The following is a 1,123,305-nucleotide window of genomic DNA, read 5'->3' on the forward strand; positions in this document are numbered from 1 at the left end:
TATATCAAATGCTGCATGTCTGATTTAACACTGTCACTTGTGAATGTGGAAAAACACACAGGAGAAATCTTCACTGTCCAACGTTTATGCAGAAGGAATTGAATATGAACATAAAACAGCAAATCTTGCTGATGCATGGTCTCGTAGGCCCTCATGGGCATCATAAGCAAAGCCATTCATTCATCTTTGGGGACTCAACGCAGTCAATGAAAATAGTTATTCTGTGGAAAAACTCAGCTGGCCAGCCAGCTTCTGCGGTGACTGAAACAGAGTTAATGCTTCAGATTGATGATTTCTCATTCGAACCAGGAAAAGTCAGAAATCAATCAACTGCAGAGAAGAGTGAAGAAGACATAGTAGGAAGGAACTGCAGCTGTTGGTTATAAACCGAAGATAGACACAAAAAGCTAGAGTAACTCAACGAGTCAGGCAGCATCTCTGGAGAAAAGGAATAGGTGACGGTTCGGGCCGAGATCCTTCGTCTACATTGGTATGGCGACCAAGACAGATTGAAGGGCATAGAAAGAGTTGGGTGTCATAAATGGAGCAAGATGAATAAGAACGGAAGATATTAAAATATATATAATGCTGGAACAAGAGGTGCAAGACTCTTGCTAGAATGCTAGATGCTAGAAGTCTGAAATAAACAAAGACGGTGATTGGAATTTTGAAAAGTCCTTCTCACCCACGGAAATTGGCACAAAGTCAATTTTTAAGTTTAAATCTGGGCCAAACTAAATATAAAAAATCTAATGTTTAGGGATGTGGGGAAAAGGTAGGAAGCGAGAGTTCGGCTGCAGTTCATCTGCAATCCAGCAAAATAATGGAATGGTTGATCCTACAAATATGTTCCAGGTCTGTCCAGGGGGATGTAAAGATTTGCTTGTTATTTCCCAAGGATTGAAACCGAGTTGATCCAACCGAGTTGACACCGACCATCGATCAGCTGTTCTCGCTACTTCTATGTTCTCCCACTTTCTCATCCACTCCCAACACACGAGGAGCAATTTACACAGACCGATTCATCTAGAAACCAGTGCGTCTTTGGGACGTGGGAGGGAACCGGAACACCCAGAGGAAACCCACGCTGTCACAGGGAGAACGTGTAAACTCCACACAGACAGCATCTGAAGTCAGGAGCGAACCCTGGTTTCTGGCGTTGTAAGGTGGCAGCTCTACCAACTGCACCACTGTGCCGCTGTGGGCAATTAAATTGGCAGGCACCGACTGCACATCTAAAACATACTTTAGGCAGGACAATAACCTCCGGACGCAAATGTTTGAACCCAATTTTATATGCGTGTTTATATCTTTATATTATACATCACAATGAATGGTGGTGCTGGCTCGAAGGGCCGAATGGCCTCCTCCTGCACCTATTTTCTATGTTTCTATGTTTACTATTGAAGAGAGTTCCACAGTACCTTTTCCATATAATACAGTAAAACATATTTGTGACTTCAGGCACAAAGATTATTCAAGTGTAACACCATTCAGTGGGCACAACATCAACATCTGGAGGGAACAATGGGCATTTCAAACTCATCTGCACAACCTTTATCTGCACTTAAACAGGCTGCTGCCGTGGTTTTTAAAACGGCAGAGAATATAAACTGACTTTCTGTTACATTTGACTTTCAAGCAAAATACCCGAGTTCCAATTTTGTTCATCGTCCATTGAAAATCGAGCCAAGATAGCCACAAAAAGCTGGAGTAACTCAGCGGGTCAGACAGCATCTGTGGAGAAAAGGAATAGGCGACGTTTCGGGTCGTGACCTTTCTTCAGACTGAGAGTCGGGGGAATGGGAAACGAGGTATGGGCGGATATGTAGAGAGGTGTAGAAACATAGAAACATAGAAAATAGGTGCAGGAGTAGGCCATTCGGCCCTTCGAGCCTGCACCGCCATTCAATATGATCATGGCTGATCATCCAACTCAGTATCCCGTACCTGTCTTCTCTCCATACCCTCTGATCCCCTTAGCCACAAGGGCCACATCTAACTCCCTCTTAAATATAGCCAATGAACTGGCCTCGACTACCCTCTGTGGCAGAGCGTTCCAGAGATTCACCACTCTCTGTGTGAAAAAAGTTTTTCTCATCTCGGCTTTATAGGATTTCCCCCTTATCCTTAAGCTGTGACCCCTTGTCCTGGACTTCCCCAACATCGGGAACAATCTTCCTGCATCTAGCCTGTCCAACCCCTTAAGAATTTTGTAAGTTTCTATAAGATCCCCTCTCAATCTCCTAAATTCTAGAGAGTATAAACCAAGTCTATCCAGTCTTTCTTCATAAGACAGTCCTGACATCCCAGGAATCAGTCTGGTGAACCTTCTCTGCACTCCCTCTATGGCAATAATGTCCTTCCTCAGATTTGGAGACCAAAACTGTACGCAATACTCCAGGTGTGGTCTCACCAAGACCCTGTACAACTGCAGTAGAACCTCCCTGCTCCTATACTCAAATCCTTTTGCTATGAAAGCTAACATACCATTCGCTTTCTTCACTGCCTGCTGCACCTGCATGCCTACTTTCAATGACTGGTGTACCATTAGAACAAGTACCGTAGAACAAGTGAATTAAAGATACGCAAAACAGTAAAGACGATAAAGGAAACAGGCCATTGTTAGCTGTGACCTAGGTGAAAACGAGTGCAAACAATGAGACTCAGCAAGATGACTCCATCCCCTCCCCCTTCCCAGTTCTCCCACTAGTCTTACTGTCTCCGACTACATTCTATCTTTATCCCGCCCCCTCCCCTGACAGCAGTCTGAAGAAGGGTCTCGACCCGAAACGTCACCCATTCCTTTTCTCTCCAGAGATGCTGCCTGACCCGCTGAGTTACTCCAGCATTTTGGGTCTGACTTTGAAGCTGGTACGACTTGGGTGGGGGGAGGGTTGGAGAGAGAGGGAATGCCACGGGGACTTGAAGTTAAATAAATCAATATTCATACCACAGGGTTGTAAGCCATATTCATAACCAAACCATATTTTTGTGCGTTTATGAACAGTTTATCAAAAGCCACAATTTACCTTTATGCAATGAAAAAGATTCATGTTAATTTCAATATATTGTTTGCAAATGGGTCCTTTGCAGTAATTTCATAGCTTCTATTCATACATATTGTTAAAATTCATCTATGAAATTTGTGCAAAATTATGTGCAAAATTACATTACTGATCAGATCCTAGAGGCTGGTCAATGTAAATGTAAGATTCTATTTATGAAATAATTTCAGTACAATTACATTACCATATTTTCCAAATAATCTTGCATAACACATGTTTTAATTCTGTTCACAAGTAAATACAAAAATTTTAAAAATCAAGGAGTACATTATATGCCACAAATAAATATATTGTGCATTTATTTCATTGCTCACTTTCCATCATGGGTACTGATCTGCAAGAATCACTGCCTCAAAGAGGCAGCCAGCATCATCAGAGGCACACACCACACTGGCCACACACTCATTTCATTCCTGTCTTCAGGAAGAAGGTACAAGAAGTGTAACGTCCAGGTTCAAGAGCGGCTTCTTCCCCACAACTAGCAAGCTAATAAGCACTACAACCTCCAAATAAGCTCAAAACTACATAGGCATTTGTGTTGCACTATCATTGTTTTATATACACATATATACATACACACACACACACACATATATATATATTCACACACACAACACACATATATACCTATACACGCACATATATATGTGCTACACACAACACACATGTATACCTATATACACACACACACAACACACATATATACCTATATATATACACACACACACATATATATATATACACACACACATATATATATACACACACACAACACACATATGTACCTAATACACACACACACACACACACATATATATATACACACACACATATATATATACATGCACATATCTACACATATACACACACGTATGTGTATGTATGTTTGTTGATAGAGACAATTAGATAAATATAAATTACATTGTGTCTTACACTATTATTGTTACTAAATATATTTAGAAAACACACATATATATATATATATATATATATATATATATATACACACACACACACACATATATACACACATATGTGTATGCGCATAAACACCCACACACACACACACACATATTTGTATAGATAGTACTACGTTTACATACCTGCTGTGCTGCTGGAAGTAAGAATGTCATTGTTCCGCTTCTGGACATTTGACATTAAAACACCCTTGTGACTTTAAGAGAGGCACACAGGGCAGTGACTCAGCGGCTTCCATCCAGAACGAGTCCCAGGACATACTGTGGGGATGGAAATTGAAATTAAAGGAGTAAATGAATGGCCTCAAAGCACGATTGAAAGCTTTTCTCAAAAATATTGGCCGAATATAATGCTTTTCAAAAAGTTGATTAGAGAGGCAAAGGAGTTGTATTTTGGGTGGAACGGTAATTCGGAGAACAATGAAGGCACTCATAACAAAGTACACCAAACAGAGGGAACACTCGAGGCAGGAGTTATTTACTGAAAAGTGAAAATGGTGAGGAATGGGAAGAAGCGTTTAAGATAAAGGGGAAGTGGTTTTCCTGGATTTCAGTTTTTTTTAGAGATACAGTATGGAGTCAGGCCCTTCAGCCCACCAATTTGATTAATACGGGCGTCAGGGGTTATGGGGAGGAGGCAGGAGAATCAGGTTAAATGGGAAAGATAGATCAGCCATGATTGAATGGCAGAGTAGACTTGATGGGCCAAATGGCCTCATTCTACTCCCATCACATATGAACATGAATCTGCGCCGACCAGCGATCCCCGTACATTATATCTAACCTACAGATTAGGGACAATTTACCTACAAAACTTGCACATCTTTGTTGAGTGGGAGGAAACCTATCTATTGCCGACATATTATAGCCTTTCTGTAGTCTTAATCGCATTAAGAAATATCACAACAGGATAGACAGTCTCTTGAGGAAAATGCCTCTTGATTTTCGTCATTTGGATTAAGTCGTTGAATAACTCACTTTGATTTTTCCAAAAGGAACAAGCCCAGTTTGGTCCTGTTTTCCTTTCATCTTTAATTTCGGAGACCCAGGTGATTTCTTTAATATTAGTCTTTGAGGCATCTTATAGGCAAATTATCCTAATGCCAAGCCTCTCTCTTCCGGGAAATATAATATTCTGAAACATAACAAGGTGTATTTAATCAGGGATTATGACTCCTTTATGCATAGTTGCTTCACATTCTATGAAGCATTGCACATTGCACAATCTTTGATTGTGTTGTGACTGAGTAGATTGCTACTTCTTTGGAGAATAGAGTCATTTATTGAAAGGATTCACCGACTGACTGACAATCTGACATAACTGTAAACACCTCTGCTCTATTCGATAAGTTTGCTCGGCCCTGATTGTAGAAGGTTCTTGTGGATTCCGACAACCAAGTCACAGTGGTGTAGCTGGTCGAGCTGCTGCATCATCACGCCAGGGACCCAGGTTCGCTCCTGACCTCCGGCGCTGTCTTTGTGGAGTTTGCACTTATTCCCTGTGAGCGCATGGGTTTTCACCGGATGCTCCCACATCTCAAAGTTGGGTATTGGGTGGATCTCTAATGTCTTGTTGCACCAATGCGTTTACCTACAAACAAGGGATACTCTTTTGAACAGCAAGTTGGTTAAACCAGCGTTTGCAGTTCCTTCCTACACATTCAGAGTAGATTTCTAGTTTGGAATAGGTACATCTGGTGGATACGATAAGATTAAATTTCATACTACAAAGTATGATCATGATAATTACAAATGGAGAGATGTCTGTAAGGTAAGGGAAGAAGTAAGAAGGTAAGATATAAAAGGAAACTGAAAGGGCAACTTTGTCCACTCATGATGGGCATATGGAATGAGCTACACCAGAGGAGGTAGTTGAGGCAGGTACAATCTTGTACAGGCGAGTGGATGGGAAAGGTTTAGAGAGATAAGCGGCAAATGTGGGCAAATGGGACTGGTATAGATGGGGCATCATGGATCGTGCGGATAAGTTTATAAGCTCTAGAAGCTGAATTAGACCATTCGGTCCATCAAGCCTACTCCACCATTCAGTCATGGCTGATCTATCTTTCCCTCTCCACCCCATTCTCTCCATAAACCCTGGCACCCATACTAATCAGGAATCTGTCAATCTCCACCTTCAAAATATCCAATGACTTGGCCTCCGCAACCGTCTGTGGTAATGAACTCCACAGATTCACCACCATCTCAGTGTGATGTATGCTGTATGATTCCATGGCACTATGACTCGAAGTGATAAAATCTTGGACCACATAAGCCATGAATCCCCAATTTTTGCCGAAGATGAAAAAAACCTTGCATGGTTCCATCGCCATATTTACCGCATTTGCCCGCTTTAAGCAATGGGTAATTATCATCAATACTCTTTTGAAGAAACATTCCTGGTCTTTCCAGCCACAATTGCAATGAATGAACACTTGTGTCCCAAAGCAAACCTGTTCAGCCAGCGGAGGTCAAACTCCGCACTACCTGCTGGTTAAAACTGCGAGTGGACTGTTGCAACTTTGGGTTCCAAAGCGGATTTCCTCAAATATTATTTCACGCCCACGCTACAGATACTCACTCTGACTTGCTTTCTACTAATGAATAGCAACATTGCTTCAGGCAGAAAACCTTCTTTACACCTCAAGACTGTTGACAACAAAATTAAAGGTATGGAACAATTTTGGCGAATGAATCACTGTGTGCTTTCTGCATCCTGCTAATAAAATTAACATTTTTATTCACAGAGATTGAACATTGCATAAAAATATGCAAGTTCTTGCTTCGACGTTAGAGGTTTAACTCGAGCCATTTTCTCCAAGTGATCTATTGATTTTCATCTCTACACAAGCCCTTGTTGATTGTGTTGAAACAAAGAACTGCAGATGCTGGTCAACACACAAAAGGACACAAAGTGCTGGAGTAACTCAGCAGGGCAGGCAGCATCTCTGGATAACATGGCTAGGATATATATATATAGTGTGTGTGTGTATTTATATATATATATATATATATATATATATATATATATATATATATAATATTGTGTGTGTGTGTGTGTTTTGTGTGTATGTGTGTATATATATATATAGTGTGCGTGTGTAATTATATATATTGTGTGTGTGTATATATATATTTATGTGTGTGTTTGGTAAAACATAATAACAGCCATTTTCAGCTTGTTTCACAATCGTCTGGTAACTGACATAGAACATAGACCCTGTTTCTCCCTTTACTGACTGACTGACGATGAATAGTTTAGCTTAGTTTAGTTTCGAGATACAGCGCAGAAACAGGCCCTTCTGCCCATCTGGTTGGCCCTGACCAGCGATCACCGGACACTAATTGTAACGCTGCATGGTAAATTACATTTCACTGCACCTTATGTGATTTCACTGCACTGCATGTGATAAATAAATTTGAACTTGAACTTGAAGTAACACTATCCTACAATTAGGGCCAATTTACATTTATACTAAGCCAATTAACCTACAAACCTGTACGTCTTTGGAGTGTGGGAGGAAACCGGAAATCTCGTAGAAAACCCAAGCAGGTCACGGGATGACGTACAAACTCCATGCAGACAAGCATCCTTAGTCAGGATTGAACCCGGTTCTCTGGCAATAGACAATGGACAATAGGTGCAGGAGTAGGCCATTCGGCCCTTTGTGCCAGCACCACCATTCAATGTGATCATGGCTGATCATCCCCAATCAGTACCCCGTTCCTGCCTTCTCCCCATATCCCCTGACTCCGCTGTCTTGAAGAGCCCTATCTAGCTCTCTCTTGAAAGTATCCAGAGAACCGACCTCCACCGCCGTCTGAGGCAGAAAATTCCACAGACTCACAGCTCTCTGTGAGAAAAAGCGTTTCCTCGTAAGGCGCTGTAAGGCGGAACTCTACCGCTGTGCCAACCCGCGGTGTAGTCCTGGTGTTTCTTATTTAGTCTTATTCCAGCTCTCAGTCTGTAGTCTATGGGTTCAGCAACTTAAAGAGCTCGCTCAGTTACATATTTAAATATAGTGAGGGTTTCTATCTCTATGAGCCCTCTTCCGCTGTCAACTTTCAAAGTTTCAGAGCCTAACAAAATATGTACCAGAATACAGCATGTTTTCTTTTCCCAATGCTGAAAAGCCTTGAGGCTGTAATTAGAACAAACTGCAATTACAATGATTCTGGTGTTTTCTGTGGCAATTTTTATAGCAGTGCATTTCAGCCAGTTTGTTCAATGATAATAATAAAATGTGACAAGTCATAGAGTCACACAGCATAGAAACAGTCCCTTCGGCCCAACTTGTCCATGCCAACCAAGCTATCCCATCTGACCCACCTGACCGCGTTTGGCCCATATCCCTCTAAACCTTTCCTGTCCATGTACCTGTCCACACAATTTGCAAGTGTATTAAAATTCAATTAAAATTCAGGAATAGCTACTTCCCCACAGCCATCAGACTATTAAACACAACTTCAAACAAACTATGAACTATAACAGCCTATTGCAATTTATCTGTGTATTTATGTGTATATATATATATTCTATGGTATATGGTCACACTGATCTGTTCTGTATTTATGCCTAAATCAATGTTTTGCCACATTTCTCAAGGAGGTAGTGATAGTTTGTGGGAATTTTGCAAAATTGGAAGCAATAAACACAAGAGAGACTTTTTCTGCATGATTTCACTGACAATCCTGACTACAGCAGATTCTTCATCTTCAAAACAGTTGATGATTTATTTTATCTTTTCAAAATTTGCAACTTAGTAGAGTACAGCAGAGAGCCATGTACACCACCTAGTCAAAACGGGCTGAGGAGGTAGTGGAATCTCGGGTGCCATTTCCTTGAACAACTGCACAAGTGACGGTGCTTTGAGGAAGATTTTCTTGACATTGGAAACAAGCTGCATATGTGCTCGGCAATTCTACGAAGTCCTTGAGCTAAGCATGTCAAATGCAACATTTTGGAGAATAAAACCTTTAAGTCACAAACAGAAGAACATTCTCGCCTTTTATACCTTCTGGCCAAAGTACAGCAAGTGAAGATGTAAACAACTGAGCAATAGTTGAGTTGTTTGACTTCTTCAATACTTCCAATGCCAACAAATACTCCTTTGATGGTTGATCTGCCTCCAGTGTATCGATGACCACATTGGCAACATATCTTCCCTTAGCATTGGTGGTCTTGTCTATTGAGATCCATATTTTGTTGCATGCAACTTCATCTCTAATTTTCTGCACAACAATGTTGGAGTTGCTGTCAACATAACTTTTCCGTAATGATGACTCGCTTGGTTCCTCTGTGTATTTCTCTAAAACAACCTGAGAGATTTGTTTTCCGATTTCCACAGTGGAATTCCAGCATCAATGAATGCCTTACACAGATCACTTTGCGACTGGAGCTAGCAGTAAATGTAGTGAGGAGACAAGCTTGGGTATTTTGCTTGGGTAATCTACACCCTAGCGGTATCAACATTGATTTCTCTAATTTTAGATAGCCCTCGTCTTCTCCCTCCTCCCCCTTCCCTTCTCAGCTCTCCTTCTAGTCATACTGTCTCCGCCTCTTCCTTTCTTTTTCCCACCCCCCCCCCCCCAAATCAGGCTGAAGAAAGGTCTCAACCCAAAACATCGCCTATTCCTTCTCTCCATAGATGCTCTCACCCGCTCAGTTTCTCCTTAGTTTTTGTCTACCTTTGATTTTTACAGCATCTGCAGCTCTTTCTTAAATAGATCTTTGAGAAGACTGAACCAGCGGGCAGTGGCACGAACAAATTAAAGACCAACGGTGGAGCCCCCGGATTTGCCCCGGTGATGGAAGTTTTCTTGTAAGATATACTATGTTAATACGTCAATAATAACATTAATATTACCATGCTAACATAGAAAACATCATTTTAATCACGGTACAACTAGAGAAAATAGCACGATCTTTTAGCAAAAGGCAAAAAAAGGCTGATTTTAGCACTCGATCGTGAAAAAGGCATTATCCTGGTGAAATCATCAAAAAAGGCATGAAAAGGCACATGGCATTTACGGCAAAATCCTGGCTCTAATGATTATTGATAAAAGGATTTATTTTTAAACTCCGTTTTTAATTATCAAGGCACAGAGGTATAAATTCGGAACAGAATTTATTTAAATTAGAATGTCGGTTGATTTTATGGATAGGATAGGTTTCGAGGTGTTTGGGCCAAACGCAGGCAGTTGAGACCAGTGTAGATGGGGCATGTTGGTCGGCATGGGCAAGTTGGTCCGAAAAGGGCCTGTTTTCAAACTATACGAGTCTATGACTAACTTTATACCAACAAGCTGAGTGAGGTTGTGTTGATAAAATGTATAATATAACAAAAGGCGTGCAAAACTCAAAGAAAAAAAACATACATTCACATTAATCGGTTTTTTTGCCGTTAAATAACACTTTACTTCAGAAGAATGCCTTATACATAATTACTGTTGAAGTTTGCCAATTGCTCTGTTGTAGGCAGTTGCAAACAAACTACTTAAATATTTAGGTGCAGTATAAGTTGACAGCTTTGTGGTTAACGTGAGGTGATGCGTCATCAACTGAACATTGGCTCACAGGTTCATTCCTGAATTGTATTTGGTAAACTGGCTCTGAATTACGTTTAGAGATACAGCGCGGAAACAGGCCCTACGTCTCACCAAGTCCGCACCGACCAGTGATCCCTTCACACTTACACTGAACTACACACACTAGGGACAATTTACATTTTATACCAAGCCAATTAACCTACAAACCTGTACGCCTTTGGAGTGTGGGAGGAAACTGATGATCTCGGAGAAAACCCACTCAGGTCACGGGGAGAAGGTACAAACTCTGTACAGACAGCACCTGTAGTCATGATCGAACCAGGATCACTGGCTCTGTAAGGCAGCAACTCTACTGCTGCATTGCCGTGCCACCCATGACATTGTGTGCATGTTACTATTCAGAATCCTTGCATAAAACCAAGATGTGAAGATCCACCTGTAACTAGGCACATTTTTACTGCTTGGATAGTTTGGAATTATTGCACAATTTAGTGGATTTATCATTAGATTGATCTCTCAACGTTTGAACGACTTTTTGATACGCAACCATATTGGGCCATTGTGGGCATTTCCTTTTCCACAGCCAACAACGGACCATTGTGGGCGCCACCTTTCCTTGATCATTGGTACAGGCTTTAATTTATTCTTTCCAATACATTTTCATTCATTCATTCTTTGTACCCTGTCGTACCTCTAGTATCCCTCTCCCCTGACTCCCCGTCTGAAGAAGGGTCTCGACCCAAAACATCACCTATTCCTTTTCTCCAGAGATGCTGCCCCACCCCGCTGCGTTACTCTAGCATTTTGTGTCTATCTTCGGTGTAAACCAGCATCTGCAGATCCTTCCGACTCATATTGGATATTTGCCAGGCTATTTGGTTTCAGTGTAAGGAAATATGAAACAAGACTAATGTTAACCCAAATAGCCACACAATCCCATGTCACCATTCAACAAGATCACAGCTGAATATCAAGGCCACCCACTTTCCAACTTTCCCACATACTCCTTGCCTTCCTTAGTGTTCAAAAACCTATTGATCTCAGTGATGTTTCCTCGAGTGGGAGAATGTAGGAACAGAGGCCACAGCCTCAGCATAAAAGGACGTACCTTTAGAAAGGAGATAAGGAGGAGTTTCTTTAGTCAGACGGTGGTGAAACTGTGGAATTCATTGCCGCAGAAGGCTGTGGAGGCCAGGTCAATTGATATTTTTAAGGTAGAAATTGACAGATTCCTGATTACTACTGGTGTCATGGAGAAGGCAAGAGAATGGGGCTGAGAGGGATGGATTGATCAGCCGTGATTGAATGGCGGAGTAGACTTGATGGGCAGAATGGCCTAATTCCGCTCCTAGAACTTATGAATATACATAGCTCCTGTGATGAAAAATATCAATCACTTAACAAACTTTTTACTCAGAATTTCCCCTCACCTCAGTGGTAAATGGCTGACCACTCATCCCAGAATCCCAACTCTCCGGCCAGAGGTAACATCCCCTCCATGATCTTCCAAGACTTCACCCATATCAGTAAGACACTAGTATCAGCCAGTATCTCTCAACCCTTCTTCCTAGTGATCAGGTACATGCTTTTGTTTTACAAATGTGGTCATCCTTGTAAATGGAGACTAATGCCAGACTCAGTATCCCAGGTATTATCACACAAATTGTACAGATGTAGCCCCAGCGTCCTTATTCTCACTATCCGTATTCCTTTCAATGCATGTTGAAATCTCACTTGGCTGAGTAATTGCTTCCTTGTTGCCAACTAGGCAGAGGTTCTTTTGTACATCTACATTCATGTTTCATATGACTAAAAATATTGATCTAGAAATTCTCCTGGGTAGACACACAATACTGGAGGACCTCAGCAGGTCGGGCAGCTTCCCTGGCGACCATGGATAGGTGATGATTCTGGTCAGGACTTAAGAAGGGTCCCTACCCAAAATACCAGTCTGAAGAAGGGTCTTGACCCGAAACGTCACCCATTCCTTCTCTCCAGAGATGCTGCCTGCCCCACTGAGTTACTACAGCTTTTTGTGTGTATCTTCTCCTTGGATGCTGCCTGATCCATTGAGTAACTCCAGCAACGTGTGTCTTTTGTTCGTAAGCCAACATCTTCAGTTCTTTGTTGCTACAATTATTTTGGGTAGTTCAGCATTACTCACGTGCCATAGGGAAGAAGGTAATTGGAAATCTGATAGATAAATGCATTTGTGTGCTTCATACCAAAATTTGCAGGTGCAGGAAACTGTAGTATTTCTTTATAGCTACCGTGCATATGGCCACTAAATATCAATAGTGCAATCAATCAGTATACCAAGCTCAATCATGGCATTAGGCGATTTTTTCACACAAGGCAAATTTGTGAAAGGCATTAGCTTTCATTGCATCTAGTGACATGTCCCCTCCTCTACTTCAAAGCTCCAATCCTACTGCTTTCAGGGCATCAATAATTGAGTAAATCAGCTTTCAGATTGGACATCCCCCTCTTAAAGGCAAAGTCCAGTTTCCTTTTGACATTCCCAATATCCAGCTCTGCTCTTTTCTGAAAGGCGCTGTCTCAAAAAGGCAGCCAGCATCATCAAGATCCCACATCACCCCAGCAATGCTTGTATTTCACTCCTGCCATCAGGAAGAAGGTATAGGAGTCTGAAACCTATAATGTCCAGGTTTAGGAACAGCTTCTTCCCAACAACCATCAGACCACTAAATTCTATGAACTCCAACTGAATTCTGAACTACGAACTGTCTGGGTTGCACTCGGGATCAAAGATCCTATAGCGAGCAAGATGGTCCACTCGACCAAAAAGACGTAGTACGGTCATGGGCTGATTCATGGGTAATTTTCGGCCCCATTTCCGTAACCGGCTTCCGTCTCCGCACCAAAGATCCCATAGCGGAGCAAAGATACTGGTGCGGAGACGGAAGCCGGTTACGGAAGCATCCTCGTAAAAATAAAAGTTCTTTGGTAAAAATCTTGTCTTCATTTTCAGAATTATAATTTATTAACACAAACTGTTCCCCCGCAACGTTGATTACACTGCGAGAGGGATAATCAAAGTCGGGTTGGGCTACTGAAATGGATTAAAAAAAGGCCCACGTTCCGCTCCATCGCGTACCACACGTCAGCCCATTGCATTTAGCAGGAGTGGTCTATCTTGCTCCGCTACAGGATCTTTGCTCGGGATTTTAGGCTTTGTCATGTTATGCACCAATTGTGTTGTTTTTTCTTGAACTTTTATTTTTGTTTGTTTATTGTGTGAAACTATTGAGTACCGTGTTTACAATCCTGTTTTGTGGCTGAAAGTAAGAATGACATTGTCCCGTTTCAATAAAACACTCTTCTCTCTTTTCGCACCATACTGATGTCCTCACGGACTCGCTGGGTTGCTCTCCCTGCCTCTACTTTCAGTTTGAAGAAGGGTTCCGATCGAAACGTCCCCTATTCTTTTCCTCCAGAGATGCTGCCTGACCCACTAAATTACTCCAGCATTTTGTGTGGACCCAAAACTCTAGTCTGAGCCGTAACACGGTAGATGCGAAATTTGTTCCAGATCCTGATATCTTAGAAATAGATTCTGTGATTAATCTGCAGTTGCAAACCAAATATTAACATGTAAGTATGGGTATTAATGCATCTGTTGGGGAGGAAAGGCGAACTTTCGAATCTAGAGATGCAGCAGAAAAACAAGCCCATCGGCCCACTGAGTCCGTGCCCACCAGCGATCACCCCGTACACTAGCACTATCCTACACACTAGGGGAAATTTACAATTTTACCAAAGCCAATTCACATACAACCCTGCATGTCATTGGATTGTGGGAGGAAACCAGAGCACCCGGAGAAAACCAACGCATTCACAGGGAGAAAGTAGAAGCTGCAGACAGCACCCGTAGTCAGGATCGAACCCGGGTCTCTGGCGCTGTAAGGCAGCAACTCTACCGCTGCGCCACCATGCCACCTCCACTGTTGTGCTGCAATGCTGAGAACTATATGCAGCACCCTGAGTTTCTCCAGCACCGGTTCGATCCTGACCTCGGGTGCTGTCGGTGTGGAGATTTGCACATTCTCCCTGTGACTGCGTGGGTTTCCTACGGGTACTCCGGTTTCCTGCGATATCGCAAAGACGTGCAGGGTTGTAGGTTAATTGGGCTCTGTACATTGTCCCTGGTGTCTAGGGAGTGGATGAGAAAGTGGGATAACAGAACTACTGTGAACAAGTGATCGATGGTCGGCGTGGACTCGGTTGTGCGCAAGGGCCTGTTTCCAGGCTGTAGCTCTAAACCAAAGACAATGACAAACAGGCAGCAAAGGCCTGACGAACAGCATGTATGGAAAACTCCAAGATTTCAGTTTATTAGATTCCCCGTGACACTGCAGGCTTTGGAGTATAGATAGACACAAAATAACTCAGAGGGACTGGCATCATCTCTGGAGAGAAGGAATAGGGGACGTTTCGGGTTGAGTACGGCTTTGATGTATATCTACATGGGCAGTATTGGAACATGCGCAGGAACAGGCCCTTAGGCCTAATGTGGATGTGCCAACCACGATGTCAACCAACATCAATCTCGTCTGCCTGCACACGGTCGTTTTCCCTCCATTCCCTGTCTGTTCATGTGCCCGTCTGAAATAGAACATTCAACAATTTGTGCGATGCACAGATCTTTATGCCGAGCAGGGGAATCAAGAACCATAGGACATAGGTTTAAGGGGGCAAGGGGCAAACATTTCACACAGTGGCTATATGGAACGAGCTTCCAGAGGAGATAGCTGAGGAAGGTACCATCACAACATTTGAAAGACATTGGACAGATACATGGATAGGAAAGGTTTAGAAGGATACGGGCCAAACGCAGGCAGATGAGACAAGTATTGATGGTTAGGAAAGGTTGAGGAGCGAGGGATGGGCCACACATGGGCTGGTAGGATGTGTTGATGGGGCATCTTGGGCAAGTTGGGCTGAGGGGTTCTATTTACATGATGTATGATTTTATAACTAATTGTTCAGTTCACATCAGGCAAAACAGACACTTGCATTGTTTCAACATTCCTAAATATGGAGATGGTTAAAGTATTAAATGCTTGGCGTACAAAAATTATATTATGAATCGTACTTGTTTAAAAAGAATCAGCCAACGGAGACAAATGAATGATCTAATAAACACCTATTTCCAACTGTCGTAGAGCCATAGAGTCATACAGCGTGAAACAAGCCCTTTGGCCCAACTTGCCCACACTGACCAACATGTCCCACCTGCCTGAGTCTGGCATATCCCTCTCAACCTGTCCTATCCATGCACCTGTCTAAATGTTTCTTAAACTTTTCGATAATACCTGCCTCAACTTCCTCCTCCAAACACCCACCAGCAAAAAAAGTTACCCCTCAGGTTCTGATTAAATCTTATCTGCTCACCTTAAACCTATGCTCCCTGTTTCCCGATTCCCGTACTCTGGGCAAGAGACTGGGCGCCCAACCGATCTATTCCTCCAATGATTTTGTACACCTCCATGAGGTCACGGCCTCATTCTCCTGCGCTCCAAGGAATAGAGTCCGAGGCTGCTCGACCTCTCCCTGTAGCTTGGGCCCTCGGGTCCTGGCAACATCCTCGTAAATCTTCTCCGCTCCCTTTACAGTTTGATTTTGCGCATCGGACCAATTTGGCTCCAGGCAGAACCAATTTCCAGTCTCTCCGCGATGCCGTCAGGCACAGCTTGAACGTAAGTGCGTTCCAGGCAACTGGTCCGCGGCCTGAGCAGATGCAGACGAAAATGTCGATGTGCTCCTCCTGGTTTTCCATCCAAATAGACATAACATTGTAGGCGTTGTGCCAAGATGTATTCCCAGTGGGAGAGAACCCATGCCAGGAAAACATATTTCAAACATTAGCCTCATTATCTAAATAGCTATTGACTGGGAGGAGGAATAACTTGCAGTAGCGATAGATTGCAACCCGCCACATGCAGAGCCTCCATCCTTCAGACTGAGAGTCCGGAGAAAGGGAAAGGGACTGGTGCAGATGAACGGCACGCATTCCACTTTCGGGTCGTAGAGTAGCCCCAGCATTCACTCTCTCCCTTCCCCACCCAAGTCGCACTAGCTTCTCATTTTCACCCAACAAACAGCTAACAATGGTACACAAAAATGCTGGAGAAACTCAGCGGGTGCAGCAGCATCTATGGAGCGAAGGAAATAGGTAACGTTTCGGCCCGAAACGTTACCTATTTCCTTCGCTCCATAGATGCTGCTGCACCCGCTGAGTTTCTCCAGCATTTTTGTATACCTTTGATTTTCCAGCATCTGCAGTTCCTTCGTGAACAAACAGCTAACAATGGCCTGTTTCCTTTATCATCGTATCTTTTTTGCATATCTTTCATTCATTGTTCTTTATCTCTCCGCATCATCGTCTATATCTCTCGTTTCCCCTGCCCCTAACCAGTCTGAAGAAAGGTCTCGACCCGAAACGTCACCCGTTCCTTCTCTCCAGAGATGTTGCCTGCCTGAGTTGCTCCAGCTTTAGTTTCAGTTTCGGGTCACCAGTCCTGGGGACTTTTCAGTGTTTTCTGGGTCAATTTTAGCGGGAATCCCTCTAACTTCTTTGTACCTTTTCGTTAAGATTCTTCGTACCTTATCATACCTCCAGTTTCCCCCTCCCCTGAGTCTCAGTCTGAAGAAGGGTCTCGATCTGAAACGTCACCCATTCCTTCTCTCCAGAGATGCTGCCTGTCCCGCTGAGTTACTCCAGTGTTTTGTGTCCGTCATCATCCTTCTGGGTTGTCAGCGATCACTTTGGTCTCACAAATTCAACGATCGTCAAAGACAACACGCGGGGGAACAATTCATTTTGCTCTTTTATTTTTTTTAATTCCTTTATTTGTGATGTTAGTTTATGTAAAGTCTCACCTGTGGCGTGATGGTTGATGTTAAGTGCATGTCTTTTGGTCTGGCACTGGGCCAGAGCAGATATCTGTTTACCTCCACACTCGCCTGGAGGGACAAATCTTCAAGCATGGCTACCTCTGTCATATTACACATATAATTACTTCAATTTAGGTGCAATAAACTGTATTCGGATTAAAATATTTCATCGCGCACAACCCTGCTGAGCATCAGCAAGTTAACGATTCAGGATGAGAAACAATTGAGGAAAGAATCATTTCTCCCATGCCAAGCGAGCCCTAATTCAGTTGAAGATGGAGGTTAAACAGTGGAGCTTTCACTGCTATACATGGTTGAGCCCATGAAAGAATTTGAATTGAATTGAAAGCTACAGCATGGAAACAGGCCCTTCGGCCCACTAAGTCCACGCTGACCATCAATCACCTCGTATGTACGGGTTGCATGTTATCACTCTTTTCCATCGACTCTCCACCCACTTGGGGCAATTTAGAGTCCGATTAACCTACAAACGCACACGTCTTTGGACTGTGCAACCGGGGGAAACCCAAGCTCTCACGAGGAGAACGTACAAATTTCATTGACAGCACCCGTAGTCAGGATCGAACCCGGGTCTCTGGTGCTGTGAGGCAGTGGCTCTAGCTGCTGCGCCACTGTGTTTACCCATGGAGTATTGGTTTATCATCTTTGCATAAATTAAATACCAATTTTAGAATACATGTGACAATAGTTTAGTTTGGTTTAGAGGAAACAGTGCGGAAACAGGCCCTTTAGCCTACCGAGTCCTTGCCGACCAGCGATTCCTGCACACTAGCACTATCCTACACATGCTACGGACAATTTATCAAGCCAATTAATCTACAAGCCTGTATGTCTTTGGAGTGTGGGAAGAAACCGGAGCACCCAGAGAGAATGGGGAGAACGTACAAACTCCATACAGACAGCACCCGTAGTCAGGTTTGAACCTGGGTCTCTGGCGCTGCGAGGCAGCAACTCTACCGCTGAGCCACCCAAGAGTTGCGACATGGTACAACTTAAATGAACCATTCACTGGACCCTGAAATGGAATCATGTGAGCAGGCACTGTTTAATATTCCACATAGAAACTAAACCAAACTGAACTATTTTATTGTCACGTCTACCTCGCTAAAATGAAATTCTATTTTTGACAGTTAAGTAAGAATCTTACTGTACATTGGCCGAATCATATTTAAATACTAGAGTGTAAGAGCAGTAGATGACACACTGAGGCAGTACATAAGAGTCGCAACTGAAATTTGCTCAACACCATGTCCGTTTGGATTGTTAAAGATACCTCATTTTCGTTACTAGTCAGGATTTAAATCTCTCTGCAAACACCTTCGATTTTTCCTTTGTTTACCTCGTCACGGAATAAGGACCAGAAGAGGGGAAGAGAAAGCGTTCAAACAAGAGCTAATAAAAGTATACTGTGTGCCCAGACATGCTGGGATAATCACTCCCAGACTGCAGACTTCAAGCAATGAGGGAGAAAGGAAGGATGTGCAGCTCTAAATTGTATTCCTGGACTGACATGCCAATTATTAGTCAGGGCTTAGAAACCTTTTGGCCCTTACACCCTCCGCTCAGTAGCGATACCATTTCATCTGGTTCACTCATGAATCAAACTATGTTTAAGCCAAAGTGTTCAGGCAGATGAAGTAATAGAGATAGAATTAGAATGAAAACTGTCTTTGGGCTACCCTGGATTCTTTCAAACTTTCCCGACTCCGACTGTCTCAACTGGAGATTTTTTGCAGACCTGCTTTAAAAGGGCGTCCGTAATATGTCCATAAGGATGCCCGAGAAAACCAAGGTGACTTACCGAATAGTGAAAGGCCTGGATAGAGTGGATAGTTCCACTAATGGGAGAGTCTAGGACCAGAGGCCATAGCCACAGAATAAAAGGACAAACCTTTAGAAACGAGATGAAAAATAATTTATTTAGTCAGAGGGTGGTGAATTGCGGAATTCATTGCCACAGAAGGCTTTGGAGGCCAAGTCAATGGATATTTTTAATGCAGAGATAGGTAGATTCTTGATTGGTATGCGTGTCAGGTGTTATGAACGATACCATAGTTTTATTAGTTTAGTATTTCCCAGTTTTTTGGAGATACAGTATGGAAAGAGGCCCTTCGGCCCACGGAGTCCATGCCGACCATCGATCACCCATTCATACTAGTTCCACGTAATCCCACTTTCTCATCCACTCCCCGTACACACACGGGACAGTTTACAGCAGGCCAATTAACCGGCAAACCCGCACTCCTTTGGGATGTGTGAGGAAACCGGAGCACCCGGAAGAAACCCACGCGGTCACACGGAGAAAGTGGAAAATCCGCACAGGCAGCACCCGAGGTTGGGATCGAACCCGGGTCACTGGCGCTGTGAGGCAGCAGCTCTGCTAGCTGAGCCACTGTTTCTCATCAGCCGAAGCTGATACAAAATTTACCACAGACAACTGACAAAGGGTTTGTGTGATTCAACATGGTTTAATTTGCTTCAATTTTGCTACATCACTCGCGTTTCAGAAATCATTGGAAAGCAATGAGCTCCCCCCCACCCCCCCGATCAAGCCCTGAATCCTGTGATTCTAATCATAACATTGAAACTCATCTTTACATTAGTTCTGACAATCAGTGTCACTGTCCTGAAAGGGTTTATGCCAGGGAGTTATTGATTAAAGAAGAATTTATAACAGCAATAGAAATAAAGGCAAATCAAATTAAAAGCGACGAGAGTCCAAAAGGGGACAAAGATTAGAGTTTAGAGATACAGCGTGGAAACAGGCCCTTCGGCCCACCGAGCCCATGCCGGCCATTGATCACCCACACATCCGTGTTATCCCACTTTAACATCTAACCCACCAGGGGCAATTTTACAGAAGCCAATTGACCTGCAAACCTGCACGTCTTTGGGATGTGGGAGGAAACCGGAGCACCCAGAGAAAACTCACACGGTCACTGGGGAGAACGTGCAAACTCCATGCAGACAGCACCCATGGCCAGGATCGAACCAGGGTCCCTGGCGCTGTGAGGCGCCCTTATTGAGGTTTCATCATATGGAATTGGAATACATCTTCTCCTGGGACGTAGCTGGTATCAAAGACCCTGGTCATCTGGCATTTTCATAATGATTCAGTGCATGAAGTTCAGAGTTTGGAAGAAAACATGACATGAAAGCAAATTATCCCGATAATTTGTCTTCACACAACAAAATGATGATACATCGTCATTACAAAACCAGTCACCAAAACAAGATTTGCTGACTGGTTTTTAAATAATTCAAGATAAAAGTACAAAAATCCTTCAGGTTAAAAGGTTGTATTGAAAAACTTCATTAGAAGCCCATAGGAGCAATTATTCCCAAATCTGAGCCTTTTGAGGAGACGTGAAACTAATAACTTTTCTTTACTCCATCTAGCTTCGCGATACACATTTCTGGGCTCCCAACAGCAATGATATTAACATTAATTCATTATCTCTGGCAAGTTTTGATGGCTAACGTTCATAGTAGTCTTACTGACAAAGAACTGTACCCCTCTCCATGTACTCACCGAGCCACCCCTCCGCTCACACAGATAACCATTTACACCGACAGCAATCTTCAACCATGGTTTTGAAGGCAGCTTCCCAAACATATTGTAGTTTTCAATATAGTTGTAAACATGAGAATTTATCCTCCTTTAATTGAGTATCTGAGTCATTCATAACTGAGTGTCAAAGCTAGTTAGAAGAAATGAGGGGGCACCTCATTGAAAGTTATCGAATAGTGAAAGACCTGGATGGAGTGGATGTGGAGAGGGTGTTTCCACTAGTGGGAGAGTTTAGGACCAGAGACCAAAGCCTCAGAATAAAAGGACGAACCTCCAGAAAGGAGATGAGGAGGAATTTCTTTCACCAGAGGGTGGTGAATCTGTGGAATTCCTTGCCACGGAAAGCTGTGGATGCCAAGTGAATGGATATTTTTTAGGCGGAGATTGACAGATTCTTGATTAGTATGGGTGTCGGGGGTTATGGGGAGAAGGCAGGAGAATGGGGTTGAGAGGGAAAGATAGATCAACCATCATTGAATGGCGGACGATGGACCGAATGGCCTAATTCTGCTCCTATAACTTATGAACTATTACCTTTCTTTGGAAAAGTAATACCAGACCCACCAATTATAAAGAAACTCATTCGCAATATGACATTATCAGATAGCAATACCCCAAGAACAATATGATCGGAAAAAAACTTTGGGAGAGAGCTGATTCAGCTCTTTTTCACACAGAGAGTTGTGAGTCTGTGGAATTCTCTGCCTCAGAGGGCGGTGGAGGCTGGTTCTCTGGATACTTTCAAGAGAGAGCTAGATAGGGCTCTTAAGGATAGCAAAGTCAGGGGATATGGGGAGAAGGCAGGAACGGGGTACTGATTGGGGATGATCACATTGAATGGTGGTGCTGGCTCAAAGGGCCGAATGGCCTACTCCTGCACCCATTGTCTATTGTCTAAATGCTTTCTAACCTTAAACCCCTGGTACTCGTGTTAGGGTTTACAGAGTTCAAGTATTATAATTTATTCCAAGTCACCCACAAGTTCCCCCCCCCCCCCTTTTTTTATGTTACAATGCCAACTATTTTGTGCCGGAACAATATCTTTCAATAACCTTTTTATAATTCACCTCATTACTGTAGTTATATATTTACTTCAAAACAAACATGACATTGTATGCTTACGTTCTGTTTAAAGTGAGCAGCTGGCCAAAAGGACACCGATGTCAAGTTCTGCGAATGGGTGTGTGAGTGTGGCGCAAACACTTTTAACCTCTGAACACACTGGCCCATTGTATTCAGTGGGAAAGGCACGGTGCAACACTGGGTTCTGCCTGACATGAGTCGTATTTGTAGTTTACTTTCTTTTGTGTGGAGCATGGGAATGACTGCACCAGAGTTTAATGTGTCCTTTTTAAATTCCTGGACATCAGACGCAATACTCGAATATGTTTTATTCGTTGCTCCTGAGATATTCTCTGCCTCCCTCCGATTGTTTGCTACCTGACTTATTAAGAAGGATAAAATCTGGAGGAGTCCATGCAGCAACATACCCGGTATCAGTCCATCAGTTGTTTGTGCAGTGTTTGCGAGCTAAATGGTCAATGCAGCACCAATGCAGCCATCCCATAACCATCAAAGACAGCGGTTGCAAGTCTGCATCTTCTCCATGATGCAGCCTCCACACTGGCAAAGCTCTGCGTTGTATCAGAACTCCTTGTGAGGCAGCATCCCTGGATATTACATGGATAGGTGACGTTTCAAGTCGGGACCCTTCTTCAAACCCCTTTGGATCTAGTCAATGTCTCTTGTGTAAAGGAAATCTACTAAACCATCCTTGATTTTGTACCAAGAAATCTGTGCTTGTTCCCCTTTAATATTCTATAAGTGCAGGTAAAGTCTGCTGGAAATGCCAGCAGGTCACTTTAAGGGAACAATACCAACCTTTGTGCCAGCGGGTTATAAAAACATAATAATGGCCCAAATAAATGTGCTCTTTTTGTGTTAACAAAATAAATGGCTCGGAATCAACAAAGGCACATTTAACCAGACCCCCTTTTCGTGTACAACGACACACTTGTTGGTGAAAAAATACAGACAATGTCACTGTAAACATCCCTGCACATCTCAAACTATTTCAGAAATCACCGATCGAATAATAATAATGCAGAAATAGATGATTTCAAGGATGCTGCAAATTGAGACTTGAACTTCACATCAGAATGAAGGTTTCAAAGGTTTTCCGTGACAGGTCTTCTCGAATGTATACATTAAAGATCATATGTTCTATAATTTTACAGTGTAAAATAATGATCCTTCAAGGTCTCTGCTCACTTTGCGATGCACCAGAATTCAACATTCAATAGGTTATCATAATTAAAATAACTACATAGTTAATCGCAGTATTAATATATTACAAAATTGTCAACACCAAATTCTAAATCTATTCCTAACCTGAGTTAATGGTGGGATTTGTATTTTGGACTCCATCACTGAAGTGGGAAGGGATGTGGACTGGGAACCTCATTATAAACACGCCACAAAGATTCAAGCATTAAGGACACCCACAACAGAAGAAACATATGCAGAATGATCCATGGCCCAGACCATTGAAAGGGGTCAAGTTATATAGGTAACCCCCCCCCTCCAGACCAGAAGCTGTCATTATTGTGCTCCAGTGAGATCAATGTAGAAATGTGCACTCAGTTTGATGATGTCATCAAGATTTGTGATGACATCACCATCTTTCGCAGAGAGAGAGAGACAGAGAGAGAGAAAATATATTAGTAGAGATGACAATAATGTTCCAAAAAGTAATTTCTTCAGAAAACCGCACATCTTCAGATTATCCAAGGCCTACGTCGAGCGACATCATCAAGACAAAGCCTACGATGGAGGTCCAGGAAGCGAGCTTGCCGTTTCCACTACAAACAAGAACAAGGTTACAAACAGTTTTCCCTTCGAATGATTCAACGTCAGTGCTTTAGAATGATTAGGAAAATTGAAGTGAGCTCAGTACTTCCCTTTGCCTGAACTGCATGGTAAAATCCAGAGTTTTCCTCTGAAATTCTGCGGCATGGTGGCGTAGCGGTAGTGTTGCTGCCTTACAGCGCTAGAGACCCGGGTTCAATCCTGACTATGGGTGCTGCCTATACGGAGTTTGTATGTTCTCCCCGTGACCCACGTGAGTTTTCTTCGGGATCTCCAGTTTCCTCCCACATTTCATAGACGTAGAGGTTTGTAAGTTAGACAAAACTGCTGGAGAAACTCAGCGGGTGAGGCAGCATTAACGAAGCGAAGGAAATGGGCAACGTTTCGGGTCGAAACCCTTCTTCAGACGGGGGGGGGGGGGGAGGGGAGCGGAGGCCCGTGGGGGGGCAGGGGGATAGGCAGTAGATAGGACTGTTGGGTAAACTTTTGTACCTCTGTTGGGGCCAAACGTTCTGACACCTGTGTACTGCCCAGGTGATGTCTGTGACATGATTGTACTGGGTTGTATGCAAAACAACGCATTTTACTGTATCCAGGTACATGTGGCAATAAAGCATCGTTGAATCATTGTCTCTGGCACTGTAAGGCAGCAACTCTACTGCTGCGCCACTGTGCCACCCGTGCGTTGCGTTGCATTTCGTTGTACATGGTTCATGTTACAATGACAATAAAGAAACTATTCTATTCTATTGTAGGAAACCAGAGGGAGATCAAACTGCTCCTCGACACAAATCGCTGAAGGAATGAAAATTAAGCCACCCTGTTTTATTGAGGACAATTTCCGAATAAAATTGTAGCCTTTCGTCACTGGCATAGTACCAGCTTTGTACGTTCTGGAAGAACAAGGAACCTATAATATCAGCCCAGCTGTTGATGCTGGAAACACAGCAGTGGGACTGATACAAAGCAGAAGTGTAGTTAACAAAATACAATAAAAGTCACTCCACAGTGCTCTGTGCTTGCTAGTAAAGCGCACAAAAATGGCCTCAATAAAGGCCTGCAGCTGCTAATAGTTTGTCCACATACACATCTGGCCAGGAAATGGTCTTTGATGTGGCAAAGCTCAAAGGGGAGACCAGAATGGAAGTTTTGGAAGAAAAAAAATTGCACCTTCAAGCAATTGAGACCCAATATATTGCACAAAGCCCTGAGCAAGGGCAAGAAAACCTGACACCTCGTACCCAGTTAATGAAAGCGGCCATCTAAAAGGAGCACAAACTGTTTACACCTGATTTAGAACTTGTGCCAATGACAAATATATAAATCTAAGAGCTCCTAAAGAACACAGTGTTTAAAAGGTTAAACATTACTTTCACTCGGTGCAATTTACTTCACACCTCCACATTATGTTGGGGACGAGGTTACAAATTATTAGTGGAAGCTCATCTACCCTTTTTTAGTTCAGTTTAGAGATGCAGCACAGAAACAGGCCCTTCGGCCCACCGAGTCCGCACCGACCAGCGATCCCTGTACGCTAGCACGATCTTACACACTAGGGCTAATTTTACAATTTTACCGAAGCCAATTATCCTACAAACCTGTATGTCCTTGGAGTGTGGGAGGAAACCGGAGCACCCAGAGAAAACCCACGCCGTCACGGGGAAAACGTACAGTACAAACTCTGTGCAGACAGCACCCGTAGTTAGGATCGAACCGGGGGGGCTCTGGCGCTGTAAGGCAGCAACTCTACCGCTGTGCCACCGTGATGCCCCTTTTCACTGGATCACTTTGTTGCTCAGCTTGTTGAAGCAGAGTTGAAGTAAATTTATATCTCTCAGGCACCGTGGGAATCACTAAAGAATTGGCAATGAGTTCAGAGGCAATTATTCAATTGTAATGGTCTGCTCTTACTTATAAAGCAATTGAACTTGCTTACGTTGTGAAGCATCACCTGAACAGCTTTATTAAAACTTTATCTAACTGCAGATGTTTATTTCCTTATGTGGAGGAAGGAACTGCAGGTGCTGGTTTACACAAAATGCTGGATGGAGTAACTCAGCGAAACAGGCAGCGTCTCTGGAGAAAAGGTATGGGTGACGTTTCGAGTCGAGACCCTTCTTCAGACTCCTTATTTACCTGATGTTCATCTGACAAATGGGTGCCACCTGAAACTTTAACCTGCTGTGCCCGTTTTTAACATTGTGTCAAACCAGACGGACTGAAGTGAGACATAAATTAGGCTGTTAGACCCTCTCTGCCTGAGCCCACAATCAGTTCCATTCCCTTGCTCTTTCCCCATCTCTAAATTTTAATTGAATGTTATTAAAGCTCTTTTCATCACCCTTTCAAACAGTGTATTTTCGATCATAACAATCTGCTGTGGGAAAGGAAATTATCCTGTAAACTTGGCCTCCAGAGCTAAAACCACATCTGATCAAACTCCCTCCTGCTGGGAGCAGGCTCATTTTTTTCATCAAATCCCACCACAATCCAGAATACATTCATTAAATCCCCTTTACTATGGATGGGAATGGATTTTGGAGTACTGAAGGATAGAGGTCAATTGCAGGCATGTGAGACTAGTGTTGATGGGGCATCTTGGTCAGCATGGACAAGTTGGGCTGAAGGGACAGTTTCTGTACTGTATGACTCTGTGACTGGCACTGCTCATCCATGGAACCTTCTGGTAAATCTCTCCCACGGTCTCTCCAAGGCCAAGGCATTAGTTGTACCTGAAGCTGCTGTTCATTTCCAGCACGTTGAGTGGATGTGAGGCAAAGAAATGCAGATGCTGGTTTAAATCAAAGATGGACACAAAATGCGGGAGTAACTCAGCGGGACGGGCAGCCTCTCTGGGGAGAAGGAATGGGTGACGTTGAGACTGGGGACAGTGTTTTCTTAACAGCCTGAATCTGCTGATTGCGATGGTGCTTACACTGGTGAACTTGCAGAATTTACAGTAAATTTCCGACATCTGCAGAATTATACGTGGTTTATGCACAACAAACCCTTGCAATAACAGAGAGGGGGAGGCGGGGTGTAGTCTGTTATTGCCGATTGTCCGTTATAACAGAGTGAGGGGGGTAACGTTTAACCCAAGGCTGGGAGGGAAGTACGTGGCGTTGCGGGGGTTAAACAAGTGGTGATTCACAGGACGGGGAAGCCGGGACGGGCCCGGTACTCATGCCGCCTCCATGTTACTTGCTCTCTCCTCCTCTACCGTAACCGGAAGCTCCCGCCACGTGGCGCCAACTCGTTGTGTAACTGGCGGGAGTGAGGGGGGGGGGGGTGCAACTGGAGCCTCGGTCCGCTAAAACCAAAATCCGCTCTGTAGCATTATTGCGAGGGTTAACTGTCATATATTTTGATGTGTTTGTCTCAGTCTATGTGCCTGTGTTACTGTTGCAAGCAACATTTTCTTTGTACTTTGGTGTGGCATGGTGGCACAGCGGTAGAGTTGCTGCCTTGCAGTGCCACAGACGACGGGCGCTGTCTGTACAGAGTTTGCATGTTCTCCCCAAGACCTGCGTGGGTTTTTCCCGAGATCTTCGATTTCCTCCCACACTCCAAAGACGTGCAGGTTTGTAGGTGAATTGGCTTGGTCGAAATATAAAATTGTCCCTAGTGTGTGTGTAAGGTAGTGTTAATGTGCGGGGCTCGCTGGTCGTTGGGCCGAAGGGCCTGTTTCTACGCTGTATCTTTAAACTAAACTAAGCTACCTGTATCTCACCCGTACTCCTGCACTTGACAATAGGCTCGAGTTGACTTGACCTTGTCTGGTAAACTGGGAAAGACAACTGTGGTAAAACTCCACCAAGGTGCGAGGAATTATTCAGTGCTCACCTGAGTTGTGCTTCAGGAATGATGTCGTCAACTACAACGTATACCATGGCACCGGCTGCAAAAGCCAAGGCGTAGGGCAGCAGGGGCTTGGCCAGGACTACGGCAAACGCACCAAATATTCCCGCCACTGGCTCAACCATGCCACTTAACTGGCCGTACCTTTACAACAGGGAAACAATTTGAGTTAGAGAAATGAGACGCTGAGTAAACAATTAAACCTGACAATTAGTTTAGTATAGAGAAACAGCTTGGGAAGAGGCCCTTCAGCCCACCGAGTCCGTGCCGACCAACGATCACCCCAAAACAAGTTTGATCCTTCAGTTTAGTTTAGTTTAGAGATACAGCGCGGAAACGGGCCCTTGGGCTCACCGAGTCCGCGCCGGCCATTAACACTATCCTACGCACACTAAGGGACAATTTACACTTTTACCAAGCCAATTAACCTAAAAACCAGTACGTTTTAGGAGTGTGGGAGGAAACCGGAGATCCCGGAGAAAGCCCACGCAGGTCACGGGGAGAACGTAGAAACTCCGTACAGACAAGCGTCCGTAGTCAGGATCGAACCCGGGTCTCTGGCACTGTAAGGCAAAAAATTTCCTGCTGCGCCACCGAGCCGCCCTTGCTGGGCTTTGTCCCAGTCCCACCTCATCTCTCTTTTCCATCTTTCTCCCCTCCCCACCCCCCGCTCCATCAGTCTGGAGAAGGGTCCGGACCAGAAACATCGACTGTCCATCCCCTCCACGGGTGCTGCCCGACCCGCTGAGTTTTTCCAGCAGTTCGTTTCCAGCCTAAGGTTTGGTATTGGGGAACGGTGTTCAGCCCTGCCTTCCCAAACTGCATCTTGCGGGGTGCAGAATGGGGTGCAAACCAGAAAACATGGGATTAAATCACAGGCGGATCACTTCCAGAAACAAGTGCAAACGTGCCGATCGGCTGTAATAATTCTCTCACGCCATGCATGCGGCGTAAGAACACAGTGAGAAACTGCCTGATAGGAATTATCAGGAAACACAGGGTCTGCAGATAACACTAAGTATCTGCAGAGAAACCTGCTTTCTGTTGCTGTGCAAAACCACTCAAACGCGATGACATGGAGATATATGATCAAAGCAGGCTGTGTTGAAAAGAAAAAAGGTTTTATCTCACAAAAAAGACAGATTTACTTGGGAAGGAGACACAAAGTTAACTGCCAATAAGATAAGACAGAAAAACAAAACAGCAAAGCGGGTGGTTTTTGACATTTAAAAACACGACACTGTTAGCTTTTCTTAGCAACAATCAAAACACTGAAGGCCTCCCAATTCAATCTAACTGATTTGCTGTTGTCCGTTCTTCTACACTGACAAGGGAAAGTTTGCAACCAACCTCCCTGATCACTTAAAGGAAGTTCTCCCTCTGTCTCCCTCCCCCCCCATCCCCCCCCCCCCCCCCCCCTTAGTCATCGCACTAGTTTCACTGTCGTTCTGTTGTGTTCGTATAACTCGTTATCATCACCTACCCCGCAGGTGACAATGGACCATTGTGGGCTCCGCCTTTCCGTGATCATCTGAGTGAGAGTGATTGAGTGAGGCCAGTGAGTGAGGCCAGTGAGTGAGCTCAGAGTGAGGCCCAGGGCAAATTGGAGGGACAGCACCTCATATTTCGTTTGGGCAGCTTACACCCTAGCGGTATGAATATTGACTTCTCTAACTTCAAGTAACCCTTGCTTTTCCTCTCTCTCCCTTCCCAGTTCTCCGACCAGTCTGACTGTCCCTCTGATTACATTTTATCTCTGTTTGCTTTGTTGTCACCTTCTCCTAGCTAACAATGGTCTATTCTACATTTTCCTTGATCTGCAACTCTTTTGAGCTCTTACACTTCCTTATCTCTGTAACTCCCTCTCCCCTAACACTCAGACTGAAGACGGGTCACAACCAGAAACGTCACCTATTCCTTTTCTCCAGAGATGTTGCCTGACCCGCTGAGTTACTCCAGCTTTTTGTGTCTATTTTCTGTGTTGATCTTTTCTAAGATAGACACAAAAAGCTGGAGTAACTCAGCGGGTCAGGCAACATCTCTGGAGAAAAGGAATAGGTGACGTTTCTGGTTGTGACCCTTCTTCAGTCTGAGTGTTAAGGGAGAGGGAGTTACAGAGATAAGGAAGTGTAAGAGCTCAAAAGACTATACATGACTACAGTCGAGCCATTTACATGATGCATGATAAGGGAAGTGCAAGGTAAAGCCAGAAAAGTCCGATCAAAGATAGTCCGAGTGTCACCAATGAGGTAGATAGTAGTTCAGGACTGCTCTCTGGATGCAGTGGGATGATTTAGTTGCCTGATAGTAGCCGGGAAGAAACTGTCCCTGAATCTGGAGGCGTGTGCGTTTTCACACTTCTATAACTTTTGTCCGATGGGAGAGGGGAGAAGAGGGAGTGGCCGGGGTGTGACTCGTTCTTGATTATGCTGCTGGCCTTGCCGAGGCAGGGTGAGGTATAAATGGAGTCAATGGAAGGGAGATTGGTTTGTGTGATGGGCTGCATCCACAACACTGCAGTTGTATTCAGTATATCCAGCTTGTATTCGGGATTTTTTAAGAAAAAAAAGAGTATTTTAAACCTTATGGTTAGATTTTTAAGTGGATTAAATCTGATTTTAAATGATTCTTTATACACTCTTATCTTTTACTTACTCACCAGAAAGCCTTCCATTTGGACACACCTGCGCCGTGCAAAGGCAGGCTAACGGCAAGGCCTTCGGGGAAATTCTGCAGTCCAATCCCAACCGCTAAGTTCCTGTTAAGAAATAATAAAAAATAATGAGTGGACCAAGAAATGAAACTCGCAAGTTGATCACTTTGAACATGAGATTCAAAACATTCAATAGGTTGATCGAAAGAAACAGCATACAGATAAAGAAACGGTCCCTTTGGCCCTCCTGGTCTATGCTGACCATCGATCATATGTTTATATGTTTAGTTTAGTTTAGAGACATAGCGCGGAAACAGGCCTTACGGCCCACCGAGTCTGTGTCGATCCCCGGACACTTACACACATTAGGTACAATTTACAATTATACCAAGCCAATTAACCTACAAACCTGCACAGGAGGAAACCGGAGATCCCGGAGAAAACCCACGCAGATCACAGGGAGAACGTACAAATTCAATACAGACAAGCGCCCCTGGTCGGGATCGAACCCAGGTTTCTGGCGCTGTAAGGCAGCAACTCTATCTCTGCGCCACCGTGCTGCCCTTGTCAGTACTGTGCCGCTATCCGGTTTTTGCACCCACTGCCTACATACTAGGAGCAATTTCCTGAGGCCAATTTGCTGACAAACCCGCACGCCTTTGGGCTGTGGGAGGAAACCGGGGCACCCTCAGGAAACCCACGCGGTCACAGAAAGAAACTGCAAACCCCGCACAGACAGCACCCGCGGTCATAATCGAACCCGGGTCTCCACCGCTGTGAGACCGACAGCAGCTCAGCAGCTTCCCTTCTGCCAGTCAATAATGATTAATGGAAATACATTAATTTGAATTTCCGTGTGTTTTTACTCTTCGTGTAGGGAAATTGCAGCAATCCATCAGTGCCGGGATGATTTATGGGTTACAGTTTATTTCCTAATAGCAATCTACAAAATAGGATGTGTTTGGCTTTAAAATGTGCTGCAAATTCGTTTTAATTACCTATCTGGGACACATGACAATAAACTCTCTTGACTTGACTTGAATTACCTGCATCTAAAATGAACAATGAAAAATAGGCACTTGTCAAGTATTCTGCAACACTGCACCACTGAGATGTTGCAAGAAAAAAGGACCTGTTTTTGCACCCGCCTCCCCCCCCCCCCCCCCCCCCCCCCCCTTCCCCCCGTTCATGATGTTGATAAAAATTTGGAACTGGAATTCCCACAGACTAAAACAATTGGTCTGACTGCCGACCAAATTAATCATAACCACTTTCTGACTGGGACTGTGGACAAGTTGCTTAAGTGAGTTGTTCAGTATTGGCACAGTGCAAGATGGATGTTAAGGCAAGGTCAACGGGACGGGATTCATTCACTGTTACCACTTGTTCAGGAAATCACGTCAACAGGAATGATGAATGGACAAATTTGAAACTGTGGCTCATGAACGAGTACAAGACTTGTGTCATGAATCTCATACATCAGTGGAATATGCATCACTGCACAGTGATCTAACATTGCTTTACATGTTATTTCGCTGTCATAAGCTTCAATAATAGCGCGTAGAACAGTACTGCACACGAGCGGGCACACAATGTTCGGCCCACAATGTTTGTGACGAACATGATGCCAAGGCCACCATGGTCCAACGACGTGCAGGTTTGAAGGTTAATTGACTTCTGTAAATTGCCCCTAGTGTGTACGATGAAAAACCTTGGATAACATGGAACTAGTGTACGAGCGATTATTGGTCGGTGCCGACTAAGTGGGCTGAAGGGCCTGATCTCACGCTGTATCACTAAACTAAACCACGCGGTCACAGGGGAGAACGTGCCAACTCCACACAGACAGCCCCCGAGGTCAGGATAGAAACAGGCGCTGTGAAGGCAACAGCTCAACCAGCTGCGCCACTGTGCCGCCCTTTTAATACAGAGGGATGATAGTTGAAATATCTCTGCCTCACACTTAAAGTCTTGCTTGTTCAAATATTGAAGATCAGCTGGACACTGGCGTTGTTTAATGCTTTTATGACTTTGATATTCTAAAACTCAATTCCTCAGCAACATTCTTCCCATTGTGTAATGGCCACAGATGTTCATGTTCCATACTTCTTTCCAGACACATAACAGAGACTGAAGAAATCTGAAGCAAAGGAATTTGCTTTGAAAATCATATGGCTCTTGCATCGAGCCCCAGAGTATTCAACAACCATTGAACTCTTTCATAATAAAATTGATATAATTGTCTTTGGAAAATTAACCGCAGTTCTCAAACTAAATGCAGTCTACCAGTAAATATCTGCTATTTTTCAAGTTTCCAGAACTCATTTTGGTCCCTTGCAGACAGTCAGGGGCAATAGTGAGTGTGGGAAGGAACTACAGATGCTGGTTTACACCGAAGATAGACACAAAATGCTGGATTCACTCTGACGAAGGGTTTCGACCCGAAACGTAGTCTGAAGAAGGATTTCGACCCAAAATGTCACCTATTCCCTTTCTCTGAAGATGTTGTCCAGCATTTTGCTGTCCAGCATTTTGTGACTATCTTAGGGGTAACAATGAGGTGTGTTGCAGAATATAAAGGGCCTGTCCCACTTTGCGATTTTTTCGGCGACTGCGAACGTCAGTGACTGACGCCCTAAAAACCGTCAAGTTGTACAACACTCGTACAACTTCGACACACGGACACGTCAAGCTACAACACAACGCGTCACCCGCCTTCACAACACAAGAAGGTTACACCGAATAATCACATTGGAAATGAACTTATCTACAATAAATCTATGGATCAATAACTTTTTAATGGATAGGTCGGCGCTTTATATAAACGCGTCACCGGCTGTCACTTGCAGGACAGCGTACGTCAGCGTGTGACAGGGCGCACGACATGATAAGACACCCAGATGTCGCCTGAAGATTTTGAACATTCCAAAATCCAGGGGTGACACGGAGACACCGCACGTCACTATATGCGTCACCCCCGCGTCACGCCCCCAACCACGCCATGACAACCTCTTTTCAGGCTCTCGCCAAAAATGTCGCCCAGGTGGGACAGGCCCTTAAGAGTCTAAGTTCATTATAAAACTCCTGAGGGCAAAAAGCCTCCTATCAGGAATCCTTCTGTGGTACGTAAACAGAACCTTCCATTAAAAAGGGAATGAGACGGATGGATTCCGGTTCGATGGTTTGACATGAGGTAAATAAGTACTTGAAGGTCAGTCAGAATAGATTGACTATACATAGTTTTTTTCTCTATGTACAATCTATGTATTCTGACTGACCTTCAAGTACTTATTTACCTCATGTCAAACCATCGAGCCTGAATCCATCACAAAGCGCTGGAGAAAGTCAGTGGGTCAGGCCGCATCTCTGGAGAACATGTGGGGCATTTTTGTATCCATCTTCTCCTGAGATGCTGCCTCACCCGCTGAGTTACCCCAGAACTTTGTGTCTGTTTTTTTGTAAACCAGCATCTCCAGTTCTTTATGTCTTCTTTTCCTAGCACGTTGGAGGAACATTAAGAAGATCTAATGGAATAAAACCGTGTATATTTCAGAAGGTTGAAATAGAATATGAAATATGCTGCAGCACGGTGACACAGATTTGCTGCCTTACAGCGCCAGAGACCTGGGTTCGATCCTGACTACAGGTGCTGTCTGTATGGAGTTTGTACGTTCTTCCTGTGACCTGCGTAGGTTTTCTCCGGGATCATTTCTCCGGGATCATTCTTCAGACTTTCCCTTCCATATCTCTAGACTCCCTCTCCCCTGACCCGAAAACATCACCCATTCCTTCTCTCCAGAGATGCTGCCCGTCTCCGCTGAGCTACTCCAGCATTGTGTGCCTATCTTTGGTGAGGACAGTCATGGATTTTGGAAAAAAAAAAAAAAAAAAATCCTATTTGTCTCTTAGAGCTTAAGGGCGCTCCGAACAGCTCTTTGTGGACAAGCTCTCGAGGCAATAAGTTACACATATGGCATTAGCTGCAAATCATCTCAAATTATGAAAAGCTGCTTTGCTTTGCGTTTTTTGGCTTGTCTCGCCTGCCACTGGCTCGGCGTCAAGATCCTGCCCCAGAGTGAAACAGATAAATTGGAGCTAGTCACGAAAAGACTGCTGCAGCCTGCATGCATTCTTCTTATTGTATAAATCGAGCCAACACCCACTGGCACTTCGAATATCATTCCTGTGCTGCCAGGCTTTTGGACACCAGAACACTGGGCTGCAGTAACAGTTGAAAAGTTTCCATAATCCTTCCGTTTCTCACACGTGAAGAGGGTGGCTCACATTTCCAGGCTCCTATACACTTCCCCTAGCATACACATATGCCTTTGCAAGCACTTCAATAGCTCAGGCACATAAATAACAACGTCCCGTCCTCTTCAGCACAACGGCCACTCACTCTGCCCCAGTATTGCCAATTGACTCAATCAAATGGGAGGCTTGGAACTTTTAAAATGAATTATTCTAATGACTGCTTCTTTTACTTTTGCTCTTCTGGATTCCAGCTCACTGTTGGGGAGATCTTCCTTTGAAAAGGTTGTGGTAGATTGAGCATTACAGCTCTGTGTGTGTGTGTGCGTGCGCGTGTGTGTGTGCGTGTGCGCATGTGTGTGTGTGCGCATGTGTGTGTGTGCGCGTGTGTGTGCGCGCGTGTGTGTACGAGTGTGTGTGCGTGTGTGTGTGTGTCCATCCGGGTGTGCATGTGCAAAAAATGTATGTATGTGTCTGTGTGTGTGTTTTTGTGTGTGATTGTATGTATACCTGTGTCTGTATGTCTGTGTCTGTATGTGTGCAGTTGTGTATACTTTTGTGCGCGCGTGTCTGTGTGTGCATCTGTATCTGCGCGTGTATTTGTATGTCTGTGTGCTTATGCCTATGCGTATGTCTGTGCGTGTGTGTATACGTGTTTATGTGTGTGTCTGTTTGTGTCTGCGTGTGAGTCTGTTTGTGTGTCTGTGTCTGGATGTCTATGTCTGTGTTCATGTATGTATGTGTTTGTGGGTGCGTATCTATGTGTGTCTGTACGTGTGCCTGTGTATGCGGCGTATCTGTGTGCGTGTCTGTGTGTGCGAGTCTGTAGCTGCGTGTCCGTGTTTTACTCAACACAGCCTGTGTGGTCTCACATAAAAAGGGAAACTTGTCATTTTCCACTTTGAGTTTTCCACTTTACAGTCCATAAGACCATCAATATCAATTTTGAGCCTGAACCCATTTCTTTGCCAGCAGCAGCAGCTTTACTGTTTCCATGCTCATCCCACCCACGATCTACACACTATTTGATTCGCAAGAACCATGTGTATTAACAGCTTCATCTTGCGGCTGAAAGCTAACTCTATGTCGGCACAGAGGTGACTAAATTGTCCGTAAACAACCAGGGCCTTTCATGGCCCAAAGAGCATGAAGTACTGAAGCACATGGATCACAAACATGTGTAGGAAGGAACTGCAGATGCTGGTTTACACCGAAGATCGACACAAATAGCTGGAGTAGCTCAGCGGGTCAGGCAGCATCTCTGGAGAGAAGGAATTGGTGACGTTTCACGTCAGGTCCCTTCTTCAGACTGAGAGTCAGGGGAGAGGGAAACGAGCGATATGAAAAGGTACGTAGAACAAATGAATGAAAGATATGCGAAAATACAGATCAAAGCCAGCACCGATGATCAAGGAAAGGAAAAGCCCACAATGGTCCATTGTTGGCTGCGGGGAAGGTGATAACGGGTGATGCAAAAGTGAAACTCAGCAGGACGACAGCGAAACTAGTACAACGACCAGGGTGGGGTAGAAAGGGAATGCAAGGGCTACTTGAAGTTAGCAAAATCAATATTCATATCGCCGGGTTGTAAACTACCCCAAGCAAAATATGAGGTGCTGTTCCTCCAATTTGCGTTTGGCCTCACTCTGATCGTAGAGGAGTCACAGGACAGAAAGGTCAGTGTGGGAATGGGAATGTGACCACGTGGGTTTCCTCCGGGTGTTCCGGTTTCCTCCCACATCCCAAACGCGCACAGACTTGTGGGTTAATTGGCCTCTGTTAAATTGTCCCAGTGCGTCGGGACTGGATGAGAAAGTGGGATACCAGGGAACTAGAATGTACGGGTGATTGATGATCGGCAGGGAATTGGTGGGCCGAAGGGCCTGTTGCCATGCTGTATTTCTAATACTAAAAGTAAATCATGAGGTTGGGATAGAGATTTTGAAAAATCGGTCTGCATAAAAACAAACAAAATGAAGGCCTTGGGAGGAAATTAATATTAATCTCATTTTTATGTTGTTCAGTTTAGTTTATTGGCACGTGTACCGAGGTGCAGTCAGTCAGTCAGTCAGTCAGTCAGTCAGTCAGTCAGCAGAAAGACAATGTATGATTACAATCGTGCCATTTACAGTAGACAGATACATTACAAGGGAATAACGTTTAGTGCAAGGTAAAGCCAGGTAAAGTGCGGTCAAGGATGGCCCAAGGGACATCAGAGGTAGACAGCAGTTCAGTACTGCTTCAGTTTCTATAGATGCAGGAAAAATGTTCCCAATGTTGGGCGAGTCCAGAACCAGGGGCCACAGTCTTAGAATAAAGGGGAGGTCATTTAAAACTTTTTCACCCAGAGAGTTGTGAATTTATGGAATTCCCTGCCACAGAGGGCAGTGGAGGCCAAATCACTGGATGGATTTAAGAGAGAGTTAGATAGAGCTCTAGGGGCTAGTGGAGTCAAGGGATATGGGGAGAAGGCAGGCACGAGTTATTGATAGGGGACGATCAGCCATGATCACAATGAATGGCGGTGCTGGCTCGAAGGGCCGAATGGCCTCCTCCTGCACCTGTTTTCTATGTTTTTATGTTTGCTCTCTGGTTGTGGTAGGATGGTTCAGTTGCCTGATAACAGCTGGATAGAAACTGTTACATGAAATCAGAGGGGAAATTTCTGACTGGAGTGTTTGGCTGTGAAAGGATTATCACAATAGCCTAGGAAAGTCAGGGGTTATGTGCAACATGCATAAAAGTGGAGCTGAGGTCAAGTTCGGAGAAGCCATAGTCTTATTCACCATCTACCTCATTGGACACACTTGGACTATCTTTAATCAGACTTTACTGGACTTTATCTTGCACTAAACCTAGGTATGTTGCAAAGCCTACCTGAAGCGTCGTTGAAAATCTGCCCCAGCCCGTGTGCGCGATTTTGGCGCCGTTTAGAGGGGGCGGGTTTAAAACGCGATTTTCTCTAGGCTGTTCAAATCGAAGATGTTCAGCCTAGTTAATTATTAACGAAAAATCGCTGGAAGACCCCGTCGCAAAAGCTATTATTAGTTTTAAAGGCCTCGTATAATAGTTATAGTAGTTTAAAAATCAATCTCTAAACCCGCGACCGCCAGCAACCGCAGGGTCTCATAGAGCAAACCACAGAAGGTATGTAGCTTATTTTTACATTAAAAAGGGCTTCTAAAGCTCCCTTTATACAAAGTTTAATATTGCGAGTAGCTCATTTTGGGCCCATTATATCCCGCAGTATTTTTCTGGGCATTTGGGGCACAAATCTACCGCAATGTGAACGTTCTAAACCAGCGCGTTCCACAGGGACCCACTGGAAAGCTGATTTAAATGGGCATTTATTTACAGCAATTGAACACTAAATTCCTTCCATTTGGTCTATAAATTAATGTGAATGAGATTTAAAAATCATGTTTTATTGTGAATTATTTGTGAATATTATTTGGACATTTAGGCTATTTAAAAATGTTAATCATTTATTAAGAAATGGATAGATGTTTAGATCTAGTAATTGAAGTCTGAAATTAGCTACAATTAGGTAACTAACTAATTATATGCTTTAATTTCAGGTCATCCAAGTAAGATTATTTTATATTTGTTTCAGAATGCTTCAATCTATGATAACTGAAAATTTCATTCAGTTCTCTTAATTTTTAAGAAAGTTATGGGCTTTTGACTGTTCACGATCACAGCTTTTTTGTTATGTCCATAGAAAATCAATAGGGAACAAGATGCTAATTTCCGAGCATGAAAATGGCCATAACTTTTTAAATACTTGAGATATGAAAGTGAATTAGGTGTCAAATTAAACTTATTTTTATGCTTTATCTGATGGGATAAATTACAGACTTGATTTTTAAAATCTCAAAATTTTGTAACATTGCTACTAAACCTTTAGCTTTTTGGTTTCAGTTTTTTCGTTGCTTAGTCCTTGCTAATCAGCGACCCCCACACATTATACTGCCCTACACACACCTGGGACAATTTTACATTCATACCAAGCCAATTAACCTACAAACTTGTATGTCTTTCAAGTGTGGGAGAAAACCGAAGATCTCAGAGAAAGCCCACGCAGATCACGGGGAGAACGTACAAGCTCCGTACAGACAAGTAACCATAGTCAGGATCGAACCCGGGTCTCTGGGCTGTGAGGCAGTAGCTCTCAAGCATCTTTCTGCTGCATGGTTATACCCTCTATTCTGCAACTGTACAATGTGGATGGCTTTATTGTAATCATGTATAGTCTTTCCGCTGCCTGGATAGCACGCAACAAAAAAGCCTTTCTCTGTACCTCCGTACACGCGACAATAAACTAAACTATTAAAGAGCAGAACAGGTTAGAGAATCCTTGTGGCCCATGTTAGCTCCATTTTCTTGCGTCCGATGATATTTGCTGGACCACTTGTAGTGGTGCGGCAGATGCCAACACAAGCCCCATGCATCTGCTAACCAACTGCAAAATGGAAGGAAGCGTGGCTGTTCGAACAAATACCAACATAGGCCGCAGGAGGTGCCTCCCCAGGGACACAGAGCCAGTCGGGAGAGAAGAGGGACATCGGGTCAGGAAAGCATTATTTCGGGATGCATCACAGCATGGTTTTGGAACAACTCCATCCAAAACCCCACGAAATTGCAATGAATTGTGGACGCAGCCCAGACCATCACACAAACCAACCTCCCTTCCATTGACTACAATCACACCTCACGCTGCCTCGGAAAGGCCAGCAGCATAATCAAGGACGAGTCACGCCCTGGCCGCTTCCTCTTCTCCCCTCTGCCATCAGGCAAAAGGTATAAAAGTGTGAAAATACACACCTCCAGAATCAGGGACAGTTTCTTCCCAGCTGTTATCAGGCAACTGAATCATCCTACCACAACCAGAGAGAGCAGTCTTGAACTACTATCTATCTCATTGGTGATCCTCGGACTATCTTTGATTGGACTTTACTGGCTTTACCTTGCATTAAACATTATTCCCTTATCACGCATCTAATACACTGTAAATGGCACGATTGTAATCATGTACTGTCTTTCCACTGACTGGATAGCATGCAACAAAAGCCTTTCACTGTACCTCGGTACACATGACAATAAACCAAACTGAACTGGGTCACGGGTCTGCAACAGCCTGGGGCTTACCTGGACCAGGGGCGCTCCAGTACTTCCAGCATGTGGAGTGCAAAGACTTTGGACTTTTCTTTGTAAACAGCGCCAAAATATGGGTTATGCAAAATAATTTCACTGTGCTGTGCGTATGTGACCCCTTTTATGGCCCCCTTGATAGGGATAGTAAATGGTCTCCCAACATCACTCCCAGTCGTAAGATAGTGCAGTTATCCCATCCTGTTATTTTTAGTTTATCATCGCATGTGCCAACGAGGTACAGTGAAGAGCTTTCGTTGCCGGCTAACCAGTCAGTGGAAAGACAAGGCATGATTACAATCAGTCTGAAGAAGGGTGGCGACCCAAAACGTCACCCATTCCTTCTCTCCAGAGATGCTGCCTGTCCCGCTGAGTTAATCCAGCATTTTGTGTCTATACATAGAAACATAGAAACATAGAAATTAGGTGCAGGAGTAGGCCATTCGGCCCTTCGAGCCTGCACCGCCATTCAATATGATCATGGCTGATCATCCAACTCAGTATCCCGTACCTGCCTTCTCTCCATACCCTCTGATCCCCTTAGCCACAAGGGCCACATCTAACTCCCTCTTAAATATAGCCAATGAACTGGCCTCGACTACCCTCTGTGGCAGGGACTTCCAGAGATTCACCACTCTCTGTGTGAAAAAAGTTCTTCTCATCTCGGTTTTAAAGGATTTCCCCCTTATCCTTAAGCTGTGACCCCTTGTCCTGGACTTCCCCAACATCGGGAGCAATCTTCCTGCATCTAGCCTGTCCAACCCCTTAAGAATTTTGTAAGTTTCTATAAGATCCCCTCTCAATCTCCTAAATTCTAGAGAGTATAAACCAAGTCTATCCAGTCTTTCTTCATAAGACAGTCCTGACATCCCAGGAATCAGTCTGGTGAACCTTCTCTGCACTCCCTCTATGGCAATAATGTCCTTCCTCAGATTTGGAGACCAAAACTGTACGCAATACTCCAGGTGTGGTCTCACCAAGACCCTGTACAACTGCAGTAGAACCTCCCTGCTCCTATACTCAAATCCTTTTGCTATGAAAGCTAACATACCATTCGCTTTCTTCACTGCCTGCTGCACCTGAATGCCCACTTTCAATGACTGGTGTACCATGACACCCAGGTCTCGCTGCATCTCCCCTTTTCCTAGTCGGCCACCATTTAGATAATAGTCTGCTTTCCTGTTTTTGCCACCAAAATGGATAACCTCACATTTATCCGCTTTATACTGCATCATACATGATTACAATCGAGCCCTTTACGGTGTACAGATACCGGCGTATCCGACCCCTGTCTCAACGCCTTCACCTCAACCAACACATTTTCTGCAACACAAATGTGGAGAGAGCAACCATAAGGCAGGTGGAATTAACGTTGCAGGGACCTTGTCGACTCCCAGAAGAGAGTGAAGCATTGACGGGGGAAATCTGGTAATCGGAATATCTTGCCCTGAGCCACGCAAGGAGAACAACATCATCAGTCAAAATACATTGGATCCTTGTCCACTGCAGCACAAGCATTCCCTGGTGGTTCAGACCAAACAAATTACTTACAGCTTTAAACACACATCCTTCCCAGTTGCTATTGACAACCCAATACACTCTCCTTCAAGCACAGTGCCGGCTAAATGTACAATGGCTTTCTGAAAAAGTCAGTCTGCGCGCTTTTTAAAATCAATTATAAAGAAGGTTTCTGTGCCACATGTGCGCAACATGATTAATAGTCCATTTTCACGACTGAAATGTTAATCTGTTCTCTGTGCATCTAACATCTCATTATTCACGTTGCTCCTGGCCAACCACTAAATATACAACGTTTGAAACACCGTGAGACTGGCCTGTTTAATATTGCAAGTCACCTCATATTGGGGAGAGGGGGTGAAATGTGATCTTGAGAAGATTTTCGTTTTAAGCCCAGAGCTGTTCCCATCCAATTATTCAAATCGAAGATCAAAATTTCTTTCCTTCTTCACCGTTCGACTTAACGTATTACCGCAGGGAACTAATGGGAAATTGTGGCAGGAACATCATATTCGGAACACCAAGCAACATGTCTCATGCCACCATCCGCTGCCTGGTTTCACATACTTCACTGTGCCTTTTAAGCCGCTATTATGCTCAAAATCCAGTGGATCTGTTTAATCCAGATGGTTCCTGCGCTCAGTATAAATATGATGCGATGCAAGTTGTGAGCTGTTAGTGCCTGCTGGGAGGGGAAGAAGCCGCCACTGCAATACCTAATAACTGGAAACCGGAGCTGCTGAGTACAAAAGTCTATCTGTTCACGGCACACAACAGTCCCGACATCTGCAAATCAGTCTCCTGCACACACGCAAGGCAGATCAAGTTGAAAACTCTCGTTATGAGGACTTCATGTTTTTCCAAAGCTGCCTTTAAGTAAAGTTTAGTTTAGTTTAGTTTAGAGATACAACGTTGAAACAGGCCCTTAGGTCCGCTGAGTCGGCACCGACCAGCAATCCCCGCACACTAACACTATCCTGCACACACTAGGGACAATTTTATATTCATGCCGAGCCAATTAACCTGCAAACCTGTACGTCTTGTGTGGGAGGAAACCGAAGCTCTCGGCGAAAAACCATGCGGTCGCGGGGAGAACGTACAAACTACGTACAGCCAGCATCCGTAGTCAGGATCGAACCCGCGCCTCTGGTGCTGTAAGGCTGTAGCTCTACTGCTACGCCACCCAGCTGCCCAGGACTAATGAAAAAATAGGGCAAGGCCCCCAAGTTGGTTTGTGTGTCTTACTTCAACAGAGTAACAAAATTACTATGAAAATGGAAAGGTTGTTACCAAGCTCAGGCGATAGTGCGCTGTGCGGGGATCGCTGGTCGGCGCGGACTCGGTGGGCCTGTTTTCACGCTGTATCTCCAGACTGACCCTAAAGTAAATGTATCTTAAAGCATAGTTGTATAGGGCTCTGGTGAGATCACATCTGGAGTATTGTGTACAGTTTTGGTCTCCTAATTTGAGGAAGGACATTGAGACAGTGCAGCGTAGGTTCACAAGATTGATCTCTGGGATGGCGGGACTGTCATATGAGGAAAGATTGAAAAGACTAGGCTTGTATTCACTGGAGTTTAGAATGATGAGGGGGTTTCTTACAGAAACTTATAAAATTATAAAAGGACTGGACAAGCTAGATGTAGGAAGAATGTTCCCAATGTTGGGCGAGTCCAGAACCAAGGGCCACAGTCTTAAAATAAAGGGGAAGCCATTTAAGACTGAGGTGAGAAAAAACCTTTTCACCCAGAGTTGTGATTTTGTGGAATTCCCTGCCATGAGGGCAGTAGAGGCCAAATCACCAGATGGATTTAAGAGAGAGTTAGATAGAGCTCTAGTGGCTAGTGGAGTCAAGGGATATGGGGAGAAGGCAAGCACGGGTTATTGATTGGGGACGATCAGCCATGATCACAATGAATGGCAGTGCTGGCTCGAAGGGCCGAATGGCCTCCTCCTGCACCTATTTTCTATGTTTCTATGTTGAGAATATGCTGTTGTCTCCATATCCACGCACGTGTTCATATTGTGATTCCCGTGGTTTAGAAAGGTGTAACAAACGGGACAGAAAAGCAACAAGAGCTTGTAAATCGTTCACATGGTTAATCTTTGGCTGTGGGGGAAAGCTGTGCCTTCAGTGTGTTCATGACCGAACATTAAACGTCTGAAAAGAAAAAGAACACTCACTAATGGGCATGTTCCGAAACAGTCACCCCTGACAGCATCGTTATTGTCAATGCAGTGACATGCTCCAAGGTGAACCTTCTCAATCTTCTCAGCCGCATTCCTGCTGCACAGTTTACTGGGCGGCATACACAACCTTGTAAAAAATTAAGTATCGAAAAAGATCAGACTCTAAAAGGAACCCATTGTTTTATGGTGACCCATGGCTGAGCATTTACCATTGAAATTACTCATAATTACGTCCTCCTTTAATTACGGCTAAATGATGGAATTGGACACAGAAAACAACGACTCCGTTTTAATTACAAGGTGGAGCACCACTGCCTTCAGCCCCCACATTAGGTCTGTGCTCCTGAGATTTTGGTTGATTCCAAGCTCAGAGGCAGGAAGTCATAGAGTCATAGAGTGACACAGTGTGGAAACAGGCCCTTCAGCCCAATTTGCCCACACTGGCCAACATGTCCCAGCTACACTAGTCACACCTGCCCACATTTGGTCCATATCCCTCCAAACCTGTCCCATCCATGTACCTGTCTAACTGTTTCTTAAACGTCGGGATAGTCTCTGCCTCAACTACCTCCTCGGGCAGCTTGTTCCATACACCCACCACCCTTTGTGTGAAAAAGTTACCCCTCAGATTCCTATTAAATCTGTTCCCCTTCACCTTAAACCTCTGTCCTCTGGTCCTCGATTCACCCTCCTCTGGGCAAGAGACTCTGTGCATCTACCCAATCTATTCCTCTCATGATTTTATACACCTTTATAAGATCACCGCTCATCATCCTGCACTCCAAGGAATAGAGTCTCAGCCTACAATTATTTTTGTAACTTATTAAATTTGTAACCTAAAGGGGCTGTCCAACTGTACGAGCTAATTCAAGAGCTCTCCCGAGTTAAAAAAAAATCAAACTCGTGTTAAGTACGTAGAATGTACGTAGCGGGTACGTCGGAACTCGGGACGTCTCTTAGCAGCTCGAAACGCTAACGGCAGGTACTCGGGAAATGCGGTAAGCTCGTGAAGACTCGTGAAGATTTTTCAACATGTTGAAAAATGTCCACGAGAGCCCCCGAGTACCTACAAGCAGCTATTACCGTAATTTTCCGAGTTCGAATCAGGGAAACTCGGGAGAACTCTTGAATTAGCTCGTACAGTGGGACAGGCCCTTAACTTTCCTATTCTATTTACAACTCTATCAGTTAATGCTTACTGCTGGTGGAATTAAAGTCATTAGGAACCAGGAAATTGGCATCTTCCCGATCTATTCCCGATCTTATACACTTCTATTACGTGTTTAAGGAAACTTCATTCCACGTCTTTTGAAGCAGATTGGGCCAGAGATTACGTGGACAGTGGGGAACTGTGTACAAAGTTGGATAGCTTGGTCCAAGGCGTAAATTTTTACCAACGTGAAGGAACCATTTCCAGCCTCAGAGTCTCCATCGTACATAGTGCAATGGCACACTCGGCCAAGAAACATTTCAAATGGCGGAGTTTCAAAAGGTACAAAATTCCACAAGGACCATTTGTTACCGATGAACGACGAACACAACTAGTGTCTGAAGAAGAGTCCCGACCCAAAACGTCCTCCAGAGATGTTGCCTGACCTGCTGAGTTACACCAGCAGTGTGTAGGAAAGAACTACAGATGCTGGTAAAATCGAAGGTAGACACAAAATGTTGGAGTAACTCAGCGGGTGAGGCAGCATCTATGGAGAGAAGGAATAGGCGCCATTTCGGGTCTGAAGGGTCTCGACCCGAAACGTCGCCCATTCCTTCTCTCCAAAGATGCTGCCTCACCTGCTGAGTTACTCCAGCACTTTGATTCCATTTGACCCATATCCCTCTAAACTTTTCCTATCCATGCACTGTCTAAATGTTTTTTAAACATTGCCATTGCACTTTCTTCTACTGCTTCTTCTGGCGTCATTCCATGCATGCATCATCCTTTGCATGAAGAAATTGTCCCCGCGCTGTCCTTTACATTTAAATACCCAAATGTTTTTTAAACATTGTGATAGTACCTGCCTCAACTACCTCCTCTGGCAGCTCAATTCCATACACCCACTACCCTTTGTGTAAAAAAGTCGCCCCTCGGGTTAATATATAATCTTCCCCCCCTCACCTGAAACGTGATCTCGGGTTCACGATTCCCCAACTCTAGGTAAAAGACCCTATTTTTACCCTATCTATTCCTCTCATGATCTTATACACCTCGATAAGATCACCTATCCTCCTCCTGCACTCCAAAGAGTAGACTCCCTCCACTTGATCAGCTCAATACAAGGATCAGTAATGTCGTTTTGCTCATTGGTCTTTCTACTAACTTTGTCAAAAGGATCCCCTCGACATACCTAAAAAAATCTGCCCCTCTCAGTCTTTTCCGAGAAGGCAGTCCTTGTTGATAAATGGAAAATTTAAATCCAGTTGTACTGTAACCCTATTTTAAAATTATTTAAAAAAGTTTTTAGTTTAGAGATTCAGGGCGGAAACAGACCCTTCGGCCCATCGACTCCTCACCGACCAGCGATCTCCGCACAATAACACTATCCTGCACACACCAGGGACTATTTACGCTAACACCAAGTAAATTAACCTACATACCTGTACTTATTTGTAGTGTGGGAGGAGACCGAAGATCTCGGAGAAAACCCACGCAGTAACGGGGAGACCGTACAAACTCCGTACAGCCAGCATCCGTAGTTGGGATCGAACCCGGGTCTCCGGCACTGCACGCACAGTAAGGCAGCAACTTTACCGCTGCGTCACTGTGCCGCCTGTATCTTTCTGCTATTTGTCTACTTATATGTTCCTCCATCTCCTGTTGACTGATGAGACTGTAGATGGGACTTTTTGGTGAACCTCGGTAACTTTGTCGGCGTCAGAAACGCGGCGACACTTGTGTCCTGCCTGGGTGAGGTCTGCCAGGGTCGTATGTGATTTTACCGGGTCGTATGCAAAGCAAAGGATTTCACTCTACTCAGATACATGTGGCAATAAAGTATCATTGACGATTAGGATTTCTGTGTTGCACTTCCACCCTTTCTTATTCCTAACTCTACCCATGTGGCTTCATGTAATAGTATCCATTCTGCCGGAGTGAGTTAAGGGCCTGTCTCACTGTACGAGGTAATTCAAGAGTTCTCCCGAGTTTTCCCCTGATACAAACTCGGAGAATGTCCGTAGTGGGTCCGTAGGAGTTCGCGGATGTCTCGTAGCGGCTCGTACGAGTAAAAAGTAACAATTATTTTCATCACGAGTATTTTTTTACTCGTGGACATTTTCCACAGTGTTGAAAAACGTCACGAGTTTACCGGATTTCCCAAGTACCTACCGTTACTCGTACGAGCCGCTGTGCAATCTCTCCTGTGTGAGAGATTGAAAGTTGTTGGCAACAGTTCCCAGCTGTTATCAGGCAACTGAATCACCGAGCACAACCGGAGAGCAACCTTGAACTACTATCTACCTCATTGGTGACCCTCGGACCGTCTTTGATCGGACTTTACTACCTTTTTCCTCTCACTAATCGTTATCCCCTTATTATGCATCGATACGCTGTAAATGGCTCGATGGTAATCATGTGTTTTCTTTCCGCTGACTGGTTAGCACGCAACAAAAGCGTTTCAGCGTGACAATAAATGAAACTGAACTGAATTGAACTGAACATTGTAGTTCTCCCCAGTTCAACCTGTTAGCACTTTCAGGATATTTACAAGGGATTGGTGGGAGCTCTTTGCTGCTTCAGAAAATTCCATTCTTGATACGTGGCCAAGGACTCCCATCAGGAAAAGTAACAGGATGTTTTCTTAAAATCAGGGCTGGAATTCAAATGACGGTAATTCAAGGATCAAAATCACTCAGTTTCAGACCAATTCAGATTGGCCCTCCAGCTAAGTCTTAAAGACTGGGTATTTATGCAAAGTAAGAAATCACAATGGAATAAAAACGACGGAAAATTCATTCCTTGTGTTTGTAACATTGCCAACCAACTGTGTTTAAAAACAATCAATCTGCTAACTCTCACTTTACATGAATTTCTGAGTTTTGAGCTGTATCCGTCTAGTCAGATCTCTGTAGAACACACAGAGTCCCACAGCTCATTGCCACAGTATGACAAGTCCACCAACTCATCTCCAGACACACAATAACAAAGACATTTGTGTAGAAAAGAACTGCAGATGCTGGTTTAAATCGAAGGTAGACACAAAAATGCTGGAGTAACTCAGCAGGACAGGCAGCATCTCTGGAGAGTAGGAACGGGTGATATTTCTGGTCGAGACCCTTCTTCAGCAAAGACATTAACAAAGACATTCGTACTGGATTTGACTTCATCCACTCTCTGGACAAATACTTCTGGATAGCTACTTCTTACATCACGTCCCTTGCAATGGTTCTCAGATTTTCAGTAATTTCATCTTTATTCCCACAGTGGAAGGACATGGGGGGGAGAAGGAAGCGTGTTTTAAAACACCATTTCTTGGCAGCAAGGTCATAAAACATCAGCAACTCAAACTTATACACAGTGCTCCACTGTTCATTTAATGCACGTTTTCTTGTCACTTGAGTAACTGGGCCTGATTGGGTCTCTTTCTGGCACAAGTACAAACTAGGACACAATGACGCCTCACTTGTGTCCTATATAAAGACAGTTTTCATCACTGTACAAAGTAGAACGGAAGATGTACGTGAATGATACACCAGCATGGCTTAAGTTCCCTCCTACACAAGAGTCGATGTCAGGAAGGAATTCCCATTATTTTACGCTTTTTTTCTCTCCAAAAAAGCGAAACAAAAAGGTTTTGTTCTTTCTGTGAAACTGGAGTCCATTTATTCTTTCCTTCCCCTCCCCCATTTCTGGATTTTGTATACTAAGACATTTATGACAAAGTTCTTCAGCTGTTATAGAGTCCTAGAGTGATACAGTGTGGAAACAGGCCCTTCGGTCCAACTTGTCCACACCGGCCAACATGTCCCAGCTACACTAGTCCCAACTGCCTGCGCTTGGTCCATATCCCTTCATACTTGCCCTATCCATGTTCTGTAGAAAGGTACGGCATTAGTTCTGCCTGCCAAGCCTGAGGAAACCTTACTGAGCTGACTTACATTTCTCCAGGCCTCCCGTCACCTGCACCTGAAGGCCAATTCTTCGCTGAAAAGTAACACAGAGCATTTGACCCGCCACACGTTTGTGGTGAGAGTCAGACCCATAGATCAATGTGTGAAGAAAACTAGATGTGAATTGAGAAAGAACTTCTGGGAGGGAAATTCGGGGCTTCTTTCGTTCATGCCTCTGGGCACCTGAAGTGATTCAAATTATCAAGCTGCACCTTCTCCCAAAGGTAATGCAATCATGTTTAACAGGAAGCAAAGGATCTTGAATACGGAACCACAATGAACTGCAGATGCTGGTTTACAAAATAAAATGGCACAGAATGCTGGAGTAACTCAACGGGCCATGCATCGTCTCTGGAGAAGATGGATAGGTGACATTTCAGGTCGGGACCCATGAATGCTGTCTCCTATGCTTAATACATACAACAAACTCATAATTAAGCATTTCATTAAAGCCTGAAAACGGTAACGTCCTGGTTCAGGAACAGCTTCCTCCCCACAGACATCAAGCTATTACAGTATATCTGTGTTGTGAATGGGGAGAGTGAGAGGGAAAACAAAGGGCATTTCTTTTCCCTTGAGCAGATTTGGTAGAAAATCCCTCTGTATGAAAGGTAGGGGAATTGCCCACGGATGAGATCAGCAGAGTGACACTTGTAGTGAAGTATTTATGCTTATTCAGGAAAAAAACCTATAAAAATAAACCTGAGAACCATTACTTCAGTAAAAGAGTTGGCTCACAAAATGTTTACAGAATTTTCTTTCAAATGGATCGTCTTGTTTATTTTGCCTCCGTCAAAAAGTCAGGTGGCAGGATAAAAATAATGTGTATATCTCCAGATATGTGAATGTAAGATGGGTGCCCTTGCTTTCCCTCTATCTCCGTCCCTACCCCACCCTAGTTCTCCGACCAGTTTCACTGTCCTCCTGATTCATTGTACTGATAGTTTACTGATTGTATGCCTCGTTGTAACCTTCCCTTCAGCTAACATGGAAATCATTCTACATTGCCTTGATCATCGGCTGCTTTGATCTGTCATTTTCACACCTTACCCTTCTGTATCTCAAGTTTCCCTCTCCCCTGACTTTCAGTCTGAAGAAGGCTATGGGCACGAATCACCACCATTCCTTCTCTCCAGAGATGCTGCCTGTCCCGCCGAGTTACGCCAGCATTTTGTGTCTATCTTCACTGCAAACCAACATCTGCAGTTCCTGCGCAATTTTTGACTCCACCTGTGATACTGGAGATGAACACAAAATGCTGGAATAACTCAACAGGACAGGCAGCATCTCTGGATGGAAGGAATGCGTGACGTTTTGGGTCGAGACCCTTCTTTAGACTGAGAGTCAGGGGAGAGGGGGTCTAGTGATAAGAATGGGTAAGGTGTGAAAATGACAGATCAAAGGGGATGAGGATCGAGAAAAATGTAGGATAAATTATTTTTAGCTAGGGCACTGGGTCAAGGCAGGACTGGGCTTATCTCTGACCTGTTTTTCCCCACCGCTCCTTGCTAAATTGCCAGCCTAAACTGACACTGGATATAGTTAATCCAGTAACGGTTCTGGCAGTCACTGAATAACTCATTGTCTTGCATAGAGACCAGGGAGTGCATAGTGGGGTTGACAGGGAGAGTAATTGTACTTACAAATGTACTTACAAAATGCAACAATTCCCTTTTCAAAGCTTTCCACAATTTCTGGGAATACCAGGATAAAGATTATAAGACCATAAGACATAGGTGCAGAGTTAGGCTATTTGGCCCATCGAGTCTGCTCCACCATTCAATCACGGCCGATCTATTTTTCCCCCTCAACCCCATTCTCCCTTCTTTTCATAACCTTTGACACCCGTACTAATCAAGATCCTTTCATTTGTTCTTCGTACCTTTTCATACATCTCGTTTCCTTCTCCCCTGACTCTCAGTCTGGAGTAGGGTCTCGACCCGAAACGTCACCTGTATCTTTTCTCCAGAGATGCTGCCTGACTCCCTGAGTTACTCCAGCATTTTGCGCTGTTTTTATGTAAACCGGCATCTTCGGTTCTTTCCTACACAAGAACCTATCAATGTCTGTTTTAAAAATACCCAATGACTTGGCCTCCACAGACGTCTGTGGCAATGAATTTCACAGATTCACCACCCTCTGGCTAAAGAAATTTCTCCTCATCCCCATTCTAAAGGTACGTCCTATTATTCTGAGGCCGTGCCCTCTGGTCCCAGATTCTCCATCTACTGGTATCATCCTCTCCACATCCACTATCGAGGCCATTCATTATTTGGTAGGTTTCAAAGAGATCCCCTCAAGACCAATGTATCGAATAATGTATTAACACTGTATGGAGTCAGATGAAGTCCTACCAGAATAGACATAAATACCTCATAGTGACGATATGAAGGTACTCTGGTTTTCAATCAATTCTACCTTGTCTGTGCCTCCCTTCATTTTTATGTACTTCTATCAAGTCTCCCCGCAACCTCTGACGTTCCAGAGAAAACAATCCAAGTTTGAGTTTAGAGAATGCTCACATCCTCACATTGCTCCAACAAGCTCTGCAGCCAAGGGATCGTTTTTTAAGTATAGCCTCTACTATTACGCAGTCAAACAAAGTGGATGATGACTTCAACAGAAAGAACCTTCTGATTGCCATAGTGTCCCTTGCGAGAGGAACATCAACCACGCCACCAGGCCAAGTCCTTGCTCAACTTTGAAACTCACTGAGATTACGTTTACTTCCATCTGAAAGTTCTTGAAGATATTTGGACAGGTACATGGATAGGGTAGGTTTGGAAGGATCTGTGCCAAGTAGAATGAGCTGCCGGAGGAGGGAGTTGAGGCAGGTACCATCGCCATTTAAGAACTCTGGAATAGGTAGGGTAAATGCACGGTGTCTTTTACCCAGAGTAGGGAAATCAAGAACCAGAGGACATAGGTTTAAGGTGAGAGGGGTGGGGAGATTTAATAGGAACCTGGGGGGCAACATTTTTACACAAAGGGTGGTGGGTGCATGGAATGAACTGCCAGAGGAGGTAGTTGAGGCAGGTACTATTACAACATTTAAGAGACATTTAGACAGGTGGTTAGGATCGGTTTCGAGGGATATGGGACAAATGCAGAGAGGTGGGACTAGTGTAGATGGTTAGCGTGGGCAAGTTGGGCCGAAGGGCCTGTTTTCACGCTGTATGACTCAGTGTTTAGTTTGAAAGAGGTGAACCAGTCGGTGTTGTCCCTCAGTGCAGCATGACAGTGTTAAACCTCGAGTGTGTGATCCCGGGGTGTAGCGAAGCTCTATTCACAGCCGCCTAGATCCGAGGTTTGGAAGATTGGGAATATTAGTCAACCTGAGGAAAAATTCCAGGAAAAATTTATTGGAAATTATAATGTCAACACCTTTAAAATATTGTTCCTGATCACAACCGATCTTGTGTTTGGCGTGCATAGCATGCTGTAAGACTGCAAGGGACTGTCGGAAGGGAAGTTGAGCAAATCATAACGTCATCTTTAAAACAGTACTTTCCTATACATCACAGAGAACTACACTGTTCTGGTGGGGAGGGAATGCAGGTTAAATATTTCCCCGATTGCCTTGTACTGTAAGTTACTGGAATTCATATGAGGGAAGTCCCCTGTGCTACCGTTCTATTAAGGCCTCATTGTCTTGCAATCGCATTGTGGCATTCAAGGGAATAAATGCAAACCATGTGGAGTGCTACGAGCTGATTGCATGGGGCTGATCAGAAAGGCTGTGACTCACTTTAATGAAATCCAAGGAATTCACGGCCTGCTGGACATGGCTGAGCTGCAGTATTTTTGAACCAACATCACACGCCTTCCATTGGCTTCAGGTCTCGACTACACAACGCTTCAGCAGGACCCCACAAATGGACTCAAGTTATTTTAGGCTTCAGGGATGCAATCATTTTAGGGCACGTGAACAACAGGGGTGGGGGGGGGGGGTGGGGGGGGGGGGGAGCTCCAAAATATCGGTTTTATTTATACAAAGGCTGCGTGGGCATAATGGCCGCACTAGAATAGGTTCTGGGATATGCTTTTATTTTTACATTTGGTATCCGTATTCCATGGTTTGCGCATTTGAAAACACGATGGAACAATACCTCCTCTATTTCCCCACCAGATGCTCTCATTATTCCTCCTGTTTAAAACATATCGATGTTTCCCTTCCCATCTGGTGTTGCCTATTCTCCCGTCCTCTTGCAGTGTGGCTGATGGTTTCTGTCACACAATAAGATGTCTGATCCGGTGCCAGGGTTTACAATCTGGTTCACTCTCTGTCAGCCCAGTCCCCAAGCTTGGAGCTCAAGAGGAAGCAACAACCATCCCCGCCGCTCGAATTCCTTTATTATTATGGTAAATAATAAATCTACCTTCTCTGGCAGGATAGTTTAGTTTAGTTCGGAGATACAGCACGGAGTTAGGCCCTCCGGCCCACCGAGTCCAACCAGCGATCCCCGCACATTAACACCATCTTCAATTATGCCAAGCCAATTAACCAACAAAGCTGCACGTCTTTGGAGTGTGGGAGGAAGCCAAAGATCTCGGAGAAATCCGCGGTCACGGAGAACAGACAACGGAGAACAGACAAGCGCCCCTGGTCGGGATCGAACCTGGGTCTCCGGCGCTGCAAGTGCTGTAAGGCAGCGACTCCACCGCTGTGCCACCCTTAAATGAATGCGGAGTGAATGTGGAGAGGATGTTTCCACTAGTGGGAGAGTCTAGATCAGGGACTATTGCCACAGAATAAAAGGACATACCTTGAAGAAGGAGATGTGGAGGAATTTCTTTAGTCAGAGGGTGGTGAATCTGTGGAATTAATTGCCATAGTCAATGGATATTTTTAAGATGGAGTTTGACAGATTCTTGATTAATAAGGGTGTCAGGGGTTATGGGGAGAAGGCAGAAGAATGGGGTTAGGAGGGAGAGATAGATCAGCCATGACTGAATGGTGGAGTAGACTTGATGTGTCGAATGGTCTAATTCTTCTCCTAGAACTTGCGAACATATGAACAAATTGTTGTGTAAAAGGCAGGTTAACAAAAATGGTTCATGCATCAAGTTGATTCCAAAACAAAGATAGATAGGATTATTTTTATGGGGTTTTCAGTCAGTAGTTGGGCTGATGCAACAGAGGAATGTCAAAACTATCATCAATATAGCAGCCTCAAGGAACTGCAGATGCTGCAGAAGAACCCTTCTTCTGACCCAAAACGTCACCTTATCCTATTCTCCAGAGATGCTGCCTGACCGCTGAGTTACTCCAGCACTTTTGTGTCTATCTTTGGTATAAACCAGCATCTGCAGTTCCTGTCTGCTCCACTGCGAAAGATCCTCAAGGTGTACCTACTTTGTACCTAAACGTCACTTATTCCCTTGTTCCACAGATGCTGCATGACCCGCTGAGATACTACTGTCTGTATTGTGCTAATTTGTTGCTTTGTAGAAGTGAAAATGGAGGCTCACAAATTGGATCAAAGTCACATTTCATGCTCCAATATGAAACCTGTGACTAACCTTTTCAAAAAATCCCTTGTAGATGGCTTTCTGGTTTATGAACTTATTTTAGTTCAAAGGAAGAAAAAGATCTGTATATGAATTCCAACATTGATGGATTGCTAAAGTTGAATGAAACACCCAACAAAGTCTTGGGAAAAGTTCTGTGATCAATATTTGCAGCTTATCGCTCGAATATTTTTTTAAAACATCATTGGATGGACATAGCATTTACCAGCAGCATTTTACCCATCACTTCTCACTGCCTCTCATGAAGCCTCATGCTGAATTTGGTCTGCAAGTGATCGGGGCGGCACCGTGGCACAGCAGTAGACTCGCTGCTTTACAGCATCAGAGACCTGGGTTCGATCCTGACTACGGGTGCTATCTGTACGGAGTTTGTACGTTCTCCCCGTGACCGTGTGGGGTTTCTCTGGCAGCTCCGGTTTACGCCCACACTCCAAAAGATGTACAGGTTTGTAGGTTAATTGGCTTCGTTAAAAATTATTTAAAAAATATCCCCAGTGTGTGTGCGCAGGATAATGCTAGTGTTCGGGGATCGCTGGTTGGCGCGCGTTTTTGGTCGGCTGACGGGCCTGTTTCTGTGCTGTGTCTCTAAACTAAAAACTGCCTCTGTCAATGCATTTTAAGCTCAGCTCTGGGTATTAGGAGGCTCTTTGGCTGCTGGGTGCTAAGTCTATTGCCTGACGTGTGTCGTTCGCGTAAAAGTGCACTTTGGACTAGAATAACACACACAGGTGCAGAAACCATGGCAAGTTTTGATGTTCCATCCAGTTGGCCATTTGCAACACAACTATTGAATCCAGTAGAATAGAAGTCTCCTTTGAACCTGGGGCCTTTCGTTTTTAAGAGTAAATGCTTATTTGTTTTCTAGATATTGCATCACGTTTTGAGATAGAGGAAATGAGGAGCATGGTGCCGCAGCGGTAGAGTTGCTGCCTTACAGTGCCGGAGATCCAGGTTCAATCCTGACTACGGGTGGTGTGTGTATGGAGTTTCTACCTTCTCCCCTTGACCGCGTTGGCTTTCTCTCGGTGCTCGCGTTTCCTCCCACACTCCAAAGACGTACAGGTTTGTAGGTTAATTAGCTTTGGTAAATTGTAAATTGTTCCTAGTGTGTAGGGTAGTGCTAGCGTACAGGGTGATCGCTGGTCGGGCTTGTTTCCGCGCTGAGTCTCTAGAACCACTAAAGTAAAGGAAATATCTCGGAATAATATGAGACAAATTTCACAATTCCGGTGATTTTTGAGGGAGCCATTGAAACATTATCGAGCATGGCAACAGAATATAAAGCTGTAAAATATTTGTTCTTTGGCCTAGAACAACCTAGAACTTAGTGACTGCAGCAAGTGAACGTACACTTAACTGCTGCAAGCAAAGAACACAGAATCCTTTTTGAGGGATTATCAAAACTATTTTATTTGGAGTATTTTCAAAGCATTGTCAGGATAAAAATGAACACAAATTATTTTGAACATCCACAATCCTTTTTTAATATTGGCAAAAAAAAAAAAATTACATCTAAAGTAACATCTATAGCTTTTGGAATGAGCAATTCCCACAAGTGCTGTGATGGTCCTTCTGAAGTACTACACAGATGGCAAAACAAGCGCATAGTTTTCTTAACCACTACAGAAATATCTCCAAACATTATTCAACTGCAGGAAAAGCCATCCATTACGACAAACAGTGCTGGTCTGTCTCGGTGTTTTTTCTGTGCGGCAGCAGCACAAAGAGGCCATTTCTGCCCCTGACCACAACAAATTAACGTTGTGGGGGCAGGCATGTGAATGGTCTCTCTGAAGAACTAAATACAGGCCTCCAGAGTCCCACCAACAACACAGAAACCCTGACCTTTCACCTGCGCTCGGCAGTAACAACAAGGATTAACTGTGAGAACCACAGGAGCCGGTCTAAGATCTCACAGCTCCACATCTCACAGACAAGATCTTAAGGCCCTTTGAGATGATTTAATTGGTCTGCTTTTAACCCCTCGCGAGCTGAGCCGCCTTTGAATAAGCATCGTATTTTTATTCAGCTGAGAGATTTCTCATAGAGTGATACAGTGTGGAAACAGGCCCTTCGGCCCAACTTGCCCACACCGGCCATCGTGTCCCCACTACCCTAGTCCCACCTGCCTGCGTTTGCTCCATATCCCTCCAAACTTGTCCTATCCATGTGCCTGTCTAACTGTTTCTTAAACGTTGGGATAGTCCCAGCCTCAACTACCTCCTCTGGCAGCTTGTTCCAAAGTGACAAAATAATTTCCCAAATTCTTGTCGATTCTTTTTGTGGTGTTGTGAAATGAGCTGATAGATTGTCATTTCATGATCAGCGACAAACTAACAGATATATGAAGGAATCAGGTTCATCAGACAAAACTAGGTACTTGCACGGTGGCGCAGCGGTAGAGTCACTGCCTTGCAGCGCCAGAGACCCAGGTTCAATCCTGACTACACGTGCTGTCTGTAAGGAGTTTGTCCGTTCTCTCCGTGACCCCGTGGGTTTTCCCTGGGTACTCCGGCTTCTTCCCTCACACCAAAGACGTACAGTTTGCAGGTTAATTGGCTTTGGTAAAGATTGTAAATTGTCCCTAGTGTGTAGGGTAGTGTACGGGGATCGCTGGACGGCACGGACTCGGTGGGCCGAAGGGCCTGTTTCTGTGCTGTATCTCTGAACTAAATTAAACTAGTTTGCATGTTTAGGAGTAACTTCTGGGGTTGTTCTCTTGTTATTTTAACCCACTATTAAAATATATATTTTCAAAATCAGTGAGAGGAATTTCATTCAGTTATTACGTCTGCATGTTCATTTTGCAAGGTGTAATTTGTTCCAATTTAACATATCTAAAACCCCTGTCCCACGGTACGAGTTCATTCCAAGAGCTCTCCCGTGTTTGCCCTGATTCGAACTCGGAGATTTACGGTAATGGCCACTCGTCGGTACTCGGGGCTCTCGTGGACATTTTTCAACAAGTTAAAAAATCTTCACGAATCTTCCCGTGCTTACCTGCCATTAGCGAGTCTTCCCGAGTACCTGCCGTTAGCGTAACGAGCCGCTAAGAGACGTCCCCGAGCTCCGACGTACCCGCTACGTTCATTCTCTGTGCTTACCGCGGGTTTGATTTTTTTCCACCTGATGAGTCACATAGCACGTCAGGCAGCATCTCTGGAGGAAATGGACGGATAAAATTTTGGGTTGGGACCGTTCTCTGAGGAATAGTTTGTTCACTCTTAGGGTGGGAGGTTACCTAGAAAAATAAGTGCGGGACTAGGCCATTCGGACCCTCGAGCCAGCATTACGATCATGGCTGATCATCCAAAATCAGTACCCCCGTTCCTGCTTTCTCCCCATAACTCTTGATTCAGTTAGCCCTAAGAGCTATATCTAGCTCTCTCTTGCAGTTTATACTGTCCAGATGAATCGAAGTTTGGGCTCTACCTGTTCAAAATGTATCTCAACAATTTAAACGAGGGGACCAAGTGCCATAATATATCCAAGTTTTGGGTTGAAATGAGATGAGGGTGGCAATGAGAGTCATGAGCAGAATATAGAGAAGCATCAGGGAGAAAAGGACAGTATAAAGGCATAGACGATGACACAGCAAATGAAAATTGATGTGGGAAAAAATATATAGTCATCCACCCAGTTAGAAGAGATAGAAATGTGGAGCTTTTTTTTCAAATGGTGGAAGACAGAAATCTTGTTTGGATAGACTGTACTATCCTTTGAAATATAATATAGTAATGTAATTAGGAAGGAAACCGGGATGTGTAGGAAGGAACTGCAGATGCTGGTTTATACCGAAGAGAGGCACAAAATGCTGGAGTGTCTCAGGGGGTCAGGCAGCATTTCTTGAGGAAAAAGACCAGAACCCTTCTTCAGACTTAAAGTTGCGGTGGGGTTGGGTGGGGTGGAGTAAACAGGAGCTGTTAAAAGGCCAGAACAAATCAGGTGTGACCTTCCCCGCCAGGAATGGGTCATTGTGTACTTCACCATAATCCTGAAGTCATCTGCTGTCAGTCCTGACTTGCTCTGGTATTTTCTCGCCTCCAATTTACTTCCCCCCTCCCTCCACCCCCCACCCTCCCCCCATCACCCACCCTCCCCCCATCACCCACCCTCCCCCCATCACCCACCCTCCCCCCATCACCCACCCTCCCCCCACCACCTCTACTTTCAGTCTGGCGAAGGGTTCCGACCCGAAATGACACCTATTCCTTTTCTTCAGAGATGCTGCCTGAGCCCGCTGAGATACTCCAGCGTTTTGTGTCTATCTAAGGAAACTGGTATGTTGGCCTTGACTGCCGAAGGATTTTAATAAAACTATAATGATATCCTGTTGCAATTATATAGAGGCCCGGTGAGACTGCACCTGGAATATTGTGTACAGGCTGAAGGAAGGATATACGTGCATTGTAGAAAACATAACCAAGGTTGATAAGATTCTTGATTTTACTTCGGAGTCACGTGAGTGACTACGTGAAGAACCCCGCCAGGACGCATGCGTGTCATATCTCTACACGCATTGCGAAACATCAGGCGGGGTGGAACGACGTTCCCCCGCAGCGGCAGTTTAAAAACCGCAACCAGCAGGTAAGAGTTACTCTGCGGCCTTTTTGTGTGTTTCCTATACCAACTTACAGGTGGGACGCATGGACAAGTCAAAGAAAGCAACAAGGGCTGCGGCAAAGCTGGTGGGGGAGGACCGCGGAGTAGCGGGCAGCCAGCAACGGCCAGCGGCACTTGAATCACCGATAATGGGATCAGCTGTGCCCGATGTCGCCTCCGCACCGGCCAGATCCACTCCGCGGCCGGGCGGTAAGGCAAGACAGAAAACTAACAAAGTCGTGGACTCAGGTGAGTCCGACTTTGAGCAACCGCGGGCGGCCAGCGACCGTGAGAGCTGGAGCCGGATGGAGCGGTGTGTGGAGCATTTGCTCCAACGTGACAGGCTCCGGGAGATGGAGTCAAGTCACTGTGGGCTCTATGGAAAACCCACAGCAGCACCTCTTGTAGGGCTGCACAGTGCTTCTCCCTCGTCAGAGGGGAGTACTGGGGGTCAGTTCTGGGCTGATCCTGAAGAGGGGTTCGCAGAAGAGAAATCAAGTGTGCAGGGGATGCAGGAACAAGAAAATCTGCTGGACATGGTGTCCAACTTCATACAGCCAGACCAGGCTGGCCAAAACCTGGAGCAAAAGCTTGCTGCCAGTACAGACGATATGTCTTTTAACCAGCTACAAGAACAGGCTGTATTGGACACCACGTCAAGACACCTGGCACCGGGTAACTGTATATCCCTGAATGTTCCAGTAGTCAATACTTGTATATGGAAACATATTGGAATAGGAGTTAGAGGCATGGATGTCAAACTCGAAAAGGTATTAAAACTCCTAACAGCAGGGATAACAGCATTCACCTGCACAGTGGATGAGAAGGACATGTCCCAGGACCAACAGGATGCACTGGCATTGCTTTGCAACACTCAATATGAGATAAACAGCATCAGGAAGAATGCCATCTGACCCACTTTAAATCCGAAATTCGCGGGTCTGTGCAAACCTGGGAACATAAAACCACCAATATTACTATTTGGAGGTAACCTATTGAAGCAAGTCAAGGAGCTCGATGAGGAAGCAAAAACCCTGGGACTCATAAAAGGGACTTCATCAAAAACCCACTACAGCCACAGACAGCACCCCTACGCACCCACCAGTAGAACAAGACCGACTGGTGAAAGCTCGAAGGTTCGGTACACCAAACACGAGTCTTTTTTAGGCCATGGCCCAGGCCGGCCTTCTTGGAAGATACGCGAACCTCCAACATCAACCAAACCACAAACCTAGACACCACCGCCTCAACATCAACGAAGGATTTACAAAAAGAAGTAAACCTGCCACTGGTAACTATGGAGGTAGGTGGGTCTGGTTCCCTACAAAATACAGGGAGCATGGAGGTTGGGGGGAGATTACACTCCTTTCTGGATACATGGAGTATGTTAACTACCGATACTTATATTTTAAGCAGTATCCAGGGATATACAATAGAATTTATACACAAGTACAGCCCTCCAGTTCAACATATACCGAACCAAATGTTCGTACTTTCTGGTAAAGAGAAATCAGAAGCGCATGCTGAACTAGAGCGGCTTTACGCAAAAGGGGTAATTGAAAAATCCCAACACGAATCGCTAGAATTCGTGTCCAATATCTTTACCAAAAACAAAAAAGATGGTGGTTGTCGCATCATCATAGATCTGACCAAATTGAATACATTTGTACAATATATTCATTTTAAAATGGAAACCGTTGTTACTGCTAAACAATTGATTTCCAAAGGTTACTTCATGGCTAGCATCGATTTAAAAGATGCTTACTATTCAGTGCCTATACGAGGTGACCACAGATGTTTCTTAAAATTCAACTGGATGGGACAGCAGTGGCAGTATAGAGCGCTGCCAAATGAGTTAACATCAGCCCCCAGACTGTTCACAAAAATTTTGAAACCAGCCCTAGCGTTTCTACGGAAACGAAAACACATGGTCATGGCATATCTAGATGACATACCTATTGTGGGCAAAACTTTGGAATTGGCCAAACAAACTGTAACAGCCACAAAACAGTTATTTGAAAACTGGGGTTTATTATCCATCCAGTTAAATCTAAATTAACGCCTTCCACTACAATGGACTATTTGGGGTTCACCATTGACTCAGTTCACATGTCGGTGACTTTGCCAAAGGGAAAGCCTATAGACTTAATAGAGGCTTGCAATAACCTCATCGACATCAGTAAACCATCCATCAGATTGGTAGCAAAAGTAATTGGCAAAATGGTGGCTGCCTTTCCAGCCACACAATTTGAACCTTTACATTACCAAAATTTACAGAGAGCAAAAATACAAGCACTCAAAATCAATGCTGGTCATTTTGACAGACCAATGAAGCTACCAATCAAAGCTATAATGGAACTAAAATGGTGGATGGATAACATTTGGCTTTGTTTCAATCCAATCATTATCAGCAACCCTTCAATGGTGCTACAAACTGATGCCAGTGCACTTGGTTGGGGTGCCACCAATTCCATCTCCAGCTGTGGAGGTAGATGGACTGCTCAGGAGGCATCATTATTACTCACACTGGGCATAAACTACCTGGAAATGTTGGGTGCATTCTATGGCCTAAAGTCATATTGTACTGGGTCATATCACCAGCATGTTAGGCTACAGATTGACAATACCACCGTGGTAGCATATATCAACCACATGGGTGGAAACAAATCGACATCATGTGACAATCTGGCTAATACAATTGGGCAGTGGTGTATCCAGAAAGATATTTGGATATCAGCTACTTGCCTACCAGATAAACTAAATTTAGTGGCAGACACCAGGTCACGCAAATTTAATGAAAACACCGAATGGATGTTGAATAAAAAAGTATTTGCTGATATTACAGCACGATATGGAACACCAGATATCGATCTATTCGCATCAAGGCTTAATCACCAATTATCAAATTATGTTTCGTGGGAACCAGACCCTGGGGCAGCGGCGACAGATGCATTTTCGCTGCATTGGGGGAAATTGTTTATTTATGCATTCCCTCCTTTCTGCCTCATCAGTCGGGTATTAAGGAAAATACAGCAGGACTCTGCGTCTGGTATTTTGGTAGTACCCGATTGGCCTACTCAACCATGGTTCCCAGTGATACTGAACATGGTATTAGAACCATGTATCACCATCCCGAATAGACCAGACTTGTTGGTTCATCCCGTAACAAGGGATAGCCACCCATGCCATAACTATTTGAATTTATTAATTTGTAGAGTTTAAAAATACCTCTACTACAGCTGGGACTGACGGACCGAACAGTGAACATGATTTCGGCGGCCCAAAGACAGTCCACCAAAAAGCAGTATCTGGTCTATATCAGGAAGAGAGAGATGTATTGTAACAAAAACAGCATCACCTACAGAGATATGAACATCCCGTCTGTTCTGGAATACCTGGCAGGCCTCCATTATGATGAGGGGCTCAGTTATAGTTTTAGATTAGATTAGATTAGATTAGATTAGATTAGATTAGATTAGATTAGATAGCCTTTATTGTCAAGGGTATCTTGTGCCATTAACTGCGCCAGAAGTGCCTTATCAACTTATCTATGGCAAGGAACAGAGCGTCACTCTGTTGGGACTCACCCACTGGTAACAAAACTTGTGAGGGGAATTTTTAATACCAATCCCCCAAGAACCAGGTACTCCCAAATATGGGATGTGAGTATTGTCCTGAAGATGCTCAGGAATTGGTCTCCAGCAACAGCTCTGTCCCTACATAGACTGACATTAAAAACAGTCATGCTAATGGCATTGGTCACGGCACAAAGGGTACAGTCATTACATAAATTAAGACTGGACAACATGACTTCTTCATCTGAAAATATTAAGTTTCATATTTATGAATTAGTAAAGCAGAACAGACAGGGATCAGCAGGCCTCAATATAGAATTTAGGTCTTACCCAACAGATGATCGTCTCTGTATAGTAAGACATTTGTCGTTATACATGGAGAAAACGAAAATCATCAGAGGCAATGAGAAGGCACTTTTAGTCAGCCATAAGCAACCACACAAAAGAGTGACGGTCCAGACCATCTCAAGATGGCTGAAACAGGTTCTAACACAGGCTGGGGTGGATACTAATATTTTAAAATCTCATTCCACCAGGGCTGCAGCTACATCGGCAGCTATGCAGTTGGATGTACCAATGGACCAAATCCTCAAGGCAGCAGGATGGTCAGGGGAAAAAAACATTCCAACTATTTTATCATAAACCAGTCATGAAACCTGTAACCTGTAACGTTTGCATAAACAATTTTAAGTTCTGTAATTTAATTTACCCCATAAATAGGGGTTATAATTTGTGTTAATAAATTTCATGGATTTTAATGTCGGATTCATGTCTAAATTATGTTGACACAATTCCTCCTACAGTCATTAAGGCAGATGTGATGCATGGACTCGTTTCCACGGCATGAAATCACAGAGCTTTGAAATCCTCACGTAGTCACTCACGTGACTCCGAAGTAAAATAGTAAGATTAAACGAGAATTTACCAGTTCGAAGTTTGATCATTATTTTATGAGGAGTACGTTGAGGGAATACGTGCCCTCCGCTCCCACCCATGATCATATACTCAACTGGTATTTTCTTCTCTAATCTTACTATGTTTAAGTAATTACAGTTATCTGTGATTTCTCACCGCTGCTTTGAAGAATGACACGCATGCGTCCTGGCGGGGTTCTTCACGTATTCCCTCAACGTACTCCTCATAAAATAATGATCAAACTTCGAACTGGTAAGTTCTCGTTTAATCTTACTATTAGTACTGGCATCAGGGGTTATGGGGGGAAGGCAGGAGAATGGGGTTGAGAGTGAAAGATAGATCAGCCACCATTGAATGGTGGAGTAGACTTGATGGGCTGAATGGCCTAATTCTGCTCCTGTCTGAAGCAGAACTGAGAACTTTACCTCCAGATTCAAGCACAGCTTCTTCCCATCGTCAATTGGACCCTTGAACTGCTCTGCACAATCCTAACCACATCCCTACCTCTGCCACAAACTATTTTGAACTTTGTATAGGATCACTACGTACTTGTGCTTCCACGAACTGCAGTGTTGTGATCTGTACACCTGGTATAACGGGTAATTTATAGCATTATTTATTGTCGGAGAGTCATATAGCATGGAAATACACCCTTCGGCCCAACTTGCCCATGCCAACCAAGATGCCCTATCTACACTAGTCCCAATCGCCCTCGTCTGGCCCCAACTTTACATATTTATTTTACGTGTTCTAGCAAATAAAAGCTGTAGCAAATAAAATGTCATTGTTCCATTCCTGGTACAATTACACTTTTGAATTCTGAACACCAACCAGACATTGGGTGGCACGGTGGTGCAGCGGTAAAGTTGCTGCTTTGCAGCGCCGGAGACACGGGTTCGATCCCGACTACGTGTGCAGTCTGTACGGATTATGTACGCTCTCCCCGTGACCGCGTGGGTTTTCTCCAAGATCTTCGGTTTCCTCCCACACTTCAAAGACGTGCAGGCTTGTAGGTTAATTGGCTTGGTGTTAGTGTAAATTATCGCTCGTGTGTGTAGGATAGTGTTAATGTGCGGGGATCGCTATTCGGCGTGGACTCAGCGGGCCGAAGGGCCTGTTTCCACACTGTATCTCTAAAACTAAAACAACTAAAATTTAGGAAGCTACATGCATTATGAACATGCAAGAGTTACAATTTAATACAGACTCAAATAACTTCCATCAGACTTCTACATGACTGGAACTGCCAACATCTGGTGCTGAGTTGTGTAATATCCCATTTATCCAGTTAAATTATAAGTTCTTAGTTTTAGTTTTAGAGATACAGCGTGGACACAGCCCCTTTGTCCCACTGAGTTCACACCGACCAACGATCCCCACACATTAACACGACTAGGGACTATTTTACATTTATACCAAGCCAATTAACGTGCAAACCTGCAAGTCTTTGGAGTGTGGGAGGAAATCGAAGATCTCAGAGAAAACCCACTCAGGGCACGGGGAGAACGCACATGCTCCGTTCAGACAAGCGCCCGTATTCAGGATCGAACCCAGGGCTCTGGCGTTAGGCAGTAACTCTACCACTGCACCACCATGCCGCCCTGGATTGAAGTGTGCTGATGTTGACTATGAAGTTTTCAATCTGTCTAGTTCAGCAGTTTCACACTCGATGAACAAAGGGGATAACAAATACACAGCTCACACGTGATGTGACAAACACTTAAGAGTATAAGAAGGTATTTCTCCATGAATCAAGAACCAGATGACATAGGTTTACACGAGAGAGGAAAGATTTAATCGGAACCCGAGGGGTAACTTTTTTAAACAAAGAGTGGTATGTGTATGGAATGAGGTGCTGAAGGAGGTGGTTGAGGCAGGTACTATCGCAACGTTTAAGAAACATTTACACAGGTACATCCACAGGGTAGGTTTTGAGGGATATGGGCCGAACGCAGGCAGGTAGGTCTAATGTAGTTGGGTATTGTTGGTCAGCATGGGCAAGTTGGGCCAAATAGGCTGTTTCCATGCTGTATGACTCTGGGAACCAGAGGCACTACTTTTTAACACAAAGGGTGTGAGTATATGGAACAAGCTGCCAGAAGCAGATACTATCACACCATTTAAAATACATTGTTGATGGAGCATGTTGGTCGGCAAGGGCAAGTTGGGCCGAAGGGCCTGATTCCATGCTGTATGACTGTGACTTTGGATACCCCATTCTGACTTTTGGACATATACACTCCAGTGGACATATATACTCAGCAAGCTTACCATACAAGTATAATTAATCATGTGAAAAGCAAGATGTCTTCATAGAGCCAAAGAAGATATAAAGGAAGTATTCTAAATTGGGAAAGGACCTGAGGGTGTATAAAGGAAAATACCACTCCCACTACATAATGGTGTAAACTAACCGTTGAGGCTTCCCGAGGTGTGGTGGGCCTAACTCAACGGAACTCCAGTGAAGGGAGGTGCCCACTTGATAACTCCAACAACATACTACATGCCTAGTTTTGTTGTCCCATAGTTTAACTGTGCAAAAGCATCTTAGATTCTCATGTGACACTGGGATTGGGTTTCTTGGTTGAACATTTAGCTTGTGTGTTTGTTAACAGATATATAGCTTATTATTCTACCGCTGTGTCACCGTGCCGTTCTGACTGCTTTGCCCAATTTATATCATCAGACTCATTGCAACACTTTTCATGCTGTATACGAAAGTGATTGCATATGGAGTCAGTTATTGTCCTATAGCATAAGTGTGTAGAAGCAGTTTAGATACCACTTTAGCATTGGGGCTTGGTTTTCTTGGTTGAGTGCTTATCCAGGTGTTGTCGTACAAGCACTTTGTGTTTTAACAGTGCTTAAGTGTTTAATAAGTGCTTGTCAATATTACATCATCACTGGGAAGAGAGAGGGATGGTTGAAGAAATGGGTTTTTTCCCCTCATTCAGATACCTGAGCATGCAACGCATTACCATAATTGACCAACAAAGCCAAATCAAGTACAACATTTAAGATGGAGTTAGCTTGGAAAAAAATAATCAATGGAAAGAGGAGGAAATGTGACCAGAATGGTGTGGAACCAACCTGGCAGGGGAACAGAGGACCAAAATCCTGATTCTGAACTCAGATTTTTATAGGTACGTATTCAATTTGTTTGTGGTTAATAAGGTGGCTTTTTAGTAACTGCCAAAGTTATTCTGACTTTTATGAGGAATGATCACCAGGTTAAATGTGTGGCCCAAATAATGCAGACTGGGCTATTTCAACGCGACTGTTTGATACAGAATGGCATTTAGTTTAAGCAGTCTTGACTTTGGATTGGTCCCAAGTTTCCCTCTGCATGTGCGTTAATTTTAGTAGGATTGGCTTCTACCTCTCCGTTCTGTTATACAGGGTTTTTTTATTCCTTTTTTTATTCGCCAACAAGACGTGCTTGCCATTAACAAGTACAATTGGTTCAATTGTTGCCTTGAAAAGCTTCAGCCATATGGTGAAGACATACCTACAGCACTGTTGGGTGGGGTTTAAGGGCTGAGCCCATGCAGAGTTGAAGAATCTGTGATATACTCATAAGTACACACTGTGGCAGATTGAAATGAGAGAATGCAGATAACATTGTCGTGCATCTAATGTCCAAGACCATTACTCCAGCATTTTGTGTCTACCTTCCTGTGATTTAAGTTGGTAAAGATCATGTATTTGGAAGGAGCATTCAAAGATGGCTTGGGGTGTTTTTTTATGACACACTTTACAAATAGTACATGCTTTAGGAAGCATGCCTGGCATTTAAGGTGCTAGACTGAGTGTGAAGCAAAGTAGCTACTTGGCTCCAAATGGTATGGAATGGTATTGGCTCCAAATGGTATTGAACTTCTCCAATCCTGACGTTAGATGGGGTAAGAATTTTGGGATGAAAGTTTAGTTCAGTTAAGTTGAGAGATAACAACGTGCAAACAGACCCTTCAGCCCACCGAGTCCGCACCGACCAGCAATTCCAGCACGTTAACACTACCCTACACACACTTGGCACAATTTTATATTTGTCAAGCCAATTAACCTACGAACCTGTACACCTTTGGAGTGTGTATTATAAAAAAGACAATGATTTAAAAAAAACAATGCATCCAACTCTATGGTGTCTAGAGCTCATTTGGAGTTTGTAGTGTTTAATAGCTTGATGGCTATTGGGAAGAAACTGCTCCTGAACTTGGATGTTCCAGTTTTCAGCCTCCTATACCTTCTTCCTGATGGCAAGAGACTTAAAGATTAAATGTGATCTTATAGTCCCTGTCACGGGGAGAACGTACAAACTCCGTACAGACAGCACCCGTTGTCAGGATCAAACCCGGGTGTCTGGCGCTGTAATATTGTGTGAACTTCTCCACTTCTGACTTTCTGATGGAGGAGAGCGCTCACCACTGAAGTAACTGAAGAAGACTGGACCAAGATACATTCCACAGGATAGTCCTGTGGGAGTGGTGGCCGACATCCAAGGGCTACAACCCGTTTCCTTTGTCCAAGATAAGCGTTAAAGAGTTTCCACCTTGATTCCCATTCACTTCAATTTTTCTAAGATCCCTTCATGCCACATGGAATCAAGACCTGAATAGATTAGCCATGATTGAATGGCGGAGTAGACTTGGTGGGCCGAATGGCCTGATTCTGCTCCTATCACTTATGATCATATCAGGCACATTGCTTTTCATAGAATCTTTAGTCAGGAATATTTGAGAAGAGATAAGTACTTTTTGTAACATTGTTAGCGCCCTTGTGGTGACTGTTTTGTGTACTTTGTATGCAAAAACAAAGAATTTAACTGTACCTATGTACGTGACAATAAAGTGACAATAAAGTATCGCCATCATCATCAAGGCCATCAAGGCATCTTTATGTATTATAGAGAATAATTGTAAATTTGAATACTTGAGATAATGTGACAAATACGGACGGCAAAGTTAAGTTTTTCTCTAGATAGACACAAAATGCAGGAGTACTCAGCGGGATAGACAGCATATCTGGAGAGAAGGAATGGATGACGTTTTGGGTCGAAACCCTTCTTCAGATGTTTGAAGAAGGGTCTCGACCAGAAACGTAACCCATTCCTTCTCTCCAGAGAGTTACTCCTGCATTTGGTGTCTATCTTCGATTTAAACCAGCATCTGCAGTTCTTTCCTGCACATTACGTTTTTCTCTGTTGCAATGAGATTCTCTTCGATATTTGGCACAAATTATGCAGCTTTGGGAAAATTGGACACCGAATAGTGGAAAGTGAAGACGACCTCCTTCGATCTCCTTCGACCTGCCTTCGACTATGTTGAAGACTACCTATGACTACCTTCGACTACCTTCGATTACCTTTGACTACCCTCGATTACCTACGAATAACATGCCGACCTACTACGACCTACTTTGACTAAACCAATGAGTAAAAAAAGTATCGATTTTTCCCATGGCAATCTTTTTTTACTCCGGGCAATTTTCAACATGTTTAAAAATAAGCCGCGACCTAGCTGAGGCCTCGTGTACGTGGGGACTACTCTCGAGCATGAAGGAGCGTTACAAAGACCTCCTAGGACCTCGTGTCGGCCATGTATGAGTCGAGGGCAAACTCGTCTGAACTCACGGATTAGGTCGCCGCAGTGGGACAGCCCCTTTACAGAAGCCAATTCACCTACAAACTTACACGTCTTTGGAATGTGGGAGGAAACTGGGGCATCTGGTGAAAGCACACGCGGCCACAGGGAGAACGCACAAACTACGCCTCTACAGTACCCGTAGTCGGGATTGAACCCGGGTCTTTGGCGCTGTAGGGCAGTAACTCAACTGCTGTGCCAGCGTGCCGCCCAAACTTGTATTAGTATTTAGATTAGTGTTTAGTCACAGGTTGTAATCCAGCCCCCCCAGATGCAATGAGCCTTCTAGATTCTACGCACACATTTGAATTTCCAAACCAACAACTATCATAAGAGTCTGCAACATGATCTGAAGAAAGGTCTTGAGACAAAACGTCACCTATTCCTTTTCTCCAGAGATGCTCATAAGGCCATAAGGAATGGGAGTAGAATTAGGCCATTCGGCCCATCATGTCTACACCGTCATTCAATCATGGTATTGATGCCGCCTGACCCGCTGAGTTATTCCAGCATTTTGTCTACGCTTTACAACAAGCTGTGGCCCTTGAACAGATTAGCATGGGGAGGCGACAGCTCTCTGTCCCAATTCCAGCATAGAAGTAGCTAGAGGCTGCGATATAACCACATTAGAAACCATGTGTATTATGTAACACAGTTGAATCCTCTTAAAACATATGATGGCTGAGTTTGCCAAGTCATGTTATGCTTGGATCCAGAGTTTTATAAATCAGTGATAAGAATACTAATTTGCAAATCTTTGTAACAGCTCATTTAATCATTTGCTGAGTAATGTGAGCTAAAAATTAATGCTCAACAAAAACATGCTTTACCAAATGTAACGAGATATCCTAAATTCACTCCAGTCTGTTTGCCAATATGTTGGCAGAAGGCTGCCTATATTTAGCCTGCTGAGCAATAAAAGTGGATAATTGGGGAAGATTTTATGCTTGGATGAAGGTTTTCCATTTTGCTGTTATGTTTGGATCAGGAAGTTGTTCGAATAGTCACAATTTCAAAGTGACGTCGTGTATTGAGATACATGGCTCAGCTTTGCATTTACCAGGAGTCAACAATATAAAATATCATTATGAATGTGAAGCTTGCTGACGAAAGGTGGTTTTAAAGTGATGTAAAATCACCTTGCCCAAACTCCATGAAACGAAAGGCAGTTGAAGAATCTCAACGCGAAACTTTACCCATTCCTTCTCTCCAGGGATGCTGCCTGTCCAGCTGTTTCTCCAGCATTTTTGTGTACCTTCGATTTTCCAGCATCTGCAGTTCCTTCTTAAACAACATGCTGCCTGTCCCACTGAGTTACTCCACCATTTGGTGTCTATCTGATATTTCATTGAATTTAGTTTTGAGATACAGCGATCACTCGTGCACTTGTTCTACTAGTTTAGTTTAGAGGTACAGCGTGGAAACAGGCCCTTCAGCCCACCGAGTCCGCACTGAGCAGCGATCCCCGCACACTAACATTATCCTACACACACTAGGGACAATTTACAATAATACCAATCCAATTAGCCTACATACCTGCACGTCTTTGGATTGTGGGAGGAAACCGGAGATCCCAGGGAAAACCCAAGCAGTACACGGGAAGAACGTACAAACTCCGTACCGACAGTACCCGTAGTCGGGATCGATCTCGGTTCTCTGGCACTGTAAAGCAGCAACTCTACCACTGCGCCACCATGCTGCCAATTAGTACTACCCACTAGGGACAATTTCCAGAAGCCAATCAACCCACAAACCTTTGGAGTGTGGGAGGAAACCGGAGCACCCAGAGCAAACCCACACAGATTTCACTGATTTTGCACGTCTGTTACAACCAAAGACATTTTTGCCCTGAAATTATAATTGATCAATATTTAGGGGTTTATTTTGCTGATGACCATTTCGGTACAAACTAAAAATGAATTCCGAATTGGTGTATATTCGGAGATAGGATGCCTTACCTGCTGAGTTACTCCAGCATTTTGGTCTATCTTCTGAATCAATCATTGTGCTAAGACTATGTAAGTGCCAACATTATATTCTGCTCTGTGCTTCCTCTCTCTTTGCACCACCTGTTTTGCCAATCAAGTATGGTTTGATTATGATCATGTATGGATGCTTTACCTGGATAGAACGCAAAACTAGGTAGTTCCCTGTATCTTGGGACATGCGATGATAACAAACTAGTACCAATACCAATAAGCGTCATTCATTAACATTTCATCGAAGTGTTAATAATAATAATAATAATAAATACTTTATTGATCCCCCCCAGGGAAATTCAGTTACCACAGCTTGATATAGTTTTAATATGACTTGCACCACTACACAGTTTAGTTTAGAGATACAGCGCGGAAACAGGCTCACCAAGTCCTCGCTGACCAGCGATCACCCCGTACACTAGCACAATCCTACACACTTAAGGACAATTTACAATTTACAGAAGCCAACTAACCTGCGAGCCTGTATGCTGTTGGAATGTTGAAGGAAACCAGAGCTCCCAGAGAAAACCCACACGGTCACGAGATTATCACACAAGCTCCATAAAGACAGCACCCGTAGTCGGGTTCGAACCCGACTGGTCTGGTGTTGTAAGGCTGTCAGTTGCAGACCACTGATTTAAAACGACTACTGACGTCTGGTCCACTGGCTAGCAGTAGGAATGCGTTGATTTTTGTTGTGCAGGCTGGAGTGTGCGTGCAATATTGGCGCTACCACGGAAAGCCACCTTACTTTGTGTCCAACGAGTCCACGTCGACCAGCGATCGATCACCTGTGCACTAGTGCTACCCTAGACACCAGGGACAACTTACAGAAGCCAATGAACCTACAAACCTGCATGTCTTTGTAATGTGGGAGGCAATCGGAGAAAACCCATGCGGTCACAGGGAGAACGTGCAAGCGCCACGCAAATAGCACCCGAGGTCAGCATCGAACCAGAGCCTCTGCTTGAATTCCAAGTAATAATTGGATTATAGTCCAACTTGTGCTTATTTTAGGATTATGGTCATAAATTATGTTGCAGCCAACTGACCTTGAGAACAATTTATCTGCTATTTCTTGCAACGGTTGTAAAGGAATTGTTTTCAAATCAAAGCTATGAGTGGAATTTGATTAACCGGCATGATTCATGTTTCCCCGACGTTCTTTTGGGAAGATGTGATAAGCCACAGGCGGCACTGTGGCACAGTGGTGGAGTTGCCGCATTACAACGCCACAGATCCTGACTATGAGTGCTGTCTGTACAGAGTTTGTACGTTCTCCCTGTGGCTGCCTCGCCAACAGTCTGTCTGTCCTTTCTTCTTTTTTGTTATTTTTAGTATGTGTTAAAAGTATGTTTTAGTGTTCCTTGGTTTGTTTTATGTGGGGGGTGGGTGGGGGTGAAACTTTTTTTCAATCTCATACCTCGACGGAGATGCGATTTTTTCCCGTCTCATATCCCCGTCCCCACTGCGGCCTAACATCGTGGAGTTGGCGACCGACCCGGCGCTCCAAGCCGTGGGAGTCTGCAGGACATTAACATCGCGGAGCTCGCGATCCCTCTGCCGGGGATCGAAGCTCCAACCGCGGGGCCTATGGACTTTAACATCGTGAAGCCTGCGGTCTCTGGTAAGAAGAGGCCGACTCGGGAGCTCCAAGAGAGTTTCAACCGCCCCGACGCAGGAGTTTTAATCACCCAGGCGGGGGCTTCCATCGCCAGCTACGGGGGCTTTGATCGCCCCGACTGCGGATGGTTCGACTGCTCCGACCGCAGAACATAGAGGAAGATTGAACTTTATTGCCTTCCATCACAGTGAGGAATGTGGAAGCATTGTGGTGGATGTTTATGTTAACTTTTATGTGGTTGTGTGTCTTGTTGCTTTTCACTTGGTATGGCTGTATGGTAACTCAAATATTACTGTACCTTAATTGGTACATGTGACAATAAACTGACCTTGAAACCTTGACCGCGTGGGTTTTCTCTGGGTGCTCCGTTTTCCTCCCTCACTCCAAAGACGTACAGGTTTGTAGGTCAATTGGCTTCTGTAAAATTGTAAATTGCCCCGAGTGTGTAGGAAAGTGCTAGTGCACGGGTGATCGCTGGTCGGCACGGACTCGGTGGGCCACACTGTATCTCTAAAATCTAAAGCCAGATCAAATAAGTATTTAATAATTATTGAGATATGATTTGTATTTATCTTGTTAATTGTCTGGTTGATTTATCTCCTGTCCTAATGAGACTCGTTCCAAGCTGCTTGTGATTTGACAGATGAGGTTTGCCACAATAATTGTTGAATAATTAATCCATTGGGATATTATTTATAAAAAAGGACACCGTCTGAAGAAGAGTCCCAAACCGAAACGTCACCTGTCCATGTACGTCAGAGAGTACAGGGAGAATAAAGCTGGAGAAGGGGAGAGGCAGGACAAATTGTGGCAGGTAAAAGGTTGGCTAAGGCAAGGGGGATTTTTAGACAGGTAAAAGCAGTAGGAATGAGACATATTTGAAGAGCTGCGGACTGTGAAGCCAGGGAAGGATTGTAGCAGCAGGCAGTTGGGGGGATGGAGGAGAGAAATAGGTGGGAGCCCAGTGGGGCCCAGATGTGGGATGGGGGAGGGGTAGAGGGGGAGAAAAGAGGATGAGGTTAGTTGGAGGTTTCTTGGCGGCACAGTGGCAGCGGCGTAGTAGTAGAGTTGCCGCCTTACAGCGCCAGAGACCCGGGTTCAATCCTGACTACAGGTGCTGTGTGTGTGGAGTTCGTACGTACTCCCTGCAACTGCGCGCGTTTTCTCCCGGGTGCTCTGGTTTCCTCCCAGACTCCAAAGACGTGAGGTTTTGTAGGTCAATTGGCTTCGGTAAAAATGATAAATTGTCTCTCATGTGTAGGATAGTGCTAGTGTACGGGGTGATCGCTGGTTGGCGCTGACTCATTGGGCCAAAGGGCCTGTTTCCGCGCCTCATCCCTGAAGTCTAAAGGTGACCTGAAAATGGAGAATTCAACGTTCCTACCATTCTTACTTGTCTGAGCGTGACATGGACTGCGACTGGAAATCTCACTCTGATATAGAGCAAGACTGTTCGCTAAAACAAAGCGCTGATACCATCTTCGTCTCGCCACTCAATGGCAGAGTCACCAGGATGTGTTTGTGCTGTGTAGAACAGCTTAGTGTTCCGACCTGTGTTAACATATCTGTACAAACTTGATTAAACATTTGCATGATCAATTATCAAAACAATGAACTGGCGGAGGCCGACTTTGCATGTTAAAACATCCTGTGTTTATCTACTTTAAAATCCCTTTTGCATTTCGAGTTTAAATGTCCCAATGGTCAGGGAATTAATCATCTTCCTTCTCTCAGCCAGGCACTGTCATTTGCTCCCGTGCAAAGCATAGCGTGGCTGGCAGCTTCACTCTATTTTGATTATTATCATGCGACGTGAAAGAGTCAATTGTTCGACTGCAGATTACATCACCGCTTCCCACTTCAGCTCACATTCCAGCATTTGATCTGCCTACAGGTGGCCAAGAAGCTCTCCACAAACCACAGGGCTTAAGGACTTCCCCATACTTGCCTTACCTGCTTCTCCGAAGAGGCTTAGCACGCAATGTGTTCCTGGCTTATCACCAGATGCACGCAATGTGTGTCTGAGTGGCAGGTGCTCTTTGCCTCTCTGTTATATAAAAGGTGCTTTGAACGTTTCTGTTTCTCTTCGCATGAACCAAACGAGAAAAAAAATTGAAACTTCAGCAGGAAATAAAGTCTGACTGAACCAGCAACCTTAACCCTTAAACTGCAGCGCAGCAAATGTGAACATTGAGCAGGCTCACGCAATGGGCCTATTGTCTTCAAATACCAATGATTGTTGCGTGCTATCCAGTCAGAGGAATGACAATACATGATTACAATCGAGCTAACCACAGTGCACAGAAACTGATAGGGGGATAACGGGAATAATGTTTAGTGCAAGGTAAAGTCCGATCAAAGATAGTCAGCATGTCTCCAATGCGGTAAGTAGTAACTCAGCACTGATCTCTAGTTGTTGGTAGGATGGTTCAGTTGCCTGATTACAGCTAGGAAGAAACTAGCCCTGAACCTGGAGCTTTGCCCCTCCCAGATTATTTTGGGCTAATTTACAAATGTTTCCTTGTCATTAAATGAGTTCTGAGCAAAAAAAGCTCTGAAGAAGGGTTTCGACCCGAAACGTTGCCTATTTCCCTCGCTCCATAGATGCTGCCTCACCCGCTGCGTTTCTCCAGCACTTTTGTCTACCTCTGAGCAAAACAGTCCTATTTTTAGAGGGATATGGGCCAAAGATGGGCAAATGATATGGAGAGTGGCACTGTGGTGCAGCGGTAGAGCCTTACAGCACCAGAGACCCGGGTTCGATCCAGGGTGCTGTCTATATGGAGTTTGTACATTTTCCCTGTGACCGTGTGGGTTTTCTCCGGGTGTTCCAGTTTCCTCCCACATTCCAAAGGTGTGCAGTTTTGTGTGTTAATTGGCTCTGTAAATTGTCTGTGAATGGGTGATCACTGGTCAGCACGGATTCGGTGGGTCATAGGGCCTGTTTCCACATTGGATCTCTAAACTAAACTAAACTAAAGGAGAATAGCTTAGATGGGGTATATCGGACAGCATGGACAAGTTGCCTTACTGGAAAATTCTAACATTCCCAGTTTAGATTTTATTACCTGACCAAGCTTTCATTTTCCTGCAAAATATTGGACATACCTATGTGGGGCACTGCATTTGATTTCCAAAACAAAAAGTGATCTTTTCCTCAGCTGGATTGCTTTCATGTTCCACATCAGTGATGCCAGCACCCAATTCTGCTGAGTGACTGAAAGGAAACAGTCAGCACCTGTTATTATACAGCCATAGTGAAAGACTGCTTTGACTATAACACGGTCTTATCAACTTTAATGCTGAAATACAGACCCTGAGTTAAGAAACGTTTGTATACGGAATAGTGAAAGGTCTGATAGAATGGATGTAGAGAGGATAGTTGCTGCCTCACAGCACCAGAGCCCCGGGTTCGATCCTGACTACAGGTGCTGTCTGTACGGAGTTTGTACATTCTCCCTGTGGCCGTGTGGGCTTTCTCCGGGTACTCCGGTTTCCTCCCAAACTCCAAAGACGAACAGGTTTGTAAGTTAATTGGCTTTGGTAAAATTGTAAATTGTCCCGAGTGTGTAGGTTAGTGTCAATGTACGGGATGATCATTGGTCGGCGCGGACTCGGTGGACCGAAGGGCCTGCTTCTGCTCTGTATCTCCGAAGACCGAAGTCTAATAGTCCGAGGTTATTGTTCCGTAAACCTGTATTGGCACTAATGACAATAGGGGGATGTTTGCACTCAGTAACAGCTCCTTCTCATGTTGTTCCTGATCTGTCAATGTCCCTCTGAAGAGTGAATGGCTCAAACCGCCCAAATGTAACCTTACCAGAGAAATGTAACTTGTTCTGATTTATAATCAGATGCACAAGAGATAAATCTCAAAGTACAGCCACGTACACGTTGATTGTAGTCCTTCAATAAACAATCATTAATCATAAACAGATCTTTTAGTTGGTCCAGGACGGGCAATGAAAATGATTCATCACCTTGTCAGTTCACGTTTCCTTTTGGACATGTTGAAATCCATCATTTTATACATTAACTCATCCAGTAAGATTTTAGTTTTAGAGACAGAGCGCGGAAACAGGCCCTTCGGCCCACTGAGTCTGTGCCAACCAGCGATCCATGCACTCTAGCACTATCCTACACACACTAGGGCCCAATTTACATTTATACCTAGCCAATTAACCTACAAAACCTGTACATCTTTGGAGTGTGGGAGGAAACCAAAAATCTCAGAGAAAACCCACGCAGTCACGGGGAGAATGTACAAACTCCGTACAGACACCACCTGTCATCACGATCGAAGTTTGCGGATGACACAAAGCTGGGTGGCAGTGTGAGCTGCGAGGAGGATGCTATGAGGCTGCAGGATGACTTGGATAGGTTGGGTGAGTGGGCAGATGTATGGCAGATGCAGTAAAATGAGGAAAAATGTGAGGTTATCCACTTTGGTGGCAGATTATTATCTGAATGGTGTCAGATTAGAAAAATGGGAGGTGCAACAAGACCTGGGTGTGCTTGTTCATCAGTCACTGAAAGGAAGCATGCAGGTACAGCAGGCAGTGAAGAAAGCTAATGGCATGTTGGCCTTCATTGCGTGGGGATTTGAGTTTTGGAGCAAGGTGGTCCAACTGCAGTTGCACAGGGCCCTGGTGAGACCGCACCTGGAGCATTGTGTGCTATTTTGACCTCCTAATTTGAGGAAGGACATTATTGTTATTGAGGGAGTGCAGCGTAGGTTCACCAGGTTAATTCCCGGGATGGCAGGACTGACATATGATGAAAGAATAAGTCGACTGGGCTTGTATTCACTGGAATTTAGAAGGATGAGAGGCGATCTTATAGAAACATATAAAATTCTTAAAGGATTGGACAGGCTAGATGCAGAAAAAATGTTCCCGATGTTGGGGAGTCCAGAACCAGGGGTCACAGTTTAAGAATAAGGGGTAGGCCATTTAAGACTGAGATGAGGAAAAACGTCCTCACGCAGAGAGTTGTGAATCTGTGGAATTCTCTGCCACTGAAAGCAGTGGAGGCCAATTCATTGGATGTTTGCAAAATATTTATCTCTTAGGCCTGAAGGAATCAAGGGATATGGGGAAAAAGCAGGAACGGGTACTGATTTTAGATGATCAGCTATGATCATATTGAATGGCGGTGCTGGCTCGAAGGGCCGAATGGCCGACTCCTGCACCTATTTTTCTATGTTTCTATGACTGGCCTTAGATATAAAGGAGTGAATCGTTTAATATTATTGCATGTTGTTGCAAATTTATGCAACATCGTTTCAACTGCTCTTCCTTTGTAAATCAGGACAAAACTCATCATTCACTAGTCTATGTTTGATGTCTGTTTAAAAGAAACATTGGGAAAGAGCCTCTCCTATTGCCTCAAGGAAGTGAGGGTGTGTCTACTGGACGATGTTCCTTGTAGTCAGTTCAATATTTAACTTTCATCGTGACACATGCTTTGCTGACGTTGTTCCTTCCAGCCCAGACTGGATCAGATAGTCACCTTTACTTTTCTTTTATCTTTCCCTTTGATGGGGGGACCTCATTGAAAAGTACAGAATAGTGAAAGGCTTGAATAGTGCGGATGTGGAGAGGATGTTTCCACTCATAGGAAAGTCCAGGACTAAAGGTCATAGCCTCAGAATTAAAGGACAATCTTTTGAGAAAGATGGCGCCACCAGCAGTGGCTGCCTCGCCAACAGTCTGTCTGTCCTTTTTTTTTTTGTATGTGTTAAAAAGTATGTTTTATTGTTCCTTGGTTTGTTTTATGTGGGGGTGGGGGGATGGTTGGGGGAAACTTTTGTTCAATCTCTTACCTCGACAGAGATGCAATTTTTTTTCCGCATCGTATCTCCGTCCTCACTGCGGCCTAACATCGTGGAGTTTGCGCGGCCTTTCCCGTAGACCGACCCGGCATTCCAAGCCCTTTGCCGGGGATCGAAGCTCCAACCGCAGCAATAATGATCTATGTTGCTCCATACCTCCCTATTTCTTAGTCGTATCGTATCTCTCTATATGTTATCCATCCATACAGTCTGATTCCCTACTTAAACCTCTGTGTCTCTCCACTACAAAGGGACACTCGCAAGCTTTTCAACCCAATATTTGGACAATTGTCTTGATATTCCTAAATGTGGTTGTGTTAAATTATATTTCCAAAAGCTTCCTTGGAATAGTTGACATTGCTAAGTGTCCTATATAAACTCAAGCTTTGATACCAATAGTTTCTCTCTTCAAACTTCAGAGATTTTTTAATGCCATTGTTAATAGACACAAAACAGTATTTCCAGTACGTGAGAATATTTCCTGCTATCTCTTTATCAACATTGTTAAAACAAGATTACCTGGAATGATTACTATTTATACACATGTATGCAGTTTCCTACATTACCACAAATGAGAAATGATGGTGGCGCAGCGGTAGAGTTGCTGCCTTACAGCGCCAGAGACCCGGGTTCGATTCTGACCATAGGTGCTGTCAGTGCGGAGTTTGTACGTTCTTCCCATGACCTGTGTGGGTTTTCTCCGGGTGCTCCGGTTTCCTTCCACACTCCACGGATGTATAGGTTAGTAGGCTAATTGGCCTCGATAAAATTGTAAAATTATCCCGAGTGTGCAGGATAGTGCTAGTGTACGGGGTGATCGCTGTTCGGCGTGGACTCAGTGGGCTGAAGGGCCAGTTCCCGTGCTGTATCTCTAAAGTTGAAAGCAAACTTTAAAGCACTCAGTAGGTTGCAAATCATATTGGGCTATCAAAACCAAAATATGAATTCAAGCCTTTTGTGTAGTTATGTAACTCTTAAATCCTAAATTCTGTAAGAACTGTAAAAGCTTTTATTTACATATTTCCCATTTTCACTCACTGCTCTCTTATTTCTCTTCACACCGTAAACTCTGTAGATCATGAAAGGTAAATATGTAAATATAGCTCTGACCTTTTAAACCCTGGCGAGCACAATTGGTACTCCATCTAACTGTAGACACGGCATTTTCAGCAGGATATACTTGCGTCAGAAGGAGTGCAGCAAAGGTTCACCAGACTGATTCATGGGATGGCAAGTGTAGGAAGGAACTATAGATGCCAGTTTAAACCGAAGTCAGACACAAAAAGCTGGAGGAACTCAGCGGGTCAGGCAGCATCTCGAGAGGAAAGGAATGGGTGATGCTTCGGGCCGAGACCATTCTTCAGACTGAGGGTCAGGGGAGACATCCCTCTCTGACTCTCAGTCTGTAGAGTGGTCTGAGTTAAGCCCCTGTCCCACTTAGGAAACCTGAACGGAAACCTCTGGAGACTTTGCGCCCCACCCAAGGTTTCCGTGCGGTTCCCGGAGGTTGCAGGTGGTTGCCGGAGGTTGCAGGTGGTGGAAGCAGGTAGGGAGACTGACAAAAACCTCCGGGAACCGCACGGAAACCTTGGGTGGGGCGCAAAGTCTCCAGAGGTTTCCGTTCAGGTTTCCTAAGTGGGACAGGGGCATTACTCCAGCTTTTTGTGTCTATCATGGGATGGTCTCCCTGTGTTAAGTTAGAAAGGATCTCGCAGGACAAAGACAAAGATGATGACTCTGTGAGGTTTCTACTGAGGCCGAGACCAAGTGCCGAGCGCTTAACCTGCTGACATAGACGTGTCTCTCATCAGGGACCAGACTGACAAATCTTTTCGGCAGCTATAACCAGCTCCTTTACAATGGTCGGAGTGTCGAGTTCAGTTGGAGAACAAAAGATGGACACAAAAAGCTGGAGTGACTCGGCGGGTCAGGCAGCATCTCTGGAGAGAAGGAATAGGAGATGTTTCGGGTCGAGACCCATCTTCAGACTGAGAGTCAGGGGAAAGGGTCTATCGTTTCCCACTCCCCTGATTCTCAGTTAGAAGAAGGGTCTCGACCCAAAACGTCACCTATTCAGTTTCACCAGAGATGCTGCCTGACCCGCCGAGTTACTCCAGCTTTTTGTGTCCATCTTCAATGTAGAATGGTACATTGTTAGTGGAGGAGAAGGTGACAACGAGCATACAATCGGTAATATTTAATCAGGAGGACAATTAAGCTAGTCGGAGATGTAGGATGGGGGAGGGGCGGAGAGGGAAAGCAAGGGTTACTTGAAGTTGGAGGAATCAATATTCGTAACACTGGGTTGTGAACTGCCCAAGCGAAATATGAGGTGTTGTTCTTCCATTTGCATTGGGAGGGGGGGGGCATGGAAGGTTTAGTTTAGTTTAGTTTATTGTCACGTGTACCGAGGTACAGTAATAAGCTTCCAGTCAGCGGAAAGACAATACAGTCGAGCCGCCTAATGTGCACCTTGACAGTCGTCAGCAGTCGCCTAAAAATTTGCCTAAGTGGGACAGGCCCATAAATATGTAGCGGTGAGGATCAAGTGGGATTTATTGAAAATACAGGGAATTTTGAATACACTTAATGCTGCTATTTATTGGCATAGAAACATACAGCGTGGAAACAGGCCCATCGGCCCAACATGCCCACACCGACCAACATACCCCATCTACACTAGTCCCACCTGCCTGCGTTTGACTCCAAACCTGTCCTATCCACAGTGGCGGACTGGCCAGGGTGTCAGCTTGCCCGATAGCAAGTGATGGCATGTGGGCCCCTGTTAAATGATAGCATTGTAGTTGTGGGTGGGCCCCCTTTGTCTCCTAGCAACCAATATTTTTAGACCCAGTCCGCCACTGCCTATCCATGTACCCGTCTAAGTGTTTCTTAAAATTTGCAATAGTCCCTGACTTAACTACCTCCTCCAGCAGCTCGTTCCATATGCCCACCACCCACTGTGTGAAAAATTACCCCTCAGATTCCTATTAAACCTTTCCTCCCTCACCTTAAACTCAGCTGAACCCACGGAAAGCAAGCAATAACTCAAATCTATGAAGGTCGTTAATCGAAGGACTTCCTCCCCACACAGGCCAACAACATTATTGCAACTTTGCGATCACACACCCCGGCTTCTATAAAGCAGCTTTGTGTGGTTCAAACTAAAATAAGCAAGAATGTCAATGACAACCAGACTCAGAAAGCCACAATTAAAAGTTGTAAAAACCACCAGTGCCTGGCTGTTCCACAAAGGGCACACTGCAAGCCCAAGGAGATAATCTGGAACCCACTTTGGATATTCAATAGCTCTTTTGTATCTTTTTTATTAACAACAGTTAGAGTGTTTTTTCTGCGTTTAGACGGGTTTGGCTATCGTGCAGGCAAAAGCAAACATCTTCAATGTGAGCGTGGCAAATTGGCAGATAGCGGGAAAAGTACAAAATGTGTAGGAAGGAACTGAAGTTGCTGGTTTACACCGAAGATAGACACAGAGAGCTGGAATAACAACGGATCGGGCAGCAGCTCTGGTGAGAAGGAATAGGTGATGTTTTGGGTCGAGACCCTTCTTCAGACTTATCGTCTTTTTTGCTGAGTTTCACTGTTTGTATCACTCGTTATCACCTTCTCCACAGCCAACAATGGACCATTGTGGACTGCCTTTCCTTGATCATCGGTGCTGCCTTTTTGTTTTCACACGTTTCATTCATTTCTTCTACGTGTCTTTTAACATCTCTTGTTTCCTTCTCCCCTGACTTTCAGTCTGAAGAAGGGTCTCGACCCGAAACGTCACCCGTTCCTTCGCTCCAGAATTGATGCCCGATCCGCAGAGTTACCTCAGCGTCTTGTGTCTATCGTCACAGAAACTGACGATACAGGCTACTTGCCTACATCAATACAATCAGACGTCTTGAGAACAGGGTCGCACTAAAGCTGCAGACTTGCAGATTCCGCCACGATGTAAGCTTGCGAACACCTACATTGTTATAAAGATACAAATACAACCCAATACCCTGATCACCACAGCTAAAGGGCAGGTTTGCATGTTATTGTAGTGGTCAGCATAGTTTTATGTTTATTTTAAATTACCAACCTCTGCCCACATTTGAGGTTCTTAAAGAACAGAAACATGCAGTTAAAGGACATAAAGTGCTGGAGTGGAGTAACTCAGCGGGTCAAGCATCTCTGGAGAACAGTGACATTAGGGAAAGGCCTGGCTAGAGTGGACGTGGGGATGATGTTTCCACCAGTGGGAGAGTCTCAGAATTAAAGGACGTTCCTTTAAAGGAGGAATTGAGGAGGAATTTCTTTACTCAGAAGGTGAGGGATCTGTAGAATTCATTGCCACAGAAGGCTGTGGAGGCTGTCAATGGGCATTTTTAAGGCAGAAATAGATAGATTCTTGATTAGTATGGTTGTCTGGTGTCATGAGGAGAAGGCAGAAAACTGGGGTTAGATTGAATGGCGGATTAGACTTGATGGGCCGAATGGCCTAATTCTGCTCCTATCACATGAACATGGATAGTTGATGTTTTCGGAGAAACATGCAGTTTGTTTGACTAAAATCCATCAATCCAAGCCCTCAGCCCATCACTCTAACAGCTTGGGTCAAAGGGATGTGTTTGACGTGGGATGTTTGAAGTGAGGGATTGTAGAAAGGAAGGGTGGATCCAAAGCAGAGGATGTCAGTGATGGGAGAGTCTTCTTGCGGTGAGGCAGGAGGTCAAATGTAGGAGAGGTGGAGGGAGAAGAACAGATCGGCAAGCTGAGGGCTGTGGGGAACTAGCACAGAAGAGGAGATGAGACCCTGGCAGTATTACGTTGAATTCGGGGACAGACTGAGGAGACCGATAGTCTTTATGCCTGGTTCTCATAGAGTCACAGAAACGATACAGCATGGAAAAAGGCCATTCAGCCCAACCCATCCATGTCGATCAATGTGCCTAATGAAGTTTGTATAGTTTAGTTTAGTTTAGAGATACAGCGTGGAAACAGGCCCTTCTGCCCACCGAGTTGGTGCCAACCAGCGATCCCCGTACAGTAGCACTATCCTACACACTAGGGACCAATTTGCAATTTTTACCAAAACCAAATTAACCTACAAACCTGCACGTCTTTGGAGTGTGGGAGGAAACCGGAGCACCCAGGGATTAATCCACGGAGGTCACGGGGAGAACGTGCCAACTCCACACAGACAGGATCGAACCCGAGTCTCTGGCGCTGTGAGGCAGCAACTCTACAGCCACGCCACCGTGCCGCCCCTCGGTCGGTTGATATCCCTCCAAACCTTTGTAGTCCATGTACCTGTGTAAATGCGCTTCAATTGTAATTGTGCCCATCTTTACCACTTCCACTGGCAGCTCATACGACATACACACCACCCTCTTGTGAAAAAGTTGCCGTTTAAATCTTAGCCCTTTTCACCCCTTACATCTCCGCCCTCACCTGGACTGGGACAAACACTGTTGTTGATCGATGCATAAAATGCTGGCAACGTCGAGTTAAGCTGGTCAAATTACCATGGTCGCTGCTAATACTTCGCAGCATGTCGTGCTTGCAGTCATTCACCACAAGCTATGGTAACCATGAAGGACGATGACAGTCAAAAGGGAAATGTTATGATGATCTTGGTAACCCAACTAATGCCAAGGACAACAGCACAAAATGTTAAATATGTAGGGCTGAGCATAAGTATATTCCCCAAATTAAAGGCCCCAAATGACAGAGTGAACCACAAAGATTAGTTGTGTTATTCTTCGGAATATTTTTAATGAAGCTGTAGGAAAATAGCTGCACAGCGGAACAGTAAGAGCAAAGCACGCCCGCCCCTTCATCATGACTTGCTTCCCCTAATAACTGTCCTTGTAATCCTCACCATGTGGCTTTAATTTCTCTTGCAACCCGTGGCTACTCCACCAGCTTGTTGCTGACTTTGTGAAACTGAGCCAATTATCTTTGAGTTTGGGTGGTGTGGGGTGGAAATGGGCTGTTGAAAACAAAATGGTGGTGCTGGGGCAGAGTTGATGCCTCACAGCAGTAGAGACCCCGGTTCGATCCTGACTGCGGGTGCTGTCTGCACGGAGCTTGTACGCTCTCCTCGTGACCGCGTGGGTTTGCCTCATGTTGCTCCGTTTTCCTCCCAGAGACGAACAGGTTTGTAGGTTAATTGGTTTTGGTAAAGAATGTAAACTGTCCCTAGTGTGTAAGATTATGCTATAGTACGGGGTGATCGCTGGTTAGCGCAGACTCGATCGTCGGAAGAGCCTGTTTCCACACTGTCTCACTAAACTAAACTAAACTAAACTAAAGATGGACCCTTGTCAGATTTCAATCCAATGATCATTTTTGAGAGGTCAGAGACAGGAAACTCCTCATTTGCCCCATACCACAGCCGATAAAACCATTGGGTCTGATGAAGAGTCCCGACCTGTAACATCACCTCCTGGTTCAATTTATTATTTAGCGAATGCAAAGTCCTTTAGCCAAGCAGTTGCCTCTTGATCTGCTGTATGAAGGGTGACAAGTCCTGGTTCAATGGTACTTTATTGTCACTAATGCACAGCACCATGCGCTACCGTGCGCCACCGCGCCACCCAATAATGTGCAAGGCCAATGGATTCTTTGAAGAGCAATCCTTGAGCAAGGTACATGTATTCAAATTAATCATGATATGACAGATAAACCAGTTATTTATTGATGGACCCACATAAGGGTGCCCATTGAAATTGTAGGAAGGAACTGCAGATGCTGGTTTAAACTGAAGATAGACACAACATGCTAGAGTAACTCAGCGGGACAGGCAGCATCTCTGGATGAATCCAAATTCTCCATATGAATATGGATCAATCTGGAGAAGGGTCCCGATCCGAAACGTCACCCATTTCTTCTCTCCAGAGATGCTGCCTGTCCCGCTGAGTTACTCCAGTGCTTTGTGTCTATTAAGGGTGTACACCAGTTTGTTATCTGGCACCAACATCTGCATATGGCATCGTGTTGCCCCTTCTAATGCTGTCTGTCCAAGCATTATGATGTTGGAACAGCCCCATTAAATAATAGGAGGGAGAGTTAATGAAAAAAGCTATTTCTGCTTTCAAGTCAAGTTTTGGTTTCTCATGACTGAAAATGGCAGCAATTTACATTTATTATATTAACCTCATGCAGACCCCATTACATGTACAATGAAAACATTTGTGTCAGAAGTGTAACCTAAAACTACCACAAATGTCTCAGAGAATGTTTCACGATGTAATTGTCTTAATTACAGGAAAACATATTGCTGTGTTATTACAGGCTGAAGGCCAGTGGCTTCTCCCGGAGTAGATGCCCCTCATTCTGTGAGCTTACACAGATAGACTACATACACACGTGACCTATAACTACAGCAACTTCACGTCTGCCTTCAGGGGCATTAACATTTTACGGCAGAGCTGCTGCCCCACAGCGCCCAAGACCCAGGTTCGATCCTGACCTCGGATGGTGTCTGTGCGGAGTTTGCACGTTCTCCCTGTGACCGCATGAGTTTCCTCCGGTTGCTCTGGTTTCCTCCCACATCCCAAAGACGTGCAGGTTTGTAGTTTAATTGGCCTCTGTAAATTGTCTCTAGTGTGTGGGATGTGAGAGTGGGATAACCAGCCAAACCCAATTAACCTGTAAACCTGCACGTCTTGGGAGGAAACCAGAGGTCCGGGAGAAAACCCACGCAGTCAGAGGGAGAACGTACCAACTCCGTACAGACAGCACCCGTAGTCAAGATCGAGCGCCGGGTCTCTAACGCCACCGGGCCGCCCTCTGTTATAACTCGTATTAGTACCTTGTCTCCAAAAATAGATGCAAAAAACTCTTAAAACTGATGTTCTTCTGCTGTACTGGTCAGTATTCTAATTATTTAAATGCAGCTTCACATAAAGAAAAAACAACGTCTACATTCGCATCGGGCAACTGGTTTGATTTAAAGTGTAGGAAGGAACTGGTTTACACCGAAGTTAGACACAAAATGATGGAGTAACTCAGCGGGACAGGCAGCAACTCTGGAGAGAAAGAATGAGCAACATTTCGAGTCGAGACCCTTCTTCAGACTTAAACAAACATTGAGCGCTGAATAATCTTCAAATTTACTGACTGGCTCACAAACGTTACAGTCTGGTTCACAAGCGTGGTTAAAAGTTTATTCCGCCCGCCCCTTGTTGAAGGAGTTCAGTCCACCCTCAGCCAAGTAGCTTGTAGAGGAGCCGACCTCACTGAAAGAACTCACTGCAGGGAGGTGCATTAGACAAAGGCAGTGTGAATGAGTGAGCACCACCTGAATGCAGTCCAGCACAGCGAACACATCTTTCCTGCCGAGCTTGCGACACAAATTGATTCACCAATTACAAACTGCCATTGACACTAAATTAAACAATCACGTCGTACAGATCTGGTGTTGTTATCACTCCAACAGCATCCTGCAACGCCTGTAACAATTGGTGTGCGAACTACATGCAGGGCATCAATCTTCTTAACAAGCCAGGCAATGAAAGATTGCTCAAGTCATCTGGCCCAGGATTTTGGCAGCCTACTCTGGACTCTGGCTGCCAGTTTCCTCCAGTACTGACCATGTAGAATGAGGGGACAGATACCGCTTCACAAAGGGGTCCCGAAGACATTGATCTCTACATGGACACATTTCAGACTCCACCGACCCCCATCCGCAAGCACCTCCTGCCATCTGTGGTAAGGTAAGTAATGGGCTGGATGGTGATTTAAACCTTAAACATACTGGATGGCACGGTGGAGCAGCGGTAGAGTTGCTGCCTTACAGTGCCGGAGGCCTGGGCTCGATCCTGACTACGAATGCTGTCTGTACAGTTTGTACATTCCTCCTGTAACCTGCGGGGGTTTTCTCCAGGTGCTCCAGTTTCCTCCCACACTTGCAACACATGCAGGTTTGTAGGTTAAATGGCTTTGGTAAATTTGGAAAATATCCCTAGTGTGTAGGATAGCGTTAGTGTGCGGGGATCACTGGTCGGCACGGACTTGGCGGGCCGACCAGCGCTGCGTCTCTAAACTAAACTAAACAACCCCCTCCCACTCCGTATCCGACCTCTCTGTCCTGGGTCTCCTCCATGGCCAGATCGAGCAACACCGGAAATTGGAGGAACAGCACCTCATATTCCGCTTGGGGAGTCTGCATCCTGGGGGCATGAACATTGAATTCACCCAATTTTGTTAATCCTTGCTGTCTCCTCCCCTTCCTCAGCCCTCCTGCTGTCTCCTCCCATCCCCCAGCCTTCGAGCTCCTCCTCCTTTTTCCTTTCTTCTCCCCGCCCCCCCACCCCCGATCAGTCTGAAGAAGGGTTTCGGCCCGAAACGTTGCCTTTTTCCCTCGCTCCATACATGCTGCTGCACCCGCTGAGTTTCTCCAGCTTTTTTGTGTACCTTCGATTTTCCAGCATCTGCAGTTCCTTCTTAAACACTAAACTAACATACTAATGGGTGTAATTACAGTACATTATTATTTTGTTCCCTTGTGAATGGCTTTATTATCAGCTTAATCTACCTAAATCTTGCTTGCAAGCTTCTGCACAAAATGACTTTGGTGGGTTGGTAAGGCAACTGATACCCTCACCAGAAGAAGTGTTCTTGCGGCGTAATGACCATCGCGCCGTCGCTTGCCATGAAAGCTGGAGAGGGAAACACCGAGCTGATAGTGGTCCTTATTACCCCCAAAATTAGCAGCAGTAAGACTCGGATAGTATTAATGTACTGGTCGGCGCCGACATGGTGGGCTGAAGGGCCTGTTTCCACACCGTATCTCTAAACTGTTAAAGTCTAAAGTATTGTCACATTTTGTGTGGCATAGAATGAAATGTAATGGCTGTTTAACTGAGTGACATCCTGCAGTCCCCATCGTAGTGTCAATAAGAACATGTGTAGCTGGGACACAATAAATAAAGCAATCAGATCATAACTTTATCCTGTTCTGTGATATTTTCTAGGTTTTACTTATTTCAACAGCATCAATTGCTCTACCCTGAGAAGTGTTCCTTTTTACCCCCAAAATATGCTCTGCTAGAAACAGCAGTAAGACTAAACACAAAGGGGCTTTGTGAAATACTGCTGTCGTTATTGAGGGTAATTTAATGGATTAGTGTTGTACAAAATGATTCAATGATTCAGTGATACATGATGAAAATTATATTGATGCAATAACAAGTTTAAATCCTTCAATATTGATTATTCTTCCAGTATATTTTTTTATTTAACCTTCCCACAGTTGTGTTTTTAAGATTTAAACCAACTATGTTCAGTCTAAACTGAATACCTCAGGGAATGGCAGGAAGCAATTCCTTCGAATTATATCTGACCAAGTAATATATTAATGCAGGCCGCAAATCTATGGTGATTGATGACTGAAAATGTAGTTGTTTGTCCCTTTCTGGAAATAATGCAGGAACTAGAAAGAGGAATGCATATCAAAGAGTATTTGAGCTGGAAACATGATTTTCACGTTATTTTGGGGAGGAATGTGGTAGCAAACATAGGCCCGTCATATGTAAGGTTTGGGGGCATCTTTCTGGTATGTTTTCTTAAGATTGAATGGCCATTAGTGTGGTGAGTACTAATGGGACACTTTCATACTTGACTGCCTTAATGTTCACTGAAACTATTCCTCATCCTGATGACTGGAAACAGTGTTTTAAAGAAACATTAAATTATACTTATTCCCAGAGGTCACTGGTTATGAACTGTGCTAAAACCACATGATTAATGGATAGGTCGAGTCTCAAATTATTCTATAATTCCAAGTAAGTGATACGTTAAATCCTACAGATGTCATCAATATTCAATGGCTGAGATATTACGCATTTAGGATTGACCTCTGCTTTATGGCTAATGCCATATTTAAAATGGTGTTCAAAAACAGTAGAGACCCGGCTTCTTGTACAGAGTTTGTACATTCTCCCCGTGACCTGTGTGGGCTTTCTCCGCGATCTTCGGATTCCTCCCACACTCCAAAGGTGAACAGGTTTGTAGGTTTGTTGGCTTGGTATAAAAATGTCAATTGTCCCTAGTGTGTGTAGGATAGTGCTAGTGTGCCGGGATCACTGGTCGGTGTGGACTCGTTGGGCCGAAGGGCCTGTTTCCGTGCTGCATCTCTATAACTAAAACGAAAACAAACATAAAACTAACAATTTTTTCATTTTAGTTACTACTAAACCAACTAAAACAAGGTTTGTAGGTCAATTGGCTTCTGTAAATTGTAATTTGTCCCTGGAGTGCAGGGTAATGCTAGTTAGTGTAAGGGGTGATCGCTGGTGGGCACGGCCTCGGTGGGCTGAAGGGCATGTTTCCACGCTGTACCTCTAAACTAAACTGAACATTGGTAATCACTTACATTTTTCCCAGGTCTATTCAGAGCAGCCACTTGCAAAACCACACAGATACACTTGGCTGACACTTATTCCCTTGCGAAGTAAAGGCTAATGAATACAATTGCTTCTCCATCTGAGATTAGCTAACATAGAACGGGAACATGGGACCTTCAAATTGTTGTGTGGTATGTCAAGTCCCAGTGAACCATCAAATAAGATTATATCACGCCTTTGTAAACAAAAGAGAATTAAACTAGAATTTAGATTTACAAATTACCTTCCTTGAACAACATTACATGAAAATAATTTAAACATTATCTTATTAGTGCCTGCTTCGCCACACTGGAAGTTGTTCAATTGTTATCTCGCAATATTAGTCACAAACCAATTCCAAAATTAGTTACAGCCTCTTGATAAGACGAGGTTGAGGTAAAGATCAACTTAATGTACTAAGACAAAACACACTTTGTCATTGGTGAATATACTTGTGTATTTTGCAGTTAGGTTTGAGTAATTAATTCTCTCAAAACTGGAATATTAAAATAATTGTATATTTTAAAGCTATGCTCTCAAATAGTAGAGGGCATAGCTTCAAGGTGGGAGGGGCAAGGGCGGGGCAGGTTTCTATTAGTGCCTGGAATGCGCTGCCTGGGATGGTGGTTGAAGCAGACACATTAGTGGCACAGACAACACCACCATAGTGGGCCGGATATCAAATAATGATGAGATAGAGTACAGACAGGAGGGAGATTAAGAACCTCGTAATCTGATACCAAGGCATCAAAACCTTTGACCAAGACAAAGGGGATTATAATTGGCGTCAGGAAGCAAAGTGGTATCACCGGCAACTTTTCTTGGACCAGCCATATCGAAGTAATGGCCAAGAAAGCACACGACGCCTCTGCTTCCTTAGAAGGCTTAGTTCGTAGAAAGCATTTTACAAAAGCACCGTGGAAAGCATTTTACGAAAGCACCACAGCATTGTTTGGGAACAGCTCCATCCAAGACCTCAAGACATCGCAGAGAATTGTGGACGCAGCCCAGACCATCACGCAAGCAAGCCTCCCTTCCATTGACTCTATCTACACTTCACACTGCCTTGGCAAGGTTACCAGCATAAACAAGGACCAGTCCCACTTCCTCTTCTCCCCTCTCCCATCAGGCAAGGGATACAGAGTGTGAAAATGCACATCTCCAGATTCAGGGACCTATGTTTTCCCCCAGCTGTTATCAGGCAACTGGACCATCCTATTACCAACTAGAAAGCAGTCCTGACCTAACATTTACCTCACAGGAGACCCTCGGTCTATCTTTAATCGGACTTTACTGGACTTTATCTTGCACTAAACATTATTCCCTTTATCCTGCACACTGTGGACGGCTTCATTATAATCAAGTATAGTCTTTTCATTGACTGGATAGCACCCAACAAAAAAGCTTTTCAAAAAAGCATACCTCGGTACTCGTAATGACAATAATACACTAAAGGAAACTAGAGCAAGAACTTCTTACATATTCAACAACAAAATAATATAAATGGTTAAAAAGGTGAGAATTTAATCTGTTGCTCAGCACCAAAAGAGACAAAGATTTATTTTGCTCCCTCACCCTCTGAGTTTCTCCAGCTTTTTTGTCCACCATTAATTTACCATCAGTATGTTTTGTTTCCCCATGTGCTGAACACAGCAAAGGAACATGTGGCAAAAATACTTGTGACTCAGCTTTACCGGAGTAAAGTTCAGCTTTTCCTATCTGATCTCAATGCAAAGATGTGAGTCAAAATCACGAGTAGCCAGCATGCATTTTTATCAGTTTAAGTGTCAATGTTGAGCAAAGTTCCAAAGGCGAATGAAACGTGGCAAATGGAAGAGGTCAGATGGGAAATTGAGTCGTTGATGGGCATGGATCGTAGATGGGGAAACAGTTCTCGTCTCTGTCATTAGTATCCACTTCAAAAGAGGCTTCAGAGCATGCAAGTGCCAGGCAAGCACATGGGTGCACTTTTCTCGTTCACCGATTGAGTTTTTATACTCACACAACAAGCGCGCTATTTCCTTCAGCCGGTCCTATTCCCACTGCCTGTCGTCCTGCAAATTCAGATCGTACCCAGGCCCTTTTTAAATGCATCAATTCAATTTCCTTCCAGTACAACTAAAGAAAAGAGGGGTAAGATTTAATAGGAGCCTGAGGGGCAACTTTTTCACATATGGAACGAGCTGCCAGAGGAGGTAGTTGAGATGTACTATAACAACACAGGTTTGTAGGTTAATTGGCTTCGGTAAAAATAGAAAATTTCCCCTAGTGTGTTGGATAGTGTTATTGTGCGGGAATCACTGGTTGGTATGGACTCGGTGGGTCGAAGGGCCTGTCTCCGTGCTGTATAACTAAACTAAACTAGTGCAAGCATCTTGATTAAGACGACAACATTGCAAGGAAACCAGCTGGTCAATTTAAATCTTGAAGTCTCTTCTCACAGAGATCTGTGAATCTTTGGAATACCGTGGGAGTGGTGGTGGGGTAGAAGGGGATAAAATATGGGATCAGCAGATAGGAGAGGAGTGTGCAGGGAAATATAAACTACCCAACGGAACAAGCATTGAATTCTCCAATTTCGAGTCATAGGCCTCCTCTATCTCCCCTGCCTCCCCACCCCTGTACATACCCACCATCTCCCACCACCCCAGTCACCCTGCTATTTCTTCCTCCATACGCTCCTCTCCCAGCCCTAAGTTCAAAGCTTAACCACATGATGGATGCCTGAGGCATTCTTGCTGCTGGGTAAATTACTGCCCATATTATCAGACAAATGTATGCTTCTATTCTGGATAAAACCTCAGTTCAGTTCGGTTTAGTTTATTGTCACGTGTACCGAGGTACAGTGAATAGCCTTTGTTGCGTGTTAACCAGTCAGCGGAAAGACAACACATGATTACAATCGAGCCATTTGTAGTGAGCAGATACATGACAAGAGAATAACATTTAGTGCATGATAAAGCCAGTAAAGTCCGATCAAAGATAGTCCGAGGGTCACCAATCAGGTAGATGGCAGTTCAGGGCAGCTCTCCTGTTGCAGTAGGATGGCTCAATTGCCGAGTGCAATTATAAAATTTGTTTCTGATCTACCGCAATTTCGTTCAATTTACAATTCAATTCAATTCAATTCAACTTTATTGTCATTGCACAGATACAAGTATGGGTACAACGAAATGCAGTTTAGCGTCAGTCCATAGTAATAGTGCAATATAGAAATAAAAATACAGAATAAGCAAACAATGTGGACGGAGAGACTGGAGAAATCTATCGGTGGGACTCCGAGTTCAGCAATGTGATAGTGTTGTTGTAGAAGCTGTTCCTCATCCTACTAGTACGAGACCTGAGGCTCCTGTACCGCCTCCCTGATGGGAGGAGGGCAAACAGTCCATGGTTGGGGTGGGAGGGGTCTTTGATGATCTTCCCGGCCCGTCTCAGACACTGTTTTCGGTGGAGGGCATCCATGGCAGGGAGCGGGGCACCGATGATGTACTGAGCGGTTTTCACCACCCGTTGTAGTGCCTTCCTGTCCGCTACGGTGCAACTGCTGTACCATACCGTGAAGCAGGTGGTCAGGATGCTTTCGATGGTACAGCGGTAAAAGTTGGTCAGGATCTGGGGGGACAGGTGGGCTTTCTTGAGCCTCCTCAGGAAGTAAAGGCACTGCTGTGCCTTTTTGATCATCTTGGAGGTGTTGAGGGACCAGGACAGATCCTCCGAGATGTGTACCCCGAGGAATTTGTAGTTCGAGACGCGCTCCACCTCAGTCCCGTTTATATGGATGGGGGTATGTCTGCCCCCTCTGATCTTCCTGAAGTCAACAATAATTTCCTTCGTCTTCTTGGAGTTGAGGACGAGGTTATTGTTGGCACACCAGGTTGTCAAGTGCTGGACCTCATCCCTGTAGGCTGACTCGTCGTTGTCACTGATCAGTCCTACCACCGTGGTGTCGTCGGCAAATTTAATGATGGCGTTGGAGCCATTCTTAGGGATGCAATCATGGGTGAAGAGGGAGTAGAGGAGAGGGCTGAGCACACAGCCCTGTGGCACGCCGGTGTTCAGTGTTATAGTGGAGGAGGTGAGGTTGTTGACCCTAACAGACTGTGGTCTGTTGGTGAGGAAATCCAGTGTCCAATTGCAGAGGGAGGTGGAGATGCCAAGTCCGCTGAGTTTGGTGATCAAACTAGCGGGGATGACAGTGTTAAAGGCAGAGCTGAAATCAATGAACAGCAACCTGATGTAGGTGTTATTGCTGTCCAGGTGGGTCAGGGCAGAGTGTAGGGCCGCCGATATGGCGTCCTCTGTAGACCTGTTGGCCCGGTAGGCAAACTGATGGGGGTCCAGTGTGGGGGGGAGGCTGGCTTTGAGGTGAGTCAAGATCAGCCGCTCAAAGCACTTTGCAATGACAGGGGTGAGTGCCACTGGGCGGAAATCGTTGAGACTCCCTGTGGCTGACTGTTTGGGCACTGGCACGATGGTTGATGTCTTGAGGCAAGTGGGGACAACACCCTGGGCCAGTGACAGATTGAAAATGTCAGTGAAGACCAGGGATAGTTGTCCAGCACATGCCCTGAGCACACGCCCGGGGATGCCATCGGGGCCGGCAGCTTTGTGCTCATTCACCTTTCTCAGTGCATCTTGTACAGCAGAGGTGGAGAGACTGAGGGGTTGTTCATTCGGGGGTGGAGCAACTTTGATGGCTGGAGTTTTGTTGTCCCGGTCAAAGCGAGCATAGAAATGGTTTAGCTCGTCAGGAAGGGAGGCGTTGTCTGGGGGGGGGGTGTTAACTTTCTGGTAATCGGCAATGGATTTGATTCCTTGCCACATACGCTTGGGGTCGGAGTTGTTTTGGAAATGCTCCTCAATCCGCCGTTTGTGATTGAGTTTAGTATTCCTAATTCCCTTTTTCAGATTGGCCCTGGATGAGCTGTATCCCTCAGCGTTGCCAGATCTGAAAGCGGTCTAAACAGTATAGATGCTACTTGACCTGCTGAGCGTTACAGCCATTTTATTGCTTTGTTTCTGCTTCCCATAGCATTTTCAGTTGCAGCTAATATCTCTATAAAAATGAAAGCTTTCTGTGCTGAGGAAAAAGTATATTTTTACACGAGAGAGCTCTCAATAACAGCACTAACTTAACAATCAGTGGAGAATTTTGCAGCGATCTCATACCCCGTCAGTATGTTTGCCACAGTTATTCAGTCCTGTCCCTGAGTGTCCTTTTGTGAAATCCTGGGAAGTGATGCCACTTTCCACCAAACATCTGAGAAGCTCCGACACTTTGACAAACGCTCCTGTGTTCATCACTTTCGGTGATTCCTGGAAAAGGGGAGGATATTGCGAGGAACCGGCAGAACGATTATTCAAAGAGCACTAAGGCTCCGATAATATTATAAGTGTGTCCACAGAGGTCTTCTGAACAAGCTGAAGGGCGAGTCAGGCAAGAAACAGCTGTCAAGGGCTGGAGAGAAAAGGTCCCTTTCACAGACTGGAATGTCTTTGTGGAAGAATGCACAATGTCTGCTTTGAGTCCAAAAAGCACAACATTTAGCTTTGAGGGCTTTTCCTGTCAAGGGCTCGGTTTAAAGGCTGAAATTTTCTTTGGGTGAGTATCAATCATGCTGAAAACGAGCTATCCTCCATTTCACTTGCCCTTTCTTAATTACGCGCAAACTTTTCAACCAGGACGATGAGCCCTTCAGCGGGTCTGTTAATTTGAGATGCGGACAATTCCCACTGCAATCAGCGGGCCATCAACTTCATAGCATGAGGTGGAGAGACAAAAGGACACAAAGTGCGGGAGCAACTCAACAGGTCAGGCAGCATCTCTGGAGAACATGGAAAAGTGACGTTTCGGGTCGAGACCCTTTTAGTTTAGTTCAGTTTAGCGATCCAGCGCGGAAACAGGCCCTTCAGCCCACTGAGTCCGCGCCGCCCTGCAATCCCCGCACACTAGCACTATCCTACACGCACTTGGGACAATTTACAATTTTACCAATGGCAGGGTAGACTTGGTGGGACAAATGGCCTAATTCTGCTCCTATAACCTATGAACTTATGAACTTATATCACTGCTTCAGAACATCGACATTTCCCCAGAGGTAGTTCAGACATTACTTTAGAGACACAGTGCGGAAATAGGCCCTTCGGCCCACCCAGTCCACGCCGACCAACAATCACCCCTGTACACTAGTACTATCCTACACACTTAGGACAATTTACAACTTTACCAAAGCCAATTAACCTACAAACCTGTGCGTCTTTGGAGTGTGGGAAGAAACCGGAGAATACCCACGCAGGTCACGGGGAGAACATACAAACTCCGTACAGACAGCACCCGTAGTAAGGATCCAACCCGTTTCCCAGGCGTTATAAAGCAGCATCTCTGCTGCTGCGCCACTGTGCCAAAGGGCTTGTTTATGCGCTGCATCTCTAAAGTATCTCTCTTTTGTATCTCTTTTTTGATTGAACTGGTGATGGTGTCAGATAAGGGAGGGCAATGAAGGTTTATTGGGTGGGTGAGTACAATTGTAGGTGAGCCAGGGAGACCATGATCAGCTCGTGACGATGCCACTTGGATCCAATGGGAGTTTTGTGAGACCCTCTCTCATTGATTCCTGCTCCTGTCCAGCTCTACGACCATGTTTTCATCCGGACTCGAGCAACATCCCGTACACTGGCACTATCCTATACAGTATGGGCAATTTACAATTTTTTACCGAAGCCAATAAACCTACAAACCTGTACGTCTTTGGAGTGTGGGAGGAAACTGGAGCACCTGGAAAAATGGTCCCAGCGGGAACGTACAGACTCCGAACCCGGGTCTCTGGCACAGTAAGGCAGCAAATCCATGTTCTCCAGATATGCTGCCTGAGCTGCTGAGTTCCTCCAGCACTTTGTGTCTTTTTCGTGCGCCAGTAACTGCAGTTCCTTGGGTCTGCTATTTTGGCCATTCAGTCTCTCTCTGGCTCCAGAGCCCATCACAGACTACCCTTTGTTCCATCCAGCTTTTCCCCTGATGAAAGGTCATCAACTGTGAAATGTCAACGTTACTTCCCCCTCTCTCTGCAGCTGCTTCTTGACCTGCTGAGTATTTTCAGCCTTTTATGCGTTTTACTTTCAATTCCAGTCTAAGTCACAGTAAAGAAACACCTATTTCCATTGGCTGGAGGATCAATGGCCAAACTACAGCACAGTGCAGGCACCTGGGTGGCACGGTGGAGCAGAGCTAGAGTTGCTGCCTTACAGCGCCAGAGACCCAGGTTCGATCCTGACTACGGGTGCTGCCTGCACGGAGGTTGCACGGAAAACATCCAGAGAACCCGCCTCCATCGAATTCTCTGCCTCCACCGAGGCAGAGAATTCCACAGACTCACCACTCTCTGTGAGAAAAAGTGTTTCCTCGTCTCCGTTCTAAATGGCTTACTCCTTATTCTTAAACTGTGGCCCCTGGTTCTGGACTCCCTCAACATCGGGAACATGTTTCCTGTCCAAACCCTTAACAATCTTATATGTTTCAATGAGATACCCTCTCATCCTTTTAAACTCCAGAGTGTACAAGCCCCGCTGCTCCATTCTCTCAGCATTCCAAAGACATACAGGTTTGTAGGTTAATTGGCCTCGGTAAAGATGGTAAATTGTAGGATGTAGGATAGTGCTAGTGTATGTGGATCGCTGGTCGGCATGGACTCGGTGGACCGAAGGGCCTGTTTCCACGCTGTATCTCTAAACTGGCTTAAACTAAACTACAGAGATTTAAATGGAGCCATCAGAAGAAATGATTTACTGACTGCTTGGCTATGAATTTGTAAGCACAGTTTATAAGAGGCGATGACTGAATCAATTAGAATGGGATAAAGACAGAAGGATAAACATATGCAGGAATGTGGAGAAAAAGCTGTATTTTACAATCACTATTTTCGGCTAAGCTTTGCAAAGAATAGATTCTTAGAAAATCTATTCAAAGATGCAAAGGTTTGTAGGTTAATTGGCTTTGGTAAAGATTGTAAATTGTCCGTGGTATGTAGGATCGTGCTAGTGTACAGATGGCACGGATTCGGTGGGCCGAAGGGCCTGTGTCCACGTTGTATCTCTAAACTAAACTAAAAATATAATTTGTGATCCAGGACGCCAGATATATCTGTTTAGCAGGCATTTCATGCATAGTTGTGTTCACACGCTTTCTTTTCAATCGCTTTATAATGATTTCACAAGATCAAAGAGTCTATATGGCTGCAGTTTGCCTGACTATATCATGACCAAGATCTGAAAAATAATGGACAAATGTAAGGGAACGACTTGACTACGTTTCTGCTTTTTCACTGTTCCTGCTCTTAATGGATCCAGGACCAAAATATAAAACAGCGCGGCGGCATCCTAACACTAACAACCCCCTCCTCTCCCCCATCCACCTGCTAACGTCACTCAAACCCACTTGCAACATGATCATTCCAGCATCACCCAGCTGAAAACAATGAATAAACAGCAGTGGACATACTGTGAACAGAATACAAACCACTACGATACAAACAGAATACAGACCTTCCAGCTGGATGGCAAAACCCATCATCTTATTGCTAACTAATGTTCCATCTGGATTATGATAAAACCCATTATTTTCTCACCACTCTTCCAGTTGGACCAGGGTCCACATTGCTAATGTTCCCAGCCCCGTCAATGGATTCTGTTTACAAGGAACAATTACTCAGTCTTGCATGGAAGCAGTTGGTCAGATGCTTTGAGTTTAAGTTGGATGATGCCTTGTCCAAAACAGTAAAATCAAAAGCCTGGGAAAATCCTGGACTTTATTGTGCACTAAACAATATTCCCTTTATCCTGCATCTGTACACTGTGGATGGCTTGATTGTAATCATGTATAGTCTGTTCGCTGACTGGATAGCAAGCAACGAAAAGATTTTCACCTTAGCTCGGTACACGTGACAATAGTTTAGTTTAGTTTAGAGATGCAGCGTGGAAACAGGCCCTTCGGCCCACCAAGTCCACGCCGACTAATGATCCCTGCACATTAACACTATCCTACACACACTAGGGACAATTTACATTTTAACCGTCAATTAACCTACAAACCTGTATGTCTTTGGAGTGTGGGAGGAAACTGGAGCTCCCAGAGAAAACCCAGGCTGTCATGGGAAGAATATACAAACTTAGTACAGACAAGCACCCATAGTTAAGATCGAGCCCAGTTGTCTGGAGCTGTAATGCAGCAACACTACCTGAGTTTAAACAAAATGCCTCAAGTTGCCTCTCGTTCTTTTTGTCCCCAGAGGCTGATCTTTTGCAGCACTGGCGACCCGGGTTCGATCCCGACTACGGGTGCTGTCTGTACGGAGTTCATATGTACCAACCGTGGCCGCGTGGGTTTTCACCGAGATCTTCGGTTTTCTGCCTGTATGGAGTTCGTACGTTCTCCCCGTGACCTGTGCAGGTTTTCTCCAAGATCTTCTCCAAGTTTCCTCCCACACTCCAAAGACGTACAGGTGTGTAGGTTAATAGTAAGATTAAACGAGAACTTACCAGTTTGAAGTTTGATCTTTACTTTATGAGGAGTAACGTTGAGGGATTACGTGAAGAACCCGCCAGGACGCACGCGTGTCAATCTTCAAAGCAGCGGTGTGAAATCCCAGATAACAGTAAATGAACTGAACATAGTAAGATTAGAGAAATAGGATACTAGTAGAACTTTATGATCGAGGGTGGGCGTGGAGGACACGCAATCCCTCAACGTTACTCCTCATAAAATAAAGATCAAACTTCAAACTGGTAAATTCTCGTTTAATCTTACTATTTTACTTCGGAGTCACGTGAGTGACTATGTGAAGATTTTAAAGCTCTGTGATTTCATGCCGTGGAAACGAGTCCAGGCGTCATACACAGCATTAGTGGGCCAATGATGAGTGAACATTAATATAGCATTCAGACATGACATAGATATAGTCATGTTGATGCCATTAATGAACAAAAGTGGGAATCGTAACCTCCCTCAATCTGGAGGAAGTATGAACCATACCTAACATAGAGTTGGCAAATACCCCCGATCTGGCAATAGGTTTATTCTGAATATTTGTACAGATTAATAGTTTGACCATCCTGCAGCCGCTAGGATGTGGTCCATAAGCCTGCTGGTGAGGTATAGCGGTCGTGGTAGAGTGGGACTCAATTTCAATGTACACTCCTGTATATGCCAGACCCATTTAACCCTCTGGAGAAGATTTGTAGTGATTTCTTCTAACGAGGATTTATGTAACTAACAATATTGCTAGTCAGAGTCTATGAGGCTCTTAGGGACCTTGACATATTGGTGTAGATGCGTGATCACACGCAACCCAAGGTCCATGGTATATGCAACATCTGGTTTGGTCTGTGTCCCTGTCTACTCTGCTTGACTAATCATAAACAAAACATGTTATTATAGCCCACAGATATGATCATTCTATCCAGTGTAGCAATGACTGGACCCGTAGCGCTGTACTCAATGCTATGGCATAACCACTAGTACGTGAGTTTGACCAAGGACAGGGATGTTGCTGGTGCCTATCGGCGAAGTGACATAGCACAATGTTAACAACCCATAACTCTGCGTCCCTAGGCCTAGGAGGTTTTTAGTTGACGATACCCTTCATAATCTAGACGTCAAAGGGTGAGACCGGAAAGAGTGGTTTATATTCTCCGCAGCCAAATGATGAGGACGTACTTCAGGCACAGTAAATGGAATTTTTACTTGATGTTATAATCCCATAAAACTGAATTTCAATGTGTCAGTCATCCGTGCCGAGTTAAACGTGAAGAAGAATAAACAATACTTCCCATCTCCTATTCGGTTTGCTGCTATTTGGTGCTATTCCTGCAATCTGCAGTGAGCACTCCTAATGCTTATGGTTAGACAACCCGAGCCGCAGGAAACGGTCTCTCAGAGTCTGTAAGTCTATGGATTGATTATATCATGCAGAGGATGGTATCGACATCACAACTGAACCAGCATCTTTTTTATCAGGAAATAACCATGTGAGGTTTTATGCTCATTCCCCACATCAGCGGGAATCATGGGTATATAACCCAGGCAGGGACTATGAAACCTGGAAGCGGGAATCTTGCTGTATTTTGCAAGACCCGTCTATTGAGGCCAAATGGAGGAAGACATAAAGAACATTCCTCCCTTGTGTAGCGAGAATGCACCCTTCGCCACTAATATGCCTTGTATTTTTTGCAACTGTTGATTGAGCCTGGATGCAAGCATCTCAATCGTTAGTGTTCCATCGATCCACAATGTTATTAAATGCTTTGTGATCACACATTCATTCTGTGTTGTCATTGATTTTGCATGATAATACACCAGTGCTAAATGCGGTTAGGTAAAACTATCACCGTATACTTTGATTTGATTGTACCTTTGTGATTAACATAAACCACCACCAAAGTGTATCACCTTGGACTTGTGCATGCAGGTTATGCATATCCACACGCTCTTTAATGCACAGAATGCACCTGGTGTCCATTGGCAGTTGATACCATAACTGGACACTTGATAACTCATGCTAATCCCATCTGCCTCCGTAACTAGAGATGGTATTTGTAGATTTCCCATCTTTGGGCAATAGCATCAGTTTGGAAATGACTGAAGATTTACATATGAGAGGTTTTTAGTGGAGCAACGCTGAATACTGTTCGTCCATCATTGTGACTTTGTTAGTTTCAGAGTTGAACGGTAGGTGTTCTGCCTTGGCCGGAGGCCCCCCTAGACCTCGAGGCCCATCAATTTTTTCAGGGGGCCCCCTAGAAAGTGGGGGCCCTAAGCTATAGCTTGTTTAGCTTATACGTAAATCCGGCACTGGTTTCAGTTGGTATCAACTTAATTTGAATTTAACTGGACGGGTGAGAACCTCAATTTCTCAAATATAGCTATGTGGCTGATAATGCTAATTTAGTAAAATACAGTATGTTCAATATCATCCAGATTGGCCATGCCACTTATTTGTTAGCTCTGTGCAGTCGAAGCACTGATTGTAGTGATTTGGTAATAATCTGGAAACTGAAGTTAGCCCATTTTGCAAAGCTACTGAGTGTATCATTGCCTCATCCAGTTAAATTTCAAATATCTTCTGTGAAAGGAAATGATCACATGGAAGTTATTCAGAAATGTCTATACTGCACATGCGGTTTGAGGCTGTTGACATTGATCAGTCCACATCCCATATTGTGAGCCTGCCTTGAAAGGCAAACCCCACCATACCTGTTGTGCAGTATAAACTTATGTTATCCCAAACCAGTGGAAATATTCAAACCAGTTTAAGTATTACCAACTTGTATCCGTGACGGGAGACGTCATCGATGTGGCTCCATACCTTTATCCGAATGGGAGGACTTATGCAACCCGACCCAGGAGCTGCCTCAAACATGTGTGCATGATTTTGCACTTCTGCTCCTGAGAGGTAGAGGAGGTTGAGTACGGGGTTGGCGCATCTTCCAGGAAGGCCGTTCTGGGCTATGGCCTAAAAAAGACCTTTGTTCTGGTTGTACGGCCTTCAAGCTTTCACCAGCTTCAGTGCATCGTGGTTTGCTGGTGGGTGCGTAGGGGTGCTGCCGCCGGAGATGTGAGGTCTTGTGTGATGATGTCGCCTTCCTGAGCCCGATGGCCCTCGTCGGGCTCCTGCTGCTGGTTTTGTTGTTCCTGCACCCCCTGCACACTTGTGGTATCTTCAGCCAAAAACCCCTCTTCAGAGTCAGCCCAGAAGTGACTCCTAATGCTCCCCTCTGTCGAGGGAGATGCATTATGCAGCCCTCAATAAGGTGCTGCCTTGGGCGTCCTAGGACCCCATGGTGACTAGACTCCATATACCGGAGCACGTCACATTGGAGCCTCTGCTCCATCAACCGCTCCATGCGGGATATGCGATCACAGTTGCTCCCGCCGGTGGTAAGTCTTCACAGCCGACTTGTCCGAGTCATCGGGCCTGTCCGACTTTGCTTGGCCTTCACGTCAGTCTGAGGTGTCAATTCCGACTGTGCAGCTGCCAGGTCGGAGACTGATGATCAATTAGCGGTCTTGGTGTAGCCAACCGCTGCTGACTGCCCGCACTCCCGCGGTCCTCCGCAATCAGTCTCCATTTGGACTTAGTCCATGGTTCCTTTCCTGTAACACATCCTCACAGAAATAGAACTAAACAACCTGAGAGTAAAGAATTTACCAGCAGATCCTGTTTTAAACCTTCTGCTGCGGGGGCAACGCTCCACCCCCCTTCGAGCTTGTTCTTGAGGTCATTGTATGCAGCCGGGGTTCCCTAGTAGTCGGGCCTTCCCCCCCGCCGTGCTGGGTATCCCCGCGGTTCCTGCAGCAGGGATATCCCCGCGGTCCCTGTGAAAGGAATAACCGCGATATACATTGTCGGGTGGTATCCCCGCTATATAGGTGCCACTGGCACCAGTATGAAGCCACTGGCTCCAATGCCAATGGCCCGAGACGACTTATCCGCCGTCCGCTACCCATATTTCGGGGTCTTTCAAGCGGCTGTGTGTCGGGGTATCCCCGCTGTGTTTCCCAGGTGCCGGTAATATGAGGCTGGTGGCTCCAACGCCAGCGGCCCGAGAGGTGAATTCACCGCCGCCCGCTCCCGCATTCCGCGGTCTTTAATGCGGCTATATGTCAGGTATGCCCGAGGTCGTGACCGGTATTCCTTTGACTGGGTCCTCCGGACATCGCCCTGGGCTTTAACAGGACCTCTAAGTAGAGATTCCTGTAGGAAGATAAAACCTGGAAAAAGTTTAAAAAACTTCAGGTCTGACTGTTGGCAGGAGAATCACGTTCAGCCTGCCAGTCGTACGCAATGCGTTAGACGATATGGACACGCATGCGTCCTGGCGGGTTCTTCACGTAGTCACTCACGTGACTCCGAAGTAAAATTGGCTTGGTAAATGTAAAAAATTGTCCATAGTGGGTGTAGGATAGTGTTAATGTGCGGGGATTGATGGTCGGCACAGACTCGTTGGGCCAAAGGGCCTGTTTCTGCACTGTATCTCTAAACCAAACTAAAGTAAACATTCATTGGCCATGGTTTATATATATTTTCTCTGGTCATAACCTTAATGCTTTTACATAATGAGTCTGGTTATTGTTTGCCAATAAAAAGAAATGGCCTGAATTTTGCAGCATGAACAATGCACACCCCATTATTATGGGATATATTATACAAAGGAGAAACACATGCAACAAAATGTGGAATATAGTATTTTCCGAGTTGCCATTTTCCCCACATAGGTTTTGCTGCAATGATAATGGTGCACTCTCCGCACTTTCCCTTTAAATGCTGGACAAAATTAAAAATTAATTCATGTTTAAGAAGGAACTGCAGATGCTGGAAAATCTAAGGTAGACAAAAATGCTGGAGAAGCTCAGCGGGTGAGGCGGCATCTATGGAGCGAAGGAAATAGGCAACGTTTCGGCCCGAAACGATGCCTATTTCCTTCGTCCCATAGATGCTGCCTCAACCGCTGAGTTTCTCCAGCATTTTTGTCTACCCAAGAACGGAACTCACTATCAAAACATGGAGGGGACGGGGGACACAATTTTGTGGCGGCCGCGCGCGCATGCGCACACTCACACACGCGCGCGAGGCTTCGGAGGCTCAATCCAGCGCTAAATGCAGCTCAACTGCCTGTCTCACCGGGTTAACTAACAGCCCTGACTGGACTGATGGGATACCAGCGCTGCTGCTTCGCACTGGCCATAGTTCCCGCAAGTCCAGGCAGGTTAACCAGGCGGGGATGTCGCCCACCTCTCAAAACATGGGGGGACTTGTCCCCTCTGGCCCCCCCCCCCGGGTTTTCCGCCCCTGTGTCTACCTAAAAATTAATCCATGCAAGATTCTGAAATTCTGGCCAGATGAGTATTAATGTTTGCTGACCATCATCCTTCACTGTGAAATTTTGATTTTGCATCTATAAAAATCTTATTACCACAGAATTGAGTTATTGTTGACGAATTAAATTCTTGTTTTCTGCTTTCTTAACCTTTCTCTCTGAATCCCTTCATTCCACCCCTCTATTTTGATTTGTACAGTCAATGAATGAAGTAGCCTAACTTCCTTCTTTAGACTCCGTGAGAACTCCTCAGTTTAGTTTAGAAATACAGCGCGGAAACAGGCCCTTCGGCCCACCGAGTCCGCACCGGCCCGCGATCCCCATACACTAAAGCTGTCCCACACACTAGGGACAGTTTATAATTTTCACCGAAGCCAATTAACCTTCTAACCTGTAAGTCTTTGGAGTGTGGGAGGAAACTGGAGCGTCCGGAGAAAACCCGCGCGGCCACGGGGAGAATGTACAAACTCCGTACAGACAGCAGGATCGAACCCAGGTCTCTGACGCTGTAAGGCAGCAACTCTACCGCTGCGCCACCGTGCCACCTAGAATGGTCGAGTGTTGGTGGAAGAGATATTCTGTTGTGGTACAAATGGGGCGCCGCAATGAAAATTTATCCCTAAATACTATCAATGTTTAATGTTTTATGTGTCATTCATAACTTTCACTGTATGTCATGTTGTCACTTGCGGGCGGAGCACCAAGGCAAATTCCTTGTATGTGAATACTTGGCCAATAAACTTATTCTTATTCTTCTTATTCTGCCACTCTGTACAAGGTGAGCATGATTCCTTTGCTGCTGAGAGCCAGATCCAAACCAAAGTCAATGATGTACATTTTCACTTCCAGCAGCATCAATTTGTAATTTTTCCACTGCATCATTTAAGTTCAAGTTCAAGTGAGTTTATTGTCATGTGTCCCTGATAGGACAATGAAATTCTTGCTTTGCTTCAGCACACAGAACATAGTAGGCATTTACTACAAAACAGATCAGTGTGTCCATATACCACTGTATAAATATATACACACATGAATAAATAAACTGATAAAGTGCAAATAACAGATAATGGGTTATTAATAATCAGAGTTTTGTCCGAGCCAGGTTTAATAGCCTGATGGCTGTGGGGAAGTAGCTATTCCTGAACCTGGTTGTTGCAGTCTTCAGGCTCCTGTACGTTCTACCTGAAGGTAGCAGGGAGATGAGTGTGTGGCCAGGATGGTAATACTAATATTTCTCTGCTATTTTACATGACAACCGGCTTCTTTAACTTTATTTATTTATTCCCTCTTTGTTTGCAAGGAGTCATGGCAATAAAGAACAGAAATAAAGTTCTGCAAGGAAGAATTCTGGTTTATCCATAAATATTACTTTGGGGACGGCACAGTGGTGCAGCGGTAGAGTTACTGCCTTACAGCGTCGGAGATTTATGTTCGATCCTGACTACGGGTGCTGTCTGTACGGAATCTGCGAGCTCGCCCTGTGACCGCGTGGGTTTTCTCGGTTTCCTCCCACATTACAAAGACGCACAGGTTTGTAGGTTAATTGGCTTCTGTAAATTACCCCCAGTGTGTCGGATGTGAAACGGGGATATCATAGAATTAGTTTATGGGTAATCGCTGGTCGGCCCGGACATGGTGGGCCGAAGGGCCTGTTTCCACGGTGGATCTCTAAACACAATTTTGTGTAGGCAAGACATTGAGGTTAGCATTTATATCAACTGCTAACACATCACCTTGTTCTACTGCATAAAATGCTTCACGATTTAAAACAAAACTCATGGGACTTGGTTAAACCCCAGTTGTCATCACTCAATTGGATCTGTTTGGCAAGTACAACAGAACTGTAAGAGATTTCAGCCTGGACTAGTCAGGTTAAGCAAGCTGGCAAACACAAGTGGGTGTGAATGGATGGCTGAGGCTGCAAGTGGTTCACAACTAATGAGGCTTAAGACATCCTTGCAATGAACACACAAACCAGATGCTGAAAGGAACTTGGGGGAGAACTTTCTGATCAGGTGACCAAGGCCATATTAAGATGATTTGTTTAAGTGGATCCAGCAGCTGAATAAACTTCCAAGTTGTCCCCATTGTGAAGCTGAGTGGAAACTGATGGCAGGGAGGAAATTGGAAGTGACGTACCATTAGAAATCAGTATTTATTGACTCAGGACAATAAGGGGTGGCATAAATATAATCCAATGAGTGAAAGATAAACTTGGTGCCGGGGTTACATAAACCTGAACAGGAGGTTAACAAGAATGGGAGCTCGCCGATGTGCTAATGCTTTCGAACAGGTGTTGGCATGCTGATCCTTTCCACTGGGCAAGTGAGCCAAAGCTCTAAGCCTTTACAAAACCTGAAGGGAAAATGAGATGGCAGGGCCAAGCTAACCTGAACTGCCTTCACCGAGTTCCTCCCAGACAAACGGAGGCTTGAGTACAGATCACTGTGGAATGAAAGAGGGATTAGCTTCACCATGGGGAAGCACAGTTTAAAGGGTGACACTGAAGACAAGGTCCATCTCAATACCGGAGCAAATGGTTGAACGGAGGGGAAATCTGTATGTGGTTGACTCCCGAATAGAGCTTCATTTCATTAAATACAACTCAGTAGCTAAATAAATCTGAAAACAAGTGGACACATTGAAAGGGAATTCTCCCCGCTCTTCAGCTACCCAGCAAGGATGGAGACGGGATACCTGTCAATGGGAGTTTTGTAGCACACTTTGCTGAAGCCATTCAAAGTAAACCAAGTAAATTCCTCCGTGACCAGGAAAGGGATGTCGCTAAATATGGGCAAATAAAACTTTTCCCAACGTTTTCTATGTCAGAAGCAAAATGAACAGCAGCATGTGGCTTATGCTTGTACAAGGGGTGCTGCTAAAATGTCATAGTCCTGCAGTGTGGAAACTTGTCCCATCTACACGAGTCCCACCTGCCTGCATTTGGGCCATATCCCTCCAAACCTGTCCTATCCGTGTACCTGTCCAAATGTTTTTTGAACATTGTGATAGTACGTGCCTCAACTACCTCTTCCAACAGCTTGTTCCATATACCTACCACGTTTTGTGTAAAAAAGTAGCCTCTCACAATCCTATTAAACCTCCCCCCCCCCATCCATCTTAAACCTATGTCCTCTGATTCTTGAGTGTAGCTCATATTGGAGAATGAAGGGTTGAAGAGCTGAGGCTTCAACACTTCAAGCTGCCATTGCTGGGCCATCAACATAATCAAGGGCGAGTCTCACCCCGGTCCCTCCCTCTTCTCCCCTCTCCCATCAGCAAGAGTGTGAAAACACACACCTCCAGATCCAGCTGTTATCAGGCAACTGAACCACCCTATTAACAACTAGAGAACTGTCCTGAGCCACCATCTACCTCATTGGAGACCCTCAGACTGTCTTTAATCAGACTTTACTGGACTTTAACTTACCCTAAAAGTTATTCCCTTTATCCTGCATCTGTACAATGTGGAAGGCTTAATTGTAATCGTGTACAGTCTCTCCACTGACAGGATAGCATGCAACAAAAAAAGCTTTTCACTGTGCCTCGCTACACGTGACAATAAACTAAACTAGAAATCGGAATCTGACCCAGACAGTCGTACTGTGGAAACGGAGGGTATTTCCTCCGATTCACATAACTAAGCATGTCAGTTTGGTAACCCCAATGTTTAAAGACAAATCTAAATCTGCTGCACACATGCCACAAGACAAAGCCGCTCTCTTCAGAAAGCTTCAACAAGAGCTTGTCGGACAGAGGCCTCATTCATCCAGGCAAAAATATACGCTACACAAATAAATATTGTTTCATCGAGAACCATAATCATGGAAAACTTCAGCTTTGTGGAGTGTATTTTCCTCTATCTGTAAGATGTCATTAAGCAATAAGAGATGAATGAAATATTTTTCAAGGTCATGCACTAAGGTAAATATATCACAAAGTGCCACATCCCAGGGTGCAGGCTGTTCTTGCTCCACATCACGCTATGAAAGGAGCTCAGAATTCATACATAATGTGGTCATTATGTGTTCAGTTGTCTTATCCTCCTTAGGCACCAAATGTTCTGACGGTAAAATATCTCCACATGAGAAATGCTATTTATTTGGAAGTAAAGGGGCTGTCCCACTTAGGCGACATTTTTAGGCGACTACAGGCTTTCACCAGCCACATGGTCGCTGGGGTGTCGCCTGTACGGTCGTGAGTCGTCTCCTCAGTCGCCTAAAGAGTCGTAGCATCTTTCTGGTCACTGCTGGATTTTCAACATGTTGAAAAATTTTCGGAGACAGTCGGCGACAGTAGGTTTGACGTCAATGAGCGTAGATTGACTTCTCCTGACGTAGGTGCTGTCATAGTTGTCGCCAGGTGACATAGGTTGTCGCCGGTGCTGACTTCAGTTTTATTTTGTTAAAGTAATGATTCTATTTCAAATGTTATGTCGAAGGGGGGTCCAGTCGGCGGTTTTTCGGCGGCCTGCTACGAAGGGCTGAAAGGCCTGTTTCCGCGCTGTATCTCTAAACTAAACTAAACTCTACCAGCTGTGTCACTGTGCCACAAATTCAAGGGCCACAGATATCATCAAGATTCACTGCTTCTTTAATTTAATAACACCATAAATGAACCGACATTGTTTCAACATGCTAGTTTCCACATGACTTTTAACCCGTCTTCACTGAGGTTGGCCTCACTTTGAATTTGGTCTTAAATAAAAAGTAGCTAATTGTGGTATTGAGTGCAGAAGTTGGGATGTCATGTGTAGGAAGAAACTGCATGCAGATGCTAGTTTACACCGAAAATAGACACAAAATGCTGGAGTAACTCAGCAGGACAGGCAGCATCTCTGGAGAGAAGGAATGGGTCCCGCTGAGTTACTCCAGCATTTTGTGTCTATAAACAGAGAGGTTGTCAGCTATTGATTTCGAAAGTAGGAAAACCTGAAATGCATCTGCAAGTGACCTCAAGATATGCTTTTTGACCAAGGTAGGAAACCTGAACCTGACATTGATTCCATCTTTTAACAAGTCCAAGTGGCAAAGGCATGAAAACAAATGCAATAGAAGTCACTGAAGCTGAAAGCTTTTAAGAATTCCTCTCTTTAGGTCATAAGATCATGTGATAGGAGCAGAATCAGGCCATTCAGCCCATGAAGTTTACTCCACCATTCAGTCATGGCTGATCTATCACTCCTTCCTAACCCCATTCTCCTGCCTTCTGCCCATAACCCCTGACACCTGTACCAATCAAGAATCTATCTATCTCTGCCTTAAAAATACCCATTGACTTGGCCTCCACAGCCTTCTGTGGCAAAGAATTCCACAGATTCACCACCCTCTGACTAAAGAAATTCCTCCGCATCTCCTTCCTAAAGGAACCTCCTTTAATTCTGAGGCTATGACCTCTAGTCCTAGACTCTCCCACTAGTGGAAACATCTTCTCCACAACCACTCTATCCAAGCCTTTTGCGATAATGTACATTTCAATGAGATCCCCCCGCATTCTTCTAAACTCCAGCAAGCACAGGCACAGTGCTGTCAAACGCTTATCATATGTTAACCCACTCATTCCTGGGATAATTCTTGTAAACCTCCTCTGGGCCCTCTCCAGAGCCAGCACATCCTTCCTGAGATATAGTGCCCAAAATTGCTCACAATACTCTCCTTGACAATGTCAAAAATGTTCAGCTTGCTTGATGCAGATGGAGGAATAATTGTTGGGTTAATGCCATTTCTCACAAAACCTTCTCCTGTGATACAAGAAGGCATTGCTTTAACCTGTTCACTATTGGCCATGACCCGAGTATACTTGGGGGTGGCACTGTTTAGTTTAGTTTAAAGATACAGCATGGAAACAGGCCCTTCGGCCCACCAGGTCCGGAGTAAGTAAACTTACTTACTTACTTAACTGCATAGACTTGGGGGCATTGTTATTTTTCTTTGCAGTATAATTGTTGCCATCCGTTCGTCCACCCACCCACCCACCCACCCATCTATCTATTACCTACCTACCTATCTAGAAGTAAGAATTTTGTGGTTCCGTTTTGAAACATATGACAATAAAACACTCTTGACGCTTGGTATTCAGGTATAGTGTGATCTGAGTTGATTGGGTAGCATGCAAAACAAAGCTTTCCACTGTACCCCGGTTACATGTGACAATAATACACCTAAACCTGAACCATGGTAACTGAATCACTGTAAACATACTTTGATGGATATATGAAATCCAACTGATGCTGTAAAGATTTTTTTCTGAAGAAACGCTGTGGCCCTCATCTGAAGCCAGTGAGAATCTCACAGAGTCGTGCTGCAAACCCTCCACAGCCTTGCCCCTGACTGCAGATTGTCAGCAGTGCTGGAAGGCAGCTTGGAATGGAACAGGGTGTCACATGAAACAAGTGAGTTCATGACTCTCAGTGCTAAAAGCGCCTGTAATGCCAGCTCTCAATGAAAGAATGCGCTTGTCTTGAGTCTCTTATGAACACTCTCACATCGTACAATGATCCTACTGTTTCTCCAGGCATTGACAATAAATAACTGAACTAGTGTGTAAGACAATACTATTAACATGGACCAAACAGACCAGGCATACAGTTCAATTAAAGTGGAAGTCACTGCTCAAGAGGTTACTTGAGCGGAATTTATTCCAAACGTTCAATGCCTCTTCTAATAAATAAAAGGCCTGGAAAATTGCAACAACTCTTTTTCCTGGACCATCAATGACATTTATTAACAATCCATCATTTTATCCTCATGAACGCACACGCAGTACAGAACCTACTCTCACTCCAAGCTGAACACCGGGAGCTTTCTACATCTGCCTCGTAAATCACCATCAGACACCCAGTAAATGGAGACACGCATTTATTGATTCCATTCACAATTTAACGCCTCAATCTTTTAAGCTGCTCATCCGAAGCTCAAATCCAAAGCAAAAATGGTGGGGTTCATTGTTCGAAAGACCTGGAGTTTGCCTTTGGCTGCTAGTTTTTAAACAATCACATTCACCTGCCCATTCCCTCCGCGGATGCTGCCGAACTCGCTGAATTACTCCAGCACTTGGCATTTTAGTCAAGGTCAATGCAGAGTCTTTTACCCAGGGGAGGGGGAATCAAGAACCAGAGGATGTTGGTTTAATTTGAAAGGGGCAAGATTTAGTAGGAACTGGAGCGGCATCTTTTTCACAGAGAGTGGTGGGTATATGGAATGAGGACATGGTTGTGTCAGGTGCTATAACAGCACTTAAAAGACACTCGGACAGACATGGTTAGGAAAGGTTTAGAGGGTTATGGGCCAAATGCAGGTAAATAAGACAAGCTTAGATGGGGCATCTTGTTCAGCCTAGGTTAAAGGGCCTGTTTCCTCGTTGTATGACTCCATGGCTATAGTTATCAAATTCTGCTCCTCAAACTGTTTATACTGAAAAATGAACAGGTTAATTCTCAATTCTATTGATGCAACTATTCACTGAAAAATAAGATTCATTCAATATTTTACATGCTCAACATGTACATGTTCCAATGACAAATGGAAAAGATCGGTTCCAGTCAATTGTGACTTTTCTTTTGATTTTCCATGAATTGATAGACTTTAGTGAACTCTGGAGATAAATTCCTTCACACAGAAACTTATTAAAATCATCCATGCACCACCTCCAATAAAAATTGCTTCACACTTCAGACGGAAATTCTTCTCATCACGATACAACATAATCTAAGTTAAAAATTGCACAGAAATATCACAGAAAAGTATTTCTAAGCACGATAATATATAAAAAGTTGGAATTAATTAATTGGTTTTGGTTATTTACTGATTTGATTATTGTTAAATTACCTTAAGATTCAGGGTCAGTTTCTACCCAGCTGTTATCAAGCAGCTGAACCATCCTACCAACAACTAGAGAGCAGTCTTAACATAGAAACACAGAAAATAGGTGGAGTAGGCCATTCGGCCCTTCGAGCCTGCACCACCATTCAATGTGATCATGGCTGATCATCCAACTCAGTATCCTGTACCTGCCTTCTCTCCATACCCCCTGATACCTTTAGCCTCAAGGGCCACATCTAACTCCCTCTTAAATATAGCCAATGAATTGGCCTCAACTACCTTCTGTGGCAGTGTCTTGAACTACTATCTACCTCATTGGAGACCCTTGGACTATCTTTGATCGGACTTTACTGGCTTTATCTTGCACTAAACTTTATTTACATTATTCCCTTTGTCATGTATCTGTAAACTGCAGATGATTCAATTGTAATCACATATTATCTTTCCGCTGACTGGTTAGCGTGCAGTAAAAGCTTGTTACTGTACCCTGATACATGTGGCCATACACTAAACTCAAACTCGACTCAGTGTCAATTTATCATTTGATCAAAATTGGCTCAGGTTTCAGAAAATGTATTCTGTCATCATTCATTCTTCAAACCTTTTGCCCTAACGCATACATTTTGATTTATATTAATTAACCAGTGCAATAGTTAATTGTCAATTCCGTGCACCTCTCAATTAATAGCAAACTTTAGGTCTGGTATTCAAAGTGAAGTGTGTAGGAAGGAACTGCAGATGCTGGTTTACACCGAAGGTAGACGCAAAATGCTGGAGTAACTCAGCGGGCCAAGCAGCATCTCTGGAGAGAAGAAATAGGTGACGTCTCGGGTCGAGACCCTTCCTCAGTGAGAGTCGGGGAGAGGGAAACTGGAGATGTGAAGAGGTACAATGTGTTCTTGATCTACAACTCTACAGCAAGGCCGAAAGCTCTGTGCACACTTTATTCGTGTTCTCCACATCAAGAGCTCTTTCTTTTTTTTTTAAAAGAGGAAGATTCAGTTTCGAGCAAATCTAAACTATGAATCGGCAGCAGTCACTGATTTGGCTTTTGAATGTGAACAAAAAAAATTACACTGCTGCTTTTAAACTTAAGCCTGTTCGGACCAAAAATGCACCATTCTTTTCAGGTCTTGCAGGGCAAGTGTTCCACGGAGGATTGAAAGTTGAAGTAAAATAAAATATTTTTTCTCGAAACATCTGAAACAACATGCTATTTCTGCTCAAGCTTTTAACCACATGGACACCTGCGTAGAAAAGCCAATCAAAGCTTCAGCGATTCAGCTATGCCAACACATTGATTTTCCTCCCGAGGATTTTCGGAGTTTCTACAAAGAGCCACTTCATTGTTTACATTTGTATCAGATTCTTCACCTTTCCTCCCCTGAAATGATCCCGTTTGCCTCTCGGCTTCGTGATGTCGGAGGGAGGTGGCCAAGCTTAGGACGGGCGTTTGCCTCTGGTCATCGTGGATTTGAACGACGAGCATCGAATTACGGAGAGAACTGGGACCGGTGGCGCTGCAGATTCACGTGCCAGATGAACCACTCAAGGGCCTTAAATTCACTTCACTTTTGACCCGTAAAAGAGTCTTTAGAGAGAGCAGGAAAAGAGAACTCTGCCCCCTCTCTAGCTATGGATTTGACCTATGGCCCGCAGAGGAGAAAACAGAACAATTGTCCAATATACCACCCCATCCGGCTTCCAAATCCACTTCAAATCTGTCTTTTTAAAAGAAGGATTTCTCTTAAAAGAAGAGAGAGAAAAAAAACACTTTTTGGCATTTATAGTGGGATCTTAAATTACAAAAGATATAGCCATTGGCAAAATTAATGAAGAGTTGGCAGATTGACTTCAAAGAGCTTCTAAATGACTGTTGAGGCACACAGCGGCTGTGTGCAGCTGTGGCAAGAGCAGTCTCAAATATCTTTAAAGGTTTACAGACCAATTAGAAGTATTCCACTTCCAACGCGGGCCATGTCTTCAACAAGGATCATTGTGACTTAAAACCACGACAGATGGTTCCTATTAAACAGAGCAGCAAATCAGTTTTTTAAAGTCGCCGGTCCTCGTTTGGACCAGCCGTAACGAAGAGCGTGAAGGAGTGCAGTCTTGGGCCAGCAATGCACTTCCAGCGTTGGCGAACCCGGGACCACCACGTGGATCAAGTGCACGGGATAATGGACGGAAAGTGATTTTTTTTTTGGTCCGCTTTTGGGAATAGACACCGAATAGCAGTAATAGAACAAGATACTTTGACCTACTCCAGGAATGAGCATTTCAAAGCCACACCATCAGCACACCTTGATGCAAACAAGAGCTTTGTTTTTAAAAGACCTGGCTGTGGGAACAATTATTTGCTTGCTTCAGATGTAAACTTTTACCCAGAGTTAAGGGCCTGTCCCACTATACGAGTTTACCCAAGAGCTCTCACGAGTTTAAAAAAAAATCAAACTCGTGGTAAGTACGTAGAATGTACGTAGCAGGTACGTCAGAGCTTGGGACGTCTCTTAGCGGCTCGTAACGCTAACGGCAGGTACTCGGGAAACGCGGTAAGCTCGTGAAGTTTTTTTCACCATGTTGAAAAATGTCCACGAGAGCCCCGAGTACCTACGAGCGGCTATTACCGTAATTCTCCGAGTTCGAATCAGGGGAAACTTGGGAGAACTCTTGAATTACCTCGTACAGTGGGACAGGCCCTTTAACTAATCGAGAACCAGAGGACATAGGTTTAAGGTGAGGGGCGTAAGATTTAATAGGAACCTGAGGGGTAACTTTTTCACACAAAGGATGGTGGGTGTATCGAACGAGCTGCTGGATGAGGTAGTTGAGGCAGGGGCTATAGCGACATTTAAGGACCATTTGGACAGGTACATGGATAGGATCAGTTTAGAGGGATATGGGCCAAACGCAGGCAGGTGGGACTAATGTAGGTGGGGCATGTTGGTCGGCGTGGGCAAGTTGGGTCGAAGAGCCTGTTTCCACGCTGTGTGATTCTATGACTCGAAGATATTTTGACCTACTCCAGGAATTGTCATTTTCAAACCACATCATCAACGCACCATGATACACATTTCAGCGCTGTTTCTAAAAGACCTGGCCATGGAATGATTCTTCACTTGTTTCAGAGGTCAGAATCACACTTGCATTTTAAATTCTCCCTATCGCATTCCCCTTATAATGACAGAATCACGGATGTCACAATGAGCAAGTTTGCATAATTACACCAGATTTTACAGCTAACACAATCAGCAAGGGCCCCTTTAAAGAATCGGACATGTACATTTTTGATGGCCTTTCACTATTTGGGCAGACCAGGTCAGGTCAGGGGGGGGCGGGGATTAGTTCCCCCCGCCATGGGTACCATGTTATCCCATGCAACCTGCTCCATGGTCGGGTAGTCGGCGACTAAACCGTCTCCCCCACCTGTGGACGCCCAGCAGGACCAAAAACAAGACCTGTCAAAGGGTGGATGAGCTCCTAGCGAGCCAACGGCCATCCACACTTCAGTAGAAGTTGCGATCACTGTCGTACATAGCATTGTAAGGAATAATAATAAAGCACACACACCAAAATCCTATACTTCCAGCAGCGGAAGTCAGCACGAACTGGAGGACAGAGATGTGTGGTGCGTCCATCACCGTTCCCGTCAGAAACCAGCAGAAAATTGATGACAATATCGAGGGATTGAAGTTGGATGAGGTTAGTGTAGGATTAGTGTAAATGAGTTGTTGATGTTATGGGTCGACTCGGTGGGTGAAATGGCTTGTTCCTATGCTGTATCTCTCGATGACTAATCTCAACCAGACAGAATAAGAACAGATATTGTGGAAAAATCCAAACCGTCAAGTCAGCTGCGGTGGAGGGTGGGAGGGTGGAAAATTTGTTTTGAAACTACTTACAGCTGAAGAATTTATTTTAGTTTAAAACTTTGATCAATCTCCTCAACAAAAGTCGTAACTTGAATTTTAAGCACGTTGAATTTAAGAATGATTAAAAGTGCATGTGGATTGGTTTGGGCGAAGGAGCGGCGGGGGGCCAAGAAGATCATAAATACCTGCACATAATGTATTTTCATGCCAGCTTTGTCTTGGTTTCTATGTAGGGAGGAACTGCAGATGCTGGTTTAAACCGAAGATAGACACAAAAAAACTGGAGTGACTCAGTGACTTAGCATTTCTGGAGAAAAGGAATAGGTGACTCTTCCTCAGACCTTTCTGTTGAGTTGGATTTCACCAGCTAATGGACGACAGTATTGAAAGGGAAATTTGCAGAGTGGCTCAACCATACCATGTTAGATCTGGCGTTACCAAATCAGAACTGAGGGGGGAACAGTGGTGCGGCTGGTAGAGCTGCTGCCTCACAGCACCGGAGACCTGGGTTTGACAATAGACAATAGACAATAGGTGCAGGAGTAGGCCATTCGGCCCTTTGAGCCAGCACCGTCATTCAATGTGATCATGGCTGATCATCCACAATCAGTACCCCGTTCTTGCCTTCTCCCCATATCCCCAGACTCCGCTATCGAGCTCTCTCTTGAAAATATCCAGAGAACCAGCCCCCACCACCCTCTGAGGCAGAGAATTCCACAGACTCTGTTTCCTCATCTCCATTCTAAATGGCTTACCCCTTATTCTTAAACTGTGGCCCCTGGTTCTGGACTCCTCCAACATCGGGAACATGTTTCCTGCCTCTAGCGTGTCCAAACCCTTAATAATCTTATATGTTTCAATAAGATCCTCCCTCATCCTTCTAAATTCCAGAGTATACAAGCCCAGCCACTCCATTCTCTCAGCCTATGACAGTCCCGCCATCCCGGGATCCCGACCTTTAGTGCTGTCCGTGTGGAGTTTGCAGATTCTTCCTGTGACCGTGTGGGTTTCCTCCAGTAGTTACTCTTTTGCGTGGGAATTGAGACAACTAGACATTAAGGATTATTAGTGCAAGAAAGTAGCAATGAAGTAAAAGATCTCCCAGGACCTCAGCGATGGCAAAGCGAGTGTGAGGAAGTGAATGCTTGCCCCTGTTTCTTTGTCTCACAGTCAATGTCTACAAAGCTATTTTAGTGGGTGGAGGGGACTGAACCAGAACATGAGGAGCTTTACCTGGAATTATAATGTAGCACAATGTTAAATGTTTAGTTTAGAGTTAGGGTTACAGCATGGAAAAAGGCCCTTTGGCCCACCGAGTCCACACAGACCATTGATCACCCGTTCACTCTAGTTATTCCACTGTACACTGAGGTCAATTTACAAAGGCCAATTAACCTACAAACCCACAGATAGACATAAAATGCTGGAGTAACTCAGCGGGTCAGGCAGCATCTCTGGAGAAAAGGAATAGGTGACGTTTCGGGTCGAGACCCTTCCTCAGACTGAGCAACCTACCAACCCGCACGTCTGTGAGACGTTGGAGGAAACGTTCAGATGTTGGAGCAGCCAGAGCAAACCCATGCCATCATAGGAGGACCGTGTAAACTCCAGACAGACAGCACCCGAGGTCGGGATCGCACCCTGGCACTGTGAGGCTGCAGCATTCCCGCTTAACCACTATGCCGCCCTAATACTCGGTTTCAGGCACATCAGATATCTAGCTTGCAGTCCTTGCAAATGATCCCAGTTTAACAAGCCTTTAAAATTGCCATAAAATGTAGCCAGCAGCACACAAATTCCAAACGTTATCTTAACCCTCCCCTGTCATCAGTTTTAAACAGATAGCTCTTCAATTGAGAAACAAAAGTCAAACAATGTTTCTTCAGTATAAAAATTGGCATCGAATTGCGTTTCATGAAGATTCAACCCTAGAAACTAGATGTGTGTGTGACTTGGAAAGAGATTCCAAATATAAATATCACAGTAATGAAGAAAGCTGTTCTTCTTGTTTGAATACAATCCCACACAGTGAGCTGAGTTACAACGACTGCTCGAGAGAAAATTAATCATACCTGTCACCAGAGTTGGTGTGGGATAGATTCACATCAAATGCAATGCAGCAGGCAGCAGCAGAGTTGGGAAGGAACTGCTGATTCTTCTGATTAACTGACACCAAAGGAGGTACAGCTTTTCCTTCTACACGTTTGAAAGGCTTGGATAGAGTGGACGTGGAGAGGATGTTTCCACCAGTGGGAGAGTCTGGGACAAGAGGTCATAGCCTCAGAACTAAAGGAAGTTCCTTTAGGAAGGAGATGAGGAGGAATTTCTTTAATGAGAGGGTGGTGAATCTGTGGAATTCTTTGCCACAGAAGGCTGTGGTGTCCAAATAAATAGATATTTTAAAGGCAGAGATAAATAGATTCTTGATTAGCACAGGTGTCAGGGGTCATGGGGGAAGGCAGGCGAATGGGGTTAGGAGGGAGAGATAGATCAGCCATGATTGTATGGTAGACTAAACTTGATGGGCCAAATTCTTATGACGTTATATTTAGGTCTGGAACATGGTTTAATTCAACTGAAAGTAGCAAAGTTTAAAGGAGGTGTGCAGGGCACGTTTTTTACACAGAGGGTGGTGAGTGCCTGGAACGCGCTGCCAATGGAGAGACATAGTGGTGATGGTGTGTCGAAAAGTGATGTGCTGGTGGATAAGTGATGGTCTTGGCATCATGATCAGCACAGACATTGCAGGCTGAAGGACACAAAGTGCTGGAGTAACTCAGCAGATCAGGCAGCATCTCTGGAGAACATGAATAGGTGACGTTTCGAGTCAGGACCGTTCTTCAGGTTGAAGAAGGGCCCTGACTCAAAAAGTCACCTATCCATGTTCTCCAGAGATGCTGCCTGATGTTACTCCAGCACTGTGTGTCCCTTTTTGTAAACCAGCATCTGCAGTTCCTCGTTTCTAAATTGTGGACTGAAGGGCCGATTTGTGCCACACTATTCTATGCTCTATTTGTTATCAGTTTGTTCACAAATTCACAGAAATAAAATTGCCCTCAAACATCTCCCTCACAAATTTAAAGGAATTCTCTTGGCTTCTGAATGGTTTTGACCACAGGAATAACAAATTAATCAAATGTTCTTATTGCAAACAGGTGGAGTTCTTTTGGATGGAGACCACCTATTTGAGTCACAAGCTCTTCTTGCAGCTACAAGTTCACAAGTTATAGGAGCAGAATTAGGCCGTTCGGCCCATCGAGTCCATTCCGCCATTCAATCATGGCTGATCTCTGCCTCCTAATCCCATTTTCTTGCCTTCTCCCCATAACCCTTTGCACCCATTCCAATCAAGAATTTGTCTATCTCTGCCTTAAAAATATCCACCAACTTGGCCTCCACTGCCCTCTGTGGCAATGAGTTCCACAGATTAACCACCCTCTGAGTAAAGTAGTTCCTCCTCACCTCCATGCCAAAAGAGCGCCCTTTAATTCTGAGACCATGACCTCTGGTCCTAGACTCTCCCACCAGTGGAAACATCCTTTCCACATCCACTCTAATCTATGCCTTCTATTTACTATTTTGTAAGTACAAGGCAAACTACACAACAGAATCACAGAGAGCTGCAAATACACAGAGTCTCCTTCAGTCCATCACATTGAAATGGTGCTTGAAACCCATGGTCACAATCGGTTGTAATTGAAATGCAATTACATGTGTCAAGAGATGCTGCCTGACCTGCTGAGTCAGGACCCTTCTTCAACCTGAATACACAACCTATTACAACCTGATCACGGATTTTCCAAGATAAACATCTGAAATGTGCTCAGAGGGCCACAATGCAAGGGAATAAAAATCACAGCGTTATAGAGCACGGAAACAGTCCATTTACTGCAGCTTGTCCAAGACACTAAAATGTCTATCTGAGCTGGTCCCATTTGTCTGCATTTGGCCCATATCCCTTGAAATATTTCCTATCCATGTATCTGTCTAAACGTCTTTTAAATGTTGTAATTTGTACACTCCTTTAGAACTTGTTCCATTTACCCAGCACTCTGTAGCAGAAATATTTGCCCTGTCTGGTCCGTTTATTTTTGACTGGATAGCACGCAATTCACAGCTTTTCACTTTGTCTCAGTACACGTGACAATAATAAACTAAACAAAACTAGCTTTTGTCTCCCCAATCCTGGGAGAAAAACTGTAACCATTCACGAAAGGTCACAAAGTGCTGGGGAAACTCAACGGGTCAGGCAGCATCTCTGGAGAACATGGATAGGTGGCATTTCGGCTTGGGGCCCTTCTTCAGCTGCTTCTCCCCCTCTGCTATGGGGAGAAGGCAGGAGAGTGGGATGGAGAGGGAAAGGTAGATTAGCCACGATTGAATGGCGGAGTAGACCTGATGGGGCTGAGTGACCTAATTCTGCTCCTGTAACTTTGACCTTATGTAACCATTTACCCTATCTATGCCCCTTATGATTTTTTTGCCTCTGTAAGGTCACCCCCCCTCAACATCCAATGCGTATCAGATCTTTCCTTATATAACTCAAGCCATCCAGTCCTGGTAACAGTCTGACGAACAGTCTGAAGCAAATAACAATGGGCATCCAGGATAACAAAAAGCTATTGAGCCTTGCACTGTTCAGGCATGTACAGGTAACTGAACCCAATCTTAATCTTCAATTATGTAGTATAGAGTAATGCAATGTCTATGTAAACGTATTCTCTGTTTGAAATATAATGATCTGCACTGCATGCCATGCACACTCAACAATAGCGATGAATAACTTTTAAGTACAGATATTCACCTGGCATTAATAACAGCTAGTTTTCTTGTTCTCGATTCAGAGTCACTCACTACAAGTTTATAAAAAAGAACTGCAGATGCTGGAAAAATCGAAGGTAGACAAAAATGCTGGAGGAACTCAGAGGGTGAAGCAGCATCTATGGAGAGAAGGTATAGGCAACGTTTTGGGTCGAGACCCGTCTTCAGACTGATGTCCGGGGGGAGGGGGGGGAGGTGAAAGAAAGGAAGATGCGGAGACAGTAAGCTTGCGGGAAGGGGGAGGGGAAGGAGGGAGAAAGCAAGGACTATCTGAAATTAGAGAAGTCAATGTTCATACCGCTGGGGTGTAAACTACCCAAGCGAAATATGAGGTGATGTTCCTCCAATTTGTGCTGGGCCTCACTCTGGCAATGGAGGAGGCCCAGGACAGAAAGATCGGATTCGGAATGGGAGGGGGAGTTGAAGTACTGAGCCACCAGGAGATCAGGTTAATTAATGTGAACTGAGCAGAGATGTTGGGCGAAGCGATCGTCTAAACTACAAGTTTAGATTAGTTTAGAGATACTGCGTGGAAACAGGCCCTTCGGACTGCCGAGTCCGCACTGACCAATGTTCACCCGCACACTACTTTTATCCTACACAATCTGGACAATTTACAGAAGGCAATTAACCTCCAAACTTGCACGTCTTTGGAGCATGGGAGGAAACCGGAGCACCCGGAGAAACCCCATGAGGTCACGGGAGGAACGTGCAAACACTGTACGGATAACCCCCGGAGTTAGGATCGAACCCGGGTCTTTGGCGCTGTGAGGCGGCAACTCTACCGCTGCGCCACCGTGCCACCCCTGCCATGCCTCCTCATTGCTCCTTATGTGGCCACGGTTTTGCGACAATATATTTTGTAATTTGCAAGTTGCAATAGTTTATCATGCCCATACGCTTCCATCCCTTTCCAGTCATTTGTTTCTGGTCGACCCCTCTGTTCCATCACTGTTCCACTGTGAAGCCTTATGTACGGTGTATTGAGTAAGATATTGTAGGATGGACGTTCTAAAATGGAATTTGAAAGCTTTTCTCTCGAGGCAAACAAATCAAAATACCTGCTCGAAATATCAGCAGTTTGAATGTCAATGTGTACCATATTTTGGCACGGTGTTAATGACACTATATGTCCTCTGAATAGAATCAGTGTGTGGAAGATTATAATGTTTGGATAATTTTGTGTTCGACTTTACAGTCTCTGATGTGAAGATGAGCAGTGTTGCAGAAACACTGACGATAACTTTGGTATAATGATAAGTTATGTCCGTATACTGTCTGCAGCAATTTGAGCAGCGGGTTTCCTCCCCCTGTTGAAAACCTTTTGTGTTCTCCGTTCATGCATTTTCCACACAACACGTTCATCCACAACACACCACTGTACATTTCCATTCCTCTACCGGCTCTCACCTTAGTTCTTAACAGGCAGTTGAAACAAGGAACTCCAGAAGCTGGTTTACAACAAAAAACCACAAAGTGCGGGAGTAACTCGGCAGGTCAAACACATCTCTAGAGAATATGGATAGGTGACATTTCATAAGCTCATAAGTTCTAGCAGCAGAATTAGGACATTCGGCCCATCAGTTCTACTCCGCCATTCAATCATGGGTGGTCTATCTGTCCATCTCAACCCCATTCTCCTGCCTCTTCCCCACAACCTCTTACTAATCGAAGTTTTGGGTCGAGACCCTTCTTCAGATTGATATTTCGGGTCGGGACCCTTCTTCAGACTGCCTTTGGGACCCTTCTTCAGTCTGACGATTGGGTTAGGACCCTTCTTCAGACCTGTCTGAAGGGTTCTGACCCAAAATTTCACCTTTCCACATTCTCCAATAGATATCTTGAGTTGTAGGAGGTCTTGAAGCTGCAGAATGTAATATGACATCTCATTAATAGGAACCTAATAGGCTAAATGGTACTTGTATATATTTGATTTGTGTTATTGTGCACAGGCCCCACCTCCGGAGAGGAGAAAATTACAGAGAACCAAATGAACAGCCGCAAACAAGGAAACCTCACACATACTTCAGCATCAATGTTCAACCTGAACATGCAATAAAATTACTGCACAGACTACTGCCACGTTTTATGATGAACTGGATACACGACTTTCTACAGGAGTTCTTTAAAAGGCTTGTTCATTAGTTGTGGCCGCATGTTTTACTGTGCAGCATCTTTAGGTCTTCTGGAATGTAGTGTATTGAAGGGGAGGATGGTGGAGATTGTGCTTTCAATGGTGTTCAATGGTGCTTTATGGTTACACCGAGTGAGGCAGAGTCGAGTTCTTTTTTACATACAAGTTCACAAGCTTGAGGAGTAGGATTAGGCCATTCGGCCTATTGAGACTACTCCGCCATTCAATCCTAATCCCGACTACGGCTGCTTGGCTGTACGGAGTTTGTACGTTCTCCCCGTGATCGCGTGGCTTTTCTCCGAGATCTTCGGTTTCCTCCCACGCGATAAAGACGTACAGGTTTGTAGGTTAATTGGTTTAATATAAGTGTAAATTGTCCCTAGTGTGTGTGTGTAGGATAGTGTTAAAGTGCGGGGATCGCTGGTCGGTGCGGACATGGTGGGCCGAAGGGCCTGTCTCCGCGCTGTATCTCTCAACTAAACTCAACTAAACCCTTGACACCCATTCGAATCAAGAATTTGTCTCTCTCTGCCATAAAAATATCCACTGACTTGGCCTCTGTGGCAATGAGTTCCACAGATTGACTACCCTCTGACTAAAGAAGTTCCTCCTCACCTCCATTCTAAAAGAGCGCCCTTTAATTCTGAGGTTATGACCCCTGGTCCTAGACTCTCCCACCAGTGGAATCATCCTTTCCACATTGACTCTATCAATACCAGTAAATTCAGTAAAATACAATCATACTTAAATACAAGAGGAAGAACAGTAGGTTACACTGAGGCAATACACAATTTACATCTTTACATCAGGAGTTATTTACTCTCTATCTACGCTTTTGTATTCGGATTAGAATTCCTAAGGAATTCAGCCTGGTAAAGTATTTAAAGTGTGCAATTTATCACTGGTTATCTAGGGTTTCAACTACCTCTATTAAGAAATAGCTCTTAAGAGAAATATGAGAAATAGCTCATATACCTTTATTAAGAAACAGTCCTGAAATATCACGTACTTCATTGGAAAAAATAGGATGGGTGATGTTTCGGGTCTCAGGCAGCCGACCTTGAGGGCCAGATCCCGGTTCTCCCTCCTACCGGCTTATTCCCTGCATATCCATGTGCCTGTCCAAAAGTCTCTTAAATACCACTATGGTATCTCAATACTTTAGTTTAATTTGGAGATACAGTGCGGAAACAGACCCTTTGACCCACCAAGTCCTCATCGACCAACGATCCCCACACACTGACACTATCCAACACACACTAGGGTCAATTTTACATTAACACCAAGCCAATCAACCTACAAACCTGTACGTCTTTAGAGTGTGGGAAGCAACTGAAGATCTCGGAGAAAACCCACGCAGTCACAGGGAGAACGTTCAAACTCCTTACAGACGGTTCAAGTTCAATAGTGCTCTGTTTGTCACATATGCAACTGCACAGTGAAATTCCCTTTGCATATTTTACACACGCGAGGGCCGCCATTTTGGGCTCCATGATTCAAAGTCCAATGTCTGGTCGGCCCGCGCGCATGATCTACTGGAGCAGTTCTCACGAACCAACGTCCCTCTCCCTCTCCTCGCCCGGCCATCTTTGTGCTCCGGGGACGCCTCCTGCAGACGACCTTTACGGCGCACCTGCCACCCGACGTCTCCAATCCCCTCCCAGTTACGACCGTCTGACAAGCCCAGTCTCATCGGCCGACGAAATGCCACTATTGTATCTACTCAGTGCTGCAAATAAACTTGAAGTCCACAAAAGGGCAGGTTGCATAAATGCTGAGTTTGTGACCTCCGCTCGGTTCGCAATAACTAACCTGATCTCCCGGTGGTTCAGCATTTCAACTCCCCCTCCCATTCCGAATCTGTCCTGGGCCTCCTGCATGGCCAGAGTGAGGACTACCGTAAATTGGAGGAGCAGCACCTCATATTTCGCTTGGGCAGTTTGCATTACAGCGGTATGAACATTGACTTCTCCAATTTCAGGTAGTTCCTACTTTCTCCTCCCCTCCTCAGCTCTCCCTCAACCCACTGGCTCCACCTCTTCCTTTCTTCTTCCTGCCCCACCCTCACATCAGTCTGAAGAAAGGTTTTGACCCGAAATGTTGCCTATTTCCTTCCCTCCATAGATGCTGCCTCACCCGCTGAGTTACTCCAGCATTTTTGTCTACCTCTGAGTTTATAGAATAACTCAACCGGCAAGGAAATGAGTGGAAGGAATGAGATTCATTTCCCAGCCCAATCTGGGAAAATGCCCTTCAGACAGTTTTCAACATTTTATTTGGTGCATAACCTGGCATTTTGGAACCACCCTTCATGCCAAAAACAATTTCTCCTGGAGGGGATACAAATATTTGAAAGATGAAACTAAAAGCAGTCACAGTTTTATCCGCGCATTTACAAGGTTGGGCTAATCTACTAACAATGCCAACAAAAATATCTTGCCTATTTTGAACCTATCAAAAGGATTTACGTTTTTATTTAAACTGGAAATAAAAGTCAACATACTGTATTTCACAATCAATTGAAAAAGATTAAAGAACACAAAAGAATGAGTAGAAACAAGTAACTACTGATGCCGACTTACAAAATAAAACACAAGAGTGCTGGAGTAGCTCAGCGGGTCAGGCAGTATCCCAGGAGAACACTTCGGGGACATAGGGGACACTTCGGATCGGGACCCTTCCTCAAAGAATGAGTTGCAGGAACAGGTAGGAGAACTGTAACGATGCACGGTGGCGCAGCGGTAAAGTTGCTGCCTTACGGCGCCAGTGACCCGGGTTCGATGCTGACTGTACGGAGTTTGTACGTTCTCCCCGTGATGTAAATTCCAATCAATTCAATTAAGCATCTTTACCTTGAGTAGAGAAAGGCTAGTACATTTGAGAAGGGCCTTCTGGCTTATCCAACCGCTCGGATCGTATAAAAGCTTCTTCATTGCCTCTGTTTCTTAAATAATTGCTCACTGTTTGTTGAGCTGTTTGTTACTGTCGGCGGCAGAAGCATGGTGACTCTTTGTGTACTGTCTCGGCGAGGTCTGCTGTATGATCACACCAGGTTGCATGCAAAACAACGATTCTCATTGTACCTGGGTACATGTGACAATAAAGTGTCGATGAATCAATGACTTGAATCATTGAGCCTGGAAGAATCTTACCAGGCCAGGGTGGAGACACTGCACGGCACGGATATGACCCGACAAGCTAAAGATTGGACAGAGCACCTGGTGTGTATCAGTCAGTTAATAGACATTGGACAATTCGGCCCTTCGAGCCAGCACCACCATTCAATGTAATCATGGCTGATCATCCCCAATCAGTACCCCGTTCCTGCCTTCTCCCCATATCCCCTGACTCCACTATTTTTAAGAGCCCTATCTAGCTCTCTCTTGAAAGCATCCAGAGAACCGGCCTCCACTGAGGCAGAGAATTCCACAGACTCACCACTCTCTGTGAGAAAAAGTGTTTCCTCATTTCCGTTCAAAATGGCTTACTCCTTATTCTTAAACTGTGGCCCCTGGTTCTGGACTCCCCCAACATCGGGAACATGTTTCCTGCCTCTAGCGTGTCCAAACCCTTAACAATCTTATATGTTTCAATGAGATACCCTCTCATCCTTCTAAACTCCAGAGTATACAAGCCCAGCTGCTCCATTCTCTCAGCATATGTCGTTAATCTTCATCAGTGAATGAACTGGTTCCTGCATGTGCTTTTGGAGAGCAGAGGAAGGGTTTAGAGTAAGATCAGAATGACGATCAAATCCAACACCCACCAATAATGTAGAAACTAGAAACTACAGATGCTGGTTTACAAAAAAGGATTTATCTCCTGATTTTCTCCTGAATCCACCCCTTGGAAGACTGTTCATCACAGGGAGGAAGACACAGAGTGCTGGAGTAGCTCAGCAGGTCAGGCAGCATCTCAGGAGAATGTGGATAGCTGACAATTCAGGTCGGGAGCCTTTGCCAGACCCGAAACGTCGCCTATCCATGTTCTCCTGAGATGTTGCCTGATCCACTGAGCCGCTCCAGCACTCTGTGCCACCCCTCCTGTGATGAACAGTCTTCCAATAAGTGGATTCAGGAGAAAACCAGGCTTGCAAGGAGACCCAGTTCCGTTACAAATCAGGACAGGAATGAAAGGGCATCACGGTGCGCAGCGGTAGAGCTGCTGCCTTACAGCGCTTGCAGCGCCGGAGACCTTGGTTCGATCCTGACTATAGACGCTGTCTGTACGGAGTTTGTACATTCTCCCCGTGACCTGTGTGGGTTTTCTCCGAGATCTTCGGTTTCCTTCCATGTACAGGTTTGTAGGTTAATTGGCTTCGGTATGAATGTAAATTGTCCCTAGTGTGTGTAGGATAGTGTTAGTGTGCGTGGATCGCTGGTCGGCGCGGACCCGGTGGGCCGAAGAGCCTATTTCCGCGCTGTATCTCTAAACTAAAAAGATGCTGCACCCTTTTTGCCTTTCCAGTGCTAACTGGTTCAACCAGACTCTGCCAGAAGACAAGATGAACATTTGTTTTAAATTGAAGATGCAACTTGGGCATCGAACACTCTCTATTACGTTCATATTTTCCATATCGTTCGCTGCCAGCCACAAACTTCAATCCTTTTTACGAGCAACAAGTTTGTACTATCTGTAGGAAATGAAAGTTAATTAAAATGATTTATTTATAAACATCCCGTGAAAGAATGCTTTGTTCTTCGTTATTTGTAGAACTAAAGGCTTATCTGTTTACACCAGTCGCAAATCACAAAGAACCCTCGCCCCCTCCCCTCAAAATATGACTTGGTTGTAAATAGATCCTTTCATTGAAATCGAAGAAAACATGTGGTTCTTTTTATTCCGCCTTGTGATTGGCAACTTTTTTTATGTGATGCATTCTTTACCGTATGGTGGAATTTCGTGGAAGTAATGATGTTTAGTGGTGAGCAATAAACTGCAGATGTTCAAGTCTATGTCTGTTCACAACAATTACTTTTATAGCGTGTCCCAGCTAAAAGTCCAACATAATAAACACGAGTATAATTCTTTAAACAAAACTCACAATGCCAACTAAATTTCTTCATTCATTCCTATTGTGTATATACAGTAAACCCTTTTTATTACAAACCTCTTGGTAATGGAATTAGGTTATAGCAGACTGTCACTTTAAGAACACTGGCTGCTAGTTACACTGCGGAGGCTATTGACAAGGCATTGAAATGGACAAGGCATTGAATTGAACAAGGCAATGAAATTGACAAAGCATTGAATTGACAAGGAATTGAAATTGACGAGCAATCGCTTCGATCGACACTTAACTCCATTAAACAAAATAACAAACAGCCTTTAGCATTCCCTTTCTCTCCATCCCTCCCCCTTCCCAGTTCTCCGACTAGTCTGACTGTCCTCATTTACATTTTATTTCCTTTCGCTTTGTTGTTAGCTTCTCCCAGCTAACAGTGATCTATTCTACATTTACCTCGATCTCCATCCCCTTTGTCTCACTTTCACACCTTACACTTCATTATCTCTGTATCTCCCTCTCCCCTGAACGTTTGAAGAAGGGTGTCGACCCGAAATGTCACCCATTCCTTCTATCCAGAGATGCAACCTGTCCCAATGCATTAATACAACAATTTGTGTCTATCTCAGCCTTTCATATTTTTAGGTTACAGTAACAAAAAGACATTTTTAGCTGTTAAAAAGAACTTTGTATTTCAAAACGACTCGTTGTTTTATGGAGTGACCGCTGGGAGCAAATCTCTTACTCAGCTATAGCGAACAATCGGCAGTAACGGCCACCATTATGTCCATTATAACGAGGGTTTACTGTATACATAAATCCATTTACAGCTCTCTGCCCATTAACTAGTGAATATTGTAAGATTTGCTGGAATGGCCAAGTAACTTTCCACAAGATTTTTTATCTTTTTTAGTGACATGCCTGCCTCACAGCCATGATAATTAGGGGGATAATGCCTTAAGGGCCTGTCCCACGGGCGACCTAAGGTGCGAGTTTAGAAGAGTTTGCCCTGTACTCAAACTCGCAGCATGGTCAACACGAGGTCCTAGGAGGTCGTATGAGGTGGCTGGAACTCTCCTTCATGCTCGAGGGAGGTTCCCGCCTACACGCGGCCTCAGCTAGGTCTTGGAAACATTTTCAGTATATTAAAAAAATTTCCGTGAGTAAAATATGGTTGGCATGGGTCTTTTTCACTCGTAGTGCAGTGAAGTGGGGTCGCTATTTACTTTCAGGCAGTCGAGGGCAGCTGTAGGCCATCTCCTTCGCTGACAGGCCATTTTGATTGGCTCACTGGAGTTTCATGACCGAGGAAAACTTACCGGTAGGTAAAATGCCCGCTAACTTTATTAAACTTCTTAAAAGTGTCTCCACTCCTTCTCCCCCCACCCCCCCCTTCTCTCCACCTTCTCCTCCCCTTCTCTCCCCTTTCTCCTCTCCTTGTCTCCCCTTCTGTCTCCCTTCTCTCCCCCCCCCACCACCCGCGCTCTTATAAGGACTTACGATACTCTGTGGCAGCTGTTTACCTTCCTCTTCATCGCGCAGACAGCACTCCTCCGCTGTCCCTGGCCCCCACCTTTGCGATGTGTTTATGTGTGTGTGCAGTCGGTAGATGTAGCTCGCGGTTCGGTCGATCCAGCTCGAGGCTTTCCAGGCGAGCGCCCTCGAGCTTGAAGGTCAAAGGCACTCTTCTGGACTCGCAGATTAGGTCGCCCAGGTGGGACAGGCCCTTTACATACTTGTCCTCAACTTTCAGAGAGTAGAAACTTCTCAATCTGTATTTTTTAATCTGTTGTTCTCTTCACATTGTTGTCACCACTGCCTTCTTTAAAGAGCAAACTTTTTCCTTTAGATTTTAGTGATACAGCGTGGAGGCCCACCGAGTCCGTGCCGACCAGCGATTACCCTGTACACCACACACCAGGGACAATATACTATTTTTTTTTAACTGAAGCCAATTAACCTACAATCCTGTTCACCTTTGGAATGTGGGAGGAAATCGGAGCACATGGAAGAAACCCATGCGTTCACAGGGAGAATGTACAGACTCTGTAAAGACAGCACCCGTAGTCAGGATTGAACCCGGCTCTTTTGCGCTGTGAGGCAGCAACTCTACCACACCGCCCCTGTGCTGCTCCAACTTAAACATCGAGCAATGAAGATTACGTGACTTTCCTAAAATGTCTTTAAGTAAAGAGGAAATGACAGGGCGATTTTGTGTGTTCATTATCAATACTGGGTTGGTTAATTGTTGTTACGGTAACCGAGATACAGTGAAAAACTTTGTTTGTGTGCTATCCTGTCAAATCAAACTATACATGAGTACAAAGAAGTCATCCACAAGTATAACAGTTAATGCAGCGAGAGAAATACCAGAGTGCAGAATATAATATTACAGCATTATAGCGTGACAGTCACAGCAAAAAGGTCCATGGTCTGCAATGAGATAGGTTGGAAGATCGTGATTACACTCAAGCTTAAGGTTGGAACCAGTTAGTGGTTTGATTAGAGCAGAGAAGAAGCTGTTCCCAAATCCGGTGATAGGCACAAAATGCTGGAGTAATTCAGCGGGACAGGCAGCATCTCTGGAGAGAAAGAATGGGTGACGTTTCGGGCCGAGAATCCGGAGATACATGTTTTCCAAGTTTTGTCCCTTCTGCCCAACGGGAGAGGGAGGAAGAAGGAATGACTGGGGTGAAAAAGGATCTTGACTATGTTGGCTGCTTTTCCAATGCAGCGTGAAGTGTAGACGGAGTTGATGGTGGGGAGGCTGGTTTGCGTGATGGACTGAACTACATCCATAACTCTCTTCAATTTCTTGCAATGTTGGGTGGACCTATTGATATACTAATATACCCGATAGGATGCTTTCCACAGTGTGCATCTGTGGAAGTTGGCAAGAGTCATTGGAGACTTGTGAGGAAGTAGAGGCATTGGTGTATTTGCTTAGCCATAGCTTCAATGTGGTTGATTCAGGACTTTTATGTCAAAGTTTGTTTTCTTTTGTTTATTATCTTGTTTGCAGAGTACTATGTTTATATATTCTGTTGTGCTGCTGCAAGTAGGAATTGCATTGTTCTGTTTGGAACATATGACAAGTCAATAGATCTAATGGTTTTGCCTAAGGTTGCCCTCAGGGAAACAATTCCCTCTTTCATTCAAAAGCAAAACACTGTGAGTGCCAAAAATTGCAGAGAACACAGAGGAACAATCTCTCTTCCATTGACTCCATCTATACCACGCTGTCTCGGCAAGGCCACCAGCATAATCTAGGATGAGTCTCACCCCGAACTCTCCCTTTTCTCCCCTCTCCCATCATGCAAGAGGTACAGAAGTTTCAGGGGCAGTTTCTTCCCATCTGTTAATGGGCAACAGCCATCCTACCAACACCAGAGTGGGGTGGGAGATTGCAACCTTCACGTGGTCTACCCTGTTTCAACTAATGCAAACAACCCGACATGCACAAACAAATAGATCACATAGAACAAGTTGACCTACAACTTTAGGCTGTACACGCCATACGCAAGAAGAAGAAACAACCAGAGTGGTCCTGAACTACCATTGACCTCATTGGAGACCCTTGGACCATCTTTAATCAGTCTTTACTGGACTTTATTCAGTAGAGAATCAGCCTGCAGAAATGAAGTCCCATCAATACCAGGTCAACAGTATCTAATTTCAGGTGTAATAAAAATGAACTGCAGATGCTGGTTTACACCAAAGACAGACACAAAAAGTTGGAGTAACTCAGCGGTCAGGCACCATCTCTGGAGAAAACGGAGAGGTGAAGTTTCGGGTAGGGAACTTTCTTCAGTCTGAAGTTAGGGGCGGCACAGTGGCACAGCGGTACAGTTGCGGCCTGACAGCGCCAGGGACACAGGTTCGATCCTGAATATGGGTGCTGCCTGTCAGGAGTTTGTACGTTCTCCCTGTGGCCGCGTGGGTTTTCTCCAGGTGCCCCGGTTTGCTCCCACACTCCAAAGACGTACAGGATTGTGGGTCAATTGGCTTTGGCAAAAATGTAAGTTGTTCCTAGTTTGTAGGATAGTGGTAGTGGAGGGGATCGCTGGTCGGCACGGGCACGTGGGCCGAAGGGCATGTTTCCGTGCTGTATCTCTAAAGTCCAAATCTCTAAAGTCAAAAGTCATCCATTTTCTCCAAAGATGCTGCCTGACCCGCTGAGTTACTCCAGCTTTATGTGTATATCTACATTCAGGTGGTCGCTTCTACAAACGGTATGTGTGAGCAGGAAACATCCACCAGCCTAATTTGCACTCAGCATTACTTCTGCTGGAGTGAAACCCAGTGGAATTAAACCATGCGGTGTTTCACATACAGTCCAGCACACAGCCAGTTAATGAATCTGTGGAATTTATTGCCACAGAAGGCTGTGGAGGCCAAGTCAATGGATATTTTTAAGGCAGAGATAGACAGATTCTTGATTAGTACGGATGTCAGGGGTTATGGGAAAGCAGGAGAATGGGGGTTGAGTGGCAGATAGATCCACTCCAGATTGAATGGCAGAGTAGACTTGATGGGCCGAATGGCATAATTCTGCTCCTATCACTTACGAACTTATTAAGCCAATCAACATAATATTACAATATTAAATTTCTGAGTAGCATAATTATTGTTACTATTTTTCTACGCTATTTAGAACATTAATTAATTAAATTTTTGTCCAAACTCAGTCATAGGGGGGATTACAAAAACTAACAGAAAACATGACTGTGCCCACTGAGATTTCTATGCATGGTTGAATCAGACACTCACTTCCCCAAGAGTGTCTGCATCTGATACCAAGTGTAACAATGGTGCTGTTGAGCCATACAAAACTGCAATGACCGTGATTCAACTGTACTGACCACAAACACTGTTCCCTGCTGTGATTTGCATTATACACTCCATGTGGGTTGAACATTCCAAACACAGTATGTGTAGGAAGGATCTGCAGATGCTGGTTCAAACCGAAAGTAGACAAAAAAGCTGGAGGAACCCAGCAGGTCAGGCGGCATCTCTGGAGAAAAGGAATACATAGGTGACGTTTTGGGTCGAGACCCTTCTTCAGTCTGGGAGTCAGGGGAAAGGGAAACGGGAGATAGAGATGGTGATATAGAGAGATAATGAACAAACGAATGAGATATGCAAAAAAGTAACGATGATCAAGGAAAGGTGGAGCCCACAATGGTCCATTGTTGTATGTGCAGCAGATTGGTCAATTACAGTTGGCAACAAGATTGCTATGAATTATACATTCTGCCACCGTGATAGACACAAAATGCTGGAGTAACTCAGGGTGACAGGCAGCATCTCTGGAGAGAAGGAATGGGTGACGTTTTGGGTCGAGACTCTTCTTCAAACTCAGTCACCGTCACCTATACATGTTCTCCAGAGATGCTGCCTGACCTGCTGAGTTGCTCCAGCACTTTGTGTCCTTTTGTGTAAGCCAGCATCTGCAGTCCCTTGTTTCTGCTCATGCTTAAAGGAAGGTAGGCTTGAGTGAGAGAGAACAGTCAGGGAACATTACAAATTGACGAGGAATTTGCTGGTGTAGGAATTTGGCTGATGTTGGATTTTGAAGCAGAGGTTAATGGAGAAACAGGATCATTCAAATGACTTCATGAGGAGGCAAAGAACAGAACATAACTGGTATAAACAACAAGGATATAATTCAGGAACAGACAGAATTGTGCAACGGTGAAACTATTAATATTCAATAATGCTATACTTAGACAATAGACAATAGACAATAGGTGCAGGAGTAGGTCATTCGGCCCTTTGAGCCATTACTTGGTGAACTATGTGCAATTCCCTGGATAGATACAAGGCGCTGTAGTAACTCAGTGGGTCAGGCAGCATCTCTGGAGAAAAAGAATGGGTGGGGACCCTTCTTCGGACTAATTCCACAAGAAGAAGGTTTCTGGGTCAAAGGTAATGGATGCTACAGCGGAGATTCACAAGGATCATGTGTAGAACGTGTAGAAGGCTCGCAAGAGGACTTGAAAAGCTAGGCAGTTTTCATTGCAACAGAGATTACGTTACAAGGTCACTGGGAACAGACTGTCTCCAGCGGTTGTCTCGAATGAGACAACATGGATTACAAGACTAATTATGGAAGATTTGCACCAGTGCTCAGAGAAATCCTCTAAGTGAAGGGGTTTGAGACTGTGGATTGTAACATTGGAAACGGTGAATGGAAGCAGAGGCTCCATCATCAGTTAAGAATAGATTAGTTATCCGACTGAATGGATGTAAAAAGGTGAAAGAACAGACAGGAGCACAGGAAAAATAAAGAAAGATAATCACTGACCTAGACTCGGGCCAGGTTATCTGTTCTGATGTGTTATTTTCCATGTGCCATACTCTTGCTAAGCACTCAGTGCAGCTGTTAATGATGGCTACTGCAAAGGTGATGTTAAGGTAGAGGGGGAGAACCAGCAGAGGCCCAGAACGTGGATGCAGATGGCACAGTGGTGCAGCAGTAGAGTTGCTGCCTTACAGCACCAGAGATGGGGGTTCGATCCTGACTACTGGGATAACAGAACTGGGATAAGGCAGGAACGGGGTACTGATTGTGGATGATCAGCCATGATCACATTGAATGGTGGTGCTGGCTCGAGGGGCAGAATGGCCTACTACTGCACCTATTGTCTATTGTGTATTGTCTAACATTGAACTAGTGTATGGGTGATCGTTGGTCGGCGCGGGCTCGGTGGGCCGAAGGGCCTGTTACCACGTTGTATCCCTAAAATAACTAAAATGAGGGAGGCCAGGATGTTCACACTGATTGCCCCATGGATTTGGAGTGGGGACAGGGTGGGTGTCTTGGTTGAGTTATACAAGTTGACCTGGTGCTCGCTGGCGGCTGTGTTTGTAAGGGGTGAGTATGATGTTCAGGGTGATCATCATGACATATATATGGTGGGGTGGAGGGGGGAAGATGGAGGAAGAAGAGATGGATGGAAAAAAAACAAATCTGCAGATGCTGAAAATCTGAAATAAAAACAGAATGAGAGAAACAGTCAGCAGATTGGGCAGTATCTGCGGCAAGAGAAACAGACGATGGTTCAGATTCAAGACCCTTATCAAAACTGTGAAAGAGAGAGTCGATTTTGGGTACCAGAGAAGAGGGGGATGATGAATGAGTGCCGCAAAGGGACTATCTCTGAAAGGATGAGTAACATGGCAACTTAAGGTTAGAGTTTTTGTTGTCTGCATAGTGTGAAGGTGTTGGCCAATTGCGGTGGAGGCACAGCGGTAGAGTTGTTGCCTTACAGCACTTTCAGCGCCAGAAATGTCAATTGTCCCTAGTGTGTAGGATATTGTTAATGCGCGGGGATTGTTGGTCCATGCGGACTCGGTGGGCCGAAGGGCTATTTCCCGCACTGTCCCTCTGAACTAAACTAAACTAATTTTGAGGGGCATGGAGAGGCAGTCAGAAACTTTTTTTTCCCCCCAGAGTGGAAATGTCAAGGGCTAGAGGAGACGGCTTTAAGCTAAGAGGGGCAAAGTGTAAAGGACATATGCGGATCTCTGGAGCTGTAAGGCGGCAACTCTACTGCTGCGCCACCGTGCTGCCCCAAAGTTTACACATTTATTACAGCAAGAGTTAATGTCTGAGTGAAGTGCGTTTAATTGTACGCCTCTCAGAACTGATAGAATAGGCACACAAAACAATAATTCTCTCTATTTCAAAGTGGTGCCTGGAAAAATGCAGCCACTGTTAAATGCTGACTTACATCCAACGCTACTAAGCCCTGAACAATGAAGTATTCACCAATGTTTGTACAACTGTCTGTGGAGATTCTATGAAAATACCTGTCGAGGCAGTCACTGCTTTCAAATCTGGAAAACAATTGCATCATGTCCCAAAATGGATGTAATCGCTCTGCCAGTTGCACTCCCACTTGTATCTCTCGCATGCGGTTCATTTGTTTTCCGATATGTGCATGAGTTCAGTTGTTGGGCCATTTAAAAATGTGATGCACACGCTGGAATACTGAAATAAGGCATTTCAAGAGGCACAATGGTGGCAATATTGAAATAGAGCAATTCAAGAGGGACAACGCTGGCATTGAGTCAAAGATGAAAACGAGGACATATGGAAAAGCAGGAGGTGGCAGACTCCTCTCAAACTTGCTGCAAGGGAACTTTTCCACCCCATCCCCACACTCTCCCATTCCTTTACTGTTCAAAAATCTATCAATCTCAACACAAAATATATTGATATTGGTTTATTATTGTCATGTGTACTGAGATACAGGGAAAAGCTTTGTTTGCAAGCTATCCAGCAAATCATACTGTACATGAGTGCAATCTGGACACACCAGTACCATAGGTAGTGCAAAGAGAAAAAGAGATAAAGGTGGCCCTGTGCCGCAGTGGTAGAGTTTCTGCCTTACAGGGCCAGAGACCCGGGTTCGATCTTGACCACGGATGCTGATAGACTTTGTACGTTTGACCTGTGACCGCGTGGGTTTTCCCTGATTTCCTCCCACAGTTCAAAGACGTGCAGATTTGTAGGTTAATTGTCCCCAGTGTGCAGGATAGAACTAATGCACGGTTGGTCGCTGGTCGCTGTGGACTCAGTGGGCTGAAGGATCCATTTCCACTCTGGATCTCTGCTTGCCTAGGGCCTGTCCCACTTGGGCGACCTAATCCACGAGTTCTGGCAAGTTTGCCTTCAACTCATACTCGCAGCATGGTCGACACGAGGTCGTAGGAGGTCTTTGTAACTCTCCTTCATGCTCGAGAGTGGTCTCCGCGTACTCGAGGCCTCAGCTAGGTCATTTTTTCAAACTCTTCTAAACTCGCCAATTTGGTTGCCCAAGTGGGACAGCCCCTTAACATTTACACGGACCATATGTTTCATGGGGAGATGACTCAGGTGAAAGGGCTTGCTTCTTTGAAAGTGCTGTATCTCTAAAACAAAAGATAAAAACCAGAGGGCAAAATATAGTGTTACAGCATTGTAGCGTTACAGTTATGAAGGAAGTGCAGATTTTAAAAAGTGCAAGTGTCTGCAGTGAGGTAGATTGGGAGATCAGACTTAGATGCAAGCTAATGAGAGGACGGATCAGTGGTCTGATGATAATGGGGAGGAAACTGTTCCTGAATCTGTTGAATCATACTTTTAAGTTTTTGTATCCAACCAATAATATCAATTTACTCAGAAAACAAAGCAGGAAGAATGGAAGCTACAGCAAAAGCAGCATAATTCCTCCAAAAACTTGACATGACTGGAGGATTATTATGTACAAATTGTGTACATTAAAAAAAACATTTGTAATTACTCACAGCAATCTAGTAATAAAACTTAATTGACAATTATTTTCTCACCAGTTGGTTACAACTTTGTTTCTTCACGTAGATTGTTTTTAGAATTTGGGTTAGAAATTATCGTAATAAAATGGAAAAATGAGAAAATGTGGAAGGTTTTGCAGATCGTAAATATCTCGGCCTGGAGATATTTTCAACAATCTGAATGAAACACATGGTGTTAGCCCAACTATTCCTTGAAGGAGTCCAGGGTTTGTACATCTTTGGTCCCCACTATTAGTTGCAAGGAGTAAAAGCGATGTTGGTGAGATTGGCCCTCCCCGCTGTGGAAGACAACCAACTCAAAGGGAAATTGCCTCTTGCCTAAACCATTGAGGCATGGATACCTCAGAGGAATTGCTTTCGATTCCAAAAAATGCAAATAACTTGAAAAAGCTGTCATGTTGCCATTTGTAAGTGTAAGATAAATAAATACAGTCTCCTGATCACAGTTTCTACACGGGGCAGAAGATGCCTGCAGCTCTGCAAATCCACCTTGACAGTCTTCTGAACAATTTGTTTGTATGTATGGACTGCACCTGTCAGGGAAGGACCTGCCAGCTCTCTTGCCTCCGGTCCGCAGAAACGTAACTCTCCAGGCCTTCCGCAACTTGTGAGCAAAAATAAGTTGTCAAGGCATTTTATGTACAAAGGGTGGTGGGTGTACGGAACGAGCTGCCGGAGGAGGCAGTTGAGGCAGGTGCTATCGAAACATTTAAGAAACATTTAGACAGGTACATGGATAGGACAGGTTTAGAGGGATATGGGCCAAATGCAGGCAGGTGGGACTGGTGTAGATGGGTCATGTGGGCAAGTTGGGCCGAAGGGCCTGTCTCCGCGCTGTATGAAGGGCCATATCCCACCAGATTCAGGGACAGTTTCTTTGTAGTTGTTATCAGGCAACTGAATCATCCTACCACAACCAGAGAGCAGTGCTGAACTACGATCTACCTCTCTGATGACCCTCGGACTATCCTTGATCGGACTTTGCCATGGATATGTGGTGCTTTGGGTCAGGACACTTCTTTAAACATATGGTAAGTACCCTTTACGGATGCTTTAAAGTGTGTTCTCACTTTGAAACGCTGCACACCACAAAATACAAGCGCATCCTGGTTTCAAGGGTAGTTTGTAAAATGAACTCAAGCCGAGTGAAAGCCGATTTATTTTTACTACGCTGAGAAGTATGGTTGTTCAAATAACTAACATCTTTCATTGAAAGCCTGCAACAATTTGATGATAGCAGCACATATCCTTCGGTGCAGGTCATCAAAGCCTCAGTAAAGGCCAAATTTCCGTTATGATTGAATGACCTCTTTCTTTGCATCGACTCTGATGTGGTTCAGTATTTGTGGATTTTGCTATAAAGCTGTAGGTGAATTTCTGGCTCATTCTGAAGAGCTTGAAATATAAAAGCATGGCTGTGCTGAGAAAGTTGGAACAAAAATAAAATCTGGCTGCCAAATTAACCTCTGGATTTTTGACGAACATGCAGCATACAGCACAGTTTGTGTGTATATACATGTATATATCTCCGCGACTAGACAGGCAATGTAAAAACAAGCAACGACACAAGACATGTTAGCACCAATGTACTTGTACCTGCTGGTGGTAACTAAAGGCTCCTTATTCCTTCCAAAGAGCTCCATTTTATTTCCAGGAGTTCAGTTTAGTTTGTTGTCACATGTACCGAGGTACAGTGAAAAGCCTTTGCTGCGTGCTAACCAGTCAGCAGAAAGACAATAGATGATTACAATCGACCTATTTGTAGTGTACAGATACATGACAAGGGAATAACGTTTAGTGCAAGGTAAAGCCAGCAAAGTCCGATCAAGGATAGTTCGAGGGTCACCAAAGAGGTAGAGAGCAGTTCAGCTCTGCTCTCTGGTTGTGGTAGGATGATTCAGTTGCCTGATAACAGCTGGGAAGAAACTGTCCCTGAATCTGGTGGTTCTCCAGCATTTTTGTCTACCCTGAATCTGGTGGTGTGTGTTTTCACACTATATCAGCCATATTAAGAGATGAGGTTTCATCTTTATGTTGACTACCTTTTATTAAACTAAATGAGTTTGGATAATCTCGACTGCGTTTAACATGTGGGGAAAGCCCACAGTATACGTTGTTGGGAATTTTGCATGAATCAGCATTAATTTGACACACTCATTGAGATACTCTAAGTGCCAACTTGTGCATGTGGGATAGTGCAGATTGATATGAAAGGGAAAGACTGCTCTGTTTTTTTATTTAAGCAATCCCATTTGTAAAAGTGCCTAACATTGATTAGATTCTGAGGGTGGACATAAAAAGCTGGAGCAACTCAGCAGGTCAGACACCATCTCTGAAGAAGTATCTCGACCCAAAACCTCAAATATTCCTTTTCTCCAGAGATTCTGTCTGACCCGCAGATTTACTCCAGCTTTTTGTCTATCTTCGGTTTAAACCAGCATCTGCAGTTCCTTCCTACACATTGATTTGATTCTGATAGCCAAGATCTTGAAAGTGTTCCATTCCTCTGAGTTTACTGCCCTCAGTTGAAGAAGTCCAGTTTATTTATTATATGAATAAACTCTTTGTCAAAGCACAGAATGAAATGTTAATTTATTACATTGGAAACAGTTTGAACAAGATTCAATAGCCAGTACTCGATATTCAAATTTAATATAAACTTGGACGAGGAACAAATAATAATAATAATGAAGCAGGAAGCTTACATTTTGGAACTAGTGAACAGGAGACGACTGCAGCTGTATTTTTTTTTTAAAAGTCCATAACTTGATAGGCTTTGAAGGCAAAGGTAAAAAAAATCGAAGTTCAAGGGAGGCACGGTGGCGTAGCAGTAGTTGCTGCCTTACAGCACCAGACACCCGGGTTTGATCCTGACTACGGGTGCTGTCTGTACGGAGCTTGTACGTTCTCCCCGTGACCATGTGGGTTTTCTCCGGGATCTCCGGTTTCCTCCCGCATTCCAAAGATGTGCAGGTTTGTAGGTTAATTGGCTTTGGTTAAATTATAAACTGTCCGTAGTGTGTAGGATAGCGTTGGTGTGTGGGGATCGCTGGTCGGCGCGGTCACTATCGTTAGTGTGTGTGGGGATCGCTGGTCGGCGCGGGGATCGCTGGTCGGCGCGGTCACTGTCGTTAGTGTGTGCGGGGATCGCTGGTCGGCGCGGTCACTGCCGTTAGTGTGTGTGGGGATCGCTGGTCGGCGCGGTCACTGTCGTTAGTGTGTGGGGATCGCTGGTCGGAGCGGTCACTGTCGTTAGTGTGTGTGGGGATCGCTGGTCGGCGCGGTCACTGTCGTTAGTGTGTGGGGATCGCTGGTCGGCGCGGTCACTGTCGTTACTGTGTGTGGGGGTCGCTGGTCGGCGCGGTCACTGTCGTTAGTGTGTGTGGGGATCGCTGGTCGGCGCGGTCACTGCCGTTAGTGTGTGTGGGGATCGCTGGTCGGCGCGGTCACTGTCGTTAGTGTGTGTGGGGATCGCTGGTCGGCGCGGTCACTGTCGTTAGTGTATGGGGATCGCTGGTCGGCGCGGTCATTGTGTGTCTCGAAACTAAACTAAACTAAAACTAAGCTAAATCTACCAACAAATAGGTGGATAATTTACCATAGTTTTGCACCCAATATATATGGCCAATGGTGGAATTGCTTAGATTCACGGGGTGGGCTTGAAACTAAATGGCCCTCCAATAAATCTGCTTAAACGTAGGGGAACCAAGTTTCAAGGCCAAGCCTAAATTAAATTGTCAACAGTCTGAATGAGACTGTAAAGTGCAGGGACAAGTTCCAAGAATAAAAACCACTCTGGATTCCAATTGAAACTGGTTTTATCGAAGGAGGAAAATGATATAAAGTCCTGCTTAGTAGTTTGTAAAAGCATATTAAGCCCATTACAATCTCAACGTGGCTGTTTTGTATCTTGAGGTTTCTTTGGGCGAGTTATTGTGGGGGATGGTGGTGATGGGTAAATGATCTGAAATGAACAGAGTCTGGAATTCAATAATGAGATTGTGTTCTTGATCCCAGTCAGCTACATATTCCTAAAAAGGCAATGACGTATTTATTGAAGCTGAATCCGTTTTAAGTTCTGGCTAACTCTGTGAATGTTAAATGATTTTAATTTAGCCTCGGAACACTTGACTCGACCCCTCTGAAATAAATTACATCCTGGCATGGAAACGGAATAGAATTAAGATAGTTATCACAATCTAAATGAAGGAAGGAAGGTGGAGTGGGCAGTGACAAATTAGAAATGTGAGTTCATTACTTTGAGTTGATTTAGATTCATCTGGATACTGTTGAATTTTACTTGGCTCGCCTCATGAGATATTTTGCACACAACCAACAACAGGATGTAATGTTCCATCAAACTCCAGCTATGCAACGTCTAGTGAGGAACTGCAGACGCTGGTTTAAACCGAAGGCAGACACAAAAAGCTGGAGTAACTCAGGGTCAGGCAGCATCTCTGGAGATGAGGAAGAGGGGACGTTTTGGGTCGAGACTGAAGAAGGTGGTGTCTGAAGATGGGTCTCGACCCGAAACGTCACCTATTCCTTTTCTCCAGAGATGCTGCCTGACCCGCTGAGTTACTCCAGCTTTTTGTGTCCGTCTCCAGCTGTATGGTGCTCCAGGGTGTAACGAGGAATCCCCTGTGTATGAGATTTAGACTTTACTTTGGACTTTAGAGACACAGCGCTTAAACAGACCCTTTGGGCCACCGAGTCCATGCTGACTAGTGATCACCCTCTACACTAACACTATCCTATACACTCGCATCAATTTTACTGATGCCAATTAATCTATAAACCTGTACGTCTTTGGAATGTGGGAGGAAACCTGAGCATCTGGAGAAAACCCACGTGGTCACAGGGAGAACGTACAAACTCCACACAGACAGCACCCGTAGTCGGGATCAAACCTGGGTCTCTGGCGCAGCAGGGCAGCAATTCTACCGCTGCGCCGCGATGCCACCCAAATTGATTCCAGTCAGATCCATAATTCCTAAAAAAGCCATGACATATTAATTGAAGATGGCTTTCTCTGTGACGCTGTTAAATATTTGAATTTAGCCTCGGAGCCCTTGACTGCACTGAAAGGAAATGACATTCTGGCGTTGAAACTGAATAGAATTAAGATAATTATCACAATATAAATGAAGGAAGGAAGGTGGAGTGGGCAGTGACAAATTGGAAATGTGAGTTCATTACTTTGGGTTGATTTAGATTCATCTGGATACTGTTGAATTTAACTTGGCTCGCCTCATGAGATATTTTTCACACAAGCAACAACAGGATGTAATGTTCCATCAAACCCCAGCTATGCAACGTGTAGTGAGGAACTGCAGACGCAGGTTTAAACCGAAGACAGACACAAAAAGCTGGAGTAACTCAGCAGGTCAGGCATCATCTGTGGAGATGAGGAAAGGTTGACGTTTTGGGTCGAGACTGAAGGTGGTGTCTGAAAAAGGGTCTAAACCCAAAACGCCACCTATTCCTTTTTTGCTTGAGTTACTCCAGCTTTTTGTGTCTCCAGCTATGGCACTCCCGGGCGTGGAGAGGAATACCCGGTGTCAGGATCGAGCCCGGGTGTCTGGCGCTGTGAGGCATCTACTCGACCGCTGCGCCACCGTGCCGCACATAAAGAAAAAAGACTTAGTGGGAATCCAACAATAACTGGTCAGGAGAAAGTTATGGTTGTTAGGAATCCAATGACTACAAAGCATGGACCAAGAGAAAAATTGCAAGTTCCACTGCAAGCAGTCGTTTCAAATAAAATTCTCAGACTCATTTCTTGATGTGTCAATATAGCCAAGAACAGAACTCCCAAATATAATAATTTAAAAAATCAAAAACATTAATGGTCTCATTCCTAGCTGTGGTAAGTTGTCCAAGTCCCAGCATGAACATAATTGTTTGTACAGAGTGTGTTTGATATTAAGGCAGTATAAAATGTTTTGTGTGGGAAGGAACTGCAGATGCTGGTCTACAGCAACGATAAACACAAAACGTTGGGGTAACTCAGCGGGTCAGGCAGCATCTCTGGAGAAAAGCAATGGGTGACGTTTCGGGCCGAGGCCCTTCTTCAGACTGAGAGTCAGGGGGCTGGGAACCGAGAGATATGAAAAGGTTCGTAGAACAAATTAATAAAAGATATGTATTTATGAGACGAATATCTGGCGTTGAATTAACGGCACATGGTGGTATTGCTCCAGGGAGTGGGGGTGTGGGGGAGAGGAGACCGGAAGTTGAGAAGAAAGGGAGCTCTCTGAGATACTTTCTACTTAATTCTCCCACTCGACATTCAGTCGGTAATGTTCCATTGTAGAATGTTTACTCAACACCCGACATCTAACAAGCAGAGAAACCTCAAAGTGCTGGTAATTACAAAATCTGAAATGTACCTGAGACCAGGCCAAGTACTTTAATTCAAGAGGAAAAGGTGTGAGCTAATGCGGGCTGCCTCGGTATAGACTCGCCACTGTCTTTTCAGCTCTGTTAGAAATTAAAGTCAGTGATGTACAAAGTCTGTCCAGAACTGTTCTGATTAGCAAATGCTGAAGGAATGCAGAGGTTCAAATTGCCAGTGTAATCGTCGCTGGCAGCTGGACTATGAAAAGATTCCCATGGGTGTGACTCCATTCAAGCTACGGATTGGAACCCAGGTTTTTAAACATTTATTTTAATGTGTTTGTCAATGAACTAAAGAGCTTTTGAGTGAGACTGCTGAGTGAGTAATGCACTAAAACAGAGTCAACCTTGTTTAGGAAGGAACGGCAGATGCTGGTTTAAACCAAAGATAGACACAAAATGCTGGAGAAACTCAACAGGACAGGCAGCATCTCTGGGTGACGTTTCGGGTTGAGACCCTTCTTCAGATCTAGTTTTGTTTAGTTTGCAGATACAGCGTGGGATCAGGCCCTTCGGCCCTCCAAGTCTGCGCCAACCAACGATCACCCGTAAACTAGTTCTATGTTATTCCACCTTCGCATCACACAAGGGGAAACGTACAGCAGCCAATTAACCTACAAACCTACACGTCTTTGAATGTGGGAGGACCCGGAGAAAACCCAGTCAGTCACAGGTAGAACGTACAAACTCTGTACAGACAGCACCCATAGTCAGGATCGACCCTGGGTCTCTGGCACTGTGAGGCAGCAACTCTTCTGTTGCGAACCTGTGCTTAAGATCTTGCAAAATGAGCTTAAGAATTGGCATGCAACTGCATTCCCCACGACCCCATGATCAATATTCTGGGGAACATTGTTGGCCAGAAACATCTTCTTATCCACATCACAAGATTAGAAATTGTTCAGCCAGATCTGAACACATTTCTCGGCATCTGTAGGCAATGGCGGCTTGCGTTTCTTGTGCTTCTTGTGCGTAGAGGTGGAAAGATTGGTGGAAGCTCTTTCCTTGACCCCGACCAGAAACTGGACTGGTGGAGCCATATAAGTGACCCAACTTTGATCACACCAAAGTGGTTTGAACATCTATAAGGCATAGCTCAGGAGTATAAAGTAATACTATCTGCTTGTAGAGAACAAGGAACGACAGAGGCCAGGTTACAAAAAAAGACACAAAGTGCTGGAGTAACTCATTTATCAAGTGTACATTCCACACGAAATGGAAAATAGAGATGTCCTTTATTGCACCCATTTGTTAGGTAAATGGAGGAATTGTTTCCAAATGACAAGGATCTGGAGGTTAAACGGAGATCAATGGTGGATTCTTTCAAAAGTGTAAAATCCGCATGTAACCATCGTGTTGGGAATATAAAAATGCTGTGGGTGCTGCGAATTTTTGAAACACTTTGGGTTTCCAGTGCGCAGTATTAAACCTTGAATAAAGGTTTATAAAATAAGCCTTGAATCGACATGTTTGAGAATTTCACCACTGCTCTAAGATGTGTTCTTTAAGTCTGTTCCTGTCTGAGCCATAATTAAGAGGCTTAACTGGGCTCCACATGAAACCACATTCAGGGTACAGGTTACACAAAATTCCCTCCAACAGTGAGGTTTTGGGTCTGGACCCTCCTTCAGACAGATTCTTCAAGTACCAGCCAACCACCCAGGTACCAGCAGACATTGGTTGTAGAGTGCATACGTGCAAATTGTCCTGTCGTTACACCACCCACAAACGCTACCACTTAAAAGGATAAAGACGGTAGACACTGCAGGTTCCCTTCCTAGTCACCCAACAAATGACTTAAACTTCTTCAAGAGCAACGGGGCGGCACAGTGGCGTAGCGGTAGAGTTGCTGCCTTACAGCGCCAGAGACCTGGGTTTGACTGTGACCAGGGGTGATTGGCTTGGTATAAATGTAAAATTGTCCTTAGTGTCCCTAGAGTGTAGGATAGTAGTAATGTGCGGGGATCGCTGGACGGTGGGCCGAAGGGCCTGCTTCTGCGTTGTATCACTAAACTAAACTAAAACTCTTTTCTTAATGTGAGCGTCCTTGACTCCATCAAGGCCCCGTTTCCTTGCTGTATCTCCAAACTAAACCAAAAGGCCTGAGGCAAAGAGGGTATTCTTGCCCGAATCTTCGCACTTGACGGCGAATAGCTTCTGTCGCAAATCCATAGCCTGACCGCTCACATCTGAGATGAGGAAGATATTCTTCGAGATATCAGAGATATTATGATCATAACCATCATGAAAGGAACAAGTCCAAATGTAGTAAGTACTTCCACCTGTTCACCACAAAGACGATCTTCATCAGTCCGAAGAAGGGTCTCGACCCGAAATGTCACCCATTCCTTCTCTCCAGAGATGCTGCCTGCCCCGCTGAGTTGCTCCAGCATTTTGTGTCTATCCCGATTTAAACCAGCATCTGCAGTTCTTTCCTACACATCACCAGAGCTAGTTTCGGCCGCCACATCCAAGTGGCCAAAGAGCTGTTCACCGAAGCGCAGTTTGGATTCCGTGAGTCATGATACAATCGTCATCAACTCCTCATTAAGGTGTAACAGTGGCGTAGGCGGTAGAGCTGCCACCTCATTGTGCCTTGATCGTGAGGGATTGCCGAAGAAGAGAATCTACCGTAATAGGACACTCTACAAATTCATTTTCGGGGCCACTATTTCTCAGTTGATCAACCCATTAACCTTTATGAAGATCAAAGTCTCCCATGAGTGATGCACTGCAACTCCTACACACCCTTATTTTCTCCTGTTTTATACAATTTCCTACAGCTTGAGGGCCGCTATTAGTCACACTACTCTCTTCTTTCTCTCTGCCTTTCATCTCCACCCAAATTAATTCTGCATTTCCCGAGTTTGGTTGTCTCAGACCGTACTTATTTCATTTCCTATTAACAGAATGGCCAACTACACAGACTTGCAATGTACTTCCAAGCTAGAAGCGGACTCAAGGTAAACTGTAAACGTGTACCATGGTCGTTTAGTCTGTCTGAGAAACTCACCCTTGATGCCGCCAATGTCAGAATTCCAAATTGCGTGAAAATGGTTCCCACAGAAGTTTGTGGGAACTTCTCCTCAAAGGACGTCTGAGAGTTCAAATCGCACAGATAGACACCAAGTGCTGGAGTAACTCAGCGGGTCAGGCAGCATCTCCAGAGAAGAAGGATGGGTGACGTTTCAGGTCGGGACCCTTCTTCAGACTGAAACTGGAGAATGTCACAGACGTTCAAGATCATCGGTCTCCACCTGAAATGCCAACTGTCCATTTCCCGTCCACAGATTATACAGTGGCACGGTGGCGCCGCGGTAGAGTTGCTGCCTTATAGCGCCAGAGACCCAGGTTCGATCCTGACTACGGGTGCTTGTCTGTACAGAGTTTGTACGTTCTCCCTGTGACCTACGTGGGTTTTCTCCCGGATCTCAGTTTTCCTCCCACACTCCAGAGACGAACAGGTCTGTAGGCTAATTGGCTCGGTATAATTATTCCTAATGAGTGTCAGAAAGTGCTCGTGAACGGGGATTGCTGGTCAGTGTGGACTCCGTGGACTGAAGGGCCTGTTTCTGTGCTGTTTCTCTAAACGAAAACATTGCTACCTGGACTGCTGAGTTCCTCCAGTCATTGATTTTTTTGGGAAGCTTTTTTATTCCATTAGAATATGTCTACTTAAATATAGCAGAAAAAACTAGGTCATGGCATCAGTTGGGAAGTTGATCATTTATTTGGGGAGCATTTAGGTCTGGCTGGAGTCCAAATTCAGATACAAAACACAAGCGTCTCCAGATGTTCCTTCACCTTCAACAAAAACCTTTTCTTCTCACTGAAGAAACTATATATTCGGCACACACTTTCTCCCAGCCCACCTGCGACAAAAGAATGAGCACATTGGGAGAATTAGGCTGCACCGCTCACATCAGGAACAGGAGGCAAATACCTCAGCGCCGTGACTTAAACCACATATAGCGCCAAATCAAAACATACTTCTTGATGCCAGTACAATAGGGAATGAATGCAGCAAGAAAACAAGCACTTCATTCATTACAAGGGCGTGGAATGCTAAGAATTAATCACCATTCATGCCATTAGGTAATCATAAATGTATGAACTCTGTACAGCAAGTGTAAACTCTCACTTAGGCTGTACCTAAAACCTATCCCGTGCAACTGCTGGGTGTGTTTTCCAGTTCCTTCACCTGTAGATATTACGAAAAGATTCAAACTGGACTGTGCGTACCCAATCTCATTTTTCTGCCCGTTCACCTCAACAGCCAAAGGCTCGGTTTGATCTTTGATTGGTGTTCAATCTTCCTGTGCTCCTAATACTCGTGCACCACTTTGCTTCCTGAAGTCGATCACTATCTCCTTTGTCTTGCTGACATTGAGGAGAAGGTGGTTGACTTCAGGAAACAAAGCCGGACACATACCCCGGTGTACATTGACGGCGCCAAAGTAGAGATGGTTGAGAGCTTCAAGTTCCGTGGAGTACATATCACCAGCAACCTGTCCTGGACGAGCCATATCGTCGTAATGGCCAAGAAAGCACACCAAGGCCTCTACTTCTTTAGAAGGCTTAGGAATTTCGGCATGTCCCCAACAACTCTCACCAACTTCTACAGATGCACCGTAGGAAGCATTTTATCGGGATGCATCACAGCATGATTTGCTGCTGTCTTACAGTGTCAGAGACCCAGGTTGGATTCTGACTTCAGGTCTGTCTGTGTGAAGTTTGCACATTCTCCCTGTGACCCTCTGGATTTCCTACGGGCGCGCGGTTTCCTCCCACATCGCAATGACGTGCGGGTTTGTAGGTTAATTGGCCTCTGGAAAATTGCTCTTAATGTGAAAGGAGTGGATGAGAAAGTGGGATTACACAGAGCTGGTGCGAATGGGTGATTGATGGACCCGAAGGGCCTGTTTCCCTGCTGTATCTCTAAACTCTGAAACTAAACTTAAATGGTGGGAAGGTAGACATAAAAATAACCCAGCAGGTCAGGAAGCATCGCTGGTGAAAAGGTTTAGGTGACATTTCAGCCTTCTTCAGATCAAGTGGTGGGATGCTTTCTGTGCGGCATCCTTGAATATTTTGTTGTGGTCCACAAGTGGATGTTCAATAAAACCAATTCAACAATGCAAATGAATCAGGAAGAAAAGGCAGTCACCAACTGGAAAGAAGACAGACACAAAAAGCTGGAGTAACTCAGTGGGACAGGCAGCATCTCTGGAGAGAAGGAATGGGTGACGTTTCGGGTCAAGACCCTTCTTCAGACTCGACACAAAACGACATCCATTCCTTCTCTCCAGAGATGCTGCCTGTCCAACTGAGTTACTCCAACATTTTGTATCTATCTTTGGTGTAAACCATCATCTGCAGTTCCTTCCTACACCAACTGAAAAGAACCAGTTCGGCTCATGCTGTCTGGCGCTGTTATGCAATGTAACAATAATCGTGATTAAGTGTGAATTACCAGCCAGATAAAGTGTTTCCTTACAACTAACTCCTTGTCAAACTATCACAGCTTGTGATTTACTCACAGCGCAGTTATATAAAAATAAACTTGCTGTGCGTGTGTTTGCAAAAACTGTTCGCTGAAGGTCATCTCAAATAATAGGCCCAGAGATAGAACAAAGTTGAACATCCGTAGTCCGGTTACCTCCACACTTCATTTTCAGGAATTTGATGAATCTGCTTGGAATTTTTCTCAGTTGGACCCAGTTGCCGTTGAGAGACAGGGGTGGCTTTGTCCTGTAGCCGAAGACATGTTTGAAGCCAGGAGCTCCGTTCAGTGCGTGCGTTTAAAATGTCATCTGGTTCGCTTTAATCAGCCACGCGAGGCAGGATTTTTAAAAGATTGTCTCATTTGCAGACAAGGCTGGCCTTTTCTTCACCTTCCTGTCTGGAGACCATCCAGAGGACACATCATTCCTCCGCTCACATCTGGAGTAGGGCTAGTCTCGCACAGCAAGGCCAGAGTCCTCAATCACAGCACTGAGAAGCTGATCGCACTGCAAACTCTTTAGGAACTACTCATACACAACTAAATCGCAGAGCCGGAGGGCAGCAGGAATCACAGAGGGGGGACTTTTCCTCAGTCATCGATGCAGGCTCTGCTTTGTTCGGTTCCTTCCCACTCCTCTAGTTTCCCCCTCCCTGACCTTCAGTCTGATGAGGATCTCGACCCGAAATGTCACCAGTTCCTTTTCTCCAGAGATGCTGCCTGACCCGCTGAGTTACTCCAGCACTTTGTGTCCATCTTCCATACAAAACAAAACCTGGGCTTGCTAATTTCCAACCACATCATTTGATTGAATTATGGATGAATCATCCAAAAAATGTCCAAGATTGGTCTTGTACCAGCTTGTTTCTCCATCAAAGAAGCGTTTTTAGATGATGCCCTTTCTTTAACTACCCGTTAATGTCATTGCAACAAGTTAATGTCATTGCAACAGTCAGGACACTACAGCACAGGTTGGGCTATTTCCATTTATTGAGGGTGAGGGGGGGGGGGGAGAGAGAGAGAGAGAGCCACCATTTACTGTTCATAGTGTGGTACCAATGATGGCTGGAGACCTGCAGTAGCCTGCGGCTTGCCTGGAATGCTCATCACTCATGATACCGAGAGCGTGGACTGGACTCTGAAATTGATGCCAAAACATGGCACCCATCGCACACGGGATCAGTAGACTGTTTCTGTACTATCGGGACTGTGCTTGGCTATGGCAATACTCCACTGGACTGTTTGCAAGAAACTAATTTCACCGTGCATTTGCACTTCGCACAAGCGACAATGAGAGCACCATTGAACCATTGACTGAAATACAAAATAATATGGAGAAAAACTGGGCGTTTTAATTTTATCTTGCTGGCCATTTTCAAGAGGTTGCATTATCATTTACAGGTTAGAAAAATGTGGCGCATATGTTTCCCCCCCCCCGGGTGCTCCGGTTTCCTCCCACTTCCCAAAGACGTGCAGGTTTGCAGATTATTTGTGCGCTGTGAATTGCCTCAAGTGTGTATGGAGTGGACGCGAAAGTGGGATAACATATAACTGGAGCCAATACATGATCAAGGTTCGGCATGGACTCTTTTGAACGGCCTTTTTCCATGCTGTTTCTTTAAATTAAATCAAAATACAGCACATCAAACAATGATTCCTTCCCCTTCCGCAAAAAAACTTGAGTGAAAAAGTTCCTGTTCCGTTCCTCTCTGCACCTCTAATCCCCTTACCCTGTTGTATGATTGTCACCAAAAAGACCCTTGAAATGGCTTGTATCAGGTCGCCAAATAAATGTGAATTGCTATTGAAGTAATTCGCTGAGTTACTCCAGCACTTTATTTCTTTTTTTTTTAAATGTAATCCAGCATCTGCAGTTCCTTGCTTCTAAATGTAAATTGTTGTTGAATTCCTGATCACAACCATGGGCAATCTTAGTAAATTACGTATCATTTATTCTTACATTTAAACACAACCATTCGTTAAGAAGTTGAAACTAAAATAGGATGAAAACCAAAGCGTACGTTGAAAGACATTGGAGAGGGTCCAGAGAAAGTCTACGAGAATGATCCCAGGAATGACTGTGTTAACATATGATGAGCATTTAAAGGCACTGGGCCTCTACTTGCTGGAGTTTAGAAGGATGAGTGGATGGGGGGGGGGGGGGAGAATGACCTAATTGAAACTTAGTGAATAGTGAAAGGCCTGGATAGAGTGAATTTGGAGAGGATGTTTCCATTGGTGGGAGAGGCTAGGACCAGAGGCCATAAGCGCAGAATAAAAGGATGTCCCTTTAGAAAGGAGACAAGGACGAATTTCTTCAGTCATGAGGGTGGTAAATCTGTAGCATTCATTGCCACAGACGGCTGTGGAGGCCAAGTCAATGGATATTTTAATACAGAGATTGACAGATTCTGTTTCGTAAAGGTGCTAGGGGTTATAGGGAGAAGGCAGGAGAATGGGGTTGAGAGGGAAAGATAGGTCAGCCTTGCTTGAATGGCGGAGTAGACATGATGGGCTGATGGCATAATTCTACCCGTAGAACCTATGAACTTGTGAGTGTATTGCGTTTAAAAATATGGGCACCTGCAGATAAAAGGAAAAGGTGCAAAAATTGGATGAGTTTGTGTCTGCCAGTTTTTGCTTTTGTTGCACTCAGTGGCCTCATTCAGTGAACCTTGTGATGCATTGGACTTGGCAACAGCTGTGTCAACAGTAAATGAACTTCACTGTGATATCACCTCAAGGAGCAGGGAAATATCACCAAGACAACAATACAACGTGGAACAAGCACAAGAACCTGCCTTGATATACTGTAGATCCTTATCAGATCAGAAAGCCCACAGTGTTTCATGACCAATGGCCTTTTTCAAGTGTGTGTGTTAGTTATGCTGGCAACACATCTGCAAACTTTAACAAAACAAGGTTCAAAAACCAGCTTCAGTTGGAACCAGCTTTTGGGTGGCACGGTGGCACAGCGGTAGAGTTGCTGCCGCACAGCGCCAGAGACCCGAATTCGATCCAGACCATGGTTTGTACATTCTCCCTGGGACCGTGTGGGATTTCTCCGGGTGCTCCGTTTTCCTCCCATATTCCAAAGACGTGCAGCTTTGTATTTTGTCTGGCTTCTGTCAATTGACCCTAGTGTGTAGGACAAAGAGCTAGTGTGCGGGAGATCGATAGTCGGCATGAACTCGGTGGGATGAAGGTGATTATCAGGATGCATCACCGCATGGTTTGGGAACAGCTCCATCCAAGACCGCAAGAAAGTACAGAGAATTGTGGACACATCACACAAACCAACCTCCCTTCCAGTAACTCCATTTACACCTCACGCTGCCTCGGCAGGGCCACCAGCATAATCAAGGACGAGTCACACCCTGGACACTCCCTCTTCTGTCTCTCCCATCGGGCAAAGGGTATGGAAGTGAGAAAACGCATACCTCCAGATTCAGGGACAGTTTCTTCCCAGCTGTTATCAGGCAACTGAACCATCCTACCAACAACTAGAGAGTAGTCCTGAGCTACTATCTACCTAATTGGCGACTCTCGGACTATCATTAATCGGCCTTTGCTGGACTTTATCTTGCACTAAACATTATTCACGTTATGGCCTTTATCATGTATCTGTACACTGTGGATGGCTCGATTGTAATCATGTATTGTCTTTCCGCTGACTGGTTAGCACACAACAAAAGCTTTCCACGGTACAAGTGGCAATAAAATAACTCAAACACAGTATCTCTAATCTAAACTGATGGTGAGAAGAATGTTGACACCAGATGAACTGCATGCTTCGAATAGTCTGGGAGGGATTTACCTGTTCACAAGTTCATAAGTGATAGGAGCAGAATTAGGCCATATTTGGCACATCACGTCTACTCTGCCATTTAATCATGGCTGATCTATCTTTCCCTCCTAACCCCATTCTCCTGCCTTCTCCCCATAGCCCCCGACACCCGAACTAATCAAGAATCTATCTATCTATCTCTGCCTTAAAAATATCCATTGACTTGTCCTCCACAGTCTTCTCTGCAAATTGTACCTTTCACCATCTTATTCAAAGGCGATGTCTCTGGCAGAGAGAGGCATGCCTGCAGTATTGTATACAAGCACCAGGACAGATTACATTCAGAATCAACTTGACGAGAGGGGCGATCAGGGCGATAAGGCTGTGAGCAGCAGGCTGAGCATTTCAGAAATACTTTCTAAACGGCAATGTTTGTGCTGCCGTGAGTCTGGTCAATAAATCGGATTGCAGCAAACAGCACTTCATAGCCTAAACACTCTGCACCTGCACTGGTAGAATTTTTTCTGAGCATCTTAGATGTACCGTGGTCAAGTGTTGGAAAGGCCACGATTTATGGACCTGATTTACAATGTCCTTTGGGCTTCTCAGAGCACACTTCACGAATTCCTGTGGAAAGTCTGCCCCTGTTCACTTCAAAGCTTTTCAGAAATATTTTCAACTCTCCGATGTAAATCCATCAGGACTGTCCATGGAATCTGGGCTGGAGGCACAATGGATACAAGGCGGATGGGCGGTTAGCCCTATGACGGCGGGTTTTGGACACAAGAAAATCGTCCACACTGAAATCTTCAAAGTTAAAAGCTGTTGGGGCTCACCTTTGATAACTGGGCCAAAAGAATTATAAGGAACAAGCCAAACCTTAAGAGCCCTACACGAAGTTGAAAGAACTTATCATAATCTACCATTGTACTGATCTTTGGTAAACCTAAATGTATTTGGAGAACGATGTGTAATTGTTGGCAACCTATTTTGTAAGAGGCCTTTATAAACTCTGAGCTTACAATTTTCCAAATGCAACTTCACGGATGATTCTCAGAAGGTTTGATAGTTTGTTTAAGCTTCAGAAAGTTACGGGGGTGGATTTAGAAAACGGAACTTGCGTTTGATGCGATTACAAAATGGACACATATGGCAAAGGATCACGAGACCCTTCTTAACCCCTCCATCTCCACGAATCTCCGCAACACTAACCACCCGTTGTTGATAATTGTCTTTTAAATAAACCCATTATATTTGGCTCCAATATCCTGGTCAATGTTTTAAAAATCCCTTGCAAATTAAAATGTCTCTTAATAATAGGGAATAAGTCCGAGTTAATTTTTGTTTTAAGAGATGACAGTGCTTTTCGGCCCACCGAGTCTGCCCCATCCAGCGATCTTCCCACGCACTGGCACTATCCTACACACTAGGGACAATTTACAATTCTACCTTGCTGTAAGGCAACAACTCTACTGCCGCCCTTCTTTAGACTGGAATGGAGCCCTGCCTTTACCTATGGAAGACCTGTAGTTTATTATGAGGCAAACAGCTATCTTATTTCTTTATTTCCCCAAAGCCATTGACCTCTTATTTTCTAATGTCTGCAAACATAATCTTCCAGTAATCCTGCCTCCTAGAAATTGAGAAGGTCGACTGATCTGTTCTGTGGCTTTGAAGTCTGAGTGAGATCATTGTGAGATTACTATTTTGAAATGTAAATGAGTCTTCTTCCGTTTTATTTGAAGTGAACATCTAACGAGTCGTGCTTCTAGTGTGTACACATGTCTAACAGCAAGCGATGGCATTAACATTTAATCTGTTTAGATATAGTTGAAAAATTACAAGATAATTACAGGTTAAAGTCAAATCTTAACATCAGAGAACTTTGATTATGACTGAAATCCAAATTTTAACCAAGCCATTTTTTGTTTTTATATCATGTCGGCTCAGTTTTTCTTATCTTAATTGTTTTAGTCGAGCCAGCCAGTCTGTTCCCACCATGTTTTTATTAACAACTCATTACACAAACCAAGTAGCTTCATGTGTTTGTAGCTGCTGTCTGCAAGCCATTTCCTAATCCTACTGTCATAGTTCTATCCAACTTTCCTCCACCTCCTCACCTCCTGATAACTAAATCACGTTCATAAGTCAAAGGAGCGGAATTAGGCCATTTGACCAATCGAGTCCATGCCACCATTCAATCATGGCTGATCTATCGTTCCCTCTCAACCCCATTCTCCTGCCTTCTCCTCGTAACCTTTGACGAATCAAGAACCTGTCAATCTCCACTGTAAAACTACCCAAATGGTTGTCTTCCACGGCCCAGTGGCATCAAACGCTCATCATACGTTAACGTGCATCGCTGATTCCCAGTTCTGGTGCTAGTCCTGAACAATTGACCGTTTCTCCATCCACAGATGCTGCCTGACCTACTGGAGTTTAGTTTAGAGATACAGCGTGGAAACAGGCCCTTCGGCCCACTGAGTCCGTGCCGAACCAGCAATCACCCAGACACTAGCACTATCCTACATACTCGGAACAATTAAGCAGGAGCCAATTAACCTACAAACCTGTATGTCTTTGGGGTGTGGGAGGAAACCGGAGCACCTGGAGGAAACCCGCGAGGTTACAGGGAGAACGTACAAACTCCGTACAGACAGCACCCGTAGTCAGGGTCGAACCTGGGTCTCTGGCGCTGTAAGGCAGCAACTCTACCGCTGCACCACCGTACCGCCCCTGAAGCACAAAAATTTTCTAAACAAATTTTAAAAGAAGTTTCCTGACTACATTTTGAAAGTTGTATTGAAGATGCAGCAAGGAAAGGGTTAAATCACTGCACGTGGACGGCTGATTCTGAACAGCCCTCTTTCGTGTGTCTTTTGTTGCCAGGGTAACAACAAGGTCGCTATCATAAGTGACCATGAGTGAAAATGGCCACTGGTCGGAATGATATTGGGCTCGTGTGAAGTTTGAGCTTGCAGGCAGAAGGTTTTATTTAAGGGGGGGAAAAAACACACACACACACACACTACCTGCTGTGTGATACAATCCACCAGGCAGGGCTGCAATGTATCATCTCCAGGTTGTCAGTGGGATAATCAGTGGGACCACCACAAGCCCATTACTCACTTCCAGTATTTTCATCCTTATAAATCAGCTCGAGAGGGGAGTGGAAAGTTTTCTATCGGGAGAGAAAAGCAGCGTGTCGCTCCACAAAACGGCTGAACTGCAACAAAGGGCTTATTCTTTTCCCACCGAGTATTGATAGGCTCAACACTCGAACGAGAGCGGAAATCTTTCCCTTGAGCAGAGTGCCGAGCTCTGTGTTGGTGCAGACTTACAGCTACCTGGCATGCGGTCCGGAGAGTTTGACCGGCAGTCTGCAACGAAGCTGGTGAATAGCAACTCTGCAAGGAGGAGCGGTGTAATGTGTATGGAATGAAGCTCATTTCCAAAGCTGAGCGATGGAATTAAGCCGTTGTTGATATGCGGAGGAAGAATGAGGAGTTGAATGAACTGCAGCTGCTTCACATTGTGAAACTGTCGAGCCGTGTATGAAACATTGGAAACATTTTTGTTTCACTTTTCCATTGAGACTATACTGGAATATTCGGTACATTAAACTGTAGCTCATGTTAAATGCTCCCAGAGCCTAGTTACAAAAAACATCACTGAAAATGACAAGGAATAAACACCGATGTCCGGCAACATGTTTCAGCTTCCATGGGTGCAGATGCACACTGACTAAAACTCCGCTGCCTTGCTCCCAAGTCACTCCACCATTGTCAGGTCCCTCAGACATATTGGAAACATTGGTCCTGACAGCAGGTTTAGGAAGATCGGACGTCCAGTCCCTTTACACCTCCACCTCTCAGCAGGAAGGTCTCGCGGCCATCCGGTTCTTTCTGGAGCTGAGGCCCAAATGTTTCCCCTCTACTAACACTCTCCTCCAGCTGTCCTCACCCTCGATTGTAATCACGTTTTGTTTAGTTTAGTTTAGTTTAAAGATACAGCATGGATACAGCATACCACCGGATCCGCATGGACCAGAGATCCCCGCACATTAACACTACCCTACACACACTAGGGACAATGGTTTTACATTTATACCAAGTCAAATTAACCTCCAAACCTGTACGTCTCTGGAATGTGGGAGCAAACCGAAGATCTTGGAGAAAACTCACGCGGGTCACGGGGAGAATGTACAAACTCCGTACATACAGCACCCGTAGTCAGGATCGAACCCGGGTCTCTGGCGTTGTGAGGCAGCAACTCTACAGCTGCGCTGCCGTGCCAGTTTTTCCGTTGTGCAGGAAGGAACTGCAGACGCTGGTTTACACAGACACAAAATGCTGGAGTAACTCAGAGGGACGGGCAGCATTTCTGTTCGTTGACCGGTTAGAACGCAACAAAAACTTTTCACTGAATCTCGGTGCACATGACCATGAATTAAACTCGACAACTTCCTTTCAACTCCTCTCAAGTTAAGGTTGTAGCATGACCGCAGCTATGCCTGCCTTTTTGTCAGTTACTTCGAACAACCCTTGTTCCAAGCTAACACTGGCCCTATCCCCCAATTCTTTCTCCGCAACATCTACGACTGCATTGGGGCTGCCATCTGCACCCATGCAGAACTCATTGATTTCATTAACATCACCATTAACCTCGACTCTGCCCTCAAATTTACCTGGACTATTTCTGACACCTCTCTCCCCATTCCTGATATCTCTGTCTCCATCACAGGGGACAGATTATCGACTGACGTCTATATAAACCCACCGACCCATAGTTGCTATCTGGACTATACTTCCTCCCACCCTGCCTCTTGCCAAGACGCTAGCCCCAACTCTCAATTCCTCTGGTAGACACAAAATGCTGTAGTAACTCAGCGGGTGAGGCAGCATCTATGGGGAGAAGGAATGGGCGACGTTTCGGGTCGAGACCCTTCTTCAGACTGATGTCAGGGGAGGGGGCGGGACAAAGATAGAATGTAGGCGGAGACAGTAAGACTGGTGGGAGAACTGGGAAGGGGATGGAGAAAGCAAGGACTATCTGAAGTTAGAGGTCAATGTTCATACCGTTGGGGTATAAACTACCCAAGCGAAATAAGAGGTGCTGTTCCTCCAATTTGCGCTGGGCCTCCTGACAAGGGAGGAGGCCCAGGACAGAAAGGTCAGATTGGGAATGGGAGGGGGAGTTGAAGTGCTGAGCCACCAGGAGATCAGATAGGTTAAGACGGACTGAGCAGAGGTGTTCAGCGAAACGATCGCCGAGCCTGCGCTTGGTCTCGCCGATGTAGAGAAGTTAACACCTGGACCAGCGGATACAATAGATGAGGTTGAAGGAGGTGCAAGTGAACCTCTGCCTCTCCTGGAAAGTGTTTACGTCCTTTGATGGAGTCGAGGAAGGGAGGTGTTGCATCTCCTGCGGTTGCTGGGGAAATTACCTGGGGAGGGGGTGGTTTGGGTGGGAAGGGACGAGTTGGCCAGCGAGTTACAAAGGGAACGGTCTCTGCGGAAAGCAGAAAGGGGTGGAGATGGCCAGTAGTGGGATCCCGTTGGAGGTGGCGAAAATGTTGGAGGATTATATGCTGTATATGATGGCAGATGGGGTGGGTGAAGACAGGAGGGACTCTGTCTTTGTTACGAGTGGGGGGAAGTGCGGAGCTGCAGGATATCGAGGAGACCCTAGTGAGAGCCTCGTCTATAATGGAAGAGGGGAACCCCAATTCCCTAATGAGGACATTTCCGATGCCCTGGTATGGAACACCTCACCCTGGGTGCAGATGCGTCGTAGACAGAGGAATTGGGAGTAGGGGATAGAGTCTTTGCAGGAAGCAGGGTGGGAAGAAGTGTAGTCAAGATAGCTATGGGTGTCAGTAGGTTTATAGTAGATGTTTTATCAATTCCTCTGTCTCCGCCGCATTCTAGAATAACCAAGATGAATATGTTTAGTAGACGTGGATTTTCTCCTGCTGTCATAGATGGATCCGTCACCCATGTCTCCTCTGTGTCCCATAGTTCTACTCTCACTGTCCCCAGATGGTATAAGGATAGAGTTCCCCTGGTCCTCACCTTTCACTCCATCAGCCGTCGCATACAGCGCATAATTCTCCAACATTTTTGCCACCTCCAACGGGATCCCACCACTTGCCACATCTTCCCATCTAAACCCCTTTCCGCTTTCCAATAGAGACCGTCCCCTCCGTGACTTCGAGGTTAACTCATCCCTTCCCACCCAAACCACCCCCTCCCCAGGTACTTTCCCGTGCAACCGCAGGAGATGTAACACCTGTCCCTGTACCTCCTCCCTCGCCTCTATCCACACCTCACCAGTCCCCCCAGTGAGACCGAGGTTCATGCGCACCTCATCTACTGCATCTGACGTTCCCAATGTGGCCTCCTATACATCGTCGAGACTAAGCATAGACTGCATCATCCAACACCAACGCTCGGTCCGCCAAGGACTGCTGCATCTCCGGGTTGCTAACCATTTCAACTCCTCTCCCCATTCCCATACTGACCTTTCTGTCCTGGGTCTCCTCCATTGTCAGAGTGAGGTCACAAGCAAGCTGGAGGAACAGACCTCGTATGGGCAGCTTACACCCCAGCGGCATGAACAATGAATTCTCTCATTTCTGTGGGGAAATGGACAAACGACCCTGAGGTTTGTCTGAAGAAGGGTCTTGACAAGGCATCTCCAGTCCATTGTACAGATACAGGAGAAAGGGTATAAAGTTTAGTGAAGCGAAAAGTCCAGTAAAGTCTGATTAAATATAGTTTGACGGTTTCCAATGGGATAGATGGGAGGTCAGGTCTGCTCTCTAGTTGATGGGAGGATAGTTCAGCTGGGAAGAAACTGCCCTGAATCTGGAGGTGTGCGTTTTCACACTTCTGTACCTCTTGCCTGATGTGAGAGGGGAGATGTCGGAGTGACGGGGGTGAGACCGGGTCCTTGATTATGAGACTGGTTCTTAACTATAATAGTAATACAATGATAATAGTATTGATTATAATAGTCATACAATTAGCACTAATATAACAATAATATTACAGTACAATAAACAACCAATAATAAAATCCAATAAACTAAGATTACATTACCAATGCTATCCCTCACACAATTAACCTAAAGCCTTTAATCCTGCGGTGAAGTAGCAAAGATTCTTCCAAGAGCCTTAATGGTAACTCTGTTTTGTGCCAAGAGAGGGCAGCAGATAACAGGATAAAACACTTCCATTCAAACAACTTGAGGGTGCATTTTTGGATGAGTTTAAATGGCGGCACGGTGGCGCAGCGGTAGAGTTGCTGCCTTCCAGTGCCAGGGACCCGGGTACAATCCTGATAACCGGTGCTTGTCTATACATAGTTTGTACGTGCTCCATACGTGATGCATCTCCGGTTTCCGCCTGCACTCCAAAGACGTACAAGCTTTGTAGGTTAATTGGCTTCAGTAAAGTTGTAAATTGTCCCTCGTGTGTGTAGGATAGTGCTGGTGTGCGGGGATCGTTACTCAGCACGGACTCCGTGGGCCGAAGGGCCTGTTTCCGCGCTGTATCGCTAAACTAAACTAAACTAAACTGAAATCCTCCTCTGCTAATCATGCCCCGACTCATCTTTGTATCTTCCTTTGCCTTTTTCTGCATCAATACAATTTACATCTAAAATATGCACTTATATTGATATGTACATCAGCAAAACCACAATACCCCACTCTTATCCATCACTTACCAGCCCCTCGGGCACTTAAAAACATATATGGATAATGAGCAGGCGGGTAAGAGTTGGTCTTAGCATCCTTGTTCAGCACAGACATTGTGGGCCAAAGGGCCTGTTCTTGTGCTGTACTGTTCTATGTTTAGTTTGGTTCAGAGATACAGCGCGGAAACAGGCCCTTCCGGCCCACTGGGTCCGCTCCGACCAGCGATCCCCGCACATTAACGCTATCCTACACCCACCAGGGACAATTTTTACATTTACCAAGCCAATTATCCTACAAACCTGCACGTCTTTGTAAACCGAAGATCTCGGAGAAAACCCACGCAAGTGTGTTAGAACACTGGCTGGTCAACAGTGGACCAAATACATACGGCGATTATGAAACTCATAAGTACTACAAACTGAACCATAATGCAAAACCTGAAATTTCACACCCATTGTCAAGTGTGTTTCAGCCTGTGCTTGCTCTCCTACCTGTAATTTCAACGCAACCACGTGGATGATCTGTACATACAATGCTTGTTTCAGCATGTCCAAATTGTACACTACAATTATTTGCATTTCTATAACACAGCCATGCAGTGACACAGCAACCGGAAGTTACAAGTAAGCGATGGTTGGTGCGGACCTGTTGAAGGGTCTGTTTCCATCTTAACATTTTATAAAATCCACCTTGTAAACTGAGGAGCTTCATTAAAGCCATTTCATGTTAATAAGTGATAGTAGCAGAATTCGGACATTTGGCCCATCAAGTCTACTCTGGTGTTCAATCATGGCTCACCTATCTTTCCCTCTCAATCCCATTCTCCTGCCTTCTCCCCATAACCCCTGATACCCGTACTAATCAAGAATATATCAATCTCTGCCTTAAAAAACATCTATTGACCTGGCCTCCACAGCCTTCTGTGGCAATGAATTCCACAGATTCACCACCATCTGACTAAAGAAATTCCCCCTCATCTCCTTCCTAAAGGTATGTCCTTTTATCCTGAAGCGATGGCCCAACCCCAAGCCAAATTGCTGACATTTCTGCAGTTTATTAGGTAAGTCTACCGAGCTGTCAACAGGAGGCAGTTGGACAGTATTCTTACTTCGTGACTTGGTTCATTCAGTTAAGAGAGCCACAAAGTGCTGGAGTGATCAGCGGTGCAGGCAGCATCTCTGGATAGAAGGAATGGGTCTCGACCCGGACTGAAGAAGGGTCTCGACACGAAACGTCAGCCATTCCTTCCACCCAGTGATGCTGCCTGTCCCACTGAGTCCCATTTAGTGTCTATCTTTGATGTAAACCAACATCTGCAGTTCCTTCCTACACACATGGCTTATTTAGTTGACTGAAATGCTGTGACATTACCAGAGGATGAACATTAGGTGGCAGCAAATAAGCAATAATGGATGGAACAATTCAGTTTAGTTTTGTTTAGTTCAATTTAGAGATACAGCACGGAAACAGTTCCTTCAGCCCACCGAGTCCACGCCGACCAGCAATCATCCATACACTAGTTCTATCCTACCACGGGTATTGTTCTCCCCACCATCGAAGGGATTTCAAGAAGGCAGCTAGTATTATCAAAGACCCCCACCCACCCTGGCCACTTTTGAATGTCTGTCGTCGCTCAATGTTCTTTCGTTTTTGGCACTCATTTGACTTGCCTGGATCACTAAGAATAATTCATAATTTACTGTATATTTTTTTGTGTATTCTTGTTTACTTTAGTTTACCAGAGATACAGCGTGGAAACAGGCCCACCGGTTTCGTGCTGACCAACGATCACCCGTACACTAGTTTTATCCTTCACTCTAGGGACAATTTACAGAAGCCTATCAACCTACACATCAACCTATACATCATCGCCATGTGGGAGGAAACCAGAGCACCCGTTGGAAACCCATGCGGTCACAGGGAGAACAGACAGCATCTGACGTCGGGATCGAACCCAGGTCTCTGGCACTGTGAGGCAGCAGCTCTTCCGTTGTGCCACCGTGCCACCCTTGTATCATTGCGTCTAATGTGCCTGTAATGCTGCAGCAAGTAAGGATTTTATTGTTCCAGTTGATATGACAAAAAAAACCTCTTAATTTTGACACAGCTGGAAATTGCGGCTGTACTTTGTGTCATTCTGTTTTTGTTTTGTTTCTGTACTTGCTGATAACTGTCTGTGCTTTTACCATGGACGTTGCAGGGACTGGGTTAATTACACACATACTCATTTCACCCATATCCAAGAGTGGAAAGGGACTTTCGGAAAGTGGAGTTTCATTCATTGAAAGGACGAAGGGGCGGAACTAACGTCCACTGTTGGTGCTGAGGGGGAATTTAAAACACTCGGCATCCATTAGCACTGAAGATAGTAGAAACTGTTAGAGGAGGAAATACTTCAACGTTGCATTGATAAACCAGCACTTCATAAATCAAGGTCATTGTGCTGATGAAATGTTTCCAAATTATTACTCTTCCGCTGCTGGCACGGTGGGAGAGTTGCTGCCTTACAACGCCAGAGACTTACAGCGCCTGACTTTGGATGCTGTCTGTACAAAGCTTGTACGTTCTCCCTGTGACCATGTGAGTTCTTTCCGGGTGCTCCGTTTGGTAGGTTAATTGGCTTCCTGGTTAATTGTAAATTGTCCATAGTGCGTAGGAATAGTATGGGGCGATCGCTGGTCGGAATGGACTCATGTGGCCAAAAGGCCTTGTTTAGACCTTACCCTTGGACTTTAGAGATACGGCACGGAATAAAGGCTTCCATGTCTGCGCTGACCAGCAATCACCCCGGACACTAGCACTATCCTACACACTAGCGACAATTTACAATTTTACTCAAAGCCAATTAACCTCCAAACCTGCACATCTTTTGGAATGTGGGAGGAAACCGGAGCACCTGGAGGAAACCCACACGGTCACAGGAAGAACATACAAACTCCGCACAGACAGCACTCGTAGTCAGGATTGAACCTGGGTCTCTGGCACTGTAAGGCAGAAACCCTACCGCTGCGCCACTGTGAATTACTCCGACAGTTTGTGTTTTTTTCTTTGATAAAACACCATCTGCAGTTCCTGTGCCAACATTTTTTTCCAATTTTCTTCCTGAAATTGTTTGACTTTGTCGCAGGTCTGAACCAACCTATTTTCTATTGTTTTAAACAAAGAAGTTGGGCCTCGGCAGTATCGTGCAATGGAAACGCCACACTGGACAAAGTTCAGATCATTCAATGCCGTATCGCCACTTGAACAGAACTTAAGATGCAAAAAAACGATAAGGAGCATCGCCTGGGTTGGGAACAAAGGGGGTGATTTTCTAATGGTATGAGTTAGCTTTGCTTAGCTGCTCAAGCAAAACCCAGCAGCAGTCGACTGATTTTTCAAATGCTTATCTGAAATGTGACCTTGTGCATGAACCAAGGCTAATCAATCAAGTGCACAAGCTGGCCATCAGGTCCACATTAAAGGCACAAGCATTTAAAATGTAACTAGGTGCACATGCAGACAAACCTTACTGAAGAGGGTCACCTCACGGGGCCAAGGTTGGCTTGCATGTCCCCATCACCTTTCAACTCATGAAGGTCATCGCCAAAAAAACACACGCAGTGCTGGAGTAACTCAGCGGGTCAGGCAGCATCTTTGGAGAACATAGGTAGGTGACGTTTTGAGTCGGAACCCTTCTTCAGACTAATTGTACTATGTAATTCAAGAGCAACTGTGTTCAAGGAACGTACTGAGGCTTTATAATACACTGGTCAGACCACATTTGGAGCAGTTGTTGCCCCCAATATCTGAGGAAGGATGTGCTGGTGTGGGAGAGGGTCCAGAGGAGGGTTACGACAATGATCCCAGGAATGATTGGGTTAACATATGATGAGCGTTTGACGGCACTGGGCCTGTACTCGCTGGAGTTTAGAAGGATGAGGGGAGACCTCATTGAAACTTACCGAATAGTGAAAGGCCTGGATAGAGTGAATGCTGTGAGGATGTTTCCACTAGTGGGAGAGAGTCTAGGCCCAGAGGCCACAGTTTCAAAATAAAGGAATGTACCTTCAGAAAGGAGATGAAGAGGAATTTCTTTAGCCAGAGGCTGGTGAATCTGTGGAATTTGTTGCAACAGACAGTTGTGGAGGCCATCAATGGATATGTTTACGGTGGAGATTGACAGATTCTTGATTAGTACGGGTGTCAGGGGTCATGGGGAGGAGGCAAGAGAATGGGGTTGAGAGGGAAAGATAGATCCGCTATGACAGGCAGCATCTCTGGAGAGAAGAAATGGGTGACGATTTGGGTCGAGACCCTTCTTGTCTGAAGAAGGATCTTGACCCAAAACGTCACCCATTTCTTCTCTCCAGAGATGCTGCCTGTCCCGCATAGGTACTCCAGCTTTTTGTGTCTATCTTCGGTTTAAACCAGCACCTGCAGTTCCTTCCTACACAAGTGATATGTGGATACAGGTGAGGGGGTTGTGTGGGAGGGGGGGGGGGGGGGGGGGGGGGTTGATTGCCCGATGGTTGGACAAAGGCCAGAGGTGAAAAGATCAAAAGTGTGAGAAAAGGAGAAAATAGGTGTGAAATGTGAAGCCAGGGGAACGAATATTGATGGAAGGGAACAGAGGAAAGGGAGACATGAGCGTGTATCCAGGTGGGACACAGGGAGGCCGTCACCGGGTTCAGCTGCCACATTTTCAGGGTGGCTTCCAGGGGGGGATGTGAAAAGTGCCCTTGTAATTTGTCCGGATTAAAGGAGGTGCTGGACCACCAGTTGCCGGAAAATCAGTGGTGGACATGTATATCTGATCTGTTTGTACAGCATGCAATGCAAAGCTTTTCACTGTACCTTGGTACACGTGACAATGATAAACCTAAAACCTAAATGTTTTCTGCATCTTCCCAGCTCGTTGTGAGCAAGGACATGGGACAACAGTTCTGCAGTTGAATAGGTCTCTGGGGAGACCACATCTGGAGTATTGTGTACAGTTTTGGTCTCCTAATTTGAGGAAGGACATCCTTGTGATTGAGGCAGTGCAGCGTAGGTTCACGAGATTGATCCCTGGGATGGCAGGACTGTCATATGAGGAAAGATTGAAAAGACTAGGCTTGTATTCACTGGAGTTTAGAAGGATGAGGGGGCATCTTGTAGAAACATATCAAATTATAAAAGGACTGGACAAGTTAGATGCAGGAAAAATGTTCCCAATGTTGGGCGAGTCCAGAACCAGGGGCCACAGTCTTAGAATAAAGGGGAGGTCATTTAAGACTGAGGTGAGAAAAAACGTTTTCACCCAGAGAGTTGTGAATTTATGGAATTCCCTGCCGCAGAGGGCAGTGGAGGCCAAATCACTGGATGGATTTAAGAGAGAGTTAGATAGAGCTCTAGGGGCTAGTGGTGTCAAGGGATATGGGGAGAAGGCAGGCACAGGTTATTGATTGGAGACGATCAGCCATGATCACAATGAATGGCGGTGCTGGCTCGAAGGGCCGAATGGCCTTCTCCTGCACCTATTTTCTATGTTTCTATGTAAGAGATTTCTGGACCCGGTCAGTCCTACCGAGGGTGGAAAATGGGAAGCTGGTCAGCAGCCAGGTTACGGCAGCATGGTGGAGAAGCGGTCGAGTTGCTGCCTTACTCAGAGACCCGGGTTTGATCCTGGCTACGGGTGCTGTCTGTACGGATTTTCCACGTTCTCACTGGGTTTTACGTGCTCCGGTTTACTTCCACACTCCAGAGTACGCAGTTTGTACCTTTTCCCTGTGACTGTGTGGGTTTTCTCACGGTGCTCCGGTTTCCTCCTGCACTCCAAAGACATACTGGTTTACCGGTTAATTTGGCTTCGGCAAAAATTGTAAATTGTCTCTAGTGTGTGTAGGATTGTGCAAGTGCGCAGGGATCGCTGGCCGGCGCAGACTTGGTGGGACTCTGTGGACCAAATGGCCTGTTTCCGCGTTGTATCTCAACACAAACTAAACTAAAGCATACTCGAATGGTCGTCTCACAAGTGATAAGGGCAGAGATGAGGATTTCATCAGCAGCGATGAGCTGAGGCAGGCGTGGAGACGGGAGAGATTAACAATATAAGATGTAGGGGAACAGCCGAAAGCACGGATGACAAACAAGCCTTCCAATGTTGCTCCACGATCAGACAAGATCTGAGCGTAAGTGTAAGTGATCTGAGTGTAATGGTCGGAGAAAGCAGACGCGCCACATAAATCCAAAAAATCATGGCTTGTGACTGAACTAAAGCACAAATCTTTCATGGATAAACACCACTTCATGATCAATGAGGGAAAATAAAAATTCCCAAATGACTGGCGTAATCAATGCCAACAATTATGTTGTTATGTGGAATTGGATATTGTTTTGTGTAAAGATAGTCAGAGTGCAACAAGAAAATGCATTGACGTTGTTCTCATATGATTTCTTTGCCAAAACGATTTAGTTAACAATCCCAACGTGCATGTGGCGTTTCCCAAATTCATTGTCCGAGCGTTTTTCCCAAATGCATTGTCGAGGGGGGCGGGCCACACCGCTGTGTACAAAGGAAGACCAGGTGTGGAGGGGGGGGGAGGACGCCGCCGAGAACGAAGGGCGACCCGGCATGTGGGGGTTGGGGCAGGCATGGGGGACGAAGAAAGGATGAGTACATTTTGTAACTTTGTTGGTGCCTCTGTGACGACTCTTTTGTGTACTCTGTATGCAAAAAACAACAGATTTCACTGCGCCTAGGTACAAGTGACAATAAATTATCATCAGCAAAATAACAATGATTTTTGATTCAGGGTTTGCAAAGCAATTATTAAAATAATAATAATAATCGGTACTTGGATAATAGGACAGGTACATGGGTCGGACAGGTTTGGAAGGGTATGGGTCATATGCGGGCAGGTGGGACCAGTGTAGCTGGGACATGTTGGGCAGAAGGTCCTGTTTCCACGCTTTATGACTATGACTTCTAATTGATATCCGATTAAGAAGCAAGCTTCTGACAATGGTGACTTGGCCATTACGGGTTTGGCAATTCATCCCAGAAAGTCGTGCTTTACATTTGTCAGCAATTAACATGTAAATCTAAACAGATGAGATGCGATTTGGGAACACAGTTTGAGGTTTGTCATATCTCATTAGGCAGCTTGGGATGTAGGAATCCTGCTGAGGGTATCTGCTGCTAGAGCCAGCTGGGATGTTTCACCTCATACACTTTCAGATATATGTGAAATGTAATTAAACCTTCATTATGATAGTAAATGATCAATGCACTTTGCGTGGCGTACAGAGAGAATAACCTGGGGCGGCACGGCAAGGCAGCGGTAGAGTTGCTGCCTAGCAGAAGCAGAGACCCGGATTCGATCCTGACTACAGGTGCTGTCTGTATGGAGTTTGTACGTTTTTCCCCATGACAGAGTGGGATTTCTCCGAGATCTTCTCCCACATTCCCTCCCACACTCCAAAGACCCACAGGCCTGCAGGTTAATTGGCCTCGGTAAAATTGTAAACAGTCTCTAGTGTGTAGGATAGTGTTAGTGTGCGGGAATCACTCAGTGGGCCAAAGGGCGTGTTTATGCGTTGTATCTCTAAACTAAACTAAAACTAAACATAAACTGCAATTTGGCGTAAAAGCTACATTTTGCAAACCCCCCTAAATGTTTCTGAACGAGGAATAGAATAGAAAATGCTGGAAATACTCAGCGCGTTAGGTAGCTTCCTGGAGCGATAAGCAGAGTTAACGCTGAAGATAGACACCAAATGCTGGAGTAACTCAGCGGGACAGACAGCATCTCCAGAGAGAAGGAACGGGTGACGATTTGGGTCGAGCCCCTTCTTCAGAGTCAAGGGGGAGGAAGACATAGACATATGGAAGTGTAAGGCGTGAAAACAAAGATCAAAGGGGACGTTGATCAAGGAAATGTAGAATGGTAGACACGAAAAGCCAGAGTAATTCAGCGGGTCAGACAGCATCCCTGGAGAAAAGGAATAGGTGACGTTTCTGGTCGAGACCCTTACTTCAGACAGAGTCTGGAGAAAGGGAAACGAGAGATATGGAGAGATTTCAAACAAAGAATGAAAGCTATGCAAAAAGGTAACGATGATAAAGGAAACGGGCCATTGTTAGCTGTGAGCTAGGTGAGAACAAGTTACAATAAGACTCAACAAGACGACGTCGAAGCTGGTATGACTTGGGTTGACGAAGGCTCTCAACCCGAAACGTCACCTATTCCTTTTCTCCAGAGATGCTGTCTGACCCGCTGAGTTACTCCAGCTTTTTGTGTCTATCTTCGGTTTAAACCAACATCTGCAGTTCCTTCCAACACAATGTAGAATGGTACATTGTTGTGGGAAATGATGTTCAGATTCGCAGCAGATGCAGCAATTTCCTTTGGGCAACTTCTCAAGACATGGTTTCTGCCACCCCAAAGTTTCTGAAACCACAGCACGCACACTGAATGAAAAATATCAATCGGATTTCATTTCAGTGGTCTTGATGACAAAGCAGAAATTGTGTAGTACCATGTATTGCTGTGGATGCAATTCTTCATCGCAGTGGAAATACATCTCTACTGAGATTCTCTTTATATGTATTGTCATGCTGCCAAACACTAAACCTCGCTGATTTTCCAACCTATCTCACTACGAACATTGAACTTTTTCTCTGGAACTGTTATGCTACAATATCAAGAAATTATTCCGCACTCTTTTTGTACTTATGTTTGGCATGATTGTATTCATGTAGAGGAGCAGGGTTTGCAAACTCCACACAGAGTTCAGTGTGGCACAGCAGTAGAGTTGCTGCCTTACAGTGCGAGAGACCCGGGTTCGATCCTGACTGCGGGTGCTCTCTGTATGGAGTTTATACGCTCTCCCCGTGACCTGCGTGGGTTTTCTCCGGGTGCTCCGATTTCCTCCCACACACCAAAGACGTACAGGTATGTAGGCTAATTAGCTTTGGTACAAATTGTAAATTTTTCCTCACTGTGTGTAGAATAGTGTTATTTTACTTCGGAGTCACGTGAGTGACTACGTGAAGACCCCGTCCAGCACGCATGCGCGACATGAGCGTTCACGCAGTGCAACAACGACGAGTACGGGCGTTCCCGCTACAAGCTTGAAAGAACGGACCGTCAGGTAAGTACTTACCCACAGGTTCGAATTGCCAAACTTTGCTCTTCTTTGTGCACCAGATTGAAAGCTGGAAAGAGCAAAGCAGCACAGGGAAAAACCGCCCCCGTTCGACTCCAGGGAAGGAGCGTTCCGTCAGTGGGGGGGGCGGCGAGAGGTGGCACCTGGACCACACACGCTGCGGTCCACAATCACGGATACCGAGCCGAGCCCAGTCCGCTAGCGCTGCCTGACCAACAGCAGCGGACTGGAGGCAAATCAAGATTCAGACCGGCCGGTAATCCCTGCATACTCCGACAAGGAGACTCGCCGCGACACGACAGAGGCAGCCGCCTGAGCAAAGTTGGCGACCAATCGCAGCGGGCTGGAGACAGGCACACGGAAGACGGACAGAGCCGGCACTGCAGACTACCGCCCGAGAGCGAGAAAGTGTCTGTTTTCAAGCCTTAGAGAAGGGTCATGGAGCAAAAACTCCAGCGAGACTTGCCTCGGGAGCTGGGGCAAGCTCGCCAAGGGAGCACAAACACTCCCGCTCCAGTGCACTAACAGCACTGGCCATCGCATCTCCCTCATCAGAGGGGATCGTTGGCGACCAGGGCTGGGCTGGTCAAGAAGAGGGGTCACTGGCTGAACAACATCGGGAGTATGCTTGAGGTACAGGACCAGGAAGAGCTGCTGGGTGTGAGATACCGCTACGTGGCTACACCACGAGCGAGACGGCCGTTACAGCCTAATTTGGCGGCCAGCTTACTACCTGTCCTTTAAACCTCTCCAAGACAGGTAGTCATTGAGGTGCTGGACTTTATCACGCCTCCCCAAAATTGCATTTGCTCAAAGTGCCCACCATTACCGGGGGTACATTGAGCAGGGCATTTAAAACCCCAAAACTTAAAATTGCAATTTGATACCCCTGACGTTGGCTATCACTTCACATGCTCATTCCAGAGGGGCAGGGTAGACTTGGCAAAACACCCTGACCCTACTGTACAACACAGTATGTGATTGGCAACCTCTGGAAGAAAGTCATAAAACCTGCCCTCAACCTAAAAAATTCACAGGACTGTGAGAACGCCGACCTCCGAACCACAGATCCTGCTATCTGGCAAAATGACCAAATCAAGCCTAAAAACTGGACGAAGAATCCAAGATATTCGGCCACTGAGGGCAGGACCTGGAATGAGCAAACCACACAAAAACCAGACAGCAGTACCTCCATGCATCCACCAGTAGGCGTCTACTTCATGGTACTGGTGAAAGCTCGGGGCCCGCATGCCATCCCCGCAAGTCTTTCAGGACAGGGCCCAGAGCGGGCCCCATGGAAAATGCGCCACCCCCCAACAACACCACCCCGACAGACAAGGAACCAGAAACCAAAGGATGAACACCACCAAAACAACAGTGGAGGTAGGTGAGTCTGGTTCCTACCATCACATTAAAGTGAAGGAATTCTACAGGGGGGGGGGGAACTACACCAGTGAATGAAAGCATGAAGAACTATCACACTTGGTAGTTATATACCAAAAAGTATTCAAGGATAAATTGAATTTAAGGAAACTTGCCACCAGTTCAGCATGCACCTCAAAGGGGGTTCACCCTCTCACTAAAAAGAGAACATGAGGGACAAGCTGAATCGGAGAAGTTACATACAAAGGGGTCATAAAGAAGTATAAATATGAACCTTTGGAATTCGTGTTAAATTTACAAAAACCAAATAAAATGGTGAATGTCGCACCATCATTGACTTAACCACGTTGAACACTTTCATCAAGTATACACACGTTAATGGGAAACGTTTGCAACTGCCAAACAATGGATTCCTAGGATACTTTATGGTAGGCATCGAATAATAGATGCATACTATTCAATACCCATCCATAAGATCATCGAAGATACCTAAAAAGTTACCTGGATGAGGTAACAATGGCAGCACAATTTATAGATTAATGGGCTAATATGAGCCAAAACTGTTTCTAAGAAATTTAAATCAGCCCTGACACTTAAGGAAACATGTTGTCATGGCATATCTCGATGATATTTAACACTGACAAAACCATGGAGTTAGCTAATTCAGCAGCATTAGCTACTAAAAACAAATTAAATGGTAACAACCAACTGACCATTTGACTAAGTGGCAAGAGTAATTGGGAACAGTAGCAGCATTATCAGCTACTTAACTTGGACCTCTGCATTAGAGCAAAGGTGCTAGCGGTTATCAACATACAGGTCACTTTGACTGATCCATGAAATTGCCTATTTCAGACCTATAATGATGGAAAGAGAACATTGGCATAGTATCAGTTCCATCATTTGTCAATAACCCATATCCAGAACAAGTGGCAGATGGACTAATCTAGAGTCATCACTACCACAGACACTGCACATAAAATCTAGTTGGAAATGTTGGGTGCGTTCAATGGGTTAAAAAGCATATTGTTCAAAAATGCACCATTTTGCATGTTCGTTTACAATTAGACATATCACAATGGTGGCCTATACTAACCACATGGGCGGGATAAAATCGATATCTTATGACAATTTGATCAATACAATCTGGTAATGGTGTGTCGACAAACATATTTTGCTATCAGCAACTTACCTACTAGGTAAGCTAAATACTGTGGCAGACATGTTAAACCCCAAAGTATTTGCTGAAATTACAAAGCAATATGGAACACTAGATATCGATTTCCTCGCATTCCGACTGAATCACCACGTACCGATATATGTCGCTTGGGAGCCAGACCTTGAAGCAGCGGCAATGGATACATTTCCACTGAACTGGAGGTGGAAATGAATGTCTATGTTTTTTCCCCCCTTTTCTGCCTCATCAGTTAAGTACTATGCAAAATACAGATGAACTTAACTTCAAACTTTGGTCTACACAGCCATGGTTCCCAGTGGTCCTTGACAGGGTCATTGAAACCCATGACCATTTCCAGCGGACCCGTTTCACTGATCCCTAACCCATGCCATGACATAATAGCACTGGGTTGCAAATTCCAAAAAGACCTTCTGATGAACCCGAGACTGTCAAATAGGACCATGGACACGACGACAGCATCTCACTGACTTCCATATCTCTCCAGTATAAGAAAGTGGGAACATACTGCTCAAGAACAGAAACCTACTATCAACCACCATATCTATGTATCGGAGTTCCTGGCCAACCTTCACCACGATGAAGGTCTGAACTATAGCACTATCTAATGCACTAGAAATGCACTGTCAGTCTATCTAAGACAGACACCAAGGGGGACAGGCCATAGGACCTCGTCCACTGGTGGCCAAATTAAAGAGAGGTACCTTCTATTCAAAACCCTAGACCTAGATATATCAAGATCTGGGATGTCAACATTGTCCTGACTTACCTAGGGATGGCCACCAGCCAGATCCTTACTCTGAAGACAGCTACCCTGTATACGGCCATGCTGATGGCTTAGTCTCAGCATAGGGTCCAGGCCTTTATCCAGTCAGACTGGACAACATGGTCATAACATCAGACCAAATAACATTCCTCATTCAGGAGCTGGTAAAACTGAGTAAACCAGGAACTTTAGGACGCATTATGGAATTCCGGGCGTACCCACCTGACCATCGTTATGTGTTATGACTCACCTTCTACAATATCAACACAACCTAAAATTCCCGAGGGAGACGACAAGCACAATGGGTCAGCCACTAGAAAGCCACTGGGTCAGGGTTCCAAGCCAAACCATCTCTAGATGGCTCAAACAGGTATTGGGAGCTGCTGGAGTAGATACCGATATTACACATCTCACCCCACCAGAGCAGCATCCATGTCGGCGGCTAAACAGTATGGATGTGCCATTGGACCTACCCTGATAGCAGCAGGATGGTCCATGGAAAGAATGTTTTAACATTCTACAACTAGCCATTATAAAACCTGTTTCAATTGCAGAGAGAGTTTTAGACGCTGCAAAAAATATATAATTTAAGCCTGGGGGAGCGTTAATTTCTTTGTTATTATTGTCAAATAATACCATTATCGTTTTACAAACAGATTCATGTTTGATTACGATAACATACTTCCTCCCTTGGATGACTTCGGCAGCGAGTGAAGTATGGACTGTTACACGGTTTGAAATCACAGAGCTTTAAAATCTTCACGTAGTCACTCACGTGACTCCGAAGTAAAATAGTAAGATTAAACGAGAACTTACCAGTTCGAAGTTTGATCTGTATTTTATGAGGAGTTACGATGAGGGATTACGTGCCCTCCGCTCCCGCCCTCAATTATAGAGATCAACTGGTAACTTAGTTCTCCTTATCTTTACTATGTTTATTTCAATTACTGTGTTGTTTTCTGTGATTCCACACCGCTGCTTTGAAGTATGTCGCGCATGCGTGCTGGATGGGGTCTTCACGTAATCCCTTATCGTAACTCCTCATAAAATACAGATCAAACTTCGAACTGGTAAATTCTCGTTTAATCTTACTATTGTGCACTGTAGGGCCTGTGTCTACGTTGTATCTCTCAACCAAACTGACATTTGAGGAAATTCGATATATCAAGATGAAACTGATGTTGAAACACAATAAAATGAAGGCAAGTAACTGCTCAAGCTGTCATTCACCAATTCACACAATTTAATATAGCGCAGCATCTTGCGGTAGCTTTCTTTTTATAAACGGAAATTGGCTGAAGTACGGACACATTTGCTCATTTCATCACTTGCTTACTGCTGCCATATATTGACATGAAGGACAGCTGTAAACTAACCTAAGTTGATTAAAATTGCCCTCTGGTAACAGTGAAAACTGATGTAACAAGTCCAGCAAACACTGCCCAGATTTGCAGTAGCAGTTTATATAAACAGATTGAAGACATGAAGAAATGTCAAGGATAAAAGTATAAAAGCCACACTTCAAGGAAATGCATTTATCTTTCCCCAAATTCAATAAGCCTGGTATCCCTGTCATAACAAGGAACTGCAGATGCTGGTTTCTACCAAAGATAGACACAAAATGTTGGAGTAACTCAGTGGGTTTGGCAGTATCTCTGGGAGAAAATGAATAGGTGATGTTTCGGGTCAGGAGCCTTTGACAGATTGATTGCGGGGGCCGGGGTGAAAAAATCGGAGTGAAGAGGGGGCCAGACAAATCGTAGCCAGCACTTGATAGCCTGAAGAGCCTGTTTACGTGCAGTTTCTCTAAAGTCTAAAGTAAAGGAAAAAGATAACATTTCGGTTTCAGGTCAGGATCCTTCTTCATTCGACTGAAACGTTGCCTATCCATATCCTCGAGAGGTACAATCTGACCGCTGAGTTACTCAAGCATTTTGTGTTCCACATAGGATTCCAGCATCTGCAGATCCTCCTGTCTCCTTTGTCAGCGTAACGAAGCGTCATATGTGAAGCCTGTGCAACAATTTGCTGCTAACAGTTGCAGAGCTATGAGGGAACAGGGGAGAGAGAGAGAGGAGAGGAGAGAGAAGCAGGTGCTTGGATTGTGCTCTGAATTAATTAAGAAATGTGGTCTATGCCGAACCTGCAGTGGCAGAAATAGAACGCCCCACATAGACGTATGTTCTGCACACACTGCTGATGGATGCCAAGGAGAAACTGTGTCTACATTTTATAACTGTACAAAGACATGCGCTTTGAATAAGGTTGTCAGATCTGAAAAGCCAACAGAATTTCCTTCTAGTTTTTCCTCCCACTTACTCTCAGTCTGGAGAAGAGTTTCAACCTGAAACATCACCTAATCATTTGTCCAGAGATGCTGCCAAACCGAGTGTTACTCCAGCATTTTGTGCTTACCTTCAGTGTAAAGCAGCATCTGCGGTTTCCTCCTACAGATTTTCTCAGGAATCATCCTATCACCACCCGATCTACCATACTGTTCCCATTTGGTTATCATTTCCACAATCACCAAAGGTATTGATCGCTGGTTCGACAGCCAGCAATGGTTTGTTGGGCCCTGGATCAAGAACATCCTGTGAACTCAGATGACATCCTGAGGAAGAGGGGACTTGACCCGAAACATCACCCATTCCTTCGCTCCAGAGATGCTGCCCGAGTTACTCCAGCATTTCCGTGTCTATCTTCGACCTTAATTTTACCACAGCTGAGATGTAACTAGGCAGCACAGTGGCGCAGCGGTAGAGTTGCTGCCTCACAGCGCCAGAAACCCGGGTTCAATCCTGACTACGGGTTCTGTCTGTACAAAGTTTGTATGTTCTACCTGTGACCGCATGGGTTTTCTCCAAGTGTTCCGGTTTCCTCCCACACGCCAAAAAGGCGTGCGGGTTTGTACGCTAATTGGCTTCTGTAAATTGCCCCTAGAGTGTAGGAAAGAGCTAGTGGACGAGGTGATTGTTAGTCAGCCTGGTCTCGGTGAGCCGAAGGGCCTGTTTCCACGCTGTATCTCCAAACTAAACCAAGGAAACCAATATGTAATTAAATAGCAGCGCTATATCAAGTGTTTATTGACAACGTTACATCACAACTGATAAATTGATACAATTTCTTCTCCATTGACTGGCAATTAAAATTGTTCATCTTGTAGTGTTACTCAGATATAAATAGATAATACCATTTCCTCATTGCGAGTGGAGAAATCAGTCAGTTGTCATGTTCCTTTGTGGATCCATTGATCAAGGGTGTAGTGACATTATTGGTATAGATTTGATTATTTAACGATATTGTCAATAACCAATTCATGCATGGCGGAATTCATTCTCAAAACACAATGCATTCTCTGACTAAATCAATGTTTAGAACGCCAATGATTCTTTTGTTCCGTTCCAGCCATGCAGAACATCAAAGGATCACCACAATATAAGAACAAATTGCAACGGACTGAAATTCTTTGTCATGGATTAAAACTAAATGGCCCATGTAAAAAAGGAACAATACAAACTAGATTAAAGCTACAAGGCACCGCTATCCACCTTTATACAATCATAATGTGGAAACAGGCCCCTCGGCCCAACTTGCCCACAGTGACCAACATGATACATTTACACTAGTCCTACCTGTCTGTGTTTGGCCCATATCCCCCTAAACCTATCCTATCCATGTACCTGTCTAAATGTTTCTTAAACACTATGATAGTACTTGCCACAACTACCTCCTCCGGCAGCTCGTTCCATGGACCACCACCCTTCATGTAAAATAATCACCCCTCAGGTTCCTATTAAATCTTTCCCCCCCCTCACTTTAAATCTATGTCCTCTGGTTCTCGATTCCCCTACTCGGGGCAAGTGACTGTGTGCGTTTACCCGATCTCTTCCTCTCATGAATTGCCCTATGCTCCAACTCAGTGGTACATGCTATCTGATGCCCAGATTAGATTAATACGTGTAAAGCTACAAGGTTTACACAACTCGGGTAGAGTTGCAGATTAGAAGGAGGAATCTTCAAAAGTTGTTGAAATCTCGACAGCAAATTCAATCTTTACCAGAATGCCTGTATTGCCATTGATTGCTGCCCTTTTCAATGCATCTTTAATACTCACAGGAAACATTCAAGAGATAAATTGTTCTATTAACGAGACGTACTCTCAACTATGTACCCTGGATCAATTAATTGTCAAATGACCGAAGGAAATACTAATTATTCTTGAACCATGGTAAATATTTTACCTGACTGTAATGGACAGTCATAGCTGTCAACTTCTGCCATTACGGTCTGATTGAATACACATTCATTTTATTTTAGTGCAATGTTAATTAGTTTCCTCTTTCAATACAGGCAAGTGGCAAACTTGTATCCCTAAATGACAAATTTAGTGAGGGGACTTCAATCAACATGGTTCAATAATGAGGGGCTCGGCCCAAAACGCCACCCATTCCTTTTCTCCAGAGATGTTGCCTGACCCGCTGAGTTACTCCAACATATTTTTGTCTATATTTGGTTCGATAAATACATCCTTGCCCCCTACCTTGGGTTTTCCTAGCAACTTCTCAGCAAATTAATTTGTTTTTATTCACGAGCAGCACGCGGATGACACTAGCAAGCCCAGTATTTATTGCCCATTTCTAATTGGCTCTAAGAAGGTGGCGGCACAGTGGTTCGATCTTGACTATGGATGCTGTCTGTACGTTCTCCCCGTGACCTGCGTAGGTTTTCTCCAGGAGCTCTGGTTTCCTCCCACTCTCCAAAGACATATATGTTTGCAGGCTGATTGCCTTGGTATAAATGTAAATAGTCCCTAGTGTGTGAAGGATAGTGTTAGTGTGTGGGGATGGCTGGTCGGCACGGACTTGGTGGACTGAAGGGCCTGTTTCTGCGCTGCATCTCTAAACTATCAAACTGAATCAAGTCGGAATAGTGTATGAGGGAGTAGAATTAGTAAGTGGTGGTGATCCTATGTACCAACTGACCTTGTTCTTGGTGGTAGACTCATGGGTTTGGGAGATACTCTTGTAGTATTGTACTCTACATTTTGTGGATCGCACGCACTGCAACCACTTTGCACTGGTAGTGGATGGAATCAATATAGAAGTTGGGAGGTCATGTTGCAGTTATGTAACACATTGGTGAGGCTGCATTTCGAGTATTGTGTTCAGTTCTGGGCACCATGTTATAGGAAAGATGTTGGCAAGTTCAAAAAGGTGCAGAGAAGATTTACAAGGATGTTGCCAGGATCCGAGGGTCTGAGCTAAAGGGAGAGGTAGAGCAGGCTGTGACTCTATTCCCTGGAGCACAGGAGGATGAGGGGTGATCTTATAGAGGTGTATAAAATCATGAGAGGAATAGATCGGGTAGACGCACAGTCTCTTGCCCAGAGCAAGGGAATAGAGAACCAGAGGGCATATGTTTACAGTGAAAGGGGAAGGATTTTATCGGAATCAAAGGGGTAGCTTTTTCACACAAACAGTGGTGGGTGCATGGAACAAGCTGCCAGAGGAGGTAGTTGAGGCAGGGATTATTGCAACATTTGAGAAGCAATTAGACCGATACATGAACAGGACTGGTTTAGAGGGATAAGGGTCAAACGCAGGCAAGTGGGACTAGAGTAGATGGGACATGTTGGTTGGTGTGGGCAAGGTGGGCCACTGGGCCCGTTTCCACGCACTATGACTCAAATACGAGCATTGCCTTCCAACAACCAACGACATCTTTGTGCAAGGTGTTGTGCAGTTTTGTGCATCCCCCTCCCATTGGTATGGAACATTTGCATTTTTCAGCTTGAAATTGTGCAATATGGTGCATACTGTAGCGAGTCTTATAACTTACACTTGAATGCAATATATATGCTTTAAATTGGTTTGGAGCGTTTTTGAAAGGGGGGAGGCTGTGCGATCACTGATCACTGGCCTTGGGGGTACCCGGTGAGGGAGTGGAGCAACCGAGTGGGGAGAGGGTGTGGAAGAAGGGTGTCCCCCCTCCCAGGGTAGGAACATTTTGAAATTTGATGTATTAAAATCATGTTTTAGTGCACTGTAGAAGTATGATTTCAATGTTTTTTGTATGAAGTATTTTTAAGAGGTAACTTTTTAAGGGGTAACTTTATCCACACAAAGGGTGATGGGAGTATGGAACAAGCTGCCAGAGGAGGTAGTTGAGGCTGGGACCATCCCAACATTTAAGAAAAAGTTAGACTGATACATGGATAGGACAGGTTTGGAGGTATGGACCAAAAGCAGGTGGCGTAGCTGGGACATGTTGGCGGGTGTGGGCAAGTTGCACCGAAGGGCCTGTTTTCACACTGTATCACTCTATGACTACATTTTACCTCCACCATGCATGAATGCTTCAAAATCAAGTGATCGAGTTTTATTGCCATATACTCAAGCATAGAAACATAAAAAATAGGTGCAGGAATAGGCCATCGCCCCTTCGAGCCAGCACTGCCATTCAATATGATCATGGCTATTCATCTAAAATCAGTACCTCTTTCCTGTTTTTTCCCCATATCCCTTGATATCGTTAGCCCCAAGAACTAAATGTAACTCTCTCTTGAAAACATCCAGTGAATTGGCCTGCACTGCCTTCTGTGGCAGAGAATTCCACAGATTCACAACTCTCTGCGTGAAGAAAGTTTGTCCTCATCTCAGTCCTAACTGGCCCCCCCTTTATTCTTAAACTGTGACCCATGTTTCTGAGCGCCCCCAACATCGGGAACATTTTTCCTGCAATTACAGTAAGTGAAAATCTAGCAGGCAAGCAGGATGCTTTCACCAACCACCCCCATTTGAAGTCCACTATCTTCCATTGTTTCTACCCAGTGCTTGGTACTTACTTCCAGCAGCCACTGGTTGTCCTCCAGGATGCACCGAGCCACAGCCTGATCCATGCCGGTCACCTGGGCGAATTCGGCACGAGACTCTCACGGCAGCGGCGCAACGCTTCGATGCTTCCGACGGCCCGGGACTCTTGCACTGGGGCTGCTCCATGGCCGGAGCTGCAGTGAGTGACTCGCCAGCCCGGCAAACACTCGCCAGCCCCGCTCCCCGTCCGCATCTGTCCCCGCCGCTGCTTCCGCTTCCAACACCCGCGGCCCATGCAGTTGATATGAGTTTTGACATTTTCGTTGATCACAGAATTTCTCACAACAGAGCGAGATAAATTTGTGATCAGCGTGAGAATTTGGTGAAATGCGTGATTCTCACGCTCAATGCATGGGAGTTGGCAGCCCTGCCTCTCTATCCCCCTCTCCCTCTCCCCCTTCTCTCACCCCCTCTCTCTCTCTCCCCTCTCTCCACCTCTCTCTCTTCCCCCTCTCTCCCTCCCACCTCACTCTCCCCCTCTCTCGTCCCCTCTCTCCTCCCCTCTCCCCTATCTTTCCCCTAACTCTCTCTCCCCTCTCTTTCCCCTAACTCTCTCCTCCCCCCCTCTCTCTCCCCCCCCTCTGTCACTCCTCTCTTCTCCTCTCTCTACCCTCTCTCTCTCCCCCTCTCTCTCTCTCTCTCTCTCTCTTCCCCCTCTCTCCCTCCCACCTCACTCTCCCCCTTTCTCTCGTCCCCTCTCTCCCCCCTCTCCCCTCACTCCCTCTCTCTCCCTTCTCTTTCCCCTAACTCTCTCTCCCCTCTCTTTCCCCTAACTCCCCCCTCTCTCTCTCTCTCTCTCTCTCTCCCCCTCTCTTTCTTCTCTCTCCCTCTCTTCCCCCTCTCTCTCCCCCTCTCTCTCTCTCAGTTTCTCCCTCCCTCTCAATCTCTCCCTCTCTACACACTCTCCCCTCTCTCTCTGTCTCTCCTCTCACCTCTCTCTCTTCCCCCCCCCCCCATCTCTCTCCCATCTCTCTCTCCCTCATTTCTCCCTCCCACCTCACTCTCCCCCTGGCTCTCTCTCCCCTCTCTCTTTCTCCTCTGTCTCTATCTCCTCTTTCTCTTTGCCCCCCATCTCTCTCTTTCCCCCTCTCTCCCTCTCTTTTACCACCCGTCTCTCTTCCCCCTCTCTCTCCCATTCTCTCCTACCCTCTCCTCCCTCTCCACCCCCTCTCTCTTCCCTCATTCTTCCCTCTCACCACTCTCTCTCTTCCCCCTCTCTCCCACCTAACTCTCCCCCTCTCTCTCTCCTACCTCTCTCTCTCCCCCTCTCCCTCTTCTCTCTCTCCATTCACGACCCCTCTGTCTCTCTCCTCTCAACCCCCTCTCTCTCCCCCCACTGTCTCCCTGTCTCCTTCCCCTCTCTCTCTCTCTCTCCACCTCCCTTTGAGAGTCTGTCCCTTTGGCACAAAGACTCTCGCGGCAGCGGCGCCAACGCTTCCGATGGCTCCGCGGTCCGGGACTCTTGCACTGTCCGGAGCGCTCCATGGCCAGAGCTGCAGCGTCAGCCCCGTAAGCACTCGACAGCGCCGCAAACACTCGCGTCCCAGCTCCCCGCATCTGTTCCCGCTGCTGGTTCTGCTCCCATCCCTCCCGCAGCCCCTGCTCTCCAACACCCGCGGACCATGCAGTTTATCCGAGTTTTGAAATTTTCGTTGATCACAAAATTTCTCACCACTGAGCGTGAGAAATTTCTGATCAGCGTGAGGGCGTGAGAGTTTGCTTGAGGGCGTGAGTCTCACGCTCAAAGCGTGAGAGTTGGCAGCCCTGCAGTCCCGGAGATCAAAATCGAGCCTGGGTCTCCGGCGGTGATATAGAAATAAGGCTGCAACTTCAAGAATTCTGATTCAAACTTATTCCCAGTGAACATAAATGGTCTTGAAATGTTTACTCAAATTAAGATTCAGGGCTCAAGAATGAAAGCTGACCTCTCTGCAGCTCAGAGCATAGTACTTCAGTACAAAGTCAAATAAATATCTGAACCAAATATATACTCCTCATCTTCTGCAACTTAATGACGGAAAATTGAATTTTAGTAGGGTAAGCAAAAGGGAAAAGTTGCTGCGGACAGATGTTGCTCTTCAACAACTGTACTTGCTTTGATGTTGCTACTGAAAAGATTTTTACTCTGAAGAACAGATATTTTACTGTTGAACGTTAAAGGACAAAACGTCTCTACATAAAGAAATGTAAAGGGCCTGTCCCACTTACTCGACTTTTCAGCGACTGTCTTCGCCCTTCAAGCTCGAGGGCACTCGCCTGAAAAACCTCGAGCTGTATCGACCGTCAGTGATGAAATCGCGAGTTGGATCGACCGACTGCACGCGCACACACACGCACACGCTCGCACGCACACACACATCGCAGAGGCGGGGAATCCTTCCTCTCCCAACACCCCCCCACCCCCCCGATAACGGAGAATAGTGACCTTACCTAAAGGCGATAAAATTCTGACAAAATGTCTTTTATGTGTTGTCATTGTACCTGCTTCAACTTATGCTTCTCATGGCAGTTCGTTCCTTGTACCCACAGGTTCGTATTAAATCTTTCCCCTCTCACCTTAAACCTATGCTCACAAGCTCGCGATCCCCCTACCAAACAGTTCATAGACTGGCTTTGGTATTTTTGCCCGTGACCTGCGTAGGTTTTCTCCAGGAGCTCTGGTTTCCTCCCACTCTCCAAAGACATATATGTTTGCAGGCTCAGTACGGTGACCATACCTCCTCAGCATTGTAACGAATAGCACCAAAAGCATCAAGTCACCAAACAATCATGTTGTTATAACAAAAAACAAATTGAGTTGATGGAGCAGCATTAACCCAGCAAGATATCCGAAGGTGTTGTGCAGAAGAATTTACAAACAAAATTTGATACGAGCTGCGTATGGATATTAGAACAAGTGATCAAAATAACTCGATATATGCAAGGGGCCTGTAGGGTAGAAATTCCAAAACTAAATCCTTTGCATTTGAAAGCATGTGTAACATTGTGAATTATGGAAGGATTAAAATTGTCCACCAAAACATGCAATATGTGAGGACCAAACTACAGAAGAGTATTGGGATCCTGGTTACGCACCAAATCCACCGCTGTCTTTTTCCCTGATCCTTTTTTTTGGCGAAGATTAAAAATCTAGATTATTGCGTTACAACCTGGTGGATCCTGAACACGCTGACAGTCATAAACATAACCATAAACGTGTCTCCTCTTCCCCTCATTTAGATTTGCAGATCTAACAACGCTGTCTCTGCTACTTCCACTTTAAAGATTGGACACATAATCAGATTTTCCATACTTTGAGCTGCAGCAGCAGATCACAAAGCAAACCACCTGATGTCAAAACATTCTGCACCGATCGATGTATGTGACAGATGAGCGGGTTGGGACAACATTAAACTGTGAAAAGAATTGAACAGAACCCAGACCTACCGTGCATTTTCAAAGGTCGCTGATGCAGACATGCCGACAGCACCAAATCCAACTCCCACGGCCAGACCCTCTGCAAAAGAAGCAAAACAAACCTAAATCAAACAGATGTTTGGTTTATTCAATGATTTAATTCAATGACTTAATAATACTTTATTGTCACGTGTACCTAGGTACAGTGAAATTCTTTGTTTTTGCTTACAGTAAAATCATACAGCAGACATCACCTAGGCAGTACGCAAAGAATTGGTCATTCGCTGCTTTGTTCCTGTCTTCGCGTGCAGAGTAGAAAGTGTCACGACGAAGACACTGCGCATGCTCACAGTGGCCCTGGTGTTCTCAGCCGCCGAGTACTGCGCCCCGGTCTGGTACCGTAGCCCTCACGCCAAGAAGCTGGATGCTGCCCTCCACAGCGCACTGCGGACTGTCTCCGGATGCCTATGAGCCGCCCCAGTAAACCAACTGCCCGTCCTAGCTGGCATCGCCCCAGCCAACATCAGATGAGAAGCAGCCACGCTGGCCCTCTCTCGAAAGGCGCAGACGAGTGAATCCCACCTCCTCCATCAGATCGTCACAGAGACGCCACGATGAGTGCGCCGCAAGTCATGGCATCCCTTTGCCACGCAAGCCCGAGAGCTGCTCTGCACAACACCGGCTGACGCTTCTAAGGCCGCCTGGGTCAAGACGAGATGGAGAGACCAGTGGAAGTCAGCTGAACCATCTAGGCTACACCATTACATCGATGACCGCATGGACGTCCCTGGCCAGGACCTGCCCCGAAAGCAGTGGACAACCCTCAACCGCTTGAGGACAGGCATCGGACTGGGGTAGCGATGAAGTGGTGGGGCCTCGTGGACAGCGCCTCCTGCGAGTGTGGGGACCCAACACAGACAGTGGAGCACATAGTCACCAGTTGCCCCAAACACCGGCCACCGAATGGTGAACGAGGTCTGATTGACCTGGACGATGATACGTTGGCCTGGCTCGCCTCAACGGAGCTGCAGAACTAAAAGACATACGACAGAAGAAGTATAAGTAGAAACATGTAGGAAGGAACTGCAGGGGCTGATTTATACCAAAGATAGACACAAAGTGCTGGAGTAACTCAGCGAGTCAGGTAGCATCTTTGGAGCAAAGGAATATGACCTTTTGGGTCGGAATCGTTCTTCAGACTGAAAATTTGGGGGGGGGGGGGGAAGGGTTAGTGGGGGAGCGAACCAGGGGGGTCGGAAAAGGCTAGAAACTGTGACTGTCGGCCATGCCACAACTTTGTTGCTGTGCTCATTTTAACTAAAAGTCCATGAACACACCACTGATATTTATATTACACCAATGTAAAGGTTAGTTGCGCATGTGAAATTTCCCCCAAGAGGAGTCCAGAAAAACTCAGACTGTTCAATCTCACAAGTGTGCAGTACAAACGAAGCCAACCGCAGATTGCTGTCATTATTTCAGAACATTGCATGCATTTAATCCAATTTGTAAACAAGGGGACACATTAAGGTTTGGGGAAAATCAATGTCAATCGGATCTGCAGAACCACAGTGAACTCAAAAGCAATAATCTTGCAGATCTCTGGAGGAAAGGGAATCAACCCAAGAAAATATTTTCTTCCACTATTTGTCAAGGAGAGTGGCTGAACTCTGATCTCACCCTGAAAGTTTTCATACTCTGTATCTTACTTAGCGGCTCTATTTATTGAGGGGGGAGGTGGGGGCGAGGATGTGATTGTAGAAGTGCCTAGCCTGAAGGAATCATATATCATCACAGAGGTAAGCTATAAAGAGCCCATTTTTGATTTGATTCCAAAATAGATATAAATGACATACGTTGACTGCTCCGTCGCTGTTTATTCTTCGACTCAAAAGCACTAACTCACACTGAAGTATTGCTCCATCTAGTCCAGAAATATTTGCCCAATACTGAGCTCTTCCTTACATCAGCAATTCACTCTCCCCAGCCAAGATCATCACAGGTTTCTGTGGCCCAATTACATTCAGCACAAAATAACACCATTTAATATTACTCCATTAATAATCCTAAACAATTTGCACCTCATCGATCTTCCTGCTACACATCTCGCAATTCTCTAATCCTTTTGTCTCACACCTCGTATGTGTTCATCTCTGGCCTTTGTCCAACCACTGCCTTTGAACCCCTCCCCACGTCTGTGTTCATCTATGACCCAATGTAGAAACAACTTCGCTGGAAAGAGTTCAGAGATTTACGAGGATGTTGCCGGGACTCGAGGGCCTGAGAGTTTGAGCACGCCAGGACTCTATTCCTTGGAGCGCAGGAGGATGAGGGGTGATCTTATAGATTGTATAAAATCATGAGAGGAATAGATCGGGTAGACGCACAGAGTCTTAGAGTTGGGGAATTAAGAACCAGAGGGCATAGATTTAAGGTGGGGGGGAGATATAAAAAGAATCTGAGGGGTAAATTTTTCACGCAAATGGTGGTAGGTGTATGGAACAAACTGCCAGAGGAGGTAATTGGGGCAGGTACTATTGCAATGTTTATGAAGCGTTTAGACAGGTACATGGATAGGGCAGGTTTTGAGGGATGTGGGCCAAATAGACAAAAGCTTTTGTTGCGTGTTGACCAGTCAGCAGAACGACTATACATGATTAATATCGAGCCATTCACAGTGTACAGATACATGATACAGGGAATACAGATTAGTGCAGGATAAAGTCCAGTAAAGTTTTTAAAAATAGTCCAAGGTTCTCCAGTGAGATGGATAATAGCTCGGGATCGCTCTCATGTTGTTGATAGGATGGTTCATTAGCTGGGAAGAAACTGTCTCTGAATCTGGAGGTGTGCGTTTTCACAGTTCTGTACCTCTTGCCTGATGGGAGAGGGGACAAGGGTGAGTATGCGGAGTGAGATGTTTTTACTATGTTACAACAAGGATACAAGGATAAAATTCATTTTCTTAAGGGCTCTGCTTTGTTTTAAAGCTGTTCAATCCGTCTTTTGAAGCTTGAGATGACAACATTCCCAGTTGGATTGCTGTGACAGTTCTGTGTATGCCCGAGCTTTGTTGGGCTCCCAGCGGAGCGAGATGTCCGTCGAGGAATGTTGCCGACTGGCCCGCTCCAGACTGCTGGAGTACGTGCTGAGGGACGCACTGAAGCTCGGTGCAGCCAACGCCAAAGCTCTGTGGGGGAGAGCGACAGTCCGCTACTGGACATGGGGGGACATGCCTTCAAAATAAGTGACGAGATTTCGTGTCAGTGGGCCACAGGAGTGGCAAGGGTGTGGGATAAAATTGGGTAATTTGTTGTAAACACTGTGTAACAACGAATTGAATGTCAGACTAATTTTCTTTGCACAGTTCCAGTATTGTATATATTTATTTACTTCAATAAAGTATATTTTGATTTTTTTTAAAGTTCTGTGTTGTTTTTCAGGCTCTATTTCAAACAGCTTTGCCCAAACCAAACCTGTATTTCACTATGCAAATAACTCATACTGTTAATACTGACCAAATTAAAGACACCATAAAATGGAGGATCCCTGCACTTGTCAGAATTGCTTAACCCTTGTCAGTTGAAATTTACAGGCTTTGAATGGCGGCAGCCAGTCTAGGCTCAGACTGATATGCAGGATGGTGAAGGATCCAGGTGTTCTCCTTGTTTCTCCTAAATTGATAAAATGTATAGTAGTTTTGCAAACAAACCTCAAATGCATCATTTCAATTGGATCGCTGCAAGGGCATTATAAATAGTGTAAATAATGTTGCAAGGTGTTTATCCTGTTAATTGATGATTGGTTGAAATGTTGAGCCTTGGAGGAACTGTTTGAATCCCAGGGCACATGTTGCACAATTCATCTGTGTTGGCTTCCTTCTAGAAGCTTCTTTCGAATACAATGTATATAAGATTATATTATTGGGTTAGGGAGCTGTCTATTTTGTAATGTTATTATCAATATGTTTGATTGGTTTATAAAGAGACCACCCCCATGTGGTTCGGCCCCTCAAGGTTCAGGGACCTATAAAAGGCAGCCCCCACGAGGTCCTTGGTCGATCTTCTGGAAGAATGCTTGGGAACGCTTGGACCTTTTGGAGTGTCTCTGCTTGTACGAGGCTAGGCTTGGCCAAGCAGATACAAGGATCGAACCCGCAGTATATTGTATAGGGGAACTGTTGTTGTCTTATCCAAAATAAAGTTTAGTTGCTCAAGTGCTTGATTCAGTATTTTATTGACTGAAACTAGACTGGGGGGAGCTTAGAACGAGCTATTTACAATATTGGATGTGAAGGAAGGAATTGCAGATGTTGGTTTAAACCGAAGATAGACACAAAATGCTGTGTAATTCAGCGGGGCAGGCAGCATATCTGGAGAGAAGAAATGGGTAACGTTTCGGGTCGAGACCCTTCTTCAGACTCAAACTGGATATCAGGCAAATATCATTGTGCTTCATATTTATTTCTAAACATGCAGCCTGACATTGTTCTCTCATTAATCCATGGCCTGAGGGAAGAAATTGAAGGAATAACTATTTGTTTGAGCTTCGTGTTTTTGCACACATCGTGATACAGAAACAAGTCGTGTTTTTACAGTGCCAATGTTATTGAAATGCACCATACAAGCACTTGGAAAACTTTGAAAGAGATTCGATCAACCATTAATAAACCACATAGCTGGGCCTATATCAAGCTCAGACCAGTTACAGAAGATAAACAAAGACACAAGAAACCTCAGATGCTCAAATCTTGAGCAAAACACAAAGTGCTTGAGAAGGCTCCGCTCCTTCAACGTCTGCAGTGAGGTGCCACAGATGTTCTACAAATCAGTGGTAGTCAGTGCCATCTTTTTCACTGCCGTGTGCTGGGGCAGCAGGGCAAAGGCCAATAGGATCAACAAGCTCATCAGGAAGGCTGGCTCCGTCCTGGGAGCGTTGTTGGATTCATGGGAGGTTGGTCTTGGAGGGGAAGAAGCTCCTCAAACTGCGGAGCATCCTGGACAATACAGCTCACCCCCTCCATGACACACTGGTCAACCTGAGGAGCACCTTCAGCAACAGACTGGTTCCAGCAAGATGCAGGACAGAATGCCACAGGAGACCCTTCTTCCCTGTGGCTATCAAACTTTACAACTCCTCCCCCTTTTGTCGTGGGGTAGACTGAGTCTGACTACCCCCCCCCCCCCCTCCCATCTTCCCCCCTTATTACTTTAGACCAGAGGTAGACCATGGACACACTAGGGACAATTTACAGAGGCCAATTAACCTACAAACCTGTACGCCTTTGGAGTGTGGGAGGGAACCGCAGCACCCAGAGAAAACCCACGCGGTCTCGGGGCGAACGTACAAGCATTTGACTCACCACTAATTACCACGCTATAATTCTTCAAAGCTGGGGAAATGGCAGCTCATCTTTATGGTTGGTTGTGGCCAGGGCACCAGACGGACTTTCATGCTTTTCATGTAAGTGAACACAGAATTTTAAAAGAACATCCTTTAATTCTGAGGCTATGACCTCTAGTCCTGGACTGTCCCACTATTAAAAACTCCACACAGTTGGCCATCAAATAGCCGCCAGTTGGGTGGCAGCAGCACGGTGGTGCAGCTGTAGAGTTGCTGCCTTACAACACCAGAGACCCCGGTTCGATCCTGACCACGGGTGCTGTCTGTACTGAGCATGGACATTCTCCCTGTGACTGCGTGGGTTTTCTCCGGGTGCTCTGGTTTCCTCCCACACTCCCACACTCCAGAGACCTGCAGGATTGTAGGTTAATTGGCTTCAGTAAGAATTGTAAATTGTCCCTAGTGCGTGGTATAGTGTTAGTGTACGGGCATCGCTGGTCGGCGCAGACCTGGTGGGCCGGAGGGCCTGTTTCCATGCTGTATCATGAAACTAAACTAAATACTGTGTGGGTAGTTTGGCTCATAATTATGCCAGATGTAAGTGTGTTCTGTTCTCTCACTGTGACATCTCTCACCTTCTGGAGTTCGAAAAATCACTCAAATAATTTAAGAGAATAAAACACTGGAAAATCATTTTAAGAATTCTAAAATGTTGTTGCGAAAAAAGGATTATTTGCTCAGCTGTTAAATATGGTAATGACCTCCACGGTAATGTCAACACTCTGATGACTAATTCAGTGTATATTAGGTAATGTCTCTGTTTGCTGCTCCAAAGATTTCAATCTTCACCCACCAACTGATGTGATTAATTGTACGCAGTGTTGCCTTGGGATATTGCCCACACATTATGAAACGCAACAAGAAAGGACAATCTAGCACAGGGAGGCTCTCACATCTCAATGAGATTGGACACGTGACCAGAAGAAATAGGAGCAGGAAGAAACCATTCAGCTCTTTGAGTCTTCTACATCACTCCTCGTGTTCATGGCCTAGCCAACGGCGGCACAGCAATGTAGCATTAGAGCTGCTGCCGTCCAGCACCGGAAAACCAAGTTCGATCCCGACAATGGGTGCAGTCTGTATGGAGTTTGTACGTTCTCCCTGTGACCGTGTGGGTTTTCTTCAGATGCTCCGGTTTCCTCCCACACTCCAAAGATGTGCAGGTTTGTAAGTTAATAGGCTTTGGTAAAATTGTAAATTGTCCCTTGTGTGTCCAATAGTGTAAGCGTGCGAAGTGATTGCTGGTCGAAGGGCCTGTTTCGGCATTGTATCTCTAAAGTCTAAAGTAAAGTCTAACGTCCAGCCACTAAGCTCATAGCCATTGGTCTGCACTATCCAATTTTCCTCGATTCCACTGATATCCATAAATCTATTGATCTCTGTTTTGAATGAACTCAATGATTGAGTTTCCACAGCCCTCCAGGATATGGAATTCCAGGATTCACACTCTCTGTGTAAAGACATTTCTCTTCATTTCTGCCGTGCGCGACCTACCCTTTTATTCTGAGACTACCATGTCACCTGTGACTCCATAACGTTGATGAGATATGATCGAGAAATGCAAGGAGACATAGGAGGACAAACACACCAATACTTGTAATTCGCAATCAGGCTGAAGAAGGGTCTCCAGAGATGCTGCCCGACCCGCTGAGTTACTCCAGCACTTTGCTTGTTACTGGATTAGACCTGTTTGCAGAACAACCTATTTCATTTTTTTCTTTATTTAATGCAACAGACCAGAGGAATTATTTTGCAAATAAACAAACCCTTACAAGCAACAAATTATCTGCAGTTATTTCTCAACCACAATGGATGCTTGCACAAACTCCACCAGAGTTTATACATGACACTTAAAGATATTTTGTTAATTATAGCTACTGTTACTTTGGATTGGTTTCTGCAACAGCAATAATTCCTCGATTCTGTCAAATTGCAATGGCTTGAAAATAAACTCACGATCCCTCTGGCAAGTTTTTGATTGAATTGTTTCAACATGTTCAGTTTGAAAATGAATGAGGGAACACTTGCTAACCAGCCAAATTTTCAGGAAACTTTTACATTTATTTCTTTGTTTGCAAGTAAACTTTGAGGTAATGCCTTATCTATGTTATAGTGGTGGGAAATTTGTTATATTAAAGCATCATGAGAGGAATAGATTAGATTAGATAGATGCACAGAGTCTGTTGTCCAGAGTAAGGGAATCGAGAAACAGAGGAGATAGGTTTAATATGAGGAGTGAAAGATTTAATAAGAACATGAGGGGTAACTTTTTCACCCAAAGGGTAGTGGTTGTATGGAACGAACTGCCAGAGGAGGTAGTTGAGGCAGGGACTATGGATACAGGTACATGGATAGGTCATGGTTTATAGGGATATGGGCCAAACGCAGGCAATTAGATGGGACATGTTGGCCGGTGCGGGCAAGTTGTTTGTCTCTATGACTACGACCTAAAACAATTACATATGATAGTGGTACTTTTCACATCTTCACATTGAATTGCAGCTCGGCTTGTGTCAAAGTGATCCCGCAGGGATTTCAAACTAATTTTGAGCTCCCCCTACTGGATTCGTTAAGTGGATCACTGTAGCTATAATCTCTTATTAAGTTCATAACTTCATAAATTATAGGAGCAGAATTAGACCAGTCAGCCCAAGAAGTCTACTCTGCCAATCAGCCATGGCTGATCTATCTTTCCCTCTCACCCCATTCTCCGGCCTTTTCCCCATAACCCCTCCCTGACACCCATACTAATCAAGAAACATCAATCTCCCCCTTAAAAAAAATATCCATTGACTTGGCCTTCACAGCCTTCTGTGGCAATGAATTCCACAGATTCACCACCCTCTGACTAAATAAATTCCTCCGCATCTCCTTTCTAAAGGAACATCCTTTTATTCTGAGGCTATGGCCTCTGGTCCTAGACTCTCCCACTACTGGAAAGAACCTCTCCACATCCAGTCTCTCCCAAGGCCTTTCACTATTCGGTAAGTTTCAACGAGATACCCTCTCATCCTTCCAAACTCTTAAAAAACTCTTTCTACTCAAACTGTAAACTTTATCAATTACATACCAACTTCAATGTTTCTCACATGCAAGAGCTTAAAAGAGTAAGATGTTTACCTTCCAGTACAGTTGGAATAGGACTTCTTACATTTACCCCACATTTGCACCACTATAAAAGTATTGTCCTTGATGACTTTCCAAAACAGGACGACTTCATCTTTGGCCTTTGTCCAACCATCCGCCTATCAACTCATTCGATCAGCGCAGATATAAAACACATAGATACAAACAATTTAAACAAGTACAATAGTCGGGGCGGCACGGTGGCGCAGCAGTAGAGTTGCTGCCTTACAGCACCAGAGACCCAGGTTCGATCCTGACTACAGGTGCTGTCTGTACGGAGTTTGTACGTTCTCCCAGTGACCTGCGTGGGTTTTCTGCGGGTGATCCGGTTTCGTCCCACACACCAAAGACGTTTTAGATTGTCGGCTAATTGGCTTGGTATAATTGTAAATTGTCCTCTGGTGTGTGTGGGATACTGTTAGTGTGCGGGGATCGCTGGGCAGCATGGACTTGGTGGTCTGTATCTCTAAAACTAAAACGATAGAGCAAAGGTGAATCGAACAGTGCCCCGGCTGTGGGAAGGACCATTCAGAAGCCTGATAACAGAAGGGAAGAAGTTGTTCATGAGCCTAGTGGTGTGCACTTTCAAGCTGCTGTAACTTCTGTCGGACAGGAGCAGGGAGAAGAAGGAATGACCTTGGTGGGACAAGCCTTTGATAACGTTATTTGTTTTTCCAAGGCACCGTGAAGTGTAGTTGGAGAAAGTCTGGTCTGTGTGATGGACTGGACTATATCAAGAGTTAAGAGTAATTTATTGTCATATGTCCCAGATAGAACATTCATACTTGCAGCAGCACAACAGAAGCTATAACTGTACAACAGAGAGTATAACAGAGTTGTAACAGAATCTATAACCCTGCAATTTCTTGCAGTCTTGGGCAGAGCTGATCCCAATACAAGCTGTGATGCAACTCGACAGCACGCAGTGTGGAAGACTGAGGCTCACAGGATAGATGCAGAGTTAAATTATTGAGGGGGGCCTATCTGAGTCAGATTGCCAGCAGAGGGCTGGAGACTGCCTCAGAGACTATGAAAGCATGATAGTTCATGCAGTGGCCGTTGAGACGTACTCCTCAACACAAAGCAAAATGGCATCTCATGCACTACCTACCCAGAAATAAGTCATTCAAGTAAGAGTGAATCATGACCAGAACTACAGATGCTGGTTTACACCGACGGTGGACACACAATGCCGGAGAAACTCAGAGGAACAGGCAGCATCTCTGGAGAGAAGGCATGGGTGACGTTTCGGGTCGAGACCCTTCCTCATGACCAGAAGTACCTGGCTAAATTTTCAAAGAAACGCAATTTAATCCAGAATTGCCTCAATTGTGCTCACTCCAGAAATAAGTCACATTCAGTTGAAAAACAAATATAGCAGCGTTACATTTCTTGGCCACAACATTTTATTTGTTCCAGTTTGATGTTCCAAGAACTTTTCTTTTTTAACATAAAGTTGGCGAAACACAAAAAAAATCAAAACTCCAATAACAACCACAGATGCTCAGATTCTCAAAACGAAACAGAAAATACCGTTAATACTCAGCAGATCAGGTTGTATCAGTGGGAAAGAGTTAACATTTCAGGTTGAAGACAAAGTAGATTCTGATGTACACAAAAAAGCTGGAGAAACTCAGCGGGTGCAGCAGCATCTATGGAGCGAAGGAAATAGGCAACGTTTACTTCGCTCTGTTTACTTCCTTCTTCAGACTGATTCTGTAGTAGATTCTGATGAATGGTCTTTCACCTAATATAGAACATAGAACTTTGGTGTAAACCAGCGTTTGCAGGCGTAGGAAGGAACTGCAGATGCTGGTTTAAACCGAAGATAGACACAAAAAGCTGGAGTAACTCAGCGGGACAGACAGCATGTCTGGAGAGCAAGAATGGGTGATGTTTCAGGGTTCTGAAGAAGGGTCTCGACCCGAAAGGTCCTGAAAGAAGGGTCTTGACCCGAACGGTCACCCATTCCTTCTCTCCAGAGATGCTGCCTGTCTGCTGAGTTACTCCAGCTTTCGTGTCTATTTGCAGGTCCTTCCTGCACATAGAACAGTGCAGCATATGAACATGCCCGTCGGCCCACAAAGTTTGTGCCATTTGCCTAGAGATGATCCATATCGCTCTATTCCCTGCACTTCCATATGCTTTTCTAGAAGCCTCTACAACGCCACTATAGTATCTGCCTCCACCACAGCCCCTAGCAATGTGTTCCAGGCATGCATCACTCTCTGTGTAAAAAACTTGCCCCGCACATCTCCTGTGTAAAAAACTTTCCCCTCTCACCTATAGCTATGCCCTCTACTGTTGGACATTACTCCCCACTCCCCCCCCCCCCCCCCCCCCACCCCCCACACCCCTGGAAATAGGTTCTGACTGTCTACCCTCTCTATGCCTCTCATAATTTCATATACTTCTATCAAGTCTAACCAGCCTCTGTTTGTGGCCTAAACCCTCTAATCCAGGCAGCATACTCGTAAGCCCCTCCTCCGCACCCTCTCCAAAGGGGTCAAGGAAAGAGCGTTCACGTCACGGCCCTGTTTCCACCAATCTTTCCACCACCACGCACAAGAAGCACAAGAAGCGCAAGGCAGACACCATTGTGCAGAGTCCGAGAAGTGTGTTCAGCTCTGGCAGAACAACTTCTAATCTTGTGTGTGGACTCGATAAGAAGAAGAAGACCCTCTCCAAAGACTCCCCATCTTTCCTGTAATGGGCAACCAGAACTGGATGCAATACTCCAAATGTGGCCGAACCAAATTCCTATAGAGATCTGACCTTCGATCTTTATCTCTATCTACAGATGCTGCCTGACCTGCTAAATGTTGCCAGCATTCACCATTATTGTTAGGGATGATGACGCCACTGTTTTGCTCTCAAATGGATGAGTCTAATATTCCCATTGTGCATAATTGGCTTACGTATTGGCTGTCAATATGAGCAGGGATTTCAGAGCAACAGGGGGCATATTTTGGCCAGTATTTTTTTGTTTTTGCTCTGGATTCAAACTGAGTCTCTCTTGCCCAAACCAATCCTTCAGAGTGGGAACAAAAAAAAAAATCTCATTTTCACAAATTGCTTGGAATCAATCTGTGGACCGAGATACAAGAAAATAGTGCAATCCATCAATATAATCCGTCCTCAATCCACTATTTCTCAATTTTGTTCCCCGCCAAGTGGGAGACGATTTCACAGTGTGTTAGTTCTTTAATGATTCCAAGTTTACTGCTCCAGTTTGGCCACTCTGTTTCAGAAATATACACGATAAATTAACCCATCTTTCAGTCTCGGATGATTAGCCAGTCTTGCATTTTCTTCACTTTACGATTTATTTCATGTTTCCGCCATTGCTCGTGTTCTCTCCCGTGAATCTGTTTACACAGATGTACATTCAAAGCGTAACATTTCGTCCCCCCCTTAGACTGAGCAAAACACAAAGTACTGGAGGAAGTCAGCAGGTCAGGCAGCGACTGTGGAACGAAGGACAGATGATGTTTTGGGTCTGAAGAAGGGTCACAAACCTCTCCTCCCTCTTCCCCTTCCTCCATCCAAATCATTCAACCAGTTCCACAGTTCTCAACAATGTATCTCTCTTGAGACCACACCTTCCCCAGCCAACACTTGGCTTTCTAGGGAACCACCTACCCTGAAGTCATCAATTGCCTGGCCTTGATTTGCCCTGGTTTTTTCTCGCCTCCAGTTCTTCCCCACCATCCTCCGCTTTCAGTCTGAAGAAGGGATCTGATCCGAGACATCAGCTATCCATTTTCTCCAGAGATGCTGCCTGGCCTCCTGAGTTACTCCAGGGATACCTTTATAGATTGTCTTCAAAAAGGTGGTGTGAGGTCTTTTACGTTTACACTTTTACACTTGAGAGAGCAAAGTGCACATCAGTTGATCCTCTGATTGACTGGACATACTTCAGTGGTGAACCAGCCTTGGTTTTTGTGTGTGGAGGTGAAATCATAGCCTCCAAACTTAAAGGGTGGTGAATCTGTGGAATTCATCGCCACAGAAGGTTGTGGAGGCCAAGTCAATGGATAACTTTTAAGGCAGAAATAGATAGATTCTTGATTAGTACGGGTGTCAGGGGTTATGGGGAGAAGGCGGGAGAATGGGGTTAAGAGGGATGGATTGATCAGCCATGATTGAATGGCGGAGTAGACTTGCAGTTCAATGGTATATGGACACACTGATCTGTGTTTATGCCTAATGTATTCTGTTGTGCTGAAGCAAAGCAAGAATTTCATTGTCCTATCTGGGACACATGACAATAAACTCTCTTGAATCTTGAATCTTGATGTGCCAAATGGCCTAACCCTGCTCCTGTCACTTATGAACTTATGCAAACATGCCACCAAATGAGCTCTGGCTAGTATTTATAAAGGATTTTCCATTGCATCGGAATTTGATTAGATGGTCAGGAGTTGAGTTCGACTCCGACTGCCAAGCCTAACTGTGCCTCCAGGCTAATCATACTTTACATTTAAACTGAGAGCACAATATCCTGTTGTCACCATTTACTACTCCCTCTTTTTCCACTCACACAGCAGATTCGCCCATATAACTACAAACCTATCATCTTCCTGTCACACTTCACACAAGCAATTGTTCACAGCTCCCTCTAAATCCATGTAATCAAAATCTGCACCAAACTGCAGTGGCGTTATGATTAAGACACAACTCATTGCAGTTGTTTGTACTGATTTTATGGTGAAGTGCTCTCATCTCCAGTATTTCACAAAAGTAAATGACATAGGAAAGGAATGATAACAAAAAATTGTCACATAAGCCTCTGCTAAAGTTGAATAAACCTTTGGAAAGTAGAACCCTTCAGTACCAATACTTCAGGAAGTTATTAGAGAAATCCTGTTAATATCAAACCAAAGATTGTTTTGTTTCCAATAATTAAGATTGCAATGAGACCTACGTTGACTAATGAAGGGAATACTTTATTGTCACATGTGACAAGGCACAGTGAAATTCTTTGCTTGCATACATACCCAAGGTATGCAAATAGTCACCACATAAACGACATTGACAAAGTTACAAACTACCCCCGCTGGCTCCTCAATTGTTCTTCCCCTTCCCCCTCCCCCACGGCGACCCCCCCCCACGCCGGATTCTCCATTGCTCATCCCCCTGACGGTGGTTCCCCCACGCCTTCATGGACCGCGCGTCGACCCGCGAGGGGCCTCAGCAGTGTTGATCGCTTGCAAGTGTCTCTTGCACAAGGCTCTCACAGTGTGTTCCATTACATTCAATGAAATTAAGTACACAGGGTGAATAGAACTACTGGCCAATATTTTCTCAGGTTATCTAAGATATTCACAGGTACTAAAGAGTTCCAACAGCTCCTTTCACTTTGTAGACATATACATGCTCCTGATTAAATATTACTGACAGTATGCCCCATTGTCACCTCCCCCTCAGCTAACAATGTGCTATTTTTCATTTCCTTGAGCATCATCCCCTTTGATCCCTGTTTTCACACCATTCCCTTCCATATCACTGTGTCTCCCTCTCCCCTGACTCTCAGTCTAAAGAAGGGTCTCGGCCCAAACCGTCACCCATTCTCTCCGTACACCAGATCCCCGGCATTTTCTTCATGAAGAACATATTGTATTTATACTACAGCTTTCACATCACACTTTCCTGCTGATCGCTTTGAAGAGCAGTCGCTGCTCCATTGTAGAAAATGTGACAGTTGTGGGCTCCTATATATCGGCAAGACCAAGTGAAAATTGGCGATTGTTTCACTTATCTTCACTTATCTTACGCTCAGTCTGCCTTGGCTTGTGCGATCCACCAGTTGCCAAACATTTCAACGCCTCTTCCCATCGTGACCTTTTTTTGGCCTGGGCCTCCTCCACTGGCAGAGTCAGGCCACACGCAAACATCACCTCATATTTCGCATGGGCAAATTACAACCCAGCGGTATAAACGTTGATTTCTGTAATTTCAAGTGACTCCTGCATTCCTTCCTTCCCCTCCCCCCCCACCCCCCAACCCTAATCGAGGGATCTAGGAGTACAAACACGTAGTTCCCTTAGAGCAGAGTGACAGGGTGAAAGGTAACCCAGGCAGTATCTCCGAGGAAAATGAGTAGGTGACGTTTCGGGTCAGAACACTTCTTCAGGCAAACTTTGGGCGTTTTATCAATGATTGCGGAAATGCTTGAGCAATTCCGTTTCTGGATTTGCTTTGGCTGAATAGTCATGTCATTTTGACAACACTGGCTGTGGAAGCACATTAGAAAATAAAGGCAAGAAAGAACGGTGACTCATATTTGGCCCTAATGAGGTCTGCCTGTTTCAGATGCAGTCTCAGCAGGCCGCTAATATTTATTGTTGTGAAGGTTTTCCTGACATTAGAGTCTGCAGAGAGAGAAGAGCTGCGCCTGTACAAACAATCAAGAAATATGTCAGAGATGAACCTCTGTTCTTGCACGGAATGAATGGGAGGGAGGCCTCAGCTTTTGATGGGCTACACAGCAATGAGCCAGATTGGAAAAGGAATACTTTATTGTCACATGTGTCAAGGCACAGTGAAATTCTTTGCTTGCATACCCAAAGTATGCATATGGTCGCCACATAAATGGCATTGACAAAGAAACAAGAGTATCCCCCGCCCGCTCATCCTTTGTTCTCCCCCCCCCAGCATTCCCCCCACATGGGGTCCTCCTTTGTTCTTCCCCCTCCCCCCTCACGGCGGTTCCTTCGCACCCCCATCGACCACCACACCGCCGACCGTGGGTCGAACCGCGAGACTCCACTGCCGCCACGGCTCCACTCCCCCACCCCCCCCCCCACCGAGGAATTGCACATGACGAGGCTACTGGACAAAGTCCAGATGACCCAAAGAGATGGAGGGCAGAAGAAAGTTGCAAAAGGAAAAGGAGAATCGTACGAGGAGACAGGGATTTGAAGTCTTTAAATTGACAGTTTTAAAGTTCAGAGAGCTGAATGTGTATTTGTAAGTGCAAATGTGATTAAATGGAACAGATAAAACTATACAGAGCTACACAGCACAGAAACAGGCCCTTCAGCCCTGCTCATCCGTTGCAACCAAATTGCCGAAATGGATTAGTCGCACTTACCTGCACCTGGGACATATCCCTCCAAACCTTTCCTGCATAAACCTTTCCTATCCACGTACCTGTCCAGGTGTTGTGTAAATGTTGTCATTCTACCCTCCTCTACCACTTCCTCTGGCCTTGTGGAGCTCGATGCAGCAGACAATGTCCGTGCGGCACGGTGGCAGAGCGGTAGAGTTGCTGCCTCCCAGCGCCAGAGATCCGGGTTCGATCCTGACTACAGGTGCTGTCTACACGCAGTTTGCACGTTCTCCCTGTGACCGGCTGGGTTTTCTCCGGGTGCTCCGGTTTCCTCCCACATCTCAAAGAGGTGCAGGTTTGTGGATTAATCGGCTTCTGTAAAACGACCCTAGCGTGTAGGGTAGAACGAGTGTACGGTTGATCGCTGGTCGGCGTGGACTCGGTGGGCCGAAAGGGCTGTTTCCACGCTGCATCTCTAAACTAAACTAAACTAATCTCCACTCTGGTACGGTACAATGTCTGGTGCTCATTTGCTCTCTGTCTCCCTCCACGGATGGATGGCAGCCTCGCCAGCAGCCCCTTTCGTCCCTTTCTTCTTTTGTTGTTTTTAGTCTGTTTTTACTTGTATGTTTTAGTGTATCTTTACTTTTTGCGCTATGTGGGGGTGGGGGGTGGGGGAGGATTGGGGGAATCTTTTTTAATCTCTTCCCTCGACGGAGATGCGACGTATCGTATCGCCGTCCGCACTGCGGCCTTAACATCGTGGAGCTGGCGGTCCCTTTGATCGGTGTCGACTTCGGGAGCTCCAACCGCAGGAGCTTCAACGGCCCCGATCGCGGGAGCCTCCATCGCCCCACTGCGGGGGCTTCGACCGCTCCGACTGCGGATGTTTTGATCGTCCCGACCGCAGCAGAAAATGAGGAAAGAAGGTATACGTTATTTGTCTTCCATCACAGTGAGGAATGTGACGGCGCCGGAAGAACAAGATGGACGTGCTGCCTGCATTGGTGAGGACTCGGACGGAGTGCGGTGATCTTGGTGTTTTGCAGGGACATGGCTCCATGAGGACATCCCGGAGTTTAGTGCGACTGTGGACGGCTTTCTGACTGTTCGGGCGGACAGGGACTGCAGAGAGAGTGACAGCGGTCGGTACAACTCTGGTCACATCATGGTGAAGGATCATGTCGATGCTGCCTGTCCCGCTGAATTACTCCAGCATTTTGTGTCTACCTTTGATTTAAACCAGCATCTGCAGTTCTTTCCTACACATTGAACTGATGGCTGTGGGTCTCCGCTTATGCTGTGTGCCTTGGCGATTCTCACACGCCGCTGTACTGGCTGTTTAAGTCTATGTTTAATTTTTATGTAGTTTTGTATCTTGTTGCTTTTATTTGTATGACTGTATCGTAAATCAGGTTTCACTGTACCTCGGTACACGTGACAATAAAGGACCATTGTACTATTGAACCAACCTACATTGTTTGCCTTCTATTGGGTTCTATTTAATTGTGCTCCATGGTCCCTTTCCAGACATTTGCATTTTAGGAAGATTATGTTGGCCAGATAAGCGATATCTAAATATCTGGGTCAGTACACTCTTAACAACAAATCAAACAGGACATTTTCCACCTCTGGCTGAACTCAGCGGTGATTGTGCCGACTGTAACACAGGACCTGCAGAAAAACACTGCTCGGAGAACCTAGCTGCCCCTATATAATTAACATCGGCAGCACGTCCTCTCAGTAAATGGCATCAGCAAAGCTCCAGGCTTTGTCGTAATGAATTGCACCAAAGGTGACAACATGCCAGGAAGGCAATTCATCTGTGACAAGAAATTTGCCCGTAAAGTCTGAAAAAAAGGTGAACATTATCAGCGATGAGTTCCACGGTATGCCAATTATGCAAACACCGAGCTTGCAGTTACGAATCTTCACCTGATGTGAAATCTCTCGCTTCAGTATGACTAACAGCCAAAGCTTAGACAATGCTGCTGTCATTAACCTAAAGACCGTAAAAAACTGACTGAAGCACTGTCAGGCGTATAGAGTAACGTTTACTCACCGCCCATCAAACAGACTGTCAATTCAAGAATAAGATATTTCTTAACGGATTTATGTTCGAGTGGGGGAATAGAGAGGAGCTGTATTTTTTTCTAATTTATATAAATGGACCTGGACTCAAATATTCGATCCAAAGAAACAAATTATCAGATGATACCAGGAGTAGGGAAGATAGACACAAAGTGCCAGAGTATCTCAGCGGGTCAAGGCAGCATTTCTGGAGAAAAGGAACAGGTTAACATTTCAGGTCAGAACCCTTCTTTAGACCCAAAACGTCATCTATTCCTTTTCACCAGAGAAAGGGGGCAGCGGGAATGTTGCTGCCTTACAGTGTCAGGGACCAGGGTTTGATCTCGACTATGGGTGCTGCATGTACGGAGTTTGTACGTTCTCCCCATGATCTGCGTGGGTTTTCTCCTGGTGTTCCAGTCTCCTCCCACACTCCAAAGACGTGCAGGTTTGTAGGTTCATTGGCATCGGCAAAATTGTAAATTGTTCCTTGTGTGCAGGATAGTGTTAATGTGCGGGGATCGCTTGTTGGCGTGGATTCGGTGGGCCGAAGGGCCTGTGTATGCGCTGTATCTCTAAACTGAACTAAAAAGATGCTGCCCGACCCACTTAGTTACTCCAGAATTTTGTGTCTATCTTCGGTACAAACAAGCATCTGCAGTTTTGTCCTGCACACCAACAAGTAGGGGCAGTGTAATGAAATGCAGCTTAAATGTTAGACAATGAATAGGATGGGATGAAAAAACTGGGCAAAGCAGTGCCAGACCAAAAATAATGGAAACTAAGATATTGCGAAAGCTGGATATAGAAGACATAATAGAAAAGATTTTACTTCAGAGACTAAAGTGCCTGGGATTTATCTCCTCAGAAGGCTAATGACAAATTTATTACATCCATTCTAACAGAAATGGGGTGCAGTAAATAGGCAGTAACATTTTCAAATCGCACAAGAGTCAATAACCACAGATTTGAGATTTGGAAAAAACGAGCTGATTCTCAGAAATGTAAAAGATTGTTTCAGCGAGGGAAAAAAAGTTAACTTGGAACATTACTTCAATTTAAACAGCAGGACCTGAACTTGATTCTTACTCAAGGAGTTCTTTCTGGATGCCATTCAAAAAATATTTCAGATAAAATGTAGCCGGCACGACAAGTAATCTGCTGGAGCAGTGAAGACGACAGCCTAATTATTAATCTGATTCTGTAACACTTGATGTCCCTCTGAAAATGAATGCATAAAATGGGTCATTGGCTTTTGCAACTGATAATTATCTTATAAAATAAAGTTCATGCCCAGTAACCTCATAAACTGAAATCTTGATTTGCAGAGATTTCTATCCATTCGATGGTTCTGCCGGAATCTATTTTCTGCATTTTGAATCAGGCAGACTTTAGAATTTACAGATACAGCACGACCCTTCGGCCCACTGAGTCCATGCCGGCCATCGATCGCCCCGTATACTGACACTATCCTACACAACAGGGACAGTTTATTATTTTACCAAAGCCATTTAATCAGCTAAACCTGTACGTCTTTGGAGTGTGGGAGGAAACAGGAACACCAGGAGAAAGGGAGAACGTGCAAACTCCGCGCAGACAGCACCCGTAGTCAGGGTCAAACCCGGGTCTCTGGCGCTGTAAGGCAGCAACTCTACCGCTGTGCCACCGTGCCGCCCCAAGGGAAAATGAGTAAATTTATTGAGGCGAACAATCCCCGAGAAAATAAATACAGCAACAAGTCACTTTGTTCGTAGTATATGCAAACAATGAGAAATGCTTTCACATTTCAGTTTGTGATTGAATCAAAACTATGCTGATCAAAAACATTCACAGATTTATTGTGATAGTACAATGCCTTGCACATTAACTATCAAAAGATAAAGGTGATCATTTTGGACAAGGGTATGTTGACATTTCTATCCTGTTTCCTACTCTCAATTTAGACCATTATTTTAGAAGGGATCGCTAATCTGAGTTCCATTGATAAAGGTGAAAAATTGTTTCTCTCTTCACGTATTGCGTGATCTGTATTTTTCCAGGATGGCTCAGCTGGTAGAACCACTGCCTCACCACATCAGGGACCTGCGTTCCATCCTGACCAAGAGTGCTGTCTGTGTGGAGTTCGCATGTTTTCCCTGTGACTGCATGGGCTTTCTCCAAGTGCTCCGGTTTCCTCCCACATCCTAAAGCCGCATGAGTATGCAGGTTTAATGGCCTCTGTAAAATGTGCCTAATGTTTAGGGAGTGGATGAGAAAGTAGGATAACATAGAATTTGTGTGAACGGGTAGCCGATGGTCAGAGTGGACTCGGTCACATGTCTCCACGCAGCATCTCTATATTAATTTATCTTTCATTTACAGGAAAATATGAAATAGAATTACGTAAGTCATAGAATAGTACAGCTAAGCAAAAGACCATTAAGTCCACGTTGACAGCACAAGCATTGATCACCACGTAACCACTTAGTCTAATCCAATTCTTGATCGCTCCTCACATAAACTTCAACCTTCCTCTTTCTTTAAAAAAAATGATTCCTTTTAAGGAGAATTTATGGATTCTGCTTCAGGAATGATTTGTGATAGGGTTCTCAATGTTCTTACTCCCAGCTGCATAACAGCATACCTTTCTAATTTTGCTGACATTCTTTTGACTGGCATCCCAATGTTATCACATGTGAGCATCCACTGTTCCAAAATGGCATTCAGATCTTTTAGATGTACCACCAGCGGTAGAGTTGCTGCCTTACAGCGCTAGACTACGGGTGCTTGTCTGTACGGAGTTTGTACGTTCTCCCCGTGACCTGCGTGGGTTTTCTCCGGTTTCCTCCCCACACTCCAAAGACGTACAGGACTGCAAGCTAATTGGCTTGGGAAAATTGTAAATTGTTCCTAGTATGTGTAGGATGGTGTAAGTGTGCTGGGATCGCTGGTCGCCGTGGACTCAGTCCGCGCTGTACCTTTAAACTAAACTAAACAAAATAAATCCATGGCCAAACCTGCTGATGCCTTCAATTGAATTAAGTTTAATCCTTAGCTTTGCACAATCTTGTCACAAGGTTATGGGTTTAAAGTCCTACTCCAGGAATTAATCTGGACAGATACTTTCAAGTAGCAGAGTGATTGAACCGTTGAAAATGCCATTGACTGGATGAGATATTGCTAGATTTAGCAGCTCAATTGGTACATTATCCAAGGCTCATCGAAATCCAGACATTAAACTGCTGATGCTGGAATGTTGAACAAAACGCAAAGTACTCGAGCAATTCAGCAGGTCAGGCAGTATCTATAGAGGGAATGGACAGACGACGTTTCGATGTCGGAACCTTTCATCACAATTCAGCATGTTTTCAAATTAAAAGTATATTAAATAATCTCCAAGGTAGACAAAAATGCTGGAGAAACTCAGCGGGTGAGGCAGCATCTATGGAGCAAAGGAAATAGGCAATGTTTCGGGTCAAGACCCTTCATCAGACAGTCTGAAGAAGGGTCTCAACCAGAAATTTTGCCTATTTCCTTCGCTCCCATAGATGCTGCCTCACCCACTGAGTTTCTCCAGCATTTTTGGCTGCCTTCGATTTTCCAGCATCTGCAGTTCCCTTTTAAACAATCTCCATGTAACTTTGTTGAGTTTTTTAGAATTTTAATTTGGCTCATGAACGCCAAAATCACAGAAAGATTTATACAGATTTTGATCATCTTTAAGATATGAAGATTGTGTGCAGTTTTAGTCTTGCTATTGAGGGGTTCACAAGGTTAATTCCCAGGATGGCGGGACTGTCATATGCTGAGAGAATGGAGTGGCTGGGCTTGTATACTCTGGAGTTTAGAAGGATGAGAGGATATCTTATTGAAGATATAAGATTATTAAGGACACGCTAGAGGCAGGAAACATGTTCCCGATGTTGGGGGAGTCCAGAACCAGGGGCCACAGTTTAAGAATAAGGGCATTTAGAACGGAGATGAGGAAACACTTTTTCACACAGAGAGTTGTGAGTCTGTGTGAAAAAGCCTCAGAGGGCCGTGGAGGCCGGTTCTCTGGATACTTTCAAGAGAGAGCTAGATAGGGCTCTTAAAGATAGCGGAGTCAGGGGATATGGGGAGAAGGCAGGAACGGGGTACTGATTGGGGATGATCAGCCATGATCACACTGAATGGCGGTGCTGGCTCGAAGGGCCGAATGGCCCAATCCTGCACCTATTGTCCATTGTCTATTCTCTAAAACCAAAATATTGGTCAGCATGGCCGAATTGGGCCGAAGAGCCTGCTTCTGTGCTGTTTAACTGTATGACTTTATGACTCCAAATTTCACCTCAAGAAGACATTTCTGCTCTTTCTGAAACAATAAATATCTTTTAGTATAGAGAAACCACGTGGAAACAGGCCCTTCGGCCCACTGAGCCTGCGCTGATCACGGTTACCAGTACACTCGTTCTACCCTACGCCCTAAGGGACAAATTACAGAAGCCATTTAACCTACAAATCTGCACGTCTTTAGAATGTGGGAGTAAACTGGAGCGCCCGGAGAAAACCCACACGGTCACAGGGAGAACGTACCAACTCTGTGCAGAGAGCACTCCCTGGTCAGGATTGAACCCGGGTCTCTGGCGCTGTGAGGCAGCAACTCTACCGCTGTACAGCTGTGTTGCCAAACAGACCAAAGGGGATTATATGCATTTTGAGAATAACAACCTGGAGTAATAATTTGGTGATTTATGACTACCACAACTACACCACACTGAGCTGCGGTCTCCAAACATGTTACCAAAAACAAACTGGATTAAACCATGGTAAAAGTACTCAACTTCTCACTCTTCATAAGTACATTCCAGTTGCACGAGTAGACCCAAAAAATGTGAAAGGGAAGTAGTGGCAGAACTAAAGAGGCCACAACATCAACCAGCAAGTTTAAGTCAAGATACCGATCAAAGAAAAAGCCATAAACAGCAAAGATTGTATCTTAGTCACCGAGTCCAAAATTCCAAAAGAGCTTTTCTTTTTCTTTTCTTCTTTCTTTCCCTTTTTTCCTTTCTCTTTTTTTCCGATCTACTTATTAATTCATAAAATGTTAAAACTGAAGCAGTACGAAAATTGTATAACTGGTATGTCGATCATTTTCATTTTGTACAATTGCTTCTAATAAATAAAAATTAAAAAAAAATTTTTTTAAATTCCAAAAGAGAGTTTGATTGAGCTCTTAGAGGCTAACGGAATCAAGGGATATGGGGAAAAAGCAGGAACGGGCTACTGATTTTGGATGATCGGCCATGATCATGTTGAATGGTCGAAGGGCTATATGACCTACTCCTGCACCTATTTTCTATGTTTTTATGTTTCTACATCAGATAGGACCCGGTGACTAAGACACAATCTTCGCCTGTTTATGGCTTTGTCTTAAGCTGCTGCGTCCTTTAGAATCAGTAACCTGGTTATGTGCAATTCGCAACAGCAATTGGATGTGTGGACCTTGCCATGGTACGTTGATGAAAGTGTTTGACTTATCAAATGGATCACAGGAGAAGTAATTGCATTTATTCACTTCAAACTCTACACAGGTTCAGATCTAATTACCCCTGCAGTGGCTGAGAATGAAATCAGATACATTCCCATAACCAGGAAATTGCTGCTCCATTATAGAGTTGCATCAGCTGATGAATTCACAATAGACGCTAACATGATACAGATGCCGCATCAGCCTGACGCAAGCTTAACACAGAATCATGTTCAATTAGAGGTCAAATAAATCAGACTTTTTACAACAATCCAGGGTGTTTCAACGAGTTAACTATAGATGCGGTCTTTTTTTTACCATTATTTTACCGTAACAACAAAGGCTTGGAGAGAGTGGATGTGGAGAGGATGTTTCCACTAGTGGGAGAGTCGAGGACCAGAGGTCATAGCCTCAGAATAAAAGGACATTCCTTTACGAAGGAGATGAGGAGGAATTTCTTTCGGCAGAGGGTGGTGAATCTGTGGAATACATTGCCACAGAAGGCTGTGGAGTCAATTGATATCTCTAAGGCAGAGACAGATAGATTTGTGATTAGTATGGGTGTCGGGGGTTATAGGGAGAAGGCAGGAGAGTGGGGGGGCACAGTGGTGTAACGGTAGAGATGCTGCCTAACAGCGCTTGCAGCGCCAGAGACCCGGGTTCGATCCCGACTACAGGTGCTGTCTGTACGGAGTTTGTACATTCTCCCCATGACCGCCTGGGCTTTCTCCGAGATCTTCGGTTTATTCTCACATTCCAAAGACGTACAGGTTAGAAGATTAATTGGCTTTGTATAAATGTAAAATTGTCCCTAATGTGTTAATAGGATAGTGTTAATGTGCAAGGATCGCTGGTCGGCACGGACTCAGTAGGCCGAAGGGCCTGTTTCCACCCTGTATTTCTAAACTAAAATGGGGTTGAGAGGGATAGATAGATTAGCCAAGATTAAATGAAGGTGTAGACTTGATGGGATAAATGGCCTAACTCTGTTCTTATCACTTATGAACGTATGAAATTGGGGCGGCACAGTGGCGCAGCGGGTAGAGCTGCTGACTCTCAGCACCAGAGACCCAGGTTCGATCCTGACCTCGGGTGCTGACTGTGCGGAGTTTGCACGTTCTCGCTGTGACTGCACATCGCAGAGACCGTAAGGTAGCAGCTCTACCGCTGCACCAATGTGCCGTATTGTGGTCTGTGTCATGCAAAGTGTGTTACCAAATCCGTCAATTGTGTAAAAACCAATCCGTAATATGAAACTATGCAGCATCGCTGAAGTACCTGTACTTAAATATTATGATGCGATATAAATGAATAATACAACAAATTCAAAGGTTCATCCGAATCCTAAAGCAAAATACCAGCCATTATTTAGCCATTACTTTACAGTGAGTGATGCCTTTAGACAGAAATTGACCTATTTATCACATTCTTAATGTATTTTACAAATATGATATTCAAAATTGGACAAGCATCCAATACACTGAGCCAGTGTGACTTTTTGGTCATTGGTGCCGGCTCTGATTTATTCTGTAACTTTTCATACCTCTAGTTTCCCCTCTCCCCAGACTCTCAGTCAGAAGGGTCCCAACATAAAACGTCACCTACTCGTTTTCTCCAGAGATGCTGCCTGACCCGCCGAGTTATAGTCATGGAGTGATACAGTGTGGAAACAGGCCCTTCGACCTAACCTGCCCACACCGACGAACATGTCCTATCTACACTAGTTCCAACTGCCCGTGTTTGGCCCATATCCCTCCAAGCCTGTCCAATCTATTAACCTGTCTAACTGTTTCTTAAACGTTGAAATTGTCATTGCCTCAACTACCTCATCTGGCAGCTTGTTACATACACCCATCACCCTTTGTGTGAAAAGGTTACCCCTCAGATTCCTATTAAATCTTTTCCCCTTCACCTTAAACCTTTGTCCTCTATGTAGATTCCTCCTTAATATAACTCCTCCTGGAGTGACTCCAGCATTTAGTGTCTATCTTCGGTATAAACCGGCATCCGCAGTTCCTTCCCACACACACCGAGCCAGTCATCAGTCTTCTTCTCGAGGTGCCAAAAGCAGTGAGAAGCTCAAATTGAGCCGCAAGTAAATTCTGAAAGCTACAAATGTTGTGGAATAGAAATTGACATTAGAGTTTAATAAGGCCTGCGTTTCCAACTGGCAAGCTATTTTGGGGAAAGATACTCTATTCAATCGCTCTGAGAAGTCACAGCTTTAATTATCTTGTCTCGGAACAGAACATACCGGCCTCCATTCCGAAGACTTGGGCTGCAAGTCAAGTCCTACAATCAGTTTCCACGGCACACACATAATTATCTGCTTGTCCTGAATATTATTGAAATCGATCGTCCATGGCTGAGGTTAACATCAATGGCTCACTTATCTCTTTCCCACGTAGATGTGGGAGTCAGAATAAGTATCTGATGTGACTCCCTTGTCAAACGTTGCTATTATTTATTCCGAGCAGAGAACTTAATACCTCAGTTGGTCAGGCAGCATCTCTGCAGAGAAGGAATAGGTGACATTTCTTCAGCTGAAGAAGGGTCTCTCTCATAAGTTCATAAGTGATAGGAGCAGAATTAGAACATTCGGCTCATCAAGTCTACTCCTCCATTCAATCATGGCTGATCTATCCCTCCCTCCTAACCCCATTCTGCATTCTCCACATAACCTCTGACACTCATTCTAATCAAGAATCTTTTTATCTGTCCCTCGACTAGGCCTCCACAGCCTTCTGTGGCAATGAATTCCACAGGTTCACCATCCGTCTCGACCCGAAACGTCACACATTCCTTCTCTCCAGGGATGCTGCCGGTCCCGCTGAGTTACTCCAGCACTTTGTGTCTATCGTCAGTATAAACCAGCATCTGCAGTTCCTTCCTGCACAATGAATATTACTAGTTTGGTATAAATAGTGCACCTTCCATTCAATCAATATTGCATTGCAGACAGTTAGAAATAAGCTTCTGTAGTTAGTAAATACTGCAGCTAGAGTGCACCAGTGGCGCAGGGTTAGGATAATGAATCATTCCAGTGCAGGAATCGCTATCTTGTGTCACCCAGTCCTGTACATAGCTTCTACTGAGGTGCCCTGAGTGCTGAGGCTCTATGAGGTGCTGGTCAGGCCGCATTTGGAGTATTGTGAGCAAATTTGTGCCCCATATCTGAGGAAGGATGTGCTGGCCCTGGAGAGGGTCCAGAGGAGATTTACAAAAATGATTCCAGGAATGAGTGGGTTAGCATATGATGAGCGTTTGACAGCACTGGGCCTCTACTCGGTGGAGTTTAGAAGGTTGAGGGGGCACTTCATTGAAACTTACAGAATAATGAAAGGCAGAGATGGAGTGAATGTGGAAAGGATGTTTCCACTGGTGGGAGAGTCTAGGACCAGAGGTTATAGCCTCAGAATTAAAGGGCGTTTAGGCAGGAATTAACATCAGGCAGCATCTCTGGAGATAGGCACAAAATGCTGGAGCAACTCAGCGGGACAGGTAGCTTCTCTGTAGAGAAGGAATGGGTGATAGTTTGGGTCGCCACAGATGGTGAATCTGTGGAATTCATTGCCACAGAAGGCTGTGGAGGCCAAGTCGACGGAACTTTGATATTTCCATCCTGGGAAAAAAGGTTCTGACTGAATACCCTATCTATGCTTCTCATAATTGCTGATACCTCTATCAGGTCTCCCCTCAACCTCCAGGGTTCCAAAGAGAACAATCCAAGTCTGTCCAACCTCCCCTTGTAGCTAACACCGCCTGATCCAGGCATCATTCTGATAAACCTCCCCTGCACCCTTTCCAAAGCCTCCACATCCTACCTGTATTGAGGTGACCAGAATTGCACGCAATACTCCAAATACGGCTCCACCTGGTACAGTTACCCAACAATATCTATTGGCACTGAACAGTGAGATATGTTTTCCAATAAAAAGAGTGCAGATAACTCGCATTCAACCTGTGAAAATTGTCTGATGCAACTGTCACAATTGTCATTAGAAAAGGTATATTTTGTTATTAATGCCTATTAACAAAAACCTTACACACATATTTTCAGAAACCTAAATTTCTCTTAGTGGCCATCTCTTGCAACCACATCTTCACCCTTTCTTCCAATGGATATATACACATCTTAAAAACACATTTAAATTTTATTGTCATTCTATCCAACCCCTTCCTTTACAGTGGCATATTATTATGGCAATGTAGCAACTTGACAAGGCCTCTCTCTGCAATGGCACTCTGCAGAACAGTACCTTGATGAATGTGTAGGAAGGAACTGCAGGTGCTGGTTTACACTGAAGATGGACACACAATGCTGGAGAAACTCAGCGGGTCAGGCAGCGTCTCTGGAGAAAAGGAATAGGTGACGCTCCGGGTCGAGATTCTTCTTCACACTCAGGGGAGAGGGTCTCAGTCTGAAGAAGGAAATTAATCTACCAACCTGTACATCTTTGGAAAGTGGGAGGAAACCGGAGCAAACACAAGCAGTCACAGGGAGAACATACAAACTCCGTACAGGCAACAGAAGTCAGGCCCTGACCCGAAAGGTCATCCATCTTTTTTCCCTAGAGATGCTGCCTAACCCCCTGAGTTACTCCAGCACTTTGTGCCTATCTGAGGTAATACTTTGATGAGAGTGATACAATCTAGCGAACTAATTAAGGTGGTTTTCGATGCACATCTCCCAACATACTTGAGATCAATTTTAAATATGTGGGGTGGATATTTTCTCTTGCTCACTTCCAGTGTACTACGGGCAGTTCTTCAGTTGGCTTAGTTTAGGAGTACAGCATGGAATCAGGCCCTTCGGCCCACCGAGTCCATGCCGACCATTGATCACCTGTTCCTACTAGTTCTATGTTATCGCACTTTGCCTACACATTAGAAGGAAGTTGGAGAGGCTACTTAAGCTGCAAACCTGCACTTCTTTGGGATGTGGGAGGAAATCAAAGTACCCGAAGGAAACCCACTCGCTCACAGGGAGAACGTGCAAACTCAGCACAGACATCACCCGCGTCAGCATCAAACCTGTATCTCTGGCGCTGTGGGGCAGCAACGGGTAATTGGCATAGATCGGGTAGACAGTCAGACCTTTCTCCCAGAGTGGAAATCTCAAAAACCAGAGGGCATAGCTTTCAGGAGGTGAAAGGAGCAAAGTGTAAAATAGATGTGCGGGGCAAACATTTCTACACAGAGGGTGGTGGGTGCCTGGAACACACTGCCAGGGGAGGTGATGGAGACAGATACAATAGAGGCATTGAAGAGGCTTTTAGACAGGCACATTGATATGCAAGGAATGGAGGGATATAGATCATGCGCAGGCAGATGAGATTAGTTTACCTTGGCATCAAGTTCAGCACTGACATTGTGCACCAAGGAGCCTGTTCCTACGCTGTACTGTTCTGTGTTCCGTGCTCTTTAATTGTGTAATTACTTTTGACAGATTAAAAGTGGTTTTAAAAAGAAGAAAACTCCATTTGCGATTTAGCACTTAAGCCGACAAAATAACACGACGTAAACTTTAAAACCTGCAGTGGTTTTATTAAATCATCTGCCATTTTTTCAGGCTGCTAGACGTGATCCAGACAACAAAATAACCAAATAGTCATCTGAACCAGTGAACACTTTAGCAGTCAACAAAAGTTGACGGAGCAGTAGAGTTGCTGCCTTACAGCGCCAGAGACCCGGGTTCGATCCTGACAACGGGTTCTGTCTGTACAGAGTTTGTATGTTCGCCCTGTGACCTGTCTGGGATTTCTCCGAGATTACCGGTTTCCTCCCACACTCCAAAGACGTACAGGTTTGTAGGTTAATTGGCTTGGTATGAACGTAAAATTGTCCCGCGTGTGGAAAGGACAATGTTAATGCAGGGATCGCTGGTCGGTGCTATCTAGGATTGCCGAAGGGCCTGTTTCCGCTCTGTATCTCTAAACTAAACTAAAGTAAAATGTAGTTAAAGGGAACTAAGACATTCCACACTTTCACTACCTCCAGGCATCTCAGAGCACTGTACAGTTAAAGTATGTGCTGGAAATGTTGCTATGATAGTAACTTTTCACACAGCAAACTCCCACAAACAACAGTACCATACTGAGTGACGAAAGCTGATTAGCTAGCAACCAGTTTCCATTGGGATGGAACGGATAGGCAACGTATCGGGTCGGGATTATTCTTCATCAGGGTACCGACCTAGATGCTGCTTGACCAGCTGAGTTCCTCCTGCACTCTGTGTTCTGCTCAAGATTCCAGCACCTGCAGTTCCTTGTGTCAACCAATCTCCATTCATGTTTGCAAAGAGACATATGAAAAGAAAACATACTGTGCTTTCTCATTTCATATCTCATTTTTCCATTAGCCCCAAAACAGGTCGTTTTCGTTTTCGTTTTGTTTACTATTGTCACGTGTACCGAGGTACAGTGAAAAGCTTTTTGTTGTTTGCTATCCAGTCAAAGAAAAGATGATTATGATCAAGCCGTCCACAATGTACAGGTAAAGGATAAATGGTACTTCATTTGGTGAAAGATAAAGTCCAATAAATTGTCATTAAAGATCTCATTGAAGTGCACTCTCATAATTTTGTCCGGGTTAAAAGATGTGCTGGACCATCAGTTGCCGGAAAATCAGTGGTGGTCCTGTCTAATGAGACGTGAAAGGGAGGTGATAAAGTGCCATTTTGTACTATCAATGAATATCATTCTATTCAAAGAACCCCAAGTACTGACTTAAGACAGCAAATAATATTGCAAGTTCTGAAATGAGATGGAATTCGTGGCCTGCCCAGGGAAAAATATATTCCTTCAGAACCTGTGCTTCACAGACACTCCTGAACATTATCTACATAAATGAATTCATTATTTTTCTACTGTTGCTGTCATTGTTCAAAAAATGCTTGAATTCATGTCACTAAATTGACGGGTTAATCTTCCCTGAAAACCGTTTTTGTCTTTTTTATTTCTTAAAAGCAACATGGGATAAGGGTGGCATTTCTTGCTGGCGATGTCAATGAACAGTGTAATTGATTTTTCTACCCCTTTTTTCCTCGCCCACCTGAGGGCAAGCATTCTCTTGCGGCTGAGACTGACAACACTTCCCACACAAAGCATCTAAATTTAGACCGGAAGATTTAAGAAAATATTGATTGTAATTACAGAGCAACTCTCCAGTTTACTTGGTGGAAACTGGCACTGCGGAAAATCTTTGCTTTGATCTTCCTGCAGTTTAATAGAAGTGAAGGCAATGAGCTCTCTTTCATCTGGAGGATATAATGTTAAAATAATGAAACAAAGATCACGGGAGAAAACTGCGGAAAACAAAAGCACCCACTTCTTTGATTTCATCAAAGCCAATCCTTCAGGTTGGCTTTTTCTGTTTTAAACCCTGGCTTCTTGTCAACTTGCACTGATCCCAGAAACATTTCAGTCTTTATTAGTCATTTGGGGAATACATCGACACTGCGTGCTAAATTAAAAGGGTTTTTTTTCAAAGCAAAAAAATAAAGCCTTCAGATACTGGAAGAAAGGCAAAACATTCTTCAAATGATCGGCTGGTCAGGAAGCATATGTGGTTTGAGAATCAGAGTTAGCATTTCAGGTCAAAGACCTTCATCAGAACTGGGAGAGACAGAAAAAAGTTTGTTTTAAATGGCAAAGAATGCATCGGAGGCAGGGAGGTATTGGATAAAGGGAATGTATCTGATAGATTGAGGTAAAAGATGCAGTAGGAATGAAGGCACAAGTCTTCATTCTACAGGTGCTGGTTTACCAAAAAAAAGTATTGGGAGTAACTTGGCGGGTCAGGCAGCATCTCTGGAGATAGACACAAAATGCTGGAGTAACTTAACGGGACAGGCAGCATCTCTGGAGAGATGGAATGGGTGACCTTTTAGGTTGAGACCCATCTCTGGAGGACGTGGATAGGCGACGTTACAGACAGAGAAACATAGAAAATAGGCACAAGAGTAGGCCATTCGGCCCTTCAAACCCATTCTGGCTTTCCCCCCATATCCTTTGATTCCCTTAGCCCTAGGAGAAGCCATGGGCCTTTTTTCAGACTCCTGCAGTCTGTAGAAGGGTTCCGACCTGAAAAGTCACCTATCCATTTCCTCCAGAGATGCTGCCAGACCTGCCAAGTTACTCCAGTACTTTTTGTTTCTTTCGCTGTAGGAAAGAGTTACTGGTGAGGCAGTTAGAGGATAAGAGAGGTGTGATGTGTTCCAAACAGCAGGTCAAGCTATGTTCACAAAAAGGAAAACAAAAATTTAAACTGTGCCAATATCACAGAGGATTGATTTGCAGCAAAAATGGCCAGTTCTGATAGATGGTCAGATAGAATTAGGCCTTGTTTTAACAGTGCAGGAGACCACAAAGAGATAGGCCAGCGTGGGTCTGGGAATAAAGTGGTAAGCAACTGAATGGCTCATGGTGACGAGCAAAGTTTTTGTGAGAAGATGAGACTAGGTTCTGGTGATCAGATGCACCCAAACGTCACTGTACACGAAGCATGAACATTTTCCACGCAAATACATCAATCAGATAGGAAAGCAAATGCTACATTATCATCAGCATTTGTTATGAGTGTTTATTCACAGAATAAGGACAGCATATCACAACTGCAATGGGCCCTGAAGGGACAGACAGCCACTGGAATCTTGTACATATGGTAGGTCTGTTTTTTCTACTATAAGACGGAGATAGAGACACAATGTACCGCTGATGCTGATACTTGTTCAGTTTAGTTTTAATTTAGAGATACAGCATCAAAACAGGCTCTTCAGCCCACCGAGTCTGCACCAACCAGCAATCACCCATACACTAGTTCTATCCTACACACTAGGGACAATTTACAGAAGCCATTAACGTACAAACCTGCACGTCTTTTGAATGTGGGAAGAAACCGAATCATCCAGTGAAAGCCCACGCGGTCACAGGGAGAACCTACAAACTCCATATAAACAATGCCCGTAATAAGAATCGAACCCGGTTATACTGGTATAATGGTGAACTGGACCATGAGCTTCAAGCTCTTAGGCGAACATATCTCCGATTATCTACTCTGGTCCCAGCACGTTGATGCAAGTTCACCTAGTTTAGTTCAGAGGTACAGCATGGAAACAGGCCCTTCAGCCCACTGAGTCTGCACCGACTAACGATCTCCACACACTAACACTACCCTACACAAACTAGGAACAATTTTTACATTTATCTCAAGCCAATTAACCTACAAACCTGTACGTCTTTGGAGTGTGGGAGGAAACTGAAGATTTCAGAGAAAACCTACATAGGTCATCGGAAGAATGTACAAACTCCACCAACAATGTACATCGGAAGAATGTACAAACTCCAACAGACAGCACCTGGAGGCAGGATTGAACCCGGATCCCTGGCGCTGTAAGGCAGTAGCTCTACCGCTTCGCCAACGTGCTGCCCCCGAAAGATTGAGGAAATTCAACATGGCACGGAATACAAGATGCAAGACAGTGGCACTGGAGATGAAGACTGGCCATGATCTTATTGAAAGACAAGGCAGACATGAAGGGATGGCAGTGCACTCTTACATACTCCCCCTTCAGCAAGCATTAACTCATTAAGGTTTCAAGGTCAGTTTATTATCACATGGACCAATTAATTCATTGCCACAGATGGCTGTGGAGGCCAAGTCATTGGGAATTTTTAAATTGGAGATTGACAGGTTCTTAATTAGTAAGGGTGTCAAAGGTTATAGGGAGAAAGCAGAAGAAATGTGGTTGAGAGGTAAAGATAGAGCAACCATCATTGAATGGCGGAGGAGGCTCGATGGGCCAAATGGCCTAATTCTGAGCCTGTGACGTACAAACCTATGACAGTTCACTAATTCCCCTAGTTCGTCAGAATTCTGAGAAAATTGAGCTGGACACTGAATATTCTTTCAAACTTCAAGTGTATGAAGCATATTAACCGGATACATCACAGCCTGGTTCTGAAATGCAAACACTTAGTGTCATAGAGTGATACAGCATGGAAACATGCTCTTTGTCCCAACACCCACACCGGCCAACATGTCCCACGTACACTAGTCCCACCTGTCCGCCCACAATGGGCCCATATCCCCCCCAAAACCTATCCAATCCAAGTACCTGTCTAACTGTTTCTTAACCGTTGGGATAGTCCCTGACTCAACTACTTCCTCTGGCAGCTTGTCCCATACCCCCCACCACCCTTTGTGTGAAAAAGGTACCCCTTCACCTCAAACCTGTTCTCTGGTCCTGAGAACAAAAAAGGGTGCAGAAAGTGGTGGACGTTGAGTGTTGAGCCCTCAACCATCGAAGGAATCTACAGGAAGCGCTGCTTCAAGATGACACCTACTATCGTCAAAGACTCAGCCCACACTGGCCACACTCTCCTCACAGTCAGAAAATGGTACAGTAGTCTGAGAACCATTACCTCCACGTTCAAGAACAACTTCTTTCCTTCAACCATCAGGTCTTGAACCATTCTGCACAATCTTACCTCAGTATCAAACCATTATGGACTGCACTACATTCATTGCTTGACATATTTTGGTTTTAGCTCTATCGTGGTCCAGAATCCATTTAAAGGATGATGTTTCTGAGTACTTAGATGTGCATGATAAAATAGGCCGGGGTCAGCATGGTTTTGTGAAGGGGAGATCAGATGCTAGAGCCTCAGAATTAAAGGGTGTACCTTTAGGAAGGATATTAGGTGGTATTTATTTAGTCAGAGGGTGGTGAATCAGTGTAATTCATTGCCACAGACAGCTGTGGAGGCCAAGTCAATGGATCTTTTTAAGGCAGAGTATGGCAGATTCTTGATTAGTACGGGTGTCAGGGATTATGGGGAGAAGGCAGGAGAATGGGGTTGAGAGGGAAAGATAGATCAGCCATGATTGAATGGCAGAGTAGACTTGTTGGGCTGAATGGCCTAATTCTGCTCCTGGAACCTATGAATTTGTGAAGAATAAAGATAGGTTATTATATATTTTTTTTTATTGTACTGGTTGTGTATCTAATATGTCTGTAAAGCTCAGGCAGGTTTAAATTTCATTGTTCCAGTTCACATCCGCATCGTTTGACAAATAAACACTCTTGACATTTGATAGTTTCCTCTCTATTGCAGTTTTACAGAGAGCAATTCAATCAGCCCTGTCACTAGCATAGCTTCGATGGCTGGTTCAGATCTGCTTTCCCAACCTGATTGCCTCTATTACTGGAGAGATTCTCTGGGCTACGGGGATAGAAATGAGCCATCTTGAATTTCAGTTGATCACAACATACATGTTTTACTATTTTTTAGACTTTTAGAGATAGCGTGGAAAAAGGCCCGTCGGCCCACCGAGTCCGCGCTGACCATCGATTCTCGCACACTCACACTGTCCTACACACACTAGGGACAATTTACAATTTTACCAAGCCAATGAACCTTCAAAAGTTTACGTCGTTGGAGTGTGGGAGGAAACCAGAGCGCCCGGGGAAAACCCACGCAGGTCACAGGGAGAACGTACAAATCCCATACAGACAGCACCCGTAGTCAGGATCGTACCCATGTCTCTGGTGCTGTAAGGCAGCAACTCCACTGCTACGCCACTGTGCCACCCCTTATAAAGATGTATCTGGAGATACTTTAAACACAATTTATTTTGTGACTTTAATTTGCCAACAGCCAGCCATCGATTATAACTGACATAAGGAAGAGCGTGCAAGACGGTTGGATTGGCCCATCCCTCCCCTACCCAAGTCACACCAGCTTTCCGTTCTTACCTAGCAAACAGCTAACAATGGCCTGTTTCCTTTATCATTGTTACTTTTTTGCATATCTTTCATTCACTTGTTCTATCTCTCTCTACATCATCGTCTATATCTCTTGTTTCCCTTTCCCATGGCTTTCAGTCCGAAGGAGGGCCTCGACCCGAAACACCACCCATTCCTTCTCTCCAAAGATGCTGCCTGTCCCGCTGAGTTACTCCAGCATTTTGTGCCTGTCTTCGGCTGGATTGAAACTGAGCTTAAAGTTCTGCGGCAGACTGTTTACTAGAAGGCCTTTACTTGACAAGGTAAGCAACAATATGTTCTGCTCCGTCTCACACACTCTCGCGGCAACAAGGGCCCTGTCGTTGATAAATCACCCCCACGCATTAGGGCCTATTGTTAAGAAGATCACACGACCAAGGAGCAATTCAACAATGAGACAGCAAACAGTGGCAGGCTCAATGTTTGCCAAAGAGATGGTAAACACAATGGTGCAGCATCAGGCAGAATACATTCAGCAAAGCCCGTCCACTTTCATCACTTCTGTGAATTAAATACAACACAGAGAAGGGAACTCGAATTTAAAGGAACAATGGTTAATAATTCAACAAAGCAAAACATTTGGCAGTAAATGTACTATATCCTCCACGAGTCAAATTCACTCTGCGACTCACAGCTAAGTGATTATTTTACAAAGGACCATTTGATTATGCTAAGGAGAATCATTTATTTCTCCCTCAGGTACATATCTGTGAGAAATAATTACCTATAACATTTGACAGTGATCGTCAGGTACTTTGAGGGGGTGTTTGAGAAAAATCCCCCAACTGAAGTATTTTCAATGGAAATTTTTAACAGGGGGAAACGAATTATAAATTGCACATTAGTGTTTCTGAAACGTCCGACTGTTCTGCATGTTCAGTTCAACTTTCTGTAACAAAGTGTGTATCGGGAATTGAGCAGAATGCGAACTTCGCTCTTCCATGGCGCTTTTCGGTTTGATTCATCTGCAGTATAGATCCCAAGAGAGTGCCCTACTCAGTGAGGTAGCTGAACCCAACCTCTTTACCCCGATACCAAAATATGAATCCGAGATTGTGCTATAGGGTCACAAAGTTAGTAACCATTATGCAAATGTATTCTGTCAGTGATTCATTCTCCCTCTGATATAAACAGGTTTACCATCACCAAAGGTGGAACTCAATTAAACACATACTTTCCTTTCCACATACTATAAACAAAGGAACTCATTCAATCTCTCCAGTTGCAATGTTCTGATGTCATTGTTGAACAGAAAGGGTCACACCTAGTGTCTGTCATAAATATAAACTAGTTCCAAAAGGACTAATCGAATAAGTACAATCGAACCCATCTTTCAACATATGAAATTTTGCAAGATGGAAAATCCAATCAAAAACACAACAGTGATTGATGCCAAGTTAAAGCACAGGGGCAGGGTGCAACACAGTGGGTGATACAGACAGTGGTGCTTCTGCCTCTCAATTCCAGCAACCCAGGTGCAGTCCTGCCTTCCAATGCTGTCTTTGCGACGTTTTCTTGTGGCCGCGTATGCTGGTTTAACCAGTTAACAGCCCGTTTAGAACACCCTTAGTCTGGTTGATCGGCAGGAGAATGAGAGGAGGTAATGGATGCATAAACTACAAGGGTTACGAGGATTGATGAGATGCCACTGACTGCCAGCGTTGTCTGTAAAACCTCTGTAACAAAATACAGCCAGGAGCAAAGATCTTATAGCGGAGCCTACAGGATCTTTGGCCAGGAGGTGCAGATTGAGGTGATTGTCTGTCTTTATTCTGTTTGGTTCACAATGAGCAGTGGGTCTGGAGCTCAGGATGATATATGGAAAGTGACAGATTACAATTACACAAAGGAAGCCAATGAGCCGTCATGATTACATTGTTAGAGACAAGAGAGACTTGATTGCTTCTTACCACACTGAAATCAATAAACCTGTCCAGTGGGCTTGGTGGGGGAAGCCAAGAGACAGTTCAGTGTTATTTCTCAGCCACGGATGATCCCAGCATCTCACTTGCGCTTCATTTTCCAATGAACTGCTGTTGATTTCCCCCAGCGAGCATAATCCAATGTATTAATTTCCTTTTCCCTGGAGAGTTGGCGATGCAGTCAGTTAGAAAACTAGCTTTTCACCACTGCAGTGAAGTACAAGTTGAGTCCAAGCAAACAGAAAAGCCTCCACTTTCTGAATATTATAATAGTCGCCTAACATTGCAAAATCTTAACAAACAAAACGTATGTTAAGAGAGATAGATATCAAATTAATATATTGGAAACGTCAATTTTTATTTATTTCTTATGTTGCTTGGATATCCTGTATATTTTTTCTCTCAACTCTCACCAATAAATTTTGCTCAGCCCCTCCATACAGGATGATTCACAGCGGCACAGTAGCGCAGCGATAGAGCTACAGCATTGCAGCACCAGAGACCAGGGTACGATCCTAACTACGGGTGCTAATGTCTGTACGGAGTTTGTGCGTTCTCCCCGTGACCTGCATGGGTTTTCTCCGAGATCTTCGGTTTCCCACGCTCCAAAGATATACAAGTTTGTAGGTTAATTAACTTGGTATAATTGTACATTGTCCCTAGTGTGTGTAGGATAGTGTTAATGTGCATGGATCGCCGGTCAGCGCGGACTCGGCAGGCCAAAGGGCCTGTTTCCACGCTGTGCCTCTAAATTAAACTAAACTAAACATCCACCAGATAAACTCAAGGGTCTCAGCCAGGATGCCTCACTTTTCCTGGTTCACGATCAACTAGCCTTAGATTGGGTGACTTTGGTAATATCATGGCCAAGTTTGATCCCTCTGTCTCTTGTCCAAACTTGCACATTTCCAGCAGATGGTGCCAATGGCAACTGAGAGGTGGAAACTTGGCTGATTTACCCCTTGAAACACAATGGTACTGAAGTTAATTCGGCTCAGGATCGAACCTGGGTCTGTCCCAGATATATACTCACTCATTCAATGAATACATTTGCTTAGACATTGCAATCATCCTGAAATTGATATATTTTCAATAATTCTGCTCTTTAATTTTGTCAATCTATTTATATTTTGGCCAGGGGATTTATATTTGGCCAGGGGATAAATATTGGCCAATAGCTCACTGAATTGTGAAGTGTTATGCACAGTTCTGATCGCCCTGTTATAGGAAGGATGACATCAAGCTGGAAAGGGTGCTGTAAAGATTCACCAGGATGTTACCAGGACTCGAGGGTTTGAGTTATAAGGAGAGGCAGCATCAGCTGAGACGTGTTTCGTGACGTGTAAGAGGCTGAGCTGACCCTATAGAGGTATGAAGAACACGGGCTTAAGTGAGAGTTGAAAGATTTAAAAGAGACCTGAGGGGCAATATCTTCACACAGAGGGTGATGCATATGGAAGGAGCTGTCAGAGGAAGCAGTGGATTTGAGTACAATGGATAAGACACGTACCTGGATAAGACAGGTTTCGAGAGATATGAGCCAAACAAATGGGACTAGTTCAGTTATAAAACCTGGTTGGCATGGACAAGTAAGGCCAAAGGGCATGTTTCCGTGCTGTATGATTCTATAAACCCACTCAGGAGGAGAGACTGGATTTCAATTTAACATTTCACTCAGAGGATGGCACCCGCACTCTCAGTCCTGGAATTACATGTCAGCTGGATGAATTATGTTTGAATCCATAAGTGTCGGAATTCTGTTTGAATCCACAATCTTCTCTTGCAGAAGTAGGACTAATACCATTGAGGCAAGATTGACACCGTTTTAGACAAACGTTAGACAGAACTCTTCACACAGAGCAGATATCAAGCTGTCCGTGTGTATTGAAGACACAAGGAACTGCAGATGTTGGAATCTTGTGCAAAACACAAAGTGCTGGAGGAACTTCGCAGGTCAGACAGCATCTGGGGAAGGAATAGACAGGGGATGTTTCTGGTCGTCATGGAGACGGAGCTGGAAGGCAAGTGGGACAAGATGTAGACAAAGGCAAGTGCTGAGTGAAGGCACGTGGCTGGAGTGGTGAGCCTGGGTGAGAACATGGTTGAAGTGTGTTCAGCAGGAATCACTGAGGGGGAGCAGTGAGAGAGGGTCTCAGAACTCCTGTCGGAGAGTAGTGTACTTTGAGGAGATATTTCAGTGAAACTGTGAAATGGAGACATGGGACATTCAGTCGCTGGAATCGTTAGCACAACACTCAGTGCTGGAGGAACTCAGTAGGTCAGGCAGCACCTGGTGATGGAATGGGTAGGCAAAGTTTCAGGCCATGACCCTTCATTAGACTCGACCCTCCACTTTGTGTTTTGACCACGTGTAATGTCAGGCTTAGACTGAGGTGAGAAAAAACTATTTCACACAGAGAGTTGTGAACTTGTGGAATTCCCTGCCACAGAGGGCAGTGGATACCAAATCACTGGATGGATTTAAGAGAGAGTTAGATAGAGCTCTAGGGCCTAGTGGAATCAAGGGATATGGGGAGAAGGCAGGCACGGGTTATTGATTGGGGACGATCAGCCATGATCACAATGAATGGCGGTGTTGGCTCGAAGGGCCGAATGGCCTCCTCCTGCACCTATTTTCTATGTTTCTGGAGTCATAGTCGTACAGTACAGAATTAGGCTCTTCTGCCCAACCCATCCATGCCTACAAGATGAACCATCTAAGCTAGTCCCATTAGCCCGTGTTTGTCCCATATCTCCATAAACGTTTCTATCCGTGTACCCGTCCAAATGTATTTTAAATACTGCTATAGTACCTGCCTCAACTACCTCCTCAGGCAGCCCGTTCCATATACCCACCACCCTCTGAATGAAAATGTTGCCCTTCAGGTTCGTACTAAATCTTGCTCTTCTCACCTTCAACTTGGTTTTTTATTCCCTTACCCAGGGTAAAGAATTCTGTGCATCACCCAAACTATTCCTCCTCATGATTGTATACACCTCTAGAAGATCACCCCTCAGCTTCCTGCATTCCAAGGAATAAAGTCCTCGCCTGCTCAACTTCTCCCCAGAGCTCAGGCCCTCGAGTCTTGGCAACTTCATCGTAAATCTTCTCTGCGCTCTTTCCAGCTTAATGACGTGTCCTGTAGTCTTCAGTAAATAGCAATTTTGAATATGATAGCGATTTAATGACTGTCAACACTTCGGTCTGTTGAATGGCTGAGCTGAATAGAATGGGAGGAGCCTCGGATGGATGGGCTCAATGGCCTAATTCTGTGCTGTAAGTTTGAAATATTTCATCTTAGTCAGAGCTTGAGATTTTCAATTTTAATTTTTGAGTTACCTCATGGTTTTTCAGCTTTTTATTAGCGTTCAGCAGCATCAAATATTTTTGGGTATTAAAAAATATTGGTAACCAAGACCTGCACTCCAAGGAATAAAGTCCTAGCCTGCCCAACATCGCCCTATGGCACAGCCCGTCAAGTCCTGGCTTCTATGAAGCTTTTATCCCATGGGCTTAACAACCTGATTTGTGAACACTGGGATAACATATGTTCCTTTCTCTCAGCAGACTCATTATTTGGCCTCAAAGGGAAAGAAATCCCTGAAGATATAGGACTGTCCCTGTCACGGTGAAAGCTGCATGCAATTTATTCAGGCAAAAAAGATGCTGTGTGCAGCTTGTGTGAGGATATATTAACTGTAAGGAGATTAATTTGTCTGATAATGTTCTCTATTACATTAGCATCCATCTGGCACAACAGATAGAGGCATGCAATATATAACAACTTTTGAAACTTGGCCATGCTTCATTAAATCCTTAATGGTGTGGACATCGCAGAGGATAAAACTATGAGGCGACATTGTCAGGGTCTGAAGGAGACAACATTAAATTGAATGCAGCATCGATCCTGCATTTAACCTTGGGGGAGCACTGCTCCAAAGCAGACAGTGAGATGCCCATGCAGGTTAAGTCACGTGAAGTAAGAACGTCATTTCTCATAATCAAATATTTATAAATTTCTTCCTTAGCCTTCAACAATTTTGTTTTCCCGCCCCTTGACAACAATTGTATAATTTTCAAGTCAAGAAAATAAGGTAGCATTTTTCTTGTGATAGAAATAATGAGCTGGTTCTTGCTCAGCAAGCATGGAGTAATTGTAAACACAAGACGAAAAAAAATCCCCTCCATGGCACTTGAGATCTGGTCCAACTTTTGTTTAGTTTAGAGATACTGCGTGGAAATATGTCCTTTGGCCCACCGAGTCCACACCGACCAACGATCATCGCATGTACTAATTCTACGCTGCACACTTGGGACAATTTTTACGGAAGTCAATTAATCTACAAACCTTCATGTCTTTGTGGGAAATGTGGGAGACCGGTGCACCTGGAGAAAACCCACATGGTCACAGGGAGAAACTTCATACAGGCAGCACCCATAGTCAGGATCAAACCTGGGTATCTGGAGCTGTAGGGCAGCAACTCTACCGCTGTGCCACCATATTTAGAGATACAGCGTGGAAATAGGCCCTTTGGCTCACCGCGTCCACGCCATCCAGCGATCTCCGCACACTAGTTCTATCCTACAGTTTTATCCAACTATACAATTTCCGGACAGAAAGTGATGGGAGTAAATCAGCGGGTCTGAGAAAGGATCCTGACCTGAAACGTCACCTATTCATGTCCTCCAGAGATGCTGCCTGACTGAGCTACTCCAGCACTTTGTGTTCCACACAAGATTCCAGCATCTGCAATTCCTTATGTCCACAGTTTCCTAGCTGACTCAATTATTCAAAATTATTCAACATGATTTTCTCCTAAATTCATTGCCAGTTAGGGAAGGGACAACAATTAATGCAGCTGTTAATGTTTCATTATAATCCATTATCAGTTGCCACATATAATTAAAATAATTACAGTCTAACAATGGCAACATCCACGTAAACATGTATTCACTGTTGAAAACGCAGTATAAACCTCCTCAGCCACAAAAAAGAATTGCTGTTTTGAATAGAACACTGTGCACAATAGCAAATCAACGTGATATTTTAATGAAGTATGCAAATATGTATAATAAGTCCATTAAACTCCATTGGGGAATTGATCCATGAGTAAGCCTTTTGCATTAAGAAGCAAATTTCCCCAGGATAAGCCCTTCATCCCACCCACACACCATTGTGAACAGAGGAAGCCCTGAGGATTTTACAATTCGAGTTCACCAACTTGGTTTTAATTTGTGATATTAACACCAAACGATGTATTGCGGCAAACCACAGAGATTTTATTTGTTCTTCAGGACAATACGACCTATATCCCAAGCGAAGAAATACTCATTATTTTTAACTGAAGCTGGTACCGTATTTACTTGCATCTATGAGTTTTTGGAAAGTAATTTTCTTCAACACACAAGATAGTGTCCAGCACATCAAGTCCATTTTGATCACTCGTATCTGTCCTATTCTCCCCCTTCTATTTCCCTAAACAGCTGCAATTTATTCTCTGTCACATGAGTGAAATAGATCGTGTAGGCGCACAGAGTATTTTGTCCAGAGTAGGGGAATCGAGAACCAGAGGACATAGGTTTAATGTGAGGGAGAAAAAATTCAATAGGAACCTTAAGGGTAACTTAGGTCCGCTGGAAAAGAGATGTGGGGGCAGAGCAAAACCTGGCATGTTAGGTGGAAATGTTAAAAGGAACTGCAGATGCTAGTTTACACCAAAGATAAGACACTAAATGCTGGAGTTAAGGGCCTGTCCCACTTACGTGACTTTTTTGGTGACTGCCGGCACCCGTCATAGGTCGTTACAGGTCGCCGAAAATTTTCAACATGTTGAAAATCCAGCGGCGACCAGAACAAGGTACGACTCTTTGGGCAACTACTCATGACCATACAGGCTTCACCCCGCGACATGTCGTCAGGGTGTCGCCTGTATGTGGTTCTGGTCGCCGCTGAATTTTCAACATGTTGAAAATCTTCGGCGACCTATGACGGGTGCCGGCAGTCGCCGAAAAAGTCGAGTAAGTGGGACAGGCCCTTAACTCAATGGTCAAGAAGGAACTGCAGATGTTGGAAAATCGAAGGTGGACAAAATTGCTGGAGAAACTCAGCGAGTGCGGCAGCATCTATGGAGCGAAGGAAATAGGCAAAGTTTCGGGCCAAAACCCTTCTTCAGACAGGCAACGTTTCGGGTCGAAACCCTTCTTCAGACAGGGTTTTGGCCCGAAACGTTGCCTATTTCCTTCGCTCCATAGATGCTGCCGCACCCGCTGAGTTTCTCCAGCAATTTTGTCTACCTTAACTCAATGGGTCAGGCAGCATCTCTGGAGAAAAGGAATAGGTGACGTTTTGGGTCGAGGCGGGTCAGGTTTGAAGAAGGGTCTCGACCCGAAACGTCACCTATTCCTTATCTCCAGACATGCTGCCTGACCCGCTGAGTTACTCCAGTTACTTCACAAAAGAGAAGGCAAATTGAGCAGAGGCACAGCTGATTATGTGGCAGAATGACACACTGAATCATTCTCAAATGGCAATGGAAGGGGGACAGTTGCCATGAATGCATTTTCTCTGTGATTGTAGAATTGGGGTAAGACAAGCTTCTTCAAAAAAGGCTGATTTATGGAAATAAAATTAACTCAACTTTGGGCGGTACAGTGGCACAGCGGTAGAGTTGCTGCCTTACAGCGCCAGAGACCGGGGTTCGATCCTGACTAGGAGTGCTGTCTGTACGGAGTTTGCAGGTCGCCCCCGTAACCGTGTGGGTTTTCCCCGGGTGCTCCGTTTTCCTCACACACTTTAAAGATGTAGAGGTTTGCAGGTTAATTGGCATCAGTAAAATTGTAATTTTGTCCCTCGTGCGTAGGCTAGTGCTAGTGTGCGGGGATCACTGTTCGGTGTGGGCTTGTTTCCGTGCTGTCTCTCTAAACTAAATTAAACTAAACTTCATAGTTTGCATGAATCACAGGAAGAAAGATGCTCATATTTGGAAGGAAATACGGTGAAGGACTGCCTGCTTGTTAAAACAGGCTGCAATATGTGGGGGGGAAACAGTTGGCATGTTGGAATTCTCAGTGAGACTTGCAGAGAACGTTCACATTGGCATAAAGGCAGAGAAAGATCAGAAGTATGTCTGGATTAGTGGGAGTCACGAATGAGAGAATCTGCATACCATTTAAATAGATGAGTTCAAACTCAAATGCTCATTGACAGCTGCCTGTGGAGAGGCCAAAGTTGAGAGAAGTCAATGCAAATGACAGGCGCTTTATTCATCAATCCATAGTGATATGCTCTTCAGCAAAAAAATGCATTTAACAGAGACAAAGCTGTGGTGTGCCAGTATCTGACCCCTCAGTCTGCAGACACTTTATTTTTAGCCTTTTAATGATGTAGAATAATTTCATTGTCTTGAAGCATTTTCATTCCTCCTTCGCGTCAGATCAATATTAATTAAAATCATCCAGCGGATCGTATTATTATAATGGGCCAGCCGCAAGGCGGCATCTACGGAGAAAATGGACAGTGACGTTTCAGGTCAGGATACTGATTGTAGCAGGGAGAGGGTCTTCAGGTCCTGGTCTTTCCTTGCTTCCAGTTCCAACCCCCCCACCCCACCCCCACCCAAATCAATCTGAAGAAGGGTCCTGGCACGAAACATCACCCTACCCATATTCTCCAGATCCGCTGAGCTACTCCAGCATTTTGTGTGTATTATTCTTGTTGAATGCCCTGAGTGATTCTAATTCCAGCACTCTCCCAGGAGAAGGAATTGCAAATACTAATTACTCTTCAATTTCAACATTTTGGGAGGGAAGGGAAGGGGAGGGGAATGATCCAAACATTCAGAGATGCACCACAAAGTAACAACTCACCACACGCCTGTATGGTCCAAGGAACCTCAAGGTTCCTGTGTTAATGCAAGCATTTCTCCTCAATTGGGAAAAAGCAAGGTTGGCTTAAAATGGTGATGAAGAACAATAAATCAGCATGCTATAAAAGATTAAGGTCAGCACAGTTGCCACCTCACAGCGCCAGAGACCCAGGTTCAATCCTGACTGCTGGTGCTGTCTGTACAGGGTTTGTACGTTCTTCCCGTGACCTGCTTGGGTTTTCTCCAGGTGCTCTGGTTTCCTCCCACACTCCAAAGACGTACATGTCTGTAGGCTAATTGGCTTGATAAAACTGTAAATTGTCCCGAGTGTGTAGGATAGTGTTAGTATGCGGGGATCGCTGGTTGGCGCAAACGCGATGGGCCGAAGGGCCTGTTTCCGCGCTGTATCGCTAAACTACATTAAATTAAACATCAGCCTACTCCAAACATGGAGAGTAGTTGTTGGCAACTTTTTGATGTAAATTCTAAAGTGCCTGGTCCATTTTAATAATACGAGGATCTTCAGAAAAGCAGTGTATAAAAATGAAAGAATGAGAAAGATATTTGAAGTTGGTATATCCTGTAGTTATTTTCCTTTACATTTGAGGCAGCAACAACCGCTTGAGGAATATTTTCCTTTGAACTCAGTAATTTTGATGAGGTGGGGAAGCACCAGCAATTCTAACTACAATACCACAAGGAGATAACAAAGAAATAAACAACTCATTAAAGATTGAGAGAGCAACGTGTATCTATAGGAAGCTCTTGCCTGGAGTTCGGTCTCACACCTAATCAGATTCAGATGCTCCTCATAACAAGGCCTAGCTTTTGCTAAGGATCACGCAGCAATTGGAATTTACCACCTCTCCTTTTGTTTATGGAACATAATAATTGCAGCAGAATACAATACAAAGTGAATCGTTTTGCACAATAAATTGCAGCATAGGTTTTGTGCATTGTCTACTGCAGAAGCCAGCGTGCAGGGATTCAACTCCTCAGCATCTCTCTCCTCTTTATACTAGCGGCAGGGTGGGATGAGAGCTCTGAGTTTGCAGCCCACTTACGGTTACTTGCATGATAATTCCGATGATCTGATAAAGTTCCCAGCTACGATGACAATACACCAGCTGCATTTAAGTCAGTTTTAATGGAACATTCGCTCTGGAGAGAGTGTTAAAGGAGAGGAGATAATTTTTTCTTCACACAAGGGGGGAGCTTTCAACAGTCCAACACTCAATGGCTGCTGCAAAGCCTGTAACAAATGAAACCAAATGAACCATTCGATGGAACCTGGTTATGAAGTGAAGTGGGGTATATTATATGCAGGAGTACAGCGAGATACAGATGTAATGAAACATTTGATTCCAGCAGCATTGCATGCATATAGATTCAGCCAACACAGGTGGTGGATGGTAAAGTTGCTGTCTTACAGTGCCAGAGACCTGGGTTCAATCCTAACTACGAGTGCTTGTCTGTACGGTGTTTGTATGTTCTCCCTGTGACCTGCATGGGTTCTCTCCTGGATATCCTGTTTCCTCCCACACCCCAATGACGTACAGGTCTGTAGGTTAATTGCCTTGGTATAATAGTAAATTGTCCCCAGTGTTTGCGGGATAGCATTGTGTGGGGATTACTGGTCGCTGCAGAATCAGCATGCCGAAGGGCCTGTCTCGATGCTGTATCTCAAAACTAAACTAAACTAAACAATAAAACATAATTTACTGTATACATAAATTGCACACATTCAATGAGAATATGATAAGAAAATGACTGCAGAAACCAAGACATTAGTGCAAGACACAATGAGAAAACACATCCATGGTAGTACAAGATTTGGGCTGTGGAGTTCCATTGCAGAGGTAAGATGAAGGTTGTGGAGGTTAGTTCAAGAAACCTGAGAACTGTAAGAAAGTGACTGTTTCTTGGACTTGCTGGTGTGGGGCTTCAGGCTTCTGTACCTCCTGACCGACAGTAGCAGTGAATAATTTAGTTTAGATACAGCATGGAACGGGCCCTTTGGTCCACCGGGTCCATGCCGACCATCAATAAGACTATCCTACACACACTAGGGACAATTTTACCAAGCCAATTTACCTACAAACCCGTACGTCTTTGGAGTGTGGGAGGAAACCAAAGATCTAGGAGAAAACCCACACAGGCCACGGAGAGAACATACAAACTCCGTAGAGACAGCGCCCATAGTCGGGATCGAACCCGGGTCTCCGGCACTGCATTCACTGTAAGGCAGCAACTCTACCGCTGTACCTCTGTGACCATAATGGGGATAGAAGCAGTTAGTTCAGTTCAGTTCAGTTTAGTTTATTGTCACCGAGGTACCGTGAAAAGGTTTTGTTACCCGCTAGCCAGTCAGTGGAAAGACAATACATGATTGCAATCGAGCCATTCACATGATAAGGGAATAATGTTTGGTGCAAAATAAAGCCAGTAAAGTCCAATCAAAGATAGTATAAGTGTCACCAATGAGGTAGAGAGTAGTTCAGAACTGCTCAATAGTTGTGGTAGGATGGGTCAGTTGCCTGAGAACAGCTGGGAAGAAACCGAGTGCCCAGATGACTATGTACTGTAAATCTCCTCTCCTGATCGTCTGGTGGCATGCCAATGTTTGGAGAGCTACTCACCAGAGTAGTAGAGGTACACCTGATCAAACACCATCCAATATCCCTTACTGCTAATCCCCAACTCCCAGTCTATGCCATCCCATTCACTTGGCATGTAGCAGATAAAAAGGGAGAAGAAAATCATTGTAAATCAACTTTGAGCGAAGTTAGTTATTCAATCCTAATATATGGTGCCCAGTACTGAACACACTGAATACTCTAAATGGGGTTTCACCAACATCTTATATAACTGCAACATCTTTGCAAAATACATCAATAGGGGATGAACAGCAAATAAAGCATACATTAGGCAGCAAAGTGCATGATAACACCGTCAGCATCCAATAAATTTTCGGTTCACATTTTTGTAAGCATATCTACTCCTAACTACTTCTTGTTGTCCAAACTAAGCACCAAGATTCAGATTAATGAACAGTTACATGAATTACCGAATAGGGATCTATACATCTGCTTATGCGAATACTCGAGGAGTCACTTTGAGCTTAGTCTTGATTTCGTAAAGTGCGATGGCAAGTGCTAAACCTCGAGAACTTATTATGTGATGCCAAGCTTCAGTTTTAGATAACTGTTGATTTCAAATAGGGAGGGCAAAATGGAAAAACAAAGAACTGCAGATGCTGGTTTTTCGCAAAGACAGAAATAAAGTACTGGAGTAACTCAGGGGTTGGGGCAGCAGCTCTGGAGAAGAAGGATAGGTGATTTTTTGGGTTAGGTCCTTTCATCAGACTAAGTCTGAAGAAAGGTCCAAACCCAAAGCCACACCTATCTTTTAACTCCAGAGATGCTGCTTTACATTATTGCTGAGTTACGTAACTACATATTTTGCTTGGGCAGCTTATAACCCAGTGGTATGAACATTGATTTCTCTAACTTCAAGTAATCCTTGCATCTCCTCTCTCTCAGTCCCTCCCCCACCCTAGTCGTCGTGCTAGTTTCACTGTTTGTGTTTCTCTTTATCACTTCCCCACAACCAACAATGGACCATGTGGGCGCCACCTTTCCTTGATCATCGTTGCTTTTTGCATATCTTTAATTCGTTTGTTCTATGTACCTTCTATATCTCTCGTTCCACTCTCCCCTGACTCTCAGTCTGAAGAAGGGTCTCGATCCAAAATGCCTCCTTTTCCTCTTCTTCAGAGATGCTGCCTGACCCTCCGAGTCACTCCAGCTTTTTAGTGTCTATCTTGGGTGTAAACCAGCATCTGCAGTTCCTTCTTGCACATTTTGTCTGCTCCACTGCTTTACCGATGTACTTACATTCCTCAAAGAGGCCCAATTTCATTCTGTGAACACTGTGATATAAGATTTGTAGGGATTTTTTTTTTAGTTGTTGGCTGGTTCAACAGTTTAAGCACATAAAAATAAAAGGATTACAATTACAATCAAAACAGGGAGATTAGCTCGGAACAAATCTGTTCACTCCAGCTGCTCTTTTACAAGGTACGAGAGATCATTTGAAAGCTTCCCGGCTTAGAATCCAGAAGTTGATTTTAAATTCGTGTCTCCTTCTTCTCTAGAAACCTATCAATATTTATTAGATACGAAGTGCGGAGAGCGTGGGCAGCTAAAAAGACATCACCATGGTTACCCTGGGTTGCCCATTCCTTACGTAGCCATCTCATAGCCATTATGAACACAGATATCAGAATCAATCTGGTTTAATTGGGAAGCTAGACATAAAAAGCTGGAGTAACTCAGCGGGACAGGTAGCATCTCTGGAGAGAAGGAATGGGTGATGTTTCGGTTTGAGACCCTTCTTCAGTTTAATTGGGAATAGCTGCCCAAGATCACTGCAATCACCTTGATTGTGAAGACATACAGGTTTGTAGGCTAATTGGCTTGATAAAATCATAAATATTGTCCCCAGTGTGTGTTGGATAGTGCTAGTGTACTGGTAACACTGGTTGGAGGAGACTCGGTGGGTCGAAGGGCCTGTTTCCGCGCTGCATCTCGAAACAAAACTAAACTAAACCTCTATAACTGTGCTTAATTTGTTTAAACTTGCCTCTTATCCATAACCAAAATTACTTAAGGGCCTGTCCCACCAGCATGCGCTTGCATGCGTCCAGCGCAACTAAACGTGGTCGCTTGAGGCGTACGGCCGCGCGGGGCCGGTCCCAATTCGAACCGCGGAGGCGTATGGAGTTGTGCGGGGCTGGTCCCGATGTCATACTCACCAATCAGCTGGGCAGGAGGCGGGCCGACTGAATTTGGACGTCGCACGGCTTCGGGCGGTGACGTCATCACGCAGCGGCATGCAGGCGGTGACATCATCGCTCAACGCCACGCGCTAGGTGTACGCCGTCAAGACGCTGCGTGCGCACGTCGAGACGCTACGTACGTCCTCAATGCGCCTGCGGGCCGACAGGCCGTTGGTGCGCGGGATTTTCGGAGTGTGGGATTTTCTGAGCCCCACGCGATGTCGGGTCCAACCCCGCACAACTCCATACGCCTCCGCGGTTCGAAGTGGGACCGGCCCCACGGGGCTGTACGCCTCAAGTGACCACGTTTGGTTGCGCTAGACGCATGCAATCGCATGCTGGTGGGACAGGCCCTTTACATTTTCCCATCTTGGCAGCATTGCTCCCACACCATTCCTACAGGACCACTTTAAATGCTGACTTGACTGTTGAAGTTAGTGCTATCATGGCCACCAATCCCTCACCCACTCCAGATTTTCCCTGCCTTGTGTTAGATACCACAAACTGATCACTCTTCCTCGATGACCGCATGGTTTTATCATGTCCAACACAATAAAGAGGAAAGAACTGCAGATGCAGGTTTAAATCAAAGGAAGACACAAAATGCTGGAGTAACTCAGCGGAACAGGCAGCATCTCTGGAGAGAAGGAATGGGTGACGTTTTGTGTCGAGACCCTTCTTCAGACGGGTCACCCATTCCTTCTCTCCAGAGATGCTGCCTGTCCAACTGAGTTACTCTAGCATTTTGGGTCTGCAATACATGTGAAAACATTTTCCCTTTTTAAATCATGGTTTACATTAAGCTTTCACAGCAGCAATCTCTTCCAGCCTAATTTTTCTCATAAAAATTCCTCTGTCGCTCTCTACACATCGCTTTTCCACCAATGAATCCTATTAAGTCCATTCATTTTCTCTGTATGTGGCCAATACAGCAGTGAGATCTGCAATAAAGACAAGACCTGGGGCATGATGTTATTTAGCTGCTGTTATAACAGTCTGTTTGTTTCTTCGTCTTTAAAAATTTTTTTTTGTGTGTTTTAAAAGTTTGTGTAAATGTTCTCCGGTTTGTATTACGTGGGGGAAAAACTTTTTTTCAGTCCCTTACCTTGCCGGAGATGCGATTGTTTTCTGGGTCGCATCTCTGGACGCTCTGTGACCTAACATCAATGGAGCTGGAGGCCTCCTCGGACTGACTTTGGGCGTGGACTCAACATTGGAGCCGATCCCTCACCAGCGATCGCTCCAACCGTGGCCTGCGGACCTTACCATCAAGACGTCATGATCACAGCGGTGCTGGCTCGGGCTGAATGGCCTACTCCTGCATCTATTGTCTACTGCCTATTGTCTATTGACCATTGGGAGCTCTAACAATGCAGAGGGTCAATCAGCCCCGACCCGGGATCCGATCGCCGGCGCGGAGGAGCTGACATCCCCCCGATAGAGGAGCTGATCGCCCCGATGCGGAGGCCCCAAACGCCGCTGACTACGGGAGTCAAGATCGTCCCGTCAACTGGGAGTTCGAGGCCCCCGACCGTGGGAGAGCATAGAAGAGAGGCGATTGAACTTTTTTTCGCCTTCCATCAGTGAGGAATGTGGAGTAGTCACTGTGGTGGATGTTTATTTTAAAATGTATTTTGTGTGTTCCGTTGCTTTTTATTTGTATGACTGACTTAGCAAATGAAATTCCTCATATGTTGCAAAACATACTTGGCTAATAAAGTATTATTGTGATTGTGATTGTGATTATAAATACTTGCTGCCATTGTGAAATGGTTTTTGATTTTTCTCTGCTTTGTTACCTATAGATGTGCAAAATATTTAATAACATTATTTAAAAATATATTTACGACTTGCAATAGATATGGAAAGTCTTCTACCCTCAGTCCATTCTGTATAATGCTCAGTTAATGACTAGACGCATTAGTGCAGCTTAATTAAGCACCAGGGAGAACGACATTCACATCTAAATTGAGAAAATGCCTTGAGTTGGGTTTTACACAGGTCAACATTTCGTATTAGTTTCTCCCACACAATGCAATGAAATGAGAAGTAATAAAATATTCTGATTGAATGCAAAATAAATATAAATCAAACAAAACAACACATTGAAATTAATGGTTCCAGTATTAATGAAAATTGTATAGGTACATGGATTATGCAGGGAATGGAGGGAAATAAATCATGTGTGAACATCTGGGCCGGGAGTTTGAGTGGGGATAAAAGTGTTGAAGGCAGAGCAAAAGTTAAATAAATAAGAGCCAGCCATTGGTATCCTAGTTATCTAGATGTTCCAGTGAGGTGTGTAGGGTCAGGGGATTGGAACCTGCCTTGGAGAATGAACAACAAATAATTCATATTTATTACTGCTTTAAATATATTTGACCTTTTTTTTGCAAACTGTTTATTAAAATTAAGCGAGAGATGGTCCTCGTAATTCCACGCAGGATGCTGGTTGTGGTTTTTCCCAGTCAAAGACTTTAGTTATTACAGCGGCTATTAGTGACAACTAGTGTAGCTTCAGCTACTGCCTTACGGCGCCAGAGACCTGGGTTTGTCCTGACTATGGGTGCTTGTCTGTACGGAGTTTGTACGTTCTCCCCCTGACCTGTGTGGGTTTTCTCCGCGATCTTCGGTTTCCTCCAACACTCCAAAGACGTACAGGTTTGTAGGTTAATTGGATTGGCATAAAAGTAAATTGGCCCTTGTGTTAGTGTGCGGAGATCGCTGGCCAGTGTGGACTCGGTGGGCGGAAGGGCATGTTTCCGCGCTGTATCTCGAAACTAAACTAAACAATTCCGGCATCACGTGTCAATTAATTGCACCAGATGAGAGTTCAAATCTTGCACCTTCCTGACTGGAAGAGACTTGCTGGCTACTTTGAGAAAAATACTAACCACTGAGGCAGCAAAACTAAATATCAAAAATATCAAAACTAAATATAAATATGTAGTTATCATATACAATTATTATAATCCATTACCTGGTGTCATTATGCTGTTATATTACTATTTCCATTTGTGAAGCAAAATATAGGGCAAGCTATACACATGTGGAGAATGAGGTTTGTGATGCTCGAACAAGAATTGCCTTAGAAGGTCAAAATGAAAAATGCAATTAAAAGGAAAAAATGAAAAATGTAATTAAAAGCAAAAATTAATATGCAATGAAAATGGTTTTATCGTTTATCCCCAGGACTATTTCTGGAAATATGTAAACATTAGTCAGCAGGCAGTGAAAATGACTGAAGAAGATTGGTCTGAAGGAGAATGAAGATCGACAGCACAATTAAACGTGACTCCGGTACCTCCTGCATAAACCAGTTTTGTTGGGAAAATTAGTGCCACACTCTGTAATCACTATAATAATAATAATAATAATAATAATAATAATAATAATAATGGATGGGATTTATATAGCGCCTTTCTAATACTCAAGGCGCTTTACATCGCATTATTCATTCACTCCTCAGTCACACTCAGTGGTGGTAAGCTACTTCTGTAGCCACAGCTGCTCTGGGGCAGACTGACGGAAGCGTGGCTGCCATTCTGCGCCTACGGCCCCTCCGACCACCACCAATCACTCACACACATTCACACACAGGCAAAGGTGGGTGAAGTGTCTTGCCCAAGGACACTATGACTGGCATCTAATCTGAAAGTTAAATTCGGCGATGAATTAGGTATCGTCATTCATTTGCACACTACGTTTTTGGCAGGAAGATTAATTTCCCACAGGATCCATGGGCAAAAGCTGTAAATGATGTCTATTATATCAAGGGCTGATATCTGTTACATTTTGCATGTGTGCAGAACAATGGCAAAATAACCGGATGAGAAGAAAATACATAACATTCACCGATGAGCCTCAAACTGTTCCCTACTTTGAAACTCCCGTGAAATCCAACACTTACTGTACCTCTGAAACTTTGCCTTATCGAGAAAGCAAGGCCAAATTGCATGATTGTATTGTATTGTATTCAAATTTATTGTCATTGTCTCAATTAGAGACAACGAAATGAATTTCCCTTTACAGTCAGTATCATAAAAATAAATAAATAATAAATAAATAATAAAACATATTAAAAATAAAATAGAATTTAAAAAAAAAGCACAAACACAAAGTCCACGACACAACATAACACAATGGCACCAAGGTGAGGAAGGCACCATAGTCCAGCCAGCCTCCCCTCCGATCTTCCCAGATGTTCACCCGTGGTCGGTGCCGCAGGCCCAGCACAACTGGCTCCAGACGGCGATCCCCGGTAAGGCATCGCCAGCCCCGCAATGTATCAGCGCTGTCCCGCCGCTGCTGGAGCTCTGGTCGGTCCAGGCAGGACGCTGGGGGGGGGGGGGGGGGGCGAGGACGCGACTCGAATAATAGTCGCGTCCTCTGAAGGACGGTATCCCCCTTACCGTACCCTCTTCCCCCACAACAAAAGATTTTTAAAAAAAAATAAATAAAACATCTTAAGACATTCTCACAAAATAAACTGAGTGGTGGGATGTGGAATTTTAAAATCAGAAAAAAGAACTGGCAAATGTCTTCCCATTCTAAGTGCACATCAAAGTGGCTGCTTAGTTTTCAAAGGGTCAAATAGGGACAGAGACAATGTCCTCATTGCAATGGACAGCTGTAAAATCAATGTCGCAGTCTTTTGGGAGAACATGGAAAGCAAATCAATCTCCATCACTTTGACAGAGCTTGCAAGCTTCTCACTTATATGCCTTGTTAAAGGTTTATAGTTTAGTTTAGACAGACAGCACGGAAATAGACCATTCGGCCCACTGAGTCCACAATGACCAGCGATCCTCGCACATTAACACGACCCTACACGCACTAGGGACAATTTTACATTTATACGTTTATACCAAGCCAATCAACCTACAAACATGTACGTCTTTGGAGTGTGGGAGGAAACTGAAGATCTCGGAGAAAACCCACTCAGGTCACGGGGTGAACGTACAACTCCGTACAGACAAGCACCTGTCAGGATCAAACCGGGGTCTCTGGCGCTGTGAGGCAGTAGTTCTACCGCTGCGCCACCGTGCCGCCTTAAAACATAGAAACATAGAAAATAGGTGCAGGAGTAGGCCATTCAGGCCTTCGAGCCTGCACCGCCATTCAATATGATCATGGCTGATCATCCAACTCAGTATCCTGTACCTGCCTTCTTTCTCTCCATACCCCCTGATCCCTTTAGCCAGAAGGGCCACATCTAACTCCCTCTTAAATATAGCCAATGAACTGGCCTCAACTACCTTCTGTGGCCGAGAGTTCCAGGTCATAGGAATGGTCATAGAGATAAAATCCTGGATCGGCCAGGCCGACTTTTACATTATTAAATTCTGATAACCAATGGTCTAAACTGGCTCTGCAATCCAAAAACATCCAAAATCCATTAAAAATGAATCCTAAATTTTAAACAAAACTGAACATCCAAAAATTGTAAAATAAAATGAAATGGTTAAAACACCTGAAGTCAAATGCTTACAAAAATTAAATGCTGTTCAATTAGCTCAATTAAATACAAAAAATGTCAAGTGACATTATGTCAAATATCTCTCTTTGCATCATCATCATTCCTTTGCATTCCAATGAATGGACACAGAAAGCACCAGGTCCAAGTTTCATGGTGAGCATGTAAATACCATGTTGCAACTAATGTGAAACTGTGGAAGCTTGTGGAGTTCATCAACACAATGCAGTGGGAATGACAGCAAGATTCAGCTGCGCAGAGGTTGCTACAGCTTTGAGTGAAAGGCCTGGGGCTCTGTACATTTATTGAGGTAAATGCTCATCTTCTGGTCAGTTTCTCGATTTATAGATGTTATCACACAGTGGCTTTGACTCTTTGCTAGAAAACTAGCTCAGGCGAAACCATACACTTGCAATATATTAATAAAGCTTTTAGTTTGACATTCATAAGTTCTAGGAGCAGAATTAGGCCATTTGACCCATCGTCCACTCCGCCATTCACTCATGGCTGATCTATCTTTCCCTCTCAACCCCATTCTCCTGCCTTCTCCCCATAACCCCTGACACCCGTACTATTCAAAAATCTGTCAGTCTCCGCAGGTGGTTGAACAAAAACCAGAATTGGAAAAAAAAACACAATTGTGAGCATTGAATTCTCCAATTTTAGGTAACTAACCTACAAACACCCCTTCTCCCCCGTTCCCTTCCCCCCCCCCCTCTTCCATATGCCCCATTTTGATTTGTACCCATTTCTCCCCTTCTCCCTCCACCCAGTATCTTTCTACCTATATTCCTTCCCCATTCACACATCTTCTATCCTTATCTCACACTTTTTGTCTTTATATCTCCAGCCTTCGTCCAACCATCTTCCAATTAAAAGCCCCCCCTCACCTGTATCCACCTATCACTTGTTAGACTTTGTCCTGACCCCGCCTCTTTTCCAGCTTTCACTCATCCCCCCCCCCCCCCCTAAGATGATGTCCTGACATGAAATGTCACCTATCCATCATCTCCAGAGATTCTGCCTGACCCGTTGAGTTGCTTCAGCAATTTGTGTCTTTTTTTTTATACAAGCTTGGATGAGAGTTTCAGAGGTTGAAGCGTGTCTGGGGTTTGTAAGAGAAGTGGACTTTGACAATCTCTATGACAAAGATTAAATGAGATCTGAAGCTTATCCATTGCAACAGCAGAGATATTGGCTTGGAATGAAGTAGGAATTGGTAACAAGGCACTGAGTTTGTAGCAAAAAGTCAAATATGGTGGGGTCAGTCTTTCCAGTATTTATCTCAACCCAGCACCCTATGAATCATCATGGTAGAGGTAATATTGGAAAAAATAGACAACAGTAGACTTTAGAGATGCAGTGCAGAAACTGGCCCTTCAGCCCACCGAGTCCGTGCCGACCGTGATCACCCCATATACTAACACTACACACTAGGAACTATTTACAATGTTACCAATGCCAATCAATCTACAAACCAGCACTTCTCTGAAGTGTGGGATGAAACCGGAGCACCTGGAGAAAACCCACACGGTCACTAGGAGAACACACAAACTCTTTGCGTATTTGGTGCAATGTGGGCAAAAGCAAAGAATTTCACTGTCCCTGGGTACATGTGCCAACAGATTAGCATTGACTTGTATTGAATTGAATCCTTGCATGATTCCTGGTGTGTAACTGAATGCTGAGGCCAGGTAGCATAATGATGAAGCTTCACAGATGCAGCAAATTAAACTCTAAGTCACTGGCCAGACACATCATTAAAGAACATTGTATATCACTGTCAAGTAAGAAAATACTTGTGAGATAGCGAGCCTCAGGCTGTGACAAAACATGCAAATAACCACGTTCATTACCAGAGTTAGGAAGCTCATATTTCAATTTTAGACACAATAAAACACTCTGACAATTCCCAAATAAATAATTAGACTGCAGTGCGACTTATGTTGTAAATTGGACTTGAATGTGTACAGCAGTTAGAGCAACTGCAAGATGTTTGTCTTGTTTCAGTAGTCATTCACTAACAAGCACCACTCCAGAGATTTTATGTCAAAATCTACCTTTGGGAGTACAGCATTTTCTACTATATAACCATATAACAATTACAGCACGGAAACAGGCCATCTCGACCCTTCTAGTCCGTGCCGAACACGTATTCTCCCCTAGTCCCATATACCTGCGCTCAGACCATAACCCTCCATTCCTTTCCCGTCCATATAACTATCCAATTTATTTTTAAATGATAAAAACGAACCTGCCTCCACCACCTTCACTGGAAGCTCATTCCACACAGCCACCACTCTCTGAGTAAAGAAGTTCCCCCTCATGTTACCCCTAAACTTCTGTCCCTTAATTCTCAAGTCATGTCCCCTTGTTTGAATCTTCCCTACTCTCAGTGGGAAAAGCTTGTCCACATCAACTCTGTCTATCCCTCTCATCATTTTAAAGACCTCTATCAAGTCCCCCCTTAACCTTCTGCGCTCCAAAGAATAAAGCCCTAACTTGTTCAACCTTTCTCTGTAACTTAGTTGCTGAAACCCAGGCAACATTCTAGTAAATCTCCTCTGTACTCTCTCTATTTTGTTGACATCCTTCCTATAATTAGGCGACCAAAATTGTACCCCATACTCCAGAATTGGCCTCACCAATGCCTTGTACAATTTTAACATTACATCCCAACTTCTATACTCAATGCTCTGATTTATAAAGGCCAGCACACCAAAAGCTTTCTTTACCACCCTATCTACATGAGATTCCACTTTCAGGGAACTGTGCACAGTTATTCCCAGATCCCTCTGTTCACCTGCATTCTTCAATTCCCTACCATTTACTATGTACGTCCTATTTTGATTTGTCCTGTCAAGATGTAGCACCTCACACTTATCAGCATTAAACTCCATCTGCCATCTTTCAGTCCACTCTTCCAACTGGCATAAATCTCTCTGTAGACTTTGAAAATCTACTTCATTATCCACAACCCCACCTATCTTAGTATCATCTGCATACTTACTAATCCAATTTACCACACCATCATCCAGATCATTGATGTACATGACAAACAACAGTGGACCCAACACAAATCCCTGTGGCACCCCACTAGTCACTGGCCTCCAACCTGACAAACAACCATCCACCATTACTCTCTGGCATCTCCCATTCAGCCACTGTTGAATCCATCTTGCTACTCCACCATTAATACCCAACCATTGAACCTTCTTAACTAACCTTCCATGAGGAACCTTGTCAAAGGCCTTACTGAAGTCCATATATACAACATATATATTTGATATATCTGAAATCGATCAAAACAATCTCAGGAAGTATTTGAAGATGAGCAAATTAATTTCTCTTGACCAATACTTACCCACAAACCAGCCACTAAAATACATGATATAGTCATTTATTTCATTGCTGCTTATAGCCATTACTGCAAATATGCCTACACAGAGTGGATACATGCAACGAGCTGCCAGTGGAGGTCGTTGAGGCAGGTACTACAACACCATTTAAAACACATTTGGACAGGTACATGGATAGAAAAGGGCATATGGGCCAAATGCAGGCAGGTGGGACTAGTGTAGATGGGGAATCTTGGTCGGCATGAGCAAGTTGGGCCGAAGTGCCTGTTTCCATGCTGTATGACTATGACTCTAACTTGTGAGCGCAAACGAGTTGATGTATTTCCCAAATTAATACCAGCAACAAACGTGCTGATTTATTGCATGTTAAAGTATCCTGAGTCATTGAAAAGTACGGCATCAATACACATATCTTCCTGAAGCAATAATGACTCTCTAGCCAAGAGATGGAACAAATGTGTCAGGAGAAAGAGAGAAGATAAAAGGATTGTGAAACATTGAGCTTAAAGTGGAACAACAGTTTACTTAAGGTTAATCGACTGGCAGTTTAATTTTAAATTACCCACTTCAAATTTTAATGTTTATCTTAATCAATGATTTTAGATCAACATAATTGTTTTAGATCAACATAATTGATTTATTCTTTCAGGGTCCAAAATAAATGAGACCGGTAATTTGATGTGATATAGTTATTGCACTGCATTGCAGACAAACAGGCAACTGATAAGTTCACGGTCAAAGCTGGTTGGCTGGCATCCCGGGCAATGATTTTAGTAAAGGTAACAGCAACAACTTCATATTGCAGTGAACCACAGTCAATTGGCACATACAGTGCAAGGCCTCATCATGCTACACAGCTGGTGCAAATCCAGACTAGTTATTGAGTCATAGAGTGTTACAGCGTGGAAACAGGCCCTTCGGCCCAACTTGCCCACACCGTCCCAGCTACACTAAGTCCCACCTACCAGCATTTGGTTCATATCCCTCCAAACCTGTCCTATCCATGTACCTGTCTGTTTCTTAAATTTTGGGATAGTCCCCGACCCAACTACCTCCTCTGGCAGCTTGTTCCATATACCCACCTTTGTGTGTTATGTGGAGAGATAAATGACTGAAGATTCTGGAATCTGCAGCGGACAAACACACTGCTGGAGGAAATCAGTGGGTCAAGCAGTATCTGTAGAGGTAAAGTGATGCAGGCTCTTAACCCGAAATATCAGACTATCTCTCTCACAATCCGCAACTCTTCAAATCTGTCTCACTCCTTCTGTTCTTATCTCTGGCATTTGTTTCAACCATTTGCCTACCACCCCCCCCCCCCTTGCCTATGTTGATCTATTACCTGCCATGCTTTGTCCTGTCATTAGCTTTCTTGTCCCCCCCTCCCCGCTCACAATTAGTCTGAAGCATCCCAGCCCGAAATGTTCCATTTGTTCCAAATAGTTGTTAAAGGGAAAATGACAGAATAATTTAGGGGCAAATACCAGAGCATGAGGTCTCAAAGCACGTGCCATGGTTGAGCTGAGGGGAGGTCGTTGTACACAAAATCCAGCTTTTGAGGAATTTGAGTGAGGGGGAAAATTTATAAAACATATAAATGATAAAAACAAAGCGCTGAAGTGCAATGAAGTGAATATAAGATTACTGATTGGGCAGCAGGTTGGTGCAGCGATAGAGTTGCTGCCTTACAGCGCCAGAGATCCGTGTTCGATCCTGACTACGGGTGCTGTCTGCACGGAGTTTGTACGTTACCCCCATGACCTTCCTGGGTTTTCTTCCAATGCTCTAGTCTCCTCCCACACTCCAAAGATGTAAAGGTTTGTAGGTTAATCGGCTTGGTAAAATTGTCCCTCGTGTGTAGGAGAAAGTTCGTGTACGGGGTGATCGCAGGTCGGCACGGACTCAGTGGGCCGAAGCGGCTGTTTCCGCGCTATAAACTAAACTAATAGCATTTATTGCAATGCATCCCATTACTGCAGCTTCAGAAAAACTGGGTTTTTAACTGTAATCTGAAGAATCTACTTCATGTAATTTCATGATCTGCCAGGGTAACAATTAGGAAGCAATTGTAGAGACTTAAAGTAGAAAATAATGTAATCATTTTTGTCACGGTTAAAGAAAAAAATAAGACACATTCACAATTTCACTACAATGGATCTATTCCGTATTTTTTAAATAAAGATTTTGAACAGAAGCATTGAATATCTTCTGCAGTTCTTGATTGGGAACAAAAAAAAATGTTTTTCATCTCGACCAAATATAATTTTTTTCTGCCAACTACAAAAGGTAATAAAATTCCATTGGGAAAACCATAATTGCTTAGCAACAACATACTGTATGCAAGCTCAGATCATGGAACTATAGAATGAAATTGATGTTCCTTATTTGAAAAAGGAAGCATTAGTAAGCAAAGGCTACAAGACATGCCCTACTGAAGCATACATCACTGAATTGACTTGTGGGATAATAATATTCCTTTAGAGTGTACCATCAAACTGATCGGTTCCTTGTAATGAGAAGAATTTGAGGTGCATGTATGAAAGAATAACTTTGTGGGGATGATAAGACAGTGTCACAGCATCGGACAGATCAGAGGGAGACAATTCGGCCCACAATGTGCATGACGAACATCAAGTGCTCATCTATATTAATCCAATTTTCTGCCAGTAGCCTTTATGTCTTGGTGAATCAAACTTACATAGAGTAATGGAGATATACAGCGTAGAAACAGGCCCTATGGCCCAACTTGCCCACACCGGCCAACATGCCTGCATTTGGCCCATATCCCTTTAAATCGGTCCTATCCATGTACCTGTCTAAATGTGTCTTGAACGTTGCAATAATCCCTGCCTCAACTAACTCCTCCGGGCAGCTCGTTCCGTATACCCACCACCCACGTTAGATTTAGCTACTTCTCAAATGTCATGAGAGCTTCTGCCTCGATCCACCCTTCAGGCAGATCAGGAGCGTCTGCACTCCTTAGCTGGAGAGCTCGGAATTCACTGCCGCAGCCTCAGTATAAAAGAATGGACATTTTGAACTGACATTTTTTTTTACCAAAAGGATTGTTCATCTTTTGAATATTTATTTTCTGGGGGCTGTGGATGCTCAGTCATTATTTTTCCTTGAGATTGAAAGAAACAGATTATTGATCTTCTGGAAAATTAAGGAATATGAAGATATTTAAAAGTTCAGCTGTACTGATGTTGAAGGGTGAAGCAGACTTGAGAGCCCTTGTAAACGTCCACAGTTCCATTTTCCTTTGCTCTTCAAAACAGGATATGATCCCAAGGTTTCATGAATTACAAAAGGCTTGGATTAAGTCGAAGAAAAGGACATTAGGCCAAGTTAACGAAGGCTCAGACAACAAGGTATGCTTTAAGAAGCTTATCATAAAGAGTAATACAGATTGGTAGATAGGCACAAAAAGCTGGAGTAATTCAGCAGGTCAGGCAGCATCTCTGGAGAGAAGGAATGGGTGATGTTTCGGGTCAAGACTTGAGTCTGAAGAAGGGTCTCGACCTGAAAAGTCACCCATTCCTTCTCTCCAGAGATACTGCCTGTCCCGATGAGTTACTCCAGCATTTTGTGTCTATCTTCGGTTTAAACCAGCATCTGCAGTTCCTTCTTACCGCCAAAGGCAGGCAGATGGGACTAGTGTAGATGGGGCAGGTTGGATGGCGTGAGCAAGTTGGACTGAAAGGCCTGTTTCCACACTGCATGACTCTATATCAAGTATTAAGAGAATGGCCCAAAATGGAGGAACCATATGTGCACTAATCTTTGGCATTCCACATGTCGAGAGGGTGATTAAATACAAGCAGTATTCTTTTTCATTCTCATCAATAAAGTCAGTGCTTATTAGAATAACACCCTTAATTGTCTGATGAAGGGGTCCTGACCCGAAAAGTCACCCATCCTTTTTCTCCAGAGATGCTGCCTGGCCTACAGAGTAACTGCAGCAATGTTGTGTCTATCTTTGGTATAAACCAGCATCTACAAGTTCTTTGCTTCTACCCTTAAATGCCTCCTTCACTGAGTAGTTTGTTGGCCACCTCTGAGAAAAGTTTAAAGCCAGCATCACTCGTAAATGCGAAGCCACTTGTGGATCAGTTGGTAGATTTCCTTTCACAAAGGACACAAGAGTCCAACAAATTCATGGTTATCTTTGCCAGCTTCTGATTCCAGCTGCATTTAATTTTTAATTCCCCAATTGCCATGGTGGAATTTGAACTCATATCTTTTGATCAGTAGCTCAGGCATCCATGTTAACCACAATGTAATGAATACAACTTGACAAAAAGAGGCAAGGGACACAAACATCTGAAGAGGTTCCAGGGAGAGTTACAGGAAAGATACAAGGGATAGTACAGGACATCCGTGGCAGAGAAACCTGATGGAATCAGATCGGAGAAGATTAGGGGAAGATTTAATGAAGATGTTTAAGAGATAATGTTTTGGTCAAGAAGAAGAGGAACTGTTTTCACTTGGAGCCGGATCTGCTAACAGAGGATTTAGTATGAAGGTCACTGGCAAAAGAACCAGAGGTGATAGGAGAAAGGCTAATTATATGCAGCGAGTTAAAATGACCTGAAACACTATGTCTTACAGGGTGAAGGAAGCACATTCTATTCAGAAGGGAATGTGGAAAAAATATTTTGCAGGTGTTGGCAAAAGAACAAGGGAATGGAACTAATTGGATGGCTTTCACAAGCATTATGAGCAAATGCCTACCTTCTGTGCTGGATCATGCCACGTATGTACTGAATAATCCCGACTACGGGTGCTGTCCATACGGAGTTTGTACATTCTCTCTGTGACCACGTGGATTTTTTCAAAGATCTTCGGTTTCCTACCACACTCCAAAGACGTATAGGTTTGCAGGCTAATTGGTTTAATATAAATATAAATTGGCCCTCGTGTGTATAGGATAATGTTAGTGTGCGGGGATCGCTGGTCGGTGCAGACTCGGTGGGCCGAAGGGCCTGTTTCCGTGCTCTATATCTAAACTAAACTAAAATAATTCACGAGGGTCAGAGATAAGGTGGATGGTCATTTTTTCCAGAACTGGGGAGTCTAAAACAAGAGATATGTAACCGCAAAGGTAGACAAAAGTGCTGGAGAAACTCAGCTGGAGTCCAGCGGCATCTATGGAGCGAAGGAAATAGGCAACGTTTCGGGCCAAAACCCTTCTTCAGTCCTTATTGTCTCTTCCCCTTCTCAGCTCTCCCTCAGCCCTCTGGCTCCTCCTCTTCCGTTCTTCTTCCCGCCCCCCCCAACCTACATCAGTCTGAAGAAGGGTTTTGCCCGAAACGTTGCCGATTTCCTTCGCTCCGTAGATGCTGCTGCACCCGCTGAGTTTCTCCAGAATTTTTGTCTACCTTCGATTTTCCAGCATCTGCAGTTCCTTCTTAAACAGATATGTAACCTCACTAGAGGTGAGAGGGGACAGATTTTAAAGGGACCTGACTGAGGGCATCGTTTTCACAGAGGAAGATGGGTATATGGAACAAGGAAGCTGTAGAGGCGTATATAATGATATTGCTAAAAGACATTTGAACAGGTACATGGATAGCAGAGGTTTTGAGGGATACGTCAAATGCAGGCAAATGGGACGTGTTTGCTGGACATCTCGGTTGGCATGGATGAATTGGGTTGAAGATGGACACAAAATGTTGGAGTAAGTCAGCGGAACAGGCAGCATCTCTGGATAGAAGGAATGAGTGATGTTTCGGTTTGAGATCCTTCTTCAGACTGACCTGGTTCCGCGCTGTGTCACAATAGCACTATAACGCTCAAGTAGACATCCATTTTATATTCATGTTCATTTAATGTTCATTTAATGAACATTATCCATTTTATATATTCATTTGACCTCAACAGCACACTATAAAATCCACAGCTACTGTACATGCCAATCTGGAAACCCTGTTAACGTTAACCAACAAACTTCATTAAAGAGGTCCAGCACTCAAGTAGGTTAAGATAACCTCGTCACCAGGGGCAGAAATGTTGAATATGCTGCTGAACTTGGAATGACACCATCTTGTCCACAATAACTTTTAAAATGGTTTTACATAGCTAGCTTGTGAAGAAGCACCTTATCATTAATAATGACATTTTGCCCTTGTTTGATTGAAGCAACTGAACTATGCCATCACGGTACAGTAAGAAAAATAAAAAATAGCCCTGAGCACAGTTCTGTCATTTACAGGTTTAATTTCTATAATAGCTCTCTAGCACTATCCATGCTGATGAAAGGAACATTATTTTAAATTTACTGAGAGGTTTCAATTGAATTCCCTTGCTCAGTAATTAAACAAGCAAAATGTGTCACCATGGTCGGTGAGAGTAATTTGCTTAACTATTCATGCCAATTCAACCCACCAAAGTACTTCTGCAACCTTTTAAGCTTAAGGAGACCTTGACTGCTATTATGCACACGCTAAACTGAAGTGGGATAGCGGGACACACAGCAGGAGTGCACCAGTCAATGAGGAACACAGCTCGCTGTTCCTGCTCTCGGCTGCAGTAGATACAGTTGACTGTGCGGCCATATTCGGCTTTCAGACTTCAGAGATACAGCGCGGAAACAGGCCCTTCTGCCCACCGAGTCCGCTCCGACCAGCAATCACTGGCATTATCCTACACACTAGGGACAATTTACAATTTTTACCAAAGCCAATTGACCTACAAGGTTCAGAACAAATCGGAGCCAGCACTGATGGCCAAGGAAAGGTGGATCCCACAATGGTCCATTGTTGGTGGTGGAAGAAGGTGATGACGAAGGGATGTATGGGTGCAAATAGTGGAGCTAGCAGGATGACCAGGGTGTGGGAGGTACAGAGAGAACGGGAATACAAGGCTTACTTGAACTAAATATAGAGAGCCACAATGTGTCGCTTGAGGACCTTAGACAATAGACAATAGGTGCAGGAGTAGGCCATTCGGCCCTTCGAGCCAGCACCACCATTCAATGTGATCATGGCTGATCATCCCCAATCAGTACCCTGTTCCTGCCTTCTCCCCATATCCCCTGACTCCGCTATCTTTAAGAGCTCTTAGGCTGCATTTTAATGGTGTTTCTTCCGGACTGAACACATCCACGAAAGGGAGTCGATTTAATGATTCAACTTCAAAAAAGAGTTATTTATCCCTCCAACAAGATTACCATTTGAAATGATCCGGTCGTGAGCCCGTGGCTGTTTGTGGAAGTTGGCTGTGCACCAAAACACCACTTGAGAGCACTTAAATGGCCGCAAGGGACATCGAGCCTCTCTTGTGATGGTGCCACAAAAATTACAAATCTTTCCTTTTCCCTGTTCGGTGACCAGAGGAGCAATGTAGCAGGCCACAAAATTTTATAGTTGTCATGGTCTGTGAAGAAATGCTGCAGTTTTCGTCTCAGTTTTTCATGCTGGTGTTAAAAATTGGCCCAACCTTTCAGTGGCCACTCGCAATGTGAATTAAACTGTAAAAGGTAAATTGGATATAATGGCACCTCACTGATTACCACATAGAAAAAGTCTTCAGTTGTCAAGTAATTTACCTAATGTTGTCAATAAAACCTGAATTGATACTGATTATTCTGATTTGATTCACTGATCAAAGCTAATTTATTGACCAACAGCTGTTACTTTGCAGTTGATGCCTATTTCAGTAAAAAATAGTTGGAACATGTGCATAGAAAAATAATTGAGTTAGCAGAATCCTCTCAGTCAAGGAGGCCACACACCATGCCGTCTGAAGGTTGACATTTCCATAAACACTCGCTGTGCAAAGAGAGGACATTTTTCAGTCCCATACTTTAATGGCATAATTAACTTAATTGGCGGCACTGTGGCACAGCGGTCGAGTTGCTGCCTTACAGCGCCAGAGAGCCGGGTGCTATCCTGACTACACGTGCAGTCTGTGCGTAGTTCGTACGTTCTCCCCGTGACTTGCATAGACCGGTTGGACCGAGGGGCCTTGTTCCGTGCTCTTTCATTCCATGACAACAACTGCTGCACATAGTTCACACCACTTAACTTTGATAACCATTAAAAAAAGCTAAGCAGTCCTTCAATGAGATATCTCTGCATTCATCACCTATTACTACGCATAATGCCGACCTCATCACAACAAAACCCCACCCAAACTCCACAACTGCTTTCATTTCTTTTCCATCACTTTACCCATGAGAAACAACACAAAATGTTCACACAATCTTCCTCCACTGTCAGGGTGAGGCCCTACGCAAACTGGAGGAACAGCACCTCATATTTCACTTGGGCAGCTAACAACCCAGCGGTATGAATATTGAAGGTAGACACAAAATGATGCAGTAACTCAGGGTGACAGGCAGCATCTCTGGAGAGAAGGAATGGGTGATGTTTTGGGTCGAGACCCTTCTTCAGACTGATGCCAGGGGAGTGGGCGGAACAGAGATAGAATGTAGTTGGAGACAGTAAGACTGGTGGGAGAACTTGGAAGGGGAGGGGTTGAAAAGAGAGGGAAAGCAGGGGCACTTTTAAGTTATAGTATGGTATAGTATAGTATATCTTTATTGTCATTTTCCTGAGTCCTCACATACCCAGAGGAAACAAAAAAACGTTGCTCAACCAGTGTCCATTCAGTGTGCAGTATAAAATAAATAGAAATAAAAATACATATATCATGAACAAATTAAACACTCTACTCTCTACTAAACATCAACAGGCGTTCCGATCGGCAGCGGCACGACAGTGGCTCTGCTGCAGTGTGTCCAGGTTGGTGGTTGGTGCGCGATACTTTGGCAGGGGGCAAAGTCCGTTTATCAGTCTTATAGCCTGCGGGAAGAAGCTGAGGAGCATCCTGCTGGTTTTGCAGCTAATGCTCCTGTACCTCTTCCCAGATGGCAGGATGGAGAATATGTGATGCGATGGGTGGTAGGGGTCTTTGATGATGGAGATGGCTCTGCTGATACATCTCTTCCTGTATATGTCCAGCAGGAAAGGGAGTGGAGCACCAATAATCCTGCTGGCGGTCTTGTCTAGTTGGTGCCGTTCGTTACGCCTGAACCAGGAAGTGATGCCGTAGGTTAATGTGCTCTCGATTGTCCCCCTATAAAAAGTTCGTAGGTGTGTAGTGGGGAGACCTGCTTTCCGTAGTCTTCGGAGAGGGTGTAGTCGCTGCTGGGCTCTCTTGACCAGTGCTGTGGTGTTGGTCGTGGACGTCAGGTCATCTGACAGGTGGAGTCCTAGGAACTTCACGCTGCTGACCCTTTCCACATCAGCTCCATCGATGTGCAGAGCTGTATGGTGTTGTTTTCCCGCCCTCCTGAAGTCAACCACCATCTCCTTAGTTTTTCCCACGTTGAGAATGAGGTTGTGGGATTGGCACCATCCTGTGAGCAGCTCCACCTCCATCCTGTACGCCGACTCATCATTGTCACTGATGAGACCCACCACTGTTGTGTCATCAGCGAACTTGTTGATGAAGTTGTTGTTGAGTCTAGCAGTACAGTCGTGTGTAAGCAGACTGAACAGCAGGGGGCTTAGGACACAGCCTTGGGGCGAGCCAGTGCTCACGGCTATGGTTTTTGATGTCCTACTGCCCACCCTGACTGTCTGCTGCCGTTGCGATAGAAAGTTCAGGACCCAGTTACATGTGCCAGCATCAACCCCCAAGTTAACGAAGTTCATACCGCTGGGGTGCAAACTACCCAAGTGAAATATGAAGTGCTGGTCCTCCAATTTGAGCTGGGCCTCACTCTGACATTGGAGTAGACCCAGGACAGATAGATCAGATTAGGAACGGGAGGGAGAGTTAAAGTGCTGAGCAACCGGGAGATCAGGTAGGTTAAGGCGGACTGAGTGGAGGTGTTCAGCGAAACAATCGCCAAGCCTGCGCTTGGTCTCGTCGAGGTAGAGAAGTTGACACCTGGAACAGCAGATACAGTAGATGAGGTTGGAGGAGGTGCAAGTGAGCCTCTGCCTCACCTGAAAAGACTGTTGGGGTCCTTGGATGGAGTCGAGGGGGGAGGTAAAGGGACAGGTGTTACATCTCCTGTGGTTGCAGGGGAAAGTACCTGGGGAGAGGGTGGTTTGGGTGGGAAGGGACGAGTTGACCAAGGAGTTGCGGAGTGAATGGTCTCCACGGAAAGCAGAAAGGGGTGGAGATGGGAAGATGTGGTTAGTCGTGGAATCCCGTTGGAGGTGGCAAATGTGTTGGAGGATTATATGCTGTATGCGACGGCTGATGGGGTGGAGGGTGAGGACAATGGGGACTCTGTCCTTGTTGCGAATGGGAGGAGGGGGAACAAGAGCGGAGCTGCGAGATAGAGCCTTATCTATTAAGAATGAGGACATCTTCGATGATCTAGTATGGAAAACCTCATCCTGGGTGCAGATGCGGCATAGACAGAAGACTTGTGGGTAGGGGATAGAGTCTTTCCAGGAAGCAGGGTGGGAAGAAGTGTAGTCTGGAAAATAGCTATGGGAGTCAGTAGGTTTGTAGTAGATGTCGGTCAATAGTCGGTCTCCATGATAGAGACGTACCCTACAAAGAGGCAGACATAGTTGGGGCCCATGCGAGTGCCCACAGCTACGCCTTGGATTGGAGGAAGTGGGAGGAGTCGAAGGAGAAGTTGTTGAGGGTAAGGACCAGCTCTGCTAGGCAGAGGAGAGTATTAGTAGACGGAAATTGGCTGGTTCTGCGGTAGAGGAAGAAACGGAGGACATTAAGACCTTCCTGGTGAGGGATGGAGGTGTAGTGACTGGACATCCATAGTAAAGATGAGGGAGTGGAGGCCTGGAAAACGGAAGTTGTTGAAGAGACGAAGCGCCTGTGAGGTGTCTTGGATATAGGTTGGGAGGGATTGGACCGGAAGTATGAATATTGACTTCTCTAACTTCAAGTAACCCTTCCTTTCCCTCTCTCTCCATCCCTCCCCCATCCTAATTCTCTGACCAGTCTGACTGTCCAAAATTAAATTTTACGTTGTATGCCTCATTGTCACCTTATCCCAGCTAGCAATGTACCATTCCACATTTTCCTTGATCTTCGTCCCCTCTCTCGTTGTCACATTTTAAGGGCCTGTCCCACTGCGCAAGGTAAATTCTAGAGTTCTCCCGAGTTCTCCCCGATTCGAGCTCGTGTAATGTACGTAGCGGATACGTAGGAGCTCGTGGATGTCACGTAGCGGCTCGTCAGAGTAACGGTAGGTATTTGGGGAAATCCGGTAAACTCGTGACGTTTTTTCAACACTGTGAAAAATGTCCACGAGTAAAAAAATACTCGTGATGAAAAAAATTGTTACTTTTTACTCGTATGAACCCCAACGTACCCGCTACGTACATTACATGAGCTCGAATCAGGGGAGAACTCGGGAGAACTCTTGAATTACCTCGTACAGTAAGACAGGCCCTTTATCCGTGCATATCTCTGTGTCTCCCTCTCCCCTGACTCTCAGTCTGAAGAAGGGTCACGACCCGAAACATCACCCATTCCTTCTACCCAGGGATGCTGCCTGTCCCGCTGAGTTACCCCAGCGTTTTGTGTCTATCTCCAGCATTTCTCATGATTGCCTGCCGTTTCATTTGATTTAAAAGGATCTTTATACACAGGATAAATAAACTGCCTCATCCATTAAGAGGGAAAGTTCAGGCATGTTTGACCCTGGAACTGATTAGGAAGATATTTACATAATGTGACTGCTGGCAGGCTCAGAGAGAATAACCTTGTTCCACGCATCAACATTCCACTGCAGCCATTTTCAATTTATATGTAAGCTAGTTCAACTGAAATAGTGTTACTTTGCACGACAACATATCGAAATCAGACGGCAATGAGTTTAGGGAGCTGTTTACCATCAGTCGATCCAATCTTTCTCAAAGCCCTTGAAAAGCTATCAGATTAAATTGTTCCACCTAACATTTCGGAAGCTGATTCTGCAAGTGGTGTCAAAGGAATAAATGGTGGCATTTCATTGTTCTTGCAAGAGGTGCAATTAATGTGCCAGACAGAGTTTGCAAGTTAAAAATGTTCAGCTGCAAGAAACGACATCAGATATTCCACTAGATGTGTCAGCAGATGTTTAGAACACATCCAATGTACCCCCGTTGACACTGAAGATTAGCTAAACATATTTAGATGCAGGCTTCGTGAGCAGAGCGCCCAACTGGCACTAAACAATGTGGGCAAATCTAAGAACAGTCTGATCTAAAGGGCCTCTCCCACTTACCGATTTTTTCGGCCACTTGCCGGCACCCGCCAAAGTCACAGCAGGTTGCCGAAATGTTTCAACATGTTGAAAATCCAGCGGTGATCAGAAAAAGGCACGACTCTTTGGGCGACTACTCACGACCATATAGGCGTCAGCCCGTGACATGTAGAAAGAGGAGAATGGGGGGAGGAGTGCTCTAGGGGTTACCTAAAATTGTAAAATTCACTGTTCATACCATTGGGTCGTAAGCAATCCAAGTTCTATATGATGCTTTGATGGCCTCAAATAACACTAAACAATTCCACTATGCCATAACTGGGTTATAAAAACATTCCTTATAGCCATTTCCAAAGTGAAAACAAACATCATTAATTCTTCAAAAGGCAATTACCCTGGTTTTCATGCAAATTTTGGAGAAATTGAAATATACGGGAATTAAAACTACACTGCAGGAACTCATCATTCCGAGTCCTTAAACATTGCCTGGTCTGCTGACTCTAAGCAGTCCCATAGTCGCTGCTCTGCCTCCTCTGACCAGCTCTGTGCAGTCCTCTTAATAACAATAATCGTGGCAATAACAATAAACTAAACCAAATGAGCAGGAAGAAACTGCAGATGCTGGTTCACAGCGAAAATAGATACAAAATGCTGGAGTAAATCAGCGGGTCAGGCAGCATCTGTGGAGAAAAGGAATAGGTGATCGTTTCAGGTCAAGACCCTTTTTCAGACTGAGAGTCAGGGGAGAGGGACACAAGAGGTAAGAAAAAGGTTCAGAACAAATCAGAGCCGGCATCGATGATCAAGGAAAGATGGAGCGCACAATGGTCTATTGTTGGCTGTGGGAGTGGTCATAACAAAGGTATATATGGATGCAAACAGTGGAACTACGAGGATGACTAGGGTGGGGGAGGGACAGAGAGAGAGAGGGAATGCAAGGGTTACTTTCAAGAATTAAACTATACGGGATTTAAAGCACAAAACGACACTGCAGGAACTCATCATTCCTTGCAGTGTGATCACAACTGTGAAAGAACATGGCACCAGTCACTCAACAGCATCTTTATATATCCAACTGCCTGGAACTGTGACAGACAAAGCAGTAAACAGAACAACAAAAATACCACAGAATTATTGGCATTGGAAGGGAAAAAATCTTTTCAAACGGGATTTGGGTAAATATGATGCATTATGTTATAATCTGATATTATATCACATCGACATGATACCACAGCAAAATGAAAGATATGTATTGCATAAAGCCATTGTGAAGCTTACACTGACGCAGTCAGCATGAAAAATAAAAATGGTTTCATTTTTTTTAACATAGGTGTCAGTGTGTCCCACACTCCAAAGTCATACAGGTTTGTAGTTAATTGGCTTGGTATAATTGTAAATTGTCCTTAGTGTGTGTAGGATAGTGTTAATGAGCGGGGATCGCTGGTCGGCGCGGACTCGGTAGGCCAAAGGGCCTGTTTCCGCACAGTATCTCTAAACTAAACTAAACATGATACCACAGCAAAATGAAAGGTATGTTTGTATTGCAAGAAGTTATCGTGAGGCTTATACTGACGCAATCAGCGTGTCAAATTAAAGAAGAAAAAATAAAAATGTCTTCGTTTTTTTAACACGTGTAAACATTACTTTAACCTGAGATTTTATTTCCTTTAAGAATTCTAGTTTTGGCTGATGAATTACTGCATGGTATTATGTGACAAGCAGATACCGAGTACAAATGGGAATAAATTTAAAGGAGTTAAGATGCCAGATGCACGGAAAAGTAATGAGATGGAAATGTAAACATCGAAGTAACAGCTTTCAGAAGTAACAATACAAAATCACGTACAATTTCAGGCCTTGTTAAACCCAAGCTTTTTCACCATTTTATTCCTCTTCCCAAAGGCATAAGCCTTTACAACAAATTCGGTTGAAATCAGTTAATAATGCAGGGATTTACACTGCCTTACCCAGGTTGTCCACACATCTTAGACAGACACAAAAACTGGAGTAACTCAGCGGGTCAGGCAGCGTATCTGGAGAAAGGGAATAGCTGACTTATCGTATTGAGACCCTTCTTCAGACTAAGAGTCAGGGGAGAGGGAACTGAGAGATATGAAAATGTACATAGAACAAATTAATGCAAAAAAAGGCAGATCAAAGCCAGCAACAATGATCAAGAAAAGGTGGAGCCCACAATGGACCATTGTTGGATGTGGGAAAGGTGATTAAGAATAATCAAACAGTTAAACTCAGCCGGAAGACAGTGAAACTAGTACGATGACTGGGGTGGGGGAGTATTGGAGAGAGAGGGAATGTAAAGGTTACTTGAAGTTAAAGATATCAATGTTCATACCGCTGGGTTGTAAGCTGCCCAAGCGAACTATGAGGTGCTGTTCCTCCAATTTGCATTTGGCCTCACTCTGAGAGTGGAGGAGGCCCTGGACAGAAAGGTCAGTGTGGGAATGGAAGGGGGAGTTAAAACGTTCCACACAGCTAAATTTGCTTTCATCTCCAAGTGTTTTCAATGCGACACCTTTCTATTCTGCCAGCATATGTGCATCAGTTCGGATTCACCCCTCTTTATCAAGAAGTTCGAATAAATCATTCCTGATACCAAAAAAACCTTGAGATGAACAATGTTTTGTCCTTTGTCATTACATTTTTTTTGCAAAGCAAGACAATGTTTTGTAAATGTTTACAATGCAAAAGCTCATGTTCGGAAAGTATTTGCTGAAACCTTCCATCTGCTTTGAGTCGCAAGTAAGCTGGTCTACTTGTTAGTTGGTGGGAGATGGATGGTACTGCGGCAACCCTGGATGGCTAAATCAATGCTTGAGTGCACCGTAGGCGTCTAGCTGAGTGGATGTGGCCACACATGGCTGAGGTTAGGAACAGCAGTAAGCGTCAAAGCATTCGACTCTGACACCCTTCTGCAGCTCGCTCGAGTAACCTGGAGGACAGCTCACAGCAGGAAGTTATCTTCTCAAGGTAGACACAAAAAGCTGGAATAACTCAGCGGGTCAGCTCCAGTTTTTTGTGTCTATCTTCGGTTTAAACCAGCAGCATTTGCAGTTCCTTCCTACACAAGTTATCTTCCTGTATAGAATAGAATATTCCTTTAATAATCCTTTTCAGGAAATTATTTGCCACGACAGCTTCAAGACAAACATAACACCACGCTTTCATACATAACAAGTTAAAATACGTTAAAATACAAGTTAAAATACAATTAATTTAAAAAAGTGCAGTTATTTATGCTCATTAAAAAGTCTTATAGCAGCTGGTAAACAGGACTTCCTGTATCTCTCCGTTTTGCACATTGGTGCAATCAGCCTCTGGCTGAAGATGCTGCTCTTGATCACCTTCAGGGCATGGAGTGGGTGAGTGGGGTTTGTCATTATGGAACCTAGTTTATTTAGAGTTCTGGCCTCTGCCACCTGCTGGACCGTTCGTTGCTCAGCCCCGACCACTGAGCCGGCCTTCCTGATTAGTTTGTCCAATCTGTTTTTATCCGCTATACGGGCGCCATCTCCCCAACAGGCCACAGCAAAGAACAGAGCACTGGCCACCACTGAATGGTAGACACTGCACAGTAGGGGTTGGCAGATATTAAAAGACCTCAGCCTCCTTAAAAAATACAGTCGGCTTTGTCCCCTCCTGTACACCGCCTCCATATGACACTTCCAGTTCAGCTCACTGTCAAGCTGCACCCCAAGGTACCTGTGATTAGCAACCACCTCCACCTCAGTGCCCTTAATGGTGATCGGCGTTGCTTGAGTCCTCCTCCTCCCCCTCCTAAAGTCCACCACTATCTCCTTTGTTTTTTTGGTGTTGAGATGGAGATTATTGTGTGCGCTCCACTCCACAAAGTTACTTATAATGTCTCTGTGGAGACATTATATCCCTTTTCCTGAACTAGTTTGAAGAAGGGTCTCGACCTGAAACATCACCCATCCCTTCTCTCCAGAGATGCTGCCTATCCCACTGAGTTACTCCAGCTTTTTGTGCCTATCTTCGGTTTAAACCAGCATCTGCAGTTCATTCCTACACAAGTTATCCTCTCATGCTTTCAACATTTGACACCTTGGCATTTCCCAGTCAAAGTTGAACTGTGTCAACGGGCTCATGACAAAATTTATTTTGTGGTACTGAAGGTTACAAACAATAAGGCAATGCTGATGTTGTTTGCATTTGGCAAGCTTTACATCAGATTTCTGTTTTTGTTTTATTGCTCTTTTGAATTGAATGCTCTCATATATTAAAAAAATGATTTTTACAAATATATTACAGCAGCTGATGCGTAACAACAATCCATTTATAACCATCCAGTTTTGTGCACAGTGGGCATCTGATAACAGTTGTTGCCGAGAAAAATAGCAAACGTTATGCTGTACTTACCAGCAGAAAACATTTTTTTTTCCTCATTTATTATGATGTATACTGTGTACTATGTTTACATGTTCTATTTTTTAGAAGACCCTTAGCCTTCCTTCTTCACTGATATACAGTCTTATTTAATTTGCGTTTTTTGTAACATCAACATAATGAACAAAATAGATTCAGAAAAATAAACAGAAAATGCTGCAAGCACTCGGCAGGACAGGCAGCTTCTGTGGAAAGAGAGGCATTGAATGCATCAGGTCAGAACTCTGCATCAGAGCCCTATTCTGATGAATGGTTCACACAAAATGGCGCCAAAACCAGGCCGAGAAGGTAATTCATTATATTCGCTCCACTTTTTAAAATCTTCACTTCAACAGCAGCATTTCAAGAGAGTCAAGAGTCAAGAGTGTTTTATTGTCATGTGTCCCAGATAGAACGATGACATTCTTACTTGGAGCAGCACAACAGAACATGTAAACACAGTACACAGTAAACAATATAATAAATGAGTAAAAAAGAGTTTAGTGTGCGTGTATACACACACACACGCATACATACACATAAAAAACGAATAATAATAGTGCAGTAATAACAATAATAGTCTAATTTAGACACAAAATGCTGGAGGAACTCAGCGGGACAGGTAGCATCTCTGGAGAGAAGGAATGGGTGACGTTTTGGGTCGAGACCCTTCTTCAGACAGTCTGAAGAAGGGTCTCGACCCGAAATGTCACCCATTCCTTCTCCCCAGAGATGTTGCTTGTCTCGATGAGTTACTCCAGCATTTTGTGTCTACCTACCATTTAAACCAGCATCTGTAGTTCTTTCCTACACAATAATAGTCTATGTAGTTCAGAGCTACTTTGAGGTTGTAGTGTTTAATTGCTAATGGCTGTAGGGAAGAAGCTGTTCCTGAACCTGGATGTTACAGTTTTCAGGCTCCTGTACCTTCCTCACAATGGCAGGGTTGAAATAAGTATGCGGCCAGGGGGATGTGGGGTCTCTGATGATGTTGGCTGCCTTGTTGAGGCAGCGACTCCAGTAAATCCCTTCGATGGTGGGGAGGTCAGAACCCCTGATGGACTGGGCAGTGGTCACAACTTTTTGCAGTCTTCGCTCCTGGGCATTCAAGTTGCCGAACCAGGCCGTGATGCAACCAGTCAATACACTCTCTACTGTACACCTGTAGAAGTTCGAGAATCCTCTCTGACATACCGAATCTCCATAATCTTCTCCAGAAGTAGAGGCGTTGATGTGCTTTCTTTATAATTGCATCAGTGTGCTGGGTCCAGGAAGGATCTTCAGAAATATGCACGCCCAGGAATTTGAAGCTTTTGACTCTCTCCACCATTGTCTCGTCTATATAGACAGGTTTATGGGTCCTCATCCTTCCTCTTCCAAAAGTCCACAATCAGTTCCTTGGTCTTACTGATATTGAGAGCTAGGTTTTTGTGCTGGCACCATTTGGCCAGTCAGTCGATCTCACTCCTATACTCTGACTCATCATCATCTGTAATTTGTCCGACAATGGTGGTGTCGACAGTGAACTTGAAGATGGAGTTAGCACTGTGTCCGGCTATACAGTCATGAGTATAGAGTGAGTAGAGCAGGGTGCTCCCGTACTGATTGTTATTGAGGAAGACAAAAATGCGGGAGAAACTCAGCGGTTGAGGCAGCATCTATGGAGCGAAGGAAATAGGCAACGTTTCGGGTCGAGACCCTTCTTCAGGTCTGAAGATCTGCAGTTCCCTCTTAAAAGTTATTGAGGAAGAAGTATTTTTGCCAATTCGAGCAGACTGTGGTCCGTTGATGAGGAGATCGAGGATCCAGTTGCAGAGAGATACGCAGTGAATGCGCATTTCTTATGCTAACCTGCTCTTCTTAATCTAATTTAACTTTACTGGACTATATCATCCACTAAACTTTATTCCCTTTATCCGTACACTATGAACAGCTTGATTGTAATCATGCACAGTCTTTTCGCTGACTGGATAGTACGCAACAAAAAAGCTTTTCACTGTACCTTGGTACACGTGACAATAATAAACTGAAATAAATGTGATCTAGACCTGAAACGTTAACTTTTTTCTCTTTCTACACGTGTAGTCTGACCTGCGGAGTATTTCCAGTATTAACATATTTTCAGGATTTTCAGAGATTTGGAAGATAGTTATGTGCATGTTACTATCAACGCGATAAGTAACCCAGGTGGATTTATCAAGTAATAAGGCTTGGCACTTTCCAGCATTCAACGTCACAATAGCATATCCTCCATCAATGTATTTAGTTTTATAATATTCATGCTTCGCTGCTTTATGAACACTCTGTACACAGCTTGGAGACAGAAAGAAATGCAGATGTTGATTTACAAAAAAATAATATGCTAGCGTAAGTCAATGGGGAAGGCAGCAACTCTGGGGAACATGAATATCCATGTCCACCAGAGATGCTACCTGACCCACTAAGTTACCCCAGTACTTTTGTTGTTTTTTTTTATGCACAGACAGCTTTTACAGTTTGACTTGCAACATAGTTGTAAATTGTCTCTAGTGTGGGTAGGATAGTGTCAATGTGTGGGGATCGCTGGTCGGCACAGACTCGGTGGGCCGAAGGGCCTGTATCTCTCAGCGACACTTCTTAGTAGATTTAGGTCCGATTTATTCTCAAAGAGAAGATAGACACGAAAAGCTGGAGTAACTCAGCAGGTCAGACAGCATCTCTGGAGAAAAGGAACAGGTGACGATTCGGGATGAGACCCTTTTTCTATTCGACCCAAAACGTCGGCAGTTTCTTTTCTCCAGAGATGCTGTCTGACCCGCTGAGTTACTCCAGCATTTTGTATCTATCTTTGGTTTAAATCAGCATCTGCAATTCCTTCCTACACATTTATTCTCAAAGAGCTCCATCTTACCTGGGATATTGTGTATGGTGATGGCAAGGATGAGTAATATAATGCGCTTCCAACTGCTTTGTTGTTGCTCAGACCTCGATTGACTGAATGCCATCAGACTCTCGGAGTTGTCAGACTGCGGCGCTCTCTTTCTCTGATGGACTTCTCCATTGTCTACTTTGTCTGAAAGGATAAATTATCATCAATAAGAAAGCTGAAGTACGTTGCGAGAAATGATTTTTGTTTATTTCTTTTCACCATCTTAAATAGTTTGACATTCTGAATTGAAAGGAATCTTTTCCAGGGCTTGCGAAAACATAATAACCTTCAGCTCACAAACATGTTTTCAGAAAAAAAGGCACGTGATCGAGCATTCTGTCCTTCCACTTTCCACTGGCTCTGATAAGGATAAAGATTCTTGTGTAATGGCTTTTGCCAACTACTAATACAAGTGCAGTGCAGTAGTAACTTTAAAAGAACACTTTACCTCAGAATCTCCCAAAGCACTTTACAGCAAATGGATGACATTTTAAAGAACAAAAACTGTTCTAATGGAGGAAATGCAATGGAATGAAATTTAAGATGGGCTCCCATTAGGCAAACAATGAAACAGCAATTCTTGTGTTTCAAAGGAAAAAGAGGCGGGAGGAGGGTGTCCCCCCTCCCATTGGTACAGAACATTTGCATTTTTCAGCTTGAAATTGTGCAATATGGTGCATACTGTAGCGAGTCTTTTAACTTACACTTGAATGCAATATATATGCTTTAAATTGGATTGGAGCGTTTTTGAAAGGGGAGAGGCTGTGCGATCACTGATCACTGACCTTAGGGGTACCCGATGAGGGAGTGGAGCAACCGAGTGGGGAGGGTGTGGAAGAAGGGTGTCCCCCCTCCCAGGGTAGGAACCTTTTGAAATTTGATGTATTAAAATCATGTTTTAGTGCACTGTAGAAGTATGATTTCAATGTTTTTTGTATGAAGTATTTTTAAGAGGTAACTTTTTAAGGGGTAACTTTATCCACACAAAGGGTGATGGGTGTATGGAACAAGCTGCCAGAGGAGGTAGTTGAGGCAGGGACCATCCCAACATTTAAGAAAAAGTTAGACTGATACATGGATAAGACAGGTTTGGAGGTATGGATCAAAAGCAGGTGGCGTAGCTGGGACATGTTGGCGGGTGTGGGCAAGTTGTGCCGAAGGGCCTGTTTTCACACTGTATCACTCTATGACTACATTATACCTCCACCATGCATGAATGCTTCATAATCAAGTGATCGAGTTTTATTGCCATATACTCAAGCATAGAAACGTAGAAAATAGGTGCAGGAATAGACCATCGGCCCTTCGAGCCAGCACTGCCATTCAATATAATCATGGCTATTCATCTAAAATCAGTACCTCTTTCCTGTTTTTTCCCCATATCCCTTGATATCGTTAGCCCCAAGAACTAAATGTAACTCTCCCTTGAAAACATCCAGTGAATTGGCCTGCAAGGCCTTCTGTGGCAGAGAATTCCACAGATTCACAACTCTCTGCGTGAAGAAAGTTTGTCCTCATCTCAGTCCTAACTGGCCCCCCCTTTATTCTTAAACTGTGACCCATGGTTCTGAGCGCCCCCAACATCGGGAACATTTTTCCTGCAGTTACAGTAAGTGAAAATCTAGCAGGCAAGCAGGATGCTTTCACCAACCACCCCCATTTGAAGTCCACTATCTTCCATTGTTTCTACCCAGTGCTTGGTACTTACTTCCAGAAGCCACTGGTTGTCCTCCAGGATGCACCGAGCCGCAACCTGATTCATGCCGGTCACCTGGGCGAATTTGGCACGGAAGCGGCGCAACGCTTCGACGCCTCCGACAGCCCAGGGACTCTTGCACTGAGGCTGCTCCATAGCCGGAGCTGCAGTGAGCGACTCGCCAGCCCAGCAAACACTCGCCAGCCCCGCTCCCCGTCCGCATCTGTCCCCGCCGCTGCTTCTGCTTCCAACACCCGCGGCCCATGCAGTTGATATGAGTTTTGAAATTTTCGTTGATCACAGAATTTCTCACAACAGAGCGTAAGAAATTTGTGATCAGCGTGAGAATTTGGTGAAATGCGTGATTCTCACGCTCAATGCATGGGAGTTGGCAGCCCTGCCTTTATCCCCCTCTCTCCCCCTCTCTCTCTGTCCCCTTCTCTCTTTCCTCTCTCTCTCCCACTCTCCCTCCCCTCTCTCTCCACCTCTCTTTCTCTCCCCTCTCTCTCTTCCTCCCACCTCACCCTCATCCCTCTCTCTCCCCCCTCTCTTCCGCTCTCTCTCCTCTCAACACCACCCTCCCCTCTCCCCTCCCTCTTTTTCCCCTCTCTCTCTCTCCTCTCTCCCCTCTCCTCCCCTGTCTCCCCCCTCTCACTCTCTCTTCTCTCTCCCCCTCCTCTCTTCTCTCTCCCCCTCCTCTCTCTCCCCCCCTCTCTCTCCTCTCTTCCCCTCTCTCTCTCCCCTCTCTCTCTCCATCTCTCTCTCTTCCCCCTCTCTCCCTTCCACCTCACTCTCCCCCCTCTCTCTCGTCCCCTCTCCTCTCTCTCCCCCCCTCTCTCCCCTAACTCTCTCTCCCCTCTCTTTCCCCTAACTCTCTCTCCCTCTCTTTCCCCCAACTCTCCCCCCCCTCTCTCTTATTCTCTCTCTCCCTCTTCTCTCTCCCCCCCCCTCTCTCTCTCCTCTCTCTCTCCCACTCCCTTCCCCCTCTCTCTCCCCCCTCTCTCTCTCTTTCTCCCTCCCTCTCTATCTCCACCTCTCTCTCCCTCTCCCTCTCCACACACTCTCCCCTCTCTCTCTCCCCTCTCTCTCTCTCACCTCTCACTCTCTTTCCCCCCTCTCTCTCATCTCTCTCCTCCTCCTCTCTCCTCCTCTCTCTCCATCTCTCTCCCCCATTTCTCCCTCCCACCTCACTCTCCCCATTGCTTGCTCTCCCCTCTCTCTTTCTCCTCTGTCTCTATCTCATCTTTCTCTTTGCCCCCCCTCCCCATCTCTCTCTCTTTCCCCCTCTCTCCCTCTCTCTTTTACCAGGGGTGGTAAAAGAGAGAGGGAGAGAGGGGGAAAGAGAGAGAGATGGGGGGGGGGGGGGGGGGCAAAGAGAAAGAGGCGATAGAGAGGAGAAAGAGAGGGGGAGGAGAGAGGGGTCTATCTTCCCCCTCTCTCTCTCATTCTCTCCTCCCTCTCCACCCCTCTCTCTCTTCCCTCTTTCTTCCCTCTCAACCCTCTCTCTCTTCCCCCCCTCTCCCACCTCACTCTCCCCCCTCTCTCCCCTCTCACTCTCCCCTCTCTCTCCCTATATCTCTCCCCTACCTCTCTCTCCTCTCTCTTCCCCTCTCTCCATCTTCTCACACTCCATTCACTCCCCTCTCTCTACCCTCACCCCCTCTCTCTCCCCCTGTCTCACTGTCTCCTTCCCCCCTCTCTCTCTCCACCTCCCTTTGAGAGTCTGTCCCTTCGGCACAGAGACTCTCGCGGCAGCTGTGCAACGCTTCCGATGCCTCCGATGGCCCAGGACTCTCGCACTGGAGCTGCTCGATGGCCAGAACTGCAGCGAGAGAGACTCGGCAGCCCCGCAAACACTCGCCAGCGCCGGCTCATCCACATCTGTCCCCGCAAACACTCGCCTGTCCCGGCTCCCCGCATCTGTTCCCGCCACTGGTTCTGCTCCCATCCCTCCCTCAGCCCCAGCTCTCCAACACCCGCGGACCATGCAGTTTATCCAAGTTTTGAAATTTTCATTGATCACAGAATTTCTCACCACAGAGCGTGAGAAATTTCTGATCAGCGTGAGGGCGGGCGTGAGAGTTTGCTTGAGGGCGTGATTCTCACGCTCAAAGCGTGAGAGTTGGCAGCCCTGCCATGTACCTGTCTCACTGTTTCTTTAACGTTGGGATAGGTCCTGCCTCAACAACTTCTTCGGGTAGCTTGTTCCATACACCCAGCGCCCTTTGTGTGAAAATGTTACCCCTCAGATTCCTATTAAATCTTTTCCCCTTCACCTTAAACCTATATCCTCTGGTCCTTGATTCATTCTGGGCAAGAGATTCTGTGCATCACCTGATCTAATCCTCTCATGATTTTATACATCTCTATAAGATATCCCCTCATCCTCCTGAACTCAACATCTTTCCTGTAACATGGTGCCCAGAACTGAACACAATACTTTAAATGCAGCCTCACCAACATCTTATACAACTGCAACATGACCTCCCAACTTCTATACTCATGACCTCCCAACTCAATACTCTGACTGATGAAGGCCAATGTGCCAAAAGCCTTTTTGATCTACCAATAAGGAACCATGCACCTGCACTCCTAGATGCCTCTGCTTTACGACTGTGCAGGTCCTGCCTATGTTAGACTTCCTAAAATGCAACACCTCAATAAATTCCATCAACCATTCCTCAGCCCACCTGGCCAATCGATCAAAATCCTGCTGATAATTTATCACAACCACCTACACTATCTGCAAAACCACCCACTTCTGTATAAGAAGGAACTGAAGATGCTGGAAAATCGAAGGTAGACAAAAATGCAGGAAAAACACAGTGGGGGAGGCAGCATCTATGGAGCGAAGGAAATAGGCGACGTTTCGGGTCGAGACCTTTCTTCAGACTGAAGACGGTCTCGACCCGAAACTTCGCCTATTTCCTTTGCCCCATAGATGCTGCCTCACCCACTGAGTTTCTCCAGCATTTTTGTCTACCCACTTTTGTATCATCTGCAAAATTGTTTGCTGTGTTTACATATCTGTAGTGCTGCTGCAAGTAAGAATTTCATCATTTCTTTCCGGATATATGACAATAAAACACTCTTGAGGCGTGGATAGGTGAGGTTTCAGGTCAGAACGCTACTTCAGAATGATTGTGGTGGTGGTGGGGTGAAGAGAGGGTTGGAGGAGAGGAGAAGCAATACAAAGCCTGCCCCCTCACGTGTCTGTCACTCGCCAGACTTTGTCCTGCCCCCCCTCCCCTCTCTTCCAGACCCACCACCCCAAACTTTAACTACACTCACTCTTTCTCTCTCTCAGAATTCCTCTTTGCACACATAATTCCTGCAGCAGTTCTGATGTTGAGAGTGATCACAGCTCTGCTGAAATTTGAGCCTACCGTGACATGTTCCAACTGGCAAATAATTAATATTCTCCCAGCAGCAACATAATTAATCGAATTAACAGAAATGTGCAGACAAATTTCGATAAAGAATTCGGAAGAAAGGGGTCTTGCTTTGGAGATATGTCCTGACTTCATGAATGAATAGATGGCATGGCCTAGTCACGGAGAATGGCGACCCTCAGGAATTTGCCACAATGGAGAGTTGTGGAGGCTGGATCATTGAGAGTGTTAAAAGAGAACACAGACACGTTTTGAAGGGTCAGGGAAACAAAGGACGCGTGGAATTGCCTTGCATCATTTGCCAATTGCAAACTGTGCTGCAGACTCCCCCAACAAAACAAAATCTATTTATCAGATCTATTCATTTTTAAATTCTTGAAAATTTGAATAGAATTACCCTGTAACCATCCAAATTCCAGGAAACATGATCTCCATCTGTGTAACAACAGTAGAAACAAGGAGCTGCAGATGCCGGTTAATGCACAGAAGTGCCGGAGTAACTCAGCTGGTCAGGCTGCATCTCTGGAGTACCTGGATAGATGATGCTTCCCTCCAGAGATGATACTTGTCCCGCCGAGTTACTTCAGCATTTTGTGTGTGTGCCTTCGGTGACACCTATCCATGTTCTCCAGAGATGCTGACTGACCTGCTGAGTTATTCCAGCATTTTGTGTCCTTTAAGGATGTGTGGAACTGGCACACAGGAAGGGTTGAGGCCTAAGGCAAAGCAGTCATGGTCATTGTGAAAGGTGGGACAGGCTTGAGGGACTGATTGGCCTACTCCTGCTTCTATTTTCTCATATTCATACGTGAGAGATGGAGAACAAATAGTATATGCAACTGGAAGGTACACAAAACAGCTGGAGAAACTCAGCGGATGCAGCAGCATCTAACGCTTCGGGCCCAAACGTTGCCTTTTTCCCTCGCTCCATAGATGCTGCTGCACCCGCTGAGTTTCTCCAGCTTTTTTGTGTACCTTCGATTTTCCAGCATCTGCAGTTCCTTCTTAAACACAAGTATATGCCACTGACTTTGTTCAGAAATAGAAGAGCAACAGTTAATAAAGTAAACATGGTGTTTGGCCACCATTCCAAATCGATGCGATATTGATTCATGGAAGTTGCACTGAAGCGGAAGAGTGCACTAGTTGTGTAACATCGTCAATACCATGTAACCTGGTCAATGAAGCACAAGATAAGCAATAAGATTCTGGAAAGATGTAAAGGCAATGGCCGTGAATCCCTTGTGTTGGTGAATCGAGGTACAAGCGATGGTCAGAACAAAAGAATTGCAACAAATGGATTTCATGGCGGCACAGTGGCGCAGCGGTAAGAGTTGCTGTCTCACAGCACCAGAGACCCGGGTTCGATCCTGACTACGGGTGTTGTCTGTACGGAGTTTGTACATTCTCCCCAGGATGGGACTTTCCTTACACCAACTGCCGACAGCTCAAGCATAGAATGCCTTTTTAATAAGAATCATATTTTTTTTGCAAAGCTATTTGGCAAGGATGTGCTTATTTTCCTCTGGGTATGAAGGAATTTGTTGGGGCACTGAACTGAATAACACCTGACTACTGAATGGGCTGAAATATGACTTTCAATTGATCATTCAAGTAATAGGAGCTGAATGCACTGATTGAGACCTAACATGCTGCAATTCTGATGGACTGAGATAATTAGTAGCTCCTTCAAGCACTGACCATTACAGCCAGCAACACATTTGTTTATCGTTCAATGCCACATAATGACGCCTATAATTCACCAGGTCCCCAGTGCCTTATTTTCATTACTATTGGCCTCATTGAATTTCAGAAAATCAGGTGTCATTTTTCCATCTCTCCCTGTCTGTTGCCATGCCACTGGTCTAAAATATACTGTCCTCAGAAGACGTTAGGAACACAGTGGGATCAATCTGTCTTTAAAGATGATCGGGAAAAAAACCCCACACCAATGGAAATGTAATCAGACCAGATACAGCAGGGACTCAGCAAACAACTCAGGAGCCTCCTGAACAAGGGCAGTGAACGGATTTTTTTACCATCATTATCAGCACCAAAAAAACATAAACACTAATGTTGAGCACAATATGTCAAACCATCAACGATGCCACCAAATAAAGACACAAAGTGCTGGAGTAACTCAGCGGGTCGGGCAGCATCTCTGGAGAACATGGATAGGCGACGTTTCGGGTCAGACGGAAGAGGAGACCTAACCACAAATGTCCCTGTTCATGTTGTCCAGAGGTGCTGTCTGACCCGCTGAGTTACTCCAGCACTTTGGGTCTTTTTTATTTGTAACCAGCATCTGCAGTTCCTTGCCCTTGTCGGGTTTATGGAGCGAGCTGTCAGAGGAAGAAGTACAAGACAAGATGCAGGTACAAGAATGTCAACCACTTTGAAACTTTTTGCTCTCATCACCAGAATATTAAGCATCCAATTTATACTGAACTCAAGCTATTTAAAAAAAAATCTATCATTTTCGACGATATTGTTCCTCGATGCTAAAGTCAAGATGCCTTGAAATTTCTGGGAAATTTAAAAAAAGGACGAACTACAAGGCCTTCGTATAACTTTCATCAAAATATCCTTCATGTTTTACAGTCGACAAAGTGTTCTGAAGGAAAGCACAGGTGGCAACCTGCACAAAGCAATAAATGGGCAATCAATAATCCTGGAGACCCAAGCGACTGTAGATGCTGGGATCTGAAGCAACAAACAATCTGCCCGAGGAATTTGGTGGGTTGAGTAACATCCTGTGGTGGGAAGGGAATTGTTGATTTTCCAGGTCGAAACAGTGCATCAGTCTTAATCCTGACGCAAGGTTACAATTCCATTCCCTCCAGCAGACTCTGCTCAACCTGGTGAGTACCTCCAGCAGATTGTTGTTGAATCAGTTAAACTGCTTGGGTGGGGTGGATTGAGGCAAAGAACTTGCTTTCTCAAATGGAATCATAAAATATTTAACATCCACACAAAAAAAATGAAAAGAGCGGTGGGTACGGGTAAACTTCTCATTTTAAGAAGACACTTCCAATACTGCACAGGATGTCTGCTTATCTGTAAGAAATAACTGCAGATGCTGGTTTACATCGAAGGTAGACAAAATGCTGGAGTAACTCAGCGGGACAGGCAGCATCTCTGAATAGAAGGAATGGGTGAAATTTCCAGTCAAGACCCTTCTTCAGACTGGACTCTGAAGTCTGAAGACTCCAATCTGTAGAAGGGTCTTGACCCAAATGTCACCCATTCCTTCTATCCAGAGATGCTGCCTGTCCCGCCTGCTTACTCCAGCATTTTGTGTCGAAATCTGCACATCCTGAGGTTTCCACAGATGCTTCAGATTTAACATGCAATTCATAAAGAACCTCATTTTATCGCACCTGTTCAATTCACCAGTCACTTGCTTTAAAAATATCTGGAAACGTCTGTTACACAAACTAGGTGCACCTGCAACCAGCCGCCATATAAACAACATTCAAAAGTTCTGTCTGTTTAGTTCAGAGGTAGAGCGCGGAAGCAGGCCCTTCGGCGCACCGAGTCCACACTGACCAGCGATCCCCATAAACTAGCATCCTGCAGCACACTAGGGACAATTTACAATTTTTACAGAAACCTGCACGTTGTTGGAATGTGGGAGGAAATTGGAGCACCTGGAGAACACCCACGCGGTCACAGGGAGAACGTACAAACTCCATACAGACAGCACCCGTAGTCAGGGTTGAACTCGGATCTCTGGCGCTTTAAGGCAGCAACTCGACCGCTGCGCCACGGTGCTGACAGGACCACGGTGGTCCTGGGCATGTTTTCTTCATCCAGCCTTTTATTCTCAATAGTCATAAAATGACCCAAAGTACAAGAAACTATTAAATGTTGGTGGTCCATGAATTGGGAGAGGAAACCAGAGACACAGGCCTGAGTTTTGAGGAAGTTTTCGAAGAGGATATAAGTGACAAGATGGAGGACTTTCTTGTGTGCTCCAAGTGGTTGAAGTCCCTGTGACTGATTGTGACATTCAGAAAGATCTGTAGAGTAAAATTGTGGACGGACATGTATGACCAAAGGTGGAAGCAGAAGTACAAGTGTGAGGGGTTGCAGACGTACGATGGTTAAGGCCCTGAAAGATCTTATAAATAGAACAGGGAATCTGAATCTAAATTCAGCAAAAAGCAGCCAGTTTGGCATAGTGACGAGTGAGCAGATCTAATTGGAAAGTGAATATGGGGTCTGCATTCTCGACATGATTTGGATCATTTTAGGTGGAGATTGCAAAACATGCACACCTCAAGGCCTGAGTGAGAGACCCACGGCAGTGTAGGTCAAGTAAGGTTAAGAAAAGGCACAGCAATAATGTGAACATAAAGTGCCGAGATGGAGGATGGGATCTGGAGTTTGACTCAAACACGAAGGGCACAGGAAAGAGATATAGAAAGTAAAGGAGCCGGCAGGGAGCATTCTTTCTCATGGGAAACCCAAACCCATAACTCAATTTTGTTCATTTTACATCGCTGCCACCTTGTTATGTCTTGATGTGGTCAGGCAGGAAGTAGACCAATAATTAAAAAAGAAAGACAGGTGAAGAACTGGCATGTATTAACCCATTCGGAGAATCTTAGGAAGAAACAGGGCAGTAGGCTTGGAAGTCACAAGGTGACGTGAAGAAGCTATTGAAAATATGCTGTTAAGTAATTGCTGTGAGATGCTGGTTCTGGTGGATGGCACAGTGGCCCAGAGGTAGACTTGCTGCCTTACAGCGTCAGAGACCCAGGTTCGATCTTGACAATGGGTGCTTTCTGTGCAGACTTTGTACTTTCTCCCTGTGACCACGTGGGTTTTTTGCCGGGTGCTTCGGTTTACTCCCACACTCCAAAGACGTGCAAGTTCGTAGGTTAATTATCTTCAGTAAAAAAATTGTAAATCATGGCTAGTGTGTGAGGATAGTACTAGTGAATGGGGTGAACGCTGGTCGGCACGGACTCAGTGGGCCAAAGGGTCTGTTTCCGCAAGGTATCTCTGTATCTATATCTGTATCCCTGTGTCAAAAGAGAAGCAAGTGTACTGGGGATGCATGAGCAAGGAAATGAACCTGTGAAGGGAAGGGAAGGAAACAACAGAGGAAATGAGGAAAGTGTGAGGCAGCAGCAATAGAGTGGTGAGATATTCATAGCCAAGCTGTATTCTAAAAGTGATGGGCTGGTTGCAACAACAACATACATTGAGCCTATTGCATATAAAGTTATGCTATTAAAAAACAAAACTACTGGGGTTGTAGATTTACCCACAGAGATATTCCTCAATACTAAAAAATCAGCAGTCAAGGAACATTGCAAGAAAGTACCATACGCTACATTATGCAGCTGCTCCAGCTGTCTACATCTGGCTACACTTTCTCAAACACACCAGGCTTTCAGAGAACAGCTCTTGGACAGTAGTCTTGCAACTAATACATCCAAGCCCTTTCATCTGGCAGTACTTCATTGCAAGTGGCTGCTGGTGCTCTATCATGAACCGTGAACAGTAATGATTTTTAATGCAGTTTTGACTGTTTGCAAAGATGAGTTCTTTTGGGTGAAATATTTGCACAAAATCCAATATTACCCAGATTGCAGAACACGGAAAAGTGCTTCTCAGACAATGAGATTCCTTTGAAGTGCTGGGGCTAATGTGAAAGTAGCCAGGGAAATGTAGTGCCACATAGGAATAACAGTGATGGCTGAGGTTAGAGCTGACACCACAGTGGGTTGAGATGCTCCATGCTCTACCACTGGAACTCATGGCTGCTTGGACTATTCCACCAGGCATTAGACACAAAAAGGTGGAGTAACTCAGCAGGTCAGGAGTATCTCTGGAGAAAAGGAATAGGTGACGTTTTGGGTCAAGACCCTTCTTCTGAGAGTCAGGGGAAAGGGAAACAAGAGATATGGACAGTGATATAAAGGGATGCAGAACAAATGCGTTCCTTCAGGCAAGACAGGAAATTCTCGTCATGTCTTAGTCCAAAGTTTAACTGCGATCAGTCAGTCCTTCAGACTCACCAACATTGGTGCACAAGGAAAACGATCTTCCACAGATGGCACTGGCAACTTACAACAGAACGAAGACAAAGGCTATTGAAGAAAAGGTGAAGTTAGGTCAGGACAAAACGAACTGCTGAGGCTACTTTACAAATTAAAAATAGAAAGTGTTGGAACAACCTAGCAGGTCAGGCAGCATCTCTCAGCATCCATTTAAGACATGGATAGGTGATGCTTTGGGTCGGGACCCATCTTCAGACAGTGAAGCGCAGTGATCAGTCATCAATCTGTCTGCACAAGGGTCCCGACCCAAAACGTCACCTATCCATGTCTTCTAGAGATGCTGCCTGACCCACTGAGTTTCTCCACCACTTCATGTTCATTAAGTTAGGTCTTTTGAATAACTACCCTCCATCTTCTTTCACTAGCTTGTAAAATTGGTTGACACTCCACTGGATTAATGCTACAAACACTAAAAGTCAAACAGATAAGTGGGTGAAAAATAATGAAAATTCTGGCCTTGATATGAACACTAAAATATATTTATTTAGATGTAGAAACAGTCTGAAGAAGGGTCACGACCCGACAGGTCACCTATCCATGTTGGGTCCTTCTGCAGTTCCCCATGAATGCTGCCTGACCTGCTGAGTTACTCCAGCACTTTAGACAATAGACAATAGGTGCAGGAGTAGGCCATTCGGCCCTTCGAGACAGCACCGCCATTCAATGTGATCATGGCTGATCATCCCCAATCAGTACCCCGTTACTGCCTTTTCCCCATATCCCCTGACCGCTATCTTTAAGAGCCCTATCTAGCTCTCCCTTGAAAGCAACCAGAGAACCTGCCTCCACCGCCCTCTGAGGCAGAGAATTCCACACACTCACAACTCTCTGTGAGAAAAGGTGTTTCCTCGTCTCCGTTCTAAATGGCTTACCCCTTATTCTGGTTCTGGACTCCCCCAACATCGGGAACATGTTTCCTGCCTCCAGCGTGTCCAAACCCTTAACAATCTTATATGTTTCAATAAGATCCCTTCTCATTCTTCTAAACTACAGGGTGTACAAGCCTAGCTGCTTCATTCTCTCAGCCTATGACAGTCCCGCCATCCCTGGAATTAACCTTGTAAACCTACGCTGCACTCCCTCAATAGTAAGAATGTCCTTCCGCAAATTAGGGGACCAAAACTCCACACAATACTCCAGGTGTGGTCTCACTAAGGCTCTGTACAACTGCAGAAGGACCTCTTTGCTCCTATACTCCACTCCTGTTATAAAGGCTAACATGCCAATCGATTTCTTCACTGCTTGCTGTACCTGTATGCTTACTTTCATAGACTGATGAACAAGGACCCCCAGATCCCGTTGTACTTCCCCTTTTCCCAACTTGACGCCATTTAGATAGGAATCTGCCTTCCTGTTTTTGCTACCAAAGTGGATAACCTCACATTTCTCCACATTAAACGTCATCTGCCATGCATCTGCCCACTCCCCCAACCTGTCCAAGTCACCCTGGATTCTCATAGCATCCTCCTCACAGTTCACACTGCCACCCAGCTTTGTGTCATCTGCAAATTTGCTAATGTTACTTTGAATCCCTTCATCCAAATCATGGATGTATATTGTAAATAGCTGCGGTCCCAGCACCGATCCTTGCGGTACCCCACTAGTCACTGCCTGCCATTCTGAAAGGGACCCGTTAATCCGCACTCCCTGTTTCCTGTCTGCCAACAAATTGTCAGCACTCTACCCCCAATTCCATGTGCCCTAATTTTGCCCACTAATCTCCTATGTGGGACCTTATCTAATGCGTGTCCTTCTTAGACCATCATCTTAGAAAGGACATTTTGCAATTTCTATTCCGCCTGTTTTTTGTCCGACTGCCTTTAATTCTCATTGCTCCTCTGCCCATTTCTCCTCTGCCAGTTTGTTAGTCAATCACGGCTCTCGACTTCAAGCAAGTGACCATTCAGACGTAACCGATAAGACAGGAAGGTTAGTGTCTGCAAACCGCTGGAAGGGCACAGCAGGACGATCAATAAAGAAACGCTGGCAAAATACAGTGGAGGAACAATATAATACTGAGTGAATATGACAGGTTTAATAAGCCAGAAATAAAGCAAGGAAGCTCGCACCCCAGGGTTCCAGCCACAGAGACTTTGTACTGTGCACTGAGACCTCAAATTACCAGTTGTCAGAATGGTAGTGAGACCTGCGATAGCATTTGCATGGCGATAATATGTTTCATTCAGTTCAGGTAGGAATTGATTGGAAGTGTACCTTTGGGGCAATATTTTCTTTCTTTCTCTCTTTCATTATTACTTTCTCAGGCCTTGCACATCATTTACTGTCGTTCTCAATTGCCCCAGAGATGCTGGTTGTTTTCTTGAACGACTGCAGAGAACTTACTCCCACAGTAACACTGCATCTAGAGGATTCTAGGATGTGGACTCAGTCATTATAAAGGAACATTAATATACTTCAAAACTTGAACTTTACTTATAGATTCAAAGTCATGAGACAATTCAGCACAGCACTCTATAGTACGGCACAATGGAATACCTCACAGCACCAGAGACACGGGTTTGATCCTGACCTCGGATGTTAGCTGTGTGGAGTTTGCACGTTCTTCCCGTGACTACATGGGTTTCCTCCAGGCGCTCTGGTTTCCATCCACATCCCATTTGTAGGTTAATTGGCGTCTATTAATCGCTCACGTGTCGGGAGTGGGTGCGAAAGTGGGATAACATAGAACTGGTGCGAGCGGATGATCGATGGTCAACGTGAACTCGGTGGGGCGAAGATCCATGCTGCATCTTTCAATCAATCAAACAGAAGGAGACTTAATTGAAGCGAATAAAATTATTAGGAGCCAAGACAAACAAAGTAGCAAGGACACACTTCACTTAGCAGAGGGATCAAAGACTATAGTGCATTATCTTTCAATAATGCAAAGTCACCACCATCAGAGATATCCCAATTTCCTATTCTGAACTGAAATGAACTTCTGCAGTGTATTCGTGACATGAAGCTAATGCTGGCCTCAAGCTTAATTAGGAGGTTTGCTGGGTTTAACAGTGATGAATAATAGTGGAGAATGCAGAAACATTAAATCTTTGTATGTGGATATAAATAGTGTGACTACAGGTTTTGTTTGAGTTTCGTTTATTGTCAGGTGTACCGAGGTACAGTGAAACACTTTTGTTGCATGCTAACCAGTCAGCAGAAAGACAATACATGTTTGCGATCAAGCCGTACACAGTATAGGGATACAAGATGAAGGGAATAATGTGAATAACGTTTATTGCAAGATAAGCGAGTAAAGTCTGATCAAAGATAGTTCGAAGGTCTTCAATGATGTTCAGGACTGCTCTCTAGTCGTTGGAAGGATGGTTCAGTTGCTGATGGGTAGTGCGGAGCAGTGCTGAACTACTAACTACCTTTGAGGAGCCTTGGACTATCCTTGATCGGACTTTGCTGGCTTTACGTCGTGCTAAATGTTATTCCCCTATCATCTATCTATACACTGTAAATGGATCGATTGTGATCATGTATTGTCTTTCTGCTGACTGGTTAGCACGCAACAAAAAACTTTTCACTGTACCTCGGTGCACGTGACAATAAACTAAACTGAACTGATTAGAGCTGGGAAGATACTGTTCCGGTATCTGCTCGTTATCACCTTCTGCACATCCAACAATGGACCATTGTGGGTTCCAATTTTCTTTGATCGTCTGTCTGGCTTTGATTTGTTCTTTTCATGCCTTTCGTCAACTATTCCTTGTCTCCAGACCATGACCCTTCCAATGCCAGACCCGCTAAGCATTGTGTGTCTATCTTCCGTGTTAACCAGCATCTGCAGTTCCTTCCTAAGCATCTGTGGAGGGAAAGGCTGGGCGACATTTTGGGTCAGGATTCACTAAGGAAGGATTTTTCTGAGCCTAATGATCTGGGCCACTCTATATACTTTAACCAAAATATGTATCTGCAGATCATCGGACAAATGTGTTATCATGGCAGTCATCAACCACTGCTATTAAAATATTAAAGTACTGAGCAGCTTTGACTTTTAATTTCATAACATTTTTCTCCACTTTCAGATTCACATTTTTCAATCAGACAACATGGTACCACTATTCCCCTCTCCCCTGGCGCTCAGTCTGAAGAAGAGTCTCGATCCGAAACGGCGCCTGTTCCTTTTCTCCAGAGATGCTACTTTATCTGACCCGCTGTTACTCCAGCTTTTTGTGTCTATCTTTAACATGAATTTCACAGTCAGTTGCATTAAAGAGCTTTCCTCTCGATATTAAGAGTATAGTTTCTCTAACATGCTGGGTGATATACTAGTTCCAATTTGTAGTGAAGTCTCTTGAGGCCAAGGCAGATAAAGACTGATGTCCTGAGAGATCATCTCGTGATTCTGCACTTGGATTCCATTAAGCAAGTATGCATTAAATCAAAAAAAAAATCAAGCTTTACACACAGCTTATTAACAATTTGAATTTGTGACGTGTGGGTGCGAGCATACTCTCTGCAGAAGAGAATTTTGCCTATAGACGAAATGTAAGGTCATGATCGTAAACTAACATGATCAGTCTAATTAACATCCATTCATACTGAGTTCAGGACATATTTATCCAGAACTCTCCCTCAGGAAACTAAACAGACTGATAGATTAAACTATTTGCAAATATTCCAAGATGAATGAAATAAAAAGCTATAGCTTTAAACATATGCCATATTATTGCTTGGTGATGTGTGTTCAGTCACTTGTTGAATCAACTTGTTGATGTGGCACAGTGTTAAACAGGGGTTTAACAATTTTCACTTGTTAAACAGCTCTGCTATTTAATTTAAAAAGCAAAATGAGAAATAAATGTGCAACTCAAACATGTAACTTAAGATTGCTTTATGTGTGTTTGAAACATTGTGCCCTCAAGCTGGGAAGAATGTGTGCTTTTTATTCAGATCCTGATTTCAATCCAGCCCAGTAATGGCTTAAAAAGTCAAGAGTATTTTATTGTCATATGGCTCGAACCAGAACAATTTTTACTTGCAGCAAAGATAAAATGACTTTGGATAGACTCCATTCAATTCATAGCACTCCACAACGTCAAAATCATTACTTCACTACGACTATAGTATCACTGCTCTATCATTACTATGAGATGAATAGATCGGATAGACACACAGAGTCTCTTGCCAAGAGTAGGGGAATTGAGAACCAGAGGACAAAGGCTTAGGGTGAGGGGGGAAAATGTAATAGGAACCTGAGGGGGAACTTTTTCACACAAAGGATGGTGGGTGTATGGAACGAGCTGCCGGTAGAGATAGTTGAGGCAGGTACTATTGCATAATTTCAGAAAAATTTAGAGGGGTACATGGATAGGATAGGTTTAGAGGGATATGGCCTAAACGCAGGCAGGGAGGGCTAGTGTAGATGGGACATGTTGGTCAATGTGGGAAGGTTGAGCCGAAGGGCCTGTTTCTGCACTGTCAGACTCTATGACTCTCTGTTTACAGAGTACTATGTTCATATTATTTTGTTGTGCTGCTGCAAGTAATAATTTCATTGTTCTGTTTGGGACATATGACAATAAAATAATCTTGGCCTTCTAATTCGGTTATGTTTGAGACCACGTGAGAAATGACTGGTGCAGGAAGCAGTGTTATATGTGTATTTATGGGTGACCGTGGGATTTGGGGATGGCACTTGTTAGTACGGAAAATCCCCAATTATTATTGTTAGTCTGGAAAAACTACCAACGAGTGATTTCCTTTCTCTTCCATGTATACTATTTCACACATTCAAACTCATCCCAGCATCAGGGTTTACAGGATAATCCAATTATGTCGATGAATTAATGAACTAACCACAGAATCTTGTAACATTAAAGACCATGGAATTTAGTTTACAGTTTAGAGACACAGCGTGAAAATAGGCCCTTCGGCCCCCAGATTCCATGCCGACCATCGAGCATCCAAACACTAGTTCTATGTTATCACACCTTCGCATCCCACACACGAGGGACAATATACAGAATCCAATTAAACAACAAACCTGCACGTCTTTGCGGGTGGAAACTGAAGCACCCGGAGAAAACCAACAGGGAGAACGTACAAACTCTGTCCAGACAGCACACGTAGAGGATCAAGCCCGGGTCTCTGGTGCTGTGAGGCAGCAACTCTTTGATCCATAATACCTCTGTGGACTATAACTCATCAGTAATCTCACTGTATTGCTTTTGGCCAAGCTCTTTAATTTTTTCGGCATGCATCCAATTTGTCTTGGAAAATTAATAATCAATCTGCTTTAACCATCCTAATTTCATACCTTTACATTTGAGTCATTTTCGACCAAGATATTTGCAACAAAGATAATAATGACAAACTGCCTGATTTTTCCCATTGGGTGGCATTGTCATAGCGGTTCTATTGTGGTCTAGGATCAGTTACAGTGGCAGAGCCACAGATATTTTAGACCCCAGATCGGCACGGTTTTAAAGAGACATTGCATTTGCAGTTCACAAACAACATCAATTGCAAACGCAGTCAAATTGTGCCTTGTTGCACTACATAGAATTTGCAACCCCCACATTAGATGTTAAATTTGTGAAGCTCCATTCATTCTAAGTTGTACACAGCCCTAGTGAGACCACACCTGGAGTATTGTGTGCAGGTTTGGTCCCCTAATTTGAGGAAGGACATTCTTGCTATTGAGGGAGTGCAGCGTAGGTTTACAAGGTTAATCCCCGGGATGGCGGGACTGTCATATGCTGAGAGAATGAAGCAGCTGGGCTTGTACACTCTGGAGTTTAGAAGGATGAGAGGGTGACTTATTGAAACATATAAGCTTGTTAAGGGTTTGGACACGCTGGAGGCAGGAAACATGTTCCCGATGTTGGGGGGAGTCCAGAACCAGGGGCCACAGTTTAAAAATAAGGGGTAAGCCATTTAGAATGGAGACGAGGAAACACTTTTTCTCACAGAGAGTTGTGAGTCTGTGGAATTCTCTGCCTCAGAGAGCGGTGGAGGCAGGTTCTCCGGATGCTTTCAAGAGAGAGCTGGATAGGGCTCTTAAAGATAGCGGAGTCAGGGGATATGGGGAAAAGGCAGGAACGGGGTACTGATTGGGGATGATCAGCCATGATCACATTGAATGGCGGTGCTGGCTCGAAGGGCTGAATGGCCTACTCCTGCACCTATTGTCTACTGTCTATTCTGAGACCCCTTCAATGATTAAGGCTACATGGTTGTGCAACAATATCAAGAGGCCTGGAGTTTCAACAATTGAAATAAAAACATTTCCAAATCTTTTTATACTTTGTACGGCCAATCTTTTCCCAGAACAAATGTCTGTTTACATCTTAATTACTTATTTTGTGTTGCTCGAGGCAAAAGACAGATGAGTTGGATTGATCCGATTTTCAAGTGATTTGTCTTTCTTGACATACTATTATACGCAAGTCATCTTAGCGCTCGTAATAAATAAACTGATTTTGTAATTCCAGCTGCAATTGACTCACAAGACATAAAATGTTTAATGATTCTTTTTGAACAATACATTTTTTAAATTACACAAGGGTCTGTTCAATTTCCTGCATCTTTAATTAACCTTCCAGGCTCAGCGACCACTGCAGTCAGCAGTCATATTTCATTCCACTATCACGTAATCAATGCAAGGATGTTTTGTAAAGGTTCTGTTTCAGCATCAGCCATCTGCATATATGTATCATTAATTTAGAGATCCAGCGCGGAAACAGGCCAATCGACCCTCGAGCTTGCGCGGACCAGCGATCCCCGCGCACTAACACTATCCTGCACACACTTGGGACAATTTCCAATTTTACCGAAGCCAATTAACCCAAAAACCTGTGCGGCTTTGGAGTGTGGGAGGAAACAGGAGCACCAGTAAAAAACCCACGCGTGTCATGGGGAGAAGGTACAAACTCCGTACAGACAGCACCCGCTGAGCTCCTCCAGCATTTTGTGTCTATCGTCTGCATTTGAACTCAGATCTATTTCAATGCTTTTGATTCAATTCTCCTCTAGAATAGTCCAAAAGATGATGCGTGCATGGAAGAGTGAAGGAAAATGCAAATGTTGCTTTCCTGTAGTGAAACGCTATCAAATGCACCACATGGTGGTGCAGCAGTTAGTGCTGCTGCCCTGCAGCTCAATGGCACAGCTTGGATCTTGACCTCAGATGCATAGTCAGTGTATAGTTTGTGTGTTCCCCTCGTGACAATTTGGATTTCTAAGAGGTGCTCTCGTTTCTTCCTATATTCCAAAGGTGTGTTTAGTTTAGTTTTAGTTTAGTTTAGAGATACAGTGTGAAAACAGGCCCTTTGGCCCAGCGAGTCCGTGCCGATCAATGATCATCCGTACACTTGATCTATCCTACACACCGGGGACAATTTACAGAAGCCAATTAACCAACAAATCACATCTTTGGAATGCGGGAGGAAACCAGAGCACCTGCAGAAAACTCACATGGTCACATGGAGAACGTGTAAACTCCACAGACAGCACCTGTAGTCGGGATCAAACCCGAGTCTCCGGTAAGGTAGCTGCTCCACCTCTGCGCCACTGTGTTACCTGGGTCAATTAGCTTGTGTAAACTGCCCCTAATATAGATGGGTGGCAGATTAGCCAGAAGGAAGATGGTGAGCATGTGAGGGAGAACAGGTTAAACAGACACACGTAAGAGAATTTGATGATGAGTACTCTTAGAGCAAGCATAGACTCACTCATTGGATCAAATGGCCTCTTTCCCCCACCTTATGAAAAAGAATTGTGTAAAGAGTTGACTTTATTGCCTTTATTGATCTTATCGTAAATCCCATTTTGTTGGTGGTTACTGAATTGACAGTTCCGCAGCAAATGTTGCAGAAAAGCTGAAGGTGGACAACTGCTGAAGAATGCGTTCTGCTGAAGATTTTCCTTCGACTGATATACTGAGCCTACTGGTTCCTGAGCATATTCAATATCTGAGAAAGATATTAGTCTAGCTGACAATCTCTAGAAATTCCTCAGGAATTTGTGCCCGCAAAAGCATTGTTCCTGGAACAAAGTGTTGGTGAAACTCAGCTGTCCAATCCCTCAACAGGCGCTGCCTGACCCGCTGAGTTCTTCCAGCACTTTGTTTTTTTGCTCAAGACTCCAGCATCTGCAGTTTCTTGTGTGTCTATTGTTCCTAAAAGATGTCCAAAATAGTCAAACTTGCTTGGCTTCTAACTGGCAAATGCAGATGAAAATTTGCAGAATAGATAGGAACAGGACATTTCAAGCCCATGTGCAACATCTTAGACAACATTTGGATTTATGTTGATGTTACAAGTTTGTCACGCATGCCAGGTAACTGCTATTTCCGACAAGATAGAATATCAGCCTCTCACTGACATTTAGTGACATTTACAATAGCTACATCCTTGTCAGCATCACTTAGATCCCACAAAAGAAGAATAGGAAAAATATATTTCTCATTCGATTAAAAGTACGGATTCAGTCTTGAAATTCACAAATGCATCAGATCCTGATGCAGGGTATTGACCCAAAACATTGATTTTGCCTCCACGGATGCTGCTTGACCCACTGAGTTAAGTTTAATTTAGTTTAGTTCAGTTTAAAGATACAGCACAGAAACAGGCCCTTCGGCCCACCGAGCACACCGACCAGCGATCCCCGCACACTAACGCTACCCTACAAACACTCGGGACAATTTACATTTATATCAAGTCAATTAACCTGCACGTCTTTGGAAAGTGGGAGTAAACCGAAGGTCTCGGAGAAAGCCCACGCGGTCACGGGAAGAACGTACAAACTCTGTGCAGACAGCACACGTTGTCGGGATCGAACCCGGGTCTCTGGCGCTGCAACGCTGTAAAGCAGTAACTCTACCAAATCCCGCTTGGAGTGCATACTGTCGTTGTGTCCTTGGGCAAGACACTTCACCCACCTTTGCCTGTGTGTGAATGTGTGTGAGTGATTGGTGGTGGTCGGAGGGGCCATAGGCGCAGATTGGCAGCCACGCTTCCGTCAGTCTGCCCCAGGGCAGCTGTGGCTACAGAAGTAGCTTACCACCACCGAGTGTGACTGAGGAGTGAATGAATAATGCGATGTAAAGCGCCTTGAGTATTAGAAAAGGCGCTATATAAATCCCATCCATTATTATTATTACCCCTGCGCCACCGTGCCGCCCTCTCCTCCAGCAGTTCATTTTTGGCAACAAATGGCAGCATTTCTTAACGCACATTCTTGGTCAAAAAAGTTAAAACATTGTTGTAATTTGTTTCCACAATCGCAACAATCATTCCACCATTCAGTGAAATGTGTGACAAGCTTTTCGGAGCCAAGGGCAAATAAATTTCAGCAATTGTGTGTTATCAATGGCTCTACTGGTGGGCAATTGAAAGAAAATAAACTTCTTGGTCCGAATCGTAACTGGTGTTATTTTACTGCACATTCCCTGCTTTACTCTTGGGTATTTAATGGAATGGAAAAATTGTAAATCTTCACGCCAGGATACAATTCATCGCTCACACATCACCCGACTGCTCCTCTGCTGTAGAAAGGTTAGCTGAGACGTGTGTGGACTTTAAGCGACAATGCGGAGGAAGAAATCAAACAGAATGGAGCAAATGCAAAAAAAAACCCATACAGCAAATTAAACTCCAAGGAAGCAAATACCTCATTGACACAAAGGGAATTTAAAAAAAAAATAATTTCCAATGAATATTGCAAATAGGACCACTGGGAAACATAAATGTGAAGCGGAAATTACAAAAGAGAAAGCCACAAACAAACATATTAATCACAATGCCTGAACTCAGTGGGAAACTTGGAAAATAAATACATTCAGAGGGGAAATAAACAGTAGGGGCCATTTAAATGGTTATTATTGATTCAACAGGAAAACAATGCATATTCTTGCCATTTGATGAAAGGTGCAGGAATGTATGGCGCTCTAGATTTGGTGCAAGTAAGGGATATCAACTTAAGAAAACTATAATCTTTTTACAGTTGCAAGATTCCAAATGCTCAAAGAATCCATTGCCTTGTCGGGAGAGGTTTTGCAAACATATTCGGTCAAGGCCGGTCATTTACTGGACTAAATGCCTGAAGGATGTTTGGATATAACAAACATTATGAGTAAAAAAAAAAGATTAAATCGATTTGCCAGAAAGCAGCCAGTGGGGATTTGTGGATAGCCATCACTCCCAACGTTTGTCGGTCTTTTACTGCTTGTTGATTTTGCAGTGGATGTCAGCAGGAAATAAACAGAAAATGTTGTTCGTTACATATCTTGCAAGAGACTCAGTGTTAATGCAGTAGGCCGGTAATAAAAGTCGATGAAGTCAATTAGATTTTGAATTGGTGCAATCTCAGGACATAAACTTTAATTTTTAATTGGGCTGCAGTGACCCACCTGGGAACTCTGGGAATTGACCTGGATGGTTCATGATAATTATACATCATATTGATGAGGCAACAAATCGGAATCCTAACGTTGCTGAATATGTAGAAATTACACCGTTAACACAATTTTCCAAGGAAAAGAGAGGATTAAAGTGATTTATTATTTTCGGTCGGTAAATTAATGTCGGAAGTTAAATATACTGGATCTGAAATCAGTGTGGTGAATATAAATGTGTAGGATGAAATTGCAGATGCTGGTTTAAACCGAAGATAGACACAAAAAGATGTAATAATTCAACAGGTCAAGCTGCATCTCTGCAGAGAAGGGTCTTGACCCGAAACATCACCAACTCCTTTTCTCTGGAGATGCTGCCTGACCCTCTGAGTTTCTCCAGCTTTTTGTGTCTATCTTGGGTGAATATAAATGATCTTCCTCACAGTGCACAGTGACGGAAGCAGAACTTATATTGTTATCCAATTCATCAAAGGCTTCAATCGAAGGACATTTATAGAGGACATCCATTAATTGCATTCTCCAAAAGGGTTTATTTGTTATATGTTAAGGAAGAAAGGCAACACTTAAATCTGGCCAGTCGCAGCTTCTAGTTTCATACGGCATTCTGAATAGTTTTCTGAGGGAAATTATGACGTACTCAGAAGTCAACTAGACCAGAATGACCCCATGGCTCTGAAACCTAAAATGCACTCAAAGGTTAAAGGGATTTTCGGACACACACAAATTAAGTTACACGGTTATGAACAGCAGCTATCAAAAACCCATCAGACCCAGGGTAGTGTCATGATGCAGCTGGTAGAGCTGCGGCCCAGGAGACCTAGGTTCAATCCCGACCTTGGGTTCCATCTGTGTGGTGTTTGCACGTTCACCCTATGACTGCAGGAGCTTCCTCCAGGTGCTCCGGTTTCCTCCCACATCCCAAAGATGTGAGGGTTTTGTAACTTAATTGGCCTCTGTAAATTACCCCCGAGAGTGTAGGGAGTGGATGACAACGTGGGATAACATAGAACAGGGCAGCCACGGTTGCGCAGCGGTAGAGTTGCTGCCTTACAGCGCCTGTCACCTCTGTGTGTCGCCCAAGAAAATGGCATTTTGAGTTCAGCTGATTTAGGAGGAAGATGATGAAAAATTATCAGGGACATAAGCAAAAGATGACAAGGACAGGCACGCTGCTTTGATAATATTTCATGAGCCCTTGTTCTCTTGCGTCTTACAACAACCTTGAGGACAGTCATCAAATGCCACTTTCCAAAAACCATCAACCAAGATTTTGAACTGCTCGGTAAAATAAATGACTATGCAATAAAAATGAACTGCAGATGCTACATAATACCAAAGATAGACACAAAATGCTGGAGCAACTTAACGGGCCAAGCAGCATCTCTGAAAATGGATAGGCGATGTTTCAGGTCATGACGTTTCTTCAGACATCACCTATCTTTAAAATAAATCACTATATTATTTCTGGAAATATGAAAAAATATTTACAAATTTTCCAGTCAGTGAAATACCTTTACAAGATGGTGCTTTGCTGAGATACATAGAAGAGAAGGTGTAAATAGCATGTTGTAAGCTCCCCCGTCTAGTTTCAGTCAATAAAATACTGAATCAAGCACATGAGCAACTAAACTTTATTTTGGATAACACAACACAATTCCCCTACACAATACCTAACCACCGCGGGTTCGATCCTTGTATCTGCTTGCCCAAGCCCTTCTAGCCTTGTGCAAGCAGAGACACTACAAAAGGTCACGCAGTCCCAAGCGTTCTTCCAGAAGATCGACACAGGACCTTGTGGGAGCTACCTTTTATAGGTCCCCATACCTTGAGGGGCCAAACCACATGGGGGTGGTCTCTATACAGTCCAATGACACATATCGATTAACACAGTACATGATAGATAGTTCCCTAAACCAATAACAAAGTAACTAATACAATGCATCTGACGAAGCTTTGAAATGGAAGTTAACAGGGATGAATTATGCATCATGTGCCCTGGGATTCAGACAACCCAGACAAAGCCCAACATTACAACCAATCAACAACTATCCAAATAAGGGCTTGCAACATGATTTACAATATGTATATCTGGTTTGTATTGAGCCAATCAGTTCCATGCAATTTACACCTTATTGTAAGAATCTACAGATGTCCCATTCTTTCTCTGCAGCTCTTATCTAGGCCCCAGCCAAACTGGCACCATTCAGCAGCTGGTCCCAATTCTGCAAAAGTCACATTTAACTTGACCAATATGGCCTAGCAACACACAAACCTTTACTCAATTTTAATGTCCTGACTGCTCCAATTTAGCCAGGATTAACAAAGGAACACGTCCATTATGGGAATGTGCAATGAAAGCTTGCTATGCACATGTGAATAGAGCAGAATTAGGTTATTCAGCCCATCAAATCTACTCCGCCATTCAATCATGGCTGATCGATCTCTCCCTCCTAACCCAATTCTCCTGCCTTCTCCCCATAACCCCTGACAACCGTACCAATCAAGAATCTATCTGTCTCTGCCTTAAGAATATCCATTGACTTGGCCTCCACAGCCTTCTATGGTAAAAAATTCCACAGATTCACCACCATCTGACGGAAGAAATTCCTCCTCATCTCCTTCCTAAAGGAACATCCTTTAATTCTGAGGCTATGACCTCTAGTCCTAGACTCTCCCACTAGAGGAAACATGTGGACACAAAAGCTCGTCAGACAGCCACCTCCTTTGAGCAGGGGAATGGCAATGCCAAATGCTACGACATTACATCAAATAGAAGAAACTGGGGGAAATGGTAAAGTAATGGTACAGTAATTTTACATTCCAGGAGCCTGTAGGAGGTGGTCAGCTAGTCAAAGCTGAAGAGCCTGTAAAGAAAATTCTCTGCATCAGTTGCACTGAAGTCAATGGAACTGAATTCTGGAGGCAACATAAAAGCAATATGGCTGTCAAATAGGAGATTGTGAATATTCCAACAAAGAGCCACACCATTTAAATATGGCATTCCAGTGTAGAATACAATAATGTGGTCTCCATTGGGGTATACAGTATTGTATACAAGAATGTGGTACATATTGCGGTATACAAGAATGTGGTAAACAGTGTGGTATACAAGAATGTGATATACATTGGAGTACACCTGAAAAATTACAGGGACAGCAAGGTTGAAAAATTAAGCTGCATTTGAGAGTCAGATGATAAATTGTACAATAGATCTAATTGAGAATAAGGCATTGGTATTAGTTTTTTTAATGTGCTATCCAGCTAAATTATCTGTACATGATATGATACCATGCATGGGTACGTCAGGTTCTGTAAAAAGACAAAGAAAATAGTTCATGTTCATAGGGCAGAATTAGGCCATTCGGCACATCAAGTCTACTGCGCCATTCAATCATGGCTAATCTACCTTTCCCTCTCAACCCCATTCTCCTGCCTTCTCCCCATAACCCTTGACAGCTCTGAAATAGAGCACAGAATCTAATGTTACGGCTACACACAAATTCCCTAGGTTAAAGCGACATCCATTTTAAGAAGCTATTACATTTGTGAATTTTGTGAGAGACAAGTCAGCAGAGATGAAGTTTGGTTTTAATCTGTTCATCGCATCAGAGACACATCCTTCCAGCAACATCATTTGCTCTATGAGCTGTTAATGAAATAAAAGCATAATTAAAATAAATAAGATTAAATAGCAGGAGCAGCTGTGTACACTTCAGCTTTTCTGGAGGAACTGGCATGTAAAACCCAGCTGTAATCACAGACCGGCTGTTTGAAGAACATACTGAACTGCTCAATTGTGAATAATTCTAGCAAGTCTACCATATAATTGTAAGTTAACTACCTTATACAAATGAAGTTTTCAGACTGTGAAAAGGGCAGCAAGATGGCACAGTGGTAGAGTTGCTGCCTTACTGTGCCGGGGACCCGGGTTCGATCCTGACTACGCCTGCTGTCTGTACAGGGTCTGTACGTTCCCCCCTTGACCGCATAAGTTTTCTCTGAGATCTTGAGTTTCCTCCCACACTCCCAAAGACATACAGGTTTGTAATTTAATTGACATGGTACAAAAGTATATTGTTTCTAGTGCGATACATTCTTAGTGTATCGAAGGGCCTGTTTCCGTGCTGTCTCTCTAAACTCAACAAAGAAAAGGAATGAAATATAACTGAAGTATCACATAGACAAGAACCCTTACATGACTATTTGGAGGTACAAGGGTGGAGAATTAAGTAGCCAAAGAGATGCTAAATAATACATCCGAAAATCTGATTGGTACCAACTACAGACAGTTGTTCTAATAAAAAGCAACAATTTAATATCAAGCTTGAAATATTATTAAAATAAAATACTCACAAACTAATCCCAGTTAGTATGACCATATCAACCAAACAATTATAAACCTGCAACACAAAGCCATTCACTGAAACATTTGTTGAAATACCAGAAACGCCCCACAGAAATAATAATGTGTGTAAACCATCAGCAATAGACAATAGACACTAGGTGCAGGAGCAACTAGCTTTTCAATTGCCCTCTCTACTTTACTTGAATGTAATTTTGTCAAAATTAGACTTAAGTATCGCCTGATCTCATTTCCAATAGCTGGTCTTTCTGTACTAAGTTAGTGCTTGTCACACTCTTGGCACGTCATTTACATTATTTCTGAGCTATCCGTAAGCCTACAGTTCTCCATCCTGTGACTGGCAAACGCATAATGATAATTAATATTGTGATAAAATGAAATAGTGCTTCATTTCTGGCATTTTTTAATTTTGCAATTAAGAAAACTGTGATCTCAACCTTCAATACAAAGTCAACATGCCAGCTGCTCCAATAAACCCAAGTAAATGTACTTAATGGACCTATGTCTTAAGGAATCAGTTCACCGATAACTTGTGCTCAGTCCGCCAAGACCTACTGGATCTCCTGGTTGCTGACCACTGTAGCTCCTCTTCCCATTCCCATACTGATCCTTCTATCCTGGGTCTCCTCCATTGCCTGAGTGAGGCCACACGCAAACTGAAGGAACAGCACCTCATATTCCACTTGGGTAGCTTGCAATCCAATGATATGAACATGGAATTCTCCAATTTTAGTAACTACAATACCCCCCACCCTATCTTCCTCCACCCCCCCCCCCCCACCTTATCTTCCTCCACCCCCCACCCCCCCCCCACCCCCCACATCTCCCCCCCCCCTCCACCCGCCTTCCTTCGACCCACAGAATGACATTTATACCAATTGATGAATTGTCTTTGATTCCGAAAGTCGACAGAAGCAAGCCCAGGGAACATTGTTAAACCTTGCTGTGTCAATAATGGGTAATAAACTAGCAATAAATCGTGCTTCCTCACAATTATTTATGCATACTAGAACATAAACTGACTGCAGGAAACCATCAATCCTTCACTTGCAACATGGGGGTGCAATTTGATGGTCATGACAAAAAATTCACACGTTAAATGTCATTCTGTTCCGATATGAATAGATAAATTACAAGAATAAATTTGACTTTCATATTTTAACCATACTGTTATTTCTGGCCCAAGTTTCCAATGTTAACACACTGCTGATGCAAAATATGCATCAGCAAAACATTATCACTGGCATTCGTAATGCTTTTAGTAGATGCTTTTAATAAATAAACACAAAATCCTTCCCAAGGGCTTAATTTTTAAACAAGCCCAACCAACACGAATTGCAATCGAGATGCAGAAATAGAGCAAGAGGGCAGGGAAGGGACAATAATATTATTAACAACATAATGTTAATGAATTATGCTGTTTCTACAACAATCTGACTCTAAAACATCCATTCTTAACAAGAAAAATGTCACCCATGTTCAAAGAGAACGGAATTATTCCTTCCCTTCAATTTGATTAATACATCCATTGTCCCTCATTCTTTAGACATTACTTTAGAAATGCAGTGCCCACCAAGTCTGCGTCGACAGGCAATCACTGCATACACTGGCACTGTCCTACACACTAGGGACAATTTACAGAAGCCAATTAACCTACAAACCTGTAAGTCTTTGGAGTGTGGGAGGAAACTGGAGCACCCGGAGAAAACCCACGCGCTCACGGGGAGAACGTACAAACTCCATAAAGACAGCACCCTTGGTCAGGATTGAACTGGGGTTTCTGGCACTGTAAAGCATCAGCTCTACCACTGCGCCACCGTGCCGCACACTAATCCTCTACCATGAAATAGCTGACTGTCACCAAAGATGTGTGTTAACGCTCACAATTACTTCACTGATCAAGAGTGCTTTCTAAAGTACACGAGCTTCAATTGACATTCATTTTGCATTGCATTTCACGAGACACATTGGCTACAGTGACACTGTTCTATGCAACATCTTCCAGCCGATGAGAGGCACTGCTCCAAACCTTAGGTGTTGGTTTATCTTGATTATTGTCATGTGTACCGAGGTACAGTGAAAAGCTTGGTTTGCATGCTATTCAATCAAATCAGATAATACCATACTTAAATAGATTCACAGCGGGGCAGCTGGTAGTGCTGCTGCCACACAACACCAGAGACCCAAGTTGAATCCTGATTTTTGCTGCTGTCTGTGCAGAGTTTGCATGTTCTCCCTGTAATTGTGTCGGTTTCCTCCGGATGCACCAGTTTCCTCCCACGTCCCAAAGACATGCGGGTTTGTGGGTTAGTTGGCTGCTGTACATTGACCCTTGTGTATAGTATCCTGGATGAGAACGGGGTTAACACAGAACTAGTGTGAAAGGGTGATCAGTGGTGAATGTGGACTCAATGGGCCGGTGGCCTGTTTCAATGCTGTATCTTTCAATGAATCAATCAATCAAGTACAATAAGTAGAGCCTAGGGAAAGATACATATGGGGCTGCTAAGGGTATCTAAAATTCATACCCTTTTTAGACTCATTAAGTCATGTAGCACGGAAATAGGACCTTCGATCCAAATCCACTTTAACTCCCCCTTCCATTCCCACACTGACCTTTCTGTCCTGAGCCTCCTCCATTGTCAGAGTGGGGCCCAGCGCAAAGTGGAGAAACAGCACCTCATATTTTGCTTGGGCAGCTTACACCCCAGCGGTATGAACATTGATTTCTCTAACTTCAAGTAACCCTTGCTTTCCCCCTCTCTTCATCCCCTCCCACTTCCCAGTTCTCCGACCAGTCTTACTGTCTCCAACTACATTTTATCTGTTTGCTTTGTTGTTACCTTCTCCCAGCTAACAGTGATCTATTCTACATTGTCCTTGATCTCCATTCCATTTGTCCTGTCTTCACACCTTACACTTCCTTTTCTATGTCCCTCTCACTCCCCTAATATCAGTCTGAAGAAGGGTCTCGACCCGAAACGTCACGCATTCCTTCTCTCCAGAGATGCTGCCTGTCCCGCTGAGTTACTCCAGCATTTTGTGTCTACCTTCAATCCAAATCATCCATGTCAACCAATATGTCCATCTGCACTGGTCCCATTTGCCAGCATTTGGCTCATATCCCAACAAATCTTTCTGTCAATGTAACTGTCCAAATGTCTTCTAAAGAATGTTATTGTATGCACGACTTCCTCTGGCATTTTATTCGATACATGTTTTGTGTGAAAAAAATGCTCCTCAAGTTCCTATTTAATCTTTCCCCTCTCACTTTAAGTCTATGCCTGCTTGCCTTTGCTTCCATAACCCCAGGAAAATTACTGTGAGCATTCACCCTGCCTGTTCTCCTCAGTAACTCGAGCAGCATCTACGCAGAGGGAAACAGAATTAATATTTCGACATGATAATTTTTCAGACATTACAGCCTAGTTTGGGGACAACTCCATTCAAGACCGTACAAAATTGCAGAGAATTGTAGACGCAGCCCAACAAGCCAACCTCCCTTCCGTTGAGTCCATCTGCACTTCATGATGCCTCGGAAAGGCCACCAGCAAATCAAGAATGGGTTTCACCCCAATCACTCCCTTTTCTCCCCTCTCCCATCAAACAAGAGGCATAAAAACAGATGCCTCCAGTTTCAGAGACAGTTTGTTCCCAGCTGTTATCAGGCAACTGAGCCATCCATGGTCCTGAGCTACCATTTACTTCATTTAAAACCTTCGTACTATCATTAATCGGACTTTACTGGATTTTATCTTGCACTAAACGTTATTCCCTGTATCATGTATTTGTACACTATCATTACAAAGGTGCTCTCATTGCTGCAAAATCTGCCTACCTCTCCTCCATATTCACCGATCCCTGCCTAAACCACAGAACCCTCTTCTCCACAGTGGGCAACCTCCTCAAGCCTCGAGCCAACACTCTCTCTACCTCTACTCCGGATCTCTGCAACTCATTCCTCCACTTTTTCGCTGATAAAATCAGCACCATCTATCAATCTTTATCCCCTGTACCCGACTCCCCAGCATCTACTCCACCACCTACCAAGGCCCCTCCTTTCAACATCTCCACTGACCTTCTTACCCCTGCTCCACACTGCTTCCTCTCCCAGTTTGACCTGGTCACCCCTATTGAAATCTCCAAACTCATCAGCTCTTCCAAACCCACTACCTGCTCCCTCGACCCTCTCCCCACTCCCCTGTTGAAGTCCTGCCTCCCCGTTCTCTGCCCCTACCTCACTAATCTCTTCAACTCCTCATTGTCCCAAGGAATTGTCCCCTCCGCTTTCAAAACTGCTGCCGTTACACCAATCTTAAAGAAACCTGGTCTTGATCCCTCCTCTCTCATTAACTACCGCCCAATCTCAAACCTCCCCTTTCTTTCAAAAACCCTGGAGCGTATCGTTGCGTCGCAACTTCATTCCCACCTCCTTGCGTATAACCTACTTGAACCCCTCCAATCTGGCTTTCGCCCCCTCCATAGCACAGAAACTGCTCTCCTCAAAGTCCTCAACGACCTCCTCACCTCTGCTGACACTGGTTCCCTCAACATCCTCATCCTCCTCGACCTGAGCGCAGCCTTCGATACAGTGAACCATAACATCCTGCTCACCAGACTCAAAGACCTCGGCATTGAAGGCTCTGCATTCAGCTGGCTCCGTTCCTACCTTTCCAACAGATCCCACTTCATCTCTCTCCACAACCACACCTCTGCTACAGCCGCAGTCACTCAAGGCGTTCCCCAAGGCTCCGTACTCGGCCCCCTCCTCTTCATCATCTACATCCTCCCCCTTGGTCAGAAACTCCGCCACTTCAATCTGGACTTCCACTGTTACGCTGATGACACCCAGATTTACCTTGGCACCAAATCCCTCCACAACCCCCCCCTCTCCCATATCAACTCCTGTTTGTCAGCTATAAAAACCTGGATGCAACATAATTTCCTCAAACTCAACAGCGATAAGACAGAATTCCTCCTCATAGGCTCCAAAGCCACACTCAGCAAAATCAATAACCCCACTCTCACCATCGACGGCACCACTGTCTCCCCATCTCCCCAGGCCCGCAACCTTGGCGTGATCTTTGATTCCACCCTCTCCCTTGAGCCTCACATCCGCCATGTCATTAAAACCTCCTTCTTTCATCTCCGCAACATCGCCAAACTCAGACCCTCTCTCACACCGCCCGCTGCTGAAAGACTCATCCATGCCTTCATCTCCTCCCGACTGGACTATTGCAACTCACTTCTCCTTGGCATCAGCTCCACCTACATCAACCGACTCCAACTGGTCCAGAACGCAGTCGCCCGACTCATCACCCATACCAAATCCTGGCATCACATCACTCCAGTCCTCAAACAACTTCACTGGCTTCCCATCTCCCACCGGATCACCTACAAAATCCTGATCCTCACCTACAAAGCCCTCCACCATCTGGCCCCCCCATATCTCATTGACCTCCTCTCCCCCTACCAACCCTCACGGTCCCTCAGATCCACATCAGCCGGTCTCCTCTCCATCCACAAGTCCAACCTCCGCAGTTTTAGGGACAGAGCCTTCTCCAGGGCAGCTCCCAGGCTCTGGAACTCCCTCCCCCAACTGATCCGCAATTCCGTGTCCCTCACCATCTTCCAGTCCCGCCTCAAGACCCATCTCTTCACCTCTGCCTATCCTTAGCCCCACGTCCCCGTCCCTTTTCATCTGTGCATTAATTGCCTCATACTGTGTTTTGTATTGAATTCTGTCTTTACTTTGTTTACTAGTCATGTCTCTACTATTTATTTCATTCCCCTTACATGTTTTTCCTCTACATGCTCAATTTTTGTAAGGTGTCCTTAAGACTCTTGAAAGGCGCCCATAAATAAAATTTATTATTATTATTATTACACTATGGATGGCTCCATTGAAAGCATGTACTGACCTTCCACTGACTGGTTAGTACGCAACAGGAAGCTTTTCACTGTACCTCGGTTATAAATCCCTCAGACTTCACTGAAGAAGGCCAATAATAAAGATATGATTTTACTTACAGTGCCAACATTCTCAGTAAAATTCTTTCCCCACTTTTAAGCAGCAGGAGGCTTATTTCTTTAATCTGAAACTTAGCACAAATCCAGGAATTGTCAGAAGGCACTTTATTCAAAAGCGCCTCTGATCCTGGGCTATCAATTTAAGAGCACAATTTGCTCTCATTTTTAATTCACTTTTAAAGACACAGAATCTGTAAATGTTTGATGAAAATTAAGCATCCTTCCCCAAGAATAAGTGACAGATATGGAGCAGGCATTGGAAGCAAGCTGGAGTAGCAGACAACACCAACAACATTCTAAAGACAAGTTGAAGAAGGAAGCTAAATTAAATCTCCAAAAGTAAAGCTGCCAAATCTCGGCTTCTGAAATGAGATGTTCACTCCAGGCATTTCTCTGTTCTTTGACTTCTGAAGGTCTGCGTGCACTGGGTAATCGAGTCAGAATGCATAGGAAGGAACTGCAGATGCTGGTTTACACCGAAGATGGACACAAAGTGCTGGAGTAACTCAGCGGGTCAGGCGGCATCACTGGGGAAAAAGGATGGGTGGCGTTTCAGGTCGGAAACCTTCTCCAGACAGAATTCTTAAGTCAGACCGTTCAACTAAGTTGGATATGAACTGCCTCTGAACTCTTCATGCCCCGGTACAAATAATGACCTCGACAGAAATAAGATGCAGCAGAAAGCTACCGTGAACCAAAGATATTAGAGCAGCTCCTCTAGGATCTTTGCCGTGAACATTAGGATTTTGAACTGCTGTTTCGAAATGTTTCCACACAGTTGATGCCAAGTTTAAGTCATTCAGACAGCACAAAATTACCTTGCGGAGCTCCAGAGCAAAACACAGCCATGTAACAAAGTTGTGCAACAAAGTGGCACAAGGTACAGAGCGAGAGAAGCATTGGCCAGAACAATTTGGTGTCTGATGAAGCCAATCTTTAAAGATCTTTATTATTGAGCCATAAACATACCCCCCCCCCCCCCCCCCCCCCCAACACACACACACACACACATTTGAATTATTATCACTGAATAAAAACAATTCATATTTTTTAGTTGTGCAACCTTCTGACATCACCAAATACCCCAGAGTACCCAAACAACAGTTTGGGGACCTGGGATCTGGAGATCACTGCTTGATTTCAGCTTTCCAAGTGAACAAATATTTTGTAGACGCACAGAGCTTGGCTTTGCAGCTCCCCTCTTGGGTTCAATTGCGAAAGTTACTGTGGTCTCCAGCAAACTCATTTTGGTATCCCATCAAATATAAGAAGCATTACTTTGGAAGCAAGTAATATTAGCACATAAATTCAATGCAGTGTTATAGCCGAAGATCTGCCTCAGTTCTAACAAGGAACTGCAGGTGCAGGGTTTTGTGTGGAACACAAAATACTGGAGTAACTCAGCGGGTGAGGCAGCATCTCTGGAGGACATCAGTGGGCGACATTTCGGGTCAGGACTAAAGAAGGGTCTCAACAAGTAGGATAGCGTTCAAGTGAGGGGATCGCTGGTCGGCGAGGATTCGATGGGCCGAAGGGCCTGTTTACATGCTGTATCTCTATCGCCTATTCATGTCATCCAGAGATGCTGCCTGACCCGCTGATTTACTCCGGTACTCTGTGTTCAGTTCCAACATTACTTCTGGCACAGAATTCAACTAACAGAGTACCTGGAGTTCAGTGGAAAGAAAATATTTCTGAATGTCAGAACATTCAGCTCAGAAGGATTTATCTACAAGTGCCCGTTAATCTATACTGACTTGCAGAAGCATTTCTTATGTTAAGGGGTAGACCTTGCCAATGCACTGCGAATGTTCTCAAATTATAATCATATGTTGAACTGCTGTGTCTAATTTAAAAGATGACTATTTTAAATCTTAGCTTAGCTTGGAGATACAGTGTGGAAACAGGCCTTTCGGCCTACCGAGTCCACGCTGACCACTGATCCCCGCACATGAACAGTATCCGACACACTCAAGGGTACAATTTTACCAAAGCCAATAAACCTACAAACCTGTACGTCTTTGGAGAGTGGAGGGAAACCGGAGTTAGATTATATCATGTTTTCTGAGAAGAGACAGGTCACAATGCCATGGTTGTGTATCAAACTCAAATATAAAATAGATGGTGTACAAAGTTAGGGATTTTTTCCCAGAGTGAAATGTTAAATACTTAAGGGTATAGGTTTAAAGTGAGAGGAGGAAAGTCTAAAGAAGATTTGTGAGGCAAATTATTTTTACACAAAGAGTGGTAGGTGCCTTGAACTCACTTGAATAGCAGATATGACAGCAGCATTTAAAAGAGATATTTAGCACAAGAACAAGTCGGGAATAGAGTGATAAGTACCATGTGCAGGCAAATGGGATTCGTTTGATTTAGCATTGTGACTGGTGCAAACATGGTGGGCTAGACGATTTTCTTTTTCTTAAAAGAGCGGATTAAAGATAGATGCATGTACAGATACATGTAAATTGTGGAAGTGTCTCATGCTCAGATCATCAGTGAATTTTACCATTTTCAAAACACTAGGGTCTCATTCCATGGACTGGAAATTGATTCGCTTTCCTCAGCAACTTAATTAAACCAGACAAACGATGGTAAAAAGAAGCAAAAGGCTTGCATTGAAACATTGCTTGCACAATCCCAGAACCCCCCCCCCCCCCCAGCATCAATGAGTGCTTCTGAAATTGAGTAATTGCTGTAAAGCAGACAATGCGACAAGCAATTTGAATACAACAATCTTCCACAAAATTTAAAGATAATAACCAGATATCAAGATTAATATTGACCAGAACATGAGGGCACACTCTGCAGTTCTTCTCTAAAACTGTACCAAGAGTCATAGTCAGAGTCATACAGCGTGCAAACAGGCCCTTCAGTCCAAACTGCCCACACTGACCAACATGTCCCATCTAGACATGTCCCACCTGCCTGCGTTTGGCCTATATTCCTCTAAACCTGTCCTATCCATATACCTGTCTGAAGGTTTCTTAAACATTACGATAGTACCTGTCTCAACTACCTCCAATAGCAGCTCGTTCCATGCACCCACCACCCTTTGTGTGAAAAGGTTACCTCTCAAGTTCCGATTAAACCAAGATTTATTTCACATCCACCCAAGAGGACAATTGTTTTTGTGCTTCATATAAAACATAGAATCTCCAAAAGTGCAGTCCTCCGTAAAGTGTCAACTCAGATTGGTGTGCTTAATGCCCCTGTCCCACTTAGGAAACCTGAACGGAAACCTCTGGAGACTTTGCGCCCCACCCAAGGTTTCCGTGCGGTTCCCGGAGGCTCCCGGAGGTTTTTGTCAGTCTCCCTACCTGCTTCCACTACCTGCAACCTCCGGCAACCACCTGCAACCTCCGGGTTTCCGTTCAGGTTTCCTAAGTGGGTCAGGGGCATTACTCTCTGGTGTTTCATAATCTCTTGACTCAGGAGCCTGAGTGCCTATACACAGAAGCAGCAACCTTGTTAATCAACAACACTTGAAGTGAAGGAAATAAAAACAGATTTAAATGGGCCTTGATAAGAAAAATTCTCACAGAGAAAATTGGATGTTCAGACAACAAAATTACTAGCAAGGACAGTCAGAACAGCAAATAAGGTTTTGATAAAAGCATATTTACCTGAAAGCCTTGGTCTTTCTACATATTATGCACATTAAAATGGGCTTTGATTAAAAAAAACAATTCGCACAGAGAAAGTTGAATGTTCAGACTACAAAATTACTAGCAAGGACTGTCGGAGAAGCATATAAGACTTTGATAAAAGCATATTAATCTGAAAGCCACAGACGGATTGTGCTACAAGACTGTTGCTTTCAGCATCTGTCAACATCTGATCATAAGTACAATGGTGATAGAAAATTCCCGTCTATTCACATCAGTAAGTGTTCAGCGTAAAAGGAATTTTACAAGAGGCAGCATCCCAAGGAAATCTTTTCACCATAACTGATATGAATTCAAAGGTATTTTTCTATTTCTCAATAGAATCAAAAGAATATTTCATCTCCATTGCATCCAAAAAATAGAAAGTTAATTCGATATGTGAGCTCAGTCCTTTCACAAAGAAAGTTTTTAATCAAGTTTTGCTGTTTAAAATAATGTTTCTTCTCAGGGCTCCTTCGAAAATTCATAAAACTGAAGAGGGCGAATATACTTTTGGATATCCCATTTGGTGGCTGAAACTTCAGTAGAAGGTTGCAGAAAATTCAGGAAACAACATGAAGAAAAGTCATGCCAAAAGAAAAAGTGTTATCTTTTTTGCAGCGAGATTATTTAACAGATACAGTACAAAGACAAGGAACATGAACCTCATTTGTCAAACAATCACTTCCGTCACCATATATCGCAAAGGTCACATTACAAGTTACACATTACAGAGCAGCACAGTAGTGCAGTGGCAGAGTTGCTGCCTCACAGCATCACAGACCCAGGTTCGATCCTGACTACGGGTGCTGTCTGTACGGAGTTTGGACATTCTCCCCATGACCGTGTGGGTTTTCGCCAGGTGCTCCGGTTTCCTCCCACATTCCAAGCCATACAGATTTGTAAGCTAATTGGCTTCCCGTAAAATTGTAAATTGTCCGTAGTGTGTCGGATGGTGCTCGTGAATGGGGTAGTCGCTGGTTGGCATGGGCTCAATGGGCCAAAGGGCCTGTTTCCATGCTGTATCTCTAAAGGCTAAAGTCTAACACTATAATAAAAACAGAATCAATAGTTTAATAGCATGACACAGAAATAAGGTGAGAGGCATCTTTGGTCTGCAAGCTATCATGGGGAGAGAAATAGAAGTGTGCTGAGAATTCCAATGTTCCAGTCCATCGACTCTTCCTTTGAATACTTCAGACTCAGGTTGGTTCAGGATAAAGAACATACTTGTATTGAGAAGCAGTTGTTATTAATTCCGCCAACGTACCAAATAATGTGCATTTCAAAGAAAAGTTCAAACCTCCCATGACATTATGTGGCTCCATTATCAATTCTAATGAATCACCGGTGACCTGAAGGTGAATCAAATTGGTCACATTAACCTTCAGGCCACAGGAACAGTTCAAGAGCTTGTTCACACAACTCCTGACCACACAAAGCCTGAACACCTTCAACGAGACAGACGTCTGGTGTGACCAAATAGTCACTCTTTGATGTAGCCACCGTTACACTCACAAAGACGGTGCCAACTCAGTTCGTAAATTCCCAGGTTAACTGACCCCATTTGTTCGAATGGACGCTGGTTCAGCAACTCGAACGGCCAAGAACAAAGGAGATTACAAAGAGTGGTGAACACTGCCCCGGTTCACCACAGGTGCTGACCACCATCGAAGGGATGTATAAAGAGGCGCTGTCTCAAAAAGGCAGCCAATAACATTGAGCACCCACACCACCATGGACATGCACTCAATTCACTCCTGCCATCAGGAAGAAGGTATAGGAGTCTGAAAAGATCCCACATAGGAGATTAGTGGGCAAAATTAGGGCACATGGTATTGGGGGTAGAGTGCTGACATGGATAGAAAATTGGTTTGCAGACAGGAAACAAAGAGGAGGGATTAACGGGTCCCTTTCAGAATGGCAGGCAGTGACGAGTGGGGTACCGCAAGGCTCGGTGCTGGGACCGCAGCTATTTACAATATACATCAAGATAAAAGATACATTTATTTGTCACATGTACCAATTGGTACAGTAAAATGTGTGGTCGCCATACAGCCATACAATAATAAAGAGCACAGAACACGATAGTCTTTAACACAGACATCCCCACACAGCGGGATCAAAGTTTCCCACTGTGAGGGAAAGCTCCTAAATGCAGTCATCCTCTTCAATGATTTGGATGAAGGGATTCAAAGTAACATTAGCAAATTTGCTGATGACACAAAGCTGGGTGGCAGTGAACTGTGAGGAGGATGCTATGAGAATGCAGGGTGACTTGAACAGGTTGGGGGAGTGGGCAGATGCATGGCAGATGAAGTTTACTGTGGACAAATGTGAGGTTATCCAATTTGGTAGCAAAAACAGGAAGGCAGATTACTATCTAAATGGCATCAAGTTGGGAAAAGTTGGGAAGTACAACGGGATCTGGGCGTCCTTGTTCATCAGTCTATGAAAGTAAGCATGCAGGTACAGCAGGCAGTGAAGAAAGCGAATGGCATGTTGGCCTTTATAACAAGAGGAGTCGAGTATAGGAGCAAAGAGGTCCTTCTGCAATTGTAGAGAGCCCTAGTGAGACCACACCTGGAGTATTGTGTGCAGTTTTGGCCCCCTAATTTGAGGAAGGACATTCTTGCTATTGAGGGAGTGCAGCGTAGGTTTACAAGGTTAATTCCCGGGATGGCGGGACTGTCATATGCTGAAAGAATGGAGCGGCTGGGCTTGTACACTCTGGAGTTTAGAAGGATGAGAGGAGATCTTATTGAAACATATAAGATTGTTAAGGGTTTGGACACGCTAGAGGCAGGAAACATGTTCCCGATGTTGGGGGAGTCCAGAACCAGGGACCGCAGTTTAAGAATAAGGGGTAAGCCATTTAGAACGGAGATGAGGAAACCGTTTTTCTCACAGAGAGTTGTGAGTGTGTGGAATTCTCTGCCTCAGAGGGCGGTGGAGGACGGTTCTCTGGATACTTTCAAGAGAGAGCTAGATAGGGCTCTTAAAGACAACGGAGTCAGGGGATATGGGGAGAAGGCAGGAACGGGGTACTGATTGGGGATGATCAGCCATGATCACATTGAATGGCTCGAAGGGCCGAATGGCCTACACCTGCACCTATTGTCTATTATCTATTGTCTATTGAAAACTGTAACATCCATGTTCAGGAACCGCTTCTTCCCGACAACCATTGAACACGACTAACAAAACTCCAAACTACCTGGGTTGAATTAGGGAATTGGGCTTTGTTTTGGTTTTGCATGATGTTGCCTTTTTAGTGATGGCATTTTTTTCTGTTTATTATATTATTTGTTGAGTATTTTAATTATAAACCTGTCGTGCAACAGTTGCAAGTAAGAATGTCATTGTTCCGTTTCGGCACATATGACAATAAAACACTCTTGACTCTCAATTATCAATGCTAAAGATAAATTATTGCTAAAATGTGTGCAATTTACAAAAGGAACTAAAGGGAAAAATGGGCTTCACAATGCTCCTGTTTTGGTGAACACAGCCAAGCTACAACAGTGACATTTACTGGGTATCACATACATCACTTTCACAGGCAGAAATTTGACCATTTGTACTTCATTACCTTACACTTTGTCAGCAAAGAGATGCAAAATGTCATCAGTGGAGCTATTATCAACACTTACTGGCACTCACAGAATTACGTTGTTTTAAACCTTTGGTCCTCAGTCTGAAGAAGGGCCTCGACCCGAAACGTCACTCATTCCTTCTCTCCAGAGATGCTGCCTGGCCCGATGAGTTACTGCAGCTTTTTGTATCTATCTTCGGTTTAAGCAGTTCCTTCTTACACATTTCAAGGTGGGACGCTTCTTCAACCTGAAGGGTCGCGACCCAAAATGTTGTTCATTGATTGATGGAAAGGTCTAGGATGGGAAACAGACCCTTCACCCACCAAGTCCATATCGACCATCGATTACTCATTCACACTGTTTCCATATTATCCCACTTTCACACTGGGGGCAATTTACGGAGACCAGTGAACCTACAAACCCACACGTCTTTGGGATGTGGGAGAACGGAGTACCTGGAGGAACCCCATGCAGTCACTGGGAGAACGTGCAAACACCACGCAGACAGCACCCGAGGTCAGGATCAAACCCAAGTCTTAGGCGCTGTGAGGCAGCAGTCTGCCAGTTGTCTGCCCATTTCTCCCTAGAGATGCTGTCTGACTCGCTGAGTTCTTCCAGCTCTTTGCTCTTTGATCAGAAAGGTTGCTATAAATTTAAGAGCAAAACAAATCACAATTAATGATTTTTTTTTTCAAACTGTAGATGTTTGAAATTAGGGTTAGGGTTAATAAAAAACAAAAAATGCTGGAAACCCTCAGTCAACCAATCTGCATCTAAAGAAAGAGAAAGACGACTAATATTTGAAATCAATGACTCTTGATCAGAATTCTGACTGTGTCTTCATGCTGAAAAACTTACTCTCCTTTTTCCACAGATGCTGCCTGACCTGCCGAGTGTTTCCAACATTTTCTGTTTTCATTTTATGTTAAAAGTAACAGCCACACAGTCCCTGTGCACAAGTATAGTCAAGTTCGTGGGTTTGATTTGGGAATTTATGGTATTGCGACATCCACTTGCTGATATAAAACTGAAGGCATATAATTATCTGTAATGCTACTTTGGAAGTCATGCTTTCTGTTCTATAAAACTTACAAATATATTGCAGATTTCAACATGTTATGAAAAAGATTGTTCTAAAATTCCATTGCATTTCACTCCACAGATGCAATCTTGAAGTTTCAATTGCAATAGAATATCAAAAAATAATCAAAAGAATCGATCTATAAAGGTCAATTCCTAAAACACATCATGGCATAAAAATCAATCTGTCTACAATTTCTCCACACAGTGCTCAAGACCAATCTCAAATTATTAACTGTGCAGAGATCTGTACATCAAATGTACGTTTGTACATGTTTGTAATATTTATTGATACTAGGGAACAAAGCAACAAAATACTAATTGGGTTTGCTTAACTATGATGTTGAACCCTATCAACATAGCTGAGACATCTGTAACAGAGGCACATGTGATTTATAGTCATATAGTCTTGCAGCCTGGAAACAGGCCCTTAGGCCAAGCTTGCCCATACCGGCCAACATGTCCCATCCACACTAGTCTCACCTGCCTATATTTGCCCCATATCCCTATAAACCTGTCCTATCCATGTACCTGTCTAAACCTTTCTTTACGTTGCGATAATACCTGCTTTAACTACCTCCTCCGGCAGCTCGTTCCGTACACCCACCACCCTTTGTGGGAAAAAGTTGCCGCTCAGGTTCCTATCCCACCTCACCTTAAACCTATGTCCTCCGGTTCTCGATTCCCCCACCGTGGACAAGAGACTCTGTGCCACTATTTATTTATTTTTTATTGCAATGTTGCTCGGTAATTTAGTAATCTCACTTTCTGTTCAGAGATTTGTGGTGCAGCCTCGGGGAGTTGAGCATTAAGTCTAGGTTTCTCCTCGACGCTGGTAGTGTCGTGTTATTCTCCTTCTCCTCCTCCTCTTGGGCTTAAGCTTTGCCTCAAGGGATTTGGGCATTAAATCCATGTTTTCCCAGCATTAGATGGGTGCTGTGTTGTTGGATTGGATGTTTAATGGGAGTTGAGGGTGTGGGAGGGAGAGTGTCCCACGGTTGTGTGCAATATGGTGAGGTGCGTGGGTTCCCATGGTTCCAACGCCTTTAGACAGTTTAACTATTCATTTATGTCACAAGCTCTCCGTTGGGGACCTGCCGCACAAACTGCCATAATAAATACTGATCGTGCCACAAAGCACTCAAAAACTTGGCTTCCGAAGAAGAGCGTGCGGAGTACAAGTTTTCATTTTTTGTTGCCTGAAACATAACAATTTTTTAATACATATTCACTGCGCATTATCTTCCTGCTGCTCAACATTCTTCCTCTCTTGGAAAGTGAGACGATGAACCCCATTAATCCAATTAAAGGTGACATTAAAGCTACAATTTGACTTAGCAACTTCACCACACTTTGTTTTTTGTATTGAAACTGCGCCGTGGATCACCCGAACACTTATTTGTGAAAGACGAAGAGATCTAATTTCAAGTTTCAAAAAGCCAGTTGATCGTATTTCCCTGCGTTACGCTGTGCTGAAACTGACAATGCTGCTTTCCGCACAGTTGTGCCCCGCTGACTTGTTGCAACGTCCCACACACAGTTCGCAGCTTGTAGCACGGCAGGTGTGAACTCAGGCAGCCTGCTCTGAAAATACAAGCAACATTCTTCCAGCTACAGGGGTGTGGCAGCTGGAAGGGAAAAGATGCAGCAATTATGGGGAAGGAGCTGCGAGACTATCCCCAGGGGCTCAGAAGGATCTGGACAGGCTGATAAAGAACAGCGCACACCCGAGGCATGTGTGGGAAGAGCTATAAACCTGTCCTATCCATGTACCTGTCTAAACCTTTCTTTACGTTGCGATAATACCGGCTTCAACTACCTCCTCCGGCAGCTCGGTGGTTGAGGCAGGCACCATAACAGCATTTGACAGGTAAAAGGATGGCTTAGGTTTAGAGGAATATGGGCTAAACGTGGGTAAATGGGTAAACCAGCTATCTTTCCTTGAGTCTGAAGAAGGGTTTCGGCCCAAAACGTCGCCTATTTCCTTCGCTCCATAGATGCTGCTGCACCCGCTGAGTTTCCCCAGTAATTTTGTGTACCTTCGATATTCCAGCATCTGCAGTTCCCTTTTGAACATCTTTCCTTGATCATTGTTGCTGGCTTTGATTTGTCCTTTTGCATACCTTTCCTTCATTTGTTCTGTGCACCTTTTCATATCTCTCATTTTTTCCTCTCCCCTGACTCAGTCTGAAGAAGGATCTTGACCCAAAATGGCACCTATTCCTTTTCTCCTGAGGTGCTGCCTAACCTGCTGAGTTACTCCAGCTTTTAGCGTCTAGCTTATATGGGGCATCTTGGTCTGCGTGGAAGAGTTGGGCCGAAGGCCTGTTTCCCTGCTGTATGACTATAACTTTAAGGCAAGGATATGGAGGTCAGCAATGCTGCCTACCCTCACTGGCTGGAAGAAAAACAAATAGACGAGGTCTTCTTTAAGAATATAGAGTTTGGAACCTGCCTAATGCTGCGGTGAGCATCAAACTCTGGGATATGGCAGAGATCGGAAGCAGCGGCCTGGAACGAAGCTGAGACTGGGAAAGCGAGCGTGACCGTGACCCGGATCTACGCAGACAACGCCCATGTGAGATTCAGTTTGTCAAAGCTCACAGATCTCAATGAAGACAAAGCCAACATGTTGGGTGTCTGCCCTTTAAACAGCACAGTTGCAAGGGAAAACAGGTTGAGCAAAACCTGGTCGTTCTGTGAGCAAATAGAAACTAATCTTCAGAACATTACAGTGAAATTATCACTGCAGGCACGTTTTGCATTTTGCATTGACGTTAAAAATAAAGTGAAGAAAATGCTTTCGGAATAAAAAGACAAAAAGGTTTGGCATGTAGAAATATGCCCCAAATGTTTTGTAAACCCAATTTTCATAAGGATAGAGCCCTTATTTTTTGAGGATTGCAACCTGAAGTCTAGGTTTCAATCTCACAAGTTATGCTCTGAAACCATGACTTGTTCCCATCTCATAGCATGGTTTGGGAACTTCAAAATTAACACATCGTGTGGCACAGTGGTAGATTTGCTGCCTCGCAGCGCCAGAGACCTGGGTTCAATCCTGACGACAGCTGCTGTCCGTACGGAGTTTGCACATTATCCCTGTGACCACGTGGGTTTCCTCTGGATGCTCTGGTTTCCTCCCACGTCTCAAAGACGTGCTGGTTTGTAGGTTAATTGGCCTGCTGTAAATTGTCCCTTGTGTGCAGTTTAGTGCTAGTGTACGCTGTGATCGGAGGTCGGCGCAGGCTCGGTGACTAAACACAGACGCTAAAATGGAAACCAAGTAATTATCAAAGATATTTGAAGCTCAAGTGCAACAATGGAATGACATTGTTCAGAAAAAAAGGTCACAGACCTGAAGCATAAATGCTGCTTTCCTCTCATACATCTGATCCAGCCTGATCTGCTGGATATTTCCTGCATTTCAGAGTTCCAACATCCTCAGTATTTTATTTTTATACTGTAATTTTTACTGTTAGCAAGCTGAAAATATAGTTTAAATTCAACTGCAATTGAATGCACTGTTCATGAATTGTGCTTACATTTACAGATACATTTTTTTCTACAAATTTTAAAGAAAGTCTTTGATCTCTCATTTTTGCTTTTAAGAGCATGTCTTTTGTTTAATTGCAATGATGCATTCAGATCAAATAATTACCGCACACATTGACAGTGTTGTGTAGACTTTATGTCGTCAGTGACCTTGGAAAACAAGCGGCCTCCTCCATTACATATTCGAGGATAGGATGCTGGTAGATCAATGGGTAGCTCTTTCACTACATTCACATTATATTGAACTAATCTATTTATTGCGTTTCTTTCTAAGTGATCTTAACTACCGTGTACAGCACATAAAGTTTTGATTTGAATTAATAAGTCAATACAAACCAGTTAGAATTCAATCACAAAAGGACACAATGTGGTGGTATAACTCAGCGGGCCAGGCAGCATCTCTGTAGAACATGGATAGGTGACGTTTCAAGTCGAGACCTTTCTTCAGATCCAAAACGTCACCTGTCCATTTTATCCTGAGATGCTGCTTGATCCACTCAGTTACCCCAGCACTTTGTGACCTTTTGTGTAAACCAGCATCTGCAGTTCCTTGTTACTACTTCTAGATTTCAATCACCTTCGTCGGACGAGGTAAGGTCACATCAGAAGTCACAATGCAAGCCTGATTCTTGCAACACTCCCGAATTTTGCAAATGCCAAAGATGTGAGCTTATCCAAACTCATCTCGCTGGTGCTGTTTATTTTAATTTACAAAGAACTCTCATTGCAAATGACGAACGTAACAAATGGAGACAATGAAGACAGTGTGCATTTATGTGGAGTCAACCAAATGGCCTGAAGACTAATGTTAATAAAAAGCATTTTTGATGCTGAGCCATTGAAGGACAGTCAGATGGACGTCTGGCCCAAGAGAGAGGTTGCAAACAGAATGTTGAAGAATGAGCAACGGGGACAAGATGTATGATGTTTAGGGGTGAAATTCCAGAGCTTAAGTTTAAAGTGGATACTAAAGTGGGATTAGAATCATTGAGGTGCGAGGGGGAGGGAGATCACAGAAATTTGCAAGACTGAGGAAAGTTGCACAGAGCGGGAGGGGCGGGTATTGGGATGCAGAGGATGATTTTAAAAGTCAACCATCAGATTAGTAGCCTGTATTATAGTAGGTTGAGAAATATGGATGAATTAGAAAGTGTGAGTTTAGCAACAAGCTCCTGAACTTTCAAAGATTTTTCAGAATAAATGATGAAAATGACCAAAGAGCATTCAAACGGTAAAATATGGAAGTTACTGAAATATGGATGCTGACTTCATCGGAAGGTTAAATGAGGCAACATAAAGATTTGGCGATTTCAAGAAGAAAGAGACATACTGTAAAACTATCAGAGAAAATAGACAAAGATGGCTTTGGTGGAATCATCCACATGTACCTTTTTTTTGATAGATTGAATGAGAGGTAGAGCATGGAAACAGGCCCTTTGGCCCACTGACTCCATTCTGACCTTCGATCACCCATTCCCGCTGGTCCTATGTTATCCCGTCTTCAAATCTACTCCTGACAGACTCGGGGCAATTTACAGAGGCCAATTAACCCACGAAACTGCACGTCTCTGGGATGTGGGAAGAAACTGGGGCACCTCGAGGAAACCTATGCAGTCACAGGGAGAACATGCAAACTCCACACACAGACAGCGCCTGTGGTCAAGATCGAACCCGGGTTTCTGGCGCTGTGCGGCATCAGCGCTATCAGCTGCGCCACATTGCTGCCCTTTTAAAAGCAATGTTGCCCAATATCACTGGCCAGCTCTTCAAACATCAAAGTCTCTCATTTCTTATCGATAAACAGTACCGTGATTGTCCTTTCTACAAATTCACCTACTTTGTCCAGTGGCTGGGAACAGTTATACTGTATCCACATAACAGGGTGACCAGTGATAGCCCGCAGTGTATACATTTTGCTTGCTACTGGTTGTTTTAGAGCATGCTGACATTGAAATGGTTTCCATTTCACTGGACGTCATTTGGAGCTTAAACAGGTGAAAATTCCTCGCACGGACTTTGAAGATCATGTGAGCGTCAACGAACAATCATATAAAATGGAATCCAAGGTGATTACTATCAATCAATTTGATTAATAATCAGCCGGCCTCTCACAAGAACAGCCTGTCCTCACAAACCAGCCACTTCTTCCCAGGAAAGTTGCTCTGAGCAAACACACAATGAACAAGACTTTTAGGGTCTGAGTCGCAGCATTGGCAACCAGCCCATTGCCCTGCTTTATTTGAAAGAAAAAGACTTAATCTAAATGACCTACAATTCAATCAACATGACATTAATGCATCACTGCATAAAACGTACTGTACAGATAGAAGCATGAGGGTTGAGCATTTTTACGATGGACGCTAAATCATTTCAAAAATCTGGGGAACAATTGTTTGCCGTGTCCCTGGGGATTTGAGAAAGATCTATTTCGATCGCACTGATACCGACAATCTGCTCCAGAAGGAATGTGCTTGCTCAGTCCACTGTTTCTAGTCTGCGATATCTGCTGTGCAAATAGGTTCCCAGAGCTGGAGAGACTCGATTATTTAATTTTCTGCAAATGTGGACAACGAGATTTGAAAGTTTGCTTGACTCAATCCGTTAGGCGACAATTCAAGGGCAAGGGTACATTATCCCAGGGCAGCTTCTTTATTATTATCCAGTGGTAGCTACTTGTGCGTGTGGCACAAAACTAAATTGACCTGGGTTCAATCCTGACTGTGGTCTCCTCCAGGTGCTCCAGATCCCCCCTCGCATCCCAGTGATAAGTGGACTGGTAGGTTATGTGGCCACTGTAAATTTCCTGCAGTGTGAAGGTGAGTGGTAGAATCTGGGGGGAGCTGATCAGAATGGGAAGAATAACAAATAGGGTTAACGTAAATGTTCAAGAAGGAACTGCAGATGCTGGAAGATCGAAGGTACACAAAAATGCTGGAGAAACTCAGCGGGTGCAGCAGCATCTATGGAGCGAAGGAAATAGGCGACGTTTCAGGCCGAAACCCTTCTTCAGACTGATGGGGGGTGGGGGGGAGAAGGAAGGAAAGATGTGGCGAGTGGTGGGGTCACGTTGGAGGTGGCGGAAATGGCGGAGGATTATTTGTTGTATTTGCCGGCTGGTGGGGTGAAAGGTGAGGGCTAGGGGGACTCTGCCCTTGTTGCGAGTGCGGGGATGGGGAGAGAGAGCAGTGTTGCGGGGTATGGATGAGACCCTGGTGCAAGCCTCATCTATGGTGGCGGAGGGGAATCCCCGTTCCCTGAAGAACGAGGACATTTCCGATGTCCTGGTGTGGAACGTCTCATCCTGGGAGCAGTGCGTCGTAGGCGGAGGAATTGGGAGTAGGGGATGGAGTCTTTACAGGGGGCAGGGTGGGAAGACGTGTAGTCCAGATAGCCATGTGAGTCAGTTGGTTTTAATGTGTATGTCGGTCAGAAGTCTGTCCGCTGCGATGGAGATGGTGAGGTCAAGGAATGGTGGGGAAGTGTCGGAAATGGTCCAGGTGTATTGGAGTGCCGGATGGAAGTTGGTGGTGAAGTGGATGAAGTCAGTCAGTTGTGTGTGGGTGCAGGAGGTGGCCCCAAAGCAGTCGTCAATGTAACGGAGGTAGAGGTCGGGGATGGGGCCCTGGTACGTATTGAACAAGGATTGTTCAACGTACCCGACAAAGAGGCAGGCGTAGCTGGGGCCCATGCGTGTGCCCATAGCCACGCCTTGTGTTTGGAGGAAATGGGAGGAGTCAAACGTAAAGTTGTTGAGGGTGAGGACCAACTCCGCTAGGCGGAGGAGGGTGTCAGTGGCTGGGTATAGGTTGCTCCTCTGGTCGAGGAAGAACCGGAGGGCTTTGAGGCCATCCTGGTGGGGGATTGAGGTGTAGAGTGACTGGACATCCATCCTCAAAGCCCTCCGGTTCTTCCTCGACCAGAGGAGCAACCTATACCCAGCCACTGACACCCTCCTCCGCCTAGCGGAGAAACCCCACGTGTCACAGGGAGAGCATGCAAACTCCATACGGACAACACCCGTACTCAGGATCGAACCGGGGTCTCTGGCGCTGTAAGGCGCTGTGCCAACGAGCCTCCTTTATGCTGCACTTAAGTATGCCTCTTGTAAAACATCTTCAAAAAAACAACTTTCAACACCACCGCTCATCCTGGAAGGACAATTGTTGCACACTGTGTAGGATAAATGAAGCAGAAAACCTGTGGGTTTTCATCCTGGCTCAAGGATCACAGAAGAGTACAATGTGACATGATGTGGTTTTAAACCTAAAACAGCTTGTTTTCCATTGGTGTTCAGGAATAAAATAATGAATTCAATGGTGAGAACATACATCACAAAAAGGGAAAAGAAACAATACGCTGTTCAAAGTCCAATGGTGAATATTGCTATTAGGTCACCTTGATACTATCATGGGCTAGATACTAATCTGATGCAGTGCAGGCAAACGAACTTGAACTGCAACAAGCTTACACTGTTTTTTTTTCTCCATGTGTTTTGTATTGAACACAGAAGAAATGCTCCAGAGGTGTTCTGGGGAATGGGGATTACGTGGACGAACTATAAAACAATGACAAAGATGAAGAGGTGCTTAAAATCATTAAGCACTGAGCTGGAGTACATTTACAGAAGTTGTTTCTTGTAGCTGAGAGATTAATTATCAATGGACCCAGGTTTAGTGTTAACCGCTGCAGAGTGGAATGAGATATGGGCAGGGAATTTTGAATGAAAGGCTGTTAGGATTTTCGGTGTTCTGTCTGATGGGAGAATCAATAGCAGAGCGAGAGAGAATTAGATGGATATTTGAATAAGACACTGTTGCAGGGAAATGACCGAGAAAATAGGGCCGACTGAATCGTGCTCAGAAAGAGATGGGGCTCAGTCAATAAAGCAAGAGGTCTTCTTCTTTGTTGTGGATTCTTTGAACAAAAAAAACTCTCAATGCTTTTGAATCATGACTTTCGACATTACTTTAGACAGTAGAGATACAGCACGGAAACAGGCCCTTAGGCCGACCAAGTCCGTGCCGACCAGCGATTACCCAGTACTGCCCTTCACACGCCAGGAACAATTTACAATCATTACCAAAGCCAATTAACCGACAAACCTGTACATCTTTGGAGTGTGGGAGGAAACCGGATCACCCGGAGAAAACCCGTGCAGTTACAGGAAGAACACACAAACTCCGCAGAGACAGCATCCGTAGTCAGGATCGAACGAACCCGGGTCTCTGGCGCAGTAAGGTAGCAACTCTACTGCTGCGCCACTGTGCTACAGTTAATGTTTTGTTTGTTTTGGTTAAAAATAAATTCTTAAGATTTTAATTAACCTAGATTGAGATGCCCATCAATCACCTTATGCCCCTGTCCCACTTAGGAAACCTGAACGGAAACCTCTGGAGAATTTGCGCCCCACCCAAGGTTTCCGTGCGGTTCCCGGAGGTTTTTGTCAGTCTCCCTACTGGCTTCCATTACCTGCAACCTCCGGCAACCACCTGCAACCTCCGGGAACCGCACGGAAACCTTGGGTGGGGCGCAAAGTCTCCAGAGGTTTCCGTTCAGGTTTCCTAAGTGGGACAGGGGCATTAGTGACTCAGCTAGATTAATCTTGTCGGTTTATACCTGCTAGGTGACAAATTTACACTGAACTGAATTTACTTTCTCTTTAAAGTCTTAGAAAGACACCAACGCCAAATATCGTTGTTCTGTGGCGTGGGCCAGATGAAACCAGAAAACCCATCAAACTCAAACCCAAAGTGAGGACTATTTTCCCAACTGTGTCCAGCACAACTTTAGAAAATTCCAAACTATGTCAAAAGACATCAAACGGTCAACTTGTGATTTTCTTGCCGTTGCCAAAGAACAAACTGTTCATCCAAAGCCTTGCAGAAACACAGATGACACTAGGTGGAGCTCTGTGCATACCTGCTAGATTTAACGGGCATTGAACTCACTCAAGAGTCAAGAGTGTTTTATTGTCATATGTCCCAGATAGAACAATTGAATTCTTACTTGCAGCAGCACAACAGAATATTTAAACATAGTGCACTGTGAACAATATAATAACAAGAAAAAAAATGTCAGTGGGTATATACACACAGTCACATATACATACATATATTCTTCCCTTCCCTGAAGGGAAGCTCTTCCCTGAATGGGAGCAACAAAGAGACAACAGGAATAACCCTGTCTTGTTGAATTGGAGCCATTTGCAATAGGTAGTCAAACCAATGCCACAACTAGCTCAGGCTTTTATGGGGGTGGTTAAAAATTGCTCATGTAGATTCACCCCAGGAACATCTAGGTTTAGGATTATATTTATTATTGTCACGTGTACCGAGGTACAGTAAAAGATTTGTTTTGCACGTTATCCAGTTAGATCAGATAATATCGTAGATTATACAATCAAGTGAAACTCAAGTACAATAAATAGAATAAAGTGCAAGGTACAGAGTGCAGAATATAGTTCTCAGCTTTGCAGTGCATCAGTTCCGTATAGTCCAAATTCCACAATGGGGTAGAGTGAACCAGACAGTACCCCAGCTCATGGAAGGACCATTCAGAAACCTGATAATAGAGGGGAAGAAGCAGCCCCTGAGTCTAATGGTGCGTGCTTTCAAGCTTCCGCACCTTCTGCCAGACAACTGCAGGGAGAAGAAGGAATGACCAGGGTTTTTTGAGGCAGCATGAGGGGTAGATGGAGTCAATGGTGGGAAATCTGGTCTAGTGTAATGGACTGGGCTACATCTACAATTCTCTGCAATTTCTTGTGGTCTTGGGCAGTGCTGTTCCCAAACCCAGCTGATATGGTAGGTGACACAAAGCGTCACCCATGCTTTTTCTCCAGGGATGCTGCCTGACCCGCTAAGTTACTCCAGCACTTTGTGCCTGTTTGTGAGGCCAACGGTATGCTTTCTATAGTGCTTCTCTAGAAGTTTATAAATGTCAGTGAAGGCATGCAGAATTTCCTCAGTCTACTCAGGAGGTAGAGGTGTTGGTGTGTCTTCTTGGCTGTCGCATCAATGTGGTTGGTCCACGACAGATCAATGGTAATATCAACACCAAGGAACTCGAAGCTCTCATCTATTTCCACTTCGGCACCATTGTTGCTGGTTGGGCCGTGAACTCCAACACGTTTCCTGAAGTCGATACCTAGCTCCTTCATCTTGCTGACATTGAGGGAGAGGTTCTTGTCCTGACACCATGTTACTAAGTTCTTTATCTCCTTCCTGTACTCCATCTCCTCATTGTTCATGATCTGGCCCACCACAGTGCTGTCGTCTGCAAACTTGTAGATGGAGTTAGTGCCAAATTTGGCCGTATGGTCGTGAATATATAGGGAGTAGTAGGGGACTGAGAATGCATCTTTGCAGGGCACAAGTGTTGAAAGTTATTGTGGAGGTGTTGATTGATTGATTGATTGATTGATTGATTGATTACTTTATTAATCCCCTTATTCAGGGGAAATTCTGATGTCCTTGCAGCACACTAATAAAAATACAACACAGTATTCATAAAGAAATTCAACACCAAAACATCCCCCCACAGTGATTCCCACTGTGGGGGAAGGCACAAAGTCCAGTCCCCATCCTCTTGTCCACCCATAGTCGGGCCTATTGAGGCCTCCACAGTCGCCGCCACGGCGCCCGATGTTCTCGCCGGGTGATGGTACTCCGGCGTCGGGAGAACCCCCAGCGGTTTGGGGTGCCAGGAACGGCCGCCTTCCCACCGGAGCCTGCGGTTTCCAAGCCAACAGACCACGCCAGACGGAGCTCCGCACACTGGTGATCTCGGCGAGATGTAAGTTCAACGTCGCAGCTGGCCGCTCCGCAGAACCGCGGCTCCACGATGTTTCCCTCGGCGGTACCAAACATACTGGAGTCCCAGCACGGCGACCCAGGAAAGGCATCGCCCGCTCCGCAATAGCGCTCCAGCGCTGCGCCGCCGCCAAAGCCGATGTTCTGCGCCGCCGCCGCCAACGCCGACGTTCTGCGCCGCCGCCAACGCCGATGTTCTGGCCAGGTCCCCTCAGGGAAACGTCGCTCCAGGACCCGCTGGTAGGCCGCGAGGACAGGTCGAAGACGCTGCTCGGAGGAAGGCAACCCCTCCGACCAGGTAGGGACTTAGAAAAGCAGTTTCCCCCTTCCCCCCCACCACCCCCCACACATAAAAGATTTAGACCCCCTGACTGTACACTTAACGAACTAAAAATAATAAAAAAGAAGGGGAAAAAACGGACAGCTGCAGGACAGGCAGCCGTTCAGGACAGCGCCTCCTCCGTTGTCCCCTATCATCACTGGTTGAGGTCTGTGGTCAGAAAGTCAAAGATCCAGTGGCAGAGGAAGGTGCTGATTCCTAGGTCCAAGAGTTTGGAGAAGGGTTTAGATTAGGTCTAGGAATTTGGAGATGAGTTTGGAGATGAGACAGTTCAATCCCACAACTCACAGTTGGGATCAAACCTCAACAATTCTGCCTTAAATGGTGATGGATCAACAACAACTCGCATGAGGTAACTCGACTTAACTTAATTCAACTTAACGGGCGGCACGGTGGCACAGCGGTAGAGTTGCTGCCTTATGCCCCTGTCCCACTTAGGAAACCTGAACGGAAACCTCTGGAGACTTTGCGCCCCACCCAAGGTTTCCGTGCGGTTCCCGGAGGTTTTTGTCAGTCTCACTACCTGCTTCCACTACCTGCAACCTCCGGCAACCACCTGCAACCTCCGGGAACCGCACAGAAACCTTGGGTGGGGCGCAAAGTCTCCAGAGGTTTCCGTTCAGGTTTCCTAAGTGGGACAGAAGCATTACAGCACTTGCAGCGTCAGAGACCCAGGTTCGATCCCGACTACGGGTGCTTGTCTGTACAGAGTTTGTACGTTTTCCCCGTGATCGCATGGGATTTCTCCGAGATCTTCGATTACCTCCCACACTCCAAAGACGTACAGGTTTGTAGGTTAATTGGCTTGGTATAAAAATGTAAAATTGTCCCTAGGGTGCAGGGTAATGTTAGTGAGCAGGGATCGCTGGTCAGTGTGAACTCAGTGGGTCGAAGGGCCTGTTTACGCACTGTATCTCTAACATATGCCCATCAGCAGTGACAATGTAGCAACATATGGCTCATATATTTAAAGCAGCATATGTTTGAAAAAAAAAATAGCTGATGTATCTTCAACATGCCATATCTGGCGTGTCAAAGATCCACTTCAACCTCATCTTCTGGTCCCAAAGATCTCTGAAACTAGCCTTTTGTCCAGTTGATTTAGATCACTCCCGGGATCAAAGATCTTTAGATCACTCCCGGGATCAAAGATCTTTAGATCTACAAGGCAATAATCAGGAGTGTGATGAAATTCTTTCTGGATTTTTGTATAAATCTGGCTCCAACATCACTCAAGGAAACATCCAGGATCATGCAATTCATTTAATTGTTGCCCCATTAATGTTCGCTCGAAGGTAGACACAAAAAGCTGGAGTAACTCAGCGGGTAGCATCTCTGGAGAAAAGGAATAGGTGACGTTTCGGGTCAAGATCCTTCATCAGACCTAATGAAGGGACTGATGAAGGTCTCGACCTGAAACGTCACGCATTCCTTTTCTCCATGATCAATAAATGCTTCCCTGACAGCAAAACCAACATGACATGAAAGAGTAAATATAAAAACAAATTACTCAGCAAAATGTGCTCACAGTTGACCAGCTGAAATTCGAGTTCAATGTTTGGTAATAAGTTAATTATTGTAAAATGTTTCTTCATGATTAAACCATTTCTAGCACCAACATAATTTTCAATGCAGTCAAAAAAACATCTGCTTAAAGTAATATCTGAACATTGATCCTTGATTATTATATTTAATCTCTTCATCAAAGTGATGAACTTTAGGCAAGACATTTCCCCAGGGGGAAGTTATTGTTTGGTTTCAGGAAAGTTGGAGACTACAATTAAGTTATTAGTATATAAAGCATGAAGTCAATCTTTGGCAACCATCATAATGTCTTGCAAATGATGGAAAGCCTTGACAATTGATAACTGAACAACCAAAAAGCCTAATAATAACAGCATAATATGTTGTGGCACGGTGGTGCAGCGGTAAAATTGCTGCATTACAGCACCAGGGACCCGGGTTCGATCCTGACTACGGGTGCTGTCTGTATCGAGTTTGTACGTTCTGTGCAGGTTTTCTCCGAGATCTTCGATTTCCCCCCACACTCCAAAGACGTACCGGTTTGTAGGTTAATTTGCTTGGTATAAATATAAATTGTCCACAGTGTCTGTAGGATATTGTTAGTGTGCGGGGATCGCTGGTCGGTGGGCCGAAGCGCCTGTTTCTACGCTGTATCTCTAAACTAAACCAAAAGAAACTAAACTAATCTATCTTTACGGATCATGGTTGAATCATTGCAATGGCTTAGTTCAACATAGATATATGCACACAGTGGTCTTATCACCAGATAATGATCATCTGGCCTGCAACATGTTTGCTCCCTTTCTGCAACAGTCAGCAGGGATTTATAACAGTGTCATTCTGAGGAAAGTCTGCAGAGTAGCAGACACAAACATCTGTGTGGAGTGCATGTTGACCAATTTTATTCATAATTGAATTATTTCAAAATGTTTCTAGGTACATTTGGTCAAATAAATAACATCATTACACCACAAATGATGTCAAGACAGCATCTTACATGATCTTCCAGCGGTAACAGTGTCAACAGAACCTTCCTCGACCTCGAAAGAGACGAAGACTAAGTTCATAAGTGATAGGTGTAGAATTAGGCCATTCGGCCCATCAAGTCTACTCCACCATTCAATCATGGCTGATCTATCTCTCCCTCCTAAACCCCATTCTCCTGCCTTCTCCCCATAACCCCTGACACCCATGCTTGACAGCAAAAACAGAGAGCGAGGGGAACAAGGGGCTAGAAGTTCGATATTAACCTTTTGTGATCCAGCTCCAGATGGATTACACCTGCTGAGCGCAAGTCTGAAATCTCAATTCAGTTCCCATGAAATGATTAAGCCCAACATTGTATAATCATCCTCACTGAGTTAGCCCATGGTCAATCAAAATGAGGAGGGACATCCGGGATGACAATGAGAACAAGCTTCTAACTGTCTCACTAACCTGTAGGTGAAAAGACTCTCCCTTCCCACTATTACCTTTAACTATAAGGCATGGTTAGACACACGTGCATTGTTTTCTCTGGAGCGTTGGAGGATGAGGGGAGACCTAAGAAATGTAAATACAATTATGAGAGGCATAGGTATGGAAGACAGTCAGACACTTATTTCCCCCCCCAGTGTGGAAATATCAAATGTCTAAGGCTAGAGGGGATAGCTCCAGAGTGAGCAAGGAAAAGTTTAAAGGAGATGTGCAGGTCAAGTTTTTTTCACACAGAAAGTGGTGGGTGCCTGGAATGTGCTATACATCAGGAGTGCAATATACATCAGGAGTGCAATATACATCAGGAGTGCAATATACATCAGGAGTGGAAGTGGCTGCAGTCGCAGTAGTGGTAGTTAATAAGCGTTTAGATAAGTATGTGGATATGCAGGGAATAGAGGGATATGGATCACATGCAGGCAGAGGAGATTAGTTTAACTTGGCATCATCTTCGGCACAGACATCATGGACCTCAGGTCCTGTTCCTGGGCTGTACTGTTCTATTTCCTTGTCTGGGAGCACATAAAGCCATTGTAAAACACCAAAAAGAACATATGATCTCCCATACCACTCACCCCTGCTTTCTCAGGCACAACTTACTTTATTATGGTAGAATGGATGGCTCAGCTGGCTCAGAATCCACAGAACTGGGGTTGAAGCAAGATGGCAACCCTATGGGACTATATCAGAATACATAATTTGGGGCAATTTAACAAAATTGTTCCAATCAAAATGGCTAAAAATTCAACATTCATCCTTCGTCGTCATCCTATGTATTCAACACAGCAATTTATTAAGGTCCCACATAGGAGATTAGTGGGCAAAATTAGGGCACATGGTATTGGGGGTAGAGTGCTAACATGGATAGAGAAGTGGTTGGCAGACAGGAAACAAAGAGTAGGGATTAACGGGTCCCTTTCAGAATGGCAGGCAGTGACTAGTGGGGTACCGCAAGGCTCGGTGCTGGGACTGCAGCTATTTACAATATACATCAATGATTTGGATGAAGGGATTCAAAGTAACATGAGCAAATTTGCAGATGACACAAAGCTGGGTGGCAGTGTGAACTATGAGGAGGATGCTATGAGAATGCAGGGTGACTTGGACAGCTTGGGGGAGTGGGCAGATGCATGGCAGATGCCGTTTAATGCGGATAAACGTGAGGTTATCCACTTTGGTAGCAAAAACAGGAAGGCAGATTACTATCTAAATGGCGTCAAGTTGGGAAAAGGGGAAGTACAAAGGGATCTGGGGGTCCTTGTACATCAGTCTATGAAAGTAAGCATGCAGGTACAGCAGGCAGTGAAGAAAGTGAATGGCATGTTGGCCTTTATAACAAGAGGAATCGAATATAGGAGCAAATAGGTCCTTCTGCAGTTGTACAGAGCCCTAGTGAGACCACACCTGGAGTATTGTGTGCAGTTTTGGTCCCCTAAGTTGAGGAAAGACATTCTTGCTATCGAGGGAGTGCAGCGTAGGTTTACAAGGTTAATCCCCGGGATGGCGGGACTGTCATATGCTGAGAGAATGAAGCAGCTGGGCTTGTACACTCTGGAGTTTAGAAGGATGAGAGGGGTTCTCATTGAAACATATAAGATTGTTAAGGGCTTGGACACGCTAGAGGCAGGAAACATGTTCCTGATGTTGGGGGAGTCCAGAACCAGGCGCCACAGTTTAAGAATAAGGAGTAAGCCATTTAGAACGGAGACGAGGAACCACTTTTTCTCTCAGAGAGTGGTGAGTCTGTGGAATTCTCTGCCTCAATTCTGAATTCGGAGGCAGGTTCTCTGGATGCTTTCAAGAGAGAGCTAGATAGGGCTCTTAAAGATAGCGGAGTCAGGGGATATGGGGAGAAGGCAGGAATGGGGTACAAATTGGGGATGATCAGCCATGATCACATTGAATGGCGGTGCTGGCTCGAAAGGGCCGAATGGCCTACTCCTGTCCTATTGTCTATTGTCTATTGTTAAAAATTCTGAGTGGTTGTGGAAACTAAATAGAGCTGTTGTCTCATAGCAACAGTAACCGGGTTCAATCCTGACTTTAGAGATACAGCGCAGACACAGGCCCTTCGGCCCACTGAGTCCGCGCCAGTCAACGATCCCCGTACACTAGCACCATCCCACACATTAGGGACAATTTTACAATTTTCACCGAAGCCAATTAACCTCCAAACCTGCACGTCTTTGGAGTGTGGGCGTAAACCGGAACATCCAAAGAAAATCCATGTGGTCACAGGGAGAATGTACAAACTCCGTATGGACAGCACCCATGGTCAAGATCGAACCCGGATCTATGGTGCTGTAAGGCAGCAGTTCTACCACAGTACCACTGTGCCGCCCTGACCTCCGGCACTGTGTGGAATTTGAACGTTCTCTCTGACCACATAGGTTTTCTCCGGGTGCTCCGGTTTCCTCCCATATCAGTTCAGTTCAGTTTGGTTTATTGTCACGTGTACCGAGGTACAGTGCAAAACTTTGTTATGTGCTAACCAGTCAGTTGAAAGACAATACATGATTACAATCGAGCCGTTCACAGTGTACAGAACATGATAATGACGTTTAGCGCAAGATAAAGTCAGTAAAGTTCAATCAAAGAGGTAGATAGTAGTTCAGGACTGCTCTCATGTTGCGGTAGGATGGTTCAGTTGCTTGATAACAGCTGGAAAGAATCTGTCCCTGAATCTGGAAATCCAAAAGATGTGTGGGTTGGTAAGGGTGTTAAATGGCCATGATAAATTGTCACCATTGTGCAGATGAGTGGGAGAATTTGAGGGGGATTAATAGGAATAAAATGGATTAGAGTAGGATTAGTGTAAGAACGGGTGCCTGATCATCAGCACAGACTTTGAGGTGACGGTTCCATGCCATGTCTCTCCATGATTCGATGCTAATTCAGGCTTTGTGCATTAAAAAGGATTACCAGGAAATTAGGTAATTTATCTCAATTTAAAAATTCCCAGATCCACTCAATTAAACACTGCCCACACTCTCAAAGCACCAGATAGAGTTTAAACGAAGCACTCTTGAGTGGAAGTCTGTCTCACAACAGATACAAATTTCATTTAATTCTGAAATAAGAGCTTTCAAACAACCATCTGCAATCAAGGTAGAATATTACACCCCATGTGCTTTGTAATAAAAATCTAAAGGTTAATGTGAGTATTCCACATACCAGGCTGACATAAATATTGTTTGCCGAAGAATGTGTAATGCTTTTCTTAAGCCAACCAAAATAATCTCATAAAATGACAATTATGAAAAACATCTGCAATGCTATGTGCAGATTTCAGGAGTCTAAAATAATAACTGAATATGCCGAAAGTGTAATAGTCATAGAGTCAGTCATACAGTGTGGAAACAGGCCCTTCGGCCCAACTTGCCCACACCAACCAACATCCCATCTACACGTCCCACTTGCCTACATTTGGCCCATATCCCTCGAAACCTGTCCTATCCATGCACCTGTCGAATTGCTTCTCAATAGGGGTTTCAGTTGAAAGATCCTTTGTCAGAACTATTTTACTCTGTTAATTAGCATAGCATAACATATCGGATGTGTGCTACAACCCTGCATTTCGGAACATTTTACATATATCTATTTGTATTCTTACTCTCGATTTGCCCTTATTTCATTTTCACCTTCCAATTGCCCCATTAACTCAGCAAGCAAATGACTTCCACGACTTATCCCCATAGAAACCAAATCTTGGCACAATCACCTTCCCCATCTATTCTTACCATATCTTCTCTGAACTTAAAATTAACTTGATTAGTCCTGACCCAAAACGTCACCTATCCATTCCCTCCACAGTTGCTGTGTGACCCGCTGAGGTCCTCCAGCACTTTGTGTTTAGCTCAAGATTCCAGCATCATAAATTCCAGGAGCAGAATAAGGTCATTAGATTAGATTAGATATAATTTATTGCCACAGCCAGGCTGGTGGAAATTTGGGTTGTCTGCAGCGATACAATAATAAAGAACACACAATAAAACTGTAACACAAACATCCACCACAGCATTCATCACTGTGGTGGAAGGCACAAAATTTGGCCAGTCCTCCTCCATTTCCCCCCCGTGGTCAGGACCAGAGTCCAGAGTCAGTCCAGGATCGGCTCTTCCTCACCAGAGACCGCGGCTTTAAGTTGTTGTAGGCCGCAGACCGGCGGTCAAGATTTAAGTCCCTGCTGCAGCCAGAAGCACCGTAGACTGCAAGGCCGGCGGTCGAAGCTCCCCTCCAGGGGTGATGGTAAGTCCATGCCGGACCCGCGGTAGAAGTCGGCCGCGGGCCGGCAGTGATGGCTTCTTCTTCCCCCGGGTCCCCAACGTGAGATCCCGGGCTGTAGACGCCGCACCAGCTGGAGCTCTGCAGACTCGCTTCAGGCTGCGACTTCAGGCTGCCGGTTGCCCCAGGCCAACGAAACGGAGCGCTCCCCTCCAGCGAGCCCCAGCGAGGGCTCACCCGCTCCACGCCGAGAGTCCACGCTGCGCCCGCCGCTGAAGCCCCGGGCGCGTCTCCGGGAAAGGCCGCGTCGATCCTTGATGTTAGGCCACGGGGGAGGCGACCTGGAAAAACTCGCCTCTCCGTGGAGGAGGCGACCGAAGCGGTTCCCCCTTACCCCCCCACACCACCCCCCACACAAAGCACACAAAGAAACATTAAATACACTTTAAAACATACTAAAAAAATAAAAAAAAGTTGAAAAACTGACGAGCTGCATGACATGGCTGCTGCCAGAGCAGCGCCCCCTCCGACATTTGGCGCATCATGTCCACTGCGCCATACAACCATGGCCGATCTCTTTCCCTCTCAACCCTATTTTCCTGCCTTCGCCCCATCCTAACTAATAGAAAAATCTGTCAATCTCCACCTTAAAAATATCCATTGACTTGGCCTCCACAGATTCACCACCCTCTGACTAACAAAATTCCTTCTCATCTCCTAAAGGTATGTCCTTTTATTCTGAGTCTATGGCCTCTGGTGCTAGACTCTTGCACTGGTGGAAACAACCTCTCCACATCCACTCTGTCCACGTCTTTCACTATTCGGTAAGTTTCAATGAGGTTCCCCCCCCTCCCCCTCCCCCCGCTCACCCCAGTTCTGGTGAAGTGTCTTCAACCTGATTGTATTCCTCTTTACAAATGCTGCCTGACCCACTGAATGTTTCCAGAATTTTCTATTTTCATTTCAGGCTTTCGGCCTTTGCAGATTTGTATTTTTATTTACATTCATCAAGTGCCTCTGTTCATCATGCTGCAGATAGACCCCTGGCGAAAGCTGTTGGATGAGATGCCTGAAAATATGAATTCCATGCTGAAACATTTGCACAAATGGGAGTATGAAATGGTTCCACGGGTAAGCTAATTAAACTTAGTTTTGTAATTACATTAGAATTCATTCAAATGATTGATTTTGCCTTTGTTATTCATCACAAGCTGATACTTCGTTGAGCAAGAAGAGGGAGAGCATACTGAAAGCCAAATTGGACGACCATAAGAGATACAGGGGCGTAGAAAATAGGTGCGGGATGAGACCATTCGGCCCTTCGAGCCAGCACCGCCATTCATTGTGATCATGGGTGATCGTCCCCAATCAATAACCCGTTCCTGCCTTCTCCCCATATCCCTTGATTCCACTAGACCCTAGAGCTCTATCTAACTCTCTCTTAAATCCATCCAGTGATTTGGCCTCCACTGCCCTCTGTGGCAGGGAATTGCACAAATTCACAACTCTCTGGGTGAAAACGTTTTTTCTCACCTCAGTCTTAAATGGCCTCCCCTTTATTCTAAGACTGTGGCCCTTGTGGCAGACTTAGGCCATTTGGCCCATCGAGTCTGCTCCGCCATTCTATCATGGTTGATCTATTTTTCCCTCTCAACCCCATTCTCCTGCCTTCTCCCCGTAACCGCTGACATCCTCCCTAATCAAGGACCTATCAATCCCCGCTTTAAAAATAACCGAATAACGGCCTCCGCTACCATCTGTGACAAAGAATTCCACAGATTCACCACCCTCTGTCTAGTTTATTAATTTAGAAATATAGCATGGAGACAGGTCCTTCAGCCCATCGACTGTACACTAGCCCTACAGCGATCCCTGTACACTAGCCCTATCCTACACACTAGGCACAATGTACAATTTTCACTGAAGCCAATTAACCTAATAACCTGCACGTCTTTGGAGTGTGGGAGAAAACCGGAGCAACCCGGGGAAAACCCATGTGGTCACGGGGAGAACATCCAAACTCTGCACAGAGAGCACGCTTAGAACAGGTTTGAACCCAGATCTCTGGTGCTGCAAGACAGCAACTCTGCCGCTGCGCACTGTGCCACGTCTAATACGTGGTATTAACCCGTGGTTAACACCTCTGGGTGAGAAATTCCTCATCTCCATTCTGAAATCCAAGAAAGGAAAAACATTTTTTCCAATCTTTGTTATTAGTTTGATGAACAAGGTGGCACAATGGCACAGCCGACAGAGAAACAGCCTCTCAGTGCCAGAGACTTGGGTTTAATCTCGACCTTGGGTGCTGTCTGTGTGGAGTTTGCACGTTCTCCCTGTGAATGTGTGGGTTTTCTCCAGGTGCTACAGTTTCCTCCAACGTTCCAAAGACATACGTGCAGGTTTGTAAGTCAATTGGCTTCTGTAAAATTGCCCCTAGTGTGTAGGATGTGAAAGTGGGATAACATAGAAATAATGTGGAGGAACAGCACCTCATATTCCGCTTGGGGAGCCTGCATCCGGAGGGCATGAACATTGAATTCTCCCAATTTTGTTAGCCCTTGCTGTCTCCTCCCCTTCCTTAGTCCTCGAGCTGTCTCCTCCCATCCCCCAGCCCTCGGGCTCTTCCTCCTCCTTTTTCCTTCCTTCTCCCCGCCACCCCCTATCAGTCTGAAGAAGGGTTTCCCTATTTCCCTCGCTCCATAGATGCTGCTGCACCTGCTGAGTTTCTCCAGCATTTTTGTGTACCTTCGATTTTCCAGCATCTGCAGTTCCTTCTTGAGCAACATAAAAATAATGTGAATGGGTGATCGATAGTCGGCATGGACTCGGTGGACCAAAGGGCCTTTTTCCACGCCGTGCTTGCCAAATAATCTAAAGGTCCTCGATGTCCTTTAGAAGGTTGTCACTGGTGAGTTTCAACTGTTTTATTTATAGTCATAGAGACTTGCAACCCAGATATGGCTAATTCGCCTCTGTAAATTGCCCTTAGTGTGCAGAGAGTGGATGCGAAAACGGGATAGCATAGAACTAGTGTGAATGGGTGATCGATGGTCGGCATCTACTCAGTGGGCCAAAGGGCCTGTTTCTATGCTGTATCTCTGAACTAAATATTAGGCTGTAATGATCCCTTTCACCAATGTGCACCTGTGTGTAGGACACAAACATTGCTTCAAGAACTTAGATGAAGCTCAGAGGACATGATAGTGATGATATTATGTCAGTTACTCTGATAGATACTTTAACGGCATATCGAATGTTGCAATTACTGGTAATCACCTTGCATACAATTACTCTGGGAATTTTGTACTGACGTGTTATGTAGGATTTCTCGCCTTTTGCCGTTTAATTTGATACGATAACTTCAGCAGGGGGTCTACAGTCTCTGTAAGCGGCGTGGAGAGCAGGGACGACTGTTCGTCAATTAGGTTGAAGATGCTCCTGTGAGACTCACAATGGTAGGAAATTAAAGAACAAGGAAACATCAATTGCATTCATTTTGCGCAGGAAGCAAAATGAAGGTTGGAATATAAATGAGACTGAAAAAGAGTTAAGGAAAAAAGTAGTGTTTATTTTTTTAAAAATCTGTAACATTTAGACTTTAGACGTCAGAGATGCAGTGTGGAAACAGACCCTTTTGGCCCACCGTGTCAGCGCCGACCAATGATCGCCCCGTACACTAGCACTATCCTACATGCTAGGGACAAATTATAATTTTACCAATGCCAATTAACCTACAAACCTGCGTGTTTTTGAAGTGTGGGAGGAAACACGGAGAAAACCCAAGAGTTTACAGGGAGAACGTACAAACGCCGTACAGACAGCACCCGTAGTCAGGTTCGAACCTGCGTCTCCGGCACTGTAAGGCAGCCACTCTACCACTGCGCCACTGTGCCACACTTTACTTTCCGGAATGAGACAATGTGTTTGAATTAATATTTCAGGGTCAGTGTGCCTCAATAATTATCATTGAGTACAACAGTGAAAATGAATTACCCCTCATTGTACAGGCCAAGTCTTAATTATCATTTTGTCTTGCACAAATAGTGGCTAAATAGCTTTTGGACATTTTCTTAGTCCACGGAAAATGCACATAAAATGCTGGAGTAACTTAGCAGGTCAGGCAGCATCGGTGGAGAACCTAGGTCTCTGATTCTATAAGGTAGAAACTCTTCAGCTACGCCACTGTGCCGCCCTAAACAGCACTACACGCAGTAACGCTAATCACCAACCCTTGAACGCACAGTAATCAATTTAATTGCATGCTATCATGCTGAACAGATAAATAGGAAGGGTGGTAGACAAAATTGCTGGAGAAACTCAGCGGGTGCGGCAGCATCTATGGAGCGAAGGAAATAGGCAACGTTTCGGGCCGAAACCCTTCGGAGGGTTTCGGCCCGAAACGTTGCCTATTTCCTTCGCTCCATAGATGCTGCCGCACCCGCTGAGTTTCTCCAGCAATTTTGTCTACCTTCGATTTTCCAGCATCTGCAGTTCCTTCTTGAACAATAGGAAAGGGTGGCTGAATTTCTGGATAATGAAAATAACAAACCTTGTATCACCGTTTCAATCTGGCATGAAATAGCGAGCATGTTTCTTACAGAACACAGAAAATGTAGGAAATAACGAACTGGACAGCATCATTGAAGGGAAAAATAATAAATGTGACACCTATAATGTTTTAGTGAAAGATGTATGACCTGAAATATCAACTAACGTACTCCACAGATCTGTTGACTATTTCAGCCACTTTCTGTTTCTACTTTGGATGTCTTGCATCTGCAGTTTTTTTGCTTTTCAAGTTGCGGGAACCAAGCTAATATTTCATTCTTCGGAACTCTCAAACATTGCCTTCTTTTGAATATTTCAATAGCAAGCTCAATTATGCTTCCTAATAGAAAGCACTGCATCTTCCTTTGTTCCCACAACTGTAGGAAAGACAACCTTGTGAAGCTATCAATAGCTCTGGATGATTTGAACCATCTGCACAAATGAGGACAAAATAAATCCTACAGAAATGAAATCATGCCATAAAAACTGTGAAGGAATGCTCAATTTGTAATTCACCGTTTCACTGTGTGAACTCCCAACGTGTTCGATAGTGTTAACAATGGCTGAAGATGTATAACTGAATTGGAACTGCATAACGAGGGAGGGTGTGGCAGCTTGCACAGTATTACAAGATGTGAAGCTCCCAAGATCGACGTGCGTGATAAGACAGGGGGCTACAAAAGCTGTATCTCTGTGAATTACAGAGTCTCTGTGAGTTGTCAGCCAGCTGCACAGTAATTTAACCCCTACGGCTTTCCTCCTAGATAGTTATATTCAAAGGGCCTCAATCACCCTATATAGATAAGGAAGCTTGTTTTACAGCAGTGTATTCTGTGTCAGTTCTGTAAAAGTGTTAGACCAGTGCCTTTTGTCTCTCCAGTCTTCAGACCTTTATGCCCCTGTCCCACCTCGGAAACCTGAACGGAAACCTCTGGAGACTTTGCGCCCCACCCAAGGTTTCTGTGCGGTTCCCGGAGGTTGCAGGTGGTTGCTGGAGGTTGCAGGTAGTGGAAGCAGGTAGGGAGACTGACAAAAATCTCCAGGAACAACATGGAAACCTTGGGTGAGAGGAATAGAGTGAAGGAAAGAAGGGAGAGTTTGAAGTAAAGGTCATAGAGTCATACAGTGATACACTGTAGAAACAGGCCTGTGTGGACAGTACAGTCTGAACACTTGAGACAATGTGACTTTGATGTACCACCTAGTTACAGCATTGATCAATCCTTCGTGTGCTGGAGGAAATCCGTGCGGACGCTGGGAGAAGGTGCACACTCCAGCAGACAGCACTAGGTCAGGACTGGACCCAGGTCGCTGGGGCTGAGACTCATCTCTACCAGCTGAACAATTGGGCCCCTATTCCCTTTTATTTCAGATTTCCAGCATCTGTATTTAGAGTCATAGTCAGGATGATACAGCATGGAAACAAGCCCTTTGACCACAATTGCCCACAGCGGCCAACCTGTCCCAGCTACAGTAGTCCCACCTGCCCACATTTGGTCCATATCCCCCCTAACCTGTCCTGTCCATGTACTTGTCCGTTTCTTAAACGTTGGGGTAGTCCCAGCCTCAACTACCTCTTCTGGCAGCTTATTCCATACACCCACCACCCTTTATGTGAAAAAGTGACCCCTCCAATTCCTGTTAAACCTTTTACCCTTAAATCTATGTCCTCTGGTCCTCGATTCACCTACTCCGGACAAGAGGCTCTGTGCATCTACCCAATCTATTCCTCTCATCATTTTATACACCTCAATAAGATCACTCCTCATCCTCCCCACGCTACAAGGATAGAGTCCCAGCCTACTAAACCTCTCCCTATAGCGCAGACCCTCTAGCCCAGGCAACTTCCTTGTCAATCTTCTCTGTATCCTTTCCAGCTTGACAACATCTTTCCTATAAAACGATGCCCAGAACTGAACACAATACTCTAAATGCGGCCTCACCAACATCTTATACAACTGCAACATGACCTCCCAACTTCTATACTCAGGTCTGATTAAGGTCTGATCTCTGACAAAGGTCTGACTAAATATTAGCTGACTCCAGTTAATATTCTGATCTGAACCCTCATTTTGCTTGTGAGGGTGTGAATGAATTCAGCGTGTCAGTAACTCAGTACGACATTTTCCCTTTGCCAGTCTGGCTATCAATCTGACATCAATTCCAATTACTTTTGCTGTGGCAGGAAAAACCTTGTTTGTGACAGACATTGCCACAGGCAAACACTGCTAGCAAAGAGCAAAATGCCATTTGAGCAGCACACGAAGGACTGATCAATGCTGTCACTAGTCACTAGTCACATCAGTCACATCGTCTCAAGTGTTCCAGACTGTACTATGCAGCAAAATGACAAAACGTTTTCAGAAGGAGAGATCACAAAATCAAACTAAATTTTGGCTCATCTGCAGGTTACTGACCAGGGCTGATTGAAGGAGGCCCCAGCAGATGCAAACTGGTGATTTGCAGCATATAAACATTGCTAATGGAAGATAATGGGAGACATGGCAGTGTTGGGAAATGGGGCAAACTCCCCCCTCACAACCAACAATGGACCATTGTGGGCTCCACCTTTCCTCGATCATCATTGCTGACTTTGATTTGTTCTTTTGCACGTCTCTCTTTCATTTGTTCTATGTACCTTTTCATATTTCCAGTTCAATGGCCATATTTAAGAGGCAGTTAGATGTGGCCCTTGTGGCTAAAGGGATCAGGGGGTATGGAGAGAAGGCAAGTACAGGATACTGTGTTGGATGATCAGCCATGATCATATTGAATGGCGGTGCAGGCTCGAAGGGCCGAATGGCCTACTCCTGCACCTAGTTTCTATGTGTCTATGTTTCTATATATCCCATTTCCCTTTCCCCTGACTGTCAGTCTGAAGAAGGGTCTCGACCCAAAATGTCACCTATTCCTTTCCTTCAGAGATGCTGCCTGACCTGCTGAGAATGCCCCTGTCCCACTTAGGAAACCTGAACGGAAACCTCTGGAGACTTTGCACCCCACCCAAGGTTTCCGTGCGGTTCCTGGAGGTTTTTGTCAGTCTCCCTACCTGCTTCCGCTACCTGCAAACTCCGGCAACCACCTGCAACCTCCGGGAACCGCACGGAAACCTTGGGTGGGGCGCAAAGTCTCCAGAGGTTTCCGTTCAGGTTTCCTAAGTGGGACAGGGGCATTACTCCAGCTTTTTGAGTCTATCTTCGGTGTAAACCAGTATCTGCAGTTCCTTCCTACACATCTATTCTCTACATACCTCATCAGCACTAATCAGGGGTGGCACGGTGACGCAGTGGTAGAGATGCTGCCTTACACCAGCAGATACCCATGTTCCATCCTGACTATGGGTGCTGTCTGTACGGAGTTAATACATTCTCCCCGCGACCGTGGGTTTACCCGGGTGCTCCGGTTTCCTCCTACACTACAAAGACGTACATCTTTGTAGGTTAATAGGCTTCAGCAAAGATTGTAAATTGTCCCTAGCATGTAGGATAGTGCTGCCCGTACAGGGATCGTTAGTCGGCGCGGGCTCGGTGGGCCGATAGGCTTGTTTCTCCCTAAACTTTAAAATAGAAGCCCCAGGAGTAGTCCTGCAAAGCTTGATATAATCTCCCATAAGAATATTCTTTCACCTGCATTAAATCTGTTAAACCGTAACAATATTTTCGATCCTCGTGATTTCAAATTCAGATGCCAGCGGTAAATAGACGTCTGGCATCTGAACACCAACATAGACTCCCGATAGATTTAAATGTGATGTACTTTCCCCGCTGAAATGCCTGACTATGATGCCTATCAAAAAGAGTATCAATTAAATATAAATAGACAACAAGCTAACGGTGGTGATTTGCAGAGTAAATATTTATCCGTAAACTTCAGCTCACATAATGAAACAAGGAGCAGAAACGATTCAAATTGTACATCTCACAACAGATAAGGGACATCACCACCCTACATCCCTGTGGCAATTACAAAGCAATGTCTAACTGATTGCAGATCTAATGCTCTCTGACTCAGTCTGCCACTTAATCTTCACTGAACACCCACCAGTTACTGCAAATTTGTCCCTTATCAAAATGAACGCCGCTGCGCTGACTGCTAAATCCACAAGTATTCTTAGCAAACTGTGGATCCGCTGCACCAGAAACCATGGTGACAATCTGGTTGTCGGGAGTACAGGTCAGGACAAAATGTAATCGCCAAAATGATCTGAGTTTTATTGGCTCATCTCCGAGAGCAATTCATTTCACTCAATAACGTTCTCCGAACATCGAACGACCATCCCATCACAATTTGCATTACAATCACTGCATGGAAATCAAAAAGCATTCAAGGAATGACAGAGACGCAAGATATGTCATTGAGTCAGTGAGCCCGGTGGGGGATCGCCTCAGCGCAGAGGGAGAAGAGGAGGGAAGAGACTGCAGACCTAAAGACTTTTGCCTCCATCACAGTGAGGAGATGCTGGGTGGACTCACTGTGGTGGATGTTAATATGTGTTTATTGTTGTTTTTTATTGTATTGTATTGTATGTATGACTGCTGCAATTTCGTTCAGACTTCGGTCTGAATGACAATAAAGGCTATCTAACCTAATCTAATACAGCGTTGAAACTAGGCCCTTTAGCCCAACTGGCCAACATGTCCCATCTATACTAATCCCACCTGCCTGCATTTGGTCTATATACCTCTAAACCTGTCCTATCCATGTACCTGTCTAAATATTTCTTAATCGTTGCGATAGTGCCTGCCTCAACCACCACCTCCGGCAACTCATTCCGTACACCCACCAGCCTTAGTGTGAAAAAGTTACCCCTCAGAATCTTCCCCCCCCCCCCCCCCCCTCATTTTAAACCAATGACCAGGTATTGGAACCAGCTGTTTTTCTCCACTCCTTTTCTGGTGGAGTCATTTCTTAATCAGGGTCTATTTGTGTCTTTGCACAGTCACTCCACCATTAAGACATCCTCCTTAGTATTATCAGAATCCAGTTATATCATGCGCATCAATTAGGTGGCATGGTGGCGCACTGGTAAAATTGCCGCCTAACGGTGCCGGTGATCCGGGTTCGATCCTGACCAGGTTTGCTATCTGTATGGAGTTTGTACATTTTCCCTGTGAGACCGCGTGCGTTTTCTCCGGGTGCTCCGGTTTCTTCCCACTTTCCAAAGGCGTGCAGGTTTGCAGGTTATTCAGCTTGTGTAATTTGTCCCAGGTGTGTAGGATAGAACAAGTGTATGGGGGATCGCTGGTCGGCGCTGAAGGGCCTGTTACCAAACTGTATCTTTAAACTAAAATGGGGAGATTATCTGGAAATGACCAACCAGATTAGCTGGCAGCATTACATTCAGATGTAAACTCCTGGAATGGAGTCAGTGGATCAAAGCTACGATGGGCATTACTGTATATTAAAGGGTTACTAGCTCTTCACTTGAGAGGCAAGATTCATTTATAATCACTGGATTATATTTCTGTTTGGCTGAAACCACCTGCTCAAGGTTTGGCTTTTTAACAAATGATTAAATCTGCAGATTCACAGGATGAGGAATTGCTATCAATGTTTTTTCCAACAATTCTGTACTATGTTCACAGCAAATAACCAGAACATGTTGTTTATGATATGAAAGTGTTTCTCTCTTACATGCTGTGCAAGGCCAAAGATATGGCAGCAACTTGTCAAGGCTTCACTGTCTGTATAACTATATATCACCTTCCCCAAGCCAACAATGGACCATTGTGGGCTCCACCTTTCCTTGATCATTGTTGGTTTTTGCATATCTTTCATTAATTTACCTCCTATATCTCTCGTTTCTCATTCCCGACTCTCAGTCTGAAGAAGTGTCTCGACCCGAAACGTCCTAATTCCTCTGGCAGCCCGTAAACATGCATTCACCTTATCTATGCCCCATGATTTTATACATCTTCATCCACATGTCAGTCTCTCACACTCCCTGGATTAAAGTCCTATCCTGCCCAACCTCTCCCTCTGATTCAGTCCTTCAACTCCTGGCGACATACTCAGAAATCTTTCCTGCACTCTTTCCACCTTAAGACATTTAAATTGTTCATGAGAAAGCTTTTCTTAATAAATTAATCATAAATGACAATTAGAGCAATAAAAACAAATTGATAATTTAATACGACAATATCCCTTTGGTGAATTTTAAATGAATAAGACTCTTGCCTTCAAAAGTTCACTAACATTTTTACCTGAGTATATTTCACAGACTAGTTCTGTTTATTTTCAGATCGATTAAACTACAGACAAAATCATTGAATAATTCACGATATGCTGGTAAATCTATTGATTTCCGTTATAATTTTGTATCGAAGTTAATCTAATTCACAAGAAACAGTTTCTGTCTCAGGGCAGTGAGGGAGAGTGGAGAACGTCCTTGCTTACTTCAAGCTGTGAAGAAAAGGCCAACAGAGTTTCCTCTCAAAGCCTCCTCGCTCTTACGGTATCGATGCTAACCCGAGAAATTCTGTGTCATAAACTTCACATCATATTGCTCACTGCATTGCTCGCTGTTTGTTGTCCTTTCCACGGGTAAAATGTCACAGAGCGTTGATTGAATATTGTGATGGAGAGCACATTCGACGAGAACTAACGCGACCAAAAACTTGAATTACAGTGTGATCTAAATTCTAGGAAACATGATCTCAGTTTGTGTTAAAACTGTAGGAACAAGGAGTCTGAAGAAGGTTACGGCCCGAAACGTTGCCTATTTCCTTCGCTCCATAGATGCTGCTGCACCCGCTGAGATCCTCCAGCATTTTTGTGTACCTAAGGAATTACGCATGCTGATTTACACAAAAGGACATAACGTGTTGGAGTAACTCTGCGGGTCAGGTAGCATCTCCACAGGACATGGATAGGAGATATTTTGGGTATGAAACTTTCTTCTGATGAGTTCTATGAGCTTCTTGACATGTGAAGTTTAAACAAGCTGTGACCATAATACTGCACATGATCACTCAGGAGATTGGAGGCAAAGGAACTGCAGATGCTGGGATCTTCAGTGAGCCACAAAGTGCAGGAGTAGCTCGGCAGGTCAGGCAGCAAAGCTGAGGGAACGGACAGGCAACGTTTCAGATTTTTTTAAAAGACACCTAGTGCTGGAGTAACTCATTGGATCAGGCAACATCCCTGGAGAACAAGAATAGGTGAGGTGATGTTTTGGCAAATGTTGAGGAAACACACATGGCTGTGACCCTTCCTCAGACTGAAAAGGTCTGAAGGAGGGTCCTGACCTGACATGTCATCAGTCCAGTCCCTCTAGAGATGCTGCCTGACCCACTAAGTTACTCCAGCACTTTGTGTTTCAATCATTCGGGAGATAGTTTGCTTTCAAATTGGTTTGGAGAGCTGAACCAGAGTTAAATTGTTCCAAACATCATTAATTTATAAACAAAACCTTTAATAAGAGAAGGAGCAATAATCTTAATGTCTTAAAAAGGCACTTAAGTATAGCAATGAACTGTTATTGTTATGATCTTTGCACACAGTGAGATTTAATAGCTGAGTTTTCCACTGTTTGTGTTAGAATGGTCTGGTTCATTTGTCTGGTTAATGGCAGAAACAACAAACAAATGGCAGAAATAATAATCTGCATTTATATTGAATTTCTAATACAGCAAAATGTCCCGAGGTAAGTTAGATATATTGACAACTTACCCACAAAGGGAATTAAGAAAACATTTAATCAGTCGTAAGATCAATGAAGAATATTTTAGACAACATGCTAAAGAAAATAATGTAATGGATGATGACAGATTTAGAAATTAATGCCAGAGTATGGCAGTTAGAGAAGCAATGAAGAGTGACCTCTCTTCTTAAATGTTGGAGAAAGGGATCTAATTTGGGAACAATTCCGTCCAAGTCCGCAAGAAATTGGAGCGAATTGTGAGCGCAGTCCAGATGATCATACAAACCAACCACCCTTCCATTCACTCCATTTGTACCTCAAGTTGCCTCAGCAAGGCCAGCAGCATAATCAAGGACAAGTTGCAGCCTGGCCACTACCTCTTCTCCCCTCTCCCATCGGGCAAAAGGTATCGAAGTGTGAAAACGCACACGACCAGATCCAGTGACAGTTTCTTCCCAGCTGTTATCAGGCAACTGAATTATCCTACCACAACTAGAAAGCAGTCCTGAACTACTATCTAACCAACTTTCTCTTTCTTCTCTCTCACTTCTAGTTTCTTGCATCAGATAAACACCCAAATCATGTCGGAAGAAATTACTGTAGCTCGTAATTTATTTTACCTTTATGGTCAATAAAGTTCTTTGTGCTCAACGTGGATCAGCCTGTATCCTTGTATTATATTAAATTCCTTTTCTCATTTAGCACCCTGGTTGTTAAAAATATGACACATGTTCCACAGTGTCTCCTAAATAATTTAATATCCAAAATACCACATTGAAAATTAAAGAGGTCTGAAAAATAATAAATCGTGGAGACCTTAGGAGAAGTGCAAAATAATTTCTGTTTTGCACATTTGTCTTGGCTGAACGCATTCCAGTGGTGAATGGAATATTCAAGGTCCGGGTCAGAGGATAGTTGGTTGCAGATCCAGGTCAGGTTATGATTAAACATGGATTAATAAGTTCTCCACTGACTACAGCCCCCAACCTATCAACGTCAGTCCAAAGCTGAAAAACGGCACTGTCAAATGCGCTTTGGTGGCAATTTGCCATGTTTCGCAATGGTACGTGGCCTCTCTGAGACTGCTTGCTATTTTTAAAACAATTGTTAAGTGCAAAATTTATATGTTGGGAAGACAGACAGTGTTGGAGTAACTCAGCGGGTCAGGCAGCATCTCTGGAAAGAAAGGACAGATTACGTTTCGGGTCGGATAGTGTTAATGTGCAGGGATCGCTGGTCGGTGCGGACTCGGTGGGACGAAGTGCCTGTTTCCGAGCTGTATCTCTAAAACTAAAAAACTAAAAACGCTTTGACTTCCTTCGAAGCTTTTGGAGATTCGATATGTTAATGAATACTATCTTGAACTTCCAAATATACAGTAGAGTTTTGTTCCAAACCGTTTTAAATTTAGTTCCCAGCAGAGAACTGTTTACATAAGACATTGGACCATTCGGCCCATCGAGTCTACTCTGCCATTCAATCATGGTTGATCTATTTTTCCCTCTCAGCCCCAAACTGCAAACAAATCACCATTGTAGTTTCAGAAATTGGTGAAGCCAATTCCCATCGACAACATCTACATTTTAAGGACCTAACCTTTTGAATGCAAACATAAAATCTTGTTGGATTTCGTAAATAGTCACATAGCAGGATGTGAAAGACCCAGTTTGTGAGACATTTTGTTCACTAACTAAAAAAAGTGAATTGTGACAGTTTGTTTAATTTTTTTTTGAGATAGTTTTAGGCAAGGGTAAAAGAAGATGAAAACTGCAGCTCAGAACATCGGCCAACTCTTATCATTAGGGAAACTCAATGTTGCTGTTGGCAAGGAAAGCAGATGGATTGTTTTCGATGAAAGCATTAAACTCATTCATCAAGTCATCGGACTTCTAAGAGGAAATGTCAACCAAAAGGCATGTCCTTCGATTGTCAAATGTAAACAGATGATTAGCTGCTTGGAAAGTCCGACATGTACCAATGTGAAGACAATTGTGAATATTTTAATTGTTTTGCCATTGAAAAAAAAAGATGTTTGTTGAAAAAATTGAGTTTTTATATGACATAAAATGTTTATAATTATTGAAGACACGGTTCTTATTGTACAATGTCATTCAACATGGAGATGGGAAGAGGGGCAGGATTCACGTTAGGTCAAGTCATACCAAAATGGCTCAGTGACGCGGCTGGAAGAACTACTACCTCACAGCGCCAGAGAACCAGGTTCGATCCTGACCTCAGGTGCTGCATGGAGTTTGCACGTTCTCTCTATAATTTGCCCTTTCATGCGTAGGGGGGTAAATGTGAAAGTGGGATAACATAGAACTAGTGTGAAAATGCTGGAGTAACTCAGCTGGTCAGGCAGCATCTCTGGAGAATATGGATTGATGATGTTTCCGGTCAGGAATTGTCCTGTGTGTAGGATAGAACTAGTGTATGGGTGATTACTGGTCGGCATGATCTTGGTGGGTCGATGGGCCTGTTTCCACATTGTATATCTAAACGAAACTCAACTAAACTAAACTAAAGATAGACACAAAATGCTGGAGTAACTCAGCGGCTCAGGCAGCATCTCTGGAGAAAAGGACTAGGTGACATTTCGGGTTGAGACTCTTCTTCACACTGAGAATCAGGGGAGAGGGAAACTCGAGGTATGGCAAGGTTCAGTGATTTGTTCTAAACCTTTTCATACCTCTTGTTTCTATATTCCTTTTCTCCAGAGATGCTGCCTGACCCGCTGAGTTACTCCAGAATTTTGAGTCTATCTTCAGTGTAAACGAGCATTTGCAGTTCCTTCCTACACATCGAACTAATGGTCGGCAATGGAGTTGGTGGGCAGAAGGGCCCGTTTCCATGCTATATCTTTGAATTACTCAATCAAAAATGAGTTTCTGCTGTACATCAGAAGAAAAAAATACAGTGTATGGTCTTTTTTTTCTATTTTGGACAACTCTGGTGATGAGTCTTTCATATCTTGCTGTTGGCTGAAATGTGAATTATAGATCCATTTGTAATGCTTTCACCTCAGAATCGCAGGTTCTAGTCCACTCTAGAGCCTTGAGCACAAACCTCAGCGGATGTTCAAGAGCACTGAGGGAATGCTGCAGCTTCAGAAAATGAGGCTTCAATCAAGACTGAATAACAACTAAAGGTAAAAGAGCAGGAGGAGGCATTTCAACTTCACGTTCACAACAAGATCACGCCTGATCCTTTCTCTCAGCACCATTTTACTGCTCTATCCCTCGATCCCTAGATCCTTCGACCCCTTTGGTATCCAGAATTATATTAAAACTCAAGAGAGTGAAGATGCTGGAATCTGGTGCAGATTGATGTTTCGGAAATATATTAATTGGTTCTAAATGCATTAATTCCTGAGCCTGTGCTGCCCTCTGGGATGGAGAATTCCAACGAATCACCATTCTCCGAGTGAAGACATTTCTTCCCATTCCAGTCCTAAATGGCCCATTCTAAATGACGTACTGTGACTTCAAGTCCTAAACTTCAGCTTGGAACAATCTTCCTCCCCACATCTATTGTTCCAAGAACTTTAATAAGGTCACCTCATACAAGAGTACAGCGTAGGATCAGGCCCTTCAGCCCATGATTCTGTGCTGACCGCAATGCCAAATTAAACTAATCGCTTCTGCCCACACATGATCAGTATCTGTCCACTCCCTGCCTGGGAAGGGAAAATGGGACTGATCAGATCACTCCACAAAAAGATAGCATAGATCAAATGGGCAAAATGGTTTCCTTCTGTGCCTTCATGATTAAATGATTAGATATAGATGTTCAGTAATTGGAGCTTCAGAATATGTTCCAAGTGATTATCCATTTCCCCCAGAAAGATGCTGAAAGAACAGGATAAGCAGTAACCAGTACAAGTCGTAGCCATATACTCAATGATCTTCAAAGCTTGTGAACTCTGAAGAGCATCACCATGACTTGATCCCACAATGCAAAAGCAGTCTGTACATCCAACATTAGTGAAGATTTTATGCTGCATGGTCCAAACAAAAGAGCAGAGATGATAAGATTAATTTCGTACCAAATTCTTATAGTTAGGTAGGGCAGAGAGCGTTGGGAGTAGGGGGAACAGGAGGAGACAGAGAGTGGAGGACAGAGGAGGTGGAAGGAAAGAGAGAACATTTTGACTTCTGACCCACTTCCCACAGAAAGGAAGAAAATGTTTGAATTCATTGTAAATGCAGTCATACTTTCCTCCATTAAGTCCCAGGGCAGCTGGCAGGTGAATTCATACGTTCATAAGTTCTCAGAGTAGAATGAGGCCATTCAGACCAATAAGTCTGCTCTGCCATTCAATCATGGCTGATCTATCCTTCCCTCTCAACCCCATTTCTCCCCAAAACACCCTGAAAAGATGACCGAGAAATCCCATCTCCAGCTAAATCATCCATTCTGTTCCATTGGAATCTCATGCACATGCATAGCCACAAAACATTAAGTGTGAACTTTGATATATTAAAGATAAGCAGGATTCCCTGAGGGTGCATTTATTACCAAGATATTTACGTATTCACTGTGAATTAGAGGGGAAGCTGAACACATGCTCTACCACGAAGCAGGAAAAGACGAATAACTGGCAGTAATCCAAGCCCAATGCAAGGTTTCAGTGATGTTGGAAACTGTATCGGCAAAGTGCACGTGCCTTATAACTAAGGCAGATAGGCTTCAGGCACTTTAGGCAACTAAGGCTGTCTGCACGGAGTTTATACGTTCTCCCCGTAACCACGTGGGTTTTCTCCGGGAGCTCTGGTTTCCTGCAATATTCCAGACGTACAGGTTTGTAGGTTCATTGGCTTTGATAATAATTGTAAATTGTCCCTAGTGTGTAGAATAGTGCGAGGGTATAAGGTAGGTGGACGTTGGTCAGTGCCGGTGGGCCGAAGGGCCTGATCCTCTGCTGTATCTCTAAACTAAAGTAAACTAAACTAATCCCAGCTGTCCGAATTGCTGGTTTCAAGCTATTTTTCTTTTAATCTATGGTGGACCTGGTGTGGCATGAGTGCCAACTCCCACTTTGCTCCTTGCGCCATTTATACTGCAGTACTAGATGTTACCAAGGACATCACGGCTGCGGCTTTATACAGAATTAATTGTGATGATGCTTTATGGTGACTCATTGCCAGTACTTTGTGAAACAGTGTGCACACATTCTTCCAAACAGCAAGAATTGCTGGGCAAAGAGCACAGAGGCGACTGCATTGCTGCTTCATGCTGGAGAGAGTTTAGACATACAGCGCAGAAACAGGCCCTTCGGCCCACCAAACGCGCACCAACCAGCAAACCCCAACACTGTCCTACACACCAGAGACAATTTATTTTTACAATCCAATTAACCTACCAACCTTCACGTCTTTGGAATGTGGGAGGAAACCGGAGGGAAACCCACACAGATCACGGGGAGAATATACAAACTCCATACAGACAGCACCAGTAGTCAGGATCGAACCTGGGACTCTGGCGCTGTAAGGCAGCAACGCTACCACTGCGCCACCGTGCTGCCTCATGCCGTGCTGCCGCCCCATTGCTGAAACATTGCTAGAACTAGCCAAGGGCAGCACGGTGGCGCAGCATTAGAGTTGAAGCCTAACAGCGCCAGAGACCCGGGTTCGATCCTGACTACTGGTGGTGCTGTCTGTATGAAGTTTGTACATACTCCCCGTGACCACATGGGTTTTCCCCGGGTGCTCCGGTTTCCCCCACACACCAAAGACGTATGGGTTTGTAGGATAATTGGCTTTGGTAAAAATTGTAAATTGTCCCTAGTGTGTGTAGGATAGCGTTAATGTACAGGGCGATCACTGGTCGGCGCAGACTCGGTGGACTGAAGGGCCTGTTTCCGTGCTGTATCTCTAAACTAAACTAAACTTCTGCAGTGATGTCCTAAAGCTGAACTCACACCTCCAAACCTAGTAATTACTCCATTCTAAATGGATTTTCAAAAGGGCTGCTTTTAAATCCAGGTAATTTAGCCACTGCGCTGGACTAGGCTGAATGCTGTATTTTCAGCTGAAAGAATTTGCATTCGGGTTACAGCAACCTTAATTAATTTGTATAAAGTTCAACGAATATCCTTTATTATTGCAGAGCGGCAGATAGAAAGGTGTGCCCTTTTGAGTCCAATTTAACTCTGGTGCCAATGTTCATAGCTGCACACCCGACATTTTGACAACCTCCCTAGCAACCACATCCCAGTATTCATTAGCCAGCTGCAAGTCATTTATTCTAAATGCAGCAGCAACGCACCCCCAAGCACTCGAGTCAACACATTGAGTTTCCTTTGTAAAATAAACTCATATAACGATTATTTTTTGCTTAATCAAAGATAAAGCGGGGGAAGCAGGGTCTCGAACCGAAACATCACCCATTCCTTCTATCCAGAGATGCTGCCTGTCCCACTGGGTTACCCCACCATTCTGTGTCTATCTTCGGTGTTCATCGATTGATTCACCAAGACACAGATGACAACTTTGTGTCCTCCTCCCCCCAGTGTTAGGCTGTCACCCAGTCAATGAATTCCATGATTAAACGATGTTTCTAATTTGAACGCTAAGCTAATCACTGCTCCGCGAGGCATTCCCTCAGCGAAGATGTCGGCCGTAAGTCAATAACAAAACAGAGTAGGTCAGACACTCGTAATTACTTATTTCTAAATGGGTTTTCGGAAGGGCTCCATTTAATTCCTATTCCTCGTTACCTTGATAACGTGTTATTGGACATCAGCCTGAACAATTATAGTGTCCACCCAAGTGTGTGATTTGCTTATTTTGCAACATGCGCTCATGTTAGCCATATTATGCACAGAATGCTTATTCTCAATGGATACAAACTCACTGTAGGAACAGGGAGTGGCAAAAGGACCAGCTTAGGCAGCTTACAACCCAGCAGTATAAATATTGAATTCTCTCATTTGAAGTAACCTATGCATTCCTTCTCTGTCCGCACCTCCCTCACCCTAGTCATCCTGCTAGTTTCATTGTTCGCTTGATCAATTTCCCTCCTGTTCTTTCGTATCATATCGTTATCCCTTCGTTAACATCTCTTCCACAGCCAACAATAGACCATTGTGGGCTCCACCTTTCCTAGGTCATCGGTGCCAGCTTTGATTTGGTTTGAACCTTTACATACCTCTAGTTTCCCTCTCCCCTGACTCTCAGTCTGAAGAAGGGCCTCAACCCGGAATATAACCTATTCCATTTTTTCGGACATGCTGCCTGACCCATTGAGTTAATCCAGCATTTTGTGTCTATCTTCGGTGCAAACCAGCATCTGCCGTTCCTTCCTACACACAGCGTAACCATCTGAAGCTACAATGTGACTCAATTTAGTTTGGACATACAGCATGGACGCAGGCCCTTCGGCCCACCGAGTCTACACCGACCATCGATCACCATTGACACTAATTCTACATTATCCCACTTTGTCATCCTAGGGGGGCACTAGAGACACTTTATTAAGTCCATTTAACCTATAAACCTGCACCTCTATGGGATGTGGAAGGAAACTGGAGCACCTGGAGAAAACCCAAGGAGAACGTGCAAATTCCACAAAGACAGCAAAGGTCAGCATCGAATCAGGGACTCTAGCGCTGTTAGGCAGCAAGTCTACCGCTGCACCACCGTGCCGCCCACCTCTAATCTAAACTAAACAACGAAGGTTTTGAAATTACGCTGCTCCATTTAATATGCGTGCTCATTCCAATTACTCTCCAACAGCGCTGGACACTGTCAGGAATCCACTCCCTCGCTACTGGTGCAGGGGGTTCCTGCTTTTGAAAGCAATACCCAGCTCTTGCCTCAACTGTGCTTCTTGTTAATGGGCAGCTTGACATGACTGAGCTGCAATAATTAATGGCAGGCGACGTGGGCTCTGAATGCCTCCCTCCACGTCAGCTTAAATGTCAGGCTAATAAATAGTGACGCCTCTGTGTGGGATCTGGCTTTGCTGCCTTTAATTTGATTCTGTGCAGTTGAAACTTAAGCCAGATTGTACTATTTTTTAATAAACTTAGAACTGCCAACAACGATGTGACTCTGGTGCACACTGAAATGTCACGGCTGCGGCACCTCTGCTTTAAAGAGACATCCAATTACAAACACAGCATATAATTTAATCAGACCAGCTCACTTTGTCATGTTCAGAGGTAAAGACCAAACTTCAATCTATCTTGCATCCTAAAGATTGTAATTTAAGAAATGAATATTTGCGCAATGAGAGACAATTCAATTAATGAGTAGGAAGGAACTGCAGATGCTGGTTCACGTCGAAGATAGACACCAAATGCTGGAGTAACTCAACGGGACAGACAATATCTCTGGAGAGAAGGAGTGGGTGACGTTTCGGGTTGAGACCCTTCTTCAGTCTGAAAAAGGGTCTCGACCCAAAACGTCACCCATTCCTTCTCTCCAGAGATGCTGCCTGTCCCACTGAGTTCCTCCAGCTTTTTTGTGCCTATCTTTGGTTTAAACCAGCATCTGCAGTTCCTTCCTACTAACTATAATCATCCGTCCATTTTAAAATGTATCAGCGTGATGACTAAGAAGTTAACCTGCTTAAATTGCAGGGGATAAATACGCAATTTCAAACTTGACCACTTCCAAATCTGAAACTCTAGGGGCTATGCACACCTCTAGATCTCAAGCACATAATCAAGGCTGATTTTAGAGAGTGTGATATTCTCACGTACAACACGTCACGCTAAACATTTTTTTCTCTGAAATTTCATTCAAGGTCCAGGCATCAGTGACAAGGGCAACAGTAGTAGCCCATTCCTTACTTGTTCTTGAAAGGCAGAGAACAAGGTGATGGAGGAACTCAGCAGACCATGCAGTATCTACAAAGACAAATGCACAGGTGACATTTCAGGTCAACATACCTCTTTAGACACCACTACCAACAGGAAGAGAGTAGAGGAGCCTGAAAACCATGAACCAACATCAAGAACAGTTTCTTCCCAGCAACCTGGCTCTTGAACACTGCAGAGCATGGACCACGACCTCAGCAACTATGATCTTCTATGAAGTATATTTTTTGGTTGCATTAAGGACTGGTTTTGCACTATTATTGTTACCCAGTATTGCTGTCATTAATTTATCATATTATTGATCTCTATAGATGTTTTTATGTGTAATTATGATAATAGGCCTGTTAAGTTCCGGCAAGTAAGGAACTCATTGTTCTGTTGCCGGTACATATGACAATTAAACACCTATAATTCTTTATCACAGTTCACAACACCCATATCTTCCAAAAAATGATCTACTTCCTCTTTAAGTACCCAGGATGATCTGGCCTTCATAGCGCTTGACGTAGATTAGTTTAGGTATAATTTAGTTACTCATTTAGTTAGATGAGTTACTGCGCGGAAACAGGCCCTTTGGCCCATCGAGTCCGCGCCGACCAGCGATCCCCATACACTAACACAATCCTACACACTAGGGACAATTTGCAATCATTACCAAGCCAATTAACCTACAAACCTGTACGTGTTTGGAATGTGGGCGTAAACCTGAGCACCCGGTGAAAACAAACGCGGTTATGGGGAGAACGTACAAACTTTGTACAGACAATGCCCGTAGTCAGGATTGAACCCGGGTCTCTGGCGCTGTAAGGTGGCAACTCTACCGCTGCGCCACCGTGCCGCTCAGAGAATTACAGAGATTCATCAACCTCTGAGGGTGAGAAGTTCCTACCCTCCTCAGTTTTAAATGATTGGCCCGCAACCTTGTAACTACATCGCCTTGTTTAAGATTCATCGACTTGTGGAAACATCTACTCTGTTATAACACTTGGAGATGTAAGGGGCACCTTAAGAATATTCACCTTTTCCACCTCATTTTCTGCACATTGCCACGTGATCAATAGAACTAATTCAAGGTTCAACAGTTACAACAAATTAAATCGTAGTCAATGTTTTTCACGGAATGGAAACATTCAAATGCTAGAGGGCATAGCTTTTAGGGTGAGAGTGCAGGGTTTAAAGGAGATGTGTGGGGCAATGTTTTTTCACACAGAAGGTGGTGAGTGTCTGGAATGTGCTGCTGGGGGTGGAGGTTGAAGTAGTTCCATTAGCGGCGTTTAAAAAACTTCTGGACAGGCAAGTGAATATGCAGGGAATGGAGGGATATGGGTTATGTGCAGGAAGTGATGGGCTTTGCTTCATGTTCGGCACAAGCGTTGTGGGGAAAAGGGCCTGTTCTTGTGCTCTTCTGCTTTATGTTCTATGCAACATAACTCATTGCAACCAAAGGCATTCATCATAATAATGTATACAACATAGAGCTGCACAAGCTCAGGAACAGGCCCTTCTGCCCACAATGTCTGTGCTGAACATGATGCCAAAATAAACTAACTTCCATCTGCCTTCACATGATCCATATCCCTCCATTCCCTGAATACCCCCTAATCCAGACAGCATTAAGGGGCTGTCCCATTTGGGCAACCTAATCCACGAGTTCTGGCGAGTTTGCCCTCGACTCATACTCACAGCATGGCCGACACGAGGTCGTAGGAGGTCTTTGTAAATCTCCTTCATGCTCGAAAGTGGTCTCCGTGTACTTGAGGCCTCAGCTAGGTCGCGGCATATCAGTGGTGGATTTATACTATAAATTACTGGAGGGTTTTTTTGAGGTGGAGTATCTTTGAGCCCTCTCCTGAAATTGTTTCGCCAGTATATACTATTCAAGGCCTGACGAAATGTCTGATTTGTTCAGGAAAGCTCGCCACTGCTGTATGAGAGTTTATTTGTCTGCTGTCCTCATCTGTACTGTAATGAAGAGGGCAATTGGGTCCCCTGTACAGGGTGAAGATTAATTACACAAATCCCTCTAACAAAGGCATGGTGGCGCAGCGGTACACCTGCTGCCTTACAGCACCAGAGACCCAGGTTCAATCTTAACTACGGGTGGAGTTTGTACGTTCTCCCTGTGATTTCTCCGGGAGCTCTGGTTTCTTCCCACGCTCCAAAGCCGTACAGGTTTGTAGGTTAATTGGTTTGGGTAAAGTTGTAAATTGTCCCTAGTGTGTGTAGGATAGTGTTAGTGTTCGTGGATCACTGGTTGGTGCAACTCGTTGGGCCAAAGGGCCTGATTCGGTGCTGTATCACTAAACTAAACTAAAAGACAAACTGCAATTTCAGACAATAAAATTGCATTGAACATACTTCAGAAGCAACTCTAGAATATTTCAGAGAGATGTGTATTTTGATATGTATCGAAACTTTAAAAAAATAAAGCATTAATAACTGATAGAACTAATTGCCATAATGGTCAATAAATACTCTCAGGACTTGACAATTCTATGCATTGAGAAGACTTGAATGCAGTCTTTCCAAATCATGCTCCCCATTCTATTAATATTTATAAGAATTCAACAGCATAATGCAATTAAGATTCAGCTTTAGGCAATCGCATCATCCTCAGCTTTCTTCTTTGATCATTTACAATGAGAATCATTATGCTTTAAGAAAAAGGGCACAACTTTCTTCATTGTCTCCACTCATTGTTTGAAGTTTATGCTGGGTACAGAGTACGTACTTCAAGGAAAAACCTGGCCTTCTCGAGATATATTTTACTTAATTTACAAATGGTCTTTTCATTCACAGAAACAGAGAATGCTGGCTAATTGTAAAGCAATCAAGCAGTCCTTTGTTAGAATTACTCTCGCACTATTTGTTTAATATTGGATTGTGATTCATTAGTTAGATAATTCAAACTATGGTACCGACAAGGATTAATACAAATAAATTTAATAATTCAGCTGATTTCTTGATCAAACACTCAGATGCTCAACTCATCAGCATAATGTAGTCACAAACAATGTGCTTCGGCTACCAATATATTCACTGTGAAGATAGCTCTCAGCATGGCAACGAACTACCGACTGACTCTATTTAAAATGTTCAATTGCTTCTATGTGAGTCCAGGTACTAATGGATAAGGGCATAGCATCTTCGGGTTGGAACCCTTCTTCAAACTGGAGAAGTGTTCTGACCCGAAATGACACCAATCCTTTTTCCCCAGAGATACTGCCCGACTCGCTGAGTTACTCCAGCACTTTGTGTCTAACAAATACATTTTTATTTGCTGCATCTATAGAGGCACAATAACACAACATGACAATAGATAAATATATAATAAAAAATGACACCTTAAATTATGAGTTATACGAGGTGACAACATTATAAAGGTGAAAGCTGAAGTGTACAGTTCAACTTTACACATAGCCCATAGTAGCTCAATGCTGGGGTAGGGTTATGTTATAGTCAATTGAATTACTGACATAAGGGACAGGAGGGATAATGTTGGTCAGTGAACCCTTCTGGATCTTGGATAGCTTACAACCCAACAGTATGAACATTGAAATTCTCAAATTTTAGGCAACCCCACCCTCCCTCTCGCCTTTCTCCCTTACATGAATCACATAAAACATAAAACAGTACAGGATAGGAACGGGCACAGTAGCGCAGCAGTAGAGTTGCAGCCTTACAACGCCAGAGACCCTGGTTCGATCCTGACCACGGGGGGCTGCCTGTACAGAAATGTTTCGTTCTCCCCGTGACCCATGTGGATTTTCTCCCTCACCACAAAGATGTACAGGTTTGTAGGTTAATTAGCTTCGGTAAATTTGTAAATTGTTCCTAGTGAGTAGGATAGTGCAAGCATATGGGGGTGATCGCTGGTCGGCATAGACTCTGTGGGCCGAAGGACCAGTTGCCGCACTGTTATCTGTGCATCTCTGTATCTGTATGTCTGAAAGGCCCTAAGGCCCACAATGTCTTGCCGCCATGATGAGAAGACCAACCATTTTGATCTGCCTGCACATAACCCCTATCCCTCCATTCCTTGTTTGTCCATCCATAGCCCCCCATTCCCTGCGTTCCCACAATGTGTTCAAGGCTGAGGAGATTGAGAGCCGAGCATGTCTCTGATCATTGCCTGAGGCAATTAGAATGAAAAATAATGTTTTTCTGAGATGGGTGGAATAAATCCAGGCCACCTTTTCTAAAGGATGAGGAGGAAGGGGAGCTGTACCTGATTAAGTGAGTAATGGAAGATGAATAAAAAGAGGAGTATCAGAAGACAATCTCTGAATGAGAAGGAGAATATTACTTCAGTTCAGTTCAGTTTAGTTTATTGTCACGTGTACCGAGGTACAGTGAAAGGTTTTGATGCATGCTATCCAGTTAATGGAAAGACAATGCAAGATTGCAATCGAGCCATTTATACTGTATAGGCCTGTAGGAGTAGAGATTTAAGAGTGTGCAGCAATTGTAATACGTGTTTGTAGATCTGCTTCTGTGGCTAGCAATCAAATAGTCGCCTGGGTTGGGCACCATCTTGGATGCAAGGAGAAACATTACTTTGAGCGTGAACTGAAAGTGTTGGAAGAGGGTACGGAATTGAAATGGGATACAATGTCACTGGAGATTCTGCAGATGGGCAATCATTCTTACGGATTGTCCATGGGATTGGAAGGGTTAAATCTAATACAGTTGCTGCTCAGGAAACCTTTGACTGAAATAACGTTTGCTCCAATATTAAAAATCAATTATTGAATAATCGCTTGAAAGCAACTATTATGTGTAATTTTTAATGCAATGCATGAACATTTTTTGGATGAAAGCCCAGTCTGCCTTGAGAAATGCAAATAATCATTTATCCCATGATGATACAATATTATTTGACTTTGAAAGCAAAGGAAGAAGATTTATTTTAAAAACCAGTTTGAATCAAATATTTAAATAAACAGCAACAGAATTAAAGCAAATTGTTGAATCCTTGCTGTCAAATTCAAGGGGCGGTGAAGGACACCTTCTTCAAGACAAGATCTCCATGGCTCATACACTGGTTATGGCAATAGCTTACATCATGATTAACACAATGTGGCAACTACAGAGAAGCTCTCTGTAACGTAAACACAAGATACTGGCACCAGCTGCAAATGAACACCTGATTCTGCACTAGGAATAATGATTTTGCTTTTCAGTATTATTGCAGAGTAAAACGGGCTGCAATTTCCAATAGAGTCATGATCATGGTGGCGTAATGCATGGAAAAATGCCCTTTGGCCCAACTTGTCCACGCCGACCAATATGCCCCATCTACACTTGTCCCACCTGCCTGTATTTGACCCATATCCCTCTTAACCTGTCCTACCTATGTACCTGTCCAATGTTTCTTAAATGTTGGACAGGTACCTGTCTGGTAAGAAGGCAGGGAAAACAGGTTAAGATAGGGAAATGATTGAATGGCAGAGTAGACTTGATGGGGCGAATGGCCTAATTCTGCTCCAATCACTTATGAAGTTATGGTAGGTGTATGGAACTACCTCCTCTAGCAACTCGTTCCATACACACACCACCCTTTGTGTAAAAAAGTTACCCCTCGGGATCCTATTAAATCTTTCCTCCCTCACCTTAAACTTATGTCCTCTGGTTCCTGATTCCCCTACTCTGGGCAAAAGACTGTGCATTTACCCGATCTATTCCTCTCATGATTTTGTACACAATATCCACTCAATGTCGGGTATGATGCTGGTGAAGTCATTTATTTGTTGCTTACTGCATGCACAAAAATACGACGGCTCCGCTCAAGTGTAAATTCATTTTTAATGGTTTGAAAAGCTTTTATTATTTTAAAATACATCTCCTGCATTGAACATGTATTCATTCCTTCAGATTTTAATTGCAATGTTTCCAAAGTGAGCTTTACAGTAATATTAGAAGCCAATTAACTTACAAACCTGCACGTCTTTGGAATGGGGAGGAAACCAAAGCACCTGGAGAAAACCCACATGGTCACAGGGAGAACATACAAATTTCACACGGACATCACCCGAGGTCAGGATTGAACCCGGGTCTCTGGTGCTGTGAGGCAGCAGCTCTACCCGCTGCGCCACTGTGCACTCTTATCATCACCTGATGGTTGTGATGGAAGGGCTTATTTGCCTCTCTATGGCAGTATGCCTAAGAGGTTTTTAGATAGGCACATAGATATGCAGGGAATAGAGGGATATGGATCACGCACAGATAGAGGAGATGGTTTAACTTGCAATCATGGTCGGCACAGACAGTGTGGGCCATAGGGCCTGAACCTGAGCTGCACTGTTATATGTTCAACAACAGCCCCTTAACACTGAGTTAGTGTTCCTGGCACCACAGGTCCTTCAATAACACATCACTCTCTGGATATTTAACGCTATAACACTCCTTTCAATGCTGATTCTATTTCATTCTTATTCCTGGAAAGCATCTTTAAGCCTTTACTTTAGAGATACAATGCGCACACAGGCCCTTCGGCCCACCCTGTCTGCACAGAACAGCGATCACCCCGTACATTTGTACTATCCGACAGACGAGGGATAATTTACAATTTTACCAAAGCCAATTAACCTATAAACAAGTACATCTTTGGAGTGTGGGAGGAAACTAGAACACCCGGAGAAAAGCCACACGATAACAGGGAGAACGTACAAACTCCGTACAGACAGCACCTGTAGACAGGATCGAACCCGGGTCTCTGGCGTTGTAATGCAGCAACTCGTCCCCTGTGCTACTGTGAAGCCCCCAAATGCTTAATAGGTACCAATGAATAGTTATGGTTTTACAGATAAGGCCCTGACTCGAAACATTACCAATCCATGTTCTCCAGATGTGTTAACCCAGTTTTTCCCCCGATAATGATAATGACCCCACAAACTCTAAAATCAATTTAATGGCAGTCTAAATGCCCAGTAAAATGGTTACCTATTTTGATTTACATCAGCTATATTGATTTTGTTTTTTAGCTAATTTCTTTCATCTGTACCATATAGGGGGAATTTGAGTGTGAAATTAACTTAGAAAGTGATGGAAACGCACTTGCTTTGCAGCAGAGAGAACGTTCCTGTTAATTAGAGTGATTGGGACGACAATGCAATGTGATACTTAATGTGATAAGTAGAATAATTAAACCTTACTTCAAAATAGAAATAGAGAAAAAAATGAACTGCAGATGCTAGTTTACAAATAAAAGACACAAAATGCTGGAGTAATTCAGCGGGTCAGTATGCATCTCTGGAGAACATGGATAGGTGATGTTTCTGGTCAGGGCCCTTCTTTACTTCTTTCAAATCCTTTTGTGAGAAAATGATTTAAACTCTCAGCCTGACCAAAGTGGAGTTTACTATAATATCAGAAAAGATTGAGTCCAGCTCCCAAAACTATATATCAATATATTAGGCAGCTGTCTGTTCCGCAATATAAATTTTCTGCTGTGTTGCAGTCTAGGAAATCATAACGGAGCAACATCATCTCGGAAAAGACAAAGCAGCTCTCGATGGCTGCACCTTCGCACATGATTTCTGCGCACAATTGATTACTTAAAAAGAAATGAGTTCAGAACCCATTTCACCAGTTTTCTGGATTAAAATAAGTGTGTGGAATTGGCCTGGCTGTGCTCTCTTTGTTCTGGGCAAAATCACTGACATTTTCTCTCTGTTTCTATAGCATTGCCCTTTGAAATTCTGCATCTTATTTCCACAGAAAATGACTTTTCATTGTCCCATGTATTTTCGTCCACTCAAAACCGGTTTAAAAAAACCTGCAGGACGTGAATATACCGAAAGCATTGAGTAGCAGAAATGTCAATGTTTGTAATATAATTGGGTCGGACTTTCAAAATCCCATTTTTTTTTTAAATGCTCCCTCATGAGGTGGAACATTGGAATCTTTAGAAATATGTTGGCTGACCCAACCATTTACCTTCTATTTCGATAGTAAAAATTAGATCAGTTATTGCCGCGATCTTTTATAATTCTATCAGCGATGGAGATTGCTCAACTGAGATCATTCCAGGTCATGAAAAAACTTCACAATCTGACATAAATAAACCAAATCAACCAATTCAAAGAAACCCGAAAGTCTGCTTTATTTTCCATATAAAAGGCTTAGTATTAACCCATCGTGAGGGAAGGAACTGCAGATGCTGCTTTACACCGAAGAGAGACACCAAAAGCTGGAGTAACTCAGCGGGTCAGGTAGCATCTCTGGACGAAAGGAATAGGTGACGTTTCAGTGAACCTTCTTCAGATTGAGAGTCAGGGGAGAGGGGACCGAGATATGAAAAGGTACATAGAACAAGTTAATATAAGATATGCAAAAAGACAGATCAAAGCCAGCAACGTTGATTAAGGATAGGTGGAGCCCACAATGGTCCATTGTTGACTGTGGGGAAGGTGATAACAAGTATTACAGACAGTGAAACTCAGGAGTGCGACAGTGAAACTAATACGATGACTAGGGTGGGGGAGGGATGCAAGGGTTACTTGAAGTTTGAGAAATCAAATTCATACCGCTGGGTTGAAAGCACTACACACATTCTCTGTCTGAAGAAGGGTTTCGGCCCGAAACATTGCCTATTTCCTTCGCTCCATTGATGCTGCCGCACCCGCTGAGTTTCTCCAGCAATTTTGTCCACCTCCGCTGGGTTGAAAGCTGCCCAAGCGAAATATTGCTGTTTCTCTAATTTACGTTTGGCCTCACCTTGACAGTGGAGGAGGCCCAGGACGGAAAAGTCCATATGGGAATGAGAAGGGGAGTTAAAATGTTTGGCAAACCGGGAGATCGCGTAGGCCAAGGCGGACTGAGGGAAGGTGTTCAGCGAAATGATCACCCAGTCGAAACTTGGCTCGCCGATATATATACTGAATAAAATTTCAGTGAATCTACACCGACAACAATACAGTAGATGAGGTTGGAGGAGGTGATAGTGAACCTCTGCCTCACCTACTGTGCTAACCCATTGTTTTTTCAAAAGAAAAGCACTGCAGAATTTGGAAATCTGAAATATCAGCAGGTGAGGCAACATTCGGGAGGGAGGGATAAGAAAGAGTTTATGTTTTATATCAATGTTTATTTTTCAGCAGGCACTGTTTGATCTACTTGTTCGATGCTTTGAATTTAACCATGTCCCAGATAGGAGTGGAATCGTTGCTTCCCATTCTGCGATCATTGGACCCAACCTTGCTAACAGAATGCCCCTGACTGGATTTATTGTCTGCTGTTCCTTGGTGCCAACACTCATCTGATATCCAGGCGTACTGGCGTGCATCCCGTCATTCAGTGGCATGGTCTCAGTGGAAAAGCACAAAGTGCTGTAGGAGCTGTGCTTTCAGTGGTTGGTGATTAGCTTTATTGTGTGTCGTGCTATTTAGGGCGGCATGGTGTGGCGGCGGCAGCGATAGAGTTGCTACCTTAGAGCACCAATGATCCGGGTTAGATCCTGACTAAAGGTGCTGTCTGTACGGAGTTTGTATATTCTCCCTGTGACCTGCGTGGGTTTTGTTCCTGGGTGATCTGCTTTCCTCCCACACTCCAAGGACGTACAGGTTTGTAGGTTAATTGGCTTCTGTAAATTGTAAATTGTCCCTAGCGTGAAAGATAGTACTAGTGTACGGAGTGATCGCTGGTCGGCGCGGACTCGGTGGACCGAAGGGCCTGTTTTCACTCTGTATCGCTAAAGTCTAAAGTAAAACTCATCCGGTCATGCAGCATCTGTGGAGGGAATAGCGAAGCGATATTTCGGGTCAGGACCCTTCTTCAAACTGAAGAAGTCTGAAGATCGGTCCCAAACCAAAACTGGTGATAGGGGCTGAGAAGCCTAACATCAGTGGTGGTAAGTTACTGGAGATGCCTCTGAGGCTGGATGGTCTGGAACTTTGTCCCTGGAGTAGAGAAGGTAGAATTACGAGGGGCATAAATAAGATGTATGGTCACAGTTTTTTTTCCCCTCGGGTAGGGGAATCTAAAACTAGAAGATACACATTTAAGGTAAGAACCAATTTGATCCAAACCGAAGATGGTGGGCATATCAATCGAGCTGTCAATGGAAATCATTTTGGCAGAATCAATTACAACATTTAAAAGATATTTGATCAGATTGATGGACAGAAAAGGATTAACAGGATGTGGAGCAAATGCAGACAAATAGGACCAACTCAGATAGACATCTTGGTTGGCATGGATGAACTGGGATGAAGGGTTTGTCTTCAAGCTTTTAAAACTCTATAATAATAATGGAATTATTAATAATGCAACAAGCGCAACTTGCCTCTTTCTGTTAATCAAATTTGCTGCAGGTGCTGGCAATCTGAAGCAGACACAGAAAATGCTGGAACACTCAACAGGTCAGCTTGAAGAATAGTCAACGCCTCAGGTTGCAATCCCTTCATCTTCTTACAAAGTTCAGTCCAAGGGTCTCCAAACTGCGGCATTGACTCTTCCCGTAAATTCGGCCTGACCTGTTGAATGTTTCCAGCATTTTGTTTTGCCTTTTTGCGATGTTCATTATTTAAGGTAACCTTGTGTGTAGGAAGGAACCGCTGATGCTGGTTTACACCGAAGATAGACACAAAATGTATAAGTAACTCAACAAGTCAGGCAGTGTCTCCGGAGAAAAAGAATATGTGAGGTTTCGGGCTGAAACCCTTCTTCAGCTGAAGACCGGCTGAGTCCAGTCTGAAGAAGGGTCTTGAACCAAAACGTGACCCAATTTATTTCTCCAGAGATGCTGCCTGATCTGCTGAGTTACTACAGCATTCTGTGTCTATTTAAGGTAACCTTACTTTGTTGCTGAACTATTAATTGAATAACCAACTGCTTCCTTTGCTATCAGTGTGCATTTAATAGTAACTATTCCACAGTAAAGCACAGTATTTCCAGTATGTTGCACTGATTTTTGTTCCACTTTGCAATATTTCAATCACCATAACAGCTTTTTTAATAAATACAGCATCACTTGTTTTAGGCTCATAAATCGATACACAAATTGCAGACATTTTGGATTCGAGCTTCCAAATGAATGCCAGTAGAGAATTTGATAACTTGAGGTTAGTAATCATTCTGAACTAAAACAGACAGCCTTTTCAACCTCTTAAAAGCATCAACTACAGATACTCCCGAAACAATTACATTTGTTGGGTTAAGGTGTGTCCCTCTTCTTATTTAATTGTGTCATGACTTCTTATTTCTTTCTAATTTGTGATGCCAAATACACAAAAATAACCAAAGCCCCAGTGGCCTTGTTTTGTAATCTGAAGTGCAGCACTTCACAATACCAATATCTAAATTGATTTGGTTTCACTGTGCCAATTGGAAATCAGCGCATGATAGCACTGGTGCTCACAATAGTCTATTCTACAACAAAGCCAATGTACTAAGAAAGTGAAATCTACTTAAAAAGCAGGGAAAAGGGTGCTTATGATAGAAGCTCAGATAACATCTGTCAAACAAAGCAGAATCAATTATTCTGAAGACTGCTCTGAGTGGAAGATCGTGCATATTATCAGTCTCAGGTACTTACTACACTGTAATCATTAGACTTGACTGATGGTGGAATAGACAATAGACAATAGGTGCAGGAGTAGGCCATTCTGCCCTTCGAGCCAGCACCGCCATTCAATGAGATCATGGCTGATCATCCCCAATCAGTACCTCGTTCCTGCCTTCTCCCTATATCCCCTGACACCGCTGTCTTTAAGAGCTCTCTCTTGAAAGTATCCAGAGAACTGGACTCCACCGCCCTCTGAGGCAGAGAATTCCACAGACTCGCAACTCTCTGTGAGAAAAAGTGTTTCCTCGTTTCTGTTCTAAATGGCTTACCCATTATTCATAAACTGTGGCCCCTGGTTCTTACTCTTAAACTATGGTCCCTGGTTCTCAACAACCAACATCGGGAACATACATTTCCAGTCTGGCTGGGAAGAGCCTTACTGTATCTCTGCACACAGCAAACACAGAATACCTCAGTGGTCTTCTCAGTGGTCAGAACTAATAGGCAAGGGCTGTCTCAGTACTGCCATCTAACGTGCAGCTAGTCTAGAACATTTGTGCGAAAAGAAAGGCCATCAATGCCTCGAAGATAGACAGAAATGCTGGAGTAATGCAGCAGGCCAGGCAGCATCACTGCAGAGAAGGAATGGGTGATGTTTCAGGTTGAGACCCTTCTTCAGACCATAATCTGCAGTTCCTTCCTACGTCCATAACACCTCTACATCCTTGGAAGATTGAGGAGATTTGCTAAGTTGACCAATACTATCTTGAACTTCTGGAGGTGTACAGTAGGGAGCATATTGACTGGTTGCATCACAGCCTAGTTCAGCAACTCGAACGCCCATGATTGAAGAAGATTGCAAAAAGTGGTGAACACTACCTCGTCCATCACAGGTACTGACCTCCCCACTACTATAAGAGGCGCTGTCTCAAAAAGGTCAGCCAACATCATCAAGGACCCGCACCATCCTGGTAATGCCTTTGTTTCACTCCTGCCGTCAGGAAGAAGATGTAGTAGTCTGAAAACTACATTGTCCAGGTTCAGGGATAGCTTCTTCTCAACAACCATTAGGCTACTGAACACTACAAACTCCAACCAAACTCTGAACTGCAAACTGGCTGGGTTGTACTGGGGACATTGGGCTTTGGGGTTTTTTTTGCACTATATTGGATTTTTATAATGAACTTTTTTTGTTGATTATATCATCTATCGATTATTGTGTTTACAAACTTGTTATGTTGCTGCTGCTGCAAGAATTTCATTGTTTCTGGACATATGACAATAAAACACTCTTGATTCTTGATGCTGTCAAACATAGAAATCAAGACTGCAGATGCAGGTAGACAAAAATGCTGGAGAAACTCACTGGGTGAGGCAGCACCTATGGTGCGAAGGAATAGGCGATGTTTCGGGGCGAGGCCCTTCTTTAGTCTGCATGGTCTGAGGCTCCATTTCAATGGGGATTGTACAGTTATGTCTTATGGGCCTGTCCCACTGCGGGGACCTAATTTCCGAGTTTAGAATAGTTTGCCCTCGACTCATACACGCAGCATGGTCGGCACGAGGTCCTAGGAGGTCTTTGTAATAGCGCTTTCTCACGGGGCGACTTGACGCAAGATGTAACCAGAGTGAAGTGGTCGTGGTCTAGCACGATATCACACGATATAACGGGGGGGTAGATAAAGAGTTCCCACGGTACTCGGCATTTCTGTTATTTGTGCGAGTGACTTGTCCGTCTCCCGAGCTTTCCCGTTAAATCTTGAATGAACATTGTGAACTGTGAAGTGTAGTTAAATCATCACGTGGCACAAATGATGTCACTTTTTATTTCACACACTATAAATATCCTCCCTTGGTTGAATTGGCTCATTTGGAGACATGCCTGTACTAATGCCGTGACTTTACTGCAGGAAGATGACACATTACTTAGAAGAGAGGGGGGGAGAGACAGAGAGAGAGGCACAGAGGCAGTGTGATGTACTTCGGGGTGACTGGCGGAAGAGAAAGAGCGCACATGACCTTGGTCTATCTGTGTGTGGGAGCGAAGAGAGACTAAGCAGAATACATCGGTTTTATTGTGTGTGGGGGGAGAAAGAGAGAGGTGGGGGAGAAAGAGAGAGGTGGGGGAGGGGGAGAAAGAGAGAGGTGGGGGAGGGGGAGAAAGAGAGGGGTGGGGGGGAGAGAGAGAAATGAGGGGAGACGTATATACACACACAAAGCAGAGTTTTACTGTTTATGTGGGAGACACAGATGGACTGAGCACAGTACCTCGGTCTTACTGTGTGTGGGAGAGGGGGAGAAAGAGATGTACACTCACAGAGGCAGAGTCTCTCAGCCTGTGTGAGAGGGAGGGAGGGAGAGAGAGGCACACACAAGGTGGATGTGAAATCTCACCTGCCTGTTTCAGTGACAGACACCCGCCGCCAGTAAATGAAGACACCCCCATCTGTCTCCCCCTCCTCTCTCTCGACTCCCCCACCTTTCCCTCCCAACTCCAGTCCCGTCCCGACCCCCTGGGAAACTGAAGGGAGCAACAATCAACTGCTGCCTGCCCGCTGAGTTAAAGAGTTCCCACGGTAGTAAGACGATGTTAGTTGCGCCCAAGTTTAAATTTCCAACGTGTGTTTCAGAGTAAAGAGTCAGCGCAGAATCCTTGATAATCAAAAACTGTCTGAATCAGCAAGTTAGACACAAAATGCTGGAGTAACTCAGCGGGCCAAGCAGCATCTCTGGAGAAAAGGAATAGATTCCATTTTTGGTCTGGATACTTCTTCGGGATGATTGTAGGGGGGAACTGGAAGCAAGAAAAGACCGGGACAAATCAGGGCCAACAACAGATGACCTCAGCAGGGTATATTGAAGAGGGGTCCCGACCCGAAATGTCGCTTAACCCTTTCCTCCAGAGATGCTGCCTGACCCACTGAGTCACTCCAGCACTTTATGTCTATATTTGGTTCCCTGATAGGCCAATTGTTGGCTAGTGATAGTGTGATCCCAAGAGGGAACCATCGTTGCAAACCTTGGACTGGTTAACCGACATTTACTGCATGGGGGAGGGGGGGGGGGGGGGCAGGGGGGGGGGGGTGGGGGCGGGGGAGAGAGAGAGAGTGTAAGTTACCTAAAATTAAATAATTCAATGTTCATAGTGAACACAGACACAAAATGTTGGAGTAACTCAATGGGTCAGGCAACATATCTGGAGAAAATGAACAGGTGGCGTTTGTGTCTATCTTCGGTAAAAACCAGCATCCGCAGTTCCTTCCTGCACAATGGATCTCAGTGTCAAGTCTCTGACTCCCGTTGGCAGGCCATTCGGCCCACAGCCCGCCCAGCGATGACTAACCCATGTCACAGGGGGATGGTGTGAAGGCGGAGTTAGACAGAGCTTGATTAATGTTACGGTTGGGGAATGGGCCATAATATGGCCAGGGAAACGCTGTTATTCGTGATGCCCCCTCCGCCTTTCCCAGCTGTTCTCAATCGCACCCCTGGCCACACAAAAATTTATACTTTAAGGAGGAATACACGTAACATTTAAACTCAGAACGCTTCTAACAGAGTGAGCCATGTGAGCACTTTGATCATTCTCCCTGTATTTGCATTTGACAAAATAGTCGGAAAAAAATGTTTAAAAGTGTTCATACCTTTTGCTATGCCTAATTGGCCCTTACCTCTGCGAAAATAGTCTGATATTCGTAGGTGAAATGTCACCAACAATAATTGATTCTATTATTAATTGACTAATAATTGACTATTAGCGGAAAGATGCAATTCTGATCTAATATTATCAGTGCCTCTGTCTTTGGAAGCAACACCAGCAATTTATTAAATCTGACTACATGCGGCACAGTGGTAGAGTTGCTGCCTCACAGCCCCAGAGACCGGGGTTCGATCCTGACCATGGGTGCACCGGTTTCCTCTCACACTCCAGAGATTACAGGTTTGTAAGTTAATCGGCTTCGGTAACATTGTAAAATTGTCCCTGGAGTGTATAAGAATAGGTGGTCGGCGCGGACTCGGTGGGCCGAAGGGCCTGTTTCCGCGCTATATCTCTAAAATCTGAAGTTAGGTAATGTCTAAAGGAACTGCAGATGCTGGTTAATACGCACAAAAGGACACAAAATGTTGGTGTAACTCAGCAGGTAAGTCAGATCTGGGAAGAAAAACATAAAAAGCTGGAGTAAGTCAGCGGGTCAGGCAGCATCTCTGGAGAAAAAGAATAGGTGGCGATTCGAATCGGAACCCTTCTTCAGACATCCTAATCGGAATTGAGTCTGAAGATGTGTCTCGTCCCCAAACATCACCTATTTTTCTCCAGAGATGCTGCTTGACTCGCTGAGTTACTCCAGCTTTTTGTGTCTGTCTTCGGTTTAAACCAGCATGTGCAGTTCACTCCTTTACACGGGTCTCTGGAGAACATTGATTGGTAGCGTTCCGGACCCTGCTTCGGAAAGGCATCGATCGCTAGTCGGCGAGGACTCCGAGCTGTATCTCTCAAAGAAGTACATGTGAAAAATTTCTCACGGACTATAAAAATGCGGGACCTTTCAGTAAAGTCCCTTTTAAAGATTATAGTTATTTTCTTGAATCTCATTAACATAACTCATGAATAAGTTGATGTCCATATGCGGATGCAAATCTTTATTTTTTAAATTCAATCCCACAGAAGACAATTTTTACTCACCTTCTGCCCCTCTGTCCAGCTTCCGGGTTCACCGTTCGCAGGAGTTCCCACGGTAAACGCAAGAGTCAATACGGATATCGCAATGGCCACTACGTGCATATAATGTTGCAATGTTCAACCACAAGTGTACAAGTCACTCTTGGAGAAATTCAAGCTTGTTTGAATTTTCTCCCGAGTCACCAAGTTACACGAGTACCTGCCGTTAGCACCACGGTGGTCCACGGTGGTCAACGAATGCCGTACGGTTATCGCAAGAGGTTCCCACGATGTTCAACTCTGGTTAACTCTTGCGTCAAGTCGCCCCGTGAGAAAGCGCTATAACTCTCCTTCGTGCTCGAGAGTAGTCCCCACATACTTGTGGCCTCAGTTTGGTTGAGGCGTTTTCTTTAGCATGCTGAAAATTGTCCATGAGTAAAAAAAGGTCTCCATGGAAAAAATCTATATTTTTTTACTCGTAGGTTTAGTCGAAGTAGGTCGTAGTAGGTCCGCATGTTATTCATAGGTAATCGAAGGTAGTCGAACATAGTCGTAGATTGTCTTCAACATAGTCGTAGGAGGTCGAAGGAGGTCTTCAACATATTCGTAGAAGGTTCTCTACATCGTCTAGAGAGGTCGAAGGAGACCTTCTACTTCAGCGATACAACACGACCATGACACTTTTTCATACTCTCCTGAACTCTTCTACACTCGCAAATTAGGTCCCCGCAGTGGGACAGGCCCTTTAGGAGCAAATTTTTAAAGTGTTTGTATTTTATTAAAATAAAATTCTTTTTTAATTATATATTTTAACAGATTTTGAAGTGTTTCTGACTCTCAGAGAGATTTAAAAGTCATTATAAATCCATCACAGCCAGCAATGTTGGAGGTGTGATTTTGACATCTGTGAGAGCTTTTACTGCACTGCTGGAGTTCCTGTTATAGTTCAGGCCAAGCCACTGGAGTTCTGCTTAGTTCAGACAAGATATGATCTGATGAATGCAGGCTTAGGTCAAAGGCACATGGCGATCCTGGGACGGGAGCAACAGATTAAGGCCCCTTGACGGGGCATCTTGGTCGGCATGGAGGAGTTTCCATGCTGTATGATTCTATGACTCTATGATTTTTACTCACTAGCCAGAAAGGCACGACAAAAACAACAGACAAGTGAAACCAAAACATAAAATTAATGGCAGTACTGGAAAAAGAGGAGAACTAAAGCTATCTATGCCCTCTGATGCCCTCTAAACTTTAGGATGATGAAAAAAGAATCAATGAATAGCTTTGAAAAGGGCTTGGTTAAGTGCTCGGATGAGAATAATCTGCAGTGAGAGCAGAAATCATGTGATCACTCCACTTGGTATGGGCACAGAGTTGATGGGTTGAATTTGCGGCATGGTGGCGCAGCGGTAGAGTTGTTACCTTACAGCGCCAAGGACCTGGGTTCGATCCTGACTACGGATGCTGTTGTACGGAGTTTGCACATTCTCCCCATTTGCACATTCTCCGGCTTCCTCCCACACTCCAAAAACGTACATGTTTGTAGGTTAATTGGCCACGGTGAAGTTGGCAATTGTCACTAGTGAATAGGATAATGCTAGTTTACAGGGATCGCTGGTTGGCGTGGACTCGGTGGGCCGAAGGGTCTGTTTCCACGCTGTATCTCTAACTGTCCTAGTTTGTATTTTCAATACTTTATGCTTCTAGCTATGAACCGGCTCAAATGCGGATAACTGATCTTTTAACCCTATTATTTATTTCATGTTTGACGATAATAGTCACCAGATTGATCCATCATGGCCTGATAATCCTATTGTGAACATTAAAATTGTATTTATAATCCTTTGTTTTAGTCAAGAAAGCCGATACCATTTATTAAATGCAGATTACAGCACAGTACACCTCTTAGTGAGCCAGGACTCCATCTACAACCTTAAAATTAGGCTGGCATTTTTGTGCAGCACGTAGGGGGTTACATTTTTACGCCAACTATTGATCGGCTCAATGTAAACAGATCTAGATATCATAGGGCCATAAAGCACAAATGGAAGTCATTTGACATGTGGTTTTGCTGCACGTATTACATGGCATTTTCTGTGATCACACAATATTTTTTTCAATCATCCGCCTTTGATCATCAGATCACTGGTTGTCATTGCTTAGAGGGACCTCAATACTTTTGCCCATCAATCAGTAGAGGGTACATTACATAAGTAATTCCTTGACTGTGAAATCCATTAGTTCATGAGAAGGTTCGGTATGATCACAAGTCCTGCTGCCCATTTGTTCTTAGTGTTCTGAAAATGGCTTTTATCTTGATTGATAAACCATTCATGTTCTGTGCTTGAAGTCTGAAATAAAAATAGAAAATGCTGGAAATACAGCAGGCAAATCAAGAGCTTGAATATTTCCAGTATTTTCTGTTTTAATTACGGATGACGCCTGCTCTGTTAAATCTTCCAGAATTTTCTACTTTTATCTCATGATCAATGCTTGTGTTTTATAGCATCTGTACAAATTGTATTGTTTACAATATCTCTGCCACTGTTCTTCATTAATATGTCACTAAAATAAGAATCAAACACACCGACAAATAAAAAAAATACAAATTGCCACAGCTAGCCTAAGAAAAAGATAGTGTTAAAAATAAAAATTTATAGATAGCAAGTCTCATTAGAGGTAAGTTTCATTTATCCAGCCCCCTTTGTGTCTCTTTATAGCTGATCTGGTAACGCTGAAGAACATTTGCTGTGCAATGTTGGAAATTTGACTTGCAAATTATTTGCAAGAAGCTCCAACAAACAATACTAGATAATCTGCTTTGGACAAATTGATACAGAGTTGAATATTGGCTCAGAATGCAGAGGAAAGCAATCCTGCTCTCACAGAGCATAGAGCAGTACAGGAACAGACCCTTTGGCCTACAATGTCCATGCTGATCATGATGCCAAATTAAACTAGCCCCATTAATTAACCTGCTCTTCTTTAAAACATTACTATGGAATCGTTTATGCACACTTGGGGCAGCACATTTAAAACTTAACCCAAAGACCAATGGATCAATGTTGCATTCCCTCAGTTCTGTGCTGAAAAAGCAGTCTGTATATTCATCAACAGCAAAGTGATTGGAAATTCACAAGTGCACGTTGGCGCAGCGGTAGAGTTGCTGCCTTACAGCGACAGAGACCAGGGTTCGATCCTGACTACGGGTGCTGTCTGTATGGAGTTTGTACATTCTCCTGGTGACTGTGCGGGTTTTCCCCGTGTGCTCCAGTTTCCTCCCACACTCCAAAGACGTACAGGTTTGTAGATTAGTCTGAAGTCTGAAGAAGTTAGTCAGTCTGAAGAAGGGCTTCGGCCCAAAACGTTGCCTATTTCCTTCGCTCCATAGATGCTGCTGCACCCGCTGAGTTTCTCCAGCTTTTTTGTGTACCTTCGATTTTCCAGCATCTGCAGTTCCTTCTTAAACAAAGGTTTGTAGGTTAAATGGTTTTGGTAAAAATTGTAAATTGTCCCCAGTGTGTAGGATAATGCTAGTGAACGGGGATCGCTGGTCGGTGTGGACTCGGTGGGCTGAAGGGCCTGTTTCTGCGCTGTATCTCCAAACTAAACTATTAATTAAACTCTAATTCAGAGTTGAAGCTGCAACCAATTTCAGTTCAGTTTAGTTTATTGTCACATGTATCGAGGTACAGTGAAAGGCTTTCGTTGCATGCTTTCCAAAACATAAAGATACAGCAAAAACGAAATCTTGAGAACTATTAACAAATAAGTCATCAGACTTGCCCGGTCTAACTTTGCTCCTGACGATTTTAAGATCCCTTATGACCAAATCATCAGGTGTGGCAGAACAAAATATGAGTCTTGCTGTCATCTCGGCTCTAAAGCAGTATATACATGAAGCACTTTCCATGAAATAGAGTTCTGATTTTCCATTATCTCATATGAGCCAAGCTTGTTTTACCAACGTCAAATGGCACTGAAGTTGAACACATTGCTGATTATAGTGAACAGTGTCCAGATTTAAAGCACCTGTTTCATTCTTCTCATGATCCTTCCAGAGGTTGTCTTATCAGCTCAGCACAGCAACCATATATGTTTACAGCCTTCCGGAGTGATTGATGGGCTCAAAGAACGAGCCAAACAAATTGAAAACCAGTAAATCATTGCATTACATGCAAAATGTTGAATGAAGCAGCAGTCTATTAGTCACCTTGAAGTGGCAGACCCATAACACAGGCGCTAAACTGTTTAAACAGATTGGCATTTAGATCAATTCTTCCTTTTGTTCTTATGCAACACAAACAACTTATATTTATATAGACCATGTTTAACACCAAAAACATTGTCTTTCACGTAAATGTGATAACTTAAAAACAAATGGTTTAGTTTAGTTTAGTGACAGTGTGGAAAGAGGCCCTTCGGCCCACCAAGTCCATGCCGGTTAGCAATCCCCGCAAACTAACTCTACCCAACACACTCTAGGGACAATTTACAACCTGTGCGCCTTTGGAATGTGGGAGGAAAACGGAGCACCCGGAAAAACCCCACGCAGGTCATGGGGAGAACGTACAAACTCTGTACAGACAGCACCCGTAGTCAGGATCGAACTCAGGTTTCTGGTGCTGTAAGACAGCAACTCTACCGCTGCGCCGCCCAAATGGTTATTGAAAAGTCCTCATGTTTAGTTAAAGAGGTCACAGAAGTGGGACAGTGAATGAATTCCAAGCATCAACAATTGATTGGTGTGCGGTGGAACTGGGAGAGCACTGATCTCATCTTTCGTCTCAATTCTACTATCCTGTGTAATCACCAACAATTTCCAAATATTTACCTTAAATTTACTCCAACTACCGCAAGAAGTATGATCGCATATTTTGGTCTCTTGGTGCGAGAGAGAAAATTAATTGTCTCTTTTTTGCAGTGGGAATTTCCTTCTTCCTAACATTTCTTTTATTCCCAAATAAATTTCTCCAAATGGCACAAATATCAGTGCAACAAAGCTGCGAACTTCCAACTTGCCATGTTCTGCAAAATAGCAGTTCTTAATTCCGAATAGGCCAACAAACTATGTTTTCCTTACCATAGTGGCATTTAAAGTCAAAGAATCACTCAACACGGACACAGTCACTTTGGCCTAATGAGTTTGTGCTGATGATTAAGCAGCCAACATGGAAGACAGGACATTGGTTAGTTAGAACATGGTTCGACCGCTCTGCAAATGAATGTGGTAACAAAAGACACTTGGAGCTCATGCATCATCCTCAAAGTCTCAAATAAACATTTCAACAAATTTATTTGAACAAACATTGAACCTTCAAGGAAGGCAAACCATTTCCAATCTACTTTCAACGTTAGGATTTCAAAAGAAAACATTTGCATCGTATTCTTTTATAAAATATTAGTTAAATTGCAGGCATTTAAGTTACATTCTGTGCCATATACCAACACACACGTTAAAGAATGATCAATTCTGAGAATACAATTGCACAATTATTTAAACGCTAATTATTAAATAGGAACCAAAGGCAGCCAGGAAAATATGGCTAAGCTCTTGATAAAAGAGCTCTGTGATGGAAGATATCATAATATTGAAATACAGTCATTTTCCCAAAATTAAACTTTATAGTGGAGACAAGTAAAGGAAAATATCTTAAATGAAGAGCTATATGAGCAAGGCTCACAAAAAATATTTCTGAATAATATCATATTTCTATCTTAAATACAAACAATTTTCCAAGAAACATTCACTTACCTGGGCCAGAACTTCTTATTTCTAGCATTAAAGGCCTTCAAATAATTCTATCAATTTAATATAATTCTCTAAAACAGCTGCAGGCATAATATATTATTTAACTATCAACTTCTTTTGCATGTTTTTATGGGAAAAATTTGGGCAGAAATGACTGTATTTCTCCAAATAATCATCACACTTGCAAATTATATATCACAGCATTCATAAAGTTAACCAATAAAGACGAAACAAAACCAAGCATCAAACCTCAGTTGTTGGCCGACTAAAGTGGTTGAAATATTATCAAACCAATTTGAGATTGTCACTGATGGTTTATGAAACAATTAAAACTCTGATCTGGGGTGGGTGAGCTGCCATTGAGGTGTGTTCTTGGCTTGGACTATGCCTTTATAATGAATTAAAAGGCAATGAGAGGAAACTAATGGTTATAGAAATCTTTGGATGCAAAATGGGCTACTGTGTTTCCCTTTGGCCCGTGGTTTACATGGAGCTGAAAACCATATATTTGAGACAAAAGTGGTGCTAATACTTACTGAAGTTCTGCGGTAAATTTGGGAAAATCTGTCAATTTACTGATGCATCTGTGGCCCAGCATGTTTTGTTTAGTTTAGTTAAGTTTGCGGAAACAGGCCCTTCGGCCCACTGAGGCTGCGCCGACCTGCGTCCCCGCACACTAACACTATCCTACACACGCTAGGGACACAAGGGCGCTGTAAGGCAGCAATACTTCGGATGCACCACCGTGCCACCCTTCAATAGGACACCCCGTGAAAATTCCTCTCATTCTCGTAGGCAAAAAAAGAGGATCCCAGATTTAGGTCTACTTAAACTGGATATTCAAGTATACTGTGCAATTTAAATGCACAGGTCAAACAGGATTAAAGTCTGAAGAAGGGTTTTGGCCCGAAACATTGCCTATTTCCATAGATGCTGCCTCACCCGCTGAGTTTCTCCAGCATTTTTGTCTACCTAGGATTAAAGTCAACCTTTAATGTTACTTGGTTCTAGGTGTGGTATCAGAAAAATAACCTGCACAATTATGCTACACCTCAACAATTGAATCGAGTTTTATATACAGTATACTCATGTTCTGTTAGTGGCTGCCACATTAAGCATTTGTAAAAGTAAATTTTTTTTTTTTTTTTTTAAACAATTATTAAATTAATGAAATTCTCGCATGGATGATCATGTTATTTAAACCATTTCTTGTCAAGCCAACCAAAGTTAAACAATTAACTTCAAATCCCAATCAACATTGAAAGATTATTGTAAGATTCCGATAGATCCCAAGAAAACCAACAGGCCAGATCCCATAGAGGAAGTTCAAGGTAGTTGAAGAAAGTCTAATAGATTTTGAACAATTATTTTGTGTGCACATAATCAGTTCCTACTTGTGTCTGCCAATGCTCAGTATTACCACGTGTGTTTCCCATGGTGCTCCATCATTCTGCAACATTTTTATTTCTTCTCAAGGCTAGATTTCTTGCCTTTATATAATAATAATAATAATAATAATAATAATAATAATAAATTTTATTTATGGGCGCCTTTCAAGAGTCTCAAGGGCACCTTACAAAAATTTAGCAAGTAGAGGAAAAACATGTAAGCGGAATGAAATAAATAGTAGAGACATGACTAGTACACAGTATATCTGTTCCTAGTGTCTACCTCCCTTACATCCGCTGGTTGCCATTGTTTCTCTCAACTTTAACCTGGTTTGATCTCCATTTGTCTTTGATCCTGAAGCACATGGTGTTTCTCAGAAAACAAATGATCCTAAAGGCATCGTCACATTACTGAGCCACATATTTTCCCCGTTACACAAAGCCAATTTACAAAAACAATGAAGAACATCATTGGATTAAAGGCTGTTCTAATGTATTATTGACCTATTGCACAAATATCATTAACAATGAAGCACATTCATCCTTTAATAAATCAATTTCTTCAACATTATTTTACTACCAACTTCCAATTTAAAGAAAATATTTGCCCTGGTTTTTCCAAACAGACCAGTAACATCTACCCATTTATATGCCAGCATCCCTCAGACTTTTACAGCACAGGAACGGGCCCACAATGTCAATGCCAATCATGAAGGCAATTTAATTTAATCCCATCTGCCTGCAAACGGTCTACACCCTGCCATTCCAGCCAGTCCATGTGTCTGTCTCGCTGCTTCCCATAAACATTGCTATCGTATCTGATTTTACTTCGGAGTCACGTGAGTGACTACGTGAAGAACCCGCTCAGTGCGCAGGCGCGGCATTACGCCAGCAGTGCAACAGCGGCTGCAACGGGAGTTAGGCGCTCCCGCTACAGAATGAAACGGACCGTCAGGTGAGTACCCTGAGGTCGGGTTTCTTTTACAGGTGAGCCTTTTTTCTGCTTGTGTTTTTTACAGGCAGAGAAAAAGGCTCTGGAACAAAACTGTCCCCCGTTCAAGGAGGAACGTTTTCCCGTCGGGGAGGGGGGCAGCAACAGGCGGTAGGAATGTTTACCCGGTGTTCCTCTATTCCCCGACACCGTGCCGAGCCCAGCCGGCTAGCACCTGAGCAGCGGGCTGGATGCATAGCCACCCAAAGAGGCATCCGGCAGGTGTTCCCCGATTTCGGACGGGACGTCTCTCCACCCGCACGGGGGGAGAGAGAGCCGCCTGAGCCGCTGGAGCGGCTCACGGAGCAGGTGCCTGCGAGACGCGCTGCTTGAGCAGCCAAATCTGGGGGCATGTGGGGTCACACATCCGGACCCAAGAACTCAAGCTACAGCGGATCCTAAGGCTCCTGACGTCGGCCATCACAGCCTTTGCTCGTTCCGTGGAGACGACGGAGATGGATACCTGCCAGCAGGATGTGCTGGCATTAATGTGTACCACACAATTTGAGATCAACAATCTCCGGAGGGAAATCATAAAACCTGCCCTCAATCCCAAATTTGCTGGCTTGTGTAAAGCCCCAGCTGCGGAGACGGACGCGCTGTTATTTGGGAAAGATCTCAATAAAAAACTGAAGGAGATGGAGGAAGCATCAAAAACCTTCGGCCTAATGAGAGCAGGCCCCGGGACGAGCAAACCAAGACCTCCGATACCCAAGCGGCAGCACCCCACGGCATCCACCAGTCGACGTCCGCAATATGGGACTGGTGAACGCTTGGGGTCCGCACATTATCCCCAAAGATCTTTTTAGATCAGGGCCCGCAGCGGACCCTCTGGAAAATGCGCCTCCCCCCAACCGCCAGAACAGAACCTTCAGGAAAATGAAGAAACAGAATCGCCAATAACCATGGAGGTAGGTGGGTCTGGTTTCCTACCAGCATATAGAGAATAAGGATGCTTTATTAACAGGGGGGAGATTACACTTGTTTAAAGAAGCATGGGGTATGGTCACGAGTGACAAGTATATACTCAACAGCATTAGTGGATATAAAATACAATTCATGTCAGAATAAACGCCGCCAGTTCAACATTGGCCCCAAAGGGTATTTCTCCTTCCGTCAAAGAGACGTGAGGGACAAGCTGAACTGGTGAGACTTATCACAAAGGGGGTCATCGAAAAGACCAAACATGAACCTTTGGAATTTGTATCGAATATATTCACTAAAGCCAAAAAAGATGGTGGCTGTCGCATCATCATTGACTTAATATCACTAAACAAATTTGTTAAGTATATACATTTCAAAATGGAGACATTTGTTACTGCCAAACAACTGAATTCCAAAGGACACTTCATGGCAAGCATTGATCTTAAAGATGCTTACTATCTAGTACCCATATACAAGGATCATCGCAGATACCTAAAATTTATCTGGATGGTACAAAGCATTGCCCTATGGGCTAACTTCAGCCCCAAGATTATTCACCAAAATATTGAACCCAGCCATGGCAATACTAAGAAAACAAAAACATATTGTCATGGCATATCTGGATGATATTCTGATAGTAGGGAAAACGATGGAATTGGCTGTGGCAGCAGTATCAACTACAAAACAGCTCCTCGAAACTCTGGGGTTCGTCCTACATCCAGATAAATCTAAGTTGAAGCCATCCACTATCATGGACTACCTGGGCTTCACAATTAACTCAGTCCATATGACTGGTACCTTGCCAAAGGCAAAAATGGTTGAATTAGCACAATCATGCAACAATTTAATGGTCAACGAGCGACCAACTATTCGACAAGTAGCAAGAGTAATTGGGGAAATGGTAGCAGCATTTCCGGCTACACAATTCGGACCTTTGCACTATCAAAAATTTACAGAGAGCAAAGGTACAGGCAATAAAACGACATACAGGTCACTATGATCGTGTCATGAAATTACCCACTGAAGCAATATCAGAGCTACAGTGATGGGCAGAAAACGTTTGGCATAGTTTCAGCCCTATTGTTATCACTAACCCTACTTTAGTTATTCAAACAGATGCCAGTGCTCAAGGCTGGGGAGCGACTAACTCCATATCCAGCACAGGTGGTAGATGGACTAACCTAGAGTCATCATTACTACTTACACTGGGCATTAACTATCTAGAGATGTTGGGCGCCTTTTATGGTTTAAAAGCATATGTATCTAATATGCAGCACTTGCATGTTCGGTTACAAATTGATAAATACTACGGTGATGGCTATATTAACCATATGGGTGGCATAAAATCATTATCATGCGACAAATTGGTCAACATGATTTGGCAATGGTGTATCGAAAGACATATTTGGCTATCGGCTACTTACCTACCAGGTAAGCTAAACACCCATGCCATGAGAAAATTAAACGCCTGGGTTACAAGTTTGAACAGACCTTACCTGGAACTGGGATTGTCCAAACAAACCATCACCACCATGTCGGCATCCCTTCGAACATCTACCAAGAGGCAGTACTTAACCAGCATCAAAAAAGGGAGAAGTACTGCCAGGAAACAGGGACAACATACGCAACAGCCACAGCCACCAACATACTGGAGTTCCTGGCCTATCTACACCACGATGTAGGGATCAGCTACAGTGCCATCAACACAGCGCAGAGTGCTCTTTCTGCTTATCTCAAACCAGCGCCAGGACAACAGGCGATGGGATCCCATCCACTGGTGGTAAAACTGATGAAGGGCATTTACAATATCAAGCCCTAAGCCCAGGTATACCCATATTTGGGATATCAGTGTGGTCCTGACATATCTCAGGGAATGGCCACCAGCCAGATCCCTCGGCCTCGAGCAAGCTACACTAAAGACGCTCATGTTGATGGCACTTGTATCCGCTCAGAGGGTCCAGTCACTACACCTATTGCGACTGGACAACATGATCACAGCTCCAGACCAGATCTGTCGTTATCCAGCGACTGATCAAACAGAGCAGACCAGGAACACCTAATCCAGTCGTGGCTTACCCACCAGAACCACGGTTATGTGCCATGACCCACCTACTATCCTACATAGACACAACCAAAATATTCGAGGGAGATGAAAAGCCTTGTGGGTCAGTCACAAAAACCTTATGGTCGGGTGACGAGCCAAACCATTGCGAGATGGCTCAAGCAGGTGCTAGAAACTGCTGGGATAAACACTAACATGTACAAATTTTATTCCACCAGGGCAGCATCCATGTCGACGGCTAAAGAATGGACATGCCTATAGACCACATCCTGGCTACAGCAGGATGGTGGGGGGGAAAAGACCGTTCAGAAATTTTATAATAAGCCGTTGGCAAAACCTGGTTTATTTGCAGTAAAGATTTACGAACTGCAAATATTTAATTTAAGCCCAGGGAAGCAACTTAATTCTTTGTTGTTATTGTTTAAAAAATACCATTGTGTTTTTCTACAAATAGACTCATTGGTTGATTACGATAACACTTCCTCCCTCAAGAACTTCGGCAGTGAGTGAAATGAAACTGTTACACGGTTTGAAATCACAGAGCTTTGAAATCTTCACGTAGTCACTCACGTGACTCCGAAGTAAAATAGTAAGATTTTTTTTTTTTTTTTTTTTTAATATTTTATTTTATTAGAAGTAAGTACAGTCATATGGCACCAAAGTGCCTAATATATATTTTCATAATACATTTTATGTACAACTTCTTTTTTTTTTTTTGTTACACTGAAAAAAGATTAGAATAAGAAAAAGAAGTTAGATAGTAAAGGATAGAAAGATGTGAAATATATAGTGTGTGAAAAAAGAAAACGAGTAAATGAAAAAAGTTGAGAGAGAGAATAGAGAGAAGAAAAGAAAAAAAGAGGAGATCATTATTTATAGTCTTGACCAACCCTCGTCCAGGTAAAATAGTAAGATTAAACGAGAATTTACCAGTTTGAAGTTTGATCTGTATTTTATGAGGAGTTACGATGAGGGATTACGTGCCCTCCGCTCCCACCCTCATTATATGGATCAAACTAATAAATTGATGTCTCCTTATCTTTACTATGTTTACTTCAAATAACTGTGTCTATCTGTGATTCCACACCGCTGCTTGGAAGTATGCCGCGCCTGCGCACTGAGCGGGTTCTTCACGTAATCCCTCATCGTAACTCCTCATAAAATACAGATCAAACTTCAAACTGGTAAGTTCTCGTTTAATCTTACTATTTTATCACCTCCTCTAGCAGCAGGTTCCAGGTACCTACCACTTTCTGTGTATAAAATCTGCTTTGCATATCTCCTTTAAAAGTTTCCCCTCTCCTCCTGAAGTATGCCCTCTCGTAAATGACATTTCTATCCTGCGTAAAAGAATCTGACGACCCACCCTATCGATGCTTCTCATAATTTTACAGACTCTGCCAGGTCGCCCCTCAGCCTCCGATGCTCCAAAGAAAACAATGCATGCTTGTCTAACCTCTCATATAGCTAATAGAGTTAAGTCTCTCGCTTAAGTCTATTAGCTATAGTGGGTCAAATTCATAGCTCAAGTATAATTCAGTGATTCAATGATACTTTGTTGTCACATGTACCTAGGTATAGTGAAATAAACCTCACCTAGACCATGCCTAGGACCTCACCTAGGACGCTTTAGACTTAAGACAATAGGTTTAACTATTGCTGAATTCTCAGTAGACATCAAGATTACATGATTCAATGGCGGAGTAGACTAGATGATCCAAATGGCTTAATTCTACTCCTAGAACTTGTGAACTTACTAAGGTTTCCCAACATTTACAGTGGGGAAACAAGCCGTGGTTCCTCAAACCTTGTACTGTCAATAGGTTTTGAAGGTTGCAGAAAAGGCATTGGCCATGATATTCACTTCCAAAATAATACTGCCAAAGATTACAATGATCAGAAATTCTAACTTCATCATTGATCAGAGTGTTGAATTAGAGGATGAAAAAATGAGCTTAACTATCAAATGAAGGTTGAATCTGCAGCATGACAATTACAGAGTATTCCAAGAATACTACAGCTATTACTGATATGCTGGTACTAAATCTTCAAGGAATTAAAATGGATGCCTTCTGCAAACTTCACAACATTCCCATAACTGCAGTTAAAATCAAGTATGATGGATTAATGAACTGCAATTAAATTCACTTCTATACAACACTTTATATCCTGCGAATAAAGTGAAGTATTTAAAATGCCTTTCTATATTTCAATAGGTTAAAAATGCTGCACCAGAGCCAGAGCAGAAATTCAGCTAATTGAGTGATCCACCACAGAAAACCATAATAGTTTAACAAACAGCACCACTTAGCAAGAATGTTGAGGAAATTATTCCACAATTACATGCGTGTTTCTTCGAAATAAGTACCAATTTATATCCCTAGTTCGGTTAACTGAATGGATAACTGATTAATAGATTGTGCGGCCGAGAATCCTATTTATATTTGTAGTTTATGAACATTTTGATTGAAGTGGAATATTTCCTGTCTAGCTTATCAAGCATTTCTCAGAACTAATCGACATGAAAATTGTCAGCTTCTTTCGTTGAATAAACTGAGTCCCAGTGTGAGAGTGTAAAGGCCATTCAATTAGATGGTGATGTTTAGTTTAGTTTAGAGATACAGCGTGGAATCTGGCCCTTCGGAACACCGAGTCCGCACCGACCAGCGATCCCCGCACACTAACACTAACCTACACACACTATGGACAATTTACACTTACAGTATACCAAGCCAAGGAACTTACAAACCTGTATGTCATTGGAGTGTGGGAGGAAACCGGAGATCTTAGAGAAAACCCACACAAGTGGTCACAGAGAGAACATACAAACTCCGTACAAACAGCACCCATAGTCAGAATCGAACCTGGGTCTCTGGCGCTGCAAGGCAGCAACCCTACTGCTCCGCCACCGTGCTGCCCCAGCTCTGAAATTCCCTTCCTAAATCTGTCTATCTATCTTTTTCACTGCCTCTTTCATTGTGTACCTTACTAACAATTCTCTGGTTACCTGCCTCAGTGTTTCATTGCCACATTTCACTTGACATTGTATTTGTGCTGCACTTTGGCCATTTTACTGTTGAAGGCACACAATATAAATACAAATTGTGATGCATTCAGCAGGTGTGAAGTTCCGCCTTTCAATTTTTAACGAGTAAATGCACTCCACATAGACTGAGGAAAGTTAATGGATAACTTCCCAGAGACAGTGCAATGGAATTATGTTCTTCGCGGTATCCGCGATAGAGACCAATTCAAATTGGCGGCACGGTGGTGCAGCGGTAGAGTTGCTGCCTTACAGCGCTTGCAGCGCCAGAGATCCCAGATCGATCCCGGCTACGGGTGCTGTCTGTAGGGAGCTTGTACGTTCTCCCTGTGAACACTTGTGTTTTCTCCAGGTGCTCCGGTTTCCTCCCACACTCCAAAGGCGCACAAGTTTGTAGGGTAATTGGCTTTGGAAAAAATGGCAAATGGAGACAAGCTTAGTTGGGGCAACTTGGTCAGTAATAAACAAGTTGGGCTAAAGGGTCAGTGTATGTGCTGTACGGCTCTCTATGACTTCTGAAGGAGAGAAACTAAGTAAGCTGTATTCATGTCCTACCACTACCTAATGCCCAGCCCCTACCACACTGCATTTCTCTCTTCAACCACCTCACCAATGTACCCTAGATTCAAGGAACAAATGCTGTAATGCACTGGAAATTGGACTGACAATATTGGCAGGAAAGAATGCAAAAAAGATTTATGAAAATGTTGCCAGGACTCAAAGACCTGAGCTATATGGACAGATAGGTCAGGCTAGGTCTTTATTTCCTGAAGTGTAGGAGAATGATGGACAATCTTATAGTAATGCGAGGGGAATGATTTAAAAGGGACATGATGGGCAAATTTCTTCACACGGAGGGTGATGGATATATGGCATTGTTGATCTTCTAAGATCTCATTTGGCACTGAGAGGACTATTTACATACATTATAGCATTTTTTGCATTAGGTGAGATATTTTAATAATGTGAATTTACATGTTTCTGCATCCACTAATATAGTATGTGTATATACATATATTATATGTATATATATACACATATGTACACACACGCATATTCTATCCATATATTTATTATTGTATACTATATTTGGTCATCAATGATTGGTATGAAACATTTTAGTATTTAAATTTCCAGTTTGATAAATGCTTTGAATGGGGGAATTTGCATAAAGTCAGATTTTCATGTCAGGTCCTTGTGACCCAGGCTGCCCCTGTGTATCATTGAGTCATGTCAAATGGAAGTAATAACCAGAACTAAAAATGGTAATAAAAAATTCCTGGTCCAATAATATGAAGTCATACAGGTGATCAGTGTTCGGCATGGACTTGGTGGGCCGAAGGGCTTGTTTCCACGTTGCATCTCTAAACTGAACTAAACTAAACATCAGTCTGCAGAAAATGTTCCGGAGAAATGCTTACTACCAAATCCTAATGACATGACCTCCAAATTCCAATACCCTGCCTGTGACAAAATAAACATTTCTTGTATCATATAGCAGAAAGAAACAGGCCAACATAATATCCCTGAGCTTGAATGGAGCCCAATTGTAACAAAGAAAATCCTCCCGTTATTTTAAGTACTTCAGATCGCTGCCAAAGAATGATAAGGTAAATATCACTGAAAGAGAAAATTAACTGTGCACTTTCATTTAGGATAAATTGATTTATACAAATCCAGATCGGATTAGTCAGGCAGCATCTTTGGAGAAAAAGGATGGGTGACATTTCAGCACTTTGTGTCTATCTTTGGCATAAACCAGCATCTGCAGTTCTGTGTTTAAACAAATGCAATTGTTTTTGTGCTTTCCTTAATCTGCTGCCATTCCATGTGCCCGTTTGTCCCTCTCAGTTTGTGCTTGGATGCAGCCAACATTCAATTTGATTTCCTATTCTTCACACTGACATTTAAAATATCTCCCGACTCTTAACTTGAACAGCAGGGAATTTGCTGGAGAGCGTGTTCCCTCTGGCTGTAAGATCAGCAAGCTGTTTTAAGCCGGAAATCTCCACAGTGAGACAGCCGGCAACTGACATGGGGAATCCAGTCAATCTGCAAGAATAATGTAATTCATAACAGCAACTAAGACATTTACTTAAAGTGAAAATAAATTAGGTTTTATAATCTTTCCTTATTTCGCAAGTCAACATCGCAAAATTCTTTCCTGAATACATGCTAATTCGAAAAATGTTAGTTAGTGATGGATATGAAACACCTCACGTTCTTTGCGAGAGCACACAAGGGAAACACTACCTTTCAGACCCATTGACTGCAGTAACAAATGAAATCTTCTGTCTTAAGTTCTACCCAAACGCTCTTTACTTCCAAACAAATACCGAAAGTGTGAGGATAATTCAGCGGGCCAGGCAGCATCTCTGGAGGGCATGGATAGGCGGCGTTTCCTTCTTCAGACTGATTGTAATAAGGAGGAAAAAACTGGAGGAAAGCTGGAAGCGAGGCAAAACCATGCAAGTGATAGGTGGATACAGGTGAGGGGGGTGCTGACTGGCTAATGGGTGGACAAAGGCCAGAGATGAAAAGGACACAAGAAGCTGTGAGATAAGGAGAGAAGAGGCATGAAAGTCCCAGATTTTGTTTACTAGTTTAAAGCCACAATATGTTTTATCAACAATGGGGAGAGGGTGGCAAAGGAAGAAGGGAGTGTCAGTGAGTAGATAGAAATGGAATGCGCAAGGAATTGGAGTCAAAACAAGAGAGAGGATGAGAGGAGAGGAAATGTTTTATGCATTAATGTTTAGAAATTGGTGTCTGCATGCTTTGTATGTCTCGTGTAATTGAGACAGGAATACTAGATGATCGTATGTAGCCCACTCCCTAAATTTGATTAGGTGCCTTTCTCCAAGGCTCATAAAAGAAAGTAGAGTATATAAAACCAGAGGGCTACTGTGTAACTGGACCAGTATAAAGGAAATTAAGAAGCATTGAATCTGGGCTGTCAACAAGTGGTTGGGCCACACAGTGGAGACCAGAACACATTGCAGGGAGATGCAGCTTGGTGTCTACAAGAAGCGTATGAATGATCACTCCGGATGTCCAAAGAGGTAGCAGGAGGATGAAGGAGAGAGAAGAGCCAAGGGTATATACTCTGGGAAACACAGAACTTATGATGCCGGAAGGGATGGGAGGTTTAAAAACCAGATATATAAAACTAGAAGCATCCAGAGCAGAACAAGAAAAGGTAGACAGAGGCACAAGAGACTGGAAATGCTGGAATCTGTGTCAATAAAAGGAGAGCAGTTGACAAACTCAGTCTAGGTGATGTTTCAACCCAAAATGTCAACTAACCATTTCCTTCCACAGATGCTGCCTGGTGCCCCAGCAAGGAGATCACCAATTGGTTTATGACCAGCATTCGGCTCCTTAGGAAAGGACTGTACTTTTTAAAACTTTACTTTAGAGATACAGCGCGGAAACAGGCCCTTTGGCCAACCGAGTCCGCACCGACCAGCGATCACCCCGTACACTAACACTATCCTGCACACTAGAGACAATTTACAATTTTAGCGAAGCCAATTAACCTTCAAACCTGTACGTCTTTGGAGTGTGGGAGGAAACTGGATCACCCCGAGAAAACTGACGCGGTCACAGGGAGAATGTGAATAATCCGTCCAGGCAGCATCCGTAGTCAGGATCGAACCAGGGTCTCTGACAACTACATGGAGTAGTCTTGCTCTGCATCCCAGCGGTTGGTGACTTTCACTTCCAACTCCAGTCTGTTTGATGGCTAGGCTTCCTCCACAGAGCTCAGGTAGATTCAAAGATAGAGGAAAGGATGTCATCTTGCACCATGGCACAGCTGGTAGAGCTGCTGTCTCACACTGCCTGAGACCCTGGTTTGATCCTGACCTCGGGTGCTGTCTGTGTGGTGTTTTCAAGTCTGTGTGGAGTTTTCAAGTTGCTCCTGTGACAAAATGGGTTTCCTTTGGGTGCTCTGGTTTCCTCCCACATCCCAAAGATGTGCCGGTTTGTAGGTAAATTGCCCTGAGTGTGCAGGGAGTGGATGCAAAAGTGTGATGGGTTGATCGATGGTCAGCATGGAGCTGTTGGGCCAAAGGGCCTGATTCCTTGCAGTTTCTTTGAATCATTCCATCTTGCCCAAAGACAGGTGACCAAATTAGAAGCTATTCTCCTGTTATGTTTTAACCAATGTTGCAGGTTCAATGAAACTTCCCTGCTTTTGTAATCCATACCTTTGTTGATAAATGACTAGATCCCCTGGGCTTAATGAATAATTCTAAACATGGAGTTATTTTCGAGGATTCACGTGAACAAAAACCCAGCTCCCTTCATTCCTTCACATCCTTTTCAATTGTTCTATTTAGTCCATATTGTCCCTCATTCCTTCTAACGAGTACATCACTTCACTGCAATGGGTTCCAGCTGCCATATTCCTGCCCACTCAGCCACTCTTCTCACTTTTTTACCACACTGCCAGCGATTCTGCCTTTAAGAAATATTGTCCTTACAATCAATGTTAAAGCCATTAATCACTGTGTTATATGGAATGGTCACAACACTGATCGCTGGGAAAACGCCACTGTAGATCATCCTCTCTCAAAAAACGACTGTTTCCCCGTGCTTATGTAGGAAAGAACTGCAGATGTGTCGAAAGGAACTGCAGATGTTGTTTACACCGAAGGTAGACAAAAAATGCTGGAGTAACTCAGCGGGACAGGCAGCATCTCTGGAGAAAAGGAATTGGCTGAAGGGTCTCGACCCGAAATGTCGCCTCTCCCTTTTCTGCAGAGATGCTGTCTGACCCGCTGAGTTACTCCAGCTTTTTGTGTCTGTTTTCCAGTGTTTTCTCCTTTCTGTTCTCGTCTGCTAGCTAGCCACACTGCAAATGTTTATAAATCACAGCATTTCAACGTGATACCAGCCAAAAGAAGTCAGTTCCTATAACCAGTATTTTCTGATTTCCCAAGGCAGAACACTTGGCAAGCAACATCACAGAAATATTCTTCCATTCCAATGGACAATGTAATTGTTAAATTACCTATGGTGTTCAATTAAGATGTATCCTCTGAGCTGGTGTTAAACTTATGAGTTACATGGAGCAATTATTGGAGCAAAATCCAAAATTAAAACTCCATTAGAAGTGTATACTTGGCTTCTACATCGCAATGTTGTACTGTCTGAGAATGCATCAGATGGATAAGAGGGAAATGGAAACCTGTACACGGCTCTCATCGGACAGAAATAGGAGCCAACTGCACAAAAACTGCATTAAAAATTATTGGTAAGCCCATTAGCACAGAGACTAGAAACTCAGTAAAGCTTGAGGGATAAAGGTTCAGCCTCATAGTCTGAGTGCTCTGAAATGATCCTTAATTGGAATATAAAAACTAATAAGCATGTTTCACGAGAGTTAGATTTCAGGCTCATTTGTAACTATGGACACACTGAGCTGTTAGCTCAAGCAGGTCCCCCTCTCATTCTTCTAAACTCCAGCGAGTATAGGCGACAAGCGCTCAAATGCAACACAATTTTTTGCTGTATCTTTATTCCAAATTACTGAAAAAGACTGCCCGTCTGAGGAGCTCTTCTGCTCTCATAAAGAGCAGAGGATCACTCAATCAAACGCACGACAAGGATGAGTCCCACGAATGCAAAAAAAGTGTTGTTCTAGTGCCCCTAAACCACAAGGTGGTGAATATTGCTGTCCTCAACTCCAGCAAGACAGCAGTATTTTCTTCAGTAATAATTAAGATAATGGCACTCTTTGTTAACTGTTAATCGAATTGCATATTTATACAATACAATTACAATTACAATACAATTCAATTCAATTTATTGTCATTTGGACCCCTTGAGGTCCAAACGAAATGTCGTTTCTGCAGCCATACATTACAAACAAATAGACCCAAGACACAACATAATTTACATAAACATCCACCACATTGCTGTGATGGAAGGCCAAAAAAACCTCTCTCTCCACTGCACTCCCCCCCCCCCCCCGATGTCAGAGTCAAAGTCAAAGTTACTTATAATTCAGTAAATTGATGCCTTCTTTTGTTGATGTGGACAAGATCAGCAGGAAATCGCCCACATTGTGCACCAGCAAAATCTCTAGAATTGATATTGTTTAATTTGAACTAAAACATAAGGTAGCAATGGGGGGGGGGGGGGGGGTTATGCAGAAAACTGGCTGTGCCTGGACTTACAAAGAAGTTGCTTACAACAAAAGGGAAATGTTGTAATCGTTCCAATAAAAAAACCCAGATCTCCAAATATCAGTGAGTCTGCTTCCAAGTTTGAAAATTAAATCGATTCTCTTTCCACCAGGGGTGCCGAACGATTGGCCGCCGAGTCAACAGTCTGTTTGTTTTTTCATCTTTTTTTTATTTTGAGTGCGTTTTATAAGACCATGTAAATGTTCTCCCGGTTTGTTTTATGTGGGGGGAGGGTAGGGGGGAGTGTCTGGGGAAACTTTTTTTCAGTTTCGTACTTTGCTGGAGACACGATGTTTCAGGGTCGTGTCTCAGGTCGCTTTGCGGCCTATCATCGATGGAGCTGGAGGCCTCCTCGGACTGACCTTGGGCCCCATCGTGGGGCGCGGACTTAATACCGGCACCGATCCCTTGCCTGGGATCGCTCCAACCACGGCCTGCGGACTTACCATCAAGAGCTCGCAGTCTCGGGAGAGACTAGTCGGGATCTCCGACGAACGCACAGGCTTGATCAGCCCCGACACGGGGTTCGATCGGCCGGTGCGGGGAGCTGACATCCCCCCGATGCAGGAACTGGATCGCCCCGATGCAAGGGGCCCAAAACGCTGCCGGTTACGGGAGTGAAGATCGTCCCGTCATCGGAGGGTTCGGGCCCCCAACCGCAGGAGAGCTAAGGGAAGAGATTGAACTTTTTTTGCCTTCCATCACAGTGAGGAATGTGGTCACTGCGGTGGATGTTTATGTTCAAATGTGTTTTGTGTGTTCCGTTGCTTTTTATTTGTATGACTGACTTGGCAAATGAAATTCCTTGTATGTTGCAAAACATACTTGGCTAATAAAGTATTATTGTGATTGTGATTATGATTGATTAAAATATTAGACTGGCTGGAGATTAAGCCTCCCTGGATTTTTCCACACGTTACAGGATCCTGCTGCCACGCGTTCATTAAAAAATCATGCATTATAAAATTAGTGGCATTGTAATCCCTTTTTTATTAACACATTATCATAGTGCACACTTGAACGCGCTGCATAATTTTTCATATCCAATCAATTTATCAAGGCATTCAATCATAATCCAGAATATTAGCAAATGTATTTTTGTTCAGGAAGTTGTGACATTTTTCACAGTATTACCACTTGAATGCTTTACAACGACTATAAATCATGACAATAATCATACTGGTTACTCCAAGCGTTCCAAATGTTACTCTTTTCTCGCAATTCTCATCTATTGCCAGACGTGCATTGAAAGAAGCTAACGCTTTACTGAATACAGTGTTGGATTTTGACTAGGAAAGGTAACTTGATCTCCTAAAATAGGTTTAATGAGACCTAAATAATTTCCATGCAACTTCTAAAACTTGCAAACTGCATAGAATCCACTCAAGTCAAACCACCAAAGATAGACACAAAATGCTGGAGTAACTCAGCGGGTCAGGCGACATCTCTGGAGAAAAAGGATGGGATCGTCTCCAGAGATGCTGCCTGACCCGTTGAGTTACTCCAGCATTTTGTGTCTATCTTCGGTATAAACCAGCATCTGCAGTTCCTTCCAACACAAGTCAAAACATCAAGCTGGCTTCAGACAACACATTCCACCACCCTCTGATGTGTCTACCCTATTTATGTCTTGCCTAATTGAGTATATATTCTTTCAGGTCTCTCTTCAGCCTCCAACACTTCACCGATTTTGACTGAAGATGGGTTCCGACCCGAAACATCACCTATCCATGTTCTCCAGGGATGCTGCCTGACCCAGTGAGTTGCTACAGCACTTTGTGTCTTTTTTTGTAAACCAACATCTGCAGTTCCTTGTGTCTACATTCCTCCTTTTACTTCTGACCAATTATTGAAACCCTGTTTCTCTGGCATAGCTACAACTCTGCCAGCGGAAACAATTTCTCCACATACTGTATAATCTAACAAAACCCTTCAAGATTATGAACATGCCTTAATCCAGCATTCCTTAGCATTGCTGCAAGGTGAACAGGTTTTCAATCTCTCAACATAACTTGGACTCGATGGAGCATCAGAAATGGAATACAGCTGTCAATGTGTTCCGTATCTGAGGCATGATTTAACAGAGGCAAATTGTTAACTTAGATTGTGTGTGCGACATCATAACTTCAAGTATGACTTTTGTATACTTTTTTTTTGGCATTAATTTGGAATAAAGATGCAGGAAAAAATGTATTGCATTTTTACATTGTACTTCACATTCCTTTCAAGATATCTCAAATAATTCTGCAGCTAACAAATTGCCTCTGAATAATAATCATTTTCATCATGTGGGTAAATGGGACAGCCAGTTTTTGAACAATCTGCCACATTTAATAACAAGTTTATCTGCTTTTCAGTGAAGCTGATTGAAAAAAGCTATTGCACTTTAGTGAACAGTCTCGCTCTACTGAGATTGCACAAGTGTAAGAGTTACACCTTGAACATTATAACTCAACCACAAACAACTCCCCCTCCTATTCCGAATCCGACCGTTCTGTCCTGGGCCTCCTCCATGGCCAGAGTGAGTCCCACCGAAATTGGAGGAGCAGCACCTCATATTTCGCTTGGGAGTTTACAATTTACAAGGACACAATTTCAGGTAGTCCTTGCTTTCTCCCTCCTCCCCTCCCCTTCCCAGCTCTCCCACAGCCTACTGTCTCCGCCTCTTCCTTTCTTTTTCCCGCCATCCCCTCCACATCAGTCTGAAGAAGGTTCTAGACCCGAAACGTCGCCTATTCCTTCGCTCCATAGATGCTTCCTCACCGGCTGAGTTTCTCCAGCATTTTTGTCTGCCTTTAAAGTAATCAGATGCCTCAAGCTTCAGTGTGACAGTGTGTAAACAACTTTACCCATAAACAAGAGTATTTTGTATTGTTAAGTACTGTGTTAGCCCTCTTAAGCTTTCTTCCAAAAAAAATAAGATATTGGGCAATCTTTTCAATCAATAGGATATACAGATTTTTTTTCCATTCTTCGGGGTAAAGATGCTATTTACTAATACTAATATTCCATTGAGCATTCATCATCTCTATGATTTTGCAGTGGCAAGGGCTTTTAAAACCACTAAAATATAAAACAAATGATTTTGAAGAATTTGCGATAAAAAAGTCTTCCTAACATTAGATGGAATAATACTTTTTTTGCCCTTTGTTTATCTGCAAGGAAATCTATTTCAGGTATCAATATTCATATATTATTATTGATTTTGACATTTTTTTGGAAGGAATATTAACAGTGGCGTATTGGATAATCCTTTAATGCCCACTACAGCCTGCACTCACTTAAGAAACACTCCTTGAATCGCAGATAAAAGCAGATTAAAGTCTTGAATGTTCAACCAGATTCAAAGCAGATAATTTACCACATCAATTAGAGAGATTAGAATAGATTAGATAAGAGACCACAACCAAATGAATGAAGAGCTCTCCAAAGCCATTCATTACTGATTAAGACTGAGAAAATGAGCCACCAGAAGAACTGGACCAAAACTTATGATTGCCATTTGTCCTAACTCTTCATTTCATTAAATGCAATTTCTCGCTCTTAATAGTTGATTCAACTTTTTTTTTGTTTTGTCGGGATATGGCACAATGCTTGCCTGCTGATAATGCACCTCTACCTATCCGTATGGCAAATTCCTCGTCCTGCAACCGGGAATCTCCAGCGTCATCTTCCTTCTTTTCTTTCATTGGCTTCGACTCCTGATTGAGTGCAAATGCCATTTGAGGAGAATCGACAATACCCTGGGAAATAAAAATGGACAATCAGGAATAGAAATGGAACAAGCTTTTAAAACATTTTAAAGACTTTAGACTTTGGAGATTGGAGAAACGGACCCTTCGGCCCAGAATCCGGGCTGACCAGCAATCAAGCTCGTACACTAATCTCCACACACCAGGGATAATTTTACAACTTACCAAAGCCAATTCGCCTTCAAATCTGTACGTCTTTGGAGTGTGGGTGGAAACCGAAGCACCCAGAGAAACCCCACGTGGTCACAGGGAGAACGTACAAATTCCATACAGGCAACACCCGTAGTCAGGATCAAACTCGGGTCTCGCTGTTTTCTCCGAGATCTTCAGTTTCCTCCCACACTCCAAAGGCATACAGGTTTGTAGGTGAATTGGCTTGGTATAAATGTAAAAATTGTCCGTAGTGTGTGTAGGGTTGTGTTAATGTGCGGGGATCGCTGGTCGGTGCGGACTCGGTGGGCCGGAGGGCCTGTTTCCGCGCTGTATCTCTAAACTAAACTAAACAAAACGTGATAATAATAAATACAACAAAGAATACAACTACCCTGCTCCATATCAAGATATATTCATGTTTCATAAATCCTTTTAAGTTCAAGGTATCCAGTTATTGGAAGGAATCATAAATTGGAATCTTAAAATAACGGCTCGCAAATATTGTTAATTATTGTTTCCCCATTCAGTTTGAAAGATTTTAGTCGGATTGCATAATTTATTGCTTAAAGAAATGTTTGTTTCAATCAAAAGCCTTCACTGATATGGTGGGGAGTATATTTCTCCATTCACCCTACATAACATTGGAAGCTTTGCCCGCAAAATAGGTCCTGGGCAATGAATTCGAGACAAACGAGTATTGTTTGTCTTCCATGCGTTGAATTTGGAATTCAAAGGATTCTATTTGAAGGAATCTATTAACACTGGAGGGAAAGATAGAGGAAGGTTAGCTGTGAGAGGACAGAACAAGTGGTGGAGAGTTAAGCTGAAGCGAATGAAAGGTTCTGATTGGTTTAGGGAGCTTGAAGCAAACAGCGAGAAACAAAGAGAAATTAGGGAGAGAGAGGGAGAAGCAAAATGGAAGAGAAAGAACGCATTGAAAGGGGCTATGTTGGAAGAGAGTTGACACAGGGAACTGCAGATGCTGGTTTACACAAATGAACACAAAGTGCTGAAGGTACTCAGCGGGTCAGGCAGAATCTCTGGAGAACATGAAGAGGTGACGTTTTGGGTTGGGACCATTCTTCAGTCTGACCCGAAACATCACCTATCCATGTTCATAAGTTATAGGAGCAGAATTAGGCCATTCAGCCCTGCAAGTCTACTTCGCCATTCAATCATGGTTGATCTATCTTTTCTTCTCAACCCCTCTCTCCTGTCTTCTCCCCATAATCCCTGACACCTATCTATCAATCCCTGCCTTAAAAATATCCATTGACGGCCTCCAGAGCCTTCTGCAGCAATGAATTCCACAGATTCATTACCCTCTGACTAAAGAAATTCCTCTGTTCTAAAGGTACGTCCTTTCATTCTGAGGCAATATTCTCCAGAGATGCTACATGACCCATTGAGTTACTCCAGCACTTTACATCAAAAGCCATGTATGGGATAGGACATTCTCCCTCAACATGTTAGAAGACATGTATGGAATGGGATATGCTCCAACTCAACCTGTACAATGTCACGTGATTAGGATGGTCTAATTTATGTGATAATACATTGCAATATCAGATTATTTATAAATGCAGGCATCAGTCCATCAAGACCAGGTCAGACTGATCTGGCATTAGATCGTATCAGACGGAATCATAACAGGCACCAGTTTTAAATTGCAGTCAAGTGCTTTCCTTACATAAAATCTCTATTTTGCAATCTATTTCATAATTCTATAATACCAGCAAATCAACACACAAACCAATAACCTCCTTAAAACGATTTCCCCCTTATGACCAGACTAGCGCAAACAAAATCACTTTGTTCTTGAACGCACCGTGGAATGCAATTGCCATCGTTCATACTGAAAGGTTAAACATGAATCAGCAGCAGAATATTCTTCTTAATTAAAACGTGGTTGTTTGTTTCTATTTCTAATATACAAAAATGAAGGGTCAGCCCTCAAGTAACTTCTGCATCACTCCAGTCTTCATCTGTTTCCAATACATGACAATGAAGTAACCTAACCTCCAGTTAATAATGAGCCATCATTTTGTTTCAGTAATAAACATTTATTCTTTTGGTGCTGCAAGGCAAAAATAAATTCAACAGTCCACTGTTATTCATTTTTTAAGGAGCCAAATATAATATCAGCAGTCCACTCACATATCTCGAAGTTAAAATATTCTCAGAAGTTCCTGCGGTTCATGTTCAGACAGGAAGGATCGCAACGATAAGGAACACAAAAGGGATGACATTTGATTTCAGATTTCCTCAAGTACAAATGGTGATCTGCCATCTAAATGAATGTCAGCACTAAACTGCAGAGAATCCTTTGATAGAAGCAGAAAATTGCAGAGGATGCATGGCTCATTGATTAAAGGGAAGCACTGTGGAATTAGCTAAAAACTCTTGCTTCAAGGCAAGCAACCACTTCAATGCCAGCTCAGACAATGCCAACCTGAGCGGATTTCAAGCCGCTTGGTGTGTTCTTCCGTTCCGACGCCGATGCTCCGATCATCCCGGCGAGAGGGCCTGAACAATGGGCCGCCGTAGCGGCGACTGCAGGGCTCAAAGGCCACGACCGCGAGTGAACAAGAGGAAGTTGACTGAACTTTATTGCCTTCCCTCACAGTGGGAAATGTTGATTCTGCTGTGTGGGTATGTTCATGTTAAATCCTATCGTGTATTGTTCTTTTTATTCGTATGCCTGTATGGTAACTCAAATCTCATTGTACCAATTGGTGCATGTGACAATAAATGTAACTTGAACTTGAATCTGAATTTATACAGCACTCACAATATAATAACATCTCTCAAGTTGTGATATGCTGAGCTGTTTCTATTAGTGAGGATGCCGAGGGGACGTTTTGTGAGAAGGAAGATCAATTCTTGCAAGATCAAGGCATTCATTGCCAAGGGGAACTGGCACAGAGGGAGAACATCCATGGGTGGGGCAGGCTAGAGGGACCAGGTGGATGGACCGCTCCTATTTTCTTCTCTTGGAGTGAATGGCACTGGGATAGAGGAGGGTGCGGTCAGGGAGGGATATGAAAAAAGGATTAGCATTTTAAATCCGAGGTAATGCTTCACTGGGAACCAAAGTAGCTCACTCAGTCAGTCAGTCTCAACCCAAAACATTACCCATTCCTTCACTCCAGAGATGTATTGTATTGTATTGTATTGTATTCAAATTTATTGTCATTGTCTCAATTAGAGACAACAAAATGAATTTTCCTTACAGGCAGTATCATTAAAATAAATAAATAATAAATAATAAAACATATTCAAAATAAAATTGAATTAAAAAAAGAAAAGCACAAACACAGAAAGTCCACGACAGAACATAACACAGTGGCACCAAGGTGAGGAAGGCACCATAGTCCAGCCAGCCTCCCCTCCGATCTTCCCAGATGTTCATCCGTGGTCTGGACCTTCCGAGCACCCGCAGTCGCCGTACCGGGCGGCCCGATGTTCAGGCCCTCACGCCGGGCTGGTGGAACGCCGACGCCGATCCCCGACGGTGAACATCCTCCTCCTCAGCGGCCCGGACCTCCTGATCAGCCGCCTCCCGCAGCCGGAGTCCGCAGCTCCCGAGTCCGCAGCTCCCGAGCCGGGTGGAGTCGCAGGACCCCGCGTTGTTGATCAGCGCCGCCCGCCCGAATAGGTACCATTCAGATGCTGCCTGTCCCGCTGAATTACTCCAGCATTTTGTGTCTATCGTGTAAACCAGCATCCTAGTTCCGACAGCCCTTCCTATTCATTAATTGAATTGCCTCTCATTGAGCAAATATTAATTTCTTAATTTATTATGATGTAAGATAGATTTCATTCAAATATTGCAAAACAAATGCCACCATTAATCCACTGCGTCAAACAAGTTTTTTCTTTGTAATGGCCTAGGCCCTGTGAGACCCAATTATCTACATTGCTGGCCATAAGAGAGATTTTAAGTTACAGCTTACTGCACCTAACCATCAGGTAATTGGCCTGTCAGTAATTGTAGCATTCTCAAGTGTTCAAAATCGCCAATTAATATGGACACACTAAATGCCAACGTTAAATGCAAGACTGTCAAGTATTTAAAATCATTAATCATAATTAATTTCTGGCTTAATTTTTTGCTAAACAATAATAGAATACCAATTACCAATAAATTATGTCTATTGAATTGATTGGATTTAGTTCGTTTTAATTAAGTGTTCTATGTTTTATTCATTTTTCATATTAAAATTATTTTTACAATTTATTTTAATGTTAATTAATTTTTAATGATTTACAACAGGTTTGACAGCCAGTTAATTTAGTTTAGTTTAGTTTAGTTTAGAGATACAGTGTGGAAACAGGCCCTTCGACCCACCGAGTCCGCGTCGACCAGCGATCCGCGCACACTAACACTATCCTACGCTAGGGATAATTTTACAATTATACCAAGCCAATTAGCCTGCAAACCTTTACATCTTTGCAGTGTGGGAGGAAACCGGAGATCCTGGAGAAAAACTACGCCGGTCACGGGGAGAATGTACAAACTCCATACAGACAGCACCCATAGTTAGGATCGAACCCGGGTCTCTGGTGCTGTAAGGCAGCAACTCTACCGCTGCACCACTGTGCCACCAAATTCAGGGTTATTGCATAGGTACCATTCAAAGGAATGGCATGCTTTGTCCTGCCCATGTTGTAGAGCACCCGAGGGACTGGAAGGTGTGGACACCTTTGATGTTTTAGTTAAAAACCACCTGATCTAATCATATGTATTCCGGGCCAACTCTGGCAAACTTATTGTTGATCCAAAAACAAAAGCAAATTACCATTTCAGTGTCCTAAAGTAACATCCTGCTGAGGATTTCCGACAGCTCTTAAATACCAAGCTTGACTTGCAGTTCAAGAGATCACTGGGTCATGCTCCAGAAATCTAAGCATGAGACCCAAGTGATTATTCAGTGTAGCACCGAGGAGCTCTGAGTGGCAGTAATCTATTGTGTAGTTTAGTTTAGATACAGAGTAGAAACAGGCCCTTCGGCCCACCATGTCTGCACCGACCAACGATTCCCATATACTAACACTATCTTACACACAAGGGACAATTTACCAAAGTCAATTAGCCTACAAACCTGCACATCTTTGGAGTGTGGGAGGAAACCAGACATCCCGGAGAAAACCCACGTAGGTCACGGGGAGAAAGCACAAACTCCGTACAGGCAGCAGCTGTGGTCAGGATCGAACCCGGGTCTCTGGCGGGTAGGGCAGCAACTCTACCACTGTGCCACCGTGCCGCCCCTAAGAACCATTTGGCTTTAGAATTGCAATAACGCAGTCTGAGGTAGATTCACTTTTAAGAAAGGTACTAACCCCCGGACGCTAATGCCAGGCTAGCAATAGAAGAGCTGCAAGCTGCTATCAGCAAACAACTAACTGCACACCCAGAGGGGGCATTTATTGTTACGGGTGATTTTAACCACTCCAACCTTAAAACTGTACTCCCCAGATTCCACCAGCATGTCTCCTATCCAACCAGAGGAAACAATATTCTGGACTTAGTATATACTAATATTACTGAAGCCTACAAAGCCCTCCCCCTCCCCCACCTTGGACAGTCTGGCCACCTCTCTCTGTTCCTGCTCCCCAAATACACACCTCTGATCAGACGTGTGAAACCTACCTGAAGGTTTAGCCTGAGGGGGCTGTCTCTGTTTTACAGGAGGTACACAAAATTGCTGGGGAAACTCAGCGGGTGCAGCAGCATCTATGGAGCGAAGGAAATAGGCGACGTTTCGGGCCGAAACCCTTCTCGCGAAAGAACACTCTGTTTTACAGGAACAGTTTCAGCAAACAGACTGGAGTCTGTTTGCCACCCAGGCCACCTTTAACTCCCAAGTGGACATCAACTCATACACCTCAACCGTTTTGGACTATATAAAATTCTGCACTGACAACGTCACTACCCACAAAGAGATAAAGACCTTCCCTAACCAGAAGAGCAGGGAGGTCAGACTCCTGCTGAAGGCTCGCGATGCCGCTTTCAGATCTGTCAGCGCTGAGGGATACAGCTCATCCAGGGCCAATCTGAAAAAGGGAATTAGGAATGCTAAACTCAATCACAAACGTCGGATCGAGGAGCATTTCCAAAACAACTCCGACCCCAGGCGCATGTGGCAAGGAATCAAATCCATTGCCGATTACCATAAAGTCAACACCCCCCCACCCTCCCCAGACAACGCCTCCCTTCCTGACGAGCTAAACCATTTCTATGCTCGCTTTGACCGGGACAACAAAGCTCCAGCCATCAAAGTTGCTCCACCCCCAAATGAACAACCCCTCAGTCTCTCCACCTCTGCTGTACAAGATGCACTGAGCAAGGTGAATGAGCACAAAGCTGCCGGCCCCGATGGCATCCCCGGGCGTGTGCTCAGGGCATGTGCTGGACAACTATCCCTGGTCTTCACTGACATTTTCAATCTGTCACTGGCCCAGGGTGTCGTCCCCACTTGCCTCAAGACATCAACCATCGTACCAGTGCCCAAACAATCAGCTACAGGGAGTCTCAACGACTTCCGCCCAGTGGCACTCACCCCTGTCATTGAAAAGTGCTTTGAGCGGCTGATCTTGGCTCACCTCAAAGCCAGCCTCCCCCCCACACTGGACCCCCATCAGTTTGCCTACCGGACTAACAGGTCTACAGAGGACGCCATACACTCTGCTCTGTCCTGCCCTCCTCCCATCAGGGAGGCGGTACAGGAGCCTCAGGTCTCGTACTAGTAGGATGAGGAACAGCTTCTACAACAACACTATCACATTGCTGAACTCGGAGTCTCGCCGATAGATTTCTCCAGTCTCACCGTCCACATTGTTTGCTTATTCTGTATTTTTATTTCTATATGCACTACTACTATGGACTGACGCTAAACTGCATTTCGTTGTACCCATACTTGTATCTGTGCAATGACAATAAAGTTGAATTGAATTGAATTGAATTGAATCTATATCACATTTTCCATATTTATGACCTAATATACTGTGTACTGGATAGGATGTAAAAGATAACGCTGTACACATTTGAACAAGTGCAAGAGATTGTAATTTACGTTTGAATCCATATTTGTCCTTCAATCTTCATCCATGACACAGTTTATCTGATCATTCATCTCAATGCCTGCTGAGAGACTTCTCCGGCCACTACATATCCCATATTTGCAATAGTGCAACAGGTCATCAAGACAACATAGAACACAGTGCAGGAACAGGCCATTCGGCCCACAATATCCAGCCTGATCGTGACGTCAGGTTAAACTAACCTCCTCTGCCTCCACGTAAGTCATATCACCCCATTCCCTGCATATCCATGTGCCTATCTAAAAGTCTCTTAAATGCCATTATTGTACGTAGCACTACGACCAGCCCAGGCAGCGCTTTCCAGGAACCAACCCACCACTCTATTTGTGAAAGATTCGCCCTGCATATCTCCTTGAAACTCTGCCATCTCACCTTGAAACTATGCTCTCCAGCCTTTGACGTTTCCAGCCTTAGTTAATTGAGTACACAGTAGTTTAGGTCAGAAGTATGAAAAATGTGATATAGATGCAAACACTTTCCTTTAAAATGAATTAAATTAAGACTGCATTATTGCAATTCTAAAACAAAATGGTTTCTTATAATCAGGGCTGCCAACTCTCACGCTATGAGCGTGAGACTCACGCCCTCAAGCAAACTCTCACGCCCTCACGCTCATCAGAAATTTCTCACGCTCAGTGGTGAGAAATTTTGTGATCAACTAAAATTTCAAAACTCGGATAAACTGCATGGTCCGCGGGTGTCGGAGAGCAGGGGCTGCGGGAGGGATGGGAGCAGAACCAGCGGCCGGAACAGATGCGGGGAGCCGGGACGGACGAGTGTTTGCCGGGGCCGGAGTGTTGCTCGCTGCAGCTTCGGCCATGGAGCACTCCGGACAGTGCAAGTCCCGGGCGTCGGAGGCGTCGGAAGCGTTGGCGCCGCTGCCGCGAGAGTCTCTGTTGCCGAAGGGACAGACTCTCAAAGGGAGGTGGAGAGAGAGAGAGAGGGGAAGGAGACAGGGAGACAGTGGGGGGAGAGAGAGGGGTGTGAGAGGAGAGAGAGGGGAGAGACAGGGGGGGAGTGAATGGAGAGAGAGAAGATGGAGAGGGGGTGGAGAGGGAGGAGAGGGTAGGTAGAATGGGAGAGAGAAGGGGAAGAGAGAGGGGTGGTAAAGAGAGAGGGGGAAGAGAGAGGGGGAAGAGAGAAACGGGGGAAAGAGAGAGATAGGGGGCAAAGAAAAAGAGATAGAGACAGAGGAGAAAGAGAGGGGAGAGAGGGCAAGGGGAAGAGTGAGGTAGGAGGGAGAAATGGGGAAGAGAGGAGGAGAGAGGGGGGAAGAGAGAGAGGTGAGAGAAGAGACAGAGAGAGAGGGGAAAGAGAGAGAGGAGAGTGTGTGGAGAGGGAGAGAGAGGGGGAGATAGAGAGGGAGGGAGAAAGAGGTTGGGGAAGCGAGGGGGAGAGAGAGGGAGGAGAGAGAAGAGGGGGAGAGAGAGAAGAAATAGAGGGGGAGAGAGAGAGGGAGAGAGAGAGTTAGGGGAAAGAGAGTTAGGGGAAAGAGAGTTAGGGGAAAGAGAGTTAGGGGAAAGAGAGTTAGGGGAAAGAGAGGGGAGAGAGAGAGGGAGAGGGGGGAGAGAGAGAGAGGAGAGGGGTGACAAGAGAGAGGGGGAAGAGTAAGGTGGGAGGGAGAGAGGGGGAAAGAGAGGGGAAAGAGAGGGGGGAAGAGAGGAGGGAGAGAGAGAGGGGGGAGAGAGAAGAGAGGGAAGGGGAGGAGAGTGAGAGGGGGAGACAGGGGAGAGAGAGGGGGTGAGAGGAGAGACAGAGAGGGAGAGAGGAGAGAGAGAGGGGGGGAAAGAGAGGGGAGGGGAGAGATAGAGGGGGAGAGAGAGAGAGAGGGGGGTTGAGAGGAGAGAGAGCGGAAGAGAGGGGGGGGGGGAGAGAGAGAGTCTCTGTGTCAAATTTGCCTAGGTGACAATATGACACGGGGGGGGGAAGGTAGTGGACTTGAAATGGGGGTGGTTGGAGAAAGCATCCTGCTTGCCTGCTAGATTTTCACTTACTGTAACTGCAGGAAAAATGTTCCCGATGTTGGGGGCGTTCAGAACCATGGGTCACTGTTTAAGAATAAAGGGGGGGGGGCAGTTAGGACTGAGATGAGGACAAACTTTCTTCACGTAGAGTTGTGAATCTGTGGAATTCTCTGCCACAGAATGCAGTGCAGGCCAATTCACTGGATGTTTTCAAGGGAGAGTTACATTTAGTTCTTGGGGCTAACGACATCAAGGGATATGGGGAAAAAACAGGAAAGAGGTACTGATTTTAGATGAATAGCCATGATCATATTGAATGGCAGTGCTAGCTTGAAGGGCCGATGGCCTATTCCTGCACCTATTTTCTATGTTTCTATGCTTGAGTATATGGCAATAAAACTTGATCACTTGATTTTGAAGCATTCATGCATGGTGGAGGTATAATGTAGTCATAGAGTGATACAGTGTGAAAACAGGCCCTTCGGCGCAACTTGCCCACACCCGCCAACATGTCCCAGCTACGCCACCTGCTTTTGGTCCATACCTCCAAACCTGTCCTATCCATGTATCAGTCTAACTTTTTCTTAAATGTTGGGATGGTCCCTGCCTCAACTACCTCCTCTGGCAGCTTGTTCCATACACCCATCACCCTTTGTGTGGATAAAGTTACCCCTTAAAAAGTTACCTCTTAAAAATACTTCATGCAAAAAACATTGAAATCATACTTCTACAGTGCACTAAAACATGATTTTAATACATCAAATTTCAAAAAGTTCCTACCCTTCTTCCACACCCTCTCCCCACTCGGTTGCTCCACTCCCTCACCGGGTACCCCCAAGGCCAGTGATCAGTGATCGCACAGCCTCCCCCCTTTCAAAAACGCTCCAATCCAATTTAAAGCATATATATTGCATTCAAGTGTAAGTTATAAGACTCGCTACAGTATGCACCACAATTTCAAGCTGAAAAATGCAAATGTTCCATACCAATGGGAGGGGGCAACACTCAACAACCCACCCACCCCCCTCCTTCCACACCCCCCCCACCCCCTCCTCCCACCCCCCCCCCCCTCCTCCCACCCCCCCCCCCCTCCCACCCCATCCCCCCCCCCCCGGTCGCGATGCTCCCTCGTGCTTGGTCTCGCAAATTTCTCACTCCCAACTCTCACCCAATGTTGACAGCCCTGTTATAATTGCACTGACAATCAGGTTGACAACAGTAAGTGGTAATTGTTAGGTCTTGGCATCTTGCAACATGGCCGACAAGGGTGTTTTTTTAAATCAGTAATGCGTTTGCCTCTTATTAATAAATGAGACGTCGCCGGGCCTTTTTGAGTTAAGCAACTTCATTTCAGATGATTCATAAGATTAAAAAAAGGAATTGCAAATAAATCCCCAAGAAGAAAACCTCAATCTCATCCTGTTATTGACATAATGCATTGCAATCTAATTTTCTCTTCAATAATTGATCCATACTAATGAAATTGGGAGTAATAAACATGCCAAAAAGTAATTTATTAGGTCAATTCAACCTTAACATCAGAAAACAACTACTGGGGCCATGCTGAGGACCTTCAGGTCACGAAACCACAAGATTACAGGCTCAATTCATGCTCCATGGAACACAGCACCATGCTGCACATCAGAAGTACCATATTTTGTTAAGCTAAAGCCGTATCTGGTCTCCCAAATGAATGTTAAATATTTTGTGGCACTGTTTCAAAGAGTGGCACAGTGGCGCAGCTGGTGGAGCTGCTGCCTCACAGCACCGGAGACCCGGATGCGATCCTGACCTCGGGTGCTGTCTGTGTGGAGTTTGCACGTTTTCCCTGTGACTCCATGAGTTTCCTGCAGGCGCTCCGGTTTCCTCGCACATCTCAAGGACGTACGGGTTTGTAGGTTAATTAACCTTTGTAAATTGCCACCGTAGAGAGTGGACGCAACAGTGGGATGAGTAGAACTAGTGTGAACGGGAGATCGACGATCAACGTGGACATGATGGGCCGAAGAATCCATTTCTATGCTCAATCTCTCAAAATTAAAACTAAAATATCAAGGGCTAATGTTTAGTCTGTTTTACTAAACTTTATCATTGTGATACAGTATGGAAAGTGGCCCTTTGGCCTAACTTGGCCATGCTGACCATCTAAAATAGTCAATGGAGGGATGATCTTACAGAGGTGTATAAGATCATGAGGGGAATAGATAGATTGGATGCACAGGTTTCATTGTGTTTTTCACATCTTCATCAACCCATTTTGCTTTAGAGCTGTACAACAACACACGTGCATGAAGGAGATAAAGCACGTCTGTTAATTAAAGTTACAGAAACACTGGGGAACAGCGACAGCAGCCCAGAAGCCAGCAAACGTCATTAATCTGGTTTTGAATGAAAACCCTGCACAGTGCCGCAGAGTGGGGGCGGTGCAGTTGCACAGATGTATGGTTGCTGCCTTACGGCACCAGGGTTCGATCCTGTCTCAACCCGAAACGTCACCTATTCCTTTTCTCCAGAGATGCTATCTGACCCGCTGAGTTGCTCCAGCTTTTTGTGTCTATCTTCGGCTTAAATCAGCATCTGCAGTTCCTTCCTACACAATCGCTCAACCCAGTATTGATTAATAAAGCTGCATTGAAGAGAGAAAAAGAGAAATCGATCAATTAAAAGAGAGGGAAAGTTCAGATCAGGGCCTAAAGAGAAGATATCCAGACAGCTTCTTATTGACTTCGATCCTTCGCGAATGTAAGCACTTCTGTCACTATGCCTCGCAGCCAATCCTGCAAAGAGAATAATCCCAATTTCCACAGTCACTCCATTTGAATAAAGCTTCTCATTCCTGTAATCATTCAACTCAATCTTCTCTGCATCATCTCTAGAGTCTTCATACCCTTCCTACAGACCTGAATCTTATTGTGTTCAGTTTTGATCACCCTGCTATAGGACCAGTGCAAATAGGAGGAGCAGCACCTCATATTTTGCTTGGGTAGCTTACACCTCACCAGTATGAACATTGACTTCTCTAACTTCATGTAGCCCTTGCTTTCCCTCGCTCTTATAGGGAGAGGTTGGGCAGACTAGGACATTATTCCTTGGAGTGCAGGAGGCTGAGAGGTGATCTTATCCAGGAGTGTAAAATCAGGAGAGAAGCAGATAAGGTGAATGCACAAAGTCTTTTTCCCAGGGTAGGAGAATCAAGAACTAGAGGGGATAGATTCAAGGTGAAGGGGGAAAGCCCTAATAGGAACCTGCAGGACAACTGTTTCACACAGAGGTTGGTGGGTAAATGGGACGAACTGCCACCGGATGTAGTTGAGGCAGATACAATAATAACATTGAAAAGACATTTGGACAGGTACATGGATCGGAAAGGTTTAGAGGGATGTGGGACAAGTGCGGGCAGATGGGGCTAGCTTAGATGAGACATCTTGGTCAGCATGGACCAGTTTGAGTTTAGTTTATTGGCAGGTGTACCAAGGTACAGTGAAAAGCTTTTGGTGCATGCTAACCAGTCAGCGGAAAGACCACACATAATTACAATCGAGCCATCCACAATGTACAGATACATGATAACGGGAAAATCGTGAATAACATTTAGTGCAAGATGAAGTCCAATAAAGTCTGATCAAAGATAGTCCGAGGGCCTCCAATGAGGGAGATAGTAGTCAGCACTGCTCTAGTTGTTGGTAGAATGGTTCAGTTGCCTGATAACAGCTGGGAAGAGGTATTATAGAGGTATTTCCAATATTCGCTCTGCATTTATACTTCATGCTTACTGTACAGGATCCTGCATAATATGATGAGTTTCCTACTGTTATAGGTAATAGGATCTATTGGAAAAGCCTACCTACATCCTGGATGTAAGATGTCAAGTAAGGTCAAGAAAAGGTGTTAAGAATTGGCTCAAAAGGTGTAATTGTTATTTCATTTTGCTTTATAGTGGAGGAATGCGGGCTTTTGATGTATGACCATCCGGGTGGCAATGCTTTCTTTGTACGGCCAGCAACACAACTACATTCACACGAGTCCAGCAGGACTGCAAGGTCCAAACAATCTCACCTTTCTTGGCCGTCAGTGGTGCGGTGGCAAACAGCCAGCACGGCCCAGACAAATAGCGGAAAAAAAACAAACACAGAATGTAAAAACCAAACAAAAAACACCATTAATCTCACACCCCACACTCCACCCCCAGGATATGAACATCCTGTAGACGAGACACCCTCGAACGTGGTAGAGAAACAGATGGCAGGGACAACGTGACAAAGCAACATGGCTCAAGATAAGCATTCACACTGTCGAAATGTCACCCAAACTTGCCGTGTGTCATTGCTCGCAGAAGACTTGCAACAATTTATTTTCTTGTAATAATATGCTTTGTTTTTGCCTTGATCCTGTCGTGACATTCCACTACCCTGGAGTTGTGACATTGTAATTTTATGTTAAGGGTTGGCAGAGAAAAAAACTCTTTATTGTTTTGACAGTAATAATTGCAATTACAGTAAAGAAACTGTAAAGGCTTGGGTGTGCACGATTCATTGGCTGGTTTATTGTTAAAGAGAGGTAACTGCTGACTTATTGCCTAATTCCTAGTCAAACAAAAGCAACTTGCAAATTATTCAAAGTTAAGGAAGCACAATAAAATACAAAGAAAATCCTACCTGCCACCAGAGACTCTAAAAGAATCACTCACCTGGGTCTGTTTTTGTTCCTGTTTGGCCTAGCTGAATATTATTGTAAAATATTGTATCCATAATGCCCAGGAGGGAAATGCAGATGTTGGGTTATACCGAAGATTGGCACAAAATGTTGGAGTAACTCAATGGGTCAGGCAGCATCGCTGGAGAAAAGGAAGAGGTGACGTTACAGGTCAGAACCTGTTTCAAGAAGGGTTCTGACATGAAACGACACCTTCTCCTTTCCTCCAGAGATGCTGCATGACCCGCTGAGTTACTCCAGCATTTTGTGTCTTTCCATACTGCAAATAGATTAAGAAAGAACTGCAGCAAACAATCTACTGGAGGAACTCAGCGGGTTGAGCAGCATTTGTGGGGGTAAAGGAACTAGCGACCCACTCCACTTGAAGTCCTGATGTAACGTTTCAACCTGAAACATCAACAATTATTTTCTTCCACGGATGCAGTTCCACCCGCTGAGTTTCTCCAGTGGACTGTTTGTTGCTCCAGATTCTCCAGTCTTTTGTGTCTCTAATAAGGAAGTACTCTCTGTCTGTAGCTGCTTTAGAAAAACCGGGTTCGATCCTAGCCTCAAGTTCTGTTTGTGTGGAGTCTGCACGTGCTCCCTGTTTTCTCCCGGTGCTCTGGTTTCCGCCCACATCCCAAAGATGTGCGGGTATGCACATTAATTGGCTTCTGTAAATTGCGCCTCATGTGTCGGAAGTGGATGAGAAAGTGGAATGACCTAGAAGTTGTGTGAACAGGTGATCGATGGTCGGCGTGGTCTTGTTGGGCTGAAGGACCTGTTTCCATGCTGTGTCTTTTCCAAGTAAATCCAAGAAAATCGACAAGAAGAAGAATGGCATGTTACCCTTTATTATGATTAAATACAGGAGTAAGGGTTTTGCAATTGTCTAGGGCCTTGGGCACAGATTTGAACTCCTTCCTTAAGAAAGAGTTACTGCCATTCAGTGATCGCAGTGATGATTCACTTGACTGGCTCCAGAGATGGTTAGCTTGTCATGCAAGGAAAGATAGAGCAGTCTGGAACTGTATTCCCCAGAGGCAAGAGGATTGACAGGAGACTGCACTGAGACAGATTATTTTCCTAACCTGCCTTAACTTGATTGATGTAATTAATATATTTTCCCCGGCTAAAGATTCTAGTGGCAAGGGTCATACTAAGGGGTATCTTGTTTAGAACTGAAAAATGCTGAGAATTCACTAACCTAGTTGCTGGTGGACGCTCAGTCATTGTGCTCATTCAAAATAAAGATTGACAGATTTCTAGATATTAAGTCAATCCGAGGATACAGGATAATGCTAGGAAATGGCATTAAGGTAATAAAATCATTCGTAATCTTAATAAACCATACAGCAGGATTGATGTGAGGGAAGCCTTTCTTAAAATCGTCTATAATTATTGTTTTCTAGTAAATAACATTTATACCTTTATGATGAACAGTCATATGTCGATAACTGTAAATCAACCACTTTGCATTGAAAATAATAATGGTAAGTGTGATTTTTCATTCCTTAAATTGCAAATTTTTCATGGAGGTTTTAAAAACGTCATATGTTTGAACTTCTCTTTTTTTTTCTTTCTGTCGTTTTTTTCTTTCTCCTCTCTACTTTTCTGTCTCCTTTGAAAAACTCATTCCTTTCAATTGATCCTTATAGGCCATGAACTGTTTTCCTCCCAGAATATGACAATCATAGAATCATACAGCACAGGATTCTCTTTTGTGCAAACCATAATATGTATCCTCACTAATCCTATTTGCCTCCATTAGATCGGTTTCTCTGCACTTTTCTGCTTCAAGTACTTGTCCAAATGCCTTTTAGATGTTTCAATAGTATCTGCCTCTACCACTTCTGTGTGAGAAACCTAACCCTCAAATCTCCATTAATTAATTTTTCTCACCTCAAACCTGTGCCCTCCATTCCAAGAATTCCCCAGCCTTGGGAAAAACTCATAGGTTAAAGAGCTTCCCTGTTGATCACTCTATTCACTCAGGCCCTCTTTGATATGATTCCCTCAATGCACGCAAACGCAAACAGGTTTGTGGGTGAAATTATTCAAAGCTAAATGGCGCAGGGGCTAAAACCAAGCCAGATACCAATAGGTGGTTTCTACAACAATCTGTAAATCAGCTACAATTCATGAAAATTAAAAGAATCCCTTTCAAGTGCAGAAAATGTGTATGTCCCTGCTTCTGGTTTGGACGCTGCATGTGGATCGAGGGAGAGGAGGAATGACACTCTACACTTGGTTCTCCCAATGTAGAGGAGGCCCCAGTACGAGCACTGGATTCAGTGCACCATGTTGGAAGAACATAGAATAAAGAACAGTACAGGACAGGAATGGGCTCTTCGGCCCACCAAGCTAAACTGATCTCATCTGCCTGTACATGGCCCACAACCCTCTATTCCCTGCACTTCCATGTGCCTGTCGTGCAGGTGAATCTCTACCTCGCCTGTAGGAGCTGTTCCTGCTCCTGGATGGTGGTGAGGGAGGAGGTGAAGGGACAGGCGTTACACCCCCTGCGGTTGCAAAGAAAAGAGTTAAGGGACGGGGAGAGGTGGTTGGGGAGGAACGAGCAGGCCAGGGCAGCAATGTTAAGGCAAGTACAAATGGTGTCACAATAGCATTTCCCCTCACTTCCCAAAGTTCATCAGCTCCTTTCCCAAGTATCGAATCATTAAATAGTGAGACTGTTCCTGCCAGAGTTAGTTACAGTACATTTTATCTTGGAGCATTTCACTGTAAAGTGAACTATATTGACCTCATTTCCATTTCGGTTCCTATTCCTCTCTCAACCCTTCTTAACCCCTGTGGAGTAACAGCAGTTGCAATCGCTGTGATGAGCCATTAGACTGGTCACATTATCAAACCCAATCGGCAAGTGTTCTTATGCAATCACACGTCCTCATCATGCTCCTTTACTTGGCTTCCGAAACGAAGCATTTGATGTATTATTGTATCGTTAAGAGGTTAAATGAAGCGTTGCAGCAATCATCTTTCTGTCTCTCCCAACATGTAGCTAAATCTTCAGGAGCCTTCCTTTGTTTGCTTTTCATTTTGTACAATCTGACTAATTCCATTCACTGCCGACTCGTTCACCTGTGCCCTACGTTAATTGCTGCTTCAAACAGTCCATTAAACTTCTATAAAATTAAAATTCACATAGGAGGCCATTCAGCCATGAAATTCGTGATATCCCAACTTACCTCAATGTCCCAACCTCTCCAATTAGCCCTGGATTTTCCCCTTCGTACTTAGCTTGAATTTCCTCTTGAATACTGCAATTGAATCTGTTCGACTACACATCGCAACCGTGCAGACCAAGTCCGATGATAAAAAGCTTTATCTTTGTGTAATTCTTCCTTCCTTTGTCAATCAATGTCAATCCAAGTTCTCTTATTCTTCTTAAGTGATAGGAGCAGAATTAGGCCATTCAGCTTATCACGTCTACTCTGCCATTTAATCATGGCTGATCTATCTTGCCTTCTCCCCACAACCACTGACACACGTATCTCTGCCTTAAAAATATCCATTGACTTGGCCTCCACAGCCATCTGTGGCAATGAATTCCACAGATTCACCACCCTCTGACTAACAAAATTCCTCCTCATTTCCTTCCCAAAGGAACGTCCTTTTATTCTGAGGCTATGACCTCTCGTCCACTAGTGGAAACATCCTCTCCACATCCACTCTCTCCAGGCCTTGACCCTTTCACCAATGGATCGATCTCCTCTCTTCTCCCAACCCTCTTCTCACATTACCCAGCATGAAATGAAGTACCTCTATCCACTCACAATCTCCTCTGGACTAAGGTGCAAAATGTCAACTTTTCTAATTGAAACATACAAATAAGCAGTAACAAACTGGGCGAGAAAGTGAAAAGGAAACAGCTGAGATGCTGGAAACCTGAACTATAAACTGATAATGCTGGAAACCTTCAGGTCAGGTAGGGGAGAGAGATCAAACAGTTAATGTTTATGTCAATGACCTGCTGAGTTTTTATATCTCTCATACTTAGGATAATTCCGGTAATCTATTATGCACCCACTCTGATGCATTTACTCATGTGGCACCCAGAACTGAACACAATACTCCAAGTGCAGCTAAATTAAGCTTGAGTTTAATAAAAAATCATCATAAACTGCTTCTATGGTACTCTCTCCCTCAATTTAGAATGCCCATCACAGTTGTAAATCTTTTCCTTAACTTGCCCTTCAACTTTCAAGGATTTCAGTACACATTTCCGCTAGATTATTTTCAATTCCAATGCTTCTTTTAAAATTGTGCCCCCAGTTTATATTACCTCTCTTCACTTTTCCAACCAAAATATAACACCACATTTTCTCCCTGTTAAAATTCATCTGCTATGTATCCTCTGAGAAGTCAAATATTATCGGCCACGTTTCACTTCATTTTCAAGATTTGTGTCATCTACACATTGTACCATTTACACCCAAGTCTGAGTCTTAGCATCAACCCCTGTGAAATACCATTGTATACTTCCCTCTGGTCTGAAAACAACTGCTGAGTGGACTTCGCGCCATGCTGTTGTTGCCCCTTTATTCTGGCAACATCAATCTTGATGACATGTATTATGTAGCAGCTTATCAAATCAAAACCATATCTTGATAGCCCAAAGATACATCAACCACATTTTCCTCAAATATTATTTCCATACCCTCATTTTTTTTTTAAATTGCTAAATATAATTTGGCTTTAACAACTCTGGCTTTCCACAAGCAACCTTATTTTGCCCAAATAATAATTACATGATTAACATTTATAACAATTCCTTCCCTAACAAACTAGCTTTAGTTGTTAGATTTATTTTTGCACCCTTTTTGCAAACTCTACAATTTGCAACTCTCCAAAACACAACCACCAACCCTATATCTGCAGGTGTTTGGAAATTATAACCAAAACCTCTGCAATTTCCACACTAATTTCTCTCAGCAACCTTGAATATAAATGGCACCACCAATGTGGGCCAGAAATCAAATAAGGATGAGATGGAGTGGAGGAAGATTCAGAAGCTCGTAGCCTGGTGCCGAGGCAACAACCTCCCCCTCAATGTCTGCAGATTGTGATTGACTTCAGGAAGTGAAGTGGGACTCACACATTTAGGGCACCAAATTGAGATGGTCGAAAGCCTCAGGTTCTTTGGAATAAATATCACCAGCAATTTGTCCTGGACCAGCCACATTGAAGCAATGGGCAAGAAAGCACTCCAACGCCTATACATCCTTAGAAGGCTTACGAAGTTCGGCATGTCCCCAACAACCCTCACGAACATCTACAGATGCATCGTAGAAAACATTTTATGGGATGTATCACACCATGGTTCGGAACAGTTCCATCCAAGACAGCAAGAAATTGCAGAGTTGTGGACGTAGCCCACACCATCACGCAAACCAACCTCCCTTCCATGGGCCCCATTGACTCTTCACACTGTTTTGGCAAGGCCACCAGCATAATAAAAGACCAGTCTCACTCTGGTCAGTCCCTTTTTCTCCCAGTCTCCTCAGGCAAGAGGTACAGAGGTTTGAAAACGCAGACATCCAGATTCAGGGACAGTTTCTTCCCAGCTTCTTCTTCTTCTTCTTCTTCTTCTTCTTCTTCTTCTTCTTCTTGCGGATGGCGTGCACAGCCCAAAGTTGTAGGGCAACTTGTTCTATTTGATCTTATTTGATTATGCACACCAGGTTGATGCGAGGGAGCCGTTGGTGCGAGGGGAGGAGTACCTGTGCTGTAAGTATAAAATACATCGCGAGGCTTGCTTTCACAGAGGCCCAGGGAGCCGTTGGTGCAAGGGGAGGAGCACCTGACACCAAAATCGGCAACGTTCCAGAGAAGGAGTCTGGTGGAAGCCTCTGGGGCGCTGCACTGGCAGCAGCCTCTACCTACAGCCTGTCTGTTATTTCTATCTTTTTTTTAATTTTTAGTTAGTCTAAAGTCTTGTGTTGGGGGAAACTTTTACTTTTCTATGTGGGGGAGGGGGGCAGGGTAAGGGGGAAACCGTTTCCCAGTCTCTTCCTGGCGGGGACGCGACTATTTCTCCGAGTCGCGTCCTCGCTCCCCACCTCGCGGCCTACCAGCTGGATCGGAGCGGCCTTTCCTGCCGGGGACCGGGAACCGGACCAGGGCTGCTACAGCGGCGGCGCAGCGCTGGAGTCACCGCGGAGCGGGCGATGCCTACCTGGGTCGCCGTTTGGAGCTCCGAAGCGTTGGGCCGCTGCTCCAACATCGTGGAGCTCTGGTGCGGAGAGCTTCCAACGCGGGCGGCGCTGAACAACATCGTGGAGTCCTGGGGCGCCTTGCAGAGGGTCTCCAGCAGCAGTCTCCACCCGGCGCGGCCTGCGGACTTTGGAAGCCGCCGACTCCGGTAGGAGGGGGCCGACTCTGGTCCACGCCGCTGAGGACGTCCCGCAGCCCCGACGTCGGACTTACAACACCCCAGCGAGCGGTCCTGGACATCGTGCCGCCCGTAGCGGCAACTGCGGAGGGCTTGGGGAGCCCCTGACCACGGGGAACAATGGAGGAAGAGACTGACTTTGGTGCCTTCCCACACAGTGGGAAACTTTGATTCTGCTGTGTGGGGATGTTTTATGTCAAACCCTATAGTGTGTTGTGTCCCTTTTTTTATTGTATGGCTGTATGGGAATTCCATTTCACCGTGCCATCTGGCACATGTGATGAATAAATCTATCTTGTATCTTGTATCTTGTATCTTGATTGGTGGAAGAGGAACGGGTTTACATTTTTACATTTCTGCCTTCAGGTTAAGGATTCTGGGAGTTAAGGATTCTGGGAGTTGAGTGTACAGTATTTATTGGTATTTATTAGTAAAGTTTAAAGGATAAAGTTTTGTGTTTTTTAATATTTAATATAGAGTTAATTTGGGAGTAAGATATGTCAGTGGAGATTGGCCCCGTGGTTTGCTCAGCCTGCAACATGTGGGAGATCAGGGATATGGTCGGTGTCCCTGGTGACTACGTTTGCAGGAAGTGTGTACAGCTGCAGCTCCTGGCAGACCGCATTGAACGATTGGAACTGCGGCTGGATTCATACTGGAGCATCCACGATGCTGAGAAAGTCATGGATAGCACGTACAGCGAGTTGGTCACACCGCAGGTAAAAGGTAAGAGGACAGAAAGGGAACGGGTGGCTAATAGCCAGCAAAGCAGTAGGCAGGTAATGCAGGAGTCCCCTGCGGTCATCTCCTTCCTAAACAGGTATACCATTTTGGATACTGTTGGGGGAGATGGCTCATCAGGGGAATGCAGCAGCATCCAAGTTCATGGCACCATGGGTGGCTCTGCGGCACATGAGGGGGGGGGAAAAGAGTGGAAGGGCAATAGTAATAGGGGATTCAATTGTCAGGGAATAGATAGGCGTTTCTGCGGCCGCAAACGAGACTCCAGGATGGTATGTTGCCTCCCTGGTGCAAGGGTCAGGGATGTCACTAAACGGCTGCAGAACATTCTGGAGGGAGAGGGTGAACAGCCAGTTGTCGTGGTGCATATTGGCACCAACGATAAAGGTAAAAAAAGGGATGAGGTCCTACAAGATGAATTTAGGGAGCTAGGAGATAAACTTAAAAGTAGGACCTCAAAGGTAATAATCTCTGGATTACTACCAGTACCACTGGCCAGTCAGAGTAGAAATAGGAGGATATTGCAGATGAATATGTGGCTTGAAAAATGGTGCAAGGGGGAGGGATTCCATTTTTTAGGGCATTGGAACCAGTTCTGGGGGAGGTGGGACCAGTACAAACAGGACGGTCTGCACCTGGGCTGGAATGGAACCAATGTCCTTGGGGGAGTGTTTGCTAGTGCTGTCGGGGAGGATTTAAACTAATGTGGCAAGGGGATGGGTACAAGAGCAGAGAGGCAGGGGGGTGTAAAATGAGGGTAGAAGCAATAGGTAGCAAGGTGAAAAGTAAAAGTGGCAGGCTGACAAAACCAGGGCAAAAATCAAAAAGGGCCACTTTTCAACATAATTGTATAAGGGGTAAGAGCGTTGTAAAAACAAGCCTGAAGGCTTTGTGTCTCAATGCAAGGAGTATTCCTAATAAGGTGGATGAGTTGAACGTGCAGATAGCCATTAATGATTATGATATAGTTGGGATCACGGAGACATGGCTCCAGGGTGACCAAGGCTGGGAGCAGAACATCCAGGAATATTCAAGATTCATGAGGGATAGAGAGAAAGGAAAAGGAGGTGGGGTAGCGTTGCTGGTTAGAGAGGAGATTAACGCAATGGAAAGGAAGGACATTAGTTTGGAGGATGTGGAATCGGTATGGGTAGAGCTGCGAAACACTAAGGGGCAGAAAACGCTGGTGGGTGTTGTGTACAGGCCACCTAACAGTAGTAGTGAAGTTGGAGATGGTATCAAACAGGAAATTAGAAATGCGTGCGACAAAGGCAAAACAGTTATAATGTGTGACTTCAATCTACATATAGATTGGGTGAATCAAATTGGCAGGGGTGCTGAGGAAGAGGATTTCTTGGAATGTATGCGGGATAGTTATCTAAATCAACATGTATAGGAACCAACGAGAGAGCAGGCTATTTTAGACTGGGTATTGAGTAATGAGGAAGGGTTTGTTAGCAGTCTTGTTGTACGTGCCCCCTTGGGCAAGAGTGACCATAATATGGTTGAGTTCTTCATTAGGATGGAGAGTGACATTGTTAATTCAGAAACAATGGTTCTGAACTTAAAGAAAGGTAACTTTGAGGGTAAGAGACGTGAATTGGCCAAGATTGACTGGCAATTAATTCTAAAAGGGTTGATGGTGGATATGCAATGGAAGACATTTAAAGACTGCATGGATGAACTACAAAAATTGTTCATCCCAGTTTGGCAAAAGAATAAATCAGGGAAGGTAGTGCACCCATGGATAACAAGGGAAATCAGGGATATTATCAAAGCGAAGGATGATGCATACAAATTAGCCAGAAAAAGCAGCATACCAGAGGACTGGGAGAAATTCAGAGACCAGCAGAGGAGGACAAAGGGCTTAATTAGGAAAGGAAAAATAGATTATCAAAGAAAACTGGCAGGGAACATAAAAACTGACTGCAAAAGTTTTTATAGATATGTGAAAAGAAAGAGATTAGTTAAAACAAATGTAGGTCCCTTGCAGTCAGAAACAGGTGAGTTGATCATGGGGGACAAGGATATGGCGGACCAATTGAATAACTACTTTGGTTCCGTCTTCACTAAGGAAGACATAAATAATCTGCCGGAAATAGCACGGGACCGCGGGTCAAAGGAGTTGGAGGAATTGAGTGAAATCCAGGTTAGTCAGGAAGTGGTGTTGGGTAAATTGAATGGATTAAAGGCCGATAAATCCCCAGGGCCAGATAGGCTGCATCCCAGAGTACTTAAGGAATTAGCTCCAGAAATAGTGGATGCATTAGTAATAATCTTTCAAAACTCTTTAGATTCTGAAGTAGTTCCTGAGGATTGGCGGGTAGCAAACGTAACCCCACTTTTTAAGAAGGGAGGGATAGAGAAAACGGGGAATTACAGACCAGTTAGTCTAACATCGGCAGTGGGGAAACTGCTAGAGTCAGTTATTAAAGATGGGATAGCAGCACATTTGGAAAGTGGTGAAATCATTGGACAAAGTCAGCATGGATTTACGAAAGGTAAATCATGTCTGACGAATCTTATAGAATTTTTCGAAGATGTAACTAGTAGCGTGGATAGGGGAGAACCAGTGGATGTGGTGTATCTAGACTTCCAGAAGGCTTTCGACAAGGTCCCACATAAGAGATTAGTATACAAACTTAAAGCACACGGCATTGGGGGTTCAGTATTGATGTGGATAGAGAACTGGCTGGCAAACAGGAAGCAAAGAGTAGGAGTAAACGGGTCCTTTTCACAATGGCGGGCAGTGACTAGTGGGGTACCGCAAGGCTCAGTGCTGGGACCCCAGCTATTTACAATATATATTAATGATCTGGATGAGGGAATTGAAGGCAATATCTCCAAGTTTGCGGATGACACTAAGCTGGGGGGCAGTGTTAGCTGTGAGGAGGATGTTAGGAGACTGCAAGGTGACTTGGATAGGCTGGGTGAGTGGGCAAATGTTTGGCAGATGCAGTATAATGTGGATAAATGTGAGGTTATCCATTTTGGTGGCAAAAACAGGAAAGCATACTATTATCTAAATGGTGGCCGATTAGGAAAAGTGGAGATGCAGTGAGACCTGGGTGTCATGGTACACCAGTCATTGAAAGTAGGTATGCAGGTGCAGCAGGCAGTGAAGAAAGCGAATGGTATGTTAGCTTTCATAGCAAAAGGATTTGTGTATAGGAGCAGGGAGGTTCTACTGCAGTTGTACAGGGTCTTGGTGAGACCACACCTGGCGTATTGCGTACAGTTTTGGTCTCCAAATCTGAGGAAGGACATTATTGCCATAGAGGGAGTGCAGAGAAGGTTCACCAGACTGATTCCTGGGATGTCAGGACTGTCTTATGAAGAAAGACTGGATAGACTTGGTTTATACTCTCTAGAATTTAGGAGATTGAGAGGGGATCTTATAGAAACTTACAAAATTCTTAAGGGGTTGGACAGGCTAGATGCAGGAAGATTGTTCCCGATGTTGGGGAAGTCCAGGACAAGGGGTCACAGCTTAAGGATAAGGGGGAAATCCTTTAAAGCCGAGATGAGAAAAACATTTTTCACACAGAGAGTGGTGAATCTCTGGAACGCTCTGCCACAGAGGGTAGTTGAGGCCAGTTCATTGGCTATATTTAGGAGGGAGTTAGATGTGGCCCTTGTGGCTAAGGGGATCAGAGGGTATGGAGAGAAAGCAGGTACGGGATACTGAGTTGGGTGATCAGCCATGATCATATTGAATGGCGGTGCAGGCTCGAAGGGCCGAATGGCCTACTCCTGCACCTAATTTCTATGTTTCTATGTTTCTATGTTGATTGATTCGTCGAAACAGGGCGGACCACGTGGAGGTTTCAATCTCCCACCCCAATTCAAGAAGAAGAAGAAGGAGAAGGACCCGCTGGAGTGAAGACCTGACCTCCCATGTACTTCATTGGAGAACTTTGATCCATCTTTAATCGGACTTAATCTTGCACTAAATGATATACCTTTTATCCTGTATCTGTACACTGTGGACGGCTTGATTGTAATAATGTATAGTCTTTATACTGACTGGATAGCACGCACAAAAAAGCTTTTCACTGTACCTCGACACATGTGACAATAATATACAAAACTAAATTTCACCTGGACCAGGTGACTTATTTATTAAGTTTAGCCTTAATTTCTGCTATCTTCCTTTTAACCAATTACTAGCCCATCCCAACAACATTTTTCTTTGATCCAGTAACATTATCTTTCTTGGTGAAGACTGATGTAAAGTATTTATTTAGTAGACACAAGGAATGTGCTGCTTATTAAGCAGCACAGATGCTGCTTTATAAAAAAAAAGACACAAAGTGCTGGAGTATTTCAACGGGTCAAAACATAGGTAGGTGTCGTTTCTGATCGGGATCTTTATTCGAACATCACCCATCCACATTTTTCAGGAATGCTGCCTGACCCGCTGAGCTACTCCAGCACGATGCAAGTGCTTTTTTTAAATTCCCATGTTATCTTGACATTGCCTTTATCTCCACTCTAGTCTCTAACTGCTCACCCCACACCACTCCCAACCCTCTTCTCTCATTACCCATTTACTGTGCACAACCCAAATTAACCAGTATAGTGAAGATTCTTTCTGTTACTTAAATTCAGGTGGAAAAAAAACATTGCCTGATTACTGGTCAACTCTGATTTAATTGGAGAAGAGCTGAAATCACATTGAAGTTTGAAGTACAATCATATGCAGGTTACAATCATTAAGAGACCAAACTGAATTACAATTTTAATTCTTCTCACTGCAGTTCGTCATAGGTTCTTAAGTACATGTGACAAGAACAGAATTAGGCCATTCAGCCCATCAAGTCTACTCCACAGTTCAATCATGGCTGATCTATCTTTCCCTCTCAACCCCATTCTCCTGCCTTCTCCACATAACCCCTGACACCCGTATCTGCCTTAAAAACATTCATTGACTTGGCCTCCACAGCCTTCTGTGGCAATGAATTTCACATTCACTGCCCTCTGACTAATTAGATTCCTCCTCATCTCCTACCTAAAGGGCCGTCCTTTAATTCTGAGGCTACGACCTCTGGTCCTGGACTCACCCATTCATGGAAACAACCTCTCCATATCCACTCTACCCAGGCCTTTCACTATTTGTTGTTTCAATGAGGTCCCTCCTCATCCTTCTATACTCCATATACCAGTTATTGATTTGATATTCTCACTCTTACAAATTGTCCAGCATATCATTCATTTGTGCTCTGCAAAGAGACCTCATGTAATAACGAAACCATTGGAATAGCACGTTTAAAACAAAAATCCCCCCTGAATTAGCCATTTTTTCCGACTGTAACAAAGTTTTATTTATTTGTTGCTGATTTATGAGGGACTGCAAATTTAAAAAAACAGGGCAGCTGCAACAGAAAATGGTTCATTGGACGTCAGCTAACTTAACCCCATTGTCTTGCAGGGTATTTACAGATATGCATCATGACTTTACGATACACGAAAAAACAAGTCCAGATAATTATTCAGCTGGAGGTTGAACACCGAAATGAGTTGCCTGAATCTGGCAATTTACAATAGAATTCATTGCTGCTCATTGTAATTATTGCACCACGTCAGTGGCACATCTTGTATCCAACATCTCAAATCATAGCACCCAACACCATGATATTTAGTTGCCACACTGTTGATCTTGCTGGCAGCCCAGCATTGGTGAGGCAATGCTAATCTTTAGCCAGCAAAAGCCACTATCCCCATAAAGTCAAAAGGCAGATCAAGATGTGCAAAAAGCATGCATGAATTATCTCAATTCGACCACACGCAAAGGTTTTTCCATTTGTCAGAGAAATAAACTATGAATAACTTCGAAACTGTGTTTGCATATACATCTAAAACAATGTACTGTTAGATAGCTGCTGCTCACGGCCCATGGCACTGCACATACTACACTGCTAATGTAAAAACAGGTAGAAACAAGGAACTGCAGATGCTGGTTTATCAATGAAAGAAAGAAAGAAAATGCTGGAGTAACTCATCGAGTCAGGCTGCATCCGTGGAGAACACGGTTAGGTGATATTTCGGGTCGGGAACCTTTCCCAGACCAAGCTGAAGAAGGGTCCCAACCCAAAACGTCACCTATCCATATTCTCCAGGGATGCTGCCTGACCCACGAAGTTACTCCAGCATTTTCTGTTTTTCACTGCTAATGTAAAACTGTACACAAGACCACATGAAGTGCTCTGGCTTGGAGAGTGGAGGTTAAGTAGATGATTTTGCATAGATGTAATGGTGATCCCCTTTTAAAATCAAACATTCTATCATCATTTTTAGATTTTCAATTTCTACCAGCTAAGGTCGCAGTGGTAGAGTTGCTGCCTTACAGCACCAGAGACCCAGGTTCGATCCTGACTCCGGGTGCTGCCCGTACAGCGTTTGTATGTTCTCCCTGTGACCACATGGGTTTTCACCGGGTACTCCGTTTCTTCCCATACTCCAAAGACGTACAGGTTTGTAGGTTATTTGGCTTCAGTAAAATTGCAAATTATCCCTAGTGTGCAGGATAGTGTTAATGTATGGGCTGGTCGTTCATTGGCGAGGACTGGTTGGGCCAAAGGGCCTGTTTCCATGCTATATCTCTAAAGTCTAAAGTCATCTCTAATAGAAACATAGAAACATAGAAAATAGGTGCAGGAGTAGGCCATTCGGCCCTTCGAGCCTGCACCGCCATTCAATATGATCATGGCTGATCATCCAACAGTATCCTGTACCTGCCTTCTCTCCATACTCCCTGATCCTTTTAGCCACACGGGCCACATCTAACTCCCTCTTAAATATAGCCAATGAACTGGCCTCAACTACCTTCTGTGGCAGAGAATTCCAGAGATTCACCACTCTGTGTGAAAAATGTTTTCCTCATCTCGGTCCTAAAAGATTTCCCCCTTATCCTTAAACTGTGACCCCTTGTTCTATCGCTGTAGCGGAATCTACCTCTGCAGATATTGGAAATGTGAAATAAAACAGTAAGTCAATGAAATATCAGCAATTAAGGTCACATCAGTGGAGAGGGAAATATTGATGTTTTAGAATTTTTGCCAGACCTCTGGTCTCTCCACAGGTATTGCCCAGCCTACTGAAGATCAAACCCATCCCCAGCATTTTCTAACATAATAACAAGAATACAAGAAAATAATAGGAGTGGGCCATCCTGCGTTTGCTTCTTCCCAAAAACCATCAGGCTTTTGAAGTACCTTACACAACAACCCTAACTACAACGGACTACAGCAACAGTCCACAGTGGACTTTGTATTTGGTTGCACAACTTGCACTACATACTGTGACTTGCACATTTGTTTGCTTACTAGTATAACTGATCATTTGTCATATATTTTTAAGAAGGAACTGCAGATGTTGGAAAATCGAAGGTAGACAAAAATGCTGGAGAAACTCAGTGGGTGAGGCAGCATCTATGGAGCGAAGGAAATAGACGACGCTTCAGGTTGAGACCTGAAGAAAGGTCTCGACCCGATACGTCGCCTATTTCCTTCGCTCCATAGATGCTGCCTCACCCGCTGAGTTTCTCCAGCATTTTTGTCTATTTATCGTATATTGATCATTTATTATATATTGGTTGCATTCAATATACTTGTAAAGCTGCCGCAAAAAATTACGTCAAATTTCTAGTCCGACAATACTACAGCGTATGAAAATATGACAATATGATGATAGCACAGCATATGATAATTCTCGATGACTCTTGACTCCCATCTGTTGCGCATCCTGTAATGGATCTCAGTCACCTCAGAACCCACAGGTTATGAGTGGAAGCAAGTCATCCATAATCCAATGGACCAAGTAAGAACAATTCCACTGCGATTTTTATCCTTGCATACAACACTTGGCAAATTAGGACTAGTATTTAAATTTAAGTAGTAACATTTCATTTTAACTTTTACCAATCAAGATTTGAATAAAGTAAGTTATTTGTTAAATTTGTTAATTTGCTTTTATTCAATTATATTTTGCTCATCATTAAAGTGAAATTTTCTCATGTAATTGGACCAAATTTGCAAAGATTGTTTAAAATTTGCAAAAAAATAAGTCTCCCTCGTCCGGCTATATACCAGCTATGTTAGAGATATTGTCTGGAAATAGGCCATTTGGTCCGCCAGGTCCATGCCAATCATAGATCACCTGTTCACACTAATGCTGTTATCCCACTTTCTCATCTACTCCTTACACATTTGGGACAATTTATGGAAGCCAATTAACCTACAAACCCACACATTTTGTGGAAAGTAGGCAGAAACCACAGCAACCGGAGATCATGTGGTAGGTCAGAGATGTTCTTGGCATCATTTTTGGCACAGACATTGTGGCCCAAAGGGCCTGTTCTTGTGCTGTACTGTTCCATATTCTATGAAACTCATGCGGTCATAAGGAGAGCATGCAAACACCACACAGACAGCGCTCGAGGTAAGGATCGAACTTGGGTCTCTGGCGCAGTGAGGCAGCAGCTCTACCAGCTGCGTCACTGTGCTGCCTTATCTTTCCTCTTCCCTCTCAACCTTGATGCAGGGTCTCGACCCAAAACACCAACTTGCACCTTTTGGCTCCACAGATGTTGAGTAACTCACTGAATTCTTCCACTGCTCTGTTTTTTTGTTCTGGATTCCAGTAATTGCATATTCTTCTGCTTTTCTTTCCCCGGTTGCATTTAGTGCATCTGTAGGTCTCCTGGACCCACCTTTTGTCTCTTTTCTAAGTCAATGGGTCATAGAGAAATATAGCACAGAAACAAGCCCATCAAGTCCATGCAGTCTTAAAGTACTGCACTAAACCTACTCAAATCCATTAATTCCTTCCAGATTCTACCACTCGTTCACTCAGGGAAATTAACCTCCTAACACATATGTTTGGTGTTAAGATGAAAGAGGAAACCATAACGCCATGAGAAAACTCATAAAGTCTGAGGAGGTATACAAAAAAATCCACAAAGGCAACATCAGAAGTCTAAACTGAACCCGGGTCGTTGTACCACAAGGCAACAGCTCCACCAGCTAAGTCACTCCACTCTTAAGTGCCTGATCTCCATTCACTGCTCAGTTCTCCTCTCCCCAGTAACCAACTGATGAGCCCACCTAGTGATGCACTGTTCTTATTCAACTGTATATTCTCAATTTGCATCACAATTTTTTTTGTGTTTCTCAAACGTTGGTTTATATCAAGGCCTTAACAGTGCTTTTTTACCCCCCAAAAAAGCTTTATTCAGAATAATAAATCTCAACAAAACAAGAACAGTGAAAAACAGAAGCGACATTCTCTATACGTGCATTCATTAGCGTTACATTTGTGGTGGTGTTCACAAAACTATCATTATACCAGGCACCCATGTCACTCATGTGGCCACCTGGGATGAAATCCCTTCCCTCATTTGAGGGGCATCTCTACCAAACCTTGTAGCAGCAATGTGCAACAGCGGAAGGACCCTAGATAGTTGCCCTCCCAAACAGAGCCTTGGCGTTGGCTGCACCAAGCTTCAGTGCGTCCCTCAGCACGTACTCCTGCACTCTCAAATGGGCCTGTCGGCAACTTTCCTGATGGACATCTTGCTCTGCTGGGAGATTAACAAGTTTCGGGCAGATTAAAGCGCATCTTTCACCGAGTTGATGACCTTCCAGCAGCACTTGATGTCCGTCTCCGAATGTGGGAACAGTCCGTAAAGCAGAGAGTGCTCCGTTAAAGAGCTGTTCAGGATAAACGATGACAAGGGCCCTTGCGTCATTCTCCACACTCTCTTCGCAAATCCACACTGTGCGGAGAGTGGGCAATCGTCTCCTCTCCGTAGCATTTGCGTTACAAGTTAGCTCTTGCTCCAACATTGCCTTCATCCCGGTTTCCTGGCGACCTTCCCTTGGCATGTAACGTGGCCTGGATTCTCACTTCCACTTGCAACCCGTTAAATCTGCTGTTTGCATTCTCTTATTTTATTCCCACCTTTGATCACAGCTAATTCAATACAGGCATAAAAAAATGGAGATTTCTCTCACAATGTCTTTGTTTGCTCATCTGTCGCTGCAACAATGTCCGTACCAAAACTGAATTGAATGTGACTTGCACATAAAAAGGTGTTTGTTAGTCACATCTCGGAACTGCAGTCCCCCTGCCTTGATTAGAACATCAAACGAGTATGAAGACCATGAACAAAAGTTGTTTGTGGCAATTGAGGCAAGCTGGCACATGCTGGCCATTTCAGGGTCTCTAGGCACAAGACAAAAACCTGCCTTATCTTGTAATGTCAACAGAGGAAATGAAATATGAACATGCGCCTGATATTATGCTTCAGGTTACAAGATTGCAAAACCAGGTTGAAAAGAGAATAGTGTTCAGAACAATTAGATTTCCTGGTTGCCAAATCCCACACTGACTGGGCCTCCTCCAGTGTCAAAGTGAGGCCAAATGCAAATTGGAGGAACAGCATCTCATATTTCACAGGCACCTTGCACGCCACCGGTATGAATATTGATTTCTCCAACTTCAAGTAACCCTTGTATCCCCTCGCTCTCCTTGCCTCCCCCACCCTGGTCATCATACTAGGTTCACTGTTATCCTTTTAGTGCGGTTTGGAGATACAGAGCGGAAACGGGCCCTTCGGACCACCGAGTCCGCATCAACCAGCGTTCCCCGCACATTAACACTACCCTACACACACTATTGACAATTTACACTTATACCAAGCCAATTAACCTACAAACCTGTATGTCTTAGGAATGTGGGAGGAAACTGAACATCTCAGAGCAAACCCACGCAATCACAGGGAGAACTTACAAACAGTACAGACAGCACCAGTAGTCACGATCTCCGCAGCCATGCGGTCAAGTTCCCTGCTGTTCTCTAAAGTAAACTAAAGACTCCTCACAACCTTATTTTTAAACATGACTAAACCAAGTGGGACCAGTTGGGTCCCTATCACACGGGAGGCCTGGTCCCCCAATGCAACCCATTCCGCCAACGCAATATTCGACCACTCACCCATAGCCCCCATGGGAGGCCTGGTCCCCCAACGCAACCCATTTCCCAACACAATATTCCACCACTCACCCATTCCCCCAATGCAACCCGTTCCCCAAACGCAATGTCCCACCACTCACCCATAGCCCCAACTACGCAGGGGCGGCTCATTTCCCCTTATTCACCCTCCCTCTTTTTAAACTTTTTTTAAAAAATCCAATTGCACTTGCTGCCAGACTCAGTGTCCTAGGATTTGCAACATTGCCAGCAATTGAGGGGCAGTTTATGTAAATGGTATCCCATTGTGACAGCATAGCTGAAACTGCCATTGCAACTACGTCATTTTTCTCAAACTTGGGTTTTCTAGTTAAAAATGTGAATATTTTGTAAAATAGAACATCAATCTGAACGAAACTTGTTAAAAACACACAAGACAATTGTGAGTAAGGTGGTCCAGAAATTGTCGTGCTATCGTTTAACATTTTGGCGTAATTCCGGGATCATTCATTAGTGATATATATATTAGACAAAGTGGGACCTGTTGGGTCCCATTCCTCCAACACAATATTCCACCACTCACCCATTCCCCCAACGCAATATTCCACCACTCACCCATAGCCCCCAACTGCGCATGCACGGCTGATTTCCCCTCATCCCCCAGCACTCCCTCCCCTCCTCTTCACCCTCCGTCTTTCCCCTCTCCTCCTCTCCCCACTCTCTCACCTCTCCCTCCCTCTCCTTTCCCCTACCCTCAGTCACTCTCTCCCTCTTTCCATAACCCCCCTCCCCTCCCTACTGCCCTCCACTCCCTCTATCAGCTTAATTAACATTAAAGAACTCTCCTCTCCTCTTCACATCCCCCACTCCCTCCCTCTCCTTACAACAATGTAACAAATCTCCCATTGCACTGGCAGTCCTCTCTTTGTTAACATTGTAACAGTAGAGCACTGCTGCTAAGGCAGTTTATGTAAATGAGATCCCCTTGTGACATCATAGCTGTAACTGCCACTGCAACGTCAAGTCATTTTTCTCAAAGTGGGGTTTTGCAAAGATGAAAATGTGAATAACGTAAAATATAACATCAATTTGAACGAAACGATAAAAAAAAAAAAACACACCACAGGGCAAATTGTGAATAAGGTGGTCCAAACATTGAAGCACTATCGTGTACCGTTTTGGCGTAATTTCAGGATCACATACACTGACATCCAACAGACATCCACACACACACACACACACACATAGAAACAAACAAGATGAGAGTTTTAGTGATATATAGATAGTTACTGCTAATACTTGGTTGAATAGAAAATGTGTAATGTTTTCAAATTGTGTATCGTGACCTTTTGATGTATCCTTCACTTTTCGGACAATGGAAAGAAAAACTAAGGGAAATGTGAAATCAATGACCAAATCGCTATTATTTACAAACCCAACCAACCCTTACTGGTATCCACCTATCACTCATCAAGCTTTGTCCTGCTCCCACGACTCTTTTGTAAACCAGAATCAGCAGATTTTTGTTCCCACAGAAAAAGGGGGAGGCAGGCGATATCTTTATATCAGAGGATAGTGAATCTGTGGAATTATTTGCCACAGAAGGCTGTAGAGGTCGTCAATTGATATTTTTAAGGCAGAGATAGATGGACTCTTGATTAGCACAAGTGTCAGGGATTATGGGGAGAAGGCAGGAGACTGCGGATAGGAGGGAGATATAAATCAGCCATGATTGAACTGTGGAGCAGACAATGGGCCAAATGGCCTAATTCTGTTCCTGTCACTTATGACCTTTGATGGCAAGTAAGAGAGATATAACTGCAGAGTTATGACTCCAGACTGGACAACCCTGTTTATAATTATAACCCCTGTTCTCGCAGAAGCACCTGCAGCTGAAGCATAAAATGTGCATGCCTATCATTAAACTCACATGTCAGCAAATCTGACCGACCAAAATAAGATTGACCTCTGAAAGTCCATAATTGTACACGAAAATACCTGGCAAAACATAAGCCATTCAATCATTCCCTTGAGCATGGAAGGTTTGTACTATATGATCTAAATTATACACCAGGACTCCAGAGGACATAAATACAAGTGAGATAAAGAGGCACTGATGCCCAATTTATAATTTCCAATGTTTTTCATTGAAGCACTTGGAGGGAACTGCACTGAAGAGATAAACAAAATAAAGGTAATTGAAAATGGGTAATATTTCATCTATCCACCGACAATAACCTTTTATGTGTGTCTGGACATCATTTCAAGGTTATGTTTGACGGCTAAAACAATGTGATTTTCACTCTTTTTATACAAACCTGTCAGTCGGTATTTCATTGTTTAAATTTACCGGGTTTCTTTGGACTAAGTCCATATGATTGTAAATCCAAAGTAAGTGTTGTCCGAAGAAGGGTCATGACACAAAACGTTGCCTATCCATGTTCTCCACAGATGCTGCCTGACCCGCTGAGTTACACCAGCATTTTGTGTCTACCTTCAGTGTTGCTTCTCTCCTCTCCTGAGGCAATGGTAATGTTGTAATGTTTCCCTAAAGAAAAATACTTTTCACTCAATTTCAAACTTTTTTTTTACATTTGACATGTACAACAGCTGGTTGCCAAAATGTGATTTTGTTGGGATGAAATCAAATGAGCAAAAAGCCTTCTTCACCGTTCCTTATTGTGTAGAATCCTGATGGCATGCTTCATAATGTAAAAGAATGAATAATGGCACAATAAGCAATAACTCCTGAACGTAACAAAGAGTTGTCAATCACGTTGTTGTTTTGCAATCCAAATGGAGATTTGCATTCAGAAACCCAATTAGCCAAATGGGTTATTTACACTTTCAGCAGTAACTTTAGAAAGATTTAGAATGGAGTGTTCCTTGGCAATGTTCGCCCCCACTGTGACCAAAAGAATGCTGCCAAGGGTGTTTTATTGTCTTATGTCCCGAAACGAAATAATGAACTTCTTACTTGCAGCAGCACAACAGGTAAATAAACTTAGTACTCAGTGGACATCGTAATGAACAACAAAAATACGTTCAATACACAAAGACAGGAAAGAAGATTGCCAAAAGTGGTGAACACTGCCCAATCCATCATGGGTACTGACTTCCCCACCAATGGGATCTGCAGGGGCCGCTGCCTCAAAAAGGCAGCCAGCATCATCAGAGACCCACACCACCCTGGCCACACTCTCAATTCACTTGGGAAAAAGGTATAGGAGCCTGAAAACTGTAACATTCAGGTTCAGGAGCAGCTTCTTCCCTGCAACCATCAGTCTATTAAACACAACAACCTTTAAATAAGCTCCGACCTATGGAACTACGTATATATACAGTACATACATATATACACACAGACCTTTTGTTGTTGTTTATTATGGTATTTACAGAGTACAATGTTTACACATTGGTTGTGCTGCTGCAAGTAAGAATGTAATTGTTCTGTCTCAGAGCATATGACTATAAAACACACTTGACTCTTGGCACATGTTCAGGATCTCGACTGGGCCAACTTGCTAGCTTGATATTGATAGATAGACACAAAGTGCTGGAGTAACTCAGCAGGTTAGGCAGCATCTCTGGAGAAGAAGGATGGGTAATGTTTTTGTCTACAGCTTAGTATTGGTATTGGTTTATTATTATTACATTTACCATGGTGCTGTCTAGGTAAATCATTCCATACATGAGTACAATCAAACTGCACATTAGTATTACAGGTAGCGCAAAAAGAGAAAGGAAGTGGAATATAGTGTTACAGCTGCAGTGAAAGTGCGTTAAAAAAAATGCAATGTCACAACGAGGTAGATTGGAAGGTCAGGATTACATCTTTAGTCTATGAGAAGTCTGTTCAAGAGTCTGATAACGGGACAAAAGCTGTTTTTAAATCTGGCGGTACATGCTTTCAGGTTTTTGTATCTTCCACCCGACGGGAGAGGGGAGAAGAGGAAATGGCCGCGCTATGCATTGTCCCCGTCAATGGAGAGTAGAACAGGTTTGGTGGGTGGACACAAGAAACAGAACCAAAACCCATAAAGAAGTAATAATCTTCACCTGTCTCACAAGTTCCATGATCTATGGTGTGCTTAAGAATGACACGCAAACAGGGGATAAAAAAAAAACCTGGCAAACCATAATCTGATCGTGGAAGAACATTTACAGTGCCCTCCATAATGTTTGGGACAACGACCCATCATTTATTTAATTGCCTCTGTAATCCACAATTTGACATTTATAATAGAAATAAATCACATGTGCAGCAACCAACGCTGCGCCACCGTGCCGCCCCTCAATGCGCCACCGTGCCGCCCCTCAATGCGCTACCGCTCCGCCGCTCAATGCGCTACCGCTCCGCCCCAAATTGTGTTTCATTGGTTACCAATCAACCAAAAAGCAATTTGGTCAAGTGCAGATTCACAGCGGGTCACGTGGCACACTGAATTCTCCATGCACTACCTTGGTAACATCCACGAATTTCAACCTTACACAATCATGTCGACTGCGGTCCATGTTTGTCCTTGGTGTCTGCACAAATTACTCATACCAGTTTATCTACAGTCTAACACTGGTATGCGGATTACGCAACTGAAGAGTACACAGCTCGTACATATCCTTTAAAGGCTCTGCAAACAAAACACACCCAGCCAACAATATCCCAGAGGCTAGCATTCAGGATATGCCCCAGGATGCTGGGTGTTCTCAGCGAGATGCGTCAAGCATCAGTGTTGGAACTTTGTTTCATTTGCGTAAGGCACAGCGTGCCATTTATTCCCCGTCCCCAGTTGCTTTTGTTGAATCACTGCCTCTGGTGAAGAAACTGCAACACTGATCTTAAGGGCCTGTCCCACTTAGGAGACTTTTTAGGCAAGTGCAGGAGACCCTGCGCTCGCCTCATGATCGCCACATGGTCGCCACATGTTCGCTGGTGGTCTCTGATGAGTCTCTTTCATGGTCGCGAGGAGTTCCCGCATTCTGGGAACTCGTCATGGCCTCAGTATGGTCGGCGCAAATTTTTCAACATGTTGAAAATATTTCTGCAACCAAAAATTGGTCGCCATGGAGAAAATCAATACTTTTGTAGTCATAGGTGCAGTTATAGTGGGGTCGCCATGTAGTTATGGGTAGTCGAGGTAGTCATAGGTAGATTTAGTTAATCGCCTTTGCTGACCGGGCATTTTCATTGGCTCATTGGGGGAAAAAAACGTAAGCACGAGTTTTCAGAACCAACGATAACCGACCAGTAATGTTAAATGTCCGCCAAACTTCACAGCTGTGTATCTCTGGCTTATTAAAAGTTGTCTGGCTTCTTAAAAGTGTCACCACTCTCTCTCCCCCCCTCCCCATCCCCTTTTCCCCCCCTCTTTTAAAGGACTTACTGTACACAGTGCTAGCAGTCTTGACCTTCCTGTTCATCGCGGTGTGTGTCTGTACCACCTTGGCTTTGCACCGTGTGAATTTCAGACAGCGCTCCCCTGCTTTCCCTGGCCCCCGCCTTTGCGATGTGTTTGTGTTCCACTCTGACAGTCGCCGTTCCAGTTCCCAGTTTTTCAGGCAAGTGCCGCAAACTTGACAGTCGCCAGCAGTCCGCTGAAAAAATCGCCTATGTGGGACAGGCCCTTTAAGTAGAGAACCCCATGATTTAGTCCCAGCAACAATGAAGGATCAGTGATCTAATTTCATGGAAAGAGACAGTGTGGACTTGGGAGGGGTTGTTCATAGGCCATCAGCATAATCAAGGACGAGTCTCACCCAGGTCACTCCCTCTTCTCCCCTCTCCCATTAGGCAAGAGGAACAGAAGTGTGAAAACGCACACCTCCAGATTCAGGGACAGTTTCTTCCCAGTGGTTATCAGGCAACTGAACTATTCCATCCACAACTAGAGAGCAGTCCTGAGCTAGTATCTACCACATTGGAGATTCTTTAATGGGACTTTACTGGACTTTATCTTGCGCTAATCGTTATTCCCTTTATCATGTATCTGTACACTGTGGATGGCTCGATTGTAATCACGTATAGTCTTTCTACTGATTGGTTAGCATAGGACAAAAGCCTTTCACTGTACCTCAGTACATTTGACAATAAACTAAACTTGGTGGCAATAGCCTCCTATACCTACTGCTCTTATCCTTTGAGGCGAAAAGATTTGGAAGGTTCGGTTTTAATTTAAAATGAACTCTGGAATCCAGTGGAAGTAGGCTAAACTTGCAGATTAAACTAAAGAGGGAGGTAACAGAATCAACTGAAAGGGAGTTCAAAAATAAAAGATTGAGCTGGATAAAATAGAAATGCAAATTTAAAAATTGGATGAAGTTCAATAGCAAAACTATTACTTCAGATGAATCAAGGAAATGGGTCATCACATTATCTAATAATGTCACTGAAGTAATAAAAAAGATCTAAAAGTCTTTGACACAAAGCGCTGGAGTAATTCAGCAACATCTCAGGATGACATGGACAGATGACATTGCCAGTTTTGACCATTCTTCAGACCCAAAACATCACATATCCATGTTCTCCAGAGATGCTGTCTGACCCACTGAGTAATGCCCCTGTCCCACTTAGGAAACCTGAACGGAAACCTCTGGAAACTTTGCGCCCCACCCAAGGTTTCTGTGCGGTTCCCGGAGGTTTTTGTCAGTCTCCCTACCTGCTTCCACTACTTGAAACCTCCGGCAACCACCTGCAACCTCCGGGAACCGCACGGAAACCTTGGGTGGGGCGCAAGGTCTCCAGAGGTTTCCGTTCAGGTTTCCTAAATGGGACAGGGGCATTACTCCAGTACTTTGTGTTTTTTTTTGTATCTGCAGCTCCTCGTACATCTAAAAGTCTTTGTAGATTTGCTATTCAGCATGGTGAAAATCAGCAGAGCCAAATCAATTAGATAAATGTCCAACTGCAATATTGGGAATACTAAAACTGATTCAGATGAAAAATTACTTTGAAATGCTATGCTCAAATCCATTTTTTTCTATTAAGTGTGTTAATGTTTCCCAGAGCTATTGTATTAATATCTATCTCATTGGTTCTGTCAAAGACTGACCTTACCTTGCAACTATTCCTAGTGCTATTGATTCCTACCTGATTTACAAAGGCACTGTTACACAAAGGCAATATCCGTTTTAATGAAGCATGGGAATTACAGGCCATCATAGATTGTCCCTGCAGATTCTGTTTAAACATTCCTTGATTCCCGTTCCACTATAAACCCGTATTTGATTTATAAATCCATTTGGTATTAAATGAAATCATTTCAAGGGAACACATGCAAACGCACACATGTACACATACACGTGCGCACACACACACACACACACACACACACACACACAGAGCAAGATTCTGTAACACTGCACATGGCTCCTTTTTTCAATTTTATAATTCTTGAAGAATTTAATTAGAAAGATTTCTGAAGTTACCGCTCCTTTAAAATCATATTTTCATTATCAACTACGATGTCATTTTGAACTAAACATTTTCCACCTCTTTCCACAAAATAAAATGTTTGTGATGATGAGTATTTGGGACGCTCGCTTCACTACTGCAGGGTCACATCGACCTCCATTCAAGGTACAGCAAGACCCAGGCATGCACAGCTCAATTTAACAAGTGGAAACAGCACCAGTCAACTGCGTTTGTGCCTCCACCTGCAATCTCTCCACCAAATCCAACACGAAACAACATTAAACTAGCCCTTAAGACATAAAGGTGCACTAGCAACAATCATGAGAGCAACAGCTTTTCGCAATTTAGTCTCGTGCCAGCATAAGCCTCTGCACATTTAATTTCTTCTGCTAGAATAAGGGGCATATATATCAGATTTCTGTCACGTTTTAATTCCCCATCTTGCTCCTTAATCTTGGTGACAAAGATTGGCTTCAGCTACATGTTATGTTCTTTGAAGTTACAATTTCACCTCATGCTCTTATCAGACCTTTATGCCGCAGTCCATAAAGAAGTAATAATCGTCACCTGTCTCACAGATTCCATGATGTCTTTTTATATGGTATTCCTATGAATTACAGAAAAACGGAGGGAAAAAACCTGGCAAGCAATAATCTGACTGTTAAGAATGTTTGCAATTGGATTTACTTGCAATCGGGTTAACCGAAAACAGTGATAGTGACTCGAACAAGAAAAGTACTTTTATCAGTAACTTGATAAAACTAGAAAACTTGGTATCATCTTTTATCATACTGCTTAGAGGGGCCAAGGAAAGAGCGTTCACGTCGCGGCCCTGTTTCAACCAATCTTTCCACCACCACGCACAAGAAGCACAAGAAGCGCAAGACAGACACCATTGTGCAGATGCCGAGAAGTGTGTTCAGCTCTGTCTGAACAACTTCTAATCTTGTGTGTGGACTCGATAAGAAGATACTGCTTAGAATAAAACACGCAATTTCAAAAGAATTCCAGAGTTTTAAAACCTAATATAAAAGGCAGATTCTTCTCCAACTTCTACACATCTTAAAGACTCCTTTCACCAACTGCGCTCAGTGGGCTGATGAACATAGAATTTGTGTTTCATGAGTTAAAAACCGGCTTATTTTGTCAATTAATGTGATCACAAAAGCAAAATAATTGTGGGAGCAATCTGTAATAAACAGCAGCAAATGTTAGCGGGATGCGCTGCTGCCTCACAGTGCCAATCGGGATCAATCCTGACCTCGGGTGCTGTCTGTGTGGCGTTTTACATGTTCTCCCTTGGATAGCGTGGGTTTCCCCAAGACGTGCAGGTTTGTCGGAGAACTGGCCTGTGTAAATTGTCCACAATTTGCAGGGAGTGGATCAGAAAGTGGGATAATAGAGAACCAAAGGGAACAGGTGATCGAAGGTTGGCATGGACTCAGTGTGTGGAAAGGCCAGTTTCCATGCTGTTACTAAACTAAATCCATTGTGATGTAGGTACCTTTATTTAAGCAAGCTGTTGTCGACATCTGATTCTTCATTTTACCAACAACATTTAACAAAAAAAGGCTCTCCCTCGCAAATACCTTTTATATTCATTAGCTCTGTTTGGTTGTCAGTTTAAATTATAATGTTTTATTTTTAATTGTCTATTGCGAGCAAAACACCAAGGCAAATTCCTTGTAAGTATATATACTTGGCTAATAAAATTTATTCAATTCAATTCAATTCCATTCAAATTGGAAAGAAAGTAATGTTAACAGGCAGTCTAGTTAAAATGCTTATGGTGAGCAAATGCTGATTAATTATTGATTTTCTCCTTGTAGGGCCTTAACTGCAATCAACTTTGACAATTGTCAATTCCAGCAGTAGCGGAATACAGGAAATTTAAAAAGGCTTTCTTTCTCGTCTTATTAAACCCACTCAGTCTTTTGCTGCAACTGGTTGCAGTTGTTTGGAAACTATACTGCCCAGACACAAAGAGGAGTATCTCATATTTCACCATCATTCCGGTTGCATTTCTGGGAAGTGTGTGGAGATTCTTCCCTGCATTGGAAGTGCAAAAATAGATCAAAATGATCGCAGATTTGCTCTTCATCATGTATATCTCATTCATCCTGCCTGCTCTGTGGTAGATCAGAGAAGCAGCTGCAGATCCCTATGAAGAAAACCGACTAGAATAAAGCTGAAGGCAGACTAGGAAAGCAGAGAATGGATCAATATTGAGCACACCAAAAAACGGTCTGATGAGATGAATAATCCCCACCACATACACCTATACCACACCTATGTGTACGGAGTGATTGCTGGTCTAAAATACAGTCTAAAGTAAAAGCCTTGTGATAGTGTTGTTGAAAGAAATTACTGCACTTTCCAATGCAAATAGGTAAATTAATTTAAACGGCTTAAAATAAAGAATAAGATAACTTGGATACATGCAGAAACATTAATGGCAGGCATTGTAGAATATTTAGTGTCAGCTTGGTGAAGACCTGGAATAATATGTAGGCTCGAAATCCATTGCAGCTCAGATTTTAAAATGATGCTTCAGTGCAGGGCTGCGATGTACATTGTACATTTTTCACTGAATATTAAACACAAAACAAATTCAAAGGCAACAGAAAGTTCTTTATGTCTGCTGTGGACTTTGAGCCTCTCTTATTCTGAGTCTAAGCCTTGTTGATTCAGTTTGTGTAGGAACAAACTTTTATCAACAATTTTATCACTAGCCGTATCTTAAAATCAATGCCTTGATATTTGGAATTTTAAAGCATATGGTAACATCATATTTTTAACTGGAGCAAGTAATCCTTGGCACTGGGATTGAGTCTGACCAACATACCTCACCTTCACGGTGTTTGCCAATTAGTTACCCATATAATTATAGAGATCGCTTTTCAAGAGTAATTCATAATTATCAAGTGTTATATGAAAAAATCTAAGGGTAAGCCCAGATGCTTTTGTGTGATTTGTTTTACCCTCATCCTTACATGCAATTCGACTAACAAAGACTATTTATATATTCTTTATGACAATGTTTTAGTGTTCTTTAGCTTGTTTTATGTAGGGGGTGGGGGGGGAGGGGGAAACTTTTTCTAAACTCTTACCTCGACGGAAATATGATTTTTTTCCGTATCGTATCTCCATTCGCACTGCAGTCTAACATCGAGGAGTTGGCGGCCTTTGCTGGAGACCGACTTCGAGAGCTCCACCGCGGGTGCTTGCGGACTTTAACATCACGGAGCTCGCGGCCACTGGTCAGAGACCGACTTCGGGAACACCAAGCCGTAGGAGCTTCGATCGCCCCGAGGTGGGAGCTTCGATCGCCCCGACGCGGGAGCTTCGATCGCCCCGATGCAGAGGCTTCGATCACCGGCTGCGGGAGCTTCGATCGCCCCGTCTGCGGATGGTTCGACTGCCCCGATCGCGGGAGAATAAAAGAGGAAGAAGATTGGACTTTATTGCCTTCCATCACAGTGAGGAACGTGGGGATTCCGCTGTGGTGGATATTTATGTTAACTTTTATGTAGTAGTGTGGCTTGTTGCTTTTTTTTAGTATGGCTGTATGGTAATTCGAATTTCACTGTACCTTGATTGGTACATGTGACAATAAACCTTGAAACCTTGAAACCTTAAAAGCCAAATCCAGGCAATCAAATCCAGTAGAGAATAATAACCACTTTATATTCCAAAGCATAGCAATTAGAAAGGCACATGCAGTCGTTTAATTTGAAATCTGTAATTAACCTTTGTCTTGGATAAGTAACTCTGCAGGTTCATGTGAAAAGAAAATTAGCAATTTTAATAGTCATTGAGAGATCCAACACAGAAACAGGTCCTTTAGTCCACACAATCCATGCCGAAGTTCCACCACGCATTTACTCTAATCTTACCATTATATCATTTTTATTAAAGCTGATATTAGCACGCAACAAAAAAGCTTTTCACTGTACCTGGGTACATGTGACAATAAACTAAACAAAAAACATATTGTGAAGTCAGAACTAGTGTCAGTTAATCATTGTAATCCAATGGAACTCTGAAATGGCTTCCAAGTCCATCTGTCTTTTGAACCACCATCTGAGCTCCACCTCCCTTTCTCTCCCTTCCTCAGTAAGATACTCTTAAATAAATATCTTTTTTGACTAACTTTAGTTTAGTTTAGTTTAGAGATACAGCGTGGAAACAGGCTCTTCAGCCCATGAAGTCTGCACAAACCAGCAATCCCCATACACTTGCACTAGCCTATACACTCGGGACAACTTACATTCTTTACCAAAGCCAATTAACTTACAAACCTGCCTGCCGTTTTTGGAGTGTGGGAGGAAACTGGAACACGGGGAGAACGTACGGACAGCACCCATAGTCAGGATCGAACCAGGGTCTCTGGCGCTGTAAAACAGCAAGTCTACCACTACGCCACCATGCTGTCATGTTTATCATTGTTCTACATGATAGGGTCCAGTCAATTGTTATTTGAAAACAATGTGCAAAGTGGAATGTGATAAGTACAAAATGCTGTTCGTAAATGTAAAGCCCCAATAGCATTAACAATGACTCAGCTTCTAAAACTCATCCATGCAGCAAAATTATTGATTTTAATTCTCTCCAATTGCATTCAGTTTCCCCGGACTCGACAAAGATAAAGATGCAGACAGTGTAGTGGCTCTTTAGTTTTGTTTAGTTTAGTTTAGTTTTGGGATACAGCGCTGAAACAGGCTCTTCAGCACCGACCGCACATTAATACAGACCTACACGCACTGGGAATAATGTTTTTACATTTATACCAAGTCAAATAACCTACAAACCTGTTCGTCTTTGGAGTGTGGGTGGAAACCAAAGATCTCGGAGAAAACCTACGCAGGTTACGGGGAGAACGTTCAAACTCTGTACAGACAGCACTTGTAGTCGGGATCGAACCCGGGGTCTCTAGCGCTGTAAACGCAGTGTAAGGCTACCGCTGCATCACCGTGCCATCCTGTCCCTTTAGAACATACACTTGCAACGCATCGCAATCACAATTGCATTCACGTTATTCCCTTCGTCATGTACCTATCTGTACACTGTGGACGGCTCGATTGCAATCATGTATTGTCTTTCCGCTGGCTGGTTAGCACGCGACAAAAGCTTTTCGCTGTACCTCGGTACACGTGGTAATAAACTAGACTAAACTAAACATCATTATGATTGTCATACAAAGCTGGAGTAACTCAGGGGGACAGGCAGCATCTCTGGAGAGAAGGAATGGGTGACGTTGAGGGTCGAGACCCTTAACACCATTATGCTCTGGCATCTATAAAACAATTGCCAGATCTTCCAGACAAAAATAAAAAATGGAAGCATTACATTTTACATTATTTTTATTCTGCCTCGGATATCAGGGCACGCTAACTCATCACTGCGCAAACTGGCGCATGCCTGGTGGTGTCATGCCTGCGAAGGTCAATCTTCTCAGAACCAAGAGCCCAATTTACCTTTCACGACACTGCATTCTCCATATGGACCATCCCCACACTGTCATCCTGCCGCTTTTGATTCTGCTAACAAGGCAGGGCCAGGTTTCTAAGCAAACTCTCAAATGGCCCCTGTTGTTCAGAACATACAAATCTCAGATTGGAAGGGTGCTTTGATTAAATCCATCGCCTTTCGGGACACAAGAGTGAAGGGAAGGTATTAGAACTTCACACATAAAAGTTGCGCTTTATATTTTGTTGACTGAAAGATTAAAAAAAGTGCCATGATAGCTTCCTTTATTGATGCTGTAAAGCTGGCTGCTGCTCGCAAAGACTAACAGATGGCCTACTTGTAATAAGGAATCCTAATAAAATGTTTCATGTCTGCTTGATGTATTGCTTTAGAGAAAACATGCATTACGCCTTTAGCACATGAAAGCCAGAGCAAATAAGACTAGAAGGCCAGGGATGCAAAATTAATGAAACAAACTTATATTGATTTCACATTCTCTTATCACCTGTGGAATGGCTAAAAAAAAAATAATTTAAAAATAAGTAATTTCAGTTTTGCATTTAATGTAACATAAAAGAAACTGAATTCAGAAATGTGTATAAGTATAGAGCAATCCCTCCTGGTAAAATATATAAAACAAATGCTGGACTGAAGACATTATGTTACATTAAATGCAAAACTGAAATCAAGTTTAAATTGCTAGAAGCTTGATTCAAAACATCAGGTCTTAAATGAAGGCTAAATAGAAGGGTGGCACAGTGGTGCTGCAGTAGAGTAGCTGCCTTACACAGCCAAAGACCCGGGTTTGATCTTGACTATGGGTGCTGTCTGTACAAAGTTTTTGTACATTCTCCCTGTCACTGTGGGTTTCCACCAAGTACACCAGTTTCCTCCTACATCCCAAAGACTTACAGTGTGCTAGTGTAAGGGGTGATCACAGGTCGTCGAGGGCTTGATGGGCCGAAGGGCCTGTTTTCGCACTGTATCTCTACAGTCTGAAGAAGGGAAATGACTACAAATAAAATCTGATGCAATTGAATTGTTGACTATCAGTCATCGAGGGTTACGTTGCAGTCATACAAAAATGAAGGGATTTAAATATAAGGATGACATAGATCATTATTTGGTCAATGTTTGTTCTCCTTGTGAACTTCTTCTCTCAACATCCATCCAGCCAAATCAAGTCGAGTTTATTGTCATAAACACAAGTGCAGCAAGGCACAGGAACAATGAAAAACCTTGATTGCAGCAGCATCAGTCACTTAGACTCAGACACACAGACAAACATAGATTACAAATAAGTTACACGTAAAGTTTCTAACAGAAAGAAGACTGCGCAAAATTTGGGAAGGGCAAAATAATCAGAAAATACAAAAGAAAACAAAAAAGCTATTAATTGATTCCCTTCAAGTGTTTTATTGTCATATGTCCCAGATAGAACAATGGAATTCTTACCTGCAGCAGCACAACAGAATATGTAATCATAGTACACTATAAACAATATAATAAACGAGAAATAAAAGTTCAGAGTGTGTATATACTCACACATACGCACACTCATACATATATAATCAACTTCCCTTCACTGCTTCTTCTCAAATACTAAATCTGTCAGAGCTAATAATGGAGAAAATATGTGATGATTACAAAGGAGTTGAGGAATGGGATAATTAAACATAATCATGGTTGGAAGGCCGAGAATAACGAAAGAAAGACCGGCCAGACAATACTGGCACAACTGGGTGGGCAGAGGACAAAAGCATGGATGAGGTTTCACAATGAGATGTTGGGAACAGATAGGTGGAATTATCGATGTGGAAGTAAGTAGAGACTGGAAGATCATCTTGGGTTCAGAGTGGCTGTTGGCTTCTATTTGTAAATAAGAATCAATCGTCGAAGGCCAATAGAGTTTGTGAAACAAGCGTTGGCTTTGTTTCAGTGTCTGGACATGGCTGACATTTCTTAATGTCAACATACGACAGGTTGATGTTGACAAGTGATGCAACAATCAGATATCTGAAGGAGCAAAACTAATAAACTGGGCAATAGTTTAATTGCTGGAATACCCTGCAAGTGCTGGTTTACACAAAAGGACACAAATTGCTGGAGTAACTCAGTAGGTCAGGCGGCATCTCTGGAGATCATGGAGGATGGTGTGACATGGGTTTGAAGAAGTGCGGATTGCAAAGCCAGAGGGAGGAAATTGGCGGGGGGGTGGGGTTGGAGTGATTAGATGGGAGAAATGGGTGGGGGTCCAGGTGGAGAAAGAGAGGGGTGTTTTGAGAGGTTTCATAAAATTGGAAAAATCAATGTTCATACCGTTGAGTTGTAAGCTACCCAAGCAGAACATCTTGTATGAGCACCATCTGGACTCCCACCTGTTTCTCCCCTCCAATGTCCCCCCCACTCCCCACTGCCAATTTCCTTCCACTAGCTTTGCAATCCGCAACTCTTCAAGCCTGTCTAACACCTTCCTTCCTTTCTTATCTTTGGTGTTTGTACCAACTAGATGCCGACCAAAATCCCCCTCCCTCGCCTGTGTCAACCTATTACCAGCAATGCAGGTCCTGTCTCTCCCCTTTTCCAGTTTCTTTCTCCCCCCCCCACCTCCACTACAATCAGTCCGAAGGGCCTCAACCCAAATGTCACCTATCCTTTCCCCAGGGATGCTGCCTGATCTGCTGAGTTACTCCAGCACTTTATGTCCTATTGTTAGAACAGAGTTGTTGAGCAGGTAAGAAAATAGGAAGACGAGAATGAGGATGTAAGCCAAAGTTTACCCCACAGCTAACAATGGTCTATTGTGGGCTCCACCATTCATTAATCACCGTAGCTTTTTGCATATCTTTCATTCATTTGGTCTATGTATCTTCTATATCTCTCGTTTCCCTCTTGCCTTACTCTCAGTCTAAAGAAGGGCCTCGACCCGAAACGTCACCTATTCCTTTTCTCCAGAGATGCTGCCTGACCCGTTGCTTTACTCTAGCTTTTTGTGTCTTTCTCTAGTGTAGTTCTATTTGTGCACTGCCAGCTATTATGTCCATATGAAATATACTTGAGAACCAAACTAGGCTTTAGGCTTTGCTCTGGTAACATCTTAATCAAGTAGCCATCTAACACCCACTGCCACGTGTTACATATTCAGAATAGTTGTACAACATCTGCAGACCATAAAACATGATATGTCACACTTCAATGCAGACCAGACAAACATTAACTGACAGGTGCTGTCAAGTGATTTTACAATAACAATGCTTGATATTCGATCGGAAACAAGGCAAATAAATCACTCCAGGATCAGCATCTCCAAAAATATAAACAGCTGCACAATGGATGTTCAGACAGAGAATCAAGAATGTAGCAGACATTTATCATTTAGTTTAATTTGTCATCTGACTTTATCGGCTGAGAGGCACAAAATAGAAGCAAATCATTCTTCTATTGTACCCAAGTTCCGTGCAAATTATGTCTCAGCAGGTAAGTTGTGCATCAGAGACAAAATAACATCTATACACATGATACAATAAATGGAAGAACATTAAATAAAATAATATTCAGCTCATCCCTCATTGCTTGGTTTAGTTTCATTGCAAGATACAGCATGGAAACAGGTCCTTCGGCCCGCCGAATGGCCATCGATCACCCGTTCACACTATTTCTATGTTACCCCACTTTCTCAACTGTTCCCTATATATTAGGGGCAATTTTACAGTGGCCAATCAACCTATAAACCTGCATGTCTTTGGGATGTGGGAGGAAACTGGACCCTCCGGAGGAGACCCATGCGGTCACAGGGAAAATGTACAAACTCCACACAAAACAGCACCCGAGGTCAGGACCAAACTCCAATCTCTGGCACTGTGAGGGAGAAGCTCTACCAGTTTAATGTATTTAATATTCCAACAAAGGTTTGGGTTTATTCTTGTCATATATATCAAGGTACAGTGAAAAGCTTTGTTTTGCATGCTATTCAATCAGATCAAATACTATCATACACAAATACATCATCAAATTCAAGTCCAATAATATAGTAAACGTGAGAAATATAGAGTGCAGAATATAGTTCTCAGCACTGTAGCATATCAGCTCTTAACAAATAAGAGCTCTCTTAACCCAGGCAATTGCGAGGCCTTATTTGTTCATGTGGTTTCAAAGGAGAATAATTGTACTAGATGGCAAGGTTGAAAGTGGGAGAAATAGCCATTATCCCCAAATGAAGCAACAGATGCAAATATTGAGCTTAGCTTTCAATACCATCTTCCCAAAAAAAAATTGAAACTCAAATAGAGGGTTAATCTTGCAAAGGACCTGATGAAGTAGACAGAAATTCTGGATAAAATGGGGTAAATTCATGCTTGATTCACATGTGCATCCATTATTTTCATATCATTCTTCAAATGCTCCCAGTGGAGTATTAAGGACTGCAGTCTCTTTCATTGATGTCCCAAATTGAATGAGAGCCATGTCTTTCAACTGAGTGGAAACTTCTCCTTGACCTTGTGTTGACCCAATGCTGGGATTTTCCCAGAAGACGATCATGTTGCCTATCACTGCTGTGGTCAACGTCCGCTTATGATGAATTCCACATATAAAACATCTCCAAGTGCTTCGCAGGACTGTTAAGAACGTCAGTAACAAGCACCGAAGCAAGTTTCAATGCAGACATTGTGCTAGACAGGAATTTTAAGAGGCTTTTCAAGATCACGTCAGCGTGGTGCTCCCTCCTCCTTTCCCTGAGGTCTCCTATTAGCAGCAGACACCTCGAACTGGCCTGTGCTGCTTTGCTGAGGGGCGAGGGGTCGTTTGGTTTCTATTATTCACGCCACGGCAAATAAATGAACCAAACAGCTGGAGTGGCCTGGTTTTATATTTTGCTTGGTGAGCTTCAGAGGGGGCTGGTATGTTGTAACTTAAGTGCTTCCAGTATTTTCAGTTTTTCCTTAAAATTTCCATCAACTGTAGTTATTTTTAGTTATGATTGGTTCAGTTTTTCTCTCTCCATCCATTTGCAACCCTTGATCTCCTGGGCATGTGAAATGCAGGGTTGTTCCCTAATGTAACCCTAATGTAACAAAAAGGAACTACAGATGCTGGTTTATACCAAAGATGGACACAAAATGCTGAAGAAACGCAGCGGGTCAGGCCGCATCTCTGGAGAAAATGGATCGATGACGTTTCGGGTTGGGACCCTCTCACCAGACTCCAACTACATTCCATCGTTTGTGATCACACTCTTCAACTCCCTAACATCATTGCTTCAACTACCTCACACCATAGCACCGTGTTCTATCCCTCTCATCCTCCCACTAACCCACAACCAAATGACCTAATTTGCACTTCATCCCCACAACATATACCCAGGTCTCATCACATGGTAGCCAACTGGATACAAAAATGGCTTAAAGGTAGAAGACAGAGTGGTAGAGGATTGTTAAACTAGGGGCCTGTAAAAAGTGGTGTTCCACGGGGAATGGTGCTAGGTCCATTGTTATTTACTTTTCATACAGTCATAGAGTGATACAGTGTGGATACAGGCCCTTCGGCCCAACTCGTCCACACCAGCCAACAATGTCCCAGCTACACTAGTCCCATTTGCCTCCGCTTGGTCCATATCCCTCCAAACCTGTCCTATCCATGTACCTGTCCAACTGTTTCTTAAACGACGGGATAGTCCCAGCCTCAACTACCTCCTCTGGCAGCTTGTTCCATACACCCACCACCCTTTTTGTGAAAAAGTTACCTTTTTCACAAAAGGTAACTTTTAATGAAAAATAAGATTCCTTTTAAATCTTTTCCCCTTCACCTTGAACCTATGTCCTCTGGTCCTCAATTCCCCTACTCTGAACAAAAGACTGTGCATCTACCCGATCTATTTCTCTCATGATTTTGTATACCTCTATAAGATCTCCCCTCATCCTCCTATGCTCCATGGAATAGAGACCCAGCCTACTCAACCTCTCCCTATAGCTTACACCCTCTAGTCCTGGCAACATTCTCATAAATCTTTTCCGAATCCTTTCAAGCTTGACAATATCATTCCTATAACGTGGTGCCCAGAACTGAACACAATATTCTAAATGTGGTCTTACCAATGTTTTATACAACTGCAACATGACCTCCTAACATCTATACTCAATACTTTGACTGATGAAGGCCAAAGTGCCAAAAGCCTTTTTGACCACCTTATCTACCTGTGACTCAACCTTCAAGGAACCATGCACTTGTACTCCTAGATCCCTCTGCTCTACAATACTACCCAGAGACCTGTCATTTACGGTGTAGGTCCTTTCCCTTGTTCGACATCCCAAAATGCAACACCTCACACTTTTCTGTATTAAATTCCATCAACCATTCCTGGCTAATTGATCCAGTTCCTGCTGCAATCTTTCACAACCATCTTCACCACTAACTTTTGTATCATCAGCAAACTTGCTAATCTTGCCCTGTATGTTCTCATCCAAATCATTGATGTAGATGACAAACAGTAACGGGCCCAGCACCGAACCCTGAGGCACATCACTAGTCACAGTCTCCAGTCCGAGAAGCAACCTTGCACATCACCTTCTGCTTCCTTCCATGGAGCCAATTTGCTATCCATTTAGCTATCTCTCCTTGGATCCCATGCAATCTAACCTACCAGATCAGCCTACCATGCGGAACCTTGTTGAATGCCTTACTGAAGTCCATGTACACAACATCTACAGCTCTACCCTCATCAACCTTTATGGTTACGTCTTCAAAAAAATCTATCAGATTTGTGAGACATGACCTCCCACATACAAAACCATGCTGACTATCCCTAATCAGTTCTTGCCCATCCAAATGCCTATATAACCTATCCCTCAGAATACTCTCCAGTAACTTACCAACTACAGATGTTAAGCTCACCGGCCTATAGTTCCCAGCATTGTCCCTGCAGCCCTTCTTGAAAAGAGGCACAACATTTGCCACCCTCCAGTCTTCCAGCACCTCTCCTGTATTTAAGGACGACTCGTTAACAATTTAGCTGGCAGGTGAAATTTAATTCAGATAAATATTGCGCGATGGTAAGATAGATCAGGGCAGGACTTGCACAATAAATGGTAGGGCCCGAGAGAGTGTGGTAGAACAGAGAGGCATATGAATGTGGGTATATAGTTCCATGATAGGGACAACACAGATAGACAGAATGGTAAAAATACATTTAGTACGTTTGCCTTCATTGATTAATGTATTCAATACAAGTTCACAAGTTATAGGAGTAGAATTAGGTCATTTGATCTATCGAGTATACTCTACCATTCAATCATGACTGATCTCTGCCGCCTAATCCCATTTTCCTGCCTTCTCCCCATAACCCTTGACATCCGTTCTAATCAAGAATTTGTCTATCTCTGCATTAAAAATATCCACTGACTTGTCCTTCACAGCTTTTTGTGGCAGTGAGTTCCACAGATTAATTATCTGTTACTAAAGATGTTCCACCTCACCTCCTTTCTAAAAGAGCAGCCTTTAATTCTGTGGCTATGACCTCTGGTCCTAGACTCTCCAACCAGTGGAAACATCCTTTCCACATCCACTCTTTATATGCCTTTCATTATTCTTTAACTTTCAATGACGCCCCCCCCCCCCCCTCGACCTTCTAAACTCCAGTGAGTAGAGGCCCAGTGCTGTCAAGCGCTCATCATATGCTAACCAATCCATTCCTGGAATCATTCTTGTAAACCTCCTCTGGATTCTCTCCAGAGCCAGCACATTCTTCCTCAGATATGGGGCCCAGGTTTGCTCACAGTACTCCAAATGCGGCCTGACCAGCGCCTTATAGAGCCTCAGCATTACATCTTGTCTTTGTATTCCAGTCTTGATATAAATGCCAGCATTAAATTTGCCTTCCTTACTGCAAGCGTTGGGACATCATGTTACAGCTGTACAATACATTGGTGGGGGCACAGTTGGAGTACTGTGTACCGTTCCAGTTGCTATAGAAAGGAAGGCCTTAAACTGTAAAGGGTTGAGACACACAAGGGCGTGGCCGGGTCTTGAAGGTTTGAGATGTAAAGGAGAAGCTGGACAGACTGCATCTTTATTCCGTGGAGCAAGGGATGCTGAGGGAGTGTTACAGAAGTTTCTAAAATCATCATGGGCATGGTTAAGGTCAATAGCCAAAGTCTTTTCTCCATGGTTAGGAAGTCCAAACCTGAAAGGCATCAGTTTGACAATAGACAATAGACAATAGGTGAAGGAGTAGGCCATTTGGCCCTTCGAGCCAGCACCGCCATTCAATGTGATCATGGCTGATCATCCCCAATCAGTACCCCGTTCCTGCCTTCTCCCCATATCCCCTGACTCCGCAGTTGAGGGGAAAGATTTAAAAGGGACCCAAGGGACAACTTTTCCACACAGAATGTGTCGCACACATGCAACAAGCTGCCCAAGGAAGTGGGAGAGGTGGGTACAATTAAGACATTTAAAAGACACTTGGAAAATTACATGGATAGGAATGGTTTGGGATGGGCGTCATTGAAAGTTAAATGGGGGGATATGGGCCAGGCACAGAAAAGTGGGATTAGCTCGGTTAGGCAACTTGGTCAGCATGGACAAGTTGTACTGCGGGGACAGTTCATGAGCTGTATACTGGAGCTCTCGAACTCTATTCAGCCAAACCCAAATCATACCAAAATATTATTATTTAACAATATTTGGTCTGGTCATCCTTCTCCCTGGCCCCCAATTCGCCTGTAGGAGGAACGAAACTAGGCCAAGTAATTCATAGAACTGAGCAGGTAGTGTTTCTGCCAAGAGGATAGCAATTAATACAGAGCTAGTCCCACTTGCACGAGCCTGCAAATGGACCCTGTGCGTCAATGTTACTTTAAAATCATGGGATTGCCAAAAACAGCCCATCATCGATGTATCAGGTCATCCAAGACACCATGCCTATCGTAACAAAACAGCCATGTGGCAACAGATAGTAAGTCGGACAAATATTCCCAAGCAGACTAAATTAGGACAACATAAGAGCCAAATAATACTGATCATACGCAATGTTTTCATGCAAAGAAAAGCAGCACATTATGACCTAGACATCAATGCACCCAGTGGATCCTGTTTGCAGCTCCCACGAGTTGATTTATTTTTGTAAACAAACATTTCAATAGATTCCAGAAGGCTTTCCAAATGATTTCCAAGGGCACCGTTCTGTGTATACCATTCTCTTTATCTGCCTCCCAGAAAAGTTAATGGCAGAATTAGGAACAAGGATACCCAAAGCAAATCCTTATTTGATATCCAGCAGTAATAAGAAACAGCTTTGGACTAACACTTGGCAGTTCTAGACATGGCATGAATCATACCATCTAAACAGCGACAATTTGCATTCATGTAGCATCTTCAAAGCAGGCAAGTAGCCAGGGGCATTTAACAGGAACATAGGCAGATAAAATTGAAAATGGGGAAAATGGTTAAAGCTTGGGGCGGCTCAGTAGCGCAGCGGTAGAGTTGCTGCCTCAGATCACCTGAGCCCCAAGTTTGATCACGACTAATGGTGCTATTTGTACGAAGTTTGTACATTCTCCCTGTGACCGTGTGGGTTTACGCCAGGTGCTCCAGTTTTCTCCCACACGCCAAACATACAGGTTTGTAAGTTAATTGGCTTTGGTACAATTGTAAAATTGCCCTGAGTGTGTAGGATAGTGTTAGATACGGGGTGATCGCTGGTTGGCATGGACTCAGAGGGACAAATGGCCTGTTTACGCTCTGTATCTCTAAAGTCTTGGTCTAAAGGGATTGCTTTAAGGATAAAGTGGAAGGGTGGGGTGATTTAGAGATAGAATAGTAAGATTAAACGAGAATTTACCAGTTTGAAGTTTGATCTTTATTTTATGAGGAGTAACGTTGAGGGATTACGTGAAGACCCCGCCAGTACGCATGCGTGTCAATCTTCAAAGCAGCGGTGTGAAATCACAGACAACAGTAAATGAACTGAACATAGTAAGATTAGAGAAATAGGATACCAGTTGAACTTTATGATCGAGGGTGGGCGTGGAGGGCACGTAATCCCTCAACGTTACTCCTCATAAAATAAAGATCAAACTTCAAACTGGTAAGTTCTCGTTTAATCTTACTATTTTACTTCGGAGTCACGTGAGTGACTACGTGAAGATTTTAAAGCTCTGTGATTTCATGCCGTGGAAACGAGTCCAGGCGTCATACACTGCATCAGTAGGCCAATGATGAGTGAACATAAGAATGCATTCAGACATGACATAGATATAGACATGTTGATGCTATTAATGAATAATAGTGACAATAGTAACCTCCCTCAACCTGGAGGAAGTATGAACCATACCTAACATAGAGTTGGCAATACGCCTGATCTGGCAATAGGTTTATTCTGACTATTTGGACAGATCAATAGTTTGGCCATCCTGCAACCGCTAGGATGTGGTCCATCCGTGCTGCTGAGTCCTGGTGGAATGAGACTCAATGTCAATGTACACTCCTGTATATGCCAGACCCATATAACCATCTGGAGAAGGTTTGTAGTGATTCCTTCTAACAAGATATTATGTAACTAACAATATTGCTGTCAGAGTCTATAAGGCTCTTGGGAACCTTGACATGCTGGTGTAGATGCGTGATCACACGCAACCCAAGGTCCATGGGATATGCAACATCTAGTTTGGTCTTGTGTCCCTGTCTAATCTGCTTGACAAATCATAAACAAAACATGTTATTATAGCCCTCAGATATGATCATCCTATCCAGTGTAGCAATGAATGGACCCGTAGCGCTGTACTCAGCGCCATGGCGTAATCACTAGTACGTGAGTATGACCATGGACAGGGATGTTGCTAGTGCCCATCGGTGAAGTGACGTAGTACAATGTTAACAACCCATATCTCTGCGTCCCTAGGCCTGGGAGGTTTTAAGTTGACGATACCTTCATATTCTAGATGTCAGAGGGTGAGACCGGACAGAGTGGTTTATGTTCTCAGCACGCAAATGATGAGGGGGTACTTCAAGCACAGTAATGGAATATTAACTTAATGTTATAATCCCATAAAACTGAATTTTAATGTGTCAGTCATCCGTGCCGAGTTAAACGTAAGGAAGCATAAACAATGCTTCCCATCTCCTATGCAGATTGCTGCTATTTGGTGCTATCCCTGCAATCTGTAGTGAGCACTCCTAATGCTTATGGTTTGACAACCCGAGCCGCAGGAATGATCTCTCAGAGTCTGTAATTCTATGAATTGATTATATCATGCAGAGGATGGTTTCAACATCACAACTGAACCAGCATCTTTTTTATCCGGAAATAACTATGTAAGGTTTTATGCTCATTCTTCACCTCAGCGGGAGCCATAGGTATATAACCCAGGCAGGCACTATGAAAATCCGGCAACGGGAATCTTGCTGAATTTTGCAAGACCCGTCTATTGAGGCCAAATGGAGGAAGACATAAAAGAACATTCCTCCCTAGTGTAGCGAGAATGCACCCTTCGCCACTATATGCCTCGTTCACTGTTGATGCCTGGATGCAAGCATCTCAATAGTTAGTATTCCATCGATCCACAATGTCATTAAATACTTTGTGATCACACATTCTTTCTGTGTTGTCATTGATTTTGCATAATAATACACAAGTGCTAAATGCGGTTTGGTAAAACTATCACCGGATACTTTGATTTGATTGTACCTTTGTGATTAACATATACCACCACCAAAGTGTATCACCTTGGACTTGTGCATGCAGATTATGCATATCCACACACCCTTTAATGCACAGAATGCACCTGGTGTCCATTGGCAGTTGATACCATGACTGAACACTTGATAACTCGTGCTAATCCCATCTGCCTCCGTAACTAGAGATGGTATTAGTAAATTACCCATCTTTGGGCAATAGCATCAGTTTGAAAATGACTGAAGATTTACGGATAAGAAGTTTTAGTGGAGCAAAGCTGTCCATCATTATGACTTTGATAGTTTCAGCTAAAAATAGAAGAGATCCCAGACAAATAAATGGATGATGGTATCCCAATAATCAATAGTTTCAGTTGGTATTAACCTAATTTAAATTTAACTGGTCGGGTGAGAACCAATTTCTCAAATATAGCTATGTTGCTGATAAGGCTAATTTAGTAAAATACAGTATGTTCAATATCATCCAGATTGGCCATGCCACTTATTTGTTCGCTCTGTGCAGTTGAAGCACTGATAGTAGTGATTTGGTAAATAATCTGGAAACTGGAGTTAGCCCATTTTGCAACGCCACCGAGTGTATCGTTGCCTCATCCAGTTAAATTTCAAATATCTTCAACTCTGTGAACGGAAATGATCACATGGAAGTTATTCAGAAAAGTCTATACTGCACATGCGGGTTGAGGCTGTTGACAATGATCAGTCCACATCCCATTCTTGTGAGCCTGCCTTGAAAGGCAACTCCAACCATACCTGTGTGCAGTATAAACTAATCTTATGTTATCCCAAACCAGTGTAAATATTCAAACCAGTTTAATATTACCAACTTGTATCCATGACAGGAGACATCATCGATGTGGTTCCATACCTTTATCCGAATGGGAGAATTTATGCAACCCGTCCCAGGAGCTGCCTCAAACATGTGTGCATGATTTTGCACCTGCTCCTGGGAGGTAGAGGAGCTCGAGTACGGGGTTGGCGCATCTTCCAGGAAGGCCGTTCTGGGCTATTGGCCTAAAAAGACCTTTGTCCTGGTTGTACGGCCTTCAAGCTTTTACCAGCTTCAGTTCATCGTGGTTTGCTGGTGGGTGCATAGGGGTGCTGCCGTCGAAGATGCGAGGTCTTGCGTGATGAAGTGGCCTTCCTGAACCCGACAGCCACTCGTCGAGCTCCTGCTGCTGGTAGTGTTGTTCCTGCATCCCCTGCACACTTGTTGTATCTTCAGCCAAACCCCTGTCTTCAGAGTCAGCCCAGAAGTGACTCCTAATGCTCCCCTCTGTCGAGGGAGATGCATTATGCAACCCTCAATAAGGTGCTGCCATGGGCGACCTGCGACCCCATGGTGACTAGACTCCATAAACCGGAGCATGTCACATTGGAGCTTCTGCTCCATCAACCGCTCCATGCGGGATATGCGATCACAGTTGCTCCCGCCGGCGGCGAGTCTTCACAGCCTGACTCGTCCGAGTCTTCGTCTTGTCCGACTATGCTTGGCCTTCCCACCAGTCTGTTGTCGATTCCGACTGTGCAGGTGCCAGGTCGGAGACTGCTGATCAATAGCGATCCAGGTGCAGTCTACCGCTGCTGACTGCCCTGACTGCCCGCAATTCCGCGGTCCTCCGCAGTCAGTCTGGATGCGGTCCATTCCTGTAACATATTCTCACAAAATAGCACAAAACGACCTTCGAGTAAGGAATTTACCTGCATGTCCTTTTTGAAAACCTTCTGCTGCGGGGCAACGCTCCTCCCGAGCCTGGTCTCGTGGTCGTAGTTTGTTACAGCTAGGGTTCCCTCTGTGGTCCTTGTAGAAAGGCTTCCATTGCGGGTTATTTCTCCGCCGAGCTTTTTCTCTGCGGTCCCTTATAGCAGGGTTTCTCCGTGATGTTCTCCAGTCGGGGCTTTCCCCCCCCCTCCCCCCCCCACCTCCCCACCGATCTGGGTATCCCCGCAGTAACTGCAGCCGGGATATCCCCACGGTCCCTATAAAAGGGATAGCCGCGATTTACAAAGTCGGGGGGGGGGGGTATCCTGCTTCGGGGGGGGGTGGGGTGTATATGAAGCCGCTGGTTACCGACTTACAGTAGGCGACTTACCGCCGTCCGCTCCTCGCATCGCAGTCTACGGAGCGTTCTCCAGGTGCCTCCGGCACCAATATGAAGCCGCTGACTCCACCACCAGCGGCTCGAAGTCGCACCACCCGCCACCCGCTCCTCGCATCCCGCGGTCACCGGAGCCGTTCAGCAGGTGCCCCCGGCACCAATATGAAGCCGCTGGCTCCAATGCCAGCGGCTCGAAGGTGCATCCACTGCCGCCCGCTCCCCGTGTTCCACGGTCTCCGGAGCGGTTGTCCAGGTTCCCCCGGCAACAATATGAAGCCGCTGGTTTTACTGCCAGCGGCTCGAAGGTGAATCCACCGCCGTCCGCTCCCCGTATTCCACTGTCTCCCGAGCGGGTTCTCCACCAATATGAAGCCGCTGGTTCTACCGCCAGCGGCTCAAAGGTGAATTCACCGTCGGTCGCTACCCGCATTCCGCGGTCTTCCGAGCGCCTAGGTCCTCTAAGTAGAGGTTCCTGCAAGAAGATTTAAGCCTGAAAAGTTTTTAAAAACTTACCTCAGCTCTGTTGCTGGCAGGAGAATCAGGTACACCCTGCCAGTTGTAACGCAATGCGATAGACGATATGAGACGCATGCGTACTGGCGGGGTCTTCACGTAGTCACTCACGTGACTCCGAAGTAAAATTCCTGATCTTGATGCTAAGTCAACACATGACAGCCACCAACCTGCGCAACAAAGAGACTGGGATGAGCTGCATGGCTCTTGCAAGAGCTGGCATTGGTTCAAAGGATCAAATGCCCTTCTTCAGAACTGTTACCATTCTCAGATTTCATCAGAGCGAGAATTTGGAAAAATGTAGACACTGTGCCAGACTGGAATGTTAAGAGGATTTTCAACATCGTGTCAGCTTGGTGCTGCCTCTTCTTTCCCTGAGGTTGAGTATGAAGAGCAAACTGAATGCTTTGAATGATGTAAAGTCAGTGGATATTACAGAAATAAGGAAAGAAACTGGTGCTTTGAGAACGTTCAACTGGAGGAAATTTTGGCTCATCCAACAGTGAAGGTGAACAAACCAGTTTACAATGCAGGGAAAGTAAAGACTATACAGCGTGGAAAGGTCCTTCAGCCCACCAAGTCTTCACCGACCAGCGATCGCCATGTGTCCCGGGGAGCCGCGCGGGCCAGATCCACGCGCCGAACAACCGCGGCGACGATAGGCCCAACTCGCCTGCCTGGGCCGAAGGAGCCTCGGTGGAGGCGATGATGGGAGCCTCGGTGGCGGCAGCGTGAGCCTCAACGACAACAGGAGCCCCGGCGTTGGTGGGGCCTCAGCGGCAACGGGAGACTCAGTGGCAGTGGGAGCCTCGGTAGCGGTTGGGCTCGCGATCAATCCGTGATCAACGGTCGTTGAGCGTGAGGGGGGAGGGGAAGACAATGCAGACCTGGCGCGGGGGGACCGCCGTGAAGAACAAAGGAGGACCAGGCATGGGGGAGGGGGGATGCACTCTAGTTTAGAATCCTCTCCCAGGGGATAAATCTGTGTTCGTTTGTTTGTTTGTTCATTTGTTCCGGTAAAGGCGCAGTGCACACGGCAGCCAACAAAATTTCAAGTTTTTCGTGTACCTTGTTTTGCGTGTTGTGACTGTTGGCAGACCAATTTCCCTCTGGAGATGAATAAAATTTGTATCGTACACTAGCACTACCCTACATACTAATTTACAATTTAGAGAAACCAATTAACCTACAAACCAGGGTAGGCAAAAATGCTGGAGAAACTCAGCGGGTGTGGCAGCATCTATGGAGCGAAGGAAATAGGCGACATTTAGGGTCAAGACTCTTCTCGACCCGAAACATCACCTATTTCCTTCGCTCCAAAGATGCTGCCTCACCCGCTGAGTTTCACCAACAATTTTGCCTACCTTCGATTTTCCAGCATCTGCAGTTCCTTCTTAAACCTACAAACGAGTATGCCTTTGGAGTGTGGGAGAAAACCGAGGTACCCGGAAAAAACCCACGCGGTCATAGAGAGAATGTACAAACTCCGTACAGACAGCACCTGTAGTCAGGATCAAACTCGGGTCTCTGGTACAGTAAGGCTGCAACTCTACCGCAGCACCACCATGCCGCCCCATAAAGCTGAGGACAGCAGAGATTTGGAACAACAGGTTCAAGTAAGACATCAAATAGCACTTGGGAAATAGGAAGCTACCAAATTAGTCGTGCTCAATTCTGTATGTTCAATAATCAGAAACAGCTTGTATTAAATGTCTACTAATGGAATACTGACTCCAATGGAGTATGAATCATATAAAACACAATTGAAACAGAAATTATTTTAATTGAAGGAAATGCTGCAAGTTGTTTGGCATAGATGGTTTGCGTGGGGATTTGGAACAGAGTTTTCCCATAGGTGCTTCTAAGTAGATCAGTAATAATTTACCTGTTCTCATCTCTGACGATAAAATTGCCTGTACAGATCCTGCAGCAAATCTGACAATCTTTACCGACCTGCTCATTAGAAACAATATTGTTTTAATTTGCTAGAAATGGAGGGATGGATACGGCAAAGTGAATAAATATACAGGACAGGGTTGCCATGGTAAAAAGCTGATGAGGAAGCTATTTGTCATGTTAAGGGGGGGATGTGAGAGTGAGAGTGTGAGAGCGAGAGTGGGAGGAAGAGAGGGGGAGAGAGAGAGAGAGAGAGAGAGAGAGAGAGAGAGAGAGAGAGCGAAAACAAATGAAGGAAAATATAAAAGCTATGAAATGTCAGTCTAGAGGGTAGGTAATGCTCAGTATACTCGGTGTTGTTGGTGAAGAGAGAAAACTGAATTAATATTACAAACGGTATGGCAAGGCGACAGACAAGTTCAATGAAGCAATGAATGAGTCCGCTCTGAGATTCCAATATGCCTCCATTTCCTGCATATCCACGTGCCTATCTAGAAATCTCTGAAATACCTCTCTGGGATCAGCCTCCACCACCACTGCAGGCAGCTCGTTCCAATCACTTTCTACTCTCTAAAAAAACTAGTCCCACACATCTATCTATCTATCTATATATTTATCTATATATTAAAACTGTGTGTGTGTGTGTGTGTGTGTGTGTGTGTGTGTGTGTGTGTGTGTGTGTGTGTGTGTGTGTGTGTGTGTGTGTGTGTGTGTGTGTGTGTGTGTGTGTGTGTGTGTGCAGGGCTGCCAACTCTCACACTTTGAGCGTGAGAACCACGCATTTGAACAAATTCTCACTAGGGGAAAGATAGGGGGGAGAGAGAGGGAAGAGAGGGGATGAGAGAGGGGGAGAGTGAGGTGGGAGAGAGAGAGGGGGAAGAGAGAGAGGGGGAAGAGAGAGAGGGGGAAGAGAGAGAGGGAGGGAGAGGGGGGAGAGAGGAGGGGGAAGGGGAGAGAGAGGGGGGGAGACGGGAGAGAGAGGGATGAGAGGAGAGAGAGGGAGAGAGAGAGGAGAGAGGGGAGAAAGAGAGGAGAGAGAGGGGGAGGGGAGAGATAGAGAAGGGAGAGAGGGGGGGAGAGAGAGGGGGTGAGAGGAGAGAGAGCAGAAGAAAGGGGTGAGATAGAGAGGGGAGAGAGGGAGGAGAGTGAGGTGGGAGGGAGAGAGAGGGGAGAGAAAGAGAGGTGGAGAGAGAGGGGAGGGAGAGCAAGGAGAGAGAGAGGAGAGAGAGAGGGGGACAGAGAGAGGAGAGGGGGAGAGAGTGAAGTGGGAGAGAGAGAGGGAGAGAGAGAGGGGGATAGAGAGGCAAGGCTGCCAACTCCCATGCATTGAGCGTGAGAATCACGCATTTCGCCAAATTCTCACGCTGATCACAAATTTCTCACGCTCTGTCGTGAGAAATTCTGTGATCAACGAAAATTTCAAACTCATATCAACTGCATGGGCCACGGGTGTTGGAAGCAGAAGCAGCGGCGGGGACAGATGCGGACGGGGAGCGGGGCTGGCGAGTGTTTGCCGGCTGTTTGACGAGTCCCGGGCCATCGGAGGCGTCGGAAGCGTTGCGCCGCTGCCGTGAGAGTCTCTGTGCCAAATTCTCCCAGGTGACCGGCATGGATCAGGCTGCGGCTCGGTGCATCCTGGAGGACAACCAGTGGCTGCTGGAAGTAAGTACCAAGCACTCGGTAGAAACGTCTGTCACACTGGTGGGTGGGCTTCCCCTCGCGGAAGCCACAATCAGCCGGCCCTCCGCTGCTTTTAACCATCCTCAGCTCGCTCTGGTCCACGCCGGCTGCAGCCTAGCTCGGGCCCGGCGTCTGGTGGGGAGGATTCTGCTCTACGACCTGGGTAGGTGCTGCCTCTACCCCCTCATGCTCCCTCTCTACCCTCTCCCTGGGGCAGAGGAAGAGAGAGAGAGAGGAGAGGGGGGAAGGGGGGGTGGGGAGAGAGGGGGTGGAGGGAGTAGGAGAGGGGGGGAGGGGGCCCTTCCTCTCTGCCCCCGCCTCTGGCCCCCTCACTCTCTGACCCCCCATCCCTCTCTGCCCCCCCTCACTCTCTGCCCCCCTCACTCTCTAGGAAGTGGTGAATATTGGGACCTATGGTTGAGTGGTGGAGTATTGCGTTCGGGAACCAGCCCTCCCCTGTGACGCCGCGCCCCCCCACCCCTCAATCTTTACCCCCTCCCTCTCCCCCCCCCCCCCCCCCGTCTAGCCGTGCCTGCGCAGATGGGGGCTATGTGTGAGTGGATACGGCAGGGGATGGGGTAAAAGGAGCGAATGAATAATATTAATACAATATCAAGGGGGGGGTGGTTAGTGTGTGTGACGCCGAAGACCGCCCCCCACCCTCCGCAACTGCGCGTTTAGGGGACGGGACACAACAGGTCCCCCTTGGCATAGCTTCCTTTAAACTTTGCTCCTCTTACCTTAAACCTATGACCTCTAGTATTTGATATTTCCATCCTGGGAAAAAGGTTCTAGCTTAATACCCTATCTGATCCCCTGTCATAATTTTAGCAGCTCTCCCCTCAACCTCCGGCATTCTGGAGAAAGCAGTCCAAGTGGATCCAATCTCTTCCTGAAGCTAATACCCACTAATGCCAAGGCAGGGGTGCTGAGGAAGAGGATTTCTTGGAATGTATGCGGGATAGTTATCTAAATCAACATGTAGAGGAACCAACGAGAGAGCAGGCTATTTTAGACTGGGTATTGAGTAATGAGGAAGGGTTAGTTAGCAGTCTTGTTGTACGTGCCCCCTTGGGCAAGAGTGACCATAATATGGTTGAGTTCTTCATTAGGATGGAGAGTGACATTGTTAATTCAGAAACAATGGTTCTGAACTTAAAGAAAGGTAACTTTGAGGGTATGAGACGTGAATTGGCCAAGATTGACTGGCTATTAATTCTAAAAGGGTTGACGGTGGATATGCAATGGAAGACATTTAAAGACTGCATGGTTGAACTACAAAAATTGTTCATCCCAGTTTGGCAAAAGAATAAATCAGGGAAGGTAGTACATCCGTGGAGAACAAGGGAAATCAGGGATAGTATCAAAGCGAAGGATGATGCGTACAAATTAGCCAGAAAAAGCAGCATACCAGAGGACTGGGAGAAATTCAGAGACCAGCAGAGGAGGACAAAGGGCTTAATTAGGAAAGGAAAAATAGATTATGAAAGAAAACTGGCAGGGAACATAAAAACTGACTGCAAAAGTTTTTATAGATATGTGAAAAGAAAGAGATTAGTTAAAACAAATGTAGGTCCCTTGCAGTCAGAAACAGGTGAGTTGATCATGGGGAACAAGGATATGGCGGACCAATTGAATAACTACTTTGGTTCCGTCTTCACTAAGGAAGACATAAATAATCTGCCGGAAATAGCAGGGGACCGCGGGTCAAAGGAGTTGGAGGAATTGAGTGAAATCCAGGTTAGCCGGGAAGTGGTGTTGGGTAAATTGAATGGATTATAGGCTGATAAATCCCCAGGGCCAGATAGGCTGCATCCCAGAGTACTTAAGGAAGTAGCTCCAGAAATAGTGGATGCATTAGTAATAATCTTTCAAAATTCTTTAGATTCTGGAGTAGTTCCTGAGGATTGGCGGGTAGCAAACGTAACCCCACTTTTTAAGAAGGGAGGGAGAGAGAAAAAGGGGAATTACAGACCAGTTAGTCTAACATCGGTAGTGGGGAAACTGCTAGAGTCAGTTATTAAAGATGGGATAGCAGCACATTTGGAAAGTGGTGAAATCATTGGACAAAGTCAGCATGGATTTACAAAAGGTAAATCATGTCTGACAAATCTTATAGAATTTTTCGAGGATGTAACTAGTAGTGTGGATAGGGGAGAACCAGTGGATGTGGTGTATCTGGACTTCCAGAAGGCTTTCGACAAGGTCCCACATAAGAAATTAGTATACAAACTTAAAGCACATGGCATTGGGGGTTCAGTATTGATGTGGATAGAGAACTGGCTGGCAAACAGGAAGCAAAGAGTAGGAGTAAACGGGTCCTTTTCACAATGGCAGGCAGTGACTAGTGGGGTACCGCAAGGCTCAGTGCTGGGACCCCAGCTATTTACAATATATATTAATGATCTGGATGAGGGAATTGAAGGCAATATCTCCAAGTTTGCGGATGACACTAAGCTGGGGGGCAGTGTTAGCTGTGAGGAGGATGCTAGGAGACTGCAAGGTGACTGGGATAGGCTGGGTGAGTGGGCAAATGTTTGGCAGATGCAGTATAATGTGGATAAATGTGAGGTTATCCATTTTGGTGGCAAAAACAGGAAAGCAGACTATTATCTAAATGGTGGCCGACTAGGAAAAGGGGAGATGCAGCGAGACCTGGGTGTCATGGTACACCAGTCATTGAAAGTAGGCATGCAGGTGCAGCAGGCAGTGAAGAAAGCGAATGGTATGTTAGCTTTCATAGCAAAAGGATTTGAGTATAGGAGCAGGGAGCTTCTACTGCAGTTGTACAGGGTCTTGGTGAGACCACACCTGGAGTATTCCGTACAGTTTTGGTCTCCAAATCTGAGGAAGGACATTATTGCCATAGAGGGAGTGCAGAGAAGGTTCACCAGACTGATTCCTGGGATGTCAGGACTGTCTTATGAAGAAAGACTGGATAGACTTGGTTTATACTCTCTAGAATTTAGGAGATTGAGAGGGGATCTTATAGAAACTTATAAAATTCTTAAGGGGTTGGACAGGCTAGATGCAGGAAGATTGCTCCCGATGTTGGGGGAGTCCAGGACAAGGGGTCACAGCTTAAGGATAAGGGGGAAATCCTTTAAAACCGAGATGAGAAGAACTTTTTTCACAGAGAGTGGTGAATCTCTGGAACTCTCTGCCACAGAGGGTAGTCGAGGCCAGTTCATTGGCTATATTTAAGAGGGAGTTAGATGTGGCCCTTGTGGCTAAGGGGATCAGAGGGTATGGAGAGAAGGCAGGTACGGGATACTGAGTTGGATGATCAGCCATGATCATATTGAATGGCGGTGCAGGCTCGAAGGGCCGAATGGCCTACTCCTGCACCTAATTTCTATGTTTCTATATTTCTAATCCAGGCATCACACTGGTAAAACCTCCACTGCAACCTTTCTCAAGCCTCCACATCCTTCCTATAATTGGGTGACTAGAACGGCACGCAATACTCCAAATGAGGCCTAATCAAAGTCCTATAACAGACTCCTATACTCAATGCCCCAACGAATGAAGGCAAGCATGCCATCAGCACAGATGGTAGAAGATAATTACATTTTAACTTTTAAATTGCTGTGTTCAGATGCAGCGTGACCCAGTAGATATTTGAAGGATATTTTGTGCTGCTTTAACATTTCCAGCATCTGCAGTATTCTGCTTTTGTTTTGTTTCCCTGATCATTAATCAGATGTGAGGTGGGCTGCAAAGCCAGTGTTGAAGCCTGTGATTGTTGTCGCCCCGTCATCTGAAGAGCGTGTGAAGAGAATTAAATAGCGGGGAAAATAAATTGAAAATTAATCGTTAATTAAATCTCAGACCTCGTTTGCACAAACACTGAAACAAACAGCTTTGTGCTTGCAAGAGGAAGAGCCAAGTTCAAACAAAGGGATCACCCCTGACGTGTTGCTGATCATTTGCAGTGAATTATATAAGAAAGAACTGCAGATGCTGGAAAAATCGAAGGTAGACAAAAAATACTGGAGAAACAGCGGGTGAGGCAGTATCTATGGAGAGAAGGAATAGGCGACATTTCGGGTCGAGACCCTTCTTCAACAAACAATGAATGTAAAGAATTGCTCCATCTCCTATTAAACAATTTTTCCATCAGTTTCGGAAAAAAAACAAAGAAAGTACACAGAAGATAGACACAGAATGCTGTAGTAACTCAGCGGGTCAGGCAGCATCTCTGGAGAAAAGGAATAGGTGACGCTTCAGGTCGAGACCCTTCTGACTCGACCCGAAACGTCACCTGTTCCTTTTCCCCAGAGATACTGCCTGACCCGCTGAGTTACTCAAGCTTTTTGTGTCTATCTTCAGTGTAAATCAGCAATGCAGCTGCTTCCTACACATAAGAAAATACACAGCTTCATCCTCTATACAACCACCTGAGTCTGGGTGTACTAAGGGAGAGTAAGCCTGAGGCCTTGCAAAGCTGGCTGCATTTCTAGCCTGCACAGTCGAAAAAGGGAAGGATGCAATCAGCTTTCGCATGTGGAAGCTTGTACACATGTTCTTGTGTTTGTTACTCTTAACAGTCCGTATGTGTTCCAGGCCACAGTAAATTATATGTGTTTAAGAAGGAACTGCAGATGCTGGAAAATCGAAGGTACACAAAAATGCTGGAGAAACTCAGCGGGTGCAGCAGCATCTATGGAGCGAAGGAGATAGGCAACGTTTTGGGCCGAAACCCAAGGGTAGCCTATCTCCTTCGCTCCATAGATGCTGCTGCACCCGCTGAGTTTCTCCAGCATTTTTGTGTACCCACAGTAAATTATAATTGGCTTGCCTGAGTTTGAAACCTAATCCTGCCCAGTTAAATCTCGTCACATCCTTTTAAGGGAAAGATCATAATTCCCATGAGTAACCAGTGTCTTGCATGTCACTCTTTGTACACATACTGGAGAAGCATGGACCCATTTATTCACTATGGAGTATTTCTGCAGTCAGTCCACATATTTGCTTCCACAGCATAGGTTGACTAGATGTGAGAAACCAGAAACCGCAACGTTACACCGAGGCCCTGCTCAGCCTCAGCCCTAGCATAGATTCATTTTATTACTCTTGGTCCTATCCACTCTGAATTTAAAAAAAGAACACGCTATCTATTCCCCTAATGATCTTATCCACCTCTATAAGATCACCCATCATCCTCCTGCATTCCAAGGAAAAAAGTCCTAGCCTGCCTAACCTATACCTCAGCCCCTCAAGTCCTGGCAACATCCTCGTAAATCATCTCTGCACTCGTTCCAGCTTAACAACATTCAGCCGGCCAAAGTCCGCATCTACACTAGTCCCACCTGCCCATGTTTGGCCCATATCACTCTAAACCTTTCTTATCCGTGCACCTGTCCAAATGTCCTTTAAATAATATTATAGTTTCCGCCACATCTACCTCCTCTGACAGCTCATTTCATATCCAACACCCTCTGTGTGAAAAAGCTGCCCCTCAGATTCCTATTAAATCTTTCAGCTCTCACCTTAAACCTATGTAATCTGGTTCTTGATTCCCCTACTCTGGGTAAAATATTCTGTACATCTACCCTATCTATTCCCTTCATGATCTTATACGCCTCTATAAGACCACCTCTCACCCTCCGACGCTCCAAGGAATAAAGGTTATTACCATGGAGAAATCTCAAAGCAATATATCATCGTCAACATATGGCAACATATCTGTCAACACAGGTGGGAGAAGGGGGGCAGGGCGTGGGGGTGAAAGGGGCGGTGGCCCGAAGAAAGCGCTGTCCCTAGGGGCAACGACGTGAGCCGCAACAACAGCCGTGTCACCGGAAGGTGCGGTGAATGAAGAAGGGCTCGCTGGTGCACCCCTTTTTGTCGGAAGTCTGATCGGAAGCTAGGGCTCTAAATGGCCGGGGAGATGGTGATTCCATTCACATTCAGTATATGTTTTATTTTCATTTTATTTAAGTTTCTGGCACTGCTTTAGAGACATGGGAGGGATGTCATTAGGAGGGAACTCAATGAAACGTACTGAACAGTGAAAGACTTGCATAGAGTGGATGTGGAGAGGATGTTTCCACGAGTGACAGAGTCTAGGACTAGAGGTCATAGCCTCAGAATTAAAGGACGTTCTTTTAGGGACATGAGGAGGAATTTCTTTAGTCAGAGGGTGGTGAATCTGTGGAATTCTTTGCCACAAAAGGCTGTGGAGGCAAAGTCAGTGGATATATTCAAGGCAGAGTTAGATAGATTCTTGATTAGTACGGGTGTTAGAGGTTATGGGGAGAAGGCAGGAGAATGGGGTTAGGAGAGATAGATCAGCCATGATTGAATGGCGAAGATTACTTGATGGGCCGAATGGCCTAATTCTATTCCTATCATCTGTGAACATATTAGTGGACCAGGGGTATATTGTCGTTTCATTATCATGACCTCTGTTGCTCCAGAAAAATGGATAATCCAGAAAGGCTCTGGAACCAAGGGTGCCAGTAAATAGGTATTCAACCTGTATATGATCTTAACAGTAATGTCCCACACTCACCATGCCAGGCAGGTGAGTGTAGGATATGAGTCCCACATCGTGATACTGAGAAGCCATCCGACCTCAAGGTTTCAAGGTCAGTTTATTGTCACATGTACCAATGAAGATACAGTGCAATTTGAGTTCAACACCAGCCCTCAAGAGTGATTCCTCCACGCTGAGCCAAAGGGGGAATCACTGCTGGATCAGTGCCATTGCTGAATCTCTTGTATAAGATCATTTACTGTGTCCCAAACCACACTGCCTCCTGTAAAATGAAACCACAGCTGTCTACAGGAAACGTGTTCTTAAATCTGCACATGAGTGTGAAGTTTTGCGACTCTTTAAGCAATTTCTGGGAAAATGTTATGAAGTGTTGAGAACATCATTAAATATAATTCAACTATTCTGCAAACCAGTCTCATGAGTGCCTTCCTGACCTATGATATTGCTAAGAAACAGCAGTAATCGCACACTGGGCATGCACTTCAATGCCAGATTCTACTTAGTAATAATATCCTATATCTCTGTCACAGAATATCTACTGTTCCACAATGATAGAATGAAGGGGAGTTATAATTGTCATTCTAAATCCCCTCTGTCCCTTTGCCTCTGTTCTTCCACGACGCTCTTTCCCTCTCTTACCATTTCCCATTCACTGTCGCTCTCATCCTTCTCCAACCACTTTTCCTCCATTTCTGTCCCCTTTTCTGTCACACAAAAATAAACAAGTTATGTTCAGTTTTGCCACCATTCACAAAACCTAGGTACTGGGGTACATAAAGCATATTGATCTTAATTTGACATAGATCAAGTGGCACAGTGGTGCAGGTGGTAGAGCTGCTGCCTCATAGCACCAGAGACCTGGGCTTGATCCTGACCTCAGATGGCTGGCTGTGTGGAGTTTGCACATTCTCATTATGAAGTCTCATTCATTGCTGAGGCCCAAGCTGAATCAGAGCCCTGTCTTTGAATTGGGTGCCAACTTATTGCAGATCCAGCATGGTCTGGAAAAAGTTATAAACCCCTCGAAATACTGGGATTTCCCGAGGCAATTAGTTTGCATTTCAGTGCTGTGGTCAACTTCAATTTATAATGAATTCCATATATGAAACATCTGAGTTCCGGTTTCTTCCAACATTCCAAAGACGTGTGGGTTTGTAGGTTAATTGGCCTCTGTAAAAAGAAAATGCCCCTAATGTTTAGGGAGTAGATGCAAACAAAACAAGTGTTCATAAGTGATCGATAGTCAGTGTGGACTCGGTGGGCTAAATGGCTTGTTTCCATGCTGCTTCTCTAAAAAAAAAATCAGTGAATTTTCCTGGAATGAATTTAATTTTAGAAATAATCACTGGAAAAACTCAGCAAGACAGGCAGCATCAGTGGATCTTTTCAACAGAACATGGAAAGTGAGATGCAACTAATTTTTCATTGGGCGGAAAGGTGTTAGAGGGACGTATTGAACGAGGGATGAATCAAAATGGCTACATGGGGACAGTTAGCAGAACCTGTATAATGAGTAGTATATGATGAGTAGTCCCATGATGTTGGTGGGACGCCCAGCTGGGTAGATAATTAGGATAAATAACTAGGTTTTTGTCCGTTTTTTAGAGATACAGAATAGAATCAAGCCCTTTGGCTCACCGAATCCATACCAACCATTGATCACTCATTCACACCAGTTCGATGTTATCCCCCTTTCCCATCCATTATTCTTTGACAGTGCAGCTGCTTCAGTCTGGTTTGGTTCTTCCAATTTAGGGCAATATTTGTTTGAACTGGTTTTCCCATATTTGTTTTAAAACTACCATCTCAAGGTCTTCCAGCTAAAAGGAACTGAAACCGAACATCAACCGGTACCTTGTCCTTTTTCTCCTGAGATGCTTCCTGACCCACTGAGTTACTCCAGTACTTTGTGTCTATCTTCGATACCATGCCTTTCTTTTGCGAAGATTTAAAAAAAGAACCAGCTCTAGAATTATTGCAAACCTGAGTGATCCCTGGCAACTCATGTGAGCTATGACATTGGATACCGCAGACATGGCATCTACAATACAATACAATTTTATTTGTCATTTGAACCTCATAGAGGTTCAAATGAAATGTTGTTTCTGCAGTCAGACACACAAGAAAAAGACCCAAGACACAACACAATTTACACAGACACCCATCACAGCGCATCTCCTCCTCGCTGTGATGGAAGGCAAAAACTTATCTCTCCCCTGCACTCCCCATTCCCCTCCCGATGTCAGAGTCAAAGCCCCCGGCGGGCGATGGTAATTGTCCCACGGCCATTAACGCCGCGCCGGGTGATGCAAGGCCGCGCTCCGGGTCTTGTTGTTGGAGCCCCCGGCGGGCGCTAGCAAAGTCCCGCAGCCGTTCAAAGCCGCGCCGGGCGATGGTAAGTGTCCCCTCTCCAGGTACTCTTCGACCCCGCAACTCAGGCGGGAGAAGTCGCCGTTGCGGAAGCCCTGAAAAGCGGTCTCCCAGCAGGGACCCGCGGACCTGCGGTTGGAGCCTCCGAATCTCCGGGGGTCGGGTCGCAGCCGAGCGCCACCACAGCTCCACCCGCTCCGAACTCGGCCAGCTCCGCGATGGTGGGTAAGTCCGCAGCTCCGCGACTGGAGCCCCAGGTCGTTCCAGTTGGAGGCCGCTCCACGTTGCTCAGCCCCAACGACAACGGAGACCCGACAGAGAAAAGGTCGGGTTCTCCGTGCAGGGGAAAGATTTTAAAAGTCTCCCCACCCACCCCCCGCCCCCCACACACATATACCCCGTCAAAAAAAAAAAAAAACTACATTGAAACGAGACAAAAAATAATAAAAAGACAGACGGACTGCAGAGGCCGCTGCGACGTGAGTCGCGCCGCCCACCGGAACGGCGGGCGGCTAACATATATCGGTGACGGAGTACAATTGGAAAGATGACCAAGTCATGCACTTGCCTGGATCTCCCACATGAGGAAACATTCTGTGTAAGAAGGAACTACAGATGCTGGTTTAAACCGAAGTTGGACACAAAATGTTGGAGTAACTCAGCGAGTCAGGCAGCATCTCTGGAGAAAAGAAATAGGTGACGTTTCGGGTCGAGACCCATCTTTTCTCCAGAACATGCTGTCTGATCCCCTGAGTCTCTCCAGCTTTTTGTGTCTATCTTGAGGAAACATGCTGCTATTTTTAAAGCCACAGCATTTTGGTGTACAATTTCACTGGAGCTCATGCAATTATACCGCTCCATTGCAAAGAGGAGATGGTGTCTGAAAACACATGCTGGCTTGAACTAATTATTCTAACTCCCACCACGCAACAACACAGCTGCAGTGGAGATGTTCAATTTGTGCCGATGTTCTGACTTTTTTAACCAATTACTGAACAATTTTAATTTAGTGCCACTCCAGAGGCACAATTTCAGACTGCGGCCATTAAAATAAAGCATTTCAGGAATTCTATCTTTACAAGGTACATGGGTCCTGCAAAGCGATATTCTTCTTGCTGAGTTTCTAGATTGATGTAATTAATCGTCTGGCACATTACATTTAACAAAAATAACGACCTCCATTTATATTATGTCTTTAGCAGAGCAAAAACAGCCCAAGGCATTTCACGGGACTGTTATCAAGTAAAACATTGAAACCAAGCCAGAAAAATAAATACCAAGGCAGCTGACCAAGGATGTAGGTTTAATAAGCTTCTTGAAAGAAGAGAGAGGTAGAGAGGCAAATGGGACAAATTTCACTGTTTCGGTACAGGAAAGCCTAATTGTCAATTTTGCAGCATTTAAAAACCATAGGAGGCCAGGAATAGATACCTCAGAGCATCATAGTGATATGGTTCAATCAGAGACTAATTGATTGTTGATTGCTGTATTCGGAAGTAAATGCGACTTTGCGCATTAAGTTTACATTCCAATTGTGCTCTTATGCATGAATGTGCAAGGGACCACATTTGCCAGTCACTCATTAATCCCAATGCATTTAAGCCTCAGCATAAAACAAAAGAACAGCCATCCATCTGCCAGACACATTTGTTGAAATCATAACCATGGTTAATAATGATCTAGCAAAACAGCACTGCAATAAATACTTATTTTCCCTGTTGACTCATGGAACAAGGAGAGCATAAGCCTATCCATCATTGTCAACAGTATCGAGCCATCCTCTCCGAGTGTTACCATGTTCTCTGCTCCACCACACAAGCTGATCACATATTATAGAAGACACTGGAGACACTCAACAGGATATTTCCAGTAGTGGGAGAGTCCAGGGCCAGAGAGCACAGCTTCAGAATCAAAGAACGTACCTTTAGATAGGAGATGAGGAGGAATTTCTTCAGCTAGAGGGCGGTGAATCTGTGGAATTCATTGCCCAATATGTCTGTGGAAGCCGTCATTGGCTATTATTAAAGCGTAGATTGATAGGTTTTTGATTATTAAGGGTGTCAAAGGTTACAAGGAGAAAGCAGGAGAATGGGGTTGATAGGAAAAAATCGATCAGCCATGATCAAATGGTGGAGCTGACATGATGGGCCGAATGGCCGAATTCTGCTCCTATGTCAAATTGTCTTAGGTCAGGCAGCATCTATTGGGGGGGGAGAAACAGTGACACTATTCAAGTTAGCTGACCTTTCATCAATTATTGTGTTCCTGGGCGCATTCAGGAGCTGCATCAAACACTTTAATATAGCTAGAAGTTTAAATCTGCAATGCTGAGCCATTGATGCTGACATTATCCTGCTCAAACTCGACGTGCATTTAACCAACTGCTGGTGGAAATTCACAAATGGCTTTGAACTGTAAACAAGACTTTGGTACGGTCACATCTGCACCATGATAAATCTACCAGCCAAAATCTGCTCCTTGAGTTGAGTTTAGTTTAGTTTAAACATACAGCGCGGAAACAGGCCTTTCGGCTCACCGAGTCCGCGCCGACCAGCTAACCCCCACATGAACACTATCCTACACACACTAGGCACAATTTATACTTATACCTAGCCAACTATCCTACAAACCTGCAAGTCTTTGCAGTGTGGGAGGAAACTAAAGATCTCAGAGAAATATCACGCAGGTCATGGGGAGAACGTACAAACTCCATAGAGACAGCGCCCATAGTCGGGATCGAACCCGAGTCTCCGGCACTGCAAGCGCTGTAAGGCAACAACTCTACCGTTGCGCCACTTGTAGAACTTTGCGAATTCTGCGCAAAGATGCCCAGCTGAGCAACGCATTAGAAGACCAATATTATCCAAACCTTCACAGCGTTGGGTAAATCACAACCTTCAGAACTTACGGGGTAATGAAGATAACTGTTGAGAATGTGAGGAAACCATATACTTAAGCCCCTGTCCCACTTAGGAAACTTGAACGGAAACCTCTGGAACTCCGTACAGAGAGCACCCATAGTCAAGATCGGACCCGGGTCCCTGGCGCTGTAAGGCAGCAACTGTGCCACTTCTCATCATCAGAAATGTTTCTGCCTATAACAACTTTAACAAGTCTGAACAGGGCCGAAACGTTGCCTATTTCCTTCGCTCCATAGCTGCTGCCTCACCCGCTGAGTTTCTCCAGCATTTTTGTCTACCTCTAACAATGCTGATGTTATTTAATTAAACAATATTGAATTTTACTGACACTTCAATATTTATTTTCTCTTGCATGTTTCTGATGAAGTTCAATTGTCCAATTGTTATAATGCCTTAACTAGCCGTATTACCTGTAAATTACAGCGTTATAAGCAAATTGCAACCATTATCTTTGTTTCTTAACCTAGAATGCCATTTCTGATGCTCTCGGACTCAGTTGGGCACAAAGTAGCTCATCTGTCAGATACCATGATGAGATTTTATGGTGCTCTCGCAATATTAATAACCATAAAAACACTCAGCCCTAGCAATCTCCATTAAATAGATATAATGCCAGTTCATGACTCAAGATTTCTGTGCTCAAATTATTTTACCTTAACATAAAGATATTTTGGATAGCTCTGACAGAAAACACCTTTTGCAAATTACTCAATAGTTGGAAACTTCCTTGTGACCGTGGTAAAAACAATAGCACCTAGAATGCAAAAATAGGTCGAGTTGCTGCCTTACAGTGCCTGAGACACGAATCCTGACTACGGGTGCTATCTGTACGGAGTTTGTAAGTTCTCCCCGTGACCCGTGTGGGTTTTCTCCGGGAGCTCCGGTTTCCTCCCCTACTCCAAAGACGTACAGGTTTGCAGGTTTGCAGGTTAATAGACTTTGACAAAGATTGTGTATATGCTGAAAGTTTTTTATCGTTGATTATATTGTTTACAGAGTGCTATGTTTACATCTTGTGTGCTGTAGCAAATAAGAATTTAATTGTACTGTTTATGACATATGACAATAAAAATAGTCTTTCGAGTCTTGAATCAAATTTATCAAAGTTTTCAAGTGTTCCTGCAGCATTTTGATGTTATGAATTTGCATTTATGATCTTAACAATTACATCTTAAAATAGACTGTGTTGCAAAACATGAAAGCACAGATTTACATTCAGCTGTGACATGGTCTACCAAGGTGTCTTCTGGTGAAGTAACGGTATCGGAATAAATTCACATTGACGTGCGTTCTGACGGTTCTCCTGCGGGGATGTTCCCCAGGGACATCACACGACGTTCCTGACTTTCACAAAATTCATTACGCCACGCCACAGGTGTCTGAATGAATCATACTGACGCAGTGCACATGAGCATCTGACTCTTAAAACCATTACAGCTGTCAACCTCCAACTGGAACTTGACGGAAAATATTCATGAGTTAGGGAATTATGTTGATAAAGGAGGCATTAATTGAAATGAGAACAAGCCTTCAGGAATAACCTGTTCACAACTTAGCTTTCACCGATGCCTTGAAACCATCAAAACTAATCATTGGGTGTAGGAAATTCTGATTCGCGAATGAAAGAGGGGAAGTCGCCCTCGTATGCCCTTATGGAAATCCTCATTATAAGATCAGTGAAGGCATTAACTGACCATCGCCCATATTAAGATGCCATTAAAGACATATGTAATAACAAGGAACTGCAAGATGTTGGTTTATACCAAAGGCGGACACAAAACGCTGGAATAACTCAATGGGTCTGGCAGCATATCAAAGAAGGTTTCCAACCCGAAATGTCACCCATCCGTTTTCTCCAGAGATGTTGCCAGACCCAGCACTCCAGCACTTTGTGTATCTCTGGAGAACATGGATAGATGATAAGGGATTAATATTTTCCAGATACACATGCTGGCTGACACCAGACTAACTTGCTGTCGATGTCAATATCATCAGCTGCCTTCTCAATTAAAAAGGTGTCTTAAGTGCATCGTCAAATTCAGGTGTGCAAAAGGTACAGTGCAACAATCCCATTTCCGACTCTTCATGATCTGATTCTTTACTTTTTTACTTTAGAGATACAGCGTGGAAACAGGTCCTTCAGCCCACCGAGTCCGTGCCGACCAGTGATCACCCCGTGTACTAACACAATCGCTATGCACTCTAGAGATAATTTGCAATGTTATCAAAGACAATTAACCTACAAATTTGCACGTCTCTGGGGTGTGGGAGGAAACTGGAGCAACCAAAGAAAACCCACGTGTCACAGGGAGAATGTACAAACTCCGTACAGACAGCACCCGTAGTCAGGATCAAATCTGGGTCTCTGGCACTGTGAGGCAGCAGCTCTATCCCTATACCATTGTGCCACCCCTGTTCGGTTACTCAATTGACTTAAGCCTCTTGTTTGGTGTAGCCAAATGGGACCAAACACCTTTACCAATAGTTACTTTCGTGTGGGAATTGTGCCTTCCTCTGTGAAGATTATGGCACTGGATCATTTTAAGTAGGCAATCTGAAGCCAAGTGACATCAAAAACATCCAGCAGGCCTCCCACCTTTGCCCCACACATGGCAAACTTCCTATCATTTGCACACACTCGCCAAACCCATTTTATCACATCCACATGGCACAGCTCCAAAAAGACAACTCTGTCGTAATTTCCATTTCCGCAGAATAGTTCCCTGTTTGGACCTCAGTGAAACTGCCTTGCGCTTTTAAGCATCATCTTTCAGCTCTGAGTATTCTCCTAATCATTGCACTCGGTCAAGCAAATAGTTTCCCCTGAATACTCTCATTTGTCAGTCCACCTAATGACAGATGAGAGAATTTGTCCGTCCTCAGGTGACAAATTCCGAAGTAACTTTCACCTTAGGAATGTTGGTGTGTCCAGGGATTGGTGACTCACCTCCTGACAGCCCAAGTCCTTTTCATTATCCACACGGCACAAATCAACAGCGTGATCGAATACTCTCCATTTACTCGGATGAGTGCGACTTCAACAGCACTCAAGAAACTTGACAGCAAGTGACTAGTTAATCTGCTTGATCAACTGCTGCCCCATCCACCACCTTAAACATTTCTCCCTCACCCTCTCAGGGTGTGATTGCAATGTGTGCCATTTACCCCATTGTTGGCTCCCCAGGTAGTGGTTCAATAGGAAAATCTCCGCCGTCTTTCCAATATTTTTAATAATAGTAGACTCCTGTCCACATATCCATGGTCTTTAAAGCTTGGCCAGATGCTGGAAATTAAAAACTCAACATTTCATTCTGAAAAAAAGTAACATGTTATGAAAAGCGAAAATAATGCGCAGAAATCTCACTCGGCTGCCTCGTGGTAGACATGAGAAACACCCCCATAATTAGCATTCGGTATGAAAGGAAACAGTTGAAAAAGCTAGAAATGGAAAACAAAAACAATAATAATTGAAAGAATATCAGCTCCAATGTCTGAAATAAAAAGTCGTGGTTTTGTAGTGCAGGAAATGTGCTCCGTAGAAAATTACCATTGAAAATTGGTCATTCAAAAAGAAGAAATGATTTACGGAATTTATTTTATTGTTAATAGGTATTTTTTCTATTTTTCCATTGTTTTATTGATTATAATCATTTCACAAAGCTCGTTTGCCAAATCATAATTATCTTTCAGTCTTGTTACTGCATTATGGGGTCAACTTTAAACAAAGCAATTTAACTTAATCCTTAATACGCTCTGAATGTACCAACATTTGGGGAAGGATGCTGCACAGAATATGTAGATAAAATGTTGAAGCAAGGAACTATATTTAGTATAATACACAAAAGGCCATAAAGTGCTGGAGTGGCTCAACAGGCCAAGCAGCATCTCCGGAGTACAGTGATAGGCAATGTTTCGGGTCGAGACCCTTCTCCAGACCGATTGTAGTGAGTGACATTTCGGGTCGGGAACCAGCATCTTCAGTTCCTTGTGTCCACATTTCACCGGTGTTTGTTATGTTTTTCAGGCACCCATCAAAATATTTTTCACTAATCTAACTTTTCTCTCACTTTACAAACCAATTGCTAACATGGAGGTAGATAATTGAAGAAATCTTTTGCAAAATTAAATCTGGGAATAATACATTATTCCCAGATTTATAATGTTTAAGAAGGAACTGCAGATGCGGGAAAATCAGCGGGTGCAGCAGCAACTAAGGAGCGAAGGAAATAGGCAACGTTTCGGGCCGAAACTCTTCTTCAGACTGATATTAACATTTATAACTTGGCTTTAACACTGTATAAAGCACCAAGGTTTTTTCCGAGGAGGTAAAAATGACCGCAAATTACACGAGGAGCGACTAGGCTAATGACCAAAATATTTTAAGAAACCTCTTGAATAGAGAGGATGTGGGGATTGATATTGGGAGGAAACGTCATGTTGGAACTTAGCCATAACACCTTATGACACTGGAGCAGATTAAGGCCATTTGGCCCGTTGAATCGTGCCTGATCAATTTACCCTCTCAACCCCTTCTCCTGCCTTCTCTCGTAACCCTTGATGCCCTTCCTGATTAAAAACATATCAATTTCCACTTCAAAAGTACCCAAAATCTTGGCCTCCACAGCCATCTGTGACAGCCAATGAATTCCACAGATTCACCACCCTCAGGCGAAAGAAATTTCTCTTCATCTCCATTGTAAGGGTACGTCCTGTTATTCTGAGGCTGTGCCCTCTGGTTGTGGACTCTCGTTACTGTAAACACCCTTTCCACGTCCACTCAATCTACGCCTTTCATTAGCCATCTGACTTTAGGATATGGAAGCAACTGATCAAGGCCAGCAAGACACAAACTGAAGTCTATGGGACCAAACACATTGCACTCATTTAACTTATCTTTGGAGTGGGCTGGATTATTGTGTTGTGCTGATCAATGTTACAGGATGTAAAATATATTGTTAAAACAGAACACATATGACAAGCAGACTGCACTGCAAAGCAAGCACCACAAACAGCATCAACTCTTTATCTGTCCTATGTTTTATCCAAAATACACAAATATACTGCATTAGATGCTACTTACATTGTTTGGCACTGACATTTTCTCAATCCATAATGATGGGAAGGATAATTAGCAGTGTTATCAATTTCAGGTACTTATCAATAATCTTACATCCGAAATGTTTAAGTGTTTTATGCGAATGGATGATTTACATAGTTTTATCTCCATGTGTACCCAGGCATATCTCACTTGTTTGCTATTCTTATTATGCTTTGCAACCAGCTGGTTTGCGAGTGATGGTGTTACATTTAACTTGCCTTAACTTTAAAGCACAATATTGCTGGAAATTAAATATAATTACAGCAAACAATTTTCCTCTGTAGTCGTGGGGTATATAGCATGGAAACAAGCCCTTCGGCCCAACTTGTCTATGCTGACCCAGTTGCCTGACCAGGCTAACCTCCCTTGCCTCGCCCATATCCTTCCAAACCTTTCCAATCCATGTCGCTCTAAATGTATTTTAAATGTTATATTTAAACTCACAACCATTTCCTCTCACAGTTCCTCCTATATATGCACTAGCCTGTGTGTGGAATTGTTGCCCTTCAGGTCCCTTTCAATTTGTTCTGCTCTCACTTCAATACAATGCACTCTAGTTTTACATTCCCTGACACTGGGGGGGGGGGGAGACTGACTATTTATTTAATTTGTATCCCCCAAAATGTTGTAAACCTCTATAAGGTCTCTCATCAGCCATCCACGTTCCAGGGGGAAAAGACATGGCCAATCTAGCCGCTCATTATAATTCAAATTTTCCTGCTATATCCTTGTAAATCTTTTCTGCATCCTTTCCCGTTTAATTACATCCTTCCTACAGCAGCTAATGTGCCTTACTAAAGTCTTGTGCAGCTGTAACATGACGTCCTAACTCCTGTACTCAATACACTGACCAATGAAGGCAAGCGTGCCAAAATCCCTCCTCAACACTCTGTCTACCTGTGTTGCCACTTTCATAGAACTATGTTTAGGTTTTGGTTTATTGTGGTCAAGGTATAGTGAAAAGCTTTATTTTGCATGCTCTCCAATCAAGTCAGATAATAGAGTAGAAACAAGGACTGCAGATGCTGGTTTACAAAGACACAAACTGCTGGAGTAGCTCAGCGGATCAGGCAGCATCTCTGGAGAATATCATTGACCCGAACGTCTCCTATGCATGTTCTCCAGAGATGCTGCCTAACTCGCTGAGTTACTCCAGCACTTTGTTTCAGATTAGATAATACCCTGATATAAATATATTCACGCCAAATTCATGTATAATAAGTAGAGTGAAGGGAAAGATACAGAATGCAGAATATAGTTCTCAGCATTGAAGAGCACCAGTTTCAGAGACAAGGTCCAAGGACCGCAATGGAGTAGAGGTGAATTGGACAGTGCTCCAGCTTATGGAAGGACAGTTATGGTCAGATAACAGATGGGAAGAGGTCGTTCCTGAGTCTGTTGATGCACGCTTTCAAGCTTCCGTACCTTCTGCTCAACAGGAGTATGGAGAGGGAATGACCAAGGTGGGACAAGTCTTTGATTATGTTGGCTGCTTTTCCCAAGAGCATGAATTGTAGATGAAATCATTGGTCTGTGTGATGGACTGGGCTAAATCCACAACTCTCTATACCTGCACCACTTGGTCTCTATGTTCTACAACACTCCACAGGGCCCCACCATTTACTGTGTCTGTCCTGCCTTGGTTTGTCTTACCAAAATGCAACACCTCACATTCATCTGGATTGATCTTCATCTTTCATTCCTCTATACCAGTGGTTCTCAAATGGGGGTACGCGTACCCCTGGGGGTACGTGAAGGCACTCCAGGGGGTACGTGAGATTTTAAAATATAGGCCTACATATATGTAGGCCTATATTTTTGCGCTGGTTAGGGGGTACTTGGCTGAAAAAATATTTCACAGGGGGTACATCACTGAAAAAAGGTTGAGAACCACTGCTCTATACCACTGATTTTAGTGTTAGCTGCAAATTTACTGTACTAACCATGTCACCTACACTAACTAATCATTAAAATAAATAACAAACAACAGCAAACCCAACACCAATTGGGGCGGCACGGTGGCGCAGCGGTAGAGTTGCTGCCTTACAGCTCCCGAGACCCGGGTTCAATCCTGACTACGGGTGCTGTCTGTACAGAGTTTGTGCGTTCTCTCTGTGACCTGCGTGGGTTTTCTCTGGGTGCTCCGGTTTGCACCCACACTCCAAAGACATACAGGCTTCTAGGTAAATTGGCCTTGGTAAAACTGTCCCTTGTGTGTGCAGGATAGTGTAAGTGTGCAAGGATCAGCAGTCGGTGAGGACTCGGTGGGCAGAATGGCCTGTTTCCACACTGTACCTCCAAACTAAACTAAACTAACTAAACAATTCCTGCAGCACACCCCTCGTTACAGGTCGCTGGTCTGGAAGATAACTCTTCATCCTCCATCCTCCTACTTTCAGGTCAATTTTCAACCCACTAGGCTAACTCACTCTGGATCCCAAGTGAGTTGACCTTCCAGACTTGCTTGACATGTGGTACCTTGTCAAAGCCTTGCTAAACCATGCAGACAACATTTACTGAACTGACCTCATTAACTGTCTTGGTCACTTCTTCAAAAGGTTCAATCAAACTTGTGAGGAACCATTTTTCATGTAGAAAGTCATGCTGAGTACCCTCATTAATTCTTGCCATCTAAATGATGGTAGATCCCCTCTCTCAGATTCCCCTCCAACACTTAGCCACCACTGATGTCAGGTTCACTGGTCTGTATTTCCCATGTTTCAGTTCCAGACTTCCTTAAATTGACACACTATGTTAGCCATCCTCTCATCTTCCAGCATCTCATCTGTGACTATTAATGATACAAATATCTCTGCCAGTGGCTCAGCAATTTAGTTCCTAAGTGCCCACAACTCCCTAGGATACACTTGATCAGGTCAGCTTCATTTATATACAGTTTTGATCAGATTTCATCTGAAGTATTCCATTCATTTTTGAGCACCTAATTTCACGAGATTGCATATATCTTCAAGGTGATACAACACAGATTCATCCAAATGGTTAAAGCATTTTAAAAAGGTGAACTTTTGCATGACAGGTTGCATAAACTGGAGTGTTTTTGAAGATAGTGGATGGTTTGGTTAAAGTGTATAAAATGTGAAATGGATATGATAATGTTTATGCAGAAAATGGATTCCTCTTTTGGGGCAATTAGGGACAAGAGATCATTAAAATATTACAGGACATGGAATTGGGAAGGGGGATTTGAGGAAGTAAAGCAGTACACACACGTCAGTCTACATTGATTGTGCCAAAGTAGAGATGACAAAAGCATCCAGCTCCTTGGAATAAATATCACCAGCAACTTGTCCTGGACCAGCAACATTAGAAATGTGGACGATAAAGCACATCAATGCCTCTACTTCCTTAAAATGCTTAGGAAATTTGGCATGTCTCCAACAACCCTTACCAACTTCTGCAGTTGCTTTGTAGAAAGCATTTTATCGGGATGCATCACAGCTTGGTTTGGGAACAACTCCCTCCAAGATCGCAAGAAATTGCAGATATTAGCGGACACAGCCCAGTCCATCACGCAAACCAGCCTCCTTTCCATTGAATCCACCTACACTTGGCAAAGCCGCCAGCATAATCAAGGACCGGCCTCATTCTCGCCACGCCTTCTTCTCCCCTCTCCCATCAGGCAAGAGGTACAAAAGTTTGACAACGAATATCTGCAGATTCAGGGACAGCGTATTCCCAGTTGTTGCCTGGCAACTGAATGGTCCTCTCATCATCTAGAGCAGTGGTTCTCAACCTTTTTTCAGTGATGTACCCCCTGTGAAATATTTTTTCAGCCAAGTACCCCCTAACCAGCGCAAAAATATAGGCCTACATATATGTAGGCCTATATTTTAAAATCTCACGTACCCCCTGGAGTGCCTTCACGTACCCCCAGGGGTACGCGTACCCCCATTTGAGAACCACTGATCTAGAGTGTGGTCCTTACCTTCCATCTACTTCATTGGAGACCTTTGCACTATCTTTATCTGACAAATGTTATATCTTTGCACTAAATGTTGCGCCCTCTGTGCACTGCGGACGGCTTGATTGTATTCGTATATAATCTTTTCCTTGACTGGATAGCACACAAACAAAAGCCTTTCACTGTACCTCGGTGCATATTACATAATAGACTAAACTAATAGAATGAGGTACAGATTCAGAAGCCCTCCTAAAGTTTGTAGAAGTTAGAATAGTTGCACCTTTCATACACTCAAATGTTAAGCCTCTTTTACACAGGGAAACCAAAAGAAATGGAACAAAGCTTTGTAAACAAAATGTTTCAGGACATCCCTGGCTTGACTGAATGGCAGAACAAAATCAAGGGGCTGAACAACCTTTGCAAGTTCTTTTTATTCCTATGAGTCACCCCTGCGCTGTGGAAAAAACACAATTCATAAATAAATGCTTTTGATCAAAAGTGCCATTCCTTTCCAGAATTGTACAATGGCAGTGTTGGTCACACAAGATCAGAAATAATTACTGATGCAATCATTGTAGTAGGGAAGAAATAAAAGCAGTTACATTGGCAAAGTGTGATTTTTGTCCCCTGCTTGCTTGTTTTCATCACATCCTCTTGCACTGACATTACCTTTTTGGAGGCACATGAAACTGCAAATGCTGGAATCTTGAGCACACCACAAAGTGCTGGAGTGACTCAGCGGGTCAGGCATAGGGAATGAATAGGCGCGTTTTGGGAGATGAGTTGAACTATTGGTAGAGTGGGTGCATGGTCATCAACTGTATTTAATTTAACTTGGGATGGGAAGTGAAACCACGTCTATCTATGCAATCATGAGATACGCTTTAAAAGAACCAGTACTTCTCTGAGTTTCTTGTAGGGATGGCATTTCCTAATTAGGCGCTTTGGAAGAGAACCCAGCGCTCACCCCTTCCGATGGAGAAAAACAGCAGAATTAAAACTGGATGACTTGACTCCTTTGATGCTAAATATGATATACAACTTATGACTCCAGGTCATAAATGTTCTTTCAAAACAATGTTTAACGATTTATTTTCAATCTTAATTTGCCCTTCTAACCATAAAAGAATGCTGGCTTCATGGATCAAAAGATCACCTTCAGCTTCAAAGAATTGATTAAATTGACATGCTCAAACCTAAACACATATGCACAACACTTTCGTATGCTTAATAGTTTTTCTACCGCTGGTAACTGTAGGATAGGTTTCCACATACTTAAGGAGCAGAACTGTGTTTGGACATAGATCAGGACAGCACAGGAATGGGCCCTTCGGCCCACAATGTTTGTGCCGAACATGATGCCAAGTTAAACTGATCTCATCTTTAGACTAGAGACTTTAGAGACAGCCCCTTCGGCCCACTGAGTCCGCGAGGACCAGCAATCACCCCATACACCTGTACTATCCTACACACTCGAGACAATTTACAATTTTATTGAAGCCAATTAACCTACAAACCTGTACGTCTTTGGAGTGTGGAGGTAGTTGTCTGGACGCTTCAATATTTGGTATGGCAACTGCTCGGCCCAAGACCACAAGAAACTGCAGAGAGTTGTGAATACAGTCCAGTCCGTCGCACAGATCATCCTCCATGCCCTTCCCTGACATCAATTCCATCGATACTTTATGCTGCTTGATAATGTTGCCTCGGGATAGCAGCCAACATCATCAAGGACCACTCACATTCGCCTTCTCTCTTCTCCCCTTCTGTCTCTGTATCTTCTGCTCCTTTGGCAAGATATACTGACACAGAATGAACTGATGAATGTTGGCACCTTGAGTAAAACACAAAGTGCTGGAATAACACATTGGGTCAGGCAGCATTTGTGGAGTACACTGACAGGCTACATTTCGGGTCGGTACCCTTCTGAAGATACAGATGCTTGAAAGCACATGACACCAGATTCCACAACAGTTATCAGACTCTTGAACGGACCTCTCATATGCTAGGGATGAATTCCCGATCTTCCAATCTACCTTGTTGCAACCCTTGCACTTTTTTTTTTAATCAACACTTTCTCTGTTGCTGTCACACTATATTCTACTCTCTGTTTATTTCATTTTTTGCATTTTATGATGCACTCATATGATTTGCCAACATAAGACGCAAAACAAGGTTTTTCAATGTATATTACAACAGGTGACAATCATAATAAACCAATGCCAATATTGATACCAATACAGAAGATAATGCCGTGGAGAAATTTTCTTCACTCCAGGCAATAGAGAATTGAAAATTAAAAACAACTGTGATTATAAATACAAAGTAATTTACAGTAATCCTCCAGGAAAGCTTGTAAATGCTATTGCTTCCAGCTAATTATAATTAATGTAAAATAATTAGGAGGTTAACCAGTGAGACACTGACATACTGGTGCTAGCAATATTGCTGGTATTATTCAATTTAAGGCCGTAGATTACTGGACGTAATGACTGTACTACAGGATTGAATTAAACACCAATGCTAAATTTATCAGGCACGTTTTACTCCTGAAGTTTCTGCAACTCCAACAGCTAGATAAGAGATTGTGTCTATTTAAACTGAATCAATTTGAGCTAATGGAAAATGCTGCAACACAATGATAGCTGCTGTGGAAACTATGTACAATTAAATGCTTTGTGTGAACAAGGCATCTGTTTCAGGTTTCACAGCGAAATTTATAGCCCTCAACTATTTGTCCGGTTCTAATTCCTACTCCATCAGGGGGAAGTTCTGAACAAATATGCCTTATCGTCCATAAATCAATTCTAAAAAGGACACGTCTTGCAGTGTCAATTTGCGCCAATCCACTCCGGTTATTGCAGAACCTTGTTCACAAATGCAACAGTTTGAACCCTTTAACTGCCAGGACTGTTCAATTTATTCCCTATCCCATTTGTCGCAGCGATCCACTTCTGGTCAAAATCGCAGGACATGTTATCTCAGTCTGAAGAAGGGTTCTGACCCGAAACGTCACCCATCTTTTTTCTCCAGAGATGCTGCCTGACTCGCTGAATTACCCCACCACAGGAAATATGAAAGCCTTTAAACCAGAAAAAAAAGTCCATTATATATGGCTCATCATCCTGGAAGTGACACCTAATATAGAGAGAATGATCAATTAGGAAAAAAATTGGGAAGAATGCAGCGCACCTCTTCTTTTCCAAGTCTCTGAAGGTGGCACTTTCACCTTTGGAGTTCACTGCTCACTCATATTTTCCCAAGAATAGCAAAACCTTTCACAATGGCTTTGCTATTTCTGGAAGAAATTGTCGTTTGCATTGTGCTGAATGAAAAGTTGTTTGCATTGCTCAAAGACTTCACTCAAACAACACTTCCGAAATGGACATATGATACAGAAGATAGACACAAAATGCTGGAGTAACTCAGCGGGACAGGCAACATATCTGAATAGGAAGAATGGTTGACATTTCGGGTCGAGACACTTCTTCAGACACGTTTGATACATTTCAGTATTGTGACCCAAATCACGGACTAATTTAACTGCCTGTGACTTACAAATATCTAGGATAGACTTACAGCAGTAAACTGCTGAAATGAAGTTGCAGGAAATTCAAAACAGATAAGTTGAGGTGATAAAAAAAAACTATAAATTGAGGCACAAGAAACTGCTGGAATCTTCACCAAAAATCAAACTTGTGGTGGAACACAAGATGTCATAACAAGGAACTACAAACGCTGGTTTATACTGAAGAATGAAGTAACTCAGCGGGTCAGGCAAAGGGGGAGAAAGTGGGTGGGAGGGGAGTCTTGGGAAGAAAGGGTGGAGGGAAGGGGGATGTTTGTGGGTTAGTTACATAATGTTATAAAAATATAAAATGGTGGAGGAACTCAGCGGTTCAATCAGCTTCTGTGACAATGTTTCGAGCCAGGGCTCTTCTTCGGACTGGTCAACAATGACTTGAGGCCTCCATTATGGGGAACTGATGTTTATTGCATGGCCCAAGGGGAACGTTAATGAGGCATGGAGCCTGGCCATTGCAGTCAAATCCAGAGCAGGCCAAAAGCAACTGGCTTCCCACACCAGCCCTCACAGACTGAATAATGCAAACTACTTTTCAACCATCACAATGTGAACAACAACTTTTTCAAAGAATTGCAAAGCCACTGCAAATCCCTTTGCTGTTCTATGTATTTTATAACCGTACAAATAACTGTTTAATAAATAATAACCAGATAATTATGCAAATCTATCATGGGAGGTAAACCAAATTAACTAATTTTTCGTTAAATAGAATAGTATGGTTGTGGGAATTGCAAATTCAATTGCAACTTTTATTTAAATATTCCTTTATACTGAGATAAATTGACTCGATAAATTGATATGTTACAGCACGATGACGCAGCGGTAAAGTCGCTTCCTGCCTGAGAACCGGGTTAGATCATGTCTGCGGATGATGTCTGTACGAAGTTTGTACGTTCTCCCTGTGACCACATTGGTTTTCTCCAAGTGCTCCAGTTTCCTCCCATACTCCAAAGACAGGTTTGTAGGTTCATTGGCTTCGGTAAAATTGTAAATAGCCCCTGGTGTGTAGGATAGTGCTTGTGTACTGGATGATCGCTGGTCGGTGCAGACTCGGTGGGCCGAAGAGCCTGTTTCCGCTCTGTACCTCTAAAGTCTATAGCAATTTTTCACCACTACTGCATTTAGAAGAAAAGTCTCTACCCGAAACGTCACCTATTCCTTTTCACCAGACTGAGTTGAATTGTGTTTATCTTCATTGCATTTAGACTAGGGCTGAGTAACAGATCCGATGTTGTCGCATATCCAAGAAACCAGGCCTGCAATAAGGACCTGTTGATGAAGGGTTATCAACCTGAACATTACGTCTGTTCTTCTGTCGCAAGTGCTACCTGACCTGCTGACGTTCCCCAACATCTGCTGATTTATTTCATATTTGTTTCAGCAACTGCGGTTTTTTGTTTTGCAGATCTTTCTACACTAACAATTAAAGCCACAATTTCACAAAAGAGATCACAAACTGTTGGTATCTCTAAGAATAATTGTGGCAACAAATGTTACTCCTTGCATTTAATGTGCAAATCCTGGTGAAGTAATAACAAAAAATGATATTAATTACACATTCCATGCCTTGCGAGATGCATTTAAAAGCCTCCTGATGCAAAATGAAGTTTTTATCTATTCATATAAATCTTTCAGCTATTTTACTATCATCTGCATTTGTTCAATTAAATCTACATCTGGCATCTGTGCACATTAACTAACGGAACCTATTCTTTACCCTGTCTTAATGCAGCTTCCCCCTGTGGACCGATCAATAAGATTAAACAGAGAGGTCATTGTCTGTCAGAGACATACAACTTAAATATTAAGACAATACTCCATCATTGAGTTGGAAACTATGAACGTACTTGGATCCACAATAGTTGTTAATTTTTAAAGCAAGGTTATTAATGCTAGAGTTTTGTAAAATATTTCATTTTTATTAAGAACTTAAAAAATGCAAATGCTGAAACTCTGAAAACAAAAATAGAAACACAGTGCAGGTCAAGCAGCATCAATGGAAGGAGAAACGATTGACATTTTAGGTCCAGGATCCTTCATCAGAACTGGAAAAGGCGGAAACAAGTTGGTCTCAGTTATACAGAAGGTAACAGAAGGAAAGGCAAATGCAATGTTAGCATTCATTTGAGGGGATTAGAATATAAAGCCAAGGATGTACTGTATGCTGAGGCTTTATAAGGTGCTGGTTGGTCATCGCAGGAATATTGGTGGTCGCAGGGAGAACGTGCAAATTCCACATAGATAGCATCCGAGGTCAGGATTGAACCTGAATCTCTGGAGCTGTGAGGCAGCAGCACTGTGCCACCCGCTGTGAAAATATTTTTCAAAAAATTCCTTTTATATCATCTACTGCTCATCTTAAACCTATGCTGTCTGGTTGTGAACACTTCTGCAAAAGGGAAAACATTCTCACTAGCTCCAGTACCAATGCTCCTCGTTAATTTTGTTTATCTCAATCAGATCATCCCTCAGCCATCTGTGCTTCATAAAAAGCATATCTAGAGTATTCAGACTCTCTTTATAGCTACAGCACTACATCCCAAGCAATATCCATTTTATAGTGCGGTGACCGGAACTGCATGCTGTCCTCCAGGCTCCAGCTATAGCTGAAATAATGTTTCATTGTTTCATCACAAAACGTTGTGCTCTTAAATTTTATTGCCCTGTTAATGAAGGCGAGTATCCTTCTTAACCTTCTTATCTACCAGTGTTTCTGCCTCCGGGGACATTTACCAATGTCCCTCTGTTCTTCAGTATAGTAAAAATCCAATTAATTCACTATCTGATTATTCAGCAATATTGAGGATTTGGCATCGAGCTCATCAGATGATATCTATCCTGCTTCCCCTCCATTTGCACGGGTTCCAACCACTAACTGGGGCCTTATTTCCCTGCACTCTCTTTCGACTTACCAGGTTCACTGAAAAGTTTATTATTCCTCCGTGTAACATGTTTTAAAATAAAAGTGAGGACGCAGAGACAGCAGATTCAGGGACAGTTCCTTCAAGGTTCAGGGACAGTTTCTTCCCATCTGTAATCAGGCAACTGAGCGGTGCTCTCATCAACTAGATCTCATCATCTAGGGTCTCAATCAGAAACTTCACCTATTTCTTTTCTCCAGAGATGCTACCTGACCCACTGAGTTACTCCAGCTTTTTTTGTCTATCTTTAGCTAGAATACGGTCCTAATATCCCAACTACCTCGTTGGAGACCTTTGAACTATCTTTAATCGGAATTAAATCTTGCACTCAATATTTTACCTTTTATCCTTTAACTGTACAATGCGGACAGCTTGATTGTAATCATGTTGTCTTTTCTTTTTTGAATGAATGCTTTATTGTCACATGTGACGTCAGTGAAAGTCGTCACGTTAGTTACAACCTATATGCAGTTTCCGCGCCAGGTTCCCTTTTGTTCTCCCCCCACCCACCACCCCCCCACCACCACCATGCCAGGTTCTCATTGTTCATTGTTTAAGAAGGAACTGCAGATGCTGGAAAATCGAAGGTACACAAAAAAGCTGGAGAAACTCAGCCGGTGCAGCAGCATCTATGGAGCGAAGGAAAAAGGCAACGTTTCGGGCCGAAACCCTTCTTCAGACTGATCGGGGGTGGGGGGGCGGGGAGAAGAAAGGAAAAAGAAGGAGGAGCCCGAAGGCTGGGGGATGGGAGGAGACAGCAGGAAGGCTGAGGAAGGGGAGGAGACAGCAAGGACTAACAAAATTGGGAGAATTCAATGATCATGCCCCCAGGATGCAGACTCCCCAAGCGGGGTCGAGTCGCGAAGTGTCGGTAGTGGCCTGGAGGCGGGATAATTTGAGGTCCTTGGTGGAGTTAAGGTGGGCCAGGAATCTTTGATTGAAGAGGTGGATCTTCCGGCAGATGAAATATAGTTGGGGTCCGTTGCAGGTCTGGGTGAGGCTCCTCCTCCTTTTTCCTTTCTTCTCCCCGCCCCCCCCCACCCCCGATCAGTCTGAAGAAGGGTTTCGGCCCGAAACGTTGCCTTTTTCCTTCGCTCCATAGATGCTGCTGCACCCGCTGAGTTTCTCCAGCTTTTTTGTGTATCTTCTCATTGTTCATTGTTTCCTCCCCTCCCTCACGGTGCCCCCCCCCCCCTCCCCCCACACACGGTATCATCCATTGTTCCTTTCCTCGGCAGCGGCGTCCTCACTCCAGGTGGTCCATCCTCGTCAGTCGTACAGAGCCCCTATTGATAGCTGCACCGACCTCCCCACTATCGCTGCCAGGTCCCCTCAGGACGCCTACGTGGCGCCAACCTAAGCCCCAGCCACGGGCTCCGATCTCAGTCGCGGGCTCCGCCGGCCCAGGCTCAGTCAGCCGCGACCTCCACCAACTCCGCCGGCCACAGGCTCCGACCCACGGGGGCTCCGGCCTTCACTGTACCTCAATGGCAATAATAACTAAACAATTCAGATGCTCGAATCTTGAGCAAATAGCAAAAACAAAATTTCAGGTTAGAACCCCTTTTCACTTGAGGAAGGGTCCAGACCCTGAACATTGTCTGTACATCTCCCTTCACAGATGCTGCCTTATCAGTTGAATTACTCCAGCAGATAGTTTATTTTAAAAAAGTGAGTTGCTGTATGAATAGAATCAATTCAGTTTAGTTTTTTGTCATGTGCACTGAGGTACAGTAAAAAATGTTTTAACCAGACAGCAGAAAGACAATACATGATTACAATCGAGCCATTACAGTGTATAGATGCATGTTAAGGGAACAAACGTTTAGTGTAAGTTTAAGCCAGCAAAGTCTGTATATTGTCGAAAATCTGCTAGCCAGGCACCAAGTCCAGAGATTGGCAAATTAATGGTGTTTTACTGTATTTCCTCGCTTTATTTGACTCCTGAAATATTTCACCTCATCTATTTGGGATTAAATGTAGTCTTTGATTGCTCTGCCCCATGCTCCTCCAACGGTTGGCAGTCACAGCAAACCTTTTTGCAAAAATGTCACAAGGAACTATAGGGTAGAATGGATATGTCAACAATGGAAATGTCTCATAGATTTCCAGTAAGTAATAGAGCCAGTAGCGTGAAAAGAAAAACTCCACCAAGAAATGTCAAAATATTTTAAAATACTCAGCAGATTTTCATTTGCTTTGATTAAACACAGCTCTCAACTGACATCAAATAGAGACAGACAACAAGAAACTGTTTAGATAGCTGTGCAGATATTTCCTTTGTTCTTCTTATCCCTTTCCTTTCTTTGCAACTTAACATGTGCTTGTTTTCAGATGAAAATTCAGATGAAAGATTATCAACCTAGAGTATAAACTTTGTTTCTCTTTCCACAGATGTTGCCCGAGCTGTGTTTCAATTTTTATTTTTCAGAAATATATATTTTCTTATAAATAAATGATGAAATCAGGTTAAAACTAAAACTCCCATAATGTTTCTAACTTTTAGAAAAGTAGAGTTGCTGCCTTACAAAGCCAGAGACCCGGGTTCGATCCCGACTACAGAAGCTGTCTGTACGGAGTCTGTACTTTCTCCCCATAATCGTGTGGGTTTTCTCCGGGTGCTCTGGTTCCCCCCCACACTCCAATGACGCACAGATTTGCAGGTTCATTGGCTTTGGTAAAAATTGTCATTTGTCCCTAGTGTGTAGGATAGTGCTAGTGTACGAGGATCGCTGATCGATACGGACTCGGTGGACAGAAGAGCCTGTTTTGGCGCTGTAACTCTAAACTAAACTAGAATGTAACCAATACCACATCAGAGCTATATGATAAAAGGAAAATATTTTCCTCAATATTATCCTTTGTACTGTTGTAAAGATCTCAACGAACAAATGTCTGAGTTCAGTATATCAATGGTTAACCAAAGGTTTGCTGGTCTGTTGAATTTATGAACATCTATTTATACAATTAAAAGTGTCATCTTGACCACTTCCTGTCTGCGCTGTATATTGATTTTAGAAAAAACGCTACCATATATCGCTATGATTTTTGGCCATCTTACTCACAGTCCTCCTCTGCTGAGCAGGCCCCGAGGATTGTTCCCATCGTTGAAAAATAAAAAAAGTTATGAGTGTTTCAAAAACCTTGAGATCCTCTCGCCTGTCAATCACCGCGATGGAGGTAACCCCCCCTTTCGGGGGGGGGGGGGAAGGGGCAGGACTATAAAACCTCAGATGCCTGGACGTGACTCAGTCACTCTGCAAGATCGCGAGGGAGAGGCCACGACTCTCATTCTAAGCTGTGAATCAACTGAACTGTGAGTCTGCAATGTACTTGCAATAAATGATTTGTTAGCCCTTAATGACAATGCCATAAGTTGTTTAGCCTGCTGCCCTGCCTATGCTTGAAACTGCAATGCTATATTAGGTCCGACTGTGTTTGGAAGGAATAAATCCTTTATTAGGTCCGACTGTGTTTGGTTCAAAAGTCCCGCTCATTTTGTGACTTCCGCGTAGTGAACAGGTCGTGCTGATTGCGTAATTTCCGGTGAGTGCAGAGGTCACGCTGATTGCGGAAGTGCCGCTGATTGCGGAAGTCCCAAAGTGGAGAGGCCGCAGTTAGCCGTGTGAGTATTCAAGAAGGTTTACTGCCATATATATGGTGTGTGAGTGTGTGTGTATGTGTTTGTGAGTGTATGCGTATGTGTTTGTGAGTGTATGTATGTGTGAGAGTGGGAGTGGGAGCGTGAGCGTGAGGGTGAGCGTGTGTGTGTGTGTGTGTGTGAGATTGTGTGAGTGTCTGTGAGAGTGTGTGTGTTTGTGAGTGTATGTGTGTGTGTGTATGTGTGTGGGTGTGTGTGTGGGTGTGTGTGTGTGTATGTGTGTGTGAGTGTATGTGTGTGTGTGTGAGTGTATGTGTATGTGTGAGTGTGCGTGTGAGTGTGAGTGTGCGTGTGCGTGAGCGAGTGAGCGAGTGAGTGAGTGAGTGAGTGAGTGAGTGAGTGCGTGAGTGAGTGAGTGAGTGAGTGAGTGAGTGAGTGAGTGAGTGAGTGAGTGAGTGAGTGAGTGAGTGAGTGAGTGGTCTCAGTGACTGAGCTGCCAGCTCAAGAATCCATTCAGCCCACAATGTCCATACCAGCCCTCTGGAAACCAGTCCCTTCGGCCCACAACACCATGCTAGCACTCCAGAAAGCACCCCCCGCCCCACTGGCCAGGAATATTAGAATTGGTAGAGAGGTGGAATATTGCATTGGGGGACCAGCCCTCCCGTGTGAAGCTGGGACCCAACGGGTCCCACATAGTCTAGTATATTCCTTAAAGAAAACGTTCTTTCACTTTTGTGCTTCAAAATTCATAAAGACATATTTCTGTGAACAGAAAATGTTAAAATGTACTCATAAAGGTTAACGAGCAAGGGAGATAGAGAAGCAAGCTAACACAAACTGTGAGAAAGAAGACGAATCGAGGACAGGTGGCTGTGACTACATTGCGTACACAGTCTTTAGAAGTATTGGAAAAGACATAGGAAGGTGAGAAGGAGTAAAGAACATTAAGGGGGCGATGTCAGCAGTGAACAGAGCGAGCTGTTGGATCCCCCTGTACTTGCTTGTAGACTTTGTGCTTCTATGCTGGAATTTGTGTTGATCAGAAAGCTGTTTTAGTTTGTTATGCTCTAAACTGCAGGATCTGAGAAAACAGCACAGCAATAACCAATGAGATAAAGAGAATCATAATAGAACAACATTTTCTGGTCGATGAAGTTTAGTTTACTTTAGTTTAGTTTAGTTTAGTTCTGATCAGTTTAGTTTATTTGTACCGAGGTACAGTGAGAAGCTTTTTGTTGCGTGCTATCCAGTCAGCGGAATGCGGATGTATATAAATATATATATATATATATCTCTCTATATATATATATATATATATATATATATATATATATATATAGGCACACACACACACACGCACAAACTGAACTTTTTTTCTCATTTATGATATTGTTCACAGTGTACAATGTTTACATATTCTGTTGTGCTGCTGCAAGTAAGAATGTCATTGTTCTATCAGGGACATATGACAATAAAACACTCTTGACTCTTGATTACAAGCGAGCTGTCCACAGTGTACAGATACATGATAATGAATCCAGCATCAACTCAGATGGAGAAACTGCATAATCTCATAACTTATATCACCTGTATTTGTGTACCTTATACTCATTCACAACTTATGCAAAGATTGCAGTTGCTTTGGTTCACAAAATAGACAAAGTGTTGGAGTAACCCAGCAGGATCAGGAACATCGCTGGAAAACATGGATAGTTGCCGTTTTGAGTCGGGACCCTTCTTCAGACTGATTGCAAGAAGGGGGGGGGGGGAAGAAAGCTGGAAGAAAGGACGGGAAGGACACGGCTGCTCCTCCAATTAGTGTGTGCCTCACACCAACAATGGAGGAGGCCCAAGACAGAAAGGTCAGTATTAGAACGGGAAGAGGAGTTAAAATGGTCAGCAACTGGGAGATCTAGTAGGCCAAGGGTTCCCAACTGGGGTAAATTTACCCCAAGGAGGTAAATGTTGCCGACCTAGTGGGTTAATTTGTTGATTCTGGATTTGTACAGATTTTTTCTCATTGACTGACTGTGTTTGATTCTGGTATAACGGTATCTGTTCATCATTAGTTGTTCATAGATAAGTGAAATAGCATTGTTATGAGCTATTAAAGTTGCCAGGGGTATACAGGACAAATAATTTGGGAACCCCTGTAGTAGGCCTTCATGTACCGAGTGCAAGTGTTTCACTGAAACCTCCCCCCTTCGTCCCCCATTTTATCACCCCTCCCCCCATCTTTCATGTGTCCCACCTGGACTTGCATCAGATTCTCTCCCTCCCATTCCAGCGATATTCCTTCCACTGGCTTCACAATTCACATCTCTTCTATCCTTATCTCACATCTTTTCCCTTTTTAACTTTGATTTTTCTAACCCAGCATCTGGAGTCCCGTGTGTCCAAAGCAGAGGAAATACTGCAACTGAAGCTTACTCCATGCAGTTAGATGATGGTTAAGGAAGAGTAAACAATCAAAATAATAAACATTGTAAAGAGGGTAGGTAGGCGGTGCGGGGTGAAGGTGAGAGAGGGTGCGAGAGAGAGGGGGGGATAAGAGTTAGGGAGAGATAAAGAGGTTGAGAACATCATTAAAAAGGGGCAAGGAGCTGAGATAAAGATCAGATTTTGAACTTTTTGAATGGTGAAGCAGGCCGAGGACTTCTATTTCGTATGTTCTTATATTCTTAGAAATCAAACTGGAATCCAAATCAGTGTACACAGAAGAAAAAGAGCTTCCGTATATGGTATCAAATTGCTTGTAAGACACTAACTTAGAAATGGGAAAGTTTAGAGAGGGGAGGCAGGGAAAAAGAGCAGAGCATGAGGGGAGAGAAATGAGGGAGGGAAAAACAGGGGGAGGGAAGAGAGGGAAGAGGATGGAGAGGAAGCGGGGAGCAGTGAGGGAAGGAGGGGAGAGTAGGCGAGGCACCGGTGATAAGGAGGGGGAGAGGGTGGTGAGAAGGGGGAAGGACAAGAGGGAGGGGTGCACGGGGGTGAACAGAATGGTAGTTTTGAGGGGGGAAGGAGGAGTATGAGGAGGAGAAGCAGGGGGAAATAGTGTGAGAAAATGAACGGGATGAGGATAAGTAGAGGACCTTGGGGAAATAGACGAGCTTGGGGAGGTGGGAGCAGGGGGTAGGCAGAGCAGGGGGGAGGGAAGAGGAAGGCGAGGGAAGGATGTGAGGAGAGGATGAGGATGGGGAGAAGAGAGAGGATGGGGAGAAGATTAATGGTCAACAAGAAACAGGAGACCACAATTTTGTCCTCTCTTTTCTCTGATCCGCTCCACTCCTTCCATCCACCGTGCCCGAGATAGAGTAGGAAGACAGGGGGAGACAACAACAGGCAATGGACGAGAGGAAGAGGTCAAATAGGGGGAATTTGGACATTGTGACATTTAGAAAATGTATGTATTTTTATCATCCACTTCATGTGCATGTGCCCAGGGCCTCAAAGTGAGTCTCCTTTGCAGAGTTCATCTTCTGTTTAGCAATTTGATATCTCGTGTTGCATGTAAAGATATTTCCAACTTCAACAGTGCGGAAATCAGGATATGTGTGGGGAACCTCCCTGTAAAAATCTAGAGTGCATGGATAAACGTATGTGCTTTTTACATGTAACCTTAATGTCTGCATGTTTGCCACTAATGGAGGAGTGTCACCAATCCGTAACTGAATAGTTGGGGGATAGCACCTCAGGAGATTACCATTTGTACAGATGAAACAAAAAAAATAGCTGCTGTTTCTTTTCCACCCACACCATTCTCATCCTTCATTTAGGTACCCAACGGCATCCGCTGTATACGGTACTCCCACGTCTCCATTAATACACAATTGTACCATTACAGAGCTGTACATATGCACTATGTCTTTTTAAACGCGATTGTTCTGACATAACTTACCATATCAAGATGGATTTTTTTCCAATTGCCCAGCGCTACCTTTTACATTAAAATTATTCAATGTCTCTTACCAGTAAAATATAACGCTGCATTTATTTGATGTCTATCAAAATCATTGGGATCATAACGAATCACTTTTGTATGGTAGAAAAAGAACAAGCTCTTCATTTGCAATTTCCCACGCAGTAAATTACAATGAGCTCTCGAGCATTTTCCTTCCTGCACTGTGCTTTTATAATTTTACGCAGTGTTCACTCACAGTGATAAATATACTTGGAGGAGATGGTGGGGAAAATTGAGAAGAAGAATAGATATAATCCAGTTTTAAACTGATGGAAATTTACTGCTTGACTTTGTTGAAGAAGTAAAGAAGTAAGAAAGAGAATGGAAGCAGAGAAGCAATCAAATGCAAGTACAGGGACCACAAGAGAGGAAGGGAGGGAGGGAAGGAAGGAAGGAGGGAGGGAGGGAGGGAGGGAGGGTAGAGGGGATGAGAGAGGGAGGAGGTAGTGGGGGGAGAACAGTGAGGGAGTGAGTGGGCTCCAGATGTAAAATTTACAATTTACTACCCAGATAAGTAAGACTCTCAGAGACACGAGCGTCTGCAGGTGCTGGAACATAGAGCAAAACATAAACGGCTGGAAGAACTCAGTGAGTCAAGCAACATCTGTGGAGGCAAATGTAATGTCATAGTCATAGAGTGATATAGTGTGGAAACAGGCCCTTTGGCCCAACTCGCCCACAGCGGCCAACAATGTCCCAGCTACCCTAGTCCCACTTGCCTGCGCTTGGTCCATAACCCTCCAAACCTGTCCTATCCATGTACCTATCCAACTGTTTCTGAAACAATGGGATAGTCCCAGCCTCAACTAGCTCCTCTGGCAGCTTGTTCCACACACCCACCGTCTTCTGTGTGAAGAGTCGTAGTCAAACAGCATGGAACCAGGCCCTTCAGCCCAACTTGCCTGTGCCAACCAACATGTCCCATCTACACTAGTCCCATCTGCCTGCATTTGGCCCATCTCCCTCTAAACCTATCCTATCCACGTACCTGTCTAAATGTTTCCTAAATGTCGCAGTAGTCCCTGCCTCAATTACCTCCTCCAGCCGCTCGTTCCATGCACCAACCACCCTTTGTGTAAAAAAGTTACCCCTAAGGTTCCTATTAAATCTTTCTCCTCTCACCTTAAACCTATGTCCTCTAGTTCTCGATTTCCCTACTCTGGGTAAGAGACTCTGTACGTTTACCCGATCTATGCCTCTCATGATTTTGTACACGACCTATATAATTTGTGGATAATAGACAATAAGTGCAGGAGTAGGTCATTCGGCCCTTCGACCCAGCATCGCCATTCACTGTTATCCACAATCAGTACCTCGTTCCTGCCTTCTCCCCATATCCCTTGACTCTGCTATCTTTAAGAGCTCTATCTAACTCTCTCTTTGAAGCATCCAGAGAATTGGCCTCCACTGCCTTCTGAGGCAGAGAATTCCACAGATTCACAACTCTTTGGGTGTTTCAAAATGAGACCTGCATCAGGTATGAATCTTATTTTAATGATTGTAAACCAGCATTATCAGTTCCCTGTGCTTACATTTCAAATCAAATCAAATCAAATCAACCTTTATTGTCATCTTGCAAGCAACAGTTGTACAGTGCAAAATGAAAAGACGTTTCCCAGGGAATAGCGGAGCATCGCACATGAAATTTAAAACGTTTCACACATAATAACACTAAAAACAATCCAGTCCCTGATGGAACAGTATAAATAAATAGTTAAAAGCAGGTAAAACACAACGTTAAAATACAATAAACCAATCATAAAAATGTCCGGGGCAGCTGATTTGAGTGGCCAGTGCCAGTTATTAAAGTGGCCAGTGCCAGTTATTAAAGTGTCCGTGCCAGCCGCAGAATCAAGTGACTGTGAGTACAGAGTGACTGTTTAGCAGCCTCATAGCCTGTGGTAGGAAGCTGTTTAGCAGTCTTGTAGTCCGGGCTTTGACGCTTCGATATCTCTTGCCTGATGGCAGGAGATCCAGGTGTATGTGGAGGGGGTGCAGTTTGTCCTTAGCAATTCTCTGAGCTTTTTTCAGACAGCGGCTCTGGAACAGTTCTTGTACCGAGGGTAGGGAGACGCCAATGATCCTCTCTGCTCCCCTCACTACCCTCTGCAGAGCCTTCCTGTCCGAGCAGTTGCAGGTGGAGTACCACGTATTTATGCAGTACGTGAGTACACTCCACCGTACCCCTGTAGAAAGTCCTGAGGATGTTGGTGGGGAGTGAGGCCTGTTTTAGTTTCCTCAGGAAGTGCAGTCGCTGATGGGCCCGTTTGACATTCCCAGTGGTGTTCCTGGACCAGGTGAGGCTGTCTGTAATTTGCACACCGAGGAACTTTATGCTCTCCACTCTCTCCACTGCAGTGCCACTGATGTTGAGGGGTGTATGCTTTGGCTGCGCCCTCCTGAAGTCGACAACCATCTCCTTCGTTTTGTCGACATTTAATTCTAGATTGTTTTTGCCGCACCAGTCCACTAGTTGTTCCACTTCCTCCCTGTACATTGACTCGTCATCTCCGCTGATGAGTCCCACCACTGTTGTGTCATCCGCGAATTTTATGATCTTATTGTCCCTGAATCTGGCAGCACAGTCATGTGTGAGCAATGTGAACAACAGCGGGCTGAGCACACAGCCTTGAGGGGAGCCGGTGCTCAGCGTGATCGAGCCTGAAGTGTTCTTGCCAACACGGACTGACTGCGGTCTCTGTCAGAAAGTCCAAGATCCAGTGACACAGGGTGGTGTTGAGGCCCAGCAGGGTTAGTTTCGCCACAAGTCTCTGTGGGATGATGGTGTTAAACGCTGAGCTGAAGTCAATGTACAGGATTCTGGCGTATGTGTTATTGTTTTCCAGATGCGCGAGTACTGTGTGCAGCGTGGTAGAGATGGCATCCTCTGTAGAACGGTTGAGGCGATAGGCAAACTGGAGGGGGTCTAACGATGAGGGGAGGCTGGCAGTAATGTGGGGTTTCATCAGGCGTTCAAAACACTTCATTATTATTGGGGTCAGGGCGACAGGGCGGTAGTCATTTAGGCAGGCAACCACTGGTTTCTTCGCTATGGGGATTATCGTGGAAGTTTTGAGGCATGTGGGGACAATGGCTTGACTAAGGGAGATGTTAAAGATGTCTGTTAGCACATCTGCTAACTCCTCAGCACATTCCTTGAGCACACGTCCTGGGATGTTGTCGGGTCCGACTGCTTTCCACGGGTTGACCTTAGACAGGATTCTCCGTGTGTCCATTGAGTCTATGGTCAGGACTGGCTGGTCGGTTTGTAAGCAGGGGCTGGCTCTCCCCTTGGGTGTGGTGTTTGCTGCATCAAAACGTGCAAAGAAGTTGTTCAGTTCATCTGGGAGAGAAGTGTCGGTGTCGGTTACCTGCTGCCTTGCCTTGTACCCCGTCAGTGTTTGGATTCCCTTCCACATCCTCCTGGTGTCTCCTGTGTCACAGAGGTGTCCCTGGATTTTCCCCGCGTAGGCACGTTTCGCTGCCCTGATTCCTTTTTCCAGTGCAGTCCTGGTAGATCGAAGAGCGGCTGTGTTACCGGCTCTGTAGGCTGCATCACGAGCCCTCAGCAGCGAGCGCACCTCTGCTGTCATCCATGGCTTTTCGTTTCCACGTGCAGTGAAGGTTTTCATGATAGTGACATCCTCGGTGCACTTGGCAATGTAGCTGGTTACAGTCTCTGCGTACTCCTCGATGTTGATGTGGTCATCATAGGATGCTGCTGTCCTGAACACATCCCAGTCAGTGTGCAGGAAGCAATCCTGCAGTGCTGAGGCTGCTCCCTCTGGCCAGACCCTGGTGTGTTTTCTCTCCGCTCTGACTTGTTTTTGCAGAGGTCTATAGGCTGGTGTTAAAAACCTTTTACTGCTCCACTGTGAAATCTCCTCAAGGTATGCCTTTTTTCGAAGAGGTTCTCCTCCTCCCTCTGGTGTGCGTTCTGTCATACTCTCTCTCACTGCTCCCCCTCTGAGATTCCTGCTGCATCGTCTATCCAGGATCTCCAGCACTTTGTGTCTTTGTGGTAAACCAGCTGTAGCTCCTAGTCTACCTTCACCCTTTCTTGGCTTGCGAGATTCAATGGCATCGCAAAACCACAAATCACTCCATTAATAAAGTCCTGGCCTTGTGAAGCAGCAGACCCATTGACGTGAGGAGTGTTTAAATTGCAATGTACCTTGACACACACAGGAGGTTGTCACTGAGCTGTTCTTTTCAGACTATCAGCAGATCATCACAAAATTGTCCAGCGATTTACAACTCATGCGTATCATATATCGTATAACCTCCTCTTTTGTTACTTACAAATAACAGCAAGAAACGCAGCCTTAATACAAAAATAATTTTCATATACTGTACTCATTATCATCATCATCATCATCATCACCGTTGAAAACATCAACGGGCACGGTGCCATACAATGCCATGTACGACAGTGATCGCAACTTCTACTGAAATGTGGATGACCGTTGGCAAGCTAGAAGCTTATCCGCCCTTTGCCAGGCCTTGTTTTTGGCCTTGCTGGTAGTCCACAGCCCCCTCCTCATCTGGCAAAGCAGGTGGGGGAGACGGTTTCGTCGTCGACTATCCAATCATGGAGCAGGTAGCACAGGATTACATGGTACCCGTGGCGGGGGCAACTCCCCCTGACCTGACCTGACCTATGCTGTACTGCAATGCTATTTGCAGTCCCGCCCCTCCCTAATATTTGCACATCCCCAATCTTTTCCACTCGTCACTTTAATTTCATGTTTCATGTATCTTGTGTTTCATGACAGTTGGCAGATCAATTTCTCTCCTGGGATAAATAAAGTTCTATCATATCGTATCAATTCACTGCCCTCTGACTAAAAAAATTGTTCTCTCAGAGAGTGGTGAATCTGTGGAATTCTCTGCCACAGAAAGTAGTTGAGGCCAGTTCATCGGCTATATTTAAGAGGGAGTTAGATGTGGCCCTTGTGGCAAAAGGGATCATGGGGTATGGAGAGAAGGCAGGTACAGGATACTGAGTGGGATGATCAGCCATGATCATATTGAATGGCGGTGCAGGCTCGAAGGGCCGAATGGCCTACTCCTGCACCTATTTTCTATGTTTCTATGTTTCTAATTGCATTTCAAATTTTGCCCATGAGATATAAAAAAATACATATATATGCTGCATAAAACTAAAATAACTACAGAATCCAAATAAAAACCACATGCTTAACATCGTTATGCAAAATGTTTCCTATCCATGTTCTCCAGAGATGCTGTCTGACCTTCTGAGTTACTCCTGCACTTTGAGTTTAACTTCCTAGTTATAATCATGGAGATGCAAGAAACTGCAGATGTTGGAATCTTAAACAAAGCGCAAAGTGCAGCTGGAACTGAGCGGGGTCATGGAGGCATATGAGGAGGGAATGGACAGGTGATGTTTCACGTTGGGTCTGTTTTGGGGAGGAACCTAACCCAAGAGTTCCTCCAGCACAATGTGTTTTGTTTGTTATAATCATAACTATTGAGCACAAATTACCTTGGAAGGGACTTGCATGTTCCATCAACGATATCAGTTCCACTTGAATATTACAAGGTATCTCCCCCATAGTAATTTCTTCAGGGAGTTCTGTTCATAAACGTCACACCTTTCAAGGCTTCACAACATCTCAATGTGCATTACTATTCATGACCTATAATCAATGTGTAGTTACTATCTTAACAAAGGAAAAACAAAAAGGGGCCAGAAGCAGAGAACGGGTAATTTATCAAATATGATGAGCGTTTGACGGCACTGGGCTTCCATTCAGTGGAGTTTAGAAGGATGAGGGGAGACCTCATTGAAACTTACCGAATAGTGAAAGGCCTGGATAGAGTGGATGTGGAGAGGATGTTTCCACTAGTGGGAATGTCTCGGACCAGAGGTCATAGCTGCAGAATTAAACAACGTTCCTTTAGAAAGGAGATGAGGAGCAATTTTTTTTAGTCAGAGGGTGGTGAATCTGTGGAATTCATTGCCACAGAAGGCTGTGGAGGCCAAGTCTATGGACATTTCTAAGGCAGAAATCATTAATTTTTTGATTAGTATGGGTGTTATGGAGTTATGGGGAAAAGGCAGGAGAATGGGGTTAGGAGGGAGAGATAGAGATCAGCCATGATTGAATGGCGGAGTGGACGATGGGCCAAATGGCCTAGTCCTTCTCCTATCAGTTTTCTCATTCAGGATACCCCTTTAACCAAGCATTTGGTCATCTGCATCAACATGGCCTTATGAGGTCATAAAAAAACTTGTTTAAATGCAAGATACACACATCCACACATGAATGCACATGGGCACATGTGCCTATGCACACAAACACACACACACACCCTAAAAATACTTCAAGATCCCCACCCGTGAATCAATATTTTGTGCAGCCGTGAATTTGTAGCTCTAATGGTATTGAATTGTACAAATGCACAAACAACTCCCAATCTAGATTCAGTCATGTTTGTTTAAGAGATTATAAAGAGCTGTTTCCATATTTATAGCTTCTGTACACATGAGGAATGTTCTTGGGGCCCACATACTGAGGTATGTGACCTCTTTTCCACAGTTTCATTACTGATATTGCAGCAAAAGCAAAGGACAAATTGAGTGGTGACATGATACCTGACTGAAACGGTTTCCGCTGACATATAAGGTGCAAATCAAAAGGTCACATTGCAAACATGTCAAATACTTTTATGTATACTTTTAGAAATGAATGAGAGAAAATTAAAAAATAACCCTCTAATCAACGTAGAATCACAAGTATATTGCACAAAGTGAGTATTTATGGTGTTCCCCAGTTGTCATGGTAAACATGGTACAGGTATAGCACAGGCTTCATATAGGTATTACAAGCAGGTGTAGAAAACAAGACTAAGCTCATAATTTTGTCAAATGCCCACAAGAGAAATTAAGATTCTAATGATACACTAATGAAACATTCCAAAAGTTTAGAATTTCAAAAAAACTGCAGCTACAAACATTCCCTATTTGATAAATATTTTTCTTTACAGATATATCAAAAAAAATCACAGCTACAAACATCCATTATTTGATAAATATTTTTCTGTACAGATATATATTAAAAATAGCAGCTACAAACATTCTCTATTTGATAAACATTTTTCTTTACAGATATATTAAAAAATATTGCAGCTGCAAACATCCACTATTTGGTAAATATATATTTCCTGCCTTGATACACACAAATTACAGAGAATCTTGTTTACAATGAGCAGGAAATCACTATTTCTGATAATTCCAACAGAGCAGCAACTGGTGCTGAGACGTTAATGCATGAAGTACTCAGCACTGCACTGTAGGAAGGAACTACAGATGTTAGTTTCAACCGAAGATAGACACTGAAAGCTGGAGTAACTCAGCGGGTCAGGCAGCATCTCTGGAGAGAAGGAATAGGTGTCGTTTCGGGTCGGGACCCTTCTTCAGACCCAAAGAACGGTCTCGACACGAAATGTCACGTATTCCTTTTCTCCAGAGATGCTGTCTGACCCGCTGAGTTACTCCAGCCTTTTGTGCCTATCTCCGCACTGCACTGTTGGCTTGTACACAGAACCATTCCCTTCATGTCCAGTAGCTTGTCGAGGTCAAAGGTAATTCAATTACTAAAATAATTCAATCATATGCAGATTATGAATCAGGCATCTTGTTGGTTTGCAGCCAGAATTAAACATTCTCTCTATCTCAAGACTCCCAGTTTCAAAATTCCTTGTATTGACCTTTAACCTCCTATGTTTATGATGGCCAGGGTAGCTAAGAGATTGCTCCTCTCGCTCTGCCTGCTGGCCTTGTTTACATTGCCCGCATCTCATCATCCATCATTTCAATCAGACAAGTAAGAATTTCTGCCGCTCACGAGATAAGATAATAACCATTTAAAACACGGCCATCGATGCATAACATTCAAAAGGAACTGTAGGAAAGGCTGGCTCATCAATCCGTAGAACTGCTCAATTATTCACAAACCCTCGGCAACTGAAATTAGGAGGAATTGCAGATGCTGGTTTACACCAAAGATGGATACAAAATGCTCAATGGGTCAGGCAGCATCTCTGGAGAAAGACACAAATGCTGGAGTAACTCAGCAGGACAGGCAGCATCTCTGGAGAGAAGGAATGTTTCGGGTCGATATCCATCTTCAGTCCAATATATATCAATTACTAGATTAAGTGGGACCGGTTGGGTCCCATATTCACACGGGAGGGCTGGTCGCCCAACAAAATATTCCACCTCTCCACCAATTCCATTATTGGTGGCCAGTGGGGGGGGGGGGGGGGGGGGGGGGGGGGGGGGGGGGGGGGGGGGGGGGGGGAAGGGGGGGGGGGCTTTCTGGAGCGCTAGTATGGGTGTTGTGGGCCAAAGGGACAGGTTTCCAGGGGGGCTAGTATGGACATTGTGGATCGAATGGATTCTTGGGCTGGCAGCTCAGTCACGCAGGCCTGGTGGGCTAGCAGCTCAGTTACTCAGGGCTGGCGAGCTGGCTGATCAGTCACTCAGGGCTGGTGGGCTGGCAGCTCAGAAACTGCCAGGAATTCTGCCCAAAACAGGTGAGAGACTCTTTGAGAGAGAAGGGGGAGAGAGTGGAGAATCAATTTTAGCCATTTTTCATCTTTTTCTACAGATCACAGCAATGAATGTGGAAAGTCTATCCTGGCCTGGATCTCACAGGGAGCCAATGAAGGGAGGGAGAAAAATACTGGAGTGAGGTTTAATACTTACAGGGGAAATAATTACTGATGGGCCGAAGGAACTCCTCCTGGGCTAGTACATGCCTGATGGGCCGCAGGGACAAAAAAAATCTGGGTGAAATCTCAGTGAAAGGCACTTTTTGTGGACTTTTCCTGGCCTGGCATGGGCCTTTTGGGCCAAAATGCTCCTCCTGGGCTAATACATGCATTTTGGGCAAAAGGGACTGGTTTCTGGGCTAATAGGGGCCATATGGGCCGAGATGAGTGGTTTCAGGTAGGCCAAAGGTGGGCTGGCAGTTCACTCACTCACGGCCGGTGGGATGGCAGTTCACTCACTCACGGCTGGTGGGCTGGCAGTTCACTCACTCACGGATGGTGGGCTGGCAGTTCACTCACTCACGGCTGTTGGGCTGGCAGTTGATTGGCTCACGGCTGATGGGTTGGCAGTTCACTCGCAGCCATTCCTTGAAATTCCATTTCAAGCAGAGTGCAGGCCAAAATTCATTTCATACCATTTCAAGCAGAGTGCAGGCCACCAAATTCAAATGCAATTTCATACCATTTCAAGCAGAGTGCAGGCCACCAAATTCAAATACAATTTCATACCATTTGGGCTTCATACTCCTGGCTCCCCAGAAGGGGCGTTACCTTCAACATGGTGATTGACAGGCGAGAGGACCAATCAGCTGATCTTAAGATTTTTTAAACATTCATAACTTTTTTATTTTTCATCAATCGGAAAAATCCTCGGGGCTGCCTCAGCGGAGGAGGACTATGAGTAAGATGGCCAAAAATCATAGCGATAGGAAGTGGTCAAGATGAGACTTTAAGTTATATAGATATATCAATCAATATATTTTAACCCAGACTGGGTATCATAGACGTTTTAACCCAGACTCGCTACCATAGAATCCTTCCTTAGCATTTCTGGAGAAAATAAGTGACGTTTCAGGTCAGGACCCTTCTTCAGACCTTCTTCAGGCTGAAGAAGGGTCCCGACCCAAAGCATCACGTCCATTTTCTCCAGAGATGCTGCCTGACCCACTGAGTTACTCTTTGTCTATCCTCAGCAACTGAATATCACCTCGATAGTGCTGCATGTAAGCACCTTGGTTGTACAGGGAACCACTGGTATCATACACACTTTTTCCAAGCACTAAAATCTTCATCGCTGCAGTTACATTAAATCTTATGCCATTCATCCAAAGATATAAGTCCAAAGGCAACCTTGAGAGTTGATCTGCAAACTAGGCTGACAGCCCACATTAATCTTAACCGACAGTTCAAATAACTACCCGACATGCAGCAATATATAGCTCTACACACGATCCTATAAGTTTCACATTGCCATTTTATACTTGGAGGTGTTCAATGAATCAACACGTTTCATGGAGATTACAATTCCTAACTTAATTTGTTGTGCCAAAAGATTTCTGGCGATGATCACATCGATGAGTTTACGAAACACTAAATTTACTTCAGGTATATATTTTCCTCCTTCTTTCTTCTCAATTTTCCCTCATTCTTTTTTTTCTGTCCCACCGCCTGCTCACTTCCAAAACCCAGGATAATAACTCACTTCAGTCAAAGTGCAATGTAGGGATTGTCAATCGACATGCAATTTATTTCACTCTGTGAGATAGCATTACAGCCCATTGTTCACCATCACACCCAGGACCCAACCCCAAAGCATCTGTATGTGTTCACATTTTGACTAAGGTATATTGGATAACTATAGAAGGTAGGACCCTGGGAAATATCAAGATGGTTTTGAGGAAACATACTCTTTTGGATGAGAATTCATATTTTAGCAGAAAATGGTGATCAAATCTAGATCTTTTACAGGTGAGATGTTTCGAGATACAGCATGAAAACAGACCCTTTGGCCCACCGAATCTATGCCGACCATCAATCACCGGTTCACATTAATTCTAAGATCCCATTTTCTCATTCACTCCCTTCACATTCGGGGTAATTATTTTTTACAGAGGTAATTAACCAACACTGCCTGCTTTTTGAATAAATTTGATGAAGAAAAAGATGTCCATGTACAGTATCTTTGGACTGTAGACTTTAGGCACACAGCATGGAAACAGGCCCTTTGGCCCACCGTGTTCACGCCAACCAGCAATCTCACTGTACACTAACACTATCCTACACACTCGGATGCTCTGCCAGGGTTCAAATTATAAAGCAACATCACATAACTAAGAATTTATGGATCACTACCTAAATCATACACAAATAGGCATAGGCCTCAGAAGATTGAATCCGTGGCTCAAAAAGATTGGTGTCAGAGAAATGGGTTTTGATTCATACAGATCTGGTAGTCCAGGAGAAAGAGGGGGCTGTTCCACTGGTAGAAACAAGAAACAGCAGACGCTTGTTTACACAAAAGGACACAACGTACTGGAGTAACTCAGTGGGTGAGGGAATATCTCTGAAGAACACGTATCGATGACGTTTTGAGTCAGGATCCTTCTTCAGACTGTTCCACTGGGTTGATTTCATTTGTTTCAAGATATGTGTGAAGACTACTGAGTATGACTGTTGAATTTGTAGACACTGAGAATGTGTGCAAAGTTTTTGCATAGTTCTTGTTTTGTATATATTTTTTATTCGGAATAAAGTTTATTTTTGTAAAAAATAAAGCTTTCATTCAGATCAGACCAGAGCCCGAGCAAGCCGAACAGCAAGGACAGAAGATCAGGCCATAAATAAACATTTGGGGAGACAAGCTGGGGTCAGGTGAGAGGAAACTTAGAGAGCTAAAGAACAAGGTAATAGTGCAAGATAACACCATGAGTAATGGAAAGCAACCTGTCAGATAAGGATTGTGTGTATAAACATTTGCACGTTCAGATGGTTTAAAACAGCCAACATAATACTAAATTCTTGTGCGTAATGTGCACAGAATTCTTAGCAAGGTGGATTGACATAAATCTATCTAGCAAGGCAGCATTGACAGAAATAGCATCAAATAGGTTTAATAATTTCTAGGGAGATGTGGTTGCAATGTTGAGATGCCATGAGATCACTGTTGGGTTCCAACAATTCATGATCTATATCTATCTATATTACTAAATCTCTGTTCTTGACAGCTTTTGGCCTTCTGTGCTGCGATTTCCGAGAGAACGCCGCCACCTACGGCCGTCATTTTTGGCCACCTCGCTCAGAGCCCCCCTCCGCCACATGTGTGCCGTGTATTTTTCCCGTCGATGAAAAATGACAGAGATATTAATGTTTTTACAAAATTCCCCATTCTCTCTGCTGCCCCTGCTGGAAGGAGGGGGAGGGACTATAAAACCAGGAAGTGGTGTGCCTCAATCAGTCTCTGCAAGTGGTGTGCCTCAATCAGAGCTCTGAATAACACTGAACAAATGTCTCCACAGCTGTGAGTACCCATAATGTGGTTTGAAAATGAAAATATGGTTAGTTTGAGGGAAAAAAGCACTGCCTGCAAATGGTTGTTTAGGTTGAAGTAAAAAGGCACCCTAGCTCTCTCTCCCCTCCTCTCTCTCCCCACCTCTCTCTCTCTCCCTATCCCTCTCTCTTTCTCTCTCTCTCTCTCCCCCCGTCTCTCTCCCTTTCTCTCTCTCTCTCCCCCCTCCTCTCTCTCTCCCCCTCTCCCCATCACCCCCTCTCCTCTCCCCCCCCCCTCCTCTCTCTCCCCCCTCCTCTCCTCCCTCCTCTCCTCTCTCCCCCCTCCTCTCCTCCCCTCCCTCCTCTCCTCCCTCCTCTCCTCTCTCCCCCCCTCCTCTCTCCCCTTCCCCCCCTCCCTCTCCTCTCTCCCCCCCTCAGCCCCCCCCCCTCTCCCCCCTCCTCTCTTCCCCCCTCTCTCCCCCCTCTCTCCCCCCTCCTCTCTCCCCCCTCTCCCCTCTCTCCCTCTCCTCTCCCCCCCTCCCCTCTCCCCCCCCCTCCTCTCCCGCCCCCTCTCCTCTCCCCCCTCTCCTCTCCTCCCTCTCCCTCCCCCTCTCCTCTCCCCCCCTCTCCTCTCCTCTCCCCCCCCTCTCTCCCCTCTTTTTCTCCCTCTCCTCCCCTCCATCCCCTCCCCCACCGTCCATCCCCTAAGCCCCCCTCCCCTCCACACACCCCTACCCCCTTCCCTCCACCCTCCCTCCCCTCCCTGCTCCCCACCTCTCCCCCTCCCCTCACCTCACCCCCCTCTCAGCACACCCTCTCTCTCCCCCTCTCCCCCCTCCCCCTCTCTCCTCCCCCTCTCCCCCTCTCTCCCCCCCTCTCTCCCCCTCTCTCTCCCCTCCTTCTCTCCATCCCCTCCCCCACCCTCCCTCCCTCCCTAAACCCCTCCCCTCCACACCCCCTACCCTCTTCCCTCCCCCTCCCTGCTCCCCACCTCTCCCCCTCACCCCCCCTCTCAGCACCCCCTCACTCTCACCCTCTCTCTCTCCTCCCCTCCTCCCCCACCTTTCCCCCCTCACCCACCCTCCCTCTTCTCCTCCTCTCCACCCCCCATCCCTCTTGCCCCTCTCTGTGTCTCTGTCTCTCTCTCTGTCTCTGCCCCTTCTCTCTCTGCCCTCACTCTCTAACCCCGCCCCCCCTCCCTCTCTAGATGTGACTGCAAGTTGGGGGCTATGCGTCAGTAGATACGGTGGTTATGGGGTAAAAGGAGCAAATTAATAATATTAATATAATATCAAGGGGGGTAATTAGCGTGAGTGCGGGGGGGGGGGGGATAGTTAGTGTGTGTGACGCTGCATGCCGCCTCCCACCCCACAACCGCACGGATCAGACCCAACGGGTCAGCACTTGGTCTAGTTAAAGATAAAGGGAGAAATTAAACTAAAGAGAATACTCTAATAGCCAGTAAAGATTATCTTGGGTTGAATGGCCTCCTTAATATGCTGTAAATGAATGGGGGGTGTCACAAAAAATGGAGTATAAATTGGAAAAATGGAAGTTATCTACTTTGGTAAAAATAGAAAATTGTTTGTTTTATTAAATGACAAATGATTAACAGTGTTGGTGTTCAGAAGGGTATTCTCATATACATATCACTGGAAGTTAGCATGATTTCTTTCTTAAATCATTCTAACCTAAATCAATTAACTATTGGCAGGCATGGATTGTGAGACTTAGTAGTCACGATTGTAACCAAATAGAATACTGCGTTTAATCAATTTTTTGGACACAGACTTGTTCAGGAAGAAAATTAAATGACAAAGATATAGTGAAGGACTGCCGGAGGAGGAATTTCATTAACCAGAGGGTGGTGAATTTGTGGAATTCATCTCCACAGGCAACTGTGCAAGCCAATCATTGTTTTTTTTAAAAGTAGAGATTGATAGGTTCTGGTTAGTAATGTGTCAGGTTTACGGGAGGATGGAGTCGAGGGGAAAAAATAGATCAGCCACGATCGAATGGCAGACCAGACTTGATGGGCTGAATGCCCTAAGTCTGCTCCTATGTCTTATGGTCTTATTATACAACTTGCCATGTGTATGACTTGATTTTAACATCAGCTATCCTTAAGCTTTCCACTGCCAACCATTTTAAGAGCAATAATGATAATAGATGGTAATTTGTATGTCAGGGCAAAGAATGACAGAAAACAGAAATACTTAGTGATGTGCAAGGCACTGTAAAGTTAAATGTTTCCTGTAAAGCTTTTACATTTTCCTTTAAATTCCTCAAGATGCCCAAGTACTTGCAAAATTCTTGGAGTGTGGATAACACAGGTATTTCTGAACATTATTTTAAGTATGAGCTGAACAAGATCTAACCATAGTGATCTTGATGGTCATCAATAGACAATAGGTGCAGGAGTAGGCCATTCGGCCCTTCGAGAACCAAGACATAGTGAAAGTAACAGCTCGCTTAATTCCCTTCTGGCAAGTTAAGATGTGCATGGGATGTGCATACGAAATATCTATAAGAAATCCCGAAAAAATACACTCTGGTTAACTTGATACTTAAATGTGATTATCTGTTTAACTCAACCGGTCGCAACTGCCTCCAGACCTCAAGCATTGATCGCTGGTCATGTTGACTCACTCATTCCAGCTGATACCATTGTCACCACTCTCAGCGTAAACTAGATGCAGGAACAGCTTTCCCCCCTTGTTACCAGTCTACTGAACAGACCTCTCATAAGCTACGGGTCTGATCTCCGCATCCTACCTCATTGCAGCTCCTCACTTTTTTAAATTCTGCACTTTATCAGCTGCGGAGCACTGTAGCAATGTAACACTACGTTCTGCACTCATGTTATTTTTCTCTATCTTGTACCTGTTTATGGTTCGATTGTACGCGTGTATGGTGTGATTTAAGTGAACTGCAAGCGAGGAAAGTTTTTCACTCCATCTCGGTACATGTGACAATAATAAAGAGTCTATAACAATCCCTGCTACTGTTGAATTGTTAAATTGGATTTATCAGTAAAAAACGTGATGTGCGGTCCTTGGTTTGGAGAACCCCCAGAAGGCAAAACATATCTATATTTCAACAAATCCTTTGCAAATTATAGCTCACATTCACTGAACGGAAAAAATACAGAGCAGTGGGAAAACTCTTGATCAGCGGAGAGACTGAACACAGACTGAGTTATCCTGGGGGCAGAAAATGAGCACAGTTTAAATCACTGAATATAAACCTTGCACTTTTTACAATATAAATTCCAAGAAAATCTGATTACAGGCAAGAATAATTAATTCGTACCTGGAAGCAAACCATCATTTTTGTCCGTGTAATTGTCTACATTAGATCTAGGTATAATATAAAGAGAAACAGCTGTCCCCACCACAAGATAGCAATCTTTTTGTTGAATTCCTTTGAAGTAAAATGGCTATTCTCTGCTGAAAAAGTGCCAATCCACTAATATTTGAACAAAAAAACCCACTTCTTTAAAACCTGAGGCTATATTTTATTATTATACTTATGATGGTGGAAAGCACCACATTTATTTTTCAAATGACAAACAACTGGGTGATTTTCAATGTCTTTCCATCGCCAATATTCTATTCTTTATTAAGACTGCCTCTGTGCTGGGGCAATCAAATTGATGTGAAGTAACTTCATTTTCTATTAATTGGACAGCTGTGACCTTATTACCAGTCAGAATCGAGAATCAAGTTCTGACACTGGAGCACAAGAATCAAACAGCATCCGATAACATCACAATTCTCAGCCAGAAATGCCCTCATGGACCATTTCTGCAGTGTTCACTGCTGTTATGACTGGGATTGATATCACACTCAATGTCTTTAATATCCTCCACTGAGTCTTTCTGGAGAATTTGCTCTCTTTGGAAATGCAAATTTTGTTATCGTTTAAATAGACTCTCTTAACAGCGTGTTATACAGTTCTGCTAAAATAGACACTGATTGGTGATTGTTCACTGCAAGCTCCACTTCCTGCTCATGGGTGGGCATTCTGGTCTCAATAACAGATGGTTCAGAATCATTTTGGATTTCAACACCCAATTTATACTCCCAAGGTTTAATACAAATGCAAAATATATTTTCAATATTTTTTAGATTGTATTTTCAACATCCCGTCACTTAGAACAGGCCCTTCGGCCCACCTTGCCATGCCGAACATGATGCCAGGTCAAACTAATCTCCTCTGACTGCACGTGATCCACATCCCACCATATCCATGTGCCTACCTAACGGCCTCTTAAATGCCACTATCGTATATGCCTCAGCCGCTACCCCTGGCAGCGCAATCCAGGCACCCACCACTCTGCACTTTAAAGAAGTATTATCAAATGAAATGTGTTATGGGAGACATCAGAACAAACTTAGTGAGGTTGCCAGAAAGGATATCAAACAGATCAGTGAACACTGGGCAGAATTGGACTGGGTTGAAATTAGGTTGCAGTTGGTTAAGTTGTGTGCAAGTAGAAGTGAGAATGGGACACAAGCAAGGGAACAATGCCGCATTCAAGTCCAGAGGCTGAAGGTTTCAGCAGCTGAGTTGAGATGGGACAGAATCAGATGACATTTCCACAGTGGAAGTCAACATTCTTGGAGATGAAGCAGATGCCTGGTCTGAAGCACTGAATTTCGCATTGAACCTTATCTAAAATTGATGTTCCCTTCATTTTAATCATACCAATCAGCTAATGGCCATTCTTTGGAAAGTGAACCAAAATGTCACACACGCAACCAGATGTCATCCCAGAGTAATACATTAAACAATTCTTATAAGAGATTCATCTTATTCATTGCTATTTTCCTACCTACAGAACTATAATGCATCTGCTAAAGTATGAACATTCCAGCTTTTAAAAATGCAGTTTGTAAACTGCTTCCATGTGATGTCACACACGTGACCAGTCGATATTTGACCTCTACCTTAAACAAACATTGTCAGCATAACATCTAAAAATTTCACTTGATTTCAAAACCTAAAGATAAAACAATATACCTGTAATGCTTTCAGAATTAGAAGAGACGTATTCCACAAATTTTCATCTTTTTGGTCACACGTGAATAAGAATGGGCCTAATGAGACCGCATGTAGATTATCATCTTGCAGCTGCAGTACTGTGCAGATGAGCATTCTGTGGCATTTTCGGCTGTTTTTAAAACAGCGACTTAGACAGCAAACTTCCAGCCCACCGTTTAGCAATGGCATCTTGGTGCTACTTTCAAAATCTGCTATCTATGACCAAACTTCCAACTTTCCTTCACTTGGCTTCATTTTGTTGAACAGAATCAAACAAATAAACTGAAAAACCACACGTGTCTGACCAGTTTGCCCCCCCCCCCCTCCCCCTTCCCCCCCATGAGTAGGAAATGGAGCTTGAAGTGAGCAATCACCAATCTATCGTCAATTTTAGCAGCACCATGTAACATGCTGTTAAGAGAGTCTATTTAAAATATAACAACATTTTCAATTCCAGAGCAAATTCTCCAGAAAGATGCAGCGAGTGCTGTGATATCAATCTCAGTCACAACAGTAGCGAACACTGCAGAAATGATGCCATTCAACAAAGCAATAATAAAACTCAATACTTAATGCACCAGTGAGTTTAAAATGGATACGGGCAACAAAGGGCAAGACAGCCAAGAACTTTTTAAGCTACGAAGCGCATTGTAAACATCCTGGTACTCCACAATTAAGTGTACACTGCATTGGAAAATTCAAATAGGTTGTTAGGTTGAAGCATTGTCAGTTTATACCCTTTATTGACCTTGGAGGTTCAATTGTGATGGGAATGTAGTGACTGGGGACAGAGTTAACGGATGTCACCCTAACGCCCCTGCAATACTACACACATCTAATCTTCTCCATGGTCCTCAGTCATTGCATCCACTTAGTTAAGTTTAGTATTCATCTATTGTACAGGTAAGGGAGTAAAGAAAATGCGTAGGAGGGAACAGCAGATGCTGGTTTATACTGAATATAGACACAAAATGCTGGAGTAACGCAGCGGGTCAGGCAGCATCTCTGGTGGAAAAGAATAGGTGACATTTTGAGTCAGAACCCTTCTTCAGACTCCAGACAGTGAGACTGAAGAAGAGTTCTGACCTGAAGCATCACCTATTCTTTTTCTCCAGAGGTGCTGCCTGACCCACTCAGTTACTCCAGCATTTTGCGCCTATCTTTAAGGGAGTAGAGAATATCTTGCTTAATGCCTCTGCACTCCATCTCTCAGAGGCCTCCTGAAGATGAGGAGGATGCCTGGACAGTCAATTCCCTTTGGTGATTTTACACTGTAACCCATCCTGTCTGCAGAGAATGTTCTCAGTTCAGTGAAAAAGTCCAATCAAACATTCATTCAGAATAATATCTCACAGCAATATTTTAAATCGTATACGAGCAGTTAAGCTAGCACTTTTAGTTTGATTTCTGTGCATGTTACAAAATTGTCTTCAGATAAAGTAACTCAACACTTTCAGGCCTCTCCGATTATTTTTATTAAAATTTTCCCACATATTTCCTCTTCTTTTTCCCCCTCTGGGAATGCCAAACAGTTCTATGCGCCAGAAAATAAATGTTTGCACACCAGGGAAGCCTGTAGATTGAAAGTGATTTATGCACACTCACCAGTGAGGGCAGCAGAGCATCAGCCAAATAAACAAAGGCTGCTCCAAGCGTGAAGCCCACTCCCACGGGAAAGAAGGCAAACGCTCCGTAGCTCCCTGAAGATTCTGCCATCTCGATGGCTGGAGCGAGCAGTGACCAGTAAGAGGCAGCCAGCATCACCTGCAGCATAAGATCAAAATGAACAGCAGCTGTAATTACTGAACTGAGCAAGAACAAACATTAAGAACAAGAGCAGTATAAATTGTATGTGGGGGAAAATGTGTCTTTTTTGCACTATTGTTGGTTGTTTTTATGTGTACGTGTGCATGTGTGTACGTGTGTGTGCGTGTCTATAGATGTACATGTATATGCGTGCATATGTGCGTGTGTGTGTGCATGCGTGTGCATGCATGTATAGGTGTATATATGTTTATATACACAAACTGAACATTTTTTCTGTGACATCTGACAATAAAACACACTTGACTCTTGAAATGAATAACACTCAGGCATCAGGCATATTTTTTCCCCTGCTTAGCATCAGTTGACACAAGATACCTATTTAGTTCTATACCCGTTGGACTTATTCAAACATAATGTATTTTTTCCATCAAGATACTGAAGTGGGAATCTACTAATAATTAGGAGATTACAGACTTTAGGTTGAAGCTTATTAATGTCACCTCACGTATATCAAGGTACAATGAAATCTGTTTTGCGTTCCATCCCATCAGATCAGATGTACCATACATAAATACAATCAAGTCAAACTCAAGTACAACAGACAGAACAATGGGTGCAGAGTGCAGAATATAGTTCACAGCTGAAAAAAGATTAATAAAATCAGAAAAAGCTGGAAGTACCCAGCAGGTCAGGTTGCTTTGTGAGAGAGAACATTTTTCATTTCAGGTCAATGACTGATCAGAAATGGTTTATTGGTAATGTTATGGGCCTGAATCAAATATCTGCCTCGATGCAGTTAATTGTCAGACTTAATCTCTGATCTTCTAGATTCCAAGGGTAGAAATTAATCTAAATTTATGCTTCAGTGGCAACGGCAGATAACTTGTGATGCATAAACAGTCCTCTTCAAGGATTCCTGTTTCCCTCTCCCCTGACTCTCAGTCTGATGAAGGGTCTCGACCCAAATATCACCTTTCTCCAAAGATGCTGCCTGACCCGTTGAGTTACTCCAGATTTTTGTGTCTATCTGCTCTTCAAACACCTCATTGGATGGGTGGGATAAACTCATGGTTAGCTACATATCTTACTAATCAGATTCAATAGCTGACCATTGAATATGATGGGAATTTATAAAGGATTACACTGAGAATTATGTGGTTTACAACACATGAACATGTCCAAGTAACAGAAATTCTAAACTTCGACATTTTCTATTTGGGTGGCACAGTGGCGCAGCTGGTAGCGCTGCTGCCTCACAGTGCCAGAGTCCCAGGTTCGATACTGAACTCGGGTACTGTCTGTGTGGAGTTTGCATGTTCTCCTTGTGATCTCATGGGTTTCCTTCGGGTTTCCTCCCACATCCCAAAGACGTGCAGGTTTGTAGGTTAATTGATTTCTATAAATTGCCCTGAATGTGTAGGGAGTGGATGCGCCTGTTGGATAACCAAGAACAATGATGGTGTGGACTCGGTAGTCTGAAGAGCATGTTTCCATGCTGTTTCTTTCAATCAATCATTCAATCGGCACCATATAATAATATTTATTCAAAACCTAAAGATGAAACATATTTTAACCTATGTCATATTACAAAGATACACTGTTTGAATTACATAAATTAAATATCTATTTAAACATTGTCAGTTGTCAATTTTTGAAGACAATGGCCGATGACAAACAATAGATTTTCACACTTAATATAATTTGCCCTCAAACTAATTACCATTTTGCTTTTACAATAATCTTCGATGCAACCAGCAGACCTTACACAACACAAAACCTTCAAAGCAATTTGCAGCAAGATGGTTTTTGAAAATAATTGGCAATTTGCACCAACTTGCATTTGTATAAAAATTTTCCACTGTAAAAGATTTGAAAGTATCTTGTAAGAGCACTTTCAACAAATGATTAAAATATTGCCGTTTCTCCACTTCGCAAGCTTAAAATCACGGTATTCCTTAACCGATATCCCGGTAGGAATAACTTCAATCACGCAGTTCAAGGAATAACTTCAAGACGCAACAGATCTAGAAGGCGGCTCACTATCTCCTGCTTAATGGGAACAAAATATGCAGTAAATCCTGCCGTGTTCGGCAGCACTAGCGACCCAATAGCAACAAAAACACGGCACCAACGGATACAAGATCAAGGAGAGAAGGAGTTTCTTCCCAGAGGCCATTCGGACTGTAAATCTCACCAGGGACTAACTTTACTGAACGTTTTTCCTTCCAATATTTAATATGTAAAAGAATATGTGTGTGTTTATGATTGTGTTTATAGTTTGTCTGTTTGTCTTTTTGCACAAAGTCCGCGAGCATTGCCACTTTTCATTTCACTGCACATCTCGTATGTGTATGTGACGAATAAACTTGACTTGACTTGACGAGATAATTTAATGGACCTTCATAAAAGGAGATGCAAAAAGGTTCATGGAGTTCTGGCAACTTAACGCACAGTTAGTTATTTATGATGGAGCTATTAAAATTGGGGATGTGTTACAGGCCAGAGATGGTCAGAGATTGCAGCAGGATCAAGGAGAGTTTCAAACAGAGTTATGGACGTAGACAGAAATTGTTCAGAGAACATGACTAAGAAATTTAACATCCATGCATTGCTCAAGTGGGAGCCGATTTCAACATCATAGAAGGTTTAATTTAAATGGAAAAGACAAGTGAAAACTGAGTAAGAAGAAAGTAATAGAGGAACTCTCCATGTCAGGCAGCATGGGCAGATGATGCTTTGGGTTGGGAGCCTCTGCAGACTGATTATGATAGGGGTGGAGAGATGGGACAAAGCCGTACAAGTGATAGGTGGGCACAAAGTGCTGGAGTAACTCAGCGGGTCAGGCAGCATCCCTGGAGAACATGGATAGAAGACGTTTCAGGTCGGGACCCTTCTTCAAACTAATAGGTGGATACATGTGAGGGGGGGGGTGGGTTGTTTGGCAGATGGGTTGACAAAGGCTAGAGGAGAAAAGGAGAGAAAAGGGTGTTGGATAACGAGAGAAGTGAAGTGAAATCCAATGCCAGAGCGAAGGTTAACAGTAGAAGGGGAGAGGGGTGGGGGAAAAGTGGTCAGGATAGTCGGAGAAAAGGATAAGCACAGGGATGGGGTGAGGGTACAGGATAAAGGGGGGGGGGGAAGAGGGAGGGTGTTATTTAAAATTGGAGAATTCAATGTTCATGCCTTTGGATTGTAAGCTACCCAAGCAGAATGGTGAAGTGGAATTCCGAAAGGACTCATCATTTTTTTTTAAATAGTCCTCGTTGATGCTGAAGCATTGTTAGACATTTCTGACAATATTTCGGGCAAATTGAAGTTGGGAGCATCTTTTCTGATCATGAGAATAGATTATACATTTATACACACTTTCATGCACACTTTGGCATAAGCAAGCTTAAGCATATATCATGTTATTATTTACGGGGGGTGACTATGTGCAAATTTCTGCATTACAGTGTAACCTCTACTCAAAATTACCGGAATGTTTGCATAGCATTTGGGGACAACTACAAAAGGCACCCTATAAATACATGCCTTCTTTTCTAACCTATTTACTGAGGAAATATTAAGTCTGTTGGATAGGATCAGAGCAATGTTGTAGATGTAACTATGAAAGCACACCCCACCAAAAAAAAATGATTGTATCATATCGGAGAGAAAAACTGGAAGTTTGAAAAAGGGAAGACTACACAGACACCAACAGATCAGAAACGGTTTGGCAATGGCATCCCACGAGGTTTGGCAGCATTGTTTACCACTTTAACAAATGGCGAAGTACCAAATACTGTCACAGATTTTTGCATTTACAGAGTTCATTTGTAAAGCTGGTGTGCGGAGCAAAGACATCTGGATCAGATTCAAGACCTGTTTACGAAATGAATAGCAAAGTTTTGCAGAGAACTGTGTCAAAAAACATTACAGGGTCCCTTTTGAAAGGCATAACCAAGTGGACAGGCCTGTCGGAAGTAAGACATCAAAAGAAAAGCAATGACAACTTACAATGATTATCATCCAAGTCCAGGTAGTGGACTAACACTGGCAAATAGCAACAGTACTTGGTTGAAAGGATTATGTTGCTCCAAATGAAAACTTCTGTAAACACTGGTTCATCTCAACATACACTTAGTTCATCTAGTGTGAATGTCTGGGGTCTGAAGAAGGGCACCGACTCAAAATATCGCCTATCCATGTTCTCCTGAAATGCGGAAGTTAGACACAAAGTGCTGGAGTGACTCAGTAGGTCAGGCAGCATCACTGGATAGAAACAAGGGTTGATGTTGTGGGTCAGAACCGAGATGCTGCCTGACCCGCTGAGATACCTCTTCTATTGTAAAACAGCATCTGCAGTTTCTAACTTTTTTTTATGCTTGGTTATACCAAGGTGCGCTTGAGAGTTTGGAAGTAATTGCTGCAGACAAACTAGAATAATTTCAAATACTAAATAGGCTTTTTAATTTAATCCTACAGTAATAATCATGGAAGTTATTTTAAATGAGCATACGACGGGTGGCACATTGGAACAGCTGCTGCCTCATGGTACCTCGGCGACCCGGGTTCAATGCTAACCTCAGGCACCATCTGTCTGCTCCCTGTGACTGCATGCTTTTCCTCCGGGTGCTCTGGTTTCTTTGGTTGGGTAATCAGCGACTGTAAATTACTACTATTCAATAGGTGAGTGGTAGAATCTGAGGGGAGCTGATGAGAATTGTGGGGAGAATATGGTAAATAAGGTTAATGTAAGTTTAGTAAAATAGGGTGTCAGATTGCCAGAACGGGCTCAATAGATCTGTCCCTGTGCGGAATCCTTGGATGATAAATAAGCTTCAATGTGATTTGAGCTGTATTTTTTCTTCCCACATTGCAGTGTCAACATACTTCAAGACAGGAGGCTGCAGCAAGATCACAATGGTCAGCTCCACATCTCTGCCCTACCTTCCATATGTTAAGTAGCATCCAAACACTAGAGTGAAAGTGGTACATCAGGTATTTCACCAAGATCCTGAAGAAGAGCAGGAGATGCCTTGCTCCTAAATCTGTACAATGCTTTTAAAGATAACAAGTGCTGGAATAACTTCGTGGATCAGGCAACATCTCTGGAGAACATGGATAGGTGACATTTTGAGTTAGGACTCTACTTCAGACTTATTGTAAGGGGGGGGGGACTGGAAGAGAGGAGGTGCAGCACAAAGGCTGGAAAGTAATAGATTGATACAGGTGAGGGGCGTGGTCTTCAACATCGCTGTTATCAAAACCAGTTATATTTTAAGATGTAATTAAGCTAGAAAGCATGCAGAGAAGAAATATGAGGATGTTGCCAGAACGTTGAAGGGCAGGGGGCTGAGGGTGATTTTATAGCCGTGGGTGAAATCATGAAGAATAGATAGGGTGAATGCACAGAGTCTTTTACCCAGGATAGGGGAATCTAAACGAGAGGACATAGGTTTAATTTAAAATTTTACCAAGGCAATTAACCTACAAATCGGTAGATCTTTGGACTGTGAAGGAAACCGGAGCACCCGGAGAATACCCACGCAGGTCACGGGGAGAAGGTACAAACGTTATACAGTCAGGACCTGTAGTCAGGATCGAACTCGGGTCTCTGGCGCTGTGAGGCAGCAACTCTGCCGCTGCACCACCCTGCCGCTCCTTACCTTCAGGGTATCAGCAGAGGTTTTGGATGTCTGAAGAAGACTGTTTGTAGTTTAGACCTCAAACTCAGTACAAAGCTCAAGGTCTACTGGTTATCAGTGATCCTTGCCTTCCTGTAGACGTCAGAACATCAACTACCTACGACTGGTTTTCAGAGCCCTGGAGGAGTAGCACCACTGTCATCTCCAAATATTCTTTCAAATCCACTGACAGCATAAACAAGCCACCGTCCGTATCCTCTCCCAGGCATATAATCCAGATGTCTAGGTTGTAATTATATCAGCTTAGTTTAGAGATACAGCATGGAAACAGGCCTTTGGCTCACCAAGTCGACGCTGACCATCGATCACCCGTTCACATTAGATTTCAGTACATTGTTTTACTCATTTTTCCTTTGGGATTCATTGTGTTTTTTCTTCGATCTATGTATGTGACTTGTTTTGAAGTTCCAAAAATCCAACCATTTATGATATGCTTAAGGGCCTTATATACTTGTTCTAACCACATGTGGAAACGTTGTTCCCAGACACAGACGATTTACTTAAATCCTGCAGAAACAAGGAACTGGAGATACTGGTTTACAAAGAAAAACACGCAAAGTGCTGAAGTAACTCAATGGGTTAGGGAGCACCTCTCGAGGTCATGGATAGGTGACATTTCAAGACAAGATCCTTCTTCAAACTGATCGTGGTGAGGAGGGGGAGAATGCTGTAAAAGAGGAGGTCCTTCTGGACATTCTGGAGGGCCAGGACAAAGCTTGGCAAGTGATAGGTGGATACAGGTGAGGGGGATTTTTTGAGAGGCAGATGGTTGAACAAAGTCAAAAGATGAAAAAATTAACAATATAATATAAGGAGAGAAGAATTGTGAATTGTAAAGCCTGAGGGGAGGGATGGGGAGAAATGGGTACAATTTCAGGTGAGCACAAGGAAGAGGGGGGAATACAGCGGGTGAGGCAGCATCTATGGAGAGAAGGAACTGACGACATTTCAGGTCTGAAGTAGGGTCTCGACCCGAAACGTCGCCAATTCCTTCTCTCCATAGATGCTACTTCACCCGCTGAGTTTCTCCAGCATTTTTTGTCTACCTTCACCACTTTTACCAGTATCTGCAGTTCTTTCTTAAACAAGAAGAGGTAAAGAAGTAATATTTTTTCTGTAATTCTGAGTCCCTCTGTGACCATTTTAAATAACGAAGACCAGAAATGTAAGAGGAAACCAGCATTCCAGGTGCAGATCAACCATGGTTCTACCCATGTTTAGAATAATTTTGTATTGAAAAAATTCCTGTGTTACATTTGCCTTTTTATGGCCTTATTTTAGTGTTTTTATATTAAATATCCAAGATCCCTTTGGGTCCTTATTTCAATTTAATCTCTTATTTTCCAATTATGTCTTCTCATTCTTCCTACCAAAAGGCACCAGGTTATGCATGGAAATTAGTTTGATTTCCATTACTGTTGTTTCCATTACTGATACTTCTATTCATGCTGTTTCTATTACCTTAATCATTCCAAACCCCTCAATTATACTACAATTCAACTATTTGAACAAAGAAGAATACATGTCAAGGCCATACAATTAGTTCTCAGTCTAATCCTTCATGCCTCAGTAAATTCAATCATGTTTAAATCACTTGCAACAGGAGTAAGTGTATCACTGGATACACTTTTGCTCTGTGGCTCTGCGCATGGAAAACCCTGGCAGTTAAACCATTTTGTATTCATTTGTGTGGAAGCTGTCAAGTTCAACATTTAATACCAATCTTGCCAAGGATTTAGGAAAGAGCCAACTACAGATACACGTCCACACTTCCACGAGAAGGGACCAGGAGATATTGCAAGAATGGCAAAATGTTTCAAAGAACTGGGAACAACGTGGAACTTGTGATGCCTTCTGGGTTGCAGCGGCTTTAGTTTTGGAAGGCTGACAAAGAACGCAGGCAAATGATTGAAGAGCATTTTATAGGTGATGCACACAGCAGACACAAGACATCAGTGATGCAGCGCCTCGATGTTCAAAGAGCCCAATAGACATCATAAATATGTGAATGTATCCTCAATGGTGCCAAGCTCCTTGCGTGTTGTGGAAACCACATTCCTGAATCATGGGGACAGTGTTCCTACGTCAGGTATATTACTTGAACAGTTTTGGGGAGTTAAGAGGTGAGTTTTTCTGTTGTAACAAAATCAGAAGACCATCATCAGCTCTGTGAGGAACAGTAGGAGAATTCTGCTTCCTCTAACTTGCTGATGAAGATTATGGACAAGGGTCGGAACCCAAGACGTCACCTATCGACATTCTCCAGAGATGTTGTCTGACCTGCTAAGTTACTCCAGCACTTTGTGTTTGTTGATGCAGATTTTGTGTGTGGTGTAATTAACACACAGTAATGCCAATGAACATAGTGAGAATGGTAGGTAGACAACAATGCTGGAGAAACTCAGCGGGTGAGGCAGCATCTATGGAACAAATGAATAGGTGTCATTTCAGGTCGAGGCCCTTCTTCAGACTGATGTGGGGGCGGGGGCGGGAAGAAGAAAGGAAGAGGTGGAGACAGTAGGCTGTGGCAGAGCTGGGAAGGGGAGGGGAAGGAATGAGAAAGCGAGGACTACCTGAAATTGGAGAAGTCAATGTTCATACCGCTGGGGTGTAAACTCCCCAAGCGAAATATAAGGTGCTGCTCCTCCAATTTGCACTGGGCCTCACTCTAACAATTGCGGAGGCCCAGGACAGAAAGGTCAGATTGGGAATGGGAGGGGGAGTTAAAGTGCTGGGCCTGGAATCAATGTAAAATGTCCCTAATGTGAAGGAGAGTGTTAATGTGCGGGGATCGCTGGTCGGTGCGGACCCGGTGGGCCGAAGGGCCTGCCTTCGCGCTGTATCCCTAAACTAAACTAAATGAAAAAGTTTACACTGTTTTATTAGGCACAATACATCAAATCTGCTCATCATCAAAACACAAAGTGCAGAGGTAACTCAGCAGGTCAGGCGTCTGTGGACCTGTTGCTGCCTGATGTGCTCAGTTACTCCACTACATTATGTTTTGCTCAAGATTCTAGCATCTACAGTTCCTCGCATCACCTAATCAGTGCATCAGATTGTTTTGTGTTCAAAGTCTCCTCTCATAAAAAGCTTAAAATTGGGGAATTTGCAGAGATAAAGAGCGTGGAGTTGTTGTTTTTGCAGAGAGATGATATCAGCATATTGGATTGAATAGCTTTCTTCTGTTTGCCTGTGATACTCCCTGGCTTGCAGTGGATAGTCCTTGTTTTATCTCTCCTTACTGCCTCAAAATAGGAAACACGTGCCATTGCAACCGGCATTTAAAAGCAAATGGGAGATGAAACTGAAAGTCTTTATCGGTATTAATTCTTTCACACAGTGTCGGCATTTCCAGCAAGATCGACTTTTATTGTCCATAATAAGTGCTCCTGAACTGAAGAGTTTGTACGCATCGCAGACAGCAGTTATGAGCTAAGCTCACATCCAAGACTGAGTGTGGCCGATTGATTTTCACCCTCAAGGCCAGAAGCAAAACATGGTGTGTTACAATATACCACCATTTAGTCATTTAAGGGGTTAATCCGTTTACAAGCGTCCCATTTTTTACATTTTCAGTTCATGAAATTTGGGCTGTAATCTTCAAGGACTTACTTCATTGCTGAGCACAAAATTGAAACCCACAAGATAACGATCAGAAGGCCACTTTATGGTCACTCTCCTCATAGTAAGCTCTGCATGGAGTCTGTTTTTCTGGAAGTGGTTAATAAAACCGATTTAACCACAATGCTAAAATTGTATCGTAAACCACATTGGCTAATCTCCAGCAGGCCAGCTCCGTTAGCTGAAACATAAATTTACTTTAAGTTTAATGCTGCATTCCCCAGCATTATTTATGATGGTGCTATATTGTCACATACCACCTGGTTTGCTTCTAGCTTTGGGGAAGAAAATCAATTGCTCACACCCTGTTGGAGTTGTGATCGATTCTTAAATGTCTTCTGTAATGCTTGTCAGCCATTCAACTGGACAATGTGTAGGAAAGAAACGCAAATGCTGGTGTGCACCAAAGATAGACACAAAATGCTGGAGTTACCCATTCCTTCACTCCAGAGATGCCGCCTGTCCTGCTGAGTTACTCCAGCATATTGAGTCTATCTTCAGTGATCTAACTAGTGCTATGTTAGAGTTAACTAGAGGTATGGAAAAAAAAATTTCCATACCTCTAGATTCTCTCTTTCCTGACTCTCAGTCTGAAGAAGGGCCTCGACCCAAAACGTCGTCTATTGTTTTCCGCCAGAGATGCTGCCTGACTCGCTGAGTTACTCCAGCATTTTGTGCCTTACTTCAGCTAGTCAATGTGATCAGCGTTGCTAAGTTTACTCTGCAATGCCTCAAGGTACATTGGATCCAATGCAAAGGAATTCCAGAAACAGATCGAGATCAAACTCCTCCAACCTCAGCTACTGTATCCGCTGTTCCAGGTGCCTACTCCTGTACATCGTCGCGAGACCAAGCACAGGTTCGGCAATCGTTTCGCTGAACACCTCCGCTCAGTCCGCCTTAACCTACCTGATTCAATTCAATTCAATTCAATTCAATTTATTGTCATTTGGACCCCTTGAGGTCCAAACGAAATGCCGTTTCTGCAGCCATACATTACAAACAAATAGACCCAAGACACAACATAATTTACATAAACATCCATCACATTGCTGTGATGGAAGGCCAAAAAACTTTTCTCTCCACTGCACTCTCCCCCCCCGATGTCAGAGTCAAAGTCAAAGCCCCCGGCGGGCGATGGCGAATTGTCCCGTGGCCATTAAGCCACGTCGGGTAATGCAAGGTCGCACACCGGGTCTTGGTGTTAGAGCCCCCGGCGCGCGCTCGCAGAGACCCGCAGCCATTCCAAGCCGCGCGGGGCGGTGGTGTAAGGCCCCGCTCCAGGAGCTCTTCAACCCCGCAACTCGGGCGGGAGAAGTCGCCGCTGCGGAAGCCCCGAAAAGCGGTCTCCCTCCAGGGACCCGCGGGCTCCCGGTGTCACTGTCCGCCAAACCCGCAGTTGCAGCCACCGAATCTCCGGGGGTCGGGTCGCAGCAGCGTCCACCACAGCTCCACCCGCTCTGGACTCGGCCAGCCCCGTGACGGTGAGGTGAGTTCGGCACCAGAGTCCCCGGTCTTCATGTTGGAGGCTAATCTCCCGGTTGCTCAGCACTTTAACTCCCCCTCCCATTCCAATTCCTAATCTGACCTTTCTGTCCTGGGCCTCCTCCATTGTCAGTGAGGCCCAGCACAAATTGGAGGAACAGCACCTCATATTTCGCTTGGGTAGTTTACACCCCAGTGGTATGAACATTGACTTCTCTAACTTCAAACAAGCCCTTGCTTTCCTCTCTCTCCATCCCCTCCCTTCCCAGTTCTCCCACCAGTCTTACCGTCTCCGACTACATTCTATCTCTGTCCCGCCCCCTCCCCTGACATCAGTCTGAAGAAGGGTCTCGTCCCTCAAACGTCACCCCTTCCTTCTCTCCAGAGATGTTGCCTCCAACATTTTGTGTCTACCTTCGAGATTAAAGGAACAGTGTTACTCATATCAGACAGAGAGACAGTGAGAGGGGAGAGATGGTGGGCACATTGGAGTTGTAGGGGCTGGAGAGAGATTCGGATGGTTACATGTCTAACATTTGCACCAGTAGACAGGGAAAAAAATCACATGCGGTACCTCTCAAAACCTCTAAACAAAAGTTGACCCTTCTCATTCTGCTGAATATAATTCTCTTTCCCTAATTTTCAGACTTTTCATTTTGTGTACATTATAACTTGCTCAGGATGACACCGCATAGTAGTCAGTAGAGCTGCTGCCTCACAGCTCCAGCAACCCAGTTTCAATCTCCCGTGCCATCTGTGTAGAGTTTGCATGTTCTCCTTGTGACCCCATGAGATTCCTCTGGGTGCTCTGTTTTCCACCCTCACCTCATAGACACAAGGGTAGGAAGGTTAATTGACTGCTTTAAATTACCCCGCGAGTGTGGGTGAATGGTCGAAACAGTGGGAATTGATGGGAATGTGGGGAGAATAACATGGGTCTAAGAGTAGAATTAGTATACAGAGAACACAGAACGGTGCAGCACGGCAACAGGCTGTTCAGCCCACAATGTCTGTGCCGAACATGATGCCAAGTTAAACTGATCTGCTCCACCTGCGTGTGGTCCATATCACTACACTCCCTGCACATCCATGTGCCTATCTAAAAGCCTCTTAAATCTCACTGTCGTATCTGCCTCCACCATCACCCCTGGCAGCGTGTTCCACTCACCCACCCCCAAAAAATCTGTCCCAGCACAGCTCCTTTAAAGTTTTCTCCTTAAAGCAATGCCCTCTAGAGTTTGACATTCCCACCTAAGAAAATTGTTCCAACCATCAACCTCACATCATTTTATGTATTGTACTCCTATCCGGTCCCCTCAATTTCCAACGCTCTAGGGAAAGTGGGTGCTCGATGGTCGGAATAAACAGGATGGGCTGAAGAACCTGCTTAAATGTTGGACGACTCTGATCATGTAAAGGAGTTCATACTGGCTTCCCCATCTGAGAAATAAGCAGGCACCAATTAGGGCGTCAAAGATAATGCAGAGAAGGCAGGAGAATGGAGTTGAGGGTGAAATATAGATCAGCCATGATTGAATGGCAGAGTAAACTCGATGGGCTGAATGGCGTCATTCGACTCCTATGTTTTATGGTCCTGCACTACACACCCTCAGGACACTGTTGCTCATAGAGACATGTCCATGACAGCGAAGTGGAATTTTACCAAGATGAACTGATGTCATCACACACATAGATAAGGTAGACTGAGGAAAGAGGCAAGTGAATTAAGGACTCATTCAGAGTCCAGGGGTTTGGCAGTTAAAGACATAGCTGTCAATGGAAACGTTGACAAACGCTAGAGGAAAAGCACCCGCATCCAAGTGAATAATGATCTCTGTTCAATAAGTTTCTTGGGAGATTTTCAAGGGATTAAGGAACAAGATTTACGGCCCCATTATATCAACACGACTGTTCTTAAACATCGCAATAGCCGTCCCACAAGCTACTTTCATTCGGTCAGAAAGTGCTACTGTTTATTATCATGTAAACATTTAACTCCATTCAGCTCCCTCAATTTCACTACATGAAAAGCCCCAAAAAAACATGATTCATCTCTGGCGAGATGGAATATTTGCAAAGCATAGCGTTAAGTTTGTCTTCAGATGAAATATAGCTTAATAGAATAACCCTGCTGCAATAAGTCACAGGATGACAACACAGAGGGAATATACTCCAGCGCGTAATTCGGTGGTTGAGATTGAATCAGCGAGCGCCCTATATCAAAGATATATTGCAAGGCAAGTGTGCATGAAGTGAGCCGTGAAATTAACCAAACAGAACGAGATAGAATGGAATTATGTCGAAGGAAGAAATAAACACAAGTAAACTACAAAATTATTTATGAGTATCATTGTACGGAACAGATAATAATTCCTAAACTGTAGTCTTTGAGATTCAGTATCAATTTTTGTTGAGCTCCAGTGCAAAATGGAGGCATACCACAGCAAGTTCTGGGATGGAGAAAATTAAACAAGCGGAAATTTGAGCCACTGCCTTTGGTCTCATTTCTAACCCAAAGTATATTCCTCATATCTACAGACATAGTATTCCACCTTCCAAACTTGTTACGGCAGTATAGGGCAGTTAGGACAATTTACATTTCACTCCACATCTCTCTGTATCTCTGACACTTTTTTGTCTCCTTATCTACTTTTTGGCTCCTTGTGTCACCCTTTTGCCTCCTTTTCATCTTGAACGTTGTCCACCCATCTGCTAATCTAAACCCCCTTCACCGGTACCAACCTACCACTTGACAGGCTTTGTAACACCCCACTTCTTTTCCAACTTTCTTCCCCCTACTGTAATCAGTCTGAAGGGCCACAACCTGAAACGATGCCCATCCACATACTCCAGAGATGTTGCCTGACCCACTGGGTTACACCAGCACTGTGTGTCCATTTTGTGTCCAAAACTGTCTTCTGCACAAGATTCCACCATCTGCAGTTCCTTGTGTCCTCAACATATTGTTTGCTTGATAAAGGATCCTCCAAGAGGCAAAGTTCTATGAGTTCAACAATGTTAACAAATGATAGTTGCCACTCAAGGTACAGTGATGCATTTAACACTGTGGATTTTCATCACTAGATAACATCATTGAATCTGACAATCACAGAAATCAACAGTGCTGCATGCAACCCATATGGCAACCGCTGTTGTAACCTCAACTGAATTTTAAAAATGGTTGCAACGCATTAATTTCCTTCCCGTTTTTCCAGATGTTAAACTTTAAAGTTACAAAGCTCAATAAGCAAAAAGCAGTGTTCAATGACATGGTTTACGCCATCTACAAAAAAGAAAATGTTGCAAACACTCAACAGGCCAGGCAATTCATGTTTCAGGAAGACACAAACGACTGCAGATGTTGGAATCTAAGCAAAAAACTGGTTAGCAAACAATTTTCTCTCTTTGATGGACACAAAATGGTGGAGTAACTCAGCAGGACAGGCAGCATCTCCACAGAGAAGGAATGGGTGATGTTTCCGGTCGAGACCTTTCTTCAGACGTTCCTTCTCTCCAGTCACCCATTCCTTCTTTCCAGAGATGGTGCCCGTCTCGCTAAGTTACTCCGACATTTGGTGTCTCTCTTCGGTGTAAACCAGCATCTGCGGTTCCTTCCTACACAAGTTTCTCCTTTTTCACCAGTTGTGAAACAGTTAAAGTTTAAGGGACATGTACCTGAAACTTTAACTGTTTCTCTTTTTACAGATGCTGCCTGGTCTGTTGAGTGTTTGCAGCATTTTCTGTTTCTGTAGGAGTGATGAGCCATTTGGTCCCTCGAGATCTTTTTCAACATGTTTTTTTTTTCAGATTTAGGATGACAGATTGGCACAGCTGGCAAAGCTGTTGCCTCACTGTGCCAGTGTCCCAGGTTTGACCTTGACCTCAGGTGCTGCCTGTGAGGAGTGTGCACGCTCTCCCTGTGACTGCGCGGGTTTCTTCCCACAGCCCAAAGACGTGCGAGATGTAGCATATCTGGCCTCTGTAAATTGTCCCTAGTGTATAGGGTAGTGGACCCGGAAGTGGGATAACATACAACTATTATGAATGGGTGATTGATGGCCAGTGTAGACACGGTGGGCTGAAGTGCCCGTTTCCATGTTGTATTGCCAATCTAAACAAAAAAAAATCATGGCATTGATGTTTTTGACGTTCATTTACCCCTGCTCCTATGTTTGGATTTATTCGTTCAAAGAAAAATAACTACAAAAAAATCAACGCTCTTTATTTTCAAAAAGTAGCAGCTTAGATCGCCAATTTGGAAAAGAAATCCTGGAGCAACGCTATCAATTGCAATGCTCATTCATAGCACATTCTCTGCAGTTTGCAATTCAGCCAACAGAGCCATAATCAATGTTGAAACTCAAAATCAGGATTCCTCATTCCTCCAGGGACAGCAAGCTAACTGGATACAGAATTGGCTTAATAATAGGAAGGTGGTTTATCGGACTGGAGGCCAGTGGTGACGAGTGGTGTTCCTCAGGGATCAATGCTGAGCCCATCACTGTTGTTCAACTATAACAACAATTGGAATGAGAATGAACAAGGCATGGTTAGTAAGCTCCCAGATGGACCTAAAATATATTATATTGTAGATAATTCAAAGGGTATTTTATTGTCACGTGTACTAATTAAGGTACAGTGATACTCGATTTACCATTTACAAACCTAAGATGATCATCAAGAGTTCTAGAGGGATTCAGGCAGCAATCTGGAGAAAAATAGATGATGATGTTTCGGATCAGGAGCCAGACTGACTGTAGTAAGGAGACTGGGGGAACTAACTACAAGCAGGCAAAAAACAGGACAAATCATGGTGGGCATATTACTCGCATACGGCTCCATCCAAATTTTCACACACAATTTCATGAATAAAATCACAGCTATTAATTTACTTGTACAAGTGTGCATATAAATTTGCTTGGTTGGTTTTTCAGAACGTATGTACCATCATTGCCCAAACAACATATCCAGCAATAAGCAGAAACAAAAAACTGCAGATGCTGTTTTATACCAAAGATAGGCACAAAGTGCTGGAGTAACTCAGCAGGTCAGGCAGCATGTTTCGGGTCAGGACCCCTCTTCAGACCATTATCCAGTAATTTTCCCACAGTACTGTTTTCAGATCAGCCATTCACGAATGAAGAAATGGCATATTTGCACAAAAATATATAAAAATATGCTTTGCAGCCACTTAGTTGGTTAGAAAATGAAAGGATGGAAAATGTTGGTGTGATTTATGTTACTTGGCAGAACTTGTACTGGGTTTCACTGCTTTGAGTAAACAAACCAGCATTTTGTCAGTGTTTGGTGTCCTAGATCTGTAAACGGTAGACTAATCCATGAAGCATTACCTGGACAGCATTACAGAGCTGCTACACAAACTGGAGATCTGGATATTATAATCCAGTTGAAAGATTTGATTTTGTACAAACTCATATTGAATGTAAGATTTGCTAATATAGTCTGGGAGTGAAGGAAAAGGCTTGCATTCATTTACAGTGTTTCTCATGCATTTAGCAGCCAATACAGCAATTTCAATGCATAAAGTATGCAAAGTCGCCACGTATCTGTCGCCAACAAAAAGTTACAAAGTACTCATTACACTCCTTCTACGCTCGTTTCGAGACGGGCAACGTCACCCCAGGTCTGTCGGCTAACGACAACACCGCCAACGTGCTGGCTATCGAAGCTGAAGGGAGGTCCATCGTTGGGGATGTGCACACATTCTCGTTGTCCGAGCACGACGTGAGGAGGGCTCTGACACGTGTGAACACTAGGAAAGCTGTAGGCCCAGATGGCATCTCGGGGCGAGTACTTAAGTCTTCTGCTATGCAGTTAGCTCCAGTGCTCACTACAATATTCAACCTCTCCCTGGCCAAGTCCGTGGTCCCTGCCTGCTTCAAAAGATCTATCATTGTACCTGTACCAAAAAATGCCTCCCCAGCTTGTCTGAATGACTACCGTCCGGTGGCCCTCACCTCGGTAGTCATGAAATGATTTGAAAGGCTGGTGAAGAAACACATCTGCGCCTTCCTCCCTCGCAACATGGACCCGCTACAATTCGCATACCGTCCGAACAGATCCACGGACGATGCGGTCTCCCAGGTTCTGCACACCGCTCTCTCTCACCTTGACAGCCAGAAGGGGGGGCGATGTGAGGATGCTGTTCATAGACTTCAGTTCAGCCTTCAACACGATAGTCCCCATCAGACTAGCTGAGAAGCTGCTGGAAATGGGGCTCAACACCCCCGTGTGCCTGGGTCATGGACTTTCTCACCGCTGGGCCCCAGGTAGTCAAGATGGGAGGAAATACATCGAAGTCCCTCACCCTGAGCACAGGACCGGAAGGTGCAACTCCAGAGCCAACAAGATCATGGGAGACCACTTCCACCCCAGCAACAGACTGTTCCAGCTGCTACGGTCAGGCAAACGCCTCTATTGCCATGCTGTGAAAATGGAGAGGATGAGAGGGAGTTTCTTCCCAGAGGCCATTAGGACTGTAAACTCCTATCTCACCAGGGACTAACTTTACTCTACCAATTTATTGTTGTGTTGTGTCTATTTAAAATTGCTGTTTTTTCTTTATTTTCCTCCCACAAATATGTAATATGTGAATATGTGATTCTGTTCCATTCTGTTTAGTAGTTTTTTTGCACAATCCGCAAGCATTGCCACTTTTCATTTCACTGCACATCTCGTATTTGTATGGGACGAATAAACGAGTTGACTTGATGGTCCCTCTTTGATACGGTGGCCCTCCGAACTACCGCCCCCCCTTCCCCTCCCACCCCTTCTCTCAGGGTTCCTCTTTGTTCTCAGCAGCCCCCCCCCCCCCCCTCCTCCCCTCTTGCCAAATCCTCAGGTCAACTTTTTAGTGTAGTTTATAATGTATCCCACTGTTCCCAGATCAACCATTCACTTGGATGCAGGTGACTGCTGATCCCTATTAGTATTAATATTAATACATGCATTATACACAATGTTAAGATCACAGAGGTTTTCTAAATGGACATATAGTGCTGGGGTGACTCAGTGGGTCAGGCAGCATCCTTGAAGAACATGGATAGGTGATGTTCTAGAAGAGATGAAATGTCATCTATTTAAGTTCTCCAGCGATACTGTCTGAACGGCTGAGTTACTTCAGCACTTTGTGTCATTTTTTTGTAAACCAGCATTTACAGTTCCTCGTTTCAACTTTTAATCTAAAAGGAGTTGCTTTCAAATTGCAGTAGAGCACGATTTACCCTTCATGATTGCCCTGTGCAATGACTACTGAGCATGACACTCAAGATTGCAATTTTCAAAATGCACGTTTACTTCATGCTTCTCAAATGGAACATCATATCTATTGTACAGTTTGTCCTGGCCTCTCCTTCCACTGTGCTCATCATGATAAGAATTTAGTAGCAACTTGTTCTAAATTTAACCTCAGCTGCTGCTTCAAACACAATAATCTTTCACCTGACCTACAGTGACACTGCAAATTGTTTAAGAATTTTATTTTTAATGCTATTTGGATCAAAGAGGTTTTATAAAACAAAAGACGAGAGCAAAAATGGACAGAAAAATCATGAATACTTCCCATTTTCAATTCATTAGCTCAGGAGATGTGGAAGTGACTGGCAAGACCACAAATTTCATTTCCCAAAAAACAGTGATGACTTAAGTGGGCCATGTAACAATGCAGTCATTTCAAAACTTATTTTCCCAAGGCTAATGTTTTCTTTGATTTCTGATTTTTTTTTTTAATATTACAACCTAAATTCCCAATTGTTAAGGTGCAATTAAAACTCCTGTATATGAGATAATGGTCCAGATCTCTGCCAGACAAACGTTAATGTCTAAGTGAACCTTGAGGTCACATAAAATCCTGACATGAATTCAAGTCCAATTGTCAAGAGTGTTTAATTGGCATTTGTACCAGCAACAGAACAAATTACATTCTTACTTACTGCAGCTTTGCTGGCCCAATTAACACAATAATACACAAATAAATATAATAATCAATTATACAAAAAATAATTGCACGATAAATGAATCTTCAGTAATACTAGGTAACCAGATCATAATAGTGCAAAACTAAGGTTTGTAGTGTAACAAACACAAAATGGATCATACTGTAGCTCCTGAGGTAGGTTGTAGTTAGTGTTGTGAAGTGTTCACGAGCCAGAACGTTACAGAAGGAAGAAACTATTCTTGAAGTGGAGGTCCCAGTGCTTCTGTAACTTCTTCCTGATGATAGTTGCAAGACGAGAGCATAGTCAGGGTCGTCTACGTCTTTGATTATATTAGCTGCCTTCTTGCGGTAGCGCCTCCTGTAGATCCCTCCGATGGTGGGGAGGTCAGAACCCATGATGGATCAGGCAATGTCTACCACTTGCAGCAGCCTTCTTCACTCCCGAGTTACTGAACCAGGCCGCGATGCAACCAGTCTCTACCATAGACCTGTAGAAGTGCGACAGAGTTTTCAGCGTCATACTGAATCTCCTGAATCTTCTAAGAATTAGAGGCATTGAGGTGCTTTCTTTGTAATTGCAAAATTTAGATGAATACAAAAACTAGATCAGGCACTCAAAATATTGCAACATAGAGGAGCCTTCAAGTACTGAAGAACAGCAAATGCCGAAATCAAGCAATCTGACACAAACTTACGAGAGGTCCAAATGGCTGCCACTTGAAATATTTAACTTGTTCTCCTTCCAGATGCAGACTGGCTTGCCAACTGTTTCCATTAATCTTAGAGTTGAGCACTCCCAACAAGAGAAGGCTAAATGGTTACCTATGCAAGTAATTTTAATGACCTCTCTGAACAAATATTGGATCTGCTGAGGTTATCACCATAGAGAATCTCAAAAAATGTGCACTGATGTTAACTAGGGCACAGCCCGGCCCTAAAACAACAACAAAAAATGTGCCATTTCAACTGAAAGTCATCTCAACCTCTGAGGTATGCTCAACTGTCGGTTGAGGTCATTCGCCACAGTTCTTCCCCAAGTTGGCAATGGTAATGAACATAGGAACCCTCCAGGAATAAATTACTTCACTGCTACTGACGCAGACAAAGGAAAAGGCTATATTTTAAGCCCTGGTTGAGTTGGGTCCACTCTTGCCTCGCGAGTCAGAAGGTTGGGGTTTAAAGTTTCACTCAAGGCTCTTGGTTAGAGAAAAATCATGGAACATAGAAGAGTACAGTAGAGGAACAGGCCCTCTCGGCCACAGTGTACATGCTGAACATGATGTCAGGTTAAACTAATCTCCTCTGCCGGCACGTGATTCATATCTCTTCACTCCATTTTCACATGCTGAAAAATGTCCTCTGTGACTTCAAATAAAAGTTAGTCTAGTTTAATTTAGCGATGCAGCATGGAAACAGGCTTTTCGGCCCACCAAGTCCGCGCCGAAGATTGTTCACCCGTTCATTATCATTCTGTTGTCCCACTTTTGCCTCCACGCCCTACAGAGGTTTACAGAATTAGGCTACAAACCCGCATGTCTTTGGGATGTGGGAGGAACCAAGAGCATTCTGAGAAAACCCACGCGGTCACAGGGAGAATGTACAACATCCGCACAGATTGTACCCGAGGTCAGGATTGAACCCAGGACTCTGGTGTCCCACCAGCTGCGCCACTGAGCTGCCTTAACCTTAACCTCCAAGGTTTGCTGCAGATCTTCCATTATGTTGTTGCATTTGCCACAATTCTTCCCAAACTTGGCATGGCACTAAACATAGGAGCCGTAAACAGAAGATGGCAATCTGGCACCTCGAGCCTGTTTTGTCATTCAATGGAATCATTGTGAATTTTGTGTAATGCCACATACCAATCTTTGGCCCACATCCTCCCAGCCACTTGGCTAAAAAGCCTCAGGTTTAAAACAAATAAATTACCCAAGCACCAATTCCCACTTGGAGAAGAGACTTTAAAATTGAAGGCAATCTGGGCAATACTACGGAGTAGATGAAGCTGCAGTTCAATGCCTCTGCTGAAACTTGCTGACGATGCGGTACACTGTCAGAGGTGCCACTTTTCAGGAGACAATGAACCAAAATGTGTAGGAAGGAGCTGCATATGCTGGTTTACACCAAAAATAGACACAAAATGCTGGAGCAACTCAGTGGGTCAGGCAGCATCTCTGGAGAAAAGGAATAGGTGACAGTTCGGGTCGAAACTCTTCTGAAGAAAACCCTTCTTCATTCAACCCAAAACGTCACCTATTCCCTTTCTCCAGAGATGCTGTCTGACCTGCTGAGTTACACCAGCGTTTTGACTATGAACCAAGAGACTCAACTTCTCACTCAGATAGGTGGAAAAGACCCCATGGAATTCTTGGAAACAGAGATAAATTAGTTGAAACCTTATTTAACCTATAATCGATGACATTAGATTAAATTACTTTATAATTTGCGTGGACACGCAAAGTTGTTGCGCGCAAAGTGGGGTCATTCCATTCATCTAGAGATTAGAATTCCTTGTTAATTCAGGGACACGTCAAAAAAACCTACAATCACTGTCTCAGGAGAAACGGTTTATGATGGGCCTCGATACAAACATCCTTGTCAGTAAAGCCTCCATTCCACACACACAAAAAAGTAAAGTCTTGTGTATCGATTGGCCTTTTGACTTAAGTATAACCTCTGAAAGCTCTGATTCATTTTCATTTCGTTGTCAAGTTTATGCATAAAATTTAAGATAATTTAATAGTTTTAATCTAAACAGTGTTTGCTTGTATATTTCATATCCATATTTCCTTACCACATAGAATGCCATTTTGTCCATCTAATCTATGCTGGCATTTAGAGATTCCCATCAGTTCCATTCCTTCGCCCATTTCCCAGTGGCCTATTTTCGCTTGTATGCCCATGAGCTCCCCACAAATCTCCTGCCTCCCACCTACACTGAGGGGTATTTTCTAGTAGCTAGCTAGTCTTCCATCACATCCACAGGATTTGCTTTTCATCCAAATTCTTTCGGTGTTATCAGTTGGCACACTTCTAATCATTCTTTCATTTGGAAACTATAGTCCTTGGAGAATTTCTGGATGCACAAAGATAAAAGTGAACACATCAAAAGCATTTCCTTAGTATAGATACACACGAGGAGGGAAGGGCGAGAAAGATAAATTCGCCACCAACAATAGCTGAACACAATGGTGAAAGGGCAGTGAGAGCACACTCAGGGCTGCTTAGGTGCTTAGCAAACCTTATGGAAACGGAAAGTACACTTGAGGTATTGAATGAGTATTCTACACCTGTCTTCACTAACAATGACACTGTCAAAGCAACATGAAGGAGATGGCAATACATTTTACTAATGTTCAAAGTAGCAAAGTAAAATCTAAATGGGATCTATCCTCGGGCACTGAAGGAAACATTAATTTCAAACATCAAAAAGTAAAAACGGCAATGTTGCAAATCCAAAATGTGAAATTGAAAATGCAAGGGATACTGAAAAGGTCAGAGCACCTATGGGGAGTGGAACAGAACTTAACATTCTAAGTTGATAACCATTCTTCAGAACCAGAAAAAGGTTAGAAATTGCATGTTTGATATGGCAGGGGAGTGGATGGGGTGAAGAGAATGTCGGGAATAGCCTGTGCTATGGAATGGATGGTTGTAGTTAGAAAGAGAGATTAGATAGGCTGGGTTTATTCTCACTGGAACATAAGAGGCAGAGGGGCAACTTTATAGAGGTTAATAAATTTATGAGGGCATAGATAGGATAGAGGATTTTTTCCCTCAGTGCAGGGGAGTCTGGAAATAGAGAGCACAGGTTTAAGGTGAATGGAGAGGAATTTAAGTAGAGATCTGAGAGGCAGGTTTTTCGCACAGAGGGTGGTGAATATCTCGAACAAGCTGCCAGAGGATGTGATGCAGGCAGATAAAATTAAAATGCTTAAATAGCATCTGGACAGGTACTTGGATAGGAAAGTTGTAGAGGGAAACAGGCCTAATACAGGCAAATGGGATTAACGCAGATAGACATAATGGAGGGCTTGGACGAATTGGGCCTAAAGGGCCCGTTATGTGCAGTATGTTTCTATGTCAATAGCGTCACCAGTGACATCTTCCCCTCCTGGCATTCCAAAAGGATTGTTCCCTCCATGGCTCCCAAATTTACTTTTCAAATCAACATCTATTCAAACAGCAGCTTTCAACATAAACTTGGGAAATGCACTATTTGTCGTATTACCTCTTCCCCTTCCAGTATCCAAGGACCCAAGCACTCCTTGGAGCTGAAGCATTCCGTCCAATTTAGTCTCCATAATGTCTCCTCTACATTAGGGAAATTAAATGTATATTGGCAGATCACTTTGCAGAACACCTCTATTCTGTCCACAAGGAAGAGTCTAATATTCCCGTTTCCCATCACCAATTCTTCATCCCATGCCCACCCTGACATATTTTGGCCTCCTGGCCTGCTCCAATAAAGCCCAACACGAACTTGAGGAAGAGCACCTCATCTTCCAACCAGAAATGTCACACTCCTTAGGACTCAATATTGAATTCAACAATTTAAGATAAGCAGCCCAAAAACATAGGTGCAAAGGTGTTATCACATTCGCCCTGGTATTTTCCCAGTTGGTATTGTTATACTAACTGGTCTGCAGCTCCCTGTTTTTCCTCTCTCCACTTATTTAAATCGCAAGGTTACATTTATCACCCTCAAATCCTCCAAACTATTCCATAATGCACAGAAGCTTTGAAGGTAACAACAAACAACAGTTTCTATGTCTGGGAAGAAACTGCAGATGCTAGTTTAAACCGATGGACGCAAAAAGATGGAGTAACTCAGCGGGTCAGACAGCATATCTGGAGAAAAGGAATAGGTGACATTTCGGGTCAAGATCCTTCTTCAGACAAAGGATCTAAGAAGGATCTCAGCCCGAAACGTCAACTATTCCTTTTCTCCAGAGATGCTGCCCGACCCGCTGAGTTACTCCAGCTTTTGGTGTCATTCTTCAGTTTCTATGCCTATATCTTTTGATACACTAGAATGCAAATGAATGGATCCCAGTTATTTATTAGCTGCAATTCCTATTAATTTTTTCCTTTTTTATTCAAAGACAATACAAATTTCCTTTACTTCCATCCTTTTCATTGGATTCTTGGTTCCCCAGTAATTTTGGGAAGTCATTTCTGTCTACTTCCGTAAACTTAGGACCAAAGTATTTGTGTAATTGCTCAACTGTTTATTTCCTATTATTAATCTTTATGTTCTTGCCTGTAAGGGACTTACATTTGTTTTCATTCTCTTCATCAAAGACTTGATCTTTTATTGTTGAATCTTAATCTGTTCCCAACCTCAGGCATGCTACTCTTCTGGCAACTTTTATGCGTCAGATCTGACAGTGTCTTTAACTTTTTTTGTTAGCCAAAGTTACATTGCTTTTAATCTTGTTTCGAAAGCAATGTATAAACTGTCACAATTTCTGCATTACTCCTTGAATTTTTGTCATTGTTTATCCACCATCACGTCTTTCTTTTCAATTGATCTTAGCCAACTCATTCCTCATGCCCTCACAATGCAAGCCTTGGTGCAATGTGGCCTTTCCAGTTTGCATCAAATTAGCCTTTTCAGTTCAAAGCAATCATAAAAGTTGGCAGAGTAGCAAGGCTGGAGCATCAACCGCTCCTGTCTGACCTGCCTGTCGAGCATTCTGGTTCAGAATTCTGTCAGCGCTATGTTTTTTGTATCCCAGTCTCCAATATTGTATTCCATTCTCCCTTCATTCATCTACATCTCCAACATTGTTACTCATCTGTTTATACCTCCTTCGAACAGATTAAAGTCATTGAGTCATCCAGCACAGAAATAGGCTATTCGGCCCACCATGTCCATGCCTACAATGGGCACCCACCTCTACTGATCCCACTTTGCAGCAGTTGACTTGTAGCCTTCCATTCCATGATTATTCAAGATAGATATCTCGTAAAAGCTGCGAACTGTTACCTGCACTCTCTCTAGCAATGCATTCCAAGTACTCACTACACTGGGTAGATAAGAGCTCCTCAAGTTCTCACTGTATTTTGGAAATATATCTCTTGTGCTTTAACCAGAATCTAAATCCTCTGGATTATATATGATTATTAAGGTTTCACCACATTCTCTCAGCCATCACCATCATCTTCTATATCAGTCAGTGTCTCAAACTTGTTCCCATCATGGACATTCCCTTGATTCTCTCTTCTCCTCCAACCTCTGCAATTTAAAACATGCTTAATCTCCAAACTTTCCTCATTCTGACAAAAAGGTCATTGACAGGAATATCAACTCTTATTTACTGTAAATGCAATTCATGTTTTACCAACTTAGCCAAGTTTTTGAATCACAAAACAGAAGATTGTGTGCTCACACACTTCCAGAAGACATTTCACAAAACACTATATGACAAATTAAAGAGCATAAAATGAACGGAACAGGTAGCAGGTATATAAAATTGACTGAGAAGCAATAAGCAGGAAGTTATGTTGAAATGTCAGCTTTCCATTCCCTCTACAGATGCTGCCTGACCCACTGATTTCTTCCAGTACTTTGAGTTTTCCTCAAGTTACATTAAGGGCTTTTTTTAAGAATGCAAGAAATTGTATTTCCCTGGATTTGGATCATTGCTCTTGATATTAATGTGCATATAGAGCATACATTTCAGACAGCTCACACATAATCTACGAGGAGAAAAAAAATCGAAAAAAAGAGATGGAGAGATATTTGCAAAATTAAATGCATGATCAAATATATAGCCTTGGGTGGAGAAGAGTAATATTAACTAAATAAAGTGTTAAATTGATGCTGGAACAGAGAGCATAGAATTTAACTGCACATATCTTTGAGGAGACAAACAAGCACACAAGAAGATTAACAGTGTCCAAAGGAGCAGCTCTTAAAGATAGCGGAGTCAGGTGATATGGGGACAAGGCAGGAACGGGGTACTGATTGGGGATGATCAGCCATGATCACATTGAATGGCGGTGCTGGCTCAAAGGGCCGAATGGCCTACTCCTGCGTCTATTGACATAAACCAAGCACCTTCCCAGACCCCCAGGGGTTGGGCTTTGTGGAACAACCTCTGAGATACTTCACAGATGCATTGTTTGGGAGAACAGGAGAAGCACTGACATATAAGAGAATGTATTGAACAGATGGTACTATGATCATAGGGAAAGATATGCTCTGAATGTACTTTATTTCCAAAATACAGAGCGCACATTTTTAGAACAAAAATTTGAGATCCTTGGCATTAGCCAAAAAAACATAGCAAGGAAATGATGCTCCTTCTATATAAAGCAATGGGTAAGCCTCCAATGCTTTATAGTTAGAAATTGAGCAAACTTTAGGACAAATGCCAGGGAGGGCATGTAGAAGAGACATACTGGAACATACTGGATGTGGGACTTTAGTTTTATGCATAAATAAGAGAAGCTAGATTATTCTTGAAATACATTTTAATGGAAGATGGATTTGTGGTTTATAAAACAGTAAAAGTATGTTTAAAGAGCAAATGGATTCTGATTTACAAAGATCAACATATATTTCAGCAGATAGATAAAAGGAACTAAAGGTAGCATTAGGAAGGAAAAAAATAAATACATTCCAAGATGTTCAGAGCTCAAATTTGAAGCCTATAAAAATGTGATGAAAACAGATTCAATAACATTTAAAAAATAAATAAATAGTAGAATGGAGGAAATAATTAAGAGATATTCGGAAAGCTCTTTCAAAGAACAGCTGTGAAAGGCCAAATGCTGTGTCACTGATTTCACCAAGGTAACTACAATCGCTCGATTCTTTTTCATAGCTTCACTTAATTTATAACAATGCAGATAGTGTCTTCAGAAAGTATTTTCTACCTCAAAGGGAGCAGAATTGAACACACAGGAAACTGTAGATGCTGGAATCGGGAGGAAAACACAAAAGTGCTGGAGGTACTCAGCGGGTCAGACAGCATCTGTGGAGAAAAAGGACAGGCGACGTTTCAGGTTGGGGCCCTTTGTGAAGGAGAAGGGCCCACAATGTCATCTGTCCATGCCCATTACAAATGCTGCCTGACTTGCTGAGTTCCTCAAGCACTTTGCATTTTGCTGTAGAATTGAACGCAGCAACCCAAGTGCAGGCTAATGTTCTACGGAGAGTTTAGAAGATTATTTTTGTGAACCCATGCATAACAATTCTCAGTACACATTAGCCCTTTCTAGTTATGATCCCACCAACAGTTTTGCCTCTTTTATCATTAGATGCACTGAACATTGGAACCATAATGTCTACTATTCCTCCAGTCCATTTATAAATTTTACACATGCAATGTGCATAAAAGAATGCACAAAAGAAATACTAGTGACTCTGCAGTCTAGACAGAAATGAACAAATTATGTTTGAAATTGAGACACTTCAGTTTTTTTGCTCAAGGTTAAAACATCGGCAGACTCTTGTGTCTACTGTAGAACAAAAATATTGCATTAGCAACTTCATTGTCAAGCTAACAAAATATTAACTAATATAACTATAATCACTTGATTCTTATTGATAGCTTCACTTAATTTATAATAATCACAGAACGGGTCACAGCAATGTAGATAGTGCCTTCAGTAGGTATTTTCTACCATCCTAGGCTTTAGTTTAGAAATACAGCGCGAGATCAGGTCCTTCAGTCCACCGAGACCGCACCAACCAGCGATCCCCGCACATTAACACTACCCTACACACACTAGGGACTTTTTTTACATTTATACCAAATAAATGGTATAAATGTAAAATATTTTCAACATTTATACCAAGCCAATTAACCTACAAACCTGTCTGTCTTTGGAGTGTGGGAGGAAACCGAAAACTTCGGAGAAAACCCATGCAGGTCACGGGGAGAACGTACAAACTCCATACAGGCAGCACCCGTAATCAGGATTGAACCCAGGTCTCTGGCACTGTAAGGCAGCAACTCTACTGCCACGCCACCGTGCCACCAAATTAGTTTTAGTCCAAAGTCATTCACATCCTTCTCTCCAAGATGCAAAGCTATTTTAAACATGCTTTAAAAAAAAAAAAGTATTTTGAACCAATTTTCTTCTGTTTCCAAGCATTTGTTTATACAATAATGACATGTCATTAAACAGCTCATGCTGTTCGTTTTAGATTAGGTGGCACAGACGTGCTGTGAATAGACCTATTGCCTCAAAGTTATAAAGGCATACAGCAATGAAACAGGCCAGTTAGCCCATCACATTCACGCCAATCAGTGGGCATCCACCTGCATTATGTCCGATTTTGTCCAATGCATAGGGGATTTACATGTTCAGTTAGACACTTCTTTTATGCTGAAAACCATGACCTCCAGGTTCTTCCCAGTAACCAATCGGCTCTTGAACACGACACAAAATTAGCCACCCTCAGCAACTATGATCTAACATGGACTTGGTTTTGGTTGCACTATGGACTTTGGTTTCCATTATTATAGTCTCACCTAATAGTACCCAATATTACCGATTAATAAATTATTGTATCATTAATCATTGCACATTTGTGTGCAATTGCATTAATGTGCCTGTAAATCCGCAGCAAGTAAGAATTGCATTGTCCCGTTGCCAGTACATATGTCAATTAAACATTCTTGACCCACAGGTGGCACAGGAGCAGCACGATGGCATAACGGTAGAGCTGCTGCCTTACAGCACCAGAGACTCTGGGTTGATCCTAACTGCGGGCACTGTCTGTAGGGAGTTTGAACATTCTCCCCGTGACTGCATGGGTTTTCTGCGGGTGCTCTGGTTTCGTCCCACTCTCTAAAGACGTACAGGTTTGTACGTTAAATGGTTTCGGTAAAAATTGTAAATTGTCCCTGGAAAGTGGGTAGGATAGTATTCGTGCACGGGGACCGCTGGTCGGCGCGGTCTTGGTGGGCCGAAGGGCCTGTTTCCACGCTGTATGGCCAAAGCTTAAAAACTAAAACAGAGCATAATATTAAATGCGAATTTTAATATTAAACTCTCAGCATTTTATATTTTAACAAGATTTGTTGAACCAACAATCATATTAAGTATTTGCCAAAGTGGATCTTTTTGATCCCTGTTTCTGAGGAAGCCCCAAGTTCAGCTGGTCCCCATTTGTCATGTGAAGGATCAAAGCCTGGGATGATAAATATACGAGGGATATCCAACACTGCTGCCATTCAAATAGAACTAAATGCTGATCAAAGGAAGTGCAGGTCTCATGAGGAGGAGGTCAAACATATCATCTGCTTATCCTTGACTCCCTCATGTAATAACATTCCCAATAATTAAATAAGGATCAGCCCTTGCCCTTGGAGAATAACAGAATTTGAATAGTTGCCATCAAATACACACGGAGACTGGTAAAAAATTCCTACCAGCATGTTCGCAGAAGGTTACGAGGAAATATGTACATTAAATTGGCAATAAAAATTAACACTTTAAGAACTCACCATGCTATCAAATAAAAAAAATTAAATGTACAATATCAGGTGATTTGAACAACACCAGAGTACATGCAATTGTCAAATTGTACTACATATTAATATATAGGGAAGTGCTGCAGGAATATATATTCAAAAGCGGAGTTGGACTCCATTTCTTGTCAGGAGTAAAAGTCGATGAAGAAATACTCTATCCCAGCTCCTGAGAAGCCCAGTACATCAAATTTCCCAGAGCTCGTCACTAATAGACTATTTCAAGCACAGCGATCCGTACAGGAAATGGATTTACTCCAGATCTTAATCGGTCATTTAGCTTAACTGGTCCAGGCCAGTGTATGTGCTCCACATGAATCTTCACCACTCCACTTCATCCATCTGCACCTCTTCCTACTCCTTCCCTCATTTACTTCCATAGAAGCTGTTGATTCGAGGTAAATACTGTAGTTTCATAACTACCTGTGCTCCTAGCCTGATTGGCAATTAGGCACCTTCATAGAACAGTACAGCACAGGGAAAGCCCCATTCTACGCACAATATCTGTGGCTGAACATAATGCCAAGATAAATGAATCACATGCATATGGTCCATATGCTTCCATTCCCTCCATATGCATGTGCCTATCAAAAATCCTCTTTGAAGCCACTATCGTAGCGGCCTCCACCACCACCCCAGGAACCAACAACTATGTTTAAATAAGAACTTGCTCCACGCATCTCCTTTAAACTTTGCCCCTCTCATCTTAACGCTATGCCATCTCATCTTTGATACTTGCACCCCGGTAAAAAAGTTCTGAATGTCCACATTCTCACCCACTACATAGAAACATAGAAATATAGAAAATAGGTGCAGGAGTAGGCCATTCGGCCCTTCGAGCCTGCACCGCCATTCAATATGATCATGGCTGATCATCCAACTCAGTATCCTGTACCTGCCTTCTCTCCATACCCCCTGAACCCTTTAGCCACAAGGGCCACATCTAACTCCCTCTTAAATATAGCCAATGAACTGGCCTCAACTACCTTCTGTGGCAGAGAATTCCAGAGATTCACCACTCTCTGTGTAAAAAATGTTTTTCTCATCTCGGTCCTAAAAGATTTCCCCCTTATCCTTAAACTGTGACCCCTTGTTCTGGACTTCCCCAACATCGGGAACAATCTTCCTGCATCTAGCCTGTCCAACCCTTTAAGAATTTTGTAAGTTTCTATAAGATCCCCCCTCAATCTTCTAAATTCTAGCGAGTACAAGCCAAGTCTATCCAGTCTTTCTTCATATGAAAGACTCTCTCATAATACACCTCTCATCTATCTATATTACTAAATCTCTGTTCTTGACCGCTTTTGGCCTTCTCTGCTGCGATTTCCGAGAGAACGCCGCCACCTACGGCCGTCATTTTTGGCCACCTCGCTCAGAGCCCCCCTCCGCCGCATGTGTGCCGAGGATTTTTCCCGTCGATGAAAAATGACAGAGATATTAATGTTTATATAATATTCCCCATTCTCTATGCTGCCCCCGCTGGCGGCAGGGGGGAGGGAGGGACTATAAAACCAGGAAGTGGTGTGCCTCAATTAATCTCTGCAAGATGGAGCTCTGTCAATTAGTCTCTGTCACTCTGAGCTCTGAATGACACTGAACAAATGTCTACAGCACTGTGGGTACCCTTAATTTGGTTTGAAAATGAAAATATGGTGAGAGGTAAAAAAGCACTGCCTGCAAATGGTTATTTGGGTTTGGGTTGAAGTAAAAAGGCACTCTCTCTCTCTCTCTCTCTCCTCCTCCTCTCTCTCCCCACATCTCTCTCCCTTTCCCTCTCTTTCTCTCTCTCTCCCCCCTCTCCTCTTCCCCCCCTCTCCTCTCCCTCCCCCCCCCCTCCTCTCCCCCCCCTCTCCTCCTCCCCCCTCTCCCTCTCCTCACCCCCCTCTCCTCCCCCCCTCCTTCCCCCCACTCTCCTCTCCCCCCCTCTCCTCCCCCCCTCCTTCCCCCCCACTCTCCTCTCCCCCCCTCTCCACTCCCCCCGTCCTCTCCCCCCTCCCCCCTCTCTCTCTCTCCCCTCTTTTTCTCCCCCTCCTCCCCTCCGTCCCCTCCCCCACCGTCCCTCCCCTAAACCCCCTCCCCTCCACACGCCTACCCCCTTCCCTCCCTCCCCCTCCCTGCTCCCCACCGCCCCTCATCTCACCCCCTCTCAGCACACACTCTCTCTCCTCCCCCCTCTCTCCCCCTCTCTCCCCTCCTCCCCCTCACCCACCCTCCCTCCCCTAAACCCCCTCCCCTAAACCCCCTCCCCTCCACACTCCCTACCCTCCACCCTCCCCCCTCCGCACCTCTCCCCCATCACCCTCTCAGCACCCCCTCTCTCTCCTCCCCTCCTTTCCCCCCTCACCCACCCTCCCTCTTCTCCTCCTCTCCACCCCCCTATCCCTCTTGCCCCTCTCTCTGTCTCTCTCTCTGTCTCTGCCCCTTCTCTCTCTGCCCTCACTCTCTACCCCCTCCCCCCCTCTAGATGTGACTGCAATTTGGGGGCTATGCGTCAGTAGATAGGGTGGTTATGGGGTAAAAGGAGAAAATTAATAATAATATAATATCAAGGGGGGTAATTAGCGTGAGTGCGAGGGGGGTGGGGATAGTGTCTAGTAATTTTATATATTTCTATCAGGTCTCCCCCTCAACCTCTGGTGTTCCAGAGAAAATAATCCAAGTCTGTCCAACCCTATCCTGATAGCTAATATCCTCTAGTACAGGTATAATCCTGGTTATAAAAGGACACAAAATGCTGGAGTAACTCAGCAGGTGATGCAGCATATCTGGTCATGGGATAAGCAAAGACAAGTTTGCAATTCTCATCAAGAACATCCTTTATCTGAATAAGTACAAAAATAATACATTTGCTGATCGCTGCCATTCAACTACCTTTTCTAAAATTAATTAATTTCTCTGGGTTTCAATTAATCAGGAAGATGTGCCCCAATCTCCTGCCGGCCTGGATTAGTTGCCGACTGAAGCTGGTACGCTTTTTGTCTGCATAACAATGCTACAGTGGGTAGTGCATGCATTAATTTTATCCTGTCTTTTGCAAATGAACCTTTCAGCAAATTTCTTTGTAGGAAACTCCTCTTCATCTGCATCCCACTCCCACATTTGTCTGTTTAAAGACACAGATGAATCATTACACCAGCAAAAATGTTCAGTCAGAAGACTTGCACTGTGATCACAGGTTTTAAACACTGCTTGAAAGTCTTTTTATACACTCACCCCGGCAGCAAAACCAAGACTTCCATCCAGAATTTGTTTCTGTGTAGAAAAGATGAGTAAAATTAAAACAGAGAAGAAATACAACATTCCTCATCCTTCTGGACCTTAGAATGTCTGAAAATGCTTCAATCAACTTCTGATGTTCAGACGCTTTTGAGCCAAACACAAGCCAATTTGCACCAAGATCCTGCAAACAATCAATAATGTTGAAAAAGCTAAATATATTTTGCTTGCTCAAATTCATAAATATTCACACTTCAAAACTGAACAGTCACCCATGTGTCAAATTTGAAATCCTAGCCTTGCGCAACTATTGATCAGTTCCACTCATAAGTAAAATGTTGTTTATTAGCGCGAGTTTTCCACCCACTTAGTCTGGAGAAAATAAAAGTCTGAAAACTAACAACGAAGAAGGGTCTCGACCCGAAATGTCGTCTATTCCTTCGCTCCATAGATGTTGCCCCATCCGCTGAGTTTTTCCAGCATTTTTGTCTACCTTTGATTTTTGCAGCAGCTGCAGTTCTTTCTTAAAACAAATCATTTACGCGCTCGTCATTCAGAGTTTTTGGTAAGTTCACAGCTTTCTCGTATTTTCCATCCATAGAGTACAAAAGGACACTGCTCAAGACTGGCAAAATAATATTGTTTGTGCTTTTTGAAAGGTTAATTAATGTTCATAAGTGATAGGAGCTGAATTAGGCGATTCGGTCCATCAAGTCTACTCCACCATTCAATCATGGCTGATCTATCTCTCCCTCCTAACCTCCTGCCTTGTACCCATAATCCCTGACAGCCATACTAATCAAGAATATATTTATCTCTGCCATAAAAATATCCATTGACTTGACCTCCACAGCCTTCTGTGGCAATGAATTCCACAGATTCATCACCCTCCGGCTAAAGAAATTTCCCCTCATCTCCTTCCCAACGGAACGTCCGGGGCAATCCTCACTCAGCAGACAATGGAAACTATGATAAAGTGGAAAATTCCACCCACACATGTGCCCTAAACCAATTTCATCCCATCCTCAAGATGTAGTTACACTAGAAACAAACAAGTGCAATACTCTCAACACATCAGGTAGTCTCACAGGAGATGGTAAAACTATGTTCCACCAAAATTCTGATTATTCAATCACAGATAAAGCTTTACTACAGTTATCCGTTACATTCTGAAGTGAACTAAACCTCATCAAATCTATTGCACTCCAGAGATAGTCCTTATGAAACAGTTTAAACCAGCATCTGCAGTTCCTTCCTACACAATGTTTTGAGAAACATGCCTCGCCATTTCAGAAAACATAAGCTTCCTGTCACTTAAAGTGTGTCGCAAAGTCTCAAAAACCGTTGCTAAAACGTTTACTCCAATTTATACTGGGATATATGAAAATGCCAGAATGTCAACTGTAATAAACTATTAATGAGCAATAGAAAGTTTTCATAAGATGATCGAAAAGAACTGCCAGGTCATAATAGCAACAACACCATCATCATCATTTATATCTACTTGATCTTTTAATACATTCTACTTTATTGCAAATGCTTTGCAGATTAATACATTGTGAGGAGGAAGATATTTCTCGTGACGGAAACAGGCCCTTTGGCCCACCGAGGCCGCGCCGGCCAGCAACCCCCTACACACATTAGGGACAATTTTACAATTGTACCAAAGCCCATTAGCCTACAAACCTAAATGTGTTTAGACTATGGGAGGAAACCGGAGCTCCCGGAGAAAACCCACGCAGGTCATGGGGAGAACGTACAAACTCCGTACACAGCACCCGTAGTCGGGATCAAACGCGTGTCTCCGGCGCTGCAAGCGCTGTAAGTTAGAACCTCTGCCACTGCGCCGCCGTGCTGCCCGTGGTTTAGTTTAGTTAAGCGTCACGTGTACTGAATCCCAGGAAGAGCATGGTGACCTGCCTCCATGACTACTGTCTGGTCGCATTTACATCCACCACTGTGAAGTGCTTCAAAAAGTTATGAATTTGGAGCGCAGTACAGTGAGGGGTGATGTACAGAGATGTATAAAATGATCAAGGGAATAGATAGGGAGAATGCATTCTCCCCACCCCCCAGAGTATGCTAATCAAGAAGGCGAGAGGGGAAAGATTTCATAACAACCCAAGGGTGATCCTTTTCACACAAAGGGTAGTGGGTATATGAAACAAGCTGCCAGAGGAAGTAGTTGAGACAGGGCCAATAACAGCATTTAAAAAACATTTGCACGGGTACATGGATAGGAAATTTGGATATGAGCCAGATGTGGGAAAATTGGACTGGTCTCGATGGGCATGGACGAGTTGATCCAAAGGGCCTGTTTCCACGCTGTATGATGATGGCTTAATAAATAAACCAAAACATCAAACTTCAATCAACTGGATAGATGAACACATGAAAATGCTGAAATGACAACACACTTGAGATTTGTTTTCCAATCCTTTGTGGCACAATGCCAAATAACACATTTCTTGTGCCCTGTAATTTACTGTTTCTAACTTACTCATATTTCACATCGCAAAATGCATCAGAATTAAATTATTATTATCCAACACTCCACCCAACTTTCAATTTGAACTATAGTCTATTGTATCCCTAAACTGATATGTCCCTCTCCACAATGTCACCAACCTTTGTGTCACCCACAAACTTACAAATGAACGCACCTCCATTCATTTCCAAGCATATCACAACCAACGGGTCTCAGCTCCAATCCCGTTGTCCATAGATTACCAACCAGAAAAGCATCCTTCCATCACTACCCTCTGCCGCCATGCCAATTTTGTATCCTGTTAGCCATCTTGCCTTGGATGCGTTCATCTTCAGTATTTGCCCAAGCAGTATGTGGTCAAATGCTTTCATGAAATCCACATGGACAACACACTAATGCCCCTGCTACGTACATCCATCTTCTTCGTTCCTGCCTCAAAAAACTCAGTCAATTGAGTGAGCACGAGGTCATGTTGACCATCAATGATCAGCCTTATTAGTTCCCATTCCACGGAAGTTGCCTGACCTACCAAGTGTTTCTTTTAGCAATAGTTTCCACTTTCATTTCAAATTATTGCCTAAACTTGATTAAATCTACCAACGATCTCTCATCTCACACCAAATGTTCTCTCATCTCACAGACCTCAGTGGGACATGCAGCACCTCCCTGGTTAACTCATCCCTCTCCACCCAAACCACCCCCTCCCCTGGTACCTTCCCCTGCAAGAGATGCAACACCTGTCCCTATACTTCCTCCCTCGAATCTTTACCAGGGACCCCGACAGTCCTTTCAGTTTAAGCAGAGGTTCACGTACCTCCATCAACCTCATCTGCTGTATCCGTTGTTCAAGATATGGACTCGTATACATCAGTGAGACCAAACGTAGATTGGGCGATTGTTTCGCTGAACAAATTTGCTCAGTCCGCCTGGACATACCCGATTTCCCAGTTGCCAAACACTTTAATTCCCCTTCCCAATCCCACACTGACCTCGGCCTCCTCCATTGTCAGAGTGAGGCAAATGCAAATTGGAGGAACAGCACCTCATATTTTGCTTGGGCAGCTTACAACCCAGTGGTATGAATATTGGTTTCTCTAACTTTAAGTAACCTTTGCACCCCCCCTCTCTCCATCCCTCCCCCACCCAAGTCATATCAGCTTCAAAGGCGTCTTGTTGAGTCGCATTGCCAATACTTATTTTCACCTAGGTCACAGCTAACAATGACCTGTTTCCTTTATCATAGTAACTTTTTTACATACCTTACATTCATTTGCTTCATATATCTCTACATCACCGTCTACAATATGTCTTGTTTCCCTTCCCACTGACTATTGACCCGAAACATCACATATTCTCCAGAGATGCTGCCTGACCCACTGAGTTATTTCAGCTTTTTGGGTATATTTTCAGTTTAAACCAGCATCTGCAGTTCCTTCCTACACATGTAAGAATATAAATTTAGTTACTTCTGGAAAAGATCACTAAATAGACACACATTACATTTCATTCACAAATGCATGTGCCCTTGATACATTTCAACGTCAAAGAGGAGAGAAGTGCCCATGCCACTGGTGTACACTGACCTATTTTATGATGTTTTAACCATCACTGTGAACCTGCTGTAGATCCTTAGCTCGTTGCATTGAATCGCCACTGTTTTGCTCTTTCCATCCCAAGATGGTAATGCTGATCAATCCCACAACCTTTTAATTCATGGTGTTGTCCATTATGGGTATTCAAATCCAGCTGTCAGTTTTTCCTACCATTCACACTTCTATGTATGTCATCTACCATGCACAGTGCCGACTATGACTTTAATCTTTGTGACAAAGGCATACTTGGGAAAAATACATCTGTAAGGTGTTAAGTTATTAATAAATCTATCAAACACTGCTGTAATTTCTACATGGTGAAACCAAAATGTATAAAAATGGCCTTTATTAAAATCTGACAATGTGCACTTTAACCACGTGTGATTTGTTTCATTACAAATCTCAAATTGTGGAGTACAGAGGCAAATAAATAAATGATGGGTCTTTGTCCCAAACATTATGGAGGGCATTATAGCTCAAGATTGTGAAGGGCTTCCCCTGATATATACGTATGTAAATATGGGTCCCTTTTCATCATTCAAATCAGATTCTGCATTGATATCTCGATGCCAATCTCACCCCTCCTGTGATTTCAACTGTGAATGAAAAATCAAAACAAGTACTGCAGATGTTGTCAATTTCAAACAAAGCTGAGGAAGGCTCTTTAACCTGTAACATTCATGCTTTCTCTTTCCACGGAGGCTGTCTAAACTGCTGAGTGTATCCAGCACTTTCTGGTTTTGTTTCTGAAATGCAATTCTTAAGAGGCAGTAATGAGGTCTGAAGCCGTACCCCAACCCAAACCCAGGCAGAGTATCAATTAATCGAGTCTGAAGAAGGGTTCCAACCCAAAACCTCACCCATCCTTTTTTCCCCCAGAGATACTGCCTGTTACTCCAGCACTTTGTGTCTCTCTTTGGTATAAACCAGCATCTGCAATTCTCTGTTGCCCCTGTCAATGAATCCTGGTATTAGGATAGTAAAATTAAGTACAACTTGCAATGACACCGCCAGCACTTTGCAAATGGCTGGAGGAGTTTATGGGGCAGTCATTGATTGGGTTGGACTTGCCTTGTTTCGTTGCTGATGTTACACATCACCTATCATTGGCTCTTATGATTAACCTTCCTTACGTTGTGCAAACCTTTGAATCAGAGCAAATATCTTTAATGATTCCTAATAGGAAATCTTTTTTTTCTTGAACTTTTTTTCTCATCCTGTTATTTTAGGCAGTGGATAGGGTGACATAGTCACACAGCGTGGAAACAGGCCCTTCAGCCCAACTTGCCCATACAGACCTATATGTCCCATCTACGCTTGTCCCACCTGTCTGCATTTGGACCAGATTCCTCTAAACCTGTCCGAACCATGTACCTTTGTAGGAACGACCTGCAGCTGCTGCTTGAAACTGAAGATGGACACAAAATGATGGAGAAACTCAGCGGGACAGACAGCATATCTGGAGAGAAGGAAGGGGTTTACCCTGACTCCGAAGCGTCGCCCATTCTCTCTCTCCAGAGATGCTGCCTGTCCCGCTGAGTTACTCCAGCATTTTGTGTCTATCTTCTATCCATGTACCTGTCAAAATGATAAATTCAATCGGCACAAGAAGATGTGCACAGTTACCAACCTGCCCCTGTGAGAAAATGAAGACCAGAGCAGCTCCAGCAGCGGTGAGGCCCCAGGTGAAGAAGGTGCCGAGCAAGGTCTGCCAGACGGGGCTCCAGCCCTCAATCATCTCTCCCTCTCCCTCCCTTCACCCTCTCTCCCTCTTGCTCTCCTCCCCTCACTCACTCTCTTCGTCTCCCTCTCCCTCCTTCTCTCCGTCCCTCTCCCCCTCTTCCTTTTCTCCTTCCCCCTCTCCCTCACTCCCTGCTCCTGCTGCTGCTCCCCTGGGCAACCGGACGCCACTCACGTCCACTTCCGCATCCGCTACGCCGCCCGGACCCCGCCCACCGACCAATAGGAAGCCGTCTGGAAGCATCCCTGCGCTCTCATAGGTCACAGCGCACGTCCATCAAGTCCCTTCCCTCCCCTACTCCACATCCACTGCTATCGCTCGCTGCCCAATGTCACCCAGGAAGAGGGCACGTTAGTTCCGTCTTCGTGTGCACCTTGCAATCAAGAGATTACATTAATTTGCATTCAATCAATTGCATTAATCAAAGTGCAACGAAGCAGCCAAACACCGACGGTTGAGAGGAATTTGTCTTGCAGTCCAAAAACCACTGCAAAAGTTTATTCACACTGATAGTGACATTTCTGCTCCTGTTAACGACTGCTTCGCCTTGCAGTAATACAAAATAAGCTCTTTGACGGTGCATTCTGCAATTCAAGAAATCGTGTTTTCTAAAATTAAACTCTTGACTAAATTGAAATTATGTTTTTCATTGCAGTGGATATTTCAACATAGAATGCAACATTAACTGAACCACGGGAATTTCCCAAAGTAAATATTTCCCATATATTTGAATAATTTATTGTAATTAAATTCTTCAGTTCGAATTCGAAAACATGGTTTGATAAATTGTAACTGGACTCACGTCCATCGCCGTGATATTGTGCCAACTCCCACTGGGCTTTCTTTCAGCTGGAAGATTGCAACTCTATAATATCCCAGATGGGTCTGCTCAATGACAGCTTTCTAAGCTGCCTATCCATTGAATGCTTGGAACTGTGCCAGGCTGATTACAGAGCCATAAGAGTCATACAGCGTGGAAACAGGCCCTTCGACCAAACTTGCCCATAACAACCAATATAGACAATTGGTGCAGGAGTAGGCCATTCGGCCCTTCGAGCCAGCACCACCATTCAATGTGATCATGGCTGATCATCCCCAATCAGTAACCCGTTCCTGCCTTCTCCCCATATCCCCTGACTCCGCTATTTTTAAGAGCGCTATCTAGCTCTCTCTTCAAAGCATCCAGAGAACCTGCCTCCACCGCTCTCTGAGGCAGAGAATTCCACAGACTCACCACTCTCAGTGAGAAAAAATGTTTCCTCATCTCCGTTCTAAATGGCTTACTCCTTATTCTTAAACTGTGGCTCCTGGTTCTGGACTCCCCCAACATCGGGAACATGTTTCCTGCCCCTAGCGTATCCAAGCCCTTAACAATCTTATATGTTTCAATGAGATACCCTCTCATCCTTCTAAACTCCAGAGTGTACAAGCCCAGCTGCTCCATTCTCTCAGCATATGACAGTCCCGCCATCCTGGGAATTAACCTTGTAAACCTACGCTGCACTCCCTCAATAGCAAGAATGTCCTTCCTCAAATTAGGGGACCAAAACTGCACACAACACTCCACTAGGGCTCTGCACAACTGCAGAAGGACCTCTTTGCTCCTATATTCGATTCCTCTTGTTATGAAGGCCAACATGTCATTCGCTTTCTTCACTGTCTGCTGTACCTGCATGCTTACTTTCATAGACTGATGTACAAGGACCCCTAGATCCTGTTGTACTTCCCCTTTTCCCAGTTGCCTTGCCTAATTAAAGTTGCCTTGCCTAATTAAAGTTGCCCAATTAAAACACTAAATCCAGAATTGCCTTCTCCCTGGTAGGCTCCAATACAAGCTGTTCTAAGAATCTATCACAAAGGCAGTCTACAAAGTCCTTTTCTTGGGGTCCAGTACCAACCTGATTTTCCCAGTCTACCTGCATGTTGAAATCTCCCATAACAACCACAGCATTACTTTTACTGCATGCCAATTTTAACTCCTGATTCAACTTGCGCCCTATGTCCAGGATACTGTTGGGGGGCCTGTAGATTAGTCCCATTAGGGTCTATGTCTACTAAACTATGAGTGGTTTTACTGACCTGTCAGTGCCCTTAATGTGGTTTGAAAATATAGTTTGGAAATGCTAAAGCTGTGTTGCCTTTGGTTTGGATATGCTAAAGCTGTGTTGCCTTTGGTTTGGAAATCCTAAAGTTGCCTTGCCTATGGTTTGGAAATGCTAGTTGCCTTGCCTAATTAAAGTTGCCTTGCCTAATTAAAGTTGCCTTGCCTAATTAAAGTTGCCTTGCCAATTTAAAGTTGCCTTGCCTAATTAAAGTTGCCTTGCCTAATTAAAGTTGTCTTGCCTAATTAAAGTTGCCTAATTAAAGTTGCCTTGCCTTCTATATAATTAAAAGTCTAATCTTGACCACTTCCTGTTTGCGCTTTATATTGATTTTAGAAAAAAAAACGCTACCGCGTACGGCTGTGATTTTTGGCCATCTTACTCAGAGTCCCCCTCTGCTCATCAGGTGCCAGGGATTTTTCCCATCGATGAAAAATAAAAGAGTTATTAATGTTTTAAAAATGTTGCGATTTTCTCTCCTGTCAATCATGCCATGAAGGCCATGCCCCTTCTGGTGGGAGCAGGAGGAACTATAAAACCCAGAAGTGTGGGCATGGCTCAGTCACTGCAAGATGGAGGAGGGAGAGGTCATGACTCGCTGTCTTTAGTGGCCTAGCACCCTGCTTGAAATGGTATGAAACTGCACTTGAATTTGGTGGCCTTGCACCCTGCTTGAAGTGGTAAGAAACTGCACTTGAATTTGGCGGCTTTGCACCCTGCTTAAAATGGAATTTCAAGGAATAGCCGTGAGTCAACTGCCAGCCCACCAGCCATGAGTGAGCAAGCTGCCAGCACAACAGACTTGAGTGACTGAGCTGCCAGCCCAACAATCAATTTGGCCCACAATGTCCATACTAGCCCTCTAAAAACCAGTCTCTTCAGCCCACAACACCCATACTAGCGCTCCAGAAAGCCCCCCTCCCCCCACTGGCCACAAATATTGGAATTGGTGGAGAGGGGGAATATTGTGTTGGGGGACCAGCCCTCCCGTGTGATGCTGGGACCCAACGAGTCCTACTTAGTCTAGTATATAATATATATGTGTATATTTGTGAGTATATATGTGTGTATTATTATATTATATACTCACAAATAGAATAATACACACATATATACTCACAAATATATATGTGTGTGTGTTTAATCGATAATGTTTCATTATTAATCTTTAATGTTTTATGTGTCATTCCTAACTGTCACTGCATGTTATGTTGCCAATTGCGGGCGGAGCACCAAGGCAAATTCCTTGTATGTGAATACTTGGCCAATAAACTTATTCATAAACTTATTCATTCATTATTTGTGAGTATGTGTATATATACACACACTAAACATTTTTTTCTCTCTTGTTTATTATATTGTTTATAATGTACTATGTTTACATATTCTGTTGTCCGGCAGCAAGTAAGAATTTCATTGTTCTATCTGGGACATTTGACAATAAAACACTCTTGACTCTTGACCATCCATGTACCTGTCTAAATGCTTCTTAAACATTGCGAACGTATCTGGCTCAACTACCTCCTCCGACAGCACGTTCCATATACCCACCACCCTTTGTGTAACTTTTTCTCCTTTCCCAGCAGCAGAAGTCCCCAGAAAATCCTTCATTCACTTCCAACCAGGCCACATTCCCTGCAATGGACACCTTCTTCCATTTACACAGTCTAGAATGTATATGATGCACAATGCTGGCAGAACTAAAAGCTGTTTTCAAAATATACTCCAACATCCCAACATCACAGAAGAGTATTCAGATGAAGCTAGGTGATGATTTAAAGATGTGATTGAGAATATAAGAAAAAAAGACCAGGTATGAGCATCAGGTATAATTCCTTACATCTGCTCCGTTATTCAATAGATAATTGTGCCCCGCGTTCCTACACATTTATCCTTGAAGCCATGCTCCTGTTCTAACCCACAGGTGTACAGCGGAGAGCATATTGGCTGGTTGCATCATGGCCTGAGTGATAATTTGAATGGAGTTAGCAGAAATTGGTGGATATTGCTGGTCCGTCATGCATACTGACCTTTCCATCAAGAGATCTGCAGGAAATGCTGCCTCAAAAATGCAGATAGCACCCTGACCACATTTTCTTCTTGCTGCCACTATCAGGAAGAAGGTACAGGAGCCTAAATGTTAAATATGGAACTGCAGATGCTGGTTTACACCGAAGATAGACACAAAATGCTGGAGTAACTCAGCGGGAGAAAACTACCGTGCCATCCACTACAGACTTTGCACTACAATGGTTGGACTACATACATTGTTTTTTGCACTATCAAGGTCTAGTTTACTGATAATTTATTGTGTATGTATTTGTTGTTGTGTCTAACGTGACCGTATCGCTGCAATAACTAAGACTTTCTTTGTTCTGGTTTATAGTCTGGGTTTATGACATATAAATACTCTCGACTTTTGATTCCCTATTGTTCTTTAAGTACAGCCAAGGGACCATTTATTTTGCACCACCAGAGAGATATGTTGGAATGTACTTCAACAATCTTCAAAACCAAATTGCGCTAGCAATTAAACCTGAAATAAAAGCAGTAATTATTACTGAACTGAACTGCTTCCATACTGCATACCTCTATAAATCTTAAGCAATGGAATGGAGAAAGAATGTTCCCAGATTTGGGAAGGTTATTCCAGACTTTAGGACAGCTAAGAGACCAGTGATGGGATCAGAAAATGGTGGAATTTGGCTGAGAAAAGTTAAAGTCAAGGCAATAACTCCAAGCAGTGTACATCAACCAGCATGGGAATAGTGGGTGAGTGGGAACAGATATGACTTAGGCACGGGTAGTGGAATTTTATATTGTCTCACTTTTGGAGTAGAGTGAGGGAAACTGACTAGAATTGCACTGAAATAGTCAAGTCTGGCAATAATGTGACTTTGCCAGGTCGTACTGTATGTACGAGTACAGTGCGATACAAGTCCAATTAAAATCTTGCTTGCAGCAGCATCGCAGGCACATAGAGTCAGGCAGCACACAAAAACTTAAATTATACATAGATTATATATAAATTCTATATGGCAATTAGAAAAAAGGGATTGTGTTAAAAACCAACACCAGTGAAAAACACAATTAGTAAATGAGTCTATGGTAATGCAAGAAACATTTGGTTGGGTTCCATTGCCAAGATACCATTGGAATTGTGCAAGTTTGTTCAAGGGCCTGATAGTCCAAGGAAAGTGGTTGTTCCTGAACCTGGTGGTGTAGGACTTCATGCATCTCCTGCCTATTTGTAGCAGATAGAAGAGGGCACGGCCCGGATAGTGGGGATCCTTGATGATAAATGCTGCCTTCTTGGGGGAGTAAAAGCTTCATGAAGATGCTTTTAATTGTGCAGTGGGATGTGCCCATGATGGACAATCAGAGTCCGCCACATTTGGACAACAGGAATGATTAAGATCCCTGAAATTTAAAAATATGGAGCAGAGGAAAGTATTTGGAATTTGTGTTCTATGAACACAGATAAATAATTTCACAACCAATAATTAATTATGAGAGGCAATCACTTTTTTTCTAAGAAATAGTCGATCCTTAATACCAAAGTGCCGTGTCAATGCAGAAGGTGCAGAATATCGTCATGTATGTGATATGTTATTTACAAGGCAAATATCTAAAAAAATGTTTTCTTTTTAATAGATCAGAGCAAATATTTACAAGATCTGCTTATAATAACAAAGTGCTTTACCAGCTTTCTGTATATATATACTCATACACATATATACACACACACACACATATATATAAAAATATATTATCTATAGTATTCTATAATATTCTATATAATATAATATAATTCTATATAATATAAAATAATATTATATTATATAATATTATATATATAATAGCAGTTGATATTTTCAAGAGAGAGTTAGATTTAGCTCTTAGGGCTAAAGGAATCAAGGGATATGGGGGGGGGGAGCAGGAACGGAGTACTGATTTTAGATGATCAGCCATGATCATATTGAATGGCGGTGCTGGCTCGAAGGGGCGAATGGCCTACTCCTGCACCTATTTTTCTATGTTTCCATAGGTGCCTGGAGAGAAACAGGAGTGGGCAAACAATTATTCCAACGTGTCCGTCTCCCTGTCTGAAGAAGGGTCTCGGCCCGAAGCGTCACTCATCCATTCTTCTCTCCAGAGATGCCGCCTGTCGTGCTGAGTTACTCCAGAATTTTGTGTCTCCCTGTTCAATATGTTGGTTGTCTAGTCAACCGAGCTCGTCTTTCTCGAGTATCCTTCAACGTTTTAATGAACAACAATCTCCCAGTCGCATAACTAAAATTAATGATTTACCTGGCATCATCAGCTGCCGCTAGTTGTTGACACCCTCAGTGAGTCGAAGTGTTTCCTGACTACGCTCTAACGACTCTGTACTCGGTCTATGCACAGTCAAGTGATGTAAATCTGACATGCCCTCTGACTTTAAACGCTGGTCACTGGACCGAGTGCGGGTTTTGCAAAAAAACAAATACCACTGCTGTTGGTTTAGGACGTGTTTAAATAGAGGCTATGTACCACTGAGAGAAAAGTGCGGAGGAGTTTTACGTCCGTTCACAGTTTTAAAAAGAATGCTGCGAATCAATGTGAATTAAGAGGTTGGTAAAATGTTACTTTTTCCTTCATTGTTTGGGGAAACATGTTGAACTTTACAGCGTCCATTCTGAATCCGGATACGACTCCTGTTTGACTCCACATGCAACACTTACTTAGCGAGACTTGGCTGCCCTTTGTATTCTTTGGTATTGCATTTGCCGATTTGTCATCTGTGGTGTAAAGACCACGCTGCACATAACACGCTTTTGTTTTACACAAGTTCAAGTTTAAACTCCAGAACCAGTGTGCTTTAACCGAGTGTGGTCAGAAACTCCTGACAGTTAACATTCACGGCGCGGATTTCCTCCGGATCTTCAATAAGGCCAAGAATATTCCAAACTTCTGATGTACAGTACTGCCACTTAGCAATTTACCCCCTCTTTAGTCCGTGCCTGTTGGGAGACACGTGGCCCTACGGTCAGCGCTCGTCAGATAGGAGATAAACCTGATTAATAGTCAACTGTAAATAAAATGCCTTCTGGAGTAGGGAAAGGTTTAACGCACTTGATGCTGGATATATATATTTCTCAACTTTATATATATACTTTATATCTGTATACTTACTCTCTAAAAATGTACTTTCTAAACTTTATATATAGACACATTGCTGGAGTAACTCAGAGGGGCAGGCACACACACACACACATATACATAGATGCTTGTTTAAAAAAAACGTGATTTCTAAACATATACATAGGTAAATATATATCCTTATATACATTATATATATATATATATTGTGTGTGTGTGTGTGTACATATATATATTTAGAAATTACGTTATTTTTAAAACAAGCATCTGCAATAGGCAATGATATATATAAAAATATATATATAACTCTAAATATACATAACTCTTTCATATAGAGTTGAGAAAGTAAGTTTTTTTGAAAACCAGCAGCTGCACTTCCTTGACTCCATAAATTAGGCAAATTGCATAGTATCATTTTTTTCTTAACGGGAGATTTCAAACTCACATATTTTCTTGATTAATACGGGTGTCAGAGGTTATGTGGAGAAGGCAGGAGAATGGGGTTAGGAGGGTGAGATAGGTCAGCCGTGATTGAGTAGCGTAGACTTGATGGGCCGAATGGCCTAATTCTGCTCCTAACACTTATGATTTTATGATATACCGAAGCCGGTGTTTCAGACACAAACCCCCATATCCCAATGTGACTAATTAAAATCGTTTGCAAACTAGTTCCATTTATTTTGAAAAGGGACTTTGGAGATACAAGGAACTGCAGATGTCGGTTTACAATTTTAAAAAAAAACATAAGGTGCGGGAATAACTCAGCGGCACTTTTGTTTTGAGCTCGGCAAAATCAGCCGCTGGGTTTTTACAGCAGGAGGTGACCCGCTTTGAGTCTGCCGCGTATTCTCGACATGGCTCTTTGGACTCTACTCAGGGATAGAGGTCCAACCACGGCACGAGTTTCAGAATCGGCAGGGTAGGGGCATTCGTACTTCTGCGGGGAGAATAGATCAATAGTTTCACTCTTCCAGTGGGGAGTTTTTGAACTTTCAGAAGATGTAGTGGTGGAAATCGCCATGTAATCCCGTCTGTGGAGATGCTCGCCCTTTCACACAGCCCAGTTAGGCAAGTGGAAGATTCTGCACACAAAAAAAAACACTTTAGATTTAATTCGCCAGCTTTACCAGGACATTCTATAATAATGTTAGAAACCAGCAGAAAATATCACATCACCTACGAAAAATATATACACGCGCTGGAAGTGAGCTGACAAAAGTGTGCATTAATTGATACATGAGTATTTTTGTCGTTTATAGATTCGATGAAAAATAGATCACCATCGGCGTTTTAAATTTAAAAGCGTTGCATTACATTTAAAAATGGGGAATACTCTCGGAAATCTCTCGAAATGTTGTCACATTTGTTTTGCAAAGGGGGTGCTTGTTTGCCTTGCCAAGATGATCGCGTGAAAGGGCAACAGCGAAGGGTCATAAACGTGAGAAACCGGCAGGCAATTCACGCTCAGCCACATCACTCAACGGAATTCCTGACATGCAATATTTTTTACTTTGGAATTGTCGACGTTGGCCAAAAGGGACAGTGTTAAATTGGGCGTGACGTGAGATTGACGGGGATGCAGAATAGGACATTCCTCAGATGCCTCGACATAGTCTTCGAGAATGAAAAAAAAAGTATAATTTGAAGTTACCTGTTTAAGGATAATTCAACTGTCCAATGGCACCTTGTACCTGGACACAATGAAATTCGTCTTTTGCACACAGTTCCGTAAAAATCTCGCAATACCGGTTTACTTGGAAGTTGCCCTTTAAAAACGTCTAAAACTTTAGACAACTTTAAAAGTTGCCTTCTTAAAAACGTAGGAAAAGCATTCACCCCGTTCAACTTCAATGGTACTTTATTGTCACGTGTTCCTTTATTTATTTATTTTTGCCCACACTTCAGTAAAAATCTTACGGCACAATCAGAGTGTAAGCATAGTAGAGGCAGTATTGTCGATCTTTTATATGTACGAACTTTCGCCGACTCTACAGTCCCACTCGTTATCACAAGTCACAGATTATTGAACGTGAGCTGATACAGCGTGGATGCATTCATACACGGGTGATTAGAGCATAGTAAATCTACGAGTAAAAATGTAACTCCGATCTATTTAAACATTTAATGTCTTGGCATTTTCCATGTTGATCCAGGGATTGAAGGGTTGCGGGTGAAATAAATAGTTCTTGACAAATATGGTAAACCTTTCCTGAAATGAGCGATGATTATTCGCCGTAGTTGGCGCTCTGCCTTAACTGTTGATGACCAGTGACAAAGTAACTAAATACCAGGAAAGTCGAAAACTATTTAAGAGAGGGAGTGATCGTGGAAACAGGAGTTCAGCGGCGTGGGGGTACTCGGCAGATGGAGTTTCGGAAACTGCTCAAAATGACTGTGAAAACACCAAAGATCGGATACGGAAAGGTTGAATGGACCAAGAGGCGAGTCGACTAGCGAATGCTCAGAGAGAGCCCAAAAACTGATCGCCTGGGTTAAATTAGCCCCTGCTCTGGTGACGAGGGGTCTTTTGAATGAGCCATTTCTCGTTCGAAATGAACACGTCCGTTGTGGAAATGGACGGCGGAGTCCCGTTTTACCTTGAGACTGAAGCCAACACGTCCGAAGTGTTGTTGCCGGAATATTACACCGATGACTTTGATGAAGAAATGCCCTGGAGCATCGGCGACCTCCTGATCCCCGTTGTCTACTGCCTGGTGTGTGCGGTGGGACTGCTCGGCAATTCCTTGGTGGTCTTCACCATTGTCCGACATGTCAAGATGAGGACAGTGGCCAACATTTATATATTGAACCTGGCCCTGGCCGAAGGCTTATTTATGCTGGGTCTACCATTTCTGGCGGTGCAGATCGCTCTCCACCGGTGGCCATTCGGCCACTTCATGTGCAGACTGGTGATGGTCGTGGATGGCATTAACCAGTTCACCAGCGTGTTCTGCATCACGGCGATGAGCGTGGACAGGTACGTGGCCGTTGCCCACCCCATCAGATCTTCTAAGTGGCGCACCCCGAACCTGGCAAAGATAGTCAGCGCCGTCCTATGGTTACTCTCCTTCATCCCCGTGATCCCCATGGCCATCTATTCGGGCGTGGATGACACTGTGGATGTGTGCACCTTAATCTGGCCGGAGCCCATATTTGTGTGGAACACGTCCTTCGTTGTCTGTGCCTTCGTGGTGGGCTTCGTGCTGCCCTTCGCCATCATCTCGCTCTGTTACATCTTGATGCTGGTGAAGTTGAAGACCACCTTGGTCTCACGGCACAGCCGGGAGTCAGCCAGCTCGGAGAAGAAGATGACCGGGATGGTGGTGACCATAGTGGTGGTCTTTGCCATTTGCTGGCTCCCTTTCTACACCATCAACATCTGCGTGGTCTTCATGACCATCCCCCAGCACATCTCCTTGAGGAAGCTCTTCCAGTTCACGGTGGCCCTCTCCTACATCAACAGTTGCGTCAATCCCATCCTCTATGTTTGCCTGTCCGAAAGTTTCGGGAGAGCTTTCCAGGCGATGCTGTGCCCCAAACTCGTGCAAGGGGCGAAGGTTGCAAGAGGCTCCGACGCGGGGGATCAACAAACGGGCGACCTGATGGAGTCGCAGCCAACACTCTCCGGCGGGGAATTGGAGAGTGCGCTCCGATAGAGACACGGCTCCCGGTGTCCGGCTCCTCCCGCAAGCAGATCCTCCAAAAGTCCCCAGTTAAATAAATCACCAATGCAGAGTATCTATTGCGAACGGACGGGAGGACGGGTCCGGGCACTTGAGGCCGGGGGGCGACATGAATCAACACAGAGGACTTCATGTGTAGGAAGGATCCGCAGATGCTGGTTTAAACCGAAGATAGACAAAAAAAAAAGCTGTAGTAACAGCATCTGTGGAGAAAAGGAATGGGTGAGGGTTTCGGGTCGAGACCCTTCTTCAGACTCCACGCGGAAGAGGATTTCACGCTGCTTCCCCCGGCATGACTGCGGCCGCTACCACCACCCCCCCCCCCCACCCACCCCCCATACCACCCCCCCCCCCCCCCCCCCATACCATCCCCCCCACGCTGGCTCTAAACATATCACGGTTTTATTAGCGAATCATTTAACAAAGAAAATGCAGTGCAAGCTAACAGAGGCGATATAAAACAGGGCGATGAGAAGTGCCTGATGCAGCGATGGTGTGAAGAATAATGATGAATGTTCTTGTAATACCATCTCAGGAGTAAATTACCACAGCAATGTTTGAACGAAGCCGTTACAGCGAAGAGGGGAAGTAATGGTAGCCCATGTTAATTTCGCTCTAACTTTCAAAAGTTTTCAAACACGATGAATTAAATCAATACGCATCTGCATTTCCTTCTAGCTCGGGTTATTTTGACAATTTGGTTGCTGCTCTTTACAAATATATGGCGGTATTCTCCGTTTTTGGTTGGATTTAGTGTAACCAACTCGAGTTTGCTGGAAGTGAACGATTAGTTAGCTGGAGATTCGCAGCTCGAATCTGTTGCAAAGAGTTCGCGCAAGTCTTCCAACAACTTTAAAAGTTTGGGAAGATAGCGTTTCTTGGTGAACCGTTTGGTGTTCACCCAAGATCAAATACGAAGGGGTCTTCCCAAGACCGGGGATTCAAACTGAAAATAGATTTTAAAACCTATTATTTTCAGATGTCCCATTTTAGTTATGTTTAGATTAAACGTAAACCCTCTTCTTAAATACTCGGCAAGATGCAGTGCAATTACCAATTTTTCTATTAAAAAAATAGAATATTCTAATTTTCATGAAATAAATGCATCCATTATATCGACCCAAAGGCACTCCATTTACAGCGACAAAAGTAAACAAATTATTGCTGCAAGAGTTATAGCTTTCCGGACATTTTCTGAAGGCGCGGACGATTAGATTCCTACCCGGCCCTGAATGTCAATTGTTTAGTCTAAGAGCAAACACATCTTTTATTCCCTCAGCCACGCCAGACACTGGGTTGTTTCTGATTCTATTTTGACTTCTCCAGTTTACAGTTTAGTTTATTGTCACGTGTACCGAGGTACAGTGAAAAACTTCTGATGCGTGCTAACCAGTCAGCGGAAAGACAATTCATGGTGACTTTTACAATCGAGCCATTTACAGTGTATAGATACATCTCGACTACTTTGAGTTATTTGGACATTTCACACTTCAAAGTCAACTAAAATTGAATCTTAATAGATCTTCCACGCTGGTGTGAGATGCATCTACTTATTCAGGGCACACACAAATCGACTTTAAAAATAATTCTCATTGATGATTTTGATAATTGTTAGGACATTGTGTGCTGAAGGGTCGGATCCTGTGCTGTACTGTTCTATGTTCAACAATCTGCCTTCTAATATGCCTTTGCTGTTATACCTGTTAATTGAATGAATGGATTCAGATGGATAAATTACCAAGAGGACCAACATTCTGGTGATTAAATGCATTTGAAAGCCTTTGAGTATTTGATCCATAAATTATAACTTTGTAATGTAGTACAGGATTATTTGGTACAATTCTGCCATTGATTGAATAGAGTTTTAATGAGATACTAGACCAAGTGCAGACCCGTTGGGTCTGTTTCCCCAACGGCGTTTGCGGGGGGGGGGGGGGGGGGGCTGAGGCATCACACTCACATTAACCACCCCCCAAACACACAGGTGGGGGGAGGGGGGGTGAGAAGAGGGGAGGGAGGGGAGGGAGGGGAGAGGAGGAGGAGGAAACGGGACAGATTTGGGAGGGAAAGGAGAGCGGGGTAGGGGGTGAGAGAGGGGGATGGGGAGAGAGATGTGGGTGAGGGGGGGGGGGATGGGGAGGGAGGGGAGGAGGGAGGGAAGGGGAGAGGGGTTGGTGGAGAGAGGGGAAAGAGTGGGGAGGGAGAGTGGAGGGGGAAGGGGGAGAGAAGTGAAGCGGAAGAGAGGGAGGAGAGAGCGATGGGGAGGGGAGAGAGATGTGGGGGGAGGGATGGGGACGGAGAGGAGGAGGGAGGGGTAAGAGTGTGGAGGGAGGGGGAAGAGTGTGGAGGGAGGGGGAGAGAGGTGGGGGGAGAGGGGGGAAAGAGTGGGGAGGGATAGTGGGAGGAGGGAGAGGTGGAAGAGTGGGGAGGGTTGGAGGGGTAGGGGGAAGGGGTGGGGGGAGAGAGGGGAGAGGGAGGGGGCGAGAGAGGGGTGGGGGAGGGAAAGGGGTGGGGTGAGGGAGAGAAGTGGAGGAGTGGGGAGGAAGGGGTAGGGGGAGTGGTGGAAGAGGGACAGAGGGGTAGGGGAAGGGGGCGGGGGGAGAGAGGGAAGGGGATAGGTAGAGAGTGAAGGGGGGTGGGGGAGAGAGGGATGGGTGGGAGAGGGAGAGGGGTGAGAAGAGGGAAACTTAGAAACATAGAAATTAGGTGCAGGAGTAGGCCATTCGGCCCTTCGAGCCTGCACCTCCAGTCAATATGATCATGGCTGATCATCCAACTCAGTATCCTGTACCTGCCTTCTCTCCACACCCCCTGATCCCTTTAGCCACAAGGGCCACATCTAACTCCCTCTTAAATATAGCCAATGAACAGGCCTCAACTACCTTCTGTGGCAGTGAATTCCAGAGATTCACCACTCTCTGTGTGAAAAATGTTTTTCTCATCTCGGTCCTAGAAGATTTCCCCCTTATCCTTAAACTGTGACCCCTTGTTCTGGACTTCCCCAACATCGGTTTCTATAAGATCCCCCCTCAATCTTCTAAAATCTAGCGAGTACAAGCCGAGTCTATCCAGTCTTTCTTCATATGAAAGTCCTGACATCTCAGGAATCAGTCTGGTGAACACGATGGAACGTTCACCAAGTGCTTGTGCTCCTGCAAAGGCATATGTAAATGAATCCATTCCGATTGGACATATGTGAACATTGAGCATTGTGACATCACATGATGGAACGAATCAAAAGGAAGAAAGGCAGCGGCAGCCACAGACTTTTATATAATAACTAGACCAAGTGCAGACCCGTTGGGTCTGTTTCCCTAACGGCGTTTGCGGGGGGGGGGGGGCTGCGGCATCACACTCACATTAACCACCCCCCAAACACACAGGTGGGGGGAGCGGAGGTGAGAAGAGGGGAGGGAGGAGAGAGGAGGAGGAGGAAACGGGACAGATTTGGTAGAGAAAGGAGAGCGGGTTAGGGGGTGAGAGAGGGGGATGGGGAGAGAGATGTGGGGGATGGGGGGATGGGGAGGGAGGGGGAGAGGGGTGGGGGAGAGAGGGGAAGGAGTGGGGAGGGGGAAGGGGGGAGAGAAGAGAAAGAGTGGGGAGGGAGGAGGAGAGGGTTAGGGGGAGTGATGGAAGAGGGACAGAGGGGTAGGGGGAAGGGGGGAGAGAGGGAAGGGGGATGGGGGAGAGAGGGAAGGGGAGTGGGGGAGGGATGAGGAGAGGGAGAGGGGGAGAGGAGTGGGGAGGGAGGGAGGGAGGGGTAGAGAGGTAGCAGGAGTGGTGGAAGAGGGACCGGGGAGTGGTGGAAGAGGAACAGAGGGGTAGGGGAAGGGGTGGGGGAGAGAGGGGAAGGGAAGGGAAGAGAGAGGGGTGGGGGAGGAAGAGGGGTGGGGTAAGGGGAGAGAAGTGGAAGAGTGGGGAGGGAGGGGTAGGGGGAGTGGTGGAAGAGGGACAGAGCGGTATGGGGAAGAGGGCGGGGGGAGAGAGGGAAGAGGGTGGGGTAGAGAGGGAAGGGGGGTGGGGGTGAGAGGGATGGGTGGGAGAGGGAGAGGGGTGAGGAGAGGGAAACATAGAAATTAAGTGCAGGAGTAGGCCACTCGACCCTACGAGCCTGCACCACCATTCAATATGATCATGGCTGATCATCCAACTCAGTATCCTGTACCTGTCTTCTCTCCATACTCCCTGATCCCTTTAGCCACAAGGGCCAGATCTAACTCCCTCTTAAATATAGCCAATGAACTGGCCTCAACTACCTTCTGTGCCAGTGAATTCCAGAGAATCACCACTCTCTGTGTGAAAAATGTTTTTCTCATCTCGGTCCTAAAAGATTTACCCCTTATCCTTAAACTGTGACCCCTTGTTTTGGATTTCCCCAACATCTGGAAAAAAATTTCTGCATCTAGCCTGTCCAACCCCTTAAGAATTTTGTAAGTCTATAATATACCCCCTCAATCTTCTAAAATCTAGCCAGTACAAGCTGAGTCTATCCAGTCTTTATTCATATGAAAGTCCTGACATCCCAGGAATCAGTTGGATGAGCCTTCTCTGTACTCCCACTATGGCAAGAATGTCTTTGAGCATTGGGCATTGTGACATCACACGATGGAACGTTCACCAGGGGCTGGGGCTGCTTCTATGGGTGAGAAGCCAGTATTTTTTTAAATATTGGGGGGGGGGGGGGGGTGGGGGGGCTGGGGCATCACACTCACATTAACCACCCCCCAAACACACAGGTGGGGGGAGGGGGGGGTGAGAAGAGGGGAGGGAGGGGAGAGGAGGAGGAGGAAACGGGACAGATTTGGGAGAGAAAGGAGAGCGGGGTAGGGGGTGAGAGAAGGGGATGGGGAGAGAGATGTGGGGGAGGGGGGATGGGGAGGGAGGGGGGGATGGGGAGGGAGGGGAGGAGGGAGAGAGGGGGAGAGGGGTGGGGGGAGAGAGGGGTGGGGGGAGAGAGGGGTGGGGGGAGAGAGGGGTGGGGGAAGAGTGGGGGGAGAGAGGGGAGTGGAAGGGGGGAGAGAAGTGGAAGAGTGGGGAGGGAGGAGGAGAGGGGTAGGGTCTGTGTGAAAAATGTTTTTCTCATCTCGGTCCTAAAAGATTTACCCCTTATCCTTAAACTGTGACCCCTTGTTCTGGACTTCCCCAACATCTGTAACAATCTTCCTGCATCTAGCCTGTCCAACCCCTTAAGAATTTTGTAAGTTTCTATAAGATACCCCCTCAACTTCTAAAATCTAGCAAGTATAAGCCGAGTCTATCCAGTCTATCTTCATATGAAAGTCCTGACATCCCAGGAATCAGTCTGGTGAACCTTCTCTGTACTCCCTCTATGGCAACAATGTCTTTGAGCATTGGGCATTGTGACATCACACAATGGATCGTTCACCAGGGGATGGGGCTGGGGCTGATTCTATGGGTGAGAAGCCAGTATTTTTTGACATATTGGGGGGGGGGGGGGGGGGGGGGCTGTGGCATCACACTCAGATTAACCACCCCCCAAACACACATGTGGGGGGAGGGGGATGAGAAGAGGGGAGGGAGGGGAGAAGAGGAGGAGGAAACGGGACAGATTTGGTAGAGAAAGGAGAGCGGGGTAGGGGGTGAGAGAGTGGGATGGGGAGAGAGATGTGGGGGAGGGGGGATGGGGAGGGAGGGGAAGAGGGAGGGAGGGGGAGAGGGGTGGAGGGAGAGAGGGTAAAGAGTGGGGAGGGAGAGTGGAGGGGGTGGGGGGAGAGAAGTGGTAGAGTGGGGAGGGAGGAGGAGAGGGGTAGGGGGAGTGATGGAAGACGGACAGAGGGATAGGGGGAAGGGGGCGGGGGGAGAGAGGGAAGGGGGTGGGGGAGAGGGATGGGAGAGGGGTGAGGAGAGGGAGGGGGGAGGAGAGAAGGGGGAGAGAAGTGGTAGAGTGGGGAGGGAGGGAGGGAGGGAGGGAGGGGAAGAGGGGTAGCGGGAGTGGTGGAAGAGGGAGGGGGGAGTGGTGGAAGAGGAACAGAGGGGTAAGAGGAAGGGGTGGGGGAGAGAGGGAAAGGGAGGGGAAGAGAGAGGGGTGGGGGAGGGAGAGGGGTGGGGTAAGGGGAGAGAAGTGGAAGAGTGGGGAGGGAGGGGTAGGGGGAGTGGTGGAAGAGGGACAGAGGGGTAGGGCGAAGGGGGCGGGGGGAGAGAGGGAAGGGGGGTGGGGGAGAGAGGGATGGGTGGGAGAGGGAGAGGGGTGACGAGAGGGAAACATAGAAACATAGAAATTAAGTGCAGGAGTAGGCCATTCGGCCCTTTGAGCCTGCACCACCATTCAATATGATCATGGCTGATCATCCAACTCAGTATCCTGTACCTGCCTTCTCTCCATACCCCCTGATCCCTTTAGCCACAAGGGCCACATCTAACTCCCTCTTAAGTTCCGATTGGACATATGTGAACATTGGGCATTGTGACATCACACAATGGAACGTTCACCATTGGCTGGGGCTCCTGCAAAGGCATATGTAAATGGATCCATTCCGATTGGACATATGTGAGCATTGGGCATTGTGACATCACACGATGGAACATTCACCAGGGGCTGGGGCTGGGGCTGGTGCTGCTTCTATGGGTGAGAAGCCAGTTTATTTTTGAAATATTGGGGGGGGGGGGGGGAAGGATTTGATTAAAAACGTGTACTTAAACACGACGAAATGTAATGAGGGGCGGATACTTAGAAAGAAAAGTGAAATCTCTACCGAAATGGAAAAGATGTCGGCGATTCTGCGTCTGGTTTCGGAGTTGCAGTGAATCAAAGGAAGAAATGCAGCCGCAGCCGTCCATGTAAATGGATCCATTCCGATTGGACATCTGCGAGCATTGGGCATTGTGATTGGACATCTGCGAGCATTGGGCATTGTGACATCACACGATGGAAACGAATCAAAAGGAAGAAAGGCAGCCGGACGGACGGCAGGCGACAGGCACACAGTTTTATATATTAGATAGATAGATGGTAACATATGATGAGCATCTGAAGGTACTGGGCCTGTACGCACAGGAGTTTGGAAGGATGAGGGGGACCCCATTGAAACTTATCGAACAGTGAGAGGCCTAGATAAGTGAATGTGGAGAGGATGTTTCTACTAGCGGGAGAGTCTAGGACCAGAGGCCATAGCCTCAAAATAAAAGAACATACCTTAAGAAAGGAGACGAGAAGGAATTTCCTTAGTCATAAAGTGGTGAATCTGTGGAATTTATTGCCACAGCCGGCTGTGGAGGCCGTCAATGGATATTTTTTAAGGTGGAGATTGACAGATTCTTGATTAGTGTGGGTGTCAGGGTTCATGGGGAGGAGGCAGGAAAAAGAGAGGGAAAGATAGATCAGTCATAATTGAATGGCGGAGTAGACTTGATGGACCGAATGGCCTAATTCTGCTCCTAGAAATAAACATGAACTGATGAACTTATGAGAGAGTAAACTGGTGTTTGGCCCAGGGTATCAAGCGTTTTAGAATGACTTCACTTCAAAAATGTGAACTTTAAGTAAAAAGGTCAAATCATTATTTGGAAAGGTCAATCACCTATCCTTAATTCATTCTATTATGAGGTGGGTATAAAATGTCACACTTGCTTTAACAGTGGTAAGTTTATTGATCTTATGAGGTCTCCTCAAGCATTAAGTACATTTCAGGCCTTGCCTGCCTTCTCACAATTGCCCTCATTTATGTATTGTATGATCATTGTCTTACTTAAAAATCTAGTTAAATTCAGTGACTGGTCTCTCTGTGAAGGCACTATTGCGTCCTTGAGGAAGAGAAGATAGACATGGATAAGGAATGTTTAGAGAGTAATGGGTCAAACACCAGTAAATGGTACTAGCTTAAATGGGGCACTTTGGTCAGTATAGATGAATTGGGTCAAAGGGTCTGTTTCCATGCTGTATGCTATATGGCTATAAGTATCTTTCAGCAGAAGGCGGTAACATCCAACCCATGGGGTAATTAAAGCCTTATTTCCATTGATTAGGTAGACTTTAGAGATGCAGTGTGGAAACAGGCCCTTCGGCCCATCGAGTCCACGCTGACCGGCAATCACCCTTTACACTAACATTATCCTACACACTAAGGACGATTGACAATTTACAGAAGCCAATTATCCTACAAACCTGTATGTCATTGGAGTATGGGAGGAACCCAAAGCACCCAGAGAAAACCTACGCAATCACAGGTAGAATGCACAAACTCCGTACAGACAGCACCTATAGTCAGGATCAAACCCGGGTCTCTGGTGCTGTCAAGCAGCAACTCTACTGCTGCATCATTGTGCCACCCCCAGATACTGAGATGGGACAAACCTCTAACGTGCAATTGTACTAAATTTGAATTGGTGAGAGGATATTTATCCAATCTCCCTGGCAAGCTATGGTGAGCATCATTCAAAACCTAAACAGCAGTCTCAAGGCATCCGAATTGAGATTATTTTCTATTCCAGTATTTGAGCCAAGGTAACAACTCAATTGGCTGTGAATCTGTAAAAAAAACTATTAATAATGTCATTATACTGTAGATAAACTCTAACCAATTGAGAAACCAGTTTTATATGTCATTACTGCCTAAAGATAGAAACATAGAAACATAGAAATTAGGTGCAGGAGTAGGCCATTCGGCCCTTCGAGCCTGCACCGCCATTCAATATGATCATGGCTGATCATCCAACTCAGTATCCCGTACCTGCCTTCTCTCCATACCCTCTGATCCCCTTAGCCACAAGGGCCACATCTAACTCCCTCTTAAATATAGCCAATGAACTGGCCTCAACTACCCTCTGTGGCAGAGAGTTCCAGAGGTTCACCACTCTCTGTGTGAAAAAAGTTTTTCTCATCTCGGTTTTAAAGGATTTCCCCCTTATCCTTAAGCTGTGACCCCTTGTCCTGGACTTCCCCAACATCGGGAACAATCTTCCTGCATCTAGCCTGTCCAACCCCTTAAGAATTTTGTAAGTTTCTATAAGATAGAACGTTTTTATCTGAATACATTAATAAGGATGCATTAAAATGTATTCTGTTCATGGAGATTCATAAATGTTTACCATGCTTTGTAGGCAAGGCTACAATGATAAGATTAAAAAGCAACAATAATGTCCATCTTGTTTCCATTCCTTTTTGCCAGTTGTATGCTCCACCTTTCCTTGCTCATTGTTACTTTTTGCATATCTTTCATTCATTTGTTCCATACTGTATATCTCTCTACATCACCATCTATATCTCTCGTTTCCCATTCCCCTCTCAGCCTGGAGAAGGGGCCCGACCCAAAAGGTCACCTATTCTCCGGAGATGCAGCCTGACCCTCTGAGTTACTCCAGCTTTTTGTGTCCATCTTGAGTTATGGACTCAAGCTGAGCCAACGATAGCAGCATATTTGATAGAACCCAGCTGATCTAGGTATTAATAATGGTGATATAAATAATGGTCAGTTAGAATTAATTCATCAACATGTTCCAAGAACAATATTTCATTACGTCATGCCAAATTGCCTTAATTTATATAACATGTTGAACAAAAACTTGCAGAGCTGACTGGAATTTACTGCAGATTGTGTTGTGCAAGATTTGCTTTCGAATCTTTCAAGAAAGCCGAGTCATTTCTGATAAATCAAAGCACAAGATTTAAATCGGTGGTCATTGGGGTTTGAAATATCCATGTACTGACTTGGGTAACAGCGGGACTCCTGAAGAAGATGCATGGATACAGAGAGAGACTGCACAGTGCCCAAGTTGTTGGGTAACTAGAGCCAGAGTTTATTTTGGATTTGATGATAGGTATTCAAACATAAACCTGAGTAGTGTCTAGGTCCGTCGACTTTACACACCATGCAATGCCCATGAGATATGCTGAAATGTTCAGCAGCACAAGAGGATTGAAGCTCGCCAGAACCGGTATTTAATTTTAAGGAACCTTACTACATCTCAAACTCAAAAGTGTATGAAAAATGTGTAATGGTGCGAGAGGTGGCACCAAAATCCAAATATGTAAAATAAAAGCAAAAAGGAGGAATGAAAGCCAGTCTGTGTAAATTATTTATAGGAAGCACTGGGGCCTTTTAAAATAAAATAACTTTAAAAAGGTTTGGAGAATTGTTAAAAAAATATATACAAATCATTTTAAAATAAATAGTATTTGTCAAATAGACGGCAGATAGGCATATGGATATACAGGGAAGAGAGGGATATGGATCATGTGCAGGAGGGTGAGATTCGTTTAACTTGGTATCATGTTCAGCACAGACATTGTGGGCCGAAGGGCCTGTTCCTGTGCTCTACTGTTCTTTGTTCGATGTTTAAACGTAAGGCGAAAGAGAATTTATAAGCAACAGCAGATCTGGTAAACAACCTTAAGCAACTTCTGGATCTTACATTAACAACCTGGTTAACTCGAAGAACAATAGCTTTCAAGTAGTTATTTTGTTCTTTTTTATAGGATGTATATTTACCCAGTTTAAAGATTAAATTTTCAAAAAAGAACGAGGAAAGATCATGACCAACAAATATTAGAAATGTTTATTAAAAAAAAGGGGAAATGATTATAAAGTATATATTAAACATATGGAGGTAGAGTATAAGAAAAGGATGCTGGCTCGAAGGGCCGAATGGCCTACCCCCTGCACCTATTGTCTGTTGTCTAAACGCAAGCGGGAGTGAGTGTAACAGTTCCTTGAGCCTGCTCTATCATTCAATAAGATCATGGTTGATCTGAACTGGGCCTCAGCCAGTTTGTTCCAAAAAACCCATTGCAACACATATCGTGTAGAAACACTGGGCCAAAATTTAACAATTCTCTAGACAATATATTTTACGTTAATTTGTTTGGAAAGGGATCCTAAAAGACAGGAAAATCAAAACACTGCGCCATTCCTGCAAAATTGCCCAAGGACATTCCAGAATTGAGATGTAGGGTAAATCACAAACAAGACAGTAAATGCAAATATTTGAACAGAACAGCAATTAAATGCAACAATAATGGGATCAAGATGGGGTGGAATTTTGATTGAATGTTTTGAAATACGGAGGCCCATATTTTACATTAGCAGTGAAGCCATTACTTCACAAAGCACAGCCAATTTAAAGATTTACATACATGCAATGCAGAAATCTCAGAGCTGCTGTGAGTGCACAGTTTACCATCATGGACAATGCAGCATGCAGCCTTCTCCAAGTGAACCCAAGGGAAATTACCCGGACTGATCAACGGCAGCAGATGTTGTAACTATTGGTCAGATAATCCTGGCGCATGTTACAGATACCACCGTAGAGGCAAAGAGCCCTATCCTTTGTGGAGGAAGGGACTGCAGATGCTGGTTTAAACCGAAGATAGGTGCAAAAAGCTGGAGTAACTCAGCATCTCTGGAGAAAAAGAATAGGTGACGTTTCGAGTCGAGACCCTTCTTCAGATTTCTCTCGTTTCCCTTTCTCCCGATTCTCAGTCTGAAGAAGGGTTTTGACCCGAAACCTCACCTATTCCTTTTCCCCAGAGATGCTGCCAGATAAAGTAGTTCTCTGCTGACAATAGAAAAATCAGTGGAGTAGGAGATCAGTGGAGTGGAGTAAGTTGTGAAAAGATACAGGGGAACATTGATCAGTGGGAAAGCTGGGCAGAGCAGTGGCACATGGAACAAGTGTGAAGATATGCATTTTGGGATGCTGAATACTAACATGATACACACAGGAAATGGCAGAAACCTCAGGAGTTTTCATGCACAGAGGGGACTTGGGGTGCAAGTTCATAGCTCCCTGAAAGTCAATAAACAGGTGAACAAGGCAGTGAACAGGGTGCCTTCTATACCTCTTGTTTCCCTTTCCCCTGACTCTCAGTCTGAAGAAGGGTCTCGACCCAAACCGTCACCTATTCCTTTTCTCCAGAGATGCTGTGTGACCCGCTGAGTTACTCCAGCTTTTAGTGTCTATCTGCAGTTGACACCTATCCCATATTGGTTTAATGAAAGGCAATAATGTAATGCTAATACTTTCATGGATTGTTGGCGATGATCTTCATCAATGGACATTGGATAAAGTATGAACCAGTGACATCAATAATGCACCAGGACATTATGAACAAAAATGCCAGGGTTTGCAAAAGATACTAAAGTGATTGTAAACATAGAAAAATAATGAGGTGGGAGATGCAGCTTTTGGGAAAATAGGACCATGAATGTAATGGTTCGATGGTTCTTTATTGTCACATGTACCAAGGTACAGTGAAATCCAGATTTTTGTATACAGTTCAGTAAAGTTTTACTAGACCTAAGCACAATCTTAGATTAAGTATAAAGTGTATAGAAATAGTCCACTGCGACAATATACAAGAGTTGCCAGGTTTGGCACCATTTCTAGAGTCCAAGTTGCTTAAAATGGTGTGGAATCAAGAAGTAAAAATAATTTGCAAGAAATGAGAAGAGGAAGTCTGAGCTAAAATGCAAAATATATTATGAGTTAAAGGATGTTAAAGGTTATCATGAAAAAATATTTGAAACCAAAGTCTTTGAAAGCAATTACTATTTCAGCATAAGATTAGAATAGAATTGAATAGAATAGAATTTTGAGGAATCGGACCTCCAATGGAATAGTGTACACTTCACTGAAAACTAACCTGTCAGAAGAATATTTTGAGATGACACAGGCCTATGTAAAGGAAATTTACTTATGAGGAAAGATGAGTTTGTTCTCGGGAAATTCGAATATTTTGAGGTGATAGAACACAGAACAGTACATCACAAGGCCCTTCAGCCCACAATGTCTGTGCCGAACATGATGCCAAGACCACTACTTATCTACCTGAGCCCATATCCCTCCATTCCCGGCATATCCACAGGCCTATCCAAAAGTCTTTTAAATGCCAATAACATACCTGCTCCAGCCACCGCCTCCGACAGCACATTCCAGGCACTAATGACCCTCAGTGAATCATCTCCTTTAAACTTTGCCCCTCTCACCTTAAAACTATGATCGTTAAACGTTTGCAACATCATGAAAGGGAACGGTGATGACATGACCAAGCATTCTTTCAGAAAAATAAATATAAAACTGAACAAGTTCATTTGGAAATTAAATGGTTATTTATAATAGATTTATTTCCATGGAGAAGCCTCACGTTTTTTGAGACTGAAAGATGCTCCATGCATCCATTCACAATTACAATTATCAAGGGCAAATGTATGATTTGTAACATGCAGAATTTCTACAGACAGAAATGGTAAATTCTGAACTTTGTCATGACATTCAATTATGATATTATTGTATCGCTGCTGACAACCCAATCCTTGCCGGGTCACTGCTCGTGCGGTCGACCGGTTGGTGCAGAGAGTAGCTTTGAATGTTTGTCTCTTCGTTGATTGTGTCCCTTTCATTTTTTAAAAGCTACTGTAATGGGCCCTTTAAATTGCCCCTCGGGGATGAATAAAGTGCTTGATTGATTGATTGAATTATCTCACAGCTCATCTGCATTTTATCTCCTTCCACTTGATTTGGTGCTTAATATCATTTTCAGAAATATTGAAAATCATACAGCTCAGATCATTTTTTTCTCCATTCCAATTGTAATGTGAATGTAGATCTGTATAAATGATGGGCCACAATGATTGAAAAATTCTAACATTATTCATTAGAGTTTTGTGCAGCCCCATTGAATGGACCAATCCAAAATGGTCTGAGATAACTGGTAAAGGTGATGTTAAAAAATAATTATCTTGGTAATACCTTAATAACAGATAAGGCTTTAAAATGTTCATGGAGAAACTTGATGGATTTTAAATGAATTGAGAAAAATGAACTCCAACATGTGCACGAATACATTAGGATACACTGCAACAAAAATTAACTGGATTGTGGATTTGTTATTGAAAAGTCCACTATCTAGCATACATTGCATTAGTTGGGTCAAACTCATTAGGAATGTTGTATCTCTAGTGTATCATTTAGGTTGTAAGTTCATAAGTCATAGGGGTAGAATAAAACCCATTCGGCCCATCAAGTCTACTCTGCCATTCATGGCTGATCTATTTTCCCCTCTCAATCCCATTCTCCTGCCTTCTCCCCATATCCTTTGATACCTTTACTAATCACGAATGTACTACAGCAAGGTGACAGGCCCTTCAGCCCATTGAGTCCATGCCGACCATCAATCACCAGTTCACACTAGTTCTATATTATCCCACTTTCTCACCCACTCCTTACACACTAGAGGCCATTTACAAAGGCCAATTAATCTACAAACCCACATGTCTTTGGGATGTGGGAGGAAATCGGAGCACCCAATGGGAAAACGTGCAAACTCCACGCAGACAGCACCCGAGATCAGGATCAAACTGTGGCACTTTGGCGCAGCAGCTCTACAAGCCATGCCACTGTGCTTAATCTAGAAGGATAATGATGGAATGACCTGTTCTTTCAGTCTACATTACCAATGATAGTAAAGTTAACTAGGATTCAAAGATGTACACGTTTCTTCTCACTATCTCCATCTGGCATTAAATGGTTTGCCTGGTGAGAAGATAAGAAGAGAAGAAAAATGCAGCAGGGAAACAGGCCTTCAGCCCAACTAGCTCATGCCCAGCTCTGAATAATATATCCATTTTGTACAATACCACCTGATGAGCCACATGGGTTCCATGCCATTCAAAACATCAGTAATTTCATTATTTTATGTTAGTGCTGATAACTATAGCGAATCATTTGGTACTTTTAAAATTATTGAATAAACACTTCTTATATTAATGAATCAACTATTAATAACAGAACACTGTCCTTTTAAGTTTGAGTTGCTGTCAAATCAGAATCCCATACTAATCATTTTTTAAGTGAGAGATGATATATTATGACATTTATAATAATTCATCATTTAATGACTTTAGATCACTTCAAACCGTTCCTATTACTCTGATGGTCATGCATATGTGAAGCATTTACAGTAAATTACTTGAAACAGTTCAGAAAGACAGAGCCTTAAAGCAATAGGAAATAAACTCAATTAAACAAAAAAATTATTTGTTTTAACCTCCCAGCAAATTTAATTTGAAGTTCTATTTTGTAATAATATTTATTTTATCTAAAGAATAAAATTGGCAGCCTGTTCAATTCAGCCTATACTTTGGGAATTTTAAATCATACATTAAGAACTGATTTGAACCAGAGAAGCTCATGGCTCCTGTATTATTAATTTCATAAGCTAATTGCATAATTTTCATTCAATTTTTTCCCTGAAACCGTGAATTTAATTAGACCCCAAACTGTATTAGAAACATAACATAACATGTGATTCGTCCCTTCCCACCCAAACCAACCCCTCCCCTGGCACTTTCCCTTGGAACCGCAGGAAATGCTACACTTGTCGCTTTACCTCCCCCCCTTGACTCCATCCAAGGACCCAAGCAGTCTTTCCAGGTGAGGCAGAGATTCAATTTGTACCTGAGCCTGTTTTGGGTCTAAAATTTGGTACATCCGATGATAGATACAATCTGTAGACTTTAGACTTTAAAGATGCAATGCGGAAACAGGCCCTTCTGTCTACAGAGTTCGCGCCAACCAACGATCACCCCATGCAGTAGCACTATTCTACACACTGGGGACAATTTTACATTTTTTTCTGGATGCTCTGGTTTCCTCCCACATTCCAAAGATTCCCAAGGTTTGTAGGTTAATTGGCTTCTGTAAATTGTCCCTGGTGTGTAGGATAGAACTTGTGTATGGGTGAATTCTAGTCGGTGCGGACTCGGTGGGCCGAAGGGCCTGTTTCCATGCAGTATCTCTAAACTAAACTTAACTAGACCAGTCAGCCCCTCGTGCCTCTGTTGCTGTTCAATACAATCCTGGTTGAATCTACACCTCAGAGCCACATTCCAGCTAATTCTAACTTCATAACTCTATTCCATAGAACTTAAGAAAGAAATGAGGTGACAAAGGGGAAATATTCTTGGTAAGTAAAACTAAAGAGAATCCTGGACTTTCCAGAAGTAAATCAAGTGCCAAAGGATAACCAGGGAAAGAATGGATCTCCTTCGGGACCTAAGAGGTAAACATAGAAACGTAGAAACATAGAAATTAGGTGCAGGAGTAGGCCATTCGGCCCTTCGAGCCTGCACCGCCATTCAATATGATCATGGCTGATCATCCAACTCAGTATCCCGTACCTGCCTTCTCTCCATACCCTCTGATCCCCTTAGCCACAAGGGCCACATCTAACTCCCTCTTAAATATAGCCAATGAACTGGCCTCGACTACCCTCTGTGGCAGAGAGTTCCAGAGATTCACCACTCTCTGTGTGAAAAAAGTTCTTCTCATCTCGGTTTTAAAGGATTTCCCCCTTATCCTTAAGCTGTGACCCCTTGTCCTGGACTTCCCCAACATCGGGAGCAATCTTCCTGCATCTAGCCTGTCCAACCCCTTAAGAATTTTATACGTTTCTATAAGATCCCCTCTCAATCTCCTAAATTCTAGAGAGTATAAACCAAGTCTATCCAGTCTTTCTTCATAAGACAGTCCTGACATCCCAGGAATCAGTCTGGTGAACCTTCTCTGCACTCCCTCTACGGCAATAATGTCCTTCCTCAGATTTGGAGACCAATGTGTACCAAGGCAATCAATGTGTGAAACCACGGGATATGGGCGAGGTCCTAAATAAATACTTATCATCTACGATCACCAAGGAGAAGGACATGGAGGATAGGCACAAAATGCTGGAGTGACTCAGCGGGTCAGGCAGCGTCTCTGAAGATATAGGACGGGTGATGTTTCGGGTCGGGACACCTTCTTCAGATGTTGTGAAGTTCTCCAGAGATGCTGCCTGACCTGCCGAGTTACTCCAGCACTTTGTGTTTATCTTTGGTGTAAACCAGCACCTGCAGTTCTTTGTTTCTAGGACATGGAGGATATTGAGTTCAGGGCTGAGGGAGTGGAAAGTCTGCAGCAGGTCAGTATTAGGAAGAAGGAGGAATTAGAGGTCATGGAACACACAAGAGTTGATGTATTCCCCGGACAGCATGAGCTAATTTGACACCCAAAATATTTGACAACAGAAGGATTTAATTCATTTGTCAACAGAAATATAGAATCCTGAGGGACATCTTCTTCACACAGAGGATGGCGGGTATATGGAACGGGCAGCTAGAGGAAGTAATTAAGGCTGGTACTACAACACTTCAAAGACATTTGGAAAGACATGGATAGGAAAGGTTGAGGGTGATACCTTACAACTTTAACACATGTAAATGGTACTAGCTCAGATTGAGCATATTGGTTGGCATGGAGGAGTTGGGCCGAAGGACCTGTTTCCAAGCTGTATGACTCTAAGTCACTTTTTTACCCTTTGTTTTCTGTCTTGTAATCAATCTTCATTCCGCACCAGCATATTGACCCCAATATCAAAGCCCCTCATTGTGTTTAATTAATCATTTTGTGGCATCTTATCAAAGGCCCTTCGAAAATTCAAATGCATGACATCTGTTCTGCTGATTACAATTTCAAATAACTGGGTAAGAGATTTATAAAATATGAATTAATTTAATTATGATTGATTTATATGAAATTGTGAGGTGTTGCACTTTGAGAAGTCAAATGTAAGAGGAAAATATACAGTAAATGCTGATGTACAGAGGGACCTTGGAATGTGAGTCCATAGTTCCCTGAAAGTGCCAACACAAACCGATGAAATTATATATTTTTTAAAGCATGTTGCCTTCATCAATTGGGGAGTTGAATATAAAAGGGCGGAACTCATATAGTAGATGCATAAACTTTGATTAAGTTGTATTTGGAGTATTGTGTGCAATTCTGGTCAATGCATTACAGAAAGGATATGGAGGCCTTGGAAAGGAAGCAGAATAGATTCACCAAGATATTGCCCAGAATTAATAAGAATTAGGCCTAACTGTTGGCGTGAACTCTGTATTAGTCAAGAAATAGAGTATATGCAAAATGCTGGAGTAACTCAGCTGGTCAGGCAGCATCTCTGGAGAGAAGGAATGGGCGACGTTTCAGGTCGAGACCCTCCTTCAGACGGTCTACCTTCGATTTAAACCAGCATCTGCAGTTCTTGCCGACACAAGAAATAGATATATTGGCTATAAGAAGGGGTTGGACCAACTCGGATTGTTTTCTCTGTCATGTCAGAGACTGAAAACCTGATATATTTATATAACATGACCAGAGGCAGAGATAGGGTAGATGGTCAGAGTTCTTTCCCCGCCAGGGTGGATTGATCAAACACTAGAGCACAAGGGCGGTCATGGTGGCACAGCAGTAGAGTTGCTGCCTTACAGCGAATGCAGCACCGGAGACCTGGGTTCGATCTGACTACGGGTGCTGTCTGTACGGAGTTTGTACGTTCTCCCCGTGATCTGCGTGGGTTTTCTCCAAGATCTACGGTTTCCTCCCACACTCCAAAGACGTACAGGTTTGTAGGTTAATTGGCTTGGTAAATGTAAAAATTGTCCCTAGTGTGTGCAGGATAGCGTTAATGTGCGGGGATTGCTGGTGGGCGCGGACCCGGTGGGCCGAAGGGCCAGTTTCCGCGCTGTATCTCTAAAAACTAAAACTAGAGAGCATAGTTTTAAGGTGAGAGGGAGTAAATCGAAGGGGGATCTACTTGGCAGATTTTTTTCCCGAAATAAGTCAGTACCTGGAACAGGCTGTCTGGGAAAGTGGTGGAGGCAGATACAATAGCAACATTAAAGAGGCATTAGGACAGACATATTGAGGGATACAAGGATTGGGAATTGGGCGATATGTACCATGTGCAGGCAGTTTGGCATCATGGTTAGCACAAACATCATGGGCTGAAGGGCCTGTTCTTTTTTCTATGTTCAAATTTCCTTTCCCCAAATTATGTTAACTCTGCCCATTCCTGCCTGGCTTCCACTTTTTAATTATAGATGAAATGATAAAATGGCAATAAAATGAAGCCACATTTGGCGGCACCGGCATGATTATATGCAAGATGAATTTCACCGTGTAATCTTTAATTGCATATGTGGCAATAAATATCCATTCAAATCTCCATTGATTATGCTCGTATTTTCTCTGCTATTAATAAAATTCACAAGCTTTTGTTGCTTGTGTTTCTCCGTTGACAACAAAAAGCCGTGGAATGAACAGTCCACTGAAAAAATCATAGGCAGGACCGTGGTTAATTATTGTCCAGCCACCTGACTGAAGGTGCGTGGGGCAGGCACACCTATACAACACGGCTGCTGTGAACTTGTCGGCTGCCTCACGGATGGGCGGCCTGTGAACAGCGATTTTCTTCAAAGTGCAACCGACAGCAATGGAACTCTACTCAAGCATCACCAGAGACCCACACCACCCTGGCCACACACTCACTTCACTCCTGCCATCGGGAAGACGATATTGGAGCCTAAAAACTGAAACGTCAGGGTTCAGGAACAGCTTCTTTCCTGCAGCCACCAGGCTATTAAACACTACAACCTCCAGATAAACTCTGAACTACATAGACTTGGGGACATTGGTTTTGTCTTTTTGCACTGTTATTGTTTATTTGTTTTTATGTATGCGTGTGTGTGTGTGTGTGTGTGTGGACATGTGTTTGTGTATATATATATATATATATGTGTGTGTGTTTATATATAAATATATATATATATATATATATATATATATGTGTGTGTGTATAGATATATATATATATATATATATATATGTATATGTGTATATGTATGTACAGTATATACATATATATATATGTGTATATATAGATATATACAAATGTGTTTGTATATATATGTGTATACATATATATGTGCGTGTGTATATGTATATGTGTGTATATATATATATACATATATATGTGTGTGTGATTTTTCTCTCTCATTTATTATAGTGTTTACAGTGTCCTATGTTTACATATTCTGTTGTACTGCTGCAAGTAAGAATGTCTTTGTCCTATCTGGGACATATGACAATAAAACACTCTTGACTCTCTTGACATGAGTAAGAAGAGGCAAGTGTATGGCTGAATTGATGAGGGGAAAGTAGGAATGAAAGCAAAGGGACAGCATTGAAAAGAACTTCCATCATCCCAGCTGACACCGAGAGCCATATAATGATGAGCCTTCTCGGATATCTGTCATCATTACTATAATAATGCATAATATTGACTTCCAACCAAACAAAGATATTTTCCAACACTGGTTTATTAGACACATGCGGTGGTGACACTGGTGATGTTATTGCTCTGGGTCCTTGCAGAAGCTCTATGACAATCACATTAAAAATGTGCCAGGAGTTGACATTTAGCGTGACTGTGTTTATTGATATAGTTTCATGTTCACAGTCTGAAGAAGGGTCTCGACTCAAAACGTCACCCATTCCTCTCCAGGGATGCTGCCTGTCCCGCTGAGTTACTCCAGGATTTTGTGTTTACCTTCGATTTAAATCAGCATCTGCAGTTCTTTCCTACATAGTTTAATGTTCATTTACCCCTTCAATGCCCTTATTATTTTTAACCTAACAGTCTTACAATCTTCAATTATTAGTTTAGTTTAGTATAGGGAGGTTTCACGGCAGTCAGGTCACGACCCATGACCCGTACTGTTGCTACGCTACTCTAAATGGATTACACGCGATGTACTGCAGGTAGGCACTTACCATTGTTTCCAGCGTAGCGGGCCCGTTAAAACCCGCTGAAATTGTCAATGTTTGCGCTGCAAATAATTATGGAAATCGGGATAAGCGTATGAGACATTTAGCCTACTTCAGAATTCCAAAAGTGAGGAGAAATGACGGTAGATAGAAACGAGAGCTGAAGGGATAACAACAGCCAGAGTGCTTGGCGAACATTGGTCGTTTGCTCACTGCATTTCATCAACTAAGGTATTATTTGTGTTTTTTCTCGATTCCTTTAGCATCTAAAAAGTTTCAGAAGTGATAAATCTGGCTGTAATTTTTTTAAATCGCCCATGGTTCTGGTGGGTTTTTACACACAAAATGAAAACGCATCTGAAGAAAAATTTACAGCCAGAATGATCACTTCTGAGAATTTTTAGATACCAAAGGAATCAAGAAAAAACACAAATAATGCCTTACTTGATGAAATGCAGTGAGCAAACGCGATAATTCCCAATATTTTCAATGTTCACCAAGCGCTTTAGCTGCTGTAGTCCCTTCAGTTCTCGCTTCTCTATACCTTGATTTCGCTTCACTTTTGGAATTCAGAAGTTGGATACATGTCTCTCACATTTACCCCGACTCCCACAATTTTTTTCAGCGCAAAAATTCAACATTTTGCCGGTTTTTAACAGGTAGGAAAGTACGCGTTGCTGGCATTAATAACATAACCGGATGTCTTCCAGTTGGATTTAGCGGCTCCGTGCGTCGAGCCCTATGACCCAGTGACCTTCAGTGCAACCCCCCTATAGTTCAGTTCAGAGATACAGCAGGGAAACAGGCCTTTGCCCCACCGAGTCCGCACTGACCAGCGATCCCCGTACATTAACACAATCCTATGCACACGAGGGACAATTTACATTTATACCAGACCAATAAACCTACAAAACTGTACGTCTTTGAAGCGTGAGAGGAAACTGAAGACCTCAGAGAAAAGACCAAATGGGGAGAAGGAACAAACTCCATACAGACAGCACCCGTAGTCAGGATCGAACCCGGGTCTCTGGCGCTGTAAGGCAGCAACTCTACTGCTGTGCCACCGTGCTGTGCCACGTGGCATAAGAAATTAAATATAAGACGCTTGTTAGAAAGAAGAGCAGGAGAGACCTGGACAGTAATTAGTGTTCCAGCCCGCTGAACATTCTTGCCTCACTCTGCATTTGCCCAATATAGTGCAGTCTCTAGTAATCCAAAAGGAACGACCAAACCTTGCCAACTCAAGCTGTTCGCCTATGAGTCAGTTAGTTTAAGCAGATCCAAGTATTGTAAGTAGCTTAGACCCTCAACAGTATGAATACCGTGTAGGAAGGAACTGCAGATGCTGGCTTACACTGAATATACACACAAAATGCTGGAGTAACTCAACAGGACAGGCAGCATCTCTGGTTAGAAGGAATGGATGATGTTTCGGATCGAGACCCTTCTTCCCTCTTCCCTGACTCTCAGTCTAAAGAAGGGTCTCGACCCGAAACGTCACCCATCCCGTCGAGTTACTCCAGTATTTTGTGTCTATCTTCAGTATGAACATTGAATACCCCAATTTTAAATAACACCACCTCTTCCCTTTCTCTCTTTCCTGTGTTGCCCCCCCCCCCCCACCCTTGGGTGCACACACATTTCTCCCCAAATCCTGCCCCTCTTTCCCACCCTCCCACCCAGCCCACTTCCACCTATATGCTTCACTCATCTCCTTATCTGTCACCCTTTTGTCTCCTTTTCATTTCTAGCCTTGGTCCACCCATCTGCCAACCAAATCCACCTCACCTGTATCCATCCGTCACCGATCTGAAGGACACATCTGAAACATCACATATTCATGTCCTCCAGAGATGCTGCCTGACGCACTGAATTACTCCAGCACTTTTCCGTCTTTTTTTTTATATCACTTGCCAGGTTTTATCCTACCAATTTATTTTCCAATTTCCCCTTCCCTAATCCAATCAGTCTAAGCAATTACCTTTGCATGAAAATGTCATAAATTACATAGGAGTAGAATTAGGCCATTCAGCCCATCAAGTCTACTCCGCCATTCAATCATTCCCTCTCAACCCCATTCTCCTGCCTTCTCCCCACAACCCCTGTCACCCTTACTAATCAAGAATCTGTCAATCTGTGCCTTAAAAACACCCAATGATCCACCCCTAAATGTCACCTATCCATTCCCTCCGCAAATGCTACCTGACCTGCTGAGTTGCTCAAGTATTTAATCTGCTAATCCCTTCCCACCCACGTCTGAATTAACCACAGCACAGAATAACAAAGACCTCCCTCTAGTGGTGTGGCTGTGTAGAGCTGAAGGTCTGGACAAAGTGGTAGCCTGTTTAACACAGAAAATACAACAATTATTGCTACAATCTGCAGTAGAAATATAACTCTTGAAGAAGTACCACGTATGTTCATATTTTTGAGTTTATTCCAAGTAGCATATTTATTTACCAGATATTAGTCAATGGTCAAAGTACTGACATTACCCTTGCATGAAAACCAACTGAACGATGAAAATGTTATGCAGGTAGAAGTGGACTCATCAGAAAGGACATAGTGACCTTGGAAGTAATGCAGCAAAGATTCAGAACAATGTTGCCACGACTCCAAGACTTAAATTATAAGAGATTGCACAGAATCAACCTGTGATTTACAGGAACTAGGTTTTCATGAGAAGATGAACTCATGCAGTATGTGGTCATTGTATATTCAAACAGAACTCAGCTCAGTGAACATGTAAGGTAGCAGTAATAATGGCTAAAGAACAATAGAGAAGCATTAATAAAACAAAGTTTTTGTATTGGGCAATGCATCTTCGCCAGAGTTACTGCACAGTCTCAAGCTATCCCATTAGCATTAATATCATACCATCCAATGCAAACTTTACATTCAGTGGATCACAATTTTATTTCAGAGGTATAGAATCAATGGAAGCATACAAACTATACCAAACAAGCAAGGAATGAATCCACATAATAAAGTAACATGGGGTGTGCACCTGTTTTGCAGGATGGGAAAATTGGTTTCTGAAGAGACAGTCTTCATGTTATACGTGATCTTCTTCTGGTGATCTCTTGGCTTTTTTAAGTTCTTCTCTGGATGACTTTCTGGAGGACAATAAAATGGGTTGGTGTAGGATTGGTGTGAATGTGTGCTTGATGGTCAGTGTGGACAGTGGGCTGAAGGGCCTGCTTCTGTACTATCCCTCTATGACTCTATGACAAGAAGTGGGACATATGCCAAAATCTCCCAACGATGGTCTTTAATTCCTGGAATACTCAGTCAATAGGAATGTAAGGAAAGGCAATGAAATGGGATGTCATTTACAATATTCAGATCACTGCACTGCAATATTATACCTCTGAAGTTAGTTTAATTTAGTTTAGTGTAGTTCAGAGATTCAGTGCGGAACCAAGTCCACTCAGACCAGCGATCCCCGCACACTAACACTATTCTACACAAACTAGGGACAAATTACAATTTTACCAAGGCAATTGGCCTACAAACCTGTACGTCTTCGGGGTGTGGGAGGAAACCAGAGCTCCCGGAGAAAAGCCCTGCAGGTCATGGGGAGATTGTATAAACTCCGTAGAGACAGCACCCGTGGTCAGGATCGAACCCAGGTCTCTGGCGCTGTAAGGCAGCAACTCTACCGCTGTGTCACCGTGCCGCCCTTGTTTATTTTTGTCTCAATCACTTTATTCCAGGTAACAAGTTCATTTAACATATCCTTGCTTGAAAAGCAACCGACGCACAATTAAAAGACAGTACATGTGGATCTAGTAGACCTTGGAAGAGACACAGCAATGTTATTGGGACTCCAATAGTTCATTTATAAGAGGTCATGAATAAAATAGCCCTATGTTTCCTGGAATGAAGAAGGTTATAGCCCCCACTGTACGAGTTCATTCATAAAAAAAAATCAAACTCGTGGTAAGCACGTAGAATGAACGTAGCGGATACGTCGGAGCTCGGGGACGCCTCTTAGCGGCTCGTAACGTTAACCGCAGGTACTCGGGAAGACTCGTTAACGGCAGATAAGCTCGGGAAGACTCGTGAAGATTTTTCAACATGTTGAAAAATGGTCCACGAGAGCCCCGATTACTTACGAGCGCCGATTACCATAAATCACCGAGTTCAAATCAGGGCAAACTCGGGCAGAATTCTTGAATGAACTCGTACAGTGGGACAGGGCTTTTATAGATAACTTGAAATAGGTTATTAGAATTAGATAGGCCAGATTTTTGGCTGATGAGGAAATCCAAGATAAGGGAATGTAACTTTAACAGCAGAACAAGCCCACAGAGGAGAGACGGTCTGCAAGCCTTGGGCGAAATGCTCCCTAACCTTAAGCAGTGTGGCCCAGTGAAGAGATTTAATTGTGAGTTCATTAAGCATGGGCATTGAGGGGATATATAGTCAAGGCAGGTCAACAGTGGTTTGGATCAGCAACACTTACATGTGAACAGGGCTGGAGCACTTGGAGATTTTATTCCTGTCCTAATATCTCTAATCAGCATTCTGGTGCAAGATAACAGCAAGATTTCCAGAGTTCCATGATGCCATCACATCTTAGTTTAGATCAGGGATACAGCTCGGAAACAGGCCCTTCAGCCCACCAACGATCCACGCACATTAACACTATCCTACACACACTAGGGGCAATTTTACAATTTTACCAAGCCAATTAACCTGCAAACTATATGTCGAAAACCGGAGCTCCCAGAGAAAACCCACGCAGGAGAATCGTACGGGGAGAACAAACAAATTCCGTGCAGACAGCAAATGTAGTCAGGATCGAACCCGGGTCTCTGGCACCGTGATGCATCTAGGTGACATCATTATTTATTTAACAATTGTTCAGCGTTAACATGCTCCTCTCTTGAGCAATGGAAAATAAAAAGATTAAATGAGAACTTACCGTTTGAAGTTTGATCTTTATTTTATGAGAAGTTGAAGTGAGGGAATACGTGAAGAGCCCGCCAGCCCGCAAGCGTGTCAATCAATAGAGCAGCTGTATGAAACCACAGACTAGTTGCTGAAGTTAAGCTATAGATTAACAACCTTAGAACTACCGAATGATCTTTACGAGAAGTAGGAGTGGAGGGCACGTATTCCCTCACTTCAACTTCTCATAAAATATAGATCAAACTTCAAACGGTAAGTTCTTGTTTAATCTTTCTATTTTATTTCAAAGTCACGTGAGTGACTATGTGAAGACTTCAAAGCTCTGTGGTTTCATGCAGTAACCCAATCTCTGTGTGAAACACTTAACAGATAAACCATTAATGGTAGAAAAAACATGGGTTATTAATACTTGCGTACATGGCCATTGCTAACTTGCATACATGGCCATTGTTCTTAACCGGACCATAGTCTCAATTTACTTTGAGTTAGACAATAACTCATGCAACACTGTGCAGAATTCTATCTGCAAATATCCAGACATATTCAACCAAATGCTATAATTTATTAACATGCACATGTAAGCCTCTTGCTGTATGATGAAAGGGAACTATCCATTCTATTGGCTGCTAATGAGCCATCAGCAATATCTTGAGACTATTGAATAACAATAAAGAAACTGTCTTTCATCTCATAGGTACTAGCAAGCTCAGTTCACTTGTATACCTAATGACACCCCCAATCTCTGCTCTGGTGGGTATGCTGTCAACTTCAAATGTACGCAATCATTTCAAGCTACCCTAATGTCAGTTATGACCCAGAGACCGAGCCAGAGATTGAGTAAAGACTGTGTTCTTCGTGCTGAGATCAGTTGCTGAAAGCATAATCATCTTAAAAATACTGCTCCCATTAGAAATACAGTAGAAGAATATTTGCATAATAATTTACTGATATACATCGCACACTACAATGAGTGTAGGCTATTAAGTGGTCATATAAAAGACACCCTGCATTACGTTAGTGAACAGCGGGTGAATAAACAATCATTTATTGCCCCACTTATGGTACTATAGAGAATGACAAAGCAGCACAAGCAATGTCAATTGTGCTATCACATAAACGCTTCTCTAGGCTCAAACTGTTCTCTAGGCTCAAACTAGGTAACCAAGCTGTTCCTACTTGGAACTTACAGAGGTTACTATGCAAGGCACCCTGCCAATGTCTCTGCATCAACCTGATCTATCCCAGAGACAGTGAAAAAATACTAGACAGCCCATGCTGCCAGTAAACCTAAACCTGGGCCGACAGACTGCTCCATTTCAGAGGTTAATAAAGAGACCTTACCTGCAAGCGTCTCTGAACCCGGGTCGATTTGCTTGTTGGAGCTTCAGCGAAATTCCATTTGCAGACCCTGTCTGTCATGCTTGCCATTTCTTCAGCTGGTGTGATGTTAGATAGCTGATGCCGCTGGCCAACTCCTCTTGTGGTGGCTTGCCCGTCCCCGAAGGAACAGCAAATTTAGATGCAAGAGCAGGCAGCTCTTCCTTATGCGACTCTCGTACATCATGCATTAAAGCATGGGATTCAGGCACATAGTCATGTTCGGAGTCATGTTCAGAGTCAGCTCCATACTGATCTCTGACACTCCCTTAGAGTGGGAGAAATAGTGGAACCCCGAACCAGGCGTTGCCACATGCGTATGACTCGAACTGCCCGTGCATGCCTCCGTAACATGGAGCATATTTTGTGACACCATCTCCGATACTCTTCCGAGTGGGAGGAATATTGCAACCCTGAACCAGGAGTTGCTACAGGCATATGACTTGAACTGCCTGTGCATGCCTTCGTAACACGGAGCATATTATTTGGCACCAACTCCAACACTCCTTTCATCCGAGTGGGAGGAATATTGCAACCCTGAACCAGGAGTTGCCTCAGGCGTATGACTCGATCTGCCTGTGCATGCCTTTGTAACAAGGAGCATTTTTCGTGCCACCATAAGATTCATCAGATGTTCCAATTGAGACAAATGGCCAATCACATCTGCCATAGATGTGGGGACAGAATCTCCTTGACCCAAATCGTCCGACAGGACTTGTCTCACAGACTTGGCTTTGACTTTGCCCCGACTCGAGGTTGCCAAGCTGCTCCCTCCAGGAGCCAAATCGCGACTAGCTATGCAGATCGGGGCTCTGTCGGTATAAATCATCATTATTTATTATACTTAACAGACAGGTTGCACCTGCTAGTGACTCCGAGTCCTTGCTCCCTTCTGGAGCCTCAACGGATTATTTCAGGGAGGAAATCCAGGTGTTGCTTCCTCAGGCCTCTGGCCCCCATATGACTTGGATGAGCCGACATTATAATCGGAGTCACAGGAGCCGTCTGTAATGCCTCCGGTATATGGAACATAGTTTGTTCATATGATTAAACAGAAGCATAGCCCCATTGGATCAAAGATTCGACTGCTTTGTCGATATCCACATGGTTGGGGTCTCTTATGAAAGATCTCCAACAGTCCCCTCTACTGAGCGGAAATTGTCATGACGCAACCCTGCACCAGGTATTGCTCCACAGGTGTCAATTAGACACAGCTGAAATAAGGCTTCCCAACCAAGGAACTCCTTTCTGGAGCCTCAATGGAGTTCTTGGGGGAGGAAATAGAACGCAACCCTGAACCAGGCATTGCCTCCTCAGGCCTTTGGCTGACTCCCTTTCGGAGCATTACACCAAACAGCCACCCGCTCCAGTGGAGCCCCATTTGTGCCATAATGGCAAGTCAAAATATACTACACCATATGGTGTATGATAAAAAATGTCCTATCTGCTACGATAGTCATAAACGTGACCGAAGAGCATCCGCTATTAAAAACTGCCAGCTCTATTTATAACTGCCCTATAAATAGAGCGCACACTATATACCAAAGATCTTATAGCAGAGCAAGATAGACCACTCCTCCGAAATCCAATGGACTGACGTGTAGTACGTGACGGAACGTCACGGCCGCCATTTCTTTAAGCGACATGCGGGGAGAGAGGGATCGAGAGAAGGGAGAGGGATCGAGAGGGGAGAGGGAGACGGGGGAGAAGGGAGAGAAGGGGGAAGAGGGAGAAGGGGAGAGGGAGAAGGGGAGAAGGGGGAAGAGGGAGAAGGTGGAGAGGGAAAAGGGGGGAAGAGGGAGAAGGGGGAGAGGGAGAAAGGGGGAGAGGGAGGGTGGAACGATAGCATGTTATAACGTTCAGCCGTCCCATTCCGACCAAAGATTATAGAGCAGAGCTCCTCTAGTATCTTTGATTGCAACCGCCGCCGCCGAACCCCCCGGCCCACCATTGCACCCAAAGATGATAGAGCAGAGTTGTATAATCTTTGATTGCACCCTTCTTCACGGCGGGCTTGTGATCTTTGCTTGTGATGTCTCGACAATTCGAGGGCTATAACGGGTAACAGCCACCGCGTCTCGGACTTGAATCTGAGCTCGAAAAATCCCGTGGTCACTGGGCCTAATGTGTCCCGCGGGCCATATTTTGGAGACCAATCCCTTACAAGAACAAAACCAAAAACGTACAGAAGTGTTAAAATTGTCTTTATTTTAGTGGTAAGTAAAGATCTATTAAAAATAAGTCTACTAACTTTCTAATGTACCGACAAACCTAGTTTCCCAATGGCCGTTGATGGGAGAACAGAAAATAACATTTTCACGACAGAATATCGACAAGAAATAATAATAATATTTTCTAACCTTTCTTTTTTATCGGGGAACCTAAAGAATGACAGGTCTGGTCGTTTAGATTTACGATTAGAACAATTGATAGCGGAGCAGTGAGATGAAGCTTTAGATGAGGACGCCATGACAGCCCAATAAAATGCTCAATAAAATGGCGTCGACAATCACACACGTCATACTACGCGTTTTTCGAGGAGTGGTCTATCTTGCTCCTCTATAATCTTTGCTATATACTGGTCTACAGCGTATGTAGGTATGTTACAATACTTACCTTCAGCAGCGCTGCAATTCTGCCACTGGCCGTGTGGGCGATTTTGGCACCTTTGAGGGGGGGGGGGGGGGCAGGGTTAAAACGCGTTTTTTTCCTACCTTGTCCTGGATTATATTTGGTTGGAGTGCAAGCTTTTTCTGAAGAACCGTTCCGACGGGTGTTCTGTATATTTTTTTTTTTTAATTGCCTGACAAGTTCAACGCTGGAGTAATTTTAAAATCGGCTTCTAAAGCCATCAACGCCGACAACGGGGACGGATTTCAGGTACGGGACAGGTAAATGAAAGTTGTTTATTTTATGTATAAAAGTGCTCCTTAAGATGGCTTTAATTCACATTTTATGTTGCGAAACGGTGACTTAGTCCCCATACGAACCGGCAGTATTTTTCCTGCCGATATGGGTATAAATTCACCGCAACCTGCAACATTTAAATGATCGCGTTCCAGATAAAACCACTCGCAAGATGATTTAAATGGCCATTAATTTACAGGTATCAAACATTAAATTCCTTCCATTTGGCCTATAAATCCATGACAATGAGATTTTAAAATTATGTTATATTGTGAATTCTTGTGCGAATGTTATTTGGACACTTAGGCTATTTAAAAATGTTAATCTATTCTTAAGAAATTGATAGATGTTTAGATCCAGTAATTGAATTTTGTAATTAGCTACAATTAGGTAACTAACTAACTATATGCTTTAATTTCAAGTCATCTAAGTAAGATTGGTTCATATTTGTTTCAGAATGCTTCAATCTATAATAGCTGACAATTTCTTTCAGTTTTCTTAATTTTTAAGAAAGTTATGGGCTTTTGACTGTCCTCGATCACAGCTTTTGTGTTGTCAATGGAAAAGCAATAGGAAACAAGATGCTAATTTCCGAGTATGAAAATGGCCATAACTGTTTTAATACTGAAGATATGAAAGTGAATTAGGTGTCAAATTAAACTTCTTTTTATGCTTTATCTGATGGGATAAATTACAGACTTGATTTTTTAAATCTCAAAATTTTGTAACATTGCTAGCGTATGCTGCCTCAGCCGGCAGCATCTATGTTTAAAAATTGGTAGGCGCTATGGCAGCTGAGCTTACCTAGCGTTCACTGCCCTGGCCGCGGCTAATTTTCAAAAGCACCGGCTGCTGTTATCTTTAGCAGCGATCGTTAACCTAGCCGCGGCTATATTTAAACTACCACCTGCTGCTAATCTTGCCTAGCCGCGCCGGTAGAAACCGGAACACCCGGAGAAAACCCACGTGATCACCGGGAGAACGTACAAACTCCATACAGACAGCACCCGTGGGCAGGATCGAACCCGGATATCCGGCACTAAAAGGCCTGTAATGCCCCTGTCCCACTTAGGAAACCTGAACGGAAACCTCTGGAGACTTTGCGCCCGACCCAAGGTTTCCGTGCGGTTCCCGGAGGTTGCAGGTGGTTGCAGGTAGTGGAAGCAGGTAGGGAGACTGACAAAAACCTCCGGGAACCACATGGAAACCTTGGGTGTGGCGCAAAGTCTCCAGAGGTTTCCGTTCAGGTTTCCTAAGTGGGACAGGGGCATAAGGCAGTAACTCTACCACTGCGCCACCGTGCCGCCCACTCACTTCATCCCTTCCTATCATCCGGGGACCTGAAAGGTTTTGCCATGTGAAGCAGCCATTCACTCGCAATTGTTTCAATTCAATGGAACAATTGTTTGCACTAAATTCACATTTATTTAGTTCAGAGATACAGCATGGAATACGGTTTGGCCCACTGTTTCCATGCCGACCATCAGTCGCCCATGCATGCTAGCTTTATGTTATCCCACTTTCCCCACTCCCAGCACATTAAGAGCAATTTATTTTACAGAGGCCAATAAACGTACGCACCTACATGTCTTTGAAATGGGGGAGGAAACCAGAGCACCAGTTGACGGAGGCACAGTGGCGCAGCGGTAGAGTTGCTGCCTTACAGCGCCGGAGTTGCGGGTTTGATCCTGATTACGGGTGCTGTCTGTACGGAGTTTGTCCGCTTTTCCCCGTGACTGTGTGGGTTTTCTCCAGGTGCTCTTGTTTCCTCCCACACTCCAAAGTCGTATAGGTTTGTAGGCTAATTGGTTTTGGTAAAGTTGTAAAATTGTCCCTAGTGTGTAGATAGTGTTAGTGTACGGGGTGATCGTTTGTTGGTACAGACTCGGTGGGCCAAAGGACCTGTTTCCGCACTGCATCTTTAAAATCTAAAGTCTAAACACCCAGAGCAAACCCACAAAATCACAGAGATGGAACTCCACAAAGATGGCACCCATGGTGAGGCCAGAACGTGGTCTCTGGCACTATGCGGCAGCACTACTACCAGCTGTGCCACTCTGCCACCCATGTGTCATTTTGTTTCCGCTGCCAGCTTTTTTGGTCATTGTTACCTTGACCACTCTGGTCTGCAAACCATCACAGACATTCTTCAGTTCACCACATCCCTTCCCTCTGCAACCTCACTGCCTTATCACTTTGTCATGAAGGCTCTTTGCCCCAGAACATCAGCTCAGTTTCCTTCCCCACTGAAGCTGAGGCTTCCAACATTTTCTGTTTTCCTGTCACATTGTTCTGTTTGTTTGCACATGCATTCCAATATTGACACTGAAAAGAGAATTAGAAAAAGGATCCAGTTAATGTGATTGGAACCCTGCCTCGGTGCTAATAACCTCTATACCTACATTCTTGCCAATGAATAACTAGCAGGTAAATGCTATAAATCTACCTCACTATTGTTATTGATTGTAATGTGAATTTAAATGTGAATGAATGAATGAATCCAACCATTGCATCTCAGGTAGTTTGTGCTGAAAGAGACAGATAATCGCACAGTTCAAATTATGCTTCCATACCTAAAGTTAAATTTAAATCAGTATTATGTTCCTCCTCATACTGGAAGTAAGGTCTACCAAGTGCTAAGGGTCCCATCTGTAATTTAACTATAACAATCTATATACCACCAGGATAGAAAAGCTCAAGGTAGATTCAGTGATAGATCTAGTGGCAAGCTTGTCATTTACCAACCCCCAGAAAAGAACTTCTTCAATCCTGAAGGTAGATACAAAGTGCTGGATACCTCAGGTCAGGCAGCATTTCTGGGGAAAAAGGATGGGTGATGTTTCGGGTTGGGACCCTTCTTCAGACTGCTTCTTAAATCGGAAGTTTCTAAGTCCTATTCCTGCTTTTGTACCGTTTTATGTCCTGCGTGGGACTAGCTTGGTTGGGTAATTTGGTTAGCATGGACAAGTTGGACCGAAGGGCCTGTTTCCATGTTGGAAACAGGCCCTTCCATGTCTCCATGACTCTCTAAAGGGGGAAGGAAAGGCCGATGGGACCTATGATCTTTCAGGATGAGTCTACAGGAGAAAAATACTAACAGCATTTCGAACAAAGATATGCAATTGTCATTCAGAAGTTCGTAATAACATTAAATAAATTCAGCATCACATTTTTATTTTAAACAAAGCTGTTCTATTTTTGATAAATATGTTGACAACATGCGCATCCATTTGTGGTACTAAGAGATACCGAATATTGCAATTATCAATTAAGAATAAATTCAAAAACATCATTGCAAAAAAAATGAACTTTATCTTTGATTTTTCCATTCACCTTTGTTTCAAAAACAACGGAAATTGGAACATTAAAAGTCAACAAATGTGACTGAATATTAATTACAAAAAAGTGCAGATGCTGAAAAATGCCTGAAGTATTCAGTGGACGGGGCAGCATAATGCATGAGAAAAATAGTTAAGAATTCAGGTCGAAAAATATTTGTCTAAACTGGATAAGAGAAATAAGAAAGGTGATTTTAGTTTGACGGGAAGATGGTGGGATGAGGGGACAAATAGAAAATCTGTGATAGGGTAAGACAAAGTTAAATGGGTTAGCAGGGGAAATATATGGAAAATGCCTTATGATATGGAAAATGCTCAGCAGTCAGGATTTACTGTGTAAGTAGGAACTCACCCAGAGAGTTGTGAATTTATGGAATTCCCTGCCACAGAGGGCAGTGGAGGCCAAGTCACTGGATGGATTTAAGAGAGTTAGATAGAGCTCTAGGGGCTAGTGGAGTCAAGGGATATGGGGAGAAGGCAGGCACGGGTTATTGATAGGGGACAATCAGCCATGATCACAATGAATGGCGGTGCTGGCTCGAAGGGCCGAATGGTCTCCTCCTGCACCTATTTCTTCTATGTTTCTATGTTTCAAAATGCAGATGCTAGTTTACACCAGAGATAGATACAAAATGCTGGAGTAACTCAACGGGTCAGGCAGCATCTCTGGATAAAAAGAAAAAGGTGACGTTTCAGGTCATGACCCTTCATCGGTCTCAGTCACTCAGGATTTACTGTTCCTGTTTGTGTATGGCCTCACCCTGTCAATGGAAGAGGCCAAAGACAGAAAGGGAACAGGAAAATGACAGGGGGAAAGGGAACACTCCACAACTCCATGGTTCACTCATCCCTTGTCACCCAACGCATCCGGCCCCAGGCACTTTCCCCTGAATCCACAGGAGATGTAACACCTGCCTCCCACACCTCCTCTCTCACTTCCACCCAGGGACACCAGCAGCCTCTTCCAGGTGAGACAGAGGTCCACGCGCATCTCTTCCAACCTCGTCCATTGCACTTAGTGTTCCTGATGGAACCTCCTTTACAAGTGTAGACTGGGCGACTGTTTCACCAAACAGGTGAGCTCTGTCTGCCATGACCAGTGGGTTCACCTGGTTGCCAACCATTATAAAATTCCTTCACATTCCCAAACTGGAAGAACAGCATCGTATTCTGCCTGGGTAGCCTACAACCAGATGGTATGGACATTGAATTCTCCGATTTGAAGTAACACCCCCTCTCTTTCCCCTGTGCCCCCTCCACACCAGCAGTGCACACACATCTTTCCCATCATCTCCCACCAGCCTTCCTCTCCTCCTCCTCCTCCCCTTTGTCACTTCCCACTCATATCCACCCTCCCCCATCCCCCCGCCCCCGAAAAAAAATGGCTTTATATTTTACTCCTTCTCTCTTTATCTGACATCCTTTTGTCTAATTTTCATTCCTTGCCTTTCTCACTATTTCCACCCATTTGCCAATCAACCCTCCCCTCCCCTCCCCCCTCAGTTGTGTGCACTTATCACTCCCCTATATTTATCCTGCCATCACCTCTCTTCCAGCATCTGCAGTCTCTTGTGTCTCGGTAATAGAGGTTGTTTTTAAATATCGAAATCCCCCCCCATTCACTGGAATTTAGAAGGATGGGAGGGGATCTTATAGAAACATAACATTCTTAAGGGATTGGACAGGCTAGATGCAGGAAAAATGTTCCCGATGTTGGGGGAGTCCAGAACCAGGGGTCACAGTTTAAGAATAAAGGGTAGGTCATTTAGGACTGAGGAGGAAAAGCTTCTTCACCCAGAGAGTTGTAAATTTGTGGAATTCTCTGCCGCAGAAGGCAGTGGAGGCCAATTCACTGGATGTTTTCAAAAGAGAGTTACATTTAGCTCTTAGGGCTAACGGAATCAAAGGATATGGGGGGGATAGCAGGAACGGGGCACTAATTTTGGATGATCAGCAATGGTCATATTGAATGGCGGTGCTGGCTCGAAGGGCCGAATGGCCTACTCCTGTACCTGGTTTCTATGTTTCTCCCAGTTTGCGCCCTGTGCTGTCTGTTGTGTTTTGCTCACGATTCCAGCATCTGCAGTTCCGTGTCTCCCTGAATTGTCATTTCTCGTCCAGTTATGAAGTGGCTTCCGTTGTGCGTGGTTTTAAGATCCTGCTCTACATTTGAGTCAAGAGTGTGCAACACGTGAATTCAATAGGTGTCAACACCTGTATTCCTCTCCCCGCGTTACTAGAAACGTACAGTTGAGTATGTTGGTAACCCTATATATCATCAGGTGTAGGGAGGAACTGCAGATGCTGGTTTAAACCGAAGATAGACACAAAAATCTGGAGTAAACTCAGCGGGACAGGCAGCATCTCTGGAGAGAAGGAACGGGTGACGTTTCGGGTCGAGACCCCTCTTCAGACTGGTTAGGGTTAAGGGGAATGAGAGATATAGACGATGTTGTCGAGAGATAAAGAACAATGGATGAAAGATATGCAAAAAAAGTAACGATGACAAAGGAAACAGGCTGTTGGGTGAAAACGAGAAGCTGGTGCGACTTGGATGGGGGAGGGATAGAGAGAGAGAGGGAATGCCGGGGCTACCTGAAGTGTTGTATCATTAAGTGTTTTTTTTATTCGTTGCGAGTGAGGATCGAGTCCAAAAAACAATCTGCGGAGCTAGATTGGTGCAATATTCCCATGCACACTGTGGGAAAAGATAGACCGTCTATCAATGGGAATGCATGGACGGAGCCGCTTCCTTGCCGCTCTGGTGTCGTGAGCAGCAACCAAGTATCAGAGAGCGGGCGGGGTGGGTTTGAAAATCTCAGCGCGTTTGGCAATCGCCCGGTGACAACGACATCCCCCTCTGGTTCCTTCTTCTCCGCCTATGTTTGCGCGGCTGTTGCGGATAGCACGCAGTCAGGGCGCTTCTGTCCGCCACTCTCTCTCTCTCTCTCTCTCTCTCTCTCTCACCCTCCTAACCTGACGTAGGGAACGCCAGAGATATTTAACACGAGTTGGTAGCGGCGCGCACAGCTCTCTCTCTCTCTCGTGTGTGTGTGTGTGTGCAATAGTCACAGACCGCCGCTCTCTCAAAGCAAGCGATCGATCGCAGGGCGCCGGCAGCAACTCTCACTGGAAACTGGCGAAACCTACAACCAAAGCAAATTGCACTTTGGCGACACAACAAACAGGTGCCTAGGGGTCGAATGAAGTGTGTGAAATTAAGAGGGCAGTTGATTTACATGTTTTTTAATAGCCTGGTCCATTTTTCTTCTTCTGCCGAACGGTAAGTGCTTTAAGCGAAGACTGCGGTTCAATGTGCCAGTTATGAGTATCTCCGTCGATGTCCGGGTCAATGTTAAGAAGTGTATGTTCTCTAAATGTGGCGCTCCGTGGCTAACACGCAGTGGGGGGTGGGGGGCATCTAGTATATATTCGTGCAGGAAGGAAGTGCAGATGCTGGTTTACGCCGAAGATAGACACAAAATGCTGGAGTAACTGAGCATCTCTGGAGAGAAGGAATGGTGGACGTTTAGGGTCGAGACCCTTCTTCAAACCACCTTCTTCTTTAGCTGCTTCTCCCCCCCCCCCCCCCTCCCCATCCCTCCAGTAAACGTGACTAGATTACCGCAGGTGGGTAATTCTCGCCACACCAACCTGTAAATTGCAATCCCCAAGGCAGTGGTGGCCAAGTCACTGGATTTTCAAGAGAGAGTTAGATTTAAGCTCTTAGGGCTAAAGGAATCAAGGGACATGGGGGGGGGGGAGCAGAAACGGGCTACTGATTTTACATGATCAGCCATGATCATATTGAATGGCGGTGCTGGCTCGAAGGGCCGAATGGCCTACTCCTGCACCGATTTTCTATGTTTCTAAGGGACCATACACGAGAAATATCTGGCGAGGCAGCGGGCAGAACTAAGCAACATTTTAATTTCCACGCTCTTCGCATTCGGAGCCCACCTGAGCCCAGGACGTGGTTAACGAAGCAACACATTCTCACTGTTGCGCTTTGACATGTCCTGTGTTTCTGACGCCCTCGAACATTTCTGGCGGAGAATCCCGGGGTTAGTCACCAACTCCCACCGCTGCGGGTTGGAAAACGAGATTCAGAATTGTAGAACCTTCAAATTCGCGTCGAGGTTTTGTTTATAATTTGCATTCGGTTTGAATTTTGATCAAAAATTTGATTTTTTTTTAAATGAAAGGATTTAAATCTCGTTTTTGTTTTCACAAACAGGAAGCTTGCCGGTTGCCAGTGTGGGTTTAAAGCCGCGCTCGGGGGTGGGCGCGTTAAATCATCTGCTTGAGGACGATCGATAAAGAGTTAATTGCACGGCGATTCAGTCAGGAACACGGGGGCGTCTCTTCATTAATAAGGGGTGAGGAATGAGAAATTGACCGCTGTTAAATCGGTGCGTAAAACTGAACGAAACGCGTCTAAAAACCCTCTGCAAAAAAAACAATGTTGGACTAATAGTACCAGGCACCCGCGGCGAATGTGTCTTTGGGCTCATTTTTATTGGTGTTTTTCTTTAAAGTTTTTAAATTTGCTTTTCTTTGAAAGTTCAAAATACGTGTATTGGTCACTGCGGCTGTACTGCCTGGTTTGTGCAATGACTGATGCCGACTAAAGCTATCTTTGCTTCATTCAGGTAGACATGGCCAGTCAGTAGCCTAGCCAGAGGCGGCTCTCCAGGGGGAAAAACATACGATGGCTTTGGAGACCTCGCTGAAGTTGGCCCCGACAGGCGAGTGGATTTTAGCAGCCTTCGAAGGCTGCAACGCCTCCACCGAGATGGGCTCCAATCTGACCTGCAACGCCACCAACCCCTTCGACTTTGTCATGGGCGGCAGCGTGCTGGTTCCTTTGATCTACTTCGTGGTGTGTGTGGTGGGACTGAGCGGCAACACCTTGGTCATCTACGTGATCCTGCGCTACGCCAAGATGAAGACTGTCACTAACATCTACATCCTCAACTTGGCCATTGCCGACGAGCTCTTCATGGTGGGCCTGGCCTTCATCGCCATCCAGGTGGCCCTGGGCCGCTGGCCCTTCGGCCAGGTTCCCTGCAGGATCCTGATGACCGTGGACGGCATCAACCAGTTCACCAGCATCTTCTGCCTGACCGTCATGAGCATCGACCGCTACCTGGCCGTGGTTCACCCCATCAAGTCTTCGCGCTGGCGCAAGCCTCTGGTGGCCAAGATGGTGAACGTGGCGGTGTGGTTCATCTCGCTGTTGGTCATCTTGCCCATCATGATCTACGCCGGGGTCCAGACCATGCGCGGGTTAAGCAGCTGCACCATCATCATGCCCAGCCAAGATTCCTTCTGGTACACCGCCTTCGCCATCTATACCTTCGTGTTGGGCTTCTTCTTGCCCTTCTCCGTCATCTGCCTCTGCTACCTCATGATCATCGTCAAGGTCAAGGCCTCGGGCATCCGCGTGGGCTCGTCCAAGCGCAAGAAGTCGGAGAAGAAGGTGACCAAGATGGTCTCCATCGTGGTGGCCGTGTTCGTGTGCTGCTGGCTGCCTTTCTACATCTTCAGCTTCGTCACGCTGGCCGTCAAGGTGAAGCCCACGGCGGCCAGCAAAGGCTTCTACGAGTTCATCGTCATCATGTCGTACGCCAACAGTTGCGCCAACCCCATCCTCTACGCCTTTCTGTCTGACAACTTCAAGAAGAGCTTTCAGAACGTGTTGTGCCTGAAGAAGGTGAGCGGCTTGGACGAGGTGGACCGCAGCGACAGCCGGCAGGACAAGTCCCGGCTACAGGATGTCACCGAGACACAGCGGACTCTCCTGAACGGCGATGACCTCCAGACCAGCATCTAACCCCCTCCACACACACACACACCCCTGCTACCAGAGATCGCCCTCCCACAGGACTCACCCCCCACCCCCACCCCCACCACTGCATCTCCTCCAGGGTCGGGTCTGACTTATTCGGTGGATCCCTTGATCTGACCGTACAGAGTTCAGTTCCCGGAGATGCCCTTTTTTTTGTTACCTAACCGGCTCTCACGGGTTCCCCATGCACCCCGTGATATTAATTGATCCGATTTTAACCCAGTAGCGCACACGCGATTCGATCAATCCACGGTAGATCATACAGCGACTGAAGCTTCAAGTGAAGTCAAGTCCAGCTGCAGCCCCAGTCCCAAGTCTACTGCTGGAGGTCTGAGCGTTAGCGCCAATCCGCTTTCTCTGCAACTCCGGCCCAAATGCTTCGTAGTCCCGTCAACTGCCTTATGTATTCAGCTGATCCATTTTGAGTAAGCAGCAAACCCAGTACTGTACAGTGATGTTAGTTGGGATGCGTCTCACCACAGCTTTGCAATGAAGTCTGCTTCAGCTAACCTCGTTAAAATAATAACGCGAGTTATTAAAACTACCGCGACCTGCTTCTTTGGGCGACTTGGTCCCAAGACTCAAACCCGATCCTTGTCTGAATTCTCTCTCTGTCACAAGCTCTGGCTAATGGGATCCATGCACCGGCTTTTCACCTGACCGGGGGATGTTTGTAGGTCAGTCAATTGGACACCTCTTGTAAATGTGTTTTCTATTATAGTGATTTGCTTGTCTGTGCTTCATCCGCGAATATTCACGTTAAACGCCGACTGCTTTAATCCAGGCATGGTCTCGTTAAAAAAAAAAACACAGGCATTAATCCGGATGGTTTTTAGATGCTCTTTAAATTCCGACACCCTCAATAATCGCACACGTAGACAGTTTAACGTGCTTCGTTCTTAGCTAGTGATAAAACTGTGAAGGGGGCTCTTACAATATAATAACGCGTCTTTACATATTCTTATTACTGATGCTTCATCCTTAGATCCCGATCCTTGGTAAAGATTTTTATTTAAGAGACGATAGCATACAGATAACTCGAAAACCTTTTTAAAAAAAAGCTACAGATGCTGGAAATCTGAAATTGAAACAAAAAATAGAAGGGGCAGGAAACATTGGTGGGAAGAAAAGCAGAGTTAATGTTTGAGGATTAAGCTTGCTTTAAAAGATGGCAGGGTATGCCTGGTATGCTGCTTAGTTCAGTCTGTGGAAAGGATCAAATGCCGATGTTGCCTTTGGGCAGTTGACAACCCACGGGGGGAAATAGTAAGTTAATACTGATGAATTCCAATGACTTCACATCAACATATTACATTTATCACTGCTTTACTTACTGTCATAACATATGGTTTCAGTGGGCGTAGGAAGGAACTGCAAATGCGGGTTTAAACCGATGATAGACGCAACATGCTGGAGGAACTCAGCGGGTCAGACAGCGTCTCTGGAGAAAAGGAACGGGTGACGTTTCGGGTCGAGACCCTTCTTCAGACCGAGAGTCATGGGAGAGGGAAACAAGATAGACGGTGATATGTGGGGAGATATATAAAACAAATGAATGAACGATATGCAACGACGATGAAGGAAACAGGCCACTATTAGCTGTGAGCAAGGTGAAAACGAGTTATAGACAATAATAATAATGATAATGGATGGGATTTTATATAGCGCCTTTCTAATACTCAAGGCGCTTGATGAGACTCAATTTAGGCCAGGGTTACTTGCTGAATATCCGTGGTATATTCATATTAATACAAAAAACAATACTTAAACATAGATATGGTGGGATACATAAAAAATCAAAACCCAGCTGATTTAAAAAAAAAAAAATTCTGTCGTGCAAAAGGTCATCTTTGCCAACCGAGGTCCAGTGTGGAATGCCAGTAATTTACACCATCCTCAGATACTTTCATTGTCCAAAATTCAGATATTTAATTGCTAAACTATGATTCTAACCAAAAGCTTCAAATGTGTGCTGTGCATTTGGCTTGAAGCATCAGCTGGTGAACTTCAGAGCTGTTTTATATTCCAAACATGAGTGCACGATCTCAGCTATGTAACTCATAAAATGTTACCGAAGTCTTTAAAAAAAAAAATCACGATACCATAGTTTTCACATTGGTATGAGAATTCCCCCAAGCAAGTAGATCGATACAAATCAACTTACCTTGATAATGGAGTCCTAAGTGGAAAATGCACAAAGCAATTTCAAACTACCTAATACGATTATTACTAAATTACTTCCCTATACAATATAAACACAAACAAAAGCAAATGTTTTGAAGAAATCTAATGGGCATGCCCTTTTTAATTGGTGCTTCAAGGCATTTTGTTGAGTTTTTAATTTCAAAGTTCTTTCCCAAGCAGTTGCCCTAATTCACATGAATCACTAGTTAAAATTATTCTCGAATCACTTAGATAATTCCTTAAATATTCTTCTACCTTTTAAGAGCGTGCTCTTTCCTTATTCAAAATCATCTTAGTTCACATTTATTGCTTCCTTACAAAGACCACAGTTGACTTTTAACTATTGTAAATACTACAGCCATATACGGTAAACATAACTCTCTTATCGGCAATGTTGGCACACACTGCATTCAGTTAGAATCTGAAAATAAAAATCTGGTTTACGCAATCTGTAGCTTTCAACCTTGTTATTTCTACTGCCTGGAACCCAGGTGTAGCCCAGCCTGTAGAAATGTCTCTTTCATCAATGGCTACTGATGATTACATTTACTGTTAATGTTGACAACAAGCAGAGGACCTTTCAATACTAACTGAACTCACTGATGCAGTACAGCTAGTGTTCAGGTTCATGGTGAATTACATAGAAAAGTAAGGCTATGACTATTGCAAGCAGGCTGCTCTAATCACGTGACTTGCATATTTTGTTGGTGCAGTGATGTGAGCTATATTTTAACTGTACATTTTAGATTATCTTTTTACATACATAATCTCCATGTTATATTTACTAAGATATATTTACTGACTGTTATGGCCTGACAAATGACTGCTTTTTCTAATTTAAAAAAACATTCCATTTCACCTTCTTTTATCTTGAGCCACACAGCCTGAGTAATAATGGCTGCAACTGCTTTCAACATCCTTCAGGTCAGGTAAAGTTCACGTCCATAAGTTCTATGAGCAGAATTAGGCCCATCAAGTCTACTCCGCCATTCAATCGTGGCTGATCTAACTTTCCCTCTCAACTCCATTCTCCAACCTTCTCCCCATGACCCCTGACACCCATTCTAAACAAGAATCTGTCAATTGCTGACACTGACTTGGCCTCCACAGCCTTCTGGGCTAATGGATTCCATAGATTCACCACCCTCCGAATAAAGAAATTCCTCCTCATCTTTCTAAAGGCACGTCCTTTAATTCTGAGGCTGTGGCCTTGGGTGCTAGACTCTCCCACCAGTGGAAACAACCTCGTCGCATTCACTCCATCCAGGCCTTTCACTATTTGGTAAGTTTGTCATCCCTCCCGCCCCCCCCCCCCCCCCCATCCGTCGAACCTCCAGCGAGTACAGGTCCAGTGCCTTCAAATGTAATATGTAATGAAACACAGCTGGATTTACCTGTGCATATTATTGTCTGATGTAGAGATCAGAGAGCAGGTTGGCAGAAGCACTTGACATTAAGCATTTGCTTTGAAAATGGAATCCTTGGTCGGCAGCCAGGAAGGTAATCAGAAGTAAACAGCACTTTTATAAATCTGTACATTTCTATCTGGCAGTTTTGAAGACCTGAAGCAAGAACAAATTGAATCTATGAGGAATGGAATAAATTGTGCCAATTAAAGGGAATAATAAACTTCCCACCTGCAGAGTTAGACGACTTAATGAAATAACATTCTTAATTGCTGACTGTGAAAGAATATTAAATTATTCAAATACTTTTGAGGTTTCATGCCAAATTCTATATGACCTGCACCTTGGTTATTTAATCCGGAGGTTTTTTTAAAATACATATAAAACAACATTTAGAGCAATGGGTTTTAATATAGACGCAGCTACTAACCTATATTCAAATATACATTACCGGGGTTGTCAGAATGGAATAGTTCAAACTGTTACAAGTTTTGCACAGGACCAGATTTTTGGTTTAGTATAGAGATACAGCGTGGAAACAGGCCCTTCGGCCCACGGCGTCTGCACCGACCAGTGATCCTCGCACATTAACACTATCCTACACATACTAGGGACAACTTACACTTATATCAAGTTAATTAACCTACAAACATGTACGTCTTTGGAGTGTGGGAGGAAACTGACGATCTCGGAGAAAACCCACATGGTCACGGGGAGAGCGTACAAACTCCGTAGAGACAGCACCCGTAGTCGGGATTGAACCCGGATCCCCGGCGCTGCAAGCTCTGTAAGGCAGCAACCCTTCCGCTGAGCCACTGTGCCATCAATCCACATGTCATACACACATAATACATACATGTCATATTTGCCAGGAAAGTGACCTCATTTCCATTCCAATCCTAAACATATTTTTAATGGTGTAATATTTAGATTTGGCAAAGGTTGTGGGAATGCTTGAATTTGGAATCCACAAGAGACAACGTGGACATTTTAATTGAGGCAAATTTATACCTACTCTTAAATCACCAGACAGTCTTTATGTTACATTTGGATGCACACAAACCCAAATGTGAAAATATTCCTATTAAATGAAGCAGGCTTTGTAAACATTGAACAATGAACATAGAACAGTACAGGAATAGGCCCTTTGGCCCATAATGTTTGTGCCTAACATCATGGCTAGTTAAACTGATCTCATCTCCCTGTACATGATCCACACCCCGCTATTCCCTGCACGTTCATGTGCCTATATGAAAGCCTCTTAAATTCCATGTCATATGTGCCTCTACCACCACCCCTGGCAATGCGTTACAGACCCCCACCATAAAACTTGCCCCGCATATCTCCATTAAACATTCTCCCCTCACCTTATAGTCTTCTAGAATTGGACATTTCCACCCTGGGTTAACAGTTCTGATTGTCTACCCCGTCTTTGCCTGTCCTAATTTTTTCTATCATGTCTCCCATCAACCTCTGACAGTCCAGAGAAAACAATCCAAGTCTATCCAACCTCTCCCTGTAGCTGAAACCCTCTAATCCAGGCAGCATTCCATTAAAAATACTTCCTCTGCACCCTCTCCAAAGCCTCCACATCTGTCCTATATGGGTCAACCTGAATTTAGTTTAGTTTAGTTTATTGTCACATGTACTAAGGTACAGTGAAAAGCTTTTGTTGCGTACTATCCAGTCAGTAGAAAGACAATACATGATTACTGCACGCAATTTTCCAAACGCACACTAACCAAAGTCCTATAGATCTTTATTGTGATTTCCTGACTCTTTTATTTAATGAGCCTAGCAATGTAGGCAAACATATCAAACCCCTCCTGCATGTGAACATGCCTTTTGATTCAGAAAATAACCTTATGTGTTAATATAAAACATACTCAGGTTCTTAATGGTGTATGTGTTTAAAAGGTATAAAATTATCCCATCCGATAACTAGGACCATAATAATAATATTTCAATAGGCACTATGGAATAATCATACTATGTTGCCAAACGTAAATTGAGAAGTGATTCATTGACAATAGTGAATGTATTTTGCATGGCTACAGCAAAGAAAAACTCTATCACTGAGAAGATAGACTCCAAAAGACGTGGTCTACGTTTTTGGAACTATTACAAGCATGAGGTGCAATAGTAATTTTAAAAATAAATAAATAAATAAATGGTACCAGGATCTGATAACGGGGGGTAAAACAACAAAAACAGACTTGTAGTTGGTAGTCCCCTTTCTGCGGAGTTTAATGTTATAATAGAGCGATTGTTTCTCGTTTCTTTTTCCTTCTTTTCTAGGGTCCACTTTCTTTCTTTACTTCCTTCTCTAACTTCTTTTCTAAGGGGCTTTCTTTTCTCAACACTTTCTTGCACCTTCACGACTCTTGCGCACTTTCCTTACTTCCTTTACTTCTATCTTTTTCTTAAAGCTCAAAAAATGAAGCGGTACAAAAAATGTATTAAGACATATGTGTTGTGTATTATTGTAACTTACCGTACTTCTAATAAAAATATTTAAAAAAAAAAAAAAAAAAAGAGAAGATAGACAAAAATGCTGTAGAAACTCAGCGGGTGAGGCAGCATCTATGGAGCGAAGGAAATAGGCAACGTTTCGGGTCGAAACACCTCTTCAGACTCTATCACTGAGCAGACCGTTTCAATTTACAAGGTAGCTGGATTACTGTTCTTGCTGCATGTATTAAGTGGAGGCTCCACAAGGAACATACTCAAAATAATTTTTTTTGTTAAATTGCGACATTTTAAGTTAAATGTAAGCCTGTAATTTTGCATGAAAGACCTTTCGATCGCTGAAGAGTATTGACATTTGCAAATCCCAAATAACATAATCTGTAAAAGCAAAATGCATTACATGTGCTGAATATCAGTGTTCGCAGCTCTTGAGACTAACTTTTAACAAAAAGTCATTATTGCACAAGCACCAAGTTTCCCCATTTTGTGTCTCAGTGAGTAATTAAGATTTGCTGCGGAACGGTAAAACTATTGTGTGGGATGTTGTGATGCATGACCGGAAAACATTGTTAAGGGCCAGAATTTCACCTTTGGTCACTAGTGCTACACTCTTGGAAGAGAATCAGTCACAGATTGTGTTTAGTTCTTACGCATTCAGTCATATTCAGGACTTAGGAGTTAACCTTTAGGAGTTAAATCTGAGTAAACGAGCAGGACAGACAGCAGATATTCTCATAACCAGTTAGCACATTGAGTAAGATTTCCCAAAGAGCTAATTTGAAAGTGACATTATGCAATTGGATTATTATGTTTCATTGTTATCTTTTTCTTCCAGGGAATAATTGACTTCTGCCACAAGACACTGCAATACTAAATCTAGGTCACATTATAGAAACTTCCATTGATCCAATGCAATGAAAGAATTCAGTTAAATTGTAATAAAGTAAAAGATGTTCAATGATTGAAAGAATGACAACGTAAGCAGTGTAGATGGGAGCATAAAATTACAAAAGCACATTGATAGTCTGTTTTAGAAATAGTTTAGTGCTGAGACTATCATACGTGTTCAGCGTATTCAGTTTGCAAGCTTTTACTGTGCTGCCATCTAACGTTCTTTGCATGGCAACCTCGAGTGTTGCGGCTAAAAACGCAGAATGCTGGAGGAACTCAGTGAGTGAGTGGGTCAGGCAGCGTTTGTGAAGGGAATGGACAGATGACGTTTTAGGTCAGGATCCTTCGTCAGTCTGAAGAAGTGTTTAACACTTACTTATACTGTATTTAGTTTTCACAACAATGTTGACAGTATTGATACAAATATTGCTTTACAGCCTATAATTCACAACAAAGATATAATAGTAACAATGTTTTCACATGGAGGGTAAATTCTAGAAAAATAAAATACTGACACAAATGGGCAAAAAAAGTTTATAATAGCCATTTAAAAAAATGGATACTAAGGTAAATAAAGAAATTAAATGGTGGAGTAGTTTAATAAATATTTTGTGTCTCTCTTTACAGTGAAAGAGGATAATGTAGATATTCAAGGATAACTAAAAATGAATCAAGTAGTCAGAAATGTTTAATCAAGTTAGAACAAGTGAAAAACTGCATTAGAAAAGATAATTGCATGAAAGATTGACAAATGTCCAGGGTTTTGAAGAAAGAGGGTTTTGAAATTGCAAATGTTTTGTCCTGACCTTCCAAAGTTCTCCCATTTCAGTAATAACGCGTTTAGATTGGAAAATTCCAAGTGGGACTCCACTATTTAAGAGAACTAAATGAGAGAAATGCGGAAATTAGTTCAGCATCGATTGCGGGGAAACTATCAGAGTCTATAATTATGGACAAAGAGACTGAAAACTTTAGACATTTGAAGTAACTAAATTAATGTCCATGGAAATTTTTTTTAATGGACTGCCAGAAGGCTTTCAGCAAGGTTCTGCATTTAAAAACTCGAAACCAAAATTGAGCCTCCAGGAATTATGAAGCTAGTCAGGAAACTGTTTAGACAGCAGATAGCGAGATAATGGAATTATACTCAAAGATCAGCACTGGCATCTCATTCATTTCCATTACATGACTGAAAGATAAATACCCCTTTTCCAATGACACATACATTTGTAAGTAATGTAAATGGGAATATTATCAAAAATAAACACTGATAGATTAGGAAAGTTGTCAAAACTGGGGCAAATGTATATCCACACCAGTAAATATTTTGGATTAAAAAAAAGAGTACACACCTAGTATAAATTACATGGCAGTAAAGCTGCAGACAACGGAAGGCGTGAGATTTGTGCTCAGGACCACTATTTGGTAGTTTGGCACCCAAAAAAATCACAAATCATGAATGGAATATCAGTGTTTTTTCAAGAGGATTACAATATAAAAGGAAGGGCATTTTAGTACAGACATTTAGAGTCCTGTTTATTGAGCACAATGTAAGTTCTGAACAATAGATTGGCTCTTGAAGGAATACAACCCAGATTCACTGGAACATTACCATGTTAGAGTATAATAATCGACAACGCTTACATGTTCAGGAATGGATAGTTCAATGTTGATTAATGCAAGATATTTAGGACTTGGAGAGGAATTGATATGCACTGGAAGTTGTTTACTGTTATTAGGTGAGCCTGGGACAAGTGAAATATTATAAAAGTGAGAACTAACTGATGCGGGAATAACGAGTCATGAAACCCTAGAATCCTAGAAATGTGCAGACCTAATGCCTTCTTCATTACCCAATCCACCTATATCGCCATTTTAAGGGCTCAATGGAATTGCGCCCCAAGGACTCTCTGTACAACAATGATACTAAGATCCCTGCATTTATCCTCCAGGTCCCAACAGAATTTGACCTCCCAAAGTGTATTACCTTATTCAAGTCTGGATTACATTCCATCAGCCATCTCTCTGCCTGAGTTTCCAGCTGGTCTATGTCCCACTGTTTCCTTAGACACAACTTTCTTTACTATGAATAACTCCAATTTTCATGCTTGTTTGCAAAGTTAGGGAAAACATGCAAAGTGAAGTGGATGTGTGAAGCTGTCTGCCACAGAAAATAATTAATTTTAATAATGTGATCGATGGGTTTTTGCTAACTTTGGGTATTAAAAACATATGGAGCAAAGACAACCTGATGAATTTAAGCTATGGTTTCATTATCAGAACAGGCAAGAGAACCTGAATAGTCTGCTCTAGGTCTTGGTCTTCTATTTCAGCCATTTTAATTCTGGAAATAACTCACATATACCGTGGGTCTTCTTGATTGAAATAGGGGCAGCACAATGGTGCTGCTGGTAAAGCAACCGTCTCACAGTTCTATTCAGACCATGAGCGGTGTCTGTGTGGAATTTGTACATTCTCCCTGTGACCACTTGGGTTTCCTCTGGGTGCTCCGGTTTCCTCCCACATCCCAAAGATGGGCGGTTTTATAGGTTAATGGGCCTCTGTAACATTGTCTCTAGTGTGCAGGTAAAAGTGGGATAACATAGAATTAGAACTAGGGTAATCGATGGTCAGCATTGACTCAGTGGGCCGAATGGCCTGTTTCCGTGCTGTATCTGTAAAACAAAATGCTCATGTGGTTGCTCATAAACATTTCATCCACAAACATCTACACAATGTCTTCTTGCGATTGTGGGGGTGAGAACATGTTTTAAGGAAGTTTGTAAAATTGGGATAGGAAGCTTTACAACTGAGAAGCACGAAACGTACTGGCCCAAGGGGTCAGCTGCAAAATAGAGCTTTAAATGTGTGTTTTCTACTGCGCATCAATGTTCCAGGTTGGATGATACACTTTCATTAAAGTTAGCTATTTTTATGATTAAGAATTGTAAGGTATAACATTGGTGCCTGTTCTATACAGACTTGATTATGTTGCTTTTATTTATTTTTGTAAAAACTCCTTGGCTGGATAATGTAGAAACTCCCTCCCCTTTAGTGAGTGTCTGTAAATAAAGTTATTCTTCCTATGTACTATGTATTTGAGATGGTTGGACCTATTGCTTTTATATGATGTCACCATATAACACATCAGATTAGTTGCATTGCTTATAATCAAACTGTTTACAGGATTGCATAGCACATATTTCATTGTAGCATTGTGATGATAAAAAGCAGTTGGTCATTAAAAGTTTATTTTTCAATTTAGATCCCAGTATCTATATATTAACCTCTCGAAAAGAGAAGGTGCTTTTATCTTGAAAGCAACGAATGATTTCTGACGAATCTGATAAGGGACGATAGAAAAACTAATCTCTTTTCACAAACACACACAGAACTCAAGTCTGGATTTGAAGAGGAAGGGCAAGGCCAATAAAATGTCACCTTCATGCTATTTCTGAATAAACATTGGCAATCACCTTCAGTAATTTGGAGTTTCAGTCACCGAGACCGAAAAGCAGAATGTGAAGGCCAGCTCTCAACTATAAGTAATCTGAGGTATAAATTCCACATGTTTGTAGATGAATTATACTCTAACACTTTTCCCTTCTTGATTTGAATTGCAAAAAAAGATAAAAAGATCATGACATTTTCTGGTCAGGTATTTTCAATACATTTGTATATATATATACTATATAGTAGACACAAAATGCTGGAGTAACTCAGTGGGACAGGCAGCATCTCTGGAGAGAAGGAATGCATGACGTTTAGGATCGAGATCTTCAGACTGATATATATAGTACACACACACACACACACACATATATATATATATATATATATAATATGCATACATATACACGCGTATATGAATTCAAAACAATTACTATCTATTTGGGAATGAAAATGTATTTGCCTGCTCTCCAAATCGCAAATATCACTGTAACCTTTTATTCGTGCCTCTGAATACTGTGATACCAGAAACGATTTAGAAAGTTAATTGTGGGTTGTCAGAGAATTGGAAATGTCCATCAAATAAGATTGCTTTGTAAATGGACTCCGATACTGTCCTTGGGCTTCTATATAATCATAATTATCTGTTTAAAAAACTTTGGGCATTTTGTTGAACTAACCACTTTGTTTATAGATCTGGATGGAATTAAAAAAAAAAAAATCCACATTTTTGGCATATAAAAGTATTCAACTTATTGTGATCTAAAAATACTTACTATTCAGCAACTATTTGATAACACCGTTTGAGTTTTCTTCAAAGATTCCCATTATCTGTTTCACATTTTATTCCCTTTGACCATAATGTGACATGTTCTCATCTGTATTTAACACCATTAGTGTTACAATTTTGTACATTAAACGTTCAGTTAAGTTTACACCTTATGAAGTCTTGTGTGAATTCTATAGCAATCTTTTGCATTGAGAACCAAGTGTTTCATGAATCAAAGTTACATTCTAGCTTCTCTCTCCAAACAACTGAATGAAAGTGCATGAAGAGCTATAGATTGCTATTCAAACTCTGGGATTCATGCAAAGACAGAAACAGGCACTGACGTAACAAGTCAATGGTGCACTTATCTTCAATGTGTAGTCATATTTACACACCTAACTCACTCTTCCCTATCTTTGTTTCCCACCTCTATCTTAACTCCCAAGCTTGGAAATTAATTCCACATTTCCACATCCATCTCCACGCTTTCTGTTCTTTAACTTTGTCTTCATTTTAGGACCCTTTCGTACCCATTTCTTTTTTGGAGATCTGTGAAAAGTTGTCAGTAAACAGGTAGGCTCTGCAAGGGAATGAACAATGCAACCCTTAGAGTTTAGCTCGAAAGGAATACCATGCTCCTGTGCATTGATCAATGTCCAAACGTAAACAGGCCCCATCCAACAGCTGAATTCAACAACGGGCACCATATCTGAGGAAGGATGTGCTGGCTCTGGAGAGGGTCCAGAGGAGGTTCACAAGAATGATCCCAGGAATGAGTAGGCCGTTCACATATGATGAGCATTTGTCAGCACAGGGCCTGTACTCGCTAGAGTTTAGATGAATAATGGGGGGACCACCTTGAAATGAACAGAATAGTGAAAGGCTTGGATATATTGGTTGTGGGGAGGATGTTTCCACTGGTGAGAGAGTCTAGGACTAGAGGTCAGAGCCTCAAAATTAAAGGAGATTCTTTTAGAAAAGAGAAGGAGCAATTTCTTTAGTCAGAGGGTGGTAGATCTGTGGAATTCTTTGCCACAGAAGGCTGTGGAGGCCAAGTTAGTGGATATATTTAAGGCAGAGATAGATAGATTCTTGATTAGTACAGGTGGCAGAGGTTATGGGGAGAAGTCGTCGTTAAGTCATATTTATTTATATAGCACATTTAAAAAACACTCTCATTGGCCAAAGTGCTTTACATTGGTAGTACATACATAAATACATACATATAGCCCTCACTCAGAGGACGTCAAGAAAGGCTTGAGAGTAAAGATGAGTTTTAAGTCTCGACTTAAAGGAGTCGATTAAAGGATTCCACGCGGTCGCCTCTGAGCTTATGCCTAGACCGCGGGATGTTCAGTAACCCCAAGTCGGCCGATCTGAGGGGCCTGGAGGTGGTGTGGTGGGTAAGCAGACTTTTGATGTAGGTGGGGGCAAGCCCATTAAGGGCTTTGTAGACATAAAGGAGGATCTTGAAATTTATTTGGAAACCGCACAGGGAGCCAGTGGAGAGAGGCCAGGGTCGGGGTGATGTGGTCCCTTTTTCGGGTGCCCGTCAGGAGTCTCGCTGCGGCGTTTTGGACCAGTTGCAGGCGGGACAGTGTAAGATTGGCTGATGCCAGTGTAGAGGGAGTTGCAGTAATCTAGGCGGGAGGAGATAAATGTGTGGATGATCTTTTCGAGGTCGTCCAACTGGGGGAATTGTTTCATTTTAGCTATCGTCCGAAGCTGGAAGAAGCTAGCTTTTACCACGGCATTGACTTGTTTGTCAAATTTCAATGCTGAGTCAAATATCACACCAAGGTTTTTGACGTGAGGTTTGAGTAGTGGGGTAAGGCTTCCAAGGCTGCCTGCTATCATTTTGATTGAGTCCGAGGGGCCGAGAAGGATGACCTCAGACTTACTCTCGTTTAGTTGGAGGAAGTTCTGGGCCGTCCAACACTTTATATCCTCGAGGCAGCGGGTAAGGTTAAGCAGATTTGATTGGTTTTTGGGCTTCAGGGGGAGATAGAGTTGTGTATTGTCTGCCTAACCCCATTCTCCTGAGAAGGCAGGAGAATGGGGTTAGGAAGGAGAGATAGATCAGCCATGATTGAATGGCGGAGTAGACTTGATGGGCCGGATGGCCTAATTCTGCTCCTATCACATGATCATTACAGGAACTGTTCAACCATCTCCTTGTTCTGAACCCACTTCGATCTCCCACATTTGAGAAGGACTGTAACTGCTCAAGGTAGTATGCATCAACTCAAGCTTGCCTCTGGTTATCCACCTGTTCAGTCCACCAGCTGCACGTCTGAACATTACTATTCTTCGTGGCCACACCAGCATACAATGCTGAAGACCCTGTGGCAGGAAGACTAACTTTAGTCACCAATCCGTTCCTTATTACAAGTGGTGGAGGATCGAATTTGAAATCAATTAGTGAACCTTTTTCTTGATAGTCGTGCAGTTCAACCAACATTGGGAATAACGAACCACTGAGCACATCCAATGGGATGCTGGAGCTCTGTACCTAGTCATTCGATATTCCATTGCTCAACCAAGGCTAAACCTGGCTCGGACAAAACTCTGATTATTAATAACCACTTTCTGTTATTTGCACTTTACCAGTTTATTTATTCATGTGTGTATATATTTATATCATGGTATATGGACACATTTATCTGTTTTGTAGTAAATGCCTAATATTTTCTGTGTGCTTAAGCAAAGCAAGAATTTCATTGTCCTATACAGGGACACATGACAATAAACTCACTTGAACTTGAACTTGAACTTGATATGAAAACATGAAGTAATGTTTTTAGCATAAACTGTACTTTTCTCAATTTTCTATCATCATCCATTAATTGACAATATCTTCCTCTCAAAGGTTCCAAATCCTTTTAAATTAGTTCATTATTGTTACATGTGCAGAATTACATTGAAAAGCTTTTGTTGGTGTGTTATCCAGTCAAAGAAAAGACGTCACATGAATACAATCAAGCTGTAAAAGATAAAGGTTGCAACATTTAGTGCAAGATCGAGTCCAATAAAGGTCCAATTAAAAATAGTTCAAAGGTCTCCAGTGAGTTGGATGGGAGGGCAGGACTGCACTCCTAGCCGATGAGAGTTCCATTCAGTTGCCTGATAATAGCTGGGAAGAAACTCCCCCTAAATCTGGAGGTATGAGTAATGCAGTAATTATTCTTTTACTTCAATGTGATTAGCAACGCCTCCAGTCATGCCAGTTGATGAACTTGATGAAGGAAGTTGAAGAAATTGTGTACAGAGTTTTGAGGTTTCACCCTGTTCCCTCTGTCAGTCCTGATAATGAAATGATATTAGAATTTTCCAGCCCAGCATTTTTCTTATTTTCCTCTCTAACCTGATTATCTCTTCCATTTTCTTCACACAGTTTGGCGATCGGCCTGAGAAGGGAATCATAAAGATCCTAGAGATATATTTTCAAGAGCAGTTATTTCCATTGACCTGGCCAATGTTTAATTAAATTATTAGATCAGGTTACCTGGTCTTTAACACTTTGATGTTTGTGCTGTGTTGAAACGGGTTTGCCAAACTTTCTCCAAAACACCAGAACCGTGGGAAGTGATGAAATGGACTTGGAAAGTGCTTTTATTAATATTATTCACCCTTTAAATGCAGTACAGCCAAGAAAATTGCTCTAAATTGCCCTGATCCAAAACATCACCTATCCATTCCCTCCATGGATGTTGTCTGGCCTATTGAGTTCCTCCAGCACTGGGTTTTGCCCAATAAAAGGTTCAAAGGTTCAAAGATTATTTATTAGTCACATACACCTAGGTGTAGTGAAATGCTTCTTGCCAATGCAGCACATGAAGAAGGAATACAGACATAACATTAATAAGAGTTTTAAACATAAAGAACATCCCCCCACAATGGCTCCCACCATAAGGGAAGGCATAATGTCCAGTCCCCAACCCCAGTTCACCCATAGTCGGGCCCATTGAGGCCTCCACAGTTGCCTCTACAGATGTTCCAGGCCGTTCTCGCCGGGTGATGTTGCTCCGGCGTCGGGAGAATCCTCGCAGCGGCCTGGGAACCCTGGAACGGCCGCTGTGTTGGTTACCTCAATGAATACCTCATTGTGTTGGTTTCAGTGCAGCGCCATATATTTAACTGGTATAAGATCTCACTGTGTCAGGCCAGAGCCCTTGAACTGTGAAAATACCGCCAGCTATTTGTACTTTTAATGCCATTGGAACAACATTATCGCTCACCTTGTCACAGTTTGCAAAAGTCCCTTAAATATCACGATCTTCGAATTTGTGGTTTGTTGCCTGGTCTCTCTGTGCATTATCACACTGTGCATATCCATAGGTTCATAAGTGATAGGAGCAGAATTAAGTCATTTGGCCCATCAGGTCTACTCTGCCATTCAATCTTGGCTGATCTAACTCTCCCCCTCAACCCCATGCCCCTGCCTTCTCCCCATAACCCCTGACACGCTTACTAATAATCAACCCGTATCTCTTTGGCTATCCTCTCCCCCAGTCACCCTGCTCCTTTGCCTTCCTTCATACATTCATCTCCCACCCTGTCCCTCATTTCCCTATTATCTCCCATCTACCCCCCCCCTCCCCCCACACTGCCCCTTCCACCCATAACCCTCCCTCTGACTGCATTTCACCCCTCCTCTTTTTATTTGACACCTTTTAATCTGAAGGTTTTCTCACCTACTCCGTCCATTTGTTAATCAATCACTCGCCCCCCCCCCCCCCCCCCCCCCCCCCCCCCCCAATCCCACAAACCTACATCCACGTATCACTTGCCAGGCTTTGTCCCACTCCCATCTCTCTTTTCCTACTTTCTCTTTCCTTCTGCAATCAGTCTGAAGAAGGTTCCTGATCCAAAACATCACCTATCCATTGCCTCCATGGATGTTGTCTGGCCTATTGAGTTCCTCCAGCACTGGGTTTTGCCCAATACCTCATTGTGTTGATTTCAGTGCAGCGCCATATACTTAACTGGTATAAGATCTCACTGTGTCAGGCCAGAGCCCTTGAACTGTGAAGATACCGCCAGCTATATAGTTCATTTGTATTGCTTCCCGGGTATCTTTCAAAGATGTATAAAGAAAGCATGGTTATTTCTTTTAATTGAGGTGCACTGTAAGATAAATCCTTAGAGCTTTACTGGAATTTCTATTTCTAACTGCTTGGATAAGTTAAAAATGCTTTTTGGAGGTGGTCCCATCAAAATGCAGCACATCATAAAAACAAAAGAAACTGTAATCTCGAGCAAAAAAACAAAACGCCGGAGGAACTCAGTGGGTGAGGGAGCATCTTTGGAAGGAATGAACAGACGACAATTTGGCAGACGAGTTGGGAGTTTTCCTCAGACTGATGGAGTAGAGGAGAGAAAGTTGGAAGAGAGAGTTGGGGGGTTGTAGAAAGCCTGGTGAGTGATAGGTGGATAGAGGGGAGGGGATTTGAATAGCAGATGGGTAGAATAACTGACAAAGGCTAGAGGTGAAAAGGAAGCGAGGGGTGAAACAGAGACAGAAGAGCGTTAGATAAGGAAGGAAAAGGAGTGAAATGTTAAACTGGAGGGAGGTATATGGGTGGCAGTGGATGGACTAGTGGTGAGAGATCAGGGGAAAGAGAAGAGGGTGGGAGATCGGGGGATGGTATTACTTGAAATCAGAGAATGAAATTGGCATGGCAATGGAAGGGGAATTAAAGAGATGGGCAACTGGGAGCTCCAGAGGCATTGGTGGACAGAGCGAATGTGTGCTGCAAAACAGTTGCCGTGTCTATAACTGGTCTCACTGATGTGAAGGAGGCCACATTGGGAGTAACAAGTGCAACAGACTAAGTTGCAAGGGGTGCACGAGAACCTCCCTCTCACCTGGAAATGCTGCTCGGGTTCCTGGATGGAGTTGAGGGAGGAGGCGCAAGGGACAGAAAGATGTTGCATCACCTGCATTCGCAGGGGAGAGTGCCTGGACGGGACATGACAGGTTGGGAGGGAAGAGATGAGCGAAGCAAGGCATTGAGCAGATGGTCCATGGGGAAAGCAGTAAGAGGTGGTGACGGTGGGAACAAGCTTAGCTCACCGTGCTGATCACTGTTACCTGACTGGGGAACTGTTGACCAACTAATGTACGTTAAATTAATTACAGACACTTTTGAATACTTCTCAAAAGTAGATTGCAAAACGTCCATGGAAGCACAGCACCTTGAAGGTTTAAGGAATATTTTCCTAAAAGGTGCAAGTCACCCCTCTCTCTAGCAGATGAGAGGACTGTTCGGATGCCTAATGAGATCATAGTCACACAGCATGGAAACAGGGCCTTTGACCCACCATGCCCATGCTGACCAACAAGCCCCATCTACACTAGTCCTACCTGGCTGTGTTTGGCCCATATCCCTCTAAACCTGTCCTGTCTACGTACGTCCAATTTTTTTTAAAACATCGTCATAGTACCTGCCTCAACGACCTCCTTTGGCAGCACATTCCATATATCCACCACCCTTTGTGCAAAAAAGTTGCTCCTCAGGTTCCTATTAAAATTTTCCCTGCTCACCTTATACCCATGTCCTCCGCATAAGATGCTGATTGACCCGTTGAGTTACTCCAGCACTTTGTGTTCTATGCAAGATTCCAACATCTGCAGTTCCTTGTGTCATCTATTATACAGTCAGAACTGCAGCTCTGCTCACGTGGACTTCTTCCCCAAGCTTTGCCCCCAATAAACTACGGCCAACCTGGCACCTGATTGTTGGAAATAGACACAAAATGCTGGAGTAAATCAATGGCACAGGCAGCATCTCTGGAGAGAAGGAATGGGTGACGTTTTGGGTCGAGACCCTTTTTCAGACTGAGAGACAGGGGAGGGGAAGATAGAGAGATAAGGAAGTGCAAGGTGTTAGAAAGAGACATCAAAGGTGGTGGTGATCAAAGAAAATGTTGAATAGATTATTGTTAGCTAGGAGAAGGTAACAATAAAGCAAACAGGGATAAAATGTAATCAGGGACAGTCAGACTGGTGGGCGAACGGGAAAGGGGGAGGGATGGAGAGAGAGGGAAAGCAAGGGTTACTTGAAGTTAGAGAAGTCAATATTCATACCGCTGGGTTGTAAGCTGCATAAGCGAAATATGAGGTGCTGTTTCTCCAACTTGCATTGGGCCTCACTCCGACAATGTGGAAACCTCAACACCACAACTCTTAGAAACCAATACAAATGGCGTTCCACTACGTTAAGTCAATTTTCAATTACTTTGCCCTATTATTCTTTTTTGGCTCCGTACAATTGACTTTCCCATGTCACGTCCTTATTTGACTGCTGTGTGTACTTGTAAAGTTTTTTGGTCTGGATCTTATTATTGCTGTTAAGTCTCAAACTTCTTGGAAGATAATTGCTTCCAATTTATTTCCCACAAACTGGGAAATAAACAATTCTTACTTTTGAACCATTTCTTTATATTAAAAATACACAACTTCCACAAACTCATAATTCTTGACAGGTCGACATATCATTCTGTTTTTTTTGTCTTTTAAAAAAAATAAGTAGTTTGTTTTACTTTATAGCTTACTTCTGGTAAAAAACATGATTTGTTTATAATAACCTTCCTCCTAGGACGGTACAATGCCAGAGACCCACGTTCGACCCTGACATTGGGCGCTGTCTGTGTGGAGTTTGCATGTTCTCCCTATAACCATATGGGTTTGCATGAGATGCTCCAGTTTCCCCCCACATCCCAAAGATGTGCGGGCTTGTAGGTAAATTGGCCTCTGTAAATTGCCTCTAATGTGCAGGGAGTGGATGAGAAAGTGTGAATGGGTGATCGATGGTCGACATAACTCAATGGGCCGAAGGGCCTGCTTCCATGTTGTATCTTTCAAATAATCAATCGATCAATCAAATCCAATTCCCGTTCTCATTAATGTTCTTTAGAGGAGTTCTTTCGATCACTCCTTTCTCACCTCATTTTCTTTGGTGCTCTTGACTTGAGTCAGAACTCTTTGTGTACTTTATACTAGACATATACGCCGTAGAAACATGCCATTCGGCCCGCCCCGTACACTGGCACTGTCCTACACACTGGGGACAATTTACAATTTTTACCGAAGCCAATTAACCTACAAACCTGTACATCTTTGGAGTGTGGCAGGAAACCGGAGCACTCGGAGAAAACCCACACGATCACAGGAAGAACGTCCAAACTCCATACAGTCAACACCCGGTCAGGATTGAGCCCGGGAATCTGGCGCTGTAAAGGCGGCAACTCTACTGTTGTGCCACCGTGCCGTACTTCCTTCTGTCCCCCCCCCCTTTTAAAAAAAAACTCCTTCTGGGCAAATACCGCCCATATGGTTTACAAATACAAATCCTTGTACTGTGATGTACCGAAAAAGGGACCACATCACCCCGATCCTGGCCTCTCTCCACTGGCTGCCTGTGTGGTTCCGTATACACTTCAAGACCCTCCTCTATGTCTACAAATGGGCTTGCCCCCTCCTACATTAAAAGTCTTCTCACCCACCACTCCACCTCCAGGTCCCTCAGATCGGCCGACTTGGGGCTGCTGAATATCCCGCGGTCTAGGCATAAGCTTAGGGGTGACCGCGCCTTTGCGGTTGCAGCTCCTAGACTGTGGAACAGCATCCCCCTTCCCATCAGAACTGCCCCCTCCATCGACTCCTTTAAGTCAAGACTAAAATCTTATCTATACTCCCAAGCCTTTCCTGACGTCCACTGAGCGAGGGCTATATGTATATATGTATGTAGTTTGTTTCTTTATACTATTCTTATAACAAATGTAAAGCACTTTGGCCAACGAGAGTTGTTTTTTAAATGTGCTATATAAATAAATGTGACTTGACTATTCAATCAGCCTTCAGCGGCATGACAACTAAATAATACCCCAACTCCCATTCATCTTCACGCTAACTAACCCCAATTGCCAACTAACTAGGTGGACAATGAAAAAGTCCTAGTTACCGTTCCTGTCACTACTGGTTTTATTGGAGGCTTCCGGCTACACACGCAACACGGTGCTAACTCACACACGTGTGATTGACCGACACATAATATTTGTGGGCTGGGTCAAGGCAATAAGTTTAAATGTCAGTCGCCACAATGTATGTCAAGGTGAGAAATATTGGCTTTGGAATCTGAAGCAAGCTTGTTTACTTCCCTTTATGAAGGAATGAATGGAAATGATTCATAATCCACTGGACTTGCACCAGGGAACAGTTAATCTTGACATACTTCTTGAAAAGCTGCAGAAAGTGACATCGGGGAATGATCAACAACACTGGAAAGTGAATGGAGGTACCTTATTTCTAATGTCACATTACATACGGGGATACTCTAATAGATGGATTGGGGCTTTCAGCTTAGTTTAGTTTAGAGATACAGCGTGGAAACAAGCCCTTCGGCCCAGCGAGTCCGAGCCGACCAGCGATCACCACATACACTTGCACTATACTACACACTTGGGACAATTTACAATTGTTACCGAAGCACAATTAACCTACGAACCTGGAAGGTACACAAAAATGCTGGAGAAACTCAGCGGGTGCAGCAGCATCTATGGAGCGAAGGAAATAGGCAATGTTTCAGGCCGAAACCCTTCTTAAACATTTAACCTACAAACCTGTACTTCTTTGGACTGAACATCTTTGGACTCCAAAGACGGGCAGGTTTGCAGGTTCACTGGCTTTGGTAACATTAAACATTTCCCATAATGTGCAAGATAGTGCTCATGTCCGGGGTGATTGCTGGTCAACACTGGCTCAATGAGCCGAAGGGTCTGTTTCTGCACTGTATCTCTAAAGTCAAAAGTAAAGTCATTTTGCCTGACCTGCTGAGTTCCTCAGGCACTAAGCGTTTTGGTGAACTCACAGAATTGTTTGACAGAATCTTCCAATAGTGCAGCTTCTGAAACCTGGAAACCAGACTGATTCCTGGGATGTCAGGACTTTCATATGAAGAAAGACTGGATAGACTCGGCTTGTACTCGCTAGAATTTAGGAGATTGAGGGGGGATCTTATAGAAACTTACAAAATTCTTAAGGGGTTGGACAGGCTAGATGCAGGAAGATTATTGCCGATGTTGGGGAAGTCCAGGACAAGGGGTCACAGCTTAAGGATAGAGGGGAAATCCTTTAGGACCGAGATGAGAAAAACCTTTTTCACACAGAGAGTGGTGAATCTCTGGAACTCTCTGCCACAGAAGGTAGTTGAGGCCAGTTCATTGGTTATATTTAAGAGGGAGTTAGATGTGGCCCTTGTGGCTAAAGGGATCAGGGGGTATGGAGAGAAGGCAGGTACAGGATACCGAGTTGGATGATCAGCCATGATCATATTGAATGGCGGTGCAGGCTGGAAGGGACGAATGGCCTCCTCCTGCACCTATTTTCTATGTTTCTAAACCTGCACATCTTTGGAATGTGGAAAGAAACCAGAGAACCCGGAGAAAACCCACGGGGTTAAAGACAGAATGTACAAACGGCGTACAAAAAGCACCCAAAGTCAGGTTTGAATCCGGGTCTCTGGCATTGTAAGGCAGCAACTCTACCGCTGCACAACTGTGCCACCCTACACAGATTTGCCCATTTAAGACATGAGACATTTATTGTCACATGCACCAACTGATACAGTGACATTTATCGTCACCAGAAATTTAGATTAGTGAAGGAGGAAAATATCTCCACAGACCAGCCAGAGTGCGTCTGTTTGCAAATGAACCAACACATCTAGTAACAGGTGTGGAGGTAAACTGTAGGAGGTAAAGAACATGTGATTTTTATTGGATGGATAATACTTCAAGAAGAAAACTTCTGGCAATTGATACTTCTGGCACCACCTACAAGTTCCCCTTCAACCCACGCATCATTCCCACTTACAGTGGATATCGATCACTGCTGCCTCATAGCCAATGGGTAAAATTCATTGTTGTTACTAAACAGCAGTTTGATGCATAGTCGATAGCAAGGAGCCCCAGATTTAAAGTGTAGGAAGGAACTGCAGATGCTGGTTTAAACCGAAGATAGATGCAAAATGCTGGCGTAACTCATTGGGACAAGCAGCACCTCTGGATAGAAGGAATGGGCGACATCAACCATTCCTTCTCTCCAGAGATGCCGCCTGTCCCGCTGAGTTACTCCAGCATTTTGTGTCTATCCCAGATTTAAAGTAACTGGTAGAATCATTAGCGTACATGAGGTAATTTTCCACTTCGTGGATGGCGGTGGTTGAAATCTCACTGTCCACTAGTGTGGTTCATAAGTTCTAAGAACAGAATTAGGCCATTTGGCCCATCAAATCTACTCTGCCATTTAGTCATTGCTGATCTCTCTTTCCCTCTCAACCCCATTCTCCAGCCTTCTCCCCATAACCCCTACAAATCCTGTTAATTTCTGCCTTAAAAATATCCACTGACCTGGCCTCCACAGCAATGAATTCCACAGATTCACCACCCTCTGACTAAAGAAGATAGATATCCTCATTTCATTTAAAAAAAGACCTGTGCGGGTTCTTTAAATCCTGGCTGAAGGCTAGGGACTGAAAGCTGGAAAGTGAAAGAAAGCAAGTTTGCTCTTCATTGGTCTGCAGGTATGTTGGGCCAAATTTCCTTCATCTGAAGCATTCACGATTCTCCTGAATAATCTCTGCAATGGTGAAATGGAAACGACTGTGTAACGTCAGTGTAACTGCACGCTAGGTCCCAATGAAGTCAGACTAACGGCACATTTTAATAACACGTTGCACAGTGCCACCTGGTGAATAAAAAAGTTAACATTTTAAGTCATCTGGTAAAGATGTTTGTACCATTGCTGTCTGCATTGTCAACTACATCCACTCACTGATTCAATGTTTCGTGTTTAGTTTATTGTCACATGTACCGAGATACAGTGAAAAGCTTTTTTTGCGCGTGAACCAGTCAGTGGAAAGACAATACCCGATTATAATCGAGCTATCCATAGTGTACAGATACATAAGGGAAATAATGTGAATAACATTGAGTGCAAGATAAAGTCCAGTAAAGTCCGGAGGGTCTCCAATGGTTCTTTATTGTCACATATGTACACAGTGAAACACTTGTATCCATCGCTATGAATAACATGGGTGCAGGCACAAGACTGTGGCACCATGCAGCAATTTTCCACACTAGTACAGCAGACTGAGTATTTTATTTTCCCTGTTGTCACCTGAGTATCTGCTTTCCACTTGTCCTACTTCCTCAGACTATATCGGGGTAAAAGAAACATACAAAGAGCTGGAGTAACTCAGTGGGTCAGGCAGCATCTCTGGTGAACATGGAGAGGAAATGTTTTGGGTCGGAACGCTTCTTCAGACTGCCTAAAGAAGGGTTCTGACCCAAAACGTCACCTACCCATGTTGTCCAGAGATGCTGCCTGACTAGCTGAGTTACTCCAGCACTTTGTGTTTAAAAAAAAGAATAAACCAGCATCTACACTTGCACTCTAACATTTGACTGACGTTGGCCTGCACAACACTAACATCCTACCGTGGCTCAGTGTTTCTATGTTTCAAATGGATCTGGTATCCAAGATGGAATGAGAGTGTAGGAAAGAACTGTAGATGCTGGTTTACACCGAAGAGAGACACAAAATGCTGGAGTAACTCAGCAGGCCAGGCAGCATCACTGGAGAGAAGGAATGGGTGACGTTTCGGGTCCGGGTACCGCTCATAACTACTAGAGTGTGGAGTTTGAAAATGGCGCCAAGACATGACGCCTCTTGTATGCGGGCTCGGTAGACTATATCTGTACACTTGCTTATCAAGGATCAGGGGTATGGCAATACTCTATTGGACTGTTTGTAAGATAAAGAATTTCGTTGCATTAGTACTTTGCACATGTGACAAATAAAAGCACCTTTGCACCAGTTCCCCGCTAAATTGCACATCCTTCTGACTTGTAAATATATCGTCCCTCCATTATTTGTCCTGCCGCTAAATGCTAGACCACCATCCACCACCATCCCGCTGATGAAGACATGTGGATGGTCTCTTGGCCTTGCCTTGCCACTACAGTGAGGGCACCTTCACCAGAGGGAATGCAATAGTTCAAGAAGGCAGTTCATCACCTTCCTCCGATGACAATTAAAATCAGGGAATAAATGGTAGCCTTGTCAGTAATGGCCCGATCCCAGAAATTTTAACAATTGATCAAAAGAAACTGCAGCTTGAAGCCAGGCTGTTTGAAAGGGGCAAGGCCCAGATGTCCCTTCGTGGGATGGGTAGGTTCGAGAAACCAGAGCTAGCCCTATCCAACAAAGTACATTCAGAAACTTTCATCAAATATTTAAAAATAAACAGGCAACTAAAATGATATTACATTAATTTTTAAAGATAAAATGAATTAAGACAACACCTTTAACCAATTGTCAACATTTAAGTAAACTCTGTAAATTTAAGGATATATATTTATATATATATCTAAACCCAAACTTCCCTGGATCGCTCACATCGGTACCTCTTCACTGAAACGAGAGGATTCTTCGCTGGTGCAGGCCCAGGCTCCGCCACACAAGGATGTCAGGCTGTTGGAAAGGTTGCAACGGAGATTGACCTAGATGTTACATGGGCTTGCAGCCTTGAGTTGGAACAAGAGGTTGGATAAGACTGGACTTTATTCTTTGGAGCATAGGAGACTAGGAGTGATCTTATTGAGGTATACAAGACCATGAGGAGCATGGTTATAGTGAACACTCTGTCTTTATCCTGTGCTATTTGAAATCTACCTGCTCGAATCTAATCACAAAAAGCTGGATTCATTCAGCGGCTCAGGCAGCATCTCTGGGGAAAAGGGATAGGTGATGGTTCAGGTCGAGATCCTTCTTCAGAGGTCTCTCGCTTCCTTTTCCCCTGACTTTTAGTCTGAAGAAGGGTCTCGACCTGAAACGTCACCTGTTCCTTTTCTCCAGAGATGCTGCCTGAGAAAGTAGGTAGAGTGATTAGTAGGTTTGCTGCAATGCTAAAACCAGTGGAATAGGAGATAGTGAAGAAAGTTGTGAAAGGATACACAGGAACATAGACACAAAATGTTGGAGGAACTCAGCGGGATAGGAAAGAAGGAATGGGTGGCGTTTTGGGTCGAGACCCATCTTCAGACTGAGAGTCAGGGGAGGGGGAGATACAGAGATAAGGAAGTGTAAGGTGTGAGAACAAGACATCAAAGGGGATGGAGTTCAAGGAAAGTGTAGAATAGATCACTGTTAGCTGGGAGAAGTTGACAACGAAGCAAACAGAGATAAAATGTATACAGAGACAGTCAGACTGGTCGGAGAACTGGGAAGGAGGAGTGATGGAGAGAGAGGGAAAGTAAGGATTACTTGAAGTTGGAGAAGTCAATATTCATACCGCTGGGGTGTAAGCTGCCCAAGCAAAATATGAGATGTTGTTCCTCCAATTAGCACTGGGCCTCGCTCTGACATTGGAGGAGGCCCAGGACAGGAAAGTCAGTGTGGGAATGGGAGGGAGAGTTAAAGTGTTTAGCAACTGGGAGATCAGGTGGGTTTAGGCGGAATGTTAGGAGGATCCTATGTTAGGTGGACCATAGATCAGTTGGAAAACTGGGCGCAGCAGTGGCACATGGAACGTGATCCAGGCGAGTATGAGCTGATGCATTTTGGGAATGCTGAATACTAACAGGACACATGCAGGAAATAGCAGTTCATGTTCATGTTGGGAATGTTCATGTAGGGAGGGACCTTGGGATGCAAGTTCACGGCATCCTGAAAGCGACAATGTGGGTGAACTGGGCTGTGAAAAAAAGACACAAAATGCTGGAGTAACTCAGCGGGACAGGCAGCAACTCTGGAGAGAAGGAATGGCTGACGTTTCGGGTCGAGACCCTTCTTCAGTCCTAGAGAAGGGTCTCGACCCGAAATGTCGCCCATTCCTTCTCTCCAGAGATGCTGCCTGTGTCTATCTTCGATTTACACCACCATCTGCAGTTCTTTCCAACACATAGTGAAAAAAGACATTTGGCATTGATGCCTTCATAGGCTGAGGCAGTGAGTATAAATGTTAGGATGCCATGTCGCAATTGTCCAAAACACTGGTTAGGTCACATTTGCAGTATAGTGTGCAATTCTGGTCATCACACGACAGGAAGGATGTATAGCAAAAGAGAGCGTGCAGAAAAAAATCACCAGGATGTTGTCTGGAAAGGAGAGATTGGATTTGATAGGTTTATTGAAAAGTTATTTATTTGCATTAGTAAATTATTAATATTTTCATCTCGATGTACATAGAAAAAAAGCTCTTCGACACTTTAGTCTTCACAAACAATCATACATCTAATTACCAGAAGAGTCTGAAGAAGGGTTTCGGCCCGAAACGTCGCCTATTTCCTTCGCTCCATAGATGCTGCTGCACCCGCTGAGTTTCCCCAGCAATTTTGTGTACCTTACATCTAATTACTAATCACCTAATCCCATTTTATACTTCCAACATTCCCAACAAACCATCTAGATTGTTCTACTCATCTAAACATTTGGGACAATTTACAGCGGCTGATAAATTGACTAACCTGTACGTCTTTGTGATGTGGGAGGAAACTGGATCACCCGGAGGAACTCCGTGTGGACGCTGGGAGAAGGTGCAAACTCCAGCAGACAGCACTTGAAGTCAGGACTGGACCCAGGTCGCTGGGGCTGAGACTCATCTCTACCAGCTGAACATTTGTGCCACCTATTCCCTTTTATTTCAGATTTCTAGCATCTGTATTTAGAGTCATAGAGTCAGAGTGATACAGCATGGAAACAGGCCCTTCGGCCCAACTTGCCCACACTGGCCAACCTGCCACAGCTACAGTAGTCCCACCTGCCCGCGTTTGGTCCATATACCTCCAAACCTGTCCTATCCATGTACTTGTCTAACTGTTTCTTAAATGTTGGGATAGTCCCCGCCTCAACTACTTCCTCTGGCAGCTTGTTCCAGACACCCACCACCAATTGTGTGAAAATGTTACCCCTCAGGTTCCAATTAAATCTTTCCCTCTTCTCCTTAAACCTATGTCCCCTGGTTCTCGATTCACCTACTGTGGGCAAGAGACTATTCCTCTCATGACTTTATACACTTTTGCTATTTTTATGCTTCTTTTGCTTTGTTCAATATTCCAAAAACACAAGCAAATTTGAATTTTACAGAAAGGAAATTATTTATATAGCTAGTTTGATGGGAAATAATTTACTCTCAAGTTGACTCGGAAACTGATGCACTCAGTATTTCTATGGGACTTTGATGTGAAACCCTGGTGCCAAATAGTGGCACATGTTCACTGAAGTCATTAGCAAAATTGGTCACAACGCTGAACTTTCTTCGTAAGTTTCAATATTCCACTTTAAGAATCTTTCCCATTGTATAAGCTATTGAAGTGATTATACAAATTTCTACAAAGTTCGAAAAAGTTATGCTTGGCTGCACAACTGTTGCAAAATAATATATTCACAAGGAGACCGCTGTGAATATAGTGCAAAACATTGGAGCATTGAATAAGGAGGACTCTAATATAATGGTACCAACAACATAACAGGAATTCTCTCTGTTGATCATCTGTAATACACATGATCAAGTGAAAACTGTCAAATGGTTTTCTTGAAATCCACTGCAAGTTTCCAGGTCTGAATGGCTTTAGCCAGAGTTATATCATCGGGAAGGTTGTCATCCATTCCTGAGAGGGGGCCGATTCCTTTGTGCTCCAGGTATATGGAAATAGTTTCTTTGAGCCTGGAAGAAAAACAAAACAAGTGCTTAAGACAAACGATGAGCGTTAAAGAGAGGTTTGCTTTTGCAGTGTGTGGCACCTTGTTCAATCACAGCAAATCACAACCTGCTTTACAGTAAATGAATTACAGACAATTCATGCTAAACAAAGGGAGCCATTCAGCCCATCAGCCAGTCTGTCAAGTGAATAAAAGACCAGCCAGCCTAATTCTAGACAATAGCTTTGTATAGTCCCTGTTCTAATATGGGACAACCATCGGATAATTTCGGCCTTCAAATTCTCATAAACAGCAAATGTGATATTGAATCAGAATTAGAGATGTTGATTGCAGGGTAAATATTGCCCTGGACACAAGGGAAATATTTCCTGTTCTTCACAATTGCACCATATCCACCCGCGGGAGCCTCAGTTCAACATGTCATGAGATTGCAGCAGCACTCTGCATTGCAGCAACACTCTGCATTGCACCAGCACTCTGCATTACACCAGCACTCTGCATTGCACCAGCACTCTGCATTACACCAGCACTCTGCATTGCACCAGCACTTGCATTGCACCAGCACTCTGCATTACACCAGCACTCTGCATTGCACCAGCACTCTGCATTGCACCAGCACTCTGCATTGCACCAGCACTCTGCATTGCACCAGCACTCTGCATTGCACCAGCACTCTGCATTGCACCAGCACTCTGCATTGCAGCAGCACTCTGCATTACACCAGCACTCTGCATTGCACCAGCACTCTGCATTGCACCAGCACTCTGCATTGCACCAGCACTCTGCATTGCAGCAGCACTCTGCATTGCAGCAGCACTCTGCATTGCAGCAGCACTCTGCATTGCACCAACACTCTGCATTGCACCAACACTCTGCATTGCACCAACACTCTGCATTGCACCAGCACTCTGCATTGCACCAGCACTCTGCATTGCACCAACACTGCATTGCACCAGCACTCTGCATTGCACCAACACTCTGCATTGCAGCAGCACTCTGCATTGCACCAGCACTCTGCATTGCACCAACACTGCATTGTAGCAGCACTCTGCATTGCAGCAGCACTCTGCATTGCACCAACACTTGCATTGCACCAGCACTCTGCATTGCAGCAGCACTCTGCATTGCAGCAGCACTCTGCATTGCACCAGCACTCTGCATTGCACCAGCACTCTGCATTGCACCAGGGTGAAAATCCAAATTGTTGTAACTCAAGTTGTATCCCAAGTTCTCGAATGGGACTTGATCCATCAAACCCTTAGCTCAGACACAGGAGAGTTGTGAATTAAGCCACGTGCACTGTTATCAAGTCATTGCCATCACCATCTACTTGGGTTTGAGCATCAACTCACAAGTTCATGTCATAGAAGCAGAATTACGCCATTCGACCCATCGAGTCTACTCCGCCATTCAATCATGGCTATTCTATCTTTCCCACTCAACTCCATTCTCTTGCCTTCTTCCCATAGCTTTTGCCATCCTTACTCATCAAGAACCTGTCAATCTCCACTTTAAAAATACCCAATGACGGCCTCTACTGTGGCAATGAGTTCCATAGATTCCCCACCCTCGGACTAAAGAAATTCCTCCTAATTTACTTCCCAAAGGCACATCCTTTTATTCTGAGGCTGTGCCCTCTGGTCGGAGACTTTCCCACCAGTGGAAACATCCTCTCCGCATCCACTCATTCCAGGCCTTTCTCTGTTGGTTACGTTTCAATGAGTATCCCCTCATCCTTCTAAACTCCAGCAATTTCAGATCCAGTATCGTCAAATGCTCATCATACATCATATGAGAACTGCAGGCTTTTCCACAGACAGGGTTAGTGGTGGCTGTAGGGGGATTATTGGTGAGGTGCTGTTGTTAATGCAAGACCTTTGTGTCAACTTTAATCAAAGTGGATTGAAAGTACTCTTCTCTGCCCAAGTTCATATCTGCCTCCAGCAAGGTTGTAACTACAGGTATACATTACCCCCAGTTAGGTCGGTAGTTATCATTTTCGTTGCTTTGAGCGGTTTTCAGCATCAGAATCTCATGGAGCTCCCAGATGAATGCATTGATGTCTGTACTTGCAAAGAATGTCTTCAGTTTCTCTTCTTCAGCGGGAAGCAAGTCTTCTGCGTACGTCTTGGGAATCCTTTCGAATGGGTCCTGCCGGGGCAATGGAGTAGAAAACTTGACCTGTCTCCATTAACATGGTTAAGTTTCAGCGTATCTTTAATTCATTTGTTCTATATCTCTCTATATCCCCGGCTATATCGCTCATTTCCCTTTCCCCTGACTTTCAGTCTGAAGAAGGGTCTCCACCCAAAACGTCACCTATTTCTTTTCTCCAGAGATGCTGCCGGACCCGCTGAGCTACTCCAACTTTTTGTGTCTATCTTCAGAGTAAAAAGAACTGTAGGTTACTCTGAGGTTTTAGTTGACTAACTTGTATCGCACGATGTGGAAACCGGAATAGGACGTTATAAATATAAAAAAGTCAACGATAAATCAAACAGAACCTGCCCTCACGGGGTGAATACTGTGGCTAACTTCAAGATGATTATAGCTAAAGTGAAAGTTCAAAGATAGAAGAAATCTTGTGGGAAGTGTAAGCACCACATGAACTCAGTTAACCCACTGCCTGGTTCGCTGATGTTAATACTTTGTATTAGAGCGCGTTAGCTTGTTCTGCGAGTGCTTTATTCCCTGGTTTCAAAATGGTTTCCTCATGTAAATATATGAAGTACATTTATCTGTAATGTGTTCAGGGGCTTATTTTACTAAGATTAGATCTCGTTGAAATGGTACATCGTTGACCCAGGCAGCAACATCACGGCGGCCCAGCGATAGAGTTGCTGCCTTGCAGCGCCAGAGACCTGAGTTCGATCCTAACCACTTGTGCTGTCTGTACGGAGTTTGTACGTTCTCCCTGTGACCGCTCGTGTTTTCTCCGGGAGATCCGGTTTCTCCTCACACTCCAAAGACACATAAGGTTTGGGGGTTAATTGGCTTTGGTAAAGATGGTAAATTGTCCCTATTGTGTGTGGACATGGTGGGCCGAATGGGCTGTTTCCACTCTGTATCACTGAACTAAACAAAACTAATTTTATTAAGCAGAAATTTCGTCGAGGCAGCTTGAGGTTCAAGGTGTAACAAAGTGTAAGTAATAAATCTGTGTTTTCAAAAATCAATGGTACTGTATAATTAGCATTCCGGAGGCTTCATGAATTATTTCACACAAAAAACAGAGATCCTCAATGTTCCTTTGATATTCATAATCTGATGGGTTTGTTCTATTCATATCAGCTCTTTCAACATTAACTTAATCTGCAATGGTCCTTTGATAAGCATTTCCCCATCAAAGGAAAAAAGGAGAGAGTGAGTGTGTGTGTGTGAGGGGGATTGAGACGGAGGGAGGGAGGGAGAGCGTGAAAGTAGAATGGAGAGATTCTTGGATATTTTGAGTTTCCATCTGCAACTCGTTCAATAAATCATTTTTTTTATTTATGTGCTTTTCCCTTATCTAATCTGTAATTTATGTTGCTTCTGTTGAATAATTGTGTTGATAACATGAACACAGTTGTTCGTATTCTTACCTTTCTGGTGCCGAGCATGACCTCTGATTTCCAAGACGACAGAAGTTGCCAAAGGGAGATAGCGTGCTTCAGTCTGCACTCTGCAAAAGCCTGGCAGAAAAAGAGCAAAAACATCCTGAATGATACAAAAGCCTGAAAAATGCAAAAGAAATGCAAAAGAAAGCTACTATGCTGATGCAGGCCAAGTTTACGTTTGGCAGTATTGACAGATAAACTGCAGATAACACGCTGCAGGATCATATCTTTGTACTCTTGTGCGTAAATTTAATCAACATGCAGTATAACTTTCCAGTTGTGCTTGCTTGTAACGGGGTAACATGAAACATTATTAATCAGAGTATTGAAACATAGAAACATAGAAATTAGGTGCAGGAGTAGGCCATTCGGCCCTTCGAGCCTGCACCGCCATTCAATATGATCATGGCTGATCATCCAACTCAGTATCCCGTACCTGCCTTCTCTCCATACCCTCTGATCCCCTTAGCCACAAGGGCCACATCTAACTCCCTCTTAAATATAGCCAATGAACTGGCCTCGACTACCCTCTGTGGCAGAGAGTTCCAGAGATTCACCACTCTCTGTGTGAAAAAAGTTCTTCTCATCTCGGTTTTAAAGGATTTCCCCCTTATCCTTAAGCTGTGACCCCTTGTCCTGGACTTCCCCAACATCGGGAGCAATCTTCCTGCATCTAGCCTGTCCAACCCCTTAAGAATTTTATAAGTTTCTATAAGAGTATAGAAGTTGTGAGATCACCTTGCAGTCGTAACTGTCACTGTATGTCATGTTGTTACTTGTGGGCGGAGCACCAAGGCAAATTCCTTGTATGTGAATACTTGGCCAATAAACTTACTTACTTACTTACAAGACATTGGTGAGCATATAGAGTAATGTATTCAGTTCTGGGCACCATGTTAGAGGAAAGATGTTGTCAAGCTAGAAAAGGTTCCAAGAATATTTACGAGGATATTGCCAGGACTTGAGGGCCTGAGCTCTGGGGAGAGGTTGAATGGCCTGGGACTCTATTCTCTGGAGTACAGGAGGACGAGCGGTGATCCTATACAGGTGTACAAAATCATGAGAGGAATAGATCGAGTTGATGCACAGCATCTCTTGACCAGAGTAGGGGAATCGAGAACTGGAGGACATAGATTTAAGGTAAGGGGGGAAAGATTTAATAGGAACCGGAGGGGTAACTTTTTCACACAAAGTGGGTGTATGGAACGAGCTGCCGGAGGATGGGACATGTTGATTGGTGGGTTGGGTTGAAGGCCCCGTTTCCAAGCTGTATCTTTCAATCAATCAATTAGAACATTTTGCAGATATTAACTGCAATGGCAGCCACAAAAATACACACCTTGCTGACACAGGCCAACACTCGCCGATCCATCCGCAGGGTTTCTTTGAGATACGCAAGCAGCTGGTAATCTTGGCCTCCACCTGCGGTCGCGAGAAATCCAGCCACAATCTGAATGATATCCAGAGCATCGCAGATGTCACTGTAGGACTTCAGCGATGTAGTCACTGCAGTGCACACAGATGGCAACAATATTTTCTGGGGAAAAAATGATCAACAGAAGGCTCAATATTTTTGAAGTCAACGTTCTTACAATCAGCTTTGTGGAATGTTAGTGCACAGCGAGAAGTCACAACTATATTGGTCTGGGTGTTAATAATGCAGAATGTTTGGAGGGTTTGACCTGCCGTGTGCCTCTTGCTTACACCCAGTCCGCATAGTTGGAAGTTTGACTATGAACCAACTGCAAATACAACAGGCAAGCAGAGCAAGATAGCTAGAAAGAAAATAACAAGAGAACTGTTAAAAAAACAAAAAAAACAGACTGTGTGCCATGATAGTTTGATCAATAAATGTCTATTGTTCCAATTGGTTTTTTGGGTCAACGCATTGATATGCAGAGAATGGTGGAATATGGATCATGTACAGGCAGATGAAATTAATTTATCTCAATATTTCTATCCAACATCAAGTTGGCAGTGCGTGTGCGCCACAGATCATTCAGCTAGCCCAAGAGATCCAGCCCACAATTGCTGCACCATGCACTTAGTGCTCATTTGAAGACAAATATTGCATTACATTTCGTTGCTATTGACTGCTGATGCTTAATGAGTCAAACTACACACTGTAGAGAAAATAAAACAGTGCACTACAGTACAGGGACAGGCCCTTTGGCCCATGATGTACATGCTAGCCATGATGCCATTTTAAACTAATCCCATCTGACACTCATCACACTCTCATTTCACACCTGCCATCAGGAAGATAGAAGAATGACATCCAGGTTTAGGAATAGATTCTTCTCAACAACCATCAGGCTCTTGAACACTACAAACACCAACCAATCTACAAACTAGGTAGTTGCACCAGGGATGGTTGCACTATCAATATCGGGCTTTTGTTTGTTTTTACAAATATTATTTTTATTTTTATTTCTAGAACTTTATTTTACTTAATGTATTATCTATGAATACTGTGTTTACTGATCTGCTCTGCTGCTGCAAGAATTTCATTGTTCAATTTTTCGGTACATGTGGCAATTAAACACTCTTCGCTTTTGATGGTCTGTTCATGCATCTGTATAAATGCCCCTTCAGAGTTGCTAACAATCCTGCTTCCACAACCTCTCTCCACAGTACATTCAATGCATCTACTACTGTCTGTAAAATATACTCTCCTAGTAAGTCGACATTAAATCTTGCCCCTCTCACTTTCAAGCTACGTCCTCTAATATGTGACCTTTCCACTCTGTAGATCCTGTTACTTACCTTGACACTAGGGATATTTTACTTTGACCAATGAACCTGCCTTTGTGTTGTGGGCCGATACCGGATCACCCGATGGTAATTGTTGTGATCATGGAGACAATGTGAAAACTCCACACGGCCGCATCAGAAGTCAGGTTGCAGCAACTCTACTAACTTTGCCACCATGCATGCAACCCAAAATATAGGTCAGAAACATGCTAACATGCTGCACTTTTGCTATCACTGAGAGTAAGATTGAACCAGAAAACAATGCAGCTACACTACGAACAAGTCTGCAAAGAATCTACCTTGAGTTGCCAATATTGAACAAAGCAATTATTTTTCGTGCAGTTTTTTGCTCTTGCTTCTGGGTTACAAAATTGATTTTATTTGATCAAAATAATTAATTAGAGTCATAAAATAATAGTGTGAAAACAGGTCCTTGCCCAGGCCCGAGTTATTACCTGAGGTATTTTTGATTTCAGCTCCTTAAAGATGGTTAAGTAATCTCTTTCACGCCTGGATACAAACTTAGGAATTTTCTGTAACAGAGAAATGTTTAAAATAAATTAAGGTTGTTGGAGCAGAATTAGGCCATTCGGCCCATCAAGTCTACTCCACCATTCAATCATGGCTGATCTATCTCTCCCTCCTAACCCTATTCTCCTGCCTTCTCCCCATAACCCCTGACAGGCACTAATCAAGAATCTATCTATCTCTGCTTTAAAAATATCAATTGACTTGGCCTCCACAGCCTTCTGTGGCAAACAATTCCATAGATTCAATCTCTCTGATTAAAGAAATTCCTTCTCGAATAAAATTGACTTTGACTTTCTCATCTTCCTAAATGAACGTCCTTTAATTCTGCTGCTTTGACCTCTAGTCCTAGACTCTCCAATTAGTGGAAATATCCTCTCCATATCCACTCTCCAAGCTTTTCACTATCCTGTACATTTCAATGAGGTCCCTCCTCATTCTTCTAAACTCCAGCGAGTACAGGCCCAGTGCCGTCAAACACTCATCATGATAATCCACTCATTCCTGGGATCATTCTTGTAAACCTCCTCTGGACCCTCTCCAGGGCCTGCAAATCCTTCCTCTGATGTGGGGCCTAGTATTGGTTCCGTTCCTCCAGGTTGAACAGACTCTTCAATTAAAAAACAAACTTACCGAATCAACTATTGTTGGTTTCCCTTGGAGGAACTGTCGTATGAGTTGCCTCTCAATGTTCCTGACATTGTACTCGGGTAATGTCTCCTGCCCTTTCTCCAGGGTGTACTGGCAGTTCGACAACACAATTGGGATGAGGTCCTTGTCCGGGTCGCAGAGAATTAAATGTGCATCGAGTATTGCCTCTGGGCTAATGGACAATCTAACAGGAAATAAAAATAACCCATACATTGTACATTAATGCATTGATTTGTCGCTCTAAAGTACCAGCGATAATACTTAGTGTAGAAACAAAAAACTGCAGTTGTTGGTTCATGCCAAAGATAGACGCAACGTGCTGGGGTAACTCAGCGGGTCAGGCAGCATCTCTGGAGCAAAAGGATGAGTGACTTTTCAGACTGGAGTCTGAAGAAGGGTCCTGACCCAAAATGTCACCCATCCTTTATCTCCAGAGATGCTGCCTGACCTGCAGAGTTACTCCAGCGCTTTGCGTCTACCAGTGATAATACTGATGGATAAGCAATAGGGCATAATGTCCTGCACACATTCCAGTTGCAGAGTTACAGACGGTGAAAAGAGAGGGGGAGAGAGAGGGGGAGAGAGAGAGAGTTACTCTTATTCAGTGTCAATGAAACCAAGGAACTAATTAGTGACTTCAAAAAGGGGGAAGTCTGGAGAGCATGTGCCATTTTTCACTGGTGGTTCGTGTAAACGCACAGACACTCTTGCCCAGTGGGGGAATCGAGAACCAGAGGACATAGGTTTAAGATGAGGGGGGTGGAAAGATTTAATAGAAACCTGAAAGGTAACTTTTTATTTTACACAAAGGGTATGGAATAACCTGTCGGAGGAGGTAGTTGAGGCAGATACTATTGCAATGTTTAAGAAACATTTAGAAAGGTACATGGATAGGACAGGTTTAGAGGGATATGGGGCCCAATGCAGGCCGGTGGGACTCGTGTTGGTCGATGTGGGCAAGTTGGGACGAAGGGCTTGTTTCCACGCTGTTTGACTCTAAACCCGATTTGGGCCCGGAAAATGTGCTGGCTGATATACTCTCTAGAAAGTATTATGTGGGGATGACACCTAATCGGTACTGCATAGGTTGACTTGCTGTGGTGGTGGGGTGAGCTGGTGGGTGGCAGACAGGCAGGAGGTTGGGCCTTTTCTTTGCATTCACCTTCTATTGTTCACATGAAACAGAAGCAGGAAAGTGCTTACTTCTTGCGCTCACTGATGGCCCCAATGAGATCATTTTGAACTCCAATGAGAAACTTGGTTAGTGTCGTGGTACAAAGACCCAGGCCCTGTTGCTGGGGCAACAGAACTTCAATGGGACTGTCCAAAGTTAAATCCTGATGCAATTCTTGTGGGATTGCAGGATCTGAAAAACAAAAAATAAATAAAAACACACCTCAATCAGTGCTAAATAAACACGGCTTCAATGGTTTTTACTGAAGAACTGAGATGCACAGTGGGGCAGCGGTGGAGTTGCTGCCTTACAGCGCCCGAGTCTCAGGTTTGATCCTGACTATGGGTATTGTCCGTACGGAGTTTGAATGTCTTCCCTGTGATTGCATGGGTTTTCTCCGGCTGCTCTGGTAGCCAACAACAATCCAAAGATGTACAGGTTTGTAGGTTAATTGGTTTCTGTAAAATGTCTTCAGACGAAGAAGCAACTTGACCCGAAACGCCATCTATCCATGTTCTCCAAGGATGCTGCCTGACCTGTTGAGATACTCCAGCACATGGTGAACTTTTGTGAGTTGAACCATTAGTCTCCATGCATTAAGACAACCTAGCTCTGATGCATGAACATAGCTTGTCATGAATAGGGTTGAGCAATGCTTGAGCCAAGTTGTATTGCAAGAGCAATTAATGTCAGAAATGTACACTGCTGTATGATTACATGGGGTGCTTTGAGATTTAGGTCACAACTTCATTGATTAAAGATGATGCACATGGAACTCTGCTGCACTAGCAAGTTGAAAACTGTTGTAAAAATTGATCAGAAGAGACGGCAGATCAGGAACGGTGTAACAGCCCAATATCCATCCAACAGAAGGAGATTCAAATATAAGGTGGAGCCAACAACAAAACCACACTCACTATCTTTTGCCAATAACAGTCGCAGCTCATTCCACAGTTGTAAGAAAATCTTGATCCATTTCTCAAAGTTGTGCTTTTGGCCTTGTTGACCTACGAGTACAAAAATAAGCCAAAATTAAGCCTAATAGCATTCATGATGCCTAATGCCGCCAGCCTAATCCCACCCGCTGTGCACTGGGGATAGAAGTGTGAAAACGCACACCTCCTGATTCAGGGACACTTTCTTCCCAGCTGTTATTGGGCAACTGAACCATCCTACCACAACCAGAGAGCAGTGCTGAACTATGATCTACGGTGACCCTCGGACTATCCTTATTTGCTAGCTTTACCTTCCACTAAACATTATTCCCTTATGTGCCTATACGCTGTAAATGGTTCAATTGTTAATCATATATCATCTTTCTGCTGACTAGACAGCACACAAGAAAAAGCATTTCACTGCACCTTGGTACACGCGACAATAAACTAAACTGACCCTGATCTTTAAACGGTATCACTGCTGTGCTACCAATAAATTGCCCCATTCCTCTCTTCTATGCCTTTTAGGTACCTCAGAGATGGCCACCATGCAGGGTAGTTAAACAGATGCATACTGTCAAACAATTTCAAACTTTTTGAACAGAATACGTCACCTTTATTTTCATAGTACCTTGTAGGTAATAGTTATTTCACATATGGCTAGCGTTATAAGAAAAAAAAAGTAACTTTTACCTGCAGGAATTTGTTGAAGAAATTGAGAGATTTTACTTGATTTCACACTTGAGGTGCATTGGAATATCCTGATTAACTCGTACTGAAGTTCAATAAGTTCAGGCAAATACTTCAGCATCCTAATATATCGCTCCTGGAAAATAAGGTATACATTATTATCAAAGTAGGATTTTTATTCTAGGTAGCCTGGACATTCAGTAACATAGACCAAGGATCCACATACACGATGTGGTCAAGGAATTACATTTCTCGGGGAATTTAGGATTGTTTTGAAATGCATGTTTGTGTGTTATTGCGTCAGTATGGGCAGAACTTAGAAACTAGAAGAGATTGATCGCTTTGAGGGGGAATGCATTATAGGCCTCACAATTGTCAGTGAGAATTGGAATAGTCGTTGTGTAACGAAATGGCAGATAGCTTCAAAAATAACGGGGTCATATTAGTGGGTGATTTCAACCTCCCTGATATTGTCTAGGTCTCCCATGAGATTAAGGGCTTGGATGGGGCCAAATGTTAAATATGTCCAAGAACGTTTCCTTAAACAGGAAGGCCTATGGCCGAATACTGCACCTATTTTCTATGTTAAACCTAGAGTGCATAGGACTAAGGTAATTTATGAGGAACATAGAAAATAGGTGCAGGAGTAGGCTATTCGGCCCTTCGAGCCAGCACGGCCATTCAATATGACCATGGCTGATCATCCAGAATCAGTACCCCGTTCCTGCTTTCTCCCCATATCCCTTGATTCTGTTAGCCCTAAGAGTTATATCCAACTATCTCTTGAATACATCCAGTGAATTGGCCTCCACCGCCTTCTGTGGCTGAAAATTCCACAGATTCATAACTCTCTGGGTGAAAATATTTTTCCTCATCTCAGTCTTCAATGGCCTACCACTTATTCTTAAACTGGGACCTCTGGTTCTGGACTCTACTAACATCGGGAACATTTTCCTGCATCTAGCTTGTCCAATCCCTTAATAATTTTATATGTTTCTATAAGATACACCCTCATCCTTCAAAATTCCAGTGAATATATGCCCAGCCGATCCATTCATTCATCATATGTCAGTCCTGCCATCCCGGCAATTAACCGGGCGATCCTACGCTGCACTCATTTTCACACAGAGGGTAGTCTGTATGTGGAATGAGCTGCCAGAGGAAGCTATAGAAGACAATTACAACATTCAAAATACATTTGGACAGGTATATGTATTGGAATGTTTTTAAGTGAGGTGGGTCAAATGCTGGCACATCTGACTAGCCCTGAATGCGAACATTGCAAATTGCTCAATGTGGACTAGGTGGGCTGAAGGGCCTGTTTCCATGCTGTATCTCTGAACCAACCTAAAAAGTCGATTGCTTAAAAGCTCTGTTGTCGTTTTGTTCTCACTGAGAACTCCCCCCTCATGAAGAAAATCACCTCAATTACCTTTTGAAGAAATTGCCACAGAATAGGGGTCACGTTCTTTCCATCCTTTTGCTCGAGAATGTGAGTGAAGTTCTCTATACATGTCCGTCGTTGACATTTCCAAGCAGAGGAACAATCCAGAGTGTCACGGGGAAAGGTCAGAAAATCCGATGGGTCTCCGTACAGCATTTTAACAATTGGACTCCCGCCGATTCTGTCATCGGAGCTCATCTGCCTGGTTACTTCTGGCAACCGTTTATCAATGTTCTGAGGAGTAGAGGAACATGGGAAAGCAACCCAGGCTCAGTACCGTCAACATTTACAAACAAAATACACTTGGGGGAAGGGAAGTTTGGGTCCACGCTTAATCATTGCTGAGTGCTAATGGAGTACAATGTTTGAAATCACATTTTGAATTTGGGGTGGCACGGTAACTCTGCAGTAGAGCTGCTGCCTTACAGCGCCAGAGTCCCAGGTTCGATCTTGTCTACGGGTGCTGTCTGCATGAAGTTTGTACGTTCTCCCCATGACCTGTTGTGGGTTTTCTCCGGGTTCTCCGGTTTTCTCCCACACTCCAAAGACGTACAGGTTTGTAGGTTAATTGGCTTCAAATTGTAAATTATCCTCAGTGCGCAGGATAGTGTTAGTGTACGGGGGGTTGCTGGTCGACGCGGACTAGATGGGCCAAAGGCCCCATTTCCGTGCTGTATCTCTAAACTAAACTAACATTGAATTATCAGTTCATGCTGGTGGGATAATCCATATCTACAACAAAAAAGCTGATACAATGATGTATTTTAATGGATATTGGACGGATATATGGATAGGAAGTGTTTAAAGGGTTATGGCCAAAAGTAGACAAATTGGACTAGGCTGGAATGGCAACTTAATTGACATGGACGTTAGGCCTTTCGTGCTGTAGAGCTCTGTGACTGCCTAACTTTATACTTCCATTAACGGACACAAAGTGCTGAAGTAACTTAGCAGGTCAGGCAGTATCTTTGAAGAACATGGATAGCTGACATTTCAGGTCAAGATCCTTCCTCAGACCCTTCTTGTCCCGACCCATAAACGTCACCTATCCATGTTCTCCAGAGATGCTACCTGACCCGCTGAGTTACTCCGGCACTTTATGTCTTTATTATCTGATTGAGATGTTGGTTGAAGAATAATTATTGGGAAGAATGCAAATTTTGACGTGGGTTTTTTTTTAATGTCCATCTAAGAGACTGTCCGGGGCTCAGTTTTATACGTCATCTAAAGAAGCAACACCTCTGCAGCAATGTGTTAAAGCAGCAGCCTGGATTATGTGGGATCCTTGCTTTAAAATACTCCGTGACGACCTCCTGTGTGCCTCAACGCCAATAAAATGGAGTTGGTCTTTCCTTCTTTACCTAGATGCTGCCTGACCCACTGAGTTACTCCAGCATTTTGGGTCTACGTTTGATTTAAACCAGCACCTGCAGTTCTTTCCTACACAACTGTTGATGTTGCCACCTTTACTTTGTCCACTGAAAATGATGAAAATTGGGTTTTGTCAATGCGCACATGCACTGCACTCAAGCATCGATAAGTGTTCCACTTGGGTAGCTTTCAACCCAGTGATACGAGCATTGAATTCTCTAATTTTTGGTAACCCCCCCCTTATTTTCTCCCAGGTCAAGTCTACTTTATTTGTCACATACACATACAAGATGTACAGTGAAATGAAAGTGGCAATGCCTGTGGGATTGTGCAAAACAACAGAACATCAGAACAGAACCAGTATTTACATTTTTTTTAAAGACACAACAGTAATTGTGCCCTGGTGAGATCAGAGTTTACAGTCCTGATGGCCTGTGAGAAGAACGTCGGTCTCATCCTCTCTGTTTTCCCCCTCTTTTTCCTGTGCTCTCCCCCCCCCCCCCCACCACATCTCAACGCACATGCATCCCCCCCACTATCTCGACCCTTTTCCCCATCCCCCTCCACCTGTGTCTCTGCCTCTATTTGCACATTTCACTCCTCTTTTTCCCTTATCGGACAGACTTTTTATTCCTGGTCATCTTTTTGTCTCCTTTTGTCCCCCTGTGACACCATTTTGTTGCTTTTCCATCTCTAGACTTGGTCCACCCATCTGTCAATGAAAGCCCCCCCACCCTGTCCTGTATCCACCTATCACTTGCCAGGCTTTGTCCCACACCCACCTCCTTTCTCTGCCCGACCACAATCAGTCTGAGGAAGGGTCCCGACCCGAATTGTTACTGGTCCTTATCCTCCAAAGATGTTGCTTGACCTTCCGACTTACTCCAGCACTTCATGTTCTACGCAAGATTCCAACATCTGCAGTTCCTTGTGGCATAAGAAAGAACTGCTATATGCAGTAATTTAACTAACCTCTAACAGTGGAGAAATAATAGATTTGATGAATTGGCTTTCCCATGCATTTCGTTCTTGCTTTGACGATAGGACTTCATTCCACCTCATTGATCGTTCTAGGCCAAGATCACAGAGAAGATTATAATTCAGTATAAAGTTTGCTATGGACAGGTCGTCCCCAGTTTACGAACACCCAACTTATGTCCAGCCCGTACATGCACATGAGACCGACGGGGTGGATTTGTCGTCCGCTACGGAGCTGCAGGTGATTGTTCTTGACACTAGCTGGTATTTTGCCAGATCTCTGTAAGCAGCGGCAGAATTGCTGCCTTACAGCGCCAGAGACCCGGGTTCGATCCTGTCCACGGGTGCTGTCTGTACGGAGTTTGTACACTCTCCCTGTGACCGCGTGGGTTTCCCCCAGGCGCTCAGGCTTCTTCCCACACTCCAAAGACGTACAGGTTGGTACATTAATTGGCTTTAGTACAATTTAAATCGACTCTTTAGGTGACTGCCAGGGACTAATTTTAATGAAATTCACCTACGACAACCTACGTCAACCTATGAAAGCAAAAATTGTCGCCACTGTCGTCGAAAAATTTTCAACATGTTGAAAGTTTGTGGCAGTCGCCTGTAGTTGCCCAAAAAATCGCCTAAGTGGGTCAGGCCCATTAGTGTACGTGGTGCGGGTCTTGGTGGGCCAAAGGCCCTGTTTCCGCACTGTATCTCTAAAGTCACACAGAGAGTTGTGAGTCCGTGGAATTCTCTGCCTTAGAGGGCGGTGGAGGCCGGTTCTCTGGATGCTTTCAAGAGAGAGCTAGATAGAGCTCTTAAAGATAGCAGAGTCAGGGGATATGGGGAGAAGGCAGGAACGGGGTACTGATTGGGGATGATCAGCCATGGTCACATTGAATGGTGGTGCTGGCTCGAAGGACTGAATGGCCTACTCCTGCACCTATTGTCTATTGCCAAATGAGAAAGAAAAATCACTCAACAGGAGAGAAATAGAGAGAGAACAAGTTCTGCCATTTATATGAGTGAACATGTGACCATTTCCGTGCTGTATATCTAAAGTCTAAAGTGATATCCTGCCCCTCTATTGATTGTAATTCAGCCACAGCAAGCAAAAGTTCCCTCACTAATACCTTCAGGTTGATTCAACAGTCGGTCAACAACCAGGTGAATGCAGATGGCTACTTCATCGATGTTCTTCCCGAGAGATTTTCCAAGCTGATCCAAATCTTTCTTTAGATGGTCCCACAAAAAGCTTGACACATTTGATACCGCAGGTCTAGTAATTTCTTTAATGATCTGCAAGGGTGGACAAAAGAAGACCGCTTCAATCATATATACAATGGAAAACTTCTTGCCAAACGTAAACCCTGATATTTTCATGTTATAGGAGCAGAATTAAGCCATTCGGCCCATCAAGTCTACTCTGACATTCAATCATGAACTTGGGTGACATAATTACAAAAAAAGCTTTTCACAGTACCTGGATGCAAGATGATAATAATAAACTAAACTAAACTAATGGAAAGAACCAGTTACCTGATGGTGATGAACTGTTCCAAGCAACATTGACACATGCGTCAGTGTTCGTAGTAACAGGAATGCAACTGGGGTCATCTGTCGATCAGGGGCAACAACTTGATCTCTTCGCGACGCAGGTCCCAAGAAATGACCAGTCTCAATTTGTGCTGTGTGACTAGAAAGGAAACAGAAACCCAGTGAGTGAAGAAAGCCCTGATCATCAGTTGTACCATAGGATGTGGGCCTTTCACCAATCCTTGCTCAGTCCCACAATTGAGCGGCACAGTGGTGCAGCGGTAGTTGCTGCCTTACAGCGCCAGAGTCCCGGGTTCAATCCTGACTACGGGTGGTGTCTGTACGGAGTTTCTACCTGTGACCTGCGTAGGTTTTACCCGAGAGCTTCGGTGTCCTCGCACTCTCCAAAGACATACAGGTTTGTTAGTTAATTGGCTTAGTAAAATTTTAAATTGTCCCTGGTGTGTGTAGGATAGTGTTAATGTGCAGGGATTGCTGGTCAGCACGGACGCAGTGGGCCGAAGGGCCTGTTTTTATGCTGCATTTCTAAACTAAACTACTTGGGTCAGGCTAATTGAATAATGGAGGTTGGTTTCCTGCACCAAGGGGCAAAGGTTGTCACATGACAACATCTTCTGTTAGCCACAGGCTGGTCATACTTTGTTAAACTTTAAAATAAAAATTAGAACTATGCATGTCCAAGTTCCATCCAACTTCCTACCATTTCCGAAGCGCTCAGATCTCACCTTTTTATTAAGATACAAAGGCGATGATAAAGGAATTGATATCAAAGGCAGACACAAAGTGCAAGAGTAACCAAGCCAGAAGGCCGCATCTCTGGAGATCATGGAGATGTCCACATCTATCCATGTTCTCCAGATATGCTGCCTGAGACCCGCTGAGATACCCTTGCACTTTGGTGTCTTTTTAAAAATTAATCCAGCATTTGTAGATTTCTTGTATTTCCCAATATCAACCGTACTTGATAATTTGCCCCATGCTTGGCTAACCCAGAAGATGATGGTGCACAGGATTTATGGTGACTTGGTTGTAGACCCAAGAAAGCAGAATAATAGGTACGGGGTAATTTACACAAAGTGCTGGAGTAACTCAGCGGGTCAGGTTGCGTAGCTGGAGAACGCGGACGAACAACGTTTCGGGTCCAGACCCTTCACACGGATTGTGGTGGCGGGAGTAGGAAAAAGCTGAAAGAGGAATGGGGGCAAGACAGTCTGATGAAGGGTCTTGACCTAAAACGTCACCTATTCCTTTTCTCCAGAGATTCTGCCTGACCCGCTGAGTTACTCCAGCTTTTTGTGTCTATCTATTGGGGCATAAAAATTGATAGGATACAGGTGAGGGAGGTTTTTGATAAACAGACGGTTAGACAAAAGTCAGAAATGATTTTGGTAACAAACCTACAAACACCCCCTTGCTCCCACTTTCTTCCTTGTACCCCTGCTGAATGTGCAGCCATTTCTCCCTTTCCTCTTCCCTCTATCCTTTCCACCTATTTTCCTTACTCTGGCATCACAATTCACACATCTTCTAGCCTTATCTCACACGTTTTGGCGTTTTATCTCTGGACTTTGTCCGACCATCTGTCGATTAAAACTCTACCTCATCTATATCCACCTATCACATGTGTAAGAAGGAACTGCAGATATCGGTTTACACCGAAGATAGAAACAAAATGCGGGCCAGGCAGCATCTCTGGAGAATAGGAATTGTGACATTTCGGGTCAAGATCCTTCATCAGACTCCAGCCCTATCTACACCTGACTATGTGTCCACCTATCACTTGCCGGACTTTGTCCTGTTCCCACCCCTCTTCCAGTTTTCTTCCACTCCCCCCCCCACCACCACAATCTGTCTGAAGAAGGGCTCATCTAAAAATATCACCTATCCGTGTTCTCCAGAGATGCTGCCTGACCCGCTGTGTTACTTCAGCACTTCATGGGGTTTTTTTTGTAAACCAGCGTCTGCAGTTCCTTTCGTCTACACTCCGGCAATTTACAAACAGGGTGCAAAATCACATACCCAGTTAGCGGTGTAAATCCATCAGTAGGCCGGTGATTTATTCCACCAACAATTGCATCACAGTTGGGGCACCGAGTAGTTTGCAAGGGTCTCCCACACTGTCGATGAAATGATAACAAGGTTATTAGTCAACTTGTCTGCTCACCAGAGAGAACAATAAAGCTGCATTATCAATATATATCACTCATAAGCAGCCAGCAGTAAGCAGCAAGTGCAGCACATTCAAAGCAAAGAGTGAAAGGCTTTGTTGACGCTGTTCGGCAACAATGCTGAATGACTACATTTGATACAAAGTTGTGGCAAAAGGGGAAAAAAAGCCTCTCACACCCACAATTCATATAAAGCTTCCCCCTTTCATACGCAAACATGCACACCTGGTTCTACATTAAAAATAGCCTCACATACAAGCCCACACGCACGCGAGCACACAGCTTTACTCACAAGTGCACACACATAGTGTCACAACACAGAATGGACAATTAACCTCTCAGCCTTCACATCGGTGAATTAATGAGTGCCGGTGAATTAATGAGTGCCAATGTCAGGTCATTATCCAGTGTTAGAGAAAAATGTGTGCACACAAAGTCAATTTTAAATGAAGACCGGAGCAAGCAATGAATACAGGCCATTCCTGGCTTGCAAACCCTTGACCTACAGACACTCTAGAGGGAACTCCCCCAATATCCTTACATTCAAAGGTCTGACATACATACATACGTCATTGGAGTGTGGGAAGAAACTGGAGCACCCAGAGAAAACCCACGTGGTCACAAGGAGAACGTACAAACACTGTACAAGATAGCACCCGCAGTCAGGATCGAACCGGGTCTCTGGAGGTGTAAAATAGCAACTCTACCGTTGCGCCACTGTGCCGCCCTACGTGCATATTCTGTTTATGGACAAGATCGACTCAAGGATATTTACAATCTACACCCGTTTGTTACCTGGGGACGGACTGCAATAATGCATTTCTTTCACACCAATGCAACTAAATGAGTAAAACCGGTGCAACACGTTATTTGTTCAAGTTAAGCAGGATCAAATCCTAAAATCTTGACGTAATAAACCTGGACCCTTACCTGACCCACTTGAATATGTTCACCACATCTGCAACCTACACAGGAATGCATAAAGTGCAAGTTACTTTAGAAATGAAACAAGTGGTGCTCTGCGTTCTTTGAATTGAAGCGGGGAGTTAGACAGGGGGACAGTTTGAGTCCCCTGCTCTTTGATTTATGCTTAAGAGCCGCTCGCTGAAACCATTAGGCAAGAGGATCATATAGAGGGTGTAAAAGATGATAGGGGGGGTGGAACATAAAATGTCACTATTTGCGGATGATGTCATGCTGTATGTGAGCAATCCTATTTCCTCAGTGCCTCGCCTAATGCAAGTTTTAAAGGAATATGGAGAGGTATCTGGTTATAAAATAAATGATTCAAAATCGGAAGCAATGATGCCGTCAGGTACATGGCCATCGGAACTAAATGATCAGGTCAGGTTTCATTGGTCTAGGGAGGGTTTCAGATACCTAGGCATTGTCATCACTCCCTCCATTTCAACACTGTACGAAGCCAACTACGGAAAGATGCTAAAGGTGACAAAGGCAGATATGATCAGATGGGAGATTCTCCCTCTATTTCTAATTAGTAGAATTGAATCTGTTTGAATGAATGTTTGCCCCGACTGCTTTTTTTATTTCAATCTTTGCCAGTAGGGGTCCCTGGGGTGGAATTTAAAGCATTGGACAAAGAGCTATCAAGATTTGTGTGGCAAAATAAGAGGCCTAGAGTTAGACTCAAGACACTGTTACTACCAAAACAAAAAGGGGGCCTAAATTTGCCCAACATTAAATACTATTACTGGGCAGCGCAGTTGAGGACCTTGATAGCATGGATAACAAATGATAAGGAAACGGGGTGGGTGAATATAGAGCAAAATTGATGCCCCAGTACTGCCCTGGCAGGGCTCCCATTCCTAAGTCAAGCAAGCTGGAAGGAATTAAAAACTGATCATGAATGGATTAAATTCACAATGAAAACTTGGCTGGTTATAAGAAAACAACTAAATCTCTTCAATTCTATATCATGAGCACTGAAGATAGCTGCTATTCCTGATTTCTTACCCTGCAAAATTGACAATGGTTTCAGAAATTGGGCGGACAAAGGGCTCACTACTGTGGATCAGCTTTTTTGAGGGTGAAGTTTTGAAATCAGATGAGCATCTTCAGAAAGAATTTGTTTTGTCAGGGATGGACTTTTTTAGATTTCTCCAAATACGATATTACCTGCAGACACATGTAGATTGGGAGCAGATATGTAAATTATCTTCTAATTTGGAAAATATCTTCCTGTTGACTATGGAGGGAGTGTAAAAAAGAATCTGATATCCCACTTATATAAAGGACTTCACGATTATGTAAAAGGAAACACTACACAAACAAAACAGAAATGGGATTTGGAAATGAATGTTATCATCACTGACGAAATGTGGGAAAAGACATGTCTTTTGGGTCATAAGTTAACAAACAGCCCCGCCTGGAGGGAGTTTGAATGGAAAACTAGAATGAGAGTATTTAAGACTCCTCTTATGTTAGCAAGATACAGCATTGAATGTCTAGTTTGACAAAGTCAGCTTGATTGGGCATGCTGGTTCATTAGCAAAACTAGACTCCCGAACCAGACATTGCATTCCGAGCTCCATCATGAGAAACGTTCACCCTGGCGGCAATGGAAAAACCTCAAAGCCTTTTTGCTATCTTGGCCCTCACTAAAGTCAGCTATTGCCAGACTCCTGTGTGTGGTGAAGACATATTCCTCATTACTCAGGTCCTTTGTATGAGGTGAGGTGCACAAAAATCATTCTTCACATAAAGATGGGGGTCCTTCATGCTTAAGATTATAAGACCTTACGACATAAGAGCAGAATTGGGGCATTCAGCTCATCGAGTCTACTCCGCCATTCAATAATGGCTGATTTATTTTTCCCTCTCAACCTCATTCTCGTGCCTTCTACCGATAACCTTTTAGAGACAAATAGCTTGAGTAACTCAGCAGGTCAGGCAGCATCTCTGGAGAGAAGGAATGGGTGACGTTTTGAGTCGAGACCCTTTTCAGACTCTCTTTAATATAAACCGTAGGACAGGAGCAGGCAGAAACAATGGGTCTGCCAGGACAGTTGTGTTTATGGATTTTGGGCAGAAGGTAAAACCGGGCTGTGCAGGGCTGGGAAACGATAATGTTGGAGGCTGTGGAAGGCAGACAGCCAGAAGTGATGACATCAGAAATGGTGTGTGAGATTAAGGCTTGGTGCTCATCTGTGGGATCATGGTCCAAAGATAAGTGGGAGATGTCTGAGAGCGGGCGCCTGGCCTCAGTGCAGTAGAGGTCAGCGTGCCAGAGTGCTGCGGCACCTTCATTGTTGGAGGGTTTGATTATAATATTGTGGTTGCTGCAGAGTGAGCGGAGGGCTGTACGCTCAGAGGGCGTGAGGATAGAGTAGGTTAGGGGAGTGGAAAAGTTGAGACAGTTGATGTCATGCCGGCAGTTAGAAATAAAAAGGTCTAAAGCGGGTAGAAGGCTGTTCGGGGAGTCATTTACCAAGCCAAACCTATTGACGTCCTTACTAATCAAAAATACAATGCTTTTATGTCCCTATTTCTTACAGTGGGAGGTTTAAGTGTGCACTTCACAATCACAAAGAAAACGTTTTTGGATTTCAAATTTGTACATGAATGCTTAGGGCAAGGAAATTGGAAGACTTCAATAAACAAAGAATGAGGACACTTACTGTACCATTTCTGTTTGTCACGAAACCAAGACCGAGCTTCTCCTTTAAGATCTTCAGGCATGGTTGGTAAGTAAGCATTCTAACAGATTAAACAAATAAACTGCGTCACATTGATTTATCGCAATTTACCGCAGTCATTGTTCTCTCATTCAAAGCAATTCAAGGACAGGCACAAGAGATCTAATATTCCATTGAATCCCAATTCCAGCATTCCCAGTCCAATTCCAGTCGTTGGCCAACTGAGAAAATGTCTAAAATTCTGACTGATCCATTTATCGCGGAAACAGGCCCTTCGGCCCACCGAGTCTGCACTGACCGACAACCCCTGTACACTAGCACTACTCTACACACACACACACAAGAAAAAATGTACAATTTTACCAAGCCAATTAACCTACAAAAACTGTACGCCTTAGGAGTGGGGGAGGAATCCGGAGCTCCCGAGAAAAACCCACGCAAGTCATGGGGAGAACGTACGAACTCCGTACAGTCACGCACCCGTAGCCAGGTTCAAACCCGGGTCTCTGGCGCTGTAAGGCAGTAACTCGACCGCTGTGCCACCGTGCCACCCAGCATCTGCAGTTCTTTGTTTCTTCCATAAGGGTTCAATTTCTGAGAATGGTCCGTAAGTCAATTTCTCCATAAGCAGAAACATTAGTTTATTATAGTTAACTGTATCATATCGTTCTATATACACTTGCTGTGATTCTGTCATTTCATTCAATAGCTACCTTTAATGGAATATATACTATATCCCGTCATTAATGAATATATTGACTCATTTTATGGGAGAATTTGCGTAAAGTCAGTTTTCCTTATGTTAAGTCATTCATAATGAGGGATTCCTCTGTACCGGCCTCTGAAAAGATCCAATCACTTTTCAGGGGAAAAAAACTTGTTATCATTTTTCCATCAATCATTATTTTGTATATGGAACATGTTACCTCAAATCCTGCCTTTTGTGAATCTTGCACCACAACATGTACGACCAATTGTTGGATGACACACTGTCCCTAAACTAATACAAATGTCCTTATTGACTTTTACTTTAGTTTACTTCAGGGATACAGTGCAAAACAGGCCCTTCGGCCCAGCGAATCCATGCTGACCAGTGATCCCCGTACACTACCACTATCCTACACACTAGGGACAAGTTACAATTTTACCGAAGCCAATTAACCTACAGCACAGGAACAGGTCCTTTGGCTCACAATATCTGTGCTAAACATAATAGCAAGACCATCTCTTGTCTACCTTCACCTCATCCATATGCCTCCATACCTTGCATACCCATATGCCTATTCAAAATTCTCTTCAATGCCTCCATTGTATCTATCCGTAAATCTTTGGAGATTAATTAAGGGAGATACATTAATATTAATCTGGACTGGGTCGGTGGAAGGGGCAGAGATTGCTTTGAGTGCAAGGAAAAGGAAGTCACTCCCAATGACTAAATCATTTCCATTGCCATGAGAGTTATGCTACAGCAAAAGCGTTTCAATAAAACGATGTATGAACAAAAAATTGCTGTGCAGCAAGCGCTTCAAAATTACAGAAAGGAAGTTGATGCAGTGCTTAAAATATTTAGATGAGGGAAGAACATTGTCTCTTTTATAACGTTGAGTTTAGCTTAGAGAAACAGCATGGAAATAGACCATTCCAAGTCCTCGCCTACCATCGATCACCCGTTCACGCTAGTTCCACGTTATCCACTCCCTGCACCCTAGGGGAATTTACAGGGACCAATTAACCTACAATCCCTCCAGTTTTTGCTATGCAGGAGCACCCAGAGCAAACCCACTCAACCACAGGGAGAACTTGCAAATCCCACACAGACAGCACCCGAGGTCAGGATTGAACCACAAGGTGCTGCGTGGCAGTACCTTGACCATCTGCGCCATTGTACCTCCCATTAATTTTATTACCAAAATTCAGAAACATGAACGGTGAAATGAAGTCAGGATCGCCAAAACGAAGAGGCTATTTCGACTCATACAGTACATTGAGAAAGGGCTACCAAGGTTGCGATTCAACCTTCTCTGCAAGGGTAATAACCCACCACCTTTTGCTCATTTACGACATTCCTGTAAATTTATCCTATCAATAAAGAACGTACAAGATTAACCAAAGAAGGTTCCCAACCCGAAATGTCCCCCACCCATGTTCTCCACAGATGCTGCCAGACATTCTGAGTTACTCCAATATTTTGTGCCCTTCTTTGGTCAACCAACATCTGCAGTTCCTTGTTACTACCAGATTAACCATGAGCTTAACTGACAATATCAAGTGAAGTTAACTAAGAAACCAAGAGCTAAATGCAGGACATGGGTACGGCAACCCTTGCATAGTGCGCCCACGGATTTCTCACCTTCATTTCTGAAGGATTGAAGGCAAGTTTGCGGAGTGGAGATGACAGGGCACTATTCCCACAGAGCAAAACCAAGGCTGCATGAACTATTATTTCAATCAGGGTGCGTTGTTGGCTAGGCTTGTCCGGAGCGATGCGTAATGAAGATTCTGCCGTTCCAAGTTCATTTTTCGCCAAAGCACAGCAGAAATCCTTCAGGTTTGGAGCATCCAAGATCTTACTGTCCTTAATAAATTTCTGCAACTTGGCAATTGCCTGAAAGAAAACAAAGGAAAAAAAGTAAGTATGTTCTGATGTGGATCATGGTTCGGTATTTGTTCATGATGTAGACTAATGAACTCTTCATTTAAATTGAAATATTAAAATGTAATCTGCAAATTAAAATAAATCATTCATAAAACATATATTGGAAGACTGCTCTCTCTGTGCAACCAAAACCAGTGCCTGGACTGACCAGCACATTTCATGAACATCCAAAATAATATCCTTGTTTTCATTTGGGTGCTGGGATTTTTAAAGTTTAGTTCAGTTTAGTTGATTCAAGATGGCGGCGCTGGCTTAACAGCTGCGACCCACCTGCAGTCCGTCTGTTTTTTTTCTTTGTTTTTGTTCCTTGTCATGTTTTAGTTAATTTTGTTTTATTAAGTTGTGTATGTGTGTGGGTGGGGTGGGAGAAACATACTTTGGTCTCTTCCTTCGGGGGATGCGACTTTTTCTTCGGTCGTATTCCCCGTCCCCGTCTCCGTCTGCGCCGAGGCCTAATGGCGGAGCTGGCGGCATCGGAGCTGTAGCAGCGGCGGAGACCCGACTCGGCCCCGAAGCTGTGGCGGAGGCGGCGGATACCCGACTCGGCCCCGAAGCTGTAGCGGCGGCAGCGGCAGCGGAGACCCGACTCGGCCCTGGAGCTGTGGCGGCGGCAGCGGCAGCGGCAGCGGAGACCCGACTCGGCCCCCAAGTTGTAGCGGCGGCAGTGGCAGCGGAAACCCGACTCGGCCTCAGAGCTGTGGCGGCTGCAGCGACCGCCCGCGGAGTTTGAACCGTCGCCTCGGCGCAGAGGGAGAACAAAGAGGGAAGAGACAGAGACTTTAAGATTTTGCCTTCCACCACAGTGAGGAGGTGTTTGGTGAACTCACTGTGGTGGATGTTAAATTTGTGTTGATTGTGTGTTTTTGTCATTTTTTAAATTATATGTATGACTGCAGGGAAACAAAATTTCGTTCAGACCGAAAGGTCTGAATGACAATAAACGAATCTAATCTAATCTAATCTAATCAGTTGATACAGCGTGGAAACAGACTTGAAACGTCACTTGTCCATTCTCTCTCCAGATGCCGCCTGGCCTGCTGAGTTCCTCCAGCATGTGTTTTGGTATGTAGTTGACCCTTAACTGCCCTCCAAAACGCAAGTAAATCTACGGAAGGGGCATTTATGGATGAGCAACAAAACGGTGCTCACATTAGTTACATCCACATTCCATAAATGAAAAAGGAAAACATAGGAAAAAATAGAAACATAGGTGCAGGAGTAGGCCATTCGGCCCTTCTAGCCAGCCAGGTTGAAGAGAGCGGCTTTGATTTTATCTTCTACTTTCCCAAGAAATTCAATGAGTTGATGGTTGAGGTCGATACAATAGTGGTATTTAAGATAATTTTGAATAGGCATATGGGTGTGCAAGGGATGGAGACAATCCTTTGGTGCAGGTCGATAAGAAATGGTCTTGTCATCAGGTATGGCACAGCACATTGTGGGCTGAAGGGCCCATTCTTGTGTTGCACTGTTCTATGTTCTAGGTCAGCACCTCCAGAACTCAGTGAAAAGGCAAAATGCTTAAGTTAGTTGCTGTGTGTGCATCCTTTGAAAGAGCAGCCAAAACTGAAAGAAGTGACTGTTTCTAATTCCTTTAACAAAACTACTGCAAGTGGCGTGCTGTTGCTTTTTAAAAAAATAAATAAGAGATTTCAGCCAAACATGAAACATGTGGCGCAAAGGAAGTATTGAAGGTAGGGAACCCCACATTGCTGGTTAGGAATGATTCTTACCATTTTATTACAGTGCATACTGGCATCCTCTGTTGCGAATGAACATGTTACCTCACGGAATAATGCCAAGCCCAGGTAAACCTGAAGATTCCTTGGTGAGCAATTCAGACCCTTTAAGGACCAAAGTTGTAAAAATATTAAATATCAGCAACACACATGGGTTTAAATATGCATTAAATGAACAAAAAGATTGGAAGGCACAGCACTGTTCAATAAATAGATGGAAAACTCTGCAACAACCTTTATCTTGTCTGCGATGATATTCATCTGGCATCTTGTGACGGCCTCAGTAGTTGCATCACGGACGGCTTTGTACGTCTCCCCACATAAAACGTAGCAATCCAACTGTACGCCACGAGAGTGCTGAAAGAAAGGACCGACTTGCGCGTCAGTATACAAAGTCGTGCCAGAACAGAAATTAAAACAGAAATGCTGATCAGACCAACTGGGCGACTTGGTGGTGCAGCATTAGAATGTTGTTGCCTTATGCCCCTGTCCCACTTAGGAAACCTGAACGGAAACCTCTGGAGACTTTGCGCCCCACCCAAGGTTTACGTGCAGTTCCCGGAGGTTGCAGGTAGTGGAAGCAGGTAGAGAGGCTGACCAAAACCTCCGGGAACTGCACGGAAACCTTGGGTGGGGCACAAAGTCTCCAGAGGTTTCTGTTCAGGTTTCCTAAGTGGGACAGGGGCATTACAGCGACAGAGACCCGGGTTGGATCCAGACCACGGGCGCTGTCTGTACGGAGTTTGTACGTTCTCCCCGTGAATGTGTGGGTTTCTCTGGGTGCTCTGGTTTCATCCCACACACCAAAGACGTACAGGTTTGTTGGTTGATTGGCATTGGTAAAAAATTTAAAGTGTGTAGGATACTGCTAGTGTACGGGAATTGCTGTTCGACGCAGACTCGATGGGCTGAAGGGCCTTTCCACACAGTATCCCTAAACTAAACTAGACTGGAACATGAACATTTTTCTCCATCGATGTCTTTTCAAAATTTATCTCCAAGGTTTTGGCCAGTTCCATTGAGACGCTTTTATGGAAGGTGTTTCCAGCACTTTCTCTGGGATCGATGTCCATGTTTAACTCTTTGATGTTGTAGTAATCTGTCAATTGTTTCAAGAATACTGTAAAATTATACACATTATATGCCATCCACGATATTTTCCAGCTTTGCTTCGAGGACATACAGTTGAGGGAATCTAGTCAATATCTTTTGAAAAAAGCATGTAGCTAGCAAATGTGATATGGATAAAAAGAGTAACTCAGCAAGTCAGGCAGCATCTCTAGAGAACATGGATTTAGGTGATGTTTTGGGTCGTGGCCCTTCTTCAGTCCGAAGTTCTTTGTTTCTACATCACCTATCTATGTTCTCCAGAGATGCTGCCTGACCCGCTGAGTTACTCCAGCACTCTGTCTTTTTTTTGTAGCCCAGCATCTTTAGTTCCTTGGTTCTACAAAGTAAGATTTGGAATTCTCTGACTGAAAGAGTGAGAAGAGCTTCAATTCTGGCTTTAAGGTATAACTGGGTATAGTGTTTGACTTTAAAATCTAACTGGTTAAGCACTGAAGGACACATATTGTGGAGCTTCAAGCAAGGAGCTGGAGGAAAAGATTAATGGGCTTGGTCCCCACATAAAGTCAGTCTGAGATCACAATCCACAATGATAAGGATTATGAAGATGACAAAAACTGATCATTGTTAACGATCCAATTTGGATAGATTGATGTGAAGAATTATTTAACAAACCTTTATCTTGTTAAAGCGTGTTTATTTGACAAAATGATTGGCGAGACACTGCAAAATTTGTGGATGTTATGAGCTTGTTTAAAATGCATTAAATGTTCTACCTTTTCGATGATCTTGTCTGGAAAGGACCAGCGGTACTCCTCGAGTTGTGTCAAAGATTGAACAAGATCCATTCCATACTGATCGTAGACTTCCCTCATCAAATAAACCCGATACCAATCATTGCCAGAATGCAAACAGATCATCTTCATGTGCTCCAAGAAACTTTCCTTTGTGGCCTTGTGATTTATGTCTGGAATTATACATTTTGTAAAATGTCAAAATAAAATAACACGCGTAATTAAGTTCACATATTATATGAATTGTGCTCAGTTCTGGGCACCGTGTATAAGAAAGATGTTGCCAAGCTGGAAAGGGTACAGAGAAGATTTACGAGGATGTTGCCAGGACTAGAGGGTCTGAGCTATAGGGAGAGGTTCAGTAGACTGGGACTCTATTCCTTGGAACGCACGATCATGAGGAGATGTTATGGGGGTGTATAAAATCATGAGAGGAATAGGTTGGGCGGATGCACAGAGCCTCATGCCCAGGGTAGGTGAACCGAAGACAAGAGCACATAAGGTGAAGGGGAAGAGATTTAATAGGAATTTGAGGGGTAACTTTTTCACACAAAGGGTGGTGGGAATATAGAACAAGTTACCAGAGGATGTAGTTGAGGCAGGGACTATCCCAATGTTTAAGAAACAGTTTGACAGGTACATGGTTAGGACAGGTTTGGAGGGATAAGTGCCAAATGCGGGCAGGTGGGACCAGAGTAGCTGGGACATGTTGGCTGGTGTGTGCAAGTTGGGCCGAAGGGCCTGTTTCCACACTGTATCACTCTGTAACTCTACGATTACTGGGGAATAATTGGGCTCAGAGTGTCTCAGCATAACATTCCCACTTTGTTAATCGCGCATATCAGTAGGTTAACACTATGTTTTGGTTTAGGTTTAGGTTTTTTCTTGTCACATGTACCGATGTACAGTGAAAAGCTTTGTTTTGCATACTATTCATTCATTCAGATCAGTTAATATTGTTTCTTAAATACAATCAAGTGAAACTCAAGTACAATAGGTAGAAAAGAGATTTAAATTAGTAGAAGATAGACACAAAAAGCTGGAGTAACTCAGTGGGACAGGCAGCATCTCTGGAGAGAAGGAATGGGTGACGTTTCGGGTCGAGACCCTTCTTCAGAATAGCAGTAGAGCTATTGTATCAGATGACAGTAGATTGTAAATTGTCCCAAGTGTGTGTGGAATAGTGTTAGTGCTCGGGGATCGCTGGTTGGCGTATTCTCGGTGGGCCAAAAGACCTGTTTCCGCGCTGTATTTCTAAACTAGAGCAATTGTATCAGATTATAGTAGATTCTTCTCTGGAGAGAGCAGGCAAAGAATCGCCGTGCCGCAACACCGCAGCACCTTACGTAATAGAGAGCATGCAATGAGTTAAAGTTAGCCTCCAATGTTTTACCTGTTTTGTTGCATGCCTCGTACATCAGCCGAGCCGTAAGACTGAAGCAGAAGCGTATACTGGCGATGTTCTGCAAGTAGTCAATGGCATTGTCTTTACAAGTGGCAGCTTGTTGTCTGGCAAACCTGCTGGCAAAGTTGCAGTTCTGTTTGAGGAGCTCTCCGTCGTCAAGTCCACCGCAACGCTCAAAGTGGCCAAACACCGAGTCCTTATGGAACAAAATACTGTATCAGTTTTGGGTACGGCACAATGGCGCAGCGGTAGAGGTGCTGCCTTACAGCGCCAGAGACCTGGGTTCAATCCTGACTACGGGTGCTGTCTGTACGGAGTATGTATGTTCTCCCCGTGACCTGCATGGGTTGTCTCTGGGAGCGCCGGTTTCCTCCCACACTCCAAAGATGTACAGGTTCGTAGGCTGATTGGTTTGGTATAATCGCAAATTGTCCCTAGTGTGTGTAAGATAGTGTAAGTTTGTGGGGGTCGCCAGTCAGCACGGACACAGTGGGCCGAAGGGCCTTGTTTCCGCACAGTATCTCGAAAACTACAACTGAAAACTAGATTCTTGGCCCATTCCAGTCATACCTTCAGCAAGCTGACAGGAACGGGAGAGAGCAAAAGGTTCTACTTTACCTCAAAGCATTTGATGAACAGCAGGTAGAGTTCCTTCAGATGATCTTTAAAACATATCTTCTCTTCCAGATTTGAGAGGTACGTCTGCAGAAAGTCCTTCACCTCATCAAAACTATTGAGAGATGCAGAATTTATCTTGAGATGTTTAATTTATTCACCTTCACTTTAATCAAATTATCTCACCTCCTAGCATAACCTGCTGATCAGGTGCTAAAATACTGTTCCTCATTAATTTTACAATGAAAAGAAGAATTAAGGTTCTGTTATCATTTACAACATTTTTGATATGTACTCACTGTTGTAATTTGGAAAAAAATGGTTTAGTTTATTATTGTTATGTCAAAGAGACATAGAGTCATACAACTTCAAGAACACTGATGCAATTATTAAGAAAACACATCAGCGCCTCTACTTCCTGAGAAGATTACGGAGAGTCGGATTGTCAAGGAGGACTCTCTCTAACTTCTACAGGTGCACAGTAGAGAGCATGCTGATCGGTTGCATCGTGGCTTGGTTCGGCAACTTGAGCGCCCTGGAGAGGAAAAGACTACAAAAAGTAGTAAACACTGCCCAGTCCATCATCGGCTCTGACCTCCCTTCCATCGAGGGGATCTATCGCAGTCGCTGCCTCAAAAAGGCTGGCAGTATCATCAAGGACCCACACCATCCTGGCCACACACTCATCTCCCTGCTACCTTCAGGTAGAAGGTACAGGAGCCTGAAGACTGCAACGACCAGGTTCAGGAATAGCTACTTCCCCACAGCCATCAGGCTATTAGTCTTGGCTCGGACAAAACTCTGAACATTAATAGCCCTTTATCTGTTATTTGCACTTTATCAGTTTATTTATTCATGTGTGTATATATTTATATAATGGTATATGGACACACTTATCTGTTCTCTATGTTCTGTTGTGCTGAAGCAAAGCACGTATTTCATTGTCCTATCAGGGACACATGAAAATAAACTCACTTGAATCAAGAATCTTGAATCTCTGGAATCTTGAACTTGGAAGCAGGCCTCTCGGCCGGACTTGCTCACAGGGACCAACATGCCCCATCAATACTAGTCCCACCTGTCTGCATTTGGCCCATATCCCTCTAAACCTGTCCTATCCATAAACCTGTCTAAATGTTTCTTAAACAATGTGATAGTACCTGTCTCAGCTACCTCCTCCGGCCCAGGGTTCCATATACCCACCACCCTTTGTGAACCACGTTATGTGTACCAAGGTACAGTGAACAGCTTACTTTTGCATGCTGTCTGAACAGATCAGATATACCAATCATACATACACTCAAGTCAAATTCAAGTACAATAGGTAGAGCAAATGGGAAGATACAGAGTGCAGAATATAATTTTCAGCATTGTAGTTCATCAGTTCCAGAGACCATGTCCAATGTCCACAATAGGATAGAGGTGAATCGGACAGTACACTAGTTTATGGCAGATAACTTGCACACTACAAGATCTGGCAAAGAGCAAAATGGTGACAGTGTAGCCTGTTATAGTGACGTTAATTGATGGACAATGATTGGCCCCAGGAGACCAATGTTTTTGTAAAATAATGTCCTTGTGCTGAAAACATCATGGTCGGTCATGGCATCTAGAAGGCAATGGAGTTACTCGCCTTCTGTTGATGAGAATGGTTTTGCTCTGGAATTCAAAAGTAAATAGGAAGCCTGGAAGTGCAATGAAGACTCAACCTCATGCCTGCTTTAGCCTGTAGAAAGTTGCCATTTTGGCATTCTCTTGCAGAAAACCCTGGGCCACCATCGAGTGTTGGAAACATAGAAAATAGATGCAGGAGTAGGCCATTCAGCCCTTCGAGCCATTCATGGCTGATCATCTAAAATCAGTACCCCGTTCCTGCTTTTTCCCCATTTCCCTCGATTCCGTTAGCCCTAAGAGCTAAATCTAACTCTCTCGTGAAGGTGGAGGTGGGGATGCAGCAGACACAAGTGAAAAGAGGTTGCAAAGTCTTCCTTCTCCGACTTCACAACAGCATAAATTAACTTGGTTCTACTTACTTTTCCATGAGCAGCTTCCTGTAATAACTTTAATGCCAGGATTGGTCTGTAAAACTGAACCAAAAACTGCCATGTTTATATCAAGGGGGAAGTGAAATCTGTGGTTTTCAATTGTAATGTCATACATATACTTCTTTCATGTGTGCATTCATGTATTATTTGTTGGAAGGAACTGCAGATGCTGGTTTATACCGATGATAGACACAAAAGATTTATGTGCATGTATTTTGTTCGCTGTTAAATTGGGACCTGGCACTTTTGGAGGAAGTTGAGAGGCAGGAAATTGCATTAGAAAACTGTCCTGTCCCAAAGAAAGAACATGAAAGGGCTTAAACTGTTTAAAAAACAGACACTTGCATGATACACAATGTCAGATTTGGTCCTGTTTTTTTTTAACTGTGGAAGTGAACACATTATTTTTCCTTACCTGTAATGCATTAGCAGCTTCAGTAAAACAGAACGTATCACAGGGTTAATGTCCACGCATTCTGAGAACGGGGTTAAAGTCCGAGTCCGGTAGAGGTCACCTAATATTAGAAAATAATCTTTAGTATAAAGTGCAGACCCAAGTTCGATTCTGAATACAGGTGGGGTCTCTACGGAATTTGTAAATATTTTCCTGTGACTGCATGGGTTTTCTCCGGGTGCTCTGTTTTCCTCCCACACTTCAAAGACCAGCAGCTTTGTCACTTCTGCAAATTGTCCTGAGTGTGTCGGATAGAACTAGTGTGAATGGGTGATCGCTGGTTGGATCGGACTTGGTGGGCCGAAGGGCCTACTTACCCGTTGTCTCTCTAAACTAAATCTCCTATGTTTTAATCCTATGGCTGACTAAGGTACAAACAGAAGAACAAACCTAAATCAATGCACATGTAGTCAGCCCCAGGCTACATCATTACTTTGAGATTGATAAACATTAACATTGAAAACTACAGATGGAGGATAGAATAATATAGTGTGGCAGTTTGCAAATCACATTGTCAAAGGCCTGACTTAAGTCCAGATTGATAATGTCAACTGCCTTGCCTCATCAATCGTCTTGGTGAGCTCTTCAAAAGACTCTATCTGATTCATGAGACACAATTTTCCACGCACAGAGCCATGCTGACTGAACCCTCATCCCCCCATGCCTATCCAAATGCTGTTAGATCCTGTCCCTAGAAGTCCCTCCAAACAACTTTCCCACTACCGATGCCAGGTTCCCTGGTTATTCCTTGCTGCCTTTCTTAAATAAGCACATTTGTGAAGGAGATAAAGTGTTTGGAACCGTTCTCATCCTCTCAAAGCTTGCCCCCTTTCCATTGTTTGAAACCAAATTCCCCATTGGGCTGATAATCTCCTTCCAGCTGCCTGAAGGAGTTCCAAAGTAAATCAAGTAAGGCACAAAAGTCCAGAGCTCACTCTGAGTTGCCAAAGGAATTCTAGGCTTCCACAGTGGATCCCACTCGTCAATGGTTCAGTATCACCACAGGGCAGAGCTGAGGGTGCTGGTACACAAGCAACATCTAGCCTAGAAGCAGGAAAGTCCACATGGTTGTCTCCATAGAGGACACTGTCGCCAAATGTTTCCCTGGTGGACTTGAAGATAAATCATCAATGCCTTCGACAAAGTCCAGCATTAGATTAGTTTCCTGTCGAACCTGGAGTGTAGGATGCATACGTAGGATAAGGTAGAGCTAGTGTACGGGTGATCGATGGTTGTCGTCGACTCGGTGGGCCGGTTTCCACGCTGTATCACTAAACATAAACGCTGCAGGATCCTGTCCCTAAGAATCCCCACTAACAGCTTTCCCACCATTGACAGCAGGATCACTAGCCTGTGGTTCCTTGACTTGGCCTTGCTGCCTTTCTTAAACAACATCGTAGCACAAGCCACACTCCAGTATTACGGGAACTTCACCTGCAAATTGCTGCAATCCTGTTTCTGCATTCTTATAGTCAGGGACCAAGGTCATGACCCACCCCACTGGTGTGAACCGTTGCCAAAAGAGTTGCATTCATCAGAAAAGGTGGTCAGCCTATTTACACAGGTATCTCTAGTCCCAAGCATATCACTTAAGGTGCAGCAGGAGTGGCCACCGCACAATAGCCTCACTGGTCAGAAATAAGAGGGCCTCGAATGACTGACAAAGTGAGGGGCAAAGCTAGAATGTAGGCAGAGACAATAAGACTAGTGGGAGAACTGGGAAGGGGAAGAGCTATCTGAAGTTAGAGGAGTCAATGTTCATACTGCTGGGGTGTAAACTACCCAAGCAAAATATGAGGTGCTGCATTCTTGCATTACCATGAGTTTTTAATTTAGTTTTGGACATAAAGCATGGAAACAGGCCCTTCGGCCCACCGAGTCCACGCTGACCATCGATCACAAGTTCACACTCGTTCCATGTTATCCCACTTTCACATCCACTCCCTTCATCATTGGGGGCAATCTACAGATACCAATTGATCTACTAACCCGCACTTTTTTGTGATGTGGGAGGAAAACGGAGCATCCCGGGGGAAATCCGCGCGTTCACAGGGAGAATGTGTAAAGTCCACACAGACAACGTCCGAGGTCAGGATTGAACCGGAATCTCTGGTGCTGTGAGGCAGCAGCTCTACCAGCTGTGCCACTGTGCTACCTTGGTGACCTAATGAGTTTGTGCATAGTTTAGTGGTGCCGTAAGTGTTCACTATGGAACATTGTACATAGTAGACACTTACATTGTAGGCCTAGGGCCGATGTCAATTGTTTTTTTGTTTTTATCCTTTTTATTTTATTAGAAGTAAGTACAGTCATATGGCACCAAAGTGCCTAATATATATTTTCATAATACATTTTATGTACAGCTGATGTCAATTGTTAAGGACAGCAATACGAACCTTCAGGCGAGTTGCTGACTGCAATTAGTAGCGCAAGCAGCAACTTAATCACTTGGTCACTTGGTGGAGAATCTTCACTGAAGCAAAATGTGGAAACAACCTCCATGAAAAACATATTGCACCTCTGCCGAAAGTCATTATGTTTTTTTATAGCAGTCCTGTAAAATTAAGAGTAAAACCATCAATTTTAGACGTGTCACACTTTATATAGCATTTCGCATAAATCCCGAAAAACCTTGCCATTCCCACTGCCCCCAACATAAAACTGTGACAGAGAGGAAATTGGAACCTATAATTATTGACAGTATTGTCAAGCTTGAAAGGGTTCAGAGAAGATTTATGAGAATGTTGTCAGGACTAGAGGGTGGGAGCTATAGGGAGAGGTTGAGTAGACTGGGTCTCTATTCCCTGGAACGCAGGAGGATAAGGGGTGATCTTATAGAGGTGTATAAAATCATGAGAGGAATAGATTGGGTAGATGCACAGCGCCTCTTGCCCAGAGTATGGGAATCGAGGACCAGAGGACATAGGTTCAGGGTGAAGGGGAAAAGATTAAATAGGAATCTGAGAGGTAACTTTTTCCACCCAAAGGGTGGTGGGTGCATGAAACAAGCTGCCAGAGGAGGTAGTTGAGGTTGGGACTATCCCAACGTTTAAGAAACAGTTAGATAGGTACATGGATAGGACAGGTTTGGAGAGATATGGACCAAGCGCAGGCAGGTGGGACTAGTGTAGCTGGGATATGTTGGCCAGTGTGGGCAAGTTGGGCAGAAGGGCCTGTTTCCACGCTGTATCACTCTATGACTATTCTATGTGCAGTCTGTTTCAATATTCTAAAGCAGCAGAGGCTGGTCGGTGGAACTGAATGGAGTGGGGATAATAAGGCAATCCTGTGGCAGGGCAGGGCTTGTTCTCAATCTCTTACACTGTCCCAGAGTTAGTAATGCTACACAGGAGGCAGTAGAGACAAGAGAAAATTGGCATCCCTCAACAGCATTGATGTGCAGAGGCAACCTGGAGTCCAAATTGATAGCTCACTGAAGGTGGCAGCACAAGTAGATAGGGTGGTAAAGGAGGCGTGTGGTATGCTTGCCTTTATTGCTTGGGTTATTGCGCTGTATTTCTAACCTAAACTAAAACTAAAAAAGACAACATTCTGAAACTTGATTTTGAAGAGAGGAACTTACTTCAGCTGCGTGGAGACTTGGATTTCGTCAGAACTGGGAACTCCTGCCTTGCACTTTGGGCAAACCCTTTGAAATGCAAGCGAACGTTCCAAACATTCAATACAAAAGACGTGTTCACAGGGCAGGCAGGCAGGATCATTCAGCATACCCAGACAGACTGGACATTCTTTGATGCCATACCTGAGGAGAAAGAACACAACCAGAAATGACTTGGACATTCCAGTACTCGGGAAAGGCTTGCTCATTCAACTAACGTGCATTATTCTCTGTTCTTTTGAGAAAGGAAAGATTGACCACAGTCTGCAAACTTAAGGGCCTGTCCCACGAGCATGCGACTCCATGCGGCAAGCGCGACCTAAAGGGTCGGTCCCACCAGCATGCGCCTGCATGCACCAAGCGACCTAATGTGGTCGCTTGAGCCGTACGGCCTCTCGGGGCCGGTCCCGCTTCGATTGCCGTAGCCGTATGGAGTTGTGCGGAGCTGGTCCCGACATCGCGCGGGGCTCCGAAAAACTGACCGTGTTCAAAATTTCTGCGCGGCAACAGCCCGCCGGCCCGCAGCCACCTCGACGCCGTAAGCACCGCCTCGACGCCGTACGTCACGAGCGAACTTCCCGCAGACTTCGCTCGAACTTCATGACAGCCACTCAACCACCGCGTGGCCCCCGCTTCTGGTTTGGCCGCGCTTGCTGCATGCAGGCGCATGCTGGTGGGACCAGCCCTTTAGGTCGCGCTTGCCGCATGGAGTCGCATGCTCGTGGGACAGGCCCTTAAGTTTCAAGAAGAATAGTTTTCTCCAGTACAGGGTTTCTTTCTATTCTTGGGGATTCAGGCAACAACACAAATGACACAACCAATTATACAGTGTAGAGCTGCTGCCTTAAGGGCCCGTCCCACTTTCACGAGGTAATTCACGAATTTTCCCGAGTTTTCCCCTTGAATCAAACTCGCAGAATGTTCGTAACAAGTCCGTAGGAATTCGTAGCTATGTCGTAGCGGCTCGTTATGCTAGCCATAGGTACTCGTGGCATCAAGTAAGTCGGGACGTTGTTTCCAGCCCGATAAAAAATGTTCATGAGTAAAAAGATGGTCGGGATGAAAGAAATTGCAACTTTTTACTTGTAAGGAGGGCATTGAAATAGTCGTGGGAAATCGTAGACATAATCGTCAGAGTTCGTGAACATCATCGTGGAAGGTCGAGGGAGTTCGTAGATTACCACAATCTTGATTTTTTTTTTTAGGTCCTTTAAACTCGGCAGAGGTTTTGAATTAAGTCGTGAAAGTGGGACAGGCCCATTACAGTGCCAGAGGTCCGGGTTCAATCCTGACTACGGATTGCGGACTGCACAGACTTTGCACGTTCTCCCTGTGACCAAGTGAGTTTTCTCAGGGTGCTCTGGTTTCCTCCCACATTCCAAAAACATACAGGTTTGTAAATTAATTGGCTTCTGTAAATTGTCCCATAGATTGTGGTGGTGTAAGGTCAGTGGGACGAAGGGCCTGTTTCCATGCTGTATCTCTAAAGTCTACATTTGCTTCTGTAAATTGTCCCTAGTGTGTTGGATAGAACTAGTGTGCAGTTGATCATTGGTCAGCGTGGACTTGGTGGGCCAAAGGGCTTGTTTCCACACTGTATCTCTAAACCATAAACTAAACTGAATCTTGTAGTCTTAAACCACCAAAATCAGTGGTTGACACAAGAGATTTTTTTTACCAGATATCTCATCAAGCTGCTGTAACATTTTTTTAGAAGCTTTAACCCTTTAAGCCCACAAAGGTTGGCTGCCAAATTGGTACTGTTTGTGGCAGTACCAATGCATGGGGCTTTGTAATGGACATCCCACACTAGTTCAATGAACAAACACTAATTGGATAGCACAGCTTATTAACAATGCCTAATGGCAGCACATTTATTTGCAAGAATTACATGACATTTTAGACAAAATCCTCAAGTAACCTTACAACCCAGCGGCATGAATATTGATTTCTCTAACTTCAAGTAGCCCTTGTATTCCATCTCCTCTGTCCCTCCCTCACCCTGATCCTCTTGTTAATTTCACCATTGGTATTTCTTCGTTATCACCTCGTTCCCAGCCAACAATGGACCATTGTGGGCTCCACCTCTCCTGGGCCATCGATGCAGGATCTCTGCTTTGTTCTGTACCTTCCCACACCTCTATTGTCCCCCTCCCTGACTCTCAGTCTGATGAAAGGTCTCGCCCCGAAACGTCGCCAGTTCCTTTTCTCCAGAGATGCTGACCAACCCGCTGAGTTACTCCAGCATTTTGTGCGTCCATCCTTAAGTGAGGATTTGATTGAAGAGGATTTTGATTGAGGCTCACAGGATAGGCACACTGAAACCATTCGGTCAGTGGGGTGGCAGATTGACGCAGCTCACAGCTGGTTTACAATCTCCAGTAATCCGATCCATTTGACAATGTGAGTTTTCCTTTCATGTCGCAAATTTTGCGCAAACGTTAATTGCCGACTACAAATTACCACCAGTATGTATGTGGGTGGCAGGATCTGAGAGGAGTGAATGGGAATGCGAGGCCAATAAAATGCGTTTAATGTAGGGCCACATGAACTAGATGAGCTGCATGAGCATGAGGGCTAAACAGTGAATTGAAGACCATTTTACCTGTGGTCCAACAGACTGGACATCTCATTACATGACTGCAGCACTTCAATCACTCCTTCAACCGTCTTACAGTCCTTCATATCAGAGGACGTCCTGAGGATCTGTGTAAATGGTGGATACATTTTTATCATTCAACATACCGAGATATCGCCAGAAAAATAGAATAGTGGTCGATTCAGAACATTGGAAACTTCTAAACAATATTATACAAATCCTCTCATTAACTATTCTTGCCACGTGGAGAAAACTTAAGTCCTGAAATTATTGTCCGTGATTTAAAAGGCAGGACAAATAGCTTTAATGTGTCCGCTAATATTATCACACGTTCATGCAATTTGTTAGTCCCACCGTTAAAATAATTGAAGATGGAAGAAGGTGGATATTACAAGACCTAGTGTTCACTAGTCGATCACCTCGCTGAACACCTTTACTCAGTCCGCCTTGCCCTACGTGGTCTCCCGATTGCCAAACACTTTAACTCCTCTTCCTGTACTGACCTTTCTGTCCTGGGCCTCCTCCATTGTCAGATTGAGGCTAATTGGAGGAGCAGCACTTCACATTTTGCCTGGGAAGTTTATAAACCAGCAGTATGAATATTTCCCCCCCCCCCAACTATCAGTAAGCCTTGCATCCCCTCTCGCTCCATCCCTCCCCTTTCCTAGTCATTGTACTAGTTTCACTGTCGTCCTGTTTGGTTTCATTGATCTGTATTACTCGTTATCATCTAGCGCCCAGCCAACAATGGACCATGTGTGTAGGAAAGAACTGCAGATGCTGGTTTAAATCGAAGCTAGACACAAAATGCCAGGGTAACAGCGGGACAGGCTGAGAGGAGGAGAACCTTCAAAGTAGACATACCTTGAGGAGATTTTGCAGTGGATGAGGAAGGGTCGCGACCCGGAATGTCACCCATTCCTTCTCGCTGCCTGGCCCACTGAGTTACTCCAACATTTTTTTGCCTACCAACAATGGACCATTGTGGGCTCTACCATTCCTTGATCATTGCTGCTTATTGCATATCTTTCATTCATTTGTTCTATACATCTCAATATCACCATATATATCCCTCGTTTCCCTTTCCCCTTCCCCGACTCTCACTCTGAAGAAGGGTCTCGACCCAAAATGTCACATTCCTCTTCTCCAGAGATGCTGCTTGACCCTCTGAGTTACTACAGCTTTTTGTGTCTGTCTATGGTTAAAGCTGACATCTTTTTGGGGGGAATAATGTATTTGATGGAGTTTTAGGTTCTGAAGAAGAAAAATTTTAAATAATACTTTATTAAAGAGAGCATCCAGAAACTCCATGTGCTGACCATTCTGACAGAGTCCATTGAGTCATACAGCACTCAAACAGGCCATTCAGCCCCTCGTCCATACCAATCAAGATGCTCCATCTCATCTAGTCCCATTTGCACGCATGTTGATATTGAATCTGCCTCAACTACATTCTGGCTCATCCCATTTACCCATCACAATCTGACTGAAAAAGTTGCCCTCAGATTCCTATTGAGTTTTCCCCCTCACCTGCAACCCACATCCTCCTGTTATTGATTCCTCTACCCTGGGTAAAAGGCTGTGTATTCACCCTATCAATTCCCCCTCATGATTTTCTACAAGCAGCCAATTATTCTTAAAATCGGTTCACGTATAATGATTAAAAGATGTGGTTAGCTTAAAGACAATTTCTTCCATTGTACAGTTTTTTTTACAGATTGGTAATCATTACCTTCTGAAGCAGCGAACAATGTTTTACGGCAATGTCCTGTAACCTGCAGTCAATGTGACCGGCTGTCAACACAACATGTTCGATAAACACGCACAACACACGTGCACTGTCCCAGAGAGTTCTAAGAGATAATAAAATATTACGTTACTACTCCTTGCAGTTTTCTAAAATTGGAATTATCCATCAAAAGGAGCAGACACTTGTATCAGAACTGAAGTGTCCACTGTTGTGTTGAGGCTAGTTTATTGTCACGTGTACCGAAGTATGGTGGAAGGCTTTTGTTGCACGCTAACCAGTCAGCGGAAAGACAATACATGATTACAATCGAGCCATCCACAGTGTTCAGATGCAGGATAAAGGGAATAATGTGAATAACGTTTAGTGCAAGATAAAGCCTGTAAAGTCAGATCAGAAATAGTCTAAGGGTCTCCAATGAGGTTGATGGTAGTGCAGGGCTGCTCTCTATTTGTTGATAGGATGGTTCAGTTGCCTGAGAACAGCTGAGAAGAAACTGTCCTTAAATGTGGAGGTGAGCGCGGCACACTGCAATACCTTTTGCCCGATGGATGTATGGTTAATGGAGGATAAATTATAAATGAGTTCTAGTCATAGAGTCATCCAACATGGAATTAACTTACCCATGTCAACCAGGATTCCACATCTACACTTGTCCCACCTGCCCATATTTGACCCATACCCCCCTCTACCACCTTTCCTATCCATGTGCAAATCTTTTAATTTTTTTTATTGTACCTGCCTCAACTACCTCCTCTGGCAGCTTGTTAAATGTACCCACCAATGGGTATATTTTCAGTGTGAAAAATTTGCCCCTCAGGTTCGTATTAAATCTTTCCCCCCTCACCTTGAACCTATGTCCTCTGTTTTTTGATTTCCCTGTTCTGGTTAAAAGTATAAGTTCACTCTATCTATGCCCCTTTCAATCTTACACACCTCTATAACATCCTCTCAGCCTTCTGCAAGGAATACAGTGTTACCCTTCCCAACCTCTCCCTATGGAGAGTTCCCTCAAGTCTTGGCAACATCTTCATAAAAGCCCTGTCCCACGGTACGAGTTCATTCCAAGAGCTCTCCCGAGTTTAAAAAAAAATCAAACTCGCGGTAAGCACGGAGAATGAACGTAGCGGGTACATCGGAGCTCGGGGACGTCTCTTAGCGCTAACGGCAGGTACTCGGGAAGATTCGCTAACGGCATGCAAGCACAGGAAGACTCGTGAAGATTTTTCCACATGTTGAAAAATGTCCACGAGAGCCCCGAGTACCGACGAGTGGCCATTACCGTAAATCTCCGAGTTCGAATTAGGGCAAACTCAGGAGAACTCCTGTAATGAACTCGTACCGTGGGACAGGGCTTTTAATCTTCTCTGTACGCTTTCTAGCGTAACAATCTCCTACCTTTAGCAGGGTGACCAAAACTTAATACTCCAAATACGACCTCATCAATGTCTTGTACAACTGTCACATAGCATCCCAACTGCTATACTCTCAATACCCCAACTGATGAAGGCCAATAAACCAAAAGCCTTTCTGACCACCCCATGGAGGGATTTAAGAGAGAATTAGATAGAGCTCTAGGGGCTAGTGGAAACAAGGGATATGGGGAGAAGGCAGGCATGGGTTATTAATTGGGGATGATCAGCCATGATCACAATGAATGGCGGTGTTGGCTGGAAGGGCCAAATGGCCTCCTCCTGCACCTATTTTCTATGTTTCTAACTCAGCGGGTCAGGCAGCATCTCCGGAGAAAAGGTATGAGGAATGGTCTAGACCCGAAATGTCACCCATTCCTTTTCTCCAGAGATGCTGCCTGGCCCGCTGAGTTACTCCAGCACTTTGTGTCAATCTCCAACCTACCTTGCCGGTCCAAAGTAGACAAAACAAATGCTGATTTCCCCATTTCATACCCTCCCCTACGCCCCACGGGTTTGCACAGTTATCTACTTGAAATAATAAAATGATTATCGCATCAGTAAATCGTGAAAGCTTCTCAGTGGTAGAGTTGCTGCCTTACAGCTCCAGGGACCCAGGTTCGAACCCGACTATTACGGAGTTTGTACGTTCTCCCCGTGACTTGTGTGGGTTTTCTCCTTGATCTTTGGTTTCCTCCCACACTCCAAAGACGTACAGGTTTGGAGGTTAATTGGCTTGGTATAAATGTAAATTGTCCCTAGTGTGTGTAGGATAGTGTTAATGTGTAGAGCTCGCTGGTCAATGTGGACTCGGTGGGCCGAAGGGCATGTTTCTGTGCTGTATCTCTAAACTAAACCTAAACTAATCCACCATGTTGGGTAGCATGACAGGATCTCATTCCCTAAAAAGCTTTTAATGATAATTTCAGTGTCGACTGTATCATCCGAAGAATTGGCTTGTAGTTGTAGAGATCAGCAAAAATATTTTTGTCCAGGTTCATGGCTGATGTGGAATTCATTTTATATTTCTATTGATCTAGTTTTAGGTTTGGTTTTAGTTTTCGAGATACCACGTGGAAGCAGACCCTTTGGCCCACCCTGCCAGCGACGACCTTTGATCACATGTACACTAGTACTATATTATCCCAATTTCACATCCTACATACTAGGAGTAATTTACAGAAGCCAATTAACCTACAAACTGCTAGGAGGCTGCAAGGTGACTTGGATAGGCTGGGTGAGTGGGCAAATGCATGGCAGATGCAGTATAATGTGGATAAATGTGAGGTTATCCACTTTGGTGGCAAAAACAGGAAAGTAGACTATTATCTGAATGGTGGCCGATTAGGAAAAGGGGAGATGCAACGAGACCTGGGTGTCATGGTACACCAGTCATTAAAAGTAGGCATGCAGGTGCAGCAGGCAGTGAAGAAGGCGAATGGTATGTTAGCATTCATAGCAAAAAGATTAGAGTATAGGAGCAGGGAGGTTCTACTGCAGTTGTACAGGGTCTTGGTGAGACCACACCTGGAGTATTGCGTACAGTTTTGGTCTCCTAATCTGAGGAAAGACATTCTTGCCGTAGAGGGAGTACAGAGAAGATTCACCAGACTGATTCCTGGGATGTCAGGACTTTCATATGAAGAAAGACTGGATAGACTTGGCTTGTACTCGCTAGAATTTAGAAGATTGAGGGGGGATCTTATAGAAACTTACAAAATTCTTAAGGGGTTGGACAGGCTAGATGCAGTAAGATTGTTCCCGATGTTGGGGAAGTCCAGGACAAGGGGTCACAGTTTAAGGATAAAGGGGAAATCCTTTAGGACAGAGATGAGAAAAACATTTTTCACACAGAGAGTGGTGAATCTCTGGAAGTCTCTGCCACAGAAGGTAGTTGAGGCCAGTTCATTGGCTATATTTAAGAGGGAGTTAGATGTGGCCCTTGTGGCTAAAGGGATCAGGGGGTATGGTGAGAAAGCAGGTACAGGATACCGAGTTGGATGATCAGCCATGATCATATTGAATGGCGGTGCAGGCTGGAAGGGCCGAATGGCCTACTCCTGCACCTATTTTCTATGTTTCTAAACCTGCACATCTTTGGAATGTGGAAAGAAACCAGAGCACCCGGAGAAAACCCACGGGGTTAAAGACAGAATGTACAAACGGCGTACAAAAAACACCCAAAGTCAGGTTTGAATCCGGGTCTCTGGCATTGTAAGGCAGAAACTCTACCACTGTGCCACCCTACACAGATTTGCCCATTTAAGACATGAGACATTTATTGTCACATGCACCAACTGATACAGTGACATTTATCGTCACCAGAAATTTAGATTAGTGAAGGAGGAAAATATCTCCACAGACCAGCCAGAGCGGGTCTGTTTGCAAATGAACCAACACATCTAGTAGCAGGTGTGGAGGTAAACTGTAGGAGATAAAGAACATGTGGTTTTTATTGGATGGATAATACTTGAAGAAGAAAACTTCTGGCAATTTTTTTGAAAAAGGAGACGAATTTAACAAAGATCATCTCCATTGCTCAGTATTCCCAGCATTTTCTATTTTATTTTAGATTTTGACCACATATAACATTTGGCTTATGGTAAAATGTGGCTTGCCTTATCCGAGATACAATTTGCTGGTATGTGGATCTGCACGGCTTCAGGTAGTTTTTGTCAAAAACCAGTTCAACTGCTGGCTGTACAGTTTCCATTATTTCCATCAGTTGTTTACAGTCTTTGACCGTCTCAATATTCACAGCTTGAGCCATTTCAGCACAGGCATAGGCTGCATGTAGGTCGAGGGTCTGAAAAATAAACAAACACTTTCTGAGAAGTTTTCTTCTTCGATTAAGTAATGTTCGCATTGATAAATGCAGGAATAGCAAAATTCCTTCATGACTATGTCAGGCAATATGAGATAGCTGCTTAATGATATTGCTCTTGGGCATGGTCCCAGTGTAACTAGAACTACTAAATGTCTGCTCCATAACAACAAGCTTTTCACACAGTAGATGGTGAGTATAGAGAATGGGCAGCCACGGGAAGCAGTAGAGACGAGTACAATTATTCCATTGATAGGTGCAGAGTCAGAGTCATAGAGTGATACAGTGTGGAAACAGGCCCTCCGGCCCAACTTGCCCAACATGTCCCAGCTAAACTAGTCCCACCTGCCCGTTTTTGGTCCACATCCCTCCAAACCTGTCCTATCCATGTACCTGTCTAACTGTTTCTTAAACGTTGGGATATTCCTTACCTCAACTTCCTCCTCTGGCAGCTTGTTCCACACACCCACCACCCTTTGTGTGAAAAAGTTACCCCTCAGCTTCCTATACAATATTTTCCCTGTCACCTTAAACCTATGTCCTCTGATCCTCAATTCTCCTACTCTGGGCAAGAGACTCTGTGCATCTAACCGATCTATTCCTCTCGTGATTTTATACACATGGATATGAAAGATTCAGAGGGATATAAGCCAGATGCAGGCAAATGGAACTAGCTCAGGTAGACATCTTTGTTGGCGAGGATGAATAGGGTTGTACGATCCGTTTCCATGCTGTATACCTCCATGACTCCCAGTGAGGTGTCCACCTGACCCCAACCCAATCTCAAGTCTTAGGGTTTCAAGTTCTTTTTAGAAGTGGGGGAAGGGGTGGTACACCCAACCTTTCCTGCTATGGCCTGAGTAGTCACACAATATAGGCAACATTGGGAGCAAATGTAAAATATGCATGTTAAATGGCTAGCAAGACAGTCTTTAACAGAAATACATACTTTCAATGAGATATAAAGGCTAAATAGACAACAAATAGACAACTTGTCAGTAGAAAGATATTTAATACTGCTGTCAAATCACAGTTTAAAGATCATTTGAGGGTGGCAGAGTGAAGCAGCTGGTAGATCTGCTGCCTCACAGCGCCAGAGGCCGAGGTTCGATCCTGACCTTTGGTGCTGACTGTGTGAAGTTTTCATGTTCCCCCTGTGACCATGTGGGTTTCATCTGGGTGCTCTGGTTTCATAGATACATAGACAATAGGTGCAGGAGTAGGCCATTCGGCCCTTCGAGCCAGCACCGCCAATCAATGTGACCATGGCTAATCATCCACAATCAGTACCCCGTTCCTGCCTTCTTCCCATACCCCTTGATTCCGCTAGCCCTAAAGAGCTCTGCCAAACTCTCTTTTGAATGCAACCAGTGAATCGGCCTCCACTGCCTTATGAGGCAGAGAATTCCACAAATTCACAACTCTGTGAAAAAAGTGTTTCCTTGTCTTAGTTCTAAATGGCCTACCCCTTATTCTTAAACTGCGGCCCCTGGTTCTGGACTCCCCCCAACATCGGGAACATGTTTCCTGCATCCAGCATGTCCAATCCCTTAATAATTATATATGTTTCAATAAGATCTCCTCTCATCCTTCTAAATTCCAGTGAATACAAGCCCAGTCGCTCCATTCTTTCATCATATGACAGTCCCGCCATCCCGGGAATTAACCTCGTGAAACCTATGCTGCACTCCCTCAATAGCAAGAAGGTCCTTCCTCAAATTCCTTTCACATTCCAAAGACTTGTGGGTTTGTAGGTTAACGGGCCTCTATAAATTGCCCCTGGTGTGTAGGGAGCGGATGGGAAAGTGGGAATAAAGTGGAACTAGTGTGAATGGGCGATCGATGGTCGGAGTGGACTTGCTCAGCCAGGTTCTATGCTGTATCTCTAAAAGCTTTGTGTTTAAATGTCAACTTTAGTCAGAAGATTTGAATATTTTTACAATACCCTTTATGCAACTCACCATTTTGTTAGAATCCAATGCTCCTGGTCTCCAATTCCGAAAACATTCCAGGACTTTTGGGTAGAGCACAAACGTATTGGACAAATTTTGCAGTCGTTTTTTGAAAACATTGTATGCAATATGTATCCACGTAGGTGAATGTTCCAGAAGGGTCGGTTCAGAGTCACTGTGAAGCTCATTCAGGCAGGATATAAATGCCATCTTGAATATCTTTAAATTAAAAACAAAGGCATCAATATGCAGAGTTGCAGAACCTTCAAACAAAATAATTCACAAAAGTTAGTCTCTGAATTTCCTTGTTCTTTTGAGTGGGAGAGCGCTGACATTATGTCGTAGCTAGGGTGAAAGAGATTTACAGTTTAGTTTATTGTCTTAAAACAGCAAGATGCAAGGATGTTCCTTGTTCATGTCATGCTCACCTGGAAAATAGTATAGATAATGGCAAATAACCATTGAAGTCAGGAAATAGGGCAGCACAATAGCACAGCCGGTAGAGCTGCCGTGGTAAGGTCGCAAGATCATGTGGTACGAGTAAAATTAGGCCATTCGGCCCATCAATTCTATTCCGCCATTCAATCATGGCTGATCTATCTCTCCCTCCTAGCCCCATTCTCCTGCCTTCTCCCCATAACCTCTGACACCTGTACTAATCAAGAATCTATCTATCTCTGCCTTTAAAATATCCACTTACTTGGCCTCCTCAGTCTTCTGTGGCAAAGAATTCCTCAGATTCGCCACCACCCAACTAAAGAAATTTCTCCTCATCTCCTTCCTAAAAGAACGTTCTTTAATTCTGACGCTATGACCTCTAGTCCTCGACTCTCCCACTAGTGGAAACATCACTATTCTCACAGCGCCAGAGACCCAGGTTCGATCCTGACCTCGGGTGCTGTCCGTGTGGTGTTTGCACATTCTCCCTGTGATCGCATAGGTTTCCTCCCGCATCCTAAAGAAATTCTGGTTCGTTGGTAATTGTTCACTGTAAATTGCCCCTGGTGTGAAGGGAGTAGATGAGAAAGTGGGATAATATAGAACTAGTGGGAACGGGTGATCAATGGCCGGCGTGGGCATGGTGGGCCCCTAGGACCTGTTTCCATGCTGTATCTCGAAGCTAAAACTAAATTTAGACCTTCTGAAGAACAATATTTGGAATTTCCTTTAAGCAAACGTGCATTTGAACATAGCTCACAAGAGATCTGGCTATTTTAAATGAGTTGCATGATTATTCTTGCTGTGGATTTCACCAAATTACATTGAGAAGGGGATGTCAGCACACCAGCACCTCTACTTCCTTCGAAGGCTTAGGAAGTTCGGCATGTCCGCAACAACTCTCACCAAGACTCCATCGATGCGCTGTAGAAGGTTACTGATCGGGATGCATCACAGCTTGGTTTGATAACAGTTCCATCCAAGACGACAAGAAATGGCAGCGAATTGTGGACGCAGCCCAGACCATCACACAAAACAACCGCCCTTACATTGACTCCATTTATGCCTCACGCTGCCTCCGCAAGGCCAGCAGCATAATCAAGGACGAGTCGCACCCTGGCCACTCCCTCGTCTCCCCTCTCCCATCAGGCAATAGGTATAGAAGAGTGAAAACGCCACCTCCAGATTCAGTGACTGTTTCCTCCCAGCTACAATCAGGCAACTGAATCATCCTACCACAACCAGAGAGCAGTGCTGAACTATTATCTACCTGATTGGTGACCCTCGGACTGTCCTTGATCAGACTTTGCCTTGCACTATACGTTATTCCCTTTTCACGTACCTACACAATGTAAATGGCTCGACTGTAATCATGTATTGTCTTTCTGCTGACTGGATAACACACAACAAAACCTTTTCATTATATCTCATAAACGTGGCAAAAAACTAAACTGAATGAATCAGCAATTACATAACTACTGATCATTTTTTTATCATTGGTTCTGATCTAAACACATAATAACTGTTGGTAAACTGGTCAGCTCTAATGTAGACACAAGGAACTGCAGATGCTGGTTTACAAACTAAAAAAGCGCTGGAGTAAGTCAGCGGGTCAGGCAGCATCATCATACAAGGAAAATATCAGTTAACGTCATAGTTCAATTACCTTATATCAGAACTAGCGAAAAGAGAACACAAAGGGCTGGAATAACTCAACTGCCTGACCCTCTGGGCTTCACTAAAATTCTTATTTATGTAAGATTTTTATCACACATTTCTAACTAAGTATGTTCTCATTTATGTCTCTGTATTTGCATCTACTTTGGACAAACTAGCCAACATTGCTGTATCTTCACCATCTTCTCTCAATAAACAGTCGGCATTCATCCGGTCTCTCTTTGTCTCCACTTAATCACAGGTACTCTGTTCTCTCCACCTCGTCCCTCTATGAAATTTTCAACCTTTCCCAGTTCTGCTGATAAGTTATTGATTACTCTGTTTCTCTCTCCACAGATGCTGCCTGATCCTCCAAGTAATGTAGAAGTGTCGAAGCACAGAACAGTACAACAGCCCTGTTGGCCCATGATAAATCTATGCGGAACATGAAGCTAATTAACTGACCTCCCATCCTTATCCCTCCATCCCACCCCCCCCCCCCCCCCTCCCCACCTCCCCCTGTGTAAAAAAAACTTGCCCTGCACATCCCCTTCAAATTTCCCCGACTTATCTTGAAGATTTACCATCTTGTATTTGACATTTCCACTCCGGAAAAAAGTTAATGACCATCTCCCCCATCTGTGCCTCCAATAATAATTTTATAAATGTCTATCCAGTCTCCAATCAGCCTCCGGCGAAGCTCCAGAGAACCAGAGGTTTATCCAACCTCGACAGACCTAATATCCTCTAATCCAAGCAGCATCCAGGCAAATCTCTTCTGCGCCCTCACAAAGCCTTCGAAACAGAACTGCGATGGGGGCGACCAACCGCACTCCAAATGTGGCCTAGCAAGTAATTCCACAATTTACGTATTCTGCTGATATCTTATAAACTTTCATATTCTTCTTTCATGAAATGAGTGCACAGCTCATTCCTGACATTGCCTAAACCAAGTCTTGCAATCTTCATGTTTCTCATCTTTTATTTGTACCACTTTCACTGCCACTGGTCCCATCTGAAAGCACTCCAATGTCAGTGCAATTTATCAATGGAACATTTTCATTTCTTGGTTGCAGTCTGTAAATTGATACTGAGAGTCCTCAGGCTCATTACCCTCAGAAATCAAATCATTTTGCAAATGACACTGTCCCTCATTCCAACATCGGAAATAAATGGTATTGCTGTTGCACAAATTACCCTCTTCACTGACTGCAAATGATCTACGGTTCAACTACTTCAGCCATTAACAGGTAATATTACTATTACCAAACTATATGTCAGAACAGAGAACAGTACCTCTGTCACCTCAGTACCTCTATATGTCAGAACAAGAACAGTATCTTCGGCCCGCAATGTCTGTGCTCAACATGATGCCAAGACCATCACATATCTCTGCACTTAACTCATATTCCTTCATTTCCTACCCCTCCAAAAGTCCTTTAAATTCCACTAACGGGGAAGGGCAGGATAGCATGAGTGCTGGGGTGGGGTGGGGGTGGACACAGGAACAAGGGAGCGGGGAAGTATTGAAAAATTGGTTGTTACTTGGATTTGGAGAATTCAAAGTTCACACCATTACATTGTAAGCTACCCAAGTGGAATATGAGATATTGTTCCCCCATTTTGCTTGCCATCACTCTGGTAAAGGAGGAGTCACAGGGCAGAATGGAAATGGGAGTTAAAATGTTCAGTAACTAGGAGATCCACAGGCTTTGGTGGACCGAGTGCAAATATTGGGCAAAACAATCACCTATGTTGCCTATGTAAAGGAGACCATATTGGGAGCACCTAAGGTCAGCAGATGAGGTTAGAGCAAGTGCATGTCTCTCCTGGAAGGGCTTTTGGGATTCTGAATGGATGTGAATGAGGAGGTGTAAGGATAGGTCTTACATGGACATGTTTCAAATGGGGGAGCAGAGAACATAGGTCTCTTTAAAGTGCAATTGAATGAAATTGGTAATAATAACAAAATGCCTGAATTTATTAATATTTCCATTTTCTGCCATTTTCTATCCATTTTCATCATGGGAAATCGAGGGCAATTGTCATAGTTTCAGAACAAGGGGCTGTTTAAGACAGTCATAGAGTGATACAGTGTGGAAAAGGGCCCTTCAGCCCAACTTGTTCACACTGGCCAACATGTCCCAGCTACACTAGTCCCACCTGCCTGCATTTGAACTATATCCCTCCAAACCTGTCCTATCCAAGTACCTGTCTAACTGTTTCTTAAACTTTGGGATAGTCCCTGCCTCAATTACCTCCTGCAGAGGACTTTTTCTCTGGGGGGGTCATGAATTTTTGGAACTCGCTACCCAGGGAGTGGCACAGACCATTATTCCATGTATAGAGGAACCAAACTTTATGGGACAGGAGAATGGAGGGGAGTCCAAAATCTAATTGGTGATAATCACATGAAATGCCTTGCACGTTTGAAGGGGTGTGTAGCCTATTCTTGGTTTTATTACTGGGTTTTTTTTAACTCTCTGGTTCACTATCATCATACAATCAATCTTTCAATGTAATGCTTGAAGCAAACGTATTTGGTCCTTCGGCTATTTGAACATTTCTGCAGTTATTGTGACATTCTTGAAGAAACGTGAATAATAATGTAAATTCTGCACAGTTTCATGTTCAATAGAGTGGCACAGTAGAGTTGCTGCCTTACAGCGCCAGAGACCAGGGGTTTGATCCTGACTACGGGTGCTGTCTGTATGCTGTTTGTATGTTCTCCCGTGACCTGCGTGTGTTTTCTCCTGCTGCTCCAATTTCCTCCCACACACCAAAGGCGTATATGTTTGTAGGCCAATTGGCTTAGCAAAATAGTAAATTGCCCCTAGTGTGTGTAGGATGGCGTTAGTGCACGGGGATCGCTGGTCGGTGGGCCGAATGGCCTGTTTCCGGGCTGTATCTCTAAACTAGACCAAACCATATGGAGTTTTATCAGAGGATAGAAAAAACTTTTTTTGGAAAATTATTTTGGGTTTAACTAGTTAATAAAATGTAAGCACTTTTTGTGTTACAGTGGCATGGAATATTAAGGACAGTATAAAGTGGGCCCAATGAAAATACAATGATCGAGTTACTTGCTCAGTTACCTGATTCATTCATAAAAGATTTTTTAAAATAAATGTAGAAGGAATTTAAAAAAAAAGACTTACCTTAAGTTCATCACAAGAGCTAATATCGATAGTCATCAGAATAAAATCAGTCAGATATCGCTGACCAAGGTTGCGTTTTCCTTCTTCACTTAGATTTGCTATATACTCCCCGAGCTTACTCTTGTTAAAACTCTCGACAAATTTTAGCATTTTAGCTTTGTTTCTGTCAGTGGCACCTGAATAAGATGAATATTTCACCATATGTTACTATGATTATCAGGGAATCAGCCATGCCAAAACTTTATCCATGGATGCAGATTGGTATACAAACTTATTATAATAATAATAATAATAATAATAAGCATTTAAATAGTGGTTTTGTTATAGTCAAACAGCCCGTTTGAATAGGAACATCTTTGTATCGATTCTGACACCGAGACACATAGGAGCTATTTGGGAAAATGACTCGCATCTTTGTCAAAGAGGAGCACTTTACAACATTCATCCTCCTGGTGTTTTTTAGAGTATGAGGGAATCGAGATCCTGTATGGTTTAAGACACAACCACTAATACTGAGCATTTAAAAATTGAGGTAATGCAAGAAAGAGTGCAAAAAATGCTCAAGGATTATAGGATTGCAGAGATGGAGATAATGAGATCAGAGATGCTTGAAGACTTACAGGGCAGCACGGTGGAGCAGTGTTAGAGTTGCTGCCTTACAGTGTCAGAGACACAGGTTCGATCTGACTACTGGTGCTTATCTGTACGGAGCTTGTACATTCTCCCTGTGAATCTACGGGAGCGCCGGTTTCCTCCCACACTCCAAAGATGTACAAGTTTGCAGGCTAATTGCTTGGTAAAATTGTAAATTGTCCCTAGTGTGTGTGTGTGAAGGATAATGTTAGTGTGCGGGGATCGCTGGTCGGTGCGGACTCGGTGTGCTGAAGAGCCTGTTTCTGCACTGTATCTCTAAACTAAACTAAAACTAAACTAAATGATAATTGAGAAAAAAAAATGCAACAGATCTAAGGATATAAATTTTACAAAATTTTACAAAAGTTTAAAATGGCATATAAAAGGTTCTTCCTAGTAACACAAAATCTCAGGAAGCAGCATTACCCAGTTCTACATTCTCCCTTTCTCAATTCTCATCACTTAGCCTTCCATCATGACATAGATGATTTCTCTCCCTTCATTCAAGTATTCTACTTTTTAGTCAACAATCAAGTTTGATATGTCATCATTCCAAAAAAGCACAATGTTTAATACCAAGTATAAGAAGCGGAAATTAATCTACCGAGTCCAAAATGCACAAACGTACCTTCCAAAAAGCGAAATTCAGTCCACAGCTGGTCGATGTACTCCTTGATCAGCCAGCTGAATGGGGCAGCACATGGATTATCGAGACTTCCTTTACTCACTTTGCGCTCAACTGTTACTTCCCCTGCGTTTGGCCTGATGAAAATAAAAAAAGGTTCCAATATGTGTTAGTACTTTGTAATAATAGGAAAAATAATGGAAGAACATGGGAGGTATTTTCCTGGAGTTTTCTTCATTACACCTTTTAAGTTCTCAAAGAACTGAGGGCAACAGCACACACAGCAAGAGCGGTAATTTCTTTTTATGTCCAATGTTAACTTTCATCTTCACGCATATCTGAGCTTGCATTCAACCTGATAAGAATGGTATAGTACTTTATTTGGTATGGTACTTTATATAGATATTTTATATATCAAAACTCAAGCGCGCAACAGCACACACAATGTGAGCGGTAACTTTCTTTCTAATGTCCACTGTTGACTCTCATCATAACCACCCTCAAATAAGAGTTTGCATTCAACCTGACGATAATAGTGCATGAAACATAGAAACATAGAAAATAGGTGCAGGAGTAGGCCATTCGGCCCTTCGAGCCAGCACCGCCATTCGATATGATCATGGCTGATCATCCAACTCAGTATCCCATCCCTGCCTTCTCTCCATACCCCCTGATCCCTTTAGCCACAAGGGCCACATCTAACTCCCTCTTAAATATAGCCAATGAACTGGCCTCAACTACCTTCTGTGGCAGAGAATTCCACAGATTCACTACTCTCTGTGTAAAAAATGATTTTCTCATCTTGGTCCTAAAAGACTTCCCTCTTATCCTTAAACTGTGACCCCTAGTTCTGGACTTCCCCAACATCGTGAATAATATTCCTGCATCTAGCCTGTCCAACCCCTTAAGAATTTTGTAAGTTTCTATAAGATCCCCCCTCAATCTTCTGAATTCTAGCGTGTACAAGCCGAGTCTATCCAGTCTTTCTTCAAATGAAAGTCCTGCCATCCCAGGAATCAATCTGGTGAACCTTCTCTGTACTCCCTCTATAGCAAGAATGTCTTTCCTCAGATTAGGAGACCAAAACTGTACGCAATTCTCCAGGTGTGGTCTCACCAAGACCCTGTACAACTGCAGTAGAACCTCCCTGCTCTTATACTCAAATCCTTTTGCTATGAATGCTAACATACCATTTGCTTTCTTCACTGCCTGCTGCACCTGCATTCCTACTTTCAATGACTGGTGTACCATGACACCCAGGTCTCGTTGCATCTCCCCTTTTCCTAATCGACCACCATTCAGATAATAGTCTACTTTCCTGTTTTTGCCACCAAAGTGGATAACCTCACATTTATCCACATTGTACTGCATCTGCCATGCATTTGCCCACTCACCCAACCTATCCAAGTCACCTTGCAGCCTCCTAGCATCCTCCTCACAGCTAACACTGCCCCCCCAGCTTCGTGTCATCCGCAAACTTGGAGATGTTGCATTCAATTCCCTCATCCAGATCATTAATATATATTGTAAATAGCTGGGGTCCAAGCACTGAGCCTTGCGGTACCCCACTAACTGCCTGCCATTGTGAAAAGGACCCGTTTACTCCTACTCTTTGCTTCCTGTCTGCCAGCCAGTTCTCTATCCACATCAATACTGAACCCCCAATACCGTGTGCTTTAAGTTTGTATACTAACCTCTTATATACCCGATCACAAATTAAGCAATATATTTCGATCAGCAGAGAACAAATCTAGCTACGAGATTTAAAGCATTAAACTTGTTGAGTGTACAAATAGTGAGCATATTGATTTTAAGACATGTATTTTCAGATTATGCTTGCATCTGTTATATACCATTATATCATTTCATTTGCAGCTGTGAATTTTGAACTGTACCTGTTCTACAAGTTTCAAAGATGTACAGATTAAATTAATATAGGAAACTGACAAAAAATCTTATGGGACTATTTCATGGTTTCATGTCAAAATATCAATACATTTTTTCGATAGTATGATTTCAGTCACATTGGAAATATTCATTGTGATAGTAAAACGTGCTTATTGCCCAAGTAAGACAAACATACCCTGAATTTCCCGGCTGGTGAGAAATTCGTAGTATCTGTGTATCACTGAAGATGTTCAGCCAGAGACGCTTAATGTCTTCGTCCACGTTCGGATCCACCAGAAGATTCAGATTACAGTCCCTGTCCAGGATGGAAATCAACTGCGCCAGATTTGGAGTAACGGAGTTCTGAATGCACTTCCATATTGTATGTCTACATCATCAGCATAAAGACAACAAATACACACACATATTAAGCATGAAAACAGTTGCTTGGTTTTCTTTGAAATATGAGTGCGGCACAGTGCCTCACAGCGCCGGAAATCCGGGTTCGACCCCGACTTCTGTGTGCTGCCTGTGGTGAGTTTACATGTTCTCCCTGTGGCCAAGAGCGGAACTCGCTATCAAAACATGGAGGGGACGGGGGACACAATTTTTTGGCGGCCACGCGCGCATACGCACACTCACACACACGCGCGAGACTTCGGAGGCTCAATCCAGCACTAAAAACTGAGATTTAAAAATCGGGATCACAAAAACTTGGGGGGGGGGGGGGGGGGATGTCCCCCACCTCTCAAAACATGGGGGGGACGTGTCCCTTCTGGCCCCCCCGGGTTTTCCGCCCCTGCCTGTGGCCATGTGGATTACCTCCCACATCCTGATGATGAGCGGGCTTGTAGGTAAATTGACCTTTGATAAATGCCCCTAGTGTATGTAGGGAGTGAATGAGAAAGTGGGATAACATAGAACTAGTGTAAACGGGTGATCGATGGGCGACGAGGACTGGTGTGCCAAAGGGCCCATTTCCATGCTGTAGCTCTAAACTAAATTATACCAAGACTACTACTGTATTTCAGAATGTGATATTTGCAGATGGCTGGAAGGCCTGGCCTTCTTTTGCCCAAACCCAAATTGACCGACTGGTAGGTCGCTTAGGAGAAGTCTGGGAGCTTCTCAGGTGGAGCCTGCACTGCCCCAGATGCTGCAGACTGCAGGAGACACTCACTTACCTGAAAGTCCCACCTTCCTGTAAAGCTTTGATCTTCAGGGCCTCCTTGCACATCCATTTCTTTGGATCAAGTGACACTTCTTCCCGTTCTTGCAGCTGCAACATCAGCCTTTCTGTGACTGTTCTTAAAAATCCCACTGCGAAAAAACAAAAGTGACTGCTACTACTACTACTACAGTGCATTCATGTAAAGTACTGCTGACATCAATCAACAGAACGAGAGAACGTCATAGTGAGGCCATATGTAAATTGGAGGAACAGCACCTCATATTTCGCTTGGGCAGCTTACAACCCAGGGGTAAGAGTATTGATTTCTCTATTGTATTGAAACTGATTCAGCTTGCTAACTTAAGTCAGAACTGCCTTTAGACTTTAGAGATACAACACAGAAACAGGCCCTTTGGCCCACCGTGTCCACGGCGATCAGCGTAAACCCTGTATACTAGCACTATCTTGCACACTAGGGAGTATTTACAATTTTACAGAAGCCAATTAACCTACAAACCTGTACGTCTTTGGAATGCAGGAGGAGAAAACCCATACGGTCACAGAGAGAATATGCAAACTCCGTACAGACAGCACCTGCAGTCAGGATGGAACCCGCGTCTCTGGCACTTTAAGGCAGCAACTCTACCACTGCGTTATTGTGTTGCTCTGTCAGGGCCCAGCATTGTGTTACAATTGCTTTCCATCTTTCTTCAACTTCCAAATTGGCAATGCAACATAAAAGTTTCCTTTACATATGTTTGTTAAAAAGAACTCCCAGATTCCAGGAGATTCTCGTTTGAATAGAGGCTAATTTAGTATAATCACCAACTTTCTAATTTACGGATAAAACAAAGTATTTCATCACACTGTGATCTCCAGACATGGTCACGGCCTTAAGCAACGAAGAATGTGGCTTACAATTGTCCCCTTGAAAGTTACTCCTCAACAAATGGGAGACACGGTGGTGCAGCGGTAGAGTTGCTGCCTTACAGCGCTAGTGACCCCGGGTTTGATCCTGACTACGGGTGCTACTTTACGTCCATATGGAGTTGGTACGTCCTTCCCGTGAATTGCGTGGGTTTTCTCCAGGATCTCCGATTTCCTCCAAAGATGTACAGGCTTGTAGGTTAATTGGCTTTGGTAAAATTGTAAATTGTCCCTAGCGTGTGGAGGATGGTGTTAGTGTACGTGGATCGCTGGCCAGCGCGGAATCGATGGGCCGAAGGGCCTGTTTCCACGCTGTAACGCTACACAAAGAATGTCACTTACAATTCTTGCCATGAAAAGATGTTGCACAGCAATAATTAAGGAGACCTTCAAACTAAAGCTGTGAGGTTATTACAGTAGGATTGTACCAGAGAAACTTAGGAATCAAGTGGTCTCTACATTCCATTTATACAATGGAAGACCAAACTTGCAGACAGAGCCCAGGCCATTCAGGTATTTATTCATAGTTTCCAGGCAGTAATGCTTACCCTCACATTCATCCTCTTCGCTCAGAAGATCCAGGAGTATCTGAACACGCTGTGTGTTTCGACTGCATTCCTCTTTCCCATCACGTAGTGTGCTCACTGCACTCTGAATGCAGCTTTGCAACAGAAATGTTGTGTTGAGAATCTTCGACCTTCCCTGTACAAAACCAATTACAAAATTCCATCTCAGAAAAACAACTCCAGCATTTTTGTCATGCCTCACCCGCAGAGTTTCTCCAGCATTTTTGTCACTCAGCACTTCAACTCCCCCTCCCATTCCGAATCCGACCTTTCTGTTCTCGGCCTCCTCCATGGCCAGAGTGAGGACCACCGTAAATTGGAGGAGCAGCACCTCATATTTCGATTGGGCAGTTTGCACCCCAGCGGTATGAACATTGACTTCCCTAATTTTAGGTAGTCCTTACTTTCTCCTCCCCTTCTCAGCTCTCCCTCAGCCCACTGGCTCCACCTCTTCCTTTCTTCTTCCCGCCCCCTGCAACATCATCATGCTCTTCTTTGAAAGGATTCAATGAACTTTTTGAATCTCCAGAAATTGCGTATTTTCATAAAATACTCTAGTTGCTTATTGTACCATTTTCGCTCATTTCATCTAGTTGTGAATATGTGTCAAACACAATGATTACAAATGCTTCCTTCAAACAAACACCTGCTTAGTTTCACTGTTTGTATCCACTCGTTATCACCTGCTCCACAGCCAACAATGGACCATTGTGGGCTCCACCTTTCCTTGATCATCTTGTCTAGCTTTGCGTTGTTCTTTTCGCACCTTTCATTCATTTGTTCTTTGTACATTTTTACATCTCTAGTTACCCTCTCCCTTGACTCTCAGTCGGAGGAAGGGTCCTGACCCGAAACATCACCTATTGCTTTTAATGAGGGATGCTGCCTGACCCGCTGAGTGACTCCAGTATTTTGTGTCAGATAACCAATTGAATCCGATGGAAAAAAAAACATTAGTAGTACAGACATAAAAAGGTTTAATAAAATCATTTATACCGTATGTATTTTCACTTGCTGTTCATCTTCTGTATCTTCTGGAACAGTGTTCTGATTGTCACTTTCTAAAATTAAAACAGTTCACATTACCATGTGTTGCTTGTTATTTGTAAAGAACAGTAGGGTGTAAATGCTGAACCTGGAGCTATAATCTCAGATTGATACGTTGTATTTTTGAACATGGTATTTTTACTTATTATTGGCTGGTCGCAGGGTTGATGCCTGTAACAATTTTGCCTGAACTACCTGACAACAAGTGAAATGTTAATCTGAAAGTTTTATTTCTGGTTCTTGCCACCAGAGGTCACTTTTACACTTCCGTCCATTCTGCCAGCACATGTTTAATTGTCATATACGCCAACAATGGAACAATTAAATTCTTACCTGTAGCAGCATGACTGGCTTGCAAACACAGTATTCATAGATAACACAATAAATAAAAAAGAAAATCAATAAATTAAAAGTCGCACTAGCTTCTTATTCCCACCCTACAAACAGCTTACAATGGCTTGTTTCCTTTATCATCATTACTTTTTTGCGTATCTTTCATTCATTGTTCTTTATCTCCAACGCACCGTCTATATCTTTTGTTTCCCTTATCCCTAACCAGTCTGAAGAAGGGTCTCGTCCCGAAATATCGCCCTTTCCTTCTCTCCAGAGATGCTGCCTGTCCCACTGAGTTACTCCAGCTTTTTGTGTCTGTCTCCCTCTCCATTATATTTGTTTGACATGGTACCATGAGTGGAACTGCAGGTAGATGTTCGGTCTTCTCTATCCCAATTAATTCTCATACACAAATATATCTAATAAATCTATTTATCTCTGAATGCATTACAGAATATAGGAACACTTACTATTGTGCTTTAAAATGCCAGCTCTTTGTCACACACTCCTTAGTAAGTTTTCAATGCTGTAAAGAGTGGTGTGGTATTTCATTCACAGCAATATTACGTGATGGAAAGACAAATTACCTTGTATGCCCAAAGAATTGGCAAACAATTCACTGATAGTAACATCGTAGAATGCAGATATATCCGATCCCATCTCTTCCGCTTCAGTCACGTCATCAATGTGGACAGACAACCACTGACCTGCACAGCAATCAGGACGGAGTGTTTAGCACATTTCCATAACAGTTAATGTCTGCTCACTGCCCTGGTGTGTGTTCCCCCGGTGGTTCTGGTTTTGTCAAAGAGCAGGGGTTTGCTTCAGTCACCCATGTGAGGTTGCTTCCCATTTGTTTCTCTACACAACTCACTGGATAGGATAGCTTTGGAGGGAAATGGGCCAGGTGGGACTAGTGCAGATGGAGCATGTAGGTCGGCGTGGGCAAGTTGGGGCCGAAGGGCCTGTTTCCACACTTATTACTCTAGCTTGTCATTATTCCTGCTCGTTCCAGCACTCTTCCTGCATTGACACAAATACTCTGTCTGTTTTGGCTACTGAGCAAATATTCAGTGCCATTCTGACCATTGAAAGAGAGCAAGAGCCAATATTTATGGCACAGGTCATTGGATTTTAATGTCTGGAAGGCTGGCGGAAGATTCAATAATAGATTTAAAAAGTAACCTTTCGAGCTACTGCAAGAAAACAGGGCCTTCAGCACAACCGAGATCGTGCCGACCATTGATCACCCCGTACACTAACACTATTCTACACTCTCGGGACAAGTTACAATTTTTAACCGAAGCCAATTAGCCTACAAACCTGTACGTCTTTGGTGTGGGAGGAAACCGGAGATTTCTGGAAAAACCCACACGGTCAAAGGGAGAATATACAAGACAGCACTCGAGGTCAGGATCAAACCGGGGTCTCTGGTGTTGTAGGGCTGTAACTCAACCACTGCGCCACTGAATATAAATTGGTTAAATACTAGAAGTACTAGAAAAAGGGAAAAAAAAAAACTTGCAAGATGTTGAAGATGCATATTTTTGTCCACTCCAAGAACGCGTGCGCACACACACGCACACGCACGCACACACACACGCAAGCTGAGATGAGTGGCATCATTCTGAGTTGTTTAATTTTAGGTTCTATGCAGAAAATACAACATAAGAACTCTTCCAGTTCACACCACACATTCGTAAATAAAATGTAAAAAAACTTAAGATGCGGGAAATAAAATAAAATACTTGAATCATGATTATCTCTGTTTCTTTTTCATAAGTTCCAGGAGCGGTATTAGGCCATTCAGCCCATTAAGTCTACTCCACCATTCAATCATGGCTAATCTATCTAGGTATGTTACAAAACTTACCTTCAGCGGCGCTGTAATTCTGCCTCTGGCCGTGTGTGCGATTTTGAGGGGGGGGGGGGGGGGGGGGGGCGGGGTTTTTTCCCGACCTGGTCCTGAATTATATTTGTTGGAGTGCAAGATTTTGCTGAAGAATCGTTCCTACGGCCGTTCTGCGTGTTTTAAAAAGAAATGCACCCTACAAGTTAATCGCTGGAATGATTTTAAAAGCAGCTTCTGAAGCCGTCAATGCCGACAACTGGGACGGATTTTATGCAGGACCTGGTAAAAGAAAGTTTATTTTTATGTATAAAAGTGTTGCTTAAGATGTATTTACTTCACATTTTACGTTGCGAAACGGTGATTTTCCCCCCGAAGAACCGGCAGTGTATTTGCTGCAGATATGGGGGTATAAATTCACCGCATCTGAACGTTCTAAATGGTCCTGTTCCAGTAAAACCCACTCCCAAGCTGATTTAAATGGCCATTAATTTACAGGTATTAAACATTAAATTCCTTCAATTTGGCCTATAAACCCATGACAATGAGATTTTAAAATTATGTTATATTCTGAATTATTGTGTGAATGTTATTTGGACACTTAGGCTATTTAAAAATGTTAATCTATTCTTAAGAAATGGATAGATGTTTAGATCTAGTAATTAGCTACAATTAGGTAACTAACTAATTATATGCTTTAATTTCAAGTCATCTAAGTAAGATTGTCTCATATTTGTTTCAGAATGCTTCAATCTATAATAACTGAAAATTTCTTTCAGTTCTCTTAAATTTTAAGAAAGTTATCGGCCTTTAAATGTTTCCGATCACAGCTTTTGTGTTAAGTCAATGAAAAAGCAATAGGGAACAAGATGCCAATTTCCGAGTATGAAAATGGCCATAACATTTTTAATACTGAAGATATGAAAGTGAATTAGGTGTCAAATTAAACTTATTTTATGCTTTATCTGATGGGATAAATTAATGACTTGATTTTTAAAATCTTTGTCTCAACCCCTTTCTCCTGCCTTCTCCCCATAACCCCTGACACCCGTACAAATCAAGAAAAGGGTCTCAACCCGAAACATCACCCATTCGTTCTATCTAGAGGTGCTGCCTGTCCCGCTACGTTACTCCAGCATTTTGAGAGTCTGAAAAAGGATCTCGACGTGAAACATCATCCATTCTTTCTATCTGGAGATGCTGCCTGTCCCGCTGAGTTACTCCAGCATTTTGTGTCTATCTTCATCAAAAATCTATCAATCTTTCCACAGCTGCTGCCTGACCTTCTGAGTGTTTCCAGCCATTTTCGGCTTTTATTACCCCAAGCATCAGTTTGGTACACAGGAAAACCGAGTGTAACATACCTCCTTGAAATCCAATGTAACTTGAACCTCCAGCAAGTCTGGAGAGCTTTGTGATAAAATATACATAGCAATTGGAAATGGTGGAGTTCATCAGGTTCATTTCATTCATGGTGCAGTATCTGAAAAGAAAAATGCAGATTTAAACTCCAAACTTCTGATACAAAATCAACACCAAATCGTTCCAGATGCAAAGTACAAGGTTGCACCTCTCATGCTTTACATTTTTCTTTACATGACCTGCCCAATGAAGTTTTGAACATGTCATAATCCTGATAACTTTTCTTCTCCAAGCAATGCTGTTTAAAACAATAGTAACAGGTTCATGACCTCTCCTTTCCCCAGTGTTCATTCTTGCCGGAGGTCTTACCTGCAACCTCCGGCAACCACCTTCAACTAGCCTCGCAACCGGCTTCGACTAAAAAATTACCGATTTTTAAAACGGCAACCTATTTTTAGGCACGGCCTGTTTTTAATTTTTTGAAATAATCGCCGGAACATAGAAGAAGCGGAAACCACTTTCGACCATTAGGGAGACTGATGAAAACCTCCGGGAACCGCACGGAAACCTTGGGTGGGGCGCAAAGTCTCCAGTGGTTTCCGTTCAGGTTTCCTAAGTGGGACAGGGGCATAAGTGTGCGGCGTGGGCCCGGTGGGCCGACGGGCCAAGTCCGCGCACTGTGCCTCTGAACTAAACTTAAAAAAAAGAAACTGCTGCACTTACTTGGCAGAAGCAATCAGCTCAGTGCTCTGAGAGGACTCTTCAGTATCCATCTGTATCAGCAGCACACGTGCTTGTGTGTTCAAGCTTTGGAATGCCTCTCTGTGAATATTAAGAAACACACTGTTTTAAAAAGATAAATGTGGATAAGGAAAAAATATATTCTTCATATGCTGAAATATACAGAAGGTCAATTTATCTCCCTCTCTTGCTGAGTACCCAGGCCAAGTGATGATACTAATTTCTAAGATTTGTCAGTATCTTTACTGCCATTATGATCAATTATTTGCAACAGCATAGATTATCACAGCAACGCACAGGAACAGGCCCATCAGCTGAGAGTCTGTGCCGAACATGATACCGAAATTAATCTCCTCTGCCCGTGCGTGATCCATATCCATACTCCCTATGCAAAAGCCTCTTGAATGCCACTATTGTATCTGCCTCCGTCGCATTCTAGCCACCCACCACTCATGTGTGTAACAAACCTACCCCACATATCTCCTTTAAACTTTACCTCTTCGCACCTTAAAGCTGTGCCCTCCGGTCATTGCCATTTCCACCTTGGGAGAAAGGTTTGATCATCTAACATGTCCAGGCCTTTCATAATAGTATATGCTGTGATCAGGTCTCTCCTCAGCCTCCAAAGCTCCAGAGAAACCAATCCAAGTTTGTTCAACCACGGCTTATAGCTTATACCCTTTAAAGCAGACATCCTTAGAAGAACGAACCTTATTTTTTTGCAGAAGGAATATTCGGTGTCGAACTGGTGGAGGGACAGAAGGACAAATTCTGCCACAACATTGCCGAGCTCTTTGTCCAGTAGGTTGATGTCTGATTTGGTCAGCAGCCTTGAAAACGTTGTCACCTGAAACGTCAGTGAACAAGCTGGTTGAGAAACAGGCAGCAAAATCTCACCCTGATAAATGACCAGACTCCATCTTAGACCGAGTTTCAGTACAATCAGTTCAATGTTCAACGATTCATTTCTGGAAAGAGAAATGGACCAAACTAGGAAAGATGTGAGAATGGTGTCAGGAAATGAACTGATAAACAGAGATATGGCCATAGTGGCTGAAATCAAGCAAAGTAAAAAATCACGAGAGGAATAAATCGGGTAAATGCACAGAGTCTCTGCCCAGCGTAGGTAAATCGAAGACCAGAGGGCATAGGTTTAAGGTGAAGGGGAAAAGATTTAAATAGGAATCTGAGGGGTAACTTTTTCACACAAAGGGTGGTGGGTGTATGAAACAAGCTGCCGGAGGAGGTAGTTGAGGCAGGGGCTATCCCAACATTTAAGAAACAGACAGGTGCAAGGATAGGACAGATTTGGATGGATATGGACCAAACGCGGGCAGGTGGGACTAGTGTAGCTGGGACAAGTTGGCCGGTGTGGGCAAGTTGTGCCTGTTTCCACACTGTATCACTCAATGACTGTGACAAATGAACAGGACATCAGGCTAAAACAGGAAACCAGCCCTGACCGACACAAGGATATGTTGTACAGAGTTGGGGTCCTTCACATACACTTCTAATAGGTCTACCCGCAACCTCTGGCATTCCAGAGAAAACAATCCGTCCAACCTCTCCATAACTAATGCTCCCGGGATGCGAGGATGGTGTGCTGCCTTCCTGGTGCCAGGATCCAGGATGTCACGGACAGAGTGCAGAAAATCCTCAAGGGCGAAGGTGAACATCCGGAAGTGGTAGTGCATGTCGGCACAAACGATGTCGGAAAGAAGGGGATGAATATTCTGCAGCGTGACTTTAGAGAGCTCGGAAAAATGCTGAAAAGCAGGACCTCCAGGGTTGTTATCTCCGGTTTGCTTCCGGTTGGCGAGAGCAGGAACAGGGAGATACGGGACCTGAACGTGTGGCTGAGGAACTGGTGCACGGGGCAGGGATTTAGATTCTTAGATCACTGGGATCTGTTTTGGGGTAAGGGGGAACTGTACAAAAGGGACGGATTGCATCTTAACAGGTGTGGGACCAGCATTCTGGCAGGCAGGTTTGCCACTGCTACACGGGTGGTTTTAAACTGAATAAGGGGGGTGGGGTGTCGAATGGGATAGTGGAGGATGGAGTTAAAGGGAAAGGGTTTCTTAAATGTGTGAGCGCAGAGACAGAGGGGTGTACAATGAGGGTAGAAGCAATAGGTAGCAAGGTGAAAAGTAAAAGTGGCAGGCAGACAAAACCAGGGCAAAAATCAAAAAGGGCCACTTTTCAACATAATTGTATAAGGGGTAAGAGTGTTGTAAAAACAAGCCTGAAGGCTTTGTGTCTCAATGCAAGGAGCATTCGTAATAAGGTGGATGAGTTGAATGTGCAGATAGCTATTAATGACTATGATATAGTTGGGATCACGGAGACATGGCTCCAGGGTGACCAAGGCTGGGAGCTGAACATCCAGGGATATTCAATATTCAGGAGGGATAGAGAGAAAGGAAAAGGAGGTGGGGTAGCGTTGCTGGTTAGAGAGGAGATTAACGCAATGGAAAGGAAGGACATTAGTTTGGAGGATGTGGAATCGGTATGGGTAGAGCTGTGAAACACTAAGGGACAGAAAACGCTGGTGGGTGTTGTGTACAGGCCACCTAACAGTAGTAGTGAAGTTGGAGATGGTATCAAACAGGAAATTAGAAATGCGTGCGACAAAGGCAAAACAGTTATAATGGGTGACTTCAATCTACACATAGATTGGGTGAATCAAATTGGCAGGGGTGCTGAGGAAGAGGATTTCTTGGAATGTATGCGGGATAGTTATCTAAATAAACATGTAGAGGAACCAACGAGAGAGCAGGCTATTTTAGACTGGGTATTGAGTAATGAGGAAGGGTTAGTTAGCAGTCTTGTTGTACGTGCCCCCTTGGGCAAGAGTGACCATAATATGGTTGAGTTCTTCATTAGGATGGAGAGTGACATTGTTAATTCAGAAACAATGGTTCTGAACTTAAAGAAAGGTAACTTTGAGGGTATGAGACGTGAATTGGCCAAGATTGACTGGCAATTAATTCTAAAAGGGTTGACGGTGGATATGCAATGGAAGACATTTAAAGACTGCATGGATGAACTACAAAAATTGTTCATCCCAGTTTGGCAAAATAATAAATCAGGGAAGGTAGTGCATCCGTGGATAACAAGGGAAATCAGGGATAGTATCAAAGTGAAGGATGATGCGTACAAATTAGCCAGAAAAAGCAGCATACCGGAGGACTGGGAGAAATTCAGAGACCAGCAGAGGAGGACAAAGGGCTTAATTAGGAAAGGAAAAATAAATTATGTAAGAAAATTGGCAGGGAACATAAAAACTGACTGCAAAAGTTTTTATAGATATGTGAAAAGAAAGAGATTAGTTAAAACAAATGTAGGTCCCTTGCAGTCAGAAACAGGTGAGTTGATCATGGGGAACAAGGATATGGCGGACCAATTGAATAACTACTTTGGTTCCGTCTTCACTAAGGAAGACATAAATAATCTGCCGGAAATAGCAGGGGACCGCGGGTCAAAGGAGTTGGAGGAATTGAGTGAAATCCAGGTTAGCCGGGAAGTGGTGTTGGGTAAATTGAATGGATTAAAGGCCGATAAATCCCCAGGGCCAGATAGGCTGCATCCCAGAGTACTTAAGGAAGTAGCTCCAGAAATAGTGGATGCATTAGTAATAATCTTTCAAAACTCTTTAGATTCTGGAGTAGTTCCTGGGGATTGGCGGGTAGCAAACGTAACCCCACTTTTTAAGAAGGGAGGGAGAGAGAAAACGGGGAATTACAGACCAGTTAGTCTAACATCGGTAGTGGGGAAACTGCTAGAGTCAGTTATTAAAGATGGGATAGCAGCACATTTGGAAAGTGGTGAAATCATTGGACAAAGTCAGCATGGATTTACGATAGGTAAATCATGTCTGACGAATCTTATAGAATTTTTCGAGGATGTAACTAGTAGCGTGGATAGGGGAGAACTAGTGGATGTGGTGTATCTGGACTTCCAGAAGGCTTTCGACAAGGTCCCACATAAGAGATTAGTATACAAACTTAAAGCACACGGCATTGGGGGTGACTAGTGGGGTACCGCAAGGCTCAGTGCTGGGACCCCAGCTATTTACAATATATATTAATGATCTGGATGAGGGAATTGAAGGCAATATCTCCAAGTTTGCGGATGACACTAAGCTGGGGGGCAGTGTTAGCTGTGAGAAGGATGCTAGGAGACTGCAAGGTGACTTGGATAGGCTGGGTGAGTGGGCAAATGTTTGGCAGATGCAGTATAATGTGGATAAATGTGAGGTTATCCATTTTGGTGGCAAAAACAGGAAAGCAGACTATTATCTAAATGGTGGCCGACTAGGAAAAGGGGAGATGCAGCGAGACCTGGGTGTCATGGTACACCAGTCATTGAAAGTAGGCATGCAGGTGCAGCAGGCAGTGAAGAAAGCGAATGGTATGTTAGCTTTCATAGCAAAAGGATTTGAGTATAGGAGCAGGGAGGTTCTACTGCAGTTGTACAGGGTCTTGGTGAGACCACACCTGGAGTATTGCGTACAGTTTTGGTCTCCAAATCTGAGGAAGGACATTATTGCCATAGAGGGAGTGCAGAGAAGGTTCACCAAACTGATTCCTGGGATGTCAGGACTGTCTTATGAAGAAATGGATAGACTTGGTTTATACTCTCTAGAATTTAGGAGATTGAGAGGGGATCTTATAGAAACTTATAAAATTCTTAAGGGGTTGGACAGGCTAGATGCAGGAAGATTGCTCCCGATGTTGGGGAAGTCCAGGACAAGGGGTCACAGCTTAAGGATAAGGGGGAAATCCTTTAAAACCGAGATGAGAAGAACTTTTTTCACACAGAGAGTGGTGAATCTCTGGAACTCCCTGCCACAGAGGGTAGTCGAGGCCAGTTCATTGGCTATATTTAAGAGGGAGTTAGATGTGGCCCTTGTGGCTAAGGGGATCAGAGGGTATGGAGAGAAGGCAGGTACGGGATACTGAGTTGGATGATCAGCCATGATCATATTGAATGGCGGTGCAGGCTCGAAGGGCCGAATGCCCTACTCCTGCACCTAATTTCTGTTTCTATGTAAACCAGGCTTTATCCTGGTAAACCCTCTCTCTCCATTAGTTTCACTGTTCTCCTGAATAATTTTATTGTTTGTATGCCTCGTTGTCAATTTCCCCACAGGCAACAATGAACAATTATACATTTCCTTGAGCATTCTGCTTTGATCTGTCCTTTTCACACCTTCCATGCTCTTTGTACCCTTCCATATCACTAGTGTCCCTCTCCCTTAACTCTCAGTCTGAAGAAGGGTCTCGTCCCGAAACGGCACCCATTTGAAGCGTTGCCTATTTCCTTTGCTCCATAGATGCTGCTGCACCCGCTGAGTTTCTCCAGCACTTTTGTCTACCCATTCCTTCGCTCCAGCGATGCTGCCTGTCCCGCTGAGTTACTCAGGCATTTTGTTTCTATCCTGGTAAACCTCCTCTACGCTCTTTGCGAAGTCACGTTCTTCCTGTAATGGGAAGACCAGAACTACGCACAATTTAGAGTTGAAAATAAGACTAGAAAAAGAGCTGCCTAGTTCAATGTAAAGTAACAGAGTGCAGTATTGTATAAAATCAGGTTTCATAGAAACATAGAAAATAGGTGTAGGAGTAGGCCATTCGGCCCTTCGAGCCTGCACCGCCATTCAATATGATCATGGCTGATCATCCAACTCAGTATCCTGATCCCTTTAGCCACAAGGGCCACATCTAACTCCCTCTTAAATATAGCCAATGAACTGGCCTCAACTACCTTCTGTGGCAGAGAGTTCCAGAGGGTTTCCTTTCCTTTTTGCACAGTGTTCAGTGAAAGCATTAGCAGTTTGTGTGAATTATTTATTATTTTAAAGCACTTAATAAACCTCAATTTAGAATTTATAGAAATGTGTTGCCAATTGACTGGAAACCAAACCGGTGTAGCTTTAATTTTCCCTACACACCCATCTTTCTGCTGAAAATTGTATTCAGATTATCAACTCGATAGAAGTGCAATATGAATGAAGATATAAATCTGATCCAATTGTGGGTAATTAACGTGTAAGTAGATACATTTTTGAATGATCCTGGAGGAGAGGTCTATTGACCAGAATAGGAGATGAGGTCTGGGGTAGTTAAGCCTTGGTCATATTGAGTGGTGGAATAGGCTCAAGAGGCCGAGTGGCCGACTACTGCTCCTACTAACTTATGTACCTAATGTTCCTATTTGGAAGTGTTCCATCCACCCTTTAGGCAGAATCACATTTCTACATGAAAACATAACCGAAATCTAAAGTTTACAAAATTATCACCAGAAATTAACTAAGACTCCAGAATCCGAAGATAAGACACAAAATGCTGAACAGGCAGCATCTGTGGGGAGAAAGACGCTTTGGGTCGAGACCCACCTTCAGACTGAGAGTCAGGGGATAGGAAACATAGAGATATGGAAGGGTAGGGTGTGAAAACACAGATCAAAGGGGACGGTGATCAATGAAATGCAGAATGGTACATTGTTAGCTGAGGGGAAGGTGACAACGAGGCATACAATCAGTAATGTTAAATCAGGAGGACAGTGGAACTAGTCGGAGAACTAGGATGGGGGTGGGAGGGGGAGAGAGGGAAAGCAAGGGTTACTTGAAGTTAGAGAAATTAATATTAATCTGATTTCAATTTGTCACAGCCAGTAAGCAAGTAAACTCAAATCCACTATGAAAGATGTAAAATATGTCTCGACATTACTACCTCAACAAAACTGTGCTTTCGTGCCTCCGCATCACTCAGGTGCTGGTGAATGTAATCGCTCAATGATCTGTGGTGTTGCTGAACAAAATATTCCTTCCACTGCTCCTTGATTTCATGGTCGCCGAGCTTCGAGCGTTCTAAGCGAACGACAGCGTCTGGGGTGGCACAGTTGAGGAGAAGGCATTTTGCCGATTTCAGAATGGCCCGCTGATCCTCGAAAGTACTGTCGTTGGACAGGTGCGCAGTGTCGAGAACTTGCAGGAGAACACTCGCGCAAGCGTCAGCGTGAAACCCGATGACCACCTCCGAAGGGTTTAACGTGAGGCTCTCACTCGTTCCGTCCTGACCCTTATTCATTGACACAAACTCCCCGACCCACACCTCCAACCGTTGGGCAATGCCCCTCTGCTGAAGGGTAAGTACGGTGCTCATGTCTAAACTGTGCTTTTCAAGTCTATTGATCAAAGGAATAGGGAACTGCTTGTAGACAACATCTTTATCTTCAATAACGATCAGTCGGAACTTTTTATCCACCCTGCACTTGACACGGTGTGTGCCTAAACCCAGGTCAACGTATTGGTATTCTCCGAGGTACACATAGTACTGGTTTAAAGCATCATATAGGCTTTCATACAAGTTCTTCAAATTCAGAAGTATTATAGTTCTTCCAATCTCCATGCAGATCTTCACACGGTTTACATTTCGACAAACCTGGGTGTATTCTTGATCTTTTGGGAAGCTGGACCCAAATATAATCTCGGGCTTGTCCTCCAAGTCTTGAAAGACATGTTGCAGTACAATCTGCAGGGCAATGTAATTCTTGGTGAGGAGCAGCAGGTAGCGACACTCTCCATCAGTGGAATCTGCTGTGATGTTCTTCTTCACCATCTCCAGTGTGCTCGTCTGTGGGACAGTCCCCAAACCAGGGAGAAAATACCCAAGTGGATGGAACCCATCTTTACCACTGAAATTCCGTAAGATGGCATCCGCCAGTTGTGACTCCGTTGGTTCACACTTTGTTTCCTTAGCTATGATGAACACCATCTTTATGAGGCTGTAGTAGTCACGAAGCCCAAAAAACTGCCCGCCTTGAGCTTGGCATATGCCTAAATAGGCTTTGGCAAAGCCAGGGAAGAGTTGTTGCACCCGCTGCAGCAGGACTTTGTCAGATGAACATATTCCCTTGGCCGTCTCAATGAGCTCTCTCTGACACGGATCCAGTCGGGACACAAATATCCCGCGGTTCATCTTGGCAGGATCCAAAGCCCAGTTTGAGATTCCGATGAAGCCGACTTTTTGGTGAGGGAGCGGATCCTCGTCATCGATGCAACCATCTTCCAACAGTGGGTGAAGAGTCTTCAGTGGCATCTGTGGAGAGTCTTCGGCCAGGCCAATCTCATCTAGGACCACGACGGAGGCATATTCCTTCAGATTCCGGCTCTGTTGAAAGCGTGCGCACTGCTTGAAAGTGTTGATGATCCCCTCTGGTGTAGAGTGAGGGCTGCATTGAAATGACACCATGTGGACTTGTTTCAGCTTTTTGAACAGTGGACAGTGAGCAGACTGTCCCTGCATCGCGTCCAATACCACCGTCTTTGCCAGGGACTTTGAACTTCCAGGCTTCCCAACAAGAAAGAGTGGAATCCTCAGCTCAATGCAAATGACCATTAAGAAAACGTTCTCCTTTAAGGCCTCATTTTTCGCAATTCTCTCTCTTGTTTTTATATTTTCCATGAACTGGTCTTGGCAACCGACAATTTCGCTCTGAATGGCTTTCGAAGTGTTGTAAGGGTCTGGTAAATGTTTTGCTATGAGTTTTAAATATGTTTCCTTGTTCATTAAAGTGGGATAGTAACAGACACTCACTGACATTATCAGGGACTGCAGGATGTTGACGTTCGGATCTGGATAGGGAAACAGAAGTTCTCTGTGCTCATAAAACCACGCCAAGACCTTCATGCATCGCTCCACGTCTCGCAGACTGACAAAGCTGCACTCGTCTTGCTTTTGCCGCATGTAACATTGCGAAGTGGCAAGGACTTCTATTATCGCCTTGGTGTGGAGGAACGGAAGTCCGTGGATTCTAATATATCTTTTGACGATCTGACAAGTGTAAGCCAACTCAGCATCATTGCTCAGCTGCCCAAAGTCCCAAACCAATGGAATCATGCTTGGCGGAAGAGGCTGCACTCTGTACACCAACTGTCTCAAAGGTACTTTTCCCAGTTTGTCTTCTGTCTCCTCTGCTTTGACTCGATACCCCAGCCCAGCCTTTTCCAGGCGCTCGATCATGTGCGCAGAATGCTTTCTGTAAGGGTTACAGGCCGCTATTATTTTTAAACCCGAATCGCGTTTCAGTGGTTTGCCTCGAACGGTTTTATCACAGAGAACTTCTTTGATGGCGTGAATAGCTTCCGTGGTATTGGCTTCATCGAAGAATAACACCGTCTCCAAGTTATATCTCTGCTTGTTCGCAATGGCAAGGTCCTCTGCTTTAGCAATTTTGACATAGATCGACTCTGCTGTTGTGCCCCCGTGCACTTTGATCAGCTTCATGTTTTCAGTTTTACGGTCGCCTTTCTGAAGGTCACAAAGAAATTTAATCAGTCTCGTTTTCCCACAGCCCGTCTCCCCCATGACAATGACAGGAATGTCACACCTAAAGCGCATGTGGATGGCAAGCATCTTCATCACATTGTCTGCGGTCAGCTCATAGGTGTCGTCTGGATCGACTAGACTTGAAACGCCAAGCACCAGGCAGAGTTTGCGGATTTTGTCTTTTCTTGGAATTTCATCAAAATCCTCGTTAAATCTTATTCTCTGCAAGTTGAGCCCTTCTTCGAGCTGTGAAGACATGACGTTTCCTCGCAGAATCTGGCCAGTGCGATGATCCACAGCATCGTAGCCATTTGTGCTTTTCTTCAGGTGAAAGCCGAGGAAAGTCATGGAGAAACCGTCTGCGTTGAAGAATATGTAGGGATGAGGGTGGCTTTCCCACCTTTTCCGCATTTTATACGGGCGTAGATCGTCATCTCGCTGAGAGGGTGAAATTGCGACACTTTCATCTGAAATGTTCATCGAGGGGGTGGCAAAATCCCGCGCCATTAGAATCATGAACTCGACAATGAATTTTTTAAAACCCACCAGGGTGTCTCCAACAAAGTTGGGGTTGCAAAACATAGAGGTCTCACAGTTTTTCAACTGAAGGTTGAGGAACCAAGAGAAGTTTCTCAACTCTGCCCAGGAAGGATCTGGCAGTCCACAGTAATGGAGAAACAAGGTTAGACATTTAGCCGGCTGCTCTTCAACACTATCCCTGGTGTAGGTGAAGTTATCAATGTTTCGATTCGCATTGAACCGGAGCAGATATTGAAAGGGTCTCTGGATGGCTTCACTGATAAACTCCTGTTCATCCATTAAGGGGTCCAAAATATTATGTATTTCCCGCCTGCGCTTTTCCAGTTCAAGGACTTCTTTCGGCGATTGGCAGTGAATGGTTGGTAGAACGCTTAGGAGTCCCATGTTTACCTTTACGAAAACAGCATGGGAAAAAAAAAACAAATAAAATATGTGATTAAAGTTTCTCCCCCTCAAGGTTGCTGATGTTATACATCATAAAATGAGAAGCGTTAGCATTTATCGATGCAACAAAATTAACAGAGCATAAGAATAGAGAAAAGAGTCATACTTCAATTCCATTTTATGGACGTACCTTTCTAGGAACTTCAGAAAGAGAAAAAAATGGCATGCTGCCCAAGCTCACTGGGTACGCTCACCTTGTACAGACCCCTGGGACAAATGTAAGCCTGTTTAGTTTAGTTTAGAGATTCAGCATGGAAATGACCCCTTAGGTCCACCGAGTCCGTGCCACTGATCACCCATTCACGCTAGTTCTTTGTTATCCCACTCCCGCATCCATTCCCTCCACACCAGGGGCAATTTTACAGAGGCCAATTAACCTACAAACCTGTATATCTTTGGGATGTGGAAGGAAACCGAGCACCTTTTCCCACATTGAGAAAATACAAACTCCACACAGATATTACCCGAGACCAGGATCGAACCCGGTCTCTGACACTGTGAGGCATCGGGTCTACCAGCTGCGCCACTATGCCACATGCCTGCCTCTAGCGGATTGTCAAGAGTTAGAAGAGTGCATAGAAGAGTTTTTTATGTTCACAAGTTCTAGCAGCAGAATTTGGTCATTCGGCCCATTAAGTCTACTCTGACATTCAATCTATCTTTCTTTCCTTCTCAACCCCCTTCTCATGCCTTCTCCCCATGACACCCGTACTAATCAAGATTCTATCAATCAATCTGCCTTAAAATTATCCATTGGCTTGGCCTCCACAGTCGTCTGTGGCAATGAATTCCACAGATTCACCACACTCTGATTAAAGAAATTCCTCCTCATCTCCTCCCTAAAGGTATGTCCTTTTATTCTGAGACCACGGCCAATGGTCCTTAAAACAGGCTTAAAACTGGTAAGCCCCCGGCACAGAAAGCTGGTTAAGTCATGCCTTTGGTGTACAAAGTATTAATGCCCCCTCACCCTTAGTGCTAACCCTCAGACCACAGATTCATCATCGTGCTCTTGGTCCACCAGGAAATCTCTATCGCAGCAGCGAACTGTCCCATGGCTCAGTCTGGAGAGGGTGCTTGTGAGTGCTGGTGTTGGATAAGATACGATAGAACTTTAATTCTAAGGGGGGGGGGGGGGGGAGAAGGGGAGTCAGTCTACCCCACGACAGAAGGCGGAGGAGTTGTACAGTTCGATAGCTACAGGGAAAAGGGATCTCCTGTGGCGTTCTGTGCTTCCCGCTTGAGTGGAATGGCAGCATTGCACTGAGATGCAGGCTCAGGATTCTACCATGGCCGCCACTGTGAGTGTAGCCATTGCTGGGGGACTATCAGTGGCCACTCCATGTGTGGACAGACCATCCTGATCCTCCGACCTCTCTCGTCACCTCCCACGGGATGTGCTGGGTGGAATCTGTCTGTTACCCTCTCCTTGTTTCACTGCATGAACTCAAGGGCCAGCAATCGCCGCAGTTTGTTGCTTGGGGGAATTCTCCAGGCTACGGAGAGCTGCAGTGTTGAATAGTGAAAGGCCTGGATAGAGTGGATGTGGAGAGGATGTTTCCACGAGTGGGAGAGTCTCGGAGCAGAGGCCATAGCCTCAGAATTAAAGGATGTTCCTTTAGGAAGGAGATACTATTTAGGAAAGTGGTGCTATCTGCGCGGAGTTTGCATGTTCTTCCTTCGAAGGGCCCTGACTTGTCACCTATACATGCCCTCCAGAGATGCTACCTGACCTGCTGAGACGCTCCAGCACTCACTGTCTTTTTGTAAACTAGCATCTGCAGTTCCTTACTTTATTAGTGAACCATTTTTATTTGCATAAGTTATTACTAGTCTGAAGATAGAAGAAGGGTCTCGACCCGAAACCTCACCTATTCCCTTTCCCCCCAGAGATGCTGCCTGACCCATTGAGTTACTCTGGCATTTTATGTCTATCTTCATTTCTGTTACATATACCCTGCATGAAAAGTGTGCACTAGGATGTTAATATCTTGAACACGTCAAATTCCCTCTCTGAATTTCATCTGTCAAATATCCCGTGCTTCTGAATCTTATCATACACAAGGTCTGAATGTTAACTGCAAAACATTGCTTTGAAAGTACAATAGAACAACCTGCTGAGTTTGTGGTTTATTGAGGAACTGGTTGGCATTCAGATGTTCCACAAGGTACAGATGAGCTGTGCTACGCTTCCATATCCTTCCCTGACTGTTCTTCAAGACTCCCAATACCAGAATTTTGAAAAGGAATTCTTCCAGTCCTTTCCTCACCTGAAACAGAAGAATCAGAAAGATTTTTACAAAAACACAGACTTAATTCCACATAAGATCGACTTTCTTTCAAAGATAGGGTTGATTCTCTTCCAATATTTAATAGGGAAATAGGTACATACGTACATCAAGTAAATGAAGCCTATTGCACTCCACCATAATCAAGTGGAATATAACTCATAGAGCATAATGAATAAGAGATGGGGCAGGAGTAGAGACCATTTGTCCCTTCACATCTAAATCAAGATCGTGGCTGAGCAGTGCCCTTTTTTCTTGATCTCCTTGATTTCTTTAATGTCCAGAAAGCTATCAATCTGTTTTGAGTGAGCAATGACCAAGCTTCATAAGCCCTCGTGGATAGGTAATTCTATCACTATCTGAGGAGGAATGACTTCTTTCAGATTTAAAGGGACTGACCGACCGATCCTAAACTAAACTCCTGATGTTTTGAGCAGGATCTCCATGGTGACTACGTGGGGAGCCACATTATTCAGTTGACTCCAGGCCTGTGTTACTTTTTTTTTAAATGGGGATGATGTTTCTCGACGCTGCCCCCCACCTGCCCAACCTCCATGGTAACACCAAGTTCATGAAAAATGATGGTTCCTTACTGGTGCCGCATCAATGTGTATTATCATCGGCTGCCGAAGATTGCAAGTGTCTGTAGAATCCTGCAGCTTCTGAACTATCTGGCCCTCGTTAATCTTTGGCTCAATTAACCGGATTCTCTTCAGAGCATCTTTCAGCACCAGTTTTTGATACAATCGATCAACGTAGAGAGATTTTCCTACACGGGAAAGAAATGTCATAATGATTAGAAAGGTTCTATTTTGGTTTCGGTACAGCTGTAATTTTGTTTGAAAGCACATTGCCTGTTGTTAACTCAAAACGTTGGATTAGGGCAGCACGGTGGCACAGCGGGATAATTGCTGCCTTACAGCGCTTGTAGCGCCAGAGACCCGGTTCGATCCCGACTAAATTGGCTTTGTAATTGCAAAAACTGTCCCGTGTGTGTGTAGGATGGTGTTAATATGCGGGGATCGCTGGTCGGCACGGACCCGGTGGCCCGAAGGGCCTGTTTCCACGCAGTATCTCTAAACTAAACTAGGACAGGCAACAACTGTGGAGGGAATGGATAGATGAGGGTTCACTGAACATAGAACAGTACAGCACAGGAGTGGGCCCTTCAGCCCACAATCTTTTTGCCAAACATGATGCCCGGTTAAACTGATCGTCATCTGCCTGTACATGATCCATATTCTTCTATTTCCTGCACTTCCATGTGCCTATCTAAAAGTATCTTAAACACCACTATCATATCTGCCTCCACCACCACCCCTGGCAATACGTTCCAGGCCCCCCCAACTCTTTAGGTAACACACTATCCCCCTCTCACCTTAACCCCATGCCCTCTGGTGTTGGACATTTCCACCCTGGGGAAAAAAGGTTCCGACTGTCTACCCAATCTATGCCGTTCATAATTTTACATGCTTCTATCAAGTCTCCCCTCAACCATCGACCAACAACCTTCTGAAAATGGGGCCTATCCATTCCATCCACAGATACTGCGTAACTTGGTGAGTTCCTCCAACACCTTGTTTATTTCCTTTTCACAGCATTTATTGCTCCTTGTGCGTGTCTACTACTAACCGTACATCAAGAGAAACTGTTTTATCAACTGTAAGGGAAGTAAAATCCAGAGTGCTGCAGAAACTCAACTGGTCAGGCAGCATCTCTGGAGGACATGGATAGACGATGTTTCAGGTCAGGACCCTTCTTTAGACTGATGGGGGTCGGGGAGAGAAAGCTGGAAGAGAGCGGGATAAAGCCTGACAGGTGACTGGTGGATAGAGGTGAGAGTGGTTTGATTGGAAAATGAGTGGACAAAAGGCTAGAGATAAAAAGGAGACAAAATGGAGTCAGATAATGAGAGAAGTGAAATGTAAAGAAGGAGGGATATAGGTGGAAATGGACATTAAGGGTGGGGGGGGAGGGGGTGTGTGGCAATTGGCTGATATATTAAATAAACACAGTGATATGTGAGAGAGAATGCGTTTCTATTGTTTTTGTTTGTTTATTGTTAGGACATCAATGTCTATTCTCACAAATGTTAGTGTGTCCTTCTGCCTCCCTCTACCCGCCCGTTAGAGTTAAATATGCCTGTGAGTAACACAGAATGTGATGCTGTTACTATTGACCAAATTAAAGACACCATAAAATGGAGGATCCCTGCATTTGTCAGAATTGTTTAATCTTTATCAGTGGAAAATTACAGGCTTTGGATGGCGCCGATTAGTCTGAGCCTCAGAATGATATGTAGGAGGGTGAAGGATCCAGGTGTTCTTCTCACGTCCCCTTAAAATGTATAGAAACTGCAAACAAACTTAAATGCATTGGTATGATTGGATTTCTGCAAAAAAGCATTGTAAATATTGTACATAAAGTTGCAAGACAGTTACCCTGCTGTTTGTTGATTGGCCAAAGTGTTAAGCCCTAACAGGGTTGTTTAGAATTCCAGGGTAAATGTTGCATTATTCAAGTTAAGTTAGCTTCTTCCAGAAGCTCCTCCTGAAACAATGTATGGGAGATTCTGTTATTGGTTTGGGGAACTGTCAATAATGTATTGTTGTAATTAATATGTTTGATTGGATCGTAAAGAGACCACCCCTATGTAGTTCGGTCCCTCAAGGTTCGGGGACCTATAAAAGGCAGCCCCCACGATGTCCTTTGTCGATCTTCTGGAAGAGCGTTTGGGACTGCGTGACCTTTTGGGGTGTGGCTGCTTGCACGAGGCTGAAGGGCTTGGCCAGGCAGAGACAAGGATCGAACCCGCGGTGGTTTAGGTATCGTATAGGGGAATTTGCTGTTCAATATATATTTATACTCGTAGTATATATTTATATTATGGTATATGGACACACTGATCTGTTTTGTAGTAAATGCTTACTATGTTCTATGTGCTGAAGCAAAGCAAGAATTTCATTGTCCTATCAGGGACACATGACAATAAACTCACTTGAACTTGAACACTCTAAAAATAAAGATTAGTTGTTCCAGAGCTTGACTCAGTGCTTTTTTGACTGAACTAGACTGAGGGGAAGCTTAGAAGAGCATATTTACAATGGGAATTACTTACCCATTCCAGGTCTTTTTGAAGATATTATTCTAACGGAAAGATTGTCATGGAATACGTCAGCTGCAGAGTCGTGCCTTTGAGAGACGGTGAAATGACGTACCAGGTACTGTTGAATGGCCTCGGGTTTAATATTCAGCCCTATCGGCACTTTGTAATGACAGAGATAGGATGGGATGTAACAATGCTGCCGTTTATCATCACAGATCACAACCAACTGATATACAGGATTACAATGACGCGTCAATTCCTCAAACAGTTCTCCGAATCTGACGCTTGTTTCATAATTCAGGCAATCGGCATGTATCAGTGTGTAGATCTTCTGTTCCAGAGACCCTCTGCTCAAAGCCCGCCGCAGAAAGAGCTCCACTTCCTCGCAAGTCGTCTCCTCGGAGCACAAGAGCACCTCATCGTAGCTGGGTAGTGGCTGCTCTGGGTTTTGCATGTAGGTGCATAGAGCAGTCTTAAAGATCTCGGGCCGAGAGCAGGTGAGGAGGTTCGGCCTTCCGCAATGCAGAGAAGAGGGGAACTGCCGCCTCACGATCGTCGCATTCAAAGCGGAGAGTTGGCTGAGCAGCTTCCCAAAAGCCACCGTATCTAAATGGTCAATTAAAAAAGCGGTCATGTTCCCCATGAACCTGGTCCAGAGGAGGCTAATTGCTTTTGGCAGGTTTGCGTTTTCTCTTTGGTATGATGCCTTTGACATATCAGCCTCTTTCAAGCTCGCATCAAATTCTTGGCTCTCTTCGACTTCCTGCAGGGCATCAATTCCCACATCGACAGCATCTGCCTGGTGCATCACCACTCCGATTTCCTTGGCAGTGCAGTGAGGTTTAATGAAAGACAACATTGCAAGCACCTGCTCGGACAGCAAGTTGCCAGCGGCAAAGCTTCCCAGTTCTGAGCACAGATACACAATCTGCTCTGCCGTGTAGTAATTCAGGTGGTAAAAAGTTGCGCGCCTCTTCCCCATAAACTCATGCCACTCCTGAAGGCACGTCTCCAGTGCTCTGCACAATATTTGGAGCTGCTCAGAGATATCGCCACTTATTCTCAGGCATTCGATGTTTCTGGCATGGAAATCCATGGTCAGACAGGTGTCACTCTCTTTACTACAGTAAACCTGTGCCTTCCAGTTTCTGTAGAGCATGTTGCCTGATGTGTACAATTCAATAAATGCTATTCCAAGCCTTTGTACGTTGTTAAAGTTCTGTCAACGTTAAAAATAAAGTGTTAGCTAATCTAATGGAAAAGAATACGAAATACAAGGAACTGAAGGTGCGTGTTTACAAAAAAAAGACACAAAGTGTTGGAATAAATACTGTGTGCCATTCCGGTAACTGTGCTTTAGGAAAGATGTGATGTTGCTGGTGAGGAGGCGGAGGAGATTTACCAGGATAGACACAAAGTGCTGGAGTAAATCAGCGGGTCAGGCAGCATCCCCGGAGAACATGGATGGGTGACGTTTTCGGGTCGTGACCCTTCTTCAGACTGATTGTGGTGGGTGGGGGAGTAAGCGGGAAGAGAGGAGGGGCAGTACAAAGCCTGGCGAGACACAGGTGGATGCAGGTGAGGGTTGTTTCAAATTGCAATTCCATGTACAACTACACACGTGGACGCTGTTTAAATACTACCAATATTTCGAGAATGGTGTTCCACCATGATGCAAAACTTGAAAGATACGTTATTAATGTGATAATGCAACTCATGCTAAAATCATATTACAAGTGTCTTGTAATACGATGGCATAATCATAGTTTTGATCTTCAACAACGCTCTGCATGGTGATGTGTGCCCTGAGTAGAGTTTCCAGACAGCAGTCCAGAAGACTCACTGGGTCTAATTAATTGCATGTATGATTAGGATAGGATTGCTGACCTATTATGTCAGAGGTCCTTCGGTCCTTAGGGTCCAAGCCAATGCTTACAAACACTATGCCATCAGCCCCATTCGACTAGCTTTATTTCCATGTGGCCCTGCAAGTTCTTCTTTGACACATATCCATCATCCCCTCCTTCATTCCTTGCCACTTACCAACAGTAAATGATGATTTCCTGTAGCCAGTTAACCGATAGGCGCACCTTTGGGATGCGGGAGGAGGGGAGAATACACAAACACCACACGACAGCGCCTGAGATCAGGATGGAAACCCTGGTCTGTGCATTAAGGCAACAGCACGACAACAATGCCATCGTTCCACCCTCTGGATCATTCAAAGGTCCAGTGCAGTTACAGAGAACACCAAGAACACTCTCCCACCTCCCAGCATAACGTGAAATGAAGGGATTCTTTCTTTCAAAACCCCTTTTTTTGTGCGCTTAGAAATTGTAAATGCTTGTGTACTATTATTAATCATTTTTCGGACTTGATGTCCGGTGAACTTTATACATCAAAATAACCGAATGCTTATTGCAGTGAAACTGAAAAAGCTTAAGTCAGCTATTGTGCCATGAACCTATACTTGGGCGAAAGAACACAACGTGCTGGAGTAACTCAGCGGGTCAGGCAGCATCTCACGATAACATGGATAGGTGACGTTTCGGGTCGGGACCATCCTTCAGACTGATGTTTGAAGAATGACTATACATAGGGTGTTTGTCTAATTGATCCAGGACTTCCAGGAAAAGAATGACAGCAGCTTAAAACAGACAGGAGTAAATGTATTGAGATTGATTTCCTCATGTAGTGGAATCATTTGCATGCTTGATTATTAGCAAGACTAAATTGTCTTTGTCCCAACCAAGTATCTCCAGATTTGAAAATGGAAGCTGAACAACTTTACAAGGTATTTCATCCAATGGTATATTTACCTCCATAAATCTGGCAACTTCCTCTTTTCCCCTTGCCCTTTTTCCTGACATCAGCATTAGTTTGTTCTGCAGCTCTTCCAGGTCTTGCAAAGCATATACCTTCAATTCATCCGTGCTCTCATCGCAAAGGTGCAGCCGAAGTACATCTCCTAGTGAAAGCTGAACAAGACGATACATAAATTCGGGTGACTTTAGCGCCGAGGGTCGTCTGCACGAGGCTGCAAGATGAAGCTCTCCTTTCTGCTCGGGGAGCTGTGAGGTTTTACAAATTCATCTCCATGAGACAACCGGCAAGAAGTGAGGGACATTCGCACGGACCCAAAGTGGGAGTTTGGGGGGAGGAGTGTTTGGGATGTGTTTAGATACGGCCCTGTGGCCCACCAGCGATCACCCCGTACACTTCCACTATATGTAGGACGTAACTGCGGATTCTGGTTTACACCGAAGATAGATACAGAAGGTAGATGCTGGAGTAACTCAGTACCTCTGCAGAAAAGGAACAGGTGGCGTTTCGGGTCGGGTCAAGACCCCTCTTCAGACCGAGAGTCACGGGAGAAGGAAACACTATCCCTCAAATTGGGTCAATTTACTATTTTTACCAAAGCCTATTAGCATACAAACCTGAATGCCTTTGGAGTGTGGGAGGAAACCAGAGCACCCAGAGAAAACGTATGCAATCACAGGGAGAACGATGGAACCCGAGGCTCCGGCGCTGTAAGACAGCAGTTCTACCGCTGCACCACCTTTGTTGTTTAGAGTTAAGGCAGAGCATTAGGGCAAAGTAATGAAAGTTTTTGCCTTGAATTTAGCCTGTGGTATCATTGATACCATTGGGAATGTTCAGAATAGTGAATGAATGTTGTATTCTCAGCACTGAGAACATTATTCTTGGCCCTCCTCACTCACTACATCCTAAATCACACAGTGCAACCTTAGCCAAGAAATCATGAAAGGGGTAGATCAGGTAGACACAGAGACTCTTGCCCAGAGTTGGGGAATCAAGAACCAGAGGCCATAGGTTTAAGGTGAAGGGGGAAATATTTTATCGAAATCTGAGGAGTAACTTTTACACACAAAGGGTGGGGCGTGTATGGAACGAGCTGTGGTTGAGGCAGGCACTAACACAACATTTAAGGAGCAATGAGACAGGTACATGGTTAGGACAGGTTTGGAGTGGTATGGGCCAAACACAGGCAAGTGGGACTAGTGTCGATAGGACATACTGGTCGGCATGAGCAAGTTGGGCCAAAGGGCCTGTTTCTACACTGTATGACTATAACGCTAACCACTGATGTGCTTTCATTTAATACCATCAAAACCCTGCCTTACCTAGGACTAGCTCATCCGGCATCACTTGGCCCAATCTCATGAAGGACCAATGCAATGCAACCACATGAAGACAACCTGGTCTGATCCCAGCCCAGGATTATCTAACCTACTACAGAGGAAGGTTGTAGGTACATTATCACAGCTGCCTTTTTAAATGTTGGTTTTACAAACTGGCTGTCCTGATGCAAGTACCTTTCCCTTGTGCTGTGGTTCAATGTTTCCCACTGTGTAAATGCCTTTGTTATTGATGGCTGCTGCAAGAGACATGGAGGACGTTTCAACAGACCCATGACATTCCTTCAGAGTTTTCAACCATTCCAAATAACGAGCTGAATCTACCTGTAGGGGTAAACAAAAAAAAAACAGTTCACAACCTCATTCATCTCAGATCTGAAACATTAAACCTTTTTCCCCTCCACAGCTGTTTCTTATTTTAATTCAAGCCTATGTTATGCATTGGTTGCTTTTTAATTGTTTTTTTTATTAGCCTTGGGCAATACAAAAGTTGAACCATAAAAGATCAGTGTGAAAACACAATTAGACCATTACCAGTTTCGCTGGAAGTTTTGGATCGCTGAAAAGTGCCTTCTGGATTTCCTCAACAGAAGTCCTTAAAGTTTTAAAATCAGTTTTCTGTTGGAGTCCGTAAATGAAGGGCGAATAGCCCATGATAGCATCATGGAAGCAAGCAACCCGATCAACTTCCATGTCATTTTCCCCAGCTGATATGGATGCCAAGTCTACAAACACTTTAACTTCCCTTAAATCTGAGGGAGAAAGAGAAAGAGAGAGTGAGTGAGTGAGAGAGCGAGCAAGAGAGAGAAAGAGCAAAAAACAGAGCGAGAGAAAGAGTGAGAAAGAGCAAGTGAGTGAGAAGGCGAGAGAGGGAACGGGATGCATAAGAGCAAGGGTTGCATTTTGCTATTGATGGCTGCTACAAGAGAGAGCACACGTGAGAGAACAAGATAGAGTATGAGAGGGAGTGTGAGATGCAGAGAGCAAGACCGTGTGTGTGAGAGAGAGAGAGAGGGAGAGAGAGAGAGAGAGAGAGAGAGAGAGAGAGAGAGAGAGAGAGAGAGAGAGAGAGAGAGAGAGAGAGAGAGAGAGAGAGAGAGAGAGAGATTGAGAGAGAGAGAGAGAGGGAGAGCGATAGTGCAACAGAGACAAAGCAAGATAGACAGATACAATAGATAGATGGAAAGGATTGGGGGTGTGAGAAGCAACAACAAATTGTAAATGACAATACCATTTTTAATGCAACCATAGCCTCAAGGCAGAATGCCAGAATAAAATCTCAAAACTGAAATATCTTTACTTACTTGTCAACGCTTCTTTTACCCATTTTATAAATGGCTGCCTGCGAATAAATTCATCTAAGCACTTTATGCATTCTGGAGTAATTTTCTCAAGGTCTTTTTTAGTGTTAATTAGATCTTTATCAACATAATTTAATGGTTGTTGCTTGAAAATGGGTCCATTCTGAAAGGAAAAAAAACACAGTTCTTGATACTGGCTAATCGATGGATATTTCAGGGCAAAATGATGTTCGTAAATAAAACCCTTGGTATGGTTAGTAATAATTTGATCATGCGGATAAATTGTTCACACTGAAAAATGGAGATGTGCGTTTACTGTGCTGATAATCCTCTTCATTTAGTGAGCTCAAGTGCTTTGTTTATTTTCTCATTCTGGTTGAGGAAAGATTTTCGGCCTCTCATTATTCAATCATTCAAGAACCACTCTGCACATCTTCCTAATCTGGCATACAAGTGCTTCTGGAAATATTCTGGAGTTTATACTTACACCATGCTCTCTGAAAATTATTGCTATGAAGGTCTTCAGTAGTATGTGATTAATGGTATCTGAATTTTTATAATGCACAGTTTCATATACAATTTCATCAGCCACTATTGAAATAAAAACAATATATACTATCATCTCTCCAAAGCCAAAGTCAACATTAAAAGTCACGTCAAATGTGGAATTCTTTGCTATAAAAAGCTGTGGAGGCCAAGTCGATGGATATTTTTAAGGCAGAGATAGATTCTTGATTAGTACAGGTGTCAGGGGTTATCGGGAGAAGGTAGAAGGACCAAATTCCCTCCTCTTGCACCTATTTTCTATGTTTTCTAATGGGGTTAGGAGGGAGAGATAGATCTGCCTTGATTGAACGGGGGACTAGTCAATGGGCACAATGGCATAATTTTGCTCCTATTACTTATGACCTTATAATAGTAGACCAAGGAATTACAGATGCTGGAATATTGGTTGGAAGTACAGGAGTAACAACAGGCCAGATAGTGTCTCTGGAGGACATGGATACGTGTCATTTTGGGCTAGGATCCTTTTTCAGATTGAATAAGGGTCTCAATTTGAAATGACGCCTATCCAAGTCCACCAGAGATGCTGCCGGACGTCTTGGGTTACTCCAGACCTTTGAGTCCACCATTAATAGTTCCATGTACTGATAAACGCACAACCACAACATTTATAACCCCTATACTTACTAGTTTTGCCAAGTTTTGAATCTTTCTGAAGTCGCCCTGTAGCTCTAACTCTGTCACCATGTTCTGAATCATTCGTGCAGAGTCAGCAGCTAGGTGAAGCTTGTAATATTCTTTGATCTGCCGAAGCCTCTCCTGAGGTAAGCTGATTCCTTTCACCACTCTGAACATGATGGCGAGCTCTTTCTCTATCTCATCAGGATGCTCCCTCAAATCGTAAAACATCCGATCGACTTCCAGGAAGGTTATGGCACCACTTTCAACCTTCTCGCATAGGTTTGTGTAATCGGTGAAACAAAGGTCCCAGATACTGGAGCAGAGGTCGTTCAGAGTTTCTTCGTCATAGTTAGATGCCCTTGCGGCTTCCTCCCAGCAGTGAGAGACAACAATGCTGTCTGCCATTTCCTGCATTTTAAACGCCATAGCTTTGATGTCGCTGCTCACGTTAAAATATTTCACATCAGGAGCAGGCCGACTTTTAGTTTGTTCACCTGTCCAGCTTTCGATTCTGACAAGTTCATTCAACGGCCTGTTTTGAACATTGGCCTTATAACTTTCTTCCAGGATAGTTATATCAGTGACTGCAAAGCAAGCAAGCGGCGATATTTAATATCAAATATACACAGATTTAAAGATATTTAGATTTATTAAAATCAATGAAAGCGAGGTAATAATTAGTTTAAGTTTCAGTTCAGACACGAGAATTGTGAACTTTGGAAGTTACAATCAAATTAACCTCATAAAGACAGACACAAGTCTGCAGATGCTGGAATCTGTAGGAAAAAGCAAACTGCTGGAAGAACTCAGCGGATCAGGCAACACTGGTCACTGAAAGTTGGTGTGCAGGTATAGCAGGCAGTGAAGAAAGCTAATAGAATGTTGCCCTTCATAACAGAAGGATTTCAGTATCGGAGTAGAGAGGTTCTTCTGCAGTTGTATAGGGCTCTGGTAAGACCACATCTGGAGTATTGTGTACAGTTTTGGTCTCCTAATTTGAGGAAAGGCATCCTTGTGATTGAGGCAGTGCAGCGTAGGTTCACGAGGTTGATCCCTGGGATGGCAGGACTGTCATATGAGGAAAGATTGAAAAAACTAGGCTTGTATTCACTGGAGTTTAGAAGGATGAGGAGGAGATATTATAGAGACATATAAAATTATAAAAGGACTGAACAGGCTAGATGCATGAAAAATGTTCCCAATGTTGGGCGAGTCCAGAACCATGGGCCAGTCTTAGAATAAAGGGGAGGCCATTTAGGACTGAGGACTGAGAAAAAACGTTTTCGCCCAGAGAGTTGTGAAATTGTGGAATTCCCTGCCACAGAGGGCAATGGAGGCCAGATCACTGGATGGATTTAAGAGAGAGTTAGATAGAGCTCTCGGGGCTGGTAGGATTAAGGGATATGGGGAGAAGGCAGGCACGGGTTATTGATTGGAGACGATCAGCCATGATCACAATGAATGGCGGTGCTGGCTCCAAGGGCCGAATAGCCTCCTCCTGCACCTATTTTCTATGTTTCTATGTTCTATCTGTGGAGGCAAAGGGATGGTCGATGTTTCAGTTTGAGACCCTTTATTTATGCACAGCCATAACCTTAGTGTTTCTTAACAGTGGGGAAACACAGCCCTCACAAAAGGTATCACATTAATAAGACATTTCAACACAAAAGCTGAGTTAATATATTTAGGATATTTGCATTTCCATCCGATAGTTTCCAACATTTCTGGCATCTTTACAGACATTTTGTTTAAAAGCTTGTTGATTGCCAACACAATTAGAATCTGTGGAATTCAGTACAAAGTGAATTCATCTGCGGATTGGAATTCATTACAAAGTCTTGATTTGTTCAAGTTATGCATCTCAGGGCTGAGGCAGAAAATCTTCATGAACAAAATCTTATCCATTAAACCGTGAAGATAAAGTAGAATCCCTGTTGCTGAATCAATCACCATGCAGTTATTTCATTGATATTTCAAATATTATTATTTTGCATTGAGTTTAGACATACAGCATGGAAACAGGCTCTACGGCCTGTCGAGTCCACACCGATCACCGATCACATGTAGTTATATGTTATCCTTCTTTCGCATCCTACACACTCGGGGCAATTTGCAGGGAGGCCAATTAACCTAAACATCTGCACGTCGTTGGAAAGTGAGAGGAAACCGGAGCACCCACTGAAAACATACATGGTCACAGGGAGAACGTACAAACTCCGCTGCGACAGCACTCATAGTCAGGGTCGAACCAGGGTCTCTGGAACATTCTGGACTAAATTCATTTAACAGCTTCATTTTCATCTCACAGATCTTGATTTTTTTTTCCGTGCAGAACATGAGCCATAATTGGAAAAGTAGTTCTGTCTTGGAAAAACAATGTGTCTTTTGATTGGACCATGCGGCCAGGAACTTTACAATGACTGATGAATAACAAACGCACCACACAGATCAATAGTTCATGTGAGAAATGATTTCAACGAGTGAACCAAAAATCTGACAATTGTACACACACTTAACAAAGAATGATAGGGCTCAGATGGAGGCCATTAGAACTATTCCATAATACTAGTAAAGAATGTCTCAAAGGTCATAAAAGAGTGCAAGTATTTAAGGTCCATGCTGACCATTGGTTATGGTAAATTGTTAGACCTAGCTCATATATGCGCATTTCCATTATTAGTTCAAAACAACTTCTGCTTCTATCAGAGTTTGCAACATGCAAGAAGCTTTACAGGAAAGGGCAATGGAGATAACTTATTTTGATTTGCTGCCACCGTTCACTAATTGTGTCCACTGGTTCTGATCGTTTTAGGTTTGAAAAGTCTTCAGTTTGGAAGAGTTACACAATTATAAAACATTACGTAAAATAAATGATTTACAGATCTGCACAGTGGCGCGGCAGTAGAGCTGCTGCCTTACAGCACCAGAGACCCGGGTTCCATCCCAACTTTGGGTGCTTCTGTACGGAGGTTTATAGGTGAATTGGCTTTGGTAAAATTGCAAATGAGTGTGTAGGATAGAGATAGTGTGGGAGGTGATTGCTGGTTGGCATGGACTCCGTGGCCAAAGGGCTTATTTCCACGCTGTATCTCTAAAGTCTAAAATAATTCACGATACCCGATCTTTGAGATGCGTGCAGAATTTAAATCTGCTGGCGTTTGGAGGGGCATGTGCACAGATCCTTGGTTTATGAGGCAAATGTGTGTGTGCACATTTCCATACCTCCAGCCTCTGTGAATGATTATTGAGAGTGTTGTGTCATTGCTAAAACCTCCAACCCTACCTTGAACAAAGCCCTGCCTGGCCTTCCATGTCATTCGCTTACTTAATAACACATGCACCATCTTCAGAAAGGAAAGTTTAATGAATACCTTACCTGTAACGATTCCAACAATCTTATGAATCATTTTTAATAGAGTCCCAATGGCATTTTTCTCGTTCTGAAAGGCTTTAAGTTCTTCTTCTCTGGCTGACAACAGGGGTTCAATAAGAACCCGAAGGAAACTCCTTTCCTCATATAATGGATTTTTCTGGTCTGTAAATCAAGCGCACAGCATTAGTGTATCATTGCAGTATAATTCAGACTTGTTCCACAAAAGCCTTTTAGAAACTGGACATGAAGAAAGCAATGTGCAGGTGGGAGCCGATTTCCACCGAAGATAAAGACACAACATGCTGGAGTCGCTCAGCGGGACAGGCAGCATCTCTGGAGAAAAGGAATAGGTGACATTTCGGCTCGACACCCTCCTTCAGAAAGCAATGTAGTCAGCAGCCACACTGTTACATTGGTTCTGAAGACTGCAATGAATTTTGGCGAACAACAAAGTCAAAATAGACTACGTGTAGATTAACATTCACTGAATCAGGATTCCAAATTCTCAGCTGCCTGGTGCAGATTGGAAAATAATAGGTTGAAGCCATATCTCTGAGTTTTAACAACGCACAATAGGGGAGGATCTTCCCAGCCACCAACTATTGGGCAGACTGCGAGTTATTAATTATGCCTTTTTTTCTATTTTGATATTGACTGGTAACAATATTAGCAGCAGCTTTGTGATATCTGCCTGAGTCAGCTAAATAGTATGTAGGTATTAGAGTCTTACCACTCCAACAGGAACCTCGGGCATTTCTGTCAATCTATCAGCTAAGGTTGCTGCAGAAGTTATTCGGACATCTCATGCCCGTCCAATAACTACATGGTAGATAGTTAGTACGTTCTCCCCGTGACCTGTGTGGGTTTCCTCAGAGATCTTCGGTTTCCTCCCACACTCCTAAGATGTACAGGTTTGTAGGTTAATTGTCTTGGTATAAATGTAAAATTGTGCGAAGTGTGTGTTGGTTAGTGTAAGTGTGCGTGCATCGCCGGTTGGTGCGGAACTCAATGGGTCTCTAAATTAAGCTAAATTGCGGAACCTGAATGAAAAGAGCCAGTCGGCCACTTATTCTGTCCATGATATTTTCATCACATTCCATACACATGAGCGAGGCAAATACACAGATTGAAAGCTATTCACAACACTAACTGCTTATAATGTGGACTCGTTTTGTGGATTCAACTGAATGATAAGAGTAAAGCATGCAGTTTTTTGGAATATCCTTTCTTGAAAATGGTCATGATTACCACATCCCTGAGATCTCAAGGCATGCTGTTCTTCTCCTGGATCGGGGGAATAAGTTCATGTATTTGTGTCGGAAGTACTTTTCCACCATGCTCTGCTCTAGTGGTCATCTTGCTTTCCAACTAGTGGATTGCATTTCCAATCTCTTGCCAGGCTGGAGGTTGCGTTAAGATTGCGTTGTTCAGACCTAGCCCAACCAGGCCATCCATCCATCCACCCAGTCAAGCTCCACCTGACACTAATGTTGCAGAGCTAATGGATCAGGCAGCAGACTTGGTAGTCAGCTCAGGACTCACAGAAACATATCACTTTCAATCCCAAGGTACTACACCATAAGTTCATAAATTCTAGGAGCAGAATTAAGCCATTCAGCCCATCAAGTCTACTCTGCCATTCAATCATGGCTGATCTATCTTTCCCTCTCAACCCCATTCTCCTGCCTTCCCCCTGCAGCCGCTGACACCCGTACTGCATCATAATGATGATGGAAGGATAATAAGAACGGAAGAAGAAAGAAGAAAAAATGGATCTTTCTTACTCACGTGCTTGAAATAAACCCATGAATTCCTTTCTTTTCTGTAGGAGCTCCTGTAGATCACGAAACTTCACCGAGCCATTGCACAAGCATCCAGCCAACATGTGAAATCTCTTCTCAGCTTCTTTTATTAAACCTCTTGCTTCTTGCGAGACATTGAGCTTACTGCAGTCACCTGGGGATCATCATATTTATCAGATATATTCTGTATTAATGTATTCATAATAATAAATCTGTTGCTGCACAGTGGCGCAGTGCTAGAGTTGCTGCCTTCCTGCACCGAAGGCCCGGGTTCAATCCTGAATACGGTTGCTGTCTGTTCAGAGTTTGTACATTCTCCCCATGACTGAGTGGGTTTCCTCCCACACTCCAAAGATGTACAGGTTTATAGGTTAATTGGCTTCAATAAAAATTGTAAATTGTCCCTAATGTGCAGGAAAGTGCTAGTATACAGGGATCGCTGGTCTACGTGGACTCGGTGGGTCGAAGGGACTGCCTCCGCACTGTATCTCTAAACTAAACTAAATCTATTCATTTTTCAACAGAGTAGTGCTTCATATAGTTAGATTCCTTTGTACCATCCATCTCTATTGGAATCAGGACCCTGTTGGGGATTGGTTGCATTTTGTTGACGAGATCCTCACAGGTATTGGTACAGTGACAAAGTTGCGTCATTGTAGAATTCCCGAATACTTGGACAGCCCAAGAACCGTGGATGTATTATCAGTAAGGAGACACAAAAAACTGGAGTAACTCAGCGGGTGAGGCAGCATCTTTGGACAAAAGGAATAGGTGACGTTTCGGATCGAGACCCTTCTTCAGGCTGAGAGTCAGGGGAAAGGGAAATGAGAGATATAGACAGCACTTAGGACAAATGAATGGAAGATATGCAGAAAGCTTATCAGTAGGGACTATAAAGATTTCCATTGTTCCACGTTTTCCTTTCTCACGAGTGCCAGTCATGCGATTTCTCCGTTTAAGACTAATCGCATTTCTTCTGAGCATTGGCAGCAAGATAATATCCCTCTAGACAAAACTTCGAGGAATAACATAATATAAATGGAAAGCATGCATACTCAAGGGGACAGCACACCAAGATATATTCTCGGGCATTCTGCTGCAGACATTTTTTTCTATAAGTGCACTGTAACCACTAAGAATGATGTGACCATAAATGTTTATCTCCCAGAGCCTCCTATACGCACTATTATGAACAATTTGCACTGCTTGTTCTTCCAGTGACACATGTAGCACATTTCCTTTAGAGATTTGATTGGATTGGTGTAACTCAATAGGCCAGTTCCCTGCTCCACTCATTACATATCTCAGATATACAAATATGCTCACAATCTCCTAAATGTGGACAAGCAGACCCCCAAACTTTTTTTTCCCCCATTCACAATGTCAACATTTATGACCCATTCCTATCTTCTTTCAAAGTAGAGGATCAATTAAGAATCAACCACATTGGTGGACCTAGATTCGCATAAAGGCAAAGTCTGTTGAATGGTGAGTTTCCTTTCCTGAAGGAGACTATTGATTCAGATCGGTTCTTATGAGTCTTTTACCCACGGTAGAAGGAACTCGAGGGGCAACTTTTTGACTCAGAGGATAGACATAGAAACATAGAAAATAGGTGCAGGAGTAGGCCATTCGGCCCGTCGAGCCGGCACCGCCATTCGATATGATCATGGCTGATCATCCAACTCAGTATCCTGTACCTGCCTTCTCTCCATACCCCCTGATCCCTTTAGCCACAAGGGCCACATCTAACTCCCTCTTAAATATATCCTAAGAACTGGCCTCAACTACCTTCTGTGGCAGAGAATTCCACAGATTCACCACTCTCTGTGAAGGTGGTGGGTGCATGGAATGGTGGGTGGGTGCATGGAACAAGCTGCCAGAAGAGGTAGTTGAGGCAGGTACTATAACAGCATTTTCAAAGATGCTTAGACGGGTATATGGATAGGAAAGGTTTAGCAGAAAATGGACCAAACACCGGCAAATGAGACTACCTCAGATGGGGTATCTTGATCGGCATGAACAAGTAGGCCCGTGGGGCTTATTTCCATGTTTGATTAATCTATGACAGCTAGATAGTTTCACGGTTACCATTACTGAGAAAGACTAGTTTCTTATTAAACATCCCAGATTTATTTAGTTACTTGAATTTAAATTCCAAAGCCGCCCTGATGTGATTTGAATTTACGTTTCTTGGTCAATGGTCTAAAATTCTGGTTGTTTGTTTAGCAATCTCACCTGCCCTCATCCTCTAATCCCCCGCCCTAATCTTAGGCATTCGGTCATGCATGTTTCTACTCTTTCAGAGACTTATTCTCTCTGCCTATTGGATTAACCAGGATACCTCCGAATGCAATAACTGCCATAAAAAGGAGTAAACTAGTATAGGGATGAAACTGCATCAGTGTAATGATTAGTGTGGATGTCAAGGATTATAGGGAGAAGGCAGGAGAATGGTGTTAGGAGGGAGAGAAAGATCAGACATGATTGAATGGCGGAGTAGACGTGATGTGCCAAATAGCCTAATTCTGCTCCTATCATTTATGCATCTGGTATTTTAGTGCTGATACCAGAAGCATTAACCATGAAAGATCATAAGACATAGGAGCAGAATTAGGCCAGTCAGCCCATCAAGTCTGCTCTGCCATTCGATCATGTCTGATCTATGTTCCCCCCAGAATACTGGTCTAAAGCAGGTTAATGGATTAAGCAGGGATATGCATCACAGTTCGTATGGGTGGACCATAGAGATTGTTTCCTTCGTTATACATCTCTATAATCTAAAAGGTACCAGGGAACCTCTAAGAACAGCGCTGTATTGCCCATTCCTGCTTCTGCTTCCCTTCCCTCTTATGTTTATTTTAAAAACCAGCTGAACGCAGAAGCATTGTAAATTACCTCAGTTAAGCAAAGTAATAAAATTATCATTAGTCAATGAACCCTTACCAGATATAAATAAATTCATGCTTTCATATCAGCTCAATGTTAAACAAAATTAAACAAATACTTTACCTTGTAGAAGACAATAATGAATGGCACTGTCTGAACTCAGTACACAGCTAATATCATCCGTTCTCTGCTCAGGGTTTCTTTGCCAGGATTTTTCAATCAGTTTTGACAAAATCGCAGGAGACTTTTGGTTTTTGCATGCATCTAACTTTGCTAGTAGTTCAGCCTCCATTTTACTCTAAGGGTTTTTCAGAAAATAAGATCCATTTATATTGCATTCTTGGATATAACAAATACTATTAGTCCACAAGCATAATTTCCACAAAAACAATCTTGACATTAAGAATGAGTGCATAAAATGATGACCCTGTCCAATAAATTTCAATCCATTACTGCATCAATCCGATCCTTCATTGTCAGACTTGATTCTTCCAATTACAACTGTTGCATTTCTGCATTTGTGAACAAGCTCTACAACATTTCTTGTTCCAATGACGAGCGAGAGTAATGATGATGTTGGGGGTGATAGGATAGTGTTATTGTAAAAGCAAGAATCAGGGTTAGAGCTCCTTGCATGATAGTTTCTCACTGAGTGTGTAAGATTGTAGAGAATTTAATTTTTTACAGAGCTATGTTCACCCACAATGTAAGGTCGTTCCTTCTTCTATCTGCTCCCATCCGGCAGAAGGTACAGAAGCCTGAACGTGTCCACCACCAGACTAAGGAACAGCTTCTTGCCCTCTGTTATCAGGCTTCTGAACGGTCATTCCATAAGCTGGGGTACTGTCCGATTTGTTTCTTCCCTATTGCAAACATTGGACTTTGTCTATGGTACTAAAGCGCTAAAATGCTGAGAACTATATTCTGCAATCTGTATCTTCCCCTTTGCTCTCATTAGAATAAAATTATTTTTGATATCTCCTCTTACCTCGCAAACGGCATCCACACTTGTAAGTGCACAGGTCTCAAAACAGTCCAATAGAATGTGATTCAAGGTGGTCAAAGATTCCTTTTCATTCCAATAGATCAATATCTGGTCAAAAGGGTTCTCCTATTAATGCAGAAGAAAAATATTAATAAAAATGACATGCACATGTATAAAATATCTGTATCCTAATTATTAAGCCGTTGAGATGTCACTAGTTACTCAGGAGAGGTCATTATTATATACCTACATGCATCATAGAATCATAAGTTATGGGAGTAGAATTAGGCCATTCGGCCCATCAAGTCTACTTCGCTATTCAATCATGGCTTATCTATCTCTCCCGCCTAACCGCGTTCTCCTGCCTTCTCCCCAAAACCTCAGACACCCGTACTAATCAAAGTCCAAAATGCGTACTAATCATAAACTACATCTTTAAGAGAGTGCATGATTTTATGTGACAAAGTGTATTTATTTGTCTACCATGTGGATCCTCAGCACTTCATGAGTCGACTCCATACTGAGTAGTTATCTGACTGTTTTAAGGAATAAGTTATAATGTACCAGTCTATGCAACAGAAAATTGTTCAGTTCCATACCAAATACTTGTGCACACACCTATTCTCTGGCAACTGGAGGGTCGGGCACCTCCTTCTTGACCGAGAATTGCTTACCATGGACAGTCGACGAAGGACCTACCGGCTGGACTGGTAGACGCTGCCCGCACACCGCGGACTCCGAACTCTGGCCCGAGCCACCGGCATTGACCAAGAACGATGAGGGACGTGGAACGTGTCTAGAGGCCGGTGTCACAAGGATCAAAGAGGGACCCAGCGTGGGGGGGGGGGTGCGCCGAGAACAAGAGGTTACGTGGTGGCGGGGTGAAGGGGACGAAGAAGGGACCAACAATATCTAAGGGAACTTTGTAAATTTGTCTGCGCCCTGTAGCGACTCTTTTGTGTACTGTGTATGCAAAAAAACAAAATAATTTCACTGTACCTTCATGGTACATGTGACAATAAAGTATCCAGAATATCTATCTATCTATCTAATCTGGACAAAATTACAAGAGCACACTTCGAAATAGCGTATTTCGAAATCCACCGCGAAAATGTGGTGGCTGATATCAACTTCATCTGGACTTCCGCAGCCGGACGTCCGTTCATTGGGTCAAATTTGCCACCTGCGGTCGGGGTACTGGAACAGCAGCCTGGCCGGAGCCTGTAGATCTGTTCCCATAACCGACTTTGTGGGCCGGTCTCTCATCTCCCCCGTAGGTCTAGGCAAACCGGCCCGGTACCGTTCCACTCCCCTCGGAGGCCGTGACCTCTATTGGACCAGCAAAACGGATAATCTGGCAAGGCTCTGATACTAGGTATGTTGCAAAACCTACCTTCAGCAGGGCTGCAGGTCTGTCGCTGCCCGTGTGCGCTATTTTGGCGCCTTTGAGAGGGGGCGGGTTTAAAACGCGATTTTCTCTCGGCTATTCAAATCGAGGTTGTTCAGCCTACTTAGTTGCTGACGAAAAATCGCTGCGAGGTTCGTTCGCTGCGGCTATTTTTAAACTTAATTGGTTCATTTAATTGTTATAGTAGGTTAAAATCATCCTCTAAACCCGCGACCGCCGACAACGGGACGGATCTCATACAGGGGAAAACGGAAGGTAGGTTGTTTATTTTTACATTAATAAGTGGTTCTTAAGATCCCTTTATACAAAATTTTATGTTGCGAGTAGCTAATTTGGGGGCCCATTAAAATCCCGCAGTATTTTCTGGGCATATGGGGTACAAATCCACCGCAATGGGAACGTTCCAAACCAGCGCCTTCCACAGAGTTCCACAGGATCCCACTCGAAAGCTGATTTAAATGGCCATTAATTTACAGCAATTGAACACTAAATCCCTTCCATTTGGCCTATAAATTAATGTAAATGTGATTTAAAAATCATGTTTTATTGTGAATTCTTTGTGAATGTTATTTGGACACTTAGGCTATTCTTAAGAAATGGATATATGTTTAGATCTAGTAATTGAAGTTTGGAATTAGCTACAATTGGGTAACTAACTAATTATATGCTTTAATTTCAGGTCATCCAAGTAAGATTGTTTAATATTTGTTTCAGAATGCTTCAATCTATAATAACTGAAAATTTATTTCAGTTCTCTTAATTTTTAATAAAGTTATGGCCATTTCACTGTCCTCGATCACAGCTTTTGTGTTAAGTCAATGGAAAATCAATTTGCTAACAAGATGCTAATTTCCGAGTATGAAAATGACCATAACTTTTTTAATACTGAAGATATGAAAGTGAATTAGGTGTCAAATTAAACTTATTTTTGTGCTTTATCTGATGGGATAAATTGCAGACTTGATTTTTTAAATCTCAAAATGTTGTAACATTGCTACTGTGTGCCAGAAAATAGATGGTGTATCTGTGGTTCCAATATTTAAATTCAATTAAGAAGACAGCAACAGAACATAATGCATACATCACAGTGTTTTGCCAAGTGGATACCATATTCCGTTTTAGTTCATAGATTTTAAATCAGAGTTGTGATCAATTCATTCAGAGGTAACATATTCCTGGCCTAAACTACTAATGTCCAGTATAAATCAGAGAATGCTGTAATTACTAAGCAGGCTAGCATCATCTACATCAAGAGAAGTAGAGTTTAGATTTCAGGTCAATGGATTTTTTTAAATCAGAACTATTCATTTCTGGGTCAGTTGTTATAAATGAGCAGGTTTTAATATGTGGGCAGCACAGTGACACAGCTGATAAAGCTGCAGGGTTCAATCCTGTCTTCAGGTGCTGTCAGTGTGGACTTTGCACGTTCTCCCAGCGACTGTGTGGGTGTCCTCCAGGTGCTCCGGTTTCCTCCCACATCCCAAAGACGTGTGGATTAGTGGATTAATTAACCACTGCAAATTGCCCCTTGCATGTAGGGAATGGATGAGAAGGTGGAATAACATAGAACCGGTGTGGACAGGTGGTCGAAGGACTTGGTGAGTCGAAGGGCCTGGTGGGTCGAAGGGCCTGGTGGGTCGAAGGGCCTGGTGGGTCGAAGGGCCTGGTGGGCCGAAGGGCCTGTTTCCGTGTTGTATCATTAAACTATAACATCTGTAAATTTACAACAAAAATTCTACCAAAAATACCCAGAAGAAATTATTTTGTAAAATACCTCCTGTATTCTTTTCATAAGGTCTATTCTTGTCATCTTCCTCCACATTATGGCCCAGTCTTCAACTCCATACTCTAAGGTGAAGTGGCAATTCCATACCTACAAAGTAGATAGTACATAGATAGATTGTGTATAAAATGTGAAACAATATTCTTCAAAAAACATATTAGCACATTGGATTTCTTGGGAATTAATTCTAGGTTTACTTCCATAACTGTGGACATACTCTCAGATGGTCATCGGGTTGAAGGACTTCCAGTATTCATCACAGGTTAGCAGCCGAGGGAACTGGCACCCCATACAAACATACGGTGGTGTAATTAACCCTGCGGCTTTACCTCTGCCCATGGACTCGACAATGAGCAAACACTGGCTTCACTCCATGTACGGGTTATAAATGTGATAAATATCATTAAGGACTTGCTTCTCAGGCACCGAGGTCACACAGAGATGACAGCAGTGACATCAGTGTACTGCTCTCCATCTTCCGCACTTCAGTGTCAATATTTTGGGTGGCACAGTGGCGCAGCGGTGGAGTTGCTGCCTCACAGTGCCAGAGGCAAGGGTCCGATCCTGACTATGGATGCGGTCTGCACAGAGTTTGTACCTTCTCCCTGTGACCCGCGTGGGTCTTTTCCTGGTGCTTCGATTTCCCCCTGCACTCCAAAGATGTACAGCTTTGTGGGTTAATTGGCTTTGGTAAAAAACTGTAAATTGTCCCTCGTGTGTGCAGGATAGTGCTAGTGTAGGGGGTGATCTCTGGTCAGCGTGGACTCAATGGGCCTAAGGGGCAGTTTCCATGTTGTACTTCTAAAGTAAAGTATTGTAAATAAATAAACTATTTCCCCCCCCCCCCCCATTCCCTCCATCCCAAAGCTGCTCCAGAGGCAATGCTTGACAATTAAACTATAATGGCTTGGCCAGAATTTGATGAGGAAAGGTAAATGGACTGAATGTGGAAATCATTCCAGGGAATACAGTTCAAATAGTGATGTGATGCAAATTTACATTCTATCCCACAAAGCCAATGTCTAGAAAGACAACTAAGACCAGAAGGGTGGAATTCTCTACTCCGCAGGGCTGTGGAGTTTGTGTACATCACCAAACACCACCCAAACACCCACTCCAAAAAAAATCCTGTTCAACAAATGTCATGGCATCAGGGAGGATTATAGTTCTTCTGTTAATGCATTCTTATCAACAAGAACATTCAAACCCTTCATTGCACTGGTTAGTCTACAAAACATTTGTTGAGAGATAGAGAGATATCCAGTCCTTGTTATAGAAGGAAATGCTTTTGAGGCTGAAATCACTGCATTTCATCATGAGATTAATCTCTGTACTCAAGGAAGGAATAGGGCTATGGAATGCATGGAAGCAGGAGGATTTGTTTTTGAATGGTTCGTGTTAGTGCTGGTGGAGGCAGCGTGTGCCGATAGTCTTCCTGCTTCATTGCAATGGAAAGAGCACCACGTGTACCTCTAGTTCATTCTTGTCGATGGATTTTGTTGGGGAAAGTAAGGGTTTCTTCAATGCTAGCGTTCGCCAAGAACGGAGGCAACCTTGAGCACTCTCAATTACTGACTTTAAATCGACATGCACATTCTTTTCTTCAGGAGGTGACTCGCTCTGCGATTCCTGGAAAGAAAGGATTTGTTCAGCACAAGTCAATGCAGATACCAAGAGTGAGACATATATAACAGTTTAAACGGCACGGTCGGACAATTATCAAACAGCACCAGAGCCACTTAAAACCAATGGATAAAGTATAAATCAACCAAAGTTATTGGTGATTGTTTTAATATTTAACAATCATGTAAAGTGGATGACATTAAATTGGCCCCGACTGCGATTGATCCGGGGGACATTCCATGGACTTCCATAGGGTAGGAGAGAGAATGACTGGCCAATGAGCACTTTTTATTTTACAGCTACACCTAATTTTCACTACGATATTATATTTCTAGCCATAGAATTTATGTGTTCTTGCTGTGTACTGTACTTGTTAAATTCAGGATGGGGCCCCAATATTTCTGTCGCTTGCTAGCCATCTTTGCAGAAGAAACCCCCCATCCCCAACCCCCCCCCCCCCCCGGTAAGAACAGATGGGAAAATAACTGCACTTTGGGTTTTCAATGGAATCGCCTTCTCCTAATACTAGATGGATTTTCTATCATTCTTGGATGAGGCATGAAGTCATCAGTAGGTGATTGACGCTGAATCAGCTAAGGTTGTGAAATGCAGCCTGATAATTATTACCCCCAGTAGGTAGAGGGAAACAAAACAGCATGCGGAGCCCGCTGACATAATGCAGGTCCAAACCCACAAAATGAGGAAGAAAAATCTATTTGATAAGTGCAGTTTGGCCCTCGGCACATAAAACCAATACTTGTGTTTGTGGATACCAGAGTATCCAGAACCAGGCATGAGAGTATATCCAAAATATATTCCAGTCGCCAGGCCATATGAGCTGGGATTCACTTTGTTCACTCAGAAGGATCAAACATTATGTAATGTTGAAAGCAGATCTATTTAGTTTGGTTAGAGATTTTAGTTTAGAGATACAGCGTGGAAACAGGCCCTTCGGCCCACCGAGTCCACGCCGACCAGCAATCACCCCGTACACTAGCACTATCCTACACACTAGGGACAATTTACAATTTTACCGAGGCCAATGAACCTACACGTCTTTGGAATGTGGGAGGAAACTGGAGCATCCGGAGAAAATCCATGCGGCCACGGGGAGAAGGTACAAGCTCCGTACAGACATCACCTGAGGTCAAGATCAGATTCAGGTCTCTGGAGCAGCAAGGCAGAAACGTTGTTCAATATATTCGACGACCACCTTTAATGCTTTGTCTCAAAGCTTAGATGATGCATAAAGACTCACTCAAAATCATCATGACACAAACTGAAGCTGACTTCAGTGTTAACATACAAGTGGTGCTCAGCTGTTCATAAACTGAACATAGTGTCATTCCAATTAGATTTAAGATTAGATTTAAGATGATCTGCATTTTCAGGAATAGGATTAAATGTAATTTGCTGCTTGACTTTGACTGAAGGCTATGTCAATCTTAATTTGCCCTCCCAACCGGCAACAAAGAATGTTTGAGATACTTTTCATTAATTTCAAATGACTTGGAAAATGGCGCCAAGCATGGTGCTTTCTTGCATGTGGGCTGATATCAGTAGACTATTGTGCAGGAAGGAACTGCAGATGCTGGTTTAAACTGAAGATAGACACAAAAATCTTGAGTAACTCAGCAGATCACGCAGCATCTCGGGAGAAAAGGAACAGTTGACGCTTCAGGTCGAGACCCTCCTTCAACCTCAGTAGACTATTTCCATACAACTGCTAATCGGGGTTGTATGGAGGTACTTTACTGGAATGTAAATAAGAATTTCACTCTGCACTTTGCACATGTGACAATAAAGCACAATTGAACTATTGAACCAAACTTACTTCTGCTAACAGCATCTTTAGCTTCTCAGCAACTTTCAATACCAGTTGAAATGAAAGCGCGGGAACTTCATACAATAGTGCGCCCCTCGTCAGCTGGCAGATTTTGAGATGCATCTTATTACTCCAATTCAACTCATTTTCCTTCAAGCCAGAGACATCTCTTCTGCAAAATAAAAATGCAATTGGGTTTAATTCTAGCCTTAGGCAAACCATCCAGAGTGATATAAATTGCTGGGTTTTTCCATCATTGCCTGAGAATAATCAGGCTTAACTGGCTAGTTGTGAGTAAGTGTAGGAAGGAACTGCAGATGCTGGTTTACACCAAAGATAGACAAAGTCTATCTAGAGTAACTCAGCGGGACATGCAGCATCTCTGGAGAAAAGGGATAGGTGATATTTCGGGTCAGAACCCTTATTCAGACAGAAAATATATGGTCATTTTGACCATTTATTTTCAGTCTACATATACTTATTTATGCTATCAATTATTTAACTGCACTCTCCACTGACTTGTAAAGACCTCAATTAAGGCTGAATCTGTTTCAGTTTACATTCTTCCGCTCAGTAAGGCAAGACACTATCAACATACTCTTCTTTCAAGCACCTTTATCAAGTACAGATCCTATTGTAATATCTGCCCAAGGTCCTCCAAGTTCTTCGTACAGGCTTACAACATCCTCTAATCTAACCAAGAATCGTCCCCCCTCCACTCTCACACTCTTTTTCTCCTGCCTCTCTTCCTTGTGCTCCACCTGGATGCATACCTATTTCTCCCTGTCCCCTTTTCCCCATTTCCTTTCCTCCTAAATTCCTTCCTCTGGCTTCACATTTCACGCTTCTTCCATCCTTATCTCACTTTTTGTCTTTTCATCTCTCGCCTTTGTCCATCTGCCAAATGAAAACATCCTTCACCCTTATCCACGTATCACTTGCCAGACTTTGTCCCATCCCCACCTCTCTTCCAGCTTTCTCCCCCATCCCGAACCAGAATCAGTCTGAAGAAGGGTCCTGACCTAAAACATCACCTATCCATGTTCTCATGCTTCGTGACCCGCTGAATTAATCGACCACTTTATATCCCTTTTTGTGAAACAGCATCCACAGTTCCTTGTATCTACATTTCCCATTCTATGGATGTTTTGTACAGCAAAGCTTGGATAAGTCACAACTTTCTTCACCCAACTAATCAATGCATTAACCAATGAAACATCCCAGCCACCCAAACCATCCCATCCCCAGGTACTTTCCCCTGCAATCGCAGGAGATGCAACACCTGTCCCTACACCTCACGCCTCGACTCTGTCCAAGGACCCTGACAGTCTTTTCAGGTGAGGCAGATGTTCACTTGCATCTCCTCCAACCTCATCTGCTGTTACCTCTGTTCCAGGTGTCGACTCCTGTATATCGGCGAGACCAAGCGCAGACCAACCAGACCTGATCTCCTGGTTGCAAAATACTTTAACTCCCCCCTCCCATTTCCACACTGACCTTTCTGGCCTGGGCCTCCTCCATTGTCAGAGTGATGCCCAGAGCAAATTGGAGGAACAGCACCTCATGTTTCACTTGGGCAGCTCACACCACAGCGGTATGAAGATTGACTCCTCTAACTTCAAGTAACCCTTGCTTTCCCCCTCTCTCCATCCCCTCCCCCTTCCCAGTTCTCCAACCAATCTTACTGTCTCCAACTACATTTTATCTGTTTGCTTTGTTGTTACCTTCTCCCAATTAACAATGATTTATTCTACATTTTCCTTGAGATCCATTCCCTTTGTACTGTTTTCACACCGTACACTTCCTTATCTATACACTTCCTTATCTATGTACCTCTCACCCCGACATCATTTTGAAGAAGGGTCTCAACCTGAAACGTCACCCAAACCTTCTCTCCAGAGTTGCTGCCTGTCCTGCTTGCGTCTATAACCAATGCATTTGATTGCTGCGATGCCCTTCATTGTTGAGACAGTAACTCCAGACTACACAAAAGCATTTGCCTCCTTCAACAGTAAACTAATATTAAAGTGTACCTCTGCGTTTCCTGGATTACCATTTCTTTGATATAACTGATGTTTTTCCCAAATGCCTGTGGAATAAAATAATCCTTAATATCATCGATTTTAACATTAAATAAATTTAAAAAATCAATTAACCTCATTCTTCATATGCCTTATCACATTTTAACATATTCAATCATCAATTATAAACAACCCATTCAAATACATGCTTCTACATATATTTTGAAATTCAAAAACTACTCAGAAAGAACTTGGTCAATTATTGTATTTTCACACAGTGATTCACGACATTAGCAATTTAAATTCTTAAAAGACTAAATGGAGCTATTATAAAATCATGAGGAGAAAATAATTGTAATAGATCCAAGAGAATGTTGCTGTAACATAATTGGGGAAATAATCATTGGGCAGCCTTCCAAAGCAAATTAATAAAGTCATTGGCTTTATAATTGTCATTATCCTGCCCATCTTGGTAATGATAATATGGTTCATAAAACAACAAAATCAATGATAAAAGCAATTAAGACACACCTCAATGTCTTCACGATCTACTGATCTGTCATGAGCATTTTCCGGCTTCAGTTCACATTCTTTTAAACGATTCATGAGTTGTTCTGAAACATATTTCAGCGATACTCCCATATGCTTTGCATATTCTGGAATATCCGCAGTTGTAATGAAAGAAAACCAACTCAGGACCAGTGTAGAGTCTGTCTCTGTCAGATGTTTGTTTTGAAACATAAGATTCATCACTTTTCTAAAATAAGACAAAAAAAAAAGTTTGCTGAGAATTGTAGATGTAGCCCAGTCCATCTCGTTGACCAGACTTCCCACCACTGACTCCAGATGCTGAGAACTATATTCTGCACTCTGTATCTCCTCCTTTGCTCTATCTATGGTAATTATGTTTGAACTGATTATATATATGTATGGTATAGAGTGGTACAGTGTGGAAACAGGCCCTTTGGCCCAACTTGCCGAGAGCGGCCAACATGTCCCAGTTACACTAGTCCCACCTGCCTGGGCTTGGTCCATATCCCTCCAAACCTGTCCCATCCATGTACCTGTCCAACTGTTTCTTAAACTTTGGGATAGTCCCAGCCTCAACTACCTCCTCTGGCAGCTTGTTCCATTCAACCACCACCCTTTGTGTGAAAAAGTGACCCACAGATTCCTATTAAATCTTTTCCTCTTCACCTTGAACCTATGTCCTCTGGTCTTCAATTCCCCTACTCTGGGCAAGAGATTATGTGCATCTACCCGATCTATTCCTCTCATGATTTTATACACCTCAATAAGATCACTCCTCATCCTCCTGCGCTCCAAGGAATAGTGATCCAGCCTACTTAACCTCTCCCTATAGCTCAGCTCCTCTTGTCCTGGCAAGATCCTCGTAAATCTTCTCTGAATCCTTTCAAACTTGACAATATCTTTCCTATAACATGGAGCCCAGAACTGAACACAATACTCTAAATACAGCCTCACCAACGTCGTATAGAACTACAACATGACCTCCCAACTTCTATACTCAATATTCTGACTGATGAAGGCCAATGGGCTAAAAGCCTTGACCACCTTACCTACCTGCGTCTCAACCTTCAAGGAACCATGCACCTGCAGTCCTAGCTCCCTCTGCTCTACAACACTCCCCAGAGGCCTACGTCACTGTGTAGGTCCTGCCCTAGTTAGACGTCCCAAAATGCAACACCTCACATTTTTCTGTATATCTGATCTGTTTGGATAGCATGCAAAACTAAGATTTTCACTGCACCTTGGTGCATGTAACAATAATATAATAAACCTAAAAGTAAAAAAAAAAAACACAAAAATTGTTTGATGGTTAAAGGTTGGAGTGAAATCAATGCTCTGACCAATTCGGGTTCATTTTCTTCACCTGCCTCAATTATTGGACTGAAACGTAACAGCGTGGCCTCCCACCCCAGAACAGCCTATTCCCATAACTGCTGCTTAGTTGCTGCAGAAGGTTCGATACCCCTGATCCACAACGTCTAGGACTTCAATGCTGTGGTCTCATCGAAGAAACTCTGCTCCCATCAAGTGTAGTTTAGGGTAGTTAAGTTTAGTTTATTGTCACATGTACAGAGGTACAGTGAAAAGCTTTTTCTTGCGTGCTCTCCAGTCAGCAGAAAGACTGTACATGATTACAATCGAGCCATAGTGTATCGACACATGATAAAGGAATAACGCTTAGCGCAGGATAAAACTCAGCAAAGTCCAGTCAAGGGTCACCAGAGAGGTAGATAGTAATAGTTCAGCTCTGCTCTCTGGTTGTGGTAGGGTGATTCAGTTGCCTGATAACAGCTGGGCAGAAACCAAAGATACTAGATCTTTGGAAGAAACTGTCCCTGTATCTGGAGATGTGCGTTTTCACACTTCACGTAGGAAAGTTTGGATGACCTGCAAAGGCTCACCTCCTGCCCCCATCCCCAAACCCCCAACACAATTCCATGCAAGGAACTTTCCATTGGAAAATGGTTCCCAAAAGGAATTTTTTTTAAGTCTCTGAGGTACTTAGAGCTACTGGCAGAGTAGACAATTGTTTAATAATCAATACAAATCTATTAAATCCTCATAGAAATGTAACCCAGCATAGGAAGCCGAAAAAACACCTTCACATTGCAATTAGTTTAGAGATACAGGGCGGAGAAAGGCCCTTCGGCCCACCGAGTCTGTGCTGACCAGCGATCACCCCGTACACGAGCACTATCCTGCACAATGGAGACAATTTTCAATCTGTGCCGCCCGATGTCAAAGAGCTGGCATCAAAGTTTGGTTTGTGGTTGCAAAAAACCTTAGGATTCTTCACTAAGTCTTTTCACTGTACCTCGGTGCGCGTGACAATAATAAACAAAACTAAACTAAGTGAAAGAAACTGCATAAGGCTAAAGCACAATAAATGCCCTGGAAGCCCACCTATCCAACCACATAACAGCAACATTACACTGTGTTCAGTTGCTCTGCAAATACCCACCCCTCAATCATTTGTGGAGTATTTTGTACCTCCAATATACAGATATTTAAATGGACTGACTTTAAACTGAAGAATGTAAAATAACAAGCCAATAAGATTTAATTCTCTGAGGTACTTACATTTATCCAAAGCATTTAAAAGAAAAGCCTATACATTTTACCTTCTTTTATCAGGATGTTTTTTTACGTTGTCTCGAAAGGTTTTACTGGAAACACTATGTAGTGGCTCTAGACCGCTGGAGCTGGCTTCACGGTTCATTGAATGTGCTGGTCGATTTTGCTCCACACACCAGTGAAGAAAAGGTACAACTAGCACAAACTCCATTACCTCTTTCTGAATGCACATATTGATCAGTCCCAGGCAGATACTGGAGAAAATTACAAATAAAATAGTATTCAGACTGTGTCAAATATAACGAAGAAACAACCAGAAATATTCAAGATCAACAAGATTCAATTTAAATCTCTATCGCATTCAGTTTGCTATAAAACTTTGTTACTTTTACTGAACAGTTCAGCGCAGCGGTAGAGCTACTGCCTTAAAGTGTCAGAGACATGGGTTTGATCCTGACTACGGGTGCTGTTGTACGGAGTTTGTACGTTCTCCCCGTGACCTGCGCGGGATTTCTCAGAGATCTTCGGTTTCTCCCACACTCCAAAGACGTACATGTTTGTAGGTTAATTGGATTGGTATAAATGTAAATTGTCTCTAGTGTGTGTGTGTGTGTGTAGGATAGTGCTGGTGGGTCCGGATCACTGGTCGGTGCAGACTCGGTGGGCCGAAGGGCCTGTTTCAGCGCTGTATCTCGAAACTAAACTAAATTCGGTATGAACATGAAAACTTAGCAGGCGCCCGTGTCAGGCAATTCCGATTATAGGGTCATTGATTTAGTTTAGTTTAGAGCTACAGCAAGGAAAGAGGCTCTTCAGCCTACCAAGTCAATGCCAACATTAGTTCTATGTTATCCCACTTTCCCATTCGTTCCTGACGCACTAGGGGCAATTTTACAGAGGCCAATTAACTACAAACACGCACGTCTTTGGGATATGGGAGGAAACCAGAGCACCTGGAGGAAACTCACACGGTCACACGGAGAATATGCAAACTCCATGCAGGCAGCATTCAAGGTCAGGAATGAACCTGGGTCTCTGGCAATTTTAGTAATTCCCTTGGCTGGGATGATTGGAACCAATTGGAGAATTGCGGCCATTCAGGAAAAAAGTAAAAAAAATCAAAATCGAGTGAATGTTTTGAATTTAGGGCTTTAGATTTTAAATCTATTACTGGAATGGGGTTACTCCAGGAAAATAGCATGCAAGTAAAAACAAAATCAGCCATGATCTTACTGAATGACAGAGCAGACATGAGGAACCAAATGGCCCACTCCTGCTTTCATTCCCTATGTGCTTTTGGAATGTTGCTGCTGCTACAATTTAAGAAATACAAACATGAACGTACATACAAGATTCAATTGCTGTTTAATACTGGCCCGAGACAATTAATTATGAATAACTGCTGACTTGTACTGGCCCTAGACAACCATGGTAACTGACAGGAGAAAAAACAGTGAAAATAAAAGTGCAAGGCAGACCATCAAAGTAGATGAACACAAAATGCTGGAGTAACTCAGGCAACAGTGGGTCAGGCAACTTCTCTGGAGAAAAGGAATAGGTGATGTGAATAAAAACAATTCTCTCAGTCTGGTGAAGGGTCCTGACCCGAAACGTCACCTATTCCTTTTCTCCAGAGATGTGACATGACCTGCTGAGTTACTCCAGCGTTTTGTGTCTACTTTCAGGGTAAACCAGCATCTACAGTTCCTTCTTACACATCATAATAGATAATGCATGAACCTACTATGAACGTAATGGGAAGATTGTTGCAATTTCTCTCAGGTCTTGGTCAACATTTTCAGCGATTTTCTCAGGCAGTTGCAACATTCGGCAGATAGTAATTAGGTCATCTGTACTGCAAGTTAAAGAGCAATTGTTCCGTATAACAAAGACCAACAATCCAGCCATAAATGGATTTTTCACAATCTTTTTGCACTGTTTTCCTTTTTTAGAATCCTTCGTCGCGTGAGAGCTCAACAGTTTCTGTAATTGCTCATTTATCAATTCATTCACCTGCAGTTTGAAAGAAAAACAAACAAGTGTTTTTTGTTTTGAAATGCAAACAACATACATTTAGGGAAACACAAGGTACTGCATGTGTAGGAATCTCAAATTGAACTCAAAGTGCTGGAGTCACTCACCGGGTCAGGCAGCATCTCTGGAGGACAGGGATAGGCGATGTTTTAAGTCGGGATCTGGTCTGCAGAAAATATCTAACCCATGTCCTCCTAAGTTGTTGCCTGACTCATTGAGTTACTCCAGCACTTTTTGATTTACTCAATATATGCATTGAGGAACTTGGCTTCAAATTAGAATGCACTCTCTGACATTATTTCCAGCTTTACTTTGGAAGATGGGCCCTGGGTCACAATATCTTAATGAAGAAACACAAGGAAGCATTGATCAAGAAATTGCCATATGGAAGATCCATTAATTCCGCTCCAACCATTGAGATTTTATAAAATAGCCCCTTGGTCAAGGCATCAGAGCTCTGCATTAAATAGAGGGGAATCTGTTCAAATGGTTAGTTAAATGGACGCCCGCCATCTCTGATAATGAGGCAATGTCAGTAGCATGCCAGAAGCAAGCTGAGGCCACTGAGCAAACGGGTAGGATATTGGTCAACGTAATCGTTTGTGAAGATGGAGTGGAGGGGAAGAAGATGTTGTCACAAAATTAAGCAAATAAAAAAAGAGGATTAGATGTGATTGCAAAAGACCAGAACAGCACCAATGGAGGCAGGCAGACTTGTGTACCACTAGCACTGGGACATGATTAGACAACAAGACAAGAACTGGGTACTCCGGTTTCCTACCATTTTCCAAGTGACATCTTCACTGGGTCACCATGTCCATATTTATATTTTTTTGTTTTTGGCATTAGGAAACATTTTGGGCGGCACGGTGGTAAAGTTGCTGCCTTACAGCACTTGCAGCGCCGGAGACCAGGGTTCGATCCCAGCTACGGGTGCTGTCTGTACAGGGTTTGCACATTCTCCCAGTGAACGCGTGTGTTTTAACCAAGATCCACGGTTTCCCCCCCACACTCCAAAGATGTACAGGTTTGTACGTTAATTGGCTTATTATAAGTGTAAATTGTAACTGGTGTGTGTAGGATAGTGTCAGTGTGCAGGGATCGCAGGTCGGTGCGGACTCGGTGGGCCAAAGGGCCTGTTTCCATGCTGTATCTCTAAACTAAGAGTTCTGAGTTGGCCTGCTCTTGAAGCTTCAGCGTATTTTATCCACCTGGACAGGTTCAGATTAATGTAGGAGAAACTGCTTGTTATTAATTAACCATGCACAAGCTAGATTAATCTTGATCAATTTGTCTGCCACGACTGAATATATGAAAGTCACAATTATTAAAGTTAATTTTCTTTAACAATCATGCTACTAAACACAACCAACAGCACGACTTTATTTTTGATGTACAACATTTACCTGTCCTTCATTAAAATGTACCCAATTCATGCCAAATTCAAGACTTCTGATGCACTTTTTAAAATGATGTATTTGTAAGTTAAACTGCTTGAACTTTTCCCTATCGAGGGAAGACAGAAGTTCAAAGATTTCTTCCAGCATTGCTCTCTGTCCAGTCTGCATTAACTGCAAAATTCGTTCATCGGGAGATGATCCAAATGTAAAGAAGTTTCTCATAGTTCTAAATATCGACACTTGCGGGACGTTCATGATGCCATCATACTGGTGCCATTCTTAAAATAAAATACAAATTAATTTGAGAAACAAAAAATGACTGAGATTACGATTTCAAAACACAACTCTGCGATAGAATATTAATCAATTTAACTAAAGATGGACACACAAAGCTGGAGTAACTCAGCGGGTCATACAGCATCTCTGGAGAAAAGGAATAGGTGATGTTTCAGGTCGAGATCCTTCTTCAGACTGACAGTCAGGGGAAAGAGAAACGAGAGAGATAGATGGCGATACAGAGAGATATAGAACAAATGAATGAAAGATGCGCAAAAAAGTAACAATAATAAAGGAAACTGGCCACTGTTTCCCTTTCCCCCGACTTGGACTGAAGAAGGGCCACCCATTCCTTTTCCCCCATAGATGCTGTCTGGCCCGCTGAGCTACTACAGCTTTTTGTGTCTATCTTCGGTTTAAACCAGCATCTGCAGTTCCTTCCAATACTTATCATTTTAACTACTATAGGTTTGTAGAAACTTACAAAATTCTTAAGGGGTTGGACAGGCTAGATGCAGGAAGATTGTTCCCGATGTTGGGGAAGTCCAGAACAAGGGGTCACAGTTTAAGGATAAGGGGGAATTCTTTTAGGACCGAGATGAGGAAAACTTTTTTCACACAGAGAGTGGTGAATCTCTGGAATTCTCTCCCGCAGAAGGTAGTTGAGGCCAGTTCATTGGCTATATTTAAGAGGGAGTTAGATGTGGCCCTTGTGGCTAAAGGGATCAGGGGATATGGAGATAAGGCATGTACAGGATATTGAGTTGGATGATCAGCCATGATCATATCGAATGGCCGAATGGCCTACTCCTGCACCTATTTTCTATGTTTCTATGTTTCTATGTAAAAGATGTAAATGCATTTTACATTTAATTAGTAATTAATTTTCACAAAATGCTCCTAATAGTTCATGAATATGTTGGTGGTGCTGAATTCAATATGAAACATGTTCATTAAAATCAGTTAAAGCCATTCATGACTGACAATATTCACCACTGTTACCAAAAAATGATAATTGTGCATTGGTTCACAGGAAGCCAAAGATAAATATAAGTCTGTGACTAATATGAAACATAGAAAAATACATTAGGTCTGCACCAACCATGATCCTAAATGAAACTAATCCCATCTGCCTGCATGTGGTCTGTATCCCTCTATAGCAAGGAACTGCAGATGCTGGTTTACACTGAAGATAGATATAAAAAGCTGGAGTAACTCAGCGGGTCAGGCAGCATCTCTGGAGAAAATGAATAGGTGATGTTTTAGGTTGAGACCCTTCTTCAGACTGCCTGCCTGTTCATTTGCCTCTCTAAACGTTAAATGTGGCTTGAATAAAAGCAACAAGTTGCAGAATATAGTTCAGCTTAATTTTAGTTTGGAGAAACCCATCACGTCCACACCAACCAGCGATTTCTGCACATTAACACTATCCTACACACACTAGGGACAACTTTTACATTTATACCAAGCCAATTTACCTACAAACCTGTACGTGTTTGGTGTGTGGGAGGAAACCGAAGATCTCAGAGAGAACCCAGGCAGGTCACGGGGAGAACGTACAACTCTGTACAGACAAGCAACTGTAGTCAAGATCGAACACGGGTCTCTGGCGCTGTAAGGCAGTAGCTCTACCGCTGCCACACTGTGTGCATGGAGAATATTGCAGAATGTGGACCTTAGATATCGATGGCACTTGATAGTTTAATTCGAGCATCAACCCATTTGTCCTCTCCGCTCAAAGATCCACAAGCAACAATCTGTTCAAAGCCTTATCAGTAGTGGAAAATAAGTTAAATAATGGGAGCTGGGTTTATGAGAACACCATCTTTCAGATCAGCACATTTTCAGCCAGAAATATCAGAGTGATGATCAATGCTACCACGTTTGAAGGATAATGCCATTACAGAAACTTTACTTCTATTTCACTCCACGTGATTGGAAGAACCAACCAATGTGTTGGATACACCAAAGGCAAAGGGTCAAAGCAATATGTGAATCATGATGCCAAAGACCTTTCATCCAGAAATAGCCTCGTCTCTCGCTTAATTTAACATTACAACGTCGGCACCTCCCCACAATTTCGAAAATGGCTCACATCCTACTTTCATTGTGAACAGAATACACAAATCCAATCTAGATAAGTGCTCCATTCATCACAAAGTGATGGAAGGCATTGTTGACAATGTTCTCAAGTATGGTTCCATTTTGTACTTTAATATTTTTTTGCACTACTGTGTGTTTGCACAACAATCCTGGACCATTCCACCGTATTGCACCTGCCATTGTATTTGTCATTACTATACGTTGCTGTTTATTCTGAGACTTTCATGTGAATCATTCAGCACGGAAACAGATTTTTTGGCCCAACTCGTTCATGCTGACCAAGATTCCCCATCACATCTGCCCACATTTGCCCCCCATCCCTCTAAATCTTCCCTGTCTTTGTGCCTGTCCAAATGTCTTTAAAATATTGTTATTGTACCTGCCTCAACCACGTCCTCTGTCAGCTCTTTCCATATACACACCACCCTCTGAGTGAGGTTGCCCCTCATGTTCCTAGTAAACCTCTTCCCTCGCACTTTAAACCTATGGCTCTACTGTTCTCGATTCCCCTGTCATTATTTTTTATCTGCCCTCCTAATATACTTCTTAAGTAATCTTCTCAACCCCCTGTACTCCTCCAGGGATGCACATGATCCCAGCTGCTTGTACCCGACCCATGTCTCTTCTTTTACTTAACCAGCAACCAATTTCTCTCGTCATCCAGGGCCCTTTGCAAGTGAAACATTGAACCCTGCTGTTGACGGCAATAAACTAATTTAACTAAGCGGGCTTAAATTTACCAGCAGAATTTAAAACCTTCATTTTTGGAATGGGATATTATTCAAAATCCAATTCCTTCCTCAAAGTTTAATTTAAGTAAAGTTGCATTCCAATAATAGGATATGTACGACAGAACTGCAGATGCTGGTTTACTCCAAAGATAGACCCTCTGGAGAAAGGGAATAGGTGATGCCTCGGGTCAAGACCCTTCTTCAGACTGCAGAAGGGTCTCAACCTGAAACGTCACAAATTCCTTTTCTCCAGAGATGCTGCCTGACCCACTGAATTACTCCAGCTTTTTGTGTCTATTTCCTATGATAGTTTACAACTTTCTTTTCACATTGCCTTCCATACACAGTAATGAAATCAGTGATACCTTAGTGTTGCTTACCTTCTTCATGAAGATCCCATGGTATGTGTAATGTCCGTGCAGCTATTTCCTCAATACTTCTTTGTCCTTTATCTATACTATACCAATATTTAATAGGTATTCCCTTGTAAGAAGGTTCAATAAATAAGCAGCTGTGCAAAAGTTGCCCATTTTTGTCAAGATTCCTAAAGGATGAAGAGGAAATTATATCCATTGAAAACAAAATGATAAACCAACTTGAACTAGAAAATGACCTTGGGACAAATGTCAATTTTGTTTTAGGATGTTGTGGGATAAAGAGTGCAGAGGCCGGGGGGTGAAGGGCGGAGAGGGGGTGAGGGGGTCTGAGACGGGGAGGGCATTTGATGTTATAACTAGTGCAATGTCCAAAACATTTTGTGTAAAATGTGTTTACTTATACTGAAAGCTCATTCGGAGCATCCCTCTCTGACAATGACGGGGAAGAAGGTTGGTGAAGTGCAGGGGTGGGTGAGCAAAGAGACAGTATTGAGAGTAAATGACTGGGTGTTGGAAAGGATTGGTGTAGATGGGATCAGGCAAATGCTGGCATGGGGTAAATGATAGGGTGTAGAAATCACAAGGGAGAAGATCAGAGGGATCGGGTGAAGATTGTGGGAGAGGCAGAGGTGATCAGAGGGAGGAATGACCAGGGATAAGGTTGGGGTACAGAGGGAAAGTGAGGGCTGGTTGGCTAAGAAAGGAGAAATTGGGCTGGGGATTCAAGAGAGTTTATTGTCATGTGTCCCAGATAGGACAATAACATTCTTGCTTTGCTTCAGCACAACAGAATATAGTAGGCATAAATAAATGCAGAATAGATCATTGTGTCCATATACCATTGACTATATATAGATATACACACATAAATAAGCAGATAAAGTGCAATGGCTATTAATGTTCAGAGTTTTGTTTGAGTTGAGTTTATTTGCCTGATGGCTGTGGGGAAGTAGTTATTCCTGAGCCTGGATGTTGCAGATTTCAGGCTCCTGTACCTTCTAGCTGAAGGCAGCGGGGAGATGAATGTGTGGCCAGGATGGTGTGGGTCTTTGGCATGGCAACTGGGAAGAGCACATGCAGTGGCAAAATAAGCAGGGAATAGGAAGGATATCAGATGAGAGGGGATGGGTTGGGCATCAGAATAGATCATGATGGTGGTGGGCTAATGAGAATATATTCAATAGATATAAATAGAATGAAGATTGGTGTAGTTTGCAGGGAGAGATTTGACGGGTCATAGAGGACATCAAAAGGAAGAGGAAGGGAGTAGACTGTAGTCATGGGCCTTGGTGTATTATTTGAAAGTCAGTTGCTTGTGATCGTTGAGAACGTTAACCTCATAGCTTGGAAGAAAAATAAATAATCTTAACAAAGAATAACCCATCCCGCTGAAATCTTCACTGCCAAACTTCACCCCAAGATTATACTATGTTTGACCTCCAAGTAACAAAGGAGCAGGTTTAAACCCTCTGGTCAGCCCCACTCTCACTGTTCACTGTCCTACCTAGGATCTTCTCTCCATACTCTCTCCAGCTTTCCCCTCCACACTATTAAGAATGCATCCCCACCCTTGCTCGTAATTGGCATTCCACATTCCTGACTCTCTCCCCATTCCCATGCAGAATGTTTCTTCAACTAACATTGGACAGGTACATGGATAGGAAAGGGTTAAAGAGAAATGGGCCAAACACGGGTTGATGAGGCATCTTGGCCGGCATGGGCAAGTTGGGCTGAAGGGCCTGATTCCATACTATCTGGCTCTATGACTCTAACTTTCAAGCTCGAAAATATCTCGGTGCTTATCATTTGACCAGTCTATTGCAATTTACTTGCTAACAAATGAAATTTGTTTTTGCTGGCTGTGATTTACCACTACTTGATAAAATAAATGTCCATTAACTAAAGATAAGCCAACAGTTGAGGGGAGATTTATATTATATTGGCGAGTAAACGGACCCCAGGGAATATTTTATCACATATTATTTTTCTTAAGACTGCATGGTATGCTTTTATCTTTTATGTTTCACCTTACCGGATAGAAATGACTTGAAGCATTTCGAATCCATTGCCAAATTGTATATACATTTTGTCCTTTCTTGGGTTAAACGAAACTTCCTTTGGAATTATAACATGGCTATGAACAGCGAATGTGTACGGTGCAACTGGAATAAGCCGAACTGTTGATTGGCTGTAATAAAGAAACAAAAAACAATACAAGTCCATTAGAAAATGAAGGCAAATTCAGTGGTTTGTTTAAGCCTGTTATCTTAAGCATTTGAGAGCCCTTTTACCACTAAGACTAGTTTATCCCGCCGGAGCGGCACGGTGGCGCAGCGATAGAATTGCTTCCTTACAACGCCAAAGACCCGGGTTCGATCCTGACTGGTCCAGGGTGCTGTTTGCATGGAGTTTGCACATTCTCCCTGTTAACGCGTGGTTTTTCTCCGGGTGCCCTCCCACATTCCAAGGACATGCAGGTTTGTAGGTCAATTGGCTTCTAGAAATTCCCCCCTAGTGTATGGGATATGAAACTGGGATAACAGAACCAATGTACAGGTGATCGGTGGTCGGCGCAGACTCGGTCGGCCAAATGGCCTGTTTCCACACTGTATCTCTGAATTACACTAAACGGAGCAAACCATTGTCAAAGATTTATGATAATAACACCAAACTGCTGCCTACATACTAATATGACTGCTGGAGATTAGGTAATACCTATAAACGAGACGGAAGCTCTCCCAGTAAGTCGCCCTTATCAGCAGAAACACAATTCAACCATAAATGATTGACATATGTTATTTTGATTAATTTACTAAATGGTATTCAATAAAACTTTGTTCATAAATTCCTGATTACAGGAATAATAATACCCCAATTATTTATAACATTGTCTTTTCAATCCTTTGAGAGGCCCAAGCTTAAATGGTGAATCAAACTGCTTATGATCTCAGCAAAAAAAATCAGATTAATAGTAGTTCCATTATCAGTTATTTGAGCAAAGTTAAAAAAAAACAATTTTCCAGTGGAATCCCTTCTTACTTCATTTTTAAGTTAGAAAAGTTGAATAAAACAATTTGTGTAGGAGGGAACTGCAGATGCTGGTTTACACCGTAGACATAAAAACCTGCAGTAACTCAGCGGATCAAGCAGCATCTCTAGATAAAAGGAAGAAAGGTTTCAACCCGAAACATCACCTATTTCTCTTCTCCAGAGATGCTACCCAACCCACTGAGTTACTCTAGCATTTTGTGTCTATCTTCTGAATAAAACTAATTGCTGTTCTGTGGAACAGAACAAAACAAAACATGCGTTTTTGCAACATTTTTCATGAGCCTTTCAGAATCTCTCAAAATACTTTACAAGGAAAATATTTTCAAAGTGTGACTATTGCTTCAATATATGAAATGGAGCAGCTAATCGATAAATATCGTTCCCATAAATAAGTCTAATAATAACCATGTCTGATTTTATAATGTTGATTGAAATAAAAATATCTCCAGGACCCATGATATAATTTCAATGCATTCCCTGAATCCTAAGATGGGATGCTACATGTTTGCGCAAGGTGGCAGACAGGGCCTCTTTTTACTGTTCCATCTGAACCATCATTGGTGGCAAAAGTGCAAGCACCAAAATAAATTACATTTTCCACAGAGTTAATCTATGTTGCATTAATTATGTCATCCTCAAAGGTTCATCCAAGAAGAGAAAAAAAACATTGTGTGGCAATGGAAAGGTAAAGAGGCAACAGGAGAGGAATGGAGCAAGGGTCTGGGGTGACCAGCAGGAGACGAGAATGGGACAAGTGGCAGGAAATAGTGCAGAAATCACAACAGCACATACAAGGACAGATCGATCAAGGAAGAACCAAGAAATGGAATGGGTAAACATGGCATGTTGTGACCGACAGTGAAGGTCAAGGATAATATGAGCGGGAATGAATAGTTCAGACGTGGACAGGAACACAAGAGTTGGTTGGGAAAGCTCAGGAAGGGTATTACAAAATTGGACAAAAGCATTAATCGTTATTCATACATATGATAAAATATAGTACAGCACAGGAATGGGCCCTTCGGCCCACAATGTTTGTGCTGAACATGATTCCTAGTTAAACTGATCTCATTTGCCAGTTGGAGGAATGAAGGAAATTTCTGAAAACATCCTGACAACATTGTCTTCCTACTCGCTTCATATTCTTGGGAGGAGAGACCAAGTTGACACAGTAAGTGAAGTAGCTATTCTTAATTATAAAATCAAATACTGGGTTTCTGCTTTTGCTAAAGTCATAACTTAAGATTTTTTTGCAAATTACTTAATTTAATTTCCTGCAGCAAAATATCTTTTTAACACAATGGTAATGTTGCTTATTCTAACTTTAAAAAGCATTGCACAAAAATACTGAACTCACTTCTGATTACTTGATTGTGGCATATCTTGGTTTGTTTGGGTTGGTTCTGAAACATTTGCATTGTCATCATTGGATTTGCTTTCACCCTAGAAAATAATATCCATAATCATTTGTTTGGTCACATCACTATTCAGAAATAAATCGCATTAATAACATAATGAACTTATCAATCGACACTTTGCATTATTTGTACTTCACAACAACGAGGCTATACGAGTTTACTATATTTTTACAAAGTATGCATTAGATTTCCCGGAAGAAATTCAGACTTTAAAGTGCTTTAATTGACACAATAGTTTACTTGACATTATTGTTACAGCATATTTATTATCTGTTAATGTTCGAGTCCCATTTATAGATAGGAAAAGATTCAGCAACATACTTTGGGTAAAACAACACTTATCAATTCACTTTGGGCTTATTTCACATAATTGGTTATACCTAACATTCAGAATAATCAATACACCTGTTTCATAAAGAACAGTGTTGAATAATTTTCCAAGAGATTTGATTAAATAAGATTGTTGTTTAGGCATATTGAGCATATTTCACACAAGAGATAGAGAATAAAATACCAATGTTCCAAGGTTCCAACCAAGGTCCATTCAACCTGGGGAATTAATCTGATTGATTTAAGTTCATAAGTTCTAGGAGCAGAATTTGGCCATTCGACCCATTGTCTACTCCGGCATTCACTCATGGTTGATCTATCTTTCCTTCTCAACCCCATTCTCCTGCCTTCTCCCCATAACCCCTGACACCTTGGTATGTCAATTAAACGTGGCAATCGAAGACATTGTGAAACTCAAGATGGTTAACTCCCAAAAATCTAATGTCTTTCTCTCCAGAGTGTTAAGAAAAGGCGATTAAATTGCAGACACGTTTTTCATAGGTCTTTAAATTCAGGAACTCTACACCACTTATTTGATGGGATTGCTTCTAATTGGTCTGCCGCGTTTTAATTTCTCATTCCAATTGGAGCCAATCGCCAACAAACACCCCTTTTCCTTCAAGTACATCCCCATGTATAGTGCTGGAGAAACTCAGCAGGTCAGGCAGCATCTGTGGAAGGAAATAGGGAGATGGCAAATTGGGTCGGGCACGTTCATTTCCCTCCACAGATGCTGCCTAACCTGCTGAGTTCCTTCAGCACTTTGTTTTCTGCGCAGGATTGCAGCATCTGCAGTCTCTTGGGCCTGTCATCTGTAGAGTTCAAAAATGATTTATCCGTGGTTGTCTTCAAGACAAGTCGCGATCAGTGTCACATGCACAGGTACTCTGAGGTACAATGAAAATCGTGCCTGCAGCAACATCACAGGCATATGGACTTCCTCCCTATTTAAATGCTGTTGACAGCATCAACAGCTGACATGGGTTCAGCTCACATATGCTCACCAATAGGCTTAAATTCTCCCTTAACTCTCCCCTGTATCACGTGACTGATTTCACTCCCGGGTGAGTCACAACTTTCATCAGCTAAGCAATGGTAAAACTAAAGAGATTATCTTTAGCCCCAAAAAACATTGACCACCCAGGCTGGTAACTGAGGCCAGACCAGACTATTCATTGTCTAGGTATGATAGTTGATAATAGTAGTAATTTTCCATCTCCAAATCTTTTCATGTAGAAACACAGAATTGCAGATGCTGATTTATACACATAAGGACACAAAGTGCTGGAGTATCTCAGCGGGTCAGGCAGCATCCCTGAAGAACCTGAATAGGTGACGTTTCGGGTCAAGACCCGAGACCAGATCAGTCTGAAGCAGGGTACACAAAATTGCTGGGGAAACTCAGCGGGTGCAGCAGCCTCTATGGAGCGAAGGAAATAGGCGACGTTTTGGGCCGAAACCCTTCTTCAGACTGATGGGGGGTGGGGAAAAGAAAGAAGGAAAAGGGGAGGAGGAGGAGGAGCCCGAGGGCGGGCGGATGGGAGGGTGGGAGGAGACAGCTAGAGGGTTAAGGAAGGGGAGGAGACAGCAAGGGCTAGCCAAATTGGGAGAATTCAATGTTAATGCCATAAGGAAGCAGGGTCTTGATCCAAAACGTCACCTATCCATGTTCTCCAGGGTAGCTGCCCGATCTGCTGAGTTTCTCCAGCACTTTGTGTACTTTTGTCCAAATCTTTTCAGATCATTTCCAAAATAAATATCAGCCCATTTATGGTTGATTCCCAGACTCAACTATTTTAATTCTCCACTCAATATAAACTTTAATTGATGTGAAACTCTGCAACTAAACTTCCATCACATTTTAATTTCAACCCACACATCATCCTTGTGCTTTGTTGGTTGCCAGTCCATCGATTTTAAATCCTTCATTTCCTGTCCTTCACTATCTTGGCAGTTCCGTCATCTCACTATTCACTATCCACCCTCTCACTGCACCTTGCTCCTCCAATCCTGCACTCTGTCCAGTGCTTTACCTCTCAAACCTCCCATGTCTTTCACCTCACCAGTTCTGGACATGCCTTTAGTTACCCACTTCCCCCTACACCCCACCCAACTCTATTCCTTTCTCACAACCCCTCTGCCACCCCAACTCTCTCACACTTTCTTTAAGATCACATTTAACCATCCCTTCAGTTCGGAATTTGGTCCCAATTGTTCCTTCTTTGATTTTTTTCCCCTTCACATCTCACAGAAGATTACTTTACTTAGAGATACAGCGCAGAGACACTCCCTTCGGCCCATCGAGTCCACGATGATAGTTAAGCACACCAGCACTATCCTACAACTCAGGGACAATTTACACTTTTATCAAAGACAATTAACCTACAAACTTGTACATTATTGAAGTGTGGGAGGAAACTGGAGCACCCGGAGAAAACCCACATGGCCACAGGGAGAAGGTACAAACTCCATGTAGACAGCACCCGAGGTCAAGATCGAACCAGGTCTCTGGCACTGTAAGGCAGAAACTCTACCACTGCGCCACACTGCCATACTATGTCACGATGCATTTCAAATGTAAATTAATATTTACGGAAAGTAATCAGCTGGGAATGGTAGAAAAATGTAACATCTAGAAAATATTGTTTATCTTTCATTTTATGATGACTTGATGCATTGGTGAAGAAATACATTTCCTTGCACAGAATTATAGCAACTGAATGTAACAACAGGTATGTAAAAAACCCACAGCTTTTTAGTTATTAAGGTTCTTGATAAAAATGCAGTTCCTGATGGTCTTACCATAGTGAAATCACCCAAGGAAGTCATTGTTTTCTCCCTAACTGATACTTCTAACTGGTTTTCCTTACTTTAGTTGTTCCATTCACAAATTAACCGTGTCTTTGTTACCTTGCCAATCTTCCCACAACAAAAGGGGGATGGATGCTTCGTTTCAAATTAGAGCCAGGAGTTCTAGGGACAAATTGAGGAGATTCCACCAGAGACGATAGCAGAAACTGAAATTGTGTTCCTCCAACATCAACTATTGCTGGATCAATTGCCATTTCTGGACTTGATGTACATTTGTTAACCAGAGGGACAGTGGGCAGATAAGGCAGGTGAACATTTTTGCTCTTCTTTCTGTGCTGTTTTCTTTCAATCAACAGATATTTAAGATCTGTACAGTAATGCTGATCTTTATTTTGTCAACGGGCTTGTTTCTCTCACTTTTAGTTCTATTCACAGTAGTTATTTTCCTCCAAAAGCCAATTTAGCAGAGGTTTAATAAACCCAAGCTTGATCTTATAAATGAATCAAGCAGTACAGGAGCAGTGCCCTCATTGCTCGGTTACCTTTCTTTGGATGGCTTTGTGATTTTGTCTTGCTGTATCACTTCTGGCTGGTTTGTAGGTGGTAGCAGACTGATCTTTAGTAGGTGTCTCTTTGGTTGTATTTTCTCTCTTGCCCCTATTGATCCTTGAAACACCAGTAGCTCTGGCCTTGGGATCCATTTCTGGCTGATATTTTATTTTTCTCTCTTCCCTTGGATTGTCAGAATCCACGTTATGGCGCAGAGACGTTGATGACACATTTAGATCCCGCGCTTTGTCTGGGACATCAGACTTTGACGCAAACTTCACAGCAGCAACGGTTGGCAATTTAAATTTCTTTGGAGAAATTGTTTGTTCACTTTGACTCTTCCTTTTTCTTTTCTTTTTGTTTATAAATTGAAAGGCAAGAAGAATTATTTATTTCAATGCCAAAAGAATTTTGATAAATGTAGGCTCATTTACAATTTAATCTTTCAATAATTTTTTTTATTTGTTCTTTCATATTTTACTGGAGTTTAATAGGTTCAATAACTATTATTTTGTAAATTGCAATTCCCACAAGCTACAGTCAGAAATGTTCTAGTGCTAATTTTGCCTACGTAAATTTTCCTTTCCCACTTGTTAGTTAGATAATTGCTGCATCAATGGACTTTCGTTCATCCGTTGTTTCTCTGTGAGCTGTAAACTTACAGCACAAGAACAAATCATTGTGGTATATAGTATGGCACAGTGGCACAGCTGGTAAAGCTGCTGCCTCACAGCGCCAGAGACCTGGTTTTGATCCTGACATCGGGTGCTGCCTGCATGGACTTTTCACATTCTCCCTGTGGATTTCCTCTGGGTGCTCCAGTTACAACCCACCTCAAAAGGACATGCAGCTTTGTAGGTCAATTGCCCCCTGTAAATTGCTCATAATGTATAAGTGTATGTATGAGAAAATGGCATAACATAGAACTAGTGTGAACGGGTAACCGATGGTCAGCGTGGACTTGGTGGGCTATAGGGCCTATAGCCATGCTGTATCTCTAAACTAAATTTTAGGGCGGCATGGTGGCGCAGCCGTAGAGTTGCTGCCTTACAGCGCCGGAGAATTGGGTTCAATCCAGACTATGGGTACTGTCTGTACGGAGTTTGTGAATTCTCCCCCTGACTGCGTGGGTTTTCTCCGAGATCTTCGGTTACCTCCCATACTCCAAAGATGTACTGTATGTAGGTTCATTGGCTTGGTGTATGTGTAAATTATCCCTAGTGTGTGCAGGATAATGTTAGTGTACGGGGATCACTGTGATCACTGGTCGGTGTGGACTGAAGGGCCTGCTTACACGCTGTATCTCTAAATTAAACTAAAAAACTATTTAGGAAAGCATATCTTACTAACTCAGATGTGGAGGTAATGGGTGAAGATCAAATGGAAAATGAGCCTGTTCCTGTCAGGAAACATGTGTAGGAAGGAAATACAGATGCTGGTTTATACTGAAGATAGACACAAAGTGCTAGAGTAACTCAGTGGGTAAGACAGCATCTCTGGAGAAAAAGGAAAGGCAGTGCTGTCTCATGGTGAGAGCAACAAGAAATCACAGATTAGATAGACTTTGAGCCTAGTTATGGTAGGGACCTGTAAGGAGGTTGTGGTGAAGTTTGGTACGCTAGATTTTTAAAAATGTGAACTATTTGGTCTTAAAATAGTTCAAGTTCAAGTTCAAGTTCAAGTGAGTTTATTGTCATGTGTCCCTGTATAGGACAATGAAATTCTTGCTTTGCTTAAGCACACAGAAAATAGTAGGCATTTACTACAAAACAGATAAATGTGTCCATATACCATGATATAAATATATACACACATACCAACTTTAAGAAACATTTAGAGAGGTTTAACAGGACATGGACCAAACATAGGTAGGCAGGACTAGTGTAGATGGGACATGTTGGCCGTGTGGGTAAGTTGGGACAAAAGGCCTGTTTCCATGCTGTAAGACCAACTATAATGCAACAACTATACCTCTGATGCACTTTTGAGGTCCTTGCCACTTGCTGTGGAGCTATCCAAGGAAGAGGTTGCCTCTTTGGAATCATTTTGCAGACCCTCTAGATTCTGGTTTTCATCAGATGCTGCCTGTTTTTCTTTTGTGGCGACATCTTGATCACCAACAACCAGCGATATTTTGTTAATATCTGCAGAGTACAAACTTCATACCATAAGCTTGGAACAGAATATTTGAAGACTTATTTAAAAGCAATACTCCTTTAGATAAAACACCGATATGTACAAAACTGGACCGATACACACACAAAAAAATTGCACTTTGAAAGAATTTGCATCTGTTTTGTGTCCATTCTTTGTTGAAGTCTCTTATATTGGGAATTCCAGCTGAGCACATTACTATTTAACCCAATATTTAGTTCAGTTAAACAAACTGCTTGAAGTGCAAGGTATAGAACTTACTGGTTAGTGGAAATATGAAATGAACGCCTCTCTGTTAAAGTGGCGCCGATGAAGGGTGCTACGGTGTACTGCTCCCCCCTCTACATCAGGGACCTGGGGTGGCGGGGACTGCACCAGAGTCCCTTGCAACCCATTTTTCTCGCTGTTCACAGACTCACCAGCCGCCTGCCACTTTTGCTGGCTGGAAGAGTCTGTGTACCACGTGTACATGGAGTGTGCCAGGTTGCAGCCCCTGTTCCATTATCTAAAGGGACTGCTCCTTGCCTTCTGGCTGCACCTCTCAACCACCATCCCCATCTTCAGACACCCTATGCTTAGCCACCTTTCCTTGGCAGCTCCGATTCCTCTTCTCAGCTTGTGCTTGGCTTGCCTGTAGAGGTCTGCATCCTCTGTGATCCGCGGGCGGGGGCTGGCTATTTTCGCGGGCAGGGGGTTGTGAGCGCGACAGGCGCTGGGGACGGCAGCTGAGTGAGTGAGTCCGGAGCCGGGTCCGGTAAGTGCGATCGGGGCCAGGAACCAGTGAGCCCACACTCCCCCACACACACATCCCCTCCCCCACACACTTTGGACGGCATGATTGTAATCATGGATAGTCTTTCCGCTGACTGGTTAGCACGCAGCAAAAACACTTTTCACTGCACCTCGGTACACATGACAATAAACCAAACTAAACTAACCAGCAGCTGCGGCATTTTGTTTCTATATTCTCCATTTTCTAAATTGTCCCATTTGTGGTGCAAGGTTAATCTATAGAAACATCAACAGTGTCTACCTCTGCAGATGCTGCCTGACTCAATTAGCATTTCCTGCAGCATTTGTTACAATAAAGTGGCATGTGTGTCAGGCAAGGGAAAAAAACTGAATGATGTGAAAATGTGGCTTCCTATATGGGAAAAAAACACGTGAATTTTAAAAGAGATAAACTCGGCGACGGTAGTTCTGTGACAATTGAGGGTCCCTGATGCACAACCACAAGGAAGCATCACCTATCCATGATACTGACTGACCCGCTGAGTTACTCCAGCACTTAGTGTCTATTTTTATACACAATTATATGCAGTTCCTTGTGTCTCCTGTTCTATTTGTTGCTGCAATGGGGAGACTGCAAAATAATCCTTCACTGGGGACCCAGGCAACATTGCTCCCACTCCCACCCCTCCCACTTCAGCTGCCTAGCAGGTGTAGATCGCTACACATTGATCTTTCCTCAAGTGCTGTAGAGTTTACACCCGAAAAAACAGCCGGAACAGGCATTAACTCTCTGAAAGGGGAATAATAATCTCTTAAAGCAACAATGTCTTAAATTAAATATAAAATGCTGGAGTAACTTGGCGGGTCAGGCAGCACCTCTGGAGAAAATGGAGAGATGTGGGATAACTGGGATAAAGTGGGATAACTGGTGAGAACAGGTGATCATGAACAGGCATGGAGTTGGTGGGCCAAATGGCCTGTATCCATGCTGTATCTCTAAACTAAACTAAATACCACAGCCATCATTGTCCAATTTGAACAAATCTATTGGTAGATAGTGTATCCCTCTGCATACTCATCCAGTAAGTTAACCATTACACCATCCTGTCAGCTTAGATCATACCTAAAAAAAAGTTAAATCACAGTCATTTAACCTCAACTGCAAACAGAAGAAAGCAGCGGTTGTACGCCAGACTATATTTCTGAAATTTGACCCAATTATTAGAAGCAGAAAACCACACCTCCAGCTCCACACTGTTGCCAATTTGGTTTAAGAGACCCAAGTTCAACGTCTGCCAATGGTATGTTCATGTCACATTAAAAACTCTTCCACTATGAGTTAACTGGGTATAATGCAGAGATTGACAGATTCTTGATTAGTATGGGTGTCAAAAGTTATGGGCGAAAAAGGCAGGAGAACGGGGTTGAGAGGGAAAGACATCAGCCATGATTGAATGGTGGAGTAGACTCGATGGGCCAAATGGTCTAATTCTGTTCCTATGACATGAACTTGAGTTCATAAGTTCTTGGAGCAGAACTGATAAATGTATTAGTTCTAACAAAGCATTCCTTTAACTTAAAATCAGTATGTGAACCAGGTTTTAAGAGATCTGAACGTCACCTTCAGTGGAATTGTCAGGCTGACTGGACACATGGGGCTCCAATGAATTTTCATCCAACGTTTCCTTCTGAACGGTTTCTTTAGTCTGAACCAAAGCGTTTTTCTTGTTCTTCGTTTTGCGATTCCTCTGCCAAAAAACCCAATAAGGACAAATGAGCAACGTGCTTCATGGAAGGGAACAGTAAGAAATTGTATGTGATAAATAGGTGTCATTTCTGTGAGATAATTACTAAACAATGTGCTGGCGTAACTCAGCGGGTCAGGCAGCATCTCTGGAGAACATAGATAGGTGATGTTTCAGATTGGGAACCTTCTTTGAAGCTGGTTGTGGTGGGGATGGGGGAGAGAGGAAACTGGAAGAGAGGTGGGAGCAGGACAAAGTCTGGCGAGTGATGGGTGGATACAGGTGAGAGGGCAGATGGTTGGACGATGCCAGAGATGAAAAAGACAAAGAGGTGTGAGAATTGTGATGCCAGGGGCAGGAATAGTGGTGGACAGGGAGGGGAGAATTGGTTATGAACCCAATTGGAGCACAGAGAAGAGAGGTGTGGGTGGGTGGGATGGGGGGGGGGGGGGGGGGGGGATAAGATTTTGCTATTTCAATTTAGAAGCTCAAACCATGGGAAATATCAGAATATAAACAATTTGACACCAGTGTTAATCTCGTTCTTCCATACACACCTTCTTCTTTCTTGCCGCTCCCACAACGTTAGTGCTGTTGGCCGTCTCCATTTGGGAAGGCGAGTGCTTGCTGGCATCAGCAAGTGCAGCTTGTGTTTTGTCAACAAATCCATCAACTCCCTTCTCACCACCCTGGCTTGTGGGCTCATCACCGGATCCTTTGCACGTTTTTAGGATGTCAGATCCATTCTGCTCCACTGGACAACCCTGAACATTCATCGTATCTGATAACAGAAAATCAAGTTGAGGTATGCGTAGGAAGGAACTGCAGATGGTGGTTTATACCGAAGATAGACAAAAAATGCTGGAGTAACTCAGCCAGTCAGACAGCATCTCGACAGAAAAAGAATAGGTTACGTTTTGGGTTTGAACCCTTCTTCAGACTGAAAGTAGAGGAGGGGGGAGAAACTGGATGCAAGAAAAGGCCAGAACCATCTCTCTTCACTCCATCACAGATACTCTAATCCATGTAAACGTGGGACCTATGGTTTATTTGTGTGCAGCTTATTGTCCTTGGATAGCAAAGGTCCACTTCATCAACTATACTATACTTTTTTCACGGAGTGTACCTGGGAATAGGTCGGCTGCTCACCATGGTTTCAGGTTCTTCAAACTGACTAATCCAAGCCATTTTCATAAATTTGAAGCAATATATTCCCCTATATTTCCAGTAAGTGGCGGAGGTTCCGAGGACAAAAGGTGACCATTGGGGACTAAATGGAATGGAATACTTTGTAACTGTTTCGGCATCCTAAATATGTCGACTATTTCTATACTATTTGTATACAAAGAATCCCACAGTGACATGGCACATGTAATGAAGTTTCTCACTCATTCATTCACTCAAAAGTAAATGTTAGATTAAGTTTGTTCTACCTTCAGACTTAATTTGGATATTACACTTAACCAAGTTCCTGCATTTGTAAATTTATCAATGTCTTGCATTTCTCAAAATTAATATTAATATCTACCTTCTGTGGTTTGCCCAGCGTTGGCAACTTCATTTTGGGGATGTGCAGCCTTATTTTTTATGGAATCCACAGGGAATGTTTTCTCAGGCTGACAAGGAGATTTCTTCAAATCAGGTTCCCCATTTCCTTTGTTCTTTCCATTCTTCCCCCTTCGTTTCTGCATCACAAACAAAAACCTCACCAGCCTCAAAAAACAGTGCTCTGTTACAGATTTGGCTTTGTAGGTAGTATATAAATCTCACCAATATTGTACCAGAGTGTCAAACAGTAATGCCCCCCCATGCACACCTGTACTGTGCACCAGTGTAATGTGGGACAGAGCTATGCTTACTAGAATTCTATCACAAATTCACACAGAAAGACCGGCGCTCATGTGTACTGCACTCCAGTGTTATACAATGACACACCTGGGCCCACCAGGTCACCAGAGGTTTCCGTTCAGGTTTCCTGAGTGGGACAGGGGCATAAGTAGGAAAGTTGAAATTTTAGACTTTAGATTCCGTTCGATACCAACATGATTATTTAATGCAAGTAGTTTTTCTTTTCGGCTGCTATCCTTTTGGAATGTGAAGAGTTAAAATATCACCTATACTATGATGGCGATGTGAGAATACTTAGATCAGTATAATAATCTTTACTGAAGTTTCCAGCCTTTGATTCCAGACTAACTCAGTTTTGGAATTGTTCCGTACATACCCGCTTTGATCGCTTGGATGCCCCGACGTTAGTGCTGATGCCCGTCTCCATTTGGGAAGGTGAGTGCTTGCTGTTATCTGCCAGGGCAGCTTTCGATTTGTCATCCAATCCACCAATTCCAATCTCACCACTCAGGCTTGTAGGTTCACCACCAGATCCTCTGCACGTTTCCACATTATTTGAGGAATCCACAGAAGATGTTTTCTCTGGCTTTCCATTATTCTTTCCTTTCTTCTTCCCTCGTTTCTGCATCACAAAAGAGAAAAATACCTCAACCCCCGAATCCTTAGTGTTTTGTAACACATTTGGATTTGTGGGTAGACTATGAAGCAGCACCAGTACTGGCATAAGCGATAGGAGCAGAATTAGTCCATTCGGCCCATCATGTCTACTTCGCCCTTCAATCGTGGCTGATCTATCTCTCCCTCCAAACCCCATTGTCCTGCCTTCTCCCCATAACCCCTGACACCCGTACAAATCAAGAATCTATCTATCTCCGTCTTAAAAATCTCCATTGGCTTGGCCTGCACAGCCTTCTGTGCCAAAGAATTACACAGATTCACCACCCTTTGACTAAAGAGATTCCTCCTCATCTCCTTGCTAAAGGAACGTCCTTTAATTCTGAGGCTATGACCTCTATTCCTAGACTCTCCCCCTAGCGGAAACATCCTCTCCACATCCACAAGCCTGTCACTGTAACAGAGTGTCACACACTGATGCCCCTGTACCCACCTGTATTATACACCAGTGTAATACAGGACAGAGCTATGCTTGCTGGTACTCGATCATATCTTCACACAGTGACAGACCTGTGCCCATGTGTATTGTTTCCCAGCACAATACAATGACAAACCAGCTCTCTATCAAAGCCGAATTTGTGAAACGATGCCTCTCGGTAATCAACTTTTAATTACTGCACAATCTTGTTATCCCCAACCTTCACTTCACAACACCTCTCTAGTTCATGCTCCAGGTCGGTAGGGCGTTCTGAGCCAACCATGATCCCATTCCCCTCCTTGATCCCAAGTCCACCTCTTGTTCCATCTTCTTCCTCCAAAACAGAAGCACTCTCCTCCTCCGTGAGAGTTATTTCCCCCCCACACTTTGTACCTGTTCGGTCCAGCATTGCATCTCTTGCCAAACTCCCCTCATTCAGTTTCTACAGCCACCACCAGGTTAGGGTGCCAGGTATATTTAAAAAGTGGAACGTTGACAAAACTGCTTGTTGAAATTTTAGACTTTAAATTCTGTAGATTACTAACATGATTATTTAACGCAAATGGGGTTTTTTCCCATGCCTATCTTTTTGGAATGTGAAGTTAAAATGACACCATATGATGGCAACATGAGAATACTTAGGGAGACACAAAGTGCCAGAGTAACTCAGTGGTCAGGAAGCAGATTTGGAATTATTCCGTACATACCCGTTTTGATCGCTTGGATGCTCCAACGTTAGTGCCGATGCCCGTCTCCATTTGAGAAGGCGAGTGCTTGCTGTTATCTGCAAAAGCAGCTTTCGATTTGTCATCCAATCCACCAATTCCAATCTCACCACTCAGGCTTGAAGGTTCACCACCAGATCCTCTGCACGTTTCCTGAACGGCAGGTATATTCTGCACCTCTGGATGAGCCTGGACATTCATCACATCTGATAACAGAAAATTAATTGAAGTATCTCCTTTCACTCCATCACGGTTGCTCCATTTTGTGTAAATAGAGGATCTAATGTCGATGTGCGTATACTTGTTGTCCTTGGGTAGCAAAGGCCCACTTCATCAACAAAACTCTACAATTTTAACCGAGTACGTTGGTTGCTCACTATGACTGCATGTTCCTTCAAGTGACTAATGCAAGCCATTTACACAACTTTGAAGTAACATATTCCCAATATTTTTGTCAAGTACATTTTGCATTAACTCTGTCCTACCATCAGACTTAATCTGGAAGTACACATAATCTAGTCCCTTCATTTGTAAATGTCTCTATAACTTGCACTTCTTAAAATGATTTTAATATCTACCTTCTGTGGTTTGTTCAGGATTGTCAGCCTCAAATTGGTGATTTGCAGCCTCTTCTTTTGTGGACCCCACAGAGGATGTTTTCTCAGGCTGACAAGGTGATGTCTCCAACACAACACAAGGTTCCCCATTGTCATTCTTATTTCTGTGTTTCTGCATCACACAAAATAAAACTTCATTAGCCCTGAAAGCTCACTGTTCTGTAACAGATTTGGTTTTGTGGGTAGAATACGAAATGTCTGACTTTTCACTTTACACAAATATATTCAATGAAAACATTTTCTTCTTCAAGAGTCGAGGTTTTAAAAAGCTGGAAATTATGTGTTAGTCTACTTAGGCATAAAGCCAATGGAAACATATGCAAAGTGTTTAGTAAGGAGAATTTATTAGAAAAATGTTTTGTTTTTAGACTCTTCAGTACATTTGACATTAAAAACTAAACATTTTGTTTGCATGCTATCTAGATAAAGAAAAATGCTATACTGTACATGATTACAACAAGCCATCCACAGTGTACAGATACTCCAGCACTTTGGGGCATTTAAAAAAAATCTAAAACACCTCTGTAGATTGTTGCCATATGTTGCCTTGGCCACCCAAATTAACAGAAATTCCTCTTCGAGATATTTTTTTCACGCTGACCCTCTCCGAGTTGCATATTTACTATGGATATACTCACAAAATTTCCAAGCAATGACAAAAATAAAATCCATATATTGTACCTCACTACACTTTTCTCTAAACTCGAGCAGTTGAGATTGTTCTTCCTTCGAGTTCTGCGGAAAGGCGGAAAAAGATATTTCTTCTGAAGTTGTCACGTTCCCAATGATCGAACATGGGTTAGACGTAGGATCATTGATGATATCAATATCAATATCGCACACATCCAGAAATTCACTTATGTCGGGCACTGGTTCCAGGGAGATTAAATCTTGATTAAAGAAACACTGCGTAGCTGAATCTGCTGGAGATGTTGCTGGGAATCCCAATGGTATTTCGGACAGCACCGTGATCTCTTCATTGGTCAAGGTCCCCTGTTGGAAATCAGATTAAAAAAATTACTCGGCATAAACCACAAATGGTACACACTACAAAGCAGCAACTAGGATATTCTGATGCAATTTTCATTCCAACCGTTTTACCCTATTGTTTAGTTTAGTTTTGTTCAGTTTAGCGATACAGCGCGGAAACAGACCCTTCGGCCGACCGAGCCCACAATGATAAGCGATCACCATACATTAGCACCATCGTACACATTTGGGGACAAATTACAGATACAAAAAGCTGGAGTAACTCAGTGGGACAGGCAGCATCTCTGGAGAGAAGAAATGAATGAAGTTTCAGGTCAAGATGTCACCCATTTCTCCTCTCCAGAGATGCTGCCTATCCAGCTGAGTTACTCCAGCTTTTTGTGTCTATCTTCGGTTTAAACCAGCATCTGCAGTTCCTTCCTACTGTGGAACAAATTGCATTTTTAACAAGCCAAATAGCCTATAAGCCTGTTTGTCTTGAATGAAGTGTGGGAGGAAACCGGAACACCCGGGGAAAACCCACGGAGGTCACAAGTAGAACGTACAAACTCCATACCAACAATACCCGTAGTCAGGATCGAACCCGAGTCTCTGAAGCTGTAAGGCAGCAACTCTACCACTGTGCCACCGTACCAACCTTTGGGAAAAAATTACATTTTTCCTTATATTCTAGAGTAGATTTTGCACCTTCACTCTCTCCACCCTGTTTATTTCTCTCCCTTACTGAAATACATTGTCAATGTTCAAGCATTTCACTATTGCACAGCTGCCTTTTGAATGTCAGATAGGAGTTCCCAGCACTGAGCCAAGACCTCCTCATTCAAATGCATAACAACTTAATTACAATGAAAGAGGCTATTGAGCCGATCGGGTTCATGCAAGCCCATAGCAGTGCAATCCCATGAGTCCCATTCTTTTTATTTCCAGGTAGCAACGCAGTTGATTCTCTTTCACATCTCCAGCAACTCCCCTTTGGATAGACACAAAGTGTTGGAGTAACTCAGCGGGTCAGGCAGCATCTCTGAAGAAAAAGAATGGCTGACGTTTTGGGTCGGGACCTTACTTCAGGGAAACATCACCCATCCTTTTTCTCCAGAGATGCTGCCTGACCCGCTGAGTTACTCCAGCACTTTGTGTCTATCTTAGTATAAACCAGTATCTGTAGGTTTTTTTTGTTTCCACTGGAGATGGGGGGGGGGGGGGGGGAGGGGGAGATGGGGGGGGGGAGATGGGGGGAGGGAGATGGGGGGGGGGAGATGGGGGGGGGGGAGATGGGGGGGGGGGGAGATGGGGGGGGGGGGGGAGATGGGGGGGGATCCTTCCACCTCTTATTTGTACCAGAGATAAATTACAGTAGCTGGTTGATCTATGGGTCTTCTTAGGGATGTTGGAGAAGGAAACCAGAGCATCCAGAAGAAACCAATACGGACACAGAAATATTGCAACACCACACCGACTGCATCCTTGGGGGTATTTGCGTTCTCTTGCAAACAACCAAAGTGAGTTGTAGCATTCCTGCTACTGCACAACTCACAGCAAACTAAACTTTTCGACTGCTAATATTTCCTCAACATCCGTGTTTTGTCTGATTGCACCTTTTTGTAAAGTGCCCAGACTTTTTCTGGAATAAAAACAGAAAATGTCCGAAAGACAGAAGGCAGCGGTGACAGAGTTTGCGTTTGAGAGCTTCCATCAGGATGGCAAAAGTTGCTTTTGAGTTGACTACTTTATCATGGGATTAAAACTAATGTTGCTTAATATTACACAGGTTGCACTGTGTAAAGAGTCAAGTGCATTGTGAGATTGTTCTGTTACACAATCCTCAACTGTATCCAGCCATCCAGGATTAATGATACATCGGAATTTTATTTTGGCATAATAAACTGTGGTGGTTCATCTATCTATCTATATTACTAAAACTCTGTTCTTGACCGCTTTTGGCAATCTGAGCTGCGATTTCCGAGAGAACGCCGCCACCTACGGCCGTCATTTTTGGCCACCTCGCTCAGAGCCCCCCTCTGCCGCATGTGTGCCGAGGATTTTTCCCGTAGATGAAATATGACAGAGATATTAATGTTTTTACAACATTCCCCATTCTCTCTGCTGCCCCCGCTGGCGGCAGGGGTGAGGGACTATAAAACCAGGAAGTGGTATGCCTCAATCAGTGTCTGCAAGCTGGAGGAAGGCAGAGGGTCACGTTTCTCTGAGCTGTGAATAACACTGAACACATGTCTACTCAAATGTAAGTGCCCTTAGTGGTTCTAAAATGCTTGCAGAATGTGTCTATTGGTTCTAAAGCTTGCAAAAAAATGTCTATTGGTTCTAAAGCTTGCAAAACGTGTCTCTATTGGTTCTAAAGCTTGCAAAAAAAGTCTATTGGTTCTAAAGCTTGCAAAAAGTGTCTCTATTGGTTCTAAAGCTTGCAAAAAGTGTCTCTATTGGTTCTAAAGCTAGCAAAAAAATGTCTATTGGTTCTAAAGCTTGCAAAAAAATGTATATTGGTTCTAAAACTTGCAAAAAAATGTCTATTGGTTCTAAAGCTTGCAAAAAAATGTCTATTGGTTCTAAAGCTTGCAAAAAAATGTCTATTGGTTCTAAAGCTTGCAAAAAAATGTCTATTGGTTCTAAAGCTTGCAAAAAAATGTCTATTGGTTCTAAAGCTTGCAAAATATCTCTATTGGTTCTAAAGCTTGCAAAAAAATGTCTATTGGTTCTAAAGCTTGCAAGACAATGTCTATTGGTTCTAAAGCTTGCAAGACAATGTCTATTGGTTCTAAAGCTTGCAAAAAATGTCTATTGGTTCTAAAGCTTGCAAAAAAAATGTCTATTGGTTCTAAAGCTTGCAAAATACCTCTATTGGTTCTAAAGCTTGCAAAATACCTCTATTGGTTCTAAAGCTTGCAAAATACCTCTATTGGTTCTAAAGCTTGCAAAATACCTCTATTGGTTCTAAAGCTTGCAAAGAAATGTCTATTGGTTCTAAAATGGTTCATACTAGCACTCCAGAAAGCGCCCCCTATTTGTATAAAAGTGAGGTTTCAGTGAACCAGCTCGATGACAACTTTCCTTACATTAATTTATGACATGCAACATCATTTTGGATTCTCCCCCTCTGTGATTCCTCTGTGATTCCTCCTGCTCACCAGTTCTATGACCACGTTTTAACCCAGACTTACTGCAGTCTGAAAAATGGTCTCGTTCTGAAACGTCATCCATTTCTTCTATCCAGAGATGCTGCCTGTCCTGCTGAGTTACTCCAACATTTTGTGTCTATCAATTTCACCCTATTCTTTTGCTATAGAATCATGCCTGTCACAGTTACCAGCCTGGAACTGTTGAGTTCTAGAAGGCAGATGCTTTTATATAAGACATTCAGCAAAATAAGCACCACCACCACCACGAGTCAGGAACAGCTTCTTGCCCTCTGTTATCAGGCTTTTGAACAGTCCTTCCATAGGGAAGAGTATTGTCTGATTCACCACTATTCCCTTGTGGACATTGCACTTTGCTTATATAACTGGTCTGCTACAACGATGAGCACCCTATTCTGAACTCTGTATCTTCCCCATTGCTCTAACTTTTGTAGTTGTGTTTGATTTGATTGTATTGATGTGTTGTATTACATAATCTGATTGTACAGCATGCAAAACAAGACATTTCTCTGTACATCATACATGTGACAATAATAAACCTCAACTTGAATCTTACCTTAACTTAAACCAAAAAATATACAGAATCTGTTTTGCTAGTAGCTAATGGCCTGCAAGTGGTAGACACTTGAGGAATTTGGTCTTCACTTACAGTTTCAGATGTAGCAGCATAATCAGAGTCTTCAATTTCCACTGCAGTTGAAGCAGGCTCCAAAGTGCTTGGTGCTGATAGAGAAGGGTGATCAGGTGGTGGTGTTTTCTGGAGGTCAGGGAGCACCTCAGCAAGGTGGTCTTCCATCTCAATACAGCATCTAAAAAGGTTTTACAATGTTCTTTTCACTGAAATAATATCTAATTGTGGAAGAAATTAATTTAGAGGGAAATTAAAGGAAAAACGAAAAGTTACACTTCGCAGGTTTGCTTCAAGAGACTTTATTTATTGCAGGATATCATGGAGAGATGCTCACCAGTTCTCTGACTTCGCTGCAGAATTAGCTGACAGTTTTACTGTGCAGTAAATAACTTTTGTTAATTTTTTAGATACAGCTATACAAAAATATACTATCTACTACATGGGTACCAATAATTTCATTAGTCATAACATTATTATTCGCTTATGTTAATCTTATTCAACAACAGATGGTTACTACAAGTCAACACAAAGCAAGGGAATCTTGACATTTTTCTATCTCATCTTTCAAGCAGCCCATTTCCGACCTGTTCATAAGCCTCCCATATACAACAACGTATCTACGCTACTAGCGGTAGGGGGCGCGGCTGATCCACTGTAACTTCTCAGAAATGTAAACAAACTTCGTTATCAGCTAAATGTTTTCATGTTTACATTACCATCCACCAACATATTCCCAAACATGAGGTAAAAACATCTAATCTACTTTGCTGTTTCCCACGGATTCTCTTCGAGACCTGGTCAAGACAAAGATTTCCAATTCTCTTCTCCAATACACCCTTTTGTTACCTTGTTCAATTCCAATCAAAATTAAATAAAGAAGGATATTACTTTTTCTTCCACATTCATTATTCAAAGTTTGTAAAGTTTAGTTTAGAGAAACAGCGCAGAAACCGGCCCTTCGGCCCACCGAGTCCGTAGCGACCAATATGATCCCCGCACTTTAACACTATCCTACATATACTAGGGAAAATTTACATTTATACCGTCAATTAACCTACGTCTTTGCAGTGTGGGAGGAAGCCAAATATCTCAGAGAAAACCCACGCGGTCATGGGGAGAATGTAAAAACTCCATACAGACAGCACCAGCAGTCGGGATCGAATCCAGAACTCCGGCACTGCAAGGCAGCAACTCTACCGTTGCGCCACCATGACACCCATAGGTTTATGAGTCATGGGAACAGAATTAGCCCATTCAGCCCAGCAAGTCTACTCCACCATTCAATCATCGCTGATCTATCTTACGCACAACCCCATTCTCCTGTTTTCTCCAAATAATCTTCAACACTCTTACTAATCAAAAATCTGTCAATCTCCGTTTTACAAATATCCCATGACTTGGCCTCCATAGCTCTCTATGGCAAAGAAGTCCATAGATTCACCACCCTCCGATTAAATAAATTCCTCCTCATCTCCTTTCTAAATGTATGTCCTTTATTAACAGTTATTAACTTGCAAATGAAATATACATCAGATCAACATCCCACCAGATTAACATTTTTTTTTTTAAATCACAAAGTGTATAATTAATGTCCCTGTTCCAGAATCTCTGGAAAACATGGATGGATAGGTAACTGTAACATGACATTCCGACTTCTGTGCCACGACTGATGAAGGTCAATGTACCAAAAGCTTTCTTGATCTCCTTATCTAACTGTGTCGCCACACTCAGGAGACTATGTGATAGTAATCTTAGATCCCTCACATCTACAACACTTCCCAGAGCCCTACCATTCGCTATGAATGTCCTCCCCTGGTTTGACTTCCCAAATGCAACAACTCGCACTTATCTCTGCCGTGTTCTTCTATAATACAGAGCCATGTTAATGGCTGTCACATTATTAAAGTTAGAGCCGAGAAAACGAAAGTGAAACTTAAAAAATTTACAAATATAGTTGCTTCCCTTATTCCTTGAGTTTCAATTACGTTTGCCTTCTACCATATTGGCAAATTACCCTACAGTATCCAATTAACACTTAATTCTCCAAACACAAGCTGGTTCAGCAATGCTATAAAACACATTCATGTTTAATGTTTTTCTGATATCTGGATCTGTATCTGCATTCTACATTGCCCCATTTTACAATTACATTTTGCTGTTGAGAACAAACATTGTTTTCCCAAGCTTATCTTCATGTTACTAAAAATTGTATTAGGAATGAGTATGAATTCCTACTCATCCCTTTCTCAGCAAGACCCTGTAAGAAATTAGTTTTGATTTACACCCACTGATGACCAAATATATTTTCCAATCAATGGGGAAGCATCACGCCTAGCTACAGTTTAAGCAGGAAATAAAATATCAAAGTGTGATGCAAGTTCATACAAACAACAACATGAAGAAAATGGATAAACCTTGAGGATTTCAATATTTGCTTCAGTTTGTAGGATCGCATCCTCTCGGAAATGTATTGCTAGGGTAGCATCAATCGTGAGTCTTGATGTATATTCCAAATCAGGATCAAGAGCATTGCAACAGGGACAGAACTGAGGTGACAATGTATTTTGTATCTGTTATCTTCAGTATAAACTAGCATCTGCAGTTCCTTTCTATTGCATTAGGTGCTTTATAAGTTTTATACGCTTATTTTTTCCATAAACAAACTCACCCAGTGACCGTGCACATCGTGTGAATAAATACCCTGGACACTTACCTGGTGTTAAAGTGGGAGAGTTACTCCAACATTTTGTGTCTACCTTCAGTGCAAGGCAGTTCCTTCCCACGCAGTTGTCTCCTGGATTCTTCGGCAAACATGTACCTTCCAGCCCCTCGAAATCTGCCTGGTACCTGTGATCCCTCGGATTCCCATTGGCTAACTTCCCTTGATACACACCGCCATCAGCCAATCAACAATCTTCCAACAGCCGCTCTGACCAATCGCTCCCCGGAAAGGCGCAGTCACTCTTAGGGGCCGTCTCCAAGTTGCGAGCAACTTTTAAAACGCCAACAGCAGTTCCAATATCAGCTTTAAAAACTACTTTATCCAGAGGAAATGCGTTTAAAATAATACTCCGCGTAATTTATTCAAGTAACGGTGTACTATTCTTATTTATTTAGTCACCATCGGGTTTTTTTTAGAGAAGCTGGGGAAATGGACACACGATTCTTAAGCTCTCTGTTGAGTTTCGTTTTCCCAACGAGAGGAGATCAAATCAACAAACGATTGCAGCGACTCGGGGTGGAATTAAAGGTCGATAGATTAGCTCATTTAGATGTACAGGAAGAGGGGGTTTATGTCTGAAATGAAGTCTGTCAGTTACCAGCAGATCACAGGCACAGTGTTCAAAAATTATTGTAGCTTACAACCTAACTAAAAGAACAGCCCCTCATCTTCTGCTGGGGTATCTTACAACCCAACAGGAGCAACGTTGAATTATCCACTTCTAGATAACTAACAATACCTTACCTTCCCACAACCCCCCACACCCAACTTTCCCCATTCTCCCCTGTGCCCCTTCTCGATGTGCCCCCATTTCCCTTTCTCCCCCCCTTTCCCCATTCCTCCCTGCATCCGTTCCCCTTCTCTTCCCCCCCCCCCCCCCTTTTCTCTTCTCCCCTTTCCCATTCTCCCTTTAACCCTTCTCCCCCATCCCTGTTTAACTCAGCGGGTCAGGTAGGGAGGAAGGAATGAAGAATTGACGTTTTGGGATGGGACCCTTCTTCAGCCAGTGGCACAGTGGTGCAGCAGTAAAATTGCCTAAAAGTGCCAGAGACCCGGGTTTGAACCTGATTATGGATGCTTTTGTATGGCATTAGTACATTCTCTGTGGCCGTGTAGTTTTCCTCCTGGTGCTCCAGTTACCCCTCACATTCCGAACAAGTGCAGGTTTGTAGCTTGATTGGCTTCTGTAAATTGTCCCTAGTGTGTAAGATAGAACTAGTGGACAGGGTCATCGTTGGTTGGTGGGAACTCAACTCTCTAAGTTAAGTTAAGACTAAACCGGACCCAAAACAACACCTGACCATGCATTCCACAGATACTGCCTGACCCGCTAAGTTCAACCGGGAGATCAGGTAGGTTCAGGCGGACTGAGCGAAGATGTTCAGCGAAACGATCGTCCAGTCTACGTTAGGTCTCGCCGATGTATAAGAGTCCACATCTTGAACAACGGATACAGGTTGGAGGAAACATAGAAACATAGAAATTAGGTGCAGGAGTAGGCCATTGGGCCCTTCGAGCCTGCACCGCCATTCAATATGATCATGGCTGATCATCCAACTCAGTATCCCGTACCTGCCTTCTCTCCATACCCTCTGATCCCCTTAGCCACAAGGGCCACATCTAACTCCCTCTTAAATATAGCCAATGAACTGGCCTCGACTACCCTCTGTGGCAGAGTTCCAGAGATTCACCACTCTCTGTGTGAAAAAAGTTCTTCTCATCTCGGTTTTAAAGGATTTCCCCCTTATCCTTAAGCTGTGACCCCTTATCCTGGACTTCCCCAACATCGGGAGCAATCTTCCTGCATCTAGCCTGTCCAACCCCTTAAGAATGTTATAAGTTTCTATAAGATCCCCTCTCAATCTCCTAAATTCTAGAGAGTATAAACCAAGTCTATCCAGTCTTTCTTCATAAGACAGTCCTGACATCCCAGGAATACAGGTTGGAGGAAACATAGAAACATAGAAATTAGGTGCAGGAGTAGGCCATTGGGCCCTTCGAGCCTGCACCGCCATTCAATATGATCATGGCTGATCATCCAACTCAGTATCCCGTACCTGCCTTCTCTCCATACCCTCCTGCTGCTGCTGTAGCTTTGGGAGCAACAACAACAGCAGCAGCAGCAGCAGGAGGAGATTAGCAAGAGATACGACTGATTGGCTCTAGCCCAAGTGGGAGGAGAGAAGTGAAAACAGTTTAAGTACAGGTCAAGGACAGGCAGACTTGACTCAGAACTGCTGTAGCTTTGGGAGCAACAACAACAACAACAACAGCAGCAGCAGGAGGAGATTAGCAAGAGATACGACTGATTGGCTCTAGCCCAAGTGGGAGGAGAGAAGTGAAAACAGTTTAAGTACAGGTCAATGACAGGCAGACTTGACTCAGAACTGCTGTAGCTTTGGGAGCACCACCAACAACAGCAGCAGCAGCAGGAGGAGATTAGCAAGAGATACGACTGATTGGCTCTAGCCCAAGTGGGAGGAGAGAAGTGAGTCAGTGCTGGGAAAACAGCTGAAAACTGAGGAATTTGGTTTGTAAATTGGTAAATCAGGCAATTTATCAGTCAATTTAAGTAAGACTGCTCTTAGGGAGCGGCAGTGAGTGAGCGGCCTTGTGAATGGTGCCCTGTGAGTGAAGTGTGAGTCTTTGGCTCGAGAGTCTTAGGAGAGGAGACTACGCAAAACACTGCAGAGGGAGAGACGAAAGAAGGAGATGAGCCAAAACCAAAAAGGCCTAAGGCAGGCAACGCCATTGTAGTAGGAGACTCCATTGTGAGAGGTACGGACAGGGGTTTCTGCGGCAACAGACGGGATGCGAGGATGGTGTGCTGCCTTCCTGGTGCCAGGATCCAGGATGTCACGGACAGAGTGCAGAAAATCCTCAAGGGCGAAGGTGAACATCCGGAAGTGGTAGTGCATGTCGGCACAAACGATGTCGGAAAGAAGGGGATGAATATTCTGCAGCGTGACTTTAGCGAGCTCGGAAAAATGCTGAAAAGCAGGACCTCCAGGGTTGTTATCTCCGGTTTGCTTCCAGTTCCTCGTGCTGGCGAGAGCAGGAACAGGGAGATACGGGACCTGAACGTGTGGCTGAGGAACTGGTGCACAGGGCAGGGATTTAGATTCTTAGATCACTGGGATCTGTTTTGGGGTAAGGGGGAACTGTACAAAAGGGACGGATTGCATCTTAACAGGTGTGGGACCAGCATTCTGGCAGGCAGGTTTGCCACTGCTACACGGGTGGTTTTAAACTGAATAAGGGGGGTGGGGTGTCGAATGGGCTAGTGGAGGATGGAGTTAAAGGGAAAGGGTTTCTTAAATGTGTGAGCGTAGAGACAGAGGGGTGTAAAATGAGGGTAGAAGCAATAGGTAGCAAGGTGAAAAGTAAAAGTGGCAGGCCGGAAAATCCAGGGCAAAAACCAAAAAGGGCCACTTTTCAACAAAATTGTATAAGGGGTAAGAGTGTTGTAAAAACAAGCCTGAAGGCTTTGTGTCTCAATGCAAGGAGCATTCGTAATAAGGTGGATGAGTTGAATGTGCAGATAGCTATTAATGACTATGATATAGTTGGGATCACGGAGACATGGCTCCAGGGTGACCAAGGCTGGGAGCTGAACATCCAGGGATATTCAATATTCAGGAGGGATAGAGAGAAAGGAAAAGGAGGTGGGGTAGCGTTGCTGATTAGAGAGGAGAATAACGCAATGGAAAGGAAGGACATTAGTTTGCAGGATGTGGAATCGGTATGGGTAGAGCTGCGAAACACTAAGGGGCAGAAAACGCTGGTGGGTGTTGTGTACAGGCCACCTAACAGTAGTAGTGAAGTTGGAGATCGTATCAAACAGGAAATTAGAAATGCGTGCGACAAAGGCAAAACCGTTATAATGGGTGACTTCAATCTACATATAGATTGGGTGAATCAAATTGGCAGGGGTGCTGAGGAAGAGGATTTTTTGGAATGTATGCGGGATAGTTATCTAAATCAACATGTAGAGGAACCAACGAGAGAGCAGGCTATTTTAGACTGGGTATTGAGTAATGAGGAAGGGTTAGTTAGCAGTCTTGTTGTACGTGCCCCCTTGGGCAAGAGTGACCATAATATGGTTGAGTTCTTCATTAGGATGGAGAGTGACATTGTTAATTCAGAAACAATGGTTCTGAACTTAAAGAAAGGTAACTTTGAGGGTATGAGACGTGAATTGGCCAAGATTGACTGGCAATTAATTCTAAAAGGGTTGACGGTGGATATGCAATGGAAGACATTTAAAGACTGCATGGATGAACTACAAAAATTGTTCATCCCAGTTTGGCAAAAGAATAAATCAGGGAAGGTAGTGCATCCGTGGATAACAAGGGAAATCAGGGATAGTATCAAAGCGAAGGATGATGCGTACAAATTAGCCAGAAAAAGCAGCATACCGGAGGACTGGGAGAAATTCAGAGACCAGCAGAGGAGGACAAAGGGCTTAATTAGGAAAGGAAAAATAGATTATGAAAGAAAACTGGCAGGGAACATAAAAACTGACTGCAAAAGTTTTTATAGATATGTGAAAAGAAAGAGATTAGTTAAAACAAATGTAGGTCCCTTGCAGTCAGAAACAGGTGAGTTGATCATGGGGAACAAGGATATGGCGGACAATTGAATAACTACTTTGGTTCCGTCTTCACTAAGGAAGACATAAATAATCTGCCGGAAATAGCAGGGGACCGCGGGTCAAAGGAGTTGGAGGAATTGAGTGAAATCCAGGTTAGCCGGGAAGTGGTGTTGGGTAAATTAAATGGATTAAAGGCCGATAAATCCCCAGGGCCAGATAGGCTGCATCCCAGAGTACTTAAGGAAGTAGCTCCAGAAATAGTGGATGCATTAGTAATAATCTTTCAAAACTCTTTAGATTCTGGAGTAGTTCCTGAGGATTGGCGGGTAGCAAACGTAACCCCACTTTATAAGAAGGGAGGGAGAGAGAAAACGGGGAATTACAGACCAGTTAGTCTAACATCGGTAGTGGGGAAACTGCTTGAGTCAGTTATTAAAGATGGGATAGCAGCACATTTGGAAAGTGGTGAAATCATTGGACAAAGTCAGCATGGATTTACAAAAGGTAAATCATGTCTGACGAATCTTATAGAATTTTTCGAGGATGTAACTAGCAGCGTGGATAGGGGAGAACCAGTGGATGTGGTGTATCTGGACTTCCAGAAGGCATTCGACAAGGTCCCACATAAGAGATTAGTTTACAAACTTAAAGCACACGGCATTGGGGGTTCAGTATTGATGTGGATAGAGAACTGGCTGGCAAACAGGAAGCAAAGAGTAGGAGTAAACGGGTCCTTTTCACAATGGCAGGCAGTGACTAGTGGGGTACCGCAAGGCTCAGTGCTGGGACCCCAGCTATTTACAATATATATCAATGATCTGGATGAGGGAATTGAAGGCAATATCTCCAAGTTTGCGGATGACACTAAGCTGGGGGGCAGTGTTAGCTGTGAGGAGGATGCTAGGAGACTGCAAGGTGACTTGGATAGGCTGGGTGAGTGGGCAAATGTTTGGCAGATGCAGTATAATGTGGATAAATGTGAGGTTATCCATTTTGGTGGCAAAAACAGGAAAGCAGACTATTATCTAAATGGTGGCCGACTAGGAAAAGGGGAGATGCAGCGAGACCTGGGGGTCATGGTACACCAGTCATTGAAAGTGGGCATGCAGGTGCAGCAGGCAGTGAAGAAAGCGAATGGTATGTTGGCTTTCATAGCAAAAGGATTTGAGTATAGGAGCAGGGAGGTTCTACTGCAGTTGTACAGGGTCTTGGTGAGACCACACCTGGAGTATTGCGTACAGTTTTGGTCTCCAAATCTGAGGAAGGACATTATTGCCATAGAGGGAGTGCAGAGAAGGTTCACCAGACTGATTCCTGGGATGTCAGGACTGTCTTATGAAGAAAGACTGGATAGACTTGGTTTATACTCTCTAGAATTTAGGAGATTGAGAGGGGATCTTATAGAAACTTACAAAATTCTTAAGGGGTTGGACAGGCTAGATGCAGGAAGATTGCTCCCGATGTTGGGGAAGTCCAGGACAAGGGGTCACAGCTTAAGGATAAGGGGGAAATCCTTTAAAACCGAGATGAGAAGAACTTTTTTCACACAGAGAGTGGTGAATCTCTGGAACTCCCTGCCACAGAGGGTAGTCGAGGCCAGTTCATTGGCTATATTTAAGAGTGAGTTAGATGTGGCCCTTGTGGCTAAGGGGATCAGAGGGTATGGAGAGAAGGCAGGTACGGGATACTGAGTTGGATGATCAGCCATGATCATATTGAATGGTGGTGCAGGCTCGAAGGGCCGAATGGCCTACTCCTGCACCTAATTTCTATGTTTCTATGTTTCTATGAATCAGTCTGGTGAACCTTCTCTGCACTCCCTCTATGGCAATAATGTCCTTCCTCAGATTTGGAGACCAAAACTGTACGCAATACTCCAGGTGTGGTCTCACCAAGACCCTGTACAACTGCAGTAGAACCTCCCTGCTCCTATCCTCAAATCCTTTTGCTATGAAAGCTAACATACCATTCGCTTTCTTCACTGCCTGCTGCACCTGCATGCCTACTTTCAATGACTGGTGTACCATGACACCCAGGTCTCGCTGCATCTCCCCTTTTCCTAGTCTGCCACCATTTAGATAATAGTCTGCTTTCCTGTTTTTGCCACCAAAATGGATAACCTCACATTAAAGGATTTCCCCCTTATCCTTAAGCTGCCTAACCTGAAAGGACTGTCGGGGTCCCTGGACAGGGTTGAGGGAGGAAGTATAGGGACAGGTGTTGCACCTTCTGCGGTTGCAGGGGGAGGTACCTGGGGAGGGGGTTGTTTGGGTGCGAAGGGATGTTAACCAGGGAGCATCTCATATTTCGCTTGGGCAGCTTACCGTATGGTTGGTATGAATATTGATTTCTCTAACTTCAAGTAACCCCAGCATTCCCTCTCACTCTCTATCCCTCCCCCACCCAAGTCGCACCAACTTCTCGTTTGGATGTTTTCAGTGTAAGCTTGCATAGTGTACAAACCAGCAGTATGAATGTTGAATTCTCTCATTTTTGGTCACTTCTACAAACACCCTCTTGAGGAATTACTTACATTGGATGAAAGCAACCCCAAGGGTTTTAGATAAATCATTGGAGGAGGAAAGGAGAAAGGAGAACGTTGACCTGCAACACCATACGTTCATAAGTTATAGGAGCAGAATTATGCCATTCAGCCCATCGGGTATACTCAGCCATTTAATCATGCCCTATCTTTTCCTCTCAGCCCCATTCTCCTGCCTTCACCCCGTAACCCTTGACACCCTTACTAATCAAGAGCCTGTCCAACTCCGCTCTAAAAACACCCAATGACTTGGCCTCCACAGCTGTCTGTGGCAATGAATTCCACAGATTCACCACCCTCTGTCTAAAATCTCTCCACATCTCCTTTCTAATGGTACATCCTTTTATTCTAAGGCCTTCCATCAAGCCGTCCATGAATGCTTTCTCAGGACCTGAGAAGGCTTTAGAGAGATGCCATTGAGATTTGCAACATTATGAAGAGAGAGAGAGAATCCTTTTTTGCCTCAGCAGAAGAGCGTTAAAAAGAGGTAGGAGACATGGATGAGATGTGAGGAGGAATATTTTTTATACTGAAGATGGTTACTGTCTGAAACGCAGTCAGAGGGGTGGTGGAGCCATATACTATGGCAGGATTTTAAAAGTATTTAGGTCAAGGCCTAGCAGTGTGCGGATATCCCAGGCCTCTTACAAATGCGATGTCTTTATATTATGATTTAAACATTTCTACTCTTTAATTCTTAAGGATCATAGAAAATCAATCAGAATGCATTATGACAAATTGCATCTCATTTGAAGAAGACAATCACTTGAAACATAATATAGATGGAGACAGAAAAATGTACACATAATCCCATCACATCACATCTTCACTACTTTCCGCATTCCGCAGAGACCACCCCTTCCATAACACCTTGGTTCACTCATGCCTTCACACCCAAACCACCCCCTCTCCAGGTACATTGCCCTGCAAACACAGGAGATGTACTACCTGTCCCTATATCTCCTCCCACTCCTTCACCTAGGGGCCCCAGCAGTCCTTCCAGACGAGACAGAGGTTCACGTGCACCTCCTCTAATCTCATCTACTGCATCCAGTGTTCCTGATGTGGGCTCCTGTACATTGGCAAGAGCAAGCAGAGACTTGGCGACCGTTTCATCGAACACTGGCACTCGGTCCACTGTGGCCTACTGGATCCCGTGGTTCCCAATTTCCCTTCCCATTATCTTACTGGCCTTTCTTTACTGGGTCTCCTCATTGCCAGAGTGAGATCACATGCAAAGTGGAAGAACAGTTTGTATTCCACTTGGGTAGTTTACAACACAACGGTATAAACATTACATTTTCCAATTTTAGGTCATCCCGACAAATCCCCCTCTCCCCTTTCTCACCCACATAACCCCTCTTCCCCCCCCCCCACCACGCCATCTTCCCTGTACCGCAACCTTACTCCACCTATTTCTCCTCTCCTCCTCTACCCACTTTCATTAATCTGGCCTCACAATTATAACTCTTCAATCATTTGGTCTCACCCCCACTCTCATCAACCACTCTCTGGACTTTATCTTGCACAAAACATCATTCCCTTTATCCTGTACCTGTACACGGTGGTTGGCTCCACTATAAGCATGTAAAGTCTTTCTGCTGACTGGTTAGCAAGCAACCAAAGGTTTTCCACTCTACCTCGGTACACATGACAATAAACCAAACCAAACCAATACAAACTCTAAAAGACTGCAATTACTTGTTTAAAATATTTTGTGAATATCTTCTGATGCTTCATTATAGGTTTTTTTTTGTTCTTTGTGTTTTTATGGTTTAGAAAGGTTCAGAAATACTTTGCATTAAATTGTGTTGTCATACAAACTATTCAGGATTTCTAAATAAAATTCTGAATCTCCCTTTCCTGAAGCTATTGAGTTTGTTGCTGTCCAAATTTATTGACCAAAGACACATACAAATGTTGGTGATCTAGGAAAGACTTTGTGAAAAAACAATGTACAGAATATGCAAGGCAATTTACAGCAAAGGTGGAAGATGTATATCAGACCAATATCATAGGTTCTTTATGTACAATAAGTAAGGCATCAGCAGTCTTTGCCCTTCTCACAGTTTGGCAGTTTGGCTCACACCAGACTATGCTTTCATTTGGTTCTTAAAAAAGTTCCATTGTGGGAAGAATCAAGTTTCATTATTATCTTCAATGCTGTTGGAAGAATTGTCTTGAAAATGAATATTTCTTTGATGCTGAGAATGTGTTGATAGTTTTTTCACCAAATATTTTTTATCCTTTCCCGCCTAGAGAAACAAATGGTTCGCAATGAATGAATATTTGAATTTACACTCCATAGTGGATTATATACTCCACAGTCTTCAAGAAAATAACTTTTGCAAAAGATGTTCATAGAAAAAAAAACAAATAGATAATTTAATGTAGCAAAACTGAGAATAGTTACACTGATTCCCACAAAATATTTATCTGAAAACAATTTAAATTATTTTTCTTCTAAGTGAACTATCTTTAGGAATTTCAAATGTCAAACATTTAACTAACAGATTTGGGTAGGCACAGTGTCACGCAGTAGAGATACTCTCTTACTGCGCCAGCGACTATGGGTGCGATCCATATAGAGTTTGTACGTTCTCTATGTGTCCACGTGGGTTTTCTTCGGGTGCTCCGGTTTCGTCTCACATTCCAAAGACGTGCAGATTTGTACGTTAATTGGCTTCTGTAAATTGCCCCTAGTGGATTATATGGAACTAACGTAAGGGTGATCGCTGGTCAGCATGGTCTCGATGGGCCGAAGGCTGTTTCCATTCTGTATCCATTCTGTATCTCTAAACTGAACTACACTTAACTAAACTGAACATGTTAAATTGAATCAGCTTTCACTGGGACTATGGCTATTCAGGAGAACATTTGTTAATCTTAGTTTAGTTTTTAGTTTTTGAGATACAGCGCGGAGTCCGCATCGACCATCGATCCCCGCATATCAACCCAAGCCTACATACGCTAGGGACAATTTACACTTATACCAAGTATACAAACCCAAGCCACTAACTGACAAACCTGTACGCCTTGGAGTGTGGGAGGAAACCGAAGAACTCGGAGAAAACCCACGCGGTCACGGGAAAAACGTACAAGCCCCATACAGACAGCACCCATAGCCAGGTTTGAACTAGTGTGCGGGTGATCAATGATTTTAAAGATGCCGGTACACCGTGCCATCACAAAAAAAACACTGATTTTCACATCCACCTTGTCAAGATCCCTTTAGATTTTAAATATTTTATTCAAATCCTTTCTCATTCTTCTAAACACCAGCAAATACAAGTCCAGCCTGTCAAATCTTTCATTATGAGATAAGCTACCCATTCCACATATCAGAATATTAAACCATCTCTGACTGCTTCCTATATATTGAAATAATTTCTGATATAAGGAGAGTGATTCTGTACGCTGCAATGTAAATGTGATCTCACTATTGCCTCATATGACTGGGACACGTCTTTTGTACTTACCAGTGCTAAATGCCTTTTCAGCTGGGTTATAGACCTTCTGTTAGCTCGAACCAAAGCAACAAAAGTAGTCAGCACCATACTGTTACCAAGATAGAAAAGAAGAAATGCAATTACATTGTTGTGCTCATTAATGTATTATTAATTTACATGTAACACCTGAGAAAATTATGAGATCTCAACTTTAATTTTAGATATTTTTAGTTTCAGAGATGCCGCGCAAAAACAGGCCCTTCGGCCCACCGAGTCCGTGCCAGCCAGCGATCCCCGCACTTAACACAATACTACACACACTAGGGACAATTTTCAATTATACCAAGCCAATTAACCTACAAACCCATACGTCTTTGGAGTGTGGGAGGAAACCGGAGATCCTGGAGAAAACCCATGCAGATCACGGGGAGAACAAACAATCTCCATACAGACAGCGCCCATAGTCAGGATCGAACCCGGGTCTCTAGCGCTGTAAGGCAGCAACTCCATCGCTGAGCCAACGTGCCATCTTTCGTATATAAAAGCAAAGGTTTAATGCTGCCATTTCAATTTGAGGCTCAAACAATATCCATGAATGCGTGGGCCACTTGAGATTACACGGGCAATTCAGAATTGTAATATTAATTCACTATTTAACCTGAAATATCATTATTTGGTTTGCTTAATTTTCAAAGGAATCAGGATAATATGGTGGATATCCTATATACCTTTTCCGTATGTTTTTCAAAAAGATAATTTACTCAGCAATCAAACAGGCTAAACCATTCAATCTATGCATATTTTTTGTAGCTTGTTCTACATTTCCAGGCTGTAGTGTGTTAATTACCTATCTAAATGGGACAGTTACAAGTTGTTTTTTCATATACACGACATATGTAAGACAATTCTAATGTGAATTTTATTTGATTGATGTTATTTTTTCTTTATATGCGCAACATACACAAAACTGATAATTTTAAAGTAAATGTTATTGAGATTGCATTAAAACGATTAAAAGCACCTTGTTATAATTGCACCATAAAAGTAAAAGAGTCACAAATCTCTTTTCGAACTATTAATTCTGTGTGATTTAAAATGTTAAACAGTTAGTCTTGTTTATTTAGCCTAATTTTATACGATCATTTGTTTTTATACATCATTCTTACCATAAAACCATGATCAGTATCGACAAAAAGGCTTCTGACTTAACGTAGTTAAGGACGTTCTGTGTTTGTTGTGGAAGACCTCCAACAATCTCTGGAATAATTCCCCAAGCTGTTTCATAATATCGAAACGGGCCACATGCCCTGGACGGATGAACCCTGGGGAGAGAAAGACTCGTCAAACTTGGCATTCTCACTTCCATTATTCTGCTCCGAGATTTGTTTCGTTTTAGTTCAGTTTAGAGATACAGCGCAGAAACAGGCCCTTCCGCCCACCGAGTGAGTCCGTGCCGACCAGCGATCCCTCCCCACACAAACACTATCCAACGCACACTAGGGACAATTTACAAAACCACCAGGGGTGCTGTACGATGGCTGCTCCGCCGCCAGTCTGTTCGTTTTTTCATCTTTTGAATTTTTTTTAGTGTTTGTTAAAAGTTTGTTTTAATGCTCTCCGGTTTGTTTTATGTGGGGGGAGGGGGAGGGGATCGGGGGAAACGTTTTTTCAGGTTCGTATCTTGCCAGAGATGTGATTAATTTTCGGATCACATTCTCCGGGCGCTCTGCGGCCTTCCATCGATGGAGCTGGAGGCCTAAAAGCTGTGTTTTTTTGTCAATGGTACATACATTGGCCACTATGGACCACTGGTGGAAAGAATGAATGTTTAGGATGGTTGATGAATTGCCTATAACCAGGTTGCTTTGTACTGGTGTTGGGCGTCTTGAATGTTTTTGTTGCTCCACTGATTGGGGCAAATGGAAAGTGTTCTACCATGCTCTCGGTTTCTGCCTTGCAGATGTTAGCATGGTCTCGCAGTGTAGATGAGTCACAGGAAACCCAGCCTCTCAATTTATTGATGTTGCAAGTGTTTCATGTCATATCCATTGGTGTAGATAGGAAAGGGTTAGAGGGATATGGGCCAAACGCAGGCAGGTGGGACCAGCATAGAAGGGGCATCTTGGTCGGACAAGTTAGACCGAAGACCCTGTTTCCATGCTGTATGACTCTACATCTATGTCTATGTGTGGATGTTACAGCTCAATCCATGGGGTGTTGGGACAACTAAATGTAATTTTCTTCTTTTCAGGTTTATCTATGTGCATGTTTTGTATGCAACTTACTATCCAAGTCGATGCTAAATAATGTAACTGCCTCCTGATTATTACTAGTACAAAATATAGTTGCATAAAGGTGAACATGACTCATCTTGCTAGGTTTTATACTTACTTAAATACATTAATGACCAGTGGGATCAGAGCAAGCGTCAATCCAAATAGTAGAGTCAACTGAAAGAAGGTTTTAGAGCTGGATGCTCGAAACAACCTTTTCGCAGGGCAACAGTAATTATACAGACTGTGCTGCAGATAAATCATAGAAAAGAGAGCACATTACACCCAGCGGTATGAATATTGATTTTTCTAAATTCAAGTAACCCTTGTGCCTCTCTCTTGGTCGCTCCCTCACCCTAGTTGTTCTGCTAGTTCCACTGTTTGCAACTATACATCCTTTCATTATCACCTCTTCCACAGCCAACAATGGACCATTGTGGCCTCATTGGTGCCGGCTCTGATTTCTGCTGAAACATTTCACACCTCTGGTTTCCCTCTCCCCCGACTCTCAGTCTGAAGAAGGGTCTTGACCTGAAACGTCACCTATTCTTTTTCTCCAGAGATGCTGCGTGACCCGCTGAGTTACTCCAGCATTTTGTGTCTACACATTATACTCGGGCTGGAGCTGGCATTTTACTGGATAAGCTGAATTTCTTAAACCACTGTTTAGTTAAGTTTAGTTTAGAGATACAGCATGGAACCAGGTCCTTCGGCCCACCAAATCCTCGCCGACCAGAGATCCCCTTACACTAGCACTATCCTACACACGAGGGACAATTTACAATCTTTACTGAAGCCAATTAACCTGCAAGCCTTCACTTCTTTGGAGTGAGGGAGGAAACCGGAGCACCTGGAGAAAACCCATGAACTCACAGGGAGAATGTACAAACTCCCCACAGACAGCACTCATAGTTCACTCCACCAAAGACTGTCAATATCACACCACATTTCCAACAGTGCTACAGTGATTAGACTCTGAATTCCGACATAATGTTGTCTCGAGCATTGAAAAATTGGATGACTGCAATTTTACCACTGAAGTCTGGCACTCAATCATCTTAATAAGGAGCAGGAATGCTGCAAATAATACCTGGGCAACGGCTTTGAAAATACAGATATGGTTAGTCTGTTGTAATGTAATGATGCTTTAAAACAATTATGTTCACATAATCATATCAACATTCTCCTGTCCATGCCAATTGTAAGTGCAAAGATTAGAAAGACAGTTGGCTGTGCTGAATTTAAAAAAATATATATTCATACTGTTATTTGCAACCAAAGCATTAATGTTGTTTAAAGCAAAGTTCCCAGTGGCTTTGGATGAAATTAAATGGTTCTAATATGATACTCAATTTTTCCACTGTAATGAGCCAAAATAAAACACTGCTGAAGATATTGTAGATGTGAGGAACTGCAAATGCTATAATTCTGCATAGAATTCTGCATAGGATCCACCAGGTGGCGCTGTTCCACAATGGCAGCCTCGCCAATGGTCTGTCTGTCTTTTCGTCTTTTTTTGTTATTTTTGGTGTGTTTTAAAAGTTGTGCTAATGTTCTCTGGTTTGTTTTATGTTGGGGTGGGAGAGGGGGGAGGGGGCGAGGGGAAACCTTTTTTCAATATCTTACCTTGCCAGAGATGCGATTGGTTTCCGGATCGTATCTCCGGTCGTTCTGCGGCCCAACTTCATGGTGCTGGCGCCTTGCTCGAGACTGACTTTGAGCCCCACCGCGGGGCCCTGGACCTACCATCGGAACCTGCGATCCCTTGCCAGGGATCAAAGCCCCAACCACGGCCTGCGGATTTCAACAACGAGGAGCTCGCAGCCTCGGGTATAGACCGGTCGGGAAGCTCCAACTTTGCAAGAGGATCGACTAGCCCCGACCCGGGGTCCGATAGCCCGGCGCGGGAAGCTAAGATCACCCCGATGCGGGAGCTTGATCGCCCCAATGCAGAGGACCCGACCGCCGGCTACAGGAGCTAAGATCGTCCCGTCAACGGAAGGCTCAAGGCCCCCAACCGTGGGAGAACATAGAAGGGAAGAGATTGAACTTTTCATTTCACCTTCCATCAAAGTGAGGATTGTGGAGGAGTCACTGTGGTGGATGTTTATGTTCAAATGTATTTTGTGTGTTTTGTTGCTTTTTATTGGTATGACTGTATGGCAAGTCAAATTCCTCATATGTTGCAAAACATACTTGGCTAATAAAGTATGATTATGATTAGAACATAAAGTGCTGGAGTAACAGCGGGTCAAGCAGCATCAATGGAAAACATAGTTAGGCAACATTTTGGGTCGGGACTCTTGTCTTCAGCCAGAAACTTCATCTGGACAAAGAATAAAAGGTTGTTGCAGTGTTCCCCTGCAGTAGATTCTCTCCTTCCATTATTTTGTTAAGTTTTCTATAGAAATGTCTCAATGCATTCCTATTTCCATTTGGAGCCCTAATTAGAACCTGCTTCGTAGGGTCTCAAACAAGCGAGCTTGATATGATTTTGTCTTTGTGCATGAACTACTAGATGGGATGTAAAGTGCAAAATATTGTGCCGTCGTGTACAGCTTTTCAGAAAATGTATTGTCAAGCAGAAAGTTTTCATTCATTAGCATTACCATAAAGTTACTCTTACGGACAGAAGATTAAAATGACCACCAGTGAACGCAGTCACTGGTGATTTTCTTTAAACCCAACTTTTTTTTTTCATTTACCTTTTTCACGTAAAAGATGATAATGCATTTGATGGTATTGAGAATTGGCAGCAATGGGGAGTAAAACATTCCAATCCAGACTACAGTTTGTCCATTCACGATATTCAAAACATTTTCAGGAATGTGGAATTGCTGCTTTTGCAAAATCTTGGGTAACTGAAAGGTGGTATGTTCTATCAGCAATCTAAATATTGAAAAAAATACTGAATAAGTATATTCTCATGCACAACGAATGTCCATTCATTTCTTATCAAGGTGGGTGATCAAATTCACACGCAACATATTAATAATAAAATATAACCTACAAGGATATATATTTGAACTGAAGATATGTAAATTGTAGATCAATGAATTTTGAATGCATCCAAAGATATGTCAGAAAGTTTTTTTTTAAATAGGACCATTTAACTCTCATTTCAAATAAGCTTTCAAATCCATTCCAGCCAAATGCCCATCTAATTTCTCACTTTTGGCCCATATCTATCCAAACCATTCTATCCATGTACCTGTTCAAATGTCTTTTAAATTGTGTTTTTGTACCTGCCTCAATTACCTCCTCTGGCAGTTGTTCTATGTACATTCCACCCTCTGTGTGAAAAAAATACCCTTCAGATTCCTATTCAATTTTGCCCCTCTCACCTTTAAACCTATACCCTCTGGCTTAACATTTTTCACAGCAGTTTCATATGAATTGAATTGAATTGATAGAATTTATTGCCACACAACCAGGGTCGGTGGAATTTTGGGTTGTCAGCAGCGGTACAATAATAAAGAACACACAACCACAATAAAAATGTAACACAGCATTCATCACTGTGGTGGAAGGCACAGAACTTGGCCAGACCTCCTCCATTTTCCCCCGTGGTCGGGACCTCCACCCTCCGCAGCCTTTGCTGCGGGCGTCCAGATAGTAAAGGACAAAGTCAAAGGCAAGGTAAGTCCAGGATCGGCTCTTCCCCACCAGAGACCGCGGCTTCAGGTTGGTGTAGGCCGCAGGCCGGTGGTCGAAGATTTAAGGTTCCCGATCCTTGCTGTTAGGCCACGGGGGAGGCGACCTGGAAAAAGTCGCCTCTCTGTGGAGGAGGCGGCCAAAACGGTTTTCCCCTTACCCCCCCACACCACACCCCACACAAAACACACCGAGAAACATCAAAAACATACTTTAAAACATACTAAAAAAATAAAAAAAGTTGAAAAAACTAACGCGCTGCTGACAGGCTGCTGCCATCGCAGCGCCCCCTACTCTCTCCTGCATTTAGCCAAAATAAATGCAGGAGAGTATTTTAATGCCACCTTTTACTTCATTTTATGGTCATAACTTTGCACTAATTCATCTCAAACTTTCAGCTTGGTTAGATTGTGGAAACAAGGAACTGCAGATGCAGGTTTACTAAAAAAACGACACAAAGTGCTGAAGTATCTCAGTGGGTCAGGCAGCATCGTTGGGTTGTAGAAACAAGGAACTGCAAATGCTGGTTTAGAAAAAAGGTCAGGCAGCATCTCTAGGGAACATAGATTGGAGATGTTTTAGGTCGAGACCCTTTTTCAGAAGTGTTGATCAGGGGTTGGTTGGGTTGTCTCCCTACCAACGATTCATCCTAAACTTACAGTCGGATATCAAACTGCTTTATATAATATACTAGACCAAGTGCAGACCCGTTGGGTCTGTTCCCTATCGTGCGGTTGTGGGGTGGGGGGGGGAGGCGGCATGCAGCGTCACACACACACACTAACTATCCACCCCCGCACTCACGCTAATTACCCCCCTTGATATTATATTAATATTATTAATTTGCTCCTTTTACCCCATAACCACACTATCTACTGACGCATAGCCCCAACTGCAGCACATCTAGAGGGGGGGGGGGGGTAGAGAGTGAGGGCAGAGAGAGAAGGGGCAGAGACAGAGAGAGAGACAGAAACACAGAGAGAGGGGAAAGAGGGAGAGGGGGGTGGAGAGGAGGAGAAGAGGAAGGGTGGGTGAGGGGGGAAAGGTGGGGGAGGAGGGGAGGAGAGAGGGGGAGGAGAGAGGGGTGAGGGGGGAGAGAGGGGGAGGAGAGAGGGGGGAGAGGAGAGGGGGGGAGAGGAGAGGCTTGGGGGGAGAGGAGAGGGGGGAGGAGAGAGGGGGGGAGGGGAGAGGGGGGAGAGGAGGGGGAGAGAGGGGGAGAGGAGAGGAGAGGGGGGGGGAGGAGAGGAGAGGGGGGAGAGGAGAGGAGAGGGGGGAGAGGAGAGGAGAGGGGGGGAGAGGAGAGGAGGTGGGAGAGGAGAGGAGGGGGGAAAGGAGAGGGGGGAGAGGAGAGGAGGGGGAGAGGAGAGGAGAGGGGGGGAGAGAGGAGAGGAGAGGGGGGGAGAGAGGATAGGAGAGGGGGGGAGAGGAGAGGGGGGAGAGGAGAGGGGGGGATGGGGAGAGAGGTGGGAAGGGAGAGGAGGGGAGAGAGGTGGGAAGAGAGAGGAGGGGAGAGACGGGGGGGAGAGAGAGAGAAAGAGAGAGGGATAGGGAGAGAGAGAGGAGGGTAGAGAGAAAGAGAGTGCCTTTTTACTTCAACCCAAACCCCCCAAACAACCATTCGCAGGCAGTGCTTTTTTATTTCAAACTAACCATATTTTCATTTTCAAACCACATAGGGTACTTACTCACAGGTGTGAAGAAATTTGTTCAGTGTCATTCAGAGCTCAGAGTGATTGACAGAGCTCCATCTTGATGAGAGACTGATTGAGGCACACCACTTCCTGGTTTTATAGTCCCTGCCCCTCCCTCCAGCAGGGGCAGCAGAGAGAATGGGGAACTTTGTAAAAACATTAATATCTCCGTAATTTTTCATCGATGGGAAAAATCCTTGGTACACATGCGGCGGAGGGGGGCTCTGAGCAAGGTGGCCAAAAATGACGGCCGTAGGTGGCGGTGTTCTCTCGGAAATCGCAGCACAGAAGGCCAAAAGCGGTGAAGAACAGAGATTTAGTAATATAGATGTGTAGGAAGGGTCTGAAGAAGGGTCTCGACCCGAAACGTCACCTATTCCTTTTCTCCAGAGCTGCTGCCTGGCTTGCTGAGTTACTTCATTTTTTTGTGTCTATCTTTGCTTTATATAATATATGAAATCATAGAATGTTACAGTTTCTGCAAAATTCTGTAAAAATAAATATTTTTCACTTTTTAAGATACTTTAATAATGATTTAAACCTTGCTAATCGGTGCTAGTACCGTATAATTCAGTAAAAATAATCTATTGTCTCTTTTAATTCTGATACATGTCAGGCCCCCTAATCTAAATTTAATAGATGAGATTTATTTTTAAAGATTACTTACTTTTTTGGAAGTTCCACACAAAACGGAAAACTGATGTCCGCTATGAAATCAAACAAGAACAGCTTGTACATTTCTTGTCCAATTCTCGTCTCCCAACACTAGAGGATTAAACATAAATGTTCTCAGTGAATCTGTAAAGCGCACTGCCTGATGAATATCGATCAGCTTGGCGTTAAGATTGTACAGCAAGGGGATTCTAGCTTACATCATTCAGAAATGCCTTCCCATTTCAAGAGGATAAAGCAGCCAAAGACATACAGTGTTTTAAAGAACAAATTGGAGTTATCAGAGTGTTCTAGCCAACAGCCTCCCCTTCAGAAATGCCACCAGGAAGCAGATTTAAGGGGCTGTCCCACTGCGGCGACCTAATCTGCGAGTTTAGAAGAGTTTGCCCTCGACTCAAACTCGCAGCATGGTTGACACGTGGTCCTAGGAGGTCCTATGAGATCACTGGAGCTCTCCTTCATACTCGAGGGAAGTTCCCGCATACTCACGGCCTCAGTTTGGTCGAGGAAAATTTTCTAGCACGTTGAAAATTTTTCCGCAAGTTCTTTTGAACTCGTAGTGCAGTGGAGTGGGGTCGCTATGTAGTTATAGGCAGTTGAGGGCAGCCGTAGGCCATCTCCTTCGCTGACCGGGCATTTTAATTGGCTCATTGGTGTTTTCAGGACCAAGGAAAACCGATCGGTAATGTTAAATGCCCGCTATACTTTATTATAAGTTGTCTGGCATCTTAAAAGTGTCTCCCCCCCTCTCCCCCCCTTCTCTCTCCTTCTCGAAGGGTCTGTTTCTGTGTTGTATGACTATGATAGGCATGAATAATAGGGTCCATTTTACAACTCACTGGACCCAATTAACCTACAAACCCATACGTCTTTTGGAGTTTGGGAGGAAACCAGAGCACCCAGAGAAAACTCAAGCGATCACTGTGTGACTGTTCAAATTCTGTACGTATAGCACCCGTAGTCAGGATCACACCTGGATCTCTGGTGCTGTAGGGCATCAACTCTACCACAGCGCCACTGTGCCATCCCCAAGTGTCTATTAAGTGCTATTATAGCACCTGCCTCACCCTCACAGGATAATAGAATAGAATGCAATTTATTGTCATTCAAACCTAGGTTTGAACAAAATATCATTTCTACAGTTTTTTACATTACAAAACAATCCAAGACCCACACTTAACACAGTTTACATAAACATCCATCACAGTGAGTCTCCAACATCTCCTCACTGTGATAGAAGGCAAAGTCTTTATCTCTTCCCTTTGTTCCTTCTCCCGTGGTCCAGCAGTCCAACTGCAGTGTCGAGGCGAACTGGGGCTCCGATGTTAAAGCCCCCGGCGGGCGATGGTAAGTCCTGAGGCCGTTTAAGCCACACCGGGCGATGTTAGGCCCCGGCTCCATGTCCTTAAACCCGCGGTTCCAGCGGGAGAAGTCGCCATTGCGGAGCTCGGAAAAGCGGTTTCCCACCAGGGACCTGCGAGCTCCCGATGTTCCCGTCCACCGGGGCTGCGGCCGGTGCCTCCGAACTCCAAAAGTCGGGTCGCAGCCGCGCGCCACCACTGCTCTTCCCGCTCCGAAGTTGGCCAGCTCCGCGATGTCAGTTCCGCAGGCTCTGCAACTGGAGCCCTCAGGTTAGTCCCGGCCGGAGGTCGCCGCCGGCTCCACGATGTTAGGCCCAACGACATCCGAGACCCGACAGGGAATAGTCGGGTCCCCGCACAGGGAAGAGATTTAAAACGGTTTCCCCCACAGCCCCCCCACCAACCCCCACATATACACAGCTAAAAAAAATAATAAAAACTAACTCAAGACATACATTTAACAAGACAAAAATAAAAAAAGACAGACGACTGTAGTCGAGCCGCTGCCGTTAGGCGCTGCCACTAATAGGTTTGCATACCAAAACTAATTGCATTTCCAAAATGTATCACTGATTGCAAAGCACTTTGGCACTTCTTGGGGATGTGCCATGATGATATATCAATGCAAGTTATACCTTATGTTCCCGGGTTGGTTTCCACCGTGCCCTCTAAGAGTGACCCAGTGAAGAATGGGTTTGAAGTTTTACTCTCTGCCCAGACCCCATCAATTAAATCTGATTCAGGGGAGTAAAGTGTGTGTTAGTGGAAGATCAGACCTGTAACCCACCCGCTTACAGCTTTGGCCAGGGGGCTTTCATTCTATGAGCCCAGTCTCTAACAACCCACTATCATGTGGTCTCATTCACCTGGTAATGTATGTTGTAACCACAGGTTTCGCAATCTTCTTTACTTATCCCGCCAGAACATGTGACCTGCTGCCACAGGGAGAACACCAACATGGTCAGATTGGTCAGCCTTAGAAATGTGCACCTGAATGGAAAAAGAATATAGACACTTAAACATGACAGAATCACTCATTCCCTTTACGGAAGGCATCTGTTTGTTTTGGAAAACATTAATTGCTGGAAGAACTCAACAGGTCAGGCAGCAGCTCAGTTTAGTTTAGTTCAGATATACAGCGCATATACAGGCCACCAAGTCCGCGCCAACCAGCGATCCCCGCACACTAACACTATCCTACACACTAGGGGCCATTTACATTTATACCAAGCCAATTAACCTACAAGCCTGGGTGTCTTTGAGCTGTGGAGGGATTGGATAGCACACAGAGTCATCGAGTCATTTAGCACAAAAACAGGCCCTTCAATCCAATTTATCCCTGCTGACCAAATGCCCCATCTCAGCTAGTCCCATTTGCCCTCATTTGGTCCATATCCTTCTGAACATTTCCTCTCCAGTACCTGTCCAAGGTCTTTTAAATGTGGTTAGTGTACCTGCCTCATCTCCCTTCACTGACAGCTCTTTCCATATATCCAGCACTCTCTCAGCGAAAACGTTGCCCCTCAAGTTCCTATTAAAAAGAAAATTCCCCTCTCACCTTAAACCTATAACCTCTTAACCTTAATTCCCCACCCTTGGGTAAAAGCATTCACCCTGTCAATATCCTCAACGATTTTATACACCTCTATAATATCACCCTTAGCCTCCTGTACTACAAAGGAAAAGGTGTTTGCCTGCCGAATCTCTCCCTACAGGTCAGGACCTCATGTCCTGACAAGTGTTAGTATCCTTCTTCAGACACACAGGTTCACACAAGGTGTAGGAGTAGAATTAGGCCATTCTATGCCATTCAATCATGGCTGATCTCTGCCTTGTACCTTGTACCTTCCAAAGAGTCCACCTCACTGGAAGTTGGACAATTTTTATACTGGACAATTTTTTTTAAACATTTCTCCTAATCCCATTTTCCTGCCTTCTCCCCATAACCCTTGATACCCATTCTTAGCAAGAATTAGTTCATCTCTGCCTTAAAAATATCCACTGACTTGGCCTCCACAGTCCTCTGTGGCAATCAGTTCCACAGATCAACTATCCTCTGATTTCACTCACTTCAGGAAGCCCTGGCATTCCCTCTCTCTCTATCCCTCCCCCACCCAAGTTGCACTAGCTTCTCGTTTTCACGCTACAAACAGCGAAAACTGGCCTGTTTCATTTATCATCTTTACAATTTTGCATATCTTTTATTCATTGTTCTTTATCTCTCCACATCATCATCTATATCTCCTGTTTCCCTTATCACTAACCAGTCTGAAGAAGCCACTCAACCAGAAACGTCACCCATTCATTCTCTCCAGAGACGCTGCTTGTCCAGCTGAGTTACTCCAGCTTTTTATGTCTACCCTCTGACTAAAGAAGTTCCTCTTCACCTCCTTTCTAAAAGAGCACCCTTTAATACTGACCTCTGGTCGTAGACTCTCCCACCAGTGGAAACATCCTTTCCACATCCACTCTATCTATGCTTTTTATTATTCTGTAGGTTTCAATGAGACACCCCCCCCCCCCCCCCTTAACCTTCTGAACTCAAGCAAGTCGAGTCCCAGTGCCGTGAAACACTCATCATATGTTAACCCACTCATTCCTGGGATCATCGGGACGACAGATGGCACAATGGGCTAAGTGTTCGGCTGGCGACCGTAAGGTCGCCGGTTCGAATCCCGCTTGGAGTGCATACTGTTGTTGTGTCCTTGGGCAAGGCACTTCACCCACCTTTGCCTGTGTGTGAATGTGTGTGAGTGATTGGTGGTGGTCGGAGGGGCCGTAGGCGCAGATTGGCAGCCACGCTTCCGTCAGTCTGCCCCAGGGCAGCTGTGGCTACAGAAGTAGCTTACCACCACCGAGTGTGACTGAGGAGTGAATGAATAATGCGATGTAAAGCGCCTTGAGTATTAGAAAGGCGCTATATAAATCCCATCCATTATTATTATTATTATCATTCTTGTAAACCTCCTCTGGACCCTCTGCAAATCCGCTCACAGTACTCCAAATGCGGCCTGATAGCGCCTAATAGAGCCTCAGACTGAGTGTAGTAGGGGTTAGAAAATGGAAAATAGGCAGGGACGGGCAAAGCCTGGCCAGTAATATTTTTTTCTTCTTTTCTTTGTCCTGCTGGGTAGAATGTTCTGTTGCTGGGTAACGGAGTTAAACTATCGATTCAATATTAATGCAGTCATTGTGTTTTAATTGAGAGATGCTGTTATTATGTTGCAAATTGATGACTTATCCCAAAAAAGGTTTTAACGTGTTTTGTTTTAACATTTCATGCTTGGAAATGGCATGTGTAACAATTTTCATCTTCTAATGTGGCTTTATGACAGGTAGAAAAAATACCAACAAAAAAGTAACAAATAAATTGTGCTTAAAAAATCTATATTTTGTTTTGCGCTAGCTCATGAAATAAAATACCTCCGAACAAAGCTAGAAATGATTCAACACAAGTTTGCGAGTTCCATCTCTGATACTTCCAAGAACAAGATGTTGCTGGGTTAAATTACTGCAAGGGCATGTCGTGTAAGTGTTTGATGATATATGGTTATAGAATTTCCTCACATGACAACCATTATGAAGTGCAGGATAGTAAAGAGCATCTGCAAGAGTTGGCCCTGCACCTTAACATTTCCTGCTATCCAGGTCCACACATACTCATTCCAGGAGAGGGAGCTATGTACTTGTCAATTTTATCACTGCATTTGACATTTGTGCCACTGCGCTACATCCAGGAAACCAAACACAGTTTGCAAAACACTTCCCTTCGATTTACAAGTAAAGCCCGAAGCATCCAGTCACCTTACTTTAATTGTCCCCTCTCACTCTCTCTTCTCCATCTTTGTCCCCTAATAATGTTTCTTCAAAAGTTTGTGGAACAACATTTCATCTTCCAATTTGGGACATTACAGCCTTTCAGACTTTAAGAATTTCAGATCAGATATTTTCCTCACAGTGGCAGCTTCTATATTTATTTGTTTTCTCCTCGTGGATTCTTTTGCAGATCGACCTTTTGTCATTCACGAAACACTATCCCATCTTACATCTATTTGTATCGTTCAATCTCTCCAGCCTTCCACCCAATTTCAGACCAACTCTTCTTCACTCAACAGGACCGGCTGAAGTGTCTTTATTGTTAATCAACCAAGAAAGAGGAACAACACATGTCGAGAAACCAGTTCATAAGGCCTTTCATTCTGTAAACCACAAGTATTCTGGAATACTTTTCTATTCCACATATGTTTTTTAGTTTAGTTTAGTTTAGAGATACAGCATTGAAACAGGCCCTCATCCCAGCTAGTCCATGCTGACCATTAGTTTTATGTTATCCTACTTTCCATACACTGAGGCAATTTACATAGGACCAATTAACCTATAGACCTGCACGTCTTTGGAAAGTGGGAGGAAATTGGAGCACCTAGAGGAAACCCATGCAGGTCACATGGAGAAAGTGCTAAACTCCGCACAAACAGTATCCTAGGTCATAATTGAACCGGGGTCTCTGGCACTGTGAGGCAGCGCACGCCACAAAGATAGCACCCAAGGTCAGGATTGAACCCGGTCTCTGGTCCTGCAAGGCAGTGGCTCGACCAGCTGCACCACTGTGCTGCCCATATTTTGTTGGTGATAGTTTTTCTTCCTGTCAAATGAAAAAAAAGCCGAGCAAGCACATCAGGGCAGCACTCAGAGAGTGCAACCTTGTCCCACGTGCCATTTGTCCATGTACGTATTGGTGTATTATTGTCACATGCGGCAAGGTACAGTGAAAGATGGTGTGTGCTGTCCAGACAGATCATATCATACATGAATATAATCTAACTATATACAACAAGTAGTGCAAAAAGACAATAAACAGAGTGCAGAATATAGTGTGACTGAGAAAATGCTGATACAAAAAAAGGGCAATGATGTAGGTTGGGAAATGGAGACTACACCCTTAGTTTTGCAAGAAGTCCATGCAGTAGTCAGATAACAGCGGGCAAGGCACTATTCCTGAATCTGGTGGTATGTGTTTTTAAGCTTTTGTATCTTCTGCCTGATGGGAGAGGGGAGAAGTGGGAATGACCGTTGTGTAAAGGCCCTGTCCCACTTTCCCAAGTTACTCACGAACTTTCCCGAGTTTTCCCCTTGATTCGAACTCGGAGAATTACGGTAATAGCCGTTCGTAGGTACTCGGGGCTCTCGTGGACACTCTCCGCACTGTTGAAAAAACTTCACGAGCTTACCGCATTCCCCGAGTACCTGCCGTTAGCATTACGAGCCACTAAGAGACGTCCCGAGCTCCGAAGTACCCGCTACGTGCATTCTACGTACTTACCACGAGTTTGATTTTTTTTTAAACTCGGGAGAGCTCTTGGGTAAACTCGTATAGTGGGACAGGCCCTTAAAGTATGAAAACGATACCTCAAAGGGAATGTAAATCAAGGAAAATGTAGACTAGATCATTGTTAGCTAGGAGACAATTACAACAAAGCAAACAGAGATAGAATTTAATCAGGGGGACAGTTAGACTGGTTGGAGAACTAGGAAGGGGGATGGATGCAGAGAGAGGGAAAGCAAGGGCTACTTGAAGTTACAGGTCAATATTCATACCGCTCAAGCGAAATATGAGGTGCTGTCCCTCCAATCTTCACTGGGCCTCACTCTGACAGTGGAGGAGCCCCAGGCCAGAAAGGTCACTATAGGAATGGAAGGGGGAGTAAAGTACTTAGCAACCGGGGGATCAGGTTACCAACATCTGCTGTTCCTTCTTACACAATTAGAAGTTTTTACCTGATTAATATCAAATTGATTTCAGTGCTTGGTGAGTACTCTTCATATCGGATAATTATCCAAAATAAATATGGCAGAAGAAGATTGTTGGTAGTGAGGATAATGGGTGGAAGATATTCCATGAAGAATTCCGTAACAAATGCAAGGCTCTTGATGCTTCTCTCCTAGGAAGAAGATAGATTATTTAATAAATATAAAAATATGTTTTCAGCCTTCAGATTCCTAGTCATGTCTTTTGGATGTGGTATAAATTATCCATGTCTTAGACTCCCATGTCAAATCTTTCCATGCAGTCACTTTGATTCAGAATTCCAATATTACTCATGGCATCCTCGATTCTCTGAACTGATTGATTGAAAGCGACAACATGAAAACAGGCCCTTCTGCCCGCCGAGTTCATGCCGACCATCGATAATAATAATAATAATACATTTTATTTTCGGGCGCCTTTCAAATCTCAAGGAAACCTTACAAAGATTAACAGAAGAGAAAAAAACATATAGTCGGAGAAAAATAAATAATAAGGACATCATCAATACACAAATTAAAGATAGAAATCGCTCCAAAGACACAAAATCAAAAAATCAAAAAAACACAATGTGAAGAGAGAGCAGCGGCAGCTAAAGCGCGCCAGCGTCCACTCCCCCTTCCTACAGCCATCTTGGACACAGAATAACAAAGTAACTTACACACAGAAAAATCACCCCCCCCCCCACAGTGGTTACCACCGTGGGGGAAGGCACAAAAGTCCAGTCCCCAACCTCAGTTCTCCCAAAAGTCAGGTCTATTGAGGCCACCGCTGTTGCCTCTACGGAGGCCCGATGTTCCTGCCAGGTGGTGTTGCCCCGGCGTCGGGAGAGTCCTCACAGCGGGTGGGCCACCTGGAATGGCCGCTTCCTAGCAGGGGATTGTCGGCTTCCGAAGCCGACAAGGGCGCACCGGGTTGGAGCTCCCAGGCTCCCGATGTTAATGTCGGCGCCGCCCGCTCCGCTCCGCAGACCCGCAGCCCGGAGGTGATGATCACGGTGGTCCCAGCTCACCGGAGCTCCAGTGCGTCGATCCAGCGCGACGACCCAGGCAAGGCATCGCCCGCTCCGCTCCGCGATAGCGCTCCAGCGCTGTGCCGCCACCGAAGCCGAGGTGCTGGGCGGTCCCCGCCAGGAAACGGCGCTCCACGCCCGCTGGTAGGCCACGAGGACTGGTCGATGGGCAGCCCTGAGAAAAAGCTGCCTCACCGACCAGGTAGGGACCTAGAAGTAAGATTACCTCCTTCCCCCCACATTAAGAAGTCCATTTCTCCAACAAACGAAGAACAAGACTAACTAAAAACTGGAAAAAAAATGAATTAAACGGACGGCTGCTGGTTAGCAGCCGTTCCCCAAGATGGCTCCTCCTCCTTTGATCATCCATTCACACTAGTTCTATGTTATCCCAGGTTTGCATCCGTTAGGGGCAATTGGCAGAGGATGATTAACCTATTAACCAGCATTACTTTTTTGGGATGTGGAAGGAAACCGGAACACTCGATGGAAACTTATGAGGACACAGGGAGAACATGCAAACTCCGCACAGACAGCACCCCAGGTCAGGATCGGTCCCGGGTCTCTGGCGCTGCAAGGCAGCAGCTCTACCAGCTGCGCTACTGTGCTGCCCGCATATAATTGTATTGTATTATTTTTCACTGTATATTTATTTGTTGTGTTGTTGCGTTTAATGTGCCTGCAAAACTACAGCAAGTAAGAATTTCATTGTTGGACACAAAAAGCTGGAGTAACTCAGTGGGTCAAACAGCACCTCTGGAGAAAAGGAATAGGTGACGTTTCGGTTCGAGACCCTTCTTCAGACTGAGGATCAGGGGAGAGGGAAATGATCTGAAACGTCACCTATTTCGTTTCTCCAGAGATCCTGCCTGACCCGCTGACCTTTTTTGTGTCTATCTTTGGTTTAGACCAGCATCTGCAGTTCCTTCCTACACAAGGATTTCAGTACATATGGGAATTTCACACTCCTGACTCTTGACAGCACACAAGCTCAAGGCTGAAGCTGGCACCCTGGATCTGTGGGACGTTGCTACTTGTAACATATTTATTCAATGCTCCTGAAATTTATCACTTGGTCTCTATGCACTCACCTTCCTCTGGAAATGTTGAGATAATTTTGTTGCTTTATAGATGACATAGAACGCTCCAGTCAATACCAGTATGATGAACAAATTGAGCAAAAAGCGGATGAGGTAAAGGAATGCTCTCTCCCTGGCAGTTCGTTCAACTCTTCTCTTCTTGTACATTTGCTCCGCTAAGTCAGTCTATTTAAAATAAAAATACAAGGCATTACACTCAATTAACTGCTCAGACCTGAACATTGAAAGTTTAATACCCAGTTTAAAACCATCTTAAAATGTCACTTTAGAATCGAGATTCTAAGGTTAATTTGAAATTAAATCTGCTTTATTTTGAGACAACGTAATTAGAACCAAGACAATTGCTGACTGCTTAACTGAACGTGGCTATACTTAACAGTCTTTTAAGTATATTTGATCTGGTAGCTCACATTTCTAGTTGCAAATTTTCATATGAGAAACATTGGCTTCATAAAACATTTAGTGGATGACTTGTTTGAAAGCAAATCAGACTGAAGATGGGTCTTGACCCGAAACACCACCCATTCCTTGAGTCAGGGCTGTCTTTACACATGGGCACGTTGGGCAGTTGCCTGGGGCCCCACGAGCATAGGAGCCCCATGCTAATCTATGTATTGTAGAATGTTATTGTAGAACATGAAAACGGAGAAGAACATCGCAAGTATATGACGGCATATTGGATTCGGCATAAAGAAACTGGAAGTGTGGGGGCCCCAGTGCACTGCTTTGTCCGGGGGCCTATAATGCTGTTAAGACAGCCCTGCGCTGAGTTATTCCAGCATTTTGTGTCTATCTTTATAAATCACTGGTTTGGCTACAGTTCTTGAATTCACAGTTTAGAAAAGGTGCCACGGTTTTAAAGAGGGTGCAGGGAGCTTTACTGGAGTGATCACGGACCTCAAGTGAATCTGAGGACATTCTCCTTACAATAGAGAAAGTTGAGGAGATGGGACCAATAAGTGGAATGGGAATTATGGGCTGAATGGACCCCTCAATGTGCTGTCTTATTTCTAAGAGGTGCATCACAGCAGCAAGCAACTCATTGACATTGAGCATTAAAGAGTACAATAAATACCGTCAGTTACTCAATATGCTGAAGTTATTTTACTGGGACCAACCCTGACTAATCTAAACTTCCCATCAACATGAGGTGGCCCAAGCCTAAAAAAAAATATTATGGTGGTCATCTAACCACTTATTCCTGTCTTTACACTTCATATATTGTATCGATACCAGGAATTGTTTACTACATTGCTTGTCTATTTTTGTGATTAATGATTTTTGTGATTAATGACATGATACATAAAAATGTCACAGTTGTAAACAACGTTGTCTTATAAAGGTGCTGCACTCTAGGTACTGCAAACTGAACCAGACTTAAATGTTGAAATCCAACAATGGTTAAGCAGAAATAGTTTCGTTTACTGGTCCTTTCAATATCCTTCAGAACAACACACACACACACTTCATACGCCACTGGCAACACAGGTCATTGGCAACACACATACATAGAGTGCAGAAGATGGGTTTGGCACGCTTGCCTTCATTAGTCAAGCAATTGAGTACAGGAGTTAGGATGCCTTGTTTTAACTGTTGATGTCATTGGTGAGAAGGAAAAGATTTGGTCTGACTGGCAAGTTTTTCATGCAGAGGATGGTTGGCATAGGGAACAAGCTGAAGGTGTAGCGGTGGGTACAAGTGCAATGTTTACAAGACATTTGAATAGGTATGCGGATAGAAATGTTATAAAGGAATATGGGACAAATGCAAGCAGATGGGACTAGGACAGATAGACATCTTGTGTAAGAAAGAACTGCAGTTGCTGGTTTAAATCGAAGATAGACACAAAAAGCTGGAGTAACTCAGCCGGCCAGGCTGCATCTCTGGAGAGAAGGAATGGGTTGTGTGACTTTTCAGGTCGAGAACAAACATAGAGGTCAATGTAAACATAGACTGAAGAAGGGTCTCGACTCAAAACCTCACCCAACTCAGATCTCCAGATATGCTGCTTGTCCTGCGGAATTACTCCAGCTTTGTGTGTCTCTCTTCCTGATAGACATCTTGGTCAGTATGGATGAGTTGGGCCAAAGGGCCCATTTCCTGGCTGTATAACTCTATGATTTTATAACTCTTTGTTAATTATAAGCAGAGAAAAATCACAAATTATAGTATACACATTTGCTGATTTTATTCTGATCAAACCAGTGAATAAAGTTTGTCACGTAACTCTTTTCAACTGAATATTATAACTTTAGGAGTGACGCAGTGCAATGGAAAGAATGTAGAGGAGATAAAGAAATGGGAAGGGCCTGGATTTGGAGGACTTCGGTTCGGGTGCAGGAAGAGAAAACAAGCCCAACTACTTCAATCTCAGAGAGATGATCTGATGGAGATATATAATAAAGTTATAAGAAGCATTGACAGGGTAGATATCCAGAATGTTGTTGGTGTGAAGAAGCTTTAAAGAGTATCTGAGGGTAATTTGACCGCTGCATTCTCCAGTTTTAGGTAACTAACAACTTCCCCTTCTCCCTCCCCTTTCTCCCCTACATCCCCCATTCTCCACATCCCCTCCCCTGTCCCATCCACCCCCCCTCCCCCCCTGATTTGAAACTATTTATCCCCTCCCCTGCCCCTTCCTCATACATTCCTCCTTCTAGCTTCACAATTCACATCTCTTCGATCCTGTCTCACACCTTCTGCTCCAATCTCTGGTCTTTGTTCCAAACATCTACCTCTCAAACTCTGACAAATCTTACCAGTTTCCCATTTAGAAATCAAATGCTATATTATGCTTGGCTACAAAATCAATGGAAATCAAATATTGTCTGAAGAAGGGTTTCGAGCCGAAACGTCACCCATCTTTTTTCTCCAGAGACGCTGCCTGCCCCGTTGAGTTACTCCAGCACTTTGTGTCTATCTTCAAATATAAAGAGCCTAGTTTAGGAGCAATATATGTCCATAAGTTCGTAAGTCATAGGAACAGAATTAGTCCATTCAGCCCATCGAGTCTACTCCGCCATTCAATCATGGCTGATCGATCTATGTCTGTTCCAAATTAATAGGTGAACAACAGGACAATGATCATTTGAATGACTACAATAGTCAAGTCAAGTTAAGTTTATTCATCACATACACATACGAGATGTGCAGTGAAATGAAAAGTGGACAATGCTCGCGGACTTTGTGCAAAAAGACAAACAAACAAACAACAAACAGAATGGAACAGAATCACATATTCTTTTACATATTAAATATTGTGGGCGGAAGGAAAAAGGGAAAAAAGGAAAAAAATGTGATTTGTGGAAATACAATACCTTCAGTTCATTCATAATGCAAAGTTGTTTGAGTTCAGCCATGGAAGTTTCCTTTATGCAGAAGTCCCAGAGAGTGAAGATCTGGGCACTTTGTCTGCTATTGTCATTACTCTCAAGCATACTTTCTTGGTTAAATCCATTCATGGTCCTGCAAGACAACCCCAATCCAGTTTAAAGAGAGCGAGCACTTATTTTCACGGTGTGCCATGTGCTTATCCACAAGCCCGCCAGCGCATTTTGTTCATTCATGTTACATTTTCTTTTTCAGTTTTGCATCTTCTATACTTCATACTCACTATCTTCCAAAGTAATTATTGTCAAGGTAATGACAAAAAAAATGGTTTCCTCTGGAAACGTGTTGCAGAATACAATAACACATCATTCAATTTCTTGAGCGTTCAATAAAATTTTGTTGCAGGACAATACTACGGTGAAATGACACATTGGCCTAAAAAACCAATGCAATAGAATGACAAATCATTGAATTAAAAAAAGACACAAAGTGCTGGAGTAACTCAGTGGGTCAGGAAACATCTCTGGAGATGATGATAAGGTGTCCATATTTTGACCCGCTGAGTTATTCAGGCAATTTGTGTCTTTTTATGAACTTGCATCTGCAGTTCCTTGCATCTACAAACCATTGAATAACTTACGAATGGACACAGCTGGAGGAACTCAGCAGGTCAGGCAGCATCTCTGGAGAACATGGACAGGTGACGTTTCAGGTTGAGACAACTAACTTGTTTATTTAATGTCATATTTGCCCCTTCTTTAAAATAATTACACCTCATTGCTCAACAATAAGTTCCACAGCTGCTGCTTTGGGGGTTTTGGGTTGGATAATTGAATTGTCAACCCAGACCCCTCTGGATTGCTAATCCAGTAATTTCACTGCAGCACTACCACTGTATCTGAATCAGTGAATTATTAACGCTGATGCAATGATAGCATCCTGGAGCATTACCTGGATGTTCAGCCTTTCGTAATGTATATAATATAAAGGTGACACCACCAAATCTGCTCAGATTTACAGAATGACTGTGACCATTGGTGTGACCATTGATCAGAAGTGACCTGGTCTCCCCAAACCTGCTCATATTAAACTTTAGAACATCTTTGTAGAGCTTTTAGAGTCAGAGATTATACAATGTGGAAACAGACCCTTTGGCCTAACTTGCCCACTCAATCTACACTAGTCCAACATGCCTGCATTTGGCCCCTATCCCACTAAACCTGTACATAGGTAGCCATATGCCTATCAAATTGCTTCTTAAATGTTGCGATAGTCCCTGCCTCAACTACTTCCTCCGGGAGCTCGTTCCATACACCCACCACACTTTGTATGAAAAGGTTACCCCTCAGATTCCTATAAAATCCTCCCCCCTCCATCTTAATCCTATGCCCTCTGGTTCTTGATTCCCCTGCTCTGGGCAAGAGACTCTGTGCATCTACCTAGTCTATTCCTCTCATGATTTTGTGCCAATGTCCTTGGGGGAGTGCTTGCTAGTGCTGTCGGGGAGGATTTAAACTAATGTGGCAGGGGGATGGGTACAAGAGCAGAGAGGCAGGGGGTGTAAAATGAGGGTAGAAGCAATAGGTAGCAAGGTGAAAAGTAAAAGTGGCAGGCAGACAAAACCAGGGCAAAAAACAAAAAGGGCCACTTTTCAACATAATTGTATAAGGGGTAAGAGCGTTGTAAAAACAAGCCTGAAGGATTTGTGTCTCAATGCAAGGAGTATTCGTAATAAGGTGGATGAGTTGAACGTGCAGATAGCCATTAATGATTATGATATAGTTGGGATCACGGAGACATGGCTCCAGGGTGACCAAGGCTGGGAGCTGAACATCCAGGGATATTCAATATTCAGGAAGGATAGAGAGAAAGGAAAAGGAGGTGGGGTAGCGTTGCTGGTTAGAGAGGAGATTAACGCAATGGAAAGGAAGGACATTAGATTGGAGGATGTGGAATCGGTATGGGTAGAGCTGCGAAACACTAAGGGGCAGAAAACGCTGGTGGGTGTTGTGTACAGGCCACCTAACAGTAGTAGTGAAGTTGGAGATGGTATCAAACAGGAAATTAGAAATGTGTGCGACAAAGGCAAAACAGTTATAATGGGTGACTTCAATCTACATATAGATTGGGTGAATCAAATTGGCAGGGGTGTTGAGGAAGAGGATTTCTTGGAATGTATGCGGGATAGTTATCTAAATCAACATGTAGAGCAACCAACGAGAGAGCAGGCTATTTTAGACTGGGTATTGAGTAATGAGGAAGGGTTAGTTAGCAGTCTTGTTGTACGTGCCCCCTTGGGCAAGAGTGACCATAATATGGTTGAGTTCTTCATTAGGATGGAGAGTGACATTGTTAATTCAGAAACAATGGTTCTGAACTTAAAGATAGGTAACTTTGAGGGTATGAGACGTGAATTGGCCAAGTTTGACTGGCAATTGATTCTAAAAGGGTTGACGGTGGATATGCAATGGAAGACATTTAAAGACTGTATGGATGAACTACAAAAATTGTTCATCCCAGTTTGGCAAAAGAATAAATCAGGGAAGGTAGTGCATCCGTGGATAACAAGGGAAATCAGGGATAGTATCAAAGCGAAGGATGATGCGTACAAATTAGCCAGAAAAAGCAGCATACCAGAGGACTGGGAGAAATTCAGAGACCAGCAGAGGAGGACAAAGGGCTTAACTAGGAAAGGAAAAATAGATTATGAAAGAAAACTGGCAGGGAACATAAAAACTGACTGCAAAAGTTTTTATAGATATGTGAAAAGAAAGAGATTAGTTAAAAACAAATGTAGGTCCCTTGCAGTCAGAAACAGGTGAGTTGATCATGGGGAACAAGGATATGGCGGACCAATTGAATAACTACTTTGGTTCCGTCTTCACTAAGGAAGACATAAATAATCTGCCGGAAATAGCAGGGGACCGCGGGTCAAAGGAGTTGGAGGAATTGAGTGAAATCCAGGTTAGTTGGGAAGTGATGTTGGGTAAATTGAATGGATTAAAGGCCGATAAATCCCCAGGGCCAGATAGGCTGCATCCCAGAGTACTTAAGGAAGTAGCTCCAGAAATAGTGGATGCATTAGTAATAATCTTTCAAAACTCTTTAGAATCTGGAGTAGTTCCTGAGGATTGGCGGGTAGCAAACGTAACCCCACTTTTTAAGAAGGGAGGGAGAGAGAAAACGGGGAATTACAGACCAGTTAGTCTAACATCGGTAGTGGGGAAACTGCTAGAGTCAGTTATTAAAGATGGGATAGCAGCACATTTGGAAAGTGGTGAAATCATTGGACAAAGTCAGCATGGATTTACAAAAGGTAAATCATGTCTGACGAATCTTATAGAATTTTTCGAGGATGTAACTAGTAGCGTGGATAGGGGAGAACCAGTGGATGTGGTGTATCTGGACTTCCAAAAGGCTTTCGACAAGGTCCCACATAAGAGATTAGTATACAAACTTAAAGCACACGGCATTGGGGGTTCAGTATTGATGTGGATAGAGAACTGGCTGGCAAACAGGAAGCAAAGAGTAGGAGTAAACGGGTCCTTTTCACAATGGCGGGCAGTGACTAGTGGGGTACCGCAAGGCTCAGTGCTGGGACCCCAGCTATTTACAATATATATTAATGATCTGGATGAGGGAATTGAAGGCAATATCTCCAAGTTTGCGGATGACACTAAGCTGGGGGGCAGTGTTAGCTGTGAGGAGGATGCTAGGAGACTGCAAGGTGACTTGGATAGGCTGGGTGAGTGGGCAAATGTTTGGCAGATGCAGTATAATGTGGATAAATGTGAGGTTATCCATTTTGGTGGCAAAAACAGGAAAGCAGGCTATTATCTAAATGGTGGCCGATTAGGAAAAGGGGAGATGCAGCGAGACCTGGCTGTCATGGTACACCAGTCATTGAAAGTAGGCATGCAGGTGCAGCAGGCAGTGAAGAAAGCGAATGGTATGTTAGCTTTCATAGCAAAAGGATTTGAGTATAGGAGCAGGGAGGTTCTACTGCAGTTGTACAGGGTCTTGGTGAGACCACACCTGGAGTATTGCGTACAGTTTTGGTTTCCAAATCTGAGGAAGGACATTATTGCCATAGAGGGAGTGCAGAGAAGGTTCACCAGACTGATTCCTGGGATGTCAGGACTGTCTTATGAAGAAAGACTGGATAGACTTGGTTTATACTCTCTAGAATTTAGGAGATTGAGAGGGGATCTTATAGAAACTTACAAAATTCTTAAGGGGTTGGACAGGCTAGATGCAGGAAGATTGTTCCCGATGTTGGGGAAGTCCAGGACAAGGGGTCACAGCTTAAGGATAAGGGGGAAATCCTTTAAAACCGAGATGAGAAAAACTTTTTTCACACAGAGAGTGGTGAATCTCTGGAACGCTCTGCCACAGAGGGTAGTCGAGGCTAGTTCATTGGCTATATTTAAGAGGGAGTTAGATGTGGCCCTTGTGGCTAAAGGGATCAGAGGGTATGGAGAGAAGGCAGGTACAGGCTCGATGCAGGCTCGAAGGGCCGAATGGCCTACTCCTGCACCTAATTTCTATGTTTCTATGTGCCCCTCTATAAGATCACCGCTCATCCTCCTGCTCTCCAGTGAATAGAGTTCCAGCCTTTTCAACTGCTCCGTAGAGCTTACACCCGTGAGTCCTGGCAACATCATCGTAACTCTTCTCTGCTTTTAAAATATGTTTCAAATTAAATCGTGACATTAGGCTGTTCCAGGATTGAATTTATTCTCTTAAAAAAAGTATTTTCTTAAAAAAAATATTTTTTTTATATCCTAAAGATTACCACGATAAATACATGTGCGATAAGTATATTATCGACAAATAATACTTAGAATTTCCTTGCTCTTGTCTCACTTTTAGAAAATCCCTTTGCGTTTCAGTTCTGTGTTTGTCCATTTACTTCAAGGAAATTATAATGTGGAACTGAACATTATTAATTCCTCATGTGTAGGAAGGATCTGCAGATGTTGGTTTGTACTGAAGATAGACAAAAAATGCTGGAGTAAATCAACGGGATAGGCAGCTTTTCTGGAGAAAAGGAATAGGTGACATTTCAGATCAGAAGCCTTCTTCCGACGCAAAATGCTGCCTATTCCTTTGAGTCTGAAGAAGTGTTCCGACTGGAAATGTCACCTATTCCTTTTCTCCAGAGATGCTGCCTGACCCACTATGTTACTATGAAGATGGACAAGATTCCTGTCCATCTTCATTATCGATTCCTCACCAATTTTCTTATTTAGAAAGGTTATTCTGAAGGAAGAATTGCCCTGTCATGATATGTGTGTTGAGACTTTCCAGGTAAAGACCGAGCAAAGGCGTGAGGTTAATTATCCCACCACATTGCTGTTTGTGTTTGCTTTCCTGATGACAAATGTTACCTCATTTCTTGTAATGTGTTCACGTTTGGTAACAAATTTAAACAGAGAAACTATGAAAAGGTTAGTGGAAATTCAAACCTCTTTACAATCCAGCAAAGACAGAAGAGGAAATAGAAGATCATCGTCAGTAGATAAGCCAAGGGGAGACTGTAGCTCAGACCCTCGTACACACCGAATTTATAATATCCATAGAACATATAGGAAACTTCCATGAATCCCTGAAAAAAGAAAAGAAAAATGTATTAAAAAGAAACACTTAAAATTTTTGGATTTGCTTCCTATGTTGATTTCCACTCTCAAACTGTACCTAAATATTTCAGTCAATAGCTGACTACAAGTTATAGTTAAGCTTGAATTTTCTTTGGCATAGCCTTGGCACAAACAACAGACACCAATAAAACTGTCCCTTCTCTTCTCATTTCCATCGACGTTCTGTATTGTTCAGCCTACAAACGATCACCTACAAAAACCATCTTGACTCCATGCATTTCTCACCTCCTTTTCCATCCTTCTCTCCTAAACTGTTCCAATAAGATCATTACCTTATCTTACATTCACGCGATCTGTACCCCTCATGGTTTTATACACCTCTTATAAAATCACCCCTCAGCCTCCTGCACTCTATGGAGTAAAGTCCTAGCCTGCCCAAACTCTATCTGTGGCTCAGGCCCTCGAGTCCTGTCAACATTCTTGCAAATCTTTCCTGCGGTACTTACTTGACTTACTTCACAGAACTCCAGTTTTTAAAACCACCTGGAAAGATTTCTTTCAAGAGTCCCAAAACCCACAATATTGCATTTGCATACAAAAATCTGCCTTACAAATTCTGATCAGTAAGTTGTGATCTCAATTTACTGATCAGAATTTGTAAGGCAGATTTTTCTGTGACCAAATGCGATATTGTGGGTTTTGGGAATACCTTCAACATCGGTCTTTTTATGTACATAGTGCTAAACTTTTACATGTTCAGATTTAGCGGCATTGATAAAAGCCACACAGATACCATATACTCACTTCACCCTGGCTGGTTATGAATTCACTACTCTGAAATTGGCAGCTATCTATCTCCAAGTTAACAACCACTGACCACAAGAGTATTTCATTCAAATCGTATTTTAAATGTAAATAACTTACTGTCCCAGAGAACAGATCCAGAATTCTATCATAAAAATAAACCAAGCCCTTTGGATATACTTCATATTTGAAGCACTCAGGTGCTGAAACAGAAACTAGAAACACAGATAGTTAATGATATATTTGCACCGAGTATTACTGGGTAGACTTCAGCAGCTAACGTGATCACAGTATAATTAAATGTGGGTTATTATTAAATGAGGGCATGTTAAAGATATGTAAACAGTAGAACTTCAATGTCTTTTTCAATTAAATTACATTTCACGTCAGGTTAAAATTATGATGTAAATCAAGTCACTCCTGAAGTTAGTTTCGCAGTTTTTTTTTCCGCTCGTGTGTCAGACGATGTTCTGCCATCGCTTTGCCACAGCTACAGTTTTGCAGAGAAATGAAGTGAGAGTCCTGTAATGCATCCTTGTATTTAGCACTGATAGCAACATTTAAAGGGCATTTGGACAGGTACATGGATCGGAAATGTTTAGAGGGAAAAGGGCCAAATGCGGGCAGGTGAGAATAATGTAGATGGGGTAGCTTATTCAGCATGGGCAAGTTGGGCCAAAGGGCATCATTTCGTGCTCTATGTCTCTTTGATTGAGAAATCATTTGTGTATTTTAATCCTACGATTATGAAGTTAAGCATTTCACCAATTCAGATAATATCCAGTTGTGGAAATGGTTAAAGAGTAAATAATATGCACGGTGCTCTCTGGGTGCCTGTGATTAAAGATGTGGAGAATTCTGTTTTTTTGCTAAGTTACTGGTATTCCAACCATGCACAGTAAATGATGTGCTGCTGGACCAAATCCACCATCAAATGTAAAATTAGCAATGGTGCAGTAAATTAGGGGTCGCTTGGTGTGAGATTAACATTTGCAGTGTTAAAGAATTCAATCCAATACGCTACTTCCAATGTAAAGTTTAGAGAGTGAACTGAAGAACAAAGAGTCATTGAGTCATGTATGAATTGAGTCACAAAGCATGGAAATAGGCCATGAGGTCCAACTTGCCCACGCGAACCAAGATGCCCCATCTACACCAGTCCCACCTACCTACATTTGGCCCATATCCATGTACCTGTCCATTTGGGGCCTTTTAAAAATATCTGACCAACCCATTGGTTTCTTCAGGTTTGCTTAGCTACTACCTACCAAACCAGGCAATTGAAATAGCTGTAACAAGGACTGGTGTCTGCCAAGGTTTCCCTTTTGAATTAAAATTAAATGAAAGGAAACCACAGAGATATTTCAAAATAAATGATTGCACCAGGATTGAACTTGATCAGAAACAAAAAAAAACAATGAACAAAGAAAATAGAACAAATTCTCAATATACTAAATGAATTTGGAGCCATCCATCGCCTCAGGCACTGCTGACCAAGTGTCTGGTAAAGAAAGCAATCGAAAAAGTATTAAATCCTCAAGATCATTGAATTCTGACAGCAATTTGTGCATTTGCGCCTTGAGTATTCTAGAAAGGCGCTATATAAATCCCATCCATCATTATTATCATCTATCCCTGCAGTAATAATGGAAGAGGTGAATAATTGGACCTTTGCAAAGAAAATTAACCAATTTAATCTGTCTTAGTTGAACAGTTTTGCAACTGAACATGAACATACATAAACTGTATCATGCTTATTAAGTATCAACTTGGCACACAGTTAGATACTGTACATATGATAGACTCACTGTTCTTCAGACGCTCCGTGTCTATCTGTACGAGTTCCATGTTGGTTACATAGATGGAAGGCAGGAGCACAAACCCACTAACCAAAAGAAATGCAGAAAGATTCAGGAAAACCAAGAAACGAAGAAAAGTGAAGTACGACTGGATGCCGGTCCCATAGCGACCTAGTCCATAAACACATCATGAAAGATCGAATTAATACAACGTGGCATTCAAAATAATCTCAGGTTTCAGTGTAGTATTTGTGACTGAATTATCTGTTAACGCGTTACAGAAAATGATCCACTGTTAAACCATGCTCGACATTGTAATTCTAGCAAATTAGGGGCAGGATATTATCTTTAACTACTTTACCCTGGTCCATTGAGATCACTGACTGCTTTTGCAATACCTTTGTTAGTTTAGTTTAGTTTGGAAACAAGTCCTTCGGCCCATCGAGTCCGCTGACCTGTAATTCCCGCACATTTACACTATTCTATACACACTGCAGACAAGTTAAACCCCTGTCCCACGGTACGAGTTCATTCCAAGAGTTCTCCCGAGTTTGCCCTGATTCAAACTGGTAGATTTACGGTAATGGTCACTCGTCGGTACTCTGGGCTCTGGTGGACATTTTTCATCATGTTGAAAAATCTTCACGAGTCTTCCCGTGCTTACCTGCCGTTAGCGAGTCTTCCTGAGTACCTGCCGTTAGCGCTAAGAGACGTCCCCGAGCTCCGACGTACCCGCTACGTTCATTCTCCGTGCTTACCACGAGTTTGATTTTTTTTAAACTCGGGAGAGCTCTTGGAATGAACTCGCACCGTGGGACAGGGCTTACAATTTTTACCAAAGCCAATTAATCTACAAACCAGTAGGTCTTTAGAGTGTGGGAGGAAACAGAGTAGCTGGAGAAAACCCACACGATCGTAGGGAGAACGTACAATCTACGTACGGACACAGCACCCATAGTCAGGATCAAACACGAGTCTCTGGCGCTGCACGGCAGCAACTACCGCTGTGCCACCGTATCGTTCCTCTAACAAATTCGTTCAGATATCCAGACCAAGTTGCTTTAATGTTTAATTTTCTAAATTATCTCCTCGTCAGCAACATACATTGTGAAAGCCATTCTTCACATCTTCTGACACATTGGTATGCACGCAACCTCACAATAAAGAATTCACTCACACCTTCTATTTCTTTCAGAGACCTCTTCCACAGTTCCAACCAGGAGAGGGCGTGTGTCACATCCTCCTGCAGCCTCCTCAGTGATTTCCACTGACTTTGCTTCCATACTTCCCAGCTGGTGAGATGCCCCGAGTCACAGTATCTCTTTTCCCTGTGGAAAAGTAAAATTTCAATGTTTTGAACAGATAATGAAAGTTATTGCTTACTAAATCACATTCAAGACTACAGGTCCACCACCGGAGTTCCAGAGCCCCGGCCATAGGGGGCAAATTTGACCCGCTGATCGGCGCAGAAGTCCCGATGAGGCCGAGACCGGCCGCCTCGCCCAGCCTGGGTGCCAGATTTTCAGGGAGATTTCAAGTGCGCTCTCATAATTTTGTTCAGATTAAGAATTTTGTTGCCATTAATTATTATGAACCATTTACAGCCCAAAAATAAAGGCATTGGTGTGGGATAGCTGAACTATTGGTTACTGAAGGACTCCTTTGATTCATGCCAATTTTGCAAGCAAAATCGTACTTGCTATATTTTAAGTCTGAGAATTAAGTGAATCAATTTTCAGAATGGACATTGACACTAGTGTTATCTCCCTGCAAAAGTTAGGAAGAAAGGATTTGTTCCTTTGATCAGCCAGATTTCTGATACCAGGGCTCTGAGTTTCTAAATGGAACTGATCAGTCACATTAAATTTTTGGTCGCAATAAATTACATGCAATATTTTCCCCCAAAGCATACCATTTATTTAGTCAGTACAAAAATCATAGGCATAAATGTTCAGCTGGTGATATAATGCATTTTTTCCTCCAGGTTCAAGTAATAATCTGGGCCACAATTTCCATATCTACAGTTTACGAAAGTTAATAGGTAAGGCTTATGGATCAGATTATCAACTCTATAAGTAGGTGGCTGATCGAATCATTCATTACCAGAGATATTGTGTTGGAACACATTTAATCACGAAAATAGTGGCCCAGCAATTCTAGCACATCACATCTGCCTTCTCAACAGTCAAACAGGTAAGGCTTATGGATCAGATTATCAACTCTATAAGTAGGTGGCTGATCGAATCATTCATTACCAGAGATATTGTGTTGAAACACATTTAATCCCCAAAATATGGCCCAGCAATTCTATCACATCACATTTGCCTTCTAAATACAATAGAACTGAAGAACACTGTCCTTTCACCATTCATCTTCCTGACTAACACCCCATCTCAACCACCAAACATCTCCCAGACTCTCATTAATTATAACCCCCCCCCCCCCAGGGAAGAATGCTCCATTCTGCTCATCATACTTTCCTCATTTTCCTGAAATACACATCTTACCATCTCTCTCGTACCGCCCCCAATACTAGGGAACTGCTGAAGAAATACCTCAGTGGGAATTTACTGGGAACCAAGATCTTTGGAATGTGGGGAAAAAAACGGAGCAACCGGAGAAAACCCATATGGTCACAGGGAGAATGTGCAGACAGCAGCTGTAGTCAGGATCGAACCCGGGTCGTTTGCACTGTAAGGCAGCAACTACCGCTGTGCCAACTCTACCACTGTGCACCCCCCAATGTTGCTCCTACCAATTTTGTAAATCATTGTGCCTTTATAGGTGATAAAAATTGAGAATTGGTAATTGCACAAACAATTCAATCAGCCACCTACTTATAGATTAAATGGATTAAATATAAATATAGGAACTGCTGTCCCATGGTGTAGAACTGACCGCACTCTCTTTTTCTCTGCCATGTTGATAGGAAGCTCTCTCAGAGGTTGCTTGCTGTCCACAAACATATCCGACTCATTATAGGTGTACTCTGAAGAGGAAACTGCAGCTGAGTTCCTTGTTAATGATTGGTGTTTATCTTGGGGAATCATGGACTTGGATCTGCTTCTCACTGACTTGTAACTTGGAAGTTGCTGGAAAATGTTGGTTTCATCGTAAAATTGCGGGGAAACTTTATGCAAAGAGTTCCCGTCTGTTAGGAAAGAGCACATACATATCAAGTAACTATTTGGTTCATTCCTTGCTACTTCGAATAAGTTAGCTCAGTCACTGTTAGTATTGGGGTCTCTGGTTTTAACAGGAAATAAATAATTGTATGGAGTCCGTTTCATAAGACTTCGTACTTTTCAGCAATAATATGCATTTATATTGATCATTTAAAAAGTTCAGAAGACACATCATAGCATTGTTATCATTCAAAGTTGACCAACGTGCCATTCACCAACACCAGACTGAGGAACAGCTTCTTCCCCTTTGTTACCCAGTCTGAAAGATCATTCCATAGGCTAGGATACAGTCATGATTCTCCAACCTAGCTCACCTTAATCCATTCTTAGAAACTGTAATGCTACAATGCTGAGAACTATATTGATAAGGTCATAAGCTCTCAGAGCAGAAATAGGCCATTTGGCCCATCAAATCTACTCTATAATTCAATCATGGCTGATCTATCTATTCCTCTCGACCCCATTCTTCTGCCTTCTCCCCATATCACCTGACACCCGTACTAATCAAAAATCTGTCAATCTTCTCCTTAAAAATGTCCCTATTAAAAATAATATATTGTTCCCTCTGTATTTTTACCTTCACATTCATTACCATTTGTACTTGGGTTTGGCTTGATTGGAGTCATGCACTGTAACCTTTAATAACTATGCTCCCTAAACCGAGATAAATGGTCTGTAACTGAGCTTTCACTTAGATATTTAATGCACAATTAATACTAACATCTGACTGGTCCTGAAGAATTAATGCTACATATGATGTTCAAATCCTTTAAGATAACTATTTCAAAATTCACTATTTTAAAAATATGTATTTGTCAGCTTGGCTTTGGATAATTAATTTTTTACCTTAACAACAAAGATTCCTCTCAACAAATTTCTCTTTCTTAAAACGCTTACAAATTATGCTTAAATTATAGCTTATTTATTCTAGATTTGCCCTCTGAGGATTATTCACACTAATGAGTTTAGCCACATTCACATCACAATCACCAGAGGCCATGCATTCCCTGTGGATGATGCCAGGATTATATTCATGCTGGGAAAGGGAGAATCTAATCGACAGAGATGTAAATCTTTGTTGATGGCTTCATGTAGGATCAGTGGTGAGCCAATGTTTTGCAAATCAACATCAAATCACGACCACCCTAGAATTTGACACCTATAATTTGTGCAGCGGAGTGGTTGCATGCTTAGTCCTGCAATGTCTCACACAGCACCTTCCAAAAAAACCATGAGAAGGAATCCTTTGCTTCCTTTTCCTTTGACAAAGAGATTAGACTACTGTATTTATTTATTTGTTTGAGGTAGAAGCAACTCCTGTGTTAGGACAGATCAGATAATGGATATTCATCCTCACAGTTCACTACCAAGAAATCTGGGGTATGGAATAAACATTGGCTCTCACTAAATTTATGCGAAAGGAAGTAAACACACACCAATTTTTTTTCTCAATTCACATATTTTGATGCATGAGCAGATGACGCAGCTTTGTTTAGTTTAGAAAAACAGCGCAGAAATTAGACTCCTCGGCCCACTGAGTCCGCACCGACCGGCCATCCCCGCACACTAAGAGGGGGAGAGGGAGAAAGAGAGACTGACTACAGGACAGAGGAGAGGCAAGTGAAGGTTCCATCTATGACAGTAGGGGTGACAACACATTTACTAAAGGAAAAGGACATATTGGATATCCTATAATGGAAACCCTCATCCTGGGAACAGATGCGTGCGGTGACAGAGGAATTGAGAGTAGGGGATAGTGTCTTTGCAAGAGGCAGGGTGGGAGGAAGTGCAGCCCAGATTAACTGTGGAAGTCAGTAGCAAAGATCTTATAGCAGAGTCCGCTATAGGATCTTTGGTCAGTAGGTTTGCAGTTGACGTCAATCAGTAGACTGTCCCCTGTGATGCGGGCAGAGAGATCAAGGAGGGGAGAGACCGTCCAGGGGAAATTGTGGGCAGGGTGGAAAGGTGGACATGGTAGCTAGCGTGAGGCAATTTAATGCAGGCTCAGCCTGCGAAGTCCACATCCCTCAAGTGAATAAAAAATAACAATGAGAACCGGTTGGCTCACCACCTCCTCCATGGAAAAATACACTGCAGCCACAGAATACAGAGACCCCCAAAAATTGCGAAAAGTAATGAAGAAAATACCAGCCAAGTGCCCCACAGTAATTCGGTAGGTCAGGATGTGGGAAATAGTTCCAGGCAGTGGGCTGCTGGTGACTAAGATTACGAGAAGTAATTTGAATAGTTAAGCAAGATAAAGCATAAAAGACAGAATTCCATATCCTGATTTAAATGAGTAAAACTTGAGACTAAAACCTGATATCACCGTCCGAAAAAAATTAAACGCATGAAAATTCAATATATGACTTGTTGGAGATAATTGTATCCACTGAAAATCGCATGTTGATTCAAATATTAGCATCATCTTTACTTAGGTTTCAGTTCAATGTAGCATATGGTCTGACTCACCAGGATCTGCATCTGAGATGTCCACGGTGCCTTGCTCCATGTTCTGAAAAGGCTCCTGCGAGCGTTTGCTAATATCGGACAAAACCTTCTTTGGAGAAGAGCGGAATTATAGCCACCACCCAAAACATAGGCATTCTCTGCTGTTCGATAAAGTCGAGAGCCGAATTCGTTCACGTGACAGGAAACAGAAACCACCACGCTATTTCCCCAAGTAGAGAAGCAACTGTTGCATGAAACTCACATAACATGCAGAGCAATCTGTAAAGGAACCTCACAAATTAAAGGTCATTATTGAACTGCATACCTACCGATCTAAGTAATTTCTCTGCCCTACTTCCATTCTTTATTCGACCTGGTACATTTTCTAATAAAGCTCAAGTATTGAATAGTGACTATCGTATTCTGGACTCAGTTTTGAATTCACAATCTATTCGGATTGGCAGCTGTTATTGATATCTTGGTATAGCTTCAACAACAGTATTGTTTCCAGTTCCTGTTCTTGTACCTTCACCACTCCCTTGCACCACCATATAAATATCATCAGATAACAATGATTATAGGACAGTTTCTATGAACAGCTTATTTTTAATTTGACTTAATTCGGTTTGGCTTCTGTTGGCCAAATATGGAAAAAATGCCACCATCATTTTCACCAGATGGAATTTCCGACACAGTTAGAAAAAGATAAGCAAGTTATATTTATATAACAACTTTAAGGTTTAAAAGCAATTACAGGCATCACCAGTCGGAAACATGGCCATCGAGCCAAAGAACTAGATATTTGGAAATGAAGATTAGAGGAAGTGGGGTTTAAGTTGGCTTCAGCATCGGAGGAGATTGTCATTGTTATTCACAGTTGCAAGTCTACAGCTTTTAATTTTACAACAGGCTCCTGCATAGGCAAGCACTTGAAATGGGCTTTAGGCAGATCACAAAGATTAATAGTGAAGCTGAGTATATTTTGAGATTCTCACTCTCTAAATGGCCAGAATTTTGCAGGTAATTTTTTTTTTTTAAGTATGGCAAACCAGCAGTCAAATTTACACTTGCAGAGTAAACATCTGCAGAGGAATACATATGTTGTGTAAACATCCAAGTTCTGTAGATGAGGTGCCTTCTCCTCTTTGGAAAAGTACACATGATATGTCCGAAGAAGGGTCTCGACCCGAAACGTTGCCTATTCCTTCGCTACATAAATGCAGCCTCACCCGCTGAGTTTCTCCAGCTTTTTTGTCTACCTTCCAGCATCTGCAGTTCTTTCTTAAACATATGTGGCAGTGGATCATTTAAATAACTGGTTCAGAAATTTATCCATTTAAGTATTGAAAATCATCCATTTAAGATAAACCTGCAAAGTGATATAGCTCCTCCTTCCCCATAATCCTGCCTGGTTTAGTAATGTCTTCTGATTATTGATGTATTAGGTAGGTGGAGATCATTGTAGTATGGAGAAGGTTGCCTTGACTGTATTGGGGACTATGGCTTTGTCAGCTCCTAAGGGAAAGGAGATTTGAGAAACTAAATTCATGAAAATGTATGGGCTATACTGGTTCAAAGATTTCCGATTCACATCCTTATTCCAGGTCACTGAAGAACCAGTGATCCAATTTTTGGGCTGAAGTTTTGGAATACATGCATGTGTGGATATGAAGGTGATCCAATTTGTAAATGCCATGATTTTAATTACTCTAAACCTATGAAAAGATATAGCTTATGGCATATGTTCTTTTTATCTTTTTGTGGAAAATTAAAATGACTGTACCGTGCTGATTCATCGGAAGATTGAAACGGTATGACGCAGGTTTTATTGCTGTGTCTTAAACGTAACAAGTTTGGGGTTTTCCAAGTGTCTTGTGGTAAGCAATGTTGGTTTCCTGCAGAAAAAAATCTGTTTATTTAGCTTTACGTTAAAATCTTAGTGCCTTGCCACATTTATAAATAAAAAGCCATTGTGGTACAGAGGGCCCACATTTAAAGTTACAGAGTCATACAGGATGGAAGCAGACCCTTCAACCCACCTCATCCAAGCCAGCCAAGATGCCCCAGCTAAGCAAGTCCCATTTGCCCATGTTTGGCCCATATCCCACTAAGCCATTTCTATCCATGTACCTGTCCAAGTGCCTTTCAAATGCTGTTATAGTACCTGCTTCAACAATCTCCTCTGGCAGCTCATTCCACATACCCACCAACCTATGAATGAAACAAATTGCACCTCAGATTCCTTTTACATCTTGCCCCTCTCCCCCAAAACCTATGTCTTCTGGATCTTGATTCCCTTACTCTGGGTAAAAAAACGTCCGTGCTGTCTATTCCCCACGTAAATTTATACACCTTTATAAGATCACCCCTCATCCTCCTGTGCTCCAAGGAATAAAGTCCTAGCCTACTCAACTTTCCCCTCACCAGGCTCCTCAAGTCCTGGAAACATCCTGGTAAATCTTCCCTGCACTCTTTCGAGCCATTTGTATCTATTTAGCTGAAGACGGTTGAGCCTTTTAGATGATGTGAGACATCTGAATTTAAATCAGTCTGAAGAAGGGTTTCGATCTGAAAGATCACCCATTCCTTCTCTCCAGAGATGCTGCCTGTCCTGCAGAGTTACTCCAGCATTTTGTGTCTATCTTTGGTGCAGATCAGCATCAGCAGTTCCATCCCGACAATAAAACACTCCTGACTTGACTTTTGGATAGACACAAACTGTTGGAGTAACTCAGCAGGACAGGCAGGATCTCTTGAAAAGAGGAGTAGGTGAAGCTTTGGGTTGAGATCCTTCCTCTAGCTTCTCTCTCAGCCTGACACTCAGTCCGAAGAAACCTAACCTATTCCCTTTCTGCAGAGATCCTGTCTATCCCGCTGAGTTACTCCAACATTTTGTGTCTATCTTCGGTGTAAACCAGCATCTGCAGTTCCTTCCTACACATTAACCTTCTTCAGTATCAGATTGGGATTTGTTGCTTTCCTGTCAGCAGGAAACGTAAACAATAAAGATTAGTCCAACTCTTGAAATGGTGTGTTGGTGAGTGGCCTAAGACTACATCTCCCAGCGGCCAGTGCGGGCTGCCGCAGAGCGCCGCCCTTCGGGGAGCAGGTGCGAGGAGTACGGACAGTGCAACAAAGTAGCAGCAACAACAATCAGCGTTCCAGCGAGGGATACAAAAGGTTCCCTCTCCTGCCCTCCAGTTCAGCCCATCAGGTAGAAACAGCCGACTAAAATAATGTAGGTGAAGGGGGAAGGGGGTGGGAGACCTCGCGCGGTTCTTGGCGGGCTCAGGACGTGAAAGAAGTTCTTTCACCCCGTCTCGAGTGTTTGGCCGCGGTTCCCCTCGGCTTCTTCCAAGCTTGTTGCCACCGGCCTTCGATCATCGGTTCTTCTTGTTTCGTCCCCAACCCCACGCGTTACAATGCTGTCTCTTTTAAAGTTTGTGGGGGTTTTTTTTTAATTGGGTAATGTGATTTTCATTACTTTAAAAGCAAAATAAAGTTTTTTGATTAATTAAACTTGTAACTGAGTGGAGAGCGTGGTTTAAAGCCTAATCAGAAGCAATTGGATGTGCTCGATGAATGCAGAATGATTAAAATATTTTTTGAATTTACGTACGTTCAGGGTGACGGCTTTGTTAGTTTTGTTTGCCAAAAAAAAATCGGAAATAGTTGAAACTTTAATAATTGCAGTACCGATTGGGTCTTCTGTCAGTACAGTCTTGACCTGTCACCAGGTGGGGTGCAAGAAAATCAACAATGTACTGTACTTCCTGGGGACACTAAACCTCAAACGTAGTTAATTTCATGCTTTCATGCCAAGAACTAACTGCTTGATATATGGTGCTTCAGGGGAGGTGTTAATAGGCATATTATCGGCATAATTGGTACATCAGGGGTATGTTTGTTTTTTTAGCGAGAACGCTGTTGTCATTAATTTTGGTTTTGTTGTGTAAACGGAAGAGATATGTACACAGACCAAGTCAAGTCACATTTATTTATATAGCACATTTAAAAAAACAACTCTCGTTGGCCAAAGTGCTTTACATTTGTTATAAGAATAGTATAAACAAATAAACTATATACATATAGCCCTCGTTCAGTGGACGTCAGGAAAGGCTTGGGAGTATAGATAAGATTTTAGTCTTGACTTAAAGGTGGAGGGGGCAGTTCTGATGGGAAGGGGGATGCTGTTCCACAGTCTAGGAGCTGCAACCGCAAAGGCGCGGTCGCCCCTAAGCTTATGCCTAGATTCAGCAGCCCCAAGTCGGCCAATCTGAGGGACCTGGAGGTGGAGCGGTGGGTGAGAAGACTTTTAATGTAGGAGGGGGGGGAAGCCCATTGAGGGCTTTGTAGACATAGAGGAGGGTCTTGAAATGTATACGGAACCGCACAGGGAGCCAGTGGAGAGAGGCCAGGATCGGGGTGATGTGGTCCATTTTTCGGGTGCCCGTCGGGAGTCTCGCTGCGGCGTTTTGGACCATTTGCAGGCGGGACAGGGAAAATTGGTTGATGCCAGTGTAAAGAGAGTTGCAGTAATCTAGGCGGGAGGAGATAAATGTGTGGATGATCTTTTCGAGGTCATCAAAGTGGAGGAATTGTTTAATTTTAGCTATCGTCCGAAGCTGAAAGAAGCTAGCTTTTACCACAGCATTGACTTGTTTGTCAACTTTCAGTGCACACACACAGACCAGGAACGAATACGTTTTTGGAACAAAATGTGATATGCGTTTAGAGTCAAGAGAGTTTATTGTCATATGTCCCAGATATAACAATGAAACATACATAGAAACATAGAAATTAGGTGCAGGAGTAGGCCATTCGGCCCTTCGAGCCTGCAACGCCATTCAATATGATCATGGCTGATCATCCAACTCAGTATCCCGTACCTGCCTTCTCTCCATACCCTCTGATCCCCTTAGCCACAAGGGCCACATCTAACTCACTCTTAAATATAGCCAATGAACTGGCCTCGACTACCCTCTGTGGCAGAGAGTTCCAGAGATTCACCACTCTCTGTGTGAAAAAAGTTTTTCTCATCTCGGTTTTAAAGGATTTCCCCCTTATCCTTAAGCTGTGACCCCTTGTCCTGGACTTCCCCAACATCGGGAGCAATCTTCCTGCATCTAGCCTGTCCAACCCCTTAAGAATTTTATAAGTTTCTATAAGATCCCCTCTCAATCTCCTAAATTCTAGAGAGTATAAACCAAGTCTATCCAGTCTTTCTTCATAAGACAGTCCTGACATCCCAGGAATCAGTCTGGTGAACCTTCTCTGCACTCCCTCTATGGCAATAATGTCCTTCCTCAGATTTGGAGACCAAAACTGTACGCAATACTCCAGGTGTGGTCTCACCAAGACCCTGTACAACTGCAGTAGAACGTCCCTGCTCCTATACTCAAATCCTTTTGCTATGAAAGCTAACATACCATTCGCTTTCTTCACTGCCTGCTGCACCTGCATGCCTACTTTCAATGACTGGTGTACCATGACACCCAGGTCTCGCTGCATCTCCCCTTTTTGTAGTCGGCCACCATTTAGATAATAGTCTGCTTTCCTGTTTTTGCCACCAAAATGGATAACCTCACATTTATCCACATTATACTGCATCTGCCAAACATTTGCCCACTCACCCAGCCTATCCAAGTCACCTTGCAGTCTCCTAGCATCCTCCTCACAGCTAACACTGCCCCCCAGCTTAGTGTCATCTGCAAACTTGGAGATATTGCCTTCAATTCTCTCATCCAGATCATTAATATATATTGTAAATAGCTGGGGTCCCAGCACTGAGCCTTGCGGTACCCCACTAGTCACTGCCTGCCATTGTGAAAAGGACCCTTTTACTCCTACTCTTTGCTTCCTGTTTGCCAGCCAGTTCTCTATCCACATCAATACTGAATCCCCAATAAGATAAGATAAGATAAGATAACCTTTAATGTCATTCAGACCGAAGTCTGAACGAAATTGAAGCAGTCATACATACAATACAATACAATAAAAAACAACAATAAACACATATTAACATCCACCACAGTGAGTCCACCCAACATCTCCTCACTGTGATGGAGGCAAAAGTCTTAGGTCTCCAGTCTCTTCCCTCCTCTTCTCCCTCTGCGCTGAGGCGATACCCCCCGGGCGATGTTAAAAACTGTCCCGCGGCTCAAACACCGCGGCCCGGGGTGGTCGAAGCTGCCGCCCACCAGTCCTGCTGACGCAGCCGCTGGCCCTCGGCCGAACCCCGGACTCAGGTCCACCGCCAGAACCCGTCCAAGCCACCGGAGCACCGTTCCAGCCCCGAGCCGGATCGCCCGCACGCTGAGTATTGCCACCAGTCTCAGCCTCGCGCCAGGCCGCCCCTGACTGGGCGCCGCTCCTCCCTCGGGCTGGGCCGCCCCGACCGGGCGCCGCTCCTCCCTCGGGCTGGGCCGCCCCGACCGGGCGCCGCTCCTCCCTCGGGCTGGGCCACCCCGACCGGGCGCCGCTCCTCCCTCGGGCTGGGAACGCCGTACCTCCCCGAGCTCGGCCAGTCCGACGGGAGCACCGTTCCTTCCTCGGGCCGGCCGTCCTCACGGGAGCGTCACAGCCCCTCACGGAAGCCCTGTTCCAGCCCCGAGCCGGGCCGTCCTCACGAGAGCGAGCTCAGTGCGAGTCCTGGCGGGCTCTGCCTCCTGAGCCTCGAGGTCGCCAGCTCCGCCATTAGGCCTCAGCGCAGACGGAGGCAGAGAAGGGGAATACGACAAAAAGTCGCATTCCCCCGCAGGGAGAGACAGCAAGCCCCGTTTCACCCCCCCCCCCCCCCCCCAAAACAGAAACTAAAAACCAAAACTAGACTAACCAAAACGAAAATAAACAACACAAAAAACACAAAACAAACAGGACTGCCGGAGAGCCGCTGCAGCCAGAGCCGCGCCGCCACTAGGAACGGCGTGTGCTTTAAGTTTGTATACTAATCTCTTATGTGGGACCTTGTCGAAAGCCTTCTGGAAGTCCAGATACACCTTATCCACTGGTTCTCCCCTATCCACGCTACTAGTTACATCCTCGAAAAATTCTATAAGATTCGTCAGACATGATTTACCTTTTGTAAATCCATGCTGACTTTGTCCAATGATTTCACCACTTTCCAAATGTGCTGCTATCCCATCTTTAATAACTGACTCTAGCAGTTTCCCCACTACCGATGTTAGACTAACTGGTCTGTAATCCCCTGTTTTCTCTCTCCCTCCCTTCTTAAAAAGTGGGGTCACATGCTGACTTTGTCCAATGATTTCACCACTTTCCAAATTCTTGCTTGCTGCAGCACGACAGAATATTTTAGGTACAGATCAGATCAGTGTGACCATATACCATGGCATATATACAGACACAGAGGCACACGCACACGCACACGCGCACACACACACACACACACACACAGTGCAATAGGCTGTTATAGTTCATGGTTTGTTTGAAGTTGTGCTTAATAGTCTGATGGCTGTGGGGAAGTAGCTGTTCCTGAACCTGGATGTTGCAGATTTCAGGCTCCTGTACCTTCTACCTGATGGCAGCGGAAAGATGGGTGTGTGGCCAGGATGTTGTTGGTCCTTGAATAGATAGATCATTAGATATAAAAGAATGATGTTAGAATGGATGCATTTTTGTGTTAGAAGGGAGTAGATAATCATAATACTGTTTTCTTGTTCAAAATGTACTGATCCTAGAGCTATCGTTATGGTAAAAAAAAAATGTCATAAAATTGTCATTGTCACTATTTTAGCGGAATCAGAGTCATTGCATTTGGCTGTGTTATTTAGAAATTTACATAGTGATTCAAGTCAATTCTATTGACATTTTTTGTGTTGGATGTGTACAGTCCTTAATGGTTCTCCAGCCACTTTTGTTTTACAAGTATAATACTTTGTAAAGCAATTTCTACTTTCTGCTGACTAAATGGATGGCTTTATGTGGCTTCATTATCCTTAAACTTTTTAATCCTTAAACATTGACTGAAAACCTGGAATAATGGCATCACATTTTTATTCCATAGGATTGTTGCAGCAAATGAGGTCATTCGGCCCATTGTGTCTGTACCTTGTTCCAATAATACATCAGCTTAAAATCTCTTGTGTGGGGGGGGGGGGGGGGGGGGGGAGATGCTAGGGGCAGCAATTATTAAGGAAGTAATTGTTGCAAATTTGGAAAATCATAATTCAATCGAGTAGTCAGTGTGGCTTTATGATGGGGAAGTTGAATCTGACATTCGTGTTTTTGAGGAAATACTAGTGGGGAATCAGTAGTATTTGGATTTCCAATACATGGTTGACAATGTGCCTCACAAAATGTTGCGTCGTGAGATAAGAGTCTGATGTTGAAGGTGGCATATTGACATGGATGGGAGATTGACTAACAGGCAGGAAGGAGTGACCAGGGATAACTTAATCAGGGTGGATCTCATCTTTGGGGTTTGGATAACTGAGAATTGATCTTAAACAGAAGATTCTTTAGGAACCAGCTGGCTCTATGCTGGGAGAGGTTCCCTTTCATGGGAGAGCCCAGAACCAGAGGGCATGGTCTTGGAGTCAGGGTCACCCATTTTAAACTGAGACAAGGAAGGATTGTCAAGGAAGAAGGGTCCTGACCCGATAACATCACCCAACCCTTTCCCCCCAGAGATGCTACCTGACCCGCTGAGTTACTCCAGCACTTTGTGTATTTACAAGGAAGGGTTACTTCGCTTGACAATTGAGTCTTTGGATCAGTTTGCCACAAAAAGCTGTGGGAGCAGAGTAATTATGTATATTTAAGGATAAAACATAGATTTCTCATCAGTTAGGGAAATGTGGGTTATGGGGAAAGGCAGAAAAATAAACTAAAATCATAAATCAGCCTAGTCCATCACAGGCACAGCCCTCCACACCATCAAAAACATATACATGAGAGACTGCTTCTTGAAGATGATATCTATCATCAAGAATCCCTACAATTTGGGCCATGCCTTCCGTTTTGCTGCTGCCATCGGGCAGGAGGTACAGAATTCTGAAGACCCACACCACCAGGTTCACGAACTGCTGCTTTCCTACAGCTGTCGGGATCTTCAAACAACTTGATACAACTCTAATCCTACCTTGGTGATAAAACACTATGAAGTGTAATTTGAGTGTAATTTTTGTCTGTTGCCAGGGTCTATATGCCTAGGATACTAGTGCAAGGAAGATTTTCATTGTGTCTGTGCCTCATACATATGACAATAAAACGTCCATTGTCCCAAAGCCATTCTCGTAATGTTTTCCTGAACTCATCCGAATGGGTCTCTCGACCTGAAATGTCACCTATCGATGTTCTCCAGTGATGCTGCCTGACCCTCTGAGTTACTCCAGCACTTTGTGACTTAAAAAAAAACTTGCACCTGCAGTTCCTTGTATCTGCATTGTCTTTATCCACAGATAGACACAAATGGCTGGAGTAACTCAGTGGGACAGGCTGCATCTCTGGAGAGATCTCTGGATTGAGACCCTTCTTCAGGTCGGGGGAGGGGGAGATGCAGAGATAAGGAAGTACAAGGTGTGAAAATGAGACAATGGGGATGGAGATTAAGGAAAATGTAGAAAAGATCTGTTAACCAGGAGAAGGTAACAACAAAGCAAATAGATAACATGTAAACGAGGACAGTCAGACTAGTCTGAGAACTGAGAAGGGGGGAGGGATGCAGAGAGAGGGAAAGCCAGAGATACTTGAAGTTAGAGAAGTCAAAATTCATACCACTGGGATGTAAACTGCCCAAATGAATATGAGGTGCTCTTCCTCCAACTGACAAAAAGGTGAGTGTGTGAATGGGAGTGCAAGTTAAAGTATTTGGCAACTGGAGATCAGCGCCGGCTTGCTTTAATTAATCCTGTTCAGATTGGGTTTTCTCACCACCAAGATTGCACCTGGGAAAGATTGTTTTGACTGGCAGCTTGGTGGGCAATAAAGGCAGCTTGGTGGGCAATAAAGCCTTTTCTTGCACTTGTTTATGATTATAATGCCATTGTATAAAAATAAATCCACGTGTTCATTCACAGAAAAGTTTGCACTTTATTTAAGGCGAAACTCGGGTTCTGAAATAGCAACTTAAAGAATGCATCTCGGTTAATGCTGGCTTTGTGTCATCATAAACTACTTGTGGGCTGTAGTAATTCAGTTAGCAGAGGCAGCCAAAACCAATATTCTATCCTTGCTATCTGGCAATGTGTGCTGTAACTGATTTACTGTGTGTGAGTGTATTATACCACAGTCCAATACGTTTTTAAGACTAAGCAGTATTTATTGTTCAAAACAAAACAAACGGAGGGAAAGTAACAGATCTTAGAAACATTTGAAGAATTGTGAACAATGTTGCAACTGCATGCAAACATCATATAATCTGTATTGACGGTATAGAGGAAGCTCGCTGGCATACTATTCCTTTGATGTCAAGGGACTTTCTCATGGTCAATCACCCCACAGGGCCTGGAGATAACCAATGTCTGGTGAGCAAAACACAAAGCACTGAAGGAACTCAGTGGGTCAAGCAGCATCCATGAAATCTAATTCTGTTACTATGTCTTATGGTTTCTTTGTATATAATGGTGCAGTAAACCAAGGTTGAAGGACATCAACGTTAATATCCCAGAATTTTATCTGTTTTGTTTCCTATCCTGAAAGTGCAGCTTGGGTTTTAATAAGAACATTGGTATTTTTAACAATCCCTGTCTCTTTGAATGAGCAACCACCAGCAGGACTATTGCAGCACTAAGTCAAAACCAAAAATCTTATTTTTTTTTTAACTCAGTAAGTCGGGCATCGACTGTGATGAAAGAAACAGTTTGCTTTTTAGGCCTTTAACTGGAACTTTTAACTGGATGACCTTTAACCAGTCTGAGGAAAGATTAGATATCAAACATGTTTCTAGTTGGAGGCAAAGAGATACTATATATGTTGGAGACTACGATAGCCTGAATGACAACCAGTGCTAATGGTGCAGGTTGAGTTCATAAATTATAGGAGCAGAATTAGGCCATTCGGCCCATCAAGTTTACTCCACCATTCAATCATGGCTGATATATCTTTCCCTCTCAATCCATTTTCCTGCCTTCTCCCCATAACACCTGACACCATTACTAATCAAGAAAATGAGAAGGTATTTACAAGTGGTGTGCGAAGATGCTGCAGCCTTTTATTTTACACAGCATGAGGGTGAGAAGATGCTGCAGCCTTTTATTTTACACAGCATGAGGGTGAGAAGATGAATTAGCACAAGAGAGAAAGAAGATGCTATAATTGCAAGTCAGGCAGTATCTGTGGAGAACCTGATACGCCCTCAGCCGAGTTCCTCAGTCCCCTTACACACTTTATACCCAACAGTGAGCAGAGCAGGGAACTCTATTCCAACCTGCGTAATGCAAATAGAATAAAGGATATTGTTCTCAAAAGGGTGAAGGAGCAGAAGGATCTGGGAAGATGTCCACACAAGTCATTGAAAATGGTGAGGCAACTTCAGTTTAGTTCATTGTCACGTGTACTGAGGTACAGTGAAAAGCTTTTGTTGCGTGCTCACTAGTCAGTGGAAAGACAATACATGATAACAATCGAGTCATTTACAGTGTATGGTTACATTATAAGGGAATAACGTTTAGTGCAAGGTAAAGCCATTAATGTCTGATCAAAGATAGTCCGAGTGTCACCATTGAGGTGGATAGTAGTTCAGGATTGCTCTCTAGTTTTGGTAGGATAATAATAATAATAATGGATGGGATTTATATAGCGCATTTCTAGAATACTCAAGGCGTAGGTAGAATGCTGGGTAGAAACCGCCCCTGAAACTGGAAGTGTGCCTTTTTACACCTATACCTTTTGTCTTGATGGGAGAGAGGAGACCAGGCAGAGGCCAGTGTGCGACTCGTTCTTGATTATGCTGCTGGCCTTGCCGAAGCAATGTGAGGTATAAATGAAGTCAATGGAAGGGAGGTTGGTTTCTGTGATGGCCTGGGCTGCGTCCACAATTCATTGCAATTTCTTGCGGTTTCGGATGTAGCTGTTCAAGTGAGTGAGTTTATTGTCATGTGTCCCTGTATAGGACAATGAAATTCTTGCTTTGCTTAAGCACACAGAAAATAGTAGGCATTTACTACAAAACAGATAAATGTGTCCATATACCATGATATAAATATATACACACATGAATAAATAAACTGATAGTGCAAATAACAGAAAGTGGTTGCTAATAATCAGAGTTTTGTCCGAGCCAGGTTTAATAGCCTGATGGCTGAGGGGAAGTAGCTATTCCTGAACCTGGTTGTTGCAGTCTTCAGGCTCCTGTACCTTCTACCTGAAGGTAGCAGGGAGATGAGTGTGTGGCCAGGATGGTGTGGGTCTTTGATGATACTGCCAGCCTTTTTGAGGCAGCGACTGCGATAAATCCCCTCGATGGAAGGATGGTCAGAGCCGATGATGGACTGGGCAGTGTTTACTACTTTTTGTAGTCTTTTCCTCTCCAGGGCGCTCAAATTGCCGAACCAAGCCACGATGCAACCGGTCAGCATGCTCTCATCTGTGCACCTGTAGAATTTAGAGAGAGTCTTCCTTGACAATCCGACTCTCCGTAATCTTCTCAGGAAGTAGAGGCGCTGATGTGCTTTTTTGATGATTGCATTAGTGTTCTCGGACCAGGAAAGATCTTCAGAGATGTGCACGCCCAGGAATTTGAAGCTCTTGACCCTTTCAACCATCGACCCGTTGATATAAATGGGGCTTTGGGTCCCCCTCCTACTCCCTCCAAAGTCCACAATCAGTTCCTTGGTTTTGCTGGTGTTGAGGGCCAGGTTATTGCGCTGGCACCATATGGACAGTTGTTCGATCTCTCTTCTGTACTCTGACTCATCCCCATCAGTGATACGCCCCACAATAGTGGTGTCGTCAGCGAACTTGATGATGGAGTTCGCACTGTGGTTCGCTACGCAGTCATGGGTATAGAGTGAGTACAGCAGGGGGCTGAGCACGCAGCCTTGAGGTGCTCCCGTGCTGATTGTTATTGAGGCTGACACATTTCCACCAATACGAACAGACTGTGGTCTGTGGACGAGGAAGTCAAGGATCCAGTTGCAGAGGGATGCGCAGAGACCCAGTTCAGCGAGTTTGGTAACCAGTTTGGAGGGGATGATTGTGTTAAATGCCGAGCTGTAATCAATGAATAGCAGCCTGACCTTCACAAACCAAGCTTGGAAAGCAATTGAAAAACTTGACGACAATAACTTGAAAAGGCAATTTACAAGTCACACTCTATTTTGAGCTACACGAGTTACTTCTCTCCCCGGCCATAATGCGCTGGCTCCACGCCCGGAGCGCCGTGGCAGCGGTGAGTGAGTGAGTTGCAGGCATGTTCCCCGACCCCCTCCTTCTCAACTCTCCTGCCCTCCCCGCAACTTTAACCCTAGCCAGACTCCCCACACGCTGTGAAAGGAACTCTTTCCCCCCCCCCAGCGGCGCAGTCCTTTTACAGCCGCTTCCCACTTTACCGCCGCTTCCCATCAGCTGCCAGCAAAGAGGGATAGACTCGGCTATCCCCTCAGTACAGCAACATCGTTCTTGATGTTGCTGTACTGAGGGATAGCCAAGTCTATCTTTCTTGGCTAACAACCTAACCTTCGGCCTCCAAGACGCAGGTAGATTTTCGTGCCTTATTTTGGGGTGAAAAATTGCGTCTTCATTACCAGGAAATACGGTATATAAAATAATGAAGAGTCTAGACAGAATGGATAGTGGGAGACTACCTTTTGGTGGAGGGGTTGAGAAATGAAGCTCGCAGGAATAAAATAACAGGAAAGTAAATGAAGAGTGACACGGGGAAAATTTATTTTACACAGCATGTGGTTGTCATCTGGAGTGTGTTTCCTGTAGACATGGAGATCGACTCATTGCGGTTTACAAGAAGGAACTAGATAAATATGTGGCGAGGAAAAGTTTACATGCCTACAAAGAAAGGGGCAGTGGGTAGAATGAGAGTTGCTTTAGCAGCGAGCTGATGTGGGTGAGATAGATCTTCTTTATGCTCGAACCATTATACTTGTACATGGCCTTCATAAAGCTAACACTTTTATGTTTACAGATCCTTTTAAAAAATCAATTCTTGCATTCATCTCCAGTAGGTATTTATTATGCATATGCGTTTTTAGTTTTCACTAGATTCCTTTTGAATGTTTCAGCAGTTGGTGCAGTTATGGGCTTGTCCCACTTGGTGATTTTTTTTTTTTTAGGCAACTGCCGGAGACTGTCATAGTCGTAGCAGGTCGCCGAAAAACCAGCGACAACCTAAATCATCCTGGCGGCAACCTAAAACGGCATTTACGTCAGGAGAAGTCAAGCGACGCTCATAGGCGTTAAACCCATTGTTGCCAAAAAACATGTCGAAAATTTAGCGGCGACCAGAAAGACGTTACGACTTTTTGCACGATTGAGGAGACTACCTCCGGCGACCACCGGCGAACATGTGGCAACAAACTAGTTGCCTAAAAAATCGCCTAAGTTGGACAGGTCCATAAATGTCATTAAAATCACAACAGTTATGTTCCCTGTCTAATGGGATTAAAATACTCAGTTTATTGGTACTGGTTTATTGTTGGCACTTTTGCCGGGATGCAGTGATAAACGTTGTTCTGGGTGCTGTCCAGGCAAGTTATGAGTTAAATCAAACCATAGATAAATACAACAGGTAACACAAAGAGAAAATAAACCAAGTGCATATGCCGAGAAAGTGCAGATAAAAAAGTAACCTCTGACCCATGTACTCATCAAGAATCTATCTAACTCAGCCTTAAATATATCCACTGATCTGGACTCCACAGCCTTCTATGACAAAGAATTCCACACATTCACTGCCTTCTGACTAAATAAATTCCTCCTTATCTCCTTCCTAAAAAAACATCCTTTAATTCTGAGGCCATGACCTCTAGTCCTGGACTCTCCCACGAGTGGAAACATCCTCTCCACGTCCACTCTAACCAAGCTTTTCACTATTCTGCATGTTTCAATGAGGTCTCCCATCATTCTTCTAAACTCTAGCGAGTCCAGGCCGGGTGCCGTCAAACCCTCATCAAGTTAACCTCCCCATTCCTGTGATCAATGGGGGAACAATACCTGGGGGGAGGGCATGTTGTTGCCAGTAATGCAGCTCTGCTTCACTTTGTGGCCTGTTATGGTGTCCAAGCCTTGCCACAATTGATGGGTGTTTGTGTGGTTATCTTGTGGTTAGTTTGATCCACAACTCTCTCTCTCTCTGCATCCTTGAAGGCTTATGACCTTTATGAGTCACTAGCAGAACCCCATGAATTGTACTGACCCCTGATGTTCAATTGAAAGATTTTATTTGTCCATATAATTCCAGAGTAATTCATAATGTCATTCTGCTTAACTTAAGTTGGTTGAATTTTAATTTAATGGTATGATGTTAGTTACCGGTATATAGAAAGAGATGTGGTTTGCATTGTTTACTTGATAGAATATCAAGTTTAAATACAGAATCGGTCTGATTGTCCATTGTTCTAAGGAGCATTGTCCATGATCAATTGGGTGGTGAGGCCACACAATTGCAAATCAATTCATTGTTGCTTATTCAGCTAAGTTACTCACTATCTCAGTCAGCTGATGTTGAGAGTCAACGGCTACGTACATCCTAAAAGCTTCTCCAAAATTATATTATTTTGCTACATTAGATGTTTTGTTTTAGTCCTTGGACAGATACGGTTCTTCTCGTGATTAGAGGGCTGACATATGATCTGTTCTCCATTCCACATGATGAATAATTTTAACTAGGAACTATTAATGACAGGTTAGAAAATATCAGGTCCTTCTGAAGGCATTGTCTAACTTGGAAACCGAGTATAAGACCCATACCCTGCCTCCACGTGAATGAAGAACGCAAGGTTATATTAAGTTGTCAACACTTTCTTGATTAAGTAAGGGGGTCAAAGGTCAGGGGAAGGAAGCAGGAGAATGGGGGTTAAGAGGCAAAGATAGATCAACCACGATTGAATGGTGAAGTAGACTTTTAGTTTTTTATTTTTGTTTAAAGATGCGGCGAGGAAACGGGTCCTTCGGCCCACCGTGTCCGCACCGACAAGCGATCACCCCGTACAGTAGCACTATCCTGCGCAGGAGGGACAATTTACAACTTGCAGAAGCCAAGTAACCTACAAACCAGTATGTCTTTGGAATGTGTGAGGAAACTAGAGCACCCGGAGAAAACTCACGCAGTCACAGGGAGCACGTCCTGAATGGCCTCATTCTGCTCCGTGACTTATGAACACTTGAGAGGCAGCAAACATGATTCATTTTCATCCTTAATGACTTCAATCAAGCGAGCTTCAGGAAAGCTCTCCCCATTTACCATCAGCCTGTCTCCTGCCCCACTCTCTACCACAAGTCCTCCACCATCAAGTATGCCTAACGCTTCACCATTATTTCGGTCAGTCTGATTATCTGTCAATACTGCTCCTGCCAGCTCACAGACAGGGTATGAGGTACCAACCAAGAGGGTAACACAGTAGTGGTCTAAGGAAGCTGAGGGTCTTCTTCAGGATTGCCTTGGTAGACTGGGATATGTTCAAGATGACTTCATCCAGTCTGAATGTGTATACAGGCACCTTGAGTTTTACACATATTTGGCGTGTGTTTTTGAAATAATGTACTTGTTCCTTTAATATCAAAGCTTGATTTACGCGCTGGTATTATTGGAATAATGCGTTCAAATTTAATGCTGACAGCGTAATCGAGTATATATTTAAATTTGAGTGTTTTGCATTCTGACAAAGACAGTTTGGGTCTATCCTAACCTGAAACCTTGGATGATCAGGGAGGTTCACTCTCTGCTAAAGTCTAGATCCAAGGTTTTCAAGATGGATGCCAAGAGAGAAGTCTTGACCATGCTGCAGTCTCAATACAACCAAGCAGATGCCAGGAGACTGTGGCAGGCTCTGTGTACCATAGTGGGCTGTGAGCTGAAATTGAAGATGATCTCTATCGCATGCATCTCTACTGCATGAGCTAAATGGGTTTTGGAAACATAGAAAAGTAGATGCAGGAGTAGGCCATTCGGCCCTTCGAGCCAGTCCTGCCATTCAATATGATCATTGCTGATCATCCAGAATCAGTACCCCTTCCTGCTTTTTTCCCCGTATCCCTTGATTCCGTTAAGGGTTTTATGCTCTTTTGACCAGGCAAACAGTTCCACCTTGGCACATCCCCCATTTCCGGCTGCCTGCGGCACACATATCTCAGTGGCAGAGTCAATTCTGTTTTCAGATGGGTAAACTCTAAAGCACCTGGCTCAAATGGAGTCCCTGGACGGTTCTGAAATTGTAAATGATTCAACCGGGAGTATGATATTATTCTGTGTGAGCAGGAACTGCAGATGCTGGTTTAAACTGAAGATAGCCACAAAAAGCTGGAGTTACTCAATGGGTCAGACAGCATCTCTGGGGAAAAAAGGAATACATGTCATTTCGGGTCGCGAAGGTCTGAAGAAGAGTCTTGACCCAAAACATCACCTATTCCTTTTCTCCAGAGGTGCTGTCTGACCTGTTGAGTTACTCCAGGTATTTCTGTCTATTATATTCTCCCTGGCTTGCATTGCAGTCTGGTTATGAAACGGTGAACGTGTCCTAACATAAGCTGGAAAATATTACCAATATAAGAGCTGTTAAGATTTTCTTAATTTTATTTTGAATAAAGATGATGTACTGGAATTTATGTGAGGTCTAAGAATTATTGTGTACAGAATAAAGGAAATTATTTTCCAGAAAGGCTCTTTGGAGAAGGCGCTGTAAATGGAAAGTACCATTGAAATAGATCTAAAGCTTTCAGAAAGGTTGCTCCATTATGCATTAGTTGACACAGCCAAGAGCTCTGATCTTGAAGTCCATCAAATGCTTTAAGGGCCTGTCCCACTTGGCCGTCATTTGCACCTCATTTACGCGTCATATGTAAAATAGGTCGACGCATCGGCACGAGTGATGTCGCGTGCAAATCACGCGTCATCATGCCGTCTGGTGCACGTGACATAATTAGAATACCCTGCGGTGCGCGGCGACGCATGGTTACGCACGGTGACGTAACTATGCGTCACCACGCGATACATTTGAGACGTCGAGACGCCAATGCGTCAGCGTGCGTACGCGATATGTCACGCAGGTGGCGCACGAGGATTACATGCAGCACGAAACCCTGGACTCCGTGCGATACCGCATTCAACTCCACGCCTCTCCATGCGCCCGTCCCGTGCTACCCACACGCTACCCGTGCATCACAATGCGACAACCCCATTTTTGGTAAATGGCACAAAAATGACGGCCAAGTGGGACAGGCCCTTTAGCCTCATCTGATATTTTCAATTAGTTCAACAAATAATCATGTGGGCTTTGTGCATGTGATGGTGATAAAGCTTTCTAGGAACTTTGTCACCATTTAATCCAATGCTAAAAACTACTTACTGACCTGTAATGCTGCTGCTTGTGAGAATTTAATTGTTCTGCTTTCGGAGCATATAACAATGAATCACTCTTGACTCTCCCTTGAAAATATGTCAATCTTTACACCATGTTTTTTTCCCCCGGATATTTCATATGACATTCAGGATATGGCCTGCCCCTCAACCATAAGCTTGTGTCTCAATGATAGCGAATGCTGATGCTTACCAAAAGTGTCCTGTGCATAGGAGATTTTTTTTTTTTTTAATCTTCATTTTTTACATTTCTTCAAACTAGTGGATGATTTCAGTATTTTGCTGGAAATTGATGTAAATTATTAAAATAACTCTAATTCCTTCCTGTTTAAAATTTGGAATTATCTAATCTTGATCATGCCTCTTCGTAGTTTGTGGACAAATCGAATCGACAGTTTTACAAGTTGCTGCTTGTTGGCAGCAAGCCTTGCATTTCAGGAACAAGGTTGTCAAGAAAATAGACTGGCACTTCAATGCCAGACGCTGACACTTCCACCAATCCAGCGTTCAGTTATCCAGAAATGCTGATAGTTGGACCTGCAGCTCGCGGGTCAGTTGGAGTGTGAGCTGGGGTCCCAGAGAGCGAGGGGGTTGTGCAGCCAGAGTGATGGGGTCCATTGTGTGGGCCGCGTCAGGGTCAGAAACTCAGATAGGTTTGCAGCTGGGGCAGGTATTCGAGGTGCTTCTCTATTCCAGGTTCATAAAATTGTAGATCATCAGACATAGCAGCAGGATTAGGCCATCCATAAAGGAGAGGTTTTACATGAATACAATCAAGCCGCCCATAGTGCACAGATATAGAGTAAAGGGCGCAACATTTAGTGCAAGATATAACACTGATGTCCAAAAAAGTCTGATTAAATATAGCTCAAAGGTTTCCAATGAGGTGGATGGGAGGGAACCCAGACGCCCAGAGTTAAAATTTTGATGGCTTATTCTTCAAATACGCAATATTCTTTGGTAAGAATTGAAAATTGTCCCTTGTGTGTGTTGGATAGTGTTAGTGTGCAACGATCACTGGTCAGTGTGAACCCAGAGGGCCGAGTCTCTAAACCAAACCTGGTCTTTGTATTAATGTGTGCTATCCACATAATTCCGTTAAAATGAAATAATCGCTAACAGGCCTGAGGCTCCACCAGACTTGCTACCAATGGAAGTTTGCTCTTCACACACTTCATGCACCAATCCATCAATGCATCAATGCGATATCAGAGGACTGGTAGGGTGATCGGCCAAATACTGAAGACTGCAAATTTAATGCGATGTTCCTAACACAGCTATATAGTATACGTGATCAGATAAAGAGCAAATCATGAAATGTTCATAATTTCTTCAGCATGTGGAAGTGGTCCCCTAAACAGAAAGAAATACTGTAGATAGACTCAAAATGCTGCGAGATACTTCCAAAGACTCTCTCAGATACACTGTATTGGGCAAGGTTCTATTCCTTAGTAGGAAATTATCCAATAATCAGTTTGCCTTCCACCCCCAAAACTAGTCAATTAATTATGTGTTTTATTAAATTCAATAAATTGCAGAGAAGGAGAAATGAGATTTCTCTGCTTTGCACCCTTTGGTGACCCTCTGTTTCACAAGCAAATCTTATCAGTGGTATTCCTGAGATGGTGCCTTCTCCTGTGGTGCGGGACATCTTCTTCTGTATGTTCTCATCTGATCTGGGATGTGGTTCGATCCTTGCATTCTTGGGTAATGAATCTTTGACACATGCTATTTACTTTAGCAGTCACAGTAGCAGTCTTTTTGCATTTAATCTATCATTATTTCATGTTAAGGTTTGCTGGTTTTGAGGAAATGAAGAGTTGTAAGAAATCTTAGAAATGCAAATCCAATTATTTGTTTACCGATTACTCAAAGGTTTTTCTGTCTCTGAGAAAAATGCAAGGATGGCATGTTGTAAAAACATTGTGTAACAGTAGATATGTTCAGACATGTCTTACTGGCTTACTTTTCCTGCTTTAGCAGTAAGACTTCATATTTTAAAAGTGGGTCTGTGGATGAAAGTTAACTTGAACATTTCTTCAGTGAATTGGTGAATTCGTAAGTACTTTTTAACTTTAACATTCTAGTACTTTGTTGGTTAACTTTACAAAGTAGTCAAGAAAGCTCTGGTAACAAGAATGATAGGGAGACAGGAAGGTGAATAGAACTTTTCGCAGATCTTCTATTCATGTGGATGATTTTTATGCTGGAGACTAGGCCACTGTAATGCCCAGAAACATCACTTTGCAAACAAATGCAGGATTCCCACATTCCCAGCCCACATTCACTGTTATTTTTTTTAGGCGTTGGTTGTCCTTAAATGTGGTATTCCCTAGGCATAGGGGGAGGAAACAGTTCATCATCTCACACAGGACTAAAAGGGCAGGAAAATTAATATAAATTCCATTCCTCAGACCAACCAGTTGTTAACTGGAGTGAACATTTCTGCTCTCATGTTTCTAGTTAAGATCGCCTTGCCGCTGCGCTCTTTGGATAAATTGATTTCTTAATGACATCTTTCAGCAGGACATTGAGATTGGCACAAGTTGTGGTGCTTGTAAAATTTTAATTTGCTTTCATTAAGAGCTTCTCAGATAAGAATCTGTGCCAATTCATTGCTCAGACATTTTGCCTTTTGTTTGTTTCCTATGAATTTCCTAATAACTCTGCCTGTTATATGGAGGTGCCCCAGGTGCTATTATTTGCTATTGCTTGACATCTCATTGAATAAAATGTAAATTTCAGTGTGGTTGTTTGATCCTCAAATCTGAGGGATAGTTAGTTAATGCAAATGTTAAAAGTCACTTCCTGCCCCCCTTCATGCGCCCCTTCCTCCAGACAGCATTCCTGCAGAGTAGTCTCATAATTCAAATGTATTTTGCATAATGCAACATATTTCCATAAACTTTGTAGCTGTTGATTTGTTCCATTATTTTTTCATATTCCTTTCTTCCAACATGTAGGAGGCCAATTTGATATCTAGACATTGTTAGCTCTCAACAACCCGTCAATCCTATTCCCCCACTTTTTCCCCGTAATACATAGATACATAGACAATAGGTGCAGGACTAGGCCCTTCGAACCTGCACCGCCATTCAATGTGATCATGGCTGATCATCCACAATCAGTACACCGTTCCTACCTTCTCCCCATATGCCTTGATTTCGCTAGCCCTAAGAGCTCTATCCAACTCTCTTTTGAATGCTTCATCAGCCCCCACTGCCTTCTGAGGCAGAGAATTCCACAAATTCACAACTCTCTGTGTGAAAAAGTTTTTCCTCGTCTCAGTTCTAAATGGCCTACCCCTTATTCTTAAACTGTGGCCCCTGGTTCTGGACACCCCCAACATCGGGAACATGTTTCCTGCATCTAGCGTGACCAATCCCTTAATAATGTTATGTGTTTCTAATGTAATCTATTCTCTCTTCCCTCATTCTCCTGCTACCCGTAAACAAAACTTGCAATTTACACTTCCAATTGATCTATCTGCATTTCTTGGGGATGTGTTGGTAGTTGATTACTGGGGGACAGGACACCCCCCCACATGGTCACGGGGAGAAAGTTCAAATTCCACACACAGGGGCGGCACAGTGGCGAAGCGGTAGAGTTGCTGCCTCAGAATGCCAGAGACCCGGGTTCGATCCCGACTATGGGTGCAGTCTGTACAGAGTTTGTACGTTCTTCCCGTGACCTGCGTGGGTTTTCTCCGAGATTTTCAGTTACCTCCCACACTCCAAAGACGTACCGGTTTGTAGGTTAATTGGGCATGGTATAGTATGGAAAACAAACTGTCCCTATTGTGTGTCGGGTAGCGTTAATGTGCAGGGACCGTTGGTTGGTGTGGACTTACTGGGCCGAAGGGCCTGTTTTCGCGCTGTATCTCTAAACTAAATCACGAGGTCAGTGCACACACTGGTTGCCACGGCTGTAAGGCAGTATTGCTAAACTGTGCCACTGTACTGTTCTTTAATTACAACTTAATGTTCTCATTTAGAATGATCTATCTATCTAACAAAAAACAGTATTGGTGACAAATTTGAATGGCTGCCATTTATGTTTGATGTGATTTTTTTTTTTTGCTGTTCTTTATTTAAACATTAATAACCTTCCTTGGAATTTTGCGCGGATAAGGAACATTTAACCTTGATTAGAGAAATACATCTTACAATACAATACAATTTATTTGTCATTTGGACCCCTTGAGGTCCAAACGAAAAGACGTTTCTGCAGCCATACATTACAAAACAAAAAGACCCGAGACACAACACAATTTACACAAACATCCAGCACATCGCTGTGATGGAAGGCAAAAAAAATTATCTCTCCACTGCACTCCCAACTTAGTTGTTGGACGTGTTTCTTTGCTGCACACATCCAGTTGTAACATGTTTTTGTGTGTAGATGGCCAGTCAGTCAATTCATTCCATTTACATTCTCGAGTCACTTCAGCAACTTTGTATTACTTCCGTGTGGGTGAAGAAAGAAATGTGAGTGTGTTTGCAGGCTTATTCACTGCTGAGGCATGAATTACAGTGATCATAATAATCGATTATCTTGATTATTTAATAATCTTATCTGTTTTGGAAAATAAGTTGGAGAGTAAAGGATGGTTAAGGTGAGTGGTAGAATCTGGGAGGAATTGATGACAATATGGAGTGAATATAGTTGGATTATATTAGTATAAATGAGTAGTTAATGGTCAGCATGGACTTTCTGGTCCAAAGGGCCTGTTTCTGAGCTGTGACACGCTATGACTAAGGGGATCCTGAGGCACGATGTTGAGATTGGTAAAAATGTGTTACGTGGCCGCTGTTTTTCGCTGCACTTTATCCATCTGTTAATATTATGTTCAACCTTTTAAAATAGTAGATTAAACTACAGTGAGCAGACCAAACAGTGATAAAAGGAGTGACACAAAGTGTTGGAGAAACTCGACGGGTCAGGCAACATCTCTGGAGAACACGGGTAGGCACCTACGTTGTTATGGATGAGTCGGGCCGAAGACCATATTTTCTGTGCTGTATGATTGACGGAGTAAATCCTGTTTTCTGAGAAAATTGGTTTTGGGTATTGTTGCACAGTAGATTATTTACTGTGAATCATGTGCATCTTTGCCCCAGCTTGAATCCTTTGACTGCTCAAAGGTTCAATGTTTTTTTAAAGTCACATTTATCTTATTACAGTGAAATTCTTTTTATCACACAGTTCACCAAGGTATTACTATACATAAGCACAATCCTAGATTAACTACAAAGTGTATAGAAATAGTGGGGTTTTTCCGAGATCTTCGATTTCCTCCAACACTCCAAAGACGTAGGTAAATTGGCTTGGCATAAGTGTAAATTGTCCCTAGTGTGTGTAGGATAGTGTTAATGTAAAGCGATCGCTGGTCAGTGCGGACTCAGTGGGCCGAAGGGACTGTTTCCGTGCTTAATCTCTAAACACTCTTATTCCTCACTAAGAAACTTAAGGGTTTGCCATCCAGTTTTTGGTCTGTGCTCTCCACTGTTAAAGTCTCTCAAAACCGACTGTTCTGTTTCCTTCCTAAAAAACGGACAATTAAATGTTTTTTTCTTGCAGTGTTTATTATTCAGTTTCACATGTTGCAAAACTTTAGACATGGCCACCGCTATTTATAGATTCTAATAACAGGAAACAGCTGAGGTTAGAGTTGGGCAGACTGGTTGGATGAGTTCCTGAAACTACAGTCCCGTAACGCCTGTAAATATAATCGCAATTACCTTCGCAAGTAGTGCTGAATATTTATTTTGCTCTGGGTTTAGTGGCAGCAACGTTTGTATTCCAGAACCAGTAGGGCAGATTGCACATGTGAACAAGGGAACTTCTTGGAGGAATTTTGAGTGTGGCAGTAATTAATAATAATACGGTGGCGCAGCAGTAGAGTCGCTCCCTTACAGCACCAGAGACCCGGGTTCGATCCTGACTACAGGTGCGGTCTGTACGGAGTTTGTACATTCTCCCTGTGACCTGCATGGGTTTTCACTGGGTGCTCTGGATTCCTCCCACACTCCCTAAAATTGCACTGTTAACGAACTTAATTAAACTGGTAGCATTCAGGTTTTTGTCATAATCAGTCAAGAGTGTTTAATTGTCAATTGTCGTAATTGATTAAAAAAAAATAAAAAATAAAAAAATAAATAATTGTCAATTGTCACCGACAACAAGATAATGACATTATAACTTGCAGCAGCGTAACATGCCAGTAAATGCAAAACATACAGATAAGGTGAACGGGCAGAGATTGAGAAACTCCTCCACTCGGAGGGTAGTCCATAACTAAGAAAAAGCTACAGAAGCAGATACAATTACCACTTTCAAAAGACATTTGAAGAGTTACAGTGCCCTCCATAATGTTTGGGACAAAGACCCATCATTTATTTATTTGTACTCCACAATTTGAGATTTGTAATTAAAAAAAAAATCAGATGTGATTAAAGTGTACATTGTCTGATTTTAATAAAGGCAAATTTTATACATGTTTTTTCACCATGTAGAAATTACAGCTGTGTTTGTGCATACAGTGCCCTCCATTATGTTTGGGACAAAGCCAATCATTTATTTATTTGCCTCTGTACTCCGCAATTTGTGATTTATAATAGGAAAAAAATCAACAAAGGAGTTTTTCAAAGCTAAGAAATGGTCAATTTTTGAGTGGTCAAGTCAATCACCCAACTGAGCATGCCTTTTATAAGCTGAAGAGAAAACTGATGGGGACTAGCCCCTAAAACAAGCATAAACTAAATATGGCTGCAATACAGGCCTGGTAGAGTATTGCCAGAAAAGACACCCAGCAACTGGTGATGTCCATGAATCGTATACTTCAAGCAGTCATTGCATGCAAAGGATATGCAACAAAACACTAAACATGACTACTTTCATTTACATGACATTGCTGTATCCCAAACATGATGGTGCCCTGAAATAGGGGGACTATGCATAAACACAGCTGTAATTTCTACATGGTAAGACCTTGCGTATAACCTACTTGAACCCCTCCAATCTGGCTTTCGCCCCCTCCATAGCACAGAAACTGCTCTCCTCAAAGTCCTCAATGACCTCCTCACCTCTGCTGACACTGGTTCCCTCAACATCCCCATCCTCCTCGACCTGAGCGCAGCCTTCGATACAGTGAACCATAACATCCTGCTCACCAGACTCAAAGACCTCGGCATTGAAGGCTCTGCACTCAGCTGGCTCCGTTCCTACCTTTCCAACAGATCCCACTTCATCTCTCTCCACAACCACACCTCTGCTACAGCCACAGTCACTCAAGGCGTTCCCCAAGGCTCCGTACTCGGCCCCCTCCTCTTCATCATCTACATCCTCCCCCTTGGTCAGATACTCCGCCACTTCAACCTGGACTTCCACTGTTACGCCGATGACACCCAGATCTACCTCGGCACCAAATCCCCCCACAACCCCCCCTCCCTCTCCCATATCAACTCCTGTTTGTCAGCTATAAAAACCTGGATGCAACATAACTTCCTCAAACTCAACAGCGATAAGACAGAATTCCTCCTCATAGGCTCCAAAGCCACACTCAGCAAAATCAATAACCCCACTCTCACCATCGACGGCACCACTGTCTCCCCATCTCCCATCTCCCCAGGCCCACAACCTTGGCGTGATCTTTGATTTCACCCTCTCCCTTGAGCCTCACATCCGCCATGTCATTAAAACCTCCTTCTTTCATCTCCGCAACATCGCCAAACTCAGACCCTCTCTCACACCTCCCGCTGCTGAAAGACTCATCCATGCCTTCATCTCCTCCCGACTGGACTATTGCAACTCACTTCTCCTTGGCATCAGCTCCACCTACATCAACCGACTCCAACTGGTCCAGAACGCAGCCGCCCGACTCATCACCCACACCAAATCCTGGCATCACATCACTCCAGTCCTCAAACAACTTCACTGGCTTCCCATCTCCCACCGGATCACCTACAAAATCCTGATCCTCACCTACAAAGCCCTCCACCATCTGGCCCCCCCCATATCTCACTGACCTCCTCTCCCCCCTACCAACCCTCACGATCCCTCAGATCCACATCAGCCGGTCTCCTCTCCATCCACAAGTCCAACCTCCGCAGTTTGGGGACAGAGCCTTCTCCAGGGCAGCTCCCAGGCTGTGGAACTCCCTCCCCCAACTGATCCGCAATTCCGTGTCCCTCACCATCTTCCAGTCCCGCCTCAAGACCCATCTCTTCACCTCTGCCTATCCTTAGCCCCACGTCCCCCTCCCTTTTCATCTGTACATTAATTGCCTCATATTGTGTTTTGAATTGTATTCTGTCTTTACTTTGTGTACTAGTCATGTCTCTACTATTTATTTCATTCCCCTTACATGTTTTTCCTCTACCTGCTAAATTTTGAAGAGTTCTGTGCGGGATCTGCAGACTCCACCATGCAGGCGAAGGTGGTGGATACCAGGGAGAGAGTAATTTGGGGATGTTGTACACTCTTGCACTGTGCTCCCATCCTTGAGACCTATCCAGAATCCTTTCCGCAAGCAATGGTCAAGCACCCTGATTCAGATGGCTTTGAGCAAGCCCTGTCTTCGTCCACATCTACCTGCATGAGTGAAGTTGATAACTTTTGAGCTTGGACCCTCAGACTGATATGGCCTGCATGGGGTTTCATGGTGCAAATAAACATGTCGTGTTTGTCACACAGCAGGCCATCGTAAACTTAGTTTGGTTTTCACAGCTGAACCACTCCTGAGATGCTGTTGGCACATTTTCAGGGCTTGGACAACAAGAATTTATTTTTCACAGAATTAAAGTAGATGAATTAAGAATTTCATTGATCTTTTGCTGGTGCATAAGACTGGTTAGCACACAACAAATGCTTTTCACTGTACCTCTGTACATGTGACAATAAACTAAACTGAATTCATCAGAAATAACAAAGATCATCACCAATCTGTATGGTACACTTATACTCACAGACTGCCAATCAGAAAAACATCCTTCCACCCCTCCCTGTATGTTGGATCCAATGAGCAAGTTCACCTTGGATCCAATGTGCTTTAATCTTCTGGGCTGGCCTATCATGTGGGACCTTATCATATAGACACACTCAACCACTTTGCCTTCATCAATCTTCTTAGATATCTCTTCATAAAATTTATTAAAACAAGTGAGATTGGATTTTCCGCACAATAAGCCATGAACAGTCCCTGTCTTCCCAAATGTACATAAATCCTATCACTTGGGATCTTCCCCAGCAATTGCCTTCATCTGATAGAAAGGCAATGTCAGAGAAACCATGTTGTAGTGCAACAGAGATTTTATTTCCCTCTGGATACTTTTCCCACGTGCTAATCCACAACGGTGTTGAACATACAACATTGAACCATCAGGAACAGGCCTTTCAGCCAACAATGTTCATGCTGAACATGATGTCAAGTTAAACTAATCTCCTCTGCATTCACATGATCCATATTCCTCGATTCCATGTATATCCATGAGAAGGATTGAAATCTATTCTGTTGCCTATTCCATTAATTTCAAGAATAGAAGATAGACACAAAAAGCTGGAGTAACTTTGGAGACAGGCAGCATCTCTGGAGTGAAGGAATGGGTGATGTTTTGGGTTGAGACCCTTCTTCTTTAGAATAGGCCGGTGCTAGTAAACTTAGATTGAAATCAGGTCTTAAGAGTATTCATACAAGGGTGTGCACTTCATTCCAGCCGAACAGGAACAGCTCACCAACATGTATACACAACAATCATTGATGTCATTACATTCCATATGCATGACTTAATTAAACATCATTCATTGATTCACTGCAGTTGCCTCTTCAGAAATGATACTCAATCAGGATTTGTTTTAAGTAGCATCCTGATATGAAATACAACCATTCCAAAACCATTTCTGTCTGAAGAAGGGTTTCGACCCAAAACGTTGCCCATTTCCTTCGCTCCATAGATACTGCCTCACCCGCTGAGTTTCTCCAGTATTTTTGTCTACCAAAAAATATATAATTTAGTGAACTGTGCATATTTGTAAAACAGGAGGTGACGGAACAGCATACACAACAAAATCAAACAGCCTTTAAGCACTGAGACTCTCCATTTCTAGAAGTTGATTTTCTGTACCAGTGAAAATGCTTGGCAGCAATGGTATTAAACATTGATTTACATTGAAATGAAGATGCCCAGACAACTTCTGATGTTTTTATTGAATATCAATTGAACAAACACCAGAGGTTCACACTTCCATGGTTTATGCTGCCAAGAATCAGAGGTAACATTGGAGTGAAGCTTAAACTTAAGACGTGGATACAGGTGGAGGTCCCTCGTGCATGTTCCACCATTCAGTGATGTTGTGGCCGACCTTTTACCTTGGTGCCATATACCTGCACTTACCCTTGCTTTCCTTAATATCTAAAAACTATCTTTAAATTGAATGTACAGTTGAGTCACAACAGCTCCCTTGAGTAGAAAACTCCAGCATCACTATACTCGGTGTAGACATTTATCATCTCTGTTCTGAATTACTGACCCCTAATGTTAAGACTGATCCCTTGTGTATGATCCCATTCTATGACTCTCTCATAAGAAGAAGTAACTGTTCTGTTCTAACCCTATCAAGCCCCTTTAACAATTTTAAAACAAGGAATGGGGGAAATTGGAAGTGAAATCAAAAATTGCTGAAGTTAATCAGACACCATCTGTGAAAAGGGAAACTGAGTTAATGTTCCCAATCACAAATCCTGTGTCAGATCTGGGGGGGAGAGAGAAAACAAGTTATTCAGTTGCCGAAAGGGTGGGATAAAGCAACGGGAAAAAAAATGATTTGATGAGGACAGGATTGCCATGGTGATGCGCTGTTGATAAAGCTATCTGGATGATATTATTAAGGAAAGTTAGAGACAGTAAACAAACAAAAAATGAAGTGCAGGTTTGAGCTACAAGAAATACCATTCCATCAAACTACTAAAGAGAAGAAAAACTGAGTTGATATTAATTTACAGCAGGGCTGACCAGTTCTGAAGCAAACCAAGACAGCGAGGTACAACATTAAGTGTTTGAATTCAGTGTTCAGTCGAGAAGGTGCAACAAATTCAGGTGGTGGGTGAGGTTTTGTTGCTCAGGCTTGCATTGTGCCTCATGAGACCAGTACAGGAGGCCACAGAATGATAGATTGGAATGGGTTTCAATAGAGAATTAAAGTGCCAATTATGCGTTTTTCAATGAGGCAGGATTTCCCAGGCACAAAACCATGCCGACTTTTCCTTTTTGTCCCTGCCTTTCCAGGTGATCCCAAGAATCTTAATCCCAAGAATGACATTTCTATTCTAATACATTTTGCAATAAAAACCAGCATGTCGACTTGGCTTCCTAATTGCATGGTGTCCCTGCATGTTAATTTATAGTGAATTCTGTACAACAATAAGCACCTTTCCATCTCTCTGCTTTTAAAACGTGCTTTGCCTTTGCTTTTGATTTTTTTGCTCCACATTTTTCACACATTACATTATTTTGCCATGCGCTTGCCCATTCATTTTCATCTACCTGTATCCACTGAAGCCTCCCTTTATCCTTCTAGACCATAGTGCTACTCGCATAATTTCATTGGCAATTGCGTGTGTGTGTCTGTCTCTGCAGAACTCCATTAGTCACAGTTTCTAAATCCGTTAATAGTCCACCTGTCCCTCCACAACACCCTGTTGGGTAGGCTTCTATCAGAACAGCCCAACACTGGTAGAAACACCCTGATTTCTAGATTTAATTGCCTGTATACAAGAACGATAAATAGCTGTCTTATTGACAATGTTTTATCACTGGGCTAACCATGCCAGTTTTTCTACAGCAAGGTATTGCATACATTTTAAATGGCAGCATAATGTTCAATGAAATTCTGAGAAAAGCTGTTCGACATTCACAAAGATGCTGTTCATATACTCTTGTAAATTTAAATTTAAAACATTGCAATACTTTGTTCTACGTCCTTAAAGACTGAATTAATGTTATGCTTTGAATGTGCTTCTCGTATTTTCATGTGCAAAATGTGAACGTTTAATCCTCCTATCACTTTGTGCCTGGAATTCCCATTCATCAAGCCAAGCTGGAATTAACTGTGTGCGTGATGAGGTGGAATATTTTTTCTGAAGCTTAGTTTGACATCCTTATAATGACTGGAACTCCCAATCGCTTTGAAAATGGTTCAGTAGCTGTGGAACTGGTATTTCTACTTTCGCTCCTTGCTTCTGTTGTGTTTGATTATGCCTCGGAATCCTGTCAGAAATTGATGAGTTTTTCACAGTATTATGCACTAAATTATATTTTTGTCTATTATGTAGGGCTATAATCATTTAGAAACTCATTAAAGTATTGAGGCAATGTTTTCATTTTTGTTTCAATAGGTGTCAAAAAAATGTTATGAGGTGATTTACTGCAAAGGTGTTGGGCAACCACAAACATTAAATAAAACTACAAATCTGAAGAAATCACCTAAGCACCATGGCATGCAGCGTGGACCTTGATAGTTTTGATCATGCTCCTGAGATCAGGTGAGTCACTTATCCTTCCGGTGAATTACTTTGTTTTTTGACTCGGATCAGGCGTTCAGTTTACCAAACAGGAGATTATAATTCCTGGTCAACTGTGAGGTAGTTTATAAATATTTTTGCTCAGGACAATAATTGTATGCCCTTTCCAAAAGAACAATTTAAAATCCTGGTCATGCAATGTGTTTGGATACTTCATGTGTGCACAGCTTCCTTCAGATGACCCCCCCCTCCCCCCAGGGAACAAAGCCTGAAGAGACCGTACAATGAGTGAGACGATGGTTTGCAGGACGACTGAGAATGGAGACGACTGCTTCAACGGGCCTTTGGCCGGCTGCAGCTGGGACTGTAAAATGGCGCCAAAATGATACCTCTTGCATTTAGACTCAGTGGGCTGTTCTATACATTCTGTACTAACTGGGGGAAGATGCTTATGTATGGTGATAGTCTTGCTGATTTGTATGCAAAACAAGTATTTCACTGTGCCTTGGTACATGTGATAATAATGAAACTATTGAACCATTCTTCTTCTTGCGGAGGCTCTTCTTGCACAGCCTAAATTTGTAGATCAAGTGGCATGAAAAACTACATCTATTTGTATGTGCACGTTGGGTTGTTTACATTAGTTGAAACAGGGTGGACCATATGAAGGTTGCAATCTCCCACCCCATTGAACCATTAATATCTGTTCTGTTCTTCATCCTTCTGTGCATATGACATGTATATGTATGGAGGCCTTATGCAAGTGCACTATCAATAATAGAAAATACCATTGTTTTCCACTCATGCCACCCAACTTTTTGTAGTTACCTTGGAGGACTTTCTATTTGCTGTTTAAATGTTGTATCACTGGCTGACCAACCTCCTGGAAAGTGAGCATTTATTTCAGATCTATTTAAGGAGACAAGACTCCAACATTTTATAATTGTTAAGCTAAATGCAGTTTTTGCCCACTGCCAAAGATATAAGGTGAAGGGTGAAGCTCCATGAGCCAAAGCTCTTCCACAATAGAAATGTCTCAGATCATGAGGGAAATAGATAGAGTAGATGCACAGAGTCTTTTACCCAGAGTAGGGGAGTCAAGAATCAGTTTAATGTGAGAGAGGAAAGATTTAATAGGAAGCTGAGGGGCAATTTTTTCACATGGGTATATGGAACGAGCTGCCAGAGGGAGTTGCGGCAGATACTATAACAACATTTAAATGATATTTGGACGGGTACATGAACGGGAAAGGTTTCGAGAGATATAGGCCAAGATGGCAAATTTCTGTTTCTGTGTTGCATGACTCTATGACTATTTATTTATTTATTTATTTATTTATTTATTCCGAACAAGTAAAGACATTAACGACATTAATATTAACAAAATCGAAATTATCAAACAATTGGACATTACAATCAATATTTACAAAGCAATGAGAAGAACAAAATCAAAGTTCCAATGTCCAACTCTGTGAAAATGCTTGGCAGCAATGGTATTAAACATTGATTTACATTGAAATGAAAAAGCCCAGACAACTTCTGATGTTTTTATTGAATATCAATTGAACAAACACCAGAGGTTCACACTTCCATGGTTTATGCTGCCAAGAATCAGAGGTAACATTGGAGTGAAGCTTAAACTTAAGACGTGGATACAGGTGGAGGTCCCTCGTGCATGTTCCACCATTCAGTGATGTTGTGGCCGACCTTTTACCTTGGTGCCATATACCTGCACATACCCTTGCTTTCCTTAATATCTAAAAACTATCTTTAAATTGAATGTACAGTTGAGTCACAATTCTGGCAAATAGATAGTGGGCTACTTGTCTTTTTTTAAATTCTGCAAAATAAATATCTTCAAGTGAACTCCGACTGACTGAACCATAAAATGTTTCAAAGCAGCATTAATTTGGAGTCAATTCAACTTGCTGTTGCTGCTTTATTAAATGATTAAAGCTGGAAAATGTTTGTTTAGTAGATTAGCCCATCCTACGAATGCCTGGTTTTAATGATAATACGTTTGAGAAAACCGCATGAACCACTGTGGAATTTCTGAACATAAATTATGTCGTTAGAAATTGTGCCAGTACTGATCCAAATCCCAGAGTACTTTCTGATGAGCTACGAATTCTTGAAAGTTGAAATGGGGCTTTATATATATATTTTAATGTGTTTGACAAGAACGGTGTGCGTTTTGAAACTCATGTGTTTTGTTGTCAGAGGTTCCAATAGGCTTGGTGCATAAAATATAAATATATTTTAATTCCAGTTACGATGATCTTGCTTCTCCTGACTCTTGCTTTGATGAAGATGTGGTTCATGATTCCTTCGCTCATCTACTCTCAGAACAAAGCCATCAAGAAATTGAGCCATCGGAGGTGATTGAGTTGGAGGATCTGCCCACTGTGGGCTTTGGTAATGCCCAGTTTTGTTTTAAATTATCTATCATTTCTGCAGGATCGCAAATGTGGAAATGTCATATCTATAATTAATTTCACACAATCATGTGGAAACATAAACACCAAAGGTGTGGGGTTAGAGGAGAGTCATTTCGAAGAGCAGATGGTTATTGAGGAAGGACTTCCAGAGCATGAGGTCTCCAACAGCTGAGGGCCTGCTGATAAAATGCACACAACTTGAAGCTGAGGAACAGGGTCTTGGGAATGTAGTCAAACAAGGGGAGAAGACTTTGATAGGAGGGGATTGAAATGTGAGGGTGTGCATTTCATATTTGGGGCTTTAGGGATCGAGTGCACGTGTGGGTGAGGAACAAGAAGTAGTGTTTTGAATGATGGGTATCCTGTCACTAGAAGTAGTGTTTTGAACGAGGGAAGTATCAGTCACTAGCCATTGACAACGGCAGCATTCACAATAGAGATGGAAAAAGTCAAAAGTTCCAGAATGAAATACGTTCCCCTTATGTAGAAACAAGGAACTGCAGGTACTGGTTTATACCAAAGGTGGACACAAAGTGCTGGAGTAACTCAGTGGATCAGACAGCATCTCTGGAGAAAAAGGATGGGTGACGTTTCGGGTCGGGTCTCTTATTCAGACCCTTAATGTTGGATTCTGAAATTCATTTTATGTTCTGATCTTGTTCAGAAAATTTAGGATATCACAGTACACCTGCTCAAAAACAGGAATGGCTTGAAGTTGACTGCTATGATCCAGCCACCATGAAAGTCCTTGCCTTCATGCCCAGTAGAACCATCGGTGAGTTTTAGCTTTCTTAATTATATTGCCTTACTTGAATGAACTGTGTATCGTTTATATACATAGGCATCTGGAGACTGCATTGCACATTTATTAAGGGTTATAAGGAGTGAATATATATTGCAGAAATTATAGCGTTTAGCTCATTCTTCATTGTTTAAGTAGTTGAATATGAGATTGATTCTTTTGTTATTTGGAGAGTATTTGTACTTATTACTAAATGAGCCGAAACAAACTTGCCTCTAAGTTACAATTCCAAACAAAACTATCAAGGTATACTGTTTGTTCCGCAAGCTTCATGTCAACAAGACATTTTCTTTGCACTAAGGTGTTTATGACAATAAACTAATCTAAATCTAAGGGTCATCCATGTCACAGGTCAGCCTGTCCATCGGTTCCAAGCCTGTGCATTGCCGGAAGAGCAGGAACTCGGGAGGAAGTGTTATCGCATTCAGAGTCTAGCAGCAAACACTATCATCCTGAGCGGAAACCAAAAGACATAGTAGCAAAATTAGCCCATTCAGCTCATTGAGTCTGCTCCACCCATCGACCACAGCTGATCTATTTTTCCCTCTCAACTCCATTCTTCTGCCTTCTCCCTGTAACCTTTGCTTACCAATCAAGAATCCATCAATCTCCCCTTTAAAAACCACCCAATGACCTGGCTTCAACAACCGACTATGACAATGAATTTTCACAGATTCGCTACCCTCTGGCTAAAGAAATTCCTCTTCATCAACATTCCGAAGGTACATCCTTTGATTGTGAGCCCTCTGGTTCTATACTTTCCCACTACTGGAAGCATCCTCTCCACCACACTATCTAGGCCTTTCATTATTTGGTGTTTTTTGATGAGATCCTCTTCATTTAACCTTTGCTTTCTCTTAAATGAAAAAAATATTTTTTCGGTTGTTTTTGAATTAAATTAACTGTATTTCAAATCTTTCTATCAGTGAATTTGAAAAATCATTTAAAAAAGGCCTATGTTGGTAAGAAGTCAACATCGGGGAGGTTGGGTGGGTAAGAGTCTTGGCGTCTGATGTTTGAGGCTTGAGCCTGTTGCTCCTTCCACTTTGTAGAATGGCTGGAGTAGCCAGGCCTCCCGTTGAGGCCTAGGCCCACTTCTCTGCCAAAAAACAAGTTCAAGTTACATTTATTGTCACATGCACCAATTGGTACAGTGAGATTTGAGTTACCATACAGCCATACAAATAAAAGAACACAATACGCAATAGGATTTAACATAAACATCCCCACACTGTGAGGGAAAGCAATAAAGTGGTAAGTGCAGGCACATGGAACTGCAGATGCTGGTTTACAAAATAAGACATAAACTGCTGGAGTAACTTGATGCGTTAGGCTGCAGAAAGGCACAAAGTGCTGGACTAACTCAGCTGGTCAGGCTGCATCTCTGGAGGACATGGATAGTTGTCGTCTTGGATCGGGACCTTCAACTCAAAACATCGCCTATCCATGTTCTCCAGCGATGTTGCCTGAACCGCTGGGTTACTCCAGCGCTTTCTGTCTTCTTTTGTGAGTGTGTGCAATAAGCCAGATTGGCTTTATTCTAATCAATATCCAATTTCTATATCTACATTGTGTGTACATGGTGTGTTTTATTTTTTACTTTTCTGGTGATGCTTTCAGATTTTGAGGACAAGACCTCGTGCTTCCGAGGTTGCGCCCTGCTGCTAATAGAAGGGGCGCAAAAAGCTAATTTGTAAACCAGCATCTGCAGTTTCATGTGTCTCCAAAAGGCAATTTGTCTTATTTAATTTTTTCTGTTTTAATATAGACTAGACCAATGGCAGACCCGTTGGATCTGCTCCCCCAACGCAGCCATTCCCTACCCGTAGCCCCCACTGGGGGGGGGGCGGCATCACACACACCAACCACCCCCACACACAGAGTTTGAAAAGTGTATAAACACTGTTCCCTACCTGTAGCCCCCACGGGAGAGGTGGTCGTCGAAGTCGGGTCCCGGCCGTTTTAAAATAGCGTCTCCTGAAGTCGTTGAAGTCGGGTCCGTTTTGCCAACGCGCAATTGCGGGGGGGGGGGGGCGGGGCGGCATCACACACACCAACCACCCACATACACACAGTTTTAAAAGAATAACCCCCCAGCCGTTCACTACCCGTAGCCCCCACGGGAGACGTGGTCCTCGAACTGAAGCCGTTCTTGAAAGGCCGAATTAAATGGCGTCTCTTGAGGTTGAAATGCGGGCGCCAGCAGCCGTTATGGTTGCTGGCCAGCAGGAGGCGATAAAATGAGTGAGTGGGGGGGGGGGGGGGGGGGGGGGGGGGGAGAAGGTTTTAATGGATAATATGGACATAAACATAACAAAATCTAATGAGGAGTGGACAGTTGGAATGGAAAGTGAAATGTCTACCGAAATGGCTGCTTCTATGGGTGAGAAGCCAGTTTATGTTTGAAATACTGGGGGGTGGGGGGGGGGGAGGGGGAAGAAGGATTTGATTAAAAACGTGTACTTAAACACGACGAAATGTAATGAGGAGCGGATACTTAGAAAGAAAAGCGAAATCTCTACCGAAATGGAAAAGATCTCGGAGATTGAGTGTCTGGATTCGGCGTGGCAATGAATCAAAGGAAGAAATGCAGCCGGCAGCCGTACATGTAAATGGATCCATTCCGATTGGACATCTGCGAGCATCGGCCATTCCGATTGGACATCTGCGAGTATTGGGCACCAATCAAAAGGCAGAAAGGCAGCCGGACGGACCGCAGGCGACAGGCACAGACTTTTATAAATATACTAGACCAATGGCAGACCCATTGGGTCTGCTCTCCCAATGGTGTGATCCCCCAACCCAATATTCCACCATGCACCTGTCTCCTCCAATGGAACTGAAGCCGTTCCCAAATGTAAGATTCCAGCACTCCCCTGCCTCCCTCAGCAGTGGATTTAAAAAAAATACAATGGCACCTCCCCTGCCTGCTGCAGCAGTGAAAAGTTCAGAGTGTTCCTGTCTTGCAACTTTGTTTCGAAGTGTGTTGGAAGCTGATAGGAAGGAGCAGCCGTCAACGAATCAAAAGGCAGAAAGGCAGCCGGACGGCAGCCGGTCGGATGGCACGAGAGTTTTATATATTAACTAGACCAAGTGCAGACCCGTTGGGTCTGCTCCCCCAATGGTGTGATCCCCCAACCCAATATTCCACCATGCACCCGTCTCCTCCAATGGAACTGAAGCCGTTCCCAAATGTAAGATTCCACACTCCCCTGCCTCCCTCAGCAGTGGATTTAAAAAAAAATCCAATGGCACCTCCCCTGCCTGCAGCAGCAGTGAAAAGTTCAGAGTGTTCCTGTCTTGCAACTTTGTTTCGAAGTGTGTTGGAAGCTGATAGGAAGGAGCAGCCGTCAACGAATCAAAAGGCAGAAAGGCAGCCGGACGGCAACCGGTCGGATGGCACGAGAGTTTTAATAGTATACTAGACCAAGTGCAGACCCGTTGGGTCTGTTTCCCCAACGGCGTTTGCGGGGGGGGGTGAGAAGAGGGGAGGGAGGGGAGAGGAGGAGGAAACGGGATAGATTTGGGAGGAAAAGGAGAGCGGGGTAGAGGGTGAGAGATGGGGAGAGAGATGTGGGGGAGGGGGGATGGGGAGGAGGGAATGGGAGGGAGAGGGGTGGGGGAGAGAGGGGAAAGAGTGGGGAGGGAGAGTGGAGGGGAAGGGGGAGAGAAGTGGAAGAGTGGGGACGGAGGAGGAGAGGGGTAGGGGGAGTGATGGCAGAGGGATAGGGGGTGGGGGGGGAGAGGGAAGGGGGGTGGGGGAGGGAGGGGTAGGGGGAGTGATGTACCTGCCTTCTCTCCATACCCCCTGATCCCTTTAGCCAACGCAGCCGTTCCCTACCCGTAGCCCCCTCTGGGGGGGGGGGGGGGCATCACACACACTAACCACCCCCACACACAGTTGGAAAAGTGTATAAAGACCGTTCCCTACCTGTAGCCCCCAGGGGAGACGTGGTCGTCGAAGTCGGGTACCGGCCGTCTTAAAATAGCGTATCTTGAAGTCGTCGAAGTCGGGACCGTCTCGGCGACGCGGGGGGGGGGGTGGCGGGGCGGCATCACACACACGAAGCATCCCCACACACAGAGCCTTAAAAGTGTAATGCCCCAACGCAGCCGTTGCCTACCCGCAGCCCCCACGGGAGACGTGGTCCTCGAAGTAGAGCCGTTCCCGAAAGGCCGTTTTTAAATGGCGTCGCTTGAGGTTGTGCTGCTGTTATGGTCGCTGGCCAGCAGGAGGTGACAAAATGAGTGAGTGGGGGGGGAGAAGGTTTTAATGAAAAAAATGGACATAAACATAACGAAATGTAATGAGGAGTGGATAGCTGGAAGGGAAAGTGAAATGTCTACCGAAATGGCTGCTTGTATGGGTGAGAAGCCAGTTTATTTTTGAAAAACTGGGGGGTTGGGGGGGGGGGAGAAGGATTTGATTAAAAACGTGTACTTAAAACGACGAAATGTAATGAGGAGCGGATACTTAGAAAGAAAAGTGAAATCTCTACCGAAATGGAAAAGATGTCGGCGATTCTGCTTTCCCCCTTATCCTTAAACTTTGACCCCTTGTTCTGGTCTTCCCCAACATCCGGAACAATTTTTTTTGCATCTAGCCCGTCCAACCCCTTAAGAATTTTATACGTTTCTATAAGATACCCCCTTAATCTTCTAAAATCAAGCGAGTACAAGGCGAGTCTATCCAGTCTTTCTTCATATGAAAGTTCTGACATTCCAGGAATCAGCCTGGTGAACCTTCTCTGCAAAGATCATAGAGGAGCGCTCCTCTATGATCTTTGCTTCTCTGTACTCCCTCTCTATGGCAACGATGTCTTTGAGCATTGGGCATTGTGACATCACACGATGGAACGTTCAGCAGGGGCTGGGGCTGGAGCAGCTTCTGTGGGTGAGAAGCCAGTTTAGTTTTGAAATATTGGGGTGGGGGGGGGGAAGAATTTGAGTAAAAACGTGTACTTAAACACGACGGAATGTAATGAGGAGCGGATACTTAGAAAGAAAAGTGAAATCTCTACCGAAATGGAAAAGACGTCGGCGATTCTGCGTCCGGTTTCGGAGTTGCAGGGAATCAAAGGAAGAAATGCGGCCGGAAGCCGTACATGTAAATGGATCCATTCCGATTGGACGTCTGCGAGCGTCGGGCATCGCGATTGGACGTCTGCGAGCATCGGGCATTGTGACATCGCACGGCGGGAACGAATCACAAGGCAGAAAGGCAGCCGGACGGATGTCGGACGGATGGGGCGAGAGTTTTAATATGTAATAGACTAGACCAAGTGCAGACCTGTTGGGACTGCTCCCCCAATGGTGTGATCCCCCAACCCAATATTCCACCATGCACCCGTCTCCTCCAATGGAACTGAAGCCGTTCCCAAATGTAAGATTCCAGCACTCCCCTGCCTCCCTCAGCAGTGGATTAAAAAAAAAATCCAATTGCACCTCCCCTGCCTGCTGCAGCAGTGAAAAGTTCAGAGTGTTCCTGTCTTGCAACTTTGTTTCGAAGTGTGTTGGAAGCTGATAGTAAGGAGCAGCCGTCAACGAATCAAAAGGCAGAAAGGCAGCCATACGGCAGCCGGTCGGATGGCACGAGAGTTTTATATATTAACTAGACCAAGTGCAGACCCGTTGGGTCTGCTCCCCCAATGGTGTGATCCCCCAACCCAATATTCCACCATGCACCCGTCTCCTCCAATGGAACTGAAGCCGTTCCCAAATGTAAGATTCCAGCACTCCCCTGCCCAAAGATCTTATAGCAGAGCAAGATAGACCACTCCTCCGAAATCCAATGGACTGACGTGTAGTACGTGACGGAACGTCACGGCCGCCATTTCTTAATGCGACACGCGACGCGGGTATGCCACCCGCTGAGATCCAAAGCAAAGATTATAGAGCTCCTCTATAATCTTTGATCCAAAGCAAAGATCCTCGAGTATCTTGTAGCGGGAACAGCCCCCTCCTTTGCGTAGTTTCCCTTGCATTGTATTGTGCAGTTTCCCTTGTATTGCTTTAACACACACTGCACAAAATTAAATTTAACGTATCTATATTTTATATATTTATATGAATGTGTGTCTGTGTGTGAGAGGCAAGTTAGAGATAATAAAGTTTATTCTCATGGATCAGAAGCAACTTTGATTTAAATAATCACTATTAATTCATTTGTCTTGTAAGATGATATACATAAGCCATAAAGGCAATTATATATATAATTATATAGTAATAATAAATATATGCATATATATATATTTATACACATACATATATATACACATACATATATACACATACATACATACACACGTATACACACACATATGCACACATACATATGGATACATTTATATGCATACATACACACATATATAAACATATATATACATACATATATATACATATACATGCATATATACACATACATGCATATATACACATACATATATATTTATACATATGATCATTTTCCAACGATCAATAGATTTACGATCAGTTCCTGTGGATTGGAGGGTAGCTAATGCTATCCCACTTTTCAAGAAAGGAGCGTGAGAGAAAACAGGGAATTACAGACCAGTTAGCCCGACTTTGGTGGTGTGAAAGATGCTGAGGTCAATTGTTAAAGATGTAATAATGGGGTATTTGGATAGCAGTAAAAGAATTAGTCCAAGTCAACATGGATTTATGAAAGGGAAATCATGTTTGACTAATCTTCTGGATTTTTTTGCCGCAAGGCTTGGTGTTGGGGCCGCAACTGTTTACCATATATATTAATGATTTGGAAAAGGGAATTAGGAGCAAAACTAATGCATACATACCTACATATTTAAATTCATCTGATAAGTTGGCCAAATAACATGGGCACCTTCTTGCTGTTTTTGAGACATGGATTTTTTAAATGTGAATGTCTCATAGCAACACATTTGTGGGTCAGCAGTATTTTGTACCAACCCCCACAATTTCAAATAATTCTAAATTGAACTTCTTAAACAAGGAAAACAATTTTTATTTACATCATTTTGTGTGGCTGTCAAGGTGGCTGTGTTGACTGTAATTATGAGACTGCCGGGCAGTATCACTGTGAATGGCGGTGGCTGTGTGTTTTAATGCAAGTGTGAAAAGGAGAGTAAATTTAAAGAGACAATGTGAGACACATCAGGGTTTCATCCAAGAACCAATTTAAAGGCAAGGTTCCATCAATTACAGTATTTTAATTGAAAATCTTACTCTTAATATTCTTCCTAATTAGGCTTTTTGTGTTCCCTCTTGAACTTTGTGTCTCCCAGAGCCTCTGGGGAGGTTCTGGAGATACAATAATCCAATCTTGAGGCAAATAACCATCTTTAAAACTGGCATTGCCTCTGCCTTTAATTCTACATTCTCCGAGGATGCTGGATGCCGCAACAATCTCTTGCAACAAGTACAGAAAGGCAGTCAACTGCAAAAAGATCAAAGAGAGGAAAGAGTATGGAAGGGAAAGGCTTTTCAGAATCATAATCAGATTTTATTTGCCAAGTATGTTTTGCAACATACGAGGAATTTCATTGGCCAGGTCAGTCATACAATTAAAAGCAACAGCACTCAAAAACACATTTTAATACGGACATTCACCAGTGACTCCTACACATTCCTCACTGTGATGGAAGGCGAAATAAAGTTCAAGTCCCTTCCTTTTGTTCTTCCTCGGTCGGGGGCCTCAAGCCCCCCGTTCAAACTCCGTTCAATGGTGAACTCCTCTTGGTCTCCAGGCCTATAGTGCTGCACAAATCACTGCACCACATGCATCTATTTATTCCCTTTTCCCGTGGTTCATGCAGCTGGATATTAACTTGCCGACATGGAAAGAGATGCAGTGAGCATTCAATAGTTAAGACTTCTAGATGAATTAAGGGGCTGCTTGATGGGCTGAGGGTAATCGAGATTGTATGATTGTCATTCTTTTGGAAGAACTGATGGAAGTTCTTATGGAAAAGCTGATGAATTGACTACGGGATGAGCTGGTGGGCTCGAGGATTGCTGGATGAGTGTTCTAAAAACATAGAAAATAGGTGCAGGAGGAGGCCATTTGGCCCTTCGAGCCAGCACCGCCATTCATTGTGATCATGGCTGATCAGCCGTAATCGATAACCCGTGCCTGCCTTCTCCCCATATCCCTTGATTCCACTAGCCCCTAGAGATCTATCTAACTCTCTCTTAAATCCACCCAGTGATTTGGCCTCCACTGCCCTCTGTGGCAGGGAATTCCACAAATTCACAACTCTCTGGGTGAAAAAGTTTTTTCTCACCTGTCTTAAATGGTCTCCCCTTTGTTCTAAGACTGTGGCCCCTGGTTCTGGACTCGCCCAACATTGGGAAAATTTTTCCTGTATCTAGCTTGTTCAGTCTTTTTATTCATTTATATGTTTCTATAAGATCCCCTTGCATCTAACAAGAGTGTTTTATTGTCATGTAGAACAATTTCCTGCATCTAGCTTGTCCCAGATAGAACAATTAAATTCTTACTTTCAGCAGCACAACAGAATCTGTAAACATAGTACACTGTAAACAATATGATAAGATCCCCCTCATCCTTCTAAACTCCAGTGAATACAAGCCTAGTCTTTTAAATCTTTCCTCATATGACAGTTCTTTTAGGTTATTTGATGGTTAGGACAGGTTTAGAGGGGTATGGGCCAAATGCAGGCATGTGGGACTAGTGTAGATGGGACATGTTGGCCAGCGTGGGCAAGTTGAGCTGAAGGGCCTGCTTCTACGCTGTGAGACTCTATGACTAGGTGATCTGTTGAGGCTGGTGGTATGCCATGAGGAACAATGGGCATGGACCTTTGTAAACCACCACCTGGTTGAGTCTCCTTGAGTCACCATCGGCATTGATAACATCAGTCAGGGGTTGATGATCTGCAAAAAACAAGTTGGTCTCATTCTTGTTCTCTCATGCGATACAGGCAGCAGCTCTGAACTGCCTGTGTTTGCCCTCTTGGCTGTCTTGTCAAATTACGCTGGAGATTACTCACCCCTGAAACAAACAGTGCCTTGTGATCCACAGGGGAAAAAATAAAATCTAAATGCAGAACAATGGATGGTTTAAATCAAAGAAAATGATACAAAGAGGCCATTAGAGCAATACCGATCTAGGAAACTGAGAGCAGATTTTACAATGCATTTAAACCTCTCCCATTTTTATGAGATGCATTCCTGGAATATGTAGGAAGTTTATTGTAACCTAGTGCCCTAGTGGATTAAGGGCGGCATGGTGGTGCAGCGGTAAAGTTGCTGCCTTACAGTGGGTGCTGTCTGTACAGAGTTCGTACATTCTCCCCGTGACTGAATGGGTGTTCTCCGAGATCTTCAGTTTCTTCCCACACTCCAAAGACATACAGGTTTGTAGGCTTGGTATAAGTGTAAATTGTCCCTAGTGTGTGTAGGATGGTGTTAGTGTGCGGGGATCGCTGGTCAATGCGGACGCGTTGGGCCTAAAGGGCCTGTTTCCGCGCTGTATCTCTGTAAGAAATAGAAGCAAGGATAAGCCTAAGTTCACACCACCATCAGTAAGATTATTGTTGATCCTGCAACTCAACACCTTATTCCCACATTCTCTCCATTATCATTCATCCTTTTCGTATTTGAAAAAAAATATCTCTCCTTTCAAGGACTCGACTTCCACCATCTCACGCGATAAAGAATTCCAAGATTCCCAGCCCTTGAGTGAAGAAACTGCTCCTTGTCTCATTACTAAATATCATGACCCATATTCTGAGACTTTGGCCCTCGTTCTAGATCACCAGACCAACCGCAATCTCCACCCACGAGCCCAATCTAAACAGAGATAGACACAAAATGCTGGAGTAACTCAGTGGGTCAGGCAGCATCTCTGGAGAAAAGGAATAGGTGACGTTGCAGGTCGGAAGCCTTCTTCAGACTGCGTTCTGACACTTCCACTTCTTCTTCTTGCGTATGGCGTGCACAGCCTAAAGTTGTAGGACAACTTGTTCTATTTGATCTTATTTGACTGTGCACACCAGGTTGATTGGATTTGTCGAAACAGGGCGGACCACGTGAAGGTTGCAATCTCCCACCCCGCGTTCTGACACCAAAGAGCAAAATGTCCAACGTAGATACAATAATAAATATATCGCCATTTGCATTAGTTTTGTGCAGTTAACAAATCACAATTTCACACAATGTACATAAGACAGCAGTTATTTGACAAATACTCTGCAGTTCGGTGCAGGAGATCTTGTCGACGAATATTCTGGACCCACTGTTGACATCTGAAATTACAGGAGATATCATTTAGGATTAACTAATAAGAAAAAAGATGATCATAACTACATGCCTGAACAATGGATGATATGTCACTTAAATGCAATTGTTTTCAGTTGTGTGGAGAGACCTGTATGTTGAAGATGCTTTTTGCCTCTAATATGTCAATTTACCTTAAATGTAGAAGAGCTTATTAAAATCTTCTTACAAAGACCATTAAGTATTTTCTTTCTATCCTCTTTTGGACCCAAGGCATAGCAGAGCTGCCAACTCTCACGAAGAGGTAAGGGAGGGAGAGAGGGAGAAGAGAGGGAGAGAGAGAGAGATCGAGAGAAGAGAGAGAGAGAGAGATCGAGAGAAGAGAGGGGAGAGAGAGATCGAGAGAAGAGAGGGAGAAGGGGGGAGAGGGAGGGGGGAGAGGAAGAAGGGGGTGAGGGAGAAGGGGAAAAGGGGGGAGAGGGAGAAGGGGGACAGGGAGAAGGGGGAGAGGGAGTGGAACGATAGTACATTATAACGCGCAGCTATCCCATTCCGACCAAAGATTATAGAGCAGATCTCCTCTCGTATCTTTGATTGCGGCCGCCGCCGAACCCCCCGGCCCACCATTGCACCCAAAGATGATAGAGCAGAGTTGTATAATATTTGATTGCACCCTTCTTCACGGCGGGCTTGTGATCTTTGCTTGTGATGTCTCGACAATTCGAGGGACATAACGGGTAACAGCCGCCGCATTCTCGGACTCGAATCTGAGCATCGAAAAATCTCGTGGTCACTGGGCCCAATGTGTCCCGCGGGCCATATTTTGGAGACCAATCCCTTACAAGAACAAACCCAAAAACGTACAGAAGTGTTAAAATTGTCTTTATTATTATGGTAAGTAAAGATCCATTAAAAATAAGTCTAATAACTTTCTAATGTACCGACAAACCTAGTTTCCCAATGGCCGTTGATGGGAGAACAGAAAATAACATTTTCACGACAGAATATCGACTGAAAATAATAATAATATTTTCTCACCTTTCTTTTTTATTGGGGAACCTAAAGATTGACAGGTCGGGTCGTTTAGATTTACGATTAGAACAATTGATAGCAGAGCAGTGATGTGAAGATTTAGATAAGGACGCCATGACAGTGTGGGGGGAAGCCCAACAAAATGCCTCAAAAAATGGCGTCGACAATCACACGCGTCATACTACGCGTTTTTCGAGGAGTGGTCTATCTTGCTCCCCTATGATCTTTGCCCCTGCCTCCCTCAGCAGTGGATTTAAAAAAAAAATCCAATGGCACCTCCCCTGCCTGCTGCAGCAGTGAAAAGTTCAGAGTGTTCCTGTCTTGCAACTTTGTTTCGAAGTGTGTTGGAAGCTGATAGGAAGGAGCAGCCGTCAACGAATCAAAAGGCAGAATGGCAGCCGGACGGCAACCGGTCGGATAGCACGAGAGTTTTAATAGTATACTAGACATAGTGCAACTCCCCCAATGGTGTGATCCCCCAACACAATATTCCACCATGCACCCGTCTCCTCCAATGGAACTGAAGCCGTTCCCAAATGTAAGATTCCAGCACTCCCCTGCCTCCCTCAGCAGTGGATTAAAAAAAAAATCCAATTGCACCTCCCCTGCCTGCTGCAGCAGTGAAAAGTTCAGAGTGTTCCTGTCTTGCAACTTTGTTTCGAAGTGTGTTGGAAGCTGAAATGGCTGCTTGTATGGGTGAGAAGGCAGTTTATTTGTGAAATAGTGGTGGGGGGGGGGGGGGAAGAAGGATGTGATTAAAAACGTGTACTTAAAGACAACGAAATGTAATGAGGAGCGGATACTTAGAAAGAAAAGCGAAATCTCTACCGAAATGGAAAAGATCTCGGAGATTGAGCGTCTGGATCCGGCGTGGCAATGAATCAAAGGAAGAAATGCAGCCGGCAGCCGTACATGTAAATGGATCCATTCCGATTGGACATCTGCGAGCATCGGCCATTCCGATTGGACATCTGCGAGTATCGGGTACGAATCAAAAGGCAGAAAGGGAGCCGGACGGACGGACGGACGGATGTCATTTAGCAGTGTTCAATGCACCAGTTTCATAAGCAAGAGGCCAAACTTTCACTGTTTTCATTTGGGTGCTGCAAGTTCAATACTTATACATTGTTACTTTAAAAAGTAGTCTTTTGAGGCTAGGATGGATAAAGAAGTTGGACTATTCCACCTTTATTGTATAGTCAATAAATCTGCCTTTAGATGAAGGAAAAATGTATACAGTATCCATCTTATACCACACTTCACCTCCAACTCAAAGTCAGTATCACAAGTTTGTTGGTGGGTTTATAACCATGTTAATTCCCTTATGTTCTTCACTTTGAATGTCAATTGAGATCACCAGGGTATAAAAGGAACTGAATGTTATGTAACATACAGGTCGGTCAAGGGGTGCAATTATCTCCGAATATTACAACCGTACATTGAGATTACGGCAAAAAAGAATTCGACCTGCACTGAAAGACATGCCTCGCTCGATGAGACCAAGCATTCGAGATGCAAATGCAGTAGACGGGAATTATGAAGAAGAATTAGGTGAGTTTTATGAAACAATAAATGGTGAAAAAGGAATTTAAGGGTCCATACTGAAATAGTTGTTTTAATATTTTATGTAAATTATTTAAGCAATCTGTCTGTAACTTGGTGAACTTTCGTCATTGTGTTGTCTTGTGCTATGGTGGGATAACGAGTTAAATTTGTTTAATACAGAGGGTCTACCAATGTCACTTTTATCTTTTTTTTACCTTAATTGTATCCTTGCAATATAATTGCTGAGGTGACCCGTTGTTTTGTCAAACACATTTCATTGCACCGTTGACCCTGTGTTAACCTACATATGACAAATAACACTGAACTGAACTGGTCCGTTGACGACAATTTGATTGAGTTGGGGCATGTTGTACTGTGTTTTATCATATTTTATCCAACTTCCCTTTCAAGGCGAAGCACCGGATAACAGAATTGAAATAATAGTCAAGTCAAAAGTGTTTAATTGTCATTATATGTGTGCACAATATTCTGGAGTACACTCCCATAAAAGGCTAACAATGATTCCCAAACTGAGGGAATGACAGAGGACAAACTGCTCTGAGCTGTTGAAGCAAATCACTTCAACATTTTTAATCATTATCAAGAGTTACGATTGGAAAAATCCCAAGTACATTTTATTTAAGTGGAAAATTTTTGTTCCTTTGAGTTAATATGTCCTTCTAGTTGGTTGCTATTTTGCAAAGAATGAACTAATGGATTTTCTTTGTTTGATTTCTATATTCAGAAAAGAAAAAACTCTTGGGTGAATTGCAGCAGATGCCAATGAATGATCGTATTAAGATGCTGCAGAGCATGCCTCTGAATCTCGCAATGAAACGAGAGCTCAGGTCAGACACTCCATAGAAATATAGAAAAATAGGTGCAGGAGTAGGCCATTTGGCCCTTCGAACCAGCACCGCCATTCAATATGATCATGGCTGATCATCTAAAATCAGTACCCCGTTCCTGCTTTTTCCCCATATCCCTTGACTCCCTTAACCCTAAGAGCTAAATCTAACTCTCTCATGAAAACATCCAGTGAATTGGTCTCCACTGTCATCTGTGGCAGAGTATTCCACAGATGAACAATGTGATGAGCTGTGCCATTTTACTACATCTTTCACATTCCTAGTCTTTCCCTTGTTCTATCAACAGAAGGTCACAAGGCCAAGCCTTTTGTGTAATTTCATGTTTGTCTGTCTAAACCCATTGAAAGCATGATACCCTTTTGATCTACCCTCACAATATGACTGTAGCTAAAAATGCATTTATATAAGAACTAGCAAACATTACTTTTAAAGTGCATTATTTTAGAAAATCATTTTCTGCCAAGTTGAGTGACTCAGAAAGAGATTGTTGCAATGTATAAAACTTCAAAATGCTGATAAGCTTACAAAGCAAAACAAAAATCTCCATTCTGTTATTAAGTTGTGACCGCTCCCCTCCATTGTATAAGAAGGAACTGCAGATGCTGGTTTAAACCGAAGATAGACACAAAAAATTGGAGTAACTCAGTGGGACAGTCAGCATCTCTGGAGAGAAGAAATGGGTGACGTTTCGGCTCGAGACCTTTCTTCAGACTGTCCATTGTGTACTTACTTCCTCTTTGTATTGGCGAGCTGTCCTTGAGAACATTCTCAGCATAAGTTTGTCAGCACAGGCTGATAACAGCAATTTTATAATTTTTAACCATACTTTATCTTCATCATTTCTGAAGAAATGTACTAAATGGCTGTGAATAGCTTAACATTTTTTCACAATAATGCTGATATCAATCTTCTAATTAACTAATAAAAATGTCAATCCCTTGTGCTTCAGAATGATGTAATGCACTAAGGGGTTAATTACAAGGCTGATAATATTTGCTGATGCATGGAACTGCAGATGCTGGTTTAGAAAAAAAAGATACAAAGTGCTGGAGTAACTCAGCAGGTCAGGCAGCATCTCTGAAGAATGTGGATAAGTGACATTTCGGATTAGGACCTTTGTGCAAGCTGTCGGAATTAGGATCCCGACCAGAAACGTCATCTATCCATGCTCTTCAGAGATTCTGAGCTACTCCAGCATTTTGTACCCTTTTTTTGATAATATTTGCATAGGGTGGAACACTGGCTCAGCAGTAGAGTTGCTGCCTTACAGCGCCAGAGACCTGGGTTCCATCCTGACCATGGGTGCTGTCTGCACGGATTTGCACATTCTTCCTGTGAAGGCCCAGATTTTCTCCGAGTGGTTTGGTTTTCTCCAACATTCGAACGAAGTGCACATTTGTAGGTTAATTGGCTTCTGTAGTGTTAATTCTCCCTAGTGTGTAGGTTGGATCTAGTGTCCAGGTGATGGTTGGTTGGCTCGGGCTTAGTGGGCCAAAGGGCTTATTTCCATGCTCTATCTCTAAACTAAACTTTTAAGAACTAGGCCGTTAATGTTTTGCAATTAAAAAAAAAAAAATCAATGCATCCCCACAAGAATATTCACTGGGATTTTATTTCAACACCAGATGAAATTATCATTTAAGCTGAAATGATTCAGTGTGAAAGATGGTGAGACAATTTCTATCTAGACCATGATACTAATTAGCAGCAATGGTTTGACATTCTTTTGATGGCTGGATTACAGGCTGGATCATCGTGGGAGCACAGTTTTGTGGTTTAGATGTGTGAGACAGAGGAACCTCTGCTACATAGTTGTTACATGCATGGGGAAGTTAGAATCATTCAAATGTTGGAACACATCGTGGTATGTGGCAAGGGCTGGAGTTGACTGTATAATCACAAGTTGTGTTTCAGAGGCTTTTGGATAGGCACATGGAAGTGCAGGGAATAGAGAGAGATGGATCATGTGCAGGCAGATGAGATCAGTTTAACATGGCATCATGTTTAAAAGTCTAGTCCAGAGGTTTTATTGTCATATGTCCCAGTCACAACAATTAAAGTCTTACTTGCAGCAGCACAACAACAGAACATGAAAACAAAGCATCACACACACACACACACACACACACACACACACACACACACACACACACACACACACACACACACACAAACACACACTGGTAAGAATGAAATATGGTCACACCATGGTGTGGCCAGGGCGGTGTGGGTATCTGATGATGCTGGCTGCCTTTTTGAGGCAGCAATTCCTGTAAATCCATTTGATGGTGGGGAGGTCAGTACCCATCATGGACTGGGCAGTGTTTATCACTTTTTGTAATCTTCTTTGTTCCTGTGCGTTCAACTTGCCGAACCAGGCCGTGACCAGTCAGTATGCTCTCCATTGTACACGTGTAGAAGTTCAAGAGAGTCCTCTCTGACTTGCATTGTGAGCTGAAGGGGCCATTCCTGTGCTGTATTGTTCTATGTTTTGTGTATCTAACTTGGGGCTATTTTGTGTCTTCCATCAGGCGCATGACGTCGTACAGGAATGTTGATGACGGTCCTCTTGAAACAAATCGTCTCCCATGTTGGAGCCGTGCAAAGTACAGTCTGATCATTGTAAGCGAAATTTAGAACATTTTCATTATAAAACATCACACATTGTTTTTCAATGTTTATTATTTACAAAATCATTTTCTATTGCATTGAGCAATGTGCAAGGAGATTATAATATGCAGAACCACAAAATATTGAAACATTGTGAAGAAGAACCAATATATCAGTTCAGTTGTAGAAACAAAGAACTGCAGACACTGGTTTACACGAAAGATAGCCTTAAAGTGCCGGAGTGACTTAGCGGGTCAGGAAGCATTTCTGGAGAAAATGGATGGGTGATATTTTGGGCCGAGACACTTCTTCAGACCTGACTTCTTCAGAAGGGTGAAGAAGAGTCCTGACCCAAAATGTCACCCATCCTTTTTCCCCAGAGATGCTGCCTAACCCGCTGAATTACTCCAGCACTTTGTGTCTATCTTCGTTCAGTTATTTGGTTCTAAAAGCCTTTATTAACTTTTTTTTATGCTAATGTGCTACTCAACAAGAAATTTCTCAGAACATTAATCAGCACATGCTATTAGCCACAGTCTGCGTGAAGACAGAGCTTAACATTTAATAAAAGCACTCAAGACTCTTCAAAGTGGGAAACTAGATGATGGGAATGTTCATATGAAAATTATATTGTTTATTCAATTCTCAAATTGTCCAACAATGCTCTCCTCTAAAAGATGACTTCTCCTGCTAACTGGCCTGGAAATTTGATTGAGTCCCAAAATGGGTATATGCACATGTAGACCATTCATGTTAGGGTTTCATTACTGTACAATAAAACACTAGATGTTAGGAACCTGCAATCCTCTTCAATCCTGGTGATGGAGTCCTGCCAAAGAATGGATCTCAATCTTATTTTGAATCTCCTTTAAAGTTTGAACGACACATGAATCTCAAGTTGCAGAAAGTATTATTTCCCCAATTGTGGAAGGCCGTAGTTGCACAGCTGATAGTGCTGCTCCCTCACAGCACCAGAGACCCGGGTTTGATCTTGAGCTCAGGTGCTGTCTGTGTGGAGTTTGCATGTTTTTCCCTTGACTGCGTGGGTTCCCTCCGGTGCTCCTGTTTCTTCCCGCATTCCAAAGACGTGCGTGTTTGTAGGTTTATAGGACTCGGTAAAATAGCCCCTAGTGTGTAGTCAATAGACAATAGGTGCAGGAGTAGGCCATTTGGCCCTTCAAGCCAGTACCACCATTCACTGTGATCATAGCTGATCATCCACAAACAGACCATCCCCTATCTTTAAGAGCTCTATCTAACTCCCTCTTGAAAGCATCCAGAGAATTGGCCTCCGATGCATTCTGAGGCAGAGAATTCCATAGATTCACAACCCTCTGTGTCAAAAAGTTTTTCTCATTTTTGTGCAAAAAGTGGGATAACAAAACTAGTGCTAACAAGAGATCAATGCTTGGAGTGGACTCGGTGGACTGAAGGACCAGTTTCCTTGCTGTATCTCTAAATTAAACTAAACAATATAAATGTAATTTCTTTATTGATGTGTATGCAGTACCTTTAATTGTTGCTAAAAGCTTGCCCGTATTATTATGTTGTCAACTTTCCAATGAAAAAAGCAACTTCTATCATGTGAGGTATTGCATTTTGGTAAGTCTAACATAGGCAGGACCTACACAGTGAATGGTAGGAATCTGGGGAGTGTTGTAGAGCAGAGGGATCTAGGAGTGCAGGTGCATGGTTCCTTGAAGGTGGGGTCGCAGGTAGATAGGGTGGTCAAAAAGGTGTTTGGCACATTGGCCTTCATCACTCAGAGTGTTGAGTATAGAAATTGGGAGGTTAGGTTGCAATTGTATAACTAGTTGGTGAGGACACATTTAGAGTTTTGTGTACAGCTCTGGGCACCATGTTATAGAAAAGATGTTGTCAAGCTAGAAAAGGTACAGAGAAGATTTACAAGGATATTGCCAGGGCTAGATGCATTCTGAGCTATAGGGGCAGGTTGAATAGGCTGGGACTCTATTCCTTGGAGCACAGAAGGATGCAAGGTGATCTTATTGAGGTGTATAAAATCATGAGAGGAATAGTTCGGGTGGATGCACAGAGTCTCTTGCCCAGATTAGGTGAATCGAGGATCAGAAGACTAGGTTTAAGGTGAAGGGGCAAAGATTTAATAGGAATCTAAGGTGTAACTTTTTCACACACAGGGTGGTGGGTGTATGGAACAAGCTGCCAGATGAGGTAAGTAGGAAGTACTGCAGATGCTGGTTTAAACCAAAGAGAGACCAGAGGAGGTAGTTGAGGCAGGGACTATCCCAGCATTAAAAAAAAGTCGGGCAGGGACAAGGATAGGACAGGTTTGGAGGGATATGGTCCAAATGCGGGCAGGTAGCACTGGTGTAGATGGGACATGTGGGCTGTAGGCCCTGTTTCCACACACTATCATTCTATAACTGTGACTATTCAAACCATATTCTCCTCCCACAGGCTGTGTAACCTTGTTCTTGTGTTTGTTTTGTAATTAGGCAACCAGACAGTGTTGGTATGGATTCCACTCCAACCTACACTCGTTGCAACTGTGGCAGATTGCCCAGAAACAAATCAGCGGTCGCTTTGGCATGGGTGTGCTTTCATACTTCATCTTCCTCAAGATGCTGCTAATGTTCAATACATTCCTCCTTGTCCTGAACCTTTGCTTCATTGTTATTCCACAAGTCACGAATCCTCCTGAAACAACAAATGGATCATTTGTTGGATTAGAGCTCCTGTATGGGACTGTAAGTAAAATAAATCTAGTTTATTTGAAAGAGCGTTCTCTTATAAGGTCATAAGTTCATAAGTTCAAGGAGCAGAATTAGACCATTCGATCCATCAAGTCTACTCTGCCATTCAATCATGGCTGATCTATCTTTCATTTCTTGATCCCATTCTCCTGCCTTCACCCCATTAACCTGACACCCGTACTAATCAAAAACCTATCAATCTCCACCGTAAGTATCCATTGACTTGGCCCCCAAAGCAATGTAGCAATGAATTCCACAGATTCAACACCCTCTGACTAAAACAATCCCTCCTCATCTCCTTTCGTAACATAGAAACATAGAAAATAGGTGCAGGAGTAGGCCATTTGGCCCTTCGAGCCTGCACCGCCATTCAATATGATCATGGCTGATCATCTAACTCAGTATCCTATACCTGCCTTCTCTCCATACCCCCCTGATCCCTTTAGCCACAAGGGCCACATCTTACTCCCTCTTAAATATAGCAGTCCCTCTTAAATATAGCTCTTAAGGTACCCTTTTTGTTCTGAGGCTATGCCCTCTGGTGTTAATGGGAGATAAAGGTATATAAAAAAATGAGGCAAAAAGAAAAAAAAACAGTTTGTGTAGTCCTGCTTTCTTCCCTGTATTCTTGTATCAGAATAATTTTTTGATTTCTTAAGGAGTATATTTGGTTCTGGTTTATGTAACTAAATGCATATAGAAATGTTAAAATAAAAAATCTGGAAATGCAAGCAAACTGAAATAAAAACAGAAAGTTCTAGAAGCAGTCAGTAGGTCAAGCAGCATGTGTGAAAAGAGAAAAATAGCTGGTATTTCAAGAATTATATTAAAATCTGTTTGAGAATAAATAGAACATATGAAAATGTAACTTGATAGGCAAGGTTTTTTGTATCAATTGGTACACAAAAATGCTGGAGAAACTCAGCGGGTGCAGCAGCATCTATGGAGCGAAGGAAATAGGCGACGTTTCAGGCCGAAACCCTTCTTCAGACTGATGGGGGGTGGGGGGGAGAAGGAAGGAAAAAGGGAGGAGGAGGAGCCCGAGGGCGGGGGGATGGGAGGAGACAGCTCGAGGGTTAAGGAAGGGGAGGAGACAGCAAGGGCTAGCAAAATTGGGAGAATTCAATGTTCATGCCAACCGGACGCAAGTAACCTAGGCGGAATATGAGGTGCTGTTCCTCCAATTTCCGGTGTTGCTCACTCTGGCAATGGAGGAGACCCAGGACAGAGAGGTCGGATTGGGAATGGGAGGAGGAGTTGAAGTGCTGAGCCACCGGGAGTTCAGATAGGTTATTGCGGACTGAGCGGAGGTGTTCGGCGAAACGATCACCCAACCTCCGCTTGGTCTCACCATTGTAAATCAGCTGACATCTAGAGCAGCGGATGCAGTAGATGAGGTTGGAGGAGATACAGATGAACCTTTGTCGCACCTGGAACGCCTGCTTGGGTCCTTGAATGGAGTCGAGGGGGGAGGTGAAGGGACAGGTGTTGCATTTCTTGCGGTTGCAACGGAAAGTGCCTGGGGAGGGGGTGGTACGGGAGGGAAGGGAAGAATTGACTAGGGAGTTGCGGAGGGAGCGGTCTTTGCGGAAGGCAGACATGGAGGGAGATGGGAAGATGTGGCGAGTGGTGGGGTCACGTTGGAGGTGGCGGAAATGGCGGAGGATTATTTGTTGTATTTGCCGGCTGGTGGGGTGAAAGGTGAGGACTAGGGGGACTCTGCCCTTTTGCGAGTGCGGGGATGGGGAGAGAGAGCAGTGTTGCAGAGTATGGATGAGACCCTGGTGCGAGCCTCATCTATGGTGGCGGAGGGGAATCCCCGTTCCCTGAAGAGCGAGGACATTTCCGATGCCCTGGTGTGGAACATCAATTGTTTGGTGTCCTTCATGGCCATTAACAGAGGTGCATTACACCCAGTGTAATATTATCCAATTAACTGGTTCTTGAGGAACTCAGCATGGGACTTCTAATGTACTATTAAATCATTGTAATGCATTGTAATGAGAAGTTTTTGTGCAAGCTGAATTGACACTAATATCATATAATGATGGTGATTTAATTTAATTATCATATAATTGGTGATTTTAATTCATGTTTCTTTTCATGTTTAGGGTTATTTTACAGACACAATTCTGTATTATGGTTATTATACTAACAACACTTGGACTATTTGGAAAAATCCGGGGTATAATAATAGCCATATTAATATACCATATAACATGCCGATTGCATACCTCTACACAATTGGAACTTCCTTTTTCATCACCTGCATCATATTGGTTCATTGGTAACATTCTTTTATATATATATTTTACTCAAATGGCAACGTCTATACAGTCTATTAAAAGTAATGATCTTTGTGAGTTATCTGCCAATGGCTGTGGAGAATCAATTGATAATATTGAAGATACATTTATAGGATATTAGTTTGGCGAGTCGAGACAGTGAGTGAATTTAAATTGCTTTATTTTGCAACGGTAAAACAATGAATTAACTCTGGTTGGTAAGACAGCCAAAAACGCGATGCTACTTCCACAAGTGTGGCGCTAGACTGATACAACTCAGTAAAAAGCGCGCAAAACTCGTGATCGGTGCAACCAATCCAAGGGTTTGACTAACCAAAGCAACCACCAGGTGTCGCTTCATTAGGATATTAAATATACTTCATAAAAGTGTCCCTGAGGGGAAAGTTTGAATGACGGCATAGATATGAATAGGCAAATGGTATTTCTTATGTTCTTGTTTCTTCTTCTTTGCCCTTTATCACATGTTTTGGGTGATTTAATAATGACCAAATTTGTGCTATTTCGCCTGCTCTGAGATTTGTCAGTACATCAATTAATGGTGTAAAAACCTCATTGACCATATTACTGGGTAGTTGCTGCAGAGCTAGATATGTGTTGAAAGGTTCTTTTTAAAATACAGTGCCCTCCATAATGTTTGGGACAAAGATTCATCATTTATTTATTTGCTTCTGTACTCCACAATTTGAGATTTGGAATAGAAAAAAAATCACATGTGGTTAAAGTGCACATTGTCTGATTTTAATAAAGGCCATTTTTAGACATTTTGGTTTCATCATGTGGAAATTACAGCAGTGTTTTATACTTAGTCCCCCCATTTCAGGGCACCATTATGTTTGGGACACAGTGCCATGTAAATGAAAGTAGTCATGTTCAGTATTTTGTTGCATATCCTTTGCATGCAATGACTGCTTGAAGTCTGCGATTCATGGACATCACCAGTTGCTGGGTGTCTTCTCTGGTGATGCTCTACCAGGCCTGTATTGCAGCCATCTTTAGCTTATGCTTATTTTGGGGGCTAGTCCCCTTCAGTTTGCTCTTCAGCATATAAAAGGTATGTTCAATTAGGTTCAGATCGGGTGATTGACTTGGCCACTCAAGAATTGACCCTTTTTTAGCTTTGAAAAACTCCTTTGTTGCTTTAGCAGTATGTTTGGGATCATTGTCTTGCTGTAGAATGAATCGCTGGCCAATGAGTTTTGAGGCTTTACCATAACACCCCCTCCACCGTGTTTCACAGATGAGGTGGTTGCTTTGGGTCTTGGGCAGTTCCTTCTCTCCTCCATACTTTGCTCTTGCCATCACTCTGATATATGTTAATCTTCATCTCATCTGTCCACAAGACCTTTTTCCAGAACTGTAGTTGCTCTTTTAAGTACTTCTTGGCAAACTGTAACCTGGCCATCCTATTTTTGTGGTTAACCAGTGGTTTGCATCTTGCAGTGTAGCCTCTGTATTTCTGTTCATGAAGTATTCTGCGGACAGTGGTCATTGATAAATCCACACCTGACTCCTGAATAGTATTTCTGATCTGTCAGACAGATGTTTGGGGATTTTTCTTTATTATAGAGAGGATTCTTCTATCAACCGCTGTGGAGGTCTTCCTTGGCCCTTTGCAATTAGTGGGACTCTAGGACTCTCTTTCTTCTTAATGATGTTCCAAACAGTTGATTTTGGTAAGTCTAAGGTTTGGCTGATGTCTAACAGTTTTACTCTTGTTTCTCAGTATCATAATGGCATATTTGACTTTCATTGGCACAACTTTGGTCTTCATGTTGATAAACAGCAATAAAAGTTTCCAAAGCTAATGGAAAGACTGGAGGAAAGACTAGGTGCTAAGAGCTCTTATACCTGCATTAAGGAGGCAATTAAACAAATCTGACCAATTACAAATGCCTGTGAAAGTCCCAAACATTAAGGTGCCCTGAAATGGGGGAACTATGTATAAACACAGCTGTAATTTCTACATGGTGAAACCAAAATGTATGAAAATGGGCTTTAATAACATCTGACAATGCGTTTAACCACATGTGATTTTTTTTCTATTAGAGATCTGAAATGATGGAGTACAGAGGCAAATAAATAAATGATAAGTCTTTGTCCCAAACATTATTGAGGGCACTAGCTACCTGTTGTCACACCCAATATACTACTGCGAATCCAAACATCTTGACCGCTCACACCTCTTAAAAGCACCCACTTAACAGGCAAGCTGCTGTCTGAGGCAAAGGCTAATGCTAATGACTTGACCATTCTCCAGTAATACAAGGCCAGTGCCATTAGCAAATGGTTTGGGAGATGCTGTAAGACACAAACTACGATTTTAGTTCTCCAGCTCCATTTTTTGCTTATATTAAGTTGAGACTTTGAGACGAATATTCCTCTGCATTCCTGAAACATATTCTTGCCATTTGAAAGAAAGTATACTGCATTTTCTCATCCCTTTAAGGATATCTCCAAGCACTTTGAGGCCAACAAAATGTACTTATGAAATGTAGGAATTCTAATAGTGCACAGAAAAGAGATGCTAATTTTCAACCTGCACCTTTCTATTGATCAACTAATTCTTTCAGCAGTGTGGATTGATGATTCAGTATTGGGTAAACCATCGGGAATATTTTGGTACTTTTGATATAATTTTCCAAATTAAGCAACATTGCCAAGTACCAATTAGTGGATACAATATAATGGTCAAATACTACTTTTGACTTATTGGACGTATGTCAGAGAAGGATGAAAATATTGACGGGTCCCTCTGTTTTGAGACTAATGAAATTACAATCCCACTTTAAAGATATGGGTGAATTCATTCTTTAAATTTGGTAAGTTCTCTCAGGAAGTAAATTGTGATTTATAGACCAAGATTTTGGCAGCACGGTGGCAGAGCAGTGGTAGTTGCTGCCTTGCAGCGTCAGAGACCCGCTTTCGCTCCTGACACAAGATGCTGTTTGTTCAGAGTTTGTATGTCAAGTCAAGTCAAGTCAAGTTTATTTGTCACATACACATACGAGATGTGCAGTGAAATGAAAGTGGCAATGCTCGCGGACTTTTGTGCAAAAAGACAAACAACCAAACAAACTATAAACACAATCATAACACACATATTCTTTTACATAATAAATAATGGAAGGAAAAACGTTCAGTAGAGTTAGTCCCTGGTGAGATAGGCGTTTACAGTCCGAATGGCCTCTGGGAAGAAACTCCTTCTCAACCTCTCCGTTCTCACCGCATGGCAACGGAGGTGTTTGCCTGACCGTAGCAGCTGGAACAGTCCGTTGCAGGGGTGGAAGGGGTCTCTCATGATATTGTTGGCTCTGGAGTTGCACCTCCTGATGTATAGTTCCTGCAGGGGGGCAAGTGAAGTTCCCATAGTGCGTTCGGCCGAACGCACTACTCTCTGCAGAGCCTTCTTGTCCTTGGCAGAGCAATTCCCAAACCAGATGGTAATGTTCCCGGACAAGATGCTTTCCACCGCCGCTGCGTAGAAGCACTGGAGGATCCTCGGAGACACTCTGAATTTCCTCAATTGCCTGAGGTGGTAAAGGCGCTGCCTTGCCTTTCTCACGAGTGCTGAGGCGTGTGATGCCCGTCATATCCCCGGAGATGTGGACTCCCAGATATTTAAAACAGTTCACCCAATCCACAGGATCCCCATTTATCCTCAATGGAGTGTACGTCCTCGGATGATGTGCCCTCCTAAAGTCCATGATCAGCTCCTTCGTTTTTTTGATGTTCAAGAGGAGGCTGTTATCCTGGCACCAGAGTGCTAGACCAGCCACCTCCTCCCGGTAGGCCTTCTCGTCGTTGTCTGAGATCAGGCCCACCATCACAGTGTCATCAGCAAACTTAATTATTGAGTTACACAAAAATGCTGGAGAAACTCAGCGGGTGCAGCAGCATCTATGGAACGAAGGAAATAGGCGACGTTTCGGGCCGAAATCCTTCTTCAGACTGATGGGGGGTGGGGGGGAGAAGGAAGGAAAAAGGGAGGAGGAGGAGCCCGAGGGTGGGGGGATGGGAGGAGACAGCTCGAGGGTTAAGGCAGGGGAGGAGACAGCAAGGGCTAGCAAAACTGGGAGAATTCAATAAGGGCTAGCAAAACTGGGAGAATTCAATAAACTGGGGCGATTGAGTTGGAGCTGAACCTAGCCACACAGTCATGTGTGTACAGGGAGTACAATAGGGGGCTGAGGACGCAACCCTGGGGCGATCCTGTGCTCAGGGTGAGGGACTTCGATGTATTCCCCGTGACCACTTGGGTTTTCTTCAGGTGCACCGGTTTCCTCAAACACTCCAAAGACGTACATGTTTGTAGGTTAATTGGCCTCTGTAAATTGAAAATTATCCCTTGGGTGTAGAATAATTCCAGTGTACAGGGTGATCACTGCTCAACACGAACTCGGCGGGCCAAAGAGTCTGTTTTCACAAAGGGGGACCATCAATATTTTCATCCCTCTCTGACATACAAGTCCAAAAAGTCTAAAGGTATATTCTCTTGCTGAGGTGTGCAAGGGTACCAACTATTATTGGGAAATTTGTAGGGTGGAACTACAGATGCTGGTTTAAACCAAAGACATACACAAAAAGCTGAAGTAACTGTGGGTCAGGCAGCTACTCTGGAGAAAAGGAACAGGTGACGTTTCGGGTCAAGACCCTTCTTCAGACAGAGTCTGGGGAAAGGGGAATGAAAGATATAGACGATACTTGGCAGAAATGAATGGAAGATATGCAAAAAGCAATGATAATCACAGAAATGTGATGGGTCTGAGTTTTTGACTTTAAGTAGATCAAATTAGTGTTCATTCAGCAAGAAAATTAAGCCTATTTTATTCCAAGGGATGTACAGAAAAAGGTCTGTTACTTGCCATAGGTTTCAAACATTTTTAAAATTTAACCTTTTAGCTTGTCCAAAGCTTTTGGAGAGAGTTATCGAGTGGGCAGTGGCTATCGTGGTCTGGCGGTGAAAATGTTCAGCTTTTGGGATTTTAAAGTAACTCAAAAACAGTCGATTGAGTTAAATCATGAGGACATCAGCACCCAGCTTAAGGTGAGTTTCTTGCTTCATGATAAGTGTTATCATGTGTGATTTGAGTGGAAGCTTTGAAAATAATGTTGCTCTTAGAAAGTAGTGTCATTGGGACGGCGGAGCTGGTAGAGCTGCTGCCTCAGACCTGGGTTCCATCCTGGCTGTGGGTGCTGTCAGTATGGGGTTTGACTGACTGCGTGGGTTTCCTCCGGTCCTTTGGTTTCCTTCTATATCCCAAAGACGAGCGGGTTTGTCGGTTAATTGGCCTCTGTAAATGGCTCCTCATGTACAGAGAGTGCATGATAAAGTCGGATAACATAGAACCAGTGTGAACAGTGTGATGGTCAGCATGGGATTGTTCCCATGCCGTATCTCTAAAACTAAAAATAAATTGTAAGAATCGTGTCCACATATATAATTATATAATCGTGTAACATATATAATTATTAAAGGATTGGGCACGCTAGATGCAGGAAACATGTTCCTGATGTTAGGGGAGTCCAGAACCAGGGGCCACAGTTTAAGAATAAGGGGCAGGCCATTTAGAACTGAGATGAGACTTTTTCACACAGAGTTGTGAATCTGTGGAATCTCTGCCTCAGAAGGCAGTGGAGGCCGATTCACTGGATTCATTCAAAAGAGTTAGATAGAGCTCTTAGGGCTAGCGGAATCAAGGCGTATGGGGAGAAGGCTGGAATGGGCTACTGATTGTGGATGATCAGCCATGATCACATTGAATGGCCCGGGGCCGAATGGCCTACTCCTGCACTTTTTGTCTATGTATCTATGTACGGTGCCCTCCATAATGTTTGGGACAAAGACCCATCATTTATTTATTTGCCTCTGTACTCCACAATTTGAGATTTGTCACAGAAAAAAATCATATGTGGTTAAATCTGACATTGTGCACTTTAACCACATGTGATTTGTTTTATATATAAATCTGAAATTGTGGAGTACAGTGGCGAATAAATAAATGATGGGTCTTTGTCCCAAACATTATGGAGGGCACTGTATCTATGTAACCTGATTCTTCACTGGGAATTCATGTATTTAAACCTGGGGTCTACCTGCCTTTCCTGTGTTAAGCAAGTCAGGGCCTCAGAGGGCATCGTTGTTACAGACGGGATCAGTCAAGCATTGACCATGGACAGCAAAGATAGTCAATTAGTAAAAGAATTTGAGAAAATTGAAAATTCTGTGAATTTCACATTTAGTGCAATGCCTAAAAACATGACTATTTTTGTTCCTGTTCTTCCATCAGGTATCTCTAGCTGAGCTTGATTTCCGTGCTGCACACGTGAGCTTTTTTCAGTGGTTTGCTAATCTGTCGGTTCACTTTATGGGCTGGCTGCTGTCCTTGGGGAGTGCTGCTGGCTGTGCTGCTGGAGTCTATTTTTACTCCGAGAAGATGTTGGAGGTAAGAGTCTACAATAGACTGTAAATTAGAAGCTAGTTATTGATAAGTTTAGAGTTGAGAGAGAGAGAGAGAGTGTCAAGATTGTTATATGTCCCAGATAAAAAATAATAGTGAAATAATAACAATAATAGTCAATGTAGTTCAGAGCTTATATGAGGTTGTAGTGTTTAATAACCAAATGGCTGTAGGGAAGAAGGTGTTCCTGAACCTTTAGCTGATTTATATCTCATTATAATTGTTAAATGTTGAATGGGTGTAAAATAATTCTTCCTAAATGATCGAGTTGCATCTTGAGTTTTATTGAAAGATTTTTACATGGCAACCCACGGACAACTTCATGCAGTAGACAATTATAGTCCGGCAAAGCAATTGGAATGTATCATAGATCTCCAGAACCTGCTTAACTAATGTTTCACTTCAAGTCGTGTTATTTTTCTATCCTTCTGAATCATAAATGGCTCTTATTCTTAAAATATACAGACTTCTTATTATGATTCATGATTAATACCGATTTGATAATAAATTATCTAGAAGAGTTGTGAAGTTTGAAGTCGATTTATTGTCTTTTTGCATAATCAATGTTTCCATTTCTGGTTTTAAATTTCAGAGATGGATTTTATATTTTATCTACCTTTTGAAACATATTGATTCATGTCATGATCCAATAAGCAAAAACATTGACATTTTATGGGGGAAGCTTCTAACCTGAAAGCAAATTTTCCCTGTCCCATCCACTGTGAAATAAGTAGCATTTAAAACCTGTATAACGCTTTTTAATATTTTCACTTTGGGAGAGATTGACATGGTAGGTGACAAAGGACTGTTTCCAACAACTGTGAAGCCCAATATTATAAAGCATAGTTTCAGGATAAGCCATTTAGCTGAAAGGTCAGGGGAAAACTCCTCAAGTGAAGGTTGCTAAATTTTGGGATTTTCCATCTCAGAGAGTTTTAGTCACTGAAGATCTTCATCCTCAATCATTGAATATCTTCAAAGCTGAGATTCTTAAATCTTTGGAAACTAAAAGTAGGGATTGAATGCAGAGATGAAATTAATTTGTTGAAGCAGATGTTGGTTTACAGTAAAAGAGACAATGCTGGAGTAACTCAGCGAGTCAGGCAGCAACTCTCGAGAACATGGATAGGTAACTTTTTGGGTCGGGATCCTTCTTGAGATTCTGTAATCTGGTTTGGGCAGGCATGGTAAGGTGGTAAAATGGTGGCCAACACAATCAGTGTAACTGGTTTAAACTAGCAACGGTAGTGCTGCAACAATATCAGTAAGAATTTTAAATCACTTTTTCCTCCTTGATCTAGTGGAAATGGAGACTTGGGTACAGGATCAGCAATGATCTAGCTGGTTACTAGAAGGGACTCCTGGGGGGTGGGGGGCTTTATTGGTTAATCCTCTCATTTGTTATTTTTCTCAAGCCCCTCTGTACAGGCGACATTGGTCATTGTATAGCAGAAATTCGACCTGAAGGAATTCACAAATCACGACCAAAAAAACTCCGTGATATGGAATAAAAAGTTGCTCTATCAAATATATGACAAGAAAAATAAACATAAAATTTGTTTCATAGCACTCATTTCTTGACACATGTGCAGATGATATGGCTTCATGTTAAGGAAAATTTCGACAAGGACCATTTGCTAGGAATGTACACACCCAAATCCCCATAATGAAAGTAGAATTACAACATATAAACATTGGGAAATTAGTTGACCAGCGAAATCTATTTCTAAAGCAGAACAAACTTTAATTTAGTTTTATATTTTGCATAAGCTGTTTTTGAATTTGATTGTTTTCTGAGCTGAATAAAGCTCCATTTTTATTTAAGGAATATTCAGAAAAAATCCAACAGGGAATGTCTGAAAAGCAAGCAGCGTTTAGTTTGCTAATACTTCCTGTGCTCGTGTCTGCTATCAATTTTGTGATGCCCTATATTTATAACTTAATTGGATTATTGGAAACATATGACTTCCCACAACAACGAATCTATGTTTCTATTGCCAGGTAAGAAAGCTTTGTGTATTTTTAATTTTGATACAAAGGACAAACTCGAGCACCAAAAACTCTCAAACTTTCATTTATGTGCTTTGTTTCAGCGCAATATGTATGATATTTTCTTTGTCCAGGTGACATTAAATCTGCTTTACTATATGATACAAAAAAATGCACATTAAGTTATCCACCATTCTTCTTCTTCTTCTTCTTGCGAGTGAAGCATAAACCGAAGGAATAGTTAGATCTCAAGCGGGTGTTGAGCAGCCAGGTTGTTGGCTCTGCGTCAATGTCTGCCAGGCCCTGAGCTCCATTTGGTGGGTGGTAGAGCGGGCACCCAGAGATTACATGGTTGGCTGTCTGTTGTTCTGCTTCACCATTCAAAAATAAACACGGGATTAACATTTAACCTTGGGGAAGCGGTACAATTGCTGCCTTACAGCACCAGAGACCTGGGTTTGATCCTGCCTACGGGTGCTGCCTGCATGGAGTTTGTACGTTCTCCCTATGACCGCGTGGGTTTTCTCTGGGACCTCCAGTTTCCTCCTACGTTCCAAAGACGTGTAGGTAAATTGGCATCTGTAAATTGCCCCTTTTGTGTATGTGCGGGTGATCACAGGTCGGCGTGGACTTGGTGGCTCGTTTCCACACTGCTATCTTTTAACTACATTTTCTTGCCTCTCTGATATGTAATTTTGTTTTGATACAGAAATCTGTTTTTGAAGATGTCCATCATAGCAATGCTTTGTTTTCACTGGATAAAAGGAAATACGTCAACTATAAAAGAAATATCAGTAAGTCACAAAAGATTGCGCTAAAACGGAAATTCTTACACCAACTATTCTCAAAAAAACTTCAATTGTAGTGCTATTCTCTTCGTTAAGCAGTAATATTTTCATTTGTACTACGTAAGCACGAGGTATTGGTACAGGAAATATTTTATAATTTCTGCACTAGAAAACACTTTGATATTTCATGGCAAGTCTGCCTTCATTTACAGACATAGAAATTATATTGAAACGGGGTTGGATTGTCACCGCATTTCTCTTTTTAACCATTGCCTTGTGTTGATGTGCTTACAATGTAGATGTTGATTTTCAATCTGCTTTCTGCTCCCGATTCCAATCCAGGCCTTTTAAATAACATTGTGGCTCTAAATAGAAATGTAGTTGTTAATGTGATGTTTTAGCCACCAGCTTTTTATGAATATTGATCAATTTTAATACGAGGGTAGATTGGGTAGAATGACGAGAAGAGAGGATGAGGGTTGGGGAAATGAAAATGAGATGGAGAATTTGTCACTGTTACTAATTGGCAAAAGCAGATAGAAACTAGAGTGGATGTGGAGAGGATGTTTCCACCTGTGGGATAGTCTATGACTAGAGGTCATAACCTCAGAAGTAAGGGACGTTCCTTTAGGAAGGAGATGAAGAGGAATTTATTTTGTCTGACGGTGGTGAATCTGTGGAATTCTTTGCCACAGAAGGCTGTGGAGGCCAAATCAATGGATATTTTTAAGACCGAGATAAGCAGATCCTTGATTGGTATGGGTGTCCGGGGCGGGGGGGGGGGGGGGGGGGGGGGGGGGTATGGAGAGAAAAGGCAGGAGAATAGGGTTAGGAGGGAGAGATAGATCAGCCATGATTGAATGGCAGAGTAGACTTGATGGGCCGAATGGTCTAATTCTGCTACTATCACTTATGACCTTATGATCATAACTAAATGACTAGGTGGATAATTAATTGCCATTCTGAAGTCGTTTAGCAACAGCAGAGTGAGCCTGAGAATAAATGGACATTGGATTTTATTGGAGGATGATATAAACCTGCTTTGTAGATTTAGTGTCATGTCATCTTCAACACTTAACCATCCTATCTTTTTTTCTTTAGTGTTGGGAAACGTTTGTAGGACAAGAGTTGTACCGCTTGGTGGTGGTTGATTTTATATTCATTATCCTGGAAACAATATTTGGAGAATATATCTGGAGGTGTGTTTTATGAGTCTGTCCATTGTCTTCCAATATTTGCTTCATGTTTTCCAGCTCACGCAAGTTTTAAACCAGTCGTAACACCAAAGACATAATTTACTTTTAGACTGCAGCACATATATTTTTTCCTACCATTCAAATGCCACCTTGCTTTTGGCAGTATCCTGAATACCTGTGGAGCATCAACAGGTGTTGGTTATTTTGCTTTGTTCTTGTCTTGTTGTAAGTGGGTGGCACAATGGCGCAGCGGTAGAGTTGTTGCCTTACAGCCCCGGGTTCAATCTTGACTATGACTGCTGCCTGTACAGAGTTTGAACATTCTCCCTGTGACTGCTTGGGTTTTCTCTGGGTGCTCCGGTTTCCTCCCACACTCCAAAGACTTACAGGTTTGTTTAGTTTCTGTAAATTGTCCCTAGTGTGTAGAATAATGCTAGTGCACAGTGTGATCACTGGTCAGCACGGACCCGGTGGGTTGAAGGGCCTGTTGCCACGTTGCACCTCTAAGGTGTAAAGTAAAGTCTAACCTTTAAATGATGGCATACCTCCCTCAGTCAATTAGCATCAGAATAATTCCTCAACCAGAGTTTAATGAGATATTAAAAATTAATTAGGTACATAATACAATCTGAAAGTTTCCTTTCCTCTCTTCATTCCCATCGTCTCCTTGTCATAGTCCTGCTGCACTCTAAGAAAATGGAGCACCAAATGGAGCGCCAAATCTGTTGCTCACTAACTGCAAGCACTAGTGTGAGTGAAACTTAAGGGAGAATCACCTCCTGATTGGAACCCACTTCCTTACTCCCAAGGAAGGGATCCTCTGGACTTGGCTCAATGCTGTTTCATAATATTGGAGGCAATGTCAAATATCATTTCAATCACATGTGCTTCACAGCACCAGAGACCCGGGTTTGATGTCGACCTCGGGTGTTATCTGTGTGGAGTTCTCCCTGTGACTCCGTGGGTTTCCTCCAGGTGCTCAGGGTTTCCTCCCACATCCATAAGACGTGCGGGTTTGTAGGGTCAATGCTGCTGCAAATTGCTCCTAGTGTGTCGGGAGTGAATGCAAAAGTGGGATAACACAGCACCAGTGTTAACGGGTCTGCGTGGACTCAGTGGGGCCCAAGGGCCTTTTACCATGCAGTATCTCTAAACCAAACACACACAGCTATGCTTTTTAAAAAAAATGTTTTTTAAATAACCATTAAACTTCCACATTGCACATCCAACAACACTTACACCAAAGATAAATACAAAATTAATGGAGTAACTCAATGGGCCAGGCAGTATTTCTGGAGAGAAGGAATGGGTGACGTTTCTGGCCTGATAAAGGGTCTCAACCCGATACGTCATCCATTCCTTCTCTCCAGAGAAGCTGCCTGTCCCGCTGAGTTACTCCAGCATTCTGTGTCTATCAACACTTACTGGAATATGGGTACATATCTTAACATGGTTGGCTACTTGCCATGTTTGCATTTACTGGAAGTAACTTGTCAAAGATCCCTGGGAGCTGCTGAAGTGCCAGGAATGCCAGCAGTTGCTCAGCACTCTGTCTTATTTCATTAAGTGGGCAGAAGACAAAATGGCTCGGTATAGTCAGTGAGTCATCTGCAATGGGTTTTTTTAAAATTGCTTCTTCTTCATTCAATTTTCAGGGTGGTTTGCATTAAACTGCTGAAAAGGAAACGAAAGCCTGAGTTTGACATTGCCCGAAATGTGCTGGATTTGATCTATGGGCAGACTCTCACATGGTAATAATATGTTTGATTACGTTCCGTTGATAGTGCAGTCTATTAATTATTGTTGGAATTTTGCCAGTGGATCGATACATAATGCAACCAGTTGGTGTGGTAATGCATCACACACATCAGGTTTGAATCATCCCAAGCTGAGTTAATTGTTCTCAGATGAGGTAATATGGGAGTTGATGCATTGCTTGTTGAAGATAATATGTAGAATGCCTGTTGTGGCTCAGAATTTGTGCAGACCTAAAACATACACAAATAGGAAGTAAACTGATAAATGATAAACTGATAAACTAATTACATGTAAATAACCTGCTGTGGTTCATTGACTAATCTCACAAATGAAAAATTGGTCAATATTTATTTGACAAGAATTATTGCATTATTTTTGCATTAACATTTGTGGGTGCGTGTGCACTTGTTGTTTGCCACATTTCCACCCCATTATGATCGTGACTGCATTTTCCAAAACAATGCTCTTTGAAATGCTCTGGGAGACATCCTAAGGTCATAAACCTTGCTATAAAATGGCAAAATGTTCATACTTGGGTAAAGTGTAAAACAGAAGCCAATTGGTGCTGTTTGCTGCACAATCAGACTTTGGACTTTTTTTTTGTAAACTGTGCCAAAATGTGACGACTGTGCATTTGCTCCCACCTCCTTGCGTATAACCTACTTGAACCCCTCCAATCTGGCTTTCGCCCCCTCCATAGCACAGAAACTGCTCTCCTCAAAGTCCTCAACGACCTCCTCACCTCTGCTGACACTGGTTCCCTCAACATCCTCATCCTCCTCGACCTGAGCGCAGCCTTCGATACAGTGAACCATAACATCCTGCTCACCCGACTCAAAGACCTCGGCATTGAAGGCTCTGCACTCAGCTGGCTCCGTTCCTACCTTTCCAACAGATCCCACTTCATCTCTCTCCACAACCACACCTCTGCTACAGCCGCAGTCACTCAAGGCGTTCCCCAAGGCTCCGTACTCGGCCCCCTCCTCTTCATCATCTACATCCTCCCCCTTGGTCAGATACTCCGCCACTTCAATCTGGACTTCCACTGTTACGCTGATGACACCCAGATTTACCTTGGCACCAAATCCCCCACAACCCCCCCCCCCCTCTCCAATATCAACTCCTGTTTGTCAGCTATAAAAACCTGGATGCAACATAATTTCCTCAAACTCAACAGCGATAAGACAGAATTCCTCCTCATAGGCTCCAAAGCCACACTCAGCAAAATCAATAACCCCACTCTCACCATCGACGGCACCACTGTCTCCCCATCTCCCCAGGCCCGCAACCTTAGCGTGATCTTTGATTCCACCCTCTCCCTTGAGCCTCACATCCGCCATGTCATTAAAACCTCCTTCTTTCACCTCCGCAACATCGCCAAACTCAGACCCTCTCTCACACCGCCTGCTGCTGAAAGACTCATCCATGCCTTCATCTCCTCCCGACTGGACTATTGCAACTCACTTCTCCTTGGCATCAGCTCCACCTACATCAACCGACTCCAACTGGTCCAGAACGCAGCCGCCCGACTCATCACCCACACCAAATCCTGGCATCACATCACTCCAGTCCTCAAACAACTTCACTGGCTTCCCATCTCCCACCGGATCACCTACAAAATCCTGGTCCTCACCTACAAAGCCCTCCACCATCTGGCCCCCCCATATCTCACTGACCTCCTCTCCCCCTACCAACCCTCACGGTCCCTCAGATCCACATCAGCCGGTCTCCTCTCCATCCACAAGTCCAACCTCCGCAGTTTTGGGGACAGAGCCTTCTCCAGGGCAGCTCCCAGGCTCTGGAACTCCCTCCCCCAACTGATCCGCAATTCCGTGTCCCTCACCATCTTCCAGTCCCACCTCAAGACCCATCTCTTCACCTCTGCCTATCCTTAGCCCCACGTCCCCGTCCCTTTTCATCTGTGCATTAATTGCCTCATACTGTGTTTTGTATTGAATTCTGTCTTTACTTTGTGTACTAGTCATGTCTCTACTATTTATTTCATTCCCCTTACATGTTTTTCCTCTACATGCTCAATTTTTGTAAGGTGTCCTTGAGACTCTTGAAAGGCGCCCATAAATAAAATTTATTATTATTATTATTATTATTTGCGGTTTGTGCAAGAGAATTTCCCTGTGCTGTGCATACGAGACAATAAAGAACCATTGTATGCGCTTTAAATTCATGCTTGTTTCTGCAGGGTGGGTCTGCTGTTTGTACCATTGATGCCTGCAATTCAAATAATCAAATTTATCGTGGTTTTCTACATTAAAAAGGTAATTTTTCTTTACAAATGTGTTGAAAATCAGACAACATATATCAATGACAATAATGACCTAGTTTTAGAAGCTATTTTTGATTTTTGTTTTGAAGAGTGGGTCGTGTCTCTGTTGGCTGCACTCTTACATTTGAGTCTGAAGTCTGAGTATTCAGGAGAGTTGAGCATCTGTCTAGTCAGCCACCCAGTACAATGCTGAGCCTGCACTGACAGAAGGGCCAGTATTTGACTTGGAGGTCAAACTGAGATCCAGTTAGTTCTCTCGCAGGTGAATACAAATGATCCTGTTGCATAATTTCAGTTTGGACCAAGAAGGGGGACATTCCTGGACTCCGTGCCAATTTATCCCACGGTCGCTGTTACAAAATGAAATTCTCCAGGCAGCGTCACAATTGCTGTAAAAATTGGTTGCTGTATTTCCTATGTTACAAGTGTACCTCAAGAGCAATTCAAGGCTCGAAGACACTCATTGCGTTGCCAAAATTTGCTTTAGCGATCAAAAATATATATTTTTTCTCTTTTGGATCTTTAACTTGCGCTATTTTAATTTCTTATATCACTAATTGGTTTGCCCTGAGCTTGAAAGGGGTTTACAAATAAAGGTAGACACAAAATGCTGGAGTAGCTCAGCGGGGCAGGCAGCATCTCCGGAGAGAAGGAATGGGTGACGTTTCAGGTCGAGATCCTTCTTCCGACAGATGTCAGGGGAGGGGGTGGGACAAAGATAGAATGTAGTCGGAGACAGTAAGACAGGTGGGAGAATTGGGAAGGGGAGGGGGTGAAGAGAGAGGAAAACCAAGCGCTATTTGAAGTTAAGAGGTCAGTGTTCATACCGTTGGGGTGAAAGCTAACCAAGTGAAATATGAGGTGCTGTTCCTCCAATTTGCGCTGGGCCTCACTCTGACAATGGAGGTGGCCCAGGACAGATAGATCAGATTGGGAATAGGGGGGGGGGGGGGGGGGGGGGGGGGTGGAAGGAGTTAAAGTGCTGAGCAACCAGGAGGTCAGGTAGGTTAAGGCGGACTGAGCAGAGGTGTTCAGCGAAATGATCGCCGAACCTGCGCTTGGTCTCGCCGATGTACAGGAGTTGACACCTGGAACAGCGGATACGGTAGATGAGGTTGGAGGAAGTGCAAGTGAACCTCTGCCTCACCTGAAAAGACTGTCGGGGTCCTTGGATGGAGTCAAGGGGGGAAGGTAAAGGGACAGGTGTTGCATCTCCTGCGGTTGCAGGGGAACTACCTGGGGAGGGGGTGGTTTGGGCGGGAAGGGACGAGTTGAGAAGAAGCGGAGGGGGGGCGCTGCACTGGCAGCAGCCTCTACCTACAGCCAGTCTGTATTTCAATCTTTTTAAAAATTTTTAGTTAGTCTAAAGTTTTGTGTTGGGGGAAACTTTAACTTTTCTATGTGGGGGAGGGGGGCAGGGTAAGGGGGAAACCATTTCCCAGTCTCTTCCTGGCGGGGACGCGACTATTTCTCCGAGTCGCATCCTCGCCCCCCACCTCACGGCCTACCAGCTGGATCGAAGCGGCCTTTCCTGCCGGGGACCGGGAACCGGACCAGGGCTGCTACAGTGGCGGCGCAGCGCTGGAGTCACCACGGAGCGGGCGATGCCTACCTGGGTCGCCGTTTTGAGCTCCGGAGCGTTGGGCCGCTGCTCCAACATCGTGGAGCTCTGGTGCGGAGAGCTTCCAACGCGGGCGGCGCTGAACGGCATCGTGGAGTCCTGGGGCGCCTTGCAGAGGGTCTACAGCAGCAGTCTCCACCCTGCGCGGCCTACGGACTTTGGAAGCCGCCGACTCTGGTAGGAGGGGGCCGACTCTGGTGTCCACGCCGCTGAGGACGTCCCGCAGCCCCGACGTCGGACTTGTATCAACCCGGCGAGCGGTCCTGGACATCGGGCCGCCCGTAGCTGCAACTGCGGAGGGCTTGGGGAGGCCCTGACCACGAGGAACAGTGGAGGAAGAGACTGACTTTGGTGCCTTCCCACACAGTGGGAAACTTTGATTCTGCTGTGTGGGGATGTTTTATGTTAAATTCTATAGTGTGTGTTCTTTATACCCTCTCTGGCTTAATCCCTCCCTTCACTACCTCCAGTTTAAATTCCAGTTGGAATATTTTGGAGGACCCAAGAACCAACCAAGAACCAAGTTGACCAGGGAGTTGCGGAGGGAACGATCTCTGTGGAAAACAGATAGGGGAGGAGATGGGAAGATGTGGCCAGTAGTGGGATCTCGTTGGAGGTGGTGAAAATGTTGGAGGATTATATGCTGCAGGCGACGGTGGATCTGGTGGAAGGTGAGGGCAAGGGGGACAGTGCCCTTGTTATGAATGGGGGGAGGGGGAGCAAGAGCAGACCTACGGGATATCGAGGAGACCCTAGTGAGAGACTCATCTATAATGGAAGAGGGGAACCCGCATTTCCTAAAGAATGAGGACATCTCCGATGCCCTGATATGGAAGTGTTGTCCAGATAGCTATGGGAGTCAGTGGGTTTGTAGTGGATATATGTCAACAGTCTGTCTCCTGTGATGGAGACGGTGAGATCTAGAAACGGTAGGGAGATGTCGGAGATGGTCCAAGTGAATTTGAGTGCAGGGTGGAAATTGGTCGTGAAGTTGATGAGGTCAGTGAGTTCTGCATGGGTGCAGGAGGTAGTACCAATGCAGTCGTCAATGTAGCCGAGGTAGAGTTCGAGTGATTGTTCAATGTACCCTACAAAGAGGCAGGCATAGCTAGGGCCCATGCGAGTGCCCATAGCTATGACTTCCATTTGGAGAAGTTGTTGAGAGTAAGGACCAGCTCTGCTAGGCAGAGAAGAGTATTAGTAGTCATAAATTGGCTGGTTCTGGAAGAAATGGAGGGTTTTAAGACCTTCCTGGTGGGGGATGTAGGTGTAGAGTGACTGGACATCCATAGTAAAGATGAGGGAATGGGAGCCTGGGAATCGGAAGTCATTGAAGAGACGAAGAGCATGTGAGGTGTCTTGGACATAGGTAGGGAGGGATTGGACCGGGGGGGGGGTGGATAGGATGGAGTTGAGGTATGTGGAAATTAATTCAGTGGGACATGAACAAGCAGAACAAATGGGTCTGCCAGGACAGTTCTGTTTGTGGATTTTGTGGATCTTTTCTTTACAAATAAGGGATCATCCATTTAACGTCAAGGTGAGGTGATTTTTATTCTCTCATAGCATTGTGAGTTTTTCAAATTCATTCTCAAAGAACATTGGAAGCCAAATATTTGAATATTGTTAAAGCAGAGTGTGACACTTGATGAAAATAGGACTGATAAGTTACCATTAGTGGATGGAACTACAAAGTTGATATTAGAATCAGATCAGCCATGATTTTATTAAATCGCAGAGCTGCCTTGGTCAGCCAAGTGATCTACTCCTGCCTCAAATTCATGTTTATATGTACTTAATTTTTGTTTTATCCTGAGGGAACTTTTATAAACTTAAATGAACTTCCAGTAAGCCAAAACTACCCAAATGATGAGTCGTGCAGTGAAACTGATGACTGAATCGTGGGGTATGTTGTACTTGTGTCACTAATATGTTATTGAACCTGTTTCAGCTTAGTCTGATGAGGAATTGTCAGCCTCCATGCAAGATCTGGCAGGCATCTCATATGATGACCATCTTTATTAGTCTACTATGTTTCCCTTCATTCCTGGGCGCCACTCTTGCTCATCTCTACACCGTATGGAAGTAAGTAAAAGATTAATGTTCTGCAGCAGTAAATAATGATTTAAGTGAAGGACAAGGAAACAGAAGTAGACCGGATTCACTTATGCTGTTGCACCATCTTCATGGTAGCTTCGTGAAGAGGGTAGTTTCGCCAACACAACAATCTTCCCACGAATCCTCGGTTTTTTCCACTTCTAAGCTTTCAGTGCAAGGACTGTCTTGTAATATCAGATAATATAGATTCAACGTTCATTCCCCCTTAAATTGTAGAAACTTAAGTGTGTAAGGATTCAAAATGTTTGAGACTACTGATAACATATCCCCTCAAAACAGTGTGGAACATCATTTGCAGTGTCACAAAATGCTTGATCTCACTATGCTCAACATGTTTTTTTAATATAGTTCCATATTTCCATGATTACAAATTTCCATTGTTCGTTATTAATTTTAAGTTCACTTTTCATTGAAGTTTGCATTCCATTGATTATGCCTAAAATTAATGTTTTTGCCTAACGATTTGTCTGATGTACCAGAAATTTTAGTTAATTCACCCTTCGTGTTGGTCTATGTCATATGCCTTTTCTAACAGGCCACAAGCAATATTTGTCCTGATTTTCCTCACTGATTATTTCTCATGTATATCCAGTACAATTTACAGAATATGTCATATTTCTTTGTGTTGATCAGTTCAAATATAGATGAGCTGCACCATTAAATACCACCTTGAAATTTAACCTGTGAATGTGAATGTTACCTGAGCTAATTTTGCTTAATATTTGATTTATCAAATTAGGGTGAAGCCGTCATCAACATGTGGTCCGTACCGGACATTAAATACCATTTACAAATCTACAGATATCTGGTTGCAGCTGCTGAAGAATGAGAAATCAAATTTTGTCTGGTTTCCGCGGATGCACAAATTCCTTGTGGAAAATCCTTTCCTTGTCATTGTCGCATCAGGCATCCTCCTGTGAGTTTACATTTCCAACTGTTATAAACTATGATAAGAGAACTCGAGGTAAAGGAAGCGCTTGGAGAAAAACATATCATGAATTTTATATTGTGCTGTGGCTTTGTCTATTCAGTTCAAAATTTAACATTCGACTTTTCCCTTTTAGTATAGTAATTTATTTCCACTGGCAAGTTCTGGATGGTCAAAGGAAGATAATTAAATTATTAAATGCACAAATTATGAATGTAAGTATCTGAAACTTAAATCACTGTACATTTTATTTATTCTATTGATCTTGTTCATGCAAATTAGCTAGCTTCACTGAAATGGTTTATTTGTTTTGGGTATGTGGATGTTGATAGCATCAAGCAATCTACAAAGGATGTGAATTGAAGTGTAATGTCAAAAATTATTGTCAATATGCATTGTATCAAGTTCTTATCTGAACCATTAAAATGGAATTGATGGCGTATATGGGTTACTGCATTAGTGGAGAAATGAATATTAAGGTTTTCAAATATTTATGGGATACATTTGCGATAGTTATAGAATGTCACTGATTTTATATATTTTTTTTTAATTGCCTTGAGATACAAAAATGCAAGAATATATGAGGATGTTGCCAGGACTAGAGGGTGTGAGCTATAGTGAGAGGTTGAGTAGGCTGGGTCTATATTCCATGGAGCGCAGCAGGATGAGGGGCGATCTTATAGAGGTAAACAAAATCATGAGAGGAATAGATCAGGTAGATGCACAGAGTATTTTGCCCAGAGTATGGGAATCGAGGACCAGAAGACATAGGTTCAAGTGAAGGGGAAAAGATTTAATAGGAGTCCGAGGGGTAACTTTTTCACAAAAAGGGTGGTGGGTGTACGGAACAAGCTGCCAGAGGAGGTAGTTGAGGCTGGGACTATCCCATCGTTTAAGAAACAGTTAGACAGGTACATGGATAGGACAGTTTTGGAGGGATATGGACCAAGCACAGGCAAGTGGGACAAATGTAGTTGGGACATTGTTGGCCTGTTTCCAAACTGTATCATTCTATGACTCTAATGTTCCACTTTTTCATGGGAACCATCAATTAGTTCCACTCCTGAGTCCCTTCCCATAATCTTAAATATTTTGGGGTTTTTATAAGAATACATCCTGTATAAAATGGTTTTAAAATCTACTTCCACTGCCCTGCAGGCAGCACATCACCTATCATTAAATTCTCCTTCCTCTTTTCTGATTGCTACTTATCTTAATACTGTACTCCTAAAGGGGCTGCCCCACTGCGGCGACCTAATCTGCGAGTTTAAAAGAGTTTACCCTCGACTCAAACTCTCACCTTAAGGTTCTGGGTTTAATCTCCAGCATCTGTGATCTCTTCCAGATTTTCCACTTTATTGAATTGAATTGAATTGAATTGAATTGAATTGAATACCTTTATTGTCATTCAGACCTTACGGTCTGAACGAAATTTCGTGCCTGCAGTCATACATACAATAAAAAACAACAATAAACACAAATTAACATCCACCACAGTGTATCCTCCAAGCACCTCCTCACTGTGGTGGAGGCAAAAATCTTAGGGTTACTGTCTCTTCCCTCCTCTTCTCCCTCTGCGCTGAGGCGATTCCCCACCGGGCGATGGCACAAACAGTCCCGCGGCTCACCGAACCCCGCGAACGGGCCGGTTCAAACACCGCGGCCCGGGGGTGGTCGAAGCTGCCGCCCTCCAGTCCAGCGGACGCAGCTGCTGGCCCGCGGCTGAACCCAGGACTCAGGTCGCCGCCGCCAGAACGCCATCCCAGCCACCGGAGCACCGTTCCAGCCCCGAGCCGAATCGCCCTCACATGAGTGCCGCTCCTCCCTCGAGCTGGGCCACTCCGACGGGAGTGTCGTTCCTCCCTTGAGCTGGGTCACTCCGACGGGAGTGCCGTTCCACCCTTGAGCTGGGCCACTCCGACGGGAGTGCCGTTCCACCCTCGGGCTGGGCCACTCTGACGGGAGTGCCGTTCCACCCTTGAGCTGGGCCACTCCGACGGGAGTGCCGTTCCACCCTCGGGCTGGGCCACTCCGACGGGAGTGCCGTTCCTCCCTTGAGCTGGGCCACTCCGACGGGTCACAGCCCCTCACGAGAGAATCTCAGCCCCTCGTCAGGCCGCCCTCACGGGAGCGAGCCCAGGGCGAGTCCTGACAGGCTCTGCCTCCGGAGCCTCGAGGTCGCCAGCTCCGCCATTAGGCCACAGCGCGGACGGAGGCAGAGAAGGGGGATACGACAAAAAGTCGTATTCCCCCGAAAGGAGAGACAGCAAGCCCCGTTTCAACCCCCCACCCCCCCCCCCACATAAACACAGCTTAAAAACCAAAAACGTAACTACACAAAACGAAAAAAACAACACAAAAAAGTAAAGACAAACGGACTGCAGGCGAGCCGCAGCCGTTCCCAGCACCGCCACTTCCGGAACCGAATTGCTAATTTTCAGTGAATTATTGTGTAAATTGCGATGTATTATGCTAACAAATAATGTATAAACATTTCTTTCACACAGGAGGGGGATGACAAGAAGTTTCTCATTGGTAAACTGAAAGATTTCAACAAGAAGAAATATAAACCTCTGAAACGGCAAATGCATGAGGAAACTGAGGTAACTTGACGGGTTTTCTAAATGCGTAACTCAATTTTTGATAGATTCATTGTTGTACTGCACAGTAACGGGCCCTTCAACCCAGCATGGCCATGATAACCATCGATAGCCATCTACACAGCACAGTGGGCAGATTTGCTGCCTTACAGTGCCATTGACCCAGGTTCAATCCTGACTACGACTGCAGTTATGTGTGGAGTTTTATGTCTCCTTGTGGGTTTTCTCCGGGTGCTCTGGTTTCCTCCCATATTCCAAAGACGTGCAGGTTTGTAGGTTAATTAGCTTCTGTAAATTGTCTAGACTGTAGGATAGAACTAGTGTACGGGTGATCATTGGTCAGCGTGGACTCAGTGAGCAAAGGGTCTGTTTCCATACTGTATTGCTAAACTAAACTAAACCAATCCCATTTACCAACCCTTGACTGGTAACCTCTATGCCTGGCAATTCAAGTGCAGACCTTTAAACCTGTTGAGACTACTTGCTTCCACCATCAACCTCGGAAGTGTGTTCCAGATTCCAACCGCCCTTTAGGTAAAAGACTCTCCTTCACATCCCTCTAAACCTTTCCCTCCTTACCCTAGACTTCCAATTTCTGACACCTCTGTTCCAGGGAAAAGTGTCTTACAATCTACTTTGTCTATTCCCCTCTTAATCTTGTATACCACAGCCTTCTCTGTTGCAACCAACCAACCAACAAGTGTTCCCTCAAGCAAATCATTGCATCCTTGGCAACATCCTGGTGAATCTCTGCACTTTTACCATCACAACTATGGCCTTCCTGTAACCCGGTGACCAGAGCTGCATTCTGTACACCAGCTGTACCCTAACCAATGTTTTATAAGGCTGTATCATAACATCCCTACTCTTGTATTTCGTAGCTAATATCGTGTATGCCTCTTCAACAACTTTTTCAGCTATGCTGCCACCTCCAAAGATCCTTAGATTTGTACACCAAGGTCCCTCCGTTCCTCAGTACTCTCTTCGGCCCTGCCATTTATTGTACCATTCTAACTCTTGTTAGTCCTCCCAAAATGTCACCTGGCACCTAGTAGAATTAAATTCAATTTGCCATTGGTCAGTTATTTCCTCCTCACCAACAACACCATCATCAACTTTAGAAATATCTGCAAATTTGCTAGTCAAATCTCCTACATCCATATCAAAATAATTAATGTATATAACAGGCAGTGCACTTCCCTGTGCTACACTATTGGTCATAAGCTTCCAATCACAAAAACAATTCTCCACCGTTACCCACTTCCCTCTATTGCCAGACCACTCTTGGATCCAATTTGCCAAATTGCTTGGGTTCAGTTGTTGAATCTAGTTTATTGGCATATGTACCGAGGTACAGGTAAAAGCTTTTGTTACGTGCTAACCAGTCAGCGGAAAGACGATACATGTCTCGAGTCCAATGTGCTCAAACCTTTTGGAGCAGAGGTTCTTTGACTCTGAATATCATGGGGTTCCCTACTCCACACACCCCTCTCACATGTTACATCAGTCATTATGCTTAAGGAGTCTTAATTGGTTTGAAGAAACTTTTGAACATGAACTGAGTTATAAAAATGTGTTTTTTTCTCACCTGTCCCTCAATACCATTGTTGGAATCGTATGGTGTGGTGTTAAGCCGGGGTGGGAGATTGCAACCTTCACGTGGTCTGCCTTGTTTCGATTAATTCAATCAACCCAGCGTGCACAATCAGTGTTAAGCCATTAGCTCTTTTTTTTGTTGTTGCATACACTAGCCCTTTGGAAGAATTTTTGGTCAGTTCCATTCCCCAAATGTATTTCCCTCCTGCCTGCATATGTTTTGTTTTCAAATCCAAATTCCCTTTGCATGTTGTAATTTGTCTGCTCTCTCTGGCCTTTTGGACGGCGCATTCCAGATCATAGCAGGTGAACGTACAGTGAAAAGCGTTGTTTAACATGCTATCCAAACAGATCAGATATACCATACATAGATAAAATTAGTTCAAACTCAAGTACTATAGCAAGAGCAAAGGAGAAGATGCAGAGTGCAGGATATAGTTCTCAGCATTATAGCACATCAGTTCCTTAGACAAAGTCCAATGTCCTCAATGGGGTAGAAGTGAATCGAACGGTACCCTAGCTAATGGGAGTGTGTAATTCTCACCTGCCACCAACCTGATTCTACACCCTGATTTCCTGAACTTGGATCATCCCTGACTAGTGTGTTCAGATTAAATATCAGATTAACTCCTCTACTTCTTCCTAGCTTCCTTTCCTTCCTGAATCTTATGTATTCTTCAATACTGAGATCTCTTTTCACGTCATTCTTGCAGCCGTGTTTCTGTAATGTTTCGTTTAGAGAGGCAACGCGGAAACGGGCCCTTCGTCCCACCGAGTCCGCACCGACCAGCGATCTCCGCATCTTAACACTATCCTACACACATTAGGGACAATTTACATTTATACCAAGCCAATTAACCTGCAAACTTGTACATCTTTGGAATGTGGGATAAAACCAAAGGTCTCGGAAAAAACCCACGCAGGTCACAGGGATAACGTATAAAGTCCCTACAGACAGCAACTGTAGTCAGGATCGAACCCAGGTCTCTGGCGTTGTAAGGCAGCAACTCTACCACTGTGCCACCCGTGATTTCTATTAGTTCAGTTATTTCTATTTGTGTTTGTATTTCATCTGTTTTGCAAATGCTGTGTGCACCATGTCAGATCCCTTAGTTTTGTTCTTCATTGAAAGCTCTGTCTTGATATACTGATTTTGTTTTAGTTTTGTACTTGCTCTCACTTCCTTTCCTGCACAACTTTAATTGGAAAGTTAATACTTCAGTTCACTTGGGCAAGACTCTCTAATATTAGCTCCTTCTAGCTGCATACCTTCCCTCATGATCCTTGTTCCTTTGCATAACTTAATTAACCTAATGCAATTTATTTCCAGGATTGATCCTCTATAAAGAACAAACTGTCTTTGAGGAAGGCGATACATAAAATGGGCTTAAGATCAAAGCTGCTGCCTGGAATGACACTCGAGGAGCAAATTCTAGCTGAAGACTTTGAAAACTGATTCCACAGATATTATATCTTACAGAAATGTTTCCTTTTTCGAACTAGAGTTTACATCCAGGTCTCTGAGAGAAAAGTAAAGTGTTCTTCCGACATACTGCATCTCATCATTCAACAAACTTTTATTTTTAAAAGCCATCTACTTTGTATTTTTCAAGTGAAATAGCAGAATTAGCCTAGGAGGATACTGACCAGTATTTGGTGAAGTGATCTCCTGGCTATGTGAATACATTATTGTCTCTTAAAATTTTTACATCTATATAATGGACTAGATTCATCCTGATGATTACTGGAGAGGAAGAGGAAGTCATCACTGGTGGCACAATTGACACTGACAGTGCAAGAGCGGTAACAGCCTGACTGTGAATTGTTGAGTGATGCTTAGAATTGTTCTATTTGTTTATTTACTCATCTGCACTTTATCTTGGGGAAATCTGAACTTATACATTATCCAAAAGTGAACTCAATGTAGCAACAACCAAATGCACAAGTTTATGTCAACCATGTTGTAGCAGCTGTAACAGAAACGTCAATGCATTTTAGAATGTGTAACTTGGGTGACAAATATAATTCAGTCTTATCTCCTTCTCAGGCAGTCTCTCAGAATTGAGGATTACTTACTTCCCCTTTAGTATTGTGATTGTGGGTTCTGAGGTGACTCATCAGACCACAGATTCCGGTGCAGGCAGGTGGGTGAGTGGTTTATGAGGCAGTGCCCTCCCTCTGTTGTTTACACAGTCTGGGTTAGTCTTAACGACTGAGAATTTGCATCTGAGTAAATTTCCACATGACCTTGATTAACAAATGTTAAAATTAGTAGTTATTCAGTGATTTTATCCACACGGTCAGGATCCAGATTTTCTGTAAAATGCATTATGCTGGAGGGGTCTGAGACTTCTCTACTGTCTATAATGGCCAAATGTGTGGTGCGAAGTCTTTCAGCTACATTATTTACTTTAAAAAAAAACAAAAAACCTTAGTACAATTGCTTATTCAATCTCTTGCGTGAAAAAAGTTTTCGTTTTTATGTGGCATTATCATCTGAGTTTCCACCAGTCTATTTGTGTTTTGTTTATAAGCATGAATGTTCACTTCAAAGTGACTTAAAATAAGATACTGTTGCAATGAACTGAGGGATTTTTTCACATTGGCAGTTTACATAATCTGGAACAAACTGTTAATCGTCTTGTAAAAATGAGGAACTGCAGGTGCTGGTTTACATTTAAAAAGGACAAAAAGTACTGGAGTAACTCAGCGGGTCAGGTAGCATTTCAGGAGAACATGTATACATGATGATTCGGGTTGGGATCCTTCTTCAGTCTATCTGAAGAAGGGTCCTGGTGCGAAGAGTCACGTGTCCATGTTCTCCAGAGATGCTGCCTGACCTGCTGAGGTACTGCAGCACTTTGTCTTTTGTTGGGTGTCTTCCTTTGCTTAAACTTCTGGTGAGGTACTGACTGCTGGAGATAAAACAGCTGGTGCTTTATAAAGATCAGGGGACCAGATCTGCCAGATACCTCCACAGCTGACTGCAAATGTGATCAGTGAAGCGTTTGAAATGCTTACTCTTTAATATATTCATGTTCGTATTGAAAACTATTGTAACTCAAAATGACTTTGCAAATTTCAATATCAAACTGGCTACAACTCTTCCCTATAACATGTAATTATCTACCAAACAATACGTTTTGGTGGATGGTTGGATATTTGCTGTTTACTACCCATGTGAGCCAATGAGTGAAAACTTTTGTTATTCTGAATTGCTCCTTTTGTAAATGATGCACAATAGCACACTTCAAACTTGGAGAAACAGGAGGATACTGTTTGACATATTTGTTCATGCTTATTTAATTTCTATCAATACAGTAAATTGCAATTTGTCATGGAAGAGTACATGTATAAAATGTCATTATTTTAAGCTGTGCTGGCTGGTATTTGATACCTGCTCCTAAATTCAATTTATATTCAATTGTAACAGATTTAGAATGTTTTTAAAAAGTATTTGAATGCCTAATCTTATGGGGTTCTACAGTCAATGTACATAAATGTAGAATATTCAATCAATTGTAACTACGTTTTTCTATGTTTATATTTATTTGTATAAAGGGCAGAGTTTTGTCAATGCAGCATTTGTTATTGAATTTTAACAAGAATATTGTACTTACACTCCAATTCCAGGTATGGTTCAACAATGGCCAAAATGATCTTTTTTTAATATCTGTGTAAAATGATGTACTGTAATCAACAGCATAATGTATCACTGAATTCAACTCGGAGATACATCCTGTATTACTAACTAACCAAATTATTAAAATGTACTGAAACTTGAAATTTGTATTATGTCTTGGAAAATCTAGTTATATAATTTTTTAAGGGCCATAAATCCCATGTTTGTGTGAAATATAGAAATGTACAGAGTAGGAACAGCAGTTCAATGATACTCCATTGTCATGTACCTGGATACAGTGAAACTTTGTTTTGCACACAATTCAGTAAAATCATATTATACATAAGCACAATAATACACAAGTACAAGAGTGCAATGATTGTAGTGTAAAAGAATAGCAGATTTCACCGAGAGAGTACACAGTTGTCACATTTCTGGTTCCTTCTGGTATCCTTCAAGTTTAAAGTTTGTAAAAACATTGTCTTCTTTGTATCTCTGTCTCTGTCTCTGTCATTCGCTCTCTCTCTCTCTCTCTCTCTCTCTCTCTGTTGCTCTCTGTTTCTGTCTGTCTGTCTCTCTCTCTCTCTCTCTCTCTGTCACTCTCTCTGTCACTCTCTGCCTCAGTCTCTCTCTCTGTCTCCTTTTTGTGTAATTCCTGAAATAATTCCAATGGGTTCAAAAATCCATTTATGATCATTCTTTTGCCTTTTAAATGCCTCTGTTTCTCAGAGGGTTCCGACCTGAAACTTCACCTATCCATATTTTCCAGAGATGCTGCCTGACCTTCTGAGTTACTCCAGCATTTTGTGTCTCTCTTTCGTATAAACCAGCATCTGCAGTTCCTTGTTATTACATTATAGAACAATTTAGCAGAGAAATGGACCCTTTGGCCCAAGATGCCTATTGGCGAATATGATGCCAATTTAAATAAATCTTCTCTGCCTGCACATGATCCATATCCCTCTACTCCCTACTTATCCACATGCCTATCTAAAAGCCTCAACAACAGTATGGTATCTGCTTACACCTCCACCACTTGCATAGTGTTCCAGGCACCCACCACCCACTGTATAAAGAGACCCCCCCCCCCCCCCCCCCCCCAGCACATCTCCTTTAAACTTTGTACCTCTCACCTTAAAGCTATGTCCTCTTAAATTCATATATCATCTCGGGATAAAAGATTCTGACCGTATATGCAATAAAAAGGAACTGCAGATGCTGGTTTATTCCAAAGATAGACTCAAAATGCTGGAGCAACTCAGCGTATTAGGCAGCATCTCTGGAGATAATGGATAGGTAACATTTCAGGTCAGGAAGTCTGACGATGGATCTTGACCTGAAACGTCACCTAACCATTCCTTCCAGAGATGCTGCCTGAGCCGCTGAGTTACTCCAGCATTTTTGTGTCTAACTTTATTCTGACCGCATGGCTTGTTTATACCTCTCATAATTTTTCTAATCTTCTTTTCAGATATACTTTCCTTTCGAACTTACTTGTCACAATCTCCACCTTTCCATCAATCCCTCCGTTTATTGACCTGGTTCCTACTCTGGTTTTATACATTCCTGGGTAGCACTCCCTGCAAAGATACTGGTTTCCTCACGAGACTTTTGATTAAGTTTGAAATGAAATAAGATGCAGAGCTGTTAAGGAGTTACTGAGGCAGAAACACATTCCACTGGTGCAAGGACTAAATGCTCATTTGTGAATGGAAGCGAATTGAAGAAGAGAACTTGACACCACACACTGTCTCACAAGTTTGCCGTGCATAGGTTCCGATTTCAATCACCTTAAGGGAAAAAGCTACAGTATATGTAAAGGATTTTGTATTCATTTGTTTGCAAGCATGCAGAACAGACCAAAGGTATCGCTACAAAATCATTAAATGCTATTATCATTTTTTTTTGTGTCGACTATTCTAACCATTAATGAGTTGCCGTTTAAGTGCTGTGCTATCAAAAAGCATGGAGTGACATCTTGTGGAGCAATTCTATTAAGTAATATTTCAATAATAATTCACCAAAGTTTGAGCTCTATATTTCATGCCAATCAGCAAGATTCACACTGATGGCGAGAACCCAAACTTTTTTAAATAAAATTACTTTAATGAGAGAAGGACTTATATTTAAGGCTATATTTAAGAGGGAGTTAGATGTGGCCCTTGTGGCTAAAGGGATCAGGGGGTATGGAGAGAAGGCAGGTACAGGATACTGAGTTGGATGATCAGCCATGATCATACTGAATGGCGGTGCAGGCTCGAAGGGCCGAATGGCCTACTCCTGCACCTATTTTCTATGTTTCTATGACTGGTCAGTTTGCACTTAAACTACACCATCAACTTTCCGGGGTTACATTTTTTTTAAATCGCAATAGTTTTGTACCAATCGCATATTCCAACCTAATTAGAACTGACTTTACTTTTAATTGTCATATTTAGTTTGGTTTATTGTCACATTAAAAATGTGCTTATAAATGAACATAATTAAACAGATTACATACTTCAGTTGGATTTACTCATATTATTGTTCGTGTACTGAGGTACCGTGAAAAGCTTTTGTTTGCGTGCGATCCACTCAAAGAAAAGACTATATGAATACAATCAAACTATCCACAGTAAATAGATGAAGGATAAAGGGTATACCATTTAGTGCAAATATATAGCATTGAAGTCCGATAAAGTCTGATTAAAGATAGCTCAAAGGTCTTCTATGGTACAAGGTCAGGATTTCACTGTGATATGATATGATTAAACATAACAGAAAACAGCAACAACAACACAATCTCTTATGTGGGACCTTGCCGAAAGCCTTCTGAAAGTCCAGATATAACACATCCACTGGTTCTTCCTTATTCACTCTACTAGTTACATCCTCGAAAAATTCTATAAGATTCGTCAGACATGATTTACCCTTCATAAATCCATGCTGACTTTGTCCAATGATTTCACCACTTTCCAAATGTGTCTTGCCCTCTCACTTTAAACTTTTGGTTTTCATTCCCCTACCCTGGGTAAATGGGTCCACATTCAAACCTGTTTTCATTGATGTTTCAGACTTCTCAAAGACCTATTCATCCTACAATTAAGGGGAATTATTAATTATGAACGATTGATTAACTTTTGAAAGCCAACTTGCAATGGGTATTCATTACCTGGAAACAGTCCAACAGATAGAGTCATGGAGCACAGCACGGAAACAGACCCTTTGGCCCATCTTTCCCATGCAAACCATGTTAGCATATTGGACTAGTCCTATTTGCCTGTTTGGCCCAAATCCCCCTAACATTGCCAAAACCTCCTCCCCACTCCAAATATATGTCCAGATGTCCTCCAAAAGCCACAATTGTATCTACTACTACAGCTTCCTCTGGCAGCTCATTCCAGATAGAAACTACCCTTTGGATGACAAAGGTCCCTCTTAAACCTCTCCACTCCCACCATAAGACTATACCCTCTAGTTTTAGAGTCCTCTACATGTTACTGAACACAAGAATATATTTATCGATCACAAGCCCCTGGTGAAGAAATTCACTCAAGAGGTTGCAATATAATCATTCTAATTCAGAACCACGCCTTCTTTTCAAGCCTGACATCCTGCTGGGTTTAAACCAAAGATTATTTTACTCTTTTGCTTATCTTTCATTCATTTGTTCCATCTCTCTCTCTATCACTGTCTGCATCTCTCGTTTCCCATTCCCCTGACTCTCAGCTTGAAGAAGGGTCTCGACCTGAAACGTCACCTATTCCTTTTCTCCAGAGATGTTTTCTGCCCCGCTGAGTTACTCCAGCTTTTTGTGTCTATCCTGCTGGGAATGTCAGATTGCTGAATATATCCAAGAGGCATTAAAGGGATCACCTCATGCCGTGATCTCATCCCCAAGTAACACCAAGGCAAGAGGTTTGCTATGGATTACCAAGAATATATGATGCCTGCACCTCTACTGTTCCACATGGTTAAAAATCTTTCAGTAACAACAAAGGATTGCGGCGATTTTTAAATAATTTATTAGCCTAATGGTACATTACAAAAGTACAATATTCATCATTAAATAGTTGAGAAAAAATATTATTAGAACATTTGGCTGTTTTATCAAAATCGCTTTAGTGCGAGTAGACTTTATGCTCCTTATTATGCGACTGTTCTTTATCCTCTCAGTTCAGACTCGAGTTGCAATTATATTTTAGTGTCTCGAATCGGAGCAACAGGCTGCAGTTCATGTCACCACTGGCACTGTGCATCGTTAATTTTCTTTTGACGCTGTGGTCTAATACGTTTGGTCCGCGTTCTGGAGTGACTGATAGTTTTGAATGATCCATCTTCTGCTTCAAGTTTACATCCTCTGTCCAAAGTGAAGATGGAATATCCATGTCGTAGGACTTATTAATGGTTGGATTCTTTGCTATTCTGTTTGTGACTAGAAAGAAAATTTGGACTTAGACCTGCCGTGGGAAGTGTAGATACTTTATGGGAATAATGTACAGACATTCCCTCGCAGTGTATTTCTTGTACGATGGATTCTTGTGGATTATCGGCCTGAAATGCAACAGGAACACAACTAACAGCTTGCAGATTTGACTCCTCGCTTGATGGGGAACTTTGATCATCATCTCCTTGCTTCCCCAATAATTCAGCTACCACAATATCAGCGGTTCCATTATCATCCCATGTGCATTTGATGCCCAAAGATTCCGTTGCAATTTGCAGTGGAGTTGCTCCATCATTCAGTGACAGCTCGTCCATTGCTACACTGCAGGATGAAGTTAATGTGGTTTGCAAATCGGTTATCAAAGCTTTCAGACTATTCAGATTCACTTCCAGTTCACTGATGCGTTGCCTCTGTGCCACATTGATTTTTGGTGGATCCGTGGGTGGATCTGACCAATTGTCCTTCTGTTGTTCAAACAATTCACTGCCCACATTGACTGGGGCATTTACAAGCAGCCTCTGTGATGAACAGGTCCACTTTCTGGACAACACTGGACTTTCACTCAGTGGTGGGTTGGGTATCATGAAACCACCATTCTGGCTTCTGTACATTTGGTTCATCCCCTCCTGAGACTGGGAAACGTGATCCCCAGAGTTTGAACATAATGGGTCCACATCAACTATTTTGTCATTTTTATTCTCCTCCTCAGATAAGGTGGGACTCAGATAAGGGAGCAACTCAGTTATTTTTGCCGTGCTCACATTAGTAGTGACTGAAATGTTGTTCTGTTTGGGAAAATATGTGAAATGCAGCGAAGATACCGTTGGCAGTGCTGGATCAAGGTTTGACAATGAGCCGGGCAGTTTAGCTTTTCCGAAACCAGTCCTTCTCTCCCTGGTGCCTTTGCCAGCTTTTCTCGCACATAAATGATTTTCCTTATCGAAAAGGTTTTCTGCATCGCCTTTGAAATGCAAGTTCTTCAGCAATTTTTGTTGTCTCTGCCTATCTCGATACTCCCTGGACTTTTTCAATAGGATCTGTAGGCTCGGTGCGATTGTTTGAGAAGTTGGATCCCCTCTCAGGATAGTCTCCTCGGTTGGAAGATGGAAGAAATCTAATGCAGTGCCATGACTTTCGTTGTCCCTCATTATCTCTGTGGCATCATCACTCCAGACCTGACGATCGCGTTCCTGCATCTTGGTAGAATTGGCTGCTTTGTGCTTTGTTGTGACAATTATTTTAGGGGTGGTGGCATTTTGAAGAGTATGGATGGCTGCCCTCGGAAAGTCATCTGGTTTTCGACCATTATTCATGCAACTGTTGACCCTCGGATTATTCCTCACGAGGCGATCCAGGCAAGAACTGTTGTGGTGATTTGAAGTATCAGATCTTTCATTAAACACATCGGAGGCCATCCCTGCAGACACGGGAGCTCCCTCAAGGTTTGTTGAGCGTGTTTCTCCAATCTCATCAGTGACCTGTTTAAAATCCATGTTCATAAGTTATAGGCGTTGAATTAGGCCATTCAGCCCATTAAGTCTACGTCGCCATGCAATCATGGCTGATCTAGCTTTCCCTATTGATCCCATTCTCAGGCCTTCTCCCCATAACGCTTGACACCCATACTAATCAAAAACCTATCAATCTCCACCGTGAAAATATCCATTAGCTTGGCCTCCACAGCCGTCTGTGGCAATAAATTCCACAGATTTACCACCCTCTAAAGAAATTCCTCCTCGTCTCCTTTCTAAAGGTACGTCCTTTTATACTGAGACTATGGCCTCTGCTCCTAGACTCTCACACTAGTGGAAACATCTTCACATCCACTCTATCCAGGCCTTTCACTATTCGGTAAAATTGGGCTCAAACAATTGGAGACTCCTGAGGTTTATTTGCACTGTGGTTAAGGTTTTCCAATTGTTTTACACTAATCATCTCTTTAACACCAGCCATGTTGGGCATCCTTGGAATCAAATAATGTTCCCTGATTTCCTCAATAAATGGCTCTTTGCGTGGCTAAATCAAGTAATTGAAAACCAATCTTTTATTAGTCACTTCTACACTCAGTTATAGCTCCAATCTGGAATAGCACTCCTGAATGGCCAAGCATGTACCTGTGCTAAAGAGTTTCTTACTCTTGGGGAGGGAAATTAAAATGTTCTATCTGGAAGAGATATGATTTAACATTTTTTTTTTAAAATATTCAAAACATGTTTTGTTATACGTTCTGTTCAACGTCTTCAGATTCCGATGATAGGCCCAAAAAGCTGGAGTAACTCAGCGGGTCAGGCAGCATCTCTGGAGATGACGTCTCGACCCGGAACTTCACCTATTCCTTCTCTCCAGAGATGCTGCCTGACCCGCTGAGTTACTCCAGCTTTTTGTGTCGATCTTTGGTTTAAACCAGCATCTACAGTTCCTTCCTGCACATTCAGATTTCTAGGGTGGATTTCATGTCAATTATTTTCAAATAAATGGCGACAAATGTGTTTTTTTACAGTTACATTAGCCTACACAGAAAGGAATGGAAATAAAGGGAGGGACTGTGTTAGGAGAGCATTAATACCATGCCACACCATCGAACGTAGTGCATCTACAAGAGGCGTTGCCTCAAGGAGGCAGCATTTATCATTAAGGATCCCAACATCTGGGCCATGTCCCCTTCTCGCTGCTACCATCGGCCAGGAGGTAGAAGATCTTACGCCCCACACCAGCGGGTTCAGGAAAAGCTACTTCCCTGCAGCCATCATGTAGAAACCAGGTGTGTAGGAAGGAACTGCAGCTGCTGGTTTACACTGAAGATAAGACACAAAATGCTGGAGTAACTCAGCAGTACAGGCAGCATCACTGGAGAGAGGAATGGGTGACATTTCAGGTGTGGAGAAAAGGAACTGCAGATGCTGGTTTGCACAAAAGGACACAAAGTGCTGGTGGAACTCAGCAGGTCAGGCGGCATCCCTGGAGAACATGGATAGGTGTCATTCCGGGTCGGAGCCCTTCTTCAGAGTTCAGGAATGTCATCCATCCAAGTTCACCAGAGATGCTGCCTGTCCCGCTGAGGTACTCCAGCACTTTGTGCCCTTCCCTGCACACATCAGGCTCACAGATCCATCACTGGTACTGTGGTGTTTGGATTACCTTTCCCTCAGACCACAGTACGTGCGCCTACAGAACAGTGTCTCGGGCACCATCTTGAGCAGCACAGGGGCTCCACAAGGAACTGTGCTGGCTCCGTTCCTGTTTACCATCTACACAGCGGATCTCCAATATAACACCAACAGCTGCTTTTTGCAGAAGTTTTCGGATGATACAGCTGTTGTCGGCCTCATTAAAGGGGGCAATGAGGAGGAATACAGAGACATAATAAGTAACTTTGTGGAGTGGAGTGCACACAATAACCTCCATCTTAACACCAAAAAAACTAAGGAGATAGTTGTGGACTTCAGGAGGGGGAGGAGGAGGACTCAAGCAACACCGATCACCATTAAGGGCACTGAGGTGGAGGTGGTCGCTAACCACAGGTACCTTGGGGTGCAGCTTGACAATGAGCTGAACTGGAAGTGTCATATGGAGGCGGTGTACAGGAAGGGACAAAGTCGACTGTATTTTTTAAGGAGGCTGAGGTCATTTAACATCTGCCAACCCCTACTGTGCAGTGTCTACCATTCAGTGGTGGCCAGTGCTCTGTTTTTTGCTGTGGCCTGTTGGGGAGATGGCGCCCGTATAGCGGACAAAAACAGACTGGACAAGCTAATCAGGAAGGCCGGCTCAGTGGTCGGGGCTGAGCAACGAACGGTCCAGCAGGTGGCAGAGGCCAGAACTCTGAACAAACTGGGTTCAATAATGACCAACCCCACTCACCCACTCCATGCCCTGAAGGTGATCAAGAGCAGCATCTTCAGTCAGAGGCTGATTGCACCAATGTGCAAAACTGAGAGACATAGGAAGTCCTGTTTACCAGCTGCTATAAGGTTATATAATGCGCATAAATAACTGCACTTTTTTTTAAATTAATTGTATTTTAACTTGTATTTTAACTTGTTAAGTATGGAAGCCATTTGAGGAAATGTGTGGTGTTATGTCTGTCTTGAAGCTGTCGTGGCACTGTAATTTCCTGTAAAGGATTATTAAAGGTATAATCAAATCAAATCAATCAATAAACTAAACTGCACCACCCTCATCCTACCTCGGGTTTGGACTACTATGGATCACCTCTTGCATTACCATGGACTTGTTCTCTAATTGTGTTTTGCATACATGTCCTGCTTTTGCAGTGTTTTGTGTTTCACTGTCTTTACAAATGTCATTACAGACATTGCTAATGTCCCTTCTTTCTACCCAGTTAATTTAAAAAACAAAGTCCTCACCAGCAATCTATGGAGCAGGTTGCATGCTTCCTTGTTCAATGGTCCGTCCACATTCAGTAATGATGTACTTCTTCGTATTTCAGGCAGTTTCTCGTTTGAGATTTTACAGGAGCTCCTGGCTTTCAATTCACGTATCTCTTCCCTTTGTTTTGAGGAAAGCTGAAAAGAATCCTTATCATTTGATGAATGTTTTTTGCACAGTATTTAATATCTCCTTGTGACATAAAAGGCGCATTGAGCTTGTGCCCAATTCCCCACTAATTCTTCATGTAACCAATTCACTCGAGATCTGCATTAACTCCCACATTTCCTACCCTCTGCCTAAACATGAGAGGCCATATACACTGACCAATTAAGCTGCCGATCTGTATACCTTTGGGATGTGGGAGGTAATCATTTTCTGACCGGTCCTTCCGCAAGCCAGGATACAGTCTGCAATGAGATAGGTTGGAGAATCCAGACATTGACTCTAGCTTATGGAAGGGTCGTTCAGAAGCCTGATCACAGAGGTAGGAGCTGCTGCTGAGTCTGATGATGCGCGCTTTCACGCTTCCGTACCTTCTGCCCGACGGATTCTGGGAAGAAAAGGAATGACCGGTTTGGCAAAGGTCCTTTGCTGAAGCAGCGAGAAATGTACATGGAGTCAATGGTGGGGAGTCTGGACTGTGTGACGGACTGGGCTACTTCAACAACTCTTTGCAATTTTTTGCAGTCTTGGGCAAAGTGATTCCTGAACCGAGCTGTGATGCAGCCCTGCACTGTATCTGTAGAACACACTCTCCATACTAATGATTGGCCCAAAAGATTATTACTTATTTTTATTGTCATGTACAAAAATATACTCAGGATAATGGGCAGCACAGTGGTTCAGCTGGGAGAGCTGAAAACAGTTACACTATAACGCTGAGAACTATTTTCTGCACTTTTGTTCCTTTCTCCTCGCTCTACCTTTTGTGCTTGTGTTGTATTTATGTATACAGGTCCACCATACCCAATTTCCGGCACCCTAGGTTGCGGAACCTTGCCGTAGTATCTGTTTTGCCGGATCAACAGAGGTCATTTCTATCATTTAATTCTCACCAGTCAGACATTCAACAGTCGCAGTTCAGAGGCTGTTAGCTCTCTCAGCAGGTCTTGCACCATCTAACATCATCTTCCCATCATCATTCACAAAAAAAGGTGATTAAAACCAACCAAGACTGTTCAAGCAGTGAAACGTTTCACACGTGACTGAATATTTTAGACATTCAAAAATTATTAAAAGCTTGAAAGTAAATGTTAAAAGAACTTAAAGGACTTGTTGAATTATAAATCGAATTAGCAAAATATCAATTGATTGTAGTTTCTTTGATTTGATTGAAAGATGCAGCATGAGAACAGGCCCTTCGGCCCATCGGGTCCACGCTGATCATCAATCATCTGTTCACACTAGTTCTATGTTATCCCACTTACCCGACGCACATAGGGGGCAATTTACAATTAATTTACAAACCCACGCGTCTTTTGGGATGTTTGAGGAAGCAAGAACATCCAGAAGAAATCCATGCGGTCACAGGGAAGACACGCAAACTCCACACAGACAGCATCCAAGTTCGGAATCGAACACGGGTCTATGCCGTTGTTAGGCAGTAGCTCCACCAGTCTTTGACGTAGATACCAAACCAGAACGATCACGTAAATGACCTGTGTGATAATCCTGACAGATATTAAGGAAGGCGGAAAGTATAAATGGAAAATCTCCTTTGAAATAAACGGGGTATCTCTCCCTGCCCAAGTCTGGACCGGCACAGAATATTCATACACATTCCCCACAGTAAGTAATGGAAAATTACTGCATCTTTAAATTTTTAAATAAATTGACAGATTTGTTTTATTTCAAAGTTCTTGCTATTCATGTAATAACAAGGAACTGCAGGTGCTGGTTTATACCAAAGAAAGTCACAAAATGCTGTAGTAACTCAGGCAGTATCTGTGGAGAACACGGATAGGTGATGTTTTGGGTCGGAACCCTTTAGTTTAGTTTACAGTTTAGAAATACAACGTAAGTCTGCGCCGACCAGTGATCCCCGTACACTTACGCTATCCTACACACAGTAGGGTGAACTTACAATTATACCAAGCCAATTAGCCTTCAAACTTGTTCAAAAAGGAACTGCAGATGTTGGAAGATCGAAGGTACACAAAATTGCTGGGGAAACTCAGCGGGTGCAGCAGCATCTATGGAGCAAAGGAAATAGGCGATGTTTCGGGCCGAAACCCTTCTTCAGACCGAAGAAGGGTTTTGGCCCGAAACGTCGCCTATTTCCTTTGCTCCATAGATGCTGCTGCACCCGCTGAGTTTCCCCAGCAATTTTGTGTACCTTAGCCTTCAAACTTGTACGTCTTATGAGTGTGGGAAGAAACTGGAGCTCCCGGAGAAAACCCACGAAGGTCACGGGAAGAACGCACAAACTCCATACAGACAGCACCCGTAGTCATGATCGAACTTGGGTCTCTGGCACTGTAAGGCAGCAACTCTACCACTGCGCCACCATGCCGGGCCGGTCAGGACCCTTCCTCAGACAGTTTGCAGGGGAATGGAAAAGAGGAGGGGCAGGACAGAGCATCGCGCCACCTGATGGTTCACTTTATAGAACTCCTATCACCGGCCATGCACTGTGCTGTTTCCCCTCTTTTCCAGCTTTCGTTCCCGCCCCCTCCTTGCAATGAGTCTGAAGAAAGGTCCCGACCCGAAACGTCACCTACCCATGTTCTCCAGAAATGCTGCCTGACCCACTGAGTTACTCCAGCACTTTGTGCCTTTCTAGTTATTCGTTATCATTTTAGGGTAAAAAACACTGCAATCAATGAACATTTCTGAAGACATCTGATTTAATACACGAAAAGCACAAGGAACTAATTGGACCTCGTGGCAAGGCCATGATCACTTGCCAATGGTGAAAGAACAGCAACACCGTGAAACCGAATCAAAGAGCCTCTGGGGTTCGATGCCGGCAGAGAACGTTGCTCCATCTTGACCTTGCATTGGATCTGAGCAAGGTGAGCCTTGCAGAACTCTTCATAGCTCTCCATTCTGCACAAAGAATATGGCGTATATTAAGTGTAGGAAGGAACTGCAGATGCTGGTTTACCCCAAAGACAGACACAAAAAGCTGGATTAACTCAGCGGGACAGGCAGCATCTCTGGAGAGCAGGAATGGGTGACGTTTCGGGTCGAGACTAAAGATGTCTGAAGAAGGCTGTCGACCCAAAACGTTACCCATTCCTTCTCTCCAGAGATGCTGCCTGTCCTGCTGAGTTACTCCAGCGTTTTGTGTCTATCATGGTGTAGATTAAATTTGCTGGTGGCATCAAGGGGAGGGGCAGGAAAAAGCAACATCATTACCCTATATATAATAACACCCTTTATAATAATACCCTTTATAAAACATATAATAATTTTTGGAAAAGTACGTCTTGAAAATTATCAATCAAATCCATTTTTCGAGAATGCTAAATGTGATTTCATGCAAAGCCTGACATCACTCTTATTCATTTTTATCCCAATTGATATTTTCTTACAACACTGAAGGCATAGGTTTAAGGTGAAGGAGGAAAGATTTTATAGGAATCTGAGGGGTAATTTTTTCCACGCAAAGGGTGGTGGGTTTATGGAACGAGCTGCTGAGGAGGTGGTTGAGGCAGGGACTATCGCAACGTTCAAGAAGCAATTAGTTTCATGGATAGGGCAAGTTTAAAGGGATATGGGACAAACGCACTGTGAGACTAGTGTAGATGGGACATGTTGGCCGGCGTGGGCAAGTTGGGCCGAAGGGCCTGACCCCACTCTGTATGACTCTTTTGAAGAAAACCATTCAACCCATCGAGTCTATGCTGGCTCTCGTGGTATTCTAATAAATCCTGTACCTCCATTTATTTTCCAGTAACCTGTTCTCCCTCACCTATCCATCAAGATCCTCCTGATTCTCTCTCCCCACCCCCCCCCCCCTCACCTGCCTTCACTAGAACAAATTAACTATACAACTCAACACCTTATGTCTTTAGGATGTGGGAAGAAATTGGAGCACCCGGAGGAAACCCATAAGGTCACAGAGAACATGTAGACTCCTGCTGCACCACTGTGCCACCCTGTGGTCTCCTCAGATGTAAAATGGGCACCTCCCTCTCACAAGAGAGGGTACCTTTTCACCTTAAAGCTTTTCACTGAACCTCGGTACACGTGACAATAAACTACACAGAACATTTCCCCTTGGTGAAAGTACTGACTTTATCTGGGATGTTTCCAAATGCAATTAAACATCTTTCAGTACCTAACCTGCGCAGCCAATCTTACCTGGCGGGCTATGACAGTTCATCCATAGCATGGTAGTTTGAATCCAATCTCATCCACTAATAGCTGCTCAGAAGTTATTAGAGGCAGAGATGTTTTGTTTTTTGTATGACATTTAAGAGAAATCATTCGAAAGATTACCTTGCAGGAAGTCTGCATTTGCAGCAAATGTCCAGGACTGGTCTGTCTGTGCCTGTGGACTGATGAGGGTGAGGTATGGTCTTAAGAAGCAGTGTGTATCAGAAGCAATGAGCAACAGATTGTGACATGCGCCGTACGTTAGTGCTGTCACATCCGGAGATTAAGATGTCGAGAGACAAGGGTAATCTTGATGGCTCTGACATAGGCTTTCCACCTGAAACACTAACACAGGTTTAATTCAGTTTAGTTTTGACATCCAACATGGAAACAGGCCCTTCGGCCCACCGAGTCCATGCCAACCAGCGATCCCCGCACACTAACATTATCCTACACACTAGGTACAATTTTACCATTTTATCAAAGCCAATTAACCTACAAACCTGTACGTCGTTGGAGTGTGGGAGGAAACTGGAGCACCCGGAGAAAATCCACGCAGGTCACAGGAAGAACATACAAACTCCATACAGACAGCACCCATAGTCAGGATCGAACCCGGGTCTCCGGCGCTGTAAGGCAACAACTCTACCACTGTGCGCCCGGGTTCTCTTCCCAAAAATGGGGCCGGACCTACTGAGTATATCCAACATGATCTGTATATATTTGAACCTGACTTTGGCTGTGACAACAGTATGGATGTCTGCCTGAGTGTCACTTGAATGTTTGTAAGGTCTCAAATGCCAGTGAGAACGACCTTGCAGGAGAGTTGCCTATCTGGAAATTGCTCCTCCAAGAAGAGGCAGCCCAGCAGCAGCCAAAGGCGTTCCGGTTTGTAGGTGAATGGCCTTTGTCAAATGTCCGTGGCGTTAAGAGAATGGATGCAAAAGTGGGATAGCATCGACCTGGTGTGAACGGGTGATCAATGGTCGGCGTGACCTCGGTGGGCCAAAGGGTCTATTTCCATGCTGCGTCTTTCTGCAGAGACTGATTGAGGCACACCACTTGCAGAGACTGATTGCGGCACACCACTTGCAGAGACTGATTGCGGCACACCACTTGCAGAGACTGATTGAGGCACACCACTTCACTTCCTGGTTTTATAGTCCCTCCCCCCCTCCCTCCATCCGGGGCAGCAGAGAGAATGGGGAATTTTGTAAAAACATTAATATCTCTGTCATTTTTCATCTACGGGAAAAATCCTCGGCACACATGCGGCGGAGGGGGGCTCTGAGCGAGGTGGCCAAAAATGACGGCCGTAGGTGGCGGAGTTCTCTCAGAAATCGCAGCACAGAAGGCCAAAAGCGGTCAAGAACAGAGATTTAGTAATATAGAAGATATCACCGATTATTAATTTTTGGAGATCCATTATGAGAATATCATTAGGGTAGTTTTAATACCCAAGAAACATACTGATAAATACAAAACTCTCACTTAAAAATAAAGATGTGTCACGAGCTGATGCTGTGGATAATTTTCTGCTTTATTTTAACCGTGACTTCAGTTGTGACAGCAGTGAAGACATCAAGAGTTATAGTCATAGAGTTACAGCATAGAAACAGGCCCCTTCAGCCCAACTTGCCCATGCAGACCACAGTGCCTCATCTACACTATATGTAGGAAAGAATTGCAGGTGCTGGTTTAAATCGAAGATAGACACTGCTGGAGCAAATCAGCGGGACAGCAGCAGCTCTGGAGAGATGGGTGATGTTTCGGGTCGAGACTTGAGTCCGAAGAAGGGTCTCGACGTGAAACGTCACCCATTCCTTCTCTCCAGAGAATAGGGGAGTGACCGGGGTTAGACACATCCTTGATTATGCTGGTGGCCTTGCCGAATCAGCGTGAAGTGTCAATGGAGTTAATAGAAGGGAGGTTGGTCTGCATGAGGGTCTGGGCTGCGTACACAACTCTCTACAATTCCTGTAGAAAGGAACCGCAGATGCTGGTTTAAACTGAAGATAGACACAAAAAACTGGCTTTCTTCAGTCTGAAGAAGGGTCTCGACCCGAAACATCGCCCATTCCTTCTCTCCAGAGATGCTGCCTGTCCCGCTGAGTTACTCCAGCATGTTGTGTCTACCCTGTGGGAGTGTTGTCTGTCTGGAAATTACTCCTTCGAGAATTAGTGGCACGGTGGCGTAGCTGCTGCCTCACAGAGTTAGAGACCCGGGTTTAATCCTGACCTCGGCTGCTGTCTGCGCGGAGTTTGCACGTTCTCCCTGTGACTGCTTGTGAGGCAACAACTCCATGGGTGCTTCGGTGAGCTCCTGAGCCTGGCTGTGGCCCAGATAGGCGAGAACCTCATCGACTCTAGTCCTCGAGAAACAGTGGCTCATCTTTCACCCAGACTCTCTCCAGTCTGACCGTCAAATCTAGCAACCTCTCAGCACTGCTAACTGTTTCTTCAACACCGCAAAATGACCCAGGGCTCTTTATGGAACTTTATCGAAATTTGGCATTGCCCTACAAATCAGCGAGTCAGGTGTAAGATCAAAATCTCAGTTGGCGAAGGAAGGTGCAGAACATACTGAGGAACTGCTGAAGCTGCAGAATCAGCATCCTACTCCAGGATATTAAGAAATCACATCGTGACGGATGGGGAATTACCCTGGATGCAATGGGTATGCTATTTGGAATTGGAGAAAGATGTGAACCAGGCAGGCCTAGTGCATGAATGCCTGATAGTGGATCCTTGCAAGCTGAAGGCACATCTGGCAATATTGCAGCTTTTAAAAATCAGGATGAGCACGAAGGCTGTAAGAGATGCTGGAGATGAGGGGGTTGAGAAGAAAGATGAGGCCTAGAGGAGTTTAAAACCATGGATGAGAATTTGTTTTAATTAATGTTCCACATGGAAGAGAGCTATCAAGAGTCAGTGCGAGCTCAAGAGGGGAGGGGAGGGACGGATGGATGAATAGGCCCAGATGTGAGCTAGGGTACAAGATGTAGAGCTTGTTTTAGCTTAGGGGAGAGTCCAGCCAGGTCTTGTTGTTCAGAGTGGGGGTTTCAAAGGGAAATAGAAAAGGCTGAGATACACCAGTTACCAGCTCCAGCCTGGGCAACGATTATTGCCTTTTCTTTCAGTGTTTTGCTTGTGGGGTTAAGTTTGTGCATTGCAGCCAAAATTACAAGATGCAATGTGGGTGTTGGGAGGATGTTGTGTTGCACTGGAGGGTGATGGCTTACTGTCAGCTGCAGGGTTACAGACCTTGCATGCACTCCTGAGAAATGCACGGCTTTACTCCTTCTCCTCCGGCCCACCGGGTTAGGCGGATGTGCAGTTTAAAACCAGGCAGGTGGAGTCACGAATCATTCCCCAACACAACCCGAATTCAGTCCCGGAGCTGAGCTGAGCTGAGCTGAGCGCACCAGACCACCCGCCCGCCCCTCAGCCCAGACCGCCTGCAATCTCTGGAGCCGGAGCGTAACACAACAGGACGGGATTCACTCACTCGGGTAAAGGCATCGACTTCTCAGCAAAGATACTATAATCTTTGCTTCTCAGCTCCCTCAAATTGTTTATGTACAGTTGCCTTGATGGCTGCAGCGCTGTGTGGGGGGGGGGGGGGGGGGGAATTAACAGGCTGGGGGTTCAAGCTAAAACTGAGAAGGCTGAGAAAAAATTTACAGATGTGCATTTTATCGGGATGCATCACAGCACGGTTTGGGAACAGCGCAGTGTAAAACCTCAAGAAATTGTAGAGAAGATAGACACAAAATGCTGGAAGTAACTCAGCAGGCCAGGCAGCATCTCTGGAGAGAAGGAATGGGCGATGTTTCGGGTCGAGACCCTTCTTCAGACTGAAGAAAGCCAGTTTTTTGTGTCTATCTTCAGTTTAAACCAGCATCTGCGGTTCCTTTCTACAGGAATTGTAGAGGGTTGTGTACGCAGCCCAGACCCTCATGCAAACCAACCTCCCTTCTATTAACTCCATTGACACTTCACGCTGATTCGGCAAGGCCACCAGCATAATCAAGGATGTGTCTAACCCCGGTCACTCCCTATTATCCCCTCTCCTATCAGGCAGGAGGTACAAAAGTGTGAAAACACATATCTCCAGGTTCAGGGAAAGTTTCTGCCCAGCTGTTATCATGCAACTGATCAGACACCACCCAATCACCAACTAGAGAGCAGTCCTGACCTACCATCTATCTCGTTGGAGACCCTATGCGTTTCCTTTATCAGACTTTACTGGACTTTATCTTGCACTAAACATTATTCCCTTTCTCCTGTATCTGTACACTGTGGATGGTTTGATTGTAATCATGTATAGTCTTTCCACTGGTTGCATCACAGCCTGATGCCCGAGAATGTAGGAGGCAGCAAAAAATGGTGGAAATTGCCTGGTCCATCATTGATATTGACATCCCCACCATCAAAGGGATCTGTAGGAAGCATTGCTTCAAAAAGGAAGCCGATATCATCCAAGCCCCACACCACCCTGCCCATGCCCTCATCTCATTAACTACCATCAAGAAGAAGGTACAAAAGCCTGAGAACCATTATTCCGAGGCAACTTCTCCCATCAACCAACAGAATATTGAACCACACTGCGCAACACTAACCACAACCCTACCTCAGCAACAATTTACTGTCAAATTTGTATAAGTATTGCACTGCATACTTGCACTGAAGCATAGACATGAACATAGATATAGAAACATAGAAACATAGAAAATAGGTGCAGGAGTAGGCCATTCGGCCCTTCGAGCCTGCACTGCCATTCAATATGATCATTGCTGATCATCCAACCCAGTATCCTGTACCTGCCTTCTCTCCATACCCCCTGATCCCATTAGCCACAAGGGCCACATCTAACTCCTATAGAACAGTAGAGTACAGGAATGGGTCCTTTAGCCCACAATGTTTGTTTGAACATGAAGTCACACTAAAGTAATCTCATCTGCCTGTACATGATCCATGCACTTTCATGTGCATATCTAAAAGCCTCTAATACACCACTATCGTATCTGCCACCCCTGGCAAAGCGCTCCAGGCTCCCACTACTCTCTGTGTAGAAAAAAATTGCCATTAAACTTTCCCCCTCTCACCTTAGATCTCTGCCCTCTAGTGTTGGACATTTCAACCCTGGGGGAAAAAGTTCCGACTGTCTGCCCGATCTATGTTTCTCATAATTTTATATACTTCTATCAAGTCTCCCCTCAACTTCTGATGTTCAAGAGAAAACAATCCGTCTATCCAACCTCTCCCAGTAGCTGAAACTCTCTAATCCTGGCAGCATTCTGGTAAACCTCCTCTGCATCCTCTCCAAAGCTTCACATCTTTCCTCTAATGGGTCGACCAAAACTGCTCACAATACTCCAAATGGGGCCTAACCAAATTCCCAGAGAGCTGCATCAAGACTTCCTGATATAGTACAGTTCCCAGTATTACTGATAATTTATTGTATTATTCTTTATTGTATATATATTCGTTGTGTAGTGGTATTAATGTGCTTGTAAGATCTGCAACAAGTAAGAATTTCACTGCTCTGTTTCTGGTGCCTATGACAATTAAATGCTCTTAACTCTTAAAGCAATCCAAATTTCTCCAGCCAACTTCTCCTTCTAGCGGCTACTCTAATCCAAGCAACATAATCTCATTATGTATATGTCGATAATTTCATAACCTTGCTGACATAATGAATTTGTACATCTTCCACATTTAGATTGGCACTATCGTGCAGCCCATTAATCCACTCCAGAGTTTCCATTTGCCCTAGCGGCTGCTGGGAGTTGCAACGTTTGATGCATGTCCTTAGCACTGCAAGTGCCTTGAGTGTAGACTGCCATCTGTTGCAGGGAAGACCGCAGCACCACATGTACAGGGAAGAAGGCAGAGTATGCACACTAGTTGCTTCTCGTTTTGAAACAAATATTGCCGGTCTCTGTGATATATTTGCATCGTTTCTCACTGTTCAATATCTCTCCTTTGCTATTTATCTTCTTTGAGCTTCATTACCTTCATTATATATATATAATGTGGGATATATATGCATGGTTAACCTGCAAAGTCCCATTCATATATATCACACATTAACCTGCAATGGCATTTTTCATTACTCCACACACTCGTTCTGTGAAAACGTTCTTTAAATCAACTGTCCTGCTGTAGAGTGAATTCTAGATCTGTAACATTTCTAGCACCCTGGACTCTAGAATGGATGCAGGAACTCAGTGGGACAGTCAGAATCTGTGGAGGGAATGGGAAGGCGACGTTTCAGGAGGGAACCCTGAAGGGTCCCAACCCGAAACATCATCTGTCCAATTCCCTCAACAGATGCTTAAGAAGGAACTGCAGATGCTGGAAAATCGAAGGTACACAAAAATGCTGGAGAAACTCAGCGGGTGCAGCAGCATCTATGGAGCGAAGGAAATAGGCAACGTTTCGGCCCGAAACTTTGCCTATTTCCTTCGCTCCATAGATGCTGCTGCACCTGCTGAGTTTCTCCAGCATTTTTGTGTACCCTCAACAGATGCCTGACCGGCTGAGTTCCTCCAGCATTTTGTGTTTAGCAACAGACAAATATGTTGTGGTTACATGCTCTTTACTCAATAAAATATATTAAGGAATCTAATCTAGGGATTTGTACTTTAAAAAGTTTGGTTTAAATAGCAAGCAAGTATTTGTAGATGATAGAATTGTAATGTAAATGATGGTCTCTTTAATAGCTCAATATGTTTTGTTGTCTTACTAAAAGCCCCAATTTATTCTTTCTTCCTTCATCTCCAAATGTGACTTTTTCATAAATATCTTTATTTGTTTGACTTTATATTGAATGCGATCTTCTACCAAGGTGAAATCTAAGGTGTTTTATCCTCTGATGCTACGTGCATAATCCAGCACGCACAAAGAAATAGCCATCATTTCGGGGCTCTACAATAGTTTAATCATTTTATTTAAAAAGCACTTGTCTTAAATGTTGATTTTTAATACATCAATAAATTTTAGCATAATACATTTAACCGTCCAGCATGTGTAAGAAAGAACTGCAGATGCTGGTTTAAATTGAAGTCTGAAGAAGGGTCTCGACCCGAAACATCGCCCATTCCTTCTCTCCAGAGATGCTGCCTCACCCGCTGAGTCACTCCAGCATTTTGTGTCTAACCATCCAGCTTACTAGATTGGAATTTTTCAATTGTTACTTGGGAAATCTTGAGTGGAATTCCTTGGCAAATCCGAACCAGAACTACATTTTCTTACATAGGTAAATATAATGCAAATTTAATGTTATATTTTTTTCCATGCACATAAAATACATTAAAAGTTTTTGTTTATAATGTGATCTCTGCCAGGTGTGGTGGAAGCAAATATGATAGTGGCATTTAAGAGGCTTTTAAAAAAGACACATGGACATGCAGGGAATGGAGCGAGATGGATCATTTGCAGGCAGAGGAGATTAACTTAGCATTATGTTCAGCACAGACATTGGGGGTCAAAGAGTCTATGCCCATGCTGTACTGTTCTATATTGTATATCAGCAAAATAGAGTGGATGGTATTGTGAAACAGTTCGTTTTCTTATCTGCTTCTTTTTGATTCACTGCTACTTAGTTAAATGGTACAATTATTCAGTAATTTTCAATTTTCAAATCACAAGCTAGTACAAAAATCAAGTGTAGACTCATTGAAGGGAAATGTTCTTTGGCCTTAACAACAAAAGGCTATTATAACCGAACACAACGGTTGCAGAATAGGCTCCCTGATAAATAAATGAGGGTCCCTTTAAATGATGATCTACTTAAAAAATTATTTAGTACCCTGTATATTTAATTTTTCTCTCGTAGGATATTGCCACCAGGTGGCACTAGTAGTCCCACCATGAAGATTGAAGGCTGAAGAAGGGTTTCGACCAAAAACGTCACCCATTCCTTCTCTCCAGAGATGCTGCCTGTTCCACTGAGTTACTCCAGCTTTTTGTGTCTATCTTCGGTTTCAACCAGCATCTGCAATTCCTTCCTACACATAAAGATTGGTCAACCAATGTCAGATAGAAAACATTGATCGATAAATCTGGAAGGTGAGATTTTCTCGGGTTGAATTCATATCAAAATTTAAAACTTGGTGACGATTATATTTTTCAGCACTTTATTTTCCTGACATGTGATCAAAACTGTATCAACCGTATTATGATTTGATCTGCATCACTGGCTATAATGTTTTTAATAATGTGAGATACAACACACACACTGCCAGGAGTGGAGGCAGATATGATAGTGACATTGAAGAGGCTTTAGAAAGGCACATGGATATGCAGGGAATGGAGGGATATGGAGCGCGTACAGCCAGAGGAGACAATGAGAGATTTTAAATTGTAATCTCTTAAGGGACTGTCCCATTTGGGCATCATTTGCACGTCACGCAGATGATTTTGTACATACCAAAATCCTGGGGCGTCACTGCATACGTCACCACGCGCCATGCGCACATCACGTGCGTGGCACAACATGTGCGTCATGCGTCGTGACACGTAAATGATGACACGTAAATTACGTGTAAATGACGTCCAAGTGGGACCGGCCCACTTAGTTAATGGCAACGTTAAGAGCAGCTCTCTCTGGACTTAGGAAATAATTTATTTAAAGGGGAGAATGGCCACAAATAATCTTTAAGGGAAACACTTTTTTGCCAAATGTACAATGCCCTTTATAATTTATCAATTATCTTTCAGTCATTAAGAGATTTATTTTATATATATTAATTAAGAATATTTCTATTATCAAATAAAAAGTTCATGTACGAGAGGGGTTGACCGACGGGCTGTAGTCACGATCAGCGCCACGGAGGCAGAGAGAGAGGTGTGCGGCTGTAAAACGGACCCCGCGCATACCAAGACAAGTATTGTTTTTGTTCTCTCTCTTGCCAATAAAACTGATTTGTAACTAAAGAGACGAGTGAGCCTTTTACTGTTCTGCTAGTCAGATCCGTGAACCTGTTCCCTTGTAACAGTTGGCAAAATTGGAGTTTTGAGGAAAATGTATCCCTTTCAAAATGTTCACTTCATTGTTGCTTAGACATAAAAATATAGAGAATACTGGAAGTACTTAGTAGGTTTAGCAACATCTTTATAGCACTGAAATTTCACACCGATAACTGTTTTTATTACAGTACTTGATTTTTCTATAAAAATTGGGCATCTGGCTAAATGTGTTGTAAATTTGCTTTAAGGAAATCATCATTATTCAGTTTACACAAATCAAATAATTCTATGGGTCATTTTTTCCTTCTAGGCACTGTTAAAATTGATTAGCAAATGAGAGACTTGAAACTTTGATAGTCTGGCATATTTTGTTATGTACTTAACGTGGACAGAGAGTTTTTAAAAAATATTTTCTTACAGAACTAACTAAATAAAAATCCATCTGTGTCTTTGGATCTAAAAATGATTGCTTTCATTTCATTAACAGTGTGCGGTTCTGACTTCATTTACTTTTGATGCGGCTCCTGTCTTTTAAATTCTTTTGCTAATTTTCTTGAAGGCAACTTCTCCATTAGTGATAGTCTGAAAGAAACCAAGGGTACAGAGTGAAACACTTCAACATTTCATATTTTTGATCAAAGTTTCTTGCACGAGTGGCAAAAACAGAACATGCTATGATTATAGGATTGATTGCCAGTAACTGAAAAGAGCAAAATCAATTACTGATTCAGAGTAGTTGCATTAGCAGATCTGGGAGTTAGAATATAAGCAAGTGGTTTTTTTTGTGTACAAATGTAAAGGATAGCTGTTATAATTAAAAGGAAATTAAAGCATTTTAATGATATTTGGAAATTACTGAAATATTGCGATTCCATATTTTTTTATACAAACATTAAGCAAATTTGCTGCAATCTAAATTAAATTAAAGCACTTTAATAATATTTCAGTTTCTGAAATGTTCTGATTCCATTGAATTTAGTTCATTTATAACAAATGCTTTTACTTTACATATTTGCCTATGTGAAATAGTTAATTATTTACTATAGACCTACAAACTGAGGAAAGTGGTTTCAACAACTTGATTTTGGTGTTAAAATTGGCTGTTGTGAATGATCATGAACCAAGGTGAAAGGCAGCATTTTATTATGAGTTGAAAAATCTCGTAAGCAACACAAGAAATCCACTTGTGCAAGAGAGCTTTTAAGTCTAATATAATTTCCAGTGGAGATGATAAAGTGCTGAAATAAATATTTTTCAAGTGGCCCAGGGGTACAGCTGATGTCTCACACAACCCTGATTCAATGCTGATTGTCCGGTCTGTCTGTGTGGAGTTTGCATGCTCTCCCTCTGATCATATGAGTTTCCTCAGACACTCTCTACTGCTCTCATATTCCAAGTTGGTATGTTTATAAATTACCCTGATTGTGTAAGCTAGCAGTAGAATCTGGGTTACACAAAAAAGCTGGAGAAACTCAGCGGGTGCAGCAGCATCTATGGAGCGAAGGAAATAGGCAAAACGTTTCGGGCCGAAACCCTTCTTCAGACTGATGGGGGGGGGGGGGGGTGGGTTGGCGGGGAGAACGAAGGAAAAAGTGGCGACGTGACTCTGTGTTGCAGCGGCCCCTACAACCTGTCTGTCTTTTTTTTTTTTTTTTGTCTAGTTAAATGTAGTTGATTGTGTTTTTTAATAGTGTTTTTAACTTTGTATATGTGGGGGGGCGGGGGGGGGGGGGGGGGGGGGGGAAGGGGGAAACTTTTTAAAAATCTCTTCCCTGTACGGGAGACCCGACCTTTTTCCTGTCGGGTCTCCGTTGTCGTTGGGGCCTAGCACCGTGGAGCGGCCTCCAGCTGGAACGACCTGGGGGCTCCAGTCCCGGAGCCTGCGGAGCTGCGGACTACTCACCATCGTGGGGCTGGCCGGCATCGGAGCGTGGGGAGCGGTGGTGACTCGCTGCTGCGGCCCGACCACGTAGCTCAGAGGCTCCAGCTGCAGCCGCAGGTCCGGTGGACTGGGACATCGGGAGCTCGCGGGTCCGGGTGAGAGACCGCTTTCCGGAGCTCCCGCAACGCAACTTCTCCAGCCCGTGTCGCGGGGTTGGAACGACCCGGAGCGGGGCCGTACATCGCCCGGCGCGGCTTAATGGCCGTGGGACATTCGAGCGCTTGCTGGGGGCTCCAACTTTGTGACATTTAGACCGGGAGCGGGGCCGTACATCGCCCGGCACGGCCTAAAATGGATGGATGTTTCTGTAAATTGAATTGTGTGTCTGTCTGTAGGAAATTGTTTTTGTTTGTATGGCTGTGGAAACGGAGTTTCGTTTGAGCCTCACTGAGGTTCAAATGACATGTAATAAATATTGTATATTGTATATTGTAAAAGGAGGAGGAGGAGCCCGAGGGCTGAGGGATGGGAGGAGACAGCCCGAGGGCTGAGGAAGGGGAGGAGACAGCAAGGGTTAACAAAATTGGGAGAATTCAATGTTCATGCCCGCAGGATGCAGACTCCCCAAGCGGAATATGAGGTGCTGTTCCTCCAATTTCCGGTGTTGCTCACTCTGGCCATGGAGGAGGCCCAGGACAGAAAGGTCGGACGGGGAATGGGAGGGGGAGTTGAAGTGCTGAGCCACCGGGAGGTCAGGTAGGTTCTTGCAGACCGAGCGGAGGTGTTCGACGAAACGATCGCCCAACCTCCGCCTGGTCTCACCGATGTAGATCAACTGACATCTAGACTTCAACTCCCCCTCCCATTCCCCATTCTACCCCTCAGCCCTCGGGCTCCTCCTCCTCCTTTTTCCTTCCTTCTCCCCGCCACCCCCTATCAGTCTGAAGAAGGGTTTCGGCCCGAAACATTGCCTATTTCCTTCGCTCCATAGATGCTGCTGCACCCGCTGAGTTTCTCCAGCTTTTTTGTGTACCTTCGATTTTCCAGCATCTGCAGTTCCTTCTTGAACACAGTAGAATCTGGGGATTAGGTGTGATAAGGTTAGTGTAAATGGTTACTTTCTTGCCAGAGCTGTTTCATTGGGCTGAAGGATATAATACTATTTCAATGCTATAATACTCTATGCCACAAGACGCTGTTTGTGTGGGCAAATCCAGAGCCATTTGAGGTTTTCACAAGTTCACAAGGTGTAGGAATAGAATTAGACCGTTCGGCCCATCGAGTCAACTCTGTCATTCTATCATGGCTGATTGTTTAAGAAGGAACTGCAGATGCCGGAAAATCGAAGGTAGACAAAAGTGCAGGAGAAACTCAGCGGGTGCAACAGCATCTATGCTCCATAGATGCTGCTGCACCCGCTGAGTTTCTCCAGCACTTTTGTCTACTTATCATGGCTGATCTCTGTCTCCTAATCCCATTTTCCTGCCTTCTCCCCATAACCCTTGACACCCGTTCTTTTTTTTATTTTTTATTTTATTTATTTTTTTATTTTATTAGAAGTAAGTACAATCATATGGCACCAAAGTGCCTAATATATATTTTCATAATACATTTTATGTACAGCTTCTTTTTAAAAAAATATTAAAGAAAGATTAGAATAAGAAAAAGAGATTAGATAGTAAAGGATAGAAAGACGTGAGATATATAGTGTGAGGAAAAAGAAAAAAGACGGATGAGTGAAGAAAGTTGAGAAAAAGAAAATAGAAAAAAAAGAATAAAACAAAAAAAGTAAGGAGATCATTGTTTATAATCTTGACCGACCCTCATCCGGTCCTGAAACAGTTATTTTTTACAATTGTGTTGCACCATATGATTCCAAAAAGACGACAAATGGAGACCAACTCGTTATAAATTGGTCTGATTTATCCATTAGGAGGAATCGCATTTCCTCAAGATGTGCGGTGTCCAACATACTTGCAATCCACATTTTAAGCGTTGGTATTGATGTATTTTTCCAAAATTTAAGTATTAATTTTTTTGCTATTATTAAACCATAGTTAAAAAATAAATTTTGAGATGTGTTCAATTCATTCCCATCTTCCATTACGCCAAACATAATCATTTCAGTATTAGGTTCCATTCTTATCTTAAATAATTTTGTAAATATTTCGAAAATATCACTCCAAAATCTATAAAGTTTTATGCAGGAAACTAAGGAGTGTGTTATAGTTGCATTTTGGGATAGACATTTATCACAAATGGCGGATATATTTGGATAAAATTTGTTCAATCTTGTTTTTGAATAATATAATCTATGTAAAATTTTAAATTGAATTAGATTATGTCTTACATTAATCGAACATTTGTGAATATATATCAAGTACTTTTCCCATGTAACCTTCGTAATTTTTATCATTAGTTCCCGTTCCCACTCTTCTCTAAGTACCTCTGTCGATGGTAGGTCTATATTTAAAATACTATTATATAGATATGATATTAATTTTTGTGAGTCAGCTTCAATATTCATTGCTTCTTCCAATACTTCAGGAGTTATTTTTTGATATCCTTGTATATATTTTTTCATGAAATCGCAAATCTGAAGATATTTAAAATATTGGTTGTTTTTCAGTTTAAATTTTAATTGCAATTGTTGGAATGATAGTAGGTTTCCCATTTCGTACATATCCCCGATCCTTCTAATTCCGAGACTTTCCCATTGGTTATATGTCTTATCAATAAGAGATGGTTTAAATAAAGGGTTATTCGCTATTGGCATTAACAATGATAAATTTCTTAATTTTAAAGATAATTTTATTTGTTTCCAAATTCTTATTGACACCCGTTCTAATCAAGAATTTGTCTATCTCTTAAAAATATCCACTGATTTTGCCTCCACAGCCCACAGATTAACCACCCTCTGACTAAAGACGTCCCTCCTCACCTCCTTTCTAAAAGAGCGCCCTTTAATTCTGTGACCTCTGATCCTGGACTATCCCACTAGTGGAAACATCCTTGCCACATCCACTCTATTAAATCCACCGCCTTCCATTATTCTGTAAGTTTCAATGAGGTCCCTCCTCAACCCAGTGCTGTCAAATGTTCTAAATGGGACGGCATGGTGGTGCAGCAGTAGAGTTGCTGCCTTAGAGTGCCAGAGACAAGGGTTCGACCCTGACCATGTGTGCTGTCCGATCGCGGCTATGGGTGCTGTCTGTACGGAGATTGTACTTTCTCCCCGTGACCACGTGAGTTTTCCCCGGGTGCTCCGGTTTCCTCCCACATTCCAAAGACACACAAGTTTTGTAGGTTAATTGGCTTTGGTGAAAGATTGCGAATTGTCTGTAGTATGTAGGATAGTGCTAGTTGGCGTGGACTCGGTTGGCCTAAAGGGCCTGTTTCGGCGCTGTATCTCTAAACTAAACTAAACTAAACTCACCAAAACTAAGACAGCAACGGGAGAAACCCAAACGATCACAAGGAGAACATGAAAACTCCATGCAGACAGCAGCAGAAGTCAGGATGGTGCCATGTCTTTGCAACTCTGTTAGCTGTGTCACTTTCAGTACTGAGCCATCAGCCAATCTGTTGCCCAAGGATTGTATTTGGTGTAGTTACCATCGAGTCAATTCTGATTCAATGCGGTGTTAGTTTTTTCTGTAGCTTTTAATTTTAAAATAGATTCATCATCACTCCAGCAGTTTGGAAATGTAAGCATGTCTAAATCCTTGATCTAATACATCCTTATACATTGTGCTATTTTAGGTAACTTGAAACATTTCTCATAACTCTTTGTTGATTTCTCTCTATGGTCTGGTGTCATTTTTTCTCAGAAGTAGAGCGTTATAACCTGTTTTTGATCACGGAATAGTTTAGCAGATACAGCATGGATACAGGCCTTTCGACCTACCAAGTCCACTCTGACCACCGATCACCTATTCACACTAGTTCCATGTTATCCCACTTTTGCATCCACTCCCTATGCACTAGGGTCAATTTACAGAGGCCAATTAACCTACAAACCCACACGTCTCTGGTATGTGAAGAGAAACATGAGCACCCGGAGGAAACCCACGTGGCCATAGGGAGAACGTGCAAACTCCACACAGACAGCACCCAAGGCCAGGATGGAACCTGGGTCTCAGGCTCTATGAGGCAGCAGCAACACCATTTAGTTATCTATATATATATATATATATCTGCTAGACACATTAACACATGAATGAATTAAACTTCAGGACCAAATTATCAAGCCTGACACATTCAGCACATAACTAACTTAAACTTCAGAACTGAATATTCAAGCCTATGATTTGGTGCGAGTTTTCCAGAAATCTAATGAAGTAGTATTTCCTGGCACTCACAGAATCAGACTATTGATAAGATTATGAGCAATTGCAAAGGACTGCTTCAACTCCTTCAGCAGCAGAGTCAACAATAACAGTGACTTACTTCAATTATTCTGTCTCCACGCAGTTCCATGACTGCAGTCAATCCCTGCATTGTGACAACCAGCTTATTCTCACCTTCCAGCTTTGCCAAAGCCTATAAAACCAAACAGGGTTATAGAAACTCACATCACATGGTCACCCATCCATGAGTAATTTCATTGCTCCGTTTCGGGACATATGAAAATTAAACACTCTTGACTCTTGGAACTTATCAAACCAACCATTAATACTTTGATCAAATCATTCCCTTATATACAAATAATACCAATAAAACCTTGCCCTTTCCCAAAGTGTCCTACTCGAGAGCATTGACCTTTCCCCATGCTCCTGAGCTTTGGTGGTGCTGCGGTAGAGATGCTGCCTTACAGCGCCAGAGACCCGGGTTCGATCCTGACCACGAGTGCTGTCTGCACAGAGATTGTAGGTTCTCCCCGTGACCTGCGTGGATTTTTTCCGGGATGTTCGGTTTCCTCCCGCACTCCTAAGATGTACAGGTTTGTAGGGCAACTCTACCGTTGCTCCACTGTGCTGTAATTGGCAATTATTTTGAAAAGGATGCTAATTCTCCCAAGTAACCTGGCCAAGATTAATTCCTCAACTAAATGCACTAAAAGCAGATTATTTGCTCATTGCTGCCTGAGGGAGCTTGCTGTGTATATTTGCTACATGTTTGCCTTACCACAGTAGCTATGCTTCAAAAATAATGAATTACCGTAGATTTCTTTTTGGATTCTCGAAGTCATTAAAACCAGTTGGGCAATGCAACATTTTAAGTTTGGAATGTGCAAGAAGGAACTGCAGATGCTGGTTTACACTGAAGATAGACACAAAATGCTGGAGTAACTCAACAGGTTAGGCAGCATCTCTGGAGAAAAGGAGCAGGTGACATTTCAGATCGGGGCCCTTCATCCTAAGAGGCTATATTTAATAGTTTGTATAAAGAATGAGCATTTGTCCCCGCACATCCCCAAAATGCAAGATTCTATTAAGCTAATTTAATTATTTTGTTTAATACGTGTTGTCAATGAGTATTGTGCTTACAGGCCTGTCATACTGCTACAAGTAAAGGCCCTGTCCCACTTTCCTGAGTTACTCTCGAACTCTCCCGAGTTTTCCCCCTGATTCGAACTCGGGGAATGTCGGATAATGTCGGTAGCGAGCTCGTAGGAGCCCGATAGAGTCCGTGGATGTTTCGTAGCGGCTCGTAATGCCAGCCATAGGAACTTGGGGCATCAGGTAAGTCGGGATGTTTTTTCAACATGTTGAAAAATGTCTGCGAGTTTAAAAAAAAGCCCCGAGTACCTACGAACGGCTATTACCGTAATTCTCCGAGTTCGAATCAAGGGGAAAACTCGGGAATGTTCGTGATTAACTCGGGAAAGTGGGACAGGGCCTTAAAAATTTCATTGTTCAGTTGTTAATACATGTGACAATTGAACACTTGATTCCCTTGAAATATCAAACCAAAATTTTTGTTCTGTTGAAGCCAAAGAATTTCAGTCGTACTTCAGGGTTTTTTTTAATATATTTAACTTTGTGGATGAGCTGTTCTATGTAAAGGCCAGGAATCAAGGGATATAGGGGTAAAAGCAGGAACAGGGTACTGATTTTGGACAATCAGCCATGATCATATTGCTGGCCCAAAGGGCCGAATGGCCTAATCCTGCACATATTTTTTATGTTTCTATGTTTCTACTTGCGATCTGAAGCCCAAGGTCATGATTAATAAACTTCACTGATAAAACTCACAAAAGAATCGAAACTGGGAACTGTAGCTATTTAAAAATAGATGTGAAGATTAGAGATATAACCAGATATATTGGGAACACAAGACACCATAAACTGTTGGTGTGGGTCTGGCACTGTTCACTATATATCACTCTCCACTCATTTATTAATGAGTTTCATGGAAACAAATTGACATTTTGTTTTGAGAAATCTTATCTGTGGGTTTCCGCTTTAAAGATTAAGCCTCAGACATCAAGATTATTGGAAAGAACTGGCTCAATAAACTGTATGCTGTTTTTAGAAATGATTTTCTGTAAAACAAATGTAAACATTCTTACCTTAACCTTGTGCCCTGTGAATGATACAAATTCACACTCTTGTCCAATGGTGAAATTGTTTTTAACGACTCGGTTACCAAAGTGGTAAATGCATTGAAAGGAATTGCCATTTTGGACAAACTCGATGACGCTGGTTATGTCTTTATATTTCTTAATGATATCATTTGAGAATCCTAACAAATAAACACAAATGCACAAATATTTCAACTACTGTATAGAGGAAGAAGAGAACTATTCTTACTCAAATAAAGATCTAAATGAAGGATGTGTAGGAAGGAACTGCAGATGCCAGTTTATACCAAAGATGGACACAAAGTGCTGGAGTAATTCAGCGGGTCAGGCAGCACCGCTGGAGAAAAGGGATGGTGACATTCCAAGTCAGGATCCTTCTCCAGATTGCCTGAAGAAGGGTGCCAAACCAAAACATCACCCATCCTTTTTCTCCAGAGATGCTGTCTGACCCACTGAGTTACTCCACCACTTTGAGTCTATCTTCCAAATGAAGGATGTTCACTGTAATCTGGAAGGAGCTTTTCTGTTTGTACGAACACTGAAGAGCCCTCATCTGTTTTCACTTGTAAGGTCAAACCCTTCAAGGCAGGGAGGGAGTGAGGCTCACCAATTTCTTACAGCTAACTCATATGACCATACGACATAGGAGCAGCATTAGGCCATTCAGTCCATCGAGTCTACACCGCCCAATCATGGCTGATCTATTTTTCCCTCTCAACCCCATTCTCCTGCCTTTTCCCCATAACCTTTGATGCCTTTACTAATCAAGAGGTGTATTAGGTTGCAGACAACTGAGAAGACATTACTTACAAGTGGTTGACCAATGCAGAATAAATTAACGTAAAAGCAAACATAACATGTAACAATGACATTTATGTCACTCTTGTTTGGTTGCATCATCACTGAAAATCCTAGAGGAATTTAAAAGAAGATGTGAAGGCCATTGTAACAAGGGCGGGGATGTTTTCACACAGACACCAGCAACCCTGTTGAAATTTACCATCAGTGCCTTTACAAAAATATTTTGCATTCATTCTGCACAGAACTGTGCAAGTGATGCATTGTAGACACAAAGCAGGGGTTCATACGTTCATACTTCAGCTACTAATTCTACTTCTCTAGAAGTAGAATTAGACCATTCGGTAGAATTAGACCCCAGGTAGTCAAGATGGGAGGGAATACATCGAAGTCCCTCACCCTGAGCACAGGATCGCCCCAGGGTTGCGTCCTCAGCCCCCTATTGTACTCCCTGTACGCACATGACTGTGTGGCTAGGTTCAGCTCCAACTCAATAATTAAGTTTGCTGATGACACTGTGGTGGTGGGCCTGATCTCAGACAACGACGAGAAGGCCTACCGGGAGGAGGTGGCTGATCTAGCACTCTGGTGCCAGGACAACAGCCTCCTCTTGACCATCAAAAAAACTAAGGAGCTGATCGTGGACTTTAGGAGGGCACATCATCCGAGGACGTACACACCATTGAGAATAAATGGGGATACTGTGGATAGGGTGAGCTGTTTTAAATATCTGGGAGTCCACATCTCTGAGGATATGATATGGACATCACACGCCGCAGCACTCGTGAGTAAGGCAAGGCAGCGCCTTTACCACCTCAGGCAATTGAGGAAATTCAGAGTGTCTCCGAGGATCCTCCAGTGCTTCTACTCATCGGCTGTGGAAAGCATCTTGTCCGGAAATATTACCATCTGGTTTAGGAATTGCTCTGCCCAGGACAAGAAGGCTCTGCAGAGAGTAGTGCGTTCGGCCGAACGCACTATGGGAACTTCACTCGCCCCCTTGCAGGAACTATACATTAGGAGGTGCAACTCCAGAGCCAATAAAATCATGGGAGACCCCTTCCACCCCTGCAACGGTCAGGCAAACGCCTCCGTTGCCATGCTGTGAGAACGGAGAGGTTGAGAAGGAGTTTCTTCCCAGAGGCCATTCGGACAGTAAACTCCTATCTCACCAGGGACTAACTTTACTGAACGTTTTTCCTTCCGCCCACAATATTTAAAATGTAAAAGAATATGTGATTGTGTTTATAGTTTGTTTGGTTGTTTGTTTGTTTGTCTTTTTGCACAAAGTCCGCGAGCATTGCCACTTTTCATTTCACTGCACATCTCGTATGTGTATGTGACGAATAAACTTGACCTGACTTGACTTCGACCCATCAAGTCTACTCTGCCATTCAATTGTGGCTGATCTATCTTTCCCTCTCAACCCCATTCTCCTGCCTTCTCCCTATAACCCCTGACATCCATACACCCTTGATAGTTGGCACTTTGATTGGCGCAACTGTTAATTTGCACAGTATGCTACTTACATGCACATTACATGGTGGGAAGTCAGGCTGTTCAATTCAACAGCAATCCTCTTTAAATCTTTTGCAATTTTTAAAGATCAATTCAACTACAGTACGCAATTATTTATTCCACGCCCATTATCAGCAACTTCCTGGGCTCTGTGGCTGGGAAGAAAACAATGTGTTGTTTTCTCCGGAAAGGCGGAGAAGCAGGTGTACCAGTGCCACTTAATTTGCCAGCCACCATAACAGTTTCCATAATCCCTTCCAGATTTTGTCTCATCCACTTATGTCATTTGGGCAATCGTTTTAAAAACTATGAAATGCATATTATACCATACTTCTCTAAAAAATGATCTTGTTCCCCCATTTTTCTCCTTCAGGTTCATTATTCAAAGTTAATACCTCTCCCTGGTCAATAGCAGTTTAGTTTAGTTGAGTTTAGAGAAACAGGCCCCACGGCCCACCGAGTCCACGCCGACCAGGAATCCCCGAGAAATAAAAATGTGTTTATTGATGTGGAAACTGCAAAAAGCTGAAGAAACGAAGAAAGAAGTCTAAAGTTTAGCTTTTTGAAATTGCTGACATGGTAGACAAATCAAAACTTCACATTTTGTCCATTTTGCAGAAAAAGGGGGTCAGATTCTGAAGTTGGATGATTACCCAACTAAAAATCCAAGGCGTCAAAGGCGGAGAAATTAGTTAAATTTAGTTGTAGAGGATTGAACAACAAAATGAGATTGTATTCTAATTGGTGAGAAATGCTCTAAGAATAAAATAAAAACATCGGTATTCTTATCCTGCATTTCATTTTCAAGATGTTAATACAATTAATGTGCCTCAATGCAAAATAATGAGCCAACAAAAACATGTGCTCTACTTCACATTGAGTTCTCAAGTGGATCATTTAGTGAAGGACCATTTAGTGAAGGACCGTAGTCTTATCATATTGGACTTTTCACGTAGAAACATTTAAATTTTAATTAGCGAGATAATTGCTTCCAGTTATCAGTGTCCTATCAAATCAAACACCCATCTTTTTAATTACCCCGCATAAAAGCAGCATGTTCTACTAATCAACGCCTTCATGTGGCCACTATTAATACCAAATCTGAAAATCTCAAAGTAGTTACTGTCCTGTAAAATTATGTCAAACCCCACTTCTTGCTTTAGGTCTCAATGCAGCAGCTTGTAATGAAACATCAATTGGAAAAAATATAAAGCACAACACAAATCATCAAATTTAATAAGAGTCTGTCATCGACCATCTTGTCTGACACCTAAGGTAGACACAAAATGTTGGAGCAACTCAGCGGGTCAGGCAGCATCTCTGGAGAGAAGGAACGGGCGACGCCTCGGTTCGAGACCCTTCCTCAGACCCCAGGCGGCACCCGTTCCTTCTCTCCAGAGATACTGCCTGACCCGCTGAGTTGCTCCAGCATTTTATGTCTACCTTCGATTTAAACCAGCATCTGCAGTTCTTTCCTACACATGAACACACTGACACATACATGTAAACTGACTTCAACCCTCTTATTGCATGTTGCATTTCTTGAGTTATATCCCCTTCAAAGGCAGATGCAAGCAGTTTTTTTTTTAAATGAGTTACAGTTATGATCTTACCCAGAGCTTTCATGAGTTGGTCAAAGTTTTCCTGACTCTCCAATTCATACTTCCCAGTAAAGGCCATTTGGAAGTTTTGTTGCTGTGAAGTTGTCAAGAGCCGAGTTAAGTGAATCTTCAGAATTAATTTGTTGAAAAAAATTGAATGGATAACTCCTTGATGGGTGATGTTAAATAGGACGCACCACCGTGCTTACCGAGCTACATGCATCTGCAAATAGGATTGTGATTTTAATGTTTGCACAGGGTTACCTTTGGTTTCCCAGGGGATCGGCAATGGAAAAGCAAAGCAGCTGAGACTTGTTTTTGAACCCAACTAATGAAAAAGGCGGCACCGTTTATAAAGCGGCCTATAATTATTATATTTTCTGGTTAATTATATATCAGCTGAAACATTAGACGTGGGGGTTAAGATAACGCATTATTCAAAGTTAGTTACCTGAAGCTAAGAGGTACTAAAAAGCTCACAGCAAATAATATTAAACATAATATATTTTACAGCAGTTTTTTTTTATCATGACACGTTTAAGATTGGATCTTTCATATATTATTTTAAATACAGTGTATGAGTAAAACAAGTATCTGAGGCTTCACCTATGAAATTTGGAACTTATTGCACCTACTAAAGTATCTAAATGTGAAACTACATTCTGTGTAACTCCAATGATATACTGGCATCTGCACAATTAGTTTGTATATGCTTGTTAACTTGTAGATAGCTTCCCATTGTATATGGAGTTAGTTATTGTCCTATCGCTTAAGTGTCTATAAGCAGTGTGTTACTATTTTGGCTTTGGGCTTGGGCTTGGTTTTCTTGGTTGAGTGCTTGTCCGGGTGTTATAGCACAAGTACTTTGTGTTTTAATAGTAATGTAAGTAAACTCACATTATATGTGACCAGTCATAGTAAAAAAAAGTGTCACATTATGCAACACATATTGTGAATCAATGCATATCTGATGTTGTTCCCCATTGATAAAACAACTGGGCAGTCCAGTAGACCTGCTGCCTTACAGCACCAGAGACCCAGGTTCGATCCTGACTACGGGCACTTGTCTGTCCGAAGTTTGTACCTTCTCCCTGTGACCTGCGTTGGTGTTTCTCCGAGAAATTTGATTTCCTCCCACATTCGAAAGATGTACAAGTTTGTAGTAGGGTCATTTAAGCATAGTGTATAACAGCTTGTTATAACTGTAATATTGTCCCTGGTGTGTGTAGGGTAGTGTTAATGTGCGGAGATTGCTGGTCGGTGCGGACGGTGCGCTAAAGGGCCTGTTTCTGCGCTTGTATCCCTAAACTAAATACATTACTATTCCAAATATTCTAGTGATTATATTAATGCACCACGTAAATTTGCATTAAATCAGATGAAACCACAGCAAATGTTTAGCATAATAGCATTTTCTCGTGTGAACAGCAGTCATTGTTAAGTCAATCGATTATTTATATTCCCTTTCCCTGCTTGTTTTCACAGCACACCGACATCTCCAATGATGCCGCAAATGTCATTTGTCGTGATTCCTTCCTTATGGTTAAGAAAGAAGAGCAGCTTAAGGTATTTGAGATAAGTATGCCAATGAGAATCCCACAATGTAATTCCAGGCTTTAGCAGCTCATAGAATGTGATATAGTTCGCTCACACAATCTTCACATGGAGTGCTGAAGGATAGAATTCTAAGTTTCATTATTGGTTTTGCTATGACCCTCCTAATCTGCTTTAAGTGAGAAGAAACGCGATCTTGAAAATGATATTTACTTGCGTAATAGAGTGATCTCACCAGTATTTGTAAAAACCTTTCAATCATCTCCAAACACAAAACCCTAAGAAAACATTTAAAATCCGTCCAAATTTGACATCTTCGCAATTTCATAAAAAAATATAGGTAGAATGTTAAAATGAAGTTTAATCAGACCAGAAGATCAATTGGTGGCGCAGGGATAGAGTTGCTGCCTCACAACACCAGAGACCCGGGTTCAAACCCGACTATTGGTGCTACCTGTACGGAGTCTGTACGTTCTCCCTGTGATCACGTGGGTTTGCTGCGGTTACCACCCACATTCCAAAGACATACAGGTTTGGAGGGTCATTGGCTTTGTAAATGTTCCCTATTGTGTAGGATAGAACTAGTGGTATGGGTGATACCTTGTCAGTGTGGACTCAGTGGGTTGAGGGGCCTGTTTCCATGCTGTATCTCTAAACTAAATTAAGCAGAGGAGCAGAATTAGGCTATTCGGCCCATTGAGTCTGCTCTGCCATTCAATCTTTCCCTCTCAATCCCATTCTCCTGCTTTCTCTCCATTACCTTTGATGCCCTTTCTAATCAAGAACCTATCAATCTCCACTTTAAAAATACCCAGTGACTCGGTCTCCACAGCCATCTGTGGTGATGAATTCCACCGTTTCACCACCCTCTGGCTAAAGAAATTCCTCCTCATCTCTATTCTAAAGGGATATCCTTCTATTCTGAATTAAAGTGTCATCTGGTCCTAGACTTTTCCACTACTGGAAACACCCTCTCCACATCCACTCTATCTGGATCTTTCTTTATTTGGTGGGCTTCAATGAGATTACCCCCCTCATCCTTCTAAACTCCAGCGCGTACAAGCCCAGAACCAGCCAAACATCCCTAGGATCATTATTGTAAATGTACTCTGGGCGCTCTCCAATGCCAGCACATCCTTCCTCTGATATAGGGCCAAAAACTGTTCACTATATTCCAAATGTGGCCTGGCTGGAGCCTTATACAGTCTCAGCATTACATCCTTAATGTTCAATTGTCTAAGTTTTGGCAAGGAACTGAAGTACTTTGGTCCATATCAAGGGCTCACGTTGCTTTCTAAAGGCTAATATCTGGTACAAAATTACAGAAATACCAGAAATCCATCCTCCATACCAAATGAATAGCAATCTGCAAATCCATTGGGATCCTAGATGGATTGCAACTTAAGTGATAATAATACTGAGTTCTGAAGCAGGCAGTTTTAGTTCGACATTGAACACACTAGCCATTAAATTGCACAATACAATGACGGGATCCCATTGATTTCTGCTGGCAAACAAAGGATTCGCTCTGTAACATTGTACAAAACCCTGAAAAAAAAATGGTACAAACTTCTGGGAAAATTGCAGTAGGAATTCTAACCGGTTTGCAGTTAACATGGGGAACCTTGAACTGAGGAGAGTGAGATTTCATCATGAGGGGGGTGGGGGGGCGGTAAGAAATAAGAGTTGAAAATAATTAAAAACTATGAGAACACAAAAGACCAAACCCTCCAATTTAATATGTAGGAAGGAACTGCAGATGCTGGTTTACACCGAAGATAGACATAAAATGCTAGAGTAACTCAGTGAGACAGGCAGCGTCTTTGGAGAGAAGGAATGGGTGATGCTGACGAAGGATCTCAACCCGAAACATCACCCATTCCTTCTCTCCAGAGATGCTGCTTGCCCTGCTGAGTTACTCCAGCATTTTGTGTCTACCCCCAATTTAATAATTCACTCTAAGAACCAAGGTTAGTGAAGTTTCACACACACTGCCTTGTGTTTTTATCCTGATATCATGCTTGGATAAAAGGAAGCTGCCTTTATTGTGGTAAAGGTGTCCGTCCACAATTTCCAGTTCACCAGTTCATAAAACCCATTCTACCTATCAGAGTCCCTTCACTTATTAAATACCATACTTTGTCCCGCCCCTCCTCTCTTCCAACTTTCTTCCCCACCTCCCCTACAAGTCAATCTGAAATTCCCCACCCAAAATGTCACCTAACCATGTTCTCCAGAGATGCTGCCTGGCCTGCTGAGTAGCTCCAGCACTTTGCGTCGGTGTTTGCGAACCAGCATCTGAAATTCCTTGTTTTTTACGTTCTCCTTGGTATTCCATCAGAAACAAGTACGTTGTGTTAGAAACAGGAACAGGAAAAGCTGCAGAAATTGATGGAACAGTGATTTAGAATCCACAAAGCCTCAAAAACACTTTGAAATCCATCGATAAAAATAAAGTTTCACCTCCCTAACATGAGCATGAAAATACTGGGGCACAGGTTCAAAAAGAAAATCGACCCTTGTGGATGCACAAAGGACCACTAAGAAGGAAGAGCAATTCGCTAAAACCATGCAGACAGTCGGCAGAAAGTGCAATCAAAGACCCAGCTCCCCATCAGCACTTTACCATTGTCCTCAGCAAATACACTCCAAATGTTCTATTCACGTGAAATAGAGTACTCATTTCATGACAAACAAATATAGTTTTATCTGAAATCTGTTCCAAATGCAGTGCAGCATTGAAAACAAAGGTAGTCTTGTTCTGTGAATATTGAGTTTAACTAAACTGCCCAACAGCATTGAAATTCTCTCCAGTTAATCATTACTTAAAAAGCCACTTCACTAAACAGAAAGCCATTTAATGTATGTGATTATGTCAAGTGTAATTGATTACATGCATAATGCTGGTTTGGTTCCTCAACCTCACAAAAGGATGCATCGTGGAGATTTAGAGATGTTCTCTTCTAATGGAGAGTCAATATAGACAGTGACGTTTTGTTCTGCACTTTTAATGTGTAATTTGTTTGATGTTTAATTTGTATACATTGTGTATGCAAGCAAAGAACGTCACGTGTTACAATAAAGCATTCCTAGTCCTAATGTGTTATGAGTTCTCCCATTTTATGCACAGGTGCCTTATTCATCTGTAGCTCTGCTGTTAAAGGTATAAGATCTGTCCCAACCAACGGCAGAGTATTTTCAGGGCACTAGTGCCTCCGAGGTTACGAGGAAACAAAAAAAAATTTGAAGTTTACCTTGTGGGAAGGAATTGCAGATGCTGGTTTACGTCGAAGATAGACACAAAATGCTGGACTAACTCAGCAGGACAGGCAGCATCTCTGGAGAGAAGGAATGGGTGAAGATTCGGGTTAAGTTTGAAGAAGGGTCTCAACCCGAAACGTCACCCATTCCTTCTCTCCAGAGATGCCACCTGTCCCGTTGAGTTACTCTAGCATTTTGCATCTACCTTTGAAGTTTAGCTGGTTGGCCTTGACTCCTGCCTCTAGAGGGCACTGCCGAGTGTGATTATACTTCACTCAGACCTCCTGTTAAAATGGCAAATCAGGCCCTGATACCACAGATGGGGGTTCAGGATCGACAGATGCTGAAGAGGGTTCAGCCAGTTTAGAAAAGCTGTTCTTTTTTCTAACAAGTTAAAGCTGGAGTAGCAAGAGAAACAAAATGGCCAAAACCGCAGATGATGGATCTCTATATCTATGGCATTATTGAAAAATAAACATATAGAAAAGCATGCATTAGATTTAAGATGTATTTAATAACATTTACACATTAAAACAATGGATTACTTTGAAGTCCAGTGATAAAAAAGACAAAGACAACAGCTTTATTTATCGAAGCGAATGTTTCCAGCTTTTGTGGAAACATTGTGTTCCCATGTCTTTCGAGGAAAATGAAAAATGTGGCAGTCAACCTGTCATAATGTCATGGAACAACCCTATAGTATAAAAGTAACATTTCTAGGGATTTGTGTAGGAAGGAACTGCAGATGTTGGGTTAAACCAAAGATAGACACAAAAAGCTGGAGTAACTCGGTGGGTCAGACAGCATCTCCAGAGAAAAGAAATAGGTGACGTTTCGGGTCGAGACCCTTCTTCAGACTGAGAGTCGGGGGAAAGGGAAATGCGAGATATAGAACAAATGAATGAAAGATATGCAAAAAATATAACAATGATAAAGGAAACAGGCCATTGTTAGCTGTGAGCTAGGTGAAAACGAGTTACACAAGTTCACAAGTTATAGGAGTAGAATTAGGCCTTTCGGCCCATCAAGTCTACTCCGCCATTCAATCATGGCTGATCTCTGCCTCCTAATCCTAATCCAATGAAATTCAACAAGACAACGTTGAACCTGATACGACTTGGGTGGGGGAGGGATGGAGAGAGTGGGGGGGGATGCAAGGGTTACTTGAAGTTAGAGAAAACAATATTCATATGGCTGGGTTGTAAGCTGCCCAAGTGAAATATGAGAAGCTGTTCCTCCAATTTGCTTTTGGCCTCACCCTGACAATGGAGGAGACCCAGGACAGTGTGGAAATGGGAAAGGGAATTAAAGTGTTAAGCAACCGGGAGATCAGGTAGGTCCAGGCAGACCGAGCGAAGGTGTTCAGCACAACAATCGCCCTGTCTAAGTTTGGTCTCGCCAATGTAAGAGTCCACAATTTGTTGCACCGGAGCCATGTTGATTTTTGGGAATACCCAGTACTAAATCAATACGGCACATTATCTCAAACACTGATGCAAACTAAACAATTCCACTATCATCGAACTTCAACGATAAAATCACAGTCGCTGGTTCAGGGGCTCCCTGTTACCCCAGCCCACTTCTATTCTTATGTAAATAATAGCCCATTTTAATATATTGTTTTATACTCCATTTAGTAACCTCGTTATAATGGATTTTGGTTATAGCCGACAGACCTACCGGCTTTCCCAGTCAGGCCGGTCTGTTGACGCCACCTATGGCCCATGTCTACTGCTGCCTCCACCTCCAACCCTTACCTGCATTCTGGCCGCCCGTGACCAATGACTCCGCCGATCCTCGCCTGTCCCCCAGCCACCAGCTCACCTGAACATCAGGCCCAGTTTCAGACCACGAGTCCGAAGAAGGTCTCGACCCCGAAACGTCACCTAACCATGTTCCCCAGAGATGCTGCCTAACCTGCCGAGTTACTCCAATGCCTTGCAACCAGCATTTGCAGTTCTTTCTCTCTATTACTAACACGATGATACTCTATTACTTTGTAACCCTTTACTCGATTATTGTAATCGGCAAGGCAACATCTAACCGTCCAAGATAGTCTCATCTGCCCACATTTGGCCCATATCCCTCCAAACCTTTCCAATCTATGTTGGCCATAATTATGCAAAATGTATGCGACTTGGGTAATAATCCTGATATATCATTTGGAATCCTGTTATTTAAATTTAATTCCGAACACTCTGAAACATGACAAGAATGTTTATTTTATTCCAAGGTTAGGTAGGGAAAATACCCTCTAAAGGTGAGCTAAAGATCAATTTCAATCTATCAATTTGATAGATCATCTATCTATCAATAAATGATGATATCTATCAAACATTGGATCATTTATGTGATTGGGATTGTAGAAAATAATCAGCCATAGGAAGGACAACATTTTTAAAGGCAAGTGATGAATTGGGGATGCAATGTGCAGGTACATCAGTTTTTCATTGCAAGGGGACAACAGGTCGAGAGTAAGGAAATCCTGATGAACTATGTGGGGATAGACACAAAATGCTGGAGTTACTCAGCGGGACAGGCAGCATCTCTGGATAGATGGAATGGGTGACGTTTTGGGTCGAAACCCTTTTTCAGACTGAGATTCAGGGGAAAGGGAGACACAGAGATAAGGAAGTGTAAGCTGTGTAAATGAGGCATCAAATGGGATGAAAGGTCAAAGAAAATGTAGAATAGATCATTGTTAAATGGAGAAGCTGACACCGAAGCGTACATTTAATCAAGGGTACAGTCAAACCAGTCGGAGAACTAGGAATGGGGAGGGATGGAGAGGAAAAGCTAGGGTTACTTGAAATTAGAGAAGTCAGTAACCGCTGGGGTGTAATCTACCAAAGCGAAATATGAGGTGCTGTTCTTCCAATTGGCACTGGGCCACCCATATAGGGTTTTGGCAAGATCAAATCCAAAGCACAATCAGTCTCCTTGTAGAAGGACAGACAATAATGAAAGATACACTAGATGGGGTCTGTCATAGGGAGTGATCAATTAGAAGGAGTCTTATATTTTCTGACTATAGAACAATCCTAACATTCTTGGGTAGGGGGAATGACATGATTAATGTGTAGAAGCTATTTCTTCGAACTGGATACACAAGAACCTACACAAGAGTTGGACCTTTAAAGTGGGATCGAGACATTTCTTCATTCAGAGGATTGTGAACATTTGCAATTCTATTCACCAGTAACAATGGATGCTCAGTTGCCACGTGAATTCAAGACCTTTTTGGGATGAGGTAATCGGAGGATAAGGTGTATATGCCAGGAAAGCAAAATTGACGTAGACTTCAACCATGATTTTATTAAAAGCTCAAAGGCCTTGAGGGTTCTTGCAGTAATTTGTCCCCGTATTCTTCAGCTCACCAATTGGTTTTGCTTGTTACTCAATGTGTTTAATGAGAACATTAAACTGCTCTGGGCTGCCAGGTTAGAAGATTTACACTCCAGAAAGATCATCACGCTTGTGTAAGTGCAAAAGACACAACCTCCATCACATTCGGTTGGATCACTTTAAAAGGTGTTTATTGGTCATATACAAAATAAAGTAAGCTGTATCTCAACAAACATACAGTATATACAGAAATAAATTAATGATGCATCCAATGGAAACTGATACAGTTAATTTTCATGGCAGTTGTGAATACATATTTATCTACAGATCATAAAGTACAATAATTTAGGTAATAAATACTTATTAAATGGACTCTTTATACAAAGTACGACAACAGAGTGATTCATTACACCCTTCGGGCCAGAATTTGATACAGGCAGCATTAGTCATTAAAATAGCTATAACCTAATTTACCTGATGTGGCACAAATCTCCACATGCAGTTGTATGCAACCTCCTCACAACATTCAATCTTCAGTGTAATTACAATGCTCCTGGGAAGTAGAAAGTAAACTATTTCCTCCCTTGATTGAACAAAATTAGATCTGTTGAGCACCCTTGCTAATAACCTATTCCTCATACTGGTATTGTGCAGTATTTCGTTTTATAGTTAACACGTTGGCAAACTCTTCACAAGATATAGTGGGCTGCAAGAGATCGAGGGAAAATTTGTGTAGCGGGGCAGTAAGTTTAAAGCAACTTTAATAATAAATCCAAGAGCCAGCATAGAGCGTAAGGTTTGAAAAGAATCAGGGACAAATTGTTTGTAGTATCACAACTGTGAGTAGCTCTTTGTGTTTACGAGGATGTTGCCATGACTCGAGGGCCTGAGCTATAGGGAGAGGTTGAGAAGGCTAAGACTATTCCTTGGAGTGCAGGAGGCTACAGGATGATCTTATAGAGGTGTACAAAATCATGAGAGGAACAGATCGGGTAGACGCACAGTCTCTTGCCCAGAGTTGGGGAATCAAGAACCAGAGGGCATTGGTTTAAGGTGATGGCGAAAAGATAGGTGCCCGAGGGGTAACTTTTTCACACAAAGGGTGGAGGGCGGATGGAACGAGCTGCCGGAGGAGGTCGTTGAGGCAGGTACTATGTTTAAGAAACATTTAGACAGGTACACGGATAGGACAGGTTTAGAGGGATATGGACCAAACGCAGGCAGGTGGGACTAGTGTAGATGGGACTGTTGGCTGGTGTGGGTATGTTGGGCCAAAGAGTCTGTTCCCATGCTGTAAGGCTCTATAAGTGGGAATTTGCAAAGAATACTTGTCAAAAATTAGAGTGTTGCAGCTTCTAGCCCCATTTAAAAGCTAAACCATCAGAAGAAATTCCCCTTTGTTTCCCAAATATGTCCCGAGAAAGGATTTAATTTCAAGTAACCAAAAGGAGCAGATCTTCACCAGATTCCACACTCCAATTCTTACAGTAGCTCTTTGTGTTTAACTTGCCAGTGACAAGCAGTTACCCCCATAATATGCTCAGAATGGCCGGCGATGCTACTGAAAGATTTCCAGCATCTGGTCAAAGGGCCGTAATAAACGTAACAGCTAAAGCACTCTGCTAACGGTACAACAGTAAAACAGAACACCTGCCCAGCCAAGTCCAGAAAGTGAGCACTCGTCTGCAACAAAGTTAAGGTTATACGGCCTGGGCTGTCTACCATAAAACACAGCTTAACGAGGGACGAAGGATATTTTCTTATGTCTGGCAGCACACTCCCATTGGTCCAGGTATCAATAGCAAGGAAAGAGCAGAAGTTTCGCTTGCAAAGTTTTAACTGGAAAATTGGGCGAATATTTAATATTCGGGTAATCATCCCAAAGGATAGCTCGATTTTTGCTTTTGCTGATTTCTGATTAAATCTAAAATGTCATTATCAGGTGAAGTAGTTGCAAGAAATAAAATATTCCTCACTAGCATGTCTGAAATATAACATTTCATATGGGATCCAAACCGAAGGGTTTAAATGGAATAGTGATTTTTGTTGTTGTTAATATATTAATAAAATTAACCTTTAGCATGGATTATTCCAGTCTATAACTTTGAAATTTATAAAACACAGATGCACACGCACACACACACACACACCTGTAATACAAATTCTTTAGCCCTTGTATCAATCAATACATTATTTGTACAATGAGTAGTCACCTTGCTATCTGTAGGGCACTATTCCAGCACTGTTGTGCCAGACACAAATTGCTGCTTGCATATTTGAAGAGCCTCACTTTACAAGTCACCAAGCCGTACGCACGTACGCCACACACCTCACGTACAAAAGCACTTGCTAAAACAAGCACTTGCACTATTCACAGAATAAACGTCACAGGCTGAGAGCATTAACAGTGAAAATAACAAATCACTTCAGCATCTGGGTGGGAATCAGAACAAGGCTTCAGTTATATTCGTGTCCCTTGGGGAAGTGTCAGGGAGAAGTGATTCTTTTACTTACTGGCATCACATTGATTAGATTGCTTACAAAATGTCTTAAAAAATACTTTTTAAACAATGTAATAGTCGGTCTCTATTAATTTCTATAGCATTGGACGCATCATCACGAATGTCTGATTCTCCTGATCAACACAGTTTCTCTGTTGGAGTGATGTATTCTAAAAGCCCTTTGAGAAAGAAATCTAATGCTCATACAGTAGTCCTAGTGCAATTCCCTCTTGTCAGGTATAGGATCTATGCTTCAAATATAAATAAATGGTGTTTTAGGATTATTATTCACACCTTTACTTAAAAAGAAACTTTCTTAAGGTGTAATTGGGACATTATATCATTCCCCCACCATGGGAAACTACTATTTAATCTTAGCTAGTCCCCATTGGTTAGGCACAATCAAATATTACAATTTGCATAATAATTTGGCTTTTCCAAATGGCATTTCCCAATTGCAAATTAAACAGGCAGTCTACGTGTTTAGATAAAACTTACATTTTTATAATTGGAGGTGGGGTGGAAGAGCCTGGAAGATATACAAATGTAATATTTGTTTATTTTATTTGTCAACGTTTAAAACTTTCCTCTGTAATTAAATTTTGAGTAAAGTTAGTTTTTGAGTTCAACAGGCTTCTAGAATCAGGTAGTTTTGATTGATTGCACAGTTAGTGTTAAACGTAGTTCAAACTGGATGCCACTATCGCATGTGCTTTTGCCCAACACTTGTCCATAGGATTCCACACTCAACTACATGCTCGGAAGAAGTCAAAATTCTAGCATAAGTTGATGTGTCATCAGGCGATGAACCCAACCACAGCTGGTGGTACATTGTTCCAACATTTACACATGGCACTAGACTTTGGCCAAAAGGCAGGCATGGTCTTCAGCACCAGCCACTTAACATCTCACACTAACGTTGACAAGAGCACAAGCTAAATGGGATGCAACGCTTTGAAGCTACCTGTAGGGGCCATTTTAAAGTCAAGATTGTTATGAACTATAACTTCACAAAATAGTATGCAAAAATCCTTGTTGATTTTTTTTTTTCAGGTGCACTTAGAACAAGTTATTTGGTTTAATTGGGATGCCACATACGAGTCCATTGACAACTATTGTGATCAAGGGGTTGGGTCCTTTTTAAAGCCAGTTTGAGTTAAGATGCTGAGAGTACTTTGTACAGCCCTTCATGGCACAAGATAGAAATTTGACAATTAAAAAAGATATTTTTCCATACTGAAACTATTGCATAAAACAGCACTTTTTACAATTACAATATCACAATTAGATAGAGGTGTGCGAGAATCCAAAGTCATATATGCAGTTTAGCCAAATAGTTTTGTATTTCAGATCAAACATTAGGTTAGCCATTTGACAACAAACACGGAGTAACTCCAAAAACAGTTCAACAATTGAACAGTACCTTTGTTTACACAATCAACATAAAATTACATGAGACACCAAATATATTTTGCATTTCCAAATCTTTGTAATATACGTTTTACTTCAATTCAACCAAAGAAGAAATCCTTTAGTTTGCGTTGGTAGTAAGGATGTACAAAGTTCAGAAGATACAACAAAAGGGGATACCTATTGGAAACCACTGCAGTGTACAAGCCAAGAAGCTTTCAGAGAATTCAAGATTCATCACAAATTTACCCTTATATATATATTTTTTAAAGAAAACTGCAGAATGGATTCAGGTTTCTAAATGGTTAAGAAGAGATGCAGTGCTGTAGTTTGGTATTCGTGATTTGGGCGAAAATGGGGCAAAGAATATTTCAGAAGCCAAGATTGCTGATCAAACCAAACTCGAGGTCCACATGTCCTTAAAGTTGGTTGGATTTTTTTAAAACATTTTTTTTTTTTTAAGTTCACTTGTGCAGCAGGTGGAGGAAATATGGAAAAAAAAACATACACACACACACAACATAAACCCCATTGTGCTCACACAAATAAATACAGAACTAAACTGTAAAATAACACTAACCTGCATATTAACACATCACAGATACATCACCCCAAACTCACTTAACACGCTGCTTCACTGGAAAGCTATTGAATTCAATAAGCCACTCTAGAAACATCTGTAAAAGCTATTAAACATTTTTTTGTGAATTTTTTGTATATAAATATTGTATGATAATCTGTGTACTTATAAAAATTAAACTCGAATACCCTTACATGTTGACAAAGATACTTTGTATACATACACTAAAGAAGAACTTTTACTATCAAAGATTCTCTGAATAAATTTTCATTCATATGGTTAATCAATCCCTTCTACTCACACTTGCTCTTTAGAAGCAATTTCAGCAAAAGGTTCAATTCAGCAGTTATTTACAGGAGGAAGGGGGTGAGAGGCGAAACAGCTAGTCATTCTCGTCCGCAGGAACAAACAACGAATCACAACAATCAGAGGTTAAAACCTTGGGTGCTAAAGGACAGGTAATAGTGTTTTCAGGTGCTCGGATTACTGCTTTTCTATTACCACTTCAGCCAAAGACGTGTGTAAGAGGCAAAATATAACAATTTAGTGCTGGGACAGTGGGACCGCGATTTGGAAATGAGGTCGCTTAGAACTGGTGGGAATCTGTCCTTCCCCTTGCTATAAATGCCACACTGTAGACACACTCAACTATTGGATAATGAAACGTTTTCTTGCTAAGATCAGCAAAAGTGTAAACTTTACCAGGCTTTTAATTTCTGCCACCAAGTTGGCCATCAAATGTACATTGCTGCTTAATAATATATTTTTTAATTAAAATCTTAGTAATCAGACGGTGCCCATGTGAGGTATCTACATCAACAGAGCTGATTATGAAACTGCACCATTCAAATGATTCAGAAATTGTACAATATTCTAGATTGTAGCAGGCAGTTGCAATACTGCTGTTAGATTTTGTAGTCACAAAAGGACACGATAATTCAGCCTCCTCCATTTTGGGATTTTATAGATTGTGCATCATATTACAATAATTTTTGTTTAAAAAATATATATAAATTAAAATCCAAAATTCTACTTTATGCTATAAATTTGTCAATATAGAAATGATAACATGTGAATAGAAAGGAATACTTAACCATATGAACAGGTCATTTGAACTACCTTACTCCATGGTGATACGGTACACCGTGTTCAGATGTGCATGAATATGAGAAGCTGTTGACTGGTCAATGCACAAAATTAGCCACAAGGTTTTCAATGCGAAATAAAATCACCAATAAATGCACGTCCCACTGTACTAACTAAACCTAATAGATCAGCAATGCACTGCACAACTTTGCCAATTGTTTAGACATATTATGAGGCCGTTTCGTTTAGGTGCAGCAAAAAACTTTTGTAAAGTTTTCTCAAGTTACAAACCAAAGCAGAGAAAAAGAGAACAACAAAAAAATCGATGGGTCCGAATCATGTGAAATTTTTTATCAAGTGGCAAAATATTCAAAGTAAATGAGGCTCACCGCTTCAGTCAGGGGAAGAAATGTACAGCACTCATTTAGGTAGTGCAATAGATTCTGACTCTATTTAATTACTTTCATGTTGTTCAGTTAGAACTAGAGGCCTGTGGAGACGTGTGCAAAATGAAACTCTCAGCGTGTGCTGCCAAGCCAAAACTTTTGTTTGCTGTGACGATACAGGTGGGCTATTTTAACTAAGGCTTTGTATATTCACCAGGTTGCCACTAACATGGATACTCCTATGGAGAAATGTTTATTTTTGGCAGAGGAGGGTGGTGGGGAGATGCATGAACCCTTTATTTTTTAAAAACCTTGTGTTTAACTATGGATTAACCAGTTTTACTACAGACTAGTTTGGCTCTGGCCGTTGTCGAGAGCAGTATGTACTAAGATCTTGCATTGGTTTTGGATTTGACTATTGTGATGACACTTGTGGTAGCCACTTTGCCTGGCATAATGGGGCCAATGGCGGAGGTGATTGGACTTCGAACAGGCATGACAGGTCCTCTGGCCACGGTCCTGGCGAAACTCTGCAAGGCCTCATACTTGGACCGCAGGGCGTCAAGCTCTAATTTCATACTGGCGTTCTCCGATGCCAGCTTCTCCACCTCCTGCTGAAGTTCGGCTTTCTGCTTCTCCAGTTCCTCCTTTTGAGTGACCCGCTTGACCCGACAGCTGGCCGCGTAGCCACGGTTTTTGAGTGTTCTGCGACGTTGCTTCAGCCGGATGATCTCCTCTTTTGTCAGGCCCCTTAGATGCTGGTTCAGCTCTCGAACGGACATAGAGACAAGCTCCTGATCTGTGAGACTGGCTCCATTTTCACCTGCCTCCCACTTCACCTGCAACATTGGGGGATGGGGGCGGGGGGGGGGGGGGGGGGGGGAGGAGAGAAAAACAAAAGGATTGCAGTAGAACGGTGTGGAGAAAAGAAACATTCAACATTTAGCAAAATATGCCAAAAGAGGCATTTAGAAATTCAGATTCATCAGTCATCGAGTCATACAATGTGGAAACAGGCTCTTCAGCCCAACATGTCCACACCAACTAACATACCCCAACTACACTAGTCCCACCTGCCTGCGTTTGCCCATATCCTTCAAAACTTATTCTAACCATGTACCTGTCCAAATGTCTTTTAAATGTGGTGATAGTACCTGCCTCAACTACCTCCTCTGGCAGCTCGTTCCATACACCCACCATCTTTTGTGTAAGAAAGTTGACCTTCGGGTTCCTGTTAAATCTTTCCCCCCCTCACATTAAACCTATGTTCTCTGGTTCTTAATTCTCATACTCTGGGTAAAAGTCTCTGTGCAAATACTCTATCTAATCGTTTCATGATCTTATACACGTCTATAAGACCATCCCTCATCCTCCTGTGCTCCAAGGAATAAAAGAAGGAAGGTTCGCCCTATCACTTAATCTTGTTCAAATTGATAGCAAATCTCAAAGGTTCAACACATCTTTTATCAATAAGCTAATTTTTCAACAATCAAATATGAGATATTCATCAATGTTAATCAATAATTAGTTTATAATTCACTATATAAAAGGAATTTGCTGGTCAACACAACTATTTGTTCAGATAATGCTCTTGAGATGAAGGTTATCTTCGAGCACCAGAAGATCTTTTCATTCTTATAACACACTCACACTTATTATGTCAAAAATAGCTGCCTAGACACAGCCATTGATGCATTAGACCACCTTTCCATTAGGTGATCTTTCAATCCATAGAACATATTAAGACATATTTAGACGTGTACATGGATAGGACAGGTTTAGAGGGATATGGGCCAAATGCAGGCAGGTGGGAAAAATTTAATAAAATTCAAGGCTGAAGAAGGGTCTCGACCCGAAACGTCACCCATTCCTTTCCATCCAGAGATGCTGCCTGTCTCGCTGAGTTACTCCCGCAGGACAGCAGCAAGTTACTTGTGTCTAACTAAATACTAAATTAGTTTAACTTGACATCATGATCAGCACAGACATTGCGGGCTGAAGGGCCTGTTCCTGTGTTTTATTGGTCTATGTTATAGTATAGTTAATATACCGCATAGGATATTGCTAGGGGAATATAGTTATATTGCATTGGGTAATGAGACTCATTTGAAAGATGGAGTTATTCAAAGGTAAATTAAATTACTGTTAAAAGTACTTGTGCTATAACAACAGGATAAGCACTCAACCAAGAAAACCAAACCCAATGCCAAAGTAGTATCTAAACTGCCTCTACAAACTTATGCTATAGGGCAATAACTGACACCATATTCAATAATAGGCTATCCACATGTTAACAAGAACATAAACTAAATGTTTTACCAAGATACCCAATATATTGTTTCTATGATGGAAAGGACAGTTAACGTTTTCAATCCAAGATTATTTTTCAGGTTCATTTTCTACAGATATTCCTGAGCTGCAGAGAGTTTTTAACATTTTCTGTTCACATTTTCGGAAGTCAATAAACGAAAGGACATAAACTGAACCATAGAAAGAAGCCTGGCGTGGTAAGCTTGATTGATTGGACACATCATGGAAACACGCCCTTCGGCCCACTGAGTCGACGTGGACCATCCTTCACCTGTTCACACTAGCTCTATGCCAACCCACCTTTGCATCCACTCCTCACAGAAGGGCCAATTTACAGAGACCAATTAACCTACAAACCTGCACATCTTCTGGGATGTGGGAGGAAAACGGATATCTGGAGAAAACTCATGTGGTCAAAAGGAGAACTTGCATACTCCACACAGACAGGACCCAAGTTCAGGAAAGAACCCGGATCTCTGGTGCTGCAAGGCAGCGGCTCTACCAGGCAAAATCTGTAACAGCAGCATGCAAAAGTAGTTTTTTTCCCTCCAATGTGGTTTCACGTAAAAAGGTAGACACAAAGTGCTGGAGTAACTCAGCGGGTGAGGCAGCATCTCTGGAGAAAAAGAATGGGTGACGTTTTGGGTCGAGACCCTTCTTCAGACTGATGTTAGGGGAGGAGGCAGGACAAAGATAGAATGTAGGCAGAGACAGTGACCAGTGGGAGAACTGGGAAGGGGATGGAGAGAGAAAGCAAGGGCTATCTGAAGTTATCCAACGCCAGATCACGTCCTCAATAAACGCTAACTTCAGATAGCCCTTCCTTTCTCTCTCCATCCCCTTCCCTGTTCTCTCACGTCTTTCCGCCTACATTTTATCTTTGTCCCGCCCCCTCCCCTGACATCAGTCTGAAGAAGGGTCTCGACCCAAAACATCGTCCATTCCTTTTCTCCAGAAATGCTGCCCCACCCACTGAGTTACTCCAGCACTTTGTGTCTACCTTCAATTTAAACCAGCATCTGCAGTTCTTTCTTACACATGGTTTCACATACAGACAATGGTTAGGCCCAATTATTTAGCTCTTTGCATGTTGGCGCAGGTGTGATAGAAGGAATGACCTTTGAAAATTCGGATTTTAGATGAAGCCATTAAAAAGACAGAAGAAAAACAAGTTGGGATGACTATCGGGTAACACAGTCTAGAATTTTATCAGATTCATCAAATCAGACAGCAATAATTAATGTGCTTTCCAAGATGAGTAATTTGAAGATAAAAAGGGCATTAAAAATCTCAATGCATTACCAACACAGCATGCGCCAAATTCAGAAATTATATCAATAAACATAAACACAAAAATGCATATTTGCTGTTTCATTAACCATTTATTAGTTTCTTTATGAGAAATTAGAGGAAGATCTTCCACAAACCAAAATAAAACTATTCAACTAACTTTAAGTTTGCTTTATTAATGAAGTATCTTTGGATGATGCTTCCAGGCAGATGAGGAATAGTCAAACAAAAAAACCCACAAAAAATCTTCAAGCCTGCACTGTCATTCAAAGATTTACCTAATCTGATTTGGATGTCAGCGAAACTTTCTTGCCTTTCCTCCCCCCCCCCCCCCCCCCCCCCCATTGACCCGCGATTCCCTATATATTCAGAATTAGTCTCATTGTTGCATCTATTCAATGATTCAGTCTTCACGGCTCCTAGGAATATAGAATTCTAAAAGGTTCATCACCGTCAGAGGTGAAAACAAAGTTCTCATATGCATCTTAGATGCACAATCTGCTGTCCTGAAGCCATGTTCTAGATTACTACGTGAAACATTCTCTCAGTATCTATTTAATCAAGTCCCTCAGACTAAGTTAACCATTCTAATCTAAATAACCATACATTCCTTCCAAAGAAAAGAGTAAGGTGATCTTGGGCTGCCACCAAGCTCTAGTAATTTTCTAATCCCTCAAAATGAATGGGCTTCCTCTACCGAAGGACCCTCATCTGATTCACCTTAAATATTTATTTGGAAGTAAAAATACCTTCCATAGGATCTGTTCCTGCTCCGCTGGAAAATATTCTGCCGTCATTATATCTGCACTTGCTGCCTCGCCCAATAAATACATTTTGGAATCCCGTGAAAATGTTCAAAGCAGCCACATCAGCATTTTCAGAAGATCAATCAGCCCCTCACATTCTTTCCAGAGCTGCCTTAAAAGATCTAATTTTTTCCTGGATCCAGGTCAAATTCAGGGGCATATGCCAATAGTTCCAAACACACACATTTAACTCTTTCCTCAGCCTCTCCTTTACAACATCCCTGCCCTCTCCGAAATGCAATGCACTTCTCGTATAAAATCTTGTGCATCGACTTTTGATTTAGTCACTTTAAGGTTTGTTTACACTGTTGACGCTGCAAGATTTAATGGAAAAAATGTCCACCAGGGATTCATCTTTTCAAAAGGTCTTGTATTAAAAGCTGTAACGTGCTGCGATTTCTCAGATGAGGTGCAATATTTGACATTGCTGAGCTGTGTTATAGCCGTCTCTAAAGGATGCACAGAAGAAATTCTTAAGAATCCCGACAAGTAAAACAAAAGCACTGCAAAGTCAAAATGTCATGAGAAGAGGTTTAGTTTATTTGGAGATACAGCGCGGAAACAGGCCCTTCAGTGCGCCGACCAGCATCACCCCATACACTACCACTGTCCTACACACTAGGGACAAGTTACAATTTTACCAAAGCCAATTAACCTACAAACCTTGTACGTCTTTGGAGTGTGGGAGGAAACCGGAGCACCCGGAGAAAACCCACGCAGGTCACTTGTGGGAGAACGTATAAACTCTGTACAGGCAGCGCCTGCAGTCAGGATCGAACCCGGGTCTCTGGCGCTGTAACTCTACCGCTGCGCCACCGTGCCTCCCTTGCTGCATTATTGGTGGAGTTTGGCACAATTTTCATTATTGCAAAATGAAACACACAACCTGCAGAAGATAATGGTGTTTATTTGCAAAATTTCATAAATCAAAAACACATAAAAGTTGAGGAATACTTGTACCTAACTGTGCATCAGAGAAGTTGCTGGGTTTTTTAAGAACAGTTAAATGTCTGTTAAAGCTTAAGGCTTAAAACGATGTAAGGACTAATCTAACTTTAGTTTAGGTTAGAGATACAGCGCGGAAACAGGCCCTTCAGCCCCCCGGGTCTGCACCAACCAGTGATCCCCGCACAGTAACACTATCCTATAGGGACAATTTTTACATTTACCAAGCCAATGAACCTACAAACCTGTATGTCTTTGGAGTGTGGGAGGAAACCGAGGATCTCGGAGAAAACCCACGCAGTTCACGGGGAGAACGTACTAACCCCGTACAGACAGCACCCGTCGTCGGGGTCGAACCCGTGTCTCCGGCGCTGCATTCGCTGCAAGGCAGCAACTCTACCCTTGCGCCATCGTGAACAACTCTTACCTACAAGAACTGCCACACTCACACTTAGACAACTATGAATCACTTAAACCCTCTGGAGACAGCAATAGCAACTACTGTTTTTGTTGTACAATAAAACTGGTGTTTATCATTGCATTTGAACATTTCTTACCTCTATAACCCCAAAATAAATTGGACTTTAGTGGATTTATCTTGCGCTGAACATTATACCCTTATCCTGCATCTGTACACCTGTGACAGCTTGATTGTAATAAGCTATAGCCTTTTCGCTGACTGGATAGCACGCAACAAAATAACTTTTCACCGTAACCTGGTTAACGTGACAATAATCAACTCTCCCCTCGCCTCTTGGGGAAGGCAGCCAAAGATATGAAATTTGGTTATCAAGGATAAATGTCTTATTTTAAGCCCAATCACTAAATGGAGATTGTCATTCCTGAAACATGCTCTATTCGATTCATGTAGAAAATAACAGAGTAAGCATTTACTGGGAAAACTATTCTGAAGACTTTCATTGGTCAGCAAAAAGCAATAGGCAGCAACATCAAACATGGTTTTGGAGTGTATAACAAATAATTATGCAAAACCATCTTCGTAATTCTCCAGAGAAACAAGGAACTGCTGATACTGGAAACTTGAGCAAAACATAAAATGCTAGTGTAACTCAGAAGGTCAGGCAGCATCTCTGGAGGACATGGATAGGTGGCATTTTGGGTTAGGACCCTTCTTTAGTCCTATCCATGTCCTCCAGAGATGTTGCCCGACCCCCTGCGTTACTCCAGCTCTTTGTCTTTTGCTCTGGAATTCGCTACTCAATTTAATGAATATTGATTTATTTATCTGTAAAAGCTGTCCTTCAAATTAAATGAAGCAACAGCTGAACATACTTAGAACACTCTTAGAAGTTTAGTTATATTCAGTTTTAGTTTTACAGATACAGTGTGGGAACAGACCCTTCGGCCCACGGAGACCGCACCGACCAGCGATCACTAGTTAGGGACAATTTACATCCTACACACAGTAGGGTCAACTTACAATTATACCAAGCCAATTAGCCTTCAAACTTGTACGTCTTTGGAGTGTGGGAAGAAACTGGAGCTCCCGGAGAAAACCCACGAAGGTCACGGGGAGAACGCACAAACTCCATACAGACGGCACCTGCAGTCAGGATCGAACGTGGGTCTCGGGCGCTGTCTGGCAACAACTCTATCGCTGCGCCACCGTGCCGTCCCTTGAATGCACATGTTGCAAATAATGTGGTAGGTTCCTCCATCATAATGCCCCAATATATGTCCTGGAGGATCCACCAGAGATGGTCAACAGTGGGTCTATATTCCTTGTAGTCCTCAACATCGTCTCCAGATCAGGTCACACTTGGGCAAGAAACTCATCCTATTTACCAGTGACCTTCCTCCATCAGCTGATGTATCAGCACTCCTCTCAACTGAGAAACACTTGGAAAGACCTCTGAAAGCAACAAGAGCCAAGAATGCCCTCTGGCTGGGGACCAACACCAACCACCAGAGGTGGCTTGGAAGCACGACCAACAACTCAATTGACTATGTGTGGTTACTATTGACCAGAAATTAAATGGAATAACCACATAAATACAGTGATACTAGAGCAGGTTGGAGACCGACCAAGACTTGATTGCTATCCCGCTCACCACACTAACTAATCATTCCCTTTACTACTAGTGCACAGTTGTCTACAGTGGGCATCATCTGTAAAATGTGCTGCAGTTATTTGCCAAGGTTGGTCCAAAAATACATTGCTAACTCATTACCTCTATACAAGACAACTAAGGGTAGCAACCTGATGCTAACAGCAACAAATTTAGCCTCCAAGTCGCACATCATCTTTACTTGAAACATCTTTTGTGTTCTTTAGACTTTAGAGATACATAGCTGAAACAGGCTCTTCGGCCCAAGTCCACGTCGACCAGCGATCCCCCTACACTAGCACTATCCTACACACAGTGACAATTTACAATTTTACTGAAGTCAATTGACCTACACACCTATACGTCTTTGGAGTGTGGCAGGAAACCGGAGCACCCGGAGAAAACCCACGTGATCACAGGGAGAATGTATAAACTCAGTACAGCCCGCACCCATAGCCAGGATCGAATGTGGGTCTCTGACGCTATGTTCCTTAATCATCATCACCACCACCCTGCCTCCCGATCAACTTTACTCAAACAGTATAGAAGTATTTTCACCACAGGATGCGCAATTCTAAACTTTGGCGCAATATTTCCATCTGCAGGGCAGTTAACTTTTGGCTATGACTGCAGGCCTTACGGGTGCCACACAGATCCTCGTAAATGGAGTAAAAAGTAAACAAACAGCAAGATTTAAATTAATCTTGACATAAGTAGCTTTAGTTGGCGAGAGATGATGAAATAGTTTAGTCATTAATCCCCAAATTGGTTTATGGTTTAATGTGTCAGTGCACAATTATGTTGTCTGAGTCATGTATTTTTCTGCCGAAGTAGGGGTTGTACTAATTACATCCCGTTATGTTTCTCGACCCGAAACGTCACCTATTCCTTTTCTCCAGAGATGCTGTCTGACCCGCTGAGTTACTCCAGCTTTTGTGTCTATCTTCGGCTTAAACCAGCATCTACACTTCCTTCCTACACTAATTCATACCCTTTGATCAAATGTTGCAAAAACGCAAATGAAATTATAGCCGTGAGAAGGCGTGTGCATAATTGAACCAAGATGATTGGTTCCATGGCAAATGGTAAACAAGACGAACATCTGGAGTTTCTGAGAACTATCAGAAGTGAGGATGCATGTTTACAGTAACCAAAGAGGCTGAAAAATGGCATGATTCCTTACGTCGGAGCTCGGGACGTCTCGTAACGCTAAAGGCAGGTACTCGGGAAACGCGGTAAGCTCGTGAAGTTTTTTCAACATGTTGAAAAAATGTCCACGAGAGCCCCGAGTACCTACGAGCGGCTATTACCGTAATTCTCCGAGTTCGAATCAGGAATCTTGAATTACCTCGTACAGTGGGACAGGCCCTTCACTTCAGCATTTTGTGTCTATAGGACTTTAGTTTGGTTGCATTTGGAGCAGTTTTGGTTGCTGCATTACAGGAAAGATGTGGAGGATTCTGGAGAAGGTGCAGAGGACGTTTACCAGAATGCTGTCAGGATTACAGGGTTTCAGCTATAGGGAGAGGTTGGATGGATTTGGATTGTTTTCTCTGGAATGTTGGAGGTTGAGGGGAGACTTGATAGAAGTGTATGAAATTATGAGAGGCATAAATAGAGGAGACATCACAATACTGTATGACACTCAAGTTTACATCGGAAACATGCATTGCTGTCTTGTTTCCAATGTAAACTTGTCATTGTACAGTATTGTGGAAATTGCAAACTGCCTTGATTGCACTAAAGACTAAATACAGAACTGTTTATGTAAGTTTATGTAACTTGAGTTTACGTAAGTAGCCAATTACACAAGTGGAGGAGTGTCTCTACTTCTACACAGAGGAAGAATTGAACTTTGTACGATTCTTCCAGAGAGCTTGCTGTACCAGTTATCAATTTTCAATGTGATGGGACACATTTTTGTTAACCCAATAATAGAGCAAAGGCAGATACATGGAATAAGGTAGTAGATGTGTCACCACACAGTAAGCGGCAGAGATGACCTGAAGGACTAAATGTCCCGGTCCTATTGCCCTTGCACCATTGACGTGTGTTACGATTGGTGCATTGTACACAAAGACCCTCAAAGATTTTGTTCAGCTGCAGAGAGAAGGCAGAGAAATTCTGGTGTATCCATTTCGAAGAGTGGTTCTGGGATCGGAGCTGTGTTGGTTTGAGGGAAGTTGCAAGGATGCCAAACTCGCCCTATATACATTCCATTATTTTGAGTATCAAAATACCCAAGTCCTCTTTTTATCTTCTCTCCACCACCAAAAACAAACCCAAGTCATTTAGCCTTCCTCATGATAGCGACCATTCCCATACCTCTCTTCCCTTTGGCCCACCTGGGTTCACACCCATTTCTCCCCTTTATATTCCTTACTCAGGCTTCACAATTCTCACCTCTTCTATCCTTGTCATGCACATATTGTCTTTTCATCTGACCTTTGTCTAACCATCTTTTTGCAGAATCAATCAAGTTCAAGTTCAAGTGAGTTTATTGTCATGTGTCCCTGTATAGGACAATGAAATTCTTGCTTTGCTTCAGCACACAGAACATAGTGGGCATTTACTACAAAACAGATAAGTGTGTCCATATACCATAATATAAATATATACACACACATGAATCCCCTCCCCACCTTCACCTGTATCCACCTATTACTTGCCAGGCTTTGTCCTGCCCCCATCTCTCTTCCAGCGTTCTCTCTCCTACCACAATCAAACTTAAGATGGGTGCCGACCAGAAACGTCACTTACCATGTTCTCCAGGGATGCTGCCTGACCTGCAGTTATTCCAGCACTTTGTGTCTTTTTTTGTAAGCCAGTATCTGCAGTTCCTCGTATCCCCTTTACAACTTCTTCTAAGCTCCCCTGTCAATGCTCCACTAAAAGTCAATTATGCCACTCTTTGCACCCCGACAAAGAAACTGCACCAGAAGCACAAGGGGAAATCGTGCAACGAAGTATTGGTCAAAGTCACGGAATTACATAAAATCACCAGGAAATTGTCATGATCACATTGAAACTTTCAATTGCTTTAGAGACTAAAAATAAGGAACATAATGCAACTAATGTTGTATTATGACGTCTGTTCAAGATGACCTGCCCTTTGAAGGTCACCGTCTGATAGTTGGAAAAATAGACTTGAGATCGTCCTGTTGAAGTGCAGTTGGTGGGAACAGTTTGTAGATCGACACACACCTCTACCACATTTTGTCCCCCTGCAACAATCCAATCGCCTTGGTCTTCCAAAATAAATGCTTCCTGCTCAGGCCCTCTCCAAAAGAGCATTCCACATTTTTTCGATCGATTGAAAGATACAGCATGTAAACAGGACCTTCGGCCCACAAGTCCACATCAACCATTGATCACCCATTCACACTAGTTCTAGTTATCCCACTTTCCCATCCAATCTCAACACATGTACAACTTCCTGACTATATTCAATTGTATAATGGAAATATTCATTCTAGCAGAACTACCTCTATGACTAAAGTAGGCTGAGGACGTTTGATGCTTGTAGTGCTATATGAATGCTGAGTAACTGTGTGATTTACAGAGGGGTTATTGACAGAGGCCAATTAGCCTACAAGCCCACACTTCTTTGGGATATTTATACATTTTATATTTATATCATCCATGGCAAAAGTGATTAATTTTTACCCACCAATTCAAGATTGTTGTGTTACTGCAAAATCTGAAACAACATTAATTCTACTAAGTCAACTTCACTACCTTTTAGAATATTGTGTGGTTAAACCAAAATATGGTAGTGTGGCGGGGACTGGCAGGAGTTTAACTAAAAACTAGTCGGACACAAGTTGTGTGCACTAGACGTGTTTATTCTTCTGCAATACAACTCCCTACTCCTCACCTGACACGAGCGTTGCCCGGCCTTAAATAACAACTCAGATACCGACCCTGTGACTCGCGCCTCCCCCACCAAGACGCTGCCCTCTAGAGTCGATGGTTCGCCGTGACCTTGGGTTGCTATCAGGTGCCGCCACATGATCCCCCCCAGAACCAGAGGCACCGAACCGCACAGGACGTCGCACAAGGTGGCCCGAACGCGTAGATACAATCCCGCGCTCCGGGGGCTTGCTCAGTTCGGAAGAATCTCCAGGAACCCAGGACGGTGGACGCCCGCGACGGGGAGGTTGAGCCACATGGACTGGTTCGCTCAGGTCCAAGTGGGCCGGTTTCAAACGAGCCACAGATATAGTTTCACGTCGGCCTCCCATGTCCAACTCGAATGTAGTAGGCCCGTGCTGCAGCACACGAAAGGGACCTTCATACGGGCGCTGCAAGGGTGACTTGTGGGAGTCACGGCGAAGAAAAACGTACGGGCAGCCCATCAGTGGCAGTGGCACATGGGAAGGGGCCACTCCATGACGCGACGTTGGGATAGGAGATAGGGCGCCGACCCTCTCCCGCAAGCGGATCAGCACTGATGACGGGGGTTCCTGGGACCCATCATCAGCAGGGACAAACTCCCCGGGGACGGTGAGCGGAGCACCATATACCAACTCCGCGGAGGACGTTGGCAAATCCTCCTTGTGGGCCGTCCGAATCCCCAACAGGAGCCACGGCAACTCATCCATCTACCCAGGGCCTGTGAGACGAGCCGTCAGACAACGGTGGAACCGCTCCACCAACCCATTTGATTGGGGATGATACGCTGTCATGTGGCGGATGTGATGTGCAGTGGATCCCCAAAGCGGGCAATCAAGGCTGCCACGAGGGCATGAGCACACAACTGCGTTGAAGTGTCCGTGAGCGGGATGGCCTCCGGCCACCGCGTAAAAAGGTCGACCACCGTAAGCAGGTGTGAAACACCCTGGGACGGAGGCATCGGCCCCACGATGTCCATGTGTATGTGATCGAACTGCTGGTGTGGCACTGCGAATTCTTGTACGGGTGCCCGGACGTATCTAGGCACCTTTGATGTCTGGCACGCGATGCACGCCCGGGGCCAGCGAGCGACCTGCTTCCGAAGTCCGTGCCACATAAACATTGCGCCCACCATAGCGACCGTGGCCCGGATGGATGGGTGGGCCAGCCCATGGATCACCTCAAACACGCGACGGCGCCAGGCTGCCAGAATGATAGGCCTCGGCTGACCTGTGGATACGTCACAGAGGATGAAACCAGAGGGACCCAACGGCACGTCCTCAAGCACCAAGCCAGAGTTCGCGGTGCGTTACGCCGGCATCTCATCGTCCGCCAGCTGGGCCGCCGCCAAGTCGGAGTAATCTATCCCCGAGGCCGAGATAAGCACGACTGCAATTGCCGGATGGCACAAAGCATCCGCCACGAGGTTGCATTTCCCAGCGATGTGCCGGACGTCCGTTGTATACTCCGAAATAGCCGCCAGCTGGCGCTGCTGACGGGCGGACCAAGGATCCGAAACCTTTGCAAACGCAAATGTGAGGGGCTTGTGGTCCGTGAAGGCCACAAAGGAAGGGCCCTCGAGGAAGTACCGGAAGTGCCGCACTGCGAGGTGTAAGGCGAGCAACTCCCGGTCGAAAGCGCTGTAGCGCTGCTACGCAATCTTCAGGTGCCGGTGAGAGGCCGCCAACGGCCGTTAACGGACTGTTCCAAAACGCCGCAGATTCCGAGGAATCCACGGTAAGGGCTGTGGGGGGCATCGACCGACGGATGCACGAGCATAGTCGCCCTAGCCAAGGCCTCCTTCGCCCCTTCAAACGCCACCATGGCGACAGTGTCCCATCTGCCACTGCTTGCCCATCAGCAACTGAAAAAGTGGCCGCAAAAGTTCAGAAAATGGGCCCGCGCACAACGGTCCATCAGGCGCTGAAAGGCCTGCGCAGCATTCTTGAGGCCGAAGGGCATCCGCAGGAATTCGAACAACCCGAACGGGGTGATAATTGCCGTCTTGGGGATATCCTCCGGTCGCACGGGGATCTGGTGATATCCCCTGACTAGGTTGATCTTAGAGAAGAACCTGGCCCCGGCCCGATGTGCTGAGAAGTCCTGTATGTGGGGAATAGGGTAACGGTCAGCGGTCATGGCCTCGTTAAGGCGGCGGTAGTCCCCGCTCGGCGGTAGTCCCCACTCGGCGGCGGTAGTCCAGCTTTGAAGATCCCATCCAGCTAGCAGCCCACGCAGATGAACTGTGGATCTCAGATCACCCTGGAATACCTGGACCGCTGGACTCCCCAGATCACGTCGGGGTCACCAATTGTGGCAAGGACTGGCAGGAGTCCAGCCAAAAACTAGTCGGACACAAGTTGTGTGCACTAGACGTGTTTATTCATCTGCAATACAGATCCCTACTCCTCACCTGACCCGGGCGATGCCTGGCCTTAAATAACAACTCAGATACCGAACCCGTGACTCGCGTCTCCCCCACCAAGACGCCGCCCTCTAGAGCCGATGGTTCGTCGTGACCGTGGGTTGCTATCAGGTTCCGCCACAGTAGTTAAATTTGTCGACAATTAAGTTGATTTGTGATATGCCAAAATTGAGATTCGAGTTGAAGTGACTCCATTTGAAGTACTGTCAAGATTTAGGAGTGATTACTGCTTTTCATGGATTGTACTTAGGTAAACGTAGAACAGGATCAGGCTCTTAGTCCCACAATGTCTGTGTCAAACATGATACTAATATAAACCAATCACGCCCCCTGCACAGGATTCACATAGTTTGGAGCAGCAAAAGGTGAGGAGTGTATAGAAAGGAACAGCAGGTGCTGGTTTATACCGAAGATAGACACCAAGTGCTGGAGGGGTGGCAAGGTGGCGTAGCGGCAAAGTTACTTCCTTATAGCTCCAGAGACCCGGGTTGATCCCAACTATGGGCGTTGTCTGTACGGAGTTTTTTTATGTTCTCCCCGTGACCTGCGTGGGTTTCCTCTGAGATATTCGGTTTCCTCCCATACTCCAAAGATTTGTAGGTTAATTGGCTTGGTATAAATGTAAAATTGTCCCTAGTGTGTGTAGGATAATAATAGTGTGCGGGGATTGCTGGTTGGTGAGGACCTGGTGGGTCGAAGGGCCTGTTTTCTGCACGGTATCTCTAAACTAAACTAACTCAGAGGGTCAGGCAGCATCTCTGGAGAAAAGGGATGGGGTGACGTTTCGGGTCAGAACCCTTCTTCAGATTCCAGATGATGACTACACGTTAAAAATATTCCCCTCAAGACACAAGTTCCCACTAGTAAAACACCATCAATAAACTTTGTATTGGGCATGTAAGCCAGCAATACAATGGAAATCCATCTACACAAAACCTAGGCTCTGATTTTAATCACACAACCCATCCTGAGTTTCTGCAGAAACATTCCGATATTGAATCAACTTCCTCCATATGACGCCGTAAAAAAATTCTCTGCCTATTACTCAGCTCAGACTTATAGGCTCCCAATAAAGAGAATGACTAATTGTAACTTCATAAAAACAGTACTAATGAGTAATTTTCAAAAAACGCAGTGAAGTTTCACTTTAGGACCAAACCGACCAATGTTCCACCAAATATACTTTTCAAAAGAAAAGCTGGAAACTATCAGTGAGATTAGCAGACAGATCTTTGAGCTTTATATGGTGTTCCTTTGACTGATACTTAAAGCAGGCATCATTTGAAATATTTCCAGCAAAATAACAGATGGAAGATCACACAGATATAGCCAACATTCATATGATATTGTATTACAGGCATCAAATCCCCCACTATCAACTTTAGTCAGAGGTAGTTTTGCTATAGCACATATTTCCATAACAAGAGTTGGATTATAGAGTCAGAGTCATACAGCACAAAACAAGCCCTTCCATCCAACTCATCCATGCCGACCAAGCTAGTTTCATTTGCACACATCTGGCCCATATCACTGTAAATCTTTCCCACCCACGTAATTGTCCTAATGACTTTTAAACATTATTGTAAACAATATAAATGTGAGTGATGAATGAGGGAACACTATTTGCATTATGCAGGCAAAATTTGTGAAAATGTGATTTCCACTGAAACACCATTGTGCCACAGGCACAGCTGCAACTTCAATCACGATTGGAGATTGAAATTGACAGGCAATTGCTTCTATTGACATGCAACGTTACTCTGCAACAAGCAATCTTTAGTACTTTTAGGTGAAAAACAGTAACAATTTGCTCAGTGGTCTTGAAAAGACCCTTATTTTTGTGAATCCTGCAGGAAAAATATTTTTTTCTTATTGCAAATCTGAAATTCTCAAGCTTTCAAATCTCTTTTCACTATTGACACAATGGTCTTTATCACACGTTTAATATAACACGAGGTTTCTTAGGAATGCAGCGGTTACGTTATAGCCTAGAGAAGCCAAATAGGGCAGCACAGTGGAGCAGCGGTAGAGTTGCTGCCTTTCAGCGCCACAGACCCAGATTCAATCCTGACTACGGGTGGTGTCTGTATGAAGTTTGTACGTTCACCCAGTGACCATGTGGGTTTTCGCCGGGTGCTCCGGTTTCCTCCCACACGCCAAAGACGTACAGAGAATTTTAAAAGGGACGGATGTTGCCGGGACTTGTGGGCGTGAGCTGCAGGGAAAGATTGGGCAGGCCACGACTTTATTCCTTGGGACGCAGGGGGCTGAGAGTTGATATGGTTGAGGTGTATAAAATCATGAGGGCAATAGATAGGGTGAATGTGTATTCTTTTACCCAGCATAGGGGAAATCAAGAATCAGAGGACATACAGTGCCCCCCATAATGTTTGGGACAAAGACCCATCATTTATTTATTTGCCTCTGTACTCCACAATTTGAGATTTATAATAGAATAAAATCATATGTGCTTAAAGTGCACGTTGTCAGATTTTATTAAAGGGTATTTTTATACATTTTGGTTTCACCATGTAGAAATTTGACAGTACCTAGGTACATATGACAATAAAATATAATTGAATCCTTACCATTGGATTTTTTCAAGCCATGGAGCATTCACACCAGGGAATTTTGAATGCACTGAAGCATCAGCATATGTGGTCACAAAAAGTCTCGCAGGTTTTTTTTTTTTTTAAATGTACCAATGTCACTGCACACCGTTTACTGGACAGAATATTTAGTGGATGGGAGAAGAAAAATTCTCAAGCAATCTGTCCAATCTGCTCTTGTGGTAATAGAAGACACAAAGTGCTGGAGTAACTCAGCGGGTCAGGCAGCATCTCTAAAGAATGTGGGTCAGGACCCTTCTACAGACTGATAATAACCTGTTAAAACTCTTGTATCAAAATATGCTTATTTACTTTGGACATGCAGCGCAGAAACAGGCTCTTCGGCCCACCCAGTCTGTGCCGAACAGCATCACCCCGTAAATTAACACTATCCTACAATTTTTTACCCAATCCAATTAACCTACAAACCTGTACGTATTTGGAATGTGGGCGGACACCATAGCACCTAGAGGAAACCCACACGGTCACAGGGAGAACGTACCAACTCTATACAGACAGCATCCGTGGTCAGGATTGAACCCGGGTCTCTGCCGCTGTAAGGCAACAATTATTTAGCTGCCCCACTGCCCCGCTGCCACCCTAAGATTTATATGAGGAACTACTAATTGATGGCTGGTATCAGTGACCTCGAAACCATTCAAGAATGATGTGATCCGAGCAAAATGTGAGGAACAGGACCCAGGAGAAACAGAAACAAAAATAGGCTTTTGAATCTCTCGAGTCTGTTCAGCAAGAAGATGGTCAATCTTTTACCTCTACTCAACTCTCCTGGACTATCCCCATATCCATTGATTCCCTCAATATCCCAAATTCATGACTTTGCTCAATAAGAGAGTTCCATTAGTATTCCAGGTAGAGAATTCCAAAGATTCACTACTCTCTGGAAAAATATGTGTGCTCATCTCAGTCCCAAAAGGCTAATTTTTTATTTTCAGACTGGGATCCCCTAATTTCAGACACCACACTAGACTTAACAACATTGTTATATCTATCCAACCAAACTCTGCAAGAAATCTTAAGCAGTTCATGGAGATTACTGCTCTAAAGTCAAGAGTGTATGCCCATTTTGCTGAACCTATCAAAAGGGAAAACCCCAATTTCAGCAATCAGTCTGGTGAATCTTCACTGCACATGCTCAACCCAAGTATATAGTCTTCTTTAGACCTCTATGTACTATTACAGGAGCAATATAGGCAGGATTGTTTATAAATAAAGACACTTCTCTGCATTTGTATACTTAAATCTTCTTGCCTTAAAGGCGAACTCACCTTTGCTGTGCTATCAAGTTAACTTTCAATGAACAAGGAACAGCAGATGCTGGTTTTCACAAAGGAGTACAAAGTGGAGGAGTTATTTAGCGGGTCAGGCAGCATCTTTGGAGAACATGGATAGGTGACATTTTGGGTCAGGGCCCTTCTTCAGAAAAGAAACCGGTGCAGAATAAAGGAGAGTTTCAATAACTTTCAATGATTTGTATATGAGGATGCCCAGCTCTCATTCTTTATAATACTCCAGCTAACAAAGTTGATGTCTTCAGATATTTCAATGTTCTAATTTCATCTGCTATGGCTAGACCATTCAATTAGCTTGTTTAAGCTTCTCTACATCCACCAAAACCACTGACATTGCCACTAAGCATTATATGCCTGGATAAGAGACATAACAAAATGAAAAAACTTGAAGAAAGAAAAGTCGGGTTGACCTTAAAATAAAATCTCAGCAAAATCTTACCACATTTCAATCTTAGTTATCTCTAGTCCCTTAACTCGAGGATGAAATGAAACGCAGAGAAAATTTACAAAACTAATTTATTAATGGAAAGGGATACAAAATGCTGGAGTAACTCAGCGTGTCAGGCAGCATCTCTGGAGAACATAGATAGTTGACGCTTTGGGTCAGGACCCTACTTCAGACGCACCCAGACCTTCAATGGACCCAACTTTACTTTGTCCTCCAGATCTGATTCTAAAGAAGGTTGCTGACCCAAAACGGCACCTATCCACGTTCTCCAGAGATGCTGCCTGACCCACTGAGTTACTCCAGCATTTTGTGTCTCTTGTGAAAACCAGCATCTGCTGTTCCTTGTTTCTATAATTTATTAACTGGTTCTAAGGATTGTTGAATCCAATCGGAATTTTTGACTATTAGTTTTAATACAGGGTCTTGATCTGCCTCAGGGTTTATTCCACTGGAATTTAGCACCTTGTGTATAAAATATTTGAGGAAAGTCAGTTGTACCTTTAAGGCCTTGTTTCCCTTGTTAGTAGTCGTCATACCACGGCGCACTCAATCACGCAAACCTGTGGGAAAATAAAATAAATGTTTATTCATTTTCGTTCATTCATTTATATATAAGCAGCCAGAAAATTTAAATATTTAATATTCGCAAATGTGCATACTCAAATGAGGTAAGGCATCATTTGGACAAAGGACCCTACCTGGGGTGTCAGATCCATAAAGTTATAGCCCAGATGAAAATGTTTTCAGGATAAGAGCTGGGTTAAGAACCAGTTTGGAAATAAAACCTTTGTCATCATTTTTATACCCCCCCCCCCCCCTCCAACTGGAATAGCGTGTAGAATTTTTACTTAAATATTGCACAAAGTTGGCAAAACATTTTCGTCTCACACTTGCACTGGAGGTTTACGACAGAGCGTGTACGGGACAGAGATAATGGGGTCGAAGTTCAGTCACTTACACTAAAAGTGCAGACCATTGATGGTAGCATAATATTGTACCCTTGTTATAAGGGACCATGGAGGAGGGGGAAATGGTGTCCCGTATTGCCGATAGTCCACCATGATGGAGCAAGGGTCTTTCCCCCAGTTACATCACAGCATGCCAATTTCAATAGCTTGTCAATTTCAGTAACCTACACAATAATAATATTGTTAATTATTTAAACTACTAACGCTAGCAGCCTATGTTCTCAAAGATAGTCCGCTGTAAACTGAAATCCATTATAAACAGGTCGGTAATATTAAGGTTTCACTGTACATCTTTAGTTTCTGCTCAAAGTCAACTGAAGTGACTTTCAGAAGTAGAACATGCTGTGCTAACACTACCATAGTGAGTGCAGTTCAAGTGCAAGGTTCAATTCCAATGATGTTACCCACTTATAGCAATAGCATGGAAAATCTTCAGAATTATCCTGGATTTTCCCCGGGAAATTTTTCCTCGTCTCCAAGACAATCAGAGGGAAAATGAAAGGCATCATCTTACCTGCAGACAAAGCTCAGCAGAAGAAACAGTGAAACAAAAGGATTTGCTAAAGTGGTCTGTTGGAATATATCCAGGGGAACTTCAAAAAACAGAGCAGCCACCAAGAATTATGTACAAAACTCAAATATACTGTTCAGTGCAAATCGCTCAAGTGGCCAAACGCAGAATCCTCATCATCAGACCGAAATGCCGGCCAAGCTACAAGCACTAAATTCACGATGACTCAGCAACTCTCGGTACAATGCTGACAAGGGGACTACACCATAGAAACCACCAGGGATCCAAGGGGCAAACCATTGTTGTGTCTTATCAAATACTCTCCAGAAATCCAACGTAGCTGGATTTAGGCTTCCCGTATCCTAAAATCTACAGCATTTTCATCTTTCTGACAATAATGATTCATTTAGGATCAGCTCCACTTAAATGTCATTGTACCTTCAGGAATGCTGCCAGGCACATAAGTTATTGATTAATAAATCAGACTGAAAACTAGAATCCAAGTATTCTTCGTATGAAAAAGCAGAACTGATGCAGTGCTGGTGGAAAAAACAGCAAACCTTCCTATTGTGATCTCCGCCTATGCTAAATAGCGTCTGCATGGCAGTAATTATTCCATATAATTAATAGGTCAGGGAGTTAAAGCATAGTCGAGCTTTCCTAGCAAGTCTCGACTTAGAAATGTCGACCATCTCTTTTCCTGCGCAGATGCTGCCAGACCTAACACACTCTTCCAGTGTTTTTTTTTCCTCTCGTCTAGATTATGCGTAACACTAAATAAGAGAAAGGTCCCAATGAGTTTGGTAAAGAAAGGGTCACTTCTTCCTGAAGAAGGATCCCAACCCGAAACATCACCTATCCACGTTCTCCACTGATGTTGCCCGACCCGCTGAGTTACTCCAGCACTTCGTCCTTCTCATTAATCAAGGGCTCAGCTCAAAACCCGCCTTGCTATCATCTGGTAACGAGCTGGCTCTCATCTCCTCTTAAAAGACGAATGACCATTGAGGAACAGAGTGACTGACACACTGTGGGTTAGGTTGTGCTGAAATTTGCCACATGTTCTGATCAGAACTCATGGCGTGTGGCCATTAAAACAGAAACCAGCCCTAGTACTCATTGTCGAGAAAGTATTAGGGTTCTGCAGCTTTGCTCAAGAACTTTATCGTTGCAAGAAAGTAGATGTTCCTGAACCTGGTTCTATGGGACGTCAGGTTTCTGTCCCTCTTTCCTGACAAGGTAGCAGCGAGAAGGCCATGGCCCGGATGGTGGAGATCCTTGATGAACGATGCTGCCTTCCTGAGGCAATGTCTCATGTAGATGCTTTGAACTGAGGCGAGGGCTGTGATGGACCGGTCCTTTGAAATAAAGTCCTTTGAAATAAAATGTATACAGGAATGGAATTTTGTTACATTCGCTCAGACTGACCTCCTGGACATTAAACACACGTTTTGGTTTCAGACCAGCTTGTCTCTTGAAACCTCACACAAAAAATAATTAAGATACAAAACGACTGCTGTAGGTATCCAAATACGCATTAGTTGACTGATTTCTGGAGATTATACTGGAGTACATCCTGTAGAACAACAGGGATTCAGTCACACCAACTCTGAGATTTCACATTTAACAGCATGACTGCACTCCAGAAGACTTTACACAAGAAACATAGGGAGACCTCGATTTACCAGAGGGTTTCCTTCCAGGAAAATAATATTGCACGGCAAGAATTTGCAAGTGGAAAACATGCTTCCCATGAGTTTCAATGTAAAGATCCTGGCTGCTTGCCAAAATACAAAGAATTTCAGATCCAAATCAACCCCCTGTAAACTTAAAATAGCTTCAATGCCAAAAAATCTAATATCACTTTACTAACAAGTTAACTCTTAAAATTAATCCAATCCGTAATGTGACCTGACACCCAAGACTCCGAAAATTCTTAACATTGTAGATACAGATCCTCCCACAAAAAAAAGTATCTTCACTATCTGTAGATAAAGACATGAAGATAAGATAGACTTGATGTGATTATGTGTCTTATAGAAAGAAGGATGCAAGTCTTCAAAGTTCCTTTTGCAAAGCCAGTGGGTGGATTTTTTTGAGGCAGATTCTTGATGAGCAAGAGTGTGAAAAGGTACATGGGAGTACGGAGGCGAGAGAGCGGTCAGTTCAACCATGATCTGATTGACCAGGGCAGCAGACTAGAAGGGCCCAATGGTCTGCTCCTTCTTCAAACTTGTGGCAGCTTTGCTTGACAAGGTGGCCACGGAGTAGGTAAGAGACAAGGTAGTCATTGGTGTTCAGGTGATTGTGCTCGTGCATTCAAGCTTAATGGAACTTACACAATTGAAGACGAGGATTGCACTTGGATAGACACAAGGAACTACAGATGCTGGTTTACAAAAAGACGCAAAATGCTGGAGTAACTCAGATTCTCTGGCGAACATGGATAGGTGACGTTTCAACTCGGAATTCTTCTTCAGATTGATTGCAATGGTGGCGGGGGGGGGGGGGGGGAAGCATGAAGAGAGGTGGGGGCAGGACAAAGGCTGGCAAGTGATAGGTGGATACAGGCGAGGAGGGGTTTGATCAGCAGATGGTTGGACAAAGGCCAGAGATGAAAAGAAAAAAAAGTATGAGATAATGTGACAGATTGTGCGGAAAGGGAGAAGAGCTAGGGGATGGAATATAGAAGGAGGGGGACAGAGAGGGGAGCAGGAAGGGAAGAGAAAAGGGAAGAATGGGTGCATGTCCAGGTGGGCCACAGGGAAAAGAGGGGGGGGGGGGATGTGAGGTGAGAGGGGAGGGTGTAGGTTTGTAGTTAACCAAAATTGGAGAATTCAATGTTCGTACCGTTGGGTTGTGAGCTGCTCAAGCGGGGTATGATGTACTGTTCCTCTAGTTTGTGTGTGGCCTCACTGGCAATGGAGGAGGCCCGGGTCAGAAAGGTCAGTGTGGGAATGGAAAGGGGAGTTAAAATGGTTGGCAAACAGGAGATGGGGCAGGTCGGGCTCAAGGGTTCGACAAAACAGTTGCTGGGTCTACGCTTGGTCACGTCGATGTAAAGGAGGCCACATCAGGAGCATGAAATGCAGGGTAGCTAATGAAAGGTGCTCATGCTCATCTGGTCAGCTCTTTCATTTTCCATTTGATAAAACCTCCTGAAGTAAAATTCTGAATTTTCAACCATGCAGCAATGCAATAAACTACATGGAGACAGACCCTTCGGCCCAACATATCCATGTCCTCCAAGATGGCATTCTGGGCTAGTCCTGCATTTGGTTCATATCCTTCAAAATCTTTTTATCTGTCTAAATGTGTGTTGAGAATATCATAATAATATCTACTTCTACAGCTTCCTCAAGCGGCTCATTCCAGATATGGACACCTTCCGAATGAAAAAGATGCCAGAGATCCCTCTTAAATCTCTCGCCTTAAACCTCGTCCATTAGTTTTAGTTTCCTCTACTCTGGGGGACAACAACAATGCATTCACTTTATCCATGTCCCTTATGGTGTTGTCTCCTTCAACATGGTCATCCGTCAGCCTCTGATGCTCCAAATAAATGTCCCAGCCTATCCAGCCTCTATTGCCCCTAGTGTGTAGGGTGTGGATGAGAAAGTGGATAACATAGGACTAATGTGAATGGGCAATCGATGGTCGGCCTGGACCAAAAAGCTTGTTTCCAGGTATCTCTAAAGTAAACTAAACAATTCCAACCTCAACATAGGATTTTCCAATTTTTAAATAGCCAATTGGGGGCGGCATATTTGCACTGCAGTAGAGGTACAGCGTCAGAGATCTGGGTTCAATCCAAGTTTGTACATTCTCCCCATGGCCTGCGTGGGTTTTCTCCGGGTTCTCCGGTTTCCTCCCACACTCCAAAGACATACAGGATTGTAGGTTAATTGGCTTGGTATAATTAGAAATTGCCCCTTGGTTCTTGGTCCTCCAAAATATTCCAAATGGAATTTAAACTGGAGGTGATGAAGGGAGGGCTTAAGCCAGAAAGGGTTATTGGGAAGCAAGAGCTACTTTAAAATTAGTTGCATCTGGTTGGGTAACTATAGTTGGGTGGAGATTATTCCAGGCTTTAGTTGTGCGGGGGAAGAACGAATTGTTGTATACATCTGTCTTTGTAGCTGGGATCACAAATTGGATCGAATGCCCTTGTGTGTGTTGGATAGTGAAAGTGTGCAGGGATCGCTGATCAGCGCGGACTCGGTGGGCTGAAGGGCCCGTTTCCACGCTGTATCTCTAAACTAAAGCCAAATTAAAAATGTGGATTGTAGACCAAAGGCGTTCAATTTTTTGATTCTTGCTTGTGCATGCCACATTTACTGCAGTGTAATAAGCACCTTGTTACATTTTAAAATTTCCTTTGTCCTCCATCTCTTCCTACCTTGACTTAATCCTTGGCACAGGAGACAGGTACTCAGTGGTATCTGACAATGTTTGTTTGGAGCAGGAAGGCCGAGGGCAGAAATTCTTGCTGCCTCGTGAACCTGGTGCAAAGTTCACAACAGGAATGCACTGGGAGGGGCCACAGGAAATTCAAGGAAAGAAACTGATATTTAAAAATAGCTGGCAGCAACACAGCCTCATTGTGACAGAATGAGGAGGGGGGAGCTTTGCAATGGAGCACACACACGTATTTGAGATGAATAACCCCCCCGATTTGCTACTGAGCTATATAGGTCACTCATTTTTGAATTAACATTCCTTTCACACTACATCAATAATATTACAGCAAAAGTACAACTTCACAAGTCTCCATCTAGAGGTTGTAATTTGAAGGTCTGCTTACTTTCCAAAAGCCAGCCTGTGCATAGATTTGCATTGTAAAGCACAACTCGATATCCATTTAAAAAGCTCTCAGGGTGTTAAAGTATTGAGCCAGTTGACACATTGTTCGCCCATGTCACATTTATCACTCATCAATTAGGTTCTTTCAAGCTAAACAAACCCGATCATTTATTCTGAACCCAAGATTAGTAGAATTTCCCTTTACTTCAGCATCCTGTCAAACTCTTGTCCTGTTTTCATTCGGAAGTGATTACATGGAGTCAGAGAGTTGTACAACATGGAAGCAGGCATCTCGGCCCACTGGGTCATCATGCCAAGCTGTATTAATCTGCATTAACTCTAGACACAAGGAACTGCAGATGCTGGTTTTCAGAAAGGGACACAAAATGCTGGAGTTAAGGGCCTGTCCCACTGTACGAGGTAATTCAAGAGCTCTCCTGAGTTAAAAAAAAAAATCAAGCTCGTGGTAAGCACGTAGAATGTGCGTAGCGGGTACGTCGGAGCTCGGGACGTCCCTTAGCGGCTCATAACGCTAACGGCAGGTACTCGGGAAACGCGGTAAGCTCGTGAAGATTTTTCGACATGTTGAAAAATGTCCACGAGAGCCCCGAGTACCTACGAGCGGCTATTACCGTAATTCTCCGAGTTCGAATCAGGGGAAACTTGGGAGAACTCCTGAATTAGTTCGTAGTGGAACAGGCCCTTAACTCAGCGGGTAAGGCAGCATCTCTGGAGAAGGTGAATAGGTGGCCCGTTAGGTCTAAAGAAGGGTCCTGACCCGAAACGTTGCTGATCCATGTTCTCAAAAGATGCTGCCTGACCCCGCTGAGTTACTCCAGCACCTTGTGTCTTTGTTTGCATTAATTCTATATCCCTCTATGCCCTGCTCATTCAAGTAACTCTCCACATAACTCGTAAAATGTTATTCTTGTTCCAGCCTCCGCCACCTCCTCTGGCAGCTCATTCCGAATACCAACTACTCTGTGTATTAATAGTTTATCACTCAGATCCCCATTACTCCTCCTCCATCTACCTTTAGGCACCTCTGTCACTTTTAAAGAGGCTCTTGCTCTCAACCCCCATCCATGTCTCTTAATTTTATATACTTTTATCACAATCACCTCAGCCTCTTAAACAGGTTTAATTTTGAACTTGATACAATCTATGCAAAATAACACCAGATTCAGGGGGTTTCTTCCCCAGTAGAAATCAGGCAACTGAACCATCCTATCACCAATTCGAGAGAGTTTCTGTCCTACAATCTACATAATTGGAGACCCTCAGACTATATTTAATCAGACTTTATCTTGCACAATACGTTTTTCCCTTTATCGTATATGTGTACACTGTGGTTGGCTCGATTGTAATCACGTCTTTCCGCTGACTGGAAGGCACGCAACATAAGTGTCTCACTGTACCTCGGAACACATGACAATAAACTAAATTAAAAAACAAAGAGCAAAATGAATGGAATAGTTCAATTTAAAATGATTGCCTTCATTCATGTAAGTAAAAACCCTTCGTCGAGATTGATATTTCAGATTGGGTCTGGTTTTGTTTTTCATATGGCAAGAATATTAATCAGTTTAGAGATACAGCATGGAAACAGGCCCTTCGGCCCACCACAAAGGCCAGCGATCATCCCATGCACAAGCACTATCCTACACACTAGGGACAATTTACAATTTACAGGTCAGTTAACCTACAAACCTGTGCATCTTTAGAGTGTTGGAGGAAACCGGAGCACCTGGAGAAAACCTACGCAGTCACAGGAAGAATGGGCAAACTCCGTACAGAGCACCCGTAGTCAGGATCATAAAGTCATAAGGGTTAGGAGTTGAATTAGGCCATTCAGCCCATCAAGTCTACTCCCCCATTCAATCATGGCTGATCTATCTCTCCCTCCTAACCCCATTCTCCTACCTTCTCCTCTTAACCCCTGTCCTAATCAAGAATCTATCTCAGCCTTAAAAATATCCAGGTCTCTGGCGCTGTAAGGCAACAATTCTACCACTGCACCAACCAAACTCTCCAGAATATTGTTTGCCATTGTTTTCAGTGATGAATGTCACTGCGCATTGACACAGCTGCAATAAATATTGCCAGGCAAACAAACAGATAGCTTAATGTTGGTTCAGACCAGAACTTATTGTAGAAAAACTCCTAAGGCCAGTTTGAGTTCAGGGCAGAAAACTTGCATCTGTGGTCGAAAGCTGCTTGGTGGTTACCCAGATTATTTCAATGTGTGCACTACCACATTACAGCACCAAATACTCATAAATCAAGATATATCCTTTAAAATGAAGCATTCAGAATAAGTGAGTTTCCACCTGACACTATTTACAAAAATCAAAATTATTCAGGGTAAAAAAAAAAGTGTTTTAAAGTCACCTTTTCTGGTCATTGCAGCAGCGTTAGATCTTCAATTTCTAGTAGTGAAACACCACTATCACATTTGAGCCAGAGAAAATTTACCAGGATGTTGCCAGGGCTCAAGGTACTGAGCTATAGGGAGAGGTTGAGCAGGCTAGGGCTTTATTCCTTGGAGTGAAGGAGGATGAGGGATGATCCTATAGAGGTGTACAAAATCATGAGAAGAATAGATTGGGTAAACACACAGAGTCTCTTGCCAAGAGTTGGGGAGATCGAGAACCAGAGGACATAGGTTTAAGGTGAGGGGGGAAAGATTTCTGAGGGGTAACTTTCTTTTTTACACAAAGGTGGTGGGTGTAGGGAACAAGCTGCCGGAAGAAGTAGTTTAGGCAGGTACTATTGCAATGTTTAAGAAATATTTAGACAAGTACATGGATAGGATAGGTTTAGAAGGATATGGGCCAAAAGCAGGCAGGTGGGACTAGTGTAGATGGGGCATGTTGGATGGCGTGGACAAGTTGGGCCGAAGTTTCCACACAAATTTATGACATGCAATTAACATCAGACAGCCATAAACATTAAATAGTTTAATTTACTGTGAAGTAAGGAAAAGGTTTACCTAAATTTCTGCAGTAACTCAGCGGGTCAGGCACCATCTCTGGAGAAAAGGAAAAGAAATGTCACCTATCCCTTTTCTCCAGATGTTGCTTAACCCGCTGAGTTATTCCAGCATTTTGTGTCTATCTTTGGTGAAAAACCAGCATATTCAGTTCCTTCCTACACAAAAGGAAAAGGATCAGCCTCAATACAAGTTTTGCACTGCTCTACAATTAATTTTGTTTTCTTGCCATCTACAATAACATTTGATACACAAGGAGGAGTCTGCACGATGTTTGCCGTTTTAATACAGTGTCATGTAAACCGACTAGACTATAGCACTACAGACCATTGTGAAAGGAACACTTCCCCAAAATGACCTTCTATGCCGTTTCTCCACATGTGACAGCAGTTCTGTTCTATCTAGGCCAAGGAGAATGTAACTAGGACAATTGTGTCCTTTTGTTTCTTTCCACTCACGATCGCAACCACAATCTCCACATTAGAGTTATGCTCAGTTAAATTTAAACAGCATGCCGAAATGCAGGGAGGAATGAGGAAATGGTAAATTTGCCCACTTATCAACGCCTACCCCAAAACAAAAACGCACCCACAGCTTCCAAGAAGATGATCGCATAATTTCCACTAAAAATACTGCCAAATGGAAACTTTGCCCAGCTCAGTTTCCGGTTACTGCTCCAATATGGATAGTGTAAGAAATTGCATTAAAATGTTGAATTCTTAACAGAAAAATATTTTCTTTTAAAAACCGTTCTTTTGCCGTTCATGAACAGGTGGCTGTGTGTCTGTGCGTCTGAGAGAACAGAAAATTTAAAAAGGAAAACAAGAAGGGTTTTTACGTCTGCAATTCTGTTAAGAAGAGTAAAATTTGTTTGGCCAAATGTACAGGCAGACAATCTGATGAATTGCCATTTTCTCGTGCAGACGGCAACTGGTGGTGAGCACCCCTGAAAAAATTCCAATCGTTGTTTTGTGGCTTTTAAACTCAACTTAGATTTATTTAAATAAAAATGACTGAAGAAAAAAGTTCAACCAATGTTCAGTTCAGTTCAGAACGTTTCAGTCTGAAGAAGGGTCTCGACCCAAAACATCATCAATTCCTACTCTCCATAGATGCTGCCCGACCCGCTGAGTTACTCCAGCTTTTTGTGCCTATCTTCGGTTTAAACCAGCGTCTGCAGAAAGTTCAATGAATTGTTTTTACTTTATTCTCAAAAAGCAGATGTTGATCCCTTGACTCTTCACATCTGTTTTTTTCGAAGATCCAGACTGGGGGGTTTAGCCTTCGTGATATAGTTAACTCTCAGGTCAGTCAAAGTGACCCTTGCAGTTGCCTTACAAAGACCACCCAGACACACTTCAAACATGCCCAAGTCTGTGATAGGGTACAAAGGGTTAATGTTGTTCTCCAAATACAAAATTTAATCATTGAGGAAGAGTTGTACACAGGCAAATGGCATCAGAATGTGTCTTAATTTCAAAAGTGCTAAATTTAATTTTTACTTATAGCTTGCACAGCTGCAATGCAGACGACGAGGTACAAAAGAAACTGTCAAAGTTGTCAAATCTTAGGATGCTTTGGTGTTTAACGTGTAGAATTTAGCCGACTGTGCAGATCAGCAGCTGCTGATAGTGCAGGATGTGGGGCTTGTACACGCTGACTATTTTATCACTACAATATAAAACGGAATAATTAAGACCATGTTGAGGTAAGGGGACAGAATAATAGACACAGGACGATCATTTACGTGGTTAACCTCACCATCTCTTTGTTCCATAATTACAGTAAACCCTCGTTTTAAGGGACCCTGTTATAATGGGATTCAGTGCTGGCGAACGGCCTTGCCGACGCCACCCCCAGCTCCCACTGCCTCCCCGGCCTCTTACTGCCCCGATTTCAGATGCCATCCCAGGCTCGCCAAGTGCGCCAACGAGCCCCTCTTCACCCACCGCACGACCCGGCTGAATGCGGCTGTTGTTGCGGCTCGCATTGTAGTCCCCGGGTACGGCGCTTTCTTCAGCCGTCACCGACAGGACGCGCTCGGTCACCATGGGGCTCCCTCCCCTCTCACCAGTTGCTGCTTCCTCCTGTTGGTTGTCTCCTTCTCCACTTGCCCTCTCCCCCCACCTCCTCCTTCTCCCCCAGTTGCCCACATACTCCACCTTGAAAGATGTCTATGATTGCAGGGGCGAAGGAGGCGGCGGTGGCACTGGAGCAGGGAGCGACGGCCGTCAGGAAGAAGCGGCAGCCGGTGAAAGAGGACCACGGTAACCGAGCGTGTCCCGTCAGTGGCAGCGTCTTAAAGAAAGCTCCGCTTCCAGCGGCTACAATGTGAACCACAACAACAACCCAGTCAACAGGGCCATGTGGTGTGTGAAGGAGTGCTCGCTGGTGCAGACCAGCAACATCGGCACCTAGTTTAAAGGTGAAACGACACAAAGTACTGGAGTGACTCAGCAGACTGCATCAGTCTGAAGAAGGGTCCCGGCCCAAAATATCACCTATCGATGAACCTCCAGGAGCAGCACAGTGGCGCAGCGGTGGAGTTGCTGCCTCACAATGCCAGAGATCCGGGTGCTGTCTGTACGTAGTCTGTGCGTTCTCCCCGTGACCGCATGGGGTATTCCATGGGTGATCCAGTTTCCTCCAAAGACATACAGGGTTGTAGGTCGATTGGCTTTGGTAAAAATTGTAAATTGTCCCTAGTGTGTGCAAGTGTAACGGGGGGTTTTCTGGTCGGCGTGGACCGTACGGCTTGTTTCCACACCGTATCTCTAAACTAAACTGAAAAGGGTTGCTACCTGATCTGCAGAGTTACTCCAGCACTTCGTGCCAGGATTAGTGCAAATGTGGTGTGTGTGGGCTAGTTGAGCTGAGTGAGGGGCCCGTTTCCATGCTCTCTGACTGTGAACAGAACCAATTAGGTCCAAGACAGGACCTTTACCCAACACAGTGGCTTGCATCTGAAAGGAGATCGCAGCACTAAACATAAAAGCAGCTCGTATACAAAATCCAAATAGAACAACACTGGATCCACAAGGAAAAGATGGCATCAGTTACTAAGAATAACCCAGTACACGCTAGGGGGAATGTTACGAGCAGCATGGTGAATTGATATACACAACGCAAAATTGCCAAATGAGTTCAAAAATCGAATACACTCCCCGACAGTGTGAAACATTAACTAAACAATGTTGTTCCAAGACACTGGCAAAGTCAAGCGTGTAGCTGCCAGGACGTCTACATTACTGTAAAAAATAGGACATTGCAGGTTTGAGAAGTGGGTCAAGGTGCTTTTAATTTTGTATTCAAAAAGCTCGAGCATTTCCCAAATGTGCTTTTAAGGAAACACCAAACGGAGTGCACTTGTAGGAATGCAGAGAAAAGACTCACATTACAGATTCTAACATTTATGTGCAATGACTCATGCTGCAACATTTACATGAGTCCAGATGTTGTTCAATAAATGAATGGTTCAAATTCAGCCACAGGTCAAAAGGTTCTCAGGGAGACACACTGTACAAGGGAATTAACAAAGCAATTCACCCAGCATCTCTGGCAAACAACACTGATTGGAGTAACGATCTGAAAAGCATACCCTGGTACAGACTTCCACAGCTCTCAAATATTTGTCAAAATTCCTACCTTATCAATAGGCTCTAGGGTGGCTCAGCAGTAGAGTTGCTGCCATACTGCGCCAGAGACCCCGGTTCAATCCCGACTACTGGTGCTGTCTGCACAGAGTTTGCACGTTCTCCATGTGACCTCGCAGGTTTCCTCCAAGTGCTCCGGTTACCTCCCACATGCCAAGGACGTGCGGGTTTGTAGGTTAATTGGCTTCTGTAAATTGCCCTGAGAGTGTCTGATAGTGCTAGTGCACTGGCTGATAGCTGGTCAGCAAGGACTCATTGGGCCGAAGGGCCTGTTTCCACAGGATTTCTCCAAACTAAATTAAAATAGACTCTTTTGAAGCTTTGGCAAAAGGGCCAGAGATCACAAGAGTCAAGAGTGTTTTTTTGTCATAGGACCTGAAACGGAACAATTGAATTCTTCATTGGACTCAGTAGACACCAACAAAAAACAAAATGTTTAAACTTTAAAAGAAACACAGATTCATAAGGTCATATAATAACTGATTGGAGCAGAATTAGGCCATTCTGTCCATCAAGTCTACTCCGCCATTCAATCATGGCTGGTCTATCTCTCCCTCCTAACTCCATTCTCCCACCTTCTCCCCATAACCTCTGACACCTGTACTAATCAAGAATCTATTTATCTCTGCCTTAATAATATTCATTGACGGCTTCCACAGCCTTCTGTGACAAAGAATTCGACAGAATCACCACCCTCAGTAGATTCATATAACAAAGTGGAAGCATTGTCCACAGGAGCAGTGAAGTAACTTTTGACGAGAAAAATTAGGTAGTTAAAATGGCAGTGGGAGGGGGAAAATCAGAGCTGTGGGCAACATGACCTCCTTCCATACTGCAGGTCTACATAATGATCTATATAATTATATCAGCATATTGTTAGAAACCTAGAATTGTTATATTATCCATTCTGGTTTTGTACCACATGAGTCGAGCAAATAAAGTGGCTCCCATAATAGGCTTTGGAAGAGAGTTTAGAATTTAGAAATACAACGTGGAAGCAGGCCTCTGGCCCATCGAGTCCACGCCGTCCATTGATCACCCTGTACACTAGTGTAGGATCTACTGAATCGCACGACAGAAAGCAAAGAACAAACAACACTTAGTTCTTGTGGCTGGACCTTCTTGGGAGGCTGCTGGCGAATCGCTAGCGGTGACAGGCTGTATGCAAAACCAACATGGGCGTGAAGGCGCCACAGCTCCCCCCCTCAGCCACCAAGTCATACAAGGTGGCGACTGCCTGGTTTTGTCCTGCCCCGTATCTGGCGGGTTGATTTTATTTTTCCCCCCTTGTATCATATTTATTCCAGATGCCCCTTTTCCCTACATTCTCACCAATCATAACCCATGTGCAGAAAAGGCAAATGAGTGCGTCTGACCTTGGAGTTGTTGTTGAGCTCTAGTGTTGAAAACCACGCTCATGTTGGTTGTAAAAAGTGTTGGGAAGTCGAAGTTTCCCATACAGACAGCACCCGTAGTCAGGATTGAACCCGGGTCTCCGACATTTTAAGGTAGGAACTTCACCGATGTGCCACTGAGCCGCCCCAGAGGCAATGGGATACAGCGATAACCCAATGAGATCCATCAAGTATTTTTAATGACAAGCAGAGCTGCATTCTTCACACCTGGTCATCCTACACTAGAGTCAAGAGTTGTAGGAAGGAACTGCAGATGCTGGTTTAAACCAAAGATAGACACAAAATGCTGGAGTAACTCAGCGGGACAGGCAGCATCTCTGGAAAGAAGGAATGGGTGACGTTTAGGGTTGAGACCCTTCTTCAAGAGTGTTTTATTGTCATATGTACTGGAATTGCACAATGACATTTTTACTTGCAGTAGCAGTACAGTAGGTTTGAAAAACGCTGTACGCAATAGATAATATAATAAACAAATAAAATTAAGTTCAATAAATAAAAAACCCTGATGTAGTACAAAAGCAAAGCCCAAAGTCCCTGGTGTAATCCAGACAGTTTGTATTTACTTGGAGTACGTAGCCTGTGTTGTTGGGAAGAAACTGTTCCTGTACCTGGATGATATAGTTTTCAGATTCCGATACCTTCTCCCTGATGGCAGGAGTGAAATGAGAACATGGCCAGGGTGGTGTGGGTCCTTGATGATGCTGCCTGTCTTTTTCAGACAGCGCCCCTTATAGATCCCTTCGATGGTGGGAAGGTCAGGACATGACAGTTTCCACCCACGTTTTGTAAACTGGGCGTTCGAGTTGCCGATCCAGGCCGCATTACAACCAGTCAATATGCTCCCTACGACACAAGCTCAAGGGAGTATTTGTCGAAATACCAAATCTCTTCAAGTAGTCCTTTAAGAGGAGAAATCAATTGCCAATTGACACATAATCATCTTGCCTTCTGGGCATTTTAGCAGCATTTCCAGTCAGTGCAAAATAGTGCCAAAGTTTTCAAGAAACTGAAAGATGAAGGGAAGTCCATCTGTTCACTCATTGGGAACTAAATAACGGATCTCACATAATTATTGCATAATGGCTACAGCTCTCACTTCAGATACTGTAGGGAGCACCAGGCATCTGTGTGAAAGCAACAGTCTCCATTACAAAAACAACACAAGTTGGGAGCAAGGGGGGAGGAGAGGGTTGAGTTACCATCAAATCTGTATAAACAAAGATCTGAAACAAATTCCCAGCTGCACAAGATTCCCCAAATTAACCAAGATTAATGAACCACCCAAATCCAATAGACCAGAGAGCATAGATCAACGTCAAATTCCAAGTGGAAGAAAAGTATTTGCCTACAAAGGGTTTTTAAGATAGTTCAAAGCATCAAGATCTCCAAATACTTGTGTCGTCCTGAACAGTTTAAATTGTTACTGAGTTGACATTCCATTCCTGGTTTTATCAGTTTGCACTTTCAAAGAACTGTGTTATCTTTGTCATATCTCAACAGTTTGTCAAAAAGTGACCAGAAACAAGTGCTCTGTGATAATGATATTGATAAGTACTTGTACTGCCCTTGGTGTGATTAAGTTACAATGATAATATATGGAAGACACAGAGTGCTGGAGTAGCTCAGCGAGTCATGTTCCTCTGAGATGCTGCCTGAACTTTGTAAACCAGCATCTGCAGTTCCTTATTTTTTACCATGATGCTAGCGTCGTCTTTATTCATTTATGTTAAATACACAAAAACACGAGTGTCTGTTAAAACATAAGCACTTATGGCCATGCTTGGGTTACAAAGACAGTAAAACACAGCATATATAGGAGCTAGACAAAATGCATAGAAAGGAACTGCAGATGCTGGTTTATACCGAAGATAGACACAAAAAGCTGGAGTAACTCAGCGGCAGGCAGCATCTCTGGAGAAAAAAAAAAAAAGTGGTGACGTTTTGATTTGGAAACCCTTCTTCAGACGGAAAGTAGAGGTGGGGTGGGGGGGGGGGGGGGGGGGGATGCCAAGTAGCCTACAAGCCTGTAGGTCTTTGGGATGTTGGAGGAAACCGGAGCACCCGTGGAAAACCCACGTGGTCACAGAGAGAACATCTGTAGGCAGCGTCGGTAATCAGGATCAAACCCAGGTCTCTGGTGCAGCAAGGCCACAACTCTATTACTGCTTCACTGTGCCGCCAAAATAATTTAAAACTATTTAACAAATTTGTCATTTTAATAATGAGGGGGTAGAATTTATGCAATTTTCATTGACGATAACTATATTCACAAAAGCGCAAGATGGAATGGAATTACAGCACAGTCAGTGGTTATGATATTGAGAAATATCGTGGCCAAGTTCCACAATAGAGTACAGGAAAGAAACAGATAATATCTGTTTTACTGATGTTGTTTCAGAGATATTGATTAAAAAAAGGTAGCATTGCCAGTTAATTATATAAACGTTATATATACAGGATCAGAGTTAGTTGTCCTGAGGTGATAGCATTAGAGAAACACACTGTCGAGTTGCATCACAGCTTGGTTTGGGAACAGCTTTGCCCAAGTCCACAAGTGTAGATAGTAACCAGTCTAAGACACAGACCGGACTCCCCATCATTGACTCCATCTACACTTCACGCTGCCTCGGAGAAGAAGCCAACATAGTCAAAGACTTGTCTCACCCCAGCCATTCCTTCTCCTTGATTTCGTTGGGCAGAAGGTACAGAAGATTGAAAGTGCACATCACCAGACTCACGAACAGCTTCTTCCCCTGTTATCAGGCTTCTGAACGTTAGGGTTCAGTTAGGTTATCACTTCCATAAGTTAGGGTTCGATTCACCTCTACCCCATTGCAGTCATTGGGCTTTGTCCATGGAACTGATACACTACAAGGCTAAGAACTATATTCTGCATTCTGTATCTTCCCCTTTGCTCTACCTCTGGTACTCGAGTTGAACTTGATTATATTTATGTAGAGTATTATCTGATCAGATGGATGTAAAACAAAGCTTTTCATTGTACGTTGGTACACGTGACAATAATAAACCTAATTATAGATCCTGCAGGCGTGGCAAAAGGGCATGCACAATAAACACTGCAAAAATAAGCATGCATGAAGAAAGTAACTAATAACATACTCCAGCATTCCATTAGTCACTCGAGTGAATCTTTGGAATTTAAGCAACATGATTGTGTTCTTTTCAAGAAAAGCATAAGTACTGACCAATATTTAAAGTGGGATTACCAAAACAGATGATCTGACATCACATTGTAAGATCTTTCTATGCACAAATCTGACTGCCATATCTTTTATTTTTGAAGAGCCCTCCATATAATTTTTCTTTCTTACTTTCCCAAATGGTCCCCCAAGTGCTTTAAATGTCCATATGATTGAACAGCCAGGCTCATGGTTTAAACACGGCGGCACAGTGGTGCAGCGGTAGAGTTGCCACCTTCCAGTGCCAGGGACCAGAGTTCAATCCTGACCACGGATGCTCTCTGTACAGAGTTTGCACGTTGTCCCTGTGACCACGTAGGTTTTCTCCGGGTGTTCCCATTTCCTCCCACATACCAAAGAGGTGCAGGTTTGGAGGTTACTTGGCTGTTGTAAATTGTCCCTAGTGTGTATGATAGAACCAATGAATGGGTGATCGTTGATCGGCACAGATTCTGTGGGCCAAAGGGCCTGTTTCCACGAGTTATCTCTAAACTAATCCAAATTGACTGGATATTGAAGGGTCAGCTTTGATAATGGCTTCAAATTCTAGGCTGGATCCTAAACACCACTCTGCTGACTCAGATTCAGCTGAGCAACTGCAACCTTACCCAACGCCGGTAGTTTGAAGTAAGTACATGGTACCCACCATCAGGAAGAGATGTTTAAATCCATTTTGTTACGAAGCGTGAACCTTGCAACCAAAGTTTGCATGTTGAGATGTGTAGGAAGCAACTGCAGATGCTGGTTTACACTCAAGATAGATACAAAATGCTGAAGTAACTCAGCGGGTCAAGCAGCATCTCTGGAAAAAAGGAATCGGTGACATTTCTGAAGAAGGGTCTCGACCCGATCACCTATTCCTTTTCACCAGAGATGCTGCCTGACCCGTAGAGTTACTCCAGCATTTTGTGTCTATCTTCATATGTTGAGAGCTGCCTGCTCCCAAATCCAAGTTAAAACAGGTGGAAAAACCATGTGGGTCCAAATACCTCATGGTTATGGACTCATGCTTGCCCGATTCACTGTTATCACAAGACACAAAACGAAAGTCATCGGATTATTTACAAACTTTTCCTTCAAGAATCAAGAAAAACAAGTCTCATTATGCAGTTTGATTACATAAGAGACAGAAGGACGGATACAAACCCCCCAAACCTGCTCCACCGTTCAGCATCGTTAAGTGGAAAAACCACTGGGGTGGTTATCGTGCATCTGAGCATTACTTTCACTCAGGGGGAGAAAAAAAACACAAGAACCAGAGGTAAACAATTAAAAACTTAAACCAAACCTGTGTGAAAAATAAAGCGTCACATCGCACCCAATAATCTAGCTGAATGCCGGCAACATGCATCACAGGAAGCCAATTTCCTTGCAAGCCTTCAAACCACACAGCTGCAACAAGCCCATCGCAAACGCACCCTTACATTGAAGCCTTCCTTGCCTGCTCCTTCTCCGTTTGGGATTCTTCAAGACAAGCAAGCAAATAACATAATGCCGCTCACCCTTGTAAATCCAAGAGGTGTAAAAAGGAGGCTTGGCCGTGGAGCTTTTCACTGTACCTCGGTACACAATAAACTAAACTGGAGATGACAAAGATGAGAAGACAGGACAAGACGGAATTCTGCAACAAAACACTCTGCAAAGGCCCAAGAGTTTCTCGTAGTCTTCATAAAGGAACACCATCACATTCCAAACACTGCAATCTTGAGTGGGTGGAGCATTGGATGGTATTTGCTGAATTGCACAATCTTGATGAATCAGCAACTCCACCTAAATATTATATTTCCCATTTGCTGTTCCATTACCACACCAACATAACTATTCTCGCCAACATACCTCGGAGAATCGAGTTCAAAGTACAAGGAGATAGTTGCAATATGCTCCAAGAAAAATATTGTCCTTTCTCCCACTTCAAGAACAAAGAAAGTTAGTCCCTGTGGCTCTATATCCGAAGAAAAGCTCGTGACCAGATACAACCCGAGGGTCTCTGCTGTAAGGAAATGAACCTTTGTCCCTTCCTCAGTCGAGCTTGTGCAGCTATTCTGTGACGCACTTGAGTCTAATTAAGGCCAAACAACTTGTTGCAGCAAGGAAATAACAGGACTAGAGGGTCTGAGCTATAGGGAGAGGTTGAGTAGGCTGGGACTATTCTTTGGAGCACAGTAGGATGAAGGTTGACCGTGTAGAGATGTACAAAATCATGAGAGGATTAGATCAGGAAGATGCACAAAGTCTCTTGCCCAGAGTAGTTGAATCGAGGACAATAGGACATCCAAGATGAAGGGGAAAAGATTTAATAGGAATCCAAGGGGTAACTTTTTCACAGAAAGGGTGGTGGGTGTATGGAACAAGCTGCCAGAGAAGGTAACTAAAGCAGGGACTATCCCAGTGTTCAAGAAACAGTTAGACAGGTACATGGATAGGACAGGCTTGTAGGGATATGGGCCAAATGCAGGCAGGTGGGACTAGTGTAGCTGGGACATATTGGCCGGCGTGGGCAAGTTGAGCCTGTTTCCACGCTTTATCACTCTAGGACTCCATGCTGCCTTTTGAAAGCAGCCAACATTATCAAGTACCACTCACACCCCAGTCATTTGTTCTCTCTCTCTCTCTCTCTCCCCCCCCCCCTCCCCCTCAGGCACAAGACAGAAAAGTTTGAAGCACATACCACCAGGAAACAACTTCTTCCCTGCTGCTATCAGAGTCTCAAACGGACCTCTCATGTGCTAAAGATGGATTTCAGATCTGCCAGTCTACCTCGGTGCAGCATTTGCATCTTTTTGTTTAGTTGCACTTTCTCTGTAGCTGTAACATTATATTCTGCATGCTTGTTTCTTTTCTATTTTGCACTACCCGATATGCTCGCATGTGGTGTGATTTGCTTGGATGGTATGCAAAACAATGTTTTTCCACCGTATCTCAGTACGTGGGAATAATAAACAAATGCTACGTACTTCAACATTCTTTTTCTGCCCAACTCCAGGCTTTTCCAACTTATTTCGTTTAGTTGAGAGATTCAGTGCCCTTCGGCCCACCGAGTCCGCACCGACCAGCAATCCCCACCCATTAACATAAGCCTACACACACTAGGGGCAATTTACACTTAAACCAAGTAGACAAACCCAAGCCAATTAACCTACAAACCTGTGCGTCTTTGGAGCGTGCGAGGAAACTGAAGATCTTGGAGAAAACTCATGCGGTCACGGGGAAAACGTACAAACACCGTACAGATCGAACCCGCGTCTCCAGCTCCGCAAGTGCTGTAAGGCAGCAACTCTACCGCTGAGCCACCGTGCCACCCTATAGTTACTCACTATGTACCTTTTGGTACTTGGCATGGCAAAGTTCCAGCAGTGAAATTAATTGGCTGGATCAGCGCAAATAATAAAATGATGACAACTTCAGTTCCTCTAGTGGTGCACTAGACCTGGACAGAATATTACAAGTAAATGTCACTGCAAGGGGAATAGCAGTGCTGATGCGGGAGGAAGAGAGGGCAAGGAGATCAATCATTGGAATAGAAAACAGAAGGAGCCATCATGTGGAAATAGGTAGAGAAAGCTGGATACACGGAACTGCAGATGCTGGTTTACAAAACAATACACAAAGTGCTGGAGTAACTCAGCGGGTTATGGCAGCATCTCTGGAGAACATGGATAGGTGACATTTTGGGTTGATACCCTTCTTCAGTTTGAAGTCTGAAGAAGGGTTCCCAACCCACAACGTCACAGATCTGTGTTCTCCAGAGATGCTGCCTGTCCCGCCGAGTTACTCAAGCACTTTGCGCCAGGTAGAGAATTTTTCTGTTTAATCCATCCAAATGAGAAGGAATGAAATACCTTCTGTTGAAATATCTGTTGAATGAAATACCAGCTGTTCAATATTACAAGAATATATTTTAGATTGCATGATTGATTGAAAGATACAGCATGAAAACAGGCCATCGAGTCCACGCTGACCATCAATCACCCGTTCCTACAAGTTCTATGCTATCCCACTTTCTCATCCACTCCGTACACATTAGGTGCAATTTACAAAGGCCAACCTGCAAGCCTGCATATCTTTGGGATTTGGGAAGAAACCGGAGCACCGTCATCGGGAGATAGACACAAAGAGCTGGAGTAACTCAGCAGGACAGGCAGCATCTCTGGAGTGAAGGAATGGATGACGATGATGTCGAGACCCTTCTTCTGTCACCGGGAGAACATGCAAACTCCACACAGATAGCACCCGAGGTCAGGATCGAATCCAGGATTCTGAAAGCCCTGTCCCACGGTACGAGTTCATTCCAAGAGCTCTCCCCAGTTAAAAAAAAAACTTGTGGTAAGCACGGAGAATTAACGTAGCGGGTACGTCGGAGCTCGGGGATGTCTCTTAGCGCTAACGGCAGGAACTCGGGAAGACTCGCTAACGGCAGGTAAGCACGGGAAGACTCGTGAAGATTTTTCAACATGTTGAAAAATGTTCACGAGAGCCCAGAGTGGCCATTACCGTAAATCTCCGAGTTTGAATCAGGGCAAACTCGGGAGAGCTCTTGGAATTAACTCGTACCGTGGGACAGGGCTTTGACCAGCTGTGCCACCCAATGAGTGAACACATTTTAGGGCACCAATTGCCTTTTTAGAATTGAAACAAATACTTTTTCTAAGCTTTTTTAACAAGTCAAAGTTCTGCAACAGGTGAAATAACCAGGCTAGAATTATCTTCTGTAGTGAGAGTGTGCAAAAGCATGGTACAGTATACGAGATCCACATTAGAGAACATCTAGATTTGATTTTAGTATCAATAATTCAAATACAGGTGAGCTAGTGCCAGCAACTTTATAAAAACTTTAAATATAATACTTGGAATCAGGACAGGACAGGACAGGGAAACAAAAAAAGCTATTGGAATCCAGTAGAAATGTCCTACTTATGACCTCCACCTATGTACTCAATAAAAGAAAGCCTTAACTGAAAATAAGGGAGCTCTAACAATAGCACATCGAGTTTCTAGAGCTCAACATGCAAAACCTCCAAACAGAAGCTGCTATCTGTTGCTGTTCAGGAAGGAAGGAAGGAAGGAAGGACAGACAGAGGCAGTTATCAACTGCACACATGCAAGTTCAAGTTGTGCTTAGTATATATCCACGTTATCACAGTACATTTATATACACCACTTAAAGTTTATTCTGTACACCAGACGAGAGCTTTCGCAGATCGCTTCAAAGCTGCAGGAAACAAATAAAATGGCAAAGCACAAAAGTTGCTAGAGATAAAATGATATAAATATTCTGTACCTCAGTCAGCATATGAAGACACTGATGTAGGTCTTAGATTAGACAATCCTGTTCTGAGAATCCAGATACAAAATATTAACTCATTCCTCCTGTCCATAGACACCACCCGATCTTCAGACTTTCCTCAGCAATTATGGGCCTGTCTCACTAAGGCGATTTTTCAGGCGACTGCCGGAGACAGTCAAGTTGCTGGCATTCACCTGAAAAAACGGCGATTGGATCGGCGACTCTCAGAGTGGAACGTGCACACACACACACACACACACCGCTGTAATTAAGACGGCGAAAGCACAGTGTACGGGAAGGGTCACGCAAGTCCTTTAAAAGAATGGGGAAGAGGGAGGGGGAGAAGGAGTGGCGACAACTTTTAAGAAGCCAGAGATACACGGCTGTGAAGCTCGGCGGACATTAACATCACGGTCGGTTATCCTTGGTTCTGAAAACCTCTGCTTACGTTTCACCAAATCACAAGGACCTCTCCAAAGCAGTACTTGAAAGCAAAAATACTTCCGGTTAATGGAACTTTGAATTAAAAAACTTTACCCACAGATCTTAAATTAATAAGCAGGCTACAGTAAAACACTAGGTTTAGTTCTATTATTGTCAGGTGCACCAAAGTACGGTGCAAAGCTTTGTTTTGTTATTAGATCAGATAATACCAAACAAAATACATTTGAGGGCGGCATGGTGGTACAGCGGTAGAGTTGCTGTCTTGCAGAGCCAGAGAACCAGGTTCAATCCTGACTACGGGTGCTGTCTGTACGGAGTTTGTATGTTCTCCCTGTGTAAATTGTACATGGAAATTGTCCCAAGTGTGCAGGATACCGTTACTGTATGGGGATCACTGGTCGGCGCAGACTCAGTGGGCCGAAGGTCCTGCTTCCACGTTGTATCTCTAAACTAACGGAAAGTCAAACTCAGTACAACAGGTAGAGCTTAGGGGAAGATCCAGAATGCAGAATATAGTTCTCAGCATTGCAGTGCACTTTCTCCATAGACAAAGTCCAATGTCTGCAATGGGCTGGAGGTGAATTGGGCAGTAACCTAGCTTATGGAAGGACCGTTCAGAAGCCTGATCATAGAGGCCAGCCCCGGGTCTGTAGGCACAGACATCGTGGGCCCAGACATCGTGGGCCAAAGGTCCAGTTCCTGTGCTATGCTTGCTACCAACATCTCAGTCACAAGATTTTTTCAATGTGATCTTGCTAGTGCTCCTGGGAATTTCCCTTCCTTGTCCGTTGTTCCTTCACCTTATCATCACAGGAGCTTGTTGGGCAACCCTATCATTCCAATGTCTGCAATAGTGGAATTTACTGGTTGCATAGTATCTGGGCTTAAAATCAATTGGAATTGGATATTATGGATTTGCCTTAATTTAAATCATGTACTGTCATGTAATGGATGTTCCACTATTTCCTTTCACAGTAAAAATCCACCCTAGAAGATATATGCAAAAAAATGGGCTTTTCCATAGTATGTGGAACCATAATATCAACATTTTATTGAATTCTAGGAATCCACTTTGAACTCATTTAGTCCAAGGTTATATGAAATGACTCGCATACAGTTTCCAAGCTTTGTCTTCTATTTACAATAGAGCAACATTTCTACATTGAAGAATCGAACAAGACATTGAATTTATCCGAGTAATGGATGCAACATTATTGTGCTGCCAAATAGTGATTAAAGGAGTGACTAAATTCACACTATTACCTTGTCCCACTTGGATAAGCTCCAGCTTTGCGGACATTGCGTTTATAGGCACAACAGCTGCATTATGAAAATTTCAGTGCTCTGGAGGAAAGACCAATTTACAGTGGACAAGAGGTCCATGCATAATACTGAGGGGAACAAGGCTCTTGGAAGCAGGTTGCTTTCCAAATCAAACCGTTACCAGGTTCATCACCATTTGCTCGCAGTGATGAGTCGGAATCCTGGAACTTGCCAACACCACCATGGGAGTACCTTCCTTCTCAGGGCATCAGCAATTCAAGAAGGTAGCTCTCCACCACTCCACAATCAAGGCTGGCCATGCCAGTTTAACAGCCACACCCCTGAAAATGAAATTTTGAAAGCGCGAATAGCAAATTTGGAAAATTATTGCCTTAATTCAGCAGCTCTTTGCTACATTTTAAATCTGAATGCAATTCATCCCATGTAAAAATATAAATGCCTAATTTGGGATAAAAATAATTTCTGGCTACAATTATAATGAAAGCTACAAAATAAATTGTTAATCTATATTAATTTCATATGCAACAAGCACAGCCAACATTAATTTAGAAAAAATTTTTTTTTAGAAATTAACAATCTTAAACTTTCAAAATCAGAAAGTGCAACAGGAGGGTATCAATTGGCAACATGAAGTTTCCTTGTAAGATGACTAAATGAGGCATGTATGGCACAAAGTGAAATTTGATATGCTGCTACCCAGTAATTGATCATACTTAATAAATCTGTTTCTCTCTTCCTTTTATAAAGTTACAACTTTTAGTCAGTCAAAGCCAATGAATCAGCATTCTCTTCGGCAGCATGCTCAGTGTACAGATGCTTGGGAAATTTAACAAGGTTGTAATTCACCTAGTGGGATGAATCATATCAAACGGATTAAGTGAACGTACTATTGGAATGTACCAGTGTCAGCAAAATCTGTGGCTTGAATTACAGCTATGAACTCTCTCCCCACTAGGGTTTTGATTTTTAATAAACGATATAAAAACATACTTAAGATGGACACAAAATGCTGGAGTAACTCAGCGGGACAGGCAGCATCTCCGGAGATGCTGCCTGTCCTGCTGAATTACTCCAGCATTTTGTGTCTATCTTCGGGTGTAAACCAGTATCTACAGTTCCTTCCTAAAAATATACTTACACAGTTTGAAAGATAGAACAGAAAAACTATTTCAGAACACAATTAAAGGACCTGTCCCATTTTCACAACCTAATTCACGACCTCTGCCGAGTTTGCCCTTGACTCGTACGCGCAGCATGGTCGTCACGAGGTCATAGGAGGTCGTGGATAGGTCGTAGCAGGAGGTGATGCCAGTCTTGGTACTCGCGGCATCAAGTAGGTCGGGGCGTTTTTCTAGCCCGAGTAAAAAAGGTTGTGAATTAGGTCGTGAAAGTGGGACAGGCCCTTTAGGACTTAGAGGGACCCGGCGTGGGGGCGCTGCCGAGAACAAAGGGGGACTATTGGGACTACATTGAACACTAACTTTGTCAGCGCACTATACCTGGTGGCTCTTTGCATACTTTGTGTTTCGTAAGCAAAACAAAGAATTTCACTGTGACATGTCACATGTGATTCTGATATTAAGTATCATTCATTGTCACACAGCATGGAAACAGTCCCTTCAGCCCAGCTTGCCCATGCCAACCAAGATGCCCCATCCATGCCACTCCCACCTGCCTGCGTTGACCCATATTTCTCCAAATCCTCCCTATCCATAAATTCCTGACCGAGAACAAACAAAACACTTTTAACACCAAGAAAGGGCTCGAAACAAGGTTTGATAACTGTTATTGTGTGGTACACCAGCAACAAAAATACCACTGACACGTCAAAAAGTTGGAAGAACTTTTGGTGAAAAGACAACTTCAAACTTCCCATAAAAGTACAAAATCTTAACAATTCATCATATGGATCATTTTCATTATTAAACTGGAAAAGCTTAACCTTTCTCATGAGATATAACGCTTCCCCTCGATTAAATAAGTGCCATGAAAACTTTAAGGGTCTTGCTTGAAATCTTCTTCACTAGACCATTCTTCCATTTTCCTCAAACAGCACAGAACATCCTTTCTCACTTTTAAGACCAAGCCCCAAACACAGAAGATGGGATCCCTAACGACTTAGACATTCTTAAATCTGCCTGAAAATGCATTTAGAAAATATTTACACAAACCATTAAAAACATAATTACTGTCATACTTAGTAAGGTGCCAGACTTTTTGATTCACAATAATAACTCAACTGAATCGTGCACTAGTATCATTTTTCTGCATCCATAGCAGCAGATTACCACAATACCCAAAATACGTCATCTTCAAATTAGCTTATTGGCACACACCAGAGACCAGTGACATTCCTTGTTCACATGAAGTGCATAGAGTACACGGTATCCATGGTTGTGACAAATACAATAATAAATACAACAAATGCAAAATAGTAGAATTATGCAAAGATTGCGTTGTAATTTGAAGTAGTGCCAAAAAAAGTTTTTGCAATAATGTAATAAATGAGGTAGAGTTACAAGTAAGACAAGGTGGCCGGGAAGAGGGTGCGAGGGAGGTTATTTGTTCTGGAGTCTGATAGCCATGGGGAAGAAGCTGTTGTTAAGTCTGGACATCCAGGCTTCCAAGCTCCTGCATCCATTCCCAGAATGTTAAGAGAGTAAAAGGAATGGTCAGGGTGGCAGCAATTCCAGCCCTCCTTTCTCATCGTCCCATTAAGATCGACTGGATGGGAGGAAGTGACTAGCTTGTGATGGACTGTGCCATGTTCGTCATCACTCTCTGATGGTTCAGGTGGTCAAGAGCCAAGTGGGTGCCATGCCACGCCACGCCAAGATGAATTCCGTCAGAATACTTTCTATAGCGCATCTGTAAAGTTCAAAATAATCTTCTCAGATGCCCAAGAGAGTAAATATGATGACGTGTAGAAAGGAACTGTAGAAGCTGATTTACACAGAAGATAGACACAAAATGCTGGAGTAACTCAGCCAGCTTCTCTGGAGAGAAGGAATGGGTGACGTTTTCAGGTCGAGACCCCTTTTCATGATGATGTGCTTTCTTGATCACCGCATCGGTGTCAAGGTGATAGAGATGCCTTGGAACACGAAAAAGCATGTTTCCCCATTTAATATCAACACTTATATTTGTGCCAATGCCACAAGTCTGTGAACCATCCGTCTCACTGAATACATTCCTCAGTGCATTGGGATGTATTCACTTAGCGGAGTTGAGTCAGCAGGATTGTTTTGCACACATCAAATGACAATCCTACATTGAGACTCATCCGTTGATTAGTTTTGCATGGAGTGCGTATTTTTCCCCCAAAAATTGTATTCCTTGTAATTATGATCTGCAATGTTCTTAAAACATGAACTATTCCAAACAGTCATTTACCCTTAATTACATGTCAAATAAAAATCCCCTGTCAGGTGTAGAATAATCATGGCCCCTTATTTCATCCCATGTAGAACAGTAGTCTGCTGCCCAGGAATGTACCCTGAGTCAGCAGCTCTGCTGAACGTTATGTATTTTCAGACAGGTGCTATCAGATTACACATTGTCTCTGCCCTGCTCGCTCCACTGAAGATCAAGGATGGTAGATGGTTTCAGTGTGTGTAGGGAGCTTTGGAGTCAGGCTGCATGCAGCCTCTTGTTCACTGTATGTGTGTGTGTGTGTGTGTGTGTGTGTGTGTGTGCATGACAGTGAGTGAGCGAAAACATAAGAGGGAGAAGGAGAAAGAAAGGAGGGGAAAGGAAAGGAGAGCAAGCAAGCAAGCAAGCAAGCCCCTGACTGTGAAGCAGCTTCAGCCCCTGCTCTGCCTCCATTGCAAAGTCCAGTGGCCAGGCAGCCTGACTCAGGGCTGCTGTGACCCGCTGATGAGTCAGCAGCTCTCCCCCTCTCTCTCTCTCCCATACACACACTCATTGCGTTTGCACACTCAGCAAAACCCGGCGCCTTTTCTGCCCCCTTAATCCCACCAAACCCCACCTCTCCCTGACTCACCGAGTCCTGAGAAGCTCCCCGATCCTTCGGCGTGGCTTTGACGCGGACCCGAGCTGCCAAAGGGCCTGTTCTTCCCCCCTTTTGCAATTGAAGGAATTTCCCCCCACTCGTTGTTTGCGCTTGTGCCGAGGCCAGACGTCAGATGATGTTTTGTCATGTGGCTTCATTCATGAAGCTCTACGCAACGGGAAAACTTTTAAAGGCGCAGGCACTGCACAGCCTGTCAGCAACCTTCTGTTGTTTATATTCCACTTCACCTGCACCTCCAAACCTCTCCACCAGTCTGTGATGATGGAGACCAATCGGTCTCCAAAGAGGTAGATTGTAGTTCATGACTACTCTCTGGCTGTTGGTAGAATGGTTCAGAAGGTGTAGAGGTGTGAAGACACACACCACCAGATTCAGAGACAGTTTCTTCCGAAGAGAGACACAAAATGCTGCAGTAACAGGCTGCATCTCTGAAGTTCCATCCTACACAATAGGGACAATGTACCCAAGCCAATTAACCTACAAACCTGCACGTCTTTGGAATGTGGGGAGAAACCGGAGCACCCGGAGAAAACCCACACGGTCACAGGGGAAATGTACAGACTCCATACAGACGGCGGGCATAGTCAGAATCGAACCCGGGTCTCTGGCACTGTAAGGCAGCAACTCTACTGCTGCACCACTGACTCTATGACCCTCCCGCTCAGAAGATGGATCAGTAACTTTGGAGAAAGTTTCAAGAGTTGGCATGAATCTGAACCTCATTCTTCATAAGGGTGATGGAGATAGAAAGTCTAATCTCAATTAAAAATAACTTTGATAAGTGCCATCATGGTACACATCAACATAGAGACTAGATTAGATTAGAGTACAGCGCAGAAGCAGGCCCTTTGGCACAACCGAGTCCGCACCGACCAGCGATCCCCGTACACTAACACAAGCCTACACAGACTAGGGACAATATACACTTATATCAAGTATACAAATGCAAGCCAATCAACCTACAAACCTGTATGTCTTTGGAGTGTGGGAGGAAACCGAAGATCTCGGAGTAAACCCACGTGGTCGTAGTCGGGATCGAACCTGTGTCTCTCGTGCTGCAAGCACTGTAAGGCAGCAGCTCTACCGCTGCGCCACTGTGCTGACCTGCAGCTGCAAAGTGTGTTTTTCTCTGCATCGCTTTATTAGTTAGTATAGTTGGGATGGGCAGAATAAAGCCATTAACCTCAACAATTTTATAGAACCCGTTTCTCTACAGCGACGCTCATGATTTTGAATGCCTTCATTCAAGATTAAATTAACGGTTTAGACTCCAAGCAGAGCAACCTCAACTTCCCCATTCTTCACTTAACTCAGTTCCCCATCAAGAAAAGGGAACTGTAGAAAAGCAAATTCCACTCTTTCACACACGAAAAGTCCTTCACCATACGGACAGATACATGTCCAAAGATAAGATCAAATGAATTATAAATAGCCGCAGATTTTTAAAAAGGAGCGGGTATTTTTAAATGTGGAAACTTAAATGCATTTTTCGAACTCTGCACAAGATTGAAATCCAGATTAAGAATCCCAATTAATTACTTTTATACAGAGTACTAAACAAAAATGGGAAAGTTATGGTTGTTAACTGTAAGGGACAACAATGAGGTTGGCGATGGAATAGTTCATTCCAGCTGCCTGTCCTTCTCCATCCATATGGGTCTGAGTGTCATTGAGTCTTACAGCGTGGAAAGTGTCCCTGGAGTGGGAGCATGCGGTGCCCATCAGCATGTTCAAAGTCTTGTGCAACTAATGGGCAACTGAGGGACAGGAGCATATTATCAAACCTGCAGAACAGCCTTTAGATTTTATTTAAGTTTTCTTTTTTTCTACTTATTTTTTCTGGAAATTGTTTTCCAGAGGTATAAGAATGAGGAAGGGCCATGATGGTGGTTAAGTTTTAGTTTATTGACACAGTGTGATATTCGCGTTGTACATAGAATTTGGATAATTGTTTATAAACAGTATATATGTATGTTTGCATGGTGCATATGCGTGTATATATGTATGTATATGTTAGTGTATGTGTGTATATATATATGTAGATGTCAAGGACCGTCTGGTGGCTGTCTGTGCATCAGTCTCCCCACATTAAACAAAGTCACGCACAGGCCTCCTCCATGAAAGGACAGTCATACGCGTTTCGAGTGACCACCAATGATGATGATATGTAGCTAAGATAGTTTGTGAATTAATTGATGAGTAGCGGAGAAGGGGTAGGAATAAATAAGTGTATACTTCTACTCCTTTTCGAACATGTAAGATTTAATTTGTGATGTTTATGAGGTTATTTAATGAGTTGTTTATTGTTCATTTTATTGTTATTTTGCTTTGTTTTTAACTTTTGTTTTACATGTTCGAAATAAAATATATACAACTACTACTACTGCAGCAACTGCCGCATTTATAAATTACAGCCCAGAGCTTAATAACAAAAGAATGCCACAATCAAATAAAAAAGATATAACAATAATCATCCAGAGAAAACCTTGTGTAAAAATCAAGAAATAGCTTTCAGTATCTTGGAGCTTACCTCAGGAAATAAAAAGAAAAAAAAGGAAGAGAAAGACAACTCATAAGTTGAAAATCATACAGAAAAGGGTGACATGTTGACAGATTTAGTGAGTCAGGCAGCATCTCTGGAGAGAAAGGATGGGAGACACTTTAGGTCGGGACCCTTCTACAGGGACAGGACCCGAAACGTCATCCATCCTTTTTCACCAGGGATGCTGCCTGACCCGCTGAGTTACTCCAGCACTTTGTGTCTCTCTGTGGTATTAACCAGCAATTGCAGTTCTTTGTTTCTCCATGTGCACAAATTCCATAGTTAATAATAGTGCTCAAGAAGCTCAACATCATCTTGGTAAAAGCAGCCCACATGATGGTACCACATCAGCCACCTTAAACATTAATTTCCTCTATCACTAGCTCACAGTGGGCGCCACATTAAAAATACGGCCAGACTACTGGGGACAATTTACATTTACACCAAGCCAATTAACATACAAACCTGTACGTCTTTGGAGAGTGGGAGAAAACCGGAGATCCCGGAGCAAACAAACGCAGGTCACGGGGCGAATGTACAAACTCGGTATGGACAGCACCCATAGTCAGGATCAAACTCGGGTCTCTGGCGCTGTAAGGCAGCAACTCTACTGCTGCACCGTCTGTATCCAGAGTGTACTCCATTTTTTGCATTGCACACGCATTGTAAAAACCTAACGCTACCTGTTTGTCTCCCGGATTATTGGTATGCAAACAAGATGGAAAAAAGAAGCAGGCAGTCAAAAGGATGACCCACCTGTCTGTACCTGGTGCACACCTCCAGGTAACCAACTGATGCCAGTTCAAGAGTGGAACTGGAAGAAGGTCAATCCACTTGCCTTCTCTGTGGATGATTTTAGGTCAGGGACATAGGACCAAAGTTGAAACGAGATACGGAACAACGGTTAAACAGCAGAAAAGAGTTTGTGACCCTCAAATTCCAAAAAATCCTATAATTCTCAGATGGTACAATTACATTTATTGAAATTGTCACCTTTCTTCATGTTTTGACAAAAACCGTAATAATATTGCTATTAATAAGACCAATTTGCACATAAAATGCAACATTAAAAATGATTAACAGTCCCCTGTAGAATTTGTTTGACAACAATTTTATTTTCATTTTCCAGTGTCTTCCTGTTGCTGTTATGTTTATGTCTGAAGAAGGATGCCGACCCAAAATGTCACTTATCCATTTTCTCCAGAGATGCTTGCAGCACTTTGCACCCAGCTTTGGTGTAAACCAGCATCTGCAGTTCCTTCTTATCACAGTTATGTTTCGTTGCCTCTTCCCGTTGGGAAACTCTAGCAGTAACCAAAAGATCAAAATGAAATCCCAGTTACGTCAATGTAAAGGGAGGGGTGTTAACTTGTATTTTGCACACAAGTTTGCAGCACATAAATATAATGTTTTGGCTGTTGTGTTGCATGCCAGCCGACATAGCGACTTCTCAATTTCATCCCGTGCTAATTGCTGAAGTGAGAAATCAAGGGAAAGTTAAGTTCTTCCCTGTTCACCAGCTTCTCTTCCCTCCCCCTCCCATTCAAGAGCGACAGCATGATCAAAGGAAAGAAGCAGCTGAAGCCACTCGGGCATAGTTCCCGATAGCCAGGAATAAGATATCACTGTCAGGTCACAAATGGGTGAATGGCTTTTGGAATCTCACACAGGAATAACAACTGTTGGGAAGAGGACAACTAGTTTCAGAATTGTTGATGGAATACATTACCACAAGTAGTCATGGCTTAAATACAACATTTTAAGCAGATGTGGAGAAATGCTTAAAAGTTAGGGAAAATGCTCAAAAACCTAACAATAAACAACTTAGGGAAAACCATAGTCATATGGTGTGGAATCAGGCCCTTCAACCCAACCTGCGCACACCGACCAACATGTCCTATCTACACTAGTCACACTTGCCTGCGTTTGGCCCATATCGCTCTAAACCTATTTTATCCATGTACCTGTCCAAATGTTTCTTAAATGTTGTGGTAATATCGGCTTCAACTTTCTCCACCGCCAGCTCGTTCCATACACCATAAATGCTTAAGTAGTCTTTATGGATCATTTACAATTTTACCAAAGGCAATCAACCTACAAACCTGCACATCTTTGGACTGTGGAAGGAAACCGGAGCACCTGGAAAAAACCCACGCGGTCACAGGGAGAATATGCAAACTCCGTACTGACAGCACCTGCATTCAGGATCAAACCTGGGTCTGTGACGCTGTAAGGCAGCAGCTCTACTGCTATGCCATTGTGCCACCCCTATCACATGGTGACATCACAAGTCTCATGGCTCATGTTTTCCTCCATTTCAGGTAGAAATTGTAACTTAAAGTGCCAGCCAACAAACTTTGCTGATCATACAGAGAAACTCGGAACACATCATGCAGAGGTTGACAATGCAACAAAGAGGCTGCAGGGCAGAACAGTGGCGCAGCAGAAGAGCTATTGCTTCACAGCGCCAGAGACCTGGGCTCGATCCTGACTACAGGTGCTCTCTGTGTGGAGTTTGCACATTCTCCCAGTGACCAAATGGGTTTCCTCCTTCTCCTCCAGTTTCTTCCCACATTCCAAAGACGTACAGGTTTGTGGATTGACTGACATCTGTAAGTTGCCCCTTGGTGTGTAAGATGCGTAATTTGGATAACATAGAACCAGTCGACAGGGTGATCGACGGTCGGTGTGGACTCGGTGGGGTGAAGGGTCAGTTTTCATGTTGCATCTCTACACTAAACTAAAACGAAACATGATATGGCAGCAAAAGAGTCTGCAATGAAGCATCAACGTCCCACACACGACAGCTGCCAGCCCGCTTTCACTAATCAGGGTAAAGGAAACCGTGACAAGTGGTTATCCCAGCCTTTTAGTCCAAATCATGTCAGGGATGCAGAATGTGAATGGCAATTCCTTGATCATGAGTGTGATAATGAGTGTTTTGCAAGATTACATGGTACAGGAGTTTGTCTGCTACTACAAGATCAAAACTGCTCCAAATAATAAAAATCTGCTCAAAGATTGTAGGTCAACCACTTCAGAAATTGTATGAATCATCCTACCATAAAGACATACTAAGGATGGCCAACAATATTCTGACCCCAACCACATTCTGAACAGGGAGTACAATTTGTTACCATCAAACCGGAGATATAGGGTTCCAAAATGTAACAAGGTTAGACTGAAGCACTCTTTTGTGCACCACTCAATCCTCAAACTAAATACGGCGCTTAATCCCAGATCAAATGCACGCTGATGGGCCTCAAATGTTGTCTTCTGTTATTGTAATGTTGTGTTGAATGTATGTATTTTTGGGTCCTGTCTTGATGTCTTAATGCATGACTTTTCATGTCTCTTTTATCTTTTATGTGATGCTGTAAATGGAGCTGCTGCGATGCAAAACAAATTTCAGACTTTGTTCTGACAATAAAGAAATATCGTATCGTATCAGCATGCAGCTTGCAGTGGAGGGGGCCACTCATGCCCTGGGACTCGACAAGGGCAAAATGTTGGGATAAGGAGGGGTTGGGACCAGCGCACAATGAACAGCACTGAATAGACCTCCCACATGTTATCACTCACCTCCCAGCAAGTGTTTATGCAGCTGCCCTGAAGTGCTATAGACGAGAGCACCTTCAAAACCAGACATAAGGGGAGCAACACACAGCATTCTTCTTATATAGAACGTAGGACAGTCGTCTTGTTGGGTCTCATAGTCTGTAACTCGTTATACCTAACCCACAGCTAACAATGACCTGTCTCCTTTACCATTGTTACTTTTCTGCATATCTTTCAATCATTTGTTCTATTTCTCTCTATATCACCGTCTATATCTCTCATTCCCTTTCTCCTGGCTCTCAGTCGGAAGAAGGGTCTCGACCCGAAACTTCACCTATTCCTTTTCTCCAGAGATGCTGTCTGACCCATTGAGTTACTCCAGCTTTTTGTGTCTATCAGCAGGCCCTTTGGCCCATGTTAATCTTTTACCTCAATTCTCTGCAGAGAATCCAAATGTGCATTAACCCCAGACACAGCATGTGATTAGAATAAGAAAAGAGAGTGAAATGCAATTTCTAAGCAATGCTTCTTAGTTGAATATTTATTATTACGTTTGATTTGGTTTGCGATGCAAATATTATGTCCTAAACAGCAAAATAAAGTGTAACCTTCGATAGAACTCTTTCATTTGACAGTGACTATTGCAATTGTAAGTTTTTTTAGCATATTCAGAAAATGTCAGTGCTATCTACCATTAATTTAAAGTCGCAATCGTTAGATATAACTGAAAATGCCATAAGAGTCCTCTACACTGCCGAGGAATCATCATTGTTTACCTAAACGCACCAACTAACCTGTTACTCAGGAAGCAGCCTTTTTCATCTTCCTGTAGTGCTAATAGTTAACACCCAAGAGATTAATAATTTATAAGAGAACACGTTCAAGTCGTCAATATGAAATTAACATATTTTACAAAATCCTTCCTATTACCCAGTCAAACTTTTGACATGCGTTCCTTAGTTTTAAAAAATACATAATTTCAATGACTTCCCAAGATGATGGTACAGGCTACTGATTGGTAGAACATCTGCAGCATCTTACTGCAGACCGGGTGCGACGGGCCACGATGCACGTCGGCAGACAACGGGGGTAAAAGCGTGCCCAACGTCACCCACACCCTGATGGCCACCTTCATGTGTGGCTGCATCAGGCGGAGCGTAGAGCCAAGTGTCACTACCTGCTGAGGTTCTACCTGCCCCCGGTGTTGCGAAGGATGCGCCAGAACTCACCAACAAGCACCAAAACCTGGCTTGACTGGCGGCGAGGGGAGCCCTCCCAGTCAGATCCGTCCTGCAATGTTGGAACCTCATTTACCAGCGCACGCTCCCCTTGGGACAGCTGCTATGGAGAGGCGATGGTTGCCCACCTCTTTGCTGAGTGTGGATTCGTAAAGAGAGTCTGGAGAGGTCTGCAAGGGTCCCAGTGACGGTTTATTCTGAACAGCTCCGTCACAGAGGACTCTGTGATTTACGGACTGTTCCCAGTGACGCATTCAGAGACTGACATCGAGTGCTGCTGAAGGTCATCAACTCGGTGAAAGACGTTCTTTGGTCTGCCCGAGCGTTGTTGACCACCCAGCGGAGCGAGATGTCCGTCGGGGAATGTTGCAGACTGGCCCGCTGCAGACTGCAGGAGTACGTGCTGAGGGACGCACGGAAGCTTGGTGCAGCCAACGCCAAGGCTCGGTGGGGGATGACCACAGTCTAGGGTCCTTCCTCTGCTGGACATGGAGTGAAGGGTGTGGTGGAAACGCCATCAAAATAAGGGAAGGGATTCCACGCCAGTGGGCCACATGAGTGGCAAGGGGGTGGGGTAAACATTGTGATTTGGGGAAACTGTATTGTATGAATGTATAGCCTCCGAGAATGTCGGATGGAGTTTTGTAAGGATCATGTATTATTTCTTGAATATAGTCTATTTTGAAATTTAAAAAAAAAAATCTTACTGCAGACGTTCAAGATGTGGAGCCTTCTCAAGAAGTACAGCCGGCACTGTCCCTTCTTGTACAGGGCCTCAGCATTCCTGGACCAGTCCAGTTTACTATCCAGGTACACTCCAAGGTACAGTATTTGTACTCCCTGGTAAACTGCACATTCACACCATTGATGGAGACAGGGATGTTCCTCTCCCCCTAAAGTCCACCACCAACTCCTCAGTTGGTTCTTGTTTATATATATTTATTTACACCGTTCTGGCATTCATGTTAAGGAAACATTCAAGCTGAGGACACTTAAACAACTTTTACTATCTAAGTAAATACTTACTATCTAAGTTTACAAACAATGCGGGGCGCAAATTGCTAATCTTAAAAGCAGTCTACTATCAAATGAAATTGTTCAGTTAAATAAATGTATCTAATACTATGCAACATATGCCAACTGCTCGCAAGAAGAAATTACATTCTAATTGACCCCTTGTCATTTTTCTTTCTTAGGGGGACCAGACTATGATCCATTTTAGCCTGGAGCACCTGATTTTCAATCATTCTGCTTCATCTTTCAGCTGGGAGAATTTATCACAGCCTAATGTGCTACCCAGCTGCAAACACCCACTGATCCACTTCACAAAATATTACAGTAAAAGGATTGTGAATAGTAAGCTAGTCATTATATCTGTATTTAGAATATTTTTTTAATTTTTACAAACACATGTGGCTTCTGCAGCAATGTGATAACAACAATATGATTTTCACAGGATTATATTCATACTACAACAAGCCACACTCTTCCACAAGCCATAACAAATTAAATGAAGAATACAAAACATGAAGCGATAAACAAACTGCTGGAGAAACTCAGCAGGTCAGGCAGCATCTGTGGAGGGAAATGGACAGTTGAGACCCTCTTCAGATTAATGCACATGCCTAACAGGGAATAGAAGAAAAGGGAAGCTTCGACACATTTGCAACTTATTAAAAACAATTACTGGTCCAACTCTTTAATTTTTAGCCTGCTTTCCAGCCATCCCCTACTTTCAGTCTGAAGAAGGGTCCCAACCCGAAACATCATTCATCCTTTCTCGCCAGAGATGCTGCCTGACCAGCTGAGTTACTCCAGGACTTTATGTCTATTTTTATTGTAAACCAGTACCTGCAGTTCTTTATTTCTACTTTGTTTCCATAATTCATTGATTTTTTTGGGATTCCCATCCACATTCCAAATCTGATAATTCTGATGGAGACATAAAATATTAGAAAAACAAAGTGAATTAGATTTGTAAATGGGCAATAAATTCAGCCCCAAAACCCAATATTTAAAAAAAATAGCTAAACCAGAAATCACATGGAGAAAGGTTACAATTTTGGCAGTTTTACTTTAGATTTTACTTTAGACTTTAGAAATATAGTGTGGAAACAGGCCCTTCAGCCCACTGAGTCTGCACCGACCAGCGATCACCCTGTACACTAACACTATCCTACACACTAGGGACAATTTACAATTTACAGAAACCAATTAACCTACAAACCCGCACATCTTTGGAGTGTGGGAGGAAACCGGAGCATCTGAAGAAAAGTGGTTATGGGGAGAATGTACAAACTCCGTACAGGCAGCACCCATGGTCGGGATCGAACCCGGGTCTCTGGAGTTGTAAAGCAGCAACTCTACGTCTGCATCAGTGTGCCACCCCAGTTGTGGTAAGATTTGTTAAATTCATGCAAGTATAATGGCTGTAACTCTCCTGGAATTGTTGTGGATTACTTCACAATTATCCCATGAACCATATTCTTCCCCTGTTGATAATGGCCAGCTAGAGTAAAAATATGTTTCAACACAACTTACTTTAAATACCTTGCATTTCACAGAAAAGTACTTCCAAGAACACACTGCCAGCAAAATAGATCATTGGATACATAGGGCATAGATACAACCATATAATACAATTTATGAAGGTATATCCCTCACTAAGTACTGATCGTAAAAATGAAAGTTAATATAGAGCACTTGCCAGTAAATAAGATCTGCTACCTTCCACCCATTACTTTCCATGAATAGAAAATACTGTGTACCCAGTATTTCTCTGCCTGCATTGCCCATAAACCTCATTCTTTCTGCATATGATTTGGGAATAATTCCTTTGTTTCGAACTGGAAATAGCACATTCAAGACTTTCTGATGTTAAATCCCACAAGCAAGGCTGCTGAACCAAAAGGAGATCAGAGACTGCTGTGTTCTTTGCTTCACTGAAAAATGACTCACTCCGACTTACCTGACCCTGTTATCGAAATGGAGGGTCTCTTGATTTATCGCAAGGTCAGTACAGAATCCTCAGGCAATAGTCAATGCACTTACACTGCTGTGACGGTTTTAGCTCAATCCTGCTCCCCTGATTTTGAATGCTTGTTTATAAAATGCCATCTTTTTTATCTATCAAGGAAATACTCCTCTACCATCTTGTTGGCAGTCTTCATACCATCCCAGGCCAATGCCGAGACGGTACTGGACAAATTACACTTGCTTGTCAACTCACTTGAGACAGCAAACCTGGATGCACTTTTCATCATCGCAGGCGACTTCATTCAAGCTAATCTCCAGAATGTACCCCAAATACCATCATCATATGTCCTGCCCCATGCGGACTGCTAACTACTCTACACCGCCATCTAGTACGCCTATCACTCCATCTCTTACCCTCATTTTGTCCAAGCTGATCGGTTGTCGGTGTTATTCCTGTCCGCTTAGAGAAAGAGGCTGAAACACAAGGCGTCAACTAATAGTGCAAATCGCCAGTTGTCCGAGGTTGCCAAGGGATTACTTCAGATCTGTCTTGAGTCATGATCAAGACCACTTAATCCAGCCTGAACGAGCTTATCTCAATGATCACTGGTTTCATCAAGAAACGCATTGATGACTGCATTCCAGCAAATACAATTAGGTCCTACCCAAACCAGGAACCTTGGATGAACAGGGAGATACACTCTCTGCTGGAGACCAGATCTAAGGCTTTCAAGAGGGGATGCTCCTGCACTATACAAGATGACCATCTTTGATCTCCATGAGGCTACCAGGGATTCCAAGAGAGATTTCTCAAAAACAAACTGGGGGCTCAATTCAGCCAACTGGGGGAGGTCCTGAATGCCATCATGTGCCACAAGTCAAAATTAGTGGCAATCTCTGGCAATGATGAATTTCTACCTGGTGAGCTTAATGCTTTTGATGCCTATTTTGACCAGGCTTCAAATGCTGGCTCTTTCTTGACAGAGACCAGGTCTGCTTTCATGATCGTAAACTCTCAGGAAGTGACTGGCCATGATGGAGTCCCTGGATGGTTCTGAAATCGTATCAATCAACCGGTCACAGTCTTCACTGCCATCTTCAATCTCTCACTCCAATAGTCTTCTGTCCCCATCTGCTTCAAAGAAACTTCCACCATTTCAGTCTCCAAGACAAATAAAGTGGGTCTTTGTCAATGATTCAGTAACTGAAGTATTTTGAAAGAATGGTGATGGCCCACATTTCTTGCAGTATCTTGGATAATCTAGAACCCCTGCTATTTGCGTAATAGGTCTATGGAGAACACCTCTCTTGCACAATATTCAAACTGGATCACATTAACAATAAGAATACCTATGTAAAGATGCTATTCACAGATCAGTCTATTCACAGGTCAGCGTTCAACACCTACTGAATAAGTTCATCCCTAAACTTCTGGAATTTGGCCTTGACTCACCTGTAACAGGCTTATTATCAGCATACCTCAATCAGTTAGAATTGGTCATAACATTTCCTTTGTCATGACCCTCAACACTGGTGCCCCACAGGCTGGTGTGCTCGTTCCCTTGCTCTACCCCTGGCACTGTATGGTCAAGTGCAATGCGCACTCAATCTTTAGCTTGCTGATGGTACCACTGTTCTCAGCCAAATCTATAATGATCAGACCATGTCAAGCAAAGAGAACGAGAACCTTGTGTCATGGTGTCAGGACAGCAACCTAGTCCGTAACGCCAGCATGATAAAAGAGTTTGTAGGAAAGAACTGCAGATGCTGGTTTAAATCGAAGATAGACACAAAATGCTGGAATAACTCAGTGGGACAGGCAGCATCTCTGGAGAGAAGAATTATGTACCACACACTCCCCTGAAGCAAGATGAAGTTAGTTATTGATCAAATAAAGCAAGGGGTGAACACAACCCTGTCCTCATCAGCAGTGCTGCTGTAGAGATGTTTGATAGCTTCAAGTTCCTTGGAATCCATATCAGCAGCAACCTAACCTGATCCCTTTACACTGATGTGGTGATCAAGAAAGCATATCAACGTATTTACCCGGTGGGCCGCGGCCTGTAGGGGAGAAGCTCGGAAGCAGCCGAGCTCAGCCTCGAAGACCGGAGAGTCGAGGAGGAGGGAGCTGCTGATGACGACGGATGCTTTGAGTGGGCTGGTAGGAGAGGGACCAGGGTATTGTCTCCAGCACCTTCAAGGTCGGCTGCAGGAGGTGCCCCTGGTACACAAAGTTGGTTCGGCGAGATGAGGGACATCAGTTTGCAGGCAGAGCCGGTCGTGGGCAATGGAGGAGGCCTGGTGCTTACCCAGATCGGGTGCCGCTCCAGTACATCGACCGTGTGGACTGGACTTTGGACTATTTGTAAATAACACCAAAATATGGCGACGTGCATTTCTGCTCAATGCAAACAGAATTTCACTGTGCAGTGCATACGTGACAATAAAACACCATTTAACCCATCGTACTTTCAGAGGCATCTAAGAAGATTCAGCATATTCAGGGGGATTCTACAGATGTGCTATAGAAAGCATTCTGATGGCATGCAACTCAGCCAGGTACGGCAACTGCTCTGCTCACGATTGCCTGAATCTGCCCAGTCCATCACAGGATTGTCACTTCCTTCCATCCAGCACTTCATGATGTGTTGCATCAGAAAAGCTGGAAGAATTGTCAAGGATGCCTGCTGCAATGGCCCTTTCCTCTCCTCTCCTCTCTGGGGAAAGATACAGGAGCTTGAAAGTTCTCAGGAACAGCCTCTTCCCCAGTGCTGTCCAACTCCTGAACAAATCACCCCTTTCACACCGTTTCCTTGGAGATGCTGCCATGCGCTCTTACTCTTAATTCTACCTCATTGCTTATTCTGTTATTGTACTTTAATATTATTTTGCATTACTTGATTTATGCGCTACCATCTCACACCACCTGCTGTTTTCCAATGGCCATTGTATTTATTGTTGTCTTTATCATTTCTGTATGTTTACAGTTTTCTCCCTGAGCCTCATATGAACAAGGAATTTCATTGCACTCTGGTGTATGTGGCAATAAAGTAAACTAATCTAATTTTAATGCATTTTACTAGTGTATTAATTACAATATCTGGTCCAACAAATTGCACAAGACCTAATGGTCAAAATTGTGTAATAAAACTTAGTGTGAAATTGATTGCAAGAGAAAAATTATGCAGAGTGAATTGTATGACACTCACTGCATTCCTACATGTGTTGTATTCAATTTATCCCATTACTTTAAACATATATTCATGCACCAACTTTCTCAAAGCTTTCATAAATAGGTGCTTGTTTTACTGCTTTACAGATATTGAGGTACAAATAATTGTGTCTAAATCCCAAGAACCACATGTATGATATATAAATGTTCAATTCCATTATATTTCCAATTCTATTTTAGTACATGATATAATATATCTTTTATGCAGAGAAACTGAGGTCTTTAGGTAGACACAAAATGCTGGAGTAACTCAGCGGGACAGGCAGCATCTCTGGAGAGAAGGAATGGGTGATGTTTCGGACTGATGTCAGGGGAGTGAGCGGTGCAGAGATAGAATGTCGTCGGAGACAGTAAGACTGGTGGGAGAACTGAGAAAGGGGAGGTGATGGAGAGAGAGAGAAAGCAAGGGCTACTTGAAGTTTGAGTAGTCAATGTTCATACTGCTGGGGTGTATGCTACCCAAGTGAAATATGAAGTTCTGTTCCTCCAATTTGTGCTGGGTCTCACTGACAATGGAGGAGGCCCAGGACAGAAAGGTCAGATTGGGAACGGGAGGGGGAGTTAAAGTGTTGAGCAACCGGGGGATCAGGCAGGTTAAGGCGGACTGAGCGGAGGTGTTAGCAAAAAAAAAGCAATCAAGCCTGCGCTTGATCTCGCCGATATACAAGGGTTATTACATATTTAATGACAATATCAAATGAATAGATATAGTTAAAAATCTCATAGCCATTTGGTGATTAAGCATGAGAAGATATAAGGAACTGCAGATGCTAGATTACAAAAAAAGTCAGAAAGTGCTGAAGTAACTCAGTAGGCCAGGTAGCATCTCTGGAGAACACAGACTCTCTGGAGAAAGTGGGATAGGTGCCGTTTAGGGTCGGGATCCTTCTTCAGACTGGATATCGCTGATTAAGTAAATTTGGCAGAACTGCGTGTTTTACCCACTCACTGTTGCTATTAAATGGAATGCTGCTACCATGGTGCAGTACCATATTTACTAAGGATGTTGGAATGCTTGAGTTGCACAACATGCCCGTAGCTGGAAAATTGTACCCAAAACTAATACCCTACAATGTAAGCCAAACACAAACATCGATGGATATTTTTAAAACAAAGATAGATAGATTCTCGATTAGTACGGGTATTAGGGGTTATGAGGAGAAGGCAGGAGAATGGGGTGAGGAGGGAGAAATAGATCAGCCATGATTGAATGGCGGAGTAGACTTGAGGGGCTGAATGGCCCAATTCTGCTCCTATTACTTATGATCTTAAATTCAGCATGAAAGTAAAGAAAATAATGGGTGTGTTAATATTTCTTCTTCTTTCCCTCTTCAGGTAGTTACTTAGATGGTAAGGTCCCGACCCAAAATGTCACCTACCAATGTTCTCCAGAGATGCTGTCTGACCTGTTGAGTTACTCCAGCACTTTGTGTCTTACTTAGACGTGGGGACGACTTTCTTCCATTTTGTTTTTTTTCCATTCTAGATCAGCAGGCTGTGAGGTGCCTGACAATGACACTGAATCTGCCGACTGTGACAGATGAGGCAGATCGTTGATCTGAATTCTCCCATTATTGCCTTTGAGATGCCGGGTCCTTGCTCCATTTTGAATGGTCATGGGCCCACGAGTTCATAGAGGATGTCACATTGTCTCAAGGAGGCTTTGTGAACCCCTTCACCATTTTCTATTGGAAATTGTGTTTTTGGCTGCAACCTTCCGGAAGAAACCTTTTTTTGTGATAATTAAACGTTAAACCACAGGATGTAATAAATTACATTCAAAATAGGGCATCAAGATTGTCATCTCCTGTTCCGTTGTTCCAAAAAAACCAAGGAGTTGTGAAACACTTTTGATAAGTAAAATTGTACTTTAATTTTGCCTAAAATATTTTTTAAAGTTAGTGTACTAAATAATGTTGTCTTATCATTGTCTCAGGTTACATATCTGCAACAGAGTTGCAAAAACTCACTTCCGATCGCAAATAGAATCATAGAGCTATATGCAGCACAGAAACAGGCCCTACGGCCCAACTCGTCCTCGCTAACCTAGCTGCTTAACCGAGTTAGTCCTACTTGCCTGCATTTGGCCCATGTCCCTCATGGGATAAAGTTGGGAGACCTTGGTGATTTGGCGGTGGAAAGAGCTAGCAGCTTCAAATTCCTAGGGATTAACATCTTCGATGTAATCCCAAAGAAGCCATACCATGCCCATATTTTCGGAGAAGGTATGGCATTTCCAATGCACAGGAATGCAAAAGATTGTAGATAGTGGTTAATTCAGCCCGGACATGTGACTGAAGTGTCCGTGGGTGAGCCTTTAGCAACCTCATTTCTATTAGTTTTTAAATAGTTATGGATAAGGACAGGATGAGTCAACAAGATAAAGTTCTAAATTGGGGCAATTCTAACTTTGCTGGCATTAATCAGGAACTTGCAAAGTCAATTGGAGTAGAATGATTCAGAATGTACAAATATATATATAAAAACATATATGAACGTTATTCAGTATACAGTATATATATTACCTATATTACTAAAAGTCTGATCTTGTCCACTTCCTGTGGTTCTGTATATTGATTTTAGAAAAAACGCTGCCACTTACGGCTGTGATTTTTAGCCATCTTACTCAGAGTCCCCCTCCGCTGCGCAGGACAAGAGAATTTTTCCCGTCGATGAAAAATAAAAGAGTTATTAGTGTTTAACAAATGTTGAGATTCTCTCTCCTGAAGGCCACGCCCCTTCCAGAGGGACTATAAAACCCGGAGGTGTTGAGTGCCTGTCAGTCTCTGCAAGATGGAGGAAGCGAGAGGGTCACGTCTCTCAGTCTGAGCTGTGAATAACACATAAGGCCATGTCCCTTCTGGTGGGGTGGGGGGGGGGGGTGGGGGAGGGACTATAAAACCCAGAAGTGTGGGCGTGGCTCAGTCTCTGCAAGATGGGGGAGGGAGAGGTCACGACTCGCTGTCTTTAGCGGCCTTGCACCCTGCTTGAAATGGTATGAAACTGCACTTGAATTTGGTGGCCTTGCACCGTGCTTGAAATGGAATTTCAAGGAATAGCCTCGAGTCAACTGCCAGCCCACCAGCCGTCAGTGAGTGAGCTGCCAGCACAACAGGCTTGAGTAACTGAGCCGCCAGCCCAAGAATCCATTCGGCCCACAATGTCTATATTAGCCCTCTGGAAACCAGTCTCTTCAGCCCACAACACCCATATTAGTGCTCCAGAAAGCTCCCCCCCCTTTGTGTGTGTGTGTGCGTGTGTATGTGTGTGTGCATGTGCACACATACATTGAGTTACTCCAGCTAATTGAATCTATTATAGCGGCACCTGCTGGTGCGCGCCAATATCGAACCGGGCTGTCGGAAGCCGCGGGCGCGTGACCCGGGAGGGGTCGGGGTTTTCGCGCGGTTTTCCTTTTCCCGCGTCAGTTGTTAGACGACCACCGATGTGGCCAGTCGCGTATGTTGGACTTGTAGTGTCAGAGAACGAGTTTTGTAATAAACATTGTTCAAAGAAACTGATCGTTGTCTCTTCACCGCTAAATTATCTTCACTGTAAACCAGCATCTGCAGATCCTTTCTATACATAAACATTTATATATTTATACATTCTGAATAAAATGTATTTTATATATATAGCGATGTTACAATACCTACCTTCAGCGGCGCTGCAGTTCTGCCACTGGCCGTATACGCAACTTTGGAGCCTTTGAGGGGGGGGGGCGGCGGGAGCCTTTGAAGGGGGGGGCAGTCAAAGATGACATTTTGTACTGCCTATCGGAGGCGGACTTCCTAGGGGCTGCTAGCTGCTGCAGAAAAATCGATCCGTCTCCCAATCGCGCTATATTTAAAAAATAAAAATAAATAAATGAAAATCGCAGGCCGATTTAATATTTGGATTAAAATAAAAAGCGACCGAACGCCCGCAATGCCTACAACGTGACGGATCACAAGATCTGGACGAATCAAAGTGTAAGTCGTCTATTTTACATATAATCTTGCTTCTTGGGATGGCTTTAATCTAATTTTACATTGCGGAAATGTGATTTGGGCCCCATACGAACTGGCAGTGTTTTTCCTGCCGATATGGGGTTCAAATTCACCGCAAATGCAACGTTCCAATTGATCGCGTTCCAGAAGCAAGATGATTAAAATGCCCTTTTTTTGGAGATAAGCCGTCTAAATATTCTCTCTCTCCATGATCATTATTTTTAAACTAAATATTCACAACAGTTGGAGTCACATGTATTGTGCAAACAACAATAATTTGATTATATTTTGGGTGGATGTTTCTAGATTAATTTATGGGAATTAAACATTAAATTCCTTCCATCTGGGATATAAATTCATGACAGTGCGATTTTAAAATCATGTTATATTGTGAATTCTTGTGTGAATGGGATTAGTTTGTTATTTGGATACTTATGCTATTTAAAAAAATTATCCTTTTCTTAAGAAATGGAATCTACAGGACATTGTTAATGGGAAAGTAGTGGGCAGTTTATTACTATTTCTGTCACAACAGTCAGTTTTGTAATTAGCTATAATTAGGTAATTAACTAATTATATGCTTTCATTTCAGGTCATCCAAGTAAGATGTTTCATATTTGTTTCAGAATGCTTCAATCTATAATAACTGAAAATGTCATTCAGTTCTCTTAATTTTTAAGAAAGTTATGGGCTTTTGACAGTCCTCGATCACAGCTTTTGTGTTAAGTCAATGGACAAGCAATAGGGAACAATATGGTAATTGCCGAGTATGAAAATGGCCATAACTTTTTTAATGCTGAAGATATGAAAGTGAATTAGGTGTCAAATTAAACTTCTATTTATGCTTTATCTGATGAGATAAATTGCAGAATTGATTTTTTTAAATTTCAAAATTTTGTAACATTGCTAATATATACATAGCAAAAACTCTTCATGCATTATCTTCAATTCAATACTATATTCATTCCTAGAATATAGGATTATATATATATAGATATATATATCTATATATATATATATAGATATCTGGATATATATATATATATATATGTGTGTTTTATATATATACACACACATAAATAAAATTGAATATATATATATATATTCCGAATAAAGTTCATTTTTGAACAAATTAAGGCCTCCAGGAGGCGGTGGGGAGGTTCGGACCAAAGATACTAGAGCTCCTCTATAATCGTTGGTTCGGACTCCGACCGCGGGTGGCCGCTGTGGGTGGCAGCGCTGCCCGGCTCCGCGCTCGGGCCTCTCGGTCCGCCGCGCACTCTCCGTCTTTAAAGGGCCCGACGACGCGGGCGCCCGTCCGCCGGCGATGGCCGGGGTGTCGCAGAGGGAGGCGCGGAAAGCAGTGGAGCGGCGGCAGAAGCGGGCCGTCGAGGAGCAGCGGGCCAGGATCAAACTGGTCAGGTTCCGCCGTTTACTGTGCTCGGCGTGGGGAGGGAAGGAAAGATGGAGGGAGAAAAGGAAGGGGGGGAGAGAAGAAAAGAGGGAGGAAAGGAAGGGAGGGGAGGAAAGGGAGGGAGGGAGGGAGGAAAGAAAGGGAGGGAGGGAGGAAAGGAAGGGAGGGGAGGGGAGGGGGTGAGAACCGTATTTTTCAGTGGGACACAAACATAAAGCCCATTCCAGGTAATTTATAATTGAGTACCATTTCTCTATGTTCTACAACACTCCACAGGGCCCCCACCAGTCACTGTGATAGTCCTAATGTGGTTTAACGCTCCAAAATGCACCATCTTGCACTTTTCTGAATTAAACGCCATTTAAAAGCATTTACAATTCCTTGGACCAATCACTCACCCGATCAAAATCCTGCTATAATTCTTCTTAACTTCCTTTGCTGTCTGACATCACTTATTTCAATGTCATCTACAAAGTTGCTAACCATGCCTTATAAATTCTCGTCCAAACCATTGATGTGGATGACAAACAGCCCAAGTACCACCCCAAGGCACACCATTTGTCACAGGCCTCCAGTCTGAAAAATGATCTTCCACTATTACCATCATGTTTGCTATCATCAAGCCAATCTTATAGCCAATTAGCTACCTTGCCTTGGATCCCATGTGATCTAATAATAATAATAATAAATTTTATTTTTATAGCGCTTTTCTAAGACTCAAAGTCGCTTTACAATAGTAACAGACAATAGCAAACGGAGAAGCGGCGAACAAACAGCGCCAGCGTCCTCTCCGTGCAGCACATAAAGAAAGAATACAGACATAACAATAATAGACATTTAATCGGAATAACATATAATCGGAATATAACAAATAATAAAGACATCACAGAGACACAAATTAAAAACAGAATTCAATCCAAAAACAGAAAATCAAAAACACAGTGTGAAGAGAGAGCAGCGGCAACCAATTCGTGCCAGCGTCCACTCTCCCTTCACGGCAGCCATCTTGGACACAGACTTACAAGACTACAGTTAGACAAAAAAAATCATCCCCCCACAGTGGATAGCACTATGGGGGAAGGCACAATGTCCAGTCCCCACCCCATGTTCACCCCAAAGTCAGGCCTATTGAGGCCACCGCAATTGCCTCTACGGAGGCCCGATGTCCCTGGCCGTTCTCACCGGGTGGTCTTGCCCCGGCGTCGGGAGAGTCCTTTCGGCGGCTGGGCCACTTGGAACGGCCGCTTTCTGGTTGGAGCCCGCAGCTGCCGAAGCCGACAAGGCCGCGCCGGTTTGGAGCTCCCAGGCTCCAGATGACAAAGTCGGCGCCGCCTCTCCGCAGCCCGCAGCCCGGAGTTGTTGCTCTCGGCGGTCCAGCTCGCCAGAGCTCCAGCGCGTCGCTCCAGCGCGGCGACCCAGGCAAGGCATCGCCCGCTCCGCTCCGCACCAGCGCTCCAATGCCGTGCCGCCGCCGAGGCCGAGGTGCTGGGCGGTTCCTGCCAGGAAACGGCGCTCCAAGCCCTCAGGTAGGCCACGAGGACGGATCGACGGGCAGCCCGGAGAAGAAGCTGCCACACCGACCAGGTAGGGACCTAGAAATTAGGTTTACACCTACCCCCCACATTAAAAAGACCATATCCCCTACAAACAAAAAACAGGACTCAGTAAAAACTATAAAAAAAACAGATTTAAAACGGACGGCTGCTGGCTAGCAGCCGTTCACCAAGATGGCTCCTCCTAATCTGCCAGAGCAGCCTGCCAGGTGGAACCTTATCAAAGGTCTTGCTAAGTATGTATGATCAATGTGGCCCTGCCCTCATTAACCTTTATTGGCATGTCTTCAAAATATTTGTGAACTTTATTGGCATGTCTTCAAAAAAATTGCATAAAGCTCTGCTGGCTATCTCAAATCAATACTTTTTTATCCCTCAGATTTCTCTCCAGTAACTTGCCCACTGCTCTATAGTTTCCAGGATTTTCTGAAATAAAGGCACAATATTAGCCACGCTTCTGTGTTCCAGCACCTCACCCATGGCTAAAGATGACACATATATTTCAGCCAGGGCTCCTGCAATTATTTCTCTTATGACCCACAGTGTTCTTGGATATACCTGATCAGGACCTCGAGATGTGTCTCTCCTCGTATGTTTAAGATATATTGCACCTTCTCTATTATGATGCTGATTATTGCCAACACAATCCCATTGACTTTTCAGAGTTCCTTGGCCTTCATGTTGTTCTCCATAATAAAAGCCACCATAACAAAAGGAGAAAAATTTATTGAGGACTTTGTCCATCTATTGTGGTCACTGAGGTGTCATTTCTCTCCCTCGTCACTAATCTTTCTATTCTGACAAAGCTATCTTATACCCCCTTTTTGCCCTCTTGGGTTTCTTAACTGTATTCCCAACACTCTTCTGGGGATTCACAATGGCAACTGTCTGTATCTTGCCTATGCCTTCTCCAATTCCCTGACCAGAGCCTCAAAATCTACTGCCAGCCTAACCCTTCACTGTAACAGTGACACCAGAACTCTTACTAATTCACTTTTAAAAGTCTTCCACTTGTCAAACCATCCTTTGCATACTCCAATCAATGTTTGCCAGTTCCTGTTTAATGCCATCATAATCCTCCAATTTAGAACATTAATGTGACCCAGTTCTGTCCTTTTCCATAACTATTTTAATACCAATAAAACTATGATCACTGCTCCCAAAGTGCTCTCCCACTGATACCTCAGTCGCTTACCCTGTCCCATTTTAGAAGAGTAGGTCAAGCTGTATTCTCTCCCCAATAGGGCCCTCTATATATTGCTAGAGGAAACTTTCCTGAACATACTTAAATTTGAAATACTTGCGAAGATTTCACTATTCACTGCAAAGGAATATCACATGCCAGCTCTATTCTCCCTCGCTGCTTATCTGCAAATGTGTCCAAGATGACCAAATATGGATCTTAATTCTTGTACACCTTCCTCATGCATTCAAAGTTATTTGAAACACACCATTGACCAGAGAGGGTTAATCAAAATTGTCTTCTTGAGTGGTCAGTTATTCAATAAACACCACTGTCATAGATGAAGGTAGATGAGTTTGGAGTTCCTATGCTGGAAAACACTATGAATTGGTTTGCAGAATAGTGCTTTCAGGCAATTATGGAATTATTACTGTAATATACTTTCAAAGTGAACAGTGTTGTAGTGTATTGTACTTGGCTCTGGCCAAACAGCTAAGGAGAGCAAAATTGGTGCCATGATGCCCCTAGAAGTGTTGTGATTAATTAGTCATCGATGGAGACCAAATTTGAAAAATGAACTACTTTAGTGATATAAAATGCCATTTTCTATGCAGGGTTGTCTGAAACTGAGGTTTAAGGTAGGGTGGTGGGGGCTGGGGAAAGAGTTTTAAAAGGGATCTGAGGGGCAACTTTTTCAGAGGGTGGTGTGTTCGTGGAACGAAATGCCAGAGAAAGTGGTAAAGGCAGGTACAAATGTGACATATAAGACATTTGGGCATAAGACATTTGTCGAAGAGCCTGTTTCTGTACTGTACAATCCCGTAAATCTCTGATTCTAAGTGGGTAAATTGCATTTCTTAAATTGGCACGTGCTTATTAACTCTTTTCCCACTTGATGGGTGTGCATCCCTTAACCATTAAGTTCAATGCAACATATTTCTAATTAGGATGGAGAGAATCATGGTAAGTGCCTGGGGGGGGGGGGGTGGAATATTATGCATCTATGCTTTAATTATATAAATGTTTGCACTGGAAAACATTTCTTTTTTTAGACCTTCATTACGTGATTAAAGCCGATGAATAAGTATCATGTTGTCCTTTAATGAGGCATTAATGGCATTCTTCCAGTTTTATCCTAATATTAAAACATCAAATGCCTGGAGAGGTGACATTGTTATAGTCATTACCACATGGTGGCAGTGCCATTACATAATAAATTACCTGTTGCTTTCCAGCGTATTTATTCTCCACCATTGATCTTTTAACACCAGAGATTATGTATTTATAAAATTGCATTTTAATTAGTTTCTGTAAAACATAGGTTGAAATTTTTTTGCTTTCACACAAAATGCCTGTGTGGTACACAGTTGCCTATTTCTACTGCACAGCCACAGGTAGGTAACAATGAGGATGAAAAGGATTCTAAATTGCACTGTGTCAATAAGATTTTAGTTGTGGGTTGTGATATCTGAATGTTGAAAAGCCCTCGGCAATATAATTTTCTTCCTAATGTTACATGTGCATTAATTTTAATGGATGTGCAGGTTTGTAAATAAGTTTAAAACAATTGCACTATGGAAGAAATTATAGCCTGTGACCTTGCGCCTAGAGGGCATATTGAGTTGTGTACCTTGCATAGATTTGACAGTTGTGCAGAAATTTGAGATCTATGAAAAATGGTGAACAGGAATTGCAGGAATGAAATGATAAAACTCATCTGACTTGGCCTCTATAGTTTTGTAATGCAAAGGTTGAGTGTTTCCAGTATCTATTAGGTGATAAACTCACAGAATCAAGTATTTTTTTCATTGAGAATTTTCAAACTGTTTTTTTGGATGTCCAAATTGTATAGAGTTTAACCTTAATTCTAAAGACACAATGGTTGTTACATTAATAATTTGAAATTGTGAAGAAAATTCTTTTTTACACCGAAGATAGACACAAAACGGTGGAGTAATTCAGCAGGACAGGCAGCATCTCTGGAGAGAAGGAATGGGTGACATTTCAGCTCGAGACCCTTCAGACTGAATCGGGGGAGTCGGGTCCCTTTCCTCTGATACTGAAGAAGGGTCTTGACTCGAAACATCACCCATTCCTTCTCACCAGAGATGCTGTCTGTTCCACTGAGTCACTCTCGCATTTTGTATACCTTAGAAAATGTCTCTGTGACTGCAAAACCTTTGCCGTTTTGAACACTGTTACACCTGCCTGGTCTAGATTCATTTTATAATAACTCAAATGTGCGATTGAATCTGCATCAGCAACAACTGGTGGTAATCTGTTACTTATTTTAAAATATCCCTAATTTATTCTCCTGCAGGTCTCTACAATACTTCAAAAACCAGAAGAGCTACGAACAAAGGATGACGTCACCCTGCTTTCAGCATGTGTTGACACTGTGCAGGAGTTGGAGAAGCGAAAACAGAAGACTGAGGCACGAAAGAGGAAGCTGGAAGAAGTGGGTAATTTATACAATTTCTCGTACATGGCTACTGAATTCCTTTCAGATATCGATTAGGTCCGGCTCGAGACCTTTTCCTGATAGACACTGGTTTATAATAGGGAATCAATTATTAAAAAAGCTAGAGATATACACAAAAAGCTGGAGTAACTCAGTGGGTCAGACAGCATCTCTGGAGAAAAGGAATGTGACGATCTGGATCGAGACCTTTTGTCACATTCCTTTCCTCCAGAGATGCTGTCTGACACTGAGATACTCCAGCTTTTTGTGTCTGTGTTTGGTTTAAAGCAGCATCTGCTGTTCCTTCATACACATTGAAAAAGATAGAACTAGTCTGCAGTTAAGATCAATACCTGTAGTTATTTCAACGGCGTACAAATAGATTTGTATTCCATCGCATGTACAAAATCCCACAGCATCCTATGTACTTTCAGCTTGTAACCTAATCCTTTAATTATAGCCACTTTTGTACTGGGGGAATACTGGCAGCCAATTAGCCATTAATATTGTCCCACACTCACTAAATAAAATAATAGGATAATCTGACGGCTTTGTTAAAGGATAAATATTGGAAAATATTAAAAATAACTTCCCAGCTATTCAAAATAATGCCATGGGTTTTTTTTAAAAATCTATTCGTGGCACTAGATTAGCTGCTGCCATCAAGTAATTTTTTCAGAAAATCCAATGTTCCTTTGGGGAAAAAAAAAGTTTCGAGAAAATCTGAAATAAAAACAAAATGTGCTGGGATACTCAGAAGGTCAAGTAGCATCCACGGGAAGAGAGAAAGAGTTGTTGAAAGATCCTGATCCTGAAATGTTAACTCTTGCACTCTTCACAGTTGTGAACAGTAAGCAATTGACAAGAAAAAGTAACCAATGCTATAGGTTAAAACAAGTAATGGTACTTCCAAAAGTGGAACACATTCCTGGTCTTCTAATTTTAGTGTGGACTATATGCTCAAAGGGGCAGCATGGTGGCGCAGCGGTAGAGTTGCTGTCTTACAGCGCCAGAGATCCAGGTTCAATCCTGACTACGGATGCTGTTTGTACGGAGTTTGTATGTTTTCCCCATGACCGCATAGGTTTCCCCTGGGTGCTCCGGTTTCCTCATGCACTTCAAAGACATACAGGTTTGTAGGTTAATTGGCTTGGGTAAAATTTGTAAATTGTCCCTAGTGTGAAGGATAGTGCAAACGGGCGGGGATCATTGGTCGGAATGGACTCAGGCGCTGAAGGGCCTGCTTCCCCTCTGAATCTCTAGACTAAACTAAGACCTTGGAGTAGGGCCATAAAGGATTTCTGAATCAAGGGAGATGCAACTGATACAATAGTTCTCAATGTTGGTGGCCCTTTCACTACATGTTAGAGTTCAGTACAAAAGCAAAATGTTGCTGCTGCGTGACAACCGAAATGTGGGGAAAAAATGAGTACTGGAAATACTGATGAGTGGCCGTTTACTTGAAATGTTAACTGTTTCTCATGCCACTGCTGCCTGATCAGCTGGGTATTTCCTGCTCTCACGACCTTGATTATTGACTATTATTGGAACTGAATGTAAAGAAATGAAAGAATGTAATTTTCACTTTCACCATAACAATGCATAGTGAGAAACTATTAGCACTATTATTAGTACCATGTGTCCAATGGTAGCACTCTTGTCTATGATTCAGGTTATAAATTTACCCCCATTCAAATAAACGATAATGTACGATGATATTGAGCTGTTAAAGAGGCCCCTGCGGTTTTGCAGGCCCATTTAATTTGAAGAGCAAGGGAATTCTTCTAGTGTCTCACCTAATATCTATCCCTCAATATATATTGCCAAAAAGAATAGCTAATCATTTATCTCGCAGTGATTTATGACCATGGTGTGCAATCTTTATCTACCCAGAACAGCGATAGTTAAACTTCAAAAAGTCACTTAACAGGTTTTGAATAATTTGATTATCTGAGCGTGTGAAGTAGACCATGACCACTTGTAGATGCACATCCTTTCTTTGCAAGAAGCACAATTAAAACTTTCCCAAATAGATTATAACTCTCACGGAGAATGCAATACAATGCTGTCATCAACAGAATTAGCCAAATTTCCAACACGTAAAAACAAAAGCATGATTAACTTTTCTACATTTATTTTTGAACATAAGCGCATAACGAGGCAAGGCATATCAATGCAAGTTCACTTCATTGTCATAGGTGTCATAGTTCAAATGAAATATTAAACCTAGGCCCTGCGGTGCCTATTATACTGCTTCTTAAGTTAAGAGTTCTCTTGCTCTGGTAGTAAAATATCAACACAAGTAAAACAGATCACTTTTCTCACTTGGTGGCATAGGTTTCAGGTGAGAGGGAAAAGGTTTAATAGGCACCTGAGGGCAATTTTTCCCCAGAAGATAGTGGGTATATGGAAAAAGCTGCAAGAGGATGTAGTCGAGGCAGGTACAATGACAACATTTAAAAGACATTGAACAGGTAAGCGGACAGGAAAGGTTTAGAAATGTGGGCCAATAACAGGCAAATGGGATTAGTTTAGATGTGGCATCTTGGTTGGCATGGACAGGTTCGGTTGAAGGGTCTTTTCTGTACTCTGGCACTAATTTGAAGTCATGGGGGTATTAAGATTAGACTGTCAAGCCTTTAGAGCGTTTATTTAACTAACTTTAAGTGATTTACAGAGTGTTATTCTGCAAGATGTTGATGCAGAAAGGGTGCATGTTAATTCTTTAATTCCTGATATTTTTTTTGATTTTCCTATGTAGGTCATAGATGAACCTGATGAATTGAAGAAAAAAATTAACCTGCTGGCAGCAGCTATTCAGGCAGCACGATATTTAGTGATCTATTCTGGCGCTGGAATCAGCACGGTAAGGCAGTCATGTAACTAAGCTAGGAAGAATTAAGAACCTGTTATTTAGAGCTCATTAGAACCAACTGTTGAAGCAGCACTTTGTACTCAAGGCAAAATGAAAATGTGACTAGATGCTGCAATCTGCAGGAAATAAAAACTACTGGAGGAAATCAGTGGGTTGAGCAGCATCTGTAGAGGCAAAGCGATTGTCAATATTTCGAAGATCCTCTTAAATCTCTCTCCTCTCATCTTAAGCCTATGCCCTCAAACTTGGAATCCTCTAACTGGGGAAAAGGCTGTGTTCACTTTATCAATGCTCCTCAATATATTGTACGCACTAAGGTCACTCACAACTCAGCTTCCTACTTCCCAAAGAAAAAAGTCCCAGCCTGTTGCCATTGCTATCAGAAGAAACCACCAGAGGGCAGAAAAATATACCTTTCCTTCAGATAGATGTGACCATTGTGAAGGATTTCATTAATTTACATAGCATTGAGTATCCATGTAATAATTACTCTTGAGTGGTGTCGTTTTCTGGGATAGGATTTGTATAGACTTGTGGTGAGATGCAGAAATTGGTCGCATAGTCTGTATAGGAAGGAAGCAGTCTATTTTGTTCAGTGGGTCTTTGAGTCATGGTTGTAGTTGTACAGCACGGAAATGGGCCATTCAACCCACCACGTCCTTGCCACAGCTCTGAACAAGCCTCATATCCCTTGTCAGTAGGTACTTCTCATTTTGTTCCTTAAATTCTTATTCAACTGCTCTTAAATGCATCATGCTATTCACGTCAACCATTTGTAGTGGTATGTTTTCACATTCTCACCATAAAGTAAAATGGTGTCTCTGTTATTATTAACACCTAACTTAAATGTATGGTGTTTAGGTTTTCTTACAAATGGAAACTTTGATATATCGACTCCACCTAAATATTATCATCATTTTAGAAAATGGGTCACTGGGTTAGATCAGATTCAGATTCAATTTTAATTGTCATTGTCAGTGTACAGTACAGAGACAACGAAATGCATTCGTTTGCAACGAAATGCATTAATGTTTAGATGGTGGCAGAACCATCAGCTTTTTCAATATTTCCTGAGTTGTACTTCTAATTTCCCCACACCTCATATTCTACCACTTTTCTTCACACAAGGGGCAATTTACAGTGACCCATTAACCTACCAACCTACATATTGAGCACCCAGAGGAAACTGTAGTCACCGGGAGTATGTGCAAATTCTATCCAGACAGCCCGAGGTCAGGTTTGAACCCAATTATTGGTTCCGTGTTATCGGGTCTCTTAGATGTCCCACGATGCTGCCACTGCTTACGTTATTCTTTATGTCCGATTTGCACTCTCTGTTTTTTCCACTGTAGACTAGTGAAATTAATTACATTTCATTTCATATTAAACAAAGTACAGGAGCATATATCAGACCAAAGATTTTTAAGAACATTGAGATTTCAAAGAAACAATCGGGGAAAGTGAAAGTAATTTAAAGTACTGTAAGTGAAGTATTGTAAGGACCATTTATCACTGCTTTTAATGAACTGGCCTCCATAATAAGATTTGAAAAGAGGATTTGATATTTGCCGTATGTTTAATTCCATTCTCAACTTCAGTAACTGAATAATTCAATTCCTTCGTGCAACAAAACTTGAATAATGGAGAAACAAGAATCTGCAGATGCTGGAAAGTTGAGTAAATTACAAACTGCTGGAGGAACTCAATGACTCGGGCAGCATCTGTGGAGGGAATGGACAGACGATGTTCGGGTCAGGACCCTTCATACAGATGGGGTAGGGGAGGAGAAAGATGGAAAAGAAAAATTGGGTGGGGCAAAGCCTGGCAAATGATAGGTGGATACAGGTGAGGGGGAGTGAAGAAGAAGGAGGGGGATAAAAGGGAAATATGGGACACGGGAATGTGTGATGACATACAGTGGAGAGAAAAGGAGCTGGGTGACTAGACTGGTGGGAGAAACGTCTGTGTGGGTGGGTGGGGGAAATAGAGAATTTGATATTCACACTATTGGATTGTAAGTTCATATGTCACTGGTGCAAAATTGGGCCATTCGGCCCATCGAGTCAACTGCCATTCAATCACGCCTGATTTATCTTTCCCTCTCAACCCTATTCACCCGCCTTCTCCCCATAACCTCTGACACCCTTAATAATCAAGAATCTGTCAATCTCCACTTTAAAAATACCTAATGATGGCCTCCACAGCAGTCTGTGGCAAACTTCTGACTAAAAGTCCTCCTCATCTCCTTTCCAAAGATACATCATTTTATTCTGACAGTGCCCTCTGGTAATGGACACTCACCAGTGGAAATATCCTCTCCACATCTGCTCTATCCAGGCCTTTCACTAGTCGGTAATTTTCAATTAGGTCCTTCCCCCCCCCGGTCCCCTCCCTCACCTTTCTAAATTCCAGCAAGTACAGGCCAATTGCCAATAACTCACATCATGCATTAACTCCTCCATCCCTGGGACCATTCTTGTAAACCTCCTCTGGGCCCTCTCCAACGCCAGCACATCCCTCCTCAGATATGGGGCCCAAAACTGCTCACAATATTCCAAATGTGGTATGACCAGTGCCTTATAAATCCTCAGCATTACATTCCTGTTTTTATATCCTAGTCCTCAAAATAAATGCTAACATTGCATTTGCCTTCCTTACTACTGATTCATCTTTCAAATTAACCTTTAGGGAATCCAGCACCAGCACTCCCACGTCCCTTTGCATCTCCGATTCCTCCATTCCTCTCATTCCTGTCACTTCACCACACAAACCGGAGCATATCTGTGTGTCATGGTTGGTTAAGATGTATGCTGCCATCTACTGGGACTTTCTGCCTATGCTGAACAATAGGCATAAGAGTTTGACAAACGTGAAGAGCAATTTTCCCTTTAAAAAAAAAGGAATAGATCTTTCATCTCCCGTGTCATTGAAGTAAAGATTCTCATTGTACTTTCAAACGCAAGATCACCTCAATCAGCTTTGGTGCCCTTTTTGTTTCTGTAAGGTTTACTATCCGTTTCAAATGTTTCCTGTTTATTACTTTCTCAACTAGAAAATGTAGCGCACTTAATTTGAGAGCAAAGATAGTGATCGTACGATAGTCGTTTGAGCCCTAGACTCCCAGCATTGTTTCCTTCCTAACCAAGGCACAGTATGAATGGCCTGTCTGGTCATTAGCCTGTGAATTAGGAGATGGATATATCATATTTGTCTATATTTGTCTATGTTGTCTGAAGAAAACTGTCCCAACCAGCTACGTCGACTGTCCATTCCCTCCACAGATGCTGCTTGACCCGCTGAATTCCCCCAACACTTTAGGTTTTGTCCATATTGTGCTGCCTGGAGGGTGAAGGTGAGTGGGTCTTATGTGTGATTTCTGATCAACAAATAAATGATGGCCAAGACTCATGAGTATTCATTTACTTTGTTTGCAATCTTCATTTTGTGGACATTAGTCTTCTTCTTGCGTTTGAGGCAGCAGATAGTATGTAACGCCATCCAGACGCTGTAGCCAGTTCAATGTCCTGTTGTCGGAAACCGCACAATTACCACACTCTGCTTTGGCACTTCAATAGATATTTTAAAGTAATAAGTATTTTTTGTGTATATTTAAAAAAAATCCAAGCCTAGAACACAGTGCATATTATCTAGGTAATATTGAAGAGTATATTTGCATATGATTTCCATTCTGACTTTATTTTTGAGTAATATCGGTTTTACTGACTATTTCCTATCTAAACCTGAATCTCAAGTTCATAAGTTAATTAGTCATAAGAGCAGAATTAGGCCTTTTGACGCATTGAGTCTACACTGACATTCAATCATGGCTGATCTATCTTTCCCTCTGAACCCCATTCTCCTGCCTTTTCCCATAATCCTTGACATCCTTACTGATCAAAAATGTGTCGACCTCTGCCTTAAAAATAATCAGTGACTTGGCCACCACAGCTGTCTGTGGCAATTAATTTCACAGAGGTACCATCCTTTGACTAAATACATTCCTCCACATCACCTTTCTAAAGGTATGTCATTTTATTCTGAAGCTATGGCCTCTGGTCCTAGACTGTGCCACTAGTGGAAGCATCCTGTCTGCATCTATTCTATCCAAACCATCTAATACCATTTTACAGAGCCACCTTGTGACCAAACCTTCAGTTTCCATGCCCCAACTTTGAGAGTTGTATCTCTGCCTCAACTATACTCAGTTTGTCCATGCTTGCCACTTTGATCAAACCTTTGCCTTTCCCAGTTTCCCATGATTGTATTTTATTTATTTATTTAAGTACTTAATTTTTACCTTGCCTTGCCATTAAAACACTACTCTATTGTTTTATACCTTGCACAGGCTGCTTCAATTCCAGATTACAGGGGTCCGAATGGAGTATGGACTTTATTGCAGAGTGGCAGGACAGTGAGGTAAGAAAAATATTTTTATGCAGCGGAATATTTCAGATAATAACTTTTTAGGTTTAGATTTAGGGATTAAAGAATGGTTCATAGGTTCATTTATTGTCACATACACCAATTGGTGTAGTGAAACTCAAGTTGCCATTGCAGCGCACTAATAAGAATACAACACAACATTAAAGAAGAATTTCACATAAAACAAAACATCCCCCCACAATGGTTCCCACTGTGAGGGGAGGCACAAAGTCCAGTCCCCATCCCCTTGTCCACCCATAGTCAGGCCTATGGAGGCCTCCGCAGTCGCCGCTACGAGGCCCGATGTTTCAGGCCCTTCCCGCCGGGTAATGGTGCTCCGGCGTCGGGAGAACCCTCTCAGCTGCTTGGGATGCATGGAACGGCCGCTTCCTTACCGGAGACCGCGGCTTCCGAAGCCGACCGGCCGCGCTGGACAGAGCTCCACCACGGGCGATCTCAGCGAAAGATCCCAGGCTCCCGATTTTAAAGTCAGCGCCACCGCCCGCGGCTGGCCGCTCCACAGACCCACAGCTCCGTGATGTTCAATCGGCGGACTCAGCATTCCGGAGCTCCAGGGTGGCGACCCGGGCAAAGCATCGCCAGCTCCGCGCCGAAACCGAGGTTCTGGCCGGTCCCGTCAGGAAACGCAGCTCCAGTTTATTTAATGTCAGCAGATGTTATAGTTAAGTTTGCAGTATATTGCTAAAAGCTTTTTTCAGTACTCCCAGAATGATCTATCTAGCTTTTTTTTTAAATGTGCACTTTCATTTATCATATCCTTAAATTGCAGCTAACATAGTATCCAAGAGTTAGCTCCAATAGTGTTGCTTGAAGGAGGCTTAGTCAGAAATGAGAGCCCATTGTTACAAATTGAAGCAATTGAACGCTTCATGATAATGTTCTTATGCTAATATGCATGTAGCTGTTATTGATCGGGTTGTACGTTAGTTGCCAAAGTGCACATCTTGGGATTACTTGGTAAGTATTGAGTTTCTAACGAGTAGTATTATCAATAGACCTTCTTTGGTTATACAAAAAGCAATATCATATATTTGTTCGTTGTTTTGAATGTTTTTGTTTGTCTTTGTTATAAAGCGCAGGAGACATCAGTGAGGCAGAGCCCACGCTGACACATATGGGTATCACAAAACTTTACAAAGAAAAGTTGGTAAGGAATATGACGTATTTCAACATCTGTTCTTCTGGACACTTTAGTGCACCTTTAGTAAATGTTGAATTTAAAGGGTAAAATATGACATTTTGGCATTGTAATAGACAATTAAGGTAGACATTTCAGAATCCTGGTCACATTGGTAATTAATAAAGTTATGTTGGCATAGCAAGATTCATAATTGAATTCTAAAAGTGATTTTTCAATGAAAAATTAATACAATTTTATTATTCATATCGCAAGCAATATATTTTAGAATCCTTTAGCAACAGGGTCAAATCCACTTGGTAAAAGAGCAGCAGAAGAACGAATATCATTAGTGTATTTTAGGTAAGAGGTCATCAAGAAATCATTGAAACAAAACTGAATTACTCCTAATTTATTGTGCTTACACTCTTTTGGAATTTGAACACCACCTATCAAATTTCTCCAAATTGGCTGCAGTATGTAACATTTACAAAATACAGTGATTTGTCAAATTGGCTTTGGCTCATTCTCATCTTGTGAAGTCTGCCATCTAGAGGATCAAGGGCAGTGGACTCGTCTGCAAGTTTTCTTTCAAGTTACATACAGTTCTAACATATACATTCATAAAGTCAATTTATGTTGTATTTGGTGTGGCAACTCGAATTGCCCTGTAGCACCCATTCATACTCTCTGAAACTGGGTGCATCACTTTAGCCCTTAACATCTCGAGTTGGATAATGTCTTGGTGGTGTGATGCCGTAGCTGCTCCTTGCAATTATTCATGGACTTTGATAGAACCCAAAGTTTGGTGAAGCATCTATTCCACTGTTAAATCATTTATTGTTTTAATAATTTTCAATTGTCTTCAACATTGTGGCAGCCACAGGAATTCAAAAATAATTCAAAATTCAGCCTCAGGAGTTTTTAAAAACTCAAAATTAATTAAAAAAAAACAAAAAACAATTATTGTTTATTTAAAACTATAAATTACATGACTTGGAAATAGATAAAGCATTAAGCTGTAATTTGTTCTTTACCAACTGATCCATAGGCTGTAAATTGCCTTTGACATGAATCCTTCTCCAGGTTTGTCACAAATTAGGACTGGAAAGGTGATTGGGTGGTTTACTTTTTCCCCCTTTACCCTTTTTTTTGTTAATACACTGACTAATCCCACCAAAGTGGATGCTGCTTCTAGACTCTGCAGAATCCAATAGATGCAGTAACAAAGGTACTGGCATCTGTCATAACAGCGGCTTCACAGTAGATTCAAGATTTCCATGGGAGGAACTGAATGACTGTTAATCTCCATGAATTCCAGGCCATTGCAGGAAGATTCACTTGGTGTTTTCCTTTGTCATCGAGGCTCCTTATCCAACAACATTATCAGATAATCTTCACCCCTTATGGCCATTTGGGGATTCCCAATAGCTATTTGACAACCATCAGCGCAAGTATTATGAAAATATATTCAATGTGTTTCTGGACTGCATTTAATTGAAATTTTCATCCCCTCTGGTGCCATTTTCTAACTAACTTCCTCAGCTCTCTATCATCATGCCTGTGTTATGGTGACTACAATTGCACACAATACATCTGCTGCTGCCTAACTGCAACATAAATTTAAAATTTCACTCTGCCAAATCGAATGGCATGTATGCATTTTAGAAACGTTTGCAATTTTACCACTCACCTACAAAATCTTGTTTGCAGGTTTCTGTTATAGCACACACCTTATAACAGGGGTCGGCACCTAAGGTCCCTGGGCCGAATGCGGCCCGTAACCCGAAATCATCCGGGCCGCAGGCGGATTTATTTCCCCGTAATCATCCGGTCCGCTGAGCTCCCGCCCCGAGCGCGGCCGAGCGCCTGCCCCGAACGCGGCTGTTCCAGATCCTGCCCAAAGCCACTGGCACGGCCGCGCACCTTCTGTGAACACGTTTAAGAAAGAACTGCAGATGCTGGAAAAAATGAAGGTAGACAAAAATGCTGGAGAAACTCAGCGGGTGAGACATGCAAGGATTGCATGAGGCTGCCTCACCCGCTGAGTTTCCTCAGCATTTTTGTCTGCCTTCTGTGAACACGTGATTTGATGCCTGCCATCTGGGGCGGGACCCATGTGTATACGTGATAGATGTGGCTCGCCATCCGCTCACAGACATGCGTCCCGGCCCCTATGCAGACCAAGGTTGCCGACCCCTGCCATAATCATGCCATTTATTTAATTAATGCTACATGTTTTCTGAGCAAAATTTATCTCTCAACTCCTCACAGTATTACATTTTATTGGCCATATGTCATTCCATTCCATCCTGGGATATTTTACTATCATCCTTATCCTCCCCCATATTTTGGAGTTTTGTGTCATCAAACGATTTGAAATTGTCCCGGGTACACTGATGTTTAGGTTGTTAATATGTATTTGAAAAAGTGTCCTTGCATTCATCCTGGATGACTGGATAATATTTATTTATTATATTTGGTTTTCTCGTTAATTTCTTACCCATTCAGACCCTTGAGTTACATGGGCTGTAGTTTTATATATATATTGTGATTTATCAGATACGTTAAATCTGTGGACACAATAGCAACCCCAATGCTGACATTAAGTTCCCTGCTAATTATTAAGAATATCTCAGTCAAGTTGGGCAGACATTGATTTATTTATTTCCATTTATACTGCCCATTTATTTCCAGCTGCACTCATAGTTCACGTGAAATCCCCAAATCTGACAGTCCTGTTTCCCTGTAAACTCTGTCTGTGAGGTTTACACGTCTACTTCTTTAAACTTTAGAGATACATCGTGGAAACAGGCCCTTCAGCCCACCGAGTCCATGCCGACCAGTGATCACCCTGTACATTAGCACTATCCTACACACTAGGGGCAATATACATATTCCAAAAACCAATTAACCTACAAACCTGTATACCTTTGGAGTGTGGGAGGAAACCAGAGTACCCGGAGAAAATCCACGCAATCATAGGGAGAACATACAAACTGTAGTCAAGATCGAACCCAGGTCTCTGGCACTGTAAGGCTGCAACTCTCCCGCTGCGCCACTAAGCCGCCTAATTCTTATTACATTCTGTTTTGAATGTTGTAGTGCTGCCGTTTTGGAAGTGTTCAATTTTTTTAATTCCAAATTGGAAAAAGTACCAAATTTATTAGGACCAGTAAGTTGAGAGTGTATGCAGATTAATGGTAGCGCAGTAGGCCTTAGAGTTTGTCAGCTTGGCCCAAGAGCTATGATTCAATAGTTCAGGGGCCAGCCATCTTCTGTTGCTTTAACAATGACCTTCTATTAGCAAAGTTTGCCAATGATTGTTCAGAATTTGCTCTATTCCCAACTCTTTAGAAACTAAATCAGTCCAACATTCCAAAGTTTTACGCTATCTGGTTCAAAATACCCCAGAACATTAGAATCCCTTACCAAAGCATTAATTCCCTCTGTTAGCCGAATGTGGGTGCACATCTCGAGGGCAAGTAAGGATGGGCAATAAATGCTGGTCATACTAGCATTATCCACATCCCAAAATAATTAGTATTTTTGTAAAAGCACAAATGAACAATTTCCTCGTTGCTTCCTGCTGCCTGGAAATCTCTGGTGCACAAAGGAAATAGCTTTGATGTCACTACTGTAAAGTATGTCATTTTATTATCTTTGAAAGTTTGTTAGGATGTCAAATTATCTGGAATACAACTGATAACAACCTACCATGGCAAATGATTTGAAACGGATGAACATTTATTCATTGAGCAGCTCACTTCAAAAGATGCTTCACTTTTGAATCTTTCACTGTGTCATTTAATGTCAGTTGCATTCTAAATGGCTTTGGTGTGGTGCTGAAAGACAATTAATGAAATAACCTAAAATTAAATGTGGAAAAGCTAATACTCTTAAACTTATCTTATAAATATAAAAGTAATAGATGTCATGAAATAAGAGTAAATGTCGTGGGTGACATGGTGGCGCAGCAGTAGTGTTGCTGCCTTACAGCGCCAGAGACCCGGGTTAGATACTGACTACGGTGCTGTCTATACGCTCTCCCCGTGACCTGTGTGGGTTTTCCCCGGATGCTCCGGTTTCTTCCCACACTCCAAAAATATATAGATTTGGAGGTTAATTAGCTTCTGTAAAATTGTAAATTGTCTCTAGTATGTGTCAGATAGTGTTAGCGTGTGGGGATTGCTGGTCAGCGCGGACTCAGTGGGCTGAAGGGCCTTTTTCTGAGCTGTATCTCTAAACTAAACTAAGATGACAATTTGCTACAGCTGAGGTTAAGAACAATCGATGAAATATAAACAAGACACTGAAATATTATGCAAGAACTGTTCTAAATATTATAGAATGGCAGAAACATTCTGGTTACAGTTGGAAGCTGCAGCTGTTAAACAAGTGAACTCTTAATAAGCTCAACAATCCCTGGAAATTTCAGGATTCTTGCCCAAGTTTTATGTAAGCTTTTTGCAAAGGTCCCTTTGCTGACTGAAGCCACATTCACATTTAACTGTGTCTCGGGTATTTTATTGTTGGCTCAGGATTTCCTGAGCAAGATTAGTAACTACACAATAGGCAGGACAAAAGGATGCCCACAATGCAAGAGGTATTTGAGCTTTTATTATTGTATAGTTAATGCTAATTATGTAGCCTAACAGTCCTGGTTCTTATTGAGGTTATGTTGCTGCAGTCTACCAACTTCTGTTTTGAACATAGTTTCTTCTAATTCACTGAAGACCTATTCATTTTAATTGATTTTCAATATGCAATATAGTTATCTTTTGTGAGTGTAGTTCACCCTTGCTCATTGTGCACAGTCTTACCATTGACAAGTTTGCAAAATCTTCATTCTAAACATTATTTTTACAGTTTCAGCTTTCTAAAGTCATTTGTTGCTGATTTGAGTTTCTTGGAACCTAGTCCCACAATGTCTGTGCTGAACATGGTGCCAGGATCAACTCTTTTCTACCTGCACATAATCCATATCCCTCCGTTCCCAGCATATCCATGTGCCAATCCAAAAATCTTTTAATGCCACCATAGTATCTGCCTCAACACCATCCCCAGCAATGCATTCCAGGCACATTCTGGGTAAAATGAAACCTGCTCCGCCCGCACACCTCCTTTAAACTTTGCCTCTCTCACTTTAAAGCAATGCCCTCTAGTTTTTGATATTTAGCCAGGGAAAACAGCTCTGACTGGTCCTTCTATCTATGCCTCTCATCATTTTATTTTCTATCAGGTCTTTCCTCTACCTTTACATTCCAGAGAAAAAAATTGAGTCTGTCCAACCTCTCCCTGCAGTTAAAACATCCTAATCCAGACATCATTCTTGATTTGTGAAAATTAGCTGTTTTGGGAAAATATATTGCCATAGGATGTTGCAAATTATATTGTTTAACTTGCAAAGTAATTGAAGCAAGGGAGATGTGTTATAACAGAACGGTTCATTTTCGCGTGAAAGATTCGCCCTCCAATAACCCCTGAGACAGTTAAAGGTGAATGTGACTTAGGCCAGTTTCAGTCACTGCAAATTGCTCTTTTGGCCTCAGCCTTGAATAAATTAATCTTTCAGAACAATAGCAGGTTGACATTTGAATACCTTTTGTGTTTTTAACCAAATCAGAATTCTTTGATTGTAAAAGGTTTGTATTCCTGTTACTCATTTCCTTTCAGGTGCAACATGTGGTTTCTCAGAATTGTGATGGGCTACATTTACGAAGCAGTTTACCTAGGAAGGCGCTTTCAGAACTGCATGGAAATATGTACATAGAGGTAAGGTAATGAAGGGCATTGGAGCACGTGTTGTAACATCGTTCTCTCGGAAATTTGTGAACACCCGTGTGATATGTCATGTATGTTATAGATACAGTCATAATTAGTCTACTTTTTAATTCTCGAGGTCAGTTGCAAATATCAGTGTATTAGTTTAGTTTATTATTGTCATGTGTACTGAGGTACAGTCAAAACTTTTTTCTTGCATGCTATCCAGTCAGCAAAAAAAACTGCACGATTACAATCAAGTCATCCACAATGTACAGATACAGGGCTGCCATGATAATCAAGGATGAGTCTCACCCCAGACTCTCCCAAGTCTCCCCTCTCATCAGGCAATTCAGGGACAGTTCCTTCCCAGCTGTTATGAGGCAACTGAATCATCCCATCACCAACTGGAGAGCAGTCGTAACCTACTATCCACCTCATTGGAGACTCTCGGATTATCTTTAATTCGACTTTACTGGACATTATTTTCCACTAAACGTTATGCCCTTTGTCCTGTATCTGTGTCTGAAGAAGGGTCTCGACCCGAAACGTCACCCATTCCTTCTCTCCAGAGATGCTGTCTGTCCCGCTGAGTTACTCCAGCATTTTGTGTCTATCTCCTGTATCTGTACACTGATTATAATGTTGTGATCTTTCTGCTGACTGGATAATACGCAACAAAAAAGTATTTTCAATGTATCTCAGTAAATGTGACAATCAACTAAAGGGTATAGCATTTAGTTGAAGATAAAAGGCAGTAAAGTCCAATTAAAGATAGTTCGAAGGCCTACAATGAGGTAGTTGGAATTCAAGACTGAACACCACTGTGCTTAAAACCTGCAGCAGCTTAAACAAAGATGATGATATTTGTATAAATGGTCGTTATTTTAGTAAGTAGTCAGTTCCTTCAGGGGAAAATATGATTTGTTTTCCAAAATCATCTGTCTTTACTCATTGACCTACTTTCATCTTCAAATGGTGATTGGGATTGCGTGTGCATTGTAAACACAACTTGGGGCCGGTTGTTTTTGTGACATTGGTTTGATGGAGATGAGCTAACTTAATCTACCTGGAGGCAAAAGGGGATTACTGTTGAGGTGAAAGCTTGTTTGAGCTTACCAAATTCTGCAAAGTAAAAATTCAAAATAGTTTATTTTATGTGAAAGGATAAAATTGAGGAATGGTGTTCAAAGAGTAGCTCCAACCACGGTATAGCAACATTTTAGCCTTGGTGATCAAATGGACTAATCTGTTTAATTTTAAATGAAGTGGAATTTTCTATTGAAATCACAATGAAACTGTAGGTAGTGCAGCTCTCTCGAAAAGTTCCAGTAGCCCAAGTTTGAAGCTGACCTCTAGCGCCACCCCTGAAAACTTGAAAACACACCACAAGGATCAGGTAACACAATCAAGGCTGTACTTTATTAAAGAGTGCCTGATACAACGGCTGTTGGGAACAATCCAACTAGATTGCTCCTAGAACAAAGATTCACGTGATCTTTTAGAGTTTTCTCTGCTTTCTACGTATCCACTAATTAACCCATAACAGATTTTACAAAGGTGCCAGCTTTTCTCTGCTATCAGAAGGTTTTGATAACTTCACGACGGTGCAGCGGTAGAGTTGCTGACGTACAGTGCTTTCAGCGTCAGAGACCCAGGTTCGAACCCGACTTGGGTGCTGTTTGTACGTTCTCCCCGTGACCGTGTGGCCTTTCTCCAAGATCTTCAGTTTCCACCCACTCTCCAAAGACATACAGGTTTGTAGGTTAATTGGTTTTGTATAACTGTAAATTGTCCCTAGTGTGTAAATTGTCCCTAGTAGGACAGTGTTAATATGCGGGGATCGCTGGTCGATGCGGACTTGGTGGGCATCAGCATATCTTTGGTAATTGGAAGCATACCTTAATATCCAGAGATAATCTATACATTCATAAGGAGAACATGCAAATTCCACATATTGACACCAGAGGTATTAATTGAACCCAGACCATTGGCATAACTGTTCGTGTTCTAGATTTGATGAGTGACACAGTGATGTAGGTCTATTGTATTTACTATTAACCATTGCACTCCTAATTTTATTCACTCCAATTCATTGCTCCATGAAAAAAAATGTTTTTTGCATGGTGAGCTCAATGAGATAGATGTGCCTGGTTTGGAAGTGGATAAACAGGAGATGCTGAGAAACCTACTTGACCCCATCCCAAAGCAAACATTAAATTTTGCAATTTCAAGTAATACCTCCCTCTCGTTCCCATCCTCCCACCAACCTTCATCCCCTTCCCACCCAGACCCCTCCATCTGTGCATCCATCACTCCCACCAACCCACACCTCAGTCACCCTGCTCTTTCCCACATCCCCAATCCTCTCTCCTCTCTCTCTATGTCCCATATTTCCTTTTATCCCCTCTTTCCCTCTCCACCTGCCCCCATTCACTTCCACCCATATCCTGCCCTCTCGTTTCACTCCTCTTCTGTCCTTATCTGACACGCCTCCTTTTCACCTGTAGCATTTGCTGCTATCACCATCACTATATTTTGCCCCTATCCCACCCTTCTTTTACAGCTTTCTCCCCCCTCTTCTATCAGTCTGATGAAAGATCCTGACTTGCAATTTCATCTGTCCATTCCTTCCACAGATGCTGTCTCACTGACTGAGTTCCTCAAGCAGTGTTAGGAACTGAGATTACATTTGTTTGTGTAGAAGTAATCATTTGATTTTTTTTCAGAGAGCTATTATTTAGTATATTCAAGAGTTCAATAGATTTTTAGACAGTAAACATGTTAGGGTTATATGAAGATTGAGTGGGGAAATAGAATTGAGGCAGAATTGCCACAATCTTAATTTAGCCTCAGAGCAGGACTGAGGGCTGGCTTGTCTACACCACTCTATTATGTGCCCCCTATTTCTAACCCGCCACTGAGTATTTGAGCAGATTTTCACCAAACTTTAAAATTGTCATAAAATAAAGCAGGCCAATATTTTCCCAGTACTGTTTGTGTTAAAGTGACCCCTCAACTTTAATATTTTTAATCTGTTATTTCTCCTACAAAATACAAATAAGGATGTTGGCAAATGTCTCAATATTTTATTTCCTGTCACGCCATGGTTTTTAATAGGTCTGCACGTACTGCTCTCCTAACCGAGAATACATCCGTCTGTTTGATGTCACTGAACGCACATCGCTACACAGACACAATACTGGAAGAAAGTGTCACAAATGTGGCGGTGAACTGCGAGACACAATTGTGCACTTTGGTGAAAAGGGAACACTGGAGCAGCCGCTAAACTGGAAGGGGGCAGCGGAGGCAGCCAAGGAAGCCGATGTCATCATTTGTCTTGGATCCAGTTTAAAGGTTAAGCATTGTTTTCCAGAAATGTCCTTTGTCACTGCAGATGCTGCATTAACTTACTGCTTTTGAACCTCTTGTGTCACACCCCATTGTATATTTTATGTAAATAAGAATTGTTATAAAGATAGTTTTGAATAAGGAGCTATGCAGTCTCTATAATTATTTTTAATGGAGAATTGCTGTTTAACATGAGTACTGCACATATATTATATATACATTATAATATATATTATAATATATTATAAATATATCTAATAGTAATATATATGATATATAATATATAACATATATGATATATATATATTATAAATATAATACACATGTATGATATATTATATATATAGATATATATGTGATATATATATACACTCTTAAATTAATTCAGAGGAAAGTGAATTAGAGCCATCAAAGTAAATTAGGATTTTCAGATCTTAGAGAAAAGAGACTGAACAGGATTGATGCAACTATTCTATTTTATGAAATGGTTAATAATTGCATTGTAACAATTCTGATTCAGTGATTATCTTCTGAAATTGCTGGTTCTGTATCTGAAAGCTAAGAACCAATATTCTATAATATGATAGTTTACAGTGCAGAGGAAAAAGGAATATAGGACACCAGACTTTGACAACTAGCTCTGTTTCTTGTTTAGGGCAGGATCCTTTTATTTACTAGTCTTGTTTGTGGTTCTATACAATTAGATTCATTTTGCATCCTACTTCATAAGGGATATTGTTGCTTTACTACTCATTGTACTCATTTGGCACCAACCATTGGCAGATAATGTAAACTGTAGATTGAAACAGTTTTGCTCCATCACAAATAGTCTTAATGTGAATAGTTTTACCACATTCAGACTTTCATTTTCCCAACAAGGATCATCTTGCGATCTGTGTTACCCCCTGGAGGTCTTGGGAGTTTATTTTAAGGTTGCCTTTAATTAAGGGCCCTATTTTTAGACACTTATGGGTGTTTGTGTTTTTTTCTGACAATGCAGGTTTGAGGAGAATGATTTTTTGGATGTCGATTGATATTTCAGTTTTCTGTTTTAACATTTTTACGTTAGTTCCAGACTAAACCTTTATTCAGCAAGTAGCTCAAATGTTAAATGAACCAAGTGCAACAAGCTATTTTAGATTAAACTAGAATGTCTTTTTGTTTTCAGGTTCTTAAAAAGTATGCATGTCTTTGGTGCATGAGTAGAGTACCTCACAAAAGACCCAAACTGTATATAGTAAACCTGCAGGTAAGAGCTACATTTGAGAGTCAATCAAAAGATACACTGGTATAAAGATAACTGCTCTCTAGTTAGATCGCATGGGATCCAAGGAGAGATAGCTGACTGGATAACAAATTGGCTCCATGGAAGGAAGCAGAGGGTAATGGTGGAAAGTTGCTTCACAGACTGGATGCCTGTGACTAGTGGTGTGCCTCAGGGTTTGGTGCTGAGCCCATTACTGTTTGTCATCAACATCAATGATTTGGATGAGAACATACAGGGCAAGATTAGCAAGTTTGCTGATGATACAAAAGTTAGTGGTTTTGCAGATAGTGAAGATGGTTGTGAACGATTGCAGCAGGATCTGGATCAATTGGCCAGGTGGGCGGAGGAATGGTTGATGGAATTTAATACAGAGAAGTGTGAGGTGTTGCATTTTGGAACGTCGAACAAAGGTAGGACCTACACAGTAAATGGTAGGTCTCTGGATAGTAGAGCAGAGGGATCTAGGAGTACAGGTGCATGGTTCCTTGAAGGTCGAGTCACAGGTAGATAAGGCGGTCAAAAAAGCTTGTGGCCTTCATCAGTCAGAGTATTGAGTATAGAAGTTGGGAGGTCATGTTGCAGTTGTATAAGACGTTGGTGAGACCGCATTTAGAATATTGTGTTCAGTTCTGCGTATTATGTTATAGGAAAGATATTGTCAAGCTTGAAAGGGTTCAGAAAAGATTTACGAGGATGTTGCCTGGACTAGAGGGTGTGAGCTATAGGGAGAGATTGAGTTGGCTGGGTCTCTATTCCATGGAGCGTGTGAGGATGAGGGAAGATCTTATAGAGGTATACAAAATCATGAGAAGAATAAATCATGCGGATGCACAGAGTCTTTTGGCCAGAGTAGGGGAATCGAGGACCAGAGGACCTCGAGGTTCAAGGTGAAGGGGAAAAGATTTAATTGGAATCCGAGGGGTAACTTTTTCACACAAAGGATGGTGGGTGTATGGAACAAGCTGCCAGTGGAGGTAGTTGAGGCTGGGACTATCCCACCATTTAAGGAACAGTTAGATAGGTGCATGGATAGGACAGGATTGGAGGGATATGGACCAAGTGCAGGTAGCTGGGACATTGTTGGCCGGTGTGGGTGAGTTGGGCCGAAAGTCCTGTTTCCACACTGTATCACTATGACTCTATAACTGATTTCCTACCTTAAACGATGTGTTTCATGACATTGTACTGTTAACAAGTGACTGTATTCCAATAACGGCTTAATTATTTTAACCTTTATTGCTTGGGTTTAGTATTATTATTATCCTGTGTTCTGAGAAACAGTGAAAATCTGTCTTGGAGGCAAGAGAATAATACTAAATCTAAACCTAAATCATTAAAAAAATGCGTTTTTGTCTGCTGTTAATTAGCACCTATTCTTGCTGTCGTGGTCCTGATTTCTGTGCTGCCAAACCATACATAGGTTATTGTACTACACCATTAACTTTTATTCCTTATTTGGCTTTTGATTAAGATTTACCATCACACAACCTCAGTTTTTCAAACCTTTGTCTTGCAGCTTGCTTTTATGTTTAAATGGGTTATGTGTCCATTAAAGTTACAGTGTAAAAATGTCTTGGGAACAGTATACAACTGGCATCTAAAGCAATATATAATGAACCAGTCAACAATAAGCAGTTTAGAATGCATATTGTCCATTTTATTAAAGGATGAAAACATAGCTCATTGGACAGAGTACAACCTTAATATGTGCTCTACGTTATTACTTCAACTGGAGGATGTTTTGAAATTAATTCTAGCCTGGGCTCAATATAGTTATATGCTTGTGTGAGGGAAGCAAACTTTTGACATTGAATGTATTTTCATATTGAACGCAGATTATACATTTACATTTAAGTTCAATGTTATGGTCATGGGGCCTGTCAACTATATGGGCCTGTTTCCCTGCTGTAGAGTCCTACAGCAGGGGGACTGACCTTCTGCCCAACTTGTTGTCCATGCTAACCAAAATGCCCACTTACACTAGTCCCACTTGCTCGTGTTTGTCCCATATCCCTCTGAACATTTTCAATCCATGTACCTGTCCAAATACTTCTAAATGTTATAGGACCTGCCTCAATTACCTCTGGCAGCTCATTCTGTATGTCCACCATCCTGTGAAAAGGCTGCATCTCGGGTTCCTAATAAATCTTTCCCCTCTCACCTTAAACCCATGACTTCTTGATTCCCCTATCCTGGGTAAAAGTGCATTCATCCTATCCCCCTCATTATTGTATACACGTCTGTAAGATCACCCTATAGCTTCCTGTGCTCAAAGGGCTAAATTCCTAACCTCTCCCTAAAGCTCAGGCCCTAGAGTCTTGGCAATATCCATGGAACTCTTTTCAGCTTAACAACATCCTCCAGCAGGCTGACCAAAAGCGAACACAATATTCCAAATGTGGCCTCACCAATGTCTTGTACAACTGTAGCATAACATCTCAACTTCTATACTCAATACCCTGACAGATGAAGGCAGATTAATTTAATTTCAATTCTGTCATATTTAACCTACTTAAAGCATTAGAAGGGTGCATTGTTGTCTTGGTTCACTTCTCCCTATTGGACGGTAAATTAATTTACCTTTGATATCATCTTATTTTGGCAGCAAACCTATTTTAAAGACATTACGTACAAGCTGTAATTTGGTGCTTCTCCCTCATCTTTTTCAGTGGACACCAAAAGATGGTGTAGCTACACTGAAGATTCATGCAAAATGTGATGATGTCATGCAGCTACTACTGGAAGAACTTTGCCTTGAAATTCCACACTATGATAGGTATTTCCATCTGATTTTGAGTCATCTTCAGGCTTTTCTCCAGTTCTTCCTCAGACTATCCTTTTTTTGAGTTTTCACCAGAATGCACTATCTTTTGCATCCTATACACTTATTGACTCAATTGCAGGTATGCACATCTCAGACCTTTCCTTTTATCCCTTCAAATTCACTATTTCAGCAATCAATTCCCTTTGGCTCTGGCATTAGACTCTCTTTTCAAATCCCTTTCACCAGCACTTCCAAACTCTCACCTATCTTGGTTCTGGTCCATAATTTGCAATGATCTTTGGGAACTGTTCGGCCATTCCCCAAATTCCCCTTTGTCTCTGTAATCTCTCTAGATCACTTTCTCCAGAATAGTTTGTCCTCACTACATCAGTCCATGGAATGATTGAATCACATGAAGTATGATCATATGTCTGCTTCTCTATCAGAATAATTCACTGGATCATCCTGGTAAACAAATCAAAGCTCTTTCATCTTTCCTCCAATATCCTAAAAATCCATCCCTTTATCTCCAAAGTCAAGGAGCAAGGAATTACCTCTGCTGCGTCTTCTCCTTTGCCCATCAAACCAATCCTCATCCTGGCACAACTCCATACTTCCCTCATTTCTTTCCTTTCTGACATGTGCCTTTAGGTCATGCTTGATGAACTTGCCAACCTCCAACATTCCCACTAAATCGCTGACCACCCAGTTTTCATGGCTTCTTTGCTAGATGATATAGTAAGTAGTTTCCTCTCACTGTTGTGCTCTCTTTCAAAAATGGTGACATAGCCCCAATCCTCAAAATAAACACCACTCTCGAGTACAAAAAACAACAACGCTGGAGGAACTCATTTCTGGTTGAGACCCTGCATCAGGACACTATGATGGATATGGGATACGCTGATAGGTGGAACCAGTTGGAGAGCTGGAACTATATGGGGGAAGGTGGGACATGGGTGGTAGGTGATAGATAGAACTAGATAAGGATGTGATGGGTAGATAGAACCAGATGGAAGAGAGAATTGGAAAGATGGACAAAGGCAGAAGAAAACTAGATGGACAGTGAGTGGATGTGGGAGAAGATAGGTTATCTGAAAATGGAAAAGTCAATGGTCATGCAATGGTTGCAATAAGTTTCCCAAGTGGAATATGTTGTTCCAATTTTTTGTCTTTCCATATCAATGGCTGAGGACAGACAGGTTCATGTGTAAGTGTAGAGAAAAATTAAACTGCCATGTAACCAAAAGCTTAGATGTGAAACAGCACAGGTGCTGTGCAAAAAGGTTGTGTAGTCTACGCCTTGCTTCATCGTAGAGAAGGCCACATTGCTGATGCCTACTGCAGTAGACTAGGTTGGAACAGATGCAGGTGAACCTCTGCCTCATCTGGGAGAGCTGATTAAGTGCCCTTTGTCTTCATACTACCTGCAAGTATTTTGTACTTGCACATTACTCCCTCATCTCCAAACTTCCCTTTCTCTAATACTTCAGCTCTGGAATCTCTTAACGATCTTTCTATAATATTTGAAATTAGCAAAATCACTTCACAACAGACCTTGCCACCGTCAACCACAATCCTCCTACAACTGTCCTTTGTTATGAGTTTGTTGTCAATTTGTCACTGTCACCTTTCCAGTTATAACCAGCACTATCAATGGGCTCTATTCTTACCAAGTGCCATATACAGACTAAAATTCTCCAGGATGTATTTTTGGCTTCCACGTCTACATGATATCTCTAGCTAACTTCACCTTTATCAATATTTTCTTCCTTTGACACACATTTTGTTACCTTGCCACTAATTCCATTCCTCTTGCCGCAATCAAATTAACTCTGGATTGAGCTTTCAACTGTTGATCCTCTCCATCACTACGACAACCCACTTCTACAATAATTGCCCATCATCCATCCTCCCACAGCTCATCTGTGACTGAAACCCTCATCTGGGCTTTGTCAGCTGCTGTGTTGTGTTGCAGCTTCAATGAACATTAGCTCATGCAAAGCACTGCCTATATCCCGTCATCCTCCAAGTCCCGTTCACTCGTCACTGCTGTGGCCTCCATGGCTGTGGCATTATTTAAATATACCATCCTTGAGTTTAAATCCATTGCCTCTCTTGATCTTTCACTTCCTTCAGACTTATAATCCTCTGATCTGTTTCAACCAACTCTGATTTCTTGTGTGCCATCTTTATCTCAGCTACAGCAGCAATGGATTTGGCTATCAAGGTCCTGGTTTTGGAATTGCCTCTCTAAACCCCTCCTATAGTTATCCTCATCTCCTTTTGGATTTGCGATTACTTTTTAAAATCTGTACAAACTGAAGGGTTTTTTGGATTTAATGTAATTGGGTGCCATTATAATTTATTGTACTATACGTGTAGTTGGGACAAAGACACAAAGTGCAGGAGTAACTCAGCGGGTCAGGCAGAATCTCAACAGAACATGGATAGGTGAAGTTATGGGATGGGATGATTTCATTAATAAACTGTGGGATGGTTGTTGATTAATACCTAAAAATAATTTTCACTCTGATGCCTGATTCTCTTGCAGGTCAAAAGATCCTATTTTTAGTCTAGCTACTCAACTGAGGCCAGGCGAAGAAGACAGTCACAGCCGTAAACTACTAACTAAGGACAACCCAGGAAGTGTGGGCTCCACTGTCTCAGGTGGTTGGTATGGCAAAGGTTGTGCAAAAGGCAGAAGAAAGAAGAAAGTCTAATCAGGGAATTGTGACGGTCAATGTTTACATCTTTAATCTTTTTCCCCTCCTTCCCCATACAAATTCCATTTTGGGGAAGGAGCAGAATCAATAGCAGATTTCTGCAAACCCTGACGCCAATACTGGAGAGACGGACTCTGCCGACCATTTGACCAGAACGTGATTTTTACATGTCCGGTCCACCTTGCCACCTGAAATTGGTATCGATCTGTAAATACAGATAATCAGGCTGTTAGCATATCAGCGGGCTATTACATTTTAAAACTAGTAGGATACAGTTTTAAAATCATGTGACATTTGGGGACTAAATATTCTGTATGATGTATAGTAAAATGTTCCAAGGAATAATTTTTAAACAGTATAAATTGGGAAGAATTGGGGGAAATAGTGTTCCTCTTAACTTTGGGTGAAAAATGTTGACAATGTGTGATTAGGGCATCCTCACTGTCAATAGAAATGCTGGTTCCTATGCACCCAGTACTAACAGCAATATAGAAAGTGTATCAATGACTTAAAACAATTGTTCTTCCACTGTCTTTCCAGAGGGAACTCTGCATGTTATTTTCAAGCCACGTACTCTTGAGTCAGTGGCATACAGCCTCTCCCTGGTTTTCCTGCAGTAAGAACACAAGACCAGGGTGAACAACATACTATTTCTGCGAATTTTGCACCCACTCAAAATTTAAAACATCTCCAGTTAATGTTAAACAGTATTTGTTGAAAAATGTACAAAAAAAAGTTGGGAGCCAGTGACGTTCCACAAGTTTTCAATGCAGTCAGCATGTGTTGTGCCCAAGAACAAGAATAACTTGAGCAGAAAATCTATACCTGCAACAGTAAAAGTACTGTTTCAACATATGAGGTAGTGTAATAATATCTCTCACCAAACCTGGTGAGTGAGTTCCTGATAAATTGCTTGCTGCTTTTGTTGGGATCTTAGGACACGGTCCAACAACTTAAACTTACGCACTGAAATTATAGCTGAGTGCCAAAGTAGCTTTTGTAAATACAACAAACAGCTTGTGTCAGATGGCATTACTTATGAAATTGGAGTTCCATCTACAGAACACAAACTCAACCAATTTTTATCAGTAATGGCATCAGAGCAGATAAAGCAGAAAACCTGTCTCCAATCCTCACGGTGCTCTGAAAGGTTACTTTTTAAATTTTGAAAATAAAAGATAAATCTCAAGTATATTTGCACTAATATATATTTCAATTTTACAATACCATTTGTATGTCTTTGTTTATTTTGTTACACATTTGGACTACTTATAGAATTTTCAAAAACCACCATTTTTACACAGGGATTTTTCTAGTGATTGATCGCTTTTCTAGTTTTACTAATCTTGCTCATTGTTAGAAATCTCTAATATGTTTTGTTATGGTTTACTGTGATGTTTCAGGCTAAGCTATTGATGGGTTGATCATTTAACAGCAATTTATCTGCCTTGCCATGTAAATCCTTGGTTCTGTCTTAAACCATTCGCTGTGATACCCAAATCGCAAACAATGTCGCAAATTGGGCTGCAAACAATACGGATTGTGTCTGTTTCTTCAAGCTGAGCAAGGCACTTGCTAATAAGCAGAAACTTTAACATAATACTAATGATAATTTTCATACAGAGAAGGTTGTAATCCAAAGTAGTTTGGGTGGGATGGGATGAGTGAACCAAGATGTTGCGGAGGGAGCGGTCTCTGAGGAAGGCGGACAGGAATGGAGATGGGAAGATGGAGGAGGAGGGTGATGTATTGGATGCAGAGGCTGGTGGGGTGAAACATCAGGATAGAGTGATATAGCGTGGAAAAGGCCCTTTGGCCCAACTTGCCCACACTGGCCAACATGTCCCAGCTGCACTAGTCCCACCTGCCTGCGTTTGGTCCATAACCCTCCATACCTGTCCTATCCATGTACCTGTCTAATTGTTTCTTAAACCCAGCCTCAACTACCTCATCTGGCAGCTTGTTCCTTGCAGCTGCCACCCTTTGGATTCCTATTAAATCGTTTCCCCTTCACCTTAAATCTATGTCCTCTGATACTCGATTCACCTACTCAGGACGAGACTAGGTGCATCTAAGGGGATCTTTGTGTCTGGGGGGGAAGGGGGAATGAGGACAGAACTGCAGGACACAGGAGACTAGGGTGAGGGTTGACAGAAGGGATTACAACTGCAAAATCAGCCAAATCCCAGGGTTCAGCATTATGATTGCCGAGAATAATTCTCATTGATCATACTGATTCTTTATAGTGTGCTATTTATTGAAAGGACTTTTGCTTCTCAGCCCTTAATTGCCCTTTTGTTTCAAACCACAACAGAAAAATTGCTGTTTTAGGATTAATCTCTTAGCCACGAGACAATATGGAATGTTGTGGCTTATCTTTAAAACCATATTTATAAAACGGGTATTTTTTTAACTCTGTCAAATAGATTTGAGTGTTGGTATACTGGCAGTTAAGGAACAAATTGAGTCAATATATCATGTGATTGAAAGGATTAAACAGTAAACAAGAAGAAAAATACTGTGAATACTCAATCTCTGAAATAAAAACATTAAATGCCTCTAAGTGAGTGGTTTGGATGTCAATATCCTGGACGTGAATGGGAGGATGAGTGCACTGAATGATATGTTGCTGGTAGGCACTGCATTGACAAAGTCTCCTGCTTAACTGGGAGAATGTGTGCATTATTAAAAGATGCTGCTGTTTTGATCTGATTCGCTGGGACATTTTTAAAGCCCTTTCTGACAGGTTAAAACATTTGGCAAAATCTCTGCATTCCTGCTTTTAATAATGCTGAATGAATTTGCTTTACAAATTTAAAAATGTTTAAAAAGTAATGCTTTGGCAAGGATGTCGGGATGGGATTTGGGCAGATTTATAGTTTAATAGAATCCTGACCTCTCAACGCAATTCTCAAATGGGTTTGTTTTCCAATGCCCTGATGTTCAACTAGCATTATCAACCCATGCTTCTAAATATGCAAAATCAGTAAGGTTCAAACATACAGCTGTAAATTTAACATCTGGTTTGCTCTACTTGTGTAACATTGGTAATGAGATTGTCTCACCTTTCTGTCACTTGAAAGGGTAATTTTTTTTCAAATATGTGCCTCCAGAATCCCAAACGTAATGTGCATGATAGGATTTCACTTTACGGAACAAGAAAACTTGGTGATATAGCTGGTGGATGAACATACAGTTAGGGACTTGCTGGAAGAGAACAGCCCAACTGTATAGTTGCACTTTATTTGATACAAATTGTCAATCATATTACAACTGTAATTTTCATTTCTAAATAAACAATCCTAAATTGAGAGTCTGCATCCTTATTGTTCAGTGTAAACTAGGTAGTTTAGTTTATTGTCAGTTGTACCGAGGTACAGTCAAGCTTTTTTTACTGTCTGCTATCCAGTCAGCGGAATGAGGAAATTCACTATTAAATAAACTGCTTACAGACCATACCTTCTCTGCTATAAGATGAGCACTATCTATTAAATCTCCCAAGGAAATTTCAAGAGTCAAGAGTGTCATCTACTGATATTGGAACAATTAAATTCTTACTTGCAGCAGCTTAACAGGCCTGTAAACATAATACACAGTATATAATAAACAAAAAAATAATAATTTAATTTAATACTGTGGCTCAATCTTCACAGGCAAAGGTGATCTTATGGATTTGTACAAAATCATGAGAGGAATAGATCGGCTAAATGCACAGTCTCTTGCCCAGAGCAGTGGAATTTAGGTGAGTGAGTGGGAAAAGATTTAATAGGAACCTGAGGGGTAATTTGTTTACACAAACTGGTGCGTGTATGGAAGGAGTTGCCAGAGGAGGTAATTGAGGCAGGCATTATTGCAACGTTTAAACATTTAGACAGGTACATGGATAGCATAGGTTTAGAGCGGTATGGCCCAAACGCAGGCAGGTGGGACTAGTGTAGATGGGACATGATAAGCTCTCAACCAATTTCCATCAAAAATTGCAACCAAGCAGATAAAACATTGCACCCTGTCTAGCGGTGGTGTTCTGCAAGTTTTATTCCAGATTTAGCAAAAGCATTTAATTGTACAAATGTGGGCTGGCTGCTCAATCACTCAAGCGTGTTGTGCTGGCAGCTCACTCTCACGGCTGGTGGGCTGGCAGTTGACTCACGGCTATTCCTTGAAATTCCATTTCAAGAAGGGTGCAAGGCCACCAAATTCAACTGTGGTTTCTTACCTTTTCAAGCAGGGTGCAAGACCACTAAAGACAGCGAGTCGTGACCTCTCCCTCTTCCATCTTGCTGAGACTGAGCCATGCCCACACTTCTTGGTTTTATAATCCCTCCCACCAGAAGGGGCGTGGTCTTCATAGCGTGATTGACAGGAGAGAGAATCTCAACATTTTAAAATACTGATGACTCTTATTTTTCATCGATGGGAAAAATCCTCGGCACCTGATGAGCGGAGGGGGACTCTGAGTAAGATGGCCAAAAATCACAGCCATACGTGGTAGCGTTTTTTCTAAAATCAATGTAAAGCGCAAACAGGAAGTGGTCAAGATTAGACTTTTAATTACATAGAAGGCAACTTTAATCAGGCAACACAACTTTAGCATTTCCAAATCAAAGGCAACACAGCTTTAGCATTTCCAAACTATATTTTCAAACCACATTAAGGGCACTGACAGGTCAGTAAAACCACTCACAGTTTAGTAGACATGTGTTCAGTGTTATTCACATCTCAGACTGAGAGATGTGACCCTCTCGCTCCTCCATCTTGCAGAGACTGACAGGCACTCAACACCTCCGGGTTTTATAGTCCCTCCGGAAGGGGTGTGGCCTTCAGGAGAGAGAATTTCAACATTTTTTAAACACTAATAACACTTTTATTTTTAATCGATGGGAGAAATCCTCTTGTCATGAGCAGCGGAGGGGGACTGTGAGGAAGATGGCCAAAAATCACAGCTGTAAGTGGCAGCTTTTTTTCTAAAACCAATATACAGAACAACAGGAAGTGATCAAGATTAGACTTAGCAATATAGATTTACATTGCTATTTGCATCTTCTCCGTGCATCTTTACCACCGATTTGAATTACTTGAATTTTCAACAGTTCTTTTTAACAGTGGTTTTTCTACTGACTAGGAACTTTAATGAAATAAAAATCATTTGCAGACACAAACATTCAGTTATGGAGTTATGGATACTAGAACATGGTGGGTTTTCAAAATAAAATGATGACTCTTATCAGAAGGTAATTTATTTATACTGGTAAGGAGGGAGAGGAGGAGCGCAATACATTGGGTCAATTACTGTGCATGTAAAGCCTTGAAAACATCACCAAATTCTAGGGACCACTAGCGTGATTGTAGAGGTCAATAATCCCCTCTCGTCATTCTGTCTGTTTTTACAGGATGCTGTTTTCAAAGGATTTTGCTTTTCGGCCTTCTACCTTAACATTTTTTCCTGTTCAAAATCACAGTGGAAAAAATAGTTTTGGCATCAATCCATGAGAGAATGCTACAGCTTATTTCTTACACAATTCATAAAATTGTGTAGGAAGAAACTGCAGATGCTGGTTTACATCGAAGTTGGAAAAGTTTTTCTTGGTAGTTTATACATTTAAGTATTACCCTTTAAGCAGTTAACTAACAAATTGACTCAACCTGTCAAAAGAAGGATCAAATGACAAACAAAAAATCCAAAGTACTCGCAATGTTCAAAATCTGAAATAACCTTAAATGATTATATCAAATGGTAAATGAGTGGATTGGATGTCAGTATCGCAGAAGTGTATGAGATATTAATGCCTTGAGAGCTATGTTGATGGTGATTAAGTGGCAACATACGGAAGAAATCATTTGAAAAACCCTAGTAATAATGAGTGGGAGAATGCGTGCTTTTTAAAATATGTTGCTATTTATATCCAATTCCCTGAGGATTTCATTGTGGCCCTGCCCATGATATGTTTAAGTTAGGCCACACCGCAAAAAACAGCATTATAGTTTTGTAAAAGCTGTAGTCCAAAGACGTGCAGATTATTAGGTGAATTAGTCGTCATAAATTATCCATAATTGTAATTATACATTATAAATTAGTAAATTCCAATTCAGTCACATCAGTATGGTGTAGCATGGCTCTAAATGTTTAACATCCTTATTTTGTTTCTGGCTATGAGACACTACATTTATGAATCATCTGACCACAACGTTTTGTATACAAAAAGCACTGGAAAAAGCTTATGTGCCTACGTGCCTCTCCATTTATAAAGAATTTTACAATTCTGTGTCTTTCTTTTCCACAACCCATTTCCAATCAGTGAGATACAGCATTACCGGACCTTCAGCCCATCAAGTCCATGCTGACTATCACCACCATTTTACACTACTATATGACTCCGATAATTTCATTCTCTTCACATTCTCGTCATCTCCTAGTTGACATTTCCGTTCGGGTACGCAAACGGCTGTAGAGAAGGATGGGCCATCACAGTGCCCTCCCCACCTTCAAAAGCATCTATGGAAGGCACTAATTCAAGTAGACCATATTGATAATCAATAACCCCACCATTGCCCTCAGCTCTCTAGAAGTACAGAAGCCCGAAGTCCCAAATCACCAGATTCAGGAACAGCCACTTTCCTGCAACTATCAGGTTTTTAAAATCAACCCACACAACCTCAATCCTACCCCAGTCACAGAATATTACATGCCACCTCTTGCATGAACTGTTTTGTGTTTTGCCCTAATATCTTGTTTTTTTTCTGCACACTTTTAATTCTCACTGTCTTGTAACAGTAAAATGTATCTATAATTTATGCGTTTGTATGTCTGAATTTATTGCGCCTGTGATGCTTCTGCAAGCAAGACTTTCATTGTACCTGTACCTCACTGTGCTTGTGCATATGACAATAAACTTGACTTGACCCAAATGATTGACTGTCCATTTCCCTTCACGGATGTTGCTTGACCTGCTAAGTTCCTCCAGCAGGTTTTGGGTCTCGACTTTCTGGTCTAGACCCGAAACGTCGCCCATTCCTTCTCTCCAGAGATGCTGCCTGTCCCGCTGAGTTACTCCAGCATTTTGTGTCTACCTTCGATTTTAAACCAGCTTCTGCAGTTCTTTCCGACACAAGTTCCTCCATCAGTTTGGTTGTTGCTCCAGATTCCAGAATCTGCAGTCTTTTGCGTCTCCACCATTGCAATAGTTTGGTTTTATACAACGGCAGATGAATTGCGTATTTAAACTGACTTAAGGGTACATTTGGTATATACCAATCAGTGTAAATACTCTTGCATTAGCAGGCAGTTATTATTGAATAACATACACAACCAGCCACTTTTTCATGAATTTTGCCAAGTGCCATCTTTGAGTAATTGGAGGATACATGCTGATTTGGTGTCCACATTTTAGAATTAAATGCCAATTTGATTTTGGATATCCAAAAGGAAACCTATCCACAGCTTTCTCAGCTGTACACTTCCTGTTACTAGTGGTAATTTAAATTAAAACATCTTTATAGGTAGTTTCCAATGCAACAGCAAGTTCTGTCCTTTTAAGTTATTTATTTAAACTTAATCAATCTGGGTTAAAGAAGCCTGCTGTTTTCTTTATTGAGCAGCGCTGTCTAAGAATGCGGTTTATAAGCATGCAAATGTAAGTAAATTCCTACTTGAATTGAAATGTTTATTTCCTGTGGGGAGAGAGGAATGGCAGTAGAACAAACACTCCCTGGGGTTCAGTAATTAGTTTTAAAATCAACCAGAATTGTGCCCTAAATGGAAGACGTGCTTTGCTGTATCCTCTCATTCAAATTTGCTTTAGAAATTACAATTGTGCTGTAAAGAAAGACTGGTGAGTTGGTGGTGAACATTTACAGGGCAGGATGTCCTTGGCCTTCCTCGTTTCCGTTTTATTATCAGACTCGCACAGCTATCACTGCTCTGAGTGCGTGCTAGCAATCCCAGTCCCGGGTGTGGATCTTGCAGACAGCTGCCAGCGCAAGAGGGAAAAAAAACTCTTCAATTGTCTCTGCAGTTTTTGACGAAGAACGAAAGAACTAATTTGACTTTGCTCTCGATCTACACTTGGTGTTCGTTCGCTAACAACCAGTTGCATCAAAGAAGAAAATGTTTGTCGTCTTCCATCTACAAGTTCTGTTTGGTGAGTTACCGTTTTCCAAAGACGAGGATAATTCTGCGTATTGATTGATAAGTAATTCTTTACACAACCTTGAAGCTCATCTTAACTGAAGAGTTGTGTAGAAATGCTCTATCATATATTTATTTGTTCTAGTAATTCATCCTAACACCAGTTGCTCCACTCAATTCGTATAGTTTATTGTCATTGGTTTTGAAATTCAGTTTGTTGTCATGCTGGAGGCATTGACTTATTTTGAAGTGTGATAAGGCTCTATTGCAATTCTCAGGCATTTAAATACATTTAAGATGCCTCCAACTAAAGCAACTGGTTTATAAACAATTTAAGGCCAACACATTAGATATACGAATGCAAACTGTGAAAAAAGTAGATCTTTGTCTTCAGAACCATTCACTGCAGGGTATTTTGTCAGCGAGTTGAACTTGCACGGACAATCCACAATAACAGTTGAACTTTCCCCGAATATCTGTTAAAGCATTTTATGTAGTTAACGGCACGGAAATTAATTTCACGATAAAAAAAATGACAGTTATAATTGAAACTTTGTGTTAATCACCTAAATGTTTTTAATAGAGATGGAAGTAAAACAACAGTTCACTAAGGTCCTTGCAAAACGATACTAAATGGAATAAATAGTAGCATTAACCACACATATTGCCATTGCTCTGTCGTGAAGTCATTTTGAGTAGGATGCACAGAACATACTGTGTAATAAATTGAAGAAGATTAATGGTTGTCTGCAATTGTAAGAAAAAGATATAAAAGTGGGATGAGGCTGTTCAGCCCTTCGTTTGCGTCCTGTCACTCAAAAGGTAATGTCCGCTCTTTTATCTCAGCAACCTTTTCAAGCATAAACCAAATATCTCGTGATTCCCTTGATATGAAAAAATCCAGTAACACCCATCTTAAAGAGCCTGTACAGCCCTATTGTATGGAGGATTTGTTACCCCTTCAGTGAAGACATTTCTTCTCACCTCTCCGCTGAAGGGTTAAGACCCTAACTTGAGATTGCAAGTCCTGGTTCTGGACTCCACAGCCAGGGGAACTTGCGTACTCCACATTGACCTTTCAAAGCACTTTTGTATGTTTTTCAGAAATCACATCTCATTTTTCCAATTCTATACAGCATAGTTTAACCTCTAGTTGCACAACAAACTTGCGATTCCAGGCACCATTCTGGCGAACCTCGGTGACATTCTATCTCTGCTGCAAGGATATCTTGCCTTGGGAGGAAAATCAGCTCATAAATAATGTTTCAGATGTGGTCTCACCAGGGCATTGTCGAATTGAACCAAGATGTCTTGGTACTCAAATCCTCTGGCAGTAAAGGCTTAATGTATAGTTACCTTTCTAAGTTTGCTGTATCTTCATATTAACTTTCAGGGATTCATGATAAGGACACACAAGTCTCTATGCACACTATATTCTTCCCCCATTTTAAATATGGTCCACTTTCCACCGTTTCTACTAAAGCAGATGATCTTATATTTTCCATGTTATATTCTATTTTCCATATCTTCACCTGAATGTTAAAATTGTCTATATTTTCCAAAACTCTCCCTGCATCTACCTCACAAAGCATATTGCCATCCAATGATGTGTCTTCAGAGTAGGAGTAAACGGGTCCTTTTCACAATGGCAGGCAGTGACCAGTGGGGTACCGCAAGGCTCAGTTCTGGGACTCCAGCTATTTACGATATATATTAATGATTTGGACGAGGGAATTGAATGCAATATCTCCAAGTTTGCAGATGACACGAAGCTGGGGGGCAGTGTTAGCTGTGAGGAGGATGCTAGGAGGCTGCAAGGTGACTTGGATAGGCTGGGTGAGTGGGCAAATGCATGGCAGATGCAGTATAATGTGGATAAATGTGAGGTTATTCACTTTGGTGGCAAAAACAGGAAAGTAGATTATTATCTGAATGGTGGCCGATTAGGAAAGGGGGAGATGTAACGAGACCTGGGTGTCATGGTACACCAGTCATTAAAAGTAGGCATGCAGGTGCAGCAGGCAGTGAAGAAGGCGAATGGTATGTTAGCATTCATAGCAAAAGGATTTGAGTATAGGAGCAGGGAGGTTCTACTGCAGTTGTACAGGGTCTTGGTGAGACCACACCTGGAGTATTGCGTACAGTTTTGGTCTCCTAATCTAAGGAAAGACATTCTTGCCATAGAGGGAGTACAGAGAAGGTTCACCAGACTGATTCCTGGGATGTCAGGACTTTCATATGAAGAAAGACTGGATAGACTCGGTTTGTACTCGCTAGAATTTAGAAGATTGAGGGGGGATCTTATAGAAACTTACAAAATTCTTAAGGGGTTGGACAGGCTAGATGCAGGAAGATTGTTCCCGATGTTGGGGAAGTCCAGAACAAGGGGTCACAGTTTAAGGATAAGGGGGAAATCTTTTAGGACCGAGATGAGGAAAACATTTTTCACAGAGAGAGTGGTGAATCCCTGGAATTCTCTCCCGCAGAAGGTAGTTGAGGCCAGTTCATTGGCTATATTTAAGAGGGTTAGATGTGGCCCTTGTGGCTAAAGGGATCAGGGGGTATGGAGAGAAGGCAGGTACAGGATACTGAGTTGGATGATCAGCCATGATCATATTGAATGGCGGTGCAGGCTCGAAGGGCCGAATGGCCTACTCCTGCACCTATTTTCTATGTTTCTATGTTTCAGCAGACTTGGAGCTGTTACCCATCCAAATCATTGATCTCGATTGTGATCAGCTGGGGCACCTGCAATGATTCCTGCACCACTCCATTATTTTACAGAATCACAATATTATTCCTACTCTGTGTCTATCTCAATCCATGCCTGCTCAACATTGCCCTTCCTTTTCTCGAGAGATGCTGCCTGTCCCGCTGAGTTAATCCAGCATTTTGTGCCATTCTATCACATCCCAACTATTGTGCATCCAATTTTTTTTAAATATTCACCCTTGTGAGGCATCTTATTGAAGGCCTTCTGCAAACCAAAAACATGTTTGTTTTCTCTTTTATCTTCTTTGCTGGTTACGGCCTTAAAGAACTCCTATCAAACTTGTTTTTTCATTCACAAATCCATGCCGATTCCACCATATCCTGCCATTTTCCAAGTGCTCCGTTATCACTTCCTTAATAGATTCCAGCACTCTCTTGCTAATCAATGTTGAGTTTAGTGGTTTATAGTTCCTTTTTTATTCCTCCTCTTTCCTTCTTAAATAGTTGAGATAATTACAATCCAGTTCCTTTCTTAACACCTTTTCTTTAAAAAAAAATGTAATTACTGCGGCGGTCGCGGTGGCGGAGCGGTAGAGTAGAGCAGCGGTAGCTGGGTTCGATCCCGACTACGGGTGCTGTCTGTATGAAGTTTCCGTTCTCCCCGTGAACCTGCTTGGGTTTTCTCTGAGATCTTCCCTAGTGGGTGTTGGATGGTGTTCATGTGCGTGGATCGCTGGTCGGCGCGGACCCGGTGGGCCGAAGGGCCTGTTTCTGCGCTGTATCCCAAAACTAAACTACTGCCAGTGGCGGGACTGGCCAGGGTGTCAGCTTGCCCGATGGCAAGTGGGCCCCTGATGAAGTGGGCCCCCTATATCAAGTGGGCCCCTGATGAAGTGGGCCCCCTATATCAAGTGGGCCCCTGATGAAGTGGGCCCCCTATATCAAGTAGGCCCCTGATGAAGTGGGCCCCCTATATCAAGTGGGCCCCTGATGAAGTGGGCCCCTATATCAAGTGGGCCCCTGATGAAGTGGGCCCCTGATGAAGTGGGCCCCCTTTGTCTCCTGGCAACCATTATTTTTAGACCCAGTCCACCACTGACTACTGCTACTTTCTTTTGAATTTCTCACTCACTATCCTAGTGGATTTCAACTATTCCCAGGAGTTACCTGTCAACTTTCACAGATATTTGTTGAGTTTTCCTGCCTGCTCCTTATTCTTCAATATAATTTATTCTCTATCTTTTGCAGAATAACGTTAATACATCTTTTTGTTTTTCATTCCGTTACAATGTTTCCTGCATTCTACTTTCCCTTATCAACACCCCGGTGCTCAGATATTGTATATCTTCTCATTACAGAACAACTGATCTCTCCTGGGTTAAAAACTTAACTTAGTCTAGAGATATAGCGTGGAAACAGGCCCTTATTCCCACCGAGTCCACACCGACCAGCGATCCCCTCACATTAGAACTATCCTACACACACTAGGGACAATTTTTTACATTTATATAATTTTACCAAGCCAATTAACCTACAAACCTGTACGTCTTTGGAGTGAGGGAGGAAACTGGAGATCTCAGAGAAAATCCACACGGTCACGGGGAGAACGTACAAAGTCGACCCGGAGTCGAGATCGAACTCGGGCCTCTGGCGCTACCATGTCGCCCTAATTTTGTTGGGGTTAGATTGTTGTTTAATCTATAGGATGCAGAAATGAAACTTACGTAGCTACTGGTGTAATACTGAAAATGTATATCAATGTTCTCTTATTACAGTGTTGACCCCGTTCGCTGCATGCCAGGGCCACAGAGGTGAGTACTACACATTATAGCACAGATTACATGCAGCTTTTCCAAATTGTATTCAATACTATCAAGATCCTTTGGTAGAGTAAACATTTGCTGCATACACTTTTGATTCTCCCAATATTGAGGGTACATATGGATGTCTCAAAGATAATATCTGTATGACAGTGGAGTAACATGACCTTAAAGTTCTAGGATCTTAGTTCTCATTGAATCTGGACCTTGAGCTATGTTACAGCCCATGGGCACTAAAGACTGCTGTACTCCTTTATGCACAGGGAGTTAACTCTATGTTAACTGTGCATGGAATTAACAGACTCTGTGTGAATGGTGACAGCACCTTGTGTCATAGTTCTCTTTAATAGTTCCAACTATTAAAATGGCTTCTACTGGCTTCTCAGAAGGCAGGAGAATGGGGTTAGGAGGGAGAGCCATGATTGAGAATGGGCGGAGTAGATGCGATGGGCCAAATGGCCTAATTCTACTCCTATCTCTTATGATCTTAAGGTCTTATCTCAGTCTGACTTCAAGTTCAAGTGAGTTTATTGTCATGCGTCCCTGTATAGGACAATGAAATTCTTGCTTTGCTTAAGCACACAGAAAATAGTAGGCATTTACTACAAAACAGATAAATGTGTCCATATACCATGATATAAATATAGACACGCATGAATAAATAAACTGGTAAAGTGCAAATAACAGAAAGTGGTTGTTAATAATCAGAGTTTTGTCCGAGCCAGGTTTAATAGCCTGATGGCTGAGGGGAAGTAGCTATTCCTGAACCTGGTTGTTGCAGTCTTCAGGCTCCTGTACCTTCTACCTGAAGGTAGCAGGGAGATGAGTGTGTGGCCAGGATGGTGTGGGTCTTTGATGATACTGCCAGCCTTTTTGAGGCAGCGACTGCGATAAATCCCCTCGATGGAAGGAAGGTCAGAGCCGATGATGAACTGGGCAGTGTTTACTACTTTTTGTAGTCTTTTCCTCTCCAGGGCGCTCAAATTGCCGAACCAAGCCACGATGCAACCGGTCAGCATGCTCTCGACTGTGCACCTGTAGAAGTTAGAGAGAGTCTTCCTTGACAATCCGACTCTCCGTAATCTTCTCAGGAAGTAGAGGCGCTGATGAGCTTTTTTGATAATTGCGTTAGTGTTCTTGGACCAGGAAAGATCTTCAGAGATGTGCACGCCCAGGAATTTGAAGTTCTTGACCCTTTCAACCATCGACCCGTTGATATAAATGGGGCTGTGGGTCCCCCTCCTACTACTTCCAAAGTCCACAATCAGTTCCTTGGTTTTGCTGGTGTCGAGGGCCAGGTTATTGCGCTGGCACCATATGAACAGTTGCTCGATCTCTCTTCTGTACTCTGACATCCCCATCAGTGATACGCCCCACAATAGTGGTGTCGTCAGCGAACTTGATGATGGAGTTCGCACTGTGGTTCGCTACGCAGTCATGGGTATAGAGTGAGTACAGCAGGGGGCTGAGCACGCAGCCTTGAGGTGCTCCCGTGCTGATTGTTATCGAGGCTGACACATTTCCACCAATACGAACAGACTGTAGTCTGTGGACGAGGAAGTCGAGGATCCAGTTGCAGAGGGATGCGCAGAGACCCAGTTCTGTGAGTTTGGTAACCAGTTTGGAGGGGATGATTGTGTTAAATGCCGAGCTGTAATCAATGAACAACAGCCTGACATATGAATTTTTGTTGTCCAAGTGGTCCAGTGCGGAGTGGAGGGCCAGCGAGATCGCATCCACCGTTGATCTGTTGTGGCGGTACGCGAACTGCAGTGGGTCCAGGTTTTTGTCGAGGTAGGAGTTGATTTGCTCCATGATCAACCTCTCAAAGCACTTCATCACCACCGGCGTTAGTGCCACTGGTCGATAGTCATTGAGGCACATCACCTTACTCTTCTTGGGCACCGGTATAATTGATGCCCTTTTAAAGCAGGTGGGGACCTCAGAAGTGAGAGATTGAAAATGTCCGTAAAAACTCCCGCTAATTGGTCCGCACAGGTTTTTAGAACACGACCGGGTATACCATCAGGTCCAGGTGCTTTTCGGGGGTTTACCCCTCTGAAGGATTTCCTGACATCGGCCTCTGTGACTGAGACTGAAATGCCATCACAGCGAATGGGGGATCGGGAAGGCACATCAGTATTCTCCCTGTCAAAGCGTGCGTAAAACGCATTGAGCTCGTCAGGGAGTGATGTTACACCGGCATTCGAGGCTGCCTCCTGGTTCTGCCTTGTAGGAGGTGATTGCATTCAGACCCTGCCACAGCTGCCGAACATCTGTCTCATCCTCCAGTTTGGAGCAGAAGTCCCTTTTGGCCTTTTTGATGGCCTTACCAAGGTCGTATCTGGTCTTCATGTAGGCCACTGTATCATTGGAGGTGAATGCCCTGTGTCTGGACTTCAGGAGAGTGCGGATCTCAAAGTTCATCCAAGGTTTCTGATTGGGAAACACTCGGAAGGTTTTTGTACGGATGCAGTCCTCCACACATTTCTTTATGAAGTCTGTAACGACTGTGGCATATTCGTTCAGGTCCGTTGCCGAGTCCTTGAACATTGTCCAGTCTACAGACTCCAAACAGTCCTGGAGTTGTTCTTCAGAGTTATTCAGAGACACCAGTGGAATCTTGGGCAAAACACAAAGTGCTGGAGGCATTGATTGGTAGGGTGGCGCAGCGGTAGAGTTGCTGCCCGGGTTCGATCCTGACTACGGGTTCTGTCTGAACAGAGTTTGTACATTCTCCCCATGACCTGCGTGGGTTTTCTTCGAGAACTTCTGTTTCCCCCCCACACTCCAAAGACGTACAAGTTTGTAGGTAATTGGCTTGGTATAAATGTAAAAGTTGTCCCTAGTGTAGGATAGTGTTAATGTGCGGGGATCGCTGGTCGGCGTGGAGTCAGTGGATCTCAATGCCTGTTTCCACACTGTATCACTAAACTGCACTGGGCCTGTACTCACTGGTGGAAGAGTCTAAGACCAGAGGTCATGGCCTCAGAATTAAAGGGCGCTCTTTTAGAAAGGAGGTGAGGATGAACTTCTTTCGTCAGAGGGTAGTTAATCTGTGGAACTCATTGCCACAGAGGGCTGTGAAGGCCAAGTTCAAACATTTTTAAGGCAGAGATGGACAAATTCTTGATTAGAACGGGTGTCAAGGGTTATGGGGAGAAGGCAGCAAAATGGGGTTAGGAGGCAGAGATCAGCCATGATTGAATGGTGGAGAAGATGCGATGGGCTGAATGGCCTAATTCTACTCTTATAACTGGTGAACTAAAACTAAACTAAACTAAACTTAGCAGATCAGGCAGCATCTGTGGAGAGTCCAGGTCCAAATTGTCACCTATCCAGGAGTCTGAATAAGGGACCCAAACCGAAACGTCTCCTGTCCATTTCCTCCATGGAGTTCTCTCCACAGTTTGGATCTAGATCCTCCGCAGATGCCACTTGACCTGTTAAGTTTCTCCAGCACTTTGTGTTTTGCTGAAGATTCCGCTACCTGCAATGTTGGCACACAGTTAGGTCACTGCACTTTTTAAAGTGGACAGATTTCTTGACACCAGGGGTGCAATCAGAGCAGTCCTGTGTGGAACACAAAGAGCTGGAGTAACTTGGCGGGTCTGGCAGCATCTTGTGAAGGGAATGGACAGGCAATGTTTTGGATCAAGATCCTAGAATATGGGCGGCGCAGTGGTGGAGTTGCTGCCTCACAGTGCCAGAGACCGGGTATGATCCTGATTGGGTGCTGTCTATAAGAATAAGGGGTAGGCCATTTAGGACTGAGATGAGGAAAAACCTATTTACCCAGGGAGTTGTGAATCTGTGGAATTCTCTGCCACATAAGTCAGTGGTGGCCAATTCACTAGATGTATTCAAGAGGGAGAAGATTTGAATTTATTACCTTCCATCACAGTGAGGAATGTGGGGAGCCACTGTGGTGGATGTTCATGTTAACTTTTATTTTATGTGGCTGTGTGCCTTGTTGCTTTTCACTTAGTATGGCTGTATGGTAACTCAAATGTTGTAACTTGATTGATACATGTGACAATAAACTGACCTTGAAACCTTGAAACATTGAAAGTTAGATATAGCTCTTTGGGCTAATGGAATCAAGGGATATGGGGAGAAAGCAGGAACGGGGGGTACTGATTTTGGATGATCAGCCATGATCATATTGAATGGCGGTGCTGGCTCGAAGGGCCGAATGGCCTACTCCTGCACTTATTTTCTATGTTCTATTTTTTTATTATCCCAGATGGCTCACCTGGTCGAGCTGCTGCCTCACAGCGCCAGAGACCCAGGTTCGAGCCTGACCTCGAGATGCTGCCTGTGTGGAGTTTGCACTTTCTCCCTGTGGCCATGTGGGTTTCTTCTGGGTGCTCCTGTTTCCTCCCACATGCGAAAGACATGCGGGTTTGCAGGTTTATTGACCTCCATAAATTACCCCTAGTGTGTAGGGAGTACTTGAGAAAGTGGGATACCATGAAACTAGAGTGAACAGGTAATGAATGGTCTGAATGAACGGTGTGCCAAAGGACCCCTTTCCATGGTGTATCACTAAATTAAAGTGGTGCTTATTAATAGATTGTACGCAAAAAAAGAAATTTGCTTTTATGGGATATTGAGAGCTTGCTGCTTAAAAAAATAAAGGGTGCCCATTTAAGACTGATGAGGCAAATGCTCTCTTCTGTGTCTTTGGAAACCCTATCTTCAAACAATGGTAGAAACAGAGCTTTTAATAGTTTTAAGGCAGAGTTAGATAAACAAGGGAGTGACAGAGGAAGGCAGATGTGTTGATGTTATAAACAGTTATGAACTCACGGAACGACAGAGACATTCAAAGGACCACGTTCTGCTTCTAATTCGCATGTAATCATAAATAATTTCATTTTCCATTAAAGTTACTCATGGCTGCATCAGATCAGCGGCTTTGGTTCAGTTGAAATGTAGTGCATAAGAGGGAGCCAACATAGTGAAATCACCATTGACGTCATCTAAATGATTAGACTTCTTGTTGAACCAGATAAGAGAAAAATATTATATATCTGCTCAACACCAGTACCCTTGCAGCAGAGAAACGTCCCATAGTACGTGACATCCACAAGCATTGGTCGACCAGGGGGATCTTTCTGATGCCCAGATCAGAATTACAGCTGAGCAACGTATGCCACAGTAATCCTCGGAGAAACCGGCTATTCGCAGTAGGTCGGATCAAAAGTGTATGCAGAAACCAAGAGAAATTTGAGGACTGATAAGGCGTCCCAGTGCAAAGCATAACAGATAAAAACAAATGACACTGGAAGGGAAGTAAATGAATGGAAATGTACATTGACCATAGCTTCCTGTTTGTTTTTCTGGTATAATACAGGAATGCGTGTTGGAAATTTCCACTCAGTTGATGATGTTTTGACTTAACATTTTGAAAATAATTGGGTAAAGTGAGGAGTTTGCTGGTAGCATAAGCACTACAAGGGTTAAGTTAAAAAAATGTAATTGAAAATTCTAAATTGTGAATAAGTATTAAACAAATGTTTATTTATCTATGAGCAGTATAACAGCATGGAATTAAAGTCAAGTGTTGTTCATGTTATAAATGCTATGGAATGAAAATATTACATTATGGAAAATGATATTATTGAATGGGTCTACACCAGAACCAATCTCAATGTAATCCAATGTCAAACACAGCTGCATCATTCCCCAGTGCTTCTCAATCTTTCCTGCTGCTAGAAAACATCTCTCCTTGAACAAACTTCCCGTGGGAGCGGAGCTAATTTTCCAAAGTTTAGGAGGCGGCAAAGTGGAGCAGCAGTAGAATTCCTGCCTTACAGTGCCAGAGACCCAGGTTCGATCCTGGTTTTGGGTGCTGTCTGTACGAAGTTTGTATGGTCTCCCTGTGACCACGTGGGTTTTCTCTGGGTGTTCCGGTTTCTTCCCTCACTCCAAAGATGTAGGTTAATCGGAATGGGGATGAATCATCCTCAATCTCAAGGGACCGCCCAAGAAGAGGAAGAACGGTATCTTCACAGATAACATAATCTTATAAAACTGAAGATAATCTGACAATCATCTATCTTTCTTTGAATCCCCCATTCCATCCCATTGTGTTCAGAATGTATCCTGAGAGTATTAGCAATGGATGGAGAGGGCAATGTAGAGACTCCTCTTATTGTGTATAGGAAGGACTGCCCATGCTGGTTTACACTGATGATAGACACAAAATGCTGCAGTTAACTCGGAGGAACAGGCAGCATCTCCGGAGAGAAGGAATGGGTAACATTTCAGGTTGAGACCCTTCTTCAGATGGAGAGTCAGGGAAGAGGGAAACTAGAGATACGGAAGGGTACAAAGAGCATGTAAGGTGTGAAAAGGACCGATCAAAGCAGACAATGACAACATGGTCGCCGAAGAGAGCAGGAGGAATCACAGGGCGAGCAGTTTGTGAACTCTCGTCGGAGAGAGGAGGAGAACTTCTTCAATGTGGCATACCTTGAGGAGATTTTGTTTGATTATCTATCCGGGAACAAGGTTGTAGGAAAGATAGAAGTTGGACATTTAATATCTTTATTTAGTGCGGAATCATGCCAAGTAAGACAGACACCATTGTGCAGATGCCGAGAAGTGCGTTCAGCTCTGGCTGAACAACTTCTAATCTTGTGTGTGGACTCGATAAAAAGAAGATGCCAAGTAAAATAAACAGGAGAATAAAAAGAGTCCTGTTTTGGCAGTTTCTGCAACAGAAAAAAAAGCTTTAAGCACCAAAAAGAAACCTATTTGTCCATCACACTTTTGAAGACATTAGACAAAGAAAAAATGGCAGCTGTCAGTGAACATTTAAAATAACCTTATTAATACTTTTTTTTAATATCATTTAAAAAAATGGTTAAAAACGCAATTCAAGTATTAACATGTAACATCTTATTTATAGCTCAGCGATCTAAGACTGTATCTGGCTTGGTTTAGCACAACATGGATTGATGTTATTTACAGTAGATGACATTTTCTATTGCAAGTTTGATGCAATTTTTCATGAAGAACCACCTAACACAAAGAGCAATGCATTGTTAGCAGTTTCCTGGTATTTGAAAATAACTCTGCTAATACAAATTCCAATTTCCAGGACACTTGTTTCTTTTTTACGCGTGGTGTTATGTCCTTGGGAGGTGAAATAGTGAATGTGATTAGGATTGTATTACTTAATGGGGAGAAGGCCTCCTTTCTGATTGTTATTCAGAAAGGATATACGCTGACAAACCAATTGTCATTGCGCGTACGTGTTAGGTAGCTGATATTCTTGTTCTCTGGAAATAGTCCCATTGAAAGTTGAGATCCATCCTATTCTTCTGGAAAGAAAATACTTAATTTCCTCTGATTTGACTGTCTCCAATTCCAGATATTATTCAAACAAACAGTTTTTTGGGGGATTCTCAGATGAACAATAATCAAACACTGAAACAAAGGAAACTGAGAACACGCATGATCTCTTGGACATTGCAGCAATCTACAGGAACAAGGGAAGCAGGAGCAAGAAAGGGCAAATCAGCTCCTCACGCTTCCTCAGCAGTTCATGGCTTTACATTATTGTAAATAGTGGTGGTACATTTGTATGAAACACACAATCCATACAACACAGTAACAACTCTATGGTACATCAAAAACCATGTAATACGGCCAAGGTTTCTCGTACCAATTCTTAACGGGCCTTCTGCCTATTAAGTAATACAATTCTAATCAGGTTCACTATTTCACCTCCCATGGACACAGCACAACACGTAGAAAAGAAACAGTGTCCATGAAACTGGAATTTGTGTCAGCAGTTATACAGTGTGGTGGTCAATATACACTGCTGCAGGCAGGGAAGCGCCACCATTGACTTCACCATCCATGTTTCTCAGCTCATCTATCTTTGGCATTAGCCCATCTTTAGTTCAACAACCTCATTCAAGAGCTTTGCGGAGACACAAGAACTTGCAGATGTTGGAATCTTGAGCGAGGGGCGAACTCAACAGGTCGGGCAGCATCTGTGGAGGGAATGGACAGTTTTAGGTTAGGACACCCGAAAGTGCTCCAGCACGTTGCTTTCTTAAGCATTGTATCATTTTCTCCAAGTATAAGTGGAGCAATGAGCTCCCCCTAACCGCCACCTCTCCTGAACTGTCCATACTCTCAATTTTTTTTATATGACATTCATTATTACCTAAGCAGAATGTTTCTGTAAAATAAATAATTGATTGATTGAATGCTTTATCTTGTGTTCCCAACATGTATTCTGTCTCCATGACTGCCTAATTCATCCTAGCAACTGAAAATTGAACCAAAGATAGACACAACATGCTGCTGTTCCTCAGCGGGTCAGGCAGCATCTCTGGAGAAAAATGAGGGGTGACGTTTCTTGTTGGGACCCTTCTTCAGACTCGTGTTTCGGGTCTGAAGAAGGGTCCTGATCCGAAACATCGCCCATCCTTTTTATCCAGAGGTGCTGCCTGACCCGCTGAGTAACTCTAGCACTCTAGCACATCTGCAGTGCCTTCTACATGTGAAATTTCACGCAGTCTATCTGCAACCTTTATACCATACATGGTCCTGGACCTATCCCTGCAACCTTATCTATCTCTGCTGCCTTATCTGAAATCCTCAAAGTGGCCTTGCTGTTTCCAAACGTGGCTGTTTCAACATAGTCCTGCCAGCTTCACTTATATTGCTCTCTACCTCACAGACCCTTCCTCAAACTGAATCCTGTTTATCCTTCACCCTGCACCAACTGTCCTCCCTCAGCCTCTTGTTGAGCAACACCTTAATGTTTTTAATTGTTCCTGGATCCCTCTATAGATGCACCCTTCCCTGTCATTCTGGTCTTCACCAGTCCCGTCAGCGTCTGTGATTCCAGCCTCTTGCTTATTATAGAATGTAATTGCTCCATCTTTGGCACATCCCAGACTGCTCCTTGCCCCTCTCCCTAGAACCTGCCTCTTTGACCAAGCCCTTTGTTTTTTATTGAGTGACTGTTTTTTGTCTGATAAAGTCCCATGAAACTCCCTGAGAGTATTGTGCTCTGTTAAGGGTACAATACATGGAAATTGTAAGATAGCAGCAGTCCATACATAACTGAGCATAGATTTCATGCAGATAATTGCAATCACAATGGAGGAAATGTGACAGCACAGGAGTATGTGTACCCAGGAATCCCTAGGCTTGTAGGCAGTTCATTCCTCCTTTGTTGAATTCACTCTTTGTAACTTTTTGTATTGCAATCTGAACTGACGAGGTCATAAGGAGCAGGAGTAGAATTAGGCCATTCGGCCCAACAGGTCTACTCCGCCATTCAATCATGGCTGATCTATCTTTCCCTCCTAACCCCATTCTCCTGCCTATCACCATAACACTCTGACACCTGCCTTAATCAAGAATCTATCTATCTCTGCCTTACAAATATCTACTGACTTGGCCTTTTGGTCTTTGCAAACTATTCACTCTGTAAAACCCAAATGTTTTTAAAGATGATTTCAGCTTCTACCTTGATCAAATACCAAAAATCTAAGTAAACATTTTCATTTTCTCAGGAAGATGCTTCATGATTGTACGGATTAAATTTTTATTTTTTTTTAAGTATGGTATTTCAGATTAATTCACGGTGTAATGGTTTCCACCTTCATGTTGCACTGTGACACACACTAGAAGTTGTACTTAAAGGGGCTGTCCCACTGCAGCGACCTATTTGGCGAGTTTAGAAGACTTTAGGAGAGTTTAAAAAATGTCATGTTGAAGACCTCCTTCGACTATGTAGAAGACTAGCTTCGACTAGCTTCAGGAAAATTGGACTCCGAATAGTGGAGAGTGAAGACGACCCTCTTTGATCTCCTTTGACCTCCCTTCGACTATGTTGAAGACTATCTACAACTAACTTTGACTACCTTCGACTACCCTCAATTACTTACGAATAAGATGCCGACCTACTTCGACTAAACCTACGAGTAAAAGAAAAAAATTGTTTTTTTTTCCATGGTGACCTTTTTTACTCGCGGGCATTTTACAACATGTTGAAAAATATGCCGCGACCTAGCTGAGGCCTCGAGTACGCGGGGACTACTCTCGAGCATGAAGGAGAGTTACAAAGACCTCCTAAGGTCCCGTGTGTCGACCATGCTGCGAGTATGAGTCGAGGGCAAACTCTTCTAAGCTCGCTAATTAGGTTTCCGCAGTGGGACAGCCCCTTTATGCTCTCCTGTGTGCTACCTGGGAGAGTTTTCAATCAGATTGGTTGACATTACCTGATGTCAGAGAAATGCCACTTGACAACAGTTGGTGGCAGGAAAGGCAAATGCACACCACTGACTTGGCTGGATCTCTGAGGGCATGTTTTGTGACGATCAGCAGAGATTACTCAATTTGCACAGTTTGCAAACTTCAGGCCATGGTGCCACTTGTCCTGGTGAATCACAAACTGCGCATCAGTGAGCAGGTTATTGAAGAATGTGTGCTGCTAACAACACCTTCCATCACGTTGCTGACTGAGAGGGGTCAGCGAGGATCCATACCAACCTTCCATGAGATATGGGAAGAAACCCACCTGGTCACATGGAGAATGTGCAAATTCCAATGCACTATTGTTTATGCCTGTAACCAAGCAAAGGTTTAGGAAGGAACTGCAGATGCTGGTTTACACCGAAGATAGACACAAAATGCTGGAGTAACTCAGCGGGTCAGGCAACATCTCTGGGGGGAAAAGAATGGGTGGTGTTTCAGGTCGAGACCCTTCTTCAGACTGAAGATTGACGTTTTCAGCATTTTGTGTCTATTACCAAGGAAATAATTATGGAACAATTCAGAATTCCAGGCAAGAACACAGATTGAATAAGTCTGTGCAGTTACAAGCAATCATCCTGCACTTAATCCTGATCAGAATCTCCTTTAAAATGAGTGCCTGCTGTCAATTAAAAATAATGTTGAAAAATGGATCTTAACTCTTTGCACACAGCACATCATAACCTATATCGTAAATAGCACAATGGGCCCCAAGAGGAATTGATATTTGATAAGCACAAATATAGAATTTTATTAAGAGCGTTGACCACAATGATGCAAATGTGATAATCCAAACAATTAAAAAGGAAACAGCTGTTATGTGATGAGGGGCCCATTATCTATGGCAGAAGATTTATTCTTATTCACCGGATGGGAACTTCACTGGAAACACCAGCATTTATCGCCCATCCCTCACGTCCTTGAGAAGGCGGTGGGGAGCTGCCTTGTACAGTTGCAGTCTGTCTAATGAAGCTACTCCCACCCTGGAAGATAACCTTTGAATTGCAGAAGGAATTAACTAGGAGGCAAAAGAGTAATTAAAGGAACATTTGATGACAGTTATTCACATTGAGTTATGGATTGATTCCTTCCTCTCCTGCTTTATAAAAAATAATATGTTGAGAAGAAGTTCATAAGTAATTGGAGCAGAATTAGTCCATTCGGCCCATCGGGTCCACTCTGCCATTCAATCTTGGCTGATCTATCTTTCCCTCTTAACCCCACTCTCTTGCCTTCTCCCCATAACTCCTGACACCCATACTAATCGTCTGTCTGTCTGTCTGTCTGTCTGTCTGTCTGTCTGTCTGTCTGTCTGTCTGTCTGTCTGTCTGTCTGTCTGTCTGTCTGTGTCTGTCTGTCTGTCTGTCTGTGTCTGTCTGTCTCTGTCTATCTACCCATCCATCCATCCATCCATCCATCCATTCATCCATCCATCCATCCATCCATCCATCCATCCATCCATCCATCCATCCATCCATCTATCTATTCCATTGAAGGGATCACAAAATCACAGTGAATTTAAAACAAATAAACCATTGTAAATGCTTTAGTCAGCATCTAACCTTAATACATGTTCTTTCTGCCCTAAAATACATAGAAGACTTTGGTAACCAGGATTCTGATGTAACTCACCAATGTTTCTTTAAAATATAAAATTAACTAGAACTCTGCCATTCAAAATAAATCAATCCATTCTGGTTATTGTTAATCTGAGTCAACGATACTGGTGATTATTACAGCAGCAGGGACCCGGGTTGGATCCTAACTAGGGTGTTGTCTGCGTAGAGTTTGCACGTTCTCGGTGTGACCGCGTAGGTTTCTTCTGAGTGCTCCAGTTTCCTCCCGCATCCCAATAATGTACGGGTTTGTAGGTTAATTGGCCTCTGTAAAAATTGGCCCCAATGTGTAGGGAGTGGATGAGAAAATGGGAGAATATAGAACTAATATAAACAGGTGATCAATGGTCAACATGGATGGGCCAAAGGGCCTGTTTCTATGCTGTATCTCTAAACAAAACACAGTTTGACCATATTCCCCAGAGATGCCACCTGACCCGCTGAGTTACTCCAGCATTTTATCCTTTTTTGTAAACTAGCATCTGTAGTTCCTTGTTTCTAGTTAATAATAATAATGGATGGGATTTATATAGCGCCTTTCTAATACTCAAGGCGCTTTACATCGCATTATTCATTCACTCCTCAGTCACACTCGGGGGTGGTAAGCTACTTCTGTAGCCACAGCTGCCCTGGGGCAGACTGACGGAAGCGTGGCTGCCAATCTGCGCCTACGGCCCCTCCAACCACCACCAGTCACTCACACACATTCACACACATTCACACACAGGCAAAGGTGGGTGAAGTGTCTTGCCCAAGGACACAACGACAGTATGCACTCCAAGCGGGATTCGAACCGGCTACCTTCCGGTTGCCAGCCGAACACTTAGCCCATTGTGCCATCTGTCGCCTGACCGCAGGCGCTGGTTCAACTGTAACTTCCTCCAGTATTCTCCAGGACCAATGTCTTAGCTTGAACAACCTCTGCATCTGGTTTGGTTCTAGTCGGTTTTATTTTATTGAGAGCGTTCACCACAATGATGCAAATGTGATAATCCAAACAATTAAAAAGGAAACAGCTGTTATGTGATGAGGGGCCCATTATCTATGCCAGATTGCACTTCTGTAGTTACACTTACATTCACATATTTGTTACTTCCAGGCTAGTCCCATGTTTTCCCCAGCTCAACTACCAACCACTCTTTGTAAGTCAATTTTGCCAAGCCCCCACTCTTCTTCTCCTAACCTGTACCTAGGCCCATTTGCCTGTTATTCTTTTATGGTTCACGTAGGATCCCCACAAACATTTTGATTTAAACACCCCTCCCAATGCCCCTTCCTTCCACCTCCCTTTAACCTCCTCCGGACCTATCACACACCTCCTCGAAGTCTCTCTCTTTGCTAACATGGTATCACATCCATCTCTTCATTCCTGCAGTCAGGCAATGTGCCTCGTCTAGGCAGAAACTTGTGGAATTCACTCCCTGGGTCAACCTTTCTTCCTTACCCCCTCTGCCTATACCTTTGTCAACTCTCCTCTTCACTCCTTACTTTGTTTGATGTTATCTTCTTCACCTACAATTTGGGAGTCAATTTGGTAATACAATTTAGAATATTTATCTCCACTGTAAGTGGTCTTCAAATACAAACTGTGATGTATTTTCAGAATGCAGATCAACTCTAAAGCATGTCTTTAAATACGTGGAAACTCCAGACAGACAGCACCCGAGTTAGGATCCAACCTTGCTCCCTGCTGCTGTGAGAGCCACCAGTATCGTTGACTGAGATTAACAATAACCAGAATGGATTGAAAATAAAGATACAAAAGTTTGCCAATTCCAATGAGGGAGTGAGCTGATGAGGTGAGAGCCAGTGACAATACAGATAGATGCAGGGATAAATGTGGGTGACTCAATGGTTAGAAGCCATGAACAAGAGTATGCTGGAAATAGTCTGGAGGATCCTAGTTTTAAGTGCCAAGATGGAAAACCCTTGAATTCATTGAAATCATTTAGTTTTGTTTAGTTTCGAGATACAGCATTGAAACAGGCCCTTCAGCCCACCGAGTACACACCAGCCAGCGATCCCCGCACACTAACACTATCTTACACACGCTAGGGACAACTTACATTTATACCAAACCAATTAGCCTGCAAACATGTATGTCTTTGGAGTGTGGAGGGAAACCAGAGCTTCCCGGAGAAAAACTACACAGGTCACAGGGAGAACGTACAAACTCCCTACAGACAGCAACCGTAGTTAGGATCGAACCCGGGTCTCTGGCGCTGTAAGGCAACAACGCTACCGCTGCACCACCCTTCCGCCCATTTTGCTCACAGAATGCTAGCAATGCAGTATGTATTGTCCTTGAGTGATTGACTGAAAGGTACTGTGTAGAAACAGGCCCTTCAGCCCACTATGTCTCTGCTGACCATCGATCACCCATTCCCACTAGTACTGTGTTATCCAACACCCTACACAGCAAGGGCAGTTTACAGAGGCAATTGAGAAATTTGCTTGGTCATTTCGCAGGGTTTCTAAGAGTTAGCACATTGCTGCACATCCATATAACCATATAACCATATAACAATTACAGCACGGAAACAGGCCATCTCGGCCCTTCTAGTCCGTGCCGAACACGTATTCTCCCCTAGTCCCATCTACCTGCACTCAGACCATAACCCTCCATTCCTTTCCCGTCCATATAACTATCAAATTTATTTTTAAATGATAAAATCGAACCTGCCTCCACCACCTTCACTGGAAGCTCATTCCACACAGCTACCACTCTCTGAGTAAAGAAGTTCCCCCTCATGTTGCCCCTAAATTTCTGTCCCTTAATTCTCAAGTCATGTACTCTTGTTTGAATCTTCCCTACTCTCAGTGGGAAAAGCTTATCCACATCAACTCTGTCTATCCCTCTCATCATTTTAAAGACCTCTATCAAGTCCCCCCTTAACCTTCTGCGCTCCAAAGAATAAAGACCTAACTTGTTCAAAACTTGTTCGATCCGTAGTTATATACAGACCAGACTAGATAACGGTTGCAAATATCCTTCTGTAAGGCACATTACTGAACCAGGTTTCATAACACCTGGTAACCTCATGGGACCAGCTATTTCATCTAAAGGGGAACATACTCAGGATGGGATTAATTGGGGCACAGACCCAGCCTGTTTATTTATTATTTATATTTATTATTATCATTTATATTTATTATTTATTTATGGCACAGTCCATATATTGCACATTCAATATGGATGCCTACTTTATCTTGGCATCCTGTTTGGCACAGACATTGTGGACCTAAGTGCCTGTTCCTGTGCTGTACTATGTTCTATGTGTTCTTGTTTAATGTGCCTCTCCAAAACGGAATTAACTTTAAATTCCTGCAACTATCAAGAATTATTTAACAATTTAATCCACTCAGCTGCTGAGATGGGATTTTGGCTTCTGTATGTGGATTATTAGCCCTGGTTTCTTGTCCAGTAATCATGTTATCGTTGTGACATTATCTCCATTATGGAAAATTAACAAAGGACATGGTGTATAAATGTACAGTTGACAAACTGTTGCTTTAAGATGAAAGTTTTGAAAAAGCCCAAAGTCTTACCTTTGAGCGGCACAGTGGTGCAGCAGGTGGAACGGCTGCCTCACAGCCCCAGAGATCCGGGTTTGACCCTGACCCCGGACCTTGTCCATGTGAAGTTTGCACGTTCTCCCTGTGACCGCGTGCATTTCCTCTCGATGCTCCAGTTTCCTCCCACATTCCAATGACCTGCAGGTTTGTAGATTAATTAGCCTCTATAAGTTTCCCCTACTGTGGATGTGAAGGTGGTATGACATGGGGTTAGTATGTGTGGGTGATCAATGGTCAGCATGGTCTCAGTGGGCTACAGGGCCTGTTTCCATGCTGTATCTCTGAACTCTGTATGGGTTTTAGTCTCTTCATACCAATAACAAATAACAATAGTCTGGGTTACGGCTATAAAGTCTCTTGTACAGCAGTTAGGCTATTCCGGGGCAAATGCCATGGATGGCAAATAGGCCTATGAGTTATCAGTATTACTGACAAGGCCTGCATTTCTTGCCCAAATAAACCAGGACCACAGTCAGGATCCTCTACTGGGCTCCCATGGATGTGCTGGAGTCACCCAAGTGTAGTTGAGAGTAGTTTCGAGATGCAGCGTGGAAACATGCACTTCAGCTCACCAAGTCACCTATTCGTACTAGTTCTAAGTGATCCCACTTTCTCATCCACTTCCTATATGCCAGCGGCAATTTACAAGGGCCAATTAACCTACAAACGCGTGAATCTTTGGAATATGGGAGGAAACCAGAGTACCCAGAGGAAACCCATGCGGTCACAGGAAGAACGTGCAAACTCACACAGACAGTACCCACGGTCAAGATTGAACCCAGGTATCTGGCGCTGCGAGACAGCAGCTCTGCCACCTGCACCACTGTTCCGCCCTTATTAAAATATTACAATAGTGGAACATTCCCCCATGTAACTGCACTTGCTTACTGTAAAATGTTGAACATTGGACACTAATAGATCATTCAATAAATAATGATTTTGGCACCACACTGCACTTCTCCAGTTATGTTTTTGTGTGAGCTGTATTTTTAAAAGAAAGTTAAAATGATCATTTTCAAGTGTGACATGTTTTCCTTTTGCTTCCTCAGTTCCAGCATCCAATCCTGAGATTTCTGCACAAATTGGCTTTAAGATGGAAAAATCAATTATCACAACTATTTTCTGTTTGTCACCAAAAGGAAGTTTACCAATAAACTACACGTTGTATCGAGACACAACGTTGGTGATGACCTATGTTGCAGAGAGTCGGCGTAAAGCGGAATTTATTGTGAATCTATCTTTCAGTGAATTACTGGACATTCTTAAATGTAAAGCAGATAATGGATTTGGTCCAAAGTACAGCAGAGGGCTGATTATAGGTATGAATATTGACAGTCTAATTATAATTTTTTCAATTTCGGTTTTCACTTTGAAGTGAGTGCTAATTATTGTGCAAATTGTAAATGGTATCAGTGTCCTAATACGATTACAAAGGCACACTGAAACTGTAGACATACCTGTTACTAAAACTCCAATAATCCGACACCCTTGTGATGTTTGATGGTGGAAGGACACTAAGTGAAGAGAGAGTGGACGCTGGCGCGCTTTGGCTGCCGCTGCTCTCTCTTCACACTGTGTTTTTGATTTTCTGTTTTTGGATTGAATTCTGTTTTTAATTTGTGTCTCTGTGATGTCTTTTTTACCTGTTCTATTCCGATTATATGTTTTTATTCCGATTACTATGTAAGGTGTCCTTGAGATGTCTGAAAGGCGCCCATTAAATAAAATTTATTATTATTATTAAGTGCCGGAGTAGCTCAGTGGGTCTGGCACCATCTCTGGACTGGATCGGTGATGTTTCGGGTCGGGACCTTTCTTTAGTCTGAAGTTGAGTCTAAAGAAGGTTCGTGTTCCAAAAGGGCATGTTCTCCAGAGATGCTGCCTGACCCGCTGAGTTACTCAAGCATTTTGTGTCCTTTTGTGTAAACCAGCACTTGCAGTTCATTTTTTCTACACTGATTTTTGATGGTGATGGATTGACAGTTTCTGGACTATTGAATATTATTCCTTTTTATCCCTCAATGCAATTGTAATTCACATTTCTTAGATATTACATAGCGGTAGTACATATTTTCCAGTGAACCTGATATGTTTAAAGGGAGCATGGAGAATATAACCCTGGCAGATTCTAATGAGGAATGGGAACAGAACGATGTGAGCTAAATGCTAAACCATTTGGATCATGGAACAACCAGAGAACAGTTTATTGAAAATTTACTGTATAATTGTGCACCTCCTTCACCCATGCTCTCTCTGCTTGCTGTTCTACCCTGATAACATGTCGAGCGAAGCCTGATTATATGATTCTTATCCGTTTTTTAAAATCCGTCTGCATTCTGTATGACCCCTTTCTGTGTCATCCCTTCCAGTCCAACAGCCCTCTTAGATTTCAATGTTGGGGCATCCACAACAGGAATGCACCACGGTTGCTGGCATGACATTGAACTCTAGATTCCCTCACCATCTCTCTTTCCTCATTGATTTGCTCCTTCGCTCCTACCTTTTTGCCACCTGTTCTATTTTATTTTCTTCTCTCTCCTTTCTCTCTGCTCAACCTTTTGCACTTGCATTTAGCTTGATTGTATTTGTGTCCAGTATTATCTGATTGGATTGGAAAGCGAGCTTTTCACTGTGTCTTGGTACACGTGACAATAATAAACCTAGGGTGAATGCACCTAGAGTAGAATCAAGAATCCAAGGATACAGGTTTAAGATGAGAGGGAACAGATTTAATAGGAACCTGAGGAGCATTTTTTTCATCTAGAGGATGATGGTGATATAGAACAAGCTGACAGAGGAGGTAATTGAGCCAGGCACAATAAGAATATTTAAAACATTTGGACAGGCAGTCTGAAGAAGGGTCCTGTCCAGAAAAGTAACCTATCCATGTTCTCCGGGGAAGATGCCTCATGAGCTGAGTTACTCCAGCAATTTGTGACCATCTTTGGACAGGTACATGGATAGGAAAGTTTTAGGGGGATGTGGGCCAAACCCGGGCAAGTGGGACTTGCGTAGATCGAGTTTCTTGGTTGGCATGGGCAATCTGAGCCAATGGGACTGTTTCCGTGCTGTTTCACACTATGACTCCATGACAAACTGTTTTGCTATGTTAAAGATCTTACATAAACCAGGTATTATTATTGGAGGAGAACCAATCCACACAAAAGATTGCTTCTGACGGCTGTCTTTTCTTTCAATAACTTAATGGTATCCTGACTTTTCCTGAAGATTGCTTGTGTTTCTGCTGCCTGACTTCTACCTTCCCACACTGATAGCAAACATTTCTTACTGGCCTGCTGTTCTGAGTGATCCATAAATGCTACGGGTAAAGATCCTACTAATAGTTTCATTGTGCCAGTGGTATAGCGCTAGAGTTGCTGCCTCACGGCGCCAGAGACCCGGGTTCGTTTCCGACTGCGGGTGCTGTCTGTATGGAACTTGTACGTTCTCCCCGTGACCTGTGTGGGTTTTCTCCGAGGTCTTCGGTGTCCTCCCACACTCCAAAGACGTACAAGTTTGTAGGTTAATTGGCTTGGTATAATTGTAAATTGTTCCTAGTGTGTGTAGGGTAGTGTTAATGTGCTGGGATCACTGGTCTTTGTGGACTCGGTGGGTCGAAGGGCCTGTTTCCGTGCTGTATCTCGAACCTAAACTAAAAAAAGATATGTTATGGATGTTAAGTTTCATAACAAGGGGCTCCGGTAGAGGACGCGACCTGCAAAGATTCCGTCATAGTTTTAAGATTAAATCAGAAAACCAGGGAATTAGGCTTAGATACGCTACCTTTCTATTATGAGGAGAATCTTAAAAATCTATGGGTGCATTTATGGAGACAAAGCTTCTGCGATAATTCAATTTGAAGAGTATCGTCTTTTATGCTCTGAATTTCATGATAATTTGACACAACAACTTTCGATACGATACGATAAAACTTAATTCATCCCCGGAGGGAAATTGGTCTGCCAACAGTCACAACACTGTACCACGAAAACTTGAAATTAAATGTGAATTTACACTCATTTGCAGTCTAACTTACAAAACCAATAACCTGGCACATTTTGGATCCAGTAATGAACTTGACTCGCATCACAATACAGAATCAATTCATAGTTGGGACAACTGCTTTATAACTGCCTGTAGACACAAAATGCTGGAGCAACTCAGCCGGACATGCAGCATCTCTGGAGAGAAGGAATGGGCGACGTTTCGGGTCGAGATCCTTCTTCACACTGATATTACCGCTGACTATTTGGATGACTAGCAATGAGATTTATGTGCTGGGGAAGGTCTACTTTTACAATGGAACGATCAACTATTTAATTAATTCAGGGATGCCTCTGTTGGACAGATTTATATTTATAAAAACAATGACAGGAAATTAAACGTTATTTTCTCATTAGTTGCCATTTGCACATCAGATATAACCATTCAAAAAGCATAGAATTCCCAGAAATGATGATTATGCAAGATTTTAACAGTAATTTCACTGTTGCAGTGCATTAACATTGCTGTTCTGATTTTTTTTTCCAGATTTGTCTGTTAACTTGACCTCAAAGCCAGATCCTCCTATTCTGGGCCAGCAGCTGGCATTGTCTTGCGCTGTAACTTACGAAACTCAAGAACACTACAAGTGGTATTTTGTTTACCCAGCAAAGAATACAACTGAAGTCACACAGCAGAACCAGTACATTATTAAATCCGCAAACGTAGGGATATATTACTGCTCTGTATATGGTTATTTTAGCAACAGGATTGAAGTACTAGCGCAAGGTAAAGTCCTTCTGAGACGCTGTCATCTACTATTCAAATCTTGTGCAGGAAAGATTTTTGTATTTATACAGAGATTAGCAGAGCTGACAAATTAAACATCTTTTTATTTTCTCATTTTCAATCATTTTTGTTGAGTATATCTACCTCAAAGCCATGGAATAACTGTGCTGCCAAATGCATATTGACGATGGTGAGGGGGGAAAGATTTAATAGGAACCTGAGGGGACAACTTTTTTACACAAAGGATGGCAGGTGTATGGAACAAGCTGCTGGAGGAGGTAGGTGAGGCAGGGACTATCACAACATTTAAGAACCATTTAGATAAGGTACATGGATAAGATGGGTTTAGAGGGATATAGGCCAAATGCAGGTCGGTGGGACTAGTGTAGATGGGCAAGTAGGTCGTCGTAGGCATGTTGGGCCGAAGGGCCTGTTTTTGTCTGTAAGACTCTATGATTCTATGACTCATAGAAGTTTGCCAATTTAGGATGTACAACATAGAACATAGAACAGTACAGCACAAAAACAGGCCCTTTAGCCCACAATGTCTTTCCTGAATATGATGCCAAGACCATCTTTTATCGACCTGCAGGTTATCCACATACCTCTATTCCCAGCATATCCCAATGCCTATCCAATTCTCTTAAATGCCACTTTTGTATCTGCCTCAACCACCAATCCCAGAAGCATGTTCCAGGAACTCACGACCCTCTGTGTAAATAGTCACCCTGAACATCTCCTTTAAACCTTGCTCCTCTCACCTTAAAACTATGTTTTTTAGAGTTTTTTTATTACTCTGCTATTTTATTCTGTCGCGGAAAAGGTTCTCACTGTCCATCCTATCTATGCTTCTCATAATGTTATATACTTTTAGTCTCCCCATAACCCCTGGCATTACAGAGAAAATAATCCGTGACTCTCCAACCTCTCCCTGTAGCTAATACCTCCTAATCCAGGCATAGTTCAGGTAAACCCCCTCTGCATCCTTTCCAAAGCCCCCACACCCTTCATGTCATGGGGCAACTTCCATCTTCCTTCCCACACTGAGACCAAACATTCCTTACTGGCCTCCAGTTCTGGGTGATCCATAAATGCTACCAATATGTTCATTGTGCCATTGGGAAGAAGATATGTTATAGATGTTAAACCTCACTACAAGGGGCTCCAGCAGAGGATGCGACCTGCAAATATTCCGTCATACTTTTCAAGATTAAATCAGCAAACCAGGAAATTGAACTTGGATAAGCTACCTTTTTATTATGAGGAGAATTAAAAAAAATCCATGAGTGCATTTGTGGAGACAAAGCCTGCGTGACAATTTAATTTGGAAAGTATTGTCCAATGCTCTGAATTTCATGATAATTTGACACACCAACTTGCACTCATTTGCAGTCGAACCGACAAAACCAATAACCTGGCAGATTTTGGATCCAGTAATGAACTTGACTCGCATCACAATGCAGAATCAATTCATAGTTGGGACAACTGATATTACTGCTCAATATTTGGATGAATAGCAATGGGATTGAAGTGCTGGGGAAAGCATACTTTTGCAATGGAATAATCGACTATTTAATTCACAGATACGTCTGTTGGACAGATATATATTTTTTATATTTATAAAACAATTAAACGTTATTTTCTCATTGGTAGCCATTTGTATGTCAGATATAACTATTCAAAAAGCATAGAATTCCCTGAAATGATGATGACACAAAACTTAATTCTAACAATAATTTCACTGGTGCTGCACATTAAAGTTTCTATTCTGAATTTCTCTCCAGATTTGTCCGTTAACCTGACGTCAAAGCCAGATCCTCCCATTGTGGGCCAGCAGCTGGCACTGTATTGCACTGTAACCTACGACACGAAAGAAAGCTACACGTGGTATTTTGTGTACCCAACAAAGAACATGACCAAAGACACAGAGCAGAACCAATTCATTATTGAAGCCGCCAACTCAGGGATATATTACTGCTCTGTACACGGTCATTTTAGCAACAGGATTGAAGTACCAGAGCAAGGTAAAGTCCTACTGAGGCACTGCCTCAACCACGAATCCCAGAAACATGTTTCAGGTGCTCACTACCCTCTGTGTAAAATACGTTGTCCTGCACATCTCCTTTAAATCCTGCCCCTTTCACCTTAAAACTATGCCCTTTAGTATTTGGAGATTATAAAACTAGGAAGGTGTAGAGTGGAACTAAATAAGGGAAGGATGGTGGGCTTGTGAGATCAGTGGTAGGAGACGGGCTTTTGTAATGTGGGAAAGAGGAAAGGGTGATTGGGGCTGAGGCAGGGAAGTCTTGGTAATTGTATCAATTTTACACTCAGCTGGCAGCATCTGTGAAGAGAGCATCATAGTTAACATTTCAGATCAATCATTTTTTGTGGGAATACTTTCCCTTTGCTGTTCCATTCCTAAGACAATGTCCTGCTTAAGATATCAGGCCAAAAATGGAAATGCAAATACAATAAAAGTTCACGTGCAAGTTGTTTCAAAGCCTAATTTCAAAGCTTTGAAACAAATCAGCAGAGAGGTAAGTTTATGCATTTCAGTAGAATGAGGTAGATATTTTATCAGAACGTAAGGAACAGGAGCAGTATTGGTCCCATGTCTCACCTCCACCATTTAATAAGTACATGCTGCTCTGATCTCGCCCTCCACTAGTTCCCTGCCTTGATTCCATTATAGCACAAAAATCTTTCTCGGCCTTGAATATATTCAATTTCTCTTGTGCAACAGAAAGAAAACAATAATCTGTTTGGTTCTTCTTTCCAGATTCCAGTTTCCAGCCAGTGGTGGTGGGTGTCAGTGTAGGAGCCATTCTGCTACTCATTTTGATTATTGGGTTGATCTGTTATTGTAGTGCAACTAAAGGTAGGTCATTAGAAATAAAACATTTATTGAATTTCCTTGTGCTTAATTTTACTTTGATCTGATAGGAATTGTTTTAATATCAATTTTATTTGCAATTTTTATGTGGTATTCATCTTCAGAACATTATTTGTGCTGCCCAGTGCCGCAGCAGTGGAGTTGCTGCTTTACAGCACCAGAGACCCAGATTCTATATTGACTCCGGACACTGTCTACAAGTGATGTCTGTACGGAGTTTGTACGTTCTCCCTGTGACCGCATGGGTTTTCTCCAGGTGCTCCAGTTTCCTCCCACATTCCAAAGATGCATAAGTTCGGTAAAATTATAAATAGTTCCTAACGCGTAGGATAGTGCGAGTGTACTGGGTGATCGCTGGTTGGCTCGGTGGGCCGAAGGTCCTGTTTACACTGTCATAGGGGGAATGTACAAGCTTTGTATAGACAATCACCCGTGGTCCAGATCAGATGCGGGTGTCTGGTGCTGTAAGGCAGCAACTCTACCGCTCCTCCACCATGCCGCCCCATGTGGGAAGTGCAAACGACCAGTGAAATCATTTTCGTACAAACAGTCCAGTGAAGTATTGCCACACTAAGCACATCCCCGATTAGCAAATTGTACAGAAATTGTACATGTGGTGCCATGTAGACTTCATGAATTAAAAAAATGTGGCAACTCAAGAGGAAAATAACAACTATAAAGGTCACCTTTATTATTATAGCATAAGTAAGCAAACTGAGAGATTGTTTATTTTTGCATTCATTGTTTAGTCCCTGTTATCTAGTGTTCCTCACTGTACGAATTCCACAAAGGCTGCTCCACTTCCTGCAGAACAGGGTGTGTCACTGTTGGATTCTTCAGTTGGAACACTTCAACTATGAATAAGAATTTCTGGCAAGCAAAGAACTTCCATAGCCAAGGAAATGCATAAGGAAACGTCCAATCTCTTGTCTTTTTCAATGCACTTACAGTGACATTGGTTTAGAAAATGCAATTAGGTGCAAGCATCTCCTGGATGATTTTAAAGTGTTAATGCAAGCATTTCCAATGAAAGGTAACCTGAACAACAAAAATCCAGGCATTTATCATCCACTTACTCCAGTAAAATTGTGCTTCATGGATGTTATTTTCTACAAAATGTGGCTTAGACAATAGACAATAGGTGCAGGAGTAGGCCATTCGGCCCTTCGAGCCAAACCGCCATTCAATGTGATCATGGCTGATCATCCCCAATCAGTACCCCGTTCCTGCCTTCCCCCCATATCCCCTGACTCCGCTATCTTTAAGAGCCCTATCTAGCTCTCTCTTGAAAATATCCAGAGAACCGGCCTCCACCGCCCTCTGAGGCAGAGAATTCTACAGACTCACAACTCTGTGAGAAAAAAGTGTTTCCTCGTCTCCGTTCTAAATGGCTTACCCCTTATTCTTAAACTGTGGCCCCTGGTCCCCAACATCGGGAACATGTTTCCTGCCTCTAGCGTGTCCAAACCCTTAACAATCTTATATGCTTCTGACACTGGAATCTTAAAACCTACTGCACTTTAATTCCCTGCGAACGTTTGGGCCTCAAACCTCTATGCTCTTTCACCTCATGCGGCCTGAATATAATTCTTGACCGTTATTCATCAACTCCCTCTATTTGGGCTTATAAAGGATTCATAGTTTATTAGACTAATCCATTTTTAATAGCAAAAATGCCTGAAAAAATAATCCCTCTGCAAATTGGTTTGCACTATTTCTTATGTACACCTTCCTACCACCTAAAACATGATGGGGCTTTACTAATGCTTAAAACCTGCTTAAGATCTCAACAGGATTACTCGTTTATGTTGAAGCAATGGAAGACTGGTCAATGGTCAATGGTCAAAAAGGGAGCCGTCAGTCAAGATATTGAGTATACAATTTGGGATAGATGCAAAAAGCTGGAGTAACTTTTTGTTTCAGCATCCAGCTTAACTGACAGCTTTTTGTGTCTATCTTCGATGCCAACCAGCATCTGCAGTTCCTTCCTACATATAAAAGTTGGGATGTTATGTTACAGTTGTAAGATGTCGGTGAGGCTGCATTTGGAGAATCGCGTTCAATTTTGGTCACCCTGCTATTGGAAGGATATTGTTAAGCTGGAAATAGCACAGAGAAGATTTACGAGAATGTTGCCAGGACTCGAGGGCCTGAGCTGTAAGGAACGGTTGGGAAGGCAAGAGGCTGAGGGGTAATCTTACAGAGGTGTATAAAATCATGAGGGAAATATATCGGGTGAAAGCATAGAGTCTTTTACCTAGAGTAGAGGAATCAAGAACCAGAGGACATAGGTTTAAGCTGAGAGGGAAAATATTTAATAGATACCTGAGGGGCAACTTTTTCACACAGATGGTGGTGAATATATGGAATGAGCTGCCAGAAGAGGTAGTTGAGGTCGGTATTATGAGAACATTAAAAAAACATTTAGACAGTTACATGGTTAGGAAAGGTTTGGAGGGATATGGGCCAAACACGGGCAGGAGGGACTAGCGTAAATGGGACAATTTGGTCGGCATGGACAAGCCGGCCCAAAGGCCTGTTTCTATGCTGCATAACTCTTTGACCCCAGTGTAATTATTTCTGACACTTTCTTGTGGACCCATGAGATTCCTACCATGATGTGACCGAGAACACATTGTTTAACTCCTTGGTGAATGCAGGCTCCCTGTGACTCACCACTTTAAATGACTCACCTGTTCCCACCCTTCCCATGCATTGTTGCCATGAACCTCAGTAAATTTCAGTACTGCCAGTGGTTCTCTGATCCAGGCATTGATCTAACTATCTGCAGACCAGGGCGGCACAGTGGCACAGTTGGTAGAGCTATTGCCTCATAGTGCCAGAAACCCGGGTTCGATCCTGACCTCAGGTGTTGTCCGTGTGGAGTATGCACATTCTCTCTGTGATCACATGAATTTTCTCCGGGTACACCAGTTTCCACCCACATCCCAAAGATGTGCAGGCTTGTAGGTTAACCTGCCTCTGCAAATTGGCCTTAGTGAGTACGGATTGGATAAGAAAGTGGGAGAACAGAGTGAGAATGGGTGATCGATGACTGGCGGGGACTCGGTGGGCCGAAGGGCCTGTTTCCACGCTGTAACTCTAAACTGAACTGTGCTGTTAATTCCAAAGCATAATTTACAGCAATAGCCTTGGAAAAATGTTCAGCATTTATCAATATTAATAATACTGCACCTCAGAAGAAAACTTATGCTTTGCAAATTTAATTTGAGTCTTAAACAGGTAGGAATGTAAATAATCTTATAGGTAATTTTTGCAATGAATCCTGAAAAAATGTTTTTGATGGTTATGGTTTATGTATCAATGCCGTCTCTGGAAAGATATTTCCATTAAAGAACATCTCTTTTAGCCCACAGACTCAATATTGGATAATTCATGTGACATGCATCTGTCAATGAGGTCCTGCTTCATTATCCTCAAGCAAAGGACATTTGATCCAGGAAATTCTATACAACCATCATGACCAACGCCTCATGTTATTGCCAAACAGTACGGGTTATGTTAGAGCAGCACACAGGTCTTTGATGTTACTTCGCCCTCACCATGGGGTCCGTCTGCTATTTTATGTTCTACGACGATGTCGGCTTGAAATGGCAGTAAAGTCAAACCCAAGTATCAGTCAAGGCTGGGGTGCATCCTCACCTGATACGACAACGCCAGCCAACCCTGCAAGACTGAAGCTACCCGGATACTGGAGAAATCAGATTAATGTTACTGACTACGATGACTGTAGTTTCAGATTTTGAACTTCCAAGATTCAGGTATAAAGGATGTGATGTGATGCCATTCTTCCAGCTGTGTCCACATATTCCAAAGGAAGATCAAGGTATCTCAGTCTGCTTGCAAAAAATATTTGTGGATGCTGTTTCACAAATACAAATCATGTTGAGTTAAAGAGATCGGTGAAATAAATCAATGTAATATCCCCAGAGCTCCAAACCTATTCACAAAATGAGTCCAGCACCAGTTTTAACCTATTCCCTATATTTTGCATATGATACAAATATTTAGACTGCAGGCAAAGATTGGAACCTTACAATAAATTTGTTAAAGAAACACAGCGTTAACACAATGAATGTTATCTATTTTACATTGAAACATTTTGGCAGGTAGAATGAGCTGAGTGCCCTCCTTTTATACTTTTATCATTTTTGGATTCAGAAATGGACATTCATTTTATTTGGCCCAGAAAAAAACTAGTTAAAGCAATGCAAATACTGACAAAGTGCTCAACACCCTGCATTTTTATAAGGAAGAAAGTTCAGGCTAATTCTGCCTTTGGATTTATATTTAGGGTTGGCTACAGATGATTATTTAAAATTGAATCGGAAGATTATGGTACCCAGAAAAATAAGTCAGTTTAACACCCATGCTTGCAACAAGTCCTTTGCATTTGTATAAAAACTGTTGTCATATTAATTTTCCTAAGTTTTGCGATATATTTTAGAGGTTATTTTGGTGGATTAGATTGAGTCACATCACAATACATCCCCTGGTACACAAAAATGCTGGAGAAACTCAGCGGGTGCAGCAGCATCTATGGAGCGGAGGAAATAGGCAACGTTTCGGGCCGAAACGTTGCCTATTTCCTTCGCTCCATAGATGCTGCTGCACCCGCTGAGTTTCTCCAGCATTTTTGTGTACCTTCGATTTTCCAGCATCTGCAGTTCCTTCTTAAACACAATACATCCCCTATTGTTTTCTTCATACCAGACAGTTAAGGAGCAGTTGATGCATGCCATCCAAGAGGGAGAAACAAGGAACGGCTGGTTAATACACAAGACACAAAGTACTGGAGTAACCCAGCGGGTCAGGCACAGCATCTCTGGAGACATGGATAGGTGATGTTTCAGGTTGAGACCCGACTTCAGACTCGACCCGAAACGCCACCGATCCATGTTCTCCAGAGATGCTGCCTGACCTGCCGAGGTACTCCAGCACTTTGTGTCCTTCCAAGAAGGACATTGCTTGTCCTTTACCCTGATCAACCCAGGCTAATGTTGGTGACGGGGAGGCTCCTTTCCTCATATATACACATGCTAGGGAATCAGACATTCGCCACTCTAATTTAACCACTGATAATGAAGTGTCTTGTTACAAAGGTTGTAGTTAAAAAAAAAATTATTTAAAAGAAAGATCTTATTTTTGTGTCCAGCCACGAATGGCAGAAGCTTACCTCAGTTGTCATGATGGTCCAGAATCTTGTATTTATACACAATATTCATTTAAATATTTAAATGGAACAAACTGTCCATACCTTTTAAGACATGTAGTACACATATCTGCAGTTTCAACAAAAGATGTAACAAACTTTGTTAATATTAGGCTAATAGTATAAGTAGCATAATATACATTTAATTTCCCATTCTTTCTGTGTTTTTGAGGCTTTATTTACAGTACCCCTTTCTGATTGATTGATAGTTTATCGCAGACATGTCACAGTTGTTTTACACACCATACACAAAGTATCCAAAATGTCGCCACCTATAGGGCACCGACAAACTTACAACGTGTTCAATGGAGTTCTCTCAGCAGTCCCCGCACTCTCCTCTTTCTTCTTGGCAACCCCCACCACCCCCAACGCCGGGTCCTCCAGAGGTATCAACAAGATAGGGTGTAGAACTGTCTGAGATATTACCATAGTGATCACTTTTTATTTCAGAGTGCATCAAAATTGAATTTTGCCATCAGGTTTGCAGTAAATGTGTATATGGAGAGTTGCAAAGACTTTAGGCTGATGCTAATGCTAATAATTGGCAGAGATTAAAATAGCGAAACATAACACAAATAATCTGCACACCATTGTTTCTTTAATAAGATATTTCATCTCCTCTACTTTTCTGTACTGAAACATTGCTGTTGTATCGGATAATGTAGACATTCTGTGCATGTGAATGATTTATTTTAGTCAAATATATAATGGATTAAAGGTATTTCGTAAATCCAGTGTATTGTGCCATGCTGTATTTTTCATATTGACTCATTGTTTATTTGCTATAAATTGTGTTGCAGTCTCATCATAACCGCAGGACCAGAGTGAGAAATAAGGAAATGCACATGTTGCCTTATCAAGGAAAGACGCAAAATGCTGGAGTAACTCAGCGAGTCAGGCAGCATCCTTGGAGAATATAGAGAAGTGATGTTTCGGTCAGGACCCTGACCCTTCTTCATTCAGATTGCAGGGGAAAATCAATCTGTAAAAGTGACCCGACTCAAAACGTCACCTTTCCATGTTCCTCACGGATGCTGCCTGATCCGCTGAGTTACTCCAGCATTTTGTGTCTATCCAGCATGATCAGAGTTTTTGATTCAAAATATTTTTTATCGATGGTTGAGAGGGTTTTTGTTATCTATGGTAAGTCCAGCAGTTTTGCATACTCAAAAGTAAAGAATCTTTGCATAGATGTATTAAAATTAACCTTATGCAGAATATTGTTACTTTATTTTGTGTCCAATTTCAATGCTATATTTACTGCTAGTTAATACCTTTTGTTGCTTTACTCTAATTACTGAACCCACCTGAGATTCATTGATGGAGTATATTCAGTGAGAATTTGTTCATTACCTCATGTGTTCCTCTGCATCCCTCAGCTGTCGCACCCTTTGGTGTTTGGCGTCTAAAACTCTGTGCCACTGCCAACGTTTTTACCGTCTGTACAGTCAGCTGGCAATTCAGTCTCCATCCTGCTGCTATCAATTCAAATCTCTGTGGCTCAATACCCGCCCTAGGTTGAATTGAGCAAATCGTTCAATTGGAGGAAATATCAAACCATTGAACAAGTTCCACGAGGAAGGAAAGAATACAGGAGCAGGATTCAGTCATTCGGCTCCTCGAACCTGGCTTAGTTTAGTTTAGTTTAGAGATACAGCACGGAAACAGGCTCTTCAGCCCACCGAGTCCGCACCGACCAGCGATCCCCGCACATTAACACTATCCTACACATACGAGGGACAGTTTACACTTGTACCATACAATTAACCTACAAACCTGTACGTCTTTGGAGTGTGGGAGGAAACCGAAGATCTTGGAGAAAACCCACGAGGTCAAGAACAAACTCCGTACAGACAGCACCCGTAGTCGGGATTGAACCCGGGTCTCCGGCGCTGCAAGCGCTGTAAGGCAGCGACTTTACCGCTGCGTCACCGTGCCACCCTATCTTTATATTCTATCTTTATATTCTCAATGGTCTATATTCATAAATGATTTGGCCTTCCTTTATCAACTTCTAGTTCATCCTCTGATCATTCCAAATTGCACCTGCTCTGCTTAGAGCTTAGAGATACACCATGGAAACAGACCCTTCGGCCCACCAAGTCCACGCTGACCAACGATCACCTGTACACAAGTTCTATGTCTATTTCTCTCTGTAAAATTCCTCTGGCCTTCAAACCATCCTCAGGTTCTCACCCCTTGGTCATCCCTGGATTTAATAGCTCCACGATTGGAGGCTTTATCTTTGACTGCCAAAACCTTCACTCCACAATTCTACCCCCTGGAAAACTTCTTTCTTCAAAATTCCTTCTTAAAATTTGTCTATTGGACCAGCTGTCCCCAATATCTACTCATAAGGCTCATCTTTTAGTTTGAAAATGCGGCTATGAGGTGTCTTGGTTTATCAAAGGTGTATAAATAATTCCTGGCAAAATTCAAACCAATATATGTTGCCTCTTCCAAAAATTCACAATGTTTTTTTCAGGGACAATACAATTAAAAAAAGTGAAAACACGTGTATAAACAGAGTGAATATAAAGGATAAGATACTGTACATCTTAAATTGTCTCACAGCTTCCCGACAGGTATATATACTTGTGGAAACAAGGAACTTCAGAAGGTGGTTTGCAAAGACACAGAGTGCTGGAGTAACTCAGTAGATCAGGGTGCAGGTATAATTATGTTTTTTAAGAACATTACCAAATATAACGCTGATGAATGTATGTAGAGATGTGGAGAATGTCGGAGAAACTTTGCACAGTTCTTGTTTTGTACGTTTTTTAAATCCTGAATAAAATTTATTTTGATTTTTTTTTAAATCAGGCCACATCCCCGGAGAACATGGATGGGTGACGTTTTGGGTTTGGACCTGTCTGAAGAAGGGTCCCGACTTGAAACATCACCTATCAAATGTTCTCCAGGGATGCTGCCTGACCTACCTGACCTACTGAGTTACTCCAACACGATGTGTCTTTTTTAAAATATATACTTGTGGGCAGCAGAGGGCAACATAAACCTCATCATGTGTAAGACAGAACTGCAGATGCTGGTTTACATGGAAGAGAGACACAAAATGCTGGAGTAACTCAACGGGTCAGGCAGCATCTCTGGAGAAATGGAATAGATCATCGGTGAGACCCTTCATAAGATTGAGAGTCAGGGAGGGGAATCCTGCAGGTGTGGGGAAGTACAGAACAAAGCAGAGCCTGCATCCAAACCTCATCATAGTTCTACCGTCCTCTTGTCTTGTTTATGGCACGGCGTTTGTTCCCAGCAAGGCAGAGCCATGAAGCTGGCTTTTTGGGGTAAGTGGCAGATTTCAGTCACAATAGTGGTGTTACGGTTCTACGCTCAGGGTTAGCAGGGCTGCCAACATTGGGTGAGAGTTGGGAGTGAGAAATTGCGAGAGACCAAGCCCGAGGGAGCATCGCGACCGGGGTGGAGGGGGGGTGGAGGAGGGTGTCCCTCTCCCATTGGTACGGAACATTTGCATTTTTCAGCTTGAAATTGTGCAATATGGTGCATACTGTAGCGAGTCTTTTAACTTACACTTGAATGCAATATATATGCTTTAAATTGGATTGGAGCGTTTTTGAAAGGGGGGAGGCTGTGCGATCATTGATCACTGGCCTTGGGGGTACCCGGTGAGGGAGTGGAGCAACCGAGTGGGGAGAGGGTGTGGAAGAAGGGTGTCCCCCCTCCCAGGGAAGGAACCTTTTGAAATTTGATGTATTAAAATCATGTTTTAGTGCACTGTATAAGTATGATTTCAATGTTTTTTGCATGAAGTATTTTTAAGAGGTAACTTTTTAAGGGGTAACTTTATCCACACAAAGGGTGATGGGTGTATGGAACAAGCTGCCAGAGGAGGTAGTTGAGGCAGGGACCATCCCAACATTTAAGAAAAAGTTAGACTGATACATGGATAGGCCAGGTTTGGAGGTATGGACCAAAAGCAGGTGGCGTAGCTGGGACATGTTGGCGGGTGTGGACAAGTTGCGCCGAAGGGCCTGTTTTCACACTGTATCACTCTATGACTACATTATACCTCCACCATGCATGAATGCTTCATAATCAAGTGATCGAGTTTTATTGCCATATACTCAAGCATAGAAACATAGAAAATAGGTGCAGGAATAGGCCATCGGCCCTTCGAGCTAGCACTGCCATTCAATATGATCATGGCTATTCATCTAAAATCAGTACCTCTTTCCTGTTTTTTCCCCATATCCCTTGATATCGTTAGCCCCAAGAACTAAATGTAACTCTCTCTTGAAAACATCCAGTGAATTGGCCTGCACTGCCTTCTGTGGCAGAGAATTCCACAGATTCACAACTCTCTGCGTGAAGAAAGTTTGTTCTCATCTCAGTCCTAACTAGCCCCCCCTTTATTCTTAAACTGCGACCCATGGTTCTGAGCGCCCCCAACATCGGGAACATTTTTCCTGCAGTTACAGTAAGTGAAAATCTAGCAGGCAAGCAGGATGCTTTCACCAACCACCCCCATTTGAAGTCCACTATCTTCCACCGTATCTACCCAGTGCTTGGTACTTACTTCCAGCAGCCACCGGTTGTCCTCCAGGATGCCCCGAGCCGCAGCCTGATCCATGCCGGTCACCTGGGCGAATTCGGCACGAGACTCTCACGGCAGCGGCGCAACGCTTCGACGCCTCCGACGGCCCGGGACTCTTGCACTGAGGCTGCTCCATGGCCGGAGCTGCAGTGAGCGACTCGCCAGCCCGGCAAACACTCGCCAGCCCCGCTCCCCGTCCGCATCTGTCCCCGCCGCTGCTTCCGCTTCCAACACCCGCGGCCCATGCAGTTGATATGAGTTATGACATTTTCGTTGATCAAAGAATTTCTCACAACAGAGCGAGAGAAATTTGTGATCAGCGTGAGAATTTGGTGAAATGCGTGATTCTCACGCTCAATGCATGGGAGTTGGCAGCCCTGCCTCTCAATCCCCCTCTCCCTCTCCCCCCTCTCTATCTCCCCCCCTCTCTCTTTCCTCTCTCTCTCCACCTCTCTTTCTCTCCCCTCTCTCTCTCGCCCTCCCACCTCAATCTCATCCCTCTCTCTCCCCCCCTCTTCCGCTCTCTCTCCTCTCAACCCCCCTCTCTCTCCTCCTCCCCCTCTCTCTCCTCTCTCCCCTGTCTCACCCCTCTCACCCTCTCCCCTTCCCTCTCTCTTCTCTCCCCCTCTCTCTCTCTCCCCCCTTTTTCTCCCCCCCTCTCTCTCCTCTCTCCCCTCTCTCCCTTCTATTTCCCCTAACTCTCTCTCCCCCCTAACTCTCTCTGCCCCCCCTCTCGCTCCCCCCCCTCTCTCTCCTCTCTTCCCCTCTCTCTCTCCCTCTCTCTCCCCCCTCTCTCCCTCCCACCTCACTCCCCCTCTCTCTCGTCCCCTCTCTCCTCTCTCTACCCCCGCTCTTCCTCTCTCTCCCTTCTCTTTCCCCTAACTCTCTCACCCCTCTCTTTCCCCTAACTCTCCCCCCTCTCTCTCTCTCTCCCCCTCTCTTTCTTCTCTCTCTCCCCCTCTTCTCTCTCCCTCCCTCTCTTCCCCCTCTCCCCCTCTCTCTCTCTTTCTCCCTCCCTCTCGATCTCTCCCTCTCTCTCCCTCTCTACACACTCCCCTCGCTCTCTGTCTCTCCTCTCACCTCTCTCTCATCTCTCTCTCCCTCTCTCCCCCATTTCTCCCTCCCACCTCACTCTCCCCCTGGCTCTCTCTCCCCTCTCTCTTTCTCCTCTGTCTCTATCTCCTCTTTCTCTTTGTCCCCCCATCTCTCTATCTTTTCCCCTCTCTCTTCCCCATCTCTCTCCCATTCTCTCCTACCCTCTCCTCCCTCTCCACCCCCTCTTTCTTCCCTCATCCCTCTCTCTCTTTCCTCTCTCTCTTCCCCCCTCTCCCTCTTCTCTCTCTCCATTCACGCCCCCTCTGTCTCTCCCCTCTCTCTCCTCTCAACCCCCTCTCTCTCCCACCACTGTCTCCCTATCTCCTTCCCCTCTCTCTCTCTCCACCTCCCTTTGAGAGTCTGTCCCTTCGGCACAGAGACTCTCGCGGCAGTGGCACAAAGCTTCCGACGCCTCCGCGGCCCGGGACACTCACACTGTCCGGAGCGCTCCATGGCCAAAGCTGCAGCGAGCGACTCGCTAGCCGCGCAAACACTCGACAGTGCCGCAAACTCACCAGTCCCGGCTCCCCGCATCTGTTCCCGCCGCTGGTTCTGCTTCCATCCCTCCCGCAGCCCCGGCTCTCCAACACCCGCGGACCATGCAGTTTATCCGAGTTTTGAAATTTTCGTTGATCACAACATTTCTCACCACTGAGCGCGAGAAATGTCTGATGAGCGTGAGGGCGTGAGAGTTTGCTTGAGGGCGTGAGTCTCACGCTCAAAGCGTGAGAGTTGACAGCCCTGGGGTTAGACTCATAACACAGTTATCAGCCCAGTGAGTCATCACCTGCAGCAGGATGGAAATGGGCATTGAGATTGGTAGAAAATCCCATGTTGCAGCCTCTCGCTGAATGCTAATGCAAATGGTCACATAAACATTGTGTCGGATACAGGCACTACATTCCTGTCACATCCATTTGTTAAAGGAAGTGGATAAATAAACGACTGATCAGGATGCGCAAAGAACATAAAACCCACAATGTCTGTATGAAACATGCCAAGTTAAACTAATCTCCTCTGCCTGCACATGATCTATATTCCCCCATTCCCTGCTTGTCCATGTGCCTATCTAAAAGCCTCTTAGTGCCACTGTTGTATCTGCCACCACCACCACCATGCCTGGCAGCTCATTCCACCACTCTCTGTGCATTAAAGAAACTGCCCTGAACATCTCCTTTAAACATTGCTCCTTTCATCTTAAAACTATGCCCTCTAGTATTTGATATTTTCATCCCAGCGTTGCAGAGAAAACGATCGTCTGTCCAACCTCTCTTTGTAGCTAATGCCCTCTGATCCAGACATCATTCTGGTAAACCTTCAGCTCATTGTCTGATCCACCATTTGATCATGGCTGATGTATTTTTCACTCTCAACCCCCTTATGCTGCCTTCTCCCCATAACCTTTGATGACCTCATTAATCAAGAACTCCGCCTATTCCTATTCTCCAGAGTTGCTGCCTGACCCGCTGAGTTACTCCAGCACTTTGTGTCTATAATCAGGAACTTATCTGTTTCTGCCTTAAAAATACCTAATGACTTGGCCTCCACGTCTGTCTGTGGCAATAAATTCCACAGATTCACCACCCTCTGGCTAAAGAAATCCCTCCTCATCTCTATTCTAATCTTTTAACTCTGAGTCTGCGCCCTCTGGTCTCTAGACTCTCCTGCTATTGGTAACATCCTCTCCACATCCACTCTATCGTGGGACCAAACTAGCAAAAATAATCAACAGAAAAGAACTCTGAGGAAGTCATAGATTTGAAACCGTTTATTGCTGAAAGCTCGATTTTCAGCCTCTTCTCCGCTCGTGCTTTAATTATATTTTGCTCTTCAAGTCCCCAAAGCAATATATACATTTAATTCAAGCGTGAAGATTATGCATGTAAATTCAATCATTTATGTAAAATTATTCTAAAAGATGCATCAATTTCGCATTTTTTATCTACTTAATTCATCTGCCCCTTGGGACCCTGATAAGCCACATCAAATAACCTATTTGAAAAACTTGATGATAATTTTATATCAACTAACTGAAAGGCGTAAGTTGCAATTAAGCGGTGGTTCAATGGCACAAGCGGTAGAGTTACTGCCCCATAGTGCCAGAGACCTGGGTTAGAACCTGACCTCAGTGGTGTCTGTGTGGACCTTGCACGCTCTCCCTGTGACCATGTTGGTTTTCTCCGGGTGCAGATTTGTAGTTTTATTGAACTGTAAATTGCCCCAAGTATGTAAGGAGTGGACGAGAAAGTGGGATAACATAGAACTGGTGTGAATGGATGATTGATGGTCTGCGTGGACTCGATGGGCTGAAGGGCCTGTTTCTATGCTGTCTCTCTAAACCAAATTAAACTAAAATAGAAGTAAATCCAACATTCATTTAATTATTTAGCAAATCATGTTCCTTTAATAATCAATCATATGGATATGTTTTTGCATAACAAGTACAATGTTTTTCTGTCTTTACATTTTGATTTATTGTTTGCACAATTTGGCCAATGATTTATTATAGTTACTGAAAACACCTTCTGATCTATCTTTGTTGGAGTTCTAAAAAGAAAGCATTGTGCTAATAATTTTGAAAATGCTCAATCCTCTTCACTCTTTCAAGCTGGAAAGGGAGCAGAGAATGTTGGGCAGAGGATGTTGGCAGGACTCGAGGGCCTGAGTTATAGGGAGCAATTGAGCAGGCCTGGACTCTATTCCTTGGAATGCAGGAGGATGAGGGATGATCTTATAGAGGTTTACAAAATCATGAGAGGAATAGATCAAGTAAATGCATGGTCTTTTGGCAGAGGTGGGGCATCGAAAACCAAAATACATAGGTTTAAGGTGAGGGGGGAAAGATTTAATAGGAACCGGAGAGGTAACTTTTTTACACAAAGGGTGGTGGGTGTATGGAACAAACTGCCGGAGGAGGTAGTTGAGGCCAGTGTGGGCAAGTTGGGCCGAAGGGCCTGTTTCCACACTGTTACACTTTATGACACTATGACTATTATTGCAACATTTATGAAACATTCAGACAGGGACATGGATAAAGTAGATTTAGAGGGATTTTGCCCAAATGCAGACAAGTGGGATGAGTGTAGATGAGGCATGTTGGGGGGCGTGGACCAAAGGGCCTGTTGCCATGCTCTATGACTAGATTTCATGGAGTAAACTGAATTAAAAAGTGGAAAATTCTAATTCAAGTTTGAGTCAGATTTGCCCGAGGCTTCTTGGCCCATTCCACGTCGTTTGGTTTTGGCAGTAAATCATAACATTAAAATTCACTAACAAAAAATGTATCAAGAAGTATTAAGCCTTGTGCTCAGATAAACAAATGCCACTGTGATGACCATCTATCTTCATAAAATGATCAGAATTTTTAAAGTAGTTGACAACCTAATGAAAGGGAAGATTTGTCACAGATGTGATGTGTATATTAATTGGCATAACCGAGGGAACTAAAAGAGGGGTTGACACAGTGGCGCAGCTGATAGAGCTGCTGCCTCACAGTGCCAGAGACCCGGGCTCGATTCTGACCTCGGGTGCTGTCTGTGTGGAGTTGGCATGTTCTCCCTGTGACTGCGTGGGTGTCCTCCAGCTGCTCTAGTTTCCTGCCACATCTGAAAGACGTGCAGGTTTGAAAGTTAATTGCCCTCTGTAAAACACCCCACCTGTGTAGGGAGTGGGTGCAAAAGTGGGATAACATAGAACTAGGGTGAACGGGTGATCGATAGTCGATGGTGGACCGAAGGTCTTGTTTCCATGCTGTATATTTTAATTAAAAAGAACTTATAGCCTCATAGATGGGCAAAATGCAATGAATGGTATTTCTGTATTGGGCTTCATTGCTCAGCACTCAATCCTGGAGTCATGCAGCACGGAAACAGAACCTTCAGCCCATTGAGTTCACATTAACCATGAAGTACGCATTCACACTCATTTAATTTTATCGTCCCACATTCCCATCACACCCCCCCCCCCCCCCCTTCCCCTGCCATATGATTGCAGCATTGGTGGCTTATGTAACACAGACATGTTCTCCCTTTAAGAAACATTGTATGTTTTTCAATTATACTTTATTGTTACATGTCCCTAGATACAGTGAAACGCTTTGCCTTGCATACAACACGGTAACATCATGTAGCAGACCTCACCTCGGCAGTCCACAAGTGTCGCCACATTTTGGCACCGCCCAAGTTATAAAAGTTTGTCGAACAATCCTATCTACTGCCTGGCACCGCTCGTGGCAGCAGCCCCTTCCCTCCTTCCCCTCTCCCCCGATGCCGCTGGCCCCCCTTTATTCTCGGCACCCCCTCTCCCACTCTGGGCCTCTGTTTATTGCTCCAACTGTTTCAGTTTAGAACAGTGCAGAACCAAAGTTGTTGTGTGGGAGTAAGCACAAAGTATACTTATCTTTGTACGTTAGTTTGTTTAATAAAGCACTTTGTTGGTTTAAATTATTGCTATCCATCAGTGCTTTCATGAGTGAGTGAGATAAAGATACCAAGACAATGGAAAAGTTTTAAAAAAATTACCACAGACAATAGACAATAGGTGCAGGAGTAGGTTATTCGGCCCTTCGAGCCAGCACCGCCATTCAATGTGATTGTAGCTGATCATCCCCAGACATCTTTCTTTACTTTTCATTCTTCTCATTTCAGAGGTGTTGAATTTTAAAGGGAACATTTCAATGGCTACCAGGAACCTTCTGTTATCTCAGACCATTCTTAATATCTAATGAATAGACAAAGATAGACTGATAGACGGAGATATGTCATATTGTTTCTCATCCACTGCCCCCAGTGATCTTTGGTAGTCACCATGCGGCAGGGAATGCTGGGCAATTTAAGTCACCGCATGGCCAGAGTCATTTAGTCATATTTAATTTTCTAAGTGACTTCAGCTGAATCGAACCTCAGACGAGAAATCTTTTGATCCCTGTGCCTCATCTCCATGTGATCTGGCGATTTACCCTCCAAAGGGTGGATGTGCAGAATTATCACATCAAGGACTTACTTTTTCTCAACCAGGAAGTTAATTGGCCTTCAATATTTTTCTCGGCTCATTAAACATAGATTCCAGCAGCAGCTAAGCATCGTGCTATTCTTTCCCATCTTAAATGGACGCTTGTCTTCTACATTGCTAGATTATTCAATCCCATCAATAAGCACTTGCGTTAAACATGATTGCATTACCATGTATTACGTTAACAAGAGCCGATTAAAGTAAGTTTAAGCACACACGAGCGCAATAGAAATGAATAACACCAGTGATTGTCTGACCTCTGTTGGGCATTAAACCACTTGTTCATTGTTTATCACGTGAGAAACAAGATCTGTTTCATACACAGTTCAGGTGATGCCGAACAGTGTCAATTTGTTAACGTTAAATGTGGTTCCCACACAATACGCTTCTTGCAATTGCTTCATTGGAATTGAGTCGAAGAGTGTTGTATATTCTAGGTTCTACACTTCAATTTAGCCAGGTGCATTTGGACAGGTACATGGATAGGACAGGTTTAGAGGGATATGGGCTAAAAGCAGGCAGGTGGGACTAGTGTAGAAGGGACATGTTGGTCAGCGTGGGCAAGTTGGGCTGAAGGGCCTGTTTCCACTGTAAGACTCTCACTTTGACTCTAATAGCAGTAGACAAAGTAGTTTACTCTGGAGTTGTGTGAAGCATGAAAAGCAAGATTATTCCACTGCAGTAAGGAATTAAATAATTAGATCAATTGTTAAAGTTAAAAAAATAACTGCAGATGCTGGAAATCTGAAATAAAAACAGAAAATGAGGGACAGGAGATCAGGTAGCATCTATGGAAAAAAAATCAAATTTACAACACACAATTCACTAAATCTTTTGTAAGCTATAATTTAACGGTGAAATTCTACAGGGGTTCAAGAGGATATGTATGCTTAGCTTAGCAAGGGGTGGGTGTGTTGGGTAAAAAAAGAGAAGAAGCCTGAGTTGAGAGATTGGGAATCTGATTGTAAATGGAAGCCAGTATTTGTCAGAGCCACTGCAGCACCAGCCTCCCTCCCCCGACGCGAGGTTCGATCGCCCGGCGCTGCGGAGCTGTCATCCCCCCCGATGCGGGAGCTTGATTGCCTCGATGCGGAGGGCCCGAACGCCGCCGGCTACGGGAGTCAAGATCATCCCGTTAACAGGGGGCTCGAGGCCCCCAACCGAGGAGGAACAAAAGGAAGGGACTTGAACTTTATTTCGCCTTCCATCACAGTGAGGAATGTGTAGGAGTCACAGTGGTGGATGTTCATGTTAAAATGTGTTTTTGAGTGATCTGTTGCTTTTAATTGTATGACTGGGCCAGTGAAATTCCTCGTATGTTGCAAAACATACTTGGCGAATAAAATCTGATTCTGATTCTGATTCTGATTGTGGTCCCATGAATCTATTTCATTCACTATTTATGTTGAATCAATTTAGTTTCAAAGGCATTCTTCCCTTTCTTCAACGGTGATCTCACATTGGGTGTTCAAAGCTATACCTCCCTCTATTAGTTACAAGTGCATGCTACCAGAATCTTCTGTCTACTTTTTGGTCCACAGAGTGTGGAAATCTCTCGCAAGCCCACCATTTATTGTCCATCCCTCATTGCCTGAGCTCAAGAGGCTGTAAAGAGTCACGCATAATGGCGGTATGTGTAGGAAGGAACTGCAGATGCTGGTTTACACTGAAGATAGACACAAAATTCTGGAGTAACTCAGCAGGTCAGGCAGCATCTTTGGAGAAAAGGATGGGTGAAGTTGAAATTCCACAGCTGTCATGGTAGGATTTGAACTCAGATCGTTGGATCAATGAGCCAAGCCTCCAAGTGTAACTTAACCACCATGCCATTATGGTGCATATTGTTTAGTCGTTTAGAGATACACTGTGGAAACAGACCCTTTGGCCGATCGAGTCCACACTGACCATCGCTCACTCGTATACTAGTTCTATGTTATCCCAATTTCGCATCCTGCACACTTTACAATCCTACACAATTTACAGAAACCAATTAACCTACAAACCTGTATGTCTTTGGAATGTGGGAGGAAACCAGAGCACCTGGAGAAAACCCACCCGATCACAGGGAGAATGTGCAAACTCTGCACAGACAGCACCCATAGTCAGGATCTCTGGCGCTGTGAGGCAGCAGTTCTACCAATGTGCCACTGTGCCTTAAGGGCCTGTCCCACTTATGCAACCTTTACAGGCGACTGCCGGCACCCGTCATAGGTCGCCGAAATTTTCAACCTGTTGGAAATTCAGCGGCGACCCGAAAGACGCTACGACTCTTTGGAGACCTCTCACGACCATTCAGGCAACCCCTGGTGACATGTCACGGGAGACCTCTCACGGCCATAGGAGACCTCTCACGACCATACAGCCTGTATAGTCGTGAGAGGTCTCCAAAGAGTCGTAGCGTCTTTCTGGTCGCCACTGAATTTTCAACATGTTGAAAATTTTGGCAACCTATGACGGGTGCCGGCAGTCGCCTGTAAAGGTCGTGTAAGTGGGACAGGCCCTTTATGTAAAACAGTGACTCTGTATTGTATCTGCCTGAATATCTCTAAAGTATTGGAGGTATCACTAGAGTATTGGAAAATAGTAATTTACCTTAGCAAAGAGTACTTTCTTAAATAAAAGTAAAAATTAACAAAAGTAAACTAAACTACAGTCTGAGGAAGGGTGTCGGCCAGAAACGTCACCCATTCCTTCTCTCCAGAGATGCTGCCTGTCCCGCTGAGTTACTCCAGCATTTTGTGTCTACCTTTAATTTAAACCAGCATCTGCAGTTCTTTCCTACACACCATTGCAACCCAAACAGAATTGGTCACACGATATACGTCTTAGAGTGGTACTGACTGCTTTGATATCTAAACTATTGGACCAGCAACTCAACCTGATCAGGGATGCAGGGATGTAGAGCCCAACTTTGAACCTTCCCAATTCCCTCTCTCTGTATAAACAAGCAACTGCAGATGCTGGCTTACACCAAAAAATACAAAGTTCTGGAGCACCCCAGCAGGCCTGGAGAACATGGAAAGGTGACGTTTTGGGTCAGAACTCTTCTTCGGTCTCCTCTCTCTCTCTCTCTCTGTCTATTTGCTCCATTTACACCACTGCCTCCAAACATATCAGTAATCAGTTAACATCTACATCATGGAAAAAAATCAAGATGATGTGTAACGTTTTGAGTCAAGACCCTTCTTCAGTCTCGACCCGAAATGTCACCCATTCCTCCTCTCCTTCTCTCCAGAGATGCTGTCTGTCCCGCTGAATTACTCCAGCATTTTGTGTCTATATTTGGTTTAAACCAGCATCTGCAGTTCCTTCCTACACAAGATGATGCATAAAACAGAACTTAAGACAGGGGTCAGCAACCTATGGCCCCCGGGCCGAATTCTGTGGCAATGAATTCCACAGCCCTCTGACTAAAGAATATCCTCCTCATCACCTTTCTAAAAGTACATCCTTTTATTATGAGGCTCTCCCACTAGGGGAAACAACCTCTCCACATCCTTGTTCACAGGACTTGGGTGTCATTGGCACTTAAGGATAAAAATACACTATCAGGATAAAATAAATCATAACATAAAGACCTTAGGTTGTTCCACCTCATCTCCTGAACTCAGGTGCTGTTTGTCCGGGTGGTCCGGTTTCCTCCAACATCTCAAAGCCGTACAGGTTCATAGGTTAATTGGCTTCTGTAAATTGCCCCTAATGTGTAGGACAGTGCTAGTGTACGGGTGATCGCTGGTCGGCATGAAGTCGGTGGGCCGAAGGGCCTGTTTCCATGCTTTATCCCGAAAGTCAAAAGAAAGCTTTATGCCAATAAAGCACTGCCTTTCTGCTCTTCTGCCCGAAGCGGGTAACTTTATCCACATTATTGCAGATTTGCCATGTTTTAGCCCACTCACCCATTCTTTATGCTTGCAGAAAATTGTGTAACCTGTTGAATATCAATTGAATACATTATACAATGGGAAAGATACTCAAGGCAAAATATTATTTCCTGCAAATAAATGTTATCCTTATAAATTTTAGAGTCTAAATAAAAGTGGTAGTCATTTTCAACAGAACAACCAGACACAAATGACTGCAGTAATCATGTGCCTTGGTTTTAGCTTTAAAATGAGGTTCCACAAACAGTGACTGATGGGTACCAAGTCGATTTGAGAACAAATAACTTCTCATCCAACTAAAGTTATTTAGCTGGAAAATGAGATGTCTGTAAAACATGATGCGTAGTGTTTAGGAATCACAAAGCAAAAACATTGCTGGAAATCTGAAATAAAAATAGAAATAGTTGGAAATGTTCACTAGATCGGGCAGTATCTGTGGAGTGAGAAGGTCGGTTGCAGGGGGTGGTCAGCAGAGAAGAGGGACGTCGAGTTGTGGGCCTGCAGCAGCCTGGGGTTTATCTGGGCTTTGGACTGTTTTTTTACCTTGTAAATGGCACCAAAATATGGTGACTGTGCTGCATTTGTGAGTTCTGTAAAACAATTTCACTGTACTGTGCATACGGGACTATAAAGAACCTTTGAACCCATTGAGAAAAAACAGTTGACAACTGTAAAACAAGCAATTTTTAAGATGTAACGAAGGACATGATCTACTTTTACGTTTTATTTTATTGTTCTTTGAAGTTTATTCTTGTAATCTATTTTTTGCTCTGTTAATTGATTTCTCTGTCCTGATGGAATGAGACTTTATTCATGGAACATTTTTGTTTAAGAAGGAACTGCAGATGCTGGAGAAACTCAGCGGGTGAGGCAGCATCTATGGAGCAAAGGAATAGGTGACGTTTCGGGTCTTCAGACTTCTTGTTCATGGAACAGGTAATTTTCAGTGCCACAACAGTGATTGGCAGTCATTAATACTTACCACGTCAAGAGTACGTACACTGGGATTGATTCGACTTAACTTTTTGTGACGAGTTTAGTTTGTACCTGCCCAGCAAATACAACAGCTTTACGTCTCTCAATCCACTTCAACAGTGAGGGAAGCAGTGAGATTTTGTTCTCACAATACAGATGTAACCTTGTCTGGCAACCTTTTGGATATCTGAGCATATCTTGCATCTGTGCCTTACCAGAGACTGCTGTATCGTTGGCAAGTGAATACGAGTGCCATTAATGTCCCCAGCATTTTGACAGCATATTCCTGGCCTATCTGACAAACCCTTATATCAAACTGTAATTTCCTGTCAAGTTTTTTTTAAGGCAATTCTCAGCCGTCTTAAGTTTTTACTGTTGTCTTCTTGCCTCTCTCCCAATGCACTTTCACCATATTCTCCTATTAGAAAGAAGTTATTTGCAATTGGATTATATTCACAACACCAAACTAAAATGACATCGTGATTTCAACAAGGTTTACCTAAGAAGCTGGAGAAAGGGTCCCTTTTGTTGTTGTTTTACTCTGCAACCCAAAGCAGCAAAAGGTGACATCTCCATTGAGCCCCATCTTATCTTCATATCAGCTTTCTCTTCAGTGGTGACATCACCAGATTAGAAAGGGAACACTTCTGACATCAAAATCCTATTATGCTCTTCCCCTATAAAAGCTGGTTTCCACCCCAGTGGATCAAGAACTGCATAGTTAGTACAGAATTCTTACGAGAGCTAGTTAGAGCTCCCGCCTTCCATTGTCGAATGTTTCCCTTTGCCTCCACATAGTGGTAAGTACCTGGTCTTTCCATTCTCAGCTGCGCGGGACCAAGGTATAACGCTTTTCACCCGGTTAGGTTTTATAGTAAGATACATGACATAAAGAAACATAACACTAATGTAATCAAATCGAACGTTGACCGAGAGAGTTTATAGTCTAATCAAGCCAATAAATGAAGGCATTTTAAAAGTATACCATGGGACTAATGAAAATCAATAAATATCTGGTGTAGGACGTTACTTTTCTTTGAAAATGTTAATACATTAAGATATGACTTTAACTGGTTTAATGCAGTGCAGACCTTGGTATCAAATCTTCCAAGAATCCATTATGTTTAGTTACAGATGGTTTGGATATTAGATTGTGTTCTACTCAACAGTAAAGCTGTGTACAGGCTTTGCTTTGTTTGAGAATTTGCATGGAGCTCAGAATGTAAAAACGTTTAAAGTATTTTTACATGACGAGTTTGTGTCTGCCAAGCAAATGCAACAGCATTTTTCTTTTAATCCAGTAAGAGAGGCAGTGAGATTTTGTCATTGATTTAGTCCATATCAGAAAGTCTATGCATACTGGAGAAGAACATGAGATAATGATTTTAGCATGTCAGAATTTTTGGATCTTTGCCCTTCTCTTTGCATTGTTTTATGATTAATTATTCTAACATATGAGGAAACCTTTACTGTAACATTCCACATGAGCATAACTGATAACATTAATTAAACCAATGCCAATGCAGAGAGAAAGGGCGTTAATGTTTAGAATGTCAATTCAAATATTTTAGAATTTCGATTAAATTTGCTGAATGATTATATTAGCATGTTTATATTAAACATGCTGAGTGTGTTATATTAGCACAATTTTACATCCATCATCTTGACAATCAGATCTTAAAGGGCTGATTTTAAGTCACAGCTAATTTCCAGTATACGCAATTGAATTCAAAAACCAAAAACAAAGAAACCTAATCACCCATGTATCAATCCTACACAGTAGAGCAGCGGTAGAGTTGCTGCCTTCCAGCACCAGCGACCCGGTTCCATCCAGATTACAGGTGCTGTCTGTACGGAGTTTGTACGTTCTCCCCGTAACCTGCATGGGTTTTCTCCAGGTGCTCTGGTTTCCTCCCACACTCCAAAGACACACAGTTTTGTAGGTTAATTGGCTTCCGTAAAATTGTAAATGGTCCCTAGTGTGTGTAGGATAGTGCTGGTGTGCAGGGATCACTGTTGGCACGGACTTGGTGGACCAATGGGCCTGTTTCCGTGCTGTATCTCTAAACTAAAACATTATCTCAGTTAGATGATCTGGGTCAGGTTGTTGATTCAGTATTCCTTATCATTTGTTCATCTAGTCCTCTGTGTGTGTGTGTGCCTGCATGTGCGTGTGCGTGCGTGTGCGTGTGCGTGTGTGTGTGTGTGTGTGTGTGGGGGGGGATGTGCGTGGGTGTGTGGGTGTGGGTGTATGTGTGGGGATGTGTGTGTGTGTTTGTGTGTGTCGGTGTATGTGTGTGTGTGTGTGGGGGTGTAGGTGTGGGTGAGTGTGTGTGTGTGGGTGAGTGTGTGGGTGTAGGTGTGTGTGGGTGTGTGTATGTATGTGGGTGAGTGTGTGTGTGGGTGTGTGTGTGGGGGGATGTGTGTGTGTGTGTGTGTATGTGTGTGTGTGTGTTTGTGTGTGGGTGTGGGTGTGGGTGTGTGTGGGTGTGTGTGTGTGTGGGTGGGTGTGTGTGTGTGGGTGTATGTGTGTGTGTGTGTGTGTGTGTGTTGTGTGTATGCGTGTATGTGTGTGTGTATGTGTGTGTGTGTGTGTTTTTGTATGTGTGTGTGTATGTGTGTGTGTATGTGTGTGTATGTGTGTGTGTGTGTGTGTGTGTGTGTGTGTGTGTGTGTGTGTGATATGTGTGTGTGTGTGTGTGTGTGTGATATGTGATATGTGTGTGTGTGTGTGTGTGATATGTGTGTGTGTGTGTGTGTGTGTGTGTGTGTGTGTGTGTGTGTGTGTGTGTGTGTGTGTGATATGTGTGTGTGATATGTGTGTGTGTGTGTGTGTTTCTAAAAACAGAACCTCTATGATTATTTTATCATAAAAACGATAACTGCACCAACAGAAAATTTGTCCAATGATGCTCAGTGTCATAAATAGATAGAGTGATACAGTGCGGAGACAGGCCCTTCGGCCCAACATGCCCACACCGGCCAACATGTCCCAGCTATACTAGTCCCACCTGCCCGCATTTGGTCCATATCCCTCCAAACTTGTCCTATCTATGTACCTGTCTAACTGTTTCTTAAATGTTGGGATACTCCCTGCCTCAATTACGTCCTCTGGCAGCTTGTTCCATACACCCACCACCCTTTGTGTGAAAAAGTTACCTCTCAGATTCCTATATATATCTCTTTTCTCCTTCACCTTAAACCTATGTACTCTGGTCCTCGATTTACCTACTCTGGGCAAGAGACTGTGCATCTACTTAATCTATTTTTCTCAAGATTTTATACACCTCAACAAGATCAACCCTCATCCTCCTGCGTTCCAAGGAATAGAACTCTCCCTATATCTCAGACCCTCGAGCCCTGGCAATATCCTTGTAATTTGTTTAAAATATTTATAGTTGCTTAGTCCCCAAAACTATCACATTTAGATGTAATATTTATTACGTTGCATAAATCTTTTCTTCAAACATTGAAACACCTGAACAAAAAACAGTGTTTTCTGGCAATACTATTGCATGGGCATTGGTATATTCCCTTCAAGCCCAACTGATGAAACGGAAATGCTGGAGAAATCAGACACCAGGGGAATATTTCTCTCTTGGATGATGGTTTAATATCTTATATGAAAGATGGCACTTTCTGCACAGCTGCACACCACAGCAATACATGGAGGGGTGCCCAGTTTCTGAGGTGCACTATGTTTATTTCATTAGACACGTCTTGTTCAAAGAACTGGCACAAGAGACAGCTCTCAGAAAGCAGGTTCTAATTTCAATTGGAATTTGTAAAGTGTACCAAAAGAATAATGTATTTAAATTACTCATTGTTCCACCATCTGTCTCTAATCATATTGAAACTGTAAATATAGTGCATTCCCTAAAGGGCCGCTGCCCGAATGTTACCCTGAGGGAAAATATTCTTAAAAACCCGGCCCAAAAATATGTATAATCATTTGGAAAAGGATCCTAATCCAAATTCAAATAATCTAAGAGGAGGAGTTATATATTCTTAAAGTTGCATGCCCAAAGCGAAATAATTAAAGAGTAAAAATATAGTTAATGACGGACGTTAAGGAAGATGTGTTTGCATATGGTGCCATAATTCATTTGAAATGTCACTTGACCAGTTCAGCTGCTCAAGAACAGGTGGCTAAGTGTCAGGGATTTGCGTGAATAAGCTTCTTAACTGATCCGCATTTTGCGTCAGCATAAACTTACCTCAACTAATTAATAAAAATGCATTCACAGTATGTCAGGGACAATTTGACCTTGAAACCCAATTTCACGTCTTTGGAAAGGTTACCACTTAACTGTTTTGAACGAGAATGCTCCCATCAGAGAAATAAAACCAATTTCAGTTAATTAGTTTGCTTTTTCAGAGTTTATGTGCAGTTTATTGCTGGCAATTTGTATGAAATAAAACTGCTTTGTTCAACAATAATTCCAATTGATAATCTGGCTTCTGGGGTTTTCATTTTTTGACAATCTTACAAAAATGTATCTCAATTTTTATAAAAACATTATCATCATAAATATAATTTTCCGCCAATAGAAGGTTAACCCTTCAAGATGTGAAAAAATGTGTTTTAAAGTTTTCACACCATCAAGGTAATTATGAAAATCATAGAGTGTTCAGTTTGAAACCGTGCAAATTTTCACACTTGCTCATCAAAAATATATATAGCAAACAGAGGAATTAAACATTTGAACAATAAAAATAGAGCTTGACAATAGCAAATTTATCTGTGTGATTATAAGTAACAATCCCATTTTTATCACCGAGTCATCCATCTTAATGAATAGACATAAACCCTTCAGCTTGTATCAATAAACTTTTGACAAGTAGCATGGGCAGTATCAGTTAATTTGTTGATGTGGTCCCTCTATTTATAAAACAACATCACCAGGGGTTTTAATGTCACTAAAGGCATTGGTTTTTAACAAGGTCCCTGGGACATGTTTAGTTTGACATAGAATAAGGCCATTTGACTCATCAGATCCATGCAAGCACCTAATAGATCAATCCCATTGGTCCCAGGGTCACTCTTCATATTTCTCTGCAGTTCTGCAGTTTATTCAGTCTCACATGATTTTTATGTCACTTACATAAACTAAGGGGTAACTTGCAGCAGCCATTTGATCTGCCTGCACATCATTGGGATGTGGAAAGAATCTGGAGCATCTGGTAAAAACCCATGTGGGAGAAGGCTATATGGACAGGCTCAAGGTCAGGATAAGGTCAAGGTCAGGATCAGGTCAAGGTCAAGATCAGTCTGAAGAAGGGTCTCGACTCGAAACATAGCCCATTCCTTCTCTCCAGAGATGCTGCCTGTCCCGCTGTTACTCCAGCATTTTGTGTCTGCGGTCAGGATCAAACCCAGGTCCATGAAGCAATAAGGTAGCAGCAACAACTGCTGTACTACTGTGTCATGCAAGCTACCTTTATTTCGCTTTAAGCCACCAAACAAATGTCGTAACTGGGTATTCTGCCTGAGTTTCACAGTGAAATCATACCCCTGTGAATTATTCTGCAGAACATAATCACCAAATCACAGAAATTTACAGATTAGAAAACCATTCTGCCCATATTGTCTGCTTGGCCTCTTGAAATGCAGAGGTCCTTTCTACCACATAAGTTATAATTTTTTGAATATAAAAATGTCAAAATGTGACAGTAAATCAAAATGCGTTATGAATTTGACAGATTTTGCATTGGCACATTGCGTGACATCATTTAAATTAATGTATTTATTTAGGATTATCATCCTTGGTACTCACCACAGTGAACCATAAAGAGTCATATAATCATAGATTCATAGTCTTACAGTGTGGAAACAGGCCCTTCGGCCTACTTGTCCACACCAGCCAGTATGTCCCATCTACATTTGTTCCACCTGCCTGTGTTTGGCCCATATCCCTCTAAACCTGTCCTATCCATGTACATGTCTAAATGTTTCTTAAATGTTGCGATAGTACTTACCTCAACTACCTCCTCCACAGCTCTTTCCAAACACCCATCACCCCTCACCTTAAACTATGTCCTCTGGTTCTTGATTCCCCCACACTGGGAAAGAGACCCTGTGCATGTACCCGATCTATATATCTTTTGTTTTGTTTATCTTTTGTTAAACACTCATTCCTCAAAATCTATCTGAAGAAAAACAAAGAGCGCAAAGCGGGTTAATTCTCTGAGAAGTTATTTTCTACGTCACCCTCTTATTATTGTGCTTCACTTTTCAAAATCCTATTACAAGCAAACTACTGAAAATAATCCCATTGCTCCTGTCCTTGGGCCTTATACCAGGGATTAGGATTAGTCTGAGGCAGGTTGCATTAATTGTTTGATAATCCAAGAGGTACGAAACAACATTGCTGTATTATTGTGTAGGAAGGAACTGCAGATGCTGGTTTAACATCACCCATTCCTTCCCTACAGAGATGCAGAGTTACTCCAGCTTTTTGTGTCTATTTCCTGTATTATTAACCGGTTGAGGTTTTGGTTTCTTTCAAGATATAGCACCCCTAGTGAAGCGTGGCAGAAAAAGAACGTTAAAAATGGCAGCCAACCCTTTGGAAATTCAACCAAACCTAAAAGCACAAGAGATGGCTCTCACTCTAGAACCACCGAAACACACGGCTGAAATGAAATCACCCACACGAGTAATTGGAGGACCAGCAACTGCCAGAAAAGGACCGCCAAAGTTCAAACAAAGGCAAACAAGACAGTTTAAGAGCAAGCCGCCAAAGAAAGGAATACAAGGGTAAGAGAGAAACAAAAAGAGTTGAAAATAATTTAACTAAAGATGTGACATTAGTCCTGCACTCCCTCATAGTGACCTGCTTCCATCACTGAACCTAGACTGTTAAGTATTGTTAAATATTATTTAAAAAAGCAAATAATATAAAAACAAGTAGTTTTAGATTTTCAATTATTCAAGGACAGATTTTACTACTGCAACATTCTCACCTTAAACCTAAATAATACCACATATTCAATAAGTGTGAGAAATGTATAATCGTCTCCAAGCAAACACACTTTCACAGAGAGCACTGAGTGAGAAATAGTTTCATTTACATAAAGAGTTGTGTTTCACTGAAAATGCTTCAGCTGGAACAAGAGAATGGAGTTGCCAAAACAAATGCCAATGATGCCAAAATGCCACCCTGAAGAAGGGTCGCGACCCGAAAGATCACCCTTTCCTTCTCTCCAGAGATGCTGCCTGTCCCGCTGAGTTACTCCAGCTTTTTGTGTCTAAATTGCCAATGATGTTTAAATTTGGCCAAGCTTCCCTCTAGAGATGTTTAATGTACAGATATTACCTGCAGTTGAGCATTGCTGGGCTAGATACAGAACGCAACACTGTGGATTGGTAGGACACAAGCTGCCGCTTGCAATTGCTTTGTGAGAATTTGTTGAACCCCTGCAATGAAATAAAAGGATAAATACATTTCCTTGGTAGATAATAATACAGCCTGAGATCCTTAGTCTGATTGCCATCTCGTCCTTGAAAACTAATCTTAACTGGCACAGCAGTTTGGCTTCGAAGCTTATCTCAGGACAACCATGGCAAGATCAGGGAAAACTAAATAGTTTCCCCGTTCATTATCACTGTCCTGCTGAAAAGTGTGCTTGCGTGGGATCGGGTTCAACTGAAGTGCTCATGACAGTCAAATAACACATTGAAGCCGTGTTGTCAATGCATCATATAAGACGATCGATATGCTTTACACACAATGAAGTTTACACACAATGGCTTGATACTCATTGTTTCTTCCTCTGCCATAGGTTTGGTGATGACATTCCTGGAATGGAAGGTTTAGGCACAGGTATGGAGATATCATTTAGCTCAACTGTGTTAATCATTATCCCAGGCTGGTGCTACGGATTAGCACCTTTCTGTCAAATGTAATTAATTAATGTAGACTAGCAGCTATGGATATGCAGTGATACCAATGCAGGTAACCCACATTTCAAAAAAGAAAAAAAAACAAATCATAGAAATTCAGATAAAACTCATGAATATGGAATATATACAGTATGGTATCACTTTATTTGTTACATGTACTGAGGTACAGTGAAATTCATTGTTGTTTACAGTTCACTACAAATATCACTATAATATAGCCAACCCCTCACTCATACTATTTGTGATGAACTTTGTTGAGCATTGGTGCCTAGCCCTAAACTGCTGTGCGCCTTTGGCTTTCAGGAAAGGGCAGAACTTGTTCAATAATAATTTTTCTCTGCAAAACAATCAAATGCTATTTTGCAGTGACCATTGCAATGTCTCTACATAGACAATATTGACAATTACCTAAGTGAGGTTAAACCAATTTTCTTCACGTGAACCAAATATAATTGTGTTTTGTTGATATAATTCAAACTACTAGAATTGTTCAAGGACAATGCTTGTAATTATTTACCACGAGCGCAATGAGAGAAATCGAATGCACCTTACAAAATTCATACCATAGCTTACAGCTCTAACGTCTGTAATTTTCCCTTTTGAAAGATTGATTAACTGGGAGAATATTAAACACCTCGCGTGTATAAGTGTATTTGCACAGTTCACTTAATCTGTTGTCCTTTCTCGGTTTACAGACATCACTGTCATTTGCCCCTGGGAGGCCTTCAGTCATCTGGAACTACACGAACTGGCACAATATGGTATCATCTGAAAACGCAACTGCCCCATGTGCACTGCTACTCTGATCACCGGTGGAGCCCCAGAAAGCTCTCAGCCCTTCCTTCCCTCTTCAATTCACCAGTGGCTTCAGAATCAAAAGTGAGGCCAAGCCTCAAGATTGCGGATTGGACTGTAAATAAAAACCATAATAGTACAATAAAGGTCTTATTTAAATTCACATTACGTTTCACTGCTTTAACACGCAAAATAAAAAGCAACTTTCTTGAATGTACACGTCAATGTTATTGGCTCCCATCTACAACAATGTTGAGACTGACCTTCTGTGATACAGTCCAAATGTGTGTGCAGTGAGCTCTTTACATCTATGGGCATATTGGATATGTACTATTATGGGGTTTTTTCCAAAATGCATTTCCATCAAAAACATTATATGAACTCATTCTGATCATTGTTGATTCTTTAAGCATTGAACATTGTAGGAGGACTATGTTGTCTGTGATACTGCGAATGTGCAAGTTTGAATTAAAAAAGATCAATTTTTCCTTAATTGCGCATCCTTCTGAATAAGCGACTCAACCCTGGTAGTGCAACTCTACTGTGAATTTCCAGCAAGCTAATGTTTCTCTGATGTTTTGACCTAACTAGTTTGAAGATGGTCAAGTTTTTTGTCTTTATCTCCTATCCGAAAGTTAACTGCTCAGGGATGCTTAGAAATTGTACGTGGCTAAGAGTTGCTTGAAGAAGAGTGTGTTGGTGATCTGCGTGTTGTGTGGGTGAATGGTTTTCATATTATCTGGTTATCTTTATCACTGCAACCCAAATACTTTTACGGTCGTATGTTCGGTTCATTCATTTAAATTTTTTGTTCATCTCTATTCATTTGTAATTAAGCTTTTCATTGATTGTATTTCCTAATTTCTCTTTATTTTTTCACCTGTATATAGTACATTATATCATCAGTATGTTTGCATTGTTTTTGCCCTGTATCATCCCAAGACCGAACATGGAACATATTCCCATCCATTGGTCTTCACCCATCATACTTTTTTTATCCAACACTAGTTTACGATTGCCTCGTAGATTCCATCCCTTACAGCAGTCAAGTCATAACTAGCTATTCTTTCCACAACCTCTTTCTTCCACCATCAATAGTATGTTTTTTTTCCGTTTTCCCAGGTTTTTCTGTAACATCTCATCTTACGTCTTTCTATCTGCTTGACCAGTCTTTGCTTAGCTGCACTCCATTAAATTAAAACTCCCCTTGGCAATTACATTTACTCCACATCTCATTTAGATCACTGTTTTATTTTTCGTTTTCTGAATTATAATTTCAGGAATTTACATGTAAGTTTATTCTTCATTACACACTTAATGAGCAAACTTTACTTAATACGTGATATAACTGTGGAAAGTGAATGCTCCAATTTGCACTATATATAAGCTTTTATGCTTGACATTTCATTTTCTGTTTATCTTTTCTGTTAATATGCTAATTTTGATTTCTATTAAACTTCTAATCCAAACTGTCATTATATTTTGCCTGTAATTTTGGATTCTTTTTTTCAATTGTCTTGTAGTGCAATACTTTATATCAAACCCACTAGCTTTCCCTTTGAAATTTTACTCTCACTTGTTAGTTTAACATTTGGAAATGACTGAACATGCACATACCTAATTAGGTTTTCCTTTTCTTTAATCATTGTATTTTCTTCCCTAAACCGTTTTGGGATGTTTTGGTCACATATATATAATTTTGGAACAAATGCCAACAGAAGGAGGCACATTTAGGGAAAAATTGCAAAATTTGTGGGGACATTATGAAAGTGCTTGATGGTTTGTAATGTCTTTGAACCAAAACTTTGTCATCTGGAGATTAGGTTGTTCTCTCCACAACATTTATCTAATATTCAGAGTCTGAAGAAGGATTTCGGCCCGAAACGTCACCTATTTCCTTCGCTCCATAGATGCTGCTGTACCCGCTGAGTTTCTCCAGCATTTTTGTGTACCATATATCTAATAAAGCTTGACAAAAAAAAAGTAATCAACTTGCAATTTGGTTTCCTTTTGGGTTGGTATTGAGTCAGCAAGATAAACTCCATACTAGCCCCCCCCTCCCCACCATACCTTTAAACCAGAAACCTTACAGTCTAATTACAGGGCGGGGGACTGTTAACCCTTCACTTTAGTTGAGAAATAGACTCATCTCATATGGAAAAGATGAAGAAAGGTCTCCAACTCTCTTCCACAAACAACTCAGCAGAAGGAAGTAGAATGCTAGTGTAATGGAGAAACAGCAAGGTGGCCCTTTGGCCCATCGAGCCCACACTAGCCATCAACCAACCCATTTACATGAATCCGACACTAATCCCCGTTCTTATCAACTCTACCACTCACTTACAATTTACAGCGACCAATTCATTTGTACATATTAGAGGGCATAGTTTTAAGGTAAGTGGACCAAATTTAAAATGAGATATCCGGGGCAGAGATTTTTTTTCACAGTGCTGGGTACCTGGAACGTGTGGCTAGGGGTGGTGTGGAGACAGATATGAAAGTGGCATTTCAAAGAGTTCTAGATAGATACATGGCGATGCTGGGAATGGAGGGATATGGATCAAGTGCAGGCAGCGGAGATTAGTTTAAGTTGGCATGTTTGGCATGAACATTGTGAGCTGAAGGGCCTGTTTCCGTGATGTATTGTTCTAACTTCTATATTCTATGCAAAATGTGTACCTAATGCTACAGATAGGCTTATCTATCTTTATGTTATAGTTGGTCAAGTTGTTGGATACTGGAGTCTAAAACTAGAAGGCTGAGAATTAAGGTGAGAGAAAAAATATGTAAAAGGGGGGGGGGGGGGGGCATCCTTTTCTTAACAGAAGGTGTCGATATATGGAATGAGCCAGCTAGAATATAGACCACAGTACAGTACCGCACAAAACTGCCCATTCAGCCTTCGATGTCTGTGTCAAATATGATGCCTGCAAAGAATGGATCGACTGGGCTTTTATTCACTGGAATTTAGGATGAGACGGGTTCTTATAGAAAGATATAAAATTCTTAAGGCATTGGCCAGGCTAGACGCAGGAAAAATGTTCCCGATGTTGGGGGATTCCAGAACCAGAGGTCACAGTGTAAGAATAAGGGCTAGGGCATTTAGAACTGAGACAAGTAAAAAACTTTTCACCCAGAGAGTTGTGAATCTGTGGAATTGTCTGCCACAGAAGGCAGTGGAGGACAATTCACGGGATGTTTTGAAGAGAGAGTTGGATGGGCTGACGGAATCAAGGGATATGGGGAGAAAGCAGGCATTGGGTACTGATTTTGGATGATTAGCCATGATCATATTGAATGGCGGTGCTGGTTCAATGGGCCAAATGGCCTACTGCACCTATTTTCTATGTTTCTATGATGCCAAGATCAACTCTTATCTGCCTGCACATAATCCATATCCCTCCATTCCTTGCATGTCCATGTACCTATCAAAAAGTCTCTTAAATGCCACTATTGTATTTGCCTCCACCACCACCCCTGACAGCACATTCCAGGCACTCACTGCCCTCTGAGTAAAAAACGTGCCCCGCATATCTCCTTTAAACGTTGCCTCTCCCTTCTTAAAGCTTTGCCCTCTAGTATCTGATATTTACATTTTGGGAAAAAGGTTAAGACGATCTACCTAATCTATGCCTCTCATAATTTCTCCGCTCAACCTCTGGCGTTCCAGGCAAAACAATCCAAGTCAGTCCAACCTCTCCATGTAACTAATACCCCGTAATCCAGGCATCATTCTAACAAAGCTCCTCTGCACTCTCTCCCAAGCCTCCACATCCTTCCTGTAATGGGGGCGACCAGAACTGTACGCAATACTCCAAATGCGGCCTAACCAAAGTCGAATGAACTAAAAGCAACAAAAAACAAAAACAAAAGAAGGCCCGATATGCTGTTCCAGCAATTTTTATTTGGGCTTGCAACAACATTGAATAAATGATCAATCGCCTTCAGTTGCAGCAGAAAAGCTAACATAGTATACATGTAAAAGCTACAAGCAGCAATTACATAAATATGAAAAAAACATGACATGAGGCTGTGAAGGTCATGAGGTTGCTGAATCACAACAACATGTTTAGTCTAGAGGAAAAGGAATTCAAAGTATCATGAGGAAAAGGAAGAGGAAGTACATATCAGACAGGTTAATCAGCCACAAACGGTTTGCAGGGGGACTTGCCAAAGGAAGGTCGCTTCATATCTTTGAGGAGCCAATGCTTCCTAAGAGTATTATTGGTGAACATTTGTTTTTCAGACTGAAAGGAAGCGTGCAGTGGTGTGTGCTTAAGGTCAGAGGTGGGACTGCTGACTTGTTGATTTATATGTTAACGGTGCGGACTTGCGTACACAAGGCATAGGTTCAAAGCTTGCAGAGTGAAGTGAAACTCAATGAAGAGTGAGGAGAGACAAAACGAACCACAAAAAGGTAGGTGCGCAGAAAACAACATGCAATAAAAAGAACTGTACAGATAGAGATAGCTGCGGGAACAGAGATCTGGTAGTTAACATAGACCAATATAGCACAGGAACGGGCCCTTCGGCCCACAATGTTTGTGCTGAACATGCCAGGATAAAGTAATCTCATCTGCCTGTACATGATCCATATCCCTCTACTCCCTGCACTTCCATGTGCCATTCCAAAGCCTCTTAAATGCCACTATTGCATCTGCCTCCACCACTACTCGCGTTCCAGGCCCACACCACTAAAAAACTTGCACTCATTGCTAACTTGGGGGGGGGGGGGGGGGGGGGGGGGGGGGGGGGGGGGGGGGGAGAATTTGAGCGCATAGAATTGTGGGTTGAATCTGTGAGATGCTAACATTTTAAAACATGAACCTTGACCACCACCTACACACACAATCACCGAATGCATCACTTTCTAAAAGGTGAAAGACCTCATTAAAGCTTTCCTAGATGTTCAAAGAATAGAAAACCAACTTAATCCCAGGAGGCGGCTGGGAATTTACACACTTAACTCAGTGTCTCAGGGATTAGATTTCATTTGATTGTCTGGTCTTACTATTGCCAGCTGGATTTCTCAGGGTTGTACGTTTCTTACGAATTTTATAAGAAACTAGACCAAGTGCAGACCCGTTGGGTCTGTTTCCCCAACGGCGATTGCGGGGGGGGGGGGGGGGGGGGCTGCGGCATCACACTCACATTAACCACCCCCCAAACACACCGGTGGGGCGAGGGGGGGTGAGAAGAAGGGAGGGAGGGGAGAGGAGGAGGAGGAAACGGGACAGATTTGGGAGGGAAAGGAGAGCGGGGTAGGGGCTGAGAGAGGGGGATGGGGAGAGAGATGTGGGGGAGGGGGGGATGGGGAATGAGGGGAGGAGGGAGGGAGGGGGAGAGGGGTGGGGGGACAGAGGTGGAAAGAGTGGGGAGGGAGAGTGGAGGGGGAAGGGGGAGAGGTGGAAGAGTGGGGAGGGAGGAGGAGAGGGGTAGGGGGAGTGATGGAAGAGGGACAGAGGGGTAGGAGGAAGGGGGCGGGTGGAGAGAGGGAAGGGGGTGGGGTAGAGAGGGAAGGGGGGTGGGGGAGAGAGGGATGGGTGGGAGAGGGAGAGGGGTGATGAGAGGGAAACATAGAACCATTGAAATTAAGTGCAGGAGTAGGCCATTCGGCCCTTAGAGTCTGCACCACCATTCAATATGATCATGGCTGATCATCCAACTCAGTATCCTGTACCTGCCTTCTCTCCATACACCCTGATCCCTTTACCCACAAGGGCCACATCTAACTCCCTCTTAAATATAGCCAATGAACTGGCCTCAACTACCTTCTGTTGCAGAGAATTCCAGAGATTCACCACTCTCTGTGTGAAAAATGTTTTTCTCATCTCTGTCCTAAAGGATTTCCCCCTTATCTTTAAACTGTGACCCCTTGTTCTGGACTTCCCCAACATCTGGAACAATCTTCCTGCATCTAGCCTGTCCAACCCCTTAAGAATTTTGTATGTTTCTATAAGATACCCTCTCAATCTTCTAAATTCTAGCGTGTACAAGCCGAGTCTATCCAGTCTTTCTTCATATGAAAGTCCTGACATCCCAGGAATCAGTCTGGTGAACCTTCTCTGTACTCCCTCTATGGCAACAATGCCTTTGAGCATTGGGCATTGTGACATCACACAATGGAACGTTCACCATGGGCTGGGCCTCCTGCAAAGGCATATGTAAATTAATCCATTCAAGAATGGGGAGGGAGGGAGGGGTAGAGGGGTAGCGGGAGTGGTGGAAGAAGGACGGGGGAGTGGTGGAAGAGGGACAGAGGGGTAGGGGGAAGGGGGCGGGGGGAGAGAGGGAAGGAGTGAGGAGGGTCAGAGAGGTAGGGGGAAGGGGTGGGGGGAGAGAGGGAAGGGGGTGCGGTAGAGAGCGAAGGGGGGTGGGGGACAGAGGGATGGGTGGGAGAGGGAGAATGGTGAGGAGAGGGAAACATAGAAACATAGAAATTAAGTGCAGGAGTAGGCCATTCGGCCCTTCGAACCTGCACCACCATTCAATATGATCATGGCTGATCATCCAACTCAGTATCCTGTATCTGCCTTCTCTCCATACCCCCTGATCCCTTTAGCCACAAGGGCCACATCTAACTCCCTCTTAAACATAGCCAATGAACTGGCCTCAACTACCTTCTGTGGCAGAGAATTCCAGAGATTCACCACTCTCTGTGTGAAAAATGTTTTTCTCATCTCTGTCCTAAAGGATTTCCCCCTTATCTAGGTATGTTGCAAAGCCTATCTGAAGCGTCGCTGAAAATTTGTCCCAGTCCGTGTGCGCGATTTTGGCGCCGTTTAGAGGGGGGCGGGTTTAAATGCGATTTTCCCTAGGCTGTTCAAATCGAGGATGTTCAGCCTAGGTAATCATTAACAAAAAATCGCTGGAAGGTTCCGTCGCTTTAGCTATTATTATTTTTAAGGGCTTTATCTTATTGTTATAGTAGTTTAAAAATTAACCTCTAAACCCGCGACCGCCGGCAACCGGCCGGATCTCATACAGGGGACAATAGAAGGTAGGCTGTTTATTTTTACATTAAAAAGGGCTTCTTAAGATCCCTTTATACAAAGTTTAATGTTGCGAGTAGCTATTTTGGGCCCCATTATATCCCGCAGTTCTTCTGGGCATTTGAGGGCACAAATCTACCGCAATGTGAACGTTCTAAACCAGCGCGTTCACAGGATCCCACTAGAAAGCTGATTTAAATGGACTTTAATTTACAGCAATTGAACATTAAATTCCTTCCATTTGGCCTATAAATTAATGTATATGAGATTTAAAAATCATGTTTTATTGTGAATTATTTGTGAATATTATTTGGCCACTTAGGCTATTTAAAAATGTTAATCATTTATTAAGAAATGGATAGATGTTTAGATCTAGTAATTGAAGTTTGAAATTAGCTACAATTGGGTAACTAACTAATTATATGCTTTAATTTCAGGTCATCCAAGTAAGATTATTTTATATTTGTTTCAGAATGCTTCAATCTATGATAACTGAAAATTTCATTCAGTTCTCTTACTTTTTAAGAAAGCTATGTGCTTTTGACTGTCCACGATCACAGCTTTTTTGTTATGTCCATAGAAAATCAATAGGGAACAAGATGCTAATTTCCGAGTATGAAAATGGCCATAACTTTTTAAATACTTGAGATATGAAAGTGAATTAGGTGTCAAAATAAACTTCTTTTTATGCTTTATCTGATGGGATAAATTGCAGACTTAATTTTTTAAATCTCAAAATTTTGTAACATTGCTACCTTATCTTTAAACTGTGATCCCTTGTTCTGGACTTCCCCAACTTCTGGAACAATCCTCCTGCATCTAGCCTGTCCAACCCCTTAAGAATTTTACAAGTTTCTATAAGATACCCCCTCAATCTTCTAAAATCTAGCGAGTACAAGCTGAGTCTATCCAGTCTTTCTTTATATGAAAGTCCTGACATCCCAGGAATCAGTCTGGTGAACCTTCTCTGTACTCCCTCTATGGCAACAATGTATTTGAGCGTTGGGCATTGTGACATCACACGATGGAACGTTCACCAGGTGCTGGTGCTCCTGCAAAGGCATATGTAAATGAATCCATTCTGATTGGACATCTGTGAACATTGGGCATTGTGACATCACACAATGGGGGGAAAGAGTGGGGAGGGATAGTGGGAGGGGGGAGAGGTGGAAGAGTGAGGAGGGTCAGAGAGGTAGGGGGAAGGGGTGGGGGGAGAGAGGGGAGGGAGGGGGAAGGGAGGGGGAGAGAGAGGGGTGGGGGAGGGAAAGGGGTGCATTGAGGGAGAGAAGTGGAAGAGTGGGGAGGGAGGGGTAGGGGGAGTGGTGGAAGAGGGACAGAGGGGTAGGGGGAAGGGGGCGGGGGGAGAGAGGGAAGGAGATAGGTAGAGAGTGAAGGGGGGTGGGGGAGAGAGGGATGGGTGGGAGAGGGAGAGGGGTGAGAAGAGGGAAACTTAGAAACATAGAAATTAGGTGCAGGAGTAGGCCCTTCGAGCCTGCACCTCCAGTCAATATGATCATGGCTGATCATCCAACTCAGTATCCTGTACCTGCCTTCTCTCCACACCCCCTGATCCCTTTAGCCACAAGGGCCACATCTAACTCCCTCTTAAATATAGCCAATGAACAGGCCTCAACTACCTTCTGTGGCAGTGAATTTCAGAGATTCACCACTCTCTGTGTGAAAAATGTTTTTCTCATCTCGGTCCTAGAAGATTTCCCCCTTATCCTTAAACTGTGGCCCCTTGTTCTGGACTTCCCCAACATCGGTTTCTATAAGATCCCCCCTCAATCTTCTAAAATCTAGCGAGTACAAGCCGAGTCTATCCAGTCTTTCTTCATATGAGCATCTGTGAGCATCGGGCATTGTGACATCACACGATGGAACGTTCACCAGGGGCTGGGGCTGGTGCTGCTTCTATGGGTGAGAAGCCAGTTTATTTTTGAAATATTGGGGGGGGGGGGGGGAGGGAGAAGGATTTGATTAAAAACGTGCACTTAAAAACGACAAAATGTAATGAGGTGCGGATACTTAGAAAGAAAAGTGAAATCTCTACCGAAATGGAAAAGATGTCGGCGATTCTGCGTCTGGTTTCGGAGTTGCAGGGAATAAAGGAAGAAAAGCGGTCGGCTGCCGGCCATGTAAATGGTTCCATTCCGATTGGACATCTGCGAGCATTGGGCATTGCGATTGGACATCTGCGTGCATTGGGCATTGTGACATCACACGATGGGAACGAATCAAAAGGCAGAAAGGCAACCGGACGGCAACCGGACGGATGGGACGAGAGTTTTATATATTAACTAGACCAAGTTAATGTTTCCCCGATGGCGTTTTGCGGGGGGGGGGGCTGCGGCATCAAACTCACATTAACCACCCACCAAACACACAGGTGGGGGGAGGGGGGATGTGAAGAGGGGAGGGAAGGGAGAGGATGTGGAGGAAACGGGACAGATTTGGGAGGGAAAGGAGAGCGGGGTAGGGGGTGAGAGAGGGGGATGGGGAGAGAGATGTGGGGGAGGGGGAGGATGGGGAGGTAGGGTAGGAGGGAGGGAGGGGGAGAGGGGTGTGGGAGAGAGGGGAAAGAGTGGGGAGGGAGAGTGGAGGGGGAAGGGGGAGAGGTGGAAGAGTGGGAAGGGAGGTGGAGAGGCGTAGGGGGAGTGATGGAAGAGGGACAGAGGGGTAGGAGGAAGGGGGCGGGTGGAGAGAGGGAAGGGGGTGGCGTAGAGAGGGAAGGGGGGTGGGGGAGAGAGGGATGGGTGGGAGAGGGAGAGGGGTGATGAGAGGGAAACATAGAACCATTGAAATTAAGTGCAGGAGTAGGCCATTCGGCCCTTCGAGCCTGCACCACCATTCAATATGATCGTGGCTGATCATCCAACTCAGTATCCTGTACCTGCCTTCTCTCCATACCCCCTGATCCCTTTAGCCACAAGGGCCACATCTAACTCCCTCTTAAATATAGCCAATGAACTGGCCTCAACTACCTTCTGTGGCAGAGAATTCCAGAGATTCACCACTCTCTGTGTGAAAAATGTTTTTCTCATCTCTGCCCTAAAGGATTTCCCCCTTATCCTTAAACTGTGACCCCTTGTTCTGGTCTTCCCCAACATCCGGAACAATCTTCCTGCATCTAGCCTGTCCAACCCCTTAAGAATGTTATACGTTTCTATAAGATACCCCCTCAATCTTCTAAAATCTAGCGAGTACAAGGCGAGTCTATCCAGTCTTTCTTCATTTGAAAATCCTGACATTCCAGGAATCAGTCTGGTGAACCTTCTCTGTACTCTCTCTATGGCAACAATGTATTTGAGCATTGGGCATTGTGACATCACACGATCACCAGGGGCTGGGGCTCCTGCAAAGGCATATGTAAATGAATCCATTCCGATTGGACATCTGTGAGCATCAGGCATTGTGACATCACACGATGGAACGTTCATCAGGGGCTGGGGCTGGTGCTGATTCTATGGGTGAGAAGCCAGTTTATTTTTGAAATATTGGGGGGGGGGGGGGGGGGGTGGTGAAGGATTTGATTAAAAACATGTACTTAAACACGAAGAAATGTAATGAGGAGCGGATACTTAGAAAGAAAAGTGAAATCACTACCGAAATGGAAAAGATGTGGGCGATTCTGCGTCTGGTTTCGGAGTTGCAGTGATTCAAAGGAAGAAATGCAGTCGGAAGCCGTACATGTAAATGGATCCATTCCGATTGGACATCTGTGACCATTTGGCATTGCGATTGTACATCTGCGAGCATTGGGCATTGTGACATCACACGGTGGAACGTTCACCAGGGGCTGGGGCTCCTGCAAAGGCATATGTATTCGGGGGGTAGATAAGGTTCTCTGCGGCCAGCAGAACATGTCCCGAAGGCTGTGTTGCCTACCCGGTGCTAGGGTTAAGGATATCTCTGCGATGCTGGAGAGAAATTTGCAGTGGGAGGGGGAGGATCCAGTGGTCGTGGTCCATGTGGGGACCAATGACATAGGAAGGACGAGGAAGGAGGATCTGCTGAAGGAGTTTGAGCAGTTAGGGAATAAATTAAAAAGCAGAACCTCGAGGGTACTGATCTCCGGATTGCTACCTGAGCCACGGGCCAAATCGGCGAGGGTACGTAAAATTAAAAAGCTGAATGCGTGGCTCAAAGACTGGTGTGGGAATAATGGGTTTGGTTTCTTGGGCCACTGGCACCAGTACTGGGACAGGGGGGATCTGTTCTGTAAGGACGGACTTCACCTGAACGGTGCTGGGACTGGGGTCCTGGCAAATCATATAACTAGGGCAGTAGAGAGGTCTTTAAACTAAGTAGCGGGGGGGAGGTATCAAGGGGGGTAATAACGGCAGGGGTAGAGGATATAGAGCAGGGTATCAGTGGGGAAGCGGAAAGTCAAAATGTGACAGGAGACAGAATGTGTGAAGATAAAGCTCTAGATGTAAAAGGGGCAAAAACGGAAAGGAAGGGTAGTAAAATCATCTGAAAGTGCTTTATCTAAATGCACGGAGTATTCGTAATAAGATAAATGAATTAACGGTGCAATTAAGTATATATAGTTATGATATCGTGGCCATTACGGAGACATGGCTGCAAGGGGATCAGGACTGGGAGTTAAATATAGAGGGGTACTCGACAATTAGGAAAGATAGACAGGAAAGAAAGGGAGGAGGGGTGGCCCTTTTAATAAGGGAGGGAATAACGGCAATAGAGAGGAAGGATATTGCGTTGAAGGATCAGGATAGTGAAACAGCTTGGGTACAGATAGAGAATAACAAGGGGAAAAAAACACTAGTGGGTGTAATTTATAGACCTCCAAATAGCTGTGACGCTGTTAGTCAGAACATAAATCTGCAAATAGTTGACGCATGTAAAAAGGGAACTGCTGTAATCATGGGGGACTTCAATTTTCATATTAATTGGGCAAACCAAACTGGGCAGGGTAGACTAGAGGAAGAATTTATAGAATGTATTAGAGACGGGTTCCTAGAACAGTATGTCACAGAACCGACAAGGGGGGAGGCAATCTTGGATCTGGTCCTGTGTAATGAAGCAGGATTAATTAAAAATGTCATAGTTAGGGACTCGTTGGGAACAAGTGACCACAATATGGTCGAATTCCATATTCAAATAGAAGGGGAGCAGGTTGAAACTCAGGCTAGGGTGCTTAGTCTAAATAAGGGGGATTATGAAGGTATGAGGACTGAGCTGATCAAAGTTGACTGGGATAGCAGACTCAAGAATAAGACGGTACATGAGCAGTGGTGTACGTTTAAGGGTCTACTGTATAACCTTCAAGAAAAATTTATTCCTATGAAGAAAAAAAGGGGTAAGGGTAAGAACAGTCAGCCATGGCTCAGTAAAACTATAAAGGATAGTATTCGGCTGAAGGCAAGGGCATATAAGGTAGCCAGAGATAGTGGGAGGGTAGAGGATTGGGAAGCATTTAAAGGTCAGCAAAAAATAACTAAGAGATTAATTAAGACGGGGAAAATAGACTATGAAAGGAATTTAGCAAACAACATAAAAACTAATAGTAAGAGTTTTTATAGCTATATAAAAAGAAAAAGGGTGGCTAAGGTGAACGTTGGTCCATTGGAGGGTGAGACTGGAGAGTTGTTGGTGGGGAACATGGAAATGGCAAAGGCATTAAACGAGTATTTTGTATCAGTCTTCACCATAGAAGACACAAAAAATATTCCAACGTTGGATAAACAGGGGGCGGTAGGAATGGAGGAGCTAAATACTATTAAGATCACCAAGGAGGTGGTATTAGGGAAATTAATGAGACTGAAGGAGGATAAATCCCCTGGGCCTGATGGATTACATCCAAGGGTCTTGAGGGAGATAGCGGTGGGGATTGTGGATGCATTGGTGATAATTTTCCAAAACTCCCTGGAGGCAGGAACGGTCCCAGTGGATTGGAAAATGGCCAATGTAACACCTATATTTAAAAAAGGAAGTAAACAGAAAGCGGGTAACTATAGACCGGTTAGTCTAACATCGGTGGTGGGTAAAATGTTAGAGACAATTATTAAAGAAACACTAACGGGGCACTTGGATAAACATGACTTCATCGGACAGAACCAGCATGGTTTTGTGAAGGGGAAGTCCTGTTTAACGAATCTGCTCGAATTCTTTGAGGAAGTAACAACCCGGGTGGATAAAGGGGAACCGGTGGATGTGGTATACTTGGACTTCCAAAAGGCTTTTGACAAGGTGCCACATAAAAGACTATTGCTAAAAATAAAAAATTATGGAATTGGGGGTAATATATTAGCATGGGTAGAGGATTGGCTAACAAATAGGAAGCAGAGAGTGGGGATAAATGGTTCATACTCGGGATGGCAACCGGTAACTAGCGGGGTTCCGCAAGGGTCGGTGCTGGGACCCCAGTTGTTCACAATTTATATAAACGATTTGGAGGAGGGAACCAAGTGTAATATATCAAAATTTGCGGACGATACAAAAATGGGAGGAAAAGTAGGGGATGAGGAGGATAGGAAGAGTCTGCAAAAGGATATAGATAAACTAGGTGAGTGGGCAACAACTTGGCAGATGAAGTTTAATACTAATAAATGTGAAGTCATTCACTTTGGGAAAAAAAATGATAGGGCAAGTTATTTTCTAAATGAGGAGGAGCTGCGTTGTAATGCAACGCAAAGGGATCTAGGGGTATTAGTACATGAATCACTAAAAGTTAGTATGCAGGTGCAGCAAGCAATCAGGAAGGCCAATGGAGTTTTGGCCTTTATTGCTAGGGGGATTGAGTATAAAAACACGGAGGTCTTGCTGCAGCTGTACACAGTATTAGTGAGACCACATTTGGAATACTGTGTACAGTTCTGGGGTCCATACTTAAGAAAGGATGTACTAGCCCTGGAGGCAGTGCAGCGAAGGTTTACAAGATTAATTCCTGCAATGAGGGGATTGACATATGAGGAAAGGTTAAGTAGGCTGGAACTCTACTCTTTGGAGTTTAGAAGAATGAGAGGCGATCTCATTGAAACATATAAGATCGTGAGGGGCCTTGATCGGGTGGATGCACCGAGGATGTTCCCAATGATCGGGGAAACTAGAACTAGGGGACATAGTTGCAGAATAAGGGGGGGCTCTTTTAAAACTGAGATGAGGAAGAACTTCTTCACCCAGAGGGTGGTTAATTTATGGAATTCACTGCCCCAGGGAGCAGTGGAAGCAGAAACTTTAAATATATTTAAGACTAAAATAGATGTTTTTTTAGCTGCCAAGGGGATAAGGGGCTACGGGGAGAGGGCAGGGATATGGACCTAGGTATGGTTAGTATAGTAAGACCTGAGTGATCTCCTGGACAAGTGTCAATCGCCTAGATTGGGGTCGGAGAGGAATTTCCCGGATTTTTTTCCCGAATTGGACCTGGGTTTTTATCCGGTTTTTTGCCTCCCCCAGGAGATCACGAGGTTTTTGGGGTGGAGAGGGGTGATAGCGGTATAAAGGGAAGGGTAGTGTCTTGTGTTCTGTGTCTTGTGTCTACTGTTTGTGGGTAAGTGTGTCTGTTTAGTGTTCAGCCATGAGCGAATGGCGGTGCGGGCTCGACGGACCTGGTGGTCTACTCTCGCACCTACTTTCTATGTTTCTATGTTTCTATGTAAATGGATCCATTCCGATTGGACATATGTGAACATTGGGCATTGTGACATCACACGTTGGAACGTTCACCATGGGCTGGGCCTCCTGCAAAGGCATATGTAAATGATTCCATTCCGATTGAACATCTGTGAGCATCAGGCATTGTGACATCACACGATGGAACGTTCATCAGGGGCTGGGGCTGGTGCTGATTCTATGGGTGAGAAGCCAGTTTATTTTTGAAATATTGGGGGGGGTGAAGGATTTGATTAAAAACATGTACTTAAACACGACGAAATGTAATGAGGAGCGGATACTTAGAAAGAAAAGTGAAATTTCTACCGAAATGGAAAAGATGTCGGCGATTCTGCGTCTGGTTTCCGAGTTGCAGTGAATCAAAGGAAGAAATGCAGTCGGAAGCCGTACATGTAAATGACTCCATTCCGATTGGACATCTGCGAGCATTTGGCATTGCGATTGGACATCTGCGAGCATTGGGCATTGTGACATCACACGATGGGAACGAATCAAAAGGCAGGCAGGCAGCCGGACGGACGGCAGGCGACAGGCACACAGTTTTAATATATAACTAGACCAAGTGCAGACCCGTTGGGTCTGTTTCCCCAACGGTGTTTTGCGGGGGGGGGGGAGGGGGGGCTGCGGCATCAAACTCACATTAACCACCCCCCAAACACACAGGTGGGGGGAGGGGAGATGTGAAGAGGGGAGGGAGGGGAGAGGAGGTGGAGGAAACGGGACAGATTTGGGAGGGAAAGGAGAGCGGGGTAGGGGGTGAGAGAGGGGGATGGGGAGAGAGATGTGGGGGAGGTGGAGGATGGGGAGGTAGGGGAGGAGGGAGGGAGGGGGAGAGGGGTGGGGGAGAGTGGGGAAAGAGTGGGGAGGGAGAGTGGAGGGGGAAGGGGGAGAGGTGGAAGAGTGGGGAGGGAGGTGGAGAGGGGTAGGGGGAGTGATGGAAGAGGGACAGAGGGGTAGGAAGAAGGGGGCGGGTGGAGAGAGGGAAGGGGGTGGCGTAGAGAGGGAAGGGGGGTGGGGGAGAGAGGGATGGGTGGGAGAGGGAGAGGGGTGAAGAGAGGGAGACATAGAACCATTGAAATTAAGTGCAGGAGTAGGCCATTCGGCCCTTCGAGCCTGCACCACCATTCAATATGACCCTGACATCCCAGGAATCAGTCTGGTGAACCTTCTCTGTACTCCCTCTATGGCAAAGATGTCTTTGAGCATAGGGCATTGTGACATCACACGATGGAACGTTCACCAGGGGCTGGGGCTCCTGCAAAGGCATATGTAAATGAGTCCATTCTGATTGGACATATGTGAACATCGGGCTTTGTGACATCACACAATGGAACGTTCTTCAGGGGCTGGGGCTGGTGCTGCTTCTATGGGTGCGAAGCCAGTTTATTTTTGAAATATTGGGTGGGGGGGGGGGGGGGGGGGGGTGAAGGATTTGTTTAAAAACGTGTACATAAACACGACGAAATGTAATGAGGAGCGGATACTTAGAAAGAAAAGTGAAATCTCTACCGAAATGTCGGCGATTCTGCGTCTGGTTTCGGAGTTGCAGGGAATCAATGGAAGAAATGCGGCCGGAAGCCGTACATGTAAATGGATCCATTCCGATTGGACGTCTGCGAGCGTCGGGCATCGCGATTGGACGTCTGCGAGCATCGGGCATTGTGACATCGCACGGCGGGAACGAATCGAAAGGCAGAAAGGCAGCCGGACGGATGTCGGACGGATGGGGCGAGAGTTTTATATAATAACTAGACAAGAGGGGAGGGAGGGGAGAGGAGGAGGAGGAAACGGAATAGATTTGGGAGGGAAAGGAGAGCGGGGTAGGGGGTGAGAGATGGGGAGAGAGATGTGGGGGAGGGGGGATGGGGAAGATGGGGAGGAGGGAGGGAGGGGGAGAGGGGTGGGGGAGAGAGGGGAAAGAGTGGGGAGGGAGAGTGGAGGGGAAGGGGGAGAGAAGTGGAAGAGTGGGGAGGGAGGAGGAGAGGGTTAGGGGGAGTGATGGAAGAGGGACAGAGGGATAGGGGGAAGGGGGTGGGGGGGGAGAGGGCAGGGGGTGGGGTAGAGAGGGAAGGGGGTGGGGGAGAGAGGTATTGGAGAGGGAGAGGGAGAGGGGTGAGGAGGGATAGGGGGAGGAGAGAAGGGGGAGAGAACTGGAAGAGTGGGGAGGGAGGGGTAGGGGGAGTGGTGAAAGAGGGACAGAGGGGTAGGGGAAGGGGTGGGGGAGAGAGGGGAAGGGAGGGGAAGAGAGAGGGGTGGGGGTGGGAGAGGCGTGGGGTAAGGGGATAGAAGTGGAAGAGTGGGGAGGGAGGGGTAGGTGGAGTGGTGAAAGAGGGACAGGGGTGTAGGGGGAAGGGGGTGGTGGTAGAGAGGGAAGGGGGGTGGGGGAGAGAGGGATGGGTGGGATAGGGAGAGGGGTGATTAGAGGGAAACATAGAAGCATAGAAATTAAGTGCAGGAGTAGGCCATTCGGCCATTCGAGCCTGCACCACCATTCAATATGATCATGGCTGATCATACAACTCAGTATCCTGTACCTGCCTTCTCTCCATACCCCCTGATCCCTTTAGCCACAAGGGCCACATCTAACTCCCTCTTAAATATAGCCAATGAACAGGCCTCAACTACCTTCTGTGGCAGAGAGTTCCAGAGACTCACCTCCATCTGTGTGAAAAATGTTTTCCTCATCTCAGTACTAAAGGATTTCCCCTTTATCCTTAAAATGTGACCCACTTGTCCTGGACTTCCCCAACATCGGAACAACCTTCCTGCATCAGACAAATGCAATTCAGGACTTTTCTCTTCACAAGCAAAGTCAGAATGACGGTTAGTGAAGAATTCGAACAATCGTTGTGCGTTCAGATGCTGCGCGCGCCTCCTGCACCAAAGGTGGGGGGGGGGTGGGGGAGCGTGTGTTGTCACACACAAAGATCTTGTAGCGGAGAGCTCTGCTATAAGATCTTTGGTCACATACTAAGCACGCGCCTCCACAAACAGATGAGCGTCTTGTTGAATGGAGAGCGCGTGGCCGCCTCCACAAACATTCACACACACTGAGGACCCGCCCCCACAAAAAATATTTTGTGAGGAAGGTGAGGAGGAGGGTGGAGAGGGAGAGGGGGAGGGGGGGGGAGGGGTTGGAGCGGGCGTGCATGAGTCGAGAGAAGAGAAAAGGGCAGAGAGAGAGAGAGAGGCTGGTACAACAACAAAAAAGCTGGATAAACTCAGCGGGTGCAGCTGCATCTATGGACCGAAGGAAAAGGGCAATGTTTTTGGCCGAAACCCTTCTTCCGGGTTTCGGCCAAAAACGTTGACCATTCCATTCGCTCCATAGATGCTGCCGCACCCGCTGAGTTTATTCAGCTATTTTTATGTCTACCTTCGATTTTCCAGCATCTGTAGTTCCTTCTTAAAGACAGAGACTGTGCACTGTAAGGGAATGAGGAGGGAGAGGAGGGAGAGGGGGAAGAGTGTGGAGGGAGGGGGAGAGTGGGATGGGAGGGGGAGAGTGGGATGGGAGGGGGAGAGGGGTGGGGGGAGAGAGGGGAAAGAGTGTGGGGGGGGGGGGGGGGGGGGAGAGAAGTGGAAGAGTAGGGAGGGAGGGAGGGGAGAGAGGGGTAGCAGGAGTGGTGGAAGATGGGCAGGGGGAGTGGTGGAAGAGGGTCAGAGGGGTAGGGGAAGGGGTGGGGGAGAGAGGGGAAGGGAGGGGGGGTGGGGGAGGGAGAGGGGTGGGGTAAGGGGAGAGAAGTGGGAGAGGGAGGGGTAGGGGGAGTGGTGGAAGAGGGACAGAGGGGAAGGGGGCGGGGGAGAGAGGGAAGGGGGTGGGGTAGAGAGGGAAGGGGTGGGGGAGAGAGGGATGGAAGAGGGGTGAGGAGAGGGAGAGGGGGAGGAGAGAAGGGGGAGAGAAGTGGAAGAGTGGGGAGGGAGGGAGGGGTGGCGGGAGTGGTGGAAGAGGGACGGGGGAGTGGTGGAAGAGGGACAGAGGGGTAGGGGAAGGGGTGGGACAGGGAGGGGAAGAGAGAGGGGTGTGGGAGGGAGAGGGGTGGGGTAAGGGGAGAGAAGTGGCAGAGTGGGGAGGGAGGGGTAGAGGGACTGGTGGAAGAGGGACAGAGGGGTAGGGGAAGGGGGCGGGGGGAGAGAGGGAAGGGGGTGGGGTAGAGCGGGAAGGGGGGTGGGGGAGAGAGTGATGGGTGGCAGAGGGAGAGGGGTGAGGAGAGGGAAACATAGAAATTAAGTGCAGGAGTAGGCTATTTGTCCCTTCGAGCCTGCACCACCATTCAATATGATCATGGCTGATCATCCAACTCAGTATCATGTACCTGCCTTCTCTCCATACCCCCTGATCCCTTTAGCCACAGGGGCCACATCTAACTTCCTCTTAAATACGGCCAATGAACAGGCCTCAACTACCTTCTGTGCCAGTGAATTCCAGAGATTCACCACTCTCTGTGTGAAAAATGTTTTTCTCATCTCGGTCGTAAAAGATTTACCCTTTATCCTTAAGCTGTGACCCCTTGTTCTGGACTTCCCCAACATCTGGAACAATCTTCCTGCATCTAGCCTGTCCAATCCCTTAAGAATTTTGTAAGTTTCTATAAGATACCCCCTCAATCTTCTAAAATCTTGCGAGTACAAACAGAGTCTGGGGCTGATTCTATGGGTGAGATGCCAGATTTTTTTTAATATTTGGTGGTGGGGGGGGGGGGGGGGGGGGGGAGGATTTGATTAAAAATGTGTACATAAACACGACGAAATGTAATCAGGAGTTTCTTTAAGATCCCCCCAATCTTCTAAAATCTAGCGAGTACAAGCTAAGTCTATCCAGTCTTTCTTCATTTGAAAATCCTGACATTCCAGGAATCAGTCTGGTGAACCTTTTCTGTACTCCCTCTATGGCAACAATGTATTTGAGCATTGGGCATTGTGACATCACACGATGGAACGTTCACCAGGGGCTGGGGCTCCTGCAAAGGCATATGTAAATGAATCCATTCCGATTGGACATATGTGAGCATTGGGCATTGTGACATCACACGATGGAACGTTCAGCAGGGGCTGGGGCTGGTGCTGCTTCTATGGGTGCAAAGCCAGTATATTTCTGAAATATTGGGGGGTGGGCGAAGGATTTGATTAAAAACGTGTACTTAAACACGACAAAATGTAATGAGGAGCGGATACTTAGAAAGAAAAGTGAAATCTCTACCGAAATGGAAAAGATGTCGGCGATTCTGCGTCTGGTTTCGGAGTTGCAGGGAATCAAAGGAAGAAATGCGGCCGGAAGCCGTACATGTAAATGGATCCATTCCGATTGGACGTCTGCGAGCGTAGGGCATTGCGATTGGACATCTGCAAGCATCGGGCATTGTGACATCACACGACGGGAACAAATCGAAAGGCAGAAAGGCAGCCGGACTGATGTCGGACGGATGGGACGAGAGATTTATATAATAATAGAAGATAGATAGATAGATAGATAGATAGATAGATAGATAGATAGATAGATAGATAGATAGATAGATAGATAGATAGATAGATAGATAGATAGATAGATGTACAACATGCAAGACTGTCCCCTGTTCCTAAGTCTCCTAAAGCCCTCCAAAATATGATTCTCTAGTCCCACCTCCCATTTAAAAACAAGGTTTTTAGTTCAGGAATAGAATATTGCTCCTTCAGGGTGCAATCCCTTGGTTCAGAATTCACATGTGTTGGAGGTAGCTGATTCCTTGAGCTGAACTGAAATCTCGCTGAGCTCGAGGTTCATACAGCCTCCCACCAAATTCATGGATAAGACGTAGCTGGTCCTACAGCCTTGTCTAGAGTGATCCCTATTGAAACCTCATTCATCTCCAGAATGTTAACCAAATGACAAGAAGAAACACATAAATATTTCCTAGACAAGATGCTTGGAGCTTTGGAGTTGAATTTGCATATATTTGCTGCCCTTTCCCTCCAGGTGGCAGAGGTCCAAGGAAAACACTGTTGAAAAAGTCTTGACCAGTTGTAGCAATTGTATTTGCAGATGGCATTCACTGTATCCAGAATGTGTCAATGGTGGTGGGAGATAATTGTCATGCCAGCCATATTTGCCATCTGTGTTCTTCACTTCGCCAAACGTACCCTACATGAGTCAGAAGGTCAATCTTTGCTGTTGGGGTTGGACAATTCGATAAAAGAGATACTATGGCAATCAACATGTGGCTAGATTACTCCTGTGCCTTGATGTGTTACAGGTCTGCCCATTAGAATGTAGACCTAAGTATTCCATGAATTGCAAATTTAATTGTAGGAATCAGTAATGGTAGTATTTCTTATGTTTAAGAAGGAACTGCAGATGCTGGAAAATCGAAGGCAGACAAAAATGCTGGAGAAACTCAGCGGGTGAGGCAGCATCTATGGAGCAAAGGAAATAGGTGACGTTTCGGGTCGAGACCCTTCTTCAGAGTCTCAAGGGATATGGGGAGAAGGCAGGAATGGGGTACTGATTGTGGATGATCAGTCATGATCACTGATTGTGGATTATCAGCCTGAATGGCCTACTCCTGCAGCTATTTTCTATGTATCTCTGTATCCATATGGCAGTGTCACTTTTTTTTAAATTCAAGCAACTAGGCAAACCTGGAATAACAAATTGTCAGTGATAGTGGATGACACTACCAATTGTTGTAAAAACCCATCCCATTTCCTGATATCCTGCAAAATAGGAAATAAACCATAGCTATTCAGCCTAGACAGTATAGTTAACTCCTAAATGCCCTCTTAAGATGGATCTTGGGCACTTATTTTTCTGTGATTTATTTTCTTTTTTATATATAGTGAATTATTTGTTGTTGTTTAGTTTAGGTTAGTTTATATATATAGTGCAGAACCAGCGATCCCCATTCATTAGCATAATCCTACAAACTAGGGACAATTTACAATCTTTACCGAAGCAAATTAACCAACAAACCTGTGCATCTTTGAAGTGGGATGAAACAGGAGCACCCAGTGAAAACCTACAAGGTCATGGGGAGAACGTACAAACTCTGCACAGACAGCACCCATAGTCCGGATCAAATCCAGGTCTCTGGTGCTATAAGGGAGGAACTCTACCACTGTGCCACCGTGCTGCCCCAGATTCCTTGCTTCCATAAATGGCAAGGTTTTTTTTACACAAACCTTGCCGTTTGTGGAAGCTAAACGCAGATGCAGCTACCTGGCTGATGATCATTGATTTATTAAAATGTATGAAATCACCAAGTTGTCCTTTATGCACAGGGTTTATACGTCCAACAGCCTGGAAGGATTCCTCTGTGCATTGTTCTTCTTCTCCCTGCTCCTGACCAGCCGAGGGTACAGAAACTTGTAAGTGCACACCACCAGACAGGAACAGCTTCTTCCCCTCCATTATCAGGCTTCTGAACAGTCCTTCTGCAAGCCAGGGTACCGATTCACCTCCACCCCATTGTGGACATTGGACTTCATCTGCTTACTGATGTGCTACAATGCTGTGTACTATATTCTGCACTCTTTATCTTCTCCTTTGCTATATCTATTACACTTGAGTTTGACTTTATTTTATACATTTATAGTGTAACTAATCTATTTGGAGTGCTTGAAAAATAAAGCTTTTCATTGCACCTTGGTACACTTGACACTAATACACCTAAAACAAAGTCTAAGTAATGCACTTAAGGTTGTCCTTTTCTTCAGCAGGTTTAGTTTAGTTTTGAGGTACAGCATGGAAATAGGCCCTTCAGCCCACCGAGTGCGCTGACCCAGGGAGAACGTCACAGATCTTGGGCCTTGGGAGATCTTCTCTCAAAGTTGCAATTCCAAAACCAGAACAATTGGCCCTCGCTCTCAGATTCTTCCAGTCTCATTGTCCATGCACTACCCCCATATCCACCTTATTGTGTACTGTGCGTTTGCCAACATGGTCTGGAAAAGGACACAAGGATTCTTGATGAGGTTTGTCCCAAGCAGTTGTTTGGGATATTTTTAGCATATTTTTAAGGCAGAGAGAGATAAATTCTTGATCAGAACGAGTGTCAAGGGTTATAGGGAGAAGTCAGAAAAATGCGAAGAGCAGGCAGAGATCAGTCATGATTGAATGGCGGTGGACTCGATGGGCCAAATGGCCTAATTCTATTCCTATAACATGTAACAGAGAACTCTTTGATCTATGGCTATTCCCAGGGTCGCATGCTGAGACAAACGTCAAGTTCTGCTGGAAGATCATCGACTCTGTGTAAGATGCATTTTGATTTGCCCTAAACGTATTGGTCTTCCAGTACCTCGAGATGTCCACAAGTGAATGCTGCTGACTGGCACACTCCTGGCTGCAGGAGTATGTGCTGAGTGGTGCACTGAGGCTTGGTGCAGCCACCGCAAAGACCTGATGGGAAAGGCCCATCATCTAAAATCAAACTGCTACTGAATAATGAGGGCCTGGGTTCTGTGTAACAACCTCTCAAATACTTCATGGGTATATTGTGTAAAGAGGAAACATGGCTGGCTTTGGTGCCATTGCACGAGTACATATTGGCTTGATATGGTACTGATGTGATAGCAAAACGGATGCTGATGTGATAGCAAAACAGAGTGTTTAATTGTCAAATGTACCAACAACGGAACAACGGATGAATTATTCCTTGCAGGAACATAACAGGCATGTAAACCCAATACTCATAAATAATAAGCAAAAAAAAAACCAATAAATTAATAACATCCGTAAAAAAATCCAAATGCATGCACCAGGTGAACAATTCGGCCTACCATCCATGCCGACCAACGATCACCCCCATACCACTAGTTCTATCCTACACACTTAATTTACAGAAGCCAATTAATCTTCAAACCTGCATGTCTTTGGAATGTGGGATGAAACCAGAGCACCCGGAGGAAACCCTTGCGGTCACGGGGAGAACGTACAAACTCCATACAGATAGCACCTGTAGTCAGGATCGAACCTGGGTTTCTCGCGCTGTATGACAGTAACTCTACTGGGTGGGGAATGCTCTGTGAAGGTGCACTAGAGAACAGCGCAGAGTAGTAGGTTTTGGTGGGTAACTTCTGACAGCATGGGTAAGCTGTTTAGAGCAGGTGAATGTTGTGAGCGGGGGAACCCTGGATGTGTGTGGAGTGATGGCGGTGGAGCTGAATGGGAGGAACACAGAGGTGGCTAATAGTGGGAGGGGGACTAGGTGGGGAATAGCTACAACTGATGAGGATGCGCTGTGGTTTGGGGCTTGCATGGAAAAGCACTGGAAGAAAATGTTTGGGTGAGTAGAATTTGGAGCAGTGTTGGTAATGGAGATGGTGCAATGCATGGGAATGCATGGGGGTGGATGAGTGTTGGAGAGTTGCGTTGGAGGAAGTAATTGGGATGTAGTGTTTATAAGGTCATAAGGAATAGGAGTTGAATTAGGCCATTCGGTCCATTATGTCTACTCCACCATTCAATCATGGCTGATCTATCTCTCACTCCTAATCCCATTCTCCTGCCTTCTCCCCGTAACCTCTGACACCTGCACTAATCAAGAATCTGTCTATTTCTGCCTCAAAAATATCCACTGGCTTGGCCTCCACAGTCTTCTGTGGCAAAGAATTCCACAGATTCACCACCCTCTGACTGAATTTTTTTTAATCCTCATATCCTTTCTAACAGAGCGTGCTTTAATTCTGAGGCTATGACCTCTAGTCCTAGACTCTCTCACTAGTGGAAAATTCCTCGCCACATCCACTCTATTCAAGCCTTTCACTATTTTCAATGAGTGAATTTGACTATTTGCATTGAGGTCCCCCCCTCATTCTTGGAAACTCCAGCGAGTACTGGCCCTGTGCTGACAAACGCTCATCATAGGTTAACTGATTCATTCCTGGGGAATTAGAAAGCAGGGGGTAGGGAAAGTTGAGTGATGGGGAATTAAGGTGTAAGGTCTAAATAAGCCTGTTGATATGGGGTGATTGAAGACCAAACCCAATAGTTCTGAAATGTTGGTGAATGTGAGATGACACAGGCAAGGGTGGGCGGGGGGAGAGTGGGTAATGGGGTGTGGGTGAGCTCTGTTCGTTATTCTGTTTATGTGGTGATAGAAGGAGTATGTCACATTCATGGTGTTCTTTTAAAGTGACACCTCATATAGCTTAAGAACTGTTTCTCCAAATTGTCCACAGAATCTAGACCAGAAACTCATGAGAGTACGGCCTCTAATTTTCTTCTGATTTATTAAACTCATACAAAATCTGGGGCAAATGGGAATGATTTCCTGCCCATTGCACACCCACCCCTCACAGTGCTTCCTGTCGGTGCTGTCCCCCATCAATCAGGGGCCAGTCGCTACCTGTGGATACAAGGAATTTCAGATGCGGGTCCACAAAAAAAGACACAAAGTGCTGGAGTAATTCAGTTGGTCGGGCAGATCATAAGTGCTGCCTGACCACTGTGTTACTCCAGCACTTTGTATCTTTTTTTGCCAGTCGCTAACTTCTCTTTGAACACATTTGTCATCAGTGAGCTCCATCTCCTGGCCTCAGTCAGTAATATTTACAAAGACAGTCTAACTGAACACACAGAAGATTTTTGTATCCAGTTTAGTTTCACCCACTAAGAGACGAAGACCATTGGCTTATTTTTCTGTGGCCCTCTGTGCATAATTCTATAAAAATACTATTTGATAATGTATTAAGTATTTGGGATGTTTTATTATGTGAGAGACATAAGTGCTAGTTATTGCTGTTGATAATGCCAAAAATCACATGTTCTTTAACTGTGAATGAATTGAATTTCAAACCCTTAATTTTTCCAGAATAGCTGGTATAGTTGACATCATCACATACCATTTGTTTTTGTGCAGTTTTTTTTTTCCTTTTTCACATTCTTGCAAAATGTACATGTACTTTAAGTATAATTCATGTATTTGGGCGTGGTTTGATTCAATGTGTGCCGGTGATGCTGCTGCAATCAAGATTTCCATTGCACACCATTGCAATAATGCCTCACCATACTTGCGCGGAAACAGGCCATTAGGCCCACCGAGTCCGCACATTAACACCGCCCTACACACACTAGGACAGGTCACGGGGAGAACGTACAAACTCCATACAGACAGCACCCATAGTCAGGAGTGAACCCGGTCTCGGGCTCTGTAAGGCAGTAGCGCCACTGCTATGCCACCATGCCATTCTGAATAATTCCTCCATTGTGCACAGATAGCTCATTTTCTACCTACCCAAAGTAGCAATAGCTGCTTCCGTTACCTGCATCAATCACTTCCATAAACTGCCCGGAATCCGTGGCCAAAAAATATGGCTGCATTCTTTGGTAAAAATGGTTGCTGAATCAATTCCGAAATTATCTTAATGCATATATCTGGGCATGTTTAGGATGGTATAGAGAAGGACAACTTATTGGATAGCGAAAGGCCTGGATAGAGTGGATGTGGAGAGGATGTTTCAACTAGTGGGAGAGTCTAGGACCAAATGCCATAGCCTCAGAATAAAAGGACGTAAGTTTGGAAAAGAAATGAGGAGGAATTTCTTTAGTTATAATCTGTGGAATTCATTGCCACAGATGGCTGTGGAGGTCGTTAGTGGATATTTTTAAGGCAGAGATAGATAGATTCTTGACCAGCACGGGTGTCAGGGGTTATGGGGAAAAGGCAGGAGAATGGGGTTGAGAGGGAAAGGTAGATCAGCCATGATTGAATGGTGGAGTAGACACGATGGGCCAAATGGCCTAATTCTGTGCCTATAATTTATGAACTTATGACATCGGTACTTGCAAATGTTTTGCAGACTGAAACCATGTAGAGTATGTTGATCCCATTGCTAGCCAACGCACAACACTGTCTTACAACCGCATGGCCACACTTAATATAAACAATGCAGTTAACAGGAATGTATTCAACGTTAAGAGGATCAAGCCCTGTGTGGTGAGGTCTTATGTGCGCTATTCGAGGATGTCATCAATGATTGATCATTTTTGGAAGCAAGGAATCACTTGATTATGCTGCTGGCCTTGCCGAGGCAGCATGAGGTAAAAATGGAGTCAATGGAAGGGAGATTGCTTTGTGTGATGGTCCATAATCCTCTGCAATTTCTTGCAGTCTTGGATGGAGCTGTTCCCAAACCATGCTGTGAGGCATCCCGATAAAATGCTTTCTTGAGATGGTGAGAGTTGTTGGGGACATGCTGGAATTCCTAAACCTTCTAAGGCAGTAGAGGCATTGGTGTGCTTTCTTGGCCTTTGCTTCAATATGGGTGGTCCAGGAGAAGGTAATATGCCATTGCTGTCACTGATGCCTTCAGCAAGTATGTAGAGGATTATGAACCAAAGAAGATGATATGTGTGATTTCTACTGGAATCCATGGAAGTACAGTGGGTTTCACACCCAGGTGAAGTCCAAGTCTGCAGTATTCAAGTCAAATGACCCTGAGCGGTATAGGAAATCTATCTATGCCTTTGCAGAGCCAGTAATGATGCCAAGAGGGAATTTCAGGCCAAGATGGAGTCCCAAGGCAATGACATGGACAACTGTAGATCAAGGCAAGGCTTGCACGATATAATGGGCTGCAGAATGAAGTTGGGCGGTTTTGCCAGCAACACTGAGTCCCTCCCCAATGAGCTCTATGCATTCTACACTCGCTTTGAACAGATTGCCATTAGAATCTTATCCACCCTGTCAGTCTCTGATGCATTTGTACCAATGGTTACTGAGTCAGACGTAAGATCGGCCTTCCTGAAAGTGAATGCATGGAAAGCTACTGGCCCAGATGGAGTCCCTCTGCAGATCATTTGACAGAGGTATTCACAGGCATCTTTAAACTCTCACTACTCCATTCTGACGTCCCCACCTGCTTTTAAGAAGACCACTATCATCGCAGTGCCAAAGAAAAGCATGGTTGCGTGCTTTAATGACTGCCATCCAGTTGCTCTAACATCCGCAATTATGAAGTGCTTAGAGAGACTGGTGATGGACACAGTTAGCACTGTTAATGTATCAGAACTGCATGGGAGAGTCTTCAGTGCACCCTGGTTGAACTGCAGTCATTACATGTGATCAGAGGGATACAAGCCTGATGTGGTGATGAATGCGTGAGTGTGGTAGGACCAGTATTATTAGGTCTACCTCATGACTGATGGAGATTGCCAGTAGGTGATTGATGCGGAAGGGAGCGGCATTTCAATGGGAACCTCCTGGTTTCCTGGCTCTCTGTCTGACTGACCAAGATTTCCAATGCTGCATTGGAATCCATGCTCTCCTGGGTGGTGCTATCACCAGGTTGATTGTTGCGGCAGATAGGATAATGACACTTATGAGGCTTTTGGATGCAAGGATTTGAGGGATATGGATTATGCGTAGGTAGAGATGTTCGGCAAAGACATTGTGGGCCGAGTGGCCCGTTCTTCTGCTGTAATGTTCAATCTCCTCTGGCAATCAGCATTGTTCCCTTGAAGATAGACACGAAATGTTGGAGTAACAGCATCTCTGGATAGAAGGAATGGGTGACATTTCAGGTCAAGAGTCTGAAGAACGGTCTCAATACAAAATGCACCCATTCCTTCTCTCCAGAGATGCTGCCTGTCCTGCTGAGTTACTCCAGCATTTTGTGTCTATCTTCAATGTAAACCAGCATCTGCAGTTCCTTCCTACAGCAATGATCCCTTGACTGACTTCTAACATTTGCTCCAGCCAGTGGCCTAGTGGTGATAGCGTAACATATTCACGGCATAGCTGATGCTGGCTGTTCACTGAAATCATGATAAAGTGTGAGCAGAGTTAGTTACTTTGCCTGCAACCATCCCTCGATCATTTATCACAAATCCAGCACACGTTTTACCACTATTCAATGTAGCACCACTCCTCCCTATCCTTACTGTATACTTGACAATGTTCACTGTTAGCTGCCTCAAAGATAAGTAATTTTCTTCCTTGTTGTCATTTTCAAATTGTGACATTACTTCACGTGCCTTATCCCTGTAACCTCTTGCAGTTTGTGTCTCAGAATAATGTTTTTATCTTTCTACTTTGGCCCCTAGAACAATCTCCCAGCCCTCTATTGCACTTATACTAACAGAGCCCAAATTGTTTTGATCCTGCTTCCTAAACACCATTTAGCTTTCCAACACTCCATCCAACCTTCTCAAAAATGTGTTTCTTTTAACAATAGTGTTTCTTTTAACAATACTATATGTTAATTCTATAATTCTTGTCTCCCTTTTAAAAATGATTTAACGGGTAGGAGCAGGACGGTGGCGCAGCGGTAGAGTTGCTGCCTTACACCGCTTGAATCATCGGAGGCCCGGGTTCGATGCCGACTACAGGTGCTGTCTGTACGGAGGTTGTACGTTCTCGCCGAGACCACTTGGATTTTCCCCGCGATCTTCAGTTTCCTCCCACACTCCAAAGACGTACGAGTTTGTAAATTGGCTTGATATAAATGTAAATTGTCCCTGGTGTGTGTAGGGTAGTGTTAATGTGCCGGGATCGCTGGTCGGTGCAGACTCTGTGGGCCGAAGGGCTGGTTTCTGCCCTGTATCTTTAAACTAAACTAAAGGGCCTGTCACACTTGGCAATTTTTTCAGTGACTTCCAGCATCATTCACTGACGTATCAGGTCACTGAAAAATTTGCGGCGTGATGCGGTAGTGACACGTCGTGATGACGTATGATGCGCGGTGTTTTTTCAAGTGTCACAACATTTTTTTTTGTCGCCGCTGGATTTTGAATGGTTCGAAATCGTTTGGCGACACTGATATGACGCCGGCAGTCGCCGAAATAAATCGCCAAGTGGGACAGGCCCTTGAATGTTTAAAAAGGAACTAAATGTTTACAATGTTAAGCAACATCCTATGCAGCTTCCTCTTAAATGATAAATGAATGATTTTGGTTTTGATAATTAAAAATGTCACAATATTTCCACTTAGCTTATTATATTGTAAGTTGCTGGATATTTCAGTATTTTCAGGGGAAAACTAATAAAAATAATTAGTGGTTGATAAATGCAATTGTTACAACTTGGAGTAGCAGATGCATGCTGAAGATGTGCAATAGGACTGTTATCATTATGTGACAGGGTTGGCAGAACAGGGGGAGAGGCAGGGCTGATCAAACACTCGATACAAAGCTCAACTTCATTATCAACGCTTTAACTAGCTGTTTATTTAACATCTTTGAAATTGCAAAATGTGACCCTTATGATTACTGCACACTGTTTTTGTTTTATTAACCACAAAAGCTGTTTTCTTTTCAGTCTGAATGGTCCTGACCCAAAACTTCACTTAAGCCCCTGTCCCACTTGGCTGACCTTTTTTCGCTTGTGGGCATTTTTTTAGCAGGTTGAAAAAACGGTGCTACCTACTTGAGGCCACGAGTGCGTGCAGACCACTCACGAGCATGAGGAAGAGTTAACTAAGACCTCCCACGACATCGTGGAGACCATGCTGGGAGTATGAGTCAAGGGCAAACTCGGCAGAGGTCGGCAATAAGTTCGTACAAGTGAGACAGGCCCTTTATCCATGTTCTTCAAAAATGTTGCCTGACTTGCTGAGTTACTCAAGTACCATGTGTCTGTTTTTAAATCTTCTTGTTCTTGGCCTCTTGGTATTCAGTATGGCTCCACTTTGATTTGTGAGTTCTAAGATGACTGATCAGGCCACTGAAGGAACTATAGTTACTTCCATAAATAGGGTCGGATGGGTGGGCAGATAGTTGTGAAGTGATGTGCTCCTTATCCAAGGTTTCTGTGTAGCAGTCCTGATGCATGGAGCCAAGGTTCTTAATACTGTCCAAGATTCTCCTTCCTCATTTTGAGCCATCATTGGCCAAGGATTCCCATGAGTCAGTGAAGATGCTGCATTTTATCCAAGGAAACTTGGAGCATATCCTAGAATCTCTTCCTTAAACCACTTAGAACCATCTGTTCCCATGGAGGTAATTTACAACCAGGCAGCGAGTCTTTGGGATGTGGGAAGAAACCAGAGTACCTGGTAGAAACCTAAGCAGTTACACGGTGAACACCACAAGATGGCACCTGAGGTCAGGATTAAACACGGGTAACCGGCACTGTGAGGCATCAGCTCTACCAGCTGTGCCACAGTGCCAACCATTATTTCAATATTCCTGATAGAATATCACTTGCATCGTTCTTTCTTCTGGAGCTCCAGGTTGTGGACATATCAAGGCACCACCTTGATATGTCCACAAAGCTAAGAGTACAAGTTGTTAATGTGTGCTGCCCAGAAAATGGGCATTCTGCCAACAGAAAAGAAAGCCGCAGATGTCTGCACTTGCAACATGTCCAAGAAGGAAAGCGTTGGGTAACCTCACATTCACAAATGAGTAGGATTATAGAGCACAGAGTGATCTGATGTGATAGTTCCTGAAAACAGAACAGGGAATTTTAATTATGTGCTGCCATTTCCCACAAATGATAAATTTCTCCAGACAGAACTAGACAGAATTGCAAAACAGAAGAGTGTTTGATTAAAATATAAAATTTGCTCAAAAATAAATTGTCCCAACGGCACAGTGGCGCAGCAGTAGCGTTGCTGTCTTACAGCGCCAGGGTCCCGGGTTCGATTCTGACTTCGGGTGCTATCTGTATGGAGTCTGTACTTTCTCCCCGTGACCTGCGTTGGGTTTCTCCAGGAGCTCCAGTTTCCTCACACACTCCAAAGATGTACAGGTGTGTGGGTTAATTGGCTTTGGTAAAATTGTACATTGTCCCTAATGTATAGGAGAGATCTTTGCATATCTTTCATTCATTTGTTCTATACCTCTACATCACGATCTTTCTATCTCATTTCCCATTCCCCTGACTCTCCAGTCTGAAGAAGGGTCTCGAGCCAAAATGTCACCTATTCCTTTTCTCCAGAGATACTGTCCGACACGCTGAGCTACTCCAGGTTTTTGTGACTATCTTTGGTTTAATCCAGCATCTGCAGTTCCTTCCTACACCTAATATATAGGGTAATGTTAGTGTGCGGGGTCCACTGGTCGGCACGGACTTGGTGGGCCAAAGGGCCTGTTTCCATGCTGCATCTCTAAACTAAACGTAAGCACTTGGGCGATACCTCTATACTTACCACTATTTGAATCAGTTGCATTGACTACTGCCACGTGCAGCGGCAGGCAGGAGCTACGACTGTTGGGTGAACTTTTGTACCTTTGTAACTTGTGTCCCGAGGGACACAACCTGCCACTGGCCTTGAAGGTGTTGAAGGTAATACCCCGATCCATCTTCTACCTGCCCACTCCTTGCGTACCGTACATACGTCATCGCCAGCGGCTGCCCATTCCTGGACTCTCTGATCTTCGGGGCTGAGCTCGGAAAGATTCTTTTGTGAAAATCTTTCCCCCATCTTAAACCCATGCCCTCTAATTTTATCATCATCATCCCGAGATACATACTGTGACCATCCACCATATCTATACTCCTCGTGGTTTTATAAACCTCTATAAGATTACCCACCTTCACTCCAGGGAAGACAATCTTTGGCTTCCCAATCCCCCTTTATAACTCAAGCCTTCCAGTCCTGGTTACAAGCTCGGAACACCATGTCCAAGGAGGCAGAGTTAACAAATTACTTTGTTTAGGAGACATTTAAACTGACACTTAACAGGCATTGGCAGTCCTGTTGCGGGCAAATGGGATGAGAGTCGATGGATAAAAAGATCAGGATGGATATGGCGGGCAAACGTCCCATTCCAGTGCAGTACAAGCCCTTGGTCTTCCACTTGTGGAAACATAATCAAACCGAACTGAGATGCAGAATGTAACATAAGCATTCTCTGAAGTATCAGCTGTTAATAATTATTGCTGCCAAGAATGTACCACTTTATGGCTGGGTCCATGGGGTTAAATGCTCTCAGTTGTTTCAATGTTGGAAGGTTCCAGAGACCCCGTTTGCGTCTCTGAAGAAAGCCACAGCTAAATGGTGCTCTGACAGTGCAGACGAGTTGATTGTCATGTATACCAGGGAGCAATGAACTTCCATGTTCACGTAGTGCTCAGAGTAAACAGCACACATACAGTAATGATTAATACAACATAGAACCGTACTGCACGTGAACAGCCCTTTCAGCCCACAATGTCCGTACCGAACACAATGCCATGTTAAATTAATCTCCTTTGCCTGCATGTAACCCATATCCCTCCATTCCCTGCACATCTGCGTACAAATATAAAAACTACTTAAATCTCACTATCGTATATTCCTCTACTACTTCTTCTTGCGCATGGCGTGCACAGCCTAAAGTTGTAGGACAACTTGTTCTATTTGATCTTATTTGATTGTGCATTCGTCAAAACAGGGCGGACCACGTGAAGGTTGCAATTTTCCACCCCTTCCTCTACTACCACCCCTGTCAACACATTCCATGCAAACACAACTCTCTGCATAAAATACTTTGTCCCGAACACCTTTAATGTTTGTCCGTCTCACTTTAAAGTTACGCCCTCTAGTCTTTGACATTTTTACCCTGGGGAAAAAAAGATCCTGATTGTCTACCCAAACTGTGCCTCTCATAATGTTATATATTTCTCACAGATCACCCTTCAGCATCCAACACTACAGAGAAACAATCCAAGTTTCTCCAACCTCTCCTTATAGATAATA

At 43.5% G+C, this 1,123,305-nt stretch overlaps 12 protein-coding genes and 1 long non-coding RNA gene across 26 annotated transcripts; 7 read left to right on the top strand and 6 right to left on the bottom strand.

Moving 5' to 3' along the window:
• Nucleotides 1-19,980: 19,980 nt before the first annotated feature.
• Nucleotides 19,981-538,103, bottom strand: slc39a11 (solute carrier family 39 member 11). Of its 2 annotated transcripts, none has more exons than XM_033044305.1 (9): nt 537,831-538,103; nt 532,118-532,156; nt 499,494-499,652; nt 382,945-383,089; nt 261,622-261,783; nt 183,785-183,854; nt 30,490-30,588; nt 27,816-27,974; nt 19,981-23,965 (listed from the first exon to the last, which is right to left on the bottom strand). In XM_033044305.1, exons 1-9 carry the CDS (start codon nt 537,936-537,938, stop codon nt 23,887-23,889), a joined length of 1,020 nt encoding a protein of 339 aa, XP_032900196.1. In that variant the 5' UTR covers nt 537,939-538,103; the 3' UTR covers nt 19,981-23,886. The 2 variants fall into 2 exon arrangements, with proteins under 2 accessions (XP_032900196.1, XP_032900197.1); XM_033044306.1 differs by having other exon boundaries at nt 21,504-23,965; nt 382,966-383,089; nt 537,831-538,041.
• A 9,043-nt stretch (nt 538,104-547,146) lies between these two features.
• On the top strand, nt 547,147-549,044 carry LOC116987956 (somatostatin receptor type 2-like). Its single transcript, XM_033044307.1, has one exon. The coding sequence runs from the start codon at nt 547,717-547,719 to the stop codon at nt 548,839-548,841; it is 1,125 nt and encodes a 374-aa protein (XP_032900198.1). The 5' UTR covers nt 547,147-547,716; the 3' UTR covers nt 548,842-549,044.
• A 35,886-nt stretch (nt 549,045-584,930) lies between these two features.
• On the top strand, nt 584,931-587,859 carry LOC116987957 (somatostatin receptor type 2-like). Its single transcript, XM_033044308.1, has 3 exons — nt 584,931-585,288; nt 586,243-586,384; nt 586,658-587,859. Exon 3 carries the CDS (start codon nt 586,717-586,719, stop codon nt 587,839-587,841), a length of 1,125 nt encoding a protein of 374 aa, XP_032900199.1. The 5' UTR covers nt 584,931-585,288; nt 586,243-586,384; nt 586,658-586,716; the 3' UTR covers nt 587,842-587,859.
• A 27,090-nt stretch (nt 587,860-614,949) lies between these two features.
• LOC116987958 (E3 ubiquitin-protein ligase rnf213-alpha-like) lies at nt 614,950-753,347 on the bottom strand. Of its 3 annotated transcripts, none has more exons than XM_033044309.1 (74): nt 753,220-753,347; nt 750,525-750,684; nt 746,415-746,726; nt 745,695-745,845; nt 745,099-745,322; nt 743,675-743,920; nt 742,979-743,135; nt 742,008-742,231; nt 741,327-741,453; nt 738,791-738,963; nt 736,813-737,172; nt 733,069-733,154; nt 730,693-730,848; nt 728,664-728,827; nt 725,180-725,451; nt 723,484-723,752; nt 721,787-721,993; nt 719,166-719,391; nt 718,647-718,702; nt 716,623-716,785; nt 714,636-714,794; nt 713,157-713,255; nt 709,978-710,100; nt 709,113-709,287; nt 706,087-706,254; nt 704,302-704,460; nt 700,932-701,509; nt 699,744-699,903; nt 698,974-699,191; nt 698,617-698,763; nt 697,096-697,254; nt 694,289-695,495; nt 691,764-691,939; nt 690,997-691,152; nt 685,301-688,828; nt 679,274-679,410; nt 678,546-678,644; nt 677,825-677,943; nt 675,199-675,318; nt 674,228-674,292; nt 673,214-673,367; nt 671,752-671,887; nt 670,764-670,955; nt 668,684-668,817; nt 667,423-667,598; nt 662,180-662,389; nt 660,013-660,200; nt 655,968-656,088; nt 654,242-654,342; nt 651,601-651,780; nt 650,414-650,571; nt 647,979-648,078; nt 645,522-645,633; nt 644,892-645,099; nt 643,481-643,671; nt 641,871-641,993; nt 641,631-641,741; nt 639,592-639,846; nt 637,224-637,302; nt 634,516-634,550; nt 633,437-633,534; nt 631,400-631,556; nt 630,994-631,159; nt 629,867-629,964; nt 627,512-627,757; nt 626,083-626,215; nt 625,372-625,461; nt 624,484-624,646; nt 623,263-623,464; nt 622,557-622,634; nt 620,687-620,884; nt 619,333-619,422; nt 617,724-617,902; nt 614,950-615,755 (listed from the first exon to the last, which is right to left on the bottom strand). In XM_033044309.1, exons 2-74 carry the CDS (start codon nt 750,669-750,671, stop codon nt 615,611-615,613), a joined length of 16,479 nt encoding a protein of 5,492 aa, XP_032900200.1. In that variant the 5' UTR covers nt 750,672-750,684; nt 753,220-753,347; the 3' UTR covers nt 614,950-615,610. The 3 variants fall into 3 exon arrangements, with proteins under 3 accessions (XP_032900200.1, XP_032900201.1, XP_032900202.1); XM_033044310.1 differs by having other exon boundaries at nt 750,525-750,724; XM_033044311.1 differs by lacking the exon at nt 736,813-737,172.
• An 8,887-nt stretch (nt 753,348-762,234) lies between these two features.
• Nucleotides 762,235-798,721, bottom strand: LOC116987960 (transmembrane channel-like protein 7). Its single transcript, XM_033044312.1, has 16 exons — nt 798,570-798,721; nt 795,811-796,063; nt 794,092-794,240; nt 792,922-793,083; nt 791,234-791,328; nt 790,178-790,317; nt 784,697-784,844; nt 781,371-781,544; nt 779,240-779,403; nt 774,331-774,454; nt 772,099-772,196; nt 768,792-768,975; nt 766,205-766,335; nt 764,980-765,135; nt 763,844-763,922; nt 762,235-762,619 (listed from the first exon to the last, which is right to left on the bottom strand). The coding sequence occupies exons 1-16, from the start codon at nt 798,607-798,609 to the stop codon at nt 762,503-762,505; spliced, it is 2,214 nt and encodes a 737-aa protein (XP_032900203.1). The 5' UTR covers nt 798,610-798,721; the 3' UTR covers nt 762,235-762,502.
• A 2,907-nt stretch (nt 798,722-801,628) lies between these two features.
• Nucleotides 801,629-879,879, top strand: tmc6 (transmembrane channel like 6). Of its 4 annotated transcripts, none has more exons than XM_033044313.1 (21): nt 801,629-801,762; nt 829,430-829,576; nt 831,825-831,970; nt 832,658-832,768; nt 845,462-845,617; nt 846,357-846,459; nt 849,012-849,102; nt 851,568-851,819; nt 853,937-854,112; nt 859,031-859,175; nt 860,419-860,574; nt 862,415-862,590; nt 863,288-863,372; nt 864,468-864,565; nt 866,218-866,313; nt 868,521-868,596; nt 872,177-872,310; nt 873,083-873,259; nt 873,408-873,486; nt 875,779-875,874; nt 878,798-879,879. In XM_033044313.1, the coding sequence occupies exons 2-21, from the start codon at nt 829,527-829,529 to the stop codon at nt 878,801-878,803; spliced, it is 2,409 nt and encodes an 802-aa protein (XP_032900204.1). In that variant the 5' UTR covers nt 801,629-801,762; nt 829,430-829,526; the 3' UTR covers nt 878,804-879,879. The 4 variants fall into 4 exon arrangements, with proteins under 4 accessions (XP_032900204.1, XP_032900207.1, XP_032900205.1 ...); XM_033044314.1 differs by lacking the exon at nt 801,629-801,762 and adding an exon at nt 819,019-819,096; XM_033044315.1 differs by lacking the exon at nt 801,629-801,762 and adding an exon at nt 819,035-819,088.
• Nucleotides 879,880-885,070: 5,191 nt separating this feature from the next.
• Nucleotides 885,071-897,663, bottom strand: LOC116987962 (centriolar coiled-coil protein of 110 kDa-like). 5 transcript variants are annotated; one of them, XM_033044321.1, is made up of 6 exons: nt 897,495-897,663; nt 894,354-894,575; nt 892,814-892,955; nt 889,883-890,041; nt 886,399-886,993; nt 885,071-886,368 (listed from the first exon to the last, which is right to left on the bottom strand). In XM_033044321.1, exons 3-6 carry the CDS (start codon nt 892,952-892,954, stop codon nt 885,470-885,472), a joined length of 1,794 nt encoding a protein of 597 aa, XP_032900212.1. In that variant the 5' UTR covers nt 892,955; nt 894,354-894,575; nt 897,495-897,663; the 3' UTR covers nt 885,071-885,469. The 5 variants fall into 5 exon arrangements, with proteins under 5 accessions (XP_032900212.1, XP_032900210.1, XP_032900208.1 ...); XM_033044319.1 differs by having other exon boundaries at nt 885,071-886,993; nt 894,354-894,567; XM_033044317.1 differs by having other exon boundaries at nt 885,071-886,993.
• Nucleotides 897,664-903,334: 5,671 nt separating this feature from the next.
• On the bottom strand, nt 903,335-915,625 carry LOC116987965 (fatty acid-binding protein 1, liver-like). Its single transcript, XM_033044323.1, has 4 exons — nt 915,544-915,625; nt 911,603-911,775; nt 909,538-909,630; nt 903,335-903,788 (listed from the first exon to the last, which is right to left on the bottom strand). The coding sequence occupies exons 1-4, from the start codon at nt 915,608-915,610 to the stop codon at nt 903,738-903,740; spliced, it is 384 nt and encodes a 127-aa protein (XP_032900214.1). The 5' UTR covers nt 915,611-915,625; the 3' UTR covers nt 903,335-903,737.
• Nucleotides 915,615-976,558, bottom strand: mafg (MAF bZIP transcription factor G). Of its 2 annotated transcripts, XR_004415837.1 has the most exons (4): nt 976,321-976,558; nt 948,262-948,323; nt 929,532-930,493; nt 915,615-915,625 (listed from the first exon to the last, which is right to left on the bottom strand). XR_004415837.1 is itself a non-coding variant. In XM_033044322.1 (3 exons), exons 2-3 carry the CDS (start codon nt 948,295-948,297, stop codon nt 930,041-930,043), a joined length of 489 nt encoding a protein of 162 aa, XP_032900213.1. In that variant the 5' UTR covers nt 948,298-948,323; nt 976,321-976,558; the 3' UTR covers nt 928,063-930,040. The 2 variants fall into 2 exon arrangements, 1 of the variants encoding a protein (XP_032900213.1); XM_033044322.1 differs by lacking the exon at nt 915,615-915,625 and having other exon boundaries at nt 928,063-930,493.
• An 18,551-nt stretch (nt 976,559-995,109) lies between these two features.
• Nucleotides 995,110-1,028,112, top strand: sirt7 (sirtuin 7). Its single transcript, XM_033044325.1, has 10 exons — nt 995,110-995,302; nt 1,000,356-1,000,493; nt 1,003,258-1,003,362; nt 1,007,717-1,007,787; nt 1,008,889-1,008,961; nt 1,014,608-1,014,706; nt 1,017,815-1,018,051; nt 1,019,214-1,019,294; nt 1,021,982-1,022,088; nt 1,024,628-1,028,112. The coding sequence occupies exons 1-10, from the start codon at nt 995,213-995,215 to the stop codon at nt 1,024,794-1,024,796; spliced, it is 1,170 nt and encodes a 389-aa protein (XP_032900216.1). The 5' UTR covers nt 995,110-995,212; the 3' UTR covers nt 1,024,797-1,028,112.
• Nucleotides 1,028,113-1,032,572: 4,460 nt separating this feature from the next.
• Nucleotides 1,032,573-1,064,824, top strand: LOC116987967. 3 transcript variants are annotated; one of them, XM_033044326.1, is made up of 7 exons: nt 1,032,586-1,032,937; nt 1,037,412-1,037,447; nt 1,053,991-1,054,260; nt 1,057,472-1,057,711; nt 1,059,496-1,059,735; nt 1,060,494-1,060,592; nt 1,062,391-1,062,460. In XM_033044326.1, exons 1-7 carry the CDS (start codon nt 1,032,904-1,032,906, stop codon nt 1,062,417-1,062,419), a joined length of 948 nt encoding a protein of 315 aa, XP_032900217.1. In that variant the 5' UTR covers nt 1,032,586-1,032,903; the 3' UTR covers nt 1,062,420-1,062,460. The 3 variants fall into 3 exon arrangements, with proteins under 3 accessions (XP_032900219.1, XP_032900217.1, XP_032900218.1); XM_033044327.1 differs by lacking the exon at nt 1,062,391-1,062,460 and adding an exon at nt 1,063,978-1,064,824 and having other exon boundaries at nt 1,032,588-1,032,937; XM_033044328.1 differs by lacking the exon at nt 1,053,991-1,054,260 and having other exon boundaries at nt 1,032,573-1,032,937.
• A 23,006-nt stretch (nt 1,064,825-1,087,830) lies between these two features.
• Nucleotides 1,087,831-1,090,568, top strand: LOC116987766 (retinal rod rhodopsin-sensitive cGMP 3',5'-cyclic phosphodiesterase subunit gamma). The gene is made up of 3 exons (XM_033043989.1): nt 1,087,831-1,088,134; nt 1,089,160-1,089,200; nt 1,089,976-1,090,568. The coding sequence occupies exons 1-3, from the start codon at nt 1,087,929-1,087,931 to the stop codon at nt 1,090,050-1,090,052; spliced, it is 324 nt and encodes a 107-aa protein (XP_032899880.1). The 5' UTR covers nt 1,087,831-1,087,928; the 3' UTR covers nt 1,090,053-1,090,568.
• A 3,818-nt stretch (nt 1,090,569-1,094,386) lies between these two features.
• LOC116987789 lies at nt 1,094,387-1,112,318 on the top strand. The gene is made up of 2 exons (XR_004415798.1): nt 1,094,387-1,094,492; nt 1,111,960-1,112,318. It is a non-coding gene; the product is annotated as an uncharacterized LOC116987789 (long non-coding RNA).
• The last annotated feature ends 10,987 nt before the right edge of the window (nt 1,112,319-1,123,305 follow it).

The sequence above is a fragment of the Amblyraja radiata genome, chromosome 26 (assembly GCF_010909765.2).
Source record: "Amblyraja radiata isolate CabotCenter1 chromosome 26, sAmbRad1.1.pri, whole genome shotgun sequence".
NCBI lineage: Eukaryota > Metazoa > Chordata > Chondrichthyes > Rajiformes > Rajidae > Amblyraja > Amblyraja radiata.

Excerpts from the sequence above, each read along its gene's own strand:
- LOC116987958 (XM_033044309.1), bottom strand. The coding sequence starts at position 750,671 with ATGGAAGACCACCTTGCTGAGGTGCTCCCTGACCTCCAGAAAACACCA. Across the intron at positions 746,727-750,524 it reads ATGCTGCTACATCTGAAACT|GGGACCTTGACCAATGAAGA; the intron begins GTAAGTGAAGAC and ends GATTTCCAACAG. Across the intron at positions 625,462-626,082 it reads TCTTCAACAAATTCCTGCAG|GTCAACAAGGCCAAAAGCAC; the intron begins GTAAAAGTTACT and ends TTGTACTCGTAG.
- LOC116987962 (XM_033044318.1), bottom strand. The coding sequence starts at position 892,954 with ATGGAGAGCTATGAAGAGTTCTGCAAGGCTCACCTTGCTCAGATCCAA. Across the intron at positions 890,042-892,813 it reads TTGCTGTTCTTTCACCATTG|CTTTCCTCAAAACAAAGGGA; the intron begins GCAAGTGATCAT and ends GATTCTTTTCAG. Across the intron at positions 886,994-889,882 it reads ACCTGCTCCATAGATTGCTG|GTCACTGATGAGATTGGAGA; the intron begins GTGAGGACTTTG and ends GATTTTAAACAG.
- slc39a11 (XM_033044305.1), bottom strand. The coding sequence starts at position 537,938 with ATGATTGAGGGCTGGAGCCCCGTCTGGCAGACCTTGCTCGGCACCTTC. Across the intron at positions 499,653-532,117 it reads GTCTTGGTTTTGCTGCCGGG|GTGATGCTGGCTGCCTCTTA; the intron begins GTGAGTGTATAA and ends CTTATGCTGCAG. Across the intron at positions 30,589-183,784 it reads GCGACCTTTGAAAATGCACG|GAACTTAGCGGTTGGGATTG; the intron begins GTAGGTCTGGGT and ends ATTTCTTAACAG.
- LOC116987957 (XM_033044308.1), top strand. The coding sequence starts at position 586,717 with ATGGCTTTGGAGACCTCGCTGAAGTTGGCCCCGACAGGCGAGTGGATT.
- LOC116987965 (XM_033044323.1), bottom strand. The coding sequence starts at position 915,610 with ATGGCCTTTACTGGGAAGTATGAATTGGAGAGTCAGGAAAACTTTGAC. Across the intron at positions 911,776-915,543 it reads CCAACTCATGAAAGCTCTGG|GATTCTCAAATGATATCATT; the intron begins GTAAGATCATAA and ends TTTATTTGTTAG. Across the intron at positions 903,789-909,537 it reads GTGGAGACAGAATAATTGAA|ACTATCACTAATGGAGAAGT; the intron begins GTAAGTCACTGT and ends GGTTTCTTTCAG.
- tmc6 (XM_033044313.1), top strand. The coding sequence starts at position 829,527 with ATGGCATGCAGCGTGGACCTTGATAGTTTTGATCATGCTCCTGAGATC. Across the intron at positions 849,103-851,567 it reads CAAAGTACAGTCTGATCATT|GCAACCAGACAGTGTTGGTA; the intron begins GTAAGCGAAATT and ends TTTTGTAATTAG. Across the intron at positions 872,311-873,082 it reads CATCTCTACACCGTATGGAA|GGTGAAGCCGTCATCAACAT; the intron begins GTAAGTAAAAGA and ends TTATCAAATTAG.
- LOC116987956 (XM_033044307.1), top strand. The coding sequence starts at position 547,717 with ATGAGCCATTTCTCGTTCGAAATGAACACGTCCGTTGTGGAAATGGAC.
- LOC116987766 (XM_033043989.1), top strand. The coding sequence starts at position 1,087,929 with ATGGCAGCCAACCCTTTGGAAATTCAACCAAACCTAAAAGCACAAGAG. Across the intron at positions 1,088,135-1,089,159 it reads CCAAAGAAAGGAATACAAGG|GTTTGGTGATGACATTCCTG; the intron begins GTAAGAGAGAAA and ends CCTCTGCCATAG. Across the intron at positions 1,089,201-1,089,975 it reads AATGGAAGGTTTAGGCACAG|ACATCACTGTCATTTGCCCC; the intron begins GTATGGAGATAT and ends CTCGGTTTACAG.
- LOC116987967 (XM_033044326.1), top strand. The coding sequence starts at position 1,032,904 with ATGTTTGTCGTCTTCCATCTACAAGTTCTGTTTG. Across the intron at positions 1,037,448-1,053,990 it reads TGCATGCCAGGGCCACAGAG|TTCCAGCATCCAATCCTGAG; the intron begins GTGAGTACTACA and ends TTGCTTCCTCAG. Across the intron at positions 1,060,593-1,062,390 it reads TTATTGTAGTGCAACTAAAG|ATCTCAACAGGATTACTCGT; the intron begins GTAGGTCATTAG and ends AACCTGCTTAAG.
- mafg (XM_033044322.1), bottom strand. The coding sequence starts at position 948,297 with ATGACGACTACTAACAAGGGAAACAAGGCCTTAAAG. Across the intron at positions 930,494-948,261 it reads AGGGAAACAAGGCCTTAAAG|GTGAAGTGGGAGGCAGGTGA; the intron begins GTACAACTGACT and ends CCAATGTTGCAG.
- LOC116987960 (XM_033044312.1), bottom strand. The coding sequence starts at position 798,609 with ATGGAGCAAGGCACCGTGGACATCTCAGATGCAGATCCTG. Across the intron at positions 784,845-790,177 it reads CTTTGCTGGATTGTAAAGAG|GACCATGAATGGATTTAACC; the intron begins GTTTGAATTTCC and ends GTTGTCTTGCAG. Across the intron at positions 768,976-772,098 it reads TGTGTGGAACTTCCAAAAAA|ATTGCTGATAGAACATACCA; the intron begins GTAAGTAATCTT and ends TTCAATATTTAG.
- sirt7 (XM_033044325.1), top strand. The coding sequence starts at position 995,213 with ATGGCCGGGGTGTCGCAGAGGGAGGCGCGGAAAGCAGTGGAGCGGCGG. Across the intron at positions 1,000,494-1,003,257 it reads GAAAGAGGAAGCTGGAAGAA|GTCATAGATGAACCTGATGA; the intron begins GTGGGTAATTTA and ends TTTCCTATGTAG. Across the intron at positions 1,007,788-1,008,888 it reads CAGAGTGGCAGGACAGTGAG|CGCAGGAGACATCAGTGAGG; the intron begins GTAAGAAAAATA and ends TTTGTTATAAAG.